Here is a 1,153,433-nt window from a genome sequence, read left to right as displayed (position 1 = left end):
GTGTCCTGCACTTCCAACGCAGCCCACAGACACGAAAATAAAATATCAGTCACCAGGTTACAGAGTGAAAAGGAATCATGCTTTCTAAAGCAGTCTATCCAGTCTCTGTACTTATGAATCTTGGTGGCTTGAATTCCTTTGCTGTAGACCTCCTTTAATAATCTAATTAAACATATAAATGAAAAAAAAACATGAATCAGGTTTGCCAACTTTCAATTTTCTAACATTTAAATTTATATTCAATGTTAACAAACTAGACTTTTTCTAAAATTCTGTCCTTGCTGTCGCCAGTTTATATCACCTTTGCGTCCATTATCAGCTACTGTTGCCCAACAGAAAAACTAACTGACTACTTTCAGTGTTACATTCCCTCCTCCTGTGGGCTTTGGCGTATCAAGAAAGAGGGCATAGTACCCAGTGATCCACACCTCCGTTCCAGGTAAGTTTAGTTCGCTTGCTTGCTGGAGGCGAAGAGGCAATGGAGGACTCGCCTTCAACAGATAGAGAAGATACGTCAACGGAGGTGGAGACCACTTTTTCTGTTCAAAAACACGTGAAATCACAGATCTTTGTTCTCCAAGAATAAAGGCCAGTAACATGGCGCAGGAAGGAATGGTATGAAATACAGGATAGCTTCAAGACAGGAACATGGAATGTCAGAGAAATCGCTAACACGGAATTTGAATGATTTAATGCAATGCAAGACAAGAGGACTGATACACAAACTGCAACGGAAACGAACACAAAGCTAAAAGACTTAATGATGTGATGATATGTTGTAAACTATTGTTCATTATGTCGAATGCTGAATGTAAAATCCATCCACAAGTTCATTACACACGAATATAAATATCAACTGCAGTTTATTCAAAACTTACAGTCTATGACTCACACTCACAGAATTATTCAAAGTTCATTGAAATATAAAAGTGTTTAACTTAAGACTACTCGGCCATACCAATTCGATAAAATTTCGCAAACTTATAAATAAATATGTAATAGTAAAATGTAATTTGTAAAATGTAAATATTAATCGGCTAGGAATATTAGGTACGCATATGGAAACCTCATACTTCTCTCATAATACAGCTAACTGTGGAGGATTTTTAGTAATGTCCCATGACATACTATACCTCTAATAAACTAGTCTCGAATGCTTATGCACATGCCGAATTCGGAAAGTAGTTTGTTGCCGTATTTACCGATGTCCTCAGTTTTCATTTAATGCATCATATGCTCAGATTGCTCCAGTGATTTAGATGCTATTAATTTCATATTGTATCGTAATTAAAAATCATATTCACTTTCAAAATAATTATCTTAGAGTCACACATAAAATTTCAATGAGCTCGTCTCATCGCTGCGATTTTTCTAGTGTACATCGTTTTTGTGTATGTTTGTAGGAGCTGTAACTTAATTTCATTTTGTCCATCTTACCTACCTCTGAGTCGCCTCCACATTTTCAGCCAAGGGCTCACGCTACAGCCTCAGAGAAAACTGCATCAGTCTGATTTAGCAGTATTCCATGAATATCTATCCTATGCGGCCAGTCTGTAACATTTTACATTCCATCCCATGAAGTGTGATGTCCAGAATAAGACTTGCTTCAGTTATACTTTGCACACTAATCATTCATGAACCATTTGTACTTCGGTTTACCCGGAGAGAAATTACAGTCCGCAAAGCCGCTCCTCCAAAGTAGGTTGGAACAAACTGGCACCTTAAGCGGATTAACAGGTTTATATGACTCAATGATGACACAGACGGTGAATATTCGAAGCCATCTGCTCTACCTGCTAGCCTCACTTGCCCCTCTCTGTTATGCAGTCGTTCATACAATGCGCTCCAATATTTTGTGTGACGCGATGAACAACACAACTAGATAATAAGCGTCGTCCAACCTATCGACGGCAGGGCGAGATATAATGTAATGATGTGAATGAAACTTTGTCCATTTACGCTATCATGGTCAACAGTTGTTGATACGGTCACCATCAAAATATAGCTTCAGAACACTGATTAAAAGCATTGCCTACACGACTGTGCGTACTCAAACTTCGCAATATAAAATGAACAATTGCAAAACTTCTTGCACAAGTGAGGTGGAACTGCTTTTGACGCAGTCTCTTACACGCAGTAGCCTCTCTCCTATATGTAACTTTGCAGCCTACTGTGACGACTTACGAGGCGCTTTATTAATATTTACCTTTTTATAATATTTTGTCCAACACGGGTCCCTTCTATAGAGACTCTTCCGGAAAACATTCTGAAATATTCTTACACTAATCCTAACTCCTTGAAAACGTGTTTTTCGGATAGACAATTCTTTCCCCGTGCAGGCACGGATCCATTCCATGTTGCTAAGGCGTATCTGTCTTCGGGAACTGCGTATAACTTTTAATTCTCACTTCCAGAAACATTCCGACGCATCACTCTTAGTTCCCATCATGGTTACTTTCAACTTACAGGGCACTGGTTGCATATTTTTTTCTTTTTTACTTCTCTTCATTTTGTTCGGTATTGTTCGTTGCGTTTGGTCTAGTCGGACGTCATATGACATCCCTTCAATTTGATCGTTGATTCCTTTACTCAGTTTTTTTTATTGCAGAGGGCAACCAGCTCTCTGACCGAACACGCTAAGCTACCGTGCTGGAAGGGCATTGACTGCATTCGCCCGTCACGTGCTACAGCGAAAACTGATTCCAACACTTAATTTAAATTTAATATATTCTGATTCATACGTGGGATCCCAATGCAGTTTATATCAGTCAGTCTGAAGTAAAACAAAGCACACATACATATTATGTTCCATTCAACTTTCTTATCTTGATCAACTATCGTGATTTTGGAACTTAATAAATCATAAAGGAGCGTGGTTAGAGAGTAAGAAAGTTCCTGTTGCGGCTCCAACAGCCTCGAACCATCAAATTCTCACCAGTGCCACTAGCACCATGAGTCGATCTCTCAGAAATCTCAACCTGCCAAATGGTCTACATCTTTTTTGAACTACATAATAAAATTTTTCAAATTTTTTATGCGAGCAAATGTTTCTTACATGGAATGATTTTTAGTGAATACTTGATGGCTGGTGTTGAATGATTGTGCCTTTCATAGATAATTACCTCTTATAGCATTTGGTGATGCTTGTGATTTGTCGCTGGTGCTATAAACTGTGACGTACAGAACTGGATTTCTTGTGTCTTATTAGAATTAAAACGTAAACCGTTGGCACATGAGCAGTATGACCCGGATACCAAATTTCGCTGCACTGTCCTAACGAGTGCGTTCGTCGTACGTCCCGCCTTGATTTCTGCAGTTATTTCACAGAGCCTTGCTTGTCTATTAGGGCTGAGAACACTACGCAAACACTGCTGTTCAGTTACTAGAGCGTGGAGAATCTCACTAAGGAGCTCAGACGAAGAGCGGGGAGCTATAGTAGCTGACTCGGTTTCCTAGTGACGTTGTGTGTGGATAATAAAAAAAAAAAATTACAGTCCGGCGACAAAAGTCACGGGAATCCTGCTACCATTGTGTCGGACCTCCTTTTCTGCGGCATAGTGCAGCAACTCGACCTGGCATGGCCGCAGCAAGAAATCCCTGCAGAAATATTGAGCCTTGCTGTGTCCATAGCCGTCTATAATCGCATAAGTGATGTCGGTGCAGGTGTGACCACTCGATCACGTCCCATAAATATTCGATGAGACTTCATGTTGGGCGATCTGGATGGCCAAACCGTTCGCTCAAGTAGTCCTGCGCTGTTAGCAAAGGCACTGCTGACGTAGCCCATTAATACCACATTTCACCGCAGTGTCCTGCCGAATACGTGCGTCGTACGTCTCACATTGATTTCTGTGGATATTTTACGGAGTATTACTTGTCTGAGGTTCGCCGATGACATTGTAATTCTGTCAGAGACAGCAAAGGACTTGGAAGAGCAGTTGAACGGAATGGACAGTGTCTTGAAAGGAGGATATAAGATGAACATCAACAAAAGCAAAACGAGGATAATGGAATGTAGTCAAATTAAATCGGGTGATGCTGAGGGGATTAGATTAGGAAATGAGACACTTAAAGTAGTAAAGGAGTTTTGCTATTTATGGAGTAAAATAACTGATGATGGTCGAAGTAGAGAGGATATAAAATGTAGACTGGCAATGGCAAGGAAATCGTTTCTGAAGAAGAGAAATTTGTTAACATCGAGTATAGATTTAAGTGTGAGGAAGTCGTTTCTGAAAGTATTTGTATGGAGTGTAGCCATGTATGGAAGTGAAACATGGACGATAACCAGTTTGGACAAGAAGAGAATAGAAGCTTTCGAAATGTGGTGCTACAGAAGAATGCTGAAGATAAGATGGTTAGATCATGTAACTAATGAGGAGGTATTGAATAGGATTGGGGAGAAGAGAAGTTTGTGGCACAACTTGACTAGAAGAAGGGATCGGTTGGTAGGACATGTTTTGAGGCATCAAGGGATCACAAATTTAGCATTGGAGGGCAGCGTGGAGGGTAAAAATCGTAGAGGGAGACCAAGAGATCAATACACTAAGCAGATTCAGAAGGATGTAGGTTGCAGTAGGTACTGGGAGATGAAGAAGCTTGCACAGGATAGAGTAGCATGGAGAGCTGCATCAAACCAGTCTCAGGACTGAAGACCACAACAACAACAACATTGGTCTGTTAGCACTGCCAACTCTAAGCAAGCACCGTTGCTCCCGGTCGTTAAGTGAAGGCCGTCGGCCTCCGCGTTGTCCCTGGTAATGCCTGAAATTTGCTGTTCTCGACACACTCTTGGTACTGTGAATCTCTAAAAATTTAATTTCCTGACGATTTCCGAAATGGGAATGCTCTTACGTATAACTCCGACTACCATTCGCCGTTCAGAGTCTGTTAACTGTCGTCGTGCGGCCATTATCATGTCGCAAACCTTTTCACATGAATCGCGTGAGTACAAAAAACAGCTCCGCCACTGCAGCGCCCTTATATACCCGGTATAAGCGGTACTACCGCCGTCTGTAATTGTGCATATCACTACCCACTACTTCTGTCCCCGAAATGCGTTTTATTTTACTCAGTCTATGTCTCGGATTTGAAGCCAGGTTTGTAAAGTTACCGTTCAGAAAACGTGGTTCATTTCTTCTGTAATTCTGCTGAACAAAGAATCTACAACTGCCATAGAAAATATCGAAATCAATCTCTATGCAGTGACGGAATTATATGATGATATTATCGGCTCATGGTGTAATATGTAACCTGCATCCACTCTGGCTCGGAAGCGTGCCCTAACTCGGTTGAGAAAATTGTCGTAATGGAATTGTCCTTAGGCAAACCAGCTCACGACTCTTGTAACTCATCTGTATTCTGGATACTGGCTGTGGGACACAGTCAACGTCCGAGCTGGTCCCACAAAAGCTCAATCGGGAACCAATATGGGCATCTTGCTGGCCATGGGAGTATCTCAACATCACACAACCACTTCATGGAGACACATATGAAATATAAAATAGTATTGCTCTGTTGAAAAATAGGGCTACGACAACGTCGAGTGAGAGACAGCACGGGAGGAGGCAGGTTGTCCGTGACGTATCGTTGTGGCATCAGAACTCTCTCACTCACTGCCTGCTGTGACCTGAAGTCCTACTCGATGGCTCTTCACGTCATGACAACAGGCGTAACAGTGCAACACCTCTCCACTACATTGGAGGAATGACCGCTCTCCTATGGCTGTCGCCATACTCTCTGCCGATGGTCGTCCCAGGTAGTGCAGAGCCGTGATGAATCGTTCAGAGCCATTTGATGGTGTTCATCAGCAGTCCACGCTTCCTGGCCACGGCACAGTTTCAACCGAAGCCGGTTCTGTTGTGGTGTTAACAGCAGCCTCCTCATGGGACGGTAATTTCGTGGTCAAGCTGCTTCCTGTCTTCGTTCAACTAATAATGTTTTTGGAGAACTCGGACTGAGGTAAATCTGTGTCCACCAAAAAAAAAAAAATTACAAAAATGGAAGATAACCATTCGTGTCGGATGACACAGAAAGGTGCAGGGAGTTCTTTACTTGTTCTCGGATAGTATGCCAGGGTTACAATGTGTACTGCGAACCTACCTGGCGAGGGTCAGACGTGTTTGGCTGGAATCTTCTCAGCGGGTATACCTGCTCTCACATTCGAATACTATTCAAAATCTTGCTGTCGACACATCAGAATGTCCCACGAATTTGGATATTTGACTATTCGACCAATCGACGAAACGGAGACTAACAGTGAGACCCTCTCAAGCAGTGTCAGATGCTGATAACACAGCCTCATGCGAGTAGGCGGCATTTCAGTGTCTTTCACATCTGATGCAGTTCAAGCTCCAGATGTACACAACCAGACGTGGTAACAACACCAATCACGAACAATATTAATGCAATCTGAAGGCCATTATACGTACCACAGGGAATTTCATCTTTAACCATTTACGTAGGTGCCGATGGCGTGCACGTGTGCGGAATTATTTTAACATTCCACCACGTCTTCTGGGTGCTTCATGTTTTTGTCACTTTATGAGGGTAGAGGGTGATCCAAAACTTCGCGCATTGGGACGCCACAGCACAATTCGTTGCTTAACTAAATTTCAAGCCGTACATATTTTGGGAACAAAACTGCGGTCAAAGAAAAGCAGTTCGGCGACACTGTTATCACATGTACAACAAGTATAAAGGAGACTCAAATGAATATGAGGCAGATGTAAAAAATACGTAAATTGATTATTCAAAGGGAACTGTTTTTTTTCCAGAGGCCTTTTCAAGTCAAAAACACGCACGATGTATATTTCCAGACCGCAGCGGCGAATGAAAATCTATACTAAGGCTGGGAATCGAACGCACCTCTCCTGCTCATTACGTAGATATGCTAACCACTACGCCACTAGCCGGCCGGAATGGCCGAGCGGTTCTAGGCGCTTCAGTCTGGAACCGCGCGACCGCTACGGTCGCAGGTTCGAATCCTGCCTCGCGCATGGGTGTGTGTGATGTCCTTAGGTTAGTTAGGTTTAAGTAGTTCTAAGTTATAGGGGACTGATGACCTCAGATGTTAAGTCCCATAGTGCTCAGAGCCATTTGAACCACTACGCCACTCTGGCTTAGCGGCTCAATCCAAATCCCAGTTCATTGGCCTGAGGTGTGAATTGTAATTTCGTGTGAGAAGGCAGGCCTCCTAAGGTAATTCGTGCAGTAGTGCAAAGCCACTGTGACAGGTTGGGGTAGTGATTAGCACATCTGTGTAATGAGCAAGAGAGCTGGATTTGAATCCTAACCTTGGTACGGATTTTTACTCCTCACTTCAATCTGCGTATATGCATCCAACTGTTTATTACTTAGTAAGTAATCGCCACAACTGTTAATACATGTATGCCACTGTGGGACAAGACAATCATTGCCTACATGGTAAAATGGTTGCAGTTGCTTACGGAAAAAAGCTTGTGATATGGTCTGCACATCTTCATCCGAAGCAATCCGATAGCCTCGAATGTCTTTCTTGAGGGCTCCAGAAGTAAGGAAATTGCATGGGGAGAGATGGCGACCGTATGGAGCATGTGTAAGGGTTTCCCACTAAAAACTTCTGCAGCGTAATCGGAACAACCTTGGCGACATGTGGGCCTGCCTACATTCCTGACTGTCGGTTTGACTTCTTAACTAATAGAACCCAGTACGTTGTCCTCGATGGTGAGTGTGCATCGGAGGTGAGGGTATCATCTAGAGTGCCCCAGGGAAGTGTGGTAGGTCCGCTGTTGTTTTCTATCTACATAAATGATCTTTTGGATAAGGTGGACAGCAATGTGCTGCTGTTTGCTGATGATGCTGTGGTGTACGGGAAGGTGTCGTCGATGAGTGACTGTAGCAGGATACAAGATGACTTGGACAGGATTTGTGATTAGTGTAAAGAATGGCAGCTATAGATAAATGTAAATTAATGCAGATGAATAGGAAAAAGAATTCTCTAATATTTGAATATTCCATTAGTAGTGTAGAGTTTGACACAGTCACTTCGATTAAATATTTGGGCGTAACATTGCAGAGCGATATGAAGAGGGACAAGCATTTAATGGCAGTTGTGGGGAAGGCAGATAGTCGTCTTCGGTTCATTGGTAGAATTTAGGAAAGATGTGGTTCATCTGTGAAGGAGACCGCTTATAAAACACTAATACCACCCATTCTTGAGTACTTTTCGAGCGTTTGGGATCCCTATCAGGTCGGATTGAGAGAGGTCATAGAAGAAATTCAGAGGCGGGCTGCTAGATTTGTTTCTGGTAGGTTTGATCATCACGCGAGTGTTACGGAAATACTTCAGGAACTCGGGTGGGAGTCTCTAGAGGAAAGGAGGCGTTCTTTTCATGAATCGCTACTGAGGAAATTTAGAGAACCAGCATTTGAGGCTGACTGCAGTACAATTTTACTGCCGCCAACTTATATTTCGCGAAAAGACCACAAAGATAAGATAAGAGAGATTAGGGCTCGTACAGAGGCATATAGGCAGTTATTTTTCCCTCGTTCTGTTTGGGAGTGGAACAGGGAGAGAAGATGCTAATTGTGGTACGAGGTGCCCTCCGCCAAGCACCGTATGGTGGATTGCGCAGTATGTATGTAGATGTAGATTTAGAGGTTTGCTTCGGACGAAGGTACAGTTTATGTTCTGTAAGCAACGCAAAGATTTTTCCATGACGACATTGACTATCTCACTGTGGGATACATGAGTTAACACTTATGGCCATTAGTTTGAAAATAATAAGCGGTGTACTAACTTTTTTAAGTATGTCTCGTTTTCGTGTTGTTGCCAGTTATATATATGATCGGTACTGTATTTCAATGCTGCCTAATTAACGCAGTGAGTTGAGTTCTGGTATGGAACACTGGATTTCGAAAGTTGAGTTCTGTGACTAACGTTTCGTTTCTTTCTAAATAACAGTGTAGTAGACACTGTTTCTTGCACAACACATATCCACATAATACAATTTCCTGTCACTGACCATGGCAGTTATCAGAGAGGCTCGCCAAAAATGGAACCGCGCGATCGCTACGGTCTCAGGTTCGAATCCTGCCTCGAGCATGGATGTGTGTGATGTCGTTAGGTTAGTTAGGTTTAGTAGTTCTAGGGGACTGATGACCTCAGAAGTTAGGTCCCATAGTGCTCAGAGCCATTTGAACCATTTTTTAAATACTTTCATGTGTTTTGTGTAAGACCTGCTGTAGTTACGGTATAACGAATTCGAAGCCAAATACCACATTGCACAGTGCACAATTAGAAAACAAAAAAAAAGTTTGACCTAGTCCCGGAGTCAAATTTGTGAAGTGGAATATTCTAACGTAAAACGCTACTTCATTGGTACACAACAGTGAAGGAAGATACTAGCTGCACACATACTGACAGTGTTGTCAAATTGCCTTGCGTTGACATCTGTTTTCTACCGAAAACGTGCACGGAATGAAATTTTACTACAGTCATTTTTGTACTCCTAGTATGCAAAGCCAGCGTTACGGCGTCACAGGGCCCAGATTTTGATTCGCCCTACATACAGCACTTTTCAAAGGTATTTACTGATATGAAATGAAATGAAGTTTTATCTGTGACTGAATGTGCATATTAATGTTGCATAGCTGATCCTTAAGTGTCTATGGCTGTACGACTTCTCTAGTGTTGTGGGAATTTTGTTGATGGACCATATTGGAAGATTGAGATAAAAATTTAAAAAATACCTAATTGAATATCATCACTTCCATATAAGATGTACTATTTAAGCAGCACACGCGAATAAATCTCCCTGGAGGGTCGAATGGTAACTGTTTCACGTTTAACGGTTCTTCAAAGTAACATCTTGTGGCAATGATGGAAGCTGTGAGCTACCATGCCAGCCAGTCCACCCGAATAAAGCGGCAGTTCGGCGCAGGTTGCAGCCACTTGCCATCCGTCCAACTGCAATCCCAGTATAGCCCTGTCCGCTTGACCACAAAGAAGTTCAGCACAGACTGTGCACACCTGCCAACCGTCTGACTCCAGCGCCCGTCTGCTGTGAGATAAATTTTCTATGTGACCTTCTCTTGCATTTTCCAATCCTCTGCATTATAGCATCGGCAGGATGCAGCGTCTGTCACAAGAGATTGGTATGAACCACCATCTAACACGCAACACCTGTACGATGCACCATCCACCACAGAATATTGATAGAAGGCAATCTCTACCATGCAACATTAGTATGAAGCACCGTGTACCATGCAACATTGATACAACAGAACCTCTGCAATGTAACACTGATACAAAGCACGCTTTGTCATACAACACTGATACGAAGAATACACTGCTACATAACTTTGGTAGGATGCAAGCTTTGTGATGCAACGTTGGTAAAAAGCACTCTTTGCTACGCGACATTGATATGAACCATACTCTGCCACGTCACAATGGTACAAAGTCATCTGCAGCATAACTTTTGTAGGATGCATACCCTGCCACACAATATTGCCATGAAGTGCACTCTGCCATGCAAAATTCGTAAGAGATACCCTCTGCCAGGCAACATCTTACGAAGCACCCTCTGCAATATAACGTTAGTAAAAAGCAGCCTCCACCACACAGCACTGGTACAAAAAGACCTCTTCAACACAACATTGCTATGAACCACTGTCACGCGACAGTGGTACACAACGATCTCCGTCTTGCAACTTTGGTCGGATGCAGTGTCTGCCACATATCATTAATATGAAGAGCCAAACAATAATCACTACTCCAGCAGCGATTGAATAGCGCTGACGCATGGCGGTTGCAGACTGCGCTTTAGAGGATGGCATGCGAGTCGCTGTTGGATAACTGATTATTCTTCGTGCGTCTCTGTCCCTGTTAATATATATCGATAAAACGAATATAGGAACAGACTAATTTGAGATCCCTCTATCTGCTATCGAATGGGCACATAAAATACAGCTTTAAAAACAATTTTGTTTGTGACGCGAAACAAACTGTTTCTTTCCGTTAACTTTGTTCTTTGTATGAAAGATGTGTTGAGCAGTATTTGTTGGGACTGGCTTCAGCTACATATTGCACAAAAGAATTTGGAAATATTTATCGAAACCTGACAAAATAAGCATGGCGACTCTTATGAGAGACACCCGATACATAAAAGTAGGCACGTGTTACTAGTGCGCACGTTCAGTCGTAAGAAAATTTTATTTTGCTTGTAATAAGAAAAACAGCAATTTGAAATTTACGCCACATGTTGAAACTTGTCACCCGGCACCTCCATACACTTGTGTACTCGTGAATCCATATTCAACTTCACACTATAATCGCTCGGTTGAGCCCTCCGATGTGATGTTCTCCTTCAGTTAATCTGTTCCCTGGGACTATTTTCGTATACCCTTTCTTTTAAACATTCCTAAAGATAAAAATTATCAGTAGACAGACCAGTGAATGAGGTGGCTACATAATCGTACTCTTCTGTGAAGGCTTTATGATTACGAGACAATGACTGACGACTCGTCTCGCACAGAGCTCCATCTTGTTGGAAAAAGCAGTGCCTCCTTTCATGTTACTTCGACTGGGAGTGGAAGTTTCCGAAAACGGAAAGATAAACTTACAGAAATTATGCACAACACTCTAATTTCTCTGTCGTGAAGAAGAATTTGACGCACAGTGTCGGGGCTGTCACTTGATCTTAGCGATTTGTAGGTCTATTTGTAAGACCGGAGAGACGAAAATGTAGTCTTGTGCCGCAAGGAATCAAGGGAGAGGATGTTGCTATGGGTGGTCCTCATCCTCTTTCTGCAACACAAATGCACTTGTGGATTAATACAGTTCTTTATTTACATGAACTGGAAACATTTACTCATCTTGAATACAGTCCATGTCTTAAGGTACAAGCTCATCAGTAATTGCCCTCTTGTAGACTCATGTAACGTCAGGGTCGGTAATCTTGCTATTACAGACTTTAATTTCTCACTGCTAATACCGTACAATTCTGGTTGAGGTAAACTAGTCCCACTATAGTCACTGATCTGGTTGCTGTGTACAGTCGTAACCGGTGACGAACTAAACTAGCTCTGCGAGTAAACTGATAGACTCCAAACTGCATGATTGAGTGAGCCCTTCGGTTAGTGGAGGCGGCCAAAACAGATACTGTCGAGAGCACGTTGGCGGCGTGTTGCTTGTGGGTGTGTGTCTGGCCTCTCTCGTTATAGGCGCTCTTGTTCCAGTGCCTACTAATCGATCTTCGCGCTTCATCTTTGCCGACCAGTGTATTAGCAACAGCTTAAGCCAGCACAGAAACCAAAAGTTATCCCTCATGAACGCAGAGGTGGGTCAAGATCGTCATCCATAATATCTTTGAGTGGCCACTCCCAATATTTAAGGATTTCATCTTTATCAGTTGGTAGTAAAGCCATAGCACATAAATCGGGATAGGGTTTAAGGTAAGAAATCATGTTTCTTAGGTATTCTTTGAAGTAGAGACATCACTAGTGGAACAAGGTTTAACTACGACTTTCTGAAAATTTGTCTTTACACAAGTATTATATTTCGAAGTTTCTGATGGAAACTTTCACAAGCGTTCGTAAACGAACCAGTAAGATTGTAAGCTACAACTATGCACTCAGTTTCATCCACTTTTCAAGGCACACTTTATTTGAAAAAATGAGGAAACGACAAAAAGCTGGTCACTACACTATGAAGCATCAATCGACAACTGAAGCTTAGATAATTTACGGTGGTTATCATGAGATCGGAAGATATCAGGCGAGGAAGAAACTAGAAAATTCGGAAGCTATTGTTTGCGGATCGGAGCTGCTTTTACGTTTGACCTTCCGTAATTTCTCACTAGCAATTGTTGAAAATCAGAACCTATTTCATAGACTTGGAGTTAAGGTTATTTTAGGGATTTTCACACCTTTGGATGATAGAAGTTAGTCCGAATTGTATAACTCGACGATATGTGACCGGTTGCAGAGGTTGGTGGAGATTTGCTAGAGAGAGTGAGGGGACGCAGGTGGCGGAGGGAGGGAAGAAATAAGTCCAAATTTCATTCAGCAATTCTGATAGCATACAGAAGAGGTGGACTTGCATAATTAGACTTATAAAATAATTAAATGACCACGTAAAATTTAGCACTCGAATGCATTTTGCCTTTTAACCACTTATAAATATTGCTAGACCAGTTAAAAGAAAATTGGTTTAATTCCGTCCATTCTGCACATGGTACTGTGCTATTCAATTATTTAATTTCTAAGAATTTCCTTCCTCTGTTACTCTTAACGTTTTATTTTATTCTTACAAGTTCCTTTTTGCTTCTCAGTTGTTATATTACCTGTTGGAAAAAACCACGAAACTTTTTGCCTTACTTGTGAATTGTATGGTGGCTGGTTATACGTATTCTGCCATGGATTATTAAATAAAAGGTGCTTGGTGTTTGCTGACAACGTGCAGCAGTTCGGCACACCATGATCAATAGACAAGTGAAAATTCTAATCGTAATTGTGTGGTGCATTATTCCACTTATTCTGTTTTTGTGTAAACTTCTTCTTTTTCCACAACTAGCCTCGGCTTTTGTCGGGATCCGCTGTTTAACTGCGAAGGAAATCGCAACACATTATCGACACGAAACGGGAACACAATGGTATGAACGTAAATTAACATATATTATTTATAATAAAATAAACAGCGAAAGCCATACTAATAAAATGGAGCCCTCTGAAGGCAGAACTCCATATTCTAGAGCAAACAACTGAAAGCTGATACGAGGGGCCAGATGAACGTTTAAAGCGGCTCTGCTTCTTCTATCTCCGCTTACGAGAGGTGCACCCGGCGCTAACGTTCAGGAAATTTAGCAGACCGGGCAGGTAGAGTAAAACGAGCGCAGGGAAGGAAAATGTGATACCTGCTGCCTCTGCGGCGAGCGGAGCTTTTAAATAAGGGAGCGGCCGGGGGAGCGAAGCGCACGGCTCACGTTACTCTCGTCTAGCGAGGCAGCAGCAGGGGAAATCTCTGCCGGACAACCCTTCAGACAATTCTGCCCTTCATCTCCCGCCTTGCCTTGGGTTTGCTGACACGCGCACATTATCCAGTCCTTACGTTTGTAAAGACGCGTATTTTCTGCGTTGATTATGCCATTGTCTTCTTTTATTACAACACCGTCCAAAAATTCCTGTGTTTTCTTTAATGTTAGAAACTGGATAAATAATGATTGAATTCGTTCATGGCTCGATTTTGCGTCCAGTTTTATTTCTTATACAACGAATGGCTAGAAATCACTGAAAGGCGTTTGATACACAGTGTTAGTAACGAATCGATACTCCGTGAACCCACCTGAGACACTGAGGAAATTTCGCTTGGGCGAAAGTCAACAACATGTGCAAATTTCAAGAAATGTGTAAGACTATGCTGTCCATAACAATATGTATTTGCAGCCGGTTTCAGTTTTAAACCATCTTCATGGGAGTTGTTAGGTTGGTGCATAAGTTCGTAGTCTTTTTGTTTGCCATTTTTATATTCCGGTTGCTACTGGTTTATTTCTCGAATATCACTTTTTATTTGTAGTCTACCGTTGCTGTTTCAGTTTACATATTGTCATTTTGTTATCTGAAGATAGCGAGTGGAGCTGTGGGCGCAAGAACATGTGGTATCAAATAGGGAAATCGAAAATTTCCGACATGTTCTGTTTGAGTTCAGTGGAGGGGTGAAAGTAGCAGAGACAGATAGAGACATTTTCGCCATGTATAGGAGTAACGCCACTGGACAGAGCTCGGCAGAAAATGCTTTTCCCTCTTTAAGGAGGATCGTTTTGACGTTAGTGACTCTCCACTTTGAGGAAGACGTTCGGGGTTTCATTATCCACGTCAGTATACACGAGAACTGGCACATGTGATGACCTGTGGTCATTCCTCCATCGGGAGATGCTTGTATGCACTGAGGAAGGTTGGAAAGTCGGGTGTGTGGGTACTGCATGTTCTAAGCCAAAATCACAAAACCCAGCTGGTGACTTCTGCATCTCTGCTTGCTCCTCATCAGTTGGTTCGTGGACAGAACATTCCTATCCTGTATCACTACTGGTGACGAGAAATGGTGTCTATATGCTTACATAAGGGAATGGTTGAGCACAAACGAAGCAGCAACTCCCCGTACAAAGGTATGCGCGTGTCTACAAAACACAATGTTATGTATCTCGTGAAACAGAGACGGTTTTGTGTACTACGAATTGCTTCCAAAGGTGCAACCAACACAGATGTCATTTACTATCTTCATCTATGACGCAGTCCAAGAACAACGACCAGGAAGAATGCGTGAAGTGCTGCTCGCAATCTTCTAGGCCGACAAAGACACTCCCCCCCCCCCCCCCCCCTCATCGCTATAGTCTCTGTTGTTTGTATCTGTTGTGTTTATTGAACTAATGGAGAAACGCTACGAACTTATGCCCCAGCGTAATATATAACACACAACAGAGAAAGTGAGGCAAGGACTAAAAAGAAAAAAATATAATATCACAAGCGTAATATGTGTTACGTGCATAGACAGTGAAGCTTCATCAACTGATATGTTTATGTTTCTGTATCATGCACATTTAATAAAACACACACACTAACAGTCTGATTAGCACCGTAAGAAGAATTTGATGCTTCTTTTCTTTAAAATTAATTCATTCACAAAGTTCAATGTTTACTTGTACAAGAGTAATAAAGCGCTTATGTTAGTAGTTGCATGTTCTTCCGTGTGCCTGTCCACTGGTCCGAAAATGCTTCTGAAGTTTTTAAATTATGTCTATACAGTAGGCATCGGACAAATTATCCAGTAATTCTGAAAATACAAGTGCAGGGTACTGATGCAGTATCCGTTGTTTTGTAAAATTACCTACGCAATGTACTATGGTTCAGCTTCAATTTCGTTTAAAAGTTTCTACCGTAGGTTCTGGATGCTTTTAGGGACGGTCGATCCTTGTTTTTTCCGAAACCATCAGCATAAGCCACACACGAATATTAGTTGTGTCAAGAAAATGGCTTGAATACTTACATTTTCTAATATTGCGGTATTGTTCAAAAGTTTGTGTTGGTCCCTAATGAATATATTTGTACTTTCATTATTAATTTTGTCGTTGGATGGACTCAGAAAAATTATTTTCCCTCTCTCTTAAAATGGTTGACATACAACAATAATATTTCTAACAATGTATAACTCATCTTCCCACAGGTTAACTTTTAGATGCCCTGTTTCTCGTACACTCGTCATAGTCCAGGGAATAAAAATTGCACGCTGCTCAGATCGGTACGTGCTTCCAGTCCCTTTACCGCAGTGCCATTAAGATTGAAAGAGATTAGATAAATGAACTTCAAAGGCAAATATTACCAAACTGGAGAGAGGACTGACTGCAAAAGTGACAGCTAGCAATGTATTAGCTGAAAGCAGAATAAGTCAGTGACATTCAGAGTTAAGAAGAATAACATACCAGTTTCATGTCTGTTGTCATTATACGATTAAGAGATTATCGACTCACACCGACTCACTCGGTACTGTTCTAACAGTAATTAAAATTACACAATGATGAGAACAAAGCGAAATATAATATTACATATATACAAGATTTAATGAACATTAAAAGAGTTTTCATCTTTTGAGTAAACGTAACCACATATCGAACATAAAACAACGTGATTACATAAATTTAAGTGGGTCAGCTCTTATTAAACAGAAATACTAATTAAACGCAAATTAAAAGGAAGGCTGCAAACATTTTGCATTAGTTGAAAAAGTGCAAAATAAATAGAGGGCCTGTAAATGAAGTGAATCGGAAGTTGTATGAGTACAACAAAAGGTCAATAATCTTAAAATACCATTTAACAAATATCTGATGAGTAACGGGCTATTAACGTAAATCTCTAAGAAGCTGGTTAGATAAATCTTCAGACATATAAAATTATAAGTTGTTGAGCTGGAAGTCAAATCTGGAAGCTGGAGAGATCTGTAGAGATTGAATAAGAGTCCGTAACCGTTCTTTCCACCAACCTGCCGTCTTCTAAAGTTTTCTCCCCAGCGCAGAAGACAGTTCATCGGTCGTGGGATATTCTTCGGCGGAGGAAGCTATGCTGTCATCTCGAATTTGAACCAGTGATTGTGATTTTTATGGGATGCCACTTGCCCAGGCTAGTCTTTGTATCTAGAGAGGGAAAGATCTGTAGTACTGACAATGATGATATGCGACACCTCTCATTAGTGTATTGTGTTTGATTATATTTTAAATAATCACTTTTTACACTGTCCTCTACAACACTGGACACAGCTTTCTTAATAGTACGGTAACTTTTCGAGCAACTTCCGATACAGAGTAAGGCATGTCCGTCCGAAACAGAGATACACGTCCGGCTCTGGAGAACACCCGAAACAGAGTTGCCTGGTTGGACCTCCACAATTCCCGAAACAGTCTCAGAAGCGCCGCCGAAGTACTACGTCTCTCAGGCACACCAAAGCCACCTGCACATATCCGAAGCACTTCAGTTGTAATATTGTTACTCTTATGTTTCTTAAAAGTAATAAAATTTAATAAACAAAAACGGTAGACTCGTAGTGTAACCATAAGAGACTGTCATACTGAAAACTGAGTTAAGTATAAGGGCTGTTCAATGAGGAATTATCACAATTTCTTTGGTCACAATTTCTCACGGTAAAATTTAATCTTATGACATTCTGTTAGCTTAATGTGAAAAAAAAACACGTCGTAGTAGTTTCATTGTTGGGACTCTTGGTTCCCGCTGTGAGAGGCAGGCAAGGTCAGACATGTTCAGTATCGTCTACCGCTGCAATGGACATAACACGCGAGGAAGTACATGCGGCTTTGAAATTCTGAATTCGTCTCAACAAATCTTCAGCTGAGGCCTATACAATGTGACAGGAGGCCTGTGGAGTGTCTGATTTCCCTACAGCACAGCTCGAAGGTGGTTTAAAGTTTTTAAAGAGGGGAGACAATAAATTTCAAAGGAAGGTAGACCCGGTGCTCCAGTTGCTGCTCTTACGGAAGAAAACATCAACACAGCTGCTGTCATTGTGAGAGAGGATGGACGAATTATCTTTAGATCACTTTCTGAAATACTGAGCATTTCATTGGGTGCCACCCACACGTTGGTAACAGAAAAATTACACATGAGACGTGCTTGTGCGCGATGGGTTCCAAGACTGTTGATTCCCGAACAAAAGGACATTCACGTGCAGGTCTGCATGCTGTTAAAGTTGACGTTAGAGGAAGATCCGGAGTTTCTTTCAAATGTAATCACTGCTGATGAAACGTGGCTACATCATTTTGATCCTGAGAGCAAACATGAAAGTTCAGTGTGGAAATCTCCTTCATCACCAACCTCCAAAAAAGCAAACGTGTTTCCTTCGGCTGGGAAAGTTATGGTCATTCCATTCTTTGATATTCATGGAATTTTTTATCAGCATGTGGTACCTCCACACGTCAGTAACTGGACAATACTACAGGGACGTCCTGGTATCATTGCAAGTCCATATGAGGAGCAAAGAACCACATTTCCGTGAAGCAGGCTGGATGCTACACCACGATAATGTGCGGCCGCATATTGCAAATGTAGTTGCTGAATATCTTGCAAAAGTCAACGTGATGTGCATCCCTCACCCTCCCTATAGTCCGGATTCAGTCCCATGTGACGTTTTTGTATTCCATAACATGAAGAAACGCCTTCGTGGGAGGCATTATCAATCATCAGAATCAGTGATGAAGGCTGCGGAGGCGATCTTCAAGGACTACCCAAAAACTGGTTTCCAGCATGTATTTGAAGACTGGCAGAAACGCTAGGACAAGTGCATCGCATTCATGGGAGACTGCTTTGAGAAGGACCATCAAACTTATAAGGATGAGTAAAGATATGTTGTCAAAAAAATCCTTATGATCATTCTTTTTGAAGAGCCCTCGTACAAAAAATGTGTATAAATAATTAATAAAAGAAATTAGGCGTTTTGGCGCCTAACACCCGAATGTGCCGACCAATCAGAAGCAAGTTCAGTACAACTGTCGGCTCTCCCACGGGACTAGTGCGTACTATATCATCTGCTGCTTGTAGCTCACTCCACTTTTGTACCATATGCTACTGTATCACGCTGCATGTATGCGAGCTTCTAGCTAGATAAAATACGGGCGGCCACACCCAGGAATATCACACTGACAGTTAAAGGAAAGAAGTGTAGACCCTAACGAAACTTCGTTGAAATGGATCTAGAAACAAACAGCAATCTGCATCTATGAAGCGGTTCAGCTGTGCAAATACCTCGAGGTACACATGACACTGATGATTTGAACGAGTATTTATAATGCACATTACTTTTTCGAGTTAAGTGAGAACGTTGGTAAGCCTAAAACGGAAATAAGAATGGTCAGCAAGTAGCAGACCTTACAAAGGAAAATTCAGTAGGATCACTAGTAGTTTTCTCAAAGGATCATATTTTGTACGGCGATTCGAATAAGTTCTACTACTCACTTCATTCATTGCACCAGTTTGTACAATTTGCGTCAATTGCAATGTAGCGACACATTAATTTCTCATCAACAAACTGATTCAATCTACGAATTATTCCTTGCGGTCAGCTCAGGATACAAAATTGTAGAGACATCAAGCAATGACATTTACCATCAGCAAGCTTTTAGAATATCTTCCACTTCCAAGGTCAACTGGGTAATCGTGGACCATTAAATCATAAGTTCAATTAGAAACGCACTGATTTCTCATCTATTTGAAACAAGTAGGAAAACAAACCTCAAATGTAATTTGAGTGAGTTTGACAATAGTAATTTAATAAACGCAAAAATTTACTTAAATTTTGAGTTTTGTCCGTATATCAACTTGCCGCAAGATTAGTATAATAATCTATGCACGCTGCTTTTCTTCATGTATGTAGGGTTTCGTCAAGTATGCTGTGAGAGTGACAAGGATGAGGGGTGTCTGCTACAGATAGAGGAATTTGCACTCAAAAAGAGGGAGATTAAGTGACTGACAACAGCAACATTGTGAGCAAGAGTAGCACCATTCCTGACACCTCGATAGTGTGGATGGGGTCTACAGAGCTTTACCTCTTTACGCATCCTTACAGCGAAGGTGAGGATGTCAGATAAGCTGCAGTGAGTTAACATTTTCAGTGATCAGAGATACACTTGGATGTAGGATATTACTTACCAGCAACTGTAATATGGTTGGGTAACGACGTCGGATCTTTATCCTGATCGGCTGCCAGCATATTCTGGAATGGGAGCTTTGCCAAATCACGAATGATCTGCAGTAACCTACTATTAACTGCAGCACTGTGATATACTGTGAAATCGTAGTTACACTTAAGCGAGCTAGTAATGGCGAGATATTACGGGGAACCTCAATCACTGAGTGGTTTCAGACCCTTACCCTGAAGCAAATACAGTCATGCTCTAAGAATTGCAAGTAAGAGATTGTGGGAAAGTTCTAAAAAGCGTCCTGTATATCTAAATTAACGTGGATATGTATGATCCAGTACTCAGGTGATATTTCAGAGGATAAAGCTGATAAAAACACTGTTGTTGAATATAACGAAATCTACTGCTTCCGTGGTCACTTCGGGCTTCCGAGAAAAATTGTGAGATAAATGCGCAACATGCAAATCAGTATGAAGTGAAAGATATTTGTGAGCGCTATAAGCAGGATGATCCTTTCCTCCTGTGCTACTATCATATGATTCAGAAATGAACTATATGTAATGTGGGTTACCAACACAAGTACAAGGATAGCGTATCAACAGGGACAAGAAAGGAGGCATGAAGGGTGCCAAAACAGAAATAACAATCATCCATTTATTGCACCATTACACACGCACATCATGATATATGAGACATTATGACAAACAGTGTGCATAATGAAGGCCGCATAATTTTACCAATGTAAGAAATTAAAATAATACTAGCATAAAATTAACTAAAGTGCCTTGAAGGAAATGTTTATGAGAAGAACACGACGGGGCCGCAAGGGAGAAGGCAACACAATACTTAGGTGCACCAAAACAAACAACGGACACCAGGCCGCGCCAACAACGGACACCTAAGGCACGCAACTACTCTCTCCGTTGCGGTTCCGCGCGTTCCACCCAAGTAATAGCTACCTGAAACATTTTAATACTTCGAACAGTACACCAGTGATTTAAAAAACAATAACATGACATAGAAAGACAATAACTTAAGAAAATCACATCATATGAGTATGAGCTTAAGGTCTTTCGGTAATTAACGGATTACGAAAGGGACATGTTCCACTATTAAATCTTGCGTAATTACGCTACTAAATTTCACAGTACCCAAGTTGCAATTAACGCAACAAGAATTAAATCATATAAATGATAATGTTACTTTAAAATAATAATAAAATTATTTCATACAGCAGAGGACCAAGAACGGCCCGATCAGTACTCCCCAGTGAAGCAGTTCACACGAATGGTACTCCACGGCTCCGAGCACACAGCCCCATGCAAAATGCAACACAACCACAGCGACCCGGCGTACTACCAGAACCACCAGGCAGTAAACCAAACTCGTACTAAGCCAAAACAAGGACCGACTTTAAAAATAACGAGACCTAGCCCGAGCCGGACAACAGACCAAATGCCGGGAAATTCATAAGAAACCTCAGCCAACTTAATACCAAAACAACAATTTATGAACGATATGCAAAACACAAGACCTCTCAGTCCAAAGGCTTCCGTTTAGTCGCGAAGATGACTACGACCCGCCTGCTGAGGTGCCAAGCGTCGTACGGAGTCCCGAATCAAGCTTAACCTTCGTTAACGGAAAGCGGAAGCACCACAAGACAAAATAAACTCCCATCTAACTGTGCAAGGCAAACTCTAAGGAGTGTCACTCGAAGACTATGCACTTGAAGATCAAACGTTAAGCACCCAGACTAACGTGCCGCTGAACGACGCACTTCCACCAACAGCGTCTAGTAGAGTACGGAGAGTAGCGTAGCCCACCGACATAGATCCATGGGACGGTAAACGAGGGTAGCAATCCCAGCGACGGAGAGACAGGAGGACGAAATGACATCCCGCCGCTCATAGAAGGTATTTTAAACTCAGGCTCGACAAACTACAATAGGCGAGATTTTGCTAACCTTGCGAATCAAGTTAAACGACACACCACGCCGCTGTCCACACTATTAACCGTAAAATCACGGTCCGGTCTTCCCATCGGGCCCCACTCGGCGTCCAGACGCAAACAACCCCAGCCCAGCCGAACTGTCTTCACGCCAAGGCAGCCACCTCAAACCTCCTCATACGCTTCCAGTTAACCCCGGCCAGCGATCACACACGGAAACTACCGCCTAACGCCAAAGCGCCATCTGAGTGAAAAATGGTTCAAATGGTTCTGAGCACTATGGGACTCAACTGCTGAGGTCATAAGTCCCCTAGAACTTAGAACTACTTAAACCTAACTAACCTAAGGACAACACAAACATCCATGCCCGAGGCAGGATTCGAACCTGCGACCGTAGCGGTCGCGCGGTTCCAGACTGTAGCGCCAGAACCGCTCGGCCACCAGCGGCCGGCATCTGTGTGAAAACCCAGCACTAAGATCGATACGAACTTGGAAATAAGCGAGCATCGTAACAATATGTGATTCTTAGGTATCATCTAGGAACAGAAGGTTTGTACAGGAAACATCTCCAAGGAGTCGTCCGACCAATAAAATTGCTATCGTATAACGCTCAAGTGAATAATTCCAGTGATTGTAGCTGGCAAATGAAACATAGCTCCCACGGTATTATACATGCTCCCATTAACTAACAACTCACTGCATCGTGCCTCCAAGCGTTTCGCTTCCATAGCTTAACTTGTTCGTATCAACTTGCCACTACAATTAGATCATTGTACACTGGGTATTTCCATTATAGACACCGTCCCTGAATGATTCAGACCGATCAACTCCTTTCGGTTTGTCTTACCCTCTTCCATATCCCTGAACAACTACATGGCGCATGCGTTTGCTCCATTGTGGATTTCGCGACTAAGACATAAGGCGTTCACCCCGCTATGACACTGCTGTAGTTCTTCCAAGGTGATTACCACACGTCTACACCCATTTTCTATAATTAGTATCACACCACTCTCTTTTATCTGCACAAATTTCCACACTGTTTCTAACATTTCTGGGTAGATGTGTACCTTGTAACACGTAAACGATGCTTTTTTTTCGCCACTTATACTTAACTGACACATATAAGCATGTCCTATCCGTTCTCATCTCCGCAGTTCTCCATGATAGAAAAAAGATAAATTTTGACTACTAACTGCGGTTCGTTTGGTAGGTATTTCCGCATCTTTCTCAGCCACTTCTCGTATTCCCGGGTGACAACAGGGCTCAACTGCACATGTAGGGTGCGATAAACGACCTCCCGCAAGCTTGTCAACTCCATTCTTGCGTCCCAGACACTATGCGCCAGAGATTCCGAAAGTCTTGTTAGCGTTGTTCCCGAATTCACTACCTGCATTCGTGCTTTAAATGCCTCTAAATCCTGGTATACAGATCTAACTGATGCTCTGACATAATCCATTACATCCCCAGTTAGCTGTCGAAGAATTCATTTTGGGAACACAAACTACGAGCAGCATAGAAACTGAAGTGATGACACTTTCGGCAGTACGTGACCATCATTTTGCAGGACAATGCTCAGGCACGTACAGTGCAAGCTGTTATTGATATGTTTGACTGATGGGGCTGCTAAGTGCTATACCACCTACTACACTCCCCTGACTTAAGCCCTCGTAACTCTGTTTCTAAACTGAAGGAAACACTTCACGGCATTCGCTTCAGAACTGCTAGAAATTCGTCGGACAATAGACCGCGCCGCTCCAACTGTCAACACAACTGGCACTGCTAAGACTGCCCTACGACTTCCACATCGCTGGACACGGGTTATAAATAATGCTCGTGACTAGTTTGAAGGTCAGCTAAACTTTGAAACACGTATCTATTTTGTACGAGCTGTAAATAAACAGTTGCCACTATTAAAGTTCCAACCTTCGTACTTCATTTCTGCTCATTAGCTTTCCTGAATCTGAGAATGCATTTCAGATTTCCTTATTTCGTTACGTACTTCCCATGCATTAAATATCAAATTTAATATCCATCCCCGTGTGATTAGGCAGTACCACATCCTGCTGTCTGCAAAACAGAGGTCCTTGCAGATGATGATTTTGCAGCACCCCTACTCGGCCCCCGGTGAAGAGGTAAGGAAATTCCAAGGGTAGCATCCTTGCTGAACGTTGACCTGAGGGCAGGGATAATTATCTCACGTCCTCCCAAAAGCCAGCTCTCTCTGGAAAACACTTTTCACACAATAACTGAAGATAATACTTACAATAACATAATCGTATGATCCTACCCAATACTAGTTTAACAACCTACACAAAATATTCCAAGAAAAACAATGAAACACGGAAAAACACATCGACTACCTTCTTGGCCTTATTGAAATAGGTATGCGAGGCACATGGTCCTCCTTATCTCGTTGCGCACTCTTCTGCTCCTGCTTCTTCTTCATTCTCTTCTTTGATTTTACCAATAATACTCCTGGGATCGATTTTGGTGCTTCGTTGAGCTGCTGTAGGCACCGGAATGGAGGATCATAGACCACATCACATTTACGTGTGACATGGTGCGAATCTGGCCCTGGTATCCTGTAACAAACTTCTTTCAGGAAGGAAGAATAGCATTATTTCAGATCGATTTCAACTATAAAACAGTCATCCGCAGTGAAAAAAAAAAAATAGAAAGGAAAAGAAATCAGCAAAGTAACAGTGCTTACAACCAGTATCAAACAGTTATGCAACGTATGTATGGTGATAATGACATTTAATTCAAGCACATTTGGACTACAGTTTCAGTATATGAACCAGTCATTACAAAAGATACAACAAGTGAAACCAAAGTTGTCGACGTCTAATAGAAAAATGAAGCTGTTCGTTATGGAAGACTGCAAGGCCTCTCATTTTGTCAACCCTGAAAATTTGCCACCTTCCGACTCTTTCAGTTGCAATCAAGACTTAAATAAAATGGCGAAGGTAATGTTATTCATAACACTGGGAGACGTTGTGGTATAAATACCAATAGATTTATTCATCCTTAACATCACATGACAAAAGATGGCTGAAGAAACGCCAAACAAACATTTTTTATTTGCAAACGCTTTCAATAATATGTGGTCTATGGTTAACAAAGTGATTAGTTGGGGATCAACACACCACACTAACCAGAACTAATCGCTTTATTTTACTTCATAAATGTGAATCCGTGGAATGGGCGAAAAACTATGCTAGTATCAAGCATCTGTACTGTACCATTCCATAAAGAAAAATATGAACAGGGTGCTGAGATGCGTATACTGGAGCACTAAGCCGTAGCAGTGAATAATTTACCCTTCTGTAGGTTATGGTGGCACAGCACAACGCTCGCCGACTGCAGGCATGGACACCGGCAATCTGTTAGTAACGTCACGCGCCCAGAAATATGCAAGTACATGGTCCTGAGTTCGGCTGATTCGGAACGCAGATACTTCCCTGTGAGCCTCTGAAATCCCAGTGGATTCCAGTGAGCAGGTGGACCTGTTGGCTGGTCTGCCAAACCAATTTGACGTCGTGATACAACTATGTGAGACAGAATATGTCAAAAGTTTAGACGGCCGACTCAAAACAAATAAGTACACCCAAGCATAACTCATTGTGTGCGTGATGCAAGATTCAGTACCTCTGACAGTTCAGATGGTGACTGGCACAAGCTCTAAGTGGCACACTGGCAAAGGACACAAGACTCACCGTCTAGGTAAAGACCTGCTGTGCTTTACTAGTGAAGTGCCAGTACAAGAGTGTTCCTCTCTTTGTCTACAGCTTCCCTCCGCAGCTTGGTATTAGATCACTTTTGCATGCTTGGACTACACCCACTTTAGCACAAGCCAGTCACAAGTTGGAGCTCGGCATTCGAAGCTGGGAGACCGCCTCCCTGCTCTGCATACACAGATTTGACCCACCAGCGGCTTTAAAAATTAATTGGGAGAAAAGGAAAAGTTATTCAGATTCACTGCTTCTTTCATATTCATTTACACCGTGTCTTTGCTAAAAGCATTACTTGAATGGAACCACAGCCCTCCATAAAAAGATCATTATCTCCATTTCAGACTTTCCAAATAACAGCCATAAACTTGCTAAAAGCCTCCTGCCTTCACAAATATGTTTTGTACCAGAGTCTCGTCGCCTGGGCGCCACTACCCTGTCCCACGGAATTCGCAGAAACTTACAGCCGTCACAAGCCCTTTCTACCTAACAAGGGTACATACTCTGCTTTATTGCCGGCCATCGACTCTAGTCAACCTACCTGGATGCGGCCACCGACCCGACGGCACCACCCAACGTGTCTGCACAATGAGACCGGTGGACTTGGTTGTCGGCAAACGTTTACACCCAGGTTCCGCAGATAAAAACTCCCCTCGGTTCTCAGTCGCCGTACAGTTTTACTGTGGCACTCTCTTTGAATGCAGGTAAAGCCTGCCGCTATGCCTTCACTAGAGCAAACAAGCAAGAGCGTTAAATATTGACAGCCATTACATCATAGGAATAAAGTCAGATCTTATCAAACACAGCAACCAAGTAATAACGACAATATTCCCTAAGAACATTAATCAGCATGACACCGTATCAAAAGAGAGAGTGCCCTGCAATCTCTCAAATTCACACCCTCTGCGTGGACATAACATTAATTATGTAAGACCAAATCATTGTATTGCGAACAAATAATGAAAATCAGTGGACATTTACTATATCAGACTGTACATGAAATTTTTTAGGAAACTGTTAAGTGGGAAAAAAATTAAAATAGAAAACGGCTAAAGTATACAGGATCAAAAATTGCATAGATTGAACACGCACGCCCCGTTTGTGGGAAAAACCTTAAGTACGTTAGATAAAACTATTTTACTGGAAAAAAATTACACATATCAATGGGCATTTATTACATTAATGAGTAGGTGTATAATACTGTGAAATGTTTTTGAAATATTTGTCCATAAATCGGGTAATCAATTACAATACAAAATAGTTTAAGCCATAGGGCCTCATCGGGTTCGCTTCATAGCCAATAATGAACTGAAAATACCATATACAATATAAAAAAAATAGCTGTAGCACACTGGAGTAAAAGTTTGTACATCGAACATAGATGAAAAACATAATCTGTATCTACATCATATTACAAATAAATGTTAGTTATTACAACCCCAGCCGTCATTCACTTTCAAGGGAAGCTTATAGTCATAGCAAGTACAAAGTCTCTGTTTTCAGCTGGTTTACAGAAAGTTATATATTTTTGTTTGAGCATTACTAGTATGAAACAGCTGGAAGTAAAATACCATCTGTCAAACCAACAGCCGGCTACTTCTCATAACTTTCGTCTAACGTGACTAGACCTTTCGTAGCCACATGCCCCAATACTTTTAGAAATTTCCGTGCAATGTTATCTGTTCTTTCTGCTTTATTATATCTTAAGTCATCTAAAGTTTTTAAATTCTCATTCTAATACTTTATTCGCCTTCTCTTCCTTGTCGCCTCCTTTGTGTTCTTCTGTCTCGTCGCACAGTCGCCGGCCGGGGTGGGCGAGCGTTTCTAGGCGCTACAGTCTGGAACCGCGTGACCGCTACGGTCTCAGGTTCGAATCCTGCCTCGGGCATGGATGTGTGTGATGTCCTTAGGTTAGTTAGGTTTAAGTAGTTCTAAGTTCTAGGGGATTGATGACCGTAGAAGTTAAGTCCCATAGTGCTCAGAGCCATTTGAACCATTTTTTTTCTGAAGCAACTGCAAAATATGTTCTCGAATAATCATCTCATGGAATATGTTTCCGTGCTCCTGTTGGCTTGATCATACAAGCTGGATGGCGCAAAGGATTTACGTACTGAAAAAGTTTACGTTGCTTCAACAAGTTGAGTTGCGACCTCAATAGCTGTCTCCACTGTATTATTTCTATTTTACTTGTCGCTATGTATGTCCAAGCACGAATCTGTGCCGTCTGAAGCCGTAGCTTCCTATCGTATTCCAGAATTCTTTCAGAAATACCTATGTATGTATAAGGTAGTCGACAGTGATATCCAGCGTGTTGCTTTACAAAAACTGAAACATGATTTATAGTTCCTTGTTTTGACACCTTAGCCTTCTGGATAGAAGAAACAGTCATTACACTGAATCGTGAAGCAGAATCAGCAGACGAAGATATGTACGTGTACATGTACATGGATACTATGCAAATCACTTTTAAGTGTCTGACAGAGAAATCATCGAAACGCCTTCAGATTTCGCTATTATTCCAATCTCATATAGCGCGCGGAAAGAACAAACACCTATATCTTTTAATATTTTGGAGAATCAGCCTCAGTTGCACTAATTTTCTGGTCTTTCGGGTTTCGGCTGTATTAATCTAGCCCTCTGCAGAAGCATAAAATTACTATAATATGCCAGAGTAAGGCACAGTCAACATTAAAATTAAAACCTATAGTACCGTGGTAGCATGTCGAATTAAAACTACATGATACCACAGTACAATAGGTTTTAATTTTTATGTTGACTGTGCCTTACTCTGGCATGTTATAGTAATTTTATGCTTCTGAAGAAGGCTAGATTAATCTAGCCGAAACCTGGTAAAGACCTGAAAATTTGTGCAACTGAGGCTGATTCTTCAAAATATTAGTCTACCACAGTAATCGTAATTCATAGGTATTTAACTGAATTTATGGCCTTTATAATTGACTGATTTATCGTGTAACCGAAGTTTAACGCATCCCTTTTAGCAGTCGTGTGGATTATCTCACACTTTTCGTCATTTAGTGTCAATTGCCAATTTTCGCACAATACAGATATCTTTTCTAAATCGTTTCGCAGTTTGTTTTGATCTTCTGATGACTTTACTAGTCGATAAACGACGGCGTCATCTGCAAACAGCCTAAGACCGCTGCACAGATTGTCTCCCAAGTCATATATATATATATATATATATATATATATATATATTTCTCTCGAATAACCCATTTGGAGGGTACGATGAATCAACTTTGGCTACTCTTCATTGTATTAGATTTCTTCAGTTTCCAAATTTCCTTCATCCTTTTAGAGTGTTGTTCCCTTTCTTCTTGAGTCCACTTTCGTCTAGTTACTTTCTTTCTCTCCTGAAATTCTGCCTTTTGAACTGACTTTCTGAAATGTGTTCTGTTTTCTATTGTGTCTATTGTAACTCCAGCATTTTCAATTGCCTTTTCAGTCTCTATGAACCATGCTGGCTTGGATTTGTAGCTATTGAGTAATGTGAATATCCGCTTGGTTAGTCTGTTGTTATCCATTCTGAATATATGTCCAAAAAACTGTAGTCTCCTCTTCCTCATTACATCAGTTAGTTTCTCCGTTTTCAGATATAGGTCTCTGTTTGGTCTTAACCTGTATTCAGCATTATCGTTTCTTTTAGCTCCCAGTATTTTCCTTAAAATTCTTCTTTCGACCTTCTCTAGTTTCTCAAGATCTCCATTTCTTGTTAGTTTAAATGTTTCTGCCACATAGAGAGCTTCAGGTCTGGCCACTGTTTGGTAGTGTCTTAATTTCGTGTTCCAGGACAAGGATTTTTTATTATAAACGTTTTTGGTCATATGAAACACTCTTTCCATTTTGTGCACTCTAGTTTCTATAGCTATCTTTTCTTTGGCATTGAATGTAATCCACTCTCCTAGGTATTTAAAGGAATCTGTTTTGTGTATTGTGTTGTTGTCAACTGCAATATTTTGAGGAGCATCACAGATGTTTGTCATAAACTTTGTTTTTTCATAGGATATTTGTAGTCCTACTTTGGCTGCTTGTTTTTGTAGTTCTCTTATATATATATATATATATATATATATATATATATATATATATATATATATATATAAGAACAGCAAAGGGCCTACAACACTATCTTGGAGCACGCCAGAAATCACTTCTTACTCGAACATGCATAAGGACTGAAGCAGATATCGATCGAATCCCAAATATTATCACTAACTGCTCGTTTCTATTAAAAATAAGAGTGTATCTAAATAATGCGAATCAAGCGGCAATTTCCTTGAGACAGATTCTTCGCAGTGGCATGTAAATGAAGATGTCAACATTCCATACAAAGTTACTAAACTAAACGTTCTAAATTCCTCTCAGTACAGTCACAGTTCGTAATAACTGACGGAAAGTCATCGAGCAAAGCAGAAGTAATACCTGCCTCTCCTCAAGGAAATGTTTTAGACCCTCTTTTGTTCCTGATATTCATTAATGATTTAGAAGACAATCTGAGCAGTCCTCTTAGAGCGTTTGCAGATGACGTTGTCATGTACCGTCATGTAAAGTCATCAGACGATCAAAAAGAATGGCAAAATGGTTTAGACAAGATTTTTTGTGGTGGAAAAGGTGGAAAAGGTGGAAATTCACTCTAAATAATGAAAAGTGTGAAGTCACTCACTTGAATACTAACAGGAGTCCGTTAAATTTCAGTTACAAGATAAGTCATTCACATATCTCTACACTGTAAACTCAAAAAATACTTAGGGGTTACAATTACAAATAACTTACATAGGAACGACCACATAGATAATGCTGTGTGGAAAGTAAACCAAAGGCTGCGATTTATTGGGCAGGACACTTAGAAAATTTATCAGGGCTGCTAAAGATATAGCTTACACAACGCTTGTTCGCCCTCATCTGGAGTATTGCTGTGCGGAGTGGGATCCGTGTAGGACAGGGTTGACGGAGGACCTCGAAGTTCAGATAAGGGCAGCTCGTTATGTATCATCGCAAAATAAGGAGAGAGTGCAACGGATAAGAGCCACTAATTGCGGTGGCAGTTATAAAAACAAAGGCGTTTATCACGGCGGCAGGACTTTCTCATGAAATTTGAATCGCCAAGTTTCTCCTCGAGTTAGTAAATATTTAGCAGCGGTCCACCTACATATGGAGAAATGATCATCGCAATAAAACAATTGAAATTAGAGTTCGCCGTGCGCCGTTCGAGAGTGAAACGGTAGAAAAGTAGCTTAAAAGTGGTGCGATGAACCTTATTACAGGCACTTAATTGTGAATTGCAGAGTAATAATGTAGATGTAGAATACTTTTTAGTGACTTTATGCTATGCTAGTTTTAAGGTGTTTGAATCTTCTGCCAGTCACTTACTTTTGAATTGCAAAGTAATCTTGTAAATGTAGACGTAAATGTAGAAAACACGCAATGGCTACATGTTACACTAGTTTTAAGGTGTTTATAATTCTGTGTCTCATGTTTTTGCCGGTTTAATACTTACGTTTTACCTTTAATCCTCCACAGAAGATTTTTCTATTAATTTTATGCGGTTTCTAATACATTCTGTCATTAGTATAAATGAGTCTAACTGTGCTTTACAGCAGCAGTTACATGTTTTGTGGTCAAATAGATGAAATATATCGGTTTTTGTGTATTTCTTCTTTGATTTAGGTAATGTGGGCGTTTTTTGAGTTTTTTTCGCACAGTGGGAGTTAATGTATAAAATATAGCTTATGTGAAAGATAAATGTGGAAATTTAAGGTCTGTTATCTTTCGTTTAAAAGTTTCCTTCGTCTTTAAACGAGGATACTTGTAAATTTTTCGATTATAACTCTTTTAGGTAGGTTTGTTCGTTTAGAATACCACTAGCATGTTTCTGCATTTGAATGAAAAATTCCAGTTCTTCCGAAAGTTAATATTAATTCTTTTATCTTCCACGTTTCCGCCCCCGGTAGCTGAGTGATCAGCGCGACAAAATGTCAATCCTAAGGGCCCGATTTCGATTCCCGGTTGGGTCGGAGATTATCTCCGCTCAGGGACTGGGTGTTGTGTTGTCCTCAACATCATCATTTCATCCCCATCGACGGCGCGAGTCGCCGCAGTGGCGTTAAATCGAAATACTTGCACCCGGTGAACGGTCTACCCGACGGGAGAACCCAGTCACACGACATTTTTTTTTTATCTGCCGTGTGCAGAATTGACATGCATGGTGCTATTTCCACAGTTTCGTGATTTTGCTCTCCCAAATGTGTACTGAATGCTAATGGATTGTTGTAACCGTAATGTCCAAGAATGATTGCCTACACAATGCCTGGGTACAGAAAAATATTCATCGAACGTCCATTTGCAAATCGACCACGTGGCTGTCGGTGTGCGAGTAATGAACACTGTTCACAGCGGTCACTGAGGCAACGACAAAAGAAGATTGTTTACTAACTTACAAGTAGTTACAAATGAAAGTTGTTGCGTCACTTATTTCCCTCGTTAGCGACGTTGTCGTCATGAACTAGTTAATATGTCTTGTAGACCATAGGAAGCAATCCTTTTTTGGCATAACCAGGACACACTCTTCCTGTGTCACTCAGAAATCCGCAGAGTATCAGCTGCGTTAAATGTTCCTAGCAACCTCAAGTTGGGAAATAGAAGTATTGAAACAGCTACAGTTGATCTCTGTTTGCTGGACGCCCCTCTCTCTTGGTTGAGGATTTGACTGATTTCCACAGCTGCTCTACACTGAGGTGGCAATACCGCCTTTTGCTCGGAGTAGTTCAGCAACTTGACCTGGCCTAGACTCAAAATGTCGTTCGAAGTCCACTTCAGAAAGGCTGAGCCATGCATCCATAATTGCTAAATGGTTTGCGGTGCTGGATTTTGTATGCGAACTAACCATTCGATTACATCCCATAAATGTTCGATGGGATTCATGTCGTGCGATCTGGGTTCTGTTCTTGAAACCATTCGTGAACAATTGTGGCCCATTGACATGGCGCCTTGTCATACATAAAAATTTCGTTATGGTTGTGGAACGCGACGTTCATGAATTGCTGCAAATGGTCTCCAAATAGACGAACGTTTGGAGGACTTAGCCCAGTCTATATAATCTCACACCTTTAGGGAGCCACCACCAGCTCACACAGTGCCTGTTCATAACTTGGGTCAATGGCTTCGTGGGGTCTGCGGCACATTCTAACCCTGCCATCAGTTCCTATAACTGAAATCTGGACCCGTCTGACAACGCCGTGGATTTCCGATCGTCTAAGGTCCAGCTGATATGGTCACGAGGCCAGGAGAGGCGCTGCAGGCGATGTTCGTGCTGTTAGTAAAGGCACTCGCGCCGGTTGTCTGCTACCATAGCGCACTGACACCAGATTTCACCGCAGATCCTAAGGGATACGTTCATCGTACGCCCGGTTCTCCGGTTATTTCAGTCAGTATTTCTTGGCTGTAGCACCGACACCTCTACGCAAACGTCGCTGTTCTCGGTCGTTAAGTGAAGCCATCTGCCATTTCTTTGTCCGAGCTGAAAGGTAACGCCTGTAATGTGGTACTCTCGACGCTATGGATAGCGGAATATTGAATTCCCTAACGATTTCCGAAATGGAATGTCCATGCGTCTAGCTTCAATCGCCATTCTGCGTTCAGGGTCTCTTAATTCCCGTCGTGCCGTCTTAATAACTTCATAAACCTTCTAACATGAATCAGCTGAGTACAAATGACAGCTCCGCCAACGCACTGCCCTTTTATACCTTGTGTACCGATGCTGCCAACATCCCTATGTTTGTATATCGATATCCCATGATTTTTGCCAGTTCAGTGACAGACGACCGTCTGGCGAGGCAGTTTCCAAAGAATGATTCACTAACCCGTGACCATCATTCTATCTGTAAGGTGTTTTACGGCTTGAATCCGTCTGTAATGATTTTCAAATGGTTCAAATGGCTCTACATCTGCATCTACCTACATCTACATCTACATGATTACTCTGCAATTCACATTTAAGTGCTTGGCAGAGGGTTCATCGAATCACAATCATATCATCTCCCTACCATTCCACTCCCGAACAGCGCGCGGGAAAAACGAACACCTAAACCTTTCTGTTCGAGATCTGATTTCTCTTATTTTATTTTGATGATCATTCCTACCTATGTAGGTTGGGCTCAACAAAATATTTTCGCATTCGGAAGAGAAAGTTGGTGACTGAAATTTCGGAAATAGATCTCAAAAAATGGCTCTGAGCACTATGGGACTCAACTGCTGTGGTCATAAGTCCCCTAGAACTTAGAACTACTTAAACCTAACTAACCTAAGGACAGCACACAACACCCAGCCATCACGAGGCAGAGAAAATGCCTGACCCCGCCGGGAATCGAACCCGGGAACCCGGGCGTGGGAAGCGAGAACGCTACCGCACGACCACGAGATGCGGGCGGAAATAGATCTCGCCGTGACGAAAAACATCTTTGCTTTAATGACCTCCATCCCAACTCGCGTATCGTATCTACAACACTCTCTCCCGTATTAAGTGATAGTATAAAACGAGCTGCCCTTTTTTGCACCCTTTCGATGTCCTCCGTTCCTCCGTCAATCCCACCTGGTAAGGATCCCCCACCGCGCAGCAATATTCTAACAGAGGAAGAACGAGTGTAGTGTAAGCTGACTCTTTAGTGGACTTGTTGCGTCTTCTACGTGTTCTGCCAATGAAACGCAACCTTTGGCTCGCCTTCCCCACAATATTACCTATGTAGTCTTTCCAACTGAAGTTGTTCGTAATTTTAACACCCAGGTACTTAATTGAATTGACAGTCTTGAGAATTGTACTATTTATCGAGTAATCGAATTCCAACGGATTTCTTTTGGAACTGATGTGGATCACCTCACACTTTTCGTTATTTAGCGTCAACTGCCACCTGCCACACCATACAGCAATCTTTTCTAAATCGCTTTGCAACTGATACTGGTCTTCAGATGACCTTACTAGACGGTAAATTACAGCACCATCTGCGAACAACCTAAGAGAATTGCTCAGATTGTCACCCAGGTCATTTATATAGATCAGGAACAGCAGACGTCCCAGGACGCTTCCCTGGGGAACACCTGATATCATTTCAGTTTTACTCGATGATTTGCCGTCTATTACTACGAACTGCGATCTTCCTGACAGGAAATCACGAAGACAGTCGCACAACTGAGACGATACCTCATAGGCACGCAGCTTGATTAGAAGTCGCTTGTGAGTAACGGTGTCAAAAGCTTTCTGGAAATCTAGAAATACGGAATGAACTTGACATCCACAGTCGATAGCGGCCATTACTTCGTGCGAATAAAGAGCTAGCTGCGTTGCACAAGAACGATGTTTTTTGAAACCATGCTGATTACGTATCAATAGATCGTTCCCTTCGAGGTGATTCATAATGTTTGAATACAGTATATGCTCCAAAACCCTACTGCAAACCGACGTCAATGATATAGGGCTGTAGTTCGATGATTACTCCTACTACCCTTCTTAAACACTTTGTATATGATTGCTAAGTAAGGAGCTATTGCATCAGCGTAATCTGAAAGGAACCTAATCGGTATACAATCTGGACCTGAAGACTTGCCCGTATCAAGCGATTTGAGTTGCTTCGCAACTCCTAAGGTATCTACTTCTAAGAAACTCATGCTAGCAGCTGTTCGTGTTTCAAATTCTGGAATATTCCATTCGTCTTCCCTGGTGAAGGAATTTCGGAAAACTGCGTTCAATTACTCCGCTTTAGCGGCTCAGTCGTCGGTAACAGTACCATCGGCACTGCGCAGCGAATGTAGTGACTGCGTCTTGCCGCTGGTGTACTTTACATACGACCAGAATTTCTTCGGATTTTCTACCAAATTTCGAGACAATGTTTCGTTGTGGTACCTATTAAAGGCATCTCGCATTGAAGTCCGTGCCAAATTTCGCGCGTCTGCGAATTTTAGCCAATCTTCGGGATTCCCGTTCTTCTGAACTTTGCATGCTTTTTCCGGTGCCTCTGCAACAGCTATTGGACCTATTTGTGTACCATGGGGGATCATTTCCATCTCTTACCAATTTATTCGGTATGAATCCCTCAATTGCTGTTGATACTATATCTTTGAATTTGAGCCACATCTCGTCTACATTTGCATAGTCAGTTCGGAAGGAATGGAGATTGTCTCTTAGAAAGGCCTCTGGTGACACTTTATCCGGTTTTTTAAATAAAATTACTTTGCGATTGTTTCTGGTGGGTTTAGAAGAAACGGTATTGAGCCTAGCTACAACGACCTTGTGATCACTAATCCCTGTATCAGTCATGATGCTTTCTATTAGCTCTGGATTGTTTATGGCTAAGAGGTCAACTGTGTTTTCGCAACCATTTACAAGCTCTAAGCACTATGGGACTTAACATCTCAGGTCATCCCCTAGACTTAGAACTACGTAAACCTAACTAACCTAAAGACATCACACACATCCATGCCCGAGGCTGGATTCGAATGTGCGACCGTTGCAGCTGCGTGGCTCAGGACTGAAGAGCCTAGGACAGTTCGCCCACAAAGCGACCGGCGTGTGATAAAGATAATTTCTATTAATATTGTTTATTATTCTCATTTATACTAATATGTTCATGATCTGGACACTAAACAAAATTAATATATCACCTGTAAAAGCTTATAGGAAGGCTTAAAAGTAAAAGTAAGTAATAAACAATCTAACACACATACACAAAATTGTAAACACATTCCAACTCACATTGTAGGCAATCTATAACATACATTGTGCATTATTTTTATGTGTTTCTTTCTAGACCGTTGACTACGAACAAGCGCTCGATAACTTTTCCGTAAGTTAAAAATTGTATCAAAGAAGCAGTCTTTCCTGTATATATACATATTAAAAATATTGTTTAGGGTAACAACAACTTTATACAATGGACGTAGGTATTTCTTTGAGGAACCCAACTTTTCGTGTCTATATGCGGTGGACATGAAGTTCAGATTCACGATTCACACTCTGGCTCGCTGCTCGCTGAAGTTAGCGTTCGTTTCTGGGCTGCAGGGACGTGATTTGTTTTGTTTTCAAAACCAAAGAGCAATTGACCGTTGTCGGTCGCAGTTGGCTACTTTTGCAATCGCCCCAGGATGAAGGACTATTAGCCATCTTTTTCGTTATTAGAATCCTCATAAGTTCAGTTTCATATCCTTGTTCTTCCGATTAAAGTTATTCGCTTGTTTAATAATCTCTGCCTCGTCCCTGTACAGTCTGTCGCAGTATCTGCTCGTGATAGAAACGATGTGGCGTTCTTGGATGACCTTAGAGGTCAGTAAACTACAGTGAAATTCAGTTTCTCAAAGTTCTTCTCCACACTGTCAGTAAAATATTTGATGGCCATTAGAAAGCCTTAGAGTTTGAAGACTGTTGCAGACGACTCAGATCTTTTCCTGGCAGTCTTCATGACGCAAATTCTGTGTCGAGGAGATCCGTTTCACAAACCATCTTCTCCCAGCTTGCCAACGTTACAGGGAGGTCAGAAACAGTTTGGAAAGCTTGTGAGTGTGCTGCAGAGTGAATAGCACCAGGAAATAGTTGTTAAGAAAAATATTCCAAACGATACGCGATTCCGAGTTAATTAGCATTCAAGTTAGCCAGTTGTGCCGTCGAGTGCGCAAACTCAACCGGCCCGGCGGATTAAATTAGTGTCTTTTTCCTTGTATCGTAAATTATAGGGCACGAGACTACTCAAGCTTTGGCTCAGGCTCGATCCTTTCTACCGTTCCAAGTCGAATGTTTGAATCACTCTCTTGCTCGGTTTTAGGAACCCAAGCGTAGAGCACCGTTAACGACAACGTCTCTGGCGGGTCGCATGTACAATAGCCTGATTGGCTAACTTCAGTGCTAGTTAAGACTTTAACAGCGCAACGTAGTAACACTTGTTTTTCAACACAACATATCCTGCAGCAAACTCACACGGCCCGTGTGTGTGTGTGTGTGTGTGTGTGTGTGTGTGTGTGTGTGTATTCGGTATACCGTGTGTCCCATGTCACCAACCTCATTCCTGACGAAATTTCGAAAATGTTATCAACTTGTATCACTCCACCATGAGGAACTGAATCTTCGGATTAAGATCACTAAGGTGTTCAAGAAAACCGTCAAATTAGCTTCGCTAATGTTCCTAAAACACGCACATATCTTCGACATAACGGAAAACGACGTTGGAATTTTGGTAACCGGGGACTTTTTCTAGATTTGTTACCGGTAGATTCGATCAACAAACGAATATTGCGAAATGGTCCCTGAAACCAAATGGGAATCTCTGGAGGGTAAAGGACGGGGAACAGGAAGTCAATTTCGCGAAAACTATTGAGAAACTTTACAATGTCGTCATTTGACGCAAACTGCAGGACGATTCTGCTGCCGCGCTTGCGACCTGTCACAAAATTTACAAAAGTCAGTGCTCGCATGGAGCTATGTAAACAGTGGTTTTTCGCTTGCTCCATTTGTAAGTGGAACACGATAGGAAATGAATAGCAGTGATAAAAGGTACTCTTTGCCATGAACCATATGGTGGCTTACGGAGTATGACCTTAGGTGTAGAATGCATTCGATATCGGTATTTTAATAGGGAAAGTTCTTTGAAATCATTTAACGCTTTACCGCGCAGTTCTATATACTTGCTCGAAATTACAAATACGTAAATGACCCCTTGAAAATCCGACATTGTTCGTGGTAGCGCTTGTGTCATCTTTCGCGTTTTAGTTAACTTTTCCATCTGAAAACTGGTTGCCGAGGAAGCGGTGAGAGCAAACACAGTGAAAAGCCGATCACGATACTTAATGCCGAGCATTTAGTGGAATTTTCAGAACTGGACTTTATTTCGCTCACAAAATAAAGCTTTAGTGCTTGGCTCTCTTTAGCTGAAAGCAAGTGTTTAGTCGAGGCTCCAAGTGAAGCACTGCACGTTTCGAGCACCACTACAGAGAAGCTAACACATCGGGTTTTAACGTTTCGGGAACAAATTTTTAGGAATTAAACTGCGGCGTTTATAGATATAGCAGCACTCACTGTATGCTGCTGCTACTTGACATAGATTTTCCACAGCGAAATAAAGGTAGTCTGCTTTAACGAACCAGTTAAAATTAAGATGTGGCAGGCAACTTTTCACATACCTTTTGTTCATTTCCGATAGCTTTTATACTGGTCGTAAACGTTTTATTTTATTTATTGTGTGTATCGTAATACATACATTCAAATCGCTTGTGTAGTGATAATTTTCTCAGTGGTTCACATTAAAGTAGAATAGTAACATCGCTTAGATCTTAGTTTTGATTAATTATAATAGTACCGATTTGTATTTTTCCTCTAATTGTTTGCTGTAACTAACGGACGAGTGTCTCTTCCCTGCCTTCTGAAACATTTATTTTGATGATATCTTCAGTGGGCTAACGTAGGTAATTATGTACATGTAGATATCATCATCATCATATCCCACGGAAGGCAACCGGGGAGAGTTGCTGTTACTACTTCGATGAAGTATCTGTACAACGATTGGAATTAACGATATCCAGTTTTATGGCACTATACGATAAGATCGTTGTTTCGAAAAAAGCGTATGGGGTCTGAAGTCGCAAAATGAATTGCAGACACTGGTTGCTTTCAGCAAAAAAGTATCTTAAAGTGTACGGCTGTTGGTAAAGTTTATTGACATTGAAAAATACGTACAAGCCGATGCCCCTGGCCGTGATGACCCAACAGAGATTGAGAGAAAAATATCCTTAAGTGCTAGGTCTAGTGAGTCAGTTTCTGAACAAATGAAATTACTTTCAAGCCCGGACGAGGCCTCGGATGGAAACAGTCTATATGAAGATACTACGATGAATGTCTTCACTCATTATTCAGTGATGTAACAGTATTGCTAACGTTGTCGTCCGTACATATTTTTATTTCTAGTTGTTCTTTTGATGCATTTAATGAGGATGGTCAAAAATCTCAATGAAAATATTTTTTCGATACATTTTATCTTGTGCATAAAACCAAAACATGTGAAGATATCACAATTTTCATATATCTCTGTACGATTACCATAACATAAGTTCACATTTACCATTTTCGTAAAATTTTACCTATCACGAACACTGAGCCAAGAATAGGTTTTCATTTTCTTAAACAGCATTTACCATCTTTCCCCGCTTTCTTTTCGTGTGTGATCCATTTTACTAAATTTGTTCACATTCGTTTCTTTTAATGCGTTTCAGGGCGCTGATGACGTCGACGTTGAGCGCCCGTAAGTACCAAAACACACACACACACTTTCATCGGTCTATTAGAGAAGTTATGTACAATGAAGAATTAATTTGTTTTGTGCAGGACGCTGATTTCTTACAAACACTGCAGTTTTTTCCTCATGGAATTGTACACTCTGTTAAGAAACAGGAGGAGGAGATTAGCGTTTAACGCCACGTCGACAAAGAGGTCATTAGAGACGGAGCACAAGCTCGGATTAGGGAAGAATGGGGAAGGAAATCGGCCGTGTGCTTCAAAAGAACCATCACGGCATTTGCCTGAAGCAGTTTAGGTAAATTACGGAAAACCTATTTGGGGATGGCCGGAAGCGAGTTTGAACCATCGTACTCCGGAATGCGTCTGTTAAGAAAGAATTTTCTGATTCACATATTTTGCATTTACTTTCAGTAAATTTTTTGTTCCTGTTAGCCACTATATCGTCGTCGACAAATAAGATCTGGAAAGGGTATGGCACATTGTGAGGTACATGTTTATACCACTTGGATGCAGTTTTTAGGTATGTCAGTGATTATTGCCGTTGTTGTTGTCGTGAGACTGGTTTGATGAAGCCCCCCATGCTACTCTATCCTGCGCAAGCTTCTTCATCTCCCAGTACCTACTGCAACCTACATCCTTCTGAATTTGTTCAGTGTATTCATCTCTTGGACTCCCTCTACCATTTTCACCCTCCACGCTTCTCTCCAATACTAAATTGGTGATGCCTTGATGCCTCAGGATATGTCCTACCAACCGATCCCTTCTTCTAGTCAAGTTGTACCGCAAATTTCTCTTCTCCCCAATTCTATTCAATACCTCCGCATTAGTTATGTGATCTACCCATCTAATCTTCAGCATTCTTCTATAGCACCACATTTCGAAAGCTCCTATTCTCTTCTTGTCTAAACTATGTCCACGTTTTACTTCCATACATGACTACACTCCATGCAGATATTTACAGAAACGACTTCCTGACACTTAAATCTATACTCGATGGTAGCAAATTCCGTTTTTTCAGTAACACTTTCTTTATGATATTATTTTCTTTTCGTGGCACTCCGTGATACCGTATCATATTGTTGGATTACTCGCTAAGAACCTTTGGAAGCGCTTATGAAACACCGAATGCGTTCTGCTTACGACATATCCCTACATAAGAGCAGCTGATATTGCTGTCACATCTACATATCTAAACAATTCCGGGTAATTGTATTTAATTACAAGTCTTTCAGCGACCGGCAGCATACAGCAGTTGATTAAAATACGGCAAGTGTTGTCGGACCTTCCCTCGATATGTTGGCAAAAATACTTGTTCCGAGATTGTCCTAAATACTTTCTCCGAAAATTATTTCGAGCAGTTAGTCCATGAACCCACTCGAATTGTAAATGGTTGCGAAAACACACTTGACCTCTTAGCCATAAACAATCCAGAGCAAATAGAGAGCATCATGACTGATACAGGGATTAGTGATCACAAGGTCGTTGTAGCTAGGATCAATACCGTTTCTTCCAAATCCACCAGAAACAATCGCAAAGTAATTTTATTTAAAAAACCGGATAAAGTGTCACTAGAAACCTTCCTAAAAGACAATCTCCATTCCTTCCGAACTGACTATGCAAATGTAGACGAGATGTGGCTCAAATTCAAAGATATAGTATCAACACCAATTGAGGGATTCATACCGCATAAATTGGTAAGAGATGGAACTGATCCCCCATGGTACACAAAACAGGTCCGAACGCTGCTGTAGAGGCAACGGAAAAAGCATGCGAAGTTCAGAAGAACGCGAAATCCCGAAGATTGGCTAAAAATTACAGACGCGCAAAATTTGGCACGGACTTCAATGCGAGATGCCTTCAATAGGTTCCACAACGAAACATTGTCTCGAAATTTGGTAGAAAATCCGAAGAAATTCTGGTCGTATGTAAAGTACACAAGCGGCAAGACGCAGTCAATACATTCGCTGCGCAGTGCCGATGGTACTGTTACCGACGACTGTGCCGCTAAAGCGGAGTAATTGAACGCAGTATTCCGAAATTCCTTCACCAGGGAAGACGAATGGAATATTCCAGAATCTGAAACACGAACAGCTGCTAGCATGAGTTTCTTAGAAGTAGATACCTTAGGAGTTGCGAAGCAACTCAAATCGCTTGATACGGGCAAGTCTTCAGGTCCAGATTGTATACCGATTAGGTTCCTTTCAGATTACGCTGATACAACAGCTCCTTACTTAGCAATCATATACAACCGCTCGCTCACCGATAGATCTGTACCTACAGATTGGAACACTGCGCCGGTCGCACCAGTGTTTAAGAAGGGTAGTAGGAGTAATCCATCGAACTACAGACCTATATCATTGACGTCGGTTTCCAGTAGGGTTTTGGAGCATATAATGTATTCAAACATTATGAATCACCTCGAAGGGAACGATCTATTGATACGTAATCAGCATGGTTTCAGAAAACATCGTTCTTGTGCAACGCAGCTAGCTCTTTATTCGCACGAAGTAATGGCCGTTATCGACTGGGGATGTCAAGTTCATTCAGTATTTCTAGATTTACAGAAAGCTTTTAACACCGTTCCTCACAAGCGACTTCTAATCAAGCTGCGTGCTTATGGGGTATCGTCTCAGTTGTGCGACTGGATTCGTGATTTCCTGACAGGCAGGTCGCAGTTCGTAGTAATAGACGGAAAATCATCGAGTAAAACTGAAGTGATATCAGGTGTTCTCCAGGGAAGCGTCCTGGGACGTCTGCTGTTCCTGATCTATATAAATGACCTGGCTGACAAACTGAGCAGTTCTCTTAGGTTGTTCGCAGATGATGCTGTAATTTACCGTCTAGTAAGGTCATCCGAAGACCAGTATCAGTTGCAAAGCGATTTAGAAAAGATTGCTGTATGGTGTGGCAGGTGGCAGTTGATGCTAAATAACGAAAAGTGTGAGGTGATCCACATGAGTTCCAAAAGAAATCCGTTGGAATTCGATTACTCGATAAATAGTACAATTCTCAAGACTGTCAATTCAACTAAGTACCTGGGTGCTAAAATTACAAACAACTTCAGTTGGAAAGACCACATAGATAATATTGTGGGGAAGGGAAGCCGAAGGTTGCGTTTCATTGGCAGGAAGGACACTTAGAAGATGCAACAAGTCCACTAAAGAGACAGCTTACACTACACTCGTTCGACCTCTGTTAGAATATTGCTGCGCGGAGTGGGATCCTTACCGGTTGGGATTGACGGAGGACATCGAAAGGGCGCAAAGAAGGGCAGCTCGATTTGTATTATCACGTAATAGGGGTGAGAGTGTGGCAGATATGACGAGCGAGTTGGGATGGAGGTCATTAAAGCAAAGATGTTTTTTGTCGCGGCGAGATCTATTTACGAAATTTCAGTCACCAACTTTCACCTCCGATTGCGAGAATATTTTTTTTGAGCCCACCCTACATAAGTAGGAATGATCATCAAAATAAAATAAGAGAAATCAGATCTCGAACAGAAAGATTTAGGTGTTCGTTCTTCCCGCGCGCTGTTCGGGAGTGGAATGGTAGAGAGATAGTATGATTGTGGTTCGATGAACCCTCTGCCAAGCACTTAAATGCGAATTGCAGAGTAGTCATGTAGATGTAGACACTTTCAGTGTGTGCTGAGCAGACTGAGAATAACTCTGCAGTTCTTACATAGGCGTTCGATAAAGTAATGGAAGGTCCAAACACAGTACACTCCCTTGTCACCTTAACTTGATAAAATGTAAAGAGAGACCGACACGACTGGACAGTGGATGGATGCTTAATCACGCTGTACCCTGTGCCAATCAGTTGAAAGTGTGTGGGTTTGGCGATCGGCTGACTGTGGCCGAGCGGTTCTAGGTGGTTCAGTCCGCAACAGCGCTGCTGCTACGGTCGCAGGTTCGAATCCTGCGTCGGGCAGTATTTGTATGATGTCCTTAGGTTAGTCAGGTTTAAGTAGTTCTAAGTCTAGGGGACTGATGACCTCAGATGTTAAGTCGCATAGTGCTTAAAGCCATTTGAATCATTTTTGGCAAACGGCTGGAAAGTGTTACCTGCCATAATGTTTACTGCCAACAATAAAATAAGTGATGGTGCTACGGCTTTGGGCTTCTTTTAGTGGTTATAGAGTGGTCCCCGTATTGAGCTTAAGCAAATGCTAAATGCGGAATTATATGAACATATTTGACAGTATTGTGTACCGTGACAGTAGACGAGCAGTTCGAAGACTACGAATGTTTGTATCGGCATGACCTTAAACCCTGTCATAGACCATCATCTGTGAGGCATTGGTCTGTGGGCAAAAATACTCCTGAGTGGACTAGTCTTCCCGGAGTACCGAACAGAACTAAGTGTTAGAAATTGAGCTTTACTCAAGATCTCAGCCACACAACATCACTCCTTCTCTGATTTCGGCTCTTGAGGAAGAATGAGCTGCCTTCTCTACACAGACATTCTGGCGCCTAACTAAATGTACTCCCAGCAGAATTCAAGCCATCTTGAAATCGAAGGGTAGTTAGACCGCGTATCGATGTCCACTAATACACTACTGGCCATTAAAATTGCTACACCAAGAAGAAATGCAGATGATAAACGCGTATTCATTGGACAAATGTAATATACTAGAACTGACATCTGATTACATTTTCACGCAATTTGGGTGCATAGATCCTGAGAAATCAGTACCCAGAACAACCACCGATGGCCGTAATAACGGCCTTGATATGCCTGGGCATTGAGTCAAACAGAGCTGGGATGGTGTGTACAGGTACAGCTGCCCACGCAGCTTCAACACGATACCACAGTTCATCAAGAGTGGTGAATGGCGTATTGTGACAAGCCAGTTGCTCGGCCACCATTGACCAGACATTTTCAGTTGGTGAGAGATCTGGAGAATGTGCTGGCCAGGGCAGCTGTCGAACATTTTCTGCAGCCAGAAAGGCCCCTACAGGATCTGCAACACGCGGTCATGCATTATCCTGCAGAAATGTAGGGTTTCGCAGGGATCGAATGAAGGGAAGGGCCACGAGTCGTAACACATCTTAAATGAAACGCCCACTGTTCAAAGTGCCGTCAATGCGAACTAGAGGTGACTGAGACGTGTAACCAATGGCACCCCGTACCATCACGCCGGGTGATACGCCAGTTTGGCGAAGACGAATACACGCTTCCAATGTGCGTTCATTGCGATGTTGCCAAACACGGATGCGACCATCATGATGCTGCAAACAGAATCTGGATTCATCCGAAAAAATGTCGCTTTGCCATTCGTGCACCCAGGTTCGTTGTTGAGTACAACATCGCTGGCGCTCCTGTCTGTGATGCAGCGTCAAGGGTAACCGAGCTGATAGTCCGTGATGCTATAAATGTCGTCGAACTGTTCGTGCAGATGGTTGTTGTCTTGCAAACGTCCCCATTTGTTGGCTCAGGTACGAGACGTGGCTGCACGATCCGTTACAGCCATGCGCATAAAATGCCTGTCATCTCGACTGCTAGTGATACGAGGCCATTGGGATCCAGCATGGCGTTCCGTATTACCCTCCTGAACCCACTGATGCCATATTCTGCTAACAGTCACTGGATCTCGACCAACGCGAGCAGCAATGTCGCGATACGACAAATCGCAATCGCGATAGGCTACAATCCGACCTTTATCAAAGTCGGAAATGTGATGTTACGCATTTCTCCTCCTTACACGAGGCATCACAACAACGTTTGACCAGGCAACGCCGGTCAAGTGCTGTTTGTGTATGAGAAATCGGTTGGAAACTTTCCTCCTGTCAGCACGTTGTAGGTGTCGCCACCGGGGCCACCTTGTGTGAATGCTCTGAGAAGTTAATCAGTTGCATTTCACAGCATCTTCTTCCAGTCGGTTAAATTTCGCGTCTGTAGCACGTCATCTTCGTGGTGTAGCAATTTTAATTGCCAGTAGTGTGTATGACCAGATACTTATGATACGTTAATGATGAAAGTAATTCACGTAATGGTTTTTTTAAAAACAGTTTTCCGAATGGTCCTTTTTTTCTACTAGCGGACGAACTGTGGAATGTAAAGCCTGCTTTGTCATTGCGAGTTGGTTTCAGATGTCTTCTTTAATTTGATCAGTCCGTTTAGAAAACTCTTTGTCCAATTTCGATATTTAGTATTTACTGCTCCTCTTTCATTTTTAGGCGATACTTGAATCTTGAGAATGTTTATCCTCGGTCCATACACTAGGCCAACTAGCTGACAAATAATTTTTTCTGCCGTTGCACATCATCTTTAATTTCAACAAGAAGGTTTAGGTCCCGGGAGAATTTTATGGGTGATGTCTATTTCGTTCCTATATTCACCCCTTCTGTACTACAACGTGCCATCATTATTTTCAAAGATTCTAGCATTCTCAATCTCAAGCTATTACGCCCACGTTAGAAAACACATTGACAGATTCTAACTGAAGCTCTGTTCCATGTTACATGTTTCGATCAACGAAATAGTCACCATCATGAAAAAAGCTTCCCCTTAGCATGCTGTTGTTTCACTTTGTTTCTATGAGTTCGTGTACGGTCAGATCTTTGGCACTGATCACTCGATAATAACGTAAAGCGTTTGAAATAATATTCAGGGTACCATGTACACCTTAATATTGAACAAATACTGATATCTGACGACAACAGATACGTGTTTCACTAGGGGCTGATTTGTCAAATTAACTTGTTTACTGACATCCATCATAAATATTCTATCAATAGTTAGAATTGTATCTTAAATTTAAATTTAGAAACAGATTTGACCCTAGCTGTTTATGATCTTTAGGCAGCATCGTCGTTATCGAATTCACGATGGATTATACAAACAAGTGCTAAGCTGATGTTTTATAGACTGATGACAATCCTGCAGCACGGAAATACTAATAACCTAACGATATGTAACGCATTCTAAACGCAATACAATATAATTCGTTTATAAACTGTAAAAGAAGATGCAGCTGATTGTAATTCTCGCACGAATGGTATATCATAAGCTACATTAGAACTGTGGGAACAACATTGAGCCGTGCTGCAGCTAGCATTGGTGCTGTTTGTAGGTTTCCGCCCTCTATTTCAGACCAGAAGGTATGGTTTAGCCGGCCGGTGTGGCCGTGCGGTTCTAGGCGCTTCAGTCTGGAACCAAGTAACCACTACGGTCGCAGATTCGAATCCTGCCTCGGCCATGGATGTGTGTGATGTCCTTAGGTCAGTTAGGTTTAAGTACTTCTAAGTTCTAGGGGACTGATGACCATAGATGTTAAGTCCGATACTGCTCAGAGCCATTTGAACAATTTGAATCGGTATCGTTGTGTTGGCATGGTTGTGGTTGTTTGTCTTCTTCTCATGTTGACTGGCGCCACTCGGTTTCGCAAGCGCTGCCTCTCCACTGGTGGCAGCAGAGGTGGTTATAGATGTGTAGTAACTGTTGCCCTATCTTTGGGGGTGACGTCGTTGTTTTCCTGGGCCGTGTGAGTGTGACAGTTTGGTTGGGTGTATAGACTGCCAGATGAAAGGGCTGTGGTCACGAAGGTGCACGACCTCGACATGAACTAGATCCTGCAGGGTTTAAGATGAGTGCATTTCAATTCAACTAGAGAAACCTCCACCACTGTGACATCTCCGATTGTCCAGTGACTTGGGCTAGTGTTGCTGCTCGTAGTGTCCCCGATGCAAATAGCAGAGAGTGAAGTGCTTGGGGAAAGCGCATATGATTAGCTTTCCTCGACTTCTTATTCCTATTTACTGCATTCAGTTTGTTATAATTTGTTGAATTCAAAAAAATGGCTCTGAGCACTACGGGACATAACAGCTCAGGTCATCAGTCCCCTAGAACTTAGAACTACTTAAACCTAACTAACCTAAGGACATCACACACATCCATGCCCGAGGCAGGATTCGAACCTGCGACCGTAGCAGTCGCGCTGTTCCAGAGTGAAGCGCCTAGAACTGCTCGGCCACGGTAGCCGGTTTGTTGAGCTCAACCAGCGGTGTTTTACCTGCCTGGTGGCCGATAACGCCCCAGTTACCTGCCCTGGGGCAGTGTACCTTCCCTCGCCTTGCCTCTGCTTTTCGGAAGGCGTGAAGTTTTGACAGCTTTCTTCATTGTAGGCCGTTTATGATTCTTCCGCTCTGATGGTAGTGATTCCTTCTCGTTCCAGACGGTCTAAGCCCAGTATTCTGGGGGTGTAGTGCAATCAGCCGATTCCGGCTTTGGCGCGTTGCTCCATTCTTGCATTTGGTTTATTGGACGTCAGGTAGCTTCAGGAAGATTACCATTGGTCATTCGTTAGACTGCTACTAGTATAAGTTACCATCTTATGAAGTGAATGGAACTCTAGGCTGCCTATGTCATCGCTCGCGAAATTGTTTGTTGCCGGAGCTCCCCAGAGGTCGATTCCTGGAGCACTGCCCGAGACTGACCCTTGTGTTTTATTATTGTATTATTTACGAGCGTATCTTGTAATGCCTACATTAAAGGCTATGTATGTCTAGTCAATAGTTCCGGTCGCCTTCTGGAATAAACCTAGCACTGTAAGGGTTGTGTTACTAGGTTACCATCAACTTATTTCCCCCTTTTGATGGTCAGTTGCTTGTTGTTTTAATTAACCTTTGATTTCAATTGCTGTTTTCCACCAGGTTTCTAAATTGTTTATATAATTGCCGTTCCTGGCGCGTAAGGCCTTCAGCCGTGATTGTGGGCATTTGCTTTGAAAAAAAAAAAAAACATTCGATATTTGTATTTTAGCAGTAAGCCTTAAAACCTTATTTACCACCATTCCTGACGTCTGATACCTTCTTCTGTGTTTGTGGTCACATCTTAATATTTTAATACCTGTAAGTTGTAATTGCAGCGAGTTCTTAAACATTCTTAATTTTCTCCCATTCTTGGCGTGTAAGGCCTCCATCCGTGATCACAGCGGCCTTTTTTTCGAAAAACGTTATCTGTATCTGTATTTTTTGGTATTTGATAAATTGTAACGCACTGAAAACACTATTATTTACAAAGTTGTTTATCCCTTCATTAATAACGTGTGGTATTTTTTTATTTGTTGTTGAGTTGGGAATTACTGTTTTAAAAATAAATGTCTGTAACTGTAAAAGTCCCAATAGTAACTGATCACGGCCCCGTCCACTATCGTAACCGAATCCTGCCTTCCCTTGACTATCACCAGGTTTCAAACGTATCGGAAATATCTCATGAACTTAAAAGGCGATAAGCTGCAGACTTGCTAAACTCTCTTTTCATGCTTCCATTTCTCGAGTGTTTACTTTCATTATCCAATTAAGAGTAGGGGGTGAGAGAGAGAGTGCTTCTCTCTGCCCCTTATCAGAGCTCAGTTCAGTGTTTCTCTGTTATCTTTGTACTTTCTCAGAAATAGGAGGCAAAAACGTTGCAGAGGAGGACGTTACACGACGCCTCTTTCCTTGAAACTGATCTATGCTCTTATGTCTCCGTACACATTCAAACATTGTGTCTTTCTTCTAATTAGTGTCTTCCATATATTTATTTCTTGGACGATTTTGCTGAGAATCTCTTTAGTCGACCTTCAGTCCACTTCATTTTCAGCACGCTTTGGTAACATCATGTGTCCAACAGTTCGGTGGCTATTCTTCGATTTTCCACTGTCCGTCAAGGTACACTTAAATAGAATTGTGTTGTTTAGGGGTGGAGAGGTTTACATGAGGGTGTCAAGATGGGTAAATATGAAGTGGCTTTGGTGCTGAGGTGGAATACTGAATGGGTGGTGACAGAGATTTGCTGATGAGTGTGTGAGCGTAGGAAGATATGGATATTTTGGAGTACAGCAGCAAGGAAATGGATTATTTCCTCAGCAGTGTGGTGTTGGTGGATCGAGTTGTTAGGATAGGTGGCGTGGTCAGTAGGATATACAGGCATAGTTAATACAGGTTGATGTGTTGGGGTTTGCCCTTCCACTTGTGAAGTATGTAAGGTGTGCATCATACAAGTGTTGCAGGTAGGCAGGGAACCTAGGTTGGAACATTGCTTAAAGAAGTTGGACTGATTACAGTGGGGGCAAATAGGAAGACACTTACAATTTGGAGTAAGGTGGTCAATACAGAGGGCACATATTTGGCATCTGTGGGATGGGAAGATGGGGTGTTATTTGGAGAGTTCTACTTTTGACAGCTGTTGTAGATAAGGGCTCCCTACATGAGGAGGTGCTCAGTGTTGGTGGATGCTCCATTACATGCTTAAGGAAGGCAGGTCCAGAGTCATTGTAGTTTTGGTGGGTGGTGCTTAACTCTGGGGAAGGGTTGGAGTTAAATTCAACTAACACTTCCTCTGCTGTGATTTCAGTGCCAAGCTTCATAATCACTGCAGCGAGCTTGTGGTGATTGTGGGGGCTGAGGTTGTTTGGATGTTGGGTTACTGTGGAAGGGGGTGAGGTAACCACGAGGATCAAAGGTGATGCAGGATATTTTGGATAGATGATCTGTGTGGAAGGTGGGGTTGGTTGATTAGATGAGGATGGAGTCTTTCTGAGGGATGATTTGGGTGATGGGGGAGATACTTATGCATGTCAAGGGTGACGGATTTTGCGTTGCGGAATTTGGGGTCAGGATAGGATAGGAGGAAGGTGTCGACAGGTGAGGGGAGAGTGTGCGAGAAAGGCCAGTGTCCATTTGTTCTACGGGGTGTTGGCAAGTTTCAGGTTCCTTGGGGGTGATGGTGCCTATGATGACTGTGTTTTGAAGCTTCTGTGGTTTTTTGGTGACTGTGGAGTGGGGTGGAGGTTTTGGAATTGGTGTAATATGGCGCTGGGCCGGTCCTCGCACTGGGCTGAAGCCATTGCAGCTGCTGGTGGATAGTGTTGTGGCATCTGGAGTAGCGACAGCTGGTAGCAATCGACAAAGGTGTTGCAGGGCAATGTTGAGTGTGGGAAAGGATGGAAGAGGAGGACAGGCTAACGAAACTATCATTGGTGAAGAAGACATCACCGGAAGGGGAGGGAGGAGGTAGATGTGACTGTTGATGAGGAGGAAGCAGTTTGAAAAGGGGGGGGGGTGAACATATGGTGGTGGTCCAGAGGAAGCGGTTCAAGTGATGATGGTGGAGGGGTTGTGTAGATGATAGTAGTGAGAAGAGAGTTATGGAGATCAATACATTCCGATTTCGGAGTGTCGCTGGGATGGTGGATGATTGCTGCTACGATGTCGAAGATGTTTGATGACTGCTGCTACGATGTCGAAGATGATGTGATGATGATGAATGAGTAGCCGAGTCTTCGACGGCGACGGTCACGAAGGCGAGTACATGGAGGTGCAATTCCGCTGTGAAGGGAGGTGGGAGCGGCGGCGATGCGGACGGGAACAGATGCGGGAAGGCGGCGACGATGACTGGAAAGCAACGGCAGGCAGGCGACGACGACGACTAGGCGGTGGCCAACTACCGCGAGGATTGGCAGTAACGACTTAAATTGCGATGGCCGAAAAATTTTCGCTGGTGACATTCGAAATCCGAGGATAACTCAGGCAGTCGTTACACTTTATAGGAGGATGGATTGCAGCCCTCTGATGCGCGGCTGTAATATCCTGCCCATACATGCAGAACCGCTGTAGCAACATTATTTGGGAATGAAACACACTTACACTTATTTAGAGTCACATGGTGCATAGTAGCCAACAGAAACATGGGAAATATTGTAACCTCCCAACAGATTAATTCCGCAACCTCCCAATGAAGATGTGACTCGTATATAACCTTTCAACAGAAATCTCCAAATGTAATTCAATAATTAACTGACTGTGAATCTATACTGGTAAATCCAGACGTCAGCAGTGCTGCGTCATGGCCCTGAAAAATCATTCTGATTAAACTGAAAATTCTTACCTCAATAATGTCGCCGGATAACGCATATATAACTGTTCCCATAAGAAATTTTTCTGGCACAGCCCAGTGCAATGCTGGCCACTAGATTTTGTTTTCTTTACAATAATCGGCGGAGAAATTAGTAAAAACTTTAAATTCAGATAAATGACTGTCAAAAGTTACCTTTATAAGAAAGATTATTATTGAAAGATATTTGAAAACATTTATATAACAATAGTACTAAAATCAGTTGTAGCAATTAACATATGCGAGCGGCAATAAAGAACAATAATATTCTGCTTTTACCTTATACTACATCGCTCAGGCACCGCTATCGTCCTCCACGACCGGCCTTGGGAATTCCATAACTACTGCTCTTCTCGAGCTACAAAACAGCACTACTGGACTGCACTGTAGGAACTCCAGGGCACAAGTGCTCTCTGTGAGCTATAGAACTCGACGCTGTTCTTTACGAGAGACCTGACCCAACCACCCGACTGGTAGTTACTATTACTACTGTGGTGTCACCGCCAGACACCACACTTGCTAAGTGGTAGCCTTTAAATCGGTCGCGGTCCGTTAGTATACGTCGGACCCGCGTGTCGCCACTATCAGTGATTGCAGACCGATCGCCGCCACACGGCAGGTCTAGAGAGACTTCCTAGCACTCGCCCCAGTTGTACAGCCGACTTTGCTAGCGATGGTTCACTGACAAATTACGCTCTCATTTGCCGAGACGATAGTTAGCATAGCCTTCAGCTACGTCATTTGCTACGACCTAGCAAGGCGCCATTATCATTTGCTGCTTATCTTGTGATGCATGTATCGTCAGACCGATGTCCACCAATTATGGATTAAGGTTAAGTATTCCAGAAGATACGTACCATTTTTGCTAGTCTCAAGACATTGTCCTGTTCCAGACTTCACGCCAGCCTGCGTGAGCTTAACGTGTGCCTTTCGGCTACCGGTCATAGTGGATTGGCTGTCTGGCCAGTCCACAACAGTTTGGCGACGAGCCAATTCACGTTCGTACCTATACTACCCTGATTTACTTGTGTAATGGCTTCGCCACAATCTCCAGATGTACTGTCCGAATTTTATCGCTTACAGAATCAGCAGACGCAGGCCTTACTGGATGTCCTTGAACAGCTTGTCAAGGGTCAACGTGCAATGCCAAACTATGCAGCCGCCGCCGCTCCACCGCTCACGCAGTAACAACACGGAGTTGCACAACCTTTTCGTCCTTTTGATGCGGCACTGGAAGGCTGGACGGAGTGGTCACGCCAATTTGGATTCCATCTCGCCGCCTACAGAATTCAAGGTAACGAGCGGCAGCCTTTTTTGTTGGCATCCGTCGGCGTCCAAATGTACCGCATGATAGTCAAGTTATTTCCCCGACGCGACGTAGCAACTCTTTCCTACAAAGAAATTTTGTCTGCATTAGATGCATATTTCAAAGAATCAGTCAATGTAGTTGCCAAACGGTATACGTTCTTTCGTACAAAACGTACGGCAGGTCAGACTAATAGGGAGTGGGTTGCAACCTTGGAGGGCCTTACTAGGGATTGTGCTTTTGAGTGTGAATGTGGACTCCCTTATTCAGATACTATGGTACATTTCTGATGTTCATATAAGGGAACAGATTTTAAAACTAGTCAATCACTCCCTTCAACAAGTGATGGACATATTGGATCGGCAGGACACACTTGACTTTGCTCAGGAATCTTTTGAAACTTCGCCACCCGTGTGTCATGTTAACCGGCCCGCCGGGTGATCTGCACGGAACAGTAAACAGTCCTCGCGCCTGGCCGCACCAAAGCCGCCTGGCTCTCAGCCACGTGTACGCGCCAGCAAGCAAGTGCGGTGAAATCATGCCCGTGGTGTGCTACTACACATTCACGTGAGAATTGGCTGGCTCTCAGCACTATGGGACTCAACTGCTGTGGTCATAAGTCCCCTAGAACTTAGAACTACTTAAACCTAACTAACCTAAGGACAGCACACAACACCCAGCCATCACGAGGCAGAGAAAATCCCTGACCCCGCCGGGAATCGAACCCGGGAACCCGGGTGTGGGAAGCGAGAACGCTACCGCACGACCACGAGATGCGGGCCGCGTGAGAATTGCCCATCACGCCAGGCTATCTGCTTTTTCTGTAATAAAAAAGGACATGTTCAAAGTGTTTGCCAGGAAAGGCTCGGATCGGACACTCACAACCATTCCAGGCCCTTTGCTTCGCGCCGGAATCGGAATCGAACCAAGACTCCTCAGGCTCGTGAACCTTCGCCCATGGAAATTCATGTAGTTCATTCCACTCCGCCCAGTGCCACTCTCTCTAACAGTGACTGTGTTCGTCCCACACATAGTGTGCGTCGACGTCGCCGGATCACGTCAAGTCGCAAGTGATTATGTCCCAGTGTCAGTTCTCATTGCACGAGACAGTCGCTCTTGTTGTCAGCAGGACAATAAACTTTTTGTGGACTTGGCCATTAACGGCCAAGTGATACCATTCCAGCTCGATACTGGAGCTGCAGTTTCACTGATCAATCACGACACGTACAAACAGCTGGGCACACGTCCGTTGCGTGCCGCAAATGTTAAGCTAACCACATATTCAGGTCACGGGCTCCCTGTGTTAGGACAGTGCAGCCTTCTTGCAACATACAAGGGACAAACAAAACTTGTGTCACTGTACGTCCTTCGTTCTTCTTCTGCAGTGAACTTGTTTGGTTTCGATTTATTTAAGTTGTTTAACTTGTCTATAGTAAATCAGGTCCTATCAGTGAACCAGACTGTGCGTTCAGCCAGTGTTTCTCGTCTATGTGAAAAATTTGCAGACATTTTTACACCAGGCCTCGGTTGCGCTAAGAACTATGAAGCACATTTGGAACTGAAAATAAACGCGCAACCGAAATTTTTCAGACCGCGCAATGTTCCCCACGCATTGCGTGATGAGGTCGCAAGAACATTACACGATTTGGAATCACAAGGTGTAATTGAACGTGTGCAGGCTTCCCTCTAGGCATCACCCTTAGTAATTTTGCAAAAACCTTCCGGAAAATTGAGACTTTGTGTGGACTTCAAGGCAACAGTGAATCCCCAACTGGTGACTGCAACTTTTCCTTTACCCCGCCCGGAAGATCTTTTTGACAAACTGTGCCCGGCTAAATATTTTTCGAAGTTGGACCTAGCAGATGCACACTTGCAAATACCGCTGGACGACGAATCCCAGCGCGTTTTGGTGGTTAACACGCATCTTGGTTTGTACCGATTCAAACGACTGCCATTCGGGTGTGCATCCGCCCCTGCATTGTTTCAGCAATATCTACAAACTGTTTGTGCGTCGGTCCCTACTGCAGAAAACTACCTGGACGATATTGTGATCTCCGGAAAGACGGAAGAAAAACATTTAGCCAATCTCCGAACATTATTTCAGGTGTTGCGACAAAATGGTCTTCACTTGCGGAAGGACAAATGTGTATTTTTTGCTCGGGACTTACCCCATCTGGGACATGTACTCAATGCCCAAGGCATACATCCGAGTCCAGAGCACCTCCGTGGAATACAAGACATGCCTTCGCCGCAGAATTTGAAGCAGCTACAGAGTGTGCTGGGAAAAATAAATTATTATCATCGCTATGTGCGCCATGCCTCTTCCATTTCAGCTCCGCTTCATCGCTTACGCCGTAACGGTGTTCCGTTCGTCTGGACGACGGAATGCGAACGCGCCTTTCGCCAGTTGAAATCGGCGTTGCTTTCCAATACTTGCCTTACGCCATTCGATCCCCGGAAGCCCCTTTTGTTGATGGTGGATGCATCGGATTTCGGGATCGGTGCGGTGCTTGCGCACAAAGATGGTTCGCACGGTCGCCCTATTGCCTTTGCGCCCAAATTGCTCTCGTCTGCACAAAGAAATTATTCACAGATCGAGAAAAAAGCTTTGGCTCTCGTATTTGGTGTTACAAAGTTTCATAATTTCTTGTATGGTCGTCACTTTACCATCATCACAGACCACAAACCTTTGACGTCGCTTTTTCATCCGACGAAGCCTGTACCTCCACGTACAGCGCAGAAATTCATTCGCTGGTCTATTTTCCTCTCGCATTACCGCTACGATATCTTGTATCGGTTCACTGCTAAGCACGGAAACGCCGATGCGTTGTCCCGTTTGCCTGTTGCTGAGGATAGAGCATTCGATTCCTCCGAACTTGCTTGCATGTTCATTGATTCGGAAACCGATGACGTGGTCGAATCGTTTCCGATTGATTTTCGTCGTGTAGCTACAGCCACAGCTGCAGACCCTGTCCTTGCTACCGTTCTGCGTTTTATTGCTACGCAGTGGCCCTTGTTAAAGTCACGGATCGGGGATCCGTTGGATCGCCGATATTTTGCTCAGAAGGAGAGACTTTTTGTACGACGTGGTGTTTTGCTGTTGCGTTCTGATAATGATCAGTCCAGGGTCGTGGTCCCACGTTCGTTACAGTCCTCTGTCTTACGGCTTCTCCACCAAGGACATTCGGGTATAGTGAGAACGAAACAACTTGCTCGTCAGCACTGTACTTGGTTCGGAATCGATGCCGCGATTACGAATATGTGCTCTTCTTGCATGGCATGTGCCGAACAACAATCCGCCCACCGCGGAAATTCTTTGCATGGTCAAAAGCCACTTCCCCTTGGCAACGCTTACACATCGATTTTACTGGTCCATTCTGGAATGCTCGATGGTTGGTTGTGGTAGATTCATTCAGTAATTTCCCTTTTCTTGTCCGGATGTCTTCCACGACGTCTTCTGCCAGCATCCAAGCGTTATCCGCTATCTTTTGCATTGAAGGTCTTCCGCAGACTATTGTTTCCGACAATGGCCCACAATTCATGTCCGCAGAATTTCAGTCATTCTGCAAGGCCAATGGTATTCAACATCTGACGTCCGCGCCGTTTTCGCCACAGTCAAACGGTGCCGCTGAACGTTTGGTCAGGACTTTCAAGTCACAGATGTTGAAGTTGAAAGAGTCGCATTCTCGGGAGGACGCGTTACTGCTCTTTTGGTCCTCGTATCGCTCTCAGCCTCGAGATGGTCGCTCGCCGGCTGAGTTGCTTCACGGTCGCCCTCATCAAACCTTGATGTCTTTGCTACATCCGCCGCATCAGGTTCCTGTGCAGCGGCAGACACCTGATTTTGCCCCAGGCGACGTTGTCTACTACCGCAACTATCGAGGTTCACGGCGTTGGCTCACAGGGCGCATTCTTCGCTGATCGGCCTCTGGTGAGGTGCGTCGGCATCTCAATCAGCTGCGCCTCTGCCGTCGCACGGGATCTGCCGCTCCCCGTCTGCGTTCAGCGACGGTGCCGTCCGGTCAGCGCCCTGGGGACCCATCTACTGGCTCGCCTCAGCCCCAGGTGTTACCGACGCTGCCTTCCATTTTGCCCCATGGCGAAACGCCGCCGCCGCCGCCGCAGCGTGTTCACCCGCCGGCGACGATCGCAGTGGACGCGTCGCTGCAACCGCCGGGCGCCTCCCTGGGTCACGCGCCGCCGATCGCTTCCCGTGACCAGTTGTCCTCCGCCATGGAATTCTTGCCCGCTCCGGACCATATGTCGTCTTCGCCCGTCGGGTGCCCCGCCAGACCGATGTTCACCAATTATGGATTAAAGTTAAGTATTCCAGAAGCTACGTACCTTTTTTGCTAGTCTCAAGACATTGTCCTGTTCCAGACCTCACGCCAGCCTGCGTGAGCTTAACGTGTGCCTTTCGGCTACTGGTCATAGTGGATTGGCTGTCTGGCCAGTCCACAACAACTACTGGAGCCAACACTGCTCTCTTGTTCAAATGGTTCAAATGGCTCTGAGCACTATGGGACTTAACTTCTAAGGTCATCAGTCCCCTAGAACTTAGAACTACTTAAACCTAACTAACCTAAGGACATCACACACATCCATGCCCAAGGCAGGATTCGTACCTGCGACCGTAGCGGCCGCGCGGTTCCAGACTGTAGCGGCTTTAACCGCTTGGCCACCACGGCCGGCCTGCTCTCTGGTCTGCGATTCTATTGCAGCTTACATATCACAAACAGCGCGTGAGAAATCTGTCCAAGTTACATCTGGTCGAGCTCGGTAGCAATAAATTCCTTAGTTACGGACCTCTTACATAACCCTCCACAGGGGGGTAAGAATTTGACCATGATGGTGAGCCAATTGGACTTCCCATAAGCAACAAATTTTTCTATAACCTATTTAGTTTACTAAGTCTACAGTCACAGAATATATATATATATATATATATATATATATATATATATATATATATATATATGTGTGTGTGTGTGTGTGTGTGTGTGTGTGTGTGTGTGTGTGTGTGTGTGTGCATAACGTTATTCATAAATAATATATGCTCAGAACATGTTAAGCAATGACATAAAGTGCACACGCACTGTGTACAGAACATATTAAGAAACGAAATAGAGTGCATACACATTATATCAGTCGTTGCCAATTTTAGAAGAATTAGGAAAGGAACGGGAAGGTTAGCATCACGGTTGTACGACAGTGAATTTCACATGACTGCACAAAAATCCATATCCTTTCACAGAAGCACAACACCTAGTGTGATAATCTAAAGTTCTTTTCCCTGAAGTATATATCAGTGTAGCCAAGACACTGAAATGTAGTATTAAGACTACATGTTGTCCTTTTGGTAGTACATTAGGTACACGAAACAGTAGGACCATATGGACCTCTCCGTTTGTCAGAGTGGTGGACAGCTTGATATGTCAACACCACATTCTTGTAGAATCCATAATCTTAATCGATGTAGCATTAGTGGAAAAACCAAATGGAATGCTCCGTTACCATGAGGATGGATTGGACATACGGATATCGGAGTAATTGGCGCTAAGTAGGTCATAAGGTGAATCATATATTAAGAGTTATGCTAGTCATCATTCAGAACTACAATACTGTATCATTCGATTTGAATAATTATTGACACTCATTGGTCAGTTACAGAGAATTTCTGGAGTATTACAAAACATTATTCAGAAGTCATCTCAATGCAGTAATTATTGGCCCTCATTGGCCAGTTACAAAGCATTTATGTAGTATTACAAAACATTATTCAGGACTCATCTGAATGCAGTAATTATTGGCACTCGTTGGCCAGTTACAAAGCATTCATGTAGTATTACAAAACATTATTAAGAATTACAATTGACATAGAGGTCATTATTCAAAACAGGAATTATTGCATGTATGAACAAGCTGATATTGAGTATTTTTGATGTCATGCAAGTGACGTAAGACATATTTAAAATATAAGACACTGGACCTAGTACTCAATGTGTTTAGTCCAACAATACATAGACATAATGGAATCAACACATCAGAAAAATCTGCATTATATTTAGGACTAGCAATATATCTTAAAGTGGTAGCATTACTTAGTTGTATACTAGTAATAGTTGGGACTAGTAATAATTTGGTTTTGCGCTAGCAATGCATTTCTTTGGTATCAATAGTCAATTGCTGGGGCATGAAAATATCTGCTTTTGAGTTATTGCTGGAAATAAGGATTATTAACGTCATTCATCATAAGTTAACTGTATCAAGGTTATCAAACAAGTAGAGTATATGTGATCACATTCATGAATGACAGTGACAACTGGGTAAAAAAATAAAAATGCCAGTACTAGAACAGGTTTAATAACTAAGTGCTTGTAGAACATAACATAACGACATATTTCAGAAATCATTTTAATGTCATGAAAAGCTTCTCCTGGAAAAAATACAAAGTGGATTGTTGAGCATATAGAAGAAATGTATATTATGCTGAAAAGTGATAAACTTCTAATTAACAGGTAATGACTCATCCGCTTAACATGCATGTATTCTAGCTGTCCCTTTCCAAAACACTCAATCATTATACTATGTGCTATATGACATAATGTCAAATGGAACTACAACAAATACTTAAATAACTACATAAACTTCATCATTATTCTTATCTGCAAAAAGAAAAAAAACTTCATTATTCATTACCATTTTCTTCATATAACTAGACACCATGATTTATTATTCTCTGGAGAAATAGTTCATTATTCATTATCTTATTTATCAGCATCATTCATCAGCGTCATCATTTCATATATTACTAAGTTTCTTACTTCTAGCATACTTCATTACTGAAAGTAACATACATAGCTCTGTTCGACGGTCTGCCACCATTGCGTCATACTCTGAAAGAAAAGTAATTATTCAAGGTTGTTATCATACAGTGCCTGTACTATATTTTGGTAAGCTTTGTTAATTCTGTTCCATTTACACTTCATGACAATGTATTGCATTTTCTTTCGTTAATTCCTATGATAAAATTTTCATTTTAAAGCAAACCACTGTGGTTGTTTAATTTATTTCTTTTACACAGTATTTTTTTCTGTAAATGATAAATATGGATCAATATCTTACATTTAAATCATATACCAATTAAATGAAAACTGTTTCTAGTGATATGACTAAGCATACAGCATAGCATGACAGAACACGTATTAGGCAAAACCATAGACAATTTTCAAGTGCAGAAATGTACACACAATATCATAATTCAGTAGCAAAAAAAAAAAAAAGTAGAATTGTCAAGATATTGGGATATCATAAGGCAAACTATCAAAGTCAACTGGTGTTTGTTATATCTTAAGGATTTCATAGTGCATACAGAGAAAATTCTACTTTCGATAGGAAAACCCTCATATATACATTAAAAATGGGAAAGGTGCACGGTCTGATATATAACGACAAGAAAAGCGACCTGCTAACCTTATCTTGCCGGGCACTTGTCAAGAAAAAATATGATCATCATCAGTAAGTAGTCACATAGATATAAGTGCATAAGTGGTCACATAATATGTTAGTTTATCTGGAAATATGTGCACGGTCTGAGGTATAACGACAAGAAAAGCGACCTGCTAAGCTTACCTTTCCGGGAATTTTCCAAGAAAGAATATGATCATCATCAGTTACTGGTGATATAAATATCTGGAAATGTCATTAAAGTGTGATAAATCACAAAGTACGTCCATTCAATAAAGGGTTTAATATTGGAAATATGGTGATTGCCCTTGTTTTTTCTGGTTCTCAGAGTTTCGACATGTACTACATTGGGGTGAGGAATGCAGCGAATTCTATATGGACCAGCGTATACAAGCTCAAATTTACTGCATCTACTCTTTCCTCTGTTGGATAAATAGTATGTGCGTACTAATATCGTATTTCCTATGTGAAATTCATGGCGTGTACAAACCTGTTTTTTGCTGTCTTCTGCGGCGCTCTGCGGCACATTTGATGTTGTTGAGCGCAATGTCAATTATTTCATGGTGGCGTAGTCGATGAGATCTAGGAAAAGATACTAATTCTGTAATTTTGTTGGGTGGTTCAACATTTTTCAATATAACAGTCGGAGATAGCATAGTAGATTCATTTGGTATGGAGTTAATTGCATCCTGGAATGGAAGTATGTGTGTGACCCAATCAATATATCTTTTAAGGCAGTATATTCTACATAGTTTAGCAATCACTTTCATCAATCGTTTAGAAGGGTTCGAAGAGGCGTGATACCCGGATAATAGCTGGATATATAGATCGGCGAAATGTTTCTAGCTCGTAACAGACATGTCCATATCTCAGATCGAAATTGTGGTCCACTGTGGGAAATTACTTTCAATACATGCCCTATATGAAATAGTAAATGTTTTACAAATGCATTTGAAATAGTAGCTTTCGGTAACGGAGTGAAGGTAACAAATTTCGAAGTGAGTTCAACAGCGATAAAGGTAATAAAAACCGCTATTAGATCTGGGAATCGGTCCAAAAATGTCTACAGCAGCCATATCTCTCAATTTAACGGGTACAATGGGATGTAACGGAGAAATATGTGAAGTCGTGTCTGATTTAGCTTTCTGGGAGATTTTAGATGACGCTAAAACTCGTCGAATACGTTTCCCCATTTCTCCATGTTGGCAAAATAACAGTTCTGTCTCAGTATAAGAAATCATTTTCTGGTTCCGTAATGTGGGTAACTTAAATGAGTATACCATATTAATTTGTTAACAAGCTCGTGAGGAATGCATAAAAACCGGTTGTTGCTGTCAGGGTGAGAGCGGCGAAACAGAACGTTGTTGCATACAGTATAATTGTTTCTGACGGTAACGTTATTCCTATCTTGCCAAAGGTGTTTAATTTCTTTCCATAAGTTGTCCTTGCTCTGCTCTTGTGCTATGTCTCGTAATGACGACGAAATGAAATTTTCAAATGCAACTTGTTGTATATACAGGGTGTTTCAAAAATGACCGGTATATTTGAAACGGCAATAAAAACTAAACGAGCAGCGATAGAAATACACCGTTTGTTGCAATATGCTTGGGACAACAGTACATTTTCAGGCGGACAAACTTTCGAAATTACAGTAGTTACAATTTTCAACAACAGATGGCGCTGCAAGTGATGTGAAAGATATAGACGACAACGCAGTCTGTGGGTGCGCCATTCTGTACGTCGTCTTTCTGCTGTAAGCGTATCCTGTTCACAACGTGCAAGTGTGCTGTAGACAACATGGTTTATTCCTTAGAACAGAGGATTTTTCTGGTGTTGGAATTCCACCGCCTAGAACACAGTGTTGTTGCAACAAGACGAAGTTTTCAACAGAGGTTTAATGTAACCAAAGGACCGAAAAGCGATACAATAAAGCATCTGTTTGAAAATTTTCAACGGACTGGGAACGTGACGGATGAACGTGCTGGAAAGGTAGGGCGACCGCGTACGGCAACCACAGAGGGCAACGCGCAGCTAGTGCAGCAGGTGATCCAACAGCGGCCTCGGGTTTCCGTTCGCCGTGTTGCAGCTGCGGTCCAAATGACGCCAACGTCCACGTATCGTCTCATGCGCCAGAGTTTACACCTCTATCCATACAAAATTCAAACGCGGCAACCCCTCAGCGCCGCTACCATTGCTGCACGAGAGACATTCGCTAACGATGTAGTGCACAGGATTGATGACGGCGATATGGATGTGGGCAGCATTTGGTTTACTAACGAAGCTTATTTTTACCCGGACGGCTTCGTCAATAAACAGAACTGGCGCATATGGGGAACCGAAAAGCCCCATGTTGCAGTCCCATCGTCCCTACATCCTCAAAAAGTACTGGTCTGGGCCGCCATTTCTTCCAAAGGAATCATTGGCCCATTTTTCAGATCCGAAACGATTACTGCATCACGCTATCTGGACATTCTTCGTGAATTTGTGGCGGTACAAACTGCCTTAGACGACACTGCGAACACCTCGTGGTTTATGCAAGATGGTGCCCGGCCACATCGCACGGCCGACGTCTTTAATTTCCTGAATGAATATTTCGATGATCGTGTGATTGCTTTGGGCTATCCGAAACATACAGGAGGCGGCGTGGATTGGCCTCCCTATTCGCCAGACATGAACCCCTGTGACTTCTTTCTGGGGGAACACTTGAAAGACCAGGTGTACCGCCAGAATCCACAAACTATTGAGCAGCTGAAGCAGTACATCTCATCTGCATGTGAAGCCATTCCGCCAGACACGTTGTCAAAGGTTTCGGGTAATTTCATTCAGAGACTACGCCATATTATTGCTACGCGTGGTGGATATGTGGAAAATATCGTACTATAGAGTTTCCCAGACCGCAGCGCCATCTGTTGTTGAAAATTGTAACTACTGTAATTTCGAAAGTTTGTCTGCCTGAAAATGTACTGTTGTCCCAAGCATATTGCAACAAACGGTGTATTTCTATCGCTGCTCGTTTCGTTTTTATTGCCGTTTCAAATATACCGGTAATTTTTGAAATACCCTGTATATATGAGGCTAAAATTCGCTTGGCGGAAGTCAGTTGCGATGTTTTGCTGATTGTTGCTGAGAGAACGGGATAGTGCGTCTGCTACAATATTTTGTGTACCGGGAATGTCAACAATTGTAAAATTAAATTCCTGTAATTAAAGCTTCCATCTGCTTAACTTGTCATGTGTAAATTTAGCGGAAACTAAAAACTGTGTTGCTCTATGATCTGTAGAAACGGTAGTATGTCTTCCATGAAGAAAATGCCTAAATCTGGTAAATGCCCATACAACACACAATGTTTCAAGTACTGTAAAAGAATAATTGCTTTCAGCAGGTGACAGAATGCGACTTTCAAAGGCGATGTTTTTAATTACTATAGTAGCTTCTTCTTCAATTTCCTGAAAAATGCGTACGCTTAGAGCGGTGTTAGAACTGTCGGTGGCAATGGAAAAATTTCTGGTAGTACCTGTGTGGTAAAAGTTATCTTTATACACTGCTGGCCACCGTAAATGCAACACCCTGAAGGAAGCATCCGAATCAAGTGAAATTTACACCATGGGTTTGCAGCGATGAGATATGCAACTGATTAGAATTTCAGCGCAGACGCACATCACGCGCGCCTGTGGCGCCGCCTCATAGCGCCATTTAAGGCTTGGCGATTTCGACGAGTGTACGTTCGGCACGTGTGTTTACCTTGTGGTTGTTTCACAAGACGATCAGTTATGCCTCGTAGACAACAGCGAACATCGTTTGATCAAGTATCCGAGTTCGACAGAGGAAGGATAGTGGCTTACCGAGATTGTGGATTATCATACAGAGAAATCGCTAGTCGTGTTGGACGAAACGAAACAACTGTAATGCGGATATGTGACCGTTGGATGCAGGAGGGTACGACGGACCGACGTGGTCGATCGCATTCACCTCGGTGCACCACTGCACGTGCTGATAGGCAAATTGTGCGCATGGCAGTGACGGATCGCTCAGTGACATCCCGAACCATAGCACAGCACATTGCGTCTGTAACGCATCATCCAGTGTCTGCGCGTACCATTCGACGCCGTTTACAGCAGAGTGGTCTGTCCGCAAGACGTCCATTACTTCGTCTACCATTGACGCAGAACCACAGACGTCTCCGTCGCCAATGGTGTGATGACAGACGGATGTGGACGGCAGAATGCAATGACGTTGTCTTTACTGACGAGGCACGCTTCTGTCTGCAGCACCACGATGGTCGGATTCGAGTGTGGAGACACCGTGGAGAGAGGATGCTGGACAGCTGTATTATGCACCGCCACACTGGTCTTGCATCGGGTATTATGGTATGGGGCGGTATTGGATATTACTCTCGCACGCCTCTAGTACGTATTGCCGGTACTTTAAATAGCCGGCGCTACATATCCGAGGTGCTGGAGCCAGTTGTCCTTCCTTACCTTCAGGGCTCGGCCACAGCCATATTTCAACAGGATAATGCGCGACCACACGTGGCACGCATTGTCCAAAGGTTCTTCGTCAATAACCAGATTGAATTGCTTCCCTGGCCGGCTCGCTCTCCGGATCTTTCGCCGATAGAAAACATGTGGTCCATGGTTGCTCAACGAGTGACCCAGATTACATCCCCAGCTGCCACACCAGATGATCTTTGGCAACGTGTGGAAGCTGCTTGGGCTGCTGTACCCCAGGAACACATCCAACGCGTCTTTAACTCAATGCCGAGACTTGTGGCAGCGGTGATCTCCAACAATGGCGGCTACTCTGGCTACTGATTCTGGCGGGAACCACATGTCACAGACGTCTGTAAACGTAATCATTTGATACTTGGTCAACATGTTATCTACAAAATAAATTTTGTTGTGCTACCTCTTGTCTTTCTTGGTGTTGCATTTACGGTGGCCAGCAGTGTAAGAAAGATTATTATTGAAAGACTTTTGAAAACATTTGCATAGGAGTTTGATATAGCAATAGTACAAAAATCAGTTTTAGCAATTAACGTATGCGACAGGCAATAAAAAGCAATAATATTTTGCTTTTACCTCATACTACACTGCTCAGGCACCGCAATCGTTCTCCACGACAAAACACCACTACTGGATTGCGTTGTCCGAACTCCAGGACACAAGTGCTCTCTGTGAGCTATACAACTCAAACTGCTCTCTATGAGCGACCTCACTCTACCGCCTGACTACGAGCTACTACTACTACTACTACTGCCGACACTGCTCTCTGGTCTGCGATTCTATTGTAGCTTACATATCGCAGGCAGCACGTGAGCCATCCATCAAAGTTACGTCTGCTGGAGGGAACTAGCAATAATTTCTTTACTCATGGACCTCTTGCAATATATAGTACCATATTTTCTTAAGAATGCAGTGCAAACCTTCTTACCTGAATACTGCATCTCGAGAGAGAAAAAAGAAAAACTGACCATTCTCCTCCAGTCTAGTCCATCGCTATCCATCGATTTTTTCTGAATACGTTAAGAGCCGGCCAGCCAAGAACCCGGCGTTCACCACGACGATAAGCCGCAACTTCGGGTCGTCCGACCACTCCTGCCACTGAAAGCGCCGCAATACTGTGCGGCTCAGACTAACTGCAGCTTCACCCCTGACGCAGACTCCTCAGTTTAAAAAATCCGAGACGGGTATGTTGTTTGTTTTGAATATACAACTCTAATTTCTCACACGAAATATAGTTTCCTCCCTTTTATAATAGTAATTTTCTAAGATGGAAGAAATCGGACCATACACGCATTTTGACATCGCTAAAATATCGTTACCTGTTGTGACAATCCTTTAAAACACTGTGGCCTAGGCTATATTTCGTGGGCATTTCCAGAGTGCACCAGAATGAACATTCAAAGTCGTGGCCGGCAGACCAGCACCAACTCTTCCTGTGTGCTCAGACCAGCATTCATCAGCAGGTTGGCATTAATGCCGCACTCCTACTGGCTTCCAGGATGAAGTGGCGGGGAGGGGGTGGGTGGGGGTGGGGGGCTAGAGGTCACATAAGCTCTCGTCGTGATGTAGCAGCTCTCATTCTGCTATCGTCACTTCGTCTGTGTGTTTGTGTCAGTTTTTCTCGGGGAAGAATGGACTGCACCAACAGTAGTATCAGCGTCAGCGGCAAGCGATAGAATTGAAGAATGCGATCTACCATGCAGGTAAATTATAATCTGTTTCTGTAAATATGTGGTTATAGTGTAGAAATCATGAAAAAAATTGCGTTACAAAAATTCTTCTCAGTAATTCCGTTTCTATTCCTTTTTCACAGCACAACTGCAGGATTTTATAGCGGAATGCGAGGGAAGATGTGAGGAGGAGCGAACTCTCCGTGAGGAAAGCCCACAATCACAACTGCCATGTGAGTAGAAATAAAAAATTCATGGTAGTATGGTAATTTGTTGTTGTATTGTATCGTTGGTTTATTTCTTGTTCATGTTATAGTTTATGTGGCTGAAATGGATGGCAATCAAGTGGCGATGCTGGAATAAACACAGTAGCAACAATCGCGGAAGTATAGAAAAAATCTCTATGTAGTAGCAGTAGCTACGTAACTAGCAGAAAATATGTATTTTTCGTCTTGTTATAGCAACAAATCTAAAGGCACTAGACGCCATGGACAGACAGGTGCAGACTGTTCAGTAGCAACAGTCTCCAGGACCTAATGAGACAGCCGAGCAGTCCTGTAAGTAAAAGAGAAGATTTCAGATTTGTTTTATTTTTCTTCTCTAGCAAGTGGGTATATTTACATATACCTTTTGGCTTTGTTGTAGGCGAGATGGATCGCGGGCACCATATAGATTCTGACGAGGATGAGATGCCTCAATGCGTCAGGGAATGGCTCTAGAAGAAGAGCTGCGAAAGTGGTGTGACCTGGCCCTTTTACAGGAAGACGACTTTTCCAACGGGTTGGTAGAGATACCGACAGCGTCAATGAAATGCTCATGCCTTGGGCCCAGAGTGGAGAAGATAATTACTCACCCTGCTTCTATATAACGACGTTGTGATCGTCTGTATTCTTTCTTTTCTTGCAGCAGTAGGCGATGTATTTAATTTTTTCATTACTCTACAGCGGTCACGACCCCACAGCGGCAGCGTGCCGTGGCATGGGTACCAGTGACGTTTCAGCCTGCCTCGCCAAAGCATATGCTGGTGAGACACTCCTCATATGCAACAGCGCCGCTAATTGTAGCGCGAGGTGCCGTGACCGCTGCTGGCGGTACCCTAGCATCGCTGCCGGCCGGTGTGACCGAGCGGTTCTAGGCGCTTCAGTCTGGAACCGAGCGACCACTACGATCGCAGGTTCGAAACCTGTCTCGGACATGGATGTGTGTGATGTCCTTAGGTTAGTTAGGTTTAAGTGGTTCTAAGTTCTAGGGGACTGATGATCTCAGATGTTAAGTCCCATAGTGCTCAGAGCCATTTGAACCATTTTGAACGTAACATCGCTCTGGCGTTTATTAATCGGATAAGGAAGTACCACCCATCTGGCTAGAAGGTCAGGCCTACAGAAGCAGCACCGGGAGTCGCCGCCACATCCATGCTGCTCCCATTAGCATGACCGGGTAGCGGCACCTCAACCTCCTTCTCATCCTCGCCAAATTTCACGACCTCGCAAGGTATGGGTGCTCCAATCCGTACCTCTGTGCACCTTAACGACTCCATCCTCAAAAAGATGGACCGCATCACCCTGTGGTATTAGTAGTATTAGTGACAGAGATGATCCTGTGGCCAGCGGCAGTTCCCTCTCCCATCCTTTTACTGAAGGACATCAGGTCAGTGAACCACACAACAATTAGAATCTTCGGAGATTTCAGACGCCTTTGAGGAGCGAATCTCGTTCACAAGGCTCGAGAATCCGGCAGGAGGGTGCCGCGACCCTGTTGGTTTCCTAAGGTGTGGAAAAGAAGCTCTTCGAGGTAGTCCATGATCCGCGGTATACCGTCATTAAATGCTGTGAAATTCTCTACATTGAACTGTCACCCCCCGCCCGTCCCCCCAAAAATACCACTGGCTTTGAAGACACAAAACTTCCTTACCTTTGAGGGGAAAATGGCGTGATAACAGGGACGACATCAATCGCCGATTAGTTTCGTGAGTCCATCTAGAGTGCTACACTGGCCCAGTTTTATGAGATGGAAGTGAGACGAATACGACACCTGGACATCCATGGACATGTCTATGGCCCAGTAAATGGAGGTTCCAACTATATCACGCTCTTTAACGATGTAGTTGACTAGAAGGCAAGTATTAATGTTGATAATAAAACGGACCAAGCTTTCCAGCGAAAGAAAATACAATCGTAAGGATCATCCACAGTGCGTATCTCGATGCGGCACAGGTACTGAAGTGTGTAGGAGTTACAAGTTTCATGCTATCCAGTTCCTAGTCAAGATCCAAGCCATACTTAAATTTGAGGCTCACAATACTGGAATATGTTCAAATGTGTGTGAAATCTTATGGGACTTAACTGTTAAGGTCATCAGTTTCTAAGCTTACACCCTACTTAACCTAAATTATCCTAAAGACAAACACACACACCCATGCCTGAAGGAGGACTCGAACCTCCGCCGGGACCAGATGCACAGACCATGACTGCAGCACCATAGACCGCTCGGCTAAGCCCGCGCAGCATACCGGAATATCGGTTCACGTTTATTGCCTGGAGAAGTAAAGCAAAAAGAGCATACTTTCGTCGGCCTCTCCATTTCTCAGAATTTGCCATTGAGGGCAAGATGCCTGTGAAACCAGGTTGTTAGATGCTTAGAGAGCCCACAGGATAAGGTTATGATTGTAGATAGGGACGTAGACAGTTACTGTTGCACAATCAAACACACAACTTTATTTTTCTAAGAAACACTCATTTACACATTGATTTAAAGATCACAATTAAACAATATGGCTGAAGGTCTAGTTAAAGAAATTGAAATGATTCCTGGGCTGAAGGCCCAAAACCACACCAAAAACAAGAGCAGCTGAAGGCCTGGTCTAGAAATCAAAAGCAATTACCAATAGATGGTATAATTTTTTCCATAAAAACATAGAAATGAAAACAATTAGTGGCTGAGGGCCTTCACTATACGTCTGAAGGATTACTATGATTAAAACACATTAATGAACAATTTTTCCAACCAAGAAATTTTTTTTTCAAACTTACAACAGAACGACCAAAAGCCTAATTATAGAAATATTAACTTATTGCACGGCCGGAGGGAACAAACAAATCTGAAACAACGGCTGAAGGCCTAAACAACAAATCTGACAAACCATTTAAAATTAACCCCTTCCTTCCTATAAAAAATTGTCTTTAAAGAACACATGCAGCTGAAGGCCCTATTAAAAGAGGTTCATGTAAATCCTCAGCTGAGGGCCACACATAACACATCGAACAACTAATGGATTAGGGCCTAGATTACAAACAATTTCAGATATAACCAATTTTAAGGAAAATATTTTTTCTTTTTTAAAATAAGATCAATCTTCAAAATTTTAATTTAGCACGCGTGAAGCCTTCATGTAAAATTTAAAAAGAACTGAATTAATACACCGCCAAGTGCCCCGCACAACACTTCAAACTAAAATCAACATCACAAACAGTACAAATGTTACTCAGAAGTGTTCCAAGGGTCTTCCTGAGAAGGTATCTCAAATGTATGGTGAGTTGAGACGGGCAGGCAAGAGCTGAAGTAATCGGATGTCAACCCAAACTAGGGATGGCCCAAGGACCGACCAGCAATTTATCCAATTCCCTTCTGTCCGATGGCACAACGATGGAAAATATCTGCCAAGGACGAGGATGCGAACAGCACTTCGTTTTCAGAAATTGGCGTTTAAAAACAGCCAAGGGAACATTAACAACTCTAAGCAAGTATGAACTGAACAACTTAAAAGGATTTTGAACGCCATGCTGGACAGGGCAGGTAACTGGGGTGTTAACTGCCACATGGCAGAAAATACCGCTGGTGCATTTCACTGGTAAGTAACAGTGAATTTAATAATTAATCACAGTATAGGAAGACGGCTGCAAGATTTCGCCAACCTCAACACATCATAAGTTGCTGCCAGCCCGAACGGCCCAGGGAGGAACAACCCGCAAATGAACAAAGAGATGTCACAATAGTTGAGGCTTCATAACAGGTTAACTGATCACTTAACTTCAGCAATCCATGTTCGGTGGGCAACGAATTTTGTCGCTCTCGCAGCTAGCGCCTCTCGATCCGACAGCGTGGGCACGCCGCCAGCGGTCCCAGCCTGGTCTCGCGCCGCGGAGAGTTCCTCACTGTTCCGTCCCAACTGACTGACTACCGCACACACCACCACCCGGAAATACTAGCGGTGACACCAAAGATAGTACGACAGTACTAGTATCGATAAGCACTGCTGTAGCTATTTAAGGAGGCGAGCCAGCAACTTCGTTACGCCAGTAAGTAAGGAAGAGACAAGACGCCACTCGATGTGACAAAATGCCAAAGAGCAAATGGCATGAATGCGAGCCGCACACGGCTCAGCAGCCAGTAAACATGCTTTCATTCTACGATGAGAAAAATAACGGGAAAGGAAATTAGCATTATGTTTGGATCAAAGACCTGTCGGGACTCCCTTACTCCCAACGGACAAGCGATCACTACGCAAAGCATATTTGCTTCAGGTGTCTCAATTATTTTTCCTCAGACAAGTTATAAGCAAAGCATGTAGTAGACCGCGCATCCAAGTAACAAGGGAAACAAATTCATAAGGTTTAAAAATGCTCACGATCAGAAGCGATGGGTGTATGTAGTGATGCCGACTTTTAATGTCTCGTTTCTTCTGTGATCTGCTGTGAAGGTGACCCCATAATCTCACATACTACCTTTACAGAGAAACAACTACCATTTGTGGCAGCGTACCAAGTTGTATCGTCTTGTGATGCAAATCGTAACCGTTACAAATCTTATGTCAGCGATTACCCTGCCGTTCTGCTTTCCACTGAGCTCGAAGAACTTTCATGGGTCGTTGTTCCCATGACCAAATCGAGGGAGAATGAGGATTTGCACAATAACGCGGTTGATAGTTATATTTTCGGGATGCCATTTGATAGAAAAGCGGAAATTCTTCGAAGGGACCACATCTTACGTGGAAGTTGCACGCGTCTTGGAGAACCAGTTGCCGCCCGGGATTAGCCGAGCGGTCTCAGGCACTGCAGTCATGGACTGCGCGGCTGATCCCGGCGGAGGTTCGAGTCCTCCCTCGGGCATGGGTGTGTCTCTGTTTGTCATTAGGATAATTTAGGTTAAGTAGTGTGTAAGCTTAGGGACTGATGACCTTAGCAGTTAAGTCTCATAAGCTTTCACACACATTTGAAAATTTTTGGAGAACCAGTTACCAAGGCAGATACTTCTTTTCTTCCATAACATAAGCTGGTAAGATGCACGCTATCATGTAGAGATCTTAGCTGATTTCGGCGTGGAGAAAAATCAGGGCAGTGTCCTACCTGAGAGCGTCGAGAAATGTATTTTATTCTCCACAAGAACGACGTTCAGAATTACGCTGAGCTTCCATGACTCGCTAGGTTTTATGCCGTCACCACTCCAGAAACTCTTTGAAGCTCTACCTCGGGAGGATACGCACGTCACTCGAGCTGAATTTACCGACGAGGAGAAGTTTCAATTTATGTCAAGGAAGAGGCTTTTTCGTACGAGTAACTGGATAGAATGGCAAAAGTCAACGAAACAAGACTACCCAATAGAGCTTCATTCTACAGAAATTTTACAGGCGATACCATAAAGGATGCAGAGTATGAGCATGCCATGAATCTTTGGCAGGAAATCAACATCTCCACTTTAGGAGAATTAACACGTCTTTACATAGACACAGACGTGCACTTGATTGCTGATGTTTTTGAGAAACTCGAATGTCTGTGCATGGTCACATATTCTCTGGATCTCGCCTCTTTTACACGGAACCTAGGTTGTCTTGGGACACTACGCTCGAGAAAACTAAGCGCAGCATCGAGCTCTTGATCGCTCCCGACATGCTTCTTTTCTTTGAGCAAGTGATCCGTGGGCGACCTTGCCAATGTTTCCATAGGCTCACCCTTGTTTCGAGTTACATCATTTACTTGGACGTAAATAACTTATCAGGGCATACTATGCTACAGTCACTACAGACTGGGGAGTTTCGATGGGTTCCCGAAAACAAATGCTAGGGATTTGGTGGAATAATGAAGGAGGATATGCCGGCTGATTCCGACATGAGGTATGTGGTGGAGACCCACATACCTCACATACCCTATTAGTTTGGATGATGCGCATGCAGATTTGCCATTGTGTGCAGAGCAACTAGTTTTGTGAGTAGGTTCCACGCCAAAACTGGTGACAATGTCGGGGAATAAGTGGAAATATACACTACTGGCCATTAAAATTGCTACACCAAGAAGAAATGCAGATGATAAACGGGTATTCATCCAACAATTATATCATACTAGAACTGCCATGTGACTACATTTTGTCGCAATTTGGGTGCATAGAACCTGAGAAATCAGTAACCAAAACAACCACCTCTGGCCGTAATAACGACCTTGATAAGTATGGGCATTGAGTGAAACAGAGCTTGGATGGCGTGTACAGGTACAGCTGCCCATGCAGCTTCAACACGATACCACAATTCATCAAGGGTAGTGACTGGCGTATTGTGACAAGCCAGTTGCTCGGCCACCATTGACCAGACGTTTTGAGTTGGTGAGAGATCTGGAGAATGTGCTGGCCACGGCAGCAGACGAACATTTTCTGTACCCAGAAAGGTCCGCACAGGCCCTGCAACATGCGGTAGTGCATTATCGTGCTGAAATGTAGTGTTTCGCAGGGATCGAACGAAGGGTAGAGCCACGGGTCGTAACACATCTGAAATGTAACGTCCACTGTTCAAAGTGTTGTCAGTGCGAACAAGAGGTGACCGAGAAGTCTAACCAATGGCACCCCATACCACTACCCCGGGTGATACGCCAGTATGGTGATGACGAATACACGCTTCCAATTTGCGTTCACCGCGATGTTGTCAAACTCGGATGCGACCATCATGACGCTGTGAACAGAACCTGGATTCATCCGAAAAAATAAGGTTTTTACCTGTCGTGCACCCAGGTTCGTCGTTGAGTACACCATCTCAGGCGCTTCTGTCTATGATGCAGCGTCAAGGGTAACCGCAGCCATGGTCTCCGAGCTGATAGTCCAAACTGCTGCAAACGTCGTCGAACTGTTCGTGCAGATGGTTGTTGTCTTGCAAACGTCCGTCCCCATCTGTTGGCTCAGGGATCGAGACGGCCGGCCGAAGTGGCCGTGCGGTTAAAGGCGCTGCAGTCTGGAACCGCAAGACCGCTACGGTCGCAGGTTCGAATCCTGCCTAGGGCATGGATGTTTGTGATGTCCTTAGGTTAGTTAGGTTTAACTAGTTCTAAGTTCTAGGGGACTAATGACCTCAGCAGTTGAGTCCCATAGTGCTCAGAGCCATTTGATCGACACGTTGCTGCACGATGCGTTACAGCCATGCGGATAAGATGCCTGTCATCTCGACTGCTAGTGATACGAGGCCGTTGGGATCCAGCACGGCGTTGAGTATTACCCTCCTGAACCCACAGATTCGATATTCTGCTAATAGTCATTGGATCTCGACCAACGCGAGCAGCAATGTCGCGATAAGATAAACCGCAATCGCGATAGGTTACAATCCGACCTTTATCAAAGTTGGAAACGTGATGGTACGCATTTCTCCTCCTTACACGAGGCATGACAACAACGTTTCACCAGGCAACGCCGGTCAACTGCTGTTTGTGTATAAGGAATCGGTTGGAAACTTTCCCCGTGTCAGCACGTTGTAGGTGTCGCCACCAGCGACAACCCTGTGTGAATGCTCTGAAAAGCTAATCATTTGCATATCACAGCATCTCCTTCCTGTCGGTTAAATTTCGCGTCTGTAGCTGGCCATCTTCGTGGTGTAGCAATTTTAATGGCCAGTAGTGTATTATTCATTATAGTTATCTCGAGCAGTGCCTCAGCTTGGAGATGGAACTCGTTAGAATGACCCAGGCTATCTCGTTCAATCTGTCACCCTCACTTTCTGAGATGTCCGTTATGGTGTAAGAAAGTGCGTAGTCAGACCGAATTTTAAGCGGATCACTTTATTCAATAAGAACGTCGTTGCTGTGAAGATGGAGAAGACTGCAGTAGAGTTTACGTAGACCTATCCAAACTCCACATGTGCCGATTCCACTATGAGTTTTCGAGTACCCATTTCTCAGAACGTAGTTTGAAAGTCTCTTCGGGTTTGCTGCCGGATCCTAAAATCAACTTGACTCGTTATTTCAGCGATCCAGCTGGTCGCCATCTTCAGGGAAGTGCTGCTTCTGCTCATGAGGTTTAAAAATGGTTCAAATGTCGCTAAGCACTATGGGACCTGAGGTCGTCAGTCTCCTAGACTTAGAAACACTTTAACCTAAATATTCCAAGGTCATCACACACATCAATGCCCCAGGCAGGATTCGAACCTGCGACCGTAGCAGCAGCGCGGTTCCGGACTGAAGCGCCAAGAGCCACTCGGCCACAGCAGTTTGTAGGTCTGTAATCAAAAAAGAATTCGTTTCGCGCATTCGAAGGAGCTACACAGAGGCGGGCTAAGATTGTGCATCATATGGCATCGAGAGCCCTTTCTATCGCAGACTATTTGCAGTGCCTATACAGCGATGTTCGCAGGCACTGCATATACTACAACAAATTAGTATTCCGTCGAGAGAACGAATTTTACATTGTGGTGCAGACGATAATCGGCCTGTCGCCACATAACGATGGAAGGGTCTTTTGTGATGATGGGACTGAAACTCTCCCATACCCACACTGTTCACTTGTATCGAGAGAAAGGGTGTAGGACTCACTCTGAGTGAGAACAAAGTTTAAAAAATGTAAAAAGCATAATTTCAGTACCTCTGTTTCTAGTTATCGAAATATTTACTGATTTATACACATCGTGTGTACTGCGTACACCTGAAAATACGTCCGCGCACCATGTGCGTCATGTATATTGAAATAGCCTTTAAGTTTCGCCTACTGCTAGCCAAACAGTCCGATTAGTTTTCACGTGTAGGTGTATGTAGATACATTCATTCCATTGTAAATTATTTCACCTGTTTCTGTGGAATTTGTTTAATATTAGTATTACTGTTGGAGAAAAATGTACCTATGCATTAGTTATAGTCCTTTGTATCTCTGATGTGAACCAAAATTTTTCATACTGTACCATTTTGAATCTGCGATGTGAGTCAAAATATTTCAGTCAGTGATACTTTGGATCTGTGATGTGTACCAAAAGAAATCTGTCTGTAAAATATTTCAAACAGCTGTGATATGAACTGAAGGAACTCCGTAAAATATTTCACATAACATATAGATTTTTGTACAAAAATGAATTCGTTACGATACATCTTTGTTGATATTTTAAAAATCTCTGCCTTCACTAATGTGAATAAAGGCTGTGAAGGCGCACAAGATATAAGTTTGAAGCACAAGGGAGGTGACGTTTAAGTTGGAGAAAAACAATACACGAAATGATGACATGGGACTTATCCTATCGCACTGCCTGTAGTTGGGTTATGGTGGCAGGTAGCACGCGTCCGTGTCCGTTTCCAAAGACAAAGAGCCAAACATTCTAAAATTATATCTCCAGTGCTTGACGAAAATCACAAACGCAGTGTCCGGGCTAAGCTACATGGATTAGGATGAAATCAGTAAAAACAAAAAAGTACACACAAATTATAAGGTAAAAATTGATTTAGTACTCATCCAACTTAAAAGTAATTTTACATTTCAATAAGCAGGCACAATACAATTGTCACACATCTTCTTTTTCTTGAGTCGATGGACAGCAGAATACACGTAGAAGTCGAGGCCTTGAAGATTAGACACATCCATGCGATCTTCTCCTCCCCCTTCACGTAGATGATGGTATCCGTGTGCTCGAATATAATAATGTTGTAGGGAGTTCCGTACTTGTTCTCGGAAAGTACGCAGGAGTTACAATGTATACTGCGAACCTACCTGGCAAAGGTCAGACGTGTTCGTCTGGAATCTTCTCAACGAGTATACCTGCCCTCACGTTCGAATACTGTTCAAAATCTTTCTGTTGTCACGTCAGAATGTCCAAGAGAATTTGGATATTTGACGATTCGACCAATCGACGAAACGGAGACTAACCGTGAGACCCTCTCAAACACAGTCAGATGCTGATAACACAGCCTCAGCCTCAAATTCGTAAAATTTTTCTGTTAGCTGCCACAGGGTACAAATGTGATCAAGAGTCGACCGCCCAGAGATGAAGCCACATTGATAAGGGCCTATAATTCCTTCAGGCAATGGTTTCAAGTGGTTTAGGTGCAGCATTGAACTTTCATATTCTCACTTCTCATATTCTCAAGTAGTGAAAGCACGTGGTAGTTGGATAATTGTGTGACAACTCTCTTCATGAAGTTAGGACATATAATTCCACCCTTCCATTCTTCAGCATTTTTTTCCACTGTCCAGATGGTAGATATTAACCGATTCAACGCCTTCATCAATGCGTCCCCCCCTTCCCCAGACGCAGTATCTCATTTTCTCATTTGTGATACCACTACCACCTGGAGCCTTGTTGTTCCTGAGGGCCTTTAAGCGCAACACGGATTTCTTCCTCTGATGGATCAGGAATGTCCTCTCTATCAAATTGGACCCGTATCTGGGGTGTCAACACTGTAGGGCTGTCATGGTTCAATAAATTCTCAAAATGTTTTTTAAATGCGTTTGCCTGGTCTAGTGGTGGTACAACTTCAGCAGTCGCACTCATTGAAACCAATATATGTTGCCGGTAGACACCTCTGTCAGATCATGAGGCCTGGAAAAAAGAGCATGATGACTTTGACTCTTCGACTGGTATCAATGGAGTATTTTGGTTCAAAACTGGCTCTGAGCACTATGGGACTTAACAACTGAGGTCATCAGTCCCCTACAACTTAGAACCACTTAAACCTAACTAACCTAGGGACATCACACACATCCATTCCCGAGGCAGGATTCGAACCTGCGACCGTAGCGGTCCAGAGGTTCCAGACTGAAGCGCCTAGAACCGCTAGGCCACAACGGCCGGCAGTATTTTGGTGTTTCTGTTTCTTTTTCCTTATGAGCTGGTCTGTGTTTCCCCTCACCTCACAATAATCTATTCTTGTATCATCGGAAGATAGCTCTAGCCATTTCAGCCTCCTCGCTGACCTTGTTTCTACGGGTTTCCGCCATTCTTCATCAAACCAATTTTGACTTTTACGCTTTGGAAGGCAAACAAGCTCTTCATTTGTACTCAGTAGCACTGCATTCCGTAGTCCCAGTCATGCGCCATGCTCCTTTCCGCATCTTACAAGGTTGTGACATGTTCTGCAGTTTTTTCTCGGTTGCGCTGTCTACTGCTACATCTTTCATTATTTTGCCATTTGGTTGACAGTTTCAGACCTAGTTTGGCTGGCTACAACCAAAAACTGGTCGGAGTTCGTATCTGCCCCGCGGAAGGTTCGTACATGTACTACGCTTCCATGATGCCCTCGGTGAACTAGAACATGATCGATCTGGTTCTTCGTACTTCCATCTGGGGACATCCAAGTAACCTTCTGCATTTCTTTACGTGTGAAGTACGTGCTTCTGTTGTTTTTTCTCATTGTTTGAGCGAAGTTAATTGGCCTGACACAGTTCTCATTGATTGTATCACTGCTACTATCAGGGCCAATTGTTGGGCGATACTTCTTATCTCTTCCCACTTGGGCTTTGAAATATCTTATTACCGGTTGGATTGAATGCTTAGGTAGTCCATCTGCTACATTTTCTGGCACGAGAGAGAAATTGTTCAACTTTTAATAGATGACACATTATTCGAGCTGAGAGTTTTCATCAAAAACTTTCTCATTTGAATGCTACATTATTGGTTTGCCTCAATAATCGACCTCAAATGACTGGAGCTCGAATACAAGGATTTAGGTGTCAGATTTTGCACGCGAATCTCGAGTGGAACCGGAGAAGTATAAAGTGACTAACTTTCAGAAAGTATTTAAAATATTAATTGCAGAGTTAACATATTGATACAGATGTTATGGCGACTGCAAAAAATTCTGTTCTGACATGATATACTTCGAGGTCGCCAGTTAAATGACATGCCTCGTCGCAGACTCGCGGCTATGATACAGTTTGAAAAACGAGAGGGAATATTTTTAAATTTTTATCATATATAACTGGAAGGTTGCGCTGTTTCTCACGAGGTCGTATAACTGACGGCCAAAAGTGTTTTTCAGTCTGCACGAGACAAATGCAAGCTGGGACGCGGAATTCTTATCGAGTTCCGCCTGTGGTCGGAGGGATTTTTTTCCCTCTTTTTGTTTTGTTTTGTTTCGTTCCTGCCACGCCCTTTTCTCCGCCTCTTCATTCACGGCAGCAGAATCCAGTTAAAGCACAAAAGAGATACTTTATTGCTGCTTTTCACGCTGGGTTGTTCCCCGGGGTAAATCCATTGTTTCAGTGGAAACGAGAAGCGAGGACTGCTTTATTTTACGCAACTCTCTCTTTTTTTCGCCAAAAGGAAAAAAAGAGGCAAAAAAAGAACACGAATGACTGGCGAAAACTGAAAAGAATGAGTTGAGGGGCAGGGGAAATGAATCAGAAATTAAGAGTTGCTCGCGGAATTGTGAGCATGTTTTCTGTTTGCCTCTTCCATCTTTCTCCATGGCAGCCCTTCTAACTAAATCAGTCCTTCGCCTGAATTCCCGTATTTCTTTTCGTTTACATTTCCGTTTCAAATGAAGATTGATTTCTATAGTTTCCTATCGGCTGCAAAGTGATACACTTTCTCACCCAGAAAATGAAGAATTCGTCGCGGCGGAGACGTTTTAGAGCGAGAATGTTTCCAAGCAGTACTACTGCCATCTGACGAATCTAAGATCAAAGCTTACACAAACAATTTATTTTGTTGGTATATGTAAATAGTTCCGATCTTTACAACATCATAGGATATTAACTACGTCATATATCAGTTGCAAATGAGGTGTACGATCGCGTTTCAGACCGTTTTCCATATGTGGCAGAATATAATCGACATAAAACGAAGATATTTGGTACTTTCATATGATTGTTAGGTGACGGTCCTGACACGCCTGGTTACTTCAGCATTCCATTCAAGTTTAGACGACACACTGAAAGAAGTTCGTAATTCTGTCCTTGTCATGCGATAGGAATTGAACCTTAGTTGTTGAGCATTTACGTCTACATCTATATTTACGTCTGCATGATTGTTCACACTCAGTTGGTTAACAGAAGGTTCTAGATATAAACCTACATTATACCATTCCATTCTCGAACTGCGTGTGGGAATTCTCTTATTGTTGTCAGTGCTCTATATGTAACTGGGGGTGGGGCGACAAAAAATTTCGCCTTTCGGAGGAGAGAGTTGTTACAAGAAGTTACGTGAATATATTTTCTCGCAGTGGAAAGCGACTCAGTTTGATGATCGTAATACTCACTTTTAATGAGGATGAAATAATATCAATTCTTGACAAAACAAAAAGAACAGCCTTATTTTGGACTATGTCTATGTCTTCTGTCGATCCTACCACATACGTATCGCGCTCAGTGCATCAGTATTCTTATAAGAGGATTTTAAATCGTAGTTTAAGGAGTTTCATCAGTTGATTTGTAGTATCTACCAAGGATTTCGTCAATGAAGAGTAGTAACAGGTTTGCATCAGTATTCTTATAAGAGGATTTTAAATCGTAGTTTAAGGAGTTTCATCAGTTGATTTGTAGTATCTACCAAGGATTTTGTCAATAAAGAGTAGTAACAGGTTCACCTTTCTCGTTTCACTATTTCAGTTTAAGTTGTTCCTGGTTGTAGTTCTCGAAATTTATTTGATTTGTAATTTCTGTAACTGAGTCGATTATCATGAAAGAGAAATTTAACGAAACTCCCATCATAACCACGCAGAGGACTTCGCCCCCTTTGTTTTTTGACCAGGTGCTACTTTTTCCGATCATTCGAAATTCACGTGTAAATAATTATGTAATTCGTTTAGATTTTCTGCCAAAAATCTATGACGGCTTCTCAGATTATCTCCTGAATCACTACATACAGTACGAGTAAAGGAAGGTGTCACATTTTCCTACAGGTCAACTGGTCCAAACTAGTAGATAAATTTCTATACTCGTACGTCCAGAAACCATTATCTATTGAGATATTGGCCAATCATCCCAATCTGCCCTTTACGCGGAAGTAAACACTATAGAAGTGCTGCATGTGGTTACTCCGTATTCTGGCTGAATTCAGCCGTTTTTGCAATGATTCACGCTCTCTTTCAGATAAACCTGGCTCCGTTCAGACTGCGTCAACTGCATTCGTCACACGTACCTGTAACGACTGCACATGGTTGAAGCATTGGACGTACTTCAGTGCCTATAAATGTCCATATATCCAGAATCCTACAGATTCGTATCCGGCGAAGTGCAAGCCCATGTCAACGGACCTACTCGACCAAACCATAGGCCTTGAGATGTTGCAGTTAGGTGTTGTCCTACGAACGGCTGAAAATGAGTTGGTTCCTCGTCGTCCATAAACCAATGTCGTTCTCTATCTACATGTATAACGTTCTCCGCCGTATAATTCATCGTGAATAAATCGGTAGTACACAGAACCAGTTAATCCGTCTAGTAAAGTGTATGGCGCCATGAATCCGCCACTAACAATTTCAGCCGGTACGTTGATACTGACGCGATCGTGATGCCTCGCTTCTATGATCATTCGAGGACCTGGAAATTTGTCGTAAGGACTATGGGACCAAACCGCTGAAGTCATCGGTCCGTAGGTTTACGCACTGCTTAATCTAACTTAAACTAACTAACGCTAAGGAGAACACACACCCAGGCCCGAGGGAGGACTCGAACCTCCGACGGGGGTAGCCGCGCGTACCGTGACAAGACGCCCTGACCGCACGGCTACCCCGCTCGGCTCGAGGAGCTGCACCTGCCCACATGTAAGTATTGTCATAATTTGCTACGCCATCTCTTGTGAATCCTGCCTCATCTCAAAATACTACACACTAAGCGCCACAAACGAAATGACCCTTCTCAGCAACAACTGGTCTTTAGTAACTATGAGTTTTCTTCTAGTTTTGACAAGTGCTACTTCCTATAGGAATATGTGACACTCTTTTGAACAGTCTGTACACAGACCAAAAAAAGGTAGTTGCTAGTCACACATTCTGAGCAAAAGGCAGTTATCATTTCGGTTTTACGATGTTGGTTCGCATCACTTACTACGTACTGTGAGCTTAATGACAGAAAATTACTTATTCTGTCACGTACCTGAAATTATATCCTATAGGCGTGCTAGTTTCTTATAAGGAACAATTTAAAACTAATAATTCAGTAATATTAGAAATTTAACTGTGTCGTAACACTCGCCAGAATTAAAACATCGCCAAACAGTAGTAACAAACGGAGAAATACATAAAGCCAGTCGGAGAGGAATTAATTAGAATCTATTCATTAGCCTTCATTTTTGTTTTAAGTATTACTGATGATTTTCGCAACAAAAATGAAAAGTAACGTCACTAATAATTGAAGAATGTGTTTTATTAATGCGTATTACTTCTGATTATTTTATGAAATAATGCTGTTCATTCTATCGTGTTTCAACGCCATTTAATGTGATTATGTTTCATAATTAAAGCACAATTTATAATTCACGCACAGTTTTTACTTACTTTTCAATTTGCATGTATGCTTTATGCGTGGAGGCATATAGACAATCAACAATTTCTCCGCCGCTCTTTTCGAGTGGAATGGGAAGAGAAATGACTAGTAGTTGTCCAAGGTACACTCCGCTATATATCATACGGTGGCTTGCGGATCACGTATGTTGATGTAGCCGTGTAACATTGCTGTTATATTTCAGAATGTTTCCGAGTGATTGCATATTGTGCTGCTTCAATTTCGCTGCGTTTCGCGTGAGTGGTTGATGATTATCTACAGTCGTCGTTGAGGAGACGAAGCTCTGACATTCACTGCTTTAGTGAAAGAGCACACCGTATTGAAAAGTCGATAAGTGGGTTGTTCCATCAGATAGTGTAAGTCCCGTATCTCAGTTACGTCCTCCTTTTCACCCGGCTGTCGAAACACTTGTCTCGTAGGGATGTACGCGTACACTCTGAGACAAAAAAAAAAAAAAAAAAAGAAAAAAGAAACGACGCTTCACGAAAGACTTACCCGTTTGGGTCAGTTATTCGGCTTGGCATTGATTGATAAAGTTGTTGGATGCCCTGCTGAGGGATATCGTGCGAAAGTCTGTCCAATCGGTGAAAGTCACGCTGATAGCCCACTGCCGTGCAGCCATCTCCACACAGGTCTTCACTGGTCATTCGGGCTCAGGTCGAAGCAGGGCTCATCACTGAAGACAGTTTTACTCCAGTCAGTGAGATTTCAGGCCGAACACAGCGGTAAGACGGCGATATTGGACGCCCCGTTTCCTTGGCCTCCATGGCAAACCATCCTTGGCCTACGTTTCAGCAAGATAATATACGGCCACACACGGCTAGAGTTTCTACTGCTTGTCTTCGTGCTTTCCATATTCTACCTTGGCCATCAAGGACACTGGACCACTCTCCAATTGAGAACGTTTGGAGCACTATAAGCAGGGCCCTCCAACCAGCTCCGGGGTTTGACTATCTAATGCACCCGTCGGACCGAATTTGGCACGATACCCCTCAGGACGACATCCAACAATTGTATCAATAAATGCCAAGGTGAATAGCTGCTTGAATAAGGCCAGAGGTGGACCAACAAGTCATTGACTTGCTGAATTTGTGAAGCACTTTCTCTTGAATAATCATCCAGTTTCTCTCAAATTGTAATCATTTGTTGTCTGTGTATGTATATAACATCTATCGATTTCCGTCTCATTCAGTTAATTCCTTCGTAGAGCATAGTTTTTTTTCTGTGTTTCTCTGAAACCTTTCAGTATATTGTAACGTCTCTAATGCTATCTTGGATTAAACTGCCATTTTGTTTAATCTACACTGAGTTCAGAAAAGTTTCCAATTTTCTTCTTTGTTTTGATAAATTGTGTTTTCACTTACAGACGTATACATCGTCCATTTGTAATATCCCACAAAGGAGGAAAAGTAAATAAAAAGAAAGAAAATATTTTCTTTCGAAATGTTACAGAAGAATATCTAAAGATGGTTCGTAATGGCAGTGTTTTATTATTTTCGTAACAAATGACTTTCTCTGATCTCAACTAATCACCACCTATTGCATTATCAGACCATAATGAAAACGCCCTTTGCATTTCAGAATGGCTTTCTTTCATTTGCAATTTCATTCTGTAGAGTATTTATAATTTTATTCTTTTATAATTCTCGTGTTTTGAATATTTACCTGCAAAAGACGCTACACGAAAGATTAACATTACCTCCAAGACCTAAATTATTTTACTTCAGTCGAAAAATTTTTCGTACATTGTTAGTTAACTTCAATCATATTTCACATACATCTGTGATTTTCAGCGAATTCAGTCGAATCCACCATAGGAGTCGGGGGAAGGTTGCGGGCTGTAGCCTTTCAAAAGTTAAACGTGTAAATGTCTATAGCTCACTCTGCTAATGTTTACGGAAAGAAACAACAATCTAAGTAAGACGTCATGATCTACATCATACACAGGACCAGATGAAACCAATACTGTGGTGTCACCGCCAGACACCACACTTGCTAGGTGGTAGCTTAAATCGGCCGCGGTCCATTAGTACATGTTGGACCCGCGTGTCGCCACTGTCAGTGATCAGACCGAGCGCCACCACACGGCAGGTCTCGAGAGACGTACGAGCACTCGCCCCAGTTGTACGACGACGTTGCTAGCGACTACACTGACGAATCCTTTCTCTCATTTGCCGAGAGACAGTTAGAATAGCCTTCAGCTAAGTTAATGGCTACGACCTAGCAAGGCGCCATTTGTACCATTGCATGTATCTCAAGATAGTCTCACTTGTATCATCAAGAATGCTGTATACCAAAGGACAATATAAAAGTTAAGTGTTCTAGTAGCTACGTTCTTTTCTTTATCACATTCATCACGTATCCTGTTCCAGACTTAACGCCAGACGGCGTGAGTTGACGCGTGCCCTTTCGGCTACTTCACTGTGGACTGGCTGCCTTAACAGTCCACTAAATTTGGCGCAGTCGGTAGGACGCGTTATTGCTCTTTTTGTCCTCGTATCGCTCTCAGCCCCGCGATGGTCGCTCGCCGGCTGAGTTGCTCCACGGTCCTCCTCATCGAACCTTGATGTCTTTGCTGCATCCGCCGCATCAGGTTCCTGTGCAGCGGCAGACTCCTGCTTTTGTTCCTGGCGACGTTGTCTTCTATCGCAACTATCGCGGTTCACGGCGTTGGCTCGCGGGGCGCATTCTTCGCTGCCTCGGCCGCGCGATGTATTTGGTTTTGGGGGCCTCTGGTGTGGTGCGTCGGCATCTCAATCAGCTGCGCCTCTGTCGTCGCCCGGGTTCTGCCGCTCCCCGTCTGCTTTCAGCGACGGTGCCGACCGGTCAGCGCCTTGGGGACCCATCTACTGGCTCGCCTCATCCCCAGGTGTTACCGACGCTGCCTTCCATTTTGCCACGTGGCGTCGCGCCGCCGCTGCAGCCGCCGCAGCCGCCGCCGGCGCCGCCCGCAGTGGAAGCTTCGCTGCAGCCGCCAAGTGCCTCCCTGGGTCACGCGCCGCCGCTCGCTTCCCGTGACCAGCTGTCCTCCACCATGGAACTCTTGCCCGCTCCGGACCAGATGTCGTCGCGCGTCGGATACCCCGACGCAATGGAGGTCGACCCTTCGGCCCCTCCTGTCTCATTACGGGCGCATACACCGCATGTTGACGTGCACCCTGGACTAGGTTTTCAGGCGTTTCCTAGCTCCCCTCGGAGCGAATGGCAGGGTGCGGGTGGCACAGCCTTGCCTGTTGTTAGGCTCCCCACCTCATCGCATACGTCAACATGGGGTCCTCCCCACGGCGGGCGGAAGCCTTATCACACGACCGTTCGCCGATTTACGGGGGAGGAATGTGGTGTCACCGCCAGACACCACACTTGCTAGGTGGTAGCTTAAATCGGCCGCGGTCCATTAGTACATGTTGGACCCGCGTGTCGCCACTGTCAGTGATCAGACCGAGCGCCACCACACGGCAGGTCTCGAGAGACGTACGAGCACTCGCCCCAGTTGTACGACGACGTTGCTAGCGACTACACTGACGAATCCTTTCTCTCATTTGCCGAGAGACAGTTAGAATAGCCTTCAGCTAAGTTAATGGCTACGACCTAGCAAGGCGCCATTTGTACCATTGCATGTATCTCAAGATAGTCTCACTTGTATCATCAAGAATGCTGTATACCAAAGGACAATATAAAAGTTAAGTGTTCTAGTAGCTACGTTCTTTTCTTTATCACATTCATCACGTATCCTGTTCCAGACTTAACGCCAGACGGCGTGAGTTGACGCGTGCCCTTTCGGCTACTTCACTGTGGACTGGCTGCCTTAACAGTCCACTAAATTTGGCGCAGTCGGTAGGACGCGTTATTGCTCTTTTTGTCCTCGTATCGCTCTCAGCCCCGCGATGGTCGCTCGCCGGCTGAGTTGCTCCACGGTCCTCCTCATCGAACCTTGATGTCTTTGCTGCATCCGCCGCATCAGGTTCCTGTGCAGCGGCAGACTCCTGCTTTTGTTCCTGGCGACGTTGTCTTCTATCGCAACTATCGCGGTTCACGGCGTTGGCTCGCGGGGCGCATTCTTCGCTGCCTCGGCCGCGCGATGTATTTGGTTTTGGGGGCCTCTGGTGTGGTGCGTCGGCATCTCAATCAGCTGCGCCTCTGTCGTCGCCCGGGTTCTGCCGCTCCCCGTCTGCTTTCAGCGACGGTGCCGACCGGTCAGCGCCTTGGGGACCCATCTACTGGCTCGCCTCATCCCCAGGTGTTACCGACGCTGCCTTCCATTTTGCCACGTGGCGTCGCGCCGCCGCTGCAGCCGCCGCAGCCGCCGCCGGCGCCGCCCGCAGTGGAAGCTTCGCTGCAGCCGCCAAGTGCCTCCCTGGGTCACGCGCCGCCGCTCGCTTCCCGTGACCAGCTGTCCTCCACCATGGAACTCTTGCCCGCTCCGGACCAGATGTCGTCGCGCGTCGGATACCCCGACGCAATGGAGGTCGACCCTTCGGCCCCTCCTGTCTCATTACGGGCGCATACACCGCATGTTGACGTGCACCCTGGACTAGGTTTTCAGGCGTTTCCTAGCTCCCCTCGGAGCGAATGGCAGGGTGCGGGTGGCACAGCCTTGCCTGTTGTTAGGCTCCCCACCTCATCGCATACGTCAACATGGGGTCCTCCCCACGGCGGGCGGAAGCCTTATCACACGACCGTTCGCCGATTTACGGGGGAGGAATGTGGTGTCACTGCCAGACACCACACTTGCTAGGTGGTAGCTTAAATCGGCCGCGGTCCATTAGTACATGTCGGACCCGCGTGTCGCCACTGTCAGTGATCAGACCGAGCGCCACCACACGGCAGGTTTCGAGAGACGTACGAGCACTCGCCCCAGTTGTACGACGACGTTGCTAGCGACTACACTGACGAAGCCTCTCTCTTATTTGCAGAGAGACAGTTAGAATAGCCTTCAGCTAAGTTAATGGCTACGACCTAGCAAGGCGCCATTTGTACCATTGCATGTATCTCAAGATAGTCTCATTTGTATCATCAAGAATGCTGTATACCAAAGGACGATATAAAAGTTAAGTGTTCTAGTAGCTACGTTCTTTTCTTTATCACATTCATCACGTATCCTGTTCCAGACTTAACGCCAGACGGCGTGAGTTGACGCGTGCCCTTTCGGCTACTTCACTGTGGACTGGCTGCCTTAACAGTCCACTACAAATACAACACTTAAAAGCACAACATTAATTTTGCTCAAACTTCATAGGTGCACAAGGGATCAGCATCTCCAAATTTTATTATTTCAGTTCGCCAGTATTTACTCCCGGCAACTCACACGAGGACTGTGAAAGTACTCTCTGTGTTCGGACAGTACAAAATTTCGGTTAGCCCTACTCTTTGTCAGCAGTTAACCTCTACTAAAAGTGGGAACGTGTCTGAGGTCTTCCTATAAGAGCTAGGAGGCCAAACGCCAGACTTATTTCCGTACTTGTATGGTGAAATTATGCTTTATCAAATTTGACATCATTAGAACCGTATATAAAACCAAAGGACATGCGGCGCACTTCACAGACATTAGTTACACGATAGGCGTGAAACTTCCTGGCAGATTAAAACTTTGTGCCCGACCGAGACTCGAACTCGGGACCTTTGCCTTTCGCGGGCAAGTGCTCTACCATCTGAGCTACCGAAGCACGACTCACGCCCTGTCCTCACAGCTTTACTTCTGCCAGTATCTCGTCTCCTACCTTCCAAACTTTACAGAAGCTCTCCTGCGAACCTTCCAGAACTAGCACTCCTGAAAGAAAGGATATTGTGGAGACATGGCTTAGCCACAGCCTGGGGGATGTTTCCAGAATGAGATTTTCACTCTGCAGCGGAGTGTGCGCTGATATGAAACTTCCTGGCAGATGAAAACTGTGTGCCCGACCCGGACTTAAACCAAAAAGAAAAGAAATTATGGACTCCAGACACGCTGTAGCCGCCAAAATGTAGCCAAGGGCAGCCACTCGCTGGGCGTCATCCTACGTACTGGTGACTGAAGTTTCTGCTGGCATTTACGAATTTTGATCTAATTCCTCTTGCATTTGAGAGCAGCATCTGCACAACAAATAAAGCTGCAATAATGTAATTAGATTGTCACAAACGTCTATTTGAGAAAAAAGAGGAAAGCAGTCTGGACCACAGCTATCAATGCTTTACAAATTATCATTTCAGTAAACTCCAAACCAATGGAATTAAAAAAATTTATAATTCCATTAACAATACAAAAGGTTCTGAGGGCCGTTTCGAAGGTTTCAATCGAGATTACTAACAGACGAAGAAAACAGTGTCAGGGGGTTGTGCTTGACAGTGCTACAGAATGGGTCACTTACCGCGTGATGGTTGCGCCTTTGGCGGCGTGCCTAAATGTACGCTCGTGTGGTCTTGGCAGCATCCCCGTCCAAGCAGTGCACTGATTGCACCAAGAGCTGTGTTGGTCACGGGTGCGGCCGGTCCTGAGTATCCGGCGATAACGACAGTGATGCTCAGAGGACAAGTGGTACCAGGCACTTCATCACGGCGCTTCTTTTTGAGTCTCCAATGGAAATCTCTACAAACGTCTTCAGCAAGCGTCTCCTTTGCAGATTCGAAGTCCCTGCACTAATTCGGTCTCTGCGTTTCAAACAGATCTCTCTCTTGGTGTGGGTTCAAAATGGCTCTGAGCACTATGGGACTTAACATCTAAGGTCATCAGTCCCTTAGAACTTACAACTACTTAAATCTAACTAACCTAAGGACATCACACACATCCATACCCGAGGCAGGATTCGAACGTGCGACCGCAGCGGTCACTTGGTTCCAGACTGAAGCGCCTAGAACCGCTCGGTCACACCGGCTGGCCTTGGTGTGGGCATGCACCAAATTGGTCAGCTCATGTTTCCTTTCTAGCTAACAAAACTATTTGGGATCTTCCTCCTACACAGTTAAGTACAAACCACAATTCCCACATAACGTAAACTATGCACAAACGCCAAGAAATGTATTCTTAGCAGTTAGTATGCCATTTGACATATTCTCTCCCGTCTGCTGCGTGTTAACATACGATGCACTGTGGACGTCCCAATAGTCACCTCTGCCTTTGTATTCACAAACGTACCGGTCACTGGCGAAACATACACTATGTGATCAAAAGCATCTGGACACCCCCAAAAACATACCTTTTTCATATTAGGTGCATTGTGCTGACACCTATTGCCAGGTACTCCATATAAGCGACCTCAGTAGTCATTAGACATCGTGAGAGAGCAAAATGGGGCGCTCCGCCGACCTCACGGACTTCGATCTTGGTCAGGTGATTGGGTGTCACTTGTGTTCTACGTCTGTACGTGAGATTTCCACACTCTTAAACATGTCTATGTCCACTGTTTCTGATGTGATAATGAAGTGGAAACGTGAAGGGACACGTACAGGTAGACGGCGTCTGTTGACTGACGGAGAACGCCGACAGTAGAAGAGGTTCGTAACGTGTAATAGGGAGACATCTGTCCACACCATCACACAGGAATTACAAACTGCATCGGGATCCACTGCAAGTACTATGACAGTTAGGCAGGAGGTGAGAACACTTGCATTTCATGGTCGAGCGGCTGCTGATAAGCAACATCTAACGCCGGTAAATGCCAAACAACGCCTCGGTTGGTGTAAGGAGCGTAAACATTGGACAATTTAACAGGGGAACAAAGTTATTTGGAGTGACGAATCACGGTGCACAATGTGGCGATCCGATAGCTGGGTATGGGTATGGCGAATGCCCAGGGAACGTCATCTGGCAGCGTGTGTAGTGGCAACAGTAAAATTCGAAGGCGGTGGTGTTACGGTGTGGTCCTGTTTTTCGTGAAGGGGGCTTGCAACCCTTGTTGTTTTCCGTGGAACTATCACAGCATAGGCCACATTGAGGTTTGATGCACCTTCTTGCTTCCCACTGTGGAAGAGGAATTCGAGGATTTCGATTGCATATTTCTACACGATCGAGCACCTGTTCATGAAGGCACAGTCTGTGGCGGAGCGGTTACACGACAATAACATCCGTGTAATAGACTGGTCTGCACAGAGTCCTAACCTGAATCCTATAGAACACCGTTGGAACGTTTGGAACGTCGACTTCGTGCCAGGTGTCACGGACCGCATCGATATCTCTCCTCAGTGCAGCACTCCGTGAAGAATGGGCTGCCATTCCCCAAGAAACCTTCCAGCACCTGACTGAACGTATGCCTGCTAGATTGGAAGCTGTCATCAAGGCTAAGGGTGGGCCAACACCATACTGACTTCCAGCATTACCGATGGAGGGCGCCATGAACTTGTAAGATATTTTCAGCCACGAGTACGGATACTTCTGATCACATAGTGTACTTTCTTAAGCTGGAACTGCGTGGCCGGTACGCTTCCTGATGGAATACAGGGTGTTACAAAAAGGTACGGCCAAACCTTCAGGAAACATTCCTCACACACAAATAAACAAAAGATGTTATGTGGACATGTGTCCGGAAACGCTTAATTTCCATGTTAGAGCTCATTTTAGTTTCGTCAAATTGTCAATTTTCACAATCAACATGTGTGGGCTGACAAGAATCCGAACGCAATTGTGCAATCACGTCATCAACACAGATTTTCTGTGAACGTTTGGGCAAGCATTGTTGGTGATCTCTTGATTGGGCCCCATGTTCTTCCACCTACGCTCAATGGAGCACGTTATCATGATTTCATACGGGATACTCTACCTGTGCTGCTAGAACATGTGCCTTTACAAGTAGGACACAACATGTGGTTCATGCACGATGGAGCTCCTGCACATTTCAGTCGAAGTGTTCGTACGCTTCTCAACAACAGGTTCGGTGACCGATGGATTGATAGAGGCGGGCCAATTCCATGGCCTCCACGCTCTCCTGACCTCAACCCTCTTGACTTTCATTTATGGGGGCATTTGAAAGCTCTTGTCTACGCAACCCCGGTACCAAATGTAGAGACTCTTCGTGCTCGTATTGTGGACGGCTGTAATACAATACGCCATTCTCCAGGGCTGCATCAGCGCATCAGGAAATTCCATGCGACGGAGGGTGGATGCATGTATCCTCGCTAACGGAGGACATTTTGAACATTTCCTATAACAAAGTGTTTGAAGTCACGCTGGTACGTTCTGTTACTGTGTTTTTCCATTCCATGATCAATGTGATTTGAAGAGAAGTAATAAAATGAGCTCTAACATGGAAAGTAAGCGTTTCCGGACACATGTCCACATAATATATTTTCTTTCTTTGTGTGTGAGGAATGTTTCCTGAAAGTTTGGCCGTACCTTTTTGTAACACCCTGTATACAATGGAGGCTGATGAACGTCCTTTGGCGTCTTTTGGCGTGTGACTCCAAACTGCATACGTGTCAGCAGGCGACTATCGTTTCTGGGTGGCTAGTTGAGTGCCTCCTCTGATCGATACATTACAGTACATACACACGTATCATGTAGACTGCATAATTATGGCAACAGCACTGTAAAAGAGGTGAAAAGTGTGTAGCGGCAAGTGATATCGATCAGTCGATATAGAAGATAGTGGTATATATCAGTATATTCTGTCTTCAAGTTTGTATTCATTTGTTCCATTGTTTTGGTCCTCACTTTTAATATATTTTGACACTAACTCTCAGTGTTTGTAATACCCGCCTTAGTGTAAATATATGATGTAATCTTGCAAGTGTGGCGCTTATTCTTTCTCGCCATCGGTTTTATTCACTTACGGTAGATAGCTAAAGTTGGCGCAAGTTTCCAACGGATGCGACGCGTAACTGCTAGAATTTCCGGAGATCACAGAAATCAAAAATGGTTCAAGTGGCTCTGAGCACTATGGGACTTAACTTCTTTAGGTCATCAGTCCCCTAGAACTTAGAACTACTTAAACCTAACTAACCTAAGGACATCACACACATCCATGCCCGAGGCAAGGTCATCAGTCCCCTAGAACTTAGAACTACTTAAACCTAACTAACCTAAGGACATCACACACATACATGCCCGAGGCGGGATTCGAACCTGCGACCGTAGCGGTCACGCGGTTCCAGACTTAAGCGTCTAGAACCGCACGGCCACAACGGCCGGCCACAGAAATCAGGAAACCAGGAAAGGCTTGCAAGCACGACACTAAGCACTAAATTCTGACTCCACTCCGATCTCCAGTAAAAAGCTGCCCACGCAGTCTTACGCCAAAAAATTCGCCGCAGTTAAGGAAGACAAAGAGACACACCTTACTGAAAGCATCCTGTCTCCTTCACAAAAACAGGACGAAATTGGCACCTTTGGGGGTTGTGGAGTCAGAAGTTCCTGTACTATTCCGGGTAGATAACCGTTACCTCAGGTGGCTGCAATGACGCCTTAGCGCGAATGACAGTTTTCAACGTTATTGACTACCATAAAGTGCACAACGGTTTCCCGTAGCAAAGGGTGACAGGAAGATGACTGCTAGCACTACTCCATTTGGATTGTTCCATTTCAACTTTATGCCCTTTGATCTTCAAAAGGCCGCACAATTATGGCAAAAGTTTACTCACCAGGATTTTAGATGAGATTTTGTAGACATGGACGAATTTATCGTCTTCATCGACAATACGAAACAAGACACACAGTTACGAACCCTTTTTCAGAGGCTTAAGGACTTCGAAGTGGTAATCAAGAAAGACAGGTGGATTTTCAGGAAAGAGAACCTACATTTTCTCGAGTTCATCGTCTGCGCTAAAGGTCTATCTCCTGAAAGAGTACAACTCATCCTTGGCTTATCGGTTCCGATGAATTTCATGGAATTATGAAGATTCTTGAGAACTATTAATTTTTACCGGACGTCATCTGCCACAGGCAGCTGTGAAACATGTTCCTTTGACTGCACTTCTGAAGGGAAAGTTCACCTCAGGGAACCAGAAGGTACAGCGGAACGAGAATGTACTGGAGGTGTTTAAGGATTTTACGGATGCTATGGCGAGGGCTGTGTCATTACAGCATCCTATTCACGATGCCAAACTGACAGATGTAGTAGGAGGTGGATGAAGAGATTAGCGTTCAGCGTCCCATCAACAACACGATAATTAGAGACGGAGTACAAGATCTGATTAAGGAAGATTCGATAAGGAAATCGGCCACGCCCTTTCAAAGAAACCATCTTGGAATTTGCCTGAGGCTATTTGGGGATATCACGGAAAACGTAATATGGATGACCGGACGCGGGTTTCAACCGTCGTCTTCCCGAATGCGAGTCCTGTGTGCTAACCACTGCGTCACCTCATTCGGTGTTGCCACGGCTGACGTCAAGTGGTAAACATTCGGCGAGACATTACCACAGAGGACCAATGGTGATTGGCAACTCCTGTCGTCTTTTTTTTTTTTTTTCGCCGTCTCCAGACAGAAACAAAGCGCATATGGAGCGCTACAATCCGTGAAATGCTGGCCGCATCTACGCACGTCTGGCTACGGGCTGACACTGTACGCCTTGAACGACTAGAGCTAGGACATGTACATTAGTTTGTTCTGCAGAAATGATTAGCATTTGAACCATGTCGGACCACGTGTTGAGAGTCAAAATCGATATCACGGCGCAACACGACCTACCGGTAAAATGTGCTGAGGCTCCTTTTGACGCTATAAACGGAAGGTAATGGATCAGTATTATTTGAGACGACATAGAGGATCCCTCACAGATATATGCGTCAACCATACCATCAAATCAGTGAGCTTGAAAGAGGGCGCATTTTTAGCGTGAGACGATGGAATGCACACATCCGGGAAAATGCTGCTCGTGTAGGACGAAGTGTTTCGGCAGTACAACAGGTGTGTGCAGAATGGTTCACGGAAGGACGGATAACACGATGAGATGGGTCACGTCGCACCATCCAGAGTACCTCCTGAGAATATCGACACCTCATCCGAATGGCGTTGAAGAACAGATCTGCACCCTCCTCGACTCTTGCGCAACTGTGGAACAGTGTAACACATCGTACACCACCATGGGTGACAGTCCGTCGCCGTTGCTGTTTATTACGGCAAGTGTTACGTTTGCCTGTCTTTGACGAACATGCAGAAACCTGTTAGATGGTAATGGTGTATACCTGAATGACGTCCTGCGACCTGTAACCATACCCATTCTGCACAATACCCCAGACACCATTTGTCAGAAAGACTATGCCCGACCACATGTTGCTGCTCGAACATGTGCCTTCCTGGTGTCACAGGATGTCAGCCTTTTGCTCTGGTCCACCAGATAATGTGACTTGTCGCCAATCGAAGATGTGTGGGATATCGTGAAACGATGGACTGGGGGCTTTGGTCCAGTGCTAACCATCACAGATGAACTTTTGAACCATGTGAATGCAGCATGGGAGAGTATACCACAGCACACCATTCACACCTTATACGCATCGCTGCCATCACGCACGGAACAAGTTATCAGTGATCATGGCAGTCCCTGTGCCTACTAGGCAACAGGACGCATTCTGAAATGAGGCGACTGAAACGCTAGTCATTTTTGCAAAACTTACTAATTTACGTTTTCTATGGATATGAACTTCCCATCTCTAGTCGTTCAAGGTGTTCTGTTTTTCTGAACATGAGCGTATCTACAGGTCCGTTTCGAGTGCTGCGCAGATTGCTGAACGACTTCATGACAGATTCGAACGGAAAGCAAGAAACGGTACACTGGAGCGGCTGAGACCCGCTCACCTCGATTCACAGGACAAAGTGATTTCGAGGGCGGCAGCTATAACCCACAACGTTCGCGGACCACACAGACCTCGAGCTACAGACCACAGTATAATACTACAGATCCTCCTCCTACTGCTACAGTGATCACACGGCCCGGAAGAAGTGTTCGCCACCTGCCCCCGATGTAGCTGAGGCACCGAAGTTCAAAAAGAGAGGATGGTGTAGCGCGGCAAGAGATATCCATCAGTGAACGTAGACGGCAGTGGTAGATTTCGGTGTGTTTTATTTTCATGTATGTACTTTTTTGATCTATTGTTCTAGTGCTCGTTCTCGATATGTATTCGTTCCAACTCTCCGTGTTTATAATTTGTAAATATATTATTGTGTAAATATATTAATTTACTTGGAAGTGTGGAGTTTATTCTTGTTCGCCATCCGTTCTGTTCACTTGAGGTAGATAGCTAAACATATTTAAAGCTCCGCACTATAATAAAGGAAGAAATTGTATTGATATTGTTCTAATAACTGAACAGAACGCTATTCACAGGAAAAAGAAGCGTTAGATAGCGATTTGAGCGAGAGAGAGGGAACGATATCTAAAGACAGTTAAACATTTTGCTGCCACCTGAGATGCAGAGTGGTTGATCTGAAGGCTCAGTGGTGACTGTACATTCGTGCAACCATTGTCACATCTGATGAAGTGTTATCAAGACCCACAAGTAGTAAAACGAATATAGTGATTGCTCATGGAAGAAGATGCTTCCAATACTCTCCCGATCTTCTGCAGACAGTGAAACATGTGCCAAGACGGCGGTTAAATTACGTGTTCACTTGGCCTGGCCGTAGACTATACCGATCACAGAAGCTCATGATATATCCTGAAGTCCAGGTTACTTTTTCCATTGGCTTCACTAGTCACAGATCTATCCACTTATGCTTTGACGTCTTATTGGCACTGAGTCCACTCAATCAGCTCTCTGTCTCCTCTGTAATTGCTCAAGGTAAACTTTCAACGTTTCGTAGCTCAGTGACCACAGACAAGAACCCGCATTGGTCAACCCGTGCTTTCTTTGTTATACGGCCACCCGACAGCAATGTCTGACAATGCGTCGTTAAGAAATAACCTGCCGATATTTAATGGTATAAATGGCATGCCATGAATGGAAAATGATTTAAACTGCATCAAGTTCTGAAGGAACTACTCTGTAATCAGGTGCAGATCCAAACTTCAGTTATTTGGGTAGCTCACTCTTACACACTCTATACCCCTACCCCAATACCCAACCCACCCGAAAACGGCAGTCATCACCACCTTTAACACAAAAGCGAACCCTATAAATTTAATAGTAATAATACTAATAAAACGTTAAGACCGTACTATCATACTAATAACAATCTGCTTATATTATTACTTTGTTATAACGTCCACTAAAACTCAAGTCACTTAAATATAGCATTTGAGGAATTTGTGTTTGTAAATTTCAGCAGTACACCGAAGAGCCAAAGAAACTGTTACACCTGCCTAATTCGTATAGGGCCCCCGCAAGCACGTGAAGTGCAACGACACTATATGGCAACGACTCTGCTAATGTCTTAAGTAGTGCTGGAGGGAACTGACACCATGAATCCCGCAGGGCTGCCCATAACTCCGTAAGAGTGCGAGGAGGCGGAGACCTGAACAGCACGTTCCAAGGCATCCCAGATATGCTCAATAATGTTCATGAGTAGGGAGTTTGATGGCTAGTGGAAGTCTTTGAACTCAGAGGAGTGTTTCTGCAGTCACTCTGTAGCATTTCTGGACGAGTGGGATGTCGTATTGTCTATCGGAATGCACAATGGACATGAATGGATGCAGGTGATCACACAGGATGCTTACGTACGTGTCACCTGTCAGAGTCCTATCTAGACGTTTAAGGAATTCCATATCACTCTAACTGCACACATCCCACACCATTACAGAGCCTCCACAAGCTTCAACATACCCCTGCTGAAATTCAGGGTCCATTGATTCATAAGGTTGTCTCCCTACCCGTACATATCCGTCCGCTCGATACAATTTGAAACAGGGCTCGTACGATCAGACAACATATTTCCAGTCATCAACAGTCCAATATCGGTGTTGACGAGCACAGACGAGGCGTAAAGCGTAGTATCGTACAGTCATCGAGGTTACACGAGTGGGCCTTCGGCTCCGAAATCCTATATGGATTATGTTTCGTTGAATGGTTCGCACACTGACGCTTGTTGAGGACCCAGCATTGAAATCTCCAGCAATTTTCACAAGGGTTGCACTTCTCTAACGTTGAATGATTGTCATCAGTCATCGTTGGTCCAGTTCTTGCAGGGTCTTGCAGTAATCGATCTAACATTTCCGCCAAACACTTGTTGTCTTACATAATCGTTGCCGACCGCAGCCCCTTATTGTGCCTGTTTATATATCTCTATATCCGAATACGAATGCCTATAAAAGTTTCTTTGGAGCTTCAGTGTATATGTGTCAGTCAATTAAGTTAAGAACAATATTTTCAACAAATTATGTCATTTTTGATGACACAGTTTATCAATATAAAATCGAACGATACACTTGCCAGTACTTTATTTTACCAAGCGCTATGATTGCGATCAGAGGTCTGCCGACTATAGGTCTGCGAACAGGTAGAAAAGAGAGTGCCTCCTTTTATAGGCCTCCACTGATGGTTGGGAAGTCAAGTTCTATACTATACCTTTATCTTTCATGGAACCTCTTTGCCTGTCTTCCTTCCCTCATTTCCTGTGGTTTGCCACTTCCACCATTGGACTCACAAACATTGTCCGATTTGTTGATAACTGCACGCACGGTCGGCGTTTGAATGTACACGTTCACATGATAAAAAGCTTTCCAACATTATTTGCTGCAGACTCCAGCCGTGCCTGCTCCAATTAGGACCAGTAGGCTGAGCAAAGCAGTGGCGGCGGGATTACACGTATGTCTGTCAAAATTCAAATGAGGCGGATATGACGTCAACAGGGCTATCAACGATAAAAGGGAGGATTTATATTGTTTGCATTTGAACACCTGCAACACAAAGTTATAGAGAAGCACCATACGTCATTTTAAAGAGGAGGTAAAATGATTCTGCTAATAAGATATTCTCAGTAATTAATATGCGCAGGAAGCTACGGTGTCGAGAAAATTTATTTATCTGAAATTCAGTAAGTAATTTTTAGCTTTCATAATACTGTACTTATGGTACCAAAAAGATCGACCTATCAGATAGTAACACCTCTCAGTATATACCGATTAAGCTGTTTAAATTTATTCTGATGTAATTAATTGAAAATCTTAAACATGGCTGTGGTCTGTGGTTCTGCGACTGTTCGTGCACGAGCTTGAATGGATTCGAAATAATAGTGAACCAATTCCAGAACACAAGCTTATTAAACCTTAGCCATTGTTTCAACAGTTTCAAAACTGTTCTCAGAAGGTATTGTACCTATTAACAAATATTACGACATCGCGTGTGCAACAGAGATGGTAAGACTACGATAAGCAAAATTTCAGGAAATGTTTGCAAATAATTTTAGTGAAGCATATTCATGTAGATTCACATATCACCTATATCCGATATAGGAGTGGTTGACTCCAGTACATGTGCATGTCATCCACGTAATCAACATTTAAAGTAAGTGGTTTAAAAATAGTAGCTCTCTACTGCAGCAGTTTGTCTTAAATCTTTTTAAAATACCACACGTCTGAGAATGGGTACAACAATGTGTAGTGTCCCACGTGCATATACAAGGCTTTAACATATCGCAGTACACATTGTTAAATCCTCTATCAAATGTGTGCCAGTAGACTATACAAATCCTTCAAGTGGCACACTACACGTTGTTGGATTCATTGTCAAATATGTACTATTTTAAAAAGATTTAAGAGGTAGCCATACTATGCTTAAGTCATGAATTTTAACTGGTGATTAAGTGGATGATACACACATGTACTGGACAGAGTCAATTATTCTCACACCAAAAATAGATGATATGTGGTTCCACACGAGGATGCTTAACTAAAATATTTGTAAACATTTTCTGTAATTTTGCTTATTGTAATGATAGCATCTCTGTTTCAAACACAATGTCGTAATATTTGTTAATAGGTGCAATACCTTCTGAAGATGACAGTTTTAAGACCGTCCAAATAATGGCCAAGGTTTAATACACATGTATCTTGCCACTCTTGGACTGTTATTCCAATCCATTGCAGCTTGTAATTAATTAACCTGTAAGAGACATATTTACTTGCAATTTTAATTAAAATCAGCATATCACTTAATGTAAGACACCTACATAATTAGCAAGTAACACCACATACAAAATTTAATGTGTAACATTTGTAGGTTTTGTGGTAATTCACAATGAGTTGTTAATTAATTCATCTAGCTTTGTCCATAATTCTAAAACTAATACAGCTACATCCATTCCGACTGAAGCAGTGAAGAAACCATAAAACCACTTGTAAAAAAAGAGGTGAAATACTCTCTTTTCCCGCAGTAATAGAAAGTAAAGTGATGATAAGCTATTTTCGGAGCTCCTGCTAAAATTAGCAGTTGTTTATTTTAATTTTGTAGCAGACTGCTGCACGTAGATGAAAGTGAAATTGATCAGTTTTTTTATATTTTTAACGTTCCTCTGATGGCACATTCGGATTTTTAATAACATTTATTTGTAATAAGCTGTAAATGAAGATTGTGACCGCATGTGGTCATTCAGTGACTTAGATGCTCGGGTTTTCTGTCGAGGAAAATGCATGGTAGCTTTCTTGCTCATTCACATTGCTCGGGTTAGATTTGAAGAGGCTAGACCTACGCTTGTTTGAATGGTGATCCAGCCACCGTTTCTCGCGTCACTCGGAAATATTTCTTACTTGTTCATTGGAGACTTCGGCAATGGTTCAGGGCTGATTGATCAGCAAAACTTGTATTTGGCGTGTGAAGCTGATGTTAACTCAGTTCACGTGTGTGGACATGGACAGTTTCTCTGTCCTGATCGTAACGACGTACCTTCGTTTGACCGTCACACAGACTCATTTATGGAATATGTAGAAATAGTTACCCGGCGGTGGGAAGCAACTAAAGGAGATGAAAAGATATATAGGTCGTCAAGTGTGAATTGAATCCCAGTATCGTTCTGTAATGATTATTCTTCGGCATTAACCCTTTTTGGCTTGCATTTATTGCGAATCTCTCGTCTAGCACAGGGTCCCAAGCTACAGGCAAAACAGCACAAGTGACTCCCTATGCCAAATGGAAGAAACAGACCCACAAAATTTTAGACCATAAGTGACACCCAATTCCAAAACAATGAATGAACAGACCACAAAATTTTAGACCAATACCTTAACATAGGTCTCCTGCAGAACTCTTTAGGATATCCTGAGTTTGAGTACAGCAACATTCCTTGGACAAAATCAGTATGGGATCAGAAAGCAAACCTTGAGTGAAATTCGCCTTGGCCCTTCCTCGCGTCATATCCTGTGTACCATGGTTGAGGACAAAAGGCATATTCCATGCTCGTAGACTTACGGATAACGTTTGACACAGCGCCCCGCAACAGACTGTTAACGAAGGCCCTTGGATATGGAATACGTTCTCAAATATGTGAGCGATACAGAAATTCCTTAAGTAACTGAACTCTGATCCATGTCCTGGACGTCGAGAGTTCGTTTGGAACCAATGTGTAGTCAGGAGAGCCCCAGGGAAGTGTAGCAGGACCACTCTTGCTCTTCATATCCATAAAAGAACTGACCGATGTGTTGAGCAGGAATCTGCGACTATTTGCTTATGGCACTGTCAGTATACAGGGAAATTTCATCGTAGAGTGACTTCAGGAGGATACAGGATGGCTTAGAATTTACAAAGAACTTACAAAGTGTAAAAAAATGTCAAAATGCTGAAAAATACAGCTTTTAAGCTTTTAACAGTTGCGGATGCCCGAATACAAAATTCGTTGTGTATAAACAAGTAGTTTTCCAACGCTCCATATTTGAATCGAACAGGAAAGGGAAGGATTAGTAGTGGTGGAAGATACACTGAACCAAACATAGTATTGATAGTTCGGGAATATGTACGTATATGTATAAATATAGATATACGTACATATTCCCAAACCATCAATACGGTGTATCAGTCCTTGCGGGACACTGCATGGTACCAATATGTTCCTAAAAACCGCTCGTGAAACTACGATTTTCAGCGGCCATATCTCGGGTTCAATATCTCACAGAGGCAGCGGATGAAGAGTATGGTAGCGCTTGGCTAGCGACCATTGCGCACTTCTTCCAGCCAGACAAATTGAGGAAATTAGTTGGTTCTTTTATATTAAGTGCGGTTTAGGGTGGGCCTTAGGCAGTTTCTGACAGTAATATTTGTTCACTTGCCGTTCCTGAGAAATCCCCGAAAATCCATGTTTATATTGTACCAAATGTACCATTTGTGCGGATGGCAAATTTGATAATTTTTATTTATGGCAAATGATCGAAACTCTTCCCATAAATTCAGAAAATGTTTTACTGCAGTGACGTTGAAACGGTTTTCGGTGTCATTATCCGTCACCGAGATTCAGAGGTTCAAAATAGCCGTACTTATGAACATAAAAGTAACTGGTTTAAATTAGATCATTACACGCTTGATCGTTTACATATTTACGGTAGAACGAACACGTGCCTAGAAATGCCTTTAAATACTTTCTCTACTTTGGCGTAGCACAGTCTCTTATAGTCTTTGTTTTCAATAGCGAATATCGTAATGACGTGCCCCAGGAACTGTATTGTTTTCTTAATGAAATTCTTCTTCTTCAATATCAGTGTCATACCCCATTACGTCAATGCTTTGAATACCTAGTCCAGTAGTATTAAATGTTCGTTTCAGGTTTCCATGGCAATCGTTGGATCATTAACACATACTGAGGTCTGTGATATTTAATTCATTATCCGTTATACCATCTAGTGCTCTTATAATCAGTAAAGTGTTCAACACAAAGGGTAAAACTTTATACAGCTCGCTTTTTGCCCACGAAATGATACGCTGTATATTTCGACGATTTTATGTTAAAGATATCAGCCAGTATCCAGGAGTCCTATCTAGGCAAGTCATGTATCGTTTATTACGAAATGTTTACAGAAGTTGATAATCTACAGGACGATCCATCTCTCGTTTTACTATTTCTTTTAGTGTTCTAGCATCATTAACTAAGTTCACAGTGCCGTCTCTATCACTTACAAGCACTATCGGGTAATTATATGGACTATCGCTTCGTTCAGTTACTCCCGACTCGATCATTGCATGTATTTCGTTTTGAACTTCAGCTTTCTTGAATATAATAGTAGCATAAGATGGTCTGAAAAATGATTAGTGTTCTATCACACTCATGTTATGTTCAAAACCTACTATCTTTCCTTTTGCGTTGGAAAATACCTTTTCATTTTCATTAGCTCTTTAAGTAACTCCTTTTTTTGCTTTTCTAATATTCCGAAGTGAATTATAACGTTCTCCTGAAGTTCTATTTCTTCTCTTTATTCTGGACAATAGTTCGTACATAATAACTTTTCGGTACTATCTCCTAGACCATCATTCACTCCTAAGTGATTTACTAGCAGTCTGTACTCCTGTAATATATTTCCAGCTTCAAAAGAAATTCATGAAGATTTCTCTTTTACCCGACAGGTAATAATTTCTTGTCAACGATGAATTAAAGCTTTCTGTTTAATTAGCCAATCAATGCCCAGAATTATTTCCATACTCATGTCATGTACTCTAAGAATACGTGTGTGTAAAGTATTACCCTTGCGATTTGTTTTTGGAGAGGGTCCGCCATGAGGAAAACACAATTGTTATTTTTATTCCTCACACCAGTTTCGCTGAGGTTTCATCATTATCAGTGGATTGTTGTCTGCTAAAGACCCACGAAAAATAGTTTTACTAGTTGTAGACACGATAATTGAATGTTTTAAGATAGTATTTACATATTTAAGAAACAGACATAGTAGTGTGTATTTACCTTGTTACCAAATGCTGTGGATTTCCTGGACTTTATAATTTTTCATGCACTTATTTTGTTTCACATTTTGGCTTCTGCAACCATACGTAACTTAATGTAGAATAGTTATTTATTTCGAAAATTCGTGATTGGGTATGTTATGGCTATGCCTACTAGTAACTAATACTGTGTGAAAGATTGTGTGTGTTCGCCATTTCTTTGCTTTTTTGTTTTGTTTTGTTTCTCTTCAGTCTACTCACCGGTTTGATTCCTTTCCTGTGCTAACCTCTTCATCTCAGAGTAGCACTTGCAATCTACGTCCTCAATTATTTGCTTGACGTATTCCAATCTCTGTCTTCCTCTACAGTTTTTGCCCTCTACAGCTCCCTCTAGTACCATGGAAGTCATTCCCTCATGTCTTAGCAGATGTCCTATCATCCTGTTCCTTCTCCTTATCACTGTTTTCCACATATTCCTTTCCTCTCCGATTCTGCGTAGAACCTCCTCATTCCTTACCTTATCAGTCCAATTAATTTTCAACATTCGTCTACAGCACCACATCTCAAATGCTTCGATTCTCTTCTGTTCCGGTTTTCCCACAGTCCATGTTTCACTACCATACAATGCTGTACTCCAGACGTACATCCTCAGAAATTTCTTCCTCAAATTAAGGCCGGTATTTGATATTAGCAGACTTCTCTTGGCCAGAAATGCCTTTTTTGCCATAGCGAGTCTGCTTTTGATATCCTCCTTGCTCCGTCCGTCATTGGTTATTTTACTGCCTAGGTAGCAGAATTCCTTAACTTGATTGAGTTCGTGTCCATCAATCCTGATGTTAAGTTTCTCGCTGTTCTCATTTCTACTACTTCTCATTACCTTAGTCTTTCTCCAATTTACTCTCAAACCATACTGTGTACTCATTAGACTATTCATTCCGTTCAGCAGATCATTTAATTCTTCTTCACTTTCACTCAGGATAGCAATGTCATCAGCGAATCGTATCATTGATATCCTTTCACCTTGTATTTTAATTCCACTCCTGAACCCTTCTTTTATTTCCATCATTGCTTCCTCGATGTACAGATTGAAGAGTAGGGGCGAAAGGCTACAGCCTTGTCTTACACCCTTCTTCATACGAGCACTTCGTTCTTGATCGTCCACTCTTATTATTCCCTCTTGGTTGTTGTACATATTGTTTATGACCCGTCTCTCCCTATAGCTTACCCCTACTTTTTTCAGAATCTCGAACAGCTTGCACCATTTTACATTGTCGAACGCTTTTTCCAGCTCGACAAATCCTATGAAAGTGTCTTGATTTTTCTTTAGCCTTGCTTCCATTATTAGCCGTAACATCACAATTGCCTCTCTCGTCCCTTTACTTTTCCTAACGCCAAACTGATCGTCACCTATCGCATTCTCAATTTTCTTTTCCATTCTTCTGTATATTATTCTTGTAAGCAGTTTCGATGCATGAGCTGTTAAGCTGATAGTGCGATAATTCTCGCACTTGTCAGCTCTTGCCGTCTTCGGAATTGTGTGGATGATGCTTTTCCGAGAGTCAGATGGTATGTCGCCAGACTCATATAGTCTACACACCAACGTGAATAGTCGTTTTGTTGCCACTTCCCCCAATGATTTTAGAAATTCTGATGGAATGTTATCTATCCCTTCTGCTTTATTTGACCGTAAGTCCTCCAAAGCTCTTTTAAATTCCAATACTGGATCCCCTATCTCTTCTAAATCGACTCCTGTTTCTTCTTCTATCACATCAGACAAATCTTCACCCTCATAGAGGCTTTCAATGTATTCTTTCCACCTATCTGCTCTCTCCTCTGCATTTAACAGTGGAATTCCCGTTGCACTCTTAATGTTACCACCGTTGCTTTTAATGTCACCAAAGGCTGTTTTGAGTTTCCTGTATGCTGAGTCTGTCCTTCCGACAATCATATCTTTTTCGATGTCTTTACATTTTTCCTGTAGCCATTTCGTCTTAGCTTCCCTGCACTTCCTATTTATTCATTCCTCAGCGACTTGTATTTCTGTATTCCTGATTTTCCCGGAACATGTTTGTACTTCCTCCTTTCATCAATCAACTGAAGTATTTCTTCTGTTACCCATGGTTTCTTCGCAGCTACCTTCTTTGTACCTATGTTTTCCTTTCCAACTTCTGTGATGGCCCTTTTTAGGTATGTCCATTCCTCTTCAACTGTACTGCCTATTGCGCTATTCCTTATTGCTGTATCTATAGCGTTAGAGAACTTCAAACGTATCTCGTCATTCCTTAGTACTTTCGTATCCCACTTCTTTGCGTGTTGATTCTTCCTGACTAATGTCTTGAACTTCAACCTACTCTTCATCACTACTATCTTGTGATCTGAGTCTATATCTGCTCCTGGGTACGCCTTACAATCCAGTATCTGATTTCGGAATCTCTGTCTGACCATGATGTAATCTAGTTGAAATCTTCCCGTATCTCCCGGACTTTTCCAAGTATACCTCCTCCTCTCGTGATTCTTGAACAGGGTATTCGCTATTACTAGCTGAAACTTGTTACAGAACTCAATTAGTCTTTCCTCTCTTTCATTCCTTATCCCAAGGCCATATTCTCCTGTAACCTTTTCTTCTACTCCTTCCCCTACAACTGCATATGTTTCAGTTACTTTTGCTGATTTTCCAGTTACCTTCACTGGGATGGCCTGCGCTATTTCACTTTTCGTGCACTGTTTACAAAACAACAGAAACACGATGGTGGACACATAACTAGCTAACTGCTTTCTGGTCAGGAGTTTTGAATCTTTGTTGGGTGCACTTGTCATTTTTTGGGTGTTTGTGAATGGGTGTGAGTTGTATTTATTTAATTATAACTTTTTATCGTCTTATTTATTTATTTAATTTATATATATATTGTGTGTGTGTGTGTGTGTGTGTTTGGAAAGGGGGTTTGGGGTGTTTAAGCGTCTGTTATGCAGTATAAGAATGAATACTTACGAGGCAGCAAAATTTAGACTGAAATTGGTCTGTAGCTAACAAACAAAACTGGTATTAAGTAGTTAATCAGTTTTCGAAATTTCACGACGCTCGGTGATTGCATGTAAAGGAAAGGGATTCTGCTTGGTAATGTCTGAGAACAATGACAACTCAGTTTTAACTGTTGTAGGTTATTATTCACCATAATTATTAAAACTTGTGAAAAAATGTACCACTGTGTAATGACTGTACAACATTGATAATAGTGTGGGGGTTGAGCATCTTACGATGTTGTAGCTGAGTGGAAGACGGAGAATGTAGTCGACGACAACGATGCTGTTTGCGAACTACGAGTCGTTTCCAGAGTGACGGATGATTATGAGACAGCCAGTAGCTAGAATTGCAGTGTCTTCCGCCTGACCACTGCGACAGAGCTCTCAGTACTGGCGGGTTAACGAAGGAGGTGCACCTACACTGGCGCGATCATAGCTGCCCACCGCGTTTGCGGGAGCGCCCGACAAAAGCTTTAGCGCTCTTTCATGACTCAAGCTGCTCTGCTTCTTCTTTGCTCTCAACACTACATAGACTCTCCATATACATAGGTAAACTATGGCACAGCTACTGCCATTTCGTCGTTGGCTAAAACCCAGAAAATTACAATATTTATATTATAATTACATACACTTATACACAGATATAAATACATTGTTACATCCATTACATATTAAATACAATTTCTGTAATAAAGCTTGCAGACTCAGAATTTACAGGCGGCCGCAGTGGCTGAGCGGTTCTAGGCGCTACAGTCCGGAACCGTGCGACCGCTGCGGTCGCCGGTTCGAATCCTGCCTCGGGCATGGATGTGTGTGATGTCCTTAGGTTAGTTAGGTTTAAGTAGTTCTAAGTTCTAGGGGACTGATGACCTCAGACGTTAAGTCCCATAGTGCTCAGAGCCATTTGAACCAGCCAGAATTTACAGTACAGTAGAAGTTATCAACAGATATTAAACGGCGAAAAATTTTGGATGGTCCAGAAGACATTTTGTCTGTGTTTTCGGTGTTACAATTTTCAACTAACCTATGAATATTAAGTCGTTACAATAATATAACACATCTATTATTATGATTTTGGGTTCTTTAAGCAGGATATATGTACTTTGTTTACTAATATTAGATTCTCAAATTTATTAAAAATTGTTAGAGAACATGGATACATTTAAGTTAATTTGAAATCATTTATACTTTTACACATGGATTTTTATAGTCACGTAGTCACGTTTTAACCGAAAAATTTAATAAGTATTTTTTTAAGATGTTCTATTACAAACTACCATGCTATAATTGTATCCAAGTGGCACAGTGATACAGCCTGCTGACTTATATGTAGTCTTCATTTTCTGAGTGTGTGTGTGAGCGCGCGCGCGCATGTGTGTGTGCGTGTGCGTGTGCTTGTCAACGCCCTTCAAGTAATCAGTACCATCTATAGTCTGATTTTTTTTCTTCTGGTTCTCGTGTGGTTTGGGTTGCCTGGAAACAACTTTACCAAGGAATCATTAGCGATACAGATTCCATAGGCAAAAACACATACGAATTTGCAATCTTATCTTATGCATATTCACAACTGGGGAGCTACTTTTAAAAACTCATTCTGTGCCAAAAAGTAAATTTTTTACGAGAAGCGAAAAACGTATACCGCAAAAAATATTAGATAAATTTTTACGAATTTTACACCGCATACTCAGGCAGGGCTGTTGATCAAGATATGTTTAATACAAGGAAATTGCTTTTTATACTTTAAAGCTACGGACAAAATGCGTTTTCTTGGGTTCTGTGGGACAATCTGTCTTTTGATGTAAGCTGTTTTGGACATAATGCGTTTTGATTAGTTTTCAGTGACACAGAACTGGTAAAAATACTTTTTATTGTTTGAAAGTACATTATTCAGCATTTAGTAAAAGATTTTAACACCAGAAGTAGGAACAAAAACAAACTGTGCTTCATTTACAATAACCAAGTTCACAATATGTTTCCCAAAACAGACTCCTGTTCTAAAGAATCACAAATAGTACGAGTTCGTTACATGGAAGACTGACAGTCTGATTGAAAAATCCAAGTACTTCATTTTCTCTCCAGTTGTTTCCATGTCTGAGGCTTTGTACTTTTTCCAGATCGTCTTTCTTTTCTTGTTTCAACCTGATTAATGATGACACTTTGGAGATATTTGGTACTTAGTTCAAGCTGTACCCACGTTTACCTAATGGCAAAAAGCGCTTTGAAGGAATATATATTTCTTCAAATGGATCCTTTGCAGATCCCTGATCCCATCTACACGCCTCAAAATTCGTTCCTTGAAATCAAATATTTCCCATTCTTTCACTAAAATCCTTGTTTTGGCCACTTCTGCATAAACATCCTGGCACGTGTTTGGATTCAATATTTCTGACATTTTAAGAAGTTTCTTTCCTACTCGTCCAAATACTCCATCAGGAGGTGAAAAGGAATGTCCTCAAACCGCAAAGAAGAGAAGTACCTCAGTCACATGCACTGGGGATTCTTTAAATAACCAGAAAGAAATTGCATGAATAACGTGCTGATATTTGTTTCGGCCAGCATATGGATGCGCAAACAGTCTGAGAAATGTGACAGATGTGTCAATGTTCAGTTTCTTTAAGAAACTGGTGATGACTGATGAAATTTCTTGTGATCCTCTACCTGCTTGCGTTTCATTCCAAAGGTAAAATATAGGTTCTGTACCTGCCACATTTGTTACACAAAAGAAGTGCAAAGATATCTGTCTTGCACGGTATGTCTCATCAATAGATAATTTGGGAGAGGTCGTATCTGCTGTAAATCAAAGGCAAATGTCAGGCTATAGTCATACGTTTGCTTCATTAACTTCTGAAAAGCTCTGGCTCTTAATTTATGTGAGCCAAGTTGAGTTATTAGCTTATTCTTTGTGTTGGTGTCTGTAGCAGTTTTCATTTGGTGATAAATTCTATGGGAGCAGCTACAGGTATCACTTGCGGGAGTTCGAAACCTTAGATTAAATTTTGTGTTAAATATTTTCGTATAACATGTTTTCTTCACTTTCAGATTACATGTGACTGAATTATTACACATGACGAAAAATATCTTTATACTCAGATCACTTGGCAGATAAAGGCGCTTGCTCTTACTCCTGGAATAGTGAGTCTCCCTAGCTTGTAGATGTAAAATGAATTCAGTTGCTTTTATCCTTTTTGTACTATACTTTCCTGCTTTATGGTCTGCTCCTCTCTTGTCAAGCACTCCTTCACCTGTTTTAAGTCCATAATCGATGGCATGCACTCTTGTTTGACTAACGCAAAAAAGCAGCAAACACAGGAATTTGATTTGCTCTTCAATCGTTTTCTCGTTCCACGATTCATTTCCTCTACAACAGTCACACATTCATTCGCTATAATACTCTCCTTCTTAGCAGAATAACATATTTACAGCTGATTTCTATGAGTCTAACAGACAGAATGATAAACATTTATACCTTTTGAATAAACCTGAAAAGCATTAAAGATAGCAATTACAATATTATTCCTCTAACGCGTTTTATCAGAGTAATAAATCATAAATTCGACGATGTCCCACGTACAAGATACTGCACTGTTAGAGCAGTTGGTTTATTTCTCGGATCATTCCGTTCACTCCTGTGCTTAGGACTGCTCACATTGAGAAGGAAGGAAAGCCTTTAATCTTGTTCCTCTCTCTCTGGTTTAGCACATACTACCGTTTTAGTTTTGTGTAGACTTAACAGCAATCGAACAACAGCAAAAGCGTCCTACTTTATGCTGGCAAGGATGTTTGAAGCTCATGAGATGAGGATCCTTATACCGATATCTGACAATAAAAAATGACAGGAAAAATAATTACACAGGTAAATAAAAATAGATTAATTTGTATAGCTCAGAAACAACAATTATCTTACTACTCTTTTATCTTACCAGTTTTTATACTCTAATTCCCTTTTTGATTTGCTCTTCAATCGTTTTCTCGTTCCACGATTCATTTCCTCTCCAACAGTCACACATTCATTCGCTATAATACTCTCCTTCTTAGTACAATAACACATTTACGTCTGACTTCTATAAGTCTAACAGACAGAATGATAAACATTTATACACAAAAATGCTGTAATACTGAAAACGAATATTAACTGATCATTGTTACTCAGTTAAAGGGTTTCGCTTTCGTCTACTGGTCTTAAATTGTAGCCAACATAGCTTAATAAAACAAAATAAAGGCAACTGTTGGACTTAATGCAGTTTGATTCAATCATACTAGATGCCAAAGTGCTATTTGTTGCATCTGCTACTTTTCAGCGCTCTTTTCTGAGGTTTTAAAATGCGTTTGGTCACAATCTGATTGCAGCAGTGTGTAGAGTGGGTAATAAAAAACCGGATTTCATATCAAACTCAATTTTGTCCACAAGTGGACGTAATGAGTATTGAAAAGTTGCTCCTCAGCTATTCTCAACACGCTCAAACTACCACTTTATATACATTAGGCTACATCAAGGTTAAATCACGTTTGCTCAACTATTAGTCTCAGTTTCTTTGGAGTCCGTTAATTCAGTTGCATTTATGCAGCCGATTGCTCTTGTGTTAATATTATTTCTAATGAAGTAAAGTTATTCACCATTCAGTTAAAACTTAATTATACAACATTACATAATTATTCTTATTATCTGTCTTTTCCATTATCTGTCTTTTCCACATACTTGCATGATTATTAAAAATGGTTCAAATGGCTCTGAGCACTATGGGACTTAACTATGAGGTCATCAGTCTCCTAGAACATAGAACTACTTAAACCTAACTAACCTAAGGACATCACACACATCCATGACCGAGGCAGGATTCGTACCTGTGACCGTAGCGCTCATGCAGTTCCAGACTGTAGCGCCTAGAACCGCTGGGCCACCCCGCTCGGCTACATGATTGTTAATTTCTCTTTGTACCCTGTTAAATTATTCTCTTTCAAAGTTTTCAAACTCAGTATAGGATTCAGATGGTAGGGTATTTAATGTTTTGGTCCTTCGCTCAATTATTTTTCTCTTTCATTAATTACGTCATTCCAAAAAGGTCTATTGGAACGTAGTGGTTCTCTCTCAGTTATCCGTGTTTCGCCATATATTCTTCTCCTCTCATCTACTGTTGCCACTGAAAAGATTTTACCCCAGATTTTAGCCGTTTTTGCCATCAGTGTTTCCTTTTATCGTCTCATCTATGAAATTCGACATTCGCCCTTCCATCATTTCACGTCCATCACTTACTTTGGGCTTTCTTAAAATGGGACATCACAAATCTGTAACGAAACGATCGCTAGCGTAATTCGGCTCTCAAAACAAACAAAATGTATGCTACATCAGTTCATCTTATTCTATGCATCTTTTGACTACCTGTTCCCATTGTTTTACTCTCTCAATACTTTTGTTTTACCTTTTACCACATTTCACTGTCATCTGATCTCTTTCTGTATAATTGTGGTATATCCAACATTCACAAACACACTTTTCTTCAAAAGGTCCTAGAACTCTTTTATCTACTCATCAGTTTTAACTGTATTACAAGTGCATCTTCGTCTTCGTGTCACATCACCAGCACCTGGAAAGACGTCAGATCAGTACACACTCTCATTAACTCATAAAATACGTATTTAAATCAGCAACCAAGTTAAAATGCATCATCCACTTGAAATCACTCGTAACAGACAGCATCTCTCTATGTCTTCTAAAACTCTAAGTTTACAGTGCCTGTTTGGGCCTGCTAAATAGCTAACCGTGCTGTGTTTCTTCATGTATGTTAAAACTTAATTGGATAGCGTTCCTTCACGGTTCCTAACAACTCGTTAATCACGGTCCCGAGTTCGAGTCTCGGTCCGGCACACAACTTTAATCTCTCACGAAGTTTCACCATAACTTCTTGCTGAGTGCGTCATAGCACCTTGCATACCTACAAAATTTAACCTTCAATATTCCCAATAATCTTACCAGTGTTCTTGTTTTCTGTATATTCTGCTGGATTTTCATGACTTTTTCAAAAATGATCTCGCTTTTCCACGCAGAATTCTTTCTTTACCTGTATGTTTATTCTGCTCCATAGGGTCGCCTAGTGTTACTTTTATAGATTCTTCTTAATGACAGACCGGTGATGGTTATTACATATCGGGTCAATTTTTTAAAACTTATTCCTTAAATATTTTGATGTGTGAAACGTGGTAGATCTCTGTGACGCAATAAAGTTTCCATTTCCAATTCCATGACATTACAGTGGACAATTCTTCGACTTTGTAAGGCCTTCAAACTGTATAGAAAGTTTGCCAGTACAGCTACTGGTTCTTCTTTCGATTTTCCGAGATCTCAGGAAACTCTTTCTCTAAGCTGCCTGTTTGTCAATTATTACAATCAATTGCTTATTTAACTTTTGTTCTTTTCTTACATTATACACAACTGATGCAATCTCCATATTTCTAAGGTTACCAACTCTCTATTTAGTCATTCCTTATTTCATCCATGTCTGTTCTTTTCTATATGTTTCACTAACGTTTTCCGATTACTTATGATATTGAACTCTTCTTCGTTCCTCATTCTGCTCTTGTCTGTATCTTTCACTAACGTTTTCCGATTCTTAGTGATATTGAACTCTTCTTCGTTCCTCCTATCATACAAATCTTCGTCTAAATTAGGATCTTTGCTGTCTGTATTGGATGGAGAGTACCATTAAGTTCTATGTTTACAACTACATTTAATTTCTGCTTAACGGCTCCCATGTGGTCATCTAACGTTTTGTCTAAACCTTTGAACCCTTGCTTACTCTCATCAAGTTCTGAATCAATTTTTGATAGTTTTCCGTATATCTACTGTCATTTTCTTCCTCGCTGCTTTCGAGTCGTACACTTAAGTGAATTGTGCCTCGTTCTTTCAATAATTTTTTCTAAGAATTTCTTTTCTTATATCTCGTGTCATTTCTTTCGTCGCTCTTCCTAAGGTTATCTATTCCCTGAATATTTCTCTGCGACACTACCATGTCTGTATTTCCGTTAAAGGTTTCTGCATTGTTTGACATTTCCCTGTCTGTCTCGTTTGGGCTAAATTTCCCACCCTCGCTCTCGTGAACATTGGCATTTCCTACTACAAATATTAAATTTGAATGTACCTGATATTCTGTGCAAATAGGATCCGCCTAACACGAAATTCTTCTATCTATGCACAAACACTGTAATTCGTTCTCCTTCTAGTGTAAGACACTCATATACAGAAAATAAATAATATCCCGTTCAAAACTTTTATTATGACTCTTCAGCTTGACAATAACACATACCGACTTTAATGAAAAAAAAAAGAAGAGAGAAACATATATGCTTCCGTACGAGTACTTAACACAGTTTTATATTTTGTGGATGTATTAAATATTAATTCTTGAGAAAACGATGTATATCCTTCCGTTAATTTTAACTACCGCAAATCTAGGTTCTGCATCAAGGGATGATAGGTCAGTGAATCCAAGGCAGCCATCGCTAAATATGAAAGTTGCCTTGGTTGTTTAAAATAGGAAAGTGAGCCTAGCAGGTGTCGCAATAATATTAGGTCGCCCTCCTAAATAATGACTGGGAAACTTTTGACTATGAAGTAAGGAATCAATAACAATGAGTTTGACTTGATCTTTGATGGCGACATTAACATAATAAGGAATTAGCATACCTGGCGTATGGGTCGGGGGAAGATACTAATAAACTTGCAATTTATATTAACTGCAAATACAAAGCACCCAATGATTGCTGTGATGTTAGCTGAAAGCAGATAATACTACAGGAGGAATACGTACACCTGTCGTTGGAGTTGAAAGCAGGTTGTTCATGCTGTTAAGTTACAAGTGTTCATAGTGAAACTGAAAGTAATAGAATTAGTATAAAACCGCTTTAATGTCCCTACACATTGTTCCATGGTTGTGACTCGTTCTCACCATAAAATTGCAGATAGATGCTCAAGTGGCTGCAGAATCAGTCACTGGTAGTACCAATGACTTTCACCTGTGGCTAAGTGCAGATCAGTTCAAAAATTTCCCAAGTCCCCAATACATCAACTCAGGCGGTGTCGACGGCGGCTCTCAGCTTGGAAGTTTGGCAACGAAGGCTGATGAACTGATTTCTGGTCGAATGTTTACTACAAAGAAACCTCACATCGCCATCCTTATCTTCTTTCACTAAATTAAAATTGGCTGGGCTCCTAATCTTCCAGTTGCCAACCAATAAAAATGCTATCTACAAAAAAACTAATCCTTTCCCCTACGTGGTTAACCAGTGACGTTCTTCCGATCACCTTCCTGAGAAAAAAGTTGCTTCACTCTTTTTTTCTCTCTGTGACCATTGTGATAGTCTTCTTCTTCTCCTTCACTATCACATTTCTCTCTGTAACCTGTAGTTTATGTCAATGTAGCGTGTTCTTAAACTTCTTAAAAAAAAAAAGAAAAAAAAGTCAAAACGTTTAGCACCGTCTCATGCCCTCAAAGGCCAAAAACTGTGGGACACAATCCATGTTAAAGAAGTTATCATTGGTGCCAGGTCTTTCTGGAGGAAATGTCAGCTTTATAAATTTCAGCACTACAGTGTCTTCTGCTGAAAAGCGAACCTCATCACTTCACTCCCAGGTTGCCAAATATTTTCACGAGTAGTTTGCGCCTGGCGAGATTCTGTCTGCGTTCGTTCCGAACAAAGCTGAACATTCCGGTGCAGCACTACAAAAGCATGGCCGATGTCGGTGGGATACTGACTCTTACCTCCGACTCAACACGCCTTCTGCAGCCTGGCTCCAGGTGTGGTGGCCGATTCTACTGCCTCTGGTGATCCTCGTGCTATTTCCAACACTCACAATGTTTCCAGCGTTCTGTTACTTCTAAAAGGCATACAGATCTGAAACAAGAGTGAAAGAAGAGTAAGTCTGCATTAATCAATTGCCGACTATCACTAGTACTGCTGTTTATCATATTCTTTGGCTTCTGTTAAATGTACCCATCAAATAACTTTTTGAATATGAACTTGTATATGTTATGTAATTCTGTGGAGAAACGGTTGGGAAACAAAGTTTATATCTTGTGAAAGATCGAATTCCAATGATGGCTTACTAACAATTGTTCATCGCATAGACCTCTCGCTACTGGAAAAAGAAAAGCGATAAGTGACAATATTACGGAAAGTAAAATATAGATCACTATTCTTGTGATGATTGTAACTGAAATAATAAGGCGAAACACGAGTACTACAAACAATGTTAGCAATACGTTGAAAACTTGGAATTTCTAAACACTGGTTGCAAAACATTTTCGGGCGTTTTCACATTCTTATTACTCCTCGGTTTAGGAAAAGTAAAATAAGTAAGGTGTTTCATTAGTCTTGGTAATATTGTGGAATAGAATAGCTTTTGGAAAGCATCTGGTTAACATGATCGCACTTGGCTTACTGCAGCACAGATACACAGAAAATGATATACAATGTCTACGTGTTACCACAGTCAAGAGTGCATACTTTTCCCTTCCGCTATGTTTTAATCACTTCATTGACACTTCTAATTTCCACTTCGACGTCGACGGAGAACGTATGAAGAACGTACGACCACACAACAACTTTTACCTAGGGAAGTATGACAATTTACGTGCTTTGCATGTTAACGTATATTGTTTCGAGGATGTTTTTGGTGTTTGGTCACATAATACCTCATTTGTAGCTGTTGAGAATCATCTGGTCACTGTTGTCTGTTTTACGGTAGTTTTTCTTATGTAATCGTTGACTTTTCACTCTTTAGAACTGTTAAACTTCAAATATCTACTGTACACAAATGCAGAATTTTACGGATGGATGACCCTTATGAGTGGTAGAGCAAACACACCTCTGTTTTCAAAATCGTTTTTCCTCTGTTTTTGCAACTGGACATAGGTTACATCCGTCGCAAGTACCCCAAAAATATCTACAAGTGTATAATATGTATTGCAGAAATCATTGAACTCTAGGCTGTTATAAAAATAAGTGTCCGTATTCTGATAGGATTCACGCTGTTACATTCAATCTGCACTACTCGTATTTTTAGAAACTGGGCCAAGTTGGCATTAGTGGTTAACGTTAGTAAAAAACTGAATTTTTGAGATTTCTATTTTGCTTTGCATGTTTTAACACAATACGTTTCCTTGTATTGTAGGGTGCGGAATTGTATAATTTTTTTATTTCTATGCACTCTCAATTATTTAGCCAATTTTAAGAGCCAATGGTAAAGTGTGATCTGTACCACGGATCAAGATTACAGTACTGATAAGAAACTAGAAGGCAGTACTTGCTTCACTAAATATTGCTATAATTATATTTGTACTGGTTATATTGAAAGCGTTTTTGTATCAAAATTAATAAAACTCTAGCTCAGTGTTATTCATTACCAAATATCAGACCAGGTGTTCCACCCTTCAAATTTCGATAAGATGAAACCAGTAACACTTCCCCAGTTGTCAATGAATACGTATGCTGTTTCCATCCCCCCTACCGAAAGTCACCCAGATTTGAAGGACTGATGTTTCTACGCTTGAATAGGTTTCCACTATGTTGCATTAGTAAAACAACGAGAATTGATTCAGGCACCCAATTTCCGTGACTGGTGCACAAATATTCAGTCAGATCTAAGTAAAATTTTAAAGCGATGCAGAGATTCCCATCCTGTTTTACTTATGAGAAACGTAAATTTTACCACTACAAAAAACTCTGTCGCTGTCAGTGACTCAACGTACCTAAGACAGGCGGCAGATTATGGTTCGCGCGTACCAAATTACACTATCGAGTATGTTGAGCATATACAAATAGGAGCTCTCGAGTGGTCAGTGGTTCATCTGACTCTGGTGAGAGTGTCAGGAAAAAGTTGAAAAACCAGAATTGGCGGACACTTTAGGACAGACGCCTGTTATTCCGAAAAAGCCAACTCACAATGTTTGAGGACCAGTATCAAGTGTAGAATCGAGAGAACTCCTTCGTCTCTCTACTAATGCTCGCGTATGGACAGTGAAGAGATAATTAAATGAATTACGGCACGCACAGAAGCGTTTAAGCATTCAACTCATCCCGTTCTCCATACGCGATTGGAAAGGGTAGAAACATGTGGTACCATGCTACGTATCCTCTGAAATACACTGCCCAGTAGTTTAGGTAGATATAAATTCAGTCATCATAAATTTTCGCATCTGTTTAAAGACAATTTAGAAAAGTGTTGTTTGAAACCAGTCTATGATAGACACTGACTTACTTCTGTAGTACCAGCAAGACTGCTGCCATGTGGGGAGCAGTATACGGAAGGGAACCCCGGCTGTGTAGATGAAGACGTCTTCATTAAATGAAGCGTCTCCTGGGATCTAGCAGCCGTCCACAGGCGGGCATAACGGCGAGTTCATATAGGTGTCCGCCCAGCGAAGGACGTTTCGCGCTGCTAATGAAATTCCTTACTCACGGCAGGGCAGCTCAGTATGGGTCGGAATGCGGTGTGTGTGTGTGTGTGTGTGTGTGTGTGTGTGTGTGTGTGTGTGTGTTTGTGTTTGTGTGTGCGGGCGTGTAGTGGTCGCTAAATACACACGACACGAACAACGCCTCCGGCAAATCCCAGCCCAGAGAGACGGTACAGTAACAGCCACAAGTCTTTTTGAGGATGGACGACAGGGCTCACTGCACTGCCCTTCCGACAGCGTTCCAAGTTCCTGATGGAAATTCACCGATCATTACCCGAGACTTCGCAAGAGGATTTTTTTTATCCAAACAATGACTGAACCACCAAGAATGAGATACATGACAGTGCACATGTTTTCGATGTACTGATCTCTGAAACTTTGATGCCAAATTTGGAATTCCACACAAAGGGAAACTGTGATCTCTACGTTATCTGCATGATATAAAGCAGTGTGTACGGGTTCCGCGCAGACCACATGACAATTGTTTTTCTGAATTTGAAACTATTAGACACGGCGCACTCCAGAATCTATTGAGTCCCCATTTCTGGAAAGAATATGTCTGTTGTCTAATATTTAGACTAAATCACTAAAAAGGAAAATGTAACATTCTTCATCAGCAGTAGCCAACTGAAAGATCTACTGTACACCTCTGCACAGAATGTAGTCTTCGGCTAGAGGTGTGTATGCCGCTCTAGCAATCTTGATATTACCAACTCCCCATCTTGATTTACGTCGTAGTCTCAAATCAACAAAATAAATTACTTGGGCCATATACCGTTCATTTTCTCGCTAAGCGTACAGCCCACACCCACTTCATTTCACTTATGGACGTAACTGCACCTCCTGCATCATGATCTCTCCTCATTAAACTGTATGTTTAAGTACCTCTTGCAATGGAATTAGTCAGTCGTCAATTTTCGCTACGTACTGTGCTTCTCGATGCCTTAAAAAATTATGAAAAAACAAATTTGTCAAAAGTTTGGAAAGATACTTCAGATTATTATTATTGCTATTATTTCTATAATTGTACGATAATTTGAAAACATTTTCAAAGTAAATTGTTAATCACACATAACTTTATCTTAAGTATAAATCAACTACTTGTAATATTTTTGTAGTTGCGAGCTCTATATGTTCTTATCTCGTGTTTTCTACTGAAATTCTCGTGCTTGTACTATTGTCAACTTTACTATTACAGAGATCGCCTAAACGTTTTTTTTTTATTTATTGGTCCTGTGCGCTACAAATAACTTACTTGGTCTTTCTGCAGCCACTTCTTGCTCTGCTTCATTCCATTATTTAACAAAAACATAAAAAAACCTATTATTCATGCTGAGTGCAATGCATGTTCTGTATGGCGGCTCCAGCTGTTGCTGCGACTGCTGCTGCTTACTACAACTACATATAATTCAAGAGAAAGGGTTTGGTCAAATCTAAACTCGATAAATGATAACCCAAACAAAAAACTATATTCTGAAAGCGATTCTTTCTCATTCAATTAACAAAACACTAGAAGCTCTTTGAACAATCGCTTCGTTTGTAAATCTGCCTCCAGTGACATTACAGCAATATTACAAATTAATCAAACTCTTGAGACAGACTGAAATACTTCTCAATTGAATACATAGTGAAACAATTCCCTGACAATTACAAAAGAAATCAATGACAAAAATCAATACTTAATCTAACAATGTTTTCAGTTAAGAATTCAACTCCTGTCATTATCAAAATTACCGTCTGCTGCTACGCACATACACAAACCCTTTTCTTTAAGTTAATAAGCGTGCTGCAAATTATAAAAAATATCAACTAAATACCAAATCCTGTGTCGCTGCTGGCGGACACGGCAGTACGGCAGCTCGGCGGCAACCCCTCGCCCAACACACGTGTGCACCAGAGCAGGCGGGTTCCTACACTGGCTTCAAAACTGCCACTAGTTAATCCGTGCGCTGCGAGGCACGACAACAATATCTTAGATTCCAGAGTTTGTGCATGCGCGCTGTGGCCAACCTTTACATCCTAATAGAGTATTGCCAACACTCATAATCCCCAACCTCATTTTTGAAAATTTTGTGTGGTGATTCTTGCCTAACATATTGGCAAGGAACAAACACAAAAATTTTTTTACAAAACGACGAAAAAATTAGGCAAAAAGAAAAAAATGTTACAATTTATATCCAATGACCAAAAGTATTTCTTGCTTAGTATCTAAGCAAGTTTTTTTTTACAAAAAGACGAAAATTGTCTTGCATGGCATATATGCAACAGTAAAATGTTAAAATTTTATACAAAATGTCAGAAATGTTGCTTGCGTAATTGATTGGAAAGGAGAAAACATGGCTCTTTTTACAAAAATAATATGAATATGTTGCTAGCCTAGTATGTATGTAATAAGAAAACATCAAAGGAAATATAACAAGTTTCTTACATAAGTAGATAAAAAAAGATCATACAAGTTTTAACAGATGTGTAACAGTAACTATGTAAGCATGGAATAGTCTTCAATTAGATAATATAACCCAATAACCAGTAAAAAATAATATTTTATTTTCTGAATTTGGCACTTATGTTTCCATGACATTAATCAGTAGTGGTCTGACTAAATGATACTGTATGTTTTTATGCTCGCATTTCCTTCTGGTCAAAAGAAAAACCAGGTCTACTTGTTTTAAGTGCAGTAGATTCAGAGACTTCATATCCACTGACAACCACACTAATATTCCAACATTAGTTAATTTAAGGTGTAGGCAGACTCAGGGACTTCATATCCACTGACAACCACACCTGAAGTCAAATTTTCGTCTGGTGAGACAGTTTGACAACGTAGGCAGACTCTGGGACCTTGTGTCCACTGACAACCATACGTAACGTCAATTCTCCCTGAATGACACAGTTTGACAGTGTTGGCACACTCAGGGACGTCGTGTCCACTGAAAACCACATGTCACTGCGTTATTGCATAAGTACCTCCTCAAACTTAAGTAGTACAAGTCTCGGTCGAGTATTTCTGTATACTGGAAACATCATATTTTATAGAAAATAGATTCTCTCTCTAAAATACGATATCTCTAACATAATTACAGAAATTAAGCAAGGAATAATATTATATCATATAAACAGGCATGTGAGTTCTGAGCTCATTTAAATGTTTTCTTTAACTCTGCTGCCGCAGCAATTATAGATTTGTGGCATATATCTGAAGTCATGCATAATGTGAGGCTCACCACACTGTGGCAAGTTAATTTTCTTACGATTAGTTTGGCCAATAACAGTGGCAAAGTTTTGATTGTGACCGCGAATAAAAAAAATTCATTTTAATTTCAAGGCATAAATCCTATGCTGTCGAACTCCAATTACCTACTATTTTTACATTACTAGTGATGTTGAAAAAGAATGTTATAATATTTGTTACAATAATTGTTATGCACATTTTGGTCATACAATATTTAAATAATCCTACAAATAGAAAAGTAATTCCATAGTGATGCTATTATATATAATAAAAGTTACAGAATCATTTAGAAAAAGTCTAGCCAACGGCTTCCCATATCAATTCATGAATATGTACAAAATTTAGTGAATAATTACGTGACCTTTCGTCAGAATTTTTTCACTCTAATTACTAAGTTATACCAAATTTATAATCATTAGTCTGTAATGACTGTCAATATTTCTGATGTCAAACATCAATGTCTGTGGTATAGCGTCTCAATCGTTTTTATATGGAGTCCTCATTGTCTCTGTTTGGAGGTCTCCCTAGTCTTTGAATCTGTGTGGCCATACCTTGGACAGTCACAAAGAACAAGAATAATAAACAACCTACAAAGTACATAATAAAAAAATTATTTACAAAATACGACACACAAAACCCCTCCATCTGTCCAGCAGAAACTGAAAGAAATGGTTTATTCATCAAGGTGACAAGAAATAAATTTATGACATGACAAGAGAAAAATCATCACCTTCCAATTAACCTCGTGCTGGAATCGGTACTGCATCACTAAATTACAATCATCAAATAGAAAAACACAAGATAAATATTAAATTGACTTATGTTACACTGCTATTTACACATTCATAAAATATGGCAGATTCTCTCGCCTCTTGGCGTAAGAGTCATTTCGCTCTGGAAAGAGAAAAAAATCGTTTAATGCACGACATAATTATTTTGGTCATAGCTCAGTGTTTTTGTCATGGCCGACTGTTTATGGAACGTCCTTCTTCTCGCGACCCTTAACGGTAAGCATGCTACGCTCCGATCTGAAAATATCGTCTACTACACAAAATTACGTCACGTTAAGTGCTTTCGCTTCTGCAATGGAGAAAACTTCCGTTGCGATCACGTTTCCTGTAAGAAATGCAATAAAGTCATCCTTAACAACAATAAGAAGAGAAGCAACACTATCATTCTTAGCATTCCACAATTTCACAGAGCAAAAAAAAGATATTCTTGGCATTCATTCATCACAAAATTCAACACTTTCCTATGTATTTGTATTAGAACCCCTTTCGTGACTCATAGCTTTGTCTTAACTTTACTGTGACTTAGATTTTAAGTAAGTGTGTACTCTACCTTAACATTACTGTGACTTAAATTTTACGCAAATGTGTATAAGCTATATCTTCCTTCATAGAATACTGTTGTGGGTTTCTTCGTTTAGAAGTGTATCATTCTTACCTTGTCTTGTTCTATAAATGTCTGCAAACTAATAAACACGAAAAATCCACATAAATCATCACTCTTCAAAATACCTCATAAATCAGAAAAAGTGTCAGTTCGAATCTTTCCTAATTATACTATTGCCCATCAAATATACCTTCTCAATTCAGAGCCACTTATACACTATATTTTACCGGAAGATAATGTCAACAGTTTCTTTTATTTCATGTTATTTCTCCCTAAAAACGTACATAGTTATTTCTTGCATTTTCCTTCAAATAAATCACGAAAATTTCATTCTTTCAGTGAACAATCGCAAGATGTCAACAGCTGGTATAATCCACTCGCCAGAAATGTTCTTTGCAAAGTTCTCATTCTCTCAAACAATACAAATAATTCATAATCATGCATTCCTGGTCTTTCACAAAGGATAGATTGATAGTAAAAGATTAATAGATAAACAGGTTAGTCAAAGATTATGAAACAGTACTGAAAACTAAAATCGGAAGAATATACTGTAACGGCTGGTGCACCTATGCTTGCCAAACATATATTTACTATAGATCAGTAAACCCCCTAGGCCCTTATTCCTTGAAAATTTTAATGTGTGAAAAGTGATGAAGACCTCGCGATTTATGTGTTCGTATTGTCTCAAGTTCCACAGCGTTTGTGTGTGCAATGCGTCGTATACGGATAGGTCCTTCATACACCAAGGAAAGCTTCCTACTCAAATATTTTCCCTTATGAGATAGTCGATGTGATCTAAGCAATACTTTTTGACCTACCTGTAAATTCTTGAAGTTGACTCGTGTATTATGCAGCTTCTTTCTTCTGTCTGCAGCTTTCTTGATGTTCTGTAATGCTATACTTAGCACTTCATGGTGTTTTTGCAATAGTTCATCTAGAGTCTGTGGTCTATCGGTTTCAGGTTGGATTCCTGTGTTAATTTGTCTGGAATCAAGAACAAGTCTAATGGAATTATCCCTTTTCTTAACCACGTGTAATGGGCTGTTATATGAACTCACAGCAGATTCGATGATTCCCTGCTCGAACATGGATTGTATTTCCTGTTTGACTTTGTCTCTGTATGTCAATGGGATGACGTATGGTGATACAAAAAATTTATTATGTTCCTTGACCTTGAATTCATAAAGAAAGTTACGTATTGTTCCTGTCTTGTGAGTAAAAACTTCACAATTTGTTTGTAATATTTCAAATAACTCATTAGTGCCTGCATTGGGATCTACTTCGTCTCGGTAAACATTCCTTTTAATTAATTGTTCTGTACTAATGGGTTGTTCTGCTTCACAGCAAAACGTAGTGATGTTATCTGTGCAACTATTAGACAAATTCAGTGATTTTTGTGCCTCAAGCGGAAAGAGAAAACGCAGATAATTCACTTCCTCATCATCCTTTGTTAGCCATCCTTGAAATTTAAGCCTAACTAGCATTTGATTTACTCGTAACATGACCTCAGCATTACAGAAGTTTAGCATTGCTTTATATTCACGCAGGAATTCCACACCCAAAATCATTTCTGTTGATAAAAGAGGGACTACTAAGAAATTTGCAGAAAACTCGTGACCTTGACACCTGAAAACTAAAGAAGTCTGATTGCATACGTCTACACTCTTTCCTTGAATGACTCCCTTTAATTTGGTCTATAATAATGGCAAGGTTGGACAAACAGATACCTGTTCACACTTCTTAAACATTATCTCGCTAATTACATTCACAGGGTTGCCAGAATCAAGTACAGCCGAAAGTCGAATATTTCCTAACGAGATTTTTATAATTGGGTGAGCATACATAATTTCGATGTTATCATTTTCTTGTAATAATTTGTCTCTAATGTCCACTAGTCCAACAAGGTTAACATAATTTGTGTGTCGGCTTTCTGCCGCTACAAACGGTTCGTTTGTAGTCCTTGTTGCTAGTAATTGTTGTGCCGGCTCGTATTGCCGCGAATTATTGCTTGGGTTGGGTAGTCTGATTTATACATTGTCGCCACGCTGTAAATTGGAATTTCTGTGATAGTGCCAATTTTGATTTGTCCCCTCATCATAACTGTTTTGGTTCTCATAATTGTTATGACTATAATTATCACGTGGGCTCGATGCTCTGTATTCTGCATGAGCACCGCGTTCCGAATTGTAATTTGCGTGTCCGCGCCAGTTTCGGTTGTCTCTACCACGACTATTCCTTCTAAAATAATTTTCATTTCCATAACGCCTTTGCTCTCGCGGTCCGCGATCTCTATTACTGTACTGAGAGTTCGTATGATCATAAAAATCATTTCTATGGCGCCTATGATCTGTGTTATACGGTTGATGCCGCATACCGCGCCTATCTTCTTCCGCCCTGTACTCGTGAGGTTCGTCCGAGTTCCATACGCGTTTACGGTCACGCCGCGGATTATTATTTTCCCAATACTGATTATTATTTTCCCAATACTGATTACTATTATCTCTTTGTGTGTTTTCATAGTTGTCAAATTCTAATTCTTGCAAAAGAGCTTGGAATGCCTCCAAGTCATCTTTGCACCTACCTGCCAAAATTATGTGGCGTAATCTGATCGGCAGTTTTGTCAAACAGATACGAATTAATTCCGACTGACTGTACGGATTCGTTAAATATCTGTTCATGCGCATCATGTTTTCAAAATATTGCACTGGAGTTGAAAATTTCGACTGCACATAACTTTGCATCATAATGATGTAATGTTTTACACGGTCTTGTGTAGTCTCTGACCAGTAAGCAGATAACAATGCGTGATAAAAATCATCATATGTGTGACATTCACGTACTATTGAGCGCATTCTTGTTGCAGGCTCTCCTTCAAGATAACTGCAAATGAATTCCAGTTTGTGGCCAATTGGCCATGTTGGTGGTAAAGAGTAATCAGATTGTTATAACCACTCTCGAGGGTGGATTTCGGGGACTAGCATTCCGAAAAATTTCAAATTTCCTAACTGTGAGAAAATGCTTTTAGTCAAACTCGTCATTTTTCTTAGCGAATGGTTTTCTTTTACAGTATGACTCACGTTTCCTTCATTACGTCCCGCAAACGTGTCATATCCACGAGAAAAGTGGTCGGCATTTCCATAAATAACGCGTTCATTATCGTTACCAACTTGCTAATTATCGGATCTACCCGTGTCATTGCTGCGATCGATCTTTTCTTCGATGCTGGCAAGCTGTTCCTGTATAATTTTTACATCACGTTTGTTTTGCTGATTAATTGTCATCTGCCCTTGTTTAAAACGTTGCAGAGACTGAAACTCTTCGATATCCGCGAGCGGTACCGGCTGAGTGTCATCTGACCTCGTATGTAACCCGCTACTCAGTTCCGTCACTTTCATGGATCATTCATCTACCTGTTTAGCTATTGTCATTAATTGAGTTTCTATCTTTGAAACTTCATTGTTGGTCTGTAATTGCAATGACTCAACATTTTTCGCTAATTCCTCTACTTGCAGTTCTTGTTGTGACGTCTGTCGTTTCACTTCAACAATATCAACATTTTGTACGTGATCAAGTCGGGATACAAGATTGTTAATATCTGATTTGAATTCTTCACGTAGCTGACTTTTCAACTGACTGGTCATTTCTTCAAATTCACTATTTAAATTGTCATTCACCTCACCCTGAAACAATGTGAGATTCTCGTTAATTTCGTTCTGAAGCGATTTGAAATTCTTTGCATTATTGTTGTTAAATTCAGTGAGTTTACTTTCCTGTCTGTCATTAAATTCAGTGAGTTTACTCTTAAATTCAGTGAGTTTACTCTCCTGTCTGTCATTAAACTCAGTGAGTTTACTCAGTAATAATTGTAAAACATCGTTACTGGAGGTAGAGAGTACAACGTTACTCTTCTCTGTTAAAGCAGAAGCAGTACCTGCATTTCCACTAACAGAAGGAAAGGCAAAATTACTCCGCTCTATCGGTCTGGCAACCAGACCTGAATTTCCACCGAAAGTGGGGAAAACAAAATTACTCTGCACTTTTGGGGCGGAAGCAACGCTGGAATTTCTCATAATGAGTTCGGTTTGCGTCACTGTATTGTCATGTCCTAAGTTGCGTGTAGCACATAGTTGTTCATCACGCATTCTCCGCAGTATTGTTCGAAAATTCCCGGATCTCAATATTCTCAAAAGAATTTTCTACTCTCTGTTCCGAATTTTCGGAATCTGCGTTTGAAACCGCTCCTACATTCATGTTCGCAACCGTATCTACGTTCGCGTTTGCAGTAGCATCTGTATTATTTTCCATTTTCTTTTGTGCTGGCGTCCTCATTGTCACAATACGAACGAAAACATCTCACTAAAATACACCGCTATCCTACAAATTCCACTGTTCAATTAACTATTACACAATCCACCAACAAATTCGAAGACAAAACTGCTGAAATAAAATTTTGTGTTAATAGAAAGCCTTGCGCAAGCGATCTAAATGCTGTGCCTCCACTAATGATTACTGTTGTGTAAGCTTTCAGTTGGCAGTAGAAGGACGAAGCATATCTAACTACGACTCATCCCCTGGTAGGCGTGTCGACAGATGAAAGTTGCGAGCTCTATATGTTCTTAACTCGTGTTTTCTACTGAAAATCTCGTGCTCATACTATTGTCAACTTTACTATTACAGAGATCGCCTAAACTTTATTTTTTTTATTTATTGGTCCTGTGCACAACAAATAACTTACTTGGTCTCTCTGCTGCCACTGCTTAATCTGCTGCATTTCATTATTGAACAAAAACATAAAAAAACCTATTATTCATGTTGAGTGCAATGCATGTTCTGTATGGCGGCTCCTGCTGTTCCTGCGGCTGCTGCTGCTTACTACAACTACATATAATTCAAGAGAAAGGGTTTGGTCAAATCTAAACTCGATAAATGATAATCCAAACAAAAAACTATATTCTGAAAGCTATTCTTTCTCATTCAATTAACAAAACGCTAGAAGCTCTTTGAACAATCACTTCGTTTGTAAATCTGCCTCCAGTGACATTAAAACAATATTACAAATTAATCAAACTCTTGAGACAGACTGAAATACTTCTCAATTGAATACATAGTGAAACAATTCCCTGACAATTACAAAAGAAATCAATGACAAAAATCAACACTTAATCTAACAATGGTTTCCCTTAAGAATTCAACTCCTGTCATTATCAAAATTACCGTCTGCTGCTACGCACATACACAAACCCTTTTCTTTAAATTAATAAGCATGCTGCAAATTATAAAAAATATCAACTAAATACCAAATCCTGTGTCGCTGCTGGCGGACACGGCAGTACGGCAGCTCGGCGACAACCCCTCGCCCAACACACGTGCGCACCAGAGCAGGCTGGTTCCTACACTGGCTTCAAAACTGCCACTAGTTAATCCGTGCGCTGCGAGGCACGACAACAATATCTTAGATTCCAGAGCTTGTGTATGTGCGCTGTAGCCAACGTTTACATCCTAATAGAGTATTGCCAACTCTCAATGAACATCTGCTGACGAACTTCAGTCCCTTCAATAAATATCAAAACGAACGGCCAGCGTCAGACACTCTAAGTAAATCGGAACATAGGTCTTTCTTTCAGTTTCTGCAGGATTTCAGAAACAGAAGTCATCTCTCAGTGAGGCGTGTTAAATCTGGTAGCCCATACTGATTGTTAAATACCGTCAGACGCTTTGGAACATCAGTTTTGGAAACCTTATTTAGTTTCCTATAAACACTCATTTCAGTTTTCGTTGATATTTTATTTCCTTCCCCATTATTCTACTCGCTTTCTTCAATAACTATTAACACTCGTTCGCAGCTTAATGATTTATCATTCTATTTATCTGTGGGGCAGAATGGTTCAAATGGCTCTGAGCACTGCAAGACTCAACTTCTGTCATCAGTCCCCTAGAACGTAGAACTACTTAAACCGAAGGACATCACACACATCCATGCCCAAGGCAGGATTCGAACCTGCGACCGTAGCGTTCGCGCGGTTCCAGACTGTAGCTCCTAGAGCCACTCTGCCACTCCGGCCGGCTGTGGGGCAGAGTGTTGTACCTAGAGGACAGTCTACCTAGGAACACGCGATGGTTCTTTGGCCAGTAGTTACTGACTGGTATTAGAATCACTTGAAGGAATATGCGTTGGAGACAGCCATCAAGAGTTTTCGCCATTTTCTACAGTTTTTGTAATTGTTAAATATGAGGTTGTGCTGTCCGCAGCATTTGTAAATATTTAGCCTTATACGTATCTAACTGAGATACAATATATAAAATACGTTAGGAGTATGTTGGTAATTCTTCAGATACAGAATTTTATGATGAGTAAAATGCTATGTATTTTTAGAACTATTTATATCACAAGTGGGCAGTTAATCCATACTACATCGGTCGTGCACTATCTTGCCCATTGAAACAGAAGAAGGTCTTTCAACATGCAAACATATGATACTTGCATATTAATCGAGTTTCTGGAATATCGCGTTGGAACTTGGAGGAACGCAGACTGATTTACAACTTCTATGGAAAGAGGAGATGTTCCACAGTAACATATATTTAATAATTCGTTATGAACCCGATTTCTGCTCTCTGGACCATCGTCAGACTGTAACCTCCCCTTGGAAAAATTATGAATGACTGTGCTGGTAAGCCTCTTACGTTATTTGATTTTCAAACAGCTGAGCAGAACTGAACGTACTTAGACATTTCTCTCTTTACTTATTCTGATCATCACTAAATTGACACACAATATTTTTAGCGCAATGCAATCTGACTTTCAATAATCCCTACAAAAAATGGCCCTGACTAACTACAACCTATGCTTTTCGTGAATCACTTACCTTACAAAAATCTTCGTTACTCGAACTACTGCAATACAACGAGCGCCATTACTGCCAGCTAAATAAAAGATTCTAACTACTGAAGGCACTAACTACTGATAGGCATAGTTAGCAAATGAAAGATTTTGATAGAGAACAAACAATGTATTTACCTTAATAATATTCAAATTCATCATATATTTATCAGTTCATGATATACAGTATTACAAATTTACTCTTTCTGATAGACACACGTCCAGATCGTCCCCTCTCAAAATTCTGCTATCTCTCTCCCCATATTCACCACTGTTGGCGGCTCACCTCCAACTGCGCAACGCAATCTGTTCACATCCAACTGCCCAACACTACAATAGCGAGTATTCCAACAATGCCAACCAGCCATAGACTGCACACAGCACAGCCAGTGATTTTCATACAGAGCGCTACGTGACGTTACCAACATAAAAACCTAAACAAACCTACTTACAAGGTATATTGCTACTAATAGAGATAGTTCAAACACCAGCGGGAGTTCATAGCTATACGACGATTGCTTTTCAAAGGTATGTGATATTTTATGATTAAGTAGCGCAGCACATTTATTTCTCGGTCAGTTTCGGTTGGCAAAATGCGGAGTTGGTAGTGGGAGATCGTGGGATATTCCCACTTCATCCCCTTTGGTTTCATGAAGCACTCAAAACTTCATCTGTAACGGAGGTGATTCCCAAGCGGACAGTTGTCACTGAATTTCTTTTGATAGAAAACCAAAACATCACAGATATTCCTAGGCGCTTGCACAGTGTCTATGGAGAGATGGAGCACGGTGAGTCCTTCGTCGAGGCGACAACTAAAGGCGCAAAAGTCACTGCAGAACTGATTATCGCATTGGCGAACCCCGTCAGCACCAAATCAACACGAACGGAGCTTCGTAAGCAGGGAATTGAAGGGTAAGCTGAAATTACAAAAACACACGTTATTGATGCAAATGTCCTTATCTGGAAAACGTCGCATGGAAGCCATAAAAGCTGGGTTGTGGAACGATGGAAGAGCGCCCATCGTTTTGATGAGTCTTGTTTCACACAGTTACCAACCTGTGCCGAGTTTAAGTCCTAAGAGTGAAACATGGTGGGGGTCCGGTGATGCTTTAGGCAGCCATATCTGTTTTCCATTGGCCCCATAGTTACTCTGTAAGGTCGCATTACTTCCTAGGAGTGTGTGTCGGCTTTGGCTGATCAATACTTCCCAATCTACAACGGTTGTTCCCCATAAATGACACTGTATTTCATGATGACGGGGCACTTCCTCACACACCTCGCATCGTCCAGGACTGGCTTTGAGAGTATGGACATGAACTGTCGCATCTCCATGGACAGATTCACTAGATCACAATATTATTAAACTTTTGTGTTCTAATTTATAGAAAATGGAACTGATCGCTATCCACTTTCATCATCGTTACCTGCTTTGCAGGAAGAACGTCGTAATATTCCCATGTATACCATACAGGACCCGATTTATAAATTCCGAGACGAGTGAAAGCTTTGATTGGTATGCTAAGGATTACCTATGCCATGCTGGGCAGAGTAATGTGTAGTGTTTTTTGAGTTTACATACGTTTGTCCACCTCCTGTATCCTCCAGTATACTAACATAAATCGAAAGAATGCCTTGTTTCTTACCTGCTGTCATTACAGATTTTTTTCATACTGACACAGAAGCTTGCTCAAAAAAGATTAAACACTGTGAATGCGATAATTCATAATTAACGGTTTCTCAGTGCTCCAAAGTGCTGTATCAATTTGGGGAACCAGCCTGTTCCTCTGTTCAGTCAAAATGCGTTGGCAATAATTTTAGAGAAGTCTCTGTTGAGAGAAGACTGATTGATATATAATTTTCTTTAATTGTCTGTCCCCATTCTTGTGAAGGCAGTTAAGGGTAATTTTGATCTACAATGTAGGCTATTAAAATTGCAACACCAGGAGAGATAGCAAATAACAAAATTTCAGTTATTTACTCCGTGTGTACAGCACTGTAGTAGGGCTACGTGTTTACACTTCCGCATGATACGAGAATGTGCAAAGTAGGCCGGCCGGTGTGGCCGTGCGGTTAAAGGCGCTTCAGTCTGGAACCGCGTGACCGCTACGGTCGCAGGTTCGAATCCTGCCTCGGGCATGGATGTGTGTGATGTTCTTAGGTTAGTTAGGTTTAATTAGTTCTAAGTTCTAGGCGACTGATGACCTCAGAAGTTAAGTCGCATAGTGCTCAGAGCCATTTTTTTGTGCAAAGTACCAAATTTGGTACACACGGCTCCAACCTCCAGTAGCAATAATGGCTGTCACACGGCTATGGATCGAGGAGAAGTGACTTTGGATGACAGATACGCGGTCCAAATTACCGGCTGTGCGATCCAGAGCTGGTAGTATTGTGCACCGACTAGTAGAGTATATCAGCGTCCCAGGTACTGGGCCATAATGACGATGACGAAAGGATCCTAGCAACGTTCGTAGTTCTAGGAGCCTCCAAATACGAATAAATCCTTCGGTCGCGGTGCTGTGCACAAAACCGTGAATGGTTCGAAAAGAGATGCGGTGCCACTCATGTGGCCTATGTTGCCGATGGGCTTACCACTGTTGTCGCGTCTGTCTTTGTTGCAAGTTGAACAATGGTTACCATGTTGACAGTCGGTTGTGCTCCAGGGCTGTCACAAAAACAGTGTAGAATCTAGTCTTCCGTCAAACTAGTCCTGTTCCCGACTCAAGGTGTGTGACGTGGCACTATGATCCCGTAAGTTCGTACCCGTTTGTCCTTCTTTTGCAAGTCATAACACTACCATTTCACAAACGATAAAGATTCAAAAGCGATATTTGAATGAGAGAACTACTGCTAAGACTTTCCTTATTTTCAGATTGTAGGTGGCGTCACTAAAATGGAATTGTTGAAATGTTAGTCGCTCGCGTGTTAAAGCTTGCAGTACAGTACATGCCAGTGTGTCGTTCTTGGTCTGCCGTCTACGTGACAGCATTTTTAGAGGACTCGCATTCTACTGTGGAGATCTGGCACTAAGTCACATCCGAAAACCCAGAATACTCGGTCGGTTCGCGTTTTTTAATTTCAGGTTCCTGGCTATTTTTAGCTTATTCGTCTTCCCTGCTTACAGAACATTTTTCTTTACGTTTTACCTTTATTCATAATCCATCACGTAATTAACAACACAGAGCAACAGAACTGAAAGATAACTTTTCCGAAAGCCTGTAATTCTCTTCCATTGCGACGTAGAAGTTTGGAATTTGAATAAACAGTCTTCTGTAATGGCGCAAAAGCTTTGCGCCATGCAACATCACCTCGCGCTCGACGACACATCGAAGTGAATGGTATCGACACTTGCGAAAAACAGGTCAGAGCTCTCAAGCCCATGAGACGTGCAAAGTAGATTAATGATGTCACATTGTCACCAAATTTCTCAACAACTCCCCCTAACGCCATAGTGGACCTTTCACACGATGAAAACTTCGTCACACCCTACCTAAACTGGTTGCCACCAATTGGAAGACTGCGCGATTTGAACGCTGGGCGTCGTGGTTCTGAGATCCATAGCAGAGGCGTCAAAAGAAGGCGTGAAATGCGGGTACTTTTGAGAAATATAGGAGTAAACTACAGGATAAGACACAGGCTCTACTGTACAATATGCACTAGAACCAAGACGAAGCTGTAAGAATGGAAGACGAAGAACGAAGTGTTCAAATTACAAATGGTGTAAGACGCAGGTGTAGTAATGTTGGTAATAACGAAAACGTTCTTCATTGACATTAAAGATCAGGATGGAAAGATACCAACACCTGTTGACTTTGCTGTCCTCAGTAAAAGTGAAGAATAATAACTGCGCAGCCGCGCGGAGGGCTGCGCGAATTGAGGCGTCATGTCACGGACTGCGCGGCCCCTCCCGCCGGTGGTTCGAGTCCTTCCTCGGCCATTGCTGTATGTTTCTTTTAGCATACGTTAGTTTAAGTAGTGTATAAGTTTAGGGACCGATAGCCTAAGCAGTTTGGTACCTTAGGAATTCACACACTTTTGGAAATTTTTGAATAATTGAAATCTACGTCTACATCGACATATATACTCCGCAAGCCACCCAAAGGTGTGTGGCTGAGGGCACTTTATGTGCCACTGTCATTACCTCCCTTTCCTGTTCCAGGCACGTATGGTTCGCGGGAAGAACGACTGCCGGAAAGCATCCGTGCGCCCTCGAATCTCTCTAATTTTACATTCGTGATCACCTCGGGAGGTATAAGTAGGGAGAAGCAATATATTCGACACCTCATCCAGAAACGCACCGTCTCGAAACCTGGAGAGCAAGCTACACCGCGATGCAGAGCCCCTCTCTTGCAGAGTCTGCCACATGAGTTTGCTAAACATCTCCGTAACGCTATCACGCTTACCAAATAACCATGTGACGAAACGAGTCGCTCTTCTTTGGATCTTCTCTATCTACTCCGTCAACCCGATCTGGTACGGATCCCACACTGATGAGCAATACTCAAGTATAGGTCGAACGAGTGTTTTAAAAGCCACCTCCTTTGTTGACGGACTACATTTTCTAAGGACTCTCCCAATGAATCTCAACCTCGCACCCGCCTTACCAACAATTAATTTTATATGATCATTCCACTTCAAATCGTTCCGTACGCATACTCCCAGATATTTTACAGAAGTAACTGCTACCAGTGTTTGTTCTGCTATCATATAATCGTACGACAAAGGATCCTTCTTTCTATGTATCCGCAATGCATTACATTTGTCTACGTTAAGGGTCAGTTGCCATTCCATGCACCAAGTGCCTATCCGCTGTAGATCTTCCTGCATTTCGCTGCAATTTTCTAATGCTGCCGCTTCTCTGTATACTACAGCATCAAGCGCGAAAAGTCGCATGGAACTTCCGACACTATCTACTGGGTCATTTATATATATTGTGAAAAGCAATGGTCCCATAACACTCCCCTGTGGCACGCCAGAGGTTACTTGAACGTCTGTAGACGTCTCTCCATTGAGAACAACATGCTGTGTTCTGTTTGCTAAAAACTCTTCAATTCAGCCACACAGCTGGTCTGATATTCCGTAGTCTCTTACTTTGTTTATCAGGCGACAGTGCGGAACTGTATCGAACGCCTTCCGTAAGTCAAGGAAAATGGCATCTACCTGGGAGCCTGTATCTAATATTTTCTGGGTGTCATGAACAAATAAAGCGAGTTGGGTCTCACACGATCGCTGTTTCCTGATCCATGTTGATTCCTACAGAGTAGATTCTGGGTTTCCAGAAATGACATGTACCCGAGCAAAAAACATGTTCTAAAATTCTACAACAGATCGATGTCAGAGATACAGTCCTGTAGTTTTGCGCATCTGTTCGCCGACTCTTCTTGAAAACTGCAACTACCTGTGCTCTTTTCCAATCATTTGGAACCTTCCGTTCCTCTAGAAACTTGTGGCACACGGCTGTTAGAAGGGGGGCAAGTTCTTTCGCTTACTCTGAGTAGAATCGAATTGGTATCCCGTCAGATCCAGTGGACGTTCCTCTGTTGAGTGATTTCAGTTGCTTTTCTATTCCTTGGACACTTATTTCGATGTCAGCCATTTTTTCGTTTATGCGACGATTTAGAGTAGGAACTGCAGTGCGGTCTTTCTCTGTGAGACACCTTTGGAAAAAGGTGTTTAGTATTTCAGCTTTACGCGTGTCATCCTCTGTTTCAATGCCATTATCATCCCAGAGTGTCAGGATATGCTGTTTCGATCCACTTACTGATTTAACGTAAGACCAGTACTTCCTAGGATTTTCTGTCAAGTTGGTACATAGAATTTTACTTTCGAATTCACTGAACGTTTCACGCATAGCCCTCCTCACGCTAACTTTGACATCGTTTAGCTTCTGTTTGTCTGAGAGGTTTTGGCTGCGTTTAAATTTGCAGTGAAGCTCTCTTTGCTTTCGCAGTAGTTTCCTAACTTTGTTGTTGAACCACGGTGCGTTTTTTCCGCCCCTCACAGTTTTACTCGGCACGTACCTGTCTAAAACGCATTTTACGATTGCCTTGAACTTTTTCCACAACACTCAACATTGTCATTGTAGTAACAGAAATTTTCGTTTTGATCTTTTAGGTAATCTGAAATCTGCCTCCTATTACTCTTGCTAAACAGATAAAACTTCCTCCTTTTATTTATATTCCTATTAACTTCCATATTCAGGGATCACTGATTCCCTGTACTGCACTTACAGAGTCGAAAAGTTCGAGTCTGTTTGTTATCAGTAGGTCCAAGATGTTGTCTCCACGAGTTGGTTCTCTGTTTAATTGCTCGAGGTAATTTTCGCATAGTGCACTCAGTATAATTTCACTTGATGCCCTGTCCCTACCACCCGTCCTAAACATCTCCCTGTTAAATGGAATGAACAATGTAATGTATCTACAATATAAATCGAGAGAAAACCGAAGAAAGACGAGAGTACTGAAGAGTATCAGAAATAAGATGAGTGGTAAACTTAGCAGCAAAATTGGTGACCAAAAAGTAGGCGACATTATGCAATTATGCCAGCTTAGAAGCAAACTTACAAATGACACACGATGCAACGAGAACGTAAGACCTTAATATGAGGAAGAAAATACGGACAATGCAGGCTTGGCTCACATCATGTTATGCTAACGTATCATGAATTGTGGGATACCTAAAAAAGAAGAGAATGGAAATGTTTGGTACGTGGTGCTATAGAAGAATGTTGAAAATTAAGTTGACGAATAATGTACGGAATTAAGAGTTTCTCTGCAGATGAGGTGAAGAGTGCCATTTAGTATGGGAAACACTGACAAATGGGATAGGCATTATGATAGGTCATATGCTGAGGCAGCAGGGAGTAATTTCCATCGCAGTACAGTGAGCGGTAGAGGTTGAAAATTATAATGGAAGAAAGATTGTAACAAACTGCCTGAAAAACTTAGTACACCTGGAGAGACTACGTCGATTTTTATCCGGTGACGATAAATGCCATCTAACATAGTAGATGTACTGATAATAGTGTGAACGTCCTCCGCCAATAGATAGCGTAATGACATAGCTGCCAGAGCGCAGTCTCTATGGACTCTTTAATAGGGAATGCTTACAGACAGAAGGGTCAGTGTGGTGCAAACGTGTGAAGCAAGTAGGCAACCAACCACAGAGACGACACAGGCTTCCTAAAGCCAACTGAACGAGTTTGAAAGTGGTCAAATTGTGGCCTTCCAAGAGGCGGAATCGTTCTTTCAGAGAATTGCCACACAAGTTTGACGTGGTACGTCGGTTGTGCAACGATTCTGGTGTCAGTGGTGACGTGAACAGTCTCACACCAGTAACGAGGTTCTGAGGTTCTGAACGGCAACGCAGCAGAGACAACACCCCCCCCCCCCCCCCAGATCATCGCCAGATCATACAGCTACCACAGCACAGATAATATGGCACACGCATCAATACGAAATGTTGCGAACCGGTTATTACGAGTGGGATTACGGGCACACACGCCACAAGCCCATCTTCCATTCACGCCACAGCATCGAGGTGCACTGCTCAACTGGTGCCGTCAGAGGATCACTTGGAAGATGGACTGGCGTTCTGTGGTTTTCAGCGATGAAAACAGATTCTTCCTGCATCCAAGTGTTAGCTCTGTCTCACAGAGTGCATTCGTCTAAGATGCACTGGCCATACCTGAGAGCTTATGGTCTGGGATGCGATAAGCTGCAACTTTTGTTCACCTTTGGTGTTTCCGGAGGGATGCTAAACAGCGTCGCTCAGACACTGCCCATGAAGCTCAATGCGTTCTGCGAGACGTGCAGTAACTTCTCTGGCCACCACAATCTCCAGACTTCTCTCCAATTGAGCATGTGTCCGATATGATAGGACGAGAAGTGACTCATGGGACTCGTCAATGAACAATTCTTACAGAATTACACGAACAGGTCAAGCAGGAGTGAAATAATGTATAAATAAATGGTTGAAATAGCTCTGAGCACTATGGGACTTAACATCTGTGGTCATCAATCCCCTAGAACTTAGAACTACTTAAACCTAACTAACCTAAGGACATCACACACAACCATGCCCGAAGCAGTATTCGAAGCTGCGACCGTAGCGGTCACGCGGTTCCAGACTGAAGCGCATAGAACCGCACGGCCACAGAGGCCGGCCAATAATGTATCCCAAGACAGTATTCGCCATCTGTATCATCGACTGGATGCCAGATTCAGCACCTGCACAGACGTCCGTGGAGGCTACACCACGTACTAATGTGGCTTCTTTAGTGTGGGTCGAATCCTGGTACCTCAGAAGCGCTTCTACTATTAACCTGTAAATGTAGTCATTGTATTTTATTGTCGACGGTCTTGAGTGAGTCAGTCCTGACAAAACTCTACCATCTGGTGAGCAAGATGTATGAGTCAGGCGAAATACCCTCAGACTGCAAGAAAAATATAATAATTCCAATCCCAAAGAAAGCAGCTGTTAACAGATGTGAAAATTATCGAACTATCAGTTTAATAAGCCATGGCTGCGAAATAGTAACACAAATTATTTACAGACGAATGGAAGAACTGGTAGAAGCCGACCTCGGGGAACATCAGTTACGATTCCGTAGAGATATTGGAACACATAATGCAATACTGACCTTACGACTTATCTTAGAAGAAAGATTAAGGAAAGGCAAACCTACGTTTCTAGCATTTGTAGACTCAGAGAAAGCTTTTGACAATGTTGACTGGAATACTCTCTTTCAAATTCTAAAGGTGGCAGTGGTAAAACACAGGGAGCGAAGGCTATTTACAATTTGTACAGAACCAGATGGCAGTTATAAGAGTCGAGGGGCATGAAAGGGAAGCAGTGGTTGGGGAGGGAGTGCGACAGGGTTGAAGCCTCTTCCCGATGTTATTCAATCTGTATATTGAACAAGCAGTAAAGGAAACAAAAGAAAACTTCGGAGTAGGTATTAAAATCCATGGAGAAGAAATAAAATCTTGGAAGTTCGCCGATTACATTGTAATTCTGTCAGAGACAGCAAAGGAGTTGGAAGAGCAGTTGAACGGAATGGACAGTGTCTTGAAAGGAAGATATAAGATGAACATCAACAAAAGCAAAACGAGGATAATGAAATGTAGTCGAATTAAGTCGGGTGATACCGAGGGAATTAGATTAGGAAATGAGACACTTCAAGTAGTAAAGGAGTTTTGCTATTTGGGGATCAAAATAACTGATGATGGCCGAAGTACAGAGGATATAAAATGTAGACTGGCAATTGCAAGGAAAGCGTTTCTGAAGAAGAGAAATTTGTTAACATCGAGTATAGATTTAAGTGTCAGGAAGTCGATTCTGAAAGTATTTGTATGGAGTGTAGCCTTGTATGGAAGTGAAACATGGACGATAAATAGTTTGTAAAAGAAGAGAATAGGGGCTTTCGAAATGTGGTGTTACAGAAGAATGCTGAAGATTAGATGGGTAGATCACATAACTAATGAGGAGGTATTGAATACAATTGGGGAGAAGAGCTGTTTGTTGCACAACTTGACAAGAAGAAGGGACTGGTTGGTAGGACATGTTCTGAGGCATCAAGGGATCACAAATTTAGCATTGGAGGGCAGTGTGGAGGGTAAAAATCGTAGACGGAGACCAAGAGATGAATACACTAAGCAGATTCAGAAGGATGTAGGTTGCAGTGAGTACTGGGAGATGGAGAAGCATGCACAGGATAGTGTAGCATAGAGAGCTGCACCAAACCAGTCTCAGGACTGAACACCATAGCAACAACAACAACAACATGTTAACCAGGGACCTAGAAACGACAGAGAGGCTCAGTCCCCAACCGCAGCCACAGTGGTCTACAACCCCACGACGACTACTGCAGTCCACTTCACCCCTCCACCACCCCACACCGAACCCAGTGTTATTGTGCGGTTCGACACCTGGTGGACTCCCCTCCACCCAAGCGAATGTCTCACACCAGGCGAGTGTAACCCCTATGTTTGCTTCGTAGAGTAATGGTGGTGTACGCATACGTGGAGAACTTGTTTCCACAGCAATTGCTTACATAGTGTAGCTGAGGGGGAATAAATGGAACCAGCCGAGGCAGATGGAAAACCGCCTAAAAGCCATCCACAGGCTGGCCGGGTCACCGGACCTCGACACAATTCCGCCGGGCGGATTCGTGCCGGGGACCAGGCGCTCCTTTCCACTCCGGAAAGCCATGCGGTGGACCGCTCGGCTAACCGGCTGGGCCAAATGTAGTCATTACATTTACTCCATATGCACTGTTGCATCAATAAATCTTGAGTGAAATGGAAATCTCTATAATGCTGTACTATTTATTTACTGCAGTGTATACTGAATAAATGAGAACGAATGATGCAGGTCCTGGTCTGGAACAAAGAGCTTGACAAAAATGAAGAATTTGCAGTGGGCCATATCAGTCCATTCAGAAGACTGATGAGTAAGAAAAAGAGATGATGCCTATTAAGTCCTGAGCCGTAGATGGTTGTTGTACCATGTAGCTGAAGTCTGCCTTCCGGAACAGGCTGTGATGCGGGACATGGGTAGCGGCTTTCGGGGCGCCCTGTGGCGTGCCTGCGCCGGCCGTACCTGACGGCGACCGCCTGGCGTGCGCCACCGCGGCTGCGACTGATTTGGAGGGCCGTCCACATTCCCCATGCCAGGCGTCGCATTCCTAATGAAATTCCTGAGCTGCGCTGCGCGACACGTCACAGATGGACACCCCTGCCTGCCGAGGCGTGGCAAACCGCTGGACGCCACACGGCCCGGCTAGCCGCAGCAGTTCCCTTTGACGTCGTCAACCTGCCGCGAATACGATACTTTATTTTATTTCCTCTTTCTGTACCGCGTCGTCAAATACACTTGCGAAAAGGAACTCTTTGAAGTGCACAAAGGGAGAGCTATTTCATAATTTTGCGGACTCAAAAGCGGCGGTTCGTGCGCATTGATTCCATCAGCGACAAGTGCAAGCAGTGCTCGATACGTCATCCCTATTCTCTCTTTGACCGGAATACAATCACGGGTGGGAGAAGACAGCACAGTATTTCTAAAGCCTTTGTATCTACTATCTTTCCAATTCTGTGACCCCTTCCTGTCTCATACATCAGGACAAGGTCGGAACGTTTCCAGCTAATAATGGCAAAAGTGCAGCAATTTAACAGATGAACGTAAATATCCCATGTGCTACTAAAAACTCTAGTGGCCTTTTACCCACAACAAAGAACACTGAATGTTTGTGACAAATTATTTCTTTTATTTTGTATGGCGTTACCTCTCCATCTCCATAGTCAGCTCCATTGCTATTTAATGCATTCAGAAACTATAGAAGTATCCCTCATATTTACAATGAAATTTAGTACATTAGTTCATTGTTCTGTTTTGCATTTTGTCATTCTGAGTAGGACACAAATTGTGACTTTTTAAATTTTTATTTTCGTTTTTAGCAAGTGTGAAGAGCTTGCTTTCTTTTGTAACTCGAATCGAGTGGCAATTGAAATAAGTTAGTCATTTACTTAACTTACTTTTGGAGCTCAGAATCTCGATCATTGCCATGTATCAGTTTTAATCACTTGACTCTTGGATGTGTGAGTGGTTGGACTCACGAAAATGAGAGTGGTCTATAAAACACGTAGCTAAAAACACATAGAAAACGTTGCTTTGTAAAAGAATAGAATCAAATTATTATGGCTATGGTGACACAGAATTAATGTGAAAGTACATATTACGATACTGTTACCTTTATTGTAGCGTATGAAATACAATATCCTAAATTGTATTATAATATTTATGAGATTAAACAACAAACTTTCAGGTGTACTGGCCTCATATCGGAAATTCTGCGTATTTTTTTTTTTGCAAATATTTCATGTGGATTTGCTGTCTGTCAGACCACTTTTCCGTCCAAACGGTATGGGGACATGAAACGTCACTATTTTGGTCAACTCCAGTTTCCGCAATCGTCGGCTGTTACAGAGCTTTTAGAACATTATTTTTGAGACATAACTGGTTGACTGTTTCGTCCATGTCAGAACGTAGTATTTTAAGCCCTAAATTCTTCAGGTAATATCCTTTTATGAAGTCTGCCTTCCTGTGATTCGCGATGTTGCCATGCTAACGAAAACACGCTCTTAAAACTGATACAACCGTTACGTTCCTTCTTAAAGGAATGGGCCGTGTTCCTGACTGTCTTCATCACCATTTGCCTTCTGGCCTTCTGGTCAAGAAAATCAAGTGCAGATGTGCATGCACGTCTGCATGTACAGTCATACTCACAAGTATCCCTACGACCTGAATTGCATTTCGCCTCATTCGCATGCAACCGGCATAACGTAGCTGTCCACCAGGTACTATAATCGCTCCTTGGTACAGTCATTTGACTATGGAAAATGGTTCCAACAAGTCACCCCTAGAAAACACTGCTCTGTATCGCAGTAACTCAAGATGTAAAGTAATACCACGATGCTACAAATATCAGGGAACACCTTACCACATATAAGACTGTCCTTAAGGCTTGTAAGCTCACATTTATTACAATAAATGACATACCTAAAACGTTACCACTATCATTATTACATCAGACAGGTAATGCACGTAGTAACTTCGTCGTATTCATGATTTCCTCTTCGAATTAACATACAGTACTTATTATTTAACACAAAATGACATCAAAAATTTAAGTTATCCACGAGCAGATAGTTGAAAATATGTATGAACTTCAAATGACACGACGAACCGTCTCGTTCTGCGTATGGATTCAAACCCAGGTCAGGCAGACTAAGCAAAGATTTCGTGACTGACGCCAACTAACAGTCATTCCTGATCAGGCATACAGAGAGTGATATACTTCGATTTTAGACAGTATCAGTTAGCAAATATCAACCTTAAATTACATAACACAAACATTTTTAACGGACGCGAATTCCTACCCAGCATCTATAGTACCTGTCAACGAACTACGAGAGATGTTAAATATTGCTTCTTCACAAGTAACTTACTTGAAAGGTCCTGAGGCAAAGCTTTGTGTTGGACAGGGATTCGAACCCAGACCCTAATCGGATTGATATCGAAGCACAACCAACTGTGACATATCGGATTTTCTCGGCAGTAGCTAGATGTTTTAACTGAAATGACAAGACCAAACATTAATTGTTTCCTTCCCAGAACTCCAACACGGCACCTATCGCTGTGATATTCTAGAGAAAACGAACGTTAAATATGGGTTTGTTGCACCAGCAGTGACATGTGAGCATGTTTGAACTAGAAATAATATGACGAAGAGTTCAGTGCTCACTGGGAATAGAGCCCCACACATATCGTTGTTGACTACACACAAAGAGACGTCAGCTACCGAATTTTTCTCCACCAGCAGCTCCGAATAACATCTTGAACTTACAGTGATCTCACAAATAGTTCTGTGTCCCACTGAGAATCAAAAACGTCAGATATCGTTAGTTTTGACAACGAATGAAAAAACATTAAAAATCAAAATTATTATCCACCAGCAGATAGGTGTTGTTATGCTAGAGCTTGATAATACATAATGAAATCTTTCGTGCCGGGCCAGGATTCGAACCCATTCACACGTAATATGTGGAGATGTTGAGAAATCTGCAGTTTTGAACAAACAACTTATTGTAGCTGAGCTGTATTGTCACGAAGGGATCAAATTCCGCGTTAAGGGCGGTCTGAGCTGCATTCTCAGGTCAGAACCAATTTTATCGACATACATAAGCTCAGATGAAAGATGGAATAAGTGTCCTGTGACCCTACATAGCGTTTGTTTCGTCACTAGAAATAAATAACTAGTACAAGAAAGATTACTGGTGATAGAGTTTCTACACGTCGCCACTCCAGACTTTATAGTGGTTCAACCTGACGTCTACTTGGCAGAGAATGAATATCATCTTCAACGTGAATTTCAGACCACACTGCCATTATATGTTCTACACTTGGTGTAGCCAGAAGAGAATGGAATCTTTCTCTCCCTATCTAAAATTATTGTAAGAAGTGGGAATAAAACCGAGACCACAGTTATAAGATCCTACCACCAGTCCAACAGACCAGAAAAGTCTTGTTTCCCCTGACTCACTTTTCTATCATAACACTGTTGCGCCACACTGGATGAGAATTCTGACACACAGGCTCCCTGCAGTAAATTACAGAATGTTCAGTAAATTCATTTACTTGGTTGACCGAATCACTATGAGCTAACTGCTTCGGCTACCCAGTGCATACATTCGACTCTATTTTGTAATCACCGAAATAAAATCACGTAACTGCCACCTACACAGAACTGTCAACAGTGTAGGATGCAGAAATTTAAATATGAAGTGTTCCTTTCCACTTGAGCTATTCTATGTGTTTGTAAAAAACGTCATGCAGCGCAAAAGACAAGCTGTAACTGTTTCTTTCAGAAATCTAGACCCGGCCATTTGCATTATCTCCCAGCGCTGTGGTACGCAGAAGTTCTGGAGGACTTGATGTTAAGCTCTGGAGCTATTGTAGCTATGTATCAGCTAGTAGCGTAATGGTACGTGTGGTGTACTATTAATGAAAGGTCGCGAGTTCGAAAGCATTTACTGCCTGCTTAAGTTACCAATCTAATGGAACTTTGAATATAATTCCCTTCACTTCTCAACCCAAAATAGTCGCATGTGGAAAAAGGGCTAATTTCTGTGACATTTTGTTCTTTTTAGGTTTAATAGACAGCCAGGCAGCAGATGCATCTCGAAGCTTTCGTATTATCAATAAACTGCATGTGCATCGTCAGACAGTTATAGATAACATCAGAGAATTCGCATATATCGTTGCTGATTAATTTCGCTCTCATGTTTACTATTGTTTCAACAACACTAAAGGAAACCTTACGAAAATTGTGCACTGTATTATAAGAACTGAAATAAAACTGCCCACGACAACCTTACGACGAAAGTCTGTTTTAATAAAACTGAGTGTCTGTACACAAGCATGCCTCTATCGACACGAATTAGTAAAATACCACTCACTTAGATTTTAATTGGGTCTGTGTTTAATCGGTATGCTGTGTCATACTCAAGAGGTATGCAAATGTGGCATTTCATAAATATAGTTATGTATTTCTAGAAACCCAAAATTTGCTTGTCAGCAGCATTGTGCAGCATTGTAAGTTTTTCACCATTGCACTATGAGTCGAAAGTATTTTCTTGCGATTTCCTTATTGATGTTTGATCTGACTGCTTGTAGTTCTTTCACAGAAGGGGTAAAAACATTGAAGTCTGTGAGACTGGTACTGCGAACCATAACAGACCCTTTCCACAGGTCAGCACGTTACCACAGACCTGGCGAAGAGGTATGTGTCTTAGTTTCCTCTTACGAGGCCAATAGTGGCTAGAACTCATAAACCATCATTCATGATCTATGGAACAAGAATTAAACTAAGCTAATCAAATAACATCATATTGATGACTAGTCATGAAGAGTCATGAATTAACGAAAATTTTGCCAATACCAGTAACCAAATCTAAACATGAAAATAAACGACGATAATTTTTGTAATAAACCGGGACTCCTACCAAGGCCCTTTCGTCCCTGTTAGCTAACCACTAAAGACGTCTGATATACTTCCATTCTGAAGTAACAAGGTATGTATGCATTTCAAGATGAAGTGCATGATGTGGAGTTCTGTGACAGAGATACGAACCCAACACGTGATCGGATCGTTAACTAAGAAAAATCAAATGTTACGTATCGGTTTTTCTTACGAGCTTCTAGTTGTTTCAATCTAAAATTAGGATACAAACTTTTGTGCCTAAGCGACAATCGAACTGCACACCTACCGTGCATCCACGAATATAGCTTAAGTATCAGTTGCTTACTCACCAACACTAAGATGTGTGTGTGTTCGACCAGAAATAACGACACCTATTGCGATTGTTGGCAACATATGAACAGACATTAAAAATGCACGTTAATTTTCACGAGCAGGTGGGTGTGCACTTGATAGGGCTTGAAATGAAATTATGAATATTTTTGTACAGGAACCTTTGGAGGAGATTGCAGTCTTGGAAAGGAACGAAATGATTGAACAATACTGTTCTGAGAGATTCAGATCCTCGAAAGAAGAAATACGAATTCGAATCTCAGTCCAGCACCAAATATTTCAACGTCTCTAGTTCAATCACGTACAAGTAAAATTATAGACCTGTTCCTTTAAATGGCTATCAGTTCATCAAATAAAATAAAATTTTCTAATGTAAGGAAGTTTACTGGCGACTGTATTTCCATTTGCCATGACTTCCGCTATGTCATTTCGCAACGTAAACCGAAATCTGACGTTTTTGATTCTCAGTGGGACACAGATCTATTTGTGAGATCACTGTAAGTTCAAGATGTTATTCCGAGCTGCTGGTGGAGCAAAATTCGGTAGCTGACGTCTCTTTGTGAGTAGTCAACTACGATATGTGAGGGGCTCTATTCCCAGTGAGCACTGAACTCTTCGTCATATCATTTGTAGTTCAAACTTGCTCACATGTCACTGCTGGTGCAACAAACCCATATTTAACGTTCGTTTTCTCTAGAATATCACAGCGATTGGTGCCGTGTTGGAGTTCTGGGAAGGAAAAAATTAATGTTTCGTCTCGTCATTTCAGTTAAAACATCTAGCTACTGCCGAGAAAATCCGATATGTCACAGTTGGTTGTGCATCGATATCAATCCGATTAGGTTCTGGGTTCGAATCCCTGTCCAACACAAAGCTTTGCCTCACGGCCTTTCAAGTAAGTTACTTGTGAAGAAGCAATATTTAACATCTCTCGTAGTTCGTTGACAGGGACAATAGATGCTGGGTAGGAATTCGCGTCCGTTAAAAACGTTTGTGTTATGTAATTTAAGGTTGATATTTGCTAACTGATACTGTCTAAAATCGAAGTATATTACTCTCTGTATGCCTAATCAGGAATGACTGTTAGTTTGCGTCAGTTACGAGATCTTTGCTTAGTCTGCCTGACCTGGGTTTGAATCCATACGCAGAACGAGACGGTTCGTCGTGTCATTTGAAGTTCATACATATTTTCAACTATCTGCTGGTAGATAACTTAAATTTTTGATGTCATTTTGTGTTAAATAATAAGTACTGTATGTTACTTCGAAGAGGAAATCTTGAATACGACGAAGTTACTACGTGCATTACCTGTCTGACGTAATAATGAGAGTGGTAACATATCAGGTATGTCATTTATTGTAATAAATGTGAGCTTACAAGCCTTAAGGACAGTCTTATCTGTCATAAGGTGTTCCCTGATATTTGTAGCATCGTGGTATTACTTTAAATCTTGAGTTACTGCGATACAGAGCAGTGTTTTCTAGGGGTGACTTGTTGGAACCATTTTCAATAGTCAAACGACTGTACCAAGGAGCGATTATAGTACCTGGTGGACAGCTACGTTATGCCGGTTGCATGCGAATCAGGCGAAATGCAATTCAGGTCGTTCGGATTCTTTTGATTATGACTGTACGTACAGTATATCCAAGATAAGCCTTTTATTATTTATGAATAATTACGTATTTTATGTAAACAAGTAAAATCTCAGGAGGGCAAACAAAACAAAAAAAAATCTATAGTCTGTCCCCATAGCACCGTCACATGAGGTGGGGACGAGAGGAGGAAGATCAAAGGAGCCGCGAGTTTTATTATTGAATGCCAGAGAACTCAGTACCGTGATACCTTCGTTATTTTTGAGCACATAACTTACAGTTCACAGATTGTCTTTGAAATCACATGATGAGCCTCCTCTGTTGGAATTTCCTTTTTGTTTCGTCTGAGAGTTCCCACTGTTACATTCTCTTTCCCCGATGCTTCTCCAAATAATGGAACACTCGAAGTAATTTATCCATCGCGATATTTGGTATGGTTCCTCTCAACGTCTTTGTTAGTGTTTTCACTGCCGTAGAAGAACCACTGTCACCTTGGAAATATAAACTAAACCACCTCTGGCCTGCGAAGTCAAAGAACAAAGCCAAAACATTCTGTTATTGTGTTTCCATGGTTTGGAAAGCTGAATAAACTTGCAACGGCCTTGGAAATAGGTAGGCTGTCCATCATTTGTTGAGGTATCATGGGTATGTATCCTTTGTCGACAGTTTTTCATGAAAAGTCCTCAAATCTGCTAACTGAAAATGTAACGAAATATGTAGGATTGGTGAGGTTTTCGTGAAGTTCTCTGACCGGCATATCCCAGTGTCCGCCTGCACTTGTATAAATCAGCTGCCTAAAAGGCTAGGCATTTTCTCAGCTGTGATATTCTATCAGTTTGTTTATGTTTTCACCAAAACTGCACTTATCTTCTAGCTTAGACAACGTACGATCTCGTCTGACAATCTGTGCGAGAAAAAGTAATCCCATGCGTCCTTAGGAGTGATGGTTACTGAACCACTTACTGGACCAGATGATATTTTCATGATATTCTTTGCTTGTTTGCTGCTGGATGGAGGCGGTGTCTTATCCTACTGAGTTCCATCACGTCCAGTAAATAAATCAACGCTTCTGTAATCTATGTCATCTGATTCCTCAATGATGGCTTCGCTTCGGACGATGGAAAACGTGGGTTCATTATTCTGGGGGCCATCAGTGTCTCATTCACTGTCACCTTCCTGCTCGAAGAGAGAATTCATCTTCAACCCATTTAGAAATTGTTAGTTCAAAATTGTGATCATCTGTGCCGACTTCAGATCATGTTCTTTGCTTCTAACAAGTACTCTGGTATTCATTCTGTAAATCAGCCAGAAAGACATATTGTATTATCGGTCTGTTTGTGAAACTAAACTTACATTGACTTTAAGTAATTTTTGCGTTGTGAAGCACATTCACCTTTCAAAAATTTAGATGGTTGTAAATTTCATAGCTCTTCATATTTTTAAAAGAACGAGTGTATGTGTGCCGAACAGCCAATTGCTGTCAGTAGTCTTTCCCCCATAACGTCCTATTCATACCAAAAATAAATCAGTTTTTCGAAAGATGGCGTATTCTCTATAGTTTCTAAATGACGCCTGCCATGTGTTATAAGTGTAATTAAGAAAAATAGTTTCAGAAGCACAAAGTAATGATTTTCCTAAAGAAAGACAGTTGTTTTTTCCTAAGATTACAATGGACACAAGCTAAAATACACAATTATAAAAACTGTTTATAGATAAAATGAAAGGCTGCTGGGCAAAAGACCTGTCGGTTTTCTGGAATTAGACATGAGCCTCGGAGAGGTAGCTCGAGTTGGTAGTGTCGAAAGCCGATCCACAGTCGATCGCTGCCACGGAGCCCTGTTGTTCATCCAACTATTAAGTAGGGCTAGAGATATTTCTCTCTTGGGTCTGCTTATATCCCCCAAGTAGATACTCATACTGAAATCTTATTGTACATGTCCCTACGCTGAGAATTTCCAAGTCGGAAACATGATGTTTTTTGGATTAGATTAGAAGTATTTCCGTCTCAGTAGAGGACATCCTCAAGGTTGTAGAGTATGTCAAGAAAAATACACGATAATAATTTAGAAATAAGAATAAAAATACTAAAGTATCTTCCACAGATCCCCAGTAAAATATTCCTCGCAGATGTGAGATAAGCAACAAAAAAAAAAAAAATCTAAGCAAATTTTTATTTAAAAAGAATTAAATTGGGAGAATGTAATTCCAACGAAATAATACAGTATATGGAAATTGCAATGTTGTACAATATGGAAATCAATCAACTGGCTGACATGAACACTGAAATTTTTGGAAGATACGTTTTCTGTCTTCCACTATCTATCCAGAGCATCCCCTTATAAAGCAGCGTTTATTTTCTGGCCTCTGATTGGCTACCAGGCGAGAATAGTGACTGCAGAACTAACTGATACGAAAGAGTGGCTAGGCAGGCTCAGTATTAACTTGCATAGAGAAAGATGTACGAAGTGCAGACATGTGCTCTACACAGTACTTCTATTAATGTTTATTTCGATTGTTTGAGATTTTCATCCAAAATAATTGTGAATATGAATAGTGGACATTCACAAGGGTAGTTCTCGTGATCTATAAGAAAGTCATAGTAGCCTTAATCATTTTTTTTAAAATAGCCAAGCAGCTCATTAGTCATTTCTAGTCGTCTTCATAGCCGACCAAGCGATATCTTGTGCATCAAGAAAACGCCTATAGCGGACGTAAGGTTGATCGAAACAACAATCCCAACGTGTACCTGAACTGTACATGTCCACCAACATGAAATGTCTGGTTGTTACAGTCAGTCCACATCAACACGTCGTTGGCAACAGTGACTAGTGGAGATATAGCCGTGTGCCGAAAGCGTTCTTATGTACTCATCAGTTGGAATTTCGTAGGTAAAGTTATATTTTCCTGTCATCTACTGAAGACGGGCAACACTATTCCATTTTCTGAGTTTATAGGTGTGTGTTTTGACGCGCCGCTACGATATTTGTCGGGGAGTTAGCCAGTCGGATGAAATCAGGATCCACGAATGACCCGTGTGAACGGAGAAAAGGGTATAACGTGTAACGCGAAAATGTTTATCAGGAGGCTGAATATTGCAGTCCACAGGAAAAGTATTGTCATCAAGCCACTGAAAAGGCAAAGATGCACATAGATGTATCAGGCTACGCTTCATAACAGAGCTTGACGAAAATTGACGTGACTTCGACGATAGCTTCAAAGAATACCACGTGTTGACTCAAGGGAGTGTTCATACTTTCATGTATACTGAAGCGCCAAAGAAACTGGCATAGGCTAGCGTATTGAAATACAAATATATGTAATCAAGGTGAAAGTATACGAGCAACAGGGTTATGGCAAAAAAGTACCGTTGTCCAAGATGGCGGCGATGACGTGATCCAAGATGGAGGTCATGACATCAGCTGATAAAACATGTACCGTTATCCAAGATGGCGGATTGTGGTGGGAACTTTGAATTATGGCGGGAAAATGCCACACCCCCTCCCCTAGAAATAGGGCAGGATGTTCAGATTCCAAGGTGATAATGGACCACACCACGGTTATCTCTACTAAACAAAGAAAATCGCGGGAAGATAGCTCACTTGGGCTACCTCCACTAACCTAAGTCACCTGACCGCTGTAACACCCTAATGAACCCCAAAACCCAATTAGGAAAGACCATCATGATGTATAGTAGGGAAAAGCTATCCTGACAGGTACGACTACTTTGCCGATGTTATAACACCAGAAAATCTTTATAAACACCAACATTAAGCATTACTGAGTGTGTTTTAGCAGAAAGTAAAAAGAAAGAATGGTCGTCTTTAGTTATTTGCCAAACATCTAAGTAGGCCTAATAATGCTAATTAATACCATGAAAGTTAAGTCCAAAGAAATGTCAGTAGAGATAACTTTTGTGTGGAAGAGAGTTGTAAACGCAACGAAGAAATTCAATGCGTCTACAATACTCATTCACGGGAAAGGTAAGTCGCTTGCTAGCTATCGTGCTATCAAGTCATACGAGAGCAGCTCTTGTCATAGCTGAGCGAACGGAGCGTGACGAGATTGTTTTACTGTCAAGAGTCGTTGTTGAGTGACGTAGACGCACGGATATTGTGAACTGATATTCAGACTAGAGACTTGAAGCGAGATAGTATGCTGACTGCGTATACCGAGTTGTTGGACTTTATTAACGGAAGTAGGCAATATTGGACTCAACATTCATATAAGTGAACTTATAGAAAGGAATGGACAAAGTTTCAGAAGACTATAATACACGTTTAGTCTCGAGCAGGAGACATTGGCACGAATACATGAAGAAGATACAATTACGCCGAGGGTTAAAGCTGTTGTAATTCTAACGGTACTTAAAACTAACAGAAGTGCCAGTGCTAATTAACCGTGTGTGCGTGTAGCGTGATGTGTATAAAGTATTTAGAGAAAAGGAACAATGAAATTGTTCATCAAAAGTGGAAATTCAACTTGTCGCCTCCATCATTCTATGAATATTTGGCAATTGCTCATCAAAATTTAATGAACAGTGACTATTTAACCTGTAAGTAAATTCGTGGACTGTTAGTTGTGACAAGGAAGGTTTGGACATACATAATATTACGACGCAAGGTAATTAAGACACTGTTAAAGAGTATATGTGGATCTCGTGTCATATAGAGAGAACAATTTTACTTAACAACGAACAAACAACGAGCAATACGATCTGCAATTAAAATTTTCCTCGCTTTTGGTGCTGTGGACGATGTGCATGATGGAAGATTCATCAATTACTGCACTAAAGTGTTAACCGGTCACATAATAATTCAACAGAGACAATCAGAGTGCGCAGTTCGTATTAATAAGGAAACTGTGTGGATGGACTCGCAATCAAACTTCAATCATTACGCCAGGAACGATTTCTTAAGAACTTTTTCAGTTATTGTCTCTCGTTAACCGACGGAGACATCCATTGTAAGTAGGCTGTTTAGGTTTTTTTATTGATAATGCCACCTCAGTATGAAAATCACCGGCTGTGCCGTGTGCAGTCTGTGGCTGCTTTGCATTGTTGTAATACTCAACCATTGTAGTGTTAGGCAGCTGGCTGTGAACAGCGCGTAGCGCTGGGCAGTTGGAGGTGAGCCGCCAGCAGTGGTGGATGTGGCAAATTCTCGACCTGTGAAATTTTTATATGAGACTGTCACTGTAGCGGAAGCTGCTGTCGTAAATATTTCAGAAAGAAAGGTAAGTGACCTTGACGTAATGCGTTTTGGGCGCCCAGCTGAGAGGTAGTCGTCTGACAAAAGAAAGCCATTAGGTGGAGAGAAAAAAAAAGGGAGGCCATTATCCTCGCTATTGACATTCCTTTGTAGAAAGCACCGCAAATACGACACGCTAATTACTTGGAAACATATTGTACTTTCTGATATTTACTGATATGCCTAATGAAATGACAAGAAATAGTTTGTCTACACACCTGATTATGACTACTGTCTTTCTAGATGAGAGAATTTTTTACTACTTATGAAATGCCACATGGCTATTGAACGATGTTCTTATGCTTTGCTTTGTACATAGTTGCTTATTTCATTTGATATATAGTTTCTAGCTGCACTGCAGCATTGGTTAAAATAAAATTTTATAGATGTACTAATATAAATATTTTCAGTCTACAGATCGACTAGATAATAATTTTTTTCAAAAAAAAATGAGGGAGCACAAAAAGACATTTACCTTCACAGGAACTGCATTCATAATTTTCTTTTCAACTACTTGGTAATATTTCTCGTAGAATAAGTTGTGGTGCACCACTTTAATTACATAGACATTAAGATGTGAATAAACATTTCCCTTGTCTGCGTTGTTATCTTTAGTGTACTATTTTTTCTCCTTGAGCTATGTCATGTTTAGAGATAAGTTTTTGCATTGCTGCTGCTGTTTGCCAGGCATAGTGTTACTGAATTTGACTTTGTATTACTCTGCTAAGCCAGTTTACTACTGATTTATTTTTCTTGTTTGCTGCTCATTGCCTTATATTAGTCATAATATTGCAATTGTTTGCCAATGTCCATTTTTTTGTCATTGCTGTTTGCGTTTATTGTTTTATGTGTTGCTGCATTGCCTCGTCCCTTAGCTTAATGTCTGAGCTCAGTAGATTTAAGTTAGCTTAAGAGGGGGTAGACTATATAATAGACTGCGTTGCGATGAATTGGAAGAAATGCATTTAGAAGTTATACGAAAAAAATACAGAAAAGAGGTACAGATAGGACTTTTTGGGAATAATGACGAACGAAGGGAGATCTCCAAGAACAAACAAAAGGTTTTGTTCGCAAAATACTGCAGTACCAAAAGTTACACTGAAAACGAACCCTGTCCTTTCCATTGTGTTATCCCCCTATGTGTTTGTGTACCCTTGTGTATTTGTTTTCTTCCTGTCTTTGTGTAGTTTCATAGATTTTTTTCTTCTTCTAATACTAAGCTACATTCACTATGATGAGGAATACTGTGATCCTCAAATATAATTTGCATTGATAATATGTTATTTTCTTTGTAAAGATGTTTAGACATTATTTATTACTGTTTTAATGCTCATGTGTGAAGTTGATGTTTCAAAATTTATTCTGATCTTTTATGTATCTACTTATCTCATAATTCCTATAACATTGATGTATATGTTTATTTCTATTCTTTTGTAAAGCCTGTGTTACTACAAATGTTATCTGTATTGTTATGTTCTTTACTGATGTGTTTTGTACCTTTGTTATTGTGTTCTTATGTTATAAAATTGTACTTGACACCAGTTCATCAAATTAAGCAACTTGTAAGTTACATTTCACTGCACACGTTTTTGTTGGTCATAGTATATGGACAATATGTGAGAAGTAGGGACTGATAGTGTTTGCACGTGTGTTAATAATTCAGCAAGGGACTGGATAACAGCATTGCTGGTTCTAAGGACAATTCCAAAAACTTTGTGAGTGCACAAGTGGTGGTTATGGACTTGCTATATTATCCGCAAGACTCTTCAATGGTGATTGTGCACCTGCACAGTCACAACAGATGGCTGCTGGCCATCTCTACAAGGACTGCAGTGGGTCTGCACCTCTGGTGGCCCACCAGTACCGTAATCTCTACAAGGACTACAGTGGGTCTGCGTCTTTGCTGACTCACCAGTACCATTATTTCTACAAGGATTGCAGTGGGTCTGCGCCTCTGGTGGCCCACCAATACCGTAATCTCTACCAGGACTACAGTGGGTCTGCTCTGTGATGACCTACCCACCAATACTCTTCAAAACTTCGACTGACTCCGCTGTGGGTTTGCTCTGTTGTGGCCCATTACCTGCCTGCATGTCAAGAGTCAGCACTGTCTTTCCGTTGGAAGGACAACGATACTTCTTCAAGACTGCATGGAAATCCACTACTTCCGTGTGCATTTTCTTTTACTGCTCAGACTTTGAGAAAAACACTGCAATGTGATGAATGATCAGGACTGTCTTTATGGACTGTGAGAAAATTTTAGCTTTTGACCAACATTGTATCAATAAGTGTGTGCATTTGATTTCTTTGTTATTGTAATTACGATTATGAAAAATTTTAACAAATATGTATTGGCCAGTGCCCAACAAAATTTGTAAAATTTTTTGTGGGGAGCATGGGGGCTATGTAAGTAGGCTGTTTAGGTTTTTTTATTGATAACGCCACCTCAGTATGAAAATCACCGGCTGTGCCGTGTGCAGTCTGTGGCTGCTTTGCATTGTTGTAATACTCAACCATTGTAGTGTTAGGCAGCTGGCTGTGAACAGCGCGTAGCGCTGGGCAGTTGGAGGTGAGCCGCCAGCAGTGGTGGATGTGGGGAGAGAGATGGCGGAGTTTTGTAATTTGTCATGATATCAAGGTAAATACATTGTTTGTTTTCTATTAATATCTTTCATTTGCTAACTATCCCTATCAGTAGTTAGTGCCTTCCATAGTTTGAATCTTTTATTTAGCTGGCAGTAGTGGCGCTCGCTGTATTGCAGTAGCTTGAGCAGCGAAGATTTTTGTGAGGTAAGTGATTTCTGAAAAGTACAGGTTAATGTTAGTCAGGGCCATTCTCTTGTAGAGAATTTTGAAAGTGAGATTGCGTTGCGTTAACAAAATATTGTGTGTGGAAAGTCAGATTGCGTTGCGCTATAAATATTGTGTGTCAGGTTAAGCACAGTCGTGTAAAAAAATTGTTAAAAGGGGACGTTTCACCATCATCGCGCATGTCGTCTCGGCTCCACCGACCGAGCTGTAGCAGTAACAGCTCCACGGCGTCGACAACACCAGCACTCGGCGGAGAGGGGACGTCACAACGGCACTTTCTCATACGAACTGCCACCGAGTTTGAATTTTGGCAGTAAGAAAGGTCACTTGGTGTTTTTCTACGAAGCAAAGAAAATCGCGGGCAGATAGCTCACTTGGCCTACCTCCACAAACCTAAGTCACCCGACCGCCACTTCCTGCTACAAACTGGCACCAAGTTTAAATTCCAACAGCATAATGCATAACATCCCGTTTATCTCTACTAACTAAACAAAATCGAGGGAAGATAGCTCACTTGGCCTACCTCCACTAACCTAAGTCATTCAACGCCACCTCTTCCTATGAACTGGCAGCAAATTTGAATTTAGGCAGTAAACAAAAGTCAATTCGCATATCTCTACTTAGCTAAGAAAACGGCACGAAAGAAAAGAGTCTTGTACTGAGTCGCCAGACCGCCACCTCCTCCTAAGGATTCTTGGGAAAGGGACTTGGACATAAATCTTCATTTAATCAATTCCATGTGGGCGTTTTCCCCACAAGGTCAGGACTCCAACTAACTTGGTACACATCGGCACAACCAGAGGGTGCTACCGTGACGTCAGATGATGAAGCAAATACCGTTATCCAAGATCGAGACATACTATGTGTTCGTCACAAGGGCTAGTTCATATTGACAACACCACAGAGCACTACCGTGGGCTTGGAAGGAAGTTGTGAAAGTTTCCACCAAGATCTTCGACCGACCGACATGTCCCATTACTAACCTATGTTGTCGGGCTGACGTGCACTAACGTGTACTAACGTGCACAGCGCATGACGTCATAGAAGATGGCGGGATAAAATGGCGGGAAAAAGACTCTGTCTATCTTAAAAATAAGTCTTTATTATTTTGCAAGCTATGTCTCGACAACGAGATCTAGGTCACAACTGACCTGGTACACATTACTGCGACCAGAAGGTACCGTCATCCCTCCTATGACCTAATCCCAGTTTCTACATCTACATTTATACTCCGCAAGCCACCCAACGGTGTGTGGCGGAGAGCACTTTACGTGCCACTGTCATTACCTCCCTTTTCTGTTCCAGTCACAGACGGTTCGCGGGACGACTGTCTGAAAGCCTCCGTGCTCGCTCGAATCTTTCTAATTTTACATTCGTGATCTTCTCGGGAGGTATAAGTAGGGGGAAGCAATACATTCGATACCTCATCCAGAAACGCACCCTCTCGAAACCTGGCGAGCAAGCTACACCGCGATGCAGAGCGCCTCTCTTGCAGAGTCTGCCACTTGAATTTGCTAAACATCTCCGTAACGCTATCACGGTTACCAAATAACCCTGTGACGAAACGCGCCGCTCTTCTTTGGATCTTCTCTATCTACTCCGTCAACCCGATCTGGTACGGATCCCACACTGATGACCAATACTCAAGTATAGGTCGAACGAGTGTTTTGTAAGCCACCTCCTTTGTTGATGGACTACATTTTCTATGGACTCTCCCAATGAATCTCAACCTGGTACCCGCCTTACCAACAATTAATTTTATATGATCATTCCACTTCAAATCGTTCCGCACGCATACTCCCAGATATTTTACAGAAGTAACTGCTACCAGTGTTTGCACCGCTATCATATAATCATACAATAAAGGATCCTTCTTTCTATGTATTCGCAACATATTACATTTGTCTATGTTAAGGGTCAGTTGCCAATCCCTGCACCAAGTGCCTATCCGCTGCAGATCTTCCTGCATTTTGCTACAATTTTCTAATGCTGCAACTTCTCTGTACACTACAGCATCATCCACGAAAAGCCGCATGGAATTTCCGACACTATCTACTAGGTCATTTATATATATTGTGAAAAGTAATGGTCCCATAACACTCCCCTGTGGCACGCCAGAGGTTACTTGAACGTCTGTAGACGTCTCTCCATTGATAACAACATACTGTGTTCTGTTTGCTAAAAACTCTTCAATCCAGCCACACAGCTGGTCTGATATTCGGTACGCTCTTACTTTGTTTATCAGGCGACAATGCGGAACGGTATCGAACGTCTTCCGGAAGTCAAGGAAAATAGCATCTACCTGGGAGGCTGTAACTAATATTTTCTGGGTCTCATGAACAAATAAAGCGAGTTGGGTCTCACACGATCGCTGTTTCCGGAATCCATGTTGATTCCTACAGAGGAGATTCTGGGTTTCCAAAAAGACATGATACTCGAGCAAAAAACATGTTCTAAAATTCAACAACAGATCGACGTCAGAGATATAGGTCTATAGTTTTGCGCATCTGCTCGACGACCCTTCTTGAAGACTGGGACTACCTGTGCTCTTTTCCAATCATTTGGAACCTTCCGTTCCTCTAGAGACTTCCGGTACATGGCTGTTAAAAGGGGGTTAAGTTCTTTCGCGTACACTGTGTAGAATCGAACTGGTATCTCGTCAGGTCCAGTGGACTTTCCTCTGTTGAGTGATTCCAGTTGCTTTTCTATTCCTTGGACACTTATTTCGATGTCAGCCATTTTTTCGTTTGCGCGAGGATTTAGAGAAGGAACTGTAGTGCGGTCTTCCTCTGTGAAACAGCTTTGGAAAAAGGTGTTTAGTATTTCAGCTTTACGCGTGTCATCCTCTGTTTCAATGCCATCATCATCCCGGAGTGCCTGGATATGCTGTTTCGAGCCACTTACTGATTTAACGTAAGACCACAACTTCCTAGGATTTTCTGTCAAGTCGGTACATAGAATTTTACTTTCGAATTCACTGAACGCTTCACGCATAGCCCTCCTTACACTAACTTTGACATCGTTTAGCTTCTGTTTGTCTGAGAGGTTTTGGCTGCGTTTAAACTTGGAGTGAAGCTCTCTTTGCTTTCGCAGTATTTTCCTAACTTTGTTGTTGAACCGCGGTGGGTTTTTCCCGTCCCTCACACTTTTACTCGGCACGTACCTGTCTAAAACGCATTTTACGATTGCCTTGAACTTTTTCCATAAACACTCAACATTGTCAGTGTCGGAACAGAAATTTTCATTTTGATCTGTTAGGTAGTCTGAAATCTGTCTTATATTACTCTTGCTAAACAGATAAACCTTCTTCCCTTTTTATTATATTCCTATTAACCTCCATATTCAGGGATGCTGCAACGGCCTTATGATCACTGATTCCCTGTTCTGCACTTACATAGTCGAATAGTTCGTGTCTGTTATCAGTAGGTCCAAGATGTTATCTCCACGAGTCGGTTGTCTAATTAATCGAGGTAATTTTCGGATAGTGCACTCAGTATAATGTCACTCGATGCTCTGTCCCTACCACCCGTCCTAAACATCTGAGTGTCCTAGTCTATATCTGGTAAATTGAAATCTCCACCTAAGACTATAGCATGCTAGAAAATTTATGTGTATTCCAAATTTTCTCTCAGTTGTTCTGCCACTAATGCTGCTGAGTCGAGAGTTCGGTAAAAGGAGCCAATTATTAACCTAGCTCGGTTGTTGAGTGTAACCTCCAAACATAATAATTCACAGGAACTATCCACTTCTACTTCACTACAGGATAAACTACTACTAACAGCGACAAACACGCCACCACCGGTTGCATGCAATCTGTCCTTTCTAAACACCGTCTGTGCCTTTGTAAAAATTTCGGCAGAATTTATCTCTGGCTTCAGCCAGCTTTCTGTACCTATAACGATTTCAGCTTTCGTGCTTTCTATCAGCGCTTGAAGTTCCGGTACTTTACCAATGCAGCTTCGACAGTTTACAATTACAATACCGATTGCTGCTTGGTTCCAGCATGTCCTGATTTTGCCCCGCACCCGTTGAGGCTGTTGCCCTTTCTGTACTTGCCCGAGGCCATCTAACCTAAAAAACCGCCCAGTGCACGCCACACAACCCCTGCTACCCGTGTAGCCGCTTGCTGCGTGTAGTGGACTCCTGACCTCTCCAGCGGAACCCGAAACCCCACCACCCTATGGCGCAAGTCGAAGAATCTGCAGCCCACCCGGTCGCAGAACCGTCTCAGCCTGTGATTCAGACCCTCCACTCGGCTCTGTACCAAAGGTCCGCAGTCAGTCCTGTCGACGATGCTGCAGATAGTGAGCTCTGCTTTCATTCCGCTAGCGAGTCTGGCAGTCTTCACCAACTCAGATAGCCGCCGGAAGCCAGAGAGGATTTCCTCCGATCCATAGCGACACACATCATTGGTGCCGACATGAGCGACCACCTGCAGATGGGTGCACCCTGTACCCTTCATGGCATCCGGAAGGACCCTTTCCACATCTGGATTGACTCCCCCCGGTATGCACACGGAGTGCACATTGGTTTTCTTCCTCTCTCTTGCTGCCATATCCCTAAGGGGCCCCATTACGCGCCTGACGTTGGAGCTCCCAACTACCAGTAAGCCCACCCTCTGCGACCGCTCGGATCTTGCAGACTGAGGGGCAACCTCTGGAACAGGACAAGCAGCCATGTCCGGCCGAAGATCAGTATCAGCCTGAGACAGAGCCTGAAACCGGTTCGTCAGAGAAACTGGAGAGGCCTTCCGTTCAGCCCTCCGGAATGTCTTTCGCCCCCTGCCACACATCGAGACGACCTCCCACTCTACCACAGGTGAGGGATCAGCCTCAATGTATCCCGGGCAGGCACAGTCGTAGTCCGATCGGGCGATGCGTGGGACGAGCTGGCCGTCCCCGACAAACCCCCATCCGGATCCCCACAGTGATGCCCATTGGTAACAGCCTCAAGCTGTGTGACCGAAGCCAACACTGCCTGAAGCTGGGAGCGAAGGAATGCCAACTCCAGCTGCATCCTAACACAGCAGTTGCAGTCCCTATCCATGCTAAAAACTGTTGTGCAAAGAACGTCTGAACTAATCTACAGAGAGCACAAACAAATCGACACAAAATTTAAACGGTTATTAAAATACAAGATTGCCTAGTAAATGCAGTAATGCTGCTACTTGCGCACTGCTGACACACTGCTCGGCGGCGGAAGGAGACTACGCGATTTTACACTATTCAGATACTAAAACGCGATGCTACAACTCTCAAATACTATAATACGCCCGAAATTTATGAATTAAATAATGCAAGTACCAAAAACACGCAAAGAAATTACGAATTGAACTACGTAACAAATAAGTGAGCTAGGAGTATACGACTTTCTGCTGGCAGCTGCTTATCCAACGGCGACAGGGAGCACACTGTGGTCTGTAAGAGGAAAATGGCGCAAAAATGACTCAGGCAGCACAGGGCTGCTGGGGAGAGTAAGGAAGAAGTGCACTCTATTTAGTTTGGAACATTTTATTTAGGGATTGAGTATATTTATCACACTGATACAAAAGACATGATCTTACTCTCTCCAGACACACAAACAACTCCCAATTTACCCAAATAATTTAAGTACAGACATGCAGACTGCTCCTAAGTAATGCAGCACAGTGATGTGTAGACACGCTCGGTACTCGTAACTGTCCAAATAACGCACGGCACAGCCTACAGGCCCACTCGCAAAATAATCCAATCAACGCACGCAAGCACCGCCCCCCCCCCCACCCCTTTCCCAGTAAACTAAGAGTGCGAAGTGGCGTGGCCGTCAGCTTGCAAACCACACACAGGTGCCCTCAGGTTTAAGGTTGCCACATCCCTTTCATACTTGATTTTGGAGAAATTCCTGTCAAAATATGTGTTCACCTAGACACACATGCTGACGTGATCGGGTGGAAGCGCAGTCGCGAGCCGCCGAATGCAGGTGAATGTTGCATCTAGGCGCCATTAGTGATGCAATCGAACGGGAGCGAAAACTTACTTACAGAGGACAGACGCTCCAAGCGTGGGCACGCGCGCGGGTTCGTCGCCAACCTCGTTCTAACTGCGGTCAGGCGAAGACCCCGAAGAAATCCATTCCAGAATAGTACAAGCTGCTTCTCCTTAGCTATTCTAAAGCCGTCGGCACACGGACCGTGCTGCCGAACGTTAACGTTGAGCGTGCCCAGTTCAACGCGCTGCTCAACGCTCAGGAATGATGCGACTTGTGCATACGGTACGTGGACCCCAACGTGGTATACGCGATCGCAACGCACTCAAGCGACAGTTGAGGGATGTTTCTCGTTCGTTAATCACACTGTTTACTCAACGGGCGCGTAAAATTCCCACGTTAGCTCTATTAAAATGCACATTTCTTCTATCGTCCACGAAAAGGAAAGTACCATGTCCAATCAATAAGGACACAGGCTTATAAAAGTTCCATTACAAGCAGTGCGTTACAAAATTGGAATACTTTCCGCATAAGATAAACATTCTTTCATCATTCCCACATTTTTTTAAAACCCCAAGATCAGTCTTACTTGATCACTGTTCGTACCCAGTAGCAGAATCTTTGCAACATGTCAATTACGAAGCGTAAAAGAAAAAGGAGAAAAAAATACCTTTATACAAGTAGCGTAAGCTGTCCTTTAGATTAAGCCAATCGAACAAAGTCACCCCTCAAAAAAAAGGTGAACTTGTATTTACATAAAATCAAACATTACAGTCTATACTTATATTAAACTAATAATAAAGTATCAGAACCTAATAAAAACGCGAATGTTAGGAAAAAAAATTTTTCGTGTCAGGACGCGAACCACCGCCCCAACAAAAAAACCTACATAGTATACAATGTTGCTATTCATTACGCTATACCAACATCACATTTGCTGTATCTAATGATAGTAGCTTACCTCTTGCCAAAAACTTTAATCGTAGATATTTTACTAACTGAAATTTAATTATAACACATTGTACCAAGAACAATGCGTTTTGGGTGGATCTTCAGTGTGTCGCTGCCTTCAAATTGCCTACTCTCATTATACGCAAGTTACAATAATTATTTTGCCGCGAATATGATGTTTCTCATTATTTTATTGGAACGAACCACACAGTTAACAATGAGTTTTGCAGTGATTCTCAATTTGCTGGTGCTCGGAACGGCATATATACGTATAGGCTTGAAATGAATGACAATATGGCGCGTCACAACTCTGTACTGAAGGGAGACGGCGTGCGTGTGACGTAGGTGGCGTTGTGCCATGTCATTGGTCAACGCTCAGACGCACGCTGAGAATATCTGACATGCCAGATATTGCTCTGCACGTTCGGAAAGACTCCCGAGCGTGCTATTCCATGCTGTGACGTCAGAAACTCGGCACGCTCAACGCTCAACGTTCGGATGCACGGTCCGTGTGCCGACGGCTTAAGGGACCATGCGTGGCGTGACGTTGACGCTTCGCCGCACGGAGGTACATACCATCGCAAGCGCTTCTGGCAACGTTCTCAATGTTATACTATAAACACATTGCTATCTAAAATAATAACCAAGTCGAACTCTAGTAAATTCCATAGTGCCCCCAGAAATACTAAACGTGACAGTTTGTAAGAGATTTCGTGTTGTCTCAGCTTGTATGCACAGAAATTCTTGCGCTAATACAACCTGTTTACGAAAATAATGCAGAATAACGTCGAATGCAGTTATCCTCGTAGACCTAACATGCAACCCACTCGATCACGTGCTACCCTTCCTGCTCTCAAGATACGCAAAAGTTCTCACAGCTATGTAGAGGCTCCTATATCCCACCACAAAGGATCTGAATGAATCGAACATTATGACTCGTCGAATTACTGATGCTGCCGGTATCCAAGCACCATCCACCTCTTCTTTCTGAGACTTTAAGCTGTAAAATTATTTTGCTCAGATTACTAAAGTGCATTGACAGTGAAACCCGTAAACTTGTCTATAGCTCGTCAAATACATACCAGACTCACAAGGATATTGGAAGCCAAGAATATATCTACCAGTGTAACTACAATTAAATATTACCTTTGCTGCTACAGTCTGACACCGATCGTTGTACAGTTAATGTCTCCTACTGATAGCTGTACTTCTGGAACCAATCTCACTATCTACAGCACAGGTAATTTTCAACATAAAAAAACTCTCGCAAATGTCCTCAATCTATATGTCCCTCATGACAGGACACACAGTCATTTCTCTAGTCATGCCACAACATAAACAACACTAACGTTACAATGCAATATAAACACATTTTACACAACATAAGCCACAATAACTTTACAATGCAGTACATACACCTATTACACAAACAGTGCAGTTATCTTTTACGCTACTGGACATTAAAATTGCGTGTTGTGTTGCCTCGTGTAAGGAGGAGAAATGCGTACCAACAGATTTTCGACTTTGATAAAGGTCGGATTGTAGACTATCGCGATTGCGATTTGTCGCATCGCGACATTGCTGCTCGCGTTGGTCGAGATCCAATGACTGTTAGCAGAATATGGCATCGGTGGGTTCAGGAGGGTAATACGGAACGCCGTGCTGGATACCAACGGCCTCGTATCACTAGCAGTCGAGATGAAAGGCATTTTATCCGCATGGCTGTAACGGATCGTGCAGCCACTTCTCGTACCTGAGACATCAGATGGGGACGTTTGCAAGACAACAAGCCTCTGCACGAACAGTTCGACGACGTTTATAGCACCACGGACTATCAGCTCGGAGACCATGGTTGCGGTTACCCTTGACGCTGCATCACAGACAGGAGCGCCTGCGATGGTGTTCTCAACAACGAACCTGGGTGCACGAATGGCAAAGCGTCATTTTTTCGGATCAATCCAGATTCTGTTTGCAGCATCATGATGGTCGCATCCGTGGTTGGCGACATCGCGGTGAACGCACATTGGAATCGTGTATTCGTCTTCGCCAAACTGGCGTATCACCCGGCGTGATGGTACGGGGAGCCATTGGTTACACGTCTCGGTCACCTCTTGTTCGCATTGACGGCACTTTGAACAGTGGGCGTTTCATTTCAGATGTGTTACGACTCGTGGCCCTACCCTTCATTCGATCCCTGCGAAACCCTACATTTCTGCAGGATAATGCATGACCGCGTGTTGCAGATCCTGTAGTGGCCTTTCTGGATACATAAAATGTTTGATAGCTGCCCTGGTCAGCAAATTCTCTAGATCTCTCACCAATTGAAAATGTCTGGTCAATGGTGGCCGAGCAACTGGCTCATCACAATACGCCTGTCACTACTCTTCTACATCGATATCTATATCCATACTCCGCAAGCCACCTGACGGAATGTGGCGGAGGGCACCCTGACTACCTCTATCGGTTTTCCCTTCGCTTCCAGTCTCGTATTGTTCGTGGAAAGAAGGATTGTCGGTATGCTTCTGTGTGGGCTGTAATCTCTCGGATTTTATCCTCATGGTCTCTTCGCGAGATATACGTAGGAGGGAGCAATATACTGCTTGACTCTTCGGTGAAGGTATGTTCTCGGAACTTCAACAAAAGCCCGTACCGAGCTACTGAGCGTCTCTCCTGCAGAGTCTTCCACTGGAGTTTATCTATCATCTCCGTAATGCTTTCGCAATTACTAAATGATCCTGTAACGAAGCGCGCAGCTCTCCGTTGGATCATCTATGCATGGGCAGCTGTACCTGCACGCGCCATCCGAGTTCTTTTTGACTCAATGCCCAGGCGTATCAAGGATGTTATTACGGCCAGAGGTGGTTGCACTGGGTACTGATTTCTCATGATCCATGCACCCAAACTACGTGAAAGTGTAATCACATGTCTGTTCTAGTATAATATATTTGTGGAATGAATACGCGTTTATCATCTGGATTTCTTCTTTGTGTAGCCGTTATAATGGCCAGTAGTCTGTATCTGTTCAACACCCTAAAAAGTTCTCTCATGTCTACAGTCATACCAACCTTATGTCACAATGCTCCTCAGTCCTAGTGAAGAACCATCCACCTCTTCTTTCTTCCTACAGACGAGACATTTGGCTGCGTTTTACACTGATCGTCATATTGCACCGAAAAATAATCCTCACGTACTGCCATGCATATCGTGAAATACGTAAACACACCTACTCATTTACACTCTCCTGCCACTGGGCCTAGGAGCTTGAATATTAGTACATGAAACCAATCTCCAACTCACCAATATATCAACGTGTACCATGTCGGTGTACTTAACATACAATTCCTATCCTACGCCATACAAAATCACCCCTTTTACATCATAACGCCCTCAGTGAATCGAAGTCACTCACAGAACTCATGTGCAATGACAGGTTCGTTTCCCCCTGCGTACAACCACGCTACTGTTTGTGGTCTGTACCTGCCTGCTTGTTTACGCTTCTACAGACTCGGGGATTACAAGAACATACGTATTTCCGCTTCGTCTGCCATAATATTATATCATTTTCGTGGTACTTCTCGATATCAAGCACACAGCAGTATCCTCCCGATCGCTCAAGCAACATAATTAAGAAGATATAGATTGGAAATTATTTCTCTACAAACCCGAAATTTTAGCTACGTTGAGTGTGCTCTAGACCACTGAGTAACTACAAACAGGCCGGCCGCGGTGGTCTCGCGATTCTAGGCGCGCTGTCCGGAACCGCGCGACTGCTACAGTCGCAGGTTCGAATCCTGCCTCGGGCATGGATGTGTGTGATGTCCTTAGGTTCGTTAGGTTTAACTAGTTCTAAGTTCTAGGGGACTGATGACCTAAGATGTTAAGTCCCATAGTGCTCAGAGCCATTTGAACCATTTTTGAACTACAAACAAACACATGAAAAATCATATTTCCTCCAGTGAATACCACTCTCGCCCATGCAACATAATCCAAATCATCCCTACAATTTACAATCCTACTAATGTCTTTCCCATGTGTGGAGAAGGGGCAATCATATATTTATCATCCTAATTGCACATACCACAATCAATTTTATCTCAAGTAAATAAAGGCACGAAATGTGAAGAAGCAGTCAACGGAACAATTGACACGGGAGGGAATAACGGTCTAGCGCCGAAGTACCTCCATACACGATGTTCTCATATATCCACTTGATCACGAAAGCTGCCCATCTTACGATCGCAGTCTCAATTGAACGTCATTCAACAATGAGCGAAGTATTGGAAGTACACCATGCTGTCGGCAGTGGCTCTGGAAATTTGTATGTCACTAACTTGACTCGATATAGTCTACCCGTTGCTATCATAGTATTCTAAGTGAAATCCATACCCTCCTTACGATTGGAAATAGTCATTTCCTTTACACAAACACATACTTCATAAACCTGATGCTATGACTATGTCCAGTCGTAAGGATGATGTATTTCCGATACTTCGCTCACTGTTGAATGACATTCATTTGAGACCATGATCGTAAGATGGGCGGCTTTTGAGATCAAGAGGGCCTTTGAGAAGATTGTGTATGCAGGTGCGTTTGTGCTGGACGATTAATCCCTCCCATGTAAATTGTTCAGTTGACTGCTTCTTCACATTTCGCATCTTTATTCAGTTGAGGTACGATCCATTATGTTGTGTGTAACTGGGATGTGGAAGATACGATTGAATGTTCTCTAGACATGGGAAAGACCTTAGTTGGGATGATTTGGAGTATGTTATGTCAATGATATCGGTATTCGTGGGTGGAAATATGATATTTCATTTCTATGTTTGTAGTTACTCAGTGGTCTAGAGCATGTTCCATGTAGCTAAGGTTTCGGGATTGTAGTGAATTAATTCCAGTCCATGTCTTTGGAACTATGTTACGTGAGTGATCGGGAAGCTACTGCTATGTGCTTGATATCGATATGTACTGCGAAAATGATATAATATTATGGCAGACGATGCAGAAATACGTATGTTCTTGTAATCCCCGAGTTTGGAGATGTCTGTAGAAACGCAGGCAATCAGTCAAGTACAGAACAGAACCAGTAGTTCGTTTGTACAGAGGTGGAAAGGAACGTGTCATTGCACATAAGTTCTGAGAGTGACTTCGATTTACTGAGGGCGTTCTGATGTAAAAGGTGTGATTCTGTATGGCATAGGATAGGAATTGTATGTTCAATACATCGACATTGTAAGCATTGATATATTGGTTAGTTGGAGATTGGTTTCACGCACTAATATTCAAGCTCCTGGCCCCAGTGGGAGGAGAGTGTTAATGAGTGAGTGCCTTTACGTATTTGACGATATGTATGGCAGTATGCGAGGATTATTTTTCGTTGCAATATGGCGATCAGTGTTAAATAGTATACTGCAGCCGAATCTCAAGTCTGTAGGATGAAAGAAGAGGTGGATGGTGCTTCCCTAGGACTGAGGAGCATTGTGACATAAAATTGGTGTGAGTGTAGACATAAGATAACTTTTTCGGGTGCTGTACAGATATAAAATACAACTGCACTGTTAGTGTAATATGTGTATATATTGCACTGTAAAGTTATTGTGGCTTATGTTGTGTAAAATGTGTATATATTGCACTGTAAAGTAAGTGTTGTTCATGTTGTGGCATGACTAGAGAAATGACTGTGTGTCCCGTCATGAGGGACATATACATTGAGGACATTTGCGAGAGTCTTTTTATGTTGCAAATTACCTGTGCTGTAGATAGTGAGATTGGTTCCAGAAGTACAGCTATCAGTAGGAGACATTAACTGTACAACGATCGGTGTCAGACTGTAGCAGCAAAGGTAATATTTAATTGTAGTTACACTGGTAGATATATTCTTGGCTTCCAATATCCTTGTGAGTCTGGTATGTATTTGATGATCTATAGACAAGTTTACGAGTTTAACTGCCAATGTATGTTAGCGATCTGTGCAACGTAATTTTGCAGCTGAAGGTCGAGAAAGAAGTGGATGGTGCCTGGATAATGGCAGCATCAGCAATTCGGCGAGTAAATTTGATAAGAGCCAATCATAATGATTGATTCATTCAGATCCTTAGTTGCGGGATACAAGAGCCTCTACATAGCTGCGAGAACATTTGCGTATGTTGAGAGCAGAAAGGGTGGCACGTGATTGAGGCGGTACAACGTTAAGTCCGCGAGGAAGACTGCATTCGACGTTATTGTGCATTATATTCGTAAACAGGTTGTGTTAGGGCAAGAATTTCCGTGCATACAAGCTGAGAAATCACGAAAACTCCTACAAAAGCGCATGTTTAGTATTTCTGGGCACTAGGAATTTACTAGAGTTCGACTTGGTGATTATTTTAGACAGCAATATGGTTTGAGTATAACATTGAGAAGGTTGCTAGATGCGCTTGCGATGTTAAGTAACTACGCGCGGCGAAGCGTCAACGACATGTCACGCATGGTCCGTTAAAACCGCTAAGAGAGAGCAGCTCGTGTTTATCTGGAGTGAACTTCTGCAGGGTCTTCGCCTGGCTGCAGTTAGAGCAAGGGGAGTGACGAACCCGCGCGCGCAGCCACGCTTGGAGGGTCTGCCCTCTGCAAACATGTATTCGCTCCCGTCCGATCACGTCATGAACGGCGCCTAGATCAAGCTCATCCCAGAATTGCGCCCCGCGGGCGCAAGACAGTGTAGTTCAGCGCCCCGTCCGCGACCGTGTGTCGCTAGTGTCGGCATAGGGCCGAGAGAGGGAGAGAGGGAGAGAGAGAGAGAGAGAGAGAGAGAGAGCTGCAGAGCGAGTGAGACCGCACAGCAGTGCTCTGCGCTGGAGTGTGCCGCGGTCAGATCTAACGTAAACAAAATATTCTATTTTAGGAATAATTTTATGTAAGGGATATAGAGTCTCATTCTTACTATTAGTAGTTACAAGTAAGTATTTTTTGTTATACTTCGTGCTACAATTTTTTGTATCCCTTTTCAGAGTTTCGAAATCGGATCCTTAGTTTTCTGTTTTGTACGTAATAATTTTAACTGACCAAGTTTGAAAACTTATTAAAATAGAATTAAGGTTATAAAGCTCTTTAATTCTTACAGTCAGCATTGTTAAAGAAGACAATTAACATTTTATACGTTTCTCTTTTTCGAGGAAACGATTTTGTTTAGGCTTTGTACAATATTCCGTGAAACTGCTAACCTCAAAGAACTGGTCAAATTTTTGTCGCCAAGGAATGAACGGTTCTTAGTTTTAGCAAACTTTAAAAGAGACGAAAGGCGCTCACAAATATACGTGGAACCAAACATTGAGAGAACTTTGCCCGCGTGATTGTGCAAAAGAGGATATTTCTTTCGTGGAAGACAGCTGTAAAAGTCATCCAAAGTTTTACACATAAGAAAGCGGTCCTTCAGGCGGAGATGGCACTGCAGGTCAATCAGTTCTAGTTGAAGCACTTGTGAGACGTCATCTGCCCGAAGGGAAAACGGGCGAACAAATATATCTATCGGCTGGCGTTCGGGCGGTCCGCACGGGCAGCTAACAAGGGGAGGCCGCCAATTGTGAAATTCAGATTCGATTCATACTGCGCATAATAAAAGCCCATGGCCAGAGGTGTAATGTGGCAAAGCACCAAGATGCATTTCTCAGCCGCTATCGAGAAAATCGACAGTTAAAAGAAACCGCTGCGGTGAAATACTATCTACAATTAATAATTTTCTACAGCGTCGTGGTGCAGCGGTAAGCGCTCGGGTTCATAATCCGAAGGTCGCCGAATCGAATCTCGCGCCATGCAAACTTTTTTTTTTAGTATTTGTTTTTTGTAATTCATATATATATATATATATATATAATTCCCGGCAATCAGTTGCAACAATTATGCATATAATAAGTTGTTGAAAGTCGTTTGTCGTGGAAAAACTGGCGACTTCGAACATCATTATGTTTTCCGCAAACAAAGTTGTATTTAGAAAATAAACAATTTTTTCTGCCTTCAGTTGCAAGGTAATTTTTTTTTTAAGTCGAGTAACAGCGCAGTTGCCTGCTAACTTCGAAAGAAGGTAGATGCGGTCCCTAGCGCAACTTATAACATCGTTGAAAATCAGTGCGGACGGGTGAGGTTTGGTACACCCTGTTAAACAAACGGAAAAATGGAGGCGGTACAATTGGAGAGCGATCCGCCTTCACCAACATGCATAAGCAATTCATTAATAGTATATATATATATATATATATATATATATATATATATATATATATATATATATGAATTACAATAAACAAATAATAAAAAATTTGCGCGGCGCGAGATTCGACCCGGCGACCTTCGGATTACGAACCTGAGCGCTTACCGCTGCGCCACGACGCTGTAGAAAATTACTAATCGTCGAGAATATTTCTCCGCAACGGTTTCTTTTAACTGTCGATTTTCTCGACAACGGCTGAGAAGTGCATCTTGGTGCTTTGCCACATTACACCTCTGGCCATGGGCTTTTATTATGCGCAGTATGAATCGAATCTGAATTTCACAATTGGCGGCCTCCCCTTGTAAGCGGCACGGCTCGGCCACTGCAGAAAAATACGAATTCGCCCGGGGCGCTGGCCGTGGGCGATCGCGGGCGCTGGCTTCCCAGGAGCACAGTTTGGACGGGCCTGGCCTAGATGCAACTTTCACCTGCGTTCGGCGGCTCTCGACTTCGCTCCTACCTGATCAAGTCAGCATGTGTGTCTAGATAAACACGTAATTGAATAGGAATTTCTCCTAAATCAAGGATGAAAGGGATGTGGCAGCCTCATGCCTGAGGGCACCTGTGTGCGGTTTTGACAGCTGACGGTCGCGTGACTTCGCGCTCTGGTCGACAGGGTGTGTGTGGGGGAACAGTGCTTGCGCGCATTGATTGAATTATTTTGCGGCCAGGCCTGTAGGCTGTGCCGTGCTTTATTTGGACAGTTTACGAGTACTGAGCGTGTCTACACATTACTGTACTCCATTATTTAGGAGCAGTCTGCATGTCTGTACATAACTATTAGTGTAAATTATAAGTTGTTTGTGTGTCTGGAGAGAGGTATTTAGAAGGAGTTTGCAGGTCTGTGGGCTGTGTGATACGGCCCCAAGCATGTGAGAGCGTGTCTTTTGTATCAGTGTGATAAATATACTCAATCGGTAAATAAAATGTTCCAAACTAAATAGAGTGCACTCCTTCCTTAGTCTCCCCAGCAGCACTGTGCTGCCTGAGTCATTTTTGCGCCATTTTCCCCTCACAGACCACGCCTTCTGTTGTCTGTCATGCGTACTAGGTCAGTTGGAGCCTAGATCTCGTGGCTTAGACTTTGTTTGCACAATAATGGAGACTTATGTTTAGGATAGACAGAGTCCTTTTCCCACCATTTCACCGTACTATCTTGGATGACGTCCTGCACTGTGCACGTTAGTACACGTTAGTGCAGGTTAACCCGTCAACATGGGTTGGTGAGGGGGTGTATCGGTGGGTAGAGGTTCGTGGTGGAGACTTTAACTATTTCCTTCCAAGTCGAGATGGGTGCTGTATTCGCGAAAATTCATTCCAAGTCCACAGTAGCGCATTCTGGTGCTGTCATTATGTACTAGGCCTCGTGGTGAACACATTTTATCCCTCGATCTTGGATAACGGTATTGTATTTGCGTCATCACCTGACGTCACGTTAGCGCCCTTTGCTTGTGGCGATGTGTACTAAGACAGTTGGAGTCCTGACGTTGTGGTGAACACACCTGCATAGAATAGTTTAAATAAAGAGTTATGTCCATGTCCTTTTCCCACGAATCCTTAGGAGGAGGTGGCGGTCTGGCGACTGAGGATATTACACGTGTCTTCTCTTTCGTGCCATTACCTTAGCTTATTAGAGAAATGCAAATTGACTTTTTTTACAGCCAAAATTCAAATTTTCTGCTAGTTTGTAGGAAGAGGTGGCAGTCGGGTGGCTTAGGTTAGTGGAGGTATGCCAAAAGAGCTATCTTCCCGTGATTTTCTTTGCTTAGCAGAGATAGCTGTGGTGTGTTGCATAATACTGTTGGAATTCAAACTTGGTGCCAGTTCGTAGGAAGAAGTGGCGGTAGGATGACTTAAGTATGTGGAGGCAGGCCAAGTGAGCTATCATACCGCGATTTTCTTTGCTTAGTAGCGAAACCCCAAGTGAATTTTCTTACTGCCAAAATTCAAACTTGGTGGCAGTTTGTAGGAGGTAGTGGCGGTCGGGTGACTTAGGTTAGTGGAGGTAGTATATGTGAGTCATCTTCTCGCGATTTTCTTTGCTTAGTAGAGTTAATCGTGGTGCGGTGTATTATCGTCTTGGAATTGGAACTTTGTGGGGCCATTTTCTGTTGGAGGTGGGTGTGGCACTTTCCCGCCAAAATTGAAACACCCCGCCAAAATCCGCCATCTTGGATAATGGTACTTGCGACATCATCTGATGTCATGACTGCCATCTTGGATGACGTCATCGCCGCCATCTTGGATGACGTCGTCGCCATCATCTTGGATAATGGTACTTTGGCTCCGCAACCCTGTTGCTCCAATACTGATGAATGCGGCGCAGCGGTTGGCAATGTATATATAAGACAAGTGTCTGGCCCAGTTGTGAGACCGGTTACTGCTACTACGTCAGGTATCAAGATTTAAGCGAGTTTGAACGTGGTGTAAAAGTCGGCGCACGAGCGATGGGACACAGCATCTCCGAGGTAGCGATGAAGTGGGGATTTTCCTGTGCGATCATTTCACTAGTGTACCATGAATATCAGGAATGTGGTATACCATTCTATCTCCAACATCGCTGCGGCCAGAAAACATCCTGCAAGAACTGGACCAACGACGGCTGAAGAGAACCGCTCATCGTGACAGAAGCGCACCCCTTCTGCTAATTACTGTAAATTTCAATGTTGGGCCATTAACAAGTGTCAGCGTGCGAACAATTCAACAAAACATTATCGACATGGGCTTTCAGAGCCAAAGTCCCACTAGTGTACCCTTGATGACTGCACAATACAAAGCTTTACGCCTCGCCTGTGCCTGTCAACACCGACATTGGACTGTTGATGACTGGAAACATGTTGCCTGGTCGGACGAGTCTCGTTTCAAAATGTGTCGAACGGATGGACATGTACAGGTATGGAGACAACCTCATGAATCCATTGGCCCTGCATGTCAGTAGGGGTCTGTTGAAGCTAGTAGATGTTCCGTAATAGTGTGGGGAGTGTGCAGTGGGAGTGATATGGAACCCCTGACACGTCTAGGTACGACACTGACAGGTGACACGTACGTAAGCATCCTGTCTGATCACCTGTATTCATTCATGTCCATTGTGCATTCCGATAGACAATGTGGCATCCAAAATGTCCAGAAATGATACAGAGTGGCTCCAAGAATACTCTTCTGAGTTTAAACAATTCCAATGACCTCCAAACTTCCGAGATATGAACATAATTGAGCATATCTGGGATGACTTGCAACGTGCTTTTCGGAAGAGATCTCTATCCCCTCGTACTCTTACCGATTTATGGACCGCTCTGCAGGATTCATAGTGTCACTTCCCTCCAGCACTACTTCAGAAATAAGTCGGGTCCATGACAGGTCGTGTTGCGGCACTTGTGCTTGCTAGCGGGGGCCCTTCCCGATATTAGGCAGGTGTACCTGTTTCTTTGGCTCTTCAGAGTGTATCCTCTTCCAAATTTCACAGGTAACTTTCCAAGGTCATGGTTTCTTGAAAACACTACAGTATTCTAGGTCGTGCAACCTAAGTTTAACAGACGGTACTGATGAGTTTATTGCGGGAAGGCTTGCTCATGTGGGCTTACAACACTACAGGCTATTACTAACTTAGTAGTACACCGATAATGTTGCTCTTGTGAACGGATTTGAAGATCGCCGTGACGTGTATAACAGATAGATTATCGGACTAGTCTTCGATTCTCAAAGGATTTCTGTTGAAAGGAAGCAGTAGAAAAACAAACGAGAACCTAACCAAGATTCTTTTACTAATAAAGGAAACACTAATTACGTAAAAGCAAGCGATCGTCAGCCTAATTAGGCGACGTCGTACCATGTACTAGCACTGTTCATAAGTAATGTTGGCTGTTAATATTTACTTTACTTGATACTGAAATACTATTTTTGCGAATAGGACACGAGACAATACTTACAAATCTTTACAAGTAATACACCAGTGGTGTTTCATGAATAGCACAGAGGGGTTTTTAAAAAGTTTTGGCAACAGCTTTGTCAGTAACTCTCACTATCAGTATATTAAAGCAGAAAGCTAATTACCATTGCAGATAAATGATTGTTAATGATGGAACATTACTATTTGAATGTGATGCTTTTTTACCAGCCGAATTATGTAGAAATGCTGTAACTCAAACGATTTCCTGGAGATTATATGCTCTACTCCGATTACTATTTGTATTCCGAAGGAGTATTCACTATTTTATATCACATTGCTCAAATGGGGCCTGCGTTCTCTACATAAGTTACATTCTGAATAGCAGTAGCTAGTTACTTCTTATAGAACAGTAATGTTGCAAAATTAGTAGTCGCGCTCCATTTGCACTCTTACTGTATGTAGAAAGTAAAGCTGGCTCAGCAACTAATCTATGAGTAGACCACATCAAGAATGAACATTTTGGTTACGACGCAATAGGAAACACATCTTTTAATTACATGCAGATGAAAATTTAAACATCATTACTTACAAGCCCGTACTGTAATTATTCCTCATGCTGGTTACTTAGTTTCACTAGCCAATAACTATTCTGTATAGACCGACTTTTACACATGTAACTCTACTATTGTACTGTGATTTCAATAAGAACAACGTTTAAGCAAAGATTTTAGACCTCACCTTGGAAATTATGCTTCAGTGAATCTTTAAATATCATATGAAAAAGGCATGAAGTAACTCAGAAACAAGATTTACTAAACAGTAAAAGAATCTAATGTTTCACAAATGTTATTATATGTTGTTATAGACATCAATTACTTTTCTTAAGTTCAACAAACCAGAATACTCGATAATATCGTAGCACTTGAAGTAGGACCCTTTCTAGGGAAATGGCTCAGGATAAAATATGGGTGCTCGACACAATGCTTAAAGATGACAAACTTATTATTGGATAAGGAAGCAAATACCTTCTCCATGCTGTCATGTAGCACTCAGCTGGTTATTTGAGACGAAGGTCGTGACCGTTGCGACTTGAAGTGGCTACTAACAAAGGCGACAAACGTATGCAAGGCACTTACTATGTAACAAGTTCTGAAAATTCTCTACTCAGCGTTTGATTTTGTTATGTCGAGGTGACCAATGTACGCCATGAATCATAACCCAAATTTTTCCACGTCGGAGGCGTGTTATATAATGTTGTAGCTATTCTTGCCTCGTTCAGGAACAGGATGTGAGCACTTTTCAAGCCATGCACCGAATACCTCTTGCCACAACGGAAGCTTGCAGTTCGACCGCCAAATTCACCCTTTCTATTCCTTCCTCGTGGGTTTTGTAACAGAGGGCTAAGGGACTTCGTTCCAGGTTTACACAATTATAGTCCTGGTTACCCTTTGCATGAATCAGTGCTGTAAGTATAGTTTTAATGTATCATTACTTTCGTAGAACATTACTTTGATCATTACATACATACTTGTAAATTAATTCTATTGACAAATTATTAGGAAAACGTTTACATAGAAGTACATTATAGAATATGGTTGTCACATTAAATAAAAGCAGACAAAGAAGTAATAGAAATAAGTATAAATGATATCGCCATCAGTATTACAGGTTGACTAACTACAGGGAACATTCCATCCAGGAGAAGGTGAGATTTGAAGGTTAACGAAACTTGCTTTTAACACAACGCGGTTCGTAAGTCAATAGGTAAAGCTGGTAACCAACGATAATTGAATAAGAGAAATAAAAGAAATAAAAATAAAACAGGAGAAATATATTCTTGAACGTAGGCAGAAACTGAAATAAACACTGTTCTCCTCGTTTAAATGGTGTTATATTAATGATCTAGAACCAGCATTAACAATGGTGGTGCTTAATGAAATACTGATAATTTCTAGTGCACACATATAGTGGGCGTCAAAGCATGGGAGTTTTTTCTTAGTAAACTTCCTGTCAGGTTAAAACTGTGTGCCGGAACAAGACTCGAACTCGGGACCTTAGCCTTTCCCGTGCAAGTGCTCTACCAACTGAGCTATCGAAGCACGAATCACGACCCGTCCTCACAGCTTTAATTCCGCCAGTACCTCGTCTCCTACCTTCCCAACTGTGAGGACGGGTCGTGAGTCGTAGCAAAAGGCAAAGGTCCCGGAGTTCGAGTCTCGGTCCGGCACACAGTTTTAATCTCCCAGGAAGTTTCATATCAGTGCACACTCCGCTGCAGAGTGAAAACCTCATTCTGTTTTGTTATTGTTGTTCTTACATCAAATATGTTCGAATGTTTGTGATTCCCTGAGGGACCAAACTTCTGTGGTCATAGATCCCTAAACTTACACACTATTTAAACTAACTTATGCTAAGAACAACACACACACCCATGCCCTAGGGAGGACTAAACTCAGGCGGGAGGAGCCACGCAATCCGTGACGTGGCGCCTCAAACCGCATGACCTCTCCGCGCGGCCTGTTCTTAAATTAATGATGATTAACTGAAACCCTCAGCTGCCAACAGGTGTTGTTGATATACCTCGATGTCTATAAGGTACATTACATATGTAGAATTGTGGACCGTGGGGAATGTGAGTCTCACGGGAAGCGTGCAAGGGATAAGTCCCTGCAGTCGCGCTATTCATCCTTGTCCTCGGTGGCTCAGATGGATAGAGAGTTTGCCATGTAAGCAGGAGATCCCGGGTTCGAGTCCCGGTCGGGGCACACATTTTCAACTGTCCACATCGAGGTATATCAACAACACCTGTCGGCAGCTCAGGGTTTCAGTTATCCATCATTTACTCCAAGGACAAGCTGCACGGTCATCAACAGTATTCTGTTCTTTCGAGAACAGTTACTGTCTTCACATATATGTTCTTAATTATGTAATATATGTACTTGGCAAATTTAAGGAAATATGCTCTTCAAAGGCAACACATTTCTGAATATCAATGTCTTGGACATTATGCTATGTGCCACGAAATTTCCGTTACTTCGTACGTTTCAGATTCCGGTCGGCGCAGCTGTTCGCGCCAGAGAGCACATGTATCTAGCAGTTAGTTGACGGCAGCACCACTATGAGGCGTGAAGTGACATGCTGGCTGAGCGAAGGGGAGTCTGAAGCAGCCACCTTAACATGGTGGCAGCGCGAGTTACCGTGAGTAGGTCGGGCAATACTTCGTTCGATGCCGGGTCCATGCAGGGCGCGCACCTGGCCCTGCTCATGTTATCGCTTGCGTGGCCTGGAGAGAAGGCTGCTGTCGCCGAGGGAAGGAACAGCAGCAGGAATGGAGTTGGGAGTATGAAAATCGGAGTGCAGTCGTCCTTCAAATGTGCGGTTGTATTGTACGGCAGGCAGAGTTTGATGGAACCCCTGGTTATAGCATAGCACGTTGGCTGAGTGCATTTTCCATCGGTGTGGTTAGTCTGAGGAGCTTTCAGTGCGGTCGTGATTCCGGATTGTGGGAGAACGTGCCGGGGGAGTCACCACCAGAAAGTAGTCAGTTTCAATGGCAGTGAGTTGGCATATGCTGGTGATAAGTCGAACAGTGACATGGAGCCAGGGAGACACAGAATCCAAACAGATATGGACTGTGAACAGTCAACATGGTGTTTACCTGTGTGTAACGTAATATAGCACTGGGTTCCTAGAACAGATGGTGTTTACATCTGAACATCCTTATAGGTCGTTGGCAAATAGGGCATTAGAGTGACTTGTGTCACTGAGTCGTGTTCGCAATTCCATTTGTACTGGCATCCATATATATCCAAGTGCGTAGTGCTCAATATAATGGATCTTGGATTTATAAAGCTCGACAAGGCCATGTTGTAGTGCCATAATGAGGAGCTTTAGTGAGAAAGTGACCACAACGTCCACTCATAGTTGACTCTATGTTAGCTTTTTTGTCAGTATACGTTGTCTGTCTGGTGTATGATAAGGTGTCACGTGCATGTAGTATGGTGATGTTGTACTATTTAGTAAGCTGGCGTTGCTGTTGCATAATTACTTCTGTCCCCTCTCTGTAACGTTAATTTGAGCGATGCAAAGCAATATTTATAATGTATCAGATTTATATATGTAAGTTTTTTGTTTAGGTTCTTCGGTACACCTTTTTGATTCTAATTAGTTTATTACTTAGGGTTGAGAAATTATGATAATCGACGTAATTTTGTTACTGACGTATTTACTGAGTCATGGAACTAATATCAGTAGACGTCTTCCCGGTATTTTATCTTCGCACGACGTAACCAAGCAATGAATGCTATAGTCACTCCCTACAGTGTACGGCGTGGTCCACCTTGCCGATTTATGATACCTACAAGTGCAGTCTTGCTCTCAGCATTGTGTTCCTCGTTTAGTGGCTTTGAGTTTTCGTACTGTGAGTTGTCTGTGCCCACTGCCACATGCCGAGCCTCAGCGTTGCTCCACGCTGTTGAGTCTAGCATCATTGTAGGAGATGCCCTCGCTACACTACGCTGAACAGACGTCAGCCTCATCGTGCTGTAGTTTGAAGAGTAACGCTAGTGGCAGACGGATCGCAGTTGCACAAAAATAAAGGAATCTGCCATTCACTGCACCATACGTCAAACGCCGAATTGAAAGGAACTCAGTGAGAAACATTTTAAGTGAGAACACTTCGATCTATCTTGCCTACCACGGTGGACTGAATAACGTCGTTGCGAGAATGGCCTCAGCTAACTTTATTTAAACTTGCCAAACGTCATTTGTTTCTTCAGCGTTGTTGAAGAGCTGTGGTTGTGATTTCAATAGTAATGCTTATTCTTCACCTGCCGAATTTTAAAGCAAAAGTTTTATGTGTTAAATTATTACTGGTTTTGTGGGTATTATGTACATGAGATTTTACAATCTGAGGTTCTTTGTTGTTGCTGCAAATGGGCTTAAGAAGTACTCTGTGCATATATGTTAACATTTTTTAAGTATATCAGCTTTATATAATCTGTCATTCAGAAATCTGAAAGATTTTGCTACTTGGGACCCAGTTTTATTAAACAAATAGTAGAGGTTAAACTAGAATTCTCTGATCTAGTGTTTTATTGCGTATGTTCTATTTTATTTCCGTATTTTATGAGAGTTTTCAAATGTTTTAAACGACAGTTTAATGTTTTGAAAAATTTGTGAAACTGCATCACAGTACCACTCGTTGTGACTTGGCGGCGGAGTCAAGCTGCTTACTGCAGACTGGATGCATCACTGCATCTTTTATTAATTATTTTGATGTCAGTGGAGAACGAAAGTTGTATGGGCATATTTTAAGTCGAAGCGCTACGAACGTGGGCAAATTTTGTTGTGTTTAGCACAATTATCCTCCAGTCAACAAAGTTTTTATTCTTGGGGTAAACGTGTTTCTACAGGTAGCTCCTCTTTCACTGCCTCTCCAGTTATGCTGGAAGATAACTTATGCCTTCTTTGTTAATGTATGTACCGTGACATCGTAAGTTTTATCTTACTATATCAAAGTACTTAGGTTAAGAGACTATACTTGCACGACCCCCATGAAAAACTTACTCCCACTGAAATCCTGTGCCTCAGCCAAAGTAATATCCACTGTTACAAGCAAATTATTATTATTAAATTTAAAGATTATATGTATTTTACTGTATTTACAAATCATTATCCTTACATCATAACATTTTATACGTGTTACTGGTTTTAATGTCCATGTCATACATATCTGCACATCTATGACATTTTAAAGGTGGCAGTGATAGAAAGTTGTATATGACGGATGGTGGTATTCTTTTTAGAAGTATATGATATTAGTATATGTATACAACAAAAAAACAGAAAGTCGAAACGACGTATGGAACTAACTAAATCTCAGTACGTAAGTTCATAATCCATAAAAGAGCTGTATCGTCTAGTTTTAAGAGGTCGCTCCAGCTTCCCTGATAGGAACGCACGGAACATTCATCTGTAATGTACTTCATAATCTGGCTTTTGTCCCCACAGGCACAAACCAGAGACTCTGTAGCACGCCATTTGTAAAGTGAGCCTGTGTATCAACCATGCACAGAGCGAGCACTGTTCGATTTGATCCATAGTTTCCTATCAAGTTCTGTGCCAGCACTCACAGTTCAACTTTCAGAATCACTCACGCTTTTCAGGATTTGCATGAAATTATCAGCTCTGATCCCACCACTATATTACTGGTTCTGCTTACTGTAACGATGGGTTCCTCGAACAGAGTCTATTTCGTCATAGACTTGGTATTTCCTCCTGTATGTATGCTGTCTTGTAGCTTGGTGTATTCCCTAATCAAGCCATCGTTCCTACGGGTTGAAGGTGAATAGATGTTGCTCAGCAGAGGGAGGCAATAAATGGGTGCTGACCGGATTGTCCCACCACGTAGTGTGGATTCAACAGGACGTCAAGAAAGCTGTTGTGGCAGCTGTTTATCCAGGCTAGGCACAACACTCAGCTGCTGAGAATACCGGCACAATGGATGATGTGGGAATGTATCTACTGGGGCTCCCCACGTCGTTCCATACACTTTTTGAATAATATTGTTACGAGTTTTTATCTAAACAGCGGTATTTTCAAGATGTTTTATATACAAAAGGGTGCTGTCAATGGTGAAACAGAGGTAATTGTTATGGCAAAGAGAATTTCCGTTAAGTTTCACTCTAAGCTCTGTGTTAGTTTGTTTATTGTTCAGATGGAATGTACACAGCTACTTCAGTTATACTTGTACTGGGTTTAAGCTATCACTTTGTAAAATAAGAGTTCATAGCTGTTAGATTTTCCTTGAGAATTGTCTCAGCTTGTCCGAGGTCTTTGGTTATATAAGCGAGAGCGATACCGTCAGCGTAGCAGAATTTTGTTGACCTGGTATTGGAGAGGTGGGAGATACATAGATTGAATAATAGGGGGGGGCTAAGACGGAGCCCTGTGGTAGACCGTTACTTAATTTCCTCTCCTCGCTCTCATTTTCTTTCAAGTAACATAGCTCCAAGAAGCCATACATAGAAGGAAGTTCTACAGTATACTAGTGAAGAAAACAGAGCAATACACAATGAGACGAACACAAGTAACACTTTTAATCAAAGTCAGTTATTACACTGGAGACATCTCGATTTATGATGCTCGTCTGGACATCACGAAAGACGGGACATGGTTGTTAATAGGATGTGCGATATCCAACAGTAAATACTGTGGTACGTGTTCCCATGCCTGTAACAAGGATGTAAGGAGACCTTGTAGTGGGGCGTTCAATTCCTACATCACCGCCAATGTGCGCTGTATGGTGGTTAAAACCTCTGCTAGATAAATTTAAATGTAATGCTGTATCCCAGTGCTAGCCGGCCGCGTGTTCGAGCATGGGAGCTGCCGGCTTGAAGGGTATGATGACTCAACCTCTCTCCCGGGTTATCACCTGTAGCTGGCGAAATCGATAACTCTGGCACAGATGTTCACTGTTATTTGCTCCTCATTGCATCACACTTTGGGAGGTACTCGTCAGAGTTCGTCTCCCATTGTTGCATCGAATACGGCTTATAACGAACCAGAATTACGAGGAGTTTTGACGAATACTAGAATATGATACCAAGCCGATATGACGAAACTTGCGATCCCATTTTTTGAGCTATTTTTACCTAAAATAAAATCACAAGTTTGCTGTGGAAGAGGCGATCGGTGTAGTGTATATCACTTTAAATTTCCACGATTTAACCAGGTTTTCCGTAATACTCTGGAAAATTATTTTTATTTTTTATTTTAAAAGAAGGGAATTATCCTATAAATTCAGTTTGTTTTTATTCGATCGTAAATGACATGTATTTAGATCTTTACAATATTTTGATTTCGAAATTTCTCGTAATAGTTTATGATATTTTATATGAAGAACTTTTATAATTTTTCGAAAGCAAACCGAATTTTTCCTGAAAAAAAACAGTTATACGGAAGAGAATATCAAATATTTATTATTTTGGCAGTGTGACATACACCGTAACTGTTACAAAACTTTATTCCAAAATAATGTAGAATAACGCATAATTATTTTTATAAATTTTGTAAATGTAAAAAAGCGTGTATTATCTGAAACTGTTCATTTCTGAGTAAAACTACGTACAAAAGTTAATTTGAGCAATTACCGGTTTTAGAACAATGAAGAAATTAATGCTTTGATACATCGTTTGTAGTACATGCCAAAAGTATTTAGTCCTTGTCTATACTCTGAGCTGTAAGTCAGTGTTTGTGTCGTGGACACAGTGTGATCCGTGTACAATTTTTTATGTTGGAAACTGAAATTTATATTGAAAATGCTTTACGAACTTGTTGATTGAGGAAGCAACGAATAGGAGATGTCTGAACGCTGGAAAGAAGATTGCTACTAGCGATAGGCAGAAATTGATGCATAAATTTCCTTTTTTTCTCATGCCTGGATGTGCAATAGAAGAAAAAGCATCGAAACGGGAACAAGTATTTTCACTATCGTTCGAGAAATCTCTATCTTTACATCATATGCTCGACGTAAAGAAATCTGGAACCGCAAATACTTTCACGAAATAAGGTGAGTATTAAAATTTGTGCTCATTAGATTAACCATCAACATTACTGTTTCCTACACTACACATTTATGTAATTAAAAACCTATAGAACTGGCGAAAAATGCAGTTATTCATCATGAAATTGCCTAACAATGACTTTTAAATGGAGGTAGGGGGCAGCATTGTTTGACACTGAGGGGGAAACTTACACCAAAGGGGGTTTTTTCGGGACCCATAAATACAAAACTATTATTGCTGCCACTTATTAAATTATGGTCAGGCAAGCGTCTCTTTCTGAAAGAGACGGATTATTAGAGTCATTTTCAAGCTTCCTCATAATATTTTATAAATATAACGTCCCGAGCCAACTTGGAAATGGCCGAGAAACAGGACAGAGGCGCCACAAATAGCTAGCTGACAGCACATCCGCTACTGCATCTTTTGAACTACGTGACGAAACTGCCATTCTGATCCTGTTCGTGAATCAGAGCGCAATGTAAACGAGTCTTCTTCGCAGAAACGTGATAAATTGTGTGCGTGAGTTTGTGAACTTATATTATCACGGTGAAGTCCTGGAAATGTGCCGCCTCCAACTATTGTGTGGAGGAAGTCGTCACATGTTCGTAGCTTGTACACAAAACATGGTTAAATTTTTTTATCCATATTGAAGGAGGGCAACTCTCAAGCCCAATAATGACATGAAGACATATCTGTTCCCCATTAATCGATGCTCACACACGTTCACTTGTATTGATATCGTGGAAACAGCTTAGATACATGATAAAGTTTTAAATATGTCCTACAGAGTCGTTTTCTGTGTTAATCACTTACCGTTAAGGTAAGAAAATCTATACAAGTTACTCGGTGTTTTAATTTTCCTTTTATAAAAATGCTATTTGTGATTTTATGTGAGCCTGTCTTTGCATTTATGTTGTGATGGTAATATATCCAGAATATCATGTTTAGGACACTTGGGTGTACGTTACCCATATCGACGTCATGTTTAACTAGTGTGTGTGTGTGTGTGTTTTTTTTAAAGGGTTTACTGCATTAACAACACTTTTCAAATAAACAGTTCTACAGAACTGAAGAAGCAGATGTATCCTATCAGACTGATGCTATGCCCCCGAGAAGATTGTCAAACTACGGCCATCCACCCCCTCCCAACATACACAGAAAAATAACTTTCTGCAGTTTTTCCTACGTAGATTAGTATTGGAATAAATTTAAATTTTTTAGTAGTTTTAATAAAACTCAGGTAGTATCGAAACAAACCTAGATAAGAACGAGTAGGACTCACTCAACAAGGGCCTCGCAAAAGCTTAATTGTGTGTATACACTACTGGCCATTAAAATTGCTACATCACGAAGGTGACATGCTACAGACGCGAAATTTAACCGACAGGAAGAAGATTCTGTGACATGCAAATGATTAGCGTTTCAGAGCATTCACACAAGGTTGGCGCCGGTGGCGACTCATACAACGTGCTGACATGAGGAAATTTTCCAACCGATTTCTCATACACAAACAGCAGTTGACAGGCGTTTCCTGGTGAAATGTTGTTGTGATGCGTCGTGTAAGGAGGTGAAATGCATACCATTACGTTTCCGACTTTGATAAAGGTCGGATTGTAGCCTATCGCGATTGCCGTTTATCGTATCGCGACATTGCTGCTCGCGTTGGTCGAGATCCAATGACTGTTAGCAGCAGATGGAATCGGCGGGTCCAAGAGGGTAATACGGAACTCCGTGCTGGATCCCAACGGCCTCGTATCACAAGCAGTCTAGATGACAGGCATCTTATCCGCATGCCTGTAACGGATCGTGCAGCCACGTCTCGATCCCTGATCATCTGATGGGGACGTTTGCAACACAACAACCATCTGCACGAGATGTTCGATGACGTTTGCAGCACCATGGACTATCAGCTCTGAGACCATGACTGCGGTTACCCTTGACGCAGCATCACAGACATGAGCGCCTGCGATGGTGTACTCAACGACGAACCTGGGTGCATGACTGCAAAAACCTCATTTTTTCCGATGAATCCAGGTTCTGTTTGCAGCATCTTGATGGTCGCATCCGTGTTTGGCGACATCGCGGTGAACGCACATTGGAAGCACGTATTCGTCATCGCCATACTGGCGCATCACCCGGCGTGATGGTATGGGGTGCCATTGGTTACACGTCTCGGTCACCTCTTGTTCACATTGACGGGACTTTGAAGAGTGGACGTTACATTTCAGATGTGTTACGACCCGTGGCTCTACCCTTCATTCGATCCCTACGAAACCCTACATTTCAGCAGGATAATGCACGACAGTATGTAGCAGGTCCTATACCGACCTCTCTGGATACAGAAAATGTTCGACTGCTGTCCTGGCCAGCACATTCTCCAGATCTCTCACCAATTGAAAACGTCTGGTCAATGGTGGCCGAACAACTCGCTCGTCACAATACGCTAGTCACTACTCTTGATGTACTGTGGTATCGTGTTGAAGCTGCATGGGTAGCTGTACTTGTACACGCCATCCAAGCTCTGTTTGACTCAATGCCCAGGCGTATCAAAGCTGTTATTACGGCCAGATATGGTTGTTCTGGGTCCTGATTTCTCAGGATATATGCACTCAAATTGCGTGAAAATGTAATGACATGTCAGTTCTAGTATAATATATTTGTCCAATGAATACCGGTCTATCATCTGCATTTTTTCTTGGTGTAGCAACTTTAATGGCCAGTAGTGTATATAGTTTATCCCTCCCGGGAATCCATAACTTTGACTATTTGTGCGTGTTAGTGATATCGATACAGGTACGATAACGAAGTGTGTGACATAAATGGCCGTAGATTGTGACTGCATTGCCGTAGAAGCTTCGATATTTTACACGTGGCCTTCAGTATGTATGACCAATTTTAACTTGATAGACCTGCCCGTTCCTGACAAAAAGGGGTCTTAACAGAAGGACAGGCAAACAGTTGGACAAGAAATGCCAAATAAACTTTCATCGGGTAATATAATTAGAAATTAAGAATTTTCCGATGTTTCCCCTTAGCTGTTCATGAAACCATGCGTCTTGCCAAATTTCATATTTCTAGGTCAACTATTAGATTTCGATGAGTGAGTTTGCGAGTATAAAAATATGTGACATAAATGGCCGTAATGTCTCACTGCGTTGACGCGGAAGCTTAAATGTTTTACATCGTCAAGTGACCAGAGACCCCAGTATGTGACATAAATTTCAGTTTGATGTGTCCATCTGTCCCTGAGGGACACTGTCCTTAACAGCCAGAAAGACACACCGACAGATAAGAAAGTGATCTTATAAGGGTTCCGTTTTTACAGACTCTGATCGGAACCCAAAAATGGTATAGAAAGTCAAATATACTTAACAAAAATGTCCTGCGCAACAATTAAATGTATTATGTACTTATCCATTAAAATATAAACTCCTCGATGATTCATGGCGGAGGGTACCTCGTACCATGGTCAGTTATTCGGTTTCGTGTTCCACACACAAACAGAACCACTAAAATCCGAATGTCAGCATGATGCCGTGAGAGACGTAATTTCTCTGTCTTCTTTCCGTGGCTCTTCGGTCACTTGTGTGTTGGTGACACTAGCAATGTCTTGCAGCCTGTTTCAAATACCCGTTGTCTAAACTTACTTACGACTGTGTCACGAAAGGATATCTTTTCTCCCAATTAAGATTCACAGAGCCTTTCCGCAATAATCGGGTGTTGATCGCAACTACCGGAAACTTCCTTTCATCCTAGCCGACGGGGTACACAAACACTGAAGAGGTAGTCAAGACTGAGTCGCACATGTTTTATACGTGGGCTGCTGTATAGATTTTACACTTTCCAAGAATGCTGCCATTAGTGTCCCCAACAACAACTTTTATAAGTTCTATAAGTTAGCTTAAGTGGGAGTAACCAAGATTTTTGTGAGGTAAGCGATTTGTGAAAAGTACAGGTTAATGTTAGTCAGGGCCATTCTCTTGTAGAGATTATTGAAAGTCAGATTGCGTTGCGCTAAAAAAATATTGTGTGTCAGTTTAAACACAGTCACCCGTATATAATTTTTCAAAAGGGGACGTTTCATATGGCGAATTTCTACTAACTTATGAAATGTCACATGACAATTGAATGATATTTTTATGCTTTGGTTTGCGTAATTGCTTATTTCATTTGATATCTGGTTTCCAGCTGTCTTGCAGCATTGGTTTCATAAAATAAAATTAAATGCATTTGCTAATGTGAACACTTTCTGTCAACAGATCTACACTCCTGGAAATTGAAATAAGAACACCGTGAATTCATTGTCCCAGGAAGGGGAAACTTTATTGACACATTCCTGGGGTCAGATACATCACATGATCACACTGACAGAACCACAGGCACATAGACACAGGCAACAGAGCATGCACAATGTCGGCACTAGTACAGTGTATATCCACCTTTCGCAGCAATGCAGGCTGCTATTCTCCCATGGAGACGATCGTAGAGATGCTGGATGTAGTCCTGTGGAACGGCTTGCCATGCCATTTCCACCTGGCGCCTCAGTTGGACCAGCGTTCGTGCTGGACGTGCAGACCGCGTGAGACGACGCTTCATCCAGTCCCGCCGGCCGAAGTGGCCGTGCGGTTAAAGGCGCTGCAGTCTGGAACCGCAAGACCGCTACGGTCGCAGGTTCGAATCCTGCCTCGGGCATGGATATTTGTGATGTCCTTAGGTTAGTTAGGTTTAACTAGTTCTAAGTTCTAGGGGACTAATGACCTCAGAAGTTGAGTCCCATAGTGCTCAGAGCCATCCAGTCCCAAACATGCTCAATGGGGGACAGATCCGGAGATCTTGCTGGCCAGGGTAGTTGACTTACACCTTCTAGAGCACGTTGGGTGGCACGGGATACATGCGGACGTGCCGGTCTAGGAATGGTAGAACGATGGGTTCGATGACGGTTTGGATGTACCGTGCACTATTCAGTGTCCCCTCGACGATCACCAGTGGTGTACGGCCAGTGTAGGAGATCGCTCCCCACACCATGATGCCGGGTGTTGGCCCTGTGTGCCTCGGTCGTATGCAGTCCTGATTGTGGCGCTCACCTGCACGGCGCCAAACACGCATACGACCATCATTGGCACCAAGGCAGAAGCGACTCTCATCGCTGAAGACGACACGTCTCCATTCGTCCCTCCATTCACGCCTGTCGCGACACCACTGGAGGCGGGCTGCACGATGTTGGGGCGTGAGCGGAAGACGGCCTAACGGTGTGCGGGACCGTAGCCCAGCTTCATGGAGACGGTTGCGAATGGTCCTCGCCGATACCCCAGGAGCAACAGTGTCCCTGATTTGCTGGGAAGTGGCGGTGCGGTCCCCTACGGCACTGCGTAGGATCCTACGGTCTTGGCGTGCATCCGTGCGTCGCTGCGGTCCGGTCCCAGGTCGACGGGCACGTGCACCTTCCGCCGACCACTGGGGGCAACATCGATGTACTGTGGAGACCTCACGCCCCACGTGTTGAGCAATTCGGCGGTACGTCCACCCGGCCTCCCGCATGCCCACTATACGCCCTCGCTCGAAGTCCGTCAACTGCACATACGGTTCACGTCCACGCTGTCGCGGCATGCTACCAGTGTTAAAGACTGCGATGGAGCTCCGTATGCCACGGCAAACTGGCTGACACTGACGGCGGCGGTGCACAAATGATGCGCAGCTAGCGCCATTCGACGGCCAACACCGCGGTTCCTGGTGTGTCCGCTGTGCCGTGCGTGTGATCATTGCTTGTACAGCCCTCTCGCAGTGTCCGGAGCAAGTATGGTGGGTCTGACACACCGGTGTCAATGTGTTCTTTTTTCCATTTCCAGGAGTGTATTAAATAATTACTTTATGATCCACATTCTTCGAAAAAGGAGCTCTTGGAATGGAAAGAACAATAAGAAGGGACTAGTAACAGGAACTGCATACATAATTTTCTTTTTAACTACTTGGTAATTTTTTTGGTAGAGTAAGTTATCGTGATGCATCACTCTAGTGTTGAGATGTGACATAGGTATTAGACATGGCCATTTTTAGTGTGATATTTTTTCTGCTTGAGCTATGTCATGTTTAGAGATAAGTTTTTTTTTTTTTTTTTTTTTTTTTTGCTGCTGTTTGCCAGGCATAGTGCTACTGAATTTTAATTTGTGTTACTCTGTTAAGCCAGTTTTACTACTGATTTATTTTTCTTGTTTGCTGCTCATTGCCTTATGTTAGTTGTAATTTATGCTGCTTGCTTCGCCATGTGTATTTTTGATCATTGCTGTTTGTGTTAATTGTTTTGTGCTGCTGCATTGCCTCGTCCCTTAATTTAGCATCTGAGCTCAGTAGATATAAGTTAGCTTAAGTGGGAGTAACCAAGATTTTTGTGAGGTAAGCGATTTGTGAAAAGTACAGGTTAATGTTAGTCAGGGCCATTCTCTTGTAGAGATTATTGAAAGTCAGATTGCGTTGCGCTAAAAAAATATTGTGTGTCAGTTTAAACACAGTCACCCGTATATAATTTTTCAAAAGGGGACGTTTCAGTTCGTTCCATTTCATCTCGCTTTGCAACGTTACGTCCTTTTTTTCTAAGTTCTCTATGTTTAATTTTGTGACTGAAACAGAACTGGTATTCTTCATACGCGTGTATGTCTGTTGTAATGCTGAACAACACAACTGATGAAGCTACGGAAACGCCATCTGATAACTGAGTCACCAAATCTGAAACTGCATAACTGTATACCTGTATTTTCAATTAAATTTGCCAAAGTGATTAGAGAACCAAAACTGTGAACTAAATAAGCTACCGATTGAAGTTTATTGTGCGATACAGAGAGCAGTACTAAAATGCGTGATGTCACAATGCGTGACATGTAATTCAAACACACAAGTTAACTTATAAAATTACCAATCGAGTTTTGAGAGAGAAAATAACCGAAATGGTTCAACAGAAATGCTCTGTGAATTTACATACACAATCTAACAGAACAAAGTTCCAAAACGTGAATAATACTCAAGTGAATCTAATAACGCGCTGTGACAAAATAAAACTGTCTGCATATAAAATTTGAACTTAATTTTAGCTCACCTAATCTAGTACTGAATTCTGAAAAGTAAAGTGAACATTAAGTGAATTCACTGTGTTCCGACTGTTATGTCAAACTGGCATTAACAAACCTGCTGCAAACCGCTGTCACTGCCCTCTTTCAGGCACACCGTGCGGTCTCCAAGTTTCAGGCTGCCGTTCCGTCTCGCCCTGGTTTTGTGTCCCAGGAGGTAGAATATAGCCCGAATATGTACATAGAAAACAGAATACAAGTTTATGCAGGATACCTATAACATGGCTGTCAGACTGGCCACTACGAGCGAAGACCAGCACATGTCCATCCCGATGCTTGACTGACCTGGCACACTCTATCCCAAACTAAAAATGTCCATCTATTTATATCAGTTTTTCCTTCGTTTCTGACGTAGTGTCAGAGAGAGAAAGTATGGCAGTGATAAATTCCCACACGTCAGCTGCTTACGAATCGCCACTCTTGGCTCTGGCCTAGTGCCCCGGCTCATACATCGCAATAACTTAAGGCAACGGTGCAGTTTACTGCCTCGGTGTTGCTCCACTCAACACAAACTGTGTGTGCAATACTGCCGTCGCAGCTCCGCGCCCGCGAGTGTCTTGTTTACCTTTCCCGGCCCGCTACTGTTGACTGTTACCACACTCTGCAGCGGACCCAGATTTCATCGCCCAACCGTACCTTCATTGAATTTTGACAACATTTCCCTTTCCTTCGATTAGGACTAATACTAGTGCAGCAAATCTCCCACCTTTCAACAAGATGCGTCCTGAATCGAATTATAACAGACGTGGTCTGTGGCTGCGTAAAAATACCTTGCTTTCAAAACTGACATTTTACAAACTAAAACTAACGAGAACATCAAAACATTGACTCTACACCTGTACAGTGTTTAGAATGGTTACTTATGCCATAGGCAACTGATGTGTTGGCATCTCCTCTACTGGTGCACGTTTCCACATTCTCCCCAAAGCTATACTCAAGAAATATAGAAAAACGGCACACCCTGTGGCTGAAATTCTCACTGTCATTATTCTGTCACTCCGATGCTGTTGTAACGTTCGAACGTGTTCCAATACTTTATTAACCGCGATACATCCTTCCTGTGCATTAATAAAGGAATGCAACGGTTCCAAAAACTCTGAAACGTGGAGTTTAAACATGTGAGATTCTGCACTAGTAATATCTCTAGAGCTCCTTCCGGGTAACACAACGTTCCATGTGACAAAGTTAAAGCTGTTTCACCTGTACGTGGTGCTGGAAGACAGAAATCTTCCCCCACAATATCACAAACAATACCATTTATAATTATTCCACTTTCCCGCAGTTGCAACCTCCTTATTTTATCCGCTCTCTGATTGTTATAACAAGTGATCATCACCCATATCGGCGTAAATACCGAATATAACCAATGCCTCCCTACCTTCTGGAAGAAGGAATGTGTCGATAAGACCTCTTTCTCACAACCTCAGCTATTCGCAATCCCCAGGAACAGTCCAACTTCATATGTACTACTATCCGTAAAAACTGGTCGATTCGGGAAAATCATCACTCGTCCCTGCGTAGATTGCTCCAGTTCTGACAGTGGTAGTACTCCACGAGTTTCTCCGTTCGCTGAAATAAAAAGTACGTCTCGCATCCTAATCTGTACACCTTTACCGATCTCCTTCCATTTCACTAGGTATGGATAAATAGTGTAACACTCATAACGTGAGTCAACTCCGACTACTGGAAAACTGACTTCGATGTAAACTCGTGCCCCATTCGTCCTCATCTGCACCAACGACACATGAAAGAATATTTGTATAGTGGCCTGTGTTACCTCCACTACATGTTCTATATCTGGTGGAAACTGTCTCTTCGCTAATTTTAATCCTCTAAAAAGATCGTCTGGCGAGATTAACACCGGCTTAGCTGCCCGTTTACCGCATGATATACTGCTTCCTGTAACATCGTTACTTCTGTACGTGCGTCACTTAATCAGTCTGCTACTGCCCTGAGCAACCTTGCTATAGCCAACTTACCATCCAGTACGTTTAATCGTTTCTGCAGCATCTCCAAATCGATGTTTATAACTTCCCGTGTCTCTCCCACATACAGAGGCAACTCCTCCGCTAAGATTCGTACGAGCTTCCTGTTACTCAAGACCCTCGCGTCTAGGCTTGACAAGCGCGCAGCGTGCCACTCTAAGGTTCCTCTAACCTTACTGACCGCTTGTCTTACCTGCATTACTGATTGATTCAGTGCTCAGACTTCATCGTCATCCGCTGTACCGAACACTATTTTCAGTATCTTTCCCCTTACATTTTTCCATCCCCTCTTGTGCCTCATTACCGCCTATGGCATATTCTCCCCTAAATGAGACAATTACTCCCTAAGTTTACTAGAAGTCTTGATACTCACCTTGTACTTCTTTTAATATGTGATTCCTTTCCCCTGGGTATACAATTCCGAGATGATTCCTGTAACTTTCGTACTTCATTTCTGAACTTCAGCACCTCTATTGTTGTTCGTAGCCACCACTTATGACTTGTTACTCATATTTCTGGCCGCCGTGAATACAGTAACGCTGACTGCCAGGTCTGGATCATTGTCCAGTGAGGTCCGACTCCACTGCTGTGACCACAGATCAGCATCCCCACAGCTGTCATCCAGCAAGTCCATATATGTTCTGACCCTGTGAAGGAAAGGAACAAAACATGCCTGTACCACCCCTTTTCCACTACAGCTTACAACAACGTATTACGACATCATCAAAAATTCCTTATAGCTCACCCTACCCCTATCGAATTCTCTGGAGAAAAAAAAAAAAATAGACTCCCCCATACAATGACAAAAAACGAAAACAACCAACAAGAAAAACGCAACTATTATCGGACCCACCAAAACCTGACAAAAAGACAGATAAAAAAAGCAGACACACAAGAAACGCAAATTATCCCTTGATACAAAAACACAAAATGTAAACATGCCATTCAATGTTACACATCCAATAATTTACTCCCTCCGTGACTGTAATGCATACGGAACGTTATGCGCTGGCTGTTGTTCTTCTGCCGAGACCTTTCTCCGCTTGCTTTGTCTAGCCTCTGCAATCGGGTCACTTCCTTGTAATTAAGATAATCAGTCCACCATTCCTTTAAAAGGCTTTACTCTACTCACGTGGATAATGGGTGTTTTTGTTAGTAGCTGCACTTCAACACTCACAGGCAAAGTCATCTCCATGAACTGGTATGGTCTGTGGTACTTCTTCAAGAATTTTTTCATGTTTCACTTAGGTGTATATGGATTCGTGATTAATACCCATTGACCTACCCTGTACTGTGGTAAAGGTCCCAACCACTTATTCAGTTCTTCCTGCCTCTCTAATGCTTTAGTATTTGCCTTCTGTACCTTCTTCCAGACTTCCTGTATTGATCGTGCAAATTCCCTCACTGCGTCCCATTTAGCTCCCGATTTCAGGCATAGAACGTCAAATGGTGATGGCATCTTTCTTCCATAGACCATCTCGAATGGTGACATTCCGACCCCCGAATGTATCTTAGTGTTATAACTCGATACCACGTATGGAAGATAAACGTCCCATTTATCATGGTTTCCACTCACATAATAACTTAGCATTTTCGAAATTGTCCAATGTACTCGCTCCGTTCTCCCATTCGCCTGCGGATGAAAATGGCTGGTCCGTAATTTCTTAATTCTCAATAGACGACACAGTTGTGACGTTAATTCGGACATGAAGTTCGTTCCCTGAACCGTAATTATGGTATCAGGCACTCCAAACTTCAATAACCAGTTATTGACTGAAGCTTGTGCTACCGTACTTGCCTGTTGGTCTGGTATTGCGACCGTGGGTAGAAACCGTGAAAAGTGATCAATTATAGTTAAAACGTACCGATTCCGTGCCGGTGTTTTGTTGAACGGCCCGCAAATATCTAGTGTTATAAACTCGAATGGTTTCCAAGCCTCTGGTAACTGTTGCAATGGAATTCTTCTGCGCGCCACATCCGCTCGCTGCGCACATGCCACACAATTTGCTATGTATAGTTCCACGCCCCTTCTCCGACTGCACCACCAAAATCGTTCTGTTATTCGTCTTTCCGTTACTCGACGACCACCATGCCCCAAAAGCACATGATCATGGGCCTGCTTTAAGACTTCCTCTCTCAAATTCTTTGGTACACTACCTGTGGTCAGCACCTGATAAATCTACACAACAAATTTCCCTCCACAATGAAATGTGGTTGAGTCCAACAACCCTGGAACACCTCATCCTCTGCTTGTGCCCTTTTCCATTCCGCAACACTCTTACACATTCCTTCTCATGTGTCTAATTTTCCACTTAATGCATCTGCATTCCCGTGCTTCTACCCTGGCTTATTAATTACTTCAAAGTCAAATTCACTTAATTTTAAGGCCCACCGTGTTAACCGACTAGAAGGGTCCTTGAGTCCCAGTAACCATCTCAATGCTCCATGATCCATCACGACCTTAAACTTCCTACCATAAAGGTAACAACGAAAATACATTACTCCATATATTACAGCCAACATCTCCTTTTCCGTTGTGGAATAATTGCGCTCCTCCCTATTCAACAGTCTAGAAGCATACACCACTGGATGATCCTGTCCATTCACCATTTGTCCCGAAACACATCCTACTGCGCCATCTGAAGCGTCACATGGTAAGATTAAGTATTCTTCAAAATTCGGAAACACCAATACCAGACCAGAAACTAATGTCATCTTTAATTTATCGAAAACTTCCTGACATTCCTCTATCCATTGAAATTTAACACCTTTCTTTAAAAGCTTTGTTAACAGCTCAGCTATTTTAGCAAAATCTTCCACAAATTACGACAATAAGAACATAGTCCAATATAGATTGTAACTGCTTCATTGTACATGGTGACAGAAAATTTTGAACTGCCTCTGTTGAAAGAGGATCGGTTTGAACCCCTTGTTCACTGATTACATGACCAAAATAGTTGACCTGCGTCTGCACAAAATTATATTTTTCTAAAGTTAATGTTAACCGTGCCGTCCGCAATCTTCTAAAGACTTCTCTTAAATGTGATACAAGTTCTGATATATCCTTCAAAAATACTATAATGTCATATAGGTAAACAACACATGTCTTTGGTTTTAGTCCCCTTAAAATCCCGTCTAATAATCGCTGAAATGTTGCCAGTGCATACTTCAATCCGAACGGCATACTTTTGTACGGATAGTGTCCCCCAGGAACAGTAAAAGCTGTATTTGCCCTATCCTACAGCGCTACTTCCAATTGATGGTATCCGCTCCGTAAATCCATCGTCGTAAAATACTTACATTGTCCCAGATTGTCCAATATGTCTGTGATATTCGGATATGCGTCCGACATGGTTTTCGCATTCAGAAACCTATAATCACAACAAAACCTATACTTCCTCATACCATCCACCGACTTCTTAGGTACGAGAACTACATTGCTTGAATATGGACTATCGCTTTGCTCTATTACTCGACTCCTTTGTTGTTGTTCTATAAACTTCTATAGTAGCAGTCGCATATGACTTGCTATCCTATACGGTTTCCGAAACACTGGCTTATTATCCTCCGCTGTTATGTGATGCTTTGTAATCAGTGTTGCCGGTAACCTACCCTCCGGTACGAATAAATCGCTAAATGTCACTAACAATTCCTCCAATGCGACTATGTCGTCGCCCTGCAAATGCTGTAATTTTCACCTTAATTGTGCTGCAATGATGTTTTGCTTATGGTTTGCCTCTAAATCCTCCCTATCAAGGTCATCCTCATCAAAAAACCCAACGTGGCCAATAACAACTCTTTCGGCAAGCTAAAATCCGCTCTGCCGAAGTTATCTGTACTTGTTGTTGTTGTTGTGGTCTTCAGTCCTGAGACTGGTTTGATGTAGCTCTCCATGCTACTCTATCCTATGCAAGCTTCTTCATCTCCCAGTACCTACTGCAACCTACATCCTTCTGAATCTGCTTAGTGTATTCATCTCTTGGTCTCCCCCTACGACTTTTACCCTCCACGCTGCCCTCCAATACTAAATTGGTGATCCCTTTGTTGGGAAGCAGCCTACTCACGATGTAGTAAATTCACATCAGTCTTTCCATTGTGTGCCAGCCAGTCCGCTGTAACTAGCTCTGACGTCATAAATGTTGCGCAATACATTAAAATCAAGCAAATAACCTAAAACATTTCTAGCATGTCAGGAGTAATACTAAACTAATATGTGTTGAATATCAGTTCGATAACTTTAGCCATTTTCGAAATTTGGACATTTTTCTGTAAAAATCATTGGCGCAACAGAAAAGAGCTAGAGAGTTAAAAATTTATAATTAGATTCATTTCTCATAATTATTTAATAAAAACAGTCTTCTGGATCTCACAAATTAAGATTTTAGTGGAAATTCATGATTTTCTGGTTTTTGTCTCAAAACTTAAGGAAGCAAGATAGATTAAGTTGGCTAATAAATAAGGCTAGGATGTTTATATTTAAGTAGAATGGAGATCCGCTATCACCATAAGGATGTGAGAAGTTTCATTTGAATACCTATAAAACTATTGCGATAGCGTATCTCTAAAGGGCCAGTTCAGAGCTCGTCTACTGCGTGCAGTGTAATTAAATTAATTCTCTCGCCCAAAATATTTAACTTAGCCACATCAAAATTTTATTATGATTACTTACCTGTGTGCTGAATGCACATTTAAATTGAGAGCTTCATCGGCCTTCAGCAAAAGAAGCTATGATTTATTCGGTAACTTAAAGTGGTGCATTACTAGCCCAGCGGCTAGTCGGGAGAGCAGATTTGATCAGGCGTTCCCTTAGCCGTCCGCACCCCGGCTTTATATATAAGAACGCTGCGCGAGGAAGCAAGGCCCCAGTTCTCTCCAGACGCTGAATAGCACGCCATCTGTGTCGGGAGTCGCGTCGCGTCGGTATCATTGCTACAAACAGCCTCGGAGGCCGTATTAAGTTACTCGAGATACGCGTACCATGAAATCATTTTCGAGTGAAGTGTTAATTCTGGGATGACTATAATTATCGATCTTCAGTTTGAGTATTGTCGTATTTTCACGTGCCGCCGCGGCACAAACATTCTACCATTATTTAGCGTGGCGTTTGGTGAACCTAATCATCAAATTTTGGCGAGCCTTCATTTAAATATTTAATTTGGACAGTTATAGTGGCATCAGCGCATTAGACTCTGAAACTGCTCTGTTAGTTAAATTGTGTGGATTCTTTTTTTTTCATCTGTAACTTTCAGAATATACTCAACTATTTTAGAAAATCGTTTTTGATTATGAATCCCAGACAATCTCCTATTCCCCAGAGCTATAAGCTGTAACTATAAGTGTATTCTCAGATGATGTGGGCACTAGGAATTCTAATTACAGGCTTCACGTTTTGCTAATCACTTTCTGGTTGCCAATATTGTAGTTAGAGAGCCAGTGTTGAGAACGGCAAAAGACAGCATAAATAATAGGAATATTTAACATCAATAATTTCCACCCGCCGCCCCACATATGGTGCATCGGCTGGGAAATAAACTGAGTAAAAGTGAAAGTGAAATGCGACACGCAACTGAGCATAGAACAGTGAATGGGTTACGTGCGTATGTGGATGACGCAATTGGATTAACAACGCCTCTGGATTGACAGAGCTGGCACTGAGTCTAGCGGCGCTGCCGGCATCGAGAGAAGCCAGTTTCGTCTCACCCCAGTTATCCGCCGCTGCAGCGGGAGCCGCACCTGCAGTTGCGGGCCACGCAAACACACAACAGCCGTCGGAGTGCCGTCTGCAATTCAGCGAGCTGCGTCGCATCAGTAATCCTGGTACGCCACGCCGGCAACGCCATACGTCGTGCTGAAGGAACTAAGTTAAGTGAAAAGCTGTTAAAAATTTTACTAACCTACACTAAAAGACTGTCGGCGATGGAACCGCCAAAAGAAACTGTGGTTAAACTTAAGTCAGAACCTATGTCTGTTGAGGGAACTGTAAATCCAGACAACGGTTCAAGTGTAAATATGCATGAAAATAGTAATGTTGAGGTGAAATATGAAGTATTGTCTCCTGGCAGTAGTGTAAAAAGGGGCAATGATTCAATAATAGAGATCCCTGTAGTAAAGCAGACAGCAGAAATTGTTAATTTATTGGATGATAGTTTATCTGATGAGTTAAAACCGAAACAGTCATCAGAGATGGTAGAGTTTAAACAGGAGAAGTTAGGTATGACTGATCAATCAGAAGTTTCATTTAGTTTTGATGATTCTTGTGTTGGAGCTAGTTTTTCGTCACCTGAGTGTGATAAAAAGCCAGCTAGTGAGCAACCCAAAGATACTGGGGCTATTGATTTAAATGTTATATTACAAGCAATAGCTACCAGTAATGCTGCATTAAAGTCTGAAATAACTGAGGTCAAAAGCAGTAATGCAAAAATGTCAGCCAGTAATGCTAGAATGACAGCTGAATTAAAATCTGATATAATTGAGGTAAATAGCAGAATTGTGGCCAGCCAAACTAATTTTAATAAACGATTGGAGGAAATGGACAATACCTTCAAGGCTGGTTGCAATAAGCTGAAAGAGGATCTGGACAGTTTGAATAATAAAATTGATTACAATCATGAGGATATTAAGAAAAAGGTTGCTCAACAATTTTCTGAAATGTATAAAACAGTAAAATCCGAAGTTGCTGAGGTTCGCAGAGACTTCCAAATGGAAGATGCGAAGCTGGAGCACAAGTTAACAGAAAAGATCGAGGCAGAATCTGAACTGTGCTCAGATAGGTTTAAAGATGTTAATATAAAAGTAAACATATGTCAAGCAGAAGTAGACGCAATCAAAACTGATACTACTGATATTGTGCAAAGAGTAGATAATGTTGAAATGAGAGTAGAAAATATCAGTACTAACATTGCTAACATTGAAAGTAAAGTAGCTTCAGTAACTTCTGGTAATGGTAGTATACAACAAGTTGTAGCTGCAAACGCCGCTTTTATCGGGTGTCGGCAGTTCTTGCGGTTCGATCCAGATAAAAGTATCCACCCGCTAGATTTCTGGAACGATTTTGAAGATGTGATTCCACCAACTTCGTCTGAACGAGAGAAAATCTCATTTATTAGAAGCCATTTAGCAGGTGACGCCATGCGTTGGTCAGTTGATGTTATGTTGAAGTGTAAAACATTAGCGGAGTTTAAAACAGCTTTCATTAATGAGTATTGGTCTAGTAATAAGCAAAATGAAGTGTTGAGAGAATTTTGGAGTGGAAAACGCTTCAATACAGGCAAGGAATCTATTAAAGAGTTTGCTAGGTCATGGATCTCACGTTTGTCACATTTGGGCGAAAAGCTAAAACCGGAAATGATTATACTAGGTCTTGAAGCCAAACTGCCATGGTATTGGCAAACTAGAATTATATCTACCCCTAGAGACAATCTGGATCGTTTCATTGAGTATTTGGAACATGTAGAACGTGTTGCTGCCAATGAGGAGCAAGCACGTAATAACAGAAATGCTAATAACACTAGTAGTAATTTTAAGAACGAGCAGAATGGCAATGTAAACATTAGAACAGTAGGTGTTTGGCCTTCCTAAGAGAGGTAGGAATTGGAGAATTAATTATCAGAACCAACAATGGCATCCAAGTGATAATAATTTTGTTCCAAACAAAATTATGCATGTAAACAACAGTACGGAAAGTAATGCTGTGCCAGTTAACTATAATGAAAATAAAGGAAACAGTAGTAGGCCGAGGCAGGAAAACTAGTTCCCGTCTATGAGGACACTGGCGCTCACCAGGCGGTTACTTTTCCTAAGCCAGTAGTTATGGGAATTGGTAAGACAGATCAGAATACTCAGACTGAACATGTGGATGAAGAGTCGGTAGCATATAAGAATACAGCAGAAATATTAGATCACTCTCAGTATTTGATAGATATCGTGTTAGAGACGCTTTCTAAGTGGGAAGAGAAAGAGAAGGCGCAGCAGTGTAACGATAGGGAGGAGCTACAAAATACTGAATTGTCAGGTGAAGAAGCAGAAGAAATTCAGGCTTATATTTACGATGAGGATGATGTGCTCTTATCTAAAGTGCCTGTGCAGGATGTTGATAACGTACTAATAGATTTAGGACAGGAGATAAGTGAGAATGTAGAGGGTAGCCTGTTGGGGGTCGATGAACCCAGTAGCTGTGACCAGTTGTCACTTGAGAAGGAACCCGACAATAATAATGAAAATGGTTTAGCTGTAACTAGTGTTATGCCCAGTCTGGAGGCGCAGAATCGCTCAGACTACAGTAATTTGGGTCATGTTCAGCAAACTAAATGTAATGAAGTCGTGCGGTGTTTCGATTTGAAATTAATAGACCGACTGGAAAAGGCAGCTGAAAATGTAATTCAGGAAACCCCTACACACTTTGACCTAAATGTAATGAAGACAGATGTCGATCACTTTAGTTGAAGACAAATCCAAAAGGAACTATTGGATGAGTTTGAGGAACCACCTGTACAACCTAGAATAAGCCATCCTATAATAATAGTGAATATGTTGGGTATCAATGTACGTTATCTCTTAGACAGTGGAAGTGAGGTGAGTGCGATATCTCAGTCCTTCTTTGATGCATTACCTGGTAAAGACAAGCTTACAGTAATGAGGGTATCAGGACTAAGAATAATTGGTGCTACTGGCAAGGTGTCAAAAACGGTAAAGCAAGAAGCTTTGCTGCCCTTTAACATTAATGGTAATTTAATTGATCATCTATGTTTAATTGTAAACAATCTCATTATTGGGGTTTTAATTGGCATAGATTTCTTGTCAAAATATCAGAGTGTTGTTGACTTTGAAAGAAGCCAGTTAAAAATGGTCTTGCCGATAACCGGAGTAATTACAGTACCTTTTATTGATAAACATGTAGTAACTAATGATGACATTTGGGAGCTGCCTATACGAGTTCTGAAAAATAGGAGGTATTGGGACGAAGGTGTTAATTTTAGTAAAAGTAAGCTAAACACAGAAGAAGAAGAAGCAATTATTTTGGACAAAATAGAAGCTAAATTGCAGGAAATAGATAAAATTTCAGCTAATCAGAAGGAAGAACTGAGACAGGTTTTAAAAAGGCATCATAAGGTAATTTCATATCGACCTGGCGTGGTCAAAGGTTATGAATGTCAATTAAAGGTGAAACCCGGCCAAGTTTTTTTCAGGAAGCCATACCAAATACATGTAGCTAGGAAGGAGGTGGTTCGAAAGGAGATACAGAGAAGGCTGTAGGGAGGAAGTTGTTCTGTAACCTCTACACAGTGTGGCAGCTGTGCAGTCCCAGCTGTGTGAGATCTTCTTTCCTTTTCAGGTCTCATTCATTCTTCATCTTTCCTATCTACAAAAATTTCAACCCCTTCTTTCCATTACGAAAATTTTCTGAAACTAATGAATGCTGTAGGGAGGAGGTTGTTCTGTAACCTCTACACAGTGTGGCAGCTGTGCAGTCCCAACTGTGTGAGATCTTCTTTCCTTTTCAGGTCTCATTCATTCTTCATCTTCCCTATCCACAAAAATTTCGACCCCTTCTTTCCAACACATTAAATTTTCCATCATGGCTATCAAGCCATTAGTTTTGTAACCATTCTATCCACCGATTAGTGAAGAAAATACCTAATGTGACACACCTAACAGTGACATAAACAGCAGATAGGTATGATGTAATTAAGATACAAATGTATTTGAGTAACAAGTATGTATAGAACCCTGGTAATATTGTAAGTACAGAGTGTTGTTTTATTGGAAATGGTCCCACAATAATATTTTAAAAGGATATACAAATTCGTGTACAAGCAGGATCTGAAGTGGCAGTAAAACCTAGTGTATGCATTAAAGCTAACTAATAAATAGTAAGAAAGAGTGCTTAGTGTTATGAAAAATATGCAGACAAGTTGTAAGAATGAACTCACCTTATGTAGCAAGGAATGGCAGTGTAATAGAATTGAACAGTGTTTGTGGTTGAGACGTGAAGGACACGTCCTTGAAATATTTATAAGGTTGGAGCTGCCCGTTATTTGGTGTAGTGTGTGACAGGATACACCTACACGTATTAAGGTTATGAGTTGGAGGCGTGAATGCGACCATAGGTACCCTTATGTTAGATGAGACAGAGCAGCTCTTGGTGTCCTATAGGTTTAAGGAATTTAGCATTACGCTCGTCCATAATTACTTGATGCACTTTAGTGGTAGGTCGAGAGAGACTACCTGTGGTTTCAGCGTCCGATCGAGTGGAAATGGATTGCCATGTGAGCAAACTGATCAGCTGCAATACACTATAGATATGGAATAAATGTGCTATCCTATAAACGTTAATAGAGTGAGTGTTAAATAAGTACATACACTAGCAACGTATTTGAGTAACCTAATGGCAGACGTGAAACATTATTTATAGCTCAGCATAAATACACTTCGTCGAAGTAAGTACCTAATTGCAGATGTGGAACTGACACAGCAGCAGAGGACCAATAAGTGAATTTAGTAGTCAACTGAACGTAGTGTGTTTTGAACACTCAGAACTGTACTATTACCAAAAGTTACTCACATGTACAAAGAAGCAGAGAAAACAACTACTAATCAAATATACTCATACTATCTCTAAGAATAAGGTAATCAGAGATATGTCAGCTAAGTGAATAAAATACAAATGTATCAGGAATGTACCGAGCATTGGTTCAGTGTTCCGGCCCAGAAATAATAAATTGAAATTAAATGGAATTCATGATTGTATGCCTTGAGCATAAATTTTTCTTTAGTACGTGACTAACGGCGTTTTAAGCTATTTGTTTACCGATTTTATGACAATTACGTAACCACGAGAGTAATATTGAAAAAGTTCTGTTAACTTGGTTCCAGTAACATATTGAAGGACAAAATGTATATATCCCCATTTCATTGTGACCCACCCATAGATATTAAGTGAACAAAGTCTGAGGGACTCTTTTTGTTTGTTCTAAAGGACAAACCAGATAATGGCAGCCTAATAGCTGCGTGAAAAAGTGGAGTGACTTGGACACAACTCACAGTGACCCCTCCCCTTTCCCCATGTAATTTAGAGTGAACGTGAAGGACGCACACCATAGCAACTTCCCCTCCTCTACCCTTGTGAATGGAAGTGTAGAACGCCAGCCAAAGCGGCTACAACCACGTGTGTAAAAATTATTTGTGAAATTTTCTTTCAGGTTTAGAAAAGACTGCTAAGATATAATCATCTGATTATGTATCTTGAATAACTTATCTTCTTTGAATTTGTGTATGTAAAAATGTATTTAATGGAGTTAAGATTTTCATAATTTTACATATTTTTATGTTTGTTTGTCTAAGGCAATATGTTTGCCAAAGTGTTTCATGGACTTTGCTTAAAAATTTGAGTAATAATGTTGCTTAAGAGGCAGTGAACATGCCAGCAATTTAAATAATTAATGTAGGTAATCAGTTTTCTTTTAATATTTATACATGTTTACACCTTGATGCCTCAGAACATGTTCTACCAACCGATCCCATCTTCTGGTCAAGTTGTGCCACAATCTTCTCTTCTCCCCAATCCTATTCAATGCTTCCTCATTAGTTATGTGATCTACCCATCTAATCTTCAGCATTCTTCTGTAGCACCACATTTCGAAAGCTTCTATTCTCTTCTTGTCCAAACTATTTACCGTCCATGTTTCACTTCCATACATGGCTACACTCCATACAAATACTTTCAGAAATGACTTCCTGACACTTAAATCTATACTCGATGTTAACAAATTTCTCTTATTCAGAAACGCTTTCCTTGTCATTGGCAGTCTACATTTTATATCCTCTCTACTTCGACCATCATCAGTTATTTTGCTCCCCAAATAGCAAAATTCCTTTACTACTTTAAGTGTCTCATTTCCTAATCTAATACCGTCAACATCACCCGACTTAATTCGACTACATTCCATTATCCTCATTTTGCTTTTGTTGATGTTCATCTTATATCCTCCCTTCAAGACACCATCCATTCCGTTCAACTGCTCTTCCAAGGAACCATACTCACAGGAACCATATAATCGCCTTCCACATAACTTGCGTGAACTAATTCCTCCGCATGAAACAGTGCGCATTACCCAACTCTTCATTACTCGAGAGTGGCTCCACCATGTACAACGTATCCTTTGGTAACTCCATGTTTATCGAAACCCAAACTACCCTCCATGTACCTGCCAGTATGTTATCCTACTAGTCGACATTAATGAATCCGTTCGCAGTTTGCCTGCCGTCACCTTCATGTTAAGTGCGCCTTTCGACATTCGTCCATTTCCAACCGTTTCCCCCATGCAGAACGTCGTTCCACCGAGTTCCACTGTTTGTTGCCAAAGATCTATCCTCGCACAATATTCGTCAGGGAAGTCGAGTCCGAGAATCACCGAATACCCCCACCTACACATGGTAACACCTCTACCTGTTCACTAAACTTCCTACGATCACAAATTGCAGTATCGTCGTACCAAATGTCTCCACCTTATTATCTCCCACCCCACGTAACCTGTAACGTGGTGACTCAAGCCTTCTCCTGCTAGGCAGGTCTAGACTAATAACAGACACGTGTGCCCCCATGTCAACCAGAAACCTCTGTTCCCCTCCGTTCACCAAGCCTAATAAGCAGCATTCCGTCTGTGTGCCTACAAGCGCATTACTTAATTTCACTGCGACTGCTCTCCGATGGTTGAAGCAATCCCGTTCTCCTTTAACGGCTGCGGCCGCCGAGTTTCCTCCCTACTTTAACATCTGTAGTTCACTGCCCGGTGACCCATTTTCCCACATGAGTAGCACCGCAACTAAAGCTGACATTGCCTCCTAATATGCCCTACCTGTCCACAACCAAAACACTTAATTCCCGTTGCCAGAACTTTGTGCTCCACCCTTTGCTTCGTCGCATAATCTACCTCCCCTAACTACGTGGCGATCCTTAGAGCTGCCGCAAGATCACTGGGATCCTTCATTCTCACACGACGTGACATCTCCAGCGGTACTCCCCGCAAAAACACATCTAACGCCGTATTCTCAACCTCTTGCAACAGCACTCTATTAGTCTCCCCATTCTATGACATTTCGAATCCTGTATGAGAAAACCTCCACAGTCTCATTTCTCCTCATAATTAACAAAATTAATTTTTCACGAAAAACCTGTTACTGTTCTATTTTTGGTACCTCTTGCGTAACCCAGCCTCAAGCTCTGAAAACGTCTCCACATTGTTCAACGTTTCATGGTACAATATGTACGACTTGGCATCCCTTATCAAGTCTAACTTCGCCACTCTCAACATTACAACATCTGACCAGCTATTGGCCACAGTCATTACGATAATGTCATTAAGGAATACCGACACATCCTTCATTGCTTTACACGAAAAGTGGTTAACGAATGCCGCGATTGCCGGGTCAAACGGTCTATGACACTCCACGACCTGTAAGTCACTTTTATCCTACATCCCTTCCCCTACTTGCAGTGCCCCAAATCTCCCTGCTAATTCTTCATATTTTTTCTTGTCCCTTATCCTCACCTCTGATAATATCCGAATTTGTTCCGTTAGAGTGGCTACAGTTTCCACAGTAGTTATCGCTGCAGCCTCCACTGCTGGCCGTGTTTCCACCTTTCTTGCTTATAGCTCCACTGTTACCATTAATTTCGCTCTTAAACTTAGTTCTTGCGACGAATCATCGCCCATCTATATTCTGAACGTTTTCACACCAAAAGACCAAATCTCTTACAAATAAAACAACTCTTTGGCACCCGCTATGTACACGGTAATCTGTCATCTGTCAGGTTACAAAAATTACATCACTTAGGCGCTATGTTATCATGTCCCCAATTTCCCCTGAATCCAGATATATCTACAGACTCCTCGGACCTTACAAAAGACACCTTTAAAATATCTATCCAAATCCACACATAACCCTTAAAAACACAATAGGAGGACACATAAACATTAAATCAAACGTCACTTACCCATCCACATCGTGCTCGTGTGCAAGTGAACAGCCGGCCGGAGTGGCCGAGTGGTTCTAAGCGCTATAGTCTGGAACCGCGTTACCGCTACGGTCGCAGGTTCGAATCCTGCCTTGGGCATGGATGTGTGTGATGTGCTTAGGTTAGTTAGGTTTAAGTAATTCTAAGTTCTAGAGGACTGATGACCTCAGAAGTTAAGTCTCACAGTGCTCAGAGTCATTTGAACCATTTTTGCAAGTGAACAACCCTGTTTTCCTCTCTATACTGATATGGACGAACATCGAATGACAATATGTAACAAGAAATGCATGACCTCTCATCATGAATCGAACAATTCAACTACCCCTCTACACAGGCATACCTAACGCTACTTGCTCGACATAAGATGTGGGAGTGGAAATCCTTTACCAGCACTCCTAACCGGTACCACTTCTGACGCCACTGTTGCGTGGTTGGTGTGTCGAACCTGGGACTCCAGGTAGCACATCTGAAGCCGGAATCCACTGCGCTGTATTTTGTTAGGAGGCAGAGGAAGTTGAAGAGCGTTAAGGGGCAGTGCGGAGTGATACAGTGGCTTGATGGGTGACGCGTAGTGTCGTCGTGTCCCCTGCGAGCTGTCTTGCGAGTCCAGCCGACTTAGCAGACTCCTGGTATGCTGACGCCACTGATGCCTTCATCAAGGCTGCCCTCTGGAAGTCGGCCGCACTCTTACGGTCGCTGCCCGCCGATGCGTTGCGATTTGCGCCGAGCTGCAGCCTACGATTCCGGAGACTGCTACAGTCCCTGGTCCTCGCCGCCATCCACCCCTTTGGCATGCTCTGTCCGACCATGGGACGAAGGTGGTTGTACTGGTCACCCACCAGACCGCCACTGCTCCCACGACAGGACCTGAGTCGAACCCGCGCCCTCTTGGATGCTGTGCCGCAACTTGCCACCAGTGGTGCTTGCCAGAAGGCAGCACCCGCTGCTGTTTCTGGCGTTGTTGCCGCGCTGTTGCATCTACTGCAGCATTGGCCTCGCCCGGACCCCGGTACGCCAGGTGGGAAGCGTATGTGGCCCATAGACCCGAGTGGAACCGATCCCCTCCTGGACCCGCTGCAGACCACTGTCACTGCCCTCTTTCAGGCATACCATGCGATCTCGAAGTTACAGGCTGCCGTTCCGTCCCGCCCTGGTGTTGTGTCCCCGGAGGCGGAATATATCCCGAACATGTACATAGAGAACAGAATACAAGTTTACGCAGAATACTTTTAACATTCCTGCCAGACTGGCCTCTACGAGCGAAGACCATCACAGGTCTGTCCCAATGCTCGACTGACCTGGCACACTCTATCCCAAGCTAAAATTGTCCGTCTATTTATATCAGTTTTTCCCTCGCTTCTGATGTAGTGCCAGAGAGAGACAGAAACTATGGCAGTGATAAATTCCCACACGTCAGCTACTTACAACTCTCCACTCTTGGCTCTGGCCTAGTGCCCCGTCTCATATATCGCAATAACTTAAAGCAACACTGCAATTTTCTCCCTCATTGTTGCTCCACTCAAAACAAATTATGCGTGTAATACTGCCGTCGCAGCTCCGCCTCCGCGAGTGCCACGTTCACCTCGTCTGTCCCGCTGGCTGTTGACTGTTACCACACTCTGCCAGCGGCCCCAGATTTTATCACCCAACTATGCCTTCATTGAATTTTGACAAATTTTCCCTTTCCTTCGACTAGGACTAATACTAGAGCAGCAACAGAAAAAAAATGCACAAAAACTTTGCGTTTTCAAAAATATATATTACACCTAAGTAATTAGTGCAGCAACACTTCACCTAAAATGTTTACGCTTGTAAAGTTTACTTTTTATAAATTCCATATTACGCACTTAATACTCTCTTCTTGCTCTGTATGCTTTTTCGAAACTGTTTAGTAGCCAAACCCCGACCCTCTCATAAGGTTAGCTTAAGAAACTGACTGCAACGACAGTACTGCAACCAACGAAAGATCACACAGTTTTACTCAGGACCTGTGTGGCGGAATGTATAGTCTACTGAATACTAATGTTTGAAAAATTTTGAGAATACAAATATGAAATACGAGACACGCAGTGAAAATATAAAGCACGCCTCACTTTCCTTGAATCCCAAAAATAAACAAGAAACCTTAAAATTTGAACGATGTGACTGTGTCAAGCAGCGCACAGCTTAAACTTTATTGTAACATTGCAGGTTGGCTTGCTTACACATCTGCTTCAACTTACAATTTTACACACTTTGTGACATTCGTCACACCATATAGAAACTCCAAGTTATTCTGTCTCCTCCTACACTCACTCAAAGACATCCACACCCTGTTCATTACAGCTACAACAGCAAACAATCGCAGACTGCTGCCCAAGTTATCAGTGATTTCGTTTATGTACAAAGAGAACAATTAGTAAATAATTTACAAACTACCAAATTTTCTAAAGGAAGTCTATATCTTACTATTTACGCTAGCAGTAGCTCTCTAATTGGTTTTTTGGCGCAGCTCAAAATCTTTCCATAGGAAAAAAAAGAGAAATAAAAAAGACTCTTCGTACGGCATCTTTTTCAAAATTTTCGAACACTACTTCAAGCATTCGATAGTGAAGGTAAATATTTATGGTATTTCATACCTCTTCACCCCTTTAAATAGCCGGGTTAAAAATATCTTCATATTTTAATTTATCATAACCATCCACATGCTTACGAATTGCACTCATAACAAAAACAGGACCAATTTCTTGAGCACTTAAACTCAACTATGCCACACTGATCGGATAAATATCGCAATAGGAAGATTGTGGTTGGACAGCCTGAGGTTGAAAGTCATGCGACAGTGATTTGCGCATATACAGTTTGCGGTATTAACGCGTACACAGGGCATAAAAGGGCAGTGCTATAGCGGAACTGTCATTTATACACAGGTGATTCACGTGAAAAAGTTTCCGATGTGGTTAGGGCTGCACCACGGGAATTAACAGACTTCAAGAGCGGAAAGGTACGAGCGTTATTCGGGAAGTAAGGTCCGATGGTGTGCGAAATGGAAATCACAGTGAAAAACAGATGAAGTTTTGCACAGATGCATTGGGCAGTGCCTCTAGTATGCCCGTCGATCGCGTCCCATCGCTCTTTCCTTCTGAGCACACAGTGAGCATGTAAAGATGCTTAGAACAATAGTATCTGCAGCCAAATATGAGGGTCTGGTGTCAGATTTCGCCTGATGTCATGCAGCCCACGTAACATAGCTGTCCTGTGTTTTCTTCTGCATGATAATTGTCTACCACTCTCTACAGGTGCAATTCGATGAGAAGTATTTGATCACCCACAGTGGAGCCCATAACTGACTCTCCTTGAGTTTCATCCCTTCTCACATAAACCGCAGGCTATGAAGACAACGTTATGCCACAGACAACAAGCTGCAGACCAGCGTAGAGAATCGCCCAGAAGCACAGGCAGCTGTCTTCTGTGACGAGGGTAATGAAAAGTTGGTACAACGCTACGACAAATGTCTAAATTGGAGCGGCGACTATGTAGAGAAGTGACTGAAAGTTGTAGCTAACTGTTGCAAATAAAACATTTTTAATTTTCATAGTGGCTTCCATTATGTGGCCGATCGGACCTTACTTCCCGAACAGGCCGCATAGCATGAACCAGATGCAAGGGGCATTTTATTTCGGAAGAATATGCTGAGAATACCAGATTTCAGGCATTACGTCTCACAACAGACATCGCATTGGCCAATGGCCTTCAGGTAACGGCGAGAGCAGCGGCGTTTGCGTAGAGTTGCCAGAGCTAACAGGCAAGCAAACGCTGAGTGAAATAACCACAGACGTACGACGATCCTTTCAGTTAGGACTGTGTGGCGAAATTTATAGTTAATGGGCTATGGAATCTGACGATGGTCACATCGCCTGCAGCACGGCTCCTTGGGTAGTGAACGTATCGGTTGGACCCTGAATTGCCCGGAAATGGTGTTCTGGTCAGATTAGTCCCGTTTTCAGTTGGTAGCGGCCATTGGCAGGCTTTTAGTGTGCAGCAGATCCCACTAAACCATGGATCTAAGTTGTCAAAAAGGCACTGTGCAAGCCAGCGATAATTTCAAAATGGTGTAGTTGTGTTTAGATGGAGTGGAGTGGACCCTCAGGTGCAACTGGACTGATGATTGACTGGAAACGGTCATGTTAGGCTACTTAGAGACCATTTGGGGACTTTATGTTCCAATACAGCGATGGAATGTTTGTGGATAACAACACGGCATGTCGCCAGGCCACAATTGTTCGCGACTGGTTCGAGATAAATTCTGGATGATTCGAGAGAATGATTTGGCCACCCATCGAACATTTATTGTACGTAACAGAGAGTTCAGTTTGTGCACAAAATCTAGTACTGGCGGCACATTCTCAGTTATAGACGGCTATTGAGGTTGCGTGGTTCAGTGTTTTTATAGGTGACTTGCAACGACTTGTCTTGTGCGTGCCATGTCGAGTTACTGCACTAAACCTGGCAACAGGACGTCCAAGACGATATAGGGAGGTATTCCAAGACTTTGGTCACCTCAATGTAAGTGTTCTACGTGGTTATTCGAAATTACTGAGACTGCAGATGGTTGTTTATTAATAGTAAACACTCATGTTAATTATGTCTGAATGAAACTCTAATTCCACCAGAGGCTGCAAAACCTTCCTAAAATGGCTCTGAGCACCATGGGACAAAACATCTGAGGTTATCAGTCCCCTAGAATTTAGAACTACTGAAACCTAACCATCCTAAGGACATCACACACATCCACGCCCAAGGCAGGATTCGAACCTGCGACCGTAGCGGTAGCGCGGTTCCAGACTGAAGCGCCTAGAACCGCTCGGCCACCCCGGCTGGCAGCGAAACCTGGAATGACTGTATAGGTTACAAATAATTGTACGTGTATTACACTAGGTGTATGCCCCTATACAAAACGTTACGATTTTTCCGTCTATTGACAGACGGATTGTGGAGGGACTCTTTTGTGTTACCCGGAATATAAATAGAAATATTTCGACCACTTCCGTGTGCTTAAAGTTTTTTACAATCAAAATAGCCATTACATGATATGTTGTTGGTTCTGGTCCCTAGGAGTACGGAAAATTAAATCCAGATCTGAGGGAGGGACCACTGCGCAGAGCTTTGCATGTAGTGACTGCAGAGATGGGCACTTTCCCCTGAGTATTTTGTGCCCTGCGTTGCACGTCTACGCATTCCGCACAACGCCAGAATGTCGCGGGCGCACTGCGCTTACAACATCAAAGCCAGCGCGAAAGTAGCAGTGGGATCCACAACAGAGGCAGCTAGAGATTGTGGCCACCGGAGCGTGAATATCTGCACGTAGGGCAGGAACTTGCAGCTTCTGAGCCCACCGTCCGCCCTCTGGTGGCAGAGGGGGTCCGGGAAAGAGCGCAGCCTACTCATCGCAGATGCCGCTCTCCAGAAACGGTTTACAGTTTGACATACCACGTTACTAAGGACTGTACACTAGAAAATACATTTAGCGACATCTTTCATACCACTGGCTCGTTGTTAACTGCAACAATAGTTGCACAGGTAGAATAGCTCAGGACGATTTCTTCTACATGTACGTAAATGCTCCACATTCCAGTGCACAGAATAGGTTACGAGAACTTCGCATAAATATTGCTTCATTTGTGTCACTGAATGTGTTCAAGTCTTCAAGGAGCGTATTTTCGTAGCGGGTGAACTTTATTACAATAAAAAGCTATATAATTACTTCTGATTTATAAGAGCGACTGTCTGTATGCCTTCGTATGGTCCATAACTCTCTTAACTTATTCTCAGGATACCGACGCGGTATGTACGGTAACGACAGCAGCATAGTTGCACAGTTCTCTTCGCGTACCTTTACTTTGTATTTACTAAACGCGGCTTCACTAGATCAATCATTCCTTTCTCCAAAATATTTCCACTTATAGTCTCTGATCCCTATAGCATCACTATAACACTTTCATATGGGCCAAAGCGACCTGGTAAGATCCTGATGGTGCTGTGAAACTGGAATTTAGAAGTAACAGTCTGTGGATGGAAGTAACTTGGACTTAAGGAAGTGTAATTATAATAAAAGAGAGATACCATTTATTAGCTACAGTATTATGAAATATAATTAGTAAAACATTAAGTTAAATTCTTCCAAAAACTGTTCTAAAAGAGCATAGCATTTGTACGAGAAATATTACTGGTTCCAAAATCAATAGAAAAAAGACATTCAAGGCCATAATACAAAAACACGTTCATTGAGAGAAACATCATTACTTGTAGTTCGCTAACACTGGAATAAATCATTCCTAACGTGTCTTACGAAATGACACGTTTCATAATTGACTCTTGGCTCCACAGCCTAAGGGGCACACTGCACTAGTCACAGTCACGTCTTTGGTTTCCAGGCACAGTCCTCCTTGGCACCAGAGGAACACCACCTGGCGCTGTCTTCACGTGTTTGGCATCCCATTCTCAGTGTTGAAAGCTGGCAACTGCCACCCAGATCTTCACTGTCCTCATCCTTTTTCTTAAATATTTTTTTCACTTTTTTAAATCTCACGTAATTTTTCACATTCCCTGGCTCTTTCCCATCTTAATTTTCGATCTTCTCGAACTGTGCAATTAGAAAGCTTTCCAATTCGAATACTGAATCTGGTTGGGCTGTGCGCTCATGAGTGGCATCACTCCGTGCTGCACTTCTCTGGCTTCTTATTTCTGAACTGTCGTCTATACGTGAAATTTCACTCTTATCTCCTCTCCTAAGCCCAACTTCGGACACTTCGTTATCTATTTTTTTCTGACCTTGTTCAATGCCCATATTAGTTTCGTTTCGTTAAGATGTTCCCAATGGGCTGCTAGAACCTATGTTCTGAAAATTCTCCTGTTGTACCTCCATACCTGAACCACTGCATACAGTATGTGAATTCCCTGAATGGTCTCTCTGTTTACCTCGACCATTCTTGCTAAACTTCTCGCTTTCGCTCTTATACTAACCCAGTTACTGAATTTTTACACACTGAACGTTTGAAAAAAAAAAGAAAAAAAAGAAAAAGAAACCGCATCAACCTACAATAAGAATGCTCAGATCTCTTGCACACACCACAAGTTAAACCCCTCTAACACACACAAGTTTATGAGAAATAAATAAAAGTCCCCTAAAACACTTGAACGATGATTCTTCAGCTGTTATTCATTGGTTTAGAGAGGTTAATCACTTCTGAGATCCAAACAAAAAAATTTCTACAACATTGAAGTTTAGTGGATGTAACTGTGGCATCATGAGGTCACAAGCCAACGCCTCCTGCACAAAATGTAAGGAGTCTGACTGTAACACAAGCATATCAGATAGCGCTAGAGATCGATATACTTTTGCATCTGTGGCCGGAGTTGAAAGCATATTGATGGTAATATCTGAAAGAAAATCTTCAGAATGAAGCCTGAAATTACCGAAATTCAGTAAAAATTATTTTACTATCGTTATTGTCCGGCTCACTTTCACGTCTAGATCTTACCATGTCAACCTGCAGGTGGAGGATGAAATGGCTGCAGAATTAGTCACTAGTTTCATGCCAACAATTTGCATCTGTGGCTAAATTGAAATGAGCTCATCTAAATGGAGAGGATTCTGGCTGCAGAGACGCCCAGCCGAAGAGCTGTGTGTGAAAAGTCTGGCGGGGACGGTCCCTGACAGAGAAGTCTGACAGAACTGAACCTAGGAAAAGAAGTTATTTGATACCTACGATAATGCAGTGCCTGTCTTATTCCGATTACGATGCAAAGTTCCTTTAGACATGCATGCATGCCCGAAGGAACTTTGCATCGTAAACGGAATAACACAGGCACTGCATTATCGTGTTTGTCTGTCGATACCGGGCAAGCGACTTTCAAGTAAAACGTCTTAGGCCATGTCGTACATGAGCGACAGAAGCGAGCGACAGCACGCGACAGCTCCAGGCGACAGAACACAATCGCAGGTGTAGTTATGGAAGTGTCTTAAGTGAGCGACATCTGTGTCGCTGCCAGTCTCCCGCTGCACCTGGCGACATTTGAATTCAAACGTGTTTGAATCTGGTCGCTGCATCACACGCGACACGGAGCGACAGCCACGTGTCTTCTCGGCAAGGCAGTGGAGCGGACACGACGGCAGCTATGAATTCGATTTTAAGGGAACTAATCGGTGAAAAAATTTGATTCTTCCACAACCTATACCTTGATATCTTTAAACGATAAAGGTCTGAATTTATTTTCGTTATTCGTTATAGTTACTGTGGTGCACGAAATTGAGTACATGGCTGCTCGAAATTTTTAAGAATTTGCAGAGGTAAAATCACATTGTGTAGACTTTCTGTATAGTTCATTTAAGGCCATATATTATTGCGTATGAAATGTAACCAATATATCTAAATTGCTTTTAAAGTTGACACCGGAATGATATCTCTTTTCATTCTTGAGATATTGGTTGTTATATACGCGGACGGGTCGCTCGCGGCGGGTTTTAACCTTTCCTGCGCTTTAGGAATCAAGTGGTCGTAAAAATCGTTTTACCTCATAAAAGGTTCAAGATATTGAAACGACGAATTTTGGAAATGAGAGCACGCAGAAAGGACTATTTTGTCATATGATTAACACTCGATAGGTTTTTGTAAACGCGTGAGCAAAGCGCAAACAAAACTCCATACGACTTAAACCACGAGGTGTTGTCCAAATTTTCAAAGCCAGACAAAGGGAGAGAAACAGGTAAACGGGGTATCAAAGCGACCAGCATGAGGTATAGTTTGGCGTGAAAATATTTAACTGTTTGAAAGTAATCAGAGTAATTAACGAAAACTTAATTAATAAGCTGAGGAAAAATTGAAATATTTCACGAAAATCTGCTGTAAAGGAAGTGTCAAAACTGTCATCTGTTCAAGACCTAGCTATTTTTCACATAAAAAGATACATTGGTGCGGTATTTAAATGTCAAAAAGGCTTCCATCGAATCAAGTACGTTATGAAGGCAAACGAGGAGGCAGTAAGATCATACTTTCTGAATAAAACTTGAAATTCAAAAATGGAAGAAATTAGTCAAATATTTTGTGAAATGATTTGTGTAAAAGAAATAAGATGAGAGAAACGTTCTACATGCCTCTGAACGATGCTCGAAATCATGAACAGAAAATGAGTTGCATCACACTTTTCCCAAAATTTTTTATTTCATACTTTTAGACAAATCATTACACAAAACGTTAGACTTTTTGTTTTAAGCTTTACTTTTACACTCTATTTAGAGTAATTTAAACGCTTGTCCTTAACACTGACTGCTGATGAATTATATTCGCAACATCAAATATATGTAAAATTTCATTGTTCATTGTAATTTATTAGGAATTAAATGTGTGTGATATACTGGGATGGGTGTGAAGATCAAGTTCATTGGCCATACCTCAGAAATATACTTAGCGATTCAGTATGAACAGTATTCATAAAACTTAATATACAGAATCGTAACCGAGTCAGGTTTTTAACTAACTGATTCGTGATATTGTCGTGTCCTGACACCTTTTTTCTGGGGAGGGACCTAATTACTTTTGCCATGTCTTCGGGTGCAAAAAGTTGGGTTTCATCCTCTGGGTCTTCCTCAGCATTGAGGAAGATAGCCATGGTCTTCATCCTGGGGTTCAGCTGCTTGAAACTGCTTCTCGAAGGAGTATGCGAGGGCGTTGGCCGTTTCAGCGTGGCTGTGGGCCAGGCCCTGCTCGCCGTGCGGTGGTGGCATCCTAGCGCGTCTTTTTACGAATTGCTTGATTGCTTGCCGTAGTGTGTGATTATCTACTTTGAGAGCTGTGAGGCAGTTTTGCCATTGCTGGTTTCTATGCTCATTGAAGGCTACCTTCAGCTCACTCGGCAGTCGATTGAGCAGCCTCCTGGTGAATTGATTTCTGGTGCTTTTTGCACCCTTTTTGCCACTCTGTTCTTGTGTCGAATTTGAGCTAGCTAATGTTACGGGAGTTGTATTTGCGGGGGCGGCCCATCCCTATGCCGAGCGAAAGGGGCGGTTGGGGGGGGGGGGGGGAGAGGTGGCCTCTTCCTGCAAAATGGTGCCTGTTAGGTCCTGTAGCTCTTGTTCTACTGTTTCGGCAGTAGGTGGCGGTGCGCGAGCGATATCCGAGGTGACAATTTCTCGGTATCGCTCCCAGTCTGTGCGTTTGTGGGATGACTGGTACCACGGGAGTGCTACCCATTCTCCCGTATCGACCTTGAAGGTGACAGGATTGTGGTCGGAGGATATTCTGTTGACTCTCCTCGCAGCCAAAAACCCTGTAATCCTCCTAGTTAGAGATATGTCTAATACATCGGGCCTATCTCCGTATTTAGGAAATTGATTGGGTTCGACTGGACCCCATATTTCAAAGTGGTGGTTGAGCGCTAGCTGTTGCAGTTTGTCGCCTGCTCTATAGGTTATTTTAGATTTCCAGTCTTTGTGCTTGACACTGAAGTCGCCTCCGATTAGGAGTTTGCTCTCAATTTTGCCTGAAGCTGCTGTATCTCCCTCGTCGATTATGTCATTGGGGGGGGGGGGGAGGGGGGCAGTAGATTCCAACTGCTGTTAGGGGTCCAGTGGCAGTGGTTACTTCTACTGACACTGCTTCGATTTTATTTGTAGCTGGTATGTATACCTGGTGGTGGGGGATCCCGCTTTTTATGTAAATGGCCACTCCTCCGCCTTGGGTTGACCTATCTGCACAGTAACTGTTGTAATTGGAAATTGTCACTTTGATTCCCGGACTGAGGTAGGTTTCCGCCATTATGCAATGTCGATTGAGAATTCCTTCATGAATTCTCTGAATTTGACCACTTGATTAACAATGCCGTCTGCCCTAAAGACGCACATTGTCAGGCCTTGGATGTTTGGTAGTCTATCCATGATGTGGTCTTGCTGCTACTGGTGAAGTCGCAGAGGGGAGCGACTGCTCGACTGCTAACTGAAATGCTACGAGGATCTGCGTGTTTGGCTTCTGTGCCTCCCTTAATTCCCTCATTCCCATGACGAGGTTCCTGGTCTGGACCATCATGCCTAACAGCTCATCCAATAGGGGTTTTTTGGGAACTGCTGGGGAGAGCTTTGCACTCTGTGTTGCAGGTTTTGTTACAGGTTCCCTAAAGCTTTCTCTGTTGCAGACCTGGTCGATTTTGTTTCGTCTTACCCGGTGTTGTTTTTGTGTTTGTGGTTGATGTTTTGGTGACAGAGCTATGCTTTCGTGGCTTCTTTGTGGAGAAACCACCTCGACGTACGTTGCCCTTGGTGTGTCAAGTCTTGGTTTAACCCAATTCTTGTCTGTATGTGTCGGTGTGTTTTAGTTCTTTGTGTGTCTGGTGGTGGTGTTGGTGTTTTGTTTTTGTGTGTGGGGGGCAGCCTTTGCGCCTTTTGCTGCTGTGTGTGTCTTTTATGGACCTCACAACCTTGGTAACCCACTGTGTGCCTTTGCCACACGGTGCACACCTGATTTGTTGGTCTGTGGGTTTTAGTGTACAGGACCTCGTGTCTCGGACCTCGGCGCACTTCCTGCATCTTACTGCCATGGTGCAGTGTGCATCGATACGGTTCAGTCCCTGTCACCTGAAGCACAGCACCGCCTTGTTTTTGCGGCGCAGTGGCCCAGTGGTTACAGTCACAGCCATAACCATTTTTATCTCCCTTTTACTTTGGAGGATAACTGACAGAGTGACCTGGAGTAAAGGACATTTGCTTGCAACTTTGCCCATCTGTTTAACACCCTTGACGACGAATACATGGGCAGTCGGATCTGTTTTAATAGCCTGAGGGGACAGGCGTCTTGGAAGGTCTCTGATGACAATATTTTTGTTTCGTGTTTTTGTCGTAGTGAACGTGTAGTGGGGTATGTTTTTGTTGGTGATAAGTGATTTGACAGTGTTGTAGTGTTCCAATGTATGTACGGTAATTTTTACTTTGTCACTACCAGCAGGTTTTGCCTTAAAGCTGTCCCCCCACAATTTCTGTTTCTAACAGTTCGGAGAGTTCCTTATAATTTTGAGGAAATTCCGCGACATTTGGAGGGAGGTGGTAGGTTATGTGTTTCTATGTTTGTGTTTAGTAGTGTTGTTCTGTGTTACCTCTGATTCATCAGCCACTGCCTGAAATCGGTTCGAGGTGAGTTCTACTTCCCGGGCCGCCGGAAGCCTCGGCTGACGAAAGGTTTTGTTCACCAACACGAAATCATCCAAATCCTGCCTGGTTACGCAGCTCCCTTCCTGGGCGATGGTTTCCTGGTTCCCTCCCAGGGTGACAACAGCTGCTGTCGGTGGTGCAGGATCCTCAGAGGGTGAAGGGGTGGCTGAGGTAGGGGTGGTGGACCTTTTCTTACTCTTGGAGTGGTTATCCTCGCGGCCCTTCTTTGCACGCCGCTGTTTGGATGAAGTGGACTTGTGTGTGTGTGTGTGGGGGGGGGGGGGGATTTTAGGTATTTGGATCGGGTAGAGGGCTGGGTCGAGGCGGTGGGTTGGGGAAGGATTCCGATCGGCTGACAGGTCGTCTGCTTGCCTTTATTCAGGGATACAATGTAGTTCGGGAGGTTGTTAGTGGCATTGGAAAGCAGGAGTGGGCTTAGGACGAGTGGAAGAGGGTGAGATCGCAAGTACTGACTATGTATGATGCTGTTGGTGTTTTGTGCATTACAGCGTTTGGTGTGTTTGTAGCAATGTCTGGAGCGGAAAAGGGGGCTGGTGCCAGGGGGTGCCAGTTACAACCTTCGATGGCACCTTTAGGTTACCTGATTACATTGCTGGCCCTACTGCGCTGGTGGACGCGCTGACGGAAACCTTTCTCATTGGTTCCGCAGCCAGCTTCCTGGGCCTACCCACAATTTCCCTAACTTTGGAGGGATCAGAGCCTGGCTCTGCGGCAGCTGAGACCTCGAAACGGCCGGCGACTCGGCTCACGGCAACAACAAGACGCGCCCTCTGTCTACAGCGGTAGACCGCTTCGACCCCAAGGTACCACTCGAGCTCGACATTCCGACAAAACGCCAAGAAACAAAACAATTTTGCTGTCGGTTGGTGCCGAGCAAAGTATCCTGCCTGCTGAAATTACTAGGCTGTATATCTTGGTGTGAGCACCCGCCGATGTTTTAATAAAAACAAAGCCGGAGAGAATCCCGTTTTGTCGCCCGTACAAACGGAGGCCTTTCTCTGCTTTGTCGTTCCCGACTGGCGTGCCGACGCTTCACTTGACGCCGAAACAAAAACAGTTGAAAATCATCTTGCGAAGATCGTAATTCCCGCGAAACGGACGGTTGAGGACATCAATGCGAGTTGACATCACGTGCCGTGACTTTACGGACAGTGTGAATACACCTCGATGTGACTGTACCGTGACGTGATATTAGTGTGACGGACAGTATGAATTGGCCTTAATGTTAACAGCGTGCCTGGTTCACAAGGCTGCGGTCATCACATCTCGTTCACTTCTTACAAAGGAGCCCTTGCTGCTTCTTCCCTACGGTATTGTAGGATCGGTTTGGCTTTAGCGAAAGTAAACGAAGATACGCTTCATAATGGAAGCAAAACTTAAGGAAAAGCAAGATCGGTTCATAACATTTTTCTTCCAACAGAAAGCGTTTCAGAATGTAAAATGACGCAAAACATTCGAAATTCTCAAGATAGTAAGTGTGAACTACAGTGGAGTAAAGGTAATATACAACTTTTACAGGAGCGAAAGATGAAGAACGAAGTACTAGTATTATCAGGGGTGTAAAACATGGATGTTAAGTCTATATGTAGTAGAAGCTAAAATTCAGGACGGAAGGATATAAATGACAAGATTTGCAGATGACAGTGCTGTTTTCAGTGAGTACGAACGATAGGGCATGTTCAATGCAACGAACGGTCTAATACGCACACACTATGGGTTGAGGGTAAATGTAAGAAAGACAAAAATAATGAAGAATGCCAAAAATTGGCGACAAACAGAAAAAAAATGTAGCGCCATTCTTCGTCTTGGAGAGATGCAAGGACACAAATAACAGACTAGCACATGCAAATGAAGAATGCCATAAACTAGCGACAAACGGTAAAAAATGCAAATAAAACATTCCTGCTGAAAAGAAATCTACTAGAAAGAAATAGAGGCCTTCGTTAAAGGAATAAATTTTTAAAGTTGTAGATTTGGACTGTAAGAAAAGCGGGAAACAAGAGAATCGAAGCACTTAAATGTGTTGTTATAGAAAGATGCTTGAAATTGGCTGGCCTGATATAACATGCTGCAGAATCGGCTAAGAGAGGAACATGTGTCAAGATATCAAGAAGTAGTTTACAAGGCACCTGAGGGAGCTGTAGAGGGTAGGAACCGTAAGGGTGTACATGGAATGTATTCAATAAATAATTCAGGATGTTGGATACAAGAGCGAAACTGAGGTGAAGAGGTCGGACGACTGATGAAAGGGAAAAAGGGCTACAGTCGGCGGCCGGATAGTGACAGAAGTGTAGTGCTTGACCGTAGTTATCTGCTTTGGCCGGTTATTGCGAACCGAAGACCGGAGCTAGACGAGACGGTGGAGGAAGCTAGCGAAAAAAGTGGAGTGAATATTTAAATAACCATTTTAGTCATTGAAAAAGGAAAAAATAAAGAAAAAGGTCTTTTTACTTTTGGGGACCTGTACCACGTTCGTCTAAATGGAAACGCTCTTTTTGAAAGTCTGGTCACCTCTCGATGTATTCCTAATCGATATCCCGAAGTGAAAATGACTTACATAAAAGTTATTTCTAATGTTACATAACAGACTTTCGTCCACTACATAAAATCGGTTGAGAATATCCGTCGCTTTCGGTATCAACCTTTTTACTTATAATTACTTGTTCTGCGTTCACGTTTTCCTAATTGATTTCTTCTCAGTAATTATCCCCAGCTTTTAAACATGTTTCCGAAGTCATAACCGTCTCATTTCGCAGTGAGAACACGGTATTGCCAAACCTGAAAGGGAAGCTCACATTAATTTAGACTTTTTTTAAAGCACTTTTTGAAGCAATTGAGTTACTGCAGTGGATGTAAAATATCAGAATATCTGGATTCTGATAAGTTTTGTGTAAAAGATGCTGGTACACTCGTTTTTATTACACTAAATAAAACAATAAAAATACACTTATAACTCTCGTAAAGCGCTGCAGAGGCTAAACCCAATTTCATGATCCTCTAACCAATGGCAGTTTATGATACATGTCACAATAACATTCTGTCTGATTTTCTTTTGGGATTTTTAATAATTTATATTTTTTAATGTTTTTAGCCCTTTCAGCCCCCTATTATTCAGATTCAGTCGATATATTATAAACACGATTTGCATGCCAACAGAACTGGCTATTTGCGACGGTCTCCGAATGTCAGTTAGATGCATTGAATTATCAATATAATTGACCATCAGAATAGCTGAAAATTACATGAAACCTAATTTGATTCATATGACAAGGCGTAATTCTGATGTAGTCTCGGCTGAACGTGAACAGTTGCAGGGAGCGTTGGCACGATATTGACGGGTGTAGCAAGCAGATACTTAATTAATTAATTTCACGTTCCATGGATAATATTGCACGATAAATCGTAATGGTGTAACAAGCTATCTTACAGCCACATCACAAATTAATTTGTAAACATGGCAATATACTGAAAATTTAGGTATTATTTATTTAATATGCAGATATGAGTAATTCGTACCCACCACCTTTTACACATTACTATAACAGAAATTCTTCTACGGAATAAAAGGAGTCGTCAAGGAGGAACGTTTTCAGTATGTTATGAAGTTTTACATTGTTGTCTGTCAGACATTTTATATCACTGTGTAAAGTTTTATTAGAAGGTGTGGGCCTATTTTTTTATGCACAGCTCTGTTTCGGGGAGTTACATATCCGCCTCAATCACAGGACAGAGCAGAAACCACTGCTGTGCTAAGGAAAATGCTTAATTTACCGTGCAAACTGTGCCAAGCAAGCAAACCGAATTAAATAGTGATTCATAAACCCACAGTATTTCCCATCGCTATCGACGATGCTAAAACTGCGGTTTAACGGAATCGCCGCAACGACCTGAGAATCTTTCTATGAATGAAATTAATTGACCCAGCAGTGGTGTAGTCATATAAAATTCCTCCTTTAAATGCTTTTGCATCGTATTTAGCATGAGCTTCCTGTATTGCGAACACATCTACACCAGTTTCTAAAATTAGAAACGAGACAGTATACGCTTTTTGGTTGTTGTTGTTGTTGTTGTTCTTTGGGGAAGGAGACCAGACAGCGAGGACACCGGTCTCATCGGATTAGGGAAGGACAGGGAAGGAAGTTGGCCGTGCCCTTTTAGAGGAACCATCCCGCTATTTGCCTGGAGCGATTTAGGGAAATCACGGAAAACCTAAATCAGGATGGCCGGACGCGGGATTGAACGAAATGCGAGTATAGTGTGTTAGCCACTGCGCCACCTTGCTCGGTACGCTTTTTGGTGGTAAGATTGACTCAGTGTCTGAGGGGGGACGTTCACGAAGAACACATTCAATTTGAAAGGTACCTGAAATCCACAATTTTGAAGATACGGCGATGACATGTTGTACCATTCTTTACATGAAACATATTTACAGTTAAGTTCCTTGCACTTATATATTTAAGTTCTTTTATGGAATTCAAAAATTTTAATTTAAAAAAATAATGTATGTACTTCTTCCTAAACTATTAAAAAAGTTTTACAAAATTTTCTGTTTAATCTCTCTCCAGATAACAAGCTTCTCTCATGAGAATTTTTGAACAGGTGAATTTTAATGTTCTTTAAATTATCGTTATGTGAGTATAACATAAACATGTAAAATTCCAAGCACTTCACCCCATATCTCAGCTTAAACTCAGAGATATAAAATTTGCTCTTGAGGCAAAGATTATTGGGCTTATAGAAATAAGTGTACAAAATTTCGTAACGATGTGCACAAGTTCTGAGTAAAGGGCACGTAAACTTCAAAAAACAATTTTCAGGAAATGAAATTTACAGTTGAAGCTAGCGTTTTCTTCGTGACACCTCTTCAGAAGTCGCAGATTTGTACTAAGGGTCCTCTTTCCTTTCAAGGGTGCTCTTCAGGTTCCCTGTTTCTTGACTCCTTGCCTTTACCTGATCTTTAACTGAATTTTCAGCTACAGAGAGTGGTGTAAATCTGTTCAAGACATTTTGATTGAAATTTCCAGCCGCAAAGCGCGTTTCCTCTAATATCTTCATCTATCCTTACATTATCATTAAACACAAGAACTGCACCATGAGTTGCTTTTATGATAACTATCAGATAAAAATATGAAAATATAGTTTTAGGTCATCGTTTCCATATCAGTGATATTGGAGACCCACTTTGATTCTGGGTTTGCCATGAACAAGCTTTTTAGAAACCTGTAATTTGCCTTGTCAGCGTCCGGATAGTGTGGAAGTCTTTCCTTGTAAAAGAAGGAGTTTATATTCCTCTTAGCCAGTAGATATTTACACAAGATAATGTGGCACAGATGAATGGGATGATCGTCAGTTGACACCTTGTAGAAATAGGTAGCTCCTACTGCGCTCTTCGTGTCATTTACACTGGTTAGTTCCTGTCTGATAGCTTGCTACTATACAGTTGAAGAGTGTATCGTCTTTCTTATGATTCTCTTATGTCTACAAATACCTTTTCCAACTCCCAGCGTTTTGCCCTTCATATCACTGCCAAGTTTCCGCGATCTAGAGCTCATTCACTTCTGGGTATGTCAATGCATTCATGTCTCTCCGTTAAATTTCTCAATCACGTCTGCTCTCATCCACAGTCCTGAATGCACTGGAGTGGATGTCTTGTCAGATATTTAACAGTTTTTCAAGCACTTTAGGTGCGATTTCATCATTGAAACTTGGGGAACTTACTGTCCAGGACCTGTAATAAAAAATAAAAAGCCTGAAAAGCGTCATTTTCGGCAACTTCATGAACGTACCCCCAATAAACTGGCGTGAAAGAGGTGAGAAATTTTTACATCAATTGTGAGGTGGATAGAAAATACCCACAACTCTAATGAAGAATTTTCTTTTACTTGGGGTACTGATAATAGTATCTATTAAACAAGGCGAGTAAATAAAATATTATGTTTAAAATACAAAATCTTACTTTCAGTGAAGTAACGAAGTGTGCGTATTTTCGTTGAAAAAGAGCAAGTTTCGGCAGTTTAACATTTTTTTCATATGAAACTCCAAAAGTACAGCTTTGGGATTAATTAACGTAACTATATCATCTTCTAATTACAAAAACAGAAAAATAATCACGTCTGCTCTCATCCACAGTACGTCTGGAAGAGGGCATGAGGACCATTACTGGAACTGCCGGCCGGCCGAAGTGGCCGTGCGGTTAAAGGCGCAGCAGTCTGGAACCGCAAGACCGCTACGGTCGCAGGTTCGAATCCTGCCTCGGGCATGGATGTTTGTGATGTCCTTAGGTTAGTTAGGTTTAACTAGTTCTAAGTTCTAGGGGACTAGTGACCTCAGCAGTTGAGTCCCATAGTGCTCAGAGCCATTTGGAACTGCCAAACCTACTTCCGTTTAGCGGTAGCCTGTTATATTCAGACTTACTTTCTCGATCTCAGAAGAAAAGCTGACAACGTGCATTTTCTTAAGGAGACAGAGTTGCAGAAAAATGCATTTCAACATAGCGCTTTGCAGAACCCGGCAGCTATAAGCCTGAAGTCAAATTGTATCGATCTTTGCGTCTCAAATCTTCGATCACCGACAAGTGGAAAGAACCCTCGAATGAACATCCAGCGCATAACGCCCAATTAATTAAAAGCCCAACGACGCTAGTTACAGCATTTTAGATGCCCCAGCGCTATTGATAGAGCCTCAGTCGCTTCGGTCCGGGACGAGGGAGATGAAGCCACATCTTGGAGAAGTGTGGTTGTGAAAGTGTTTCGTGGTATTCGTGCTCAGGAGCTGGCAATAGGTACACTGGAACATAATGTGATGTACCTACTATATACTTTTCAAGCAGGGATGAAAGACGTGAAGCGACACGAACTGCTACGACCTGTTTGTCAAATTTAAACATTAAGCAGTGAAGTTGTTACGTACGTAAATGATTATGTTCTGTCACAAAACAACCATACTCATAATGAAGAATGATATGTTTGTATCCCAGAATACAGGAGAGGGCAAGTACATACCTACCTCTACCAAGCCCCCTCTCGGCCCTAGCCCTCTCCAGACTCCTATGTGGAAGACTGGTTATGAAGTTGCTCCTCAGATGAGGAAATTGTCGCAGAAGTCGATATTAGGCGGTTCGGATGAAATCTGTCACAAACCTGTTAACCTCAAATAAACGCTGAGACAGCCTGTTACGTTTTACTAAACGTGCAGGCGTGTGAACGAGTCATGAGGTAGACCTGACGCTTGCTAGTCCCGCAGTATCATGCCACAATAGAGCATCCAGCAGCGAATCGTAGTCGTTACCGTTACTCACTGGTGTGTCACCTAATGTTACGAGGTCGTTGCCAACATCTCGTACAGTGGGTTTACGAACATCTGCTGTTGATTACAGTAACACAAGGAGTGCTCTATCATCAGTATTCGATTTCAGTCAATTATAAATCTTATTTCATCATTTAGGGTAGCTAACGGAAAAAAGGAGCGGAAATGTTCTTTAGCAGGTGAACTAAAATTTGGTTCTTGCAATTTTTAATGCAGTATCTACAAATTAAGCGTTGGTGATGAACAGGCTATTGGTGATTCTTGGTCAGACTGCGTCAGGCAACATGTAATGCAATGCGATTTAAGACATTCGTCGGAGATTTGAGTACGTTCATCATTAAGGTCATAAATAAATTCTGTTGGTAATAAATTTGAACGTCATAATTAACGGCAATGGGAAGAATGTTTTCTGCATCAAACCTTACCATGGGTACTGTTCAAAGTCCTCAGCACGTTCTGCGGATCCCAGCTTAGTTCAATGGTAACGTCGTCGAATAAAATTTTGGGTACTTCACACAATACCATCTGTAACGTCCCGGCAGATCAAAACTGTGTGCTGCACAGGACTCAAAAATCGGAGAAGACAAGGGTTATGGGTTCGAGTGCTGGTTCTACACACTGTCCTGACGTGACAAGAAGCTTCAGATTAGCGCAGTATTCGCTGGCCACTGAAAATTTGTTCTGTAAATAATCCCATGGGCTGTGGAAAAGCCATTTTTCCGTAACGTACTTTCTCCTAGCAGAGTAACCCGCGCAAGTTATGTAGAAATTATGTGAATTTTCGAAGTAAGGAATGATACACTGGCTTAAGTGAAGCTGAGAAGTCGGATGGTGCGTCGTGACTGGATAGCTAAAGAAACAAGAAAGAGTCACATTAAAAAGAGTTTTGCCGAAAATTACAAGGATTTAGTAAGATAATATTTTCTTCGAAAGCAGGTTGTTGTGATTCAGGATCACAATACAGCGATTTATTTCGCACACTTTTGGCTACAATACCTTTTTTTTCTACATCATTTCCGTTCAATGCGATGATCTTCCGGCACTTTTGTGAGGGCCTGTACGCCCGCATGGCATCAGTCAACTGTTCGACGACGGAGCCAACGTCTGACTCGGTCAGTAACTTTCCCATCATCCGTGTACTGCCTCCTGCGAAGTGCTACCTTCATTGGGTCGAACAGTTGGAGGTCGGAAGGTGCGAGATCCAGGCTGTAAGCTGGATGAGGAAGAATAGTCCAATGAAATTTTTTGTGTTCCCGTCCGGAGCGAAGACCTGTCTGAAGCCTTGAGTTGTCCTGGAGAAAAGTTGGTTTGGGTTTTTTGTGGCGACGAACACGCTGAACTCGTTTCTTCGATTTCATGACAGAAATAAAAAGCACTTCAATGTACATCGCTGCTCCACGAGGGAGTACATCAAACAATATCCACATCAGAGTCCCAGAAGATCGTTGCCATGGCTTTACCGGCTGAGGCTGTCTCTTTGGGACAGATTTGCGCGACCAATCTGCGATGACAGACGCCTCGCCCAACGACTCACCGTGCTCTTGTTCAGTGCCAGATACCCGTAGATATTCTGCAAGGGCCTATGAATATCTGAGAGGGTCTGGTTTGCCGCCAAAAGAAGCTCAATGAAAACACTCCGCCTGGAACGCATCTACTTCACAGAAGCCATTTTGAAGGTTACGTACAGCTCCGCCACCTATCGGAACTCCCTCAATTATAGAGGCTGAAGCAGGAATATTGCACAATATTCTACAACAAATTCGCCATTTCAGCCGAATGTGGTAGGGAAAAAGAATGTGTTGCATTGCTTACTGTACCCCCCTCATAATTATCGGACTGAGAGTGACACCGCACATTCGATCTAAAATACTACATGTGATACTCTGATGCATACATCATCATCAATTTGGGATAGTAGTGTTGAGGCGAGCACCGGTTTGCTCTGTCCTACGTTCCCATGCGTTTCTTTCATGTGGCTGTGAACCCCGATGACTGACTGACCGGATCGCACATTTATATAACCATAACTATTTGGTGTCACCTGAAGATCAAGCTTTAGGCTTCGAAAAGGGTCTTGCAATAAATAAGAAATTAATGTAAAATGACGCGGGTTTTTTAGTCTATAAGCCAAATGAATGTGTTTTCAACTGTTACGAAATGAAACGCGTTCTGCAAAAGACATACTTTTATAAACGATTTCTAGCATCATTCGAACAAGCGATCCGTTCGTCGTATTTGCTCATGCTGGACTAACTAAATATTCTCTCCTGCCCAAATGTGGTATTGATATTAAGTTACCGATATTGACATGTTACAGCACTATTTCACTTTTACGGGCGAGCCCACAGCACGTGCATCTGACACCTGACCTGCTATCTTGCTCAGACTCAACTGATTCACTTACTCGTGCCCAAAGACTGGTAGCAGCCACAAGTCGCTCCGCTCGAAATATGACGCGCTCCAATTTCAACGGCGCTGTACTTCGGCCAAACGATGAGTAAGGATAGATAAGATCTGTTAAATGTCGGATCGATATCTGAGCCCCCGCCAGCGCACAGAAGAAACTTCACATCAGTTTATCAACAAAGCTTTGCAGCTACATGTAAAAATGGAGCCATTTCTGTACATTGTTGACTCTTGTGTGGGCAAAGCGATCCCTTGTGATACGATAGCCAGCCTGTCAATGAAATAGGAATAGCGATGTAATCATTAAAAGTGATTCCACCACAGTGTATGCCGTTCCGCAAACGTCCAGTGTACACTGATCACCTAGTCCTAGAACATTAATAGTGGGTAAAAGAAGTGTAAGGTCACTTTTGATATCAAATTAATTACTCAATTTAATTAAATTGATCACTGATGACATCATGGCTTTTTCCAGCTAGCATGTATCCCTTCCCCTACCACTCATCTAGGAACACCCCCTTCCCACTCCTGTAATGTCACCCACCCCCCACCACCCACTTTTAATGCAATTCTGTCTGTTTCAATTATTCGGGAGTTGACCGTCTGGTTTTAAAGTTTCTTTGCTTTTTGCGTTTAATTTGATTGGGAAACCGTTGAGATTGAACTTAACGTATACATGGATGGACTTGAGAAATGAAAGGATGCAATAAATTTTCATCTGAGATTATTACTTATGAAATATTCTGTTGCAGATTAATAAAAATGAATTTCTTTGAATATTCCAAAATAATTATTCAAGTTTTACTTTTATTCAAGTACTAAAGCTGTTTGTGAAAGAATGAAAATATTATTACCCATCGGACTTAGCAAACATATTCACGTTGCAGTGGATTTTTGTTTAACTGTATATACCCCGACTAGCTTAAGACTATATTATATGAAAATGTTTTCTTTTTTTATACTGCTAAGCTCTCATGAAAATTATCCACTTTTAAATACACTTTACGATGTGTTCAGAATTTATCACTTTTTGCAATGAAAATTTACAAAAGCTGCAGCTTGTATCCACCTGTGAATGCACAAGATAAAATCTACTATCTCCTTTCATTCTGCGTTTGGAATGCTGTGAAAAGAAACACTCTACTATTTTCGTTCACCCCTACCTGTACCGGTACCCTTTTTAGGATGCGGTCGTTATTGCCATCGTATATTTAAATCTGCCGCTGCTGTAGAATGCTCGCTGGCGGCGCAGCTCCGCACCGCCAGCGATATCCAACAAAATGCTGAAATTTCTTAAATAAAATGGGTAATTTCCGGTGCGAACTTGGCAGTAATTGTGACAAACAGATTTTAAAAGGTATATGTATTTTAACAGGAACAATTAAAATCTTTGCACACCTTTTACAATCCCAGCTACAAATGGCGTCGATCATCGACTTATGACAAATGAAGACTACCTAAGAGCCCAATTCAACGTCAAGGGTTCCTCTCCCATTCAGTCCGTACAGAAGACAAGCGATTCTATTACAGTATATTGTCTATTTATATCTTAACTAATTCTTGTACAGTCTTTGTCTTTTTTGATAACATATCGTTTCTTCTGTGGCGGTTTTCACATCCTCCGCCACAGATAGTATTTCTTACTCTTTGAATAATCATTTATAATAGCAAAATTCATAATTGTCTTTTTCCTCACAAAATCATACATGTTCTTTTAACCTTCACTTTGATTTGTGCTGCCAGAGAACGTTACATTGCCCTCTGGCAGCATTTGGCGAACAGTTTTTCGCCACATTTGACACAATGCTGCCATTAACGTTCGTACTACCATTGTCCTTTGGTTTATGAACACTTATACTTCACTTATGGGATGACCATTTCTTAGCCCAGGGTTATATTAGCTTTTACGGCTCCCCCATTCGGGCAAGGTGCAAACAGGAAACCTGGGTAAAACTGTGCCGGAGCCCAGCCATCCCATCTGGTTCGTAAACGTATTTGTTCATTTTTGCATTAAGCACTTTTATATACATTAACAGTCTATAATCAAATGTCACATAATAACACTGTCACATGCATTGATATTATAGTTTGTTGTGTAAACGTCTCTCTCGTACTTACTATGTCACAATATTACTTCAGGTTTGGATATCTTTTGACCTATCGCATCAGTTCGTAAATGTTATTCATACGACACTTTATCGTCAAAGTTTCATCACAACACTTGGTTTTACTAGGTTCATTCTGCCAAATCATTTCCGTATATTATATACAGTCAATGTTTTTAGAATTTAAACACAGCACATGTTAAGTGTTTTTCCCATAGTTCGTGATATTTTCTTTGGATATTTTTGGAGAATGTTTAGTTACACATCGACAATGACATATTCGTCGAGCGGCTTTAAGTAATTGTTGCACGGTGCTCGGCGCGTCGCGTCGTGTCGGCCCCCGCTGAGGACGATGCTCACGGTGTTGACAGCCACGGCGCGGAGAAGCGTGGCGCTGTCGCAGCTGCTTCGTGCCGTCCCGGTCACTGTGTGGTCGAAATTACCGCAGACGCGTGTTGCAGTCCAGACTTCCAGCGTGCCCTCTTCTTGTGATACTCTATCAAACATGGAACAAATTCACACACAGTGTACTGTTCTTACTGACATAAGTTTTAGCAGTGGGAGAGAATGCAAATGGTTAGCTGTAGTTATCACTCAGTAGGCCTTCAAAAATGGTTCAAATGCCTCTGAGCACTATGGGACTTAATATCTGAGGCCATCAGCTCCCTGGAACTTAGAACTACTTAAACCTAACTAACCTAAGGACACCACACACATCCATGGCCGAGGCAGGATTCGAACCTGCGACCGTAGCATTCGCGCGGTTCCAGACTGTAGCGCCTAGAACCGCTCGGCCAGTAGGCCTTCACTGATCTGGTTTGCACAATGTCGTTTGGGTATGATAACATGTTTGACTGGGCGCACAATATCTCTACGCCATGTCTCGACTCTGTCGCCCGTCACACGCAAGTCTGTATCACACTATATCTCCGCAGTCAATGCGCTTCCACAGCGTCCGTTGACATACAAAGACCTTTTATTTCGGTTCACAGTCACTGTAAATGTTGCTGTTAGACACTAATTTGTTTCACCGTCTCATTACAGATCACTATTTGTGTCTTGTGGATTACTTGTTTTCCTATTAAAACTGTAATGACAAAGTTTTCTTTTGTTTAGCATTTATAATCTCGCGTCGTATTGCTGTAGTCTTAACATTCACTATCTGTCTCTGCTACTCAATACTTCGTTCGTTCTCTTAGGTCTTTGGTTACAATGTCCATTATGCCGTCTTTGTAACAGTACAATTGTAACTTAGTTATTCGTTTATATTACAGGTGTGTGACATTTGCTTACATGGTTACATTTTCGGTATTTTTCCTTTGTCAGTTTGCCCGGTTATCACCCATTTTATTCTTAAGCAGACTTTCCTTGTGCATCCCAGCCGGATTCAGGCGTATTGTTCAGTAAACTTTTTTTTAATTATATATAAAACAACATCACATTTCATTTAAAGGTTCCTACATGACTACAGTGTAGTTTCTGTAGGAGGAGGTTGGTTTCATAAGTTTTGGCTAGCTATTCTTACGTGTTCAATTCACACGTGCTCCAATTGGAGCTTTAATTATTCGTAACTTTATGTTACCTCAGTTGCATTTAATGCCATTGACTTTCTCTCCGGTGGTGTACTCAGATCACTATTAGTTGCATTATTGGCTTTCATAATATAACTTCAAAACATAATTATCTCAGGGTTTCTTAGCACTAATATCATTCTGGGTTCAATGAAAATCTTATATCTTACATCTACACTCAAATAATAGAAAAATTGTTACAACAAATACTTTAGCTTTTTACACATGTTAAATATTGTCCATCACATAAATTATTTACTGGTGAATTGTTTATTTCGACTGTCCTCCTTAACATCTTTGCACAACAGATTTTTGCATCTTGACATCAGCTTAGCTTTGTGCAATCATTTCGATCATGTCAATTTTATCATCATTCAACGAAGAACAACACAAATAATCATAGAAAAAAGAAACACAAACATATCCTTATAGCTAAATCGTTCTGCACTCTAGTATATTCTCTATACGCATTATATATTACTACTGGCCATTCATTGTACGAACAATTTTACATCCTTTCGAGGATACAGCCCCGGCACTTTCCCCGACCGAGGATCTCCTAATAACTAACTACACTCATGTGCCCCCCCCCCCCCCCTCCCAAGAACCTCAGCGTTACAGGTGGAGGTTCCGTAGCTGCAACCACAACGGAGGGGTATCTGTTGAGAGGCCAGACAAACGTGTGATTCCTGAAGAGGGGCAGCAGCCTTTTCAGTAGTTGCAGGGGCAACAGTCTGGATGATTGACTGGTCTGGCCTTGTAACACTAACCAAAACAGCCTTGCTGTGCTGGTACTGCGAACGGCTGAAAGCAAGGGGAAACTACGGCCGTAATTTTTCCCGAGGGCATGCAGCTTTACTGTACGATTAAATGATGATGGCGTCCTCTTGGGTAAAATATTCCAGAGGTAAAATAGTCCCCCATTCAGGTTTCCGGGCAGGGACTACTCAAGAGGACGTCATTATCAGGAGAAAGAAAACTGGCGTTCTACGGATCGGAGCGTGGAATGTCAGATCCCTTAATCGGGCAGGTAGGTTAGAAAATTTAAAAAGGGAAATGGATAGGTTAAAGTTAGATATAGTGGGAATTAGTGAAGTTCGGTGGCAGCAGCAACAAGACTTTTGTTGAGGTGAATACTGGGTTATAAATACAATATCAAATAGGGGTAATGCAGGAGTAGGTTTAATAATGAGCAAAAGGAGTGCGGGTAAGCTACTACAAACAGCATAGTGAACGCATTATTGTGGCCAAGATAGACACAAAGCCCACGCCTACTACAGTAGTACAATTTTATATGCCAACTAGCTCTGCAGATGACGGAGAAATTGAAGAAATGTATGATGAAATAATAGAAATTAGTCAGATAGTGAAGGGAGACGAAAATTTAATAGTCTTGGGTGACTGGAATTTGGTATTAGGAAAAGGGAGAGAAGGAAACGTAGTAGGTGAATATGGATTGGGGCTAAGAAATGAAAGAGGAAGCCACCTGATAGAATTCTGCACAGAGCACAACTTATTCATACCTAATACTTGGTTCAAGAATCATAAAAGAAGGTTGTATACATGAAAGAAGCCTGGAGATACTGACAGGTTTCAGATAGATTACATAATGGTAGGACAGAGATTTAGGAGCCAGGTTTTAAATTGTAAGGCATTTCCAGGGGCAGATGTGGACTCTGACCGCAATCTATTTGTTATGAACTGTAGATTAAAACTGAAGAAACGGCAAAAAGGTGGGAATTTAAGGAGTTGGGACCTGGATAAACTGAAAGAACCAGAGGTTGTGCAGAGATTCGGGGAGAGCATAAGCGAACAATTGACAGGATTGGGGGAAAGAAATACAGTAGAAGAAGAATGGGTAGCTTTGAGAGATGTGATGGCAACAGAGGACCTAGTAGGTAAAAAGACGAGCGCTGGTAGAAATCCTTGGGTAACAGAAGAAATACTGAACTTAATTGATGAAAGGAGAAAATATAAAAATGCAGTAAATGAAGCAGGCAAAAAGGAATACAAACGTCTCGAAAACGAGATCGAGAGTAAGTGCGAAATGGCTAAGCAGGGATGGCTAGAGGACAAATGTAAGAATGTAGAGGGTTATGTCACCAGGGGTAAGACAGATACTGCCTACAGGCAAATTAAAGAGACCTTTAGAGAAAAGAGAACCACTTGTATGAATATCAAGATCTCAGATGGAAACCCCGTTCTAAGCAAAGAAGGGAAAGCAGAAAGGTGGAGGGAGTATATAGAGTGCCTATACAAGGGCAATGTACTTGATGACAATATTATGGAAATGGAAGAGGATGTAGATGAAGATGAAATGGGAGATACGATACTACGTGAAGAGTTTGACAGAGCACTGAAAGACCTGAGTCGAAACAAGGGCCCGGGAGTAGACAAAATTCCATTAGAACTACTGACGTCCTTGGGAGAGCCAGTCCTGACAAAACTCTACCATCTGGTGAGCAAGATCTATGAGACTGGCGAAATACCCTCAGACTTCAAGAAGAATATAATAATTCCAATCCCAAAGAAAGCAGGTGCTGACAGATGTAAAAATTACCGTACAATCAGTTTAATAAGTCACGGATGCAAAATACTAGCGCGTATTCTCTACAGACGAATGGAAAAACTGATAAAAACTGACCTCGGGGAAGATCAGTTTGGATTCCGTAGAAATATTGGAACACGTGAGGCAATACTGACCCTACGACGTATCTCAGAAGCTAGATTAAGGAAAGGCAACCTACGTTTCTAGCATTTGTAGACTTAGAGGAAGCTTTTGAGAATGTTGACTGGAATGCTCTATTTCAAATTCTGAAGGTGGCAGGCGTAAAATAAAGGGAGCGAAAGGCTATTTACAATTTGTACAGAAACCAGATGGCAGTTATAAGAGTCGAGGGGTATGAAAGGGAAGCAGTTGTTGGGAAGGGAGTGAGACAGGATTGTAGCCTATCCTCGATTCAATCTGTATATTGAGCAAGCAGTGAAGGAAACAAAAGAAAACTTCGGAGTAGGTATTAAAATCCATGGAGAAGAAATAAAAACTGTGAGGTTCACCGATGACATTGTAATTCTATCAGAGACAGCAAAGGACTTGGAAGAGCAGTTGAACGGAATGGACAGCGTCTTGAAAGAAGGATAAAAGATGAACATAAACAAAAGCAAAAACGAGGATAATTGAATGTAGTGGAATTAAGTCGGGTGATGCTGAGGGAATTAGATTACGAAATGAGACACTTAAAGTAGTAAAGGAGTTTTGCTTTTGGGGAGGAAAATAACTGATGATGGTCGAAGTAGAGAGGATATCAAATGTAGACTGACAATGGCTAGGAAAGCGTTTCTGAAGAAGAGAAATTTGTTAACATCGACTATTGATTTAAGTGTCAGGAAGTCGTTTCTGAAAGTATTTGTATGGAGTGTGCCATGTATGGAAGTGAAACATGGACGATAACAATTTCGGACAAGAAGAGAATAGAAGCTTTCGAAATATGGTGCTACAGAAGATTGCTGAAGATTAGATGGGTAGATCACATAACTAATGAGGAGGTATTGAATAGGATTGGGGAGAAGAGAAGTTTGTTGCACAACTTAACTAGGAAAAAATGATTCAAATGGCTCTGAACACTATGGCACTTAACTGCTGTGGTCATCAGTCCCCTAGAACTTAGAACTACTTAAACCTAACTAACCTAAGGACATCACACACATCCATGCCCGAGGCAGGATTCGAACCTGCGACCGTAGCGGTCACGCTGTTCCAGACTGTAGCGCCTAGAACCGCACGGGCTATCCGGCCGGCCACTTAACTAGAAGAAGGGATCGGTTGGTAGGACATGTTCTGAGGCATCAAGGGATCACCAATTTAGTATTGGAGGGCAGCGTGGAGGGTACAAATCATAGAGGGAGACCAAGAGATGAATACACTAAACAGATTCAGAAGGATGTAGGTTGTAGTAGGTACTGGGAGATGAAGGAGCTTGCACAGGATAGAGTAGCATGGAGAGCTGCATGAAACCAGTCTCAGGACTGAAGACCGCAACAGCAACAACTCATGTGGCACTATGACTATTTTAAAAGGTCTAGTATATACTAACTGCCACTTGGTGTTTTTTTTTCTCATCTACCCCTCTCTTGGACCAAGGAAAGGAATACGACGCACGACAGTATGTTTCATGTGGTTTCACCTCGATATTGTACCCTTTTACGATCCCAGGTCGGTCAGCAAACACTTCCGTGTAGTCCGATAACAACTGTACTAAATCTCGTTGCTGTGCTTAGTTTAAATTCTCTGATTGTGTCACTTTATCCATAAGGGAGTCTCCATTTGCACTGAATTGACCATTTTGTACATCCGGATAATAGAGATCCCTTCCTAATGAGTGATTATCTAAATGTACTATCCATTAATTCCCTCATTTGACATTAATCTCATTACGGCTGGGCACAAGTACCTCCTCAGATTTCAGCATGGGCAATTCCACTCTTCCACCTGAATTCACTAACCTTAATTTTCCCAGAGAAAGGTCAATAAATGCGTCCCTTTCTCTCAAGAAATCTACACCCAAGATGCAGGCTACCTTCAAACCCTTTACTGTTAAGAAAGAGCATACTATGGCTCCGCTTCCAATATACATTTCCACCCGCGCTTGGTGTTCGATTATCTGTCCCTGTGCACTAATGGCTCCAGTGATTCTACAATTATTCACGGGAAAAGTCGGCATATTCCTTTCTCTTCCCTGCACCTTGACTAACTCCATGCTCATAACGGTGACAGTGGCACCTGTAGCCACTATAGCCTTCACTTCAATGTCATTGATTTTGACCTCTAGTATCCCTGTACCTTTTCATTATGTTCTCTTAAACATGTGTATGCTTCAGTCAATAGCTCCTGCCCCATCTGTATACCGTCATTGTATCTTAGCATATAGATTTCAGGTATGTCATACTGTGTCGAATTGCTCTCGCTCTATTCCTCGGCCGACGATGGAGAGCGTATATCGGCCGAACTTAGTTTGTTGCTGGTTGTCGACGTCCAAGGTCGTTCCGTGTCATTGACCTCCACTAGATGTACGGTTTGGTGCGCCGGCCGCCACGGTTGCGCAATTGGTGCATTTTGTGTTATTGTCCTGCTATTATCGTATCGCTCGCCGTTTTGTCGCTCCGGGCTAGGCCTGCGATTCTGTTGCCAGGTTCGGTTTCCGCCACAGTGATTATTGTTGTTCCATGGACATCTGGAATTTTTCCCACGGCTATTTCCTGGGTGTCCAGCTTCGTACCGGTCTACCCGACGGGAGGCCCTAGCCACACGACATTTCATTTCATTTCATCGAACCTACGTTTCCTATCGTTATTGAACGGTGGACCATTGCCGTTTCGGTTTCTCCCATTATTCCCGTTCTGCAAAAATTCTTGCCGTTCATTGTTTCCTCCGTCGTTTCCACAATTAGTATTTGGCGCATTATTGTTTTGGTCATTTTTGTATCCGGATCCGTTATTTCTCGCCTGATCAGATGCTGCCTTGACGTCTTCTTGAATAAGATCAATGGAGTTAAGAAGAGACAAAAAATGCTCTATGTCATTTTCTGGCACATGTATGAGTTTTTCTTTTACATGGATTGGTAAATGCGACTTTAAGGGTCTTATTAGATCTCTTGCTGCAATTTGTTCATCCCAGTAGCGGGTTTTATTTATATATTTTTTGAAATATGTCCTTAAAATATGTCCTTAAAATATGGCTCCGGATTGTAAACATCTTTACGCAAACGCTCTTGTATGCATGCTGACCAGTGTTTAGCCAAAAATGCTTTCTCAGATTGTTTGTAGGTTTTGCAGTTGTCAGATGCTTCTCTCGCCCACAACGCGGCATCCCCTTGTATGTATTTCCGTACGTTTTCGTACTTGTCGGAGTCACCGACCTTCGCACGTAGCGTCTGTCACTCTGTGACAGTTCATTCTCGAGTTCGACCATACGTCTGCTGATATTCCACTGCCATTGTGGAATATCATTGTGCAGTATCCGTTTAACGTTTTGCACTTCTTTATTCGACCCTGTCTTTTCCTTCTAGTGCTACTTGTACCTTTTCATCCACTTTTTTGTAAATGTCAGGATCTTTCGTCTCTAACCACGTAGTAAATTCCTTTTCAGTTTTATTGGCTTGTTCACACAGTTTTTGTTCTATGACTTGTGTCGTGTCTATATCTAGAGTCTCTATTTGGTTGGCCAGTACACTTATATCATCAACTACGCTGGCGTTGGCCACCTGTAGGTTATTAACCTTTTCGCCGGCCGGAGTGGCCGAGCGGTTCTAGGCGCTACAGTCTGGAACCGCGCAACCTCTACGGTCGCAGGTTCGAATCCTGCCTCGGGCATGGATGTGAGTGATGTCCTTAGCTTAGTTAGGTTTAAGTAGTTCAAAAATGGTTCAAATGGCTCGGAGCACTATGGGACTCAACTGCTGAGGTCATTAGTCCCCTAGAACTTAGAACTAGTTAAACCTAACTACTAAGGACATCACAAACATCCATGCCCGAGGCAGGATTCGAACCTGCGACCGTAGCGGTCTTGCGGTTCCAGACTGCAGCGCCTTTAACCGCACGGCCACTTCGGCCGGCCGTTTAAGTAGTTCTAAGTTCTAGAGGACTGATGACCTCAGAAGTTAAGTCCCATAGTGCTCAGAGCCATTTGCACCATTTTATTAACCTTTTCGCTCAGTTCTTGTACGGCTTTCGGGATTGCTTCATAATTCTGCTTTAAGCTAGCAATCTCGCTCTGCATAAGTTCTAGCGACTGCATTAGTTGCAGATCTCTCTCTTGTTGTTTCCGATCACGTTCTGCCTTCTTTTGGATAAACTCGGCTATTTCTTTTCCACGTTCAGCCTGCTTAGCGTCACGCTCTGCCTGTTGTCGGACAAACCTAACATGAAAATTGAGCATGCGTTCTAACATTACTTGTACCGACTGCCCCCCCCCCCCCCCCCCCCGACACCTCACCACTCTCTGGTTCGTGTCCTGTTTGCGTGGATGGTACAGTTTCTTTACTTCCTACTGGAACCCTGGTAGTAGTGGCACCGTTCCTAGCGCCTCTGCCCCCAGATTCTCACATTGTATATCCTTGAATAAATTGCTAGTGCTACTTCAGCATCACTGCTTACTGATTGCTGTTCCGAATCCATACTGATGTTCCTTTGGCTACGCAACTTAACCACAGTCAGGCAAAAATTAACTTAAATAATCTGTCACTCAGATTTGAAGTGCCTAACCACACCCAAAAAATGCTGATTCCTTGTAAACACACTACACACTAAGATAACTAATTACTTTCACTTGGTCCTGTTGTAATCACTATTTACAAACTACAAGCACACCATTGATGATTTTAGAACACCGCACTGGAGCTACTCCACCACCAACAGGACAACTACACCGTAGTCTAGTCTCTCGTTGATTTATCTTGGGGTGCAGCTGCCCCCTGGTACTGTGGTAGGCTATATTTCTTAATAGTATGTGATCATGTCTTCAGCCTCTCTCTCGATGTTGAGTTTTCTCATGTAAAAGATCGTTTACACAAATTACCACACAGTATGGATTGTATAACACATAGAACACATTTGAAAGTTATTAATCTTTTTACAACAGCGTTCAATAACAACGATTCCCAAAAAAATTTCTCAGTTATTGTGGCCACTGCATATTCGAGCCCCACGTTCTTGGCGACAGTTTAATGCGATTCTGTCTGTTTTAATTATTCGGGAGTTGACCGTCTGGTTTTAAAGTTTCTTTGCTTTTTGCGTTTAATTTGATTGGGAAATCGTTGAGACTGAACTTAACATACACATGGATGGACATAAGAAATGAAAGGTTGCAATAAATTTTTCAGCTGAGATTATTACTTTACGTATGAAAAATTCTGTTGCAGATTAACAAAAATGAATTTCTTTGAATATTCCAAAATATTATTCAGGTTTTACTTTTATTCAAGAACTAAATCTGTTTGTGCTAGAATGAAAATATTATTGCCCATCGGACTTGGCAAACATTTTCACGTTGCAGTGGATTTTTGTTTAATTGTATGAAAATTATCCACTTTTAAATACACTTTACGATATGTTCAGAATTTATCACTTTTTGAAATGAAAATTTACAAAATCTGCAGCTTGTATCCACCTGTGAATGCACAAGATAAAATCTACTATCTCCTTTTATTCTGCGTCTGGAATGCTATGAAAACAAACACTCTACTATTTTCGTTCACCCCTACCTGTACCGGTACCCTTTTTAGGATGCGGTCGTTATTGCCATCGTATATTTAAATCTGCCGCTGCTGCAGAATGCTCGCTCGCGGCGCAGCTCCGGACTGCCAGCGATATCCAATAAAATGCTCAAATTTCTTAAAGAAAATGGGTAATGTCCGGTGCGAACTTTGCAGTAATTGTGACAAACAGATTTTACAAGATAAATGTATTTTAACAGGAACAATTAAAATCTTTACACACCTTTTACAATACCAGCTACAAATGGCGTCGATCATCGACTTATGACAAATGAAGACTACCTAAGAGCCTAATGCAACGTCACGGGTTCCTCTCCCAACCAGTCCGTGCAGAAGACAAGCGATTCTACAACAAATATTGCCTATTTATGTCTTAACTAATTCTTGTACAGTCTTTTGTCTATTTTGATTACGTATCGTTTCTTCTGTGGCGGTTTTCACATCCTCCGCCACAGATAGTATTTCAAACTCTTTGAATAATCATTTATAATAGCAAAATTCATAATTATCTTTTTCCTCACAAAATTAAGTGTCCTTTTGAAATTCAATTAACAGAAATACATATAAATTATTTGTTACAGTAAGCATTATACATCGAAAAGTTCTTTTAACTTTCACTTTGAATGCCTGCTGCCAGAGTACGTTACACACTCTGCCACTGGAAATGGCGGGAAAAGCCACTCATCCTCTGTTGGGGTGTTGGACAGGGTGGACCTCCCGATGGGACGCTAATACAGCGTGCATAACGCATTGCTTAAGCAATTTGTTTAAGAATGTTGTTTATTTCCAGAATCGCAATATACCTCGAAAATGACATTGATGTTCGAATATTGCGATAGTTTATTTACAGTGTGGGATAATCTTTAAACCATTTCGACGATGTTAAACAATTGTCACCATCTTTTTTGTTGTTCCATTAGCGAAAGGAACCACCTTGTTACGCTGTCACAGATTGAGCTAAACATACACTACTGGCCATTAAAATTGCTACATCACGAAGATAACGTGCTACAGAGGCGAAATTTAACCGACAGGAAGAAGATGCTGTGATATGCAAATGATTAGCTTTTCAGAGCATTCACACAAGGCTGGCGCCGGTGGCGATACCTACAACGTGCTGACATGAGGAAAGTTTCCAACCGATTTCTCATACACAAACAGCAGTTGACCAGCGTTGCCTGCTGAAACATTGTTGTGATGCCTCGTGTAAGGAGGAGAAATGTGTACCATCACGTTTCCGACTTAGATAAAGGTCGAATTGTAGCCTATCGCGATTGCGGTTTATCGTATCGCGACACTGCTCCTCGCGTTGGTCGAGATCCAATGACTGTTAGCAGGATATGCAATCTGTGGGTTCAGGAGGATAATACGGAACGTCGTGCTGGATTCCAACGGACTCGTATCACTAGCAGTCGAGATGACAGGTATCTTATCCGCATGGCTGTAACGGATCGTGCAGCCACGTCTCGATCCCTGAGTCAACAGATGGTGACATTTGCATGACCACAACCATCTGCACGAACAGTTCGACGACGTTTGCAGCAGCATGGGCTATCAGCTCGGAGACCATGGCTGCATTTACCCTTGACGCTGCATCACTGACAGGAGCGCCTGCGACGGTGTACTCAACGACGAACCTGGGTGCACGAATGGCAAAACGTCATTTTTTCGGATGAATCCAGGTTTTGTTTACAGCATCATGATGGTCGCGTTCGTGTTTGGCGACATCGCGGTGAACGCACATTGTAAGAGTGTATTCGTCATCGCTGTACTGGCGTATCACCCGGCGAGATGGTATGGAGTGCCATTGGTTACACGTCTCGGTCACCTCTTGTTCGCATTGACGGCACCTTGAACAGAGGACGCTACATTTCAGATGTGTTACGACCCGTGGCTCTACCCTTCAATTGATACCTGCGAAACCCTACATTTCAGCAGGATAATGCACGACCGCATGTTGCCGGTCCTGCACGGGCCTTTCTGGATACAGAAAATTTTCGACTGCTGCCCTGGCCAGCACATTGTTCAGATCTCTCATCAATTGAAAATATCTGGTCAATGGTGGCCGAGCAACTGGCTCGTCACAATACGCCATTCACTATTCTTGATGAACTGTGGCATCGTGTTGAAGCTTTATGGGCAGCTGTACCTGTACACGCCATCCAAGCTCTCTTTGACTCAATGCCCAGGAGTATCAAGGCCGTTATTACGGCCAGAGGTGGTTGTTCTGGGTACTGATTCCTCAGGATCTATGCACCCAAATTGCGTGAAAATTAAACACATGTCAGTTCTAGTATAATATATTTGTCCAATGAATACCCCTTTATCGTCTGTATTTCTTGGTGTACCAATTTTAATGGCCAGTAGTGTATCTGAATAACTTTTTCACCGTGCTCCATCCACCGAAGTCGCAAAATGAATCGAAATTATCGTTCGGTATCGTTGTCTGGGATGTTCTATTCGGGTACGACCGCCAAATGCAAGTCTTACTTCAGTCGACGCCTCATTGGGCGACTTGCGTCCGATGATCAGGATTGAATGATGATGAAGACAACCAAACACATAGTCCCCGAGCGGAGAAAATCTCCTACCCGACTGGGAACTGGACCTGGGCCCAGTCCATGGGAGGCAAGCACGTTACCACTAAACTAGCAGGCGGACAACGAAGTGGTAGTTGCTGTAACGAGCCATGCTCTGGACTCAAGCAGCGGCCAGGGTGCGAGACTCAGCAACTGCAGGGCTGCACTCAGCCATACCGGTTGTATGGGAAATACCTCAGCCTTCCTTCTCCGTGGCGCACGTTCTTTCTACGTGGCACACTGGTCACGCTACCTGGAGCCGACAGCGGATCAGAATCCACGCTGCCTTCATCCCAAGGACATTTAGCATGCTTTTGTGGGAAAAATCCGAACCACTCATTGTGGCACCCTTCAAGCACTTGTTTTGGAAAATACCTCAGCCTTCCTCCTGGCACAAATTCTTTGTGGCACACTTGCAGTAATACCCCAGCCGTCCATTTGTCGTTGAACCGCTTCAGGAGCTAAATCTGGAGTTTATGCAATGTGCAGAATATTGTCACATACGTGTCTTGAAGATGGCACAAAACTCTTCAAATATTGCTTCAGAAGATATGCTATAGGAAATATTAATTAAACAGTTCATTTCACAGTTCGAATACATATCACAAAACTACTCGAAGTAAACTTGCAGACAAAACACAGAGCTGAACTATTTAAACAATGCTGCGCTTCATACAGTTTATAAAATGTATCTGAGCTCCAACCGCCAGCCGCGGTGGCCGAGCGGTTCTAGGCGCTTCAGTCCGGAACCGCACGACTGCTACGGTCGCAGGTTCGAATCCTGCCTCGGGAATGGATATGTGTGATGTCCTTAGTTTAGTTAGGTTTAACTAGTTCTAAGTTCGAGGGGACTGATGACTTCAGATGTTAAGTCCCATAGTGCTTAGAGCCATTTTAACCACTTTAGAGCAGTTATGTAACTGAAGACTCGATTTATGTGCTAGATGTGGCCGAGAAATGGAGAACTTCGAATACATCTTCGTTCACTGGAGGAGGGCGTTGAAATGGGTTTTCCATTGGTGGACATGATTGATCACAAATGCAGGATGTCCTCTTCTGACAGTTGTACTCACACTTTTGCTGTTAACGATTGCAGGTAGATATCCTTACCCAATCACTCAGCTGCTTAGCTCTGTGTCTCTCGGAATCGTTAGGCCCAAACAGGACAACTCCTTTAAGCAGTTCCCTAAATTCGCCAGATGCACTTTCATCCAACCGACCTGGCCAGTTGTGGGTTCTCTACACTCCAGAAAGGAGAGATTTTGCCGTACCTTATCTAATGGAACTGAAATATTAAGAAGAGAGGCATCTACCTCCCTGACGATGTCCGCTGAAAGACAAACTGGGATTCCCAACGCCGCACACTACCTGGTCGCCAACTCCGGAACGCTACCTGCTGTTGGAAGTTGACGGACATGAAATTCGTATTGTAAGAATTCCTTTTTTTTAATGCAAAATTTCGGGACACACTCTGGAATCGATTGTAAGTAAAAGCCCCTGAAAACAATAACAATGCATGAGAACAATTCCTTGAAAAGGAAAGATAACACAATAATCACAAGAAACAATAAATGATGTGAATGGGTAGACAACTGTAACCCCCGCCCCCAGCACACAGAACATAACCACGCTCTGTTACCACAGCTAGGGTCGGAATAACTTGAAGAAAAAACACATGGAAGATGGACACGCATGTTTCGTAATATATTGTCTCATGGAATACATATCATTGCTTAACAACAGCATTATAATTACAATTTCGAAAACCTTGTTAAAAAAAGAGTAACAATGCTCACAATCATTTTAAAAACTTGAACAAGCTCAGTTCATCAATAACAAACTTTAGCAGTTTATAGCATTAAGAATAGGGCTTGAAACCAGGCGTACATAATTCGCAAGTACAAGAAAGTAATCACACTAAATATGCATGGCTGCAAGTGGGTTCAACAAACAGTTTTCTCAGTAAAATGAAATACGAAGACAGGCACTAAATGCACAAATAATTTCAAAGCGTGGGTAACACGTTACACAAGGGGACAATGCCCAACCAAAATACAGAAAGGGTATCACGTCACACGACTGATTGTTGCTGCAGTAAAGCCGTTAGCGATTTGTAAACCCTAAAAGAATCCCCGAAAATACTGGCAAATTTGTGAAGGCATCCAATTTAAGTGTTACTCCAAACTGATTCACACCAGCAGAAACGTTGACAATGATCCTTAATAGAAATACACTTGCTCAAATACAAGATAAGTTGGGAGAATATGCAATTTAAATGTGAATCCCAACAATTAAACACCAGCAGACGTTAGCGATCAGCTTTAATAAACGTACAATTGGCTAAAATACAAGGTAAGCTGGGAACTACAGCAGAAGGCTATTAAGGCCAACAAGGAACTTGCAAGCAAGTTTCACACTGAGTGGAGTTAATTAATGACTGTGGATCAACGGAGAGATTTAACGGTTTATATTGATAAGCAAAACGCCTTACAACTTAAAGCGCTCCATAAGCAGCAATAAGGGTGCAAGGTTTAAACGAGTAGTTAATGAGCACGTATATCGACGAGCAACTTCGGGCTTGCAGCACACGCTTTAAACCTCATGGGCTTACTGAATTCACTAAATAGGGTAGCCTAATGGTTTCTAATTAATCCGCGACACTCTGACATGGCACACATCTATTTAATTTGAGCCACCACAACACGGATGGTACAGGCAGCACTTTGGCAGCCAACCCATACTTCATGCGACGACGGATGTTCCGCCGCAGCAGAAAGAAAACACGTCTCTGCTCCGGCCCCAGGGAACAAGAACGCATCGTCCGCTGTTAAAGCTACCGTGCCAACACACGTCAGAAGCGAACAGTAGTCCGCGCAAATAAAGCAAAAGACGGGAATGCCTAAGATGTATGAAATCTCCACTTATCGCCAACAAGTTACAAGCTTAACAATCCTTAAACTTACTTCAGAAGACGAAATATCAGCGCCTGCTGATGCAATCATTACGACATACTCATCTACAAAAGGTGCTTTGCCTATGGCACAAATTATGTTACAAATTTAATTTCGTCGATGCAGTTTATAACAGAACACTCGTACTTTTGTATTGAATATGGCCTGAAACGCCTGCCGGGTGGCCGAGCGGTTCTAGGCGCAGGTTCGAATCCTGCCTCGGGCATGAATGTGTGTGATGTCCATAGGTTAGTTAGGTATAAGTAGTCCTAAGTTTTAGGGGACTGATGACCTCAGAATTTAAGTTCTGTTGTGCTCAGAGGCATTTGAACCGTTTTTTGGCCAGAAACGACAAATTACCATCAGTTACACTGGCGTGTTAATATAACAGGTTCAATTTTATACTAAAACAGATGTGGCATTATAATGTCAAGTACCCAAAAAATAAGAAAACAGCACTTAATTCCACTCAGATGAGAAGACGTTGTGACTTCTAGGATTCCAAGATGGGGTTTTATTGCCTCCAATCTGTAATGGTGGTCTTCGAGGTGTCGTAAAATTTAAGGTTGCAGCGTAGACCGGGAACTTGCCGACAGGTTGCACACGATGTCGACTCCTCGTCGTGAAACTCGCCGCTACCAATCCTTCAGCGAGCTGGAAAGGCTTGCCTCCGACCCACTTAACCACTCATGGTTTCTCGAGGCCCGTACCGGTCAGGCAGTGGACCTCCAGCCAACTGACTGTACCAGGACCCACCAAACCAAAAACGCATGTCTCAACCGAAGACCCCAGCTCGAGACATATGACGAGATCAATATCGACAACCCAAGCAGTTGGTGGTGCCAGCGGAGAGCCATGCCGCCAAAATTAATGCCGCCTTGGCTCAGTCTTTTTCTCAGAAGCTGTTGAGTGAGGGCTTCGAAGTCAAAACAGATGTTCCTTTATTTTCACCCTTATTTCCCTCCTCGAAGTCGTGACTGTGCAAGAGAGCGAACTATGGTCGGTTCCCCTTGTTAGTTGTCACGTTCAGTAACCGCTCTGTAAATGTTTTAACCGATTACACAAACTTTCAAAGAAAAATTTAGTTAGAAAGCTCAACCCTTCCAGAGTATATTAATTTTAGATTTTCTTGTCTTTTCAGTTTTTCCAGCTTTTGGATTTATTTGCGTTAAATTAAAAGTATTCGCTGTTAAAAACAGAAGTTTCATTTTACTTTAAGACAAAGTTCAAACTCTAACAAGAAGAGAGATTTTAATTTTATCAGAATATGTTAATTCAGTTACCTTCATGAGGAAGTAAACCTTTTCTCTTTTAACATCATTTCTAAAGTAATACACATAACGGAAATTAAAAATACTGCCAATACGCACTTGTTTTCTTTTTAACTAACAATAAATGTAGCAGAGAAGCTCATAGATAAAGGCATAACTGGAGAGAGTCAATAGATACTCCGCCAGGGGAGAAATTGTCCTCGAAAAGCATAGGTGGCACGTTCGAGTCTCGGAGAGGAAGTCAGTTATCTGCCATGGAACTTTGAATCAGAGTGCGTTCCACTGCACATTGAAAATTCATTATCGTGTTAGGGCTACTAACACTATAGGGTTTTAGAGGCTTTCTTGACCACTTTTTGATGCATTGGCTATCACTTTCTGTCTTGGCGCTTTTGGCAGCCATTTGTTTGCCGATATTCGTGACGTTTCATCAGCTGGCTTTGTCGAGGTTTCAGGTGTCGTTACTGGTGGCTCACTGGAGCCTCTGCGGCCGGAGGTTATATGCACAGAAAGTCTTATAAACCGTACAGCCTTTTAAATTGTACCACTAACATACACTCACGTTCAGAAAAAAAGACACAAAACTTAGAACGACTAGAGATAAGACGTCATATTCACAGGACATGTTCATTAGCGTGTTCTGTAGAAATGATTAGCATTTGAACCATGTCGGTCCACGTGTTCAAGGTCAACATTGATATCGCAGCGCAACATCTCCTCCTGGTAAAATATGCCGGTGGCTTTCGTAGTCAATATAGATTGAAGGTAATGGATTAGTGTGACATGAACAAACGTGCAAAATTCCTCGCAGATGTATGCGCGAACCGTGTCAAATTAGTGGGTTTGAAAGATGGCGCATTATTGGCTTCGGAGGATGTGATGTATCCATCCGAGAAACTGCTGCTCGTCCGGGACGAAATTTTTCGGCAGAGCAATGGGTTTACGCAGAATGGTTCACGAAAGGCCGTAGAACTCGACGAGATGGGTCAGGTCGCACCACCTAGACACGTCCCCCCTGCCCCCCTCCCCCCCCCCCGCCCCCGGACACTTCCTCAAAAGATCGACGTCTCTTGCGAATGACATTGCAGGAACAGTGTAACACACCATACGCTATCTGGGGTGACAGCCTGTGGCCGTTTATTATGGCATGGGTCAAGTGCGCGTCGTCCACCTCTCCCTAAACTTTGACGATTATGGAGAAACATGGTAGACGGCAATGGTGTATGGAACGAATGGCAACGAATAATGTTTTAGAATCAATCCAGGTTCAGTTGGATTGAAAATTATCACCGCATTTTGTTTCGCCGCAGACAGGGGGAACGGCATCACATGGACTGCATTTGCAGAACACATACAGCGCCAACTCAAAGCCTTATGGTTTGGGGTGTTATTTGGTACAACCACAAATAACAGCTGGTGTGTGTCCACGCTACTGCTACCAATGTGACCTACGTGAATAACATCCTGCGACCCATAGCCATGTACTTTCTGCACAACTCCCCAGACGCCACTTTTCAGTAAGACAATACACGACCACATGTTGCTGCACGAACACGTGCCTTCTTGGTGTCACAGGACGTCAGCCGTTTTCCCTGGCCCACCAGGTCACCAGACTTGTCACCAGTCGAATATGTGTGGCGTATGGCGAAATGACGGTGCAGCGCTGTGACCCAATGTCAGCCACCACAGATGAACTTTGGAACCATACGAACGCAACATGAATAGCTATACCACATGACGTCATTCGCACTTTGTACGCGCCAGTGTCATCACGTATGGAACAAGCTATTACTGCCTTTGGAGGCCCCTGTGCCTACTAGGCAACTGAAGACATGCTGAACCGAGGTGACTAAAACGCTGTTACTTCTGCAGAACATACTAATGTACATGTCCTGTGAGTATGAAAGTCCTATCTGTAGTCGTTCATTGTGTTCTGTTATGCTGTTTCTGAGCATGAGTGTATATAACAAAGTGTCTGCATCTTGGACATAATGTGTTCCAGCTTCTTTTCAGCTGTTATACATGACCAGCACGCCGTTGATAATTTTGGCATGCAGTGGCACATGTTTATTTTGTCCTCTAAGAAAGTATATATACGGTCGTGAAGCTAAGGATGTGTACTCTTGCAGATACGCAAAATCTATTTACACTTGAAGGGCTTATCTCAGTAGTGTTACAAGTCCATTAAATCCACTTTTCTGCCTATAATGCTTCTGAAATTAATGATCCAAACAAACAGAAAGAAAGGTTCAACTCCAGCAAGAAGCCATATGCTTGATTATTTTTGGTATCTCAACTGCAGATTTTTCAGAGCTCAAAATGAACAAAAATGGACTTGAACGACTATTGAAATAAGCTCTTCAGTTTAAACTCTACCGTATACAAGTATACCTATTCAGTGATAATATAGCACAGGAACATTTAAAATCGCAGTTTTTAAAAATAAAAACAGTGCAAGGTCGCATGTAAGTTGTTAAAATTTAAAACGTATTAACCACATGGCCGGTTTCGATAGTCGTACGATCATCCTCAGATATTTAACACTACACGATGACGGCTGGAGAGAGTGTGGCGAGGAACAGCCCCCTATGGAGCGCTAGTATACACTGCCTTATCCATAATGGATAAAAGTTTCAGTTCACTGTATATATTAACAACTGATTAATAGTTGATCTAGCAGTTGTACCGATATATGTGTTGCCTGCTATAGCTTTACCTAGAGCTAATCCTGTGATCATGCCTTGCCTGTCTCCGCATGCCACGTATAGGATGCAGCCACAAGAAGTTGTAGTTTTAAGGCAGTTGCAGTTTATTTACTACCAAGCTGCTGACAAATAGCTTCGCGCAACATTGACAGCAACATTAGTCAGACAGGGACAGCTCCACTATTGGGATACTCATATGGCGCGGCTGCATCAGTACAAAATGCTGATAGTGGCTTCTCGAAAACTCAAATCTGGCATGTGAATCAATACATATTTCGGTATTCGGAATTAGTGGCCACTAAACCCAGTTCATAACTAGAAGCCAGAATTGAGGAAGAAAAAATGAGTGAACGGACAAGTCAGGAACTCCCAAGAAAATCAACACTTGCCAGTGGAAATTTTGCACTCCTGTATCCTTCAACCTCCACAAAGCAAATCTGTCGTAGGTTAGTCTCTGTACGCACACAAGATTTCTCCCGTATCCCCAACGCTACGAAGATGAATAGGAAGCAGAGCAACATCATCTGCTTTTGAGATCACAGGTAGTCCTTAAAAGGCACTTCTCTTGACAAAGAATCTGAGAGAGACGAAAGTAGGCCTAACAAAACTAAAACTGGCAAAAGAAAACTTGGCAATACGTCTTCAATTTCGTTCTACAAGACCTGTGAAGTTGACAAGGTGGAAGAACTGAGTACGTTGCTCATTTGGTGTGTATGGTTCCACAGCCGTGTGTGACAGCAAGTGCGAAGAAAGAAGTATTTTATTGTGACTGCAAACCTGAATCGAGCCGATTGCTACTGATTCTAGATGTACCTTTGGCATATTCTTCCTTCCTTAGTCTTCTGCGATAGATCTTCTACCAATCTTTGTCACTGATTCTCTTTTCTCTGCCTCTGTTTCCTTCTACTCTTGCATACCCACTTCCAAGTCGATTTATAAATAAAGTCTTCCTCTTAGAGTATGACAGAGAGTAGTAAAAGTAATGCAGCAATAACCTTCTGCAGTGTTCCGTGTTGAACTGAGTTTTTCTTTATAAGCAATGACGCTTTTAGCCTTTGTCTCCGTCCGAATTCCCTCTCCTTCCGACGCTTTTGGTTTAAATGGCTCTGAGGACTATGAGACTTAACGTCTGAGGTCAGCAGTCCCCTAGAACTTGGAACTACTTAAACCTAACTAACCTAAGGACATCACACATATCCATGCCCGAGGCAGGATTCGAACCTGCGACCATAGCCGTCGTGAGGTTCCAGACTGTAGCGCCTAGAACCACTCGGCCGCAACGGCCAGCTCCGACGCTTTTCTTAAAATTTAATGACACTCCCCCGAATTAAGCCGCACTCGCCACCAAAACTCTGCGGGTTTCCAAGAAGAGACAAGTGAACTTTTCCTTACTTATCTCTATTTTTTGCTCGTAAAAATTTAATGCATAGGGTGCACACTACGGAACCGAACTTCAAGAAGTGGAACGAGAAGTTATAAAAATTACATTAATATCCAAACGCAAATAATGACGTCAAATAACGCAACATACATAAGATCACCTGATGGCTCAATAAAGTTTAAAGAAAGGAAGATGATAGGTACAGTTTTACACTGCTTCCTAAAAGAAATTTTATTCGTGAAACACTGTCACCAGCATACCGAGGAGTGGCCAGTCTTTGTTGCATCACACTACAATTTACTAAGTCCGTGGTACAACGTAGATGACCTGCTTATACACTGCACCATTCTATACCTCTCCACCTATCCCGCCATGTCTTTTAAACTGCAGAAAATAAATTTTCGACATTTTCGGTATATGTGCCCGAGAGAATGAGCCACCGATTATTAGTATTACACTTAAAGAGAAATACTGAAAGTGCAACAAATTATAAGACTTTTACCCTTCCTATCTCGTCAAAATCAAAGAGTTTTTCTCTGGTCATTACTGCTATTGCTCTACCCTTGTTACTTACACGCTTCTTGACGTAACTATAGTCACATTTATGATTACATATGAAGTATATAAAGTTCGGTGGCAGGAGGAACAAGACTTCTGGTCAGGTGACTTCAGGGTTATAAACACAAAATCAAATACAGGTAATGCAGGAGTAGGTTTAATAATGAATAGGAAAATAGGAATGCGGGTAACCTACTACAAACAGCATAACTTTAGTATTTCAACCATGCAGTCAGTAATACTGTTAGTGCCATTATTTATTGTGCTTAATATTAATTAATAACTGTTGTCTACTGTAACCTCCCCGGAGAATTTTGAAAATGATATATATTATTAGTTTAATTTCGCCGGAAAATTTTGAAAAAGGGGGGACATTAGTGTAATTTCACCGGAGAATTTTGAAAAAAGGACAATAATATAATGTTAATGTAATTTCTTTGGAGAATTTTGAAAAGACAATAATTAAATGTTAATGGGAGTAGAACCAAGTGTAATCTTCCCGCAAAAATGAAAGAAACTATTTTAAATGTGAATGGACATCGTGCTAAGTGTAACCTCCCAGGAATTATTTATAAATAATATGAATTGAATGAAAATGCAAATAGGAGCCAAATGTCATCTTCCCACAGTAACAAAACTCAATGATAACAAAAATGTGCAAAAATGCTAAGTCCCCACAAAATTAACGTTATGATCAACCTGATAAATTTTATAAGGTCATCTGCGCTGACCTTAGGCCCTGTGCAAATCTGATGAATTGATTCTGGCAGGAAAAGCATAGGAAGTATTGTTTCAATTGTAATGATTATTTTCTTAAAAAAAATTGCTTTCAGAACAAAATTATTATTGAGGCGATTCTTGAACAAATTAATTACTGTTAAGATATATTACATTATCAGATGAGCGTAATGCTGCTTCATTACTCGCGTGCTACTACATGCTCTCGCGACTCGCTACGTACAACAACTGTCTCGCAACTGCCTCGCAACAGCACTGAACTCTCGCGCGGTCAAGCACAGACTAGCAACGATAAAAAACTCTCTGGTCAGAGATTCTGTCATGCCTCGCCATCGCTGCTACCGAGTACATACGCGTTTCATAACCCTCCACTGGGGGGGGGGGGGGGGGGGGCAAAAATTTGGCAGCGATGGTGAGTCATTTGGACTTGCCATGAGCAACAAATTTTTTGTAACTAATTAAATTTTACAATTCACAGAATATTCAGATGTAGAACATGAATTAAATGTGGTGGACATGCACCAGGTACAAAACATTTCAGACAATGACAATTAGTACAGAACATATGACATAAGTGCACACACTGAATAACTCTTTCGCATCTTCACAACAAAAAAATCCTGTTGACAAGTGACATAAGTGCACATGCACTGCAGTTCAGAACATATCAGCAAATCAAAATGTATACGTAATGAGTACAAATGACATAAAGTGCACATGCACTGTAAAACTCTCGAATATTTTCACGACAAATAAACCTAATCAGTACAAATCATATTGACAAATGACAAAAGTGCACACGCACTGAAGTAGTGAACATATCAGGAAATCATAAATGTATATGTAATGAGTACAAATGGCATGAAGTGTACACTCACTGAAGTTAAGTACAAAACATATTAACAAATGGCAAAAGTGCACACACTGTAATACTCTCTAGTATTTTTCTACAACAAACAAACAAATCAAGGAGTGTAATAAAGTCCACATGCACTATAGAAGTCTTTAGTAATTTCAAGACAACTGATTAACAAATGAAAGGAAATGCACACGCACTGTATATGACTTTTTCATTTTACAAGAATTAGGAAAGGAATAGGAAGGGTTGCGTCATGGTTGTAGCACTTAGGTTGCACGCAGCTGCACTGAAAGTCCATATCTTTCCACAGAAGTACAACACCAAGTGAGACAATCTGAAGTTCTTTTCCCAGAAGTGTTTTTCAGCCTAGCCAAGACACTGAAATGTCGTAGTAATATTCCATGTTATCATTTTGGCAGCACATCAGGTACACCAGACAGTGGGACCATTATAGCGTCTCCATCGCTCACGGTGGTGGACAGCATGTCGTGTCAACACCACGCTCTTACAAGGCACACCAACGTGGAATTAGTGCAAAAACCAAATATAGTGCTCCATGATCATGAGGACATACAGGACAAATGGATATTGCAGTAATTCAGGGTAGTTAGGCCAGAAGGTGAAGGTCATTAAGTCACATACTATCTTCACTGAAAATTACATTAGTAGTTTGCGGCATTCATTGCCCAGTTATTGAACATTTCTGTACCATGTATGTAGTATTACAGAATAATGTTCATTGCTTGGCGTTTTACTGAAAACATTGGCACTCATTGCCTAATTATAAATTATAGAAATCATTCGTTTTACAGATAACATTGAAATTCGTTGCTTAATTACAAATCATCAGAAGTCATTCGTTTTACATTGAAATTCATTGCCTAATTACAAACCATCAGAAGTCATTCGTTTTACAGATAACATTGAAATTGATTGCCTATTTGCAACTCATCAGACGTCATTCGCTTTACAGAGAACATTTTACAGAGAACAGTAGTATAAAAGTATTATTCACTGAAATTATGCGCATAGTATTTGTGTATTCAATTGACATACTATTCAGAGCTGATCAGTATTATTAAGAACTCTCTTAAACGGGTAGCATTATTTGGGACTGGTAATACAATTTTTTTTTGTTAGCATTACATTGCTTTGGGTAATTATAGGGGAAAGCAAGAAAAAGAAAAAAAAAAGAAATTGCTTCTGGGTAGTTCCTGTAAATGGAAATGTGTAACGTCATTTGTCATGAGTCAGCTGTAGCAACGTTATGAAACAAGTAGAGTATATGTAATCACATTCATAAATGACATAGATTTAATGAACAACTGCTTATAGCACATTAATTTCATAAATAATTTCTCCTGCAAAAATATATAAGAAAAATGGATTATTAAGCTGAAAGAAGAAACGCATTTTATGCTGAAAAGCAGAGAACTTCGAATTAACAGGTAGTGAAATGTGTATAAAAATATTTGTTCTCTAGCTGTCCTTTCCAAAACCTTCAGTCATCATACCATACGATATAAAACATACTGTCAAAACAAACTACAACACATACTTAAATAACTACATAGCATAAATACATAAACTTCAACATCATCCTCATCTGTAAAGAAAGAAAAAAAACTTCATTATCCATCACTTCATTATCCATATTATCATAACTCCATTATCATCATCACCTGTAAAGAAAAACTTCATTATTCATAGTAGAACATTCTTCAACATTATTCATCAGCATTCATTATCATCTGCAAAAAAGTCACTTCATTACTCATTACACAACTATTCCCTATCTCTAGCATATTCCATCACTAAAACTAAGATGTGTAGTTCTGTCTGACAGCCTGCATCAATCGCTTCGTATTGTGAAAGAAAAAATTAGTTAAGACTGCTATTCTACGATGTGTATAGTATATTCTTGTTAATGCTTGTTAATTCTGATCCATTTACTCTTCCTCATAAGGTTTTTGTATCTTCTTTCGTCTATTCCGTAGGTGAAATTCCCATTTCTGTTTAATTTATTTCCTTTAGACGTTATTTCTTTCTGAAAATGATGAACAAAGATTAATGTCTTGCATTTACATCATATACTCACTAAATAATGACTGGTTTATGGTAGCATAATTAAGCATACAGCATAACATGACAGAAAACGTAATATGTCAAAAGCATAGACAGTGTTCAAAGGCAAAAATGTACACAGAATATAACAATGCAGCAAAAAAATGTAAAACAGTCACGATGTTGAGATATCATAGGACAAAAAATGTCAAAGTCAACTATTTCACAGTGCATACAAACAAAACATGAAAACAATCGTACATACATAAAAAATGGAAAATGTCCACGGTCTGACGTGTAACGACAAGAAAAGCGACCTGCTAACCTTACCTTGCCGGGCACTTGCCAAGAAAAAATACGATAATCATCAGTAAGTAGTCATATAAATATAATTGCATAAGTGGTCATAAAATGTGTAAATTCATCTGGAAAATATGCACGGTCTGATGTGTAACGACAAGAAGAGCGACCTGCTAACCTTACCTTGCCGGGCACTTGCCAAAAAAAAATACGATAATCATCAGTAGGTAGTCATGTGAATATAATTGCAAAAATAGTCATAAAATGTGTAAACGGCATCATAGCATGTTAAATCATAAAGTGTCTTCACTCAATAAAGGGTTTAATGTTAGAGACATGGTGGTTGCCTTTACTTTTTTTTGCTTCTCAGAGTTTCGACGTGTACAACATTGGGGTGAGGAATGCTGCGAATCCGATATGGATCTGCGTATAGAAGTTCTAATTTACTGCACTTACCTTTTATTCTGCTGGATAAATAGTGTGTACGTACTAATATCTTCTGTCCAATGTGAAAGTCTCGGCGTGTACAAACCTGTTTTTGCTGTCTTCTCCGGCGCTCTGCGGCACGTTTAATGTTGTTCAGTGCAATTTCAATTATTTCATGGTGTCGTAGTCGACGAGATGTAGGAAAGTTTACTAATTCTGTAATTTTGTTAGGTGGTTCAACGTTTTTCAGTATAACAGACGGAGATAGCATAGTGGATTCATTTGGTATGGAATTAATTACATCTTGGAATGAGAATATGTGTGTGTCCCAATCAATATGTCTTTTGTGGCAGTATATTCTACACAGTTTACCAATTTCTTTCATTAAACGTTCACAGGGGTTCGAAGAAGCATGGTACTTGGATACATAGATCGGAGAAATGTTTCTAACTCGTAACATGCGTGTCCATATAGCAGAACGAAATTGTGATCCATTATCGGAAATTACTCTCATCACATGCCCTACATGAAATAGAAAATGTTTTACAAATGCTTTAGAAACAGTTTTAGCAGTAGATTTGCGTAACGGAGTGAAAGTAACAAATTTTGAAGTGAGTTCAACAGCGACAAAGATGTAGCAAAAACCTCTGTTAGTTCTCGGAATCGGACCAAAAATGTCTACAGCGGCCATTTGTCTTAATTTAACAGGTACAATGGGATATAATGGAGGAATATGTGAAGTGGTGTCTGACATAGCTTTGTGGCAAATTTTACATGACGCTAAAACTCGTCGTATTCGTTTCTCCATGCTGGTAAAATAACAGTTCTGTCTCAATAAGAAAACATTTTCTAGTTCCGTAATGTGCGTAACTTAAATGAGTATACCATATTAATTTGTTAACCAGTTCGTCAGGAATGCATAATAACCAATTGTTGCTGTCAGGATGAGAGCGGCGAAATAGAATGTCATTGCGTACAGTGTAATGGTTTCTAATCGTAACATTATTCTTATTTTGCCAAAGGTGTTTAATTTCTTTCCACACATTGTCTTTACTTTGCTCTTTTCCTATGTCCTGTAATGACGACGAAATAAAATTTTCAAATGCAACTTGCTGAATGTACTTGACGCTGAAATTTGCTTTGCAGAAGTTGGTTGCGACGTCCTGCTGATTATCGCTGAGAGAAAGGGATAGTGCGTCTGCTACAACATTTTGTGTGCCGGGAATGTGAACAATTGTGAAATTAAATTCCTGTAAATAAAGTTTCCATCTGCTTAATCTGTCGTGAGTGAATTTAGTCGAAAGTAAGAATTGTATCACTCTGTGATCTGTGTAGACGGTGGTATGTCTGCCATAAAGAAAGTGCCGAAATCTCGTAAAAGCCCATACAACACATAACGTTTCCAGTTCTGTAACAGAATAATTTCATTCAGCAGGCGACAGAATGCGACTTGCAAATGCGATGTTTTTAATTACTGTACAACCATCCTCTTCAATTTCCTGAAAAATATGTACGCCTAAAGCTGTGTTGGAACTGTCGGTGGCAATGGAAAAATTTCTGGTAAGATCTGGGTGCGATAAAAGTGGAGCATTCAACAAGGCTTCCTTCAGGTTCACAAATTCAGAGTGTGCTTGCTTATCCCAAGACCAAATAGTGTTTTTACCTGTCAATTGGCATAATCTAGGTGTATCTAAAGCAGAATGATGAATAAATTTACGAAAAAAGTTAATTAACCTCAAAAAACTGCGTAGTTGTTTCTTCGTCGTAGGTACAGTAATGTCACGTAGAGCTGGAAGTTTTTCCGGATCAGGCGCAATGCCTTCTGCTGAAATTACGTGTCCAAGAAATTTTATAGAAGTTTTACCAAAATGCGATTTACTGAGATTAACTGTGAGTTCTTGTGCATGAAAAGTTTCCAACAGTTGTTCTAGAATCATATTGTGTTCAGACCAGTTAGCTTCTGCGATAAGAATGTCGTCTACGTACGTCGTGATTGTCTTTAAGTTCTGTCTGTAGTATTGTGTTGAAACCGCGAATAAAAGCTGCTGAAGAAATAGTTAAACCGAATGGTAATTTACAAAATTGATAACAGTCGCCAAAACAGAGAAATGCTGTGTACTTTCTGCAATTCGGATGAAGTTGAATTTGCCAAAATCCCGATTTCAAATCTAGTGTGGAATAAATAGCCGTACCATGAAATTTCTGTAGTAGTTCTTCTAATGTCTGTGGTCGATCTGTTTCATTAATAATAATGTCATTGATGTGACGTGAATCAAGTACGAGGCGAAGAGAGCCATCTTTTTTCTTAACAATATGCAGCGGGTTTATGTACGGACTAACTGCCGGTTCAATAATTCCTTGGTCAAGCATATCCTGCAATTCTTTCTTAACTTGTTCTCTATGGATATATGGAATGGGATAATGGTTTGCTTTAAATGTATCGTGCTGTTTAACTTGAAATTCATACATAAAACCGGACATAGTACCAGGAATGTTGTCGAAAACTGGAGCTTGCTGTAAATGAATTTTGTGAAGTTGCGTGCGTTCGCCGTCTGTATTTGCACTGCTTTGTTTAACTTTATCAGAAATCATCTGCATTACGTCGTAGTCGGCTTCATCTGGAGCATTATAGTTATGCACATACGTATCTGTGAACAATGTGGAGTTACAGTCTATGTTACGCGTTGCGGAAATGACCTCTGTGCGGTTAATTGTTCTTCCGCAGATAGTGAGTGCTGAAATTCTAAAGCAAGTTGTACATTTTCATCTTTTAACATTAAATAGGAATTCTTAAAATCAACTACTGCGTCGTGTTGTACGAGAAAATTAGTACCTAAAATAACGTCTGTTGTCAATAATGGAACAATCCAAAAATTTGAGTGAAATGTGTGACCTGCAATACAAAATGATAAATGCGTCTGTAATTTAACGTCTACACCTTTACTCGATACTGCTCCTTTCACTTTCGTTATGCCTAATGGTAATGTAGGATATGTATTCTCTTTGTTACACTCGTTGAAAGTCTCCTCATTTATAACTGACATAGGTGATCCAGAATCGATTACTGCTGAAAATTTCGATGAACCTATTTTAATTTCGATGACAGGATGTGAAATGGTTTTCTGAACAACTGGTCTTTCCTGTAAAAGAGTGTCTCTAATATCGTCAAAAGTAATAACGTTTCCGTGAACAACATTCTGCGTGTCTAAACTAGTGCTTGTGTTATTGGAAGATGCGACCTGTACAGTATCTAGTCGAATTCTATCTGACGTATTATTATTGTCAGCTCGATTCTGTGGCATTTCGACTATTTGTACGGTTCTGTTATTTCTTCCTGACGTATTACGCTATGAATGACACCTATTGTCTGCTTCATTCATGATAATATGTTGTTGCTGATGTTCTTGCTGCTGAAAAAATCTACTGTTATTAAATGTACGCTGAAAAATTGTGCTCATTATTTTTACGTTTATCATGATAGTCATTTCTATACGGTGCAGTGCGATAGGAGTTGAAATAGTGTGTTTTCTGTACGTACTCATTTCTTTGCTGGCGTGCGTTACTATTTGTTGTAGCTGAGACTATACGTGCACGCGGCGTAACATTAAAGTTTGGTTGACCTTATGCATTACATTGTTGGTTAGGTATTCTAACCGGCTGACTTTCATGCTGTTGTGGTGAAAAACGTCTATTGTTACCAAAATTGTGGTTGCGACTACTGAAAATTTTGTACATACTGATGATTAAAAAATTTTCTCTGATATTAAAGTTCTGGTGGTTGTCGTTCCTGCAGCATCTGATGAAAAATTGTCACTTTCGGTAAAAACTTGTCTTATCGGGTTTTCATTAGTCATTCTTAATACTAGATAGAGCGATAGTTAAAGAGCTGTTTTGATAGATATAAAGGATAGTAGAAGAGAAGGCAGCAGTGCAGAAAACTAAAGATGAAACAGCACTACTACAGCTCGAGGCCCTATGCACGCTACGGCACATATTCATTAAAGCGTAATGAATCCCCTGAGGTCTATTACGCGCTGCAAATAAATTTTAGCTTTTGTGTTATAGGAAATGGCGGTAAAAATTCAGAAATAAACTGCTGTATCCAATCTAGTGGGAGAATCTGAGTCCTGTCATTTTTAAACACTTTAAATATTCTCACTGATAGAAAATGTTTGTAATCGAAATTATCGTCTCTGTATGATGGAACAGGATCAGGATTGTAAGAGAATCTGTTGAACTGTGGTTGTTCGGAATCTAAGTCCCGTACTCTCTGTAGATTACCCAAATTATACGCGCTGTGCGAGTCTGACAAATGTTCGCAAAGTGGCGTCTGCTGTGATGTGTTATTAACTGAAATACTTTTCATCTCTGTTACTTCTTGCTGTAAACTTGACAATTTTCTACGCAACGTGTTATTAGACGAATCGATCTCATTAATTGTCTGCTGTAGATTTTGAAATTCAGGTGTTTGATTAAATGAAACCGGTGAGGTATCGTCTGATTTGCTGTCATTATTACTTTCAATAACATCAATACGACTGGCCAATTCATCATATTTTTCAGTCAGTATTTTAACCTGATCATCATTTTTAGTGTCAGTAGTATTAATCTGTTTTTGTAATTTACGTGTGGTTTCGTTCAATTTTTTATCGTCAGCTTTCACAGCATCGGAATCCTGTGTTAGTTCTAATTGTTCAAATCTGTCTGTCACTGTCTGAATATCTGCTGTGTGTGTATCTGTTTTTGATTTAAGATCGGAAATTTCATCACGTAATTCTGTGTTGAACTGTTTGATGGTATTAATTTCGTCGGACACTGTAGCAATATTGTTGTCTACGTATGTCTTGGCTTTCGCGAACAATTTACGTTTGTCTTCCTGTCTCTGTGCAGTGATTGGTTCCATGACTTGACGTTTTACTTTATTTTGATCCTGAATAAATTTGCGGAAACGTGTATCACTGTTTTGTATGTGAAGATTAAAACGTTCGTCAATTTGAGAGTTCTGTTGGTCGAATTTCGCGTCTATCTTTGCGTCCATTGTACGTGAAAGTTCTGCTGTCATTGCTTTAAACTCGTCGCGTAATTGTGTAGCCTTTTCAGAGCATTGTTTACCGACTGCGCTAATTTCTTCTCTAGGTGTTTCTGTTGTAACTGTTTGCATATCCCTTAATTCCTGAGCAACAGACCTAATTTCTTCGCTATTTTTTCTTGAACAAGCCTCAATTTCCTCGCGTAATTGTTCCTTAGTATCATGGCACTGCGCGGCAACGGCTCTAATTTGTTCACTAAGCTGCCTAGAATTGTTGTCTAATTTTTCATTTAACTGTCTGGAATCGTTGTCTAATTTTCCATTTAGCTGTTCGTTCTGTTCACTAAGTTGTTGTTTGAGATCTTCTTTAATACTGTCTTGTTTTTCATTATTATTGTCTAATTTTTTATCCAATTGTTTAAAAAAATGCCATAATTTGATCCAACCCAAAATTAGCATTTCTATTCTCTGTACTGTTTAATGATGGATCTGGAATTATCTCGCTTTCTGTAACCATTTGGTTATTCTGAGATTTACAAAAAGGTTTTCCAGTCAAATGTACACTGTAAGTCACTATTTCGGAATTAAATAAATCCGTACTAATTTGTGTATCCTGTTCATTTTCATTAGACAAATTTGTCTGTTCGTCACGTGAATTTAGTAAACCGGTTGTGTTAAGCTGGGAAGCGCTCATTACAATAGGGCGCCCCGCGTCATCAATTGTCGTCAAATCAACAGAGGACATAACCGAGTTCGTTTGTTCATCATTAAGACAAAAATCATCATGAGTGGTTGGAACGCACTGATTGTCAGTGAACGCAGGATTGTCGTCATTACACTGTGTGTCACAAGTACTATTGGTGAAGTTGTTTAAGTCGGTAATTTCATTCATTATACTTCGCGATACACTATTCACAGTCTTTCGCGGCATTTTTACAATAGACACAGTTATTCACTTAATGAAATAAGCACAATGCAAAAAGCAACAAACACAAATACAAAAGATCAATGAATTGCCAATGATCCAAGGAAAGAAAGTCATAAAATTAGCAAAAGCGCTGCGCCAAATGCTAATTAAATTTTAGTTAATAAGAGCAGACATCTAACTACTTCTCAGAAGATTCTCAACGAAATACGATCCTGGACCGGATGTCGCCAAGTGTAACCTCCCCGGAGAATTTTGAAAATGATATATATTATTAGTTTAATTTCGCCGGAGAATTTAGAAAAAGGGGGGACATTAGTGTAATTTCACCGGAGAATTTTGGAAAAAGGACAATAATATAATGTTAATGTAATTTATTTGGAGAATTTTGAAAAGACAATAATTAATTGTTAATGGGAATAAAACCAAGTGTAATCTTCCCGCAAAAATGAAAGAAATTATTTTAAATGTGAATGGACATCGTGCTAAGTGTAACCTCCCCGGAATTGTTTTTAAATAATATGAATTGAATGAAAATGCAAATAGGAGCCAAATGTCATCTTCCCACAGTAACAAAACTCAATGATAACAAAAATGTGCAACAATGCTAAGTCCCCACAAAATTAACGTTATGATCAACCTGATTAATTTCATAAGGTCATCTGCACTGACCTTAGGCCCTGTGCAAATCTGATAAATTGATACTGGCAGGAAAAGCATAGGAAGTATTGTTTCAATTGTAATGATTATTTTCTTAAAAAAATTGCTTTCAGAACAAAATTATTATTGGGGCGATTCTTGAACAAATTAATTACTGTTAAGATATATTACATTATCAGATGAGCGTAATGCTGCTTCATTACCTTATTTAAAAATACACCTCATCCTGAACCTTGACCAGAGCCCCATGTCGACGCCCGCCGACTCCTCACACACAACTGCGACTGTCTCTCGCGTGCTACTACATGCTCTCGCGACTCGCTACGTACAACAACTGTCTCGCAACTGCCTCGCAACAGCACTGAACTCTCGCGCGGTCAAGCGCAGACTAGCAACGATAAAAAACTCTCTGGTCAGAGATTCTGTCATGCCTCGCCATCGCTGCTACCGAGTACATACGCGTTTCACTACGCGCTGGCAAGACCGCTCACTTTTAAGGTTTAAAGCGACCTTCTTTTCGCTTTCACATTACTAGCAGAAGTACGATAAAATCTGGAAATCTACAATCGTTTTTTACCGTCATATTTTTCATTTAGATTGAAGCGGAACGCTCAGTTCAGCTTGTGTTAAAAAGTTTGACTGCGCAATCGCTGTATTAGTGTTCGAGCTAGATGCGCATCTTTACAGTTACGTAAACTATGTAAAACAAATGTCTTTCAAAGAACAGGCCTCATCTCATAAGTTCATCATTAAATACACAGCTAGGTGAATGCCTTTCCAAGGGTACTCACAGCTTTCATACGACGGAAAGCCCAATAATAGTACATCGCTTCCCGCCTGAGGAGTAATGATTCTGAAAGATCGTTACGACTCACGCGTAATCGTAATATTATTTGATTCACGTACTTCGAGAATGAAGTATTTAAGAATCTTTCCTTGTAGGGAGTAAAACATAACATAAGGCATATAGAGGTATATACGTTTCACATTGAGTAGTCAAAACTCATCACAGTTGCTTGATCATTAACAAACTTGGTTGTAGCTTGATACTCTAGAAGTACTCTCAATCAATTGGAACATTGAAATACTAACATAGAAAAAATACAAATCAAATACACATACACATACATATATATATACAAAAATATTGACATAAATAAATTTGATTACAGGAATTCATTTGAAGTATTGGTGCATTTCCGCCAATTTTGAACAGAACATAAAACTTTTATCAGTCTTTCTCATAGATCATAGCGACGTCACTCTTCGCTTGGCGGTTAGGAGTATTTCTTATGAACTCAGGTGATTTTCACAGGGGAATCCTTTCATCATCTTTCACTTTTCACTGCACTATAACTTCGGACCTCCTTTTTACATTCTGGTGGAAAACACTGGGAATTTCACTATGTGAAGGGGCAAGTGATAATTCTTGACTCTACTATCCATCGGGTCGTGTCGGGAATCAGGAAAGTTGATGACTGGTTCAATGACGAATGAGTCAGCTTGATGGATGTCTTAATCTCATTCCAATTCATGTTTCAGCACATGCAAATGCAGAAAAAAAAATCTGTATTAGGTCTTGCTCATTAACTAGTATCTTAACCAAAGGGAATATAGAGTAGGAATTTAAGATAATAAAAATTACTACACGGACTATGTACGTACATATTATATGTTATTCATAGTTTGTGTCTAGGTTTCATATTCTTTCATTAGCAAGCATTAGCAAAACACGTTTCGTCTTGTACAGGTCTTTCTTAAGCAATGTATGTAGCAAATATTTCCGTAGCAATTTTCGTAGTTAGGGAAAAGTCATCATTAGTGTCCTTTTCATGTAAGTATAGTAAAATTGTGCGTAGTTTATTAACGTTTTATTATTTTTATTTCCATTTTCATCTCAAATCTGGAGCACGCTCGCGCCCGTTATGGAGAGGAATACTTATCGTTGAGCGCGGGCCGGCGAGCAGTCATTGAATGTTGCCACAGAGCTTCACAGTCACGTGGTAACGAACTGGCGGTTTAACAGCGTTGGCAGTCCGCGTCCTGCACGAGGCAGGTAGTTCAGTGGCTACCAATCGTTTTGTAACTTGTGCATTTTGTTGAATCATGGGTAGTGGAGCAGCTCGTCAAGGTGACATGGTCAATCTGGACGGTAAATTGACTGCACCAGCGACGAAGAACAGTCGTCATGAAAATGACTACTAATACCTATTGCGGTGAGTACAATAGCATGTCTATCCTTTGACTTATAGGCATTGTATCGTCGTTGCAACGTGAGAATACTTATAACGCTACTTCACACGCGGAACATCACACGTGTCCATAAGTTTATCACAGTTTTGATTCACACAAAAGGTAAATAGTTTTTCGTGTCCATACATGTGTCAGATTACGATTTTGTACGCGCCAATATATTTATACGTGTCCATCATTTTTTCACTAAGTGAGTCACATGCATCAATCCATACGTGTCAATATCGGTGTCTTTATCCCACAGAGTAGCACAAGTAATGCTGAAACTGTTTATCATAAAATTATCATTTACAAAATATACATAGTTTTTTAACTGTTGTCCAAGATCTAACGAAAGTCGTGTTTGCTATTCTGAATGGTCCTTCTGAAGCACGTTAGATATTATATGTATTTTAAATCTGATTCTTTTCCTTTTCTTATTGTTCTATGATAACTTTTTTTCAGTTTCTTTGTTCATTTACTCGGTTACTTCAATAATCTGTAAACTATACCCTCTTTGGCGTGCCGAACAGTTCACGTTCAAAACTCCATCTAATAGAAATCGGGAAAATTATTCATATTTCCTAGGCTGCTTTTGCTCACAGCAAATCAGATTTACATCACGTTTCGATAAGTAACTGCAGATACGCATTAACCAATGAGACACGATCGTTAATACACGCAATATACACACGTCAAGTCTTTTGAACCAATTTCCAAATTTCTTCCCCTACCGGATAAGGTAGAAAGGTAAGAATGCTAAAGAAGAAAACTACAATAGGATAATGCAAAGAAATAAAAGATACGAAGGCAGATAATAGGTGAGATAATCAGTTTAGCAAATTCATTCTTTGGCTCCACTGCTTTTAGTGTCATCCACGTGGCATAACTTGACTTCAAAATTAAAATGAGGCACAACTCCGCTTCCAAAGCATCGTCAAATATACTCTCATATCACGCCACGCTGACAGAGCAGTAGAATATAAGTAGATTATCTCAGTCCTCAACTAGGTATCTTAGCATCGAGGGTTTCTATATGATACTTGTTGCATAAGAATAGTCTCTCTACATTTCTCCAATACAGGACCTAATTATCATTATAAATGCATATTTCTTGACCTGGTTGGGTCATAGTAATAAATAAATTGAAGTTGCTTTCCAGTTGCGAGTACCATTACTTCATTTCTTTGTACATTAACTATATGTTGCTGCTTGTACGAAGTGTAATCTACAGATTACATTGTATCAGGTATGCATCGTACATGGTTCTAGCGACTTAAAATATCAATCCTTTGAAAGCTTAACTTAGGTCATTACTTCACATATACGGACGTTCTGGTCTGAATGAGGTATTTAAGGAAAACCTTCACTACTTGGTAAAAAGGAGATTTGCCATAAATTAAAACTAAAGCAGCAGGTGGCACTTCGGCACATCCCTTACTCAGTTCAACGGCTGCAACCCTCTAAGGCAAATCTTATTTTCCAAATACGTAGAGCACCTTCTCCAATCACTTCATATTCTTCAGGCTCCATCATTACTTTGCGTCCAGCTCACTCAAATGATTACGTCACGTGCAGAATACATGTACACGCTGTTGAGTCACATACTTTCTAAAAAAATCACACTCTTGTTTCAAGTTGCAGCTTGACATAATAAATGATTTTTTTAATGTTTGTCATGGTACGTCTTTAGGTCTACATGGTGGTAAAGTCCTTTTACTCGTCCACTTACTGGATCTGCCAACATATAACAACCAATATGTGACTTCCTGACTGTAACAAACGGTCCTTCGTTTAGGTGTTATCACTTACGATTTTTACGTAAGATGAGAGATTGTTTGGTGTGTGTCCTCAGAAGAACACTCTCGTTCAAACGATACGACAGAACTTTATTGATATGCTTGTCAAATGCCTTTTTTCTTAAATTAGCATGAGTTGTGATAGACATCAGGATTGTCTTATTATCTAGGTTGACGTTGGGACCTTGTATCTTCGTGATAGGATCAGTCCATTCATTGCTTTCCTTTTGCTAGGAGATTAGTTCTGAAGGTGTGAAACCGGTCAAAGTGTGTGGAAGGTTATTTACCATATCTTCAAATGGAGTAACGAAATCGAACCACCGTGTTTGCTGGTTCGGTACATAGGTGCGAATAAAACGATTAAATTCTTTGAAGACTCGACTGTCGGGTTACTTTGTGGTCTAAATCTTGAAATTAGAATCTGTCTAATACCATTACTGGCAAGAAACTGTCTCCACTCTTTTCCAAAGAAATTTGAAGCATTATCAGACATCATGGATTCCGGCTTACCAAAACGAGGAAAATAATCCTTTTCTTTTTGTCTTATTAAAGATTTTGCACTCGAAGACTTCATCGCGTATAAACGCACGTGCTTAGTGAAAAGGTCTAACAAAACAGAGAGGTACTTAGCACCTCCTCTTCCTCTCGGAAGCGGATCTGCATAGTCAAGACTGACTATTTGGTTAGGACGCTCAGTATAGATAGAATTCAATGGTATGAGATTCGAAAGATTGAAGGGCTTTGCCTTCTGACAGATTAAACAAGTGCTCAGCAGTTTAAGAATTCTCTTATGCGGATTGGGTACGTAGCAATAGACAGAAATCTTTCTTTTACGCTTCTCAGGGCCATAATGTCCCCAGGATAGGTGAGTGTACCATATGAGATGTTCAACACACTACTTTAGGAATACAAACACACCACTGCTCCGTCAACATAGATGTACGATGCAATAAAACACCATTGTGTGATTTATAAAATTTCGACAAACGATGATTAGGGTTGTTCTGCAGAAGCTGTTTGTCTCTCTTCTATTTACGTTACTTTCTTGCAGAGTACCCATCTGTCGTCAAAGACGTAGAAAATAACTACGATTCAAGAGATGTTTCATAAGGAGTATCTTGTGATTGGAAATATGTTCTACAAGTTCTGTAGGCTCCGACATACCTTCTGTCATGTGTGACACTGCATCTTGTAAGGGGTCCGCAGGCCCTTACTATTAAAACTTGCGCTCACACAGGTCGACAGGGCAAATATCGAGTAGTGTGTGCAGGACGCGCGAGCTAGAGGGGATTCCCCGGAATGCCGAGTGGACGGCTTGGGTAGATTCCCGCGAGGCGGGAATAACTGGGCGGAGAGCAGTGCGAAGTTAGTTGTGTGGAGGATGCCGTGAGGGTGTGTTAGGTTCCCGCGAGGCGGGCATAGCTGTGCAGAAGCCAGCAGAAATTAATGTAAATTACCGGCAAAGGGAGTGGCCAACGCCGTGGTTTGAACCCCTTTGTATCAGTATTATGCGGAAAAGTGAGAAAGTTTTAGTATAAAGTGATATTAGTGATATTTGAGTGCCGCTATTATACTCCCGCGTCTACCGCGCCGGCATTACTTGGATTACAGTGATTGGATATTGCGTGTGACGATTAACAATAACTAAAGAGACCTGTGATGAGATTAGCCGTCATTAACAATGTATTGACGAAGGCAGTGGCTGTCTCCTTATTTTGTGCTTGCTGAGAATATAGATCTTGTCTGTGAAACTGTGTTTGCTGTCCTCATTACCACCAAACCATACTTATTAGCATATTTGTGAGGACAATACGGAATGTAACACCTCCTGAGCAGCTCAATCCGATTGCTAGCCCATTAGGTACACGGTCACATTAATTAATTATCTAATTTTGGGCTGCTAATTAGGTCCACGAACGAACGGATAACTAGAAGAATAATAGGACGTGTTACACAGTTGGCGAGCCGTGAAAGGACAACTGCAATTTTCGGACGTATAGTGTTACTACACAATTGGCTTATCGTGAAAAGAACAAGTGCAATTTTTGGATGAGAAAACAAAATTTTTAATGTGGAATCGGAACAGTGCATGAACGTTAAAATCGCGATAAGGAACAGTGCAATTTTTGAACAATACGAAGTAATAATATCGCAAGATTGTGACTAAATTGTTTTTCTGGCCGTATTAAACGGTATTGCAAAGTGCAAATGCGAAAATCCACGCGAAAAACTGCGAAAAGTGGACGCTAAAGAGAGACACGTGTGAACATTAAAATAGCAAAACGAGCTAAGATTTCGTCACAAAAGTTGTTAGAAAGGTGTTTTGTGGTGATATGTTGACCGAAATTGCTTTTTGAACGGCGAAAATCGGACAGATTCGTGTGGACCCATAAACTGGTATGCTGACGATAACGTATGGTGGCGACGCAGTTAGGGAGTGACGTCACGCAGAGCCACGTAGCAGTCGCACCAAAGAGCTTCGATCCGTGAGGTGATTTCACACGACATCACGGCGAGCGACGCAACTTCGAGACAACGAGCGCAGTCCCGGCATCTAGCGGCCGAACTACAAACTACGTCCGCCTACGGCGCCACGGAGCGGCCGACGGGGAACTACGTCGCCTTCACGCGAGCTCCAGCGGCGGCATGACCACGCCCATCTGAAACGTCAAAACATCGCGACTCGCGGTAACGGCGGTTGGTGAGTGAAGACGACGGGCTACAATAACAGTAAATTGCAGTGTGCAGTCTTCGTGATAAATAAACAATTTTTAACTGATATTTACATTAGGGAAAAGTGTTCAATTGCAGTAATTTACGAAAAGTTGCGAAACATATTTTGAAGTCTAGCATGCTTATCGGTGCACACTGCATTGTATAAATGATAATGGTTTTGATGAATTTGCATTTATAGATGTTGTGAATGTTATGATTATCTTGTTTAAAATATTTTTACATAAATTGTGTATGTGAAAATTGTTTTTGGAGTATTAGGTTTTTGAGAGCTGGTATGTTTAATAGTCAGGCATGTTGTGTCAATTTGGGAAATTTCTGAAAGTATTGCAGGTACTGTTGAGTAGTTTCCTGGTAATTAGGAGTGTTTTGAATTATTGGAGGTTATTTTGTAATACTTGCCTGGGCATTAAAAATAAACCAAAAATGTCTTTTGAAGATAAGCAGGTCTGCGAGGCAGTCGTTGAAAGAAAAGGGGTAGGACAGAGAGACAGAGATGATTCAGAAACCAGTGATTGTGGATTCTCATTAGGAAGCCCAGCAGCACATTCAACTAGTTATCCTGAGACACCGAAACAAACAATGAGAGCTAAGCCAGTTTTAGAGGATGCAGGTATACGAGCGATGTTAGCAGAAGCACTAAAGGAGGTTAAGGAAACTAGAAAGGAAAGAAGAGAGAGGGAAGAAAGGTTAGAGAAGCGTTCGCAAGAAAATAACGTATCACTAAGGGAAGATTTACGAGAACCATTAGAAAGGGATTCACAAGAAACGAGAGAGAGAGACGAAACGTTACACCAAATAATAGAGTTGATAAAGGAGCTTAAAGAATCAGAGGAGAAGCGTTTTCAAGAAGAAAGGGAAAGGAGAGAAAAATTAGAAGAATCAATAAAAGAAGAGTACCGAGAAACTGGAGAATTAATAAAGAAATATTTTAAAGAAGAAAGAGAAGAAGAAGAAAAATTCTACGCATCATTAAAGGAAGATTTACAAGAGATCAAAACATCATACACGAAGATGGAATATAATCTGAAGAAGGCAATACGGGAAGTACCAAAACGACTGAAGATGAACGTCGACGAGAGAGAAAGTAAACTACAGACAAATATAGAACAGGTCCAGGGAGACGTGGAGAAGACGGAAGAAGAGCTAACAAAAAAGACAGAAGAAGATGTTGAAGAAAATAGAACCGAAATGGAAGAAAAGATCACCGAAGTGACGCAGATGCAGAAACAATGCAACAACGTGGTTGAGAAGATAGAAGAAGATGTGGAAGAAAATGGAACCGAATTGGGAGAAAAGAACATTGAAGTGACGCAGATGCAAAAACAATTGGCAGTAAATCTGAGAAATGCTGTAGCCATGCAGCGAGAAGATGACCAGAGGGATGCAATCGAAGGTGAGGCCTTCACGTGTGGAATCAAGAGGAAGAGAGAGACTACGGATAATGATCAGTTTGGAAGAGAATTGTTGAAGGAATGCTGGCCCAAAAGTCGTCAGTGTACAACACTTGAGAACCCACTACAATGCAGACCACTTAGTAATGGGAAAGGAACGTCGGAAGAAATTGCCAAGCATTCATGTAAATTGAACGAGACTTTGGAACGACCACTGAGTGACAACGTAATGGTATCTGCAATAAAAAGAAGATTGAATCAGAAAAGACAAGGAACCGTATCCAGGAGCCCAATTAAAGGTAGAGAGGCCTTAATGAAGATACTGGAGCAGTTGGAGTCTATTAGGTCACAGAAATACAAGCAAGCTAATGATCGAAACAGAGAAGGGAGTAATGACCCAAGGATTCATATTAATCATTCGTCTGATTTCCGAGGAAGAGGAGGAGGGACCAATAAACCGAATGACACTCCAGATGAGGTCCGGTCTAGAGTGAGGGCTATAATGACCCAAAATAAACATGCTAGGACATGGTTAGGACAATTAGCTGTAAAATGGACAATTGAAAGGAAAGGGTTTGTTTACATTTGTGCTTTGTGTTATATTACAGTTAGAGTTGCATATTTCATGTCAAAGACTATCTCAGAATGCATATAAAACTTGTAATAACTATGTTGTAGTAATAATCCATATGTTCTGTATTTAGGTAATGAATTTTTGAGTGTATATGTTGTATGTTTTCATTTTGATATTGGACTACAGACGACTTGCTGGTTAAAATGAAAATTTGTAATTTTGAACAATGCCATTTATGTGATGTAATAACCTTTTTGTAGAAATTGTTGTGGAGGCAGCCCACTACCGGAGTCCAGGATTATTTTGACAAATTGTAAATTCATTAATGATTTGTATTGCATGTTTTGATTCAATGTAACTATGTTTTTAAATCCCTTGCCGATTATTTTTCACCTGCGGTTCAAAAGAAGTTTTTGAGGGCGGGGATGTAAGGGGTCCGCAGGCCCTTACTATTAAAACTTGCGCTCACACAGGTCGACAGGGCAAATATCGAGTAGTGTGTGCAGGACGCGCGAGCTAGAGGGGATTCCCCGGAATGCCGAGTGGACGGCTTGGGTAGATTCCCGCGAGGCGGAAATAACTGGGCGGAGAGCAGTGTGAAGTTAGTTGTGTGGAGGATGCCGTGAGGGTGTGTTAGGTTCCCGCGAGGCGGGCATAGCTGTGCAGAAGCCAGCAGAAATTAATGCAAATTACCGGCAAAGGGAGTGGCCAACGCCGTGGTTTGAACCCCTTTGTATCAGTATTATGCGGAAAAGTGAGAAAGTTTTAGTATAAAGTGATATTAGTGATATTTGAGTGCCGCTATTATACTCCCGCGTCTACCGCGCCGGCATTACTTGGATTACAGTGATTGGATATTGCGTGTGACGATTAACAATAACTAAAGAGACCTGTGATGAGATTAGCCGTCATTAACAATGTATTGACGAAGGCAGTGGCTGTCTCCTTATTTTGTGCTTGCTGAGAATATAGATCTTGTCTGTGAAACTGTGTTTGCTGTCCTCATTACCACCAAACCATACTTATTACCATATTGTGAGGACAATACGGAATGTAACACCTCCTGAGCAGCCCAATCCGATTGCTAGCCCATTAGGTACACGGTCACATTAATTAATTATCTAATTTTGGGCTGCTAATTAGGTCCGCGAACGAGCGGATAACTAGAAGAATAAAAGGACGTGTTACAATCTGCAACGATGTTGTTCTTGCCTGTCACGTAAACAATTTAGAAATTGTACCCCTGTAGAAATAGGCACCATCGAGTAAGTCTCGGATGATAGAGCTTACACGAAAGGATAAAACTAAGAGCTTCATGGTCGGAATACACTTTGATCGGATGACCATAAATGTAATAATTGAAACGGTGGAACGCCAATACAACTACCAATCCATCTAGCTCCATAACAGAGTATGATCTCTCGCACTCCATCAGCACACGACTGGCGAAACTAACTATCCTAATCTGCTCTTTATCTCCAGTTTTCTTTAGCTGGAACAAACAAGCGCCCAAGCCTTGAAATGAGGCGTCACAAGAAATGTAGAGTTCTGAGTTCATATCCGGATGACTGAGGATATTGCCACTCAGAAGAGCTTGTTTGATTTTGTCAAAGGCTTGCTGACATTCAGAGGTCCATACCCAATGAACGGTTTTCTGTAATATATTGTGCAATACTGGACTGTTCATGGATTGATTTGGTATAAAGCGACGAAAGAAAGACGTTAACCGTAGAAAACCTTTTAATTATCTTTTGGTGCAGGGCACAGGGAAGTTCCTTATAGTAGACAGTTTGTTGGGATCGGGAGAAATTCCCTCACAAGAGATGATATGACCAAGGAATTTTACTTCCTTTTTTACAAACTTTGATACCTGTAAATTGGCAGTAACGCCAAAGTTAGCAAACCTCACGAAGATTTTCCGAGTGAAGTCAAGATGTTCCTCTCATGAAGTCGAGGCTACTAAGATATAATCAAAATAGACAGTTATTTTGTCCAGTAAATCATGACCCAAGACAAGGTCAAGTGCGGCAGTGAAGACACCTGAAGTAATATTCAAGCCAAAGGCTATGACACAAAATTGATATGACCGACCCGCAAAGATAAAGGCCGTGTACTTCCTTGTAGATGGCGACAATTTCACCTGCCAATAGCTGCTTCGAGGGTCGATGGAGGTTAGAAATTTAATACCATAAAACTTTTGTAGTTGCTCCTCCAATGCTTCCGGTCGGGTACACACAGGAATAATAATTTTGTTGATGTTCCTAGCGTCTAGAACAAGCCTAACACTTTCGTCCTCTTGAAATATAGACAATAATGGGCTCGAATATGGAGAGTCAGAGGGCTCAATTATTTTCCAGTTTAACATTTTGCGGATTTCCTGTCGTACTGCTTCCTTGCGGGATTGCGGAACTGCATAGGTGGTTTTACAGTAGGTGCTGTGGGGCTTAACCTTCATGTCGAATACATAGTTGGCTATTATTCGCGGTTTCTTAGAAAACACATTGATAATTTGCAACAACAGGTCGTATAGTTCCTTTCATTGTCGGTCACCTATTCCGTCAGATTCATTAGCCTTCGTCAGTAATTCTTCATGTGTCGGTAATAAGTCAAAGTCTTCGTCTGCATCTCCTGACTCGTCTAAATAATTGAATAATGTTGTCGAGATGTTAGCTTGCGGAGCTTTACTTTATTTTCTTGGCTGGACAACTTAACTTTGGTCCTCATAAGTCAAATCACTGTACTCTTAACACTGCATCTGCGACTATATGTAACTTCATACAAATCTATGATGACACGATTCTTACGTAGAAATTCCATTCCTAGGAGGTAAAGTAGTGGCAGATTTTTAACTACTAGAAAAGTACATGGTACGGTGTCTGATGCAAGTCTCACTGGTACATGAATTTGTAGCGTCACTTTTTTAATTAAAGAGCCACAGCTCCGGATACAGTACACCTTTGTACTGGCAATGACAGAACTTTTGCTGCAGAACACACTTTCTTATATACACATAAAGACAAAACATTGATATTGGCACCAGTATCTATTATAGCGACAAGTGGTACATCATGAATATGAATCATAGTGGATGCCTGAACCTGGTTTTCCCAAAAATCCTCACCATTCAAAACGTCATTCTCCTTCAACATGTCATCCCGTAAGTCACAGTCATTGTCATATCGAATAAGGTTGATTTGTCCTCTAATGAAATCGCCTTCAACCTGTTCCGCAGCTTCCTCAATGAGGCAAGAAAAAAGAAGCTGCTTTTAGTTTTCCGCATGTTCATTAGGTTGAATTTCGCTCACAATTACCTTTGAAGTACCGGGCGGTGTGCTCGGTACAAAGTTTGCTTCCGTATTCCACCTAAGTTGCGGGCTATTTGCCGGAATCTCAGCCGAGATGGTGTGTGTTGGCTGGTTTGCTCGGGCATAATAGATGCGAGAATTTTGACGTTCATGATTTTGAACTTGATTGTTAGTAAAAGGTGGCGGACTATTCCTAAAGTTTGGAGCATAGCGTTGTTTGTATTGCTTGGAAGGATCTGGAGCATTTCTCTCTTGAGAACAGTTTTGTAATGTAGGCTGGTTACCATACTGCTGTTGACTGTTGATGTTAATCCAACGTCCTTTTCCATTGAAATTATTATTGCCTTGTCGATCGTTATTGTAGTGATAGCGATCATTGTAATTAACCGGTGAATTACCGTATTGCTGTTGTGTTGACTGGTATATGGGGTGGCACACGTTTTGATCCTGGAATTTATATTTCTGCTTCCCGTTGCGGCGATAGTAGTTGTCATTATCACACGGAAAGTCCTGTCCTTTACTGCTGTTGGCTTGGTATGACATACCTGAGTCTGTGCCAACGCCGTGCAGCTGTGTAGTGTGCGGGCCAAGATTACAATTACTCCGCGCACTTGCACACACATCCTCTTGAATCATGTCAACGTTGTCAGGTACTGACAGAAAAGCCTCCAGGTCACCGTCACTGACATTTACTAGCCTCTCCCTGATTTTTACCGGTAGCTTTGACTTAAGGATCATAATTACGTCCTTCTTGGAAATGGGCGTGTCCCAATATTGTATTTTTCGCAGATATTTCTCAAAGGACCTACGGAGACCAGCACTTCCCGTATTAAACGGTTCAGCATTATATACTTCCTTTCTGAGGCGTTGTTGTACGCCTGAACTCCAGAATTTGTTCAGAAATTTTTTTTCGAAGTCAGCGTAATTATTACATCTGTCAGTCACTTCTGTTCCCCAGACAGAGCCCTCTCCTTGAATGTAAACTATTATAAAGTGCATACGTTGCTTGTCATTCCAGCTCTCAGGAAAAACACCATTAAATGACTTCAGAAAAACCATTGGGTGGATGTTGCGTTTCTCTGGCAGAAAAGGCTGGAACACGTGGTGCTTGAGAACGCTTTCTTCTTTCATGAGGTCTACAAAGGTTATCTGATCATTCTGGTTGCGTACTAACGGTTTCTCACTGATCTGACAATGAACAAGTGGAGAGAATTTTATACGAGACACGGGATTATTTTCGTATTCATGTTCTGAAGAAAGCACTCACTTCTATTGTCATTAGGAAAATCATTGACTTGATGTTTCAACTGCTCGACTTCCTCAGTGGGTTGTCGTTTCCACTCGGGAAGATCTCGGTGAAAAACTCCTAATTCACTGAGAAGCGTGTCTCTGGAGCAGTTAAAACTTCAACTGTGGCTGACTTAACAGCTTCTTTTAAGTTCTGTTGAACCCTGTTTTCTATGTACTGTTCTTTAGTGTCGACCCATTCTACAAATTCATTTCCTATCGTGGAACGTACGTTTCCGGCAGCATCATTCACCCTCTTTTCAATGTTAATGTCAGATATCCCATGTGTCAGGTCATTGACCTGGCCTTGCACAGTGATGACAAAGTCTGAAAGCTTGTTTACTTTATTTCCGACCTCAGCGGACTTCTTTGAGACTTCCTTTGTAACTGCCTGGCAACTTTCGGCTTGTACTTTGAAGTCTTTGTACATGTTACCTACTGTGCTCTCACATGCATCTACCTTCTGCAGAATATCTTCTATCCTTTCATTAACTTTAGTACTTAATACCGCGATATATTCCACCGTGACTGTCCTTATTTTTGCCTCTAGGTTGGCATTAATATTATCTAACCGAGTTTTCATTGTACCAGTGGTGGTATTTACATCAAACCATTTTTGCTGTGCCTCCAGTTCCTTTTCCCTTTCTTTTTGTTCCCTTTCTTGTCTATCACGTTGTTTTTGTGATTTATAAGCTTCCATTTCTTGTCTGTCACGTTGTTTTTGTAATTTATAAGTTTCCTTTTCCAGTTTCTCCTGTTCTCTTTCTTGGAAAAAAATGCTCATCATTTCAACCATCGAATTTTCTACCGCTTGCTGTGACGATGATTGCTGTGACGATACGTCAGGCACACTTTAATCGTCTGCCGTTCTCTCCATTCGCGAATGGGGTCTGCCTATTCCCGTTCGCGAACGGAGTGGGTATGACTTGACAACTGTGTCCTCACCGTAATCCACACTGTTTGCCGGCTTGCCTTTGTCATCTGCCATGTTTATTTTCAAGTTTGTAACGTAACTGCTCGAAGAGATCTTTCGAGGCACGCCGATCGTCAACTCTCAGATCTGTACTCTGCGACGCTTCCTGATAGTCAAACGTCACACCGCGATAGGTGACAATTGCAGAGCTATACCGGGTAGAAGACAAGATGGCATCTAGCTTCGAAAATAATCGACAATCACCTACTAGACACTGAATCCTGCTACTATGGCATCCATCTTGTGTTCTTAACCGTAGCAACAATGAAGATGCTAACAAATAAACTTTGCATGAAGCGATGATCAGAAATGAATTTTAACTATGCAAATAAGCAACTCTGCAAGGAAATTAACAGCGACAGGATAAAATGAAGCAGTAAGGGAAGAAATTCCGGAAACCAGTTTTTTTTTAATACAAGACGCGGGATTTTATGCGAATGAAGACCGTACCTATATCCGTCGTTTTCCGCACTGCCGTTATTTTTCGAATTTTTTAAAATACTTCCACGGGTTTGTTCAGTATATACTTTACGGCTTCCCGATGTCCACCGGATGATGTCATGAAAACAACAACGGTACTGATTAAAATTTTATTATCAGGTCCCCGTTCCGGCGCCACATCTAGTATGATATTTCAATTTTTTCAATTTTAATCTGATAATTATATATATGTTTCATACTAGAATGTCGTGTTCCCAGTTTGGCACAGCCTTGCCACAGGGAACACGAAAGCAATCGAAGACGTCCGTCTTCTGGTCGGCTCCTGTTCGTTGCCAGAAGGAGGCTAGTTTTTGATTATGGAAAGGCTTCTATTATTTGGAAAAGAACAACCCGGATTTCTTTACGTAATCAGTAAGAATTTTATAATTACCTAAGGGACCTTTAATAATGAACAACAACAAAAATAGCATTTGCAAATGAAACCATTAATAAATGGGGCAGCTATGAGTTGTATAGAAGAGCGACCTTCTGTCTACGACCAGGATGCCGTAGTTCACTCCTGTAGTAAAGGCTGTTTGACATTTATAAAAATAATATGACATTGAGGTAAAAAAATAAACAAAAAGAATACAATAAGAAATCTGGTAAACACTAAATATATTCAAATAATTCTCACAAGCATTTAGGGCTTATTTATGAACAGTATAACTTACATAAGTAATTTTCTAACTGTATGATGCGATCAGATGTGAGCCTGTCCTGTGCTAGCTTCTTGGTTCACGTTTTTGCCACAAATTACAGTCATTACTTTTCTCCTTCCTTTGAGACAATTGTTGCACCGTTCAACACCTTCATAACGATAACCTACCGGTTTACAGTATCGAACATAAATTACTTGAATTTTATTAATTAATAACTGTTATCTGCACGCTGGCACGACCGCTCACTTTGATGGCTTAAAGACGACCTTCTTTACTCTTTCACATTACAAGCAGAAGTACGATAAAATCTGGAGATCTACAAAGGCTTCTTAACGTCATATTTTTTATTTAGATTCAAGTGGAACGCTCAGTTCAGCTTCTGTTAAAATGTTTCTTTGACTGTGCAATCGATATATTAGCGTTCGTGCTAGATGCGCATCTGTACAGTTATGTAAATTATGCAAAACAAATGTCTTTCAAGTAATAGGTCTCATCTCATAAGTTGATCATTTAACACACAGCTAGGTGAATGCCTTTCCAAGGGTACTCAAAGCTTTCATACGACGGAAAGCACAATAATATTACAAGGTCTTCCTCATGTGTCCGTTTTGTTTGTAAAATGATGTCATCTAAATATAGGAAAACTAAAACTATTCACACACTGGAGGGAATGAGTATCCCTGTGACCCATTGCTCTTTCCCTGTGTACCTAATATCCCATGTGTTACGCGTACGATAAAAGGAGACTTCAAAAAGAAAGTAACACATTATTTCGGCTGGTGAAATATATTTTTTTGAATGCTGCCCTACACTTCAAGCCGATACAGGTACATGACGCTATTTTTCATCACACTCATCAAGTCTCAGTAAATAACGATAGGAGCGATCCCCAATGACTGTGATCCTTCCCTTGGTCGCCTTGTGAACATTCTGATAGCCCAAAAATCTATGTTTTCTGCAAATCAATTCCTAGACAAACCGGACATTGTCTTTTGCGATTCATGCCCATTTTCTTTTGTCCCCATCAGCAAAAGTTACATTTGTGCCGCCTTGTTTACATTGTTGGTGCCATTTCACTGCGGCTGGACACAACACAGCATTTGGTCCACACGCCTTCAGAATATCACAGTGTTTTGCTCAAACGAGTCGTGCTGTACCACATATTTAATAAATTAACAAGATATGGTAACTATCACCCATGGTCCACAAAACAGATCGGAACATTGTTGTAGAAGCAACAAAAAAGCTTTCCAAGTTTAAAAGAACGCTAAATCTCCAAGACTGTTAAAGTTTTAGAGAAGCTTGAAATTTAACACAAACTTCAATGCTAGATGCTTTTAATAGTTTTCAAAGCGAAACTCTCTCAAAATCTGGCAGGAACCCCCAAAAGATTCTGGTCGTATGTAAGGTACACCAGCGGCAAGATTCTATCAATATCCTAACTGCGTGATAGCAGTGGTGACATTATTGAGGGCAGTGCCACAAAGCTGAGATCAAGAATAAACGTCAATATGAGTAACTGAGAAGTAGATACCCTCGGTGTAACGAAGCAGCTTCAAATACATAATCAAGGTAAGGCCACCAGTCCAGCAATATCAGCCAGGTTTCTTTCAGAGTATGCTGATACAATAGCTCCTTACTTATTCATATACAACAGCTCGGTCGTAGAAATCCATACACAAAGACCGGAAAGTTGCACAAGAGATACTAAAAATCTAGGAAAGATAGAGGAGTAATCTACTGAGCTACATACCCATCTGAGAAACGTCTTTTGTAACGTTCGGCCATTATGGATTACCTCGAAGAAAACGATTAACTAAAAATTCAGCAAATATCGTTCTTGTGAAACATAACTAGCACTTTATTCTCACGAAGTAATGAGTTCTATCGACGTGGGAGGTGAAAATGATTCTATACTTTAAGAATTCCAGAAAGCTTTTAACACCGTTGCTCACAAGCGATTTCTAAACAAAAGGCGTGCCTATGGAGTATCGTCTAAGTTGTGTGAGTGCATTCATAATTTTCTGTCTGAATGGCCACAGTTCGTAAGAAGTGATGGAAAGTCATCCAGTAAATGGAAGTAATACCTGCCACTCGCCAAGGATGTGTTATAGGCTGTATGCTGCTTCTGATCTACATAAACCATTTAGGAGACAATCTGAGCAGCCCTCTTAGATTGTTAGGAGATGACGCTGTTATTTACCGTCATTAAATAATCAACGAGTTGAAAAATGATTTAGACAAGATATATGTATGGTGTGAAAAGTTGCAATTGACTCTAAATAATGAAAAGTGTAAACCCTATTAATTTCGGGTACATGATAAACCTGACAAATCCATAGGCTGTAAGCTGAATACTTAACGATTACAATTCCGAATAACTTAAACCGGAATGACTACACAGATAAAGTTGTGTGGAAAGCAAACCAAGACTGAGATTTACTGGAAAAATACCTACAAAATGTATCAGATCTACTAAAGAGACCGCTTACACTACGCTTGTGCGGCATCTGCTGGAGTACTGCTTTGCGGTGTGAGACCCGCATCAGTTACGATTTACGGAGAACATCGAAAAAGTGCAAATAAGGGCAACCCGTTTTGCATTATCACGAAGTAGGGGAGAGACGGTCGTGGATATGATACTCAGGTTGGGGTGGCGGCCATTTGAAACAAAGGTGTTTTTCGCTGCAGCAGGACCTTCTCATAAAATTTCAGTCACTAACTTCCCCTTAGAGTGTGAAAAGATTTTGTTGGCGCTCACTTTCATAGGAAGAAAAGATTATGATCTACCCATCTAATCTTCAGCATTCTTCTGTAGCACCACATTTCGAAAGCTTCTATTCTCTTCTTGTCCAAACTATTTATAGTCCATGTTTCACTTCCATAGATGGCTACACTCCATACAAATACTTTCACAAACGACTTCCTGACACTTAAGTCTATACTCAATGTTAACAAATTTCTCTTCTTCAGAAACGCTATCCTTGCCATTGACAGTCTACATTTTATATCCTCTCTACTTCGACCATCCCCAGTTATTTTGCTCCCAAAAAGCAAAACTCCTTTACTACTTTAAGTGTCTCATTTAATAATCTAATTCCCTCAGCATCACCCGACATAATTCCACTACATTCCATTATCCTCGTTTTGATTTTGTTGATGTTCATCTTATATCCTCCTTTCAAGACACTGTCCATTCCGTTCAACTGCTCTTCCAAGTCCTTTGCTGTCTCTGGCAGAATTACAATGTCATCGGCGAACCTCAACGTTTTTATTTCTTCTCCATGGACTTTAATACCTACTCCGAATTTTTCTTTTGATTCCTTTACTGCTTGCTCAATGTACAAATTGAATAACATTGGGGATAGGCTACAACCCGGTCTCACTCGCTTCATAACCGCTGCTTCCCTTTGATTCCCCTCGACTCTTATAACTGCCATCTGGTTTCTGTACAAATTGTAAATTGCCTTTCGCTCCCAGTATTTTACCCCTGCCACCTTTAGAATATGAGAGAGAGTATTCCAGTCAACATTGTCAAAAGCTTTCTCTAAGTCCACAAATGCTAGAAATGTAGGTTTGCCTTTCCTTAATCTATTTCTAAGATAAGTCGAAGGGTCAGTATTGCCTCACGTGTTCCTACATTTCTGTGGAATCCAAACTGCTCTTCGCCGAGGTCGGCTTCTACCAGTTTTTCCATTCGTCTGTAAAGAATTCGCGTTAGTATTTTGCAGCTGTGACTTATTAAACTGATTCTTCGGTAATTTTCACATCTGTCAACACCTGCTTTCTTTGGGATTGGAATTATTATATTTTTCTTGAAGTCTGAGGATATTTCGCCTGTCTCATACATCTTGCTCACCACATGGTAGAGTTTTGTTAGGACTGGCTCTCCCAAGACCGTCAGTAGTTCCAATGGAATGTTGTCTACACCCGGGGCCTTGTTTCGACTCAGGTCTTTTAGTGCTCTTTCAAACTCTTCACGCAGTGTTGTATCTCCCATTTCATCTTCATCTACATCCTCTTCCATTTCCATAATATTGTATATACTCTCTATATACTCCTTCCACCTTTCTGCTTTTCCTTCTTTGCTTAGAACTGGGTTGCCATCTGAGCTCTCGATATTAATACAAGTGGCTCTCTTTTCTCCAAAGCTCCCTTAAATATTCCTGTAGGCAGTATCTATCTTACCCCCAGTGAGATAAGCCTCTACATCCCTACATTTGTCCTCTAGCCATCCCTGCTTAGACATTTTGCACTTCCTGTCGATCTCATTTTTGAGACGTTTGTATTCCCTTTTGACTGCTTCATTTGCTGCGTTTTTGTATTTTCTCCTTTCATCAATTACATTCAATATATTTTCTGTTACCCAAGGATTTCTACTAGCCCTCGTCTTTTTACCTACTTCATCCTCTGCTGCCTTCACTACTTTATCCCTCAGAGCTACCCATTCTTCTTCTACTGTATTTCTTTCCCCCATTCCTGTCAATTGTTCCCTTATGCTCTCCCTGAAACTCTGTACAACCTCTGGTTTAGTCAGTTTATCCAGGTCCCTTCTCCTTAAATTCCCACCTTTTTGCAGTTTCTTCAGTTTTAATCTACAGTTCATAACCAATAGATTGTGGTCAGAGTCCACATCTGCCCCTGGAAATGTCTTACAATTTAAAACCTGGTTACTAAATCTCTGTCTTACCATTACATAATCTATCTGATACCTTCTAGTATCTCCAGGATTCTTCCATATATACAACCTTCTTTTATGATTCTTGAACCAAGTGTTAGCTATGATTAAGTTATGCTCTGTGCAAAATTCTATCAGGTGGCTTCCTCTTTCATTTCTTAGCCCCAATCCATATTCACCCACTATGTTTCCTTCTCTCCATTTTCCTACTCTCGAATTCCAGTCACCCATGACTATTAAATTTTCGTCTCCCTTCACTACCTGATTAATTTCTTTTATCTCATGATACATTTCATCAATCTCTTCATCATCTGCAGAGCTAGTTGGCATATAAACCTGTACTACTGTAGTAGGCATGGGCTTCGTGTCTATCTTGGCCACAATAATGCGTTCACTATGCTGTTGGTAGTAGCTTACCCGCACTCCTATTTTTGTATTCATTATTAAACCTACTCCTGAATTACCCCTATTTGATTTTGTATTTATAACGCTGTATTCACCTGACCTGGAGTCTTGTTCCTCCTGCCACCGAACTTCACTAATTCCCACTATATCTAACTTCAACCTTTCCTAGAAACAAGTTTTTATTTAATGGATATATGATTTAAATGCAAGATATTAATCCTTATTCATCATTTTCAGAAAGCAATATTGTATAAAAGAAACAAATTAAACAAACCACAGTGGTTTATTATGAAATGGAAATTTCACCATCGGAATGAACGAAAGAAGATGCAATACGCTGTCATGAAGAGTAAATGGATCAGAATTCACAAGCATTAACAAGAATATACTAAACACATCGTATAATAGCAGTCTTAACTAATTATTTTTCTTTCCGAATATGAGGCGATTGATGCAAGCTGTCAGACAGAACCACACATCTTAATTTTAGTGATGAAATATGCTAGAAGTAAGAAACTCTATACTATGAATAGTTGTATGAAGTAAATGGTAATACGAAAAATGAACAATGAAGTGTCTATTTTTTGCTGATGATAGTAGATGATGATGAATAATTAGATGAAGAATATGGTAATATGAATAATGAAGTTTCTCTTTGCAGATGGTGATAATGATGAAGTTTGTATATTTTCTGTTAGTTAAGAAATGCTATGTAGTTATTTAAGTATTTGTTGCAGTTCCTTTTGACAGTATGTTGTCTTATGTTCCATAGTATAATGACTGAATGTTTTGGGAAAGACAGCTAGAGTACATGCATATTAAATACACATTTCATTACCTGCTAATTCGAAGTTTGCTACTTTTCAGCATAGTATACATTTTTTTGTTTCAGGTCAATAATCCATTTTGTACATTTTCCAGGAGAAGCTTTTCATGATATTAATATGCTATAAGCACTTAGTTATGAAACCTGTTCTAATACTTGCATTTTTTACCCAGTTGTGTCTATCATTTATGAATGTGATCACATATACTGTACTTGTTTCATAACCTTGCTATGGTTGACTCATGACACATGACAATATTAATCCTTATTTCCAGCAATAAGTCAAAAGCAAATTTTTACATACCCCAGCAATTAATTATCGATTCCAACGCTATGCATGCAACCTAAAAAAAAAAATTACCAGTCCCAACTATTTCCAGTATACAACTAAATAATCCTAACAGTTTAAGATATATTTCTAGTCCTAAATATAATGCAAGTTTTTCTGATCTATTGAATCCATTATATCTACGTATTATTGGACTACAGACCTTGAGTAATAGTTACAATGTGTTACATTTTAAATACGTCATATGTCACTTGCATGATATATACAAACACTAACAGCTTGATGCTACATGCAATAACTCTTGATTTGAATGATGAATTCTGAGTAATACTGAAGGATGTTTTGCAATAGTGCATAAATGCTATGCCAATGATTACTGTAATGAGATGACTTATACATAAATGCTATGCCAATGATTAGTGTAATCAGATGACTTATGCATGAATGAATACCAATGATTAGTGTTGTAAGATGACTTATGGATAAATGCAGTGCCAATGATTACTATAATGTGATGACTTTTGCATAAATGCTATGCCAATAATTACTGTAATTAGATGACTTATGAATAATGTTTTGTAATACTCCATACATAGCACATAAATGTTTAGTAACTAGCCAATGTGTGCCAATAATTATTCAAATCGGTTGATACACTAGCATAATTCTGAATGATGACTAGCATAAGACTAATGTCCTTCACCTTCTGACCTAATTACCACCAAGTACTGCAATATCCGTATGTCCTGTCCATCCTCATGATCATGGAGCACTATATTTCGTTATTGCACTAATTCTACGTTGATGTAAGAGTATAGATTCTACAAGCATGTGGTGTTGACACATCAAACTGTCCACCACTGTGACTGAAGGAGATGTTATTATGGTCCTACTGTTTGGTGTACCTAATATACTACTAAGATGATAACATACAATATTAATACAAGATTTCAGTGTCTTGGCTGCACTGATGAATACTTCAGGGAAGAGAACTTCAGATTGTCTCACTTGGTATTGTACTTCTGTAGAAAGATATGGATTTTCAGCACAGCTATGTGCAACCCACTGTGCTACAACCATGATGCTATCCTTCTGATTCCTTTCCTAGTTCTTGTAAAATGATAAAACTTATACAGTGTGTTTAAATTGTTGTTAAATGGTAAAGACATATACAGTGCCTGTGCACTTTATTTCATTTCTCAATATGTTTAAATTGTAGTAAAATGGTAAAGATTTATGCAGTGCACCCATGAACCACGGACCTTGCCATTGATGGGAAGGCTTGCGTGATACAGATGGCCGTACCGTAGGTGCAACCACAACGGAGGGGTATCTGTTGAAAGGCCAGAGAAACGTGTGGTTCCTATAGATGGGCAGCAGCCTTTTCAGTAGTTGCAGGGCCAACAGTCTGGATGATTGACTGATCTGGCCTTGCAACACTAACCAAAACAGCCTTGCTGTGCTGGTCCTGCGAATGGCTGAAAGCAAGCGGAAACTACAGCCGTAATTTTTCCCAAGGGCAAGCAGCTTTACTGTGTGGTTAAATGATGATGGCGTCCTCTTGGGTAAAATATTCCGGAGGTAAAATAGTCCCCTATTCGGATATCCGGGCGGGGACTACTCAAGAGGACGTCGTTATCAGGAGAAAGAAAACTGGCGTTCTACGGATCGGAGCGTGGAATGTCAGATCCCTTAATCGGGCAGGTACGTTAGAAAATTTAAAAAGGGAAATGGATAGGTTGAAGTTAGATATAGTGGGAATTAGTGAAGTTCGGTGGCAGGAGGAACAAGACTCCAGGTCAGGTGAATACAGCGTTATAAATACAAAATCAAATAGGGGTAATTCAGGAGTAGGTTTAATAATGAATACAAAAATAGGAGTGCGGGTAAGCTACTACCAACAGCATAGTGAACGCATTATTGTGGCCAAGATAGACACGAAGCCCATGCCTACTACAGTAGTACAGGTTTATATGCCAACTAGCTCTGCAGATGATGAAGAGATTGATGAAATGTATCATGAGATAAAAGAAATTAATCAGGTAGTGAAGGGAGACGAAAATTTAATAGTCATGGGTGACTGGAATTCGAGAGTAGGAAAATGGAGAGAAGGAAACATAGTGGGTGAATATGGATTGGGGCTAAGAAATGAAAGAGGAAGCCACCTGATAGAATTTTGCACAGAGCATAACTTAATCATAGCTAACACTTGGTTCTAGAATCATAAAAGAAGGTTGTATATATGGAAGAATCCTGGAGATACTAGAAGGTATCAGATAGATTATGTAATGGTAAGACAGAGATTTAGTAACCAGGTTTTAAATTGTAAGACATTTCCAGGGGCAGATGTGGACTCTGACCACAATCTATTGGTTATGAACTGTAGATTAAAACTGAAGAAACTGCAAAAAGGTGGGAATTTAAGGAGAAGGGACCTGGATAAACTGACTAAACCAGAGGTTGTACAGAGTTTCAGGGAGAGCATAAGGGAACAATTGACAGGAATGGGGGAAAGAAATACAGTAGAAGAAGAATGGGTAGCTCTGAGGGATAAAGTAGTGAAGGCAGCAGAGGATGAAGTAGGTAAAAAGACGAGGGCTAGTAGAAATCCTTGGGTAACAGAAAATATATTGAATGTAATTGATGAAAGGAGAAAATACAAAAACGCAGCAAATGAAGCAGTCAAAAGGGAATACAAACGTCTCAAAAATGAGATCGACAGGAAGTGCAAAATGTCTAAGCAGGGATGGCTAGAGGACAAATGTAAGGATGTAGAGGCTTATCTCACTGGGGGTAAGATAGATACTGCCTACAGGAAAATTTAAGAGAGCTTTGGAGAAAAGAGAGCCACTTGTATTAATATCGAGAGCTCAGATGGCAACCCAGTTCTAAGCAAAGAAGGAAAAGCAGAAAGGTGGAAGGAGTATATAGAGAGTATATACAATATTATGGAAATGGAAGAGGATGTAGATGAAGATGAAATGGGAGATACAACACTGCGTGAAGAGTTTGAAAGAGCACTAAAAGACCTGAGTCGAAACAAGGCCCCGGGTGTAGACAACATTCCATTGGAACTACTGACGGTCTTGGGAGAGCCAGTCCTGACAAAACTCTACCATGTGGTGAGCAAGATGTATGAGACAGGCGAAATATCCTCAGACTTCAAGAAGAATATAATAATTCCAATCCCAAAGAAAGCAGGTGTTGACAGATGTGAAAATTACCGAAGAATCAGTTTAATAAGTCACAGCTGCAAAATACTAACGCGAATTCTTTACAGACGAATGGAAAAACTGGTAGAAGCCGACCTCGGCGAAGATCAGTTTGGATTCCGCAGAAATGTAGGAACACGTGAGGCAATACTGACCCTTCGACTTATCTTAGAAATAGATTAAGGAAAGGCAAACCTACATTTCTAGCATTTGTGGACTTAGAGAAAGCTTTTGACAATGTTGACTGGAATACTCTCTCTCATATTCTAAAGGTGGCAGGGGTAAAATACTGGGAGCGAAAGGCAATTTACAATTTGTACAGAAACCAGATGGCAGTTATAAGAGTCGAGGGGAATCAAAGGGAAGCAGCGGTTATGAAGCGAGTGAGACCGGGTTGTAGCCTATCCCCAATGTTATTCAATTTGTACATTGAGCAAGCAGTAAAGGAATCAAAAGAAAAATTCGGGGTAGGTATTAAAGTCCATGGAGAAGAAATAAAAACGTTGAGGTTCGCCGATGACATTGTAATTCTGCCAGAGACAGCAAAGTACTTGGAAGAGCAGTTGAACGGAATGGACAGTGTCTTGAAAGGAGGATATAAGATGAACATCAACAAAATCAAAACGAGGATAATGGAATGTAGTGGAATTATGTCGGGTGATGCTGAGGGAATTAGATTATTAAATGAGACACTTAAAGTAGTAAAGGAGTTTTGCTTTTTGGGAGCAAAATAACTGGGGATGGTCGAAGTAGAGAGGATATAAAATGTAGACTGTCAATGGCAAGGATAGCGTTTCTGAAGAAGAGAAATTTGTTAACATTGAGTATAGACTTAAGTGTCAGGAAGTCGTTTGTGAAAGTATTTGTATGGAGTGTAGCCATCTATGGAAGTGAAACATGGACGATAAATAGTTTGGACAAGAAGAGAATAGAAGCTTTCGAAATGTGGTGCTACAGAAGAATGCTGAAGATTAGATGGGTAGATCACATAACTAATGAGGAGGTATTGAATAGGATTGGGGAGAAGAGGAGTTTGTGGCACAACTTGACAAGAAGAAGGGACCGGTTGGTAGGACATGTTCTGAGGCATCAAGGGATCACAAATTTAGCATTGGAGGGCAGCGTGGAGGGTAAAAATCGTAGAGGGAGACCAAGAGATGAATACACTAAGCAGATTCAGATAGATGTAGGTTGCAGCAAGTACTGGGAGATGAAGAAACTTGAACAGGATAGAGTAGCATGGAGAGCTGCATCAAACCAGTCTCAGGACTGAAGACAACAACAACAACATGTGCACTTTATTTCATTTCGCAATATGTTTAAATTCTTGTAAAATGGTAAAGACTTTTACAGTGTGTGTGCACTTTATATCATTTCTCAATATGTTTAAATTCTTGTAAAATGGTAAAGATTTATGCAGTGCGTGTGGACTTTATTTCATATCTCAATATGTTTAAATTCTTCTAAATATGCTAAAGACTTATACAATGTGTGTGCACTTCATTTCATTTGTTAATATGATCAGTTCTACTAAAAATGTTAAAGACTTATACAGTGCGTGTGCACTTTATGCCATTTGTTAATATATTTTGTACTCATTGCGTATACACTTTCTTATTTGTTAATATGTTCTGTACTCAGTGCGTGTGCACTCTATTCCATTTCTTAATATGTTCTGTATTCAGTGCGTGTGCACTCTATTTCATTTCTTAATATGTTCTGTACTTATATTATTTATCAATAATGTTATATATATGTATATACTCTGTGACTGTAGACTTAGTAAACTAAATAGATTATAGAAAAATTTGTTGCTCATGGCAAGTCCAATTGACACACCATCGCTACCAAATTTACCCCCGAGTGGAGGGTTATGTAAGAGGTCCACGATTAAGGTATTTGTTGCTAGCGCATTGAAGCAGATGTAATTGCGATGGATTGCTCATGCACTGCCTGCGATATGGAAGCTATAAGAGAGTCTCAGACCAAAGAGCAGTGTTGACTGCTGTAGGAGATGTGTAGCAGTAGAAGTAAGTAGTACCTAGCAGTCTTGTCTGTCGAGTTGGCTGGGCCGGTCGTGGCGAGCGATTTCGGTGCCTGTGCGATGTAGCATAAGGTAAAAGCAGCTTTGCGCATATGTTATATCAAGTCCCATGTAAATGATTTTTAAGTCTCATAATAATAATCTTTCTTATAAAATTAACTTTTGACAATCATTCATCTCAATTTAAAGAATTTACTAATTTCTCCAGTCCATGGTCATCCCGATTGTTGTAAAGAAAAATCAGTTGTTCCTTTTATACATGACAAATCTATCGGCCAGCACTGCACTGGGCTGTGCCAGAAAAATTTATTACAGGAGCAGATATATGCACGTCACCTGGCGACCTTATTGAGGTAAGAAGTTTCAATTTATTCAATATGATCTTTCATGGCCATGACGCAGCACTGCTGACATCCATAATTTACCAGTTTAAATTCACAGTCAATTACTGAAAGGTTATAAGTGAGCCACAATTCTATTGTGAGTTTAGTCACATTTTTATTATTGGTAGGTTACGGAATTTATGTGTTGGCAGGTTTTGCTAAACGTGGATGATATAATTATTTTTTACTGTTGCTAAGTTAGAGTAAATGTCAGTGCTATTATTATTATTTTTATCCGTTGGGAAGTTACAACCACAGCGGAACTGTGTCTGCAGGAAATCAAGAACATGTACTCTATTTCGACAACACATCACCTTTCTTGCCCAGAGACCTTAGCGTGAGCGATATGTGTCTCTTACTTTCTGAAGGCCCCATGTAGCGTTTGATGGAACTTTCCTCTACAGATGCCGTACATTAGGGACGTGAAGCTGTGTTTTTTATCACCTGTGTAAGTAGGCTGTTTAGGTTTCTTTTGTAACGCCACCTCTGTATGAAAATCACTGGCTGTGCTGTGTGCAGTCTGTGGCTGCTTTGCATTGTTGTAATACTCGCCATTGTAGTGTTAGGCAGCTGGCTGGGAACAGCGCGTAGCGTTGCGCAGTTGGAGGTGAGCCGCCAGCAGTGGTGGATGTGGGGAGAGATGGCGGAGTTTTGAAATTTGTCATGAACTGCTATATATATATATATATATATATATATATATATATATATATATATATATATATATATATATATATATATATATATATATGATGACAATTAAGGTAAATACAACGTTTGTTCTCTATTAATATCTTTCATTTGCTAACTATCCCTATCAGTAGTTAGTGCCTTCCATAGTTTGAATCTTTTATTTAGCTGGCAGTAGTGGCGCTGGCTGTATTGCAGTAGTGGGAGTAACCAAGATTTTTGTGAGGTAAGTGATTTGTGAAAAGTACAGGTTAATGTTAGTCAGGGCCATTCTCTTGTAGAGATTATTTAAAGTCAGATTGCGTTGCGCTAAAAGAAAAATATTGTGTGTTAGTTTAAGGACAGTCGTGTAAAATTGTTCAAAGGGGAAGTTTCATATGTCGACCCTTAGCCGAGGATACCTCACTGGAATCTTCTGATTTTTTTTCATGTAGTTTGTGTAATTAGTGTAGCTTTTGTTTATTGCTAGCGCGTAATTGTAGAGAAAATCTCCTTTTTAGTTGCAGTCTTTCATTGTTATACAGTAAAACAGTTGTGGCATGCATGTAGATTTGCACCAAGTATTTCGCAGCTGCAATTAACTACATATTATTTTCAGTGCTATGTTAATGTGTTCTCTTATTTTTGCTCTTCAAATTGTGCTTTTCTGTGTTATCGTGTGAAATATTGTGACAATAATGGCGTGTGAAAAACGTAACACTAGGCTCCAAAGTAAACTGAGAAATGACAGCGAAGACGAAAGCAGTGTGTTAGCGCCACCGAGTAATGAATTAACTGATGTTCAAAGTAATAATCTGGTAATTGTGCATAGGGAAATGGAGCGGGTGGCAAACAATGGCGTAGACAGTGAAACAATTAGTGAGCAGGGAAGCATTATCGATCGGTCGGTCGGCAACAGCTCGCCTCAGGAATCCGAAATGACAGGACACAATTTCGCAAATACTGTAGATTCTGGTTCTGGGTCATCACCGTTTTCTCAAATGAGTCAAGACACATTTTCTGCTTGTCAAAATGTGAATGTTGCCGGTGAAAATGCACTGCCAAAAAGCATAGAGAAACAGATTCCAGACACTAATACATTATTATTGCAATTAATGCAACAAATGGAACAAAATCAGAGACAAATGGGACAAAATCTCAAAAAGTTAGACACAGTGGAACAAAATCTCAAAAAGTTAGACACAATGGAACAAAATCAGAGACAAACACAGAAACAGTTAGACACAATGGAACAAAATCAGAGACAAACACAGCAAAAGCTTCAAAAGTTAGACTCATTGGAACAAACTCTTGAACAAACACGTGAAGATTTAACTACTGAGTTACATAACATTGAATCGAAATGTCAAAAAGTCTGTAATGACGTAAAAACACAAATTTGTGAGCACTTCCAACCTATTTTTTCGCGGCATGAAAATGCACTACAGAATCACGAAGCAGCCATAAAAGAACTGCAAACTACTGTTCACGAAAATCATGAGACCGTGCAAGCTAAATTTGACTCAGTTGCGTCTACCGATTCGGTTACGCAACTTGCAAAAACTCGCGTTAAAGTTGAAACGCTGCGTACTAGGAAGAGCAAAGGGTTACACCACATTTCACATGTGAAACCATTTATTGAGAGATAATCCGTTTTTAACTTGGTCTTTGCCATAAAACTTTTCACTTCACGCTACTAGTACAATTTGTCACTCTGAGAAACTGTTAACATGCAACAATGTTTGAAGTTAAATATCCAATCTAGAACCAAGAGAACTTATTTAAACAGAAATTACAAATGCATTGTTATAGTGAACAGATGTCACATTGTTATTGTGTGTGTACATTCTTGCTTGTTAGTTGCACGATTACGTAACGACTATAAGGCTTACATACTTAGAACATTTTCCAGTACTGCTAATGAGATTTTAATGCAACATTTTGGTTTATTTGAAAATACATTCTGAATTTAAAGTGCTTTCTGAGAGATACCAGATGACACAGTGGTTAGTTTATTTGACAGCTACACGACTATATCACGACGCTACTAAAGGGTGACACAATTTACCTCGTTGCTTTTGCGGTGTATCTGTTTTATATCTGCACAGTTTTTCTGAATTCTTCTGGAAAGTAAAAGATATTTTAGTAGTAACTTTTGTGGTATAGCAACAATGAGACAGCCGTTTTCGTGGCACAACAATACGTTACAGTAAAGTACTTTCTTCATCACAACAATAAGCGTAATAACTAAGATATCTATTCGCAAAGCATTTCACTTTTGTGTATCGTGAGGTAAGTACATTGACTTCTGCAGAACTTAGCTTTCGGAGGACGATAACTACGACACTTCCACAGAGATTATCTTACAACAAGACGCACAGTTTAGCGCTACAGTACACGCATTTGAGTGATTAATTTTGTACTTAAAACATTTATTTTTAAAGATATTTGAAGTACAATGATACAAAGGTATTCCGCGATACATTTCGTTCCATTGCTGTAATCTGTAACACCTGAGGGTATAATTACATTAATCCTCAGGGGGGTACACACTTACTTTGTGTATCATGTGTTTGGCAAGCACAAGGAGCCCTAGCTAATATGGTATTTGCTTATACAACTTTACACATCGGTACCATATTTCTCCAACACAGTATTACACAGCTATCAGATCATTTAACTGAGAGACAAACATTTTTTTTACTACGTCAGTGACAGATGTTTACGCAATTACACAGTTGGATACCTTCACACTTATGACATTGTATTTTGTCTGTACTTTGTAAACTGTTCATATTTTTTCGGAACCATTGTGATACTATGAGAGCTTTGAATGAAGTATTTGGTATGAGATCATGATTTTAAGGTACGTTTGAGGTAGATGACACTATTGAAATGAGCAGAGAATATGTTTTAGGGTTTTGAAATTATTGCACAAAGCTACGACGTTTTTGAGATTTGACTGAGGTGTTATGATGTTATTTTTACGACGACGATGTGTATTATGCTGTTGAGGTATGTTTATGATCAATAAGCTGGTGCTATATAAGGAATGTGATTACGTGTTTATATGTATATGAATAATGAATAGAAGTTATGGACTATGGTTTGTGAAAAAGGTTGTTGGAAACCAAGAATCGTACTTTAAGAGTTATGAAATATGTGTATATGCGTGAATGTATCACAATGCTGGCGAAAATTTTTTGGACGCTGTTATATTTATAGGATTTTGTTTCTACAGATTTGTAACCCAAATTCTTGACCTGTGAAATATATTTATATGAGACTGTCACTGTAGCGGAAACTGGTGTCGTAAATATTTCGGTAAGAAAGTTCAGTGACCACCTGCACGTAATGCGTCGTGGGCACCCAGCTGAGCGGCCAGGTGTGCCAGCCGCCTTGAGAAAAAGCCATTAGGTGGTAGAAAAAAAAAGGGAGGCCATTATCCTCGCTATTGACGTTCCTTTGTAGAAAGCATCGCAAAAACGACACGGTAGAACTTGAAAACATTTGATTACACTGTGGAGTTCTTAATTTATGATATTTCCTGAAATGAAATGATGAGAAACATTTCACATCTATTGTCTTTCTAGTTGAAAGATTGTTTACGGCACTATGAAATGCCATATGGCTAGTGAATGACGTTTCACGCCTTGCTTTGCTCATTTCGTTTAATATCTAGTTTCTAGCTGCACTGCAGCATTGGTTAAAATAAAATTTTATAGATGTACTAATACAAATATTTTCTGTCTACAGATCGAGTAAATAATAATTTTTTTCAAAAAAATGAGGGAGCACAAAAAGACATTTACCTTCACAGGAACTGCATACATAATTTTCTTTTCTAGTACTTAGTAATTTTTTGTATAATTAGCTTTTGTGGTGCACCACTTTAATTACATAGACATTAAGATGTCTATTCCCTTATCTGCATTGTTGTCTTTAGTGTACTAGCTTGCGCTTTGTCATGTTTAGATATAATTTATTGCTTCTGCTGTTTGCCAGGCATAGTGCTACTGAATTTTAATTTGTGTTACTCTGTTAAGCCAGTTTTACTACTGATTTATTTTTCTTGTTTGCTGCTCATTGCCTTATATTAGTTGTAATTAATGCTGCTTGCTTCGCAATTTGTATTTTTGATCATTGCTGTTTGTGTTAATTGTTTTGTGCTGCTGCATTGCCTCGTCCCTTAGTTTAGCATCTGAGCTCAGTAGATTTAAGTTAGCTTAACAGGGGTAGACTATATAAGAGACTGCGTTGTGATGAATTGGAAGAAATGAATTGAGAAGTCATACGAAAAAAGTACAGAAAACAGGTATAGATAGGACTTTTTGGAAATAGTGAGGAATGAAGGGGGGTCTCCGAGAAGTAAAGAAAGTTTTGTTTGCAAAATACTGCAGTAACACAAACCCTGTCCTTTCCCCCTGTGTTATTCTGGTATGTGTTTGTGTACTCTTGTATATTTGTGTTTTTCCTGTCTTTATGTGTTTAGATAATAAGAGTTATGTTGTAGAATTTTTCTAATAATATGTTATTTTCTTTGTAAAAATGTTTATAGACATTATTTATTCTGGTTTGTTGCTCACATGTGAAGGTGATGTTTCAAAATTCTTCTGATCTTTATGTGTTTACTTATGTCATAATTCCTGTAACACTGTTGTATATGTTATTTTGATTCTTTTCTAAAGCCTGTACTACAAATGTTACCTGTATTATTATGTTTTTAATGATGTATTTTGTACCTTTGTAATTCTATTCTCATGTTATAAAATTGTAATTGACACCAGTTTATCAAACTAAGTAACTTGTAAGTTACATTTCACTGCACACATTTCTGTTGGTCAAGGTATATGGACAATATGTGAGAAGTAGGGACTGTTAGTGTTTGCACGTGTGTTAATAATTCAGCAAGGGACTGGTTAACAGCATTGCTGGTTCTCAGGACAATTCAAAAACTTTGTGAGTGCACAAGTGGTGGTTATGGACTTGCTATATTATCCGCAAGACTCTTCAATGGCGATTGTGCACCTGCACAGTCACAACAGATGGCTGCTGGCTATCTCTACAAGGACTACAGTGGGTCTGCATCTTTGATGACCCACCAGTACCATTATCTCTACAAGGACTACAGTGGGTCTACTGATGATCCATCAATACCATTATTTCTACAAGGACTGCAGTGGGTCTGCACCTCTGGTGGCCCACCAATACTGTAATCTCTACCAGGACTACAGTGGGTCTGCTCTGTGATGACCTACCCACCAAAACTCTTCAAAACTTCGACTGACTCCGCTGTGGGTTTGCTCGGTTGTGGCCCATTACCTGTCAGCATGTCAAGAGTCAGCACTGTCTTTCCGTTGGAAGGACAACGCTACTTCTTCAAGACTGCATGGAAATCCACTACTTCCATGTGCATTTTCTTTTACTGCTCAGACTTTGAGAAAAACACTGCAATATGATGAATGATCAGGACTGTCTTTATGGACTGTGAGAAAATTTTAGCTTTTGACCAACATTGTATCAATAAGTGTGTGCATTTGATTTCTTTGTTATTGTAATTACGATTATGAAAAATTTTAACAAATATGTATTGCCCATTGCCCAAACCAATTTGTAAAATTTTTTGTGGGGAGCATGTGGGCTATGTAAGTAGGCTGTTTAGGTTTTTTTGGTAACGCCACCTCTGTATGAAAATCACTGGCTGTGCTGTGTGCAGTCTGTGGCTGCTTTGCATTGTTGTAATACTCGCCATTGTAGTGTTAGGCAGCTGGCTGGGAACAGCGCGTAGCGTTGCGCAGTTGGAGGTGAGCCGCCAGCAGTGGTGGATGTGGGGAGAGATGGCGGAGTTTTGAAATTTGTCATGAACTGCTACATATATATATATATATATATATATATATATATATGACTATTAAGGTAAATACAACGTTTGTTCTCTATTAATATCTTTCATTTGCTAACTATCCCTATCAGTAGTTAGTGCCTTCCATAGTTTGAATCTTTTATTTAGCTGGCAGTAGTGGCGCTGGCTGTATTGCAGTAGTGGGAGTAACCAAGATTTTTGTGAGGTAAGTGATTTGTGAAAAGTACAGGTTAATGTTAGTCAGGGCCATTCTCTTGTAGAGATTATTTAAAGTCAGATTGCGTTGCGCAAAAAAAAAAATATTGTGTGTCAGTTTAAGGACAGTCGTGTAAAATTGTTCAAAGGGGAAGTTTCACCTGTAACTTGCATTCCTCAAGGTAAGGTCATGAACAGGGCGTCCAGTAGCCTCATGCAGTAACTTTTTTTATTCATAGTGAAGAAGTTCTGATTTGATATGCTTATCATTTGCAATCAGTGGTGTATCCTCTTTAATATGTTTTTCAATATCCTCTTGCACGTTTTCGTGCTATACAAAATGCACTCAAATGCATGGATTTCTGCTATGACGAAGAATGCAGTTACGTTTGACCTGAGGCGAAAATGTATAACCAAAAAAGAATCCCTGTGGTGTCTTCCCAAGGCAGGAAGCTCCCCATTATACGGATATCAAGTGGTCAAGTAGACAGGAAAACGTTTGCAGGCGTCAACTGGGAAGGCAACACTTCATTAGGAGATCATACTCATCATCAGAAAAAAAGAACTGCACTCAGAAGGACTTGATCAATCCACAGCAAACTAGTCTGGTACACTGCATACCACCAGCTATGCCAACGATTAGTTTTCCAGGTTCAAGAACGTAATCGGACAGCGTGAATGGTGCCGTGACGTTATGATCATTGGCTGATATAAGAGGGCTCCGAACGACACTTCCGGTTAGTACGACAGGGAGTAGAATCACTATAGCGTTACCCGAATGTGCGCTACTCCCAGGTGACACGTTCAACAGCATTTTCCCCAGCTAGACGTGTTTGAGATGCGCCGCATCAAGTGGCTGCGGGAGGTTGGGTGGTCCTGTCATAGTGCTGAACGTCTCGTACTTTGTATTGAAACCGCCATTACCTACAATTGGCGGCAATGGATACAACGAGGCGCACGTGTACCACGTTAGGATGTCTGGCATGCTCCAAAAGGAGGGTGCACCAGTGGATTGTCCTCCATGCCGAAGCAGATCCGGGGGCAACGATAGGCGCTATTCAGCTAGCTCTCCTGCCTTTTATGCAACACGCTTAAAAGCTAGTGCAATTTGCCGGCGGTTGAGCGGTTCAGACCTCGCCACACGCCGACCGTTACGACGCCTGTCAGTCTCAGACGCGCAGCGTCGGCCCCGCCTCACCTTGTGTCAGAAATGATGGACATAGGGTCAGGCAGACTGGCAGAAAGTCGTCTTTCGGACACGTCGCGCTTCTCCCTTGGAGGCAACAACCAACCGTGTCTGGAGGTGCAGTGGAGACCGTCATGAAGAGCGGTTTGTGGTCCCCCACCACACATCCCATAATTCTCGTGTGGAGCAATACCCTACGAAATCCACCCAAAGTTAACAGAACCTGGATGAGGTGCTGCAACCGGTATGTCTGCTGTTTATCAGTGCCCACGCCAATGACATATTGCAACACGAGAGCCGTTCGTATCACTGCCACTGCCTGCGGCTGTGGATACTCTGGGGTTGTCAGTGACATCTCCTGATCTCTCCCCGATCGAAAATGTTAGGGGTGCCACCAAACTGTGCGATCCGTGCGCTCAAGTGCAAGCAGTATGGGATGGAGTATCACAGAATTACACATGAGACCTTTGCAGCTTCAAGCCGTGACGTCTGGACGGCCGTATTCACAGCCATAGGGGCTCGACTCCATGCTACGTGTTGGTGCTCCGTACCTGGAAGTGTAATTATTTCATATACTTGGTACCATTTAGATGCCTACCAAATATGACCATAACCCTCCTTTTCTTTCTGTTTGCAAGTCTTTCTATGACAGAGTGTATATTGAGATGCCATGGTAAATCCACAGGACAGGACCGATAGCATAAATTGTGGAAAGGGGCCAAAATAAGGGGCAGTCAGTTACACTCGAACGTACAGCTTTATTATTGGATCAAACATTACAAGAGCAAAATAAATAAATAAATAAATAAATAAATTTAAAACACACATCTTTAATCTTTGGGACTTCATTACCCGCTGAAAGTCACTTTAATTTAAAAACGGCTGAAGGCCAATAACTTAAAACGCAAGCATTATCAGAAATCTAAAAGGCAAACCTTATCTTACAACAGTTCTTTATCTAGGCTGAAGGCCCAAAGAATCTGACATTTTCAGAGCAGACAATTTGAATTTAAAATCGACTGAAAGTCCAACACTTAAGGTTAAACAAGGCCTTACGTAAAACAGTTCTTAATTAGGCAAAACTCAACCAAAACAGAATTTTGAAAGGCAAAGCCTTATTTTAAAACAGTTCGTTAGTTAGGCTGAAGGTCCAAAGAATCAGACACTTCAAGAGTAAAGAAATTAAATTCAAATCGGCTGAAGGCCTAACACTTAAAACTCCATAACATTAAATTCTTTTAAATACCAAAGGCCTTATGTGAAACAGTTCTTTAATTTAGCCTGAAGGCCCTAAGAGCAAAACAACTCAAACTCAAAATCGGCTGACGGCCCAACACTTAAAGTTCAACAACATTAAAACCTATAAAATGCCAAAGGTTTTACGTGAAACAGTTCTTTAAATTAGGCTGAAGGCCTAAAGAATCTTGCGCCTTAAGGGCAAAACAACCTCTAGAAGTCTTTAGAAGCCATACAAGTACAAATAACAAGAACAATAAAAAGACAGTATGCCCAAGGGCGCTCAAATGTTCGAGGGTCGGCCTGGAATTCACACACTGAAGCTCTCTTAGGTGAGACAGGCAGTCGGGCCAACCATTCACGATCCGACGACAACCCAAGCAACCGACAGTCAGCGGACCCAGCGACAGGATAACTTCCACCTCACCCGACGACCAGGGCACAACAGGGAATTGAACGGAACAACGTAGAAGATATTGGCGCCCACAACTGATCATACATGGAGCTGTCAAACTACACATCATTCTGGACAGCAAGAACACGATGAGGAAACTACACTGCCCGAAATTTACGTCAACGGCCAGGTAACTGGAACGTTAACGACCACAAGCCAGAAGATTCCGCTGGTGCACTTCAATTGAAATAACCAAATAAAGTGCAACTCCACCGGCGGGTGCCTAAAATTTGCCAACTCGTAAAACACACGTTGTTGCTCGCGGGAATATACCAACAGCCGACAACGAACTGCAAACGACACAATGTGAACAGTTTTGACTTGGTGGTCGATTAAATCAGAACTCAACTTTCGTGTCCAGGGTCTGTGAGCCACCAACCTCGTAGCAATGGGAACAGCCCCACACACTCCGACACCACGTAGAGACCGTCAGCGGGCCCAGCCAAACTACGTCCCGCGGAGAATTCCTCGCTGCTCCACGCCAACCGACCGACTGCCAAGGCCCGGAAACGATGAAAGGACCAAATGTACGTCGGCTGATGAGACGACAAACCGAACGACCAACTAACGGTCGTCCCGCTCCAATCTACCTCCGTCGGACAGTTCATGTGTTTCGGTAGTGGTCGACGAGCCTCAGCTACACTCCGTCCCCGACTTCACTGCTGGTCCGTCTCCAACTGACAGCCAGACACATGACGACCCGGAAATACTATCGGTATCCAGAGATGGTACGACAGAGCACTTATCGATAAGCGCTGCGGCCGCCACTCTCGGGCAAGTTAGGTAGGAAGTTAGTGACGCCAGTAAGTGGAATAAGAAAACGAGGCGGTAGTACCGTAATAGAAGATAACAAATAAATGGGATAAACGCGAGCCGTGCACGGCTCATATATGTCTTCGATATTTATGCCTAAAATGAGGAGGTGGGGGGAGAGGGGTGGGAATCTCAAATAACCAGGCATTACCTTGGGTGGAAGTAATAACACAAGATATTTTCCTTTACTTCAAACTGGCATTCATTCTGCTACGGTGAAACGTGAGGATGCAACCGCCTCTGTTGCCGTGGCAGTCAGGCCGGGCTAGGCGTACGCATGTTGCAGTGCGACCTCCCCGCCTCTCAGCCACCCCTGCCACAGTGTTTGCGCCGAGTTTACAGCCGCGGGCGCCTCCGCGTATTTTCCGCGCCGTGCTTTCATTTCCTCCGTTCATATATCGTCCCGAGGTGGAAGTTTACGTGGGCGACCCACCAGAGTGCGCGGGAGGAGACAGACTTGCGCGCTGGCGCCTTTATCAGAAAGTAAAACCCGGTCTTCCTCACCATAAATCTCGCCGGCTTAAAGTAACCAAACTTCTAACGCTTTACGACAGGTCCAACGGGCCATGATTATATCACCTGCTATTTACTGTGTAAGTGACAGAATTCCCGCAAAGATAGAACGAGTAATTCGCTTCTGCTTCCAGGTTGGTCCCTTTCATTCAGTGGAAAGATCTGTATATGAAGATATTCTTACTGGAAAACGGTTAGTCAAGCTTATTACACACCAGCGGAAACTTGCTCATATCGGATCATAAAATTGATGAATATCCTCCGCTTTAAAGAACTCACCGAAAAGAGGAGTACCAGCTGCCTCATTCGAACATCCTCAGCATCTTCAAAAACGTTCCCAAAAATTTTGGCATCCAAACACATTTGTGCTGTTTTTAATATGCATCTCACCTCCCACTACCACTAGATCCTCTAACTGTAATTCACTCACACCTACTAGTCCATCGCCGCAAGTCGCTCATACCCATCCATTCCCACTTGCCCTCTCCAGCTCACTCATTCAGCCCTTCTCTTTGTTGTCATCTCTTTCCTTTTCTCAGTCATTGTCTCCTGTCTCGACAGCCACAGTCTCCTACGTTCTCTCCTGCTACTACTAATGTCTCCTCTCACTGCACTGTCTCCCTCTAGCTTTCTCTCACTGCTACCATCTCATTTATTCCTTCCCACAGCTGCTGTCTCTTCCGATTGTTGCTATCTCCCTCTTCATCGTTGTCATTGTCATATACTCTGTCTCCTATTATTACTTGCTCTCAACAACGTCCTTTTCCTCCATCTCTTCATTCCTCTTCCATCGACACTCTCTGCTTCACTATTTTCCTAGCATTGGTCTGTCACTGTCAACTATTTTCCACAGCCACTGTGTCCCTCCCTTTCTCTCACCTTACTATTGTCTCCTTCGCTCTTTTGATACCACAACTGTCTACTTTCTTCAAGTATTTACTACTTTTACGTTTCTTTCCCACGGCCAAAGTCTCCTTCTCTTTCAGCATCAACTACCACGAATGTGTTCGCATGCAAAATTTTTTGGAAAATTTTTAAGGGTACTTTTCAATCAGAGTCTTTTAAACAGGAGCATATTCGCCTTCCTTGTGCTCCGAGAGGATCATTTTGGTGCTGGTTCCCTTCTTTTCCCTGCCATAACTGGGCCTGTCTGAAAAAAACTTTACGGGTCCGCCAAATTTTGATAGTTTACTTGTCGTGAATGTGAAATAACATAAAACTTATTTCGCACGTCATGCCGCGTTGTACACGAAATAAATATTGGATGTGCTTCAGTACTATAACATGGGGTTTCCAGAACAGGATATTTCTCCCTGCTGCTTCTCTTTATAAAGGTTTCCGCGTCACATTGGATTTTACTTGCATATTTAACGTGTACAGGTAGGGTAACTTTGAATCTCCATACCTCGGAGAAGGATAGAGACGTTAAGAAAATTTTCGCTGTGGTTCTATATTGGGATCTTAGCAATATAGAGTAAAAACTACACCAATGGTCTGTGGACAGCCGCCTTGAAATCTGCGGCTCGGTTTTGGTACCTAAAAGCCATGTTTTGGGGGTGTTTCTCTATAACGGATAAAAGTTTTAGAAAATGGGAAGATGTCACTTCTAGATAAATGCCTAGAAAAGATAAAGTCAGAACTTTAGCAATTATCTGCGGTTATTTATCATTTATATTTGTCCTCGTGTTGGATTTTAGGTACAAAAGTAAGGTAAATTTTAAACTTTATATTTAGGAAACGCATAAAAACATCAAGAAAATTTTCAAGTTCGTTCAATACTTGCATCTTAGGAATATATTGTAAATATTTCAGCCATTTTCCATGTACAGACGTTGTAGAGTCAGCGGCTCAGTTTGGGTACAGATAAATGGTAAAGAAACCATTTTTTGTGGTTTCTCGAACATGCAATTATGCTGCCTCCACAAGCCCGTTGAGGCTCATCACAGACCACGTAAAATGCTGTAAGAACAAACTGAACTTCTCAAGTTGCCTAAGCAGGAAGAAATGTGTAATATTCATACTTTGACCCGGTACTGTAAGATAATGACACTAAGACGGTCATTCTGTAGGGTATACAAATTGTCCCTAGGCCAAAATCAATCCCAAACACTTGAACCTCCAGTTCTATCACGAATAGGACTCTAGGTACGAGCTCCAGAAGAATAGTAATGTTATGGGCAGTATTCTGGGACATATTAATGTCGCATGTACACCGATTTCAATGGTTGTTATGTATTTCTTGTGAAGCCATCGTCTCATTACTCGAAAATCGATGGTAAATATTATATATATGTCCGATCTATTTCTTGTTAAAAAAAGGTTCTTCAGCTTTCTAACTTAAATTCCACAAAATAGAACCTGATTACGCACACTGATGACTTGAATTTAAAATTTCAGAGTCTTTCACAAATATGAAGTTGTTTAATTACTACGCAAGTCTTCGTTTCTGGTTACTTTTTTTGAAATCGTACCTAATGTTGCTAGCAGTTGTTGACCGTTAGGACCATTTCCATGAGCTGCTCCTGCCTAACCACATTTTAAAGAATTGCCCCACTTGCTTTTTAACAGTTTTAGAAATATATTTCTACAGCGGTGGAGGTATCTCAATTAAAGGTAAATATTATACCTCGATTCTGACGTTTCTCACACAAGATTAAGTCCTTTATTTAAAATAGAATTAATTTAATCATGAACATATATATTGTTCATGCACGTAGGTCAAGCAAAATCTGATCGAATATTCTTATTTCGTAGCTACAATGTTGTTGTTTGATATGTATGCCAATAATGCTCCATATTATGGTAAATTGTATTGCTTATGTTTTTGGCACTATCACTGTCAGGTGAACCAAGTCAAAGATACTCTTGTAGTTATTAGAATGAAACTTAAAGCCCTGTTCCCAAGCTTTCAGAAAATACTAATGAATTAAGAAAGGTTCAGATTTTTGCCAATACATAATTTTTTGTCTTATCACCACACGCGTTTCACGATGGCTTTGATATCTCCATTGGATCATTTTCTTTATGGATCCTGAATAAAAGAAAAGGAAAACAATGAAGATAACACAAACGAAGTGAAGATTCTTTTCAGACTAAACAAAACCAAAAAATTGTGCTCTTGAAAGGACGTGTAGACTGTTTAATCAGTTATTATGTTTCTATAAAAATGACATGCATACATAAAGGAGAGACTGCAGTTTATATTGCAGAACACGGGAACGGACTGCACTTTATATTGCAGAACATTAAACTAGGCAGAAAATCCCCCTTCATTCTAGATTATCAATGTATAAAATAGCACATAGTGGGGAATTTATTCAGCACTGTGGTGTATACCTCGCCTAACAGACGGTCAATGACGATGGCAGAGTCGAAAGTTGGTGCCTAAGATGATTAGAGACAGTGTATGGGGATTACAGGTAGAGACAATATGAATGTTACTTTTGCTACTTCTATAGTTGCCAGTATATTCATATCATAATTCTTATGTTGGCTATACTGATTACAGCTATACTGAACTTTTGCCAGTGTCAGTGCTGCTATCGAATTTTGCCTGGAAGAGACAAATACACACACTTTTCACTCTTTGTCGTTTACTTTTATTGGTGGCTGCATAAGAAACGTATCCTCATGACGTTAACAGAAGATGATGATCAGTACATGTAGGAGAAACAATGAGCTGAAATATTCAACAGAAATGTCACGTATCCACAAAAGTAGAGGATTTATTGATTTACACATGACGAATGGAAAACCCACATCATGAACAATACATTATTCATATACCACTAGGTGCACTTAGGATATCCTTTTTTTCAACATTCTCTGTCTCCACCTATCTTCCGCCACACTTTTCATTTCTACGTTGGCACTGCGCTGATTCTGATATATTGACTGTTTTCCAGTTTTCAATGATCGTCCACTTACATGAAAAAAAGTCCTGGATAGCACGACGATTTAAGTTAATAAGAGATTTAGGATCCTCACTGTCTCAGAGAAGAATATGTCTAGTGCTCACTTCAAGTTCCTAGAGCTCTCGACGTAAATCCTCTGAGCTAAATTTAATCTGTAATACACATAATTCATTGCATAAATTTGTGCTATTTAGATATCTACACCCACATCTGTATTCTGCCAACCATCTTACGGTGTGTGGTGAGATTACTTTGTAGTGTATGTCATTGTCACCTCCCTCAGCCCCTGTTCCAAATGTAAGAGGAGCACGGAATGAAGGACCGCTAGTAAGAGTGCGCATGAGCTGATATCACTCTAGTTTTACCTTCATGATCTATTAGTGAGGTATATATACGAGGTAAAAGTAAGTGGGTAAACTCTTTTAGGTACATATGTACTCAGAACTTCCACATTTCAATCCGCAATGCTTCTGCCATTGCTTCCACCACAGGACTTAAATGAGCACCTCCATGAAGCTTTCGCTCTACCTGAGTGAACAAGTAATGAAACGCACTTCTCTTCTTTGGATATTCTTTTTTTGTCCTCCATATTCCACTGAGTACGGCTGTCAAACAAATGAGCAATATTGAAGTATTGGGGGGTCGAGGGATTTATAAGTTACTTCCATCGTGGATGGACTACACTTCCTGAGGTTCAGCTGTAATGAGGAAGAAATTTTAAAGAAAACAATTCCACAAATATGAACTATCCTAATCAAAACCTCCAACCAACGCAATGTCAGTTAAGTACATGCAAAAGGAATGGATCGAGTATTTGAACAAATAACCGTAACCCTAAGTCCACAACCACTGAAATAGTGTAAAAACTCAAGGAAAAACCAAATAAGTTTCTGAGAGGAGCGTTATTAAGAACTGCGACTCATTACAGACACAGTAACACAGCTTTCCTTAAGCAAAGAATATATCTAAATGTTGAATTTTACTAGAAAGAAGACAGTGATCAGAAACACAAAGTCTGCATCCACTACTTACATAGTATAAATTATGCAGTCAGACCTCTTCTCATCTACAGTTAAAACATTATTCTGTGATTTCTTAAATTATCGACGCCGTTTTCTCTGTACAAATTATGACAGCTTTTAAGTATACCTGAGAATTTCCTCAGAATCAGATGTCAGTGCAGAAACAGAAGGCTGCAGGTTAGAACTGTAAAAAACTTGTTACTTGATGTCACATTTGTTAAACGAAAACCATTAAGCGAAAATTCACAGTGTCTGCCAAATGTGTGTGCCACGATATACAAGGAAATCTTGTACACTGAAACTTTAAACCAAATAAAAGCTCAGAAGGAATGATTAGTCTCCACTTTCTGTCAAAATCAGTAATGAATCTGATGCTTTGATACAAATAACACTGTGTCTGCTCCTCATGAATGATATCGACCACCGGTACTTAATTTATCTTACACCCGGCACGAACAGCAAAGATAATTCCCAAAACCAGTACTGTGGTTATGGGAATACAGCCCCAGGGCAAGGTAGACAGGCAACCTTCACTACAAGCTAAGGGGCAACTACACTACAGGGGCTGTAGTTTTACTCTACCTTTTGACATCACACCAGACCCTCTCCATTGCTCTTAAGTATACGTTGGCAGGAAATTCAAATAGTAATGCAGCTGTATCCATTCTGGTACAGTCTGTATTATTGTCAGATTTGTGAGGAGATCATCTTTGATGCACAGGTAAGTAATTGTCAACCATGACAGCCACTGATTCCACATGGCACAACCCTCAATCAACCGCTGGGTGGCACCTGTAACTGCACAAGATGCAACCACTTTGAAAAATGGCCTACAAAAACCACAGTCAGGAACCAATTCGTCTCATCTATCATTAAGTGGTAAGTTCCGCATTATGTCGTAAGGTTTGTTAACTACATATCCAGACGTGTCGAACGCAACTGGGATTGCACGTTATTACTTCATATGGATTCCAACCCTTCATACAATAAATGAAGCTATCTCTATCTGCACAAAGTAACTATTGGATCGGGAAAATGAGTCTTCATGAACTCATAATGGAACTGGTACACGTGGAGTTTGGACAGGTCCAATATACACATATACAGGTATAATCTCTTGCACCATAGCACTCATTCCAGTGCGTGACTGATTTCGTGGTGGTTTCTAACTTATCTAAAAACTGTATCATTCATCACTTTATAAAAGCCTCACTCAAAATCGAATATCCCATGAAGTCCTCTCTTCGGTGCACCCATCAAATACATCAAAGCACTCCTTCAAGCAAGAGAGTTGCTTGAAAGAAATAGTGCCATCCATTTTCAAGCGCCAACTGAAGACATTGCTGGAGGTTTCTGCACTGTATAATGTATCCTTCGTTCCCTCCAGCGTCATCACAGGCTTGCAGTTGGAGATGTTGCACTGCTTTGGACATAGTGGCAAATTGCTGTGGTCGTCATGCAAACCATTAGCATATGATAAATGTACCTATAAACGTACCCTGTTTCAGAATGTACTGCCACAATTGAGAAATTACATAATCTGACAGTTTTAACAGTAGAGAGCCACAGACACCTTTAGTAGTTAGAGAGTTTATTGCAATGCATATCCGCAGAAGCTGTTTGCTTCCAAGTACATGATGTAACTTAGATTGCTGAATGTGTTATGAAAGTTTTCAGCCATTTGTTTTTTGTCATTGGCCAATTCTCGCCACAACTATCTCCTCGAAAAATCACAGCATGTTAACATCGGTTATGAGTTCAGTGTTGACACGCATGAGTTTGAGCACAAATTCTAAAGAAAGCACCGCTGTAGTGCAGTAACATGCAGGATCGAGAGAATATATTTACAGAATCATTCGAGAATTGTAACAGATTATCTCCGGGCTCCAGCATTCATTGATTGCTGGTCGCTTCTGCAGGCGACCCCATCTACAGGCGACCCCATCTGCTTCTTGGTCTCCAGCGGACAGTACCTACTCTCATACCTAGAGCGAAGTGAGCAGTCTTTGCTTAATCTGGCTAGTAGGTGTGACCTGGCTCAACTGGGAAACTGGGTGTTTTCAAAGGTGAGTGTTTTCCCCAGAATGGCTGGCATTTCCTACTACCCTTTGGGAACAAATCAGTCAAAGTGTCAGGAGGCTGATGCACTTCACAGTAGCATTACAAGCGTGAGCCTGGTTCCTGCCTTGAAGGCTGATTGAGCGAAAGTTGAGTATTTGAAAGGAGTGTCATAGATCGGTGGGCACCTCGCGAAATCAAGGAATGGTTCAGTGCCCCTGGTAGTGCGCAGGAGGGGCATTGGAGGCATTTGGGGCCAAGACAGTGTGGAGCTGTATATTGGTAGGTGACAGTCAGGGAGGGGGAAATTTCTTCTTTTGATGTGAAAGCTCCAAAAGTGGTCGGAAGAGCGTTCACTTTTCTGCAGATGGGAAACATCGTAGTCTATTGCTGGTTTTCGAGGGGGATGTTGATTGTAGCAGGTGCTCAAGGGCTAAAAAGTAGTTGTCCACCTATCTGGCAGAGTGGACTTGGTGAGGGTTATTAGAAGAAGAGTATTTCTCAAATATGAATTTGAAGCATGGAGTTCTTGTGTATGTCCTAACACTTCTCCTTGGTTTTAGACTATGTTCCTGTGTTGTTTACGAAAGAGATGGGAGAGACCGCTTGATGATGGTATAGTGACTGATTGTGGTGTTTATTATCTAGTCCAGTGGTTGATCTCTGGAGCCACATAGCTTAAGGCACTGAATGGTGGTATACAGGAAGTGACTATTTTAACCAAGTCCCACAGGCCTAAAAAACGCTGGTGACTCTTATTTAGCTTTATGGCCTAGAAATTATCCAGGACTGCCAACAAACTGCTGTTCCACAAATAAGTAGAGGCAAGGATTTGAGGAATTCATGTAAATCTCGCGCTGCTATGGCTAGAAGGAGGTAGTTAAGAGGCAAACTGGCCCATCGGATGGCAGTGCAGGCATTATTGATGTTTTGCAAACGATTCTGTGAGGTTTGGTTTATGATACCACTCGCAGGCAGGAAGGCACAGCCCGGTGGGCATTGTACACAGATCTGAACTAATCAGTGCAGTACAGAGCACCGACATGCTGTGAATAACCCATTTACTGCAGCTACAACAGCGCATAGTGACAATGTGTGTAGGGGCCTAAATGGGCTGAGGAAAGCTGACGTTGTAATTATCGAATAGCATCCCATCTCCCCATCCAGAGAAACTGTGTTAGAGGCATCGGGAAAAGACGTATACTTAAGCGAGTCTGGAGGCTCAAAGCAGGCAGTCGTGTCGCCATTCTGTCTTTGTCTAGAACCCTAGGGAATGACGATTGTTTAAGTTTCAGTCCAACCACGGCACCCACTGAAGCTATCTCCTACTTCCACTGAACAGACGCGTCGCTGCTGTGGCGGAGAGCATCGCATCTTGGAGCTACACTGGCGTGAGAAGCGAGAGGGCTGCTAGCCTCCGCTCTGTGGGTAGCATTGTCTGGCACACTGCAAGCTGCCATCTGCAGGGCCGTGGCCGGGGAACCAAATCGCGGCATTCCCAGCTGTAGAGCTGTCTGTAGCCACTACAGAAGCCGTCCTGGGCGGACACCTGGAGTTGCTAATGCTCACTACAATGACTGTAGCAAGCTACTTTTCTTAAGTGCTCCACATGGGGTCCATGTAGAGGTAGCAGTCAGCTGTGTCCTGCGCCATGGGCACAGTTAACACACTTTGCGCCTCTTAGCCTCTTAGCGCAAGTAGATTCACTGTGTCCACAAGGTTGGGCAAACGGATGCTGATGCTCAGATTGTGGTATTCGCATTGATGCTGACCCAAGCAGAGCCATCGCTGACTTCAGCACGAGGCCATCTGTGTACCTTTGACGTAATAAAGTCAATGACACATTTGCCTTAGTATTTCTGGGCGCATCGGCATGAACCATCCCTCTCTCTGAAATCGTACCTCCTAGTCATTCTTACATATTACAACCACTGAGTTTGGGGAGTTGTAACAAATCATTTGGCAGGAAGTGTACAGAACAAAACATCACATGATATGCATCATGCATGACATTAAGACTTTGTTGACTCTTGTCGTGGCCAGAACAAGACTTCACCAGAAACTAGAGAATTTATGAGATGATGAATGAGAATGATTATTTCAAAATGTCTGCAAATATGTTGGTGCTTCTAAGTTTGTTGAAAAATGCTGTTTTGTTGGGCATAATGGTTTCATTGAGTCTCTTCACCAAGTCCAGATGTTCATAGGTGAAAATCCGTTCCTTTGTTATGAGCTGAAACTTAGCGCCACTGTGTGACTCTAGTGAGCTGAAAGTCCTCCTGAAAACATGGTTTCTGCATGTTTCTATGGCGGTGCCTACATGAATCTCAATATGTCTAGGAATCACAGCGTAATTTTGTTGGTGATTCTCTTTAAAACGAAATATTTTTTCGTGCTGTCAGATACAATGCTAACCTGATCATTACACAGTCTGAAATCAGCCAAAGAGTACTAAATTCACTAACATGGATGAAAATGAATGTGTCATGAGAGTTGTGTTAATTCCACAAATATGATGAAAGGTAACGTGTTTGGACTATTAAACTGATTGAGAATGTTGGCAAAATTTTGTGTATTTACAATATTTACTTTCCCAAACAAGACATAAATTACACTAAACAAGTTATAGATTGAATACGCTAAACAACTAACTGGTGATCTAATAGTCCATTGGGTGGGCCCTGCTTGGCAGACAGTTTAACTAGGTGAACAGTGAGTCAAGTACTTTGGCCCTAAAATGTGGATAACGAAAGCTGATTTTCTCTGCCTCGTGATGACTGGGTGTTGTGTGATGTCCTTAGGCTAGTTACGTTTAAGTAGTTCTAAGTTCTAGGGGACTGATGACCATAGATGTTAAGTCCCATAGTGATCAGAGCCATTTGAACAATTTTTTTGAATTGATCTGACACTGAGGAGCCTTTGATTGATCAAATCTACTGAAGTTTCTCTACGTAGGTGCAACTGAGAGCAAATGGCGATTGAGAGCTGTACGCCCTGACAGTGCCAGAGTGGCGGTATGTTACATTGTTTGCGTCATGCAGCGACGTGACTTTGAGCTGTGGAGATGTGTGGAGCGAAGGTGAGAAATGGCCACCAAAGAAATGCAAATATGTCACGATATAGCGATCAGGCGGACAGATCGCAATTTAATCTGTACCAGAGCCCTGAAATCACAGTGGATTTCAGTGTGTGACACACCCATTCACTGGCAGTACCAAGGACCAATTTGGCTCACTTATACAACAGAGAATATAAGGATATCAAACGTCAAGACTGGTAAACCTAAAATGAATAAGTGGGCCCTCCGCAAACGAGTAGTCCGAGACGTTTGAAGTAACACTGTCAGTACAGTAAGAACTTCGCCATAGGCTCCCCAGTCTAAAATACTCGCAAGTTAAATCAGTCTCAGGTCAGGTCCCAAGTACCAACCACACATGCCAGAGCTTCGACTAGAAGTCCCTTACCAGAGCAAAGTCCCGCACCTTTTGCCTCGTAACCCTTCTGAGAAAAATTGCGTTTCCCCGCAAAAAGCAGGAATGAATTGTCTTGAGCCAATCACAGGGCTCTAGAGGAGCTAAATCTCCCCTCCTACACGACAGCACGAACTCATGTGGAACCAGGGCAAGAGTTAAGAAACCTGCGTCTCTAAAAAAAAAGGAAACCTCCAATTACTGGGTTTTTTAAGTTTTTGCAGAGGGGAGGAGATGGTTTCCTCTTAAGTCATGTCGCTTCCCATGCAAGAAGCGAAAAGATATAATCTCAAAGATCTTTATCTGAATCTCCTGTGCGTTGGAGCTTGTTAGTCCTAGCTATGAGGTGTAATAAAGATTCTATCTCTAAACGTTTCTCAGATGTTGGAGTTTTCTTATGTAACAGAGGCTGCCGAGGGAAATGGTTCACTGGCCTACTTGCATTATCAGCGAACATGAAAACATGTGATTTTTTATTATGCGTGGCTCTGCGCACAGTGCCTGGTTTATGACTCCACAGTGTAGACACGTTCCTTTAGACTTCCCTGGCTTCTGCTGGTCCTGTGGCAAGCATCACGCATCGTTCTGCTGGAGCCCTGTCTCAATGAGGGACTGTCGTGTCTGCCATGTATGGCTGTGGGCCTGTCTGGCCAGATTTACCAAGGGATGGGCTTGCCGCCATTTGCTTTCAACTTCCAACAAGCCGTTTCTACTAGCTAAGAACCATAAAAATACCTAATTTTTTAAGCGCCGTATCAGGCTCCATCAACGTCGGCTCAAGCCATTAACTTCCTAAAGTCTCGCTCAAGGTGTGTCAGGTTGTAACAGAATCTTTAATAATTTTCCGTATGCGAAAAATAGGTGAAAGAGTAACTTGTCCTCCCTCAATAGCAATCAGTTGCATTCATGTACAATGCATGTCAGTGATAAGAATTCTGCTGCCATTAATCACATCAACTTTCCTTCCTAAGTCTTCAAGTTCAGAGAGGAACGATCGCATTAGATCTTCCCCAATGTACAATTCAAAATGAAAGTGACTCGAGCTGTATGCACATACAAATTGATATGCCACAAAGGTGTGTACCGATTTGTGAGGTAGTGGGATTACTCTTACAGCCTGCCATAGGAACGATGCCTAGGAGGTATACGATATGCACAATGTTTTGACAATATTGACAAAAGGAGGAGACAAGCCTGTAATATTGGTAGCCAATTAATCTTGCCAGTACCCTAGTAGCCCAACTACTGAAGCGTTGGTGGGAGGCAAATATTATTTTCTTACTGCTAGCGCAGCTTAACCAGGTTTTAAAGCACTTATGTTGATACACCACATCTCTTTATATGGCCACATGAAAGAAGAAAATTCAGGAAAATGCCAATAAATTGTAAATTTTTATCAGGTGTATGGATTAGGATCTTCAAAAATGTAAACTTTTCTGTCAAAAAAGAAAATCAGTTATGCAAGGACTGATGGTCACTTTGTTCACTGACTGGATACCTAAGATTAACAAACCAAACATAAATGATTTTTTCATCCATCTTTCTATAGTGAGCTATATCTATCTATAAAACTAATAGTAATTGTCTATCTCGCACATCTCCTATACTCCCTGACCGACATAAGCAAAACTTGGTACACATTTCATTTACCATCTGGAATGCAACACAGTGATAATAAGAATCACATATCTCCTATGGGCGAGGAGGTGCTGGTTGAGAAGAAGGCCACATAGAAATGTAACTCAGGAAAATCTGAAGCAATTGCAACCAAATTTTTAGCATGCATTACACAATATTTTCATTTTTGTGTAATTATTTGCATGTAAATGTCATGAGAATGATATACCCCTACAACCACTGCGGCTGGAGATGGGTGTGAGGAGACGTGACTTGTTTGAATAATCAGTAACGACAGATGTTAGTCTCAGACCATTGTTTCAGTGGGAATTAGGCTCAATTGTGACAGCCACTATGATGTTTCTCACCTGTGCAGGTTGAGATGCAAAGAGGGCAACTTATATTATCAGTAATCGAAGAATGACTTCCAAATTAGGCACACATATCGGTAGCTGTCTGGAAATAAGTTAATGTGACAGTAAGACAACACTTAGCACCCTTATGGCAAAGAGTTAGAGTAAAATAATGTAACATAATAGCATAACTTAGGAAAATCTGGAAGAAATCCAACTAAATTTCGTAAATTTATTCATATACAAATCAAGCATGGAGCCGATAATTTTATCAGGCTGTCTCACAGCAAATTACCACAGCTGATTTTCTTCAGAATTCTTATTATACCGCTATGCACCATGTATACAACTTCTCCTCCTTATCTGTTGTATCAATTTTAACCAAATTTGGTACACGTATCATTTGCTTAGGTTGGTACATTATGTAACTAATGAAAAGGTATTGAACAGAATTGGGGAGAAGGGGAATTTGTGACACAACTTGACTAGAAGAAGGGATCGGTTGGTAAGACATGCTCTCAGCCATCAAGGGATCACCAATTTAGTATTGGAGGGCAGTGTGGAGGGTGAAAATCGTAGAGGGAGACCAAGAGATGAATACACTAAGCAGGTTCAGAAGGGTGTAGGTTGCAGTAGTTACTTGGAGATGAAGACGTTTGCACAGGATAGAGTAGCATGGAGAGCTGCGTAAAACCAGTCTCTGAAGACTACAACAACAACAAAACATTTGCTTCCGGGAAAGTAGCGCTATGGGGTTAAGAACCTCCTACCACTAAAAGTTGTAGGTGTGCAGTTGAAGAAAATGTGTAATGTACCACGCACAAACACCCAGAAGTAAGTTAGAAGAAAAGGCCATAGATCAGGAATTTTCTTCTGTAGTGGTTGAACCACCCTTTCCAAAGCTTTCGAGTTAAGACAAAATCCTGCGTTTAATTAAATTGAAGATATAAACCGTAAATATCTGAATAAATGATAAATACACTGTGATATTGAAAGTACTGTAGAGCTGACATCTTCCACTGCTGGCTGGGTATGAAGCCACCTCTAAGTATTGCAAGACGCAGCTGAGTGAAACAAACAAAATTTCTTAATCATTTGTTTGTGGAAAATACAAACGAGAATAATCTTGCAGTTGGGAGTTAGCTATTGCTACACTAAGACTTTTGTTCACTGTTCAGCGTAATCTGATTAATGTTTTACAAATATTGCAACAGTTACTCCAGTTTCCACAGTCGTCATTGAGACCACTTCTTAGATCCACTGAAATGGAGTCAGTCACACTTGCGTACTTTTTCATCAGGAGCCCTTACAGGTAAGACAAACATCGTCGTCGCTGTCAGTCTCTCCATTTGAGTAACTGAGATGTAAAAGTTTCTCATTGCTTGAAGATCAATTAATTGGTGGTCTCAATTTCTTCCGTCACCGAACACGACAATTTGATCCACTCGTTCGTGCTTTGCTCTCACCTAACTCTTTTTTCCTGCTCTTAAGAATCTCTGAAATTTGTCTTTTCCTCCTGGTTGGCCTAGATGCTGAAACCTTAGAAACAGGGCTTACGTCATCAAAAGAGGAAATATTAATTCTCCGCTTTTTCTTAATGGTCCTGCAGAGCTTCTGGATGGTTCAGCATGACTGAAGCAACATCTCTCAAGCTGGGCACACAAATCACTAGTTATCTGGTAACAAATTACTGTGGCAGCGCCCTTATGGCTGCTTTGCGTGTGGGTGGTGATGGTGCAGGGATAGACGCTGAAACATTGTTTGTGCGTAGTACAGCAGAATTGCTAGATTTTTCTACGCAGCATGCTTGTGTTAAATTTGCTGTGATGTCATGTTGTGTCAACTGCACCACTAGTTGCTCTCTAGAACGTCGCAAATACGTGGTCTGAGAGTTTGGGTAGATAGTGTGGATAAATCCCATAGGCCGAAAAGCAAGAACGCCATGATCCACAGTTAAAGCAAGATTACAGTTTGCCGCTATTTCCAATTGTTTGTCAATTGTACCACTCGTTGCTCACTCAAATATATCAAATGTCTAGTCGCAGATTTTCAGTGGGTCATGTTGATAAATCCCACAGGATGAAAAGCTAGAGACGCCATGACTTACAGTTGAAGCACGATTCTGCTTTGCGGCCTGGATGGCTGCGCACCCAAATATTGATAGCCTATTGCATTTTAAGGGCTTGAACATGGCCTCTTCTAGAGGTTGCCACTATTGCTTATTATGGGTAGGTAGGTGGAGAACAATAATCTGTTTCTTAACTACAAAATCAAGAAGGTTCACATCACAACAGTGCCACTATTGCTTATTATGGGTAGGTAGGTGGAGAACAATAATCTGTTTCTTAACTACAAAATCAAGAAGGTTCACATCACAACAGTGTGACCAGCGCTCACTCTGAATTATCAATCCTTTGCCAGTTTCCTTCCTAGTAATAAAATGGATGTCTACCCAATTCACATACACTCAAATCTTTACATATGCAGAAATTTCATTCATTTCCGTGTCAGAATCAGAAGGCATACCATCTCAAAATTCATGTTCCTTCGTTTACCCTTCTTCTACTGAAGTCGGATGATGGATGTCTTTACACCTTCTCACTGCCAGAACTTTACCAGATTCATTGTTCATCTGAAGCACACACTCGCCAATGTAATAAACATTCTTACGCTGCTGTATCAATTTGTTCTCCTTGCAGCAGTTTAACAAGATCGAAAAGGGTGAACACTGTTATATAACTTGTGTCCTTGTCACACAGTTCCCAGAACTGGTGCCATACTTCCCTAGTTTACTTGGCATGTAGTTGTGGAAAGGACAGTTTCCCCTGAAATCAACAAATTGCTCGTCTGCTACATAGAGGGTGTTACAAAAAGGTACGTCCAAACTTTCAGGAAGCATTCCTCACACACAAAGAAAGAAAATATGTTATGTGGACATGTGTCCGGAAACGCTTACTTTCCATGTTAGAGCTAATTTTATTACTTCTCTTCAAATCACATTAATCATGGAATGGAAAAACACAGCAACAGAATGTACCAGCGTGACTTAAAACACTTTGTTACAGGAAATGTTCAAAATGCCCTCCGTTAGCGAGGATACATGCATCCACCCTCCGTCCCATGGAATCCCTGATGCGCCGATGCAGCCCTGGAGAGTGGCGTATTGTATCACAGCCGTCCACAATACGAGCGCGAAGAGTCTCTACCTTTGGTACCGGGGTTGCGTAGACAAGAGCTTTCAAATGCCCCATAAATGAAAGTCAAGAAGCTTTGATGTCAGGAGAGCGTGGAGGCCATGGAATTGGTCCGCCTCTACCAATCCATCGGTCACCGAATCTGTTGTTGAGAAGCGTACGAACACTTCGACTGAAATGTGCAGGAGCTCCATCGTGCATGAAGCACATGTTGTGTCGTACTTGTAAAGGCACATGTTCTAGCAGCACAGGTAGAGTATCCCGTATGAAATCATGATAACGTGCTCCATTCAGCGTAGATGGAAGCACATGGGGCCCAATCAAGACATCACCAACAATGCCTGCCCAAACGTTCACAGAAAATCTGTGTTGATGACGTGATTGCACAATTGCGTGCGGATTGTCGTCAGCCCATACATGTTGATTGTGAAAATTTACAATTTGATCACGTTGGAATGAAGCCTCATCCGTAAAGAGAACAATTGCACTGAAATGAGGATTGACACATTGTTGGATGAACCATTCGCAGAAGTGTACCCGCGGAGGCCAATCAGCTGCTGATAGTGCCTGCAAACGCTGTACATGGTACACTCTCCATACATTGACGTGGTCAGCGTTACCTTGTACAGCAGCAACTTCTCTGACGCTGACATTAGGGTTATCGTCAACTGCACGAAGAATTGCCTCGTCCATTGCCGTTGTCCTCGTCGTTCTAGGTCTTCCCCAGTCGCGAGTCATAGGCTGCACTGTTCCGTGCTCCCTAAGACGCCGATCAATTGCTTCGAACGTCTTCCTGCCGGGATACCTTCGTTCTGGAAATCCGTCTCGATACAAACGAACCGCGCACGGCTATTGCCCCGTGCTAATCCATACATCAAATGGGCATCTGCCAACTCCGCATTTGTAAACATTGCACTGACTGCAAAACCACGTTCGTGATGAACACTAACCTGTTGATGCTACGTACTGATGTACTTGATGCTAGTACTGGAGAGAAATGAGTCGCATGTCAACACAAGCACCGAAGTCAACATTACGTTCCTTCAATTGGGCCAACTGGCGGTAAATTGAGGAAGTACAGTATATTCTGACGAGACTAAAATGAGCTCTAACATGGAAATTAAGTGTTTCCGGACACATGTCCACACAACATCTTTTCTTTATTTGTGTGTGAGGAATGTTTCCTGAAAGTTTGGCCGTACGTTTTTGTAACGCCCTTTATAACGCATACATATTTCTGCTGTATGACTTAGGTAATATCTGTACCCATTTCTCCCCTAAATTACCTCTAGGTGAAAATTTATCTTGCTCACGTCTTCGTAGTCTTGTCTCACAGTCATCACATCACATAACCCTTGATATCTTTTCGAACGTTTCTAATGACACCTTAGTTGTGGAAATTGTGAGGTCTCACCATGTGTCTTACAAACTCCTGCTAATAGTACCATACCTTTGTTAGCGTCTAATCCTAGAACATGTTACTTTTTCCGTCTATCTCCCTACAAACGTATACCTTAAGTAGTAAAATGGGTGAATATACTGGTTTTCAATCGATGAACGAAGGAACACTCTGAAAATTTATAGTTCATTTGTAATGCAAAAACTGTCATATGTCGTTCGCTCTAGAGTCAGGTAAGTCATGTGACGTGCAGAATGTCGTCACAGTTGAGGTAGGTGTTCAATCTTCGATTCAACTGTTCTGCACTAGCAACAAATTCCTTAGTCATGGACCTCTTACAATAGCTACAGAACATTCCAGTACAATGATTTTCGCCTTTTGTCGATAGTTCTAGGATGTACTCGAACCGAATATAAAAATTAAAATTTTACGGTTCAGGGGAGTTTGGAGCTCACGATTATCCATGAAACAGTCTAGTAGTATAACCACCACACTACTGCGACTAGGTTTCTCGGTTTTTCCTGCGACATTGCTCTCTCCTTAAGAGAACAGCGTCACGGTGCTATGTCGTCCTAGTCCGGGAACGAGTCGTCGGTCCTGCATATTCAGACTCCCGATGACTTATGTTCCCTCTGGTTACCTTTCCGCTTGTTGCCTGTCGCTGAAGCCTCGACTTTACCCTGGGTTGCTGGACCCTTATAGGTCTTCATTCGCAGGACGTTGACCTTATCTCTGATCTTTCTTCGTCTTGTGTCGGGGTCGAAAGCTTCAACTTCATAAGTAACATAAGACAACTGTCTCACAACCTTACAATGTCCAAAGTAGCGCCTGAGGAGCTTCTCTGAGAGATATACCTTCAGAACAGGAGTGAAGATCCACACGAGGTCATCAGACTGGCAGACAACAGGACGGTGGCCCGCGTCGTACCTTCGGCGATCGTTTTCTTCAGCCTGCAGCGTGCGGAGTCCAGCTAACTGTCGAGATTCCTCAGCCCTGGTTAACACCTGGCCGATGTAGTCGTATAGTCGTCGTCCACGTCATCAGGATGTAACGGAAACACAGTGCCCATCGTCGTCGTCGCCTCACGCCCATGCCCCAGGAAAAACGGTGTAACTCCTGTGGTGCCTTGTTTGGAGGTGTTTTCGGCAAAAGTCACGAAAGGTAGCACCTCATCTCAGTTGCTCTGGTCGACATTGACGAACATTGATAGCATGTCGGCCAAGGTCTTATTAAGGCGTTCAGTAACCTCGTTAGCTTGCGGATGGTAGGCAGTCGTCATGTGATGAGTAATGTTGCACCGACGGTTTATCTCTGCCACAAGATTGGATTGAAAACCTTTCCCTCGATCTGTAATTAACGACCTTGCGACACCGTGTTTTAATACAATGTCCTCCACGATGAATCTGGCTACCTCGAATGCTTCGGCTGTTTTCACGGCTTTTGTAATGGCGTAGCGTGTCAGATAATCAGTTCAAACAGTAATTCATCTGTTGCCTCTAGCAGACGTTTGAAATCGTCCGAGGAAGTCAATCCCAACACGTTGGAAAGGCGTTTCGGCTGGTGGAATTGCTATGAGTCGTCCAGATGGTTCCTGAGGAACTACCTTTCTCCTCTGGCACTCTAGACAGTGCTACACATAGTGACGGACACTCCTAAATAAACCTGGCCAGAAAAATCTCTTGCGGATTCTATCGTCTCTCTTAATAAATCCTAAAAGTCCGTCCTCAGGTGTGTCATGGAATTCCTGTAGAACATCCAAGCGCATGTGTTTAGGAATAACTGGTAGCCACCTCATTCCAATTGAATCAAAGTTTTTCTAGCAAAGTAATGCATTAACTATCTTCAACCTCTCCTTTCACATCCTCCGACCGATTTAAGGCAAGCATTATTTTACATATTTTGGTGTCATTCTTCTGCTCAGCAGGGATATCCGGGAGTGCAGCGAGATAGTCACTATCTTCATAAAAGTCTTGATGGTCTTGCAAGGGTTCCTTGAGAGACTATGAAAGGTGGCTACACTGAGCCACAGCGCCAGAGATCGCGCCAGAGAGTTTTGTTTAGCCGCCTCCACTGGCAGTGATTATTGAGATGTCGTAGTGGGCAGTGCTTGGGGAGAGCTCGTGGTAGTCAGTGCTTGTTAAGAACTCGTAGCAGAGAATGTTTGTTGAGATGTGCTAGTAGGGAGTGCTTGCTGAGATGTGATACTGAAAAGTTCTTGTTGAGATGTGGTAATAGCGAGTCGGTGTGGAGATATATTGTAATGATTAGAGTCATTTTGGTCAATATATGAAGGTAACGAAACTTGATTTATTTTTCATTATTTAATGTCGTAAATAATGCTTCATTACAGGTTCAGTCAACAAAGCATCTGGCTTGTGTTCTGGGATTAGAGTGTAATTCTGGTTCTCTTGAGTAATTATGGTATTTTTATTTTCTTTCATTAATTCAGTATAAATGATATTTAAAATTTCTTGTGTTATTGAAGAAGAACCGTGCCAGATGCGTACGTTGAATCATACTTCCACACACAGAACAGTCATACTTGTGCTTTGGTTTCGTAGGTTTTATAGTTGCTGGGGACTTAATTAATTAATTGTGTTAATGAAAATTTCCATTTCATTCTTTGTTGTTGTTCTATGCAGTCAGATAGCGTAATAATACTAGTCAGGGCCAACCGTTTACGAGACATAGCGTAATCGGACATACAGCTACCAAAAATTAAAATTATTTTCATTTCATTTAATTAAGCCCCCATGCACGTGGCGACCGCTGCTTCGGATCGTCCCTTGGAAATCTTCTGATTATAAAAATAGTAGACAGTAGCATTGTTGTAGTAATTTGTAGTTTAGTAATTATAGTCTATTTTGCATGTGTAGATTTGGTAATTGTCATTCTTCTAATGGTATTTTTTTTTTTTTGCAAAATTTCATTTATGTTGTCTTGTCCACGGGTTTGACAATTAGTGCAATTATTTCAATTGTTTGATTAATCGTTGAAACTTCCCCTTTGAATAATTTTACACGACTGTGCTTATACTGACACACAATATTTTTTTAGCGCAACGCAATCTGACTTTCAACACACAATATTTTGTTAGCGCAACGCAATCTGACTTTCAAAATTCTCTACAAGAGAATGGCCCTGACTAACATTAACCTATACGTCTCACAAATCACTTACCTCACCAAAAATCTTCGCTGCTCAAGCTACTGCAATACAGCGAGCGCCACTACTGCCAGCTAAATAAAAGATTCAAACTATGGAAGGCACTAACTACTGATAGGGATAGTTAGCAAATGAAAGATATTAATAGAGAACAAACAATGTATTTACCTTGATATCATGACAAATTACAAAACTCCACCATCTCTCTCCCCACATCCACCACTGCTGGCGGCTCACCTCCAACTGCCCAGCGCTACGCGCTGTTCACAGCCAGCTGCCTAACACTACAATGGTTGAGTATTACAACAATGCAAAGCAGCCACAGACTGCACACGGCACAGCCGGTGATTTTCATACTGAGGTGTCGTTACCAATAAAAAAACCTAAACAGCATACTTACATAGCCCCCATGCTCCCCACAAAAAATTTTACAAATTTTGTTGGGCACTGGCCAATACATATTTGTTAAAATTTTTTTTTCACAATTACAATAACAAAGAAATCAAATGCACACACTTATTGATACAATGTTGGTCAAAAGCTAAAATTTTCTCACAGTCCATAAAGACAGTCCTTATCATTCATCACATTGCAGTGTTTTTCTCAAAGTCTGAGCAGTAAAAGAAAATGCACACGGAAGTAGTGGATTTCCATGCAGTCTTGAAGAAGTATCGTTGTCCTTCCAACGGAAAGACAGTGCTGACTCTCGACATGCTGACAGGTAATGGGCCACAAGAGAGCAAACTCACAGCGGAGTCAGTCGAAGTTTTGAAGAGTATTGGTGGGTAGGTCATCACAGAGCAGACCCACTGTAGTCCTGGTAGAGATTACGGTATTGGTGGGCCACCAGAGGTGCAGACCCACTGCAGTCCTTGTAGAAATAATGGTATTGGTGAGTCATCAAAGGTGCAGACCCACTGCAGTCCTTGTAGAGATATAATGGTACTGGTGGGCCACCAGAGGCGCAGACCCACTGTAGTCCTTGTAGAGATGGCCAGCAGCCATCTGTTGTGACTGTGCAGGTACACAATCACCATTGAAGAGTCTTGCGGATAATATAACAAGTCCATAACCACCACTTGTGCACTCACAAAGTTGTTGGAATTGTCCTTAGAACAAGCAATGCTGTTATCCAGTCCCTTGCTGAATTATTAACACACGTGCAAACACTAACAGTCCCTACTTGTCACATATTGTCCATATACTATGACCAACAAAAACGTGTGCAGTGAAATGTAACTTACAATTTGCTTAATTTGATGACCTGGTGTCAATTACAATTTTATAACATAAGAACACAATAACAAAGATACAAAACACATCATTCAAGAACATAACAATACAAATAACACTTGCGGTAATAGGGGCTTTACAAAAGAATAGAAATAAACATATACATCAGTGTTACAAAAATAATGACATAAGTACATACATAAAGATCAGAATAACTTTTGGAACATCAACATCACACATGAGCATTAAAACAGAACAGATAAATGTCTAAACATCTTTACAAAGTAAATAACATAGTATTTGAAAAATTATACAACATAAATCTTATTAGCTAAACACATAAAGACAGGAAAAACACAAATATAAAAGAGTACACAAACACATAGTGAGATAACACAAAAGGAAAGGACAGGGTTCGTTTTCAGTGTAACTTTTGGTACTGCAGTATTTTGCGAACAAAACCTTTTTTGTTCTTGGAGATCTCCCTTCGTTCATCATTATTCCCAAAAAGTCCTATCTGTACCTCTTTTCTGTGTTCCAACCATATTTCTTTCAAAATAGTTAGTTCTTAGTGCATAATACTCATTTTTGCCAAATCTGTTTCTTATATAGTCTACCCCTCTTACGCTAACTTAAATCTACTGAGCTCAGATGCTAAACTAAGGGACGAGGCAATGCAGCATCACATAAAACAATTAATATAAACAGCAATGAAAAAAAACGCAGATGTGCGAAGCAAGCAGCATTAAGAAATTAGCAAAGCAATTGTAATATTACAACTAATCTAAGGCAATGTGCAACAAATAATAACAAGAAATCATTAGTAAAACTGGCTTAACAGAATAATACAAAGTCAAATTCAATAACACTATGCCTGGCAAACAGCAGCAACTTATACCTAAACATGACATAGCTCAAGCAGAAAAAATATTACAGTAAAAATGGCCATGTTTAAAACTTACGTCACATCTTAACACTAGAGTGATGCATCACAAAAACTTACTCTACGAAAAAAATTAACAAGTAGTTGAAAAGAAAATTATGTATGCAGTTCCTGTTATTAGTCCCTTCTTATTGGTCTTTCCATTCCAAGAGCTCCTTTTTCGAAGAATGTGGGTCATAAAATAATTATTTAATAGATCTGTTGACAGAAAGTGTCCACATTAGCAAATGAATTTTTTTTTTTTATATATAAAACCTATGCTGCAACACAGCTGGAAACTAGATATCAAATGAAATAAGCAACTATGAAAGGCAAAGCATAAAAATATCATTCAATAGTCATGTGACATTTCATAAGTTAGTGGAAAAATCTCTCAACTAGAGAGACAGTAGTCATAATCAGGTGTATAGACATAAAAATATTTCTCGTCATTTCATTAGGCATCCAGTGTAAGCATATGTTTTCAAGTTCGACGGTGTCGTTTTTGCGATGCTTTCTACAAAAGAATGTCAGAAGCGAGGTTAATGGCCTCCCTTTTTGTTTTCTACCTGTGCCGCTGGAAGGCTAATGGCCTTTTTTTTTTTTTTTTTTTTCCGGCGGCTGTCGCCCAGGTGGGTGCCCGCGACGCATTACGTGCAGGTGGTCACTTAACTTTCGTACGGAAATATTTACGACAGCAGTTTTCGCTACAATGGCAGTCTTATATAAAAATTTCATAGGTCAAGCATTTGTGTTACAAATCTGTAGAAACAAAATCCTATAAATATAAGTGTCCAAAAAAAAAATATTCGTCAGCATTGTGATACATTCACGCATTTACACACATTTCATAATTCTAAAAGTACGATTCTCGTTTTCCAACATCCTTTTCCACAAAGCAGAGTTCCTATCCACTATTCATTACTCCTTACCTTATTATACATATACATATTCGTCGACACTTCAATATTTCATCGTAACATACGTATCATAATCAGATTCCTCATATAGCATCATCTCATTGATAATAAACATACCTCAACAACATAATACACATCGTCGCCGTAAAAATAACATCATAACACCTCAGTCAACTCTCAAAATCGTCGTAGCTTTCTAATTTCAAAACCTAAAAAAAATTCTCTGCTCATGTCAAAAGTGTCATCTGCCTCAAACGTACTTTAAAAATCATGATTCCATACCAAACACATCATTCAAAGCTCACATAGTATCACAATGGTTCCAAAAAAATATGAACAGTTTACAAAGTACAAACAAAATACAATTTCATAAGTGTGAAGTTATTCAACTGTGTAATTACGTAAGCATCTGTCACTAATGTAGTAAAAAAAAATGTTTGTCTCTCTCAGTTAAATGATCTGATAGCTGTGTAATACTGTGTTGGAGAAATATGGTACCGATGTGTAAAGTTGTATAAGCAAATACCATATTAGCTAGGGTTCCTTGTGGTTGCCACACACATGGTACACAAAGTAAGCGTGTACCCCCCTGAGGATTAATGTAATTATACCCTCAGGTGTTACAGATTACAGCAATGGAATGAAATGTATCACGGAAAACTTTCTTTGTAAAAAAAAAATCTTTAAAATAAATGTTTTAAGTATAAAATTAATCACTCAAATACGTGTCCTGTAGCGCTAAACTGTGCGTCATGTTGTAAGATAATTCTATGAAACTGTCGTAGTTATCGTCCTCTGTAAGCAAAGTTCTGCTAAAGTCAATGTACTTACCTCATGATACACAAAAGTGAAATGCTTTGTGTATAGATATCGTAGTTATTACGCTTATTGTTGTGATGAAGAAAGTACTGTACTGTAACGTATTGTTGTGCTACGAAAAAGGCTGTCTCATTGTAGCTATACCACAAAAGTTACTACTAAAACATGTTTTACTTTCCAGAAGAAGTCAGAAAAACTGTGCAGATATAAAACAGAAACACCTCAAAAGCAACATTGTAAACTGTCACTCATTAGTAGCGTCGTGATAACATCGTGTAGCTGTCACATAAACTAACCACTGTATCATCTGGTATCTCTCAGAAACCACCTCGAATCCATAATGTATTTGCAAGTAAACCAAAATGTTGCATTAAAAAAAAAGCAGATTATCTTTCAATAAACAGTTTTACGTGTGAAATGTGGTGTAGAATGCGGCATAAGTCGGTAAAGAATACTGGAATTTTTCTCAAGGTTAGCGTCTATGATATTTTTCTCGGAGCCAGCCGGCGCACGCGGCTCCCTGCGGTGCGGGTCATTGTCTGTTGGCGCGCGTCGTTAATGGGATTCGGAGACCGAACCTCTAGAAATTCGCCTTGCCGAGAGGGCCCAGCTCTGTTATAATCCCGCCAGTTCTGATGAAATTCAGGTCTGTCGTTATATCGGTAGTTTACATAGTTTCTTGTTTGTCGGTCATGTGGTGGAGAATTTCTCCCGGAATCGTAACTGCGCGCCGAACTGTTGCGTCTGAAGTTATTCTGCCCTTTTTTTTTTTTTTTTTTTTTTTTTTTTTAACAGCTTATAGTAAAAATCATTGTGTCGGCGAGTAGCATAACGGTCATTGTTAGGTCGTGTCGGCGGTTCCATCTTAAAATTCGGTGCACATTGCCAATTTCTTTCATAACTTCCGAAATGCCCTGTGTTATTATGTTGCGGCTTTTCCGTATCTCTATGTCTCTCTTCCTGTATTGGGGCGCGAGTGTCCTCTGAAATACGTAATTCTTGTATTACCTCTGTCAGCTGATCTTGTACTTCCCGGATTTCTCTTTGGTGTTGATTCAGATTTTGTTTCAGTTTCCTAATTTGTTCGCTCTCTTCTGTGTCATTAAAGACTACCGGTTTTGTGTCATTCAGATTTTCATCTACCTTCGTAGATAAATTAGTGAACTGATCCGAAAGTTCGGCTACTTTCTCTGATAGTGTACTTATTTCCTCAGTGTATTTTTCTGAACCAAGTTTCAGAGTATCTACTGTGTCCTTTAAATTTTCTTGAGTTTTTGCAAGTTGCGTAACCGAATCGGTAAATGCAACTGAGTCAATTTTAGCCGACAAGGTCTCATGATTTTCATGAACAGTGGTTTGCAGTTCTTTTATAGCTGCTTCGTGATTCTGTAATGCATTTTCATGCCGCGAAAAAATAGGTTGAAAATGCTCACAAATTTGTGTTTTTACGTCATTACAGACTTTTTGACATTTCGATTCAATGTGATGTAACTCAGTAGTTAAATCTTCACGTGCTTGTTCAACCGTGGAGTCTAACTTTTGAAGCTGTTGCTGTGTTTGACTCTGATTTTGTTCCATTTGTTTCTGATTTTGTTCGATTGTGTCTAATTTTTCAAGCTTTTGTTTGTGTTTGTCTCTGATGTTGTTCTATTTGTTGCATTAGCTGTAATAACAATGCATTAGTGTCTGGAATCTGTTCCTCTACGCTTTTCGGCAGTGCATTTGCACCGGCAACATTCACATTTTGACAAGCAGAAAATGTGTCTTGACTTATTTGAGAAAACGGTGAGGATCCAAAACCTGAATCTACAGTATTTGTGAGATCGTCTCGTGTCATTTCGGATTCCTGAGCCGCGCTATTGCCGACCGATCGATCGATAATGCTTCCCTGTTCTCTAATTGTTTCGCTGTCTACACCATTGTTTGCAACCCGCTCCATTTCCCTATGCACAATTACCAAATTACTACTTTGAACGTCTGTTAATTCATTACACAGTGGTGCTGGCAAGCTACGCTCGTCGTCACTATTATTTCTCAGTTTGCTTTGGAGCCTAGTGTTACGTATTTCACACGCCATTATTGTCACAGTATTTCACACGACAACACAGAAAAACACAATTTCAAGAGCAAAAATAAGAGAACACATTAACATAACACTGAAAATAATATCTAGTTAATTGCAGCTGCGAAATACTTGGTGCAAATCTACATGCATACCACAACTGTTTTATTGTACAACAATGAAAAACTACAACTACAATGGAAATTCTCTCTACAATTACGCGCTAGCAATAAACAAAATCTACACTAATTACACAAACTACAAGAAAAAAATCAGAAGATTCCAGTGAGGTATCCTCGGCTAAGGGTCGACATATGAAACTTCCCCTTTGAATAATTTTACACGACTGTGCTTATACTGACACACAATATTTTTTTAGCGCAACGCAATCTGACTTTCAACACACAATATTTTGTTAGCGCAACGCAATCTGACTTTCAAAATTCTCTACAAGAGAATGGCCCTGACTAACATTAACCTATACGTCTCACAAATCACTTACCTCACCAAAAATCTTCGCTGCTCAAGCTACTGCAATACAGCGAGCGCCACTACTGCCAGCTAAATAAAAGATTCAAACTATGGAAGGCACTAACTACTGATAGGGATAGTTAGCAAATGAAAGATATTAATAGAGAACAAACAATGTATTTACCTTGATATCATGACAAATTACAAAACTCCACCATCTCTCTCCCCACATCCACCACTGCTGGCGGCTCACCTCCAACTGCCCAGCGCTACGCGCTGTTCACAGCCAGCTGCCTAACACTACAATGGTTGAGTATTACAACAATGCAAAGCAGCCACAGACTGCACACGGCACAGCCGGTGATTTTCATACTGAGGTGTCGTTACCAATAAAAAAACCTAAACAGCCTACTTACATCGTGTTTGAGGGAAACATTTCGTGTGAATGGTATTGTTGGAGATAAAGTGTCATTGTGTGTAATTTTCATATAGTGACGAGTTTTGTATGTTTTGTAAATGATTACACGATCGATGAAAAAGGCAAAAATGATGGACAGTGAGAATGACGAAATTGTTAACATGGCGAACTCGCCAACAGAGGAAAACAGTATCATGAATAATGAAGTGGAAAACAATTTGATAAGTCGGGAAAATAGTCCGGAACCAATTCAAAATTTTTCTCAATCAGAAAATTCACAGAATACGAGATTAACGATACAAGATTCTGAAATAGTATCGAACACAGATAGCTTTACAGCCATGACGAAAGAAGTTGGCTTCGCGGGAAATGTTAGGGGCGAAAAGAATTTCGGACCGGCTATTATGGAGCAGTTGATGGGTGCAATATTAAATTTGGGATCTGAATTAAAAACAGTGACAACACGGTTAGATTTACAAAGGGGAACAATGGAAACACGGTTAGACTCACTGGGATCACAGTTGGGATCACAGATAGGAACAATTAAAACAGAGATAGGAACAATTAAAACCGAGATGGGAACTTTGGGATCTGAATTAAAAACTGATATGGGAACTTTACGATCTGAATTAAAAACTGATATGGGAACAATGGAAACACGGTTTGGATCTGAATTAAAGACAGAGATGGAAACAATGGAAACACGGTTAGACTCACGAATAGGGACGTGTTTCAAAAATATGAAAGATGAATGAAAGAAAGAAATCAGAGAAGAAGTACAACCAATTTTGAATTCTCACAATAATAGATTAATTGCAGTAGAGATTAGACAAAGGGAACAAGATAGAGAACAGGAAGAAAGAGATCGCGTGATAGTACAAAAATTTTCAGAGTTAAATTTACAATGTGCACACGATAAGGAGGAAATATTTGAGATAATCGAGGAATCCGTACCAAATGACAGAATAAATAATCTAACACAACAATATGAACAGTTAACTACTAAATGTGTCAATACTGAAACCCGAGTCGCGACACTTACGGAAGACGTAAATAAACAGAAAGAGCAATTAGGTGACTTATCGGAAAGAGTTGAGGAGATTTCAGATAAATTGACAAGTCTTAGTTTACATGGGGACAGGGGTTCGGATGATACAGCTCCATTACCATTTGCAGAAACCAAAGAGTACCAGAACATAAATAAGCATGTTGAAAATCAGGGAAAATTTAATGAATGCGTTAAAAGGGAAGTTGAGGCATTACGAAAGCAAGTCAAACAAATTGAAGGCGAAATCGCAGGAAAAGACAGCAGAAGAAATTTAGAATCACAGGTAGCAGAGGGCTTTGAAGAAAGTAATTTGTTTCATTTACGGGATGCAACAAGAGAGCGCCAGGCGCGCGAACTTGACAATAATCGACATTCGGACTGGAACAGACGCGGTAGGTCTTTGTCGCCACGAGGCGAAAACTTTGACTATAAACACTTTTTGACTGTTCGGAAATTTAAGATCTTTCGTAATTCTAAGAATGAGATACATCCATGTTCATGGTTAGATCAATTTACGTACGCACTTCCGCCAGATGTGCCACAGTGTCACAAACTGGAAATTATGTGCAGCTATTAAAGTCCTCAGGGGATTCACTACACTAAGTGAATATGTGCCGTAGCGCTCACAGGCCCCCGAGCTGTGGTGGTGTTATTTCCCTTTTAGTTTTCTGCACCGCTGCCTACTCTTTCACTATTCTTTGCATCTATAAAAATAACTCTTCTACTATCCATCTATCCAGACAGTAGGTAAAGAATAACCGGATTTGACTGTTTTACCCAAAAGTGACTTTGGAAATTACCGTTTGGACTTACTATATTTTCTGCAGCATTCATTCGTAGTTTAAACGAAATTTTACCTGATTATCTTCGTGACAATATTACTTCATATGTTGACGATATTCTTATTGCTAAACGTTTTTGGAGTGAGCACAACAAAATTTTGGATTCATTATTACGTATCTTTGCAAGAGTTGGCATTACAGAGAACTTGGAAAAATCTGAATGTGGTCGTTCTCAGGTGAAATTTCTCGGTCACATTATTTCTACAGAAGGTATTCTCCCTGATCTAGAGAAACTAGACGCTATTCGTAATTATGCTGTTCCTACCACAAAACGTGATGTTCGTAGTTTCCTTGGTGTCTGTAATTTTCTTAGACGCTTTGTTAGATTGGATGATTTGGCCACACCTCGTTTACACATTTCTGTTATGCGCACTTTGGTCCCAGAAAATGCTTTCATAAATTACGAGAAAATTGTTACTTCAGTAATATGGAAAAACGTATTCGATCTGTTCTTGCCAAATGCAAATTATGTCAAAAGGCTAAGCCGCCAAGGATTTCTCACAGAGCACCGTTGTTTCCTATCATTCCAGCGAAATTAAAGGAGATGGCTGCAGTTGAATTGTTCGGTCCAGTGGTTCGTTCTACTAATGGTTTTGCGTACATTTTCGTAGCAGTGGAATTGACATCAAAATATGTGTGTTTTACACCTTTACGCAAAGCAACAGCTCGTTCAGTATCTAATGCTTTCATCAAACATTTTCTTAAAGAAGTTGGTTATGTTGATAAGGTTATATCAGATAATGGATCACAGTTTCGCTCTAAAATTTGGCTTCGTACTCTACGGCGTCGTAAGATTAAACCAATTTTTATTTCACTTTTTCACCCTCAATCTAATGCTTCAGAGAGATGGATGAAGGAAATCAATAAATTGTGCCGTCTTTATTGTCATCAGAATCACAGAACTTGGGATCAGTATCTTCATATTTTTCAAAACATTCTGAATGAACTTCCTAATGACTCAACTTCTTTGCCGCCTCTATTGATATTAAAAAATAAAGTGCCAACAAATTGCATTTCTGAAATCGTTCCTTTTCCGCCTTCACGGAAACTGCGGCATTCTGAAGTTGTGAACCTGGCTCTGCAAAATATTGCATCTGCGGCTGCTAGAAGAGAGAAATCAGCTAAACGTCCTGGTCGTTTAAAAACTTTGTCAGTTGGTCAAAAGGTGTTAATTAAGTCTCATCGTTTGTCTCATAAAGGAAAAGGCTTATGTCGCAAATTTTTTCTGCTTTATAATGGTCCATATAGAGTTCGCAAAATTATTCATGATAACACTGTTGAAGTAGAAACTCTAAAATCTCGGCGCTCTAAGGGAATACATCACATATCTAACGTTAAAATTTTTGTGGAATGACATACTTTAGAGAAACTAACAGCTACATGTAAACATGCAGAGAATACAAGGATACCGCGCTGTGTTTTGGCGGCGGCACATACTCAAAGCAACAGTCAGTCTGCGCGCCGCACAAGGCAGTCGTTGACCGCAAACAATCACTTCCTACGTCACGCGCCTGCAGCTGATCGAGCGCTCAGTGCGAATGCACTGACAGACGTAAACAAATACACAGTCTAATTTCTCGGATTAAATTCAGTATAAAGCTATAGTGACTTGATGAATTATGTTATTAACGTTCAGTATTTTTCAGGATACGGTTCTATAAAATATTTAAGACCTTCAGGTAAATTCTGTGCGTGTCCGACGTTAAGACGACTTGCTATGGAGAAAATTTCAGGAAGAATGTAATTTCGAAGAAAAAAAAGTAATAAATTAAAAAGGGTAACTATTAATTGAGTTTATTTTTCAGGTAACATATTTCCACTTAGGTACGTACTTTAGACGTAATTTGCTGCTTGCGATTACGTGACTTATACTTTGTGCTAAATTTTATGTTCTATGAATTTTACTTGTGAAGCGACGTGTTTGCGTACATTTGCTGATTTTGACAATTATTGATTAATGAACAGTGTTATTACTTGCGTATATTATGCATCGCTTGGCTGTACTGCCTTTTCACTGATGTCATATTTTTTTTATTATGTGCCTGTTGTGCTTATTTATTTAAGTTATAATTGTCACCTGATTAATTGTGCTGACTGTGGTTATGTATGTAGGTTACACTTTGTGATTTATCTGCTTGCGCCTTCATGTTTACTTATTAAGATGACATATGAACATTTATTTGCTTATGCTGATAGGATGCTAGTGACTTGTTTATTACGTAAGATATATGTTTACTGCTATGCGTATGGATTGCATATTTACACATTTCTGTTTGTTGTCATAACTACTCTTTAATTTGGTACATAGAAATGCTGATATACTGTGAATGAACATAGAGTTTAGGTCACACTATTGTATTAATTATCGATTGTTCGCTTGGCAGAGCCTCGTTGTAAGAATTGTGCTGCATCCACTGGTTGACATTATGTTCTCCACTGGTATATTTACTCGCTATTGCTTGTTTTGCTTACGCTCAGTGCCTTATATTTTTAAGATAAGAAAATGAACTGCTATAATTCGACGAACGACATTAGTACAAGAAACTTCATAGAAGTCACGTGAGCTGAGGTTTTATGGAAGCTGTATAAATTTATGCTAATAGGAAGGAAGCTAACGACATGACATACCAAAACTAGGTTTAAACCATTGACAGTTATTACACTGCATTTTTCGTGAGCAATTGAAATAGGAAGTGACTCTTGACACAAGAAATACTCCACATGTTTGCTTCTGTTTGCCATAATTTTTGAAGTGGTGTACACACTGAAAAATCACGATCATTAACACTTCATAATCGTACTTAATTACTGAGAGTTATTCGAACTAAGTCTGTTAGAGGTCATGTATGCATTTCTTTTATTTAATGATGGACAAGGAACCAAAATGTATCTTATAATTTATAATGAGTAGAAGATTTGAGTCAGATGGATTATACAGAGGTTGTGTGTGGACACTGTGTCTTCAGATTGTATGGGATGCCGAACTGAAGTTTGCACTAGGATTTTGTCTGTACTTGTTCGAGGAGACTGACTAGAGGGAAGAGTTGTTATGGAAGTGAAATGATATTGGTGCTGAGGTTTATATGTATCAACGTATTGAAGAGGTATTATAGAGGTATTGAGATTATGTGAAGTTGATGATTATTGGAGTTTTCGTGGACAAGAGGTAAGGTAAATGATATTGATGATAAGGTTTATATGTATCGACGTATTGAAGACGTATTAGAGAAGTATTGAGATTATGTGATGCTGATGATTATTGGAGTTTTGGTGGATAAGAGGTGAAGTAAGTGAGGAGCATATTTTTTTTGTTGGTCTATATGGAACAAGGAGGATGAAGATGGCAGACTAGAACACTAAAGTAGAAGGAAGGTAGTCTATACACACACTTTGTTAAATCACTAAGCAGTATATACCTTTTTTTTGGAGAGAGGAAGTAATTGCATATCTTGGCCCACTGACAGTTGTTCAGCAACCGTACAATTTGATCTGGCTTGGCAAACATTGGTCTTGACATGATGACTATGACGCTGACTAACTATTATTGACTGTTATACATTGCTGCCACTACTACTTGATACACATGATGAACATAAAATTTTGACAGAATTGCATTTACACAGTTAACACTATTCAATTACACAGTAGCACTAATGTGGATGAAAGATGAGTGAGTGTTTTTTGTGTGTTTTCCTTTCCCTATCCCAAATTGGTACCAACCTATCTCCTAAATATTATTTTACTTGTTGCTGTGGCTTGCACTGACACCCATAAAAATTATAGGTTTACTGATATTTGTGTATTTGTAATATTTAATATGACAATTATCTGATATCATTTGTGTGTTTATTATGATTTGTATGTTTAGTGTAAAAGCATTGTATGTGTATTCAAAATATTGTTCATGCCTGAACTGTCTGATTAGTGATGGTGCTGCACTTTTCAACATGATGTGTGACATTTAGTCATGTTTCATTTCTGCTGATGAACAGTGTGATTAGTGAAAGTGAATATTATGGACTGCAGTCAGCACCTGTTCAACATTACTGGGTGCCACTGATGGACTGTTTCTACTGAAAAGATGTCACCTGTTGCTGTATGCACCTGCTCAACATTGCTGGGTGCCACTGATGGACTGCTTCTACTGAAATGATGTCACTTGTTGGTGTCGGCACCTGCTCAACATTGCTGGGTGCCACTCATGGACTGCTTCTACTGAAAAGATGTCACCTGTTGCTGTGTGCACCTGCTCAACATTGCTGGTGCCACTAATGGAACTGCTTACACTGAAATGGTGTTACTTGTTGGTGTCAGCACCTGTTCAACATTGCTGGGTGCCACTGATGGACTGTTCCTACTGAAAAGATGTCACCTGTTGCTGTCTGCACCTGCTCAACATTGCTGGGTGCCACTGATGGACTGCTTCTACTGAAATGATGCCACTTGTTGGTGTCTGCACCTGCTCAACATTGCTGGTGCCACTAATGGAACTGCTTATACTGAAATGGTGTTACTTGTTGGTGTCTGCACCTATTCAACATTACTGGGTGCCACTGATGGACTGCTTCTACCGAAATGATGTCACTTGTTGGTGTCGGCACCTGCTCAACATTGCTGGGTGCCACTGATGGACTGCTTCTACTGAAAAGATGTCACCTGTTGCTGTGTGCACCTGCTCAACATTGCTGGTGCCACTAATGGAACTGCTTATACTGAAATGGTGTTACTTGTTGGTGTCTGCACCTATTCAACATTGCTGGGTGCCACTGATGGACTGCTTCTATTGAAATAATGTTACTTGTTGGTTTTTGCACCTGTTGACCATTGCTGGGTGCTACTGCTGGAACTGTCAACTGCTTATTCTTGAGCTATGGAAAGCGTTTATGTGAATATTTGTATAAACTGATTTTTTGTGTATTACTGTTTGTGAAAAGTTATGAGACTCTTACCTGCACATATTCGTCATTGCTGACGCTATTGATTGAACTGTTTAACCACATAATACTTGTGTAAACTGTTATGTAAAGTCACATGTATGAAAGAATTTGTATTGCTTGCTGTATTTTATATAGTAGGTTATTGAAAGGTCAGTGCAAAGCCAAAATTTTATCTAGTTATATGATATTTACGCATTAATATTATCTTTTATTTTTGTCTGTATTTTTTTGACGAATTTGGTGGTATTTTCACCACCAATGCTGGCAAAAATACCATTAAATTCTGGCCCGTGGAGGAAGGGCATATGAAAGGTGGCTACACTGTGCCACAGCGCCAGAGATCGCGCCAGAGAGTTTTGTTTAGCCGCTCCACTGGCAGTGATTATTGAGATGTCGTAGTGGGCAGTGCTTGGGGAGAGCTCGTGGTAGTCAGTGCTTGTTAAGAACTCGTAGCAGAGAGTGTTTGTTGAGATGTGCTAGTAGGGAGTGCTTGCTGAGATGTGATACTGAAAAGTTCTTGTTGAGATGTGGTAATAGCGAGTCGGTGTGGAGATATATTGTAATGATTAGAGTCATTTTGGTCAATATATGAAGGTAACGAAACCTGATTTATTTTTCATTATTTAATGTCGTAAATAATGCTTCATTACAGGTTCAGTCAACAAAGCATCTGGCTTGTGTTCTGGGATTAGAGTGTAATTCTGGTTCTCTTGAGTAATTATGGTATTTTTATTTTCTTTAATTAATTCAGTATAAATGATATTTAAAATTTCTTGTGTTATTGAAGAAGAACCGTGCCAGATGCGTACGTTGAATCATACTTCCACACACAGAACAGTTATACTTGTGCTTTGGTTTCGTAGGTTTTATAGTTGCTGGGGACTTAATTAATTAATTGTGTTAATGAAAATTTCCATTTCATTCTTTGTTGTTGTTCTATGCAGTCAGATAGCGTAATAATACTAGTCAGGGCCAACCATTTACGAGACTTCGTAATCGGACAGACAGCTACTAAAGCAAGAAAATAAAATTATTTTCATTCATTTTATTTTAATTAAGTCCCCATGCAACAGTCGGTATCTTGGTACATTCTTCCACTTTTGTCCTCTATGGTAATATCATACTCTTGAAGACGTAGTGCCCACCTGGTAAGTCGACCTGTTGGATCCTTAAGACCTCTCAACCAACAAAGTGAATGATGGTCTGTAACAGCTGTGAATAGCCTTCCATAGAGATCCTGTCGAAATCTGCACATGACCAAGATCATAGCAAGACATTCTCTTTCTGTAGTTGAGTAGCTTCTCCCGGATTTTGTAAGTGTCCTAGAAGCATAGGCTATAACGTTATCTTTTCCATCCGAAATCTGCACCAGAACAGCACCGATTCCATACCCACTGGCATCTGTGTGTAGTTCTGTACGCGCTCCCTGATCATACAGACAAAGTACAGGGTTAGCTGTCAGAGCTTTTCGCAGCACATCGAAAGAATCTTGTTGAGCTCCAGCCGAGCTAAATTTAGCATCGACTTTTAACAACGCTTGGAGTGGCCTGGCTTTGATACAAAAGTCTTTGATAAAACGACGGTAATAAGAACACAATCCGAGGAAGCTTTTCACATCTCTAATACTTTTAGGAATAGGAAATTCCTTTATAGCTCTCACCTTTTCTGGATCTTGGCGCACACCTTCGTTTGACAGAAGATGCTCAAGGATTTTGATTTCTTTTGCTCCAAAGAGACACTATCTTGGATTAGGTTTCAGTCCGGCTTGTTGGAGACACTTAAGAACGGCCCTCAGTCTTTTTATGTATTCATCAAATGTCACTGAGAACACTATAATGACATCTAAATAACAAAGACATCGTCCACTTCAGGTGCCTTAGAAGATTATTCATCATTGGTTCAAAAGTTGCCAAACGGCATTACCTTAAACTCATACAGGCCCTCAGGGGTGATGAATGCAGTTTTCTCTCGATCAGCCTCATCTACTTCGATTTGATAGTATCCCGAGCACAAGTCCATGATTAAGAAAATCTTAACCCCCTTCAGAAAATCTAGTGTATCGTCAATTCGTGGAAGAGGGTAAACCTCCTATTTAGTTATCTTATTAAACTTCCTGTAATCAACACAAAAGCGCTAACTGTCATCCTCCTTCCCGACGAGAACCACTGATGACTGCCATGGGCTCCGCGAAGGCTGAATGATGTCATTCTTCATCATTTTCTCTACTTCTTCACGAATTATTCGACGTTCCGTTGCTGACACACGGTATGCTCTCTGGCTTGTTGGTTGATGGTCTCCTGTGCTAATCCGGTGCTTCACCGTCGATTTGGCTAATTTGCTCTTCACCTGTGGATTGAAGCATTCAGAGAATTCTTGAAGAATGGCAAGTAGCTTCTTCTGTTGTTCCATAGTGAGATCTGGTGATAGTCGAGCCAGAAGATCTTGTCTCGTAGTGGTAGCGCTAATTTTGCCCAGAGACTCGCCATGGGAGGTTTCTATGACACTCAGTTTTCCAACAATTAACGGCTCAACGTTCGCTACGCACATGCGTCTAGGAAGGATATACGGTTTTTGGCGTCAGTTAACTATCCACAATTCATCGAATCTGTTCTTAGACGAGACGACAGAGGCTGGGGTGATCAAGTTATGCGTCAGTGGTATGCTTCTCTTACATGCCACTACAAGGTCCAGGGGTGATGCATGGCATGACACCTTTCAAGCGCTGACTGCAGGAATGATCCCTTCGCCGGCCGAAGTGGCCGTGCGGTTCTAGGCGCTGCAGTCTGGAACGGTGAGACCGCTACGGTCGCTGGTTCGAATCCTGCCTCGGGTATGGATGTGTGTGATGTCCTTAGGTTAGTTAGGTTTAAGTAGTTCTAAGTTCTAGGTGACTAAAGACCTCAGAAGTTGACTCCCATAGTGCTCAGAGCCATGTGAACCAATGATCCCTTCATCCAGCACACATAGTCCCACACACTCAGATGCACATCTTCCTGTTAACAGGATCTCATCTCGTCTAGTATAATCTTCGAGCGACCACAATCTGTAACTCCTTGAGAAGCTTTCTAAGAGTCCCATCCGAGAATGACGTCATGACTACAACCTTGTAAGACGATGAAATCTAAGGGCAGTGTATGGCCACTTATACCCACACGAATGACACATATTCCTGTAGGTTTTACATATTTCCAAATAGCCACCTTAAGGAGAGATGTTTCGCTGTCGACGAATACGATTTTCTGCAACTGGCGACGGTACGTCACCGAAATTACTGAATATGATGCTCCAGAGTCCACAAGGGCTTGGGCTGGTCGGCCATCCACGAGGATATCGACGTAGTTTCCTATCATTTTTTTTTGTGATCGAAGGCAGAGGATTTTTCTCTTCGGCGGCCTCATCTCCATCGAAGGTTATCTGGAGACATTATCAGGACACGTTTAACAGGGCTAGGGGAAATAAAGTTAATTGCGGGTTGTTATTACCGGCCACCAGGTTCCACCGTGACAGTTCGAGAATCATTCAAAGGGAGTCTACATTCTGTATGGCAGAAGTACCCGGATCATGCTATATTAGTCGGAGGCGACTTCATCCTACCTAGTATAGACTGGAATGTCTATGTATTCAGTACAGGTGATACAGACAAGCCGTCATGTGAATTACTATTGAACACATTATCCGAAAACTGTCTTGAGCAGCTAAATCGACAGCCAACAGGGATTAGTGATCATGATGTTGTCATTACGTCTATGGTTACGAAAGTTAAAAAGTCGGTCAAGAAGGCTAGGAGAGTATTCTTACTAGAAAGAGCAGATAAGCAGTTGTTAGCATCCCACTTAGTAAATGAATCGACTTCATTAACTTCCGGTACGATGGACGTGGAAGAATTATGGGCAAATTTTAAACAGATTGTAAATCACGCATTGAACAAGTATGTGCCGAAAAAGTGGGTTACGGGCGGAAAAGACCCACCGTGGTTTAACAGCGCAATTCGGAGAATGCTCAGGAAGCAATGCACTCGCGGCACAAGAAAGATCGGGAGAATGAGGACACGCAAAAGTTAGAAGAGATTCGTGCTGCTGTAAAAAGAGCGATGCGCGAGGCATCCTCATACCTTAGCAAAAGATCTTGCTGAAAACCCTAGGAAATTTTGGTCTTACGTAAAATCGGTAAGCGAGTTGAAGGCTTCCATCCAGTCACTCACTGATCAGTCTGGCCTGACAACGGAAGACAGCAAAACGAAAGTTGAAATTTTAAATTTAGCATTTGAGAAATCTTTCACGCACGAGGATCGTACAAACATACCACCGTTTGAGTCACGTACAGATTCCCGTATGGAGGACCTAGTGATAGACATCCCTGGGGTTGTGAAGCAGCTGAATGAGTTGAAAATAAATAAATCGCCAGGTCCTCATGGGATTCAAATTCGGTTTTACGGAGAGTACTCTACTGCATTGGCTCCTTACTTAGCTTGCATTTATCGCGAATCTCTTGCCCAACGTAAAGTCCCGAGCGACTGGAAAAAAGCGCAGGTGACGTCTGTATATAAGGAGGGTAGAAGGACCAATATCATTAACATCGGTTTGTTGCAGGATTCTCGAACGTATTCTCAGTTCGAATATAATGAATTTCCTTGAGACAGAGAAGTTGCTGTCCATGCATCAGCACGGCTTTAGAAAGCATCGCTCCTGCGAAACACAACTCGCCCTTTTTTCACATGATATCTTCCGAACCATGGATGAACGGTATCAGACGGATGAACAAGCGTTTGACTCGGTGCCCCACTGCATACTCCTAACTAAGGTAAGAGCATATGGGATTGGTTCCCAAGTATGTGAGTGGCTCGAGGACTTCTTAAGTATCAGAACCCAGTATGTTGTCCTCGATGGTGAGTGTTCATCTGTGGTGAGGGTATCATCTGGAGTGCCCCAGGGAAGTGTGGTAGGTCCGCTGTTGTTTTCTATCTACATATATGGTCTTTTGGATAGGGTGGATAGCAATGTGCGGCTGTTTGCTGATGATGCTGTGGTGTACGGGAAGGTGTCGTCGTTGAGTGACTGTGGGAGGATACAAGATGACTTGGACAGGATTTGTGATTGGGGTAAAGAATGGCAGCTAACTCTAAATATAGACAAATGTAAATTAATGTAGATGAATAGGAAAAATTATCCTGTAATTTTTGAATACTCCATTAGTAGTGTAGCGCTTGACACAGTTACGTCGATTAAATATTTGGGCGTAACATTGCAGAGCGATATGAAGTGGGACAAACATGTAATGGCAGTTGTGGGGAAGGCCGATAGTCGTCTTCGGTTCGTTGGTAGAATTTTGGGAAGATTTGGTTCATCTGTGAAGGAGACCGCTTATAAAACACTAGCACGATCTATTCTTGAGTACTGCTCGAGTGTTTGGGATCCCTATCAGGTCGGATTGGTGGAGGACATAGAAGCAATTCAGAGGCGGGCTGCTAGATCTGTTACTGGTAGGTCTGATCATCACACGAGTGTTACGGAAGTTCTTCAGGAACTCGGGTGGGAGTCTCTAGTGGAAAGGAGGCGTTCTTTTCGCGAATCGCTACTGAGGAAATTTAGAGAACCAGCATTTGAGGCTGACTGCAGTACAATTTTACTGCCGCCAACTTACATTTCGCGGGAAGACCACAAAGATAAGATAAGAGAGATTGGGGCTTGTACAGAGGCATATAGGCAGTCATTTTTCCCTCGTTCTGTTTGGGAGTGGAACAGGGGGAGAAGATGCTAGTTGTGGTACGAGGTAGCCTCCGCCACGCCGCGTATGGTGGATTGCGGAGTATGTATGTAGATGTAGATGTAGAAGGTCGCACCCTTTAATTTTCCAGGCTGCGGCGGCTAGGTGATCGGCTGGAGTTTTTAAACGACGATGGAGGCCTTGATCGACGTGTTGGGGAGCGTCCTCTCCAGCGGTTAGCTTGCGGCGATGGTGACCTACGTCGTCCTGCACCCACATCTCCTTGTTCATCTTCCTCGTCCCGGAGTTGTCTTCTGGCGCGGGCGTCATCAAATGTCCGCCGCCTTTCTCGAAAATAGCGCACCACGTGTCCCGGTCGTTCGCAGTGGAAACATACTAGTTGGTTATCCTGGGTCCTCCAGACATCAGTCTTCCTTAGTGCCCAACCAGGCTCCTCATGCGGAACGTAACTTCGCCTGGGTATCGACTTCTTTACCGTTTTAAAGGGGAATGAAGAACGAGAGATTGGGTTCAATATCTGTTCCACTTCTTCCCTTACGACCTATCTCTTGAAGCGTATCGGTTTTGTGGTCACCGTGCAATCTAAGTGCCTTCTGAAATTCCTCTCTCACTATCTGACGAAGAACACTTGTGAAATCAGTTTCTTCCTCCACCACAGACATCAATACGTTTGGAAGCCGTTCAAACTTCTTACGTGTAATTGTTTTTCGATGCATTGTCTCGATATACTGGCAACATTTTATGAAGTTGTCTGCTGTCGAAACCTCCTTCAGGAGTAGTGCTTGATACATGCCCTCAGCAACACCCTTCATGAGATTTGCAACCTTATCTTCCTCCTTCATTATAGGATCCTCTATTTTACACAGCTGCAAGACGTCTTGAATGTAGGATTCTGTCGTTTCTCTTGGAGCCTGTGCCCTGCAATTTAATTTATCTTCAGCCTTGCACTTCTGTCATTGTGTGTCGCCGAAATACTTGCGTAGTTCCTCCTGGAATACTTCCCAGCTTGTGAACTTCCCCTCGTTGTTCTCATACCATTGCTTGGCAGTGTCCTCCAGGTAGATAAATACGTTAGCCAAACACAATGTGTCATCCCATGTGTTACATTTGTTTACACGCTCATATACCTTCAGCCACTAGTTTGGATCTTGGCCATTGTCACCAGAGAACCCGGAGGGATGTTTCATGTGGTGGCAAACAGTTTGCTGTCATCTTGACCTCTTCTTTCTCTTCTGTTTCCGATAGATTGCGATCTGTTAAATTATGGTTCGAAGTCATGTTCCTCGCCACTAAACGGCTGCTTTGTCGTGGCCCGATGGAAGCCACTGTGTCGTCGATAATGTGCGGTATCACAAGTTCCAGTACCCAGCGCCTCCATGAGAAAGGTGTAAGTAGATGAATGACGAACACTAACTTCACTTAACGGAGGTTTATTCAGCAATTGCACATGCAAGAGCGCGGAGCGAACTGCCTCCGGCCAGAACACATACGGTATATATACAGCTACAGAACATTCCAGTACAATGGTTCTTGACATTTGTGGATAGTTGTAGAATGCACTCGAACCGAATATAGAAATTAGAGTTTTACGGTTCAAGGGAGTTTTGAACTCACGACTCTCCATGCAACAATCTAGTATCATAACCACTACGCTACAGCGACAATATATTTTACGCCCCCTGACTGTTATTTCATCTTGGAAAGAACCCTTTATCTTGGGGAAACACGTACAAAATATATGACTTCTAAAAGCAGACAACAATTGTTTTGAGTAGCAGTGAATCACTTTATAATGTGATTTGGTAATAGCAAAACGCAATGGATTGCACTTCTCCTTCCCTCCTTTCCACAGAAATGGGCATTTTGTTGTTCAAATCAACATTGATGTCAATTATTTACACTCACCTTACTGCATATATACGTGCCCCATCATTGACAAACTCAATGTTGTCGGAATTGGATGAAATAATTAAGGTTAAACTACCCAAAGGTTAGAAAGATCCAAAGAAAATGAGAAGTACTATTTCTGTGAACTCCAAACTAAACCTCCAAAATATTTTTTGTCAGAATATACTTAAATAAAAGATAAATAAAGTCAATGAATGGAATTTATTAAAATCAAATATTTTCAAAACGATAGACCATCAAGAGCGGCAGAAACTGTAACTATGTGCCAGAGTCATCATACTGTCAATGTCGCTAAGTCTCTTCTGCCATTAGTGAGGGGATACACGGTGTGTATGGGGGGGGGGGACAATTTAAGGTAGGGAAGGGCACAGAGATGGGATAGCTTTGTTTGTGGATTAAAGTGTGCACATTGCAGTGTGGGTGAAATTATGAGAGGTGCAGTTGTATCTTGTTATTAGGCACTTCGCTAGATACTAAAGACGATGATGAAACAGGATGGCCCTGGAGCATTAAAGATCGGGATGTGTAGTCTAAATGGGATAATACATTAAGTGTGGCAGCCAGTGAAAATTAGCTGCTACACTTGGTGAGCAGGAAGAATTTTCAGTCAAGGTGTAACAGATGTGATGTCATGCACGTGTGAAGCGACTTTCTGGTGATGGTAGCTGATTTCGTTTTTTATTCGATTCCCAATTACCATTTGCTCCTGAGACAAGAGTCGATGTTTGACTATATCGGCAATTTGACAATGGTTGCAGAGCGCACTCTGTTCAAGATTGAGTCAGTTCAACTTCCCACACAAAGGTACAGTGTGACTGATCGCTTCATACCACACTGCTTAAAGAAAAGTGGGTGTCATTGTATGGAAGACATTGACCATATCCGGAGCAGATAGAAATGCGGGAACTTAGTTGTTAGTGACTGCAGCAGAAGAGGACAATGCGAAGAATCGTATATGAATCATGTGGAGCATCGGAACACGGCTTCAGGAGTTGACTGTAGGTGACGATGTATTCCGGTACATTGGCAGGCAGTGACTGATCCAGTTCCTGGTGGATGGATTGGTAGAGGTATTTCATTTGCTCTCTTCAGTATCGTTGATAATTTTGTGAGTCATTTAGAGGAGAGTCAAGAAATAGTGGGTTCCTGGGTTTTTAAGTTAAGGTCCACATTAGTTGCGTTACACACAATTTTAATCTGCCAGTAAGTTTAAAATCAGTGCACATTCCAGTCAAGAGCGAAAATTCATTTTGGATATTTCCTTTTGCTAAGGATGTAGTTCTTTAAACGATACTTTGAATATCTGGTATTTAAATGTACGAAGATGTTGAGGCCACGACTTGCTGTGATGCTATACATTGCAGTTGCTTAGCTATGTACTAACTGACGTAGAGAACGTTTTGGTAGCGAATGAGGTAAGACATCTTTTTCCTAGATAATACGGTTTCGATAAACAGGGAATTTATTCTGTTTAATGCAAGACGACGTTCGTTAGTTTTGCTCTGTCCAAACGTTTAAGATCTTTTCCTGGTCTCCTCAATGGACCATTTATTGATCAATGTGAAAGTCATCATAATAATTTGATATTTGATATCCGCTTTACGTTATTTACATATATATATAATGCAGTGATAATTACGTGTCAAATGAAGTGTTGGTTTGCATACACATTAAGTTAAATAAAGTCGTTCGTATTTTGAGAGATGGTGGCGTGGACTAAGACGAGAAAAAAGTGTCCAATAAAAATTCTCTCTAGAATACTTAACTTAGTAGCAATGATTACTCGTTTAGTCGAAGAGATGTTTATCGCAGTAGCGAAGATTAACAGTTACTGACAGCTCTTAACGTATGCACTCGAGAGAACAAATTTTTGCTGGACATTTTTAACCCATGTTTACTCGAAATTTTTGTCTTCTTTTGGCCCAGAATACCAGCTGTCGCACTATAGAGTGCTTTCGTAACACCCTTTATATTTAATGCACAAAATATTGTATTTTTATGCTATGGCGAAAATGAGACCCAGAATACTACTTTGAGAAACAAGTATTTATATAGTTTTACACATACCTTACACGATGCTAACAAGTTACCTTTGCAAACACCATGCAGTTTACACCCTGACATCCGAAAAAAAAAACAAGAAAGTTTCTATATTCCTGGTTTTAGACCATTTTAGAGCGAAAATCGTGTTATTTATCATGATAGTTATGATTTTTGTATCTCTAACCTTGTTTCCTACTCTTTTCTGTGTGTTAAGACATTTATGTGGTTTTTTAATGTATGTTTTGATGGTTACTTAGGCATTTTTATTTATTTTTTCCGAAAACAGCAGTTTTTAGTCGTCACATAGCGTGTCATTGCGGCCGTGTGGTGTTCATTTGTCTCTTTTTGAGTTTATATATGAGGGGTGTGTGTCACGCGTATTTCAAAGCATTATTGACGTTCTGGTTGTTTACTGTGTGTGTGTTTGTGTGTCTGTGTGAGTGTGTGTGTGTTGGCAGTGACACGGAGTGACAGGGGAAGTGGGAGAGAGTAATTATGCAATGTATGTGTATGTCTGCGCTCTAACGTGCCAGACTGCACACCTTTTTAACCATCAATAAAGCGAAGATATAAGTGAAGCATTTTTCGTCTGTCATATTAATATTGTATGTTGAATAATTTCCAATTACCTTCTTTTGGAAACAAGTGAGTATTCTTACAAATTGCTCACTTCTCTCTTGAGTACTGATTGTTGTAGAAGTACTATTTCAGTGAAGAAGCACTGTTAGCAATTCAAGTAAACCAAGCGAGTGCATGAAAGTGTTTTAGTTATTGTTGACTAACACTACGAATCACAAAATAAATGAAATCTTGTAGTCGTGAAGTCTTAGCCCATCAAAGAGAAGTGCCTGATTGGATGTTTCCTGTCATTAACAAAACAACAAAAATGACACTAGACGTAAAATTTAATTATTTTCCCCCAGAGTTCGACTTCCATCAAGCAGAAGAGAAAATCGGAACATGGAAATCTGTAAAATCTGGTGCGACCTAGAGACTGCACTGTAATGTTCAAATCCCAAGGGGATGACCACATAATCGATAGGAAAGTATAAAAGAAATGTCAGTTGCAATTTAAAACTAAAGCACTGATTATCACGAAATTCAGTGCTGAACAGGATAAAGAAGTCAGTGACTACATTATATCTGAAAAGTACATAATTGAAGTCAGAAGATTTGGACTTGAGGAGAGCTGAACACACAAAAAACGTAAGTTCACAATACGATATTAGTATCGAGTGTCTGCGAAAGGGTTTTCTCAGAAGACTTCTATACATAAATACAGATGAAGCAAGGGAAGAAGTTTAGGGTTTAATGTCACGTAGACATTGGGATCATCAGAGACCAAATATGTAAGAGTAGTAGCTTTAAGTGAAATGACTGACAACAGGTAAGTTATGGGCAAAGGACATTGTTGAGAATGAACGGTTGAAGAAAGACAGCGTTATAGAATGGTGAACGAATATAATAATTCCAGTACTGGTGAAGAGAAATTTATTTAGTGTGTTTAGAATAAGAAAATTTTGTTTTTATGAGCTTTGCAACAGTAATTACAAGTATGACTGCAACATATGTTGACTTAACTGTACAGCTTAATGATCTTTTAGGTAGGATGTAGTTGGTGTCTACTGAACCGGCAAAAATAAATTAGGTTTCGTAAGAAGTTAGCAAAATTAAAGATATTACAGAATAAGTTAGTAATATCATAAACACTCCTGAGAAAATGGATAATACATCCACAAGGATTTTAAGTCGGTTTCAGAAATGGATGGAGGGAAAGGACAAGAAAATAGAACAATTGTTGAACATGTGATTTAATGAATGAGAGATAAAGCAGAATGAAGAGTGAGGAGGCTTTTCACGAGTACAAAACAAAAACAATTCAATATGAAGGAGAGTTTATGGAGCAGAAGTTTGAAGAATATGAAAGCAATTTCGATGGTAAGATAATAAAATTGAATCCAAGGTCAATGAGAACACGCTAATGACAGAAACTAAATTGAAAATATGAATTCAGCTAAAGAGTGTAAAGTGAGTGGTATATGAAGTTCTGTGGGAGAGACGAAGACTGAGATCTAATCCGTGTGAAGTGAATTATCTGAAGTAAAATGTTGAGTGAACACTACAGCAAATAGCACCACAGTTATGCAGAAAGTATTTGAAATGGGTACGGATCCAGGTGCCACGTAAACATGCGTACAATATAATGGACTGAAATTCATTGGTTCTCACACATGATTGGAGCTGTTATTGTTCCAGTCACTGATGCAAGAGACGACTGAATCAGATCTATTCACTTACTGAAAGGGAGACAGAATTCTAAAGAATCAACAGTTCATGGCATTTGCTCCGGGAAGGAAAGATGTGCATCTAGTCATGTTCATCAAATATTTTCATGCAGTACTTCCCCAGAGCTTGAGTGACAGCCACAAAATTACATTTATAAGTAGGTTTATGCAGGGAGACACTGCACCGTGTGCTGTCGTAGTGCTGCAGTAGCTTTTGGCGGGTATTAAAAATCCAAGATGGTATATAGCGAGAAATTAAAAAGAGGCAGAAACTCAAATAAAATGGCCGGAAATTTAAAATACGCCATTACCTATTTTTAAAAATCGGCGGCTAACGCCTGAATATACGATGGCAGGTGGTTGAAAATAAAAATAAAATTGCTCGGATATAACAAAATCGAAGATGGTATTGGTGGGAAATTTGCAAACGGGTGGAAAATTTAAAAATCCAGGTAGCTCAGTTGTGCTTTATTCCCCAATCCCTCCTCCACTCCCCAAATTACCACAGTTAGTTATTAAATCAAGCATCCAACCAGTTTAAAACAAATTTTAAAAAAGGAAACTGGTGCAGTTGTGCTATATAAATTCCCACTTCGCTGCCTAATCTCCACCAGTCACAGCACAGTATTTAACAGAAATAAAGAAACAATGAAAAGTCCAAGTTGGTGGAACTAATTCAATGGAAAAATTTAAAAATCCTCCATCCCACGCCTCTCCTTTCCTTCCATTCTCCTTATCTCCAGCGAATTATAGATCACTACAAATATGATGTAAATTACGTTACTTCCAACATACACATCGAGACAATCCCCTTCTCCATCCCCTGGTCTCTATATCTAAGCAGTCAGAACATAGTATAAAATGATGCACCAGAGATCGAACAAAAATTACTTGGCTTCACATACCTCTGGGATATTATTATTACTATTATAACTCCCAGGAGGCACCGCCTTATCGTAGCACTGTCCTTGTGGGCGGGAGAGTTTGCGTGCTCCGGGGAAGCTGACAGCTATGCCGGCAGTACCATAGCTACTGGCAGGTCTAACCTAGCCGGACAGGTCTCAGCAGAGGAGCCAGACGAAATGTGCCTCACAACGACCCATCTTTTATATCCTACATATTCCCTACTCTACCATTTCCTCAGTTACCACTCCTATCCTCATCTAACTGTCTTACATACCACTGCCTTGTGGCTAGTATCGGGAGGGATGAAGGCTAAGGGAGTAAACCCTGAAAGAAATTCTGGAGTGTGGCCCCAAAGGTGGTTGGAAGGCGCACTACGTCCCCTCCCGGCAGCTCCTGCTACCGAAGTGATACCAGACGTATCAGCTTGCCTTTCCTCTGCACACTGTAATTTAAGTCCAGAGGGAGACCGTGATGAATGGGCGCCTCGCATGTCTTCATATTTGTCGCCCAGGCATGTAGACTCCTGGAGAGGACGTCTATAGACATCGAAACAACACGGGAAGACGCAGTCAGCAATTATAAGCTCTGTCTAATTGGCGTTAGACTTTAGCTCCAGGGGCACAACTGACGGTGGGAGAGATCATCGCATCTTACTGGACAGCTACCGCCCGCCTCAAGCTGGACAGCTCCCAGCCAATAAGGTGCTGTCCCGCCACTACCCGCCTGCTTGACAGGGTGTGTGGAGCTTAGAAGTGATCTTCAACAAGCGGGTAGATAAAGTACACGTACGAAAAGCCGAAAGGTAATAATAAAGAAGTCACCATTTCGTATTGCCACCTGTACAGTCGGGACCATGTGTCCAAGACAGATTGACGATACCCAAGAGGTTATTTTATTCGTAAGACTGATAGGGAGCACCTTCGCTTGACTATGGACATTGCGAGACCGCAGTAGATGCGGATTCCAGACGCGGGCTCTATAAGAGAAACTAATTACACGTTCTTCTGGCAGGGGAAGTCACAAGATGAGCCAAGCTCCACGGTGTAGGATTCACCGTTAAAAACACCCACCTGAACATTATTGTGCCACCATCTGGTGGAACAGAGCGGATCCTTACGGTACAAGTATGCTCTTCAAGTGGATCTATCAACATCTTTAATGTGTATGCTGCCATCTTATGATCCAGCGTAGAACAGAAGGATTTGTTTTATGATGTACTCAGAGACAGAACAACCGAAGTACCTGGCTCAGAGTCACTATATATTCCAGGCGACTTTAAAGTTCGAGTTGGGTCAGATAATGACATGTGGTTGACTTGCCTGGGTCATCATGGAGTGGGAAAAATAAATGATTATAATCAGGCACTGCTAGAAGTGTGCTGATTTCATGGTCTGTGTATTACAAACACGTATTTGCAACTTAAAGATCGACACAGGGTGACCTGGAGACAGCCCTACTCTCATCACTGGCCCCAACTTGATTTTGTCATAGCGAGGCGTACGGATCTAAAAAATGTCCTACTGACAAGAAGCTATCATAGCGCTCACTGCAACACTGACCATGCTTTGGTAGCGAGTAGACTGAGGCTCACTCCTAAAAAATATCACTACGCTAAACATAGATGTCAACCGCGGATCAACACAAATCATGTTCATAGATCCAACGGAAATAATTCGCCAGTAGTTTTTTATCAAGAAAGGCACAAACAGAAATGAATATTGATAAGAACTTTCTGACATCATCTACAACTTGGCAGTATTGGCCTATGGAATGAAAGATAATAGAAACAAGGACTGGTAGGAGCTAAATTTGGAGGAGATGGAACCAGTCGTTGAGGCAAAACGGAAAGCACTGCTTGCTTACAAAATAAACCCAAATGAAAGAACTCGGAATGATTGGCGAGCAGCAAAGAATAGGGCACAACAAATCTGTAGGACATGCGCAAATAACGACTGGCGGGGATCAACACTGGGCATGATTTTTCTCTACGACAACTGCAATAGAAGTGTCGTGAGCAGCAGAGACGACTGTATATTGCTTTTTTTGACCGCGTCAAGCATTTGATTTAGTGAGCAGCGCTGGGCGTTTCAAGTGGCTGCTAAGCTTCTACGGATAACTGTCTCTTTCCATGAGAAAATACAAGCGACAATCTGTTTCACGGCAAAACATCTGAATCATTCACTGTAAATAGTGCTGTAAAGCAGGGGTGTGTGTTAGCTCCTTCTCTGTTTGGCTCTTTCTTTTCATTTCTGCTCAGATTTGCTTCTGAAGACTGTGGGGAGGGAGTGTGTATACATATAAGGTCTGATTGAAATCTCCCGTCTCAAGGCCAAGGCCAAAGCCAATACAGTTGTCATTCGCTATCTGTTATATGCAGACGATGCAGCTCTGGTAGCAAACTCAGAGCATGAGCTGCAGTATCTAATCAAAAAGTTATCACATGCATGTGGAAAATTTGGTCTTACCATCAGCCTCCAAAAGGCTGAGATCATGGCGCAGGGGACCACCAATCTTTCATCCATCAGCATTGACGGCAATCGTCTCCAGGTAGTTGATTATTTTACCTACTTGGGATCTACAATATATAGCAACTCGTCTGTGGACACTGAGATTACCAACTGAACTGCAAAAGAATCGGCTGTCATGGGTAGACTGAAAAACAGACTATGAAAGAATGGATTACTCACATTAAAAACTAAATTGCAAGTATATAATGCTTGTATTATCAGCACCCTTTTGTATAGATGTGAGACATGGAAAACTCTTGCTAAACACAAATCCCGACTGAACAGCTTCCATCTCCGTTGTCTCCAGAGAATCCTTCAAATCTCTTGGAAGGCTAGAGTACCCAACACTGAAATGTTATGGCTCACATGCACTACCACCGTTCATGCACTCCTTAGCCACCGTCGTCTAAGGTGGCTGGGACATGTCAGGCGAATGGATCCTGAGCGAATACCGATAAAAGTGCCATACAGAGAACTTCGGGAGAGTGTGAAGTCTGTAGGAAGACCGCAACTTCGCTTCAAAGATGTCTGAAAAAGAGATCTGACCAAGGCCAGCGTCGATCCAAGTCAGTGGGAAAATACAGCTGGTGGCGGTGTCAAGTGGCGACAAGGTGTGCACAGTGGGTTGAGCTTGCAGAGAACGAATGCATCCAAGAAGACATCAGGAAGAGGGCAAGACGGAAGGAGAGAGCGGCCTCTGGTGGAAGACCTTCACATTTCAAGTGCCCAAACTGCAGAAAAGACTGCCACTCTAGAGAGGGACTTTTCAGCCATATTAGATGTTGCAAAGTCTGAACTAACTATGCTACACCATTATCCTTCGAGGACGGACGGATGCCATATGATTATTATTATGCATATAATGGTGTCAAGTTACATTATCAATGTGGAAGTCAAAGATGACTGGTGTAGTGTAACGACGTAAGGTTTGTATAAATGATTTTCTTTTGACATATGACCATGTGCAGACTTCTTCACCTACGTGAGTTACAAAACATTTCAAAATTATTTAAATTCTTTTTTAAAGTTGTCTCTGAATGGTTCTTGAACGAAACTGTAATTAAAACATCATTACTTGAGCCGTATGCGCAGAATTACGTCACTCAGTCCAATAGGTTTGCGCAAACTTTTTTCAATTTAGATGTCGTTTGTTTCTTCTCAGAAATTATATTAATGCAAATTATCTGCATTAATAAATATTAAAACCACATTGAATAAACTTTTCAGACTCAAACTTGCGATGAACGTTGTCAAAAATTAATAATCTTGTCAAATAAATCAGTAATACTTCTTCCTTAATATAATTCTTCATAAATAAATCATCGGAACATGTATTTAAACTTTTGTAGTATAAGCTAGTTGATTATCTTCATATATACTACATATAGACGTGAACATGAGCCTTGACAAGATAGGACTGAACATTTACAACATGATTAAACTTTCTATGGCGTCATTGTTGTAGAAACATTACAAATTCTAATTTTTTCAGTTTTTAGAAGCACGACGCAACAACTCGGTTTCAGGATCTTCTGTTGATCTTTGGCTGTCGACCCGCGACGTATAGTGGCCAGCTATTTTCTCTCTGGTCCCGGCAGTGAGGATGCTGTCTCCGTTCGTTGCGCCGCCCTCTCCGTACATGAAACATAAAAATAAATACAAAGCTGTAGATAATTCATAACCATTACAAATAATAAAAAATACATAAACAAAACACTAAATTAAACTTATATTCACCTGCAAACTGGGCTGACACTGCTGGATGGGTGACGCTTCAATTTCGCGTCCCACTACACGAGGTACATATTATTAGAAATTCACTAATGTCATAAATGGCCTATGTGTATTTCATACGTCCAATTCTGCACTGCTCACAGACTTGTGATCTCTCTGTATTTCATACATCAAATACCATACTGCAGAAACACCTCCTCATTCAAAGTAAACATCTGCTTCTGCATTTTATATGCCAAAAATACTGTACAAACATGTGATCCCTCTCACACCGTCCCTCCCTCCCTCCTCTCTCTCTCTCTTGAGGCAAAAGTGTATCAAATCACCACCCGTAACTGCATCAAATTACTAGTCAAAAAGCGTATTAAACTGCCCTCTGTACTGTCTCATTACTTAGATCAAAATACACTCCTGGAAATTGAAATAAGAACACCGTGAATTCATTGTCCCAGGAAGGGGAAACTTTATTGACACATTCCTGGGGTCAGATACATCACATGATCACACTGACAGAACCACAGGCACATAGACACAGGCAACAGAGCATGCACAATGTCGGCACTAGTACAGTGTATATCCACCTTTCGCAGCAATGCAGGCTGCTATTCTCCCATGGAGACGATCGTAGAGATGCTGGATGTAGTCCTGTGGAACGGCTTGCCATGCCATTTCCACCTGGCGCCTCAGTTGGACCAGCGTTCGTGCTGGACGTGCAGACCGCGTGAGACGACGCTTCATCCAGTCCCAAACATGCTCAATGGGGAACAGATCCGGAGATCTTGCTGGCCAGGGTAGTTGACTTACACCTTCTAGAGCACGTTGGGTGGCACGGGATACATGCGGACGTGCATTGTCCTGTTGGAACAGCAAGTTCCCTTGCCGGTCTAGGAATGGTTGAACGATGGGTTCGATGACGGTTTGGATGTACCGTTCACTATTCAGTGTCCCCTCGACGATCACCAGTGGTGTACGACCAGTGTAGGAGATCGCTCCCCACACCATGATGCCGGGTGTTGGCCCTGTGTGCCTCGGTCGTATGCAGTCCTGATTGTGGCGCTCACCTGCACGGCACCAAACACGCATACGACCATCATTGGCACCAAGGCAGAAGCGACTCTCATCGCTGAAGACGACACGTCTACATTCGTCCCTCCATTCACGCCTGTCGCGACACCACTGGAGGCGGGCGGCACGATGTTGGGGCGTGAGCGGAAGACGGCCTAACGGTGTGCGGGACCGTAGCCCAGCTTCATGGAGACGGTTGCGAATGGTCCTCGCCGATACCCCAGGAGCAACAGTGTCCCTAATTTGCTGGGAAGTGGCGGTGCGGTCCCCTACGGCACTGCGTAGGATCCTACGGTCTTGGCGTGCATCCGTGCGTCGCTGCGGTCCGGTCCCAGGTCGACGGGCACGTGCACCTTCCGCCGACCACTGGCGACAACATCGATGTACTGTGGAGACCTCACGCCCCACGTGTTGAGCAATTCGGCGGTACATCCACCTGGCCTCCCACATGCCCACTATACGCCCTCGCTCAAAGTCCGTCAACTGCACATACGGTTCACGTCCACGCTGTCGCGGCATGCTACCAGTGTTAAAGACTGCGATGGAGCTCCGTATGCTACGGCAAACTGGCTGACACTGACGGCGGCGGTGCACAAATGCTGCGCAGCTAGCGCCATTCGACGGCCAACACCGCGGTTCCTGGTGTGTCCGCTGTGCCGTGCGTGTGATCATTGCTTGTACAGCCCTCTCGCAGTGTCCGGAGCAAGTATGGTGGGTCTGACACACCGGTGTCAATGTGTTCTTTTTTCCATTTCCAGGAGTGTATTTCCTCAGTAAATCTTGTCCCACATAGATGTCCATCTCTATGTAGTCTTTAGGTTTAATCCTACAACGCATCTGTCACCCACAGTATACATGTTAGCCAGCATTATTTCAGCTCCTCACTGGCTACTCCCAGCCACAGACCAGACCAGATCATGCATAAGAAAATGCATCATTGTTGAAACAAACTATGGAGGGAGTAAGATGGAAAAGAGAATACACTACATATAAAATTTATTATAAATGAAATTGTTTGCTCTTATAATATTCGTTTATACATAATTTTTATGTACTTATATTCTTCATATATTTCTAACATTCACATTACATTTTCTCAAGTATTTGTATTGTCTATTTTTTTATAATGAAAGCTAATCATGTATTTAGAATAAATAAAGTCTTCACACTTTCCAAGTATTTACATTATTTATGTTTCTCAGTTTTTACTATAAACACGTATCAAGCATTTACATTATACGCTATCATCATTTTTGAAGCAGTAATGTCCCTAAGCCAGCGTATTTCCTTATCAGGAAAGATATGAAGTTCTTCATTCTATGCAGGTGAAGAGAGTTCAGGTTGTTTAATGGTGCTTTGAATGAATGACTATCCGCTCAGTGGTTATCTTTTCTGAATCCAGGAAGTACTGATTGTAATTATCAATGAGTAGCCAACTTACAGAATATGGTTTTACGCCCTTTTCTATGCACATTATGGGTCCAAACTCAAGAGCACATATATTTGCACACAGGCACACATATTCCGCAATAGGCTCTCCATTCAGTTAATTTTTCATTAGACTAAATATCTGTTATCGAGCAGTGGAATATAGTATATGCTATTCGCTTGAATCTCAGAGTCTTGAACCTTGTATGAGATGGTGTATAAGACCATTAGTGTCTGTGTAGCAGTTTTGCACAGTTTGGTGGGAATTTGCTCGCTGGCACAGTTTGGTGGGAATTTGGTCAATGTATAGCCACAAGAAAGTCGGAAAGGAGAGTTTCCGAAATATGAGAAACCGCCATTTGTTTAGCGCGATTTGTTTATCGGAGCAACATATAGCCTGCTGTGTTCTTTTGCGACGGCATGCTCATTAAAAATAACCTCCTCTGAAAGTTAGGTTTTGCAATTAACGCAGCTACCTTGGATCTGTCCCCCCTTAATGTTGCTAGAAAATTGCCCCATATCAATCGCACATTTTGCATGGTTTTACCAAGTACAGCATTATTTATAAGTTTGAAGAAACTGTTCTCATACTCATTATGTGTATTCACGTCGTTTTGTGCATTAATATCAATACGTAGCTTCATTCAGGGATTTAGCCTAAATGATAGAATTCAGTGAATCTTTATTATACCATCTTATTTTGTAGACATAGTTTCAAATTTCTGTAGTGAATGGCATGGTTTTACTTAATCATGCACAAGAATCAATTTCGTATTCATATGGAAAACACGCTTCTGGCAAATTAACTCAAATTCATCATCAGTGGGAAAATATGACCTGACTACTTTGAGATAATCAGATTTCGGGCAAGATGCACACTTTCAAAGGAACATGTCACTAATTTTAGCGGATCAATGAATTTGAAATCTGTATTGTAGTGCCACTCTTGGTGTATTATTAGAATACTCTATGCAAATGAATTATACTTTTCATATTTGATACTTAAATAGGAACTCGTCTTGGAATTACTTTAATTTTTTTTGTCGCCACCTGATACATTTTTATCAAATGTTTGTGACCAACATATGCCCATCGTAATTGTTGATATTGTGGAATGCGAAGAACTATAAAGCACACTAAAACCATCAAGTGCTGCCCCTTGGTATGCACCTCTGAAATGACAGTGATCTCCGCGTTCGGTGCTCGGTCTTTCCTGGAAATGAAAACAACACGGACTGCGTATCTACACTACAAATGAAGGCAGAGGCTTGGTAATGCTGCTTCTACAAGTTTTTTATGTCATGGAAATGACTTAAGTCTGCTTCATCAACAGCTTGCAGCATCAGTAGATTAAAATCTATCTCTATACAAAGGACGCAGCAACTTGAGTAGTGGGTGCTTGTGAAGTGCACTTGAAGGTTTCATAGGCTAAGCGGTAGTTTGAGGTGCTCTGATGAACCTCGTCAGTTGATATGCAGCAAGGGAAGTCAAACGGTGTTCAGAATAAAGACACTTCGACCGTCAAAATTTTATCAGCAAACAGTCTAAGTATTCGTAGTAAAGTTCCCGAATTTACTGTCCTGCAGGAAAGTTTCCCCGCTCAAATTATTGTTGGGACAGAGATCTGGCGGAAACCCGAAGTGGAAAGCCCTGAGACATCTATCGAGTCGTGGAACGTACATCGGTAAGACAGATTAAAGGGAATAGGAGTGGGAGTGTTCATTAGAGTTGATAAAAATATTATCCTTACTGCGGTCGAAGTTGAGTGTGACAGTGAAGTTATCTGGTTGGGTATAGCAGGTTCAGGTGAAACAAGCTGAACTGTTGGATGTTTTTGCCGGTCACCAGATTCCGCTGCGACAGTTCAAGAGTCATTCAAAGAAAGTCTACGGTTAGTAGCTAATAAATACCCAGTTCATGCGATACTAGCTGGAGCCGACTTTAACCCACCGAAAATCGACTGGGTTGTATACGGATTCATTGCCGAGGTTACAGAGAAACATCGTGTGAAATACTTTTGAACACGTTTTCTGAAAACTATCATGTGCAGCTAGCTTGGAATGCAAATATTTTAGACCCTGTAGCTACAAATAGGCCGGACCTTACCATTATAGAAACGGATATTAGTTATTATGATGTCACTATAGAACCTATGATTACGAAAGTTTCTAAATCAGGCAAGACGGCTAGGAAAGTGTTTCTGATAGATAAAGCTGATAAACTGTTATTAACATCTTTCTTGGATAGTAAGATGGGTGTAGAGGAATTATGGACAAAGTTTAAGCAGGTTGTAAATCGTGTTCTGGATAGTTATGTGAATAGTAAGTGGATGAAGGGTGGAAGCGATCCACCATGGTTTAATAACGAAGTTCGGAGGATACTGAGGAAGCGGAATCTGTTGCACTTTCTGTTAAAAAGAAACGCACAAATCACGACAAGCGAAGGTTACTGGAGGTTCGAGCTTCTGTGAAAAGATCTACGCGCGAAGCATACAACAACTACTATTCTCACACTTTAGCAAAAGACCTGGCAGAGAGCCCGAGATAATTCTGGTCTTACGTAAAATGGCTAAGCGGGTCAGAGGCTTCCATACAGTCCCTCGTTAAAGACTCCGGTGTGGCAGCTGAAGACAGCAAAAAGAAAACGTACGTTTTAAATCGCACTTTCAAGTAGTAGTTCACGCAGGAGAGTCGTACAAATATACCGACGTTTGACCATCAGAAAGACTCCCGTTTGCATTTTGGAAAAAACGATTTGTCTATGGAGTGCTTGATTGATTATTTTGTAAATTTTTTTTTGTTTATTTATAAATACAATCACATGTTTATGACACAATCATAACCGGTTTCGGCCATACAATGACCATCTTCAGATGCTAAAGGCGGCATACACTGAACACAGGTTCATGCGTTGTCAAATTCTGTTTTCCCGTATGTACGACACAGTTACAAGCACAACTCATGTAGAGAAAGATATGAAACATTTGAAAGAAAATAAATGACCAGGTCCGGATGGAACCTCAATTCGGTTTTACTGAGAGTATGACATTGGCCCCTTACCTAGCCTGCATTTATCGCAGGTCTCTCGCCCAGGACGAAGTCTCAAACGACTGGAAAAAAGAAAAATGATTCCAGTATATAAGAAAGGTAAAATAACGGATACGTAGACTTAACGACCAATATCTCTAACTTCGGTTAGCTGCAGCATCCTTGAACATATTCTCAGTTAGAATATAACAAACGTTCTTGAGACCGAGAAATTTATGCCCAAGAATCAGCATGGTCTTAGAAAGCATCTTTCATACGAAACTCAGCTTTCACATGAAATGAAGCAAGCAATGGATGAAGGGCAAAAGGCACATTACATATTTCTAGATTTCCGGAAAATATTTGACATAATGCCCCGTTACAGACTGTTAACGAAGATACGAGTAAAAGGAATAATTTTGCAGACATGTGAGTGGCTCGAAGATTTCTTAAGTAATTGAACCCAGTACGTTACACCCGACGGGAAGTGTTCGTCAGAGACAATGGTATCGTCAGGAATGCGCCAGGCAAGTGATATAGGTTCAAAATGGTTCAAACGGCTCTGATCACTATGGGACTTAACATCTGAGGTCATAAGTCTCCTAGAAGTTAGAACTACTTAAACCCAACTAGCCTAAGGTCATCACACACATCCATGCCCGAGGCAGGATTCGAACCTACGACCGTAGCAGTTTCGCAGTACCGGACTGAAGCGCCTAGAACCACCCGGCAGCAGCTGCTGGCAAGTGTGATAGGACCACTGCTGTTCTCTATGTACAAAAATGATTTGGTGGACAGGGTGGGCAGCAATCTGCGGTTGTTTGCTGATGATGCTGTGGTGTACGACAAGGCGTCAAAGTTCAATGACTGTAGGAAGATACGAGACGACCTAGACAAAATTTTCCCTTGCTGTGACGAATGGAATCTAGCTCTAAATGTGGAAAAATGTGAGCTAATGCGAATGAGTAGGAAGAAAAAAAAACCGTAATGTTCGGAGTCAGTTCTACAAGTGCCCAGGTTGACGCAGCAAAGCTGTTTAAATATCTGTGCGCAATGTTGTAAAGCAATATGAAATGCAACGAGCATGTGAGAACTGTGGCAGGGAAATCGAATGGTCGACCTGTGTTTATTGGGAAAATTTTAGGAAAGAGTGGTTCACCTGTAAAGGAGATATCATATAGGACGCTGGTGGGACCTATTCATGAGCACTGCTCGATTGTTTGGGATCGGTATCAGATCGGTTTGAAGGAGGACATCGAAGAAATTCCGAGGCGGGATCCTAGATTTGTTACCGGAAGATTAGAGTAACTCTTGTTACGGAGATGCTTCGGGAACTCAAATAGGAATCCCTGGAGGGAAGGAGACGTTATTCAAGAAACACTATTGAGATAATTTAGAGAACCGACATTTGACGCAGGCTGCCAAACGATTCTACTGCCGCTAAGATACACTGCGCGTAAGGACCACGAAGATAAGACACACGAAATTAGGACTCATACGTTGGCATATAGACAGTCGTTTCTCCATCGCTCTGTTTGCGAGGGGAACAGAAAAGATAATTAGTAGTGGTACAGGGTACCCTCCGCCAAACGCCGTACTGTGGACGCTGCATATCTAAGTAGATGTAAAAGATTGTGTTTTGTAATATACAGTGGTACAACGCTATACTTTTTGCTACTGCCTTCCCCAGTACCCCCCACCATACCCCCCCACCCGCTTCAGAATACTGGAAGCTGTAGATGTTTGCAGACTTGTCTTCTTCATGTTTCTAGAAATTACGAAATGACAGAGCTCTGTATGGAACAGTATTTCGGTTCAAATGGTTCAAATGGCTCTAAGCACTATTGGACTTAACATCTGAGGTCATCAGTCCCCTAGACTTCGAACTACTCAAACCTAACTAACCTAAGGACATCACACACATCCATGCCCGAGGCAGGATTCGAACCTGCGACCGTATCAGCCGCGTGGTTCCGGACTGAACGGCCTAGAATCGCTCGACCACAGCAGCTGGATAACAGTATTTCGGGAAAGTATTCTTTCATTAACACTTCACTGACGTTAATATTTTTTCAATAACATTTAAGTTCAATTGAATTATTTCCTTCAATGTCCAGCAATAAGCGCGGATTCGGAGTTTCCAGGTTTTTATTTTCTATTTTAATTTTCTTTTTTACCTCCGAATTCGCTCTGTGACACTGGTTTAGCATCATTCAGTGGAGGACTGTGTTAGATACACATTCTTTGTAGAGAGATACATTAATTTTTGTATGGCATGTCTCTGGCAAGGGGATGTTGGAGGCTACCGGACAACTGATCGTAGTGGTGTAGTTAATTTGATACACTTTAGACTAAAAAAAATGAAATGAGCCATCCAATAAATGTATAAAATGTCTAGCTTTATGAAATCCATGCCTATTATCTACTCCACCACTGCACATACACCTTCTAAGAATTGACGTAGCAGCAAACCATTTAAGATAATCTAATGTAACGATTTCTGCTGCTGGGTCATCCAACGGAATAATAATATATAATATTATTAGGTTGGTCGATTAAAATTTGGCCTATCGAGTTGATGGTCTTATACAGATTCTCCACAAGCATTGCTGCTGCATCTTCTTCTTGTAGATTTTTCCCACTAGATCAGACTGCAGACACTATACTGTCGAATCTGGATAACTACAAAAGAACTGCAGGTTCTGTAATAGTAAATTAGAGAAAAAGATAGATATAACAAAGTTGTTTGAACGATAGACTACATAAGTAGAAGAGGAATACCTGCTTATTTCCAGAATTTCCGACTCTCAACTGCTTTTTTGTGCAGAATCTCCAGCAACTGAATCATATTTCCAGAGGCTCAAAAGAATACGCGCGCTCAGCTCTGAAGTTAACGCAGGAATGACTTGTGTGAGTTAATGCTCTGCTTTTTATACCCTCAATCTCCCTGCAAAATAGTTGGTGGGGATCCCCCTGGAAATTTCATTGTTGTATCAGAACTTGCGTACAGATGTTCCAGAGATTCTACACCACACCGAAGATTCTGTAACAATGAATGAAAAGGAAGCACGTAGACACAAGAAAACACAAATAAAAAACGGAATACTGCGTAAGCAGACGAAATTTCATGATGAAAAGAGAAGCTTACTTACATTTTTTTCTAGAGAGTTTTCACACTTTTCAAAATTTCTGAAAATGCGTAAAGAGTTTTCACACTTTGCGATATTTTCGACTCCACTTGAGAGATGTGGATAGTTCAGATAATGAAGCTCAAATGATGTGTGATCTGGATGCCGCCTTTTACATCCTCTATCTCTCCTTGTCCCCGAAAGGCTTCTGAGCACTTCCTAAGGCTGCTGAAACAGTGATCTTACCTTGTCTGTACAATCATACGTTTTGTAAGCATGTTTCCAGAAAAAAAACATCAATTATGTCTCTTCCTGACAGAATGGTGGCTGTGATTTGTTTCTCACAAGAAAAAGTGACTTGAGACTCGTTCCCACAGGTTTGTTAGGGCTTATTGCACTCAGCTTCTCCTTACCGCATGTCTGTAGAATCAGAGGTGTGTTCGACACTAAGATCTTCTCCTCAAAGATTTTCTACAGCATATCGCACTCAACTTCTCCAGCGTGCTAGTCTTTCGAAGTTGAGGAGACACTCTACACTAGAAAACATTAGTGGTAGACCAGTTTTAAAACAGAAATATTTATTTATATTATTGCAAGAAATCCCGAGAGAGGGTTCCCATTAATGCTTGCATAATGATTCGGTGGGGCAGATTCTAGGTCTTATGAGTGACAGTAAGCTCGCCAGCATCCTTATGAAAAATAAGATCATGTATCTGCCTTGCTCCTTACCTAAAGACTGCCTCTGTCCTGAACGACTCAGATGATGATGCAGGGCTTGCACAAATTTTGCGAGACGTATGCAGTTGAGCCATCGTAAACGTATTAGTCAATAACCAAAGCTCTTCTTCAATAGATGTTACAGCAACATTGTAATATATATAAAAAAGCAGAGCTTCATCTGACGAAACGTCTTAGAAGCATAAACGGTTTGGTTAAGTTTATGTGGTGGCAGCTGCGTTAATCGCCAAACAGGGTTATCAAAGGAGTCATATTTGTAACTAAAGTCTAGTAGCCCTCGAAATGAGTGGACTTAATGTAGTCTCCAATAAGACAATCACAATGTAATCTCGATTTCGCTTATTTCCAAGACGCTTCTTTTCGGCATCCAATCAGTCCACATGTTCCAGACGTCAAAACCGCAGTAAATCTGCGGAGATGCCGGGAACTGAACCTTTTCGCAATTTGATACTGACTTGAGAGGTAATTTGATAGAGTTTTAGAACAATCTGATACAATTTTAGGGAAAGCTGGTGCACTTTCAAGATAATACAGCTTGAGGGGTAATTTGATACAGTTAGTGTGTATGTGAGACAGACAGAGAGAGAGAGAGAGGTACAGAGAGAGGGAGAGAGAGAGAGAGAGAGAGAGAGACGGACAGACAGACAGAGAGAAAGAGAGTTGGAGGAAGACGTAGAGGGAGGGGGAGAGAATAATTACTGTGAGAATGATCACAAGTGTGTGCAGTATTTTTTGACATATTAAGTAAATAGAGAAATGATTACTTTGAATGCCAGAAGTGTTTAAGGAGTACAGTATTCGACACATGAAATACAGAAAGAGATCACGTGTTTATAAAGAATAGACACTTCGACGTATGAAATACAGAAGTGGCATTTTAAATATTTGATTCATTGCTTTGTCTTTGGAATCATTTTTGGTATCACTAGCCTGTACCGAACATGTAACTGGGCTGAAATAAATGTTTGTTTACCATATCCACCACGCTGATAACGAAAACAAGAATTAAGAACTCGAATTACCTCTAGTTTCCAAAATACAGTGAGTTGCCATTAATTATAATTATATGTCAATGACATTCATTGTCAGCCCCTTCCCATATTGGCTTCGAAATCCTGCTGATGGTATATACAGTGATGAAGCTTCAGGCAAAAATGTTTATGTGCATTTTGACACTAGTTTTAGCCCGGACTCGTAGCAATAAGGGGAAAGGGAAGAGGAAGGGAAGAGTGGAGCATGTTTAACTTAAACTGCAGTTTCAGTCTGTTACAATCTGTGTTCTGTTCGTGTGCTGGAATAATGTGTTATTGAAGTGCAGTTATTGCGTGCGGTCATTGTAATTTCTGTGTTTCAAAATGCCTCGCAAATGCGCAAACAGTTGAAAATGTTTGCTACATTTGCGGACAGGCTACACTGAAATTTGAAAGGAGGCCAATAACGCCATATATTAGGAAGGCGTACAGACTGTACTTTGCCTGTGAAATTGGGGAGCAGGACAGGCCCTGAGCTCCTCATTTGAGTGGCCTATGTTATGTCTCGAGTCCTCATTAGTGGTTGAAACGTAAAAACATCTTCCATGGGCTTTTGCTATACGTACGATCTGGCGAGAAGCATCAAACCACGTGAATGTTACTTTTGTATGGATGCTCCATTAACAAATGTTGTTTCCAAGAAGAAGAAGTCTTCGTCGACATATCCTAGCATACCGTAGGCCATGCGAAGAGTGCCTCACGGAGAAGGACTGCCGGCTCCTATTCCACCTGACTGTGATATTGACGAGGGTGGTACTGAAACCAGTGATACACCATCACGTTTTAAATCCAGTTTTTCGGAAGATTCTGATTCTGTGAGTAACGATGAGAGTTCATAATTCAGAAAATAACACAGAGTGCACTTAATGACCGAGTGAGAGATCTGGAATTGATGAAGATAAAGGTGAACCATTGGCGTCAAGACTACAACTGTGTAATACACTATTAGCCATTAAAATTGCTACACCACGAAGATGACGTGCTACAGATGCGAAATTTAACCTACAGGAAGATGATGCTGTGATAGGCAAATGATGTGCTTTTCAGAGCATTCACACAAGGTTGGCGCCGGTGGCGACGCCTACAACCTGCTGACATGAGGAAAGTTTCCAACCGATTTCTCGTACACAAACAGTAGTTGACCGGCGTTGCCTGGTGATACGTTGTTGTCATGCCTCGTGTTAGAAGGAGAAATGCGTACCATCGTTTCTCACTTTGATAAATTATCGTACCGCGACATTGCTGCTCGCGTTGTCGAGATACAATGACTGTTAGCAGAATATGCAGTCGGTGGGTTCAGGAGGGTAATACGGAACGCCGTGCTGGATCCCAACGGCCTCGTATCACTAGCAGTCGAGATGACATGCATCTTATCCGCATGGCTGTAACGGATCGTGCAACCACGTCTCGATCCCTGAGTCAACACATGGGGACGTTTGCAAGACAACAACCATCTGCACAAACAGTTCGACGACGTTTGCAGCAGCATAGACTATCAACTCACAGACCATTGCTGCGGTTACCCTTGACGCTGCACCACAGACAGGAGCGCCTGCGATGGTGTACTCAACGACGAACCTAGGTGCACCAATGGCAAAACGTCATTTTTTTAGATGAATCCAGGTTATGTTTACCGCATCATGATGGTCGCATCCGTGTTTGGTGACATTGCGGTGAACGCACATTGAAAGCGTGTATTCGTCATCGCCATACTGGCGTATCTCCCAGCGTGTGTTACGACCCGTGGCTCTACCCTTCATTCAATACCTGAGAAACCCTACATTTCAGCAGGATAATGCATGTCAGCATGTGGCAGGTCCTGTACGAACCTATCTGGATAAAGAAAATGTTCGACTGCTGCCCTGTCCAGCACATTCTCCAGATCTCTCAACAACTGATAAGGTCTGGTCAGTGGTGGCTGAGCAATTGGCTCGTCACAATACGCCAGTCACTACTCTTAATGAACTGTGGTATCGTGTTGAAGCTGCATGGGCAGCTGTACGTGTACACGCCATCCAAGCTCTGTTTGACTAAATGCCAAGGTGTATCAAGGCCATTATTACGGCCAGAGGTGGTTGTTCTGGGTACTGATTTCTCAGGACCTACGCACCCAAATTGCGTGAAAATGTAATCACATGTCAGTTCTAGTATAATATATTTGTCCAATGAATACCCATTTATCATCTGCATTTCTTCTTGGTGTAGCAATTTTAATGGCCAGTAGTGCATGTGTTGATAAGACTGTAAATGTGACTGAGTTCCTTAACAGTAATACCCCATTCCTTTCATTTTTCGAAAGTGAAAAGAACTTGGTATTTTGTAGCGGTGTAGTGTTCGGAGGAGATTGTTCATCGACTCCTCCAAAGTAAGTCTCTAGTGTGTGCTACTGGATAATGGCAACGTGCTACCGTCGATTCCGATTGGATATGCACCTTCCGTTAGAGAAACATATGATAATATGAAACGTTATTGCGATAGGACTATGACAAGTTTAAATGACGGATTTCCGGGGATCTGAAAGTCGAAGGCATATTGCTTATGCTCTGGGATAGCTGCGCCAAAGTACTTCATTATAAAAAGAAAGAATGGGCTAAGCGTTCATCATCTGAACGAGGATCTCGCAATGTTATGCACGAAGCACTTGTCGAATCCAAGAACATAATTGTCCCTGCTCTTCATATAAAATTGGGCCTAATGAAAAACTTCGTTAAGGTGTTGGACAAAACTGAGGAAGCATTCCTCTATTTTCGTTACAAATTTTCATGTCCTAGTCAGACGAAAATGGAAAAGCGGATTTTCGTGGGTCCCCAGATACGTAAACTATAAAATGATGGGCATTTCGACACCATCCTGAAAGGTGATGAAAAGTTAGCTTGGGATGCCTTTGATCGAGAGTCAACAAACTTTCTAGGAAACAAGAGGGCAGCGAACTAGAAGGATCTGGTGGCAAATCCTCTGCACTACTTCAGTACGCTGGAGTGCACCATAACCTTAAAGCTAAATTTCCTGGATTCCCATTTGCACTTCATTCCCGACAGCTGTGGTGCTGTAACAGACAAGCACGGAGAACACTCTCAGCAGTAAATTTCGAACATGGAAATATTAGGGAAAATGGAGTACTATTAATGCTCGACACTAATCAGCGAATCACGAACAGAAAACTACAGACTACAGGCGGAGCGGTTGGGTCTTCAGTGATCTCTCTCCAAGGGTTACCACCAAGTTAAATGCGTGCATAAGCTTATACAGGCAATACCGTAAAACTATCTTCAAAACGACAGCCAATTCTATATTACATTAACTTTTACGTTATCAGCGCAACTGAAAAATAACGTTTAGTTGTTCTCATGCTATTTACAGAAAAAAAGTAAAATTTTGTTGCCTAGTGTATCACGCCAGAGGTGTGTTTATGTATACTGTCATCTTCGCCTTTGGGCGGAGGTAGTGTGGCTTTACACTACATTAATCATCATAATTATAATATTACGCTGGAGGTATAATAATATCTTTTGGAAAAAAAGGAATATATTTCAAAGAAATAAATGTTGTCTTTCAAGAAAATAATGCAATATATATGACGGTAGTATCTGTTCCCGAAAGAACACATACCGTGGATGACTATGCAGCTTTGCTAGAAATGAAATGATAATTAAATGGACATCCTAGCTGCAAACAGGCGTTGATGTACTTTCATTGGGGACATGTTGAAAATGTGTGCCCCAACCGGGACTCGAACCCGGGATCTCCTGCTTACATGGCAGACGCTCTATCCATCTGAGCCACCGAGGGCACAGAGGATAGTGCGTCTGCAGGGACTTATCCCTTGCACGCTCCCCGTGAGATCCACATTCCCAACATGCCCACACCACTACATTCGTAGTGCGCCTAATAGATGTTTGCCCATCATACTCATTACTCGTGGCAGATTAATATACCAAGTCCCGTACGAGTTCGGGCATAGCGTGCCCTCGGTGGCTCAGATGGACAGAGCGTCTGCCATGTAAGCAGGAGATCCCGTGTTCGAGTCCCGGTTGGGGCACACATTTTCAACATGTCCCCAATGAAAGTACATCAACGCCTGTTTGCAGCTAGGGTGTCCATTCAATTATCATTTCATTTCTAGCAAAGCTGCATGGTCATCCACGGTATGTGTTCTTTCGGGAACAGATACTACCGTCATATATAGTTAAAATATGGCTTCCCGGCCAGTGACCTTCTTGTGTGAACGCACACGCTATGCCCGAACTCGTACGGGACTTGGTATATTAATCTGCCACGAGTAATGAGTATGATGGGCAAACATCTATTAGGCGCACTACGAATGTTGTGGTGTGGGCACGTTGTGAATGTGGATCTCACGGGGAGCGTGGAAGGGATAAGTCCCTGCAGACGCACTATCCTCTGTGCCCTCGGTGGCTCAGATGGATATAGCATCTGCCATGTAAGCAGGAGATCCCGGGTTCGAGTCCCGGTTGGGGCACACAATTTCAACATGTCCCCAAAGAAAGTACATCAACGCCTGTTTGCAGCTAGGGTGTCCATTTAATTATCAATTAATGCACTGTTTGACTTTTAAATCGAACAGTCACAGAGTGACTCAAGGAGTAAAATGAGTGCTGCGCACATTCAGATTCAGTTTATTACCTATATATACGTTTTATTGTGTTTAACAGAAGATTTCTTTCACTGAAACAGGTACAGACATCTGCTCCCAGACTCTGATTCAAAGACATTTGTGTGGATGATGGTTTTAAATTTCAGCAACTGGCGTGGATTAACAATGAAAAGTCCAGAAAAGCAGAAGAAGGTAAGGTTGAGGAAATCAGTTCTTGCTTGCGAAAGATAGGCAATGAAGCGAGTATGTAAAACCAACAAAATTTTAAATAAAAAAAAAAGGTTCATTCGGAAGTCAACTTCTCCACGAAAAGGTGGGGTGCCAGTTTCGAGTCAAAGCCCGGTTAGCACACAGTTTTAATCGGTGAGAAAGTTTCAAATAAGTACACACTCCTCTCTAGAATTAAATTTCATTCTACATCTCTGCCTCAGCTAAGAACATACTACTCATTGTACTGAGTCCAGGTAAAATTGTGCACCAACGAAACAGCTTAATAGAGTAAGTTCTGAAATGAGGTAGAAAATCAGTTGTAATGAATCTAAACTAATGTCTTAGCAACTTATCCACAAATGCAGTACAGGTCATGACTACTTGTGGCAAATGAAGACAACGACTTAATGCACAATGTAAGGAATAAGAAGAACCAAAATAGCCTAGAATTTTCAAAACTAAGCTTCTGAGGAAATTTCAAAAGAAAACTCGCAATCGGTATGTGCCGCCTGACTTAAGGCAAAGAGACGCTGAGTTTGTGATAGAAAAACTGAGGCTCACCCATCGATGTATGACGAGATTTCTAGGAACGACCGGAAAACAAGCAGGTGCACTGGAGAACAGATGGAGTGCGAGATGTAAATACAGCTGTAGTGAATGAAACGTGAATGGATAAATGGCGCATGAAATGAGAAAATTCTTTTCTGGATTCCGCAAAAGAAGGAAAAACCAATATAATTACCCTATGTGAGGTGAGTAGATGACGCAATAAAACATGCAGGGACAAAATCAGTGAGTAAAGTGGAATACTATGCTGTGTGGAGAAATCTTCAGTATATTTTCATTCAGGCAGCGGATATCATATTTCTGCTAATGTTCCTGATGGTGATGATGACGAAATTACTATTGGAGTCGAAGATGAGGCATATGTATGTATGTACTTCACTGAATTAGAGTTGCGAAATAGCAGAGACGACCATCCCATGGACTGTGGATGAATGAAGCTAGATGATTTGCTGAGAGATGATGGCCACGTCTTCCTGAAACAATGCTGCTATTTCGTCTCGATTCCTTACTTAGCGTAAGTTGCTGGATGTTGCAAAATTTCCAGAGATGCGTGTCTGAGCCCATTTATGGTACTCCTTGTATGACATCTTGGGCTGACGTGTGGCAGGACGTCAGTAATGGGTAGTGAAGTTCTCTTGGAACGGAAGCCAATCAGTTCTTGGCCAGCGCAAGTTTTAAGGGGTGGAATTTGCTTCAATACTCGTGGCGATTTTGGAGTTGGGCAGGAGCAGTTCTAGACGGAGCGGCTTACTGATTTAGTTCACGAAATCGTTGCATGATTTTGCAAATAGGAAAAACATTGTTGTTGCAGTTTCTTGAGTTCACATCACTCTACCTGCGACATTTCGTTCGTGTATGATAAATCGTTCATTCTATTGACGGCTCGCGTGAACTGGTAGCCTGTGTTTTTCGAGTGAGTGTGAGCTTCACACACACGTGGCGAGTATACGTATCCAATCATTCATCATTCGTTACCGTATAAAGCTTACGTACCCTCTCTCAGGTGGAAGCAAGTAAATTAAATATGTTAGTTACGTTCTGCCGAGTATTACCATTGTAGCTGTGTTAATGATATTGGATAATTCTCTTTCTTTCTGCATCTAAGGCTCACATTTCCAAACAGTAGGTTCAATTATTTCTATGCCCCATGCTCTAAAGTTTCTTAAATTACCTTCACTATATCCTCCTGACAACATCATGGCTAGTGGACTTTCGCATTTTCTTTAAGGATATTGTATTTTGCCAATTAGTGACATCTTATATGTCAGTTTTGTTTATAAAATATTAACAAACAATTATAGGGACTTATAACAGGATGTGTGTAGATGTGACAGATTTTCCCAGAGAGGTATTCCGCATTTCGAGATTTAGCGCCTACTCCCACTTCAGAACCCTACAAGAAGCAGTGCCATGCATGATACTATTTAGCGGTACTTTTCTTTACAGATATCTCGTGCTTGTAGCTGAGTAGCAAAATCTCTAATCACTTTCAGTTTTGTGCCTTACAAAGTAAGTTGATGAGCACCGCGTACAACGATCAAATGCAGTAAATTTCTTTCAGTCATTGTCACATAATATATCTTAGAATGCTGTAGTAATATGCTTCTAATTTGCTCTCAGTGGAGAATTGCTTTTTGTTTGCTTTTCAGTAAACTCCTGTGGGTCTGCACATTAGACAAATTACACCCAGACACTCAATACATGGATGATTCGTACAGAGGAGAATGCAATAACACTGAAGTTCTTAACTGCGTGCTGCACATTTTGAGGCCGAACCATTTATGTATGTTGTAGGAAGTAATTTCGTTAACCACCACACGAGCGTTTCATTTAACTTACTTAAGTAAGATGATAATTTGAGGAAATGTGTAGGATTGGTTTTTAATTAGTAGTAGACGTCACACTGCTGCTGCTACTTCTGATGGAATTGGTGATGATGAAGTAAAGAGAGCATCATTCAGCAAAGAGAAATAAATTTCGTACTCAGTTCCTCATGTAGAGCGTATTAAAAAATAAGGAATACGCAGTAGCAGCATTGCTTGCACATCGAATTTTAATACATTGTAATTGTAGTGCCAACACATTGAAAGCTTTCTTTTGTATTCTGTAAGTTTACTTTCGAGTAAGAAGGCTATAAGGATTTCTGCTCGGATATGCTTGTATATTTTACAGGATAATATTCCAATTTGATCAGGCTACAGTTATAATTGATTAATGGTTTGTTTCACTGCAAAATACAGTTCCTTTCAGAAGTTTGACCTTAAAAAGTACGTACGTTTTTAGAACAGATTCCAGCAATGTTTTAAAATTAATGACCAAGACAGCCTGTTCAGCCGTAATGAATTCGGAGTAAGCCACGGTTTCCCAGTGGCATCAGGGCATAGTTTAAAAAGGGGCTTGCACTAGTTACTAATGATAATGTGGTAACGACGAGGATTGTGTGAGAACGTGATAAATCGGGTCACTTGTAACGAAGTACGAAGCTCGTTTAGTAGGCAAACTTGTCTCAAAGGCACGTTTACTCGAGGCTAGGCGCTTAAATTCACTGCTTTGCATCGCAGGCAGCAACGTTCTTAAGCGGGAGAGATGAGTTTTTGGATTCGAACGCAGAGGAAACTTTTCTCGGGATTTGGGTTAACCTGTGTGCCCGCAAAGAACGGCGGGACGAGAAAATTTTCCAGCGCCGGTGTCTCACGCGCCGCTTGGCCTGTATAACTGAGGCGTGTCGGGCCGTGAAGGGAATTTTCCTGCCCTCCTACGAGAGCGCAGAGGACGGCTGAATTGGTGCTGTGAGGGTGGGGAGAGGGTGCGGGTGGGGTTGGTTCCTGGAGACGCTCGCCTTGGCAGTCAGTAGATGCCGCCGAGGGCAGTCCGACGGCGCGGGAGGTAATGGCTTGTCAGCCAGCGGGTTGGCATGGGAGGGGGAGGTGGGTCTCGACTCGCGGCTCTGCTGATGTAGAAGTAACAGCTCCGAAAGCGGGTCAGAGCTTCAAAAGGGGTGATTCACACCCACCAATAGACGCTAATTTGTACAATTACTCCAGCAGGAGGGAAAACCTGCAGTGGAGATCGGAGAAGTGTAGTGTGCTGCTCAGATACGGACCTCCCTTTCTTTTCGTTAGAGTTTTTCGTCTACATGGGCTCTAGTGTACTCACTATTTGGCAAATTTGTTTTATCAGTTGGTTACAATTAAAGTGTGGCTATTCACGAATGTTAAGTGTGGGCATTAAGTATCTATAGGAGCGAAACTTGGTAGATATGGTAAAGAGTTAATACATAACCTATTTACTCTGGAAAACAGTAACTCCAATTTTGGCTATCATGTGGAAATCTGGAGCTGTACATCCTTTTATGCTTGTATCGAAGAGAATACTTAACGTTAGTCAGCAATATGGCTATAGAGATGAGAGACCGCGGGCTATTAGTGAAACTGTTTTGTGTGAATGGCAGTATCTACATTGCTGCATTGGGGGGGAGGTCTGAGGACAGGCACGATATCATTATGTAGTTTAAAGAAGATAATTATGAAATTCGAAAACGCGGTGAGCTTAGTGCGGCAGCTGGAAGAGGAAGGCGTCCTATCCAGGTGGAACTTGCTGATGAGGTGGCTGTTGCTCTACCTGGCCATGCAGCATATGTCCCGGGTCGTGCTAGTGTTTGTAACTTCCCCTTCCTAATCGGCCTACTGGACTGCGATATAACTGACTGTGATCCTGCATACCTACAGAAATTTTACTGTGAGTAAGGTTCTAGTTATCGAAGGAAAATAATACCGGTTAGTAGGAGGAAAGTGTATAACAAGACCTTCTGAAGGAAGAATCTGTCCTAAACATAATAAAAGTACTGACAATAATTAGAAATTGGTGGAATATAGAGTAATCGCTCACAAAGCACACAGGAGGGAAAGGGTACCACGTAATGCTTAATGCACAAAGTACTGATAATATAAAAGATACTGATTAGCTATAAAGGGGATAATTAATCTGTCGTGGGCCCAATAGGCCAAAGAATCTCCAGAATCTTAAGGAAGGTAATCGCAAAGAAATTGGAGCAAATAACACTGACATTGCAACAGAAGGTCGTCGCACTTTTCCACAATCCAACAGTCCACGAGAAAATAAACGAACCAGAAAGCACTGAGATTGCAGATACTTATTCAGAAATACTAAACTTTGAAGGTAAAATTGTATGAAGTTACTGGTTAAATAAAGAACTGGTTCAACTTAAACTTCGTTACGTGAAAAATACCTCAGTGTAAAGTAATTTAAATTTTGAAAAAGGCAAGCAGTTTATTTTTGATTATTGAAAGACTGAATTGAACTTACTTTAAGCAACTGGTTAAATGACTTTACTTTCTATATAACAACAATAAAATACATACCCAGCCAGCAGAAGTTAATCGCTAAGCTAAATACGGAATAAACGAAACAGCACACTTTCGATTTGTGCTGCATCATTATTTGTTATTTTTGCCAGTGAAATTTTATGTTCATTTAAGTGAATAAAGTTAATCCTCAAAATTTCAAATTAGATAAGCATCTTTTATGCAATACAAGACAGAGTAGTTACTGCCGCGCGGAGTGACCGCGCGGTTAGAGGCGCCATTGCACTGATTGCGCTGCCCCTTCCGCCGGAGGTTCGAGTCCTCTCTCGGGCATGGGTGTGTGTGTCGTTCTGAGCATAAGGTAGTTTAAGCACTGTGTAAGTCTAGGGGACATGTGGCCTGTAATTAAAGAAGTGTCATGATGATCTCTCCATTGGCAAAAGATTCCGGAATAGTCCCCCATTCGGATCTCCGGGAGGGGACTGCCAAGGGGCAGGTTACCATGAGAAAAATATTGAATAATCAACGAAAGGATAACATTCTACGAGTCGGGGCGTGTAACGTCAGAAGCTTGAACGTGGTAGGGAAACTAGAAAATCTGAAAAGGGAAATGCAAAGGCTCAATCTAGATATAGTAGGGGTCAGTGAAGTGAAGTGGAAGGAAGACAAGGATATCTGGTCAGGTGAGTGTCGGGTAATATCAACAGCAGCAGAAAATGGTATAACAGGAGTAGGATTCGTTATGAATAGGAAGGTAGGGCAGACGGTGTGTTACTGTGAACAGTTCAGTGACCGGGTTGTTCTAATCAGAATCGACAGCAGACCAACACCGACAATGATAGTTCAGGTATACATGCCGACGTCGTAAGCTGAAGATGAACAGATAGAGGAAGTGTATGAGGATACTGAAAGGGTAATGCAGTATGTAAAGGGGGACGAAAATCTAATAGTCATGGGCGACTGGAATGCAGTTGTAGGGGAAGGAGTAGAGGACCAGGTTACAGGAGAATATGACCTTGGGACAAGGAATGAAAGAGGAGAAAGACTAATTGAGTTCTGTAACAAGTTTCAGCTAGTAATAGCGAATACCCTGTTCAAGAATCACAAGAGGAGGAGGTATACTTGGAAAAGGCCGGGAGATACGGGAAGATTTCAATTAGATTACATCATGGTCAGACAGAGATTCCGAAATCAGATACTGGATTGTAAGGCGTACCCAGGAGCAGATATAGACTCAGATCACAATGTAGTAGTGATGAAGAGTAGGCTGAAGTTCAAGACATTAGTCAGGAAGAATCAATAAGCAAAGAAGTGGGATACGGAAGTACTAAGGAATGACGAGATACGTTTGAAGTTCTCTATCGCTATAGATACAGCAATAAGGAATAGCGCAGTAGGCAGTACAGGTGAAGAGGAATGGACATCTCTAATAAGGGCCATCACAGATGTTGGGAAGGAAAACATAGGTACAAAGAAGGTAGCTGCGAAGAAACCATGGGTAACAGAAGAAATACTTCAGTTGATTGATGAAAGGAGGAAGTACAAACATGTTCCGGGAAAATCAGGAATACAGAAATACAAGTCGCTGAGGAATGAAATAAATAGGAAGTGCAGGGAAGCTAAGACGAAATGGCTGCAGGAAAAATGTGAAGACATCGAAAAAGATATGGTTGTCGGAAGGACAGACTCAGCGTACAGGAAAGTCAAAACAACCTTTGGTGACATTAAAAGCAACGGTGGTAACGGGAATTCCACTGTTAAACGCAGAGGAGAGAGCAGGTAGGTGGAAAGAATACATTGAAAGCCTCTATGAGGGTGAAGATTTGTCTGATGTGATAGAAGAAGAAACAGGAGTCGATTTAGAAGAGATAGGGGATCCAGTATTAGAATCGGAATTTAAAAGAGCTTTGGAGGACTTACGGTCAAATAAGGCAGAAGGGATAGATAACATTCCATCAGAATTTCTAAAATCATTGGGGGAAGTGGCAACAAAACGACTATTCACGTTGGTGTGTAGAATATATGAGTCTGGCGACATACCATCTGACTTTCGGAAAAGCATCATCCACACAATTCCGAAGACGGCAAGAGCTGCCAAGTGTGAAAATCATCGTACAATCAGCTTAACAGCTCATGCATCGAAGCTGCTTACAAGCATAATATACAGAAGAATGGAAAAGAAAATTGAGAATGCGCTAGGTGACGATCAGTTTGGCTTTAGGAAAAGTAAAGGGACGAGAGAGGCAATTCTGACGTTACGGCTAATAATGGAAGCAAGGCTAAAGAAAAATCAATACACTTTCATAGGATTTGTCGACCTGGAAAAAGCGTTCGACAATATAAAATGGTGCAAGCTGTTCGAGATTCTGAAAAAAATAGAGGTAAGCTATAGGGAGAGACGGGTCATATACAATATGTACAACAACCAGGAGGGAATAATAAGAGTGGACGATCAAGAACGAAGCGCTCGTATTAAGAAGGGTGTAAGACAAGGCTGTAGCCTTTCGCCTCTACTCTTCAATCTGTACATCGAGGAAGCAATGATGGAAATAAAAGAAAGGTTCAGGAGTGGAATTAAAATAAAAGGTGAAAGGATATCAATGATACGATTCGCTGATGACATTGCTATCCTGAGTGAAAGTGAAGAAGAATTAAATGATCTGCTGAACGGAATGAACAGTCTAATGAGTACACAGTATGGTTTGAGAGTAAATCGGAGAAAGACGAAGGAAATGAGAAGTAGTAGAAATGAGAACAGCGAGAAACTTAACATCAGGATTGATGGTCACGAAATCAATGAAGGAATTCTCCTACCTAGGCAGTAAAATAACCAATGACGGACGGAGCAAGGAGGACATCAAAAGCAGACTCGCTATGGCAAAAAAGGCATTTCTGGCGAAGAGAAGTCTACTAATATCAAATACCGGCCTTAATTTGAGGAAAAAATTTCTGAGGATGTACGTCTGGAGTACAGCATTGTATGATAGTGAAACATGGACTGTGAGAAAACCGGAACAGAAGAGAATCAAGCATTTGAGATGTGGTGCTATAGACGAATGTTGAAAATTAGGTGGACTGATAAGGTAAGGAATGAGGAGGTTCTACGCAGGATCGTAGAGGAAAGGAATATGTGGAAAACACTGATAAGGAGAAGGGACAGGATGATAGGACATCTGCTAAGACATGAGGGAATGACTTCCATGGTACTAGAGGGAGCTGTAGAGGGCAAAAACTGTAGAGGAAGACAGAGATTGGAATGCGTCAAGCAAATAATTGAGGACGTAGGTTGCAAGTGCTACTCTGAGATGAAGAGGTTAGCACAGGAAAGGAATTCGTGGCGGGCCGCATCAAACCAGTCAGTAGACTGATAACCAAAAAAAAAAGTCTAGGGGCCGATGACCTTAGCAGTTTGGTCGCTTAGGAATTCACACACATTTGAACATATTGAGAGTAGTTACTGAGGCAGAAAATTTAGACTGAATCTGGTCATTACCCAACAAACGAAACTGGCAGTAAATAGTTAATCGATTTTCATATTCTTACTGCATGGAAGGGAAAGGGACACTGCTTGGTGATGTCTGAGGACAATGACAACGCAGGTGCCCTACAAGCTTTAACTTTCACAGGTTATAATTCAAGTCAGTCACGCTTTATGAATAAATCCATTGGGTAATGCTTCTACAAAGTTATATTGTTTCACTTAAGAGTCTTGCCATGTTGTAGCTGTGCGGATGACGAAGAATGTAGCCGACGACAATGCTGAGTTGCCGCTGTTGCAGCTGCTACTGATTGAGAACCCCGAGTCGTCTCCAGAGCTACGGATGATTATGGAACAGGCATTAGTTTGAATGGCAGCTTCCTCCACTCCTACAATGCTCTCAGTACTCGAGGATTACAAATGAGGTGTGGCTACACTGAGGCGATCATAGCTGCACACCAGGCCTGCGGGATCGCCCAGCAAACACTTCCGCACTCTTTCATCACTCAAGCTGCTCTCTTTCCTCTCTGCTCACAGCGTGACTGAGACTCTTCATACGCAAAGGTAAACAACGGCACAGTTACTGCCATTTCGTATTTGCTATCGATACATTAAAATGAATTTTCCTGGGCTATTACCCAGCAATTTATATTATTTAAGTTATAATTACAATCAGTTATATACAGTTATAAATAAAGGTTACAGATTCATAATTAGTACTGCAGTACAAGTTATAAATGGATATTAAACGCCGTAAAATTTTGAATGGTGCAGAAGATTTTTTATCTGTATTTTCGGTGTCACATTCTCTTGAAGTGCCATGCAGATTGAGTGTTCCAAGGTCAACAGTACAGAAAGTTATGTGGTCTATCTTATACTGGTACCGGTACAATAGGCAGATGGTGCAACAACTGTAATCTCATCATCTGCAGCCATGTCCTGAATTTGCTCTTCGGTTCCTGGCACTGATCGAAACAGATGATATTGCTGCATAATATTCTGTGGAGTGATGAGGCACGTTTCACACAACAGGGTGCAGTAACACACATAACTGCCGAATTTGGGGTACTGTTAAACCGCTTGTTGTGCACAATGAACCCTAGCACTAGCCATATGTGACTTTGTGATGTGGATTCACAAGCACTTTTCTTCTCAGTGCGTCCTTCTTTGATGAAAATACACTCCGAGGGCCTGCCAGGTATACCGTGACGGCTGCGTGTTATCGAGACCTCCCTCTAAAACATGCAGTTTTAGCTTTGGAACGGCGCAGTTGTGTGGAAATCACTGTTTTCATTCCATATGGAGCAACATCTCATGTCATTCGCCCAGTGATAGATCTACTTAATGCAAGTTTCCACAAACATGTTAACTCCACAGGTTTTCCAGATGTATAGCTTGCAATAGTGTCGTATCTGAATCCATGTGTCCTTTGGCCCCGGGATTATATAAAAGAAAGCGTTTACCTGGGACATGTCCGACCTCTAACTGATGTGATGTCCAGTATAAAGGAAGCTGTTGCTTAAATTCCATCGGAAATGACGCGAGCAACTGTTAATTACATCGTTCTACAGATGCAGCATCTCATTGAAGGTTCCGGTTTTGATATTGAACAAATTGTGTGAGCGTCTATTAGTAATAAAATTAACGTTTTGCTTTTCTTACTTGTTTGACCTTTTCTGTCCACGTTCCGTTCCTAATCTATAAGATGTGGGAACATTTCTATATGCCTTTCCTGCATTCACAGGCCCCAGATTTCCACCTGGTGGCCAAAACTGTAACTAATTCTTTTTTTCAGTGTAGATCGATTCTGCCTTAACGCATTAAATTATCTAACAAATTTCGTTGCCATACAATAATTATAGTCCACACTGGACCTCTGTGAGTAGCTGCAAATTTAATTATAACCATCCATGTGCCCTTCCTTTCGCTGCAGCCATGATTTGTGTAAGGGAGGGTAGTCGCATGCACCACTAGTCTCTAATGTAAATAAACTTAGTTCTGTGTGTGATTGTAAATTAACAGTTTGTGTATCGTACTTTATGAGGCAGAAATGGGGGACCAGCCCAGCATTTCCCTACATGAGTGACAGGAACAGCCTAAAAGCTGCATTCAGTCTGATTGGTGCACCAGCCACGGTCCTTAATCCGCCGTGAGAATTAGTTTCGAATTTAGCTCACCTCCCTGCCTTGCAAGACAGAGCGCTGAGTGTTAAGTTATTCAGCTATACGAGCAAGTTACTTAAATACTCATGCTTGAGTAAAAAACAAGTAAGTTCATATACTGACTTCCGAGAAAAATTAAAGAAGTTATGTACTTTTCTTTATCTACTGCAAATAATTTGAGCTGCACACATGAAAAACTAGCGTTCACAATTTTAAAAACTATAATACACAGTATTAATCTTCCACTCTACTACATATCTAGCTATATATATCTGGATCCCGCTCCAGCTACTGCTGTATCTAGGTGCTGACGAGTTCTCTCCATTTGCCTCATTCCTGCTACCACTTTCCTTCCTCCACATGCTGCCATGTCACACCTCTCCTTTACACAGATATTCTTACTCCCGTTTTCCACCGTGTTGGGCCCCCTCTGGGTCTTTTTCCATCCATCTTTAGTTCTTCCATAATTTTGGGAAGTCTCTGCCCACGCATCCTCTTAACATGCTCGTACCATCTTAATCTCTTTTTTTCGATTTCTTCTCTGACACTTCCTTGCTTAAGGTCCTTTCTAATATCTATACTTTACTCCGTCCATTCTTGTTTTTCCCTTAACTGCTCTGAGGAATTTCATTTCCCCTGCTTGCAGTCTGCTCCAGTCCGATTCTGTCATTGTCCATGCTTCTCCTCCGTAGGTGACAATAGGGACGTAATAACTCATATACATAAGGAGTTCTGCTTTTTATGAAAATTCCTTATTCCAAATCAGGTGTTTCATTGTTTGGTAGAAATTGCGTTCCTTCTCTAACTTCCTATTAATTTCGTTAGTTATTCTTCCATCACTAGATATTTCACCCCCTATATTATTTAATTAATAATTGATTAAGAACTTACTTTCGGCTTCCTAGGCCATCGTCAAATAACTTAATACTTAACAGATCTTCCACACAAATTCAGCGAGAGTTCATAGCTGTGCAAAGATTTTTTTTTTCAAAAACATGTGCAATTTTAGACTACATCATGAAACGCGTACGTTTCATGGGCAGCGATGGTGAGGCATGGTAAAATCTGTGACCAGAGAGTCTTGTCTGCGCTTGACTGCGCGAGAGTGCAGTTCAGTAGCAGTCTGTCAGTCTGTCGGCAATAGTAGTCGAGTGTAGTTGCGAAGAGCAGTCTGCCACTAGTGGTAGCCCAGAGCAGTCGGCGGGCGTCGGCACCGCAATGGTCGAGATTCAGGACAAGGTATATTATTAAGCAGCATTGCGCTCAGCTAACGATGTAAATTAACTGTAACTAATTTGTCCAAGAATCGCCCCCAATAATAATTTTGATATCAAAGCAATTTTTTAACAAAAGAATCATTCGATTTCCTTCCATTTCCTTTAAACAAAAGTTTCAATTAACTTCAAAAAAAATTTAATTATTGCGATGCATTTCCTCCAAGCTGTGGCGCAGAATAAGAGCAGATATTTCACATGCAGTTACACTAAGGTAAGAAATTAATTCTGATTTTTGCACAGGGCCAAAGACCGACATTTCGGTTTAATTGAGTTTTGATTATCACTGTACTTTCATTGTCATGGGATTATCTTTCATTATTTTATGGGAACTTATACTTGGGTCAGATTGCAAATTTTTATTTAATCATCTTTGTCATTAATATTTTTGCGGGAGCTTACACTTAGCTCTAGGTCCATTTCCATTTGAGTAAGATTAGACTTTCATTTTTGCGGGAGGTTATACTTGGCTCCATTTCTAATAATTATTGTCTTTTAAAATTACTGTGGGGAGGTTACACTTGGCGACACCCGGTCCAGGATCGTATTTCGTTGAGAATCTTTTGAAAAACAGTCAGATATCTGCTCTTATTGCTGAGATATAACTAGGATTTGGCGCAACGCTTTTACTAATTTGTGACTTTCTTTCCTCAGATCATCGGCAATTCGTTGCTCTGTTATATTTGTGTGTTGCTTTTGCATTGTGCTTATTTCTTTTTGAATAATTGTGACTATTGTGAAAATGCCGCGAAAGACTGTGAATAGTGTATCGCGAGGTATTTTGAATGAAATTACCGATTTAAACAACATGACCGATAGTAATTGTGATACGCAGTATAATGATGACAATCCTGCGTTCACCGACAATCACTGCGTTACAACCTCCAATGACGATTATTATCTTACTGATGAACAAACGAACTCAATTGTCTTCTCTGTTAATTTGACGACAATTGATGACGCGGGGCGTTCTGTTGGAATGAGCGCTGCCCAGGTTAACACACCCGGTTCGGAAAATTCAAGTAACGTGCAGAGAAATTTTTCTAATGAAAATGAACAGGATACACAAAGTACGACGGATTTATTTAATTCCGAAATAATGTCTGACAGTGTACATCCGACTGACAAACCTTTTTGTAAATCTCAGAATAACCAAATGGTTACAGAAAGCGAGACAATTCCAGATCCAGCATTAAACAGCACGGAGAATAGCGCCGGCAATTTTGGCTTGGATCAAATTATGGCATTTTTACGACAAATGGAGAAACAACAGAATGAAAGACAAGACAAAAATCACAAGGAACTTAGTGAACAGGTCAAACAACAGAGTGAAAAACAAGACAAACTTAGTGAAAAATTAGACAATAATGATGTAAATTTCAAACAACTTAGTGAACAAAACAGACAGTTAAATGAGAAATTAGACAACAATTCCAGGCAGCTTAGTGAACAAATTAGAGCCGTTGCCGCGCAGTGTCACGACACTAAGGAACAGTTACGCGAGGAAATCGAGGCTTGTTCAGAAAAAAGTTGCGAAGAAATTAAGTCTGTTGCTCAGGAATTAAGGGAATTGCAAACAGCTGCAACAGAAACACTCAGAGATGAAATTAGCGGAGTCGCTAAACAATGCTCTGAAAAGGCTATACAATTGCGCGACGAGTTTAAAGCAATGCCTGCAGAACTTTCGCGGACAATGGATGCTAAGATAGATGCGAAATTCGACCAACAGAACACATAGATTAACGAACGTCTTAGTCTTCACATACAAAACAGTGATACGCGTTTCCGCAAATTTATTGAGGATCAAAATAAAGTAAAACGCCAAGTAATGGAAACAATCACTGCACAGAGACAAGAAGACAAACGTAAAATGTTTGCGAAGGCGAAAACATATGTAGACAACAATATTGCCACAGTGTCCGACGAAATTAATACCATCAAACAGTCGAACACAGAATTACGTGATGAAATTTCTGATCTTAAGTCAAAAACAGACACATACACAACCGATTTTCAAACAGTGACCGATAGACTCGAACAATTAGAACTAACACAGGATTCCGATGTCGTCAAAGCTGACGTTAAAAAACTGAACGAAACTACACGTAATTAGCAAAAACAGATTAACGCCTCTGATTCTAAAACCGATGATCAGGTTAAAATACTGACTGAAAAATGTGATGAATTGGCCAGTCGTATTGACGTCATCGAAAGTACTAATGACAATAAATCAGATGATACTTCACCGGTTTCGTTTAGTCAAACACCTGAATTTCAAAATTTGCAGCAGACAATTAATGAGATTGATTCGTCTAATAACACGTTGCGCAGAAAGTTCTCAAGTTTACAACAAGAACTAACAGAGATGAAAAATATTTCGGTTAATAACACATCACAGCAGACGCCATTATTCGAACATTTGTCAGAGTCACGCAGCGCGTATAATTTGAGCAATTTACAGAGACTATGCGACTTAAAATCCAAAAAACTACGTGACTTAAAATCTGAAAAGCCACGCAACTTGAAATCCGAAATGACACAGACAAACAGATTCTCACACAAACCTGAACGTTTTCTCAAATTCAGTGACGAGAACGTACATTACGAGCAATTTTTATTTGTAAGAAAATCTAAGGAACTTAATAACAGCAGAGTACAGATACACGACTTAAACTGGTTACGTCGATTTATTTTTGTACTTTCAGCAGCTTGGTCTGTAACAGTGAAACAAACTTTGAACCTGATACGACAATTTGCTTTTGTATTTTCATTAACATTGCCTATAATGCAGAAACAGGAATTAGCAAGAATACAGCAGTTTGTGTTTGGAATTTTACCGACATTGCCTGGAACGCAAAAACTGAAATTTATTTGCAGTGCGTAATAGACCTCAGTGGATTCATTACGCTTTAATGAATATGTGCCGTAGCGAGCATAGGGCCCCGAGCTGTAGTAGTGATGTTTCATCTTTAGTTTTCTGCACTGCTGCCTTCTCTTCTACTATCCTTTATATCTATCAAAACAGCTCTTTAACTATTGCTCTATCTAGTATTAAGAAATAGGTAAAGAAAACACGATAAGACAAATTTTTACCGAATGTGACAATTTTCAGTAGGCACTCCTGTAATGACAACTACCGCCGTAATTGTAATAACAGATAAAATAGTAATCATCAGTATGTGTAAAATTTTTGGCAACAGGAACCACATTTTTGTAACAATAGATGTTTTCCACCACAACAGCATGAAAGTCAGCCGCTTAGCATACCTAACCAACAATGCAGTTTACAAGGTCAACCAAACTTTAATGTTTCGCCGCGTGCACGTATAGTCCCAGCTACAATAAATAGTAACACACAGCAGCAAAGAAATAACTACGTACAGACAACACACTATTTCAATTCCTGTCGCAATGCGCCGTATAGAAGTGACTATTATGACAGACGTAAAATTAACGAGCACAATTTTTCAGCGTACATTTCATTACAGTCAATCTTTTCAGCAGCAAGAATGTCAGCAACAACATATAATCATGAATGAAACAGTCAATAGGTGTCATCTATAGCGTAACACGTCGGTAAGAAATAACAGAGCAGTTCAAATAGTCGAAATGCCACAGCATCCTCTCGTAAATAACAGCACATACGACAGAATTTAACCGGATACAGCACAGATTGCATATTCCAGTAACGTAAGCAATACTTATTGACACGCAGAATTTTGTTCACGAGAATGTTATTTGAAATATGCTTTGTTGAATGCACCACTTTTATCGCACCCAGATCTTACTCGAAATTTTTCCATTGCCACCGACAGTTCCAACACCGCTTTAGGCGTACATATTTTCCAGGAAATTGAAGAAGATGGTTCTACAGTAATTAAAAACATCGCATTTGCAAGTCGTATTCTATCACCTGCTGAGCGAAATTATTCCGTTACTGAACTTGAAACGTTATGTGTTGTATGGGCTTTTACGAGATTTCGACACTTTCTTTATGGCAGACACACGACCGCTTACACAGATCACAGAGCGATACAGTTTTTACTTTCGGCTAAATTCACACACGATAGATTAAGCAGATGGAAGCTATATTTACAGGAATTTGATTTTACAATAGTTCACATTCCCGGCACACAAAATGTAATAGCAGATGCACTATCGCGTTCTCTCAGCAACAATCAGCAAGACGTAGCAACCAACTTCTGCAAAGCAAATTTCAGTGTCATGTACATTCAACAAGTTGCATTTGAAAATTTTATTTCATCGTCATTACAGGACATAGCACGAGAACAAAACAAAGAAAATGTGTGGAAAGAAATTAAACACCTCTGGCAAAATAAGAATAATGTTACGATTAGGAACCACTACACTGTACGCAATGACATTCTGTTTCGCCGCTCTCATCCTGACAGCAACAATTGGTTACTATGCATTCCTGACGAACTGGTTAACAAATTAATATGGTACACACATTTAAGCTACGCACATTACGGAGCCAGAAAATGTTTTCTTATACTGAGACAGAACTGTTATTTTACAAACATGGAAAAACGTATACGACGAGTTTTAGCGTCATGTAAAATTTGCCAGAAAGCTAAGTCAGACACCACTTCACATATTCCTCCATTATACCCAATTGTACCTGTTAAATTAAGACATATGGCCGCAGTAGACATTTTTGGTCCGATTTCGAGAACTAACAGAGGTTATTGCTACATCTTTGTCGCTGTTGAACTCACTTCAAAATTTGTTACTTTCACTCCGTTACGCAAAGCTACTGCTAAAACTGTTTCGAAAGCATTTGCAAAACATTTCCTATTTCATGTAGGGCATGTGTTGAAAGTAATTTCTGACAATGGATCACAATTTCGTTCTGCTATATGGGCACGCATGTTACGAGCTAGGAACATTTCTCCGGTCTATATATCCAAGTACCATGCTTCTTCGAACCCTTGTGAACGATTAATGAAAGAAATTGGTAAACTGTGTAGAATATACTGCCACAAAGACATGTTAATTGGGACACACACATACACTCATTCCAAGATGTAATTAATTCCATTCTAAATGAATCCACTATGCTATCTCCGTCTGTAATACTGAAAAACGTTGAACCACCAAACAAAATTAAAGAATTAGTAACATTTCCTACATCTCGTCGATTACGACACCACGAAATAATTGACATTGCGCTGAACAACATCAAACGTGCCGCAGAGCGCCGGAGAAGACAGCAAAAACAGGTTTGTAGACGCCGAGACTTTCACGTTGGACAGAAGATATTAGTACGTACACACTATTTATCCAGCAAATTAAAAGGTAAGTGCAGTAAATTTGAACTTCTGTACGCAGGTCCATATCGGATTCGCAGCATTCCTCACCCCAATGTTGTACACGTCGAAACTCTGAGAACCAGGAAATCGAAAGGCAACCACCATTGGTCAAACATAAAACCCTTTATTGAGTGAACATACTTTATGATTTATCACGCCGTAATGCTATTTGCTAATTTTTATGAACATTTCTGCAATTATATTCACATGACTACTTATTGATGATTATGGTATTTTTTCTTGCCAAGTGCCCGGCAAGGTAAGGTTAGCAGGTCGCTCTTCTTGTCGTTACACACTAGACCGTGCATATTTTCCAGATGAACTTACGCATTTTATGAATAATTATGCAATTCTCTGTAGTGACGCATTAATTTTATCAAATTCTCTCTCCATTAAAGTCTTTAATTATCGCCTCTATTAACTACACTACATACAAGCTGAACACAACGAATGTCACATTTTGTCTTTCTTATGTATGTACGATTGTTTTCATGTTTTGTTTGTATGCACTGTGAACTAGTTAAGGTATAACACACCAGTTGACTTTGACATTTTTTGCCCTATGATATCTCAACATCGTGACTGTTTTACATTTTCCTTTTTTTTTGCTGCTGCATTATGATATTCTCTGTACACTTTTTGCCTTTGAACACTGTCTATGCTTTTGACATATTACGTTTTCTGTCATGTTATGCTGTATGCTTAATTGTGTCACCATTAACCAGTCATTATCTAATGGGTATATGATATAAATACAAGACATTAATCTTTGTTCATCAGTTTCAGAAAGAAATGATGCGTAAAAGAAATAAATTAAACAGAATGGGAATTTCACCTACGGAATAGATGAAAGAAAATACAAAACCTTATGAGGACGAGTAAATGGATCAGAATTAACAAGCATTAACAAGAATATACTATACACATCGCAGAATAGCAATCTTAACTAATCTTTTCTTTCAGAATACAAGGCGATTGATGCAAGCTGTCAGACAGAACTACACATCTTAGTTTTAAGTGATGAAATATGCTAGAGATAAGGAATAGTTGTGTGATGAATAATGAAGTGATTTTTGCAGATGATAATGAATGCTGATGATGAATAATGATGAAGAATATACTAATATGGATAATGAAGTTTTTCTTTACAGGTGATGACGATAATGAAGTTATGATAATATGGATAATGAAGTTTTTTTCTTTACAGATGAGGATGATGTTGAAGTTTATGTATTTATGCTATGTAGTTATTTAAGTATTTGTTGCAGTTTGCTTTGACAGCAGGTGTTATATTGCGTAGTAGGATGACTGAAGGTTTTGGAAAGGACAGCTATGGAACACATTTTTTATACACATTTCATTACCTGTTAATTCGAAGTTCACTACTTTTCAGCGTAGTCTGCGTTTCTTCTTTCAGCTCAATAATCCATTTTGTATTTTGTCCAGGAGAAGCTTTTCATGATACTTACTAAACTTGTTACTTATTATACCTGTTCTAATACTTGCAATTTTTTACCCATTTGTGTATATCATTTACACATGTGATCACATATACTACCTTGTGTCACAACCTTGGTACAGCTGACGAATGACGTTACACATTTTTCATTTATAGGAACAACCTAGAAGCAATTTTTTCTCTTATTTCTTCTTGCTTTCCCTTATAATTACCCAAAGCAATGCATTGCTAGCACAAAAAAAATGTATTACCAGTCTCACATAATGTCACTAGTTTATGATAATTCTGAATAATACTGATCAGCTCTGAATAGTATGTCACTTGAATAATGACTTCTTAATGATACAAAAAATATATATATAAAAAAATATAATGCTTTGTAACTGGCTAATAACTGCCACTGTTTATTGTAATGAGACTACTTATAATGCCCATGATTATTAATGCTATGATTGTAATTTTGTAATGAGACTACTTATAATGCCCATGATTATTAATGCTATGATTGTAATTTTGTAACTGGCTAATAACTGCCACTGTTTATTGTAATGAGATTACTTATAATGTCCATGATTATTAATGCTATGATTGTAATTAACTGATTTTTTAATAATGACTTCTTAATGATCTGAATAATACTGAATGATGAACAATGTTTTATACTATTCAATACTTGCTGGCCACTGAGTGCCAATAATTAATGTAACTATATAAATTGTGTTATTAATTATGCCATTAATTAGCTCTTGTTTTCAATAATGATTTTAGTAAATGGCCACTGAATGCCAATAATTAATGTAATTAAGACTTCTGATGAAATTATTTCTGTCATACTAAACATGGTTTGTAACTGGACAAAGACTGCCGCTGTTTATTGTAATACGACTACTCATGATGGCAATAATTTAATTTTATGAACATTATTCTGTAATACTAAAATACATGGTACAGAAATGTTCAATAACTAGGCTATGGATGCCGCAAACTACTTATGTAATCACTAATCAAGACTTGTGTGTTAGTTAATGTCCTTCACCTTCTGACCTAACTACCTGAAATTATTGTAACATCCATTTGTCTTGTCCATCCTCAATATCATGGAGCACTATATCTGGTTTTTGCACTAATTCTACGTTGATGAGCGTGGTGTTGACACGACATGCTGTCCACCACCGTAAGCGATGAAGACGTTATAATGGTCCCACTGTTTGGTATACCTGGTGTACTGCCAAATGATAGCATGGAATATTACTACGACGTTTCAGTGTCTTGATGCGTTGATAAATGCTTCTGAACTGCAGATTGTATCACTTGGTGTTGTGATTCTGTGGAAAGATATGGACTTTCAGTGCAGCCGTGTGCAAACTAAAGTGCTACAACCATGATGCAATCCTTTCCTTTCCTATCCTAAGTCTTATAACATAGTGAAAATCATTTTTTGCTAACATCATTTATAGTCATGGCCTATACATTTTTCGATGCAAGTACACTTATGTCACTTGTCGACATGATTTTTTGCCATTATGTTTATTTATTGTGAAAATACTAAAGACATTTTTCGATTTGTTCTGAAGTGCAGTATATGTGCACTCTTGTCATCTATATTGTGTATACTTTTCGTGATTTGATGATTTTTTTTGTACACTTGTGTTTATTTGTTATGAAAATGTTCAAAAATTTTCAGTGCCTGTGCACTTTTCTCATTTTTCAACATGATTTGTGTTCATTCTGCATACCTTTTATGATTTATGTCATTTGTTCCTCATTGTATATACATTTCGTCTTTTGCTGATATGTTCTCCACTGCAGTGCATGTGCACTCATGTCACTTGTCAACATGACTTTTTTTTTGCCATTCTATTTATTTGTTCAGAAAATGCTACAGAATCTTACAGTGCGTGTGCACTTTGTTATCTGTCAAATAATTTGTATGTACATTTTTCTGATTTGTTAATAGGTTTTGTACTCACAATTTGTCATTATTTAATATGTTTGTACTTGATGCATGTGCACCATTTCCTTCATATTCTCTATCTGTATATATGCAGTAATTGTAAAGTTAATTAGTTGAAAAAAAATTTGTTACGATGGCAAGTCCAATTGACTCACCATCGCTGCCAAATTTTTGCCCCCCCAGTGGAGGGTTATGAAACGCGTACGTTTCATGGGCAGCGATGGTGAGGCATGGTAAAATCTGTGACCAGAGAGTCTTGTCTGCGCTTGACTGCGCGAGAGTGCAGTTCAGTAGCAGTCTGTCAGTCTGTCGGCAATAGTAGTCGAGTGTAGTTGCGAAGAGCAGTCTGTCACTAGTGGTAGCCCAGAGCAGTCGGCGGGCGTCGGCACCGCAATGGTCGAGATTCAGGACAAGGTATATTATTAAGCAGCATTGCGCTCAGCTAACGATGTAAATTAACTGTAACTAATTTGTCCAAGAATCGCCCCCAATAATAATTTTGATATCAAAGCAATTTTTTAACAAAAGAATCATTCGATTTCCTTCCATTTCCTTTAAACAAAAGTTTCAATTAACTTCAAAAAAAATTTAATTATTGCGATGCATTTCCTCCAAGCTGTGGCGCAGAATAAGAACAGATATTTCACATGCAGTTACACTAAGGTAAGAAATTAATTCTGATTTTTGCACAGGGCCAAAGACCGACATTTCGGTTTAATTGAGTTTTGATTATCACTGTACTTTCATTGTCATGGGATTATCTTTCATTATTTTATGGGAACTTATACTTGGGTCAGATTGCAAATTTTTATTTAATCATCTTTGTCATTAATATTTTTGCGGGAGCTTACACTTAGCTCTAGGTCCATTTCCATTTGAGTAAGATTAGACTTTCATTTTTGCGGGAGGTTATACTTGGCTCCATTTCTAATAATTATTGTCTTTTAAAATTACTGTGGGGAGGTTACAATCAATACAAAAACACAAGCGCATTGTAACACCCAAACAGACTCCGAAAAAACGAATCTTATATTACTGCATATTCAAAGATGAAACTTACATGAATGTATCAGCCAAATATGTAGTGCAAGTGAGTGTGGATGTGGAACAGTTATTGCAAGCATATTGTTTATTGGTGAGAGAAATATTAGCTGACTGCTGAAATTTTTGTAAGGGTGAGCAATGGAACTATGTTTCGTCATTATGGATTAGGTCAGGGTGCTATGAGTGGTGTTTATTAATTCCCAGAATATCTAGTCTTTGGCTCCTCTATGACGAATATCTTATTTAATATCAGATAAATGACATTCATTCGCAGCATTTTCAGCAAAAGTGAATTCTTTCTTTTTGGGTCTCTAACTCCTTTCACGCTCAGTCAGTCGAGTAGTCATAGCCATTACTTATTTTAAACAGAATGGGAGCATTGCAAAAGACGTTTCCCATATATCAGATACAATGGCCTCTTTGTAAAAGGAGGTGCTATTTATTCTAAATTCCTATACACCATATTATTCCACAGTTTAATGGCTTTATACCGCTATTGTTCACTACGATAACGTAATCTCTGTTCAGCGTGACTGCCTTACGCCACCTGACTGGGAGGGCCTGTGAGCACACATGCTATCACTCTACTGGTCGACGTCGGATCCAATGATCCACATACTGCTTCCTGTGGAAGGCATTCTTCATTGCGCCAAACGGATGGAAGTCGGAAGGTGCAAGATCTGCACTTCAGGGTGAATGAGAATACGCATTCCAATATAGTTTTGTGAGCTCCTACCGTACACAGACTCGTGTGAAGCCATATGTTGTCATGAAGAAGAATAAATTTGTTTGCATTTTTGTGGCAACGAAAATGCTGAAGTTGTTTTTTCAATAGCCTGAAGGTACCACATACCTTTGACCACTCCAACTACGGTACGAGTTTATCAGCACTACTTACAGAGACGTCCAGCTGAGAATTGAGGTAATTGATTGTGATCCAAAGGCTCCGACATCGCAAAAGTCATAGCTGTGTGTTGCAGGCTGGCATGCAGGTGATTGGACAGGTTTGTGCGACCTTGTTGTGATGATAACAACAGACGCCTCACCCAGTGAGTCACTTTCCATTTGTTCACTGCCAGTTTACCCACTGACATTCTGCAAACGCGTGTTAACGTGTGTGATGCTCTGGTTTGCCGAGAAAGGAAACTCAATGACAGCTCTCTGCTTGGAATGTACCTCCAGAACAGATGCCATTTTGGCGACTACGTACAGCGCCGCCACCTATACGAACTTCATAAAACTATAGAGCTGAAGATGAAATATTCCACGAATACCCACAACAAATCCTTCCTTTTTCAACCGAAACTGACCGAGACAAAAGATGCTCTGCGTTACTTATTGATCACCACTTGTACTCTTAATAGATATTTTTTAAAAGTAAAGTAAAATATTGATGCAAATAATTCAGAAGGGAAAGCAAAACGGTACAGTGAAGGAGTAATACACGGGACGTTAAGTGAATACAGAATGAATCTAACATTCCATTTTGAATAAGGAAGGTGTAACTTCATACGAAATGGGTAATATCTCCAATAAGACTCTGAAAAGTCGTCGTTGCATTCATAAGTGCACGAAGGCCATGACATCACAATTCCTGGAATTCTTACATCATCATGTTACTGCCCTGTGAACTCTACCCGCACCACATGGCCCTTGCCCGCATCCCCCACCACCCACCATCACGCACCTTCCATGCCCCAAAGCTGCAGTCATCTACATCATGTTGCTTATGCCAATGGCATGCAAGATCAACCCCTCCCACCCCACCCCCACCCGCCCTAAACGTTCAAGCAATTTTAATTTTTGTATTTCGATGGTGACAGCATTGTCATTTGCTGTGTGTACTGCATCCAGTATGAAGCGCCTGCAGCAGCAGCAGTTGGTCAGCATTATGTCCTACAACTTTAATTATTATTGTTATTATCAATATCGTTATGCATGCTCCTATTAACATTAGCGCTTTAAAGGGTGATGCATCAGTTGTCGATATTCAGGGAGAGACAGAGTTAAAATGTAAAGATACAGTCATTCAAATTTAAATGCCTGTAGTATTCTTTACTGATTGTGGCAGACAGAGTGATTACTGGTGCCCTTGTATTGGAGCTGCGTACTATGACTTTACTCTTTTTGTGTGGATAGTGGAAATATAAAGCAATTGGAATAGTGCATAAATGGCCGTGTTCTTCAAACACGCATGTAAAATCTGTGAGATTAAATTTCTGGAAAGAATGTCTACATATGTAATTGTAGCTATAGGCCCGAGTATAATTCAGGCCAAGAAAATGGGGTCCCTATGCATCTGGCTACCTAGTTCTGGCTGCTTTTTAAGGTCACCCAACTACCCGCTTCCAAAATCTGAAATACATGCATGTAGATCATCGTAAATAGGCAACTTCTTAGGATCTATGTTTGACAGGCGAGCGAATGAGACAAGCAAATATTCTCTATAAACACGTGATTGATTCCTGCATCTGCATTTACACACAGAAAGCAACCGTTTCTTTACATTCGTCTGGCGTAGTTACAGTAGCATCCATCTTAATTTTTAACTTACATTTCCAGTCTATACTGGAATCTTCAAATTCTTTTCAGTCTAGTAATTTCACAAATACAAAGACAGTACATTCTCAAATTCGAACATGTTATAACAATAATAATAGTAACAATGGTAACATTAATAAGAGTAAATGGAGACAGAAGGACAAAATGCTTACTGATAGCTGTATTCTTCCTAGATGATTGCTGGCGCAGTTGCTGGACAAAGTACGGGCAGTCAATGGCGACGCCCTCGAAAGCTCGAAGAGGGAGGCCCAAGCCTGCAGGCCACTGGCCGACAGTATAATAACGTTGACGAGCTGGATTGCAAAGGGGGCAGTGCTGGACCATGTGGGTGTTTTGGGGTGGGGTATAGACGGTCGGAACTAGGGAGCTGGGGGTGGGAATGGGAGGTGTGAGGTGGTGGTAGCCTTCACAGGATAGTGGCATTGTGATGTCAGAATTCCCAGGAGCGTTGACGTCATTGTCATGGTGCAACTGTCTGAATGCGATGATGTCAGAATACTGAGATCATTCACACTAATGCCAGCACATTGATTTCAGAACTCCCTGTGGCCCACTACTACCAGTGTCACTCATTACATGTTTTTCTGAAGCTTTCGAGAACGTAACGTAATCCACAGTTGTTACCCATCAGTGTAGTCATAAAATACATAGCCATTCACAGTTTGGATGTCAAAAGGGTCATTCTAGTGAGTGAGCTGTTTGTTCATTTACACAGCATAAAATGAAATCCTTAAATGTCAAATTATCTCTAACTGAGATCGTCTGTGCCTTTTCCAAACGTTTTTGATTTTGTCAGTCATCGTAATTTAAGGGCTGTTTACCACCTGTACAGAAATCAGACGGCAGTTGTAAGTGTTGAAGGGCATGATTGGGAAACAGTGGTTGAGAAGGGAGTGAGACAGGGTTGTAGCCTATCCCAAATGTTATTCATTATGTACACTGAACAAGCAGTAAAAGAATCCAAAGAACCATTTGGAGTAGGAATTAAGGTTCAAGGAGAGGAAATTAAATCTTTGATGTTTGCTGATGACAGCAGACACAGCAAAGTACTTGGATGAGCAAGTGAACAGAATGGACGGTGTCTGGAAAAGAAAATAGAAGAAGAACATCAACAAAAGCAAAAAAAAAAAAATGATAATGGAATGTGGACGAATTAAACCACGGTATGCTGATTGCGTTAGACTATAAACGAGGCACGAGTTTTGATATTTGGGCAGAAAAATAACTGACGATGGCCGAAGTACATCTACATCTACATGGATACTCGGCAAATCAGATTTAAGTGCCTGGCAGATGGTAAGTAAAGAAAATATGAAATGTAGACTGACAATGGTAAGAGAAGCATTTCCGAAGGATAGAAATTTGTTAACATCGAATATAGATACATGTTAGGAAGTCTTTTCTAAAGCTATTTGTATGGGGTGTAGTCATGTATGGAAGTGGAACATGGATGATAAACAGTTTAGACAAAAACAGAGTAGAACTTTTCGAAATGTGGTGATGCAGAAAAATATTGATGATTGGTGGGGTTGAGCAGGTTACTAATGAGGTGGTACTGAATAGAACTGGGGAGACAACAAATTTGTGGCACAACTTGACCAGATGAAGAGATCAGTTGACAGTAAACATTAACGGATCACCAATTTACTATTGGAGGGAATTGTGCGTGTATGTGTGTGGGAGGGGGGAGAGGGGTAAAAATAGTAGAGGAAGACCAAGAGATGGATACAGTTAGCAGATGCAGAAAGATGTATGTTGCAACCGTTATTTCGAGACGAAGAGCCTCGTACAGGATAAAGTATCATGGAGTGCTGCTTAAAACTAATCTTCGGACTGAAGACCACACTGACAACAACAAGTTTAAATGGAATGGGTAGTACAGCAAATGTCTGGTTTAGCTCTTATTTAGCAAACATAATGTGAAAAGTTAGCGTAGTCTATTGAAATAATAAATAGAAGGGCGCCACATTATATCCCCAGAGAGAAACTGGAGTGGGGGTTCCAAGGCATTCGATCACTAGCCCAGTACTGTTCTTGTCTGATGTTAATTATCTGCCATTTTATTTTAATCGAAAGGCATAAATAGTCCTGTTTGCAAATGATACAAGCACTGTTATGAAGCTGAGCGAAAAAGCATTAACAGAGAAAATTGTATATGATGTTTTTGTGAATGTTACTGAATTGTTTTCCGCAAATGGGTTAGCTTTAAACTTTGACAAAACAAGGTTCATCCAGTTTTTTATCGTCAGAAATATGGCACCTGCTACCAAACTAGTACAGCAAACAGAACTAATACAGAGGATATAGAATTATAAGTTCGTAAACGTGCATCCTGATGCAAACTTTAATTGAAAAATCCATATAGGAAACGTGCAAAGTCGTGTAGGTTCGGATACTTTCAACAGAGGAATAAATGGCAAATTTGGAGCTATAGATGTCAGTAAGTTAATATATTTTCGACATATTCACTCATTGTCAATTTACAGGATAATATGCTGGGGGAACTCCTCATTTAGACTATAATTATTGAGAGTACAAAAGAAGGCAAACATAATTACCTCTTTAAGCAGTTTCAAATATTTACCACAGTGTCACATACATTTATTCACATATAACATTTGCTATCAGCTATAAGGAAAAGTAACCTGCAAACTCTTTAACGAATCCAGCTTTGTCACAGAAAGGGGTGTAATATGCGGCTATAAACTTTTTTAATGATCTACCGACGAAAATAAAATGTCTGACAGAGAGAAACATTTGTTTACAATGTGGATTCAAGATGTTTCTCTATAGCAACTCCTTCCGCAACATAAAGGAGCTCTTGAGCTGAGATAGTAATTTTTAAAGAAAAACGTCTGTAAATGAGCTACGTGTATCCATAAAAATATTGTTTCTGATTTTGTAGTCGTACGTAAGTATTCTATGTGTGTTCTGTCGTCACGTTTCACGCCATATCGTTTATCGACAATGTGTTTTACGGAACACGTAATGAACTCATTAAAAACATTTAGCAGGCGGAAGAGTGTGAGGCTTTGCGACCCGGATTTACTGGTCACTCTTAAAGCTACGTCATTATTTACCAAAGTTCCACTCCCAGAGTCTTTTCTTTGATTTAGAAACATTTTAACGAACAAATTATAACCTTCTTTCAGCATCTGCTCTGTTCAGCTTACTTAATTTAGTAATGAATTTTATAAAAAAAATAGCTGTGTTGTCACAAGAAGATTCTTTTCTCCCATGGTGGTCATGTGTCTTACGGAAAGCTTTGAGAAAAAGGTGCTAGACTCTGTAAGGTTTAGGCGTGTTACCTTATGGAGGTATGGGGACGAAACTTTTGTAGCGTTACGCACTGCCGAGGAGAAACTTTATAAATTCTTAAAGCAACGCAGTTGTATTCATTGTAAAATCGCGTTTACCAAGAAACTGGGAAAAGGTGGATGCCTCCCTTTGTTTGTTCATAGTACAACCGATGGCACCGTCCGACATGATACCTTTATCGATGATTTGATGACAGCTGCGAGCGGACATCTATCATAATCCAGTATCCTGAATACCTTTGAACACCGGATATATACGATTGGTAACAAGGACCATCTATAGAAAGAACCTGAGCATGATACAAAATTCTTGAACGTAATGGCTGCCACCAATGGGAGATCTGCAACGCTTAGCAATTTAAACCGAAGTTTCGCCTTAATTAATCGTGATTGCGGTTTTAACTTTGGCAGAACGCTGAACCCAGAAGTGGGAATACTTAAATCTGACATGCGACGGTTCTGGTACTAAGGCGTGCAGAATGCGTGATTCAATATCATTCGCGGGGAGGTCACGGTAGTATAAATATCTCTGAGACCTGTGGTCTATTTCTTCCATCACTATTTGTCTTGCCACTCATACCCATTTGGCTCTCCCTAACCGTATACAGCGATGGACGGGAGTGATTTACAGTCAATATGTATGATTCACTCCGGAGGTAGAGTATTAGAAGTATTAGGAGAAGACCAAGTATGGCTACTAATGAATACACGAGCTTTTATGGATCACTCAATACTCCGTGAGTACATGAAGGTTCATGGTTTCGTTCTTTACTGTATCCATACAATGAAATGCCGTTCACATATAAACCGGTGTAGTGTCGACTTTAAAACCTGCACTGATAGCCCTATGGTGTTGTTGTGAGACAGGTCTTTTGTCTTTCCTCCTTTATGAAGTACTTTCTGTACCTACATCATACTAGAAGAAGTGTACAGTTATTTGAAGCATCTAATAATATACGTCGTACCAAATTATCTATCAGTTCTGGAAAGAAGATTTGGTGCAGATTTACCAGCTGCTACTTATAAAAGGGTATCACCGATTTTTAAAATGCTTTTCAAAGTGATTAGAGTCGATATAACTGTGATGAGAAGTCCGCAGCTCGTGGTGGTGCGGTAGCGTTCTCGCCTCCCGCGCCCGGGTTCCCGGGTTCGATTCCCGGCGGGGTCAGGGATTTTCTCTGCCTCGTGATGACTGGGTGTTGTGTGATGTCCTTAGGTTAGTTATGTTTAAGCAGTTCTAAGTTCTAGGGGACTGATGACCATAGATGTTAAGTCCCATAGTGCTCACAGCCATTTGAACCATTTTGTGATGAGAAGTAGCTGAGTTCAGATTGATCGACGATGCCGTAATCCGTTTCTTCAAAAATTCCGAGAAAACGCTGTTACTCAGTGTTTGAAGGCTACCAGTGTCTTCAACGTGCTTTAAATATACGGCCTTGTGAAATAACTATGGTACTTGAGATCTAGTCCTCCTTGCATAAATAGAGTTTCCATTTTTGTAAAGGAAAAGTGGAAGACATTGTGGTTCCAGATGTAGAACGGTACGGTCGTTGAAAGTTGAAGTGCGGCAGTCGTTTTCAAGGAGCGAAAGACATACGAAACCGTGAGAATCACGTGATTCCGGTCAGTGAGAAAAGGATCGGAGGCTGCTGCTTACCTGACGAGCTGTAACCCATCTGCGCTTCTAATTGTCATTTGGTGAGGGAGCCGCGTGTGGGAGGAGACGTCAGGTGGGTGGAGGCAGGGGAGCGGGTGTTCGGCAAGACGTGGTAATCAAAGCGACCACTTCAAAGAAACCGCAGGGCCGCTAATTTTGGGGCTGAGAGGCTGCGTTGGGGGCGTGGCGTATGTGCGTGGAGGCTGCCGGAGGAGGGGAGAGGGGGGAGGCTGCCTCCAATCTGTGCTGATTGCGTAGGCACACCACCGGAACGGCGTCTCCAGATCCACGAGTCACTGGCCTCAGCTACAAGAGCGCTCTATGACATGGCGTTCACAAGTGAATGAAGACCTTGTTCTCTCTATTTTGGCGTACTTTCTTGAGTGTTACGCCACACTTAAAACTAGAAATTACAATGAAATGAACACCCTTAGCTGCTTACAGGCGTTGACATACGTCAACGGAGACAGATGAAAATGTGTGCCCCAACCGGGACTCGGACCCGGGATCTCCTGCTTACATGGCAGACGCTCTAACCATCTGACCCACCGAATACGCAGAGGATAGCGCGACTGCAGGGATTTATCTCTGGCACGCCTCCAGCGAAACCCACATTCTCAACATATTGTCCCGCACAACATTCGTAGTGCCCCCGCCCATTACACTCATTACTCGCGGCGCGTTGCCGATTCCCATAAAAGTTCGGGCACTGTTTGTGCATTCGCACAGAAGAAGAAGATGGTCAAGTGGCCGGTGAGCCTTAACTATATATATATATATATATATATATATATATATATATATATATATACTAAGATGGTATCTGTCCTTTCGGAAATGTCCGAAAGAACAGATATCATCGGTGACCATGCAGCTCGTTAGAATGAAATTACAATGAAATGAACACCCTTAGCTGCTTCCATCTTAGTATATATATACTTAAGGCTAGGTTGTACATGCAGTGTTCAGTAAATGCAGATAAATATGACATTCTTCCTCTCCTGATACGGATCAATGAAATTTGCAAATAGTATAAATACATACTCTTGAGAATGCAAAACTGCTCTCTTTCGATATTTTTCACTTAAGCTTGGAATATTTTCCACTGAAAGAATGGCGCAAATGTGCTCTCATTAGTATGGGACTACTTGATGTAGCTCGTTAGTCGGTGATTGTTCTACCTCGATGCTGTAGTGCGATACTCAGTGGCATGGAGTTACTTAACATAACTCCAAGGTGGGACATGATTTGGAAACAACAGGTATTTATGACACCATACACAAATTAAAACAATCATTTGTATCAGTAATTTTATTTTCCTCCTCTGCGCGTTTTGAGTCTTCCATCGTCATCTTCAGACGAGTCGGTGGATAATATGAGTATTTTTATTTTGTTCGTAGTCAGGTGTTTGCCTCACGCTTCTTTTCACTACAAATTAATCACTATATGTCACATGTTTATCAAAATATGGTGCTGAAGTGATACATTATAAACGATAACAAAGCTACTTACAAGAGTTTCGAGAGACTCATCGTGCATCTCATTGGTCTGATGCTGTCAGCCACGAATTCCTCTCCTCTGCCAATCCCTCCATCTCAGAGTAGCAGTAGCTCCCAACGTCCTCGTTTTCTTGCTATATCTTGCAATTACGAGATTTTGAGATTTGGAAAATATTTAACTTCCCATACCATAAACTGTATGTATACATGGAAGAAGCCTGGAGATACTGACAGGTTTCAGATAGATTATACAATGTTAAGACAGAGATTTAGGAACCAGGTTTCAAATTGTAAGACTCTTCCAGGGGCAGACGTGGACTCTGACCACAATCTGTTGGTTATGAACTGTAGATTAAAACTGAAGAAACTGCAAAAAGGTGGGAATTTGAGGAGATGGGACCTCGATAAACTGAATAAACCAGAGGTTGTACAGAGTTTCAGGGAGAGCATAAGGGAACAATTGGCAAGAATGGGGGAAAGAAATACAGCAGAAGAAGAATGGGTAGCTTTGAGGGATGAAGTGGTGAAGGCAGCAGAGGATCAAGTAGGTAAAAAGACGAGGGCTAATAGAAATCCTTGGGTAACAGAAGAAATATTGAATTTAATTGATGAAAGGAGAAAATATAAAAATGCAGTAAATGAAGCAGGCATAAAGGAATACAAACGTCTCAAAACTGAGATCGACAGGAAGTGCAAAATGGCTAAGCAGGGATGGCTAGGGGACAAATGTAAGGATGTAGAGGCTTCTCTCACTATGGGTAAGATAGATACTGCCTAAAGGAAAATTAAAGAGACCTTTGGAGAGAAGAAAACCACTTGTATGAATATCAAGAGCTCAGATGGCAACCCAGTTCTAAGCAAAGAAGGGAAAGCAGTAAGGTGGAAGGAGTATATAGAGGGTCTATACAAGGGCGATGTACTTGAGAACAATATTATGGAAATGGAAGAGGATGCAGATGAAGATGAAATAGGAGATATGATACTGCGTGAAGGGTTTGACAGAGCACTGAAAGACCTGAGTCTCAACAAAGCTCCAGGAGTAGAAAACATTCCGCTAGAACTACTGACAGTCTTGGGAGAGCCAGTCCTGACAAAACTCTACCATCTGGTGAGCAAGGTGTATGAGACAGGCGAAATACCCTCAAAGAAGAATATAATAATTCCAATCCCAAAGAAAGCAGATGTTGACAGATGTGAAAATTACCGAACTATCAGTTTAATAAGTCACGGCTGCAAAATACTAACACGAATTCTTTACAGACGAATGGAAAAACTGGTAGAAGCGGACCTCGGGGAAGATCAGTTTGGATTCCGTAGAAATATCGGAACACGTGAGGCAATACTGTCCCTACGACTTACCTTAAAAGCCAGATTAAGGAAAGGCAAACCTACGTTTCTAGCATTTGTAGACTTAGAGAAAGCTTTTGACAATATTGACTGGAATACTCTCTTTCAAATTCTGAAGGTGGCAGGGGTAAAATACAGGGAGCGAAAAGCTTATTCAATCTCTATATTGAGCAAGCAGTGAAGAAAACAAAAGAAAAATTCGGAGTAGGTATTAAATTCCATGAAGAAGAAATAAAAACTTTGAGGTTCGCCGATGACATTGTAGTTCTGTCAGAGACAGCAAAGGACTTGGAAGAGGAGTTGAACGGAATGGATAGTGTCTTGAAAGGAGGATATAAGATGAACATCAACAAAAGCAAAACAAGAATAATGGAATGTAGTCGTATTAAGTCGGGTGATGCTGAGGGAATTAGATTAGGAAATGTGACACTTAAAGTAGTAAAGGAGTTTTGCTATTTGGGGAGCAAAATAATTGACGATGGTCGACGTAGAGAGGATATAAAATGTAGACTGGCAATGGCAAGGAAAGCATTTCTGAAGAAGAGAAATTTAACATCGAGTATAGGTTTAAGTGTCATGAAGTCGTTTCTGAAAGTATTGGTATGGAGTGTAGCCATGTATGGAAGTGAAACATGGACGATAAATAGTTTGGACAAGTAGAGAATAGAAGGTTTCGAAATGTGTTGCTACAGAAGAAAGCTGAAGATTAGATGGGTAGATCACATAAATAATGAGGAAGTATTCAATAGGATTGGGGAGAAAAGAAGTTTGTGGCACAACTTGACCTGAAGAAGGGATCGGTTGGTAGGACATGTTCTGAGGCATCAAGGAATCACCAGTTTAGTATTGGAGGGCTGCGTGGAGGGTAAAAATCGTAGAGGGAGACCAAGAGGTGAATACGTAAGCAGATTCAGAAGGATGTAAGTTGCAGTAGGTACCGGGAGATGAAGAAACTCGCACAGGATAGAGTAGCATGGAGAGCTGCATCAAACCAGTCTCAGGACTGAAGCCCACAACAACAACAACATGGTTAAAATGTTTCTGTTATGATAAGTCAACTATGTACGCACAGTACTCAACAATCACTTTCTGAACATGCTGCATTAAATAAAATCACAGTTTCTAAAGGGAATCATATAACTCTCTATAAAAATGGCTTCTTGAGACTGATATCTGAATTACTCCTCCATGACACTGCCAAGAGGAAGATTAAGTCAATAATTAAATCACTCAAGACTAAGGGTTCTCGTGGATATGATGGATTATCAAGGAGGATACTAAAGTACTATATTGCACATGTGAGCCCTGTACTTGGAGTTTGTCCCTCAGGAATGGTCAGTTTCTTGAACGAGTGAAGTACTCAGCGGTAAAGCAGCTTTATAAAAAGAGAGAAAGGTATAATGTAGACAATTTTACACCTATTTCTATGCCATCAGTGTTTGGTAAAGTCACTGAAAAGGCTATGTCTGTAAGGATAATTGATCATTTCATTTCATATAATTTGTTGTCGAATATACAATCTGGTTATAAAAGTGGTTTGACAATTGAAAATTTTATATTCTCTTTTCTCTGTGAGGTGCTGAGTGGAATAAATAAGAGGTTTTGAATACATGGGATAATTTTTCATTTAACTTAGGCCTTTGGTAGTGTTGGTCACAAAAAATTGCTCCAGAAGTTGGAGCATGTGGAATATCGAGAGTAGCTCATATTAGGTTCTCCTCTTGCATTAAGATCAGACAGAAAATTGTCATTTTCCACAATAATGAGAAGATTATAATGCAGGGTCCAAGTAGGGCACGGTTAAATGTAGGATTCCCTAGGTATCAGTGCTGGGCCACTCCTCATCCGTATTTATATAAATATATAAATATTTATATAAATATCTGGGCTCAGAAAGAGGCGGCTCGGGCAATAAGTGGTGTAAGTTCGTGAACCTAATGTTAACCTGTTGATTACTCTGGGTACTCTGACACTGCCCCTCAATATTTATAATTTTTAATGTCTTTTGTTTTTAACCGTATCAGGTTGCTCCGTAGAATCAACAGCTTTCTTTCAGTTAATACCAGGCAGGTAGCCAACAAGTATTTTGCTCGCAACTCCTTGTTTCTTGTGCAGAAAGGCATGCAGTATACTGCTGTATCAATTTCCAGTAATCTACCACAAGAATTTAAAAATATTATCAGTAATCCATGCGCTTTCATATCGAAAGCGAGGAGTTTCCTCAGGGGTCACTCTTTATACGCTGTCAAGGAGTTCCTTGCAAAGTTTAGCTAATTCCTATGTTGCATTGTCAGTTGCGTTTATATCGACCTTTATCATTTCGTCCCTTTAGGATTGACAGGTTTTTCATTTTATCTATTTTTTTTTTTTTGTTATAATTTCATGTACTGACACGTTCCGTGACCAAGGAGATTCGCTCCTCAATTTGGTCGTATGTAGCTATACATGTGAAAAAAAAAGATGAAAACTCTTCTAGGCCCAATTTCAATAAGCTACCTGACTGTCTGTAGAGGAATGACAGTCCCTCTTTCTTCAGGCAGTGAAATCCAAGGAGGCAGGGGTGTTGGACGCTGGCATCTCGAACGAAGTCGGCGTTCTAACTCATGCGGAAGGTGGCCCATTGGGTTCAGGTCCGGACGCTGGACATCCTAATCCACCTCAGGAATGTTACTGTGCTCAAAGCATTGCCTCACCGATGCTGCTTTATGGGATTGGACATTGCCAAGCTGATAGAAATTGTCATCGTCTCCGAATATTTCGTCTACTGTACGCAGCGAAGAATGCGGTAAAGTGTATTCATTTCCCACAGCATTTAGAGCTTCCTTAAGCGCTATTAGTATCACACCCCAAACACAAAAAACACCCAACATCATAGTACCAGCTACTCCATGCTTCACTTTTGGCGCTACGTATGATGGGAGGTAACTTCTCCAGGCGTTACAAAAGATAAACTCTTATTCGGTTTGCCACAGTTGTAGCGTGATTAATCATTCCGGACATCCAGTGTCGAGCGATGTCACTCTTCACATAACCTCGAGCATCACTTACCAATGGGTACAGAAGTATGTGGCTTAATGGGAGTGGCTTGACTGCTCTTTCTAACTCCCTACACGCAGTCATTGTGGCAGCTGGAAGCACTTTGGAACTCACGAGCGAATCCTTCCGTTGGTTTCGTGCAATATTTTACCACCGCTCTCAGCTACACTGTCCTGTGCGTCAGTACATGAGTCTGTCCGGTATTCGTTCTGGTTCTTCCTTCATGTTGCCACATCAGAGTCATCTCTTCAGCCTTCGATTTGGGCAGCTTCAGAAAGGTTTAAATATATCTCAAGGATTTGTTACTCATGTGACATCCAATGACTAGTCTGTGTTTAAAATCACTGAGCTCTCCTAATCGACCAACTCTGCTGATTCTGAGTCTCTACTCACAAAACAGTACTCCCCGCCTCCAGTTATAATGTCAGGTCCACATCTCGTGACAGCTAGTGGTCAATTCCACAGTAGATAGTGAAGTCCCTGTACTTCTGATTGGATAGTATACACACCATCGTTTGTTCCTTCCTACAATTGCTTATCGTTCACCATAATGAAGCAGAGGAATTCCATCATTTCTGACTTCCAGGCTCACAGAGTTGATTGTCTTTGATGAAACGTGTTGTAGCCTGAAGTCATAGCTGATAGCAGAAAAATCTATGAACTGCGCCTGTACAAATTGTTGACCAACACATACTGTTCCGTAGTAATATGAGCACACTTGTTTCTCTTTTGAAGAAATAGTATAATGGAGGAGGCAGTGGAAGGGAGAAATAATATGGGCAGAGAAGGACTGGTCCAAAAAATGTAGAATTCTAAAAGAAAGCAAACGCTTGTTGCAATATAGAATGGAAGTTAGAATGTATACTGAGGTGCTATAGCTACTGAGAGATCAAACAGGCTCACACAGCATATACAAGTATGGGAAGCTGCGCCAGACTAGTCTTTTAAATCTAAACACGTACGTTTTTTAAAGTGTAGTTGCATGAGAAGGAATAAAAATGTTGTCTTCACTAATGTCAACACTAATGGCATATACCTATCCTGTAAACTGACTCGTTACACATCATTTCGATGAAAGAATGTTTTAAATAGTCTACGAAACTTGCAACTAACTAACTGCTAGCCGTTCCATTCCTTGCTAAACTCGCTATTGGAGTGAGGGGAAACATATGTATTCAGGATGTTTCACACTTCTAGAGGCTGTAGAGGAGACATCGTAGATCAAGTTTTAAATACGAATAAATGTCCGGAAACGTCGTCCATCGACGTTACAAAGCTTCAAAGTTATAAACGTCTGCGCTGTGCTGATGTAAGAAAATTTCAGGAATGATGGAGACGGATAATTGTGTCAATTTACAGTAAGGGCCCCTGGTTCGAAAGTGAAAGACGAAAGAGTCGGAAGTTACCAACGAAAATCATTCTGATACCTCTGGCAACGGAATACGTGTGAGGGTACTGTTGTTGCTAAGAATGTAGCGTATGTATGTTTCGCAAATGGTAGTATTGACCAAGACAAGAGAAAGAAATCAGTAAACATGGGCTCTAAAACGCATCCCTGAGGAGCTATGACCACTTGTTCATCTTCTCTATTTGCTGCCTTTGGGCCACTGGGGCCCGGTTTCGATTCCCAGCCGGTTTCGGGATTTTCTCTGCCAGGGGACTGTGTGTTTGCGTTGTCCTCATCATTTCATCATCATCATCATCATCATCATCATTCGTGACAGTGCCTAAAATTGACTGAGTAAAGAAATTGGACTGTGTGGAAAATTGGGACTTTGTATGGGTGCTGATGACCACGCAGTTGAGCGTCCAACAAAACCAAACATCATCATTATCATCATCATCATCTCCTATATTCTCCTCACAGCTCTTTAGATATACATTTTAGAGTCCACGTTTATAAGAAATTTTTTCTTGTTTTGGTACATACTACCACTAGTGAAATTTGCCTTCCCTACAATCTTAGCAACGATAGTACTGGTAAAAGTATTCCAATGTCAGAAGTATCAGGACAGTGTTCGCTTATAACTTTCGACACGTTGGTTACCCGTACAGGGGCCCTTACTTCACATTGATACAGTTATCCTTCTCTATCATCCTAGAAAGTCTATAACATCACGGAATCACTCTGTATGCACACAAATTTACAGGATCCGGCAGCTACAACTCTGTAGCTTCGTCGGATGACGTTTGTGTACATGAACTTCTATGTAAAACTTCATCTACTATGTCCCCCCTACAACCTGTCGAAGTGTGTAAAGTGTATTGTGAAACAGCCTGTATATTCTTCTGTAACACTCATTTATATCATCTTGTCTTTGCCGTCGCCCGTCGTAACGTGAGATGCATAATGTAAGGTGGTTCTGCTGTCAGTCACAGACGCCTGTTCTTTAAACTTTATCAATAGTGTTTCGCGAAAAGGACATCTTCTATCCTCCAGTGCATGGAGGCTTCCGTAGTAATCGCTTGTTGATCGTACCTACCGGTAAAAAAACCAGCAGCACACCTTCAATTTTTTTTCACTTCTTCCTTAAATGCGGGTTCGAGCCCAGGATTTCCTGCTTATTAGGCAGATGCGTTAATGACTGCATCATCCAAACACAGTATTTATCGCAAATGCGCCGATTTTTTCAGCACTTCCCCCGACCGACTGTTCACAGCCTCCGTCCATGTCCTCCGTGATCACTTATCTTAGATTTCAGCTGTAGGTCGAATGAAATGTGCATCCGCACCCAAGGGGGGGGGGGGGGATTTATTACCCATCGAAGGGATTCAATTATACGAGTGCGTGTTGTCTGTTCTTCTAGACTTGTCCGAAAGAGCAGACACCCTATATTCATATAAAACATTTTTTGTTGGAAATCCGGTTAGTCGATTCCCTTCATAATGTAGGTAATTCATGTAGTAATTAAATTCAGTTATCAATGGAATAGTATAGCTAAATTTTCCGTGTATAAATTTTGTCTGTTTTCGGCTTGGTTTTCGGTAGGGAGACTTGATTAAATTATTCACTGCCATTACGACTTCTCCACTGCGCTCTACAGATTTTCTAGAGCAGAATGTATGGTCATAAGCAAGGTTTGACGGCAACTGCTCGCAGATGGCCTGAGGTTTTAATGCGTTCACAAGAGCAACTGTGTCCCATCATTCTAATGGCATGTTCTTTTGCCGACAGAATATCGTAAATATAATGATGTTCAAATGTACAAATGTGCGTGAAATCTTCTGGGACTCAACTGCTAAGGTCATCAGTCTCTAAGCTTACACACTACTTAACCTAAATTATCATAAGGACAAACACACACTCCCATGCCCGAGGGAGGACTCGAACCTTCGCCTGAACCTAAATATAATGAGTTAAGAGATGAGCTCCCATAAGGAACCATAATATTAAGAGGATTATTACTTCGTCAGATGAACGCTAAATGATTTCAAAGCTTCGAAGAGAGAATACCTTCTGTGAACAAATACCTTTTCTTCGTGGAATTTAGTTTGCTAGTATTTTCAGTTACGTGCATTCCACCACTCCCTTCCACCTTAATTAGTATAGCATTCCTGCTTGACAGATATTCCTTTTTTTAATGGTCAGTGACATTCGTTCCCTGATCATTCTTCGTGCTGAGTCGCTTAGTCGGATCCCACAGTGCGCTTTAGATAAATCATGGCGTCAAATTGTATTCTCCTACTGACTTCAGACGACATGACACATGCGTAATTTGCAAATAAAAAGCACTGCCTGCTGTTGATAGGAAGCATAGTAGCTCCACAAAGTCCATTAGGTATCGCGAAATATGTGTCCTATATATTCAAAGTATTAAGAATGAGAATTAAGCACTATGAGACGATCAAGAGTATTAATGAATGAGGTTAAATATAAGTAAAGGAAGGGAACAAAGAGCATCTTTTAGTATATAACAGGAGCAGGTGGAGAGCACCATCAAACCAATCGAAAGAAAATTGAATGGAAAATAAAATTAAGCCTCAGTTGCCCGCGTTGTTGTGTGAAAATTTAATGAAAACCAAAATCCTGAATTCAGTGACAGCGACGAGATATCTGTATGGGAACAAGAGTGCCAGCTTTAAGAAGTGAGAATGCTAATGTGTCGAAATGTGTCACGTTTTCAGAATGAAAGAACTGCTAACATTTAATTGGAAAATCTTTCTTGATGTTCTGTAAAGTACACACATCAAAAAAAGTTTTTCATCGCCTCGGTTCCCATAACTCCTGAAGATAGACGTTGACTGTGGATATTGTATCATAGACACAGTCCCTTTGGCTCTTTAGAGATGTCACTAAACCCGCCCAATGATGTAAACAACCATGCATGAGGAGCGCCTATTAGACGGAGGGGTCTGACAGCCGTTCAGTTCCGGTCATTCCACCGAGAAGGAGGTACACGGCTTGTGTTGTCTGTAGTTCAACCACGCCTAGACGGTCAGTACTGCGGTTCGATCGTGTCCGCATTTTTACTTTGTGACAGGAAGGGGTCTCAACAATGGAAGTGTCCAGGCGTCTCGGAGTGAATCAAAGCGATGTTGTTCGGACATGGAGGAGATACAGGGGGACAGGGACTGTCGATGACATGCTTCGCTCAGGCCGCTACTGCTGCAGTGGATGACCGCTACCTACGGATTATGGCTCGGGGGAACCCTGATAGCAACGCCATCATGTTGAATATTGCTTTTCGTGCAGCCACAGGACGTCATGTTACGACTCAAAGTGTGCGAAATAGGTTGCATGATGCGCAACTTCACTCCCGACGTGCATGGCAAGGTCTATCTTTGCAACCACGACACCATGCTGCGCGGTACACATGGGTCCCACGACATGCCGAATGGACCGCTCAGGATTGACATGACGTTCTCTTCACAGATGAGTGTCGCATATGCCTTCAAGCAGACAATAGTCGGAGACGTGTTTGGAGGCAACCCGGTCAGGCTGAACGCCTTAGACACATTGTCCAACGAGTGCAGCGAGGTGGAGGTTCCCTGCTGTTTTGGGATGCCATCGTGTGGGGCCGACGTACTCCGATGGTGGTAATGGACGGCGCACTAACGACTGTACGATACATGGATGCCGTCCTCCGACCGATAGTGCAACCATATCGGCAGCATTTTGGCGAGGCATTCGTCTTCGTGGACGATGCCACGACGAATACAGGAATGCATCAATACAAGAGGACGTGCTGCTGGCTATTAGAGGTACTGGTGTTTACAGCAATCTGTACCACCACCGCTGAAGGTCTCGCTGTATAGTGGTACAACAAGCAATTTGTGGTTTTCATGAGGAATATAAAGTAAGGAATTGATGTTGATGTTGATCTCTATTCCAATTTTCTGTACAGGTTCCGGAACTCTCGGAACCGAGGTGATGCTAAACTTTTTTGATGTGTGTATAATTTATGTGATAAATCTGAATTTCGCTTTCCTAATAAATTGTCAGACAAAGGGAAAATTCGAAACCTAATTCGTGATCAAATGAACAGTACTTTCCAAAACACCACGCCATTGTTTCTGGTTTAATATTATAATCGCGTTTTGTGAATCACCGACGGGAAATGTCATAAATTAAGTGTTATTTTACTGTGTCTGGTACGGGTTTTACCAATACGCTAGCAGCAGTAGTAGCTACTGGTTGCAATGAAGGTACTTTGGTTGTCGGCGGCCTTAGAAAGCTTCCTCAAAAGCGCTGCTTCAGTAGCTTTGCAGTGGAAGCTACAGAGGTACATGTAACGTTACTTCTCGGGAAGGGCACTTCTCTCCACCCGATATCAGGGCACCCTGCAAAACGCTGTATCTCATATCTAAGGGCCAGCTGATGCCTCTAGTTCTATCAGTTTAATCAGTCAAATCAGTCAATTAATGGTGCACACATAAGGTGTCTCATATTATTTCTGTGTCTTTCAGTGATATCCCGTTAGGTGAACACAGTGAGTTTTCTGTACAAGATGCAAGGTGCTTACCTTTACAGCTGGTTCTGCAAGAAAGGAAAAAAGAACTGCACCTTGACTGCCTCTGAGACTACCACCAGACGCCATTATGTCATGTAGTCCCAGCACTTGTCATGTCCGTCCTTTCTGCACATACCCAACTGCCGGTTATCGACTGTTAGGCCATCATCAAGTACAAAAAACAATTGATTATATACAGCTGTGAATCTTCTGAGGCCAGATATTTTAAATTTGGTTCATCCAAAAATTCTCTCAGCAGGCTGTCCAAATTGACAATTATTAATGTTTGATATTAGACTAAAATGAGGCAAACTATTTCATTAAACCTAAATAAAATCTATTTAGCTCTTATAAAGTGTATAACACATTGAATTATTGAAGAACTTGACAAATTAAAACAACTGTAAAGACAGGAAAAATAAATTTAAAAAAATTGAAGTAAAGAAAGGTAACATTTAAACAATATCGAGTGGATACTGGGTGACAGTCCAGTTGTAGCAACCAGTGCACAGAAAAGGAATACTAATCCCTTAATAAACAAAGGTTAGTATTTAAAGTTCCGGGTGGCTACAATTAAACTTTCCCTATTTAACACGTTATAACACGGAAACTATCTACCGTACTAGTAACAAATGGGGCAGCATTAATGTCCAACGTATGATTTCCATGCGTCACAGCGCCACCGTCCAGTTCCAACTATGGCGACCAGCTGCAGTGGTCAGTCATCGTCATTCATAGTCACACACACCTGACCAGTCGCAGTGCACTTGTTGATATGTCAACATGAGCTTGGACAAAAGGAGCAGGGGATTATTGGTTAAGCTCTGTTATCAAAACAACAGTAATGTTGTAGCTGCATTTCGAGAATATCGCAGGCTGAACGGCTGACGGAAAGGTCTTCTTTCTCCATCAGCTGTGCGGAGCACGATGAAAATGTTCGAATCAACTGGAGAACCGGGCGTCGCTCCGGGAAGAGGCCGACTATCGGTTGCACCACATGTGGTTGATGAAATCGCTGTTATTATGGCAGAGAACGCTGAGCGCAGTTCCCGGTCGTCAGACACTGCGGGTGCTGTGTCAAGACAGTTGAACATCCCGAGGGCCACTGTACGGAAGGTGCTTCGAACCATTCTCAAGTGATATCCGTACAAGTTCCGTATCGTACAGCGGCTTGCAGCACAGGAAGCACAACGACGTGGTGTTGACTTCGCTTTGAACTATCTCGCAAGGACTGAAGTTGAGGAGGTGTGGCCCTGGCCCTTCCTATGGACAGACGAAGCTCATTTTTCTCTGTCGGGTGAGGTGAATGCACAGAATTGTCGAGTATGGGGATCTTCGTCTCCAATCACTGTGCAAGAAGCTCCCTGTATGGTGAGCGTGTCACCGTATGGTGTGGCTTCACGGCTACGTCCGTCATTGCTCCTTTCTTTTTTGAACAGATTGTCCCTCGAGGACTTGAGGGACGTGCAGTGTACTGGCCAGCGTCACTGCGTCAGGAGAGAGACGCATTTAACTCAACAGTTTTCATACAAAGTGGAGCTCTACCGTACATCTCTCTGAAGTTCACCTGCTTCTCTGAAACACGTTTGGAAACTATCCATTTATCAGCGGGTCGTTTCCAAACGCTTAGCCGGCACGATCACCTGATCTCACTCCATGTGATTTCTGGCTGTGGGGCTACCTGAAAGACAGGGAACATTCACACACGTGCTGATGTGAGGCGCGGCATATCAACCGACGTTGTCAGCACACCTATCGACACGCTTCGTTCTGCTGTGCAAAATTCAATCTCTTCTGGAAACTGATGAGTGCCATATTCAGCTCCTTTTGTAGCAGTAGTGGTACCGACATGTAATGGTATGATGTTCCATAGCAGCACATTAAAAATGTTTCAATTGAATCGATTCTGCATTATTTCTCTTCCCCAGGGCCTTGAAATTAATGCTCCCCACTTTGGTCCTCATACGATTATTAGTTTCCACGTTATAACGTTTTAAACACGGAAAGTTTAACTATAACCACCCGGTACATGACTTCCTAAACTCCTCCAGCTTCCAAAAGATGCAAAGATATTTATGACCATCTTAAAATGATAAAATTAGAATTGTTATTAAATTGTGTAAAGGCATAGTATCTGACCCTGATACCTTCTTTCTCACCAACAAGGATCCTATAATTCCCTGACTTTATAAACTGACTAAGCTGCATAAAGACAATATCCAGTCTATAATGTACACTCCTGGAAATGGAAAATAGAACACATTGACACCGGTGTGTCAGACCCACCATACTTGCTCCGGACACTGCGAGAGGGCTGTACAAGCAATGATCACACGCACGGCACAGCGGACACACCAGGAACCGCGGTGTTGGCCGTCGAATGGCGCTAGCTGCGCAGCATTTGTGCACCGCCGCCGTCAGTGTCAGCCAGTTTGCCGTGGCATACGGAGCTCCATCGCAGTCTTTAACACTGGTAGCATGCCGTGACAGCGTGGACGTGAACCGTATGTGCAGTTGACGGACTTTGAGCGAGGGCGTATAGTGGGCATGCGGGAGGCCGGGTGGACGTACCGCCGAATTGCTCAACACGTGGGGCGTGAGGTCTCCACAGTACATCGATGTTGTCGCCAGTGGTCGGCGGAAGGTGCACGTGCCCGTCGACCTGGGACCGGACCGCAGCGACGCACGGATGCACGCCAAGACCGTAGGATCTACGCAGTGCCGTAGGGGACCGCACCGCCACTTCCCAGCAAATTAGGGACACTGTTGCTCCTGGGGTATCGGCGAGGACCATTCGCAACCGTCTCCATGAAGCTGGGCTACGGTCCCGCACACCGTTAGGCCGTCTTCCGCTCACGCCCCAACATTGTGCAGCCCGCCTCCAGTGGTGTCGCGACAGGCGTGAATGGAGGGACGAATGGAGACGTGTCGTCTTCAGCGATGAGAGTCGCTTCTGCCTTGGTGCCAATGATGGTCGTATGCGTGTTTGGCGCCGTGCAGGTGAGCGCCACAATCAGGACTGCATACGACCGAGGCACACAGTGAAACGTCCCCTTTTTAGCAATTTTTCACAACTGTGCTTAACCTGACACACAATATTTTTTTTTAGCGCAACGCAATCTGACTTTCAACACACAATATTTTGTTAGCGCAACGCAATCTGACTTTCAAAATTCTCTACAAGAGAATGGCCCTGACTAACATTAAACTATCTCTTTCACAAATCACTTACCTCACAAAAATCTTCGCTGCTCAAGCTACTGCAATACAGCGAGCGCCACTACTGTCAGCTAAATAAAAGATTCGAACTATGGAAGGCACTAACTACTCATAGGGATAGTTAGCAAATAAAAGATATTAATAGAGAACCAACAATGTATTTACCTTGATATCATGACAAATTACAAAACTCCGCCATCTCTCTCCCCACATCCACCAATGCTGGCGGCTCACCTCCAACTCCCCAACGCTACGCGCTGTTCACAGCCAGCTGCCTAACACTACAATGGCGAGTATTACAACAATGCAAAGCAGCCACAAGCTGCACACAGCACAGCCAGTGATTTTCATACAGAGGTGGCGTTACCAATAAAAAAACCTAAACAGCCTACTTACATAGCCCCCATGCTACCCACAAAAAATTTTACAAATTGGGTTGGGCAGTGGCCAATACAGATTTGAAAAAATTTTTTCATAATTACAATAACAAAGAAATCAAATGCACATACTTATTGATACAATGTTGGTCAAAAGCTAAAATTTTCTCACAGTCCATAAAGACAGTCCTGATCATTCATCACATTGCAGTGTTTTTTTCAAAGTCTGAGCAGTAAAAGAAAATGCACATAGACGTAGTGGATTTCCATGCAGTCTTGAAGAAGTATCGTTGTCCTTCCAACGGAAAGACAGTGCTGACTCTTGACATGCTGACACGTAATGGGCCACAACAGAGCAAACCCACAGCGTAGTCTATCGAAGTTTTGAAGAATATCGTTTGGTAGGTCATCACAGAGCAGACCCACTGTAGTCCTGGTAGAGATTATGGTATTGGTGGGCCACCAGAGGCGCAGACCCACTGCAGTCCTTGTAGAAATAATGGTATTGGTGGGCCACCAGAGGTGCAGACCCACTGTAGTCCTTGTAGAAGTGACTGTACTGGTGGGCCACCAGAGGTGCAGACCCACTGTAGTCCTTGTAGAAATGACGGTACTGGTGGGCCACCAGAGGTGCAGACCCACTGTAGTCCTTGTAGAGATGGCCAGCAACCATCTGTTGTGACTGTGCAGGTGCACAATCACCATCGAAGAGTCTTGCGGATAATGTAGCAAGTCCATAACCACCACTTGTGCACTCACAAAGTTTTTGGAATTGTCCTCAGAACCAGCAATGCTGTTATCCAGTCCCTTGCTGAATCATTAAATCACATGCAAACACTATCACTCCCTACTTCTCACATATTGTCCATATACTATGACCAACAGAAACGTGTGCAGTGAAATGTAAATTACAAGTTACTTAATTTGATGACCTGGTGTCAATTACAATTTTATAACATAAGAATACAATTACAAGGGTACAGAAAACATCATTAAAAACATAATAGTAGAGATAACATTAGTAGTAATAGGGGCTTTACAAAAGAATAGAAATAAACATATACATCAGTGTTACAAAAATAATGACATAAGTACTTACATAAAGATCAGAATAACTTTTGAAACATCACCTCCACATATGAGCAACAAAACAGAATTTACCAAGTAAATAACATAGTATTAGAAAAATTCTAGAACATAGCTCTAATCAGCTAAACACATAAAGACAGGAAAAACACAAATACACAAGGGTACACAAACACATAGAGGGATGACACAAAAGGAATGGATAGGGTTTCTTTTACTGCAGTATCTTGCGAACAAAATTTTTTTTGTTCTTGGAGATCTCCCTTCGTTCCTCATTATTTCCAAAAGTCCTATCTGTACCTCTTTTCTGTATTCCAACCATAATTCTTTCAAAATAAATATGGCTCATTGTACAATACTCATTTTGGCCCTATCTGTTTCTTGCGGCTTCTCAATGCATTTCTTCCAATTCATCATAGTTAGTTTCTTATATAGTCTACCCCCTCTTAAGCTAACTTAAATCTACTGAGCTCAGATATATATACCAAGGGACGAGGCAATGCAGCATCACATAAAACAATAAACATCAATGACAAAAATTTCAAACTGGCAAAGCAAGCTACAGTAAATCTAAATTACCAAGCAATTCAACATTACAACTAATATGAGGCAATGCGCAGCAAACAATAAAATAATCATTAGTAAAACTGGCTTAACAGCGTAATACAAAGTCAAATTCAGTAACATTATGCCTGGCAAACAGCAGAAGCAAAAGCAATAAATTATATCTAAACATGACATAGCTCAAGCAAAAAAATATTACCGTAAAGACAACAATGCAGATAAGGGAAATGTATAATCACATCTTAATGTCTAAGTAATTAAAGTGGTGCACCACAAAAACTAATTCTACAAAAAATTACTCAGTAGTTGAAAAGAAAATTATGTATGCAGTTCCTGGTATTAGTCCCTTCTTATTGTTCTTTCCATTCCAAGAGCTCATTTTTCGAAGAATGTGGATTACAAAATTATTATTTAATAGATCTGCAGACAGAAAATATTTATATTAGTACATCTATAAAATTTTATTTTAACCAGTGCTGCAGTGCAGCTAGAAACTAGATATTAAACAAAATGGGCAAAGCAAGGCGTGAAACGTCATTCACTAGCCATATGGCATTTTTCTCAATTAGCACGACAATAGCCGTGAAATGTTTCTCATCGTTTTCAAGTTCGTCCGTGTCGTTCTGTGCCGCTGGAAGGCTAATGGCCCTTTTTTTTTTTTTTTTTTTTTTTTTTTCCGGGCGGCCGTCGCCCAGGTGTCTGACACTGCTGTGTGCCCACGACGTATTACGTGCAGGTGGTCACTTAACTTTCGTATGGAAATATTTACGACAGCAGTTTGCTAAAATGGCAGTCTTATATAAAAATGTTTCACAGGTCAAGAATTAGCGTTGCAAATCTGTAGAAACAAAATCTTATTGATATAACAGTGTCCAAAAAAATTTTCGTCGGCATTGTGATACATTCACGCATTTACACACATTTCATAACTTTTAAAGTACGATTTTGGTTTCCAACAACGTTTTCCACAAATCAGAGTGCCCTAATCACTATTCATTACTCCTTACCTTATTATACATATACATATCGTCGACACATAATCAAATTCCTCATATAGCATCAGCTTCTTGACCATAAACATACCTCAGCAGCACAAAACACATCGTCGTCGTCAAAATAACATCATAACACCTCAGTCAAATCTCAAAAACGTCGTAGCTTTCTGCAATAATTTCAAAACCTAAAAAAATTCTCTGCTCATGTCATTAGTGTCATTTACCTCAAACGTACTTTAAAAATCATGCTCCCTTACCAAATACATCATTCAAAGCTCTCATAGTATCACAATGGTTCTGAAAAAATATGAAGAGTTCACAAGGTACATACAAAATACAATTTCGTAAGAGTGAAGTTATCCAACTGTGTAATTACGTAAACATCTGTCACTGATGTAGTAAAAAAATGTTTATCTCTCAGTTACATGATCAGATAGCTGTGTAATTTATGTGTTGGAGAAATATGGTACCGATGTGTAAAGTTGTATAAGCAAATACCATATTAGCTAGGGCTCCTTGTGCTCGCCAAACACATGGTACACAAAGTAAGCGTGTACCCCCCTGAGGATTAATGTAATTATACCCTCAGGTGTTACAGATTACAGCAATGGAATGAAATATATCTCGGAAAACTTTCTTTGTAATTCAAAAATCTTTAAAAATAAATGTTTTAAGTACAAAATTAATCACTCAAATACGTGTCCTGTAGCGCTAAACTGTGCGTCATGTTGTAAGATAATCTCTGTGGAAGTCTCGTAGTTATCGTCCTCCGAAAGCTAAGTTCTGCAGAAGTCAATGTACTTACCTGATGATACACAAAAGTGAAATGCTTTGCGTATAGATATCTTAGTTATTACGCTTATTGTTGTGATGAAGAAAGTACTGTGCTGTAACATATTGTTGTGCTACGGAAAAGGCTGCCTCATTGTTGCTATACCACAAAAGTTACTACTAAAACATGTTTTACTTTCCAGAAGAATTCAGAAAAACTGTGCAGATATAAAACAGATACACCGCAAAAGCAACATTGTAAATTGTCACTCATTAGTAACGTCGTGATAAAATCCTGTAGCTGTCACATAAACTAACCACTGTGTCATCTAGTATCTCTCAGAAAGCACTTTAAATCCAGAATGTATTTTCAAATAAACCAAAATGTTGCATTAAAATCTCAAGTTAAAAAAGCACATTATCTCTCAATAAACGGTGTTACATGTGAAATGTGGTGTAAACCTTTGCTCTTCCTAGTACGCAGAGTTTCAACTTTAACGCAATTATCAAGTGGTATACGTCGGTAAAGAATACTGGAATTTTTCTCAAGGTTAGCGTCTGTGTTATTTTTCTCGGAGCCAGCGGGCGCACGCGGCTGCCTGCTGTGCGGGTCAGTGCCTGCCGCTTTGTTGGCGCGCGTCGTTAATGGGATTCGGAGACCGAACCTCCACAAATTCGCCTTGCCGAGAGGGCCCAGCTCTGTTAGAATCCCGCCAGTTCTGATGCAATTCAGGTCTGTCGTTATGTCGGTAGTTTACATAGTTTCTTGTTTGTCGGTCATGTGGTGGAGAATCTCTCCCGGAATCGCAACTGCGCGCTGGACTGTTGCGTCTGAAAGTATTCTGTCTCCCTTGATAATAATAGTTCTGGTTACCATATTGTCTGTTTCTATGATTGTCCCTGTCATATTCATTACTACGGAAATGCGATCTTTCCCTGTAATTATTATTACTCTGCCAGTGGTTGTCATATGGGTGGTGTCTATTTTGGTCACGATTTGTGTTGTGAGAATAGCCTTGTCGTGTCCATTTATTATTTCTGTCGTCACGGAATTGTGACGTATGTGACCTGTAGTGATTGTTTTCCTGTTTTCGCATCCGGCAATTGTCAGTGTCAATTTCTAGTTCTTGTAAGAGTCCTTGAAATGCTTCAATGTCGTCTTTGCAACGTCCTGCCAAAATAATATGTCGCAAATGTTCAGGCAGTTTGATTAAGCAAATGCGGATGAGTTCTGAGGGGCTGTATGGGTTTGACAGGTACTGATTCTTGTGCAACATGTCTTCAAAATATTTCACAAGACTGGAGAATTCAGATTGTTCGAAATGTTTCATCATTATGATGCCATGTTTTACTCGGTCTTGTGTGGCTTGAGACCAATATGCTGAGAGGAAGGCATGGTAAAATTCTCCTTCACTATGACAATCGTGAATGACCGAACGCATTCTTACAGCTGGTTCATTCTCTAAATAGCCACACATAAATTCTAATCTGTGTTCTAACGACCAGTTAGGGGGAAAACAATGAGAGAATTGATGGAGCCACGCTTGTGGATGAATGTCGTTGGCAGAATTCTTAAACGTTTTGAATTTACGTGTAGTAATGAACAGCTTATAGTCAAAGTCATCATGTCGGCGAGTCGCATATCGGTCATTGTTACGTCGTGTCGGCGGTTCCATCTCAAAATTCGGTGTGCCTTGCCAATTTCTTTCATAGTTTCCGAAGTGTCCTGTGTTATTATTTTGTGGTTGTTCCGTATTTCTATGTCCCTCTTCCCGTATTGGGGCGCGAGTGTCCTCTGAAATACGTAATTCTTGTATTACCTGTGTCAGCTGATCTTGTACTTTGCGGATTTCTCTTTTGTGTTGATTCAGATTTTGTTTCAGATTCCTAATTTGTTCGCACTCTTCTGTGTCATTAAAGACTACCGGTTTTGTGTCGTTCAGATTATCATCTACCTTCGTAGATAAATTAGTGAACTGATCCGAAAGTTCGGCTACTTTCTCCGATAGTGTACTTATTTCCTCAGTGTATTTTTCTGAACCAAGTTTCAGAGTGTCCATTTGTGTTGAAATCGAATCTACTGTGTCCTTTAAGTTTTCTTGAGTTTTTGCAAGTTGCGTAACCGAATCAATAGATGCAACTGAGTCAAATTTAGCTTGCAAGGTCTCATGATTTTCGTGAACAGTAGTTTGCAGTTCTTTTATGGCTGCTTCGTGATTCTGTAGTGCATTTTCATGCCGCGAAAAAATAGGTTGGAAATGCTCACAAATTTGTGTTTTTACGTCATTACAGACTTTTTGACATTTCGATTCGATGTTATGTAACTCAGTAGTTAAATCTTCACGTGTTTGTTCAAGCGTGGTGTGAAGATTTTGTTCCATTGCATCTAACTGTAGCTGTGTTTGTCTCTGGTGTTGTTCCATTGCGTCTAACTTTTGAAGCTTTTGCTGTGTTTCTCTCTGTTTTTGTTCCACTGTGTCTAACTTTTGAAGATTTTGTTCCATTTGTTTCTGATTTTGCTCAATTGTGTCTAACTTTTGAAGATTTTGTTCCATTGTGTCTAATTTTTCAAGCTTTTGTTGTGTTTGTCCCATTTGTTGTATTAATTGTAATAACAATGCACTGGTGTCTGGAACATGTTCCTCAGTGCTTTTCGGCAGTGCATTTTCACCGGCAACATTCACATTTTGACAAGCAGAAAATGTGTCTTGACTCATTTGAGAAAACGGTGATGACCCAAAACCTGAATCTACAGTATTTGCGAGATCGTGTCGTGTCATTTCGGCTTCCTGAGGCGAGCTATTGCCGACCGATCGATCGATAATGCTTCCCTCTTCACTAATTGTTTCACTGTCCACGCCATTGTTTGAAACCCGCTCCATTTCCCTATGCGCAATTACCAAATTACTACTATTAACATTAGTTAATTCATTATTCTGCGGCGCTAACATACTGCTTTCGTCTTCGCTGTCATTTCTCAATTTACTTTGGAGCCTAGTGTTACGTTTTTCACACGCCATTATTGTCACAGTGTTTCACACGACAACACAGAAAAACACAATTTCAAGAGCAAAAATAAGAGAACACATTAACATAACACTGAAAATAATATCTAGTTAATTGCAGCTGCGAAATACTTGGTGCAAATCTACATGCATGCCACAACTATTTTACTATACAACACTGAAAAACTACAACTACAATGGAGATTCTCTCTACAATTACGCGCTAGCAATAAACAAAATCTACACTAATTATACAAACTACAAGAAAAAATCAGAAGATTCCAGTGAGGTATCCTAGGCTAAGGGTCGACATATGAAACGTCCCCTTTTTAGCAATTTTTCACAACTGTGCTTAACCTGACACACAATATTTTTTTTTAGCGCAACGCAATCTGACTTTCAACACACAATATTTTGTTAGCGCAACGCAATCTGACTTTCAAAATTCTCTACAAGAGAATGGCCCTGACTAACATTAAACTATCTCTTTCACAAATCACTTACCTCACTAAAATCTTCGCTGCTCAAGCTACTGCAATACAGCGAGCGCCACTACTGCCAGCTAAATAAAAGATTCGAACTATGGAAGGCACTAACTACTCATAGGGATAGTTAGCAAATAAAAGATATTAATAGAGAACCAACAATGTATTTACCTTGATATCATGACAAATTACAAAACTCCGCCATCTCTCTCCCCACATCCACCACTGCTGGCGGCTCACCTCCAACTGCCCAACGCTACGCGCTGTTCACAGCCAGCTGCCTAACACTACAATGGCGAGTATTACAACAATGCAAAGCAGCCACAAGCTGCACACAGCACAGCCAGTGATTTTCATACAGAGGTGGCGTTACCAATAAAAAAAACCTAAACAGCCTACTTACAACAGGGCCAACACCCGGCATCATGGTGTGGGGAGCGATCTACTACACTGGCCGTACACCACTGGTGATCGTCTAGGGGGGACTGAATAGTGCACGGTACATCCAAACCGTCATCGAACCCATCGTTCTACCATTCCTAGACCGGCAAGGGAACTTGCTGTTCCAACAGGACAATGCACGTCCGCATGTATCCCGTGCCACCCAACGTGCTCTAGAAGGTGTAAGTCAACTACCCTGGCCAGCAAGATCTCCGGATCTGTCCCCCATTGAGCATGTTTGGGACTGGATGAAGCGTCGTCTCACGCGGTCTGCACGTCCAGCACGAACGCTGGTCCAACTGAGGCGCCAGGTGGAAATGGCATGGCAAGCCGTTCCACAGGACTACATCCAGCATCTCTACGATCGTCTCCATGGGAGAATAGCAGCCTGCATTGCTGCGAAAGGTGGATATACACTGTACTAGTGCCGACATTGTGCATGCTCTGTTGCCTGTGTCTATGTGCCTGTGGTTCTGTCAGTGTGATCATGTGATGTATCTGACCCCAGGAATGTGTCAATAAAGTTTCCCCTTCCTGGGACAATGAATTCACGGTGTTCTTATTTCAATTTCCAGGAGTGTAGTATCTGCATTTCACCCCATTAAAATGTAACAGAATGATAAATGACCCAGTCAAAGTTGAAACAGTTTTTAAAAGTACTGTCGAGTCAGCGTAAGAAGATCCCTGACAGTTGCAGTGGCTTGGGCCCACCGGGTTCGTGCGGCTACCTCAACTAATCACTTAAGGAGATTCTGGAAATGTCTCTATCGCAAGGCCTCAGTATTATCGCAGCCCTACAGATGGCTATTGTCTCACCTGAGGCCTTTTGCGCTTTGCACCTGAACGGTGGTACGAGGAATCGTAGCATCAGGAATCGTCTTCCGCCATTTGGACTGTAGTTATAGTATTCTGAATCAGATGACTTGGTGAACAAGTTAAAAGATGCCCAAATTACGCCAGTGTCTAGTTAGACTTTTCTTGACGTCTGCAGATTGCACATTTATGTACCTACTCAAGAGAGCAACAGGCTTAGTTTATAAATCTGTAGCTAAACCGGTTGTAACTAATGGCATAAATTATGTAACACACATTTGCCTAGCGCATAATTATTCCTTTTCCAATTTTGATGTATATAACCAATTACATGGTCTACTTACGGTTTCCTCCTTAATATGGTCTTGACAAAAATGTTTCAGGACAATATTTTAGTACATCAGATGAATTAGTAACTGAGAATTAGGACTACCATCAGCTGTAGAATAGAATGACGACAGTGAAAATTTGGGCTGGACTGGGTCGCGAACCAGGATTTCCCGCTTAACGCGAGCTGTCACCTTACCGTTTTCGAATTTCGGTCCGCCACAAGTTTTCACTGTCGGGATTCCATTCTACAGCTGATGGTAGTCCTTATTCTCAATTACGAGTTCATTTGATGGGCTTCGTAACGGTTGTGGTCGTCGCAGTGTCTTCAATAGTAACCAGAATGACACAGGCACTATAATATCGTAATTTTTAAATATAATTTTTGGAAAAGAATCCAGTCTATTTCATGGTTGGTTACCGATTCAGCTATATTGGTTATGTATTTTACTTATGGACCGGTGGTACCAGACAACTTCGAAAATTTCCCAAACATTTTCTGATCACAACAGTATCAATTTCACAATGGAGTTTGTAGGTAGTTCCATAAATTATTTAGACCTAGCTATTGACACCAATAATTTACTCGTTCTTTTAAGATGACTCATAAATTATTTAGTACAAACGATGGATGTTGTATGACTTTAGTCATACTTTTAAGGTTTACCGGAAGTCCACCAACAATGACATTGTAATATAAGACATTTATCAACACATCCCCTAACGTACATCCACATGAGTGATGATGAGTAACGACAAGGTCCCAGCAGAATGAAACACAATTAACAGAGTAGCTTCAAGCAGTGGTTTTAGCCTTGTGGTATCAATGCTGCATAAAAAATAAAAACACATCTTGTGCTCATCTCACCACATCAACATATCAGTAAATAGTGTACCGTTCCTAAGGGACCAAACTGTATGGGTGATCGGTCCCTAGACTTACACACTGCTTAAACTAACTTAAATTAACTTATGCTAAGAACAGTACACACACCCATGTCCGAGGGAGCACTCGAACCTCCGGCGGGAGGGGACGCGCAGTCCGTGATATGACACCGCAAACTGAGAGGCAACTCGGCGCTGCACTGTTCCGTATTTGGGAGACGTTTCTCACAGTCTTATTAGAACACTTAAATCTAGATTCTTTAGGACATCATTTTATGTGAACCACATCATTGGACATATTTTGGCAACTGGTAAGTACAACTATTCTGTTTTTGAAAAGATTGGAACACACACAGTGAATTACAATTCTGACAAAATCCACGGAGACCAGTGTGATGGAGCAGTAATTTCCCATCTGAAGGAACACGAGATTTGCAAAAGAAGACTCTACCTTTGCGTACCTGCTTAATGGAGGCTGCAGTTGCAGGTGGATCATGAAGCCCTACACAGCAGCCTGAAAGGGAGGATGATGAACCACCTTGAAATAATTGAAATTAACAAACGTATCACAGACCACCCAAATATGGTAATGACTGATTAGAAACAGATACCTTACTAACCTCTTCTAACTTCTGGGCCTACAAAGAAACCCATCCAGGCTGCTTTGGAAATTCGGCCTCCTATTTATAAGCCTCATATTTTACTTTATTTAGGTTACCATGGTTGCACTTTGACCATAATTTTAGATTGTATAATTATAGTTGTACATGTTTTTATTTTAGCCTGGTTGTATCCGACTAGTAGTCGTTTCCTCCGCACGCCAGGCATGTTGTGCGATCAGCGGCACCGCCACGAGGGTGTGCGTAAATGGCTCTCATAAACAGCGGAGGTATTTCCTCGTACGGTCTGGGCTGTTTACGACGGAGTTACACGTCACCTCCACAACAACAAGGGGCGCCAATCTCGCCGGCTCGCTGCGTACCTGTCAAGACACTATTTCGCTACTCCAGGTCTCGTGCCCTGACAACTCTACGTGAACGTACACCTTCTCTCTTCTATTTAGACCACCGCCGAACCGTGCGAAGTCATCTACGTCCTGTGCCACACGTCGGCCAGTACTGGCAGTTCCGCCCAGCAGCAACGGCATTTCAGTCCTAGGGCTACAAGTTGCCACTACCAACAGTTTCGTCTCGGCGTTTTACGGCCGGCCGACTCCGGCCCATTTCGCCCTGGTCTGCACCAGCAGCATGTCAACCGCCAGCATCGGACCAGTAACGTTCCAGGTCTTCTCGCTGCCGCTTGCCACAACTACAGGGTTCTCCTTGTAGCCACATGACAGACAATGTCGTAGGACAGGAATTTCTGTTGTATGTAGTTTAATAAGTAACAGCTGCAAAATACTAACGTGACTTCTTTGCAGACGAATGGAAAAACTGGTAGAAACCGACCTCGGTCAAGATCAGTTAGGATTCCGTAGAAATATTGGAACACGTGAGGCAATACTGACCCTACGACTCATCTTAGGAGAAAGATTAAGGAAAGGCAAACCTACGTTCCTAGCATTTGTAGACTTAGAGAAAGCTTTTGACAATGTTGACTGGAATACTCTCTCTCAAATTCTAAACTTGGCAGGGGTAAAATACAGGGAGCGAAAGGCAATTTACAATTTGTACAGAAACCAGATGGTACTAATAAGAATCGAGGGGCACGAAAGGGAAGTAGTGGTTGGGAAGGGAGTGAGACAGGGTTGTAGCCTCTCCCCGATGTTATTCAATCTGTATATTGAGCAAGCAGTAGAGGAAACAAAAGAAAAATTCGGAGTAGGATTAAAATCCTTGTAGAAAAAATAAAAACTTTGAGGTTCAACGATGACATTGTAATTCTGTCAGAGACAGCAAAGGACTTGGAAGAGCAGTTGAACGGAATGGACAGTGTCTTGAAAGGAGGATATAAGATGAACATAAACAAAAGCAAAACGAGGATAATGGAATGTAGTCGAGTTAATTCGTGTGATGCTGAGGGAATTAAATTAGTAAATGAGACACTTAAAGTAGCAAAGGAATTTTGCCATTTGGGGAGCAAAATGACTGATGATGGTCGAAGTAGAGAGCATACAAAATGTAGACTGGCAATGGTAAGGTAAGCGTTTCTGAATATGAGAAATTTGTTAACATCGAGTATACATTTAAGTGTCGGGAAGTCGTTTCTGAAAGTAGTTGTATTGAGTGTAGCCATGTATGGAAGTGAAACATTGACGATAAACAGCTTGGACAAGAAGAGAATAGAAGCTTTTGAAATGTGGAGCTACAGAAGAATGCTGAAGATTAGATGTGTAGATCACATAACTAATGAGGAGGTATTGAACATAATTAGAGAGAAGAGGAGTTTGTGGCACAACTTCACAAGAAGAAGGGATCGGTTGGTAGGACATGTTCTGAGGCATGAAGGGATCACCAATTTTGTATTGGAGGGCAACGTGGAGTGCAAAAATCGTAGAGGGAGGCCAAGAGATGAATACACTATGCAGATTCAGAAGGATGTAGGTTGCAGTAGTTAAGTCATAGATGAAGAAGCTTGCACAGGATAGAGTTGCATGGAGAGCTGCATCAAACTAGTATCTGGACTGAAGACCACAACAACAACAATATAGTTGTACGGATGTTCATTCAGATACATTATATTTGATTTTTGGTTTCGTTGATGAACAGTTGCTATTTTAACATTTGTTCCATCACTCCTCAACACGAGGATACATCAAGTCCTATTTGTAACCTTATACTTCTTTAAGACAGTGTTATCTAGCTCTCTCAGGACTTTGAAATACATCGCTGAATTGAATTGCGCTGTCTTCAATTTAGTTTTTATCTCAAAACCACTGTTGTAGTTGTATCACGTATTTCATCGAAACTACATAACCTTTACTTCACATTTGTATAGCAATGTTTCTTTAACTTTTATCTTATATCGAAGAGCAATAATTTTCGTCTTTGACAACCATCTGCCCAAGTCAAGTCTCAAGTCTTTGAAATGAGAAAATTAAAAGACACAGATCCTTATCTTTTTACCGCGCGATGGCCTAACAAGCAATATTCGGTTACCTAAATAATAAGTATTGAGGAATATTACTCAAGAATCGTGTATTTTACGTTCGTAGTGTATAAAGTATTGTATCGAGAACAATTGCAACCACCAATTATAGCGTCTTTTAATCCTACTAGCCAATAATGATACATTCTGTATCTACATTTGCATGAACACTTTGAAATCCGCACTTAAGTCCCTGGAAGAAGGAAGAAGTATAAAATGTCGTTGATAAAATAATTTGCATACAGAAGGGAAAATCGGTGACTAAAATTTGGTGAAAAATTCTCGCTGCAATGGAAAACGTCTTTGTTTTAATGATTACTACCGCAGGTGGCGTTATCATATCTGTGACACTCTCACTCTTACTTCGTGGTAATACAAAACGAGCTGTCGTTCTTTGGATTGTTTCGACTTCGACATCCTCTGTCAATCCTATCTGGTAAGGATCCCATACCGCACAGCAATACTCTTGCAAAGGGTAGACAAGCGCAGCATAGACCTGTTGCGTCTTCTACCTGTTCTGAAAAAAAAAAAAAAAAAAAATACGTAAATAAAATTAAAAAAAAATTCTTTGGCTAAACTACCCAACGACATTATCTATGTGTTGGTTACAACTTAAGTTGTTTGTAATTGAAAATATTGAAAATACTGGGTATTTAGTTGAACTGACAGTCTTTAGAATTGTGCGATTTGTCGTGTAACAGAAATTTAGCGGATTTCTGTTACTACTCGTGTAGATGACCTACCTAGTTTCCTTGATTAGAGTCAATTACCACTTCTCCTACAATACAGATATTGTGTTAAAGTTGTTTTCTTGTTAACTTTTAACTTCTGATGATTGTACGGGACGGTAAATGACATCCTCATCTGCAAATAATCCATTTACCCAGTAAATTAATCTATAAAAATATTAGTGAGTGGAAATATGCAAACTAAGTCAGAAGGTTGATTCATTTGTTTCCAAGATTAACAATTATTCGATGAACAATAGTAGCAGAACTTAAATGTTTGGGCTTAGAAATATGCTTCCTACAGGTTAAATATTCATCAGTTTGCACACCCAAAAGTTTGGAGCATTCTACCTAAGATTAAAACGATGAAATTTCAGTCAGGTGCCAAAGCCTTGCCCATGCTGACAAGATACTTTCTCTAGATATTTCATGTGGTAACTAAATGATTTACTTAGGAATGCTGTTCAGCCTATCCCACTGAACTATATTACATTTTGTTCAACTTGCAAAAGTAATGTGACTCAAGATTACGAATACTCAGATTCAATAGAAAATATTGGTCAGAATAACAGTTACTTTCGAACAAATGAGTGTTGCTGTATGACATTACCCGTGTGCATTTTAAAGGACACCTGAACCTAATATTACAATGAGGACGCTGAAACATCTGAGATGCATTTGTTATATTTTTAATGGTTGGACTTTCTGGTACTGAATATTAAGTTGTCGACGAAAGTGTAAATTCTGGCTGAGAACATCAGTTCTGTGAAACAGAGTTATATAAGTGATACATCTCATCTTCATATTTTATGAATACATGTACTTTGCTTGATTTACAAATGCAGCAATAACTATTATTAGTTGACTATAGTTCCCATCGCCGTACTAAATGTTATTGCTGCTTCTACCTTTATGAGCCATTATTTAATGTTGGTGAAAGGTGTGCGTTAGCCTCTTTCATATGGACTAACTAAAGGTATCATGTGCGTACTGAGTATGCTATGCTAATTTTACATTGGGGAGACGGCACTAAATGCTTTCTGGAAGGACGAGACTTGTAAATGTTTTATTTTAGCTAATTTCCTGTATTTAGGACAGGAAAACATCTTAGCCGAGATCGCTTTAAAAAGAATGATATTGTTGATAACTGGTTTCGGTAAAAATGAGCTTCCATCTTCAGATCTGTAATAAATAACAAGACGTCCTACGAACTGTTACGCAAATAATGCAACATTACCGCACAGAAGAACGAAATGACACCATACATTCATGAAGGTTATTAAAAACATCTTGTGCCATGTACACACAAAGTCTTTGCATTGCATTTCCAGGTACATAAAATATTGAATGAACGATGCGTAGGCACTTCAAAATTAAAATTACTATTTACATTACTATTAGTCAAAACGTCGTTCCCGAAACATAACACGTCATGCCTACCAGGGTGCCATAAGACTGTCACTAGCCAGAGCATGAGATGGAAGGACCACAAGCACAACAGGTGTCGTAGCAGTACATAGATACTATAAGTAAAAGTCAAATATGTTTTTGCAGGCCGGCTGTTGTGACCGAGCCGTTCTAGGCGCTACAATCTGGGACCGCGCGACCGCTACGGTCGCAGGTTCGAATCATGCCTCGGGCATGGAAGTGTGTGATGTCCTTAGGTTAGTTAGGTTTAAGTAGTTCTAAGTCAGAAGTTAAGTCTCCATTTTTTTTGTTTTTACAGTTTTGTAATTATGTAACTCAAGTATCGTAAATATGGTATAAACGATTCCTTAGCAATATTCAAAAACGTATTATAAATATTTCAGAAAAACTTTTAATATTTCTATATTTGGAATCATGGTTGTATTTAAATTACATATTTGACGTTTACTTATAGAATCTATGCGCTTTAGTGACACCTGTTGCGCTCGTGGTCACTTCGTCTCAGGCATTGGCTATTGACAGTATTGTGGCGCACTGGTAGACATGACGTGTTATGATGTGGGACCTATGTTTTGGCGAATTGTGGTGTACATAGAATTTTGAATCAGACATGCCAACGCATCGCTCATTTCATGTTTTATGTACCTGGAAATTCATTGCAGAGTTTTGGTGTGTAAATGACACGAGATTTTTTCAATAACCTTTACGAAGGTATATTGTCATTTGGTTCTTCTATGTGTTAATGTTGCATTATATGTATAACAGAGTGTAGCACGTCTTATAACTTTATTACAGATCTAAAGATGGTTGCCTACTTTTACCGAAACGGATATCTAGAATAAATAGTGATCCCGGCTAAGAAGTTCTTCTTCTCCTGAATAATCACCACAGATAGTCAACATGAGTAAACTAATTTCCTTTATTCTTCACTCGGTGTGCGGCTGCAGTTGGCTGACTGTACGGCTGGTTATAATTTAACGCATCGTGGTGGCAAAGGACGGAAAGATACGATAAGGGTGAGAACAACGGTTCGGTTTTTCAAAAGGTAACAAAAACTTCTCCCACCCCGAAACTTTACGTTACTTTCAGCGTGGCGAAGACGCGCCTTGCGGGAAGAAGACGGTAGACTTTATTGAAAATCTCTCCACCCCACTTTAGCTACCTTGGATGCGAGAGAGATGCCTTTGAATGAGGGAAACGACAAAACGAGGGATTTACAAGGAGAAAATTACTGGCGTGTCTGCATTCTAACGGAAATTCCTTCCCGCTCCTCCGTAGATAGAGGCATCTCGACATGACACAGAAAGACAGGACGGGAAAGAGATATATAAACGCCTGTCTAGGACGGCCATCGATTTGTGTATTTCAAATCAGCCAGTCGTCCCTTAGCCCTCTACCTGAGGCCGAGCATCATTCTGGAGAAGACGAATAAGACGAAAGGTGATAGAGGAAGAGACCCAGAGCCGTAAGCTTTGTACTTATTGGACGTATCAAAATCTAACAATGTTTATCCTCTCCCTTTGGTTGCCGGACGGAGATCTGGTTACAGCGTCAGATGAGGATAGGAAAAATTACTTCACGTAAGAAAGCTGTAATTGGTCTGTTTCAGATTTAACGAAGTTTGCGGTCTTTTCGTTGATGCTGCCAAAACTACGGAGCGTTGACGGATGGCCAAGACGGAGGAGACAGTACAACGGCTGATGGCTGTAATGAGTATACCTTCAGGAGGGGATAAAAACTTCCGTGGTTCTGAGGAAGTCGAGTTTACGCGATGTTAGATGGTGTTCTGTCGGTTTCGTGTTTTGTTCACTTGTTTTGGTCACATCTTTGGCACGATTGATGTGTTCTTACGTCTCAAATGAGGAGGTTTCAACAAAAACGCAACTGGGCGTCCGTTCTCGCGATGTCATATTTTTGCTCACTCTTTCAACAGTGTTGGAAATAGTTGTCGGTAGCTATCAAAGAAGCATGACCCTCGGGTGTGTCTGCATTTTATGTAACAGAACCATTACCATTGCCCCATCTCATATTTAACGATCTTCTCACTTCTCCCCACTTGTGTGTGGTCCCACACTTTTACAGAATTAATATGCCAGGGGACCACAATTTGCTGTCTCTAATCATTCACTGTCCGTTATTTAATCTTGGTGTTGTTCATGATTTGCCTACAAATCAACCATGTCTTTCGAAATAAAGACCATTTGTGATACTAACGGAACGTATCATTCTGCTCCAACCAACATCTACATCTAAATACATATTGCATAAGCCACGGTATCGTGTGTGGCGGGCGAGGGGGAGGCGGAGGTACCTCGTACCACTACTAGTCACTTCAAATCCGCCATTTGCTCTCGAGAAGACGTTCCCGTTTCAAAAGAATTCAATGATTACTATCTGGGCCACGATTTAATCGCTCATTCTAATTTATAAAGTGTTAGGGAAGTAATCTTTGACGCAGGTGCGTACAGAAGAAATTTTCCATTTAGCCTGTCTCGTCAGAAGTTACTTTAAACACAGCAGATAATCGACATAAGTACTTTCAGCTTAGTTTTCCAACTAGGCTGGACGTAGAACAGTCAGTGCACTGTCCGTGGCAACCTTAACCAACACTTAAAATGTCTTATTTGTTGTTGTTGTTGTGGTCTTCAGTCTTGAGACTGGTTTGATGCAGCTCTCCATGCTGCTCTATCCTGTGCAAGCTTCTTCATCTCCCAGTACCTACTGCAACCTACATCCTTCTGAATCTGCTTAGTGTATTCATCTCTTGGTCTCGCTCTACGATTTTTACCCTCCACGGTGCCCTCCAATGCTAAATTTGTGATCCCTTGATGCGTCAAAACATGTCCTACCAACCGATCCCTTCTTCTAGTCAAGTTGTGCCACAAACTTCTCTTCTCCCCAATCCTATTCAATACCCCCTCATTAGTTACGTGATCTACCCACCTTATCTTCAGCATTCTTCTGTAGCACCACATTTCGAAAGCTTCTATTCTCTACTTGTCCAAACTAGTTATCGTCCATGTTTCACTTCCATACATGGCTACGCTTCATACAAATACTTTCAGAAATGACTTCCTGACACTTAAGTCTATACTCGATGTTAACAAATTTCTCTTCTTCAGAAACGCTTTCCTTGCCATTGCCAGTCTACATTTTATATCCTCTCTACTTCGATCATCATCAGTTATTTTACTCCCTAAATAGCAAAACACCTTTACTACTTTAAGTGTCTCATTTCCTAATCTAATTCCCTCAGCATCACCCGACTTAATTTGACTACATTCCATTATCCACGTTTTGCTTTTGTTGATGTTCATCTTATATCCTCCTTTCAAGATACTGTCCATTCCGTTCAACTGCTCTTCCAAGTTCTTTGCTGTCTCTGACAGAATTACAATGTCATCGGCGAACTTCAAAGATTTTACTTCTTCTCCATGAATTTTAATACCTACTCCGAATTTTTATTTTGTTTCCTTCACTGCTTGCTCAATATACAGATTGAATAAGATCGGGGAGAGGCTACAACCCTGTCTCACTCCTTTCCCAACCACTGCTTCCCTTTCATGCCCCTCGACTCTTATAACTGCCATCTGGTTTCTGTACAAATTGTAAATAGCCTTTCGCTCCCTGTATTTTACCCCTGCCACCCTCAGAATTTGAAAGAGAGTATTCCAGTTAACATTGTCAAAAGATTTCTCTAAGTCTACAAATGCTAGAAACATAGGTTTGCCTTTTCTTAATCTTTCTTCTAAGATAAGTCGTAAGATTAGTATTGCCTCACGTGTTCCAACATTTTTACGGAATCCAAACTGATCTTCCCCGAGGTCCGCTTCTACCAGTTTTTCCATTCGTCTGTAAAGAATTCGCGTTAGTATTTTGCAGCTGTGACTTATTAAACTGATAGTTCGGTAATTTTCACATCTGTCAACACCTGCTTTCTTTGGGATTGGAATTATTATATTCTTCTTGAAGTCTGAGGGTATTTCGCCTGTCACATACATCTTGCTCACCAGATGGTAGAGTTTTGTCGTGACTGGCTCTCCCAAGGCCATCAGTAGTTCTAATGGAATGTTGTCTACTCCCGGGGCCTTGTTTCGACTCAGGTCTTTCAGTGCTCTGTCAAACTCTTCATGTCTTAATTATGAGTCAGAAACTAGAAATTTCTAATTTTTGCTTGGGAATTGAATCTAAAGCTTTTTTATCTGTAAATTATGCCCACGCAGATACATCGGTATAAACGTTTGCTGGACAATCGTAACATGTGCGACAATAAATGAGTATCACAGAACGTTATATACATTAAAAAGTTGGTTTGTTTATACTTAGAAGAACTGGGAAATATCACTCACAGCTATTACAAAACGGTCCAGATACATTTGTTAAAATTGTCTAAATGTTTGGACGATAAAAGTATAAATGTTTCTGAGACTGTTATTTCATTAGCAAAACATTTAACATTTACTGATTGATTCGTTTCAAATTTACAGCACCGTTCGAGCAGAGTATCAAAAACGTTTGCAATTTTTGGCACTTTCTCAATGAACGGCACCGAGCGAGGTGGCGCAGTGGTTAGCACACTGGACTCGCATTCGGGAGGACGACGGTTCAATCCCGTCTCCGGCCATCCTGATTTAGGTTTTCCGTGATTTTCCTAAATCGTTTCAGGCAAATGCCGGGATGGTTCCTTTGAAAGGGCACGGCCGATTTCCTTCCCAATCCTTCCCTAACCCGAGCTTGCGCTCCGTCTCTAATGACCTCGTTGTCGACGGGACGTTAAACACTAACCACCACCACCACCTCAATGAACGGCAGTATGCAGTTGTTCGCAATCCCAGAAACAGACAATTATTTCCAGTTTCCTTTGTAGTGTCTTTTCTAATCCTTCCTTTACCTCCGGTGTTACTATAATGAGAAGCTAATCCGTGATGATCCACGCCTTTTATACTATTGGTGTCGTGTATTCTCTGGTCAATGGAATGTTTCGTTTTTTTTTTTTTTTTTTTTTTTCGAAAACTGTCCGATAGTCTCACCGAGAGTGGTCACTTGCTGCTCCCTCATCGGTTTCCTGCCATTACCGGTGGTATTAAAATTAAAATTAAGAATAAATATATTTCATTAATTAAATAAATAAAATTAAATAAAAACAAAAATAAATGAAAAGTAAAAAACAAAAATCATTGATGTGCATTGTACTTCTTCTCTATGTTCCCTACGCTTTGCTTTGTTACTAGGGTGAGGGAAGGGTACATGGTGGCTAGGCTTTAGGTTGTGACCCCTGTTCACTTTGCCCCCACCCTTCCCTTTTGGCACCAGGAAAAAAAGAAGCGAGAAACGCATAAATGCGGGTTCGACTGCTGGTCCGGCACAAATTTTCCAACTTTTCCCATTGAGTTAACACAATGACCACTAGCAGCTCATTTTATTATTCCTTTGATTACCTGCTACATAAAGGCTGCACGACCAAATATGATGTCTTTTGTTTTGGACACGTTAAAATGAACAGACACCACATATATATAACAAGGGCGAGGTGATGAATGATACTTTCAGTGCAGGTGCACAAACAAGCCCGAATTCCTGTGGGAATCGGTGAACTCTGGGATTAATAGTGGTAATGGACAGGAGCTTCTGTCAATAGTGTGCGATGACCGAAGGTGTAAGGTCGACCGTTCCTGGCGAAACGAAGAAAGGCAAATTCGAGTCTTGGTCTGGAACATAATTCCTACTTTCCCCAGTGATTTTACTCAAGGTCTACTAGCAGCTATAGCCATTATTCCTTTGATGAACTGTCAATGAATGATTCTCTGCAAATGGTGAGAAGACGTTTTCGATGTAAAATTGAAAATTATTCTCTCACATTTTCCCATATTTTGCTACATCTGTTACAAGACTCTAGCAAGTATATAGTCATTATGATTCACGTTTAGTCCTAATTTATCGTGATGTTCCTGAAGATAAAGTTGTGGAAACAGTTATCGACTAATTCCTATGTCTGGCATTTTGTGACAGATTTGTCGTAGCATTCACCGACTGCACAAGTGACTCTGTCGTTTTTTCTCTCTATATGAAAAATTGCGTTTGCATGAAACCTGAGCGAGTGGCTTTATATGTAGCTTTTACGGGATAACAAGAAACTTCTTCTTCACGCCAGCTACTTATTTTTCTGTAGTATTAACTACTATTAACTATTAATGACATCTCCTTTACATTATTACTTGAGTTAAACCTCGTAATTTTGCGACATCCTTTTCGTATAATTTCCTGAAACTGTTTAACCACGTGCCTGGAATTCAATAATACACAGTTCACTTGAAATTCAGAGTTCCCTCTCTCAAATATCTACCCTGGTGACGATGCACCGATTCTCAGTAGCAGTTCTCAAACTTTCGAATTGCTTTCCTCTCTCACCTTTGCGTGTTTTTTGGTGTATATTTCGTGCTTCGAGTAAATCTTCCTTCCATTTATGCAGTTCATGTTCAGATTTTACGAAACGATACCTGTTATGTCCATTCCTCAGGTTTAATAATTTTCTCCCTGCTTCAATTTAACAAAAAAATTTACAGCCTCTTCTTTGTCACTAAAAGCTAGTGCTGTACATGTTTTCTTTATTCTTGGAAGGTACTCTATTTTTGTCTGTCGTTTGATTAGCAGAAGAGTCGTTCTAACCACAATTCACGGAAATGTCTGAGCTGTTTTCTGTTCCTTCTAGTGTTACCTCAATATCTAAGGAAAGGTCTACATTACTGGAATGAACGTCCAATAAATTAACTAGTAAATACCACATATACAGGCCTTCAGAAGAAGTAGGTTATTTCCATTGCGTACCACATTATTCATACTTTATCTTTCCAAGGTTGATAACGTTAACTGTATTTCACATTGCTGGGAAATTCTGGAAACTGCCCAAAGACAGACGCTATTAGCAAGCATATGCAAAGGAATCGCAAAGAAAATTAATTCAGTTTTATCTCCATTGTTAACACTTAGTGACACCTCAAAACCAAATGATATTTGTCACATATATTAAATGAGTAGTAAATTCGAGCGAATAGTAACTGTGAGGAATTGTGTCAATGAAATTGTCAACAGAAACGGAAATTCGCTATGCAAATTACGATTACGTTATGCTGTGAAACTTCCTGGCAGATTAAAACTGTGTGCCCGACCGAGACTCGAACTCGGGATCTTTTGCCTTTCGCGGGCAAGTGGTCTACCATCTGAGCTAGTGAAGCACGACTCACGCCCGGTACTCACAGCTTTACTTCTGCTAGTATCTTGTCTCCTACCTTACAAACTTTACAGAAGCTCTCCTGCGAACCATGCAGAACTAGCACTCCTGAAAGAAAGGATATGGCGGAGACATGGCTTAGCCACAGCCTGGGGGATGTTTCCAGAATGAGATTTTCACTCTGCAGCGGAGTGTGCGCTGATATGAAACTTCCTGGTAGATTAAAACTGTGTGTCCGACCGAGACTCGAACTCGGGACCTTTTGCCTTCCGCGGGCAAGTGCTCTACCATCTGACCTACCGAAGCACGACTCACGCCCGGTACTCACAGCGGTCGGTCGGGCACACAGTTTTAATCTGCCAGGAAGTTTCATATCAGCGCACACTCCGCTGCAGAGTGAAAATCGCATTCTGGACGTTATGCTGTGTTATCTGTCAAATGATTTTCCATCAGTCAAGGATATGTGCCCACTGTGTTGTGCATGTCCTGTCTGTTACAGCTACGAGAGAGGTGTGCACATCTCCAACTCCCTGGCGAGTTTGGTATTTCGCAAGTTTCAACAATTTTTTTTAAATACCTGCTGAGTGCCTTAGCAGCTAAGGTTTTGTAACAGTTTTTCTTTCTGTGTATTCTTTGTGTACAAGAAAATTCAGTACAGGTTTAGACATGTGAAATGGGACAGTACTCTCGTCAGGTTAATGACTATGTAATGCCAGTAGCTTTGATACGAGGGTTGGAACTTTCACAGGGGCAACTATTTATTTACAGCTCGTACAAAATAGATGTGTGTTTCATAGTTTTACTGACCTTCAAAGTAGTCACCAGCATTGTGTATAACCCGTTTCCAGCGATGTGGAACTCGTAGGGTACTCCTAGCAGTGCCAGTAGTGTTGACAGTCCTAGCGGCGCGGTCTATTACCCCACGAATTTGTAGCAGTTCTGAAGCGAATGCCGTGAAGTGTTTCCTTCAGTTTAGAAATCGAGTTCAGCATACGCGAGACTTACGTTAGGGGCGTGCAGTAAGTGGTACAGCACTTAGCAGCCCCATCAGTGAAACAAATTAGTAACAGCTTGCACTGTACATACTTGAGCATTGTCCGGCAAAATGATGGACAGTTCCTGTAGAAAGTGTCATCACTTCCGCTTCTATGCTGTTGATTTTAGGAACACAGACTACGACCTGCTTAGGACCTGACCATCATTTTGCAGTACAATTCTCAAGCACGTACAGTGCAAGCTGTTACTGATTTGTTTGACTGATGGAGCTGCTAAGTGCTATACCACCTACTGCACTCCCCTGACTTAAGCACTCGTAAGTTCAGCTAGATTTCTGTACTGAAGGAAACACTTCACGGAATTCGATTCAGAACTGCTACAAATTCGTCGGGCAAAAGACCGGAACTCTCGAACTGTCAACACAACTAGCACTGCTATGAGTATCCTACGACCTCCACGTCGCTGGCGACCGGTTATACACAATGCTGGTGACTACTTTGAAGGTCATTAAACTTTGAAAAGCTCATCTATTCTGTATGAGCTGTAAATAAATTGTTGCCACTACTGAAGTTCACCCCCTCGTATGTAGACAAAGGGGTTATCCGACCGATACGCAAAAATAAAGGTGTTAGTTTTTACCGTGAGAAGCTATGCACCCTTTGTCAGAGGACAGGGGAGCATTTTGAGGCTTTTGCTGATAACATTAGATCAATTCACGTCGTACATTAGTTTTGGGATAAGAAAAATGGAGAGACGATGTAATCCTTGAAGAGGCAGTGGTGAAAGCTATCAAGGTGATAGATCCGTGAACTGACGGAGAAATAAAATTTGTTCCAACCTCATCTTTCCAAGAGGTTGTGGATCTGGCACTGTTTGGAGAAGAAGCTGAGCATTCTGTCTCGTCTTTGCTAGTGGGGATGATTGCTGTCTTGTATTCGCCATGGAATTAAATTATAGATATTGTAACTGCATGGGGCATACAGTCAGTAGGTGTCATGCCCATGCTGTTCCCGTTGTAGATAAATCAGTAACTTCAGTGCCAAAAGTGACTCTCTGTGTAATAAATGAAACAATGTTCGTGGATAACTCTGCGGCTATAAAGGGAACGGAAGATATGGAACAGGAAATCGGGAACGAGACAGTGCAGATACGGCTGAGCGCTCCTAATAAAATCGTTTAATTCTGTTAGCTTTCAGGATTTAACTGACTTGGAAAACTGCATTGTAAATAGCAACATAATGGGAAATTTGGCAAGATTTTCTATTGATGTGTGCGTTCAGGTGGACGTATTAGCATTAGCCTCTGTAGATAACCTGGCATTAAAACCACCACGTAGCTGAAATAACAGATCGTGTACAGAAATTATTAGTCTGTTCAGCACCTGTCATGTCGAGATTGAGATTCGTAAATGAAAATATAAATATGAAGTTAGATGTTCAGGAAGAACGGAACAAAATTTCGTTGTTGTTACTGAAAATGATTTCCTTCACCACTTTTGTGGAATGGTCCCAGTAGGTGACTCAGGTGCGAGTAAACTGGGGAAAAGGCCTGTTCCCCTAGTTGCCACTAATATCTGCATCGCAATGTTGCAGTCACATACCTCCTAAATCATTAATGGTGGAGTGAGAACAGGTCTCTGAATGGTAATAGAAATCCAAACAGCTTGCACGAAATATCTTTCTGGTCGGTACACTCACTAGAAACGGAATCCTACATCGCATCCAAATACATGAAAAAAGAGGCATTTCTTTAGCCGAAAATATTGAAGGACAAATATTTGTTCCCGTGTATGGAACAGAAGTAATAATTCAGTGTGGAACAATAATAAACAGAGTAATATAAACAGAAGCAGTACACGTTGAACTGTTTCAGATGGAGGAAATAGGATCTCAGGAAACTTAAAAGACCTTTTGTCTGTTCCAACATGTTGTGAAATAATCTTGTTGTCTACTCACGTCTGATGTCATTTGTTGTTTCCCATTGAAGGACACAACACTTACAATTAATAAACTTTGTGTCAATGCTAAGGTAGTAAGTTTTTTTTTATGTTCATTCTGCAGCCACACAGGTCGCCTCGGACTGTTCATTTCACATTTTTCTCTAATATACGTATTGTTTCAGTGTTAACCTGTTTGCATCTGTTTTTCTTTGGCGTAGCAGTCATTTCTTTCGGAACTAGACCATTAATTTCAGTAAAATGTAGCATGAGCTCAAGTGTTTAGCCTCTAGCGATTAATCTTTGAATTTCGCTATGTGCAAGGCAAGGTATGTACGCATATCAGTTACAAAACTTCATTACATGTTCAGAGTGTCTGACAATCACAAGAATGTCAGTAGTTGTTAAAGCTGTATCGTAAACATCCTGTTGCTGAGCGTAGCTTTCATATTTTCTTGGAGAAACTATGACTCATGCTATGTGTTATGTATACTACGAACTTTGTTTATTGACCTTAGCTTCATGGAACGCTTTCGTCAATTTTAATTCGTGCCTCACTTAGGTCAAGTCACAGTATTTATATTTTCATTCAATTTGCAAACTCGCTGAAGCCACTTTATAGATCAGCAGCACGAAATACTTAATTTCACTTTGAATCTTCACTTATTCCCAGAAGTTCTTCAAATTCATGTGTATTTATATTCAGTAACGTGGTATCACTGTGATTACAGCAATAAGGCTTTATCACTATTTTCTGAAAGAATTTGTTGATTCGCACTTACTACTTGTAACTATTAGGAAACTTATCTTCTGCTCTTCAGAGACCTGTGTTAAAACTCTTAGGATTTACTGGCAATCAGTTACTTATATTCCATAATTTAATTTCAATTAACTTAACAAAAGATTTAAATAGTGCTTAGTGATATTGTCAGTCACATTAGGTTTCTGCCTGTGGGAAACTTATTAGCTTAGTTGTTATTTACTGTTCCAAATCGAACTGCTACGTAATAATCATCATTTACATGGAATTGTTTCGTGATAATTGTGCTATCTTACGTAATCTCATTTTGAGTATTGGGTTCTACTGTAATGGGTTCCAGAAATTTATCACAACTAATCACAGATTTCTGTTTTTTGTTAACGATTAGAGGATATAGCTTAAGTCAAATGTTATAATATTTTCATGGCTTTTGTTGCTGTAATGTTTCTGTTAAGGAAACTACAATACTCAACAGAGATATGTGTTGCGCTGTTAGTGTTGTTTTACTGTGAATTCCTGTTTTTGTGCAAAAGTATTGTGGATTTAATATTGGGCAGGTAATATTTAAAATTCATCCATTTTTTTACACCGTTATAAATTCTGGGTGTATTCATTCTGAATGTGTTGATACTAACATGTTGATTCTGTTTTGTGTGGACTTTAATAATTAGAATTTTGATTAACATTAACTAAATAAATTAAAACCAAGTATTGAATGTAATGTTTAGCACAGCAGTCCCAAGATCATATTAATTTGTAACATTTTCCTGAGGCCTCCTCGAATATTAGTCCTACCAGTGTTTTAGATGTCTAATTGTAACTGTTGCTAGAATTACTCAACTGCTCTGAACGTTAGCGACCAATATCATCACCTCTCGCGTCCAGCTACAATCACGGCCCCATCCCGCCACTATTCAGGATAGTCAAAAAATACATTTTTGTACAAATTGTTGTAAACCAATCAGGCAAATTTAATTGATTCCACATTTGTTACCCCTATTTATCAGCCTCCCAAAGGGTCACGTTACCAACCGCCCTCTGTTCCTGGGTCTTACAAAATGAGAAATAGTTGTGCACGTCAGCTAGTTAGTTTAAATGGTTTACAAATCTTAGTTTGAATTACAATTTTTCACTTTAATATTCTCATGCGATGTTCAGGTCCAATTTGGTGTATCCTACTCGCAGAGTAGAATGGTCACTTCATCAAAAGCTGGTTCTTCCTGAGGAACTCAATTACTGACAACATGCTCACTGTTCAACTCTTCTTGGAAGCTAAGAGAAAGCTCAGGAGAAAGATCACGTGATGACTGCCTACAAGTACTAGGTCAATCTAGCTTTGGCTTTAAGCCAGAAATAACGTGATCCTTTTCTTTTGAATTCTTCTGACGACCACCATGACTTGTTGAAAGCACTACAGTCAGACCCGATAGTACCTGGAAGAATGAATGGATTGAACTCTGAATTTATAACCAACTCTTTCACTGTAGAAACTCCGTTCAGGTGCCCACATCCATCAGCAGCCTAAAGAGCTCCCCCCCCCCCTCTGTGCTAGAACGGTACTAAACATCTACGAAAACTATACGAGGTACCTTCTTACATGGAAAATGTCTACTGACATTCCCAGTCTCAAACGTGATTGACATGTCTTGTTTCTTTTCGCAAACTATGTAGTAGATTAGATAATGTTGGGAATTTTATGGAGACAGCGATTTATCTATTAAATGTGACTATTGTTGACAACTGAAAGGGCCGGTGGAAGGAAATACCACTTGGAAAAGAATTTGTTGAGGTATTACATGATATTTCTTTGCTTAAATTCAATGACAAGGATATTAACACGGTAAGACAAATGGTTCAAATGGCTCTGAGTACTAAGGGACTTAACATCTGAGGTCATCAGTCCCCTAGAACTTAGAACTACTTAAACCTAACTAGCCTAACGACATCACACAAATCCATACCCGAGGCGGGATTCGAACTTGCGACCGTAGCGGTCGCGTGGTTCCAGACTGAAGCGCCTAGAACCGCTCGGCCACTTCGGCCGGCACGGTTGGACAGACCATCTGTTAAAGCAGAAAGCACATTACATCATTACATATAAAACAAAATGTTACTATCACATATTGTATACGAAACATAGAAACTAATGTCATGATTCTTATGTAAAGACACTATGGGTTAGCTGTCTTCTTTCACCGACGCTTTCAGTAATACAATTCTTCTAGTATGTGCGTGAAACACCATGAAGGTGGATACACCAAGTTTTGTTTATAAGACGCGTGGGAAAGGTTATGAAAAGATCGTTTTCAGCAACAGCAGGACTCACTGAACTAGTTAATAGCCAACTTGAGAAAAGTTTTCGTTGATCTAACAACCTAGGTCCTTTCCTTTTGCTATCGACCCAAAACACACAATGATTTGCACATAACTAAACTTTTGATGGGTTTTTGGTCATTTTTAATGGTGAAAGGCAAGTATATTTGCTTTAATTTCACAAATACAAGTCTTTTATTATCCAGTTAAAGCTCATGAAGCAGAACGTAAATCGTTCAATTGTGCCGACGACAATCTAATCCTGCAAGCTGCAGCAAATGATTCTCAGAACAATTTGATCCAAACTGAAGACGTGGTTTAAGGAAGTTGTAAGACAGCTATTTCGTTGGCCTGCTGCCAAATTGAGTATGGTGAGGGAACTACAGTAGGAAATGAAATAATAAGAGTGGTAGACAAGGTTTGCTATTTGAAAGGAAAATTCCGCATGGTGACAGGAGTGAAGACATTGTAAAACGTAGGCTGGTAACAGAGAAAATAGATATACACAGGATAGGGCAAATAAAAGTGGTCCAAACGTGGTTAATATTAGACGCGAGTTTGTGGCAGTATTAAGGGAGGAGGAAAACTCCTACAGTTACTTCTAACAAGATGGAGCAACTGCCCATACAGCCGGCCGAACCTTGGAGCACATTTACACAATCTTCACGTCTGAGGGTTGGTAGCAGAGGTCAGTCTGGTCGCAGCCCTCCCCAAGTCACCTGAACTGTCAGTGTGCGATTACTTTGTTTAGGGAACCCTTGAGTCTAAAATGTATCGCAACAATCCTCATAGTTTTCCAGAACTGCAGCAGCACAACATTTAGGATGAGACTGCATCACTTTCAGCAGTCTATCTTCGATCCCCCTTCAGAAACTTGCTGACCAGAGCCCGAAAGTGCCTAAAGAGATGAACTTATAGCGGATATTTTGTTTGCTCTCTATCCACTTAGTGTCTTCACCCATCCTAAACAAAAAAATCCACTAATTTTAATGAAATCTTTGTTCTTTTTGGATGTGTTGTTCAAATATTATTTTAATTAGTCCCGTAACTTACTCTCGTATTTGACGCATAAACCTTTCTTTTGTGAACGGATCTAACTTACCCAGATCATTTACTAAAACTAACCTAAAACGACAATTAATATTTATACTCTAACAGGACCTAACGTAATCCTCAGATATGTAATAATTCACGTTGTCCTCAATTTTTATTTTAAAATCTAAAATAATTTGGGAGACACACAGATTTGACGCACTTGTTGTGAATGGGTTAGACTAAGTCAGAAGTTGTCAATTGAAGTCTAACATATTTCTTAATAAATGCAGTAGTAGTATTATGGTTTAGCATGGTTCAGAGGTATTGTTTATTGTTGTAAGAACAGGTGGAATTATAACAACTACATCATTATGCTGATTTTGTTTGTCAAAATGGCTAGACTTTTTCTAAGTGATGATCATTTAGAGAGGCTTTTGAATGACTCGGATGATGATATGGTAGATGTCCTGCCAATGATCCTGATTTTCTAGATTTTGTTGATGGCTCAAGTGATGATGATAATGTATCAGCTGGAAGTGAGCAGAGTAATGAAATTGAAGAAGAAGAAGGAAGAGTATCGTTGTATAAAGAAGTAGTGTAAAGTAGTCCAGCCCTAAGTGATTATTTTGTTGGGGAAGGCGTCGCTGGCACAAGCTTTCTGAGGGTTATCCCTTTACCTCCTCATTGCGATGATTGCATAAAAAGATGAAAACCCCTAGAGCCCATCACTCCTTGGATACTGTACGCAGTATATCTTTACTTTTCAGTTATTGTCGGGTTTATGATTTGTTGTATTTCTTTGTAATTTACTTTACTGCATTATATTTCATGCTGATTTAGCTTACTTTTCTCTATTTTAGCGTTTTATTTTAGGCTGTAAATACCAACCGTCTTGCTCTAAGACCTACGCGGTTTGCTCTTCAAGGGATTCACGAAAGGGAAGTATCCTCATTTCCACTGTTCATAACTGAAGAGACGTTGATAGTGATTTTGAATGAAGCCAACAAAGAAATGACACGGCTACCACAAGTCAAAGATGCGACTTCCACTCCTATTACAAAACAGGAAGTGAAAGCTTATTTGGAACTTCTTGCATAAGCTGCTATGTACAGATCTGATGGCTAATCTGTTTAAGAGCTATGGGATAAAATGAATGGTCATCCAGTTTTTCGTGCAACGATGTAACGATGTCACTTTTGTACAGTCAGTAGAGTTCTCAGATTTGACAACAAATAAGATCGACCATCTAGGTGAGATCAAGTAATGTTGCTTTTAGGCATACTTGAAGTATTGAGAAAACTGGAAAAATATTACCAACGATAATTTCTTTACGTTCTATACCTGGCCAAAGAGCTTTTCAAGAAAAATGTAGCGTTAGTAGGAACTCTCAGAAAGAACAAAGCTAAGATTCCGAAGGAACTGCTGCAGCCAAAGGATAGCAAACCAGTATTTTCAACCATCTGTGGGTTCTTGTTCTGCACGTACACATCAATCCTAAATACAGTCAAAATGAATTGTACAGAAGACCGTCATTTCTAAGAAAATTTGGATATGAGCTTACAAAACCAGCGTGAGAGGAAAAAATGACAAAAGCATTTCTAACAAGATCGAAGTTAGCTTGGAGATTATTACAGGAACGAGCTCAGGAGCAAAAGAACAGAAGATGGGCCGGTACGAAGCCCGCGAACAGAAGAAAGACCGAAAGACAAACAAAAGCGTAATAGATGTCAGCTATTCCTCCGCCAAGAGCATGCAAACTTCTACTGCAAGAATTGGGTATGTTAATGCGATAAGCGTAGTTATTGCGTTAAATATAGTTCCTCAAAGTCAATTTTTGTAGTACAGTTTAAATTTTGTAGTAATTATTGCCTGTAAAAAATGTTGAAATTTAAGCTGTAATGTGTGGTTTTCTGAAAAACGTATTTTGAAATACCATGTAAGAATAATAAATTTTTCAACTAAAATTTAGTAATAAATTTTTTATTTTGTAATAATAATGTTCAGTAAATGTCGATAAGTTCCAATGTCTGTTTTTCTACGTAAAAAAGGCATTTACAAAACATATTTTGAAGTGTCATCTAAGAATAAAGCATTTGTTTTAGTAGTGGGTCTAACTGACCCATTCTCAATATGTGTGTTTCTGTTTGAAACACAATAGGGAGGTTAAGACCTTCTATTCGTCATTGAAGTTTATCTGTACTAGAGGAAAATAGTAGAACACCACAGAAAACGACCGTAGTTAAGATATATTATATTATCCTTCTTATTTCCTCTAGTTAGTTATTTATAAATGGGTTCTAGGTCCACTGAGAATAAATTAGGTCGTACGATGGTTCTTTTGTTTTAGTTCCCTATCTGTTCTCAATGCCTTACTGTCCTCATGAAGTATTGGACTAACGTAGGTTGTTGTTAGGTGACCCTTTACAAAATCTGAGTCGAAAGTTTTCTGAAAATATTTGAATGCCAGATGAAGGGAAATTTAAACTCATTGCCCGTTTATAAAGTTTCTTTCACGACTTTAGATGTTTTGCCTCGGATACTGGTGTTCTATTTCATGTCATTAAAATGAAGTATATGCACTGATTTGCTGATAATTTAGAGAATATTGTAGGTAGATAAGAGGCTGATACACATTTTTTTGTCGGGTCTACTCAGTTGTTGTGGAGGAAAATAAATACAGCGTGTGTCTCCTGTTGTGGGTGACTCCAGGGATATTTCGTAAACAATCTTGGAAGTTACTTTCGTACAGATCTTCATTCAGTTATAAGTAGTTTTCTTCAAACACCATCGTGTCTAGACGTTTCATATTTTACCAGATCTCTAAGGGATTTATACAAGGTGACACACCTTTAGGACTCCTATTATTTCAATAGTCGTATTTGAGTTAATTCGTGCTGCCAGCTAACAGGTTTCTATATGCTTGGCATCACTCAAGGATTGGGTCGCTTACATTCACAATTTTATTTATGTTGATCGGTTTAGGCAAATTTAAGTTGGCATTATCGAATGTTATGCAAACACACCTCACTAAACCTGCAGCGTTTGTACTATATATCGCGTCAAACAGAACAACGTCATTTCAGGAACACGAAAGAAATGATGAGTCGGCATGTCAGTAATAAAGCAAGATTTGCATAAAGTATCATGTATGTTGCACCCACTCCACAAGCTCATATTCGCACAACATATGAAATAAGACACCCAATTGCTGTGTAAAATGATGTATCCTACTTACAGTCGAGAAGTATCGAGGCATATTTGCATCACATCCGTTGTAGCAGCCTAGATTTGCCGAAACAGTTCGTTGTAAATAAAAATGTAAATTAGCGATCTTGGCTGTTGAAGCTTTTGCTTCTTTATTTAATATATTTCTACAGAGAGCAAGTGTTTCGTCTAAATTCTACTTACTGTTATTAAATTATTCTGTTGTTTCATGCACATATCAAATCTAAATATGTGAGGAGGACCATATATCCTTCTGCAGAAAGTATCAGAGCAGCTTTATGCTTCATCTGGTTGTACAAAGACATCTGGGAGGCGTTGTGGCAGTGTACGACTTACAGTTTTTGCCTGATGCAGTCTGTGAATGATGGCGAGACTGATCAATTAATTCCCACACAAGACATATCTTCCATTCGATTGGTGAATTTTAGGTTTCAAGCATATCTGCAGAAAATATAGCACGTCGCGAAATAAAAAACGTGAAAGAAAGCAATAAAAGCAGCGCATTGCAGTATGAGGAGCGAATATGTCACAAAAATTAAAGAAGAGAAAGAGATTTTTGACAAATAAAAATTCTATGAGTTTTTATTTTTCACTAAAATAATAAGGTTAAATCGCTTTTCATCGAAGAATTAATGGTTTCAAAATGTTTAATCTCACTCGCCAATACAGGGTGAGATCACCTAACATTACCGCTGGATATATTTCGTAAACCACATCAAATACCGACGAATCGATTCCACAGACCGAACGTGAGGAGAGGGGCTAGTGTAATTGGTTAATACAAACATAAAAAAATGCACGGAAGTATGTTTTTTAACACAAACCTACGTTTTCTTAAATGGAACCCTGTTAGTTTTGTTAGCACATCTGAACATATAAACAAATATGTAATCAGTGCTGTTTGTTGCATTGTAAAATGTTAATTACATCCGGAGATATTGTAACCTAAAGTTGACGCTTGAGTACCACTCCTCCGCTGTTCGATCGTGTGTATCGGAGAGCACCGAATTACGTAGGGATCCATAGGGAACAGTGATGGACCTTAGGTACAGAAGAGACTGGAACTACACATGACGTCCACATGCTAACACCTTTTTATTGGTGTTTTTCACTGACGCACATTTACATTACCATGAGGGGTGAGGTCAACGTACACACGTGGGTTCCGTTTTCAATTACGGAGTGGAATAGAGTGTGTCCCGACATGTCAGGCCAATAGATGTTCAATGTGGTGGCCATCATTTGCTGCACACAATTGCAATCTCTGGCGTAATGAATGTCGTACACTGTACCAGAATTCGCAGCCTCTCTTTCTTATTCTACCCACTAATTGCGTCCCAAATGAAACATAAACCTCAGTTCTAAAAGTAGATATATTGCAAGGAAAAATTTGATGCTTCAGTATAGGTAAGCCCTTTGTAAGAGCAACTGACGCACAGTTCACTTATAGTTTTTGCTATCGACGATCAAAGGTAGTTCAAGATCAGAAATAATACTACATCGAAAAAAAGTATTATACTCTCAAACACTTGGTGGTGTTAGTGCAGCACAGAAATATGATGTGGTAGTAAACCATAAAAGCGATGTACTAGTTACCAAGTAATGTTAAGTTCCTTTTAATCACAAAAGTAATTTCAAAGAGAATCAGCTTGACATCTCGTTACATGCAGAGTAATACAGGAATATAAATATGTAGAAGGAGTTAGGGGTGTAAGTGCTGTTATTGTAATCATTGGTATCTTAATATGATTGTATTTACTTCAGTGTGTTACTTGTCTTTTCTCTGTGTCTAATAGCCTTCCCACAAAAATGTCACACAATTTACTACTTGATGTTTTATGCACAGTCGTGATGCTCCACTAAGTGGACTACACCCATCTGTTTAGGCTATCCATTTTGCATCCACGTGCCCAAATTTCTACATCTGACCTGCTGCCCAGGGTAAAATAAATATTAACAGCTTTATCATGACACACATACTTGGAGATACTAAGCAACCTAAAATTATAGTACTCTTAACAGCTATCATTATTAGTCCGCATATAAAGTAAATACCAGTGTAATTGCAGTACACTGTCCTTAGTCACCAAATAAAAATATCATTACTTATACCATATATATATATATATATATATATATATATATATATATATATATATATATATATATATATGGTGGTCCATTGATTGTGACCGGACCAAGTATCTCACGAAATAAGCATCAAACGAAAAAACTACAAAGAAGGAAAATTGTGTAGCTTGAAGGGGGAAGCCAGATGGCCCTATGGTTGGCCTGCTAGATGGTGCTGCCATAGGTCAAACTGATATAAACTGCGTTTTTTTTTTAAATATGAACCCCCATTTTTATTAAATATTCGTGTAGTACGTAAAGAAATATGAATGTGTCAGTTGGACCACTTTTATCGCTTTGTTATAGATGGCGCTGCAATAGTCACAAACGTATGTCTCACAATTTTAGATGAACAGTTGGTAACACGTAGGTTTTTTTTAAATTAAAATACAGAAAGTAGATACGCTTGAACATTTTATTTCGATTGTTCCAATGTAATACATGTACCTTTGTGCACTTATCATTTCTGAGAACGCATGCTGTTACAGCGTGAACACCAGTAAATTCCACATTAATGCAATAAATGCTCAAAATGATGTCCGTCGACATCAATGCATTTGCAATACGTGTAACAACATTCCTCTCAAAGCGAGTAGTTCGCTTTTCGTGATGTTCGCACATGCATTGACAATGCGCTGACGCATGTTGTCAGGCGTTTTCGGTGGATCACGATAGCAAACATTCTTCAACTTTCCCCACAGAAGGAAATTCGGGGACGTCAGATCCGGTGAACGTGCGGGTCATGGTATGGTGCCTCGTCGACCAATCCACGTGTCACAAAATATGCTCTTCAATACCGCTTCAACCCCAAGCTATCTGCCGGACATTCATGATGTTGGAAGTACATCGCCATTCTGTCACGCAGTGAAACATCTTGTAGTAACATCGGTAGAACTTCACGTAGGAAATCAGCATACATTGCACCATTTAGGTTACCATCGATAAAATGGGGGCCAATTATCCTTCCTCCCATGATGCCGCACCATAGAATAACCCGCCAAGGTCGCTGATGTTCCAGTTGTCGACGCCATCGTGGACTTTCCGTTGCCCAATAGTGCATATTATGCCGGTTTACGTTACCGCTGTCGGTTCAAATGGTTCAAATGGCTCTGAGCACTATGGGACTTAACTTCTGTGGTCATCAGTCCCCTAGAACTTAGAACTACTTAAACCGAACGAAGGACAACACACACATCCATGCCCGAGGCAGGATTCGAACCTGCGGCCGTAGTGGTCGCACGGTTCCAGACTATATCACCTACAACTGCTCGGCCACTCCGGCCGGCCCGCTGTTGGTGAATGACGGTTCGTCGCTAAATAGAACGTGTGCCAAAATTCTGTCGTCGTCCCGTAATTTCTTGTGCCCAGTGGCAGAACTGTACACGACGTTCAAAGTCGTCACCCTGCAATTCCTGATGCATAGAAATATGATATGGGTGCAATCGATGTTGATGTAGCATTCTCAACACCGACGCTTTTGAGATTCTCGATTCTCACGCAATTTTTATGCTACTGGTGTGCGAATTAGCCGCGACAGCAGCTAAAACATTTACTTGGGCATCATCATTTGTTGCAGGTAGTGGTTGACGTTTCACATGTGGCTGAACACTTCCTGTTTCTTTAGATAACGTAACTATCCGGCGAACGGTCCGGACACTTGGATATTATCGTCCAGGATACCGAGGAGCATACATAGCACACGGCCGTTGGGCATTTTCATCAAAATAGCCATAAATCAACACGATATCGACCTTTCCCGCAATTGGTAAACGGTCCATTTTAACATTGGTATTGTATCACGAAGCAAATACCGTCAGGACTGGCGGAATGTTACGTGATACCACGTACTTATACGTTTGTGACTATTACAGCACCATCTGTCACAAAGCGAAAAAAGTGGGCCAACAAAAACATTCATGTTTACGTACTACACGAATATGTAATAAAAAATGGGGTTCCTATTTAAAAAAAAACGCAGTTGGTATCCGTTTGACCTATGGCAGCGCCGTCTAGCGGGCCAGCCTTAGCGCCATCTGGTTTCCCCCTTCAAGCTAGACAAGTTTCTTCCTTTGTAGTTTTTTCGTTTGACGCTTATTTCGTGAGATACTTCGCCCTGTTACGATAAATGTATCACCCTGTACGTGTGTGTGTGTGTGTGTGTGTGTGTGTGTGTGTGTGTGTGAGTCTGCATGTAAGTGAGAAAGAGAGAGAGAGAGAGAGAGATAGACAGAGTGAGAGTCGCTTGGCCTAAGTGGGAGACAAATTCTCCATTAATGTTACATATCGATCCTTCAGTGCATATGCTTTATACTTCCGAGCATGTGAAAGAAGCGGCTCTTCCGATGGAAATAGGAACGTCATCCTCTGTGTAATCACGAAGCCCGCATCGCCTGCCAATTTGCTGGAGTCGACCTGGATCTTGTAAAGCGTTGTATTGCCTACTGCCCCGTGTGTCGATGAGGTACATGCTCACAACGCGTAGTAGGAAGACAGACAGCGAATCACTGTCAGCGAGAGATCACTCTTGAAGTCGTCTTGGATGGCAGAGTAAATCAGTGACGAGAGACCTTAGACAGATGACAAGCTCATTCCTTGAGTATGCACTCCCTCTCAGTTGTTCAGTCGCCCCTCTTCTGTACCTTCCACGACAGCAGATTCCTCTGTTTTTCTGACATATCAAAAACTTTTACTGTTTACGGTATTATTTCTTCCTAGCTTATTGTTTATTTTCTTGTCGCGTCGTAGTTCGCTATAACTCACCAGGATGCATGAAAATCCACACTAGGCAGTTTTCATTGATTCATAGCCGTAAAATACCGTCTCATACTTTGAAAATGGTCTGCTGTCAACGCTGTTCGCATTCAAGTATGGTTTAGTTTCACTAAGTGCACCCAGCAACGACCTGATGTTTGTCCACACTCAAATTAGTCGTAAGAGGACAAGAGAACGGCATATAGCATGTGGTTTAGCAAGGTCCTTGCTTCAGAAAGTCATGGCGACTGGCAGGAATTGAATGAATGAGCTATGGTAGACGATGGATCTACTGCAGTATTGTCCAAAAGTGTATGTGGATTGATTTATCCTGCTGATAGAGGGCGACACAGAATAAGCAGAAAGTAAAATGTACCCAAATTTCATCTGGCATTATTTTCTCTTGCGGTAGCCAATATTTGCACATTCCCGGTGCTTTTCAAAGCTGTCTTCTTTGTCACAAGAGATTTATTCCACACATATTTTTAATGATGGTGGACTAATTAATTTCAACTGGTTTCCCAATTTTTGCAGATTTCACGTTTTTTACCTGTCTACAGTTTGTTTCGTGTCCTCTTTCATGTACTTACTGTCGTCGTTGTCTAAAGAAGCAGAATTTTCCCTAGGAAATATCTCCGCATACCTCACTGTGTTTGACGAGCATGCGCTGTCGTGTACTGTGCCTATCTCGTTGTGTGACTGGTGTATGAGTCTGTTTTCATGTGTACATAGGTGTGTGTATATGTGTGTGTGTGCGCGCGCGCGCGCGCGTGTGTGTGTGTGTGTGTGTGTGTGTGTGTGTGTGTGTGTACGGGAGAGAGAATTAGTGAGTATGTATTATTTTATTACTAAGTAGTTTTCCCAAAACTCGTATATTTTATAAAACTTACAATTATGAATAATATGCTAGATAAACAGCTCATACAAGCACTACTGAAAGTTTCACAGTGTCCCTGGCCGCTACAGAGGTCGTGCTTACGTCAGTAGTACGTCGTAGCCCCAACGATGCGTAACTCAATTGAAGGCACCCTGGGTCGCATCTGGATAGCTGATCTAATAGGGCAAGGTCGCGGGTAGAAACCCATTCCTGCTGACAGTTGTAATCTGTGTTACGTTTCAAGTCATTCACTCATTCATCGTATTCTGAAAAAACTCATCAAGCAGGAAATGAACTAGAGATTAAAACTGAAGAAATTTCAGAAACATACGAAATTGAAAAAATGGGAGCCTGATAAATTGGATGAACCAGTGCTTGTTGCGAGTTTCAAAAGGAGCATTCGCATTGATTGTAATAGGCGAATGAAATACAACACTAGAAGAGTGGGTAGCGTTGAGAAATTAAATCGAGAAGATAGGATAGGATCAAATAGGTCAGACTGGCACGAACCAGTAGAAATCCTTGAAAAACCAACGAAGTATAGAATATAATTGACAAACTGAGAAAATAAATTCCTTCAAATGAAGAAGGAAAAAAGATTAAATTCAGAAACCGTGCGAAATAACAAAGTAAGAACTGCTGGAGGAAAAATGTAAATATGTCGAAGCACGCATGACTATGGTGAAGATAGATGCCTTCCATATGAAACCTAAAAAGAATCTTTAGGAAAAAGAAAAGTAGCTGCGTAAATATGGCAAGGTGGGCATGCCGTTTTGTTTTTTGTAAGTTATCGATGTGTATGTCACAGAGAGAGAAAGTTATGTTATTGTTAAACAATCTTTGGTCATGTTGGTGGCAGAGTCTTTGCCTCTGTGCAGTCTGATACATTCTTAGTTGAAGAGTGGTAGGTGATGGACGTAATAATTAGTGCTGTGTTGAGTTGGTTTCTGGAAGCTGAAAGCAGATTTAATGTAAAGGACAGTGAAGATGAGTATGATGTATATATTGAAAGGCTAAAGGAAAACAAATTTTTAATAACTTTTTTATATTTTTATTTTTTTAAGCGAAGAAGTCTGACGGAAGTCTGCAGCACTGGTTTGTCAGAATGATTACAATCACCTAGTTATCTTCGTCCACTTGCTCAGAGCTGAGAGAAAGACCATCCCAATTCCCTGACTCATGCATTAATGTACCAACTGATTAAGATGTTAGGGTTTATAAAAATTCTATGTTAAGTTCAATTGCTAGTGAGTCTACTTCAAAAATTCGAATTTTTTTGCCGTCTTAAATCAATATTTAGAGTTTTGACAACAAAATGGTAGCTAAACGAATCGATTCGGACATCGAGAACATCTTTAAAAACAAATTGAAATATATGTCGGTATGCCGCAAGGACCGTGTTTCCCCACGATCGGATGTCAAAAGGCGTCATCATTATTTTACCACTTCGAAAAGATACACTGCATAATCTTTTTTTGAGTTTGAAGCCCTGTTAGCACACACGCTTTCCGATGCTCCTTTGTTTTCCTTTGGATATCTATGGTTTCCGAGAGTTGTTTGTGTTCAAACTTCTGTAGGTTGTTGAGTTGTTGGTGCTGTGTCATTCTCGGAATTAGTTATGCCTCCAAAAGAAAAGTTCTGGAACGGGAAAACGAAAGTTTTATGGTCGGTTTACTCCGTTGGAAAGTAAAGACCGTGTAATTACATCCATAAACCAACTGGATGTTATGTCGACTCCGCCAAGTGCCTCAAGACAGAAGCTTAAATATTTGAATACACAGAGTGACATTTCTATAAAATAAGATCAAAACACTGTAACGGAATGTGTTTCCATAATTGCTGAATTCAGTGCTTTATGTTCGCTTCTAAAGAATGCTGCTGTGTATGCACTTTGTGGAAAAGGTGGTATTAAATTCGTCGAAGGTTCTGAAGGCAGGAAAGGAGTGGCTAGTAAGTTACAAGTGCTTTGTGATTTCTAAGGGTTAACTAAAACTGGATATTCTTCTGGATTGTGCAAAGGAAGAGTTTGTAACACAAATATCAGGCTTCCATATGGAATGAGGTGTGTTGAGAAGGGTAGAAAGGCAGCTCAAACACTTTGTGCTATCATGAATTTTCCCCCACTTACAAGATTTGAGAAATACACACAGTTACTTCTTGAAAGTCTTGGTCAAGTGAGTGCTGTGTCAATGAAGAAAGCAGTAGAAGAAACTGTGTTGTGGAATGAAGATTACACTGATACAGCTGCATCCCTTGATGAGACATGCAGAAGATTGGTCACCTATCGTTGAATGGTGTTGTCACTGCAACATCCCTAGAAAATGGAAAGTTAATTGACATAGAATGTATGACACAGTACTGCCATGGATGCAAAGTAAATAACCAGGATCATGCTTGTGTTCAGAATTTTCTGGGTACAGTGGTGGAAAGGGATCAGTTGGAGTTATTAGAATATTACAGATGTCAGAAGAGAATTATGGTGTACGGTATGTGAAGTTCCTTGGAGATGGAGACTCCCAGGGGTTTGTAAATGTGTTGGAAACTATGCCTTATGGAAGAACTGTAAAAATTGAAAAATTAGAGTGTGTTGGTCATGTCCAAAAGATGTTTGGGACACGTTCACGTAAGCTAATAAACGATATGAAGGGGAAAATGCTCAGTGATGTCAAACCCATTGGTGGTCGGAGAGGTCGTACTAAGAAAGACATGGACAAACTGCAGATCTATTATGCTTTAGCCATAAGAAGGAATCGAGACAATACCGAGGCCATGAAGAAAGCAGTATGGACTACTTTTTCCATAAAATTTCTGCGGATGACCATCCACATAATGCTCTCTGCGACAGTGTTGTAGACATATGGTGTAGATATAAAAAAGCAATAGCAAATGGTGAGACTTATGCACACCGTCACTCCCTGACATTTGAGGTATTGGAAGCAATTAAGACCATGTGCAGGGACCTCAGTGACACTAAACTATTGTCACGGTGCTTACGTGGAAAGATACAAAACGTTAATGAATGTTTCAACCTTGTGATATGGGAACGCCTGCCTAGAACTGTGCTTGTTGGTTTCAATATCATGAGATTAGATGTATTATATGCATATATTTGTTTTAAAAATGGGGTAGTTAGCAAATGTGATGTTTTAAAGTTGTTGTGACTAATTCCTGGTTTCAATATGAGACAAGCACTGATGGCAGTTGATTCCTTGAGAGGGGCTGAAGGCCAAAAATGAGTTCTTGAGGCAGCTAGAGAGGCCAGAATAGATAGGAGGAGCAAGAAAAGGAAGACAGGCGATGAGGAACACACAAACCAAGAATATTATTCAACTGGAGAGTTTTAAGAACAACAGAGGTGAGTAACAGATGAAATGTACCTTTAAACTGCATTTCCCAAGAATAAAATTTTCTGACATACTTATTTTATCCAAAATAACTATTTGAGCTAGAGGCCTGAAATTTTTTGTGATATTTCAGGCTACCATTTGGAGAAAACTAGACTACAGACAACAGCTTACTATCACCAGGAGGAAAAATATACCCTTATTAATTACAAAAATTACTTTAATTTTGATTGTCTAATTTATGTATATATAGCAAAAAACTATTGATTTAAATCATTTATTGTAGTCTACTTTTTAGATAACAGTGTCAGAAATGTCTGCACAAAGTTTTATGGTTATCAGAAAAGTAGTTAATAAGTCAAACATAGACTGGCAGGAAAAATTTTAAATTACTTACAGACATAAGTAATTAATATTAAAGCTGTTATGATTATTCTTATACCAAAATCTTGATCCTTAAAACAATTTCATTGTCCTAAAATTTCTTTGTATTCAGAGTTTACATTATGTAGTTAGAGCCTCATAAATTTTGTAATAATTCTTACTGTTCTTCCAGCCATTGATGGGCAAGTTATTTAATAAAACACCAGTTTTAGGTCACTGTACACTTTGTTAAGCATAGTACTGTTGAGATCAAACTTATGAGTGAAGATTATGCGAAGTTTTATACTGTCATTTTGAATACTTTTTAAAACCGTCATTTTAGAATTTTGTTTCATAGGAATAGTTATTCTACCCGTCCCACTGTTTTAAAAGGTTTATCATTACGAATTATCACATTGCACCACATGGTATACAACAATTTGAATAATGTCTGAAATTTCATTTACAAACAGAAATCTAGCTTAGCCGCAGCCTGCTTGCTTTTTGCTTTTGCGCTTTCGATAAATCTGCGAGACTGTTGTCAAGACACGAGGTAAGTGGTAATTTTCATAACGGCCAGATAATCGTTTTATTTCAGTCACGAATTTAATATGATGACGAGTTGTATTCAGACCAGTTCAATTCAAATTAAGTTCTGTGTAATTAAAGGTTAACATTCGAGTTTAAGTTCGATAACAGTTAGAGAGTACATTGTTTTGGTAATACGTATACTTCTTACCGAGGGGAGGTAAATTTTGGGCCCAATTCCATACAGAAATATATGGTGGGGAACTTATAATGTTAACATACAGAAGAACTACACCATGGAAAGAACATGACCACAAAGTTATTAGAGGTAAGTGGAAATGAATGAATATGAAATAGAGGACACGACACTGGGCAACGACGTTGAGAGAACATTCACAGCTTTAAGTCGGAGCAAGACACTGGGAGTAGGAGTCAATCCTTCAGAACTTTTGAAAGGCTGGGAAAATCGCTCATGACAAAACTGGTCCTCCAGGTATAGTACATAAATGAGACAGACGAAATAGACTCCGGATTCAAGAATAATGTGATGATCAAAATTCAAAAGAGGGCAGTCCATGTCAGATGTCAGTAGAACCAAACTATCAAGTTACAAATTTATGACTGCGAGATAGTACAGCGAGTAGTTTACAGAAGAATTACAAGGCTGGTAGAAGCAAATCTGAGAGAATATATGTCTGGAGTCAGAGGGAATACAGGAAAACGTGAATCAAAAATTACGCTACGACGTACTGTAGAAGATACAAAGAAGAGAAAACCCACTTTTATACAATTTTTAGGTTTAGAGAAAGCTTTTGGTGTAGTTGACTGGAATAAGTTTACTGAAATTTTGTGGCTGGTAGCGTCAGTACACAGGAACTGAAAGGAAATCTATAAATGTTACTACATCTTTCCTGCGACACAATATTCGAAGGGCAAGACATGAAGAAGACGCAGGAATCGAAAGCGAGTGTAACAGGGATGTAGATACCTGTCCAGATCATTCATTCTTTGCATTGAACAAAAAGTGAAATGAGACAAAGGGAAATTTTTAAAAGCAATAAATGTTGAGGAAAATAAGTACAACGTTAAGGTTTGCCATTGGCACAGTAATTTTGGTAGTGCTGATTAAGGGCTTAAAGATCTCTTCAAGGAATTCAATAGTGACCTGATCGAGGGTTACAAGAGCAGCATGAATAAAAGTAACAAATAAAGGAGTGAACTCGAATTAAATCAAGAGATGCTGAAGAAAGTAATTTACTAAAAACAGGCTGAAATTAGTAGACGAGCTGTGCCATCTGGAGAGCTAAATAACAGCATTGGCAAAAGCAGAGGTGATAAATGATACGCAAAAGTAACAAAATGTTTTTGGGAAAAACCAAGCATTTAACACAGACTATAAATGTGTTACCAACTCTTTCCTGGAAATATTGGCCTAGAGTGCTACACTTCGACAGTATAGACAAAACATTAGAATCTTTTTAAATACTGTGTAGCAGAAGAAAGCAAAAGAGTGGACGGGTACATCAGATAAATAACGATGAGGCACTGAATCGAACCAGGTGACAATAAATTTGCAGCAAACTTGACTAAAACAAGGCAAACATAGGTGAGACGTATCCCGAGGCATCATAGTACACTGTCCAATCACATTAATGTGACCACCTGTCAAAAGCCTGAATAAACACCTTTCGCAGCGAAGACCTCGGGAAGACGTGTAGGAAGAGAGTTAATGAGGTTCTGGAAAGCACCGACATAAATGTGGAGGCATCCAGTTCTGTTGGCAGCTGCGGTAGGTTTCTCGCTTGAGGATCTGTAGCGCGAATAGCCCAGTCGAAGTGTTCCCACAGGTACTCAAGTGGGTTGAAATCGGAGGAGTTTGATGGCCAGGGCAGAGCAGCAAACTCATCCCGGTGCTATTTTAACGATCTACGTACACTGCGAACTGTGTAACACGTTGCATTCTCCTGCCACCGTGCCGAAGTAAAACAAGCAGCATGTAGGGGTGGACATGGTACGAAAGGATAGTGAGCCGTGCGTGGCTCGTGTTCGTGCCACATCTCAATTGACATCCTGTTTTTACTGCACTACCACCTTGTTATCTTACTGGTGTCACTGAGTTGCCGCCTTGCCTGCCCGTGAGCGGCAGCAGCGGTGCTTATCGATGAAAGCTCTGTCCTACTATCTGTGCTGACTGTTATTACTTTCCGGTTGTCATGCGTTCGGAGTTAATTGGGATCTGACAGTGAGTTGGAACGCGCCAGCAGTTAGTTCGGACCTGGCAGTGTTGGAGTTGGCATGCGGCACAAGTTGAGTAGAGGCATGTCAGCAGTGAAGTCCGGACTGCCATGACTAACCCGACTGTTGCTGACACACATGACTGGAGTGGGGACGACTTTGGTTGGTCGTCCGACAGTCTCCTTGCCAGACGACGTCTATTTGGCCGGCGATTGCTTATAGGTTGGCAGTGTGTGCCGATGCGTGATTCATCCCTGCTTTTACAGTCATTGCCGCTAGCATTGTCTAGTTCTTCGTGCAAGTGTTCGTGAAACTGTGTGTAGTTGGCGTGATTTTGATCACAAGGTAGATTAAATGTTGTCGGCGTACTGGCTCTGAGGTGTCGGTCGGTTGGCGTGAAACAGTAAGGAATTCTCGGTGGGGCGTAGTTTAGCCGGGGCCCGCTACTGGTCGGAGAGTGTGGCACTGTTCCCATTGCTACGAGGTCCGTGGCTCACCGACGATGGACACGAAAGTTGAGTTTTAACTTAACCTACCAGGAAGTCAAGACTGTTCACATTGTGTCATTTGCAGCTCGTTGTCGATTGTTGGGATATTCCCGCAAGCAACAACGTGGTTTTCAAGTTGGAAAACTTTAGCCATCCTCAGGTGGAGTTTCACTGTATTTGGTTATTTGAATTGAAGTGCACCAGCGGAATCTTCTGCCTTGCGGCCGTTAACGTGCCAGTTACCTGCACTGGGCGTTGACGTAAATTTCAGGCACTGTAGTTTCCTCATCGTGTTGTTGCTGTCCAGCACGGTGTGTGGTTTGACAACTCTGTGTATGATTGGATGTGGGCGCCAATATCTTCTACGTTGTTCTGTTGAAATCCCTGTGGTGCCCTGGACGGGTGAAGTTATCTTGTCGGTGGGTCTGCTGAATGTCGGTCGGTTGGGTTGTCGTCGGATCGTAAATGGTTAGCCCGACTGCCTGTCTCACCTAAGCGAGCGTTAGGGTTTGAATTACAGGCCGACCCTCGAACGTCTGGGCGCCCTTGTGTGGACTGCTTAATTTTTTTTAATTTGTTCCTATTGTTAATACTTGTATGGCTTCTAGCCGGTTTGGTGTTTTAAATTAGAGTTGTTTTACTCTTAAGGCCGTCAGCCTAGTTTAAAGTACTGTTTCACGTAAGCCCTTTGGCATTAAAAAAAAAAAATGAATTTTTAAGTCTTCGGCCTCCAACCTAGTGAATTTTTAAATCTTTGGCCTTCAGCTGGTTTGAGTTGCAGTTGTTTGTTCTTAAGGCCTTCAGCCTGAATTAAAGAACTGCTTCACGAATCGACTTTGGTATAAAAGAAAAATTAATGTTTTCGAGTTTAAGTGTTTGACCGCCAGCCGATTTGAATTTAACTTGTTTATTTCAGCCTAACTAAAGAACTGTTTTAAGATAAGGCTTGCCTTTTAAATTTCTGATAATGCTTGCGTTTTAAATTAGTGGCCTTCAGCCGTTTTTAAATGAAGTCCTAAATTTTAAAGCTGTGTGTTTAAGAATTGTTTATGGGCTCTTGTAATGTTTGATCAAATAATAAAGTTGTATGTTCGAGTGTAACTGACAGCTTCTTATTTTAGCCCCTTTCCACAATTTATTCTATCTGTCCTGTCCTGCCGGTTAAGCAGGGAATTTCAGATAGATACGTACTTGTATTGATCCACTGCGTCTTCCAGAATGACGATATCAATAACGGAATGACTCTGCCCAGTACACTCCCCACGGCTGTAGCAGCGTGTTTGCTTCCAAATTTTTCGCATCATATACGCTAAGGGCCACCAGTCCGATGGAGCATGAAATGTGATTTATCTGAAATGGCCTACTGTCACCAGTCAGTCGACCTCCAGTCGCGGTAATGCCGTGCGAATTCCAGCCTCCGTCGCCGATGAACAGTAGTCTCCACCGTCGCATGAACCACGTGCCTGCTGTGAGGCGCATACTCAGCAATGTTCGCAGAACTGCCGTTGAGAAGGGACTGTTGGTAGCCCCTCAGTTCATCTGGGCAATTAGTTGCTCAACAGTGGCCCATGCATTCTCCCGTACACATCGCCACAGCTGTCGTTCATACCTGTCATCTGTGGACCGTGGTGCACCACATTTGCCTTAGTGCCGGTTCTGGATAGCGCCACATTGCCATGCGTTGTATAATTTAACGACAGTGATAAGCGACCGTTTTAAAATGCTTCCACGCTTCTCCCGGAAGCCTTTGGGATGCCAGACAAGTACCATAACCCATATTACAACAACGACTGCTCTTTCTGCCATGTTCGCAAGACAGCCTTTTGTATGTTCTCCGCTGACAGTGCTGCCACCTGCCATCTATGGGTGGTAATAGGAAGTTGACGTCCAATGTAGATGGTAGTCACATTAATTCGATTGAGTGTAGTAGTTATTTGAAGACAAAGAGATTCGAACAGAAAAATTTTTAGGAAATTTGTGGTAAGGTGTTATGGGACCAAACCCTAAGCTTACATACTACTTAACCTAACTTCAACTAACTTACGCTAAGGACGACATACAAATCCATGCGCGAACCTCCGACGGGGTAGCTGCGCGGACCGTGACCAGACGCCTGAGACCTCGCGCCTACCCCACGCGCCTCGAACACAATAGCGTACTGAACTGCATCAGGATAATCTTCGGACTGATGACCTGAAAAACATGCTGAGGTGATATTTTGTTGCCTGGCGTCGGTCTTGTAGAAGGCACATTGAAAGTATTCACTTAGCACTTACTTTTGACGTGTTTCCAAACATGTTTTTCATGAAATATGTTTTGCTTTGGAATACTGAAATTACACACAGGGACAGGCAGAGTTAGTCTTTTCATCACGAGCGACCAGGCACTGTTGGGAACAGGTTGCACAATGGCAGCTGTCTGCGCGGAAAATAACCATCGCACCGCCTTGTTCATTGATCTGCATTGGTCTCCATGTTTGACACACGACCAGCTCATATACCGCCCACCACTCGCTGTCCTTGAGAGCAACAGTCATTACAATAAAAGGTCATCTACACGCAGGCAAACCGAATGTACACTGAACAGTCAAATCGTTATCACCACTACCCATTGCGAACTTGAATGTCTCTTGATGGCATTGGATCCACTTGACACGGCACGGCGAATGTATAAACAGTGCAGGGACTTATCGGGAAATGTTCTAGCGACGAAACGGCTGCAGATGTGGAAATCAAATGATATAAGGAATCAAAATGCAGATTGCTATGCATCGGTGCCTGTGAACGAGTATCTCGGAAATGCTGAAGCTATTTGGCTGTCTGTATGCTGCTATCCTGTCAATCGAATGTAGTTACAGAACGGTGAAGCCAGTAGTGGGCGACAAGATGTAGGACATTCACATCTCATCATGGACTGTGGAGATCAGAGGCTTACCTGATCGGTACAGTACGATAGGTTACGCTGTGTGGCGTATCTGACTAATGAGTATAATGTGGCTGCAGGCACAAACGTTTCAAAGCACAGGACCTAACGCTATCATCAGCTACGGTTCAGTGAACACGGAATCGTCGAAACTGGACCGTAGGTAAATGAAACTTGTCGCCCGGTAGGTTGAATCACGTTTCTTGTAACACTTGGTCGATGGCTGAATCGTATACGCACTTATCCAGCCGGACATCAGGTTCATTATACCTCGAAAACCTACAAAGGACTTCTCTAATCAATTCCATGCAGAACAGCTGCTGTATTAGTTAACCACGTGCTCACAGTGATTAATCTCGACAGCGTAAGATGTCTGCCAGAGCTTCTGCACCAAATATTGTGCTTTATACCACACGTTGACGAAGAAAACCAGACAGGTGTACCGATGTTCAGTACACTTATCATCATTCAAAGAAAACGTTCTCAGCTGCCACCTACTGTTTCAGAAATTCATTATAACGCTGTGCTTACTTCATTTGTGATTTATGGTTCAAGCTCATGGGCCTCTATGGAACCTGTCCTGGTCATATGAAGTGACCAAAGAAATATTATTATTTGTTGTGTTGGGGCACTTAATATTGTTATAATAGACGTAGTACTAGCTGTACTAGTGTTACGCACGTTACATTTGGCAATTCGGCAACTACCAGAAAACTGTTGCTTGAAGAAAGAGGGAACCTGATACAGGTAGATACAGACCGCCAGTTAGTCACACAAAGTTCATGTCACAAATACAGTATCACATAAATAGCAGAAACAACTGGAAACCTCTTAAGCAGGTTGTAGAACGTACATGCTTGTTCCTAGCGTCTGAAAGAAATTTAAACTACAATACCTTGGTCCCTACCCATCACATTTACGTCGTTAATGTACGGGTAAATCGCTAAAAGTCCCATGTTATTTAATTAATGGTACTGATCTCGCTCATCTATTGCGAGCAACCTGTAACATTCACTATCACTGTAAAAACAAGTTAGAGGTTTAAACCAACGTTTAACACCATCCTCAGCAGAAATACTTTGCGGGTAATAAAACAAGATCTCGCCTGCGACGGATTATCTATACACTACAGCGGTTACTAAGCCTCGTTTCTGAACGACGTTTCTGCATGGTGGAGAAAAGACCTGGAAGTTGTTGTCACTTTAGTGTTGGTGAACAACGTCAGGCCACATAATACTTGAGTCCCCTGTATGCGATGGCAGTTCAGTTGAAGAAGAATGGCAAACTTTAAAAAGTGTAGTCACAGAAGTCGGACAGAGAAATATCGACACTGCGAAGAATCCTAGATAACAGAAGGAATACTGCAATTGATCGACGAAAGAAGCAAGTAATAATTTTTGGGGAATAAAGCAATGTAAGTCACTTAGGAATTAAATACACAGGACATGCAATGAAGCCAAGTGATGTGGCAATAGGTAAAATCCGAAGACATGAAAAAAGGAAAGTTCGTCGATAGAAATGATTTAGCATGTAGATCAGTGAAAAGAACCTTCGTCTATTGAAATGATTTAGCATATAGATCAGTGAAAAGAACCTTTAGTGAAATTAAAAGTAAAGGCGTCATCATTAAGAGTGCAGAAGGATTTCCTGTCTTAAGGGGGGTAGGACGTCAAACAGGCCGTCTAGGAGCAGGAGAGACATCACAGGACATTTTAATTCCAACTGTCTATAATTTTACGAATAAATTCCTAAAACTTTGTCAGCATGACCAGGAAGGATTCAGGATTCACACTCATAGCAGTGGAAGTTCAAGAAAGTTAAAAATTAATTTTTTTTAATGGGAACTTACATTTTTTTCACCTACTGTTGTCTGCGTTTGTTGCTACAGGTACACGTTTCTTCATAAGTAAAAGAGATTCTTCGATGAATTTTGCACAGCATACAAACCAGACTTACAGGTGTATGAAACTCTAGAAATTATTTAATTTATGAAAAACGAATATGGTGTTACATTTTAAACTTCGTGTTTAGAAAAAATTCAAATTTTGTAGTTCATTATCTCAATTATTACCACAGTTTTCAAAAGATTTGGAAAATTCTAGAGTTTCGTACACCTGTAAGTATGGTTTGTATGCTGTGCAAAATTCATCGAAGAATCTCCCTTACTTATGAAGGAAAGTGTACCTATAGCAACAAATGCTGCCAATGGTAAGTGAAAAAATGTCAACTTTTAAATGTAAAAAAAATATTGTCTTATATTTTGGACCTTCCACTGCTATGAGTGTAAATCCTGAATCCTTTCCGGCCATTGTGACAAAGGTTTATGAATTTATTCGTAAAAGTATAGACAGTGGAAATTAAAATGTCCTCTGGTACCTCTCCTGCTCCAAGTCGTCCCGTTTAACGTCCTACCCTCCTTAAGTGCAGAAGACATCGGATAGGTGGAAAGAGTTCTGAAACGGGGTCTACGGTGGAGAGAGACTGTCTGATGAGATAACAGAAGAAGAAATGAGATTAGAATATGTAACTAACAGAAGATTCAGCAACAGAGTCAGAATTTAAGAATTTTGAAGGTGTTTATCAAATAGGGCAGAAAGCATATCCAAGGTGGTAAGAAACAGTCTGAAAAGCTGTTAAGAAAATTGAAGGTTAAATTGTGCTGAGAAATAATTGTTAAAAAAATCCATACGTTCCGCCGTTGCCGAGTTAGTTAGCATTGAAGTCAGCCAATGAAGTCACTGTGATCTCAGATTCAATTGGCCCACTGGATGCAATGAGTGTCATCTGTTCTCATACCTTACGTGATATGCACAAGACTACTCAGTTTTTGTCTAGGATTCGAGCCTTTTTGTCGCCCATGTTCAATTTAAGTATTGCCCTCTTGTTCGGTTTTAGAAAATCAAATGATGTACACATTTGGCGACACCGTCTCTTGTGGATCACTTGAATTTGTGCGGGCAATGGCGTGATTGGCTAACTTCAGTGATTATTAATGCAGAAACGGCCTAATGTATTGACTTGTTTCCTTAACAGTGTTTCTCAGCACGTCGTTTCCCGCACCATATATACACCCAGAACAACATTCCTAGGGAATCTGTAAAATAGTTTGGTGAAGTAGCTCCCGATGACTATTCAAGTTGAACTGCAGAACTTATGAATCTGGAGACATACCATCAGACATTCAGAAGATTATCATCCACTGAATTCCGAAGATATCAAGGGGAGATAAGTGAGAGAGGTTTCGCAAAATATGTTTAACAGCACATGCACCCAAGTTGGTGAATAGAATAATTTGTTTAATAAAATGAAGTATTTACTATAACGTATGTTTAAATCAGGGTAACAGATAATAAAATTATTTCTCATTGCTCCATACAGGTATCTAACTCCATGTAGACCGTTCTCCAAATATATAAATGGATATTTTGATGGCGAGGAAAATATTTGTAAGATTTATAACGAAAAACGTGGGGGGCGTGCAGTATATAACAGTTGGAGGTGAATCATTCACGCATCAGGTACATATTTTATGTGCCTTAGTTTTCCGTTATAAATCGCTATCCAGTTCCTCCTCCACCTCTTTATATCCCTCTCCTCCACCCTCTCTGCCCATCTCCTCCTAGCTCCTCTGTCCCTCCAACTCCTTGCCCCTCTTTCTCCCCACCTCATTCTACCACTTCTGTCTGTCCTTCCGCATCTCCCCTCTCTCTACCTCGTTCTCTCTCTGTCTCTATCCATTCCCTCCTCTCCCCTCTCTGTCTGTCCATTTTCTCCTTTCTCTATCTCTTTGTTCATCTCCTCCTCCCACATCACCTGTCCATCTTATACTCCCACTTGTCTCTGTCCATCTCATCCTCCCCCTTCTCTCTATCCATTTCTTTCTCTGCTCTCTGCCGGCCAGAGTGGCTAAGCGGTTCTAGGCGCTTCAGTCCGGAACCGCGCGACCACTACGGTCGCAGGTTCGAATCCTGCCTCCGGCATGGATGTGTGTGATGTCCTTAGGTTAGTTTGGTTTAAGTAGTTCTAAGTTCTAGGGGACTGATGACCGCAGATGTTAAGACCCATAGCGCTCAGAGCCATTTTTCTCTGCTCTCTGCCCTCACATCTGCGCCAGTCCACGTATATACGGCCTCAAACTAATTCCAGTACTACCTGTATAAAACACCAGTCATGCAGGGCAACCTGGGTATCAGACCTTACCAAACTTTCTCATCCCCACCACCACCGGTTCTGAACATACTGACAAGAAAGCCAGTTAATGTGGCCTTGTCAGCCATGTTTAAAATTTCAAATTTCTAAGTTATCTGCAGGTTAGTTTAAAATCAATTTCGAAATTGGTACTGATCAGACTTGCAGACAAGGGAGTGACCTAATAAAAACATGTTAAAAATGTAAAACATGTATCTTGTTGGCGACCATCACTTTGACGCTAAGAGAGGTAGAGGCACTGGCAGTTCTCATGGTGGATTTGATAATAGAAGCAAGGCATGAAAAATGAAGATATGTTCATAGGATTCTTGCTTTGCACGTTCTATAATTGTACAAGGTGTTCAAGATTCTTAGGAAAATATGCATAAGTTACAGGAAAAAACGAATCACATACAACATGTGCTGGAACCAGGAGACGAAAATAAGACTGGAATGTGGAGAACGAAGCCTAAGAATTAGGAATGGAATATGATTGCGACGTAAACTTTCGTCCCTAATGTTCAATCAACACATCGAAGAAACATTAACACAAATAAACGAGTTCAGGAGTGGAGTTACCAATCAGAATGAAAGGATATTAGTGATAAGATTCCTTGAAGGCATTGTTATGCTCAGTGAAAGTGAACAAGGGCTGCAATATCTTTTGAATGATACGGACATTCTTAAGAACATGCTGTTGACTGAGATTAAACAGAAGAAAGACGAAAGTAATAATCAGTAGGAGAAATGCGATTTGCGATGACCTTACTATAAAAACTGGGGGGCAATGGTGCACACAAAATAAAGGGATTTTGTTATCTTGGATACACGAAGCCAGGAGGACATAAAAAATAAACCCACACAAGCAAAGTGGGCTTTTCTGGCTAAAATATCTTTGCTAGTATCAAACACTGGCTTTCATCTGATGCCAAAATTTTAGAGAATGTGTTTCCGGAGGACAGCATTGTATGGAAGTGATAGATAGACTATGGGAAAGCTGAAAAACAGGAGGGTCGGAGCGTTTGACGTGTGGTGCTAGAGAAGTATCTGTACACTATCAGAACTGATCAAATAAAATGTAAGGAGATTCTCGACAGAATGAGCAAGTAGAGGAACGTGTGACAAACATTCTGACGAAAAGGAGACAGGATCATAACACGTGTGCGATGGCACCAAGTAATAACTTCCACTGTACTTGGGATCTGTAGAGAATAAAACTATGTTGGAAGAAAGATACTGAATATTTTCAACAAGTAATTTGACAAAGGAGAGAAATTCATGATTGAACGCAACCATCACTCAGAAAAATGTGACCTAAAAAAAAAATTACGTAGATCAAGTAGCCTCTTTGGGAAGACGTGTACTGATAAGTTGAAATGTAAGTGTAACAGCCACATACAAAGGTATACTCACTGTACCTCATAACGTAGCAGAAACTGTAACTATCAAAAGTCAGGCGGCTGATTTTGCAAAGCAAAGAAGTGAACTGGTAGGCAACAATAGAGAAGTACGATGTCATCCAACGATGGTACTACATAAGCCATAGGAGAGGGAGTGAATTCCAGAAACTTTGACCAGCAGCCTGGACAATCGCATTCTGTAGAAGGAACACTTAGAACGTACAACAAAATCACTAAAGAAACGGTTTACACCACGCTTGCCTATATTTTCCTAGATTATTGTGTAGCAAACAATTGCTTACCAGATAGAACGGGCAGTAGACATTGCAAAAGTTCAAAAATACGAGGCTGGTTGTCAGTTATCAAGAAATGAGGGGGACAGTGTTCTGGACATACGAAGCTAAATGTAACTGCACCCATTAAAACAAAGCCTCGTTGCTTGGGAATATTTCTGTGTATCTTTCATATAAGATTTAGAAGTGTTCCGCTGACAAAATATTCTCACAATTTGGACTATCTGCACGAAAGTTATTTATGCCAGACTTGTTTTCATTACTGTTTCAAAAAGCATCTTCTAGGACCTGGTGTCGAACTTATTAACTTGTCTGTTAATCATTATTTTACGTTGTTTTTGCTTATATTACTTAGTAATTTGAGGTATGAACATTTCACACTGCTTCAGTAACTTAATCCGTTAGTCTTTCAGGTACAATTGTGCTCGCCCAGCTAGATTATAAATAGTTTCGGGCCTAAAACTTTAACTGAAATATTTTGTATATTACTTAATCAGAGATGATTGTTGTATGATAACAGAAGTAATGACGCTTTTTGGGATGAAAAGTGAAACGCATCAAGCGTAAGTATACATTACGCTTTTCCTAAGGTAACTAACACTAAAAATAGTATACTTAATTAGAATGTTGACCAAGTACTTGCTGTTTCATTGTCATACTGACACAAAGGATTTATCCAACAACAGAGTACAATTTCCATTACCAAAAAAATGTATGGCTGTGTAATGAAATTAAGAATCACTGCAGTTGAGCGGCTGTGTAGTTCACTCATCAGACAAAGGTTGTTGTTTGTGCCTCTGTGAATGAGCATCAGTTTTATCTAATCATGAAGAATATGTCAGACAGACAAATGGGCATGAAAACGAAATTAATTATTATAATTTTGTACGATATGTGGAGCAGTGTGTTTGTCATGTAATAAAAGTCTTAAAACTGAGGAGCAGAAAACAAAGGTTCATGATGAATGGATTGAAAGTTAATAAAAAGCAACTCATATTTTTTTTGGTGTTTCTATGTTGAGGAATTGAAGATGTCAACTTATTTGACAACTTCTGTAACCAATTTCAGTAATGTGTAGGTTTATAAATAGGATGTTTACCTTAACTTCGTTATAACTTGTCTATCACATCATTCTTTGTGTAATTTAAGATTATCTCATTCATTACTCATTTATATGCTTGACAGTGATGTAACTGAAATGGTTTTTGTATTTGTGCGAAACTTGTAACATATATAATATTGTCTATGTAAGAATGTCTCCAAATACAAGGAGGGTATGTATCTATGTATAGGTTGTTCTCTATGTTTAGTGTAAGAAGTATTCGTATATTTCGAATCATGGAAAGTATTGTGGTGAGGAAATTCGGTTCTTGCTGCATGTTGAATGCAAAACTGATTGTTATTTTAGTTTTCTGCATAATATGAAACTTAAGTCAACATTGTGCATAACAGATTTACAGCAATAAGTTGCACAGAACAGAAATTGACAATGGTACTTCCTTACGTTTTGTAGTTGTAAGCTATGAATCAAATACACTTGTTAAATTTAAAAGTGTCAGTAAAACAAAATGATGAAGTGAAAAAGAAACTTTATAAAAATCTCTTGTATTTGTGAAACAGAGTGATTCGGCAAATGAAATAACAATGTTGAGTGCATTAATTTACAAAATATATAATGTTACAATACGAATATATAAATCAACATTTCTAGATAATAAATACTCTGTTACTCTTACCTACATCTCAGATATACAAATAGGTACATAGTTATTCCTAGGACTTCCAAAGTATCCTTTCACCTATGCAATTCCTCTTCGAGAAGACTTATTAAAATTGGTGAAAAATGTTTATAATTGTTATTAAAATTGGTCTGCGAAACATTCTGTACAACCAAACATTTCCACAAGTCTTATTCCTTTAACAATATCCTTTATTATGACTCTCCCATCCTTATTTGAACCCTGCATCACTGCCATCTGCACTACTTTCATTCATAGTGAGTGACTTGTAAGCGCTAGGCACAGAAAGAGAAATTATTATAAATTAAAACTCTTACACACTCTAAGTGTAACTCAAATATTTGCCTTGCTTGTCGTTTCCAACACTGAATAAGTATTTTTGAAATTGATACGACACTGATAAAGAGCTGTTGTTGTTAGTTTCTTTGTTATTATTATTATTATTATTGCTTTAATCCTGCACTGCATGTAACTCCCACCTTAAAATTTCATATCTTTAACAGTCTTCCATCTTCCAGGTGAATCTCTCACTCCATAATAGAAAGGTTTGCAATAGTAGAACGCAACAGATGTGCAAATAAACTGGACAACGATTCTACAGCTAGTGAAACAAAATTTGCTGAAAATATGTACATTGTATATTTATTCATTTAGACAGTACAGTTATTGTATCCTCTCTCCCGGAGACTTTGGCTTTTTTCCGTTTCGGTGAGCTTGCACCTCCTCAGGGTCCGGCAGCCCAGCGATGCTCTCGCGTATGCGCGGCAGGCTTTGGGTCTCGCGCATGCGCAGTCAACTCGCGCTCGTCGCGCACGCGCAGGAAGGCCGCCGTTCAGCTGAGCCGGCGCGCCAGCAGCGCTGTCGCCGTGTACAGCGCCAACGGCAGAGACAGCGACAGCGGGAGCTGCAGTGACGTCACCGCACTGCTCTTGTTACCGTGCTGCATCGCCGCTGGGTGTTCCCCTACAAGCAGAGCCAAGAGACGTCCATAAAATACAGACAAAAATGAAAAATCAAAAATAAAAAATAAATTTGTACTGTTCCAATTTCTACTGGTGTAAACTATATTTGATGAGGCGTCAAAAACTATATAGACAATGAAACGAATTATTAACATAGAAACTTCAACACATGATACACCCGATGTTCAAAAAATGATGCCACTTCAAATAAGAAAATGTCCTTCTAATTAGAATTATTTTTGATTCATTGAAGAAAACACAGATAACACCTTGCTGCAGAGAATGTTAACTGTCACTCACATCATGTCAGTTAAGCTGAGACTTTCAAATAAAAGCATGGTAGGAATACGTATACAAGTTCACAATCAAGCGGCTGTTCAAGAAGTCACTGACAGAAAATATGACACATGCAGCGAAATCTGGCTCACCAAACGCGATAACACCAGAAGTATACATGCAAGCTGGGTATTCCTTCAGTTCTACGGATTTGTGCTATGCCATCTAACAACTTCCGTCTTTCCACATGTGGTGCTCATATGCCATGTTGCAAGTGCCTGAATAACCCCTTTACAGATGGTGTAACGATCGAGACACGGCCTCTACGTGAGCATAAGGTCGTAGCGATGAGTGACACATTTCTGATTCACGTGGATATAGTATTCAAAGTTAGGTAAATGTGAGGACATGACACAAGGCGAGGAGGGACAATCATCTTTTGAAGTGGCCATGGCCATACGATATTTCAAGTTGCTAGATTTGTTGTTGTTAAGGGGAAGGATGTACATGGTGTCTACAAGCAGTCGTGCAACATACGTGGCCACGAAACACGACGTCAGAACTATGGTTGGAAATATATGCTGACTGAGTGACATACCGGAGGGTATCAAAATCGCTTCCAAACCAGACACGAATTGCTGTAGGCATTAAATGAATGTCCATCCCCACCTTTTAGCAAGAGAACATTGCGAAGGGAACTGCTTTTGGAGTTGGTCACCTCGCATGAGGCCATTGCTGAGACGGGCACATAAAGCTACACGTCTTCAATGGGCTGGAAATCATCGAACGTGGTCAGTAGCTGACTGGCGCAACGTAGTGAGGTCCGACTTCTCGCGTTTTTGCCAGTCTTCAAATGACACACGACATCGAGTGCACTGAAGGCAAAATTAAGCGTTTCATCATGTGTGCAAGGTCAGGCTCAAGCCGTACATGGATCTGTGATGATTTGGGGGTGTTTTTTCTTTTTACCTGGAAACTGAGTGAGGTGGCGCAGTGGTGAGAACACTGCACTCGCATTCGAGAAGACGACGGCTCAAGCGAAAGTCCGGCCATGCTGATTTAGGTTTTCCCTGATTTCCCTGAATGGCTTCAGGCAAATGACGCGATGGTTCCTTTGAAAGGCCAAGGCCGATTTCATTGCCTACCCAGTGACCTTGTTGTCGACGGGACGTTAAATACTAATTTCGTCTTTACCTTGAATTGGACCCTCTCACTGAGGTGACCACTAACATGAACCAGCAAGTTTATGTCATCATTCTGAATTATCAAGTGGTGCCTCTCAGTTAACATTTGCATGACAAATAAGCAATGGATGGCCCTATTTTTCAATAAGATGACCACAGACTTCATCGGGCTGGAAGAATACGAGACTGGTTTTATAAACGCTCCCCATTCCTATCATGTCTCGATTGGCCAGCTAATAACCTGACGTGAACGCTACCAAAAATCTGTGGGAGATGTAACCGGAGGGTAAAACACTGACCTCAACATACCCACAATTTGGTGGAATTGCGCGGTCAAATCTTCAGCGAGTGGCTTAACCTCGAAGCTACGTAACTGTATAACTTTGGGTACTCAGTTTTTAACCAAATCTAGGCGATTATCAAGTCCAGGGGCGCAATTACACGATATTAGAAGATAGGGGTGAAGAAGTTTTTGTCCGATGATCTTATGCATCTGCTGTACAGGATTGGCGCTATTCGTAGATTGCCATCTCAAGACGCTAAAGATGTATACTCTCATTTTAGTAATTCGTGTCATTCGCATCGCCTGTCAGAGACCAGCTCGAAGATCAGTCTCGGTCTGACAAGAGATAGTTCCAACTTCACAGAGATGCGCGTGCACGGAAGTTAAAAGTTTGGGATGCAGAAAATCTGCATCAGCTATACGAACACCCTCTGAACGTAGACAAAATGGGTGTTAAGGGTATAAATTCTCTTAGTCAAAATGTCATTACATTTTTTCATGGCACGATGAACTGTGAACGCTGCATACGCATAACGCAACGATTTGTTAACACTCTACCTGCAGACGAGCTACACTACACGTGATTTTTGCAGGACCAAGTTACGTTCATGCACCGAACAACACCATATCTTTCTGGGTTTAGTGTTTTCTTCGACAAGTGATTTCGATGGGATATGCTTTGTTGCTCTCCATATTCCCGATTTATCCCTGTTCTACTTTTTCTTGTCTCGTTATCTTAAAATATTATGTTTCCTCATTTATTCGCGAATTACAAAACGAAATTGATTGATGCGTTACGATAACTGTTCAACAAGTATGCAAGTTACGTTTGAAGAACATGTGAAGTTGTGTTGAATTACCTGCAATGTTAATGGAGGTTACTTTCGACAACTTTGACAACTAAGTCTCTCTGCATTACGTTAGGTACTTTTTGAACACACTGTGCTATAAACTATATCTGATAAGACATCGCAGTAATACATCAGATGACTGAAGTGGGATATCTTCGTCAATATGCAATACACAGAAGCATTACAAAATATAGGGACGAGAGTGTTCTAATGTAGTTCGCTGATAATTATATGGTTATGGTACAGGGTTGGTACTATGCTTTAATGCAAACAGACAAAGATAGTGGCTTTGTATTCCAAGAATCAGCTAGATTGCGGCGTTGCTACGCTCGTAACATGGGCGTGGCCATTACCTCGCCACACCAAATAATACCGACAATGTTCTAACCACGTTTCCAAATAAAGCCCACAGTACAGCAAAACTAACATAAGGTCATACATGGGGGACTACTCTTCTCGGATTTGCACCCAGATCATCAAGTCCACACAACAGTTCGACAATACAACTGGCCACTATCTGCAGGTTAGGCCACTGAACTGATGTCACGTCGACGCCGGCGACAATTTATAGCCCAGCTTATAGCACTCGGTGACTATGAAGCCCCCGATCATATATGGCGATTATATGACTCCACCATGCTCTACGCCTACAAACGTTTCAGAAAAAAATAGCTCATATATCCGCATCCCCCAAGTTTTGGTACGGTACCCTTAAAATTCATACGTCGTTACCTCACCTTCCGTACCCATATTCACTTTCCCACACGCGTCCTATACCCACACCATTTCTCAAAGTCCTCGAATATACAAATGTTACACATCTCATAAACCTGAGGACCAATGTGTCTACATATTTCTCCAATTTCTTCTTCTTTGATCGCGGTGGCTGGTCCCGGCGGAGATTCGAGTCCTCCCTCGGGCATGTGTGTGTGTGTTTGTCCTTAGGATAATTTAGGTTAAGTAGTGTGTAAGCTTAGGGACTGATGACATCAGCAGTTAAGTCCCATAAGATTTCACGCACATTTGAATACTTGCTCGCGGTTCCAATATCCTTCTCTCACAATTGGCCACCATAAATCCTCACTAGTCTGCTCCACATTCCATTTATCGCTCAAACTACGATCCATCCATCAATAGTGCCCTCTTCCCCCTCTCTCCTTTGCTGGACTAGTGACGTTTACTGGGATCTAAACAAGCAGCGTCTTCATCTACACCATAATGCCAGCCACACCGTCGCCACTGCATAATTATAACAATACACATTAAAATAGTCTATTATTTTTATTTCAGTACCATTTTATCTGTTTTAAACTATCGTCGTGCGCGGTGTCCTCCTCTAGAAGATCGGGCGCGATGGTTCGAAATGATCACACTGCTTATTCACCTGCTTTGGTACAAAATATATCAAAGTAAAAATATTAACATGGCAATTATCTTTACAGAAGACAATGATGTCATACGAGCGTAATAACAATAGAAATATTAATCAATCCATGGTCTGATTATCATTATTTATGTGAAATACCGCAGTTAAAGGAAACTGTTTCATTGCACATCAAACAGATGGGCTTTTGACACACTTTGCAAGAATATTACACCTTCTACTCTTAATGTCGTTTCCATCTTCTTTATTTCTGCTTTCGTCTTGTATTTGTTCTTCACGCGGTAGCCTATAACGTTTGAACCGCTACCGAAGATCCATATGAACTCCTGTCCAAAATACTTCGAATGCAACAAAGCAAAACTATCGAATGGGATACTTCTTTCAGGATTGTTTTGCTTCTGATACAATTTTAATAGTTGCCAAAATGAAATACTTGTGGACTGATTTCACTCAAACTGTTTATTGCGAAAAATATAACCAAGGCCAACGGGCTACATTTCTTGAGCACTGTAACGGATGAATTTTCGTCGTTTATTTCTGATGTCCAGAACTCAGAATTCATAATTTAGCTACAACTCCATCCAACTTCTTCTTCTTCTTCTTCTTCGGCATTTCAAGCATTAGGCATTTGCCTGTTACGATGCCCATCTCTTCTTTGGCCTTACTAAATTTCTTTGGTCCACCAGATTGTAATTCCGAACTTGCTAAGATAGTCTGCCACAATTCATTCTGTCGAGATGTTCACTACATCTTCTTCCGACGCGCGACTGCTACGGTCGCAGGTTCGAATCCTGCCTCGGGCATGGATGTGTGTGATGTCCTTAGGTTAGTTAGGTTTAACTAGTTCTAAGTTCTAGGGGACTGATGACCTAAGATGTTAAGTCCCATAGTGCTCAGAGCCATTTGAACCATTTTGAACCATTTGAACCATCTTCTTCCGCTGTCTTTAGTTTTGTTTGTTACGTTAAATATGTTTACTCTTTCTAAAGTAGCTGTTTCTTGACTGTCTATTCTGGTAGCACCTTTCACAGTCCTAAGAAATATAATTTCAGTTGACTGAATCTTACTTTCTTGTCGTTTGTTAATATCCACAACTCACTTCTATTCAGCAATGTGGCTACGGCCATTACTACATAAGACTTCTTTGATGTCGTTTTTTTGTTTTGCTCCTCAAGTACCTGTTTGTTGTTGAATACACCCTAATTTTGCTGCTTCTTGGTCTATGTCAATATCATACTAATATGTGATATCACATCCTAGAAATTTAGAATCACTGATCTGTCCTCCTGCTGTAGTGGTACTATTATTTTTCTTTTTGTGGGATTTAGACCTACAAAAGTCATTGTTTTACTTCTGTTCGTGGATACGGGTGTAATGTAATCTTCTGCTTTGTAACTTAGAAAGCAAATTAAATTCGCTTTTACACGCCATTTTATTTCATCTACACATAAAAGACACTTCAGTATATTCTCTGTATAAATACATGCATGAAACTTAGATTCCCATTCATGCCGTAAACCGTCGGTATACGTCTCAAAGAGCGTGGGAAAAATATTACAACTTCGTCTGAATACCCTGTTAGTGCCGACAGGATCTCTCCAGTTCTCCTTTCACATCTAACATGGTTGTTGCACATTCTTGCAGGCTTCCTAAGGTGTCAATAAAATGCAATGCGTTGTAAGTGGGCTGCTTCTGTGTTGGCAGCGCTGTGTAGCGCTTTGTAATGGTTCTCTGACAGCGCTTTCTTTGTAAGAGACTCCGTGGCTGGTTGGACTCGTTGTTGGAAGTTAATAGCCAGTGGTGTTGGGCAGTTGGAAGTTAGTCGCCAGCTGTGATGGAAGTACTTTTCGGTAGTTAGAGGTGAACAGCCAACAATGATGGATGTTAAATGTGAGAAGTTAGCATTGATAGAGGGTAGAGGTCCGAAGTGTTAGCGTAGGGTAACGGTCTGGAAGTATCCGACTTGGAGATTGGAAATTATTCATGATTAGATATCTTTGTACTGGATGTCAATGACGATTTATATTCGTGTTTGAACTGGATGTCACATTATTAAGCTGGCAGTATTGACACTCACTGTACTGAAGTAGTTCGTGTAATGAAGATTTTTGTGAGGTAAGTGCTTCATGAATTGTATAGGTTATTGTTAAGATTTCTTTTTAGTCAGGGCCATTCTTTTGAATTAATTATTTGAAGTCAGGTTGTAATTTTTTTTTTGAGCAGTCAGATTGCGTTGCGCTAGAATATTGTGGGTCAGTGCTGATATGATAAAAAGTAAAGAGAAAGTAGGTTCAGTAAGTTTAGATTTACTCAGCTGTTTCTTGAATCAAATAACGAAGACGTTTCATCTTCTCAGTCATTCAGCAATTTAAGTACAGATTTACACATTTAAATAAAGAAGTTTCAGCATATCCACTTTTCTTCATTTCGTTCCACAGTTATTCTACGCTAACCTTATAAAAGAGTTTTTGTGTATCAACAAATGCTAAGTGGGTCTCTCGATTAAAAGTCTGTATGTATTTCAATAATCTGTTTCATTACAAACACTGCCGGTTGTGTCAGTCTTCTTCTATGGAAACCCATTTGTTCTTCACTTAAGAAGCACTTTGACATTACCGGATTTTTAATCTACTGCTCACGACAAGAGCGTAAACCTTATGGCATACGTCCAGTAAGCTAATTCCTCTATAATTCTGTCAGTTAACTTCTGCTTCCGTTTTTAAGCAGCGATATTAGTTCTGTTCATGCAGTCCCTGCCTGTATGTTTCCCGTTTCTTCAAGGTCATCATACCGTCCGTCTCCCCTCCTACGCTGAATTAATCCAATACTCGTCATTCCAAATATTCCATTTCCCTGTAGTGTATCCGCCATTCTGCAAATACAAAAGGAATTTGAAATATTCTGCCAATCTAAGCCACTTATTATGTTGTTTCTCTGTGTGCCGTTTTAAGCCTTTTCACTCTCTTACTGGTTAATATTAGCATTACAGTGAATTTATCTTCATAAATGAAACTATTCCCATGATTCTTGGTGTGCATTTTCTACCTCCTCTTAGCAGTGTTTCTCTTCTATTTGTAAAGGTAACTATGTACTTTTCTCAGGTTCTTAAGGTAATCGAGGTAAACTTCATGTAGAACCCTTATGCTCGCCTCAAGTGCAGTGTCCAAATTTTGAGGTTTATTTTTCGTCATATTCATCTTACCAATTACTTCGTGAGCAGCATCTTTGTATTTTTCTTGTATTTTTCCATTTCTGATCAATATGTTCTACTGCTTTTGTCTGCTACAGACACTTCTTTACTCGTCTTTGACACAGATATCTGACACAGTCGTCGTTAAGCCAATATATTTATGAGCTTCTAAGTTTATTCTTTCTTTGCATAGCTTCCTATTTTTCTTCCATTTTGTGCATATATCCATTTAGGACTTTACTATAAAAATCATCTGACCCCAGATAGGTTACTCCAAAAACTCTGGTGTCTCTTACTGTCCCTTCTACTTTCTCGTTGGTTATTAGGGTAACACATGATGGACCTTAATACTCCTGTCGACCGCGTAAATTAGTAAATGATTGTTCCTAAAGAATGTGTTTGTAGTTTTTAATGTTTTAGAATGAGCAAAATTTCTTAGCACCCTTCTGTTTTAGTTTGCAGTTCTTCTCCTTCATTGTTCTCAGTACGCCTGAAATAGGGATGTTGCCCACTCTGGCATTTCGGTTCCTAAGAAATATTATTTGGTGTTCAGTGTTACAATTTAAAAAATGGTTCAAATGGCTCTAAGCACCATGGGACTTAACATTTGAGGTCATCAGTCCCCTACACTTATAACTAATTAAACCTAATTACCCAAAGGTTTTCACACACATCCATTCCCGAGGCAGGATTCGAACCTGCGACCGTAGCAGCAGCACGGTTCCGGACAGAAGGGCCTAGAACCACTCGGCCATAGCGGCCGGCGTTACAATTTAATATCACTTAGAGGGTATTAAAAATCTCTAGACTCGTTGATCACTGCCATATTCCTTCTTTCCTCTGATTCTGTCGCTAACAAAGCTGTATTATTTATTTTCTCTCCGCAATATTAAGTGCCGATTTTTCACAGGCTCTCTGGTGGAGCTGATTCGCTCTCAGTTACAGTCAGAGCTTTAAAACCTCGTGAAGCAACACTGCGATACCTAGAAATTTCTTCTTCCTTTCATTCACAGCAGTATTGTCTGTTCCAAAGGTTCTCGGCAAAATTTTGTAGCACTCCTCTTTGTTTCCTAATCCTATGATTTAAGAGGTATGCACTTTCAGCGTTCTTAAGATTCTTTTTATTACCTGTGCCCCCTATGCATCCAGACCAATTGTGAGTCTTGTCCGGGTAGCTGAAGCGAGAAAATATCTTCTGACTGAGTCACAGGCACCGTTATGATTGAGTCGGTTTGGTTGGGGGAGGGGCGGGGAGGTGAGGGAGGTTAGCTGGCCCCTTTCGGTCTCCAGAGCTGCCTGTTTCTGTCACGGTTGACTCCCTTAGCCGGACTACCCCAATAAAAGGTGCCAGAGACTTGCTGTTCTCCCCCTTACATTTGCCACAACATATTTGGTGCGTGTTACCTGGGGGTTACGCGGCATTCGCCTTTGTGGATGGAGGCGAGAGTTCGATTTTCTGGCAGAGCTGCCAAGAGGTAGTATTGGTGTTTCCGTCAGTTTCAACACTCTGACATGTCTTGCATAACTCAGAGCCCTTCTTGCCGTACCAGTCCTCAGCCCCTTCCGTGTAACTTTCGGTTTATACTGTGGAGCCTTAAACGTACTCTCTGTGATGACAGAAATTCGTTCCGTTTTGTCTCGTTATCCTTAAATACTTCGAAGTCACGTTCGGTGTCGTATTCCTCTCTTTCTCAGTAATCCTCTCGAACTTCGGCTTCGTTATGACAATCTACATTCACTTCATCTACAGATCCTCTTCAGAAAACATGTTTTTGATTTCTCCAACGTGCTTTGAGTCGAGAAGATTAACGTGTAGCTGAAGGCTGTCATGCTCAAGTACATCCCACCTAACATAATAAACTCCCTGTAAAATTATATAATCAATCGTGGTACATCAGTGTCACACTTGATATTCAGACAGACTTAATACACAATTAGACGATACAAAATAATGCATTTAACGTTTATGTCCAAATAAATGACTGTTGGAACGAATCACAAACAAGAGCAATATGTCAAACTGAGCAATCAGCACGTATCATGATAGCAGAGAAGTCGCTCCGAGAACGAAAACGGTTCGTAAAATAGAGGCTAGTTTCGAGGAGGCATCATTGGCGTTTACTGTTGACAAATAATTGGAAAAAGATTTCAAAGTGTATCAGTTTGATGAGTCATTGCATCCGGTAGATTAACTGCAATAACATACTTTATATTTTTATTACTATTAAATTGATGGGCAGCACCATGGCTGCCGCCAGTTCACTTACGGGGGAAAATAAATGAACAATAAAGCAGAAAAGGCTTCATTTTAATGCACATTGGAGGATGAATTTTGAGAACTATGTTTGTCGTACTAACACCACTCGATGCCAGTATTGCGCGTCTGCTTAATTTCTTTCCGGCCCATCCAGTCGTCTTCAACTTCCCTGAACGTAAGTACTAATCAACTTCTTCTACGACATTATTATTAATTTGTCCTAATTGTCTTCGATGTTTTGGTTATGAAATATTTTTGTCTTATTCAAATGGTTTTACCTCATTTAAGCTTTCACTACTAAGTTCTTCTTTTCGTTATGCAAGATTATACACAGAAAAGATTAATAGTATCATTTGCAAAATGATATGGTATCGGTTTATGCCAATAACAAAGGTTTTTCTTCATTTTCCTAGTAAACTTTCTCTTGTTCAGCTGAGGTTAATTTTGCTGGTATGTCACCTCTTAAGCCGGCTATCTTTACATTCTAAATTGGCCTCTGTGCCTATATAGTCTAATGGAAAAACCAGCAGTCATTTTAATTCTTCAGCGTACTTACGTAATTTAAATAAATGTCTCATCCTCACAGAATGCCCCTTAGTATTAAAGAAATAGCTAAGGTCTTATGTTGATACGCAGATGAATTTCCTTCCTGCGTAGTTCATATTTATTGAGATTCTCTCTTGTTTATAACAACGTTACAAGGACTCCGGGTAGCCGGGCGGCCTTGGGCGTCTTGTCACGGTCCGCGCGGCCTCCCCCGTCGGAGGTTCGAGTCGTCCTTCGGGAGTGGATGTGTGTGTTGTCCTTAGCGTAAGTTAGTTTAAGTTATATTAAGTAAAGCGTAAGCTTAGGGATCGATGACCTCAGCAGTTTGGTCCCATGAGACCTTACCACAAATATAAAAAAAAGTGAATGCGGGTTGATAACTACGACATAACTGAGGCGCTTCGGGCTAGGTGATACGAAGCCGTATGAAGCTAATTATACAGGCGAAGATAGCAAAAATTTCATAAATCAGAGGGGACTGAAGACCATAGATGTTAAGTCCCATAGTGCTCAGAGCCATCATAAATCAGGTGATGAACGTAAGAGGTATGTTCATTATAGGTACTATGTGCATTAAGGTATTATTGTAATGTAAAACAACTTTCTAACTACTGCACGTGGAAAAATATTAAATATAAGAAATGCATGACATTCAGTGTCAAGATTAAATGCCACCATTTGGCTTCACTAATCACAATTCACGTTACTCATAGCGTAATCTAAGATACTGCCATCAATTATTCAGGTTCATCAACCTGCTCTGTGTCTTCATACTGAGTCAGAGATAGAAAATACCCACGATTCACTACAGATATATAAGACAGCAAGAATATGACGACAGACAGTTTCTTATGCTGTATAAAAATAGGACGACGATAATTTGGTGTTCAGTTCACAATCCATGATGTCTGTGTAGGACGGCTATGCTTCTTGACATTAATTTCGCGGAGTTGTCTGTGATCAACATGCTTTAGCAAAATTGAATCAAGACTTGAGGCCAAAAATTTGAGCAATGTAGCTTCCGAAAAGTTAATAGGACGTCCATCCGTTGCTTGCATTGTTGTGTTAGAAGTTAAATCTCCCTCCTTACACAAGAAAAAATGCAAAACTTACAAATATCATGAATTTACGGAACACTGAGAAACACAGAAATTTAGCAGCTGTATAGTGGAAAGCCTCAGTAACCCCTACAGGAGGCACCTAGTGATGCCCATCGCAAGTGTAATAACAGCTGATCAACTTCCTCAGTTTTTCTTGCAAGATGCCATCTTGCTGTGGCTCTTCATGCCAAAGCACATACATTGAGTACTCTAGCTTGACGCAATATGTAACAACAGAGCGTGTGCTACTGTATCATTTTTTGGTATCTTCAAATAACTATTCCACCTGGGGTTTGCCATCTTCCATCACATACAAAAAATGTACAAATTTCAATTGCTTTATGTGGGGCTTACCATTACCTGTCCCAGAAACCTCAGTTTAATGGAGTAACTTCAGACATAGGCCAGTGCCACCATTACATGTTTACTAATAGATATCAGTACACTACACACTATGGCAGACGATCGACAGAAACAAAAGTAACATCGGGGCTGCCCAACGAAATCTGCCAGGGTACGTAGTGTTGTGAATATACACAAACAATTTACCAAACAGCAGAAGCGGCAGCTGTATCATGTCTTTCATTGACGATCTACTCTCTACATCTACATTTATACTGCGCAAGCCACCCAACGGTGTGTGGCGGAGGGCACTTTACGTGCCACTGTCATTACCTCCCTTTTCTGTTCCAGTCGCGTATGGTTCGCGGGAAGAACGACTGTCTGAAATCCTCCGTGCGCGCTGGAATCTCTCTAATTTTACATTCGTGATCTCCTCGGGAGGTATAACTACGGATCCCACACTGATGAGCATTACTCAAGTATAGGTCGAACGAGTGTTTTGTAAGCCACCTCCTTTGTTGATGGACTACATTTTCTAAGGACTCTCCCAATGAATCTCAACCTGGTACCCGCCTTACCAACAATTAATTTTATATGATCATTCCACTTCAAATCGTTCCGCACCCAAACTCCCAGATATTTTACAGAAGTAACTGCTACCAGTGTTTGTTCCGCTATCATATAATCATACAATAAAGGATCCTTCTTCCTATGTATTCGCAATACATTACATTTGTCTTTGTTAAGGGTCAATTGCCACTCCCTGCACCAAGTGACTACCCGCTGCAGATCTTCCTGCATTTCGCTACAGTTCTCGAATGCTGCAACTTCTCTGTATACTACAGCATCATCCGCGAAAAGCCGCAGGGAACTTCCGACCCTATCTACTAGGTCATTTATATATATTGTGAAAAGCAATGGTCCCATAACAGTCCCCTGTGGCACGCCAGAGGTTACTTTAACGTCTGTAGACGTCTCTCCATTGATAACAACATGCTGTGTTCTGTTTGCTAAAAACTCTTCAATGCAGCCACACAGCTGGTCTGATATTCCGTAGGCTCTTAATTTGTTTACCAGGCGACAGTGCGGAAGTCAAGGAAAATGGCATCTACCTGGGAGCCTGTATCTAATTTTTTTTGTGTCTCATGAACAAATAAGGCGAGTTGGGTCTCACACAAGCGCTGTTTCCGGAATCCATGTTGATTCCGCCGGAGTAGACTCTGGGTTTCCAGAAATGACATGATACGCGAGCAAAAAACATGTTCTAAAATTCTACAACAGATCGACGTCAGAGATATAGGTCTATAGTTTTGCGCATCTGCTCGACGACCCTTCTTGAAGACTGGGACTACCTGTGCTCTTTCCAATTATTTGGAACCTTCCGTTCCTCTAGAGACTTGCGGTACACGGCTGTTAGTAGGGTGGGGGGCAAGTTCTTTCGAGTACTGTGTGTAGAATCGAAATGGTATCCCGTCAGGTCCAGTGGACTTCCCTCTGTTGAGTGATTCCTGTTGCTTTTCTATTCCTTGGACACTTATTTCGATGTCAGCCATTTTTTCGTTTGTGCGAGGATTTAGAGAAGGAACTGCAGTGCGGTCTTCCTCTGTGAAACAGCTTTGGAAAAAGGTGTTTAGTATTTCAGCTTTACGCGTGTCATCCTCTGTTTCAATGCCATCATCATCCCGGAGTGTCTTGATATGCTGTTTCGAGCCACTTACTGATTTAACGTAAGACCAGAACATCCTAGGATTTTCTGTCAAGTCGGTACATAGAATTTTACTTTCGAATTCACTTAACGCTTCACGCATAGCCCTCCTTACGCTAACTTTGACATCGTTTAGCTTCTGTTTGTCTGAGAGGTTTTGGCTGCGTTAAAACTTAGAGTGAAGCTCTCTTTGCATTCGCAGTAGCTTCCTAACTTTGTTGTTGAACCACGGTGGGTTTTTCCTGTCCCTCACAGTTTTACTCGGCACGTACCTGTCTAAAATGCATTTTACGATTGCCTTGAACTTTTTCCATAAACACTCAACATTGTCAGTGTCGGAACAGAAATTTTCGTTTTCATCTGTTAGGTAGTCTGAAATCTGCCTTCTATTAATCTTGCTAAACGATGCTGTCCTCTACAGGAAAGTTCGTCGCTGGATGATCGTAAGCAAATGTGGGAAACCTGGACAACATTTCCGCTTGGTGTAACGAATGTTAGGTCTCTTTAAATATGGATAAATGTAACATAACGCCAGTAGCATAGAGAAAAAGTAAACCTTAGCATCCGAATAGAAGATTAATCGCCAACAATTGCAGCATGTTGCTTCGTAAAATGATTTGAGAGCAATAAGTGACAGAAATGAGAGGAACATTTAAGTTCAGCAGTTAGAAAAGCATTTAGGTTTACTGGAAGGGTTCTCGGAGAGTACAGTGCCTGCAAGAGAAATCCTACAGTGCTGCTCCAGCGATTGGAAAGCGTATGAAATAGGTACGATAAGAGACAACGAATGAATTGAGAGGCGTGCTGCTAGAGCTGCAGAAGACCACTACAGCCCGTGCAAAAATGGGACACAAGTGCTCGGGGAATATGACTGGTATCCCGGAAGGAAGACGACGTAGTCATACAATATTCTCCCAGTTACTTCCATTTGTGCTCATACCTCTTCCTTGTATTCAACCAGTTGCTCTATGTTGCTCATATAGTTGCGAACTGTTGTCTAATCTCTTTGAAGCAGGTTCTCAAATGCACTTTTACATAAATCGTTGGCTATTCTTCATTTTAAGCAAATAAAAGTGACGATGTTTCTGATCCTTCACTTACCAACTGTTTCATACCAGTTTACAATTCTTGAAAGTTTTTTTTTCGTTATGTAAGATGCTCATAGAGAGTTATCACCACCGAAACCACATTGAACCCAATGTGAGGATTTTCAGTGAAAGCAATAACCTTTACCAAAGTCTAACATTAGGAAAGATCTTCCGAAACAAAATTTCTAAAGACATACTGATCGTAAATTAAGTTTCTCAGGATAAACACGAGCAGCACTCAATATATTTTACTAACCACTTGTGCTCTTTAATTATACAAGAGCGTCATCAGTATCTCTGGAATTGCATTTTAAGGAGCCAGCGCTAGAGACTAAGCAACGTTAAGGTGACGCTCCACGCCTAAGCTTTGCTTTTCTTCTACTTTTTCAGATTAAATCGTACTTAAAAATCATGTTTATCACATAAATATGTAGCAATAAGAAAGCTTTAAAGTCTAGAACTTCATTATTTTCTGAATTTTGAAATTTTATATGATTTACAATATTGCTTCTTTCAGAACTACCTTTTGGTAGAAAGCCCTCGCTTTTCACATTCCAGATATTTTAGATACTGTTAAACAGTACTAAGCATTCGTTTTACGAGAAGTGTTATTAATTTACTTACGGCATTTTTTTTAAACTTCAGACTCATATTTTCCTTAATTATCGGTACATAGATGTAATAATTAAAAAATGTGGCAAACTACATTTTCGGCGTTGTAAAGGCACAGAAATATTCATATACCTCAAGACTACTTCCAGCAAAAATTTTATTGCGGTTTGTTAATATTTAGGATTAAAAAGTTGGCACTGAACTTAAAAAAAAGGTACAGATCAATTGATTTTAAATTTATTCAAAATTGAATGCTAAGACACATACCCCCTAAAATCACCAGCACCTTACGTTTTCCTTTACTGATCATGTAAAGCTTTTTGTTGTTGATATTTCAAGACCAAGGTAGCCTTTTTCTTGAACTTTTCCATCCTCAGGCAGCATCTTGTCAATTGCTTGATCGCCCGTGGATGTCTAGGTAAGCAGATCTTCCTCTGGACGGTTCATAATAGACATCTTCTTTCTTCTGTCTTCAAACATATTGAACAGAGTAACGGGTTCTGCTAGACCCTAAAGTATGTATTTTTTCTTTCCTTTTTTTTCTTTGGGACAGTTGGACCAAGTGATAATGTGCAAATTTTTGTCTTGCCAGTAGTTCATCAGACGCTAGTCTGTGATAGACAGCGCGACTGCTACGGTCGCAGGTTCGAATCCTGCCTCGGGCATGGATGTGTGTGATGTCCTTAGGTTAGTTAGGTTTAACTAGTTCTAAGTTCTAGGGGACTAATGACCTCAGAAAGGTGGAGTGTTCCATTAATCTTTGTCGACGCAGTTAACTAATTAAATGTAATCTGTAAAATGCAGAGATTCTGAAGATCCTCTAGTGAAACTGAAGAACGAAACCCGCCAATAAAGCATACTGAGTACGACTTGTGACTCACGAAAAAATTTGAACAGTCGCTGTTTCCCCTGCAGGCAATGCCTGCTCTAGCCAAAGTAATCGTCATCTAATATAGTCTAAATCTTCTTTTCCATTCTCCTTTATGTTATTCTTGTCAGCAACTTGGATGTATGTGATATTATGTTGACAGTTTCCACACTTATCTGCCTTTGATATTTTCGCGAATGTATGGATTATATCTCATCCACAAATCTCATTGTATATTTGTATAATACTGCACTAGCCATTAAAATTGCTCCACCACGAAGATGACGTGGTACAGACGCGAAATTTAACCGACAGGAAGAAGATACTGTGATATGCAAATGATTAGCTTTTCAGAGGATTCACACAAGGTTGGAACCGGTGCAGACGTCTACAACGTGCTGCCATGAGGAATGTTTCCAACTGATTTCTCATACTCAAACAGCCGTTGACCGGCCTAGCCTGGTGAAACGTTGTTGTGATGCCTCGTGTAAGGAGAAGAAATACGTGCCATCACGTTTCCGACTTTGATAAAGGTCGGATTGTAGCCTATCGCGATTGCGGTTTATCGTATCGCGACATTGCTGTTCGCGTCGGTCGAGATCCAATGACTGTTAGCAGAATTTGGAATCGGTGGGTTCAGGAGGGTAATACGGAGCGTCGTTCTGGATGCCAACGGCCTCGTACCAGAAGCAGTTGAGATGACAGGCATCTTATCCGCATGCCTGTAACGGATCGTGCAGCCACGTCTCGATCCCTGATCATCTGATGGGGACGTTTGCAAGACAACAACCATCTGCACGAGATGTTCGATGACGTTTGCAGCACCATGGACTATCAGCTCTGAGACCATGACTACGGTTACCCTTGACGCTGCATCACAGACAGAGGCGCCTGCGATGGTGTACTCAACGACGAACCTGGGTGTACTAATGGCAAAAAGTCATTTTTTCTGATTAATCCAGGTTCTGTTTACAGCATCATGATGGTCGCATCCGTGTTTGGCGACATCGCGGTGAACGCACATTGGAAGCATGTATTCGTCATCGCCATACTGGCGCATCACCCGGCGTGATGACATGGGGTGCCATTGGTTACACGTCCCGGTCACCTCTTGTTCACATTGACAGGACTTCGAAGAGTGGACGTTACATTTCAGATGTGTTACGACCCGTGGCTCTACCCTTCATTCGATCCCTGCGAAACCCTACATTTCAGCAGGATAATGCACGACCGCACGTTGCAGGTCCTGTCCGGGCCTTTCTGGATACAGAAAATGTTCGACTGCTGTCCTGGCCAGCACATTCTTCAGATCTCTCACCAACTGAAAACGTCTGGTGGCCGAGCAACTGGCTCGTCACAATATGCCAGTCACTACTCTTGATGAACTGTGGTATCGTGTTGAAGCTGCATGGGCAGCTGTACCTGTACACGCCATCCAAGCTCTGTTTGACTCGATGTCCAGGCGTATCACGGCCTTTATGACGGCCACAGGTGTTTGTTCTGGGTACTGATTTCTCAGGATCTATGCACCCAAATTGCGTGAAAATGTAATCACATGTCAGTTCTAGTATAATATATTTGTCCAAAGAATACCCTTTTATTGTCTGCATTTCTTCTTGGTGTAGCCATTTTAATGGCCAGTAGTGTAGTAGATTTTGCGCTATATGAGGTTTAAAGTACAGAAAGCATTTAATTAAAAACAAGGAACAAACGGCAGCAATAACTTGTAATCTCAGTAAGGTAATGACTTAGTAATAAGACGGTGCACTCTCTGTGCAGGAGGAAGGCGCCACGTTTCAGGCCCTCGGCTGAGACGTGGCGACCCTCCAGCAGAGTCTAGGCAGCTGCCGGCGGACAGGTGGAGGCAACGCGTCCGCAGCGCCCGTCGATCGGTGACTTCTGCTCGCAGGCTGCACTGTGGCTATGTCCTGTCCTCCCCCTCCTCCCTCCCGCCACTCCGCCCCCGCCGCATCGCCCCGTGCGGCGCTTTTACAGCGCGCGCCCACCTTTTCTCTTTTTCTCCCTCCGTTATCCGTCGGACATTGTGAAAGAGGTTTCGGTGATTTCGCGGGCCATTGAACGCGCCTCGCTTCGTGACAGGGAAGAGCGGTGCGGTCGCGACCGTCTGGAAGCCGGCTCCGGGCGCGGGCCTTCTGGAAACCACGCATCACGTAAAATGAAAATCATTTCCCTCGGAATTTCCCGAAGCGGTGTAGAGGCGTCTGAGGAGAAACCACCACCCCGCGCACCGTCTATTGAAGCCTCCAACCACTGTGACAACACAGCCGCCCTCATTTCCTCGCTTCCATATTTCTCTGCACTTGTCGAGCTCTTTATTGCTCGACACATATCGGAATACATTTCGGTATGAAACGAAAAGCGCTGTAGACGGGGACACCTCCGGATGTATAGCGACACCATAGGGTTCGCACAAAGTGACGCCTGAAACAATTTAGTATGCTGTAGATGACATAAGATATTCACAGACCATATGTTGCAGTCAGTGGATGCAGACGGATCGTTAGAATCAATCTTTCCGGCTAAACCGGTAGATTCCGTCTTCCTTGATTTCCGGAAGAATTTCGATACTGTACCAGCCCGAATAGGAAAGGATAGTATTTTGATCTTCAACCGTGTGATATGTTTAGTGCTTCTAAATATGTTTACAGAACTTGAAGTTAGGGGAGACTTTAATCTGCTGCTAGAGGATGGGTTCTACTGGGTTTTAGCACTTGTAAGGGTCTGGCGATTTCAGATCCTTTCCAGACACGAGGAGCAATTGGACAAGCCTTTTATAGGAGTAGAGAACTGTGTAACGATTTAACCTCAATGACGCTATAGTAATTTCAACCTCTTATGGGTAACTTTTTAAGTGGGTAGTATTTCGGGGTGTCACTTTGCATGCTTGGATTCGTACAGAATATCTAGTGTGTCAGTAAGATGGACGGGATGGCTACACATAATGAAATGGGGCGTTTCGAGTAGAGCACGACAAGAGGTTTGATCACTTAACTGAAGTATATGGATGGAGACAGGTGGGTGGGGAGATCAGCTGCTTAGAGCATATAGAGGAGAGGGGACAGCATCAATCCTTTGTGCACTCTTACTGGTAGACACAGTATGCTGGTTAACAATGGCAAAATAGGGACTGTGTCCCAGTAAGAATACTATGAAGTGGATATCAGTGACTGCAAGTCTACATGCTTGCAGCTCTATTTGATTAAAAGCGTTTTCGTAGAGGAACATTATTTATTCGGTTGTGAAAAAAAGGAGGTTATGAAGTCTAGAAACTTAATGTTTTGGAAATACGTTTGACGAAAGGCACTCAGGGTGTAAGGAAGAGGTAGGTACTGCACATGGTATTTATAGAAGAATTGAGTTCAATGAATTAAAATGCCTTGCAGATGGCGGAAATAGGGTATGTTGGGTTTAAGGAATAGTAGCTTTCTGAAGATATTCCACGGTTCGGGATAAAAACATGCCAGTAGTAAAATATTGAAAAGCGTGGCTAGAGATTTTGGAAAGAATAAAGGATTTCATTAAGGTGGTGATACGTAATGCCCTGACAATCAGGTTTACTGTGGTACTGTTGCTTGAAAGTTTCGTAAATAAAACAAAAGTTAAAGACGCATTTATTTTTTTATTGATATGTTACCAGTTTTGAGGCAAAAGTGAATGTTACGCAGCAGAGGAAAATGGGGAGACTCATTTGCGCTGTTGATCCCGTGGATAGCTCTGCAGTATTTTGTTCAGGTAATGCGGTGTGGTGTTGAGTTATGAACATGCCTATTCTTCAGTACCACCCTTTCTTTGCTTGGGAAGTTTTGGATGAGTTGCTGCAAATGCCGGTTGCGTCTGAGACTGTCCTTGTTGCTGCTGTGTAGGAATGATTGGTTCAGTTGAAGGAATTCTCTTAGGAAGAGAGGAGCATGTGAGGGACAATGAGGTGTTAGAGAAAAATAGGGTAAAGATATTTGTTAGTGTATATGACTTGAGATAAGATACAGTGATGAAAGGATTTGGTGATACCGTTGTCATTAGAGATTTTAAGAATAATTGGAATATTGGCAGACACTGCAAAGGGTGTGAGAGTGAAGGTTTATGAAATTTGTGGTGGGAAGGGACTGGGTGATAAAGAGCAGGTTATGTCTGCTGCATGGTTCATGGTGTATTGTGATGAGGACCTCACTTGCAGATGGATTGAGGACATGCGCAGTGATGCACACAGACGAGTTAGGTGGGGAAAATATCGCGTGTAGTCGTTACGTGCATTTGGGATGGGAATATGGTCACACTGTAGCGTGGTGGTATAAAAATAAACGTAGAAACACACTGACACACGCCTAGTTCTACAAGCATACTCATTCTTCCACCGCCAACCCAACATGCTACACCATTCTGAACCTCTACAGCTATCAAGTCAACCAGACAGCAAGTGGACAAGGTCATGTACAGTGTTCAGCAAGAAAGGCTATATGTAGTGAAAAGCAAAATTATGACGTACTGTCATTGGAAACATGTACTGTTTGCATCTAGTGCCAACAGAAAAGTCAATGAATATATGAAGCGAACAGAAAAGGAAAGGGAGTGATAAATTAAAACCCTGTTGTTGTTGTTGTCTTCAGTCCAAAGACTGGTTTGATTCATCTCTCCATGTTACTCTATCTTCATCTCCTAATAACAACTGGAATCTATATCCTTCTGAGCCTGCTTACTGTACTAATTTCCTGGTGTCCCTCCTCCCTCCCCCGCAGTACTCTATTTGTGACCCCTTGATGTGTCGGAATGCGTTCTATTTACCGTTACGTTCCTTTAGTCAAGCTGAGCTACACATTTCTTCTGTCCCCATATCTATTCAGAACCTCCGCATTAGTTACGTGATCTACCCATCTAACCCTCATCAGTCCTCTGTAGTAATTTTTTAGAACTTTCTCGTGGAGAATATGTGTTATTTACTACTTTAAAGTGAGCATAAACAGTCTCGACTGCAATACAAAGATAAAGGTTCCTTGTGGTCGGGACTGTTCACGCTCATTTTAAAATTCTCTATAGTACAACATTTCAAAGGCTTTTATTCTCTTTTTGTCTGAACTGCTTATGTTCCATGTTTCACTTCCATTCATGGCTACACTCCAGAAAAATGCTTTCAGTAAATACTTCACTACTCATATCCTATATTTAGTGTTAACAAATTTCTCTTCTTGAGAAACGCTTTTCTTGCCAATGTCAGTCTACATTTAATGTTCTCTCTACTTCGATCATGGCAGCGGCCTTGCCGCAGTGGATACACCGGTTTCCATCAGATCACCGAAGTTAAGCGCTGTCTGGCTTGGCCGGCACTAGGATGGGTAACCAGCTGGGCCACTGTACGCTGTTGCCATTTTTCGGGGTGCACTCAGCCTCGTGGTGCCAACTGAGGAGCTACTCGAACGAATAGTAGCGGCTTCGGTCAAAGAAAACCATCACAACGACCGGGAGAGCGTTGTGCTGACCACACGCCCCTCCTATCCGCATCCTCAGCTGACGATGATACGGCTGTCGGATAGTCCCGATGGGCCACTTGTAGCCTGAAGACGGAGTGCTACTTTGATCATCATCTGTTACTTCACTGCCCAAACAGCACAACTCATCTACTACCTTTAGTGTCTCATTTCCTAATCTAATTGAATCAGCGTTACGTGATTTAATTCGACTACATTCTATAACCCACGCTTCTTTTTTGTTGTTCTTAGTTTTATAATCTCCTTTCAAGACATTTTCCATTCCTTTAAACCGCTCTCTGAGGTCCTTTGTTATCTGTGAGAGAAATACACTGTTTCTGATCCTGAAGCTCAAAGCCTACTCCAATTTTTTTTTATTTCTTTTTGTAGAGAGTGAATAACATCGGGGATAATCTACAACCCCGTGTCACTCCCTTTCGAGCCCCTCGACTCTTATTATTAACGTCTGGTCTCTATAGAAGATGAAAATAGCGTTTCCCTCCCTGTATTTTACCCCTACAAAATCCTGTAGATGTAAACATTCTTAGTTTGATAATTTGAATGTGCGGCAAGGAAATAACAGATTGTGTATAATTTCATAATTAACTTTAGCAAAGGGCGCAGATGATGATGTATGAAGACGTAATAGATGTTTTCTGGAATAGAAAATGAGTATCCAGCACAAATGATTGATTTTTTCATATCTACGTGACACACGTCTTTTTGGAATTTCGGCAGGGAAGCGACTGTGGCTGTTAGTTGCTGTAGTAAAAATCTTGGTTGGTCAACGTCTCTGTAGAAGTCATAAGGTGCAGGGTGGTTGGGATGGATATAAGTAACTAAACTGGTTATTGTTCTATTTTCGAAGTTTCGGGGACCTTGTGCCAGTATCAATTGGGAAAGGGGAGCCAGTTTCAGTAGATTAGGGCACTCCAAGAGAGTTACACTGGTGTAACACATCGCTGATGTTCTGTTTGAGTCAGTACGCACGTCAGGCAGAGATACTGCCGACAGCGTATGGAGAATATAGCGAGACATTTTAGTGATCAGTCACTGCGCAACGCTTCTACACATCTACATCTGCATATCTACATTTATACTCCGCAAGCCACTCTACTGTGTGTGGCGGAGGGCACTTTACGTGCCAGTGTCTTTACCTGCCTTTCCTGTTCCAGTCGCGTATGGTTCTCGGGAAGAACGACTGCCGGAAAGCCTCCGTGGGCGCTCGAATCTCTCTAATTTTACATTCGTGATCCCCTCGGGAGGTGTAAGTAGGGGAAAGCAATGTATTCGATACCTCATCCAGAAACGCACACTCTCGAAACCTGGACAGCAAGCTAGACCGCGATGCAGACCGCCTCTCTTGCACAGTCTGCCACTTGAGTTTGCTAAATATCTGCGTAACGTTATCGCGCTTACCAAATAACCCTGTGGCAAAACGCGCCGCTCTTCTTTGGATCTTCTCTATCTCCTCTGTCAACCCCACCTGGTACGAATCCCACACTGATGAGCAATACTCAAATATAGGTCGAACGAGTGCTTTGTAAGCGACTTCCTTTGTTGATGGACTACGTGCAGAGCGCGTCTCTTGCACAGTCTGCCACTTGAGTTTGCTAAACATCCCCGTAACGCTATCACGCTTTCCAAATAAACCCTGACGATACGCGCTGCTCTTCTTTGGATCTTCTCTATCTCCTCTGTCAACCCCACCTGGTACGGATCCCACACTGATGAGCAATACTCAAATACAGGTCGAACGAGTGTTTTGTAAGCCACCTCCTTTGTTGATGGACTACATTTTCTAAGGACTCTGCCAATGAATCTCAACCTGGCACCCGCCTTACCAACAATTAATTTTATATGATCATTCCACTTCAAATCGTTCCGTACGCTTACACCCAGATATTTTAGAGAAGTAACTGCTACCAGTGTTTGTCCGCTTCCTTCGGCCTCATAACATTCGGCTCAGTAACTCTAGTGCCCCCCCCCCCACCCCACCCCCCATGAACCATGGACCTTGCCCTTGGTGGGGAGGCTTGCGTGCCTCAGCGATACAGATAGCCGTACCGTAGGTACAACCACAACGGAGGGGTATCTGTTGAGAGGCCAGACAAACGTGTGGTTCCTGAAGAGGGGCAGCAGCCTTTTCAGTAGTTGCAAGGGCAACAGTCTGGATGGTTGACTGATCTGGCCTTGTAACAATAAGCAAAACGGCCTTGCTGTTGTGGTACTGCGAAGGGCTGAAAGCAAGGGGAAACTACGGCCGCAATTTTTCCCGAGGGCATGCAGATTTACTGGGATGGGTAGATCACATAACTAATGAGGAGGTACTGAGTAGGATTGGGGAGAAGAGGAGTTCGTGGCACAACTTGACCAGAAGAAGGGATCGGTTGGTAGGGCATGTTCTGAGGCATCAAGGGATCACCAATTTAGTATTGGAGGGCAGCGTAGAGGGTAAATATCGTAGAGGGAGACCAAGAGATGAATACACTAAGCAGATTGAGAAGGATATAGGTTGCAGTAGGTACTGGGAGATGAAGAAGCTTGCACAGGATAGAGTAGCATGGAGAGCTGCATCAAACAAGTCTCAGGACTGAAGACCACAACAACAACAACAACTCTAGTCGTGTGCGAGGCGGCAAGAGGATGGAAATGAAGCACGTTGCCGCTCCCACTCACCGTTGATGACGTGCACGTTGACGCTGGCGGCGCTGGCCAGCGTGGGCACGCACGTGTAGTTGCCCGAGTCTGAGGGCCTGGCGTCGGCGATGTAGAGGCGCGACGTGAGCGCGTCCGTCCAGTCGGTGTCGATGCGCAGGCGCGCGCCGGGCGCGGGCGCCGGCGCCGGCTGCAGGATGGCGGCGCCGCGGTACCAGAACACGGTGCCCAGGTCGTGCGGGCCCTGGCTGATGGAGCACACCACGCTCAGCGCGCTGCCCTTCTTCACGTACAGGTCGCTCGGGCCCGCGATGCGCGCCTTCGCCTCTGCAACAGGTGGCCGGCAGTGTCCGCGTCAGGGATGGATGATAGTCAACTAGCCGCCCAAGTGAAAAACATTATGTAGTAGCACTAACTTCTTACAGGGAATGTTCATAAAGTAATGCAATTTGTAGTGGTTCTTTATTTGCGAAACCATTACCACCCGCCAACCCTATTTTTCGATACCGTGGATTAATGAACATTTTTCTACGTAATGTCTCATATTTTTCACTCTATTCAAAATTGGTTTCATTTTTATATGTATGTATGTCCTTATTTTGAGATGCTGAAATCGATATAATACCTAGTGTGAATGTCTTTGTACTTATTGTTATCTTTGATGCTGACTTGTGTCTTTTGGCGCGGAAGCGTACAGAGTAGTCAAGTTTTTACGTTTGTAAGCAGGCTGTTGAGGTTTTTATATTTCTAATGCCACGTAGCGCTCTGTATGAAAATCACTGGCTGTGCTGTGTCCAGTCTGTGGCTGGTTTGCATTGTTGTTGGCTATTGTAGTGTTGGGCAGCTGGATGTGAACAGCGCGTAGCGTTGCGCAGTTGGAGGTGAGCCGCCACCAGTGGTGGATATGGGGAGAGAAATCGCGGAGTTTCGAGAGCGGATGATCTGGACGTGTGTCCATCAGAAACAGTAAATTTGTAAGACTGGATGTCATGAACTACTACATATATTATGACTTTTGAAGACTATTAAGGTAAATACCTTGTTTGTTCTTTATCGAAATATTTCATTTGCTAACTATGCCTATCAGTAGTTAGTGCCTTCAGTAGTTCGAATCTTTTATTTAGCTGGCAGTATTGGCGCTCGCTGTATTGCAGTAGTTTGAGTAACGAAGATTTTTGTGAGGTAACTGATTTGTGAAAGGTATAGGTTATTGTTAGTCAGGGCCATTCTTTTGTAGGGTTGATCAGAATGGGGAAAGAGCGAAATGTCTGAGTACGTTCAGTTCTGCTCAGCTGTTTGAAAATCAAATAATGTAAGAGGTTTATCAGCACAGTAATTCACTAATTTTTCTAAGGGGACGTTTCATATGTTGAATATGAACAGTGTTGTGTTGGATAAAAAAAAAGGGGCGAAGTTGTGGCCAATGAAAAATGTTGTGTGTTTTATTAATGGTAGTAACGGCTGCAAAATTGTATGATGAAGTAATGTTTTGAACATGCGATGGTATAAAAAGTTTAATAATTGTGAATTTCTGTGAAAAGTGAGTGTCAAGAATTATTTTCAAGTGACCATTGCTTAAAAAATTATGAAGCACCTTGCGATGAAAAACATAAATCAACAAATTAATCCTGAAAGATTGTATTTGTAAGTTTTCAAGTCGGCGTAATTAGCATCCGAGTGCCTTTCACACCAACAGTGATAGTCATGCTACCTAGACAACATTTTTAATTACGAGTGAAAGCCAGAGCGAGATCGTCGTTTGATTGCAAATTCAAGATAAGTGAAATTATTGTTAATTTTCTTCAGCAACTGTAATCAATTTATGTAGCAATATCTACCACATTAAAGACCTTTTAGTTGCGCAATAAACATATCATACTTTGAGTGCGCGACGTGACAATTTTTGAACTACTTATGAACTAATTAATTGTTAGTGCGGGTATTTTTATAATTTTTATAAAGTGAAGCGATTGTACTTCACACCGCGTCCTGGCTGCAAGGGCTCTATTTTTGGTGGGTTGAGCGGGAACGGGGGGGGTGGGGGGGTTGTGGGGGGGAGTAGTGGTGTCGTGGGTGCATGAGTTCACAACGCGGCCGAGGCGTTCTTGTTGTGAGCAGCGGTTGCGTCAATATCGTTTTGTGAAAATTGTCTCAAAGGCCGTGACACAACACTCAATGCTATAAACGATCGAACAGCGCTACGTGATGACGTTCTGCGACAAATTTGGGAAATTTGTAGCAAAACCAATCAGTTAATCCAGAAAGTCTCTGGAGATACGACTTTATCGTCTTTGCAAGTATCACGTTGCTTGAAGACGTTGGAGGAGGACTGGGAAGAGGTGACCGTTAATTCGCACTGTGGACGGGCATCAGTCAGCCACATCCACGAAGACGTGACTCGTGTGCATTACTTCTGAAATGCGTCGAAAAAAATGGCTCTGAGCACTATGGGACTTAACTGATGAGGTCATCAGTCCCTTTGAACTTAGAACTACTTAAACCTAACTAACCTAAGGACAACACACACATCCATGCCCGAGGCAGGATTCGAACCTGGGACCGTAGCAGCAGCGCGGTCCCACACTGAAGTAACTAGAACCGCTCGGCCACAACGGCCGGCAAATGCGTCGAGGTGGCTTCAGTGTTTGTCATCTTGACAAACGAACTCATCATGCTCATCAAGGTGGTATCCAAAGCGTTGATGGCAGAACAAAAGGCCAATCAAGTGGCCATCGCAAATTAACTTCTGGAACGTGATCAAATTGAAAACGATAGTTTAGACAATGTTATTACGGGGGAAAAGTCATGGGTATTTGACTACAACTGGGAGCAAAACTACCAGAGTACTGAATGCCATACTTCCAGTTCTCCCCCTAATCAAAAGAAATCTACACTCCTGGAAATGGAAAAAAGAACACATTGACACCGGTGTGTCAGACCCACCATACTTGCTCCGGACACTGCGAGAGGGCTGTACAAGCAATGATCACACGCACGGCACAGCGGACACACCAGGAACCGCGGTGTTGGCCGACGAATGGCGCTAGCTGCGCAGCATTTGTGCACCGCCGCCGTCAGTGTCAGCCAGTTTGCCGTGGCATACGGAGCTCCATCGCAGTCTTTAACACTGGTAGCATGCCGCGACAGCGTGGACGTGAACCGTATGTGCAGTTGACGGACTTTGAGCGAGGGCGTATAGTGGGCATGCGGGAGGCCGGGTGGACGTACCGCCGAATTGCTCAACACGTGGGGCGTGAGGTCTCCACAGTACATCGATGTTGTCGCCAGTGGTCGGCGGAAGGTGCACGTGCCCGTCGACCTGGGACCGGACCGCAGCGACGCACGGATGCACGCCAAGACCGTAGGATCCTACGCAGTGCCGAAGGGGACCGCACCGCCACTTCCCAGCAAATTAGGGACACTGTTGCTCCTGGGGTATCGGCGAGGACCATTCGCAACCGTCTCCATGAAGCTGGGCTACGGTCCCGCACACCGTTAGGCCGTCTTCCGCTCACGCCCCAACATCGTGCAGCCCGCCTCCAGTGGTGTCGCGACAGGCGTGAATGGAGGGACGAATGGAGACGTGTCGTCTTCAGCGATGAGAGTCGCTTCTGCCTTGGTGCCAATGATGGTCGTATGCGTGTTTGGCGCCGTGCAGGTGAGCGCCACAATCAGGACTGCATACGACAGAGGCACACAGTGCCAACACCCGGCATCATGGTGTGGAGAGCGATCTCCTACACTGGCCGTACACCACTGGTGATCGTCGAGGGGACACTGAATAGTGCACGGTACATCCAAACCGTCATCGAACCCATCGTTCTACCATTCCTAGACCGGCAAGGGAACTTGCTGTTCCAACAGGACAATGCACGTCCGCATGTATCCCGTGCCACCCAACGTGCTCTAGAACGTGTAAGTCAACTACCCTGGCCAGCAAGATCTCCGGATCTGTCCCCCATTGAGCATGTTTGGGACTGGATGAAGCGTCGTCTCACGCGGTCTGCACGTCCAGCACGAACGCTGGTCCAACTGAGGCGCCAGGTGGAAATGGCATGGCAAGCCGTTCCACAGGACTACATCCAGCATCTCTACGATCGTCTCCATGGGAGAATAGCAGCCTGCATTGCTGCGAAAGGTGGATATACACTGTACTAGTGCCGACATTGTGCATGCTCTGTTGCCCGTGTCTATGTGCCTGTGGTTCTGTCAGTGTGATCATGTGATGTATCTGACCCCAGGAATGTGTCAATAAAGTTTCCCCTTCCTGGGACAATGAATTCACGGTGTTCTTATTTCAATTTCCAGGAGTGTAGAATAAGCAAGTCAAATGTGAAAACTATGCTGGTTGCCTTCTTCGATACTAAGGGCATGGACCACAAGTAGTTTTTCCCTCCAGAACAGACAGTCAGTACGGCCCATTACATGGAAATTATCGAAATATTGAAGAAAAAATTTTCTTCGATTGCGAAAGGAGATGATAAGAGCCAGTATGTGTCCAAATAGCTAGAAACAATAATGGTAACGTAATATTTAAGCATAATAAGTGCTTTGCTGGCACAGTAGTTGTGTTACATGCAAGTATGTGCTTGGAACCTGTGGTAGTGTCTAATTTACTTCAAAAAGTGATGCTTACATGGGACAGCGTATGATAAGCTAGAATAAATGTAGCCTGAAAAGTTTTGATATATCAAACTGTAATGTTACGGTTTATGTTCGCTGTATCTATCAACTGCATGACGCGGCTAACAAATAAGTTTACTTATAAAACTCAGCAGTGAAAAGCATATTATTTTCAGATTATATTTCGATTTCAATTTGGAGAAAAAAGATTTTGACGCACCATCTATGAAGAAATGATATTCTATTTCATTTTAAAATGAATTTGTACTGTAACAAAGGAGAAGTAATAGGAGGATGTGGACTACAGTAGTACTGCTCGAGTGTTTGGGATCCCTATCAGGTCGTATTGAGGGAGGACATAGAAGCAATTCAGAGGCGGGCTGCTAGATTTGTTACTGGTAGGTTTGATCATCACGCGGGTGTTACGGAAATGCTTCAGGAACTCGGGCGGAAAGGAGGAGTTCTTTTCGTGAATCGCTACTAAGGAAATTTAGAGAACCAGCATTTGGGGCTGACTGCAGTACAGTTTTACTGCCGCCAACTTATATTTCGCAGAAAGACCACAAAAATAAGATAAGAGAGATTAGGGCTCGTACAGAGGCATATAGGCAGTCATATTTTCCTCGTTCTGTTTGGGAGTGGAACAGGTAGTGAAAATGCTAGTAGTGGTACGTGGTAACCTCCGCCACGCACCGTATGGTGGATTGCGGAACACATATGCAAGGAAAGTGGCAGCTTGTCAAGACAAATATTATGCTGCCTGGGTGATGTTTGCAGAGATCTTAATTTAATCATCTCTAACGGTTGGGTTAAGAATAAAAAAAAAAATAAAACTGCGTACGTGGAAGGGACATAGAGACACGGAAACGATTCGTATTGATTATTTAATGGTAGGACACAGATTTTGGAGCCATATTTTAAACTGTGAAACATTTCCAGGAACAGAAGTGGACTCTGACCACAATTTATTGGTTGTGCACTGCAAGCTGAAACAGAAGAAACTGCAAAAAACATAATTCATTACGATGGTGCCTCAATAAATCGGAAGGTGCAGGGGGTGTTGAGAGATTCAGAGGGAGCATTAGACAACAACTGATTGAAACAGGGAAACGAATGCTGTACAGTAGAAGCCTGGAGGGTTGAAATAATGAAGGCAGGAAAGGATTAAATAGGTAGAATGACAAGGACTAATAGAAACGCTTGGATGTCACAACAGATATTGAATTTAACTGCTGAAAGGAGATAATATAAGAATAGAGCAAATGAAGGAGGCAAAAGGAAATACAGACGTCTTAAAATGAAATTAAGGAAAAGTGCAGAATGGGTAAGGAGGAATAGCTAGAGAACAAATGCGACGCTAAGGACGCATAAATAATTAGGGGACAGATAGATACATCCTATAAGGGAATTAAAGCTGTATAAACACCAAGCCTTCAGATAGAAAACCGGGACTAAGTAAAATACGCGAAAGTTCACTGGTAGAAGGACTGTACACAGGGTGAGTCACTATTGCCACCAAGAACTCCAAAAATATGACAGGGGCTGAAACGTTTGTGGCACAAAAGTTGCATGGGACAACAGGGGCCATACTGTGACGTTCGTTTTTTGTTGCTAGGTGGGATCGCTTCACAGATATGAAGGTAAACTTTGCTCTTTTTTCATGGGACGCTATAGTTTGATACTTATTTTCTCATAGCAGCCATCGAGACGAATCCAATTATGTGCAACAGTAAGGTCTCCGAAGGTAAACGAAGGGCACAAAGGTGGCATGAACGTCCATTTACAGAAGGTGTTCGAAGTGACGACCACTGGTACCAACGCAGTGCTGCAATCTTCTTATCTTGGACTGAAGCCGATCCGTCTTCGTACTTGAAGAAGAATGTAATAATTCCATTTCCGAAGAAAGGTGGTGAAAGGTGTAAATGTTCCCAGACTATCAGTTTAATAAGTAAAGGTTGCAAAATACTGATACGATTTACTTACAGAAGGAGAAGAAACTGGCAGATGCCTACCTTGGGGAAGATCAGTCTGAGTTCCGGGGAAATGTAGGTAAACTCGAGGCAATATTGACCCCATGACTTCTTTTAGAAGATAGGTTAGGTGCAGACTAACCTTAGTTTACAGCAGTTGTAGACTTAATGAAATCTTTTGACGTTAACGACTGGAATACGTCCTTTGAAATTCTGAAAGTAGTAGACGAGAACGCCGGAAGCGAGTGGTTATTTACAATGTTTGCAAAAAGCAGACGGCAATTATAAGAGTCGAGGGGTATGAAAGTGAACCATTGGTTTAGAAGGGAGTGAGACAGCGTTGTTACCTATCGTCAATGTTATTCAATCTGCACGTTCAGCAAGCAGTAAAGGAAACCAGAGCAAAATCTGGAGAAAGAATTGAAGTTCAAGTGGAAGAAATAAGAAACTTGAGGTTTTCCGATGACAGCTAAAGACAGGGTTGAACAGTTGAATGGAATGGACGGTGTCTTGACAGGATAATATAAGGTGAACATCAACAAAAGAGAAACAGGAGTGATGGAATGTAGTCGAATCAAATCAGGCGATGCTGACGGAATTAGATTACGAAATGAGACAATGAAGATAGTAAATAAGTTCTGCTATTTGGGCAGTGAAATAACACATGGCGGCTAAAGTACAGAGGGGATTAAATATAGAGTGGCAATGCCAGGGAACGCGTTTCTGAAGAAGAGAATTTTTTTAATATCAGATAGAGGGTTAAATACTATGAGATATTTTCTGAAATTATTTTACTGGAATTCTGCCTTGTATGGAAGTGAAACGTGTATGATCAACTGTACAGACCAGAAGAAAATAGATGCCTTTGAAATGTGGTGCTGCAGAAGAATTCTGAAGATTAGATGCGTAATTCATATAAGTAATAAGGATATGATGAATGGAATTGGGGAGGAAAGAAATCTGTGGCATAGCTTGCCTAAAACATGGGATTGGTTGATGGCTCTACATTCTGAGACACAACGGGTATTTAGTGCTGGAGGCAGGTTTGCGGGGTGAAAACAATAGAGAGAGACCAAGAGTTGGAAACAATAAGCACCTTCAAATGGACGTAATTTGCATTAGCTATTCGGAGGTGAAAAGGCTTGCACAGGTATAGCTGCATCAAATCAGTCTTCGGACTGAAGACCACGACAACCACAATCAAAATAAGGATTTTAATTATCATCTGACGATGTAACATAAAATTAACCTCACGAAGAAATAGTCATTTTCTTTTCTGACTTTTTTAAACAGCACGGATAATTGAATTAAGAGTTCCAAAAGGGAAGGTACGAAGAGTACTTACTGGAAAAACATTTGTAGGCACATGAAACAGAGCAAAGAACCTAGTCAATTGTAACGATAGGATCCCCTCTTGTAGATATTAAGGTACATAAAAGAAGGTAGGCACTTTGTCTCTGTGTGTTCGTTTTTGTATACTGGGCAGGGCAAGGGCTGCAACGACGCCCTGTGGAGGCAGTTGCACATCAAAGGCGCCGCAGATTCACTGAAATTATGTCACAGAAATTGCTGAGAAATCACAAGTGACGCCATACGCATAGTGTCGTGTGTGTCTGCATAGAATACTTGAGGTAGGTCCCTATGTATCTTTATTATCTGAAACGTCCTATGTATCTATCAGGAAGAGATCGCGCAGATAAAATGAAGGATACAACAGCACACAGAATGCGTACAGGCTGCCATCGTCCTCGTGCTCCACCTGTCAATGGCACTGGAAGAAATCTCAATATTCAATTTAAAATAAAAAGTACACACTACGAAATACTTTGCCTTGATACTCTGAGATCTTCAGTAAGTATATATAAACAGATACTTCACAATTGGTAGATGTTATCAGCGAACGGCGTTAATTTGCTTTACGTAGTAATGTTGTAAACAGGAATCGCCTCACTGTGCTACAAGTCGTTGAGTATTGGTAATATGATCCACATTTACCTGTTCTTCTGAATATTTACATCCCACAGAAGAGTTTTAATGTCGAAACCTGACTACTCAATTAGCTGAAGGCTACCATGATGTTAAATCTAAACACGTTGTTGCCCCGGCCCCCCAAAGTGGAACAAATGTGGACAGTAACGGGAAATAGTGCCGTATTAGATAGACAGAGTTAGCGTAATACGGAGCAGGTCTAATGGAACTTTATGGAAAAGAACTTCCATGCCAAAATATGCCACATATAATCGAAAGCATCGTTTACACCTTTCAGTCCCGAAATTACCGAAAACTGTGAGAAGTACGGGAACTAATATCTTGGAAAAACAAAGAGAGAACAAATTACTACAGATACTCGTCGCAAAATAGAAACAAACTCCGTAGTGAAATGTATCGCTCGCCGGTGCCGCATGTGATTCAATGAAAACTACTACTCTCTACGTTTCACAGTTCTGAGAAGTGAATTTCCTTTGAAATGAACGAAGTGTAATTTAATCTGCTGTCGAAAACCTCGTTACGACGTACGTGCCTGTAAGCGAAATACGTTTTTTGATACTGCTGCTGGTTATTACGTATTTTTTGAGGGTTTGAAAAATTGCTGCAGTTTTTACAGTTCATAATGGGATGGTATACACTGCGTCGTTAGTTTTTGCCCTTAAATCTTGGTGTAACATACATGCGAGAAGCCTACTGGATAAATTCTCTGTACAAATTGCTTACCTGAATAATAGGCAGGTAACTCACAAGGATGTTGAGGAACTAACAGGTAACGTTCAGTTAGGCTTTGCAAGAGATGGAGTTGTTACGCTGCGCTTGGTAATGGGAGAATGACTTAAAAAATTCAAGACTTTTCATAGAATATGTTGACGTGCAAATATTTTTCTCAATATAAAAATTCAGAATATTTTGGAAGTATTCATAAACACAGGTATATTGTATGGAGAAGATGGGTAACACGCAATTTGTGAACGAACCAAACGGGAACACCACGACTGGAAGACAAAGCTACAATTGCTTAGTGTAAAAGGGCACTCATGCTGTTTTTCTCACTTTTAAAAATTTGTATCGAAGAGGCAATGAAGCAAATGAAAATAGTTCAGATATATGATGAAATTTCAGCGTGATAGGATATCAATGATACGATACAGTGATCAAACCGCGTTTTGATAATGGGGTTATAACGTGAAAATCCATGAGAATAAAGCAAATGGTAATAAATTGCACTACAATTTAATCGGTTGATTATGAGAGAATTTGATTAGAAAATCACTAAATTCTATAAATTTGGGCTGTAAAATAATTTCCAATGACCCAAGTAGATACGCTATAAAATGCAGACTGCCAACAGCAACAAAAAGCATTTCCATTTTATAATATGAGAATTTGTTATCATCTAAGATAAATTTAAGAGTCAGAGTGTAACCATTGACTAAAGTGAAACGTTTGCGGTACGTAGTCCAGACAAGACGGGTTATTAGCATTGTGAGTTCGGTGCTCCAGATGAATACTCAAGAAAGTTTGGGTACATCGAGTAACTAACAAAGACGAACTGAATCTAATTAGAGTGTGTTATGGAGTAACATGAACAAAATATGGGATTTATTCATGTGACACGGCATGAGACATGAAGGAATATCAATTCGATTATGTAGGGAAAGAAGACTATATCAATAAAACAAAATGTGTTTCATAAGTACACTGTCTTACACTATTTCGCTCATGCAGACTGTATGGTCTGCACAGATTATTTTTTTTCTTCTTAAATCGAATTTGTATGTTGTTATGCCCACTGCTTATGTGTAAATCTACGAACCGTAAAGAAGTTAGTGATCCTGTGCAAGGCGGCCAGTCTTTGCATAATTAAAGTGCCCCAAAGGGTTTAGTTTAACTTCATACGGCGAGTCGAAAAAGAAAGATACAAATGGGATAAGTGATTTTGTAGTCGTTACCGCCAGTCATACACCTGTTACTTAATTATTTAATATCAAACAGGCATCAAGGGATCACCAGTTTAGCACTGGAGGGCAGCGTGGAGGGTGAAAATCGTAGAGGGAGACCAAGAGATGAATACACTAAAGAGTTTCAGAGGGATGTAGGCTGCAGTAGGTACTGGGAGATGAAGAAGCTTGCACAGGATACAGTAGCATGGAGAGCTGCATCAAACGCGTCTTGGACTGAAGACCACAACAAAAACAACCTACTTTGTCATCAACATTGATTAATTTGCGTTATGACTACAACAAAAATTAGGCCTAATTTAAAATTAATGTATTAAATATCCGTTTCTTTTTCTATGCATTTCAGACAATGACGGTATGTAGTAGTGACTGCTAAAGGCTTTCTTAGTTCGCAAATTGGAACATCCTCTAAGGTTTCAAGATGATAAAAGCAATACAAGAATATTCTTTTCCGGGTCTGTGGTTCGGACTGGAAAGCAATTCTGCTTTTATAATGAAATACTTTCATAAAAATTTTTGTCCTCTACTTCACCCCCACAGGGGTTGAAGTCTCAAAAGCACTGAAACACGTACTTAGTGTTTATTTCCAACCGAGAATTCAAAGGTCAATACTTGCAGATGTAGCTTTAAAAATACTTTAGTAGTTCCTTAATAATGATTAATTTTAAATAAAGGTTTCAACTACTATGTCATTCCCTTAGGATGTTTCTGTAAAATGAAATAGCAGTTCTTTAATAATGATAAATTTTAAATCAAGCTTTCTCACCTAATATTTCACCCTATAGGATGCGGCTTTAAATGCTTTAGTAGTTCCTTAACAGTTATTTACTTTTATAAAAGACTCTGCCCATTATTACACCCCTCCCCCTTAGGGGTTGAGTTTCCAAAGATACTGAAGCACCAAGTGTTTTCGTTCCGACCGGAAAACCAAATACCAATTTTCCTAGTTCTAGCTTCAAAATCGCCTTTGTAGTAGATTATTTCCAAATAACATTTTTTCCCTTATCTAGTTCCATTAGTGAGTAATTTCGAAAAATCTCTTCTGAAACAATGTACGCGGTATAAGATCAACACTCTCTCCAAATTTCAGGTTTCTGTCGTTAACGGTTTGCGCTGGGCAATGATGTGTCAATCAGTCAGTCAGCCAGGCCATTTCCTTCTATATATAGAGTTCTCATGAAAATAAGGGCCAAACGGTGCGAAAAAAAAATAAGTTGAGATATTAACGCTGGAATATATGTACTGTCGATGAGAAAATACCATGCAAATGACAGATAAGCATGTTGAGAGTTAGCAGGACATATATAAAAAGTGGAAGAATTAAGAGACTGTGATGAAAAAATTAATTATGTCCGTAATGAGGTCGAAGGAACATACAGTCAGTTGCCTGGATTGTTAGATTGAGCAAAAAAGTTGTTTGCTAGATTCAGGCTATTAGAAAAGATCAAGAGAATGACAATTCAAGGTGGGTACTTGGCATCACAAAACAGGTATAAATAATTTATATTTTTGGGTATGAAAATCGTACTCCCCATGAACCGTGGGCCTTGCCGTTGTTGGGGAGGCTTGCGTGCCTCAGCGATACAGATAGCCGTAACGTAGGTGCAACCACAACGGAGGGGTATCTGTTGAGATGCCAGACAAACGTGTGGTTCCTGAAGAGGGGCAGCAACCTTTTTAGTAGTTGCAGGGGCAACAATCTGGATGATTGACTGATTTGGCCTTGTAACACTAAATAAAACGGCCTTGCTGTGCTGGTACCGCGAACGGCGGAAAGCAAGGGGAAACTACAGCCGTGATTTTTCCCGAGTGCATGCAGCTTTACTGTATGGTCAAATGATGATGGCGTCCTATTGGGTAAAATATTCCGGAGGTAAAATAGTCCCCCATTCGGATCTCCGTGTGAGAACTACTCAAGAGGACGTCATTATCAAGAGAAAGAAAACTGGCATTCTACGGATCGGAGCGTGGAATGTCAGATCCCTTAATCGGGCAGGTGGGTAAGATAATTTAAACAGAGAAATTGATAGGTTAAAGATAGATATAGTAGGAATCAGTGAAGTTCGGTGGCAGGAGGAACAAGACTTTTGATCAGATGAATACAGGTTTATAAATACAAAATCAAATAGGGGTAATGCAGGAGTAGGTTTTATTAATGAATAAAAAAATAGGAGTGCGGGTAAGCTACTACAAACAGCACAATAAACTCATTATAGTGAGCAAGATAGAAACGAAGCTCACGCCTACTACAGTAGTACAAGTTTATATGCCAACTAGCTCTGCAGATGACGAAGAAATTGAAGAAATGTATGATGAGATAAAAGAAAGTATTCAGATAGTGAAGGGAGATGAAAATTTAATAGTCATTGTGTTGTGTCTAGACAAGACATCCTAGATACAATGAGAGGAAGCCGAAAGGCACGCGCTTAAACTCACGCAGGCTGGCGTGAGGTCTGAAACAGGATACGTAATGAATGCTATAAAGAAAAGTACGTAGCTTCTGGAATACTTAACTTTAATCCACATTTGTAGAACATCGCTCTTGATGATACATTAATAGAATCTCAATATCAATTGAATACGGCGCCTTACTAGGTCGTAGCAAATGTAGCTGGAAGGCTATGCTAAGTATCGTCTCGGCAAATGAGAGCGTATTTGTCAGTGAACCTTTCCTTGAAAAGTCGGCTGTACAACTCGGGGCGAGTGCTAGTACGTCTCTCTAGACCTGCCGTGTGGTGGCGCTCGGTCTGCTATCACTGACAGTGGCGACACACGGGTCCGACGTATACTAATGGACCGCGGCCGATTTAAAGGCTACCACCTAGCAAGTGTGGTGTCTGGCGGTGACACCACACATTGGTGACTGGAATTTTATAGTAGGAAAAGGGAGAGAAGGAAACGTAGTAGGTGAATATGGATGGGAGGTAAGAAATGAAAGACGAAGCCTCCTGGTAGAATTTTGCACAGAGCATCACTTAATCATAGCTAACTCTTGGTTTGCGAATCATGAAACAAGGTTGTATATATGGAAGAAGCCTGGAGATACTAGAAGGTATCAGTTAATTGTATAATGGTAAGACAGAGATTTAGGAACCAGGTTTTAAATTGTAAGACATTCCTAGCGGCAGATGTGGACTCTGACCACAATCAATTGGTTAGAACTGTAGATTAAAACTGAAGAAACTGCAAAAAGGTGGAAATTTAAGTAGATGGGACCCGGATAATCTGACTAAACCAGAGGTTGTATGGAGTTTCAGGGAGAGAATAATGGGAACAATTGACAGGAATAGGGTAAAGACAGCAGAAGAAGAATGGGTAGCTCTGCGGGATGAAGTAGTGAAGGCAGCAGAGGATCAAGTATGCAAAAAGACGAGGGCTAGTAGAAATCTTTTGGCAACAGAAGACATATTGAGTTTAATTGATGAAAGGAGAAAGTATAAAAATGCAGTAAATGAAGCGGAATACGAACGTCTCAAAAATGAGATCGACATGAAGTGTAAAATGGCCAAGCAGGGATAGCTAAAGGATAAATGTAAGGATATAGAGGCTTATCTCACTAGGGGTAAGATAGATACTGCCTACAGGAAAATTAGAGAGACCTTTGGAGAAAAGAGAACCACTTGTATGAATATCAAGAGCTAAGATGGAAACCCAGTACTAAGCAATGAAGGGAAAGTAGAAAGGTGGAAGGAATATATAGAGGCTCTATACAGGAGCGATATACTTGAGGACAATATTATGGAAATGGAAAAGGATGTAGATGAAGATGAAATGGGAGATATGATACTGCATGAAGAGTTTGACAGGGCACTGAAAGACCTAAGTCGAAACAAGGCACTGCGAGTAGACAACATTCCATCAGAACTACTGACAGCCTTGGGAGAGCCAGTCCTGACAAAATTCTACCATCAGGCCAAATACCCTCAGACTTCAAGAAGAATATAAGAAATCCAATCCCAAAGGAAGCAGGTGTTGACAGATGTGAAAATTATCGAACTATCAGTTTAATGAGCCACGGCTGTGAAATACTAACACGAATTCTTTACAGACGAATGGAAAAACTGGTAGAAGCTGACCTCGGGGTGGATCAGTTTGGATTCCGCAGAAATATTGGAAGACGTGAGGCAATACTGACCCTACAACTTATCTTAGAAAATAGATTAAGGAAAGGCAAACCTACGTTTCTAGCATTTGTATACTTAGAGAAAGCTTTTGACAATGTTGACTGGAATACTCTCTTTCAAATTCTGAAGGCGTCAGGGGTAAAGTACAGGGAGCGAATGGCTATTTACAATTTGTACAGAAACCAGATGGCAGTTGTAAGAGTCGAGGGATATGATAGGGAAGCAGTGGTTGGGAAGGGAGTGAGACAGGGTTGTAGCCTCTACCCAATGTTATTCAATCTGTATATTGAGCAAGCAGTGACGCAAAGAAAATAAAAATTCGGAGTAGGTATTAAAATCCATTGAGAAGGAATAAAAACTTTGAGGTTCGTCGTTGACATTATAATTCTGTCAGAGACAGCAACGGACTTGGAAGAGCAGTTGAACGGAATGGACAGTGTCTTGAAAGGAGGATATAAGATGAACATCAACAAAAGCAAAACGAAGATAATGGAATGCAGTAGAATTAAATCGGGCGATGCTGAGGGTATTAGATTAGGAAATGAGACACTTAAAGTAGTAAAGGAGTTTTGCTATTTGGGGAGCAAAATAACTGATTGTGGTCGAAGTAGAGAGGATAAAAAAAGTAGACTGGCAATGGCAAGGAAAGCGTTTCTGAAGAAGAGAAATTTGTTAACATCGAGTATAGATTTGAGTGTCAGGAAGTCGTTTCTCAAAGTATTTGTATGGAATGTAGCCATGTATGGAAGTGAAATTTGGACGATAAATAGTTTAGACAAGAAGAGAATAGAAGCTTTCGAAATGTGGTGCTACAGAAGAAAGCTGAAGATTAGAAGGGTAGATCACGTAACTAATGAGGAGGTATTGAATAGAATTGGGGAGACGAGGAGTTTGTGGCACAACTTGACTAGAAGAAGGGATTGGGTGGTTGGACATGTTCTGTGGCATCAAGGAATCACCAATTTGGTATTGGAGGGCAGCGTAGAGGGTAAAATACGTAGAGGGAGACCAAGAGATGAATACACTAATCAGATTCAGAAGAATGTAGGTTGCAGTAGGTACTGGGAGACGAAGAACCTTGCACAGGATAGAGTAGCATGGAGAGCTGCATCAAACCAGTCTCAGGACTGAAGACCACACAACAACAGTGCAAGAGTAAAGGAAGATTTATTCGACGCTGAATGTCAGATGCTATGTGCTACGACTGATTATGTTCGTCATCGTAGATGTTTGAAACATCGTTTCTTTACACTATATGGCCGTTTCGTTGCGTATAACAGCGTAGTGACTGTTTGAGAGTTATTAATGTTCCACTCTCCCGTTGTCATATCTCCATTTTCGCACTGACAGTTATGAATGTGTCGTTTACACTTTCGTTCACTGTAAGAAGTCCTGAGACCTGCGATAAACACTGCAGTTCTTTATGGTAATGAAAAGATGTGAAATTACAAATAGTTATAAAAGTACCAGTAAACGTCGTATTCCATAATAATAACTAAGGACCAATAAAACACAATAACAGTCTGCAGTAGCGCTTGTGGAAATAGGGCCCGGAGGGTGAATATAATAGGACCGCCGATAGAATAACAGCATCGACGGTGCTTTACCACAAACAAACAGAAAAATAAGTCAGAAAGAGAACAGTATGCTGTAGCCAATACGTAAAATTCATCCAGAACGGAATAAAATCATACACTGACAGGGAGCTCTCAAGAAACGAGACGGGTTCTGGAAGGGCAGGCACCAGAGATCAAACTCGAACGTAATGTGGATCATGAAAAAATCTACAGAATATCAATAAGATCTATTTATGGTTAAGTCATTCAAAAATGTGCGGATTACTAGGCTTTATGGGAATACCAGAACACATTATACAGCAAATTAGACACCCATACAAAAACGAAGAAGCAACAGTAAAAATTCTGCTAAAGTATACAGTAACTTTCGGGACAGGAAAACAGTCAGACAGGGATGTCTATTGCTGCCATTTCTTTCATATTTGTATGGTGTATATCTAATGAGAGCTGAAGGACCAACGGTTACAGAAATTGGAATTAAAACTATGGGAGAACTTCGTATGACCAGCAACCTAGGAAATGCGGACTACACTAGTTTTATAGCAGGTAGAGACCAAGCCATTCGACGTATGCTGAAAAAATATGTAATCAATGAAAAAGTTGAGCTACTGTTAAATTTCAAGGTGAAAATAAATGACTGATAACAGAAGCTGAGACCTATGTGAAGACAGACGGAAAAATCATTGAGGAACTCGATAAATATATATTTTTAATCAGACTGTGCGGTGAGAAAATGAGAACAAAAGTAAAACTTGTAAAAAATCTCGGCAATTAAATTAAGGAATTTGGTGAATGGCGGAAACTACCACAACAGACAAAATATGGCTGATACTTTTTCCTATAGCTTTTTACAAGATATGAGGCACAGCCAAGGAAAAAAACAGATGCGAAAAAAATCGACTCCTTTTAAATGCATATTTGATGGAAGAACGTGACAATCTCGTGGATTCAAAATTAAAAGAAAAAAAGAGAATCCTGGAAAATGTGAAACCAAAAGTGTCTTTGAAGGACCAATCCCCTACATCAAATTAAGATATTTTAGCATAACATCATAAACGAGGGTCCTCAGACGAACAGATCAATGTCATAGAGGGAAACCATCGAGAACGTGGATATAGGATATCCAAGAATAACCCGAAACGCCCCACAAGAACTGAAGACCAAAACAACGACCAGGTGTGCAAGGAGGGACGACATTGATCTTGTCACCATGAATCATGCAACTTGATAGATCATAAGAGCAAAACAGCAAAACAGTTACGGTTTACAGTGGGGATTCGAACAGACGAACTCGTGACAGGAAAGAGGTAACACCAGTCCGCAGGATCTCGGATATGCTGCTCATTTTGTGAGTCGAAGAAGCAATAAAGTCAGCGAAACAAATTTTCAGAAAGGCAGTACAAGTGTAGATGACACACACAGTCAGTGCCATATTCCGCTTACTATACAGCTAGACGTAAACAAGACTGAGAAAGCCGTTGACGCAAGTGGAAAGCATATATTGACAGAAAATTAGGAGAAACAAGGCGAATGTGTAGGTGATTGAAAGTGATAAAAAACAATAATGTGTCGTTTGACAGCAGATGTGGGAATGAAACACTAGTAGAAGACGTTACACAATTATTCTACAAAAAGATAAATATAAATGGCGGGAATAAACAAGATGAACACTGCCAGAGGAAGATATCTTCCACATAAGAGCTCTACTCGAATCAAATCTTGATATGGAAATGTAAAAGAAGTTTCTAGAAATGTACGTCTTGCGGAAAGCATTGTAGTGAAGTAAAAGGTATGCCGTGGGAAATATGGAGGATGTTGGGTATAGTAGTTACGTAGAGATAGAAAAAAAAAAAGAAGAAAAGAAACCAAAACGTCAGACATCTGACAATATAAATCTAGCCAAGCCCGACGACGGAGGTGTACATGAGAACTCACGCTACATCAGGATACAAAGAAGGTCGCCCCAATTAATCGAAATTTGTTTTATATTTCTATGCAATACCGATACTCTTGTGAACACTTACTCTCTGGCTTCCTTCGTTTTGTTAATAATAACTATATTGTATGGACTGTATAAACTTACTTTCAAATTTCCTTTTCAAGGGAAATATCTGGAGAATAGGGACAACCGTAACTAAATTCCTTAGATACCGAAGAATGCTGTCTCGGTATCTGATCACTGATACGATCACCACGAGAGAACCTAACACTCTGTCCGAAATCAATCAAAAATGCAAATGGCTCTTTCTTCTTCAAAGATACGCCCTGACACACAAAGCGACCTCCCTTGCGTCGATCGTCACCAAGGCAGAAAGGTAAATCTTCGCGGAAAGAAAAAAAAAATAAATAAAAACGGTATTCTGTGTCCCACTAGGTACAACTTGGTCACTATCCTTCTCAGCAGTTGGCTGGAGATCTACAATTTGACGTCGGAAGCTTACTTAACAGCGGTGACGCCGGGGGCATAAAATCCTGGCATTTTCACCACTCATTATCCTTGTTAGGACATAAGCGGTTGCCGCTAGATGGTTCACACAGAAGACGCGAACGGCTATGAAATTCCTCTCCAGGCACTTGGGCACTAGAGCCTTGTTACAGTTTTAGTGTTGATTACTATGCGCAGAGACGAGTAATGACACCCACTATAAAGTGCTGCCCTTCTAAGGGAAAGTGAGCATCTGTTTCAGGAGAAAGCGTTGTGATACCCTGATGGATGCTGTGAGCCGCCTTCGGCATCACTGTGTGTGTCCAGAGGACATCACGATCACCGCACTCTCAATACTCTTATCGCATCGAATGAATTCTCATCAGCGCACTAATCCCTCAGACTTATATCGAAGGATTTCCCCAAAAGAATCTGCAGTGCAGAGGCTGAATCAGCTTCCAGAGAAAGGGTAGTCAACCTTTTTTACCTACTGCCCTCTTTTGTATCTCTGCTGGTAGTAAAATTTTTGTAACCGGTCACCGGTTCCACAGCAATGGCGACTGTGAAATTATGGAGGTAACTTTACAAAATTTATAAAGCAAACCCACAACAAATTAAGGCATTTAATGCCAGAATGAGACCTGTTCCTACCACAGCACAAAAAAGGCAAATGTGTCCTGGACAGAGATAAGGATGCAGAATAAGGGAAATAGCATTTGGGCTTACATAGTAGCTTGAAAAAATTTATATAATTTGACAAAATCGTCATTTTTACTTGATAATACTAACACCAACGTCATGTAATACAATTAGTATCAATATCGTGTAACTGTATCAACCAAAATGACATGATACACGATACCATGTAATTAAACATGGCACTTGCCATCATCTCACCATAAAGGTCATTTGGAATGTCATGAAATATTACAGAACGTATGATAAAAGTTAGTGATCCATGCATCTCAACTCTGGGATAACTCCTATTATAGATGCACCCCCACCATCGAATAATTCCTATAGTAGATGCATCCAATTCTCTACAAGCACAAAAATTTGTGTCTATTTTTTTACACCCATCAGCACGAACATAAGACAGCGTTGATTTTGGGAAGAAACGGTCCAACCGGAGAAAAGTCAACACCCCCTCACCATCCATCTAGGAATAAAAAAAATGTTTTAGAGTCCCCACAATATGGAATGCACAATGGACATGAATGAATGCAGGTGATCAGACAAAATGCTTACGCACGTGTCACCTGTCAGAAACGTTTCTAGTCCTATCTGGGGTCCCATATCAATCCTACAGCACACGCCCAACTCCATAGCAGAGTCTCCACCAGCTTGAATATTCCCCTAGTGATATGCAGCGTCCGTGGATTCATGAGACTGTCTCCATACCCGTGCACGTCCATCTGATCGATACAATTTGAAACGAGATTCGTCCAACCAAGCAACATCTTTCCAGCCATGTAAGTGTCATCAAGGGTACACGGGTGGGCCTCCGTCTCCGAACAGCCACATTGAAGATGTTTCGTTGAATGGTTTGCACGCTGACGATTGTTGATGGACCAGTATTGAAATTTTGCAACAGTTTGCGGAAGAGTTGCACTTCTGTCTCGTTGAAAGATTCTCCCCAGTCATAGGTGGTCCCGTTCTTAAAAGATCTTTTTCCGGTTACAGCGATGTCGGAGATTTCATGTTTTACCGGATTGCTCATATTCACATTACACTCGTGAAATGGTCGTACGGGAAAATCCCCACTTCATCGCTACATCGGCGATGCTGTGCCCTATCACTCGTGCGCCTACTATAGCACCACATTCAAACCAACTTAAATCTTGATAACGTGCCATTGTAGCAGCAGTGACTGATCTGACAACTGCTCCATACACTTCATGTCTTACATAGGCGTTGCCGACCGCAGTTTCTTTGGAGCTTCAGTGTATAATGTTTAATATTGTAAGGGGTCCGACCAGATGTAATGTCGATGTATTGTTCACGCGCTGCCTGTGATATGCAAGGTATAAGAAAATCTCAGACCAGAGAGCAGTGTTCACTGCAGTAGGAACTGTGTAGCTGTAGCAGTAAGTTGTTGCTAGCGAGCAGTCTGGTCTGGTGTATCGTGTTGGCTGGGCCGGTCGTGGTGCAGCGATGCCAGAGCCTGAGCATTATTGTATAAGGTAAAAAGCAGCCTCGCGCATATGTAGTATTGTTATCTCAAGTCCCATGTAAATGTTTTAAAAATCTCCTAATAATAATCTTTCTCATAAAAAGTAACTTTTAACAACCATTCATTTCAATTTAAAGAATTTACTAATTTCTCCAATCCATGATCATCCCGATTATTGCAAAAGAAAAATCAGTTGTTTCCTTTCATAAATGACAAATCTATCAGCCAGAATTGCACAGGGCTGTGCCAGAAAAACTTGTTGTAAGAGCACATATATATGCGTTATCCGGCGACTTCATCGAGGTAAGAATTTTTCTTTCTTATTCAGAATAATCTTTCAGGGCCATGACGCAGCACTGCTGACGTCCAAAATGTACCAGGTTAAATTCACAGTCAATTATTGAAAAGTTATAAGTGAGCGACAGTTTAATTGAGAGGTTAGTTACATTGTATTATTACCAGGTTACTGAATTTATTTTTTGTTGGGGCGTTACACTGAATGTGAACGACATAACTATAATTTTTACTGTTGAGAAGTTTAGGAATTTTTCTGTTTTGAGGTTACACTAAATTAGAATATTATTCATGTTATCTATTTTATTTTGTGGGGAGGTTACACTAGTCGACAACCTGCCAGGATCGTATTTTTGTGAATTTCTGAGAGGTAGTCAGCTATATATCTGCTCTTATTTACTTAAATGTAGTTTGCATCTGGCGCAACGTATTTACTAATTTGTCACTCTTTCTTTCACAGATCATCGGCAATTTATTGACTTTGTTGTAATTGTGTTTGCTCCATTTTTGCTTCATCTTTGTTTCATTTTGTGCTTAATTTTGATTTGTGAAAAATGCTGCGAAGAACTGTTAACAGTACATCGCGATGTGCAATGAGTGAAATAGCCGACTCGAATAATTTGACAGATAATACTAGCGACACTCAGTGTAATGGTGGTAATCCTCTAATTACAGATAATCAGTGCCTGCCGATCACTAGTATTGATTTTGATTCTAATGATGAGCAAACAAATCCAATTATGTTCATAGTAAATGTAACAATTGATAACGCGGCACGTTCCGTTACAATGAACGCTGTCCAGCTTGACACACCCGATTTGCAAAATTTACGTAGCGAACTGATAATTGTTTCTAACAAAGGTGACCAATATACACAAAACACGTCAGATTTATTTGATTCCGATGTAGTGACCAACATCCAGTTCGCAAACTTTTTCAAGAATCAGAGAATGACCAAATGGTTACACAAAACGTGACAATTGCAGATACGCCATCAAACAGCACAGAGTATAGAGTATGTAATATTGGCTGGGATCAAGTTATGGCAGTATTGCTACAAATTAGTGAATCGCTTAAACAACTTAATGAAAATCTCAAACAACAAATTAATGAAAGTTTCAAACAGCGGAATGAAATACTAGATAACCATTTCAAACAACTTAATGAAAAATACGACAACCATTTCAAACAACTTACTGAATCGTGCAAACAACTTAATGAAAGTTTAAAACAGTCGAATGAAAAACACGACATCCTTAACGAACAGAACAAACAACTTAGTGAACAGATTACAGCCGTTACCGTGCAACGTCATGATACTAAAGAACAATTACGTGAGGAAATTAAGGCTTGTGCTAGGAACAATAGTGATGAAATTAGATCTGTTGCACAAGAATTAAGTAGTACACGTGTAGCCATAACGAAATTACTTAGAGATGAAAGTAGTGCAGTCACTGAACAATGTTCTGAAAAAGCAACACAGTTACGCGACGAGTTTAAATTAATTTCAGCAGAACTTTCACACACGCTGGATGCGGAAGTCGATAAGAAATTTGAACAACAGAACAGCCAAATTGCCGAACGTTCTAAAGTGACAGAAATGAAAAATGTTTCAGTCACTAACACGTCACAGCATACGCCACATTCCGAACATTTGTCACACTCACACAGCCAGTGTAACTTATGTAATTTAGAGAGTACATGACTTAGAAGATTCTGAATAGGCACAGGCAAATAGGGTCTCATGCAATCCTGAACTTGTTCACACAGTCAGAGACGATAATTTTGATTACAAGCAGTTTCTATCCGTTGGGAAATTTAAGAATGACAGAACACAGATTCACGCTTTGGACTGGATACGACAATTTGCTTTCATATTTTTACCAGCTTGGCCTGTAATGCAGAAACTAGCATTGGACTGGATACAACAATTTGTTTTATAATTTTCACCGGCATTGCCTGTAACGCAGAAACTAAAATGTATTTGCAGCTCGTAAGGGACCTCAGGGGATTCATTACGCTTCGATGAATATGTGCCGTAGCATGCACAGGGCCCCGAGCCGTAGTAGTGCTATTTCATCTTTAGTTTTCTGCACTGCTGCCTTCTCTTCTACTATCCTTTATATCTATCAAAACAACTCTTCAACCATCGATCTATCTAGGATAAAGGATGTGTAAAGAAAACCCGATATGACAAGTTTTACCGAAAGTGACAATTTTCATTAGACACTCGCGAAATAAAAAGAAATACCAGCATAATTTTAATAACAGACAAAATTTTAATTATCAGTATCGTCAAAATTATCAGCAACAGGAACCATATTTTGGTAACAATAGAGGTTTTTGCCAACAACAGCAACAAAACCAGCCGGTTAGCATACCTAACCAACATTGTAATGTGCAAGGTCAACCAAGCTTTAATGTTTCGCCGCCTACACGTATAGCGTCGGCTCCAGCAAATAGTAATCCACAGCAACAAGGCAATCACTACGTATAGAAGACACATAATTTCAATTCCTATCGCAACGCGCCGTATAGCAATGACTATCATGACAGACGTAAAAGTAATGAGCACAATTTTCAGCGTACGTTTAATAACAGTCGGTCTTACCAGCAGCAGAATCACCCGCAACAACAGATTATCATGAATGAACCAGATTGTAGATATCATCCCGAACGTAATACGTCAGGACGAAGTAACAGAACGGTACAAATAGTCGAAATGCCACAGCATCTTCCCGCAAATAACAGCACGTCAGAAAGAATTTGACTAGATACAGTACAGGTTGCTTCTTCCAGCAACGCAAGCAATACTTTTGACACAGAGAATCATGTTCACGAAAATGTTATTACTTTTGACGACATCCGAGACACTCTTTTGCATGAAAAACCTGTTATTCAAAAAACCATTTCCCACCCTATCACCGAACGAGGTGGCGCAGTGGTTAGACACTGGACTCGCATTCGGGAGGATGACGGTTCAATCCCGCGTCCGGCCATCCTGATTTAGATTTTCCGTGATTTCCCTAAATCGCTCTAGGCAAATGCCGGGATGGTTCCTTCCAAAGGGCACGGCCGACTTCCTTCCCCATCCTTCCCTAATCCGATGAGAACGATGACCTCGCTGTCTGGTCTCCTTCTCCACACAACCCAACCTCACCCTATCATTGAAGATTGGATCATCCAAATTTTCAGCAGTAATCGATTCTGGATCACCTATGTCAGTCATAAATGAAGATACCTTCAACGAATGTAACAAAGAGAATATTTATCCTACGTTACCATTAGGCAAAACTAAAGTAAAAGGAGCAGTATCTAGTAAAGGAGTAGATGTAAAATTACAAACACACTTATCATTTTGTATTGCAGGTCATACGTTTCACTCAAATTTTTGAATCGTTCCCTTATTGACAACAGACGTTATTTTAGGTACGAGTTTTTTTTGGTACAACATGACGCAATTACTTACTTTCAAAATTCCTATGTATTGTTAAAGGATGAAAATGTACAACTGGCATTAGAATTTCAGCACTCTTTATCTGCAGAAGAACAAACAATTAATCGAACAGAGGTCTTTTCTACATCGCGTAACACGGACTGTCATTCCACATTGTTCACAGATACGTATGTTCACAACTACAATACACCAGACGAAGCCGACTATGACGTTATGCATATGATTTCTGATAAAGTTAAACAGAGCAGTGCAAATACAGATGACGAACGTACAGAGCTACGCAAAATTCTTTTACAGCAAGCTCCAGTTTTTGACAACGTCCCTGGTACTATGCCCGGTTTTATGTATGCATTTCAAGTTAAACAGCACGACACGTTTGAAGCCAAACATTATCCCATTCCATATATTCACGGAGAACAAATTAAGAAAGAATTGCAAGCTATGCTTGACCAAGGTATTATTGAACCGGCAGTTAGTCCGTACATAAACCCGCTCCATATTGTTAAGAAAATGGATGGTTCACTTCGGCTCGTACTTGATTCGCGTCACATCAATGACATTATTATTAATGAAACAGATCGCCCACAGACACTAGAAGAACTTCTACAGAAATTTCATGATACTGCTATTTATTCCACATTAGATTTGAAATCGGGATTTTAGCAAATTCAGCTCCATCCGAACTGCAGAAAGTACACAGCATTTCGCTGCTTTGGTGACTGTATCCATTTTGCAAATTACCGTTCGGTTTAACTATTTCTTCAGCAGCATTTATTCGCGGTTTGAATACTATACTTCCGACAGAACTTAAAGACAGAATCACAACGTATGTAGACGACATTCTTATTGCAGAAGCTAACTGGTCTGAACACAATCTGATTCTTGAACAACTGTTACAAACTTTTCGTGCACAAGGACTCACAGTTAATCTTAGCAAATCGCACTTTGGTAAAACCTCCATAAGATTCTTTGGACATGTAATTTCAGCAGAAGGCATTGCGCCTGACCCGGAAAAACTTCAGGCTTTACGTGACATTACTGTTCCTACGACGAAGAAACAATTACGCAGCTTTCTGGGATTAATTAACTTTTCTTCGTAAATTTATTCATCACTCTGCTTTAGACACCCCTAGATTATGCCAATTGACGGGTAAAAACCTTATTTGATCCTGGGATAGCCAAGCAGAGTCTGAATTTGTCAATCTAAAAACGCCTTGTTGAATGCACCACTTTTATCACACCCAGATCTTACCAGAAATTTTTCCATTGCCACCGACAGTTCTAACACAGCTTTAGGCGTACACATTTTTCAGGAAATTGAAGAAGACGGTACTACAGTAATTAAAAACATCGCCTTTTCGAGTCGCATTCTGTCACCTGCTGAACGCAATTATTCTGTTACAGAACTTGAAACATTATGTGTTGTATGGGCATTTTCCGAGATTTAGGCATTTTCTTTATGGAAGATACACTACGGTTTACACAGATCATAGAGCTATACAGTTTTTACTTTCCACAAAATTTACACACGACAGGGTAAGCAGATGGAAACTTATTTTACATTAATTTAATTTTACAATTGTTCACATTCCCGGTACACAAAATATTGTAGCAGACGCACTATCCCGTTCTCTCAGCAACAATCAGCAAGACATCGAAACCAACTTCTGCCAAGCAAATTTTAGCGTCATTTATATTCAACAAGTCGCATTTGAAAATTTCATTTCATCGTCATTACGAGACATAGCACAAGAGCAGAGCAAAGACAACGTGTGGAAAGAAATTAAACACCTTTGGCAAGATAGGAATAATATCATCAGAAACCATTAAACTGTACGCAATAACATTCTGTTTCGCCGCTCTCACCCTGACAGCAACAACTGGTTACTATGCATTCCCGACGAGCTTGTTAACAAATTAATTTGGTATACTCATTTAAGTTATGCACATTATGGAGCCAGAAAATGTTTTCTTATACTGAGTCAGAACTGTTATTTTGCCGACATGGAGAAACGTATTCGACGAGTTTTAGCGTCATGTAAAATCTGCCAGAAAGCTAAGTCAGACACGACTTCACATATTCCTCTGTTACATACCATTATACCCGTTAAATTGAGACACATGGCTGCTGTAGACATTTTTGGATCGATTCCCAGAACTGATAGAGGTTTTTGCTACATCTTTGACGCTGTTGAACTCACTTCGAAATTTGTTACCTTCACTCCATTACGCAAAGCTACTGCTAAATCGACTTCGAATGCATTTGTAAAACATTTTCTATTTCATGTAGGGCATGTATTGAAAGTAATTTCCGACAATGGACCACAATTTCGATCTGCTATATGGACACGTATGTTACGAGCAAGAAACATTTCACCGATCTATATATCCAGGTACCACGCTTCTACGAATCCTTGTGAACGACTGATGAAAGAAATTGGTAAGCTATGTAGAATATACTGCCATAAAAAACATATTGATTGGGACACACACATACTCTCATTCCAGGATGTAATTAACTCCATACCAAATGAATCTTCTATGCTATCTCCGCCTGTTATATTGAAAAATGTTGAACCACCTAACAAAATTAAAGAATTAGTATCCTTTCCTACATCTCGTCGACTACGACACCATGAAATAATTGACATTGCGCTCAACAACATCAAACGTGCCGCAGAGCGCCGGAGAAGACAGCAAAAACAGGTTTGTACACGCCGTGACTTTCACATAGGACAGAAGATATTAGTACGCACACACTATTTATCCAACAGAGGAAAGAGTAGATGCAGTAAATTTGAGCTTCTATACGCAGGTCCATATAGAATTCGCAGCATTCCTCACCCCAATGTAGTACACGTCGAAACTTTTAGAACCAGAAAAAGCAAGGGCAATCACCATGTCTCCAATATTAAACCCTTTATTGAATGAACATACTTTATGATTTATCACACTGTAATACCATTTCCTGATTTTTATATGACCACTTATGCAATTATATTTATATGAACACTTACTGATGATTATCATACTTTTTCCTGGCAAGTGCCCGGCAAGGTAAGGTTAGCAGGTCGCTTTTCTTGTCGTTATATATCAGACCGTGCACATTTTCCATTTTTCGTGTATGTATGATTGTTTTCCGGTTTTGTTTGTATGCACTGCGAAATCTTTAAGATCTAACAAACACCAGTTGACTTTGAAATTTTTCCTTATGATATCTCAATATATTGACTATTTTACATTTTTTTTGCTACTACATTATGATACTCTGGGTACATTTTTTTGCACTTGAAAACTGTCTATGTTTTTGACATAATACGTTTTCTGGCATGCTATGCTGTATGCTTAATTATATCACTAGAAACAAGTTTTTATTTAATGAGTATATGATTTAAATGCAAGATATTAATCCTTATTCATCATTTTCAGAAAGCAATAACGTGTAAAAGAAGTAAATTAAACAAACCACAGTGGATTACTATGAAATGGAAATTTCACCTTCGGAATGAACGAAAGAAAATGCAATACCTTGTCATGAAGAGTAAATGTATCAGAATTAACAAGCATTAACCAGAATATACTATACACATCGTATGATGGCAGTCTTGACTAATTATTTTTCTTTCAGAATACGAGGTGATTGATGCAGGCTGTCAGACAGAACTACACATCTTAGTTTTAGTGATGAAATATGCTAGAAATAAGAAACTCTATACTATGAATAGTTGTATGAAGTAAATGGTAATGTGAATGTGAATAATGACATGTCTATTTTTTTGCAGATGATAATAAATGATGATGAATAGTTATATGAAGAATATGGTAATATGAATAATGAAGTTCTTCTTTGCAGATGATGATAAGAGATGAAGTTATTATAATATGAATAATGAAGGTTTTCCTTGCAGATGACAATCATGAAGAAGTTTATATATTTACTATTAGTTAAGAGATGCTGTGTAGTTATTTAAGTATTTGTTGCAGTTCGTTTTGACAGTATGTCTTATGCCGCATGGTATAATGACTGAATGTTTTGGAAAAGACAGCTAGAGTACATACATATTGAGTACACGTTTCATTACCTGTTAATTCGAAGTTCACTACTTTTCAGCATAATATGCGTTTCTTCTTTCAGCTCAATAATCCATTTTGTATTTTTTCCAGGAGAATCTATTCATGAAATTAATGTGCTATAAGCAGTTAGTCATTAAACCTGTTCTAGTACTTGCATTTTTTTTACCCATGTTTGTGTATCATTCATGAATGTGATCACATATACTCTACTTGCTTCATAACCTTGCTACTGCTGACTCATGACGAATGACGTTATTAATCCTTATTCCCAGCAATAAGTCAAAAGCAAATATTTTCATGCCCCAGCAATTAATTATCGATCTCAAAGCAATGCATTGCTAGCATAAAAAAATCTATTACCAGTCTCAGCTTTTACTGGTATACAACCAAATAATGCTAACAGTTTAAGATATATTTCTAGTCCTAAATGTATTGATTCCATTATGTCTATGTATTATTGTAATACAGACTCTGGATAATAGTTCCAATGTCTTATATTTTAAATTTGTCTTATGTCACTTACATGATATCATATATGAATACCAGTAGCTTGACGCTACATTCAATAACTCGTGTTTTGAATGATGACTTCTGAATAATACTGAATAATGTTTTGTAAAACTATATGAATACTTTGTAACTGCCCAATGAGTGCCAATATATACTGTAATCAGATGACTTACGAATAATGTTCTGTAATACTCCATACATAGTACAGAAATGTTTAGTAACTAGGCAATGATTGCCAACAATTACTCAAATCGGTTGACAGACTAGTGTAATTCTCTATTATGACTAGCATAAGACTTAATGTCCTTCCCCTTCTGACCTAATTACCAGAAATTACTGCAATATCCGTTTGTCCTGTCCATCCTCATGATCATGGAGCACTATATTTGGTTTTTGCACTACTTCTACGTTGGTGAAAGAGTATGGATTCTACAACAATGTGGTGTTGACACATCATGCCGTCCACCACCTTGAACGATGGAGATGTTATTATGGTCCTACTGTTAGGTGTACCTAATGTACTACCAAAATGATAACATTGATTATTAATACAACATTTCAGTGTCTTGACTACACTGATAAATACATCAGGGAAGAGAACTTCAGATTGTCTCACTTGGTGTTGTGCTCCTGTAGAAAGATATGGACTTCCGGTGCAACTACGTGCAACCTACTGTGCTACAACCATGATGAAATCCTTCCCATTCCTTTCCTAGTTCTTGTAAAATGCTAAAGATTTTTACAGTGCGCATGCACTTTATTTCATTTGTTAATATGATCAGTCGTCCTAAATATGCTAAAGACTTCTACAGTGCGTGTGCACTTTATTTCATTTTTAGGGTAATCAGTTCTTGTAAAATGCTAAAGATTTTTAGAGTGCGTGTGCACTTTATTTCATTTGTTAATAAGATCAGTTGTCCTACAAATACTAAAGATTTATACAGTGCGTGTGCACTTTATGTCATTTGTTAATATATTTTGTATTCAGTGTGTGTGCACTTTATTTCACTTCATGATATGTTATGTAAAAATGCTAAAGACTTATACAGTGCGTGTGCACTTTGTCATTTCTTAATATCTTTTCTACTCATTGCGTATACATTTTGTCATTACTTAATATGTTCTGCACTTATCAATAATGTATATACTCTGTGACTGTAGACCTAGTTAATTAAGTAGATTATAGAAAAATTTGTTGCTCATGGCAAGTCCAATTCAGTCACCATCGCTGCCAAATTTTTGACCCCCCCCCCCCCCCTCCAGTGGAGGTTTATGTAAGAGGTCCGAGCAGATGTAATTTCCATGTATTGCTCACGCGCTGCCTGTGATATGCAAGGTATAAGTGAATCTCAGACCAGAGAGCAGTGTTGACTGCAGTAGGAACTGTGTAGCTGTAGCAGTAAGTTGTTGCTAGTCCGGAGTCTGCCCTGGTCTGCTCTGGTGTATCGTGTTGGCTGGGCCGGTAGTGGTGCAGCGATGCCGGAGCCTGAGCATTATTGTATGAGGTAAAAAGCAGCCTCGCGCATATGTAGTATTGTTATCTCAAGTCCCAGGTAAATGTTTTAAAAATCTCCTAATAATAATCTTTCTCATAAAAGGTAACTTTTAACAACCATTCATTTCAATTTAAAGAATTTACTAATTTCACCAATCCATGATCATCCCGATTATTGCAAAAGAAAAATCAGTTGCTTCCTTTCAAAAATGACAAATCTATCGGCCAGCATTGCACAGGGCTGTGCCAGAAAAATTTATTGTAAGGGCAGATATATATGCGTTATCCGGCGACTTCATTGAGGTAAGAAATTTTCTTTTTTATTCAGAATAATCTTTCAGGGCCATGACGCAGCACTGCTGACGTCCAAAATGTACCAGGTTAAATTCACAGTCAATTATTGAAAAGTTATAAGTGAGCGACAGTTTAATTGAGAGGTTAGTTACATTGTATTATTACCTGGTTACTATTTATTTTTTGTTGGGACGTTACACTGAATGTGAAGGAGATAATTATAATTTTTACTGTTGAGAAGTTTAGGAATTTTTCTGTTTTGAGGTTACACTAAATTAGAATATTATTCATATCATTTATTTTATTTTGTGGGGAGGTTACAATATGGCTGGCGAATCTTCTGGATTTTGGGCTCAGAATCAGGGACTTAAGGGTATAAATTACACGATGCAAGCGTGCCATCACATTGTAGCTAAGAGAGCTCATTGCGCTGGGGAAGTAGTCTTAACTCGTAAAAGGTGAGAATAAGTGAAGATGTTTTTTCTTAAACGTCTTTGAAGCTGTCAGACAAGTCGGAAAGGTACTTCCCTTCTTTTACATCCCTAACTCTACCGAGGAAATATTCGCCTTTTTTGGTGCTATGACAGGAACATTTTTCTTTCCGGTTCTAAACTTTTAGTCTACTATAATTTTTACATTAGGCCATCATATCTTGGCACCAGATTTTTGCTGACTCGGGCGATATAGGTTTTTTTCATTGTCTTTCGAACCACGTTGCTTATATCGTGGCGAAGGATAAAGCTATCACGAACTAACAGGACTACCATTAATTACTATTTGTCTACCTTCTTACGAAATTTGAGCCGATTCACAAAAGTTTGAATTATAGAAGCAGTGTGCGTGAAAAGCTAACAAAGAAACCCTTTTCTCGCACCAAAAACCCGAATGAAGCTACATCTTTGACTGTGAGTTTTCAAATTTATCATACAAATGCCTTTTTATTGATTTGATTTAATGTAAACCATTTCCGTGCATTCAATTCAGGTAAGAGCGAATTTTACATGCTACCTTTAGCTCGAATTTAAACCATCTCTCACGACAAGATATACAGATTATTGAATAAAGAAATTTACTTTTTACGTTACCCATTTGCCTATATTCGTGCAAAGTTTGAACCGATTCGTACAAGTGAAAAGTATATAAGAGGTGCCTTTCATAAACTTCTCAGGAAAAGGCGTTTCCTGCACGTTTTTTGCACGAAAAATGTGAGTGGTGCACATGCAAATGGTGGCATTAGCTGAGCGTTGATTTTAGCGCAATTAAAATCTTTTGCAAAAGAAATTAATCGATTTTCGCAATTTTCTTGGACGCCAGCTCCGGGTTTTCGTCCAAATCTTGCTTAATACTCTGTAATATAGCCACTCGTACACTTAGATAGATGATCGAATCGCTATGCTAATGGACTCTAGTCAGATCTAAACCGTGCTGTATACTTACCAAATACTGTACGTCAAAATTTTGAGGAAGCTTAATTACCACCCACCACGAAGCTTGAACGACTGGTATAGGGCGGTAGAGACCAGTCTTGTTACCACTGTTCTAGATCAATGGTATGATCACCACTCTATTACCGGGTATGTAGTAATTGGTTAATAATGTTCATTTCCCTTTAAGTAACCAGCGTTTTACCTATAGTTGTCTGCATTGAATACTTGGTTGCAACTGTATTGTTGTAAAGCTGTTCCCCTGAGGATGTGATAAATCCTGGATGTCATACATGAATATTTAATTCGTAAAATTTTCCTTTCTGTGTCGTAACACTCCGCTTACATTCTCACTGGCTTAATTAATCAGTTTGCAACCGCTGCAAATAGGGTCGGATTCGATTGCCTTCTCAATACTGAGATCGAAAATCAAAATTAATTTCCCCAGGAAAATGGCGCAAGGTGGAGATACTCCCCTCCTCTTATTTCAACAGAGTGACTCCCTACCAAAGAAGATGCAAAAAGTGGTTACAGAGGGCATCAAAGCAATTGAATGACTGAGAACATAAAGAAGAAAGACTTTTTTAAATTTAAAATTGGTAATGTTGCAATCCATCTCCTCATAACTATATGCTTTTCAAGTTTAACGTCCCTTACTCGAAGGATAATTTCATTAGCGTGCTATTCGGAAGTCCCTGAGATTCTCTTAAATGGCAGCGCTGTGGCCGGTACAGCACGGGATATCGCCTTTAGCCCGTGTGCTTAATTCCCCGGGAGGTAGTTTCTCTGAGTTTAATTGCCCCATTAATGGGAGAGCCAGCTGGCCGTTCCGTTTCTCACACAGTTCCAAGTTTCAGGAGGTGTCTCGAAGATATCCAGACACTTTCCAGAGGTTCCTCGGAAACTAGCTCTTCGTACCGCCGTTAATGTTGGTACAGTTTGAGCAGCTTAGATAAGACATTTTGCTATTCCGGAACCGTTCTCTGAATAATCCCAACCGTACCCCGAAAAGTACAAAGTCCTTGACGTTGCTTACACTTCAGTTATTCATGTCACAGTATATTCGATGAAATAATAGAATAATGACTATTTTTGCTACGGATGTCTGTGCATTTAGCCCGAGTTTGCGTGCGTCTTGCACAACGATAATAAGGTACATTAAGAAGTCAGATATTGCGAAAGCGATGATTTGTTGCGATATTAACCTTTAACAACAGTGTGAAGCTTTACCATCTGTCAATAATTCTGCAACAACGGTTGTACTCTTATAAAGTCATGCCTCATCGTCATCAACAGCAGCAACTAGAATCATACAACATTCACTGCTGGATAAAGGCCCCATATAGGTATCTCCATTCATTTCCTTCATCAACACGAATTCATACAGTTTCTACATGTTTGTTAAAGCTGTCTACACAGTTCCTGTACGAAGGTCGTTTCGATATTTCGTATAACATTACGTTAGTCATATTACGCCGACCTCATGAAGAGGGTTTTCTGATACGCTGAAAAAGTCCATGATGTATACTTCATTTGACTGGAATAAAATAAAATTCCTGGACATAACGAAATTTTAATGTAGTACTATAAAATAAAATAAAAATTTTATTTAGTACTTTCTCTGAATGTGCCCCTCAATGGAGTCGACGAATTTTCCCAGCAGAATATTCTTTATCATATTTCAAATTCCCCAATTTTGGAACAAAACATTTATTTTACTGTGAAAAATCTTTCAGTGTTTGCACAGCCTCCTACCTGGCCCATTTATGTAGTAATGATGTCGCCTTGAAGTCACTGTAGAAGTATTTCACGGAAAAGCGTTATAATTGTTTTCACTGTTCATGGATAGACAGAAAAATATTGGTAACGGCAAAGGTGATTATACAGTGAGATGGCAAAACTCATGGGACAACCAGTACCGTAACGGATGTCCTTTTGCCGGTGTAGCGCTGCTGCTCGGCTTGGACTCAACAAGCCTTTAGAAATCCCCTGCCGAAATATTGAGCTACGCTGACCCTATAGCCATCTATAATTACGAAGTATTGCCGGTGTACGATTTTGCGCAAGAACTGACTCCTAGATTATGTTCCATGTATGGTCGATGCGTGGCCAAATCATCCGCTGAAAATGTCCAGAATGTTCTTCAAACCAAATTCAAAAAATTGTAGCCTGGTGACATGGAGCATTGTCATCCATAAAAATTACATCGTTATTTGGGAATCATGAGGTTCCTGAATGGCTGAAAATGGTCTCCTAGTTCAACTGGGCCAGTGGACCCAACTCATTCCGTGTAACACACAGCCAACACCATTTTGGAGCCACCACCAGCTGGCGCAATGCTTTGTTGACAACTTGCGTCCATGCTTCGTGGGGTCTATGCCACACAAGAACACTACTATCAGCTCTTACTAACTGGGGGGGGGGGGGGAGGGTCTCATCTGACATCGGAACTCATCCGACCACGGCGTACGTTCCACATTAATTTCTGTGGTTGGTTAGTAAAGTGTTGCTTGTCAGTTAGCACTGACAATTCAATATAAGCGCAGTTGCTCTCTGTCGTTAAGTGAATGCATTTTTCGTGGTAAGAGGTAATGCCTGAAATTTGGTGGTCCGGCTCACTCTTGACACTGTAGATATCGGAATATTGAGTTCCCTAGCGGTCTACCCCCACCTAATATTCCTCGTTCAAAGTCTGTTAATTCACGTCCTGTGGCGATAATGACGTCGGAAAGTTCTTCATATGAATCACATGAATACACGTGAGAGCTCCACCAATCTCCTGGCCTTTCATACCTTGTATACGCGATACTACTGCCATCTGAATACGCATACATCGCTGTCTCATGACTTTTGCCACCTCAGTTTATAATACATACATTGTGAAGCAGTCTGGGAAACATAAAGCTTTTTGGAAGAGATCTCGTCACTGTAGTCTAGTCTAAACACCAGATGGGTAATTACATCACTCTCCTATACTCTATAAATACTATCCCACTAATAGTTTTCCCAACAAAATTATCCCCTAACGCTTTAGAGAATGAAAATTTATCCAACAAACTACTTTCTTCCTTTTTAAGTCAAATGTAATCCAATCGTACATACTGTAAACATTGGCGGTTCATTAATTACAGGTAGTATGTTTTCCAACTAAGGTTATAGTGCTTGTGCAGTCTCGTTGACTGGAATCAAAATTTACTGTGAAGGATTCCACAATACGATCGACCTGTATTTATGAAGAGCAAATCGAACGACGGTTTCCTTGCATGCAGCGTAGTACGATCTGCTGCAAAAAGAAACAGCACCGCCGTCGAGGAGAGTCTTTATTGCCTTCATCGTAACTTTTTGCAGCTTTTAATGTCCTTACGAAATGGAAACTTTCCTATCTTATTCGGCTTAGGTAGGACACAGTTTATGGTCACTACGACTGGCGGCAATAAAGAGAACGGTGGAAGAAAAAGGTCAAAGACGGCGGTGATCACATAGTGAACGTCTATCCAATCACGAAGTCCAGAGCGCAGCGAAATCATCGTATGCGTGCAAAAACAGTCCAGGGAGCAATTTCAGTCGCAGACATCAAACAGGCAGGTCAATTACTTGGCAGTTATTGAAGGCTTCGTAGAATAACGAGAACCACCTTAGAATCGAAGGGCCACGGTATTTAAAGCAAGGCCTGCGAGAAAGACAGGCCGCGGCGCTTACGTCACAGCACGTAACACTTCAAGTTTTACGAATGTCAGCATGAGTCTCCGGTGGGGGGGGAGTAACTATTTTTGACGAGTTAAATAATTCACAACTGCGCGTTTAATTGCAAGCGAGCTCTCGATAGCACCTCTACATTGACTTACTGAGCTTCCGTGGACCCTGCACGCAGCCGAGGTTCGCGAATTATGCCTTCCAAGTGATTAGTGTGACGTCACAAATTAGTTGTGGGGTCCGTATTTGTCGCGAGTCTTGATTTACAGGCGCTCTTGCAATTGTGGACGGCCCCACGTGAGATGCCTGTGGCTGCGCTTCCTAGTGGGAGCAATCTGTAGCTGGTGTATGAAGCCTGAGTAACTTTAACCTGTCCTCCAAATTGATATTCGTACTGTGTGGGGAAACAGAATCACTGTCGGGTGCAAAAGAAACCTAAGGCGTTGTAGGAACTGAGGTGAGCATGAGGAACTTTATCTCCTTACAGTAAAGAATCGTCCCCCCTGCAATACACGAAAATGACTGAAAATCTTAATTAGAATGAGAAATGCAGTTTTTTAAGAAATTTTTCAAACAAAAGAATCGAAATAAATAACAAGACACGGAAACATTTGGGAGACAGTATATAAATAAATAAGCACTCCGTCTTCAGGCACTAAAGGTAGTAGATGAGTTGTGCTGTTTGCGCAGTGAAGTAACAGATGATGATCAAAGTAGCACTCCGTCTTCAGGCTACAAGTGGCCCATCGGACCCATCCGACCGCCGTGTCATCCTCAGCTGAGGAAGCGGATAGGAGGGGCGTGTGGTCAGCACACCGCTCTCCCGGTCGTTATGATGGTTTTCTTTGACCGGAGCCGCTACTATTCAGTCGAGTAGCTCCTCAATTGGCATCACGAGGCTGAGTGCACCCCGAAAAATGGCAACAGCGCATGGCGGCGGGATGTTCACCCATCCAAGCGCCGGCCACGCCCGACAGTAATTAACTTCGATGATCTCACGGGAACCGGTGTATCCACTGCGGCAAGGCCGTTGCCATATGAATAAATAACACATAGAAAATTTATCAACTTTTACGAGGAATTCAAGTAGAGAATAGGTCTGTGCCACAAGCAAACATTTCAACTTGAATTCAAATACGTGGCGTTTGTCACGCATTTTCTTTTATTTTTGATGTGCTGGAAGGCTACTGAATACGGAACCTTTAGAGTTAGACATACCTTCTTGTGCACATTTTTAGAAAGAGTTATGCAAGTGTATTCAATAAATAGATGTTGCAGCTGATTTTAGATTGAGTCAGTACTGTCAACAAGAAATACCAAGATGAATTATATGTGAAGGGGAGACAGAGCTAGAACTGCGAGAGACCTGACTGAACAACGGTATACAGGAAGTTTCACGAAATGACACCGCAAGTCCATCTGACCGCCCTTTCCTGAGCTAACAGTTCTCTTATTGAATGCACAGACTTGACCCAAAACAAAATACTGGACGATATAATAGGGTATCTAGGAGAGTACCTGAATGGTTAGCTTCTCATTAATTCGCCTGTTTGTCTATCCCGTTCAAATGGTTCAGATGGCTCTGAGCACTATGGGACTTATCTTCTGAGGTCACCAATTCCCAAGTACTTAGAACTACTTAAACCTAACTAACCTAAGTACATCACACACATCCTTGCCTGAGGCATGATTCGTACCTGCGGCCGTAGCGGTCGCGTGGTTCCAGACTGTAGCGCCTAGAACCGCTCGGCCATTCCGGCCGGCGTCTATCCCGTCAATCTCCATTTTCATTTAATTTGGCTCATAATTACGAATTCCTCTTCTTGTTATTCCTTATCCGTTTTGTATTTAACTGCCTCTTCTAATAACTTATAACGTGCATCTCTTAACTGGTCGTTCGGAAATCCTGTTTTCATTAGTATTCTCTTTGGAGGGGAATTCTGCCTTATGCAAAAAACCATATTTGTAGCTTTGTTTTCACCTAGTCATGTTTATTTATTTCCTCTCTCATATGAAGCTACCGGCTGTTTATGCTCTTAGCTTTAGGTATACCACACATTCTACATCTTGTAATTTTTTATGTTGTGGCGTTTTTTTTTTCCTTTGTTTGTATCGAAGTATCACGGTTATTATTGCGCTGTTGTCGTTACAGTTGCCTTTTCTAAGATCTTAGAAAAAGCAGGTGTAACAACAACAGCGAAAGAAATCAGCGTGTTACCTCGACATAAACAAAGGGAAAACACCACAACATAAAAAAAATTTGGCCCTATATAGGGGCCGCCGCTTGCGCTGGGAAATCAGTTCCGGCGACATTGTGCACCAGCGCTCTCACCTGAAGATGGCGCCCAGTTGGACCGCGGAAATATTGTGTCATGAAGACGTTATGATCCGGCATCATACCCGAGAAGAATATTATCAAATTGTGTAGTTGATGTAAAGGTACCAGTATAAACAATCAATAGCTTCACGTGAGGCAGAAAATAAATCAATCAATCCACTGAAGACAGTGGAAAAAGTGCTGAAACATGTCTGGTTGAAAAACAAAACTACAAAATGTTACCTTACGCAAGCTAGAATTCCCCTCCAATTTTTACTAGCAAGCACGGAAGTAAGAAGAAATGCAACATTCACAAGGTGAGAATTCTCAAGAAAGAAAACCTTGTTCAACTGACATAAGCCGTAACTGGCAATTCGCATTGGCATTAAATATTCCTTTTAGACCCTTCAGAAGCTCTGTTATGCTAAAACACAACTTAGTTCATTAAAAGTATTCCATGTAATTTTAATTCTTATGGTGATTTATTACACTGTCCAACAGGTTATTATGTTTATCTTCCATTCATACGAAACATACATTTGTTCTAGTACTTCATTGTTCTTTCAACTACTTTTCTTTTGGATATTTGTGAACAAAAAACTAAGCTTCGTGCGAACAGGCCTCGGAATGCCTAACGGTTCTGTCCGCCCACCTTGTCACTTTGAGCCCAAAGGTGTCTTTCGAGCGATATGGAAGGGCGTGGTATCAGCACGCCGCTCTCAGAATTCGCCATTTTATTCTTATTTTTCATTGATTTTCTGGCATACATATAAATTTATTCTATTAGATTCATCCATTCTTCGTACTACATCAGCACTAGAAGCAAACAATACAATGTGATCAGCAAAAAAGTTGGCAAATAATGAAAATCTCTGTAACTTGAAAATGGTGAACTATTTTTTACAAGTACTATACTTAGCGCTAAGAGACGCATCATTTGAATAGGCCAAGTTTATATTGTCATATGTTTCAGCGTGTATCCTTTATTACTTTTGTAAGTGTGAATCCGCTTGATACATGTTGAATTTTTTATTGTTTGCATTACGAATACTGCGTTTGGTTTCTACTGGATGGTCAGAAACAGTCTGTACTTGCACGCGCTAAAACGCGGTAATGCACACTAATCTGCATGTCCGTGAGTTACCACTTGTTGAAAAGGTCATTCGCAGTTAAAATGTGAAGTGATAAATTTTTCCTAGTTGAGGAAAAGCTACGATATTTCGCTTCGAGGAAACCGCAAGAAGAACACTTTTGCGCACACCGCCTTGAATTTGCGTGCACGACGACTTAATTGGTTTATTTCGATGCTAAATACCTCGGAAACGGCACAAGGTATCAACTTTTTCTCTGAACAATTACTTCTCAGCGCAACCGTCCCTGCAAAATACTTGCAAGCTTTTCAGGCTTTTTTCTGAACACCTTCTATAGAACCAGGAGAAAGCGATCTTTCATTTATGCCATATGTCTAATTTGTGGTGGTGGCGGTAACTTCCTATGGAACCAAACATCTAATTAGTGACACTACTGTTAAGCAAGTGATGGTTCATTTGCTATATGTAGAGATGTTGTGGATGTTATCCGTGGGGGAAGGCTAGTTCCTTACTGGTGCAAGTGGTGACGCGTTCGGTAATTCTGATTCGTGGACTGGCTGTCGGTAGCAAGGAAGGATTCACGGGGAAGCTGAGTTGGGGACACTTTTTTGCAGCCGGCAGAAGATTCGGAAGTCATGGTTGGTTCTGGGAGTCTTGAGATAATACATCTTGAACTTGACAGTGAGGTAAAAGTGTTGGTTACAGAGTCGCAAGTGACAGCGCGAATACTTTAATGATCGGTTATACGTATAAAATTTGCGAGTCACGTGGGACTTAGTCTACGAGAGCTGACTCGAACTCTAACATTTTGTGAGCATTAGATGACATACAGAATTGAACTGCAACCTATTTAGGTTGTTCCTTTGGACTTCAAACAGGACGAGTAAGAGAATCCTGTCGCGAATTCACATGTGTTAATATGTTGATTGCCATCAGTGACCTTTTAGTATTTGTGAGTTGGCGCAAAAGTTTTATTTGTTTTACCGAGTGGAACTCTGTTTTCCACGTATCACTAATGTTTAAACTGCAGTTATGGCTCTGCTACCACCCTAATTACGCAAAGACGCAAGCTTAACTGCCTTTGAAGGTTGTTATTATTTTAATTGATTTTCAGTTATTTATTGTAGGCGCCACAGGACCTGTCATTTTCTAAGTTCTGACTGGCTGAACAAATCTATTCATTCAGTCAATCCTTTTGGTGTCATTTACATCAATTATCTATTAGTATAACAGCAGATTTTTCATTTAATATTATTATAATTACTACTATTACTATTCTTACTGTTGTGGCGTAGTGAGACAACCACGCCACTTGGAAGTAGCCGAAAGGCACGCGTTACTGACGCAGGCTAGAGATAGGTCTGAAACAGGATACGTAATGAATGCTATAAAGAAAAGAACGTAGCTGCTAGAATACTTAACTTTATTCCATCATTTGTATACAGCATTCTTGATGATACAAGTGAGACTCTATCTTGAAATGGTTAATGGCGCCTTGCTAGGTCGTAGACATGGACTTAGCTGAAGGCTATTCTAACTGTCTCTCGGCAAATGAGAGAAAGGCTTCGTCAGTGTAGTCGCTAGCAAAGTCGTAGTACAACTGGGGCGAGTGCTAGTACGTCTCTCGAGACCTGCCGTGTGGTGGCCCTCGGTCTGCGATCCTGACAGTGGCGACACGCGGGTCCGACATGTACCAATGGACCGCGGCCGATTTAAAGCTACCACATAGCAAGTGTGGTGTCTGGCGGTGACACCACACTTACTATTCAATTTTCTGGTCTTGGAACTTGTTTGACTTAGTATTTCAGGTTACAAGCCGATGCTTCGATAATAACATTGCAGGATCGCGCTTACAACTAATTTTGCAGTGACTTTAGCGCTGCGTATGAAAGCAGATCTGTACGGCTCCCCTATGACTATACCGTGCATTTCCCAGGTACCATACATAAAGGATTATCGTATACAGTTTTCTCGTCAAGGATTTGAATTAGAATTCAATTTTTTTATATGAATGAAGCCTAATATGTCTCATTCTCTCGTGGTGATCACTTCACAGTAAGTATGTGACAGGAAGTACGATGTGCGCCTAGGCTTCATGTGACGCACGCCCGCTGAATTTCATCGATACGCATCTCTGTGATGCCCAACGTCTCTATTGTAACACCTACGACTCGTGATTGGTGAGCATATCCGTAATGCTTTTACGGGGTATAAACGATCCCGTGACGAAACGAGCGGCTGTCCATTGGATCTTCTCTATCTCTTCTGTTGACCCAACCAGTTAAGTGTCACGGAATGATGAGGGATACCGAAGTTGGAAAAAAAGTATTTAGTGAGGTAGTTCTTTCGTAGGTGACTTTCCTTTTCTTAGGATTTCTATAATAAATCTTTGCATGGCATCTGATTTTCATACAATTTGTTTTGTGTGGTCACTTAAGATGGTTACTACCAGGCACTTTAAGGTAGTGTGCAGCAAATTCTCGTCGTCCATTCAGAATAATATACTGACTGCTGTGAGGATAGAGAGACTTGCAGTGGCAACACCGAAACAGTGCACAATGTTAAATAACGCATGGAGGAATATGACGTAGTTGCGAAAAGTGACATCCATTACTAAGACTTAAATTTTTGGGTTAAGTTCTACTGAATAATTTATAACAACTGCGGAACGTGATAGCAGAGATCATTAAAAATTATAACATTTTTTGCAAATTTTGAAGTGCAAGGTACATGACCAGATAACAATAGTTTGAAAAGAATGGGATAAAGTAACCCCTCCCCTCCTTGTTACTGTGAGGGTTAATATAGGCGGCCGCCTACGGCTCAGCACGGCGTGCGATTCAGCGGTCTTGATGTTGAAGTGGACCAGCTGAATGGGGAGTCTCGATAGGCTCTTTGGGCAGGAGTGACTGGACAGGTGGCTGCTGGAGCTATAGGGGCGTACTAGCTGCCCATCTGCAATCATTTCAGTTGACAATGGCGAAGAGGTACCTAGTCGATATCTCGAGACATTTCGAGATATTTTCACAACTTCACGCGGCTGGAAGCCTGAGAACATTTTATTCAGCACTACGTGATATCTAATGGGTTGGACGAGTTCAGGAAACTTGATATGATGCTTGTGTATGAAATGAGGAGAAACTGAGGGAGAGGTCGGAATTGTTTTCACTCACTGAGCAGCCGCCTCGTCACTAACTGCGCGGTGCGGCCCAGTAGCTACGAATTACCTGTGTGGACAGCGGCTCCGTGTGTGGGGTTGTCGGCCGCCCTGTGCCTGTGTGTTTGTGCGGATGCGGCGCGCTTTGTGTGCCTGCGGTGGCGGCGGTAGCGGGGGCGGCGATTGCAGGCGGCTGGGCGCGGGGGGCGGGATCGATCTGTTTGCGGTCGGCGGGCGCTCGCGGAAAGCGCGCCCCACCAGGAACTACTACCTGCCACCTGCCCGCCAGAGCGAAAGAGTGGATGACCGAGTCCCTGCGCTCTGTCCGTCACGTGCTGTCCACAGGGGGTGGCGTTTTCCAGACAAATAGACCTCTGGTAAAAAGTACAATTGGGGTAAGATGATTCACAAACAGTACTGTCTTAAGCAGTTTATTCTGATGAGTCCATAAAAATATTTCCCACGTCACATCTACATCTACATATTTATCTTGAAAGCCGACGAGTAATATTAGAGGGGAAGGGAGGGTGTCATCTTCCATAACCACTTGACCCTCTTTTTCTACCTGTATATATAAAATATTACTCTGCAGTTCACGACTGAATCACCTGCGGATCGAGGGTTCGACTCTGATGGATCACAGTTTGTCTCTATCTCTGTCTCCTCATCCCCCTCCGAAATATGGCTTCCCGCCATTCTTACTTTTGACCTGTAACACATGTTCATGATTTTAATAATACTAACAATAAAATATTGAAATGTTTTAATTTAATAAAAGTAAATTATTTAAATACCATAAAACAGGTAAAATATTTCAATGTAATTATTAATACGAATATTGTCCAGAAAATGAGTTCCGGTTGGTCACGAATTGGACACCACAGTGAAAACCCGATGACGCTTTGCACAGATGTGTTGGGTAGTGTCTCTGGTATGACTGTCGATCGCATCAAGATTCTCTTTTCAGTTGTGAGAGCACTGTGAGCGAGTAAAGGTGCCCAAAACAACCATGTCTCCCGCCAAGTAGGAGGGCCCGCTGAGAGGCTACCGCCTTAATGAATACAGCGAACCTAACACAACTGCCGCGTACTTCCTTCTTCATGGCAATTCTCAGGTTCACTCTGCAGGGGCAGTGAAGGCGCTCTTGCAGCTTTTTCGTTGGGAAATGTTCGATCACTCACAACAAAGCCCTAATGAAAATGAGGAGCACTCTACATTGATAGGTGTTCTGTGCCAAAATGAACACCATGCAACCAGAGTGATGGAAGAGCTAAATATCAAGAAATTTCGATTAGCATCATTTTTGTGTGTAGTTAACGTGTAAAAAGGAGAAGTTGCAACATACTCGTACACAAAAGTTGGACGGAAAGGAAAAAATTCCGAAAGATTTAGTCTTTATGTTGATCATAACGCAGAAACATGTGCTTTTGGGTTGTAGCAACTACAAAAACAATAATATCAAAATAATATGTATGTTTTTGGATAGGGTCCACATTTAGAAAACACTTTTTTTTTGTTTTTTAGCCCAAACGTGTTTCACTGCAGTTGCAGCATCTTCAGTGGACTTTTAATTTCCATCTGTTTTTTTTTTATTTTCCATCCGTTAAAGAAAAAGAGTGTTCATTGCTGTTTGTATACATGTAGCTATTGGTTTTTAATCGTAATTACAGATACACTCCTGGAAATTGAAATAAGAACACCGTGAATTCATTGTCCCAGGAAGGGGAAACTTTATTGACACATTCCTGGGGTCAGATACATCACATGATCACACTGACAGAACCACAGGCACATAGACACAGGCAACAGAGCATGCACAATGTCGGCACTAGTACAGTGTATATCCACCTTTCGCAGCAATGCAGCCTGCTATTCTCCCATGGAGACGATCGTAGAGATGCTGGATGTAGTCCTGTGGAACGGCTTGCCATGCCATTTCCACCTGGCGCCTCAGTTGGACCAGCGTTCGTGCTGGACGTGCAGACCGCGTGAGACGATGCTTCATCCAGTCCCAAACATGCTCAATGGGGGACAGATCCGGAGATCTTGCTGGCCAGGGTAGTTGACTTACACCTTCTAGAGCACGTTGGGTGGCACGGGATACATGCGGACGTGCATTGTCCTGTTGGAACAGCAAGTTTCCTTGCCGGTCTAGGAATGGTAGAACGATGGGTTCGATGACGGTTTGGATGTACCGTGCACTATTCAGTGTCCCCTCGACGATCACCAGTGGTGTACGGCCAGTGTAGGAGATCGCTCCCCACACCATGATGCCGGGTGTTGGCCCTGTGTGCCTCGGTCGTATGCAGTCCTGATTGTGGCGCTCACCTGCACGGCGCCAAACACGCATACGACCATCATTGGCACCAAGGCAGAAGCGACTCTCATCGCTGAAGACGACACGTCTCCATTCGTCCCTCCATTCACGCCTGTCGCGACACCACTGGAGGCGGGCTGCACGATGTTGGGGCGTGAGCGGAAGACGGCCTAACGGTGTGCGGGACCGTAGCCCAGCTTCATGGAGACGGTTGCGAATGGTCCTCGCCGATACCCCAGGAGCAACAGTGTCCCTAATTTGCTGGGAAGTGGCGGTGCGGTCCCCTACGGCACTGCGTAGGATCCTACGGTCTTGGCGTGCATCCGTGCGTCGCTGCGGTCCGGTCCCAGGTCGACGGGCACGTGCACCTTCCGCCGACCACTGGCGGCAACATCGATGTACTGTGGAGACCTCACGCCCCACGTGTTGAGCAATTCGGCGGTACGTCCACCCGGCCTCCCGCATGCCCACTATACGCCCTCGCTCAAAGTCCGTCAACTGCACATACGGTTCACGTCCACGCTGTCGCGGCATGCTACCAGTGTTAAAGACTGCGATGGAGCTCCGTATGCCACGGCAAACTGGCTGACACTGACGGCGGCGGTGCACAAATGCTGCGCAGCTAGCGCCATTCGACGGCCAACACCGCGGTTCCTGGTGTGTCCGCTGTGCCGTGCGTGTGATCATTGCTTGTACAGCCCTCTCGCAGTGTCCGGAGCATGTATGGTGGGTCTGACACACCGGTGTAAATGTGTTCTTTTTTCCATTTCCAGGAGTGTATTTTTGCTAAAGGCGGACCCTATCGAAAAACATACATATTGTTAAAGCAAACATGGAAGAAAAGAGCTTCAACCCCAAGATGATTAATATCAAAATACCTTTTTGCGCAAAAATACTGATAAGTCTTGAGAATAATTTGGAGCTGAAAGAGTGTCGATGTATCTTGGGCTTGTGATAAGTAAAATGAATAAGGTTGTTACTATAACCAAATCATAAGTTCTGATCCCTTAGCACCAGATAACGGTAATTATTTAATGCAGAATGCTTCTCTGTAATTTTAACTGTCGCAGGTTCACTCTCATCTATTTATAAGAAATCGAAATGTCTTATCGAGCCACCCGTAAGACAAGAAGAAACAGCTAGCAGTTTCTGGAGATTAAATTTTGATTTCTTAAGATTTACAGACAGCAAAAATAAACCTGAATCATTATTTGGGTGTTTTAATCAAATTTCAATCGTCAGGTTTTCAATTTGTGGGCAGCACGAGAGTACGAGACTGACTGATGTTTTTATAGACATAGCTAAATATGAAAGAATTGTTAATGAATGACTGATTATGACGTACAATCAATGGAAATAAACAACGTAGCCCTGAGACAGCTTCAAGCAAATGCTCTGAGGCTTATTAATGCGAACAGGTTTTAAGAGTAAAATAAAAGAGGTAGTGTGGTATGACGTATATATAGAAAGAGATTCTAACGTTAAATTAAATTTATTCAATACTAATTTTATTTCAGTATTTCAGATATGCTTTCATATGAAATTATCCAAAAAATCCATTTAAAAACCAAGTAAGCCATGCTTAACTCATAGTAATAAATACTAACGTAAGGGGAAGAGGGAGGTTTCTGTAGAACCCAGAATAAGTCATGATCTGGCATTTCTTGCGTTTTACAAAAGTTATGTAATATTTTGAGGGATCGTACAGTATTATAATATCAAGAAGTATGTATGTCCTGACAGAAATTAGTAATGCAGATAATAAGATTAGAAATACGAGTACATAGGATACTTTAGAACGACGGACAGAACTGCTAGGCAATGTACAAGATACCATTACCCAATACACTAAATGACAATGTTTTGACTGATAATTAGCGAGTTTGGAGAACATGTAACTATCCCTATGTAGGTGTTGCAGCAAAAATCGGGTTAAATGGTACAATTGAAGAAGGAACAGAATGTGTTAAAATGCCACTTCACAAAACATTAAGGACGCAGAAGTTGCACCAATGTTCTTCCCTGGTATTAATAGAATATATTACAAACAGCTAAAATATCGAAACCTCATATGATGTTAATGGAATTTCAAACACAATTCCGAAAAGTTATTCTAAAATAAAGAGTAATGCCATTAGTGACATCTGTAAGGCAGCGACAGAACAGAGAATTTTTCCAGGCAGATTAAAATATTCAATTGCTAAACCTCTTCATAGAAAGGTGACAAGCAGGACGCAAATAATTACCATCCAGTTTTCTTACTTATTGCCTTCTCCAAAATGTTTGAAAAACTATCGAACTCCAGAACAGTCGCACATTTACGTAGAAACAAGTTAATCCACATGTCACAATCCGATTCCAGATAGGTTGCGCGACTGAAATGCACTTTTTACATTCACTCGTAAAATATTACAAGCCTGGCTGTGTAGATCAAGTTCCACTCTCAGAAAAACTCAACTTTAAGGAACTGTTAGCTTTGCACACAAATGTTTTGCAACATATGTAACGCAAAGATAACAAAAGGTTGTGCTGAATAATGCAAACTACGTTTCATGGGTAGAAAATTTTAGTGACTAGGGACAGATAAAAACAAAGCGCATTACACATGGTTCAGTTTTGAGCCTACTCCTATTCCTTACATATGTGAATCATTGTACGCTACCGAGCGAGGTGGTGCAGTGTTTAGCATACTGGACTCGCATTCGGGAGGACGACGGTTTTCCATGACTTCCCTAAATTGCTTCAGGCGAATGCTGGAATAGTTCTTTGATGTGACACGGCCGACTTCGTTCCCCAACCTTCCATAACACGATGGGACCGATGACGTCGCTGTTCGGTCCTATCCCCCATATCAACCAACCATTTTACGCTTAACATTGAACATGCATAATTCGTTTTTTTTCTTTTTGCAGACGACGCTAGTGTTACAGTAAATACCATGTGATAAAAAACCACAAATGTGGCTGTTGATGATTTTTTCAAAGAATTATAAAGTAGTTCTCTGAGAATTGACTGTACCCAAATTTGAGAGAACACACTGTATACAATTTTGTACAACGAACAGAGATATCGATAACTGATGTAGCAAATGAATAGGTGTCAGTAATTATGATGGAATGTCCCAAATTTTTGGGTGTGCTTATTGATGAAAACATGAAATAGAAGAAGCTTATTACTGAGCTTCTGAAACATCGAAGTTCAGCTACTTCTACTCTTCACCGAACGAGATGGCACAGTGATTGGCACACTGGACTCTTATTCGGAATGACGACGGTTCAAACCTGCGTCCGGCCATCCAGGTTTAGGTTTTCCGTGATTTCCCTAAGTCGTTCGCTTGAAAGGGCATGACCAATTCTCTTCCCCATCCTTGACAGCATCCGAGCGTGTGCTCCGCCCCTAATGATCCCGATGTCTACGGGTCGTTAAGCCTAATATTCCTTCCTCCTTTTCTACTTTTGCTCTTCTGTAATGGCTAGTCTCGGGAACAAAGGACTCAACCTCTGAAATGTTTTGCATTTGTTCACTCAGTGATGTCTTATGGAATAATATTCTGGTGTAACTCACTATTTAGAGAGTAGTTAATGCTCTAAAGCGGGCACTAAAAATAATGTGTGACGTTCGCCTGCAGTCATCTCGTAGGTGGTGGCTGTTCAAGAAGTTACGCATTTTAACTCCACCATCGCAATACATACACACTACAGAAAACAAAGCATACCTGGAAAGACGACATCGATTTTGGTCCGACGACAGCATATGCAATCTGGGGAATAAGAGATACATTGATAAAGGTTTCAGCGTCATCCGCCGACAGATAGTATAGTGGCATAGCTACCAAAGCTCCATCTTTATGCACCCATTAATAGAGCATGCTCGCAGCTAGAAGGCTCAGTGTGGTAAAAATGTATGAGGTAAGCAGTCAAGCATGCCACAGAGACGCACTCGTGCTTCCTAGAGCCAGATACTGGTGTCAGTTGTCACGTGAACATTTTCACACCCATTGACGAGATTCTGGACATCCACGCAGCACGGCCGCCTGCTTGGATCGTCGTTTTGTAAGATCAGTCGTAACAGATCGTACAGCTACCGCAGCAGAGATAAAAGGACTTTTGGTCACAGACCTGTCAACAAGAACTGTTGCGAACCGGTTATTAGCAGTGCGACTAGCAGCCCACTCACCAACGGCTAGTGTTCCACTGAAGCTACAGCAGTCACATGCACAGCTCGACTGGTGCAGTCAGAGGATCACTAGGAAGGTGGAATAGCGTGCCGTGGTCTCCAGCCAGGAAAGCAGATTCTGCCTGCATGCAAGTGATGGTCGTTTGAGCGTACGACGTAGACCTTGTGAGTGCTGCCCCGCCGAGTGCATTCGTCCAAGGCACGCTGGCCCCATCCCGGGCCTTATAGTCTGGGTTTTGATAAGGCACAACTCTCGTTTACCTTTGGTGTTTCCGGAGGTGACACTAAGCAGCGCTCGGTACGTGCAGATTGCTTTTAGACCTGTTCCTTTGTCATTCTTGGTTCTAATGGCTCTGAGCACTTTGGGACTTAACTTCTGAGGTCATCAGTCCCCTAGAACCTATAACTACTTAAACCTAAGTACATCACACACATCCATGCCCGAGGCAGGATTAGAACCTGCGACCGTAGCGGTCGCGCGGTTCCAGACTTTAGCGCCTACAACCGCTCGGCCACCCCGGCCGGCTGTCATTCTTGCAAGAGGAAGAAGATGCATTATTCCTTTAGGATAATGCTCGTCCACACACTGCCCGTGAAACTCAGTGTTCTCTGTAAGACTTGCAGTAACTTCCCTGGACCGTATCATCCACGGACTGGTCTCCAATGGAGCAAATGTGGGATATCATGGAACGAGAAGTGACTCGGGAGTCACGCCAGCCAAGAACCCTTACAGAACTACGTGAACAGGTGTCGCTGGTGTGTCATTCGCAGGAGAACAGACAAATCTGTCTAAGGTAACAGAAAATAAGACAATGCTAATAAACGTTAAGTCAACTGATTATGATTGTCTTACATGCTCAGTTGTTGCAGAACTAATCCTGTGCCCAAGCATGCACGACATGAGTCTAAATATTGGTCACATGAAAACAAATTTCATGCAGCGCTCTAACATGTTCACATTTTCCAAAAACAGAATGAAGACCTCTCTGTAAATGTCTATGACATCTAGTGTGCAACTTATGAACGGATAGTTAGTTAGCTGGTTGGTTACATGTTCCATTGATGAGTCTCACGGTAACCATTATGATATGAAACCAGTCAAGTGCATAAGAAATACAGAAATGGAAGAAGGTGTTTTTAAAAGCTTGAAATTTTTGTTATCTACCCCATGCCCTTAAATCGCACAAAATACATATATTATACCTAAAGATTTATTTATTCCTCTTCAACAATTCGTCTATGGTATAGAGGGAGTTGTCGAGGAGATATGATTTTAGTTTATTTTTGAAACTGTTAGTGCTGTCTTTCAGACATTTTATTTCATCTGGTAATATATCGAAAAGTTTTACAGCAGCTTATTTTACCCCTTTCTGTGGTATAGATAGGTTAAGTAGAGGATTTTGTAAGTCTTTTTTGTTGTATTATAATCATGAATGTCACTGTTGTTTTTAAACTGGTGCATGTTGTTGAGAACAAATTTGATTACTGAGTAAATGTACGGTGAGGCTGTTGTAAGAGTTCGTAACCTTTTAAGAGATGCCTACAAGATGTGCGAATATAAGCCCCACAAATTATTCTAACCCCTTTCTTTAGAGCAGTGAGTACTTTTTGCCTAAGTGTTGAGTTACCCCAAAACATTATTCCGTATGACATCAGAGAGTGAAAGTATGCAAAGTATGTTAGCTTGTTAATTTCTGTATCCTCAAAATTAGCAACTATTCTGACTGTAAGAGTTGCTGAACCTAGCCGCTTTAGGAGATCCAAAATATGAGTTTTCCGAATAAGATTCTCATGTGTATATACAACCAAAAATTTAGCATGCTCTACCCTGACTACTGACTTCTACTGATGTGTTACACTTATTGAAGGATCTGTACTCTTTGCAGTAGAAAATTGTATGTACTGTGTTTTTTCAAAGTTCAGAGCAAGCCCATCTGCAGAAAATCAATCTATAACTTTTCCAAAGACATTATTTGCATCATTTCTATTGAAGTTTCCTTTACTGGATTAATAATGTTGCTTGTATCTTCAGCAAACAGTGTCAGTTTATCTTCTTGTTTCAGATAAGAAGGAAGGTCATTCACATATATAAAGAACAGAAGAGGACTCATGATCGAACACTGTGAAACACCAAATGTAATTTCCTCTCAGTTAGATGAAGTGGAAAACTTCCTTAAATGACTTAATCCATATAAGGAAACCTTTTGCTTCCTCTTCTATAGATATGACTTTAATCACTACTCATAGAAGAACTGAGAAATGACAAAAAATTCGGAGTTGTACCACTGCATATCACTAAACACCATCACAGGAAACAGATAAATCTATCGGTATTGTAGACGTATTTCGTTTCCAGTACATAAAAGCTTGTCGAGCGTAGCTCATTTGTTGAGATTAACTCATTATATCATTACTGTCCATCATAAGGCCATCTTGATATGTGAACGCTGCTTGTGCTATTTTCATTACCATTAACAGATAGATTCACATTTAGTTGACTGTGAACGACTTAAACCAGTCAACATTACACTTTCTAGCGGCAAGAATGTGTTTCTAAAATTTAGAAAGTCAAGCAACGGACTAAAACCGACTTTTGTGTTTCGCACTTTTATAGAAAGGGTGTTGAATCCAATTTCTCAATGTAGTCGTAGCAGTGAATTTGGTTCATACCCCAATCAAGTACACTTGCATAGACAGTCTACATACACCGCAGCTATGACGACGAATATTCCGAGTATAAATTGTGCAGCGTCAGTGTTCACATGGAATGCTTCACAGAATAGCTCTATGTAATTACTGACGCTGTGAATACATTTTTGTTGCAAAATAAGAAGGTGGATAATTTACCCTGAGGAATCGCTGCAGAGATTTTCCATATTTGTCGGAATGTGCTTGACGAAGGCGATGTAAAACACAGAAACCACTGATGCTTCAGCTGCAATGTGATCTACCGATTTCACTACATTGTGCCCGGGATGTTCCACAATTTGAACATTTATGATGGACTTTTCTTGATAATGAACTTTTGTCGATAAAACACAACAGACTGAAACGAAGGAATTAAATTAAGTCCAAGTTGTGTTTCTCTTCGACTGCCAAATATGGAAAATCATTTATGAACAGTATATCAGTAGTGCACCAAGAGAAGAGTTGCTAGATTATTTCCGGTCTATCAATTCACTATACTTTTTGATGTGCTGTCTTGAAAAGTGTGCATCTTGCTTGAAATCCGCTGTACTCAAGATACTGAACACATAGTTTACCAACCATTGAGAGTTTAGTCTAGTTAATCAGAAGAGCATTTTTCCTTGTGAATATGTAAGGAATGACTGGTTCTATTGGGTGATCACCTATCCTCAATAAAAAATAGTTTAAAAGCTCATTAAGAGGTGTAATGATAACGGACGCCGACTACCAAACAGTTTCCAATGTGTGACACGAATTCAAGTGTAAAATGCTTGGAGAACATGATTTATATTTCAAAATTGACATGCTACTCCTTGAAAACATCGAGTGTCGTTATAGTATTACATGCCGTTAACTCACCTCGCTTCACACCGGACGCTCCATCTAAACGTAGAATTGTAGCTTATTACTGATATCGAAGGATCTGTTGCGAACAACAGATTCACAGCCAATTATGATGAAATATCTCGATGTGTATTATTTATAAAGATGTGCAGTGTTTTAATGTGTCCTCCTGTCCTATTTTGAATAGGTTCCTCTAAAAAGCGTCGAGATTTTTAGTGGTGGACAACATACCGACTATTCAAACATATACTACATGTTGGAAGAGAATGTAGAATAGTCCGATAGTATTCACTATTTACATTTGAATTTGAGCTTGGCACCACTGTCTCATAGTAAGAAATCGAAGAAATTAATTCCGACGTAATATGTTGTTCACTACAGTAATCTGAAACGATGTTTAGAACATAAACTGATTTTAAAAATGTTTCATCAGGTTTTATAACTTAGGCTTGCTCTCCATATGAAGCCCTTTATTGAGACTGATACATTAAAAGATTTGAGCGAAACAAAGAGTTCCAGAAGAACTTTTTCATAATGATGGGTTAATGTGTGTTTAGAAAAACAATGAAGATGTGAGAGTTACGCAGGACCAGCGATATCCTGGAAAGGCCGATTTGGAGAAGGTGCATTAATTGTCAAACCAAATTATTAAAGGACCGTTATTTTTATAAAAATTTTGTCATCATTGAACCCAGCAGGTTTAATGTAGTCTTTGATAAACCCATTGCAGCAGGAATGGCCGTACTGAATATTTAGAAAATGCTTCTTATCGTATTTCACTAAGGGCACCTGTTACCTAAGTTTCAGGCAAATCATGCAAAACTGCGCTACACTGACACTGGTAGTTAAATCTGTCTCATTAAAACTCCAAATATCATGAAGTGATATCAGAAGTAATGTTCACACACGGTTCCTTACTTTGGGATTCCCAGCAAATGACAGATGCAGTCTTCCGCTGGAAGAAAGAGATAGAGGTGGAAAATCTGAAAATTTGTGGTAAGTTCTATGGGACCAAACTGCTGAGATCATCAGTCCCTAGGCTTACACACTACTTAATCTAACTTAAACTAACTTACGCTAAGGACAACACACACACCCATGCCCAAGAGAGGACTCGAACCTCCGATGGGGGCAACAAAAATAGGTGGGGTTAATGAAAGTTGAACTTAATGGTAAACTTGTTACAGATCTTGTTGGCACATGACGGAAAATCTATACTCTTGAGATGTAGTCTGTGCGCATAATGTGCAGAGCAGCAGTTGCAGGATTGTCTTTTGTTAATAGGTCAACCATAGACGAATATGGGCAATGTTTATTGGATTTGAAAGTAGAAACCACTATGTAGTTGTCATTCACAGACGGCAACAAGCTATTTCAACAACTTAAACTTGCTTTAAAGCGTAAATAGTGTAAATAACTAAAACGTAAATATTGCAACTAATGTGAAATCTTATACTCAGGTTTTCATAACCTTGATGGAATTTTAGTGATCTATTGTCATATCTCAGATAATGAGAAACACTGAATGAAATTACATAGTACAGAAAAAATTATAATGAATGTTATGGATAGCATATTTCCTATTTGAGGTCTTTTGTGTTCTTTGCAGTTTCCTATGTTTGTGCTTTACAGAACATAATGTTACATAATCTCTCTGTCTCTTTCTCCACCTCTCTATCTATCTATCTCTCTAAGCAGACCTGGCTCGCTTATCTCGTTAGGCCAGCTGAGGTGTGCAGAGATAACAACCTGTCTCCCTCTCTTGTAGCTGGTAGGTCTGCTGTGATGCTTGTAACATATGTACACATGTCTTTGTATGTGTATGTGTGTGTTTGTGGCTGCGGGTGTGTTTGTGTGTAGTTCGAGTATTTATACATCTTACGAAAATTACACAAAAACTTGAGTCCACAGGTCAAACGGTGTCAGCTACTTTCGTTAATGTTGTATGGCCACACCCAAATGGTGAGGCAGTTAGAAAGATATGAAATAAGTGTGGTGTATAAATTGCAGAAACAATTTACGCACACACAGGTATTCGAGATGAAATTTAATGATGAGGTAAAGATGGAAATGGAGGTAGGACACAGGAAATTTCTATGAGTACAGATTATAGAGTGTAATTTGTTACAGTATATCTGTGCAGTTTGTTACAATTTTTTGGCAATTTGTAACAATTTTGGGGGAATATATTACAGCAGCGGTAAAAGTTGTTAAAGTTTTGAGGTAATTTGTTACAGTTGAGGGGCAGTTTATTGCAATTTTTGGCCAAATTGTTATATTTTTAATTTGTTTTTGTTACAGTTTTAGGGGCAAATTTTTCATTCCTAGGAACTTTCTTACACTTTTGGGGAGACCTGTTATATGTTAATGGCAATTTGTTACAGCTTTGAGGTATTTGTTACTTATGCTTTTTGAGGAAATTTATTACTTGTTTGGGGCTTTGCGTCACAGGTGTACTTCTACAAAGAGGGTAACTCACTCCATGTGGAGCCATTTATTGAAGTATCATTGTAACAATTGTCAAGTCGTTACAGTTTTGTGGCAAGTACTTATAGATTTTGAGAGCAGCTGAGTTCAGTTTCTCCGTAACATTAATTGCAATTTTGGTAACCTGTTAAAGTTTCTTAAATGGTGACCTGATAAAGTTTCTTAAATGGTGACCTGTTCTATTTTCTTCAAACCTAACCTGTTACATTTTGTAAATGGTTACCCATTCTGTGTTTAGTCAATGATTATTTCGATTTTCTTAAACACTGATCCATTCCGTTTTTGTAACTGTTGACCCATTCTGTTTCTTTAAATGAAGACCCGTTTCTTTTTCTTGAATAATGGTCCATTTACTTTTTTAAAACCGTGATCTGGGCCTTACCGTTACTACAGTGCCGTTTTCCAATTCTTAAGCAGTGAACCATTTCTTTTTTTAAGGGTGACACTTTTTCTTTAAACATTAACCTGTGCCACTTTCTTAAACAGTGACCCATTACATTTCCTTAAATGGTGGTCTCTTGCATCTCTTTATATTGTAGATAATGCGTTTTTTTTTTGTAAATGATGGGCCATTCCTTTTTCTAGCCACCCAGGAGACAGGTGATCACCCTGTAAAAGACCGTCACTGACCAGAGACATGATTAACCACTCACCATCATTTGTCACTGTCCATCAGTGATGACTGACTGTTATAGTTCACTGACCATTATAGCTCATTTGTCAATGACCATCGTTGACCCTTCAATAGTATCTATTCAATTCTTCACAATTGTCTTTATTCAATTACGCGCGCGCGCGCGCATCTGTGTGTGTGTGTGTGTGTGTGTGTGTGTGTGTGTGTGTGTGTGAGTGTGTGTGCGTGTGTGTATGTACGCCATTTTACGTAACTTTAATGTAAATAATATAGTTTGACATCTTTGACACCATTTCTATGCAGCATTTTAAGACTGCATTGATTGATGGCTCCAAGAAAAGTAGTGACATGAATCAATACTGACCTTTCGTTTTATCTTAGAAGGTAGATCAAAGAAAGGCAAACCTACATTAATAGAATATGTAGATTGAGGGGTAGCTGGTGACAATCTTAACTGAAATACACTCCTTCAAAGTCCGAAGGTAGGTGGGACAAAATACAATGAAGGGAAGGTCATTTATAACTTGTGCAGAGAGCAGACTGCAGTTGTAAGCGTCGAAGAACTCGAAAGGAAAACAGTAATTATGAAGAGTGTGAGAGAAGATTCTGACCTGTGGTTGATATTATTGACTCTGTGTATTGGACAAACAGTGAAGGAAACCAAGGACATATTTGGAATAGAAAATAAAGGTCAGGGACTACAAATAAAAACTTGGGGGTTTGCAACAGTCTTTGTAATTCTGTCTGGAATGGCCAAAGACTTGGAAGTGTGGTTTAACTGAATACATAGTGTTTTTAAGTGAGACTGTAAGGTGAAAGTCAACAGAAGTAAAACGAGGTTCATGGAATATAGTCGAAATAAATCAGGCAAAACTGAAGGGGTTACATTAGGAAATGAGACATTAAAAGTAGTAGATGAGTGTTGTTATTTGGGCATCAAAATAATTGACAATGCCTGAAGTAAGGAGCATGTAAAATGCCAGGCGACTATACAGCAAGAAAAGCGTTTCTGAAAACGAGAAATATGTTTGCATCTAGGAAGTCTCTTCTGAAGATATGGAGTTTATCATAATATGGAATTGAAACGTGGAGGATAAGCAGTTCCAACAAAACATAGTTAAAATATTTTAACTGTAGTGCTACAGAGGAGTGCTGAAAATTATGTGAGTAGTTCGAAAAACTGTTGAGAAGTTACTAAGTAGAATTGGGGGGAGGGGAGAAATTTGGAGAGCTCGATTTATAGGTATCATCCTGGCGCTTCAAGAAATAATTACCCTGGGGCTTCAAGAAATTATTTAATTTTTAATGTTGCGAAATGCGGATGGAGGGGCTAAAATGTGTAGAGAGAGACATTGACATGAATACAGTTAGCAAGTTCAAACAGTTACAGTAGAATTTAGAGATGAAGAGACTCAGGAAAAACTAGTGGGGAGAAAAATTACATTCCTACTCTACAATGACCAGACGGCCCTGCTTAAGCCGCGAAGAAGAAGGCAGAGCATACGTCCACAACTCTTGCAGCGTCCTTCATGCCGAATCCGGCTCCTTCAGATACAGTATTCACATTTTAAACAGACCAGGAGGCTACGCCTAGCCGAAGCGAGACGAAATCAGTCGTTCTAGTACAAACGAAATTAATGGTCTATCAAGCATAGTAATGCTAGGAAAGCCCCTAGCTGCGATGGCATTCAAAACCGGTCCTCCAGGAGTTCACGGATATAGCCGTAGAATACCTTTCACTCATGACGAAAGCCTTTTTGAAACACCAACACTTGCCTGGATTTTGGAAGGCAGCCAAGGTCCTGATGTTTAGGAAGCCAGGGAAAAATCACTCCCTTCCACAAAACTACCGAACCATCACTCAGCTGCGCTCGCTCAGCGAGATTGTTGAGAAGGTAATATCAAAACGCATGCCTAGGCGCTGTGTCGTCAATGAAACCCTATTATCGGAGCAATTAGGCTTTAGGAATCACCAATCCTCCGCTTAGTCGAATATATAACACACGGCTACAGCGCGAACAGAGCTACAGGGGCCGTGTTCCTGGACATCGAAACAGTTTTCGACCGTCTCTGGCACAACGGCCTTATACGCAAACTAAGCGATGCTGGTTTCCCCAATGGACTTGTACGTCTCATACACTCGTATCTCCCGAATAGATGTTTCAACACTGACGTACAGAGCAAAATGTCGACACAACACGGTATCAAAGCTGGAGTACGCCAGGGAAGCACGCTGGGGCTCATCTTGTTTAGCCTCTACATTAATGACTTTCCAGCAATAAAAAGCCCGTTGTTAGCCATGTATGCGGATGACACAGCCTCCTTGCTCAAGACTGGAAACCGTCGAACAAATTCACGAACACAGACAACACTCAGAACTGCCGAGCTTGGTTGGAACGACGAAGTAAACGTCAACAAGTGTGAGGCAGCTCTGTTCACCAGCAGACTGAAGCAACTGCGCAAACATCAATACAGTAGACGGGTAACACTACATGCACGCCCAATACGTTTCCGAGAGAAAGTAAGATACCTCGGTGTCTGGCTGGACTGTAAGTTTACATAGGGGAAAATAGAGAGTACGTGAGGCTCGAACAACTCTACCTAGTGCTCAACAGGGAAAGCACACTGAATTGGAGGGTGTCGAGGTCCATCCATATACATAACACTAATTAGATATCTAATGACGTACACAGCTCCCGTCTGGGGATATGCAGCTCCTACATGACTACGCGGCCTGCATATCATGCAGAACAAAGTGCTACGAATCATTAGGAACGCTCCATGCTACACTCGCACGGTGGATCTTCACAATGAATACCGCCTTGAAACCCACAAGGAAGTATTCAAAAAAACTCGCCACATGACTATACAGGAACTCGAGGCACTCGAACAGTCCTTTCATCCTTACTCTGGAAAGCTATGACCACAACCACAGATGAAAGCATAAGCGGCCAAAGACACTACTAGCTAGGGCATAAGCACTTTTGCCCAAATAACATACATACACAAGCGACAATATCGGCAAACCCCTGCAAATCAGCAACATTGATTGGAAATGCCAGCAGCTATTGAAGCCAACAGGCTACAGCAGGCAAGCCGATAAACTCGCACACTGAGGCATAAACAAACCGCCAACACTACCCTAAACTGTGAATCCGATATTAGACCAACGGACACTAAACGATGATGAACCCAACTGTTACAGCATGCTGATACTGACCGAGAAGCCAACACCGGTATCCAGCTGCAAGCGACGAGTAACACAGCTCCACAATGTCAAAGGTATCAGGCTGCATGATATTCACTACTAATAAAACCTACTTGCATGACCCGTCGCAGGGAGCTACAAAATCGCTAATGCCCTTACAAACCGACCCAATTATCGCAGACGTATTTTATTTGCATTTACCCTTCCCGTGGCACTTTTTTACCTCTGCTCTTCAAACCGCCCCCTTCGTAACTATCCGGCGAATTATCGGGACACTTGGATGATGTCGTCCAGGATACCGAGCAGCATACATATACGCCCGTTGGGCATTTTGATCACAATAACCATACATCAACACGATATCGACCTTTCCCGCAATTGGTAAACGGTCCATTTTTACACGGGTAATGCATCACGAAGCAAATACCGTCCGCACTGGCGGAATGTTACGTGATACCACGTACATATACGTTTGTAACTATTACAGCGCCATCTATCACAAAGCGAAAAAAGTAGTCCAACTAAAACATTCATGTTTCTTTACGTACTACACGAATATGTAATAAAAAATGGGGGTTCCTATGTTTAAAAAACGCGGTTGATATCCGTTTGACCTTTTTGGACCACCATATATATATATATATATATATATATATATATATATATATATATATATATATATATATATATATATATATATATATATATATATTGGCTCCAATACGCGCAGGATATGCATCTGTAAGAAAATTCTTCGTCGCTTTCAAATTCAGAGGCACAGAACAAACTTTTTTTTTTTTAAGTTAGTATCCTGACGATCTAGTGCACTGTCGTCACACAAGTTGATCAATACACACCTGATGATGGAAATTGAAGTTTTGTCACATAATTCGTACGTCTAGACTTAACAGGACCTGATTTCTTCTTCGAAATACTTTTCTTTCACCTTACATTGTTGCGTCCATCATTTTCAGGACTTCCTTGTGCAGCAAAGCCACAACTTGTGGAGTGTTTACTGTTCTATTTCCAAATATGTTATGACATCAAAAACCTAATAATTATAATAGAACCTCATATATAATACTTTGGACTGTATGTGCACCCAGCCATTTCCCGCCATATTACACAAAGACCACAAGATTAACTAAACGCGTTACAAAGGTACACATCAAATTCAGTCTGTTAAATATTTGACTTCCGCATAAAGAGATATGCAAAGATTACTTACTTTATACATGCATTTAATAATAAATTATATAGTTAAATCAACATTTGAAGTTGAAAAATTTTAACCTATCTTGATAACCATGTGTTATTTCGCTGCACTAATATTGCAGCAACTGATGGCTCATTCATCCTACCATTTTACCAACTATCACGAGAGTGCAGCACCCTTCAGGGACTTACTGTGTTGCAAATTAACAACATACATTGTCTTGCTCATCGTATAAACTTCCTCTATCTCTCGCATCACAAATTCTGGATTTGAAATCTACAAGAATGTATCTCCTCCTCTGTGGCTATAGTACGATTATTTTTAAGTTTACGAACTTGGCTGACGACTGTATTTGTGATCCGCTATTATCTTTGCTATCCTCAGCTGTCACGTAGTTGATCTGCTTATGTGACATGATTGGCGAGAGAAGGGCCTCGGTACAAATATTCCATTGAAGCAGGACAAAGTTTTTCGCTTAAATAGGGAAAAGCCGATAGTTTTTATGCAAAATGACATTCATTTTGAGGGTGGAATGTAATTTTTCATACGGCAACGCTAGATGATTTTTGAGCAACCTGTGTGTAGGGTTTTTTCATGTCCATCCCATATAAAATCCCTGTTAAAGTAGTTCTTTGTGGAAATTATTATATTTTCTTTATGTTGAATTGGTTTGAACATTACGAATTGGTTTGCATAATCTTTGAAAATGTGAAATTGAATTGTAGTCTTTCTACTCTTGTTACTGATGGCCAAGTAGAAGTTACATTGTTTACTAATACAGCTAACCACCTTGCTCTGATCGTGTCTGCCGCTATCCTGAATATCACTGTGAAGCAGCAGTTCTTATTATATGTAAATACATATGTAACCTCTGAACAATGAAAGATCAATAAGTTCTTGCAGATGGATCCACAAATCACATTCAGTAGCCATAATCTTAAACTATTTCGGTGGTTTTGTACGTCACATAGAGTCACTGCATACAGCATCAATGTGCGAATTATCATAAAGGACTTTAGTTTAATTATACGGGCAACTGAGTCTGACACACGTAGGCATGAAGCAAACTTCAGTTACTAATTACTAAGTGTTCTTAGATATACTCGTAAGCTAGACTTACATAGTCAGATGGTATTATATTTTCTCGATTATTCAACTAAGTCTGCATCCTGGAAGGAGGTGTACATATGTGCTCTGCACAAGTTATTGTTGTATGTTACAATTTTATTACATTGTATTTTCAGTCCCCTGAGTATTATATTGAAGCTTCCACCGTTCGCATCTCCTCGACACTGAGGAAAACGTTGTATGCTTCACTTGGTCGCTCCATGTCGGAATATGTACAAAAGTGAGTGAAATTAGTTTCAACATGACCTGTTACTACACAACTCTGTTTTGAAAGACTACACCTATTTACGTACACCGGAGACCTTCACACTATGATTCTTCTTGCTATTATATAACTGCTAGAAGCAGATTATTATTGCGTAGTAAGTCCCGGTACCCGAAACACCTTAAGAGAGATGATTATCGTGGTGATTGACCATCTTCCACATTAATTGTAAGAACTGTAAGGTCATGTGAAAACAGATCGGTGGTTGCCAGGGAGACAGGCAATCTAAAACGCTGCCCTGCCTCTGTTTCTGTGTTTATGAATAATATCTCTGTTTCAGGGTACCTATATCAGCGGAAAAATCTAGGCTGTTACTGGTGACATTTCTTTTTTCATCAATGAAACTGAGTAGCCTTCTTAGCGGTGCATTGTGAATTAATACTGTTTTCAATTGTCATTGAATATGTTTCATGAAAAATGGTCCCAATGGCTCTAAGCACTATGGGACTTAACTTCTGAAGTCATCAGTCCCCTAGACTTAGAACTACTTAAGCCTAACTAACCTAAGGACATCACACACACCCATGCCCGAGGCAGGATTCGAACCTGCAACGGTAGCTACAGCGTGGTTCCGGACTGAAGCGCCTACAGCCAAACGGCCACAGCGGCCTGCAAACATGTTTCATGACATCTTTCAGGCGTCCGATTCCATGCTAATCAAATCAGGCACTATATTACAGACACGTTTAGTTACTCAATTGTCTCCAGAAAACTACACACATGGCTTCATCATATAATAATGAAACACAGTGTGCTTATCCGGCCCATTCCTGACATATGAACCACTGGCGAGTTTCTGGTGCCAGAGAATGGTGAACGGTGGAGGTTGGCTGTCGCATCGATCTGCACAGCGCGGTGCGATCAGTGTGGGGGCGGCAGTGGAAGCGGCACATAAAATACAGGTGGGCCGGCCCCTACTGGTAGGCAGCCTGCAACGTACGGCCCCTGCCAGGAGAGGAAGTAGACCCGCAATGCAGAGACCGTCGTGTGGTGACCGAGCGACTAAAACTTGCCCTGCTGAGTTGCCTTCCTAGTACGTTCTGTACTAAAGCAATTATCAATTCACAAACGTTAATCATTTACGTTTATTTAGAGATAAATGCCTCTAGTCCTGTTACACATAATATTTCCCTCGCAACAGTTCCTTTGCATCCCACTGAAGGAGCAAAAAGAAAAGTTGTAGCCCACCTCTACTTCGTCAGTGTGCAGCGCCTTTTTTGTTTTCTTCTTTTTTAATTTCTCTAATGGCATGCTACGATAATGTAGCGTAGGGCTTCCAGCGACAGTAATTATCCATACATGTACTTATAAACAAAGAAAAAATTAACTATGCCACTTTATATTTCTCGAGATGAAATTGGTGATTCACCCTCGTACATCACATTGTGTCCAAGTCAGCAGCCTAGGTTCATCAAAAGGGGTAGCTTCATAATTCTGCTGGGATCATACGACAACCTTGAAGTTAGGTATAACAAATTCGTATACTGGTTTTACATTTATACAGAGACTGCATATACAGTAACCATTTAACCTGCATATAAAGATGTCTTGGATCTCTACCTAATTTTAAATTGAAACTTCTCATTCTGGAATTTTAAATTGTTGCGTTGTTGTAGTCTTGTGTTCTCAAACTGGTCTGAGATTGTTTGACACACTGATCTTTACCGTGTTAGTATTTTCGTATTTACATAATCATTGCACTGTGTATCCACTTAAGCAGCATTTTGTACTCAAGCAATGTTATATTTCTATGTTTTGCCCCTCCACATCTCCTCCATTACCGAAATAACTGCTTACGATCTCAGGCTGCAACGTACCAACGTACCCCTTCCTTCACTCAATTTTAACAAAAACTTCTTTTGTCTCAAGTTCGATTCAGTACTTCTTTACTAGTAACTCGATTTACACTTCTAATCTTTAGCTTTCATCTGTAGCATCACATTTATCTTCTTTTCCATACTGTTTATCATTAATATTTCTTTTCCATTCTTGGGCTTCACATCGACAAATTCGTAACGGAAATACTTCCTGAATGTGACGTTTATAGTCAGCGATGTCATACATATTTTCCTTCAAAAAAGATATTCTTGTTATAGCCGGTGTAAATCATGTCTCTTCTTCACGTCTCCTGTTATCTGTTGTTTTGTTTCTCAAACAGCAAAAGTCGTTTGTCATCTCATCTCATTTCCTTTTCATCTTCTGATGTAATTTAGCCACAATCTTAAACATACGTTGTACACTTATTGATGTTCCATATAACGGTTTTCAAGACTTAATACAGTACATAAAACTGATGTTCAAAGTCCTTTGCCATCTGAGACGAATTTACAATTTTAATGACCATAAAGGTTTTCTTGTTCATTTCTCAACTTCTGTCCCTTTTCACAATTACTCCTAATTTTTCCTTTTTGCTCTTTGTATGTGTAGATAGGATAACATGTGGAATGGATTTGAAATCTATCATAGTCCCCTTCTTAATTAATGCCTTATTTCCATGTCCTTGGGCTCTCAAATCGATAGTGTGGTTCCCGTACAACTTCTTGATAACTTTTCTTGCTATGTATAACACCTGCCTTTTTAATTTCGCTTAATAATATGGCTATTTTTAAAGCACTTTGTATTTTATCCTAACTCTTCCAGTACAAATGCACTGCGCAACATAAATAAAGGGTCACTTTTTCGAAACCCCTGTAATCTTTGCTCATTGCGACGGTAAAGCTTGAAATCTGGCTCAGACGTATGTCCATTCTTCCTCTGTAATGGTGCGCACTGCGACGTTGACTCGCCTACGCATCAGACAGCAAGCTGTTGAAACTTGCGAGAAAAAAAAGCCGCAGCTCAGAAGCTCATGTGGCGTGTTAGGTGGGTTAATTATGTCACATTACACCAGATTTCACCACAATTTTGTCCAACGCCATCAGGGACATGCCAAACGATCGGAAGGTTGGCACACCCCCTCACACCAACATTCCGCCTTTCTTGTAACGCCTTTGGTCAGAACCGCGACAACTAGCGTTCAAATCACACGGCTATCTTATCAGTAGCCGACGAAAACATTCCAGACATACCACCACTCACAAAGGAAACCCCCATCGCAACCCTCAGAGGTAGTAGTAAGATGGCCCATTAGATAGCCCGTTAAAAAATAAACACCGATCACGCATGAAAACAGGAACAAGGGGTATTTGACTGTAAAAATAGAAGAACAATAGAATCAGTTACTGAACCAAGCTGACGATGGGGAATATGGGGCCAAATGGAACTGCAACGGCGTCGTGGTTATGTAGTCACGGTATTGGACGACGAAGGGCGAGATCCGTCTTAAAATCTCCCTCGTGTGCCAATTTTTTTCACAAAATTAAAAACTGTCTGTCCGCTTATTGAGCTTTCCGTTCGCTGTATTACTTCTGTGTCTGCATCGTGATGAAACGTCCGTTAGCAACAGCGAGGTGTAAGGAAGAGGGGTCGAGAGAAGCGTCCGATCCCACGCGTCGGCTTTGAATCGTGACGTAAGGCTGTTGTCGTGTGTGACATCATGACGGCGCGGAGTTTGGTTTGAGTGTGGCTGTCTCCAGTTCTGTTTTATCTTATTTTATTTACTTTTCTGATCTGTTTGCTCTATCTCGTGAGATTTTTTTAAAATTTAAAAACACTTATTACTTATTTTAATTATCTGTTTCCTCCAATTTCTGTTTTAGTTTATTATATTTATCTTTCTGATCTGTTCGTTCTATCCCGTGAGATTTTTTTTTTAAAGACAAAAAACACTAATCAGCTGCTGAAGCATCTTCTACGGGTTGCAGGGGTTACGACCCCTAGGGAGGTGGGTGGGTATTCATGCATGGCTGTCTTCACTTACACGTTGTAGCTACGCAAGGCGTCTAAATTTGTTTATATTTAGTTTGCCCCCCACCCAAAACACCCCATTTCCCGCGCTTGTCCCGTTAGTGTCATTAGGCTTCTTGTGGAAAGTGTGTGTGTTTGTTTTTGTTTCCGCCATATTTGTGACGTCATGGGTCGAAGCAGACGGGTGGGATCGGACGCTTCCGTATTTCCAGGAAGAGACCTCCAGACGTACGTACCATCTATTTGTTCTCCACAACTACCGCTCGTCCCGACTCTTACATTTCGTTCTGGAAATGTTGACTCTTGAATTTCTTTATTGTAACATATTTTATCACCAGTTTGTTATTTTCATTTCTGTGAGTGATCTATGCGGCAGCTCGGCTGCTCTCACGGTAATATATTCGTACCACATGTCTCATATTCAGTAACCAACGTTTAGTATGACAGTTTTAGAAACTGCAGAAGGAGAACAGAGACGTCAATGACCGGATGCAAGGTCCATAATTTTGTGAAAAAAAAAATGGAGCGCGAGACATATTTGAACATAGGTCTCCCACTTTACAGTCCAACACCGTGATCACTCAATTACGACGCCGTGGCTATTCCACTTCGCTCGATGTTGCACATCTTTAGCATAGACCATTCACTGTTTCTATTTTGCTTCTTTTTTCGCAGTTCAGTACATGTTCTACCTGTTTTCATACTTGATCAGTGTTCACCTTTTTGCAGGCTAGTCACTGGAGCATTTTATCAACAAATAGTTCCAAGCACTATGGGACTTAACATCTGAGGTCATCAGACCCGGCCGGCCGCGGTGGCCGTGCGGTTCTAGGCGCTTCAGTCCGGAACCGCATGACTTCTACGGTCGCAGGTTCGAATCCTGCCTCGGGCATGGATGTGTGTGATGTGCTTAGGTGAGTTAGGTTTAAGTAGTTCTAAGTTCTAGGGGACTGGTGACCTGAGATGTTAAGTCCCATAGTGCTTAGAGCCATCTGAACCATTTTTTTCATCAGTCCCCTAGACTTACAACTGCTTAAACCTAACTAACCTAAGGACATGTCCGCCCCCGGTAGCTGAGTGGTCAGCGCGACAGACTGTCAATCCTAAAGCCCCGGGTTCGATTCCCGGCTGGGTCGGAGATTTTCTCCGCTCAGGGACTGGGTGTTGTGTTGTCCTAATGATCATCATTTCATCCCCCTCGACGCGCAAGTCGACGGAGTGGCGTCAAATCGAAAGACTTGCACCAGGCGAGCGGTCTACCCGACGGGAGGCCCTCGTTACACGACATTATTATTATTATTATTATTATTACCTAAGGACATCACACACATCCATGCCCGAGGAAGGATTCGAACCTGCGACCGTAGCAGCAGCGCGGTTCCGGACTGAAGCGCTTAGAACTGCTCGGCCACAGCAGCCGGCGACCATTTTATCACTAAATCTGATAGTGTGGTGTGGAGGAGTGAGGGGGGGGGGGGAGGGGAGGTTGCGACGTCTAGTTTCCCTGGTAAGAATCGACATTAAAAGTCTGCGGTGATGACATAAATTCGTGTTCGGAATTGACAGTTCACAGTAATGTGAAGGAGCTACGAGTCTCTATGCTTTCTCCGCGATTCTAATTTGTGTCGTCCTGTCCCGTGATCACAAGGGACCGCGACATTTAAATATGCTTCAATAAAACGGCAAGTGGTTGCTCTAAGATTCCCAGATTCGGCAAAACTCTCGGTGGCCCCTATCCAACTTTATCGAGAATTTTAAAAAATAAACCTGTGCAAGCAGAACCCGCGAAGACTTCCCACGAGCTTGCTGACTGGCAAAAACCTTCACATCATGATATTCGGGATGGCATGCTGTCAGTAGAAAGAGCAGCACTGCAGCCGCGAAAAAGGAGCAGTGTAGCCTGCCTGTGGGTGCCTTGTACTTCCGTCTTGGGATCTGCTTATATATGTGCATTTTCAAATTATCATACAGGTGGGCGGATACCATTGAGAGTTTAGACGATCTGTGCGGTCTTAGAGGAACTATTTGCCAGTTTATTCATGCTTGTTTCAGTGTTCCATCCCCACATGATTACTTCACAGGAGGTCACAAGGAAGGAGCACTGATACAGCGTAAACACCCTTTGATGATTCGGATCACGTACAAATTTGGTCACGTAGTTTTGAACAGTTTCTAGTGGTTCCAATCTGTACGCAAGGGCAAGAACTGCGTTTGCGCTGTGTTCCGAACAGGTGCGATCACGTCGGAGGGGGATACAGGCCCACAGTGAATGTTTGAAATGCCGGAGGGTGTCGACAGAGCCAAAGGTTGTGAAAAACGCCTACATGTTGGTCTTTCCACTGCGAATTGTCGTTTACGACCAAGAAAAGTGTAGAAATCAACGCCCCGGAGAAAGGGGTCGTTTCATTGACGCACTTTACGCCACCCATCGTTGCCTTTTGTGCCGATGCTGAGCGACGGGGTGTCTGAAATATTTTCCTCGGCCACTCATACGACAAACGCTTGATTTACGGTTCTGACCTCTATCACTGAGGTTTCAAAAGATAGGTGAAGTGTTGGTAAGAGTTGGTGTGACTACCTTCTGATCGTGTGACACGTCTACGGTGGCACTGGGCAGAATTTATTTTTTATTTTTATTTATTTTTTTATTGTTCCGTGGGACCACATTTAGGAGAAGTCTCCATGGTCATGGAACGAGTCAATACATGAAATTATAACACGATTGTAGAAACAGATCAAATGAAATATAAGAAACATATTCAGGCGACAAGTCGTTAGTTTAAATAAAGAAAATCAAGAATGTAACACTAGAATTTGCTTAATTTTTTAGCTCTTCCAGGAGCTCCTCGACAGAATAGAAGGAGTGAGCCATGAGGAAACTCTTCAGTTTAGACTTAAAAGTGTTTGGGGTACTGCTAAGGTTTTTGAGTTCTCGTGGTAGCTTATTGAAAATGGATGCAGCAGAATACTGCACTCCTTTCTGCACAAGAGTCAAGGAAGTGCATTCCACATGCAGATTTGATTTCTGCCTAGTATTAACTGAGTGAAAGCTGCTAACACTTGGGAATAAGCTAATATTGCTAACAACAAACGACATTAAAGAAAATACATACTGTGAGGGCAATGTCAAAATTCCCAGACTATCGAATAGGGGTCGACAAGAGGTTTTCGAACTTACACATAGCTCGAACAGCCCGTTTTTTAACAAAAATACCCTTTTTGAATCAGAAGAATTACCCCAAAAAATAATACCATATGAGATAAGCGTATGAAAATATGCGAAGTATACTACTTTTCGTGTTGAAATGTCACTTATTTCAGATACTGTTCTAATGGTAAATAAAGCGGCATTTAGTTTCTGAACAAGATCCTGAACATGGGCTTTCCACAACAGCTTACTATCTATCCATACGCCTAGGAACTTGAACTGTTCCGTCTCGCTTATAACATGCCCATTCTGTCTGATTAAAATGTCAGTTCTTGTTGAATTGTGAGTTAGAAACTGTAAAAACTGAGTCTTACTGTGATTTAGCATCAAATTATTTTCCACAAGCCACGAACTTATATCATGAACTACATTATTTGATAATGTTTCAATATTACACACAAGATCCTTCACTACCAAGGTGGTGTCATCAGCAAACAGAAATATTTTTGAATCACCTGTAATACTAGAAGGCATATCATTTATATAAATAAGAAACAGCAGTGGCCCCAGCACCGACCCTTGGGGAACGCCCCATTTAACAGTGCCCCATTGGGACTGAACATCATTACCACTCTCAATATTGCGGAGGATTACCTTCTGCTTTCTGTTCTTAAAGTAAGAGGCAAACCAATTGTAAGCTACTCCCCTTACTCCATAATGTTCCAACTTCTGCAGTAATATTTTGTGGTCAATACAGTCAAAAGCCTTCGTTAAATCAAAGAAAACACCTAACGTTCGCAACCTTTTATTTAATCCGTCCAAAACCTCACAGAGAAAAGAGACTATAGCATTTTCAGTTGTTAAGCCATTTCTAAAACCAAACTGTACATTTGACAGCAAATTATGTGAATTTAAATGCTGCAGTAACCTTGTATATACAACCCTCTCGATAACTTTAGCAAACACCGATGGCATAGAAATAGGTCTATAATTGTCAACATTATCCCTGTCTCCCTTTTTATAAAGTGGCTTCACTACCGAGTACTTTAATCGGTCAGGAAACCGACCACTCCTAAAGGAAAAGTTACAGATATGGCTAAGTACTGAGCTAACATATGTGGAACAATACTTCAGTATTCTGCTAGATACTCCGTCATATCCATGAGAGTTCTCGGTCTTTAGTGATTTAATTATTAACTCAATCTCCCTCTTATCAGTATCATGGAGGAGCATTTCAGGTAACAGTCTCGGAACACTTTTTTCTAAGAGCGCTATATGATTCCCTGTTGGTACTAGGTTTCTATTTAGTTCACCTGCTATATTCAGAAAGTGATTATTAAATACTGTACATATATGCGACTTATCAGTAACACGGACATTCCCACTACGCACTGATTCTATATTCTCGATCTTTCTCTGCAGACCAGCCACTTCCTTTACGACTGACCATATGGTTTTAATTTTATCCTGAGACTTAGCTATTCTATCTGCATACCACATACTTTTTGCCTTCCTAATAACTTTTTTAAAAATCTTACAATACTGTTTGTAATGGGCTGCTGCATTTAGATTGTGACTGTTTCTAACGTTATGATATAATTGCCACTTTGTTCTACAAGATATTCTTATCCCTTTAGTCAGCCACCCAGGCTGCCTGTTTGTGCTAGTAAACTGTTTTGAACGTTCTAACGGAAGGCAACTTTCAAAGAGCACGAGAAAAGTCTTGAGGAAAGCATTATATTTATCGTCTACTGTATCAGCACTATAAACATCTTGCCACTCTTGTTCCTTGATAAGGTTTACAAAAGTCTGTACAGCAACTCGATCAGCTTTCCTAAAAAGTTGGTAACTATATTTAACATGTGTTGCAGCACAAAAATCTTTTAGACTTAAAATTTGTGCATCATGATCTGAAAGGCCATTCACCTTTTTGCTAACAGAATGCCCTTCTAATAATGACGAATGAACAAAAATATTGTCTATGGTTGTTCTACTGTTCCCTTGCACTCTCGTTGGAAAGAATACGGTTTGCATAAGATTATATGAATTAAGGAGGTCTACCAGCATTCTTTTCCTTGCACAATCACTTATACAATTAATATTGAAGTCACCACATATAACTAACTTTTTGTATTTCCTATAAAGTGAACCAAGAACCTCCTCTAGCTTTAGCAAAAATGTTGTGAAAACGGAGTCTGGGGATCTATAAATAACAACAGTAAGAAGTTTAGCTCCACTAAATTTAACCACAACTGCACAACATTCAAACACCTTTTCAGTGCAGTACTTTGAAACATCAATTGACTCAAATGGGATAACGTTTTTCACATACATGGCTACCCCCCCACACCGCAAAGAGCTCCTAGAAAAGCTGCCAGCCAACCTGTATCCTGGTAAAGGAAGCCTCTGAATTATCTCCTTATTTAAGAAGTGTTCAGATATACCAATAATTTCAGAGTCAACATCTACACTCCTGGAAATTGAAATAAGAACACCGTGAATTCATTGTCCCAGGAAGGGGAAACTTTATTGACACATTCCTGGGGTCAGATACATCACATGATCACACTGACAGAACCACTGGCACATAGACACAGGCAACAGAGCATGCACAATGTCGGCACTAGTACAGTGTATATCCACCTTTCGCAGCAATGCAGGCTGCTATTCTCCCATGGAGACGATCGTAGAGATGCTGGATGTAGTCCTGTGGAACGGCTTGCCATGCCATTTCCACCTGGCGCCTCAGTTGGACCAGCGTTCGTGCTGGACGTGCAGACCGCGTGAGACGACGCTTCATCCAGTCCCAAACATGCTCAATGGGGGACAGATCCGGAGATCTTGCTGGCCAGGGTAGTTGACTTACACCTTCTAGAGCACGTTGGGTGGCACGGGATACATGCGGACGTGCATTGTCCTGTTGGAACAGCAAGTTCCCTTGCCGGTCTAGGAATGGTAGAACGATGGGTTCGATGACGGTTTGGATGTACCGTGCACTATTCAGTGTCCCCTCGACGATCACCAGTGGTGTACGGCCAGTGTAGGAGATCGCTCCCCACACCATGATGCCGGGTGTTGGCCCTGTGTGCCTCGGTCGTATGCAGTCCTGATTGTGGCGCTCACCTGCACGGCGCCAAACACGCACACGACCATCATTGGCACTAAGGCAGAAGCGACTCTCATCGCTGAAGACGACACGTCTCCATTCGTCCCTCCATTCACGCCTGTCGCGACACCACTGGAGGCGGGCTGCACGATGTTGGGGCGTGAGCGGAAGACGGCCTAACGGTGTGCGGGACCGTAGCCCAGCTTCATGGAGACGGTTGCGAATGGTCCTCGCCGATACCCCAGGAGCAACAGTGCCCCTAATTTGCTGGGAAGTGGCGGTGCGGTCCCCTACGGCACTGCGTAGGATCCTACGGTCTTGGCGTGCATCCGTGCGTCGCTGCGGTCCGGTTCCAGGTCGACGGGCACGTGCACCTTCCGCCGACCACTGGCGACAACATCGATGTACTGTGGAGACCTCACGCCCCACGTGTTGAGCAATTCGGCGGTACGTCCACCCGGCCTCCCGCATGCCCACTATACGCCCTCGCTCAAAGTCCGTCAACTGCACATACGGTTCACGTCCACGCTGTCGCGGCATGCTACCAGTGTTAAAGACTGCGATGGAGCTCCGTATGCCACGGCAAACTGGCGGACACTGACGGCGGCGGTGCACAAATGTTGCGCAGCTAGCTCCATTCGACGGCCAACACCGCGGTTCCTGGTGTGTCCGCTGTGCCGTGCGTGTGATCATTGCTTGTACAGCCCTCTCGCAGTGTCCGGAGCAAGTATGGTGGGTCTGACACACCGGTGTCAATGTGTTCTTTTTTCCATTTCCAGGAGTGTATAAGCAGTTCACTAACTTTATCTCTAATACCTTGTATATTTTGATGAAATATACTAATTCCCTCATTAATCGGATACCCAAGCTTTGTAGAAAGTGGTTTCTTTGTTAGAGAGACTTCCCTTAAGCAGGAATACCTATCAGCTGACTTCAAGCTAAAAAAAGGTGCAGCTCTAACACCCACAACTACCGGAATTTTCCCATGAGTGATCCCACCACCCCCACCTATGCTGTCACCTATACGTTTTGCCAACCTCCCCTTCCTATACCTGTTGAGGTGCAGGCCATGTCTAGTGAAACCCGTCCTGCTGATAGACTCCACCGACACCACTGAAATGTGACTCATGCCTTCTCTCATGTTATTACGCCTGACGGCTGTATTAAGATGAGGCCGATCGTGACGCTGAAACAGTTCCACGAAATGCACATTCGTGTTGCCAGTCTGAGTGGCTATCTTTTCCAGGTCGCCATCTATGTCATACTCCCCATCCCTATCAATACTATTACCAGCCCCACCCACAATCACTACCTGATCCTCTTTAGTAAAATCCCTACATAGCCCCCCTATGTTAAAAGTCACCTGAGCCAATCCTGCATTAGGCTTCACAATGCTGGTGACCTGGTACTCACTCCCCAAAACTTCCTGCAACTGCTGGCCTACACCTCTACCATGAGAACTACCTAACAGCAGAACCTTCTTCTTTCTCTTAGACTTTGCAACTGTCCTAGCCACCGTAACTGATGAGGTCTGCCGCATACTTCCTACATCTACAGCTACTAGAGATTCCTCTCCACTAGACTCTGACAGTTGGTCATATTTATTACAAACACCAATAGTAAAACTATCTGAAAATCTCCTTCTCCTAGCAGATCTCTTACCAACAGCCAGCTCCCATTCCCCCTTCTCCCTCCTCATCCTATCTAGCTCCTCCTGTGCGTTTTTCAACTGCACCTGAAGGGCACAGATCTTACGCTACTGCTCCTCTATCAACTTACTCTTGCTACATAACCTGCAGTTCCAGGAAAGGATCTCACCAGAATGCCCACTGGCTTCTCCACTGCATTCGCCCCAGTGAAAATACTTCGAACAAGTCTCACACCGCAATCCACTGCTCACGAACCTACGGCAAAGCCCACACTTCTCACTCATGGTAAAATTTTACAATTATTGAAACAAGAAAACAACTTTATCTAAGTTCCGCTACTACAATAAGAAGATGTTAAAAACTGACTACAATAATCACAAACTTGCTCTACAAGGGAAGTAATTACTATTATTGACAGTTTTAATCAACAACAAATGAGAATATAACAAAATACTAACACAGAAAGAAAATCAAACGTCTAATGACAGTAACGAAACTGAAAGTAGTTCGCAAAAATTTCTTCTGAAGTTATTTCACCGGAAAACACCAAGAACACCGGTTGAAGACTACTAAAGTTCCTAAATAAACTACTATACACAAACAATTAATTAGTACTTAGCTTTCGATGCGCCGCTACAGCTGCAACTGGTCAGCGCGGAATGTAAACACGGGTAAGAGGTTAAGTTGCTCGATACGAAACACTCACAAATATCAGGCCACAACACAAGAAATGCAGAGGTGAATGAAGAAACCACTAATAAGTCACTTATATAGTAAATATTGCGGTGATATTTGGTGCGAATGTGACATCATTAAGTAATTCCAAAAGCTTTGCTTCTCTTAGACTAGCTCATACTGTATATGATCATTGGCCTGACAGAAATTTATTTAACTGGTTTTCAGAGGAAGGTAATTTATTCTCCTTTCCTTTATGATATGAATCAGCAGCGAAATGGATTATGATTCTAATGGGTAATCTGGAAATAAGCTGGTTCTCTTCGTAAATTTTATTTTCTGATAGTTATATGATAATATGACTCTTTGTTTTTGTGTAGTATATGAGAAGTGCATCGTTTACCATTTGTACAATTTTGGCATTAAGTATTTTGCAACACGCTCTATAGCTTTAACTGCCTTCCTTTTAGAAAGACCTTGATCAAGCTGATAATGGCTAATCTTTCTTGCAACTATGACACATGACTGGAGAATTTTATTTTCTGCAGCGCAGGATCGTGAAGTACGGAGGGTTTCCCTTTGCATCCTTAGAAACGGCAACTCTTAGATACTTGCTGTTGTTACTGTTTCACGAGACTGAGTAAATAATTTTTCCTCATTTAAGGAGCTAAAATATTTCAGTTCGGCGTTTTGATGGTCAACTATCACTAAGACTTTCCTGTGTATGGGACTACCATCTATTAACAGTCCTATATAGCTTCCGACGCTACACATCAGATCATCCGTCTACAAATTTCTATACATAAAGGAGAGTATTCGTTCGTTTGTTTATTTGTAACTCATAGAAATCTACAGTTTAGTCCCACTCTTAATGAAATTTGGCACTTTTTAGCTTCAAGACAAGAGGAAGATCACTGTCTGCATAAGATTTCGTAATCCGAATTTAAACAAAATGTTGTTACCAAAAACCTCTACAACTTCTTGGCCGACTTACTTCAAATTTCTATACGATCTCCTAATGAACTTTTGGCTGACATAGGCTATACATTCCTTAAAATGCACAATATGTATAAACATATGAATAAAATATATAAAGGAGAAATGTTGTCACATCGCGAAAGGTACTTGACTGATTATCTTCCAATATGCTCTTCGATTTAAAGTGATTGTAGTTTCCCACGCAGTTTGCATTTTCTATGAGTATCAACAAGGCACAGGGCCATTCACTTTGACATTAAACATCCCGGGTAATGTCACGCAGTGCAGCTAGTTTACATACGTGAACAGTGATATGCACTGGGAATTTTGTGAAGTTATATCTATAGTGTACGATTTCGCCCCATCAAGAAGAATTAGTCCTAGCTTCTAGAAATTAATGTATCTAATCGCATAGCTGGTCTGGTATTTATCCTTTTTGCAAAACATTTGTATTTGTGGTATGACCAGAAGCGTCGTAACTGCTCATGATGCAACACTGTCTTGCAGATACGGCACTCTACCAATAAGCATGAACGAAATGAAGTTTCGCTGTCATGCTACAGGAGAACATTTTTTGGACACCCACACAACACTCACTTATCATAATCACTCCTTAAACATGTCAGCACGTCAGTGGTTCTGTACTATGAGTATCGCTGTGGATATACTGTGATTTACAGATTTCCGAATTATACTAAACATCAGACATGTTTCGGCTAAAGTAGTCTCGTTCTATGCGGGATGTCGTCATGCGTCCTGAGATAAACATCAGGCAATGCACACCTGGAAGTACATGAAAGCATCCAGTAAGCGGTGTGGCCACGTAAGATAAGAATTGCAGTTGGGGCTATCTGATGATGATCGCTTAAAGTCGAAACAGTATACAACAATGTTTTTGTCGCGAGTGAGTTCTACTGCTGTATATCTGTAATGGACTGAGTCTGGGATATGGCTTTTGCCCACCTGAAGCGAATATGAGGGTCATACAAAATCGATTTTACACACCATGCGAGATTCTACGCAAAATACGAGTACATCTACGTCTGTATTCCACAATCCACGCTGTCAGAAAGAGCTGCTGGTATCTTTGTTAATTCCCATCCCTGCACAGTAGAAGAAAGAGCGACTGTCGGTAGGCTTGCCTATCAACTCTATTTATTTTACTTCTTCTGTTGGAGTCTTTACGCGAAACATACAGTTATGAGCTGAGATCTTATGACTACCTACTTAGTAGGAAATTCATCCTACTTAGAAACGCAGTACGGCAGCTGTTTTGCGTTTCACTGGCTCGATAAGTTTTTGGTTGGTTTTTGCAATTCCGTAGCTCCAGATGTATGCTCACAGGTCATGCAATTCTCGTAATTAACGAGGCGGTTGTTTGCGCGAGCGGAACTGACACCCAGTAGCGTCCCATATTTGATCCTCAAGGTTCAGATCAGGCCAATGTTTTGGCCAAGATGTCTACATCAGTTCACTATCATGCTCTTCAAACCGCTATACCACGAATCTGGTCATGTGACAAAGATATACACCCAACTGCGATATAACGTGGCCGTAGGGGACGCCATCTTGCGTGAACGAGTGCAGGTGGCCTCCATTCATGTAAACATGGTGCATAGCTGTCATGGTGTCTTCGATTATTATCAGACTCTCATGGATGTCCAGGTGAATGGCACAAATATCATAATACTGCCCCCAGTGCCTTGCAATCTTGGCAGGGAGCATATTTCTAGCAGCTGTTCACCTACATGACGGCGTATCAAGAAACGAAAATCGATCTGGTGTAACAATAGATGTGATATATATAGGACCAGACGACAAGTTCCCGTTGACCGACGGTCCAGTCTCCATGAATACGTCCCCACCGCAGTTGTAAATGACGATGCCGTTCGGTCAATATGGGAAGATGTGTGGGTCATCTGCTGCACAGCCCAACGTTCTACGAAGGGCGCAGAACTGTGTGCTCCGAAACACTTGTTCTGTCACGTAGACTTACACCACTTTGTCATACACAAGTGATTTCACCGTTCCTCAGTCACTTTTTTCAGATATTCGTGACAGTAGCACCTAAACAGACGACCAGTTTCATGACCTTGGAAATCGCCGTTCTCAGGCGCCGGTGCATAATAGTCTGTCCTTTGTGGAAGTCGTTCATGAAAGTGTATTTCCCAATTTGCAGCCTGTATCCTTGCTAGAATGTTCCCATAATTCGTCTCTGCTCCGCTTCTCTACTTGTGACGGACCTGTCGTCATGCTATTTACTAAATAAGATATTCGAGACGAAATCAAGACCTAGAGAAAGTGGGCGATGCATGATTCTAATTACAATTGTAGCTCCTAAAGTCACGGGGTCATGCCGTACATGTCTTCTTGCATGCCCAGGTGTTAAAATCGCTACATAAAATTGTTATATACTGTGACCCTTCGGTCTAATTATACAGTCACTGGCATGTAATGCGAATTTTCAAATATAACACAAATTGTACTAAAATAGAATAATAATAAAAGTATTATATTCTACTTAATAACTGATGTAGACAGCACCAAAGGGTTTGAGGTGAATCCACTAATATTTTATTCAATCCATAAAAATAATGAAGTCGTTAATTCGTTGAGTCTATAACAATTCACCTTACTTAACATGAAAACAAAATAATATCCCAAAAACTACACATCGGGTTAGAAAAACGAAGAAAGAGGTGCGCAACATTTTGAAATGTGCCACCCGTCGATACCAATTCTGACCCCGCTACCCTATCTTCTCAGGCAAGGGCAACTTCAATATCTTAAATAGAAACATTCCATTTTTATTGTATATTCAATTTCTACGGAAAAAATACTTAACCTCTTTATGTAACACAACCGTCGTTGCGTGACAGATGGCGCTGTAATCGACAAATAACGCAACTGAGTTTCAAAACAGCGTTATCTCCAGAAAAGTGAACTGGAGCAGAAAAAGAAAACCAGACCTGTTCAGTAACTATGAATATAGGTTGTCTCAGATGTTTCGTTTCACTTCTCACAAAAGGCTGCTTGTTTGTTAGAATTATTTCACAATAAGTGCTGAAAAATGTGGCCGCCCACTTCGATACCTTGTTTATCCGCACATGGAACGGTTCTACAAAGCTGATAAATGCTTTAGAAGTACTCTGCTGATATGCGTTGGTGATACGCTGAGACATTTTATCACGCGTTTTCGTGCATTATTAACTTCACTCTTCATGTAAACCCACAAATAAAAGTCAGGCAAGTAGGATCTAAAGCTTCTCGTACTGCTACACAATAATTGCAGGATAACCACTGTGCTGAAACCACAATGTTTGTCCAAAGAAAGTTCTGAAAACAATATTGAAAGATCGTCCTCCAAGAATACTCGATGTTTATCATCATTTAAGGTGCCAGCGAAAAGGAATGGCACAATGAGTTTGTCAACAGTCAGTCCACATTAAAGATTCGCGCCGCCCGCTGTGGCCGAACGGTTCAAGGCGCTTCAGTCCGGAACCGCGCTGCTGCTACGGTCGCAGGCTCGAATCCTACATCGGGCATGCATGTGTGGGCTGTCCTTAGGTTAGTTACGTTTAACCAGTTCTAAGTCTATGGGACTGATGACCTCAGATGTTAAGTCTCCTAGTGCATAGAAACATTTGAACCGTCTCAAAGATTCGCAATCCACGGAAGCTGTTGTTAAGCTTGGTGTAAGCAATGTGGTTTTTTAATTTTCCAATAAATCGTGTTGTGTCGATGAATCGTACTGTGGTTCGTTAAGGTCGACTCATGAGGGAGCAACACTAGAGAAAAGGAAGTGTGGTCTCTCTGCATTGCTGAAGAAACTGCTGGATAAATGTTACTCGGTTCTGGAAATCATTGCAATGTAGTTCCTGATGGGGTGAAATATGAAACGAATGAAATGATGCACGTTTCACGACTTAGCTACAGAATGTTAACGTGGGAGCGATCATACACTGCAGCTAACGCCGTGCACCTGTGGTAGAGGGACGCCGGCACGGTAGCTCAGCGTGTTCGGTCACTGGGTCAGCTGAGCTCTTTCATAAGAAACTGAGTTAATGGTTCTACGATGAACTTGAACAAGCGTCATGGGACGTCCACTCCGAATGAATACAAGGAACAATAACGAACAAAATGAGATAAAAATGAAAACGGGGATAGCGTGTTTGATCACTAATCTAAACGTCATCGGTCCCGGATTCGACACCCCCAGTGCTTAAATTTTGATTAATAATCAGTATTGGCCGCCGAAGACTTCCGGCATAGGAAGTCTCCCTCATTTTGCCAATGGCCTTGTCGAAGAGGGTGGACGAGTGGACAGAGCTTCAGGGTACTCTCTTATCCTTGGGTTTGGAAACTGCCCGTAAGGGCGGGTGAATCGGCAGAGATTAACGGTATGAGGATGCAGAATGCAATGGAAACAACTGAATTAAAGACACTTAACGTGTATCCACAGGGCATGTGGCCTGTAACTGGAAAAGTGTCATGATGATCTCTCTATTGACAAAAGATTCCGGAATAATCCCCCATTCCAATCTCTGGGAGGGGACTGCCAAGGGGTAGGTGACTGTGAGAAAAAGACTGAATAATCAACGAAAGGATAACGTTGTACTAGTCGCGGCGTGGAATGTCAGAAGCTTGACCGTGGTAGTGGAGCTAGAAAATCTGAAAGCGAAATGCAAAGGCAAAAATCTAGATATAGAAGGGTTCAGTGTCTTGAAATGGAAAAAAAAGACAAGGGTTTTGGTTGGCTAAGTACAGGATAACACAAAATGGTACAGCGGGAGTAGGGTTCGTTGTAACTAGGAACGTAGGGCAGAGAGTGAATTACTGTGAACAGTTCAACGATGGAGTTCTTCTGATCAGAATCGACAGCAAACCAACACCGACAACAATAGTACGGATATACATGCCGACGTCGCAGGCAGAAGTCGAAGAGATAGAGAAAGTGTATGTGGATACTGAAAAGGTAATGCAGCCCGTAAATGGAGATTAAAATTTAATAATAATGGGGGACTGGAATGCAGTTCTAGGGGAAGGAGTAAAAGAAAAGGTTACAGGCTAACACTAGCTTGGGACAAGGAATGAAAGAGGAGAAAGATTAACCCAGTTCTGTAACAAATTTCAGCTAGTAATGTCGAATACTCTGTTCAAAAATTACAAGAGGATGCGGTATACTTGGAAAAGACGGGGTGATAAGGGAAGATTTGAGTCAGATTACATCATGGTCCTGCAGAGATTTCGAACTCGGATACTGGATTGTAAGGCTTACCTGGGAGCGGATGTAGCCCCAAATCAAAATTCGGCAGTGATGAACACTAGATTGAAGTTTAAGAGATTAGTCAGGAAGACGTGGGATACAGAAGTACTAAGGAATGATGAGACACACTTGAAGTTCTCTAGGGCTGTAGATACATAAATGAGGAATAGCTCAGCAGGCAGCACAGTTGAAGAGGAATCGACTTCTCTAAAAAGGGTATCAGAGATGTTGGAAGGAAAAACAGGTATAAATAAGGTAACTGCGAAGAAACCATAAGTAACAAAAGAAATACTCCAGCTGATCGATGAAAGAAGAAAGTACAAAAATGTTCAAGGAAATTCAGGAATGCAAGTCATTGAGGGATGAAATAAATAGGAAGTGCAGAGAAGCTAAGATGAAATGGCTGCGTGAAGAATTTGAGGAAAACGAAAAGAAATGATTGTCGGAAGCACTTTCTCGGCATACAGGAAAGTCAAAATAACCTTCGGCGGAATACAAAGCAAGAGTGATAACAGTAAGAAAGCAAACGAAAATCAACTATTAAATGCAGAGGAGAGAGCGGATAGGTGGACAGAATACATTGAAGGGTTCTTTTAGGGGAAAGATTTGTCTGATGTGATAGAAGAAGAAACAGGAGTGGATTTCAAAGAAACAGGTGATTCAGTATTAGAATCAGAATTTATGAGAGCTTTGGAGGAATTAAAATCAAATAAAGCAGAAGAGACAGAGAACATTCCATCAGTGGCAACAACACAACTATACACGTTGGTCGGTAGAATGTTTCAGTCTGGCGACGTGCCATCTGACTTTCGGAAGTTTATCGTATACACAATTCCGAAGACTGCAAAAGTTGACAAGTGCGATAATTATCGCACAATCAGTTTAAAAGCTCATGTATCCGAGTTGCTGTCAACAATAATACACAGAAGAATGAACAAGAAAATTAAGAATGTTTTAGATGACGATTAGTTTGGCTTCGGGAAAGGTAAAGGCACCAGAGAGGCTATCCTGACGTTTCGGTTGATAATGGAAGCAAGACTAAAGGAAAATCAAGACACGTTCGTAGGCTTTGACGACCTGGAAAAACCGTTCGACAATGTAAAATGATGCAAGATGGTCGAAATCCTGAGCAAAATAAGGATAAGCTAGACGCAGAGACGGGTAACAAATAATAGGTACAAGAGCCAAGACGGAATAATAAAGGTGGACGACCAAGATCGAAGGGCTCGGATTAAAAAGGATGTTAGACAGGGATGCAGTCTTTCGCCCCTGCTGTTCAATCTGTACATCTAAGAAGCAGTGACGGAAATGAAAGAAATGTTCAGGAGTGGAAGTAAAATTCAAGGTGAAAGGAAATCAATGTTACGATTCGCTGATGACATAGCTATCCTGAGCGAAAGTGAAGAAGAATTACATGATCAGCTGAATGGAATGAACAGTCTAATGAGTATAGTATATGAACTGAGACTAAATCGAAGAAAGACGAAAGCAGTGAAAAGTAGCAGAAATGAGAACAATGAGAAACTTAACAAAAGTATTGATGGTCACAAAGTACATGAAGTTAAGGAATTCTACTACTTAGGCAGCAACGATGCAGGAAGGAGCATATCAAAAGCAGACTAGCAATCCCAAAAAGGGCCAAGAGAAGTCTACAAGTATCTAATACAGGACTCAATTTGAGGAAGAAATTCCTGAGAATGAACGTTTGGAGCACAGTATTGTATGGCAGTGAATCATAGACTGTGGAAAAACCTGAAAGGAAGAGAATAAAAGCACCTGCGATGTGGTGCTACAGACGAATGTTGAAAGTCAGGTAGATTGATAAGGTAAGAAACCAGGAGACTCTGCGCAGAATTGCAGAAGAGAAGAGTACGTGGAAAACACTGGCAAGGAGGAGGTACAGGATAATAGGACATACGTTAAGACATCAGTGAATGACTTCCATGGTACTAGAGGGCAAAAACATTAGAGGGGGACCGAGATTGGAATATATACAGCAAATAATTGAAGACGTTGGTTGCCAATGCTACTCTGAAATGAAGAGGTTGGCACTGGAGAGGTATTCGTGGCGCGTCACATCAAACTAGTTAGAAGACTGATGACTCGAAAAATACCCTGCAGCAACAGTTTCTTTTTCTTTTTCATGGTTGTGCAGTTCCCTCGAAGGTGAGGTGTCGAATAACCCAACAAAGAGATGCGCATGATCGCACTCTGTTTGGCAAACGTATGGTATAAAAGGCTGTAGGATTACGGACATTTCTTCGACTTTGTTATTAAATGTAAACCATTCCAGTTTTCGTTTCTTGTCGCAATAGCATGCATTGTAACTAATATGAAAGTTAGTATTTTCATGTATAGAACTGTACATGGGGGTTGTTAAAATGAATGTTGTACACAATAAAGATTCAGATAATTAACGTGTAAGAGGCTGATTTGTTGATTAACTAAAATATTGACACTGATGAATGGTAAGTGAGTGTTGCATACGAATATATACAACAGATGGACAATCGGGTAAGTTGAGTAAAAGGTTCTTGTTTTGACTGAGTAAAGTAGATACATAGAGAACTGGTGTGACGACAGCCCATAGACTGCCAGGGATGAGTGCGTGGGAGGTTGTTGGTGTGGATGGATGTTTTGAGGAAGGATTTGGAAAGTATGACGAGGAATGCAGTTCCAAGCCAAGAAGCAGGAATTGAGTGGAAAGGATTGGAGGTGGAGGGAGCCCTGAGAAGGAGAGTTTGGTGGTGATCTCTTAGATGTGGTAGGACGGGTATATATCAGGGCGGATTTCAAGGTCGAACAATGAAAGGCGATTAAAGTGTCGTTGAGAGCTAACATGAAGGGTGTAAAGGTGTAGTGTTTGGGGGAAAAGTTGTGGCAGAGTACAAGGATCAATCAGCAAGTGTGAAACTAGGGCACCGGTCAGGTTATTTTATTTTATTGTTATTTCATGTCCTTCGCCAGATATGATGGGGGGGGGGGGGCGGGGAGGTGGACTCTCGGCGGTAAAATTAACCCGCTCTTCAATCAGCTGGACAAGAAAACCCAATTTCATGAAAATACACTAACGTAATTGTGAGATATGTATATGGATTTAAAAGATGTGGAAAGGTTAAAAATTAATGGAAGTGTTCATACTCGTATGTAAATGACACAAAGTTTTCTTCATGTTTAAATAAAAAACATTAATAATGAAGTTGCAAAATACAAAACAAGGGTACTTTCAAGGCAGTTAAAATTCTGTAACAAGAAACACCAACCTTAGAAAGAAGCAGTTCATTGTCAGTAAAACTGGAAGGACCTCCCCTACGATTGGGAGCCTATGTTTAAGGGGATAGAGCTTGGCGAGGAGGTGAGAATGGTGGACTGATGCGAGGTATCGATGGGGTGGGAGTAGCTATTTAGAAATGAGAAAATGAGAATGGGGGGAGGGGGGATGAATAAAAAGAGGTGTCAGTGAGGCCAAAATTTGAAGGGGAAAAGAGAACTAGGGAAAGATGGGGGAGGGGAAAAAGGGGCGGGAAAATATAGAAAGGGAAGAGAGAGAGGGAGATTTGATGAGGTGGAGTGAGTAGGGTGGCTTTCATATTTATAGGATGGGTAGATTTCAGGACAGAGTTTATCATTTACGAGAGGGAGATAGTGGAAATATCTCTGTGTGATATGTGGAGGTTTTGGAGGTACAGGGATGGTGGGGTGTGACAGAAGAGGCGTGGTAGCATACGATTATAAGAGTCAAGTTTTGCGAATGGTGTAGGTTGTTTGCAGGGATTTAGTGTGAGTGAGCAGTGGACGGAAGGTTATTAGTTCGTAAAGGATTCTTGTGGGTGAAAGTAAACGAATACAGAAAGCAAGGCGGAGTGCATGGCATCCCACGATCTGGTCTGAAGGGCCGGCCGCGGTGGCCGAGCGGTTCTAGGCGCTTCAGTCCGGAACCGCGCTGCTGCTACGTTCGCAGGTTCGAATCCTGCCTCGGGCATGGATGTGTGTGATGTCCTTAGGTTAGTTAGGTTTAAGTAGTTCTAAGTTCTAGGGGACTGATGACCTGAAATGTTAAGCACCATAGTACTCAGAGCCATTTGAACCGTTTGATCTGAAGGGAGCTATAGAATTTAGATGGGGAGGCGGTCCATGCAACATTCGCAAAACAAAGGATCGTTCAGATCAAGGTTTTGTAGGTACTGAGGACAGTGGAAGGGTGTAATCTCCAATTTCGACCAATTAGTAGTTTTAGACCTTTTAGTCAATTATGGTCTTTCTTTTGGATGGCTAGTAGGTGAGTTTTCCGTGTTACTAAAAATGGTTCAAATGGTTCTGAGCACTATGGGACTCAACTGCTGTGGTCATAAGTCCCCTAGAACTTAGAACTACTTAAACCTAACTAACCTAAGGACAGCACACAACACCCAGCCATCACCAGGCAGAGAAAATCCCTGACCCCGCCGGGAATCGAACCCGGGAACCCGGGCGCGGGAAGCGAGAACGCTACCGCACGACCACGAGATGCGGGCTCCGTGTTACTACCAAATATGCAGCAACCAGTCGCAAAATCATGTTTCATTTATTCACTTTGGAAAATCGATTTCAACTGATTAACAGCCATCATCGGTGCTTTCAACCAATATGTACCCTTAGTAGTAATACTGTCTTAAGCAGACGTCAAACATAATGTTTCATCTTTGCTTAAGACAGTATTACTACTAAGGGTACATATTGGTTGAAAGCACCGATGATGGCTGTTAATCAGTTGAATCGATTTTCAAAAGTGAATAAATAAAACATGATTTTGCGACTGATTGCTGCATATTTGGTAATTTTATGGTTTACGGTCGTTGCACGACTTGGGAACCACATGGAGCCCCTGATTCATGTTTTCCGTGTTAGTTGTGAGTCGATGTTAGTCCAAGATATTTTAGTGTATTAGTTAGCTGGATAGAGCGGTTATAAATAGTAAGATAGAAGTCTTGGAAGGTATGGGTAGTGTGTCCTAAAATGATTGCCTGGGTTTTCGATAGGTTCATCTTGAGAAGTCATTGGTTACGCCATGAGGTGAATTAATTGAGGCGAGTTTGGAGGGATCGTACGGATTTCTGGAAGGTAGGATAAAGAGAGAGAAAATGTCATCATGAGCATACTGAAGAAGATTAAGTGATGGTGGTTGTTTAGGTGGTGGTGGGGGTTAGTGTTTAACGTCCCGTCGACAACGAGGTCATTAGAGACGGAGCGCAAGCTCGGGTTAGGGAAGGATTGGGAAGGAAATCGGCCGTGCCCTTTCAAAGGAACCATCCCGGCATTTGCCTGAAACGATTTAGGGAAATCACGGAAAACCTAAATCAGGATGGCCGGAGACGGGATTGAACCGTCGTCCTCCCGAATGCGAGTCCAGTGTGGTTGTTTAGGCATATTGGCAATGTAAATGAGTAAAGAAGCGGGGAGAGGACGGAGTCTTGGTGTACACCTGCAGTCGGATGGAATGTGCCGGAATTGCTTTCGCTAATGGTGAGAAATGTTGGCCAAATAGAGAGGAAGGACGCAATAAGAAAAATGGTTCAAATGGCTCGGAGCACTATGGGACTTGAATTCTGAGGTCATCAGTCCCCTAGAACTTAGAACTACTTAAACCTAACTAACCTAAGGACATCGCACACATCCATGCCCGAGGCAGGATTCGAACCTGCGACCATAGCGGTAGCGCGGTTCCAGACTGTAGCGCCTAGAACCGCTCGGCCACCCCGGCCGGCACGCAATAAGACGGGAATAATTAATAGGAAGTGCATAAGTCTGGAGTTTGAAAGGGAGAGAGGAATGCCATATACGGTTGTAGGCTTTATACAGGTCGAAGATGGTCGAGATAGCGAATGTACGGACGTTGAGATGATGGGAAAGGATATGAGTAAGGTGGAGGAGCTTGTCATCAGAAAAATGGGGTGGAAGCCATACTGGTTAAAGTCGAACTAGGTATCTGTTTCGTCAGGTGTGCAGTGACAGAGGGTGGATTCCAAGTCCTTGCTGAAGACTCGGGTAAGACATAGATGGCGGTAGGAGAAGGTACTAATAAGGGTTCTGAGCAGTTTGAGGAAGAGTAGGATTTTAAAGCCTTTCCACATTTAATGACAGTAACCTTTAGAGAGATAGTGGTATAAAGAGATACAAGGCTAACTAGGAAGGAGGCAGGCATTCTCTAAGCTGTCGACAGGTAACATTGTCGTGATCAGGACATACTTTGGGTTTACTTTAAGTACTTGTCTTACGTCATGTGATCATCAAAATGAGGATCATCATCGATGGATAATATGTTGCTGAGATAGCATGCAAAGCGTGCAGATTTGTTTAGGTAGTCAGGTAAGGGATGGTTGTTGTGGACGAGTGGGTAATGGGGGATGGGTCTATTGCCAGTGAATAGAAGGAAAACTTTCCAATACTTGGAAGAGGTAACAGGGAGTGTCGCATTGAGTGTGGTGCCAGTCTGCTGCGTCCTTTGGCATTCCGTATATTCTTGACGTGTCTCTGTATTTGCGATGGCGTGTGACAGTATGCCAGTCACCATTCCACAAGAAGGAGCGGTACAAGCGACGCGATTCTCAGAGAAGGAGGAAGAGGAGGATGAGAATGGCATGTTGGAGGGAGGGGGGAGGGGTGAAACGTGGTGGAGGAGTAGGACGATGAGGATACAGTGCAGTACGTTACGAAGCCAAGTACTTAGAAAAGTAGATGACGTGCACGCAAAGAGATCAAATCAAATAATAAATTAATGAGTTGTTCAAAACAGCTACACGGAGAAAATTGCAAATACAGAGTCATTTGGACGGACGTCTGTTTTTATGTTTTTCATCCAGTGCGTTTTACTCGAGATATTACTGTTTTGGGAGTCAACAGTGTTATTTGCGGATTGCAGAGCTATCTGTCGCACAACTATGGAAGTGCAACATAAAAAATTTCCTATTTTCCCGTACAATCCAAATGTACAATAAAACAATAAAAATGGGATTCTCTTATTAAAGATTTCGTATTCCCCCCCCCCCCCCCCGTGCCCAGCCCGCCACATGGGGTGTCGCGCAGACGGAGGGTGGTTAATATTGGTATCGCAGAACAGTACGTTTAAAAATACTGCATACGAATTTTTCCGTTTTTTAATCCGATGCTTAGCTTCTGAGATATTTAGCTGTGTCAAGATGAAAAAAAAATGGCTTGTACACTCCTGGAAATTGAAATAAGAACACCGTGAATTCATTGTCCCAGGAAGGGGAAACTTTATTGACACATTCCTGGGGTCAGATACATCACATGATCACACTGACAGAACCACAGGCACATAGACACAGGCAACACAGCGTGCACAATGTCGGCACTAGTACAGTGTATATCCACCTTTCGCAGCAATGCAGGCTGCTATTCTCCCATGGAGACGATCGTAGAGATGCTGGATGTAGTCCTGTGGAACGGCTTGCCATGCCATTTCCACCTGGCGCCTCAGTTGGACCAGCGTTCGTGCTGGACGTGCAGACCGCGTGAGACGACGCTTCATCCAGTCCCAAACATGCTCAATGGAGGACAGATCCGGAGATCTTGCTGGCCAGGGTAGTTGACTTACACCTTCTAGAGCACGTTGGGTGGCACGGGATACATGCGGACGTGCATTGTCCTGTTGGAACAGCAAGTTCCCTTGCCGGTCTAGGAATGGTAGAACGATGGGTTCGATGACGGTTTGGATGTACCGTGCACTATTCAGTGCCCCCTCGACGATCACCAGTGGTGTACGGCCAGTGTAGGAGATCGCTCCCCACACCATGATGCCGGGTGTTGGCCCTATGTGCCTCGGTCGTATGCAGTCCTGATTGTGGCGCTCACCTGCACGGCGCCAAACACGCATACGACCATCATTGGCACCAAGGCAGAAGCGACTCTCATCGCTGAAGACGACACGTCTCCATTCGTCCCTCCATTCACGCCTGTCGCGACACCACTGGAGGCGGGCTGCACGATGTTGGGGCGTGAGCGGAAGACGGCCTAACGGTGTGCGGGGCCGTAGCCCAGCTTCATGGAGACGGTTGCGAATGGTCCCCGCCGATACCCCAGGAGCAACAGTGTCCCTAATTTGCTGGGAAGTGGCGGTGCGGTCCCCTACGGCACTGCGTAGGATCCTACGGTCTTGGCATGCATCCGTGCGTCGCTGCGGTCCGGTCCCAGGTCGACGGGCACGTGCACCTTCCGCCGACCACTGGCGACAACATCGATGTACTGTGGAGACCTCACGCCCCACGTGTTGAGCAATTCGGCGGTACGTCCACCCGGCCTCCCGCATGCCCACTATACGCCCTCACTCAAAGTCCGTCAACTGCACATACGGTTCACGTCCACGCTGTCGCGGCATGCTACCAGTGTTAAAGACTGCGATGGAGCTCCGTATGCCACGGCAAACTGGCTGACACTGACGGCGGCGGTGCACAAATGCTGCGCAGCTAGCGCCATTCGACGGCCAACACCGCGGTTCCTGGTGTGTCCGCTGCGCCGTGCGTGTGATCATTGCTTGTACAGCCCTCTCGCAGTGTCTTGAGCAAGTATGGTGGGTCTGACACACCGGTGTCAATGTGTTCTTTTTCCCATTTCCAGGAGTGTATATACTAAACAATATCGGTGGTATAACACTCTCCTGGGTAGCGGCGAATTTACGTGATGTCATCTACTCGCTAGGAAATCATGAGTACAGTTACTAACCCGGGCCAATTTATCGTATTCTCTCAAAACGTTCTGCAAATGACTGTGAACGGAAGGACTTCCGGGTGTAAAGGAATACGGCTATATACGTGGACTGCGGCCTGGCTTGTACTGCAGTCTGACTCTCGGGGAGGAACACATCAAAATACGGTTTCTATTAGCAGAGCCAATGTTGATGTGTGTGGGGAAAGACGCGTTACTTTTGTAATGCATGTAAAGGCTGACTAGTAGGTTAAAGGATCACTAATTATCTACCTACAATGTGTTGCAACCGTTAGTTCGTGGGTGCCAATTTAGCGAATTCGGAAACTTTCACGCACAGTAGACAGAGCAGCTGCGATTTCATTGGTGCATCCTTTTAATTGGCAAGTAGGGTTTTTATTTATTGTTTTGTGAACAACAAACGACTGTGCATTTTGCAAGAGAAGAGCTACGTTTCAGTAGAGCAGTGTACAAAAGGGGCAGCGTGAGTATGATCAGAAACTCAGTGGCAAAGCTGAGATAATGACTAACGTTCAGCACTGCTCTTCCACTGTTGGTGTGTTACAAGTCGCTCTCAACGTTCTGCTTTTGTTTATCACGTTTTCCTTTGATCCTGTTTCCGTCATCCGAATCTCTTAGTTGTGTTTACTGTTCCTTTATTGTACATTTCTTCCAAATCATCGTTACTTTCAGACAGAAAAGCACTTTCGTTTGGGAATCTTCGAGCTTCTATCGGTTCCTCTAAACCTTAAATTAGTATCAACGTATGCTCTGTTACGTCTCTTGTATCTCCAATAAAAGTTTAATTTACACCATACGCTTTTCGCTTCATATCAAAGCCTCTTCAGTGGTTACTATAACAATTTGGTTTTACTTAAAAATCTATTTTTCCAGATCGTATACAGTACTCACGCTTTTCTTTATTACTATTAAACAGTTTTGAATTACAATGATTACTGACGAATAGTTTGGTTCCTGTTTCATTCCAAACGTTCATTCACATATAGTTGACCGATTTTTAAATAGCTGCACTACAGTAAGACTGGACATAAATATGGTTTGATACTGTGTGGTGGTACACACACTTCGCGTAGCATGTTTTGACGTTGCGAGATGTGACCGTAATTTGTTCTGTTCTTTATGGCTTTGTGAAAGCTTCTGCTCTTTCTCTCTCTCTCTCCCTGTCTCCCTCTCCCCCCCCCCCCCTCTCTCTCTCTCTCTCTCTCTCTCTCTCTCTCTGTGTGTGTGTGTGTGTAGGTAACATTATATTTTACAACTTTTACTTTTTTAACATGCGGAATGAGTGTTTGTTTGCGGGGATATAAACATCCTAACCTTTGTATACGTATTATTACTTTATTAAAACTACTTTACTGTAGTACTGTGGTGAGTGATCCAGAGTATGTTTGCTGTTTAGTATGATACTGTTTCTGTGGTGGATAGAGGGAGTGTTATTTATCTGCTATAAATTATATTTATTTATATAACGTTTGGATGCTGATGTCTGTCTTGTCGTTTGTTAGGTGTTTCCAATCTGTTCTTAAGTTAAAAATTGGATTTCTTCCAGTGTTACAAGATGCCTTTTGTTGGTCAGACTGATTAGTTTCATAACCACTCGTTTCTCGGTTTGGGGGGGGGGGGGGGGGGGATGGTTTTCTTGTCGAAGGTGTTTTGCAAATGGTAAATTGCTGGTGCCATATTTCCAGGCTTCTTTACGTTCATTATATCTTGTTTCTAAGAACCTACTGGTCTGTACTAAGTATACAATATCACAGCTGTTCACACACACACACACACACACACACACAGTGTGTGTGTGTATGTGTGTGTGTGTGTGTGTGTGTGTGAGTGCGCGTCAACTTCCTTCTTCAAATCTTTCTGAACTGAAATATTACTTTACTTTGCTTCAGTGTATTTATTCTATGTTCCTTATTACTGTTTCAAAACGGTATCTGAAATTTTTTCTCATTTTGTCAACATAATCATTATAACTATTATTATTAGCATCGTCCTATGCTAATTATTAATCTGAGTCCCTGATAGATGCTGCAGCGTTTATTTGCTTTATCCTGGAAAGTTCGTGCAAGTGAAACATTTATGCTCTTATTTGCAACAAAGTGAGTAAGTGGGTATATTGATAATACAGTGTAAGAGAGGTGTTACAGAAATAAGTTGTGAAACGCCCATGCTTGTACCCCCTGTCTGAATCTGTTTATATTTCAGTAAACAAGTAATTACAACGTGTGTAAAAAGTAATGAAACTGACGACACTCTGAGTGATCTGGGAACGTTGTGCTGTCCTACTTGTGTAGACCGGTGTGCTCATCGCTTCCAGATGTTCAGTCCGAGTTCCAGCTCCGTGATTTCTGAGAGCGCCAGAGTAAAGTCGTGTTATGTTTGTGTATTACGAAACTAAAATAGCTCGATTTAGAGCAACATTACACCATCCCGTTTTTTGTTAAGCTTGGGGAATCCACGAGTGTGACCTTTCATAAATTGAAACAAGCCTATGGGGATCAGTCCTAAACAATAGCACAAAGTTTCCACTGGCGCAGATCAGTTTTGGACGGTCGAAAACACATCCAAGATTAACCTTGCTCAGGGAGACCTTCAAATTAAAAAACAGCGAAAATGTCGATCGTTTCCGTACTCTTGCGGGATTATTCCACCAGACAAACTGCAAGTCAAGTGTTTTGCAAAGATTTCCTTGAAAGGCTCAGGAAAAGAGCGAATCGAATGAGACCAGACTTTGCAGACACGTGGATGCTCCATCATGACAACGTTCCGTGTCACATGGCCACATCTTTCACGGAATTTTGACCTCAAAAAGCATTCCGATTCAGATGTGAAATATTTTGAAGAGCACAATACTGTTCTTTGAAAAAAAATTGGTAGATAAAAAGTCTGTCTCATTACTTTCCTCATAAACCTCGTATAATGCTATTAGACCACGCAAGTGCAATTTCACTACACAACTTATATATCTAAGAACACTAAATAATTAGTGACCGAAGTTCGCCGCACACCCATCTGAGTGGATCGCAACTGCCCAAAAAGTCTAGCACAGTCCTGTAAGATAACACGCTTTATGATACCGTATTACCGTATACAGTGACAGTATGTGTTGGTCAATATGATAGACGCTCGTACATTAAGACATTGACGACTGAATGAGGTTTACAGAAGCTTCAAGGGGCTGTAGACTGGTTAAACTTCACGAACACAGACGTTTTCGGTAGTTGATATATTACACATGAATATACGTTATGTTCTCCCGCTGCATGCTGCCATTCATGGGAGGGATGGACATAAATCAAAGAGAATTCGACGGCTCGATCAGTAGCTAGTTTGACCTCTACCCAGCCATCAACAACAAAAAAGAGAGGAAATACACCGTTCATTCCATCTGATTAGTCGTAAGTGGTAGACAGCATTTAACAAGTTTATTCTGTATATTTTATACAAAAGTGGCACTGGTGGTGCACACGACTCCGAACTGAATCACTGTAATACCTCAAACGCGGTTGTACATTCTCGGAAGACAACATTAACATTCAACACTTTTTTGGCTCACACAAATGCAGCTTGTATCTTTCGGAAACCAAATCAACAAAGAGATGAGATAAAGATTTAAATGAAGGAATTATTCAATGGGATTTTAAAGTAAAATCCATGTGGCCAAAGCCTAGAAACGGACAATCTAAATCTGGTCGAACTTCACCATCTCGGAACTTTGATTGTGTCCTGAAAAATGTGGCTTGCAAAGGTTGCAGTTATCTCATACTTACTAGAAAAAGTTTTTTAACGAAAACTATCACCGTAATCCAGGACGGATGCGATCACGCATGTGCAGAAACTGATCAAGTCAGACTATGAAACTGGGATCCCATTATCATACACACTATCTCAATAAAGATGAAGCACAGTCCTGTGTAATTACATCCATAAAAATTATCAGCCTCCTTTACCAACGTCAACAAGTATCAATCTCAGCAATATGATACTATCGTATGCTCAGAGACAAAAAGGCATTTCATAAAACAGCTGCAACCTACGCAGCCGGAATATTCGTACCGAGGCCGTTTTCACCAAGCCGCACCACCATACGACTTTCAGGATTTCATCTCGAAGATGACACTGTCGATCACTTCCTTGGTGGCTCATACAATACCGCACCTTAAGAGCCGACTCAATGACTAGAATTACTCGTTTTCACCTGCCGACCTTCGTGTGTGACTAACGTTCGCGGACTTGTGAAATGAGGCATTTAAAACAGCTAGATGTCTTCAGCTCTGTAGCGCAATTTACATTTTTTGTAGACAAAGTAGTAACAGTCGGCGCAAGACAATGTTACTCTTTCACTTATTACTGTGATATCAAATAACAGTGAGTACAAAAATTGTGAATAACTTGTACATAATTTCACTACTGTAATTGTGACTGTTACTGTGTAATTAATAGAGTTTAGGGTCCACCATAATATCTAGACTGCAAGCGATGATGGTCGTGCCACAAATAAATAAATAAATAAATATGTAAATATTCACAGTTGAATGCGGTATTCATGATCAGTTCTGGAAAGTTTCTACACGCGTATTGGAGGAATGGTTGTGTGTACTCTGGTTGGCTATACATACTCTTATGCTCGGTTGCACTGTCCTGGGCTATAACTCAGCAAGTCTCCTATTTCAAAATAATTGTTGTAAGTCACCTCAGTAATGAAGAAAAAATCGTCTCATTACGAGCTTACTTTGTAAATCATACTTGTTAAAAACTCCACATAGGTAACAACTTTACAACCAAAAATTCGCAAGAAAATTGCATCACGTATGTCTGGTTTGTAAGGGAACTCTTCACCGATCACCAGTTCCGTCTGAAAGGATTCTACTTTAAAATACCACCATATATGTCATCAGCGAAGAGTCTATAGGTGTTTTAAATAACACTATCGCTGGCTGAAGACCAAATTCAAACATTAACAAAATACAATTTTTGCTAGCTTACCTCGCAGAGCGGCAGAACCTTTAATGTATGATGAATGATTACAATTATTTGTCTTCTTGAAGAAGAAGACATTGGTGACAATCCAAAAAATGAGTATAATTCCTTTTATCCTAACACTTACTATAGCAGAATAGTTAGTTGATGTAGGTTGTTCAGTCACATTTTCTGTGTAATGATTTATTGCAGCAGTAAACTCTACGCTTATTGTTAGTGAAGTAATTAACGGTTCAATATTGCTTTATTATTTAATTCATTCTGTTTTAAAATAGTCTACTAATTACATTCAATTACCTATATCGAAGTAAACATCCTGTGAACTACGAAACCACTATGATAGCATGTGATGCAATCAAAGCAACAGAATACAACGTATTAATATCAGCGCATATCATATGAGATGGATTAACGGAATTAAGTAGTTCCCTGAGACTGCAGATATGTCTACCGGTCTATGACAGTACTAGCTGTTCGGGTATTCAATTCGCCAGTTTTCTTCTAGAAACGAAAACAGGAAATCAACTGTGTTTACAGTGTAATATCGGAAAAATTTCATCTCCGTATATTCGTGAAACCACCTTTGAACTTATGCAACAGACTCGGTGTAACATGATCTCTGACAGTTACCTAAGGTGGGCGCAGCTGCTAAGCGTGTCTACAACGCTATTTTGCTAACTTCTTTATGATAACGTCTCATCATAGCTCTATAACGGCTATCCTCGTCGCCTACGGCCGTTTCCGCTTCTCAGTTCAAAGCTGTCAAAAGTACTGCCGGGTTTCAGGGATTTGCTGATGTTGACTCAATTGCAGGTGTGTCTTAGTAGTATGGAAGTGAAAGCAAAGTCTTACGGCATGAATGGCTGGGAGACTCCAAGAGCAGGTTCAGAACCCTAATTGCAAAGGTTTTCCCTATCCTTAGCGCCCACAAGGACATATACTTCGCGAAATGTGAAAGCTGATGACTTCACTAGACGATAAAAGACAGAATCATTTACTTGTAATCTAAGAGGACTTCTCATATTGTCACATAACTCGTTTACATAGATCAAGAACAGCAGAGGGGCTATAATAATATTTTGGGAAACCACAGATAACCCTTCACTTTCAATAGGTGATACCCGATCAGTTATTATAAAAGCTCACGTTTTGACAGAAAATAACGAATCCATTCACACAGATGAGACGTTTCTCCATAAATATGCAGTTTCATTGCAAAGCGCTTGGGTGGAACAGTGTCAGGTATTCTGAAAATGTAGAGATATGGAATCAACTTGAGATCTTATGTAAATGGCACTCAGTACTTCGTGTGCTTAAAACGCCAGTTACGTTTCACAAGAACTAAGTTTCCTGAATCCGTGGTGGTTATGTGTTAAGAGGATCATTGCCTTCGAGGTGTTTCAGAATTTCTGAACACAGTAAATGTTTCAAAATCCTACTAGAAATCGATGATAATGATGTGCTACTTTAGCTGATCATCTCTACTTCCCTTTTTGTGTATTGGTGTGACCTGTGCAGCTTTCTAGTTATCAGTTAAAGATATAACACCGACCGAGTGGTTGTGACTGCTAAAAATGGAGTTATTTCAACAGAATTCTCCCAAAGGAACCACGTAGGTATGGAGTTAAGTTACTTCGCTACACCTCTACATCTCGACCGGAGTATCTACTTCTGAAGAACTCATATTAGCGGCTTTTCACGATTAGGAATCAGGAATATTTACTACATCTTCCTTGGTGCAGTAATTTCGGAACACCGTATTTAGTAATTTTCATAAATATCCAAATGAGTATACGCTTTAAGTGGGTCTGGTATCAAATGAACTGCAAAATCAAAAGAAATATTAAGGCAACAGAATCTTATGAAGATTGCAAATGAACTCGGAACGAGGCAAAATCACTAGTGAATTGTTTTAAACAGGAACACTGGGAAACCTTCTCTAGAAATTTAGAACATGACTTCTTTGGTGTCACCGCCAGACACCACACTTGCTAGGTGGTAGCCTTTAAATCGGCCGCGGTCCGGTAGTATACGTCGGACCCGCGTGTCGCCACTGTCAGTGATTGCAGACCGAGCGCCACCACACGGCAGGTCTAGAGAGACTTACTAGCACTCGCCACAGTTGTACAGCCGACTTTGCTAGCGAAGCTACACTGACCAATACGCTCTCATTTGCCGAGACGATATTTAGCTTAGCCTTCAGCTACGTCATTTGCTACGACCTAACAAGGCGCCATTACCAGTTTATATTCAGTGTAATAATGTCTAAACAAGAGCGATGTTCTCCAATAGTGGATTAAAGTTAAGTATTCCAAGAACTACGTTCTTTTCTTTATAGGATAATTACTTTACCTTGTTCCAGACCTCACGCCAATCTGCGTGAGCTTAACGCGTGCCTTTCGGCTACCTCCGAGTGGCTTGGCTGTCTTGCCACGCTACTACAACTTCTATGGGTTACAGAAATAAATTTGGGGAATGGTACAAAGCAGAGGAAAGTTTGAAACGAAATTTTGAAACTGAACGACGTAAGTGAGGAATCATAGATTAAATATTTAACGGAGTTGTATAAAAGTAAAAAGTCACCAGAAAATGGAAAGAGATTAGAGAACAGCATACAAGTATGTATCTGTTTCACATGTAGAGGTAAAAGAACCTGTGAGTCTGTTAATAATAGGAAGTCTCCAGGGAAAGAAAGGATCCCCAAACAATTACTGAATTATGGAGGATATCCACTAAATGAACGATTGGCCAAATTCGTTTACAATGTTATACTGGTAATAAAATTCCAAACGAATGGAGAACTAGCATTACAATCCTTATGTACAAGAAAGGGGATGTGAGAGGCCCTATCAACTACAGAGGGATAAATCTAGTGCGTTCTATTTTTAAATTCATAACAAAAATAACAGGAAATAAAATAAAAAACAATTCAACCCTTGCCGAGGAACAGCATGGTTTTAGATCCGGTAGGATATGCACAGGCGTTGTGTTAACTCTTATACAGGTTGCAGTGGAGTCCATTGAACAGAATAGACCAATTTATTTTTGTTTTACTGATTTACAGAAGGCTTTCGTTAGGATTCAGTGAACAGATGCGATAAACATGCTCTGCGATCTGGGAATGAATTATAACTTAATAAAAACAACTGAAAACATTGATTCCAGCAGCTAAGACAGGCGATAATTGGTTCGCAGTTAACAGTGGTATTAGAAAAAGTGACTATTTGAGCCCCCTACTTATTAACATGCTATTAGACGCGGTGGGAAAGAGGGCAATGGTTATATAATGCGGGACGAAAAAGTAAGAACCATTTATAGCGCTGGCGATGCAGTTCTGCGGGCAAACAGTGGAGATAACATGCAAGATCCTTTACATATATTTATCGTAGCAGCAAAGATCCTAAGTGTGATCATACGCATACAAAAACACCAAATGTATGACCACATATGTGGAATCCATTATATGCAAACTGGAAGTTGGTGGAAAAATTATTCAACAGGTAATGACACTTAAATGTCTTGCTAGTGAACGGTCCAGTAGTGGAAATGTCGAAAAGGAAGTTAGAGAACGAGTAACAAAAGCCAGTGAAGTGACAGAGTGTTCAAACAATACTATTTGGTAAAACAAGAATAGAGGGAAACAAGCAAAAGCAAGAATATAAACGACAATTGTGAAATCAGTTATGACATACACGGCTGAGACAAGACCGGAAGCATCAAAAACAAAAAGCCGTTTGGAAAATAAGGATTTGAAAATCCTGCAAAGACATATAGGGAAAACAATTCGAGATAGAGAGATAAGAGAAAGCATTAGAAAAGGGTGTAAAGTGGACTCCATTAATCAGAGGTACATAAAAGAAAGCATGAGTGGAACGGTCACTTAGACAGAATGGATGAAATGAAGATCGTGAAAATCGTACGAAATAAATTTACGTCTGGTAAAAGATGAGGTGGCAACTTCAGAATGGACTAACGGGTACTGAAGGAGACAGTCTTTAGCCTAGAAAGAAAGGAAAAAGAATAAGAGTATGAAGGAAACAGTAGAATTATTTGGTACGCAACAGAAACCAGAGATATTACGTAGATTCAGATTATGTGCAAATGTCTACAGAGGTCAGGACGTTACTGACCTTGAACTTGCACTCGACCTTCTAAGCATGAAAATTAGCGGATAACCGGAATTACGTGACGGCTTGTAACATTTGTTCTTCCACTTAATTTGTCGATACTTTGTAACGAAGTTAACCAGTGCTCTCTACAGGTCGTTGAGGGATTTTCCTGTCTCCACAACTTCGCATTTTTACCGAACGATTTACTGTCTAGAACATTTATAATCCATTATGTTTTAGTAATATGAATCAATAAAGCTAAAACGTTTTTGAGCAATTAAAGCCCCACCTAAGTTATATAAAGTACTCGGTCTCTTGAACTTCAATGCACCACCAGTTTGGATGTATTGAAAAGGTGTCGTCGAATTGTAAAAGATTTATAATTTATGAATTGCTATATGTTATTTAATTCCTATATATATATATATATATATATATATATATATATATATATATATATATATATATCATTGCTATATATTATTTAAAATAGAAGGAACGATAGGCAGTTGCAAAGTTAAGATTAGAAGCGGCAGAACGCAGTATATTGACCATCGAGGGAGCAACGGAAACAGCGGTGGTAATTGCTGGTAAAACGGGAAGCGCAAAGTGGGCGTATCTGCTCGCAGATAATGAGCTCATAAATGACGGAATCACTGAGCTCTGCAGTGCGGCTGTTTGCGTGAGCAACACGTGGATCAGCAGTTAAACATTCCATTTCCTCCTACCACGGGCGGAGGACTTTCTATAGCGGACAACTGTTACTGACATGTTAAACGCTTCTTTGCAGCGGTCAGTCCGCATTGCTCAGCAGTTACGTGGGCGGCATATCTCCACCCGTCACATATTTCCAATTTCCTCTTCATTTGTTCGTAGGGAGTAGAATCCATATCTTTTATAATATTCTCTGCCTATCTTAGTCGTTGTCTTCCTGTCGATCTATTTACACAGTTATACTCCTCTGTTATTGTGTTCATGAATCCTAGATGTCTCATTAAATGGTCAGTAAGTTGCAGTCCTCTTTTGTTAAGTAATTTACACATGCTTCTCTTCTTACCCACTGTGTTTAGGATCTCTTCGTTTTTCGCTGTTTCAGTCCACTCCATTTTGGGTACCTCGAAAGAAGTGAGTCTTTTCTCTTCCTCAGTCCACAGAGGCCATGCTGAACGCAGCCATAGTATGTTTTTTCCTTTCCACAAAACAATTTCCTCAGCTGAATAAACGTAGTGGGTTGTGCTAGTACTGACGAAAACGGCTATCGAAACTCACGATTTACGGCCATCAGCTCGTCCGAAAATTTGTTTATTGCTACCATTTGCGACTGTCACTTATCATCATCAAGCAGAAACGAAACAGGGTGTAACAATAATTTTCTCCGTAGTAGCTAGCGGTACTGCAACTTGTTTTTTGATAAATTCTACAACACATGGCAGGGAGCATGAACTATCGAAAATATTACAGAATACGTCTATATTTTTACTCGTTTATTTTATTTTTAGTTTCCATCATACTCTTTCTGGCTTGCTTATGTGCTGGATAGGCAATGTGATGATGATACCAACTTTCAGGGATGACAGGGTGGGTTAAATCTATCTATCTGAGATGATGCACGCTAGTCCCTTAATGAGAGAGTCGACAGTTATAAGCGAAAATCGTTCTGATACATCTGAGAGTGACCCACTTGTAGGGCGAGCTCTTTGCCTTCCATATTTTTGGAGGAGGTAGCATCGACGAAAACCAGAGAAAAATGTCGTAAACATCGACTCTAAAACGCAGATCTTAACAGCTATGAGTAATTTTCCTGTAGATGTGATGTGTTTGTCAGTACCAAAGTTGAACAGGTGCTCTTAGTTCTTGACGTATACCATTTAGAACTCATATTTATAGCAGCTTTTTCCTCATTTCGTCCATAGTACCTCCTCCCAAAATAAGAAAAGCAAAGAACTTGCAGTAGAAGAGGTCGACTGTCAGAGGCATCGAAAAGATTTCTCTTATAGCTTTCGACTCGGTGTTTTCCGAACCAGGCCCTCTTACGGAGACTTATAAATTTACTCTTGTCCTTTATCCATGAAAGGGTGTAATACCATTAAGGAATTACCACGCATGTACTTTCCTGCAAGCATTAAAGACAAGATAGATAAAGTACCATAAGGTATTAAGAACTCGGTGGAAATGTGTGAAGGTGAAGGAGCAAGTTGCCAGAGATCTCCCAGTCATGCACAGGAAGCTGGACGTTCGGTGGCTATAATATCAAATTGGGCTGTTCCCACAAAAGAAGGCAATTGGAGGAACGGGGAAAGACTGTGTGTCAAGCAACGAGCAGTTGTAGTGCACTGCTGTGGTGTTCTTCATTACAACATGATCCAATACAACATCTGGACGACGTCACACGGAGAAGAACTACCAGAAAATAGAAAGAAGGACGAAGAGTGACGAATGTAGAAAAGGAGTTTCTAATTGCTCACAATATTATTTCGTATGCTTTGGGAGCATTCTGAGGACATAAGCACTGTTTTGCACCTTCGCATTTTCGCGGCACTATGGCTGCTCCATTACATTTCGGGCGTCCCCACAAATTCCACTTCTTCTTCTGTCATTTCGGCTGTATATCGCCCAGCCATCTTCAGAGTGAGACGAATGACTTAAGCTCCAGCACTTTTTCCATCCTTTTAAATTCGCGGACTGCAGCACTGAACGTGGCGACACTGATACACAGGCGCCACATATGTATCTCAGTGAGCTGTACGTTTTTGTAAGTCTATAAGAGAAAGTGCCGCATTCCATCCAAACTGAAGCCAATATCTCTTATTAATAAAATTCATTGGAAACCGAATTTCGATGGCTTCTTTCACTACGGAGTCCGAGAGAGATGAAGTCGAAGCTACGACTTCGGCGTTTTCATGCACCACAAAGTGCCCAGTGTCCATAAAGCACTCCACCACAGCCGATTTATTAGGTTGTAAGAGCCGATTGTTCCTCCAATACTCTGTGCATCTTTCACGGACTGTACGTGTTGTCAGTCACTCACAGGGCAAATTGTAATCTCCAGGCTATCGAAGCATCAGATCATGTTTAATGGAACCCAGAAGTGCTGCTGCCTGTGGTGAGGGGTGAAAAATTACTTTTACTTTGTGTTTGTTGAGAATCCGCCCTGCTTTTGACAACAGAAGTTCCACATATCCCGGTAAAACCATGGATTTTGAACTTCCCAAGTTTACTTCTGCATTCCTTACGCCCACTGCTGCTTTCATTCGTAGAACTCCAGACTGCACTCGTTAGCAACGACGCCTACTCGATGTACCATAGTCCTGAGAACATTCATCTTCAAGGAAGGATGGTGGCAGCTAATTACACTTAAATACAAACCTGTATGCGTCGGTTTGATATACTGCATGTACCAAAGCGCCGTCATCTTACCGTCGCACCAAAGCATGCAAAAATGGAAGGCATCCCTCTATTTTGATTTCCGTTGCAAACTGGATTTGACTATGGACGGAATTGAAGTGGTTTAAAAAGTCTTGTTATTTATCTTCAGAATGGGCCTCACTGCAAAGGTGTCAGCAACGCACCTCCAAAATACTGTGAAATAGCATATCCCCTGTGAGTGTGGCTTTTCATACATCGGACAGATGACACATGTAGAGCAGGAAAGATGCACAGGATATCACAGGTCCACTCGTCTCTTACGACCTAATAAATCGGCGGTATCCGAGCAATGCATTAGCACTGAGCCTCTGTGGTGCACGGAAAAATCGAAATTTTAGTTTTGACTTCATCTTTCTGGGACTCAGTAGTGAAAGAGGCAACCGAAATTCGGTTAGCGACGAATAGGGGCTTCAGCTTGGGTAAATCATGGAATCCAGCACATAATAGATTTACAAAGATGGCGCCACAGTAGAGGTCGCAGTGACACATGGACACGCCAGCGTGGTTCGACCTCGTAGCCAGAGACCTAATTCATGCATATGTTGTACCTCTTTGCCGTCGATCAATGTCATTGGCACCTGTGTATCTGTGGCCGTCAGCACAGTGGTGCGATCCGCGAATTTAAAAAGGTGGGACGAGTTTTGGAGCGTTATCATTCGTCTCACTCTCAATATGGCTGAACGATATACAACATAAATATCACAAGCAGAAATGGAATTTATGGGGTTGCCACCCCGAAATTTAACGGAGCGGAAGCACTGTTGTCCGAAGCGGTCATTTGCTGCAGTGTGCAACAGACAAGAAAGGACCCCCGTCAAACAGCAGTTGCAGTTGCTTTCACGTTTAACAGGACTGCAAGGCACGCATCTCACGTTCCAGTGTAGCACACCGACTAAATGGTAGTGGACTCGTCCCACGACCGTTACATTGTGTTCCTTTGACACCTGCAAATTGGAGACGTGTACTCTTTTCGGATGAGAGCGGATTCACTCTCAGTAGTGATTCTGGACTTATGCTCATATGGAAAAAGGTGGCAACACGTAGTGCACCAAGGAACAATGTTGAACATGATCGTTTTGGTGGTCCAGGTCTTATGATGTGGTGAGGTACAGTTCTGACCTCCAAATACTTTTTACTTCGATACACTCAGCGATCAACGTTACGGTGACACTGTATGCCTACCCTACGTGCGTCTTTTCTGATGATCATTCAGCCCTGACTTCAGTTTTACTGATGATGTCGCATGACCAATTCTTTGTAAATGATTTTAATCAGGCTGAAATTAATGCTTAGTTAATTTGTACGTCACCGTTCGTATTTTACGTACAAAAACAGTTACTCTTAATTAACTCCGGACTAGAGCGAGCCTGATGTTTGAAATTTGGTCCACCGGTCTATCGGACTTGGATTTAATATATGTTTTAACCCTTTGAAAAAATCTTCCTTCGGTTGGATTTGACTTGCAAAACACGTCGTTCTGTGTGGCTTAGGAAGCCCCTCTTCAATACTTAAAACCTTTACTAATCGGTTCTAACTGAATGAAAGTAGATACATGCATAAATTCAAAACGAAATGAAATTTTTTATCCAATAATCTTCATACGTTTTTTAAGTGCGCCATTTGTATACCTAAAACTTCTACCAATCGATTCAATCCTTGCAGTAATGTATATAAAAAGATAAAACCAAACCCTGACTTTCATATCCAATGATCTTTATCCGCTGCCGAAATACGATTGTTCAAATTCGAGCTAAACGTAGCACCTAAAATTCATTCTTACCCGAATTTATGCGTGGAAACTGTTTAATGTGGATATAATCAATTAAAAAATTTCAGTTTTATGATAAAACTGCAAGCTGGCTTTCAAAAAAATCTAACTTAATTCGGATTTTACGTAGAAAAACATGTTTTTTGTTAGTTTTCTTTAGCGCGCAGCTTCTATACCTCAGACTTGTGCGAATCGGTCCACATTTTGTGAAAGTGTAAACAAATACATTTAATTAATGGTCGTCCTATTATTTCGTGAAAGAAAGAGAGTTCAGGCGACTGAAGTGGCCTGCTGAATGTGGTGCCTCTGTTGATTGTCCTCTCTTCACCGAAACTGCACGCACTAGTAACCAGGTTGTCAAGACGGTGTACGCAGTTGTTTAGATGAAAATATTCATACGATTGATCATTTTCTGTGAGTTAATCCACCTACGCATTAAACAGTTTCTGGACACACCAGTTAACGTTAACAGTTTAATGAAATACTTGTGTTAAGATGCGAACACCCGACGTTGCAGACCGAACATCGATCTTGAGAATAAGCCACTGCTCTTCAGATTACTGCTGGCGATTTTTTGATGGATAATGGCATATGGTCCGTGAGCTCACATACCCTGATAGGCTGTGCCTGGTCTCATTTCAAGAAATGAAAACCTGAGGGCCCAAAATTTGTTCCATTTCTTTCAGAAACCACCTACAGATGTCAAAACGCTTTAATTCCTGCACAACAGAAAATTTTGAAGGACAGAGAAGCAGGCCCTTATCGATAATGTTTCCGCATGAAACTTACTGTTTTAACGTGGCAATTGTTTTGCGTTGCGTTCGTCTGGTGACTAAACATGTTTGCTTCTGCCACTCATTCGGACGTACAGACACAGCGAAGTACTCGGGACAGAGAATGTGCGAAATGCGCATGTGACAACAATAGACTGGTGCATCGGAATTCCACTTTCAAGCATTTCTTGGCAGTTGTTTGGTTCATTAAAGAGGGTCAGATCTGTACCAATCTTGTAAATATTTTCTGCAATTATTTTATTTTGCTCGTTCTATAAATGTTCGCTATGTACAAACTACGAGCATAAGCTCCACAGGAAAAAAAAAGAGAATCATTTTGCAGCAAATGTAATGAAGTTAAATTTCTACTCGGATATGTTTTCGCTAGATGCCGTGTTTTTCGAGTTATTCAGGAGAAACACAAAACTGACTTTAAAACTCGATTTTCTTCAATAACTTGAACCTCGTGTCCTCCAGCGAAGACGTACATTACATTTCCAGCAAAAAGGTTCCGTTCATTTTTCTGTAGGACTAATAGCTCATGCGCAGTGAGTGAGAGAATATTAAGATGTTAAGCGTGACTTTTAAGGTATTGAAGGTTCCATAAATTCTTAAAGCCCTTAGATATGGACAGCTGAATCATATATAAAGTGTCAACTTGACCCCTTTTATACGATTTAGTCGGAGTATTGTGTGGAATATTCGCAGCTTTGCGCAGGGCCTGTGGAAAACCGGCGCTCCAAGCGAGACGGGATCGAGGAGAGAAGCTGCGAGGCGGAACTTTTAAGCCCCCTAATTTCAGAGCTGCCTGATACAGAAATTCATAGCCAGAGAGTAATTGGAATAACTCATTTCCAAGTTTGCCACTTCCTCCTCGGGTTTTTTATTCAATTACAGTCCTCGCCAAAGTACCAGCAATCTACACAGTGGCCTGCTGCTGGTTCTCACTGCCAAACTCTCTGATTTCTCTCTCCGTGGATGTATATATGGTATCAGCATAGTGTTACATCAAGGAACTGTAGATGAAGCATGTACAATGTATGAAATATCTAGAATTTAATGACAGGGTGTTAAATATAATTTTATTTAATACATTTCCTGGAAAATGCATGGGATGCCGAGGTATTTTATAATATACGAAATGGGCACAGGAAAAGTATAAAATTACAATCAAATAACACGTTCATATCAGAAATGTAAATGTTTAATGAAAGTTAAAATAGAACATGAAAGTTATCAGTATTGTGAATGGCTTATACTAAAGCAGACGTATCTTGCTAGTTTTTAACAGTTACTAATATTTAATAAACACTAGAAAAAGCAATTTTAACAATTGTTACAAATTTATAACAGAAAATAACTGATCTAAACTTTCATTTTTTGTATACTTCGAAACCTTTATGCTTTATTTATTGCAGCATGCATAACTGAAATAACATACCGAAATGTAAATAACTTTTTAGTTTATAAGCAAGTGACACCCGAAAACGACTGAAACGCAGCCGATATGAACCAAAACTGTTGCAATAATGACGTCTGTGGAACCTGTAACTGTCGAAGTATTCAAATTACCTTTCTTTCATACGTTGCCTTAAACGTAACCGGCATTCTATTAAGTGGCTAGTAAAAGTATTAAATAAGATGAATTTCATACGCTGCCTAGTGATTTTTGTGATTCTCTATACTACCTAGGCATCCCATTAAATCCCAGATTTCGCAGTTTTCTGGTAACATCTACAAGGGCTACTTTTTATCTACAAGGGCTACTTTTTAACGTTCATCTGAGCCTTTACACATAACCCCTATAATTAGTAATATTTATTATTCTATTTTCCTTTCAATCTTAGTTGAAATCAGCGGAGTAATGTACAACAGTGTTTTTGTGCACATTTTTAGTTATGAAAAGTTTGTTTTCGACTGAAAAACCTTATTACTAAACTTTCTCTGACAATGTAAATCAGAAATAAGTGATCTGTAAATATGTGATTACTACAAGATAGACTGGAATTCATATGTTGAAAGTACACTACTCGTGAGCTGAAACTCTGCAAACATTTCTAACTTCGGTCAGTTTGTACTCCATGCGTTCTTGTCAGATTGCAATAGAGCTATATCACTGATTTTGTCTCATCGAGATCTGCTATTCTGATCGCAAGAAACGCCTATTTCCATTTCAAAAACTAAGCTGATGCTAGTGTCTCGGTTATTAATGAACTTACGAGAAAGTACTGCTGTCAGTTTAATAAACTCTTGGTCACTGTTCGTTTGAAGAAAGAGAGCCGCGCGGAGTATCCGAGCGGTCTTAGGCGTCTTGTCACGGTCCGCGCAGCATTCCTCGTCGAGGTTCGAGCCCCCCCTTTGGCATGGGCGTGTGTGTCCTTAGCTTAAGTTAGTTTAAGTTAGATTAAATAGTGTGTAAGCTTAGGGGCCGATGACCTCAGCAGTTTGGTCTCATAAGACCTTACCATAAAAAGAAGAAGAAGAAGAGAAAGCGAGAGAGAGAGGCAGAGAGAGATGATTGACGGAAGTCCGAGGGAAACTTTAGACCCTAGCCTCTGATTCTTGAAGTATGGAAGATAAAGAACAAGACGATACAGAGATAAAGGACACCAATGTGCTGACTTCACTCTTCGTTCTTTTATCATTTTCGTCTTTTCAGACATCATTATATAATTAATTTATCCTTTGTAGTCGTTATTTGTACCTACGATGAAAACGTAATTTCAATTTAACCACATGTAATTGACACATTTTCTTCTGTCTCGTATGTCGTTCGCTCAATTGAATCCCAGATCCTTTTCCGTGTACATCCTACTTCGAGTGACTCCCTACATAGTACACTCCTGGAAATTGAAATAAGAACACCGTGAATTCATTGTCCCAGGAAGGGGAAACTTTATTGACACATTCCTGGCGTCAGATACATCACATGATCACACTGACAGAACCACAGGCACATAGACACAGGCAACACAGCATGCACAATGTCGGCACTAGTACAGTGTATATCCACCTTTCGCAGCAATGCAGGCTGCTATTCTCCCATGGAGACGATCGTAGAGATGCTGGATGTAGTCCTGTGGAACGGCTTGCCATGCCATTTCCACCTGGAGCCTCAGTTGGACCAGCGTTCGTGCTGGACGTGCAGACCGCGTGAGACGACGCTTCATCCAGTCCCAAACATGCTCAATGGGGGACAGATCCGGAGATCTTGCTGGCCAGGGTAGTTGACTTACACCTTCTAGAGCACGTTGGGTGGCACGGGACACATGCGGACGTGCATTGTCCTGTTGGAACAGCAAGTTCCCTTGCCGGTCTAGGAATGGTAGAACGATGGGTTCGATGACGGTTTGGATGTACCGTGCACTATTCAGTGTCCCCTCGACGATCACCAGTGGTGTACGGCCAGTGTAGGAGATCGCTCCCCACACCATGATGCCGGGTGTTGGCCCTGTGTGCCTCGGTCGTATGCAGTCCTGATTGTGGCGCTCACCTGCACGGCGCCAAACACGCATATGACCATCATCGGCACCAAGGCAGAAGCGACTCTCATCGCTGAAGACGACACGTCTCCATTCGTCCCTCCATTCACGCCTGTCGCGACACCACTGGAGGCGGGCTGCACGATGTTGGGGCGTGAGCGGAAGACGGCCTAACGGTGTGCGGGACCATAGCCCAGCTTCATGGAGACGGTTGCGAATGGTCCTCGCCGATACCCCAGGAGCAACAGTGTCCCTAATTTGCTGGGAAGTGGCGGTGCGGTCCCCTACGGCACTGCGTAGGATCGTACGATCTTGGCGTGCATCCGTGCGTCGCTGCGGTCCGGTCCCAGGTCGACGGGCACGTGCACATTCCGCCGACCACTGGCGACAACATCGATGTACTGTGGAGACCTCACGCCCCACGCGTTGAGCAATTCGGCGGTACGTCCACCCGGCCTCCCGCATGCCCACTATACGCCCTCGCTCAAAGTCCGTCAACTGCACATACGGTTCACGTCCACGCTGTCGCGGCATGCTACCAGTGTTAAAGACTGCGATGGAGCTCCGTATGCCACGGCAAACTGGCTGACACTGACGGCGGCGGTGCACAAATGCTGCGCAGCTAGCGCCATTCGACGGCCAACACCGCGGGTCCTGGTGTGTCCGCTGTGCCGTGCGTGTGATCATTGCTTGTACAGCCCTCTCGCAGTGTCCGGAGCAAGTATGGTGGGTCTGACACACCGGTGTCAATGTTTTCTTTTTTCCATACCAGGAGTGTATGTGATACGGAGATCTCTGGTATCACTACCCCGCTTCCAACTTTTTCCATCGCCCTTGTCCATCCTGTAACGGTGCGTGGGCAGAGCGACAGTTGGTGAGCCTTCGACTGACGTGGGAAAATCTCTGAATTGTCCTTTCCTGTCGTTTCGCGAGATTTTTGTGGGAAGAAATAGCATACGCCCTTTCCATGATGTGGAACACATCTCTTGAATGGCATACCACTGTATCCTCTTGAGCATTTCCGTAACGATCACGCACTCGCTAAGCCACCCCCTGACGAAAAACGCCGTTTTCCTTTGGATATTCTTCATCTTCTCTGTCCATCGTTGTACGTAAAGGTCCCTGACAGACGAACAACACACAGTAATTGGTCGAGCGAGAGTTTGGCGAGCCACTGCCTTCTCAGATAAATTCGTGATCACTATGATGTGTCCGAGGACGGTAGCTGTTACTTTGATTCTGCGTATTTTCTACAAGAAATCAAGGGCTGACACTTTGCGAAGCAGTGCTGACTATGCAAGACTATTTACAACTTACTTCTGTTTTACTGCACTGTTGTTGTTAAAAAATTTCTGTTCCAAAGTGAACGAGCAATAAATTTCGTTCAGATATACCTCCGAGGTAGATCGTTATATGCTCTGTTCACCTTTTACAATGACGTTACGGTTGTATGACAACGTTTTGCATTGTGCTCTCTTTACACTGACTATTGCTTTCACAATAATAGGCAGTTTATTAATATCGAGCCGGATCGTTATTGGTTCCGTATAAGAGCTGTATCCTAATTTAACGCCCTGGTAATAAACAATTTAACCCATTAAGTTTAATACCATATGTTGTTCAACGGCGCACAGTAATTTGTATCCACGATGCGAACATTGTTACAGAGCTTGACAGCAGAGGATGCCTGTTCGCGCAGTGGATGATGTCTAGTCATCTTCAAACGCACTGATTGCTTTCTGTCTTTGTGCAAGTTTTAAGAGAAATAAGCAACACTGGGACTTCCCTAGATTTCATTTCAGCAGCTTTTCTCTATTCTGCAGTAATTCTGCGAACAGTTACTCCATAAGTTGTCTACGTTAATAGAATTGATAATTCATAACATTTTTTACCTCTCCCCTGATAACCATCGTAGCATACATAATTCTGTGCCACGACAAATTTTCCCACGCGATGTCCTGTTCCTTGATGTTTCCTTCAGCTCTGGGCAGAATATTCCTCCTGTCAAACCTCTCACCGTGCCATATTTTCTTCGAGCTGAGTAACTTTTCCCTCGTTTTGTTCGATCAACAGTAATCATCTGCAATCATTTTTCTTGTCTACAACCTATACGTACAGTAGTAGGTTCACTTTCTTCTTTCTGGTATACTTCAGAAAATCTGTTTCTTCTTATTTATAGCTCAAAATCAAAAAATTGTGCATGTTTTACTGTATTGATTTATTTAGTTTGCCGGTGTTCGACTTAGAAAGTAATCTTCAGACTATATCCCACAGTCGTCAGCGAAGAGTGCTGGTGAATAACATTCGAAAGATATGAAGCATAGATGGTGAGGCAAAAATAATATTAAATCTAATCTTTCAAAGTGTAGTAGCAATATAACTAAAGACATTGAATTTGCACGTTACGTAAATGACAAAAAATATATCAGTTAACATTATAAATAAGCACTGGAACAACGAACAACCAATGTGTGTGTTTGTGTGTGTGTGTGTGTGTGTGTGTGTGTATGTGTGTGTGTATGTTGTGTGAGGGTGAGTCGAAAGAGGATAAGGGAAACATTACCAAAGAATTACTCTCGGGAGAGAAGAAGACGTACAAGTTATAGTGTATATAACAATTTAATTAGATTAACAATCTCAGTCTAATAAAATATGTATGGTAATAGTATCAGAGGATAGCTTGAAAACCGATTCAATATAGATGGTGAAGAAACAGACTAAAAGGTATCACTGTCAATTACAATAGAATATACCAAGGACGGGCGGGAGGGGCTTGGGGTCCCATCCGATTTGTTAAAAAGGGCTTTAAAATGCACGTGTTTTTCATATATTCTGAAAACACACACACACACACACACACACACATGAGCAAAAAATTTCCTATGGACATAGGCCCTCTTCCGAATGATTTCAGAGAATGAACACATTTAATATCACTTTTGTACGTTTTTCTTGAATAACTCGGAAACCGCACCCTGCAGCGAAAACGTGTCGCAGTACAAAATTAAACTATATTAAACTTCCTACAAAGAAAGGTACTATTCATTTTTCTCTATAACTAATAGTCTATGCAAAGAGAGCGCGAAAATGTTGAAAAACTCGCTCGACGCGCACGCGCTGTAGCTTACGTAGTTTTCGTAGGCCAATTTGAGGTAGTTTTCCGACGTGATAGACCACAAGTGTCCCGTATCAAACCGTTCGTCTCAACCTGCTGTCTCAATATGCCAATACGCTACCTCAAATTGACCCAAAAAAAACACGTAAGCTACAGTGCATGCGCGTCGAGCGAGTTTTTCAACATTCTCGTGCTCTCTCCGCACAAACCATTATTTCTAGAGAAAAAAATGGATAGGACGTTTTCTGTAAGAAATTTAATACAGATTAATTTTGAACTGCGACAAGTTTTCGCTGGAGGGTGCGGTTTTCGAGTTATTCGAGAGAAACGTACACAAGTGATATTAAATGTGCTCTATCTCGGAAACCATTAGGAATAGGACAAACGTCCATATGAGGATTTCTGTTCAGAATCACTAATACTATCACCCCTCAAAGCATGTACCTATCTTCCTGACTCACCCTGTATATAAAATTTAACGAAAATATTTTGCTTTCACGATTCCTTCACACAAATAGTATTTGCCTTATAAAAGCGCTCCTTACGAAAGTGTAACATGTATTCTCAACAGAGCAAACGAATATTTATACGGTAACTTCATGCTGTTACGAAACGAAATGAAATGCGGAGTACACTGAGGTGACGAAAGTCATGAGATAGGGATATGCACATACCCGGACGGCAGCAGTTCGCGTACACATGATATAAAAGGGTAATGCATTTTTGGAGTTGTCATCTGTATACAGGTGAATCACATGAAAAGGTTTCCGACATGATTAGGGCCGCACGATGAGAATTAACAAACTCTGCCGGCCGGGGTGGCTAAGTGGTTCTAGGCACTACAGTCTGGATCCACGCGACCGCTACGGTCGCCAGTTCGAATCCTGCCTCGGGCATGGATGTTTGTGATGTCCTTAGGTTAGTTAGGTTTAATTAATTCTAAGTTCTAAGGGACTGATGACCTCAGAAGTTAAGTCCCATAGTGCTCAGAGCCATTTGAACCACTTTTTAACAGACTCTGAACGCGCAATGGTAGTTGGAGCTAGACGTATGGGTCATTCCATTTCGGAATTCGTCAGGCAATACGACATTCTGAGATACACAGTGTGAAGAGTAACTCGAAAATACCAAATGCCAGGCATTACCTCTCACGGCGGACAGTGCAGTGCATGACGGCCTTCGCTAACGACCGAGAGTATAGGCTTTTCGTATAATTTCCAGTGCTAACAGAGAAGCAACATTGTATGAAATAACTGTAGAAATCAATGTGGGACGTACGCTGAACGTGTCTGTTAGGTCAGTGCGGCGAAATTTCGCGGGAATGGCCTGTGGCAGCAGCAACCATATCGGTTGGATCCTAGACGATTGTAAAACTGTGGCCTGGTTAGATGGTAGGAGCTGATGGTAGGGTATGAGTGTGGTGTGTGGTTGCGACGGGGCGGAAAATAAGTGCGGTTGAAGAGTTCACACGAATGTGCATAGACAAACGTTCGTTAAAAAATTTAAGTGCAAATTTTGGCTCTCACATAAGTCTCAGGGGATGATTTCCTCACTTGGTGCATTAGTACACTGTTCCACACCTGCGCATTGATTATAGTTTTTGAATTAATATTCAATCAGACATGAGTACAGTTTATGCTAGGGAAAAGAAATTAGGCGATTATTATAGCAAAATCATTTCTTACGACACAGTTCAATTAAGTTTTTGTCATCACTATTCATTGGTGTCGTCCTTTTCTTTCACACAATGAAATTAGCACTGTTGTTGCGGTTCAGTTTTATTTCAATAATAATTTGACTCCGAGACCCCAAGAGCAATAATGTAGGCTGCTATAATCGAAAGTTACTCAATCAACTTGAACAGAACTACAAGTCCCACTGTCCTCGTAATTCGTTCTCACACAAATAATCGTAGCACCTCCAGTTCACCAAATATACGCTTGCACACTTTCACTATTAAATAATATTCTTTGTCGAAATAAATCGGCGCGAAAAATTCTTACTCAAACGATACATGGGCCACCCACAAGAGGGGCTCGCTCGCCACTCACCGACCGACTCCGCCACCCACACGCTCACCGACTGCCGAAAGACAGCCCCCCCCCCCGGCCAAGATGGCCGCTCGCTTATTTAGGCTCGGATGTCTACCGTCCCTGGCTATGCAAGTACCAATCTCACCAGTTAGGGTTACAAATTTTGACACGTACATCTCTCAACAGAAGTAAGTACACCATCGGAAGTGCACTAAAAAGTACATATAATTTACTATGTTACATTAATTTCTAGGATTAACCTATCGCCCGTAAAACAAGTTTTAGTGTTTTGCAAACTTTCGCCACTTAGCGCAAATTTGTTTGTTATACCTGTGCTGCAAATTTTTAACATAGAACTGCATATAGCACAGTTTTAGACATAATATATAGCGATCTACACATCGCGCTGCTCAAAATCTTCGTATCTATAATAATTAATTAATTATGGGCGATAAATATTATTAGTAATTTGCAAACAATGAAAACTATTGAAAGTTAAGTGTGTTGTATAGCTCAACTACTTTAAAATACGTGTGATGCCACCCAAAATAGTATATGGGGCCGTTCTTTATGTCATGAATTTTCTATTGAATTTTGTAAACAATTTCCCATCAACTTTGTTTATTGCTCTTTACGAGCTTAATTATTTATTAATCTTAACATATGACTACGGTACTTGATCCGCTATCACGAGACGTTTTTAATGAGCGCCTGCTCATCTCTGTACGTTGTTAATGACTATTTTTATTAATTTTTCTGTATTCATGATATTAAACTATTTTCAACTTACTATAATTTATGCGTCTCGTGACTTAAAATAAAGATCGATCTTTCAGACGGTGGATATTGCTGACCACAATCCACTTTCGCATAGCTCTTCACCGTAAGTTACATAGTTTTCGCGTAATGCGCGAGAAGCCAAACAATGCCCTAAGCTGTGGGCCGGGTGGCCTCCCGGCGGCGGATGCATCCCACCAACACGTTGCAAATCTCGGGCGTGCGCAGCATGCGCTTCTGTGAATGGCGCACCACGTCGCGTGCTAGCTCTTAACAAAGCAATGCTGGCCTACTAGACCTATTCGACTAGTAACGGTTTTTTTTTTTACCGTCACATGGTACAGAACCCATGAAGACGTGGACACAAGTTGTCAGAGTTTACGTGGAATGGAAGCCATCCTTCACTGGAAATGGATGTGTGCAGTAACTTCGAGACCATTTGTAGCTCTTCATGGACTTCATCTTCCCAAAAGATGATGCGTCGTGTCATCGGGCCCCAGTTGTTCGTGACTGGTTTGTAGAACATTCTGAACTATTTGAGTGAGTGGTCTGCCCACCCAGATCACCCGACATGATTCCCATCGAATATTCCTGGGACACAGTCAAGCTGTCCGTTCGTGCACAACATCTTGCACGGCAACACCTCCACAATTATGGAGGGCTATGGAGGAAACAGCCAGCCGGTGTGGCCGAGCGGTTATAGGCGCTTCAGTCCGGAACCGCGCTGCAGCTACGGTCGCAGGTTCCAATCCTGCCTCGGGCATGGATGTGTGTGCTGTCCTTACGTTTGTTAGGTTTAAGTAGTTCTATGTCTAGGGGACTGATGACGTCAGATATTAAGTCCCATTAGTGCTCAGAGCCATTTGAACCATTTCTACGGAGGCAGCATCGCTCAATATTTCTGCAGGGTACTTCCAACGGCTTGTTGGGTTCAGGTCACGTCGAGTTGCTGCACTAAACTGGGCAAAAGGAGGTCCGACACAATGTTAGGAGGTGTTCCACAAGTCTAGTCACCTCAGCGTATTGCCTCCTTGCTAACAAAACTGAAACGAGGAGGTACCACAGAAATGGTTGACACGGGAAAGACTGACAGGAGTACTGGAGAGAAAATTAAGAAACCACGTAGCATTGTAGACTAAAACTTGAATATGGGAGCAGTTAACAATTTTGATATGCTCTGTCAGGTGTATACAGAAAACAATGAAGTGGTATAAGAAGTTCTTTCTTCAGGTTCTCGATCTGTGTTTTAAATGCTCATGTCCTATACAGACCACTAACACGTCGTAAAATGTCGATAACAGAGTTTCATCTGTCGCTAGTAATGGAACTTATGCATCAGAGCGAAGAAAAGCTGGCAGGGGAAGGTGTTCTGATGATAATCCTCTAAGGTTTACGGAAACACAATTTCCAAACATTATAACAAATGAGCATTCCAAGAAAAGTACGCCAACACGTAGATGCATTGTTTACCGAAAACAGAAAGTGCTTATAGAAGGCAGGTACGAATGTAGTACTTGCTAGGTACCAGTGGGTGTTGTATCCTAATTTGGAAATAACGAGTTACTAACTGCAGCTCAGAACGAATTCAACAATGCTATCAGGGAAACGAAAAAATTTATAAAAAAGGTAAAAATCGAAACAGAAATATAATTTTTAATTTCGACATTGCCGTTTGTAGTGTCCCTTTTGCAATATTCAGCATTATCGAGGTGAAACACAATTAAAACTTACTGTATGTAACTCAAAATGAACTGCAAACATCGATTTATTTGCGAAAGGTAATAACACCAACTGTAAAAATATACAATATACATCGATAGATGCAGAAAAGATATTAGTTGTATTGTATGAGATTTTAATGTGTAAGTAATTAAAAGAAGTATTATTATCTTTGTAAGAGTACAAATCACAATGCAATGCTCATTCCTCTCTCTAGTCTGTTTTGTTCTGTTCGTTCTGGTGTTAGCTGGAATAAGGTACGCAAGCTATTGTTCTGCGCTAGCATTAGTTTCTGTCGTAACGTAATTGCAAATATTTAATGGTGTAAACTGTGTCCTAGAGAGAATATATTAGTATAAAGTGATCTCCGTCTCTTATTTCAAGAACCTACGCCACATTTATCTTATAAAAAGAATGTTGTTGTTGTTGTGGTCTTCAGTCCTGAGACTGGTTTGATGCAGCTCTCCATGCTACCCTATCCTGTGCAAGTTTCTTCATCTCCCAGTACCTACTGCAACCTACATCCTTCTGAATCTGCTTAGTATATTCATCTCTTGGTCTCCCTGTACGATTTTTACCCTCCACGCTGCCCTCCAATGCTAAATTTGTGATCCCTTGATGCCTCAGAACATGTCCTACCAACCAGTCCCTTCTTCTAGTCAAGTTGTGCCACAAACTCCTTTTCTCCCCAATTCTATTCAATACCTCCTCATTAGTTATGTGATATACCCATCTAATCTTCAGCATTCTTCTGTGGCACCACATTTCGAAAGCTTCTATTCTCTTCCTGTCGAAACTATTTGTCGTCCATGTTTCACTTCCATACATGGCTACACTCCATACAAATACTTTCAGAAACAACTTCCTGACACTTAAATCTATACTCGATGTTAACAAATTTCTCTTCTTCAGAAATGCTTTCCTTGCCATTACCAGTCTACATTTTATATCTTCTCTACTTCGACCATCATCAGTTATTTTGCTCCTTTACTACTTTAAGTGTCTCATTTCCTAATCTAATTCCCTCAGCATCAGCCGACTTAATTGGACTACATTCCATTACCCTCGTTTTGCTTTTGTTGATGTTCATCTTATACCCTTCTTTCAAGACAATGTCCATTCCGTTCAACTGCTCTTCCAAGTCCTTTGCTGTCTCTGACAGAATTACAATGTCATCGGCGAACCTCAAAGTTTTTATTTCTTCTCCATGGATTTTAATACCTACTCCGAATTTTTCTTTTGTTTCCTTTACTGCCTGCTCAATATACAGATTGAATAACATTTGGGAGAGGCTACAACCCTGTCTCACTCCCTTCCCAACCACTGCTTCCCTTTCATGTCCCTCGACTCTTATAACTGCCATCTGGTTTCTGTACAATTTGTAAATAGCCTTTCGTTCCCTGTATTTTGCCCCTGCCACCTTTAGAATTTGGAAGAGAGTATTCCAGTCAACATTGTCAAAAGCTTTCTCTAAGTCTACAAATGCTAGAAACGTAGGTTTGCCTTTCCTTAATCTTTCTTCTAAGATAAATCGTAAGGTCAGTATTGCCTCACGTGTTCCAATATTTCTACGGAATCCAAACTGATCTTCCCCGAGATCCGCTTCTACCAGTTTTTCTATTCGTCTGTACAGAATTCGCGTTAGTAATTTGCAGCTGTGACTTGTTAAACTGATAGCTCGGTAACTTTCACATCTGTAAACACCTGCTTTCTTTGGGATTGGAATTATTATATTCGTCTTGAAGTCTGAGGGGACTTCGCCTGTGTCATACATCTTCCTCGCCAGGTGGTAGAGTTTTGTCAGGACTGGCTCTTCCAAGGCCGTCAGTAGTTCCAATGGAATGTTGTCTACTCCCGGGGCCTTGTTTCAGCTCAGGTCTTTTAGTGCTCTGCCAAACTCTTCACGCAGTATCACATCTCCCATTTCATCTTCATCTACTTTCTCTTCCATTTCTATAATATTGTCCTCAAGTACATCGCCCTTGTATAGACCCTCTATATACTCCTTCCATCTTTCTTCTTTCCCTTCTTTGGTTAGAAATGGGTTTCCATCTGAGCTCTTGTTATTCATACAAGTGGTTCTCTTTTCTCCAAAGGTCTCTTTAATTTTCCTGTAGGCAGTATCTAACTTACCGCTAGTGAGATAAGCCTCTACATGAAAAGAATATTTAATGAAAATTATTTAGCATGTTTCCAGCTGCTTCGGAGCGAGTAACATTGATCTCTGACTGTTAACAATTAGCCGCCATTACGCGGTACGTTTAAAAATATTTTTTCACAGCACAATGTCTGATAACCGTAGCGGAAGAAATTCTTTAAAAATATTCAGTGTGATTAATTGAAGGAATCCAGTGAAATAATTTTATTAAAACTTGTCTATTTTCTGTGATAGTAATAATTTCAGATCAGGGAACTGGAGCTGAGTAATACTACGCTATTGCACTTAGAGTAATTTGTAGGGAGCCTGGCGCTCGATAAAACCAGACATATTACGTAACTGGCAACCTACGAAATTAATTATTTTGCTTATTATATCTCTTTTGTATATTTTTAAAGCTTATCGTAAAAACTAACTTCACTAAAAATCAGTAACAGATCACGATAAATCAAAGGACAAACAAATTTACTAGGAGAGTGTTTCCTCTAAATAAATAGCTACATTATTTTTTTAAAATGGATATAATACATTCCAGAGCCCGGATCGAAAAGAAGGAAGGAAAACATATTCACTAAATCTAAAAGGAACCCCTAAAAACGACGGGAAAAGGCAGAGACTTCACAACTTTCCAATATTAGATAATCTGTTAAGTAGTTCTGTGTAACGATAAAAAGTATAGCCCAAGAAAAAAAAGGCCTGTGAGAGACAATCAATCAATCCCGGCGATTCCAGATTATAACAGCACAGATTACTATCTGCAAATGGACTGCTGCATCTGAGCCTCGATGGAAAACTTAACACAGTGCACCTATTACAGGTAAATAATCAGACTGCGGATGACTAAGCACTCAGTTTGTTGTATTCTCTATGTCGCTTTCTCTCATAAACGACCTAATACGACGTTTTGAACAACGAAAATAATGTACAGCAATTTGTAATCTATAGCTTATTTTATTCGTTCTTGTGTTAGTACAGTGAGGAACCAACAGAGGAATGGAGATGTTACAAACGGGTATACTACTGAGTATACTGTTGAGGTAAACAGTTTACTATTGAGGTAAATCTAACGTATCACGTAGCTTTCGGCATAAGCTACAAACATCGTTTAATAGAATTACAAGCAAGATATAATTCTTAGTGACGGAGAAGAGTTTTGATTCAGTTTGATTCTACAGAAATTCATCTGCAGATTTTTAGAGAATTTATTCTATCAGCCGTAAGAGGGCACAGTGCTTCGCCTGGAGTCGTAGTCACTCCACAGATCCTCAGCAACGAACGGGTGAGGCAGCGTGGGCTGCTCCGGCCCCGGCGGCAGCTCGAGGAACAGCCACTTAGAGAAGGTAGCCGGATTTAAGCCGCGGGCCTCAGCGCCTAAGCGCACGGAGTAGATGGTGCACCTCCACCAACTAAAGGGTTAACACAAACCCAATGCTTTCTAGACTGCATGGGCTTTCAAAGCTGTATAAGCAAGAAGTTCCCATACGTGTAAGTAAAACTCTGAAATAAATTCAACCAAACTCAGTATGCATGACTTAAACCTATTAAAAGTACTATTGAGACCTCTACCGCTGCCATTAGTCAGCTGCATAGTTGCGGAACATATTCTATACTCACATTCTACGACGATCTTGGAGAACGAAACTTTCCTTCATAATAATCAATATTATTTCCCCAAACAGAAATCGTACGAAACTTAGTTGCTCTGTTAGTCAGTGAGACACAGGACGCTGCAAACGTCGGCGTTAAGTCTGCCGCCGACTTCCACGACATCGGGGAGGTATTTCATAGAATTCAGCACTGACGTTAGTAGAAAAAATAAGAGTTTTTCGAGTATTGGGCCAGATTTATGACTGGATTCAGCACTCCCTAGCAGACAGAGCTCAACCTGTCAATCTTAAGCGAACAAAATCCACAGATTTAGGACAATTACTGTTTACAGTACCTATATATAGGTTGTATTACGTATAAATGAAGATTCTTTTATTTGTTTTTATATGTTGTACCTTAATATGGACACATATCACTCTGTCCGTTGTCTTTTCTCGTAATTTACATGCTGATGTTTTCTGCACGGTTATAACAGCACCCTTAGTGCACTACGCCTGTGACTCTATGCTAACCGTTTTGCATTCACACATCCACATTTCCACACCTGATCTGGTAGGGTCTGGTTGTTGTGTGGGAGGAGACCAGACAGCGAGGTCATCGGTCTGATCGGATTATGGAAGGACAGGGAAGGAAGTTGGTCGTGCCCTTTCAAAGGAACCATCCCGGCATTTGCCTGAAGCGATTTAGGGAAATCACGGGAAACCTAAATCCGGATGGCAGGACGCGGGCTGATCTGGTGCCTAGGGGAAAATAAGCGTTAATGGCTTGCTCTTGCCCCATATACTTGGATGTACTAATCAGCCTAAAAACACACTTTATTAGTCTGCAAATGAACTAAATACTGATTTAGTACAGTGCACTTTCCTTGTCCACCAAATTATTGCAGGGCACTGTTGACTAACAGAATGTTCTGAAATACGGGAACAGATCCAATACTTCACAACTACACGACCAGTGACATATCTCCGGAAACAATGAATAATGTAAAATAAATAGGTATAACCATCTGGAATGACCTAAAGCAAACAAATACTAATTGTAGGAAACTTGTACGTCAGGCTGAGATTCATAGGAAGAATTTTAAGGCTTCATCCACTAAAGGTACCACTAAAAAAACACTTCTTCAACTGATTCTTGAGTACTCTTCGTCAGTCTCGGGCATTACAAATAGGATTAATACAACAAATACAAGAGATCCAACGAAGAGCAGCGCGTATCGTCACGTAATAGTTTAGTCGGCGCGAGAGCAGTGCGAAAATGCTCAATGAACTCAATTTTCTGACTCTGCAAGAAAGCGTTGTGCACCACAGTGAAATTTACTGTAAAAATTCCCGGGTGTTACGATCCGCGAAGAATCGAGGGTCACATCACTGCTTCGCACACAATTTAGCGAAATCAACGCAACGAGAAAATCCGAGAAGTTAGAGTTGGGACGGAGGTTTAACGACTGTCATTCTCTCCATGCGCCTTTCACGAAGGAAAAAGGGAAGAGGGAACAGGTGTACCACAAGTACCTACGTAACTCACCATAAATTGGATCGCGGAGTGCAGTGTAGATGTGAATGAAGACATTCCCAACATCGCGAAGAGTAAGGTGGGTGGTGGTTGTATTGAGGTCAAAAGCGTTAGTGAACAACCAACAGATAATCAAATGAAGTGATCTTATTTCGAGTACGAACATAAAGAAGATATGGAGCAGGCACAATTTTAGGTGGTTTGCCAAACTCAATGACATCTAAAAGTGTGTAACTATATCTACAATGAAGGTTTGTCTATGGTCTGAGATGGCAGCCGCTTTCTCTGGCGTTTTAAGCATTCTCCTAGATTCCTCCGGTGTAGCTAATAAATAGTTGGCTGAAAGCTGCTACGGTTTAGTCCATATTATTTTCGCTTTTATTACATTTTTTGACGAAAAAGGGCGAGGTGTTGGCATTTTAATTTCTCTTCCTGTGTACGGATCCTAAACTGTTTTCGGAATGAAACCGCACCACGTATCACAACACAGGAAAACTCTGGGCCCATTCGATGGCGGCTACAACTGCTCAAAAACTCTGGAAAAACCTGCTAACGTTAGCAAATGGTCGATTCGAACTTATGTATAAATAGTGCTAAGTTTGGGAAAATTGAAAGCTGAAGTCCGTTGCTGAAAGATACCGATTCCACTTCTGATGCAAACCGTTCCGGAAAAGATACAGAGTGTTTCAGTAAAGAGTAATTTCCATGGTACTTCGTGTAAACCCAACATTACCCGAGAAATGAATCTGCAGAAATGGTGACGTTTCTTGGCCACCTAGTTCCCCAGACGTACCTTGTTAACCTTTTGCCTCTGGGGATATTTGAGACGAGACGTCTACAAGGAAAAATTAAACCCAAGAAATGAAATTTCGTTCTGACTGCACTGCCCTCATAACGGATATCAAGGCGACATGGGTTGTTTTCAAGAATTTGAGATGGCACTTAAGTCGGAAGTAGTATTTATTAAAACCTAGTTCTCTAACATCCTTATTTGCCTTCGGTTAACATCGTCTGGGATTATTTCTTTGATTAAATTCTATTAGCTCTACATCTGTAACCTATAAAAAATTTCTCACGTTAGAAGGAATATATTATTCTCGTCAGTCTATACTACCGAGTCCTAAAATACTACTAGCGCTCTCAAACAGGGAGGGATCAGGACATCATACATGACGTTGAGCTTAATTTGGCAGAATAGCAGAGTTCGGAAATATACCGTTAGGGGTGCGGCAGAAAAAGACCAGCCTAAAATCGATTATTGGAAGATATTCGATACCCATGAAGAGCTATTGGTAGCAATATTTGACTTAGTCACGAACATTCGCAGTACATAGTAAATTTTGGAGAGGTCGTGCTAATAATTTGTTCGAGGATGATAATTATGTAGCAATATTACAATCAGAAATACCGAGATTTTCCTTTTGAAATTATACTATTATTGGAGACTGTTCAGAGTTTAAATAAGTATTCGTCTCGTCAATGTTTTAGTTCTAACTGGTCATTAATTTGTTGGAGTAACGTTTCATTAATGCTCTTTGTACACAATCCAAATACAGAAGCAGCTGTCCTTAGCTTCCATTATGAAAAACATTGTAGCTTCCAATAACCCATAACCACAACCATACTGCAGTGTTGTTTTCACAAAGCATCGGATTGTTTTTACAAATTGATAGGCTGATGGGAGCATCTAGCATAGGTAATTTTAGAGTAACATTTTTATCCAATAAATATCACAGAAAAATCACTTCTATCGAAATTATCGGTGGTCAGGATTTTAATATTTGTACATCTTTCACTTGGTGCTACGTCTCGGAATATCAAAGCCCTGTGCTGCATTGGGACTCTAACTACACGGGTAAATGCTCTATTTACTTATATATCCATGTACGAAATACAACCCGTCGTCGCAGCTTGCTTCTGCCAGAACCTCTCTCCAAATATACATACTTCAGTGAAGTATGGCGGGGACAAATTACATCTGAAGCACACTCCTCCTCGAATTCGTAGTTGATTGAACGCCGTTTGATCGCCTTAACTCCACAAAGTTGCATAATTTTACAAATTATGCAATAGTCGACATGACTGAATATCAGCGATTTATTTTTTCTGTGCACAGTATGTAACTGTCTTGTGATCTGGGAACACTTACGTTTTCTGGGGTGATTACTTTAGACTAAATTTGATTATGAACGCTGAAGACATTCATACATTGTTCCCAGCACAGACTACTGTTTGCACTCTTCACACACACACACACACACACACACAGAGAGAGAGAGAGAGAGAGAGAGAGAGAAGTGGGAGTGGTTTATTCTGCCACATTAACTGCGGACGCAAACAACACGTGTTGGATAGAACCACGCGACACGTGACTTGTAGCTGTCGATCCAATTTTCCGCCATTTCCGATCTCCGGCTGCCAACTCCGTACTTCCGTTCACACCATACGTCTCCCCGAACGGCAGCACCCGCACCCACTTGTGGATTCCCTCCCACAGACCCAATTTCCGGCCAACTGAAAGAACTACGCGTGTCGACAGTCAATAAGTGGTGGCGTCAAATCAGTGACACTGTCCGGAGAACAATGATCGACATTTTAAACATTCACAGAAATTCGATTTCGAGATACATATACATCGCAAGCAACCTAAGATACTAGGAAAAGTTGTCATTAGCTCAGATCAATCATCTCTCACTTCAAAATATGCGAAAGCAACAAAAAACCTCATGCATCACCAAGTTACGAGAATGAACGTTTGATCCGCACGAATGCCCTTGTTTAGTTGAGCAATTTTTTATGAACGCGTACAATATAACTGTAATCGAATTTTGTAAACGCCAGTTGTACGCCCTGTGTAGAATACCGCCCCTATCCCCAAACAACTGGTGGCCTGCAATAGTGGCTGCCTCCTATAATTGGGGAGCCTCCGTCATTAAGTGGAATCTAAAGTTATTTCTAATCGGAACACTTAAGTACTAGGTCTGTTATAAACAACATATGTAATTAAATCAATGATAATCTCTTGTGTCTAACGATATTACTGCAAAAGTGCTTGCCTTAAGACACAAACCTACAGCAGGCATTATGGGTATGCATGCGACAATGTGCGCTACCAATAAGGTCCAAAACTACACGCATGAAAACAGTATTCTTCAGGGGGCTCATACCTAGGATTCCATTGGTGATAGGAAGGCAGTGTTACGTATATTGGGTGGCCCTTGTGCTAGGGACCATAAGGATAGTCTTACTGTAACTGTCCGACTTTACAGTGTAAATTTTTTAATATTACGCATTTCCTCCAGCTTAGGGAAATGAAGCGAATCGGCTGGTTCTTATGGAATTAGATGTGGTCTACGGTGCACCTCAGCAGGCTTATTGAGACGTCATTTGGTTCACGGGCGTTTCCTGAGGAAACATGAAAAAGTGTTTTCACCAACTTTTCGCCGTTTGCTACAGATACCTAAATAACTAAATACAGACAGTTGCTCAAATTTTAACGGTATATTCTCTAGACGTTTATCTAGAAGTAGCATCTTTCCGTTTTCAAAAATCTTTATCCTTTATTGAGGAAGAGCCCACATATCTGGTTTTTGGGTACCAAACCCGAGACGCTTAAAGTACGGACGTAAAATTTGGTGTGAGGTGTAAACGTAGTTTTTAAAGTGACATAGCACGGAGAAATATATTATGTCCCCTTTATCTTGAGAAGGGATCTGGGAACCCCATGCTGTAGTACTGAAGTAGAAGCAAACGTTTTGTATACATGAAATCCTGTCTGATATTTAAAACTAGTTTCGCGTTATTTCAGTTTCTCACAAGTAAACTATTAAAACTTTCTAACCCATAATGTTGTTTCCAAATGAGTGACATGCCGTGCTCTAGCATGGAAGAAAACGGAACCAGTAGCAAAATTCACCTGTCGGAGCACAAAATAGGCGAATATACTTCTGTTTAAAAACTCTGACTTGGGTATCAGCCTCATTCTACCTTCCTGAGCAACTTTAGAAAATTTTGGCTATGCGAGCATATGCCTGCTCTATCATACTGATCGCGAAGGACACAATGGCAGTGCGAAAGAGACGGAAAAGTAATAAATACCGGAAGATCGTAGATTGTGGTTGTGGTATAAAAAGAGTGACGGAGACAATGTAGTGTGAGAGAAAGGGAGGAACACTGTGGCAGTGAAATGTAATAGACAGTGATAGAACACTGCTAGAAAACGAGTGACGGAGAGTGACAGTGGGCGAGCATAAAGAGAAAGAAACATTGGAAGTGGATGAGAGCCAGTCATCACGAGAGACTGAATCTATGTTAATGACAACGCGAAAGAGCGAGAGAATGACAGCGAGAAGAGAGAGCAGAGGTGGGAAGAAATGGATGAGATAGTAGCAGTAAGAGAGAGCAAGAAGGAGTAAGTGACAAAGAGAGGAGACAGTAGTAGTAAGACAGAACAAAGGAGACTGGGCCTGTGAGGCAAGAGACATTCACTGTTAGAGGAATAATGACAGTGATTTGGGCTAAATGAATAAGATTCGGGAAGTGTGAGTGCACGAGTATGAGCGACCTAAAGCGATGGACTACAGGGTGTGGGCTAGTTACTGTTAAGGGAGCTTATCGTAGGAGAGGTGAGCAGCGTGTTATAAAGAGCACGGATATACTCGCATACCAAAATTTTGAAATTTTTTTAAATGTGCTGAGGAAAGTACAGCGGGACTCGAACCCGGGATCTCCGGCTTACATGACAGACGGTCTTACCATCTGAGCCACCGAGGGCGCAGACGATAGTGCGACTGCATGGATTATCTCGCGCACGCCTCCCGCGAGACCTACATTCTTACCTTATATGTCCACAAACTACATTCGTAGTGTCCCTAACCAACACACTCATTACTCGTGGAACACATTCTTACCAAATTCCGTAAGAGTTTGGGTAATGTGTATGCATACGCACAGAAGAAGAAGGTCATGGCCGGTATTGCAAGAACATATCCATATAAGTATAGAGTTTTTCCGTTTGTATTCTTATACACTCTCCAGCCACATTAATACGACCTCCTGAAAAACCGACTTTTGCAGAGCGGACTGCTGCGACAAGTGCAGGATTAGACTCAAGGCAGTTCTGGAAGGTAGCGACAGTGGTGTTGAGCCATACCATTTCCAGTGTCGTGGTCAGCTGCCCTAGGTTACCCGATTAGGGATCCATGGCGCGAGCAGTCCGATTGAGGTTGTCCTACTGATTCTCGATTGTGTTTAAATCTGGGGTGTTTGATGGACAGGGGAGTACGGTAAACTCATCCTGATGCTTTTCAAATCACCTACGTACCCTTCGAGTTGCGTGAAACTTGTCATGGTCCTAATGGCTGATGACATCGTGCCTACGAAAAACAAACTGCGTCGTGGACATAGGCCACAATTATAGACTCATACTTGTGCCTTCCCGAATGAAGAAGTCATCGAGGGAATGCTAGAGAAACATTCCCTAGACCATAACGCTCCCTCCGCCATCTGGACCCTTGCAAAGATTTTTGAAAGGTGTTTGCTTTCAGGCGTATCATTGCATACGTGAAAACTGACATCTGAAAAGGTCACCTATCACCACCCAGTGGACATCCAGTTGAGGTACTGGCGTGCCAACTCCAGCCTTCGTCGACGATGAAGAGCTGCATGAATCAGGCGGCTACCGCGGAGGCTCATCCGCAGCTATGTTTGCTGAATGGTCTTTGAGAACGGACTGTTGGTAGCACTTTGGTTCATCTGGGAGGTTAGTTACTCGTTAGTTGTACGTATATACACATCTCCGCTGCCGTCGTTCACCCCTGTCTTCTATGGCCCATTTCGCACCACAATTGCCTCGGCACCTGCTGTTTTGGATATATACTTTAAACACGACGTCACGAGAACTGGTTTGAAGTTAGCAGTTTCGGAACTGCTTCCATTCTTCCCCCGGAAGCTAATAGTTATTCGCTTTTCGATGTCAGATAAATCACACGTTTTCTCGTTACAACAATCACTGCTCTGTTTCTCGTGTCTCTTCCCGTCCAGCCTACCCCCTCCCTCCCCACCATATGTTTCGTATACCCTCCATTGCTAGTGCTCCCATCTGTCAGTGTTTATTCAAATGATTCAAATGGATTACTTTTGAATGCATTACGGGAACAGCAGTGATCAATGTCTTATAAATAATTACTATTAAAAACAGTCTTGATCACGATTTATTTAACAAATAAAATCGTGATCAAGGCTGTTTTTAATAGTAATGATTCAAATGGCTCTGAGCACTCAACATCGGAGGTCATCAGTCCCCTAGAACTTAGAACAACTTAAACCTAACCAACCTAAGGACACCGCACACATCCATGCCCGAGACACGATTCGAACCTGCGACCGTAGTGGTCACGCGGTTCCAGACTGAAGCGCCTAGAACCGCTCGGTCACACATGCAGGCGCGTGTTTACGGAGCACTGACGTCGAACATTGACGGTGGTCACATTAATACCACTGCGTCTTATGCATGTCAGATAACTGCTAGGTGTTTTATGGTAAAATTTTCGTTCACGAACTCTCATATCTCATTTACTTATGTGTAATGTTGATATTATACGGCGCTCTTAAGTTGATTTAGTGCCATGCTACTCTTTAATGTTCCTGTTTTCCTGGAACTCTTTAACATTCTTTTTCTCATAACAACAGTGCATTTTTATCGTATAATTCTTTGTAGTCCAGTCAAATAGCAGATATACCTTGCAAAAGGTGGGGTAGATGAGTTTATTTTTTCAACTCGTTCATATGGTTGGAAAGATCAGAAAACCGAGATTTGCTAACAAAATTTCGCTTGGGAAAACTTTCTGCAGTCTAAAACTTGGAAGATTTCGGCATTTTTTCAGTTTTTTCAAAATATCTCAGTTTTTTGCTCCTATCGCTTTAACATCTATTTTCTTTTTTAAAGAGCACAAAATTGTCTACAAATTTGATTCTTGGCATTTTTTTTCTACTCCCAATATCTAAGACGCTACAGCGCCTAAAAAAATACCACTTTTTCAAATTTTGAGCATAGTGGCAAGATACTTTATTTTTCAACACTATTTTTTCAGTTTCTGTTTGTGTAGTATAAATACATTATACATCATATTATATGTTGGAATTTACCACCTCAGGTATTCAATTTCTCTGTATGCAACAAGAGGATTGCTAGGCACCCAACTATTGTGATTCTTACATCACTACCTCAAGTTCACTATGGGCCACCTCAGCCCTGGTATTTGTAAAACAATGTTACTAAAAAATGTTGACAGTTCTGGGTGTGTAATACTTGGAATATCGCACTTTAGCGCACTTGAGACAGATATGAGCATCACTTCCAACGTTTTGATGGGCCAGGTTCCTCAGTGTCACCGGAAATATCTTGAGTTACGGATTCATTGTCTGTACATAGAGTTGATCCAAGATTGATCTCTTCTTTAAACAGCGAGTCAGCCTCAGCAAGTTCGTTAATTTCGTCAGCGGTTTCCTCAACATCCTCCATAACGTCTTCTTCACTGTCTTCATATAAAAATTTTGGCACGTTTTCACAGTTGACCCTAATACATTTCTTGCAAATTGCAGAACATTTCCAACCCGCTTTACTGGAGGAGCGCGCTCCGCTACAGTTCAGCTTGCATGAGCATGAAACAATGTGAAGAAGTGCTTCAGGTACTGGATCTTGGCTCTTTATAACGGGTATTAGACCGTGGTCACTGTGATTCCAGCCCCATTTCTCAGGAGGTTTCCAGTTTCCCATCCAACTTTGGACTTGTTGGTAAGTCCGCAACGAATGATCTGGTGCAGCATCTTGTGTAGGTGGCAACCGTGCAAGATTCAGTTTGCTTTTTGTGGCAGACTTGGCGAATAGGTGGTACCGCCAATGGTCTAGTGTGTGGGAACTGCTGACACCTCCACTATACAATGGGATAGTAACCTGTTCTCCTGCTGTTATTATTTCTTCACGGGTAGCATGTGGTTTATTGAACGTGCAAAGCGCTGAGGTTAGGTGTTCATTTTTCGCAACAGTATTGCAGCACTTAATTTTTCCTTGACCAGAAAAAGCGGATGTTGTATCACATCCGCTAAAGGCGTGGGTGAACAGAATATATTCACTGTCAAACTTGTAAGATGCAGTGGAAAACCACTCTTCTTTAGCATTTCCTCTTCCTGGCTTTAAGAAAAAGTAAGTTTTCAATGGCTTGTCCCAAACCGGTCATGAGCACAAGCAGGTCAACATACTCTCCTACAATGACAACACTTCCAAAATCTTTGGTTCTTGAAATGGCAGATGTTACAATCATAACGTCAGCATCTTCTTGTGCCTGGTGCACTTCAATGCTATATTCCAGAAAATCCTTTTTAAGAAGTGTGATCAAACTCATCTTGTTTCGTTCATTGTACAAGAACTTGTCCTGAGGAACTTGGTTCACCATCTCTGATTCAACCACAACGTCAACCGAACAATGTTTGTTGGACCTACGAATCCTCTTAGCACTCTTTGTGCTACATTTGTCTCCCTCACATGGATACCCATCAAATACCATAGCAAAATGAGATCCAAAATAACGTTGCAGGTAAGAAACATAGCTTTGGGCTATTGACTTGAAGCAAACATTTCGAGTCCAAGTCAGTTTGTGGATAAGGTACCTTCCATCAACGACAAAAAATTTACTCGGTTCAGCTGACTTCACACCTTCCACTGAACGAAGGCATTGTAGAATGAAGATTTTGTTTCTTTTCGCATGCCTTTTTCTGAGAATAGGGATATTGGGTAAGGAGCAAGTTCATATTTCAGAAAGGCTTTTAACTCTTCTTCACTTTGTTTCATTAAACAAATCCTTAGGAAAAGAGTTAAATGATCAACAGGAGTATATTTAGTGCTCCCAACTTTTAGAGAATTGAACGCATGAAGGAGAGTCACAACTTAATCTTTTCTACGGAACTTTACATCTTGGAAATTGTCACCAACTATTCTTTTCACGCCCTTTTCCCCCTCTTCGTGACACATATGACAATTAACATCCTCCGTTCCGACAACACCATTGCTGATAGACATTATAAAATCACTTTCAGGGAAGGGAGGGTGCACTGAAAGCCAATCACCCAGCTTACGCAAGTCTATGCCATCTCGTTCGATGAGACAACTTCTTGCATCTACATGCTGTTCTGATGTTACTGCGCTCAATTCGCAATACGACTCAATTTCTTCACAAATGTTCTGCATGTGAATCATACCCAATGTCCATCTGGTTAATACACTATCCGTAATTCTCGGCCAGAAGTAAGTTTTCCAGAACTCTTCATGGTTCTCATCAATGTTTGTTCTATAGTCATGTCAGAAGGAACCCCTGACCAATGCTTTTCTGATCGCCGGATTGTAAAATGTCCTTTCGTTATGAACTTCTCAAATTCTGATAAATCCATTTTTTCCTCGAGTCTCAACTTATCCTGTAAGTAGAGGTGGCCACTTTTAGCGTACATAAAATGTCCAGCTGAATGGAAGTTGGGAAGCATTTTTCACACGCTTTCAAGATGAAGTTCCTAATTGCCTGATCGATCCGCTTTAATAAATTGTTTCATGAGAGTGACCATCTTGTAGTACTGAACCCATAATTTTCCTGTGGGTCCCTTACTTTCAACCGTTTTCACGGCTGTTACAAAATTTTTTATGACTTTTTCCCTGAGAACACTGGTATCCTGGCCAACTGACAGTTGTGACTCATCACAAGGAGAAGACAAGTCATTCAATGTCCCACGTTCATCTTCTGTTAGCTCAATGTGATCCCACACTTGACAGGCCAAAGCAAAGTGACACAATAAATGCGCTCGCACAGCCCTGGAATACGCATGTCCTGACAAAATCTTTTCAATGCTGTTTTCAGCGAATATTACACCAAATAAGTCCTTTAATCCACTTCCACCCATTATCATACCGATACATCCCATGAACTACATAAGGAAATGGAAACACATTATGAAATTCAGGAAGGTCAATCTCCACAATATCCCCTGCCTTCCAATACAGAGGCTCATCAAATGTGACAAAGCATATAGTCTGATTATGTCTTTTACATGCATCTCAAGCTATCATCAGAGCAGTATATATGGTGTCATAATGGGTTGGTGATGAATGAAGAAATGGAAGACACTTTATTTTAGAACGTTCATATTCTTTGCCTGCCATCAAGCGTTCCATGTAACCATTCCATCCTGAAACAACTGCATTCTGAGACCATTTGCAATATAACCACCTAATTTCCGCTGTTGAGATGACGATTTCACCTTTTACAGGAGCAATTATGTCCAAATATTCAATTTTTATAGCCTTCAGCCCTCCAACTTGTGTTCTGTGGAATGTCTGTATGTCATTTTTTCCGGCTTCACTAACAAGTTGAGCTGAGGTACGATGATTCAACTTTTTAATATTTTTCTGAGGAAGCAATGCATCATGAGTAGTAACACACATTATACTTCCCATTGTATGAAAAGTACCAGTTCCATCAAACACAAATTGGCAAAATGCGTCACTTCGTTGTCAAACTGAAGTATTGAAGACACTTCCAATAGGGCAACTTCCGTATAAGATGCTGCAAAGCCAAGGCAAGACAAAACCTGGATGTTTTGAGCCAAACTTCCGGTACAAGTATGCACTAATAGCAGTCAAATGTGATGAAATAAATGAACGTGGCCTCGCAGCATTTATGAGCGCATGAGCAAGAGAAACACATATTTTCCCCCATTTTCTGGGAGACCGCTTGTGTTTCAAATTTATAGTTTCAAAAAGCAATCTTACAGATTCTGGTATGACAGGCTCTACATCACATAAAAAATTATCAAAGGGAGGGTACTGTTTTACATCGTACAGTACTGATCTTATATCGTCTAATATGATATTTGCAGCTGCTTTGACAATTCGTAGTCTTTCTTGCTGAGGATCTGAATTTCTTTTGGTGTACCAATTTTCACTGAGTAGTTGGTGCTCAACATTCTTGAAACATATGACTGCTGGCTTTGAAGCTGTTTCAGCTATCACCACATCGTCACCATATTTCTGGAAAAGGCGAGTCTTGACAGTTCGAATATCAGGACGAGGTGATGTGGGTATTTGCTCTAACAGATCGTCCACAGGAAACTGACATTCTTCCGTATTGGTTTCCAGGTAGACAAATATAGCCTCTATGCCTTCATCTACTTGTGTTGCAGGTCGGTAACCTCGTTTCTGTCCAGTAGCTGAAACACGGTGAAAGAACATTCTGTAGCAAAATCTGTGGTACCACCCATCTGCAGCAACCAAATCATTTACATTTTAATCCGCTCTATCACTTGTTGACCAAATTCATTACCACGTCGTTTAGCCTATTCTAATACTGTCGATTGCACTTCCAATTTCATTACTTTGTAAACAAAATTTCGTTTGGCATATGGCAATCTTAACTGCTTGGTTAAAAAGCCATCAGAATTCCATTTTGCACATAAGAAGCATTTGTCTTTGAAATTGAACTGACCTTTTTCCTGCGACTGACGTAGCACGCCTGTTGATTCCTGAGGATGTCGAAGGCTAGCTGATATCATTCTCTCATTAATGTGCTTCTTGTAGCATGCTTCATGCACCATCACTTCTCTGAGAGTTTCCAAACACACGGGTGTGAGCAGACTTCCTGCGTTTAGCACTACAATCGATAAGTGTGCTCAGTCCTTTCTTTTTCACACTGCGTCCACCACTCACCACAGTTTTTTCGCAAATGAAACACAAATTCATGTCAGACATACTCATTTTCAGCACCACAATATATACTGAATGGAAGCGACTCCAAACTGTAGGACCCTTATTGTTGTGTGCTAATAGCTGTCAGCGCACTGTGAACAATCACCAGAGATAATCGTCTTCCGCCGGCCAAAGAATAAATACGCTTTTGTCCGCTTAAGAACAATTCCTACATACTTTTTCTTATAACTGATCATTAACGTCAATCAACTGTAGAAAATGTACGGCACCTGCATGCAATCGTATTACATATTGTAACACAAATAAACTTCACGCAATCCGACGTGAATGTGTTCGTAGTTACTGAATATGATGCTGTTGGTCCTGGCCCTGCAGCAGAGTGAGATGGTAAATTCCAGTGAATAACATGATGAGTAATATGTTTGTACTACACAAATACAAACTGAAATAACAGTGTTCAAATATTAGGTAATATTCCACTTTGCTTGAAATTTAAAAAATTGGTATTTTTTGACGCGCTGCAGCACCTTAGATACTGGGAGTAGAAAAAAATTGTAACAATCGAATTTGTAGAGAATTTTGGGCTCTTTAAAAGAGAAAATAGATGTCAAAGCGAAAGGAGCAAATGAAACTGAGATATTTTGGAAGAACTGAAAGAAATACGAAATTTTCGAAGTTTTTTGACTGCAGAAAGTTTTCCCAAGAGAAATTTTGCTGGCAAAACTTGGTTTTCTACCCTTCCCAACAATATGAACGAGTTAAAAAAATAAAGCCTTCTACCCCACCTTTTGCAAGGTACAGGCTTTTTTTTGGATAGTTTCACTGACTATTGTGTGTTGCTTTCAGCTAGAACATTTGATGATGCGTTCACAGTGTCAGAAATGTCATAGCCGATAATTTCAATAGTTACCTTGTATAAATTGTGATGTCAGCACGCCTCTGAAGGGGTGGCGTAAGCCGTTTAGGAAAGTTTCATGTCACCAAAGTCTCTGTACTTCCTTTTTGCTATTTCTATCGACTAGGTATTTTACAAAGATTTGTATCAGTGCAGCCGACATACATCAGCTATCATAACGTATTTACAAATTTAAAAAAACAAAGAAATAAGAAACGACTCACTTTTGCTTTTACTCTGCTGCTGTGTGAACGCAAGAAGTATACGCAAGAAGTATAGGCCAATTCCGTACTTGGAACAATTTTCATTGACAGCAAGATTCTTGAGAACTTCAATATTTTGTTGCTATTAAGGAGCGGTAAATCATTTTTATATTGGCTTGGAGTGGCTGGAATGTATGTTAAAACTCACATTCCATATACTGGAGAGTTTCGTATTACCAGCAAGTAAAGCGTATGTGCAAATGACTTGTATTTACCCAATATAAAGGATGACATTTCAGCTGTAAACATTTTGAACTGAGTGTACGTATTCAGTTAGTTTGTAACTGCAGGTGAAATCTATGCAGCTGCTAATTACTACATACAGTGGAGCCAGCCGCTGTGGTCGAGCGGTTCTAGGCGCTTCAATCCGGAATGACGCGGCTGCTACGGTCGCAGGTTCGAATGCTGCCTCGGGCATGGATGTGTGTGATGTCCTTAGGTTAGTTAGGTTTAGGCAGTTCTAAGTCTAGGGGGCTGATGTCCTCAGATGTTAAGTCCCATAGTGCTTAGAGCCATTTTAACCATTTGAACTTACAGTGGAATTTTAGACTGCACACAGTGTACTTAATTTTAAGGCTCACTTGTAAATTCATAAGCGTACCGTATGAAAGACGAGAGCTGTGATTATTACATGATCATTTTTAAATGCAGTGTACATGGCCAATAACGCAGGGAAAGAGATATTACATAATCTGCGAAGAGCAGACACGTTCAAAGCTTACCATTGTCTGTCTATCATAGAATTTTCCACTGTAGTTGTTGACATAAAATTAGAATAAGGAATGCAGTTTGCAGTGCAGTTATGTCATCTGTCCATTATGCCTATAGTACTACGATACAGTTTAATACAATAATAACTACAACGTTTTGCTAATGGTGACTTTGGAATACAAACGTAAAATATTAATAAATCCCCACACTGAGCCGTGTCCTTATTAAAAAAACGATAGCACGCTTATAGCGAAGTACTAAATGTACACACTGAACGATGTACTGTATTGACTCTTTCAGCAGGTATTACGGGGGCGCGGCAATACATTTGAGAGCCCGAGCCAGTAACGCAGTGTATGCCAATAACACAGGGAAACAAGCAACGAGTCAGCACGTTTGACCACAATTAGCAGAGTAGAACTGCGACCAGTTCCACATCGGCTCCGCATCCACAATCAGGAAATCTTGGAATTGCATTTAACTGCGATACGCGCTTCGCACCCTAGTGCAAACACATGCCACAATATGTGGCACAGAGATCAAACATTGCTGGGCATCCCGCTCTCATTAGCAAATGGTGAGGCCACGCGGCGGGCGGTAGCGAGTGACCGGTTGTTTACAGAACCTCTAGTGATGCAGAGGCCCTGCGTAGCAACCCATCTCCCGGGAAGCGAGCAAGCCACGTCCGCTGCCAGAGAGCAGCAATAGAACAGCAACGTGGGCGCCAGGCTGTTGACTATATTATCCCAAAGTTCTCACCCGGATGCAGCAGCTCACAAGTACGCAAGCTAGTATGTGGGGCTACAGTAAGTAACGCAACACATTCTTTTTCTCAGCCAGTTTCTGAGACATTGGGTAATATTCCCGCTTCCGGCTCCTATAGTTTCATTGTAAGTAGGCTGTTTAGGTTTTCTTATTGGTAACGCCACGTAGCGCTCTGTATGAAAATCACTGGCTGTGCTGTGTGCAGTCTGTGGCTAGTTTGCATTGTTGTCTGCCATTGTAGTGTTGGGCAGCTGGATGTTAACAGCGCATAGCGTTCGGCAGTTGGAGGTGAGCCGCCAGCAGTGGTGGATGTGGGGAGAGAGATGGCGGAGTTTTGATATTTGTAAGACTGGATGTAATGAACTGCTATATACATTATGACTTTTGAACACTATTGAGGTAAATACATTGTTTGTTCTCTATCAAAATTTTTCATTTGCTAACTATGCCTATTAGTAGTTAGTGCCTTCAGTGGTTTGAATCTTTTATGTAGCTGGCAGTAGTGGCGCTCGCTGTATTGCAGTAGTTCGAGTAACGAAGATTTTTGGTGAGGTAAGTGATTTGTGAAAGATATAGGTTAATGTTAGTCAGGGCCATTCTTTTGTAGGGATTTTTGAAAGTCAGATTGCGTTGCACTAAAAATACTGTGTGTCAGTCTAAACACAGTCATGTATAATTGTTCTAAGGGGACGTTTCATCATGTAGTCCCGATATGTGGCAGAGCTGTACGTAGCCTTGATAATGGCATTTCTGGCGGAGGTGCAGTCCAAGCAGAGAACTGACGCTGAGTTTATTTTGGAGGAAAACCAGAGCATGGCAGATATTCATAGGCGCTTGTAACATGGCTATTGAGACCTGACAGTGAACAAACGAGGCCTCTATCCTTATCGCAACAAGATCACGCAAACCTGTCCTACCCCCCGCTTTCCGGCGGGCGGTGCTGGAAAATGGTAACACTCTCATTCGAGGTGATCGATGGATCACTGTCAGACACCACGGGGGTCAAATGGACATCCCTGTTGGTAACACTGACGCACTTGGCCACTAGTTGGGATACTCAAAGGTGTCTGCCACCTGGATTCCACGCCATTTAACAGAAGACAATAAAGAGCAACGGAGGACAATCTCTGCGGATTTGCTTACGCATTGCGAGGCTGGTCGTGGTGTCGAGCTTCGTCACAGGTGATGTAACACGAGTTCATCACTTCGGAACGGAAATAAAACGGCAGTTCAGGGAGTGGCGCCAGAGCACCTCTCATCCAAAGAAGAACTTGAAAGCCGCAAACATTGCCGGTGAAGTCATGGCGATGCTCTCCTGGACTCTGAAACGGTTACGATATTTTATGTCCTCCCTCACGACGTAACGATCAAAGAGCGTACTGTGCTACCCTCAAAAAGTTGAAGAGACGCCTCAATGTGTTCACGAACTTCTTCTACTCTACGACAACTCAGGAACTTCATTAGACTGTTCTTCCGCATCCACCCTACGCTCTGTATCTCACACATCCAGACTACCATCTATTTGACTCAAGGAAGGATACCCTCCACAGGAAGACGTACATTGATTGATGCAGCAAGGCAATCAATATAACAGTACTATGTGGGTATTCAGACCCTTCCAGTAAGGTGGCGTAAGGCCGTTGCTTTGAACATATATTAAGCTCACAAATAGATTTTTGTAGTCAAAAGAGTGGAGAATAATGCGGTATTTTGGAATCCTGAATAAAACCAACCTGCTTGCACAAAAACATATTTTGAAGTACCTATTGAACACCCCTCGTACAAGTCGTCATTGTATAGGAGGAAGTGCATAGACATTCACATGCATATGGGATCCTAGCTGTGCACAGTGGACCAATGTCCACCCTTCTTGTAAGGGGTTGCTGGTGTTGTCACAAGTCTGCCAGCGTAACCATGCAGGAAAATCACTTTGACAGAATTTTCTGTATATCTACCGAAAATGCAGCAGCACCCAAAGTTTCGTAAACTATGTGGTAGAGACAACAATGCCATTTCTACATTTAAGTCTACATCTATACTATTCAAGCCACATAACGATCTCCGGCGAAAGACACTAATTGTACCACTACCTTTTCCCTGTTTTTCCTGTTCCACTCAAGAACGGTTCGTAAGTGGAATGATTGTCAGTAAAGCGCGGTACAGTATCTAATTTCCCTCATTTCCTCATCGTGATCATTTCGCGAGATATGTGTGGGTAGAAACTAAGTCTTGTTCGACTCTTCGTGGAACTTATGCTACCGAAATTTCAACAGTAAATCGCTGCGTGATGCATAATGCCTACGTTTTAGCGACTCCCACTGGAGGTTTTCGGGCTTCTCCGTAACGATATCACGCGGAGTAAGCAACCCCGTGACGAAACGCACCTCTTTCCGTTGCCTTCTTTCTACAAGGTCTGTTAATCCTACTTAATAAGGATCCCAAACTGATGAACAAATACTTAAGAATCGATGGAAGTGCTTTGTAACCTGCTTCTCTTGTGAATGAATTGCGTTTCTTTAAGATTCCGCAAAGTAATCTCAGTTTTCCGTGTACTTTTTCTCCTATTTGTTTTATGCGGTCATTACATTTAGGTGACTCCAGATGATTACCCCTCTTTCTAGCGTTTTGTCACCAACAGCTTCGTTGAACAGTAGTGAAGCTCTTCGCCTATTTAGGTACAATATTTATTGGGTTTTTGCTAAGGTCGTAGTGTTTTTCCATAAGTTTAACAAACGCAATGCACAAAGATAAAAGAATTTAGGCATCAATAATGTACTCTCGTTCACTGTTTACAGCGGTTGGCAAACACTGGGGTAACTTTAGATTCCGCGGCTGTAGAAATCAGGTGGTATTGAGGTGATGAACTTGTTGAGCCATCTTCGGAGAGCATTTTCATCCAGAAAGGAAGCTCCTTGAAGGCTGTTCGGTAGAGAGCGGAAAAAGTGAAAATCTGGGGGCGCAAGATCAATTGAGTAAGGAGGGCGCGGAATGAATTTTCAACACAGTTTCTGCACTGTATTTTTTGCCAGTCTAACAGAATCAGGGTGGGCGTTTTCGTGCAGTAGGATCGCTTCACGCAGTCTTCCTCTTCGTTGTTGTTGGATAGCATCTGCAAGACTCTCACGACAATAAATGTCAGCAGTGATGGTTGCATCTTGGCGAAGCAATTCGCTGTACACCAAAACGTCGCTGTTTCACCAGATGCTTAACATTGTCTTTTGTGGAATGCGCGCAAGTCTTTTTACGAGGATTTGCTGCTTTGTTTAGGTTCAGCCATTCCTTTCTTTTCCTTATATTACCATGAAGACACCATTTCTCGTCACCAGTAACGACGATACATGATACGAATGGTCAGTGTTGTTCACGATCCAATTGATGACGAGCATGTGGAGATGCACATATCCAATCGCTGATTTTTTGTGGCTTTGGCTTAGAGCATGTGGTACTAATGGCTCTGAGCACTATGGGACGCAACATCTTAGGTCATAAGTCCCCTAGAACTTAGAACTACTTAAACCTAACTAACCTAAGAACATCACACACACCCATGCCCGAGGCAGGATTCGAACCTGCGACCGCAGCAGTCCCGCGGTTCCGGACTGCAGCGCCAGAGCATGTGGTACTCATACAGCCGATATTTTTACCTTCGCCATTGCATGCAAATGTCGCACGATAGTGGAATGATCAGTCCATTACAATTTCCAGTTCTCGAGTATATGGCGTGGATCATTGTGGATTAATGCGGTTAGACAATATTCTCAAACTCCGAGTTTCTTCCTGAGCGAGGAGACTCACTAATGTCAAAAGGATCCTCCTTAAAACGAGAAAACCAGTTTCTTGCTGTGCCCTGTCCAACGCCATCATCCCCATATACGGAGCAACTGCTCCTGACTGCCTCCCTTGCTGTCATTCCTCTACTGAACTCAAACAGACGAACATGTCGGAAATTTTCTAATTTTTTTCTCTTGGCGCTCTATTTTCTAGCATCCATGGCTCCACTCACTATCTACAAATGACAAAATGACAATAAGTAAAATCAGATAGCAACAGTGAACTGCATATAAGGAATGACAATCGGTAAATATATTCATAGAACCAGAGTACCAAAATGCAAAACAAAAAGCCTACAACTAATACACCAACCCAACATTTACGTTCAGTGTCAACTGTCACTCCAGCACCAATTGTCTTTGTAAATTTTGTTACAGGCTTCTGACGTTGCTACGTACCAATAACAACAGCATCATCTGAAACCGCCTCTTGGATCCTCCATCACCGTCCACCGGATCATTGATATATACTGTAAACAGTAGCGGTCCTATAACAGTCATCTGGAGTAGTATCGAAATCACATTACATCAGTCGATACTGTAGCGTTAAAACGACGTATTGAGTTCCATCTGCACGAAACTCCTACATTCATTCACAAACTCGGTCGTATACTCGAAAGACTCTTATTTTATTCGCTAAACGACAGTGCGAATCTGTATCGAATGCTTTCCTCGAGTTCAGGAACACAGCATCAACCAAGGAACACAGCACCAACTTGAGCGGCTTTGTTTACGGTGCTCTGGATCTCATGGACGAACAGAGTGTTCTGAGGTTCGTAAGTACTCTGTTCGCAAATTCCATTTTGTTTTCTGTACAAAATATATTATTTCTTTAAACGCTCCACAATATTTAAGCATAAAACATGTTCCGTAATTCTACGAATGTAACAGATTGACACCAGCTATATAGCCATACGATCTTCAGGTCTGTCCAACGAACCTTCCAGAAAACGGGAATGACTTGCGCTTCTTTCCAATGGCTAGATACCCTTCGTTGCACCAGTAACCTGTTGATAAATTACTACTGCAAAGACATCAAGTTCTTCCGAATAATCTCTGTGGGAATCAATAGGTATCTAATCTGGCACATTTACCTGTCTCACTGTTTTAGTGATTTTCTGTTCCATAAATATTTGTCTCAATATCTGCTATTTCTAAATTTGTGCTACTGCTGAAAGCAGGAACCGTACGAACAACTACCTCGGTGAGACACATTCAGAATGCCGAATTCAGTATTCCAGCCTGGTCTCTATCATCCTTTGTCTCAGTGTCAATGTGGTCAGTGGCCGACTGAATAGATGATTTCTATCTCAAACATTCTTCGAATTTTTAATCAGATTATTTGACAAACTTTTACTTCGCAATTAACTGACTACTACTCGCTCTACTCTCGTTGCGCTCATCCTGGCTTAATTCAACTTAGTTTATCTACCAGGCTTTGACTTCACGTAAGTCGGGGAAATTTGTTACATATACTGATGGAGTTCTCCCAAGAAACCTTTTCTTTGGAGCTTCTCGATCTCCCCTGTTATTTCCACACGACAAGGATCCCATACTGATTAGCAATACTCAAAGGCACATTTCGTTTTATGTATGGTCCGTATCATTTTGTTTTTCTTCTCGTAGTGGCAAGGTTTGGTAGTGGGGAGAGGGGATTTCAGTTTGTGCTAGGAGCGCAACAATACGCCGGAAAAAAATATTACGTAATTTTAGTTTTTCGAGATGGCACTATCTTCCGATTACCCTCGTACTCAACAAATAAGCGTTTTTGTGAGGCTCTCCCAGTACTGATTTCTCCAGACATCACAAGTAAATTGTTGCTACAGTTTTGCAGTGATTGATCGCCGGCAGTGTAGTCACAAGTAGTGTGCCTTTCCCCGAGATTTAAGTCGTCACATTTATTTACGTCAGCTTACAGTTCTTGCACAATGCGATAAATCTCTACAGGTCACCCTGGGTTCTGCTACAATTTTCTGGTTTTGGGATTTGCTCTAACATCACGAACCACAAACTGTACCATAAGTTATCCAACGAATTATTTAAACGTTTCGTGAACGATAATCGCCATATGACGCTTCCGTAGGATACATAAGAAGCCACTTTTACACAATATAATTGTGACACATTTTGAATGGTCGATTGCTCAACTGTTTTAGCGTGTTTTCGTCCCATTTTCCTTTTAAATATCATCATAGATCAAAACCACGAACACGCAAGTGCAGCGAAGGAGGAGGCCACGAATCTTAGCTTACTGGACGTTCTTCTGCGAAGGCCTCACGAATACCAGACAACGATTGGCGAGTCGTCTCATGCTGAACACCATCTCGCAGTAAAAACCAGTACTGCGTTTCATGTTCCTTTAACTGAGAGTGGAAATCGTCGAACAATTTCCGGGAAAGGTCTACGCTGACAGTGGTTTCAAAGAAATGAGATACGTTGAGATTCTACAGAGGTTACGCTGAAGGACTTTCTCCCCTTCCAGCCATAGTTTATCACACTCGCTGGAGCAGCTAAAAGTACGCAGTAAAAAAGATTTTCCGGATTTCAAGAAGGGTCGTAGGAAAGATGCACAAAATCGTAGGCCTGCATCACTGACGTAAATCTGTTGTAGAATTATGGAACACGTCAAGTTCATATATGATGTTTTTGGTGAAGAAAAATCTCCGCAGTTATATTAACATTGACTCCGCAAACGGAGAGCTTGTGAAACTCAGTTTTTTTCTTCGCCTTTATGATCTAATCATCAGGACTTAGTTTGTTGCCGTGTTCCTTGATTTCAGGAATGCATCTGACCAAATTCCACACTGTCGCTTAAGGAAAAAAAAAATAATATCACACCGAGTATCGCACCGCAATTGTCGCCGAATTCTGAACTTCTTTGTAGACGCGACTAGGTATGTCGTCTTAACGCAGAAAACTCGACGGATGTAAAAGTGATTTCAGGAGTGCTCAAACGAAGCGCGACAGTACCGTTACTGTGTACGGTATGTGTAAATGATTTAGCGGAATAAGTCGGAAGCTCCATTAGGCTGTTTTCAGGTGACACGGTTGCCTATAAGAAGGTACCGACGCCAGGAACCGGTAGCGACTGCAGGAAGTTCTGCAAAGCTGAGCTTGAAACGCAAATAAATGTAACGCATTAGACGTAAATAGGCGACGAAATCAACAACCGTAAGTTAACAATATCGGCGAATAATCACTATTTCCAGTCATACCTAGAAGGAACCATCCGGAGAGGCCTAAAGCTAAATGACCACACAAACCAAACAGCAGAAAAAGCAGATGCCAGACTTAACGTTCATTAGAAGAATGTTTGGAAATGTGTCTCAACAATGGAAGAAGCGGCTTGGAAAACACTTCTTCGGCCGATACCTGAGTATAAGTCATCAGTCTGGGACCTTATCAGATTGGATTATTGTAAGACATAGAGAAGATCCAGTGACGACGGGATCGCTTCGTGAAATGATTGTTTTGTCGACGCAGTAGTGGTGTGGAGATGTTCAACGAGCTCTAGTGGCAGACGCTAGAAGAGAGGCGTCGTGCATCACAGATAAATTTCGATAAAGTACGTTCTGGGAAGAGTGGAGTAACATTGCACCCAGAAACCACTCACGAAATGACCACAACGAGAAAATCGGCGAATTTGTAGTTAATACGTTCGTTTGCATACCGTCATTCTTCCCATACTCCTTTAGCGAATGGAAAAGGACATGGAAGGATAAGTAAGGTGACCCGGGGAGTTTAGATGCAGATGTAGCAAAACAGGCAAAATCTGTGCATCAAATTCCTATTCTTATAATCGACAAAGGGATCCGATGTAACATCTGAGGGTTTCTGGTAGACCAGTGATATAAGTCTGGTTGTTCACATGGCCTGAAAAGTGCAACGGAGCTTTATCACTGATAAAATGCAGTACTGCATCAAATTCGATATCCAAAATCTTTTACAGCACCACTTCCTACACGTAATTCTATTTTGCTTGCTACTCAGGTACGAACCGTTTGTTTAATTTATTAATTTCCAGATGAGCCACGTGTTGAAGCTACAATGAGACGCTCTCCATATCAGATAAATGCTTTCACGGGGCTTTCTATTCCTTCGATACAGTGTATAATATATTTTTCTTCCTAATTTTTTGTAAGTTGCCGTGTTAATTGCTGAATTTTCAGGTTATTGTTGATTTTTGTCCAGAAAACGACGTAGTCTGTATCATAGAAGAGTCCAATCGTTATGTCGTAACCTATGGTAATAAATATTCGAACTGACAAATTGGCTACATCTTGTGATGTTGAACCAGTGAATCTATTGTGTGTAGCAGCCCTGCATTTTTCTTGTCCGTGTACTATTGTAATGAGTCATTTCCCGACTGAAGCAGTAAAATTGAGAGCCTCCTCAGAGAATTCTGCCTCAGATTTTCCATATATGCCTGTAGTTCATACCTACTTGTACAGTGCGACGCCTGTTGTTTAATAATTGCAACGAAAAGCTCTTCAGATGAGCGTGTTTATTGATTGAACCTATGTTATTGTTAGGTACATTTCCAGAAGCGTATGGAAAATTATATCGCGGTGCAATAAATTTAACTACTAGTTCTAGTGTTTCACTTTTTACCCAAATCATATCATACAATTTTGGAAACAAATGCTCAGCACTATTTCTGTTGCGCCTAAGATCGAAATCATTATATTAGACACTCTATCTGACCGCTTTACCTATGTCTGGGGCAGAATCGTAGGCGTGGAATTTATATATTGTTGGTTCCCTATGTGACAGCAGTTAAACCACTACTAGCATAATAGGTTTCCTTACCAGGATTTTATTCAGTTAAATGAACACGTAACTTAAAATCTACGAGTCACCTCCATCCCGACTATTGTGTCTATAGATGCATAACTAGAACAGAGCTTTTTATTTTTTGTGTTTATTAACTTTTTTACCAGATAGCAATGTGCAGACGTACTAAGTCCCTTTTAAACTGCTTCGTGTGTGCCATAGCTACGCTTACATGCCACCACTTTGCCAACAAAAGAAAACAGGGTTGGTGAGGGTATTTTACAACCACTGTAGGGTAAGTCACGGAGAGTTCGACCACTTTTCTTCTGCAGCATAAAATTTGTGACTTTTTACATTTTTTAGTTCTAGCAGCATGTCCGTACAGTGTGTTCTATAAACATAAGTACAATACGTTATTGAAGCAGTACCACTTAAAATACAAGAGATACGCTACAACGACAATAGACATGAGTGGTTCATCTCACCCACGGGTCTATGGGTGAGATGGGACAGCGTAGTGGGAGAGATGCATTACATAAAAGTGGCTATACATGTAGAAAAAGAGTAAATTAAATTTTCGTATTATGTTTTTGAATATGTTGTTGTATTAAATATTTTAGTCCAAAACGATTTCAGCAGTTTACTATAAATCTTGTATAATCAGTGGCTTTTCTAATGAATTGTTGGTTCTGTTGAAGCATTAACCTATCTTTCTCTCACCATAGCAATTACACCTACTTCCAAATGTTAACCATCGTGAACAGGCGATACACTGAATCTAATCTTCATTTTATTACTTTCCTAGCCGGCCGAAGTGGCCGCGCGGTTCTGGCGCTGCAGTCTGGAACCGCGAGACCGCTACGGTCGCAGGTTCGAATCCTGCCTCGGGCATGGATGTGTGTGATGTCCTTAGGTTAGTTAGGTTTAACTAGTTCTAAGTTCTAGGGGACTAATGACCTCAGCAGTTGAGTCCCATAGTGCTCAGAGCCATTTGAACCATTACTTTCCTAATAGATTTCGCCACAGCTAGAAAATTACTGTTCACCTCATTCACCAAAGTTTTTTTCGTAATATTCCACAATGTCTGCGTCTAGTGAATTTTTTCCAGGAGTTTCTGCAATCTGTTTATATTCTGACTTATATTTCCCTTCGATAATCTTTTTGTGGCGTTTTCCTGTTTCCTTTCTTTCCGAATGCCTCTTTTTCCTTACAGATTCCATATTTTCAACAGTGTTTAGCTCTTTGGATATAGTAGCTGTCTTCCACTTAAAATTCATGTTTCTATCAATAGAAGTAACAGGTGATAATTCTTTAAAAAAATTTGTCTGTGTTGGCTTAGGAGTAGTCAGTTTTGAGGTGGTAATCTTCAAAGTATTACAGTTAGTAGGTGTGGACTATGAAGTTGCGTCAGTGAAGTAATTTGTCTTGTGCAAATAACTCTGCTCTTTTGATGTGCTTGGGATTAATAAGTCTTTTGGTGAGCTTTGAATTGGTTCGTTGACCTGTGTATGAAATTCTGTCTGCTCCTCCATTTGTTTGCACATACATACTTTCCGAGAAATAATTGTAGTCTGAGACTGCGGCCATCTCCAGTGGAATCATGGCACCAGCCGTGAAGCTAAATTTAATTTTGCTCCACCTCTCTCATATTAAAATAAGCGGACCATCTCTTCCCAATGACACTAGTACATCTCTCCCGACTGTCTGGGAGAGATGGACCACTCCAAATTCTATGTGTAGGCAGCGAACTAGGTGTCATTTTAGGTTAGTTTTATGCCTACACAATTGTCAAGCTTGCAGTAAGAAACTGAATCAATATTGTACAAACTGACCGTTCATACGAAAATTATGGAACTGCACTATAGAACGTTTCTGCGTACCAGAAAAGAGAATGTGACTTTCTCCAGAAATAACATAAAAATAACAGCAACACTTCTGCACTACGTTTGTACACGAAAGAGCTTCCCTGCAAGTAGCGTGAACTGCTGTCCAGAGGCGCATTTATGGAATGCGCCACTGGTCCGTCTCACCCAGTTCGTCCGACTCTCCCAGACTTACCGTATGTTAGCTGCTGGCATTAAGACATATCTGAATGAAGTTAGTTCCAAATTTATGACGAGGTACCAGAGTTGTGCTGTAGGATGCACACATATGGACCACTGCCTACTGAGAGACTGAGAGCCACCTGGTGGCGTTGCCGTCACGTGACTCTGTAGGGAGAATGTAATTATTTGAGTTTAAGTGTCCAAGAGACTCTAATCGCCGCTTAGGGCGCTTAGGTGGGAAAATTGCCAGGAGCTGCAATCGTGAGATATCTACATAATTGGTGGCGGCCACTTGGGGCGTCAAGCTGAAAGAGATGCCAAGTGCTGCAAAGAATAAGATTTCTACACAGGGCGTTTCACAATTAGTAACGAAATCTGACAGTGTTGGAAGTGTATGAGTCAAGAGGGAAGTGGAGGGTGTTCTCGAATCGGCCGTGTAGTACAGTAGAATGGGGAATTATTCCAGCGACGATACATCCCATAAATTGGGAAATTCACCGAGGTGAGCGACTACGAGAAAGGGCAGGTTGTTACACAGGGTGTCCGCAACTTAAGACTTCACTATCTTTAAATTTGTACTAGATGTTGAAAAATTTTTTTCAACATGTGATAAGATAAATCACAAGGATTTTATACCTTCCAGGTGGTACAATTTTGATATGAAATTGAACTTGAAAACCTGATAAAACGTGAATGCCACAGGAGAATGCTCAGTGTGTGGCGTGGTTCATACGGACAACGTCTGATAGTCAAGTTCGACGAAACTTTCGAAAACGGTATGGAAGGCACCCACCGTCCCGACCAAATATTCGAGCCTGGCACACTTTATCAATGGAAGCAGGTAGTGTTCCATATAAAAAGGGGCGGGTCGTTCATCTGTTTCAGACACCAACGTGGACAAGGTGCGCCAATCGTTTGCAATGCGTCCGACAAAATCGGTGTGTGCGGTGGCCAGAGAGTTCGGAATAAGTGCAGTGTCTTGCATGAGATATCACCGCTCTGTCTCTACTTGGTGCACCTGCTACAGGCATTAGAGCCTACGGCCAAACTTCAGCGTGAACAGTTTGCAGCAGATATTCTAGGTAGTCCTGACCCAGAGAACGACTTTTTAGAAAAGATTTATTTCTGCAGTCAGGCAACGTTTCATGTATTTGCAAAACGAAATCATCACAACGTTCGTATATGGGTTTACAGCATTCTCCTGTTGCACGTGAAATGGAAAAAGACAGTTCCAAGGTCATTGTGTGGTTCGGACTCACGCACAAATGCATTATTGGTCTATTCTTTCTTATCTAGCCTGCTGTCAACGGTGATGTCTAGCTGGAAATATTGCAAGAGTGTGCTACATCACAACTGTAATACTTGCAACCAGATGGCATATTCCAGCAGGATATAGCACTTCCCAGCAGACCCTAAATGTTAGTCAGTTTCTAGATGAGAAGTTTCCGGGTAGGTGGATTTGAGGAGATCGTCTGCTTCGACGGCCGCCATGATCCCTTGGGCTCACATCACTAAGACTTCTTTCTGTGAGGTCTTTTTAAAGTATCTGGTACCTGATGTACAGAGGAAAGTTTGCGCTGTGTAACTTAACATGTCACCATGGGAGTCTTGAATCGTACGTGGAGAGTAAGACTTCTTCCGTGAGGTTCTTTTAAAGTATCTGATATCTGGAGTGTAGAAGACAGGATTGCGCAGAATATTTGAACATGTCACCGTGGAGGTCTTGAATCGTACTTGGAGAGAAATGGAAATCAGACTAGACATTACACGTCACACCAAGGGTGCAAACATTGATGTGTATGAATGAAGAAACATTGATGTGTGTGAATGAGGAAACAAAAATTTCATGAGTTATGTTATTATTATTCTATGGCTTCGTGAAAACCATTTGTGAATATATACTACAGTTATAAAGTTGTTTTAAAGCCTCAAGTTTTAAAGACAATTTATGGACACCGAGTAATACTGGAAAGGTGATCATAATGTTTATGCCAATGAGTATCATAATTAAAAATAAAAATGGACACGGCTGAAAGTACACGTAAACGAAAAGTTCCAATAAATGTGGGACTGCAAGTGAGCTGTTTTTCATGTTACTGCATATTCGTACGTGTGGTTGTAGATTTGTCATCGACTTCAGTATGAGATACTTTCGTATTTAATACAAATGTAGTTGAAAAGTATATTTTCTATGAAGTTCCCGTCTGATTGGATTCTAATTTCACCCATATAATTCCTTAACAAATGACAGAACACTGCTTCTGCACGTTACGTATTACAGTTTACTGCACATTTGCACTTGTTAAATTAGGTGATCAACGTATCACCTACGCCTTTCGATGCAGTATCACCCATGGCTCTACAGTGAGTTTTAAATTATTTCTAACTGTCCCCGGATCCCCACGTAATACTTGACAAGACTGTAATATTCGCTGCTTGAGTTCTTAGAGGATCGTAGAAGTACTATTCACTTTACCTTTGAGATGACCCCGGATGTAAATTTTCAAAGGAATGCAGCCAGGTGATTATGGGGACTACGGTAAAGGCTCTGGGTGCCCTGAATATCGTGAGCCATCCTATCACGTTAATGGTCATCTTACACTTCCAGATCTTCCATTATGGATGTACCACAATCAAATGGTTCAAATGGCTCTAAGCACTATGGGACTTAACATCTGAGGTCATTAGTCCCCTAAACTTAGAACTACTTAAACCTAACTAACCTAAGGACCTCACACACATCCATGCCCGAGGCAGGATTCGTACCGGCGACCGTAGCGTGCGAGCGGTTCCTGACTGAAGTGCCTAGAACCGCTCTGCCACAGCGACCGGCGTACCACAATCCCCATGCTTAATTGAGAAGTTAGTATGTTGATTACATTTGTACTAACTAGGACAATACTTCATACCGAAGTCCGTGGCGGCCCGTAACCACACATTTACCATTTTTGGACCATGTTCAGGGGAAAATATTTGCTTCTATTGTATATAAACGTTAAAAACAGCAGCCATTGGTCAGAGATGTCAGAAACATTCATGAAAGGAATCGAAAATAAATTGCAGCTATAGGACAAAAGTAACCAAAAAATTGATAATTGTGGTGATATTAAAAATACGTATGACAATGAACAAGAGCGATCAGCTGTCATATTTTAAATTCAGCGACAGCATAACCTCAATAAACTCTCATTTCTGTCTTAACATTAAATAACTGCATTTTTTATGCAATAAGACCTGCAGTAACTGCTGTAAAACGAATAAGAAGCCATATCACGCTGTTTAAAAATTATAAAATAAAAATAGTTCCAATGAGACCTGGACTCTGCTAGTGCACTAAGTGTGCAGAACGACTACAAAGCATTGAACGAAGTTACTTGATGGACATGTGTGTAGAGTTTCTAGACTGCCTCTCTTTGACGTCCATTTCCTACCCAAAAGTATACAATGGACGAAGTTTTGGTTGGTACTGACTTATTTGTATTGTCAGTATGCAATGAATGGCACTACGGCGTAAGACTGAGCGAACGTTGTTTCACACACACACACGCACACACACACACACACACACACACGCGCGCGCGCATAGAGAGAGAGAGAGAGAGAGAGAGAGAGAGACAACAGACAGACAGATAGACAGAGCGAGAATCCAGAGCTGTGGGCTGTTAAGCAGCGGTGCGCACCGGCTACTGTTGCACACAGGGAGCCGCAGCAGGGCAGGTGGTCCTGGACTGGGGGTTGGTGTGGCGAGGGCGTGCGCGGTGCCTGAGCAGCGTGTCGCCGCTGGCGATCACAGCGAAGGCGAGCCGCCATTAACAATGGCCGAGTTAAGCATTTAATCCCGAGGGACGGCGAAAAAAGTCGTCCGCGACGAGCGAGAGACAAAAGGGCCGGAACAATGAGGCGAGAATAATAGATGAGGCTGCGGGGCGGTAATTGTGCGTGGGAGGTGCCAGCGAGTCGATACTGGTCCGGCGAGATTGGCTATCAGGCCGCGATTGTCCGCGTCTCAGCCAGGCCCGTCTCAGCGTCTCTGGCGGTGAGCGCGTCCCGCAGGGCGCAGTGCTAAGTCCGGCTCTATTAGCAAATTATTATTAGCACGTTAATCCAATATCGTATCTGAAGCTACAGGTTAGGCTTTGTTTTCATTCAGACGCTGTCTACATAAAACCTACATAAGTATTCATAGAGGAAGTAAATTTATCCATTCATTCCCTATTTTGCTTTTTCTTTATCCAGTCAAGTGTATTTATTTATTGCTTCCACTTTTACATGATATCGATGTCAAAGCCAACTGTACCCACGTTAATGCACCATCCAGAGGTTCAAGAATGGTAGTGTTTGTGGAAAGCGAGTCTTTACTGGTGGTATCGACAGCATGTAGAGTGAACTACAGGGGAAAGTGTAAAGAATCAGTAGAAAAAGAAGGAACACATATACTTTCTTTCCTCTGCGAAGCTCATATCAGCTACACAGCGTCTTCTGTCACTATGGACGACCAAATTATTTTATTGTAAACAATGGAAATGTTGCGGACGTGTGTGTTTAAGCACATCCGTATAAGGATACGTTCTCCATTATCTGCAGCCCCTAATGTCAGGAAATGTAAGCTTTGGACGTACCGATGCCAAGCCGATTAATTTGTAAACTGATAACGTGCCAAGTCTGGAAAAAGAAGGATGCAGTTCTGGCACTGAGCTTGACAACAGACCCCAGAAAAATTAACACTTTCTTATTTTTTGTTGCCAGCCTAAACTGCTACAAACCAAGTGAAATTCTTTAAATACTAGGTACACCCTACACGTAGAGGCGGGTATTCTACTCTCTCTACATCAGCCACGAAGGAACAACAGAAATGGAAGCACAAAAGAGAACTGATCGCATTACCGAAGCCGTAAGGTAGAAGTGCAGTTTCGCTCACCTGTAGTTCAGCTTCTAGATAGGAGAATGTATGAAGGAAATACAGAAAAGTTTCAGAATTGGGAATAACTTTCAGGTTGAAATAATAACATATACTGATGACAATTCTTTCTGCAGTGAATTGCAGAAGAATTGCACGATCTACGCAGTGGAGTGGGTGGTCTAATGAGCGCACTATATTGACCAAGTATAAACCAAAGCAAGGCGGAAGTAACGAGGAGATTCGCAATTACTGTTCAACTGTGTGTGAAATCTTATGGGACTTAACTGCTAAGGTCATCAGTCCCTAAGCTTACACACTACTTAACCTAAATTATTCTAAGGACAAACACAGACACCCATGCCCGAGGGAGGACTCGAACCTCCGCCGGGATCAGCCGCACAGTCCATGACTACAGCGCCCCAGACCGCTCGGCTAATCCTGCGCGGCTTTCGCAATTAGGATTATCGACGTAGTTAATATCAAAACAAAATAAAGCATGAAGGTCCAAGCAAAGAGGATATCAAAAGCAGACTTGTAGAAGTATATTGGACTTTCTTAGCAGTAAAAGGTGTACTAGTAGGAACCATAGACCTTAATTTGAGGAAACAATTTCTGAGAGTGTACGGACTTTGACAGACGTCCAGGACACCAGCTGCCAGCCACAATGCGAGACATTCACTTATGGTGCCATTAAAACTGACAGCCCCTCATCTGGTAACACTGCAGGGAAAGGAATATCTGGAGAAAGTGTTGTTTACTGCCCGCGCTACTATGGAGTTAGATATACACCTGATACAGTGGCAAATATCACACGATGTAGATATAATGTTGCATGGCTGAGTCCACTTCTTTCAAAATTTTTTAAGTCGCATGTCTCCTTAGAGCATGAGTCCGATGGAACCACAAAGAGAATTTGCTTCATTTTCTAACCCACCAGAAAGAGCTGGAATTTCCAGAAATATTTCCGGGAGAGATCTAAAGGTTTTGTTAAGGTAAAAACAGTTTATGGTCGATATCGAGTATAAATTGTCGGATACTCTATAAGGCTGTTCGCAGCTGATGAGGTTGTCTATAACAAAGTAGCAACGCCAGAAGGTAGTAACTATTTGCAGAATGACCTCCAGAGGACTGATGAACGGTGCAGGCTCTGGCAATTGACCCTAAATGTAAATAAATGTAACATATTGGGCATACGCCGGAAAAGAAATCCACTATGGTATAATTCAAGGAAAGAAAAATCAAACAGCTGGAAAAAGTATTAACGTAAGATATCTACAAGTAAGAATCCAGAGTGACCTTAAGTGGTGTTACCACATGAAAAAAATAGTGGGAAAAGCAAATGCCAGTATCAAATGACAAGGATCTCAAGGAAGTGGTTTATAAGGCGCTTAGTCGACCGATTCTTGAATATTATTCGTCTGTCTGGGATCCCTACCAGGTAGAACTTATAGAAGAGGCACACAAGGTCCAACGAAGAGCGGCGCGTTTCATTACGGGATCGTTCAGCCGGCGGTAAAGAGCTACGGAGTTGCCCTGCTAACTCCATTGGCAGACGTTACAAGATATATATCTCCCCACATACATGTCGCCTAATGACCACGAGTGGAAAATAAGACAAATTAGAGTCAATACAAAGTTTTACCGACAATCGTTCTTCCCACGCGCTATCCGCGTGTGGAACAGGGTTTAAGGTCTCAGTTAGTGGTCCAAAAGTACCCTCCGCCACACACCATTAGGTGGCTTGCGGACTATGTTGTAGGGATTTCTCGCCATGAAGCGGCCACCGAACACTGGCCACCCGCCATCAGCCATCGACCGCCGAACACCACCCGGCGTCCTCTCTAGCGACGGTGACACACACATCGTGAGTAAGTTTCTGCTCTACCATTGGCAAGTATTAAATTTTCTGCACTAGATAACTTAGATAAACTGAGTGGTTACCAAGCAGTAACAACGAATGTATCATTTTATATATCAACTAACATTTTTTTAATTTGAATTTCTAGTATTTGCCTTGCTGTTAATTATAGCATTTTGTACACTGAATTATTACTAATGTCGTTTAAGCGTTGCAAAATAGAGTCCCAAGTGGAAGAAGATCTACCATTTTCGTAATAATTTTTTTCTTTGGGTTTAAAAAAGGGGTGAATGCAGCAGAGGAATCTGAAAACATTTGTATCATGTGGGAGCGAGAGCTAACGGACAAATCACATCAGAAAAGAAGTTTCTTATTTTGAGAAAGATCAGTCTGTGACTAACGATTTTCCACATACAAATCCCCGTAACTGACACACGTGATAAAATGTAATCATTTAATCTTCATCTGACACCTGGATTCAATTGGATATGTTCAGAAGTCGGGTATAGGAGTGCTACATGATCTAATTCAAAGAAAGAAAAATCAAAGGCTATTACTGAATTTTTGATTGAACGTTATCAGTTCCGTCATAGGGCATTCATATGTAACGCTGTTAGTGTGATCGGCGCTGCCTCTATATATAACGGGTAGCCAAATTCAATATCCAGCAAGGTCAGATTTTTCTTCGCTCAGGGAATGGCTTTTTTATCTCTTGTCCTAATCAGTTTATCTCATTTTCATCACAAATATAAGCAAGTCGTCAAAGAGGTACCAAACTGAAATACTTGTACCATTCAACAAGACGGGGTCTCTGAGCCAATAACGCCATAAGATCAATTCATTTCACAATGCGTTTAAATTAACGGCGTAAGAAGTTAATCGCTCAGCCCTAACAAAAGGCATCTTTTCGAGCAGAGATAGTGTGAACAATACTACTTCGCATCTGTTGGCATAAAAATGGTGTGCACTAAGAACTGATCCTCTGGATTCTGTCCTAGAGTGTCTCCGAGAAGGTGGCATCTGTTTCTACAACTGAGACCCTTTTGGTCACAGAGTAAGAAACACGATCAACAAAACGGGCTTTGCTACCACACGACCGCACTCATACGGACCTTGCTGATTTCACAGAATGCCATCCCTCACACACTTTTTCTGCTGATCTTGCAATCTCTAATGTTTACCCTTCGCACTAGTTCCCGAACAACTGTACAGAAACCTGGATTCACGACATCTTCAACTCTGGACCATTAGGTTTCTAGAACGTGGGGTCAACAAACTACCTGAACACTGAAAGACTGTTTCAGATTACGTGAGAGAAAATTTTGTTCACGTTTAACTTTTCTCTTATGTTTACTGTTGTGATGAATGAACAACGTAAAAACGCTTTTAAAGTATAGACCACACTACTACGCCATACTGATAATAAAGAATTGCATCTTATTACCAAATCCTTACGATTAAAGTCTCTTTTAACAATAAAAAAGGATTACACATTTTGATCTTAAGTGGTTTGTGTTTACATACTGTCGGTGTCTCATTCTCAAGTAGTATGGAAACGTGGCTTTTCGAGCAGATTAATAAAGAAACCAAGTTAATTAACTAACCAGTGACACAATTTCTCAAATAAAATTGTTTATTCACAAAAACCAATACTGACGACAGCAGAAGTAAAAGACAGCGAGAAAACTTGTGATGGAAAAGTTTCCTTGGGATTCCTTTATTGAATTTCGACCCAGATAAGGGCCGGCCACAGCATGCCAAACTTCACGTGTGCAGCGTGTGTACACCAAGCATTGGCCGAGCCCCAGCCTGTCACTTGCCTTTGCTCGATGCTTCTCCGAAATACACTGACCGCCACGAAATTTCGTTTAGCAATGCGGTGCGGCATTTTTCGGTCCGGTCGTCACAATTCTCTGACTTAGCGAGAATCGTGGTGTTAGTGCTGTTTACCTTTCCTCTATATGTTCGTGGTACGAAGAAAGTTCACAGGTCCAGTGGCTGTTTGCAGAAAAAGATGCAGTCTATCGATTTAGATTCACAATTCTTTAAAAGGAATTGGAATGACAGAATACAGGGATAAGAATTCTCATTTCGTATAATCAACGGGTACTGCATATTTGCTACGAAATGCCATTTCAATACCATACAGGAAGAATTTAAATATTTAGTTGACAATGAAAGAGCCAAAAATTACAACGGTCCACGGACGGGATTCTTTGTTCTCTGCTTTAAGCAACACTTTGTACTAAATTTGCAGGCCTGGAGCACGAGAGGAAATTGGTGGTACGAATTCTAAAATCTCTGAAGCTACATGTATTATTACATTGTCAGTTGCAACAGTTGTCATTGGACTGCAACGAAGTTTATGGAGACTTCATATATTACTGCAACGTACGTTGGCCAAGTCGAGAGGCATACCTGGAAAGATTTTCGTATTTAAAACTCGCTGTTGCAGAATTTACAAAGGGGAAAGGAATTCGGGAACGAAAATTAGAATATCCGGAATGGATTAGAGACTTTGCATTTTACGTGGTCTTGGCTGAACACTACACACTGCCCACAGTAACTCATTCCTAGGTAAACTCTTGTTGATCTGATGAGACTGTAGTGAAGAAGGAAATCGCATTATGGAAGAGACAGCCCAGTTCCCTAAGATCGTTGAAATTAAAGGAAAGGCGAAGTTTGAAGAATCCATTGTGATCTTGAAAGATCTACAAGGATAGTTTTATAAAGCTTCTGAAGATACTGTCAATACCACATCTACTTTCGGCGTGTCTTCCAGACCGTTCGCCGTTTCAGTTTAAAGTGGCCCCGTGTATGTACAGATGTAGCTGACTGTCATGCAGCGTAATTTCCGTTTTAATGACTCTTTTTTACTTTAATAACGGATTGCAGACAGCCTGAGTCTGTTCATATGTCGGCTATTTATACCAGATGAAAATTATATTAGGTCTTCAATGCGCCGAAAATGAGTAAATAATACTAAAAATTCCTTTTTATTTTGACCTATGTTGGTGGGCAATCTGGAATAGAACGTCAAGTCGTAAGCAGTTCTGCTGCACTGACATTTAAATGTGGGGCGTTTGCAGTTTTCCCCTCTTTCCCCTCTTTCCACTCCTCGTACTCTGACAGTGTGGCGTGGCGGTAGGGGAAATATGCAGTCAGGCTGAGCACTATGGCACTTATGCCCAGATGCGGCCCGAGAGAACAAATCTTGGCCGCCCCTGATGTAAATAATTACATCTTAGTCAGAGAAGAGGTATAAACCTGCCATCTGCTTGTGATGAGACTGGAACCAACGACCTACACAGATTTCACTGTACAGAATTACCCATCATCTCAGACCTAGCGGAGAAATGTGCCGTTCTTCCCTCACTTCTTGCCCTTCTGGTATCTGGAATGGATAAATCCATCGTAAAAGACATTACAGTTTGCAGTTTCTGTGTGAAACGAACATTCCTTAATAACATGATGCCACACTCATTGAAAGAATATTCAGTGGAAATAATATCAAGAGAATTTAACAGTATAATTTATACCAACCAGGAAGTAATTCAACGATTACTGCCTAACATATTCTGAATTGTTGATATGTTTCAGCTATGTTACCAGCAAGAAGAATAAATTTACATGGCCGATGTGTTTCGTAAGTGGTCTCGGAAGCGAGTACAGTTTAAACCTCAACGATGTGATCGCGGGGAGGGCCTGTGTACTGGAAATATAAACCAATCACTTTTATTTCAATTTTTATAACTAGGTTAATGGAGTACGACGTAGTTAATAATAATATTCAGATACACCGACAGTAAAATAATTGCTTAAATCAAAAGAGTCTAAATTATTTTTGTCTTTCTTTCTTACGTGCATTGAAAACTGAAAAGTTGTTATACTGCAAACATTATGAGTACCCAATACATATTTCGACCATCACTGACTTAGGGAAGGTTTTCTTAACAACACTTTCAATTGCACTCTCCCCCAAACAGAGGTACAAAATATAAAGGACAGAACCATTGTACTGACTGCAAAACGTAGACATCCAGGGAGAGATTATGTAAGCTACGAATAACAAAGTTCCGAATGAACAACGTTTAGGTGCAAGGAAATCATGCGCAATGGGTGAAAAAGGGGACTCAAAACGCAATGAAGAAAGTGAAACAGCTAATGTGTGCAATGAAAGAATGATTCCAGCTTCTGCTAATATGAAAGAAGAACCAGTTGTCATCAGACCATGGAAAAGGAACACAGAACGCTGATGGAATGTTTAGAGTAAGTCACCGCTACGCAAAACTCATTAAGTCTATAAATATAGAGAGAATGACAAATATCATATACGTATATTAATTTCAATACAACCAGTGCTGATGCTTTATCAATAAAAGTGAAAAGGGCATATGTTGAGGAGTTTTTCAACTTGCAGTATGTTTAAGACACAGCACACGAAAAATAATAATAGATGGGTGCGCTTTTCTACGCAGTGCATCACGGAAGCTGCAGTGTTATATTTTATTTAGTCCCTGATAGTTTCATATGAAAAATACCTCAAGGCAACTATAATACCGTGAGAATTATCGAGGTGCAATGGCACAGCTTGTCAGATGGTTTTGGAATTTGCAGAGACTATCCTTACACTCGTGATTCAGGATGCTGAACTATAAGTAAGTTTTTTTAACAGTCGTTACTGTTATGTGCATTACAAACCAGACGTGATTTCCGGATGTGAAAGAATTGCTTAACCGTGTGTGAATAGAATGAACACCCTTGCACCCCAGACACAATACAGATACATTACACGCAACAGATTGTTACTTCGTCTCGGAGACAACAAACAAGAGTTACAGTCTGTTACATCATCATCAATGCCGTCTCGCTTGGTGCACCCCCCCCCCCCTCCTTTCCCCCCGCAGACCAAGTGATGGAATCGCATATACTAAGACACTTGATGCAGATTTACACTTACATTAACAGCTTCTTTTTGTCAGCATTTTTGATTGGATATTGTGCTGTTGGTCCAATGATGAATACAATGTTCCATGTTGTGAATGTCTGATAGCTTTTGTTGCTGTTTTCATTCTTTGTAGCTCGTAGTACTGTTTGGTTTGTGGCTGCTCATAATTAACAGTGTTGCAGTTTATAGTGCCATCGTTTCCTGCGTTACTGTAGTGGTATTTCTGTTACCCATCTTATTATCACTCCAACAAATCAAGAACTTTCAAGCACTTAGATCGTAGCTTGCTTAGCAGTGGAACTTTAGCTGTACACATATCAAGGAAAAACTTAACCAGACATAATTGAGAATAGAGACTTCCCTATGTTTGACTACACAATTACTTTGTACAAGTTTAAGCGGTAACTGCGCTGCTGGGCATAACAATATTAGCTAGGACAAGCTGTATTAAGTGCAAATATTTTAGCCACAGATTATCTGCCGTTTGACAGGTGTAGCTCCACACCGGTACATAAATAATCTACGAATATGAGACAAATATCGTTCGACTCAATGTCCACCATATTGTTCTGACGTAGCTATCAGGGTTTTCGATCTCTATGTTGTGCGTATTTGTTTCTAAGGGGTGATTACGCGTTAACACATTCTAAATTAATTGAGAAAGATGACATATCGGTGAGTGATATGTTTTTCTGTTAATACCTTGAATTACTGTATTCAACCGTGGGGTATAGTTATTCTCGCTGAACTACGCATTTCAAGGGAACAATTCTCATATATACATTCAATGGAACGGAACTGCAGTATCAGTAGTTCGCATACTAAATCTATCCTACATCATGCCCTAGTCAACATCTACGAAACATTAAGATTCCCTTGTCAACACATTAAAGTATAGGACACCGCAATTCAACTAAATTAATAGTCTTCCTCCACCAAAACATATTCAGCACCATGTCTTTGTCAACTATATCACAAATATTAAAAGTTCTCGTGTCAACATGTTAAAATATACTCACACTGTGTTGTTTCCTTACTTTAATGTAGAACATCGTTCGATAATGAGCGCCGGTTGATAACATACAGGTCTCGCAGGTCTTTTTCCGATTAAAAAATGGTTCAAATGGCTCTGACGACTATGGGACTTAACTTCTGAGGTCATCAGTCCCCTAGAACTTAGAACTACTTAAGCCTAACTAACCTAAGGACAGCACACACATCCATGCCCGAGGCAGGATTCGAACCTGCGACCGTAGCGGTCGCGCGGTTCCAGACTGTAGCGCCTAGAACCGCCCGGCCACTCCGGCCGGCTTTTCCGATTACCACTCACGGTGGCCGCGCAGCATGCCTCAACTGTCCGATACCTCGTTTTTCCGCCGACCGACACAACATTCGGGACCCCACACACAACATTTACTACTTCACCTAAGACGTGATGTTACACATGTTTCACAGAGGCAAGACTGTTAACTGAGTTCCCTTGCACTGTGTTATCCTTAATGTGTTGGCAGAACAACTATTAATACTTCGTAGACAGGCAAAAAACATGATGTACTATATATTTTAGTGGCGGCTGTGAGGTAACGGGCGAGTTGCGGCGCCCTGCAAAATATTCTAAGTTCAGAGTTGGCGGCCACCGCGCGGCAGGGCCGAGCTCATTAAGATCCACGTGGTGCCTCACAACGGCCGGAGCACGTGGTCCCTCGAACACCTGGCTGGGAATTCCTTGGTGACGCTGTGCGCCAGGAGGGTCAAAGACGGCGGACTTTATGAAACCTTAATGGCAGACATTTTACAGTTTGCATAGAAATTAATAGTAGCCAGATGAATTACGATACCTCAAAAATAAACATATACATTACCATTGTTTTCACGACGATTCTGATGGTGTAATCAGATTTTTAATATCTTTATTAGTTTAAAGTTTAGTATCTGACGGTAAATTATACAAGCAACACCCAGCAACGAATTTCCAAAATATAAAAGCTTCATCCGATTTCGTCGATAGACGTGTCTTTAGAAAGCTATTAGTGTAAACCTAAATTGGTATAAATTACAGGCATGTAACTTGAATAGTACATGAGTTATTGGAAGTCAAAGTGGCAGATTACTATCGATCGCATCAGGCCACAAGTACTCCACAGTTACACGAAATAACGGTAGCAGCATGCTTATAAACATATTAATTCATCTATGTCTTTGTTTATATCTGATATATACTATTCATGAAGAAACTGGTTAAATATTTACTGTGTTTTAGAAAGCACAGAGATATTAGGCCTGGCCTATCTATTCCTTTGATATATGTTTATTTAATTTGTTTATGTTTTAATAATGTGTGTTAGAGCGTGTTTATGGTCCAGCCGCAGGAATATTTATTTAATTTAAAGTTATTTAAATGTAAATCCAGTATTTCGAATGTTTCATTACGTTCGTGTGGATATGTTTGCTGGAAGACATGGAGGGAGTGCTCTAGCCAATCACAGCGGTCGTTACTAAGAGAGACGTATGGAGGTTGGGGAGGAGCATGCTTTCCAGAGAGGACACAAGGTAGTTCGGGAGAGTGCGGTGCGAGGGACAGTCGCATTGGACGCGGGAGGTGCTGGATGCGACGGACGCGGAGTCGCGGGAAGGACTTGGAGAGTGGAGCAGTTTGCACGTGTTCGCGGAGGATAGAAATATTTCGGAGTGCCGACTTGTGCTCTTGCGTGATTTCCGTGGTTTCAGCAGTGAAGTCGTAGAATGCGTTCAGAAGTGAATATCTCGCGACCTAAGTTGTTGTTCATAACTAATTAGGCGAAGTTGGAATCTGTTGTTTCCCTGTTATTCAATTTATATATTATTTAATTGCTGGACCATCGACACAAATAAGTGTTTTGCAGAAATATACCGCATTCTCAAAAGTACTTCTATCGTACTCATCATTTAAAGTCGTTAAGATAGTACCTGCAGATTTTATTTGACTGAAATCTTTCATTTATAAATTCATATGTTACTTTCATAATTCGTAATTGATGAGTGACAGAAACTTTCGACCATTCATTTCATGTGTGTATTCTTATCGTATACTGCAGACTCAGCAGCATTTGGCCTGTATCGCGGCAACTACGTATCGCAGCCCCTAAACAACGAAACCAGCCAAAACTTTTCATGTTTCAACTCTGAGTCAGAGGGTGCGTAGTTGAGGGCCACCACCTTACATTATTTATTTTTTGAAAACCGACAAGACATTACTATTAATGTACTTCCGTTGCAATGAACATGATTATTATTGGTTGTTCTATCGAAACGCACAATTCACAATAACTACAGGAGCGCGTCGTTGAATGCAACAGTTTAAGAGTGAGCTATGTCTAAGAAACTCCACCTCACAGCTGTTAAAATAGATAGTTATACAACGTATTTCAGAAGTCTTTCGAAAATGGCTCTGAGCACTATGGGACTCAACTGCTGAGGTCATTAGTCCCCTAGAACTTAGAACTAGTTAAACCTAACTAACCTAAGGACATCACAAACATCCATGCCCGAGGCAGGATTCGAACCTGCGACCGTAGCGGTCTTGCGGTTCCAGACTGCAGCGCCTTTAACCGCACGGCCACTTCGGCCGGCTCAGAAGTCTTTCGTCAAACTTCTACGGGTGATGGATCTTATAATAAGGGACAAGTTTTGTTACATACAAATTGTTGGCCCATACTTTGTGACACTAGGCGTCTTTTTCCGTTTGTGCCCCTGAGAGGCAGCAGGGTACAAGGATTTTACGGCATACGTGTGCCTGGTGCGTTGCCTGTAATCCTGTCATTTGCTCCATGTGAAAGTTGACACAACCAGAAAAATTCGATGATCCCCGCATGATTCTAAGACGTTTTCTCTGCTTAAAAGTCCTCCTTCATTTGGTTTTATTATTGACAGTCGATCTGTGAATTTACTGCAGTAGTATTTACTGGGGTAGTATGCGTAACACCCGATTAGTAGACACTGCTAGTTAGTTCAAACCTTTTCTGATGAGGCAGAAAATGACTGCTTTTTCTGTTAGCTCGTTGATTCATATTTGGGGAATAATACAACAGCATAGCATAAAATGTAGATGTTCTCGGTAGATTTCCGGAAGTATGTGGTACGACATGATTATTCAGTTCCCATAAACTACGGGCCAGCGTGTTGATCCGTGTGCTCCTTCGCGTTCAGATCAAGCTACTTTGGTGGCTCGGCGGTAGTAGGTATAAATTGACTGAATATACACCGAAATGCGGGAAATTGAGCAAGTACTTGCGTATCTTCTGGTTCGCGCCGAACAATTTGTACATGGGAACAAGTGTGCGGCAGCAAGAGGAATCCGAGAAAACGTTGAGATCGAAAGGAAGGGAATCAGGGAGGCAGTCAGTTTTCTTCCGTCGAGGCAGCGTTATACTGTATGCCTACTGAGGTACCCGTGATACATGCGAGTTGACTACTGTCTTTGATTCTTTTCAGGAGGACCTCTAAACTTACTTGCATCTGCATTAAAGGATAACCGAGAGTGGACAGGGTGATCGATTGAGATGTATCCGTAATGAGGTACGATTTAACGGTTGACTGATGCATTCTGGAGAAGGAGAAGATGTGTAGGTCCATTTTTCCAGTGTTCTGTCCAGATGCATCAATCGCGTGACATAGAATGTGTTCTACTTGTGTACAGCCACGTGTTCTGTATGTGGTTTAAGGCACTGTCTACTTGTGACCGTTAGCGATAAACCTGTCGGTCATCAGAGGACTTCCATCTCACGTGTGGTGAGACTTGACACAATCCTCTTAACGAACTTTTATTTATGCGATGCCCCCTCCCCCCTATCGCATCTTGGGTGTAACATCTAGACTTCAGCGTCATAACTAAGTTAGCGATAGGTGCTTGTGAGTTGCTGCAATCCTCGTGTACACATTTGGCCGACTAAGTTCTGTTTACTGAGTTAGTGGCGGACTGACTCTTCATTTTCGCACGTCGGACGCTGCTGCTATGCATTTATCTGTTTCCTTGTAAGAGGTATTCGCCGTTACTAACGATCATTTTATACAGGGCGGTTGCATGTATAGTATAATTTGCGAACCGTGATCGGATGTGAACAGGGGATGCTATACATCTCCGGGAAGCTGTATTGTGCTCGTATCACACAGAGTCAATGTTTTAAGGAAATAGTTTTTTTCTTCGTTTCACAGTTCGGTAAGATAGTTTATCGTAGCGAAATCTGGAGGAAGGATGTATGTCCTGCGCTTGAAATATATTACTTACATTGAAATATAAACAGCGCTATATTCCATGCAGCTGATAGGTTGGAAACGCATGCGATGTAACATTATAGCGTGTTTTAAGTGCAGAACGTTGTAGCCTTAAGAGTGTGTGTGTGTGTGTTTATGTTATCTCTTACCAATACCTTCCTGGTACCGATCCTTGACTACAGAACAATATTTTGGAGTTGATAGCTTGGTTGATTTAAGTAAAAATACTTCGAACTTCATCCATCTGGAGATCCATCACGTATAAAAATTATTCGTTTCTCGTTCTTCTTAACCGTATGATATTACATCACGACACTTTGAAATCTGTTACTATAGATCGATAAGGAGTGCTGGCTTCACGATATGGGCGCATATTGAGAAATCTCATGCACCTCGACGGGTGAGGGCTCGGAAAGCTCTATTCATTCATGAGACATCGAGTGTAGCGGTATACTTCTGATCGATTGGAGATAGGTTCGCTAACAGTGCTGCAGGGCGTGTTGGTCAGTGACAGTGTGAGGAGGGTTTTTCACTCTCTAATTTTACCCTACAACAGCGAGAATGCTCTGTGACTCACATATGCAGAGAGATAGGTCGTAAATTAAAAACTGTGCTCGATGCAATAGAAATATGTCGAGCACTGCGTGGTATACTTTGATGATTTGTGTGTTCGAGAATTAACACTGAATCGATGTACTGCACTGTCATCTTTTCATGTTTGCACTGATACTCGCAAAATGGAGAGGGGGTGGTTCAGCTACGATACTTAAATTGGGGGAAACACGCTGTCACATAATTGGCAGGTGTTGAAGTTACTGTAAAATTGCTAAAATTGTTCACGTTATCAACTGTGGAGCTTATTATTGGAGTACATTGGTGCTGTCTTTGCCATCCCATCCATGCACTGCCACGCTATTGGTCACCACATAATGATTGACTGGCATCGCTTGTTTGAGTTGGAGAGAGAGTTTTGGCGGTTGGGCTATACCTTCTGGCGTGGACTGCACCGAAACAGCGATCGCGTACATGGCTGCAATATGAGGAAGCAGTCGAAACGGAACTTAGAGTTATCAGCTATTCTGTCGACGTGAGTGACGAGTCTAAATTTGGAGCTCGTGAATCACGTTAGGACTGTAGTTTAGAGACTCAACACAATGCGAGCAAACTCTTCCGGTTTCCTTATGTTGTAAGTGTCTTTTATTTAAAATTAGATGATGCGTTGCATGTTATGTTATTCACAGTAAGAACATGATTTACACCGTGCCACATCTAGTTTCCTGTGAAAGGCTGTGGATCAGAACCTCTTAATGTCAGTTTAGAAGCTGGTACAGGCCATGAAGTCGTGGCAGAAAAACGAAGTGTTTGGCGTGTACAAAAGCGTGTTAGAAAACAGTGTTTCAAAGAACTAACCAGGACCAGAGGCAGCGTCTTTTGCAGATTAGGATAGTCTGTGGGATACGATCATTTGTCCACAGTATAGGTGATCAAACTTTAAAGTGTCCTCTGCAGTACCTATATATTTAATAGGACCGAGCCACACAGGAGGCAGTAGCAGCAGCCGTTTGAGGTGTAAATTCGGTGAGGGACTGTTTATACCTTTAGGATGCTTGGATGGATGCACGCTGCACTATTCTGGGGAGCACTGCGAAATTTCTTTCTCTGCAGTGGAGTCCCATCACAGTTTTGCATCATCGTGCCACCATCGGTGACTGGGTAACTTCTATATCGGATGAAGTTAGTTGAGCTTTTATAGTTCGTAACTTTTCTTTGTTGGAGGTAGAGAATAATGATGATAGCACGTTGGGCTGACTGATTTGAATGGACACGGATCTGCTTTTGGCTGTACTATCTGCATATAGCTTGGAGACGTACCACAATGCGCGCATTTCGACCGAATGGTCAAAACACGGTACTGTTGGAGTAACCCAGGTCGTTCTGTTTTTACATTGGTTGTAGAAGGTGGTACATATGTCTTCCTCCGACTTATGCACAATTAAGACTTAAATTGAAACGATCACATTCGAAAAGCTGTAGAAATGGGAGTAGTTGCAAAATGCGGAGGGGGGTGACTAAAATCACGTTGGAATTTAATGTAAGAGCTCGGTTCAGGAAAGGTGACTCATTTCGAGATATGATAGTGCCAGAAATATGACTGAGTAGTGGTTGTAATTGTTAAAGGAATTGTCAATAGGATCCAATGCAGGTATGTGCTTGAATGGAAAGACAAGATTCCAAAACATGGACATCATTTCTTGCGGATAGCGTAACACTAGAGATATGGGAAGCTAGAGTACAGTTTATTATGACCTCAATCGTCACATCATCTACTACTACTGTTCGTGTTCCTTCTCAACCAGTCATTGCGTATAATTCAATGGATATATCGCGGAACCTCTGATATGGTCTCGAGACAGAATGTGCCACAAATACTATAGAATAATCTACCTGGGGCGGTGTGAGGGAGTCGCAAATACCGCTTAAATACCACATTTATTAGCCGAATGACTTTCAAAATGCGGTAATTTTATCATGAGGTGGCATCATGGGCTAATAATACACATTCCAACGAACATCGTCACAGTATTTGTCTGGAAAAAAAACCACCTCACTCAGAGGTAACGTCCTACCTCGATTTCTGTGCGGCCGACTCAGTTCTTGTATTTTACATAGCCATGTGACATGAGTATAAGATTGAGAACAATGTTAGACGCGTTTGCAAACATCTGTAGCTACTCTGTCACCAATGGTAAAGACAAGTGCTGTCCAGAGGTGACTCGCATATGGGGGCTGTGGCCTAGAGTTCTGTGACATCAGTATAACATTGGCTGTATACCTGAAAATAGATGCAACTTTCATCTGCATCGTGCGGCAGCTCACGACAGTGGCCGCACGCATGAACCTGGCCGATTGCGCCAGCCCCAGTGTCTAGGTGAACACGTATTTGGATAGGAATTACTATGGTGTCAAGTATGAATGAGACGTCGTCGCCTCATACCTGAGGGCAACTGTGTGTAGTTGACAGCTGATGGCTGCATCACTTCGTGGGTGTTGCTGCTAACCTTGTGTGCACTCTACTGGTTGGGGGGTGGCAAACCGTGTGTATGTGCATTGATTGTGTGTCTGTTGCATTATTTTGCGAGCAGCTCCGTAAGCTGAGCTGTGCGTTATTTGGACAATTTATGAGTACCGAGAGTGACTACAGATCACTGTGCTGCATTATTTAGGAGGAGTCTGCATATCTGTACTGAAAATATTTCGGTAAATTAGGAGTTGTTTGCGTGTTTGGAGAGCGTTATTTAGGATTAGTTCACAGATCTGTGGGCTGAGTGGCGTGACCCCAGGCATGTAAAACCATGTGTTTTGTATCAGTGTAATAAATATACTCCACCTCTAAATAAAATGTTCGAAAATTAATAGAGTACACTCCTTCCTTACTCTACCCCATAGCCCTGTGCAGACTGTGTCATTTTCGCACCTTTTTCCCCCTCCAGACCATTATCTAGGATTAGGTCATAAGAGGGATGACAGCACCCTCTGGTGGCAGTAAAGTGTACTAGGTCAGTTGGGGTCTAGGTCTTGGAGACTGCCTGCAAAATAAAGACTCATGTTCAGAGTCGCTTCCCGCCATTTCCCCCCGCCATCTAGGATCACATAATGCACTGTACACGTTAGTACTCGTTAGTGCATGTTAGTACACTATAGTAGACGTTAGTGTACTTTAGCCCAACAACATGGGTTGGCAAGGGGGCGTGGCGGTCGGTTGAGGATCGTGCTGGAGACTAACTATTTCCTTCCAAGTCCAGGTGGGAATGGCATTCACGAATATTCATTCCAAGTCCATGGTAGCGCTCTCTGGTGGTGTCAATATGACTAGGTCTCATGGTGAACAGAATGTAAGCTGCCATCTGGAATAACGGTAGTCACATCATCAGATGACGTCACAGATCTCAGTGCCCGCTGCTGGTGGTAGTGTGTACGAAGTCAGTTGGAATCCAGACCTCCTGACAAACACATTGGATGGTGGTGCTGTCTCTAATTGGTAAATAACGTAAATAAATTATACACAACTGCAACCAGTCACTTTTTTCATTAGTAATGCTTTATTACATTAACCGGTTTTCGAACCCTTTCAGGTTCATCTTCAGATGATTTCGGGAGAATCCGGGAAGCTACATCATTATTGGTAGTAGCATAATGCTGGGTGCTGGTTCTATGGCAGAAAGATGGGTCACACTTTAATGTATCGCCATGACTATAGATTATCTGTCGATATGGGTGTGAATTTAGTTTTTACTTACTGCGACAGTATAGGCGGCTTTTTTCGTATCTGTCTGCATCCATTTTGAAGTCCAGAACACTTTCACACGAGCTATATTAGTTCACACTTTAACAGTGACACTTCACCAGCATCCAGCATGCGCTTTACAACTGTTGCTTATAACAAAGATCTTGACAGAGAGATATGGCATAAGCCTACTTTGTACAGAGATGAAATTTGTTGTTCTTTACATGTGTTAAAGTCGATATAAGATACCCATCAAGGAAACAATTAGTTTAATAAGAAATAACTTACTGAAACATGGGACAATGGGGAGAGCTGAAATCTATGAACTCATAGAGATCCTGGAACTCATATTGTCACACAACTACTTCCTGTTCAACAACAAGTTTTACATTCAGGAAGACGGACTGGCAATGGGTAGTAGTCTTGCAGGCTTGCTAGCAGACATATATATCAATAACCTTGAAAATAACTTTTTCAGGTCCCAAACACAACTAAAAGATAAGCTGCTTTATTACAAACGCTATGTTGATGACACACTCATTCTGTTCAATGGAGCAACAGAAGAAATAAATAATCTAGCCAAAGAACTTAATAAAATACACAATAAAATCCAATTCACAGTAGAACATGAAACACCAGAAGGCATTAACTATCTTGATCTAACAATCTCAAATAAAAATCAGAAGCATAAATTTCAAATCTTCAGAAAGCCAACAACCACCAATGTTACCATACACAAATCCTCTTGCCATCCAGACCAACATAAAAAGGCATTCTTCAGAACAATGGTTAATCGCATGCTGAAAATCCCAATGGATACAAATGAAAGACAAAAAGAAACAGAAATTATTAAATCAATTGCCTCCACCAATGGGTACAACCCTGCAATAATAGATAAACTAATCCATACAGCAAAACTTAATCAACCAACTGCTGAACAACCACCCACAAACAAGAAAACCACATTTGTAAGCCTGCCTTTCCTAGGGAAGATTTCTCACCAAATTGCCAACCTCTTCAAGACATACAACATAAAAATAAGTTTCTTCACCACTAACAAAGTACAAAATCAAATCATACACACCACCAAAACCACTATACAAAAATATCAAAAGTCAGGTGTGTACAAGCTCACTTGCAACTCATGTCCAAGCATCTACATTGGACAAACTGGTAGAAGCTTCACAACAAGATATAAAGAACACATGGATGCACTCCGTCTTAACAACCTGAACAAGTCCAGCTTTGCCTCACATCTTGCCCAACACAATCATTCTGCAAACAACATAGAACAGAATCTCCGAAAACTACATTTTGCCAACAAAGGCACAATACTTGACCTTCTTGAAGAAATTGAAATATTTGTCTACACAAATACAGCACCTGACTGCCTACTTAATGATCAAACTGAACTGAGAAACAAATTTTTCCTTCAGAACTTTGAAGATCTACTAGTTCAAAACAAGTAACCAAATCAAATGGTTCAAATGGCTCTGAGCACTATGGGACTCAACTGCCGTGGTCATAAGTCCCCTAGAACTTAGAACTACTTAAACCTAACTAACCTAAGGACAGCACGCAACACCCAGCCATCACGAGGCAGAGAAAATCCCTGACCCCGCCGGGAATCGAACCCAACAAGTAACCACCCAATAAAACATACACCAGCTCCCCAACCCCCCCCCCTCCCAATGACCCCCCCCCCACCTCTCCTTACATCCTAACCACACTGGTGTCAATGTAATATATTACCACAGAATAAGACATGTACCATATCTCTAAATGTTAAAGCCCTCCATTGCTAACATAAATCAGTACTTTATACATATTAATTCTAGCTGGAACAAACATAAGCTGCCTTTTCCAATATCCCAGATCACTCTAATATTGGAATAAAATTAGTCAACAGCTAAAGAATTTTGTTCATGTTTAGTATTAAAAAAAAACTGCCTGTAACATACAAATAGAAATAACATAACAGATCACCGAAATTTATTCTTGTAGTAATTTATTATTAGTTTCTCTAGTGCTCTCATGTTATCACCATTCTGATGAAAAAACTTGCCCTTATATCGACTTTAACACATGTAAAGAACAACAAATTTCATCTCTGTACAAAGTAGGCTTATGCCATATCTCTCTGTCAAGATCTTTGTTATACGCAACAGTTGTAAAGTGCATGCTGGATGCTGGTGAAGTGTCACTGTTAAAGTGTGAACTAATATAGCTTGTGTGAAAGTGTTCTGGACTTCAAAATGGATGCAGACAGATACGAAAAAAGCCGCCTATACTGTCGCAGTAAGTAAAAACTAAATTCACACCCATATCGACAGATAATCTATAGTCATGGCGATACATTAAAGTGTGACCCATCTTTCTGCCATAGAACCAGCACCCAGCATTATGCTACTACCAATAATGATGTAGCTTCCCGGATTCTCCCGAAATCATCTGAAGATGAACCTGAAAGGGTTCGAAAACCGGATAATGTAATAAAGCATTACTAATGAAAAAAGTGACTGGTTGCAGTTGTGTATAATTTATTTACATTAATATACAGTCACGGTTCTAAAATATCCGTAATGGATAAGCATAAGCTTAAATAACGACTGGTGTGTGATTTCAATAGTTTATGATTAACAAGCATGTTTGCAGGGTCTATTAGATGGATTATTATTTTGACAGTTTAGGAGCTGTTTGGCTCTCTGGATGTAATGTATTCCATTATTTATATGTGGTGCAATTACCAGGCACGTGTGTATAGCATTACACATGAGTTATTTAGGAGTGGTTTGCAGGTTTGTATGCTGTGTGGCACGTCAGAGCGTGTGTTCTGTATCCTTGTGATAAACATACTCCATTCCTAAATAAATTGTTCCAAAATAAATAAAGTGCACTCCTTCCTGTCTCCAGCAGCCCAGTGCAGACTGATTCCATTTTCCACAAATCCCTAGGAAGAGGTAGTGGTCAGGTGACTTAGTTTAGTGGAGGTAGACCAATTGTCCTATCTTCCCGCAACTTTCTTAGGTTAGTATAGGTAACTGTGGTGTGATGCACTGTCCTGTTGGAATTTCAACTTCCCGTCATTTTTCTGGGGGAGAGGAGCGTGGCATATTCCCGTCAAAAGCCGCCATCTAGGATAACGGTAATTGCGTCATCAGCTCATGTCATGGCTGCCATATTGGATGACGAAATACACTGTTGACAAGTCTACATGCCGACATCTCATATGACATAATCGCCGCCGTCTTGTATACATCTGTCAACAATGAAGAGGGTGCCAGAACATACTTTGTCCCAATACTGGCGTTGACTTGCCACAGACAAGTAATTTTACTTCTGACATAGATGATAAAAGAATTGGGAGATGATGTGATGATTGTTAAATCAGTAAATGTAATGAATAAAATGTTGGAAAGATGCTATTAACTGAATATAAAAGAATAAAACATTGTTAATGGATAGTTGCTTCATGCAATAGTGGGCGGTTTATGTCATGGAATGAGGTCCTGATAGTAGTACACAAATTTTCCTGTTTGGGCAGAAAATAATTGATGTAAAGATATTACAAAGTTCCTTCTGGCATTGGAAAGAAAAATTTCTTATGAAAATGAGAACTGTATTAACATCTAATACCAGTATCTTTAACATCCGTTTTACAACAGCAATTGGAAAAAACACTGAAAGTCTTACAAGGAGAAGCCACAGCTTGCGATGCATGGTTTCTGTCACTATGTTTCCATTTTAAGAGAAGGCATAGGTCAGGAGTCAAGCCACAGGAGTCACGGTGGAGCAGGTCGTGTATTTAGAACATTCGAAAGTATATAAATGTTATTCACAGAATTAGGCACGCAAAATACTAGTTCCCGAGAAATTGAATAATATTATTTTGAACTGCTATGTGAATCTGTCTTCCCCCCATGAACCATGGACCTTGCCTTTGGTGGGGAGGCTTGCGTGCCTCAGTTATAAAGATAGCCATACCATAGGTGCAACCACAGTGGAGGGGTATCTGTTGAGAGGCCAGACAAACGCGTGGTTCCTGAAGAGGGGCAGCAGCTGTTTCAGTAGTTGCAGGGGACACAGTCTGGATGATTGACTGATCTGGCCTTGTAACACGAACCAAAACGGCCATGCTGTGCTGGTACTGCGAACGGTTGAAAGCAAGGGGAAACTACAGCCGTGATTTTTCCCGAGGGCATGCAGCTTTACTGTATGGTTAATGATGACGACGTCCTCTTGGGTAAAATATTCCGGAGTAAAGTAGTCCCCCATTCGGATCTCCGGGTGGGGCTACTCAAGACGACGTCGTTATCAGGAGAAAGAAATCTGTCGTTCTATGGATCGGAGCATGGAATGTCAGATCCCTTAATCGAGCAGGTAGGATAGAAAATTTAAAAAGGGAAATGGATAGGTTAATATTAGATACAGTGGGAATTAGTGAAGTTCGGTGGAAGGAGGAACAAGACTTTTGGTCAGGCGAATACAGGGTTATAAATACAAAGTCAAATAGGGGTAATGTAGGAGTAGGTTTAATAATGAATAAAAAATAGGAATGCGGGTAAGCTACTACAAACAGCATAGTGAACGCATTATTGTGGCCAAGATAGACACGAAGCCCATGCCTACTACAGTAGTACAAGTTTATACGCCAACGAGCTCTGCAGATGACGAAGAAATTGAAGAAATGTATGATGAAATAAAAGAAATTATTCAGATAGTGAAGGGAGACGAAAATTTAATAGTCATGGGTGACTGGAATTCGGTAGTAGGAAAAGGGAGAGAAGGAAACGTAGTAGGTGAATATGGATTGGGGGGGAAGAAATGAAAGAGGAAGCCGCCTTGTAGAATTTTACACAGAGCACAACTTAATCATTGCTAACACTTGGTTCAAGAATCATAAAAGAAGGTTGTATACCTGGAAGAATGCTGGAGATACTAAAAGGTATCAGTTAGATTATATAATGGTAAGACAGAGATTTAGGAACCAGGTTTTAAATTGTAAGACATTTCCAGGGGCAGATGTGGACTCTGACCACAATCTATTGCTTATGAACTGTAGACTGAATCTGAAGAAACTGCAAAAAGCTGGGATTTTAAGGAGATGGGACCTGGATAAACTGAAAGAACCAGAGGTTGTAGAGAGTTTCAGGGAGATCGTAAGGGAACAAATGGTAGGAATGGGGGAACGAAATACAGTAGAAGAAGAATGGGTAGCTTTGAGGGATGAAGTAGTGAAGGCAGCCGAGGATCAAGTAGGTAAAAAGATGAAAGGAGGAGATATAAAAATGCAGTATATGAAGCAGGCAAAAGGGGGTACAAACGTCTCAAAAATGAGATCGACAGGAAGTGCAAAATGGCTAAGCAGGGATGGCTAGAGGACAAATGTAAGAATGTACAGGCTTATCTCATTAGGGGTAAGATAGATACTGCCTACAGGAAAATTAAAGAGGCCTTTGGAGAAAAGAGAACCACTTGTATGAATATCAAGAGCTCAGATGGAAACCCAGTTCTAAGCAAAGAAGGGAAAGCAGAAAGGTGGAAGGAGTATATAGAGGGTCTATACAAGGGCAATGTACTTGAGGACAATATTATGGAAATGGAAGAGGATGTACATGAAGATGAAATGGGAAATATGATACTGCGTGAAGAGTTTGACAGAGCACTGAAATACGTAAGTCGAAACAAGGCCCCGGGAGTAGACAACAATTCATTACAACTACTGACGGCCTTGGGTGAGCCAGTCCTGACAAAACTTTACCATCTGGTGAGCAAGATGTACGAGACAGGCGAAATTCCCACAGACTTCAAGAAGACGATAATAATTCCAATCCCAAAGAAAGCAGGTGTTGACAGATTTGAAAATTACCGAACTATGAATTTAATAATTCACGGCTGCAAAATACTAACACGAATTCTTTACAGACGAATGGAAAAACTTGTAGAAGCCGACCTTAGGGAAGATCAGTTTTGATTCCGTAGAAATAATGGAACATGTGAGGCAATTCTGACCCTACGGCTTATCTTAGAAGCTAGATTAAGGAAAGGCAAACCTACGTTTCTAGCATTTGTAGACTTAGAGAAAGCTTTTGACAATGTTGACTGGAATACTCTCTTTCAAATTCTGAAGGTGGCAGGGGTAAAATGTAGGGAGCGAAAGGCTATTTACAATTTGTACAGAAACCAGATGGCAGTTATAAGAGTCGAGGGACATGAAAGGGAAGCAGTGGTTGGGAAGGGAGTGAGACAGGGTTGTAGCCTATCCCCGATGTTATTCAATCCGTATATTGAGCAAGCAATAAAGGAAACAAAAGAAAAGTTCGGAGTAGGTATTAAAATTCATGGAGAAGAAATAAAAACTTTGAGGTTCGCCGATAACATTGTAATTCTGTCAGAGACAGCAAAGGACTTGGAAGAGCAGTTGAACGGAATGGATAGTGTCTTGAAAGGACGATATAAGATGAACATCAACAAAAGCAAAACGAGGATAATGGAATGTAGTCGAATTAAGTCGGGTGATGCGGAGGGAATTAGATTAAGAAATGAGACACTTAAAGTAGTAAAGAAGTTTTGCTATTTGGGGAGCAAAATAACTGATGATGGTCGAAGTAGAGGATATAAAATTTAGACTGGCAATGGCAACGAAAGCGTTTCTGAAGATGAGAAATTTGTTAACATCGAGTATAGATTTAAGTGTCAGGAAGTCGTTTCTGAAAGTATTTGTATGGAGTGTAGCCATGTATGGAAGGGAAACATGGACGATAAATAGTTTGGACAAGAAGAGTATAGAAGCATTCGAAATGTGGTGCTACAGAAGAATGCTGAAGATTAGATGGGTAGATCACATAACTAATGAGGAGGTGTTGAATAGGATTGGGGAGAAGAGAAGTTTGTGGCACAACTTGACTAGAAGAAGGGACCGGTTGGTAGGACATGTTCTGAGGCATCAAGGGATCACCAATTTAATAGAGGGAGACCAAGAGATGAATACACCAAGCAGATTCAGAAGGATGTAGGTTGCAGTAGGTACTGGGAGATGATGCAGCTTGCACAGGATAGAGTAGCATGGAGAGCTGCATCAAACCAGTCTCAGGACTGAAGACCACAAAAACAACAACAACATGTGAATCTGTAAAAATGTCGCATACAACAAAAACAGTTGGTGTACATGCGAAAAAGTTGTAAATGACATTTTGGCTGACACAGAGGCTTTGAAGCCCTAATCCAGTATTAATGCTGTTAAATTACTGAGATTATTCTGAAATTTACTGACATGTGTGTAAACTTCGAACAGTCAAGTAGTAGGGCATGCCTTGGTACAAACCAGGAACTGTGATCTACATGTCTCTCTCTCTCTCTCTCTCTCTCTCTCTCTCTCTCTGTCTCTTTGAGGAGTCACGTGTTAACTTTGTGATTCTGTAGCAAATCGCGTCATAAGATACAGTTTCGTCGTATAATATCAATTGCCATTTTGAAGAATGTATATTAAGTCTCAAGTACATTGTTCACCCAATGAAGACCACAGCGTATCGTTATTGTTATGTTACTTGCGTTACGCATCCTATATGCTTAATAGTACAAAAATAATAAAACTGAAGATAAATAGATCTCACTCTTGTTACTAAAATTTAGAGGCACAGAATGGGCAGTGAAAGTGAATAAGTAGTGTTTGACGGTGCCGATACACGCAACGTAGTACGGAAGACACGTAATGTTCAGAACTTGCTCTACGTACCCAATAATAACACTGCAGATATATTGTAAACATGCCTCACTCGCTATTACTATTTCCATTTCGTGTCGCTGATTCAGATTTCTGTATATCTTGTAGATAAACGGTCACCCATTAATTTCAGTGTTTCAAACTGCGTGTTACAGTAATAACTATCAAACGGTTTTTTAGTCTATCTTTGAAAATGCTATAAATATGTGTTTGTCTTTCTCCTGTACAGCATGAGCTACCTATAGCTGTATATACTTCATTTCGTGATCGATTTAAGATATCAAAACGAGGTAGCCAAAACGACATATCTAGATGTTGAACAAGTATGTTACTTTAAGCAAACAAAAGCTGTGAAATGAGTACAGTGATATATAATATACGTTAATGGTGACGTTGAAGTTTTTCGGAAATGAATCCGAGAAATGTGCCAAAGATGACCAATGCGTTGTAAACCCCACTAAAAGAACATTCTACTAAATTATAACACAATTCCTGTAGGCCGTACTTTACACCACACAGGTACTATGTCAGCTACGTCCAAATGAAACTACAGTATGTCATAACTTCTTGGGTATCAGAATGGGCTTACGAACGCTATTTCAAATGAGTGTACTTACTTATGTTTCAATGAACATGTTTTGTGGACACAGGTGAACAGTGGAAAGGCTTGATACAAGATAAATGTTTCTGTGAAAAGTTTCAAAGCCAGTAGTAACAAATGATGAGTCAATTTTTTTGCGTTTTCAAGAGCTTTCGAACATTGTTAACAAATGAACTTCGTTCCACTTAAAAAGAAAAAAAATGTCATCAAAGTTAAAGAACATGTTCTACAAACAGAATTTTGTCCGCCTCTAAATAATTCCATTTGGCGAATATCCCTTTTTCATGTCTTGATCAAGTAATGTCATTCCTGAAAATCCCGTTTCGACACCTGAAATTATTGACGAAAAAAATGAGTGTAATATCTAGATCATTCGTTTTCTACATCCTATGATGTTCTGTTCAATTCTATTAAGTAAGATCCAGATGACGTTGGCTTATGGCAATGCAGCAGAACCTGCATGCTCCCTTATCAGAGATAAAGGGCAAGTGCAGACGGAACACAGTAGCAAACAGCGATACTATTGACGCCCGACACAGCCTGTAGCTTGAAACAAAAAGAAAAAAAGAAAACAGATACACATGCTGACTGACACAAACGAAGTAGTAGAAAAAAGCAGCTAGAGTCCGATGAAAAATGTTGACTCGCTGCCAGCATCGAAATGAGCGCTTAGTTTCGGTCGCGGCGTCCGCACAGCTCTGGCAAAGCATCCTCGCCTACTCACTCACACCCCCGCCCCTCCTCCCCCGCCTCCCAATCTGCTTCGGTGATAAATGGCGTCACCAGGGGGATGTTTATCTGGTCTGGAAACTGCATTCCTTAATTTTTATTTTTCGCCCACCTCGCGCCGCAGGTGCGGCGATGGTGCGGCAAGATAAATAAAGGCCGAAATCCGCGGGGAAAATTGATGGCGGCCGCTGTTTATTAGGAATGACAGACGCGGAGTGGTCGCTTGCTCGGCGACTGTCGCCGTTGCGGCCGCGAAATTATTTTCCCCTGAGGAATGGCGTGGATCTGCCGCAGAAGCGTCTCCTGGCTCACCGCTCTCAGGGCTAAGACCCACTCAAAGTGAATGGCGCTGGCGTAACCACGTAACAGCGGCCCGCCGCCTCCACACAATACATGTTTATCACTTGCAATGCGAGCTGTGTATTCTGAAGCATTAGCTCCATAGTTGCCGTGACATAAGCCGTGTGAGTTAAAAGGTTTAAAATGCTGTTTCTCTATTGCGCTTGCATGTGCGTATTCCGTAACTTGCGGAAACTAAAGAATCGAGAATCTATTTGTACTACTGAGACACATTTGACGACCACCTATACCTTCAACTCTGTGCCCTGTAGGCAACACAAGGAATGCACTCCATGCTCAGCATACATGTGCAACATCAGCAGGAACTAACTAGAACGATAAGAACGTTGCTGGCACAGAGCACCAAAACATCAGAAGTACAAGGCCCATGTTAGGGCACGGTAAGAGAGCACAACAGCAGCGCTCCACGTGGCGTTTCAGCGAACTTTGAGTACCAGATATATGGGTGCGGAAATCCGTGTTATTGATTTTCGAAATACTGGTAGTAGATGATCATATTTATCATTTTATCCTCTGAGTAGACTGCCATGAAAGTACATTTATTTTTAAAACTCAAAATTGCAGTTTCGATTGTGAACTGTTGTCAAATGGAACTTATGTTTCAGATTACAACCATCTTGTGCGTATTGCACTCTTTGAATTACAACATAGGTACGTTGCTATCACTCCGCTTAATTTGCTATGATCCCTAATATTGGATAGGGTAAATAATTACGTATTTGTTTTTGTTTCATATGGAATGGAAACAGGTTTTCGTCACATCGCATTTTGTAGACTCGTGTTTCTTTATTACTGCTTGTGAATCCGCGTGTGAACCACTTGATTTATATACACTTTAAGTATGTTTCTCGTACTCTACATCATCTTTGTTAACATCCGCTTTTTGCACTCTCGCGTTTACTGTAGGACACGGAAATATTCATCGACTTCGGGTAAGAATGTACTGTTTGTAGTACCTGTTATAACGTATGGCTACATGTGTGTAACTACCATCGCATTTTTAGCATTTGCAAGGAAGAATTCCCCAGTCACCAAGACTACGAACCACAGCGCCTACTCATCTACATCCACACCCATACTCCGAAAGACGCTGTTAAATGCATGGTAATCAGTGCCAAGGTGCAACACAATTCAGACCAAATTTACACATCCATTCCGTGTCAAAAAATAATAAAAGCTGATTTGCCAATACTGTAAAAACCTGCTAATACGTTCTCCATTAAATGCGAGAAATTACGGAGTACAGATGCAGACAAAAATAATGTAGAATACGGGCAATATACTCACAGTGCATTTAAATCGAGCAGTTCACATTCAGATTCTTAAACAATAACAGATATACACAACTCCGCAGAACACCATGTAACGTAAGCAGTATTTGCTTTATGCGAAACAAAAACAGATTTGGTATTATGTACACCACCCAGTGTTAAGGATGCGAGAAGAACGTAATCAGAATATGATTAATATATTTGCAACGGAATTGAAAGAGTGCAATACACACGAGCAGTTGTAATCAAACCCACAATGTGATGAAACCAACTTCTATTCACTATGAAACGTAAAAAGACAAGGCATACTAAAAGACAGCCAGTACAAGAGCACGACATTGCACTCATGTACTTATAGCACTCCAACTGGCGTAGCAGCGACATAAAAGTGAGTAATGCAGCTACAATTACTCTGTAGAAGTTTTTTTTTTTTATATTTTGTAAAGTGCCTATGACCCTTTAGCTGTGATAGCGTAGCAGAATACCTATTACTCTTTTGCATCTCTGTCGTCAGCAAAGAATCGACTAAAGGAATTCATGGAGTTTCATCGTATGCATTGTCATATTATTATCTTTCTGTATATATTGAAAGAGAATGGATTTATGTTTTCGGAGGCTCTTTCCTATTGTTAATGCCGACATTGATGTCGATATTAGTTAACTGAGACATTTTACGGCTCTAGATATAAAACACGGCAGTTATTATCACTTTAAACTAACAGCACGAATACAGTCAATACAACTGACGATGTGAAAAAATAATGAACTTCCTATTGACGACAAACTGACATTAATTAGACGAACGCTGACTTAGGACTTCGTAAAATGAATATTGGATGTTTCCTGGCGGTCCTGCAAACACGTTCCCTTGTCGTGAAGAGCACGAGGGGGATTGTGAGTAATTGCTTCATACCGTTTCGACATCCACGCTTAACATCCACTCAAACAGTCCCCCAGAGACCTGACAGTGAAATTACACTATCTTTATAAGATTTCAGGCGGCCGTACATTCTTTCTACGTGCCCTGCAGCTGAACGACGAGATCGTCCAGACCATCGCTGCAGCCGTTATTCACTTTCAGAATTTATCTCACGTTACTAGACGAATTATTGCTAGTTAATATCGTCATAGATAGTTATTAAATTTGTAATAATTAAACGCAAACTTAAATCAAAACCAAAAAAGGTAAATTCCATTATGAAATGAGATATAATTCCTGTCACTAATAACTGCCATTTGTGTCACCTGACTTTCTAATGTTCCTAAAGAGTTGCTCATTTCCAACACAGAACACGTGAGTGTAAGTAGGGTATCACTGTTAAGTGTCGCATCACAACGACAATACATTCTAACTTTTCAGAAGCACTGTTTCTACCTCTCACCGTTTACTTGCACTAAAAGGGATAGGCCACCAACTGTTTCGGGACAACAGTGCCAATGGAGCCAGGTAAATGCTACAAAACATCTCATCTTTGTTCTTTAATACTACAGTGAAATGTATCTGATAGCTCGTGAGTCTTGAGTAACAAGACTTGCATAGCTATTCAGTGCACAGGACGAAGCACAGGGAGTCCATAAGTTATCTTTACAAATTACGAGTTTGATAATTTCTTCAACTTCAAACTGTACTGAATATTCACAAATGGCTTTCAACATATAATAAGACAACTCACAAGGCTTTTTTACCTTCTAGCTGACGTAGTTTTGACGTAACATTGAGACTGAAAACCTGATTAATTGTGGAGGCGACAGGAGAATTCTCAGTGTGCTGCCCGCTTCATACAGACGACGTCTGATACCCAGGTGCACCACTAGACTTTTCACTGTGGGGTTCCGTAAGATATGTGGTGAAACGAAACAAGGTTAGAAACCTACTGAACTAGAAGACACTCATTCGCAATGCATTTGAACATGTCACCGTAGGGGTCTAGAGTCGTACGTTCCAGTTAGACATTTTCCGTGTCACAAAGGGTGCACACTTCAATGTGTGTGAATGAGGAAACAAAACTTTGAATTATTACCTGTTGAAAACCATTTGTTAATATCTAGTGTAGTTTAACAGATATTAAAGTCTGAAGATAATTTATGGATACCTTATACTTTTGGGAGTGGTATATTCTTGTGATCAGCTCACCACAACACATGTTTGTACCACACAATCAGGGGCCGGCACCTCCTTTCGCGCTAGTTTTTTAGTGTAGTTTTGTTTCAATTCTGGCTCTGGAAAAGCAAATAATCTTTACAGAAAATATGATGGCCACTCTCTTTCTCATAAGTCTTGAATTAGGAGGCAGTTTTTGTATTAAATAGGATGTACATAACTTAAATGGCAACGGCCTTTCCGCAGTGGATACGCCGGTTCTCGTGAGATCACCGAAGTTAAGCGCTGTCGGGCGTGGTGGGCACTTGGATGGGTGCCCATTCAGGCCGCCATGCTCTGTTGCCATTTTTCGGGGTGCACTCAGCCTCGTGATGCCAACTGAGGAGCTACTCTACCGACTAGTAGCGGCTTCGGTCAAGAATACCATCATAAAGGCCAGGAGAGCAGTGTGTTGACCCCACGCCCCTCCTATCCGCATCCTCCCCTGAGGATGACACGGCGGTCGGATGGTCCCGATAGGCCACATGTGGCCTGTAGGCGGAGTGTTGGTACATAATTTAAATGCAGAGCTGTGATGCGTTGGCTCGCAACCCAGGCCCGTCACCGTATTCCCTCTGGGAACGTACAAAGAGCTGCTCTGGCTTTCCAAATTTTTTGTTAGTGTTTCCGTACCTCCTCGCACCTTTCCACTTCTGCACCAACGCTCACACCATTTATCAGTATAACCACGCTCACACCATTTTTCAGTATAATCACAGTACCAAATAGTAAACTTGTTGAATCCTTAGATGTATGTTCCACTCCATTCCATATTTTTAACTGACATTTCACTTGTTGGGAATGGACTGTGAAGAGAAAGGTTACCAGTGTGTAGAATTTGCGAGAAAATAATTAAAGGAATACAAACACCTTTCGATGAAGATAAAAACTGATGATTATTTGCCGATTTTGTGTTGTTTGGTTTTGCAGTTTTCAGTCCAAACGGTCGTTTGACGCTGATGGCCACGCTAGACTGCATCCTACAATTTTCTTCGTTTGTCCAAAATTGCTGCAACGCACGTCTATTTTAGCAGGCATATTACTTTCTACAACTTTTAAGCTCACTCCCGCACCCCAATCCTCTTCCCTCCATCACCAAAAGGAAAAGTTTAGGTTAGTTCATGATAAGGTGTAAGTCTTTTAGAGACGGCAATGGACTTAAGCGAGCAGTTCAAAGGAATGAATAGTTTCCTGAAAGGATTTTCTGAGACGGACTTTAACAAAAGTGAAACAAGGTTGTTAAGGAAGTCTGGATTACAAATGAAATAGTAAAAATAGTAGATGGGTTTTCCGATTTGCGCAGCAAAGTAACGAATAATGACGTAAGTAGGGAGCATATGAAATGCATACTGACAACAACAAGAAAAGAATTCCTGGAGAAAAGGAATTTGTTAACCTCTGTTATGAGCTAGGAATTCTTTTCTGAAGATAACTCTTTGGAGGGCAGCCTTGTACAGAAATGAAACGTTAACAATAAGCAATTCGGAGAAGAAGTGAACAGAAGCGCTTGAAATGTAGTGTTACAGAAAGCTGCTGATTATTAGAGTGGTAGATCAAATAACTAATGAGGAGGACATGAATTTAATTGCGGAAAAAATAAATTTCGTCAATTATTAGTCAATTTGGTAAAAGCTGGAGGTATGGAATGGGGGGAGGGTAAAATTGTATAGGGAAACTAGTTATGAATACAGTAAATACGTTCAGATGGATGTAGGTTTCAGTAATTATTCACAGATGAAAGTGCTTGCACAGGATAGCCGCATCAAACCAGTGGTTAAAAGGTAGATCACAATAGCTATTGGTTGAGTACCGCTTCGTTCATTATGCAGTCTATTCACTAAATCATCGTGGCCGAGCGGTCCTAGGCGCTTCAGTCTGGAACCGCGCGACCGCTACGGTCGCAGGTTCGAATCCTGCCTCGGGCATGGACGTATATGATATCATTAGTTTTAAGTCGTTCTAAGTTCTAGGGGACTGATGACCTCAGATGTTAAGTCCAATAGTGCTCAGAGCCATTTGAACCATTATATTATCAACATAAACCCAATAGACATGTAGGCACACTTTTCTGTCTACAGTGTAGCGCCGCGGGCAAAAGCCGTTGGCCGATTCCAGAGGCCAAACGACTGCCAACATCCGACAGATCAGCACTTGGACCATGCCAGCAGCTCCGTCCATGTCTGGGGCTATATCCGTATTTCGAGACACTTGGATTGCGCTAGGCGGTTCGCGAATTCCACCTCAACCGGAACAAGACTTGCCTGAGCGTCCACCCTCCGCAGCCGTAAGGCAGCCTACGTTCTTCCTGCTGCAAACTGCTACTGCTGAGGGTCCAACCGATGCCCTCGTAATCGGCGAACCATGGTGCCTGCCGACGCCCAACATTCGCCTCAGCTCAGAAGGACACAGGCGCCCCACCAGAGGCCTAAAAATAACGTACAACTTCCGCATCTGACATACCACTATTGAGGTATGACCACCATACCGCCACTGTGGCCCCGCGATGGACGATTGAACACGCACATGGAACGTGCTTGAGTCGACGCTGGGTCGTGATATTGGACGGGAGTACGAACCTGTAAGAATCTGTAACTGCTGTAACTTGCTGGAATAATAAAGAAATTTACTATCAGAAACAGTCTTGATCATAATTTATTAATTACAGTGACCGGTTTCCTACACTACTGTGATTATCTTCAGACCAATGAGTAAGAACATCCTTCTGCTGGATGTGAGTCTCCAGCAGAAGGAGGTTCTTACTCATTGGTCTGATGATGATCACAGCAGTGGTCGAAACCGGTCACCGTCATAAATAAATTGTGATCAAGACTGTTTTTGAAAGTAAATATTTGTAACGCATTGATCACTGTTCACTCCCATAATGTATTCCAAAGGAATAATAAAGAGTTCATTTGCACACCATCTGTCTTGCTACAGCTACCTCCAACTCGGACATCTGTTGTAGAATTTGTCCTCAGTGATCAAGTTTAGTACAAGACACACTTTGGTAAACAAGACGTTCGGATTGTACAACACTAGAATTGATAACACTTACTAAAAGTAAATTTAGCATATTCGGAACACTTTCCAGTGAATCATCGTAACTCAGTACATTATATAGCACGGCGGATCTTCGACAGAAACGAATACAACACCAGACGTGCGACGAATGAGCATTATCGTATGTCCAGTGTTCCCAATATCTATAAATACTTTCAGGCCCATGAGGTTATTTGCTAACGATGTTGTTGTCTACAAATAAGTATCCATGGACGATGCAAGGAAATACAAGAGAGTGTGAATACCAATTGTAGCTTGATTTAATGAGCGGAAGACCTATTTAAAGGCGAATAAATCCAGTTATTTGTGTACAATAAGGAAAAAGAACCAAATTGTAAACTATTAAAAGATATCCACTTAGATGTGACTCGTGTAAAAATATATAAGTATTTAGTTTCAACACATAAACTGTAGTGTAGGCAATACTATCTGATCATTGGTTAACGAAGGAAAGTGGAATATCTGGGAGATCACCAAAGAGAATCTGGAGGTCCTACAAGAAGTTTTCATTTGGTGGACTGTGGATAAGTGCAATATTCTGCTTGGAAGCTTTTAAGGAAGAGAAAGAGCAAGTACCTCACATAAATTATTTGTGGTAACGTTAAAAATCAATGTGAAATGGGAACATCATATACACTGCTGGCCACCGTAAATGCAACACCCTGAAGGAAGCATCCGAATCAAGTGAAATTTACACCATGGGTTTGCAGCGATGAGATATGCAACTGATTAGAATTTCAGCGCAGACGCACATCACGCGCGCCTGTGGCGCCACCTAATAGCGCCATTTAAGGCTTGGCGATTTCGACGAGTGTACGTTCGGCACGTGTGTTTACCTTGTGGTTGTTTCACAAGACGATCAGTTATGCCTCGTAGACAACAGCGAACATCTTTTGATCAAGTATCCGAGTTCGACAGAGGAAGGATAGTGGGTTACCGAGATTGTGGATTATCATACAGAGAAATCGCTAGTCGTGTTGGACGAAACCAAACAACTGTAATGCGGATATGTGACCGTTGGATGCAGGAGGGTACGACGGACCGACGTGGTCGATCGCATTCACCTCGGTGCACCACTGCACGTGCTGATAGGCAAATTGTGCGCATGGCAGTGACGGATCGCTCAGTGACATCCAGAACCGTAGCAAAGCACATTGCGTCTGTAACGCATCATCCAGTGTCTGCGCGTACCATTCGACGCCGTTTACAGCAGAGTGGTCTGTCCGCAAGACGTCCATTGTTTCGTCTACCATTGACGCAGAACCACAGACGTCTCCGTCGCCATTGGTGTGATGACAGACGGATGTGGACGGCAGAATGGAATGACGTTGTCTTTACTGACGAGGCACGCTTCTGTCTGCAGCACCACGATGGTCGGATTCGATTGTGGAGAAACCGTGGAGAGAGGATGCTGGACAGCTGCATTATGCACCGCCACACTGGTCTTGCACCGGGTATTATGGTATGGGGCGGTATTGGATATTACTCTCGCACGCCTCTAGTACGCATTGCCGGTACTTTAAATAGCCGGCGCTACATATCCGAGGTGCTGGAGCCAGTTGTCCTTCCTTACCTTCAGGGCTCGGCCACAGCCATATTTCAACAGGATAATGCGCGACCACACGTGGCACGCATTATCCCAAGGTTCTTCGCCAATAACCAGATTGAAGTGCTTCCCTGGCCGGCTCGCTCTCCGGATCTTTCGCCGATAGAAATGTGGTCCATGGTTGCTCAACGAGTGACCCAGATTACATCCCCAGCTGCCACACCAGATGATCTTTGGCAACGTGTGGAAGCTGCATGGGCTGCTGTACCCCAAGAACACATCCAACGTCTCTTTGACTCAATGCCGAGACGTGTGGCAGCGGTGATCTCCAACAATGGCGGCTACTCTGGCTACTGATTCTGGCAGGAACCACATGTCACAGACGTCTGTAAACGTAATCATTTGATACTTGGTCAACATGTTATCTACAAAATAAATTTTGTTGTGCTACCTCTTGTCTTTCTTGGTGTTGCATTTACGGTGGCCAACAGTATATATTATGAAGGCAGATGGAAGACTCAAATTTGTTGAGAACACAATATAATATTCTTAAGGAACCTAAAATTAACTTTGCTTGCACCCCAAGGGCGTGTTCCATGACCGCTTTCAACAAAACATGCATACACACAAACACACACACACACATTATATATCTCAGGGCTAGGGGATATTGGGTCTTTCTGTCTATTTCTCCGCAGTAAGTTACAATTTGCTTATGATACAGTATGTGTCAGCTGCCGACCCCTAGAACAAGCGTCGATATCCTGCCGGTCTTCGTCCACTTCTTTACTATCTTCTGAAGTTGCGACTTCTCTATGTACAACAGCATCTTTTAGCGAAAAGTCTCTTGGAAATTCTGACGTTATCCATTACTGTAAATTATACAGTTGTTAAACAATCATTGGCCGGCCGGAGTGGCCGAGCGGTTCTAGGCGCTACAGTCTGGAACCGCGCAACCGCTACGATCGCGGGTTCGAATCCTGCCTCGGTGATGGATGTGAGTGATGTTCTTAGATTAGTTAGATTTAAGTACTTCTAAGTTCTAGGGGAGTGATGACCTCAGAAATGAAGTCCCATAGTGCTCAGAGCCATATCAACCATAAACAATCATTGATAATAGTCAATTTCATTAAACACCTGGAAGCGTGTGTATGGCTAAAGAGCAACGACCAGATGAAGCTAACTGGAGGTAAGATTCATTGAAATAATCCCCAGATGGTGTAGACCATCCACGAAGAAGCTAGCTCATAAACATTCGCTTCGTAATTATTTAAGTAATATTTGTCTGTCTGGGATCTGCACCAAAGTTGATTGTTATAGGAAACAGAAGTGACTGAGAGAGCCGCTCGTGTAGTCACAAGTTCATTTAGTAAGCGCGAAAGTGTGAAGGTTACATTTATCCATCTCCAGCGGCAGGTGTTACAAAAGGCGTGTTAAGCATCTCGTTGTAGTGTATTGTTCGAATCCTGAGAGCGTACATTCCTGGAACAGTCAACCGTATTAACTTGCGGAAAGGCCGTGAAGATAAAAATTGAAGAGATTAGAGCTCACACGGAAGTTTACCAACATTCGTTGTCCCCGCAGACCATTCGTGACTGGAAGAAGGAACGGGCGAAGTGACGGTAATAAACTAAATTATCTCTACCACACAATGTAAGGTGGTTTGCGAAGTATAGATGTAAAATGTTGGATGGACTCTGAGAGCGTCCGATTCACTTTAAAGGAAATCGCATAAGAAACGCTAGTGCGATCATTTCTAAAGTACTGTTTCAGTGTCCGGTGATCTTATTGAGTAGGTAAAGGCACCTGACGTCAAATTAGTAAAGAAACACCCTGCTAGGTTGGTAACAGGTCCGTAAAGCCAATATGAAAGTGCAGCAGAGGTACTCGGGGAGTTTAACTGGTAAGCCTGGAAGAAGGAACACGCAACGGGTGTTTATAATTAAAGTGCTACTACTAACGGAAGTCAAGTGTACACTGTAATTGTAGTATGTCAGCGAAACTTGATAGATATGCAAATACATTAAAAGGGAATCGATTTACACTGGAAAAAAAGAATTGCAATTATGACCACCAGGTGCAAGTCTGGCGCTGTGCACTGATTGTGTATGTACGTCATCACGCTATCACTTGACAAGTCTTAGCGTGAGTGAAGAGTATAGCTGTCGAGAAGACAGACTGTGCTCTGTTAGTGAAACTGTCTAACGTGAACGGCAGCAATCACAGTGCTGCATTGAGAGAGTATCGCCAACTGAAAGGTCTGAAGAGAGGTACGATGTCATTAAATAAGATGATAGTAAAATTCGGATACGCGGATGAGCTTAGTGTGGTACTTGGAGAAGGGAGGCATCCTGTCCCGGTGGAGGTTGTTGAAGATGTTGCTGTTGCTGTAACTGACCATGCAGCACGTTCCACGGGTAGTGTTTGTGCTTGTGCAGTGTCATGAGAATTTTCCACCCCATGGTCAATAGTACGGAAAATTATGCTGTCTGTTTCACATCGGTACCCGTACAATATACAGACAGTGCAGCAACTGAAACCTCGTGATCCGCAGCAACGTTGTGAATCTGCTCTTCTGTTTCTGGTACAGATTGAAGTTGATGTCATGTGCCCGGGAAATATTCTGTGGAGTGACGAGGCACATTTGGCATTACAGGGTGCAGTGAATGAGAAGAACAGCTGAATTTGGAGTACTGTTAAATCACGTGTTGTGAACGAAGAACCAATGAACTCGCCACGTGTAACTGTGTGGTATGAAGCTACGAACACCTTTATTCTACGTACGTTATTGTTTGAAGAGAACACATCCAAATTGTCCGTCAGGATTACCGTGATATCTGCACGTTTTATTCTTGTACAGCATGTGATCTCTGCTTTGGAAGGGCGCAGTTATGTGGTAACCTTTCAGCCAAGATGGGACTCATGTCGCGCCCCCCAGTGAAAGATTTGATTAATGCATCCTTCCATGACAGTGTTACCTCGAGAAGTTTTTCAGATACACAGCCTGCAAATCACACGATCTGAATCAGTGTGACTTATGGATTGGGGATATCTAAAAGATCGCGTTTACCAGGGACATGAGGGATGTGCAGCACCTCGTCTACATCTCCGGTTTTCATACTGTACAAATTGTGTAAGCGGGGAGTAATAATAAAATCTACACTTTGCTTGCTCACTTGCCCGACCTTTTTTGCCTACATCCCGTTCCTAATCCATTACATATGGAAAGATATCTATAAGTCTTTCATGAACTCACAGCACCAGTCACGCGCCTACGGGCCAGAAATAATCACAGACCACACTTGACGTCCACGAGTAGATGCACTTTAATTACAGCTGCCCATTAGATCTCGTGAAGCCATGTTGGATACATTTACAGAATCAGTAATCGAGGAGGTGCGGGCGACAGCTCTACTACCGCCATCGTATATGTCACGTGGGAATTATGAAAATGAGAACTAGTTAAAGTGAGTTTAGAGTACAGTCCAAGGCACGCCGACAGTCATTTTCGTCTGTTCTAATATAGGAACGAACCAGGCCAAACAATCGACAACATTGCTGCGAAGTATGCTCCCGCTACGCACTACAACGTGGTTTGTACAGCGTGTGTATACTGTGGATACTGCTCGACCCGTGTTGAGAACTAAGCTCAGAGCTGCGGTTACTGAAATGAGTGCTGGCTGTTGTTCTAAAGCAAACACTGGCAAGCGAGACCGCAAAGAATTTAACGAACAATTAATTAGCAGCAAAAATCTTAATTCCTTTTGCCGGCGTTTTATTCGGAGGCCTTTGCAGTTGCTGTCGGAAAAGCCGCATGTTATTCCAGTGTTTGCTTACTCAGTGATGAATCATGGAAATTGTATGCTCTTTGAAATAACCAGCCAGGCACCTAGGCACACAAGTCGTCCCAGCGCACCATTCGTTAAAAGAGCTGTAAAAGTGTTGTATATGACGTTCAAACAAGCACTATTTGATTTCTATTTCCTTTCAACACTCTAATACTGCACCATTCAAAAATTTATGTTAGTATCCCACTCTTCACAATCTGAAAAACGTATGGAACCTTAGAAACAGGTGGTAATATAGACTTCATTGGGCATTCAAAGTTTTTCAGTTTGGTATTAAAAGCAACGATAGCGCACACTGGGAGGTGAAATGTCACATGTTATTTACTGTTCTTTGTTTCACAGCCAACACTAATTATCGACTGACTCGTTAATTTAACCACATGTTTACCATCAAGGAGAGCCTTCAGGGATATTGAACAATTACAAAAAAAAAGGTTCAAATGGCTCTGAGCACTATGGGACTTAACATCTGAGGTCATCAGTTCCCTAGAACATAGAACTACTTAAACCTAACTTACCTAAGGACATCACACACATCCGTGCCCGAGGCAGGATTCGAACCTGCGACCGTAGCAGTCGCGCGGTTCTGGACTGAAGCGCCTAGAACCGCTCGGCCACCGTGGCCGGCGAGCGCTTATAGTTGTACACTAAACGGCACTTGCAGTCAAAGAATAGCAAGAACACAGAGCAGAGATTGCGTATAATAAGGTAGCAGTTAACCAAAAATAAGCCATTTACCTACATTCTGTTGATGTTTTCAGTTACTGATTCAAAGCAATCATTTATGTAACTTTATATTTCATACAACTAGATAGTTTTCTCTGAAACTGGTAAACACGGACGGATATGACCAATAAGCAATATTTCTTCATTGGCCAGAACCAGTTTTCGTGCTCTTTCAGACTCACCTCCAAATAAGGCATCCTAAAGTTTGAATTTTCGAGTTGTAGTGTAATTCTGGATACTGGAAGTTGCTTTACTGTGACAAGGATGCCTTAGCTATATGGCAAAACCTGTAAAAACTAATTTCTTAACTCACCACTGTAGCAGTTTTGGCTCGTTTAGTGTTCCCACACAACTGGCAGCTTCCACTGTCACACATTGAGCGTCAAAAGAAAGTAACCAGCATATAGCATGTGATGTACAACAGATCACATCACAAAATCTTCGCTTAAAGATACAAAAATTCTCTGTTGTAAGCAGATCTTTGGTTCTTGTGTACGTAACATAATCAATGTATCGGAAAATATAGCATGGTTATAATTAAACTGAATGCTTCAGTGCGGGCTTTATGCATCGCCGACTGTTGAAACATCGTACGTATGTTCATTAATGAGTGTGCTCGCGGAGTGTTATTAAAAAAGTAATAGTTCCTCTTTGAGACACCACATGCCAATGTAGCGCTGTAGGCAGTTAGAAAGTGGCGTCAGTGCAGGAAAAGGAGAGGAATGTTCAGTCACACGACAACGGTCGTTCTGGCACACTTATTATGGGATAGTCACAAGTTACAACATTTGTTCAATATGGTATCCCAATTAAGTAACATGCTGCATCCATCATATGGCTTGGTCGATGGTAGCTCGCTGCATCTCTGGTGTAATAAGAGCGATGTATCACCCAATGGTATCCTTCGTAGCAGGAATATATACAACCTTTCAGATATCCACACAACAATATATCACGTGGATTTAGGTTGAGTGTTCTGGAAGGCCACACATCTTGAAACTGCGTAGATATGATTTGAATAAACAAGACCGCTGCGACTGTTGCAGGAAAAGGCTAAGGCCACTCCCAACCTCCACTGTAAACACATGGCTGTCTACAATGGATGTTTGGGAAAGGTCTTAGCCCCCAATACATTCTATAGTAGACGCTCGCACATTCGCGAGTCAAAAGTTTTAAATACCTGGACATAAATGTTATCCCGTCCAAGTACAACTTTTAATCTTTTGGCTTGAAGCACCTGAAGACGCAAATTTAATTTGGGATATCTGTCGTGTTCTCCAATAAAGAATTCTAACAATCGCAGTGGTCTTCTTTATTGAAATTATGGAAGATTTCGGCTGTGGCTGCCCTTCATATAAAGTAGCGTTTGCATAGATATGATGCAGTCGTCACTGAAGGTTTCTCGAAGCAAATCTTTCACCAAGCAAGCGACATGGGGTGCCGCGCTACCTTGTAAGAAAATAGTGATGCGGACACAGTTGCGTTCTTACAGAGCGGGAATCCCCTATTGCACAAGTGGTCCTTCTCACGTGTGGATATAAAACAGACCGAGAATGAAGGAACTTGTGCAACCACACCACACAATCACGTAAGCTGAGTGCAGTGGATATTCCTGCACAACTTGTAGTGGAATACAGCCCCATATGCGACAGTTCTGTGCATTCACGGTACCGTGCGTAGTAAAACGTGCCTCGCCCGCCCAAAATATATTCTCTGGCCACGTCATCGATTTCCATACGTCCCAAATAAATAAATAAATAAATAAACTAAGAGCGAAATCCAGTTTTATATTTTATTTTGGGGCTTCTTTTGGAACGCATCCTACTTCTTAAAGGGATACCGGTATAAAATGCACCGCAAAAGCTTCTTTAACTGTTGACGAGAATTAGACGCATGTGCTGCGCGGTCGGAGATAGCTACAGCAACGTCCTCAGTAACTGCCGTGGGAATAGGTAGCCTTCCTATTGCATTTCATAATTCACCCTTTTTTTCCAGGTTTCTTGATCATATTCTGTAGCTCTTTTGTTGACGTGGGGCCTCTTCGCAGTTGCTTCTAACTGAGATATTCACGCAATTCAGCGCTACCATTGCTACCATTCTAATAAAACAACTTCACCAACAGAGCACAGTCTCTCTTCTCAGTAGTCACTTTAAAACGAAATCAACACTCGTTGCCAAGCGAGAAACAGCTTACTGTTGTGATAAACAGGAATATTTCAGATTCTAACAGTTTACAGCGCCCACTTCCACGTAGTAGCAGAAAGGGGAAATATTATTTTTTCAGCACATTCAGTGAGCGCACCGACTAATGAACACACCTGCGAAGTCTAAGCGTCCTGCGATGGATAAACGCTATGCTACAGAACTCGGAACACTGTCAGTTTAATATAATCACCTGGTACATTGAACTAGACTGGTGCTAACAAATGGCTCAAATGGCTCTGAGCACTATGGGACTCAACTGCTGAGGTCATTAGTCCCCTAGAACTTAGAACTAGGTAAACCTAACTAACCTAAGGACATCAAAAACATCCATGCCCCAGGCAGGATTCGAACCTGCGACCGTAGCGGTCTTGCGGTTCCAGACTGCAGCGCCTTTAACCGCACGGCCACTTCGGCCGGCCTGGTGCTAACATAAATGTTGAAATGTAACCTTACAGTCAACATAGTAGGGATATTATATTTTATGTGAACTTCTGGTTTGAGTCTAGTGTTATTTTAACGTGACAGTGAATTATTTGAGATATTGTCTTACGGTAAACACAGATTCAGCTCGTACACTGGACAAATATTTATGTAATCAATGAAAACAAAGCAATATTTAGTAAGTGGCAGGTCTAAATTATCTATAGTATCCACACCGCCCATAGTGGGTAAGCTCAACACTATCAGCTACCTACAGCCAAGGAAAGTATTAAGGTTTTTCGTGGATAAGTTTCCTATAATATACTGACGTTTTGCTGAGGGAATGACGAGAAAAGTATTGTTAAACGATTTTAATATCGTGTATTGAATCTCCAGTCACTTTTTGGTGGAACGCCTTCATAATTATAAATGAAATTCACTGCATTCTGTCTGAAACTTCCTGGAAGATTAAAACTGTGTGCCGGACCGAGGCTCGAGCTCGGGATCTTTGCCTTTCGCGGGCAAGTGCTCTACCAACTAAACTACCCAAGCACGACTCACGCCCCGTCCTCACAGCCTCACTTCTGTCAGTACCTCGTCTCCTACCTTCCAAACTTATTATAGTGCAGGGTTACATCACCAGTTACAGTTAAATTCTCAGCAAGTACGCCAAGTCCTTTCATCCATACATGTATTTTTTCATCATTATTAACTTTACGACAGGAGCGGGTATACAACGTAAAAGGCATATTATTATATACATAACTAGGTCTAATTGGGTCTTAGCGTCTATTCCACAATGCCAGGTCTTGTAAGCGATGACATCTCGGTCAGCGAATGATTCCAGTCTAGGTAGAGAGCCATTCTCACACCGAACGATAGCGGGAGTAAACCATCCACTTCCAGTACTCCCTGTGGCAACATCAAGACTGAAATTAACTCGACATCCACGGAAAAAATCGGTCCATTCAATATGCCAGTTACAGTTACATTCTCAGCAAGTACGCCAAGTCCTTTCATCCATACATGTATTTTTTCATTTTTACTAACTTTACGACAGGAGCGGGTAGACAGTGTAAAAAGCATATTACTATATTCCTACATGATGCAACCCGCTTGGGCCGGCAAGCACGCGGGTGTGCGTGCTGCTAAAGAGACTACAGCGCGCGTACGCGAAATCACTTCAGCGCCGGCCCTCGCAGCGGCTAAGTCCGTTATCAGCGCTCTTACGCAATGAAGGTCATGCGCTCTGTACAAAAGCGGCCAACGCAGACCAGCGGAATCATTCCGCTGTGAGCTATACCAGCAACAGCATTGAAACACTATGCTTCGTCGACGTGTATATCGTCAACGTCGCCATTGCATGCCAGTCTACAAACACATAATAAGCCTGGAGAACGACAGTATAATGGTGATGTAATTAAAAGGATAAGTAATTCGTACACTTAAATACCACGCAAGGTTTCGGCCTTAAGCTTGTTCTGGCTACTTGACTGCTGTCCTACAAAGTAGTACGAGAAGCGATCTGTGATCTTAAGACATGCGATCAGCCTGTCGCCAGTTCCTCCAGCAGGAGATGAATACAGATGATGTCGCTGTTTCTTTATTCAAGCAGCTCCTCATTTAGCGTCACGTGGCTGAGTGGATCCGTTCAGAATCCCTTACCTCAGAAACTATCCGAAGTACTACTGAGAATCTAATACGGTTCCTTCTGCATCGAAGGCAGCGACGCAAATCAGTCGGTTAAGGAGGCGATCACGTGCAGTAAATAACTACAAAGGGATTTTAATTTTAATAACCAACAGCCTCAGTTGCACCGTTTACCTAGAATTTACCTAGGTTTCAGTCGGGATAACCCAACCTTCTTCAGAATAACGGTAACTACCGTTTGTCCATAGTGGACATCGTCAAGCTAAAACTGCAAATCCATAAATTATCGTCAGACTGTAAAAACGTAGGTGAAACTGCTTTGGCCCCACTTCGCGACCGCGATGCGGCAGCCACTAGTGCAATACTTTGAACTCAGTGGAGTGTAGCCAACCGTCACGCAAGGCTTGCACGTGTAAATGCGCTAGCACGTAGTTAGTAGCGCCCATGTGAGGGCCCCTGATCTCTGTCGTCTTGGCCGCTAGCCGAATGGGGCGACTGAGAACTTGAGAGGAGCTGAGAATAGCCTTCCTGTACCCATCGATTCCATGTTACACTGAAAGTCGTGAGATTCCGAAAAACACAAACACCAGCATCGAAAATGTTTACCCGAGGTGCGGGAGCGTGGAGAACACCTGACAACAGCGGTTTTACATTGTGATTATTTCCGTTGCGCTTAAAGTCGCAGTGTTCCCACGCTCAGTACCTTTCAAATGGGTCCATTGTTGAAGTTCCGTTCACATCAAATGTGAGTTGGACAGCTAAACAGAGAGCAGCAGGATGTTGAATTGAGTTGGGGTACAACTGTCCATCATGTACCTGCGTAACAAGGTGTTTTTTTAACATTTCTCGTACAAAATTGGTTGTAAGTACACTATTTAAAACTTTTATTATTCTGAATAAAATAACTATGTTAACTAAAGTCATTTCTTATGCAGTCTTCAACATGTGCTATAATTTACAGAAACTGGTACTCATACACATGTTTTTATTTTAGAGATGTCAGATCCAAAGAAAAGAAGGAGGGATGTGTCTTCTGACCATGAATTGTGGATGAGGTGGCTCGAATGAGATGCAGAGAGTGATGAAAATGATGTATCTGATTCTGAAGAATCTGATTCATATGAAAATGGTCAACTAAAAGAAAGTGATCATGATACTGAAACTGAAAAATCTGCAGATGAATACGATAATGAGAACTATGAGTCTAGTATTACCTATTATCTTGGGACGGACAGTAAAAAAAAATGGTCTAAGTATTGTCCTAAAGGAAACGTGAGAACGTGGTCAGAGAACATAATAACTCATGTACCCGGCTCCAGGATGCAAGCATCAGCAATAGTTACTGAAGGTGAAGTATTAGATCTTTTGTTAGACAGTAGTGTTTACAAAATTATAGTTAGCTGCACAAATATTAATATAAGAAATTTGAAAATTAAATTTCAGAGACATGGAGATGCTAGACTCACTGATGAGACTGAAATAAGAGCATTTTTCGGCATACTGTACCTAAGAGGAACCCTAATAAGTTGTAGAAAAAACACTAGCATGCTCTGCGGTAACTCTAGAGGAAACTGCTTAGAATCCTCTTACTTAACAACGAGTGAAAAAAAGACTTAAATTTCTTCTAAGATGTTTACGTTTTGATGACGTAAGGGACAGAAGCTTTCGAAAAGAAATTGATAAATTAGCCCTAATTAGAGATATTTATGAGACTGTTGTTCATAATTTTTTAAAACACACTGTTCCAAGTGAATATTTGACTATCGACGAATAGTTACTTTCTTGTCGGGGAAAATGTCAATTCATACATTATCTTCCCGAAAAGCCTGCCAAATACGGAATTAAGATATTAGCTTTGGTAGATGCTAAAACTGCCTATGCGTTCAACTTAGAAACTTATGCTGTCACTCAGCCAGAGGGTTCTTACAAGAACAGTAATTCTCTTACAGATGTAGTAATGAGATTAATGGAACCTGTCAGCGTGACTCACCGTAACGTTACTGGTGACAACTGGTTCAGTAGCATACCACTGGCTACTAGAAGACAAGGGACTGACATACGTTGGAATGCTCCAGAAAAACAAGAAGGAAATCCCCAAGGAGTTTTTAGCTAATAAGCAAAGACCTCAATATTCTTCTTTGTTTGGATTCCAAGAGAATTGTTCGCTAGTTTCATACTGCCCTAAAGTTAATCAAGCTGTTCTCCTGATATCTACATGACATCATGATACCACAAGAGATTCACTGAAACCAGTCATTGTACCTTTTTTACAATATGACAGGAGTCGATTCACTTGATCAACTAATTCAAAAAAGTGATGTCGCGAAAGACTCGTAGGTGGCCTATGGTTGTTTTCTATAATGTACTTAATGTTTCTGCCATGAACGCAATATGCCTATATCGAGCAAATTGTAGAAGACCTAAATCATTGAAAAGAACGGAGTTTCTGCAGAGGTTGGCCTGGGAAATGATGAAACCTCAGATTCAGTACAGAACAGCTGTTCACCAAATTCGCATTTAATTACGGTGGCTTGCACGTGCTCTACTGGGCTAAAATTCAACAGTTACACCACAAGAAAATCCCAGAGACGGTTCCAAAGGACATCGCTCCGAGTGTGGACGGCAAAGACAAGTCAACTAGATAATGGTGCCATAAATATAAAAGGTGGATGTGTCTGCCCCATTTGCGTGCCGTATGTGCTGTTTCTGAAATAAATTACTGGAATATTTTTTTGGAAATTTGTGTTTTATTTCCATCACTATACACATACAAACATAGAAAAAGCAACTAAAGAGCATTTGATAATCATTTAAATGAGTAATTAAGAAACACAAATGGCGGACAGGAGTCCATTACGCGCCTAACCCCTTAACGATACAGCACGCCCCTACTGCAGGGTTAAGTCTCGACTGGCCACAACCATGTTGGTAGACTTTCATACTCTTAAGTAGCCGTAAAATGATCTTCTCGAGAACAGCCAACAACCAAACGCAATTTCTTAAACAGTAACCTGTTGCATGTTCTATCCTTATTTACCAGACAGTAGATGACGTTACTTCTCATTATTTGCGATGGCTCTGATATGTTAATCATTTCTATATTCTAACGCATAATTTTTTCCTATGACACCAGTATTTTTACAAACAGCCGTACACGAGTTTTCTGCCCAAAATCAGCTTTCTGAGACACCTTCATAAAGATAGGCACTACAATGTCAACTTCACGATATGTATATTCACCTATGTAATTCGTCGTAAAATTGCCTCACAATTTCAGGGGCATGCTAACGTCCACATATGATCTCTATTACTCCTTACTAAAGCCGTCATCGTTGGAGAATGCAGTTAAACGCAGCCACAATACGTAGCCCAAGGACATAAAATGGTTTACACTCACCAACGCAGATTTTAAATCATCATCATCATCGCTTAAGACTGATTATGCCTTTCAGCGTTCAGTCTGGAGCATAGCCCCATTATAAAATTCCTCCATGATCCCCTATTCAGTGCTAACATTGGTGCCTCTTCTGATGTTAAACCTATTACTTCAAAATCATTCTTAACCGAATCCAGGTACCTTCTCCTTGGTCTTCCCCGACTCCTCCTACCCTCTACTGCTGAACCCATGAGTCTCTTGGGTAACCTTGCTTCTCCCATGCGTGTAACATGACCCCACCATCTAAGCCTGTTCGCCCTGACTGCTACATCTATAGAGTTCATTTCCAGTTTTTCTTTGATTTCCTCATTATGGACACCCTCCTGCCATTGTTCCCATCTACTAGTACCTGCAATCATCCTAGCTACTTTCATATCCGTAACCTCAACCTGGTTGATAAGGTAACCTGAATCCACCCAGCTTTCGCTCCCATACAACAAAGTTGGTCGAAAGATTGAACGGTGCACAGACAACTTAATCTTGGTACTGACTTCCTTCTTGCAGAAGAGAGTAGATCGTAGCTGAGCGCTCACTGCATTAGCTTTGCTACACCTCGCTTCCAGTTCTTTCACTATGTTGCCATCCTGTGAGAATATGCATCCTAAGTACTTGAAACCGTCCACCTGTTCTAACTTTGTTCCTTCTATTTGGCACTCAATCCGTTTATATTTCTTTCCCACTGACATTACTTTCGTTTTGCACATGCTAATCTTCATACCATAGTCCTTACATTTCTGATCTAGCTCTGAAATATTACTTTGCAAACTTTCAATCGAATCTGCCATCACGACTAAGTCATCCGGATATGCAAGACTGCTTATTTTGTGTTCACATATCTTAATCTCACCCAGCCAGTCTATTGTTTTCAACATATGATCCAAAAATAATATGAACAACAGTGGAGACAGGTTGCAGCCTTGTCTTACCCCTGAAACTACTCTGAACCATGAACTCAATTTACCGTCAACTCTAACTGCTACCTGACTATCAATGTAAAGACCTTTAATTGCTTGCAAAAGTTTGCCTCCTATTCCATAATCTCGTAGAACAGACAATAACTTCCTCCTAGGAACCCGGTCATATGCCTTTTCTAGATCTATAAAGCATAGATACAATTCCCTGTTCCACTCATAACACTTCTGCATTATTTGCCGTAAGCTAAAGATTTGGTCCTGACAACCTCTAAGAGGCCTAAACCCACACTGATTTTCATCCAATTGGTCCTCAACTAATACTCGCACTTTCCTTTCAACAATACCTGAGAAGATTTTACCCACAACGCTGATTAAAGAGATACCTCTGTAGTTACAATCTTTTCTGTTTCCATATTTAAAGATTTGTGTGATTACTGCATTTGCCCAGTCTGATGGAACCTGTCCCGACTCCCAGGCCATTTCAATTATCCTGTGTAGCCATTTAAGACCTGACATTCCACTGTATTTGATGAGTTCCGACTTAATTTCATCCACCCCAGCTGCTTTGTTGCACTGCAATCTATTGACCATTTTCTCCACTTCCTCAAATGTGATCCTACTTCCATCATCATTCCTATCCAATTCAACCTCGAAATCTGAAACGTTACTGATCGTATTTTCACCTACACTGAGCAACTCTTCAAAATATTCCCTCCATCTGCCCAAGGCATCCACAGGATTCACCAGCAGTTTTCCTGACCTGTCCAAAATACTTGTCATTTCCTTCTTACCTCCCTTTCGAAGACTGCTAATTACACTCCAGAATGGTTTTCCAGCAGCTTGACCCATAGTCTCCAACCTGTTTCCAAAGTCTTCCCAAGATTTCTTCTTGGATGCTGCAATTATCTGTTTGGCTTTGTTTGTTTCTTCAACATAACTTTCTCTGTCCACCAGATTTTAAAACTAGCCAAAAATCATTGCACCAGGATATCATCTTCTATTAGACACAGAAATTTTTAGTTAATAACTGGTAGCATGTGTGGCTAAAAAACAGTATTCCCAGTTACATGAGTACATTTAAGAAACAAAATGTTCATTATTACCGAATTTAAGTGAGTTTCGCATTTAGTAACCAGTAAACGCCCAGAATGCAGCCACAAGAATGAACGAACCGTATATATGTTTCCAGTAAACGGACTTGCTCCAGCTCATGTTGACATAACTCTGAAACGGAACATGTAAATAAGTAACTATGTCGACCAACTACAGCCAGCTGCCTTGTTCTGATTTCCCATTTATTGACATAGTCAGAGTTCTCCTTTTGAATTTCGACGTTGAACGCTTCGCAGCTGAGTCTTCTAGATACCAGTTTTGTTTATCTGTAATAGGTGACATCATACGTTGAAAACAAAATATGTACATACAGAACTAGATTTTCACACAGACAAGATGGAATGGCCCCTCGCTGCCTTTTACGAGAACTTTATGTACTTCAATGTTAAGTTGTGTTTCAGGAAATGTGGAAGTGCACAAAATGCTTTGTTACGTGTAATTCAGTTTACCTATGGAAAGCAGCTCGTGCAAACCCTAAGGCAGTCGAAGATGTACGGGGCCGGGAAAGCCACTGCAGTACCACACACTACAATTATAACACAATGATAAACGGTCGCCAGCAGTGGTTAGCTATAACTGAGTCTCAAGAAAATTCAATTTACTCATCAGGAAGGTGCATTTACCCGTGATTAAACACGGACTTATAAACCACAGAAACACTAACTAAATGAGTTGAACTGTGGCACAGTAAACGAATGTCACTTCTCCCACAACATAGGATGCAAATTACATTCTGTAATTAGTCTGACCAAACCTCTGGTGCAATTGATAATCAACACTAACAGATGCTACTGCTTCAATCATATCAATAGTTTAATAAATTTCGATCTCTTACTGACATTCACAACAACAATAGATCTACACACAGCAGAAATAGTAACATCTACAAATAGCCGAAAGTGTAACGTTCAGAAAAATGAGTGCCATTTGTACTACTGGGTCAGACAAAACTAAGTCTTGCAACTTGAACCAGTAGCAACATGTTCTTGAAATATCGCTTAGGTAACAACTTGGAAAGAGAGAGTGAACGGTGTCTTCAGGTTAAATCACACTACGATTCAGCCACTGCATCAAGTTTGATTCCATTTAAAGTTGAGTTACTTGTAGACCAGACTTAACTGTATTCCAGAGTAGCAATGATTTGTCAAGGTGCCTAGAATTCTTTGAGCTTTCTGTAGCCATCTCTTCGCAAAACTTAATTAGTTTAGCTCTTTTAAATGCGCAGGTAAAGAGGAAATAAGCCTGCATTAGTGCAAGGTCAGTACGGTAACTAAACATTTGCATAACAAATTCTATCACGCGGTTCTTGTCCTTTATTCCGAGAGAGAAGAGTTAATTGAATTAACCACTCTGAACAGTTTCATCACCATCCGAGAAGGTCCTACAGTAGTACATCGGATAATAGTGCAGTTACGTCGGAGAAGCTGCATACCAGAACCTCATTTCCTTTTTTATGTGAGTCCTTACGTAATATGAATGACGTTTTAGGTCTACTAACTTGAAGTGTGGTATATGTAGCAGTGCACACATGGAGAAGCCACTATTTCAGTAACATTCCGTTTTTTAAATGAACAGTACACTGTTTTGGCACCCTAGATAGTTTAAATACTCACAGTTGTTTCTAAACAGGAACATCTCGTCAAGTATTCACACCCAAGTTGGCCACTGCAGTCTTTCATTACTCCGCATTGTCTCATGCAGCACACATATTGTCTTGTAAGCTCTAGCCGCTCTCTACGTGCTAAAATCGTTTCAATCACATTTTATGCTAGTTATTCTCGGCTGTCTTGTGAACTGTATATGAACAAACTACCGATCCATTTGTCTAAATAGGGTCCAGAATTAAACCCTCTCTCTCTCGTATTAAATATGGGTTGTAGACGTTTTACACAATTAATACTGCTTTTGCAATCAGTTTACATTACAACATCAAAAAAACGCACAAAATACAATTAACACAAAATAGTACATCCTGTTTAGACACTACTGAATTGAATTGCAATTTCTTGTTGTTGTTGTTCTTAATGCATATTGCTGCCCAGTGTTCTTTAAGGGAAAACAAACTCGTAGTTGTATTGCTTAAAAACACTCTTAGTTGCCTATTTTAGTTTTTTATTTTTCAACTACGCGTTACGCCTTATATAGGCATCTTCAGGTTATCTACATAGAAAACAGAGAACAAATACATCTATTTAAGAATCTCGATCGTGCTGTTCAGACTTGGATAACCTAAAAGCATGTATAAACAGGTCAAATACTGAAAGAGCAAATACCTTAATTTGGTATGTCTTAGAAGGATCCTTTAGTCAGTGTAGCCAAAGCGCATTGTCGAATATATCATGCCAACATCACCTTCACTAAACTCAGTAAAAACTAGAAATATAAAATAGTAAAATTAGATAAAAATTCACCAGTGATCGGACACTCAGAAATGCTATCATAGTGCCGAAGCCTTATAATAAGGCTTTACCTTTTCTTGATGGACGCGAGTGACAGCAAGATCTGCATGACGCGTTACCGTTCACAGGAGCGAGTAACAGAACTCGTACTTGTACTGATTCACTAACAAGTGATCTGAACCTGGGCATGCTGCTAGTATCTCTGCTGCTACTGCGGTACTTCTTGCGCAGTATCGTACACAGGTTGCGTGGTTGTACTTTAGTACTACTTAATGTGAAGAGGCTCACTGAGAAATTGCCACGAGTACAAACTTTAGACTGTAGCATTTCACTGTGAATTCTCCTCCTGCAGCTATACACAGGTCATCTCACGGTGTGTGGTGAAGGGTACTTCCCAGTTGCCTTAGTCATTGGTGCGTGACGAGAGCGGTTACCGCTAATCCGCCGTTCAAGCTCCACTTCCTCTGGCTCTCCCCTCATGTTGTTTCCCGGAATGTATGTGGTGGAAATTTATATGCTGCTCGACTGGTCTCTGAATGCCTGCTTTCGGAATTTCAGCAATAAATCTCTCTGCAACGCTCTTCACCCCTATCCTGCCACTGGAGGACAGTGATCGTTTCTGTAAGGTTTTCGCGCTTAATAAAGGACCCCGTTACCAAACATGCCGTTCTTCGTTTCACTTTCTCTATCTCTTTTGTTGATACCACCTGGTAAGGATCCCATAATGACGAGTAACACTCAAGAAAGAGAGTTTTTTGAGTCTGTGCATTGATGAATGAATCCCATTTCCTTAGGTTTCTTCCAAAGAAACTCATCCTGGAATCTAATGTTCCTACTACCAGAATAAGAGTTTCACGCTGCAACGGAGTGTACGCTGATATGAAAGTTCCTGGAGATTAAAACTGTGTGCCGGACCGAGACTCGAACTCAGGACCTTTGCCTTTCACGGGCAAACCCAAGCTTGGGTGGCTCAGATGGTAAAGGAAATAAATTTCGTTTCTAAGTTGTATTAAAAACAAAGAAAACACCTTTTAAAATAAAAAAAAATGTGGCTTATAACTCATCGTGGATCAGGACATAAAGTGGAAACTTCACATAAAACTAATTGTAGGAAACTTCCTGGCAGATTAAAACTGTGTGCCGGATCGAGACTCGAACTCGGAACCGCCTTTCGTGGGCAAGTGCTCCACCATCTGAGCTACCCAAGCTTGGGTTTTATGTGCCATTTCCACCTTATGTCCCGATCTACGATGAGTTATAAGACACATTTTTTATTCTGGAAAGCGTTTTCTTTGTTTTTAATACAACCTACAGACGAAATATATTTCCTTTTGTAAGGTGGTATTCCGTGTGGTTATGCAAAATACTAAACCATGTTATGCCAATGTTCTCGCCAAATTTAAGATTACACAAAGAGGTAGCATCCAATTCGACAATTTGTTCTACAAATCTGGCAGCTATTAGAGCAATAGAAAAGCGCGGGACGATAATTCGTTAGTTGTTACTCAAATAACTAAATCCTGCTTATCATCTCATAAGTAAATGCTGCGTATCTCTTCTTCTTTCAGATAGTTTTTCAGGTAAGAATTTTGTTACATTTCATACACGTTCGTTCTAAAAACTTATAATGAGGAAACAATGAAGATTATTTTTCAATTTCGGCACACGTTAATTTGAAAGTTTATGACAAAACTTTAATATTGTACAAAATATAATTTCAAGGCTATTGTAGCCAAGGGTTGTTGAAACTCAAATATTGCACGAGGCTTATTTCCATTAATGCATTAATGCTTGCTTCCATTACGTGCATTAATACGTTAATGTGCGTAAGATGGGCCAAACCCAGGTTTTACGTAGCACTGATGCAATATGACATAGTTAACAATGCATATATCAGTTGGTTGTGATACGAAATTAGCCAAACAGAGCAGAAGGCGTTGGTCACCAATAATTCCAGAGCTTCTTCGTAAACTGTTCCTTATTGGTAGCTCAACTTTTTATCGTGTTTGGTGAAATATTTAAAATGTGTGCTCTCTTAGTAACGGATACGTTTCTGACCAGGTCAAATCACTAAGTCTTTATAAAAATTAATCTTATTCCATATGTTGATTCCGTGATTTGACATACCAGTCTTCAGAAGAATGCATTAGTTGTGTTCACGGACCCATTTCCATGAACAGGATTCTGCAAGAGCTCCTCACGATTAATCCATCGGATATCGTTTTGAACCCGGAAACCTTATCCTGCTTTGATGAACAATTCCAAAATAATATATGTAAGTCTTTATCGAAAGACAGCAACCAAAACAGGAAAATATTCTTCATTTTTGAAAACACGAACTGCAAACACAGATTTGTTTAGCAGATCTTTTGTGTGCTGTTCCAGCTGAACATATTAAGTTTTAATCAGGAACTGCAGCAAATCATTTGAGTGTAGTTAAGCAATTCCATATTATCTGTGTTAATTTGACAACGCCAATTGGACTATGAATGTGTAATTGCTTTGCATTGTCAGATAAACCAATATTGATTGTGGTGACCTTTATTGTAAATCTACCCCGTAAATAAGTTGATTATGGCTTGTGTTCATTAGTAAATTTACTGTCGAAAGTAAATGAAACGTTTTTATCCATTTTACAAATTGAAACACTTTTTTCTTGTTGCAGTCTATATTTACTTATGTTCTAGATGCGTTTCGTCTTTCATCTTAAGGCAAGTTAGGCAGTTTAATTGGGAATAATACAATTTCATTTTTATATGCGATACTTACAGAGTACGAGGGTCACTCCAAAAGAAATGCACGCTATTTTTGTAAACATACAGTTTTCATTATGCATGTGTCAAAGTTTCTCAGTGTGTAGATACATCCTTCCCGCTTGTTTTCAAACTTAGTTCAACCTGTTCCCGTGAGTGGCGCCGTCACAGCATGTCTTCAAGATGGCTGCTACACATGACGTTCGTGAGAATCAACGTACTGTCATAGAATTCCTGTGCTGTGCAAACGAGACAGTGGGAAACACCCTCAAGAGGTTGAATAAGGTGTACGGAGATGCTGCTGTCGATCACAGTACAGTTAGTCGGTAGGCAAGCAGGTTACGTGATGAAAGCGGGCACGGCAATATTGAGGATTGTCCTCACAGCGGCAGGAATCGTACTGCACACACTCCAGAAAATGTGCAGAGAGTTAACGAATTGGTGACTGCTGACAGACGCATCACTGTGAACGAATTGTCACGCTATGTTGGGAAAGGGGAAGGAAGTGTTGGCACAATACTGAAAGTGTTGGCGTTAAAAAAGGTTTGTGCCAAGTGGGTTCCCAGGATGTTGACAGTGGCTCACAAAGAAACAGGAGAAACGGTATTTAGCGAACTTTTGGAACAGTACGAGAATGGTGGAGATGAATTTCTTCGAAGAATTGTGACAGGTGATAAAACATGGGTCCACCATTTTTGACCAGAGACGAGGAGGCAATAGATGGAGTGGCATCATGCAAATTCACCCAAGAAAAAAAAAATTCAAAACCACACCTTCTGCTGGAAAAGTTATATTTTTATAACTTTTATAACAATAAAAGTTGTTATAACTTTTATAACAATAAAATATATAACTGTTATAACTGCTGGCTATATTTTTTCTCGATTCCGAAGGACTCTTGATTGTTGAGATCATGCCAATTGGAACCACCATAAATTCTGATGCATATGTGACGACACTGAAGAAACTTCAAGATCGACTGAGTCGTGTTCGACTACATCGGCAAAAGCAGGATATTTTGCTGTTGCACGACAATGCACGGCCACATGTCATTCAAAAAGACATGGAAGCGATCGTAAAACTTGGATGGACAACACTGAAACACCCGCCTTACAGACCTGACCTGGGTCCATGCGACTATCATCTCTTTGAGAAACTGAAAGACTCTCTTCGTGGAACAAAGTTTGAAGATGATGACTCCCATGTGCACGCTGCCAAACAGTGGCTCCAACAGGTTGGTCCAGAATTTTACCACGCGGGTATACAGGCACTGGTTCCAAGATGGCGTAAGGCAATTGAGAGGGATGGAAATTATGTGAAGAAATGAAAATATTGTTCCTAAATGATGTATCTACACACTGTAAATGTTTCAAACATGTAGAATAAAAGAAGAATTTAAAAAAAAATTCTTTTGGAGTGACCCTCGTAAAACCAATTCATATCATAAATTTTACATTAATAAGCTGCTGCTTAAGGTTATTCTTTTTATCCCTAAAACTGCGTGTCCTGTTATCTGGGCATAGGTCAGAGATCATGGTATCGCTTCATTACTCGAACTTCAACACATTTTCGCGTGACGATCACATTGTTGTTGTTGTTGTGGTCTTCAGTCCTGAGACTGGTTTGATGCAGCTCTCCATGCTAGTCTATCCTGTGCAAGCTTCTTCATCTCCCAGTACCTACTGCAGCCTACATCCTTTTGAATATGCTTAGTGTATTCATCTCTTGGTTTCCCTCAACGATTTTTACCCTCCACGCTGCTCTCCAGTACTAAATTGGTGATCCCTTGATGCCTCAGAAGATGTCCTACCAACCGATCCCTTCTTCTATTCGAGTTGTGCCACAAACTCCTCTTCTCCCCAATTCTATTCAATACATCCTCAATAGTTATGTGATCCACCCATCTCATCTTCAGCATTCTTCTTTAGCACCACATTTCGAAAGCTTCTATTCTCTTCTTGTACAAACTATTTATCGTCCATGTTTCACTTCCATACATGGCTACACTCCATACAAATACTTTCACAAACAACTTCCTGACACTTAAATCAATAATCGATGTTAACAAATTTCTCTTCTGCAGAAACGCTTTCCTTGCCATTGCCAGTCTACATTTTATACCCTCTGTACTTCGACCATCATCAGTTATTTTGCTCCCCAAATAGCAAAACTCCTTTTCTACTTTGTCTCATTCCCCAAACTAATTACCTCAGCATCACCCGACTTTATTCGACTACATTCCATTATCCTCGATTTGCTTTTGTTGATATTCATCGTATACCCTCCTTTCAAGACACTGTCCATTCCGTTCAACTGCTCTTCCAAGTCCTTTGCTGTCTCTGACAGCATTACAATGTCATCAGTGAACCTCAAAGTTTTTATTTCTTCTCCATGGATTTTAATACCTACTCCGATCTCTTTCTTGTTTCCTTTACTGCTTGCTCAATCTACAGATTGAATAGCATCAGGGAGAGGCTACAACCCTGTCTCACTCCCTTCCCAAACACTTCTCCACTTTCATGCCCCTGTCATCTGCTTTCTGTACAAATTGTAAATAGCCTTTCGCTCTTTGTATTTTACCGCTGCCACCTTCATAATTTGAAAGAGAGCATTCCAGTCAACATTGTCAAAAGCTTACTCTTTGTCTACAAATGCTAGAAACATAGGTTTGCCTTTCCTTAATCTTTCTTCTAAGATAAGTCGTAGGGTCAGTATTGCATCACGTGTTCCAACATTTCTACCCAATCCAAACTGATCTTCCCCGAGGTCAGCTTCTACCAGTTTTTCCATTCGTCTGTAAAGAATTTGCTTTAGTATTTTACAGCTGTGACTTACTACAATGATAGTTCGGTAATTTTCACATCTGTCAACAGCTGCTTTCTTTGGGATTGGAATTATTATATTATTTGCCTGTCTCATACATCTTGCTCACCAGATGGTAGAGTTTTCTCAGGACTGGCTCTCCCAAGGCTGTCAGTAGTTCTAATGGAATGTTGTCTACTCCCGGGGCCTTCTTTCGACTTAGGTCTTTCAGTGCTCTGTCAAACTCTTCACGCAGTATCATATCTCACATTTCATCTTCATCTACATCCTCTTCCATTTCCATAATATTGTCCTCAAGAACATCGCCCCTGTATAGAGTCTCTATATACTGCTTCCACCTTTCTGCTTTCCCTTCTTTGCTTAGAACTGGGTTTCCAATTGAGCTCTTGATATTCATGCAAGTGGTTCTTTTCTCTCCAAAGATCTCTTTTCCTGTAGTCAGTATCTATCTTACCCCTAGTGAGATAAGCCTCTACATCCTTAACTTTGTCCTCTAGCCATCCCTGTTTAGCCGTTTTGCACTTCCTGTCCATCTCATTTTTGAGACGTTTGTATTTATTTTTGCCCGCTTCATTTACAGCATTTATGTATTTTCTCCTTTCATCAATTAATTTGAATATTTCTTCTGTTACCCAAGGATTTCTACTGCCTCTCGTCTGTTCACCTACTTGATTCTCCGCTGCCTTCACTATTTCAACCCTCAAAGCTACCCATTCTTCTTCCACTGTATTTCTTTCCCCCATTCATGTCAATTGTTCCCTTATGCTCTCCCAGAAACTCTGTACAACCTCAGATTATCCAGGTCCCATCCCCTTAAATTCCATCTGCCCCTGGAAATGTCTTACAATTTAAAACCTGGTTCCTAAATCTCTGTCTTACCATTGTATAATCTGTCTGAAACCCTCTAATATCTCCAGGGTTCTTCCATGTATACAACCTTCTTTCATGATTCTTGAACCAAGCGTTAGCTCTGATTAAGTTATGCTCTGTGCAAAATTCTACCAGGCGACTTCTTTTTCATTTCTTAGCCGCAATCGATATTCACCTACTACGTTTCCTTCTCTTTCTTTTTCTACTGTCGAATTCCAGTCACCCATGCCCATTAAATTATCGTCTCCCTTCTATAACTGAATAATTTCTTTTATCTCATCATACATTTCATCAATTTCTTTATCATCTGCCGAGCTAGGTGGCATATAAACTTGTACTACTGTAGTAGGCGTGAGCTTCGTGTCTATCTTGGCTACAATAATGCGTTCACTATGCTGTTTTTAGTAGCTTACCAACACTCCTATTTTCCTATTCCTTATTAAAGCTACTCCTGCATTACCCCTATTTTACTTTGTATTTATAATCCTGTATCATCTGACCAAAAGTCTTGTTCCTCCTGCCACCGGACTTCACTAATTCCCACTATATCTAACTTTAACCTATTCCTTTTTAAATTTTCTAACCTACCTGCCCGATAAAGTGATCTGACGTTCCACGCTCCGATTCGTAGAACGCCACTTTTCTTTCTCCTGATAACAATGTCATCCTGAGTAGTCCCCGCCCGGAGATCCGAATGGGGGACTATTTTACCTCCGGAATATTTTACCAAAGAGGACGCCATCATAGTTTAGTCATACAGTAAAGCTGCATGCCCTCAGGAAAAATTATGGCTGTAGTTTCCCCTTGCTTTCAGCCGTTCGCATTACCACAACAGCAAGGCCGTTTTGGTGAGTGTTACAAGGCCAGATCAGTCAATCACCCAGGCTGTTGTCCCTGCAACTACTGAAAAGGCTGCTGCCCCTCTTCAGGAACCACACGTTTGTCTGGCCTCTCAACGGATACCCCTCCGTTGTGGTTGCACCTACGGTTCTGCTATCTGTATCGTTGAGGCACGCCAGCCTCCCCACCAACGGCAAGGTCCATGGTTGATTGGGGGGGGGGGGGTACGATCACATAATCAAGTAAATAAAGAAGTGCACATGATGGCACACAGTACACACAGACCCCAACTCACACAGAAAATCATTAATATTTTGAAAAGACAAGACATAATTCCACCCAAAAATACATTCCTAAACTGACAAGAGACAGATGTATACCAGATTACAATGTAGCACATGTGGTGAGAGGTATGTGGGACAACGTATGAGAGCCCCAACGTACGGTAGAAATAATTACACATTTTACAATGCATGTTTAGATGATAATCGTTCGAGAAAAAGACGAGAATAATCATAATAAACAATAAAAGACGACCTCGAAACTCCTAAGAAAACTATAGTACCTAAAAAACCAAAATCGACACAAAAACACTTTTTATTGACCAAATGTACATCTCAAATAACTTACTACTCACATTAATAAATTACAAAGTGTAACACACCAATAAACGATGAGTAGAATAAGACCATTCAATCGCATTCCTCTCACTCTATTGTGATGTTATCCAATTAACCTCTAAGCCAATAATCCTATCAGCTGAACACCTAGAACTCTTTACCCACTACCTCACAGTTATTAAATACAAATTCGAAGCTCTGCATCCCCCTCCCCGACTAGTCTCACAACCTCTGATACACACACACAAACACATACGCACACACAAACACACACACACACACACACACATGGAGGGAGAGAGAGAGAGAAAAAGAAAAGAAATTAACAGTTGTTAGGGTTAGATCATTTACGTCTATAGGTGGCAACACAAATAAGAAAAGAGAAACCAAATGAACACAGTTACGACAGCACTTCCTTGCAAGAAAATACTGAAGTTGATGGCACACCAGTACTGGCGTTCCACAGCAGTTATCTCATGAAATATGAAAACTAGACGACCAAAAGATCGTGACGTGAAAATGTGTTGATGTGTTGCGGGTGAAATGATAGTGCGACCTATAATCTACGTCCCGATTAGAGAAAACACAAATTTTGGCCAAAGAAACGAATCACTTAAAGTAATAATTTGTTTGTGTAAAAGTTATGGCATAAACTGTTTTCTAATCAATGTGTATGGCATATAAAATCAGAACTATATTATTCCAGATTGAATCCATTGTTGAGACCTTAACACAAAAGCTGAAAAGCATTTAAAACATAAATAAATAAAGATTGCGGTAAGAGAAAAATTTTTAAGTTTATAAATCGAATAGTTATATCCTTGCTGACAATAATGATCTCTCCAAAAACCTGAAAGCCTTTAGTTTAATATATTTGAGAGTACTGGTCTTCTGTTAATTGTAAAGGTATCTTCAAATTAATATGCCAAGACATGAAACTGGTCGAAACGTTTTTATGCTGCAGTTTAACTCATTCGCGTCCCGTTTTAGTATATTAGAAGATATAGGTCTATACTGAACTGAGTTAAATTATATTTGCTATTACAATGAGAATATTTGGTAACGCTAAACATAGTATCGACTTTTAAATATCTGGTAATGAAGTGCCACAAGGTCGCAGGTTATTCCAGATGTTATTCAATGCGGATACTGAGTAATTAGTAACGAAAACGCAGAAAATTTTGGAAAGGGAATTAAAGTTCAGGAAGAACAAATTTCATCCTTCGGATTTCCCGCTGGATTGCAATTACATCAGAGCGGTCCCAGCATTTGGACAATCCGCTGAATGGATTGGGCAGTGTCGTGATAGCAGGTTACATGATGTAAATCAAGAAAAGTATATCAAGGGCAATGGAATAAAGTCTAATTTATAAGATGGTGTTGAGGCTATTATATTAACAAACTAGACACTATTAGCAGCAGATAAGATTCCCTATTTCGGTAGCAAAATAACGAATGATGGTCTAAGTAGAGAGAATACAATATGAAGACTGGTAAAAGCAAGAAACATGTTTCAAAAAAGAAAAATGTACTGACATATCACGTAAATGCATAAGTTGAGAATTGGGCCGGACAGGAGGCGTTCTGTGTCGGGATGGCGCAGTGGCCAGGGCATCTACGTGCAGACCTGAATATCTTTGCCCCAAAACCTCATTTACGTACTAACACAGTTACATTCCAGTCGCAAACTACATAGTTTTGACACACTAATTTTGCAAGAATTGTCTGCCCAGTGGCAGCTCTTGTCTATAATTCCTTTTTATCTTCGTTAATTTAAGTGTTATGAATAATCTGTAGATATCTGTCCGTAGCGTAGCCTGTTACAGAAGAGAAACGTGCATGGTAAACCCTTCGGACAAGAAGAGAATAGAAGCTTTGCAGAAGTAATGCTGTTGAGTAATGTTTGAGATTAGATTGGTACATCGGATAACCACTGAAGAGATACTAAATCGAATTCATACAAATTCGGTAATTGAAGGGATCAGTTGTTAGGATACGTCCCGAGACATCAGAGAACAGTCTGATCCTGGAAACAAGTCTAGGGCGAGTTGCATCAAACGAGTCTTAGGACTGGTGGCTGCAACAGCAATAACAACGGTGAAAATGCTGTGTTTGGCTTAGCAACCACATCACCAAACGATATGGAAGAGCATCTAAAGGCGGCAAAAACATTTACAGAGTGCCCAGCAATTTTGATATACTACCACAAAAGTATTTAATTTTTTGCTGTCTTTAACGTTAGACAACTAAAGGGGGTAAAATGCTACATTGCTACTGAGTCATTGTAAATTTTACTACTACGTATTTTATTCGAATGAAGTCATGATGTATAGTTTATGTACTATTTAATTACAATTATAAGGTTTCCAGTGGTACATATCATAAAAAATAAGTGCAAAATGTCCCGTTGTATACACTGTGCCGACATGTCAGATTGATAGAAACCGCTAATTGGTAAAAACTGCAGTCGTGAATTTTATGAGTGTTTAGTAACCTAGGGTTAATGCATCATGAGAAGACTCTATGGACAAGAGCAATATTGCACTGACCCGTGTAGACCTGAATATCTTTTCCCAAAACCTTATTTACGCAGTAACACAGTTACATTCCAATTACACACTACATAGTTTTGACACACTAATTTTGCTAGAAATGTTCTGATTCAGTTGATAACCAACAAAAGGAAGACATTTACTAGTGTGCATATGCCTGAGTGGATCCCACACACAAGTTCTTCTCTGGGTTTTGTGTGATCACCAGCTAATACTAAATGTTTTGTGTGATCACCAGCTAATACTAAATGTATTGGAAAAAAGAAGTACGCGCATCTCATGGTTTATTAACATTCTTACTATCAGGATTTCTTTTGTTTCGTTGAGTACTGCTAGGGTACTGTAATAAAGATCCCTAAGAAATACTGGGTGTATTCCAGTGAACTAAAATCAAAACAGCAGTTCAATGTAACAATCATTACTCTGTTTTCATAAATGTTACATTCAAGAAACAAAAAGGAATTTAGACTGTGGTCATATTGACTCCAGTGGTACTCAGTGCAAGTTCTTAGTGCTAAAACCAAGAATAAATTTTAATGTATTGTAAATATAACAATAATCAATACATCATTGGATACACTTGACTCACAGGGGAAATTCATGTATTTTGAAAAGCATAGTACTGAAAACAAGGGAAATACATATTTCCAGTGTTCTTATGGTGTTATATTTCCCCCTGTGGTGTTAGGATTAAACTGATCTGAAAGATCTTCGTAGGCTGTCCTGCATCGTTCAGATTACATCACATATTCAAGTGTTTATGCTATTGCAGACGAGATGAGTTTCAAACTTTCTTGATAGATAGTTACGTGAAAATGTACGAATTTTGTTGATAGATAAATCGAATAATCAAGCCAGCATTTCATGAATGTAAACCACTAACGCTCACACTAGTGACTGCATGCAAGTAATTTCCAAAACTGAGCCACAAGACGCAGTTCTGAGGAGAGGAGAATGTTACGATACCAGTGCACGTCCCAAGTATGGCTGGAACCTTCACACTGGGACATCCAGCGGACACAATGAGCACTGCGCAGGCTGGTGGCCAAACCCGCCCTTGTCTCTGCTTTCAACGAAGACCCTTCGGAAAGCCTTTCTATAGGAACATGGCTGGAGATAGCAGATAAACGTCCAGAGAAATGCACCTCAAAACACTGGTGGCTCACTGTAGCCACCTATGTTAAAATCCACGTGGAAGAAAGCTTTTTATCTCAGTATTACGTAGCAAAAGTTAACCTCCGCTACAGAAACTCTAGTTGGTGGAGTTATAACAAGTAAAAACTATGTGATTTTCCAGGAGAAAACGCGTAGCCACCAGCTTTGACATAGGTGAATGTTAGACAGAGAAATTCGATCTTGCAGCTAATCACCAAGGGTTCGAGCAAGGCGACTCGCCCAACGTTGAGACGATTGCGAGAGTGGTAATGTGAACACTTGTTTACAGGTTCATCTTAACTCTTAAAGAGTTAAACTGCAAAGTCTCCTAGTACAAGCAATTGCACCGAACTCTTGACAGTTAACGCTTGCGAGCGATTTGTGGGCAACGACATACGCGCTAATAGAGCCAAATAGCGGGTACCATGCCAGTTAACTTAGCTTGGGAACACGTAGGTATCTCGGCTTCGCCAAAGACGTACGAAATGTATCAGACTGGTGTTTAACAGCCAAGAGAGGTTTCGAATAGATTCTCAGGTTCACAGCTTGTGCTGAGAGCAGCTACTGCCACCGCCGACGAAAGGTAAACATGCGCGCACTCGCTACACCAGCAATTGACGCTCAGAACTGCGGTCGTCTCCGTCTCTCTTATTTCTTTTTGTACATTCAACCGTGACCTGCAGTTAAACATATTTACAGCTGTCGAACTTAACTGAATGGAAAACATGCGATGTATCCGATCTAGCAAAACGGATTGATCAACCAATGCTGAGTGCTTCATACACTGAAGTTATTGAATTGTTTTAATTGAGTACTTCTTTTTGATTGCTATTTACTGATCCCATTCATTTTTGACTATTTTCTTTGTGCATTTTTAGCTTAATTGATATCTCTGGCCCCAATTTTATTTAATTCGTTTGTATTTTGTCGACCCCCTTAGAATAGTTGGGAATTTCGCTTCACAGTTGTGAACACCGAATATCAATATTTTACCATCCTGTGCGTATGACAATTATGATTGATACGTCATAAAGTAGAGAAAAAATTAGCCTTAATAGCGAATATCTATGATTATCAATTTTTGCTAATACATAGTTACGCCTGAACCCATACACCAATTTCTGTTAGCGATAACGTTTCCTTTACAGGGAGTGTTGTGGAACCGACATCGATACATTGCCTGATTACATCACTGTCCATATTGCTGCAATCTTCTGAATTATGCTTGGTGAGCTGGTGCCTTCCTACCTCGCAGGCCATAGATTCAACACAAATTCCTAAACCACTCACAGAGCGTCTTTGCACAACTGTGGTAGGAATGGGGATCGTAACCAGTCTCACAGATGTTAGATCGTCAGTTATCTCATGAGTGTCAATGAAAAGAAAGGTTTTCATCCAGTAATGACCTTTATGTAAAAAAAAAAATGAATCTCAAGCATTTGCAAACTCCCCTTTTGTGGTAACAATAAACAATATTGTTAGTCAAAATTCCTCTTGGCTCAAGACTGATAGTGGATACAGTGTTATCTCTAAAGAGTATTTGTGATAGAAGAAACAATTCTAGTTGGGCTCTCGTAAGAACCAGACATGTGACTGGTATCGCCATCTGTAGATTTTTCTGGGTAATTTTTGACTGGCAACACCATAGCCATGTTGGGTTGTAGTGAAGACACTACAAATTAGAACTTGTATTAATCTAAAAAGAGATTCTTTTCATTGTTGATACAACACCCAATAACGCATCAGTTCTGGTATGGCACACAAAAGTAAGAGGTGAAAATTTAAAAAATAAATCATTAGAACGCATTCATCTTCCTACAAGCGGACTGCGGTCATGCCAGAGGCAGAGGCATAAATAAGCAGTATGTCGCAAGTGGGTCACGCCTCAGTATGTTACATCACCGTGCGAAGAGAGAGAGGACAATCTCAGCCAAAAATTGCATGGGACAGAAAACCAACGGCAGTGTGACACACACATTCGTTAACTCGTAAGAGATGTCGAAAGAAACTGCACCTGTTTCATAATACCCAGTATCAGAGAACCTACACAGCATTTAGGAGCCTGTTAAGCAAATATTGAGATATATTTGCTTGCGACCATTACGACACTAGCATCGAGTCGTAGCCTCACGTTGGCCCCCTTTAAATATTCGAGCTCTCCAGCTCTGAAGGGTTAATCATTGGGATTGATAGCGTCCACAGTAATAGAACTCGATTCCATCTTCAAAATACTATAGCGAATCTTTGTCCTACTGAATTATTGGCAAAAGAGCCAACACCGTGTTGCTAGAGGAGGCCGAAATGCACGCGTTTAATTACACGCTGACTGGCGTGAGGTCTGGAACAATTAAAGGAGTTGAGTCTAACAAGAAAAGAATGTAGTTCTTGGAATACTTAACTTTAATCCATAATTGGTGTACATCGCTCTTGTCGGTACAGGTTTTATAATTTCAATATTAACTGGTAATGGTGCCTTGCTAGGTCGTAGCAAAAGACGTAGCTGAAGGCTATGCTAACTATCGTCTCGGCAAATGAGAGCGTAATTTGTCAGTGAACCACTGCTATGAACGTCGGCTGTACAACTGGGGCGAGTGCTAGTAAGTCTCTCTAGACCTGCCGTGTGGCGGCGCTCGGTCTGCAATCACTGACAGTGGCGACACGCGGGTCCGACGTATACTAATGGACCGCTGCCGATTTAAAGGCTACCACCTAGCAAGTGTGGTGTCTGGCGGTGACACCACACCTACATACTCCAGTCTACGAACCAGCTGAAGATGTACCTGAAAAGACGGTCTTCGCTTCATGAACTTCATACCGCTCGCCGCCTACCATTACTCATCAAGTAACTGACTGACTTCCGTCAACACCCCACCGCAGAGTGCTGACAGAATCTAACCTGAGGACGGAAATGGACAGCAGGGGTCTCACTGGGTCCACGTTCCTGTTCAACAGTTAAGCGCCTGCGGGTGCTGAAACGTACGTGGTCAGTAGGCAGGAGATCGACTGATCACACGACTTCCGACAACACCACATCGCGGATGGGTCATCAAGAGTCAATATAGAATTTCGTGAGGGAACCAAACATACTATAGCAGCTAGTACGATTTCATTCGTGCTGGACCATTGTCGCGCCGGCAGCTCGCCGCAGTGCGACATCAATAATTCTTCACCTGCGCCTCCAGACGACAAGTTTACTCGGCAGCCTTCAGTAGGGAATCCAACACGCAACTGAATGAGGAATCGGCTACAAGGTCGGTGTGGAACAAGACGACTGTAAACATGGATGATAAATAATTAAAATTTGGCAATGTTTTACTAGCGTCAGAGACGCTTCACGGCGCAACTGCTATATTGACTTCATACAGGGATGTCTCCGCTCGGCCCCTCTATAATTCTACAAGACACCGAATCTGAACACATTCAACACTGTTTAATACTACTTACCAGATGATAAGTATTCTCATTATTGTGCAATTGGATAGTATGCAGCTCTGTTAGCCACGTGTATTTCGACTTAAAAACGTGTCGAAAATGTCCAAGAACACCGCAGGTGGCAGTGTTTCAACAGAAAATTGCCTTTCTTTTCAACATTTACGAACATCTTGCATGTGAGCGAGGGCTCACGAGGCAAAACAATGGCTTTACCAAATTTCTGTAATGTGAATCGTACACCAACTCAACCTTATCGTTGTACACTGCGGGTATAGACTTCGACAATTTACTGCACTTCAAAAAGTTTGATTTCTATAAAATTCTGTTTTGTGTATTCATTTATTATGCAGATTAACAGGAAGCAAGTATAGAATACCTGCTAAGGTAATAAAGTGTACCATATACTCACTTACAGAACCTGAGACGTAATTAATGTCATTACATTGTGACCTGCAATACTTTCGCAATGGATCTGTATTTCTAGAAATATTTTGCTACGAACATTTAGTGGGAAGGGTAGAAGGACGGATCCTCAAAATTACAGACCAATATCCTTAACATCGGTATGTTGCAGGAATCTCGAACATATTCTCCGAATCTAATGAATTTCCTTGAGACATGGAAGTTACTGTCCATGCATCAGCACGGCTTTAGAAAGCATCGCCCCTGCGAAACGCAACCCGCCATTTTTCACACGATATCTTGCGAATCATGGATGAAGGGTATCAGACGGATGCCATATATTCCTTGTCTTCCGGAAAGCGTTTGACTCGGTGCACCACTGCAGACTCATAACTAAGGTACGACCATATGGGATTGGTTCCCAAGTATGTTGAGTGGCTCGAAGACTTCTTAAGTAATAGAACCCAGTACGTTGTCCTCGATGGTGAGTGTTCATCGGAGGTGAGGGTATCATCTGGAGTGCCCCAGGGAAGTGTGGTAGGTCCGCTGTTGTTTTCTACCTACATAAATGGTCTTTGGATAGGGTGGACAGTAATGTGCGGCTGTGCGCTGATGATGCTGTGGTGTACGGGAAGGTGTCGTCGTTGAGTGACTGTAGGAGGATACAAGATGACTTGGACAGGATTTGTGATTGGTGTAAAGAATGGCAGCTAACTCTAAATATAGATAAATGTAAATTAATGCAGATGAATACGAAAAAGAATCCTGTAATGTTTGAATACTCCATTAGCAGTGTAGCACTTGACACAGTCACGTCGATTAAGTATTTGGGCGTAACATTGCAGAGCGATATGAGGTGTGACAAGCATGTAATGGCAGTGGTGGGGAAGGCGGAGAGTCGTCTTCGGTTCATTGGTAGAATTTTGGGAAGATGTGGTTCATCTGTAAAAGAGACCGCTTATAACACGCTAATACGACCTATTCTTAAGTACTGCTCGAGCGTTTGGGATCGCTATCAGGTCGGATTGAGGGAGGACATAGAAGCAATTCAGAGGCGGGTTGCTAGATTTGTTACTGGTAGGTTTGAAGAAGAAGAAAAGGTTACAGGAGAATATGGGCTTGGGACAAGGAATGAAAGAGGACAAAGACTAATTGAGTTCTGTAACAAGTTTCAGCTAATAATAGCGAATACCATGTTCAAGAATCACAAGAGGAGGAGGTATACTTGGAAAAGGCCGGGAGATACGGGAAGATTTTAATTAGATTACATCATGGTCAGACAGAGATTCAGAAATCAGATACTGGATTGTAAGGCGAACCCAGGGGGGTGGGGGGGTTGGGGGGTTGTTTGGAGAAGGAGACCAGACAGCGAGGTCATCGGTCTCATCGGATTAGGGAAGGAAGTTGGACGTGTCCTTTCAAAGGAACCATCCCGGCATTTGCCTGGAGTGATTTAGGGAAATCACGGAAAACCTAAATCAGGATGACCGGACGCGGGATTGAACCGTCGTCCTCCCGAATGCGAGTCCAGTGTCTAACCACTGCGACACCTCGCTCGGTGGCGTACCCAGGAGCAGATATAGACTCAGATCACAATCTAGTAGTGATGAAGAGTAGGCTGAATTTCAAGACATTAGTCAGGAAGAATCAATACGCAAAGAAGTGGGATACGGAAGTACTAAGGAATGACGAGATACGTTTGAAGTTCTCTAACGCTGTAGATACAGCAATAAGGAATAGCGCAGTAGGCAGTACAGTTGAAGAGCAATGGACATCTCTAAAAAGGGCCATCACGGAAGTTGGGAAGGAAAACATAGGTACAAAGAAGGTAGCTGCGAAGAAACCATGGGTAACAGACGAAATACTTCAGTTCATTGATGAAAGGAGGGAGTACAAACATGTTCCGGGAAAATAAGGAATACAGAAATACAAGTCGCTGAGGAATGAAATACACTCCTGGAAATGGAAAAAAGAACACATTGACACCGGTGTGTCAGACCCACCATACTTGCTCCGGACACTGCGAGAGGGCTGTACAAGCAATGATCACACGCACGGCACAGCGGACACACCAGGAACCGCGGTGTTGGCCGTCGAATGGCGCTAGCTGCGCAGCATTTGTGCACCGCCGCCGTCAGTGTCAGCCAGTTTGCCGTGGCATACGGAGCTCCATCGCAGTCTTTAACACTGGTAGCATGCCGCGACAGCGTGGACGTGAACCGTATGTGCAGTTGACGGACTTTGAGCGAGGGCGTATAGTGGGCATGCGGGAGGCCGGGTGGACGTACCGCCGAATTGCTCAACACGTGGGGCGTGAGGTCTCCACAGTACATCGATGTTGTCGCCAGTGGTCGGCGGAAGGTGCACGTGCCCGTCGACCTGGGACCGGACCGCAGCGACGCACGGATGCACGCCAAGACCGTAGGATCCTACGCAGTGCCGTAGGGGACCGCACCGCCACTTCCCAGCAAATTAGGGACACTGTTGCTCCTGGGGTATCGGCGAGGACCATTCGCAACCGTCTCCATGAAGCTGGGCTACGGGCCCGCACACCGTTAGGCCGTCTTCCGCTCACGCCCCAACATCGTGCAGCCCGCCTCCAGTGGTGTCGCGACAGGCGTGAATGGAGGGACGAATGGAGACGTGTCGTCTTCAGCGATGAGAGTCGCTTCTGCCTTGGTGCCAATGATGGTCGTATGCGTGTTTGGCGCCGTGCAGGTGAGCGCCACAATCAGGACTGCATACGACCGAGGCACACAGCGCCAACACCCGGCATCATGGTGTGGGGAGCGATCTCCTACACTGGCCGTACACCACTGGTGATCGTCGAGTGGACACTGAATAGTGCACGGTACATCCAAACCGTCATCGAACCCATCGTTCTACCATTCCTAGACCGGCAAGGGAACTTGCTGTTCCAACAGGACAATGCACGTCCGCATGTATCCCGTGCCACCCAACGTGCTCTAGAAGGTGTAAGTCAACTACCCTGGCCAGCAAGATCTCCGGATCTGTCCCCCATTGAGCATGTTTGGGACTGGATGAAGCGTCGTCTCACGCGGTCTGCACGTCCAGCACGAACGCTGGTCCAACTGAGGCGCCAGGTGGAAATGGCATGGCAAGCCGTTCCACAGGACTACATCCAGCATCTCTACGATCGTCTCCATGGGAGAATAGCAGCCTGCATTGCTGCGAAAGGTGGATATACACTGTACTAGTGCCGACATTGTGCATGCTCTGTTGCCTGTGTCTATGTGCCTGTGGTTCTGTCAGTGTGATCATGTGATGTATCTGACCCCAGGAATGTGTCAATAAAGTTTCCCCTTCCTGGGACAATGAATTCACGGTGTTCTTATTTCAATTTCCAGGAGTGTAAATAGGAAGTGCAGGGAAGCTAAGACGAAATGGCTGCAGGAAAAATGTGGAGACATCGAAACAGATATGATTGTCGGAAGGACAGACTCAGCATACAGGAAAGTCAAAACAACCTTTGGTGACATTAAAAGCAACGGTGGTAACATTAAGAGTGCAACGGGAATTCCACTGTTAAATGCAGAGGAGAGAGCAGATAGGTGGAAAGAATACATTGAAAGCCTCTATGAGGGTGAAGATTTGTCTGATGTGATAGAAGAGGAAACAGGAGTCGATTTAGAAGAGATAGGGGATCCACTATTAGAATCGGAATTTAAAAGAGCTTTGGAGGACTTACGGTCAAATAAGGCAGAAGGGATAGATAACATTCCATCAGAATTTCTAAAATCATTGGGGCAAGTGGCAACAAAACGACTATTCACGTTGGTGTGTAGAATATATGAGTCTGGCAACATACCATCTGACTTTCGGAAAAGCATCATCCACACAATTCCGAAGACGACAAGAGCTGACAAGTGCGAGAATTATCGCACAATCAGCTTAACAGCTCATGCATCGAAGCTGCTTACAAGAATAATACACAGAAGAATGGAAAAGAAAATTGAGAATGCGCTAGGTGACGATCAGTTTGGCTTTTGGAAAAGTAAAGGGACGAGAGAGGCAATTCTGACGTTACGGTTAATAATGGAAGCAAGGCTAAAGAAAAATCAAGACAATTTCATAGGATTTGTCGACCTGGAAAAAGCATTGGACAATATAAAATGGTGCAAGCTGTTCGAGATTCTGAAAAAAGTAGGCGTAAGCTATAGGGAGAGACGGGTCATATACAATATGTACAACAACCAAGAGGGAATAGTAAGAGAGGACGATCAAGAACAAAGTGCTCGTATTAAGAAGGGTGTAAGACAAGGCTACTACTCTTCAATCTGTACATCGAGGAAGCAATGATGGAAATAAAAGAAAGGTTCAGGAGTGGAATTAAAATACAAGGTGAAAGGATATCAATGATACGATTCGCTGATGACATTGCTATCCTGTGTGAAAGTGAAGAAGAATTAAATGATATGATGAACGGAATGAACAGTCTAATGAGTACACAGTATGGTTTGAGAGTAAATCGGTGATTGACGAAGGTAATGAGAAGTAGTAGAAATGAGAACAGCGAGAAACTTAACATCAGGATTGATGGTCACTAAGTCAATGAAGTTAAGGATTTCTGCTACCTAGGCAGTAAAATAACCAATGACGGATGGAGCAAGAAGGACATCAAAAGCAGACTCGCTATGGCAAAAAAGGCATCTCTGGCCAAGAGAAGTCTACTAATATCAAATACCGGCCTTAAGTTGAGGAAGAAATTTCTGAGGATGTACGTCTGGAGTACAGCATTGTATGGTAGTGAAACATGGACTGTGGGAAAATCGGAACAGAAGAGAATCGAAACATTTGAGATGTGGTGCTATAGACGAATGTTGAAAATTAGGTGGACTGATAAGGTAAGAAATGAGGAGGTTCTATGCAGAATCGGAGAGGAAAGGAATATGTGGAAAACACTGATAAGGAGAAGGGACAGGATGATAGGACATCTGCTAAGACATGAGGGAATGACTTCCATGGTACTAGAGGGAGCTGTAGAGGGCAAAAACCGTAGAGGAAGGCAGAGATTGGAATACGTCAAGCAAATAATTGAGGAAGTAGCTTGCAAGTGCTACTCTGAGATGAAGAGGTTAGCACAGGAAAGGAATTCGTGGCGGGCCGCATCAAACCAGTCAGTAGACTGATGACCAAAAAAAAAAAAAAAAAAAAAAAAAAAAAAAAAAAAAAAAAAGGTTAAATCATTAAATCATCTCGCGAGTGTTACGGAAATGCTTCAGGAGCTCGGGTGGGAGTCTGTAGAAGAAAGGAGGCGTTCTTTTCGTGAATCGCTACTGAGGAAATTTAGGGAACCAGCATTTGAGGCTGACTGCAGTACAATTTTACAGCCGTCAACTTACATTTCGCGGAAAGACCACAAAGATAATATAAGAGAGATTAGGGCTCGTACAGAGGCATAGAGGCAGTCATTTTCCCTCGTTCTGTTTGGGAGTGGAACAGGCAGAGAAGATGCTGGTTGTGGTACGAGGTACCCTCAAAAAATGGTTCAAATGGCTCTGAGCACTATGGGACTTACCATCTGTGGTCATCAGTCCCCTAGAACTTAGAACTACTTAAACCTAACTAACCTAAGGACATCACACAAATCCATGCCCGAGGCACGATTCGAACCTGCGACCGTAGCAGTCGCGCGGTTCCGGACTGAGCGCCTACAACCGATAGACCACCGCGGCCGGTGAGGTACCCTCCGCCACGCACCGTATGGTGGATTGCGGAGTATGTATTTAGATGTAGAATTAGATGTATTACTTAAAGAAAGAATGGAATACTCGGGACTCACGCCGTAGTATCCTGCTTACTGATAGTAACCCGCCTAGAAAACCATACCGTGCCGACTGTCGTTATGTCATCCTCTGACAAACGGATGTGATATGGGTGGACATGGGGTCAGCACACCACTTTCACCGTCGTTTTCGGCATTAAAGACCATTCAGCCACTGCTTTTCATTCAAGTAGTATGCCTGTGGCAGAGTGTACTTCGGTCCTGTCCTCCAACAAAGGAAAACTTAGCGAGTCAGGGTCCTCCGGTTAGCAGTAAGACACGCTGGTTGTCTACCTATGCGTGCTCCAAACACACCAACAAAATAAAATGTCAGCAAATCAGTTTTTTCCTGTGCTCTTTTCCCTAGAGGACAGACGTCGACATCTGTCAGTCTGAAAACATTGTGATCTATTATCCCAAAACGAGAAGTATCATCGTTCTGTTTAGTATAACATCAGTGCCCAGTGTAATGGCTGTTATGTCCAATTCTAAGTGTAGAGATGTTACTTTTTCTTTTCCTGGGTAGTGTCTGAATCCCTCATCATTACAAAATAATCGCAGCAGGTTTTGCAAAAATCGTCCGCAATTACTCAGACCTGATACATCAATGAGAGAACAATGCTGTTCATTATTTTAGTTTTAAGATTTTTTTGCCTGAACCTTTCATTTCATACCCTCGCCATGCAGTACATTCCTCCATTTTTTCGAGTCCATTGCCAGCAGGATTTCCTCATTCTTCAGTTACATCAATCCCCTCAAGTAAGTAATAATAATTAGTAAAGGAATATCGAAATTACTTGCGAAATGTATTTTTTGTTCTACTCGTAACATTAACCCGTAACTAAAGCTAAAGATCAGGAAGTTGTCAACAATGATGTGAGACTTCAGTTTCTACCGCCATATAGAATCTTCATATAACTTACGGGAATGCAGCCGGGTGACGTTGTCGACAACCGCCGATATTTGAATAGGATTACACCCCGCCATTCTCAAGGCAAAACTGCAGCAAGTAAGCAGTGAGGAAGCGAATTTAAAACCTCGTGGTTTCCGCAGAAACTCCGTAAGAGTAACACACACAAACACAAACACACACACATTCACGCAGTAAACATTAGCACCATCACAAACCAAACATGAGCAACGTAAGAAATTTTCGATAGTGAAATCAACGGGTGAGGTAGCAAAAACCCTGTTCTTCTGTCTTTTGACAAGTGAGAGAGCAGGGTCCCATGCAGAGTCCCTACAAATACCACAGTCTTTTGCAAATGGCAGGGTACGCTCCTGTCGAAATATCGGTGGTTGTTGACGTCACCCGGATGCTTTCGGGTATGTTCCGATTAAGTTTCCTTTCTGTTCACTTGATTATTAATGAGTGGAACTGTAAAACAAGTGATGTACGGCATCACGCCTTGTAAATTACCTGTAAAAGTGGTAGCATAAAATATTATGTATTCACTCCTGTACAAGTGCTAGGAGTTTGTAAGGGGAATTTACGAACACCCTGAATACTACGTTTACGGTTACATTTATCAAATTTTGTAGTAGATAAAGATTAAAAATTATTTCATCTCGTGTGTTAGTCTCCCGAGATCAAAGATATTCAGGCCTACATTGGGCTACACCTAGTGCTTCCCTCATTACCACTGTAAATCATGGAGGTGACCTCACATCTGTCGCCATATTCATTTTCAAGGCCCCACTTTATCAGATTTGCCTTTGTGGCCTTCCACCGATTACGATGAGTAGAAGGCTCCTCTAAAACTTTCATTTGAAGTTCTTATCGCTGAGAATTTCCTGTGGTCGAGGTTAGTCGTCTGGAGTCTCGGCAGATTTTTTGTTCAAGAATATCTTGCTGGATTTAGGTCCTTCCATGTCAAGAGGAAGCGACAAATGAGGTCTTGCATCCATCGAAGGTATGCCTAAGGTTCTCTTTGTGATGGCGACCTGCTTATCAGGAGCTGAGGTTCCAAAATGAAGCCACATTGTGCTGTTTCTTGAGTGGCAAGAGGTTCAGGCGATCGGTTACTACTCGGCATGTTTCGTTCAAGCTTATGTCGGCCATTTTGGCATGTTCAGATATGGACTACCAGTTGCAAGTATATCCTCCCGTGTGGAGACACAGTACCTACGGTTTTCTGCACCTTCTCTATAGTTTCTCATTCGCAGTTAGCTAATTTCCTCGTTATGTTTTTTCTTAGTGCCACAAAATCTGTTTATTTGTAAACCAAGCAACATCTTCTACAGCATGGCGAGTTGTCGTGAATATATTCCACAGAACATTCAAAAAACGTAACTGAATCAAACAGAACAAAAAGAAACCGAAATATGCGTTCGAATGCAGCAGAATAAATGCTGTGAAACACGTCACGTAAATACTGTATGTATTTGTTGCTCGTGGTCTAGGGAAACCTGCCTATGAGAAGTCTGAACTCAGTATATTAGGACAAGAAGAACAGTTGCAGAGCAGACAAAACATAGGTTGATTTGGTGTTAAACGCTGTTTAACTGAATTTTCTAACGTAGAAAAATCAGGAAGAATGATCTGTTATACATGGTAAAAACTTTAGACGGCCGTGATTGTATTAATATTTCTTTATTTACAAAAACCGATTTGGAGAGACTTCACTGTCATCTTTAAGACTTCAAAAATTTTTGTTATCAAACGTGTTCATTTTGAGCTGGAACCTCACACCTAGTTGCCATGTTAGTGGATAAAATGTAGCAAATTATACAAAGGTTAGTCATAAATAAAACATTTATAATGTAGAAGCACCTAGTGCATATGGCCGTGTCCACGTATGTAACGCTCACTGAAGTTTGTTACTTCGTAGAAGTCACAATAAACAAGAAAATGGAGAGCGACACATCTGTTTACGTGAAGTAAAACATGTCCAGCTTACGTAAACAGATACGCCACTGTGCATTTTACTGTGTACTGTGATTTTTAGGACGTAACAATCACATGTGAGCCATGCATAAACGGGTATAGCCATATGCACAAGAAATTTTTTACGTTAAATGTCTTATTTATGACAAACCTTTGTAAAATTTACTATTTTTTATCCGCTAACATGACAGCTTGGTGCTAGGTTCCAACTCAAAATGAACACGTTTTAAAGCAATAATTTTTGAAAACCTGGAAATGACAACAAAGTTTGTAGAAACCAGTTCTTGCAATTAAAGAAAAATTTGCACAGTTTAGGCTTTAGAAAGTTTTTATCCTGTTTACTAGAAAGAAAGAGCAATACAGTCTATGGTAAAAGAATAGATTGAATGCTTAAATGCAGATTATGTCTTTGAGAAGAGAGTAATAAAAATTATTGTACTCTCTTTCCTAGATTAGTGTTAAATAATTACACCCATTTCGCATAAGATCTGCACGAATTACTTGTTTAACTGTCAGTATGTAACACACAGGCCGAAATAATCAAACAAAGGGTTGTTAGTAGGGGGAGGAGACCAAACAGTGAGGTCATCGGTCTCATCGGATTAGGGAAGGAAGTCGGCCGTGCTCTTCCTAAGGAACCATCCCGGCATTTTCCTGGAGCGATTTAGGGAAATCACGGAAAACATAAATCAGGATGGCCGGACGCGGGATTGATCCATCGTCCTCCCGAATGCGAGTCCACGCCACTGCACCATCTTGCTGGATATCAAATAAAGGAAGTACGTCCAAATGTAATATCAACTCAAACTTTCAACCATTTCATTTTCTATGTTAGCTACTTATTTTGTTTGTACAGCCTGTCCCACCAAACATTGCCACCACATATCTTTCCGAAATGAAACGAAACGTGATAAGTGCAATTGACCAGGGATGCACCTATGTCAGGGACTCAACCAATGGGAAGGAATGCATAACAGCTACGAGTAAACAAGTTAGTTAAAAAAAAGGCACATATATGTATTTTCTACCGAAATGAAAACTACAGTTAGTATTAGTGATGACAGACTTGGTCACTGTTCTAAACATTGTACCCTCTCGAATAGTTAGACTGTGAATGAAGGAAACGGTGCTTCAGGTTCTGCCGTAATGCGGGTTGCCTGCACTATCCTGAAGCCTGCTGCAAACAACCTTTGCTCTGCAAATTACGGCAGAAATTTCAGCACCGTTGCTGTTCCCCTATAGTTTACGTATTTCAGAAGATATAAGTTTTAGAAGAGTGATTAATTGTATCTATAACTTTTATTTCCGTAGAAAAATAACATATGTGTCAGTCATGAAACGTAATTTTGTATTGAAATGATGTTTGTATATATTTATGGACTGCGCATTGCGACACACTGTGTGAGCCGCTGGCACTGTTGCATGTAGTTTTCACATTTTATTTCGTTTCGGAAACACATGAGGTGGCAGAGGTAGGAGGGACACCATCAATATACAGTTTATTCCGTTCGTAGATCCGAGAGTTTCATGGTATCTGCCAGTAACGTATGTTTCATCGGGCTGCGTTATGAGAGCCACACAGGAGAGTTCAGTCGACTGCTTGCCACCCTGGTGCATCTGAGCTTGCGCTACTTTTATTCAGGGTTTTCTCCCCTAGGCTTCACCGCTCTTAGAACACTTCTCTTTCGCCTTCGAGGTCGATGAACAATTTTCAACTTTAACCATGGCTCTGAGCACTATGGGACTTAACACGCCGGCCGCGGTGGTCTCGCGGTTCTAGGCGCGCAGTCCGGAACCGTGCGACTGCTACGGTCGCAGGTTCGAATCCTGCCTCGGGCATGGATGTGTGTGATGTCCTTAGGTTAGTTAGGTTTAAGTAGTTCTAAGTCCTAGGGGACTGATAACCACAGCAGTTGAGTCCCATAGTGCTCAGAGCCATTTGAACCATTTTTGGACTTAACATCTATGGTCATCAGTCCCCTAGAACTTAGAACTACTTAAACCTAACTAACCTAAGGACAGCACACAACACCCAGCCATCACGAGGCAGAGAAAATCCCTGACTCAGCCGGGAATCGAACCCGGGAACCCGCGCGTGGGAAGCGAGAACGCTACCGCACGACCACGAGATGCGGGCTTTAACCATGGACATGGGTCCTTAGTAAGTACTATCATCTAGAGACAGGTGGAACTATGTTTTTCAATGAGTTTGTTACGCCGGCCGGGGTGGCCGAGCGGTTCTAGGCGCTACAGTGTGGAACCACGCGACCGCTACTCTTGCAGGTTCGAAATCATGCCTCGGGCATGGATGTGTGTGATGTCCTTAGGTTAGTTAGGTTTAAGTAGTTCTAAGTTCTATGGGACTAATGACTTTAGAAGTTAAATCCCATAGTGCCCAGAGCCATTTGAACCATTTTTGAGTTTGTTACTCCTCCGACTCCAAATAAAGGAGTTAGACGAGGTTACTGGCTGTTCTCCAGTACTTTCTAATTCTTATGTGGACGAGACTATAGTAAAGTAGAAACAAGTTTAAGTGTGGTTAAGTACTATTTTATATCCAGACGATGGTGTTATTGCTCAACAGAAAGAATTCACAACGGGGGCCGTACATAGGCAGAAACGTAGCAGGAGAATATGGACAGATAATATCTCCTCATAAATGAAAACTAATGGCATTCCCGGAGAACAGCACGATGAAACTCACTACTGACGTGAATGGCACATTCCTGGAGCAGGTATCCACCTGTAACTGTTTTAGACGAGAAACACTAATAACCACATATAGCGACATGGAAATAAAAGTTTGAAAATTAATGCATATATATAGAAAAATTAAAAGAATTCTGAAATGTAAAACCAGAAATGAAACTAAACTGACTTTTTATAGAACAATGGTGGTAGTATTCTATGGAAGCGGGGAGTGGGTGGTTCAAATGGTTCAAATGGCTCTGAGCACTATGCGACTTAACTTCTCTGGTCATCAGCCGCCTAGAACTTAAAACTAATTGAACCTAACTAACCCAAGGACATCACACACACCCTTGCCCGAGGCAGGTTTCGAACCTAATACCGTAGCGGTCGCTCGGTTCCAGACTGTAGCGCCTAGGACTGCACGGCCACTCCGGCCGGCGGGACGTGGGTGACTTCGAATAAAGACAGAAGGAACATTACGTCAGCTGAGATGAAAGTTTTCAGGGAAGACAAAAAGGCTGCACACTGATGGACAAAATACAAAACATAGAAATAAGACCAGAGCCACAGTTTTTCCATTTGGAAAAAGAAATTGAGGAATGTAACGTCAACTGATGTAAATGTATAGAAAGAATGCAGCGGGGTTGCCTACCTAGAATCGCCATAAATTACAAATCCAATGGACAGTGAAGAGGCAGTCGTTCGGTGAGAAGATGGGAATATGGTTTCCGGAAAAAGCTGTGCAGCCTGTCCTGACGACGATGACGACGATGATGATGTTGATGGTGGTGGTGGTAAGTTCCCATGTGACTAAACTGCTGAGGTCATAGGCCCCTAGGCTTACACCCTACTTAATTCAAATTAAACTAACTTATGCTAAGAACAACACACACACACCCATGCCCGAGGGACGACTCGAACCTCCGGCGGGGAAACAGCGCAAACCGTGGCAAGGCGCCCCAGACAGCGCGGCTACACCGCGCAGCTATGATATTTATGGATAAGTACTCAATACACTCCTTCAGCCCAGCCTTCCACTCGTTTGTTTCACCATTTCTTCGTGCTATTAGCAACTCTAGAAATTTTCCTCATTAAACATTTTTTGCTCTTAAAACATAATTTCTTCCCTCGTGGTAATAGAACTGAAAAAACTGAAAACAATATATCTTTTACGAACTCGAACCATTTACAAAAAATTACATGAAGATCTCTTGAAGGAGGGTTCAATACAGTGTCACCAGGACGGTGTTGTTTGACACGGTACTGAACGTAACCACAGCATATTATTTTCTTAACGACATTTATCTTTGCTATTTTTCTTCACAATATACTTACCGAGCATGCTAAGCTTCAGTTAAGGACAGACTGCACAATATGTGAAACATAATGTCAGGAATATTTTAGTGTAACTTTTCACTGGAATAGTTACGGCAGTAACTCAGGATCCACTCAGAACTTGCAAAGCATTAAAATCGAGAACACTGTACACATCCCAGAAGCCGCTAGTAGACGAGTTCGATTAACCGAGAGTTTTAATTAGAAACTAAACGTCCAGCGTCATAAATTTTCCAGCTACAACATTATTAATTACCTATGCCGGAACAAGAGCATTTAATAATTCTTCATTAGTATTTCGGAGTCAGGGAAAGTTTTAATTAGACCAAAGGCTAATCTAAATGGAAGCTGAATTATTTACGACACACTGAAAAGTGACTAAATTCAACCTGGTCTTCATTTTCGTCTCCTAAATTTTTCCGCGTCTGGCATCACAAATAAGTCCCATACATAATGCACAGACGTAAATGAAATAAAAAATTCAGAAAATATTGACATGCTGTTATGAGTGTACAGACATCCATTTGACGGTCTTATCACCATCGTAATTATCCTAATCACCTGCTGGGCTTATCCGTCTGCGCCTGCTTCTTCGTACACCTGCATACACATGTTTCCTAATGTTATCCACCCACTTTACTCTATGTTGTCATACCGGTCTTCTACGATTTCTTGTGACACCTCGGCCCATTTACCGTCTGCTCGCCCGGCTACATGTTCCGTCTACTTCTATTTCATTTTCTTTACTGTGCTAATCATGTCTTCCACTCAAGCTGTTCCCTTACCGATATGTTCGTTTCTTCGTAGATGGTAACAACTTTCATCATTCCATTCTGGCTGGGAAACTTTCAGTTATTGAATGTTTTCACCCTCAAACTCCACGTATTACACTGAAAAACTAATAAAGCAAAAACTAGTAAAAACACACTTTCATTATCAACTTTGTGTTACTAACACATTGGGATATTCGTCTTCCGACCACTATTCTGTTTACCAAAAAATCCACTCCATTTCTACTTTTCTGTTTGTTCAAATGGCTCTGAGCACTATGCGACTTAACTTCTGAGGTCATCAGTCGCCTAGAACTTTGAACTAATTAAACCTAACTAACCTAAGGACATCACACACATCCATGCCCGAGGCAGGATTCTAACCTGCGACCGTAGCGGTCGCTCGGCTCCAGACTGCAGCGCCTGGAACTGCACGGCCACTCCGGCCGGCTTTTCTGTGTGTTTATTTTGCTTCCTATCCATTCTCCGTTGTCAGCTACACTGAATACAAAAGCTCATCAATTGTTCCGACGACTTATCTGTTTATTTCTACGACTTTGTTCTAGTGATATTGATCACACATTACTTTAGATTCATTGTAACTAATTTTCAGACCTCCTTTCAGCGTTGCTCAGCACATTATTGCAATTGTTGTTTGAGCCAATAGACAGTCACTTTTAGCTTTTCGATCCATAAAGGCTCTATTTACAAACAATTCTCTGTCAATCTCAGTTGGGGTCACTTACTGTTAGCTGTTTCATATTCGCCGGTAGAGCCGCTAGTTTTATTCCGACCTGTCTTTGGTTTTATTGTAGCTCTGTAGAGTGTTTTGTTCGAATTTAGAATATATTTAGTTCGAAAGTGTAGTGAGAACATGAGCAGACGGATGTGGTAGGTGAGCAAAGCAATTCTCCTAATGCAGAGTTTATGTTGGGATTTGGCATCATGCACGTCCTGTTCATGTTTTTAGAGTGTACATGCTAACGACCTAGGTTAATTGACACGACAAAATGAAGGACATTATTTCGTTTCCAGTTACAGGAATTTCAAAGAATAATTAGATATCACAGATATCACAGCCCATTATATGGTTTTCTGTTTGCCCCTTGGAGAATGCTGAAGAGTTGAGAGGTGTTGACGAAACTGTACGTACTCGAGTAAGAGCTCATAACGAATGTCTGAAAACAATGCATTCAAGCTGAAAATTATCCCATTCATTAACTCAAGGCTAAGGGCCAAACATTATTACAATGCCGGAAAAAAATAGAAAACCGTGAAAGATGATAATGTTTTTGATTTCTCCTGTCACCGAACTTCCCCAATCCCCACTGTAAATAACTTTAACCTATCAATTTTCCCTTTTGAAGTTCCTAGCCTACCTGCCCGATTAAGGGATTTAACATTTCACGCTCCTATCCGTAGAACGCCAGTTTAGTTTCTCCTGATAACGACGTCGTCCTGGTTAGTGTATTTCCTGGAGAATAGGTTGGGTGACTATTTTATACCCGGGATATTTTACCGACTTGGATGCCATCATCATTTAACCATACAGTACAGCTACAAGCAGTCGGTAAAAATTACCGCTGTAGTTTCCGCTTGTATTCAGCCGTTCGCAGAACCAGAACAGCAAGGCTGCTTAACGCAGCGTCGTGCGCCCCTTGGCAGGCCTGCCTAAGTGTTGTTTGTGTCTTCGTGTGTGTAACATCGTGGTTTTGGTGCGTGGCGTCTGTGTGCATCTGCTGCTAGCAGCTATGTCCGCTCCATCATTTCGACCATGATTCCCAAGTGTGTTCTGTGGTGTCAGTGTTCATTACCACACTTGTTAGGGGTTGCAGTTATCGACCGCGGTCCGTATTAGTATCGTTGGACCCGCGAGTCGCGAACAGCGCCGCAACTGCCGCTCCGCGGTTGTTTATCAAGTTTCTGTCGAGCGCTCGTCTACTCTTGTTCGGGACGTCAAGTAGTAAAGTAGCAACCTCTAACAAGGCGCTTAGCAACGTATGGCTTAATTGAGGCCTCAAGAGTTATCTGTTTATAACTACTATATATATGTAGCCAAGAAGAATCCTGTACAACCACCTAAGTACAATATATATATATATATATATATATATATATATATATATATATATATATATATATATATATTATGTTTTACCAACGACTTCGAATTATTTTAGTCGTTGCGGATCCAGACCATGCAGCCAGCACCTTATCGAAGTTACTGACAAACCTGCTGTGATTGATATGTTTCTATTTAGCATCGGCCACCAGTCAACATTGGTGACGACTCGTTCTTCATCATCATATGTTCGAGTAAAAGTACAATAAGCTTCAGTTTTGACAAATCATCTCCTTCCGAGTTACCCGGATGTTTGGAGATTCGTGACTCGCTCGTCGACACCATTCAAGTGATGTCCGATCTGTTCCATACTGCCTATTTTGACTATGATAACTGAAAGTAGCTCTATAATTATTTTTTTCTGTTATACACTGACCTACAGAATTTTCCCTGATAAAGACAACTCAGACTTAACCTATTCATTTAATACCTACAATATAAAATCCCAGCGTGATCTGACTGCTACACATTGACAACATGACTTCCAATAATCAACACAAAAGAATGCCCCTGAATTGAAGGAAATCCTAACAACAATACAAATCCAAAAAATATGAAATTAAAGAAATATGAAACTACCTCCAACTCTGTTAATTGTCAGAACTCATTTCAACCACGAATCCCGATAATGGAAAGCCCGTTTGTTTTCATAAGTCACTTACAGAAAATCTTCATAACACGAACTACAGCAATTACATCAAGTAGCAGCAACAGCCAGCTAAATAAAAAGATTGTAATTATTATATGCTCTAACTACTAGGAGGCATATGGTTAGCAAAAAGAAAGATTTAGTCGAAGAGATAACAATGTATTTAGAAAATTATATAGTTGTCAATAATTCCACTGCCCAAAAATTATCAACCATGCATCCATCCTGATGCGTTTCCTTGCGTATTTTCTTATAAACACGTCATTTCATCTCACTTTATAATGTTTGTCCTACCAACACAGAGCCTCCACTAAGAAAATCATGTCCATACACTTGTCTATCCACTCACTAACTGCTAGTCCGTCCAACCACGGAATCTCTTGCCGAGGGCGCAGAGCGCTATCAGCGATATTAAAACAGTCTACAGCGCTGCCAACATACAAACAGGCTAGTTACATTTCTGCATATCCTACAAGTAGATAGGTGGCCTTCCCGTCATGATTCGAAAGTTCCCTTTAAGCATCGTCATACTTCCATAATTATGGTACCTCTCCCTAACGCGAACCGGATTACACGAATGTCCGTGTGTTCAGCCTGACGCAGGAGGTTGAGAGCAATTTACTTAAGGAGGTTCAGCTCCCTTATTGTGATACGAGGAGTGTAAGATGCGAACGCTGGTCCACTCAACACCGATGGCATTGTTGTAGTGATATATGTTCAGTGGAGGTGGTACTCAAACGTAATGATCCTTCCCGTATGCAAATCTGTGGCTACAGCATCCACGTAACTTACAGACGACAAGTAGGAACGTGCTTTCTCTGCTATGAAAGGGACTGCCTTAGCTTTAATTGCCCGCGACAGGTTTTTGTATCGAAGTACTTACTAGAACAGCGTCGAAAATTTACGTTAGCTGATCTCGTTTCTCCAGCTCACGAGATTCGTGACACTTCTTCCCCGGGTGAAATGGGAAAACAGGTGGACGCGCAACTTACTGTTCCTGGATATCCGGCTTTACTCTCGCAACACGGTCCTCAATTTGTTGCTGCCAAGCCGGCAGTGTCCGCGGTACAAGATAAGAGACGTCATACGCCGAATGCTGAAGAGTCAGATGCATCTTCTTCCCAACTACCACAACCTGAAAAAAATTGATGCAATTTGTACTGATGAGTCCTGCATTCCTGCTGGGATCGGTGGTGCGGGAACAGCTACTAATGTATCTTAAGTTTTCTTGTTTTTCCTTGTGTTCCCCCTGCGGTTGAGGTAATTTCCTTAACTCACTCAGGGGTAGGGAAGTCGATGGGCCTCATTGTGTATCAGTGATTCAACAATAGCAATCTGAGGGGCCCCAAAACCCACCTGGTTCCTTGCGTCACCCATTCAGTTGAGATCGGAACGCTCCAGTGGTGTTACTCCTGTGGAGGCGATTGGTAGCCTGTCGACCCAGATGTTGGGTTTCCTGTCCCTTCTCTTATGTATCGATGTGAATTACAAGAATCCCACCTTACCAAGTGGGCCTCTGAGGCTGCTTGTTTGTCACATCCCCGACTGCAGATGGTGTATTGCCCCGTAGTCACTGTAAACAACGCGCCCCGCCTGAGTGCACAGTAGCTTGTGAAAAGAAGAAACGAAGATTCCAGTGGCAGGTGTGCAAGCGCCTCGCGCTCGTGCTCTTTAATGGACTCGGCAATGGACCTTGGCGCACGTTGGTGAAGTAATTAAGTAGATCAGCGGAGCGAATTTGGTTTCTCATTGTTAAAAGTAAGCAGGCCTACACCCTTTTTTCTTTGAATGTAAATCATGTAAAATCGGAACTGCGGATCACTTCGTTGCGTCACTTTACCTATAATTCCTGTGACATTATCTATGATTCCTTGTGCGGATGTTGTATTCTTTCAAGAAGATCAAATCACTCGTATTTAACTCCCTAGATTTTGCATTGTGTTCAATATGCCTCCTGACTTTTCTACGAGACTGTCTTGTTTTCTAGGTAGGACATTCTCACTGAAGGGGTTGAAGTTCTTTATAATGGTAAAAGAAAATTATTTACTTTTCTTCACCTGACATCGATTCTCTTTTATGCAACGTCCGTTTCTGGGAGCACTTAGGACCGTTCCCGGTTCTATAAAAATTCATTCTTTGAAAGGGAAAGACCTTATGGTCTGTAAATATCCGACTCTTGTCAAGTTGGGGTTGCATGGCCTACATAAAGAGTTATATGAGTTTTTACCTTTCTTGGGTACTACTTTTACGCTCTTTAGAAAAGGAGTGTTAAAATGTGGGTTGGTGACCGGCTGTTGTAAGATTCGCAAAATCATGTAAATTCCTAAAAGTTCGTATCGGACAATTACTGGCAAATTTCTCAACATTTCCTTTTTAAATTTTGATTATAAGACTGTGGAGATGGCGATTACAGCCGGTTGTCTGCGTTGCTGGAGAAAGATGATCGTCAAAGTTGTATTTATGGTCGTGCTATTATGACACCATTAGTGGTTTCGCACTGAGGCGTCTAGAACCGCTCGACCACAGAAGCCGGCCTATTAACGTCCGTAGGGGCTTTCTTCAGGGAAGGCCGCTTCCCGTGTCGTTCTTTGTTCTACTACTTGAGCCCATTCTTCGACGGATCGCTGCTCATTTACTCTGGGCGAGACGATCTCGGTTCGCGCATTCGCGGACGATGTGTTGGTATTACTCTGTTCCCCATCTGAGATTCCGTTGCTCAAGGCTACCGTGGATTCCTTTTGCCTCGTGTCTGATGCCTGCATCAACGAAGGCCAATGTGGGTCGATGGATTTACGAGGTTTTGATGATGCTCTCATTTTATGGGCAACGGTGGTCGACCGGCGTGTCTTTGAGAGGGGTCATAATTGATCGTTCTCCGACTAAAACATCTACACTTAATTGTAAGTCGGTTACGGGGAAGATAGATGTTGCAGTCCTCGAACATGAACGGCGTTTCCTTAACCTACTTGTGCAAAGCATACTACATCGCTCAGGTCTTTTCCCTTCCAGCGATGATGGCTAGGAAACTGAAAGAGCTTAGTCATTTTCTTTCGAAGCATAACATTTTTCGATTACGATACAAGGTGATTGCACTTGCGTGTCCTATCAGGGTTTGGGACTTACCAATATTCAATGAAAGCATCTCTATTATTTGTTTCGCGCTTCGTGTTGACTATGTTTCATGCAATCCACACATTCACATCTCGGTTGTTTTACTGCCTGCAGCGGGCAGTATTCATCCGCATGTAGATGTCGGTCGACTGAGTGTTCAGTTAAAACATATCTGTGAATTTTATATTGCTGTAAGTTACTTGGTGGCTGATATTCTACAGAAGCCGCCTCTTCCTACCATATATTTTTTAATACGAATAAGAGAAATTTACTATATGGTGCATCGCCGCAAATTTCTTACAAGACGATGTGTTTTCATCTTAGGCTTCTCGTTCTGCCAATGGCGATGGCGTCCTCGTGGCAGCAAATGGTTCACAATTTTTTATCCACCAATAAGCGCCTATTTCGTGTCGTACTTAGTATCACGGATCAGTGGAGTCGCTGTCCCGCAATAGACACGCTACAATACACATTAGCCTGTCCGCAGCTCGTGGTCGTGCGGTAGCGTTCTCGCTTCCCGCGCCCGGGTTCCCGGGTTCGATTCCCGGCGGGGTCAGGGATTTTCTCTGCCTCGTGATGACTGGGTGTTGTGTGATGTCCTTAGGTTAGTTAGGTTTAATTAGTTCTAAGTTCTAGGGAACTGATGACCATAGCTGTTGAGTCCCATAGTGCTCCGAGCCATTTGAACCATTTATTTTTGATTAGCCTGTCATAGCCGCGAAGCGAACTATCCTGGTTTCGGAGACGACTAGCGTTTCTGGCTCAGTTAGCTGAGACTGCCTTTTAATCTGGTGCCCTGTTAAACCCAGACTGTTCCTACTTTCCGAGTAGAAAGTCAAATGCAGTTCCACGGCTGTTGATCTACTATGTTCATACCATTAAAAATGGAGGGGGCTGATATGGAACCACTCAGCTTCCACCAATATATGGCGTTTGTATATTGGAAGTGTTTACGTCTGGCATGTTACCGTGACCTATTCGCCAATTATTTTGAATCTTGTATTTACTCGTCAATGTATCGGTTGAGGTAACGGATCCTTGGGGCTTTCTAGTTATTGTCCCTTCTTCAGATATATTATTAATTCTTTCGTTTTTCTTGCCCCGGTGGTCGCGTAAAAAAACGAGCGATCCAGGCGTTAGACTACCAAACCACTGGTCCACGTTCGATTGTGGTTTTTTTCCCTTTTTTACCATTCGATATTTAGGAATAAGAAAAACGTTCCTTCCTGGTGTGCCAGATGGGTGGCCAAGGTTCGGTTCGTGACTGTAGCAAATTCTGAAACAAGATGAAAAGTAAAATATATAAAGAAGAAAATACTGAAATTTGTAAATTCCTTTTTTCAAATATTAACAGTTATATTTGCAACGAAAACTATTTTCCTGTAGGAGATAAAAGGAATAGTTGTATAGTGCGTATCAGCTAAAAAAGAGAACGAAAAAAAGCAGTAAAGTGCGTCCTTCTAAATAGAGAGATTGCGTAATGGATTGTCGGTAAAAGTATGTATTTTTCTGTAAAGAAAAGTCTGAAATGACCGCTTGTGACAAGTGAGAAATCCGGATTCGGTTGCTGGTACATCAAAAATTTTTATATTTTTGGAGTAACCTTAATAGCTATTGTGACATTCTATTGGTCCAGAATGAGATTTTCACTCTGCAGCGGAGTGTGCGCTGATATGAAACTTCCTGGCAGATTAAAACTGTGTGCCCGACCGAGACTCGAACTCCGGACCTTTGCCTTTCGCGGGCAAGTGCTCTACCAACTGAGCTACCGAAGCACGACTCACGCCCGGTACTCACAGCTTTACTTCTGCCAGTACCTCGTCTCCTACCTTCCAAACTTTACAGAAGCTCTCCTGCGAACCATGCAGAACTAGCACTCCTGAAAGAAAGGATATTGCGGAGACATGGCTTAGCCACAGCCTGGGGGATGTTTCCAGAATAAGATTTTCACTCTGCAGCGGAGTGTGCGCTGATATGAAACTTCCTGGCAGATTAAAACTGTGTGCCCGACCGAGACTCGAACTCGGGACCTTTGCCTTTCGCGGGCACTTGCCCGCGAAAGGCAAAGGTCCCGAGTTCGAGTATCGGTCGGGCACACAGTTTTAATCTGCCAGGAAGATTCTATTGGTAATCTGCGAATACATCATGATTTAAGACGGCTATCGACCATCAGTAATGTCTGCTCCTTTCGACATGCCTGTGAATTAGACCTCATTCAGAAAAAAGACACTTCGATTGTTAAAACTGCATTAGTAAACTGTCGAAGTATTCGTCAGATTCCCGAATTTACTGCCGTTCAGGAAATTTCTAGCACTGAAATTGTTCTCGGTATCGAGAGATGGCTGAAGTCCGATATAGGAAGCTCTGTATATCAGAAAGGTGAGACACAATAGGAGGAGGGCTGTTCATTACATCTGACAAATATATTTCACGTCGAATCTGAAAGTGTCAGTGAAGTTATATGGTCGCGTGTAACAGATCTAGGTTAATTGTTGGATTTCTTACCGGCCACCTGATTCCGGTGTGAGTTTTAGATTCATTCCTTGAAAGTCTACGGTCAGTAGCGCGGATACACCCAGATCATGAAATGCTTGTTGAAGGTGACTTTAAACTGCCGAGTATAGTAACGGCTATGGATTCATTGCAGCGAGTGCAGACAGATAACTTTGCAAAGTACTTTCGAAAAAGTTTTCCGAAAATTGTCTTGAGCAGCTAGTTCGTCATCCCACTCAAAATGGAAATATATCAGCTCTTGTAAGAGCAAACAGGGCTGACCTTACCAACGGCGTCATCATAGTGACTGTAGTTAGTAAAATTTATAAACCAATCAAGAAGGCTAGGAGGGTTTTTCTCTATAAAACTGCTAGAAAGTACTGATAAAATGCTAGCATTCTAATTGCACAGTAAATTGTCTTCTTTCAGTCCCAGGACGATGGACGTTGAGCACTTATGGGCAAAATTTAAATGGATTAAAAATCGCGCTCTCAACAGGTATATCCTGATTAAGTGATTTTAAGGCGGAAAAGACCCCTTATCGCCATTTAACGGCGGAATTCGGAAAATGCTGAGGAAGCAAAGGCAGTTGCACTCTCAGTTCCAAAGAGAATGCGCAAATGATGACAGGCAAAAGTTCGCAGAGATTCTTACGTTTGAAACAGATCGATGCGCGAAGCAAACTGCAACAACCAGCGTCATACCTTATCAAAAGATTTGGCCGAGAGCGCGAGAAAGTTCTGGTCCTACATAGAATCGCTAAGCTGGTTCAATGATTGTATCTAGTCACTCGCTGACCAGTCTGACGTGGCAGCAGAAGATAACAGACCGAAAGCTAAAGTTTTAAAAATCGCGTTAGGAAATCATTGACGTAGGAGGATTGTACAAACATACACCTGGATGGAGTACATAGTGATAGGTATTCCTGAGGTAGAGAAGGAACTGACATAGTTGAAAACAAGTCGCCAGGTCAGGATGGAATTGCAGTAAGGTTTTACGAAGGACACAGTACGACACTGGCCCTCTACCTAGCTTGAATTTAGCGCGAATCTCGAGCACAGTGCAAAGTCCCGAGTGGCTAAAAAAAAGCGCAGTGTCTCCTGTATAATACAAGGGCAAAAGAACTGAACCGGAAAATTGTTGACCTATATCTTTAATATCGGTTTACTGCAGAGTTCTTGAATATGTTCTGAGTTAGAATAAAATAAATTTACTTGACTTGGAAAAGCTCCTATACACGAATGAGCACGGTTTTAGAAAGCATCGCCCTTGCGAAATTCAGGTTGCACTTCTCTCACGTTGCCGGCCGGAGTGGCCGAGCAGTTATAGGCGCTAAAGTTTGGAACCGTGCGACCGCTACGGACGCAGGTTCGAATCCTGCCTCGGGCATGAATGTGTGTGATGTCCTTAGGTTATTTAGGTTTAAGTAGTTATAAGTTCTAGGGGTCTGATGACCACAGCAGTTAAGTCGCATAGTGCTCAGAGCAATTTGAACCATTTTTTTCTTTCAAGTTATTTCCTGCTAACTATGGATCAAGGGCAACTGGTAGATTCCACATTTCTAGATTTCCGAAACGGATTTGACACCGTGCTGCACTGCAGACTATTGACGAATGTACAAGCATACGTAATAGGTTCCGAAATAAGTAAGTGATTCGCAGGTTTTTTTTTAAGTAATAGAACCATACGTTTTCATCAACGGCGAGTGTTCATCAGAAACAAGGCTAGCGTCAGGTGTGACCCAGGGAGGTGTGATAGGACCGCTATTGTTTTCTATACACATAAAGGAACTGGCAGACAGGGTGACAGCAGTCTGCGGCTCTTTACTGATAATACTGTAGTGTACAGTAAGGTGACGTCGTTGAGTGACTGTAGATGGATACAAGACGACTTAGACAAAATAATTTCTAGTTGGTGCGATAAATGGCAGCTAACACTAGATGTAGGAAAAAGTAGGTTAAAGCAGACGAGTAGAAAAAACAAACACGTGATGTTCGAATACAGTGTTAGTGGTGTGCTGCTGACATAGTGACATCGATTAAATATCTGGGCGTAGCGCTGCATAGCAGTGTTAAATGGGATGAGTATGCAAGGACGGTTGTAGGAAAGGCGAATGGTCGTATTCGGTGTACTGGGGAATTTTAGGGTGCACGAAACCCTCCGCCACACACCGTAGGAGTAAGTGTGTAGGAGTAAACGTTGATGTCGAAAGAAACGTTGCATCGAACTATACGGTCACTGTCGAATACAGACACTGCACTAATGTATTCATTCTTTCGACTGTAATGTGAACAGGAGAGTGACCAGAGAGGCTCGGTAAGTAAAGTGTAGCAGTTTTGAAGAAATTGCAGATGTGACGAAGAGTGTTGTCGGGAACCGAGTGATGGTGTCACGCCGGAACGTGTTGGCGAGTTGCACTAAATGTATATGAAAATTTCTGTGACTGGAGACGGAATAAAAGAAGAAGAAGGTGGACCAAGGGATGTGTAGGAGTTTGGAAATCTCGCGTACAGACGTATGACACAAGTGACACCCAATCATCTGACCACGTTCGAAGTCCATGAGTGACGTGGAGCGCTCCATTATGCTTTCTCACGATGTCTAATGACTACTGAGGTCGCTGATGTGGAGTACCTGGAAGTAGGTGGCAGCACAATGCACCTAATATGAAAAACGTCTGTTTTTGGGGGTGTCCGGATACTTTTGATCACATAGTGTACTTCATGTTGAGACAGTTTTATGCGAGAAGTAATTGATGTAACAAAAAGTTAATTTTTTGAGATTGCTAATTAAGTGGTGATTATTGATAAGTAATTTGGAAAAGCAGTATATTTAACAATTCTTCATGTTTAGACAATTTTCCGTGAGTTGTAATTTACACAACAATAAGTCAAAGTAGCGAACTCCGTAATCATTTTAAAAACCAGTTATTATGAGAACAGTCGATTTCAGTACTAAAATTATTCTTTTCGAAAAGTTTACTTTTTGCAAAAGAGTTTAACAGCAGGTAGAAATGCAATGAGAACCGCAGTTCAGTTGTTACGTAACTGGTAGTGTAAAGAACTGGTAATTAATTTCATGAAGTAGTTGCAAGTTTGCTTTTGTCCATCACTCAGATGTTTCTGCGTGATCATTGTATTTTGATAACGAGTACAGTCAGTGCCTTTGCGACTGTCCACGCCTGCCAACATGCTACTATTGTAACGTGATCTGATTTCAAAGTCAAGAGTTGTAATTTATTTCGCTTGCACTAAGTAAGCTGGCGTCCGTTCATCTACAGTAATTTCCAAACAGAGTCAAAATTAATTTATTATTTCGGACAAAAATTTCATTAGCTAATTTCCGTATTATTTGGTACGTATTCTATTTCTGCCGATAACAGTCGCGAATAATATAGTAATCAAGTTATGACAGCGCTTGACTTCTTCCGGGTAATACTTTCACTCGGGTTTCGATGCCTTATTCCGAATTAATATCAAACCATTAGCAACACGGTAATTCTTTAATTAGTCTATCACTCGGAGAGGAAAAATGGTTCAAATGGCTCTGAGCTATGGGACCTAACGTCTGTGGTCATCACTCCCCTAGAGCCTAACTAACCTAAGGACATCACACACATCCATGCCCGTGGCAGGATTCGAACCTGCGACCGTAGCGGTCACGCGGTTCCAGACTGAAGCACCTAGAACCGCACGGCCACACCGGCCGGCACTCGGAGAGGAAGAGGGGTGTTAGATGGCAGCATTCGTACGTGGATAGTAAATATATCCATTTTATAGTAACTGTTAAACCTTACAGCAGGTGACAGAACTGTTAACATCGTTAATTACTGAAATAAGCTGATTATTCCAGCGCACTTGGAGGCATATTAAGATATCGACTCTAAGCTTCGCATAGCACGGATAGTGAGAAGACGAAGCGTCTTGTACGTCCTAGGTGCTACGAGTCGCCAGCAACAAGCCCGCTAGCGCCTAGCTACCAGCTGAGGTGGCCGCGAGAGGCTCTCAATTATTCAGCCGTTATTAGCGAACCCGTAATCCGGGGCCACTTCTTGTGCCGCCGTAATGAAGGGGCGGACACCCCCTCAATACCCTCCTCACTCCCCCACCATACTTCCCACCGCCACCCCTTACTCTTCCCTCTTCTCAGCTCGATCCCTTTCTTTCTCGGTTTATAATTAATCCTCGACCGCCGCTGCAGACGTTACTCGTCTCCATTCCAGAGGCAAGCCTTCCGCGTTCGCTCGTTAACGTTTTTAATGCGCTTCTATGACGTCATTAACGGAGCTCAAACACATGGCGAGAGGGGGAGGAGGTGTCGGTGAGATGGTGCTCGCCTGTAAACAGAGATCCCGTTACGGGAACGCTCGAAAGGACAGTGCTACCGGACAGAATGGGTCTTGGTAATGCTATCCTCATCGTAACGTGGTCCAACGTGTGTTACCTATAGAACGGAGAACCAGAAATTGCTGAAAACGAGATTTCGGCTCGTTACGTCTCTTCATGTGCACAAAGAGTGGGCTACAGTTGTGCGTGGCGCTGCGGCTCTTATCAGGTAGAGAAATAAGAACAGTTTCACGGCAATGCGTCTTGAGGACTTCATTCTATACTTTTTTTTATTAAAAATGATACTCCTCCAGCTGTACTTAAGATTTCATATTTATTTGGCTACTGGTTTGGACGTTGCGTCAACGCCATCTTCAGGCCGAGTTGTAGTACTCAGCCACAGACAATTAGTATCATCAAAATGTACGGACCTGAAGGTGGCGTTGACGCAACGTCGAAACTAGTAGCCAAATAAATATGAAATCTTAAGTACAGCTGGAGGAGTTCCATTTTTAATAAAAATTATACCAGCTGATGTCCCACTATCATCCAATTTAAATATGGATGTTTTAAGATTCATTCCATATCTTCTTCGTAGCGTAGTTGAAAAATAGCCCAGTCCCCAATATCAGTTGCGCTACATACAATTCACAGTAAATCACACGTATAGAGGTTGTGTCATGGAGATTCAGTCGATTTTAGAAGATTATGTTCCACATAAGTTCGCACAGACATCTGGGCTAGGTTTTAACATATGAATAGCACAACTAAGTTTTACTTTCGAAATAACCAAACGCCCACGAAAAACCAATCACTGCTTGTGAGATTAGGTGAACTTGGAGGTCAATGGTGTAATGTGAAATCCGTACTCAGATTACGGCCGATCCATTGTTGAAGGATCTCATTCTTAAAGTAGTTGTTCATTAATGCTCCGTGTAGATGAGAAATCAAAGCATTGGCAAGTTCTTGTAATTATGGAAAAAGCTATATCTCCAACACACGAGCGGCGTTCAGTATGTAATGCAACAAATATGTCTCTCTGTCAATTTCGATGGAGAAAATGAGGAATTGGTTGTGTGACAAAGTGCCGTATTCCCTCTTCAGCCCCTACAGTTTCATCTCCTTCCGACTGCTGGCTGCGCTACACGTAGCCTTCAAAATGTCGTCTGTAACGGAGGTGCTTTCCTAGCAGGGGTCATATAGTTTCTTTTGGCGGAAAACCAGAGCATAGATTTTCATATTCGGTTACAGAATGCCTGTAGAACCTGTCAGTGAAGAAAAGCACGGTGAGTTGTTGGTCGAGGCGGCTGTCATCCTCGCAACAAGGTCACGAAAACGAGTCCGATCTTCCACCTGCCAGCCGGTCACACAAATCCGTGACTGCTGCGATGACGTAAGGTGTGGACACCCTCATTCGAGGTGATCGACGGTTCACAATAATTCGCTGATCACCTGGACATCTCTATTGGTAGTGCTGACAGACTCGTCCATCAGTTGACGTACTCAAAGGTGTGTGCCCGCTGGGCTACTCGTTACCGAACAGAAAACCAAAACAGCAACGAAGGACCATTTGTGCGGAATTGCTTGCGCGTTACGAGTCTCTTCGTGACTATTTATTTCGAACGTCGTTACAGGCGATGACACATGGGGTCACCACTTTGAACCGGAAACGAAATTTCAATCAGTGAAATGGCGCAAAACCATGTTTCCTACTAAGAAGATGACAGTCGCACCTTCAGCCGGTAAAGCCGTGTAGACGGTCCTCTGGGAGTATGAAGGGATTACTCTGTTTGATGTCCTCCATCTTGATGCAACGGTCAACTCTGAATTGTTTTGTGATACTATCGGGAAATTGAAGAAACGACTTCAGTGTGTACATCGCCACAAATGTGCAAAAGGACTTCGCCTTCGCCATAACAGCGCGAAGCGTGAAACAACTGTACGCAGCGGAAAAGAGCTTAAAAACTTCACTGTACTATTCTTCCTCAACCACCCAACACTCCAACTCTCACACCTTCCGAATTGCACCTGTTTGGCCCAACGAAGGACGCACTCTGCGAGAAGGATTATGTGGACGATGCGGGAAGCGGGGGAGGGGCATCGATGCAGCAAGATTCAGACGTCAACAAATAAAGTGGTACAATGCGGCTCTCCCAATACGTTGGCATGAGGCCATCGCACTGAACGGATATTATGTTGTAAAATAGGGCTCTTTAGCCAAAAGGGAGGGGAATAACATGGTGTATTGAAATTCTGAATAAACAAAATTGCTTTCAAAGAAAGTGCTGCGGTACTTAGTGACTGCCCCTCGTGCACAGGTATGCGATGCCCCTACCACATAATAGAACTGGCCCAAAATCTTTCCTTTGGAAATGACGCAAAACACGTGAAACTTCGAAGAGTCTCTCTCGTACTCGAATAAGTATTAGTATTCTGCCCATACTCTTACGTTGTGACTATTAACTTTTCCACTTAAATGGAACGTTGCATCGTCACTGAAGAATAAATTTGAAAGGAAATTGTTATCTGCCGTCTCCACAACCAGAATGATTTATTGTTCACTACCATATAAATGACTTCTAGGGAATGGATCTAGAATGGGTTAAAACACTAATTTCACAAAAAGAATGCCAAACACATACATGTGAGTAGCTCACTCTTAACACGTAGTACAAGTGTACTTCCTTGCAACACTTTGTTGAATGCGCTCTCCGTTTTGAAAGAGTCCACAGGGTTGGTCTGTGGAGCTCTTCTTTCATAAAGAACTAATGACTTGAAACTGCTGATGATACTGACGAATGCTTTGAGCTGCAGAGACTGAAGTGCTGCTTTCCCGAAGGAAATCAAGCCGCACAGTTGAAACCGAATTGCACATGTTGAAATGGAAATCACTAAATGCTATCGTTGCTGTGCTGTCATCATTTCGTTTCGCCGAATGGGTAATGAGCGAGTAACTGCACCAGGACCCCTCAGAGAGAACAATATGACGAGGTAACTTAGGCATATAGCTGGCACCATGGTACGATGTTAGTTTCGGTGCGTAAATTACAATACACCCGAAGTGTCTGTCCCCAATAGTGTTGTAACCCGAGATCTATCTCGCGAACGTATCTTGAGTGAAGGGCTTCGCAATTATCACACTAGAATATCTCAGTAACCACTTCAAAGAATAACCAAATGAGCGGCCCGAAGCAACAACGCATTTTAGTCACTAGGGCACACACTGTAGATATTCAAGGCTGAAAAACATATTTGTTTCACAGTCATCAGTCATGAAGGCATTTCGACGTAAACATATTTCAACCCGGTAATAACAGATACATTCGCAATCGGTGAAGTATAATCTCCGTGGAGTCCGTCTCTTCCACAGAAATGGTGAATATCGGCAAGATCTTCCTTCTATTCACATGTTTCATGAGAACCACCGACGTCAACCTTCAGCCTCGTTAATCAACTCAAAAGTTGCTAGCCTTAGCATTGGAGCAAATAAATCCGCATTAATACATAAGAAGAAAAATTAGCAGCAGCATCAATCATGCCGACAGCTGCCTGCCTTATCTGTGGAGCGCTTAAAACTTACACTCAATCAACAACTACAACAACTCAAAAGAACTCAACTGCTGCCCACCTGACCTGTGCAGCACTTAAAGAGGCTGGCAAATTTTAAACAACAAACTGCTACAAAGATAATGAACACAATGGCTGTTCAGTTGATCCGTGTAGCATTTAAAGCACATGAGAATTTAATCAACAACTACGACAACTCAAACAATTCAACAGGTGCCAAAATGATCTGTCTAGCAGTTAAAATCACACGAAAATTTAATCACAACTGCAAAAACCCAAACGAATTCATTAACAGCGTAACTGATTCTTTTAACACTTAAAACCGCATTAACATTTGAACACAACTCCAAAGCTACGCAAGACAACCGTCAAATATTTCCGTTCATGGAACGGAAAAGACTGCAGAACAAACTCGATGTTCCCCAATGTAGAGATTTAGTCTCGTGAAGCCTGATGAATCTTTCATAGAACACACTGTAGGCTCTAAGTGAATGGAGATATCTATTACTTCTTGGTAGCGAATGGAGGACTGGGCACGTAAGTCATCTAAGCGCGATTCCTAAATAACATGTGAAGTGATTATTTGTCTGGAACGGAACTGCACTTAAGATGTCATTTGATGTATTTGGGAGTCACCGTTCAGTGCTTAGTTGTTTTTCACTCGAAATATTCAGTACTGAGTGATCAGTTATTGCCAAGTTGACAGCGAACCTTAAAGTCATAGTTTTTACATAGTCTGTGATATTTAGCCGAGTCTTAGAATCTCACATCGACAAGTAGCTGTTAAGCTTGCTTATGGAACGTCATTAAAACTAACATAGTGTCTCTAATATCAGCGAAACACTATTGATTCCCAATAATAATAATAGTAATTATTAATTATTATTATTATTATTTCTTTCTTTTCTCAGACGTTATGTCTGGTCAAAAATGGAAAGTGACGCGGACCTTGATCAAGCGTGACTTCCTTTTAACTGTACGGTATATGTTATATTGCATTTAGGAACTTTCGGGTAATTGAACATGTGTCAATAATTACGGATTTCTGTAGTTGTATATATAAGTTTAGATGTAGCTGTATTGCATTGATGTACTGGTGGATATTGTGTGGTATGACTCCTGTAGTTGATAGTATAATTGGTATAATGTCAACTTTATCCTGATGCCACATGTCCTTGACTTCCTCAGCCAGTTGGATGTATTTTTCAATTTTTTCCTCCTGTTTTCTTTTGTATATTTGTTGTATTGGGTATGGATATTTCGATTACTTGTGTTAATTTCTTCTTTTTATTGGTGAGTATGATGTCAGGGTTGTTATGTGGTGTTGTTTTATCTGTTGTAATGCTTCTGTCCCAGTATAATTCGTATTCATCATTCTCCAGTAAATTTTGTGGTGCATACTTGTATGTGGGAACGTGTTGTTTTATAAGTTTATGTTATAAGGCAAGCTGCTGATGTATTATTTTTGCTACATTGTCATGTCTTCTGGGGTATTCTGTATTTGCTAGTATTGTACATTCGCTTTTGATGTGATCTATTGTTTCTATTTGTTGTTTGCAAAGTCTGCATTTATCTGTTGTGGTATTGGGATCATTAATAATATGCTTGCTGTAATATCTGGTGTTTATTGTCTGATCCTGTATTGCAATCATGAATCCTTCCGGCTCACTGTATATATTGCCTCTTCTTAGCCATGTGTTGGATGCGTCTTGATCGATGTGTGGCTGTGTTAGATAATACGGGTGTTTGCCATGTAGTGTTTTCTTTTTCCAATTTACTTTCTTCGTATCTGTTGATGTTATGTGATCTAAAGGGTTGTAGAGGTGGTTATAAAATTGTAGTGGTGTAGCCGATGTATTTATATGAGTGATTGCTTTGTGTATTTTGCTAGTTTCTGCTCGTTCTAGAAAGAATTTTCTTAAATTGTCTACCTGTCCATAATGTAGGTTTTTTATGTCGATAAATCCCCTTCCTCCTTCCTTTCTGCTTAATGTGCATCTTTCTGTTGCTGAATGCATGTGATGTATTCTATGTTTGTGGCATTGTGATCGTGTAAGTGTGTTGAGTGCTTTTAGGTCTGTGTTACTCCATTTCACTACTCCGAATGAGTAGGTCAATATTGGTATAGCATAAGTATTTATAGCTTTTGTCTTGTTTCTTGCTGTCAATTCTGTTTTCAGTATTTTTGTTAGTCTTTGTCTATAATTTTCTTTTAGTTCTTCTTTAATATTTGTATTATCTATTCCTATTTTTTGTCTGTATCCTAGATATTTATAGGCATCTGTTTTTTCCATCGCTTCTATGCAGTCGCTGTGGTTATCCAGTATGTAATCTTCTTGTTCAGTGTGTTTTCCCTTGACTATGCTATTTTTTCTTACATTTATCTGTTCCAATAGCCATATTTATATCATTGCTGAATACTTCTGTTATCTTTAGTAATTGGTTGAGTTGCTGATTTGTTGCTGCCAGTAGTTTTAGATCCTCCATGTATAGCAAATGTGTGATTTTGTGTGGGTATGTTCCAGTAATAATATATCCATAATTTGTATTATTTAGCATGTTGGATAGTGGCAAGGCAGAACCAGAAAGGACTTAATGAGTCTCCTTGGTATATCCCACGCTTAATCTGTATTGGCTGTGACGTGATATTATTTGAATTTGTTTGGATACTAAGTGTGGTTTTCCAATTTTTCATTACTATGTTTAGGAACTGTATCAATTTAGGATCTACTTTGTATATTTCCAATATTTGTAGTAACCATTAGTGGGGTACACTATCAAAAGCTTTTTGGTAATCAATGTATGCGTAGTGTAGCGACCTTTGTTTAGTTTTAGCTTGATATGTCACCTCTGCATCTATTATCACTTGCTCTTTACATCCTCGTGCTCCTTTGCAACAGTCTTTTTGTTCTTCATTTATAATTTTGTTCTGTGTTGTATGTGTCATCAGTTTCTGTGTAATGACTGAAGTTAATATTTTGTATGTTGTTGGTAGGCATGATATGGGGCGATATTTAGCTGGGTTTGCTGTGTCTGCTTGATCTTTAGGTTTCAGATAATTGTGTAAGTGTATCAGGGAATGTGTATGGGTCTGCAACGTAACTGTTAAATAATTTAGTTAGACGTGAATGTGTTGAGGTGAACTTCTTTAGCCAGAAATTTGCTATTTTATCTTTTCCAGGGGCTATCCAATTGGGCGTAGAATTAATTGCTCGGGTGACTTCATGTTGCAAAATTATCACTTCAGGCATTTGTGGTATCATCTTGTATGTGCCTGTTTCTGCTTGTATCCACCATGCATGCCTGTTATGTTGTACCGGGTTTGACCATATGTTGTTCCAGAAGTGTTCCATGTCTGTTATGTTTGGTGGATTGTCTTTTTTAATGTGTGTGTAATCTATTGTCTGGTACAATTTCTTTTGGTTTGTGTTGAATGTTTGGTTTTGTTTCCTTCTATTTTCACTTTTTTTGTATCTTCTAAGTCGTTTGGCCAATGCTTGTAATTTCTGCTTCTTTTCATCTAATTGCTCTATCGCTTCTTGTTGTGAGATTTTACCCAACCTTTTTCGTTTTTTTTCTGACATTCCATTTCTTATAAAGTGTGTTAGCTGTCCAATGTCTTTTCTCAGTTTTTCTATTCTGATCTGTAGCCTGTGTTGCCATGCTGGTTTTGTGGGTTTCTTCTGTGTGTTGGTTGGTTCTGATCTCTGCCTAGTGTGTATATTTAGTGTAGTGAGTGCTCCTATATAAACCAGTAGTTGTAACTCTTCCATAGTTGTGTTTTCATTTATTTTGTTGTGTATGATTGTGTTGATAGTTTTTATTGTTGTTTCGACTTTTGGGTTATTTGGTGGTCTATGCAAGAATGGTCTAATATCTGTATTTGTGTCTTTGTATTCTAGATATGTCAGCTGAAATTTTTCTTCTATATCTAACGTGTGTGTCACTTCGTGTTCTATTTGTGCTTGTTCTGGTGGCTGTCTTAAGATTTCGTTTTCCTCTGATTGTTTAATTGATGCATGCTGTTCTTTGTTTGTTTGCTTTGGGATGTTGGAGTCCATTACTGTATTTTCTTCTTCTTCTGATTGCACATAATAATATTGTTCCAGTATTTGTTGTACTTGTTGTTTGATGTTTTCTAATTCTGACTGGGGTACCTGTTATTTTTCATTATTACACGGATCTGATCAGCTAGTCGTTATTCTGTTAAAAATTTTAAGTCTGGGTATCTGGTAATAAATGTTGTGTATACTTGTGATCTGTATCCAGTTGTGTTGGTTCCTAGGTTTGTTGCTTGGTAATAACAGAACATGAGGTGTCGATTATCTTCATCTGACCATCTCATCCTCTGTCTTTGTTTTCCTTCTAGGGTGGTTGCAGGAAGCATATCCTGCAAAACACCTCTATTTGGATTCAAATCATTTTCCAGTTGGCTAGCAGTGTCGTTACCATTGTGGGCGGGCATAGGGTTCAAGCGTCGTCCCCGACCATGACGGCGCTTGTCCGAGGCATCTTTAGTTCTGTCCTGAACCAACTAATCACACTAAAAGGGGGGTTAGCCCTATTAGTGGTTTGTTCTTTTCGTCGCCTTTTACGACTGGCAGAACATACCGGAGGCCTATTCTTTTCCCGGGCCTCCACGTGGTTTATTATTATTATTATTATTATTATTATTATTATTATTATTTTGACATCCTCTAAAGAACGTTGGCGGTCCACAATGATCTTGACAGTGCAGCGTCAAAGGCTTCTGAAGTACAATTCTGATATGCTCGAATGTCTTTCAGTCACAGGCTTCTCCGTATTCCAGTGGACGGTATGCCATAAGTCTTCCATTCAATAATGTGCATCTTCACCTTTACTCCGCAAGAGATCTTACGGTGATGTGATCATTTCGCCCGACGCTTCGTGGAACGTACGGTCTAGGAATATGTCTATGATGCACAACGCCTCTCTTGTGGCTTCTACCACTCGAGTTTGTTGAGCACGTTCGTAGCACTCTTGCTCTGACTTAACGATCCCATGACGAAACGTGCCGCTCTTCCTTCGACCTTCTCTACATGAGATATTAATCTAACCAGATAAGGTCCCAGAGTTATCAACGACACCAAGGAATCGATGTTATGGGTTCATTGCAAGGTTTGTCTTTTGAGATCGATAGTAAACTCTAACGATTTACTTCACTCACCCCTCATTATATGTTCCAAGTACTGCGTCTTTCTGTTTTTTGTGACATGAAACAGTTCTTTTGGCATTTTCATCGCATAAGGTAACTCAAAATCTGGTTCAAATGTGTGTGAAATCTTATGGGACTTAACTGCTAAGGTCATCAGCCCCTAAGCTTAGACACTACGTAACCTAAATTACCCTAAGGACAAACACACACACACATGCACGAGGGAGTGCTCGAACCTCCGCAGGGACCAGCCGCACAGTCCTTGACTGCAGCGCCGAAGACCGCTCGGCTAATCCGCGCGGCAAAATCTGGTATTTTCAATGTCCGGAGTAATCGTAAGAGATTTACATCGACCTGTACGTCTGAATTATTGCTCTGCATTTCATAATAAAGAGTGTGGCCGAGCGTTCATCGAACCAACTTCAAGCTATTTCTCTATCAACCCACTCTCGAATACCGAGCGGAAAAACGAACACTTAATTTTTTCCGTGCGAGCTCTGATTTATTTTCTTTTATTGTGATCATCATTTCTCTTTGTGTAGGTGGGTACAAACAAAATATTCTCACATTCTGAGGAGAAAGTTGGTGACTGAAATTTCATCAGAAGATGCTGTTGCAAGGAGTCTTTCATTTAATGATTGCCACCACAATTCAAGCATCATATCCGTGGCACTCTCTTCCCTATTCCGTAATCATATAAAATCAACTGCCATTCTTTGGATTTTTTCGACGACCTCCGTCAATCTTCTCGGAGTTGTAATCCCTCAGTATTTAGTTGAACTCACAGCCGTTAGATAAGTGTCATTTATGGTGCAACCGAAATTTAGCGGATTCCTTTTATAACACATGTGGATGACAGGAGTCAATTGTCATTTTTCCCACGATACAGATATCTTGTCTAAATCGTTTTGCAATTTGCTTTGATCATCTGATGACTTTACAATACGTTTAATGACAGCATCGTCAGCAGACAATCTAAGATAGTTAGAGTGTCTCCTAACGTTTATGTAGATTAGGGATAGCAGAGGGTCTGTAACACTTCTTGGGGAGCGCTACATATTACTTCTGCGTTACTTGACAACTTTCCATCATCTACTGCGAAGTGTGACCTTACTGACAGGAAACCTCGACCGAGTCGCACATCTGAGACGATACTCCGTAGGCCAGCAATTTGCTTAGAAGCCGCTTGTGAGGAATTGTTTCAAAGTCTTATGGAACTCTAAAAATTATGGAGTATGTTTCACATCCCCTGTCGACAGTACTGTTTATTTCGTAAGAAGAAAGACCTATCTGTGCTCCGTAAGAACGATATTTACTGAAACCGTTTGATTCTTTACCAATAAACCGTTTTCTAAGAGGTAATTCACAATATATTGCAGTCTTTATTTGAAAACCAATTTATTTGCCAAAATCCCTGTTGTTGTTATTGTTGTGGTCTTCAGTCCTGAGACTGGTTTGATGCAGCTCTCCATGCTACTCTATCCTGTGCAAGCTTCTTCATCTCCCAGTACCTACTGCAACCTACATCCTTCTGAATCTGTTTAGTGTATTCATCTCTTGGTCTCCCCCTACGATTTTTACCCTCCACGCTGCCCTCCAATACTAAATTGGTGATCCCTTGATGCCTCAGAACATGTCCTACCAACCGATCCCTTCTTCTGGTCAAGTTGGGCCACAAACTCCTCTTCTCCCCAATCCTATTCAGTACCTCCTCATTAGTTATGTGATCTACCCACCTAATCTTCAGCATTCTTCTGTAGCACCACATTTCGAAAGCTTCTATTCTCTTCTTGTCCAAACTATTTACCGTCCATGTTTCACTTCCATACATGGCTACACTCCATACAAATACTTTCAGAAATGACTTCCTGACACTTAAATCTATACTCGATGTTAACAAATTTCTCTTCTTCAGAAACGCTTTCCTTGCCATTGCCAGTCTACATTTTATATCCTCTCTACTTCGACCATCATCAGTTATTTTGCTCCCCAAATAGCAAAACTCCTTTACTACTTTAAGTGTCTCATTTCCTAATCTAATACCCTCAACATCACCCGACTTAATTCGACTACATTCCATTATCCTCATTTTGCTTTTGTTGATGTTCATCTTATATCCTCCCTTCAAGACACAATCCATTCCGTTCAACTGCTCTTCCAAGTCCTTTGCTGTCTCTGACAGAATTACAATGTCATCGGCGAACCTCAAAGTTTTTATTTCTTCTCCATGGATTTTAATACCTACTCCGAATTTTTCTTTTGTTTCCTTTACTGCTTGCTCAATATACAGATTGAATAACATCGGGGAGAGGCTACAACCCTGTCTTACTCCCTTCCCAACCACTGCTTCCCTTTCATGTCCCTCGACTCTTATAACTGCCATCTGGTTTCTGTACAAATTGTAAACAGCCTTTCGCTCCCTGTATTTTACCCCTGCCACCTTTAGAATTTGAAAGAGAGTATTCCAGTCAACATTGTCAAAAGCTTTCTCTAAGTCCACAAATGCTAGAAACGTAGGTTTGCCTTTCCTTAATCTTTCTTCTAAGATAAGTCGTAAGGTCAGTATTGCCTCACGTGTTCCAGTATTTCTACTGAATCCAAACTGATATTCCCCGAGGTCGGCTTCTACTAGTTTTTCCATCGCTATGTAAATGGAATTACTACATTATTAGTTGCGGTAAAATTTTTTCTCCGATCCGCTAAACAAGGAAGTGGTAGGTACATCATATAATGGTTACAGCACTTATCTACATGAGGACTATACTATACGCATAAAGGAGTCGAGACGTTACCAAGCTGTGGTAGGTGTTCTACCATAAAGTACGTACAGCTCTGAACACGAAGAAGACAGATAGATACCACATTTTTACGCTTCGATGTATAGAGCCATGGTGACTGCGACAGAGTAACTGGTGTACACATTGTATGATATAGGTACCACGGTCTGGTTTTATGTGTCTAAGGACGACAATACATACATTGCTGGCCATTAAAATTGCTACACCAAAAAAAAGATGACGTTCTACAGACGCTAAATTTAAACGACAGAAAGAAGATGCTGTGATATGCAAATGATAAGCTTTTCAGAGCATTCACACAAGGTTGGCGCCGGTGGCGACACTTACAATGTGCTGACATGACCAAAGTTTCCAGCCGATTTCTCATACACAAACAGCAATTGACGGGCGTTGCCTGGTGAAACGTTGTTGTGATGCCTCGTGTAAGGAGGAGAAATGGGTACCATCACGTTACCGACTATGATAAAGGGCGGACTGTAGCCTACCGCGATTGCGGTTTATCGTATCGCGACATTGTTGCTCGCCTTGGTTGAGATCCAATAACTGTTACCAGAATATGGAATCGGTGGGTTCAGGAGGGTAATACGGAACGCCGTGCTGGATCCCAACGGCCTCGTATCACTAGCAGTCGAGATGACATGCATCTTATCCGCATGGCTGTAACGGATCGTGCAGCCACGTTTCGATCCCTGAGTCAGCAGATGGGGAGGTTTGCAAGACAACAATCATCTGCACGAACAGTTCGACGATGTTTGCAGCGGCATGGACTATCAGCTCGGAGACCATGGCTGCGGTTACCCTTGACGCAGCATCACAGACAGGAGCGCCTGCGATGGGGTACTCAACGACGAACCTGGACATACGAATGGCAGAACGTCATGGTCGCATCCGCGTTTGGTGACATCGCGGTGAACGCACATTGGAAGCGTGTATTCGTCATCGCCATACTGGCGTATCACCCGGCGTAATGGTATGGGGTGCCATTGGTTACACGTCTCGGTCGCCTCTTGTTCGCATTGACGGCACTTTGAACAGCGGATGTTACATTTCAGATGTGTTACGACCCGTGGCTCTACCCTTCATTCGATCCCTGCGAAACCCTACATTTCAGCAGGATAATGCACTACCGCATGTTGCAGGTCCTGTACGGGCCTTTCTTGATACAGAAAACGCTTGACTGCTGCCCTGGCCAGCACATTCTCCAGGTCTCTCACCAATGAAAACGTCTGGTCAATGGTGACCGTGCAACTGGATTGTCACAATACGCCAGTCATTAATCTTGATGAACTGTGGTATCGCGTTGAAGCTGCATGGGCAGCTGTACGTGTACACGCCATTCAAGCTCTGTTCGACTCAATGCCCAGGCGTATCAAGGCCGTTATTACGGTCAGAGGTGGTAATTCTGGCTACTGATTTCTCAGGATCTATGCACCCAAACTGAATGAAAATGTAATCACATGTCAGTTCTAGTATAATACACGAGGGGCGTTCAGAAAGTAAGCTCCGATTGGTCGCGAAATGGAAACGACTGTGAAAATCCGATAAAGCTTTGCACAGATGTGTTGGGTAGTGTCTCTAGTATAACCCCAGTTAGCATCACGTCGCTCTTCTCATTTCTGAGCTCGCAGTGTGCGTAAAGATGTCTAGAAAATAGTGTCTGCCGCCAAGTACGAGGGCCTGGTGAGAAATTTCGCCTGAAGCTATGCAGCTAACATTACATAACTGTCGTGCTGTTTCTTCTTCAAGACAATTCTCAGCCGCATTCTGCAGGGGCAATGAAGATGCTCCTGCATCGTTTTCAAATGGAAATGTGAGATTACCCACAATACAGTCCGCAATTGTCTCCCCCTGAGTTTCATCTCTGGTCACATGAACCGCTGTCTTTGAAGACAACATTTTGACACAGACAACGAGGTGTAGGCCAGCGTGGAGAATTGGCGGAAAGCACTGGCGGCTGCCTTCTATGATGAGGCTATTGAAAAGTTGGTACAACGCTATGACAAAAGTCTAAGTCAGAACGGCGACTACGTAGAGAAGTAGCTGAAAGGTGTAGCTAATTGTTACAAGTAAAACATTTCTGATGTTCACTGTGGTTTCAATTTGGCAATCAATCGGAGCTTACTTTCTGAACAGGCCTCGTATATGTCCAATGAATACCAGTTTATCATCTGCATTTCTTCTTGGTGTAGCAGTTTTAATTATTAGCAGTGAATTTTTCAGACTAGTAATGCAGTATAATTGTGGTTAAATAGAGATCTTGGCAAGTAAATTGATTTTCAAAGTAAGACTACACAACTTAATATCACTTCCTGTACTGACTGATAAAGTCAGGTAACGATAATTCATAATGTTTGAAAAGAAGACATGTTCCGAAATCCTACAGAAAATCGATGTTGGTGCTATGAGTTGCAATCGAGAGGATTACTCCTATTTACTATTTTGCGTACTGGTGTGACCTGAACACCTTTCCGGCTTAGGTGTGGGTCTTTGGACGATCGAGGGGTTGTGCACTAAGGTGACAAAAGTCATTGGGTACGTCCTAATACCTTGTCAGACCTCCTGTTACCCGGAGTAGTGCAGCAACTCTACGTCGCATGGACTCAACAAGTCGCTGAAGTCCCTGCAGAAACACTGAACTATACTGCCTCTAAAGCCGTCCATAACTGCGAAAATGTTGCTCGTGCAGCAGCTTGTGCACTCTCTGATATCTCGATTATGCCCTATAAATGTTCTGTAGTATTCACGTCGGGCAGTCTGAGTGGCCAAATCATTTGCTTAAACTGTATGGGCTGTTCATCAGATCAATCTCGAACAATTGTTTCCAGTCAATGATCGGTTCACTTTTACCAGAGGACCCATTTCAATCCATGTAAACACAGTCCACACCGTTACGGAGCGACCACCAGTTTGCAGAGTGTCTTGTTGACAACTTGGGACCATGCCTTCGTGGGGCCAGCGCCACACTCGAATCCTACCCTCAGCTCTCACGAACTAAAATTGGAACTTATTTGATCAATCCACTGTTTTCGAGTCACCAAGGGTCTAACCGACATGGTCACGTGCCCAGGAGAGGTGCTGCAGGCGATGTTATGATGTCTACTACCGTAGTCCACTGACGCCAAATTTTGCCGCGTTTTCCTAACGGATACGTTAGTCGTACGTCATACATTGATTTCTGCGGTTGTTTCACGCAGTGTTTGCTTGTCTGTCAGCACTGACAATCGTATGCAAACGCCGCTGCTCTTGGTCTTTAATTAAAGACTGGCAGCCGCTGCTTTGTCTGTGGTAAGAGGATACCTACTTCTAAGTTGCTCGTGTTGGCAGTTGTACTTGATTCTAAATCTGGAATATTTACATCTTCTTCTTTGGTGGAGGATTTTCGAAAATAGTGTTTAGCAACTCTGATTTAGTTGATTTTATTTAGATGACTCTTACCTTCATCTAAAATTAGACAAATGAGGAGCTATAAATAGAGAATGATTTAATTAATCGTGGATTGTATTGTTCGATACCTTTACAATTTCCCTACAATTTATATAGGAAGTGTAACTCAATCTTGACTCCAGAATGCCAGTCAGTCACGTCCCGATATCGTAATCCCTAACTTGTAACGAAATAATGGAATATGTTAAATGAACTTGCCATATGTGTCACTTGTGGCCCTTTTCTTTACAAATTAAGAACATGAATCTGCATTTTATTTATCTTGTGGGACTAATTGGCAATGTAAGTTTCTCAAAAATGTAATTTGCTGCTGTGAGTACTCGAAACCTTAGCATTAAAACCATTTTACGCTTTTTCTGGCGATGGTCGGGGTGGGGGGGGGGGCGACGGGGGGTTGGAGGGATGATATGAAAATTGCATGTAAAAATAAAAACTTTCCATCTAACTTTATTCACGTATTTAAAATTGGTGATACTGTGTAAAGATATATTCTGTATCGAGCAATCGATCTCTAAAAAAAGGCTGTCTTTGACTAAGCTCCGAAGGACGCTGGTAGGAAGCTGTTGAAAGTATCTTTTGCGAAAGACCAATGAAAGGCGAGCAGACCGCGTGGTTAGCAGGAGAACGTTCGCTTAGAATGGTCACAAAGGGTCGAGTTTTGGATGCGGACGAAGAGATGTGCTGGTATTGTGAGACACTGGATAGCTGAGTATAATTAGAGGAGAACTGCAATCAGAATTTGTAGTTCAGTCATAGATGTCGTGTTACAGACGCTTCTTATTCCCTGGTGCGCACTGCACAGCTTGGCGGAGTTAGATGTTACAGTAATTTCATGATTTTAGCGCGTTCTTATCCACTTAAAGTTGTTTTGTGCTACGTTACATGAGATTGTTAACAATCGAAGTACTGTACAGTATCAAGTCAACATTAATCCATTCGAACAATAGGGAATTTTAATTCATCACATTCGTACTCAGTGAGCTTCTTCTGTATTTTCTGGTGCATAGAACATTCCTTTCGTTGAAATGTTTCGCATACAGTAATGCATTGATCCACGTGTTTCACACACAGATGATGTATGGGTCAAGGTGATCTTTATTATGCTTCAAATGATATTATGTATTCGTGTTCACAAAACCTAAAGGATATTCCTCAAGGCTTACCATCAATCTAAAATCATGGTCTCTTTTAGAATGAGCTGCATTTTGCAACTGGTGTTCAAGTATCAAGCTTAATAGTTCTTACTGCCATCTGCAGAATCATAAATTCTCCTGTATTACTATCACAGATAAGGCCTGTATCTAAAATCCATTGTCATTGGAAAATTTAGTATATATCTCTATGTATGCATTTACAAAAATGAAGGTAACTTAGCCGTGGAAGTTGCGTAGAGAGGTGGCAGTTGATCACATTATATAAAATGTGATTGTTTAACGGCTTTGCATTGTCGGATTTCTATATAGAAAGGCTGCGCTAACATACTGGGCTAAAGCATTATCAGTGCGCGTAACCAGCCTACAAGCTGGGTAGCACACACGTTAATCACGTGAATTCCTATGCTCATCCCAACTTAGCATGTTCATGTAATTCAGACAATTACACACAACAAAAAAGGTTTTGTATCACCTCGGTTCCGAGGATTCCGAAACCTGTACATGAAATGGGAATAGAGATCAACATAAAGATCATTTCCGCACTTTTTATAGCTCATAAAAACCACACATTTCATGTTGTAACAACATACAGCGAGACCTTCAGAGGGGGTGGTCCAGATTTCTGTACATACCGGCACTTATAATACAAAGTAGCACATCCTCTTGCATTTATGCATGCCTGTATTCGTCGTGGCATATTATCCACAAGTTCATTAAGGCACTGTTGTTCCAGATTGTCCCACTCCTCAACGGCGATTCGCCGTAGATCCATTAGAGTGGTTGGTGGGTCACGTCGTCTATAAACAGCCCTTTTCAATCTATCCCAGGCATGTTAGATAGCGTTTATGTCTGGAGAACATGCTGGCCACTCTAGTCGATCGATGTCGTTATCGTGAAGGAAGTCCTTCAGAAGATGTGCACGATGGGGGCGCGAATTGTTGTCCATGAAGACGAATGCCTCGCCAATATGCTTCCGATATGGTTACACTATCGATCGGAGGATGGCATTCACGTTACAGTGCCTTCCATGACCACCAGCGATGTACATCGGTCCCACCTAACGCCATCCCAAAATATCAGTTTACCTCAACCTTGCTACACTCGCTAGACAGTGTGTCTAAGGTGTTCAGCATGACCGGGTTGCCTCAAAACATGTTTCCGACGATAGTCTGGTTGAAGGCTTATGCGACACTCATCGGTGAAGAGAACGTGATGCCAGTCCTGAGCGGTCCATTCGTTATATTGTTGGGCCCATCTCTACCGCGCTGCATAGCGTCGTGGTTGCAAATATGGACCTCGCCATGGACATCGGGAGTGAAGTTGCACATCATGCAGCCTATTGCGCACAGTTTGAGTCGTAACATGACGTCCTGGGCTGCACGAAAAGCATTGTTCAATATGGTGGTGTTGCTGTCAGGGTTCCTTCGAATCGGATCCGTAGGTAGCGTTCATCCACTGCTCAATGTCCGAACAACATCGCTTTGGTTCACTACGAGACGCCTGGAAACTTCACTTTTTGAGAGCCCTTCCTGGCACAAAGTTACAATGCAGACGCGATCGAACCGCTGTATTGACCGTCTAGGAATGGCTGAACTATAGACAAAATGAGCCTTGTACCTAGTTCCTGGTGGAATGACTGGAACTGATCGGCTGTCAGACCCCCTCCGTCTAAGAGGCGCTACTCATGCATGGTTGTTTACATCTTTGGGCGGGTTTGGTGATATGTCTGAACAGTCAAAGGGACTGTTTCTGCCGGCCGAAGTGGCCGAGCGGTTCTAGGTGCTACAGTCTGGAACCGCGCGACCGCTACAGTCGCAGGTTCGAATCCTGCCTCTGGCATGGATGTTTGTGATGTCCTTAGGTTAGTTAGGTTTAAGTAGTTCTAAGTTCTAGGGGACTGATGACCTCAGAAGTTAAGTCCCTTAGTGCTCAGAGCCATTTGAACCATTTGACTGTTTCTGTGATACAGTACCCACGGCCAACGTTTATCTTCAGAAGTTCTGGGAATCGGATGATGCAAAACTTTTTTTGATGTGTGTATTTGCTTGTGCCCATTACTGGTACACTCGGCAAGGTAAGCGCTGCTCTTGTCCTTCTTTTATTATATTTCTTTAAGAGTACAGCCAGACAGCATTATCATATGATATTATGGGTTTAAATTTCGTATGTAAGAGGGCTTTTTATTGAGGGCACATTTCAGAATACTCACCTACTTGTAATCTGAATTAGAAGAAAGAGCAGGCAGCCTACACCGTAACAATGACAAAAATCATTTCTGGCCCTCGTAAAAAGTACGTATAGAAAGAAATGTAAACACTGTGTTTCAAACGTTGTCTATTATACTTTTATGTAGGCAGAGGTTAACACTAAATACGGGACTGTGATACTGGGAATATCGCATTAGTTACGTCAATCGTAGTGGTACAAACGTAATTCTAACATAGTACGTTGCACAGTTCTGGAAATCCGGAATGAAGCACTAAGTGAGAAAATGTCAGCTCAAGCTGGCACGCAGTGATATGGACACCGCATTACGGCATTCAGCATTCGACTTTTGTTGCAAAGCTGTGCACTGCAGATACAGGGATATGTGCTGTCTATCTGTATGTGTGGTCTGACGACAACTGAAGTCAAAGTAGACGCATTGACAGTAAGCAGTTGCGTTCTGGGTATTAAGCTTTGCAGCGATTAACAGACCTCTGCTCTTCACTGGGTGAGGGTCTCTCTCTAGACGTCCAGAGAAGGCAGAGGGTCGCCATCCTTGTGTCTGGACGCCTCTACACTGGTAGCGGCGTTTACCGCCGCGCTATTGGCGTGGAGAGCTACAGGGAGCGCGCAAAGTCTCAAAGGGACGCCGCGCTACTTGTTCTGAGTACGGAATGGGAACTGACAGTCATTGATGAAGGCGCACACCGGCATGGCGGCTTTCATCTGCAACGACCGCCATTGTCTGCTGACGTCCGCAGACGTTCCGCTCTTTGTGGGACGGCCGTATCCAAGCCAGCCCACATAAGAGCCGGGAGGAGAATTCTCTGCACCACATAAACATTTCAGAGCCGCTGTAGTTGGGTTTTCGCACACTGGATCCTTTTGTGAAAACCTAAATTTCAGTGAGCTTCTTAACAGTTGTAATTCGAAGTCTTCGAGCAGCAGGACGGTTCGCTTGACTATTTGTTTGTTATTCAATATGGTTTATATTATCACGTAAGTCGAAGCTATTTGGCCGTGGTTCGAGGCAGTACATAATGAACAGAAATGTGACAAGAAATTGTCTTAACTAATTCAGAGAGAGGTACACCCATCAAAATTGGTCGGTTATTCAGCCGGGTAGCGTCGTCCAAAAGGCGCGATATTCCGGCCTGAAGATGGCAAGAAGTCTGCTTGCCGAAATATCGCGCCTTTTGGACGACGCTACCTAGCTGAAAATCCGAGAAATTTTCCAGATTTGTGTACGCTAGGAAAACCTCAGATCACGCACTCGAAGGAGTTCACAGAGGAATCGAGATGTGCTGGTCATCTGGAGTCTGAAGTCGGCAATCTCTTTCGTGAGCGTAATCGTGCAATTAGTGAGGGTAAGACTAGCTGATAGAGAGCGAGGGGGTCCGCGAATCAGCAGGTTAGATGTGTCCCTGAGGACGAGGCCGCGAGAAAAAGTAAAGTTGTGAATAATTAAATGAGTGAAAGTCAACGGATGTAAAACGCTGAACAGTTTCCACGCATTGGACTAGGAAGTTATTCGAAGTAACTTCAATTAATAGCAGAAAACTTAAGTTCTACGAAGTAGTAAGGGGACGAGAGTTTAGTGGAGACAATGGAAACTCCTCTTTATACAGCCTTGCTCTGGAGACAGAGAAGGGCAGTTTCGAGCAGCAGGAAAGTTCACTTGGCTGTTTCATCTGGAAGGATAGGGACGTGCTCCACACTGAGGACGAAAATGTAAGGCCCAGAATCGCCTTAGTTCCTTTGGCGTACAGATATACTGAGTTTGCACAACTGATACGAGGTTTCATTGAGATACATATAGTTTTAGTGCAGTGCTATCCATAAAAATCGAAACTACTTTATTAAGTCATAGATTAGAACCAATAATGGGACACATTTGCAATTTTTGGAGATCACAATACACTGTAGGTAGATTACGTAAATAGATACAAGGTCTTCATGACAAATGTCCGAAGGGCCCTCTATCAGCATCGATGTACAACTGTACTTGTTTCACCATATTCAAAGACGTTCTGTGAAGTGTATCCTCGCCAATATTAATTATTTCGCGTGTAAAGGCCTCACGGTGCTATGCAATAGTCCATGGGTATTCTTGAACACCCGATTTTTAAGCAACTCCCATAAGAAGGAAACCGTGTGCGCATTACGTCAGGCAATCGGTGGAGTCACACATTTTTTGAGATTATGCGGTTACCAAAGAAATTGGTTGCAACTTCCATGAAAGCGTCAGATGTGTGATACATTGCTCCATCTTGTTGGTATACATACATACGATGTCCATATAAACAGCGGTGTCTATGATCGTATAAAAGAAAATAGGGCCAACAAGATGGCACCGCCCACCACATACCAGCCTTTTCATCATGCAGTGGTTTTTCGTGGATGACACTGAGGGTTTACACCAGCCCAATACCTGCTCTTTTGTTTCTTGATATAACCTGATGGAACCATGCCCCATCGGTAATCCAAGTTGTTGTTCTTCTGAATCTGATTAGTGTATTCATCTCTTGGTCTCCCTCTACGAATTTTACCCTCCACGCTGCCCTCCAATACTAAATTGGTGAGCCTTTGATGCCTCTGAACTTGTCGTACCAACCGATCCCTTCTTATAGTCAAGTTGTGCTACAAATTCCTCTTCTCCCCAATTCTAGTCCATACCTCCTCATTAGTTATGTGATCTGCCCATCTAATCTTCAGCATTCTTCTGTAGCACCACATTTCCAAGGCTTCTTTCTGTTCTTATCTAAATTATTTATCGTCCATTTTTCACTTCCATACATGGCTACACTCCATACAAATACTTTCAGAAACGACTTCCCGACATTTAAATCTCTACTCTTCTTCAGAAACGTTTTCCTTGCCATTGCCAGTCTACATTTTATATCCTCTCTACTTCGACTATCATCAGTTATTTTGCTACCCAAATAGCAAAATTCCTTTACTACTTTAAGTTATGGAGAGAATGTCCGCACGTTGAATAAGAAACTCCTGAAACCATAGACAATAAAGCATTTTTTTCTGATTATCTATTTCTTGCAGTGCTTCAGTCATTTGCACACTATTTGCTCGGTGCTCTCTGACATGTGCCTCATGAAATGTCTGTCTCCTGGCGCAACCGACGAAATGATTTCCCTGGGAAGTTCTCCAAGCATCTTCGAATATTATCAGTAATATCTGCACTCAGTGATGTTCTGTGTTTACCACTGTCAATGTTTAGTACACCAGCTGTCCTCATCTTCCTTACAATCGATAAATTGTAGCCTTTGTTGGAACATAGAGCACATTGAACTCTCTCCGGAATTCCTGGTGTGTTGCAACCAATGGGTCTGTCTTAAATATGTTTTCAAAATAAAAGCCAGCTTTCCAAGTGTGTACTGCACGTTTCTGCCGGCTAAAGACTGCGAACAGATCACTAATTTTCTCGTTATTATCACGCATCCCGAACAACACAATCACAGTTTCACAAACCGCGTCTATAGACGCTACGAACGTTCATACGAGCTGAGAAAGCGTGGCATTATACAGGGCAAAGAAACTGACCCCCAGAAACAACAATCAACTTGCCAACAACGAGCAGTACTTCTGATTCTTGCAGAGCTACTGAGACCATTAAAACAACTTTCCAATTTCTTCGAGCTTTCGAAAGGAAATTAATATCCGTTGAAGTAATTCATTACTTCATTATGTTCATGAGCTTGTTTTGCACCTCGCATTATTATTTACACTGGTGTCCAAAATTAAAGCAACAAACGCGTTTTGTGTCCAAGTCACGATATAATCACACCAACTGTCAACAGATGCCCTTACGATCGTGTTCTGCGCGTAAGATGGCATTCCGGTTAACGGACAACAATGCCAGCGATGGCGTCAGGGCATCCATCAAACGGTGTAGTATTTTTCGGGTAGTCTCACATCCACAATCGCTGTCTTAGTTCACAGTCACAGGCGGTGCAGTATGGCACAGGAAGACGTCTGCACCCCGCTCTGCAGTGGAAAGGCAGAGGAAGAACGGAAGCAGGACAGTAGTAAACTGATGTGGCGCCTTGGCTTAATGTAAATCGTTGAATTGTTAATCGGATGTGGCGACAGTTTGTAGGGAGCGAAATTGCTTCCTAAAGATCAGGGCTGGACAGATCACGAGTGACATCAGAAAGAGAGGACCGATATTTGGTTGTAAGGGTACTACGGTACCAGCTTGGTACTGATCAACAACTGGCATCTGACCTCGCAGCATCCACTGGACTTGTTATATCGAGGTAAACGGTGTACAGACGACTTCGTCAGAGTGACCTTTATTGTTGGTGACGTGCTGTCTGTTTACCTCTGACCTGTCTTCACAGACGTGAACGTCTAGAGTGGACTGGTCAACATGCCACTTGAACGGCTGAGCAGAGGGTCAACGTTCTTTTCACAGATGCGTCACGAAAGGTCTGGAGAGTGATTTTGTACGGATTTACATCCGGAGGGGACCTGGAACACGATTTTCTGACCAAACCTTTGCGGAAATAGACCTATATCGAGAAGGATCCCTAATGATGTGGACAGGGATTATGTTGACCACTCGAACTGCTCTTCATGGAATTGTACGGGAGAATCGACAGGGTTTAACTGCTTTCAGGCATCGTGACGAGATCTTGAGGCCTCATACGCGGTTATTGCGAGGTTCTGTGGACCCAGACTTCGTACTGATGAACAATAATGCTCGACCTCATAGAGCACAGGTGGTTGATGTTTTCTTGGAAACGGAAGATATTGCACGTATGGTGTGGCCTAGCCCATCCGATCTGAATCCGATAGAGCAGGCCTGGGATGAACTGCGGAGACGAGTAGCATCACGTCAGCTTCCACCGACCACTCCCCTAAGCCTTGCGAGCAACTCTGCAGGAAGAACGGGCGTTATTGTCTCAACATGAGATTGATGACATCATTTACTGCATGTCCAGTCTTTGTTACTCTGTGTTGCTGCTAGGGGTGGTCACACCGCATACTGAGCACATTAACCAGTAGTCGGAATGTCTGTGCAAATCCGTTAACTTGCAAAAAAAGGCAAGAACATTTTTGTCTATCTTTATGCATGTTGCAGTTGATTACATTCTGTATTCTTTACATTGGTTCTACTTTACTATCACCTGTTTATACTGGTTTGTGGCAAAATAAACGCAACATTGCAAAATTTCCTTTTGTAACTTTAATTTTGGACAGCAGCGTATTCCATGATGGATTATTGTGTACAACAGTTACGTAGTGAGAATGAAGGTAACGTGCATCGAACATTAATCTGCAGTTCATTCTCAGATGTTTGGCGGAGGGTCCATCGGACCACTTTCTGCCATCCCTTGCCCTCTCTCTCTCGGAAAACACGTGCGAAAAATATTTTCGTGTGAGGTCTGATTTCTATTAGCTTATTACCATAGCAATTTCTCTCTGTTGCAGTGAGTCACCTATTTTGGCATTCGGAGGAAGAAACTGGTGACTGAAATTACGTGAAAAGAACTCGCTGCAAAGAAAATCGCTTTTTTTAAAATTATTACCATCCTAATTCGCTAGTTACATCGGTTACGCTATCCGCTATTTTGCGATAATGCTAATTGAGCTACCCTGCTTTGAAAAGTCTCTAGGCCATCCGTCAGTGTTACTTCTTACAGAGCAGTACTCCCAAACAGGATGGGCAAGGGTTTGTGTAGGATGTCTGTTTATTAGATTTCTTATATTTTCAAAGTCTTCTGTCAGTATAATGCAGTCTTTAGTTTACATTTCCCATAATATTTTCTGTGGTTGATTCGACTTTAAGTTGTTGGTAAGTGCAGTTATTTCCTTAGTTGAATGAAAAGCACGATTTTATGTGATTTATCGACTAACCGAAAATTTACAGATTGGGTTCAGTGCTCATGTCGACGTACTCACGCTTTTTTTTTTTGTTTAGGGTCACTGACACTTGTTGCAAAATGCAGATATGGTGCATCAGTCATTTTGCGATTCTGTTTTCTTTTCTAATGACTTTAGAAGGCGCTAAAATCAGTAGCGGACGATTTTAGACGACTGCTTGGATTGTACATTACATTGTTCATTTAGATCAAGAAAAGCAGCGGGCCTATGGTAATTCCATAGGGAATCCCAGATAATACCTTAGTTTCAATAGGTTACATTCCGTCACTTACTACGCATTGTGGTATTAATGGCAGGATGTCATGAATCTGGTCGCACAGCTGAGGCATAAGTCGTAGGTACACAATTTGCTTAGAAGACACATGTGAGGAACGGAATGAATAAAGAATGAAATTTTCTGTATCCCTTTTCGTTATGTGTCAATCATTCGTTCTTTCGAGGTATTTAATGTTGGAATACAGTGTATGATTCAGAGTGGTTTCGGATGATACTCTGATTATGGGACTCAATGGCGAGGTAGCAAAAAAAAAAAAGTATCAGATTTCATCTACATCTACATTTGTACTCTGCAAGCCACCCAACGGTGTGTGGCGGAGGGCACTTTACGTGCCACTGTCATTACCTCCCTTTCCTGTTCCAGTCGCGTATGGTTCGCGGGAAGAACGACTGCCGGAAAGCCTCCGTGTGCGCTCGAATCTCTCTAATTTTACATTCGTGATCTCCTCGGGAGGTATATATTCGATACCTCATCCAGAAACTGACACTCTCGAAATCTGGACAGCAAGCTACACCGCGATGCAGAGCGCCTCCCTTGCAGAGTCTGCCACTTGAGTTTGCTAAACATCTCCGTAACGCTATCACGCTTACCAAATAACCCTGTGACGAAACGCGCCGCTCTTCTTTGGATCTTCTCTATCTCCTCTGTCAACCCTACCTGGTACGGATCCCACACTGATGAGCAATACTCAAGTAGTATCTAACATTCTGCGTGGAGTCTGTTTGTTCTAAGTCGTGTCTCCCTACCCCTTTCGCGCAACGACGCTCTGAGCGTGTTTTTTAGGGAATTGACTAGTTTGAACCTGGGACCTGTTGCTGGTAAGGAGACGCCAGACCACACATGACATGTAGAGTTCAGAGGAGTTCAGTGAGACTAGCGATGATATAATAAAATACTTAATGATTTCGGCCGCAGCTCGTGGTCGTGCGGTAGCGTTCTCGCTTCCCGCGCCCGGGTTCCCGGGTTCGATTCCCGGCGGGGTCAGGGATTTTCTCTGCCTCGTGATGCCTGGGTGTTGTGTGATGTCCTTAGGTTAGTTAGGTTTAAGTAGTTCTAAGTTCTAGGGGCTGATGACCATAGATGTTATGTCCCATAGTGCTCAGAGCCACTTAATGATTTCAGCGTCAGCTCCACTGCACTTCCTGTAAAAGAATCTTAATACTAACTAAATTTAGTGGAAGGGGTTCAAGGCTTTCCTATTTTTAGTTAGCTGGTAGAATAACGTCGAAAAAGCAGTTAAGTTTACCACTGGAAATTTTATTCTACTCCCAGAACGTGGTTTATAAATTGCACTATTGATAAAAGGAAATATTTTAATACAGGATGATAGAAACCAACTGCGTTCAATAAAAATGTGAACGAATATTCCCTGAATGGGTTTCCAAGTTCTACAATGGATCGAAGGATGACCTATGCCATATCACATCTATAATCTAGATTTAAGTTAAGTTTCATAAAAGAGAAAACTATCAAAATGGTCTACAATGACCCTCAATTATCTTTACTTACTTATCTAACTTGTCGTAAATTACAGTGGCTGATGTGGCTTCTCAATAATTATATAACAGAAAAATCATCGCTTTTCAGATTTTTACTTCAAGTAGTAAATGTGAACACCATGAGTTTTGATTGACGATCGACACTAGTATTACGTAAAAAGGGGATGTAACAGATGAGACTTCTGCAATTCTGAGTGAAGCCTTATGCGCTCAAAAATGCGGCATCGCGTGCGTTCATTATCTTGTCGCTGTTTAGGCAGCATCAGAGGGCGGCGGGCGGCGCAGCTCCACACTACTCGCCGTCTCGGAAGCAACTCTCTCCTAACTTCTCCTTACTACAATTTACCGAAGTTGGTTTTAGGAAAGCTATCTGGCTGTCTTTTCAACTGACCAATCAGGGTCTCAATGTTAACTGTAGGGGCCGCCTACAAAAATTCTGTCTATCTAATGATAAACGTTATACTTTTCGTGGTGGGGCAATGTTTTTAACGTTTGCAACGTAACAGAGACGCGAAAAAGTCTCACGCTAAAAACTTGCAGATGGTGTGGCCCTTTTAGTGTTATCATAAGATCTATACTGTTCTTCTGGAGGGCTCTATCTTTTAGCATGGGCTGGGGGTGGTCATGACAGGCAGCCGGTGATGTGGGTGCCCGTCCCTTATCGTAGCGCCTTCTAGCTTAACACGGTTCTGCTCTCGGCTTCTGGTCTCGTTTCTCCCCTCGGAACTACGTCTGGTGCACGGTGGGAAGGTATTACATGCATTTAGGCGTTCTTGTGTTGGTCTGTGGTATTCCATTTGCTCACTCGTTGCTCGTATTTCTTCAGTTAATTTAATGTCAGGAATTATTTGGAGCTTTGTGACATACTGCCGGATTTGCTATCATGTCAGGGTTTTCATGGAAGGTGTTGGATTTGTTTGACACCTTACAAGTATAGGTCGAACGAGTGTTTTGTAAGCCACCTCCTTTGTTGATGGACTACATTTTCTAAGGACTCTCCCAGTGAATCTCAACCTGGCATACGCCTTACCAACTATAAATTTTATATGATCATTCCACTTCAAATCGTTCCGGACGCATACTCCCAGATATTTTACAGAAATAACTGCTACCAGTGATTGTTCCGCTGTCATATAATCATACAATAAAGTATCCTTCTTTCTATGTATTCGCAATACATTACATTTGTCTATGTTAAGGGACAGTTGCCACTTCCTGCAGCAAGTGCCTATCCGCTGCAGATCTTCCTGCATTTCGCTGCAATTTCCTAATGCTGCAACTTCTCTGTATACTACAGCATCATCCGCGAAAAGCAGCATGGAACTTCCGACACTATCTACTAGGTCATTTACATATATTGTGGAAAGCAATGGTCCCATAACACTCCCCTGTGGTACGCCAGAGGTTACTCTAACGCCTGTAGACGTCTCTCCATTGAGAACGACATGCTGTGTTCTGTTTACTAAAAACTCTTCAATCCAGCCACACAGCTGGTCTGATATTCCGTATGCTCTTACTTTGTTTTCAGGCGACAGTGCGGAAATGTATCCAACGCCTTCCGGAATTCAAGGAAAATGGCATCTACCTGGGAGCCTGTATCTAATATTTTCTGGATCTCATGAACAAATAAAGCGAGTTTGGTCCCACATGATCGCTGTTTCCGGAATCCATGTTGATTCCTACAGAGTAGATTCTGGGTTTCCAGAAATGACATGATGCGCGAGCAAAATACATGTTCTAAAATTCTGCAACAGATCGATGTCAGAGATAAAGGCCTATAGTTTTGCGCATCTGCTCGACGACCCTTCTTGAAAACTGAAACTACCTGTGCTCTTTTCTAATCATTTGGAACTTTCCGTTCCTCTAGAGACTTGCGGCTCACGGTTGTTAGAAGGGGGGCAAGTTATTTCGCGTACTCTGTGTAGAATCGAATTGATATCCCGTCAGGTACAGTGGAGTTTCCTCTGTTGAGTGATTTCAGTTGCTTTTGTATTCCTTGGACACTTATTTCGATGTGAGCTATTTTTTCGTTTGTGCGAGAATTTAGAGAAGGAACTGCAGTGCGGTCTTCCTCTGTGAAACAGCTTTGGAGAAAGGTGTTTAGTATTTCAGCTTTATGCGTGTCATCCTCTGTTTCAATTCCATCATCATCCCAGAGTGTCGGGATATGCTGTGCCCATCCACTTACTGATTTAACGTAAGACCAGAACTTCCTAGGATTTTCTGTGAAGTCGGTACATAGAATTTTACTTTCGAATTCACTGAACGCTTCACGCATAGCCCACCTTACGCTAACTTTGACATCGCTTAGCTTCTGTTTGTCTGCGAGGTTTTGGCTCCAAACAATTCTTAAAAAAAATGGCTCTGAGCACTATGGGACTCAACAGCTTAGGTCATAAGTCCCCTAGAACTTAGAACTACTTAAACCTAACTAACCTAAGGACATCACACACACCCATGCCCGAGGCAGGATTCGAACCTGCGACCGTAGCAGTCCCGCGGTTCCGGACTGCAGCGCCAGAACCGCACGGCCACCGCGGCCGGCAACAGTTCTTCGCCCAGTGACACCACAAATTGGATTTCACTGTAGCATATACCACCAGCAGTACATTGAAAGAATCTGAACCATGGTGAAGAACTCATGTAGAGAATAAAAGACAAGCCTTACAAATTACATTAAAAACTAAGTTTAATGAGATAAATTTTTCTGTTCGGAAGCGAAAAATACGGAAAACGAAACCTGCACCACAGTGTATTGCTTTGTTGACAGTGAAGGAAACAGTGTGAAACTGAACATCGCGAGACCGTTTTAGTACGGCCATACCATTAGTAGCTGCTGTCATGGTTCAGGATGTTACTACAGATTCCGACATGCAAGGTCTTTTAGGAAAGAGTCCCTGCAATTAGGTTCCTTGGATGAGACTCTCCGCAGTGATAGCCAGGAAAAAGAAAAGAAAGATCTCACACAGTTGCTGACATTCCAGCGGGCACAGCATCGCAGTCATCGACGCGATATGCAGCATTTTAACGGCAGTCACTTGTTCTTAATTAAAGTTATGGCCTGTATGGTCGAAAAGTGGAATTTTTATTGTAATTAGAAACTGAAAGTGTAGCGAGAACATTTTATAGTAACAGACTGCGTTTTGTTGAAATAACGAGTTTTCTTTGTTCACGACCTAACTGTGCTCTTTCCGTCTAGTGTAGTGAGAATATTTTACAGTTAGTGACTGTGTTTTCTTGTAATATAGATTTTGCTGCATTCTCGACAAAACTGTGGTCTCACCGTCAGTACAGAGAGCGGATTATGAAGTAACTTTGCCCAACTGATTCAGGTTTTTCCGCTTCACTGTCGCAAAAAACAGAACCTGGGGCACACAAGATAAACTACGGGATCGGACGCTGTTTGTTTTAGAGGTGTAATTCAGGCGGCTGGTTGACAGATTGGAAACTGCGCTTTGTGTATTATCCGGCGCTATTTACCCAGCCGGGTACGCCTGTTCTGTTCGGTGGACGGGCTGCAGAGAGTCAAGTTCCGAAAGCGGTGCCGCGCCTGCCAACTTGCCGGCAAGTCTCTTTCCGGGGTCGATATGCTAGAGAAGAATGGCCCGAGAACCGCCAGCCGCTTACAGAAGTTGGAGCGGCTCGCTGGCCACTGCGGCGGCGAGAAAAACGATCCCCGTCACCGTCAGTTCCGAGGCGGTGTACAGCGCTAGCGACTCCTTCAGAAGTTGGCGACAGCAGCGGCAACACCGAACACGAAACAGCGCTCGTCTTGTTTACTCACTACAGAACGACACAGGAACTCGGCAGACTCAATAATGAGTTTGTTTAGTGTGCCATTAGCGTTACGCAATTTTATTGTTTTGTTTTACGTGTTATGTACCGGTTAATCAAAACGTCAGTATAAATTTGAAAACTGAATAAATCACGGAATAATGTAGATAGACAGGTACAAATTGACACACCTGCTTGGAATGACATGGGGTTTTATTAGAACCAAAAAAATGCAAAAGTTCAAAAAATGTCCGACAGATGGCGCTTCATCTGATCAGAATAGCAATAATTAGCATAACAAAGTATGACATAGCAAAGATGAGGTTCTTCACAGGAAATGCTCAATATGTCCACCATCATTCCTCAACAATAGCTGTGGTCGAGGAATAATGTTGTGAACAGCACTGTAAAGCACGTCCGGAGTTATGGTGAGGCATTGGCGTCGGATGTTGTCTTTCAGCATCCCTAGAGATGTCGGTCGATCACGATACACTTGCGACTTCAGGTAACCCCAAAGCCAATAATCGCACGGACTGATGTCTGGGAACCTGGGAGGTCTAGCATGACGAAAGTGGCGGCTGACCACACGATCATCACCAAACGACACGTGCAGGAGATGTTTCACGCCTCTAGCAATATGGGGTGGAGCGCCATTCTGCATAAATATCGTACGTTCCAGCAGGTGTTTATCAGCCACGATGGGGATGATACTATTCGGCAACATATCGGCGTACCTCTCACCCACACGGTAGCAGATACAAAACCAGATTCACGCATTTCCTCGAAGAAAAAAGGCCCGATAACGGTAGATGTGGAAAATCCAACCCATACCGTGACTTTTTCGTCGTGCAATGGATTTTCCACGACAATTCTAGGATTTTCGGTAGCCCAAATTCTGCAGTTGTGGGCGTTGACAGACTCTCGGAGCGTGAAATGAGCTTCGTCGTTCCACAACACGTTACTCAACCAATCGTCATCTTCCGCCATCTTTTGAAACACCCACACCGCAAATGCCCTCCGCTTCACTAAATCGCCAGGTAACAGTTCATGATGCCTATGGATTTTGTACGGATAGCATCGGAGGGTACGCCTAAGTGCCAAGCAAACAGTGGTGTATGGAATGCCGGTACGACGTCCGACTGCACGAGCGCTGACTTCCCCGTGCATAGAAGAACCCGCTAAAGACTCCATTTCTTCCTGAACTGTCTCAGCAGCATTACGCCTTGTGCTCGGTCGGCCACTACGGGGTCTATCGTCTAAACAAACCGTGGCTTCGAACTTCGAAATCATTCTCGCCACAGCTGCATTTGTCAACGGACCTTTACCCGTTCGAATCCCCTTCCTATGGCAGTAGGATCGTAACGCTGAACTATCACATTCCCCACTCTGATAATACAGCTTCACTAAAAGCGCCTTTTCAGGTAACTTCAACATGCTGCGACTGCTGGTGCATCTGATTCTCTCTCTCATTACAGCTCCTTTTATACACGATTGTCATGCGCAGTCACGGACGTTTTGCTGTCCAGCGCCATCTGTCGGACATTATGTGAACTTTGTTTTTCAGTTTTTGTGCTAATAAAACCCCATGTCATTCCAAGCATGTATGTGAATTTTTACCTCTCTATCTAGATTATTCCGTGGTTTATTAAGTTTTCAAATTTATACTGACTTTTTGATCACCCGGTATATTTTAAGGTTTATACTTTGGCTAAGAACTGAATATAAAGATATTGTGTATTCTGGAAATTATGAACCAAAGATAAATTGCTGAAAGAAGTTTTAACCCACCATAATTACGTTCACATTTTTTTTTTCCAGGAACCTCATTCTCGAAACTACCATTTTTCTTAATTTGTGGTAAGATCTTATGGACCACACTGCTTAGGGCATCGGTCCCTAAGCTTACACAATACTTAATCTAACTTAAACTAACTTACGCTAAGGACAACACACACACCCATGCGCGAGGGAGGACTCGAACCTCCGACGGGGGGAGCCGCGCGGACAGTGACAAGACGCCTGAGACCGCGCGGCTACCCCACGCGGCGAAACTATTTGCCACAGGAAATAGCCACATCTTTAATGGAGGTGAAACAAAACTCAAGTTCTCAGTGCTGTTCATCAGGTACGCCATGTTTTCAGTCGTGAGAGTGAAAAAGTAGGGTGTGATCACTCTTCTGTGAACATAACGTTAACGGTCATTTCTGAGGCATACCAGGCTATTGGTACGGTAAGTTGCACGACGAAAAGGCTTACACCACAGCCATCCACTTCCAATATTCAACCAAGAACGTAAGTCTGAAAGATTTAAGGAATATCTCGTAATAATTTCCTTAATGAACACCGCCACATCACTACCTACTAATTAAAGCTCACAACTACACTAAAGAGTCAAAGAAACTGGTACGGCCATGTGTATTCAAATTCAGAGATATATAAACAGGCAGAATACGGCGCTGCAGTCGTCAACGCTTATACACTCCTGGAAATGGAAAAAAGAACACATTGACACCGGTGTGTCAGACCCACCATACTTGCTCCGGACACTGCGAGAGGGCTGTACAAGCAATGATCACACGCACTGCACAGCGGACACACCAGAAACCGCGGTGTTGGCCGTCGAATGGCGCTAGCTGCGCAGCATTTGTGCACCGCCGCCGTCAGTGTCAGCCAGTTTACCGTGGCATACGGAGCTCCATCGCAGTCTTTAACACTGGTAGCATGCCGCGACAGCGTGGACATGAACCGTATGTGCAGTTGACGGACTTCGAGCGAGGGCGTATAGTGGGCATGCGGGAGGCCGGGTGGACGTACCGCCGAATTGCTCTACACGTGGATCGTGAGGTCTCCACAGTACATCGATGTTGTCGCCAGTGGTCGGCGGAAAGTGCACGTGCCCGTCGACCTGGGACCGGACCGCAGCGACGCACGGATGCACGCCAAGACCGTAGGATCCTACGCAGTGCCTTAGGGGACCGCACCGCCACTTCCCAGCAAATTAGGGACACTGTTGCTCCTGGGGTATCGGCGAGGACCATTCGCAACCGTCTCCATGAAGCTGGGCTACGGTCCCGCACACCGTTAGGCCGTCTTCCGCTCACGCCCCAACATCGTGCAGCCCGCCTCCAGTGGTGTCGCGACAGGCGTGAATGGAGGGACGAATGGAGACGTGTCGTCTTCAGCGATGAGAGTCGCTTCTGCCTTGGTGCCAATGATGGTCGTATGCGTGTTTGGCGCCGTGCAGGTGAGCGCCACAATCAGGACTGCATACGACCGAGGCACACAGGGCCAACACCCGGCATCATGGTGTGGGGAGCGATCGCCTACACTGGCCGTACACCACTGGTGATCGTCGAGGGGACACTGAATAGTGCACGGTACATCCAAACCGTCATCGAACCCATCGTTCTACCATTCCTAGACCGGCAAGGGAACTTGCTGTTCCAACAGGACAATGCACGTCCGCATGTATCCCGTGCCATCCAACGTGCTCTAGAAGGTGTAAGTCAACTACCCTGGCCAGCAAGATCTCCGGATCTGTCACCCATTGAGCATGTTTGGGACTGGATGAAGCGTCGTCTTACGCGGTCTGCACGTCCAGCACGAACGCTGGTCCAACTGAGGCGCCAGGTGCAAATGGCATGGCAAGCCGTTCCACAGGACTACATCCAGCATCTCTACGATCGTCTCCATGGGAGAATAGCAGCCTGCATTGCTGCGAAAGGTGGATATACACTGTACTAGTGCCGACATTGTGCATGCTCTGTTGCCTGTGTCTATGTGCCTGTGGTTCTGTCAGTGTGATCATGTGATGTATCTGACCCCAGGAATGTGTCAATAAAGTTTCCCCTTCCTGGGACAATGAATTCACGGTGTTCTTATTTCAATTTCCAGGAGTGTATAAGACAACGAGTGCCTGACGCAGTTGTTAATTCGGTTACTGCTGCTACAATGGGAGGCTATAAAAATTTAAGTGAGTTTGAAGTAGTGTTACAGTCGGCGCACGAGCGATGGGACACACCATTTGCGAGGTAGCGATGAAGTGGCGATTTCCACGTACGACCATTTCACGAGTGTACCATGATCATCAGGAATCCGGTAAAACGTCAAATCTCCGATCTCGCTGCGGTCGGTAAGAGATCCTGCAAGAACGGGACCAATGGCCACTGAAGAGAATCGTTCACCGTGGCAGAATTGTAACCCTTTCGCAAATTGGTGCAGCTTTCAATGCTGGGCAATCAGCAAGTGTCAACGTGCGAACTATTCAACGAAACATCATAGACATGGGCTTTCGGAGGTGAAGACCCACTCGTGTACCCGTGATGGGTGCACTACACAAAGCTTTACTTACAGCTCGCCAGGGCCCGCAACACCGACATTGGACTGTTGATGACTGGGAACGCGTTTTGTCGTCGGACGAGTCTCGTTTCAAACTGTATCGAGCGGATGGAGGTGTACGGCTAGGGAGGAACCATCACGAATGCATGGAGCCTGCATGTCAGCAGGGGACTCTTCAAGCTGGTGGAGGCTCTGCAATGGCGTATGCAGTTGGAGTGATACGGAAGCCCTGATATGTCTACAAAGGTGACACGTGTGTAAGCATCCTGTCTGATCACCTGCAACCGTTCATGTCCATTCTTCATTACGACGTACTTGGGCAATTCCAGCAGTACAATGCGACACCCCGCACGTCCAGAAATGCTACAGAGTGGCCCCAGAAACAACACTCTTCTGAGTTTAAACACTTCCGCTTGCCACCAAACTCCACAGACATGAACATTATTGAGAATATTCGGATGCCTTGTAACATGTTGTTCAGATGAGATCTCCTCCCGCTCGTACTCCTATGGATTTATGGACATCCATGTAGGATTTATGGACATCCCTGTAGGATTTATGGTATTAATTCCCTCCTGCACTACTCCAGACATTAGTCAAGTCCATGCCGCGTCGTATTGTGGCACTTCTGTGCGCTGGTGTGGGCCCTATACGATATTGGGCAGGTACCAATTTCTTTGGCTTTTCATTGTACATAGATCGAAATGCTACAGAACTCCGTACTGCCCCTCCGGAAGCAACTGGGAGGGCTGTGTGGACACAAAGAATATGAAGCTGTCGCCACACAATCAAGTTAACTTCTAGGCATTACTTATGAATAACAGCTGGGATGTATTCAAGTCTGTTGCTTATCAGAAAGTCTTCGATCACGGTGGGTCTCCGTCACTTCATAAACCAAAAATTGTAACTTTGTGTCAGTACTTTTTATAAAGTTTTTACAAATATATTTTTCAATTAATTTAGTAATATTAAACTAAAATCATGCATAAATACTTTAATCACCACCTACTTGACTCTTTGCTTACAATTGCACTACCTCTGTTCAAATGGTTCGAGCACTATAGGCACTATGGGACTTGACTTCTGAGGTCATCAGTGCCCTAGAACTTAGAACTACTTAAACCTAACTAACCTAAGGACATCACACACATCCATGCTCTAGGCAGGATTCGAACCTGCGACCGTAGCTGTCGCGCAGTTCCACACTGAAGCGCCTAGAATCGCTCGGCCACACCGGCCGGCCATACATCTTCTCTTCTCACTCGCGCTTGTCGGGATGGTACACTCCTGGAAATTGAAATAAGAACACCGTGAATTCATTGTCCCAGGAAGGGGAAACTTTATTGACACATTCCTGGGGTCAGATACATCACATGATCACACCGACAGAACCACAGGCACATAGACACAGGCAACAGAGCATGCACAATGTCGGCACTAGTACAGTGTATATCCACCTTTCGCAGCAATGCAGGCTGCTATTCTCCCATGGAGACGATCGTAGAGATGCTGGATGTAGTCCTGTGGAACGGCTTGCCATGCCATTTCCACCTGGCGCCTCAGTTGGACCAGCGTTCGTGCTGGACGTGCAGACCGCGTGAGACGACGCTTCATCCAGTCCCAAACATGCTCAATGGGGGACAGATCCGGAGATCTTGCTGGCCAGGGTAGTTGACTTACACCTTCTAGAGCACGTTGGGTGGCACGGGATACATGCGGACGTGCATTGTCCTGTTGGAACAGCAAGTTCCCTTGCCGGTCTAGGAATGGTAGAACGATGGGTTCGATGACGGTTTGGATGTACCGTGCACTATTCAGTGTCCCCTCGACGATCACCAGTGGTGTACGGCCAGTGTAGGAGATCGCTCCCCACACCATGATGCCGGGTGTTGGCCCTGTGTGCCTCGGTCGTATGCAGTCCTGATTGTGGCGCTCACCTGCACGGCGCCAAACACGCATACGACCATCATTGGCACCAAGGCAGAAGCGACTCTCATCGTTGAAGACGACACGTCTCCATTCGTCCCTCCATTCACGCCTGTCGCGACACCACTGGAGGCGGGCTGCACGATGTTGGGGCGTGAGCGGAAGACGGCCTAACGGTGTGCGGGACCGTAGCCCAGCTTCATGGAGACGGTTGCGAATGGTCCTCGCCGATACCCCAGGAGCAACTGTGTCCCTAATTTGCTGGGAAGTGGCGGTGCGGTCGCCTACGGCACTGCGTAGGATCCTACGGTCTTGGCGTGCATCCGTGCGTCGCTGCGGTCCGGTCCCAGGTCGACGGGCACATGCACCTTCCGCCGACCACTGGCGACAACATCGATGTACTGTGGAGACCTCACGCCCCACGTGTTGAGCAATTCGGCGGTACGTCCACCCGGCCTCCCGCATGCCCACTATACGCCCTCGCTCAAAGTCCGTCAACTGCACATACGGTTCACGTCCACGCTGTCGCGGCATGCTACCAGTGTTAAAGACTGCGATGGAGCTCCGTATGCCACGGCAAACTGGCTGACACTGACGGCGGCGGTGCACAAATGCTGCGCAGCTAGCGCCATTCGACGGCCAACACCGCGGTTCCTGGTGTGTCCGCTGTGCCGTGCGTGTGATCATTGCTTGTACAGCCCTCTCGCAGTGTCCGGAGCAAGTATGGTGGGTCTGACACACCGGTGTCAATGTGTTCTTTTTTCCATTTCCAGGAGTGTAGATATAGAGTCCGTTAATCAGAGAGAGACGTGTCTGTGCAGTTGCAAGGATTTACATTTGTGTCAAAGTCGGCTGATCATTGCGAATGAGTTTGCTTATTAACTATGAAAAATAAATAAGGAAACAATTTATGGTAACACTCACTATAATGAGGCGACAGAAGTCATGGGATACCTCCTAATATCGTGTAAGACCTCCTTTTGCCCGACAGAGTGCAGCAGCTCGACGTAGCGTGAACTCAACAAGTCGTTGTAAGTCCCCTGCAGAATAACTGAGCTGTGTTGCCTCCATAGCAGTCCGTAATTGCGAAAGTGTTGCCGCTGGAAAGTTTTGCGCGCAAACTGACCTCTCGCTTAGGTCCTATGAATGTTAGGTAGGATTCTGTTGGGTGGTCTGGACGGCCAAATCATCCGCTCGAAATGCCCTTAATGTTCTTCAAACCAGTCTAAACCAATTCTGACTTGGTGGTACGGTTCGTTGTCGTCCCCCCACGCAGCTGACATCAGTAATCCCTTACCTCTCCCTTCCTTTCTCCACCCCTCAACGTTCACTATAAATATAATGTACCACATCTGCGGATCCGAAAGAGCATACACCATGTATTCATACAATCATATCACCCGAACAGGACACCGTTTTCCAGTCGTCTTGGGTCCTACCGATGTGGTCACGAGCCCAGGAGAGGTGCCGTGGGCGATATGCTATTAACAAAGGCACTCGTGTCGGTCGTGTTTTGCCGTAGCTCATTAACGCCAGATTTCGCCGCACTCTCCTAACGGATACTTTCGTCTTACATCCCACGGTTATTTCACGTAGTATTGCTTGTGTGTTAGCACTGATAAATCTACGCAAACGCCGCTTCTCGGTCCTTAAGTGAAGGCCTCCACCCACTGCTTTATTCGTGGTGAGAGGTAATGCCTGAAATTTGGTATTCTCTACACATTCTTGATACTGTTGACCTAGGAATACTGTATTACCTAACGATTTCCGAAATCATATGGCACATACTTCTAGCTCCAACTACCATTCGACGTTCAAAGCCTGTTACTTCCATAATCACGTCGGAATTATTTTCACATGAATCACTTAAGTACAAATGACAGCTCCGCCAACCTTTTATAACTTGTGTACTCGATACTACCTCCATTTTTGTATGAGCATACCACTATCCCATGACTTTGTCACCTCAGATCAGGAGCCACCTTCAAAATCGAAATCGAATTTCGTAGGTAATTTCCTCGAATTGACAAGACACGTGCCAACATTCATACTCCGCAGTAGACAACGAGGCCAACATAAAGCCAACTAAGTATCAGATTTTGCCATTGTGCTCAAGATTAATTTCAATTTTACGCAGAATGACAGATATCTCTAAAGGAGAAATGATTGTGAAAAGGGTGTGTCACTCTGTATAACTCCCAAAGATTATGGGGTGCTAAGATGGTAAGCACGTGAAGCAGAATGACATTTGGTGGATCGGAGACATGTTCTTTCAGGATCGGACACATGTTCAAATTCAAGATCTGTTTTACGTCTGATGAATGATATACAGGAGGTAAATTTTAAGTTGACAAGTTGACAAACCAGAATAACTCGAAAAATAAACTTCAGACGAAAAAATGTGTAGAATCCAAAGTTGATTATTTTTTATTGCAGAATCATTTTATACATAGAAAACTACGTATATTTTCTCATTTGTTTTGATTCTTGGCAGTGGGCGCTGTAATTCAAGAAAATCCATGTTCTCATTTTTTCGTGGAAAATGGTTACGGATAAATAAAAATATTTATTTACTTCGTAAATTTTGATTCGCTAAAACAAAAACTCTCCCTGTCCCCCCATAGGGTGGGGTTTGAGAGAAAGGAATTGAAGTTTTAGTTAGCCGGCCGCGGTGGCCGTGCGATTCTAGGCGCTCCAGTCCGGAGCCGCGCTGCTGCTACGGTCGCAGGTTCGAATCCTGCCTCGGGCATGGGTGTGTGTGATGTCCTTAGGTTAGTTAGGTTTAAGTAGTTCTAAGTTCTAGGGGACTAATGACCACAGCAGTTGAGTCCCATAGTGCTCAGAGCCATTTGAACCATTTTTTGAAGTTGACCCAAATATTAAATTAACATGATTCTACCGTGCGATGACAGTATGTGTAGTCAATGGTAACCATATCATCTGTAAACAATGCTCCTTGTAACTGCCTGTGTTGTGTTGCATCAGGATGACTCAGACAACAATAACGCAGTGTCAGAAGCACTGTATAGCCCCTCCAACGGAGCATGGATTTAGGCTGGTGGGCGTCACAGCGTGGTTCAAAGTGGTCTTCCGAATCTGTACGAAGACCCTAGAGACGGAACAGTTCACAATCGTTGCAGAAGTGGCCGCGGAAAGAAAACAACAGGTGTCCAGGGCCGACATCTACGTATAAGAGCAAGCAGAAACCCTCAACACAATGGTACTCGTCTGTAGTAATATTCCAGACAGCTTCAGGAGTCTGAGGTGTCATCACAGACGATAGGAAGTAGGCCCCGTGAACAGGAATTACGTGACAGAAGACCTGTAGAGGCACCTTCTTTCGGTCGGGTTCGGTGTCGCAAGGTCACCAAACCACTCTTTATGGACTAGGCAGCAGTGGAACGCAACGCTCTTTTGTGTTAAAACCAGTACAAGTTCCACACTCACAACGCTGGTATTTGTGTACAGAGTCAACGAGGTCAACATTCACACCCTGACTGTATCATACACTGCAACCCTTATCATGGCATTTCAGTCATGTTTAGGGGTGGGGCCCTCTTGTGCCAATACGCTGGAGAATAACTGGTATGAAGTATCGTGGCGACATCGTTGCACGCATTATGGCTCCAATTGGTGAACTTAATGGAGCGGGATTCACGCTGATGGACGACAATGCACGCCTCTATCGTTACAATCTTGTGAACATCTTCCTAGTAGAGCACCGAATCAGTCGGATGTAATTGCCTCCATATTCTACAAATCTCAGCTGCAATGAGGATGCATGCAACATGCTAAAACGAGTGGTATACAATCTCCCTGTCCCACCAGAGACCGTAGAGGTCATCACAGAGGTCGTGTTGGAGGAATGGGACAGTATCCCACAGGTTTATCTGGGAGGATTTCGAGGAGGGACAATTAGTACATAAGCAAGGTGTTTTGTATGATAACAATGAGAAGGAACTCTAATGTTTGCAGTGGAATATTTTGTAAGGTTTTGTTTCTTTTTTATTGTTGGTGTTTCTTAATTACAAATTTGTTTATCTTCTTAATTTTTGTTTTCTCGTCGCTATACCTGAGAGAACAAAATAAAAAAAAAATGTGTGTGAAATCTTATGGGACTTAACTGCTAAGGTCATCAGTCCCTAAGCTTACACACTAATTAACCGTAATTATCCTAACGACAAACATACGCACCTAGGCCCGAGGGAGGACTCGAACCTCCGCCGGTTCAAAAATGGTTCAAATGGCTCTGAGCACTATGGGACTTAACATCTATGGTCATCAGTCCCCTAGAACTTAGAACTACTTAAACCTAACTAACCTAACGACAGCACACAACACCCAGCCATCACGAGGCAGAGAAAATCCCCAACCCCGCCGGGAATAGAACCCGGGAACCCGGGCGTGGGAAGAGAGAACGCTACCGCACGACCACGAGATGCGGGCAAGAACCTCCGCCGGGACCAGCCGCACAGTCCATGACTATCAAAACTGATGAAGCAACTACGGCGTTCGTTATGAATTCCTAAATCAAGAACAAGAACCTTGCACATATAAGCAAATGAAAGAACGGAATGGGTACACCGGACCGTAGGGAATCTTTTGAGTCACTATACCAAAAGTCATAATAATATTGCCTGGGATGTGCTTCTACCTTATACTGATGCAGCTTCCAATTCGAAGATTCACGAGAGTACTGGCCTATAACCCTACGGGGTAAGCGTTATCAGAAAATACTATCACCTTTTGCGACAACAGAACCCAGAGTGAGGGCAAACAGATATTCAGTGCAGAACTAAGCGAAGACCATAAGAATGGTATGCACCAAGTTCAAAAAGGAAATACTATGGCTCTGGAACGACAAGAGGGGACAACAAATTTTTAGTTTACCTAAATACCATGTAGGGCAGTGGGTAATGGTGATGCTCTCTCACACCCAAAACGGATGGATTCAAACGTTTTACGCTCGTTATTGCGGTCTGTACCGAAAGGTCGCGATGAACTCCCCTGTTAATATGAAACCACAACTTCCTGCTCTAGCGACACTAGTCGACATTCGGTGTATTCGACCTATCCAGAGCGCTCAGATTCTTTACCATCATTACCAACGTCGGTCCTAGGAAGGGGGGATGTGGAGAGGGGAGGGGGTAAAAAACGAAAAGTGGCACAAAATTGTGAGCAAGCCGTTCCTGCACAGATTACATGTACTTTGTCATAGGCGTCAAGATCAAGAGTTTAGCCGACATAAAAGAAAGAGAAGAGTTATAATTTAAGAGAGTGAAAGAAGATTGAATGAATAGAAGTAGGACATGCATCCTGGTAGCATAATCTGTGGAAGAAATATCAGTTACTGAGCTGGTAAGAGTAAGCCGACATATTCTTCCTTAGTGTCATAGCTGTTCCATATTGCCACTGCAGCTAATTCTTGGAGAATTGCAGCACTGGTTGGTGCGTGTACGATGACACAAATGTATTTAGTGAAGACGAGGTCAGTGCAAGGAATGTATTGTACATGAAAATTGTTGTGTGTGTGTTAATTCATGCAGTTCAATGTAATTATGCATGTGATGGATTTATATAAAGCACAAATTAACTCAGAACTGGCATGAGACGTAGCATTGGAGCGACTGTAGTAGCTGATTGGTTTTGGCGTGCAGCAATTCCCGCAATATTACATTCAGAACAGGGCAGAAGGAAAGCAGTGCTTTATAATGAAGTATGGCACGCTATCCCGTGGTAGTTGAAACTGTCATAGGGGCATGCGAGATAGGACGATTCCTCAGGGATGAAGGGAAAAAAATGTAAGAGGAACCCAGAGGACATCGCTACAGCCCATCCATATTTTTGGAGAGAACGACCGCACTGGGTGGCTCAGTCTTTGAGCCATACTACAACCTGCTAAGTAATGACGTTTAATAGGAGTGCCACATTTGGAATCGTGGAACAGCAGGGTACTTGCAAATGGAACTCAATGTGACGTTTCGGAACCGACTTTTCGACTTCCAGCCATAACAGCGGAACTACTGCTCTGAATATAATGTATCAAGGACTTCTCTATCTGATCATCCTTCCGAAATAATGCCAGCAAAAACTCCGACCTATCTGAATAACACGCTCGACACCACAACGGTTACTTCTCCCGACGAGTTGTGGCTGCAGACAATAATTGGCGCATTAGCACACAACAGGAACTCCACCATATTCAACAATGACGAAGAAGATACATGCGGAATTCCCAGTCCATTGCCGGCCAACCAAATGGGTCGATAAGAACGTAGAAAGAGAGGAATGGAACATTGTGGGTGTACCAGTCACTGTACACCATGTAATGAGGTGTCCAGGGAGGCAGAATAGATAACGTAAAAAAATGTAAACAGGGACAAGAGGGGGGAAGCACTGCGGACGCATAGCAGAATTTAGACGCAGAAGTGCGTTTTGTTTTAGTAATTCAAAGATTAAGCAGCTGCCTGAAAGTCAGAGGGCCAAATTTTGCGAAGATGAGAGGGAGTGGTGCTTGTCAGCTTCAGGCAAGACTCTGAAACCAGCTGAGGTACATGCAGGGCCACCACCTACGAATTCCTGCAGCTGAGTGCCAAAATTATGCTAGCGTATCATTCTGTATTAGTGGTGGGACAGGTTATCACATGCCACGGTGCAATGCCGCACTTCTAAAGTCGCCTACGAAAAGAGAAGCAGGTGCCTGTCACAAAACACAGTTAAAGCGAAAATAAATCTTCCTGCTCAGCCATTAATAGCTTTTCTTCTGTTACTTCAGGTCTCCACCAAAACCATGACAATCATCAGCTCAATATGTGCCCAAGCAACTGATATCTTACCAACCATCATCATCAGCTAGTGGGAGCTGCTAGTCTACCATCAGTCGGAAAACCCTGATCCTTTCAGGTGGCGAAATGATACAGTTGAAGAGGAGCCACACCCTGGGTGTCATCACTTAACACTGCAGGGATCCCATACTCAACGCAGGGTTTCTGCATGCCCTTGAAGCCACGTAGCGCTGCTTGCAGTGTAGGCAGGTCCATCCACAAGCTCATAAGCTGCCAGGTTGACCCAAATCTTGTATCGGCAAGGTCTCACATGGCTGCCCGTCGTTTTTATGTTGAGGCGGCACGTTGCTGCCTCAGCGTCCTCATCTGCTGCCCTACTCCTGGACGGAGTCATCGAGATCTTGTAGGAAAGCGGCAGTTAATAAAGAATGGTACTGTTGTGTAAGCATTTTTGATCCTTGGCTCACTGTGGTACTAGAAGGTCCCACCCCACAGATTTTGCATTTGCCACTCTGGAAGGAAGTGGCTATACTGAAAACAGCTGGTGTTAGGTCAGTAGTCACAATACCATTCAAACAAATAACGAAACAGAACAATAACCTGAACTATCTCAGAGTAGCTTCGGCAGAATGGAAGCTAATACTAAAGTAACCATTTTTTGTGACGCCCTGTACACAGTTGTTTTAAAACATTAGAGAAACAGCTGTGAAAAACTCCTGTTGCAGCTGCTCTGACTTCAGGCAACTCTAGTTAAGGTATAGAAACGGTATCATGGTGTGGTGAGATTGATAGCTATGTTGCAAGAAACTGGGTATCCACTTTTCTGCATCTTCTGGAACATCAAATATATTTATGACATAGTCCAAAAGCAATATAATATAACACCAATGATAGAAGCAATTGCTGCTCAATAAAAATCCTAACAATGTTTTCCATTTATAAGCAACTCTTGTCCACCCGTAGAGTTTCTCGAATTTCAGTTGGGTGTCTACAGAACTAATACCCTTGACGGCCTGCATTGGTTACCAAGTGTCATATATCTTATTGTGCAGGTAATACTGCTCTATTCAATTCTCAGAACCCCATAACATCTGGTGCTGTTATATACAATTATTAAAAGTCGCCGTATAAAGATTTTACTAGATGTTTGCGCCTATCCTCAGATCCAGTAATTTACAATTTGTCAAAAGCCATGGAAGGAATGTTTTCAGAAAATATCTTTAAGGCTATGTAGCTGAAAATGACTGGCACATATCAAGGAAAGTATCACTAAGCACCAAACGTGATAGCAGGATAGACGTGAGATGTAATGATACACTTGAGGATTAGACCCTGTGACGTGAGAGGCGGTCGGCAGTTCAGCAGTTCCCGACGCGGTCGCCAGTTTTTGCGGCGGCGGCCGCCAGATAATCTGCCGAGTCGCTGGGGCGGGCGCCGATTGATTGGCTGTCGCGCCGCGGCCAAGGTAAACACCGGCGGCCGCCCCAGGGGCAAAGCTAGAGCCCGGCCGGGGATCAGCGGCCAATGGATGGCGCCTCCGGACTCATCTGTCCGTTCCTAAGCCAGAAATATTGTGCGCGGGACAGGCTGCATCATCTGTCTCTCGCCCCTTAGTCAGTATCAGAGACAAAAACTTCACGACTGACCCACGGTAAAACGAAGAGATTCATTAAGCCGGCAGTACTGGTGGATAAACAGCAAACAATGGAAAATACGAAAATTGTGTAAGAAAATTTTATAATTTTTGAAAACTTCTCAGTAATTAAACGAATGACATGAAGAATCCAGGGACAGCTGCGGACTACATTGAAGAAGAGAGTCTTATCACTGAAACGTCCCCTTGGAAAAAATTATGAATTACTGTGCTGTATTTGATACAAAGACAGCTGAGTAAAACTGAACGTATTCAGACAGTTCTCTCTTTACTTATTCTGATCATCACTAAACTGACGCACAATATTTTTTTAGCGCAACGCAATCTGACTTTCAATATTCCCTACAAAAGAATGGCCCTGACTAACAATAACCTATACCTTTCATGAATCACCTACCTCACAAAAATCTTCGTACTCGAACTACTGCAATACAGCGAGCGCCAATACTGCCTGCTAAATAAAAGATTCTAACTACTGAAGGCACTAACTACTGATAGGCATAGTTACTAGATGAAAGATTTTCATAGAGAACAAACAATGTCTTTACCATATAATTTTGTGACATCCAATTAAACAAATTTCCTTTTTCTTATGGACACACATCCAGATCGTCCGCTCAAAACTCTGGCATCTCTCTCTCCAAATCCACCACTGCTGGCGGCTCACCTCCAACCGCATAACGCTACGCGCTGTTCACATCCAACTGCTCAACACAACAATATCGAATATTCCAATAATGCCAACCAGCCACAGACTGCACACAGCACAGTCAGCGATTATCATACAGAGCGCTACGTGACATTACCAACATAAAAACCTGAACAGCCTACTTTCATCGCTTTCGTGTTGATGCGCTTGTCTGCTACCTTGATAATGTTATACTTAAAAATTGCACAAGCCCACATAGTTTTTTACTCTCAGTCACACAGTTAAAAGTGGATGATTATCTACTTCTTTGGCTTTAGTACATGTTGTCCAGGATATAGGTACCGAATTAATGTACAATTAGGTTGCTTATTACAGTCGTGTTGGGAATTTCTGTTCGGTAAAAAACATTATTTTAGGTGTCAATCGTGTTTATATTAATAATCTTGCTGCCAACTTGAAAACTGCATTACTGTAATTTCAAGTTTTGCCAAGTGAACATCAACATTCAAGTCCTCTCTTTATCAGTTAACCTCCGTAAGAAGAAATAAAACATGCATATATTTTAACATTTTTATTTGTCATTTAGCGTCGTAGCAAATGCAACATTCACACATGGCACATGTCAAGATATATTAGAGCTGGAGCTACCATTTTATTTCTGTATTGTAACGACGGACGCTAGCTGACGGCAGTGATAGCAACAGTCCTCAAATGGTTCAAATGGCTCTGAGCACTATGGGACTGAACAGCTATGGTCATCAGTCCCCTAGAACTTAGAACTACTTAAACCTAACTAACCTAAGGACAGCACACAACACCCAGTCATCACGAGGCAGAGAAAATCCCTGACCCCGCCGGGAATCGAACCCGGGAACCCGGGCGCGGGAAGCGAGAACGCTACCGCACGACCACGAGCTGCGGACAGCAACATTCCTATACATACGGCACACAAACGCTGCATATTGCCTACACCCTGTCGCCTCTCTGTGCATAACCAATCCTAACCGACGCCTGACGTCACTGCGACACAGCAGAAAGCCTTTTGTCTTTAACAAAAGTGGTTCTCCGTGACGTTATGTATCATGTCTAGACGTATGTGGCAAAGACTGTGAAGCATACTGCACACTCAGGGTATTACAAAAGTATTCCATATTCTGAGAGGTGGTAGAACGGGCTAAAACGAGATCTCCATTAAGCGTGGGCTCTAAAATTGATAACTTAAGAGCTATCGCACTAGGTCATATCTTCGCTACTACCTTAAAACACATCTCTTCTACTTTAAGCTGTTTGCTGTTACAAACGACTTACAGAAGGCAACAAACAAATGAGGACATATAATTCTCTTACTGTCCATGAATACAGCACGCATTAAGTGCCTGTTCGTGTTGTTACTATGAACTGTATTCACAGTTCTGGGTGAGTGCTGCACATGCATTATTTGTAAAGGAAACTGTTTTTATTTTGGTAAGTTTGTGAAATGATTTTACACGGTAGCTTTATTTAATGGAAGCCTGTTGTTCCAAACGAGAAATGCCTGAGATTTTATTTTTTATTTTTTATGATGGGGCCGTTACGCCCTGTAGCAACTTTCGAGCCCGTGTCGTGTATACTGCCCTGTATTCAGCAGTCTTCTCGAGAGACTAGCAGACTCTACCTCCGTAGCTCCAACAGCGACGAACCCTGGCAGACCTCGCACCACTCTTGCTTCTCTTGCGGAGAAGCAAGTATTTCAAGGAGTGGAAGAAGACCCTGGAACTAGTGTACGGTGAATTTCAGCATTTTTCCACCGAGCGAGATGGCGCAGTGGTTAGCACACTGGACTCGTATTCGGGAGGACGACGGTTTAATCCCGCGTCCGGCCATCCTGATTTAGGTTTTCCGTGATTTCCCTAAATCGCTCCAGGCAAATGCCGGTATGGTTTCTCAGAAAGAGCACGGCCGACTTCCTTCCCCGTCCTTCCCTGATCCGACGAGACCGATGACCTCGCAGTTTGGTCTCTTCTCACAAACAACCCAACCCAGCATTTTTCCGTTTAGTCATCCTCTAGTTTGGGTGATGTTACATGAATAGCTGTGTTACCCATATGTACACGATGACCAAGCACTTTGACCACAAGACCCGCTTGTCAAAATGAAGTTCTGCCAATGGCTGTTGCAGAGATGCGGTAAAGATCCACTTGTCACAAAAAAAAGATAGTACTCCCAGATGAGGCTGGTTTTGCGCGAAATCGGACTGTCACTTTTCGCGATCTACGTATGTGGCATGATGCAAATTCACAGGCAGTTGAAGATGCAAGACATCGGGGCCGATCTTCAGTTAACGAACGGGCAGGCACTATTGGCAATAGAGCAATAAGGCCTTACTTACTACCAGACGCGTTGTGCGGTGTATGATGTCGTCAGTTTCTATCTAACGACTTGCCCGTTCAGCTACAGGGAGTACCATTCAAACAACGGCTGGATATGTGCTTCATGCGTTTTCGAGCACCAGCCCATTTTGTCCTAAATTTAATGTGTATGAGTTAGTCCAGTACGATGGCCCGCTAGTTCTCCCGACCGTAATCCCTTGGATTTTTAGTTGTGGAGACACTCGAAGTCTTTGGCGTATGCAAGCCCCTTTAATGATGCACAAACAGTACAGGAATGTGTCAGCAATGCCTGCCACCGCATCCGTGACCAAGCTAGCTTTTTTCGGACAGCGCGTGATTCACTAAGATGTCAGACAGAAGATTACCGTCCTATTAATGTACACCATGTTGAGTACCTGCTTCAACAATGACTAAAAGTGTAGGTAATATGAAATAGCATGGCGATCATATTATAAGCTCTACGGTTTCACAGTAACAGAATACTGATGTCTCATTTCTTTACGCATCTGTTAACTGCATTCTGTAGGTCGGACAGCACTACAAAGAGATGTGTTCCATAGCGGCTCATAACAATCAAGGTATGCATTTTAGATCACATGTGTACTGGATATTTTTTCTAGTTTTTATGCTCACTCCCACCTCTCAAAATTTGGAATATTCGTTTCTATATGTGTACACCACAAGTTACTGCACGCTATGTGCTTGAGGGTTCGTTGTCCATCAGGTAACATTTCTCCATGTGTTATTCCGTTTACAGGGAAAGAAAACTGTCAGTACTCCTCAACATAATTTGTCTTATTTTAGTGTTGTGATCATTACATGAAACTTATGCTCCAGGAAACATTATGAATTCTGACTTATTTTGGACAGTGCAGTCTTCCACAGTTGGGAGTAAGGTTCTCCGCCATGGACAAGATCTTCCTTGTAACGCCCCGCCCTGCTATCAGTTGAATATCTTTGTGAAACTGTCCAGCTCGCTAAACAAACCCCTGGTGAAATGTATAGTTCTTGTCTCAGCCTTCCCCATATCGACCTATAATTTAGCTAGGTGTGGTTCCCTGAAGGTCGAGGCAATGGTCAGGAATTGAATGAACGAATGTTCTGAAAGCAAACAATGCCGGGTGTGAACTAAACTCCCTTACGATTCATCCGCTACATACGAGTCTGACGTCACCCTCCCCCAAAAGGCAAATTTATTCATCACTCCACCTTCAAAGATTTCTACATAGTTATGCTGTAATTACAGTGACTGTTCGCCGATTGCGTGGACAAACTGTTGTGTACATAGTTCCGCGTATTCAGCGCGTACACAACTTTCCCACTAGAGCGCGCCCCGGTAAGCACAACAGCGCAGGCGCAGCGCTCGTCCGTCTCCGCACTACGACATGGCGCTGTCTTAGAGAGGGACCAAATTCTGCTTCCGCCGATCCGCGGATTAATATGTAACGCAGCCAGTGAGATTGCTGCTAACGTAGAACCTTTTCTCCTCGCCTACTTCGCTAAACCGACAAGTCAAATAATCTGATGGTGTTTGTACCGAAGGTCTTACAGTACGCACCCCACACAAACGTTATATGATACTTCCTTCTCTTTACGAGATCTACTTCAGATAGTCTGAAGAGCCAGCTGACAATTATTACACAAGTCGTGGTCCATTACAAGCTTCTCTGCATTTGGTAACACTTTTCAAACAATGTTCTTATGAAATTTTCGTTATACAACTTGACGAATAATCTTATTGATTAAAGGGGTTCAAAAGCCAAATCACTGTGAGCAATAGCAAACTTCTCCGCTGCAGTAATCCAGTACATTTCCAGGCAACATCACGTTTCATCGATCAGTTTAAACGATGACACTAGCTACGAGGGGCGTTTGAAAAGTCCGTGCAAAGTCCGAGAGATGGCACTACCGGCGCGTATCGAGGTCATGTTTAGTTAGTAGCATCTTTGGAAAGAACGCACACCAATTTTCAGCAATATTGGTCTATTTCTTTGTGTTTGGTATTCGTGTGAATCAAGGAAGTCGAGTGATTGTCAAAAAATGGACGAAGGATAATTTGGTGTGGTGATTAAACATTACTGTTCGAAAGGCAAACCGCCTCAGGAGACTAGAGAGAAGCTTGATAAACATTACGGTGACTCGGCACCTTCGATTTGAACAGTATATAAGTGGTTTCAAAATTTTCGGAGTGGCCATATGGCACAAGTGATGCTGAACGTTCTGGGCGCGCTGTGGAGTTTACGACTCCAGGAATAATTGAAAAAATCCATGATATGGTGACGGATGATATAAGAGTTAAGGTGCGCGAGATTGCTAGTGCTGTGGGCATCTCGAATGAAAGGGTAAATAATATTTTGCATAAACATTTGTACTTGAGAAAGCTATCTGCAAGATGGGTTCCATGATCGCTCACGCTCGACCAAAAACGGAATCGTGTGAAGTGTTGCAAGGATGGTTTTCAGCTGTTCAGGATGAATCCGCAGGACTTTAAGCGTCGTTTCGCTACTGTAGATGAAACATGGATACATTACTATTCTCCTGAGACCAAACAACAATCTGAGAAATGGGTTACCAAGGGAGAATCTGCACCAAAAATGGCGAAGATCATTCCTTCGGCCGGAAAGGTTATGGCGACTGCCTTTGGGATTCGCAAGGGATAATCCTCATTGACTATCTGGAAAAGGGTAAAACTATTACAGGTCCATATTATTCATCGTGATTGGACTGTTTGAAAAGCAAGCTGCAAGAAAAACGCCGGCGATTGGGCCGCAAAAATCGATTTCCATCAAGACAATGCACCAGTACACACCTCAGCAGTTGTGGTCGCAAAATGATTGGAAATAATATTCGTTCACATCCCCCCTATTCTCCAGATTTGGCTCACTCGGACTACTATTTGTTCCCAAATTTGAATAAATGGCTGGCGAGACAAAGATTTTATTCAAACGAAGAGGTGATTGCAGTAACTAATAGCTGTTTTGCCGACTTAGACAATTCCTATTAACGGAAGGGATCAACAAATTAGAACAGCATTGGATGAAGTGTATAAGTCTAAAAGGAGACTGTCGAAAAATAAAAACGTTTACCCCAAACGCGTAAGTAGTTTTTATTTTTGCACGGACTTTTCAAACGCCACTCGTACTTAATGATTCGCAGTGATCTGGCTAGGCCGACGCTGCACCCTTTTCATTGCCCATGCTCCGTAGTTATACCACCACTCGATGTGTTGCGAGCGTCTCACATCGCGGCTCTTAACGATGCCAGCAATGGATGTCAGCGAGTGGCTACCAGCACCATCGTAATGTATCCAATTCTGCATCTCCTTCAAATCATGCGGAGCCCAATGTGCTGTAATTTTTCTCCTGCCCGTACGTTCCTTCGTTCGAGTACAGGAACCACACTCGTATGCACCAGATATGTCTCTTGGGCCACGTTATGAATCGTTTGCCGTCGATCACTTCCCTATAAAACAGTAATAAGAGACATTTCTTTTTCTTTGGCACTTGCACGACCTGGAGCTTTACTGTTTGTCGTATTCTTCAGTCGTTCATTGAAAGCCACTCGCCACCGTTCTGTAAGGATTTAGAATTTTTCCGCTTGTCTGTTGAAGGTTTTGATTATACTGCCTTCCTTTATAACTGTTTTATAATTCTTTTAGCGTTCCAGAATAACGAGGCCAAACGCCCAAAAAGATTTTACATTATTAGATACTTTATGCTGAAGAGCTCTAAGCAAAACCGATAGATATGATTCAGGTCTATCTTCATTTCATCTGGCTTCTGACTGTTTTCAGACTAAACGCAACGATTCCCTCTCATGTACCAGTCTCTTCACTTCATCGCAGCTCGTACACACTACTTCGTCAAGTAGGCCTACTCATGTTGTTTGGAACCTCTGATCTATGGTTTCATCAATAATTTTCATTCTGTATGACTCTGGTACCAAGGAATTTGTCGTAGGGTGTCGAAGCACATGTCCTGTCGTTAAGTCCCAAATATTTATACCCTAACCGCTCACGCAGAAATCCTCCTCGTTTCTCGTCTTATCATTGGACTTAACTTCCTGATTCCTTCTCAGACTCTTTAGTTTTGATCCATACAGATCTGTGTTCTAGAGTCTCATAAATTTCTTTTTAAAAATTGTTGCCTATATTTCCCAAAGGTAAATTTCTTATAGTTATAAGCACTCTTTTTGCCTGCTCTAGTTTATTTCTACGTCTTCATTGATTCGCCCACCATGGGTTATTTTTTTCGAAGGTAGAACAGCTCTTTCGCTTCATCTACCATGTAGTCACCAAATTTGTTGTCACTTTTGACGATAGTCTTATTTACACTGCTGTTCTATACTTTCACGTTCCTCTGGTTTGCTCCTAGTCCATACACTGGGACGTAAAAACGCAATGGGCTGAGGCAGCGGAAAGAGGTGGGTGTGAAATGGTGGCCCGGTGCAGATGCGCCCCGCCTCAGGAAACGGAGCACGTTCAGGGCGGGCGACCCCGCGGGAGAAGCAGAGGCGCCGCTCTTGTAATTACAGCTCCCTCCGTGGTCACCGGCGAACGTGAACGCGAACGTGGCGAACGTGCCGTGCTGGTGAGAGAGCTCCAGGCATCTTCGCAAGAAGTTGCGGACTCGCAGCGTCGCGTCCACGCTGCCTGTTGCCGGCCCAGCTGAAATTTTAAAATTACGTAAAAGAAAATTTAATATTCGTCGGGGAGGGGTTTTACTGCCTCCGAGGAATAAATTGGCTAACGAAGTTGGGGTGCTACGAGGCAGCGGATCCCATACCCCACACCCCATACCCTGGATGCCGATCCTCGACGGATAATTCTTAAAGGTGATGCGTCACACGGTATGCGAAATAATACTGACGAAAACTGCTTCCACCAGTGCGCAATCAGTTTGTTACACGCGTCTACCGAAGCTCGTAAAAAACACTTCCCCTTCTCCATATTCAACTACTCTTCAATTTTCTCCGACTTTCGCCTCTCCTGGGTGATTTATGTTTTAGACTGTGGTCTAACACACGCTTCAGTGTCTAATATTTCGTCTCATAATCCTGTAAACATAATCAAAAACGCACTCTTGACCATGAACAATACTCGTATAACAAAAACGACCAATGCACCCATCATGAACATACTTCTCCATTCTAAGGATGTATATCGGACATCCTGCCACAGTAAGAGATTCTGCGAACACGAAACATTTCTATTCACCGAACAGATCGATATTTTCCTTCTGTCTTTCTTGTACATGCGTCTACATAAATACTCCACAAGTCACTGTAGAGAGCACTGAGGAGAGTACTTCATACCATTGCGAGGCATTCCCTCACATGTTTCAATCTCAAATGTAAAGAGGGATAAATGACACCGTTGTATACCTCCATACAAACCCTGTTCTCCATTAGGAAAAAGAATCGTAGGGCATTGTTCAGTGGCAGCCCTGGATGAATAAATTTAGCTGCGAAATAGATAAAATAAAATTATAAAGGGTTTCTCCCCCCGCGCAGAGTAGCCTCTTTCGTGGAAATAGTACAGAGTTTTGTCTTAATGAATACGTATTGGGTGTAGGTGATTGCAGTGTTGTTTACATACTTTCATGTTTGCGTTGATGAAGAGAAAAGGAAGAGGGTGAAATCTGGAGCTATTACCCTCCCTACTCCTGCCGAATGCTACCATGAAGACCTCCTGTTTGAATGTTCCCATCGACGGACTGATCGTCACCGTCAACTGTGTCTCGCGTCTCACTGTATGAGAGAAGTCTGAATTGTAATGAAGTACACTGACGTATGTTTGCTGATCAGTAGGATTACGTCGGCATCTCTTTCTCCCCTTCGGGCCAAATACTGGAAGTGAAGAGTCCATGTGACATAAATTCTTTGTAACAGCGATGGAGATGCTGATGTCGCTGCGTAGTGGACGACAAGTGACTCTGATTTATGTTGCTTCAGTTAACAGAAATAATGAATCTATTCCTGATGTGCTAGTCAGACGTATGCTAGGTTGAATGGAGGTGCTGCGATCCAAATAAAGTTCCCCTGCTACAAACTGAATGAAAACTGGTGATTATAGTGCACTGCATACTTAAGCGAACTGAAGTTATCTCGAGTCCCCAATATCGTGGTTGGAAACACATATAATTAACATAACAAATAAAAAACAGCAAATGTTTACTGCTTAAACTGTACAAAGACGAATCAGTGCTAACAAAATGAGATCCGCCACTTGCAAACCGTGCCTAAGGGTTGACCAGCGTTGAACCCAACAGAGTCCCACTAGCTAACAGAGATATACTCACTGCAAATAATTCCAAGTCCGATCCGGCTTAACTCTCGATAAATACGAGTTCCACTAAAGTACTCCCGTAATAAAATTAGAGTTCTGACCACTACGGATTTTTCTAAGTCCCACTGAACTATTGCTAAATATCTCGAAGTACTGAGACCGTCGTCTTGAAATATCTTAGTACCAAAGGTTGACGCAAATCTTCTGCCCACTGTGAGGACGGCAGCTCATCTGTGGTCTGAGTAATAGTTTCCCCTTCTTACAAAAGAGTGTATTTACGATATTTCTTGTCTGGGCCGTAGAAGTTATACAGAACCAACAATACGCACTGTGTAGGAACAGTGCATCGAACACCAGAAACACATTTGTCTTCTACAGCCTAACAAATCTGCAGTGACTGATCGCTGTTGTCCTCGTGTGACTGAGATTCAATGGTCAAGAAAGCTTTGGAAGTGCTATTAGGAGAGAATATGCTCAGCCGGGTCTAGGTTTTACAGCTCGACAAATAATGGAAAACACTGGACTCGCATTCAGGAGGACGACGGTTCACTCCCGCGTCCGGCCATCCTGATTTAGGTTTTCCGTGATTTCCCTAAATCGCTCCAGGCAAATGCCGGGATGGTTCCTTTCAAAAAGGGCACGGCCGACTTCCTTCCCCGTCCTTCCCTAACCCGATGAGACCGATGACCTCGCTGTCTGGTCTCCTTCCTCAAAACCAACCAACCAAATAATGGAAAGCACTAATTTCGCGTCTGCGCTCGCGGAGGAATGTTTTTATGAGTCTGTACTACCTGTCACTCCAACACATGACCTTCACTTAAATAACTGATGACATAGATCGTTTGGATTTGATGACACGACGCTTGCTTTTTTTTATTTTGTTAGACGCTTAAGGGCTTATCCATGCCTAACATTCTTGTGCCGACTGTTCTCTCTCTCTCTCTCTCTCTCTCTCTCTCTCTCTCCCTCTACCTATCTATCTATCTATCTATCACTCTCTCTCTCTCTCTCTCTCTCTCTCTCTCTTTCTCTCTCTCTCACTCTGGTACACGCACAATTACTGTTCAGTATATTATTGCGCTAAGTGGTTTTAACTCAGTCACCGATTCACCTTGAAGGTGGCAGTATACCAGAAATATCGTAGGAAGAAATAGTGTTGTTCCAGATGTACGCCTGAAAGGTGACGGAATCCGAGCATACGTCTTGAAAAATCAAATGTGGTATGTAATTAAGTCATTAGTTTTTTGGCTGGTCTCGTACTTTCTCTATCGTATCTTACAGTATGTTAATCTTTCCCTTTCTACGTAACCACTACACCTAACATAACCTCTGTAGCATACACTAGACTTTATGTTCCCTACCTATTTCTTCCACGTGTTGCACCTTCCAGCACCTAACTAACTTCTCTTTTATGCAGCAGCATATGTTCCACTAACTTGCAACTTGTTGCAGTCAGAATCATTCTTAGACTTTCTTTGATACCAATATAGCTCGTTTGTCGAAGAAAAATTTCTTTGCCTGTCTCAGTCTACTGTTGATATGTTCTTTTCTTTCTAAAATCCCACATAACCTTCTTTCCTAGGAAGCAGAATTCTTCTACTACTCCCTGGACTGTGTCGTTACCTATTTCCATGTTGAGCAAGTAATTCTTCTTTACACTACTATTCGTGTTGCTATTGACTTTTTTAAAATTTTAAACGTTACGCTGAGCTCTCTAACATTTTGTCAGCTGTTCTAAATTTTCTTTACGCCCGATCTGAATGGTCTGCGAATCGTAGCATAAGTATATAGGAGGTGGTAAAAAATATGGAACCACCTAAACAACAGCACATTACCATCCCTAATAGGGTGTAGAAAACCCGTTGGAATTCTAAACAGCTTCCAGTCGTCTCCAAATAGATAGGCCGAGCGGTTCTAGGCGCCTCAGTCTGGAACCGCGCGGCCGCTACGGTCGCAGGTTCGAATCCTGCCTCGGACATGGATGTGTGTGATGTCCTTAGGTTAGTTAGGTTTAAGTAGTTCTAAGTTCTAGGGGACTGATGACCTCAGATGTTAAGTCCCATAGTGCTCAGAGCCATTTGACCCATTTGAACCAAATAGATAAATGAAGGTCCTGTATGGTTTTCAAGGGAATCTTACCTCATTTTTCCTGCAAAATAGTGTCAAATTCAGGTTACCCTAATGATGTTGGTTAGTATCATGCACACTTCTCCCCAAAACAGTAATGAAGGGAGATAATATCGAGGCCTTGTTACTATAGTGACCAGGAGAGAGGGGGCAGTTCATCCTCGTGCTCTCGAAACCATTCCAGGACTGTGTGAACTGGGGTCTGGTCCTCTTTGAACACAGTATCAGCACTGGGAACAAACGTTGTACACATGGGATGGACCTGATCGGCTAAAATGGTCACATAAACGTTGGCAGTAATGTGAACTTGTAAAATATCCATGGGCCTCTCCTCTAGAGTACTACGTTATGGCTGCACAGATCATCACCGAAGCTCCACCATGTTGCACTGCTGAGGCGCAAACTCGGCCAGAGCTAGGAAACAGTGTGCAACGAGATTCATTCGACCAAATTAAATTCCTCCATTGCCACATACCACCGATTTTATGGCTTCAGCATTGCGTTTTCCTATTACGGGTATTTGCATCCTTGATGAAAGCTTTCCAATTCCAGCTCACCCTGCAATTCCTTAAATAAGGAGTACCCTTGGTGTTGTGATGCTAACGGGGTTCGCGAGTGCGATATCCATTTCTGCCGTAGCTGTTGCAGCTATTGTCCTCATCTTTTGCGTCAAAGGTCTCTTCAACGAACGTCTATCAAAATCACTCAACATACAGTTTAACATGCGTTGTGACTTAGTGGATGATGTTCTTCTGCTTGCCTTGTGTGCCTTATAAATCCTCAATATGGTGCCTTTTGGAACACCCAACACTTCGCTTCCTTGGCAACTGAAGCACACAACATACGAGCACCAACAAGTTTCCTACCTCCAGATTCACTCAACTGCGACATAACACACAACTACACAGGACATTTGTCTCCTTATGGTCAGAGGAAACTACAATCGTCTGGCCATAACATTTGTTTGTCTGAGTGCTCTGGGAGATGGCTCATTAGAACGACAACACCCAAAAGATTAGTCTGTTTTACTACATTAATGAATAAAAAGATTTACTTAGCTTGACACAGTCCTTTGCCAAAAGAGTACTTGATAGTACACAATTGTCATTCACTATTACAGTAATACTTGATACACTAGTTAACACACTGTTTCCTTGAAGTTCGATGTTCAGGATTTAGAACTTCGAATAACACTTGTCCTACTGGATAACGTTGACTGCTTCAAATGAGGTCACGAACTGAGATAGAGCCCCTCCTCGCTGGCGCTATATTGACCTCCGCGCGAGGGCGCTTCTGTGCTGAGAGAAAAGGCATGTCTTCTTCAACCTCTCCGATTCGTCGATTCTATCTGCATCGAGACCTGAATAACATCTGTGGCTTCGATTTGTGTTGCCGACTTTGGTGTGGCGCCGTCATCTCTAGAACTTACTACAGTTCTTACCACGACTGATGTTTAAAACATTGCGCAGATACTGTTCGTAGTCAAATACAACAGTGGGAAGTAAAAGCTTGGCTGGTACCTGCATTTATGTTCAAGCATGCATTTCTCGTGAAATTTATGTATGCTTGTCCAAACCCTGTATGTTCCCCTTGCACTTCTGTTCGTTTCCTTACTCTTTTTTCGTTGCTTCTTCGATGTACAAATTGAATAGAACAGATGATAAGCTGAATTCCTGTCTTACACCATCCTGAACAGTATTTTTTCTTCTTGAGAGTACGCTTTAATAATTGCATTTACATGTCTATGTACTTTAGAGCCTTCTTATATGGACTAGAAACTCGTCATTCTACTTTACATTATCTATGAACATCTCTAGTTGCAGAGATGCCGGGAAGGTGACCTGTCCCCCCCGCCCCCGTCCCCCTTCCAATCGTTTTCTTTTCTTCTGAATATGCTTTCTATTCTGAACCAGAACGAAGAAACTGCTTCTCCGATACCTTATTCTCTTTCTAAAACCACAATGATCGTTGGCCAATACTTCCTCAACTGTCCTTCTTTTCTACCTTACAGTATTCTGGTCAGTAGTTGATAAGCGTCACGTATCAGAGTAAGCGTACAACAAATTTCATGATTATAATATTTCAGGGAAACGACCAACTAACACAATGTATCTAGTTCCATTCCGTGCTGATAATGAATAATTCTGTTTGTAGCGAGGAGCCCCTTCATACTGCGTCCCCTGTCCGGTTGGAAACAGGCAGATGTTCATTTATCTCCGTAACAGTGTCCTTTACCAGAGAGATCTGCATAATGTGCATACATTAAGTGCATTAAACGTCACTGGCGTTTATTGCTCGCTTTTTCGATCAAGCCAGATATTTGCTGTTCATGTATTTTTGCAGATAATGTAAATTTGTAAACATTACACAAAACTAGTGCTATAATGGTCGTTTTCCGTAAACGTTAATAACGCCGATTTTTCACAATTTTTCGGTATCCATCCCACGATAACTCACAGGCAGAAAAGTTGGGAAAATTAAATTATGTGCATGCAAACCATCTACGACATTTCCAACAACACGTAAAACATATATTCAGAGAGTAAATTAACGAAATGAAGTAAATTATTTTCCAGAAGTATGGTATTATTATGTTCTAAAAATGTTTTAAGCATTTGAACATCCGCGTGCTAAAAAAGCTGTCTTCAATTTGCCTTATTTAATCGTGACGATGCACGCAGTGATTGAAGATGAGCTCCCAACACTTTGAAAAATGTGTTGACTAAATAAATGAACAAAATTGTGCAATTGACTGATAAACCACCTACAACAGGAACCTAACTTTTGCCAGAGTAGACTAAAAATCCGTATTGTAATAGTTAATTGGGGCATAAAACAAGTATGTCTAACATAAACGAGACACATTTGGGAATATTAAAAGCAATGGATATTAAAAACGAGAAGCTGGTATTATGAAGAGTGTGAGGCAGAGTTGCAACTAATCACTATTGTTATTCGACATACACAATGAAGAAGTGATGGAGGAAGTGAAAGAAAGATTAGGAAGAGGAATGAAACTGCTAGAGCAACATGTAGCAGTGTTCGGACTGGCAGCTGACATTTTCCTTTTGAGTGGGTGGAACAAAATTTTAGTAAGGGAAGAACTTAGCACAGAATGTAGTTTAAGGATTAACAAATTAGAAGCGAATATGATGAGTCCTAGTGAGGAACTGTAAATTGTGAACCAGAAGATGTTTTTTGTTATAAACCAAAATGCGTATTGGAGCAATAAACAAGCGACTTACACAGAAAACTCTTATTTACCTCTAATTAGCAGTCGCAGACCTCTCGATGCCAACCCTTATGAACGAAATAACTACAATATACGAAATGACATTGGAGCAGTATAAATAAAGACGCCAGGTCCGAATGGAATCCCAGTTCGGTTTTACAGAGAGTACTCTTCACCACTGACTCATTAGTTGAGAGTGGGCACACCACTCTCTCACTTTAACAACACTGTCAGATTAACGTTCATATTTTAGGTCTTGATTTCGGTGTACCCCATTACTACATTTGGTATCTCTGCTTTATGACTTTTTACATGAAAGACTTGTGGGCAGAATATTCTTATAGCTGCATGTGTAACCTAGGAGAACTTGTAGCTGAGGCGCCATAGTGGAGGCAATGGAGGACATGGAGGGAGATGAATTGGGGGCCATAAATGCTCAGTGCAGCGATTTGGCTGTGTGAGTGATTCTGGTAGCAGTACTCAGTGGATTGTACCCGAAGAGAGACTTCGGGCCGAAGCAGTTTCCTTCTGACACTTAGGGTCGGATACGAGGGCACCAGTTTACACAATATTTTACATGGTCCCGGCGTCAGTCCTTCGTGAAGGCGGCTAGTTGGCTGAAAGTGTGTGGAGAGAACCATTTAAGAGAGCCTGCTGTAGACTGAGCCTTTTTGCAAACAGTGGGACGGTCTCATGTCAGAAGCTGGGACGATGCGGCAGTGCGGCTGTTGCACGTGGAGGCAAGACGGTAATCTACCTGGCGTCAGGAAGTCGCCAGGTTCTTTTAGCGAGCGGCAAAGATATATATTTCACAACCACGACAATCTGGGAAGTTTGCCTTCTTTCAGAAACTGGATATGGTCAGTCCGGATAGATTGTATCTCTCTGTAAATGAGGGACTGTGGTCCCGTCGAGGTAGATGTTTTTTCTCAAAACATCACTATGCTTGCCGTGAGAATGACACCTCCCTAGTTAAAATTCTTCTTCTTCCAGACAAGAGAGATATGGAGTCGTGATTGACTCCTCTCAGGATACGCAAAGTGGAGGCTTGTTCCCCCAGCGTGGGAACCACAGTGGTGTGTCTGCATTGGCTACCAGGCCAACAGAACAGTCAGGAGGCGAGAAGCAATACGTAGAAGATAGTTCCATTGGTCTGTGCAGTGTAGGGGTGGTTTCGCTTTTGCTATTTCGGCTGCCGTACCGAGCCTCGGTGGAAAGTGGTGGTGATTCTTTTCCTGTTCGTCTTCTAATTCCTTCCTGGCGGAGAACTACACGTCTTTCCATTGTGGGTGAGACTTGTGGTCTTTATCTTGTGGTAGACTAATAGCCAGTGGCAGTTTCGAACTGTACCGACAGCGGAACTGCGTATCATCTCGACCACATCCTGCGTCACGAGAGTGAACTTATTCGTCCTGAGTCGGCCGACTGACGTTTGACAATTCCTGCACACATTGTCGTGCCTGTGAGTCAAACTGGTTTGGCCAGACCAGCGAACGGATGCACCTCACTCTGAAATCAGCTGGGATTGCTGGTCGCTGGTAGAGAAGTTTCCCACGTTCTTATAATCAAAACGCCACACCGCGTAGTCTGCAACTTTTCGTGGACACGTCAGAACGTTACAGCTGCTGCAGCGCACAGCTCCTCGTCCACAGTGCGCCCGTTTTCTGCTGCCGCCCGAATCAAGGTTAAGTGGCAACATACTGCGACACTGGCGTAGCTTTGTTAAATGATATTCACTGCTCTCTGTACTCAGGTGGACCATAGTTTGTTGTATACTTGATCGTAGTTGATTCTATTTGAACAGAGTCGGGCCTCACAGTGGATTCATGTAAACAAAGTCATATTACATTGTAAAGGGGATTAATTCGGAGGAGAATTCGTATAGCTTCCATCCCAATGCATACTTGGCCAATCAAACACCATTCTTTTTCTGGTTTCTGTTTGTCATTTTTGTGTAAGATTGATCAGCTACTCGTAGTCACAAAAAGATTAATAAAACTTGTCATAATTTTGTAAACTTAAGTACTCCCTCTTCTCATCCATGCTCCGTCAGCTATTTACTGTTTTGTTTAATAGTGGTTGTACATGGGTATACCAGTAATTTAAGGTTCAGTCTTATTAAATTACTTAATCTGAGTTCTGAAAGTGACCACAGGCATATGCAACAAAAGTGTCATGAGTAAATTCACTAATTCATGTATAAAATTTGAGGGCGTAGCTAACGATTTGAAGGTTATTGAGAAGATAATACTTTCCTTTATCTAAAAATAATAACATTTAGCATCACTTACTCATATATTTATTAAAGCAAGCGACGGCATCCATACTTAGCATTGCATTTCTCGTGAATCTCTCGCCCACCGTAAAATCCAAGCGGCCGCAAAAAACACAGGCGACTCCCGCATTTAAGAAGAGAAAGAGAATGAACCAGCGAAATTACGAGCAATACACTTAACATCGGTGCGCTATAGAATTCGTGAGGATGTTCTGTTTTCGCATACAATAAACTTGCTTGAGATAGAAAATCTGTTCACAAATCAGCACGGGATTAGGAAACATCAGTCGTGTGAAACTCAGCTCGCCCATTTCTTCCATGATATGCTGCAAACCATAGATGAAGAGCAACAGACACAAGGCTTTTGACATGGTGTCCCATTGCAGATTGTTAAGAAGGTCTGCGAATACGAAGCGAGTTCATAGATATGTGAGAGGTTCGTATACGTCTTAAACAGAGGGTGACTAAAAAGAACGGAAAATTAAGGAATGGAGATTAATGAATGTACATTTTGATGTCTCTCGATCTTCCACCATAATCGAATCCATCGACATGAGGTGGCAAATGTGAGGTAGCCAAGGAGGTGGAAATGTGGGTTCTACTATGCCAAGACTGCTTGGTAGCTACAACAGGAGTACAAAATAAGAAAGTATTTATTACTTAACTTTGCTGTAGTCCTTGATCAGTAGGTTGACAATTATAGAAGACGCGACTCGACTTGGCTTCTGTAGAATGACACGATTTACAAGCCACAAATCTTCCAGTGACGAATTCATCTCTCGTAATTTGAATGTCGAATCCGGTGACTTTGAAGACTAACTTGGAACGGAGCTACAAAGACTTGATGGCAGCAATGACTGAGCTGCAGACGATGACTAACATCGGCGCTGGCTGACCACTGAGCGCGGCTACGAACTGTAGACCGGCACAACTGCACTACACTCCTGCTACACATGAAGTGGCCTAGCGGCGCCTCGCGGCGAGCATAAGTACTGCGACTGGCTGTGTACTCTTTGGCTAACACAGCCGTTCTTCTGTTCCGTATATCGACAGAATCGCATCCGGCGAATCGATTTCTCAGGCGGCGATGTGGTCGTATGACTGACGACATCACACATTTACTTTACATATCTTTATTTATCTCAGTGTATAGTACAGAGTATGTCATTATTGAATGTCATAAGCATTTTTATTGCCTGAATATCACATCCGACGGATGAGCTCCATCTCGGCGCACATATTCCGGCAGCCGGATAGCAACGTTATTCATGGCTCGACTTAAAATTTCAATAGGAATCCTGCAGATTTCCTGTGATACTATTGCTTTAAATTCTCCGGTCTTAGCAGTTAGATATGGTAAACCGCGCTCTTAAGGTGACCCCTCAAGAAAAAATATCAGACGGTGTCGGGTCAGGCGATTTCGGGGTCCACGAAATGTCACCGTGCATTGTAATGATGCGGTTAAGAAACAATCTTCGCAAAGCTCCCATCGGTATTCGTGCATTATGTGCCGCTGCTCCCTCTTCTTAAACCCAACTGCTGGCTGTAAAATGGAGCAGTTCGTGCGCAACAAAAATTTCCATCACGGCAACATACCGAACAGACGTTACAGTGGTTGCACGTTCATAATATTAAAAAAAAGTAGCCGTCAGTAACGTCCCTCGACGATCAGGTGAACGATACAACAACATTACTGCTGTACATTGGACGCTCGGCGTAGCTGACATGGATTTTGCCTAGGCCAGTAGCGAAAATTCTGTCCTTTGACAAAGCCATTAACGTACAAATAAATTTTATCCGACATCCATTGCTTGTCAATGAAATTGTTGTCGTCGCTCCTTTCTGCCAACAAGCGATCAGCAAATTGTCTGCGCATTGGCAGATCGCTAGGCTGAAGTTTCTGAACGATCAGTAGCTTGTATGTATGGACATTTAATTTCAGTTTCAGTACTTGTTGAACACTATAGCAATACAACTGTAGAGATCCAGAGTGACATCGAACAGAACGGCTGTGGTCTTCTTACGAAAGCAGTTCGCACAGCCTCGATACTGTGTCCCATACGAGCGGTTCGGTGACTCCCTGCACACTGCTTCTTCAAATAAGAAGCCGCTGTTTCTATATTGCGTCTACGGGCGGTGATTGCATAGGCTGAGGGAACACGACCGTGGCGTCTGATGTCGAAGTGACGCCAAAATTCGCGACGTGCAGGTTCCATACTTCCATTCATGTAATAGGATTTTACCGCAAAGACAAACCGCACAGCGTTCCATTGCTCCACGTTTACTGTTCACTAAATGGCAAAACAGTGCATGTAGCATTCTGAATGTTATTCGGTGCCACTTACCTCGCAGCGCTTCCACAACACTTTCAAAAATCTCACATTCTTTTCAGTCACCCTGTAATAGAACCCAGTACGTTTTCCTCGGCGGCGAGTGTTTCTCAGAGGCAAGGGTATCGTCAGGAGCGCCCCAAGAATGTGTGATAGGACCGCTCTTATTTCCTACATACTCGTACATTTCGGTATATGTGAAGTTACTATTTCATCATGATTTTCAACAATCTGACAATGCCACTTACGGCTACTAATTTTAATTGATTTCTGTGTTACCTTCACGCAGACAGGTATGTTCTGATCACTTTCCAGTCTACATACACACACCTCATAAAGTTTTGGATTGCTTCGTTCCAGAGAGTTATAGAACATGTGCAGAAAATTGGAATAGAGATCAACATAAACATCAAATGGTTCAAATGGCTCTGAACACTATGGGACTTAACATCTAAGGTCATCAGTCCCTTAAAACGTAGAACTACTTAAACCTAACTAACCTACGGACATCACACACCCCCATGCCCGAGGCCGGATTCGAACTTGCGACCGTAGGGGTCACGCGGTTTCAAACTGAAGCGTCTAGATCCGCTCGGCAACACCAGCCGGCCCATAAACATCAATTCGGCTCTGTTTATTGCAAATGAAAACCACAAATTGCATGTTGCATCACCATACTATGAGACCTTCAGACGTGGTGGTCCAGAATGTTGTACTAATAAATAGTAGCATGTAATCTTGCATTCATGCATGCCTGTATTCGTCGTGGCATACTATACACCAGTTCATCAAGACACTGTTGGTCCAGATCGTCCCACTGCTCAACGACGATTCGGCGTAGAGTGGTTGGTGGATCACGTCGTCCATGAACAGCCCTTTTCAATCTATCCCAGGCATGTTCGAAATGGTTCATGCATGGAGAACATGCTGGCAACGAGCTATTTCGTTGTCCTGAAGGAAGTCATTCACAAGATGTGCACGATGAGGGCGCGAACTGTCGTCCATGATGACGAATTCCTCGCCAATATGCTGTCGATATGGTTGCAATGTCGGTCGGAGGATGGCATTCACGTCTCGTACAGCTGTTACGGCGCCTTCCATGACCACCAGCGGCGTACGTCAGCCCCACATAATCCCACCCCAAAACAGCAGCGAACCTCCACCTTGTTGTACTCGCTCGACAATGTGTCTAAGACGTTCAGCGTGACCCGGTTGCCTCCAAACACGTCTCCGACGATGGTTTAAGGCATTTGCGACACTCGTCGATGAAGAGAACGTGATGCCAATCCTGAGCGCTCCTTTCGGCATTTTTTTGGGCCCATCTGTACGGCGCTGCATGGACGTAGGGAGTGACGTTGCGCATCATGCAGCCTGTTGCACACAGTTTGAGTCGTAACTCGAGGTCCTGTGGCTGCACGAAAAGCATTATTCAACATTATGGCGTTGCTGTCAGGGTGCCTCCGAGCTATAATCAGTAGGTAGCGGTCATCCACTGCAGTAGTAGCCCTTGGGCGGCCTGAGCGAGGCCTGTCATCGACAGTTCCTGTCTCTCTGTATCTCCTCCATGCCCGAACAACAGCGCTTTGGTTCACTCCGAGACGCCTGGATACTGCCCTTGTTGAGAGCCCTTCCTGGCACAAAGTAACAATGCGGACGCGATCGAACCGTGGTATTGACAGTCTAGGCTTGGTTGAACTACAGGCGACATGAGCCGTGTACCTCCTTCCTGGTGGAATGACTGGAACTGGCCGGCTGTAGGACACCCTCTGTCTAACAGGCGCTGCTCATGCGTGGTTTTTGGGCGGGTTTAGTAGCATCTCTGAACAGTCAAAGGGATTGTGTCTGTGATACAGTATCCACAGTTAACGTCTATCTGGGAGCCGAGGTGATGCAAAACTTTTATTGGTGTGTGTATTACAACACCACATACTACTGTAGACCATCTACCACTGTGTACATTTTTAAGGCATATGTATATTTTTGTATTCAGATGGATATGATGATGATCCAAGCGATCGAAACAGTTAACTGAGTGAAAAGAACGATTAATCACTGTTGTGTTTATAAATATTTAGTAACATTGGTTCATCTGTAAAGGAGACAGCAAATAGGACGGCTACAGCGAGCTATTCTTGAGTGCCACTCGAGTATTTGGGACAAGCACCAGGAAGACATCGAAGTAACTCAGAGAAGGGCTGCGATTTTTTTTTTACCGGTAGATTCGAACAATACGCAAGTTTTACGTAGATGCTTTAGGAACTAAAATGGGAAAGGCCACGTTCTTTTCAAGGAACGCTATTGAGAAAATTTAGAGAATCGGCAACTGAGGCTAAGTGCCAAATGATTATACTGCCACCAGTGTACATTTCGCTTAACGGCCACGTATATAAGATAAGAGGGATTAGGGCCCGTACAGAGTCATTTAGACTATCGTTTTTCGCTCGCCCTATTTGTGAGTGGAACAGGAAAGGAAATGACTAGTATTGGTAGCTTGCGGAGTGGCTATATAGATGTAGATGAGAACACTCATGTGGTTAATTTGTAATTACATATCGTATGGAACAATAAATAGTGGAAAAACACACAAAGCTTTCCAGGAGGTGATCTTGGAAGGAAAGACAGATATAAGGAAACAGGGAACAAAATATAAATCGTTCACATACGCAGATATTCAGAGCGAAGCATACAAATAACAGAATTACAATCCACTGTTCTTTCGGACATGCAACAGGAGCTATAATGTTTTATTTATTTGCCGACACCGAGTGAGCAATTTTCGATTAAATTTTTTCCGCTTTACAGGAATATAGATAAGGAATGTACAAGTGCAGGTTGTAGACGCATGGTTGACGACATATGGAAATTTGAGTCTGCCCGTGGAGCATACTCGGACAGTCGAATAGTAAAGCGACCGGTCGCGATAACCAGGAAATCCGCGTTCGTGTACCGGTCCGGCACAAATTTTCACTGTCATCATTCTATTATACAGATGATGTTCACACTCCCACCTGCGAATGCTTTTCATTCAGATGATAGTTCAACTCGTCCGGTCCATGCAAGAAAGATAATAGCAGGGCGCCGTACTTGCGACGACCTGATTGTTCAGTCAACGCTCTACACCCAGCTTGTAAGATTTCAGACCCAGTTTGTGCTCAGCTCTCTATCCACATTTTACTGACGCACCAGGTTAAAGTGCAACGGATTTCTCGAATTTACTTCCACGCCAAGTTTCAGATACAAACGACGCGCTACTTGCTACAGTCCGAGAAACGAGTAGGAGCGCTTGCAGCGATCGAACCTTGCCTCGTATGTGAAACGTACTGGGTACAATACCGCGGCTTACGCCGAATCATGACGTGGGCTACTTGTGTTCATAATTTCTAGCATTTGTCGGTATTTATTTGCTGTCCACTCACAAATGTGCCTAGAAGAGGGCAGAAATGATGGTGGTAGCAGAAACATTCTCAGCCACGGAACTCAAGATGGCATTCGCAGGATAAAAGTAGATGAGGCAATTCCGAGAGCCACAGTTTCAGACTCAACGTTTGTAGTAATGAGACATATGTAGTAACAATCTGTCCGGTAATTTCCACCTTCAAACCGCTCCAACGACGACAAGTTGCACCATTGCTGCTTAAGGAGAGCTGAGTGCTGAAGAACGCGCTTTGATCATTACGGCGGGCGGCAGTGTGGAACTGCCGACTGCTCCGAAGCGGCTGCGGAACTTGGTTCTGTGCATTATTAAGGCCCGGTGACCGTAATTCCTCCCGTGAGCGTCGTTAATTAGTGCTAAACGCGGTGTCTTCAGCTAGAAGACCTTTCAGCTGAACAACTGCGGCTTGTTACTGTTGGTACCTTACACTAGCGCTTCTGTAAATGCGCTATTTTACCTACTCGAGCTTTCTCCTACATTTGCTTAAATTATTTGCAACAATGTCTACTCACGATTGGAGTACCGTATATTTTAGAATACGGAAACGAAGATTATTCATCAAACATGAAGAAAACCTCTCCTGAACAATTGTACGTGCAACGTTTGTGAAGTTGTTTCCGATATCTCCCGTGGCCTTTCCACGCCCATCTTTGAATTTAACGTTTTGTATATGGCATATGCAAATACATTAGATCGCTTAGTTTGGATTTTTGGGAGAATGTTAGGAAAGTGATTCATCTGTAAAGGAGACCGCATATAAGACGTTGGTGCGACCTATTCTTGAGTACTACCCCGCTGTTTGAGATCCGTACCTGGTCGGATTGGAGGAAGGCATCGAAGCAGTTCAAAGGAGGGCTGCTAGATATGTTACCGGTAGGTTCGAACTAAAGATGAGTGTTATGGAGATGTTTCGGGAACTCAAACGGGAATTCGTGGAGGGAAGGTTGCGTTCTTTTCGGGAAACACTATAGAGAAAATTTCGAGAACCGTCATTTGAAACTAACTGCTGAACGACTCTAATGCCACCAACATTCACTGTTCGTAAGGACCACGAAAACACAAGAATTTGGGGCTCATATGGAGGCATACAGACAGTCGTTTTTCCCACCCTCTGTTTGCGAGTAGAACAAGAAAGGAAATAAGTAGTGCTGCAGAGTACCCACCGCCACGCACCATACGCTTACTTACGGAGTATTTATGTAGATGCAGATGTAGATGTAGAGGATGCACACTTACTTGTACTTTCGTTTTTGTTCTGCTTCTTCACAGTTACTGATGTGTGTCTAGAGCAATTTGTTAGTAGCGCTCTTCTTCATGGTATAGACTAATGACTTAGTAACATTAAATGCATTACAAAATTTTTCACAGAATATGCTGTAATATACAGGAAGTCTGCCGAGCGAGTATACCGGTAGTATTCAGCTATATCTCTTCAAAATATAAGATCCTCAGCTCCTGGTCTAGTGGTTACCGTTGTTGCTTCTGGACCACGGAGTCAAGAGTTCGATTCCCGGCCGTATTGCGGATTTTCTCTGCTCGGCGACTTGGTGTTTCTGCTGTCCTCATAATTTAATTATCTTTCATAAACATGGCGAGATTGGTCTGTGAAAAGATTGGGACTTTGAACGGGCGCTGATAACCGCGCAGTAGAGCGTCCCACAAACCAAACGTCAACCAAAATATAAGCCAGATGCAAATTCTCCCAAATATAAGTACAGTATGTGATCAAAAGTACCCGGACAAACCCAAAAAAATAGGTTTTTCATATTAGGTGCATTGTGCAGCTACCTACTGCCAGGTACTCCGTATCAGCGACCTCAGTAGTCATTAGGCATCGTGAGAGAGCAGAATGAGGCGCTCCGCGGAACTCATGGATTTCGAACGTGGTCAGGTGATTGGGTGTCACTTGTGTCATACGTCTGTACGCGAGATTTCCACACTCCTAAACATCCCTAGGTCCACTGTTTCCGTTGTGACAGTGAAGTGCAAACGTGAATGGACACGTACAGCACAAAAGCGTACAGGCCGGCCTCGTCTGTAGACTGACAGAGACCGTCGACAGTTGAAGAGGTTCGTAATGTGTAGTAGGCAGACATCTAACCAGACAATTACACAGGAATTCCAAACTGCGTCAGGAACCACTGCAAGTACTATGACAGTTAGGCGGGAGGTGAGAAAACTTTGATTTCATGGTCGAGCTGCTGTTCATAAGCCACGCACGCATCACGCTGGTAAATGCCAAACGACGCCTCGCTTGGTGTAAGGAGCGCAAACATTGACGACTGAACAGTGTGAAAACGTTACGTGGAGTGACGAATAACGGTACACAATGTGGCTATCCGATTGCAAGTTGTGGGTATGACGAATGCCTGGTGAGCGTCATCTCCTAGCGTGTGTAGTCCAACAGTAAAATTCGGAGGTGGTGGTGTTATGTGAGGTCGTGTTTTTCATGGAGGGAGCTTGCAAGGATGTAATGGACTGTCCTGCACAGGAGTCCTGACCTGAATCCTAAAGAACACCGTTGGTATGGTTTGGAAAGCCGACTTCGTGGCAGGCGTCACCGACCATCATCGATACCTCTCCTCCTACTCCGATAAGAATTGGCTACCATTTCCCAAGAAACTTTCCAGCACCTCATTGAACGTATGCCTGCGAGAGTGAAAGCTTTTATCAAGGCTAAGGGTGGGCTAACGCCATACTGAATTCCAGCATTAGCAACGGCGGGCGCCACGAACTTGTGAGTCATTAACAGCCGGGTGTCCGGATAATTTTGATCACATAGTGATCTCTAAGTGGAGATAAATGCCGAACTATATAATTAATTAGTAAGTCGCAGGCTGAATCAATCACTTTTTCCAAATATTTGGAGGAATAATGAGCTGAAATACAGAGTGCAATGAAGACATTGGCTCCTGACGTAGTGATTTTGGGCTGTTGATATTCAATAGTAGGTGTGACTCGCACGACAGTTATGGAATTACTACCGAAGTGAGCTTAGCTTATCATCGTGTCGAACGGGTGTCATCGCGCTTAACATCTTCCATAATTTGGACCATCCTTCGGCGTCACTGCCGTTGTGTTTACTTTAATAGTGTACTCCACAACGTCGTGAGCGCAGAGTTCATCTCCCCCACGACTGTCTGGCTTGTTTATTTGCTAATGGCAAGCCTTCACAATGGCTGACTGACGTGATCTCGTCTCTTTGGATACTTTAAGGGGACCACACGCTACCTATCTAACCCATGTTAATTTAGGCAAGTATTTGACCCATTTCTGGAAAAACCATTTGATGCAGGACCTTAATATTTTTACTGTATGTTATATGATGCTATTAGAGTCAACTGTACTAAAATCTACTTTATCCATTTGATAGTTTTGAAGAAATACTTTTTTAAATTTATTAACAAAAAATATTAAGTTTTTTCTGCAGAAAATATCTTTTTGTCAACTTCCTGATGGGGGAATATTAATGAATGTAGTACCAGAGGTGGCTTTTTATGTTATGCAGAGTCTCTGAAAATCTCATTCATTTATCTATGATAGTTTCTGATATAATGTGGCATATGTGCTGAAAATTTTAGTTTGCGGGAAATTGATTTTAAAGAAAAAACTTTTGAAATTTGTTACTTACAGTTAATTGAAACTCTCCTGCTACATATGATGGCCATTCTTTGGTCTCTTGCAGGTCTTCCAGCTTCTTTTTCACCTTTCTGGATGTTTGTCTTGCTTTCTTGGCCATATAAGATGCAGACCTGTCTGCATCGACTATCCTCATTTTATCGCAATGTTGCAGCCCAGTGATCATATTTTCACCAGGATTACTTCCCAGCTCTTTCAGTACCCAACACTTTCCAATATTACCACAACTGAACGTAATAATAGCATCATGAACTCCTAGTTTCATTGTATACATGACTGCAAATACAGTTTTAGGAAGGCGGTTCCAAATTATGCTGTTGAAACATTCATTTGGATTCTGTGTCTGCCCATGAAGACATTTACTTAGAAGGTCTTGATGAGCCAAGTCTCTGAAAATAAGTGTAGTTGCTGTAATAACTGCAGCAGGAAGAGAATGTTGGCGAAAATAAGATTCTCGAGTTGCCTGAGCCCTGTTGCATTTGCACCACGAATTGTCTCCAGATGTACAAAATCCATGACATGGCTTATCATCAGTAGAGGACTTATGGAAGAATGTGGCCTAAACATCTTTCATTGCCTCCAGATTTTCTTTATACCTCCTAATTGCCTGCCCATAGTATACCTGCAAGTTTTCTATTTCAGTTTTAATTAACCGACCCTGTCTTGTCAACAATTTTCCATCTTCTAGTTTTTTCCTCTAATATGAAGTTCGTTTCCTCAGCCTTGTTCCCAAAGGTTTTTCAACATGGCCTACACATGCTATTTTGCTAATAATGGCATCTCCATATGGCTTAGAGTCCACTACATTGTTGTATGCCTTACTGTCACTATCCCCCAAATATTTGGTGTAACGTACCTCTTGTTTCTACGGAGCTATGAAATATTTGTTGCACTCCATGGACTTCCATGGACTACCTCTAAATTTAGCCACACAGTTGTGTTCTTTATGTTCATTGACTTTACAACATTTGCAATATTTAGAAATTATCTCCACATCTAACACTATAACGATGTCTACACCCGTGGCAGTCACTACTCCATTCAGAGAACTATGTCCTCTTTTCTGCGAACTTCCATCGAGTGCAACTGCAATATACGAACATCCATAATTTTCTTCCTCTGCTTCCCTAGCAGCCAGTTTCATGCTTTCCTCATTGACCTCACATACAGCTTTCTCTAATATTGCAGTCAGTTTTTCAAACTTATTTGGTGGCTGATGTAAGTTCATCACTGAACAAAAAATTCTCACTGCAGCCATGCCTTTGCCAATGGATCATAAGGCATATACTAATCTAGTACTGATTTCATAAGGGCCACTTGCATCTGGTTTTGAAGAACTCATAAATGAAATCACAACTGAGAATTTAGTGCAAATTAAATCCAAGCAATTGCTAGGCCTTTTCTCCCACAAATTTTCATACTCTGTGACTCACCACACTGTCTACATTGTACAAATTTAGAAATTACATCTGATAATATTCTCAAATTTATAATAATGTTGCTGCACCCCTTGTCGCTTACAGTAAATTCGTTGTAACTCTCTTGAAATGGTAAGATCTTCTTTGATGATGCACTTGTTGAAGAATTACAATTAGAAACATTGTTGCCAGGTGACATAACCTCTTGTAGAGAAAGCTTTCTAAACTTGTTTCCTCTAAATTGTCGTTTCTTGAAAATGCCTTTATGTTTCTTCATCTTCAATAAACACAAGCAAACGTAAGTATAACAACTACTCGCAATCACACTTGAACAAAACTAACCGCGTGTTTGAAAGCCCGTTGTTTACAAACAGCAGAATCAAAAAAATACCAGCCGTTGCATTCCAAGGATAGCCAACACATTTGGGAGTAATAAAAAATCTCTAACGTGCAATGTATGGACATAAAGATGTAAAATAAATGCAGAAAAGTGGGTGTCAGAAAATTGGGCGTGGCACATAAAGACACGTGGTAGGAAAATGCACTTTAACTGCTGGAAAATAATTTTTTTCAGCAAAATCCTTTTCAGAGTACTTAAAGAAAACCTTAATATATTGAAATATGATGGAAACCGAAAATCGATATTTTTCGACCAAAACCACGGTGTCGTCCCATTAAATTTATACACTCCTGGAAATGGAAAAAAGAACACATTGACACCGGTGTGTCAGACCCACCATACTTGCTCCGGACACCGCGAGAGCGCTGTACAAGCAATGATCACACGCACGGCACAGCGGACACACCAGGAACCGCGGTGTTGGCCGTCGAATGGCGCTAGCTGCGCAGCATTTGTGCACCGCCGCCGTCAGTGTCAGCCAGTTTGCCGTGGCATACGGAGCTCCATCGCAGTCTTTAACACTGGTAGCATGCCGCGACAGCGTGGACGTGCACCGTATGTGCAGTTGACGGACTTTGAGCGAGGGCGTATAGTGGGCATGCGGGAGGCCGGGTGGACGTACCGCCGAATTGCTCAACACGTGGGGCGTGAGGTCTCCACAGTACATCGATGTTGTCGCCAGTGGTCGGCGGAAGGTGCACGTGCCCGTCGACCTGGGACCGGACCGCAGCGACGCACAGATGCACGCCAAGACCGTAGGATCCTACGCAGTGCCGTAGGGGACCGCACCGCCACTTCCCAGCAAATTAGGGACACTGTTGCTCCTGGGGTATCGGCGAGGACCATTCGCAACCGTCTCCATGAAGCTGGGCTACGGTCCCGCACACCGTTAGGCCGTCTTCCGCTCACGCCCCAACATCGTGCAGCCCGCCTCCAGTGGTGAATGGAGGGACGAATGGAGACGTGTCGTCTTCAGCGATGAGAGTCGCTTCTGCCTTGGTGCCAATGATGGTCGTATGCGTGTTTGGCGCCATGCAGGTGAGCGCCACAATCAGGACTGCATACGACCGAGGCACACAGGGCCAACACCCGGCATCATGGTGTGGGGAGCGATCTCCTACACTGGCCGTACACCACTGGTGATCGTCGAGGGGACACCGAATAGTGCACGGTACATCCAAACCGTCATCGAACCCATCGTTCTACCATTCCTAGACCGGCAAGGGAACTTGCTGTTCCAACAGGACAATGCACGTCCGCATGTATCCCGTGCCACCCAACGTGCTCTAGAAGGTGTAAGTCAACTACCCTGGCCAGCAAGATCTCCGGATCTGTCCCCCATTGAGCATGTTTGGGACTGGATGAAGCGTCGTCTCACGCGGTCTGCACGTCCAGCACGAACGCTGGTCCAACTGAGGCGCCAGGTGGAAATGGCATGGCAAGCCGTTCCACAGGACTACATCCAGCATCTCTACGATCGTCTCCATGGGAGAATAGCAGCCTGCATTGCTGCGAAAGGTGGATATACACTGTACTAGTGCCGACATTGTGCATGCTCTGTTGCCTGTGTCTATGTGCCTGTGGTTCTGTCAGTGTGATCATGTGATGTATCTGACCCCAGGAATGTGTCAATAAAGTTTCCCCTTCCTGGGACAATGAATTCACGGTGTTCTTATTTCAATTTCCAGGAGTGTATTTCAAGTTTCTATCGTGATAGAGCGCGGGGTTCTGACCTGTAATACGTTGAAAGTAGGGATGAATTAGCCTTGGACTAAGAAAATATTGTGTTTCATTTTATTGTCAAATGATGCTCGGGTAAACCTGGTACGTATTTATCTATCACGACACAATGAAAAGAAACTGAAGATCATTTCTGCGGTCAGAGACAAATCTATTCCTAATGTGAACTTTAAAATCAATTTGCAATCTCTGTATTGGTCAAGATATTTAGAATGTACACAGATTTATTAGGGAGTCATTACTATACATTTTACACAATGTTTCATTTTCGTATACTTTTTTCGTTCCTTAAAATTGGTGAATCGCCATTTTGCTTTTTAAATTATATTATTTTCTCACCATTCAGTAGCCGCTTCATATTGCATGCAATAACGTCACCTCATTCCCACGTTGCACATTTTTTAGCATATAAGACAAATTTGTGACTAAGCGAAATTTACCAATTCGCGACAGAGCGACACCAAAATTTAGCTACTTCATCGTCTCCAACTTCCTGACGCTCTGCTCGTAGCATCTTTAAAAATAGTACATCTTTACTTAAATCAAATGACAGGTTATAATTCATTATTAATGTGAAGATCCTATATCCTCTCACTGGTGTACTTTCAGCCAAACCTGGCACACCTGTACCTTACTGTTAGGCAACAAACGCTGTGGGGTTAACAACTACTTGCTTGTCTACGGGGTGGGTGTGAAAAAGAAGCCTAACTCGTGTTGCATAAATTCACAAACGCTATTCTCCCAGTATTTGAAAATGAGAGCGTTATCTACTTGCAAGTAACTTTGTACACAGTTCCAAACTTTTAGGAAATTTTTCTCTGTTACAACCGCTACAGAACGATGAAAGGATAAAAGTTTATCGCTTACTACTTTTACGCTGTTCGTGCAATATAAGTACAGCATGAGGTGTTACGTTATAATTTATTATTACTTTACTACTAATGGTATTCGCAGATTTTGCAGACAGAATGCATAAATAGCACCGACATGTAAGTGCAAAATTGTATCACACTACGACTTTCAGTTTAGGAGGTATGACGTCATATTCAATGAGACTCGAAAAAAACTGTCGCGTCATTGACGAAGTTTGAATTTATTACTTTCTTACTACTACCTGTATTCGCAATTAATGCCTTAGACACTATTTGCTGAGTGTACCTACAGTGTTGTACCGTTTACGACACTTTAGGAAATACGATGTCTTACATATCAAGCACAAGGCCAGACGCTTCGTAGTATGGGTGTGGACACACAGCTGTAAATAAGTACCTAGGCAACGCGGAGCTCTGCGCTACTTTCAGCAATAGATCGTAGAGTCTGTGATCCACCGTTGAACCCACCATCACCTGTTTCCTAAATTATCGACAACACAAATCACATAATTATATATTTTGAGATGATGAGAAGAAGATTACAGCAACATCTATGAATATGACACAGCACACGGTCGTGCTGCACATGGGGACCGGTGCCGGGAGCGTAGAAAGCTCCAACAATCTATCATTGAGAGCCCTCGACTGTAAACTGCATATGCAGTGTACATAGTTGAAGAAGAATGTGAGAATCGAGACGTAACTAACTAACGCGCAGGACAGTGTCGATCACATTAGTTTTAACATGAATGTTCTTTATGAATTTGGATTAAATATCAAAAGTAATGCTGTAAAGGCAATTGAAAACATAGCTGAACTTTGAACGCAGGCACTGATTTGCGAGAGGCAGGAACCGACAACAATAGTGTTGATAACGTCGTTAGGGAACATACATGCATAGTATATACGTACAATGGATTCCAACTGCAGCTTCAAAGAGCACACACTGAAAGCAGCATAGGTAGCTAAGCATGCGCTCCTGAGCAAATCTCGCAAAACAGTAGCAGGGCAACACGGAGTTGCATCACGTCCGTCAGCAGTTCGCGATAGAGACAATAAAACTCCCGTAGCGTACTTTGACTGAGCACGGAATGGTAAGAAATGATGAGGCATTACGTGGGGTAAAACGTACAACATATATAACGTGTAATCTAAGTGTATTAGAGATATATGGTGAAAGCTTATTCATACAGGAAATTTATAATGCCCTATCATTCCATGTAGGCTTTCACGGCCGGCGTCTTCATCAATAAACACTTCCGGGCTAAGTTGCCGTGGTCGATCTGTAAAACTTCTTCTCCCTGACGTTTCGTTCTCAACTACGGAGAACATCTTCGGAGGTGAGTCAACGACTGGCCGCTAGGAGCTGGGGCCGCCGCTTATATGGATATCGTAGAGGGCGCCACCGCACGTCACGTGGCGTCGATGTGCAGCTATCTCTGGCTATCGCCTGTTCTCTCGATTGCAGGCAATCGATTGTCACGTGATTGATGCAACGTCGACCGCCATATCTTATCCAAGTTTAATCCTTCTTCTTTACGATTAAAATTGTATTGATGTTTGTGGATTTCAATTGCCTCTCTACACATACGTGTATAATAATGTAACGTCCTCGCTAGCACGCTGGTTTCACCAAATTTTATTTCGTTATAATGCCCTACTTTCCTCCCCAACCTCCTCCCACCTCCCTTACTGTGCAGTAAACCCATTGTCTTAGCCCCGTTTGGTTTTCAACAGTGAATTTGAATATATTGATATACATTCATATTCACTGTTGAAAACCAAACGGCTAAGTCAGTGGGTTCATTGCTCAGTAAGGGAGGTGGGAGGAGGTTGGGGAGGAAAGTAGGGCATTATAAATTTCCTATATGGATAAGCTTTATCCATATATCTCTAATACACTTAGATTACACGTTATATATGTTGTATGTTTTACCCCACGTAATGCCTCATCGTTTCTTACCATTCCGTGCTCAGTCAAAGTACGCTACGGGAGTTTTATTGTCTCTATCGCGAACTGCTGACGGACGTGATGCAATTCCGTGTTGCCCTGCTACTGTTTTGCGAGATTTGCTCAGAACACACGTCTGTTCCATAAAAGTTACTGTTGACATTATGATGCATTTTTAGATGGTTGATGCTAATTTTATATTTGCTGGATCTGGGTCCTTGATGGCTGTGGAGCACCTAAACCGGTTGACCACAAATAAATAATATATAGAGACACACGGCTGACGGTCTCATTCATTGAACCACATATAGTTATCAGCTGCCGTCCAATTATTCGTTCGAAGATGGATGTCCGATAACAATAAAAGATACCGTACTGAAGCGTGCACTCACGTACAACGGAAATATAGTTGAACCAAGGCTCTAAATTAAGTGTAGGGTCACTTTGTTGAGGAAGGCGTCCATTTGCAGTGCCAAAAAGTAAACGGCAGTCATCTATATACATAGAAGCCCTGAGAGATGGAGGTGGACTAACGTAACTACGTTCAAGTGCAGCAAGAGTGGTAAAAGTCCAGAGAGGGAAACGGGACCTGGGACCCGCCTAATCCAACAGCTGAGGGCGTGTTTGCGCTGGCGTCTTGCACTCTCAGACTTTGTTTAAGCCAGGGCCTTAGAGGAATGGTGGGGTGGAGAGAGTAGGGTGTTAGGCAGGGAAACACGGGGTGAGGCCCAGTGACGGACCTTGCGGGCATTCAGCGCAGCGGCGGCGAGGGGAACTACTTTTCGGCTAATTCCGGCGAGCTAATCCCGCCTCTCTGTAAACTTGCACAGCCGGTGATAAGCTCGCGATGGCCAGGGAAGAGGAAGAAGAGGAGCCCGTAAAACAAGTGTTGCGTTTACGACTCTCGTTCCTCGCTCAGCCCGAACAGAGACTCCCATTGTTCTTGCCTCCCTGAGGCAAGACGACGCCTGTGCAGTTCTTCTCTCAGCCAGAGCCGAAGTGAAATGCCAGCTAACGCTTGTGTGTTCCCGCCTCTACAGTTCTTCCATTAGGAGATAACTACGTTTCATTTCCTACTTGATAGACAGCTGTAGGAGGCAAAACGTGAGGCGCGGATGTTTTGAACTCAATGCTCGCTCAAGTGCATCTACTCAGAGCTGTAACGCGGTGATGCTGAGCCCATGGCAGATCTTCCATACTTGCTCCCCACACTCTGCCACGTCTAAAAGTAAATTCCTACAAATTTTATTTCTACTTAGATTTACGTTTATAGTTTTGGAAGTAAAAATAAAGCACAGTGAAATAGATGGCCCCGTGATATTGGATACTACATGGGTTAAATAATAGCACGTGACTAGAAAAGAAACTTAAGACTTCAGCAAGTATCAGATTTCCCTTCGTGCTAGATTAAGAGCAAACTAACTAACATACAGACTGAAGCAACAGTCTGCCTATGTACGTATACAGGTTACAATGTAGAACAAATAAGTAAAAGCCGGCCGGTGTGGCGAAGCGGTTCTAGGCGCTACAGTCTGGAACCGCGCGACCGCTACGGTCGCAGGTTCGAATCCTGCCTCGGGCGTGGATGTGTGTAATGTCCTTAGGTTAGTTAGTTTTAAGTAGTTCTAAGTTATAGGGGACTGATGACCTCAGAAGGTAAGACCCATAGTGCTCAGAGCCATTTATTGAAACAGGTAAAAATCGTTTAGTAAACATGGGCTCTGAAATGCATAACCTATGATCACTTGTTCAGCAGAAAATATGTGTTTCACCGCTGAGGAGAGGAGCAAGTGATTTATCTCTTAAGGTATGCACTTCAAAGACGATGTGTATTATACACTTTTCTATTAATTTTGTCCACACTACTTCCTCTAAAAAATGAAAATCGGGGTCTTTATATAGAAGCTGTGTGTCTCAAAGCAGTGAAGTTGAACAAATGATGATAGCTTTAAGGTATGTAGACTTTAAGAAAACGAAAACAATCGCACCACAGAAGAATTACCCGAAAGGGACGGAAATCGGTAGATATTGCGTATATGTACAGACAAACAAATGATCACGGTTTCAGAAAAGTTAGATGATTTATTCGAGAGAAAGTGCTTCACAAATTGAGCAAGACAATAATTCATTGGTACACTCCTGGCACCTGTGGAACCTTTACTCAGGCTTGGCAATGACTGATAGATTTGTCGGACGTCCTCCTGACAGATTTCGTGCCAAATTCTGGCCAGTGGGTGCGTTATGTGGTCAAAATCCTGAGGTACGTGAAGCACTGTGCCCATAATGCTCGAATCGTTCTCGACTGGTGAGCGACCACGAGACATTGCTGGCCAAGGTAGGGTTTGATGGACACGAAGACAAGCAGTAGAATTTCTCGCCATGTGTGTTGGGCATTATCATGCTGAAATGTAAGCCCAGGATGGCTTGCTATGATGGGGAATAACGGAGAATAGAATATAGAACGACTTATCTCTGTGCTACAAGGATGCCCTCGATGATAACGAAAGTGGTCCTGCTTTGAAAAGAAACGACGCCCCAGATCATCACTCCTGATTATCGGAATATTTGCGGTATCTCACTGCAGTCTGGACTGTGTAAGGGGTCCGTAGGCCCATACTATAAGTTTGCACTCGCCACAGGTCGACAGAGCAAACAATCGATAGTGTCGGGTTGCGAGAGCGAGTGTGAGTCAGTCAGTTCCAGGCTGCGGGCCGAGCCGTGTGGAAGCCTGTCGGTGTAATGCAAAGCTTTACCGACAAAGGGAGTGGCCATCGCCGCGGTTTAACCCCTTTGTGTTAGAATAATACGGGAAAGTAAAAAATGTATAATTACGAGAGTGATCAGTGATATTTCTGTGCCGATATTTGTGGTTTCGCGTCTACCGCGCCGGCATCATTTGGATTGCAGTGTTGGATTGCAGTGTTGGATTGCAGTGATTGAATTAGCGTGTGACGATAATGAATAGCGAGGAAGCCTGTGCTGAGATTAGCCGTTATTAAATATTTATGACGAAGGCAGTGGCTGTCTCCTTTTTCTTGTGTTTTTGAGATGAATATAGGTCTTGATTAGTGAAGCTGTGTTGTTGTTCTCCTTGTTACCAGACACTTCATTATTACAGCATTTGAGAAGGACAAAATGGAATGTAACAACTCCGCAGCAGTCCATTCCGATTGCCAGCCCCATTAGGTACACGGTCACATCAATTAATTATTATTTGGGCTGCTATCAGATCCCGATCAAGCGGGATACATAAAATCGGAGTGTCACCACCCTTGGCTTACCATGAAAGGACTAGTGCAATTTTCGGACGAATCGTAAAGAACAGTAGGTAATTTTATCTTGCTTAACGCGAGAAAATATTTTTTCCAATTTTGGATCGGGACAGAGCATAAACTTTAAAATCGCGACAAGAATCAGTGCATTTTTGAACAATACGAAGTAACAGCATCTTACGATTGTGACTAAACTTCTTCCTTGCCATATTAGATAAGAATAATAGTGTCAATAAACTGTGTTATAATGTGCAAATGCGTAAATCCGCGCGAAAAACTGAAAAGTGAACACTGAAGAAAGACGCGTGTGAACATTACTACAGCAAAACGAACTAAGGATTCGTCACGAAAGCTGTACAGAAGTGTTTAATAGTAATATTGTGACTGGAATTGCTTTTTAAATAGTGAAAATCGGACAGCTTCATGTGGACCTATAAACTGTTATGCGGACGACAATTTGTGTGGCGACGCAATTGTTGAGTGATGTCACGCAGACCCGTGTAGCAGTTGCGCCAAAGAGCTTCGATCTGTGAGGTGATTTCACACGTCATCCCAACTACCTGTGCAAGGAGTAGTTCAAGCACAGACGCACTACACCGAGCGCCGACCTGGCATCTAGCGGCCGAACTACAACTACGCCCGCCTGCAGCGCCACGGAGCGGCCGGCTGAGAACTACGACGTCCCGCCACAGCGAGCAGCGCGACTTCGAGACACCGAGCGCCAACCCAGCATCTAGCGGCCGAACTACAAACTACGCCCGCCTGCAGCGCCACGGAGCGGCCGACGGAGAACTACGACGACTCGCCGCAGATCTTCAGCGCGACTTCACGCAGCTCCAGCGGCAGTACAGCGCTACGCCCACTTCAAACGTCAAAACATCGCGACTCATGGTAACGTCAGTTGGTGAATGAAGACGACTGGTTGGCCTAACATTAAATTGTAGTGCGCAGTCTTCGCGGTAAATAAACAATTATAAACGAAAGTTCACATTAGGAAAAGTGACCAATTATAGTAATTTCCGAAAAGTTTGCGAAACATACTCTGAAATATAGCATACTTATTTATGCATAATTCGCAATCTAAATAGTAATTATACAGATATGGTCATTGTTTTTGGGGATGTTACATTTATAGATTTTATGAGCGGTGTGATTTATCTTGTTTAGAACATTTTACATAAGCTGTGTATGTGAGAATTGATATTTGAAGTTATTAGGTTTTGAGAGTTGTTATGTTTGGTATTCATACGTATTGTACCAATTTTGGCATTAACTGAAAATACTGCATGTACTGTTTGGTTAGTTTCATGGTAATTAGGAGTGTTTTGGGTTACTAGAGGTTATTTTATATTAGTTGCCTGTGCATTAAAAATAAACCAAACATGTCTACTGAAGATAAGCAGGTTTGTGAGGCAGTAGTTGAAAGGAAAGGGATAGGACAGGAAGACAGAGATGATTCGGGAATCAGTGATTATGGATTGTCATTAGGAAGCCCATCAGCACATTCAACTAGTTATCCGGAGACACCGGGACAATCGACGAGAGCTAGGCCAGTTTCAGAGGATGTCGATAGGTGGTCGATGTTGGTAGACTTGATAAAGAAGACTAACGCATCACTAAAGGAAGATTTACGAGAATCGTTAGAGAAAGGTTTACAAGAAGCTAGAGAGAGGGAGGAAAAATTCCACAAATCAGTAGAGAAAAGTTTACAAGAAAATAACGCATCATTAGAGAAAGGTCTCAGAGAATCATTAAAGGAAGATTTACAAGAAACTAACGCATCGTTAGAGAAGGGTTTACAAGAAACTAACGCATCATTAGATAAGGGTTTACAAGAAACTAGAGAAAGCTTAGAAAAGTCGTTTAAGGAAACATCAGAAAGGAAGATAGAATGTAATCTGAAGAAGGGAATACAGGAATTAGAAGAACGACTGAAGATGGACATCAACGAGAGAGAGAGAGAGAGGAAGCTACAGAAGAGCATAGACCAAGTCCAGGGAGACGTGGAGAAGATGGAAGGAAAGTTAACAAAAAAGATGGAAGACGATATTGAAGAAACGAAAGTCGAATTGGGAGAAAGAATCAACAAAGTGGAAACAAATTGCAGTCATCGAATCGCCGAGGTGACGCAGATGCAGAAACAGTGCAATGATGCAGTTAAGGGGATAGGAGATAGGCAAAACCAACTGGCTGTCAATCTGAGAAATGCTATAGCCGTGCAATGAGAAGAGGATAACAAGAGGGTTGCAATGGAGGTCAGGCAATTACAACAGGGAGTGCAGCAATTAGAGAGCAAGACAGAAGAAATTGATAAACGAATTAGCAATGCCACTTTAACCGTTGGGGAAAGGTTCAAATGGCTCTGAGCACTATGGGACTCAACTGCTGAGGTCATTAGTCCCCTAGAACTTAGAACTAGTTAATCCTAACTAACCTAAGGACATCACAAACATCCATGCCCGAGGCAGGATTCGAACCTGCGACCGTAGCGGTCTTGCGGTTCCAGACTGCAGCGCCTTTAACCACACGGCCACTTCGGCCGGCGCCGTTGGGGAAGGTAGAGTCGTTATCTTGATGAGCAGTGATAATCGGTACGTCCAAAATAATACAGGGCAGAAATTTAGACCGAAAGGAGGGTTCCACCCAATGATATTTATGAAATGGCTAAAAGGGGTTTTCCCAGCACATCTTAAAGACTCAGACAAGATACAATTTGCAATAGATAGAATGGAAGGTGAGGCCATCACTTGGGGAGTCAGGAAGAAGGAAGGGACTACTAGTTATGATCAGTTTGAAGAAGAATTCTTGAAGAAATACTGGTCAAAAAGTCATCAGTGTGCAGCAATTGAGGACCTACTCCACCGCAAGTCACTTAGTACATGGAGAGGAACATTGAGAGAGTTTGCCGAACAGTTGTGGGAATTGAACAAGACCTTGGAACAACCCCTGAGTGATGTAATGATATCAGCGATAAAAAGAAGAATGAGCTGGAGAATGCAAGAAACTGTATCCGGGAGCCTAATTAAAGATAGGGGGGCTTTGATGGAAATACTGGAACAGTTGGAATCTGTTCGATCACAGGAACACAATCAAGCTAATGGTCAAAACCGAGGGGGAAGTAATGACCCAAGGAATCATTTTAATCATTCGTCTGATTATAGAGGAAGAGGTGGAGGGACCGGAAAACTGAATGACACTCCAGGTGAGGTCCAGTCAAGAGTGAGAGTTGCAAGGACCCGAATAAACCTACTAAGATATATTTAGGACATTTAGTTGTTAAACGGACATTTGGAAAAGGGGAATGTTTATTTATATTGTATTTTCTGATGTATTATAATTAGAATTGCATATTTCATATCGACGATTACCTGAGAATGGGTATAAAACCTCTAACAACTAATTTGTTGTATAATAATTCATATGTCATGTGTTCAAGTAATAATTTTTGATTGTATGTTGTGTGTTTCATTCAATATTGGACTATAGAGGACTATTGCTGCTTGATAAAAAAAATTGTAATTTGGACAATGCCATGATTATGAGATGTAATAACCTTTTGTAGAAATTATTGTGGAGGCAGCCCACTACCGGAGTCGAGGGATTATTTTGGTGAATTGTAATTTCATTAATTATTTACACTGTGTGTTTTGTTCAAATGCAGCAATGTTTAATTCCCTTGCCGATTCTTTTACGCCTGTGGCTCCAAAGAAGTTTTCGAGGGCGGGGATGTAAGGGGTCCGTAGGCCCTTACTATAAATTTGCACTCGGCACAGGTCGACAGAGCAAACAATCGATAGTGTCGGGTTGCGAGAGCGAGTGTGAGTCAGTCAGTTCCAGGCTGCGGGCCGAGCCGTGTGGAAGCCTGTCGATGTAATGCAAAGCTTTACCGACAAAGGGAGTGGCCATCGCCGCGGTTTAACCCCTTTGTGTTAGAATAATACGGGAAAGTAAAAAAGTATAATTACGAGAGTGATCAGTGATATTTTTGTGCCGATATTTGTGGTTTCGCGTCTACCGCGCCGGCATCATTTGGATTGCAGTGTTGGATTGCAGTGTTGGATTACAGTGATTGAATTTGCGTGTGACGATAATGAATAGCGAGGAAGCCTGTGCTGAGATTAGCCGTTATTAAATATGTATGACGAAGGCAGTGGCTGTCTCCTTTTTCTTGTGTTTTTGAGACGAATATAGGTCTTGATTAGTGAAGCTGTGTTGTTGTTCTCCTTGTTACCAGACACTTCATTATTACAGCATTTGAGAAGGACAAAATGGAATGTAACAACACCGCAGCAGTCCATTCCGATTGCCAGCTCCATTAGGTACACGGTCACATCAATTAATTATTATTTGGGCTGCAATCAGATCCCGATCGAGCGTGATACATAAAATCGGAATGTTACAACTGTCTCAAGAGACGTCTTCGGCCTGGGATCTCATTGACTGGGGTAGAATTGTCTTCAGTGATGAGCCCTGCGTCCAAGTGTGCCCCAATGACCGGCGAAGACGTGTCTGGAGACGCCTTGGACGGCGATGGGACACAAATCTGACTGCCGCCAACCATATGGCCTGACAACCAGGAGCGATGTTCTACAGTCCATTTCTTATCGTAGCAGGGCCCCTTTGGCTGTCACCCGCGGCATCCTTACAGCACAGCGGTAACTCAACGATATTCCACGCCCACTTTTGTTGCTCATCATGAAATGCCATTCTGGGCTAACGTTTCACCAAGATAATAGTTTCCCGCACATGAAGACAGCTTTTACTGCTTGCCTTCATGGTTGACGAACCCTACATTGGCGATCAAGATTGCCAGATCTCTACCCCGTTGAGAACGTTAGGAGAATTATGGGCAGGGCCCTCCAACCAGCTCTGGATTTTGATAATTAACGCGTCAGTTCGCCAGAATTTGGCACGATATACCTCAGGAGGACGTCCAACAACTCTACCAAGCATGGCCAAGCCGATGAACTGCTTGCGTAAGGGCGAAAAATGGACCAACGCTATGCTGAGTTGCTCAGTTCGTGAAGCTCTTTCTCTTAAATAAATCATCCATTTGTTTCTGAAATTGTGATCATTTGTTTGTCTGTACATATACACATCGGAACGGTTCAGGTTCAATGTCTATATGTGAAGCCTACATCTAGTGGTCTTACCAAACCAGATGCTTATGCTACACAGGCTGATGACCATAGGCAGAGCTTATGTTTACATGAAGTTTCAGCATAGACGAGAAAAATATAGCTGAGTAAGGCGCAACGACTAACATCTCCAGCTACGTCATTGATCAACCACATTAGCTTACTCTCGAAATAGCATATCGTACCAACTGATCCTAGCGAGCAGCAAAAATGGTGGCTGGAGGGGCAGGCAAACTACATATACCCTTCATCAGACGGTTCAGATGGCTCCGAGCACTATGGGACTTAACATCTGAGGTCATCAGTCCCCTAGAACTTAGAACTACTTAAACCTAATAAACGTAAGGACATTACACACATCCATTCCCGAGGCAGGATTCGAACCTGCGACCGTAGCGGTCACGCCTTTCCAAACTGAAGCGCCTAGAACCGCTCGGCCACACAGGCCGGCACCCTTCATCTTTTTTGCTTGTTTTCTCCACCGTCGTGTCTTGTTCCAGCCGTCAGTTAGCAAAATCCCGCAAAAATCGGAAGCCTCCGGCCTAATTGGATAGTTTCTTCTGCGTTCGTTCGTCGACCTGAGAGATTCTACAACACTCTAACGAATTAGTCGCAAGACCTACAGGGTTCAGTATCAGAGAACTGTGTAGCCGGCGCTGCAGTCTGGAACCGCGCGACCGCTACGGTCGCAGGTTCGAATCCTGCCTCGGGCATTGATGTCTGTTATGTCCTTAGGTTAGTTGGGTATAAGTAGTTCTGAGTTCTAGGGGACTGATGACCTCAGTCCCATAGTGCTCGGAGCCATTTGAACCAAATTGTGTAGCCGGCAGCTTTGTGAACCGAGTGCACTGTTTCCACATAAACCCTGTTAGCGATAGGCATCTTTCGATAGTAGTCGTTTATACTGTCTGCTACTTGGACTAAACGATAGCTTGACAACAGCGTACCGGCACGTTCACATTCGCTGGCTGACGGAATGGCTCCTCCTCCTAGGCAGAGCATAGCAAAACGATTGATAGGAGAACACTTCTACTGCATTCGTAAACAGTCTTTCATTGTTCTTTTCTCTTGGTGACTTTTCGCTCCATCTATCTGCATGAGTAGGAGACTGGGTGTTATTGAGTCTCACCACCGGTACGGCCCTGCCAAGTGTCAGACTATGGATCCACAGGTCTCGGGTTCGACCTGCAGTCAGTACATAACAGGATTTTTACCTTCCACTTTTTCACTACTTTGCCTTCTGGAGTGTTTGTGAAAAATGCGAAGTTGCACCGTTGTACGTGAACATGTAACACGTCAGCCTCAATTGCAAATACAAACCAAGCTCTACCCAGGTTTCCGCAAAAATAATTTGGCCTTCTTCAGAAGCGAGTGACACTAAACTACTGCATGGCAAAGTTTGGACATGTCAAGTGTAAAACTGTAGCACCGTAGTAAGTAGTCATAATCTACATTAGATTGTGACTAGTTAATATTAGATTATGACTAGTTACTATAGTGCTACAGTTGTACACTTGACATGGTCAAACTTTGGCATGCAGTAGTTTAGTGTCATTCGCTTCTGAAGATAGCCAAATTATTTTTGCTGAAACCTGGGTAAAGCTTGGTTTTGTATTTTCAAGTGAGGCTGACGTTTTTCATGTTGATTTATCACAGTTGCTGACAGGGCTGCACAATGTTAAAAGTTCTTACCGCTATATGTCTCTCTATAAGCGTCAGTTCGGAGGTTGGAGGAATGCAACAGCATACCACTTCAAATAGCCACTCCTGACGAGGCTGTGTTTCGTTCAAAGGAACCTTGGTTCTGATGACAGCTTTTGTAGATGGTATTCACATTACGATGCTGAACATATCATCTGAAGGTAACATTTGGCATATAAAGGATCTACATGTCTGCTACGTGCTTACCATTTACATGTTTTCGATTGATTATTTATTTTGTTGTTGCTGCTGTTGCTGTGGTCTGAAGTTTGAAGAGTAGTTCGTTGCAGCTTTCATGCTAGTCTATACAGTGATTGAAGCCTCTTCATCTTCACATAACTACTGAAACCATCAGTTAGAACTTGTTTAGTGTAGTAAACCAAGCCTTGGCCTCGTTAAATAATTTAACCCTCCTCCCCCGCCACTTCTCTTCATTAACCGAAGTTATGATTCCTTGGTGCTTCTGAATATGTCGTATTAACCGACCGCTTCTTTTTTCATCTTGTACCATAACTCCCTTCTCTCCCCAACTGGAATCTGTACCTTTCCATTAAGCCTGTAAACCTCAGAACCCAGTTAGCAGCTAACATCCTCTTCGACATTACTTTTATTATGCCGAGCGGTCCAAGGAGCTGCAGTCATGGACTGTGCGGCTGGTCCCGGCGGAGGTTTGAGTCCTCCCTCGGGCATGGGTGTGTGTGTTTGTCCTTAGGATAATTTCGGTTAAGTAGTGTATAAGCTTAGGGACTGATGACCTTAGCAGTTATGTCCCATAAGATTTCACACACATTTGAACATTTGAACTTTTATTATAACTCACACTGAGCTGTTGACGTAATCTCTAAATTTCTTGAATGGGTTTTTCTTTATTTTTATTTTTCTCTGTACAATCGTTGACTGGTAATGAACCTATCTTACGCTACGTTCTGTCTCAATCGCAGGACATGATGAAGACTGTTGCCCAAAAATGTAAATAATGTAAGAGACAAATCAGGCAGTCGTTCAGCGTTCGAGACGCCTTTATTGGAAGAAATAAACTAAGCGAACTAGGTTTCACATGATCTGTACTTGCGGGAATCCTACTGATTGCTATAAAGTCATTTCTTGGTCCAGAAGAGTAATAACACCAACACGAAGAAGGTTAGCTGTGATACAATAGCTCGTTGTGCTGTATCGAACATGCCTTCTGAGTGGAGACCAGTCCCAGATCTACAATATTTCTGAACCAGGGCAAAAACTTGATAGTGGCGTCTACCCCCCCCCCCACCCTTAACTTCCCCCTCCTCCCGCTCGAGCGTTGAGATAGGACGTCAAAAATAAAAATTAATAAAGATTTTTCAAAATTATTTTGATTTTGTAGCGCACTTCTTTTCGAAGAGTTTAATATTTAGCACATATGTTGCCGGCCGAAGTGGCCGTGCGGTTAAAGGCGTTGCAGTCTGGAACCGTGAGACCGCTACGGTCGCAGGTTCGAATCCTGCCTCGGGCATGGATGTTTGTGATGTCCTTAGGTTAGTTAGGTTTAACTAGTTCTAAGTTCTAGGGGACTAATGACCTCAGCAGTTGAGTCCCATAGTGCTCAGAGCCATTTGAACCATTTGAACACATATGTTCGAGGGAACATAAGACGTGTTATTTGGTCTTAAGTGGGACAAAGTGCTCTGCCACATCTATTTAAAATGTCCTGTGGTGCCTCTCCGACTCCCAGTCGGCCGGTTTGATATCCTGCATCCCTTAAAATCTCATAATTGATGCTGGGTGGGATTATTTGTGACCGGGAGAACAAGAGTTCTTCAGAAATTTGTGCTCCTTAATGCCCATTAGCTCACATTCTTTTTTCCTTTGTGTGACATAAAATTAAATATAGGAAAAATTAAAACCTATAAAGACAAGAGACAAACAAGACAGTACACATTTCTTCAATCCTTAGCTCCCAGCATTTCTTTTTCTGTCAGATCTTGCTACAGCTTTACACGGCGTGCTTTCCTTTCTGCGAAAGAGTCTATTACCTCATCAAAGTTCGTCAAACGTTTTGATACATGAAAAATGAAAATGTCGCTGTCTGATACTGAAACAACTGTTAATACGTATAGTATCCAAGACTGGTGTGGTTTCTCGATTTGATTACGTCTATTTTGTCATTGTCCACTAGATAAAACGAAATAGGCCTTTCTCAATAATTGTAAAACTCTCCAAATAAGCGAGACTGTTTTGTCACAAGTGGTCATTTTTATCTATCTCATTTACTTAAATAAGATGACAGAATATAATTCACAAAGTATCAATGTCAAGTACCTAGTAGGCCGTTTACAAGCAAACTTTTTATGTTAGGAAAAAGTTTCACATTGCATTCATACGCTCCAGTTTCTCAAGCATGAGATCGAAAACTGGTAGAAATAAGAAATTTTTATAATTTGGAATCGTCATATTCTTCCAAATAGTTTGTGGTATGTTCCTGTCTCTTCTCCTTCCTCGCTCTAACAAACAATCTTGACATCACGAATTCTGTAACTATTCTTAACACTCCGGTTAACTTCGCCAACCCTTCCTGAATCACTGGTTTAGTTGAAACGTCCCCTTTTGAACATTTATATACGTGACTGGGCTTAAACTGACACGCAATATTTTTAGCGCAACGCAATCTGATTTTCAAAAATCCCTACAAAAGAATGGCCCTGACTATAACATTGACCTATACCTTTCACAAATCACTTACCTTCGTTACTCGAACTACTGCAATACAGCGAGCGCCACTACTGCCAGCTAAATGAAAGATTCAAACTACGGAAGGCACTAACTACTGATAGGCATCGTTAGCAAATGAAAGATTTTGATAGAGAACAAACAATGTATTTACCTTAATAGTCATCAAAAGTCATAATATATATAGGAGTTCATAACATCCATTCTTACAAATATCAAAACTCCGCCATTTCTCTCCCCATATCCACCACTGCTGGCGGCTCACCTCCAACTGCGCAACGCTACGCGCTGTTAACATCCAGCTGCCGCTGCCCAACACTACAATGGCAGACAACAATGCAAACTAGCCACAGACTGCACACAGCACAGCCAGTGATTTTCATACAGACCGCTACGTGGTGTTACCAATATAAGAACCTAAACAGCCTACTTACATAGTTATCCCGCGTTTATTATCCAGTTAGGCGTTATTACGTATTCTAACAACACTTTTCCGTCCCCATTGCAAGAATAGATCTTAACTGGCTGCTAACCGGGGACTGGACAGCTGGTCCTTAGTAGTGTAGCGATGTCGCAAAAATTTTCTAACAAAATTTCATTTTCCTGGATTCACTGAGAGGATAATACGTAATCTTCCTTGTCTGTTATTCTTGTTAGTCGCTTATTTCCACACTGGCAATCTGAATCTATGTTTTTCTCTAATAATTATAACAACACTTATCATTCGCAAACACAGTCAACCACATAAACAAACAGATATTGTTATTCAAGCGATCGGTTTTATTCGGCTCAGCTTTTATAGGCCTGTCCCCTTTCGTCTGCAGGAAAGCTCTTTATTTCTTGATGCGACGGGGATTCCCCTGGCAAACACATCACGTACAATATGCACGCATTCAAAAATCCTTACGATTCGTTCAGAAATAAATTCAGAATGTGTTCAAAAATGCGTTTAAAAATCATGAATAATCGATAGACCAACGTGTGCTGGATGCTAGGCCCTTTGTTAAACAAGTTGTGTCTTCAAGAATGTGTATTTGACACCACAGAAATTGCTGCCCGGAACAGATACCTCTGTCTGGTCCCTCCCGCCCTAGTGTAACCGAGGCTGGTGGAAACCACAATATCACCAATGGTACCGAATAAGTATCCAAGCCAATGGGACGAAATAAAAATAAATACAGCGCAACTCACTTTGTTAGACCTGATGGGAAGTAACGTGTGAGCGTGAGCCGAGGGAACGTGCATCTGTTTCACCTTATACAGTTCACGAACTCTGTACTGTCCTTGGTAGAGGATACATCGACCTAGTATTAGCTACTGTCTGTGCGTTTCAGGAGGTAAACTTGACCTGCACGTTGGATAAACGATTCTGGCGGAAAGTTTCTAGCATAATCTTCTTCAAATACCGGTTCCCTGAGAGGAATGTACCCCAGGCTTGTCACTTACTTGGGTAACAGTGTTATACCTAGGAAGGCACAATTTGGATTTCAAAATGGCTATTCTCCTGAGACAATTTCTATCCATTTACTGAGTACATGAAAAAAATCTTTTAACGATCAGATATAATCAGTAAGAATCTTGTGTGCCTTAGGAAAGACATTTGATTGTGTCGGTTGCATCAGCATATTCGATAAGTTAGATATTTATGGAATGTGTCGTTCAGCACATATATAATTTAGTTATTATTTAAGAATTATAGCACAAAGTTACCTTAGGGTGCACGGGTAACATACATCATTCGGATATGAAGAAAGATGAGCCAGGCAAGTTTCGATCCCTGTTCAAGTTTATGTTGTTGAACTATGAAACAAGCATTGTTTGAAGCCGAGACACGAAATATTAAAAAAAAAAAGAAGTAAACGAAGTTCTTCCTGTCGTTATTAAGTGATTTTGCACAAATGAGCTACCCATAAACTTTTGAAAAAGAAATAATAGAACACATCCAATTTTGTACTGTGAAAGCTATCCCACTTCCTATTAACCTGGTATACGAACAAGAATTCTTAGGTGTGCAAATTGATAGAAATTGAAACTGAAAAACTATATAGTTTATCAGCTAAAACATGTAAGATCGGCTAATTTTCGCATAAGAAAAATTTACAATTTTAGGGATACTGAACACAGTTACGTTAACACGTTTTGCATATTGCCATTCACTGATATCTTATGAAATAATATTCAGATGTAGCTTCTCATTTAGGACTTTTACGAAAAAAATTATTCATTGTCCAAAATAAAGTAACTTGATTGGTGTGTCGGGTTCACACACTTAGATTTGCATTATGAAATTTGTCATGAACAATCCATCAGAGTTTGAGACCAGCAGAGAAATTCACAGGTACGGCACTGAAAGGAAAAAAATATGTGCATTCCCCTCAAAGGAATCTAACTTTGGCATAGACAGTGGTGTTTTAGGCAGCTATAAAACTCTTGGATACTCTACCCATGAAAATAAAATGTCTGACACATGACATCTGTGTTTTCCCATATAAAGATTCAAAATTTTTCTCCTAATCAGCCCCTTCTCAACAACAGAAGAATTCTTGAATAGAAATAATCAATCATCTGCATAGAAAAAAATCGGTAAGTGATCTGCATGTAACCATGTAAAAATTGCTTACCCTAAAAATTTTTATTTATATTTTCATATGACCTGTAATGACCTTTTGCGACCCTAGAAGAATGTCTCTCAATTTTTTTCATGTCTGCAGCCATGCCAGAAGCAGCAACAGTAATTTATAACTGACTGTTCTACTATCGTGTATGCAACTTCCCTCGCAAACGTCATATATATATCCCCCAAAAGCCTTCAAAAATGGTTCAAATGGCTCTGAGCACTATGGGGCTTAACATCTGTGGTCATCAGTCCCCTAGAACATAGAACTACTTAAACCTAACTAACATAAGGACATCACACACATCCATGCCCGAGGCAGGATTCGAATCTGCGACCGTAGCGGTCACGCGGTTCCGGACTGAAGCGCCTAGAACCGCACGGCCACACCGGCCTGCCCAAAAGCCTTCCAACAAGACAAATTCTAACATACATTTTCTTTTCCTCTTATTTAATATCTCTTCTTAATTTAACCTCTGCAAGGATAAGATATTCTAGGTTTTCAAGCCGCGTCAACTCCAATAAATAGCCATCTAAAGTTCGATAATTTTACTGCAATTGACGCGGCTTGAAAACCGAGAAGATTTTATCCGGTCTTGTCGCCAAGAAAAACTCCGATGACACATAAGCTCTGTCTCTTTAAACCATGTGATGTGCTCTACATATTCACAAGGAGTTTTGCTTATTGGTGTAGGCACTATATTGTAGTCATCCACAATGAAAGATAGTTGCCTTTTATTACGCAAAGCGAAATTATTACTGAAGCCTTTTTTTTTTCTCACGATCGTCTAGTGACGATAGTCATGTGTGGGCAACAATGTCTAAGTCAACAAGAAGTATGAATCAGAATAATCGAAGCCTCAACGTTCAATGGGAGCGCAAAACATAGAATTTACTCGTCGTTCCTCCAGACTTCATGTCCTAGCTCGTATAATGGGACGTCATATATAGTGTACGCCGCGGTTGATGGATTGGAGTGGCATTGTCTGTGACAGGAGGTCCGAGGCGATTTGCAGGACCCCTTGCGGCAATCCAAAGGGATATCGAATGGAAAGGTTAGAGCCTTAGAGCAACGAGTGTAAAAGACACTGATGATAGAGGGCTCTTGTAGAACTGTGATGTTCTCTGATAGTGGGAAATGACTCAAACGTATCCATACCAGACGCAGCCAGACGAACGGTGGAAGTTTTACAGCTATATAACTGCAAACATCTTTGTCCTCAGCCTCACAAAATTAATATCAGGCCATTTTTTGACTAATAAAAATGTGAAGATGGAATGTAAACTGAGGTGGCATGAGCATTTGTGTACGTTAAGGAAAAAGCCCTTTTCTGTCTGCTTACGGTAGTAAATCTCTCTCTTTACACTGAATGTAAATGCTATTCCCGAATTATTACACATAATTTTCTATCTGCGATGTTACACCGCAATCTTCTAGGGAAATGTAGCTGAAGTCGGAAAAGTATTTATTCTGTAGAAGCGTGTAGTAAGAACTTACTCGAAACTAGATATTCGATCATTTTTAACCGACTTGAGATTCTTATAGTTATGTGCATATAAAGTGATTCCGTTATGATGTCACAAACTTTGAGAGACGATAAAGAATGGAAACGTATAGATTTGAGTTAAGGGACAATGGTCCGCAAACGACCATACCGAAAGTTATCGTTTTGATGCTTCCGACAGTTCACTATATGTACCGCTACTGTTGTTGGTGAGACTTTTCGTTAGCCAACCGTCAGAGTTGGTTGTATGGACTAAAACAATAAAAAATTTTGTACTAAACATCGGCTCCCAAATTCATACTTCCAAAGCTATGAGCACTTGTAAAGCAAAAGAGATGTGTTTCACATTGGTGAAGATAAACAAGTGCTCACAGCTCTGCATTTTAGAACCCACGTATACAAGATTTTATTTTCTCCTTTTGGTCCATACTGTCATCTATGGAGCGAACCTATTTTGCAATCGTTCATATGACCGGAAGCGCTGTTCAGCCAGGCCGTTTGTCATTGATCGAGAAGTTTGTAGATAAAGGGAGAAACGTCTGGAAAATACGACGGAAGGGGCTGGATTTCTAAGTACAACGTTTACATATACACTCCTGGAAATTGAAATAAGAACACCGTGAATTCATTGTCCCAGGAAGGGGAAACTTTATTGACACATTCCTGGGGTCAGATACATCACATGATCACACTGACAGAACCACAGGCACATAGACACAGGCAACACAGCATGCACAATGTCGGCACTAGTACAGTGTATATCCACCTTTCGCAGCAATGCAGGCTGCTATTCTCCCATGGAGACGATCGTAGAGATGCTGGATGTAGTCCTGTGGAACGGCTTGCCATGCCATTTCCACCTGGCGCCTCAGTTGGACCAGCGTTCGTGCTGGACGTGCAGACCGCGTGAGACGACGCTTTATCCAGTCCCAAACATGCTCAATGGGGGACAGATCCGGAGGTCTTGCTGGCCAGGGTAGTTGACTTACACCATCTAGAGCACGTTGGGTGGCACGGGATACATGCGGACGTGCATTGTCCTGTTGGAACAGCAAGTTCCCTTGCCGGTCTAGGAATGGTAGAACGATGGGTTCGATGACGGTCTGGATGTACCGTGCACTATTCAGTGTCCCCTCGACGATCACCAGTGGTGTACGGCCAGTGTAGGAGATCGCTCCCCACACCATGATGCTGGGTGTTGACCCTGCGTGCCTCGGTCGTATGCAGTCCTGATTGTGGCGCTCACCTGCACGGCGCCAAACACGCATACGACCATCATTGGCACCAAGGCAGAAGCGACTCTCATCGCTGAAGACGACACGTCTCCATTCGTCCCTCCATTCACGCCTGTCGCGACACCACTGGAGGCGGGCTGCACGATGTTGGGGCGTGAGCGGAAGACGGCCTAACGGTGTGCGGGACCGTAGCCCAGCTTCATGGAGACGGTTGCGAATGGTCCTCGCCGATACCCCAGGAGCAACAGTGTCCCTAATTTGCTGGGAAGTGGCGGTGCGGTCCCCTACGGCACTGCGTAGAATCCTACGGTCTTGGCGTGCATCCGTGCGTCGCTGCGGTCCGGTCCCAGGTCGACGGGCACGTGCACCTTCCGCCGACCACTGGCGACAACATCGATGTACTGTGGAGACCTCACGCCCCACGTGTTGAGCAATTCGGCGGTACGTCCACCCGGCCTCCCGCATGCCCACTATACGCCCTCGCTCAAAGTCCGTCAACTGCACATACGGTTCACGTCCACGCTGTCGCGGCATGCTACCAGTGTTAAAGACTGCGATGGAGCTCCGTATGCCACGGCAAACTGGCTGACACTGACGGCGGCGGTGCACAAGTGCTGCGCAGCTAGCGCCATTCGACGGCCAACACCGCGCTTCCTGGTGTGTCCGCTGTGCCGTGCGTGTGATCATTGCTTGTACAGCCCTCTCGCAGTGTCCGGAGCAAGTGTGGTGGGTCTGACACACCGGTGTCATGTGTTCTTTTTTCCATTTCCAGGAGTGTATGTTTTGACCAGTTTTGTCACGCTACAAAATCACTTTCTCATGTCAATCGCTCTATAGAAGCTATTCGTCTTTCAGTGCTCAGCCCAAATGCATCACGTGCTGTTGATAACTATCCCCTATGATTAATTTCATCGGTTTCAATAGCATCGAAAACCTTTTCTTTTCCAACACAATGCTGGTACTCGCAGTCAAAATCACCGTTCTTGAAGCGTTGCAAAATTATCAGGACGTTGTTTCACCAATCGGTGCCTCACCATGCGTCTTATCCAGCATTTTATGAGCCACAGCCGCAGATTTCTTCATGTTAAAGCAGAAAATTAAAACTTCTCGAAAACGTCGAGAATTAGTTTTTTAAGTTGACATATTCAATGGAGAATAACTTTGTAGTGCAACCCCAAATCGAGCAATATTTTTATGGCGTTATGGCGTTATGTCGGCAGATACCTAAGCTTATTGTATGAAACTTACGACCTATCGCGTGCACGGCCACTTGTTGGTACTGATATCTTCTGCAAAACGGCGGAAGCAGAGTTGTAGACCTAATAGAAGCGTGGGACAGATTTTAGTTTCATTAAACATTATTTTTCTTTATCTGAGAGACTGGGCTTGGAAACTATCGGTAACGGTAAGGACAGACTGGACTGACCACCGTTGTCGCTTTCGCATTCATAGGCAGCCTCGTATATTCCAGAGAGTCTGACCCCGAGATTGTCTTCAACTGGGCGCCGAATCCACTTTAACATTTTGCGTGGTAGCACAAAGAGAGAAGCACAAGACGTGATTGTTTAACATTCTCGCGTTTTATTTACTGGGAGGGCGCTATCTTTACATACTTCAGATAGTTAACCTTGGAATCCAGGTGCTTCTTATCACCAACAGTTATAGATACGCAGGTTAATGAACTAAAAACAGCCCCCTCTGTTCAAGAACGTTATCACGAGAAACTCCCATATCTACACTCCTGGAAATGGAAAAAAGAACACATTGACACCGGTGTGTCACACCCACCATACTTGCTCCGGACACTGCGAGAGGGCTGTACAAGCAATGATCACACGCACGGCACAGCGGACACACCAGGAACCGCGGTGTTGGCCGTCGAATGGCGCTAGCTGCGCAGCATTTGTGCACCGCCGCCGTCAGTGTCAGCTAGTTTGCCGTGGCATACGGAGCTCCATCGCAGGCTTTAACACTGGTAGCATGCCGCGACAGCGTGGACGTGAACCGTATGTGCAGTTGACGGACTTTGAGCGAGGGCGTATAGTGGGCATGCGGGAGGCCGGGTGGACGTACCGCCGAATTGCTCAACACGTGGGGCGTGAGGTCTCCACAGTACATCGATGTTGTCGCCAGTGGTCGGCGGAAGGTGCACGTGCCCGTCGACCTGGGACCGGACCGCAGCGACACACGGATGCACGCCAAGACCGTAGGATCCTACGCAGTGCCGTAGGGGACCGCACCGCCACTTCCCAGCAAATTAGGGACACTGTTGCTCCTGGGGTATCGGCGAGGACCATTCGCAACCGTCTCCATGAAGCTGGGCTACGGTCTCGCACACCGTTAGGCCGTCTTCCGCTCACGCCCCAACATCGTGCAGCCCGCCTCCAGTGGTGTCGCGACAGGCGTGAATGGAGGGACGAATGGAGACGTGTCGTCTTCAGCGATGAGAGTCGCTTCTGCCTTGGTGCCAATGATGGTCGTATGCGTGTTTGGCGCCGTACAGGTGAGCGCCACAATCAGGACTGCATACGACCGAGGCACACAGGGCCAACACCCGGCATCATGGTGTGGGGAGCGATCTCCTACACTGGCCGTACACCACTGGTGATCGTCGAGGGGACACTGAATAGTGCACGGTACATCCAAACCGTCATCGAACCCATCGTTCTACCATTCCTAGACCGGCAAGGGAACTTGCTGTTCCAACAGGACAATGCACGTCCGCATGTATCCCGTGCCACCCAACGTGCTCTAGAAGGTGTAAGTCAACTACCCTGGCCAGCAAGACCTCCGGATCTCTCCCCCATTGAGCATGTTTGGGACTGGATGAAGCGTCGTCTCACGCGGTCTGCACGTCCAGCACGAACGCTGGTCCAACTGAGGCGCCAGGTGGAAATGGCATGGCAAGCCGTTCCACAGGACTACATCCAGCATCTCTACGATCGTCTCCATGGGAGAATAGCAGCCTGCATTGCTACGAAAGGTGGATATACACTGTACTAGTGCCGACATTGTGCATGCTCTGTTGCCTGTGTCTATGTGCCTGTGGTTCTGTCAGTGTGATCATGTGGTGTATCTGACCCCAGGAATGTGTCAATAAAGTTTCCCCTTCCTGGGACAATGAATTCACGGTGTTCTTATTTCAATTTCCAGGAGTGTATATCAGACGGTGAACTGTGTACTAGGTGGATCCCGACTACTGACCTACGAAATCTAGTGAGTTACCCCGATATTCACTTATTTCATTATAGAAATTTATAGAGTTAATATCAACATTTATTTCATTACAGAAATTTTTCGAGTCAATATCAATTCCTTCCAGTGTTTTGAGTACACATTCAAACAACTACGCAGCTTCATTTCACTTTCCCATCAGACTATCACCAGATCACTAACTAAGCCTTTTCCCTCGCTGTGTTGTCATCTGATACTTGCTCAAGGGTTCCATAACCCATGCTGCAGCTGATTCGTAGATGCGAGACTGTAGTCTATTTGCGATCGTGAATCGGCAAGATAATTGGCTTGAAGTTTGCCACGATAAATTACACAAAGCATATAGTTTGTGGGTTAGCTAAATTAGTCATATGCAATATTTCATGATAAACGGAATTTCCATAAAGAAACCACTAGGTCCCCACTGGACACAAACTATTTAATATTCCAGGCAACCGCAGCTGTCGAAAGGCATGACGTCACGAAGAACTCCACATACAACTGATAAAACTTTTGTTTATTAAAACATGACTGGTTTCGCGGCTTTAAGCCGCATCATCAGGAGAAAAACGTTGAAAGATCATAGGCACACCCATCGCCCCTAGTCAAAACTTACTATTCAGAGAATATCTCCATGGTGTTGACAGTATTCTCTGAATAGTAAGTTTTGACTAGGAGCGATGAGTATCCCTTGATCTTTTAACTTTTTCATCTCATGATGCAACTTAAAGTCACGAAACCGGTAGTGTTTTAACGAAAAACAGTTTCAGCAGCTGCAAGTGGAGTTCTTCCTAACGTCACGCCTACTGGACCATGCTGCAAGGAAAAGTCAGTTTATTTCGTTGCGCAAGAAAGAATTATGCGAGAGGCAGGTAAAGACAAATTCATGACCAACAAGGGAAACGAGCTCAACTGTAGCTGGTCTGACTGGATGACAAAGGATCAGACGACCCTCTCTAACTAGGTGAATCGACAATCGCACTCTACCCAACAGAATAGTAAGACAGCAGAGGAAAAGTGTGCTGAGCGACAAGATGTCTTGCTGTTTTCATTTTCAAGTTTCTTGTATAGCTTTTCTAACCTTTCCTTCCAAAACAGTAATAGAAGTTTTTCAACAACGACAGAAAATATGCAGCAACTACATTACTCGCCACAGTCATAGCGTCATTCTATGAGGCTGAAAGATGTGAAATGTAAAACTCCGCTGGTCGAAAAGAGTGTTACATTAAATTTATAGCATTCTGCAGGATGTCAGTAATTTATTAACGCGATATTTCGGAGCAGAAGTTCTGGTAATCTTCAGGTATATACTGGCGAAAATATGCAGAGCTCTCCAGTTTAACGGTTTACTGGTGATTGCATGGAGAACCCAGAAAATAAACAGCTGTAGATTAACTTACGTAAGAATGAATATAGCCTGAGATTAAATTACAGATATGAAGCTATAATAAATAAATAAGTAGATGTACAAGTTGTCACTGCGCATGTGTTGCTTGTGCGCATACGCTCCTGCTGTACTGTCAATGAATCAGTGAAAATATTACTCTATGAGGCCCTTATCAATCGAGACAGCCGCGTGCAGTTCTGTATGGAATGCTGCTCTGTGCACCCAGCACCGTTCTATGATTTTACTGTGTGAAGACGATTTGGCGAGTTCGCATCACGGAAGCCGATCTCAGCAGCGTACAGATTGGAAGCGGAAAAGCATGCGCCCAGGCAACACATGTGCAGTGACAACTGCTTACACCACACATGCCTTGATTGGGCTCAGAATACTTTCCCAGAATGGCTCTTGGTTCAAGTGGCTCTAAGCACTATGGGACTTAAAATCTGAGGTCATCAGCCCCCTAGACTTAGAATCTACTGAAATCTAACTAACCTAAAGACATCACACACATCCATGCCCGAGGCAGGATTCGAACCAGGGACCGTAGCAGTCGTGTGGTTCCGGACTCAGGCGCCGAGAACCGCTCGGCCACAGCGGCCGGCTGTCCCAGAATACAAGTAAAAGACTGATCGCCGAAATGTCGTGGAAGGAAGTTACTGGCATCCGACAGTACCCACGAAATTTCATGGAACTTGCTGATAGACGCTGCACGCATTCTGAATGCAAAGCACTTAACATCGAAAGAACGATAGCCGATACTATAGAGTTATTTCGCAGACTGCTTCCGACTTAATATTTTCTGTTTCTTAAGCCTACAGATCGACGTACTATCTTAGATCTGAAGCACCAATACGTAAACTATGTAATTAAAAAAAAATTAATTTAATTTTCCGACTCTTTTCATAGCAAGAATTGAAGATCTGTGAAAATAATGCAAAATAAACCAGCTTAAACCAAACCCATCAAAAACAAAATGTGTGCTTTCAATCTGAGAAAAAGGGAAACCACGATCACGTTAAAGATAGAATCGTCAGAGGCTAAATAGGAACACTGTGACACTCGAATATACCTACGAATTATATTTCACAGATCTCTGACTTCTAAAAACGATGCATGAATTTCAAAAAAATGGTTCAAATGGCTCTGAGCACTATGGGACTTAACATCTATGGTCATCAGTCCCCTAGAACTTAGAACTACTTAAACCTAACTAACCTAAGGACAGCACACAACACCCAGCCATCACGAGGCAGAGAAAATCCCTGACCCCGCCGGGAATCGAACCCGGGAACCCGGGTGTGGGAAGCGAGAACGCTACCGCACGACCACGAGATGCGGGCAATGAATTTCAAATCAAAAGTCTTCACCAGGAACAACCTACTCAGAAAACTGGCCGGATCACAGTGGGACAGTCAAGCTGAAACCATCCGAACTTCTGCAATGGCATTATGCTACTCCGCTGCTGAGAATGTCTGTCCTGTTTGGTGTAAGTCAATACATGCCAAGAAGGTGGATAGTGCCGTAAACGATACTTGCAGAACTGTAACAAAGTCAACCTCAATGGAGTGGCTCTACAACTTTGAAGAAATTGCACCACATCCTGTTCGAAGAGAAATAGTAGCAAAACAGGCAAAGAACAAAACTGGAGCAGGAAAACACGCATCCCATGCATGGGCAACAACTCTACCCACAGTGACTAAGGTGAAGGAAAAGTTCCCTCAGAACATCAGAAAAACTAACAACCACTGATGAAGAAGCCAGGCTGCAACTGTGGTGGGCTGAGACATCCCACGTTCCTGGTTGGAAAAGAGCTTCAGAATTTTACCCATGCTCATGATGACAATTGGCCAATCTGGAAGAGGATGACAGCAGGAGTGGGCAGATCACGGTTTAACCTGGTAAAATTGGAATACATTGAAGAAAACAAAATCCAGTGTGACTGCGCGGAAGAACAGACTGTTGAACACATGCTTCAGTGTCGACTATGTCCAGTCACCTGAAAAGAAAATGACATTCACCAGGCGACGGAAAATACACTGTACGTGGTCAAAATTTGGTCTAAGATTATATAAACTGGGCCGATCTGTCAACAATTACATAAACTATGTTTTATGTATGTTTCTCAAAAGAAAAGAAAATATAGCAAGCATTTTACATATATTTTCTGTAGAAGATGTCTTCAAGTGATTCAGTAGCACGCTTTTGTTTTTATTTTTTCAATTATACTTTATGTTGCTAAAATTTATAGAAATCAGATCACAGACAGAATTAAACCGCCACCCCGCAGCGAGAGATACATGAAATGAACTGCTTAATGCTTCGAAATACGCCCAAGTCGATGTAATTTCCAAGTGGAGTAAGTCGCAGTCTCCAAGTGAATAGGTGCGAGATCTTCGGCTCCAGTACATCCACCCTTAGAGCAGCGGTGGATCGGACTGAGCTTGGGGTATTGTCGGAGCACCGCCAAGTTCTACAGAGAGTAGCCTGCGTACTCACCTACGACGTTGAGACGGAAGGCGAGGCTCATCTTGGGCTCGGTGTTCACCTGGCACTCGTAGATGCCCGAGTCACGCTCCTGCGGGAACTTGATCTGCAGCGTCCAGTTGTCGGAGCGGTCGGGCCGGATGACGGTGAAGCGCTGGTCGCTCGTGTACGTCAGTATGCCGGCCGTCAGGATGTGCAGGTCCCGCTTCCTGATCCACGACACCTGCACAGCGGAAAGAAGGGACATATGGTCACACCGATCCCCTGTAACACGCTCTACCAGTCAGTGTTCGCGTACATGAAGATGTCTGCCGCGAGGATGTGCACGTCGTCCTCTCTCATCCACGATACCTCCACAGCACCAACAATTGGTATACAGGGTGGTCCACTGATAGTGACCGGGCCAAATCTCTCACGAAATAAGCGTCAAACGAAAAAATTACAAAGAATGAAACTTGTCTAGCTTGAAGGGGGAAACGAGATGGCGCTACGGTTGGCCCGTTAGATAGCGCTGCCTTTGGTCAAAAGGATATCAACTGCGTTTTTTAAAATAGGAACCCCCATTTTCCATTACGTGTTCGTGTAGTACGTGAAGAAATATGAATGTTTCAGTTGGACCACTTTTATCACTCTGTGATGGATGGCGCTGTAATAGTCACAAACATATGGCTCACAATTTTACACGAACACTTGGTAACAGGTAGGTTTTTAAATTAAATTACAGAACTTAGGTACGTTTGAACATTTTATTTCGGTTGTTCCAATTTTATACATGTACCTTTGTGAACTTATCATTTCTGAGAACGCAAGCTGTTAGAGCGTGATTACCTGTAAATACCACATTAATGCAATAAATGCCGAAAATGATGTCCGTCAACCTCCATGCAATTGGCAATATGTGTAACGACATTCCTCTCAACAGCGAGTAGTTCGCCTTCCGTAATGTTCGCACATGCATTGACAATGCGCTGACGCATGTTGTCAGGCGTTGTCGGAGGATCACGATAGCAACCATCCTTCAACTTTCCCCACAGAAAGAAATCCGGGGGCGTCAGATCCGGTGAACGTGCGGCCATGGCATGGTGCTTCGACGACCAATCCACCTGTCATGAAATATGCTGTTCAATACCGTTTCAACCACACACGAGCTATGTGCCGGATATCCATCATGTTGGAAGTACATTGCAATTCTGTCGTGCAGTGAAACATTTCGTAGTAACTTCGGTAGAACATTACGCACGAAATCAGCTTACACTGCACCATTTAGATTGCCATCGGTAAAATGGGGGCCAATTATCCTTTCTCCCATAATTCCGCACAATACATTAAGCCGCCAAGGTGGCTGATGTTCCAATAGTGCATATTATGCCGGTTTACGTTACCGCTGTTGATGAATGACCCTTCGTCGCTAAATAGAACGCGTGCAAAAAATCTGCCATCGCCCCTTATTTTCTCTTGTGCCCAGTGGCAGAACGGTACACGACGTTCAAAGTCGTCGCCATGCAATTCCTGGTGCATAGAAATATGGTACGGGTGCAATCAATGTTGATGTAGCATTCTCAACACCGACTTTTTTGAGATTCCCGATTCTCGCGCAATTTGCTACTGATATGCGGATTAGCCGCCACAGCAGCTAAAACACCTACTTGGGCATCATTTTTTGCAGGTCGTGGTAGACATTTCACATGTTGCTGAACACTTCCTGTTTCCTTAAATAACGTAACTATCCGGCGAACGGTCCGGACACTTGGATGATGTCGTCCAGGATACCGAGCAGCATACAAAGCACACGCCCGTTGGGCACTTTGATCAAAATTGCCATACATCAACACAATATCGACATTTTCCGCTGTTGGTAAACGGTCCATTTTAATAAGGGTAATGTATCACGAAGCAAATACCGTCCGCAGTGACGGAGTGTTACATGATACCACGTACTTATACGTTTGTGACTATTACAGCGCCATCTATCACAAAGCGAAAAAGTGGTCCAACTAAAACATTCATATTTCTTTACGTACTACAGGAACATGTAATAAAAATGGGGGTTCCTACATAAAAAAACGCAGTTGATATCCATTTGACCTATTGCAGCGCCATCCAGCGGGCCAACCATAGCGCCATCTGGTTTCCACCTTGAAGCTAGACGAGTTTCGTTCTTTGTAGTTTCTTAGTTTTATGCTTATTTCGTGAGATATCTGGCCCGGTCACTATCAATGAACCACCCTGTATAGTCATATATGTTCATTGAATCATGGCTGGCCAGCCAGTGGTCGTGTATGTCAGGATGCCTAACACGAGGATGTGCATGTCGTGCTTCTTGCTCAAAGACAGCTGAACAGCGCAAACAATGGGCTTAATCAGAGCGATCCCTTGTATCATGGCTGGTCAGTCGGCACGTGAGTGTATGAGAATGTCAGGAGGTATGACGTCAGGATGTGCATGTCGCAGATCCTCGTCACGACACGTGTACAACAGAAAAAAATGAACTGTACTCAAACAAATACCTTGCATCGTCCCAAGCTAGTCAGTGCTTGTGAACGTCATAATCTCTGCCATCAGGACATAGAGATGGCGCTTATGATCAATGATATCTGCATAACACAAACATTTCATAAGTTGAACAAGGTTATTTGCTGTTTTGATGCCCGAAATCTCGGCTCCAAATGGCTCTTTACAGAATATTTCGTTACGATAGCTACCCCGCTTGCCTTTGCGGCTGAACTGATAATGAGAATACTTCCACACCAATGCACCATGTGTGTGGAATAGGCTTCTTAAAAACACCTACCTACACCTTTTTCCCCGTCATCGCCACATTTCATGAGTCATAAATTTATTGCGCTGGTTTGCTCACGAGACCTATTCAGAAAGAGATTTCTTTAATCCTTTGACACACTGGGCTGCAGCATATCCCATGTCCACTTATCGTCAATTTTCAGTATGTACTCGAGTCTACGGCATCATCTGTTGTGAGTTCGATAGTACCAGTAACCCTGTAAAGCCAGTGGCATTACACTGCAAGCGTCAGTCTGTCTACGGAAACCGACCACATGCGGCTGGGGTTGCCTACAACGCTGTGTGTCAAGTAAGGTGGAGAGTGTGAAAGTAAATGCATTCTGTTCCAAGCGTATTTTGGCATCAAACAGAAAGATAAAGTATTTTACAATGTCTAATTTTTCTATACGATTGCTAACATATCGTCAAATAATTAGACAGGGAATAATACGCAAGCTCCAAGAAAGTGTGGGCAATTGCTTGAAGTTGACGATAATCGTTATCCGCGACGAATGTGCCTTTTAAAGATATATTAATTTGATTGAAATTCCTTCATTTTGTTATTATGAACATTTTTCTTACATTTTATCATAAAAATTGTATGAACATTGTGTTTAAGCAGTAAAAACATTGCTTATTCTCATAAAAACAGAGTTCTCACTTTTTCACGATATTCCTTCATTTTACTTTCCAGAACAAATATCTTTTTCGGATAGTTATGTAATAGACTACTTTTATCTTGTGGCACTATATTTTGAGAAACTGAATTAAATTTTTAGCCATTTACATGAAAAAATAAAAAGTTACAATTTTTAAAAACGTACAATAAAGTTTTTAAATTTCTTCGATATTTGAATTTTTATTCTTACTTTTTGGTTGCATGATCCATATAACATCAAACCGTAAACTTTTGAAAAGACATAACAAATTTTCAAGCAAAAATCTCCATCAGATTATTGTTATAACAACTCTTTACGCTGGAATGCGATCCAGCGCAGTGTATCAAGTATGTCACTCAACAGAACTCTGTCAAGTAAGAGCTCAAAATAAAAAAAAAGGAATGAAAGTAGTAATGTGCAGCGTAGTTTTCTCTCCAATATCAAAATCTTTAATATCTACATTATGATGTTTCAAACACATCACTGTCGATACTATAACAACCGATCATCAAGTCCCACCGTCGAGATTTTCTGAATATCGATGATAATCGAATATTCCTCGTCAGACCGACCCATTGTCTCAAGCCTCGCAGATCAGCACACATAGCACACTGCCCAGTGGGACTTAATGGCAGGAACGAAAGAGGATGATGTACCTGGACGCCGCTACAGCAAGACAATCGCCATCTAAGGATCCAAGAGTCTGTTAAGATCAACAGAACAACTCCATCACCCACCCCAACACCATGGTGAACAAAGGCAAATCGTGATGGAACCTGGATTTATGGTGTTGGGTTCTCTTTACCGATGAGTTCAGGATTTGTCTAACGCCAGGCGATCGTCGAAATGGGGTGTTGAGGCGGCCAGGTAACAATCCATGTCTCTGGCACGCAGTCCCAAAGGATAATACAGGGAGCAGGGCAATCACGCTTTGTTCCGTTGTCATGTACAGATGTTAGACGCCTTTCGTCGCTATAGAACGTAATTTTAAGTCTTTACGGTTTCTAGACATACTCTCCAACCTTCTGTCTACCCATGCAATCAACGTTTCGGCAATGAGTTCGTGTCCTGAGACAATAATTGACTAAAACAGCCCTCCCAACTAGAGCACACTTTTTTTTAAGAAGGCACGAATGAACCAAACGGAATAGCGCGCGTTGTCTGCTAATATATAACAGTACCGACCATGCTTGAGAGCTGTTGAAACTTGTTGCTGGAAGCCCCCTAGCCCACTAAATTAAGTCCGGTGCGCCGCAGTCAGAGCGTACAACGGCCTCGAGCAGCAACATTATCTGCTTGTGGACGGCATGCTAAGTAATATCCAAGGATATTACGATACATGGTGTGGTGCTACACAGTATTACATGTTATATAGCTGCATATTCCTATTTTCAATGCGTGAAATTATATGCATTTGCCAACAGATTTGTTCTTATTTCAAAGGAAAATTATTCTTTACTTCAATAAGAATGAATCTTTTATTTCCTCGTCCCCGTTGAATCAAAAGCAAACAAGCATTCGCAAGGATGCAGGTGAGGCAGAATATTTTAGAATACACCATACTTTGAGATCCTTTGTAACTTTTTAGGTCAATTCTCTGTTACTTAATTAACCTACATATGTCATAATATGGTGTGTAAGCCTCATTGTTGGAACCCCTTGAACATCTGTAATGTCTGCCTTCAGTTCTGACAGTTTCCCATTTGCTTTACCATTACTCTGTTTCTTTTGAGTTTCAGTGATGGCAGTCAAGTGCTTACTTTCCAACACTCTTCATTCTATGATCTAACTGACACATCCGAAGTGTCAAACACTGTTTATATGTTCGTATTCCGTAGTGTTTCATTTACAAATGATAAATTTAGAGTAGATGAATGAAGTGTCTTCAAAAGAGATTTCTGGGTCAGATTTTCACTGCGTTCGATGAGAATTTATATGCGTTTGACTGTTGCGATTTCACTGTCCGCTACCATCCTAAACCATTAGTGAAAGTTGAGCCAAACATCTTACTGTCACTTTTTCTTCCTCCACATTGGGTAATCTTCCAGTGATTTTGGTTTTCTAGCTATTTTTCCAGTTTCCTAACAAAAATATCTATGATGGGATTGAAGAAGAATGGCAACATTATGTCTCCTTGGCGAACAGCGGTTTTAATTTGAAAAGGCTCCGCTACTTCCGTCATTAATTTTCCTGTGGACTTGGTGCCAATGTTCCCTTGATGAAGTTTACTGTCTCTGGGGCTGGTCCCTGCCTTGGGTTTTCCAAAAGAGAATTTCGGTGAATCTTGTCTTATGCCTCCTTGCTGTTCTGTTGCGAGTTGCCTTATAGTTCAATATTCCATTAAATGCTCTGGTTGAAAGCCCGCCTGATATTCACTGGTATTATGTTCAATCTGTACTGGTGTTCTTTGAAGTTACCTTGCTAGGGATATACCTGAAGGCCGGAGATACCTCTGTAGATACGTCTGTCCGGCCACCCAACTTTCGGTGTGGGTGGATGAGTGCGCCCTTCCAGTCTTCAGGAGATTTTTTGCGTACCAATTATCAGTACTGATTTGCTTAAGATACTTCAGTGGGTTTTTCCATATGTGATTCAATGACGCCGCAATAATGCCGTCTTCCCTAGGCGTCGTTTTGTTCGTTGGCCGAAGGATGTGCGTGTAGAAGCTATTGTTGTTGGGTGATTGAGATTATGGGTGTGTATGTCTCTCTGGGAAATCTAAAAGTGATTCTGGACAACTGAGTAGCTCAAAGAAACATCGGAACTATTTGCTTACAAATTGTCGTGATATGTCAAAATGTGTTTACCAAATGGTTCAAATAGCTCTGAGCACTGTGGGACTTAACATCTGAGGTCATCAGTCCCAAAGAACTTATAACTACTTGAAACTAAATAACCTACGGACACCACACATATCCATTCCCGAGGCAGGACTCGAACCTGCGATTGTAGCGGTCGCGCGGTTCCAGACTGAAGCGCCTAGAACCGCTCGGCCACACCGGCCGGCATAAAATGGTTCAAATGGCTCTAAGAACTATGGGACTTAACATCTGAGGTCATCAGTCCCCCTGACTTAGAACTACTTAATCCTAGCGACATCACACATCCATGCCCGAGGCAGGATTCGAATCTACGACCGGAGCAGCAGCGCGGTTCCGGACTGGAGTGTCTAGAACCGCTCGGCCACAGCGGCCGGCAAAATATATTTACAGTTCAACTTTCTAGTGCACATATTCTTCTGTGCGTATCAGCTGATTTTTACTCTGAACTTACTACAAAAGCCACGTGCATTGTGTTCATTAAAGCTATTTCCAATAGAGTCCAATTCTTATTTAATGTGTTTCCTCTTCGTATGTTTACTTAATGTTGCCCTACTGAACCACATGATGAACAATGAGGAGTTAGAAAGGTTTTATATCCTTTATTCGTGCCTATAGTCTCATTATGTACCCTGTGCTTATCCTCAATAGAAATGGTTTGGGTCTTTTTGACGTTTTGTGTGTGGGAAACAGCCCAGTGGTAAATTTCTGAAAAACAGCTTTCTATCTTGTATTTTCAGTTCCTGCTTCTATATCGATCCATTTTGCTGTCTCAGTTTTGGCTCAATTTCAAATTTCATAGAACTCAGCTTCTAGTCAAGTTAATATGGTTGGTCCATTCTTTATATATGCTCATATTATTGTAGTGTGCAACTTTTATATTCAAATAAATACTGATTATGGCAGTACCGCTACGTTTTCCATAAAAAACTACACTCTTTTGGTCATTTGTCTCATAAAAATATCACCAGTTTCATTCTGTACTAGTGTTTTTCTCTTATGTAATTGTTTCTAATTTGTAATGTAACTACTGTATTCTTCTTAAAAGATTCCTTACTCTAACCGGTGTATTACACATGAGTGAAGTGTAACTTTCAACGAAGTGGCTAGTAGTGTGATAGTGGAATACGAGATCGATCTACGCACAACGTAATCTGTGGAGAACCCACTCTAGCTGACAACTTAAAAGTTAACGTCACACGTAAAAGTAACAAATGACTCTACGTCAGACGTGCGTACGAACTCTCGTTACACTCTTTGAATGTAATGATGTTAATGTTCGCGTTAAGTATATCGTTATGTTAACCATAGGGGTATTATGACTTTGTTACTAGAGCAGAAGGGAAATAGTGTTGATTACTACTGCTGGGAACTCTCGTACTACTGGTCTCTTTTTTTTAATTGTTTGCATTGTGACCGGATGAAACATTCTGCTCCAAATGAGTTCTGCGTGAATAAACGTAATGAACTCGCTCGTACGATTTATACGGCTGTGGACATCGTTATTTGCCTGTTTACCGCTTCGCTGCATCAAGTGCATTAATTTTTACTTGAATAATTTACTACTCGGACGCATATCTGGGAAACGGCCTTCCTCCCTTTTACATCACCTGCCTTTGCTTTCGTGGTTGGCATGTTGCAGCACGAAGGAAAGAAGCAGACTGCAGAATAACGTCCACTCGACGACCGTGTGGTATTTGGCTGAGCGTATTTACGCACCTGTATTAATTCTCCCAAGCCCCCTTCCCTCTACCGTCCGCGGAAAGGTATAGCTTACGCAAATACGTCTGCTTACGAGTCTAAGTTTCTTTAAATTTAGGGCAGTGCTCATCATGCGATACGTGTGTGAGAGGTAGCAATGTTTCTAGGCTCCCAGGTATGCGATATTTACGTTGTAATGGATATCAAGCAAGGAATTTGAAGCGAATTGTCTGTTGATGGTTGAGAACTCGCACTTAAATTGGATACACGTGGGTTGCACAAGAACAGTACTCGTAGTATCAAGGTTTTTGTTAGAGACTGCATCATGATGGCCTTCATACCTTATTAAATTTTCAAAACTATAGGTAGTATAAAGTTTTCCTATTCCCTTTTACTCATGCTGTGGCAAAAAATTTATTTGAGTCAATCGTACCCTCCCCGTGGCAATTTCACAAAGAGAAATACGTTAGAAAGGAAGAAATCTCGTTATTCAATCTTGTATAGCACATCTTGCTGTCTATGACGTTCCCTTGTTCCGGTTATTGAAAGAGTGAATCCAGTTCTTCTTTTTTTCCGGAATTCTCTCTTGCAGGAAGCTAATTTCATTAATAATGTAAACATTTTGGACTAGTTGCTCCCTCTCATTTAAAAAAATGTTATTTTGTGTTATAAACTGGTACACTTTTTATCGTAGATAAAACAGAATTTAACTACCGTCTCGCAGAGATAAAAATTTAACTTCGAATCTGTATACCTTATTCTTCTTCTTCTTCTTCGTCATCTTTTTCTTGTATCTATGTCCACCATTGGCGAAGGTTCGGCAAACGACTTTTAAATAAATTTCGTGGCTAAGGAGTATCGTCTGAGTTGTGTGACAGTATTCATTGTTTCCTGTCATAAAGGTCAGAAAGTCATTGAGCAAAACAGAAGTATTACGTAGCATTGCCGAAGAAAGTGTTGTAGGTCCTCTGTTGTTCCGAATCTAAATAAAGGATTCAGGAGCCAGTTTGAGCAGCCCTCTTAGATTTTTTGCAGATGATGCTGTCATTTACAGTCATCCAAAGTCATCGAATGGTCAGCATGAATTGCAAAATGATTTAGACAAGATATGTGTATAGTGCAAGAAGTGGCAATTGACTCTAAATAATGAAGAATGTGAAGTCATCTACACGATAACTTAAAAATGGTTCAAATGGCTCTGAGCACTATGGGACTTAACATCTGAGGTCATCAGTCCCCTAGTACTTAGAACTACTTAAACCTAACTGACCTAAGGACATCACACACATCCATGCCCGAGGCAGGATTCGAACCTGCGACCGTAGCAGGCGCGCGGTTCCGGACTGAAGCGCCTAGAACCGCTCGCACACCACGACCGGCACACGATAACTAAAAGGAATTAAATGTCAGTTACACGACAAATGTCACAAATCTAAAGGCTGTGAACTCAACAAAATACCATGGGATTACAATTACGAATAACTTAAATTGAAACGACCACATGGATACTGTTGTGGGGAAAGCAAACCAAAGACTGCGATTCACTGGCAGAACACTTACAAAATGCATCACGTCCATTAAAGAGGCTGCTTATACCGCACCTGTCCGGCCTCTTCTGGAGTACTGCTATGCGACGTGGGATCCTCAAATAGGATTAACGGAAGGCATCCAAAAAGTTCAAAGAAGAATTCCACGTATACGACACACGAATTGGGGTGGCAGTCATTAAAACAAAGGCGTTTTTCGCTGCGGCAGGACCTTCTCATGACATTCCAATCACCAAATTTCCCCTTAGACTGTGAAAATATTCTGTTGGCGCCCATCTACATAGGGAGAAATGATCATCATAATAAAATGAGACAAATCAAAGATCTTATGGGAAGACTTAAGTGTTCGTTTTTCCTACGCTGCTCGAAAGTGGAACGGTAGAGGAGCTTCAAAGTTGTTCGATGAACCCTCTACCAGGCACTTAACTCTGAACTGCAGAGTAATCATGTATTTTTTGCTTTACTATTATCTTCATATCAGAGCAGCACCTGCAGCCAACGTCTTCAGTAAATTGTTTTATATATTCCTATCTTTACCTACCCCTACAAGTCTTAGCCCTTTGTCTCACATTAATTTTTAATATTCTCCAGTAACACCACAACTCAAACGCATCGATTTTCTTCATTTCCTGTTTGAGTACAGTCTATTATAATTGTCACTTATTTTATGTCTGCGTCGTCTCGTTACTTCTATCTTACTTTGGTTTAATCTCATTCCGTGTAATTCTATGTTCAGTAGGATGTTCGCTTCGTGTACAATGTTCTCAAATTATTCCTCACATTCACAATGAATAGCAATGTCATAAGCGAATACTGCCATTGAGAGTCCTTCATCCTGAATTTTATCAGAATTATGAACGTTTCTTTGAGTTCCTCTACTGCTCCTTCGATATTCCCGTTGAATAATAGCTAGCAAAGTCTGCATCACTGCCTTATTCCCTTCTGGTCTTCCTTCCGTATACCTCCGTCTTGCTTATTTTACACATCGTTAAGTACCCGCCTTTCTCTCTTACGGTCATCTGATTTTGCGTTTATCTGAAAAATTTCACACCACTGAACACCACTGCACAACTTTTCTAGGATTCTATAAAAGCATCTTTATTAATTCTTGTTTCCAAACGTAATCGTTAAGAGTGAACTGCCTTTCTGGTGCCTCTGCATTTCTTAAAGCGAAACTGACAGTCGTCTACTAGATCTTATCTTTCCGTTTCCCTTCTTTTTTTTCTTTTTCTTGCCTACTATTCTGGCCAGCAATTTGGATGCTTGAATTGCCATCCTCACAGTATCGCAGGTCTCAAATTTAATTGCCCTTCCTATCTTCGTGATTGTGTTCTTGATATCCTTCCGAATGTCCGTTGTCCCAGCCCAGTGGATTCTAGAATCAAGCACAGCTCCAAACGTGAGTAATTTGAAGGCAGATAGAGAAGCAAGTCATGTACCAAAGGAAAGCTTTCCGGTAGAGACTGTATAGCTATTAGGTTCATTTTGCAGTAGGCTGATGAAATAATTTTTCTTTAGCAATCATAAATAACCGTTGGCTACTAGAGAGATCGTTACCTAAGGACTGGAAACTTGCAAGATCCCACAAGAAACGAATCAGAAGTAATTTGCTGTACTATAGAAGAGAAACTTCGACATAGATTTTTAGGAGGATTTCCGAACGAATACTGTGATCCAAAGGTCAGAAATACCACGAAGAAAACGATCTGCTGACACATAACCAGCAAGGATTCTGGAAACATCGTCCTTGTTAAACACAACTGGTTCTTCATTCCCACGAAGTAATAAGCGCTGTCGACGGAGGATATCAAGTTGATTCTGTGCTTCCTGATTTCCAGATGGCTTCTAACACCATTCGTGAAAAGTACTTTCCACTCAAATGGAGTACCTAAAGAGTACCGTCTCAGTTGTGCAACTGGGTTCATGATTTACAGTCAGAAAGATCATAGTTCGTTGTAACTGACAGGAAACTGTTACAGAAACCGGAAAGGAATCTCTGGTTTCAGAAGAAAGTGTTACAATTCCTCTATTCTTCGTAGGAGACAGTCTGAACCGCCCTGTTATATTGTAAATGATGCTGTCATTTACTGTCTAGTAAAGTTCTCGAAAGTTTAAAAAGAATTGCAATACGATATAGGTACGTTAAGTGCGAAAAGTGGTAAGTGACCTTTAAATTCTGGCACCCTTCACACGAGTACTAAAAGAAATTTCGATATACGATATATAACACCAATTTTAAGGTTGTACATTCAGTTAAGTAGCTAGGAACTACAATTAGAAACTACTTACAGCGCAGTCACAGCGTAGAAAATGTTGTGGAGAAGACGAACCAAAAGCTGCATTTCATTGGCAGGACGCTTGGAAATGGAACATATCTACTAAAGAGACTTCATACAATACGCTTGTCTGTCGTCTTCTGGAGTATTGCTGCGTGGTACTTTCCAGAGAGGATTGATGGAAGACATCGAAAAAAACGTTCAAAGATGAACAGCTCGCTTTATCTCATCGCGAAATGGAGGAGAGAATGTCACGGACATGATACGAGGTGGGATTTCAGTCGCCGTTTTTTGTCGTGGCGAGGTCTTCCTACGAAATTTCAGTCACTTTCATTCTGCTCCGAGTTCCGAATATATATTACTTGCACATACGTAGGAAGCAATGATCATTGTAACAAAATTGGGGAATTATAATTTCAAGCGGAGATTTAGATGTTAATTCTACTCACGTATATTCGAGAGTGGAATTTCGAGAAGAAATTCGATAGGGACCCTGTGAACCCTCTGCTAAACACTTCAGAGTGAACTGAGTGCTAATCACGTTGATGTAGATACAGACAGTTGAGAGTTCCTTTGCCTAGTAGAGGTCCACAGAGCAGCCTTATAACCTACCCATTCTTTTCTCTATGTTCGGCCACTCAATTTGTTTATTGTCTCAATTTAGATGCTTTTAATCCTAACTCTTATTTTATATTGTCTCTTTGTTGAATTGGTTCCGCTGACAACCATTTCCCTTTCACTTTCTTCGCAGTTTTGCTGCTGCTATTTCAATTTAGGATCCCTGCCCTTCCTTTCACGTCTTTCCTAAGTACATTCTACCATCGTATTGCCTGACATTACTGTATCTCCTCCATTCATCAATCAACTGATCTATATCTTATGTTGTGAACAGTGTTTTTCCGCTACCACTTCTAATACCTACATTCTGTTAAGGCAGATCGCGCTCTGGTTGATCAGTAAAAAACTTATTTGACAACATTCTAAGACACTGACATACCTCATACCTGAACAAAAGAAAAATGCAATTCAACGTTGATAATTCTTGACATCACCGAGGCATGCTTGAAACCAAGTTTTCCGTGTATCCAAGTGGAAGAGGCATCCGAACTTTTCAAACTTGCGTTGACAGCAGTTTCAAAGTGGAGATATTGCTTTCCTTGTACCTTGTTTTTATGTAAGATCGTACATTTTCAATGAGGTTCGCGTCAGGTGACTGTAAGGGCTAATACACTAAGTTAACACCTTTCTCCTTTTTCCAGTCGCTGCAGATCCTGCTACTGTGCCTCTAGCACTGTGTTCCTGCAGTGTTCACTCATCATTTCTGTCGATGGACCAACGGTTGGTAATCGGTATCTAGCATCTTTGATAAACGCGAAGCTCAAGCTGTATTCGTGTGCCTCCTTGTGTATCTTAGCCAAGAATTCAAAGTAAAATAATGCATAAAGGACAAAGATACCCTCTATTGGATGCTGAAAGAACTAAGAAAATGCCTTTTACCGTCTATCTGTAATGTCGACCGTGCTCTTACTTAACGGACTGTACATTTGGCTGTCCCTCTACTAGTAGATGTCTCCACAGTTGAAACATCCATCGTTTTTCAGTGTTGTCGACATCTGTGATCTCTGTAATTTTATACCTAAGGAAACTGGACGCTGTTCGCACACGCCGTGTGCAGTTGTCCTCGCAGTAGTTAGCAGGCGAGCTCTTTGTTTGTGTCGCGGTAAATGGCGAGGAAAGGCAACGCGTTCCACGTATGTGGGACTACGGCCGGTGCGGCAGTTGCTAACGCGCTAAAGCAATTAATGCGGCCGCATCGGCCGGCAGCTGGAGCTGGCCTCCTGCAGCTTCCAGTTCCAGCCGTGTGACCCCGGCTTCCTGGCGGCCCGTGGCGCGATAATTAGCGATGCGCCACGCACCACACGAACTGGCCGGCGCCGACGCCGCTGCGGCTTAATTGCTCTCACAATTAGCGAGACGCGCGTGGGGGCGGCGGCGGCTGCTGTGTGCTCGCCCTCTGCCGCCCGCGCCGCCTCCACAGCCGCCACCGCCGCGGCCAGATTCCGGCTCCTAATCCGTGCCGTGTAATTGGCCGATCGCGTCGCATCTGCGTCTCGCCCGGCGTAATCCAACTACAAAGTCCCCACTCGGCGCCCGCGCCGCGTCCACTCGCCACTGTGCGACTGAGGCCGCAGCAGATTGGCTGGGTCGCCTCAGCGGTTGACCAATCGGCCGCCGCGGCTTTAGCGCAGCTCGCGTTACGCCCCACATCAGCATCGGTTCTCGCTAGCTGAGGGAAGCCTACACCGATGTAGTACCACCAAATCTGTGTTACATTCCCTAGCATGACAAGCAGCTCCTACGCACAGTGCTTAGAAGGAATTTTCAGACAAATTTAGTTATCAACTAAATTAATCAAACTGCGATTTATTAATGGTTTACGTCCTCCTCTGACATCGCTGGGGCAGCCACCTATGACAAACCTGTACCACCTGATGTGCAAGATATATAACACAGACAAATTCCCATCAGACTTCGATAGGAATATAGTACGATGGTGTGTGGTAAAGTAATGCCTTCGCTTCATCTGTGTGAAAGCTCTTGAAGTTTTGAAATAAAACAAACTTTATTAACATTCTACATCTTTCTTTATCATGTCTACATATTTATTTCTCAACGTCGTGACCATGGGAACAAAGACATTAGACGGCCGGTGTGGCCGAGCGGTTCTAGGCGCTACAGTCTGGAACCGCATGACCGCTACGGTCGCTGGTTCGAATCCTGCCTCGGGCATGGATGTGTGTGATGTCCTTACGTTAGTTAGGTTTAAATAGTATTAAGTTCTAGGGGACTGATGACCTCAGAAGTTAACTTCCATAATGCTCAGAGCCATCTGAATTTTGAACAAAGACATTACTCCCAACATGACACAAGTTTGTTAATACAATTACTGTAGAACGTTTGACACTGTCAACAAAGCCAGAACCTCACCTCTGCTAGCACCACTTCATCACTGTAAAAGTGAAGTTCTGGTGAAGACCTCGAAGTTTTGGAAACTAATGAAAATCGTTTGGGGCCAAGTCGGGAATGTGTGGAAGATGATCGATGACAGTGAACCCAAGGCGTTGGATTGCTGCAAAACGTGCAGCACTCGTGTATGGTGTGACATAGTTATGCTGAAGGAAAGGGTGTTCCATGTGTAGAAGCACTCTACGAATTCGAAGCTTAATTACAGATAAATTGTTTCTCATGCTCCGCAATGTTACACACTACAATTCAGAGCCATCTAGCTGCAGACGGCTGCAAATATGTAAACGTGAGGAATAGGGATGTAGGACGTTAATAATATTTGTTTCATTTAAAAAGCTTCAAGAGTTTTCATATAAGAAATTCGTAATTAAAATTCCAAAGAAGGAATGTGCTAACTGTTAAGTGCACTACCAAATCCGGTTAGTTAGTCATGGCTGCTAACTAATGAAATGAATTATTTATGGAAGACTGGGAAAGAAAAAGTGCAAGCCATTCTTGATGAAGATCATTTTGTAACATTAGGAACATTCCAGGCAATACTGACCCTATGGATTCTCCTAAAGGTAGTTAAAAAGAAATAGTAAACCTACATTCATAGCACCTGTTAAGTTACAGAAAGGGTTTGACAATGGAGACCGGAAAGTATTCCATGAAATTCCCAATGGACCTGGGAAAAAATACAAGGAAGGATGGTTATTCAACAACTTGTACAGGAACCACATTGAAGTTACAAGAGTCGAAGTATATGAAAGAGAAGACATAGTTGAGAAAGGGGTGAGGCAGGGTTGACACCTACCCTGGATGATATTCTGTGCACTGAGCAAGAACTGAAGGAAACCAACACGATATTCTGGAAGAGGATTAAAGTTCAGGGAGGAGAAGTTCTGTTACAGACAGCAGAGAACTGGTAAGTGCACTGAACGGAGTAGTTAGTGTCTTGAAATGAACGTATAGGATAAGCATCAGCAAAAGTGAAACAACGGTAATGAAATTTAGGCGAACTAAATCGGGGGCTGCCGAGGGAATTACATGAGGAAATGAGGCACTGAAAGTAGGACATGCCTTTTTTTATTTGTACAGTTAAAGAACTGACGTTCGCCGTAGTAGAGAATATATAAAATACAGACTTGTCGTAGCAAGGAAGTCACTTCTGAAGAAGAGGAATTTGTTAATATCTAATGAAAGTGCAAGAAAGTAATTGTCTAGAGCACGGGTAGACAAATTATCTTAAATGGGGTCCTGATACTTTTGGAAATTTTTATCTAGGTTCAGAAGGAAAACCTCATATTCGTTACTAACCTTTTATTTTAATTTTCACTCACAAAATAATATGAAATACAACTGATAGGCATATCCGTATTCAAAAATCCAGAAATAAGTCCATTATCGTTACAAGATTTTTTTTTCGCTCTAAAGCTGATATGATAGGCATATTTGTATTAAGAAATCCAAAAGAAAACTTATATTCTTCACTTCTTTTTATTTTTAATTTCGCTCACAGAAAATATTAAATACAATAGATAGATATAATTGTAATGAGATATACAGAAAACGAAAGTTTATTCAGAACTATTCTTTATTTTAATTTTCACTCACAAAATATGAAATACAGAAGACAGGCATATTTTTATTAAAAATCAATGGGAAAAATTACACTGGCGTTCCTGAGCTAGTTTCTTAAAGTTAGGTACACGTGGGGGGCAACTTATGCAAAGAGTGTCTTCAAGCTGGGCAGCGGTTAACCTTCAGCAGTAGTTGTTCTTGAAAAAATTAATTTTGGAAATGAAAATTCACAAGTGTAATTAGTGTCAAACATAGTAGCTAGCAGATATAAGGCTAATTTTTTGATATTTTCGTATTTTCTGGGACATATTTTCTCCAAAATTCTTCAGCAGATGCAGTTTTATATGTTTGCACGGAATTGTCTTTCTGCACGTCTGTTATGTCCATTTGGAGCAAACTCTTTGAAAGGCAGAGCAACTTCAGAGCCAAATCCATCCATTCTGCTGCTGTAGAAATTTAAAAGGTGATGTTTAAGAATCGCGACAGCTTCTCTACTCTGGAAAGTCTTGGAATCTTGTTACAAATTCCTTCTTAGATCTGATGTAATGTCTACTTAAAAATTACTTTTATATCCTAAAGTTGTCGGAAAGCGAAAAAATCTACATTTGCAATGTCTTTTCCGGCTTGTGACGGAAAGAGGAGACATTTTGTATCAGATCATATATTAATTCCCTATTTTCTTGGAGCTCGGTACTGAGCGCATTTAAATGTTTCAAAATGTCTTTCCAAAAAGCTACAGCTAGCTTACTGCTTTGGTTTGCCAGGAACTCCAAATGCATTCTTGCTTCTTGTGAATCCAAGATTTCTAAGAAATTTATTACCTCTTTTTTTATTAGTCGAAAACGTTCAGTCACCTGACCATTACTTAGACAACGAACATTGTCGTTCTGCAATAAGGCAGAATGCTCCGAATCACGGTCATAAAGAAAATCTTTGAACTGTCTATGCTAAAGTGCAGAACGAGACCTCACATATTTAATCAACTTGATCAACCTGTCCATTACTTCTTTTAGATCACATTAAGTTTTCCACAAAGGGGTGCCTGGTGAATTATGTACAGATAAGTAGAAGCCCAGTATCCTTATCATTGATTCTCTTTACTAGTGCTTTTTCTCTGAAGGTCATTATTGGGTCTCCGTCAGTTGAACGAGACACCATTCTATTATAACTAATGTAGGACTTTGACATGAAGTCGTGAAAAGTCTTGAATAATTCTTCTCAGTGAGTCTTGCGTTTCAGTGGCAATATTGTTAGAAATTCCTTCCTTTATTCTTTACTTTCAGTATAAAATATCGCACTGAAATGGACTTTTCTCCTTCATCAACACCTAGTGCTTTGGCGTAGCAAGGCGCCTTCTGCATAACTTCCAACAAACTGCTGTTATTGTCAACAGAAGAAATTTTGGTTCTGCTTGTATTACGTCTTGGCGACAATGGAAGACAGCATCCATTTTCTCTTCAAAAAGTGGCACGACCCTTTCCAATACACATTTCTTTTACTATTTCAGAATCTGAAAATGGCTTCTGGTGTTTACTATGCTTATAGAGTGATTTAGGAAGGCAGTGCTTGTTTTGTGAGAAGCTAAACATGCCTGAAGTTTTTCTTGATGAGCATCAGTACCTATGAAAAATTTTCAAGGAGCTGCTAGTGAGTTGTTTCGTAGTGTCGCTTTTAATTGACCCTTTTAACAAGAGCTACAGATATATTTCATATGAGGCTGAGTGGAACAGCTCCAGGCCTATAAAGCAGCGTAAAACAATACTGGTCAGTCCACTCAGTCAAAAACTTCCAATTTTCAATATGAACTTCACGCATTTTAGAATCGTTATAGATGCAAAATACACACTATAAGCCTCGACAATAACGAAACGCTCCGTGGGAGAAGGCACCAACTACTGACGTAGTGGCGATAAAAGTTGTGCACTTCGTATAGATTCTTTCCTTATAAAAATACCGGCACTCGCACACAGCATCTGCTGACGGACAGCACAGGAACTACTTCCGTGTGAAAGTGTATGCTGCCATACACCAAAGGATCCTTACTGCAAAGGACAAGCTCCGTTGTCGAAGATCGCCGCCACCGAGTAAACTCACCCTAAGTTTCATATATTTCGAGTTAAGAGCACAAAAAATGATGTTTTAGTGTATGTATTCTTTGATTTTACAGAAGTTTCAGAGGCTGCCAGACTCTAAACTCGATACGTGAAGTTTCCTTTTCATTAAAGAAAATTCTTGTGTTGCATTCGTGTGCGGATCAAAATAACATGCTGCGCCGGCCGGCCAGCTCCCTCATTCCCGCCTCCCGCTCTTCAGCGCCCTCTCCTGCGCTCCACAGCACAGCAACTATATATTTAATGTTACTATGCCAACGGCTGTGCCACAGTGGTAACACCGGTACCTGTCAAATCACCGAAGTTAAGCGCTGTCTGGTTGGGCTAGCGCTTTGATGGGTGATCATGCGTCAGTCGAGCACTATTGGCACGCAGGATGCACTCAGCACTTAGCCGTTGTGAGGCAAACTGAGGAGGTCCTTGATTGAGAAATAGCGGCGCCGGTCTCGTAAACTGACAGACGACAGGGAGATCGATGTGCTCACCACACGCCTCTACATGTCCGCATCTTGTGACGCGTGTGAGCTGATGACGACATGGCGACCGGTAGGTATCGTTGAACCTTCATGGCCTGTTTGGGCGGCGTATACAGGGTGGTCCACTGATCGTGACCAGGCCTAATATCTAACGAAATAAGCGTCAAACGAAAAAACTACAATGAACGTCTAGCTTGAAGGGGGAAACCAGATGGCGCTATGGTTGGCCCGCTAGATGGTGCTGCTATAGGCCAAACGGATATCAACAGCGTCTTTTTAAATAGGAACCGCCATTTTTATTACATATTCGTATAGAACGTAAAGAAATATGAATGTTTTAATTCGATCACTTTTTGCGCTTTGTGATGTATGGCGCTGTAATAGTCACAAAAATATGCCTCACAATTTTGGACGAACAGTTGGTAACAGGTAGCTTTTTTAAATTAAAATACAGAACGTAGGTACGTTTGAACATTTTATTTCGGTTGTTCCAATGTGATACATGTACCTTTGTGAACTTATCATTTCTGAGAACTCAAGCTGTTACACCGTGATTACCTGTAAATACCACATTAATGCAATAAATACTCAAAATGATGTCCGTCAACCTCAATGCATTTGGCAATACGTATACCGACATTCCTCTCAACAGCGAGTAGTTCGCCTTCCGTAGTGTTTGCACATGCATTGACAATGCGCTGACGCATGTTGTCAGGCGTTGACGGTGGATCACGATAGCAAATGTCCTTCAATTTTCCCCACAGAAGAAATCCGGGGACGTCAGATCCGGTGAATGTGCGGGCCATGGTATGTTGCTTCGACGACCAATTCACCTGTCATGAAATACGCTATTCAATACCGCTTCAACAGCACGCGAGCTATGTGCCGGACATTCATCATGTTGGAAGTACATCGCCATTCTGTCATGCAGTGAAACATCTTGTAGTAACATCGGTAGAACATTACGTAGGAAATCAGCATACATTGCACCATTTAGATTGTCATCCCATAATGCCGCACCATACATTAAGCCGCCAAGGTGGCTGATGTTCCACTTGTCGCAGCCATCGTGGATTTTCCGTTGCCCAAAAGTGCATATTATGCCGGTTTACGTTACCGCTGTTGGTGAACGACGCTTCGTCGCTAAATAGAACGCGTGCAAAATATCTGTCATCGTCCCGTAATTTCTCATGTGCCCAGTGGCAGAACTGTACACGACGTTCAAAGTCGTCGCCATACAATTCCTGGTGCATAGAAATATGGTACGGGTGCAATCGATGTTGATGTAGCATTCTCAACAACCACGTTTTTGGGTCTTTTCGATTCTCGCGCAATTTGTCTGCTACTGATGTGCGCATTAGCCGCGACATCAGCTAAAACACCTACTTGGGCATCATAATTTGTTGCAGGTCGTGGTTGGCGTTTCTCATGTGGCTCAACACTTCCTGTTTCCTTAAATAACGTAAGTATCCGGCGAACGGTCCGGACACTTGGATGATGTCGTCCAGGGTACCGAGCAGCATACATAGCACACGCCCGTTGGGCACTTTGATCACAACAGCCATACATCAACACGATATCGACCATTTCCGCAGTTGGTAAACGGTCAATTTTAACACGTGTAATGTATCACGAAGCAAATACCGTCCGCACTGGCGGAATATTACGTGATACCACGTACTTCTACGTTTGTGACTATTACAGCGCCATATATCACAGAGCTAAAAAAGTGGTCCAACTGAAACATTCAGTTTTCCTTACGTACTACACGAATATGTAATAAAAAATGGGGGATCCTAGTTAAAAAGACGCAGTTGATATCCGTGTTAACCATGGCAGCGCCATCTAGCGGGACAACTATAGCGCCATCTGATTTCCCCCTTCAAGCTAGACGAGTTTCGTTCTTTGTAGTTTTTTCGTTTGATGCTTATTTCGTGAGATATTTGGCCCCGTCACTATCAATGGACCACCCTGTAGTTTAGTTTTTAATGTACCTGTAACTAACCATTAAGAATTCTAATTATTCATAAGTTAATTGTACACTACTAGAGAGAAAATTAATTGTGGCGCTCAGGCGAACTATTATTTACAGAAAAATATTTTAAAACAATTTGAGAAAGTGATTTTGACTCCCAATAATTTTTGGCGGGCAAATTTTTGACCTTCCTTGGTCCGAACCTGGACCGCGATCCGCCAATTGCCTACCGCTGGTCTAGAGAGTTGCGTCGTGTGAAAGTAAAACTTGGACGACAAGCAGTTCAGACAAGAAAAGAGTAGAAGGTTTTGAAATGTGGTGCTGTAGAAGATTGCTAAACTTAGATGGGTAGTTGGAAGGGCTAATGAAGAGGAGAAAAAGTAAAAATGAGCAGTGCACGGCTCGTGTTTATTCTGTCTATTGTTTGTCATCTCTTACCGTACTGCCGCCCCTTTTTCTTATTACATTTACGGGCGTCATTAACTTTCTGCGTTATCTGTACGTGACTGGCAGCAGCAACGCTTATCGATAAGTGCTCTGTCGTACTATCTCTGGAGCGACCAATAGTATTTCCGGGTCGTCCTCTGTCGGGGAGAGTCAGTTAGTTGGGAGATCAGTCGGGACACAGCAGCAGTGAGTCGGCGACGGAGCGCCAGTGAGGTGCGGACAGCCAGTGCTCGTCGACTGCTAGCGTCACACATTAACTGTCCGACGGAAGAAGATTGGAGAAGGACGACCGTCGGTTGGTCGTCTCATCGGGCGACGTGTATTTGGTGTTTTGACCGTTTCTGGGCCTCGTCAGTTGGTCATCTTTCCAGACGTGGGTCGGTTCCTTCCTTGTGCAAAGATGTCTTGGTCAATGGGCAAGAGTTACTTCCTCATGTGTAGCCGTGTCTCCGAGTTCCGAACGGACATAGAGGGTGAGTCGGGTTGGAGCTGCAGTTAGCTTCGGACGGCCAAGACTCGCCCGACCGCTGCCGACACGCATAACTTGGGTGGGAACGACCTGTGTTCGTCGTTCGGTCGGTCGTCTCTTCAGACGACGTGTATTTGGTTGCCGACCGCTTGTGGAAACGCTCTGTGTGTCGAACTGATTCGTCCTTGTTGTTCCACAGTGATTGCTTTTACGATTATTCGAGTTCTTGTGCGAGTTTGTTTACGTGGAACTGTGTGTAGCTTCTGTGATTTCCACTGAGCAGATGAATGCTGTCTGCATACTGGAGTAGGCAGTTGGTTGGTTGCGACAAAAGGAATTGGTTAGGTTGTTGGTTGGTTCTTCAGTCGTCCCTAGGTCGTGCTGCCACCCGATTATTCAGTGTTAAGCTTGGCTGCCTGTCTCACCTAAGCACAGCTTAGAGTTTCCTCCCCAGGTTGACCCTTGGAACACTTCTGAGCACCACTGTTTGTTGTTTGTGATTGTCGTTTTATTTGGTCGCATGTACTGTGCCAGGCCTTCAGCCGTGTATAAACATGTCTAGTATATGGCGTTCAGCCGAACTTCATAACAACTTTAACATTAGGCCTTCCGCCGTGTTTCATTTAAAATTCTTGTTGCTCTGTATTTAGGCCTTCAGCCGAGTTTGTTTCAGAATCTGTGGCTTTAATATGTAAATCCTTGTCTGTAAGGTTTCTCTTTATTATCTTGAATTCTTGGAACGGCCTTCAGCTGTGTTCTGTAAATGATTATCTTAAGATCGTCTTTAATTATTCTTGAGTAATTGCTTGGGCCTTAAGTCGACAAGTTTTCTTAAGATGTTTTTCTGTTGTACTGTGTAAATGATTATCTTTAAAGTCTTTCAATATTTTTAATTGGGCTTTCAGCCGAAAAATTAACTTGTATTTTCCTTAATATGGCTTTTAGGCAAATTTGTAACTGCTCTGCTTTTAAAGAATTTCCTTAGCGGATCTGAAATATTATTTCGGCCTTTAGCCGAGAAGATATTGTAATTTTATTAAGTAATGCTTTCAGCCGTTACGCTAAATCCTGGTGTTTCGAAAGCAATCATTTAAACGTATTCTGGAGAGGTTACTTGGGTCCTCAGCCGTGAATTGATCTTTGTTGCTTGGAAAGAGGAAACTGTGCGTTCGTTTGAGGAATAAAGTTATGTGTGTTCTTTTATAACTAACAGTAATTGACCTTGGCACCTTTCCACAACCTGATCCGCTCTATCCTGCGAAGCCAGATTTGAAATTTTGTCACACAACTTGACTGTAAGGAGGGACTAACTGTATAAGGAATACTGATATCGATAGCAGTATTATATATACAAAGCTGCTTCTTACAGCCAGGACTGTGTTGCCTTCCTGAACTTATTAAACTGCCTCATGCCACAGTTTTTAAATTAAAGATACTACTATAGGCCCTATGCAGAAATGTTTTTTTTTCGTACTTGTGTAAGTTTATGGAATATTCAAAGAGAGCTTATTCCTGTTTCTATAACAATGGGTATGTGAGTTTCTGTCATGTTCATACCGCTTGAACTTGATTTGGATAAGGGTGCGACAAATGTATAGACCCTGGACGAATGACACAAGCATTAGGTGGCGTTTTTCTGCAAAAGAAGAATTCTTCTGGCGCCAGCAGAGATATCAGAAGTCATTATATAATTGTTTACGTGAGTGTGGGAATAGGCACACTACGTAAGGAGTTGCTGTTTCACACTAGAATTTTTAATTTTTTTATTTTCGGATAAAATAAAATACAATGGAGAGTTCGTTGCGTAAGTTGTCCAAGTGAGTATGCCAGTTCAGTTTCACGTCAAAGTGTGAGCACAGCAATGCGTCAAAACCTTTGCTACGACAGTAACTAAATGCATGTTATAGGGAGAACACCATCCTATGTTTTACTATTATTTAATGTTAGCTTTTATCTCAAACGTACAAAGTTTTATTGAACTACTTAAGGCTTTTTTTTTAATTTTATGACGCACTATTCACATTTAGCAGTAGCAGAATAATCTTGAGATTTCCACTTTATATATGTTCATTTTTCGTCGCCTATTTTAAGAGATAATAGAAATGTTGTCTTTCGGCTGGACAATACGCAGAAATATTAAATTACTTTGCTGACATTTTGTTAAAGTTAAGTAGGTATCTTTCTCTGTGTTTGCTACTCGTTTTTTTCTCTAAGATGAATCGAGATGTACCTTTAGATTTAGCGTGACTTTATGTAAGGGTTTTGTGTAAATATTCTGTAAACGTTTTTAAATTTTAATGGTTCTACACTGGCGGAAAAGGAACATAACCACAGGAGGGTGTGCGGCATAAGGGAACTTGGTAAGCATCATTCTACATCTGAAAGAAGATGTCTTTTCAGATTTCACGCATATAGCAAAAGTGGCGCTAGTGACGCCAAAATGAGGATGCAAATCAGGTTTGCTTTAAATACACGCTGGGACGGTCGTGAGCGCTATATACCTTTGATACTGGACGTGGTGAATCGATGTTGGTCAAAAATGCCTTGAAGATGACAAAGACGCCATTATTAGTAACTTACCAGTTTTCAACAAGGTCGTGTAATGGAGCTACGGGAAGTTGGATGCTCCTTCTGTGGTACTGAAGAAAGAAGTATCCGCTATCCTTGATTGCCGGCAGCAGTGGTGACGCCAATTTACGGTCGAAAGAAGACGGGGCTCCGGACGGACACGTGGGACTACCGACACTGCAGACCATCGTGTTCGACGTGTGCCTCTGGCGCTGGCTCCAAACCATCATCATCAGCGACATCACTGGTGTCAAGCGGGAGCTCAGACGAGGACAGGCTGGAAGTCTGTTGTGTTTCCTGATGAAAGATGTTTCTGCCTCGATGGCAGTGATGGCCGTGTGTTGGTTAGGAGGAGGGGAACGAAGGTCTGCAGTCATCCTGCAATACCTTGAGTTATCGTCTGGGGTAAAATTTCGTATGACAGCGGGAGCACTCGCACACCCTGACAGCAATTTGTAAGTCAGTCTGGTAATTCGAACTGCTGTGCTGGCATTCATGAACAGCATTCCATGGGATTTTTCCAACTGGATAACGCTCGCCCACATACGCAAATTGTAAGCAAACATGTTCTACAGATCGTTGCCTTGGTCTGTTCGATCAACAGATCTGTCTCGAGACGAGGACATATAGGACATCATCGAACTACAGCTCCAACGTCATCCTCAAGGAGCATAATCCGTCCCTGTATTAACCTACTGACAAGGGAACCTCCCCATCGCACCCCCCTCAGATTTAGTTATAAGTTGGCACAGTGGATAGGCCTTGAAAAACTGAACACAGATCAATCGAGAAAACAGGAAGAAGTTCTGTGGAACAGTGGAAAAAATTAGTAAAATATTCAAACTGAGTAGTCCATATGTAGGATAGTTATGCAACCTCAGGGAAAATGCGAGCGCAGCAGCGCCGTGGTCCCGTGGTTAGCGTGAGTAGCTGCAGAACGAGAGGTCCTTAGTTCAAGTCTTCCCTCGACTGAATATTTTACTTTCTTTATTTTCGCAAAGATATGATCTATTCGTTCGTTCATTGACGTTTCTGTTTACTGCAATAATTTTAGTGTCTGTGTTTTGCGACCGCACCGCAAAACCGTGCGATTAGTAGAAGAAAGGACGTGCCTCTCCACTGGGAACCGAAAACATTTGATCGCAAGGTCATAGGTCAACCGATTCCTCCACGGGAAAACACGTCTGATATATTCTATACGACACTGGTGACGGCGTGTGCGTCACATGACAGGAATATGTTGTCGACCCACCTAACTTGTACACTTAGCGAATGGGTAAAAAGATTCTTCTACCTTGCCCGATTTAGGTTTTCTTGTAGATGTGATAATCACTCCCAAAATAGTGATGAAAACATAAGAGTTTGTCACATAAACTGAAAATAAAAAATTAAAATTTTAAGTCGAAGGAAGACTTGAACCTACAACCTCTCGTTTCGTAGCTGCTCTCGCTAACCACAGGACCACGGCCCACCTATACTCCCACTCTCCTTGATGTTGCCTATCTTCGCATGGACTACTAAGTTTGTATATTTTACTAATTTTTTTCATAGTTGCACACAACTTCTTCCTGTTTTCTCGATTGATCTGTGTTCAGTTTTTCAAGGTCTATCCAATGTGCCAACTTATAACTAAATCTGAGGGGGGTGCGATGGGAAGGTTCCCTTGTGAGTGCAACAAGGTTGAAACTCCATCCCACAACTGCCATACGGCACATATACAGTACAATGCATGCACGTCTGCATGCTTGCATTCAACAGTCTGACTGTTTCATAGCGTATTAATGTACCAGCGTATCAAATTTGCAATGGCTTATGAAGTGCTTACATTAACCATTGACATGGCAATGCTACCTACTTACATTCATTAACTAGAGAACTACATTCCCGAAATTTTGTTACTCTAGATTAATTATGTTTTGGAGTTGCGACTTTTTTCTGTGAGTGTATATTTACTACGATGCGTTATGGCCAGATAGCATGTTGCTGTTATTGCTACAATGAACATGGTTTCCTGTCTTTAATTTCATGCATTGAATGATTTTTCACTTAAGCAATTGTGTATTATTTTGCTTCAAAAGATTTTTGGCAAGTAAGGTTGAGGATACACCTATTAAATTACTTTAGTTCATTACAGCAATGAAGTGCTAGATACAGACATACGTTGATGATGATGATAAATCCCATACTCCTTCACAGAGCGTGGGGCAGACGCGCGGGAGACCCGCGCCGCCTTACTAGGCAAGCAAGGTCCTAGCGGAGGTGGTTTGCCATTGCCTTCCTCCGACCGTAATGTGGATGAATGATGATGATGATGATGAAGACGACACAACAACACCCAGTCATCTCGAGGCAGAAAAATCCCTGACCCCGCCGAGAATCGAACCCGGGACCCCGGGCTCGGGAAGCGAGAACGCTACCGCGAGACCACGAGCTGCGGACATACGTTAAATGCAACAAAAGTTTGCTCACTTTTCACTTACTATGGTGACGTAAGATATATATGCCTCCCACAAGGCCCAATACTAAATTTATTACATTGTGTAGCTACAAACGTGGAATCTGATCACTTTTTGTAAGTTAGATAATGCTGTGTTATTTGCTTAAGTACATCACTGTTTATGTGCGACCTCAACAGTCAGCCTTAGTGAGGTGCGTAAATTGTCTAGAATGACTTGTAAGGATGCCAGTGTATTAGTGGCGCACAGCCTTCTAGGATATTGATAACTGTCACGAAGGATATTTAGTAGGAATGAGAAGAACGATCGTTGTTGGCAGCATACAGTTCACAGTTAACAACCCTGATCCCAAACTCTGGTCCTATTGCCCTTTGGACTAAGCACTGTCACGGTCACAAGTCTGTTAGCTCCTCGTCTGTTATGCACTTGCTGGATGAAATTCTGATATTCCTCCTATCACAGTAGCAGTATATGAAGCGAACTCATAAACTTTAATAGACGATCGCATGAAATCCGGAAGAAGTCTTCTCCATGCAATATATTAAGTGCACAGTACTTCACAACACACACTGTAAATGGTTCAAATGGCTCTGAGCACTATGGGACTTAACTACTGAGGTCATCAGCCCCATAGAACTTGGAACTACTTAAACCTAACTAACCTAAGGACACCACACACATCCATGCCCGAGGCAGGATTCGAACCTGCAACCGTAGCGGTCGCGCGGTTCCAGACTGTAGCGCCTAGAACCGCTCGGACACTCCGGCCGGCCCTCTCCCTGAGATACGGAGTCCATCCCAGTGTGTAACGATTTCAGGTTAATGGTAAGGAATTCTCCATTCTCCCGCCACGATCCGATGTAGCCCTGGTGTGCATTAGAGAGCATCCCAGTTTCGGCTAGTTGGTAGTACTATATACTTACGCGGCTCTCTTAATGGCGCTAGACTAGCCGCGGAACTCTCGTCCCTATCTGCGCTGCAGGCCATTGTCTTCGTCTGCAATTACGGAGCAGAAAGTCGGCGAAGGGCCAGCTCTTCTAGAGGCGCAGCGCACTCCGTGTATCTAGACGAACCAAGTTACATCATTTTCCAGTGACGCTACATTGTTCATTGTTCGAGGGATGTTCTGTCGTTAACACTGTACAAGTCCAAAATTACGATATATTGCAAGACTACAAAGACGTATAATTAACTGACGAATAACTCTACCGTAAGCTCACTGATGGATCCATGGATTGTACTAAACCATTACAGATTAAGGCAAGATACACTGATTGATAAATAAGCCACAACTTTACCTGTTCTTCCACGGCAGAGTAACTCAGGCTCTTTTAGGGGAAGTTAATTAAGAAGAACGTCCGCATACGTCGACAGGTTGTCTCTTTCTTCTAAGAGACACCTTATTTTAACCCTTGCTGTAACCTGTTCATTTCTGTACACAGCTTATCCAACATTCAAGATACATTCTTCACTCATCGAAGACGACAATATGTAATATGGACATCTACATACACAACTACGTCAATACTATGCAAGGAAAGAACAGTAGTTGTTAAGCCTTCGTCTCAGCTTTACGTGAGATATACGCAGGAGGATGCAATTGACTCTTCTAGATACGTAAGCCCTCGGTATTTTACGCTGTGAATTTGTGAATTTCAATTTGTGACCCGACGCGCTGCTCCTTTTTTTCGTGGACTACACTTCCTAAGAATTTTTCCAGTGAATCTGATCAATGAATTACATGCGAGTAATTTTACAAGGCCGCTCCACTTTTAAATCACACCGCACGCGTACTACAAGATGTTTTCTGGATGTGTCTGCTATCAATCATATTTCTGCAATCGTGTGCCAATACAATAACGGCGCTTTCTATTTACGCACAATAGGTTACATTTGTTCACTCGACGCTCAACTACCAGTCCATACACTAAGTGCCGATTGTCTGTAGGTCGTCGTGTACGCACATCCAAAAAAGTTTTGCTTCACCCCAGTTCCCACTGTGGTTATTGTATCACAGACACAGTTCCTTTGACTGTTCAGAGATGTCACTAAACCCACACTAAGATGTAAACAACCGTGAATAAGCAGCGCCTATTAGACGGATGGGGTCCGATCATTCCACCAGGAACAAGGTACACGGCTCGTGTTGTCTGTAGTTAAAACCATGCCTAGACGGTCAATACCACGGTTAGATCGCGTCAGCATTGTCACTTTATGCCAGGATGGGCTCTGAACAAGGAAAGTGTCCAGGCGTCTCGGAGTAAAGATAAGCGATGTTGTTCGGAAGTGGAGGAGATACAGAGAGACAGGAACTGTCAATGACATGTCCTGCTCAGGCCGCCCAAGGACTACTACTGCAGTGGATGGCCGCAACCTACGGATTATGGCTTGGAGGAACCATGACGGCAACGCCACCATGTTGAATAATGCTTTTCATGCAGCCACAGGCCGTCATGTTACGACTCAAACTGTGGGCAATAGGCTGCATGACGCGCAACCTCACTCTCGACTTCCATGGCGAGGTCCATCTTTGCAATCACGACAACATGTAATGCGTTACAGACAGGCCCAACAAGATGCGAAATGCACCGCTCAGGATTGGCATCACGTTCTTTTCACCGATGAGTATCGAATATTCCATAAACCAGACAATCGTCAGAGACGTGTTGGGAGGCAACCCAGTCAGGCTGAACGTCTTAAGACACACTGTCCAGCGAGTGCAGCAAGGTCGAGGTTCCCTGATGTTTTGAGGTGGCATTATGTGGGACCGACGTACTCCGCTGGTGATCATGGAAGGCGCCGTAACAGCTGTACGATACGTGAATGCTACCCTCCGACCGATAGTGCAACCATATCGACAGCATATTGGCGAGACGTTCGTCTTCACTGACGTCAATTGAAGCCCGCATTGTGTACATCGTGTCAATGACTTCCTTCAGGATAACGACATCGCTCGACTAGTGTGGTCAGCATGTTCTCCAGAAAGGGACCCTATCGAATATGCCTGGGATAGATTGAAAAGAGCTGTCTATGGACGGTGTGACCGACCAACCACTCTGATGGACCTACGGCGAATCGCCGTTGAGGAGTGGGACAATCTGGAACAACAGTGCTTTGATGAACTTGTGGATAATATGCCATGACGAATACAGGCATGCATAAATGCAAGAGGAGGTGCTACTTTGTATAAGAGGTTCCAGTGTGTACAGAAATCTGGACCACCACCTCCGAAGGTCTCGCTGTATGGTGGTACAACATGTAATTTGTGGTTTTGATGAGCAATGTAAATGGCGGAAATGATGTTTATATTGATCACTATTCCAATTTTCTGTTCAGGTTACGGAACTCTTGGAACCGAGGTGATGCAAAACATATTTGATGTGTGTATTTCGCTACAATTTTCTAACAGTGCGAATTTCCTGAGTATGACAACATCGGCTGCGAAAACTCTCTTAAACCTTACGACTTTATCCACGAGGACACGTATATTGAAAAGAAACTGTCCTGTGGAGTGCGTTCAAATATATTTTTACGTCTTTTCTCTCCTTTAAGAATGACATCTTGTCCTCTGCTTGCTAGGAACTCCTGGATTCCATCCGGAAACAATTTCTTTTCATGTTTGAGCTCACTGTACGTAACTCACTTTACGTAACTCTTAATACAATAATATTCATGAGAAACAGACAGGTACGCCCAGCATGCAACTCGAAACTCTCATACCCGAAATGTTCGAAATGAGGAACAGGCAGACTGCTTCGTTGAGTGTAACAATACCTTCGTTCTCACTGATCGTACAACGCAATTCAAAATTCATCAAAAGAAACTTGAGCACTTCCCCAACCGAGCTTCACTGACGCTATTTTTCAAAATGTAATTGAGGAACGCCAAGGGGAAATTTCATCAAGGTGTGAGCTAGACTGCGAGACAATTATTCACCCTTAACATTCCGTGGAGTGGTGGTGAAAGCATTCTGAGAGTTGTACAAACAACCACAAAATGAAAGAGGCAAAACGGCGGTCAGAATGGGCTGCAGGAACGTTGGCCCGATCATCGATTGCCCAGCTTTTGCAGATCACCTTACCGGATCCACTGACTCAGCCACGAAACAAACGAGTAAACTCAAAACGCAAACGTTCAAGACAGACTTTCCGAACTAATTTGGAGGGAACGGTGTTGGTGACTTGCACCTAGACATTGCACAGAGACCTAGACGTAAATCATGGAAAAATAAGTCTGGCAGACAATATAAAGTGCTTAGTAAAGAGGACGACATCAACCATGGCTCAGAAAGAATCATTAACTTCTACAATCACCAAGATTGACATAGTACATGTTCTGGAGAAAGGAGCTACAACGAACGGTCCGTCTCGTTTAATGCCAAGATCATACACAACCATATAGTCGTTCAGCCTTTAGCTCCGCACACGGCAGAATACCTTCGATCAATACGAAGGTCTAAAATAGGTGATATAGGGCAGAGGAAGATATTAGGCCCGATAAAAGCGACTGATGTTTAAGGGAGAAGAAATAGCACGGAACTGAACTTCCAAGTCGAAAGCGTGTCAGACACCATGCGAAGGAGGACGATTTCTATGGCTCGAAATAAAGGCATGGAGTAGGTTTTTATATTTTTTCTGTAGCAAGTAAAGTAATGATTCTGTTTCAGTGAGGTTGAAAGGGCTCTTAAGGGCTCGATCTTTTCAAAAGAAACTTGCAACCTAACGGAGTTTCCGAGAAAAGTGAAGGTTGACAACTGATAAGGCACAGACTGGAGAAAGAAAAAGTAGACGTTCAGAAAATAATTTCAGAAATAGTGGGTTTAGGTTGAACCGCTATGAAATAAACGGCAGAAACAAAGCTGTAAGAATCGAAAGAGGAACTGACAATCACTATCTAATATCAACAAAGAAAAACCTACGTGATGTTCTGCAACCGATTCGTGATTAAATTAATAAGAGTTGTAGTGAGTGTTTCCTTTTTTACATTATTGTTATTTTCTGTAATTCACCGACAAAGAATTCAGTTAACAGGCGCAACTTGTTTACACTGCGTTAATATTTGCATTACTAAATTCATATTCTGGTTTTAATTTTTAAATTCTACCCTTTTAGTGTCTGCTAAGGTCCAGAAAACATTTCAAGAGACAAGTGAAGAATTATTTTAATTGTATTATAACTGCGTACATTTAATGTGAAGATCAGCTCCTTCTGAAGTTTGTAACAGCGCTTCGCTAGTAAGGAAGCTTAGTTTCTAACACGGTCACATACAGTTTTTTTATGTTGAACTTCCTTGTAATGTGGTGCATTCGAGTAACACTTGATTCTTCAGGTCACTTCGAAACAGACCACATGCTGTTTAAAATTGGGTTCGAAAAGCGGCCGAGGCGAGGCGTTACATTATTACAAGTTGTGATGTACATCTTATTTTTAGTCTGATATCTGATGCATGATTTAACTGTACGAACTGTGGGAAGAGACGTACGTATATCACGGCTATTAATTTATTGTTGTCATCATAATTAATTTCCTCTCTGTAGTAACATTATTTGGATGCAATTTATGTAAATTGGTCAGAAGAACATCGACATGAATATCACACAAATTATTGGATATTACTAGCAATAATTGCGAAATTAAAGTTTCTATACTTCCAATTTTTTTAACCATTTGTACAAGCAGAGCAATATTTGTGATTTGTCTGTTTTTAATTATCTATCAATTCGTTCGACTGTTATCGTTTAAAATTTAACGAGAAACCACAGAGATGGTGAAAAAATTCCGTCCCGTAAAAATATACGTCGCCAGAGTGTGAAATACTAAATTTGAATCCTGCTTGTAGACTAGTTATTGCAATTTTAGAAGGAAGGAAAATGAAGCACATTCAATCTGTCAACGAAACGAAAGATGGTTTTAATTCCTTCCATAATTATTTCTTCGATTTCTCATATTTTAAACGTTAGATTATAAAGATTATACTAAATTTCAGTCGGCCGGGATGCCCGAGTGGTTCTGGGCGTTTGAGTCTGGAACCGCGCTACCGCTACCGTCGCATGTTCGAATCCTGCCTCGGCCATGGATGTGTGTGATGTTCTTAGGTTAGTTAGGTTTAAGTAGTTCTAAGGTCTGTGGGACTGATGACCTCCGATGTTAAGTCCCATAGTGCTCAGAGTCATTTGAACTTAATTTCACAGGCATTACTATCACTATCATCACCTGCAGGTCAAATGGTTTTCCTCGCACAGTGGTAAATTGCCTTATTCAGGTGGGTGCTGTGAGGCAATAGTGAAGTTAGTGAGTAAAAACTCTGTATTTATTTCACTAGGTATATTTTCCGCTGTTACAACGTTGTTACTTCCAGTTTTTTAAATATCTTATCTTATGTTCTATATTTTATGCCTCAGATTTAGTAATGGTGTTCTCCCTAAAGTCGTCATGGAATGACATATCTGATTATTGACGATCAAGTCAAGTATTTAACTATTTGAAGTTAATATGATCGCAAAACTCCTAACCGGTTCTTTGTGTAAAGTTGTAAGTAGGCTGTTTAGGTTTTTATATTGGTAACGCCACATAGCGCTCTGTATGAAAATCACTGGCTGTGCTGTGTGCAGTCTGTGGCTGGTTTGCATTGTTGTTGGCTATTGTAGTGTTGGGCTGTTGGCTGTTAACAGCGTGTAGCGTTGCGCCGTTGGAGGTGAGCCGCCAGCAGTGGTGGATGTGGGGAGAGAAATGGCGGAATTTTGAGAGCGGATGATCTGGACGTGTGTCTATCAGAAACAGTACATTTGTAAGAATGGATGTCATGAACTGCTATATATATTATGACTTTTGAACACTTTTAAGGTAAATACATTGTTTGTTCTCAATCTAAATCTTTCATTTGCTAACTATGCCTATCAGTAGTTAGTGCCTTCAGTAGTTTGAAACTTTTACTTAGCTAGCAGTATTTGCGCTCGCTGTATTGCAGTAGTTTGAGTAACGAAGATTTTTGTGAGGTAAGTGATTTGTGAAACGTATAGGTTAATTTAGTTAGGGCCATTCTCTTGTAGCGATTATTGAAAGTCAGATTGCGTTGCGCAAAATAATATTGTGTGTCAGTTTAGTGTTGATCAGAACAGGTAAACAGCGAAATGTCTGAGTACGTTCAATTCTGCTCAGCTGTTTCAAAATTAAATAATGTAAGAGGTTTATCAGCACAGTAATTCATTAATTTTTCTAAGGGGACGTTTCATATGTCGATCTTTAGCCGAGGATACCTCACTGGAATCTTCTGATTTTTTCTTGTAGTTTGTGTAATTAGTATAGCTTTTGTTTATTGCTAGCGCGTAATTGTAGAGATGATCTCCTTTGTAGTTGCAGTTTTCTATTGTTGTACAGTAAAACAGTTGTGGCATGCATGTAGATTTGCACCAAGTATTTCGCAGCTGCGCTTGCAGTTAACTATATATTATTTTCAGTGCTATGTTAATGTGTTCTCTTATTTTTGACCTTCAAATTGTGCTTTTCTGTGTTATCGTGTGAAATATTGTGACAATAATGGCGTGTGAAAAACGTAACACTAGGCTCCAAAGTAAACTGAGAAATAATAGTGACGACGAGCGAAGCTTATAAGCACCACTGTGTAATGAATTAACAGACATTCGAAGTAGTAATTTGGTAATTGTGCATAGGGAAATGGAGCGGGTGGCAAATAATGGTGTAGACAGTGAAACAAGTAGTGAACAGGGAAGCATTATCGATCGATCGGTCGGCAACAGCTCGCCTCAGGAATCCGAAATGACAGAACGCAATATTGCAAATACTGTAGACTCAGGCTTTGGGTCCTCACCGTTTTTTTATGAGTCAAGACACATTTTCTGCTTGTCAAAATGTGAATGTTGCCGGTGAAAATGCACTGCCAAAAAGCACAGAGAAACAGATTCCAGACACTAATACATTATTATTGTAATTAATGCAACAAATGGAACAAAATCAGAGACAAACACAGCAAAAGCTTCAAAAGTTAGACACAATGGAACAATATCAGAGACAAACACAGCAAAAGCTTCAAAAGTTTGACACAATGGAACAAAATCTTCGGAAGTTAGACACCACGCTTGAACAAACACGTGAAAATTTAACTACTCAATTACATAACACTGAATCGAAATGTCAAAAAGTCTGTAATGACGTAAAAACACAAATTTGTGAGCATTTTCTACTTATTTTTTCGCGGCATGAAAATGCATTACAGAATCACGAAGCAGCCATAAAAGAACTGCAAACTATTGTTCATGAAAATCATGAGATCTTGCAAGCTAAAATTGACTCAGTTGCATCTTGATTCGGTTACCCAACTTGCAAAACTTCAGGAAAACTTAAAGGACACAGTAGATACTCTGAAAATTGGTTCAGAAAGACACATGGAGGAAATTAGTTCATTATCAAAGAAAGTAGTTGAACTTTCGGATCAGCTAAATAGTTTATCTACGAAGGTTGATGATAATCTGAATGACACAAGACTGGTAGTCTTTAATGACACAGAAGAGTGCGAACAAACTAGTAAATTCAAACAAAATCAGAATCAAATTAATACGCAACACCAAAGAGACATCCGGAAAATACAAGATCAGCTGACACTGGTAATACAAGAATTATGTACTTCAGAGGACACTCGCGCTCCAATACGGGAAGAGGGACATAGAAATACGGAACAGCCACAAAAGAATTCCGGCAACGACATTCATCCACAAGCGTGGCTTCATCAATTCTCTCATTGTTTTCCTCCCAACTGGTCATTAGAGCACAGATTAGAATTTATGTGTGGCTATTTAGAGAATGAACCAGCTGTAAGAACGCGATCGGTCATTCACTATTGCCACAGTGAAGGAGAATTTTATCATGTCTTCCTCTCAGCATAATGGTCTCAAGCTACACAAGACTGAGGAAAACATAGCATCATAATGATGAAACATTTCGAACAATCTGAATTTTCCAGTCTTGTGAAATATTTTGAAGACATGTTGCACAAGAATCAGTACCTGTCAAACCCATACAGCCCCTCAGAACTCATCCACATTTGCTTAATCAAATTGCCTGAACATTTACAACATATTACTTTGGCAGGACGTTGCAAAGACGACACTGAAGCTTTTCAGGGATCTCTTACAAGAATTGGAAATCGACACTGACAATAGCGGGACGCGAAAACAGGAGCACAAGAATTACAGGTCACATCCGTCAAAATTCCACGATGCACGAAATAATAACTGGACATGACAAGGCTATTCTTACAACGTAAATCGTGACCAAAACAGACACCACCTGTACGACAACCGTTGGCAGAGTAATAGTTACAGAGAAAGATCGCATTTCTGTAGTAATGAATATGACACAGACAATCATAGACACAGACAATATGGCAACCAGAACTATTATTATCGCGGGAGACAGAATAACTTGAGACGCAACGGTCCATTGTGCAGTGATAATTCAGGGAGAAATTCTCCACTACTTAACCGACAAGAAACAAACCACAGGAACTACCGACATGACGACCGTCGATATAATCATAACGACAGACCTGAATTTCATCGGAACTGGTGGGATTCAAACAGGGCAGGGCCTTCTCGTCAAGGTGAATTTGTAGAAGTTACGTCTCCTAATCCCAATAACGACGCGCGCCAACAAAGAGACAACAATGACTCGCACCGCAGGCTGCCACGTGCGCCCGCTGGCTCAGAGACAAATAACATAGACGCTAACCTTGAGAAAAATTTTAGCATTCCTTACCGATGTATACAACTTGATAATTGCTTTGAATTTGAAACTCTGCATTCTAGGAAGAGTAAGGGATTGCACCACATTTCACATGTAAAGACGTTTATTGAGAGATAATGTGCTTTTTAACTTAGTCTTTGCTATAAAATTTTTCACTTCATGTTACTAGTATGCATTGTTAGACTTAAAATCTGCTAACCTGCAACAATGTTTGAAGTTAAATATCCAGTCAAGAACCAAGAGAACTTATTTAAACAGAAATTACGAATGCATTGTTATAGTGAACACACAATACATTGTTGTTATTTGTACATTCTTGCTTGTTAGTTGCACGATTGCATAACGAATATACGGCTTACTTACTTAGAACATATACTGCTAATGAGATTTTAATGTATCATTTTGGTTTACTTGAAAAGATACTATTTATTTGAAGTACAATCGGTGAGATTAAAGATGACTTAGCATTTGGTTTCTTTGATAGCTACACGATTATATCATGATGCTACTAATATGTCACACAATTTACATTGTTGCTTTTGCGGTGTATTTGTTTTATATCTGCACAGTTTTTTGTATTATTCTGGAAAGTAAAACATGTTTTAGTAGTAACTTTTGTGGTATAGCTACAATGAGACAGCCTTTTTCGTAGCACAACAATACGTTACATTATAGTACTTTCTTGATCATGGTAAGGTACGTAATAACTACGATATCTATCCGCAAAGTATTTCACTTTCGTTTATGATGAGGTAAGTACATTGACTTCGGCAGAACTTTACTTACAGAGGACGATAACTACGACACTTCCACAGAATAATCTTACAGCAAGACCCCACATTTAGCGCTACATGACACGCGTTTGAGTGATTAATTTTGTACTTATACCATTTATTTTTCAAGATTTTTTAATTACAAAGAAAGTTTTCCGTGATACATTTCATTCCATTGCTGTAATCTGTAACACCTGAGGGTATAATTACATAGCCGGCCGAAGTGGCCGTGCGGTTAAAGGCGCTGCAGTCTGGAACCGCAAGACCGCTACGGTCGCAGGTTCGAATCCTGCCTCGGGCATGGATGTTTGTGATGTCCTTAGGTTAGTTAGGTTTAACTAGTTCTAAGTTCTAGGGGACTAATGACCTCAGCAGTTGAGTCCCATAGTGCTCAGAGCCATTTGAACCATTTTATAATTACATAAATCCTCAGTGGGGTACATGCTTACTTTCTGTACCATGTGTGTGGCAAGCACAAGGAGCCCTAGCTAATATGGTATTTGCTTATACCACTTTACACATCGGTACCATATTTCTCCAACACAGAATTACACAGCTACCTGATTATTTAACAGAGAAACAAAAATTTTTTTACTACGTCAGTGACAGATGTTTACGCAATTACACAGTTGGATAACTTCACACTTATGAAACTGAATTTTGTATGTACTTTGTGAATTCTTCATATTTTTTCAGAACCATTGTGATACTATGAGAGCTTTGAATGATGTATTTGGTATGAGATCATGATTTTTAAAGTACGTTTGAGGTAGATGACACTATTGAAATGAGCAGGGAATATTTTTTAGGGTTTGAAATTACTGCAGAAAGCTACTGCGTTTTTGAGATTTGGCTGAGGTTTTATGATGTTATTATTACGATGACAATGTGTATTATGCTGTTGTGGTATGTTTATGATCAATAAGCTGATGCTATATGAGGAATTTGATTATTCTATGTACTTATTATGATGAAATATTGAAGTGTCGACGAATATGTATATAGGTAATAAGGTACGGAATAATTAGTAGTGGTTTGGCACTTTGATTTAAGAAAAAGGATGTTGGAAACCAAGAATCGTACTTTAAGACATGAAATGTGTGTAAATGCGTGAATGTATCACAATGCCGGTGAAAATTTTTTGGACACTGTTATATTTATAGGATTTGGTTTCTACACATTTCAACTGTAATTTCTCGACTTGTGAAATTTTATTTGTATCAAACTGTCACTGTAGCGGAAACTTCTGTTGTAAATTTCGGTAAGAAAGCTAAGTGACCTCGACGTAATGCGTAGTTGACGCCCAGCTGTGCGTCGCCTGGAGAAAAAGCCATTAGGTGGAGAAAAAAGAGGCCATTAACCTCGATATTGACATTTCTTTGTAGAAAGCATCGCAAATACGACATGCTCAAACTTGAAAACATATGGTTACACTGTGGAGCTCTTAATTTATGATATTTACTAAAATACCTAATGAAATGATGAGAAACATTTTACATCTATTGTCTTTCTAGTTGAGAGATTTGCTCATTTCGTTTAATATCTAGTTTATAGCTACACTGCAGCATTGGTTAAAATGAAATTTAATAGATGTACTAATATCACTATTTTCTGTCTACAGACCCAATAAAGAATATGAAGTACTTTCTTAGAAAAGAGAGCACAAATAGACGTTTCCCTTCACAGGAACTGCATAAATAATTTTTTTAACGATTTGGTACCTTGTCTGCTAGAGTAAGTTCTCGTGATGCATCACTCTAGTGTTAAGATGTGACATAGGTATTAAACATGGCCATTTTTACTGTAATATTTTTTCTGCTTGAGCTTTGCCATGTTTAGGTATAAGTTATAGCATTTGCTGCTGCTGTTTGCCAGGCATAGTGCTACTGAATTTCACTTTGTATTACTCTGTTAAGCTAGTTTTACTACTGATTTATTTTTCTTGTTGCTGTGCATTGGCTCATATTAGTTGTAATGTTGCATTTGCTCTGCTAATTTATATTTATTGCTGCTTGCTTTGCCAATTTGCATTTTTTGTCATTGCTGTTTGTGTTAATTGTTTTGTGCTGCTGCATTGCCTCGTCTCTTAGTTTAGCATCTGAGCTCAGTAGATTTAAGTTAGCTTGAGATGGGGTAGGCTATATAAGAGAGCGAGTTGTGATGAATTGGAAGAAATGCATCGAGAAGCTATAAGAAAAGGGTTTGGCCAAAAAAGGATTTTGAAAGAGGATGAATAGAATAAAGAAAGCAGGCTTAGATAGGACTTTTTGGGAATAATGTTGAACGAAGGGAGATCTCCATGCAAAATACTGCAGTAAAACAAACCCTGTCCTTTCCTTTTGTGTTATCCCTCTATGCGTTTGTGTACCCTTGTGTATTTGTGTTGTTCCTGTCTTTATGTGTTTAGATAATAAGATTTATGTTGTGGAATTGTTCTACTACTAAGCTATATTCACTATGATGAGGAATACTGTTATGCTCAAATATAATTTGCATTAATAATATGTTATTTTATTTGTAAAGATGTTTATAGACATTATTAATTCTGTTCTGTTTCAATGGTCATATATGAAATTAATGTTTCGAAAACTATTCTCATTATTTTATATATTTACTTATGTCATAATTACTGTAACACTGATGTATATATTTATTTCTATTCTTTTGTAAAGCCTGTATTACTACAAATGTTACCTGTATTATTATGATTTAATGATGTTTTCTGTATCTTTGTAATTGTATTCTCATGTTGTAAATTTATAATTGTATAGACACCAGTTCTTCAAATTAAGTTACATTTCACTGCACACGTTTCTGTTGGTCATAGTAATGCACAATATGTGAGAAGTTGGGACTGTTAGTGTTTGCACATCTGTTAATAATTCAGCAAGGGACTGGATAACAGCATTGCTGGTTCTAAGGACACACCAAAAAGTTTGTGAGTGCTAAAGCGGTGGTTTATGGACTTGCTATATTCTCCGCAAGACTCTTCGATGGTGATTGTGCACCTGCACAGTCACAGCAGATGGCTGCTGGCCATCTCTACAAGGACTACAGTGGATCTACATTTTGATGAGTCACCAATATCATTATTTCTACAAGGACTGCAGTGGGTCTGCACCTCTGGTGGCCCACCAATACCGTAATCTCTAACAAGACTACAGTGGTCTGCTCTGTGATTACCTACCTACCAATATTCTTCAAAACTTCGACTGACTCTGCTGTGGGTTTGCTCTGTTGTGGACCATTACCTGTCTGCATGTCAAGAGTCAGCACTGTCTTTGTGTTGGAAGGAGAACACTACTTCTTCAAGACTGCATTGAAATCCACTACTTCCGTGTGCATTGTCTTTTATTGCTCAGATTTTGAGAAAAAAATAACTGCAATTTTACTGTGATGAATGATCATATGTAAGAATATGAGAAAATTTTAGCTTTTGACCAACATTATATCAATAAGTGTGTGCATTTGATTTCTTTGATATTGTAACTGTGAAAAGATTTTAACAAATATGTATTGCCCAGTGCCCTAAACAATTTGTAAAATTATTTGTGGGGAGCATGGAGGCTATGTAAGTAGGCTGTTTAGGTTTTTATATTGGTAACGCCACATAGCGCTCTGTATGAAAATCACTGGCTGTGCTGTGTGCAGTCTGTGGCTGGTTTGCATTGTTGTTGGCTATTGTAGTGTTGGGCTGTTGGCTGTTAACAGCGTGTAGCGTTGCGCCGTTGGAGGTGAGCCGCCAGCAGTGGTGGATGTGGGGAGAGAAATGGCGGAATTTTGAGAGCGGATGATCTGGACGTGTGTCTATCAGAAACAGTACATTTGTAAGAATGGATGTCATGAACTGCTATATATATTATGACTTTTGAACACTTTTAAGGTAAATACATTGTTTGTTCTCAATCTAAATCTTTCATTTGCTAACTATGCCTATCAGTAGTTAGTGCCTTCAGTAGTTTGAATCTTTTATTTAGCTAGCAGTATTTGCGCTCGCTGTATTGCAGTACTTTGAGTAACGAAGATTTTTGTGAGGTAAGTGATTTGTGAAACGGATAGGTTAATTTAGTCAGGGCCATTCTCTTGTAGCGATTATTGAAAGTCAGTTTGCGTTGCGCAAAAAAATATTGTGTGTCAGTTTAGTGTTGATCAGAACAGGTAAACAGCGAAATGTCTGAGTACGTTCAGTTCTGCTCAGCTGTTTCAAAATTAAATAATGTAAGAGGTTTATCAGCACAGTAATCCATTAAGTTTTCTAAGGGGACGTATCATAAAGTGACAAGCCTACGAGACAAAGGTCTTATACACATAAGCAGAAAATGGTGTTGGAAGTCGCCTTCTGCTATCTGTTCACTTGAAACATTGAATGTTATTGACAGAAAATCCCACTTGAACTCCATATTTCAAGTTTTCCTGAAGTTTTTTTGTCTTTCTTGCTCACAAGCGTCATCTAACCGAAGGATATCGCTTCAGCTACGAGACTCGCTTCGCGGTTTCCGGTCAGAAAGTTCACATTACATAGTAAGCGACGACATTTCGTGTAGTGAATATGAAGTAATATCTGATGTTTTGCAAGGAAGCGTGTAGACATCAACAGTCTGTAACACACTCTCACCTACCATCTTCAATAGTTTGCGATGATGTCATTCTCTATGGTCTAGTGGGTTCAACAGGCGAAAATGAACGCGAAAATTATGAAAGTGCTTGAATGGTTCAAGAAGTGACAACTGACGTTGAACAATAAAAATTAGGAAATCCACATGAACACTAAGATTATTTCATCGAGTTTCTGTTTAACGATGAACGACACAAATTTAAATTTTGTCGATTTATCGAATTACAGAGGCGTTAGTGTTGAATAAGTTTTATTTCGAACCATAGCGTAAATTCTTTGTAGAGGAACCAAATAAAACACGGCACTTTGTTAGGGATAGACTTAATAGTGGAACAAATTCACTAAGGAAACAGATTACACTAAGCTTGTCCCAACTGTTCTGCCCTATTACTGCGCAGTATGGGACTCTTACCACAGAGATGGGGTGTCCTGTTTCATGTTATCATGAAGATAAAAAAATGGTTCAAATGGCTCTAAGCACTATGGGACTTGATTTCTGAGGTCATCAGTCCCCTAGAACTCAGACCTACTTAAACCTAACTAACCTAATGACACACACACATCCTTGCCCGAGGCAGGATTCGAACCTGCGACCGTAGCGGTCGCGCGGTTCCAGTCTGTAGCGCCTAGAACCGCTCGGCCACACCGGCTGGCTATCACGAAATTAAAGCGAGTGTGTAACTAATATTGGTGAGGTGTTGTGGCTACAAATAAATGTAGAATATTTTTCATTGTGGCGAAATGTTTCCACGCAATTCCAACCGATACCTCTCCACTCTGCCGGCCGAAGTGGCCGTGCGATTAAAGGCGCTGCAGTCTGGAACCGCAAGACCGCTACTGTCGCAGGTTCGAATCCTGCCTCGGGCATGGATGTTTGTGATGTCCTTAGGTTAGTTAGGTTTAACTAGTTCTAAGTTCTAGGGGACTAATGACCTCAGCAGTTGAGTCCCATAGTGCTCAGAGCCATTTTGAACCTCTCCACTCTGAATATTGATATATGTACCGTGTCCCATACATCTAAAGTTGAACGAACATCACGATCAAGTACGAAAAATTATCGCTCGCATTGAATGTAATTTGGAAATGGTACCTCCAACCCTGTGCTTGCAATTATGTGCAGTCGACGTGTAATCTCGTAAATGCAGATGTAGAAGTAGATAAGGAAGCGGATTAGGAACTACTGAGCTCGGTGTATGGTGGAGTTTTCAAATATCATACACAAATGCGTGGCGTCTATTCTTTTGGAGATGTCCGAAACAACAGACTCCACGCATTGATGTAATTGTTTCGCACTGATTCGATAGGCGATGATTCCTCGACCTTCATAGCGGATGCAAATTTCGTTCGGTCTCCAGCGTGAATCTAAAAACTATGGAGCATTGAGGCCCCAAGATTCCACGCGAAGCACTGACGGGTAGCCTGCATTGCTTCCCAGTACACCTATGACGCTAATGAAGTTCCTAACTGTGTGTCTAACAGACACGACTCCTATCAAACCTCTGCTCTCACTGCTCCTCATAACTAATTCAGCAACACATAAAAACTGATGAGACCTCTTGATATCAGAACAATTCCTACTAGACACTGTATTTATCATATTTAAAGTGCATAGAAAACATGCGTAAGACGTGTTAGGAATAGCGGCTTGCGGAATGTGTATGTACACTGCTGGCCACCGTAAATGCAACACCAAGAAAGACAAGAGGTAGCACAACAAAATTTATTTTGTAGATAACATGTTGACCAAGTATCAAATGATTACGTTTACAGACGTCTGTGACATGTGGTTCCTGTCAGAATCAGTAGCCACAGTAGCCGCCATTGTTGGAGATCACCGCTGCCATACGTCTCGGCATTGAGTCAAAGAGACGTTGGATGTGTTCCTGGGGTACAGCAGCCCAAGCAGCTTCCACACGTTGCCAAAGACCATCTGGTGTGGCAGCTGGGGATGTAATCTGGGTCACTCGTTGAGCAGCCATGGACCACATGTTTTCTATCGGCGAAGGATCCGGAGAGCGAGCCGGCCAGGGAAGCGATTCAATCTGGTTATTGACGAAGAACCTTTGGACAATGCGTGCCACTTGTGGTCGCGCATTATCCTGTTGAAATATGGCTGTGGCCGAGCCCTGAAGGTAAGGAAGGACAACTGGCTCCAGCACCTCGGATATGTAGCGCCGGCTATTTAAAGTACCGGCAATGCGTACTAGAGGCGTGAGAGAGTAATATCCAATATCGCCCCATACCATAATACCCGGTGCAAGACCAGTGTGGCGGTGCATAATGCAGCTGTCCAGCATCCTCTCTCCACGGTGTCTCCACACTCGAATCCGACCATCGTCGTGCTGCAGACAGAAGCGTGCCTCGTCAGTAAAGACAACGACATTCCATTCTGCCGTCCACATCCGTCCGTCATCACACCATTGGCGACGGAGACGTCTGTGGTTCTGCGTCAATGTTAGACGAAGCAATGGGCGTCTTGCGGACAGACCACTCTGCTGTAAACGGCGTCGAAAGATACGCGCAGACACTGGATATGCGTTACAGACGCAATGTGCTGTGCTATGGTTCGGGATGTCACTGAGCGATCCGTCACTGCCATGCGAACAATTTGCCTATCAGCACGTGCAGTGGTGCACCGAGGTGAATGCGATCGACCACGTCGGTCCGTCGTACCCTCCTGCATCCAACGGTCACATATCCGCATTACAGTTGTTTGGTTTCGTCCAACACGACTAGCGATTTCTCTGTATGTTAATCCACAATCTCGGTAAGCCACTATCCTTCCTCTGTCGAACTCGGATACTTGATCAAACGATGTTCGCTGTTGTCTACGAGGCATAACTGATCGTCTTGTGAATCAACCACAAGGTAAACACACGTGCCGAACGTACACTCGTCGAAATCGCCAAGCCTTAAATGACGCTATGAGGTGGCGCCACAGGCGCGCGTGATGTGCGTCTGCGCTGAAATTCTAATCAGTTGCATATCTCATCGCTGCAAACTCATGGTGTAAATTTCACTCGATTCGGATGCTTCCTTCAGGGTGTTGCATTTACGGTGGCCAGCAGTGTAGATGCAGATGCGAAATTTGCTACACCTCCAAAATATTCTTTGGTCAGTCACATTTTACTGGTGCTGAACTGTGACTAGATGTTTAATAGCCCATTTTATCCGATGCAGGGCGGGCTTCGCTGAACAGTGGAAAGGAATGGACAGTACTTAGCACAGAATATGGGCTAAGGATATCCAAAGAAAAGATTACGGGGATGAAGAGTAATACGAAGCAGAATAATGAGTTGCTTAACAGACAACTTAGGAACGACGCTGTAGCCTGAGAAGTGCAGGTAGGGATACCCAGAATGGTCAAACTAAGGAAGTTCTCTGCTGCGGACTGGCATACACGAAATCTGCTACGGAATCCAACAAGAAGATAATTTGGTGCTGGATGGAAAAATTAAAGGGAATAAATAGTAGGTACAAACAAATATTGGAACACGCTACACATATTATAGAGGTTATTGGGCGTAGGGGTAGGGTGTGTTGAACGACGAATTTTAGTTGGTGAAAAACGCTAGAGTTAAAAGGAGAATGGCTGTGGTACGCAAATTCGAAATAGAGCAAGAATACTAGATTACTGATGTAATTTGCTTTTCACTAGAATACGGAAATAATAAGACAATTTTTTTTTATCTTCGTGTAAGGAAAAGTAAAAACTGAAGTAATGTACTTAGCTACACTATGTGATCAAAAGTATCCGGGCACCCCGAAAAACATAAGCTTCTCATATTAGGTGCATTGTGCTGCCACCTACTGCCAGGTGCTCAATATCAGAGACCTCAGTAGTCATTAGACATCGTGAGAGAGCAGAATGGGGCGCTTCGCAGAACTCACGGACATCGGACGTGGTCAGGTGATCGGGTGTCACTTGTGTCATACGTCCGTATGCGAGATTTCCACACTCCTAAACATAGGTCCACTGTTTCCGATGTGATAGTGAAGTGGAAACGTGAAGGGACACATACAACACAGAAGCGTACAGGTCGACCTCGACTGTTGACTGACAGAGACCGCCGACAGTTGAAGAGAGTCGTAGTGTGTAATAGGCAGACATCGAACCAGACCATCACACAGGAATTCCAAACTGCATCAGGATCCACTGCAAGTACTTTGACAGTTAGGCGGCAGGTGAGAAAACTTCGTTCGAGCAGCTGATTATGAGCCACACATCACGCCGGTAAATGCCAAACGACGCCTCACTTGGTGTAAGGAGCGTAAACATTCGACGTTAGAACAGTGGAAAAATGTTGTATGGCGTGACGAATCACGGTACACAATGTGGCGATCCGATGGCAGGAAGTGGGTATGACGAATACGCGGTGAACGTCAGCTGTCAGTGTGCGTAGTGCCAACAGCAAAATTCGGAGGCGGTGGTGTCATGGTATGGTCGTGTTTTTCATGGAGGGGCTTGCACCTCTTGTTTTGTGTGGCATATCGCAGTACAGGCTTAAATTGATGTTTTAAACACCTTCTTGCTTTCCACCGTTGAAGGGCGATTTGGAGATGGTGATTGCATCTTCAAACACGATGGAGCACCTATCCATAATGCACGGCCTGTGGTGGCGTGGGTACGCGACAACAACATACCTGTACTGGACTGGCCTGCACAGAGTCCTGACCTGAATGCTGATTGAACGTATGCCAGCGAGAGTGGAAGCCGTCATCAAGGCTAAGGTTGGGCCAACAGCATATTAAAACCAGCATTGCCGATGGAGGGCGCCACGAACTTATAAGCCCTTCTCAGCCAGGTGTCCGGATAGTCTGATTATATGGTGTATCATGACGTAGACTACAAATACCACTCCTACATCAGTAGATAAGGTATTTCTGACTGCAAATAATCAATCGTAGTCAGTACTGACGAAGTTAAGTGCAAAGAAGAAAAGGCTATCAGGAATCTATGACAAACTCCCTAATCTACTAGAAAATTTTTCGTAAGTAATGACCAATAAGCGGCGACATTTGGGGTACTTTGGAACGTTTACGAGTAAAGTTAACTGACTTCCAACTTAATTCGTAGGTCAGATGCAATCTAGATTTACTGATAATCTTAGATGCGCTGTGGTCGACATTATTGACTGTGGCCGGATACCAATATAAGGCTTTATCTTCATGTAATTTATCGTAGTTTGAACTAGTGTAAAATTTCTCACAAAAAGACCGTGAAGGTCAAATAAGAGAAATACAAGTTCGCGGGAAGGATTCCAGCGCATCATCCGAGAATGGGAAAAGTAAAGGAACAGGAGGCAGTGGGACACGAAGCACCCGCCACAACTCATCTAGTGTTGACCTTCGGAATGTACGTGCAAATATAGGTCTATCTTAATGCTATAAGGAATCAAACTACCACCTTAAAATTGACATAAAACTTCCGACGTGCCGGCCGCGGTGTTCTAGCGGTTCTAGGCGCGCAGTCCGGAACCGCGCGACTGCTACGGTCGCAGGTTCGAATCCTGCCTCGGGCATGGATGTGTGTGATGTCCTTAGGTTAGTTAGGTTTAAGTAGTTCTAAGTTCTAGGGGACTGATGACCACAGATGTTAAGTCCCATAGTGCTCAGAACCATTTGAACTTCCGACGTAGTATTCATTTCTTAATAGCTTTTATGCAGTCGATGCTCCAATTACACCACAGATTGTCGAAATCTGCGAAGGAGTACATTTACTTTTAAAATTGTAGTTTTTTTGGACTGAATCTTTACAGTCGCCAAAGAAAAGAAAACCTCTAATGTCAATGAAAATTATCTGTGGAGAGCTCATAGGGAGGTAAGCGGAAGGCATCTTTGGATGGCATACAACCTAAATTATCTTCGTTGCTGAGACCTCGAAAAGAGTTTTTACACGAGTGTTGAATAATTAAAAATACACGGAAGAATGAAAGTACAATATTAGATCGCCTAATATTAACAAATTGTTGTTATTAGTGTTCTTGTAATGATATTATTACATTTATATGGAACGCGAACAGATCTTTTCAGAGATCGGCTTCTACAAGTTTTTCCATTATTCTGTAGGTAATTCGTGTCAGTTTTTTGCATCCATATCTTCTATATCTTATTACTCCAATGGTTTGATAAGATTCACACCAGTCACGATTGTATTCTTTGAACTAGTATTATTAAAACATTTCTGTAGCCTGAGGGTTATGTGGGATCGTTTGTCGTGGTTGGCTCTTCCAAGGATCTCAGTAATTCTGAGGGAACGTTGTTCCCTCCAGGACCCTTATTTCGATTAATGTCTTTCAGTGGTTTGTCAAATTCTTGTCCCAGTTTCGCATCCTCTGTTTTATTTCAATCCATTTCTTGTTTTCTCTTTTAGAGCCCTTCTATATATTTCTTCCACTTTACGGCCTTTTCTTGTTTACTTAGCACGGCTTGACATCTGAGCTCTTGTTCTTCAAACAGATGCTTCTTTTTTCCCCAAAGGACCTCCCATATTCATTAATACTTCTACAGCCTTATATTTCGCCTCCTGTCATTCGTACTTTTCATTTTGCACTTCCTGTCAAATTCCTTTTATGACGTCTGTATTACCTTTTGCCTTTTTTATTTGCTGCATTTTTATATTTTCTCTTTTCTTCAATTCAATTCGACATCTGGTGTGTTATCCAAGGATTTTTTACTAGGGGTCATCTCTTTACCCCTCTGAATTTCTGCTGAAACCTCTATTTCAACTCTCAAAGCCATCCATTCGTCTTCTGTTGTATTGCTGTCCAGTAACATATGGTTCTTTCAGTTCATCCGCGTCTCATCTCTTCAGTATCTAATCGTTCTGCATTTTATTCAGATATTTGGCTACAGTTCAAAACCGATAAATTATAGTCATTGTAATGTAGAAACCATGTATCAGTCCGCTCATAAGAAAACCCAATCTGAGGCCCCGAGCTGACGTGGCGTATTTTTGTAACCGACAGAACCAGCACAACACTGAGGATATCTTACCCCCAGCTTGGTCCTCGCCTCTTTCCCGAGAGCAGGCGTGCTGCTCCGACTCGAGACCGGATTATACCGCCGTGGCCGGCACCGGAAATTTAAGCCATAGCTGTGCGATGTTGGCCCTCAATCCGATAGCGTGCTTTTCAAGCCTCTCGTGTTCTGCTGCCCGATTAGCCGGAAGAATTTTTTCTTTGAATGGGTCTGCCAAAAGTGCTGCCCGATTTACTCTGCCGAGGGGATTGGTTTCCCACAGTGATATATTCTTAAATGAAATAGATACAATAAAACAGCTTACTCCTACGTGGAACTGAATGAACCCTTTGAAACACAGAAGCCGACACAGTGCCTTGAAATTCACTAGCAAGTATTCAGCACTTCGCTAACATACACACGAACAAGAGGTCGCAATACGCTTATTCACACTGCAATTACAGACATTCAGTATCACTTACCAAAGGGTACTATATCAAAGAGAAAACAAAGTTGGCAATATGTCTGCAATGTTTTTTGTAAGCACATAAGACCCCCACATAAATTTAAGAATTTGCTTAGTACTGAAAGGCAGATTAATGGAAATTGTGAGGATAGTTTTGTAGCATGTTCGCACACGTAGAAAACCTTACAGTGAGTAAGACGGAGTCAGATGTTCACAACACTTAGATTGTTTGTTAAGTTCAGATACAAACTAATATCTGCAACACCTTGAAAACTGAGTGGAGGTAAAGAAAGGAGGATATAAAAGTAAGAAGTGTTTAAGGAACTTTGATGCCTACTACCATCTTCATCTACACCCGGCTGGGGAGGGCGATTTTCTCCCCTCAGGCACTGAGTGTTTTGCTGTCCTCATCATCATTTCATCCCCATCGTCGACGCGCAGGTCGCCCAATGTGGCGTCGCACTCGATAAGACCTGCACTCGGCGACCGACCTTCCCGACTGGCGCCATACGCTCATTTCCATTTCCATCTTCATCTACATCTATGTCTCGTGCGCTACCTTACGATATGTGGCGGATGTTACTTTTTATTGCCAAATCTGTTCTCCCCTTCCCTGATCCCTTCACGAATGGCACGTGGGAAAAATGATTGTAGGTAAAACTCAGTATCAGCTGAAGTTCTTCCATTTTCTAGTTTTAATCAGTTTGCGTGATGTACGCTGACGGATATAAAATATTTCCCCACTCTTCCTAAAACGTAATCTCTTTCAGCTTCACCTTTCAAACTTTTCGTGATGCACAAAGCCTCTCTTACAGCGTCTGCCAATTTCTTGTTAATGGTCCCAGCATCCTGAACAGTAGTCAAGAATCGGTCGATCAAGTATTGTATAAGCTACTTATGTCGTGGTATGAATTATTTTGCCATAAGATTCTCTCAATGAATCTCAGTATGGCATCTGCTTTTCCGAAAGTTGTTTTATGTTATCATTTCACTTCAGGTCGCTCCAGATGAGATGGTTATTCTTAACGCACTTTATTATAATTACCGTTTAGAGTGACATATTGCTACAGTGTAAACGAATAGTAGTGGATCTCTTCGCCTGTTTATGCGCAATACAGAACATTCACTTACGTTCAGGTTCAATTGCTAGTACCTGCGCCAGTTGTAGAACTTCTTGTATTTCGCTACAGTTTTCTGTCGTTGAAACATTTCTTTTACTCTAGCAACAGCATCAATTGAGAATAGCCTCAGGCAGCTTGCAACGGTATTCACTAGATAATTAATATTAATTATCAATAGACGCGGTTTCATAACACTTTCTTGGGGTACTCCAAAATTAATCTTCACACTTTTCCACTCTGTTCCGTTAAGAGCGGCGTATTGAGTTTCATCTGCAAGGAAGTCCGGTATCCAGTCACAAAACAGCTCCGACATTCGATAAGCTCGTCTGTCCGACTTCAGCGCCGAAGAAGTAATAAAGAAATCCAGCGGAAGAATGCTCCTATGGAAGCACAAAATAATGCGAATATATTCCGTTTCTTTAAAAGACTGAATACATTGTGGAGTATCACAACCTTATTCAACCTTCAACGGACCTTTTAAAACTTTCCCAAAATATTTTGACATGCGAAGATATTCGCGATATTTTTAACATGCATCTCACCTCAATCTCCCACAGTTCTCCTAAGTATAACTCACTCACACCCACTAGTCCATCGCAATAAGTTGCTCCTATACATCCACTCCTCGTTGACCTTTCTCACTCACTCATTCAGCCCACCTGATGGTCATTATCTTTTTGTTTCTCTCTGTAACTATCTCCTGTGTCACAAATACAATCCCAGTATTCTGTCGTTCTACTACTTCTCCTTCTTCTACAAGCGCTGTATCATTTGAAAGATATGGAGGCGAGCGAGTGTGCCGGGATTTACCCCAGTTCGCTACTACTAGAGCCACATCATAACAACTCGCCTGTGCATAGCATGCAAGTATTGCTCCATAATTTATGAATGAAATGAAAAATTAAAGAAGCCTTGTGTGTATATGTGTGCGTTCGTGTGTGTGCATGGGCGTGCGCCAACTGTATGCTTCTCTTAATAAAACGCTGGAACGCCTGCAACAGTGTCTACCAGAAATGGCACATACTCGACTTACTGTCGAGAAAAGGTAATTTTGAGAAAGACAGCCGTACGGCCGTGTGTTTAGAGTATTTGTAGATCTAGAAAAAAAAGAAAGAAAGACAGTGATATTTGGAGTACACTCTTGTAAATATGAATGCAGTGTTGGTAAAATGAAGGGGAACGAATGGTTTATTGCAGCTCGTCCAGAAACCTCACTCCATTTGCAAGAGTAGAAAGACATGAAATGGAAGCAGTAACTGATAAGGGAGTGACATACAGATGAAACGTATCCTCGATTTGATACGAGTACAATATGTACACTGAGCAAGCAGAAAAAGAAACCAACTAGAAATTTAGAACGCCAATTAAAGTTGAGGGAGAATAAAGTAAAAAGCTTTTTGGTTTACCGATTACATAGTAATTCATCCAGAGAAAGCAAGAAACACAAAGATCTTCAAAACAACAAATAAGATTAAGACCAACAAAAGTAAAACAAGAATAATGGAATGCAGCCGTGTAAAATCAGGGGAGACTGAGAGAATTAGATAAGGGAACGATGCACTAAAAGCAGTAGATGAACTCTGATACTTGAGCCGTAAATTAAACCTACTGTGGGTATAGTAGGAGGATATAAAAGACACTCTGGCAACAGTAAGAAAATTGGTTCAGAAAAGGAGAAATTTGTCAGTGTAACGGTAGGGTGCTACGTCGGTGGTAAGCAGCTGTGTTTGTTGTTGTTGTTGTGGTCTTCAGTCCTGAGACTGGTTTGATGCAGCTCTCCATGCTACTCTATCCTGTGCAAGCTTCTTCATCTCCCAGTACCTACTGTAACCTACATCCTTCTGAATCTGCTTAGTGTATTCATCTCTTGGTCTCCCCCTACGATTTTTACCCTCCAAGATGCCCTCCAATACTAAATTGGTGATCCCTTGATGCCTCAGAACATGTCCTACCAACCGATCCCTTCTTCTGGTCAAGTTGTGCCACAAACTCCTCTTCTCCCTATTCCTATTCAGTACCTCCTCATTAGTTATGCGATCTACCCATCTAATCTTCAGAATTCTTCTGTAGCACCACATTTCGAAAGCTTCTATTCTCTTCTTGTCCAAACTACTTACCGTCCATGTTTCATTTCCATACATGGCTACACTCCATACAAATACTTTCAGAAATGACTTCCTGACACTTAAATCTATACTCGATGTTAACAAATTTCTCTTCTTCAGAAACGCTTTCCTTGCCATTGCCAGTCTACATTTTATATCCTCTCTACTTCGACCATCATCGGTTATTTTGCTCCCCAAATAGCAAAACTCCTTTACTACTTTAAGTGTCTCATTTCCTAATCTAATACCCTCAACATCACCCGACTTAATTCGACTACATTCCATTATCCTCGTTTTGCTTTTGTTGATGTTCATCTTATATCCTCCCTTCAAGACACCATCCATTCCGTTCAACTGCTCTTCAAAGTCCTTTGCTGTCTCTGACAGAATTACAATGTCATCGGCGAACCTCAAAGTTTTTATTTCTTCTCCATGGATTTTAATACCTACTCCGAATTTTTCTTTTGTTTCCTTTACTGCTTGCTCAATATACAGATTGAATAACATCGGGGAGAGGCTACAACCCTGTCTTACTCCCTTCCCAACCACTGCTTCCCTTTCATGTCCCTCGACTCTTATAACTGCCATCTGGTTTCTGTAAAAATTGTAAATAGACTTTCGCTCCCTGTATTTTACCCCTGCCACCTTTAGAATTTGAAAGAGAGTATTCCAGTCAACATTGTCAAAAGCTTTCTCTAAGTCTGTATCAAATAAATTTGGACAATTTCAATTAGTTTATTTAACAAGAAGATCAAATATCAGAAACAAGAAGAAGTTTAGGCTCCCTTAGAGGAGGCCACTTTATAAAACCAATTTACTCCAATTACTATTGCGTCCTAATAAACACTCAGAATAATAAGGGCACAAGCAATAAAAAATAAGAAATAATTGCAACCACCAGCCGCCTTAGAAGGCAATAGAATAAAGAGCCATAGTCCTTAATGAAGCACCTTTACAGAGACGGATGCGTTCACACACAATTTCAAAAGTTATAATTAGTAGCTCGTCTTAGTCGGAAAACCAAATAAAATAAAAATAAAAAGTTACCTTTGGGAACTAGTCGTGACAGTAGGCAAATTAATGTGCCAGACCAGTGAATATCAGAATTCAACTATCAGCCTCAGACCCCCAACTACGTATGAAATGACGTACCAAAACTTAGCCGGCCACTGCAGACGAGCGCTTCTAGGCCCTTCAGTCGGGAACCGCGCGACCGCTACGGTCGCAGGTTCGAATCCTGTCTCGGGCATGGATGTGTATGATGTCCTTAGGTTAGTTACGTTCTAAGTTGTAGGGGACTGATGACCTCAGATGTTAAGACCGATAGTGCTCAGAGGCATTTGAACCATTTGAACCAAAACTTAGAAAGCAGCTGTTGCACAGAAACTGTATGGGTAAGAACGCTCTCTACTGGGAGTCTTTTAAGATTTTAAATTCCTTACAATGTGGAGACCTATAAATAGGTATAGACTGCCTCAAACAAACCTGACGTCTTTAACCTTTTAAATACTACTACGGTAAGCACACAGAAATAAAACTGAATTTAAAATACACGCCTCAGCTCAGATATTTAAGCCTTCAGTCACTGAAACAAAAAACAAATTAAAAAGGAAGCAATCACCAAAAGCGATCACCGAAAGATGAAGCAAGTATCAAAATGAAAATACCAGTAAACAAATGATTCAAATGGCTCTGAGAACTATGGGACTTAACATCTGAGGACATCAGTCCCCTAGAACTCAGGACTACTTAAACCTCACTGACCTAAGGACATCACACACCTCCATGCCCGAGGCAGGATTCGAACCTGCGACCGTAGCAGTCGCGCGGTTTTGGACTGAAGCGCCTAGAACCGCTCGGCCACCGCTGATGGGTACCAGTAAACGTCGAAGTGGCACAGAATAAGTCGAAAGGCAAGCAAAGAGAACTATGAGCAGTTCGTCTGTCAGTGCGGTAATGCAGCTTTGTATGTCACGTAATAGATTACATACGGGCAATGTCCGTTCATCAGCCTGCTGCATGTACCCTCCGCTAAATGCGAGGCAAAAGCGTATAAAAATTTAACAAGAAGTAACCCATCTGTTTATTACAAGAACAGAGCATACAGGCCCACACGGTAGAATATTACAGCACAGTGTGTGTCTATTGGCATGATGGCAGGAACTTAAGGTAGAACACTAGTATATCCCCAAATTCCTCTGCCCGGCAGCCAACGGCAGTAAAGTACATGCTCACCGCTGTTTCCACGATGTTGGTGAATGAAATTACAACTACCACAGGCCCCCTGACCACCAGGCAAAGTGGCATGTGTTCTGTGACTTCCTTTCCAACCCGCGACTCGCCACTGCCAAAGCAGGAAACAATCATCCACTTCCGACAGCGTGGTCGCCCCATTAACGGTCAACATGTCCGCCTCAGTATTCCAGGCCAGTCACTCAGATGGTACACGAGCCGTCAACAAAACGTCGCCAGCAGGTCACAGTACTGCAGCGCACGCTCAACAAACCTCCTTGACTTAGCTCATGGGCGTGCTCCTGTCCTCTCAGAGCATTACATCGTTACGTCCTTCGATGGCGTCGAGCCGCAGTTACCAGACAAATGGCCAAAGACGTTACGTAGTAGTGTTTTCATCACAGGAATAAACCCGATGTAAACTTTACTCTGTGTATTCTTCCGCGTCCACAAGAACCAAATTGGATTTTGTTTCACGAGGAGTGGAAGCCAATCTGTCTCGAATACAGTCAAGTACGATACTAAGGATACACTTTATGCTGTGCGTTACGCGCACATCGACTCAACGAAAATAGGGGACAACAGCTTTAACGGCGCATATAACTTGGACAGCACTGGTCAGTCAGTTAGTACAACTAACCTGCAGTGACCTCAACAGCTTCAGTTAAGACGTAAAAATACACCACTACAAAAATAATACAGCTTTGAATGCCATTCTCTTTTTAAACTGAAGTAAATTATATACTGTAAAATTCGGGCAATATGATTCTTAGAGGACGAGACGAGAAACATAACATACTCTCGTTCTGAGCTAACCTACTATTGTAATTAAAAACAAGAGTCCTGAAAATTCCTAATTGAAACACAGGGTAATTTTGTGCGTAATCTATGTGCAACGTAAGAGAGTACTTTGGGGATTTCACAGTGTAGGTTAAATATTTAACTCACTGAATATATTACTTACAGTCTGTCGTCCGATAATCTCTGAACTTCTTCTGAGCAATATACAAGGTGATTTTTTCCACCGTTTACAAACTCTAGGGACTGATCGATTAAAACGTACGGAACAAAAAAGTTCTAATGAACATACATCCGGAAATGCGTGGTTTCCCTGCTAGTGACTATTTATTCAGTCACACTTTGTTCCAGAAACTGTGGTCAAATACGCTCTTTACCGTGCATCCACAGTTACAGTATGTATGGTTTCCTCCTAGAGGGTGGTATACGTCAGGCCCTAACGCTCTCTCCTCCCATAATAATTTGTAATGTTGTTCAAAAATGGTTGAAATGGCTCTGAGCAGTATGGGACTTAACTTCTGAGGTCATCAGTCCCCTAGAACTTAGAACTACTTAAACCTAACTAACGTAAGGACGGCACACACATCCATGCCCGAGGCAGGATTCGAACCTGCAACCGTAGCGGTCGCGCGATTCCAGACTGTAGCGCCTAGAACCGCTCGGCCACCACGGCCGGCTGTAATGTTGTGCCCGATTCACTTCTCCTGCTGACTCGCCTCGTAGTGGATGTAATACACAATGGTTCCGTATTCGAATCGAGAGCTTACCGACACAATGTCTACTTACGGAAAGGCAAATGGCAACGGGCGGCTGGCAGCAAGGTTGTATCAAGACTCCTTCCCCGCCGACAACAATCACTGCATTCAAGGTTAGCAACAGTTTTTCTCCGTTTGTCTTTGAAAGGGTCGTTTCAGGAAGCAGGAAATCAGAAGGACGTACCAGAAATGTTCGGGCACCAGAATTGGCAGAAAATGTGATTAACACTGTGGAAGGCGACCGCCGTCTTAGTACTAGGCAGTTGGCCCGCCAGTACAGGGTAAAAAGACGACCGTGTGGAACATTCTCTATGAGAACTGTAACCACCCTTATCACTAACAGCATGTGCAGGGCTCACTAGCGACAGACTTTCCACGTCTGGATTGCGGAATTTGTGTCATCCATTCTATTCACAGATGAGACCACTTTCACGCGGAGTGATACCTTCCACTTCAATAAGAGTCATCTGTGGGATACTATGCAGAACTCCCATGGCATTGTGACAGCGAATCATCTGCATCGGTGCAGCCGGAATGAGCGGGTCGGAATAATTGGGTACCTGGTTTTGGCACCAGTCTTCCTTCCACGTCGCCTAACAGGCCGGAACTATCGGCGTTTCTTGTGAATGACTTTACCTCCTGCGCTGGAAGAAGTGCCATTGATGATTTGATGGCTTGTGGGGCTGCTACGTGAAGGTGCTCCAGCCCACTTTGCCGTTAAAGTATGGACACATCTCAATGGTGTCCTCCCTGGTCGATGGATCGGACAAGGGGATCCAGTTGCATGACCTGCTCGTTTGCCGAATCTCAACCTGTGTGATTTCTGGTTATGGAACATCTCAAAAGCTTCGTGTACGCAAAGCGCATTGCAGATGTGGAGACACTGGAGCAGCGTATTCATGTTGCCTTTGACACTGTTCGGAGGCATCCTGGCCGATGGGAACGTGTGTGACAGGACATGCTACGGCACGTACACGCATGCGTCGAGGCACATGGAAACCATTTTCAACACCTACTGTAACTGTGACTCCATGGTACAGCGCGTATTAGACCACAGTCTCTGTACAATGTATGACTAAATAAATAGTCTCTAGCATGGAAACCATGCATTTCTGGACTTAAGTTCGTTAGTCACTTTTTGTTCCGTATCATCCCTGTTCTGAAGCAACCACAAGAGCCGGAACCGAAGATGAAGACTGCAAGAGGCGGTGAGACAACGTCGGCCAATAGCGCGCTGACCAGGACGTCACCACGATAGGAGCGGCATCTAGCCGAAGTGAACATAAGCGCCGCTTCTGCCAGATTCGGCCGGACATTAGTGGACAGTATTCGCAAAATTGTCGACCGGCACGCGCAAAACAGTTATTAGTGATATATATCCATTGCTTAATTGGACATTGTCTATAACGAAGAACGTTCATGTTGCATGTCGCCCTTCGCTTGCGACACCATTATATATTCCAAGTTAAGAATTAGCATTCTTCTTATTTGAAATAAAAAACTAATGTTATTTGCTTGAACTGTAGTACAGCATTCCCAGAACATCGTATCCATTAGGCACCTATTACGTGACGAGTGGGCAGGGCCCCACACTCTCACAGTTCAATCCCTAGTGTTTGTACATGGTGGAAAAAGGCACGCTGTATTTCAATATTAAAACTATCATCTGCTTGTTGATAAGGAAGCGATCAACAATAGAACGCACGAAAGTATACAAGGTTAACATTGTCTCCTCTTCCTCCACGACGTCTTCTTCATCCCGCCAGCGTTCGGCAGTGATGTGTGACAAAGCTTCGTGCATTAGTTCAGTACGTCTGGCAGTTTAAATGTCTTATTATTTCTCGCAAAAAATTCATTAACCTGGCTCCATACAAGTTCTGTTGGGTTAAAATTGCAGTGATAAGTTGGCATTCTAATGACAATGTGACCTGTAGACATAGCAACTTCATCCCTAGTCTACAGTATAACATTCAACCCATTGCAGCAATTCAACCTTAACTGCGGTAGGACCGATAATTGCTCCCTTTTCTTCCAGACAGTTTATGATGTCTTGCTTTTTACAACAATTTTGCGTAGTACGCTCAACTTTCACGCTGTGATACGTTGCATTGTCCTTTACAATAATGCTGGTGTGCTCCAACTTGGGCAAAACATCTCTGAACCGCTTAAGAAACACTTCACCATTCATTTCTTCGCGATAATCTCCGGTTTTATTAGACTAAAAAATTATATCACCACTTACCACAAAACCACAGTTGCTACCTGTACGCACCGTGAGTAATCTCTTTAGTTTTCACATAGGGTTTTTATCCCCTGTATATTGAGCAAGCAGTAAAGGAAACAAAAGAAAAATTCGGAGTAGGTATTAAAATTCATAGAGAAGAAATAAAAACTTTGAGGTTCGCCGATGACATTGTAATTCTGTCAGAGACAGCAAAGGACTTGGAAGAGCAGTTGAACGGAATGGACAGTGTCTTGAAAGGAGGATATAAGATGAACATCAACAAAAGCAAAACGAGGATAATGGAATGTAGTGAAATTAAGTCGGGTGATGCTGAGGGAATTAGATTAGGAAATGAGACACTTAAAGTAGTAAAGGAGTTTTCCTATTTAGGGAGTAAAATAACCGATGATGGTTGAAGTAGAGAGGATATAAAATGTAGACTGGCAATGGCAAGGAAAGCGTTTCTGAAGAAGAGAAATTTGTTAACATCGAGTATAGATTTAAGTGTCAGGAAGTCGTTTCTGAAAGTATTTGTATGGAGTGTAGCCATGTATGGAAGTGAAACATGGACGATAACTAGTTTGGACAAGAAGAGAATAGAAGCTTTCGAAATGTATGCTGAAGATAAGGTGGGTAGATCACGTAACTAATGAGGAGGTATTGAATAGGATTGGGGCGAAGAGAAGTTTGTGGCACAACTCGACTAGAAGAAGGGATCGGTTGGTAGGACATGTTTTGAGGCATCGAGGGATCACAAATTTAGCATTGGAGGGCACCGTGGAGGGTAAAAATCGTAGAGGGAGACCGAGAGATGAATACACTAAGCAGATTCAGAAGGATGTAGGTTGCAGTAGGTACTGGGAGATGAAGAAGCTTGCACAGGATAGAGTAGCATGGAGAGCTGCATCAAACCAGTCTCAGGACTGAAGACCACAACAACAACAACAACAACATGTTAGATGTGCAACAAAAGCGTGTCTCTCAGTACTACTTGTTGTGTCAGTCCATACGTTTGTGTACATTACCGCAAGTTTTATCAACGTAGTAAATATTACGTTTCTAATTCGTAAATTCGCGCTGGCTATTACTATATCATTTTGTTTCCTATTTTGAAACTGGACATCAGTGTTTCTCATTAGTTTGTAAAATGATACCCTTTTAAAACTAGACAAGTTTTCATCTTCATTTACTACTCCACATACCTTATTTATTGCGGGTGCCTCGTTTCTGAAGAAAAACAGTGCGTCTTTGGCCGCACAGCATTTCTCACAAAGCCATCACACTTTCGTAAGGCACACGAATGACATTCGAGCGACTTCCGTGGAGAGGAAAGTTCGCCGGTATTCTGTTTTCCTTTCCGCGTACTCAGTGTATCCTACACAGAAATACTAGTAAATTCCGATATAATTTCTGCAATTTTCCGTATCGCTAGCGATGGATATTTTTATGTAAACTTATTGAAAACATTCAGAACATTATGTTTCTCGCTATTTTAAGGGTATTCCACTCGCGTGTTTCACTACGGAGCAAGAAATAGCGTCAGCCATTTTCGCAGTACGTATTACAAGCGCGACAGTAAAGACACATGTAGCGTTTATATTGACTGCGACTGTACACAAGTTTTGATATAAAAACTGTATAGCTAATGCATGACTAAGAAACATGTCGATGGCTGTTACTACACTAGAACACCTTATATCATCATTTACAGTAATATGGAAACAACATATCTGACAGATTATTAGGCTTCCAGGAGCATAACAGCATCAATGTACGTGCGCTACGGCTGCTGAGCAATTATCACTTTCATATCAGATATATCTTCAATGGACGAAGTGTAGGGCGGCAAATATAGATAAAGGCTCTCGCACGGCTTAACATCGAATACAAATTTAATTATTAGGATACCTTTTATGAAGATATTTGTTTGGAGAGTAGCATTCCATAGAATAAATACACATACGATTAACATTTAGAATAAAAAGAGACAGAATTTTTTGAAATGTGGTGCCAAAAGAGAACGCTGAAGATACATGAGTATATCGGATAACTGATTAGTAGGTACTGTAGCGAATTTAGGGAAAAGGATATTTACAGCACACCTTGACCAAAAGAAGGAATCGATTAACAGAATAAATCCTAAGATGTAACGGAATCGCCACTTTTGTAATGGATGGAGGTCTTGAGGGGACAAAAATTGTAGAGGTATGCCAAGATGAACTAAAATAATCGGGTTAAAATTGAGGCAGATTGCAGTAATTCAGGAATTATGAAGGATGTAGAGAGCAGAGCAGCATCGAACCCGTCTTCAGACTTAAGATCACGACGACGACAAGTCCTTAACGGTTTTTGTGCATTACGAAGAGATCGTGTAAAAAGATCGAAAAGGGATAAAATTAGAGTCCAAACCATAGTATCAGGAATCCAAATGCTGACTGGTGAATACACACGTGTGGCCTCACCATTCTGTGTAGTGTGTGACTGTTTTGATTAACATTGCTTACTAATATGGGAGAAGCAGTATTAATAAAATTTTAAACACACCATGAACTCATCCCGTTCTGTGCGAGTGTAAGAAGGATAAATTTCAGTTACGAATTGAGCTGCTCGGGGGAACACAATGGTAAGCGCCATCGCCGTGTATTTTGCGGTAGATGGCTAATGACACCACCTGTGGGATGCACAATGCAGTAAACTTACTAGTAGTTCCAAATTTACTCATCAGATGTCAGGGAGGAGCTTAATGGTAAGCGCCACTGTCCGTCTGTTGCGGAAACATAATGGTAAGTGACAGAGAGAATGGCGGCAAGTAAGAACATCTCTGAGATTATGGCAACAATGAACATGGCAGAAGACGAGGAATATACTTCCACTCATACTAATATCTTCGAGAGGGATCCAGAATACATTCCTAACGATTCAGATGACTCAGAGGTATGTTATTTTGTAAATATACTGTCTTTAGTACGTTTCACGAACATAATGGTAAGTGCATGTACGTACCATTATGTTCTTGAAGTACAATTGAAAATTACGTTCGCCGACAAGTACAAGATGTGTACAGTCCAGATCAGTGGTGCGAGATAGTCAAGAAGTCGGCAGACATGTAATATGAAAAGAGAGGATTTCTATCAAATACGACACTCTAAAGAAGCGTTTGTCTTCAGAAAGAAGACAGTTCGTGATTGAGATGTCAACCTAAGGAAAATATGTAGGTGGAAGGTGACCTCCGAATATCCATCATCTTTATTCATCAGCGAGACATTTTGTCATGACATTTGGCATGAAATAAGCTTCAGGAAACGTGGAAGGCAAGGACCAGTTCCTACGCTTCGACTTAAATGCAATGGGCCAATGCTTATTGAAAAGAAGGAAGTTGCTGACGTCCTGTCGCTCCTAAATTACATACCTCCTATCCACATTGAATTTTTCCGGTCACTAAAGCCAACAGTTTTAGATGAAAAAGACATTAGTAATGAGAGTGATGAATGATTTTGCAGTTTCAGTAGAGTGTTGAAGACTTACTATAAAATTTAATATGTAATGTTCTATCAGTATGTGTTGCTGATGGTGTATGGTAATGTAATAATTTTTGTATATTTCATTTGTTTTAGTCAGTTCTGAGTTTTATTTATGTCTGTGTAGTAGAAGATAGATGTTAGAATCACTACAGAATACAAGGACTGTTAAAAAAAAATTATTCAGATTTGCAGATCAATTGAAACTTTAGATGCGCTGTATCTCGAAACTGTGATTTTGGCGCTTGCCATTTTGTTCCCCCGAGCAGCTCAATTATCCGTCAGAAGTGGAAGAATTTGGTTTCCGGCAAATCGTCCTCTGCGTCTTGCTTCTTCCTTTACCACAGATTTTACTCAATAGCTTATGAAATTCTGATGTAAATTTACACCTGTGTACCACTAAAAAAACGCGTGTTTTTGCAGGGGAGCGCGTGGACCGGGGGAAAGTCAAACACGAGTCTAATTTTTGCATGGGCGTCAGAGTCTGCCAGTTCATCTGACACCAACTTCTAAATGAAAAACGACTGCTGGCTCCTCGTGCTCGCTACTGCAGGTGTTGTCGGAGCAGCATGACAGTGTTTCAGCAGTCACAAAAGACATTTGAGAACAGAAAATCCTGAAACGTTAAAAGCTCCCCGGATAGCGCATATTAAGGCAATGATCACTAATGTTAGAGACACTGTAGTCTTACTCCTTCAGTTCGCCTTCCCTGTCACCGATGTTGAGAGATCGTCCTGTTTGATACTCATTCTTAGCATTACATCTAAATACTCGTTTCAGTATCGACATAGTTACGATATTCACCACTAATCTTGTAATCGTAGTTTCTCTTAGTTAGAGGCTTTACTTCACCTTTATCCAAATTTAAAGAGATCTGCTGTTCGTTACTTCTGAAATTCCTTACGATTGCCCAACGATGATACTTTGCTGCACACATCAGTAACTGAAGCTAACGAGTCTATAGTGCTGCTCATTCTATCTCATAAATCTGTAATATATAATGAGAACATTATGCGCCCTATAACACTTCATTGGTGCGCAATTGATGTTCATTTCGTTTCCTGTGGTGAATTTGTTGTCTTGAGCACCGTACTGAGTTCTGTTTGTCAAGTGTTTCTCGAACCAGTCACACTTTTTCACATTCACCCGTATGATTGTATCTTGGTTAGTAATCGGCAATGTGTATAGTGCTGAACGACTTTCGCAAATGTAGGAAGACGGGATGTAAAAGCTGTAGGAGTATCTATGGTTTGCAATACATCGCATGTGAATAAATTGAGCTGCGTGTCACATGAGGGGTTTTCGTTAATCACTATAGCCAGAGGGATGTTTGAACGAAGGTCATCCAAATTCACGACTCCAATTTTGTAACCGCCTTGACTTGATTGGTAAAGCTGAGAACGAGAACTTACTCAGGCGGGATGTGGGTGACCACAACTACAAGTAGTCTCCCTCATGAGGAACTTCCTGCAGCGATTCAGCAGACAGACCGAAAGACCCGCAGTACACTCGTAATATGCCTGTTGCGCTGCAGCTGATGAACCAGTTTCCCTCATACGCGCAGGATCCCAGCGGACTTCCAAGTCTGTCCCTAGACGGCGAACTTGGTAGCGCGCTTGCTTGCAGAAGTTTCGCCATTAATATGCAAACGCAATAAATGCCGTAGTTCTCCATGCAGCCAGGCCTGGCGATATTGTTTCCCACTTCACAAATTGTCGGCTTAATATTCAGCCAAGAACACGACTGCAGCATACACCGAATCCATACCGACATCTATCCTCTGCAGGCCGCCGTACGGAAGACGCTCCACTGCATTCCTGTTAACTGTTTCCTTCCTGTACGATCCACTAACACTTCAAAGACATAAGTCACATGGTAGATAGGGCCAAAACTCCTGTGGGACAAAGGGACTGTCAGTTGCCGATATTGTAGTCTGCAGGAGGGTATGCACGGAGCATCCACTTGGTGCAGTCCTCTTCAGAATGACACGAATACAAGGCAATTCTTACGCCGAAGGACAATGCCCAGCACATCCAATTATATGACTAGCGGTGAACATGTCAGGAACGTCATAGTGCCGACAAGAGTCGAGTAAAAAAAAAGAATCGTTTCAAAATGAAGTAAAAAATAGGAACAACGTTTCAACAGCTATAATTGTACATGAAAGCCTGGACCTTAATTTCCTTTTCAAGATAATTTCTACCTGTATCAAGGGAGTTTTCGTATTGTATGACCGGCTTCTAAAATCCACCTATATCTTTTAAACAGTCCCGTCCTGACGCCCTCTCGTGGTCATTTTTCTCGTAGCAAGGGCTTCTTTAAACAGAAGAACACATGATAGTCACTTGGTCGTAGGTCAAGTCCAGTCATGAAACTGTTCTTAGACATACGACGCGATTAGACGTCGAATGTCGATCAGCAACACGATCACTGTACCAAGCGTAGCACGTCTTTCGTTTCGGATTTCACGACGCAGTTTGCTTTAAGAATTGACTATAACTGTGTGCTTTGGCTGCGCTTCACCGAGGAAAAAAATCGACAAGCAAAATATCCTGACCAACTCAAAACACTGTGCAAGTGATGATTTGTGATGTAGTTGTTTGCTGTAGCTTCATATTCTTGGTAGATGTTGAACGCTTCCATTTCAAGATGCTTTGTTTCTTTCCGGTGTAATCTGAGAAACTTTCGTCACTGGTGACAGTTTGGCTTACAACTCATTTCCTTGGATTCACTAACACCGGACGAAAGTGTTAGCACTGGCAAAGGATTGTTTTTGAAGAACTTAGCATCTTTGAAACTCAGCGTGCAACAACTTCCGATACGGTAAGGCTTGTGTCCAAATTTCGTACTGAAGACTTCATGAAACGTGAAGAAGGGATAAGATAGAAATTAAGTCGTCTAGCGTCTCTCTTCAGGTATTTTTTATCAACTTTCTGCTCCTGGTAATCATTAATGAGGCACAGCTGCTCACTTCGTGTTTCATTGTGTACATTTGTGTGTCAATCTTCAAATACGTTATCCAATTTTCTAACCATTTCAGGGATCATAGCATTTTATCCACAGATTTCAGATGTCTTGTAGTTAGTATACAAATAACAGAGCGTATTTCAAAATCGACCCATGATCAGTGAAGAAACGTAGAGCTTCGGTCTCACATGCACTGAGGTGGCAGAAGTCGAGGATAGTGATTTGCAGATATACAGAAATCGGTAGTTCAAATGGTTCAAATGGCTCTGAGCACTATGGGACTTAACATCCGAGGTCATCAGTCCCCTAGACTTAGAACTACTTAAACCTAACTAACCTAAGGACATCACACACATCCATGCCCGAGGCAGGATTCGAACCTGCGACCGTAGCAGCAGCGCGGTTCCGGACGGGAGCAAATCGGTAGTATCGAGTACACAAGGTATAAAACAGCAATCGGCAATGCCTTGGCGGAACTCTCATTTGTATTTAGATGATTAATGTGAAAAGTTTTCGACGTCATTATGGCTGCACCATGGGAATTAACAGATCTTTAACGTGGAATGGTAGTTGCAGCTATACCCGTGGGACATTCCATTTCGGAAATCGTTAGGAAATTCAGTATTCTGAGAGTTACAGAGTAAAGAGCTTGCCGAGAATACCAAATTTCAGGCATTATCTCTCACCATGGACAATGCTGTGACCGACGGCCTCCATTTAACGACCGGGAGCAGCGGCGTTTGTGCAGAGTTGTCAGTGCTAAAACACAAACAACAATACCGAAACAACTGCACAAATCAAGATGAACGTATTCGTTAGGACACTGCAGTGACATTTGGCGTTAATAGGCTATGGCAGCAGCCGAACGAAGCGAGTTCAAACGGTCCAACTACTAGAACTGACATGTGATTACATTTTCACGCAATTTGGGTGCATAGATCCTGAGAAATCAATACCCAGAACAACCACTTCTGGCCGTAATAACGGCCTTGAAACGCCTGGGAATTGAGTCAAACAGAGCTTGGATGGAGTGTACAGGTACAGCTGCCCATGCAGCTTCAACACGATATCACAGTTCATCGACAGTAGTGACTGGCGTATTGTGACGAGCCAGTTACTCGTCCAGACGTTTTCAATTGGTGAGAGATCTGGAGAATGTACTGGCCAGGGCAGCAATCGAACATTTTCTGTTCCAGAAAGGCCCGTACAGGACCTGCAACATGCGGTCGTGCATTATCCAGCTGGAATGTATTCGCTGGGATCGAATGAGGGGTAGAGCCACGGGTCGTAACACATCTGAAATGTAACGTCCACTGTTCAAAGTGCCGTCAATGCGAACAAGAGGTGACCGAGATGTGTCATCAATGGCACCCCATACCATCACGCCGGGTGATACGCCAGTATGGCGATGACGAATAGAAGCTTCCAATGTGCGTTCACCGCGATGTCGCCGAACACGGATGCGACCGTCATGATGCTGTAAACAGAACCCGGATCCATCCGAAAAAATGACGTTTTGCCATTCGTGCACCCAGGTTCGTCGTTGAGTACACCATCGGAGGCGCTCCTGTCTGTGATGCAGCGTCAAGGGTAACCGCAGCCATTGTCTCCGAGCTGACAGTCCATGGCGCTGCAAACGTCGTCGAACTGTTCGTGCAGATGGTTGTTGTCTTGCAAACGTCCCCATTTGTTGACTCAGAGATCGAGACGTGGCTGCACGATCCGTTACAGCCATGCGTATAATATGCCTGTCATCTCGACTGCTAGTGATACGAGGCCTTTGGGACCAGCACGGAGTTCCGTGTTGCCCTCCTGAAACCACCGATTCCATATTATGCTAACAGTCATTGGATCTCGACCAACGCGAGCAGCAATGTCGCTATACGATAAACCGCAATCGCGATAAGCTACAATACGACCTTTATCAAAGTCGGAAACGTGATGGTACGCATTTTTCCTCCTTACACGAGGCATCACAACAGCGTTTCACCAGGCAACGGCGGTCAACTGCTGTTTTCGTATGAGAAATCGGTTGGAAACTTTCCTCATGTCAGCACGTTGTAGGTGTCGCCACCGGCGCCAACCTTGTGTGAATGCTCTGAAAAGCTAATCATTTGCATATCACAGCATTTTCTTCCTGTCGGTCAAATTTCGCGTCTGTAGGACGTCATCATTGTGGTGTAGCAATTTTAATGGCCCTTAGTGTAGCTTTTTAGATGCTGGTGATAGAGCGCCTCGAGCCGCTGTCGATGTCCAGCGCAATGCAGAGTGCGCGGGTGGCAGCCAGGTGGGTCGGCGACGCTGAAGCAATTACTGCGGAGGCGTCATGGCCGGCGGGCGGCTCGTGGTGTGGCGGCGTAATTGACGCTGATGGCCGCCCAAGGCAATGAAGGTGGGCCAGCGATGCGTGGCATGGCAGCTCATCCCAGCAGCAGAGCTCACTGCGCGCTAGAATGCGTACGTAGGCCAGTCCTGGAGAGAAATGATAACTGTTCACTGTTACGTACCTCGTTGTGTTTCATCTGGACACATTCAGAGGACTCGTTTTTTCTTGCGACCAGGTACGGACATACACTGGCCTCTGTAACCAGAATTATCAGATAACATTAATGAACTTGTGCCGTCACACAGAAGTACAACGCTGGCCATTCCAATTGCAACACCTTGAAGATAGCGTGCTACATTCGTTCAATTGACGTTAGGTGTGCAGCATGCTTGGGTATGATTATGATCAGCGGGTAAAGGCACCTATCGGAGCACAAAAATGCAAATATGTTCCTGTTGATTTAAAAAGACTCCGACTGAAAAGTGGCTTACCTGTTGCCTCATTCTGCCTTCCGCAGCACTCACTCCGTCTTCAGGCCATGAGTGGCCTACCAGTACCATCCAACCGTCATGTCATCCTCAGAGGAAGATGCGGATAGGAGGGGCGTGGGGTCAGCACACCACTCTCCCGGTCGTTATGATGGTTTTCTGTGACCAGAGCCGCTACTATTCGGTCGAGTAGCTCCTCAATTGGCATCACGAGGCTGAGTGGACCCCGAAAAATGGCAACAGCGCATGGCGGCCTGGATGGTCACCCATCCAAGGGCCGAGCACGCCCGACAGCGCTTAACTTCGGTGATCTCACGGGAACCGGTGTACCCACTGCGGCAAGGCCGTTGCCCCTGCCTTCCTCAGCACCTTTAAAAATGTTTCCAAGAATTTTGACATGCTAGTGCATTGGCGCTTTTTTAAACGTGTAAGATAGCTCAAACTCCAACAAGCAGCCCTGACTGTAACTCACTCACACGCACTAGTTCATTTCTCTAAGTGCCTCATATCCATCCACACCTAGTTGCCCTCTGTAACTCACTCATTCCACCAATCTCATTGTCGTTATCTCATTGCGTCTTTCTGTCATGTCTCCTGTGTCACAGCCATAGTTCCCCTCTTCCTGTCCTACTACTACACTCTCCCCCCAATTATCACTTCTCCTTCACGCTCTCTCTTACTGCTAATACTCAGTCCTCCCTTCCCATTGATGCTGCGTCTTCTCACTGTCACTATCTCTCTCTTCCTCGTCATCATTGTCATATGCTGTCTCTCATTAACACTGTCTGTCCCTACGTCCACTTTCTGTTCCTTTTTATTCCTCCTTTCCCCCTGGCACTTCTCCCTCTGTCTTTTCCTAGTATTCTTCTGCCACTTTCAACTACGTTCCACTGCCACTGCAGCCCTCTCTTTCTCTCACACCGCCGTGGACTCTTTCGCTACTTCTACAACACAACAACTATCTTCTTTTTCCGGTATTTATTACTTTTTCCATTTCTGTGCCACTGCCGCTGTCTTCTTATACCTCAGCATCAAAAAGCACGAATATGTCCGCAACCCAAAATTTTTAGGATAATTTTTAGTGGTGCTGATGAAGACAGAATGAGGCAGCGGGTTCAACACTTTTCGGTGATTGACTTTTAAATCAACAAGAACACATTCGTGTATTTTGTGCTCCCTTAAGATCATCTTCACCCTGGTTCCCTTCTATTCCAACCTGCTGGAGAACATGTAACTCATATGAAGGGAAATGTATTGCTCAGTAAAAGTTAGATAGTTTACCTAGGTGAAATTAAAATACCGCAAAATTAATTTTACATCGCAGACCGGATTTTACGTGGAAAAAAATTTTGCAGGTGCTTCAGTGCAAGGACATGAAGTTCCCAGATCATAAGGAAAGCACTTTACAGCACACGTCTCTGTGAGTCTTCACTTTACAAACTGGTTTTTGCCTCACACCGAATTTTACGTGCATATTTTACGTGCATATTTTGCGTGTACGATTAGAGTAACTTTCAACCTCTGTATCTCAGAAAGGGATAAGGAGGCGCAGAAAACTTTCATCGTTTTTTGAGATCATGATCTTATAAACACATCTTGAAAATGTCAGCCATTTGCTGTGAAAAGCCGTTTTGAAATCCACGGAGGGGTTTTGGTTCACTGGTGACGGCGAAAATATAGTTCTAAGAAACCATTTTTAGGGTTTTACGAGGGACCGCCAATGAACTAATGGCTCTTTCGTAAGTTTCACCAAGCCCACGGCAGATCACATCCAATAGAAAAAAAGAAAACGAACCGATTTGTTCCACTTGCCGAATCAGAAGGAAGTGTGTAATATTAATTCTTTGAGCCTGTACTGTAGGGTAAGTAAGACGACTCCGCTGTTGGGTAAACAAATAAGAGCTCTTAGATGAGAACTACCTGTAGGCATATAAAAGCTCTTATTGTCTGCAGACACTGTGTACTATATGTAGGCACATAAGAGTTCTTAATGTATTGCTCGATTCAGTGCTGTGTTACTTATTACTCCTGCATATTTTTTAGGACAATCGAGCCGGCCGAGGTGGCCGTGCGGTTCTAGGCGCTACAGCTGGAGCCGAGCGACCGCTACGGTCGCAGGTTCGAATTCTGCCACGGGCATGGATGTGTGTGATGTCCTTAGGTTTAATTAGTTCTAAGTTCTAGGCGACTGATGACCTCAGAAGTTAAGTCGCATAGTGCTCAGAGCCATTTAGGACAATCGAATTTTTCTGTATGCAGTTTACTATTGACACTCGCAAATATTGCAATAAGCATATCTTTCTGAAGAAGGGCACTTATGCCTGAAACGGGTAAAGAAATTAAATTTGTTTTATGCAAGTGGCTGCTTATTATTTCATTACATACGACTGCCGTTGCTGGAGATGGTTAAAATAATAGCATTCTTGTAATTACAGCTATGTGAGAAAGCTGGAACTCTAACAGCGAATGACGTAGAATTAACACTTGATGCCTCGGGTGGAAACATGATCAAAATCTGACAATGCTGCGGTAAGAAAGTAAAAAAATGAACGGAAATCTATAGTAGACAATGACAATGTTTCAAAAGACTATCAACTAAAATCTGAGCTCCCAACATTACAGTTAAATTTAGAGAATAATTTAGTATCAGTCATTGGCACTATACAGGTCAAATAAGTGATGTACAGGGTGGTATGAAGCGAGACGGCGCACTGGTTAGCACACTGGTCTCGAATTCGGGAGAACGTCGATTGAAACCTGCGTCCAGCCATCCAGATTTAGATTTTCCGTGGCTTCGCTAACGCCAGAATGCTTCCTTTGAAAGGGCATGGCTGATTTCCTTCCCCATCTTGACACAATACCAGCAAGTGCTCCGTCTCTAATGACCTCGATGTCGATGGGACGTTAAAAACCAATCTTCCTTCCTTTCTCTTTGGAGGGTGGTTATAATTCAATTTACGCTGCTTGAGAGGGCCCCCATGGCAAGAGAGTGATTGTAGGGCAATGAAACACTATGTAAACATTTGGAGAAACTTGCTGAAGAGAAATAACGAAAGTGTTGTGGTCTTCAGTCCAGAGACTGGTTTGATGCAGCTCTCCATGCTCCTCTGTCGTGTGCAAGATTCTTCATCTCCCAGTACCTACTGCAACCTACATCCTTCTGAATCCGTTTAGTATCTTCATCTCTTGGTCTCCCTCTACGATTTTTACCCTCCTATCTGCCCTCCAATACTAAATTACTGATCCCTTGATGCCTCAGAATATGTCCTACAAAGCGATCCCTTCTTCTAGTCAAGTTGTGCCACAAACTCCTCTTCTCCCCAATCCTATTCAGTACCTCCTAATTAGTTATGTGATCTACCCATCTAATCTTCAGCATTCTTCTGTAGCACCACATTTCGAAAGCTTCTATTCTCTTCTTGTCTAAACTATTTACCGTCCATGTTTCACTTCCATACATGGCTACACTCCATACAAATACTTTCACAAACGACTTCCTGACACTTAAAACTATACTCGACGTTAACAAATTTCTCTTCTTCAGAAACACATTCCTTGCCCTTGCCAGACTACACTTTATATCCTCTCTACTTCGACCATCATCAGTTATTTTGCTCCCCAAGTAGCAAAACTCATTTACTGCTTTAAGCGTCTCATTTCCTAATAATTCCCTCAGCATCACGCGATTTAATTCGAGTACATTCCATTATCCTCGTTTTACTTTTGTTGATGTTTACCTTACATCCTCCTTTCAAGACACTCTCCATTCCGTTCAGCTGCTCTTCAAGGTTTTTGCTGTCTGTGACAGAAATACAATGTCAACGGCGAACCTCAAAGTTTTTATTTCTTCTCCGTGGATTTTAATTCCTACCCCAAATTTTTCTTTTGTTTCCTTTACTGCTTGCTCAATATACAGATTGAATAACATCAGGGATAGGCTACAACCCTGTCTCACTCCCTTCCCATCCACTGCTTCCCTTTCAAGCCCCTCGACTCCTGTAACTGCCATCTGGTTTCTATACAAATCGTAAATAGCCTTTCGCTCCCTGTATTTTACACCTGGCACCTTCAGAATTTGAAAGAGTGTATTCCAGTCAATATTGTCAAAAACCTTCTCTAAGGCTACAAATGCTGGAAACTTAGGTTCGCCTTTCCTTAATTTATTTTCTAAGATAAGTTGGGGTTTCAGTATTGCCTCACGTGTTCCAAAATTTCTACGGAATCCAAACTGATGTTCCATGAGTTCGGCTTCTACCAGCTCTTCCACACGTCTGTAAAGAATTCGTGTTAGTATTTTGCTGCCGTGGCTTATTAAGCTGATAGTTCGGTAATTTTCACAACGCCTGCTTTCTTTCGGATTGGAATTATTATATTCCTCTTGAATTCTGAGGGTATTTCGCCTGTCTCATACATCTTGCTCACCAGATGGTAGAGTTTTTTCATGGATCACTCTCCCAAGGCTATCAGTAGTTCTAATGGAATTTTGTCTACTCCTGGGCCTTGTTTCGACTCAGGTCTTTCAGTGCTGTGTCAAACTCATCACGCAGTATCATATCTCCCATTTCATCTTCATCTATATCATCTTCCATTTCCATAATATTGTCCTCAAGAACAACGCCCTTGTATAGACCCTCTATGTACTCCTTCCACCTTCCTGCTTTCCCTTCTTTGCTTAGAACTGGGTTTCCATCTGAGCTCTTGACATTCATGCAATTGGTTCTCTTTTCTCCAAAGGTTTCTTTAATTTTCCTGTAGGCAGTGTCTATCTTTCCCCTAGTGACATACGTCTCTACATCGTTACATTTGTCCTCTAGCCATGCCTACTTAGCCATTTTGCACTTACTGTTGATCTCATTTTGAGACATTTGTATTCCTATTTGTCTGCTTCATTTACTGCATTTTAGTATTTTCTTCTTTCATCAATTAAATTCTATTTCTCTTCTGTTACCCAAGGATTTCTGTTAGCCCTCGTCTTTTTACCTACCTACTTGATCCTCTGCTGCCTTCACTATTTCATCTCTCAAAGCTACCCATTCCTCTTCTACTGTATTTCTTTCCCCCATTCTTGTCAATCGTTCCCTAATGCTCTCCCTGAAACTGTCTATAACCTCTGGCTCTGTCAGTTTTTCCAGGACCCATCTCCTTAAATTCCCTTAGTTCGTAACCGGTCAGAGTCCACATCTGCCCCTGGAAATGTCTTGCAATTTAAAACCTGGTACCTAAATCTCTGTCTTACCATAATATAATCTATCTGAAACCTTCCAGTATCTCCAGGCTTCTTCCATGTAATAACGAATAAACCGTTGAAAGAATCACACTTTTATTTCCACATGACAAGTAACATTTTTTAACTGCATACCCTATTTATTTTGCTCAATGTGACGACCATCTGCGTCCAAGACACCCTGGGAGTACTAGAGGTTCCATTTCATAGTTGATCACAGCACTTTTAGAACGGTGGACCAAGGAGTGTTCAGCTATCGTGACACAGCAAGTGCATTGCTTGAGGATCGAATATTGCGTCCAGCGTTGTCAGCCATAGCAACAATTTCTCGCTCAATTGATCTTCGGCCTCCCCCATAAGCAATTTCCAAATCGCTACTTAATTCGAACTTTAGAATTATGTTCTTCAACCCAGGTGCGGAAAGAGGACCTCTTCGTATATCTTCAATGTGTCGTTATTTGCGATGAGCAACACCATTATTGCTATTGTTTTGACACAATGGTTTTACGAGTAAAGGCCTGCTCACATGTTTCAGGCCCATGTCTGCAATTCTAGCGCACACTGATGCTTTTGTCTGAACCCTACGCCGCCGTACCAGTACCGACGCCTAACGGTAAGTTATGACACTAACACCACTAACAACGCAAATCCTGCACCGCACTGTCTGAACATCGTTCCTATGAAGTTGGGTACGAATACGGTAAATAGTTTCCCGTCTACACAGGCTCAAGTAGCGAAAGTCTAAATATAACTGCCCTGTACATAATAAAGCTTAGTTCGCGTGAGATTCTATGGTGCAAAAGAAAAGTAAACTAAACAGATCAGAAACTGAAACCGATGAGCAACTGCCAGATGTTGATATCAAATAACAGAAAGTACGGGAAGTTGGTTTTTCGGTCTATTTTCACAGTAATGTAACTTAGGTCAGTGTACCAGTCAGACCTTTTTCGAGGGAATGAAAATACCTCCCAGTGGAAGAAAAAAGAATTCTGCCAACAATCTACTGTTTATGCTCATATATTAATTAATGTTGATGGTGACTCACGAGAAACATCCGTTTTCGCGTAATTCGCTCGTCGTTATTGGTCAAAACGTTTCCACCGAATTCTCATCAACATCGCAGGTCGTCTTTTCTAATTACACTGTAGCTTAGGACTACGTGTTTAGTCAACGTGCTTTAATTAACATTTTATGTTTCATAGAGCAAACTCTTTCCGCTCCGCCTTCCTAATTGCACTTCCATTATCCATTTTTGCAATTAGTGTTACGCTGTGTACGCATTTACGTAGGATGTTCATTTGATTTTTACTCTTCACTAAAACGACAATTTTCAAAAAATAAATCTCCTTCATTACTTTAATACCGTTGTTCTCATTTCGTGCGTAATGATACACTTCATAGCATCCATTTTCGCTGTGTTATTTTTAAAAGCAAAAATTAGATATTCATTTCGCCGTATCATCACCGTTCGCAAACCATCCACGGCTAATTTAATGAACACCTCATTAGATTTTCATCTCATCAAAATCGACTCACCAATTGTGACTATCATAAGTATCTTCCTTGTTTTTTAATTTTTTAATTAATTCACTTCCTGAACTAATTAGTTTTTCTCTCCCAAAAAGCCAATTGATTTACATGGCTTCCTGGAAGCTAGACTCAAGGCGTCTTCAAAAAGGCATTTTCTGCGAGATTACGACTACCCTGGTGATAAAGACTTACTCCATAACATGTACATCACATCTCTCATACGTTATACCTTTCGGATATGGGTTCACCAAAATGCTGCCTTCTTTGTTGACCATTGTCAGTTATTTTCACACAAAATGGAAACTTCATCCCTTTAAGACAGTTAATGTTTCCACTCAAAATACTAGTCTATAAATCCGCCAACTAAATGGCAAGTCATATGTAGGGAAAAGCAATTACATTGTTAACTCTGTCAGTAATCTCGATTGCATTAACATTGGTAAACGACGCTGCGCATTCATTACCATACGAATGTTGGAAATGTTGTTCTGTTAATAAAATTATACACGACAGCCCTTCACAAGTCTGTATAGCAACAAAATCATCTACATCTGTGCTCCACAATACGTCAATGTGGTGGAGGGTACATAGTGTCTAAGTATCATCTTCCATCATTCCTATTTCTTTAGCAGACAGCATGCTGTCTGTACCCATATGTATCGACCTTAATAACTAATATCTCTCTTGTCAGCGTCATATACGTCATACGGTTTGTACACTAGAGGAAGTAATATGTTTCGTGACTCGTTTGGAGATTTGTGCTTTTGGAATTTTGAGCACCGTGTTTTTCGTCTCCCACTGCAGACTGTTGAACATCGTATCTGTGACATTGGAAACGTGGCTGTATATGACGGAATAAACATTCACTACTCTCCTTCTATTCCTTCAGCAGACGATACGTCTGTTTAAGCAAGGATAACCTAACACTATCGATGCAATAGAAGTAAGAAAGTATTTTGGCCCGCGCCATGTATGAGTCACTTTCGTTTTCTCTGGTGAGGTTTGTCAGAGTATGTGGCGTCAACTTCCGTAGCCATAACGGCAAGTAAACGTCTTGTGTGAGCAATAGGTTGCTTGACCTCAGTGAAGAAACCTACTACCCAGGGAGCTTAAAATGGGCAGCGCAATAAACTGTGGAGTTGGAAACAAAAACCATCATCATTACTGTACCCACGTCGATAGCCCTTCCGCCTACCTCTCATTAGGAAGAGAGAGCATAGATTGAGATTTCTAACGATGAAAACATGCTATCGCTATTAACTTGTAAAGGCTCTATGGGAAGTTTCAGAACTAGTCTATATTTTTGGGGCCCAGTATCTTCTGTAATCATCCCTAAGATTTGCGTTAGTTATTAGTCAAGTTTAAAGCCTCAAATAGGCCGTATTGTGGTGGCGTATGATGGCACGCAACAGAAATCAAAACAATTTGTCGTGGAGCTTATCGTAAAATTGGCAGCCGTATAAGGTGTAGCTGCAGATAGAGTGATATGTTTTATAGACACGGAAAAAACAAAAATCCAGATGCTGAATTTGTTCAGTGGTTCCATGTGGTACGAACTACTATGTCACACACGCTTCAGGAGGGATAGTTTACCCTAAGGGTCTGTGTTTTTTATACCCAGGCCAGGAATCAAGAAAAATCAAGTACTTTAACGAGCTATTGGCCAAAAGCAATAGTCACACGGAAGTTGTAGTAGTCATACGCCCATTTTACCACTCTTGCTTGCTATGACGTAAATATTCCCTAATGCCTCTGCTAGATAGAAGGGGCAGTGCTACTCCAACTTCTCGCAGCACATTAAATAACTTTCCAGCTAACTTACGACATAGATTAAAAAAAAAAGTTCAAATATGTGTGAAATCTTATGGGACTTAACTGCTAAGGTCATCAGTCCTTAAGCTTACACACTACTTAACCTAAATTATCCTAAGGGCAAACACACACACACACACCCATGCCCATGCCCGAGGGAGGACTCGACCCTCCGCCGGGACCAGCCGCACAGTCCATGATTGCAGCGCCCTAGACCGCTCGGCTAATCCCGCGCGGCCCTAGGTTAACAATAGGGATAATTGTATACTAATGTGCTAAGGCACTGATGTTAGTTAATGTTCATACAACTGTCTTTGTGGCTTTAATTTCTAAGGTTTCATTCATATGCATTTCCTCTTCTTGTCGGAGTTGAAAACAAATTTATTTCTTAACGACGGAATAAGTTTTTTATCTCGTACACAAATTTTTTGACCGATTCCGCAGTTTACTGTGGACAGCCAAGCTGGCGCTTTGCTTGAAACCTCGTTATATTATGTCTTCCAATTGTGTGGCACTGTTTGAGGTTATGCTCCCCTTGAAACCATGGCGATCTATGTGGCGCGCAATTCGATGTACAGAACGTTGTAGGTCACTATCAAGCATATCCTGTAAATTGTTTCGAGCACCTTGAAACGCGAAAACACAAAATTTTGCCGTGTCCTCCCTCAAATATCCGTAGATTTTCTTAAGCATGATATACACGAACGCTGCGCCGCCAGCGACGACGGTAACCACGTCGCCGAGGCATTGCTGTGGCACGTTAATACAGGCCACAGTGCTGCGGACTTATTCGAAATCCGTTCGTAACTGTGTTTTTACTATGCTGCGAATGATATTCCATATACGTAGTAATTATGTTTAGTATCCGCTCTTTGGACAACAATTGTCCTTTACTGCGTTTCACTGGAGGTGAGATTTGTGGATCCCTTTCGGACAACCATGGTGAACTACATGGCCAGACATATGTTTCAATATCACTTTCACTTGTTAAGTACATATCTCATCATTGTACTCCTCATAGTGTAGCGTGTACGACACCACATACTGACTCGTCTTACAGAAAAGCTAATGTTGAATCTGCCACTTCTTTGTCACTCTGGGAAATTCCTTGGGTACCTTCCTGACGAAATGTCCGCTTATACAACTTTTCTGTTTATCGTTTCCATTATTCTGCTTTGTGTCAACACCTCTAGCACTGTAGCACTGCAGCACTGTACCTGCTACTAGGTAACGGAGTACTTGATATCCAACAAGAAGTTTCACCACACATCGTCAAGATTCCAAAGAATTTTTACTGTGAAAAAGACAAAACAGTAGAGAAAGTATTTCAAGCCAATGCTATTAATGCCGAAAATGTGCAGGAACTGATCAACACGTCAGTATTTTTCCAAAAAATGAAAAATTCACAAAAATGATTGAAGAAATTGTGAAGAACATTGGAGATGGTAATGTAAAGTTTTACTACAGTTGTGGCTTCGTTCAGTCCGACGAGAATAATTACAACCAATTGTATTGTACAGAATTCTTCCAGTCATTACATCCGTCAGGATTACCGCCACATAAACTGATACTAAATGAAAACACTATTGTATTGTTGATAAGAAACCTGAAGGCTTAATAGGGCTTAGTCAATGGAATACACGTGGTTGTGACAAAACTCAATGAATTTACAATTAATTCTCAGACGATTGTCACCGGTAAAACCTACGGATAAACATAACACCATCTTATAAAAGCATGCCTTTTCAATTGAGAAGATTGCTTATTAAAATTGCATTTGGTGTCACAATAAAGAAGTAGTAGGAACAAAGGAGCTGGATTGTTTTTACCAACTTTCGTATTTACTCATGGACAATTGTATGACACCTTCTCAAGCGTAACTAAATCAACTAAAATTTTTGTATACCTTAAAGAAAAGGAGAAACAAAGAGTATGCGAAGATTACCTTCTGACGTCAAATATCGTTAACAACTAGATACTGTAATGACCTGTGAAGAATTTCGTCCAAGATTATGTGCATGGATACGCATATACAACAATATATCATACACTGAGTTCTCGCATTCGGGAGGACGACGGTTCAATCCCGTCTCCGGCCATCCTGATTTAGGTTTTCCGTGATTTCCCTAAATCACTCCAGGCAAATGCCGGGATGGTTCCTTTGAAAGGGCACGGCCGATTTCCTTCCCCATCCTTCCCTCACCAGAGCTTGCGCTCCGTCTCTAATGACCTCGTTGTCGACGGGACGTTAAACACTAATCTCCTCCTCCTCCATACACTGAGTTGACGGAAGTCATGGGCTAGCGACATACATATATATACAGATGGTCGTAGGGTCCTGTACACAAGGTATAAAACAGCAGTGCATTGTTGGAGCTGTCATTGCCTTTCAGGTGATTAATGTGAAGATTGTGGCCGCATGACGGGAATTGATAGACATCTAACGCGGAATGGTAGTTGGAGCTAGATGCATGTAATGTTCCATTTGGGAAATCGTCAGGGTATTCAATATTACAACATCCACAGTGTCAAGAATGCGCCGAGAATACCAAATTTCAGGCATCACGTCACACCGCGGACAGGGTGGTGGCCGTCGGCCGTCGGCCGTCGGCCGTCACTTCACGACCGAGAGCAGCGGCGCTGCGTACAGCTGTCAGTGCTAAGAGAGAAGCAGTACTGGGTGAAATAATCGCAGAAACGAACGTGTCTGTCAGGACAGTGCGGCGAAATTTGGCATTAACAGGCTGTGGCAGCAGACGCCCAACACGAATACCCTTACTAACAGCACGACGTAGCCTGAAACGCCTCCCTTGGACTCGTGATCAAATCGGTTGGACCCTAGGCGACTGGAAAACCGTGACCTGGTCAGATGAGTCCTGATTTCAGTTGGTAAGAAGTGTTGGCAGGGTTCAGCTGTGGCGCATACTCCACGAAGTCAAAGACCAAAGTTAGCAACAAGGCACTGTGAAAGCTGGTGGTGACTCCATAATGGTGTGGGGCTTGTGGTTATATAGAATGAACTGGCTCCTCTGGTCCCATGAACCGAACAGTGAATGGAAATGGTTATGTTCGGCTACTTGTGGACTATCTGCAGCCATTCATAATCTTCAAGCTATCAAACAACGATTGAAATTTTAAGGATGGAAATGCGCTGTGACACCCGGCCACAATTATTCGTCATTGCTTTGAAGAACACTGTGTACAATTCAAACGACTGATTTGTCAACCTAGATCGCATCATGTATCACATTGGACATCTATGAGATACAATCGAGATGTCAGTTCGTGCACAATATCGTTCATGGGAAATAGTTTCGCAGTTATGGACGGCGTTAGAGGCAACATGGTTCAGTATTTCTGCGGGGGACTTCCAACGACTTGTTAAGTCGATGTCAGGGCCACTTGCTGCAATACACCAGGCGAATGGAGATTCGACACGATTTCGGGAGGTATCCCATAACTTTTGTTACCTCAGTGTAAATGCATGATTATTATTTCATGTTGTTCGATTCATTTTTAAAGCTGTTTTCTCTCCATTTACACGGCTACCCTTATCTCAGCGACTACACTTCTTCGAAATTTTCTCATTATATTAAACTAGAAGAGTGCGGAAGCTTAGCCCAGATCTCCTGGTATAGATTTATTCGCAATTGTATATGCTGATTTCAAACGTCCTCTGCACGTCCTCCCGCAGTATTCCGTCTGTCTCTCCAATGTTCAAAAACTCGTCTTTCTGAAACATCCTGAGCTGCTTACATTGCACACACAGGTCTATGAAAGTATTTTCTTGTGGCGAATTAGTTGAGTTCGTTACCCTAGTAGATGCAGGATTGGAAATGTCTTTCACTTATGATTACAAGTCTTACAAAAACGTTTTCAGTTTCAGCGTCTCCATCTGTCAATATATTTACATTAAGTCGCGTCTGCACTGGGCGCGCCCAGGGTGCAAAATGGCGCAGACTGGAGTTGTGTGTTCCTATGTGCGGAGCATGATTTCAGTGATTAAGCGAACGCTTCAGTAAAATTGCAAGTATTGCATTCACAGTTGTTTATCATCAGCTGAAAGTCGAAAATCGTAGAAGAGCCCTGTGGAGTCCAAAGCTATGTGGCGAAAATAATCGTATGTGATATACGTAACAGTAGTGATCAGTAGGAAATCAGCAATAAGACTATCTGCTGGTACTGCTATCCTCATTGAAAGTGAGGAAGACTTCCGGTGCATAAATAATGAAATGAACATTTTACGGGGCACAAACTATGCACTGGAGGCAAAGAGAAGAAAGACGAAAGTAATGCAGAATAGAAATGAGGTTAGTAACTTAACATCACATTTGGGTAATGACTACATTAAAATATTACGTACAAAGCTATGACAATTTCTGCGTACTCCTCGTGGTTGAAGTCACAGCATAATTCTTTCTCTAGGAATCAGAGCGTAATGACGTGCTACATGCTGTAATCCGGAACCTAGAACCCGTCATATGTTCCAGGTTGCCTATTTAACGGTTTTGAGGGGCAAAAAAACCTTAGTTGGCACTGTTTCGTGTAATTATTGATAGAATTTAAAATTTTTAAAATCTGTCATAATCTACTTATTACGAGGTGTAATCTCATGTTAAAAATTTCACACAATAAGAGACGTATTACAGTTAGTAACTGTCTGTCTGTCCCGAGGCAATGTTAGGTGACGGCGGGCAAAGCGCGGGATTCTTTCATTTGAGAACGACGGCACTTAGCCATTTCCAGTTAACTTCACACACAATTTCTAATCTTTAGAAAATTTCTTCTCGCTGACACTGACACAAAATGATGAAATAAGAAAAGTGTATCGTTTACAACTTTTTCGCTGTTCACGCAGTAAAATTTCAGCCTCTGACACCAATTTTAAATTTAATTTATTTTAACTGCTTACTCTATTCGCAACACAGTTTTCTGACAATATGTCATTATTACTATACGACAAGCAGTTTAGGAGATAGGACGCCATAAACATCGGACAGGTGGAAAACGAGCTTTTGCTTAAAATAGAGCGAAAATATTCCTCCAGTGTTTCATAATTAGGGCACTTAACTACTTCCAACAAACTTTAAGCATACTCTCTAACTTTTTGTTCTGTGCCTGTTCTTGTTTGCACCCGCATCGATGATGATGTCCGCATACCTCTTAACGTATGTACGTTAGAGGCCACCTCTATTAGAATTATTTTTGCTTCGTATGACCTTTCCTGTAATGTCCCTGAATAACGAACATTCCACCTGGGACACCGTGTATACTGGCATTACCAAATCGCGTGGGACCATCATAAGGAACAACGTCCAATACGAGTAGGAGACAGGCGTTTTATTTGTGCACCAGCCAAACCTGAAGTTAGTTTTTAATAAACACCGTAGATACCTGCCGATATTTAAGTTATAATTTTCGTCAAGGGAACGTACAGTAAGTGAAAGTTGGAAAAAAAGTTTGGAGAATTAAATAATAACGCTGAAGTCAACTGATGGCTAAGTTCTTTTAGAGACGGAAAAAGCGTTGGAAGTGAAGTTTAACAGAATAGATTCTATCTAGAAAATTGATACTGACCCTGCTTTCCCAGAAGGGCCAACGGGAACAGCTCTAAGATTTTATTAGTGAAATGTCGGACCTACTGTCTCGTGTACGCAGTGCAGTGTGTATTTGTCTCTCGTACAGGCAGTGACCATTGATGTGACACAAACGAATGAAGTGAAATTCTGAGTTATTTGCAAACTAGCAAGTAAGTGTATACAGAAACACAGCACACAACATATAAAAATTTGTAATACAACACGTTAATGTATACCTACATGGCATAATATTACTGCATACTTAATTAGCTGCTTTTTATAAATGTTCAAATGTGTGTGAAATCTTATGGGACTTAGCTGCTAAGGTCATCAGTCCCTAAGCTTACACACTACTTAACCTAAATTATCCTAAGGACAAACACACAAACCCTTGCCCGAGGGAGGACTCGAACCTCCGCCGGGACCAGCCGCACAGTACATTACTGCAGCGCCTGGACAGCACGGTGTTTTTTAAAAAAATAGTTTCAATTTTAGTTAAGTAAAAAAAATCCTTTAACGAGCTGAGATAAAACGTTTATACTCACAATATATGTTCAATGGTGTATTCTACAGAAACGATTAGCATTTGAAGCATGTGGGCCTGCGGGTTCAAGTCAACATGGATACCTGGCATAGCACCACCTACCTTTAAAATGTGGCTGATGCTCTCGTTGTCGCTCTAAGCCGAAGGTAATAGATTAGTGTGACGTGAACAGATGTGCAGTATGTCTCGCAGGCGCATACGTGAACCGCACTGTCAAATGATTCAGTTTGAAAGAGAGCGCTTGATTGGCATTAGATGTGTCCACCCAGGAAACTGCTGCTCAGTTGGACGAAGTTTTTCGGCTGTGCAATGGGTGTGTGCAGAGCGGTGCATGGAAGGCCACAGAACGCGCACTACCCAGATAACCCCCCTAGAAGATCGACACCCCATCCGAATGGCACTTGAATAGGACAGCTCTGCGTCCTCCTTAGCTATGGCCCAATAGTGTAAAAATGTAACACATCATACACTATAAGGGTGACAATCGATCGACGTTTATTATGGCGACGGTTACGTGCAGAAACGTGCTAGACGACAATGGTGTATGGAATGACGTCACTGGGAGTAATGGGGTCAGGCCCAACCCTGATGTAGGCAATCCGCACTAACACAATGCACCAGCTGTCTCCTAGCCCCACTACTACTGGGGACAAGAATGGCATCAGATAATGTTTTCGGACGGATCCAGGATATGTTTATCGGAAAATGACGGCAGCATTTTCTTTCACCGCAGACAGGGGAAGCGACATCACAGTGACTGCATTCACACAAGACATACAACGCTGAGTCAAGACCTTATGGTGTGTGGGCCTGTTGCGTACAATCACAAATCACAGTTGGTGCGTGTCAGGATACTGTGATCATTGTGACTTACGTGAATGACATCCTGCTGCCCGTTGCCATACCCGTTCTCCTCAACAGTCCAGACGCCGTTTCTTAGCAAGACAATGCACGACCACATGTTGCTGCACGAACTTGTGCCTTCTTGATGTCACAGCATGTCAGCCTTTTCCTTGGCCCGCCAGATCACCAGATTTGTTGCCAATCAAAAGTGTGTGAGGCATGGTGGAACGACGGGTGCAGCGCTGCGACCCAATGGCAACGACCACAAATGAACTTCGGAACTAGATGGATGGCTATACCACAGGAAGTCATTCGCGCCTTATATGCGTCGTTGCCATCACGCATGTAACAAGTTAACAATGCCCATGGCGGAGCCTGTGCCTACTAGTCACCAGGACTCATGCTGAACCGAGGCGACTGAAATGCTAATTACTTCTGCAGAGCATACTAATGTACATGTCCTGTGGATAAGAGCGTTCCATCTCTACTTATTGAAGGTGTTCCTATTTTTTCTGAACATGACTGTATATGATATGTTTATTTAAGTGACATACGGATAAATAATCAACTAACTTACAAGCCAGGTTATAAGATAAAGGTCAACAGGTGCAAAACAAGAGTAAAGGATATTAAATCATGCGATTCACAGGGAATTAGATTAGGAAATGAGACGCCAAAGGCAATAGATGAATTCAGATATTTACGCAACAAAATAATTGACGTTGACCAAAGTAGAAAGAAAATAAAATGCAGACCGGCAACAGCAAGAAAAACTGTCCTGAAAAATATAATTTTCGAAGCACTGAATGCAAATTTTAATGTTACAAAGTTCTTTTCAAAAGGAAATTTTTGTAGTGTTGCCGTATAAGGATGTTAAATTCAAGCAAAAACACTACAAATTTATTGAAATGTGGTGCTATAGAAGAATGATGATTATTAGATGGGTACATTGAATAGATAATCAAGATGTACTGAAGCTAACTGCAGAAAAAGAAAATTATTGGCACAATTTGACTACAAGAAAGGATCGAATGATAGGATATATCCCAAGGCATAGGGCTAATGTCATATTGGTAGGGGAGACAAGGGTAGGATACAAAAAGTGTGGAGTGAAGGCAATGCTGGTGTAAAGTAAGCAGGCAAAAATATATGAAACAAAAAATAAAACATTATGTTGCTCTAGAGTTACCCATGCTTTAGAAGAATTTTGAAGATTAGGTAGGTACAGTGAATAGTTAATGGAGATGTACTGAATATAACTGCAGGAAAAGAAAATTTTTGGCACAATTTGCCTACAAGAAAGGATCAAACGACAGGATATATTCCAAGGCATGAGGCCATTGTCATACTGGTAATGGAGACCAGGGCAGGATATAAAAAACGTCGAGGGAAGCCAAAACCTGTATGAAGTAAGCAGGTACAAGTATATGAAACAAAAAATAAAACATTATGTCGCTGTCGAATTATTCGAAAACTAAGGTGATAACAAGACATCAGCGCATGTCAGAAGCTTTGGTAGCTGCGTGTAGATTCTGCACCACTGGCATTTGCGCTGAAACACCTTTAACCTTCCATTTATTAGAGTCGCTTTGTTATTATATGAATTCGCGACACTCGGCACAAAGTGGTTATTGTAAGGCACACGCATGCAGCGACTGAGCAACTCTAGTCTGCGCTCTGACCATTAGGACGCATTATTACAGCCGTTCTATGCGCTATTTCCAGATTCTGTAGTACCGGTTTTTGCATCTGAGAATTACTTTCCTGTCACAACTCTCTGACAGATGTCATACAAGAACCTCTGATCGGTTTCGTTTTTTAAAAACATTCCTGTTTTACACGGGGTTCATAAATACAGACATCCTTGTTAACATCGACAGTAAAAGCATACATGCAAATGTCGGACGTGCCCGCTCAGTGACAAGAAAAAAGGCGCTGGTGTCCCTCGTTCATATTGTCACAGCAGACGTGAGGCCTGTCAATAGTAATACAGGGAAGCGATGACTACATTTCCCGGGCGGCATTCCATCGAAACATTGGTCATTCGTTCGCTCATTTTTAATGCAGAATCACACAGTTCACTGCTTACTGCTCTTAAAATGGTTCAAATGGCACTGAGCACTATGGGACTTGACATCCATGGTCATCAGTCCCCTAGAACTTAGAACTACTTAAACCTAACTAACCTAAGGACATCACACAACACCCAGTCATCACGAGGCAGAGAAAATCCCTGACCCCGCCGGGAATCGAACCCGGGAACCCGGGCGCGGGAAGTGAGAACGCTACCGCACGACCACGAGCTGCGGACTTACTGCTCTCGTTGAGAGTTTCAAATTAAAAGGAATATATAAAATACTCCATTTCTCTGACGAGATTTAAATTTAGTTTTTGTATATTACTGCAAAAAGCGGTTTTAGAGGACCTAGTAAACCCTTGATTCTGTAAAGAATTGATTTTCTGTGTATGAAATAGTTTCAAACATCTGATTGCTTTAAAAATTATTTAATGACTTATATATTTTACTTTAGGTATGTAAGCGTAATGAACTTTGGAAAATATTGAAACTATGTTTACAGTTTGTTGGAACTCGCTAAATGTTCTTATTATCTTACAGTGGACGAGTGTAGTCTGATAACCTGAGCTCAATTTTAAGCAAAAGCTAGTTCAGCAAGCATTCCATTGGTTACGATGCCGTATCTCCTGTACTATGCGTCGAACAATGATATACATTTGCAGGTACATTCAGTTTAAATGTAACAACAAGTTGACTGTTACCAGTGACCGTTTTATTTATTTCCACGACGCGTTTCGAAGGTTTAAACCTCCATCATCGGGTGGATTTACATTAGTTTGTATGACATTTGTGTGTGTGTGTGTGTGTGTGTGTGTGTGTGTGTGTGTGTGTGTAGTGTTACGATTTTTTGGAGGAACCTGTGGCACTGCCTAGTGGAGAAACAAGACACTGTTTCAGAACATGTTTTTGGATTTCTTCTAACAAAAAATGAAACTGATATATAATGGTAAACATAAAATAAGTAAACTAGAGTACCTCCAGTGATCACAGGTTCCTTTCGCTGTCGTAACACATCACATGTATACTGTCACATTTGTAAACAAATATGGCGTCTGGGCAGTGTCGGCAAAATGTGATGCGAACGGAGCTTTTAGTAAAGAATTAATAAATTAGAACGTCATGCGTGATGCGGCAGTTTTACAGAGTGAACCCCGAAAACACAGTAGGCGACAAACATTCTTCTGCGATGTATCGACAAGAAAAGTATTAGTAAAGGTCTTATATTATATTAAAAGTTTGTTGCAAGTCACTAAGTGTTCCGATTCATAAATACGGGATGAATATAATCTAGTGATCTGAGTGCCATGACTTACACTGTCTCGAAACACATACATGTTGTCTATTATTTGCCTTGCTGTTACAAACCTTATCTTACATGTTACTGTTGTAACTTCCTTTGCACGCTTTGTTGTCCTTCAGCGGCTACAGGAGCGAGAAACAGATGCCATTGGTGGACAAGGAATGCCCATATTAACTTATCACATATCTAATCTCAAACAGTAGAGGTAACATACAATTTTGTTTGCTGCGGTTGCAGCGTTAGTTGCTATCAGTAGATTTGAACTGGGAAATATACAGGTTGTTACAAAAAGATACGGCCAAACTTTCAGGAAACATTCCTCACACACAAAGAAAGAAAATATGTTATGTGGACATGTCTCCGGAAACGCTTACTTTCCATGTTAGAGCTCATTTTATTACTTCTCTTCAAATCACATTAATCATGGAATGGAAACACACAGCAACAGAACGTACCAACGTGACTTCAAACACTTTGTTACAGGAAATGTTCAAAATGTCCTCCGTTAGCGAGGATACATGCATCCACCCTCCGTCGCATGGAATCCCTGATGCGCTGATGCAGCCCTGGAGAATGGCGTATTGTATCACAGCCGTCCACAATACTAGCACGAAGAGTCTCTACATTTGGTACCGGGGTTGCGTAGACAAGAGCTTTAAATCCCCCATAAATGAAAGTCACGAGGATTGAGGTCAGGAGAGCGTGGAGGCCATGGAATTGGTCCACCTCTACCAATCCATAGGTCACCGTATCTGTTGATGAGAAGCGTACGAACACTTCGACTGAAATGTGCAGGAGCTCCATCGTGCATGAACCACATGTTGTGTCGTACTTGTAAAGGCACATGTTCTAGCAGCACAGGTAGAGTATCCCGTATGAAATCATGATAACGTGCTCCATTGAGCGTAGGTGGAAGAACTAAAATGAGCTCTAACATGGAAATTAACCGTTTCCGGACACATGTCCACATTACATCTTTTCTTTATTTGTGTGTGAGGAATGTTTCCTGAAAGTTGGCCGTATCTTTTTGTAACACCCTGTATACATGTTTTCAATTCAGTCAACGTTTAGTACAACGACTATTCCGTAGATGACGAGCCCTGACCGCTACTAAAGTCTGTAAATGTTATGAAATAGCAAACATACAAGTCGGATCTATGTGTCGGTGTTTTAACATAATTAGACCTGCCGCTGGAGCTCCGGAGATGGAATGCTTACATATCTTTGGCACCGGCGTAAAGTTCATGGCAGCGACCTCGTATTCCGGTGGCAGTTTCAGGAAACGCGGCGGCGTGACAGGAGGTGCGCGTATTTGAAAGTGCGGCAGACCCTACGGCGCCTACTGCAGTTACCGATACCATTTCACCAGTACTTTAGTACACCAATGGTACGATACTGGACGAAGCACTAGTGGGATTTTAAGAGTGGAAGGTCAATAAGGAATAGTCGTGTTAAGAAGAATGGAAACGTATTACAACTGTTGTTCAACTTGAATACAGGAAAAGAAATGACGCGAAGAAAATTTCGAAAGAGGTATAAAAGTGCTGGAGGAACAGATTGGAAAGTGTTAGACATCTCGGAAGGAATGGACAAACACTGAGTGCCCTAAGGATAAACCAAACGTAGAAAAGATTATGAAGAGTAGTGGATAGGAAATTAATAATTTACTTAACGTCAACCTTTGACGACAACGTAGAAGTGAAGACATGAAATAATTTATAGAAAGCCAGATTACACTGGACACCCGAAACAAAAAAAGATATCTGCATCAGACAGGCCCAGGAAACATTCTTAACTGACAGAGTCACGCCGTGTATGGAAGCAAGTGCTCTGTTTGTATGATGGTTCACGTTACGCCATGAGAGATCCGGGATGTGTACCCACCGCTTGTTGGAGCCAGCGTGTGAATATGACGGAAGCTTGGCTATTAACTAACTACTACGCCGTATCACGTCTTTAAAATGATTGTTGGTTGGTTCAAATGGCTCTGAGCACTTTGCGACTTAACTTCTGAGGTCATCAGTCGCCTAGAACTTAGAACTAATTAAACCTAACTAACCTAAGGACATCACACGCATCCATGCCCGAGGCGGGATTCGAACCTGCGACCGTAGCGGTCGCGCGGTTCCAGACTGAAGCGCCTAGAACCGCACTCTTCAATACATTGAAAACAATATATCCAACTTAACGGTATTCTTTGCATTGTGTAAGCACTCAGATATCGATAGTAACAGCCTCTGGGCGAAACATGGGAGATAAATTCTAAGTATTTTTGTGTGACGAGCTCTATCTTCGACACTGGAAGTAGTAGTGTCGGTCGAGAGCTCGAGACAGAAGACGTGTCACGCAGCCCTCACATCGGTGATGGAAGATCTTACCAAACTCATTGTCTGATTTCAAGAGAGATTTAGATGGCTTAACTATGATTGCAGATGGAATTCAAGCTAAAATTCGCAAGCATAGCCCAAAAGCTATTGCAGGGTTAGGCACGTGATTTTTAGTCCGAGTTTGCAATAATCTCATGTTTTGTTTGCCAGTTAAAGAAGCCTTCTTACCCTACAAACAATAATAATTATGCTCCACAACTAATTAATAAATATGTTGTGGTTATTAAATGTCAATGTAACTTTTAAATAGAAATAATTCGTTAATCTGGTACTCAGCAATTACTGATAATTATGTCATTGTAATTGGCATTGCCTATTATTGGTTATGGGTTATGATGATTTTGAGGTTTTTAAATAGACTGAAGCTATGAAATGCCTTCTCACAAGCTATTTAGTTTGTAACAAGACCCAAGGGAACTCCATTTTATTAAATTCATTGTTAGTAACAATAAACTTTAGCTGCATGGTGCAGCGTATTGCTGTAAACCACATAGAAAAGGCAATCATCTAAAGAGGTGAGTGCAAAACTTAGGACCTAAACTGAGAGACTTACACACCACAACACGCCTCTTACACCAGTCCAGTAAATTCCGGTGCACAAGCCAGATTCTGCATCATTTGTAAATTCTTGTTCGAAAACGCAATCGGATAGCTTAGGTATTCATTGTTACAGGTTCATTTGTTCCTATAATTTTTCATATTCAAAAACGCAGTCAGATAGCTTATCAAAATGTTAGTTTTAAGTTTTTCATGTAACGATCTGTTGATGGTTTAAATGACAATGAAACTGTCACTCATACAATACGCGCGCAGTCCTATGCAGGTTAGATTCCGTTTACTGATCGCTCAGCTTGCTTATCGAGCCCATTTTCAAAGACAAACATAGGAAATACTTGTTGTAGAAACGTTACAAAGTCGAAGTCCTTAACAGTTTCATTTGAAGGAGAAAATACGGCTTCCGTGATTACGAACGACTGTGAGAAAATTTAGAGTTAACTTACTAATTGAGAAACATATTTAGAGTTTTGTTTGATGTGAAGGGCATTTCTTTCTGTAGTAGAGGGCTCGCGGCAAGGAACTTAAGCGACCCCTACGACATCTGCACCAACGAACGATATTCAATTTTTTCTAGAGCAATTTTATACATCGGTGCAGCAGTCTGAGAAAATATTAATAGCCAATCTGGGCAACTGGACTCATTGGTGACCGACCACGCGGTGGCAGGACCTAATGCGCGTTTGAGTACACGCAATAAGAGAAACTGTTTAAGTTTGCTTGACACTATAGATGACAAACCTATCCGAAAGAAACTAATAACCACAAAGCAGAGTATTAAGTAGGCTTGGAGTGACTATACTACAAACAAATTGGACTTGAGATATCAAGTGAGTGAGCAGTCGCCCAACCAACACCAATCCGTCTGTTCGACCGGTTCATCCCGAGCAGCCTTTGTTGTCAGTCCGTACTAATTAGTGCTAATTTGTCCAGTCAATACTAATTAGTACCAAGTTGTCGGTGTAGAAGTTCCTACCGCATGTCTTGGATGACTGAATTAGGTCAATGACGTACTGTGGTAAGGGCAATGCTAATATTTTATAAGAGTTTACGAAATTGACTGTTTCAAATGATAATTTTGTAACTATGCTGACAGTGAACTGCAGATTAAAGTGTCTCAGATTTGGCGGTAAGCTTTTGGACACCATCTGCATGAGATAAAGCGCAGTAATTGAGATATTAAGTCTTTCCACTTTTAGGGCGAGCAAATTTACTGCTGACTTAAACCGTCAATAATTATTTCCGTTAGTGGACTTGAACATTGAAACATTACTAGACTTTCAACTCGTGCGTCTGCCAGGTGCTGCCTCTTTGCGTGTTGTAGAAGGGTTCGTTTCGTGAAGTGAATTTTCAAAATCTAAGTTACAACAGTTTCTATGAGATTCAGTTTTACGTTATCTCTCGAAACTCATACCTTACTATATATTGCCACATATCAGGTAGTGGTTTTCAGGGAACAGAACTGAAACGTCAAGTGCACTGACCTTTACAGGTAATGCTGATTACCGTAAAGCAAAATTACGTATTTTACAGGAAATTTGTCATGGTTAGGTGGTGCAACTACTGAAATGCATTTGACTTTCCAGCTCCCATAACAAATAGTCAAATACGAACGGGGATCTCCACCACATATATTGTAGGCTACGTCTGGAGAACAGCATTGTATGGCAGTGAAACATGGACCATTAGCAATGCGGAGAAGAAAGAAATGGAAACATCTAATATCTGCTGCTATCGACGAACATTACAGAGTAAGTGTAGAGGGAATATATTAAAAGGAGTACTGAAGACAATTGTGATAAAAGAAGAGGATGGGAGGTCCACACCAGTAGAAGGGGCTGGTTAGTGGGGCACCCACTACGGCTTGGCCCAGGAAGGAGCAGTAGAAGGGAGAACTGTTAACGGAGACTAAGACTAGAATACGCAAAAAATTCCATAAAAAAATGGTGGATGCAGCCATTACGTAGAGATAAAAACATTACCGCAAGATAGGCGATGATGGCACGAAGCCGGTCCAAAGACGTCTTTAAAAAAAATAAGTAAAAGGTAAACAGATTTTACGCGGATTGTACTTTCATTTTCAACAAAAAATGTCTAGCGCCGAGCTATTTCCGTTTCTTCCGACATGGTAGCACTGTCGCGTTTTCTGATGTCTAACGAAAAAAGTGAACAGAAAATCAAAAATAACTTGACGACGTGCAGTAATTCTCATGAATTTACCACTTACAACAATTAGTTATCGACAGTAAGCATTTGACGAATGTAAATCCAGTTATTCTGCTTTCGTTGAATACAAATATTCACATATTAAATGTTGTATCTCATGCTACATAATATACATATTCGTCCGCACTATAAGATTTCTTGAAACTGACTATCTTTTTACACGTTTTTACTTTACATACATTAACGCAATAGACTGTCAACATATGGTTAATGCTTTGAAATTTGGTTGCTGACCTTTATTGACAGTGAGAGCTGTCTTGTATTTGCAATAAGATAATATGTTTTGTGGGAGCTAATTCCACAAAATCGAAAGCCCTGCAGTGCATAGATTTACATTAAGTTCAAATAAGGTCTCATAAAATAATTGGGCTACCTTAGTCGATGCCATCATCTAGAGAGAGATTTTATTTAGTGTGAATGAGTAGAAACGTAGACCCTAAACATAGATTTGTTTGTAGGTATTGTGTCCAAATGAAATTTCTTTGTTTAGCTCCAGACAATCATTACAAACAAATTGGCGACTGACTACAGGTATCGGTCCCAGTGAACATTTTCAACATTGAATATAACGGAAGGAGCCTTCTATTATGCTAATATGACGAAGCCAAAGGGGCATCGTCATTAGAGATAAACAAAATTGGCTTTTGGCTGTTCATGTCACAATATAAAGCTTTTTATCTTTTATTCAGATCTGAAGATGGTCTCTGTAGGGCGAAACCCATAACCTGTCGAAAATCTGTTTGTGATCGCTGCCTTCAAGTAAAGAAATTCTGTAGCTCCTGCTTCACTGTCGTTATCCGCGACTACATCGATATAATATAAAACAAGATAAATTTAATTGCAGAACTATACTCCCTAAGTCAAGTTTTATCGTAACATGCGACACAGGCTTTTTACTCCATTTTTACTCCATTTTTACTTCGTCATTAATACTGTTTTTTATGGTTCAAATGGCTCTAAGCACTATGGGACATAACATCTGAGGTCATCAGTCCCCTAGTCTTAGAACTAATGAAACCTACCGAACCTAAGGACATCACACACATCCATGCCCGGGGCAGGACTCGAGCCTGCGACCGTGGCAGCAGCGCTGTTCCGGACTGAAGCGCCTAGAACCGCTCGGCCACAACGGCCGGTACAGTTTTTTTATGTTTGTAGCATCACATCCCTGTAGTCATCTCAGTTCAATGAGTGTCACGTAAACATTACTCGGGCGTACATAGAGGAGACAGTCTGTGAGAGAGCGCTTGAGCTGACCGAGGCCGTGTCAAGACACTAAACCCGCAACCCAGAGGGCAGCAAATCAGATCCGCATCCAGGAGTTCAGATTTACGTTTCCCGTGGTTTCTCTAAATCGTCCAAAACAAACGCTGAGTTGGCTCCTTTGAAGAGTATACGGCTGAGTTTACTTACCGCCCTTCGTCGATACTAGTTCGTGCCCTTTGACGTTACATCAATGTGCAGCAGATGGACTCAAACGCTAAATTTAGGTTAGTGGTCAGAGGAGATATGGCTGACATAATAAAACGGAATCCCCTAATGGCTGCAATGGTACTATGATTACAAGTGGAATGTCTCTGGAACGCTACCTTGAAAGATGCCGGCCGTTAACGTCTGCGATAGTTTGAGTCGACTGTATACGGATTTCATTGTTTCTGGATGAGGCTCCAAAAGATGCTGAAATTATAGCTCTGCCTCTCCATAGACTTATGGTCTTTCGTGGTCCCGCCATTACAACTAACCATAAATGGTTCGGAGTATTCACATTTCATTTTCCTGTACTAGGATGAGGACAGCTACAGTGGCCAGGGAGGGTAAAGTGACCACTTTGTTTTATTCTTCCGAAGATTGCTGCAGTCTAGTGGCGAACTCTTAAAATTGTAAAAAGGGACTTCTTAGGTTCTGTCATCGAGTTTTGTGACGATGATTGCGCGTTCCTCTGCAGTGAAGTATTAGACCTTTCCCTGCGTCTGGAGAAATGCTTGTTACAGATTATTTCCATGTACTAAAAAATACATATATTGTGACATTTAACTGATACAGTGCTAATAAAGCATTGAATTTCAGTGTTCGAACCCACGTATTTACGTGTTGCCCGGTTATGTAATTTCGTATTCAGACAACATTTAAAGTAATGGCGTCCAGTCGGTCATAGTGGAAAGTCGCCTGTGGGCCGAAGTCTTCAATTGGCCACATGCTTTGTAATGTATTTACTTTGTATCAAGACAAAGGCATTGATAATATTACAGTTGTATTCCATAAAATAAGTCTTAATAAGCCGCTATTGTATTAATAACTTCGTGAAAAAATGTTGTCTTATTACAGGCGTATAATAAGCTGCCATCAAATAATTTACGGAAGTCACTACTACAATCAAGGGATTCCGAAGCAATGTAACAAACATTGGCCGGCCGCAGTGGCCGAGCGAATCTAGCCGCTTCAGTCTGTAACCGCGCGACCGCTACGGTCGCAGGTTCGAATCCTGCCTCGGGCATGGATGTGTGTGCTGTTCTTAGGTTAGTTGGGTTTAAGTAGTTCTAAGTTATAGGCGACTGATGACCTTAGAAGTTCAGTCCCATAGTGCTCAGAGCCGCCCTTTAACAAATATTGGATGCTGTTAGAACAGGAAAGATCATTTTCCCTAAAGCATCTGAACTATTCATTGTTTCAAGAAACAACCTCAGAATAAGAGTTCTTATAGAAGTCGGGATGCTACTGAAGTTAAGAAGAATCAGTTTCAGATGTGTACTCAGCCAAGAGTAAGAGAAAAAACTCTCTAACCCTATTTTTGAGGTGGAATTAATATTTTACAGCATATCAGTAACTGATATACGCTACTTGTCATTTAAGCCTGGAGAGCGGAATGGTCTACCACGTCCATTCAAGAAAGAGAAAATGAGAGCAGACAAGGATTGCGTGACAGCGTTTAGGAAAAAGACACCCAAATATAAGCCTTGGAAAACCAGACTTCATTTCATCTGAATTTTTCCAGTTCTCTGTCTCTGACCACTTAGTCCAACTTACCGGGCAAAGTGCCCGATTTGCGGACTTCGACTTAAGATCACTTTCTTTTCTTTTCTTTTTTTAAAAAGTGAGTTGTTACATATATGTTTCTTATGCTTATATATGATGTAGTGTCAGATAAAATCGCCATTTTGTGTAGGGTGGTCACTTTATACATCCTTCATGTAGAAGCACTGTGGGAAAACCACAAAAGAAGAAGATCGAGGCATTTGAATTGTAGTGTCATACAAGAGTGTCAAAAATACTTTTGCCCGGTAAGAAAATAAATGAAAAAGTTCTCCATCGAATAGTCTAAATCACCAAATTAGTAGCCGGCCGAGCGGTTCTAGGCACTACAGTCTGGAACCGCTTGACCGCTACGGTCGCAGTTTCGAATCCTGCCTCGGGCAGGTTTAAGTAGTTCTAAGTTCTAGGGGACTGGTGACCACAGCAGTTAAGTCCCATAGTGCTCAGAGCCATTTGAACCAAAACAGCAGCACTACAGAAAGCATGACAAGAACGGAGAGAATAGCTTCGTAATACTGGAGGGGAAACTATTTAGAGAAAGACAGAGATTGCAATACGTCAATCAAATAATGAAGGATGTTTTGTATAAATGACAGAGGAAGAGATTACCACACGAGATAATTTCCAGAATGAGATTTTCACTCTGCAGCGGAGTGTGCGCTGATATGAAACTTCCTGGCAGATTAAAACTGTGTGCGCGACCGAGACTCGAACTCGGGACCTTTTCCTTTCGCGGGCAAGTGCTCTACCAACTGAGCTACCGAAGCACGACTCACGCCCGGCCCGCACAGCTTTACTTCTGCCAGTATCTCGTCTCCTACCTTCCAAACTTTACAGAAGCTCTCCTGCGAACCTTGCAGAACTAGCACTCCTGAAAGAAAGGATATTGCGGAGACACGGCTTAGCCACAGCCTGGGGGATGTTTCCAGAATGAGATTTTCACTCTGCAGCGGAGTGTGCGCTGATATGAAACTTCCTGGCAGATTAAAACTGTGTGCCAGGAAGTGGTTAGAGTGAGCATCTGCGGAACGAGAGGTCCTTGGTTCGAGTCCTCCCTCGAGTGAAAAATATACTTTCTTTATTTTCGCAAAGTTACGATCTGTCCGTTCGTTCAGTGACGTCCCTGTTCACTGTAATAAGTTTAATGTCAGTGTTTTGCGACCGCACCCCAAAACCGTGCGATTAGTAGACGAAAGGACGTGCCTCTCCACTGGGAACCGAAAACATTTGATCGCAAGGTCATAGGTCAACCGATTCCTCCACAGGAAAACACGTCTCATATATTATTTACGACACTGGTGACGGCATGTGCGTTACATGACAGGAATATGTTGTCGACCCATCTAACTTGCACACTTGGCGAATAGGTAAAAAGATTCTTCTACCTTGCCCGATTTAGGTTTTCTTGTGGATGTGATAATCACTCCCAAAAAAGTGATGAAAACATAAGAGTTTGTCACATAAACTACAACAAATGAATGCAACAGTTTCACAGTTGCACAGTTTTCCCTGTGCTCTGTCAAAACATATGTTTTTTACGTTTTGAAATGTTTCCGTGCGTAGACCGTCAAATCCTGCATATGTCCAAGCAAATCTGAACATGTCCTGGAATTTTGGAGAGCGAAGTTGATTATGTGTGAGTGCCTGAACTTTGATAATTATCTGAAAATAAAAAATTAAAGTTTTCATCCGAGGGAAGATTTGAACCAAGGACCTCTCGTTCCGCAGCTGCTCACGCTAACCACGGGACCACGGCGCTCGTAAGCTGACACTCTCCTTGATGTTGCTTATCTTGCACATGGACTACTCAGTTTGTATAGTTTGCTTATTTTTTCATAGTTCCACACAACTTCTTCCTGTTTTCTCGATTGATCTGTGTTCAGTTTTTCAAGGCCTATCCCTGTGCCAACTTACAACTAAATCTGAGGGGGGGGGGGGTGCGATGGGGAGGTTCCCTTGTTAGTAAACTGCTCGCGTGCCGTCGTGATTGAAGTACACCGTGCATGGCAAAAGGGCCCTCTCCAAGACCAGAGCCAAGGCAACTGTGCTCTACGACGGGCCGTAGGTGACAGGGGTGAACAACAGCTGCAGAGGTTTCTACGGGGGGAGCAGACATGCAACTGTTGAGCAACTAAGTGCCCACATGAACTCAGGAGCTCCCAAGTGTGCCTCCTCAACAACCGTAGACCGTATGTTGGTGCGTTTCGGCTCCACAGTAGGCGCCGGGTTCAAGCATCTCCGCTGACTCCTGTTCATCGACGACGAAGGCTGGAAATGGCAAGCCAGTACCACAACTCGATGTCCACTGCGATATGTCTGCGTAAGCAGAAGAAAATAATGATCAAAGTCCGAAAACAATTTCTTGGACTGTTCAATTAACCAAAACAAATTCTCCAAGTATAACGCTAACAAAAATAGTGATCCGTCTTCGAATCAAATGGTTCAAATGGCTCTGAGCACTATGGGACTTAATAGCTATGGTCATCAGTCCCCAAGAACTTAGAACTACTTAAACCTAACTAACCTAAGGACCTCACGCAACACCCAGTCATCACGAGGCAGAGAAACGTCTTCGAATCACAACTCCATACAAGAATAAGATAGAAAACAACTGAAATAATTTCCTCCTAGTCTCCGCCAGAGACCTCCGATATACGAAGCCTAATTAAGAGATCAGCGAGAAAATCCAAGCCACGATGCCTGGGCGGCAGCTATTCAAGTCTGCTGGTGGGCGATGAACTGACGATGTGCGTTTTTTTTTTTCTTTATTGTGATTTCATTCCCCTGCCCCAGACGGGCAGGGGAGGGCTGTCAGCAGCGCAATCCGCCGCTCTTCAGCCGAGTGATATGACAATTAAAACAGGAATAAAATAATACATACATAAGGAGGTAAAAAGGGGGAACATAACACAGAGTAAGGGGAGAAAATGGAGGTAAAAATACACTGAAATGTAGACGTTCATTGGGGACAGTTAAAAAAGTCACCAGAAAGTTAAAAAACACAATTGGTGATTCTTAAAACACATGGAAGTCACTAGATGCACAGGCACAGGTTAAAAGTCGGCCACAGTATTAAAAACACTCCGAAACAACACACTTAAAACCCACTCGGAGCACACACGACGAAGAATAAAATTACCAGGTGGGACCTGCCGAGGGAAAGGGCAGAGAGGATGGAAAAGGAGGGGAGAGCATGGGGCAGCTGGGGAAGCGGCGGGAGGAAGGGAGGAGGGGTAACCGTGGGTTCACGAAGAGGCAGGAGACACATGGGGCGGGAGAGGAAAAGGGAAGACAGGGCAGGAGGGAGCGCAGAGACACTGAAAGAAGGCACAAGAGATGGAGGGGGAGGGGAAATCCGCTCAGAAGGAGGGAGGGGGAGGAGAGGGAGCCCGGAGGAGGAGGCAGGACGAGGGGGTTAGAGTTGGTAGGAAGGGTAGATCTCAGGGCGAAGCTCATCATCCGGGAGCGGTAGACGGTGGAAGTTGTGTTGGGAAAGGAGATGGAGGGTGTGGAGATGGAGAGAGGGAGGGACACAACGGTAAAGGCGCGGCAACTGGTCGGGAGTGGAGAGGAAGGGAGACACCAGGGGGTGAGGGGGATCAAGGCGACGGACAACATGGAGTGTGCGGATGTGTTCAAGGAAAAGGAGAAGGTGGGGGAAGGGGATGAGGTCATAGAGGATGCGCGTGGGGGACGGAAGGCGGATGCGGAAGGCGAGGCGGAGCGCATGGCGTTCGAGGATTTGGAGGGCGTTATAGAACCGGGGAGGGGCGGAAATCCAAGCGATGCTGGCATAACAAAGGATGGGGCGGATCATGGATTTGTAGGTGTGGAGGATGGTAGAAGGATGCAGACCCCATGTCCGGCCGGACAGGAGTTTCAGGAGGCGGAGGCGGTTGTGAGCTTTGTTTTGGATGGTAAGGAGATGGGGAGTCCAGGTGAGGTGGCGGTCGAGGGTGAGGCCAAGGTATTTGAGGGTAGGAGTGAGGTGGATAGGACGGCCATAAATGGTGAGGTAGAAATCATGGAGGCGGAAGGAACGGGTGGTGCGGCCTATGATGATCGCCTGGGTCTTGGAGGGATTAACACGGAGGAACCACTGGTTGCACCAAGCGGTGAATTGGGCAAGGTGGGTTTGGAGAGTACGTTGGGACCGTTGAAGGGTAGGATAAAGGGCTAGGAAGGCGGTGTCATCAGCGAACTGGAGAAGATGAACAGGAGGGGGAGGTTTGGGCATATCAGCAGTGTACAGGAGATAGAGGAGAGGGGAAAGGACAGAACCTTGGGGCACGCCGGCAGAGGGGTAGAAAGTACGGGAGTTGGAATTGTGGATAGTCACATAGGAGGGACGATGGGACAGGAAGGAAGCAACGAGACGGACGAAGTTGATGGGGAGAGCATAGGTCTGGAGTTTGAAAAGGAGCCCGGGATGCCAGACACGGTCATAGGCGTTCTGGAGGTCAAGGGAAACAAAGATAGCAGAGCGACGGGAGTTAAGTTGGAGGGAAAGAAGATGGGTAAGGTTAAGGAGCTGGTCGTCAGCAGAGAAGGAAGGCCGGAAGCCACATTGGGTAAGAGGAAGGAGGTGGTGCTGGTTAAGGTGGCAGTGGATACGGCGAGAGAGGATGGCCTCAAAGACCTTACTGAACATGAAGGTGAGGCAGATGGGACGATAGGAAGAGGTAGCAGAGGGGGGTTTGTTAGGCTTAGGGAACAGCAGGACACGGGAAGTCTTCCACAGGTCAGGGTAAAATCCAGTGGAGAGGAGGACATTGTACAGGGTAGCAAGGACAGACAGGAAGGATGGAGGGGATTCCTTGAGGTGACAGTAGGTGACGCCATCATGACCAGGGGCGGTGTTGCGTTTGGAGCGGAGGACGAGTGTGATGTTTTGCATGGTGATGGGAGTGTTGATGTCGGAGGGGGGTAGCCGATCCAAGTACTGGAGGCTAGGGGCGAGCGGGGGGACCGAGGTGTCAGTGCGGTCTAGGACAGTGGGGAAGAGGGAGTAAGCAAAATGGGGATCGTCAGGAATGGAGAAGACCTCGGATAGGTGGGAAGCAAAATGGTTAGCCATACTGAGGTTGTCAGGAAAAGGGCGATCGTCATGGAGGATGGGGTAATGCGGGGTGGGATGGCTACCAGTAAGGCGGTGGAAGGCTGACCAGTACTTGGAGGAGTTGACAGGGAGGGTGGAGTTGAGGCGTGTGCATGTCTGACGCCAGTCCCGGCGTTTCTTTGCTGTAAGGAGGTTCCGGATATGTCGCTGTAATTGCTGGTGGCGGGTGAGAGTATCCCGGTCACGAGGGCGGAGGAAGGAGCGGTAGAGCCTGCGGGATTCACGCAGAAGAAGGACGGCCTGCAGAGGAAGCGTAGGGCGGTGAGGGTGTATGAGTTTGGTAGGGACATGAGCCTCCACAGCGTCAGTGATGGTCTTCTGGAGGAAGGAAGAGGCATGGGTGATGTCATCAGGGTGGTGGAAAGTGAGGGGGTGGCTGTCGACCTGTAAGGCAATGGATTCCCGGTAGGCATCCCAATTGGCACGGTGGTAGTCATGGACAGACTTTGGAGGGGCAGGGGGGCGGGTGGCTGCAGTGGCAGGACGGGTAGAGGAGATGGTGAGAAGGACAGGGAGATGGTCACTACCGACGGGATCGAGGACATCAACGGCAATGCGACCAAGGAGGTTGGGGGAAGCGAGGATAACATCGGGGGTGGAGTTACTTTCAGGACGGGTGTGCTGTGGGAGAGGAACAGGGTCACCATGGAGGGTGGCAAGGAACTGATGCCACCGCCGAAGGGTGGCAGGGTCACGGCTGTGGATGTTGAGGTCAGCGGCGATCACATAGGTGGAGAAGGTACGGTCAACATGGGAAATGAAGTCAAAGGGGAGAGGAGCTGCGGGGCGAATATAGATAGTGGCACAGGTGACGGTGAGGGAGGGAAAAAAGAGGCTGAGGAGAAGGTGTTCGGTTGGGTCATTGAGGAGGGGTTGTGGCCGGACAGGGAGATGCCGAAGGTGGCCGATAGCGACCCCGCCTCGAGCTAGGGGAAGGAGATAAGGGGAGATGCGGACCACATGGTGGGGTTGGAGGAAGGTTTCATTAAGGATGAAGGAGTCAACCTGGTGCTGGGAGAGGGTATGCATGAAGAGGTATTTGTTTGCAAGGAGGGAGCGAATGTTGAGGTAGAGGAGACGATACTGTTGACGAGCCATGAGAGTGGGTGCGGGAAGGGTGCGGGAAGGGGAGAGGGGCTTAAACGAGGGTGTCTAGACGGGTGAAGGTAAAGTGGGCCTGGTTGTGGGAGTATGTGGCGTAGGTGTTTAAGTGGAAAACAGAGCGGGCAGCGAGGGAAATCTGCTGGAGTGTGTGGGGGCGCTGGAAGGGGTGGATGTTCTGCAGGACGACGGTGAGGAACCGGATGATGTCTTCCGCCGTAGGGGGAGGGTGGAGGGAATTGTTAGGGTGGATAGGTGGGTCAATGGGGCGAAGGGGGACAGTGAGTTCAGGGTTGGTGGGAGGGGGCTTGGCTTTGCATTTGGAGGAATCGGTGGGGTGAGGTTCATTGCAGGTGTTGCAGGATGGGGGGGAGGCGAGGTTGGGACACTGTTTGAGGAAGTGGGAGGCTTTACAATGGGGGCAGGTGGGTGGGTTCTTGCAGTTCTGGGTGAGGTGGTCATTGTACAGAAGACAACGCTGGCAGCGGTAAGATTGAGGAGGGGAACGGGACGGGTCAACAGGGTGGCGGCGGTTGAAAATCAGGGCTCCCTGCGTGAGGAGGTGGTCGATGGAGGAGGCGGACTCTGTAAAGATACGCTTGAGGAAAGTAGGGCCAGAGGAGTTGTAAATACGGCGGGCAGAGCGGATTTCCAGGGAGGGGTGGGCATTCAGTTCCGCCAACACCTCAGCCTCCGTGACCACAGGGAGGAGTTTTGTGATGACGGCAGTGAGGGTCGGCGGACGATGAGGCGGTTGGGGTTGGCGAGGAGAGGAGGATGTAAGGAATGGGGTGAGGGATGCGTGGGGCCCAAAGGTGATGCGGGGAAGGCGCCGGAGGAGATCAGTATGGAAGGATGGAGAGGGAGACTTGATGAGAACAGAGTCTCTGCGAGGGATAAGTTGGGTGATGGGTGCACTGGGGATGTACTTCCGGATTTCAAGGGTGAGGGTGCGGGCATCCAGGAATTTCGGATCAGGGTTTGCGAGGACAAAGGTATACAGGGAGGGGGCTGGAGAGGAGGGAGGTGGGGTGGTATCCATAGTGGGGTCAGTGGGAGGTGGGGGAGGCGGGGCGGGCAGTGGCCTTTTGGAGGAAGGAGTAGAGGAGAGGTCGCCACTGGGCCGTTTGGAAGATTTTTTGGCGGGTGTTGCCTGGGAGGAGGGATGAGGGACTGGATGGATGGGGAGGTGGTGGGAGGCAGGGCCCTCCTGTGAGGCAGGAGCACCGGATGAGAGGGTAGGGCGCTCTGTGGCGGCGACTGTGGCGCGGCGGGTGGAGACTCCGGTAGGGGAAGCAGCGGTAGTCGCAGGGGGTAGAGGGGGGAAGTCGTCTCGGCGGGCGACAGGAGTGGGAGGGGGGTTGGGAGCAGGGGCAGAGGCAGTAGCGGGAGAAGTAGCAGGGGCAGTAACAGGGGTAGGAGCAGGAGTGACGTACAGGTGGGGATACATCGATGGAGAGGAGATAGATGGGGAGGAGACTGAGTAGGGGAGGTGCATGAGACGGGTGAATCCCAGAGGAAGCACTCCATGACGTTACAGTGGGGGCAGGTGAAGGAGAGGTGTAGATGATGGTGGTAGTTGGGGCGTCCATGATCGCAGGCGGCAGCGAACACCGAGAGACGGCGGCAGAAGAAGCGGTGAGCACCAAGAGACGGCGGCAGAAGAAGCGGCGAGCACCAAGAGACGGCGGCAGCGGCGGCGGCGGCTGAAGAAGCGGCGACCAGGTGGCGGCGGCAGAAGAGGAAGCGGCGAGCACCGACAGACGGCGACCAAGAGGCGGCGGCGGCGGCGGCGAGCACCGACAGACGGCGACCAAGCGGCGGCGGCGGCGGCGGCGGCGGCGGCCAGCAGTGACGGCGTGCAGACGGGCAACAACGCGACAAGCACGAGTGGGGCTTGTCCACGTCGAAGGTACACCCTGAGAGTAGCCCAGGCAGTGCGAGTCCTCGATGAGGAAGTGAGGGTATCCAACCCTCGAATGGACGATGTGCGGCCTGGCGCCGGCCTTTATAGCGCTTCGGCGGATGAGTACCTCGGAACTATTTTCCATCACGTGGTTTGACGTGTGAAAATAGTTCCGGGATCTGCAGCGACCTCTTCCTTATGTTTAGGTGGGCCGGTAGTGACCCCTGGTGACCGCTGGTGTCTTTGCTGTGGTGATGTTGTTGTGGTTGTTGCTGTGGCCGTTCATCAATATTGCCTGCGGATGTGTAGTGCTTCGGTGTGCCTGCGAGGCATGCAACCCGTGGCTGCAGGCTGTCAGTTTGGTTGCATATACTCTAGCCGTGATGGCTGGTGGAGAAGGCCACAGCACACTGAATGGCGATAAGCAAATCTTTCAGATAAATTATGTTTAATGCTGCATCGGAGATGTAGCCGTTGGCGTGTACTGCGTGGAACATCTGACAGTAAAGGTTCTACGCCCGAGGAGGTAGCGTTATTGTCTGATAACTGTTTCCGTGGCATTTCATGTGTGATCTCGTCATTCTAGAAGGCACAGTGAATCAACAAAAGTATTCATCTATCTTTCACAACAGTACCACCCCACGTGCAATGGGTTATTCCTCGGCAGGATGGCATCTACCAACAGGACACGGCAACGTGTCACACATCCGCAGAGTACATGCGTGTTTCGAACAGCTCCAGCACTAGGTTACCGTACTCGACTGGCCACCAAACTCCCCGGATTTAACCCCAGTAGAGAATATGTGAGACTATTCCGATCGGGCTGTTCGCGCCACAGATCCTCAACCGAGAAAACTACCGCAGCTGGCCGCTGCATTGGTACCTGCATAATTCACATCCATGTCGGTACCTTCCAGCTCCCCGTCTTCAGGCCGCGAGTGGCCTACCGGGACCATCCGACCGCCGTGTCATCCTCAGATGAGGATGCGGATAGGAGGGACGTGAGGTCAGCACACCGCTCTCCAGGTCGTTATGATGGTATTCTTGTCCGAAGCCGCTACTATTCGGTCGAGTGGCTCCTCAATTGGCATCACGAGTCTGAGTGCACCCCGAAAAATTGCAACAGCGCATGGCGGCCGGATGGTCACCCATCCAAGTGCCGGCCACGCCCAACTGTAACTCCGGTCATCTCATGGGAACCGGTGTATCCATTGCGGCAAGGCCGTTGGCCCGGTACCTTCCAGAACCTCACTGAATCTCTCCCTGTAAGTATCTTAGCGGTTTGCGCAGCAATATGTGGTTATTCAGGCTTTTGACAGGTTAATGTGGCGTGGACAGTGCAAGTGCAAAGTTGTTTCCTCTTGTGCGCACTTCATCGCACATAGTCACGCGGTCAGCTACGATTGTTGTAAATGAAATTATGTGCAAACTTCTAGCGTACCCGAAGGGGCCTACAAAATCAATTTCAAATATGCGTACATACTCTTGTTTAAGTGAACAACCCTTGAGGAGACAAGTAAACGGTGGACGGGCTTACCGGCCGTTGTGGCCGAGCGGTTCTAGGCGCTTCAGTCTGGAACCGCGCGACCTCTACGGTCGCAGGTTCGAATCCTGCCTCGGGCATGGATGTGTGTAATGTCCATAGGTTAGTTAGGTTTAAGTAGTTCTAAGTTCTAGGGAACTGATGACCTCAGATGTTAAGTCCCGTAGTGCTCAGAGCCATTTGAACCATTTTTTTGGTGGACGGGCTTGCTGCAACAGTGTAGCCGTCATGAGAACCCCACTTAACGGTTTTTAAACTCCATTAACGAATTATGGTGTTTGGGTTTTAGCACAATTCTCGGATATTCTCGCGAAAATATCAACGCCAAAATTAACTGGCGTCATTTGACTGAACTCGTCTCTTCAAGAGTTTTAGACTCCCATTGAAAAAAAAAAAAAAAAAACATTTAATATGTCGATTGATACAAGAGCTAACAGTATTAATTTTCAGCGTAATTATATATTATACTACCATTCATCGTAAACTTCGTTTTTGTGCACTTTTGTGCATTTGTATATTCTCACCTTGTATTAGAATTATGTTTTTATTTCTCCTAAAAAAAATATTTAATATGTCGATTGATACAAGAGCTAACAGTAATAATTTTCAACGTAATTATATATTATACTACCATTCATCGTAAACTTCGTTTTCGTGCACTTTTGTGCATTTGTATATTCTCGCTTTGTATTAGAATTATGTTTTTATTTCTCCTACGCCTCGGAGTTCATGAAGTGTCCCCTAAAATTTTTTGTTATTTTCCGTGGTTTATATAACTTGCTGATTGCAAGAGTATTGTATCTTCTGAAACACATAAAATGCACTTGTTTAAATTTAACTTATTCCTTTCTTTTTTAGTTGTATTGCGGACGCCACGTTGTCAAGAGTAATCTTTACAAAGAAAATTTTGCCAATGAGGACAATAATCACGATTTAGCTAGTAATAGATTCCCTCTAATTCATTATTTGACCTATGATTCAGTGCCCGACTTGACTCTGCAACACTTTCACTTTGGGGGAAGGGGATTTTGGGGGACGGGGAGCAAACAGTGAGGTCATCGTGATGTGTCGGCAGCTGGGCCAACACCTTGTAGATAGAGGTGGCTTAAAAGGCACGCTAGACTAACGCAGACGGGCGTGAAGTACTGGAACAGGATACGTAATTAATGCTATGAAGAAAAGTACGTAGCTGGTATAATACTTATCTTTAATCAATCATTGTGGTACATCGCACAAAGGAGACTTTAATTACAATCACTGTAAGGCTAATGGCGCCTTGCTAGTTCGTAGCCATTAACTTAGCTGAAGGCTATTCTGTCTCTCGGCTAATGAGAGAGAAAGGCTTCGTACGTCTAGTCGCTAGCTCTGTCGTCCGTACAACTGGGTTGAGTTCGAGTCAGTCTCTCGAGACCTGCCCTGTGGTGGCGCTAGGTTTGCGATCACACAGTGGCGACACGCGGGTCCGACATGTACTACAGGACCGCGGCCGATTTAAGCTACCACCTAGCACGTGTGGTGTCTGGCTGTGACACCACACATCGGTCCCATCGGATTAGGGAAGGATGGGGAAGGAGGTCGGCCGAGTCCTTTCAAAAAACCCTCAGGGCATTTGCTTGCAGTCTTTTAGGGAAATCACGAACAACCTAATTCAGGATGGCCGGACGCGGGTTTGAGCCATCGTCCTCCAGTCCAGTGTGCTAGCCATTCCGCCATCTCGTTCAGTCGTTTCATTATGGAAAAGCGGTTTAGGTTAATTTACTAGAAATAACAATTGTGTATATTGGGAAAAGGTATGTTACTGAAAGTGAAGAGAATAGGCAGGAAGAGGAATTTTAAAATTTTTCACAGGTATTCGATTGGTTCTATCCATTTTTGATTAACAGAACCTATGTTATACCGGAAGACAAATGTTCAACATTAACGAGAAACACATCAGATGTGCCTGAAGGAACCATACTGCCACCTCTAACTTTCTCAAAATAAATAAATAATTTATCAGGAAAAATCATATATTGCTAAACTATTTTTACAGCGTACACGATTGGATGCTGAACAATGCGGAATGCCTCTCTTGTAAAGTCTGTCAATTTGTCGAGGCGAGTTTGCTGACCATCTCTGTGCTGCTCAGGGGCCGAGTAAACGAACCCGTGACGAAAAGTGCCGATCTCCGTCAGATCTTCTCTATGGCTCCTACGAGGATTAATCGGACCGGGTACGGGTACCATGCTGGATTAACAGTATTCCGTAATGGAAAAATCGTTCGAGGAACTTCTTTCGAACCCATTTCTTTCGTGGACGAATTACAGTTCCTGTATTCTCACAACAAATCTTAGTCAACCATTCGCTTTTCCTGTGATTTGTTTTATGCGATCTTTCCACTTTAGATAGCTCCAGGTGGTTACTCCTCAGTGTATTACGGTAGTTCATGTTTCCAGTGACTTGTCGTCAGTAATGTAACTCAACAGTAAGGGATCTTTTCATCTTTTATGCGCCTTACTTTATATTTACTTACTTTCAGGGACGTCCGTCAGTCCTTTCATTCGTAAATGAATGCATAGAGCTTCATTGTATTCCCACCATAATTATATGACACAAACAGAATACAAATGAAGGTGCTAGCTCTGTTATGATAGAATAGATACTGAAGTTAAATTACACAGCGAACACTATATAACGCAAACACCTCCACTAAAGTACCCTTTCAAATATTCTATTCGTCCATTAGCGTTTTTCTCGCTCACTGTTGTCACATGACGTTTTGGGAGACGCATCGATCAGTGTCAGACGAGACACGTCGACATGGCGAATAATTTATCACTCGTTGTCGCAGCCAGAACTTGAAGTACATTTCGCCGTCATGTAAATGGACTCCGCTGTCTCGCAGACGTCCCCAGTTCCTGCTTTATCGTTTGCCGATCACTGACTGCAGCGAGACATATCGAGGTCTGTAGACTGAGAGATCGTGCAAAAGAGGATTCAAATTAATATCATCAGTAAATCACGTATCCATGTTGTCATAACGAAATTGTGCCATGAGATCAGCAAGTTAACGCTGAAAGGCTGCTTCATCAATCATCTTCTGATGGCAAGAAATCACAAAAACTACAAGGGGATCGTAACATGTTACCTCGCCTCGTCTCCTAACATAACAACACTATGACACGGACACAAACACCACATTTATATATTTCCTTACAACAGTAATTGAAGTAAATGAACGTGTAATAGAATTTCTTTGAACACAACTGAAATCGTTCCCTCCTTACTGTGTAACTTAGTCACTTTCGAATGTATAAATAAAAAGACATCTAAAATGTATTTCACAAACCACTGTAAACTTTCTTATCACACCCTGGATAGGTAACGGTTTTAGAGATGTTGAACATTGTCCCTCGTGGATCTCCACGATACGACGGTGGACTATCAACAGGTATCAGTTGTGGACTGGCAATGCCAGTGAGCGCACACATCGGACCAGCAGTTGCTTATGAGGCAAGAGCTTGTGTGTGAGCAATTCAGTGGACTGTCAGCCTTGCTCAGTTTAAGTAACTGTGGATTTGAGTGAACGTAAAATTAGATTTACAGGTTTCGAATAAACTCACTTCAAGTATAGTCAGCCAGAGCCAAGAAGAATGTAAAAACGAGACCTCTGGAAACGAGGTTGGCTCCAATGAGCATTAAATAATAACTTGCGTTGTTCTTCCACATACTAACAATAAATCTGTTTCCAGAATGAGATTTTCACTCTGCAGCGGAGTGTGCGCTGATATGAAACTTCCTGGCAGATTAAAACTGTGTGCCCGACCGAGACTCGAACTCGGGACCTTTGCCTTTCACGTGAAAGTGCTCTACCATCTGAGCTACCGAAGCATGACTCACGCCCGGTACTCACAGCTTTACTTCTGCCGCGCTCTCTGCCGCGCGGCTTCTGATTGGCTGGGTAGCCTGTGGCGCGCGATTCAAACGGCCTGGGCAACACGCTCCCTTGTTTTACTAGGAGCGTGTTGCTCAAAAACTCAGCCGTCGCTATTGCGCAACACTATGATAAGGCGCGCTGGCGCCGAAGTGGCGCGGAGGGACAGGACGTTGACGTCACGATAGGGACTGCTGGCTGCAGCTGCGCCGCAGCACGGAGCGTCATTCGCTCTGCGAACGTCGAGGAGTGCGGACGCATAGCCCTGGGTGTCTCGCTGGGAGTTGGCTTGCTACGTTTACCTGTATTAACGTGCCACAGCAATGCCTCGGCGACGTGGTTACCGTCGTCGCTGGCGGCGCAGAGTTCCTGTTTATCGTGCTTTGAAGGCGATAGACATTGATCTTTCTGGACAGTTCAATAAACAACAATTAATTGGAGGTCCTAACGTATTTCGTGGACTCCGTTTGAACTTTACATGTGATGCACAAGCCGTGTTTGGAGGTAGTACATGGCTCACACTTGCTGTAGTATGGGGCAATCATTGTGATTATGGTGGCCTTGAAGCTTTCCCAGATGCAAATATTCTTACATGGAAGACATGGAGTATAGCAGAGACAACAGGACTCTTAGCAAAAGATCCATATGGTACACTTGTTCCCAGTACGCCATTTGTGTTGAGTACTAGAAGGAAGAAGAAACTAAATGCCGATGAGTATCTGTTTATATAGGCTAAGGTTGGTAATGGAAATTGTAAAATAAAAATCAATGGTGACTGTATGTTATATTACAGGAGAGCTTCTGTAAAGTTTGGAAGGTAGGAGACGAGATACTGGCAGAAGTACAGCTGTGAGTACCGGGCGTGAGTCGTGCTTCGGCAGCTCAGATGGTAGAGCACTTGCCCGCGAAAGGCAAAGGTTCCGAGTTCGAGTCTCGGTCGGGCACACAGTTTTAATCTGCCAGGAAGTTTCAATAAATCTGTTCTTTGGATCATCTGAAATTGTAACAGTGTGCTGAGAAACTTAGTTTGCGAAAGGATTAGTTCAAATACAATGTCGTATTAACTTACCCTGTCTTTCAATAATTTATTGGTTCCGTTCCAGTCTGTATCAGTTAAATTAACTTGTGAGGAGTGAAATATTAATGCATAAAATAGATGTATGAACAAAAAAGTAAAGTAACATTTATTTGATGCTACGTCGTAACTTCCACAAAATCTTCTTCATAAAATAAATGTTTTTGATAAATTTCGCGTAACTTCCAACAGCTTAAGACATTCTCCCATCTACACTAATTGGAAATGATTAAATCTGATTTTAAAGTATAGCTTTATATCAGTAAACTTATTAAACGCTAGAAATAGTAATATATGTGCATTTGCTGTGCTGCTTCGTCAAAATCATAAAATTATGCCACTCTCAGTAAAGTCAGATACAACTTCTTTCTTTCGCTTGCGCCTTTTCCCGCAGGTTTCACAGGGTCGGCATGGTTACAACGGATTTGGCATGGTTAATGGAAAGGGTGGGCCGGATGCCCTTCCTGCCGCCATTCCATAGCCCGCCATGAGTACCATCACGTTTCCGACTTTGATAAAGGTCGTATTGTAGCCTATCGCGATTGCGGTTTATCGTATCGCGACATTGCTGCTCGCGTTGGTCAAGATCCAATGACTGGTAGCAGCATATGGAATCGGTGGGTTCAGGAGGGTAATATGGAACGCTGTGCTCGATCCCAACGGCCTCGTATCACTAGCAGTCGAGATGACAGGCATCTTATCCGCATGGCTGTAACGGATCTGCAATTCTTCTTGGTGTAGCAAATTTAATGGCCAGTAGTGTATAATTCGCTCTTAACCGCAACTATCTCGAGTTTCTAAATAACCTCCGAAAGAGCTTATAAATGCTAGAGACTCACAAACACTCGTCCGTGAACCCGCAAAAAAACTCCGCACTAGCAAAGTGCGTGCGTTTAGACCGTTTCACGGCTGTAGCAGCGTAGCTCGGCGGTATGAAAGGCAGTGTTACATACGAGACACGAGGACTGCCGTAGGCACGCAGGCGACTACAGCTCGTTGCCGTACCTTTGTAGTCTGGAGTAGCGAGTTTTTTTCAGGCGCAAAAGTCAGGACCGCGTGCAAACGTCGCCCGTGCAGACGTCGACAAACAGGCATACCGGTTCCAGTTCGCCGCGCATTCTTCCAGCTCTCAGGCAAAATTCTTCTTCTGCGAATTTTGCCCTTTTTATTCTCTACCTTACGGTTCTCTGGCTGGAACATGTTGGCTACTCTGCTCTGTCATTTGGAATGTACAATAAATGTAGAAGTCACACAGAAGTGCATTTATTATTCTACGATTTTTGTGAAGTGATTTCGCCAGAGTTAACCCCCATGCTCTGCTCTAATTTATTTTCCAAACGTACTGTTCGAGCAATTATCACCCGATCTGTTAAAATTATACATAAACTAAGAAATAAATTGCTAAAATCTAAATTAAAAAAAATTATTAGTAATCCCAGTACGTAACTGCAAATAATGCACTTATAAGGGGAGGCCACGACGTTTAGAACGCGGATTTACTGCAAACTTCGTACAATCGTAGTACTTCATGAGAACAACAAAATGTGTAAGCAGTAGCGCGTACTTCTCAAGCGTTATTGACAAAATCGCAAGATAATTTCGGTCGTCGAATATATATATATATGTATCAGTGCGTGGCCAGTTTTACCATGAAGCGGCTGCAGCCGAATGGTGCCTGCACAGTAGCTCAGCGTGTTCGGTCAGAGCGTTAGCTACCCTTTATAATAAAAAAACTGAGCGAACGGATCATCGAACAAACTGAACGGGTGTCATCGAACGTCCGCCCTGATGAAATTCTACGAACACTATAGAACAAGATTTTTTTTTCGCTCGATCGACTTCCGTTCGTCAATTTTTATTTTTAATTTCAACACAGTCATTTTCTTTATTATTTATATTACAATTAATATAATGGGGATAATACCTGTAATCGGATGAAATTTTAGTAAAGTTAACAATTTTATTTGGCAGTCTACAAATTTTTATTATCACAAATAATGTAATAATCATAACTATCGACTAGTAAACGACCAAATGCATGAAGTCATACTGAAAATGTATGCTTGTCCGTGAATTGAAAAATCCCTTATACCTGGAAGGAGCCCGAAACGACATGTTACTTCCAAGTTTTGACTGGCACAGACAGCTTTCGAAAGATGTACAATTAACCGTTGCTTTCGACATTACGAGTACAAGTTGAGGATGGTACTTTTTGTAAAAACGTGGAAAACATGGAGTTAAACGGCACCGCATACGTAAGGTCTTACTACGTTTTCTGTGGAAAAACAAACCTTGTTAACATTTACAAAAACCTCTCTTTCAGACGGTAGTTTGGAAGCAAACCATACATAACACAGTATTTCTTTAAAAATCGGCGCTGATAATTGGTCTTCCGAGAAGCAGTTTCTCGTTCTCTTTCGATTAAATACGAACAGTTTTGAAGACACGGACAAGCACACATTTTCAGTATTACTTTATACGATTGATCGTTTACTAGTCGATAGTTATGAATATTATATTATTTGAGATAATAAATATCAGCAGACGGCCAAATAACATTGTAAATTTAATAAAAGTTGCACTCATTTTTCCCATTATATAAATTATAATATAAATAGTAAAGAAAATGACTGTGTTGGAAAAAAAAAAACTGACGAACGGAACTCGATCCAGCGATCCAGCGGCTTGAACGCCAAACACTTTTAAAAAAATGTGTTCTATATTGTTCGCCGAATTTGTTCAGGGCGGAGTCCGATGACACCCGTTCAGTTTGTTCGTTCAACCGTTCGCTCACTTTCTTTTTTTACTTGAAAGGGAAGCCAACGCGATGACCGAACACGCTGAGCTACCGTGCCGTCACCACTTGGCTGCAACCGCTTCTTGGTTAAAATGGCGACGCACAGATATATATTCCACGACCGATATTATTTAGCGATTTTCTCAGTAACGCTTGACAAGTACGTGCTACTGCTTGCACATTTTGTTGTCCTCGTGGAGTACTACGAATGTACGAAGTTTACAGTAAATCCGCGTTCTAAACGTCGTGGCCTCCACTTGTTAGTACTAATATTATTAGATAGTTTTTTTTATATATTGCACTCCTATCACAGGACAAATACAAAGATATATTTGTGCATACAGTTCGAACATAATATTGCTATTATTTTCTTGCAGTTAGGACACCAGTAGGGTACTGTACTAAACGAATATCTCTGTCACAGTTTCCAGAATTTGCTGTGTGCATCTTTTAAAGACACTCCTTGACTTGAACAGTGTTTTCCGGTTTCTAGATGTTCTGGAAAAACATTAGTGATGTGTTCCCTTGCCCTGTGCCACAGGACGATAGCTTGAGGCGACGTGAGTGTCGGAACGAAGAGAAGCCTCTCAGATCGAGTGACGTCAAGCGAGAGCGGTGTACTGCAGTGTTGCCTAGAGAAATGGCACAGTGTCGGAAAGGAACTTAAGGATTCATGCAGCTGCAGCTTTGTCGATTTCAAATACATGGTGAGCACAAATAAAACGGAGCCGCCAGTTTTTCTGTCTGTATGCGAAAATCTTTATCGGTTTGTGCGATGCATGGAAGTTGCAACGTGATTAGTATGTAACAAAGAAGTATGGGGTATTAAGAAGTGTGATTTACAACGTCATTACTCTGACTGCCACGCAAATGAATATGAGAAATATTAAGGAGGAGAATGTGCAGGCCCGCAGGTCGTGGTCGTGCGGTAGCGTTCTCGCTTCCCAGGCCCGGGTTCCCGGGTTCGATTCCCGGCGGGGTCAGGGATTTTCTCTGCCTCGTGATGGCTGGGTGTTGTGTGATGTCCTTAGGTTAGTTAGGTTTAAGTAGTTCTAAGTTCTAGGGGACTGATGACCATAGATGTTAAGTCCCATAGTGCTCAGAGCCATTTGAGAATGTGCAGCGTTAATATGAGAATTACAGGAGTGTGCTGATGTGGAAGACTATCAAAATAGGGAAGTGATTCATATAGCAAAAACGTAAGTCAATTCACTGAAGGAGACTTTGCGATGGCCGCCGAAGAAATGTGTCAACATTTGGTAGGAAACTTTGAAATAGTAAGTTTGTCTCCGAAGACTATTATGTGGTGTAGTCAGGAAAGGGTGCAGATGCCCAGGACGAACTAGATGTTACGGCATGTAAGTTTGTACACTATTCCTTAACCGTTCATGTGAGTGCTGAGATATCATATTGCAAGCAATCAGCTGTTTTCTTGTGGGGGGCATCAATGAGAAGTTGAATGTCAGAGAGGAATTGTTGGATTTACGCAGTTTCCCATAAGGATACCACCACGGGATTGTAGAAGCTGTCGAAAACTCTTACCTGAGTTGAAATAAGCTTGTTTATGTCGCAACAGATAGGGCTCTGTCTATCATAGTAGTCAATGTTTGATTAATAACACAGATAAAAGAAAATCTGGAGCATGTTCCTGGTGCAACACATGATGTCACTGCGGTCCACTGCATTCTTCATCAAGAGAATCTTTGCGCCAAGTACATTAAAGATTAAGCTGTTACGGATACAGTGGCACAAGCTACAAATTCTGTCCAATCAAGAGGCCTTATACATAGAGCGTTTCAACCTTTTCTTGAAGATCGTTGGTATCAGTATAATAATCCCTCTTATCACCGTAATGTGCGCTGACTGAGCAGTGGAAAGGCATTGAATCGATTCTTTGAGTTAACAGGTGAAATAGCATAATTCATGGCTAACGAAAATTAGCCTGTTCCTCTGTTGCAAGGAAAAAAACCTGGATTTCTGACTTGGTTTTCCTTCCTGATTTAACAGGTCATTTGAACTATTTAAATACGTCACTCCAAGGTCAGGTACTCAACATAACATATATATATTACCAGAATAAATGCCTTCAAAATGGCATTGTATCTGTGGATGAATCAACTGCTGGCTGTAAACACTATACAATCTACGAAGTTATCCCAAGTACATACACCAGATACTAGTCTCTCTGAAGAATATGTGCACATCCTACAAAATCTTCGTGATCAATTTTAGTACAGTTTAATGTGTGGAAACTTTGCCTATTACCGTTCACCTCCTTGTAACCCCGCATTCAGTGACTGTGAGCTTTGTTTCTACCAGGTACCAAATGCAGCTGCTAAATTTACAATGTGACGATTTGGTGAAGGACAAATTTAACCAAAAAATGTAGCTGATTTCAACAAGAGTGTACCCCAAACCATATTTACGAGGTTGTATGCACCTGCTGCACTGATATTATGTGTGTTCGGTTCGACATATATGTGCGAAGTTTTCTCTTCTGTTATGAAATTATGCCAGCCGCTGTGGCCGAGCGGGTCTAGGCGCCTCAGTCCGGAACCGCGCCGCTGCTACGATCGTTGATTCGAATCCTACCTCGGAAATGGATGTGTGTGATGTCCTTAGGTTAGTTGCGTTTAATTAGTTCTAAGTCTAGGGGACTGATGACAACAGATGTTAAGTCACATAGTGCTTAGAACCATTTTTTTGTCATGAAATTAGCAACCCCCAAATCCCGAAGCGCATTGTCAGATCTCGACCTAACCTACAGTCTTCGATTATAAATATCCCAAAAATTGTGTCCTTTCATTCGTAAAACAGTAAAGAAAGACGAAATAGAAAATATTGGAAAATGACCACAATACTGTTCAGCACGGCTCTCTTCTAAATTTTAGCGACAATCGCATTTTTTCTGCCATATTTACGTTAAAACATGATTGTCCTCAACATTAAGATACAATGTTTAAGTATTTTCTCATAGCATAGGGTGGGAATGCAGTTGTATGTAATCTGTAACTTTTATGTAATTGAAACAGTGACATCGGCGCTATCAGTTCTCCACGGTCCTGTGGTTTGTTATTGATGCAATGTGTTACTTTATTGGCGATCATTGTAGTCTTCTAAGAAAACTCTTGTTCCTGTCAATTTATCTCCGTACAACTGGAATCAACCAAAGGGTTGTACGGAAAAAAGTCTAGAACGTTGTAAAATACTAGAATTAGCTTGCAATTGGTCTTTCATTTACGTGTGTAAGTATGTGTTGGTTAATCGAGTGTGTCAATAAACTCTTTAGTTATCTTTTACTAAAGATCATTCATTGTTTTTCGTCATCTCTGTTGCTCTTTCTGATCATTGTGAAGCATGGTACTAGTAAGTCTGACATTTCTGTTTTCCCCTGTGATATAATTTATCATCATAGTGCCATTCATGAAGTAGAATGACGGACTATGAACTGACCTACTCGTTATTTGGTGCGGAATTTCTGACCTTTTTTATCTTGGAATTCATATGGTTAATACATCATTTATTAGAATCTGCTGCACCGAACCATTAGATACATAAAAACGTTGACATTTCGACTCCTTCTCTCACAAAATGGGAAGGCGGCGGCTCAAGCAAAACCTTTGTTAACCTTCAGTATTTGGCACTGCAATAGATTCATTTTATTTTTTCATATCAAATATTGCTTCAAACCAAATTTTTATATCAGTTATTCCGGCAGCTGCGTACCTTGAAATGCCAGGTGTGCATTATGTGATGATGTCTGTAGGAAGATGGCTGTGATGGGGTGGCTGACGCGGCTGCTATTCTGTTGCATCATTTCTAGAGGCAATAGTTCGCACATCGCTGACAAAACTTTGACCTTAGGAGCTAGAGCCATTAATCATTCGACTATCAATTTCAGAAACTAAGACTTTACTATTAGAAATGTTTATATTAATTTATTTCTTTTTATCTTAGCATTTGTTCGTTGTGTTGAACATTCACGAACTGTGTTACGAACTAGAGCAGTCGTTCAATATACAGAGCTCACTACCACTGGAATTTCATGTGGGATAACGCAAAACAAATCAGAATTTAATCCTTAATAACACTATCGTATGGCTATGGATCCTGGAAAATATACTTATGTCAGACGCTAAAGTAAAAAGAAAATATATACGAAGACAGTAACTTGTTCTCGAAAGAACAGTTACTGTTGAAAACCGTGCAGCTTTTCCCTGGAATGAATGATGACTAACTGACAACCTCAGCTGCCGACAGGGTGTTGTTGATACGCCTCGATGTGGACAGCTGAAAATGTGTGCCCCGACCGGGACTCGAACCCGGGATCTCCTGCTTACATGGCAGACGCTCTATCCATCTGAGCCACCGAGGACACAGATGAATAGCCCGACTGCAGGGATTTATCCCTTGCACGCTTCCCGTGAGACTCACATTCCCAATTGCCCACAATTCTACATATGTATTGTACCTTATAGACATTTGCCCACCCACTCATTACTCGTGCACGCTTTGGCGATTCCCGTAAGAGTTTGGGCAACCTGTGCGCATTGGCACAGACGAAGGTCAATGGCTGGGTAGCCTTTAACTATATATACGAAGACGGTAACCTGTTCTCGAAAGAACAGTTACTGTTGAAGACCGTGCAGCTTTTCCCTGGAATAAATGATGATTAACTGACAACCTCAGCTGCCGAGGTTCCAGGGAAAAGCTGCACGGTCTTCAACAGTAACTGTTCTTTCGAGAACAAGTTACTGTCTTCGTTTATATAGTTAAAGGCTACCCAGCCATTGACCTTCGTCTGTGCCAATGCGCACAGTTTGCCCAAACTCTTACGGGAATCGCCAAAGCGTGCACGAGTAATGAGTGGGTGGGTAAATGTCTATAAGGTACAATACATATGTAGAATTGTGGGCAATTGGGAATGTGAGTCTCACGGGAAGCGTGCAAGGGATAAATCCCTGCAGTCGGGCTATTCATCTGTGTCCTCGGTGGCTCAGATGGATAGAGCGTCTGCCATGTAAGCAGGAGATCCCGGGTTCGAGTCCCGGTCGGGGCACACATTTTCAGCTGTCCACATCGAGGTATATCAACAACACCTGTCGGCAGCTGAGGTTGTCAGTTAGTCATCATTTAAAAATAAAATGTTTTTAGGCCATATTGACCCAAATAATACGTATGAAACATTTGCCATTTGGGGAAAAACTATTCAGAAATCAGAAACATATCTGGGTCTCAGAAACTCATGCAGTTACACCGATCAGCCAGAATACTATGACCCACTCACTACTATCGGTATAAACCTGTCCAGGCGATAGCAGTGTCCCCTGGCGAGTAAGGACTGCTAGTCAGATAAGCGTTTGGTTCATGCATACCATTGAGCGTGCTGTCCGTGTGTGGAATGGGGAACGCGCACGACCTATCTCAGTTTGACCGAGGGCAGATTGTGATGGCTCCGAGGCTCGGCAAGAGTTTCTCGGAAACTGCACGACTTGTCTGGTGTTGGAGGAGTGCTGCGGGAAATGTCTTCAGCACGTTGCGAAACCTAGCTGAAACCACGTCCAGACGTCGTGGTGTTTGGCGGCCACGCTTCATTACGGGTACCGGACGTTGTAGACCCGGGAAGACTGGGAAAACTGGACAGGAGAGAAATGTGGCAGAAGTAATATCAGACTATAACGCTGTACAAGTACGTGTAAACACACAGTGAACCGGTCACCCCCATGAACGGACTTCCGCAGCCGACGACTCATGTATGTGCCAATGTTAACACCACAACATCGGCAACTACGACTGAAATGGGCATGTGTCTATCGGCACTGGACGTTGGTCCAGTGGCAGAGAGTTGCATTGTGTGATGAATCACGACACTTTCTTCATCATGCCGATGGGAGGGCGCAGATCCGTCTTCTTCGAGGGACGAAGAAAGGCTGGCGCGGATCTATTATGGTCTGGGGAACATTCACGTGTGTAGAGGCACCATTATGACCAAGGAGTATCGTACACTACTTTGCAGACCACGTACAACCCTTTATGATGATCATGTTTCCTGCGGGCAGTGGTATTTCTCAACAAGATAATGCACCATGTCGCAAGGCCAGGAGATTCATGGAGTGGTTCGAGGAATACAGTGGCGAGTTCCAATTGATGAACTGACCCCCAACTCGCCAGATCAGAACCAGATCTGACACATCTGAGATGTGATTGAACGTGGCGTCATAGCTCATCGACCCGTCCGCGGAATTTACGGGAATTAGGTGACTTGTGAGTGCAGATGTTGTGTCATCTCCGTCCACCGACCTGCCAAGGTCTCACTGCTGCTATGCCACGACGCGACCAATGATTTGTTTTAATGCCTGTACGCGGCTGAAGCCCTGATTTCTCGTAATATAATTTCTTTACAGACGCAGCGCCACCAGTGGTATCTGTTCTGTCGGACACGATAAACAGGAAAATGCTTGACGAATGAGAACTTCTCTGCTCATCTCGGTTAAGAATCAGTATACACTAAGGGAAACACGAGACTGGCCCAGGTGAATCTAAAAATGCAAGTCACACAGTATTCATCTTCATGGCTCGATTCGAACAAGAACAATACTTTTCAAACGTGGCTCACCAAGCTCGCAGATGTCTGCAGTATTACCTGATTCAAGTCACTCGTGTGTAGAGAAAACATGGTTCGCCATTCTCTTATTTGTATCACTGAAACAAACCCTGGCTGCACTTATACAGCACCCTGTTTCCTTCTCAGTACGTTTCAGTAGCCTCGTTTCTTACCACGCCACAGAACAGGAACATTTAGAACGAAAAAGAAAAGACAGAATTGTGTCCTTCAAACTTGGAAGCCGCTCTGTCTCGACAGCAGTCGTGGAATTGCGTTGGCTGAGCACCGCTTGCCTCAGCGCCTTAGCTAAGACAACCAAGTGTAGCTGAACAGTAGTGACTATACAGATAATCGGTTAGTGGTTGCAGATATTACAGCTCATGACAGCTCGCCAGTAACAGATGCGTGAAACTTAAATAATGGAAGCTGGAAAAACGTTACGGTGAAATATCTTCTGGTAAACCTTCCGGGATGTAAGGCAAGACTCACCGGAGGAGAAACACCCCTCTGAAGATGTCCAGTGCAGCTCTGGACAAAACGTTAGGATCTGAAGAGTTTCATGGACCACGACCTTACATCCCGGAAGTTTTACCAGAAGATATGTCATCCGGTCGTGAAAGCTTTCATACTATGTTACGGTGAAAGCCGAAATAGGGGTGTCTTTCCAAAATAATAAATGGTGACACCAGCTCTAAGTAACACTGCAGTACAAACCAGAGATTAAAACCTTACATTGTCAGAACTATCTGACATAGCACCTTTATTTGTTGGCACATAACCGTCATCATCAGTATCACTGGAGGACGTATCTCATAACTACCGCTACTGTCTCCATGTGCTCATACTTCCTCAAAAGTGACTACATTCCTCTACATTAAATAAAATGTTGCATGATTCATTTCCTATGAAAGAACAGTTTTCTTCAGAATGCCTGTACTCATTAAAATGTAACCTTTAAAAAAAATACGGTCACAAACTTTTGGAATTATTTCTACCACGGTAATGTTTCACGCGAATGTACCTCAAAATTACGAGTGTGTTCGATAAGTAATGCAAAACATTTTTTTTTCTGAAAGCAGATGCCTGTTATTCAGGATTCCAACATAACACATTATTTCCCACACTTTTGGCTACACAACCCTATTTTACAATATAATGTCCGTTCAATGCAACGGCCTTATGCCATCTTACCTCAAGGGCCGTATGCCAGCATGGTACCACTCTACTAGTCGACATCGGAGCCTACTTCTTTCTGCAGCATTAATGTCCCCATGATGCATGTACTACTTCATGCGGAGGGCATCCTTCATTGCGCCAAACACACTCATTCACACACACATTCACACACCGTGTGTGGCCGACAGACACGTGGGAGACCGTACAGCTTACCGTGACCTTGTTGTTATGATGACAGACACTTCGTCCAATGACTCAGCTTATTTTGTTCACTGAAAGTTCCCCGCAGACATTCTGAAAGATCCTATTAATATCTGCGATGCTCTGCCTTTGCGCCAAAACAGACTCAATAACAGCTCTCTTCTTGAAACACAGGACGTTGAAGACGACGTTCTGAAAACTGCATTTGGCGCCGCCACCTAACGAAATTTTATGAAACTATAGGAGCTGAAGGACGAATATTCCACAGTGTCCAACAACAAATTGCGCATTTTTTTGAACAGAAATTGGAACAGAGAAATTATTTATTGAACGCCCATCGTTCGTATATCATGTACTATTCTTTTAAAAATTCATAAGTCAATTTTTTAAGATCGGTATTAATGCATACTTACTGCTGAAATAAATGGGTCCAGCGGTATACAGAGCTCCAAAGATACAACTTCTCAAATGGTTCAAGAAATTGTCACAGCGCGGCATGTGTTACCGTTCCTTGAATACACTACCGGCCATTAAAATTGCTACACCAAGAAGAAATGCACATGATAAACGGGTAATCATTGGACAAATATATTATATTAGAACTGACAAGTGATTACATTTTCACGCAAATTGGTGTGCATAGATCCTCAGAAATCAGTACCCAGAACAACCACCTCTGGCCGTAATAACGGCCTTGATACGCCTGGGTATTGAGCCAAACAGAGCTTGAATCGCGTGTACAGGTACAACTGCCCATGCAGCTTCAACACGATGCCACACTTCATCAAGAGTAGTGACTGGCGTATTGTGACGAGCCAGTTGCTGGGCCACCATTGACCATACTTTTTCAATTGGTGAGAGAGCTGGAGAATGTGCTGGCCAGGGCAGCAGTCGAACATTTTCTGTATACAGAAAGGCCTATACAGCACCTGCAACATGCGGTCGTGCATTATCCTGCCGAAATGTAGTTTTTCGCAGGGATCGAATGTAGAGCCACGGGTTGTAACACATCTGAAATGTAACGTCCACTGTTTAACGTCCACTGTTCAAAGTTCCGTCAATGCGAACAAGAGGTGACCGAGACGTGTAACCAAGGGCACCGCATACCATCACGCCGGGTGATACGCCAGTATTGCGATGACGAATACAAGCTTCCAATGTGCGTTCACCGCGATGTCGCCAAACACGGATGTGACCATCATGATGCTGTAAACACAACCTGGATTCATCCGAAAAAAATGACGTTTTACCACTAGTGCACCCAGGTTCGTCGTTGAGCACACCATCGCAGGCGCTCCTATCTGTGATGCAGCGTCAAGGGTAACCGCAGCCATGATCTCCGAGCTGATAGTCCATGCTGCTGCTAACGTCGTCGAACTGTTCGTGCAGATGGTTGTTGTCTTGCAAACGTCCCCATCTGAGACGTGGCTGCACGATCCGTTACAGCCATGCGGATAAGATGCCTCTAGTCTCGACTGCTTGTGATACGAGGCCGTTGGGATCCAGCACGGCGTTCCGTATAACCCTCCTGATCCCACCGATTCCATATTCTGCTAACAGTCATTGAATCTCAACCAACGCGAGCAGCAATTTCGCGATACGGTAAACCGCAATCGCGATAGGCTACAATCCGATGTGATGGTACGCATTTCTGCTCCTTACACAAGGCATCACAACAACGTTTCACCTGGCAACGCCGGTCAACTGCTGTTTGTGTATGAGAAATCGTCTGGAAACTTTCCTCGTGTACGCACGTTGTAGGTGTCGCCACCGGCGCCAACCTTGTGTGAATGCTCTGAAAAGCTAATCATTTACATATCACAGCATCTTCTTCCTGTCGGATAAATTTCGCGTCTGTAGCACGTCATCTTTGTGGTGTAGCAGTTTTAATGGCCAGTAATGTAGCTGTCTGCTGGGGGGGGGGGGGGAAGGGGGGCGGCTGTAGATTATTTTCAGTACTTTTCGCTGGCTTGCGTTCTACATGGATGCTGATATGTTGATGTACATCTATTCTGTTTGTAGTCTAGAGGCAATTATCGAATTCACTTATCAACATATCGTATTAGCATACGAAGCAATGTGAAAGTCGTACACCTTCAGGATAAACATTAAAGTGCAAGGAAACCAGCACTGATAGCGGAAATATAAAAAAAGTTCACAGCATATCAGAGCTTATTACATCACTCGTTTGGCTGATATTTAAGAGCCCCATGCTTCTTATCGTTCAGACAAAATTAGAGTTCCCTGCTTCACGGAAATTATTTTAAACATGTTTAGCTAGCTTGTACTCTATCGTCGAGTTGTACGTTTACATCTACAACTACGATCTGCTACCCACCATACGGTGTGGCGGAGGGTCTATTACGCCTTCCTCTCTTCCATTAGTGAATGGCGCATGGGACGAATGTTTGACTGTAAGCTTTGGTATTAACTCTAAATTCTCGCATTTTCTAACTGCGGTCATTTTACGAGAAGTATGTGGAAAAGTAATATGTTGTCCGACTCTTCCCAGATCGTACTATCTCGGAATTTCGGTAGTCCTCCGTGATGCACAATGCCTCTCTTTCAGCGTTGGCCTCTGTAGTTTGTTGAGCAACCCACTAACGCTTACGTGTTTACTAAACGATACGGTGATGGTAGTTGTTGCACATTCTTGGATTTTATCGATCTCTTATATTAATCCATCCAAGAATGGGTCGTACAAATCGGTCTTACAATTGTTTTGTAAGCCACTTCTTAGACTCTAACTGGCAGTTCATTACATTTCTGCCAACTAGTCTCAGCCCGACATCTGCATTTTACAGTACGTTTTATGAGGGCATTCACCGTTAAGTTGCCCAGGGAGGTTACCCCAAGGTATTTTACGCTTATTACTATTTCCAGTGAATTATTACCATTAAATCAATAGAACGGTAAAGGCTCTCACCGCTCATTTACACGCGTAATGATAGATTTATTTACGTTCAGCGTGAACTGCCGGGCATTGTAAAAATTATCGATGCTCTGCAGAACTTTCTGCAGTTCTCTGCTGTTTTCTAGCTTCTATACCTTTTTGTGGACAACCACATCGTCTGCTAACAGCCTCATGGATGAACATTCCGAAATATATATATTTCAGAACACACATTCTTGGAGTATTCCTGTAAGTACCTTTTCAACAGTCGGTTTTGTTACTTTATAAGCGATGTGTTGAGTTTTATCCGCTAGACAAGTGCTGAGTCTGGTCCATTATTCGATAAGCTCCCATTTTTTTCAGTATACGACAGTGACATAACTGCAGTGAATGCGTTCATGAAGTGTAGGAACACCGCATCAACTTTCCTGCTGATGTCAATGGCGTTCTGAATCACATAGACACAAACAACGAGCAGAATTTCGCAAGACCTCTGCCTTAAAAATCGATGTTGATTGCTATAGAGGTGATTTTCATTCTCGAAAAGCGCTACAATGCATGAGGAAATTCCTACGTGGCTGCTGGTGCGTTCGTGTATATCTACTCGGTTTGTAACTGCGTCGTACGCTCTAGGTAGTTATATCTTACACTTACCTCCAAATCTTAATGGAATACGAAACAGTTTGTCGATTACAGAGATGCAGTATCGATTACATTACATAAATGTTAAACGTTACTAGTAAACATGATAGCTACATAAAATTTACATCTCATGTACTCATCCAATAGCTGTCAATGTTTGTGCACTTTTTCTGTAGTTTCTTGTTGAAAACTTTTTCTTTTGAAGATTGAATTTGCTTTAAATCGTTTTTATTTGTAATTTATTGAAAAAAGAGAATCAAAATACGCCTTTCTTTCGCTGATGGCATACTCTTGCCTTCAGTGCAGAATATCTTCAGCAAAGAGTGTTAGGTGTCAGTAAATGTGAGAATTTATTGCCACAAGTCTCTAATAATTTATAGCCAAGTCGTCCTAAAAATTTTACATCGGAGTCATAGAACTAGGCGATAAGTTTTTACCTTTAGTATAGCTGAAGAGGTTGACAGATGGCCAGCAAGAAAAACAAGCAAAAGTGTAGATATTGCAGGGAGCGTCACAGGAAAACTAAATAGCGCTCTGAAAACGTAGTTCATGATTTGTGTGAACAAATAATGTAGGGTATCGCAATAGTCCACGAATTCTTCTGAGCTACGTTCTAAGGCTGAGGGTCACTCTACGAGCTCAGGAGAGATGCACGTTGAAAATCAGTTAGGGAGACTGTAAAGCAAATTAATCGATCAGGGAACACACTGCAATAGCAAGCACAATAACAATTGTAATTGAAATCGAATTTGACGGGGGGGGAGGGGGGGGGAGCCGTAACGTAATCAGGCGAAAGCGAAAGAATGTCCACGAAATTTCTTTTCTGGTCTTGAAGAGGTAAGGAAAGACTTATTCGAAAAAAAGGAATATGGGTCGATCATTTTATAAAACATTCACCAGCGCTGTGGATGTTTGTGGTTGAAGACCGTAATGCAAGTAAACGTGGGGGGGGGGGGGGGGGGGCACAGGTAACGCAATGTCCGTAAATGATGAGACAGTGGATTGTGGGCGTGGAGCAGGCGCCGATACTGCCCCAGATGTGTTGGTCGTCAAACCACTAAAGCACCATTCAACCCATGTGACTTAAACAGTCATCCTGCTTTCGGATGTCAAAAAAGGAGACAGGAAGGTTAAAGCCTAACGTCCCATTGACAGCGATCTCTTTAGAGATGGAGTACAAACTCGAATTAGCACAACATGGGAAAGTAAACCGGTCTTGCCCTTTTCAAAGGAAACGTCTCGGCATTTGCATGGAGCAATTTGTTGAAATTGCGGGAAAATTAAATCTAGAAGCACAAACGGGAATTTGAACCGTCGTTTTTCTGAATGCGAGTCCAATGCTAACCACTGCATCCCTCGCTCGGGGTAAGATGCCATCGCCGTCGGGGCGGGCATCAAGCTTGAAGGGATACACAGATAGAACGCAATACTGTTCAAGTGGCGTCATGTGCGCCCTCGATCACAATCACAGTACGTATGGAAACACAGGTGAATGTCTCCCCTTGCATAATACTGTCACCACCGGCTTGTGCCCGTGGCGCTGTGAATGCTTCGGCAGCCGCTCGCCTGGATGATGGAGTATAGGGACACGATCTTCGAACGGGTGTATTAATAAACACGACTCTTTCGACGAGGCCGCATATATCTATTGATATGTGATGCAGTCTCGATGACCTCTTCCTCACTGATATGGTAATTAACGATGTCACTGGGTCAGCATGGCATCACAAATGGGACGTCTCCTGTGTCGCCTCATGTTCAACAGTTTCCTCTGAACAGTGTGCTCAGAGATGGACGTCCGACACGTAATCGCCTACAAGTGGGTTTACCGTCCTTAGACAAATTTCCATATACGCTCAAGACAGCAGAACGCCGACAGCGGAACAACTTCGCCGAGCCAAGACAATCTATCCTTCTTCAAAAGCTCTCATATAAATGGATTTTCCTATCTGCGGCCCTTATCGTCGCTATAGTGATCTCCAGTCGTCTCTGCTCCCCTTGTATATTTACCTTACCAAGCAACGCGTCTGCTGTGTTGGCAGGCAATATTCAATCTCGTGGTGGGCAGTAGTAATAATTTCACGGTCCATCAGTGTAGCAATCTACGCCAAATTTATGATGATGTCTTCGACGATGATGATGATGACAACAGTTGTTTAGGAATGTCTTGTCTAATTTGTACAGGAAAGAAATGGAAATGCGCGTTTAGCATCATTGGCCGTGAGGTCCCTTACGGGACAGGTCCGGCCGCCTTTGTGCAGGTCTTACTACATTCGACGCCACATTAGGCGACCTGCGCGCCGGAGGGGAATGAAATTATGATGAAGACAGCACAACACCCAGCCCCTGCGCAGAGAAAATCCCCAACCCAGCCGGGAATCGAACCCGGGCCCGTAGGACGGCAGCCCATCACGCTGCCCACTCAGCTATCAGGGGGGACATTTATATAGAAATAATTTGTTCTCCATAAAATCCAAGATGTTTACAATTATTCTGTTGCAACAATTACATTAGGTTATTTCAATATGGAGTAAGCATGTAACGCCGGAAATGCATATCCTCCTATTTCCATCTATTGTACTGTAAGTTTTTTCCTTATTTTGTTACCTGAATATATGACATTTCTGTGCCTTTATATATTGTAATTGTTTTACTATTTGTATATATATATATATATATATATATATATATATATATATATATATATGCATTTATGTCGATGTATAATTGGTTTGTTTCGTAAATATTATTTGTATTTTTACGCTGGGTCTTGCCTAGGGAAAACTGCTATCGAACGATTACATCGATAGGTCGTGTGAAGAATCAAAGTGTGTAGGATCTTTGGTAGTGTTAACTCTGCCGCGTGGAGCGCGGGCAGGGCAGTTGGGGTCTGGCTGGAGTAGCGAGTGGAGCAGGTGTGTGGTGTGACGCTCCCGCGAGTTGCCGCGCTTTCGGGGTTTAGCAGCATGTAATTGCGCTCGACTTGCGATGATAGTTTCTGACATGGTGTCGCGGACGGGAAGCATTAGCTGGCGCACATCAAGAGCCCGTTTCGTCTGGTGACCGTGTTGAGAAGAACGCGCGCCAACATCCAGCTTCTGCAACAGCGACGGCCGACAATGAGTGACTGTCGCCACCTCCTCGATCGACGGCTTCAAACCTTCAATCAACTAACAAGGAAGACCAAAAGCACGTAAAGTTTCAGAACAGTATGGCAGACCTCAGCTTTTCACATTGTTCCATTTGCCTCGCAAAATTACAGCAACTTAGCATGAACCTTTGTTGCTCATTGTCCCAATTGCATTACCAAGCAGGGTCCCTTCCTTTTTCCGAAATGAAACCGAGTGTCGTTGAAATTCAGACGCCAGCATTAAAGTACTATCATTGCATTTCATTACTTTAGTTTCAAAGTGCAGTTAAAGCATAGCTGGCTACAATAGTTAGATTACACAAGCACAAATTAAGAGTGCGAGTTTTGTTAGCATATTTTAGCTTATCTGTGACTGCAGCTCAGCTTGGTGCGTACTAAATTTTACTATTGTTAATTATTCAGAATCATTTAATTCAAGTTCAAAGTTAAATCTCTTGTTTCTAAATTGCGTAGAGTCAAGTTGCTTTTGAAATGATTGTTGAGGTAGTCCAAGGCTAACCGTATTCTGCTGGATTTCGATGTGCTTCAGAAAGAAAGCTCACTATTAACTTTAGTCACTAAATTAACTTTCGATTTTCCGGATTTATTAATTCTTTTGCTAAATTAAGTCAGAGTGTAGCGAAATTTATTACTTCTGACAAACTTGCAGTTTTCACACTACACGTGTCAACCTTCAGTTGCCACGCTTCTAGTGCTAATTATATGTGTAATAACCTTTCTTTTTCAGTTACTATAGTAATTGTCCTTAGGACAGGCGACCGTGATTTCCCCCAAATCTCAAATATCTAATTACCGCTAGTTAATTGTTGACGTAACGGCCGCACATTTACTTTCTTTATTAACTTTACCCCTTTTCAAAATTAATTTCCACCAGTTTCATTTGCATTTTTCCTTTCATTTAGATGTAACCCTTTCCTCCCTCTTTACCGACAGATTAACTTCGGTGACGATTGCTTTTCCAAAATTCCCATTAGGTACACGCGGTTTAATTTTTCACTGTCATTAAGGTCGATAAGTGAGGGGGAGGTTACACGTGGCGACCTGGTGACAGGACAATCTTCAAATTTGAGGTTGTTCTGGACACGAATTTTGCATTGTGCAAATCTCGTAACAAAGTACTGGTTACGAAATGGTCGATACGTCAGCGAGAATATTAGTCTGAGGAATCCTAATTAGATTTGAGATTTGTTATTTATATTGAAAATTATTAAAATGAGTGAAGGCAACAATTAACAAAATTTGGTAGACTTGGGTACGGAACAATCGGTCGAACAGTGGGAAACACGCACCGCGGTACCCATTGTTCAGGGGCAGGCGGCTAGCATGAAAGACGCGACCGCCGAGACGCAACAAAGAGCAGAAATGGAATTCCAAACATTAGAAAATGTTTCGGAATCGGAAGTGAAAATCAAATCGGAATCCCCTGATGACGAATATGGGGGGACAATTAAAGAGGAAGCCGCTACGGAAGTAAAACCGGTAGTTTCCGGGAATTTAACTGATTTATTGAATGTTTTGATTAACGAAATCAAGGCTCAGTCTAGCAAGATAGAAACTCAATCGGCAGAAATTAAAGCTCAGTCTGAAAAAATTGACAGGAAGCTAGACAATCAGAACAAAGCTATTAATGTTGTTAACAACAATGTTGGAGTTGTTAACACAAAAGTTGATAAAATCAAAGAAGATATTGTTGTGATTAATACCGAAATCGGTAAACTTAAACAGGAAATGATAGGCGTTCAGGCGGAAATTGCGAGCATAAATACGCGTTTTAATTCCGAAATTAGCAGAATCGAGAAAAGTGTAGGAGACGCAGTTGCTCCGATCATCGAGAATAAGGTGACGGAAGAAATTCAATTAGTGAGAAAAGACGATCAACAGAAGGTGGAAACTTTAAAGGTTTTAGTATCCAAAGTAGATACCAAAGTGAGGAAGCAGGCTAATACCTGCGAAGAGAAAAAGAGGGAAGTGGAAACGCTTGCGACAACCACTTGCCAAGTGATTACGAGAGTGTCGGAATTAGAAAAGAAACTTGAAGAAAAACAGAGCTATGTGCCAATCTGTGCACATAGTTCGGAATTGTTGACGAAAGAGGAGCGGTTCGACCCCTTGAAAAAAGGCGGTATACACGCGACGGATTTCATTAAAAACTGTGAAAGAGTTTTACCCAGATCATGGACTAATGAGAGAAAAATTAATGCGGTTATTGATGTGTTGGCTGGTGATGCCAAGCGTTGGGGCTTAAACCTCAACATTACGAACCTGACCTTTGACGAGTTTAAAAATTTGTTTCTGGCTGAATACTGGTCAGAGCAAAACAGCAAAGTGTCTGGCGCGAATTTGTCGTATCGAGGCCTTTCGATGCGAATTCGCGCGGCTCGATGAAGGAGTTTTGTGAGGGCTGGATCCGCAACTTGGAATATTTGCGTAATCGCCGCACGGAATCCGAAATAGTCTGGGAACTCTACAAGAAGCTTCCAGATGATACAAAACGCTACGTAGGAAGCAATTACAGGACAATCAATGATTTCCTGGAAAGAGTTGAGGACGAGGACAATTGGCGCAATAATCGCGATACTGGTAGAGGCCGTGGTGACAACAACGGGTACCACAGCAACCACAACAATCATAACTATGGGAGTAATGCATACCGCAATCTTGGCAGCAATAACAATAGTGGTTCGGGCCGTAATGACAATCGATACACTGCAAATAATAACAGGAATGACGGAAACCAGTATCATACTAGCGTGATACGGGCTTCGCAGAATAGTAATAACGCCAGAGTGTGTGATCAGCCGCCTCAGCAGCATCCGGGGAGCGTATCTGCTGGGACGAGACAGGGAAACCATTAGCCGCGCCGGTGAGGGGCCGACCGGGCGTGGAGAAATTTTGGCGGCCCAATAACAGTAGAAAACCCAGGTGTCGTCGTTATGAAAATTCCGTGTGGAATAATCAACGGCGGGAGAGTGTGCCAGTGTTAGGAGAAAGGAGTGCGCCCACAGGTAGTAAATCAGCTGTATACACGGCAGTAGGAAGTACATTCACTGTCAGTGAGAACAATTTAAGTAGTGTTCCGGAAATCGATTATAAAGTGGTAGCTGTAATACCCACAGCGGAACTGGAGATTGAGTTTAAGAATGATTCGCAAGTGTTGAGAGAAGATCAGATGTCGGATAAAACGTCCGTCATCGAGCGAGGGGATGCAGAGAGGGATGAGGTCTGGTTAAGGCAGTTCGGTCGCTTATACGACGAACTAAGAGATTATAGGGGTCGGTATGGGAGAAGCGTTTATGGGGAGCGCGGGCAGGATTTGCCGCGTTTCGTCCCACAGGAAGATAGTATTTGTGAAGTGATAGGAAGTTCTGGCCCTAACCGGCAGACTTTACTAGAAATAGTTGATGTTAATGGGGAGCACGAGCAAGATTCGTCGTGTTTCGTCCCGCAGGAGTTGGCTGTTGAAGTAGTAACGGAAAGTTCTGGCCCTAACCGGCAGACTTTACCGAAAGTTACAGTGGTAGAAGTAGCCGACCCATCCGACGCAAAACTCCAGTTTAAACATTGCGAAAGTATTGAGGAGAAAGATTACGAAAATTTTAGTGATAGCCGGACACGATTGGTAGAAAAGCATGTGGATTACAGCGTGTATGAGGTTAGAGCTGACGTTATACGGTCAGACGGTAGCAGTGTGGGTTGCGTAGATCCAGAGGAAGTGATTGCAGATACTACTGGGCACATTTCTCCAGGTAGATTGGCAGATGAGATCAATCTGATTAAAGAGGAATCAACGAAGGTGACAATTAGTGAATTGATAGCAAAGCAACACTTACTAGTTGGCGAGTTGCAGGAAAAAGTTTCGGTATTGGAGGCGAAGCTACAGACTAAGCCTCAGGACAAACGTGTTGAAATTAAAACTGTATGTGAACAGAGGCTGAAAAAGCCGCCAGATAAACCGGATTTAGGATCAAAGCCGGATGGTTTTTTCTGGAATGACCTGGATATAGACGAGGATTTACTGTGGGAAAATAAAGAAACAGTCGAGGACAAGTGTAGACAGATAGTAGTGTCTGTTAATATGCACGACCTACAACTAAACGTGTTGATTGACACCGGTGCAGAATTGAGTGCTGTATCTGGGAAAATATTTGAGTTACTGAAAGAAGGACCTGGTATCGTAGTTATGCCAGTAACAGGAGTGAAAATTATCGGTGCTACTGGGAAGGCCAGTAAACCGGTCACAAAACAGATTTTTGTCAACTTCGAGATATGTGGGGCACGATTTGAGCAAGAGTTTGTCGTCGTGCCAGACTTAACTACGGAAGTAATTATCGGGTTAGATTGGCTATTAAAGTACCGTGCAGTGATTAATTGCGAAAGCAAAACTTTGACATGTATGTCACAAGATAAAACAATAGTAGTTAGTTTCGACGAGGCAGGAGACGGTGTGCATAGGCAATACCAGCCTATACACATTGTTAACTGGCCGGATGGTATTGATGTAGGTATTAATTTGAACTACTGTAATGTGAGGAATCTCTGCATTGACAATAGTGTAGAAAGTGAATTGGAAGAGATAATCAAATTCCCTCCACGGATTGACATTAATATTGGTGTGAAAAAAGATCGTTAGCGAGAAGTAATGAAGCTAAATGCCGATGCTCGCATACGTCGTCATGACGCTAAAGCGCGTTTTGCTAAGTTTGCAATCGGAGACTTAGTTCTTGTAAAAGCTCACGAGAAATCGAGCGAGATAGACAATGAAATCTCTAAATTTAAGTTTGTGTATAATGGACCATATAAAGTCATTGGTATACCTCACACAAATGCTTATTGCTTAGAGTATCCAAGCTCTGGAAAACGATTAGGTATACGGAATTTTGTAGACTTGAAATTGTACCAACCTAGGATTGATTAATACCACAGAATGGGTAATTTGTACAGTATGTAATATAGAGTGTAAGATTTAAGGATGTGCCATGTTGCGATGCTTTTGCCTGACCTAGAGGTCATTAAAGAACTTGTAATTAACAAGTAATTAATTTTTGATTAGACGTTTTAACCAATTGAAAAATCCAAGCTGCTAGTTTAAGTTTTCAGCTGAGTCACAGTAGATTAAGGAATGTAAATATGCTTTTGTAACTAGCTGTCAGATTTCATGAATGTGTGTTTTACTAGTCATTGCCGATGTACTTAGACGCTGTTTTAAGTTTCAGGCTAGTACATGCGTGTGATGATGGACAGTGTTGAGTTATCCACTGTGATAGTATTAAGGGACTCCTTGAGATTACTCGGGAGTGAGTTTTCCTAAAGAATTCAGTGAAACGGACGTTCTGGAAATGCCGCTACACAGGCGAGTGAGATCAAGCGTGCCGCACAGGCGGGCGCAACAATGCTGGCAAGGTGGAGCAGCTGTCGGCTCTCGGGTCGCTGTCGGCTCTTGTGCCGCTGTCGGCATTCTTTGTACTTGCGAGTACGGAAGGCGGAGTTGTTTTTCTTCCCGGACAGCTGATATGAAATAATTCTGTTGTCAACATTTATGTTTTTGTCGATCTGCTGTATATTATTTTCTTGTTTAGCGTCAAGTGCACACTCATGACGAGAATATTAATTATGAAAAGTTTATATAAAATACGTATTCTATGTAATTAATTATTAATTTGCGTATTTTGATATACCTGTTTTCTATGACCATGTAATCTGATTAATTTTGTAAATAGTATTCCATTTCTTGATACTGCTAGGAATTTAGATTTTTAGAATAGCTAAACCATTTTCTATGCTTTCTATGAATTTTAATATGTCGTCAACCTGTTTTATTTTGTGCAAGATGACAGAGTGGAATAAGATTAGGACTGTCTCCACTCAATTTTTATGGTCTAAAAAATTGATTTATGCTTAATTAGACGAATGCTAAATTTTGATGATGTTTTGAGCATATGCATTTCCGCTGTTTATTTTTTGGGACATTTTCTGAGTCTGTTTACATTACACGAACATCCTCAGACAATGTGGGGCACGTGTAACGCCGGAAATGCATATCCTCCTATTTCCATCTATTGTACTGTAAGTTTTTTCCTTATTTTGTTACCTGAATATATGACATTTCTGTGCCTTTATACACTCCTGGAAATGGGAAAAAGAACACATTGACACCGGTGTGTCAGACCCACCATACTTGCTCCGGACACTGCGAGAGGGCTGTACAAGCAATGATCACACGCACGGCACAGCGGACACACCAGGAACCGCGGTGTTGGCCGTCGAATGGCGCTAGCTGCGCAGCATTTGTGCACCGCCGCCGTCAGTGTCAGCCAGTTTGCCGTGGCATACGGAGCTCCATCGCAGTCTTTAACACTGGTAGCATGCCGCGACAGCGTGGACGTGAACCGTATGTGCAGTTGACGGACTTTGAGCGAGGGCGTATAGTGGGCATGCGGGAGGCCGGGTGGACGTACCGCCGAATTGCTCAACACGTGGGGCGTGAGGTCTCCACAGTACATCGATGTTGTCGCCAGTGGTCGGCGGAAGGTGCACGTGCCCGTCGACCTGGGACCGGACCGCAGCGACGCACGGATGCACGCCAAGACCCTAGGATCCTACGCCGTGCCGTAGGGGACCGCACCGCCACTTCCCAGCAAATTAGGGACACTGTTGCTCCTGGGGTATCGGCGAGGACCATTCGCAACCGTCTCCATGAAGCTAGGCTACGGTCCCGAACACCGTTAGGCCGTCTTCCGCTCACGCCCCAACATCGTGCAGCCCGCCTCCAGTGGTGTCGCGACAGGCGTGAATGGAGGGACGAATGGAGACGTGTCGTCTTCAGCGATGAGAGTCGCTTCTGCCTTGGTGCCAATGATGGTCGTATGCGTGTTTGGCGCCGTGCAGGTGAGCGCCACAATCAGGACTGCATACGACCGAGGCACACAGGGCCAACACCCGGCATCATGGTGTGGGGAGCGATCTCCTACACTGGCCGCACACCACTGGTGATCGTCGAGGGGACACTGAATAGTGCACAGTACATCCAAACCGTCATCGAACCCATCGTTCTACCATTCCTAGACCGGCAAGGGAACTTGCTGTTCCAATAGGACAATGCACGTCCGCATGTATCCCGTGCCACCCAACGTGCTCTAGAAGGTGTAAGTCAACTACCCTGGCCAGCAAGATCTCCGGATCTGTCCCCCATTGAGCATGTTTGGGACTGGATGAAGCGTCGTCTCACGCGGTCTGCACGTCCAGCACGAACGCTGGTCCAACTGAGACGCCAGGTGGAAATGGCATAGCAAGCCGTTCCACAGAACTACATCCAGCATCTCTACGATCGTCTCCATGGGAGAATAGCAGCCCGCATTGCTGCGAAAGGTGGATATACACTGTACTAGTGCCGACATTGTGCATGCTCTGTTGCCTGTGTCTATGTGCCTGTGGTTCTGTCAGTGTGATCATGTGATGTATCTGACCCCAGGAATGTGTCAATAAAGTTTCCCCTTCCTGGGACAATAAATTCACGGTGTTCTTATTTCAATTTCCAGGAGTGTATATTGTAATTGTTTTACTATTTGTGTATATATATATATATATATATATATATATATATATATATATATATATATATATATATGCATTTATGTCGATGTATAATTGGTTTGTTTCGTAAATATTATTTGTATTTTTACGCTGGGTCTTGCCTAGGGAAAACTGCTATCGAACGATTACATCGATAGGTCGTGTGAAGAATCAAAGTGTGTAGGATCTTTGGTAGTGTTAACTCTGCCGCGTGGAGCGCGGGCAGGGCAGTTGGGGTCTGGCTGGAGTAGCGAGTGGAGCAGGTGTGTGGTGTGACGCTCCCGCGAGTTGCCGCGCTTTCGGGGTTTAGCAGCATGTAATTGCGCTCGACTTGCGATGATAGTTTCTGACATGGTGTCGCGGACGGGAAGCATTAGCTGGCGCACATCAAGAGCCCGTTTCGTCTGGTGACCGTGTTGAGAAGAACGCGCGCCAACATCCAGCTTCTGCAACAGCGACGGCCGACAATGAGTGACTGTCGCCACCTCCTCGATCGACGGCTTCAAACCTTCAATCAACTAACAAGGAAGACCAAAAGCACGTAAAGTTTCAGAACAGTATGGCAGACCTCAGCTTTTCACATTGTTCCATTTGCCTCGCAAAATTACAGCAACTTAGCATGAACCTTTGTTGCTCATTGTCCCAATTGCATTACCAAGCAGGGTCCCTTCCTTTTTCCGAAATGAAACCGAGTGTCGTTGAAATTCAGACGCCAGCATTAAAGTACTATCATTGCATTTCATTACTTTAGTTTCAAAGTGCAGTTAAAGCATAGCTGGCTACAATAGTTAGATTACACAAGCACAAATTAAGAGTGCGAGTTTTGTTAGCATATTTTAGCTTATCTGTGACTGCAGCTCAGCTTGGTACGTACTAAATTTTACTATTGTTAATTATTCAGAATCATTTAATTCAAGTTCAAAGTTAAATCTCTTGTTTCTAAATTGCGTAGAGTCAAGTTGCTTTTGAAATGATTGTTGAGGTAGTCCAAGGCTAACCGTATTCTGCTGGATTTCGATGTGCTTCAGAAAGAAAGCTCACTATTAACTTCAGTCACTAAATTAACTTTCGATTTTCCGGATTTATTAATTCTTTTGCTAAATTAAGTCAGAGTGTAGCGAAATTTATTACTTCTGACAAACTTGCAGTTTTCACACTACACGTGTCAACCTTCAGTTGCCACGCTTCTAGTGCTAATTATATGTGTAATAACCTTTCTTTTTCAGTTACTATAGTAATTGTCCTTAGGACAGGCGACCGTGATTTCCCCCAAATCTCAAATATCTAATTACCGCTAGTTAATTGTTGACGTAACGGCCGCACATTTACTTTCTTTATTAACTTTACCCCTTTTCAAAATTAATTTCCACCAGTTTCATTTGCATTTTTCCTTTCATTTAGATGTAACCCTTTCCTCCATCTTTACCGACAGATTAACTTCGGTGACGATTGCTTTTCCAAAATTCCCATTAGGTACACGCGGTTTAATTTTTCACTGTCATTAAGGTCGATAAGTGAGGGGGAGGTTACAAGCAGTAGCAGTAATTGATTACTTAACTGTAAAAAGATGCTAGGTGCCAAATTCATGAAAAATGCGATAGGCAGTTTGAAAGACGCAATAACCGTGGAGGATTACTTATGAAAAGTGCTATGTTCACCGAGAATTCCAAGTGGCTACACTTGCAACCACTAGATGGCAATGGTGCTAAGCTGCCTGCTGATTTCATAAGAATGGTGCAGTGTGCCATTAAGTTGTGTTTGTTTCACTTTGCTGCCAACTTCTACATGTGTCCATTTTCTATTAGGCCTACTAAACGATGATTTCCCAGCTCAATAAAATTTAGTACAAGCATTGTGTCGTAGAAAGATGTGACCTCTAAGCAGAAGCAGCTGCATTAATTGCAAATGCATTTTTACTTATTATATTATAAAACACAGTACATACATAAATGTAATTTTTTCAATACCATATTTATTTCATAACAACGATTTTTGATAAACCGATTATAAATTTCTAATCAAATATTTAATAAATTTTTAATCAAACTTTTAATATGTTTAATTCAGAAGTAGTTTTCACTCAAACACGAGGTCTACGGTAAATTTAAATTCGTATCTTTGTGGAGAAAACCACTTAGTGGGGGAAGTTGATAATTTAAAGCATTTATTTACTGACTAGTTTTCATTACCCAGTATGGCCAGATAAGCTGAGGAAGCAAAGAGCCAAAAGTGGTGACTTGGACGTTGTGGCGTCTTTTTCTGGAGGTCCCAGGGGGAGGCATACTAATAGAAAAATCCAGATGTGACAGGTTATCTGCCTGGACACCCTTTACGAAGGTCGAGGCCGTCTTGTGTCTTGACATTCTGCCATCTGTTTGTTGCTATCGCCGTATGTGCTGTAGCCAGCGACTCAGAGGTAGCGAGACTGGCTACGCGCGCCCAAAACCGGCGACACCTCGGGCATGCTTCAGGCAGGGCAAAGACACGCCATCCGCCGCGACGTCATGTCACACAGAATGCTGTCGTCTTCGGAGCGGGATGAAGCTGTTCTGCCATGACCACAAACTAGTGTGGTATTCAGTCTGCATGTCCTGCCTACTCACTTGTTGATGACTTCTCCTGCAGGCTTGGAATATATTTCGTGACTGGAATGCTCATAACAGTACGACGGCTAGTTCCACAAGTATTTCACAGTGTTAATTCTTTGAGTAATCGCAGCCAGCATGAAGTTAGTGTTGCATGCAGAAATAACCAATTGTACTGAATTTGCAACTATTGTTTTCGTTCTAGTAATGGGACTGGGAGCACTGTTCCAGCAGTATAACAGTCATGCAAATCAAAATATTGCTTGGGCTGCAAAAGAACTTTTCCGTTCTCGAAACCCTTTCATCGTAGTAATGAGTGTTCAAGGACACAACGTGAAGTTTACAAAGAAAAGGGATGTTGTAATAGCCTCATCTTGGGCAACAGAAGGTAGGACGAACCAGAAGAAAGGGGAAAGAGTTTCCCCGTATCATATCTCCCGGCCTTCCACCTTTAGATTTGACGAGCACAGCAAACAGCTAGAGATCTATCGCAGTTATAGATTTCAATACTAGACGATGAGAAACAGCTTTTTCTCTCATTTTCCGTACAGATAAAGTTTTGTACGACCGTCTTGATGGCCGCGTGGCTTAGGCCGAGGGCCAAAAAGATGCGTCCGTAAGTGGGTGGAACCCATGAAAAGGCTTTTCTCTTAAAATAAGGTAAATACGCTTGGCAGGAAGTAAATAAGAGGAATACCCTGTTTATTCTGCTCACGGTGGAGGCAGTTCTCATTTCGGTAGCTGTTACAGTAGTACCTGACAGCCCACAACTTTCTTTGACGGTCCTCACCGCAGTGACATATTTGAAAAGCCAAAGTTCGTCGTAGTAACGTGTATTTATTGGGGATTTTTGTAATTGTATTAAATGAATTCGACATATTAAATGAACTCTTGCAACATTTTCCCCTACTTTGAACTGCACTGTCTGACAACAAACGTGAATCAGCTGGCAGAGGAGGACAAATAAAAATGGAACTCCATGGGTTGAAACTGTATGTGATGTTACTTCAGTGATTACTAAATCGATCACATTTAGAATGGACTCAGCCGTATGAGCCTGCCTTTCGGCATCACACTGCGCCGCCTCTCACCTTGACGCATGCACTGTTTCGGCAGTTTATCTCCTCAGGTAAGCTGGCCAATACCTGTTGTAACTGGTTCTTGACATCCTGAATACTGGCACTGGGATGGAGTTGACAGCCCAGATGGCTCCACACATGTGCCGTATAGGAGATGGCCACGGGAGTACCTCACCACACGCAGACACGTCATAGAAACACGTGCGAGGCACATCTACATCTATGTGATTACTCTGCCTGGCAGAGGGTTGAGATGGTTCACTGAACCACCTTCAAGCTGTCTCTCTACCGTTCCACTTTCGAATGGCACGCGGGAACAACAAGCACTTAAATTATTTCTGTGCGAGCCCTCATTTCTCTTATCGTGATTATCATTTCTCCTTATGTAGGTGGGAGCCAACAGAAACTTTTAGCAATCGGAGGAGAAAACCAGTGATTGAAAAGTCATGAGAAGATCCTGCCGCAACGAAAAACGCCTTTGTTCTAATGATTGCCACTCCAGTTCACGTACCATGTCTGTGTCACTACATCCCCTATTTCGCGATAGTACAGTGTAGCATACAGTGCCAAGTATGTCCATGCTATACTGTTGAAAAACGGCACCAAAGTACTGTCGCTTGAGTGGCAGAACATGACGACTCAGGATGTCCGTTACGTGCCGCCGTGTCTTCAGAACTCCCTCGATCTTTACTTGACGTAACCTGAAGTCACACTCGATAGGTCCCAAGATTACGAAGACAGGAGTAAAAAAAAAAAAAAAATGGTTCAAATGGCTCTGACCAATATGGGACTTAACACCTGAGGTCATCAGTCCCCTAGAACTTCCAACTGCTTAAACCTAACTAACCTAAGGACATCTCACACATCCACGCCCGAGGCAGGATTCGAACCCAGACTGAAGCGCCTAGAAACGCTCGGGCACAGCGGCAGGCCCGACAGGAGTACTAACGCCGCGCTTCTTCAAAACATTGCAAGAATGCAACGCCTCCCCATGCCACCGCCACGATGGCCGTCCTAGGTAGTACGGAATCGCGATTGATCGCTGAACATAATGGGACGCCACTCACCTGCGCTCCCAACTTCCCAGTCGCGGCAGAACTCCGAACGCAGGTGTTTTGTAGTGTTAACGGTGACTCCGACCAAACTTGTGGGATGACACAGAATATTCCAGGCAGTCCATTACATGATCTAGGACGCAAGCACAGATGTGAAGTCATTACGATTTTCTTCGTGGATAATACGGCGATCATCGCCTGTAGTGATCAGACATGGTCAACCGGAAAGTTGCTGACGAATATGCCTCCCTCAAGTTTTCGTGCTCGCCGTCATTGGACTACAGTCACAACAGAATGCCCATAAATCTGGATACTGCACGATTTGACAACCGACGAAATGAAGACCCACGATGAGGTTCTTTTCAAACTTTGCCAAGTACTGGGAACGCTGTCTCACAAAAGAATGCCCATCTCACCGTCTTTCTCAGAGATCACTCCACGTCCGACATACCCCATCAGGCCGGGTAACATTACTAAACACGAATAACACTAACGCACACTCGTGGCCGTTCTACCCGTCACAGATAACAGAAACTCCAATCAGTTGCATACCCTGCGGACAGTGTGTAAGTATCAAAAGTTACAGTGGCATCCGGCCAAGTATTCGGGGTGCTTAATTTTTTTTCTCAGTGCGTGTGGATCTCCGTTGGCTAGTTTTAAGTGTCAGTAGAAGCAACTGCCACTACTATCTTCCGCTGGCACCTGGTTACACAGAGGCGTAAGCTGAGAGTAACGTCTGCTTGCAGCGTACTCAATAGTACATTTCTTCAAGCAACTGACGAACGCAACACTAGTTTCGTAGAGAACCTAGGCCGACGTCGTAGGTTGACGGAGCGGCCCATGCACATTGGCTTCATCGAATTACTTTGCTACGTAAATGAAGGCAGAATTAAACTGAAATCTACTGCTCAATTTGTTATCAAATGCTTCACACATGCATGTGCAAGCTGCTGACGGTACGGTATCCAGTTAGTAACGACATATTTTGACATTCCATCATAAAGTTATATTATTATTATAATACACGGTGTATCAAAACGAATCATCCGATTTGGCACGTCTACATTTTTGAAATTAATAAACATAAACAAGGAATTTTGATTTTTTAAGAACGAGAAACTCCAAAAGCTTTTTTTTTTCATACGTTGCCATAGGTGTTCAATATGCCTCTCTTGAGATCCACGGCACATGTCAATGCAGTAGCCACATTATTCCCACGTAGCAGCGAGCATGTCTTGAGTTACAGCTTCCACAGCTGCTGCTTTGGGATGTCTCAGTTCATTCATTGTTGTTGGTAACGGAGGCACATAAAGAGAGTGTTTTATAAACCTGCACAAGAAAGAATCACATACAGTCAGGGCCGGTGACCTCGGAAGCCAGTATTGTAAGGCTGAATCATATGGTCCACTTCGACCGATCCATCGTTCAGTAATCCTTTGATTGCAAAATTCCCTCACTTCCAGATGCCAGTGTGTCGGTGCCCAGCCATGTTGGTGAATGAAGTTGTTCGAATCAAGTTGAGCTGTCGAGCTGCACGGCGAACGGATTTCTGGGGACTCCTTGTGAAACTATGGCGGATGCGTTCGAAGTCTGTGCCTGTCTTTCGGGGACGGACCGGCAATTTGCCTTTACACAACCTGTTTCTCAGAATTGTTCATGCTATCGTCTAATGCTCTGTGCTATGAGGAGTATCCACACCACATCTCGTATGAAAGTCACACTGAACAGTTATTACTGACCCGCACTGCGCAAAATGTAGAGCATAGAACGGTCTCTGTATCCGGACACCATTTTTGCTAGAACTAAAGTGGACGCACAGTGCTGCTACCTAGCGCGAACCACGTAAAACTCGAGAATTTGCTTTTTCCAACAGTACGTTGCTCACGCACAAATCTCAAATAACATAATAGTTAAGATTTTTTTTTAAATCGGATGATTCTCTTTTATATAAAATGTACATTATTTTAAAGTGAAAAAAAAAAACAGTTGCATTCTGAGTGAAAAGAGCACACACGTACATACAGGGTGTTTCAAAAATGACCGGTATATTTGAAACGTCAATAAAAACTAAACGAACAGCGATAGAAATACACCGTTTGTTGCAATATGCTTGGAACAACAGTACATTTTCAGGCAGGCAAACTTTCAAAATTACAGTAGTTACAATTTTCAACAACAGATGGCGCTGCGGTCAGGGAAACTCTACAGTACGATATTTACCACATATCCACCATGCGTAGCAATAATATGGCGTAGTCTCTGAATGAAATTACCCGAAACCTTTGACAACGTGTCTGGCGGAATGGCTTCACATGCAGATGAGATGTACTGCTTCAGCTGTCCAATTGTTTCTGGATTCTGGCGGTACACCTGGTCTTTCAAGTGTCCCCACAGAAAGAAGTCACAGGGGTTCATGTCTGGCGAATAGGGAGGCCAATCCACGCCACCTCCTGTATGTTTCGGATAGCCCAAAGCAATCACACGAACATCGAAATATTCATTCAGGAAATTAAAGACGTCGGCCGTGCGATGTGGCCGGGCACCATCTTGCATAAACCACGAGGTGTTCGCAGTGTCGTCTAAGGCAGTTTGTACCGCCACAAATTCACGAAGAATGTCCAGATAGCGTGATGCAGTAATCGTTTAGGATCTGAAAAATGGGCCAATGGTTCCTTTGGAAGAAGTGGCGGCCCAGACCAGTACTTTTTGAGGATGCAGGGACGATGGGACTGCAACATGGGGCTTTTCGGTTCCCCATATGCGCCAGTGCTGTTTATTGACGAAGCCGTCCAGGTAAAAATAAGCTTCGTCAGTAAACCAAATGCTGCCCACATGCATATCGCCGTCATCAATCCTGTGCACTATATCGTTAGCGAATGTCTCTCGTGCAGCAATGGTAGCGGCGCTGAGGGTTTGCCGCGTTTGAATTTTGTATGGATAGAGGTGTAAAATCTGGCGCATGAGACGATACGTGGACATTGGCGTCATTTGGACCGCAGCTGCAACACGGCGAACGGAAACCCGAGGCCGCTGTTGGATCACCTGCTGCACTAGCTGCGCGTTGCCCTCTGTGGTTGCCGTACGCGGTCGCCCTACCTTTCCAGCACGTTCATCCGTCACGTTCCCAGTCCGTTGAAATTTTTCAAACAGATCCTTTATTGTATCGCTTTTCGGCCCTTTGGTTACATTAAACCTCCGTTGGAAACTTCGTCTTGTTGCAACAACACTGTGTTCTAGGTGGTGGAATTCCAACACCAGAAAAATCCTCTGTTCTAAGGAATAAACCATGTTGTCTACAGCACACTTGCACGTTGTGAACAGCACAGGCTTACAGCAGAAAGACGACGTACAGAATGGCGCACCCACAGACTGCGTTGTCTTCTATATCTCTCACATCACTTGCAGCGCCATCTGTTGTTGAAAATTGTAACTACTGTAATTTCGAAAGTTTGTCCGCCTGAAAATGTACTGTTGTCCCAAGCATATTGCAACAAACGGTGTATTTCTATCGCTGCTCGTTTAGTTTTTATTGCCGTTTCAAATATACCGGTCATTTTTGAAACACCCTGTACTTACTCGAAGTAATAATCAAGCGCAGGAGGAAAAATTCTCTTCCTAGCGGAACATAAATGACGCTGATCACGTTTAGAGGGAATGCAAAGTGGGCTGTGGAATGAATGGGAATCGAGACTGAAGAGAGAGACGTATTAGAATAGTCCGAGCAGTTGTGTAAAGTCCCTGTGCCAGTGCGGCGTAATGGTTAGGGCATCTGCCTGGAGTGGAGACCCTGGTTCGAATCCCAGCGTCATTCTTTGCTTCAGTCTGCATATACAGCGTGAAAATTATTTAAACCGACAAACTCAGAGACGTTGCACAGGACAATGAAACAAATATTTTTCTGTAATGGCATAATTACCTGAGTATTTTTTTTTTTTTTTTTTTTTGCAACTGGTAGAGGTGGTCTTTGGATGAAAATCAAAGTAAGAGACTATGGGTCGTAGCATGGGCAATGAAAACAATTTAATTCCGTTTTAGCAAGAGATAAGAACATTAACAGAACAAAATTACTTCATTTATAGTAGAGGTTCACAAAGGCTTCCACTGACTTTTAACCAGAGAATGCACCGATCGGTCACATTCTTTCTAATGCTGTCGAAGACTGCACCAGTGTCCTCAATTCTTACTGCTGCTGCTACCATCCGGGCAACCAGTTCCTGTAATGGTTTTGTAAACAAGGTTGCATATCCCGCTTCACAAGAAGTTAAGAGGGGTCAAATTACGGGATCGAGTAGGCCAAGGTACAAGACCAGCACTGCCAATCGACTTTCTGCGAACTGTCGGTTCAAGAATCGACGCACATAGCGACTGAAGTGTGCTAGCAGCATGTCATGCTGGAGCCTCATGCGGTGTCTTGTAGCGAGTGGAACGTCACCCAGCAATTCTGGCGATGCTCTGGCGAAGGAATTGTAATATTTTCTGTCCTTTATTGACGAAGGTAGGAGATATTGCCCAGTTAAACACTCACCAACAACATCTGCTCTTACATTCACGTCGAACCGCAATTGATGTGTGCGACTAAATGTGGCATGTGGAATTAACATCACTCAGACATGCGAACTGGGGATGTTGAAGACCCCATCACCGGAATATTTCTTTACCTGTAAACTTCACAGAGGACCGAAGTGTGACACTGTTCAAGAGTACCACTGCGAAAGCTGTGCTCTTAGTGGCTAATCATCTGGTTCCAGATTGTGCACACGCTGCTAGAGAAATGGATTAAAAATTGCTCATGAAGGAGGTTTCTTACATTCATCTGGTTCGTTCTCATGTTACGCGTAATTTCACGACTGCTGGGAGCGATTACGCCCACTAACGGATTAAAAAAAATGTTCACAAGCAATTACGAATTTAGATAAAAATGTTTATTTCGTATCCCGCGCAACATCTCAGAGATTGTCGGCTTAAATAAGTTTCATCCTGTATAGACGATAACACAGCGTTATTGTATGTTGGTACACGTAAGTTGTATCAAGTGATGCGATGAATAGTTTTGTTTACTAGTCTATTTAAACAATCGTGTTGCTGGTGTTTGCTGTTGACATTCCGAGATTCTGTGTTCCAAGAATAATTCGGGTACATACAGCATCCCCCCTCCCCCCGCCATTTATACATCTAGCATCTAGCGAAATGACCGTTAAAGGAAAATTAGAGAAGTTTGAGGTCATACGTACGTCTACTGACAATAGCTTGTCACACACACAGGTCGGAAGTGTAGTGCTGCCCGAAGTACCCCCCTTCACATACTACAAACTGGCTTCCAGGACAAGAAAAGGAGATGCAGATATAACGTCTTATCCCAAAATTACCTAGAGTGGACACACTGGCGAAACAGGAAAATGTTACACTATGAACACGTTAAACGAACGCTGCCAAGAATTACTCGTGTATCTCCATGCCTGTACGATCTGTTTATCGAAATTTCTCCCCTGCGAGAGCTTCCTTCCAGCATTTTCACTGCAGAAAAAATCCTTTGCTGCATATCACGAACGCTGTGAGGACATGAGAGCTACTGGGTGTCTCTAGCATTACCGGTGCCTTCTCACGTGGGGACTGCCACACAATATGATCAGAGGAAGAGGATGTGGAGCTGATCGCCCTCTTTAGGACTTTTGCAAAGAACGCATCATTAGCTAGAGGGTCGCGAAAGCATCGCAGTGACATTTGGCTGTATTGGAATAAATGTAGGGCGGGTGGCGACGAGAAGGTGGACAGCGTGGCAAAGAGTTATAGCTTGGGTTGTTCCAGAGGACTGCGTTGGCAGAAGACCACTTGACTTTGACTAGCTCTGACAAATGATAGCATCTAAAGTGCAGGTAGAGATTACAGGCCGAATGTCATCACGAACTGTTGATAGCGAATTACTGGAAGTTGATTTGATATGTCGAGTTGCTGCGTGTCGTTTAAACGCTGACTCAATACCACAGACAACAGAAACATAGGCGAACATGGTGTATAACGGGATTCAGCTGGGTCATTGTGTGGCATTCTGCATTGTTCAGCAATGTGTCTCACTTCTATTCGTAGTGGTCAGATCGACGTCAACATGTTCGCAGACGATCTGGTGGAAGGTCATACGAAACAGCGATTCTCCAGGCACGTACCTCTGCAAATCCTACCGTGAATACGCGTCGGACCGCATATTTGTTACATGTATTCCAATTCCTGTCTTCCCTAACAATTCGTGCCCAGTAAAACTCACTCTAGAACCATGTAACTTACTCACCCATGTTTTAACATTTGTTGTATTACCTTGCATCCTCTAGTCAGCATTTTACTCGTATTCTTTCCTCTTTGATTCTGCTACGAAACTCAAATTCATTACCTTACGATTCAATACAGTTTTCAGCCTTCTTTTGGAGCACTACACCCAAAATGCTCCAACCTTCTTCTTTTTCAGTTTTCAGACAGTCCATAACTGATTTCCACACGTTGCTATGATGCAAACTTATATTATCAGAAATTTCTTCCCGCGAATTAAGGTCGACGTTAGATACTAGTAGACTTCAAAGTAACAACCAAAATCGACATTAAACTTATCCCTGAACAAGCCGGATTCAGACCAGGGGAAGCATGTTGTAGTCAAATACTAAATATGACTAAACACAGTGATGACGAATTTAAAATGAAATTGATCAGTGCTGTGCATGATACGATAAAACACCGACGATTTCTTACGAAAGTCTACGAAATAACAAAGAATACTCAGCTGACTTACATGTTAAGAGGCACGTTGCAGTATCAAGATTTCTACGTAATCTTCCAAGGGAAGAAAAGCAGGGGGAGAAACCAAAAGAATCCATTACCAAAAGGCTTTGCACAATATGTACATGAATGACCACCCACAACAGACGGAAATAATGAGAGTCATATATGCAGAAGATACTGCCATTACTTCTCAAGGAAGAAGAATTGATGAGGTGGGAAGAAAATTGGCAGAGGCTTTTCATACCTCGGAAAACTAATATGAAGGAAATCACCTGTGACTTAATCCAGAAAAAGAAAGTATGTGCATTTCGCCTACGTAATAAACAACCTCAAGAAATTTGGGAATAGAATAGGAAGGTATTAGACTACAACACTGCACCCAACCAACAAGTTGGTAGTCACGTAGAACGTTCACTGTCTTTCAAAATACGCTGCACTCATCTACGAGGAAAACTATGTGCAAGAAATAATATTATACGTAACCTGAATGGTTCAACTTCTGGGGAATAACTTTAAGTTCTTCAGTCATCAGCAGTGGGAGTTTGTTTTGCAGCAGGAGAATATGCGGCAGCTATATGGGAAGTGTCTAGTCACTCAAGCAAGCAGAGGCCGCTTTAAATGAGACTGTCAGGATTGTCACCGGGTAGTGAGGCCTAAACGTGTCCACAAAATTTACTCACCAGCGGCCATAGTACCGCAAAGTATCAGGCACAAAGCAGCCAGGGAAATAGAGAGAAAAAAGTGGCAAACTGCCCCACGGCATGTAATGTGTAACCACCGAAAAGTTCCAACTGGTCTTAAGTCAAGGAACAACTTTATCCAACTGACAGTACTGGTAGGAGGCTGATCTGAGACCTGCCTCTTATCTTCATAGTTGGACCATCTGCAAAATACATCCTGTATCCGAAAGAGGAAATCACACAAGGGCAGCAACTACAGTATCGGACATGGATAGCACTGAATAGATAAAGAACAGGAGTCGCAAAATACAAAGTAAACATGGTTAAGTTGGCCTACTGTGAAGATGCCCAATGTACAAGTGGAGAAACACAGACGATTGAACATTTGCTCATGCGCCCACGGATGGAGTTTGTTTCGACAAAGGAGGTCTATTTTTGTGCAATGACAAGGACATGAAAGCAGCAGGGTTCTGGTGAAAGAGAGTTTGGGTGTCCTTGCCCGGATACGGAAAGTAAGTAAAGGAAAGTAAAGTAAGTAGTAGACTTGGTCAGCAGTGCCCTCAATACCTGTACTGGACAGCCCTTTATGTCCTCATCCCTGCGGCCGTCATGTGTTATTTTACTTCGAAGGTAGCGGTATTCCTTCCTTTCTCAATTTCGTCATAGCCAGTTTTTATGTTGAGTTTATCGCTAACCTCTATTCTGCTGGCCCTCATTACTTTCATCTTTTTACGTTCACATTCCTGCGTCCGTCATGTGTTATTTTGCTACAAAGGTAGCGGAATTCCTTCCCTTCTCAGTTTCGTCATCCCCAGTTTTTATGTTGAGTGTGCTCGCTAGGCTGTTCGTTCCATTCGACAGGTCTTGCAGAACTTCTTTGTTTTCGCTGAAGATAGCAATGACATCACCGAATCTCATCATTGATATCCATTCGCCCTCAATTTCAGCCCCTCTCCTGAACCTATCTTTTCGTAGTTGATCCTTTGACGTATGGAATGCAGAGTAGGGACCGAAACATTACATCCATATCTTACACTTATTCTCAACCGAGCACTTTATTCTCCAATTCCATTTTTAATTTTCTCTCTTGCTTCTCGCACATGTTATGTATTTACGAGAAAATACATGTAACGTGCGAGTCTATGATATTTAACGAATTTCATCAATTTTCTCCTGAATATGTGGGATATCCAGAGTTCCTGTAATCCTGATGAGGTACGGTCTCACGTAGTCCTCCTATCACAAATATGTTTATGTCGTCAGCACCTTTACGGGCCATTCAGTTGACAACTTACTATGAAAAGTATTCAAGTACGTACATACGTTTAGTTGTTTAAGCAAGTTATTCTGATTTAGTATTCAGTTTTCCAGCATTTCCCTTCCCCTTTTCCTTTTTTTCTAAACATATAATCTGATGACGACTTGACTATGAGTTGAAACCATTGGTGTGGCCTGAGGCTGAAATACAAATTAACGAAAATTTTCTGACATTTTGTAAAATGATTTGTTTACAATTAAGAAATGAAAAAGATTAGAGAAACATCTGACGCGTCTTTGATCATACTCGAAATAATGTCGTGAAAATGAGACTGCACGGTCTATAAAATCCACCAGACAAATATCCACTAGCACCCTTTAAAAATTTAAGATTCTAAGTTAAGAATTGAACTTCAAGTTTACAAAAGGCGCCGTATTTGCAGAACATGGTTTCGAAGATCATTCAAAGCTGTGTCAAATGTTTTTCTAATCTATTCCTTGCTTTCAGTCAAATCGTAATGAAAAAATGTCACCGTTTTCTCATTTTCTTTTTCGAACTTTTTCACTGGCAGTTAAACATCGCGTCACTGTAACTTTTTATGTGTGACGTAGCTGCGCCTTGAAGAGATGAAGTTTTTGACTTTATTTACATATCTAGCAGTAGCTAGCTGTCCGTGAAATGTTTCGAATAACTTATCAATTTTTTTCTTAAGTGCACTGATTGCTTTGAAGCAATTAATTCTATTTTTGGTTAAATTAGACTTCACGCCGGTCAATTTGGTACCAATTTATGTATTTCACACTCTTCGTTTGGTATGGATTTGAGGACACAAGTTTACTGCGTAATTTCTATGAAATCCTTCTTCGCTCCGCTCAAACAATGGGCTAAGAAATTTATAGTTGACAAGTGTATTCCCTTAAGGCTGTATACCTTGTGTGCATGTGATATCATATCCGTTTGCCAACTCTTACTAGCCTATAGAAAGGTACTGTAAATATGTAGCCAGCCGAGTGGCCGTGCGGTTCTAGGCGCTACAGTCTGGAACCGAACGACCGCTACGGTCGCAGGTTCGAATCCTGCCTCGGGCATGGATGTGTGTGATGTCCTTAGGTTAGTTAGGTTTAAGTAGTTCTGAGTTATAGGGGACTGATGACCTCAGAAGTTAAGTCGCATAGTGCCCAGAGCCATTTGAACCATTTGAATATGTAACGTTGTGGTGTGAATGTGTGAGGGCGTGGGCGTAAGATATATTTCACATAGCATACATCAGTAAACAAAAATAAGAATGTAGGTCAATATTAACATAAAATGTATTCATTTAAATCGTCTCCAAGGTACCTCGTTTTTCAGTAAGAACGTGTATTACAATTATTGTAAACTAAATGGCTTATTCCACATCATAGTGGGAGATCGCAATATTGAGCTGCGAAACAGCAAATAAGTAACTAAATAAGAATGCTTGATCTACACACATTTTTCATGACGGTGCAATTTTTTACAGGAGTTAGGTTATGTGTTTCTACGCGATTAAACGAAAAATATGTGCTGATCATGGTTGCTACTGTCGTGCCACGGGGGGGCAGCCGCAATCTGGCGTTGTTTTAAAGTGTCCCAGTAGTGATGTCGGGGAATTCGGTATTTTACGCGCGCCGCCATTTTACGTGTTAACTGACAATTCCGTCCGAGCGCGCTGTACGTGACAACAAGGCCAAAAGAACGAATTTAGCATGAAGACCAGCGTTTGCAGTCCCTGGTATGCACTGTATTTTATTTAAAATCCGTGGCCAACTATGGGAGACGCTCAATAAATAGGAGGGATAAAAATAAAAGCTCCGGGGTAATATATTTTGTGGCCAGCTATCGTTTTGAACAACTAATGGACCGCAAGCAATTCGCAGTAAAACTGAGCGCTTGTGTTTCACTGTAATGGCCGGCACTGTCGACGTAGTGCACGCCCTTCATTAACACGTGCGTTGCTGACGCAGCCCAGCGTTTATGACACGGTCGACGCGTGCGAATGCGAACGGGGACACAGTGCGCGAAGATACTCGCGTTCTGTCGTCATGGCACGGAAAACGCTTACAGTACTGGAATGAGGAATTGCATCGATAGAGAGTGCCAGGATATGTGGGACAGAACAGAAAAGGGAGGAGTTCATATACGTTTCTCCCCAGTCTACTGGGAAAGCTCCAAAATGTCGCATTTCCCGCCAACCAAGTGAGAAGTAGACAAGCTTGTGCAGTGTGGGTCATATCCCGAACATTTACTGTAAAACCCGACAACCTGGGAAGCTTCTCTCAGTGATTCAGTTGTGACTCAGAAGAAACCAGAAATTATTATGCGAGCCCTCGGTAACTACAGGGTGGCGCACGAAATGTGTTACCAATTGTTTCTTTCACAACTTACGACGCACATTAGACATCCCGCTGGGATCTCTACAGCAGTACCAGCAGAGCTTGGAGAAACAAATGAGTTACGAAATGACGTGTAATTCACGATACTGCCGCTAGGAGACTAGTAAGCAGCAATGGCTGACAATGAAAGACTGACGACAAAGCAACGATCGGCAATTGTATTTCTTTTTCATGAAACGAAAAGCTTTGTTGTGACTCAGAGGCGTTTTCGACAACAGTTTAACACACCATGGGTCCCTTTCAAGAAGACCATCCACAGGTTGAACGATAAATTTGTACATGAAGGAACAGTATTGGAAGCGAAGCGGCCTCGGCCTAAGCCTGTTTGTTCACCGGAGAATGTTGAAGCGGTACGAGTTGCTGTACAGAGAAGTTCCGGGAAATGGTGTAGAAAGGCAACAGTGCAACTGGGAATATCCAGATGCTCCGTTCAACGCATTCTTAAAAGTGACCTGTGCACAGAAGCTCACTGAAAAGAACACAAGGAGCAGAGACTACTTGTTGCACAGTGGGCGGAGGATAGGGAAGAAACTCTCTACAACGTTTGGTTTTCAGACGAGGCTTATTTTCATTTAAACGGTGTGGTTAACAAACAAAATTTACGCTTTTCGGCCACTGAAAACCCACAAGTGCTTCATGAATGACAACATTATGCTCTGAGGATTATAGCGTGGGCAGCAGTTTCCAGTCACGGACTTATTGGACTCTTTTTCTTTGAAGAAACCGTGAACAGCGGGCGTTATTTGAGTATGCTTCGCAATAGCTTCATTCCACAGCTTCTTGCTACTGCCTTGCCCTTCAACACGCAGTGGTTCATGCAAGATGGAGCAAGGCCACATACTGCAAACACTGTGTTGGAGTTTTCACACGAGCATTTAGACATGCGGATGATTTCACTCAGGTTTCCAGGTCGCTTCAATGACGGACAAAATTGGTCCCCCAATAGTCCAGACCTCAATCCATGTGACTTTTTTCTTTGGGGGCTGCCTAAAGGAAAAATTTTTCCCGAAACGTCCACGTGATTTAATGGGGCTCAGAGGACTTATTCTTCAAGCTTGCAGTGAAATTACGGAAGACATGTGCCGCAGGGTAATCACTAACTTCAGTGTTCGTTTGAAGGAAATTAGGAAACGAAATGGTGGACATATGGACATATTGAGCATGTGCTGAGTTAGAACAAATCTCCATGGACGGCTCTTCATTGTAGTACATGTTCCTTTCAGATTGTATTGACAATAAAGTTTATATTCAAAAACAAAATGGTAACACATTTCGTGCGCCACCTTGTATAATCTTCTGAGAAGCCAAATGTCGTGTCCTTGTTGCTAATGCTAAATGGGTCGAAGTAGCCTGAAGGATCAGTCGTCATAGCAATCTGGACAGCCAACGGTAACATTAGTTGTCACAATTGCACTTTAAATAAATATGTTTTGAACAGTTTGTTGCTGAAGAGCTGCTACACTGTTGATAACTTGTTGCTGTCGTGGCTAGCTAAAAGCAGAGACGTGACACAGCAGTGCGTCTACGTACACTGAATGTTTGATGGTAGAGCTATCAACAGCTGAGTGTAATGTTCGGCACCAACTAGCAACACTGAACTAATCACGAATTATAAGACTGGTGCACAGGTGCCCGCCACTTATAATACCGTCCTTGCAGTCTTCATCGCTCGTTGGACTGGCGGTTCTTCATAGCCATGTCATACTATAGGTGGCGATGTTGAAAGTCCTGTTCGTGGCGCCCGTAGGAACCTTCATCGATGCGCCGGCTCCGGTAGTATCGAAAAGCTATGATACTACACCACACGTGCTTTATTCGTACAACACATGCAGCAGACAGCAGACGCAGGTCAACCAGTAGATTTCGGTTTGTTAGATTCCTGTAGGGCATCCAAGATTGTAACAGTAGACTAAAACCAAAGATAGGGTCATAAGGAAGTATCTACGCACATAGTTACTGATAAAACGCAGTAGGAGGTGTAGTCATGAAGTTTGGACAGTTAATAGCAAAAAAAGCAAGTAGTAGCTCTAAGTTTTAGCGATGGTATTTGTTCTGGTATATATTTTCACAATTCAGTGCTACTAATTTCTGTTAAATATGAATGAATTGGAGAAAGACATTATAGAAGTCTGCGTTTCGGCTGTTCAGGATACTGTTCACGCCTAAAACCACGTCATCGTCATTCTGGAATCACCTTCCACACAATGATAGGACTGAGGAAGTTGTCATCGGCTCTCATGTCTTCAGAATATATGGGTAAGGTAAAATTAAATACCTCAAAGAAGCAGCAGTGCCACTGTGTTCCGCGCAGAATGACCTGTGGCGTTATCATGGAGGAGAAACACCCTCTTGGACAGCTTAATGCGACTCTGCATCTGGAAAGCCTCCCTTAACTTTGCCAGGAGATTCCTGTAGCACACTTCTGTAAGACTTTGCCCGCTATGAGCGCAATCTGTTGGCATCACGCTATGCTAGTGACATAGTCACTTAGCGCGACCCTACACCCTGTTTATTATATGACTAAGGAAGTTACCTAGAATGACCGTACACAGCTGCTACAATTCCATTGCTGCCACAGTTTGGAAGGCTTTTTGAATGGATGTTCGCAGTCGTGGAATTAGATGATCTTTCAGAAGGTGTCGCGTGTTCTGCCGGATAGCAGTGTCGTCCATGCACAAGATTTCGGTAGCGTGATTCGTCGGCTTCTCTAGGTGCTTAACGAAGCTTCGAATCAGGTTCCCAGAAATGTAAGTGCCTCGAAGACTTCATAAGTAACAAAATCCAGTACGTTATCCTTGATCGCAAGTGGTAGAGCACTTGCCCACAGAAGGCAACAGGACCCGGTCCGGCACAGAGTTTTAATCCGACGGGAAGTTTCATATCAGCTCGCACTCCACTGCAGAGTGAAAATCTCATTGTAGACATGAGTTTTGTTTCACTCCTGATTAATGTAATTCTGTTTGTAATTCGATGTTCAGTAATTTCTATCCTTAACTCATTGTCAGTGATCTGCGAATCAGTATTTAGGGGTCAATATCATCATCCGTCGGTTCTACATGACTGACCTGTGCACTCGGTGTGTCGGTGTTCTGGTATAAAGCAGATGCCATTACTAAGAACACGTTTGGTTAATCAGGAAACTTAATTTTTTCATTTGTTTTTATGAATTCTTTTGAGTTTACTTTTTGGTAATTAAACTTCATCTCTATCTACTGCTAACAGCGTGGGTGATTATCAGTGCCAATGTCATACTGTGGTGTGGTAAGCCTGCAACGCACAGAACAGCTTGTACAGTTAGTCGTGTTTTGAGTTAACAGGTGTGGCAGGCAACATGCATTCACTACTGCCGAAACACAGTCAGCACACACGGACCTCTGCGAACCATACCCCTATGTGACACAGTACTCGTTTTTGGGAACAGAAAACATCTTTTTTTTTTTTTTTCAAGTAACTTAAACGAGAATTGCCAGTGTCGCTATATCGAGGGAGAAGATTTTACGACACCTCCTTTTTCCTTCACAGGCATTTACTATCGCGACGTGCTTTCTCCATGCCTTCTGCCTTAAGTGCAAGAAGATTTCAACAACTTCATCTTGCAAGTAGAGAGTGAACCTACTCATTTGTACATGGCTGTAGTGGATCACCTGAACACACGTCTGCCCGGACAATGGCACGGCCTTGCAGATGCCGTGATGAGGTACGTAGCTGACAGACAGCATGATCACTAGACTTAGCCCCTTGAGGTATTTTTATGGCGTTATGTGAAACATAAGGTGTTTGTCTCACTCGTGCTATAGTCCTCGCCAAAGCTATGGCTACGATGTTTGGAAAGATTATGAATGGTTTCTGTGTGCCTCGAGGAGGGAATATCAATCTCCTAGAACTTGTAAAGGAAACTTGAAGGGATACTCTATTAACATGATAATGTTTGAAACGTACCGTTTCGTTTGTGTGAATTTTTGAAAATGTTTTTTCGAGCTCATCTCATATTATATATATTACACTACTGGCCATTAAAATTCTTACGCCAAGAATAAATGCAGATGATAAACGAGTATTCATTGGACAAATATATTATACTAGAATGTGATTACATTTTCACGCAATTTGGGTGCATAGATCGTGAGAAATCAGTACCCAGAACAACCACCTCTGGCCATAATAACGGCCTTGATACGCCTGGGCATTGAGTCAAAAAGGGCTTGTATGGCGTGTACAGGTACAGCTGCCCATGCAGCTTCAACACGATACCACAGTTCATCAAGAGCAGTGACCGGCGTATTGTGATGGGCCAGTTGCTCGGCCACCATTGACCAGACGTTTTCAGTTGGTGAGAGATCTGGAGAATGTGCTGGCCAGGGCAGCAGTCGAACATTTTCTGTATCCAGAAAGGCCCATACACGGCCTGCCACATGCGGTCGTGCATTATCCTGCTGAAATGTAGGGTTTCGCAGGGATCGAATGAAGAGTAGAGCCACGGGTCGTAACACATCTGAAATATAACGTCCACTGTTCAAAGTGCCGTCAATGTGAACAAGAGGTGACCGAGACGTGTAACCAATGGCACCCCATAACATCACGCCGGGTGATACGCCAGTATGGCGATGACGAATACAAGCATCCAATGTGCGGTCACCGCGATGTCGCCAAACACGGATGCGACCATCATGACGCTGTAAACAGAACCTGGATTCATCCGAAAAAATCACGTTTTGCCATTCGTGCACCCAGTTTCGTCGTTGAGTACACCGTCGCAGGCGCTCTTGTCTGTGATGCAGCGTCAAGGGTAACCGCAGCCATGGTCTCCGAGCTGATAGTCCATGCTGCTGCAAACGTCGTATAACAGTTCGTGCAGATGGTTATTATCTTGCAAACGTCCCCATCTGTTGACTCAGGGATCGAGACGTGGCTTCACGATCCGTTACAGCCATGCGAATAAGATGCTTGTCATCTCGACTGCTAGTGATACGAGGCCGTTGGGATCCAACACGGCGTTCCGTATTACCCTCCTGAACCCACCGATTCCATATTCTGCTAACAGTCATTGGCTCTCGACCAACGCGAGCAGCAATATCGCGATACGATAAACCGCAGTCGCGATAGGCTACAGTACGACCTTTATCAAAGTTGAAAACGTGATGGTACGCATTTCTCCTCCTTACACGAGGCATCACAACAACGTTTCACCAGGCAACGCCGGTCAACTGCTGTTTGTGTATGAGAAATCGGTTGAAAACTTTCCTCATGTCAGCACGTTGTAGGTGTCGCCACCGGCGCCACCCTTGTGTGAATGCCCTGAAAAGCTAATAATCTGCATATCATAGCATATTCTTCCTGTCGGTTAAATTTCGCGTCTGTAGCACGTCATCTTCGTGGCGTAGCAATTTTAATGGCCAGTAGTGTTTGTATACTATATGTGCAGCTTGCTCTGTTTGAGAATCTCTACAACAGAATGAGCGTAAACAAAATATTATTGAATGAGTTTCACTTTAAAACAATGTAGCCTCTTTCTTCACACGGAAGTGTCATCCTAGAGAAAAAATTCAACGATTTCCTAGGTCAAGCATTTGTCCGCCTCCTGCAGTTGTTCGTCTGGCTGAAAGAGACATTTTCTCGAAATCGCGGCAGAAACGCTTTGTGGAAACATCGAAGCTCGTGGCTACGGACCGGAAGATCGATGTAACAGCCGCGGGAGCAAGCGCTGTAAAAGCGTCCATCGTCGGCGAGATGAGGTCGTTCTCTTTTTGATGTGCTTGTTCCAGCTTGAGGCAAAGGCTTCCGCCATTCTACTGGAGTGTCAACAACAAACATGTGTGAAACTGTATCCCATATACAGGCAATAGGGCATAAATGGATTCAGCAACAAACTGTATTCGTTTGGTATTTCCTTGTTTTTTTTCGGACATTTGTTTAGAAGGCGACATTCTTTTAGAAAAGTTTGAGTTCTATGGAGCTAATGGAGCTATTAACAACTGCTTTCTATCGCGTTTAAAGAAAAGAATGGAAAATAAGCGCCGTATAGTTTTTGCAAGAGAGAAAATTTTAGTGAAAAGAATCTCAAATAAACTCGCACAAGTCGTTCATATTCATCATAAATAATGATTCAAAAAGTCTGTGGACCTGAAACATTTCCAAACACGCTTAATATGTCCTAATTCATTTTTCATTCAGATTAATTGCGAGAAAGACGTTTTCCTATTTAAAATGACTACCACTGAATACATGTTAACTAAGTAGACTGAAGGAAAAGCAAAACTTACCTCATGCCCCCATCGTACTGTTAAAGCGGCATGCCGGCCGGTGTGGCCCTGCGGTTCTAGGCGCTACAGTCTGGAGCCGAGCGACCGCTCCGGTCGCAGGTTCGAATCCTGCTTCGGGCATGGATGTGTGTGATGTCCTTAGGTTAGTTATGTTTAATTAGTTCTAAGTTCTAGGCGACTGATGACCTCAGAAGTTAAGTCGCATAGTGCTCAGAGCCATTTGGACCATTTTTTTAAAGCTGGATGACGTGTTTCCTTATTTGCGTTTGAAATTACGAACTTAGACGTAAGGTACCTGACGGTTTAATGTTCAGGGCTACTTGATGGACATCGAAGGGCCAAACGACATTGAATTTATCTCTTTTACAGGGACGATAACATCGGCATAAAGAGCTACAGTTCCATTTATAGAGCAAAGGTTATATCGATGTTCCTGTAACCTACATAGTTTCAAGAGACCATTCGTCGTTAACTGATTATTTTATTACTTTATTACAAGTGGTATTCCTTACAGGCGACAAATGTCGTGTAATTAATCTTCATTGGAAGAAATAAAATATAAGGTTAATTATATTTATAACGTAAGGTACTGTTTGCAAACAAACACCTTTAAAGAAAGCGATATATTCAGTTCTCTAGAAGCAATAGAGAAACACGGACTATGTCCATTGACTCGCCACAGGCAGACATAGACCACAAGATATATTAAAACTGGTGAAATTTGCTAGCTTGGCACCCACAGTCGTAACACACATTTGAATGAGGTAATTGTAACTATTTGACAGTTAGCTTTTATTTTTTATTTATTTAACTATCGGGATTTCGGCTTCAGAGCCACTCCTAAGTGCAATGGCGATAAAAAGTCATTACCAGGCATGCCTATCACGTCATTCATACACATCTGATACTTACTGGTCTTTTTCAACCACTGCATTTGAAATTGGCTGTCAAATGGCGGCCATGATTTCGTTACAATTCCATGTATTAAAATATGTTGATCAGTCCTGTATAACATAATTAAAATTATGACTTTGCATACTGAACTTAATAATAGTAGTAATATTTTTTTAGAATTGTTGACATTGAACGATGTTTTGAATCACGTAATGGCTGCACTTTGAAATAACTCTTCGGTTCTAGTAGCAGAGGATTGGGGTCGGCTTGTCTATGCAGTACATCTATTAGGGATTCCTAGGAGCCTCAGCGGCCGGTCGTAGTGGTCGAACGGTTCTAGGCGCTACAGTCTGGAGCCACGCGACCGCTACGGTCGCAGGCTCGTATCCTGCCTCGAGCATGGATGTGTGTGATGTCCTTAGGTTAGTTAGGTTTAAGTAGAGTTCTAGAGGACTGATGACCTCAGCAGTTAAGTCCCATAGTGCTCAGAGCCATTTGAAACATTTTTGAGCCTCAGCGTACTGGGAATTGGGGAGTTGTACCATCCTCCACACGACTTTCCATTCCATTGCATGCAACGTAGAGGAATCAACGTAATGGCTAAATCTTCAGTCTCGAATCACTGTCTCTACTTCTCTATAACGCTTTGGCTCGTCATTAATTGACGTCTAATGTTACTGTTTTGATATTGTTAAAGATACTTTTTGTTTCTTGAATTGTCTATTCTGTACACTGCAGTAAAGGCAAATTAGGTCTGTAAATGCCACGCTAGAGTGCAGTACATCAATGACCTTGCTAACAATGTCTTGCTCGGAAACGGCGTTATCATTATGAAGTGGGTGGTTAAGGACAATTTTACTGTGGTTACTTGTTTTTTATTTTTTTTTACGGTTTTCGCAACGTGTGCATTACGTAAAACTGCCAAAAATACTGAGTTGGGTATACACATTTGGAGAGGACGAAAATATCAGTGAGACTTTCGGGTATTTGGAAACTTCATCACAGTGATTACATACTGGGAGCCTGCCCACCTACAGTATCAGAAGCCGCGTCTGCCAACAATCTGAGTAGCACATAAACAAGAGATAGAGAACGGCATAGAACACTCCTCATTTATGTATGAAAATGAGAGGCACACAAAACAGTCGCGCTTCTCACCAACGTAGATGACGAACGTTTGTTCTTCGCACAATTGCTAGTTTTAGAAACAAACACAGTAACATATGAACATATTGCACACAGCTACACTCATTACTGGCCTATGCAAAAGCAAGCCAGTATACTGTTGACTTTGCCGTATAGATAAAGCGTAAAATGTTTGCACGGACCTCAGTAAGTCACACAGCTTCAGCCAGATTTCAGTGTCGCCCACTGCACCATCAGTCACCCAGGTACCTGTGCTTGTTAAAAGAGCTGGCGACACAATGAACTCTTAAACGTATATATATAGTAAATAGTAAGCTCCACAAGTCAGTATCAGAGTCGAGTCCTTTGGTCTGCTGAAGTGAAAGATATATCTAGAGTTTTCGCACTATAGAGGGTGGTTCATTTATAGTGACCGGGCCAAATATCTCATGAAATAAGCATCAAACGAAAAAACTACACAGAACGGAACTCGTCTAGCTTGAAAGGGGAAGCCAGATGGCGCGATGGTTGGCCCGCTAGATGGCGCTGCCATAGGTCAAACGGATATCAACTGCTTTTTTTTTAATAGGAACCCCCATTTTTTATTACATATTCGTGTAGTACGTAAATAAATATGAAAGTTTTAGTTGGAACACTTTTTTCGCTTTGTGATGTATGGCGCTGTAATAGTCACAAACATACGGCTCACAATTTTAGACGAATAGTTGGTAACAGGTAGGTTTTTTAAATTGAAATACAGAACGTGGGTACGTTTGAACATTTTATTTCGGTGGTTCCTGTCTGATACAAGTAACTTTGTGAACTTATCATTTCTGAGTACACATGCTGTTACAGCATGATTGCCTGTAAATACCAGAGCCGCGCGGGATTAGCCGAGCGATCTCAGGCGCTGCAGTCATGGACTGTGCGTCTGGTCCCGGCGGAGGTTCGAGTCCTACCTAGGGCATAGGTGTGTATGTTTGTCCTTAGGATAATTTACGTTAAGTAGCGTGTAAGCTTAGTGACTGATGCCATTAGTAGTTAATTCCGATAAGATTTCACACACATTTGAATATTTTTTTTTGTAAAAACCGCATTAATGAAATAAATGCATAAAATTATGTCCGTCAACCTCAATGCATTTGGCAATACCTGTAACGACATTCCTCTCAACAGCGAGTAGTTCGCCTTCTGTAATTTTTTGCACATGCATTGACATTGCGCTGACACATGTTGTCAGGCGTTGTCGGTGGATCACGATAGCAAATATCCTTCAACTTTCCCCACATATTTGGCCCGGTCACGATCAATGGACCACCCTGTATATGCCTCTGTGGTACGTTAAATGAGAGGTATACGCTAGTTACAGTATGTGTGTGTGTGTGTGTGCGTGTCTATCTGTGTGTGTGTGTGTGTGTGTGTGTGTCGGGTGGGAAGGTGGGGAGGGGGGGGAGGAAGGAGGGAGAGAGAGATAATGAAGCATTGACACCCTGCTTCTCTAGAATCGATTAATGAGTGCGAGTCTGCATTTCGGTGCCCGTATTTTATCACTCTAATGATCAGAACTTCAACGAATGTATTACAATCAGCACTGTAAAAAAATTATCAGTCTTACGTACATAACAGTGTTCAATGGCAACTAAATTATCAACTAATTATCCGCGTGTGTTAATCGAATACTTCACATTTTGTAGAGTCTTCCTCTTTCTTTACATTACATCTTTACCTTCTTACTTAAGTGTACGTTTCGTTTTGATTTAGTATTTGTCGGTCAGTTCGAACTACTCTTAAACAGTGCAGTTCTAGATGTACACTAATATTGCAACATCTGCATATAGATACACGTTGCGTTTAATCTTTATTAGACGTTGCGGTGATGTTCTGCATTTATAATGAAACTCTTGTCTTGACCAGAAATTATTTATTTCTTCCTTGCGCATTCCGGTGTTATCCCGTCATCCAAGCAAGTAAATGTAAAAAGATAAGGAGGCACGAGAAACGTGTCTATATCATAAACAGCAATCAGTAGTACAGACAGAGAAATTGGGTTTACCAGAACGGTTTCGATACAAAGTATCCCGTACAATTTACTCTTAGTAAGCATAGGCCCAAACGCGATAATTTTTTTCTAGAGTGCTCTGGTAGGTGCAACATCTGCTTTCTATATTACTATATTCAGTTTATGATGCAGATATGTTTCTCATAGTGTGTTTTCTTTTTAGATTGGCACAATGTGGAAACAGGTAAGAGAGAAATAAAATAAATATTAAGTGGTCAAGACGAGAGTTTCATTACAACTACACTTATAAGGGGCCGATCAAAAGGTTCCGTTCGGAGGCGTTACAGAAAAACTCTGTATGCCGATCAGCAAAATCTCCGTCAGTATTGAGGCAATCATCCCACAGATGAACCAGGTGAAAGATATCCGTTTGGCAAAACCCCGTGCCTGGATGCTCGAAGAGGTTCGTGACTGCCTGATGCACATCCTCGTTCGACAGGAATCGCCAACTCTTCCGGTCCTCTCTTAAAAGACCGAGGGCGTGGTAATCGCTTGGAAAATGATCAGGACTACAGGACAGGTTCTCGGGTGTCTGTCTCTTGAACTCGCGTAATTTTTGCTTTACGAAATTTGCGATACAGTGACGTGCGTTGTCACAAAGCAGCAGCATTCCTCTCCCACGGTGATGGTTTCCGACAGACACGTTCATCATTTTGCGATGAATGTCTGCTGGCATTTGTCCTTCCGTAGTCAAGAAAAGAATAACAGCACGTTGACCCTGTTTGGACACGTTTGGCATAACATCTCGTTGTTCACGTCAGCATTTACCTCATGTAGGGCAGAAAGACAACAGTGCCACTCCAATGCCTTGCATACATGTTGGTGCTTTAGTCACAATATGTGGCACATACGCAACAGCGGCACCCTAACCGGAAACTTTTTGATCACTCCTTACATTCTGCGCAAGCCGTTGTACAGAACGTAGCGGAGGGTACTTCGCATCAATATTTTCGATTTCCCTTTCAGTTCGCGTACTGGCAGAGGGAAAATGGCTGTCTACAAGCTGTTGTATACGTCCCAATATTTCTTATCTTATTTTCATGGTCTTTCCGAATCCAGAATGAGATTTTCACTCTGCAGCGGAATGTGCTCTGATATGAAACTTTCTGGCAAAATAAAACTGTGTGCCGGATCGAGACTCGAACTCAGTACCTTTGCTTTTCGCCAGCAAGTGTTCTACCATCTGAGATACGCAAGCACGACTCACGACCCGTCCTCACAGCTTCAATTCTGCCAGTATCTCGTCTCCTTACTGGCAGAATTTAAGCTGTGAGGACGGGTCGTGAGTGTGCTTCGGTAGCTCAGATGGTAGAGCACTTGCTCGCGAAAGGCAAAGGTCCCGAGTTCGAGTGTCGGTCCGGCAAACATTTTTAATTTGCTAGAAAGTTTCATATCAGCGCAGAGTGAAATTCTCATTCTGGAAACATCCCCCAGGCTGTGGCTAAGCCATGTCTCCGCAATATCCTTTCTTCCAGGAGTGCTAATTCTGCAAGGTTCGCAGAAGAGCTTCTGTGAAGTTTGGAAAGGAGGAGACGAGGTACTGGCAGAATTGAAGCTGTGAGGACAGGCCGTGAGTCGCGCTTGGGTAGCTCAGATGGTAGAGCACTTGCCCGCAAAAGGCAAAGGTACCGAGTTCGAGTCTCGGTCAGTCATAAAGATTTTTTCGAATGTTATACTGTGGTAACAGCATGAAGGTCGTAGAATCCTCTTCGGAAACAGGTTCTCTGAATCTACTCAGCAGGGTTTCGCGAGAACTATGTTGGCCTTCTTCCAAGGTTTCCAGTTCCTCAGGTATTTTTGATACACATTCGTTCTATCCTACCATGCGTCTGTGTATTCGATCGATGTATGTTCTCAGGCCTACTTGATATAGTACAGTACTCACAAAATTAGTCACACTAGCGTCTTATACTCGATTTTTCAGAACGATTCCAACATGTTTGAGGTGTGACGATGTAGTAACACAGTATCGACATACCCCTGTTCGTCAGCGGTTCACTAGCACGCTATTGCATGTAGCAGGCACTAGGCGGACACGAGGTCAACAGCCTGCACTAGCGGAGGTCAGTGCGGAGTGGGTGGTGGAGCAAGCACCTCTCGAGCCGAGGCGTTGGGCAGACACGTGGCATCGCGTGTTCAAAGTCGATGGCCGCATGCACTCGACTCCGCCCAATAGCGGGTCAGACGTTCCGTGACAGCTGGAGCGGTATTCCACCACCCTATCCCTCGGCAACGTTGTCACCGCGCTTCAGTTTTTACATGCTCCCTTCCTGGCTAGACAATGGACTAGTATTCAGAAGGACAGCCGCTCAAATCTCTGTCTGGCCATCAGGATTTATATTTCCTACTGCGACGGACTTTTTTTTTTTCGTGGGTGCGATGCACCAATTGCAACGGTTTATACGTTGCTGCTGCAATGCAATTTCTTTTATAATTTTTGTTCACCTACCTCTTTACAACGGTAGATCTTCGCACGTAAACTCCTGACTGCAGCTACTTATGAGATCACAGAAAAGTAGTGTTGAGGAAACTGTAACCTCATAGCTACACGCCGGAGGCCGCTATACGTAAAATTTGCTGAAAATTGTCTATGTACTTTAAAGAAATGATTCGGAAAGGGGATGTCACTCGTACTTTAAACATGAAGTTGAAATTTAAACCTTCAATAGATCTTTACTGCCGTTCAGCAATATCATCAGCCCACATTTACGAAAATAACTAAAGATTCTGCTCACAGTTATCACCATACCTAAAACAACCAGAACATTTACCTTCCCAAATTCCGAAACCAATTACTTGTAACACAGTCAATGATCGGCCAATTACTTCTGCACACGATATTCAGTGGTTGTCTTTAGTAAAAGTTTATGCTCGCCATAAAATACTCAGTAAGAATATACTCAGTACCGGCATGCTATATAATTGAAAGTTCACTCGCGATTTTCGTCGGAACGAATTATCACAGTTTCTGGTCACTACCTCATACCATTAACACTGGACCATAACGCGGAAGTCATCCCAAGACTTCATCTTACACATAATGCGAAAAGTCACATCCAGCATAACCGCCTCCAATCAAAGGTAGCTCGCGACTCCCCTCTCACAGTCCCACACTCAAAACTATATCTCCTCGCTAGGCGGCCAACCGTCTCGCTTCTCACTGGCTGTCAGCACTTACGACTAATGAGAACTCACTTCTAGGGCGCGGCTCGTGCCAAAATCTAGCAAGCACCAACCACTTCTCTAGGCTCATTGACGTCATCAAATTAAGTAACACAAAACTCTCTAATTAAATAAACAAAACAAAATGAGCTATAAGCTTTACTCTATATCTGGGAATTAATTATGTAGTCGCGAATGTTCTGGCTGTCTTATACATAAGCATACATACTTGGACATCCGACATTCACTAGTAGCGGAACCACTAGTGGTTTCGTTCCCATGTTACAGAGTTGGAACACTTGCCAGTTCCTGTAGAGAATTACATGAATGATCTTTAATAATGCCGAACGTCCCACATACTCTCACGCACGCATTCTCATTCATACGTACCCTAACACACAATACACATATTTACTTAGAATTCTTGAAATTATTATTATAGAAAAGTTATAGAGGTTTTCTGAAACTAAAAACTTTCCAAATTTATATGTGAACACTGAAAGTGTTATCAGATCATCGTACATAGTCACTGAAGGTGAACTATTACATCACTGTATTTATTTAAATTCTTGACTGTCGGAAAATTACGTTTTTTTATGGAATTTTACTAACTTCCAAAATACAACTATTTTTGATCTCAGACTTTGAAATATTGTTTGTTTTCAGAACAGAAGGTTGTAAATCAAATATGACGTTCCTCAGGTTATTCCTTTATTAGTTATTCTGAAGTAAAGCTTTTCATAGACAAAATGGGCGATCGCGCACCACTTGCAACGCCACACTACGATTTCCATGAATCGCATAGTTCGAATACCAGAGTGGTTCCTTTGATCTGATTAACGAATCTTAGGCAAAGATAATTCACACTCACTGTTCCATTTAGTTTACGACATGCAAACTGTCCCTTCTACTATATCCACACCCAAATCCAACTTGATGGTTCGCCTGGGTAAAAATCGTATGAGGTTATCCATGCGATTGGTGATAGTTTTAAGGTATGTTTGTACGTTAATGAGAGAAGACTGACAGATCAATATATTTATATGCCTTTTTTGCTTCTTTTATTGTGAAGTAAAACAGAGAATGAATCCAGTTTCAGAGGTCTGTCTTCCTTCCCAGCCACTGTATAAATAATTTTTAAAAATATATGTTGTTTTATTTTTCTTCCAAATTTTGATCATTTCTATTCAAACACCATAATTCTTCTCAGTACATTCGAAATGTCGGGTATTTCGCTATTTATTACTCAACTTTAAAGCTACAGAAACACTTAACAAGTTATGGAATCCTTGTATAGTTAGCTGTGTGACGATAATAATTATTGCTTCATCTGCCATCTTAAGTAGGGAACAATAATTCCTATCCAACGTCACTTGCTGTCGTTTTTTTTTTTTCCATACAGTACACTTGTTCGCCCACTGCTTGAATGCTGCTCACTGGTGTGGGATCCGTGCCAAATAGGGTTGATAGAAGAGATACAGAAGATACAACGGAGAACAGCGCGCTTCGTTACAGGATCATTTGGTAATCGCGAAAGCGTTACGGAGATGATAGATAAACTCCAGTGGTAGACTCTGCAGAATAGACGCTCAGTAGCTCGGTACGGGCTTTTGTTGAAGTTTCGAGAACATACCTTCACCGAGGAGTCAATCAGTCTATTGCTCCCTCCTACGTATATCTCGCGAAGAGGCCATGAGGATAAAATCAGAGAGATTAGAGCCCACACAGAGACATACCGACAATCCTTCTTTCCGCGAACAATACGAGACTGGAATACAAGGGGGAACTGATAGAGTTACTCAAGGTACCCTCTGCCACACACCGTCAGGTGGCTTGCGGAGTGTGGATGTAGATGTAGATCCCTAACGCATATTGTTTTCAGCTGTTTCTCTTTACAGATTTTGATTATAATTACTGACACCTACTCGTAGATATTTCTGAAACATAATTATGAATGTAGTACATCAAGTATGATTTTTCTGCTTTACCTTTCCTCTTGTGTTCGAGATGTCTGACTCCTGACTCTTAATGTTAAGTCATGGATCTGATCTATGAAGTAACAGACAAACTCACTTCTTTCTTCTTGTTGAGAGAATACTTCTGTAGTGTGAGCTTTGAGGGCGATGGGGACACGTGAATAAATTGCCTTAGGAGAAAAACGAAACTCATTAGTTAGAAAATCGATAACAGTCATGTAACTAAAGTGCAGGTATTAACAAGTAGTCTCCATCTAAGTATTTTGCGTCCTGTCAAGTGGCTGTGCGTGACTGTGAACCTGTTACAGGAAATTCAGAGCTGAATGTCGACTGCTGTGTGAGGTAATCAGATATGGAGCACAAAGCTGGAATTGGAATGGATTCATTAATCTATTGGTGAAGACATGGTTAAAACGTAAGTTCGTGAAACATGTGTTGAGGGTTAAATAAATACTCTGTTTCCAGTACGTTATACTTTGTAGTATATATCTCTGGCTAGTAAGAACGATATGTTTCTTCCTGTCATTATACGATACGTAAAACGGTGCCGAAACCCCGGACGCTCTGATTGGTGGTGAACGAACTAGCTACTGGACGGAAAAGGAAAGAAGGAAACGACGTCATCTTGTTTCACATCCTTGAAACGAGGTAGGAGCAGATACAGCTGTAGGAGGGCGGTTTGTAATCACGTTATTTCATCGCCCGCATTTGAGTAGTACGTGTTTCCTGGCAGGCGCATATTACATGTTAACTCCTATTCAGTAACGTAAATTGAATTTTGTGGGCAAGAATACTGAGTTCTGACAGTTTTAACATTACATGGCAAACCGCTCCGTCTACCTTTCGTTGAACTACTATCTCTCACTGCTACTCCGCAACCTTAATCTGAGACACCGCAATGTTCACAGTTTTTTGTATACATTCTTTGATTGTTTGTGTGTGATATCAGTTCAAAGTACTATAACGGAGACATATATAAATACGTTTACGAAACTTGAAAAGGAAAGGAAAGACTGAAAGACCACTACTAACACGGGTCAGTACGACAATTGAAGGAGGCGGTACACGGGAAGATACAGGGTATGAGTACTTTCGGGGACGCCTGCAAGAGACTTCCTTCCGTCAAACTTGGCAACTTGTTACGAAAATGCTATACGTTACTATTTACATGTGCTGCTAAAAAACATCTACACTCTAACTGGCATCGGGTATGAGCACAGAAAAGTTTTTGATTGTCTTCAGAAGATTTACTGCATGAAGAGGACTGTCAAATACTATTTATTCACAGAACTCAAAAACGTTTCAAGCCGAAGACAGAGAACTGAAAGACATCGCTCACTTTTGCGAAGATACAAGATCACCAAGGCGTCTCTTGGAAGTGTATTTTTCAACGGACGGCTTGGTTTGATGGATGGTGGGAACACATGATGGGAACTACAAAACGTTGCTACCGGAAGGTTCTGAGAAATGCACTAGCAGACGAAGATACACTTAGGACTTTATTAGCAGAAATAGAAGCCGCCATCAACTCACGACCAATCGGCCGTGGAGAATCGGATGCACTGACACCAAGCCGTTTCTTAACGGGAGAACGATTAACTACAATACCCACAGGTGCTGAACCGAGTATGCAGAAAGATCTGCAAATAGAAGGAAAGCTACTAGAAAAATTTCTAAATGATTTTATGAAAAGATGGAAGAAAGCATATTTGTTAGCATTAAGAAACTTTCATGAAGTACAGCGTCCTAACAAGAAACTGGTTAAACGTAAAGCGGGAGACTTTGTTCTCTTGCACGAGGATAAGCAGCCAAGTCATATGTGGAAGAGAGCTCACATTAGGGAAACAAGAGCAGGGAGAGATGGAAAAATTGCGGACCTTAATTATTCGAACCCCGGATGGAAGAAATGTTATTCGGCCGGTGCATCTGGTCGTCCTACTGGAAATCGACCATGGTGGGGAGGATGTTGAGAGCTAAATAAACACTCTGTTCGTAGTGCATTAATCTTTGTATTAAATATCTGTGACTAGTAATATAAATAAAGTTGTCCTGTTAATCATTATACGATACGTAAAAAGATTGAACTTGCCATCACCTCCAGAATATTCGTGTATAATGGTCTTACCTACTAAGCTATCCACGCCTGATCCGCGACGCCGTCAAGTCTTTACCTCCATAGTACCTCTCTCCTACATTCCAAACTTCGCAGAAGTTCACCAGAACACCCTACGGGACTAGCACTCCTGGGAGAAAGTATAATGTATGAAAATGACCACGGCCTAGGAGATTAATCACAGCGCAGAGCATGTGAACAGTTTCTAATCTTATCGTCAGACAGAAACTGTTTTCGTGGGCCGGCCAGATGTCAGGCTGTAACTGCAGGTCGTGTGTCCGGTCTGCAGGACACGAGAAAGATGTTTCAGTACATGTCACCCACAAACCTCGACCCGTACCCATCAGTTTATTATTTGGATGTGAGTCACGTTGATTCAAACATCCCGAAACAGCCAACAGTCCGTCTATATCATTTTTTGTTTCAGGATGCCCAAAGGCATCTCTCGTTTCTCAAATACCCAGCAGCAAATTTGAGCCAAGTTAGGAACAACCTCATATCAGGTTTCTGTTCCCTACCGTGAGGAGTCCGTGGTTAGATTTAGTCACAGAAAATTATTCGTCTTTGGAAAAGAAGCGTAGCATAAATCTAATCTCAGGTTCAATAAGCGATGAATGCAAATTGATTGAAGACACGTCAGTTCACTTTTATGGAAGAATACCATCACAACTTAGAGCGGTACCTGAAGAAAGCTGAGTCTTAACACGTGGACCGCATCCCAGGAGATCAGCACCAAAATCCTGTGGACAGACTGGACAAATTGCACAGCCGACAAGCGTAATGCTTACTTTCGACTCGCGAGGAACACGGGGAATTGCTTTCAGCAGAGAAACTGGAGTAGAGTACGTACAAAATTTGCGATTCCAGCATTGAATCTTCAGGAAGCAAACCAGAGAAAACTACAAAAATCTTTCCCGTAATTATTTAAATAGAATTCTTGGTGATGGCATTGAGCTAGAACAAGGAGCAGGGACTTCTGCAGTCCTTTGTTTCATAACGCCCTAACGATAGTAAAAATTAGAAAAAAAAATAAAATAAACTTAATACTGAAACGAGGAGGGCGCAAGCTGAAAGCATCACAAAGGATAGTCTTAAGAGTAATCTAAATACGATGCTATCCAAGCTGACAACTACAAGTATTTCACTTGTCTATTTATTTATTAGTAAACGAGAAGGGTGTATATGTTACTCATTGCGTTATTTCCCTCATCACTAAAGACTTTCGTATCTACATTTCCATCGTCTCCATAGTGGATAGAAGTATATTTTGTCTTACACATGCAAGGTCTTACACATGAAGGAGGACATTTTCTCTGAGGCATTGCTGTTCCACGAAAAGGGTGTAATTTTTCAAATATTTTGTTGTAAATGGAATTTCATGTGTTTTACCATTAAATAGTCAGGCGTTGTGATCTAGCGGTAAAGACATGCCTAGGAAAGGGGAGGATGTTGGTCTGAATTCCGATAGAACCAGACAAATTTTCCAGTCTCTTGTTCATCTAATCTTCATCTCACATCTTGTTAGGAGCGACCAGTGGCTGGAATTTCACGTTCACCAGTGGGGTGCCTTTCGCCGTTTGGATAACTGGGATAGATTAGGAGCATGCAAGCCACCGAAGTGGAGTCCAGCTAAAAGACTTGCACGCGGCAACCGAGCCACACGAAGTTATCATTACTCATCCGGGATGAGTCATCCCTCATTGGGAGACACAGGAAACAGACAGTTCGTTACACAAACGAAATGAAGACATCAGCTGTCATTTGGCATTGATGTACATGGTGAAGCCCAGAAAAATCGGAGAATTTCATTGTAAAAATCAGAAAACTGTACTTACGTCTCAATTTCCTACGTCAGCTTCTTAGTAGTCACCTCGAGTGTGTAAGCAACTACCTCAGCGGTGTTCCCACTTTTGGAAGCAATTGTAGAAGTCCGTAGGCTGAAGGATGTTCACGACCCATTGCTATTCCACTTGGATGTCTCTTCAGTCGAGTCAAAACATCGCCCTTTCAATGCGACTTTCATCTTCGGGAGCAAGCAGAACTCGCACAGGGCTCGCTTTAGGGAGTAAGGAGGGTGGGGGACTGTATCAATGTTGGTTTTTTGCCAGGAACTCCTTCACAACGAATGAGGTCTGCGCAGATGTGTTGCCATGGTGCACCAATCAATGCTTATTTTTCCACAGCTCTGGCCGTTTTCGCCGAACATTTTCCCTTAGTCGCCTGAAAACCTGGCAATAAAACTGCCCGTTGGCAGTGTGACTAGGTTGAATAAATTCCTTATGCACTATTCCCTGAATGTAGAAAAAAATAAATAAATAAACAGCATTGGCTACATGTTGCAAGCTTCATGTGACAAGCTTTTTACGGCCTTGGAGAAAATGGCGTTTTCCATCTTGCTGATTGCTGCCTCGTTTGAGGGTGATAACCGTAGACCCAAGATTCATCACCTGATATGACGCAGGATAAGAATTTTGGACACTTCCGAACTCTTTGTTGCCTCTTGGTGTGCGTCTGAAGCCTGGGGTTTCGTTGGTCGCTGCTGAGAAGGCGAGGGACAAACTTTGCTGCAATTCGTCTCATGTTCAGTTCATCGGCTATAATTCGATGACACGTACCATTACAAACATCGTGGATTGTCTGTCTTCGGTCTTCGTGAATCACATGACGAACTTTCAAGATCATTGCCGGTGTTGTGCATGTTGACGATCGACCATAATGTTTGTCTTCCTACACGGATCCTCAGTGTTCATTGAAGGGCTTGAACCACTCAAATGTTCTTGCCTGGCGCTGTACACTCTCGTCAAATGCCTCTGTTAGCATGCGGTGGTTTCAGTTGCAATTTTCTTTAACTTAAAATAGAATCTGATGCAAATCCGTTGCTCCTTCACCTTAGCCACTTCTCAGTTAACAGAAGCACTGAAACACGTCATGACATGTACCACCACGACGCACAACTGCATGCCCCAAAGATGACGCAAGTTTGTGCCGCAGTAGCTACACGTGTTTCTCGGGACTTCTAGCGGCAGAAAATCGTACTACTACTGGTTTGACTGGTGCAATGAAAGAGACGGATATTTTTGGTAGCGTCTCGTACATGACTGGTGGGAAGTTAAAAATGACCATAAGACGAGACTTTAAACTGGATTCTTCAGTTCCTCGCGTCGTCTTGATCACCTCGGCCATTTGATACGGTCCCTACCGAATCATATTCCCAAAGTACCAAGACGCAACTGACGTAGTGTCCCTGCTCATTACCATTATTATTCGCAGCGTACCACTGATTCCCGTAAAAGATCGAGTGTGTGGTGCATCCACACTGATGGGATCATTGGGCTGTCTCACCCGATTTATGCATATGCGGTGTCTGTTCATTTGTGAACAGGGGGACTTGAAAGTGGTTCGATTTTCAGACCTATTTTACATGCAAACGGTACATTTTCGGTTATGAGATCACTGTCAAAGCTTTATCTACTGAGTCCAGTCTATAATGCCATCACATCTCTAATACGAATTGAGAAACACTTTGTACATTTATCCGAAAGAACAGACACCGAAAATTGGCAGGATGTTTCACAATTCATACTACAGACGTCTGGGAACTATAGAGGGGACTCAGTAGAAGAACTTTCGACGGTGAACCCATATCCCGAAATGTACCACTTGGATGCAAAATAAGTCAGCACATTGAACCACTTTCAGATCTACCATTACACAATACAACTGACAAGAGGGCACTACCGTCACTTCCAGACGTCCCGTACTCTCGACTTTGAAGTGGACGTGCTCCGTCACGAAGAGGAGGACCCAACGATGGGTACTCGCAACATTGCCCAAGCCATGGGCCCCTGTGGAGAGCATACATGTCATGCTCTCCGCTGTGTGCGTACCGTGAAGCGGGCGAATTGAAAGTGATCCTGTTTTCAAAATTATTTTACATCTAATAGTGCATTTTACATTATGGGTTTCTTGTCGAAATTTTATCTACTGTATCCCTTCTACAGCCCCTAGAAGACTGTAACAGGAACTGTAAAGAACCCTGTGTATAAGACAGCTAAGATAGTATGAAAATCGTCCGTAGTAGGAAAGTTTCGGGATGCAAGTCCCAGTCTGGCATGCAGCTTGAATCTTCCAGAACGAAACTAAGAAAATATCACTTGTCAATCACTTACGCTGTGCTGATAACATGTCGTTTTTTGTCGCAAAATTTGTAATGGTAGCTCAGCAACAGGCTGAACACGACTGCAGACATTTTGAACTTTGCGAAGACCTAATCGTAGTAGCAGGAAGGCGGGTGGTTACTTGAGATGAACCCGTGTTCCTCGCGTGGAAGTCTCATTTCGGCACCACGGCGTCGCTGCAGCTGGCTGCTCCAATTCCCCGGAATAAGGCGCCGGCGCCGGCGGTGGCGGCGGCGGCGACGCGCGTGTTTACCGCTGTGAGCGCGGCTCAAAGTGTCGGCGCTGTGTGAGCACGGGAGCCCTCCTCCACCCCCCACCCTAATCCCGTGTGTCGCCGCTCCTCTGCCGCTCTCGTCGCCTTTCCTCCCGGCATCGGCAGGCCGTGTCGCCAGCCGATGGGCCCCGCTATCGATTGGCGGCGGCCGTAATTACAAATCCTGTTGGCTGTAATCACAGGAGGGCCGAGGGCTCGGCGCACTCCTCGTCACAGCGCGGCTTCGTCACCACCAGGGGGTGCTCCTGACCTCTGTGACCTCAGAGGTTGTTCACCCCGTGGTGTAACAGATCTACATCTAAACTCTGTAGTCCACCGCGCCGCACGTACCACAACCGTTCCCACAATCCATACTACAATGTCAGAGAGTACTCGGGATAACAAACTGTCCCAATATACATCTAAGAGATGCGTTGAATAAGAAATGTAATACAATTTTTGTCTAAAAGTAGGTTGACCTTCATGTTCATTAAACGGGTTTCTGCCAGTTATTCGCGTCTTTCCTGCACGATATTTCATCTGTGTGGCTCACAGTCTTCTTCAGTTGCTGTCTGATACTGATTCCAGTGTGGAACGAGTCAGGTATTTACGCCTACGTTGTGCTAGGCGTTCCTTCTGCGGTCCGCGCCGCGTCTGGCGCTCTGTCCGTGGTGTGCGCCGACCTATAGCAACGGCTGTAGCATTTTCTTCTAGCCGCGGCTGTTCCGAACGCTGTGCACGTACTTTGTGGTTATTATCCGTTGTCAATATAACTGAATTAAGTTATGAATGGCGTCGAATCTGCGCTAGACGTTTAATCTTCCGATTGTCGTCATTTGAGTCCTTCTGTGACTTAGGACGTTCTGTTACTGCACTGTGTCGTGTTAGGCGTTCCGTCCTGGGTTACATGTACTGGGCTGTCATCTCTAAATCCATCCTTTGAACACAATCGGCCTGAAAATGACGCTTCAGCCGTTCCTGGGTGGCAAGAACTTCGGACGGAACGCCTAACACAACGTAGGCATAAACACCGGACTCGTTCCACACTGGAATCAGTATCAGACAGCACCTGAAGAAGACTGTGAGCCACGAAGTTGAAATATCGTGCAGGAAAGGCGCGAATAACCGGCAGGAACCCGATTAATCAATATGACAACGCCTCACCGGGTAAGCTTGAAGAATTACATTTGGCTGATTTTATTCAACATTACAACACACCATATCATTCCCCACTATCTACACAACAGTATTACTTAACATAATCTGCGTTCACTATGACGGCCCTATGCCACCTTATTGGGAGGGCTTGTATGCCAGCATGGTACAGCTCTATTGATCGACAATGGAGCCAGTGTCTTGCTGCTTCAATAACCTATCACTCAAGTACTCCTTCCTGCGGAGTGCACCAATCATTGGGTCGAAATTTTCTGAGCTCCAGTCGGGTATGCAGACTTGTGCGAAACCTTGCGTTGTCATGGAGAAGGAGAAGTTCGTTTGCATTTTTGTGGCGATGAACACGTTGAATTCGTTTCTTCAATTTCCTGAGGGTGGTACAGTACACTTCAGACGTGATCATTGCGTCATGACGAACGGCATCAAACGGAAGAACCCTTCAGTGTCCAAGAAGGTCATGGCCATGACATTAACGACTGAGAGTGCTGCTTTGAACTTTTTCTTTTGAGGAAAAATGTTGTTGTTCCACTCCATGAACCGGTGTTTTGTTTCCGTGTCGGAGTGGTGTTCATATGATTCATTGCCTGTGACGATGTTTGACAAAAAATGGCACGATCAGCCTCGTAATGCGCTAGCTTCTCCGCACAGTTGGTCCTTTGTTGCTCTTAATAGTGTTCTGTTAGGCGGCGACGAGTGCGCATATATTTGAGTACCTCAACAAGTAGACGAATGTGTACCACGAGAGACTTTCAGCTGTGCAGCGAAGTGTTTAACTGTCATCACCTCAAATGAGAGTGACTGCACGTACCGTGGTAGCAGGAGTCACAGCTGCGCACGGCCGGCCGGCACGCCGGAGATCAGATATGTTTGCGTGAACCCGTAACGATGACTACAAGAACCCACCGTGCTTTTGTTCACTTCCACGTCTCCGTAGACATTCTGCAAGCGCCTGTGAGCATCTACAGTGTAATGGTTTGTCCTCGAAAATGACACTACGACAATTCTCCGGTTGGCATACACCTCCTTTACAGACGCCATTTTGAGAGCTACGTAAAGCGCCGCCACCTTTCGGAACATCATTAAACTGTTGAGGATAGCGGGAACATTCCATGATGCCCCAAAACCAAAAACCGCAATTTTAAAACCGAACATCACCGAGAAAAAAAACTGGTTGCACTACTGACTGAACGCCTCTCGTCCGCAAGCCAGTGTGTCGTGGAAAGCACGCTACCTATGGCACCACTGTCTTCTTGTCCCTTACCACATCCATCCATAAATAGTGCGTGGGAAGAATGACTGCTGATAAGCCACCATACAAACTCTCATCTCTCTTGTTGTCGTATCTGGATAATCTCGTGAGACTTACACCATCCCGTCAAAAGTATCCGAACAGCTATTGTTGTTAATAAGGGGTGTGTTCCTCTTTCATATTTATGACGGCCTGAACTGTCTTAGGGACACTTTCAGTGAGCTGTCTGAATGCAAGTACGAAACAAGAGAAGGTAATGATGTTCGACGCAGGTACCTGGAGCAAAGTCGACATTCTGACGCAAATGTGTTCCATTGGTTTCAGGTCGGGATCGTGGGCAGGGCAGTCCATTTCATGAATGTCCGCAAACCATTGTCTCACGAATGCCGCTGTATGACATGGCGAACTGACATCCTGATACAGTCAGTCAGCGTCTTCAGAGTGTTTTTATACCAATCGCAGTACACAATCCTGTAAAAAGTGTTCGTATCCTTTCGCATTTAGCGTTTACTTAACAATAATATTAAGAATAATAAGGCGAATACATCTTTACCGTTCAAAAGAAACACCCATATTGTAACACAATGTCCTCCGTGCTTCACTGCTGGCATTATACATGTGGGAATGTAACACTCTCCAGATATTCCCCGAATCCAGACCATTCCATCAGATTTAGCTCAGCTATTTTCACCATCTCATGCGTCGCTTAGCACTCACTGCGGAGGTGCGTGGCTTTCGAGGAGCTGTACGGCCATTGTATCCTAATCCTTTTAACACTTTAGACACAGTCATCGAGCTAGCTGGACTACTGGTAGAAATTTGAAACTGACGAGTGATTACGTCCGCTTTCAATCTGTAAGTTACATATTTTAGCTTTGATAACATAGCATTTGGTTTGGTGCGCAAGCATCAAACCAAAGCAGTGGAAAATGGCGCGTGAAGAGGGGAACTGGGATTATTTGTTACAGTGTGTCGGTGTTCGGCTCCCTCGTCGGATCCACGGAGAAAAATGTGACGCCAGAAAGACTGAATTGTTGGTAAAAATTAGTTATAGATGGTGCGTTCATGCACGTGTCTCGCATAATGAGCACCAACAGTACGAGTAATGTAAAAATTAGGCCAAATCGTGCATGATATAAGCTTATGTCTGCTTAGACTGACCACGCTGCAAGGACAGAAAAATTATGGCAATAATTACGATCATGAATAGACGATCAGTCTACCTGACTGATTAATTGTTGACGTGACTCATATTCATGTGTAAAAACAGTGACTGATCAATGCAACCCTGAGAAAGAGCTGCTTAAGATTATAATGAGAGTTTCATTAAAAGTACGTCACATGAACAGGTACTATAGCATCGACTTATTCCCTCCTTATTGAACCTTTTACAGAATGAAACATTTTGCATGACTGCAGTCACGACGTTAAGAAGAAAGAAACAGCCTGTGTTGGAGTTGCAGGTCGGTGGGATAGGCATTCAGTCGTAAAACATAAGCTCATATCCCAAACATGCTACCTACCTACAGATTATACTTGGTAAGGGTCCAAAGTAATCAAGAGTACTCACGAGTGGGTCGAGAAATTCTTTTGTAAGCCACTCCATTCGCGGACGAGCTACACCTCAGGAAGTCCCTAAGGTGTCTCGGCCTTTGCTACAGTTCGTTTTGTGTGGTCATACGTCTTAATGTCGCCGCGGATGGCTACTACTATGTATTTCACTACAGTTACTGTGCCCAGTATTTTGTCGCCAATAGTGCAGTGGACCAGTTGAAGGACGTATATCTAAGCTCAGCCACCAACGTTATCCACTATAGTAAGATCATAAAGTGTGAATATTAATGGCTGTATAGCACGCTCTTGGGGTAATTCTGAATTACATTTTCATCTCCCGATTTTATTCCTTTAAAGTTGAGGTAAGGGATTCTACCATCAAAGAAGTGCCCAATTCAATGAAAAATCTGGTCCGATACTCGGTATGGTTGAACTTCGCTCACTATGCTACTTTTTGAGTACCAAATTCTCAAGTTTAGCGTTGTAGTCATCAAGCGAGATGTCTTTTGGATGGAGCTGTGTATTTCATGATTCGTATTTGAACTTGGGTCATCCTAGTTAGTTTCTGGATGTTAACCGAAGAGGAAGGAGTTTATGATCGAAGGTATCGTCAGCTTTGAGGATGTTAAGCATGTTATAAAATAGAGTCCAGGTAAGTCTTCGGCTCAGAAATAATTACGACGATTTTTGTGAAGTATGGCTATGAGAGGAAGAATCTGCAGACGAACACCACGAACCGGATGTACACATTATACACAGAGTGGTTGAAAACTTTTTATCTTGCTTCTCATGCCTGAATTTTCACATGAACGGAGAAAGAACCTTGGGGTGGAGTTTAACTTACGCACCGTAACTGAAAGTTTACCTATGCGCCGATTGTGAACTGCTGATTCATGTTGTTGTCGCTCTCTCCTCAATTATCCAGTGCATGTCGAATCGAGATAGCAATAGTACGGCAACAAAAGGAATTTCACTTTCTCAGTTTCCGCTTACAACTGCCGAGTGTGATTTTCGTCGAGAGTTCGGCGCTATACCTCTGCCCGAAAGGGACGTATAGCTATGGCATTGCACCCAAGTCTTCGAGGTCGTCTGATCTCACGGTATTTGATTTTGTGTTTGTGAAAGAGTCCATCTTCGTGGTTCCTCTTCCAAAATACGTCGGGTGAACACACGCTGCACATCAACAGCAGTCGACACTCCACGGTGTTATAAATGAAATGAAAGGCTGCACACTTACTGTTTGTTGCACCGGAGCCCCCAAGTGCGACTACACGATAACCTTTTTATTCTTTCTGGCTGTTCTAAAGTGCGTAGTTAATTTTTTCTAATTGACTATGCTAGAGTGTAGCGTTTTTTCGCACTTGCCCTTTTTAATTACTCATTCAGTAATCAATAATTAAAAAATCTGCAGGCAGGAGTTTTATATGCGGTGAATAAAAGAATTGAATGATATTCATATTATATTGAAGTTTTCGGTTTGAACAAAAAAAGCAGTATTATTGCTCTCTTGTACACACCAAATCAACTTAACAGCTGTCGGAAAACTTTAACACAAAAGAAAGCCGGAACAGTGCGCTACATTAACTATGTATAAAGTGTAAAACTTCAGAAACAGTACGAAGTTCTTCGACGTGTGCTTTAAAATTAAAGTTACACATGGCTATCCAATCAAAAGCACATGTTGAAAGCGCTTACAACATAATGAGATAAATGTCAGAACTTTATCACAGAAGAAAACCGGAACAGTGTACTACATTAACTATGTATAAAGTGTAAAACTTCAGAAACAGTACGAAGTTCTTCGACGTGCGCTTTAAAAGGTTACACATGGCTACCCAATCAAAAGCACATGTTGAAAGCGCTTACAACATAATGAGATAAATGTCAGAATCCTGTTCTGTTCGTTTAGCGTGACTTATCCTAAGTGCACATGCTAGATAACACACTGACTTCCTAAGTACTCGCTGCTGACACACACGAGAAAACCAAGTCACCGATGTCGAAATTATAAATTTTTCGGACTCTACTGAAACGTGACCTAGTGGACTCCCATACGTACATGTTTCGTTCCCTGGTTCTCACAGCCGAATGACCCCAAGCAAGATGACCACCGGCTATTTAAAACTTCGCATTGTCGTTAGCCACACCCAGATCCTTCTGTTTACCTATACTTACTTAAAAATCCCAACCCAAAGAAAGGAGCTGTTGACAGATGTGAAAATTAGCGAACTATCAGTTTAACAAGTCACGCCTGCAAAATACTAACGCGAATTCTTTACAGACGAATGGAAAAACTGGTAGAGGCCGACCTTGGGGAAGATCAGTTGGGATTCCGTAGAAATATCGGAACACGTGAGGCAATACTGACCCTACGACTTATCTTAGAAGAAAGATTAAGGAAAGGCAAACCTACGTTATTAGCATTTGTAGACTTAGAGAAAGCTTCTGACAATGTTGATTGGAATACTCTCTTTCAAATTCTGAAGGTGGCAGGGAGCGAAAGGCTATTTACAATTTACACAGAAACCAGATCGCAGTTTTAGAGTCGTGGGACATGAAAGGGAAGCAGCGGTTAGGAAGGGAGTGAGACAGGGTTGTAGCCTCTCCCCGATGTTGTTCAATCTGTATATTGAGCAAGCAGTAAAGGAAACAAAAGAAAAATTCGGAGTAGGTATTAAAATCCATGGTGAAGAAAGGAAAACTTGGAGATTCGCCGATGACATTGTAATTCTATCTGAAACAGCGAAGGACTTGGAAGATCGGGTAATACTGAGGGAATAAGATTAGGATATGAGACACTTAAAGTAGTAAAGGAGTTTTGCTATTTGGGGGGCAAATTAAGTGATGATGGTCGAAGTAGAGAGGATATAAAATGTAGACTGGCAATGGCAAGAAAAACGTTTCTGAAGAAGAGAAATTTGTTAACATAAAGTATAGATTTAAGCGTCAGAAAGTCGTTTCTGAAAGTATTTGTCTGGAGTGTAGCCATGTATGGAAGCGAAACATGGACGATAAACCGTTTGGAGAAGAAGAGAATAGAAGCTTTCGAAATGTGGTGCTAGAGAACAATGCTGAAGATTAGATGGGTATATCACATAACTAATGAGGAGGTATTGAATAGAATTGGGGAGAAGAGAAATTTGTGGCACAACTTGACTAGAAGAAGGGATCGGTTGGTAGGAGATGTTCTAAGGCATCAATGGATCACCAATTTAGTATCGGAGGGCAGCGTGGAGGGTAAAAATCGTAGAGGGAGACCTAGAGATGAATACACTAAGCAGATTCAGAAGGATGTATTTTGCAGTAGGTACTGGGAGATGAAGAAGCTTGCACAGGATAGAGTAGCATGGAGAGCTGCATCAAACCAGACTCAGCACTGAAGACCACAACAACGACAACTTAAAAACTAAATACAGATACATTATACATCAGATAAAATAGAAATTTAATCAGCTTTTCGCTGCTATACTTGGTTTAGAGCTGGGTTCAGACTAGTGCAGCCGGCACGCCTCCCAGCCGTCAAACACTTCCGAGTACAACCACGCCTTCCTTTCGCATCACAACCAACGCACTCACGGCCGTGTCCGCTCTTTAAGCTTCTGGCGTTCAGCCATATAGGGCTGAACGCTCATAAACAGTTAATAAGGCCAGCCAGGATAATTTCTTAAAAGTATAAAACGAATTTGAATATCATGGATGTTCATCGTGTGTCCGGTGGTGAGAAATGGAATATTTGTGAGAGCCACTTAGAAACTTTGATACTACACAAAACTGATAAGAGTACTCCTTCGTTGTAGGTTGGTGCATGTGAAAGATATACTCCTCTAAAATCCGATGGCTCATTTGAAACTGGAAATTCTAATGCGCAAGTTAAAATTTACCTTAAGTATCCACTTCATTCTTAGACATGGTTAGTCTTATGAAATCGGATTGAAGTACAAACTAAAACAGCAGTCTACAGCAGAGTGTGCGCTGATTTGACCCATACTGGTACAACTTCCTGGCACGCCTGGAGTAGCTAATACTAGTCTTGGTACACATAGGACTTGATGGTAAGACAGTCCTAATAGGTACTCCGGATTGAGAATTTGAAGGATGTGATATACGAAACTAATATAGAAATAACGGTATAAATGTGAAATCCTCAACTTTCAAAGTCACTGGTCTTATAGGTGACGGTCACAATGACGTGTAACCCTTGAATCTTGGGGCGGAATTGGGGGAAGGGTCTGTAGGAACACGCTACATGTAAAGATCAAACTTTGTGGTACATATACGAGATATTGTCTGGATATATACTTAACATTCTAAATGTAGACAGATGAATATTATGATAAACATTATTTTGTACGTGAAGTAAGAGGCAATCTTTTATCTGACACCAGTAGACATGGTAACATTTTGTTTACATAAGAACTTAGAAGTACAGTTTAAAGACTGAAAACACCATTACAGAATTACAAAGGGAGCTGAATAACTGAGCGAATAGAAAAACGGTGTAACATGAAACGCAGCCAACATAAACCATTGAATAAACAAAGAATTGTGGGTCGATTTAGATAGAAAAAATATTTCGGTAACTGCATGAGGGATCACGAAATCAAATATCATGTAACGGCTTTATACTTTTGAAGACGCTTTTATTTCGTAATAGTAGCTGCTCATTAAGAATGAGCTCTTCATTTCGAGAAAGACGTTTAAGATGTCTAATTCTTCAAGAACATATAATCTACGCCATTTTTTCTTAGTGTGAAAAATGTTGATTCGTGAACAGCTTTAGGTGCTTGACCTGTAAACAAAAGATGGTCGGCAAAATACGAATGTTGGGTGCTAGTGCCATTTTTCTTAAAAGATGTTCTTTGTGCACTATGTGGTCAAAAGTATCCAGACACTCCCAACAGCAAAGGTTTTTCATATTAGGTTTATTGTGCTGTCACCTACCGCCAGGTACTCCATGTCAGCGATCTCAGCAACCAATAGACATCGTGAGATAGCAGAATGGGGAGCTCCGCACAACTCACAGACTTCTAACATGGTCAGGTGATTGGATGTCACGTCTGTAAGCGAGATTCCCACAGTCCTAAACATCCCTAGGTGGAAATGTGAAGGGGCACGAACAGCACAAAAGCGTACAGGCCTACCTCGTTTGATGACTGACAGAGACCGCCGACTGTTGAAGAGGGTTGTAATGTGCAATAGGCAAACATCTATACAGACCATCACATAGGTGTTCCAAACTGAATCACGATCCAGTGCAACGCGTGAAAACTTGGATTTCATGGTCGAGAGGCTGCTCATAAGCCACACATCACGCTGATAAATGCCAAACGACGTCTCACTTGGTGTAAAGAACGTAAACATTGGACGATTGAACAGTGGAAAAACGTTGTGTGGAGTGACGAATCACGGTACACAATGTGGCGATCCGATGGCGAGGTGTGGGTATGGCAGTGAACGTCATCTGCCAGAGTGTGTAGTGCCAAGAGTAAAATTCGGAGGCGGTTGTGTTATGGTGTAGTCGTGTTTTGCACTCCTTGTTGTTTTGCTTGGCACTATCACAGCACAGGCCTACATTGATGTTTTAAGCACCTTCTGGCTTCCCAGTATTGAATTGAAATTCGTGGACGGTGGTAGCATCTTTCAACGCGATCGACCACCTGTTCATAATGCACGGCCTGTGGCGGAGTGGTTAGACGCCACTAAGATCCTTGTAACGGACTGGCCTGCACAGAGTCCTGACCTCAATCCTACAGAACACCTCTGGGATAGTTTGGAACGCCGACTTCGTTCCTGGCCGAACCGACTGACATCAATACCTCTCCCCAGTGCAGCACTCCGTGAAAATTGGGCTGCTATTCCCCAAGAAACCTTCCAGCACCTGACTGAACGTATGCCTGCGAGAATGGAAGCTGTCATCAAGGCTAAGGTTTGGCCAACACCGTATTGAATTCCAGCATTACCTATAGAGGGCGGCCAGAACTTTAAAGTCATTTACAGCCAAGTGTCCCGATACTATTGACCACTTAGTGCATATCCTCCTTGTCCTACATAGTAAGAAGAGCAGGTGCTGCAAAACATTTCGTAGACACCAGAGTTTTCCAAAGGGGAACAGGTCGATTTTAAATTATGACTTGTCACCTTGTGCCAGTCGACTGTGTGTAGTCATCGCAGTGGGTCGGGATGCAATGCAGACGTAACGGAACCACAGAAAGGAGTTCGCGTGTTTGGTAGTGTCCTTGACAACACCGTGGCGAAATTACCCCACAAGTCTGCGTATCAAAGCCCACTGTCCATCATGGCGTCGACAATCAGTTTCGAACCAGATAGAGAACGTGTTTCCAATGACTGTAGGTCAATATGCATCACTGTCTGACAAAAAAATGGCTCTGAGCACTATGGGACTCAACTGCTGTGGTCGTAAGTCCCCTAGAACTTAGAACTACTTAAACCTAACTAACCTAAGGACAGCACACAACACCCAGCCATCACGAGGCAGAGCAAATCCCTGACCCCGCCTGGAATCGAACCCGGGAACCCGGGCGTGGGAAGCGAGAACGCTACCGCACGACCACGAGATGCGGGCTCACTGTCTGACAGATTATTGCTAACATACAAAGGACTTTCGGAAGGCTTTTCTCACAGTGGCACGTCAAGCTGCAAGCGAGTCTTAAATGGGTCAAACAACACATAAACGAGATTTAAGATGACCGGAAGCGCGTAGTGTGGTCCGACGGGTCCTGATCTTGGAGCTCTTCAAATAATACAATGTCTAGAGTGCACCGACGGCCCAGTGAGAGAGTTGCGAATATCAGGTTGAGGATAGCTGTGTTTCTGTGACATTTTGAGCGTGTTTTCCCTGCCATGATATGGCCCAGCTTATTTAAGTTACCATGAACGTGAATTAGAGTACTCATTTCTACATTCCCGGTGACGAAGTGTTGCATTTCCTTGCATACCTTTACGACAACCTAGCTGTGGGCACTCCCAGCTGTATTCACAGAGCTGTACGCATACTTTTATTGTTTGACGAACACTCAGGCATCTTGTCGCACTTCGACTCGTCCGTTGCATCACTCGACCCTAATCTCACGGAAAATATCTGGGATTATTTGGAACAGTGTGTGAAACGTGGTGGTGCAGTTCGTTAGCTCTACGCGACCTAATCATGTATGACTGACTTCAGCTGGATATGACGTATGTGGAGAAACTTTGGACTCTCTTCCTCGAGGAATTCAGGCCATTATGAAAGACAGTGCGCCCATAGACGATATTAACGTGTTAGCTACTGCTGTCGACTAACTGGGTGGGCTTATGAATGGATTACCCGAATTTCCATTACACAGGATATCATGGGGATAAGTGCGGATACTCCTGTTGGTAACTGACTGTGTACCGAACAACATTGCATCAGTATTTACTTCGTTTGTAGACTAATCATTATAGCTGTTAAAAGAGGTATGTTTTTAGGTTGAATAGTACCTCGAAGAACGTGGGACAAGAGTAAGTCATTAGTGGTTACTTTACCCTGAGTAACAGGTCAGTATGGACACGTGAACTCACAAATGTAGTTCACTTAGTGGTGCATTTACGACCGCGCAGAAAAAAGAATGGTTCAAATGGCTCTAAGCACTATGGGACTTAACATCTGAGGTCATCAGTCCCCTAGACTTACAACTTCTTAAACATAACTGACCTAAGGGCATCACACAGATCCATGCCCGAGGCAAGATTCGAACCTGCGACCGTAGCATCAGCGCGGTTCCGGATTGAAGCGCCTAGAACCGCTCGTCCACAGCGGCTGGCCGCGCAGAAAACACCATGTTTGCAGAAAGACAATTCGATGGAGATAAAATAAAACCATCATGTTTTTTGTGCAAATTAAGGTATCACATATAAAAATATCTACATTTGTACCAGTTACACCCTATATGCAAAATTTTAATGACTGGGTTTACTAGATTTGACAGGCTCACCTTGCTGCTCGTGTTTAATTTATGTCAGTATATGACGATTACGTTTGCTTTGTGATCTGCACGTCCACACAGCAAAGTCCACGACCTGGTGGCCCTCCATTGACGAGCAGCATCGCCCAAAACGGAAACTACCTCTGGCACGAATGCAGCAGAAGACACAACGATGCCGGCTACTGTACAACGAACTCCCGTAATGCGTTACGCACACGCCCTACATAATCTGTGTGGAGCCGTTATTCTTGGCCACTCTCTGCGGCATTTTGCTCATTACCGTGCATTTGCGGGCCGTAAACCACTGTTTTGACGCAGTCAGGGTACCGCATACCTGTAAACACTGAAGGCACTCGCTGCTTCCTAAGTGCGCATTACCATCACATAGGACTCCCTCATGCAATACTCCCTGCAGAAACAGCAGCACGCCATTAGGACACATAGGATGGACTCCATATGTGCCCAAAGAATATACTGAATTCAGAAATTATGACCTACTTAAAAAACGACATTCCGCGTGGAAACCAGCGCGGGTTATGGAAACGCCGATAATACGGAACGCTATTCGCTTTCCACACCCATCCTCAGTGTCCGCCCCTCGTAGCTGAGTGGTCAGCACAACGGAATGTCATACCTAACGGCCCGCGTTCGATTACCGACTGGGTCGGAGATTTTCTCCGCTCAGGGACTGGGTGTTGTGTTGTCCTTATCATCATCATCATTTCATCCCCATCGACATGCAAGTCGCCGAAGTGGCGTCAACTCGAAAGACTTGCACCAGGCGAACGTTCTACCCGACGGAAGAACTAGCCACACGGCATTATCATTTTTACCCATCCTGTACGTCATGAATAGAGGAAACCTATTTCATTCTGTGTCCTTGTGGTTACTGATGTGGTCTTCAGTCCAAAGACTGCTTTGATACGGCTCTCCATGATACTCTAACCTATGCAAGCCTCATCATCTCGACTAACTACTGCCACCTAGATCCTTCTGAATCTGCTTAGTGGCCGGCCGAAGTGGCCGTGCGGTTAAAGGCGCTGCAGTCTGGAACCGCAAGTCCGCTACGGTCGCAGGTTCGAATCCTGCCTCGGGCATGGATGTTTGTGATGTCCTTAGGTTAGTTAGGTTTAACTAGTTCTAAGTTCTAGGGGACTAATGACCTCAGCAGTTGAGTCCCATAGTGCTCAGAGCCATTTGAACCATTTTCTGCTTAGTGTATTCATCTCTTGGTCTCCCTCTACGATTTTTACCCTCCACGCTTCCCTCCAATACTAATTTGGTGATGCCTTGATGCCTCAGAACGTGTCTTACCAACCAATCCCTTCTTTTAGTCAAATTGTGCCACAAATTTCTCTATTCACCACTTCTATTCAGGACCTCTTCATTACTTACGTGATCCATCCATCTAATCTTCAGCATTCTTCTTTAGCACCGCATTTCTTAAGCTTCTATTCTCTTCTTGTCTAAACTGTTTATCATCCATGTTTCACTTCCATACATGGATATATTCCATACAAATACTTTCAGAAAAGCCTTCCTGACAATTAAATCAATATTCCATCTTAAAAAATTTCTCTTCTTCAGAAATGCTTTCCTAGCCATCGCCAGTCTACATTTTATATCCTCTCTACTTCGATCATCATCTGTCACTTCGCTGGCCAAATAGCAAAACTCATCTACCACTTTGAGTGTCTCATTTCCTAATCTAATTCCATAAGCAACACCTCATTTAATTAGACTACATTCCATTATCGTTATTTTGCTTCTGTTGATATTTATATCATATCCTCCTTTCAAGACACAATCCATTCCGCCCAATTGTTCTTTGCTGTCCATGATAGAATTACAATGTCATCGTCAAGCCTCAAGGTTTTAATTATTCTCCCTAGACTTTAATTCCTATTCCAAATTTTTCATCTGTTCCCTTCACTGCTTGATCAGTGTACTGATGGAATAACATCGAGGATAGGCTACAACACTGTCTCACTCCCTTCCCCACTACTGCTCACTGTTCCCCTTTCATGCCCTTCGACTGTTGTAAGTGACATCTGGTTTCCGTACACATTGTAAATAGCCTTTCGTTCTATGTGTTTTAGCCCTTTCGCCTTCAGAGTTTGAAAGAGAGTATTCCAGTCCTACAGTTACTTATTTACTCTACGTGTTCAGGACATAAAATCACAGTAATACTAACAGAGCCTTACGAAAACAGAGAGATGAAATACCTCCAAACTGTCAGTTACACAGAAGACCAAAAGCAATAACAATACAAATAAGACTATTATATACAACAAGAATTTATGAAATACAAACAAGAAGATAAAAATAGCAAGATAATTTTCTTTGTATTTTTCGGAGAGTGCACTATTCAGCGGTTTTGACTGCTGTTATTTTAGCGGCAACAAGATCATCGGTATTATGTGTGTCCAGCAAATTCCTGCAGACTAGCAGATCCTGCTGGCAACACATGTCACCACATTTTACATCATGGCACCCCAGTTAGTCTTTCCAGCCTCTTCCGTGTCACACAAGGCAGATGCGAGCCTCCTGGTGCTTCCTCTCTGACATTCATTTGGTGTGATACAGGCAAAGAATGTCGCCAAAATTAAAGCCGGAGAATAGCGGGAGACCAAGAAATTTCTCTAGTTGGCTGCATGCATCCTTTTCTTGGTCTGCATCTTGGTCGTTGAGGCTGATGTACAAACAAAAGATATCTGGGATCAATTTCTCCCTCCTTCTTCTCCACTTCTGAAGCTGATTTCCTGCCAACACCTGGTGGCGCTATATCCATACTTTGGTACTATTCACTGTCATGAGTTGGTCGTAGTGAGCCTGTCACAGTGCGTCCAGTTTCGTTCAAACATCTATCAACCTATCTTGCATGTACAGAGTACTGGCAGAGTGGTGCAGAATATTCTGCTGCGGAGAAAGGTAGTGAGAGAGAAGACGCTCGAAGCGTTTTCGGCTCAGCGTCCCTGTAAGTTTACGGACGATGTCGTTACGTGCATAGGTAATGACTCAATGCAAGAGCGATGAGTTCTAAAGAAAGAAAATTAACATAGACTGTCTGACAAAATCTATCAATGGATCGAAATTTATCTGACTTGGGAACCTCCCCATCGCACCCCCTTCAGATTTAGTTATAAGTTGGCACAGTGGATAGGCCTTGAAAACTGAACACGGATCAATCGAGAAAACAGGAAGAAGTTGTGTGGAACTATGAAAAAAATAAGCAAAATATACAAACTGAGTCGTCCATCCGCAAGGTATGCAACATCAAGGAGAGCGTAACCTCAGGAGCGCCGTGGTCCCGTGGTCAGCGTGAGCAGCTGCGGAGCGAGAGGTCCTTGGTTCAAGTCTTCCCTCGAATGGAAAGTTTAATTTTTTATTTTCAGAGAATTATTATCTGTCCGTCCGTCCGTCCGATGCAAGGTAAGTGAGCCGTAGTATGGGGACGCTACACCTAAACAAACATCGAAACACATAACGTCAGTCGACTACAGCGCACGGAAGAGAGCGAGGCTCCCTGGCTGGCAGTTGACTGTTCGCTACTTTGGACGAGAGTGCATTAATTACGTGAGATGTATTCCGTGGGCAATATGAACCCAGCAAATATAGCTTGCGGTCGCAAAATACAAACTTATAACAGTGAACAGAGACGTCAATGAACGAACGGACAGATCATAACTTCGCGAAAAGAAAAAATGTAAACTTTTAACTCGATGAAAGACTTGAAGCATGGACCTCTCGTTCCCTGCTGCTAACGCTGACCACGGGACCACGGCGCTCCTGAGCTCACATTCTCCTTAATGTTGCCTATCATGCGCATGGACTACTCAGTTTGTATATTTTGCTTATTTTTTTTTTTTCGTAGTTCCACACAACTTCTTCCTGTTTTCTCGATTGATCTGTGATCAGTTTTTCAAGGTCTATCCACTGTGCCAACTTATAACTAAATCTGAGGGAGGTGCGATGGGGAGGCTCCCTTGTGAGAGGCAGGACGCAAAGTCTTAAGCCACGTGGAGTGTCAATGTCATGTGAAAGGCAGTTAAACTAAAATCGAACACACGCCACAACGCGTCAATGGAATGGTTGCATTACAAAAACAATGTTCAAATGTGTGTGAAATCTTATGGGACTTAACTGCTAAGGTCATCAGTCCCTAAGCTTACACACTACTTAACCTAAATTATCCTAAGGACAAACACACACACCCATGCCAAAGGGAGGACTCGAACCTCCGCCGGGACGCATTACAACATCTATCCCACAAGGATAGGAGACCGTCAATTCCTGATTCATAGAACGCGGTCGGTCGCTGACGGATCTACAACCGAACCCACTCTAGGAATTTGTCACGCGACTGATACCAACGTCCACGCAAGTCTTACTTCAGGTCGCCAGAGGAGTGAAGATCACACGATGAAAGATCCGGGCTGTGTAGAGGATGCTGTAGTGTTTTCCAGTCAGATTGCTGAAGCGTTAGCCTTCATCCGACTTGAAGTGGGGGGGGGGGGGAGGAGGGGAGTTATCGTGACACCTTCTTCTTCTGCTGCAGAGACCCTCTGCTCGTCTGGTTCTTCGAACGTGGAACCATAATCAACGCGCAACGCTATGACGACACTTTGCAGAAACTGCGACGCGTCACAATGTCTAGAACCTCAGGGATGCTGTTGGACGGAATCATCTCGTTGCACTAAAACACCGCTCCCCACATTGCCATTCGGACGAAGGCTACGATCCAGTCATTAGGTGGTGAGGCGTTGGTAGTTGCACTGTGTGTAAGCTGATGAAAGTTAGATAGTGCAACCATATCGGCAGGATATTGGCGAGGCATTCGTCTCCACGGACGACAATTCGCGCCCGCATCGTGCACATCTTGTGAATGACTTCCTTCAAGATAACGACATCGCTCGGCTAGACTGGCCAGCATGTTCTCCAGACATGAACTCTATCGAACATGCCTGGGATGGATTGAAAAGGGCTGTTTATGGACTACTTGACCCACCAACCACTCTGAGGGACCTGCTCCTAATCGCCGTTGAGGAGTGGCACAATCTGGAGCAACAGTGCCTTTTGTACTTGTGGATAGTATGCTACGACGAATACAGGCATGCATCAATACGAGAGGACGTGCTACTGGGTATTAGAGGTACCGATACAACAATCTGGACCACCACCCCTAAAAGTCTCGCTGTATGGTAGTACATCATGCAATGTGTGGCTTTCATGAGCAATGAAGAGGGCAAAAGTGATGTTTATGTTAGTGTCTACTTTTCTGTACAGGTTCCGGAACTCTCGGAACTGGGGTGATGCAAAACATTTTTGATGTGTGTATTAAGGCCCTTGTTTCTTGCTCAAAGAGAATTCAGAGCCTTGTGTTTAGCTGTGTTGCCACTCGTTGTTCCTTGATTATAAACGGCCGTTACTGCAGAAAGTAAATTTTACCTGACATTTCCTGCACCGTTTAATTGGCAGTTTGTCCCTGCCGTTGTTGCCCAAAAGATTCTCTAGTCTCAATTCTCTTACACAGTGTGTATCTGTCATTAGCTTGTCAGAGCCGGTAGGCTTGAGACGTTTAATTTACTTAGCTGTTTGACAGTAACGGAAGCTTTCATAATACTAACTTATACTTCCTTTTATATATGTAATTTAACTATTTTAATAGGTCAGTAACGGCCGTCCTGGTTTTCTTAACATTTGCATATTCATATACGGATACTGCCAGTTAGTTACAGGCGGTCTGCCCGCTAATTACGCTTTGAATTGTTTTATTTACTTAGTTGTTGGACAGTAACGGCCTCTTTGTTAGTTCTGTGTCGTATTTATTTTTAATACTTAAGTTAAATGTTTCACGGGTCAGTCACGGCAATTGTTTCAGGAAAGTTACACCTTATATTCTGATGAAATTGCTGGACAGTTTGATATTTTAAGTGTCGGCCATTTTCTGAAGAAACTGAACAGTTACGGTTCCGACTGTTGCTCTCATTAGGATGAATGATATTTTAATTTTTTGCAACTAACTGAATTTTTTCAGCCTGGGTTTGATTCTGCAGTGGCCATCATGCCTATTAATACCTTAAATCTGTGTATTTCTTTACACTGTTGGTTATTTTATCAAAAATAGTATGGTATGTCTATGTGAAGATATAACTGAGACTGCTCTCTAGAATTAGTGGACGTAAATCCTTTTCAAGAAGGGACCAACTCTTCTGATTTTGCTTGAGACAAAATTTATGCAAGTACAGATTTAAGTGAAACTGTTTGTGTTTTCTAGCACAAGAGTTGTAATTGTAACGGTTTTATCGCGTTAATAGAGTTTATATTTTGTTTTCTGTTAAGAAGGAAATGATATTTCTCCTTCTTTTCCTATATTACTCAAATAGCGATGTATCTACTGTTTGCTTTAAAATTAAAATTAATTTTGAGAGTACCTGATCGTGTCGTCCACTTCTATATTTCGTGGTGCTCGTATGAAGACATAAGGGTTAATTTTTTGTTTACTGAGACTAAACTGATTTTGAAATAGGGCTTACCTTATGAAATTAGTTTTTCTGCTAGTCGCATCGTAGAAGGAGAAACCACCGACAAGCCAGAACAGAACAGTTATGTACTTACAGTCAGGTGACAAAGCACGTGGTCACCACGTAATATCGTATGGGACCTCCTTTTCTCGGCGTAGTGCAGAAGTTCGACATGTCATGGACTCACCAAATCTTTGGAAGTCACCTGCAGAAATACTGAGTGATGTTGTTTCTACATCCGTCCATAATTGCAAAAATGTTGCCGGTGCAGGATTTCGTGCAGGAACGGACCGATCGATTATGGCCCATTAATGATCCATGGGATTCATGTCAGCGATCTGGATGTCGTGGTGACCCTGTGACATGGCGTATCGCCATCCATAAAAGTTCCATCATTGTTTGGAAACATGAAGTCCACGAATTGCTGCCAGTTTTCTACTCCAGTTAGTGATCGATTCAGGTGGACCAGAGGACCAATTCCATACTATGTAGACACAGCCCACACCGTTATGGAGCCACCACAAACTTGCACAGTGTCTAGCTGATAACCAGGGTCCATTTCTTCGTGGGGTCTGTGCCATTTTCGAACCATAATATCAGCTCTTACCAACTGAAATATCTATTCATCTGACCAGGCGACGGTTGTTCAGTTGTTTAGGGCCCAGCCGATATGTTCACACCAAATTTAGCCGCACTGCCCTAATGGATACGTTCGTCGTAGGCCCCACATTGATTTCTGCCGTTATTTCTTGCAGTGTTACTTGTGTGTTAGCACTGGAAACTCTGTGCGAGTGCCACTGCTCTCGGTCGTTAAGTAACGGCAGTCGGCTACTGCGTTGTCCATTGTGAGAGGTGCCGGCCGAAGTGGCCGTGCGGTTAAAGACGCTGCAGCCTGGAACCACAAGACCGCTACGGTCGCAGGTTCGAATCCTGCCTCGGGCATGGATGTTTGTGATGTCCTTAGGTTAGTTAGGTTTAACTAGTTCTAAGTTCTAGGGGACTAATGACCTCAGCAGTTGAGTCCCATAGTCCTCAGAGCCATTTGAACCATTTGAACCATTGTGAGAGGTAATTAATGAAATTTGGTATTCCTGGCATATTTTTGACACTGTGGATCTTGTAATATTTCCGAAATGCAAGGTCCCGTTCGTCTTGCTCGACGACCATTCCGAGTTCAGTTATGTTAATTGCATTCGTGTGGACATAACCAGGTCGAACAGCTTTACGCATGGATTACCCAAATATTAATGACAACTCCGTGATTACACTGCCCTTTTATACCTTGTCCAAGCGATACTATCGCCACCTTTATAAGTGCATATCACAGTTGTCACCTCAGTGTAATGGCGTGTTGGTCGACCTTTGGAACGCAATGGAGCAGTTATTCTTCATCGCATTATTTCGATAATTCCTTTCCGAGGTACGTGGTTCCAATTTTCTACTACACAGTTACTGTATATTACAGGACATCGGATTACTGGCATGAAGATGGTGCTTCAGTGTCCCCAGATGTGTTACATCGGACAAGGATCAGACTAATTTGATGGCGGGACACCAGCTTGATATCGTTAAAATGCTCGCGAATCCACTGTGCCACAACTTCAGAGATTAAATAAAACATGAAGGGATCCGCGTTGTCCAAAATAACGTTCACATTGTCTAGAGCTGCCATAGAGCCTTCAATTATTACCACAGATCCACATGGGGATCCAAATGAATGCCCCCACAGCATAACCCGTCCTAAGGGCCCACGCCTATGGGGGGAGGGGGAGGAGGGGGGGGGGGAGAATATTTCGAGCATCTCTTCGCCCTGGATGATGCGTATCTGGACACGAGCATCGACCTGGTGAAAGATGAAAAATGATTCGTCCGACCTGCAGACACAATTCCGTTGATCCATGGTCCAGCCTTGGATCATCATACGGACATGTAGCAGTCTTCTGCTCTGGAGCTCTATGTTCAACAACAAGCACTGCACAATGTACTCTGAGAAGCTCTGTCTACACCAGCACTGCACTCTGTCGGCTCTGCCACACGTCACCGCTTGTCCTGCTTTACATAGCAGGCAAGCCCCAGATCTTCACTTTCTGATATGAGGTTAGACATCCCACACCTCGTCGCCAGAACGTGATCAACGTCGTTAAACAGCAGTCAACAGATGCTCAGGGCTAGTAAACGTCGACAACCGACTACTTTCTCCGTGTCCGAGATTCTTGTTCCCTTTACCAGCCCCTACTGTAGCTAGAATCATTGCCTATTTGCCATTGGAAATGCCATGTGGCTAGGGCCTTCTGTCAGGTAGACCGGTAACCTGTTGCAAGTCTTTAGAGTTGACGTCACTTCGGCGACTTGCTTGTCGATGGGGATGAAATAATGATGATAGCGACAACACAACACCCAGTCCCTGGCGGAGAAAATCACCGGCCCAGCCGGGAATCGAACCCGGGCCGTTAGGTATGACATTCTGTCACGCTAACCAGTCAGATACCAGGGGCGGACTATGAAATGATCGTATGGCCTCGCGAGTTTCCAGACGGAGAGTTCGGCTGCCAAGTGCAGGTCTTACTGAGTGCGACGGCACATTGTGCAACCTGAGCGTCGACAATGGGGATGAAATGATGACAAGGAGGGGAGAAAATCTCCCTCCCGAGCCGGGAATAGAACCCGAGTCCCCGTGGGTGGCAATCCAAGGCGCTGGACCATTCAGCTAATGGGGTGGACATATTTGCCATAGCTCCGCTCATACAGGATGATTGAGATGCCCCTACCGATGTCGCCTTATGCAACTTTTAGTGTTAAATGTGGCAAAATTTTCGTATTCTCTTGCTTGCTATGCGCAAACTGTTATTTCTACAGAAAAAAATGAACGAGACCTTTTTTATAGGAAATTTAATGTAGTTAAATTTTTTTCTGGAATATGTTTCCGCTAAAGACTGTAATTTTCTATTTATTCAATGGAAAACACACACAAGTGACCTTCAGACGAAGGCCCATTCCCACACACATTCCCAACTGTTAATACAGTACTAAAACTGGCCATTCTAAGAATTATTTCCCAAATTCGACCTTGTCTTAGTTTTCATTGACTCACTTTGTTATGTCATTGGCTTAGTCGGACACTTATTTTCATTACCCTGACTGGTTTAATGCGGCTCGCCACGAAATCCTATCCTGTGCCAATCTCTTCATCTCGGAGTAGCACTTGCAAACCCACATCATCAATTACTTACTTGATATATTCCAGTCTATGTCTTCCACTACAGTTTGTAGCCTCTGCAGCTTCCTCTACTACCATGGAAGTTATTATCTGATGTCGTAACGGGTGTCCTACTATCCTCCTCCTTCTTTTTGTCAGAATTTTCCATATATTCTTACCTCTCCGATTCTCCGGAGAACCCCCTTATTCCTCACCTTATCAGTCAACCTAAATTTCAACATCCTTCTGTAGCATCACATCTCAAAGACTTTGGTTCTATTCTGTTGTGTTCAGGTTTTCCCACAGTCCACGTCTCACTACCATACAATGCTGTGTACCAAACGTATATCCTCAGAAATTTCTTTCTCGAATTAAGGCCTATGTCTGATATGCCCTTTTTGCCAGTGCTAGACTCCGTTTCATGTTAAATATGTTCAACATTTCGTGGCCCTGTCAGCAACTGTGTAAATATTAATTTTAATTTTAATAATTAACAGTCTCAGTTGCAACGTTTACCTAGAATTTACCTACGTTTCAGTCGGGATAACCCAACCTTCTTCACAATAACAGTAACTACCGTTTGACCATAGTAGACATCGTCAAGCTAAAACTACAAAATCCTAAAATATCGTCAGAATGTAAACACTTACCTGTAACTGCCTCGGCCCAACTTCGCGACAGCGATGCGGCAGCCACGAGTGCTGTACTGGAGCTCAACTTGTTCCAGTACAGCACTCGTGGCTGCCGCATCGCGGTCGCGAAGTGGGGCCGAGGCAGTTTCAGGTAAGTTTTATAGTCTGACGATAATTTACGGATTTGAAGTTTTAGCTTGACGATGTCCACCATGGACAAACGGTAGTTATTATTATTCTGAAGAAGGTTGGGCTATCTCGACTGAAACCTAGGTAAATTCTAGGTAAACGTTGCAACTGAGACTGTTAATTACTAAAATTAAAATTTAAAAAATCTTTTTTATGTGTTCCGTGCTCCGTCCATCATGGAGTATTTTGATGTCTAGTTAGCACATTTTCTTCACTTCATCTACTTCGTAATCACCAATTCTGAAGTCAGGTTCCACGCTGTTCTCATTCCTGCTACTTCTCGTTACTTTCTTCTTTATCCAATTCCCTCTCAGTCACATTCTGTACTCGTTAGACTGTTCAATCTATTCAAGAGATCCTATTATTAATCTTCATTTTCACCGGGAATAACTTTCTCATCATCGAATCTTATCGTTGATATCCTTTCAGTTTGAATTTTAATTCCACTCTTGACCCTTGCTTTTAGCTATGCCTTTGTGTAAATTTAAGACTGGGGTCGAAAGATTGCATTCCTGTCCTACACACTTTGTAATCCGAGCACTTTGATCTTGGTCTTCCACTCGTCTTGTTCCTTCTTGGCTCTTTTACACATTCTCTATTACCCGTCTTTTCCTATACTTTTTCTTTATAATTACGAACACCTTGCACTATTTAATATTGGCGAACGCGTTTTCCAGGTCGACAAATATATTGAACTATTTTGCTTTTCCTTCAGTCTTGCCTGCATTATCAACAGCAACGCGAGACCTGCCTTTCTGGGCCATTTACCTTTCTTAAAGCCAAACTGATAACGAGATGTTTGGCTAACACATCCCCAACTTCATTTTCCATTCTTCTATATACACTCCTGGAAATTGAAATAAGAACACCGTGAATTCATTGTCCCAGGAAGGGGAAACTTTATTCACACATTCCTGGGGTCAGATACATCACATGATCACACTGACAGAACCACAGGCACATAGACACAGGCAACAGAGCATGCACAATGTCGGCACTAGTACAGTGTATATCCACCTTTCGCAGCAATGCAGGCTGCTATTCTCCCATGGAGACGATCGTAGAGATGCTGGATGTAGTCCTGTGGAACGGCTTGCCATGCCATTTCCACCTGGCGCCTCAGTTGGACCAGCGTTCGTGCTGGACGTGCAGACCGCGTGAGACGACGCTTCATCCAGTCCCAAACATGCTCAATGGGGGACAGATCCGGAGATCTTGCTGGCCAGGGTAGTTGACTTACACCTTCTAGAGCACGTTGGGTGGCACGGGATACATGCGGACGTGCATTGTCCTGTTGGAACAACAAGTTCCCTTGCCCGTCTAGGAATGGTAGAACGATGGGTTCGATGACGGTTTGGATGTACCGTGCACTATTCAGTGTCCCCTCGACGATCACCAGTGGTGTACGGCCAGTGTAGGAGATCGCTCCCCACACCATGATGCCGGGTGTTGGCCTGTGTGCCTCGGTCGTATGCAGTCCTGATTGTGGCGCTCACCTGCACGGCGCCAAACACGCATACGACCATCATTGGCACCAAGGCAGAAGCGACTCTCATCGCTGAAGACGACACGTCTCCATTCGTCCCTCCATTCACGCCTGTCGCGACACCACTGGAGGCGGGCTGCACGATGTTGGGGCGTGAGCGGAAGACGGCCTAACGGTGTGCGGGACCGTAGCCCAGCTTCATGGAGACGGTTGCGAATGGTCCTCGCCGATACCCCAGGAGCAACAGTGTCCCTAATTTGCTGGGAAGTGGCGGTGCGGTCGCCTACGGCACTGCGTAGGATCCTACGGTCTTGGCGTGCATCCGTGCGTCGCTGCGGTCCGGTCCCAGGTCGACGGGCACGTGCACCTTCCGCCGACCACTGGCGACAACATCGATGTACTGTGGAGACCTCACGCCCCACGTGTTGAGCAATTCGGCGGTACGTCCACCCGGCCTCCCGCATGCCCACTATACGCCCTCGCTCAAAGTCCGTCAACTGCACATACGGTTCACGTCCACGCTGTCGCGGCATGCTACCAGTGTTAAAGACTGCGATGGAGCTCCGTATGCCACGGCAAACTGGCTGACACTGACGGCGGCGGTGCACAAATACTGCGCAGCTAGCGCCGTTCGACGGCCAACACCGCGGTTCCTGGTGTGTCCGCTGTGCCGTGCGTGTGATCATTGCTTGTACAGCCCTCTCGCAGTGTCCGGAGCAAGTATGGTGGGTCTGACACACCGGTGTCAATGTGTTCTTTTTTCCATTTCCAGGAGTGTAGTATTCGTGTCAGCAACTTGCTTCCTTGAGTTGTTAAAATGATTCAGCGATACTTGTTTGCTCTTACAGATCATCCTCCTATGAGTTTAGAAAGTATGATGGAATTTTATCTATCCCTTCTGCCTCGTTTGATCTTAAGTGTTCCAAAGCTCTTTTAAATTCTAGTAGTGAATCCCCCATCTCACCCATATCAATCCTGTTTCCCTTTTATCACGTCATCAGATAAGTCATCCCGCTCATAGAGGGCTTCATGTAACAGTGGCTTCCCATTGCACTCTTAATGTTACCATCTTTGCTTTTATTTTCACCGAATGTTGTTTTGACTTTTCTGAATGCTGAGTTAGTCCTTCCGAAAATTTTTGCTTTTCAGATTTCTTTACGTTTTCATGCAACAATTTCGCCTTAGCTTCCCTGCACTTCCTCTTTTTTCATACGTACGTGAGTTGTATTTCTGTATTCCTGAATTTCCATGAACTTCCTTCGTTCATTGATCAACTGAAGTATTTCTTCCGTTACTCATTGTTCCTACGCAGTTAGCTTATTTGTATCTACTTTTTTCTTTCCATCTTCTCTGATAACTGTTTTAGAGATTTCTATTTCTCTTCAGCTCAACTGCCTACTAAATTATTCCTTATCGCGGCTCCTATATCTCAGAGAACTTCAAGCATACCCCTTCATTCTTTAGTAATTCCGTATCCCACCTCTTTGCCCACTGGTTATTCGTGGCTAGTCTCTTAAACTTCTGCCTACTTTTCATCATTACTAAATTGTAATTTGAGTCTATATCTGCTCCTGGGTAAGCCTTACAATCCAGATCTGATTTCGGAATCTCTGAATGACCGTGACGTAATCTAACTAAAATCTTCCTGTATCTCCCAGCTCTTTCTAAGTATACTTTCTCCCGTGATTCTTGAACTGATTATAGTCTTTTATTAGCTGAAATTTTGAAATTTGTGCAGAGCTCAATTAGTATTTCCCCTTTCTCATTCCTAGTATCAAGCAGCCCCCATGACCATTAGATATTCATTTCCCTTTACATACTTTCTCGGTCTCTTCATCATAGGCTTGTGACGTCGGCACGTATACCTTAACTATCCTCATCGGTGTTGGTTTGCTGCCGATTCCAATGAGCACAACCCTATCACTGAACTGTTCACATAATTCACTCTCTACCCAAGATTCCTATTAATAATGAATGCTACTCACGTTATACCATTTTCTGCTGCTGTTGATATTACCCTGTACTCATCTGACCATAAATCCTTGTCTTCTTTTCATTTCACTTCACTGACTATCACGATATTTAGACGGAGGCTTAGTATTTCCCTTTTCAGATGTTATAGCTTTCCTACCACGGTCACACTTCTGACATTCCACGCCTCTGCATGTAGAACATCATCCTTCGGTTGTTTATTCACCTTTTTTTTTTCATGGTCACCTCCGCCTTGGCAGTCCCCTCTTGGAAAATCGAGTGGGTATCTGTTCAGGAATGTCTTCGCAATTGAGAGATCATTACGACATTTTTCTCAGTTACAGACCACATGTCCTGCGGACACATATTATGAGTCTTTAATCCAGTGATTTCCATTGCCTTACTCGCATTCGGGAGGACGACGGTTCAATCGCACGTCCCGCCATCCTGATTTAGGTTTTCCGTGATTTCCCTAAATCGCTTCAGGCAAAATTCCGGAATGGTTCCCTTGAAAGGGCACGGCTGACTTCCTTCCCTGTCCTTCCCTAATCCGATGAGACTGATGACCTCGCTGTTTGGTCTCTTCCCCCAAACAATCCAATCCCATCCATTGCCTTCTGCATTTTCATGCCGATGGTCATTGGTGTTTCTTCTGCCTTTAGGGGCAGTTTCACACACCAGTGGCAAGAGAGTGTCCTGATCCGCTGCCAATTCCTTCTCCCTCTTTGACAAGAGTGACGTCTTATGCTGGAATTCTCCGTCTGTCATTACTGATGATTTTTATTCAAAATGTAAGCAGTCGCGTTGTTCGGACCCGGGCACCAGGAAATGCTGATTACTAATCAAAAACGATACACCTAGACCACGAGCACTTACAAATTTTAAAGTTCACGCTTGTGTAAATTTTACCTAAATTTTTTTTGGATTTTAATGGCTTATAATAAACAACTATATCAATATACTCCACAGGCCTTCTGGCTTCGAAACTATTGTGCTTGGAAGGTTTAAATTTGAATCGAATTACCAATGTAATAAGTTTCAGCAAAAGTCATTAATTATTCATTATCTTCAAGGGAACTTATAAATTAATCTTGTTAAGGAAATAGTCGACTGTGCTGGAGGCGTAATAGACCAATCAACAGAGACCAAAACAGGTCAAATATCAGGAACAGTTGATGTAGCTAGTTGATGTAGCTGGAAATTTTTCTACAGTGGTAGGATAGAGTGCCACGAACAACATAATAGAATTTCTGGCTGGTGAGGTACAAAAGCGCGAGTGGAGGTGCATTGAAGGTTACTTTTCTATGAGTATCTTGAGTAAGTCGCAATCCTTGGGCTCCACCGAAAACGAATCCCAGTAAAAAGATTAACTGCATTAAATTTCCTATAAGAAGATGCTGTTCATTTTTCCCGAAAGACTAATAGTTTGCGCATAGCTAGCTAGACTATATAAAAATCTTGCACGTGGTTTTTGAAGGGCAAATGTAGCATCGCGGATTGCATTTAACGACATCGGTAGGGGCAGCTTAATCAACGTATTAGGTTCCACAAGGCCACAAGATGGCATTAAATCTCGCGCTACGCAGCTGTCATAATGCTTTGGGTCGTCAGCGTACGATTTAGTGTTACATATCAATGTTGTACGGTGATTCGTAACCTTGCGTCTACTTAATTGACGAATGATGGTTAAACCATGTAATAGTTTAGTGTTTACTTAGTTCAGGATTGGTAGTGACGCTATATACTAATTTAATGGTTGATATTTCGAAGCTGTTTTTAGTTTTGGTTATCTGTCTTGCATGTGACACCGTCCACCACCGAGACAAAAGCACGCGCTGTAATAGTGTGACTTAACGTCGTGCCCAAGATTAAACCTTAATGTCGGTCTCCTACGTACGAAATCGTTGTGAGTAGAAACATTTTCTCTTTGCTGTAATGTTGTAGGTACAGGAAGTATTGCACATGATGCTAGAATACAAGAAGATAATTACTGAAGAAAAGCATCGTATTAATTTACACCCGAAGCTAAATTTTTTTTTAAATTTTATTCGATTCTAGAAAATGCACAACTGTGTCGCAGATTAGGACGGTCATGGATGCACCAGCACGGTCTAAAGAGAATTTGGCTTTTAGTTGCAGATGTTGAGATAATACAATATGTATTTAGGAGAACTCTGCAAGTTTTCGTCACTGTCTCACACACATACCAGATTGGTGATTACCCTAATTTTGACAGCAATTCTGATAAGATATCGTTAGTGTCTTCTAGTTAGGGGACTCCAAAAACGGTGTAGCGCTACTGTTGCAAATAAAGATTATTGCTAAGGTGACAATATCAGGGCAATTTAGTGTGCAACTTGAACTTCCTCAGCACTTCATCACCAACAGAATGTCAAAAAGAGCACACCTCCTTTTAATGTAGTACACTAGAAATATAATAAATAAAATACTAAGCATCATGTTCATAGCTGTGAAAGTTGGTCACAACGTAAACAGGAAAGACGTCAAAACAGCCGAATGTAAGGTTTTGGTTCTGCAACTTTTGTCATAAGAGTAATCAGCAAATTTGTAGACACGGCATTAATTAGTTTAAATGGTTGGTGTACTTCCATTGACTGATTTCCTCGGATATACTGTTCTTGGATGATTCATCACGCGAGCGAAAAGTTTTCTTTAGATAAATTAATAGCCGGCCGCGGTGGTCTAGCGGTTCTGGGGCTGCAGTCCGGAACCGCGGGACTGCTACGGTCGCAGGTTCGAATCCTGCCTCGGGCATGGGTGTGTGTGATGTCCTTAGGTTAGTTAGGTTTAAGCAGTTCCAAGTTCTAGGGGACTTATGACCTAAGATGTTGAGTCCCACAGTGCTCAGAGCCATTTGAACCATTTTTTTGATAAAATAATAAGAAGTTGTGCATGGGTATCACTCACACATGCAGTGAGAGTCATCTTTTTAAGGAATCTGGAAGTACATGTATTAACCACAGACCCGTTGCCCAATCCTTCTTTGATAAAAATATGTTTTAATATTGCAGTTTCAGAAGAATAGTGACATTTACAAATAAAATACTCAGCGAAAAAATAATTTACACCTCCCTGCATTTAATCTAACGTTCAAAGAACGAATATTAAGACAAAAAGCTGTAAAACTCGTTGACAATCTTCCCGTGGAAACAAAACTTATGACAGACAGGGGCAATGTTTTGAAATCTACCTTTAAGTCTTTGCCAATAATATTCTTCCCATACTGTCACTGAAACATTTTATTCAACTGGTACTTCTTACGTCATAACGTGTGCATTGAACGTGTACAGAGGAACTTGGAAGTAACGAATAAACATGTACACAAATGTCTCAAAAAAGATAAGGTCTACAATTTAAGAGAAATTTGTAGAAAACGCATTTAATTTCACAATGCAAATAATTAAAGAGTTTATTATTTAATTCATCTCACTTTAAACAAATTTATTAGTCTGCAGGATCCAGTGAAAGACAGTGAAGGACATAAATGTCACTATAATAAAAATCAAATGAAGATCGGTGGAACAAGTAACCAGATGACTGGCTGTTAGATGAATCAAGAAAAAATCTTCGCTGCCTTGAAGGAGATAAGATACTGCCGGAACGATGGCGTAATGGTAGGCGTCGTTAGAAAACGGAATCGAGTCGTTGGCAAAACGAATTACGGGCAAAAGTGTTACCTGTCGTAAAATGTTATATTATGCGTGTGGGTTTCTGTAAATAGCTTTTCTTCTTAAATACATAGCCAAACCAATTAATGAACAACTAATCTATTCAGCAAATGTTTCTAAAGTGTATTACTTCTTTTCTTGTATACCCTAAGACAGGTTGCATTGAGCAATCGAAATAGTATATCAGAAACGGAAGTGACTTTCAGTTTGTGATGGACATGGCGCAATCTCTACATGTTGCTGTCTGTGCACCGATGCACTACTTGCAGATGAGTGTGTGCGTCTGATGCCGGATGAAAATTTCAACGATGGCGAAACCAAATTACGTCGGTAGTTGCTATGCAAAATGGCAGTGAAACTGCCCAGTTGTAACCGTTATCCGCTCATAAGAAATCCGGGAGCATGATGGATGCTTTTGGTGATCATATTGAACGTCTAAGTTGAAAATGGTTCAAATGGTTCTTCGCACTATGGGACTTAACATCTGAGGTCATCAGTCCCCTAGACTTAGAACTACGTAAACCTAACTAACCTAAGGACATCACACACATCCATGCCCGAGGCAGGATTTGTACCTGCTACCGTAGCAGCCGCCTCGTTCCGGACTGAAGCGCCTAGAACCGCTCGGTCACAGCGGCCGGCTGAACGGGTAAGTCTCGAGGAGTTTTCTGTCTAGTGACTGATGTTAGACGGCTGATTTTTAAGATGATATTGTTAATGATATACGTATACACATTCCTATATAAAGTCACACAGTCTTATGCAAGGTGGCAGGTGTTACTACACTGGAGATATGAGAACCAAAAGCCCTTCGTTATGGCGTGAATCAGAGATTGAAATATTTGTACAAAAAAGTTCTGATGTACTACTTCTAAGTTCATCCGTGTCTTTTGATTTTATTCCCGGGCAAACCTCTCATTTTTCAGCTGAAAAATGAAGGATTAAATTTTAAGTTCACAATAGAGTGAGTGTAAAATCACTTGAGCTGAGTTACGGATGATCGTGGTCTTGGTAGAAGAAATGAGAGAGGAGGAAGTCTGCTCGAGTTCCGCAATAAGTTTCAGTTAGTAGCAGCAAATAAATTTTTTAAAAACCACAATAGGAGTGGTACGTCTATTTGGCAAAGGACTGGACGTATGGAAGAATTCCAGCTGTATTACACCACGAACAGATAAAGATTTCGAGATTAGTTATTGGTGTACCTAGGAGTGGAAACTGAATCTGATCTCAGTTTAATGATCACAAAGAATAGGCTGAAGGAGTATCGTCCGGAAGAATCAATGCGGAAAGAAGTGAGATACTCACGTACTGAGGAATGATGCGATGCGTTTGAAACCCTGTGTGCTGAATACCACAGCAGAAGGTTCAGTTGAAGAGGAGAGGACATGTCCAAAAATGGCAATGACCGAAGTTGGAATTAGAAACTTTAGCAGAAGAAAGGTACCTGCGAAGAAAGCTTGTATAAAAGAGCGAATATTGCAATTGATCGATGAAACAAGGAAGTACAAAAATGTTCACGGAAATTCAGCAATACATCAGTATAAGGCAATTAGGAATGAAATAAATAGGAACTGAGGGATACGAAGGTGAAATGGCTGTAGGATAAATGTGAAGAAACCGAAAAACAATCATCTCAGAACGACTGACTGAGCATACAGGAAAGTCAAAATGACCTTCGGTGAAATTAAGAACCAAGGCGGCAACATTCAATGTGCAATAAGAATATTAAGGACGGAGGAGAGAACAGGTAGGTGGAAAGAGTACGTAGAAGGCCTATACGAGATAGAGGACTTTATCTGTGACAAACTGAGGAAGGAATGGGAGCCGATATGGGTGACATACGGGAAGCAGTATTAGTCGGAGTTTAAATGAGCTCTGGAAGATTTGATATCAGGCAGAACGTATAGTTACCATCCCATCTGAATTGATATAATTCTTGGGGCAAATGGCAACGACTATTCAAGTTAGTGTGTAGAATTTATGAGTATGGAGTCACATACTTAGACCTTCGGAAAAATTTCATCCGCACAATCCCGAAATAGCAAAGGAGGACAATTGTAGAACTGTTGCACAGTCAGTTTAATGGGTCATGCACCCAAGCCGCTGACAAGAACGACATGCAGGAGAACGAAAAAGGAACGTCAGGATATGATAGGTGATCAGTTTGGATTTAGAAAAGGTAATGGCACCAGAAGAGCAGTTCTGACTTCGTGATTGATAATGGAAGCGAGTATTAAAAACATCAAGACACGTTTACAGCGCTTGTTGACCTGGGAAAAGCATTCGACAAAGCAAGAAAGGTGTTCAAAAGGAAAGATACCAAACAAAAGCGTCTTCATTCAAGAGATATCACCAGAGACTTGAGCACAACTAAATGGTTCAAATGGCTCTGAACACTATGGGACTCAACTGCTGTGGTCATCAGTCCCCTAGAACTTAGAACTACTTAAACCTAACTAACCTAAGGACATCACACACATCCATGCCCGAGGCAGGATGCGAACCTGCGACCGTAGCAGTCGCACGGTTCCTGATTGCGCGCCTAGAACCGCGAGACCACCGCGGCCGGCCGAGCACAACTATCTTACTGTTTCACGAGCCGAGGTATGTTCTCAGAATTTCCTCGGCTGTGACAGGAGCCAATCCCCCAGCTATGTCCTACAGTTCGTAGTATTACCTGAAATACTTCCTTTGAGGTATATTTTTAACTGAGCAAACACATGGAAATCCCGGGGCGACATTCCTGGGCCGTACAGCGGGCGCTCAAGCTGCTTCCACCTGAACTTTGCCATTTCACTTTGTGTGACCTTGGGAACGTATGGTCCCGCGTTATTGTCGAGCAGAATCACTCCTTCCGTGAGCAGTCCAGGCCGTTTGCTGTTGATGGACCTGAGTAGGCTACGCAATGTCTCACAGCACACGTCACTATTAACTGTTTGGTCGTGCTCGAGGAATTCGATGAGCATCGGACCTCGGACATCGAAAAAGATGGCGGACGTGATCTTGCCTGCTGACAGCTCAGATATGAATATGGGGAGATGGCGACGCCATACTCGCGTTTCTAGATATATCACTACGTTATCCCAAAGCGGCATATGCAAATTCCAACCAGTTTAGTTGTTACGACGTGTCGTAACTTTTTATTTGAATGTTCGTTACAAAATGGTGCAAGATGTTCGAAACTTAGAGAAAAATAAGAGTAAACGATAGGGAAAGAAAGGTATTATGCACTAAGTAAAAGAATAAAAATCGAAGACCAAAAAACGAAGCTGCCGTATTTAAAAACTTGTAAGGCAAGGCTACAATCTTTCGCCCTACTGTTCGTTCAAAAATGGTTCAAATGGCTCTGAGCACTATGGGACTCAACTGCTGAGGTCATAAGTCCCCTAGAACTTAGAACTACTTAAACCTAACTAACCTAAGGACAACACACACATCCATGCCCGAGGCAGGATTCGAACCTGCGACCGTAGCGGTCGCGCGGTTCCAGACTGTAGCGGCAGAACCGCTCGGCCACCAGCGGCCGGCCTAATGTTCGTTCTGTACTTCGAAGGAGCAATGACGGAAATAACAGAAACTTTGAAGAATGGGAGCAGAATACACGGAGAATGATTGCTATTCTGTATGAAAGTAAAAAAAAAATTACGGGATCTGTTTAATAGAAAGAAAATGCTGATTAGTACGGAATATGGACTGAGAGTAAACCGAGGAATGTACTAAGCAGTTTCGTAAATGAGATTAGTTATAAACTTAACAACAAAATTGAGGATCACGAAGTAGACAAAGTTGAGGAGTTCTACTACGTGGGAAGTATGACTGGACATGACGGATGACTCAAGGAGAACTTGCAAAGCACGTTAGCACGGGACAAAAAAGGCATTCTTGGGAAATAAAATGTGCTGGCATCAAACATCAGCCTAAACCTTATGAGAATCTACGTTTAGAGCACGTCGTTATCTGATAGTAAATAATGATCTGTGATAAAACCGAATAAGAAGAGAACGGAAGCGTTTGAAATGTGGTGTAATGCGACGATGATGAAAATTAAGTCGAATGGTGTGGTACGGAGTGAGAAGAGTCACCGAAGAATCGGCGAAGAAAGGAAAATACAGAAAACACTGACAAGAAAAAGGGACAGGATGAAAGGCCATGTGTTAGACATCACAGAGCAACGTCTATTACAGCATGGGGAGCTGCAGAGGTTAAAAACCGTAGGGGATATCTGACATAGGAATACTTCCAACAAATAATTGATTATTTAGGCTGCAATTACTATTCTGAGAAGAAGAACTTCCCACAAGAGAATAATTCATGACAGGCCGCATCGAACTAATCACAAGGCCGATGACACAAAATAAACAACCGGGTCCTTTCGTGATTCTGCGTTTTGGTGATTGCATATTACAGGCTTTTTGACAATTGTGAAAATGTCTTCCCGGAAAGAAAGAAATTGTGTTAACGAAGCCAAATAAGTAGTAAATTATTTCTCTATTTTATGTCGGCTTTTCGTGTATAGTTTGTGTCTAAGTGACGATAAAGCCTATCGAGACGATGAAGTCTCGTTCATCGCTTATTCAGCTAATTATTTGCGATGTAATGTGTATAAGTACAGATATTTCTATTGGTGTAGTGAACAGCATTACATCAGTATTTATTTCATTTTCAAACTAATAGTTATAGCTGTTAGGAGCAACACGTTTTCAGGTTGCTTAGTACATCCACGTACATGTGGCAAGAGCAAACCACTAATGCTTACACAATTGTTGAAATGTAGATGTGTCGATGTAAAACGGTTATTCTATATTGACAGGCACAGTTCATTTAGTGGTATTGTTACTACCGTAGAGAAGACATCAGGTAGTCAATTATGCGATCTGTTTTCAGGGAGACTGTTCGACGCAGAAAAATACAACCAACACACTGAAGCGTGCAGATATTAAGATACCACATGTAAAAATATCTTCACCTATACCCGGTACATCCTATATTTACGGGACTGCATGTTCTTGACAGTTTCTCCAAAGATTATTTTAACTTTAACTTGCAGCACAATTATTTACGTATCTTTCCATCAGTCGTCAGCTATTAAAGCAAATATTTACCCTACATGATACGTCGTGCTGATTCAAGAGGAAATACAATTTACTTGGTGTCCAACAACCGTGAAATGCCACTGGATGTGATGTACATCGTCGGGTGCTGAAGTCTATGCGGTGCATTTTTTATCCATATATTCCTGACAGGAATGTGGTGCTGACGACTCACATTCGAGTCGTCAGCGGTCTGACGTTTGTTAATTGTCTTTTGTCGTCCGAATTTCCCCTGTACACCTTTCGAATTGATTTAGGAGTAATGTATGATAGCAAAAGGGAATTTAAAAGCGTCAATGAAACCGCCTCTCATATAATTTTGGTGGTCTTGCCTTACCAAGATCGATAAAGTATCTTTCGACTGCCTGCTTTTTGTCGTATTTTACTTGCTCATATTTTTCATTCCGGGGAAGAACTTCACGCTGCGAACCAGACTTTGTGTGTATATGTTCTCACCTTAATTATAACTGACAGTCAGCATAACACGACACTTTCAGCACCTGTTCCAAACAGGCATGATCGCTTATTTTTGGATCAACGTGGGTATAATAACAAAGGCATGCGACTAGACAAGTTTAGGTGGAATCTATTGGTTTAGCTTTGTAGCATCAGCTTTTATAGGCTGCTGAACGTTATTTTCGAAGTCAGCTTAGGTGAAGTCAGGTCGGCGTGACACTGTGTCGTCATACTCGGCCTCGCGTCCCAGGCGTGGAGCCTCGCGGTTGGCTATTTTCGATTCAGAGTGTTGGGACGCAGACTTCAGAATTCCAGACGCTGACTGGAATGTAAAATTTCAGAACGACAGAAACGTGCGTTTCCTTTCCTGCCTTCTGATTGGGGGAAATGACTGCTCTTTGAAAAGGAAGCAGTTTTGACTTGGCCAATGTGTCCTCATCAAAGTTTCAGAGAAAACTAGCCACATTGTAGCAAGATTTCATTGTTCCGTGATCGAGTAAGTAGTTGGCTGTTTTCGATTCAGAGTGTTGGGACGCAGACTTCAGAATTCCAGACGTTGACTGGAATGTAAAATTACAGAACGAGAGAAACGTGCGTTTCCTTTCCTGCCTTCTGATTGGGGGAAATGACTGCTCTTTGAAAAGGAAGCAGTTTTGACTTGGCCAGTGTGTCCTCATCAAAGTTTCAGAGAGAACTAGCCAGATTGCAGCAAGATTTCATTGTTCCGTGATCGCATAAGTAGTAATTTTATAGGTGAGTTTTAGACTAATTTCGATTTAGGTTTCTCCGTGATGATGAAACCCATCGTTAGCAGCAGTGCGGCATTCTCGCGAGTGATATCAGGATCGCTTCACGTAAATTAAGATGCAACAAAATTCGGTGTTTGATTAGTCATGAAGCACCTCATGTAACGAGAGCCCAGTGAGTCGCGTGCTGGATTTTATGATTCATTTACTATTGGAACACAGTGATCTTTGCTTTGTGTGTGTGTAGCTGCGCATCCATATTGCGTTTGACTGGTTCAACCAAACCCCTGCTGACAAATGACTGGTACATTAATATCGTTCGCTCGTATGTAACCGCAGAATTAGTGGTTTTTGCGTGTGTTCCGAGTATAATCCATCTTTGAAATAAATATTAAAAATCCCACCACTTTATTCATTAAAATTAGTCCCCAAATGTGCCCCAGCATGTCTTCCTGTATCCTGTAATCTTTGATTCCCTTTAATCTGTGAGAGAAAATTATTTAACATGTTGAACAAAGCGGGATCCCTGATCGGTCATTCCGAAGTTAACTACACTCCTGGAAATTGAAATAAGAACACCGGGGAATCATTGTCCCAGGAAGGGGAAACTTTATTCACACATTCCTGGTGTCAGATACATCACATGATCACACTGACAGAACCACAGGCACATAGACACAGGCAACAGAGCATGCACAATGTCGGCACTAGTACAGTGTATATCCACCTTTCGCAGCAATGCAGGCTGCTATTCTCCCATGGAGACGATCGTAGAGATGCTGGATGTAGTCCTGTGGAACGGCTTGCCATGCCATTTCCACCTGGCGCCTCAGTTGGACCAGCGTTCGTGCCGGACGTGCAGACCGCGTGAGACGACGCTTCATCCAGTCCCAAACATGCTCAATGGGGGACAGATCCGGAGATCTTGCTGGCCAGGGTAGTTGACTTACACCTTCTAGAGCACGTTGGGTGGCATGGGATACATGCGGACGTGCATTGTCCTGTTGGAACAGCAAGTTCCCTTGCCGGTCTAGGAATGGTAGAACGATGGGTTCGATGACGGTTTGGATGTACCGTGCACTATTCAGTGTCCCCTCGACGATCACCAGTGGTGTACGGCCAGTGTAGGAGATCGCTCCCCACACCATGATGCCGGGTGTTGGCCCTGTGTGCCTCGGTCGTATGCAGTCCTGATTGTGGCGCTCACCTGCACGGCGCCAAACACGCATACGACCATCATTGGCACCAAGGCAGAGGCGACTCTCATCGCTGATGACGACACGTCTCCATTCGTCCCTCCATTCACGCCTGTCGCGACACCACTGGAGGCGGGCTGCACGATGTTGGGGCGTGAGCGGAAGACGGCCTAACGGTGTGCGGGACCGTAGCCCAGCTTCATGGAGACGGTTGCGAATGGTCCTCGCCGATACCCCAGGAGCAACAGTGTCCCTAATTTGCTGGGAAGTGGCGGTGCGGTCGCCTACGGCACTGCGTAGGATCCTACGGTCTTGGCGTGCATCCGTGCGTCGCTGCGGTCCGGTCCCAGGTCGACGGGCACATGCACCTTCCGCCGACCACTGGCGACAACATCGATGTACTGTGGAGACCTCACGCCCCACGTGTTGAGCAATTCGGCGGTACGTCCACCCGGCCTCCCGCATGCCCACTATAAGCCCTCGTTCAAAGTCCGTCAACTGCACATACGGTTCACGTCCACGCTGTTGCGGCATGCTACCAGTGTTAAAGACTGCGATGGAGCTCCGTATGCCACGGCAAACTGGCTAACACTGACGGCGGCGGTGCACAAATGCTGCGCAGCTAGCGCCATTCGACGGCCAACACCGCGGTTCCTGGTGTGTCCGCTGTGCCGTGCGTGTGATCATTGCTTGTACAGCCCTCTCGCAGTGTCCGGAGCAAGTATGGTGGGTCTGACACACCGGTGTCAATGTGTTCTTTTTTCCATTTCCAGGAGTGTATTTAAAATTCCGTAGCACAGTTTTCGGTTCACGATAGAGGCTAGAGATAATAACCAATAAAAATTCAAGGAATTTCTGATGATTTGACAGGCAAGGCTGAACAAATATTGTTGACAACATTGCTTGTGTACATTTAGTGCTCAGCTACCCAAAGTCCTTTCTTTAAGTCGAAGTCAGATTCGTTATAAAACCATAAGTTCACTTTTATCTGGCGGCACCTGGAAGGATTCTTTTCGACCCAGTAGAAATTTTGGAAAACGTTAGTTAGGAAATATTTAATGCGTAATTTTCTCTTACTGGAATACTGAAACTTCTATGCTACAGGGAGAGTTCAGTGCTGCACTTCCTCCATGTATATGCGTCGTATTATTGAAATTTTTAATGTTTTTTTCCAAGTGCTACTAAAATTTTAACAGTGTATAATATGTTCATTTGTGTAACACGGCGAGTGTTTTCAGTCGGTTATGAGGGGTATTAGTTTATTTTCTGCTTCATAACTCGTCTACGATTTTTCATTTCCTGCTGTAGTTGACATATCAAGCGAGGTAACAGAACATATGTCAAACTGTGGCAACTAACCATGGCGGTGGAGGGAAACGAGAGGAGTTGCACGCGCTTCAGTGTGATATGAACTAAGAACAATCTATAGAAAATATTAATGGTGAAAACAATGTGGTAGGCCACACAAGGCGAAAGTGAACGATGGATGAGAAGGAGGAATTTTTGGAACTAGCGATGTTGCTATGTTGGCTCCGACGAGAGCCAGCACATGATGACATGCATAAGGAGGCTGCCTCATTCGACTTTAATAAGAACGAGGTGCGCCGCACTTCGTGTTGATGCAAAAACTTTCCTTCTTTCCCGACCCGAACAGTGAGACACATCTAGTCATGTGGCTTGCACAACTCGATAGTGCATTGACGAAGTCGTAGAATAGTCGGATAAAGATGAATTTCTTGTCCAGGCACTTGTGTGGTAGGCTCGGTGCACGGAATTATGTCGTGATAAATGAATGTCGGACAAATCTGGAAATTAAACACGCAATTTTGTCCGAGTACTGGTTGCCTAATATGCAACAGTAAATGAAAATGAGTGTCCTCATTGTGTTACCGTATAACGAATCCAATTTCCCTAGACCACTATTCTATGTTATGGAGATCGTTAAGAGGAATCCACTCCTCGATGTGCCATATAATCTAGCTGAAATTATTCCAATCTGTTTAACCAAGCTTTCTCAGCATCTTCAGCGTGAGATAGTGATTATCAGACGGTGTTTGGACGATGTGCATGCAACCCAATCTTTACTACAAAAACTAGGACGCAACGACGGGTATGTGGGAAAGGCGCCCACGGCACTATAAAAGTAGCGTAGCATATTCATTCCGCTGAACGAAGTGGATGAGAACCTAGTCACTGACCACAAACAGATGGTAAGAAATGGAAACACAGTAACCAGAGAGGAAGTTGGTCCCCTCGTAATAGGAACAATGGGAGATAGGAATCACCCGATTACAAGACTACAGAGCGATACAGTACATCCGTAGAGATTGTAGAAGTGTGTAGTGTGGACTCGAGGAATAACAGTCTGAGTACGAGTGAAAGTAGAGATTGTCTAGGATGTGACAGGCTGGTTAGTGTTTTGCATAGTAAGGCATCTTGTACATAAATTTTTAAGACATAAGAGAGCGGCATTTGAGAGAGGAGGATGCCCTGGAAGTACCAGGGTATGACTGAAGGTAGATGAGTGTGTTGCATTCTCAACATGGCAGTCCTGTGACAGCCATGAATGAATGTTTTTATGAACAGGGCGCGCGCGGAGAGAGAGAGAGAGAGAGAGAGAGAGAGAGAGAGAGAGAGAGAGCATTGCCAGAGTTCCACATGCAGAAAACTTAAGAGAGCAGTTACCAATAAGGCAGTAGAAATAAAGTGACAGTCGAGGGCAGATTTCTTGTGTGAGTCGCACGAAATGTTGGCAGATTTCGTTATTGTACATTCCTTCACAGTGAATGTGATTCTTGTTCTCGGTTTTACTAAACATTATAAGATGTTTATTAATTTTGAATTCAGGCTAATAGTGGCTAAAAACGAATCTTTCCACTTAGAACTTATAGACTGGATTGAAAACGCCCTCTCGGAGAAGGACTGCTCCATACGATTTATAGATGTGTTAAATATGGGGTATGTGGAACACCAATTAGAGAATCCGGCAAAAGATTTAAGGCAGTGGAAAAATTATAACTTCCGGTACCTGGAGCCGACAAAGGAACAGAACAGCTCTGTGAAATTCTAATGTACGTAATATCGAGAGGTATTTTATGAAGCACTTTTACTATAAAAAATTTTGTGTCTGCTTCGAAATTAAACCATACGTAAAGACTTTCGTGCGACCATATTCAATTCCTCTAAAATACAAGAAGACAGTGGAGGAAGAGTTACGTTCTGTGGTCACAGAAGGAATTATTGAAACTGCAACCAGCTCTTACAACAGCCTCCTTACTGCGTGTCGCTGATAACGATGGTTCCAATCGCCTGGTGCTAGGACTTACGTGAAATTAATAGGATTTTCGAGCCTCAGACCATCTTTTCTGACATGCTGGAAAAGTTATTGCAATGTTTCCACAGCACTGAAATGCTCACATCTGTCTGTGTGACGGCAAGTTATTGCCAGTTGTCCTTGCATCCTTAGTGCCGTCAACATACTCCCTTCCTATGTCCCGCCCGCTGTTTCCAATGCAGGAAGCTGTCATTTGGGCTTAACGTCCTGGAGGATGCATTTATTAGAGGTTTGAACTGCGTCATTCCAGAGGACCTGCATAAAAGAATAATGCTGTATGTTGCTAACGTAGTAACTGCTGAGAAATCCTGGGACAGCTATAATAGAAGGTTGGGAGCAGACCGAGGAGTAACAGTAAACATCATAAAATCTAAATTCAGTAACAAACAGGTTAACTTCCTGAGTCACGCTATTTCTCTTAGTCCTCCTCATTTAGTGTGTGAGTGACTTCAGCAGGTGTTTTCCAACACCTCTTTGAAATTTATCAAAGTCATGGCAGGAAGTGAGTCTTTACACAAGCGCTATTAGTGGGAGCATCAAATGTTCAATGAAAATTCTGATCATGACTGTAGCTAGTTGTTGGCACTTCAGTGTATAAGTGCGTCATTACTCAAAAATCAGAGGTTACTATTAACATTGTCTGCAGCGTTATCAATTTACAACACAAACAGTAACAGACCTGATGGACTTGTCTGGAGTACCTGTGATTTTTCGCCTACGTCTAGCGATGTTTCTCCATCCGAAATAACATGCTGTTCCCTTCACAAATTGTTGACGTTGGAGTAACAGGGTTAACACTATCTTGCGGATGTAGCAGATCAGTGAAATAATCCGGGTCTGCCAATATACATTGCTTGACAAAAGATGAAGCACCCAGAAGATATGGTCAGATGTCAATGCAACTTTGTACACGTACACGCCTTAGGCAGGTACGTAATTTGACAGGTAAACGGCGATCAGAGTGCGTTAGTGCTGTTCGTGTTTAGTGTTGGGTACGTAATTTGACAGGTAAACGGCCATCAGAGTGCGTTAGTGCTGTTCGTGTTTAGTGTTGTTTCTAGGCGTGAAGAGGTATATGATAGGAGTGCACAGCGCCGAATGTTGAGTGATGACTGTGCAGTAGACGAAGACGCTGCACACTCTGAAAGATTTAGAAAGGCGTTTCGTTATGAGTCTCCATTTGGCAAGCTAGTCGGGTAGCGCAGCATCCAGACTTTTGTGACATTTGTATGTGACAGTGGCATGAGGTTGGACAACGTGGCAACGTGAGGGCACGCGTATTGTCATCAAGGATTCGGTCGACCACATCTCACTACAACAAGGAAATATCACCTTATTATGCACCAAGCATATCGAAATCCCTTCACATCTGTGCCTGCCGTGCGAAGATATATACTAGACTCGGTTTAACCCTCCGTGTCAACTCACACCACTGACTGGAGACAAGCAGCAACCAGACTACATTCTTGCCATAAGCTGGCTTTAACACCACAGCACAAACGGCCGCATTTGGAGTGTTTCCTTGACCTGAAATCATGGACTGCTCATGAATGGCGTCGCGGTCTCTATCGCAGTCCTGTGCTACCCCGGATGACGAAATTCAGCGTGAATGGCCGCGTGCTGGATATATGTCCCATTCCTCATATCTTATGGAGAGGCATCGTGGTGTTACTTCTGGCGACAAGGTGTGGGCAGCCGTTGGATACAGCTTCAAGACACAGCTGACAGTGACAGTGTATGTCACAAATGTATTGCCACATGTCTTACCTCTAAAGCGGAGGAATAATGGTACCATGTTCGGCCACACGTCGTACGTGTGTCTATGAAGTGTCTTGGTACCGCTGAGGTACTTCTGCGACCAGCGACATCTACAGACCTGTCCTCGACAGACCAACTCAGACGTCAACTTCGTCACCGTGGCAGGGTTCAAGATACACCTGCCTGTTACAACACTTGTAGGCCAGTTTGCGTCAGGAGAGGAGAAAACGGCAACGTGACACATTTTGCAGCCGCGTGATCATAGTGATGTGATAGCTCATAGTTTTACGCACTTTGCAAATCTGAGTCGACACTCGAATCAGTGAAATATCATATCCCATCTGAAACCACGAAATTTCATTTCCTCTTCTGGGTGCTTCACTTTTATTTCAGGTTGTGTTTTCCAACTAAATCTGCGACATCGCGTAATTTATCTCGCACGTGAACTAGAGTACGTCGACTCAGGCAGCAGGCGAGAATGCTCCACGCTAAGAAATCACCGAGAGACGGAGGAAGTAAACGTTTCAGTAGTAATCATCAACGAGGCGAATAGTTGATGAGTGATGGAAGGAATTCTAAACTTCTCCCGTCTGTTTCTGTCGACACTACCCCTTTCACTGTCACAGATGAGTTCTCTGCGTTACATAATTTAGCCTTGGAACTCTTCCATTGATCTGTGTTTGCATACAAAAATCAACAATAATGGAATTCTGTGTCCGCCTTGATTCAAAACACTTTCGCTATTTATTTATTTATTTATTCCCTTAACGAGTTTCAGCGACAAGTATCGCCACCATCAGGGGTTTCTTTAATTCTTATTCATTGTACGTCACAGAATGGTTTTAAGATTGTTGTTGCAGTTTGCGGCATATTTTCATGTGTTTTTCTGCTGTTTTTCTCGGCGTACATCATGTCATCTGCAACTTTGTTAGCAGGTTCGTTGGACAGCTTTTCTGTGTATAAAAGTAGCTACAAGCCGTTCCACGAACCTGCCCACACAGTTGCAGATGGCATGATGTACGCTGGGAAAGGCGGTAACAGAACAATACAGCAAACATGCCGCAAACGGCGACAACAATCTTAAAACCAAGCCGTGACGTATAGTGAATAAGAATTAAAGAGCCCACTGATGATGTCACTGAAACTAGTTTCGGAGTAAATTAAAAAATAACACAAGTGTTTTGCATCAAGGTGGACCCACAGTTCCGATATGGTTTTACTTTTCATTCTATGCTGAGGCATCTTTTGTTATGGGTTGGGTTGATTTGGGGGGAAGAGACCAAACAGCGAGGTCATCGATCTCATCGGCCGTGCCCTATCAAAGGAACCATCCCGGCATTTGCCTGAAGCGATTTAGGGAAATCACGGAAAGCCTAAATTAGGTGGTCGGACGCGGGATTGAACCGTCGTCCTCCCGAATGCGAGTCCAGTGTGCCTTTTGTTATGGTTGTACAACTTGCCAAATGCTAGTACTTGTGCTGAGAGACTGCTGCGTTCCGCGCGATATAAAATAATTATCATCCGATTTTTCGAAAACCGTTAGCTGAACATTTTTTATTTTTGGACATCTTATACTCTGATATCTTCGCTTCATAAAGGACTGAATTTCTTTTTGTTACATACCCCAGTTACTGTGCTGAATGTAATTAAGTAAAACATTACGCGAAATTTGAAAGATTTTGCTGCGGTAAAAACCCTTTGCGTAAACATTGCATATGACCCATTTTAACTTATGCTTTGCGGTGAATGAAATGTAGATAAGATATCGAAATTTTTGATGTAAAACTGAATGCAGAGGGGCGGTCGCGCTCTATGCTCCCGTTTACGTCCTTGCGCATCGCGGATTATATGTCCACAACAATTGTCATATCCCATAAACAATTCAAGCTATTGAAACAATGTTTTCTGCAAATTATAGCACACAGTGAGATACATATGCTGAGTGATAAATACTCTAAAGTAACTCGACCGCAGCAGAGAGTAGTCGGCGTCTCAGGACGCAACGAGACGTCCGTAGCAGTGCATGAAAAGTGTTGCTCGTATTCACGTCCGCAGCACCTGGGGTACGGCGTAGAAGGACGTATATAAACGCCAACAGCAGCAAAGGTATTGGCGTCAACTCTGTTAAAGTGCCATTTTCAGGATACAGAGGACCAGTTTACAACAGTTGCAAGCTGGCTTGAGTCAGGAGAGAATAGAACGGCTTTGTGGCACACTTCCCAACTGAATCAATGACTACTTCGAGGACAGAGAAGTTGAAACATAATATTGGCACGTTAACGCATACAATCGAGCACTTTACAAATTTGAGTCTCTATTCTACCGGGTGCACCGGTAGGAAATGAGCGTTAAGATGCAAATGTGTCGATAGGGAACATTTGTTGTGAACGAGCCTTAATTTTTTTTGTTTGGTTGGTATGACATCTGTCAAAGGTATTTGGTATACATCAAGTCATGGAACAAACAACATCATATGTTTTCATCGTGTTAACAATGTCGAATTTTGTACCAGAAAGTGATGATTTGCGGAGAGAATTAATTTTTTGTTTTCATTTGAAAAAAAGTGCTGCAGAGTCGCATCGAATGCTTGTCGAGGCATATGGTGATCATGCTCTATCAGAAGCAACATGAAAAAGACGGTTTCAACGGTTCAGAAATAATGATTTTGATGTAAGAAATGAAGAACGTGGAAGACCACCAAGAAAGATCGAAGACACCGAATTGCAAGCAATATTGGATGAAGATGATACTTTGAGTCAGACGCAAATGGCAGCAATGCTAAATGTGGCACAACAAACAATTTCTGACCGTAAGAAAGCTATGGGAAAGATCCAAAAGTGTGGAAAATGGGTGCCACATGAATTGAATGAAAGACAGATGGAAAACCGAAAAACCATTTGTCAAATTTTGCTTCGAAGACATGAAAGAAAATAAATTCTGCATTGAATTGTTACTGGCGATGGAAAATGGATTTATTTTAATAATCCTAAACTGGACAAATAGTGGGTTAATCCGGGATAACCATCAACATCGACTGCAAAACCAGATCGATTCGGCAAGAAGACAATGCTCTGTGTTTTGTGGCATCAGAAAGGTGTGGTGTATTATGAGCTTCTAAAACCCGGTGAAACCGTGAATACTAATCACTACAGACAACAAATGATCAATTTGAACTATGCATTGATCGAAAAAAGACCAGAATGGGCGAGAAGACACGGCAAAGTAATTTTTTACACGACAATGCACCTGCACACAAAGCAAAACTGGTTCAGGATACAATCAAAACACTTGGTTGGGAGCTGCTACCCCACCCGCCGTATTCACCAGACTTGGCCCCTTCCGACTACTATTTGTTTTCATCAATGGGACACGCATTGGCTGAAGAACACTTAGAAGCCTACGAAGAAGTCGAAAATTGGGTGTCTGATTGGTTTGCTTCGAAAGACGAACATTTTTATTGGCGTGGTGTCCACAAATTGCCAGAAAGGTGGTCAAAATGTATAGGGTCAGTACTTTGAATAAAATGTTTTTACTGTTCAATTCAAAATTAGTGTTTCATTTCACAAAAAAACACGCTTATTTCATACCGGTACACCAGGTAAACACTGACATATCACAATCCATCTGAAATTGTGAAGTTTCATTTCCCATCCTGGGTGCTCGACTTTTATTTCTGGTTGTATACTTTTCCGACTAAATCTGCGGTGTCGCGTAATTTGTGTAGCACGTGGCCAAGGGTGTGTCGATTCATGTCGTAGAGGAGAGCGCTCGGCGCTACGCAAGCCCAGGAGATGAACGAAGGGTACATTTCAGTAGTAATCATCACCGAGGCGAATAAGTGCTGAATGACGGAAGAAACTCTAAACTTTTCCTGTCTGTTTTTTGACGACATTCGGGGAAAAGAGTTTAATTCCGTCCTCTTGGAAAGTGAAACGCATCCGGTTACACAGACAGGGCAGTGCCACCGGCCGGAAGGCGCGCAGGGGAGTCCTCATTAAAAGTTGCGGCGCCGGTCGCTGGCGGCCAGCTCCTTAGTTTTGTTGCCGGCAGCTCCTTGATTCAGGGAAACGGCGCCAGACTGCGCCGTCCCGGCGTGCCCAGTTAGCTTCCGCCGGATGTTGCGTCCCTTCCGTAACGAGGGCAGCGGCCGTGTTCCGGGAGGCGGGTCGTGACCCGAATGGAGACGGCCGCGGCCTGCGTCGCATGCTGGCACGGGAGCGCGCACGCGGCCAGTGAGGTGCAGCGTGGCGTGGCCGCGCCCACACAGCCGACGACTGCCGTACGGCTGTCATTTGAAAGGACGCCACTATGTCAGGAAACGTGGACTCATTGAAAGATTTCACTGTATACAATTCAGTCAGCCTACACCAAATGAAGGATGGGATATTAAGTACACACACACACACACACACACACACACACACACACACACAAAGAAAGCCGCACCAAGAAGGGATATTCATGCAGGAGGCACCGACGCAAAATGCGAAATTGTAAATTTTAACGGCCGGCGTCTTTGCGGATTCCATTCCGTGTACTTGCATGGCCAGTAACTATGCCTCGCATACAGATGCGTGAAAAGTGTACACAGATGTCAGCATTTGAGAGAGAACTTGTAGTTGGGCTCAAAGAAACCGGTTGGAGTAATCGGCGGAGCGGTCGACATTTGAATAGGAGCGATATCACTATTGGACGATGTTGCTAGAAGTGGGCAAAAGAAGCCTCAAGAAAGAAGAGGTTGACCTACAGAGATGACAGAACGTGAGAACCTGGGAATCGTTAGAGATTCTTCAGCACATCGAGTGGACGTGCAACTTGGTGCTTCAGTGTCTACAAGGACCATTATCAGGCGGCTCACAGAAAGGGGGCTGAGCCCTAGGTGCCCTTGCGCCGACTTGCGAATACATAAAAAGATGGATCCTTTATTGTGTGATTATATGACAGCGGAACAAACACTGGTAGCAGTTACTTCTGTAAAATGTGTGGGAGTATGTGTACGGAACAAATTGAAGTGGAATGATCATATAAAATTAATTGTGGTAAGGCGGGTGACAGGTTGAGATTCACTGGGAGAGTCCTTAGTGAATGTAGTCAATCAACAAAGGAGGTGGCTTGCAAAACACTCGTTCGACATATACTTGAGTATTGCTCATCAGTGTGGGATTCGTACCAGGTCGGGTTGACAGAGGAGACAGAGAAGATCCAAAGAAGAGCGACGTGTTTCTTCACAGGCTTATTTGGTAAGCGTGATAGCGTTACGGAGATGTTTAGCAAACTCAAGTGGCAGACTCTGCAAGAGAGACGCTCTGCATCGCGGTGTAGCTTGCTGTCCGGGTTTCGAGAAGGCGCGTTTCTGGATGAGGTATCGAATATATTGCTTCCCCCTACTTACACCTCCCGAGGGGATCACGAATGTAAAATGACAGAGAATCGAGGGTGCTCGGAGGCTTTCCGGCAGTAGTTCTTCCCATACGCCACTGGAATAGGAAAGGGAGGTAATGACAGTGGCACGTAAAGTGCCCTCCGCCACACACCTTTGGGTGGCTTGCGGAGTATAAATGTAGATGTAGAGGTAGACTGTCATTGGCCTCCGTACACCAACAAGGCCATTTCCTGTCTTAGGGTGAATTCGGCTTGGAATCTCATTGAATGGAGCTGATTTCTCTTCAGTAATGAGTCCCATTTCGATGACCAACAGAGACGTGTCTGGAACCGCCCCGGAGAGTGGCGGATTGGGTCTGAGCACTATGGGACTTAACGTCTATGGTCATCAGTCCCCTAGAACTTAGAACTACTTAAACCTAACTAACCTAAGGACATCACACACATCCATGCCCGAGGCAGGATTCGAACCTGCGACCGTAGCAGTCGCGCGGCTCCGGACTGAGCGCCTAGAAGGAGCGGCGGATTACCGACCTTTCTGTTGCCCTCCATACCGCCCGACAACCGGGAGTGATGTTTTGGAATGTCATTCCGTTTCATAGCAGGACCCCTTTGATTGTCATCAACTCTACCCTTACAGCGAAATTGCTCATCGACGGTATCCCACGCCCCATTTTGTGGCTCTTAATGGCAATCTATACTAAGGTTACATTTCAACAAGATAATGCCGGCCCGCATATGGCGAGTATTTCTACTGGTTCTCTTTATACTGGTCAAACCCTGCCTTGGCCACCGAAGTCGCCGGCTGTCACGCCCAAATAAGAACATTTGGAACGTTATGGGTTGGACACTCTACCACCTCGAGATTTTGACTCTTTACTTCTCCAATTGGACAGAATTTGGCACGATATGCCTCAGGAGGACCTCCAGTCCTTATATATAAAATTCTCGTGTCACAGTGATAGTTGCCATACTCCTCTGAAACGGCTAGATCGATTCTGATGAAATTTTACATGTATATTCGGTACGTCTGAGGATTGGTCGTAATCTATTTTTCGTACCCCTCAGTGATAAGGGTGGTCCACCCCAAAAATGTATTTCTTATTTTTTGGACAGAACTTTTTAGTTTTATATTTTTGTGATGTGGCATTACAAAACACACGCGAACCTAAATTTTCACCCTTGTAGCACCAACCCCTGTTTCTTAATAGCGATTTTAGTAAATTAAAAATTTTCAGCGCCGCTCGATAACTGATCAATTATCACTTGATCTGTTATCCCCGCCAGGTGTCTACCGGTGATAGTCTTTCACTATTCGATAGATAGGTAATCGAAGAAAACGTACCAAAAGCAAGGACTCGAAACGACGTAACTAGACCGAGGAGTTTAACTAGGTAGCACACGTCATTCGCCAAACCGACATTTAGGCCTACCGCACACAAATCTATTTTTATCGTATGGAAATGTATCATACGGTCAAATTCTTTTAGTGGAACAGAGATGTTCCTATGCTCTTCTTTGTTCCTCTAAAAGAATTTAATGGTAAAATATTTCTACGTACGATAAAAATCGATGCGTGTGCGCTTGGCATTTTTCATAACGTTGGCGAACACGTTTCGACACGTAATTCCGCTATGTTTGTATGCACATGACGAGCCGTGTATCGGCTGCAGTTGTTAAATCCGTGCGATCTACCGCAGAAACGCTAGAACTAATAGTGGCAGATACTACCGGACTTCCCCCTATGCCTTTTGTCACTCCCTACACAGTTTTCTGCCATTATTATTGTTCGTGTCACGAGCTTCCGCCAACAACGGCTATTGTGTTAAACGTATACATTGTGTTACACGTATACATTATTCTTATAAACTAGAGATAATTTATATGGCGAAACAACGTCTGCCGGGTCAGCTATAACATATGAAGATTTTCAGAGGCGGAACGAAGTTCGCCAGGTATAGCTAGTAACCCTATAAAACTACTTGCATAAGGATCAGAGGTAGACCAACGTGTTATTTCCTTACTCAATTGGCGAAGTTATCTCCTGACTGAATCATACGTTTTTTTCTGAAATTATAATCATTTATTTGTCTGTACATGTAAATCACATCTACCGGTTTCCGTCTCCGTTCTCCAGATTTTATTAATTACACAAATACAAATAAGCTGAGCGAACAAAAGATTTGTCGTTCTAGTACACACGTACAGATATGGCGTTAAGTCTTTACAGATGGCGCTGCAATCAAGTTACGTGCTCAAACTGAGCGCACTGCCTGTAGGGTAACATAAGATGTAGGGATGAGTGGGACAGTAAAGTTTCAAGTTGACATTGTACGTAAACGTTGATATAGGTAACGAGGTGACGGAGTGGCAAAAAGGTGCAATGGTGTTCGACCGCTCACGGGCATGCAATGTGCGAAATTGCTGGATTTACAAATATTCCGTGGCAGACTGTTCGGCTTGTCTCCAAGGAGTGGTGTAACTCGTGGCCAGAATCTTGTCCTCAGGTCAACCGGAGACAGGTTACACAGCTAGAGACACAAAATCGCTTCAAAACCCGACAGAAATTGCACCAGGCAGTGAATGAAGGTCCATACCCATCTGCTAGCGAGAAGACACTGCGACGGGAACTGCATGCATTCCACATTTGGAGTCGGTCACCTCTGAGGAGACCACTGCTTGCAAAGGCAGATAAATACGACAGCAGAAAAGTCCATCGGGCTGGAAGAATGTATCTCTGGTTTTCTGAACAATCCCTCACCAAATTACATATGCATTAGCCTGCAAAATCATCTAACTCCATAGAATGGCTGTGGGACATGTTGGAAGAGTGGGTAAAATGTTGAGATTATCATCTCTGCTATTTGGTGGAATTGCGCGATCAGATCTTCAGTGAGTGGCGTAAAGTAGAAGAGAAGCACCTGTTCGACCTGGTGGACTCACTTCCCAATTGAATCCGGCAGTTACCAAGTCCAGGGGTGGAATGATTCTAGTAATGATTTTTCTAGTGATGACAAAGCTTTTGATTGGTGAACTTCTTAGAACGTAATTCAAAAAATTATCTCTATAAAATGTAAAAAAATAACATATTATTAACCTTCAAAGTTGATTTTCATAAACTTCACATTCACATCACACCATACATTTACACAGGGCATACTAGTTTTCGTCACACCACCGACGTGAGGTACGAGTGTTGTTGACCCCCCCCCCCCCCCGTGAGTGAACATTGATTCATCAAAAAACAGTATTAATGGGATTATACGGAGTTTTGCAACTAGCGAATAAAAATTCCAGTCGTCTACATTCATCTCCTTCTTAAAGGTGTTGAATACGCTATAAATGATAAAGATTGAGACTCTTCATACATGTTGTCAGCCATACTCTTGCATGTGAAACACCGATACCTGTAGAAATTCTGCGGATGCTTGTTGATGGACCCCGTATACTAACTTAATAATGTCTTCTACCTACCTCACTTACACTCCGTTCATTTCCCCGATGCGATGTGACTCTTGGAGACTGCAACAGTCTCACACAAAGTTCTGAAACCACGAACACATATTGGGCAATATGGTTCTGTGCGAGTAGTGAATCGTCCACCGTATACTCTGCAAGTAACAGCGTTTCCATTACAAAATTCACACTTTAATAATAATTCGACGTACCTAGCATTTGTAAATAAGTAATGCGCACTTAAAGGATACAGTACATAGATCAGGGTATCACGAACATAATCGCAGTTGTAAAATTCGATTATACAAACTCACACACATCTTTACATACGCGCATGAAAGCAAAAATGATGGTCGACACGTAAACCAATAGTAAAACGCATGACAACGTAATACAAGTACACGAAATGAGAACTTAGCTCTGTAGCCAGCTGTACCTGTGTAATAAATAAAAATTCAACACATGCTATATGAAATGTTTTACTCGAATTGGTCTACACAACCACCTCCTAAGAAACTTATTGTTCCTCCGGAAACACCTCGTATATCCAGAAGAAGCATACATTCAGAGATGCGTTTTGTGGCAAATTTGTTGTGGACAATGTGACTAATTTTCTGAACCAAGCAAGTAATGTTTAAGCTTTATAGCTGCCGAATTATCACAGTGATGGGGTTTTATTTTAATTCGAATCATTTATTTGTAAGGATTATATCTAAAATACAGCAACCAACCAGAAATGTTGCATAATAATTATATTCACATTTAACCATTAGATTTTTAAAAATCCGTCGTCAGATGGCCGAAGAAGCTTCCCGTTGCGGTCTCATTTTGCGCTTGGCAATTGTTCGGTGCTCTAAAAATACGGTTCTTTTGTTTAAAAACTATAAAAAATTTGGGAATTTTTCGAATTTTGTGAAATAGCGCAGAAAATAGTCTTATAGCTGATGAATGTATAATTTGGCAAAAATAGCTGCTCATGAATGACATGGCATAAGTAGAAACTTAAACACAATAACAATGATATAAAAGAAACAGAATCATGAGAAAGAGGTTGAGTATGACGCAGTCAATGGTGGAGATTAACAGTTCAATTGTGAAAGTTCAGTGATAGTTGTTCGAAGTGAACTGTGATTTTTGTTCAGCCAGTCAGAGATTAATTAACGATTTTCTGAGCAGAGAGAAAGAGACATGCATCAATTACGTGCCGAAGTATTTTTGAATGCTCTTAAGTGTGAATAACCCGTTTCTGTCTATAACTATTACTTTTCACCAAGATGGTGACGACATGTTCCTTTACCTGAAGTAACCTAGCGCGTCAGCAGAGTTCTCGCAGAACTGCGTAGCCAAAATTTTATTTATGAACGTCCACTTAGCCTGGCAGTAGAAAATACTCAAGAACGACAGTCCGCTATATTCTTGCTAAGATAAAGTCTTTAAATACGAGGGTCAGATTTACTTACGCTTAGTTATAATATTTTCTCATGGGACAAACAAACCTGTGACAAAGCATGCAACCATATTTTTAACGCACTTAATGTATTTTTTACTAGTCCCACACACTTGACCAATATATTGGGATAGGTCGCAGAAGTGTCTTGTAAAAATGGATTTAAAATAGCATTTTGGAAATCGAACTCATTTCCATAGTATTCTGCCAATGATCCGAAGTCTGACACCTGCTTTTCCAACAACTAAGCCTACGAGATCGTTCCATTTTATATCCCGACAAACGATTAATTCCAGATATTTCTATAATTTGAAAGATTCCAGCTGTGAGTCACTGATACTATAATCATATTATACTACTGTTTCATTTTTCGTTTTGCGAAATGCAAAATTTTACATTTCTGGACATTTGAAAAAAGTAGCCAATCATTGCTGGACATTGAAATTATATCAAGATTTTACTAATTTCTATAAAACATTTTCCTGGCAATACTTCATTATAGGTAGCTGCACCATGTGTAAATTTCATGAGGTCACAATTCTCAATGTCTGCAAGGTCGTTATAAAACAAAGTGAACAGCAAGGGTCGCACACTTGAAGCTATCTAAGTTATCGATGACTTTCCAGCCAACGTAATGCGCTGCTTCCCTTCCTATCAATAAATCTTTAATCCAATAAGAAATGTAGTTTGATACTCCATACAATCGTACTTTCGATAATAAGCCTCCATGTGGTACTGAGTCACACTCTTTTCCTAAGCCACTAAATATTGTATTTAACTGACTGTCTTGATCCAAGGCTTTTTGAATGTTACGTGAGAGAACTGTGGGTTCGATGTGCATCTACATCTACATCTACATGCTTATTCTGCAATTCACACGTAAGTGCCTGGGAGAAGGTTTATCGAACCATTTTCATACTATGTATCCCAAAACATTTAAGTTGAGAATACGTTCTAAGATTGCGCAAGAAATGTAGATCAAAGAAATTGGGCGGTAGCATTGTGGATCACATCTGCTACCTTTCTTGTGCATGGGAATGGCCAGTGCTTTCTTCCATCCACAGTGATTCTTGTGCAAGAGGCCATGTTGGCGAGATTCTTCTATCAGGAGACTGTAACAAACCAAGATGTTACGGCATATCCCTAGTTTAACGGGAGTTTATCATACCACCTTATTTTTCTATATTTTTTTCTGTTTTTATGTTGCGGTGTGTGAGATTCATGTTTCTCAGCTACACTGCAGCGTCAAAGAAACTGATATTGGCATACGTATCCAGGTACAGAGGTATGTAAACAGGCCGAATATGACGCTGCGGTCGGTAACGCCTATATAAGACAACAAGGATCTGGCGCAGTTGTTAGATCGGTTACTGCACCCCTACGATGGAAACAGCATCTCCGAGGTAGCGATGAAGTGGGGATTTTCCCGTATGACCATTTCACGAGTGTACCATGAGTATCACGAATCCAGTAATACCTCAAATCTCCCACATCGCTGCGGGCGGAAAAATATTCTTCAAGAGCGGGACCAACGACGACAGAAGAGAATCGTTCAACGTGACAGAAGTGCGACACTTTCACAAGTTGCTGCAGATTCAATCGACGGGCCATCAACAAGCGTCAGCGTGTGTACCTTTCAACGAAACATCATCGATTTGGGCTTTCAGAGCCAAAGGCCCACTCGTGTACCTTTGATGACTGCACGATTCATGATTCATTGCGCCAGTTTGCTCCAGGAATACTTCAGACATTAGTCTTGGGCAATTCCAACAGGACAATTTGACACCCCACACTCCAGAATGCCTTGGCCCCTCAACACTGGCACTCGACTGTAAGGACTGGAAACACATTGCTTGGTTGGACAAGTCTCGTTTCAAATTGTATCGAGCAGATGGACGTGTTCAAATGGTTCAAATGGCTCTGAGCACTATTGGACTCAACTGCTGAGGTCATTAGTCCCCTAGAACTTAGAACTAGTTAAACCTAACTAACCTAACGACATCACAAACATCCATGCCCGAGGCAGGATTCGAACCTGCGACCGTAGCGGTCTTGCGGTTCCAGACTGCAGCGCCTTTAACCGCACGGCCACAGATGGACGTGTACATGTATGGAAACAACCTCATGAATCCAAGGGCCCTGCATGTCAGCATGTGACTGGAGGCTCTGTAATGATATGGGGCTTGTGAATTGGGAGTGATTTGGGACCACTAATACCTCTAGATATGACTCGGACAGATGACACGTACGTAAGTATCATTTCTGATCACCTGCATCCATTCATGTATATTGTGCATCCGGACGGACTTGGGCAATTCCAACAGGACAATTTGACACCCCACACTCCAGAATGCTACATATTGGCTCCAGAAACACTGTTCTGAGTTTAAACACTTCCGCTGGCCTCCAAACCCCCAAACATGAACATTACTGAGCATTTATGGGACGCCTAGCAACGTGCTGTTCCGTAGAGATCTCCACCCCCTCGTACTCTTACGGATTTATGGACAGCCCTGCAGGATTCATTGCGCCAGTTTCCTCCAGGAATACTTCAGACATTAGTCGAGTCTATGCCCCGTTGTGTTGTGGCACTTTCGCGTGCTCACGACGGACCTACACGATATTAAGCAAGTGTACCAGTTTCTTTGGGTCTTAGTGTAGTTACGCTGTACAACGGTGCGTTTTTGAAATAATCTGTCTGTCCAAATCGGTCCCTAACATAGTACTGATTTTTAATAATATCTGTGAGATAATGTTATGCGACGAAAAATAGTTATCATATAGATTCCATTCTACATGAGTTACAAAAAATGTTATGTATTTATGATATTTTCCAAAATATTCATTACATATTTGCTCACGAAGTGTATTTATTCGCTAAATAGAAAATTAATGCTATATTTTTTATAAAACAATTAAATTTTAATAAATGCATTCTCATTGTAGAAAAATTTTAATATTTACGTCTTATACACTGACACATTTCAGAGTTTCATAAGTTGCATGTCATAATTACTTAAAACAAATTATCTACGTCTTCACAATGTGATCAGAAGTATCCGGACACCCCCAAAAAGGTACGTTTTTCATATTAGGTTCATTTTACCGCCACCTACAGCCAGGTACTCCTTATCAGCGACCTCAATAGTCACTAGACAACGCGAGAGAGCAGAATGGAGCACTCCGCGGGAATCATGGACATCGTACGTTGTCAAGTGATTGGGTGTCACTTGTGTCATGCATCTGTACGCGAGATATCCACGCTCCTAAACATCCCTAGGTCCACTGTCTTCGATGTAATACTAAGGTGGAAGCGTGAAGGGACGCGTACAGCACGAAAGCGTACAGGCCGATCTAATCTGTTGACTGACAGAGACCGCCGACAGTTGAAGAGCGTCCTTAGGTTAGTTAGGTTTAAGTAGTTCTAAGTTCCAGGGCACTGATGACCTCAGAAGTTAAGTCTCATAGTGCTCAGAGCCATTTGAACCGTTTTTAGAAAACTTGGATTTCATGGTCGAGCGGCTGCTCATAAGCCACACATCAGACCGATAAATGAAAGACGACGCCTCGTTTGGTGCAAGGAGCGGAAATATTGGACGATTGAACAGTGGAAAAACGTTGTGTGGAGTGACGGTACACAATTTGGCGATCCGATGTCAGGGAGTGGATATGGCGAATGCCCAGTGAACGTCATCTGCCAGCTTGTGTAGTGCCAACAGTAGAATTCGGATGCAGTGGTGTTATGGTGGTGTGTTTTTCATGGAGAGGGCTTGCACCTCTTGTTGATTTCCGTGTTACTATCACAGCACAGGCCTAAATTGATGTTTTAAGCACCTTCTTGCTTCCCACTGTTGGAGAGCAATTCGGGGAAGGCGATTTGCATCTTTCAACACAATCGAGCACCTATTCATAATGCACGGTCTATGGCGGAGTGGTTACACAACTATAACATCCCTCTACTGGACTGGCCTACACCGAGTCCTGACCTGAATACTATAGAACACCTTTGGGATGTTTTGGAACGCCGAATTCGTGCCAGGCCTCACCGACCGACGTCGACACCTCTCATCAGTGCAGCACTCCATGAAGAATGTGCTGCCATTAATCAAGAAACCTTCCAGCAACTGACTGAACTTATGCCTGCCAACACCATATTCAGTTCCAGCGTTACCGATTTGAGAGCGCCACGAACTTGGAAGTCATTTTCATCCAGGTGTCCGGATAATTTTGATCACATCGTGTACATAGGCATTCCCAAAATCACCGTACGGTGTGTGGTGGAGTGTAGCCCATAACACTACTTGTTGTTTCCTTTCCTGTTCCTCTCGCAAGTAGAGCGTGGGATAAGCGACTGCCTATAGGCCTCCGTAGGAGCCCTAATACCTCATACGTGATCTTCGTGGTCACTAAGCGCAATGCATGTTGGTGGCTGTAGAATCTTTCGGCAGTCAGCTTCAGATTTTGGTTCTCTAAATTTTCTCGGTAGTGTTTCTCGAAAAGAACGCCTCCTTCTCTCCAGGAATTCCCATTTGTGCTCCCGAAGCCCCTCTGTAACACTTCAATCCACCTGCTGTTATTAATTTTATCCTTACATTTTTGTAACTTCGAAAGATGCAAAGTCGTTCAATGTGATTAATAACTAGAATCGTTACCGTTTCTAAAACATACTTCAAGCTTATATTGTAACATAAGAGTACTGAATCGGCATCAGATCATTCCGTCGTAGTACAGTGTTTATTGAGTTGTAATCTTGCCCTGTGGACTAAGTGCATCATCTTTGTCTCAACTTGTAGTTGGCAGTATGTATGTGCGTTTATTGTTTAGTCCATAAATAGGTACTCTGTGAAATATGTTTATCATAGAAAAGACGGGCTTATGGAGTTTGTTGTAAATCTTGAGTGTTATACCAACAAACAGAAATGTGGAATAAAGCAATGTGCAGCGCAATTGTGAAGAAGCTTCTTAGCTGCGAAATCAAAAACCCGGGACATCTATTCTATCGTTAGACATAGACAATGACCCAGAAATATGGAACTGTTACAAAGATATGTGTAAAATCTTGTTCTATGAGCTTTCGTTTACGTCGTCACGTTCTGTCGTGTTGAATGTATATTACTTTAGCCGTGCCTAACGCAAGAAGAGTGTGTAATTCTGATTCATATCTGCCAGAGTGATTCTTACGTAAAAGAAGGAAAGTGTGACGTTATAAGATGACGCACTCCTTATGAGTAGCGAGTGCGTCCAGTGTAGATCGTGACGATAAACGTTTGCTATACGCAAATTACCCCCGACGTTGACACAACAGGGAGACGAAACACCGTCTCGCAGTTCGCAGCTACAGGTAGACACGCTGCCACCTCCAGGCTAGATTACGTACTGACGTGTTCCAGTGACACAAAATTTTGAGGGAAAACTGCCTCTCATCTTCAGGTGAGACTCTGCTGTCGCCTAGTCGACACTCAACAACAGCAGCGTTTCGCCAGAAGTTGACGGCGAGTTGATCCATCGCAATATTCCGTCAACTTGACTTGAAAATCCAGCTACAAATCTGAGAACAGTATCATCAAAACGTATTCATTTTCCAAACTTTTTAAACTGACCATTTTGTCAACAAGTGAAAAGAAATGATCCATGCTAAATTAAAGGGAAAGTCAGCGTTGCCATAATATTGATGGTTTATCGATAGCAAAATCGATTTTCAATCACATAGTGATCGTCTTCAGTGCTGTGGTGTACAAATTAAACTCATACGCACTGGTATCAAGCAGCACTGAACACGATCACTATGTGATTGAAAATCGATTTTGCTATCAATAAACCATCAATATTACGGACAACGCTGACCTTCCTTTTAATTTCACATACATGATCGTTGTGCACACAGCACTCCATGGAGTCGCCATGTTACTTTTCTATATTTTCTTGACCTCGGAGCAAAATAACTTTTTTTCTGAAATAAAATTAAACCTCGGTGCGCTAGATATTTAGAACATCCGCTACAATCTTGTGTTAGGACTGGGGTATGGCTCTTCCCTTAAGCTCCTTGATTAATTAATATTATCGCTGACTGTTCGATTCACGAGTGCAAGTGCGTTTGTCTAGGATACTGACGTGGCTACACGGAACGGAATCTTCTTCTCTTAGCTCCGTTTGTTTTAGACAAGTTGCCCTGTGTAACATCAGGAGGAATACTGTTGGATATGAAAACATAACAGCATATTCGAATCAAGGTGGTTTCTTTCCTATATTGACAAATAAAGGAAATGATGTCCTAATATTCTTTAGTATTACATTCAAATGACTAATTAATCAAGAAGATTCTAGAACACTCAATGTACCCTACAATTCTACAAAAGATCCAATATATATATATATATATATATATATATATATATATATATATATATATATATATGAAAACTAAACAATACGGAAGAAAACACGGAAATGGAAATCAGCGTAAACCACCTCTTACAAAAACAAGCAAGCATTTTGAATAAACGTAGTGTCATACGAGAAACGATTGTTCAATTGTGGAAGAGCAGACGGAGGTAACATTTCCGCTCCACTCTACTGCAGATCCAAAGTCTGGTATTTTATCAAGGATGAAGATACAGGCTGACAATTATTAAACTATATGAAGGAACGTAAATTATTTGCAAACTACGACGTGAACACATTTTATTCAACACGTAACGTCACTACAGATATCCGGATTTAGGTTATGACATGTTTGATAGGCATGCCATCATCGGCGACGATGTGGCGCAGACGACTAGCGGAGTTCTGCATGTCCCGCTGAAGTCTCGGAACATCGATGATGTCGATGACCGCCTGAACGGCTGTTTTCAGCTCAGTAATTGTTTTGGGGTTATTGCTGTACGCCTTGTCCTTAGTATAGCATAGAAAAAGGAGTCGTAAGTTTCAGACCAGGGGAATATGACGGCCAATCATGACCTATGCCAGTGGCCTCTGGGTACACCAGAGCCAGACCCCGATCCCCACAGAGCTACTCCAGGGCATCAAACACTCTCCAGCTTCGATGGGATCGAGCTCCGTCTTGCGTGAATCACGTTTTGTTGAAATCAGGGTCACTATGGATAATGGAGACGAAAGCATCTTCCAAAACTTTCATTTGTAGCTCGGTAGTCACCGTGCTGTCAAGTAATATCGCACTAATTACTCCGTGACTGAACATTGCACGCCTCACAGTCACCAGTTGAGGGTGAAGCGACATCCCGATCACGAAATGCGGATTCTCAGTTCCCCAAATGAGCCAGTTTTGTTCAATGACGAACCCCATCCAAATGAAACTTGGCGTCGTCGCTAAACCACCAATACTATTTCCCATCATGCCCCGTGGGCAACTGTCTAGTTTGAACGTCCAAACGCAAACCGTTGAGGAGTTATGACGATTTTATTTCATACAGTTTAATAATTGTCACCTTATAGGTTCAGACAGAATACAGGAATCTGCATTGAAACCAGTCGATAGACAGTAGATTAAAGAGTTATCACCTGTAGTGCTAGGTTTAATTAAAGAAGCCACAAAACTGATTGAATGTTTGAAACCGTTTCCGGTGGCTGAGAGGAACGGAACGACACCGATCTCGACGTACTTGCCGCTCCCCCTGCCGGCGGCCGAGATTACCTCTCTGTGTGGCTGTTCCATCTCCACACGGTCGGTCCACAGGGACCCAGTCTGTCTCTCGTAATTAGACGCTACGGCAGTCCCACTTGCTTCCGCTGTGCCGCCGTAATCCGCAAAATTCCATGAATATGAAACGAATGTGCACGGACAAGCCGGCGAACGATTCGCAGCGCCTGTCGTTGTACGGCCCGCTGCGGCGACAACGCGGAAGAGTTGCCTAGCTTCAGGCGCGCTACTGACAAGCGCTAATGAACTCGTATGCTGCTCGGAGTTGTGGTCCATCACTGTCGACAAGTGAAAATTGATCCTGTGACCTTGTCTGGAACAGCAAACATGGAGAAAGGGTTTATATTTTTCACAAATTTTTATGATCTTATAAGCAGAAAATGCTGTTTCTGTGAATCACAATTGGAACTCTGCGCAAAGTGGCGAATGTCGTCTACAGGGGGTTTCTGTATTCCCAGATTTCCAAGAAGCTTTTCATGACAGTTCTCTTACGTGGCTGTTAATAAAATTCCATAGCTATAAAATATCGTTTGAGTGGTGCTACTATATTCGTAATTAACTGTGGGAAATTAATCTGAAGAAACAGAGGTTACATCACTATCTACCCAATTACATGTATTAGGCCATTTCGTCTCTTATTCAGTTTAAATGATTTAGGAAACAGAAAGAGGTTATTTGCAGATGATTCCGTCGTTAACCGTCTACTAAAGTCAGCATTAGATACAATCGATAAAGAACATTATTTAGATAATGGCGAGATATGTGGCACTTAATGTGTGACAGCGAAAAGTGTGATGTCTTCATATAAGTATTAAGAAACTTCCGTTGCATTTCTGTTACATACGTTTCAACAAAGTATGGCGGACTGCAGTTAGGAAACACTTTGATTGGACCGATCAAAGAGAGAAAGTTGTAAGGAAGCCGAACAAAAGAGTGCCTGTAATCAGCAAAATATTTACAAGATCCAACAAATCCACTGATTTAACTGCCTACATTGCACCTGTCCGTCCTGTTGTTGCGTTCTTTTAGGTAGCATTGGAGCCTTATTAGACAGCAGTCACATAATAAATCGAAAAAGTTCATGAAGTGCGGTACGTTTTGAACAAAAAATCTTCAGATATCAGCTGCGTACTGACGTTTCTTTAAATACAACGACGTCACGTAAAAATATTTGCCAGACGGGGACTCGAACCCGTATGCTCCATTTCTCTAGAACGGTTGCCTTATCCTACTTTTTAGTCTAATTTACTCATATTCTGTTCCTTAACTAGAGATTTTGGCATATAATTTTAATACAAATTGTTTCTGTTCGTGGGAAGACACTGCAAGGAAAATAAACAACATAAGTGATTTCAAAATGAAATAAGTTCTTTTCCGATTTTAATTAGTGAGTCCATTTTCCAGCACACAAGTGAACTCTAAACATCTAAGAACAAATAAGTGGATGGATATTTCTAATAGCTATATTGCTTACCTGACGACCATACGGCCACAGCAATTGAAAATAATCATAAAAACTAATCCTGTACTCACACCACGCATCCTTTTCATCTGCGTATAATATTCATTGGTACCAACTCTGTAACCATTTCGCGTCCAGTCAAGGTCCACTACACGGCCTGGTGTCAAAGTCCTCTACCCGGTATTCCACAGCTATCACAGGTGTTTACGAAGATACTACACATATAATTTGCAAACAGTTTTTCATAGCGAGGACTGTAATCAAGTGCGCCATGATTATCATGGAGAACATTGCCAACAATCAAGAGTCATCTTCCCATCATCGCACAGTAAGTAGTAAATATATGTGCCTTTAAATAATGTGAGAGCGTGATTCTTCGCTGTCGGGAAGTAAGTATTGTCTGGGACTAGGAGGGTCAATCGTGTAAAGCGGGGTTCGAAGCAAACAAGCGAAGATCTGTACCAGCATCTCCGTGGCACTGTGGACAGAGGGGAGAAGGGTCAATCGTGTAAAGCGGGGTTCGAAGCAAACAAGCGAAGATCTGTACCAGCACCTCCGTGGCACTGTGGACCGAGGGGAGAATCTGTCAGCCCAGGCGCATCCTTTGTCTCATACTTATTTCTGGTTCACCACATGGTATAGTGTGGCCGGGCTTTTATTCTCAATCACTTTGCGAGGGGTGGATCTCAGCAGCAAACGATAGATGTCTCTCGCCTTCGGAGCTCGAGTGGTTGGCAGATCAAGGTGGACATAACGGTATATCAGTATGAATACCGAGATGTGGAAAAGAAAGGGAGCGATGTGCGCAGTCGTGCCGTCTGGCAGGGTGGGTGCCAGCGTTGGTTTCATAACAGACTGCCTTAAGAGAAATATCGTGACGGGTCCATGGTGTCTCTATTGTGCCCATACATAAAACAGCAGCCCTCGCTCGTACATTTTTAAGTTCCAGTCCGCTCTCACGCGGAGGGAGGTTGAGGGTGTCGTAGCGGTCTTTAAATAGCAATAAAGCTGTCAGGTAATATCCAAACGCCGCCTGCAGTCTGCCTGCCACCGCTGTCGGTAGTGGCAGAACCTGAGCCATGTGTATCAACTCGGTCACCACGTGAAGTTAAGATCCTGGACACGTGTCCATGCGTCGAGGTAGGTTTTGGTGGGCTTCCGTGCATATCGCCTGCAGTAGACGTCTATAGCTCGTGGTAGAACATTTCGTGTAAATGTGATGCCAAAATACCTGATCACTTCTGCACGTGGCTTCTCGCTGTCAATTCATATCCCATGATCCATGCAAGCACGGAACGCACTTCATCACGTGATCGGACCACAAGTAGGAGGTCATCAGCATTCGCCCTGCAGTGGAAGGTGCAACCCCTCAACGTAAGCCCCGAAAGTCTGCGATTCAGACCTCCTATGAGAGGTTCCAGTGCAATCGCGTAAAGAATCTTAGAGAGTGGGCATCTTGCGAACCGAACACTAGATTGACAAGGCACCTACTGTACGTCCATTTACAGTGCATGGGATGCTATTCCAAGTAAGAGGGGACAAATTACCTTGAGGAAGAGAGACTGGAATCCCATTCTAGTACTGATGTAAGACAACTTAGGCGCCATCTGTCAATAGCGCGATAATAGACCATTGAAATTACAGTGCCTTGAAGGCAACAGCATGTGGCAAAAGTTATCAAATCCCTTCATTCGCCACTGGCCTTTTACATATTGGTCTCTCCTCCTTGTGTCATTTCCTTCACTGAAATGGTTAGTGGTAGGACCTTCTCTACGCGGGCCGCCAGGAGCCGGGCAGTGATCTTACAGTCCGAATTCAACATTATAATCGGCCAACAGTCCTTGATCAACCGATGGTCCTCGATCGACCGGCCCCTTGATGGCTTGTGTATCGGGATGAGTAACCCATCGACAAAGGTAGGTGGCACGCAAGCATCAGCTCTCGGTACACGACGGTCCAACGTGGCAGCATTGGGGTGCAGAAATACTGACAAGATTCAAGCAGCAGTCCGCCTGGCCCAGGCGACTTGTTAATTGCACCCATATCTAGCGCGTCTTCAATGTCGTCCTGCTTTATCTCCTCCAAAATCGACGATGATGCTGTGTTACCGACGTTGCGCGATACGTGCTGCGAAATGTCGTTATTGCCCCCTGTCTCTATATTCTCCTCCAGGAAAAATCTTCGATAATGGTTTGCAAAGGCTTCCATAATGGCTGTCTGAGCGGTTAAGTATTGACCGCCGTCATAGTGGAGTGCGTAATTAGTCGGCGGCGGCGGCTATCGAGCACAATGTCGTGTACAGATAGCATTTCGCCATTCTCTCGGTCGTGACGCCACGACCCCTTCCAATTTGCTCCGCAAAAGAGACTATTTTGAGTGTAATTCGGCTCAAAATTGGTTCAAATGGCTCTGAGCACTATGGGACTTAACAGCTGTGGTCATCAGTCCCCTAGAACTTAGAACTACTTAAACCTAACTAACCTAAGGACATCATACACATCCATGCCCGAGGGTGGATTCGAACCTGCGACGGCAGCAGTCGCGCGGTTCCGGACAACGCGCCTAGAACCGCGAGACCACCGCGGCCGGCTGTAATTTGGTGACTTGACATTTGTCGCTCTGGTGACTGCAACTGGGAGGCGAGTTCACGAAGCATCGTCTAATAAAAGTGAGCCGTGGGTGGCTCACGATTGTGACCTGTCCTTCCTCCAATTCTGAAACCGAGAGAGAATATTTTTTTTTTGTGTTTATGTGTTCTGGCGCCACTATCCTTGCTCACCTTCGCTGTCCGTGAGTGGCAGCACCAGTGTTATCGATAGTAGGTACGTGTTACTATCTGCAGAGCGATCGCGAGTATTTCCGGGTTCTGCTCTGATAGGAAGTGATTGAGTCGGTGCAGTGAGTCAGTAGGAAGGCACACAGTCGCATGTTAGTCAGTCGGCTCTGAGTCTCAGTCACTTCTGGGTTGTGGACTGAGTCGGGTTCGTCGGTACTCGGCGATTGGACGATTTAGTAGTCAGTAGCAGGCAGGGCCGCACGGTGCAAGTACGCGCCGGGACCGTGGTCGACGCAGACGGAAGGCCGTTGGTCGGTCCGTCGGCTGGTCTTCAGATGGCCACATGTGGTCTGCTGAGCATGTAGTCTGCTGAGCATTAACACCATTATTAGTTGGGGAAGAGTAGGCAGCCAGAAACAGTGTTAGTATTCGCCGGGACCGCTGTCGGGGAAAGTGGGCTGCCGTTGGTCGTTTGATAGGCCGGCCGTCTCAGTTCGACGACGTCTTGGATCCTCGGGACGAACACCATTTTCCGAGTTGGGATGTGGTTGAACCTTGATGGTTCGTTGGAACTGAGCAGCGACGCAGTCTCCACAGCGCGAGACCAACCTTGGGCTTTTGGCGGCAGGCACGAGCTGTTGCATTTGGAGGCGATAGCTGTGTGTGCGACTTTTCGCTCTTTTACGAAGCAGAATCCTCAAGTTGAATAATTAGTTACCTGTTCTTAAAACTCGACTGTTACATTTGTTCGTTATTTGTGGACTGTTGTTTCCTCAGCCGTTGACGAATGTGATAACCAATCGTGTTTCTCTGCCTCGTGATGACTGTGATGTCCTTAGGTTAGTTAGGTTTAAGTAGTTCTAAGTTCTAGGGGACTGATGACCATAGATGTTAAGTCCCATATTGCTCAGAGCCATTTGAACCATTTTGAACCAATCGTGTGTTTTGTTGCCTACAATCTGCAGCTTCCATTAGTGACTTGACAGTTGTGACTTGTGTTTTCGGTATTCTTTTAAACTTCTCTTGGGTCGTGTTTGATGCCTTGAACTTCGTGAGGCCGAGTTTGAAATTCTTGGTATCTTGGTTTACTCTTCATCGGCCGATGAATTCCATTACCTGTGCAGTTGGATCTAACCGTTGGAAATCGGTCACATTGTCGGTCGCTCGTGAACCGTCCCTAAGTTGTGTTGCCTTCCGTGTAAGAGGTTGTCGGTCTCGCTGCATGTCTCACCTAAACGTGCGATAGTGTTACCTTCCCAGGCCGACCCTTGGAACCTTCTGAGGCCACTCCTTGTGTTTTACATAGTGATTCCTTTTTTGTCTAAAGTACTCTGTGTGTCCTTCATCCGAGTTTCAACTTATTAAAATTGCAAGGCTTTTGTTTTAGGCCTTAAACCGTAAAAAGAATTTGTTATTTGTTGGGTATGTCGCCTTCCGACGATTTTCATCCTTTCAGAATTGAAATTTAAGATTCCTTGTGCCTAGGCCTTAAGCCGTAAATTTGTTTCAAATTGCTATGTGGACTTCAGCCGAATTTTCAGCATTTTCAAATCGAAAGCAGAAAAATGTTGTCTAGGCCTTAAGCCGTACGAAATATTTTCTAGTTTGCATGTGTCCTTCAGCCGAATTTTCAGCCTTTTCAAATCAAAAGCAGAAACTTTTTGTCTAGGCTTTAAACCGTAAGAAATATTTTCTAGTTTGCATGTGGCCTTCAGCCGAGTTTTCCAGCTTAAATAAAAAATTGGAAATTTCTTGGTCTGGGCTTTAAGCCGTGAGCTTGTTTCGGTTTCGCATGTGACCTTCAGCTGAGTTTTACGAGAAATATTTTAAGGTAAGGCCTTCAGTCTTTTAAAATTGAAAGCTCTTCTTCCTAGGCCTTAAGCCGTTAAATTGTTTTGTTGATATGCGGTCTTTAGCCGAGTTTACAGCCTATTTAGCTTAATATCGAAAATCTTTGTCTCGTCGTTAAGCCGTAACACTGTTTTTGATTAATGTGTGGCCTTTAGCAGAGTTATATGGGAAAAATGTAAGCTAAGGCCTTCAGCCTATTCGTACCGAAGATATTTTTTTTTTCTAAGGAAGTGAAACCTCCAGAAGAACTCCTGTACCTCAATTCCTTGCTTAGGCATTGTGCCTTGGATTTTCAATGTGGTCTTCAGCCGATCTAAATTAAATCAAAGGAGGTCTTTCGTTAAAACCTTGAGAGTTTTTGATGCTTGCTTGTGCGATTGTGTGTTTTAACAAATAAAGTTTATAAGTTGAGTGCAACCGACAGTAACTTATTTTGGTCCCTTTCCACAATTATAACCTTATCCGCTCTGTCCTGCTAGCCCAGGGATTTCAAAAAGTCAAAAGTATGACGATTCCATGTGGCGATGTCCTTCCCATAATACATTAGCACCCGCTGGAACGAGGATTTAGCCAATTCCATCCACCATACAAATGTCGATGGGTATAGTGAAATACGTGTTTCGCAGTCAGCCAAAGTGGTGGAGGTAATTTCACAGAATTCCGGATCCCGGAGGTGTGCCACATTTATCTTCCGCATCCTACGGCTGCACCATACACGCTTTTGCTGGAGAGGGACCGTGCGTATGAAGATACTAAAGGCAAGCGGCTACAGTTCTTCGCCCTTAAGTCCCAGCACAAGTTCATGTGACGATAGAAGCGATCAAGACGACTATCCGCGTGGCTAGTAAGACGTGAGGGTCTGGGGTGGCCCCCTTGCAATTTCTCCCAAGTATAAATGAAATGCAGATCTCGCACCAATATCCGAAGTTCTTTACAAATCTTAAAGCTGGAGCCTAGTCCTTCGATTGGAGAACACAGTTAAGATCGCCGCCGAAGATATATTGATCGCAGCGACTAAGAAAGGGGTGGTACTTTCCTCTAATTGTGATCTCTCGCGGTTCGTGATGGAGCATTCAAGTTAATAATAAATGTACCCAGCGCAGTGATCGTCAGCCCCCTCGCTGAGGGGGCGTAAGTCACATCGTTGATGTCAATACCATCACGCACTAACACCGCTGTACCGAGGCCAGTCTGATTACCCGTCGTCGTTTATGTCGCATAACCATAGAAGTCAGGGAAGGACGCGAAGCGCACTTCTTGCAATAAAGCAAAGTTAGTTTTTGAGGTAGGAAGCATTTCTCGCAACAAATAGATCTGTACCGTTATTACAATAGTACTGATGTTAATTATGACCATACTAAAAGCGCGTCGTCAACTGCAGGTGCCAAGTTATTCATTAGGACGGAAATGTCTACTGAGTGTCAAGCTGCATCGTCACCTCTCCCCTAAAACCTCGGCCGGAACCGTTCCTAAACAGCTGGCGTCACCGGCACGGGCCTTGTCGGTCTAACTTGTGTGCCGTGATCGACCGCCTCCCACGCCGTTGAATGCAGAGCAAGACCATCTTTCATAGTCTCATTAGAGCACGGGAATGGTGGCATCACTTTGGCATGAGGAAACGTGTGGGTGGGGGACTGGGGGAGGCAGCGTCCGTGTTTTGTATCGATGTCTGATCGCCAAGCTGTGGGTACGTACGAAACTTCCTCAGTCCTATTCAGTGTCCCCACGATGCAGCCGACGGCGGTTGCTTCCGTGGGAGCATCGTCTTGGCAGTTAGGAGTCCCCGTCCTCCGGCGGCTGTTTCTCAACCTGTCCTGAAGTTGTTCTGCGACTCCGCTAATGGCGCGTTGGAGCTCGTTGCTTTCTGGTGTGTCCTTCTGCGTCAAACAACGGCAGCGACTCACAACGCCTTGCCGCAAAGGCTGCAGTTAGCACGATCAACTAGTCTCTCACCATTATATTGTTAAGGACATCGTCATCTGTCGACGGGGGCGGCGCTGTCGGAGTGGAGTCCCCGACATAAGGAACTGATGTTTCATCTTCCCGCCGCACCGGAGAATGCTGCTTTGGGTCATCATGACGTGTCGGATGCCTTGGTGAAATAGCAGCAGTCGTGAGGGCTACAACGTAGTTACAGAAAGCAGTATCGGCTGCGAGGCGGTGCTATGTACGCAGGAGGTTGCGTGATCCGGCGTTGGACGCATTAGGTTCGGAGATGTCCCTCCTTCCCACTTGCGGAACACGTCTTTGGTTGTCCCTCGTAACTGGTGGTGGCAAGGCAGCCGCCGATGTAAGTATATGAGGGAATATGCCTTTTAAGTTGAATCCGGGCAGGCCAGACTCCGTTCAGGACACGATATGTTCGGAATTGCGCCCATTTTCCGGAAATTTGACTGTACGCTATGCCGTAGGGGCGAATAGCCGACTCAGATTTGCTGGGAGTTCAAATGGAAGATCGACTATACTGACCGTGCCGAGTCCTAACCACGTTCACAGTGCCCACACTGTCGTCAAGAGTCACGAAAGCAAAGGCCCTGTGTTTTCACAGGTTGCATCACTGAGGATCTTTGTATAGACCATACTGCTCACAGTGGAAAAATGTATGCCATTGACATCGACCGCCGAGGCTTTCACCTCGTCTCGTAAAAACTGTAGGACTTCGAGTGTTGCTGGCTGTGCATGTTGGTTCTCAAACGTAAATTTGAGAGTCAACTTACTGTATTGTTTCGCCATTCTGATATACAGGGTGACAATTATTGAACTATGCAGAAAACGTGAATTAGTTACAAACTACGGCATGCACATACTTTATTCAACATGTAAACGTCACTACAGATGTCGGATATAGGCTATGACGTGTTCGATATGCCTGCCCCCATCGGCGATAATGTGGCGCAGACAGCAAGAGAATTTCTGCCTGACCCGCTAAAGTGTCAGAACGTCGATGTTGCCGATTACCCCATGTGTGGATGTTTACTGCGCAGCAATGGTTTTGGGGTTATTGCTGTACACCTCGTCTTTAATACAGCCCCACAAAAACGAGTCGCATGTGTTCAGATCCGGGGAATATGGCGGACAATCGAGGCCCATGTCGCCTCTGGGAACCACAGAAACAGAATGCGGTCCCCAGAGTGTTCCTCCAGGGCATCTAACACTCTCCCGCGTCGATGGAGTCGAACTCCGTCTTACATGAGCCACATCTTATCGAAATCAGGATCATTTTGGATGCTGAGGATGAAATCATCTCGCAAAAAGTTCATGTACCGTCCGGTAGGCACCGGGCCAGCGAGGAATATTGCATCGATTATTCCGTGGCTGGACATTGCACTCCACACAGTCACCTGTTGAGGGTGAAGAGACTTCTTCATCGTGAAATGCGGATTCACAGTTCCCAAAAAGCATCAATTTTGCTTACTGACGAACCCCTCCAAATGAAAGTTGGCTTCGTCGCTAAACCGAACCATACTGCTCACACAAATTCCCATCATGTCCCGAGGCCAATCGTGCAGTTTGAACGTCCTAACACAAACCGTTCAGAATTTACGACCATTTTATTTCATTTAATTCAGTAATTTTCGCCCTGTATATGTTTACCCGGCGTGCACGAAACGGTGAAGTAGTGTGCAAACAAACACGAGCCCTCACTCCGCTGCGACTACACAAACAGTACGTCCGCACTTATGGCCCTGCCAAACAGCTGCCGCCTCGGCCATCCGAGCATGCCTCCCCTCTAGTAGAAATTTCAACAGACCGTACACTACAAATGCAGTGTCCTACGTCCAATATCCCCTGTTTGCTCGCAGCTATTCGTCTGAGTCCCGCAGGGGTTCAGACGAGTGAATGCATCCGCACAGAAGATATCATTATGATGTCAATTTCCTTTTAGGTACATATTTATATGTGTGGTGTTCCAAAGAACAGATACCACACATACAAATATGTACGGACTGTTATGCGTTATCATTAAATATACGAAACACTACCACGGGAGAAAATGTAGATAACTGTAGGGTTGTATAGTTAACTACAATTTCTTGTAGAATTATGAAACACATTTTATGTTCGAGCATTTCGACCATGTAGAAGAACTAAAAGAGCTATTAGATTTACGCAAACAGAGATCTATATGTACAGCTTGCGAACTTTCAACTCAATTTGATGTTGTGTTAGATCCAGAATACTGTAGACATTCAAACTGAAGCCGCTTCCCTCGACTTCCGGAAATTTTTCAGTGCAGTTTGGTTTACAAGTAAAATATGAGCTTATTGAGATCGTACAAGAACAGTGATTAGATTCTCGGCTTCGAAGGTCACAGAACTCTAAAAGGCACGAAATCGTCACATACAAGATTAACCTCTGGAGTACCCTAAAGGTCTGTTTGATTGTTATATGTGAGTGAGCCGATGGATAAGGTAAATAGCCCCGTGAAACTGTTTGGTGTAATGCTAAGATACATAGAAAAGTTTCAATGGTTGAAAACTGTAATGGAATGCAGGCTGACCTACGGAGAAGAGAAATTCGCTGAAATTTTTGAGAGCTGATCTTCAACGTAAATCAGTACAACGTACTGATCATTTCTTTCGCGTCTCAGTCTTTTGACTGGTTTGATGCGGCCCCGCCTAGAATTCCTTTCCTGTACCAACCTCTTCATCTCCAAGTAGCAGTTGCACTCAACTTCTCCAGTTATCTGTTTGACATATGCCAATCTCTATCTCGATCTCTGCCTTCTTTACAGTTTTAACCCTGTGCAGTTTCTTCAGGTACCATGGAGGTTATTCTTCCTTGTCTTAACTGAAGTCTTACCACTCTGTCCCTTGTTTTTGTTAGTGTTCTCAATCTGTGCCAATCCTCTCTAATACTACGGAGAATTTCCTTATTTCTTATCAGTGCCCATAATTTTCAACATCTTTTCATAGACCATATCTCAAATGACTCGAGTCTCTTCGTTTTCGTTTCTACCACAATCCATGACTGAATTCCATACAATGCAGTGTTCCAAAGACACATTCTCAGAAGTTTTTATTGCTAAGTAAGGCTGGTCTTTGATACTAGTGGACTTTCTCCACGTGTGACACAAACATACACAGGCACACTCGGTATTCTACATATGAGCGCCTCGGACGACAAAGGGACTAACTGCTTCCACGCAGAGGTTGGGCAAATGCACGACCCTGACAAATACTCCCTCATAATCTGTAATAAGGGTAGGTGGTACGTCATCACACAGCCCTGTAGCTAACGTGGCTGAAAATGAATAGGCTTCTCAAGTGATCTTGCAGCAGAAATTGTAAGAGTGGCAAGCTTGTGAATTAAACATAAATAACAGATTCATTATAAATAATTGTGAGAGATCGCTTAGGATAGGTAACAGTAGGCTACACCAACGATTTGGATGGTCTGGTTATTCATTCACCCATAAAAAAACGCAACAAATAGAAAGACGACCGTGAATGAGTTATGCAAATATACAGGGTGATTCTAATGCCCCTACCGATGTCGTTTGATGCAACCTGCAACGTTATATCTGGCCTTCAAAATCCATGTGTGGGATTTTCACATTCTGTCTTCCGCTACTAGCAGACTATTAATCTTACAGAAGAAATAAGCAAGGATATTTTGTATGAAATTCAATGTAGTTAAATTTTTGTGCTGGGATCCATTTTCACTGGAAGCAATCGTTTCCGAATTATTGAAGAAAAACATACAAAAATGACCTTCGAAAACAACTCCACCCCTACCCTCATCCCTCACAAGTAAGTATTTCCAGTATCATGTTCGTGACGCTTGCTCCAACCACTTTATAAAAATTTGCGACTACATGAACTCACGATCTGTTCAAGATATTCGATCATTCTTGGTCCCTATCGTTTGGGATGTTACGCAACCATCACAGTCGGCAATTTCGTTAACATTATTGATTTAAACATGCCATTCATGGAAATGAAACAAAAACGACTTTTGTAAACTTCGTGCTGAAACTAATTACGGTGACAATTAGATCCAACTTAACTCTTACAAGCACAGTAATCCCGTAATCAGAAGGTCTCAACACTACAACGATGTAACTGTTTACATCACACAGATAAATTCACAAAATTGTCAGGTAAATTTTAAACGGACGTAAATTTTAGCATTTTCTAGTGCTCGACTAGGCCGGTGGCGCAATTAGGCCAGTCAATGAAGACCAAAAACGGGCTACTAGTGAAAGTAATACATGAAGTCGTAAATTTTTGTACAGCGGTAGGAAATGAAAGTAATGCATGCAGTCGTGAAGGAGACCCGCAAACAACGTACTGGAAATCTTGACCGGTGGTGCCTGAGTGTGGAACTGCGGGTGTGTTTGAAGGTCAGTTTTGTCCTTTTTTCTTGAATAATTAAAAAATTACAGCCTGTAGCGAAAACGAGTCCCAGTACAAAATATAACCACATTAAATTTCCTAGAAAAAGGCCTGTTCATTTTTCTCCTTTTTAGGACCAATAGTTTGAGCGTAGATAGCGAAAGAAAATGAAAATTTCGCAAGTGGTTTTTGAAGGCCAGATATAACATTATGGGTTACACAAAACAACATAGGCAGGGGCAGCTGTATCACCACGTAGAATTAAATAAACTGACAATGACAGTATGTCTGCTGTAACGTTTGCGTGTGTGCAATTCAAATGAGGGAAAATTCCCTCAGTCAATTGTTCATTGCAAATGCGCGTATTATAAAGACCAATAGCAGATTAAGTATACGTAAACCAAGACCCAGTCCACACAATTTCCTTTCAGTAGCACGTTACACAACTTATAAATTTTCTTAAGCATTAATAAAATCTTTTAGGCTTACCAGTAATAAATATCAAATTCTTTCAGGCTTACCAGTAGCAAATATCAAATTGTTGGTCCTGCGCTGCTCAACTGAGATCAAAGCCACAGCAGTTTTTACTAAGCGCAAACGAAACTTAACGTATGACCGGCTACTCGCCGCCCATTTTCCATCACTTTACTACCCAAGCACACATATAAGTTACAGAATCGCCGCTGCGGAATAGAATGACCACCAACTTGCCTAAATGTGGCTATGTTAACATGAACGCATCAACATACAGCAAAATTAATAAACAAGTCCACCAAGCAAGTCAGTAATTTATACTGTTAAATAAACAATGAAAGTAGTGCTCCCTTCGCTGGCGATTTCCGATCACACAAGGAACATAAGACTAATGGTTATTCATAAAGAATGTAAGCACATAGTATGCTAAAACGTGTTTAATACGACAAAGGAAACATATTAATCGTGGAACGACACTGTGGGTTTGTGGGTGACCCTGTTTAGTGCTTAGCGCTCTCTGCTCACGTGCAGTTTCAGCGCAGGCAGTTGTCGTTCTGTGAGAGCTGTTGTGTTGACAAGTTATTTACCGTGATTAGGTGCGTCCTTCTTGAGTATCGTTAGTCGTATGCGATACCAGACTCTTACCGGGATTTTTTCTTGCTCTAGTGTAAATAATGAAGAACAGACTTTGAAGGAGTTACGCTTGAAGAATTGACAACTAGTAATACATGTTCATCTGATACAGAATTCAGTGAACTGGAAAGTACTGAATAAGATAATACTGTCAGTGACCAAGAAGAGATGATGATGTTGCAACAGGATCAGCAGATAAAGACGAAACAATGTCTCAAAGAAAAATATTTATAGAAGAAATTGATATGAGTGGTACAGTCCACCATTCCACTTAAAGAAAACCAGCTTGGAATATGTCTAGAAGGTATAGAAGATAAAGAGCAAACTTAGCCGAAAGTGCATCTTGAAATGCATAAATACGTAAACGGATTAATAATCATTATACAGGGTGAGTCAAACTATTGCCACCAAGAATAACTCCGAAAGTATGATAGGAGCTGAAAATCTTGTGCGACAAATGTTGCATGGGACGACGGGGGCCACAATATGACGGTTTTTTGTTGCCAAGTGGGATCCCTTCAGAGATATGAAGGTCAACTTTGATTTTTAAATGAGATGCTACAGTTTCGTACTTATTTTCTGATAGCGGCTATCGAGACGAATCGAATTATGTGTAACAGTAAGGTCTTTGAAGTTCAACGAAGATCACAAAGGTGGCATGAACGTCCATTTATAGAAGTTATGACCACTGATATCAATGCAGTGCTGCAATCTTCTTATCATGGGTTGACTGGTATACCTTATCACCTCTGCTCTTATCGAGGCACATGCTCTGACAAATTTCTCTCGCATATATTCAGGTGTAAATTGAATGTCCTTATAAACAATGTTTTTACGAATCCCCACAGTAAAAAATCCAGAGGCGTCAAGTCTGGCCGGCCACGACACGACACATCTCCCCCGCGTCCAATCCTACGATCTGGGAATTGTCTCTGCACCTCATTTCCAGCCATCAGCGAAAAATGTGCCGGAGACTCATCGTGTTGATACCACATTATGTTCCTTGTTCCTAAAGGTATTTCTTCCAATAACAGACCTAATGCTTCTTGCAGGAATGTGGTGTACTTCTTACTATTAAGATTTCCTGCGATGAAATAAGGCCTATAATTCTGTCCTCCAGAATTCCACACAATACATTCACCGACCACGGTTTTTGGTCCGCAACTCTCCGCAGCAAACATGGATTTTCAGTTGCCCAATAAAGCATGTTCTGCAAATTAACATTTCCATGGTTCGTGAATGTAGCCTCGTCAGTAAATAAAATCAAATTAATAAATATGTCATCCTTCTGAATCTGAAATTGAGCCCATTGGCAGAATACAGTGCGACGCATACAATCGGTACCAGTTTATTTTTGGTGGAGATTGATATGTTAAGGATGATATTTATGGCTATGCAGAACACGAACAACACTATTCTGGCTCATCCCAGATTCCCTTTTGATTTGACGCGAACTAACACAAGGATCTCGAACCACAGTGGCAAGTGTACCAATTTCCGTTTCCTCGTTAGTAACTTTCCTTTGAGATATGTTTCCGATGCCTTAAAGATCCAGTTGTTCTCAGTTTATCACACACATATTTAAATGTACGACGTGTAGAGTGAGTACGTTGAGGATACCTTTAAGCGTATAAGTCTCTAGCTGTCACTGAAATTTGTTGGCATTCTCCGTAAATGAGAAGCATATCGACTTGTTCTTCGAAGGAAATACATCATTCACGTTCGCTTCATTGGGCGATACTAGTCTTAGGCGTTCCTATTAGTGTTGTATTGCGAAACCCGTCGGATGGTGTTTACGTGTCTATGGCACGTTAGATGGATACGCTGTATTCTGCGAATATGTACTATTTGCACGATACACGAGAGAGAATTGTCAGAGCATGGTCTTCGATAAGTGCCGAAGTGACAAGAAATACCACTCAATCCATGATAAGAAGATTGCAGCACTGCATTGATACGAATGACATTGACATTCAGAGACATTACTGTTACACTTTATTGGATTCGTCTCGATAGCCGCTATCAGAAAGAAGTACCAAACCATAGCATCCCATTTAAGAAAACAAAGTTGACTTTCATATCTCCAAAGTGACCCCACCTTCTAACAAAAAACCAACGTCATATTGTGGCCCCCGTTGTCCCATGCAACATTTGTCGCACAAGCTTTTCAGCAACTATCATGCTGTCGACGTTATTCTGGGTGGAAGTAGTTAGTGACTCACCCTGTTTATCCACATAAAGTGAAGACGATTTTTTTTCAGCAGTAGATGATAAAAATTTTGTTTTAAAGTATTAAGCTAAATAAAGCTTGGCTTTTTAGTGTTTTAGTCTGGATATGAATAAACCATTTAGTTTCTGCTTTATATTAATCATACTCTTATAATTATAAAAACAGATGATAAATGCTTACCTTTATAAGTGAAATAGTTTTAAAAAGTAATTTAAAGAGTATATACGGTGCTTTATTTTTGGGATCGCGAGCAGTCCCACAATGGGGAACGTGTTCCGAAAAATTCAGTTTGGTGCCAGGGTCAAATGTAGGAATAGAAATTAACAAACCTTATTCGTAGGTTCCGCTTTTTCTTTAATGGTGGTTTCAGAATATGCGTAAGCTTAACCTCATCCAGCTAACGCGTTCTTATTAGTGGAAAAAAGATGAAGTCTGTGGTACTTAACATGTGAACTGAATTCTGGTGTGACTATCGTTCGCCGGGCCGGCCGGAGTGGCCGTGCGGTTCCAGGCGCTACAGTCTGGAGCCGAGCAACCGCTACGGTTGCAGGTTCGAATCCTGCCTCGGGCATGGATGTGTGTGATGTCCTTAGGTTAGTTAGGTTTAATTAGTTCTAAGTTCTAGGGTACTGACGACCTCAGAAATTAAGTCGGATAGTGCTCAGAGCCCATTTTTTATCGTTCGCCAAGGTATAAGGAGCGGGAGGTTGGCGAAGCTATATCTTTGATCCCCAGACGAAATCCCCAGCACTCACTTTGAAAGCACGCTGGGTGGACCTGTGACTATGCAGGACGGACTAGAACGATGAGAAATGAATACTTAATTAATTAGTCAGCCTAAGAACTATAAATGTAGGAAAAATAGAGCAATGTTATGTGTACTACATGCTGTACTCATTGTAAGTCGATGTATGGAGGAATCGTCGTTCTGACTCATCTGCGTAATTATCTGTGATTAAAACACACTATAATTTGACTGTGTATTAGTTAATGACTAGACAGTAACTGTCAGTGATCTGTCAGTGGTTGTTGAAACCCGTCAGTTATTGTCTGAGGCCTTGACTGTAATTGTTGCTCAGTGCACTGAATCGTTATTAATTTTTGAGGCGTTATGTAATAATGACCATGTAGTTGTGCCAGTGTAACTTCAGTAATAATTATCTTTGCAGTGGCAATGCACTCACCTCACTGTCGTGATCACTGTAGTGTATTTATACTTCTTGTAGGACGTTCCTACGATTTATTGGGTAATTTCGGAATTATCGGCCGTGGCCATTTGTTCCAGAAGCTGCAGTCATATCCATTTGTTCTACAATCTGCGACGTCCTACATCTTTACCGTAGTCAGCTCCTGGTGACACTCCAACTGTATCCCTGTTTCTACCGTTTTAGGCCTTTTATTCACCTACCTATTCGCTAGCCGATCGGTGGTAGCCGCACTTCCTGATAGCGCCATTTCGGTTTAAAAAATACGATCTCTGGCAATCTGACAATAGATGTTATCTTTCACGGAATGCCACCTATTTCAGTGGTAACCCGCCTTTTATGTTCTCCTTGCTTTGTCCATTGTGCTTTACTTCGCTGCCAAGGTGTCATCACTTCTGTGTCTAAGCTGGCCGTAGGCTGCGTTCCTAAAATGAACAGCATAGGGATAGAAGTGATGACACTCCCTGCAGGACCTGACCATCATTTTACAGGACACTGCTCAGGCACGTGCAGTGCAAGCTGTTACTGATTTGTTTGACTGTTGGGGCTGCCAAGTGCTATACCACCTACTGCACTCCCCTGACCTAAGCCCTCGTGAGTTCAACTCGATTTCTATACTGAAGGAAACACTTCATGGCATTCGCTTCAGAACTGATACAAATTCGTCGGGCAATGACTGCCCCACTCGAACTATCAACATAACTGGCACTGCTAAGAGTATCCTACGACTTCCACATTGCTAGCAACGGGTTATACATAATGCTGGTGACTACTTTGAAGGTCAGTAAAACTTTGAAACACGTATCTATTTTGTACGAGCTGTAAATAAATAGTTGCCACTCTGAAAGTTCCAACCCTCGTATTCACTTTATCTAATTCGCGGCCCTAGTCCTCGGTATTCTCATCTATCTTCGGTTTACTGCCAGTGCAAGGAGTATGACTATTAGACTTTCCATTCCATTCAGCACGTCTCGTAGCTTTTACTCACTTTCACTGAGTATGTTAAGGTCATCAGCAAATTTTATCATTGGTATTCTGTCACCATGAGTTACAATCTCAGCTTCTTTTATTTCCGTCCATCCTACTTTGATATACGAATTGGGGTGAGGGACGACATACTCCATCCCCGTCTTATACGCACCACAATCCAAACATTTCTTACTAGGCCCTCTCGGTTGTTGTATACATTTAGCATAAAACCGGCGACCGTATAAAACAAGTTGCAGAAAAATGTAAATGCCACAGTGAGGTATGGTGGAAAAGTGAAAAGAAATGTAATTCATACCCAAAGGAGTGTTTTATAAAACATTCGCGCGGACGATTCTTAACTATTGCTCTCAATCTGGAATCCTTGTCAGCTAGAAAAAATGCAGTTATTTGCCAGTTGCTTCACCACTTATCTAATTTTGCGACGTACGTTTCGGGTTATTAGTCCACTGTCTAGCATTACTGTGAAACACGTTACTGTGCATGATCTCACAAAACTAAATAGCTAAGAATTTGCAGACATTATAAAAATTAACTGTTGGTACTTAGTATGCAAAATAAGAGATTCATAGTCGTTGTGTGCTACAGTACATCAATAAATTGGTCGCACATCGATTTATAGTTGGGTGTAATGTAACAAAATTTTTATGGGCAAGCAGTCAAATTTGACAGAGTTAAGAACTGAACTAACTTGTCTACTTGTTCATTTAGCAGCTGTTCAGTATCAATTTGTTGGTGTCTCTTGATCAGCAATATCTAAAGCAGTGATAATGTCTTTGGATTGTGCCCAGAGTGCTCTACGAGAGCCATCATGTAAACAAGCTGAAAGAGCAAACAGTGTTCAGTTGCACTCCACTGTTTGCTGCTGCCATATTTGACTGATTACCCATAACTGTTTTGTTAAATTCTATTCAGCTGTAAATCAATGTACTACTGATTTCTTTGTATACTCGTATTTTAGTTTCCTCGTGCTCATAAATGTATTACTTTGTATATTTAGTTTTAGTAGTTTCTGTAATGATTGCTAATTCTTTACTATGTAGCTTTGCGGCCTTATGAACAATAACTCTGCCACAGTTGCTAGAAACTGAGTAATTAATAATCTGAAATGTATGTCACAAAAATAAATAATTAGAGAAACAACCGAAAATAAGTAAATAAATCAAAAATAATGTATCATGTAGGATTGGTTAACGGGTTAAAGAAGATAGAAAAAAGAGCAGCACGTCTAGTCACAGGTTCATTCTGTAAGTTGTAAAGGAGACTAGCGGTTCATGCTACAGGCGAGTGGTTAAGTATCATATAGTGGTGTGCTGTTCAAATCCTGAGTGCGTGTATGACAACTATTATCAGGCAAAATGTTTACTCCTCACACACACATCTCATGAACATAGAATTTGTACTCTTAGACTCACGGTGATAGTGTTCCTCTATGAACATCTGTTTCACACGTAATGGCAACGTTATGAGCAGGATAGATTGTTACTAACCGTAAAGATGATAGACTGATTTGGAACAGGCACAATGAAATGATTGTTACACATTTAGCTTCCGGCCGGAGCCTACTCCTGGGAAAAAAATGTACAAATTCACACAAGCAAGTACGCAAGCAAGCAAACACGCCTCACGCAGTCATGCGTGTGAGAGTGTGTGTGTATGTGCGTTTTCTTTTCTGGAGAACTTTTTGGCCGAAAGCTAAATGTGTAGTAGTCTTTCAGTTCGGCCTGCCTGCAATTCAACATGTCATCTTTATGGTGAGTACCAACCAGTCCTTTTCATAATATCGTTGATATTCTTACCTGGGATCTCTATTGTATTTCAGACATGTCATCGATTAACAAGCTATAATACAGTTTGCTGGTTCCTATTGAATTAAGAAACCTGGCTGTGTTTCTGTGAACGATTTCGTTTCATCCCTTACGATTTTATTAGAAGTGTCTCTTTTATGGTATACCAAATAAAATGTTTATTGTAAAATGTCTATCGGGCGGCCTGTTCCTGCATAGTGAACAGTTGTTAGGTCATCCACTTTCCACACCCCATTCACGACTGCAAAAACAAAAAATGGTATGATAGTAGTAATGCAGCGTCACGAAATTTGCACTGCGGCACTCATATTTCTCCCGTCCAAGTAAAACTCGGCAATGAAAACGAGGAATATGTAATCTACATTTTTATAAGTTTCTGTAAAGTGTAAAAACTGATCACTCGCTTTCTTTTCTTGTTTCCTGTCCTCCAAACAAGACTGCGGTGGAACGAAGTCCATCCCGCGCAAATCACAAACGGTCCGCGAAGCCGTTCGTTAAACGCTCGCGCGATGCGAGATTACGATGGCAAAAGAGCCAACTTCGGCCGAGCGGGGATTCAGTGGACATTATTATCTTCCTGCTATGAAACTGTAAGGAATATATTCGTTTACTGTAATTATTTGAGGGTAAGTTGCTGCTGTAATAAGATGCTGTTTAGTTACTGTAACAACTTTTGTACTTTACAGTACGCAACTGTTGAAACAAAAAGTAATTACATACGTATTTAAGTTCATGCAACGGAGTTTCATGGGGAATAGTAAATATTTCAGGAGATGGTAGCATTGGTAGAGTCAAATAAGACCATTCATGAGTCCTATTTTTAATCTTTGCTTAACTACAGCTGGCCAAGAAAGAACTTTTGCCTTAGCGTGTTGCTGCTCCATTTGCTGTGGTTCAATGGAGCCAACTTGAAAGTTTCCCAGAACACCACCAGATTTCAGCGCAACAAGATTACTGCGTAGTAATAAGTCATCCTTTTTCTGTATACATAAGGTGCGTCAGAGCACTGGGTAGAGCTCTGCGATACAGACGACTCTCCGCTGTTGTCCCCGTGTAGTGATTTGTCAAGATAAAGGAAATCGAGATGCTAGCAGTGACTATGTACTTTGTAAAGAAACGCAGGAAAGCTTATGAAATTCAAGCCGATCGACGGAACTCCGGAGGACTCTGATCTTTCATTTATAGTTGTTGTCAAGTAGAAAAAACAAGTTTAAATTTGAATGGGAGGGCTTAGATGGTGATCCACATAATGCTTGGTCAAGATGTTCCACAGATCTACAAGTTACTGCATTGTGCATAAAATGGTAATTGAGAATAGCCGACTGAAAGCTTGAGAAATTGCTGAAGCTGGGTGGATCTCATTTGAATGAGCATAATGCGTTTCAGCAGTGGAATTGCATACAGAAAATTATCTGCTAGATGGATGCCTCGATTCTTAATAATCACAAACGCTTAAGAATGCATGTGTCCAAAGAATGTTTGACACGTTTTCAGAGCAACTGACAAGATTCTTTGCGCCAGATTGTGGCTACAGATGAAATTTGGGTCTCACTACCAAACTACAAAGCAACTGTCAAAGCAGTGGAAACATGTTTATTCACAACTATCAAATTAAAGAAAAGGCAATACTGTCAGCTGGAAAGGTATGGAGTCAGTTTCTGGGGATGTGAATGGGATTCTCCTGGTCAGGAAACTATGTAATAAAATAGCATTAAACTCCTGGACCAACTTCAGCAAAAGATATGTAAAAGAAGGCAGGCGAGGTTTTGCAACAAGAAAGTCATCTTTCACCAAGGAAACGCGCACCTACGCACAACTTTTTTTATTCTTTTTTTCTCTCATGCAAAAATACATTTGGCGTGGTTCCTGGGTCTCCTGCAATGCTGACAACCCGCAACATAAACCCGCTATGAGGGTCATCGCTCCAGCTCCGCAGGCGCATAGGCCGAAAGCAAGCGAACATCACATTGCCTGCAGCAAGCACGATAGTTCCGGGGGCACCCACAAGAACCGGACCTTTCAAGGCATCCGTCACTCCATTTTCCTCAGCCAATCCGAACCAATAACTGTCTAGTATTAAACCGCCACGCAGGTAGAACTGCCCTAGCCTGGTGAGCAACAGGCTGTTTCGTCTCCGACAGAATTAGAACATCAAACAGCCGCCGCACAGACTGGACGTCGCCCTTGCCACCTGGGACCACTGTGCATGGTGACCCACTGCTCTGGCCGCTGGAACTCCTTTTACTGCTTGCTAGATGGGACATATTTTTTGCCTACTTTTGATGTCTAAGGAGACTGTCGTTTTCGTTTTTAAGAGGACTTTTCTCAACATTGTCTCACAGAAAGGTTACTTACGTTGTTTCCCAAGAGGTTTAAGTTGGCAAAGAAGTTATTCCTTTTTTTTTCGAGAAGGACCTTTCTTATTTATTTTCAACTGTCAAAGTATTACAGAACTTACTTTTGTGGACGTACACCGTCAGTAAATTGATTTGTGAGTGTAATCACTGACTTCCTGTAAAAGTGCCACAGTTCGGTACACTTTCAGCATCAACTAGAAAATGAATTGTTGCCACACACGCCTTATTCACCTAATTTAGCTCTAACAGAATTCCATCTACACCCTGAGTATTCCGCAGCTGCCATCTCGCAGAAATTCCTCGTCGGTTTCTGCTTCACCTGAAACCTCTAAAACCTTTACTCGCTACGCGTATCGTTCGGCACAACTGTCTGCTATGTTGTTTGATGAGTCTGGATGATAGGTCCAACAATTTAGCAAGTTATAGTTTATTAATTCGGAGATAATCTCTCGAATAATTCTGACCGTGGAAAAATCAGGTTCGCACTATCGTTCCAAACTTCACCTCCGAGTGATCTACGTCTCGTAATATCTGTACCGTGATAATTAACTAATTTCGGCACTGAGATATATCTACCTTGAGTACTTTATGTTAGTTATTGTATTTTATTTTGCGCAAAAACTGAATATTTACTATATACCGTAATGGCGTCTCACAATAGTACCATCTCTCTCCTCCTCTCACTCGTCCAATCGCTCAGTTTTCTTCACAAAGAGTTCCTCAAACAAATCTTTGGCTAGATTCTCACAATCGGTCTATGCCGTTCACCACAATATCAATTTTTCGCACCCCAATGAGAGTTCTGCATACATTGCTACACCACAAGATTTATGTGTATAGTAATGTAAACGCTACTGCTGCTCTTGGACAATACGTTATGCGATATCCCGACAGAAGAGTCAGTAGCGTTTATTCGTGTATTTATTAAACTATTGAGACTGGCGCAGTGCAAAACAGTAATATATTTTCTGTTACCGAGAATGAAAGAGTATGAATGAATCAGACAACATTACTCCTTTAGTGAAACATGATCCTTCAATAACCAAACAAGGAATCGCTGCACGTTTCGGGGCTCTATATACAAGAACAAGGCGGACAAAATGTACTCACGACCTCCTATGTCTTCACCATTTAACAGCAGAATCCTGGTGATTCCGCACCTGCGAGAAGAAGATGAAGGCAGACGACAGGAATTCTGTCATTTCCTAGCTTCATATCACCTAGTAATCCCATTAATTCTGTTAACTTTTTAAGCTATTGCCACTTATGACGATGTCGATAACACTCGTAACTCACACCGATGGTCCGGCGAATATTCTTCACTTCTTTGTGGAGACTTTCAAAAACTCTTCTGCTTGATTGTGTTCTGTGGTGTGAAAGACATTCAGATGGCTGGGCCTCTTGTGTTAGCGAATCGTCTTGCAGGGCCCGTTATCTCGAGTTCCTTGAAAAATGAGCATCCATCATAAGGGAAAAGGCTCTTCCAGCATTACGGGACACGTGCACGTTCTAGTCGTCAGGTAATATATCATCTAAATTTATATTCCTCGGAAGGTGCATTGACAGAAATCGTCACTTTTCTCGGCTGCCTTGGTTCCCTGGCCTTTGGAGATCAATGAAAGACAAAGTCTACAAAAATAAAGCTAACGGAAGAGACTAATTAATCGTTCGTATTCTGAATAGTGCTGCCTCTACAAAAGATAGCCAGGATGACTTCATAAAAGTTATATTTATTATTGACAAGATAATTCGAAAGTTCGTTTAAGTAAGAAAAGTTATTTATGGAAATGAGCTTTGAAATCAATTATTCCTCGCAACAATTCAAGGGTTTTCCACCACAATAATGGACATAATCACATTTGTTTTCTTGTTCACGAATATTTGGCCAAAGTCAATACTATAATGGTGCCAAAACCTGCATATTTGCCAGACTTGGCCTCATAGGTCACTTGTTTCAAAAAATGTAGGAAATTAAAAATGGGTGTCGGTTTCGAATCGTAAATGAGACTAAAAGAGCATCCCTAAGATACCTAAAAATCGAGTTCCAGAAGTATTTTGAGGATTAAGAAAAACGCTGGTATGAGTGTAAAGCACATAGTGGGGACTATTTTAATAGCATTAAATTAGTGTTAACGTAATAAGATTTTTTCCGAAAAATACCAACTCTCGTTTTTTAGAATTAATTTCGTATGATTCTCCTACAAGATGTGCTCACAGAAGCTAAAGTAATTTCACACGCAATGGAGCAGACCAAATGATGAAGATGCCCCTTTATCAAAAGAAGCAGTGGCAGAATACGTTTCACGTAGAACAGTTACGCCCTTGGCAGCGATTGTTTCCCTGGGGGGTCACACGGGAGATCAGAGCACGTAGCGGAAGACGCAGGCGGTTAGTGCGCGCTGTTAACACAGGCGAGAGTCAACTCGGCCTCCTGTGTTTGCGTGTTTAGTGTTCACTGTTTACCCCCTGCGCGCGAGAGTCTACTCGCGCTAAGTCACTCGGGCAAACTATGTACTATCCCCCGTGCTGGTGCGCAGGCGGGGTTGCAAGGTGAGGTCTCGCGAGTGACAGCCGGCACTTGCTGTGTGGGCTGTGCGAGTGTAGAATACATTGCGTACTACCACAGTCTGCGGGCGTTCGACAGAGGCAGACGTACCTCGTAGCTGAAGGCTCTAAGGCGGAGCAAACGCAACACATATACTCCTATTAAAGGAAGTTTTTAAAATAGTATCACATTATTTAAATTATCTGGAAGAATTTCGGATATTTTTCACAAGTCTTTAAATAAGGACAATCAACTTTTTAGAACTGTTGATTAGGAGCGATGATTTTTAAACAGATAGTAGCTAGACGTAACGATATGTTGGTTATCTCTACGTAGCAGAGGTTTCGGGGCATGGATTCTATCGAGTACAGTTCTTACGGACATCGAGAAAGTTCAGCTAGCTGAGCCTAAGGGAGTCGCATCAATCTCTGTTGCTTACAACGAAGGAGAATGCAATGGTTCTCGAAACACAGTGGCTGTACACCTACTTTAGAATCCCTGTGGCTGTACCTATTTCATAATTCGATGAGCCTTTAAATGACGTTTATTAGTAATGGTTTGATTGACTTAAAGATACCATTTTGTTTCTGGCATGGTCACTCTGTCCACTGCCATAAGAACATGTCATGTTTTTAAGTGTTTCGCCAGTGTGCCGTAAAATACGGTAAAATATTTGTCACCATCTAGTGTTTGTCCAGGCAACGGCCTTGCCGCAGTGGATACACAGGTTCCCGTCAGATCACCGAAGTTAACCGCTGTCGGGCGTAGCCGGTAATTGGATGGGAGGCCATCCGGGCCGCCATGTGCTATTGCCATTTTTCGGGGTGCACTCAGCCTCGTGATTCCAATTGAGGAGTTTCTCGACCGAATAGTAGCAGCTCCGGTCAAAGAAAACCATCGTAACGACAGGGAGAGCGGTGTGATGACCACACGCCCCTCCTATCCGCATCCTCATCTGAGGACACGGCGGTCGGATGGTCCCGGTGGGCCGCTTGTCGCCTGAATACTGGGTGCTTTAGTGTTTGTCTGATGAAAAGTGTTATTTGCAATGTTTTTTTTCTGTCTCTTGAGGTGCTGTGGCATATGTGTCTAATTTTAGCCAACGTTTTATCATGTTTTATAGCACAGTATATGAAAGCTCACGCATCAGCAAAGTAGCAAACAGTCAACATCGGTAGGCCTACCCAGACCACAAAGCGGCAGACGTTTTTGAAGTGTGGGAAAGGTGTTGTGTGTGGATGTAGTATGTCGCTGGAGCTTGTAGAAAGCGGTGATTCACCTATCTGCTTTGATTTAATTAGTTATATTCAGCGACGTCTCGTGAATACTCAGTGTGGGTGTCCAGAAATTTTTAGATTCATGTGAAAGTAATAGCATCTGCTTGTTAACAGTCATACTTATCAACATGTTTAAACAGCTATAGCCGCTGCAAATAACAGTAACAACAATAACAATAATAATAACAAGCGTTAGCTGCCTAACAAAAGAAGAAATTGTTTTTGTCGAATTTTATTATTTTGTATGTAATGAAGTACAGTTTAGGGCAGGAACGAAGTAACATGTAACCTTTTGCCACTCTCCGTCTCAAATTTATTTTTAAGTGAGAGATCTCGTGCTTTTTTATTTTGTCGGACTGATATACAAGATCCCTAACACATGTGTTGGTCCACGAATTAACTTCCGGGCTGAAAATCAGACACTCCTACATTACATCACCACATTGCTCACCTCTTAGTTAAATGTTTACTTTTACTGACGCTTAACTGATTTCGTCACTTTCTCAAACAACTGATCTGGTCTGGAAGTCCCTAGTTCCTTTGTGGCTAACCTCTTCTGATAATTTTCTTGTATATTGGCACTTCAGCAGATTCAACAGCGTTCATGTTGACACTGCACACGAAATCCTTTTCCCGCACATTGAAGAAACAACTCGGAACACAAACTGCCGTTTGTGGAAATTATTAAATCCAAATAGTAATGTCTACCAACACGCTCACTTGACGAGAATACAAATGAGGCGCTGAGAACCATAAGTGCCTAAAGCACACCGTCGTCGATTCCATATTTAAGTGAGTAATAAGGGAAATCAGTGAGACAGCTTTTCGTGACAATATACAATGTGGGCCCACAGCCCAGATAAACTTGACCAGCCATACGGTCAACAGATGCCAGAAGCATGAATAAATACCTCAGTCTTACAATAGACGCTTCCCATCGCCTCAAATGGATTTCTGAATGATGATATCAAAACTTAATATACTGTAGCTCAATTACACACCCACAAAATTGTACTTTCTATCAGTACAACTATGACTTATACTGTGGTATGACCTAATTTTGTTATGTAGTGAGTGAATTGGCATATCTGAGGAGTGTGCTACCGTCTAGCGCGATTTGTGCCAAACAGACTGGGGTAAAATGGTTCAAATGGTTCTAAGCACTATAGGACAACAGCTGAGGTTATCATTCCCCCAGACTTAGAGCCACTTAAACCTAACTAACCTAGAGGCATCACAAACGTCCATGCCCGAGTCAGGATTCGAACCTGCGACCGTAGCAGCAGCGCGGTTTCGCTCTGAAGCGCCTAGAACCGCTCGACCACAGCGGCCGGCCCGGACGGGGATAAAAGGCTGCTGCAGTATGTTACTACCTATCGGCATTGACGTAAACCGGTAGTTGATTGGTAAGGCCTAGTTTTGCACGTCGTGAAGGGTGCACGTCATTTATCAAATCCGTATGTATTTGACCCGTAAGGCAATGACGTCACGCCAGTTGCGCATGCGAGAAAGCTCCTTAAAACGTGCACAAATGAAGATGTGCTTGTGACCCTGATGACAAGTTTCACAGAGTCTAGAGGAGTAGTAATATATAGCGTGGTAGATTTAGCAGCTTGTATTTCAGATTACCGCATCTGTGTTATGTTTAACAGCACCATCACATGAAATGCCGACACATTCTTCACTGGAATGGCCTTTGCAAGGCATGGTTCTTTAAAAGGCATAGGACGTTTATCTGCAAAGTAATCTTTGGCGTCTAAACTAATGAGTTCTAGAAGTTGCGTTCTGATCCTACCTGAATCTGGAGAAACATACCCAACCAGAGCACAAAGGGATTTATGCAAGCTAATGGTTTTTTTTTAGAATTTCACCTATTTCCACTTTGGCAACACTTTATTTTCTGATGTTGCTGCATTTATATATTTCATTCTAATGTTTGGGCAATTTTAAAATAACAAAATACATCTTTCACCAAGGGGATTAAAAGTTTAACAACCTGGAATGTAAAATTATGTTCTGCACAACAAGTTCTCAGTTCAATCTCTGCTTCTTTGACTGCTCTGTTACCTGCACTTTCACTTCTGTTCTAGATACGTTTACAGTTATGTACAGAATGGCCACGAAAGTTTTCACGAACTTGATATGGTTTCGAAGTTGAATACGTTTGTGTAGTTTGCACTTTCCACATAGTATTTCCACGTTACGCGCAACACATCTACATTTGATGTCATTACTGTAATTTGACTTAAGCGTCCCTTGAAGTTAAGATCACTTATCCACTGGTCTTGAAATTTATTCCTTCTGGAAATTTTGTGGTAAGATCTTGTGGGACCAAACTGCTGAGATTATCGGTCGCTAAGCTTAGACACTGCTTAATCTAGCTTAAACTAACTTATGCTAAGGACAACACACACACCCATGCCCTAGGGAGGACTCGAACCTCTGTTGGGGGCAGCCGCGCGGACCGTGACAAGGCACCCTGACCGCACGGCTGCCCCGCGCGGCTCTCGGAACTTTCTCACGGCCTTCTTCTGGCATTAATTCACCACGAACTCTTCTTTTCTTTAGGAGTACTTTGTTTGCCTTTCATTTTACACACTAATCATACTTAATACTAAAACGCTAATATGGCCGGTTCTTACTATGTAGGTACACGTCCTCTGAGACAGGGAAAACACAACTGTATGGCAAAGTAACGCGCTAAAGCTGCACTTTCGCAGGGGAATCTCTGGCAGTGAGCTCGATTGAAGCAGGGTATATCGGGTTATATAAAGGGCGTATCCTTGGCAGTGAGCGCGCTGGTAGCAGGAGACATCGGATTCTATAAACGCAGGAATATCTGGTAGTGAGGTCACTGATAGCAGGAGGTTTCGAGAACCATTGCATTTCTTTACAATATAGCTACATGTCTGAAAATTTTTTCTTAGTTTACTTACTCGGCTAATCGTTCCAAAATTCCCACGTTTTCTGAAATTATTCCTCATTTTTTTTTCTTTTTGCCCACAAGACCAAATTTTTTCACTCGTTCAAGGGAAATTTCCCTCAATCTGTCATCCGTGCTGCTTACTAAAGTGGCAGCTGCTGAGCCTTGCCCATCCTGCTCGTTGCGCCTCTACGTTGCTACATCTACATGTACATCTACATTTATTCTCCGCAAGCCACCCAACGGTGTGTGGCGGAGGGCACTTTACGTTCCACTGCATTACCTCCCTTTTCCGTTCCAGCCACGTTTGCTTCGCGGGAAGAACGACTGCCGGAAAGCCTCCGTGCGCGCATGAATCTCTCTAATTTTACATTCGTGATCCCCTCTGGAGGTGTAAGTAGGGGAAAGCAATATATTCGATACTTCATCCAGAAATGCACCCTCTCGAAACCTGGACAGCAACCTACACCGCGATGCAGAGTGTCTCTCTTGCAGAGTCTGCCACTTGAGTTCGCTAAACATCTCCGTAACGCTATCACGCTTACCAAATAACCCTGTGACGAAACGCGCCGCACTTCTTTGGATCTTCTCTATCTCCTCTGTCAACCCGACCTGGTACAGATCCCACACTGATGAGCAATACTCAAGTATAGGTCGAACGAGTGTTTTGTACCACCTCCTTTGTTGATGGACTACATTTTCTAAGGACTCTCCCAATGACTCTCAACCTGGCAACCGCCTTACCAACAATTAATTTTATATGATCATTCCACTTCAAATCGCTCCGTACGCATACTCACAGATATTTTACAGAAGTAACTGCTACCAATGTTTGTTCCGCTATCATATAATCATACAATAAAGGATCCTTCTTTCTTTGTATTCGCAATACATTGCATTTGTCTATGTTAAGGGTCAGTTGCCACACCCTGCACCAAGTGCCTATCCGCTGCAGATCTTCCTGCATTTCTCTGCAACATTCTAATGCTGTAACTTCTCTGTATACTACAGCATCATCCGCGAAAAGCCGCATGGAGCTTCCGACACTATCTACTAGGTCAGTTATATATATTGTGAAAAGCAATGGTCCCATAACACTCCCCTGTGGCACGCCAGAGGTTACTTTAACGTCTGTAGACGTCCCTCCATTGAGAAAAACATGCTGTGTTCTGTCTGCTAAAATCTCTTCAATCCAGCCACACAGGTGGTGTGATATTCCGTAGGCTCTTACTTTGTTTATCAGGCGACAGTGCGGAACTGTATCGAACGCCTTCCGGAAGTCAAGGAAAATGGCATCTACCTAAGAGCCTGTATCTAATATTTTCTGGCTCTCATGAACAAATAAAGCGAGTTGTGTCTCGAACGATCGCTGTTTCCGGAATCCATGTTGATTCTTACAGAGTAGATTCTGGGTTTCCAGAAATGACATGATACGCGAGCAAAAAACATTTTCTAAAATTCTACAACAGACCGCTGCCAGAGATATAGGCCTATAGTTTTGCGCATCTGCTCGACGACCCTTCTTGAAAACTGAAATTACCTGCGCTCTTTTCCAATCATTTGGAACCTTCCGTTCCTATAGAGACTTGCGGTACTCGGCTGTTAGAAGGAGGGTAAGTTCTTTATCGTACTCTGTGTAGAATCGAATTTGTATCCCGTCAGATCCAGTGGACTTCCCTCCGTTGAGTGATTTCAGTTGCATTTCTATTCCTTGGACACTTATTTCGATGTCAGCCATTTTTTCGTTCGTGCGAGGATTTAGAGAAGGAACTGCAGGGTGGTCTTCCTCTGTGAAACAGCTTTTGGAAAAAGGTGTTTAGTATTTCAGCTTTACTCACCCCTTTGTCCCCCAGCTGCTCGACACGGCAGTGCAGGAAGGCGGTCTGGCCCACGGCCGTTGTCACGTTACGTGGCACGTTGAAGTCGAAGTACGGGGTCGACGTGGCGTTGTCGCCGTCCAGCACCTCGTTATCGTCCAGGCCCCCTGCCACAACGGAAACACAAAAATGTTATGTCAACTTTGTGCGAAAGTCATAACTCTAACTGACACGTCTTTTAATACACACATCAAAAAGAATTTTGCATCACCTCGGTTGCGAGACTTCCGGAACCTATACAGAAAACTGGAACATAAACATCATTTCCGCCCTTTTTATTGCCAATGCAAACCACACATTGCATGTTGTACCACCATACAGCGAGACATTCAGAGATGGTGTTCCAGATTGCTGTACATACCAATACCTCTAATACCCAGTAGCACATCCTCTTACGTTGGTGTATGTCTGTTCGTCGTGGCATACTATCCACCAGTTCATAAAGTTACTGTTGGTCCAGATTGCACCACTCCTCAACGGCGATTCGGCGTAGGTCCCTCAGAGTTGTTGGTGGGTCACGTCGTCCATAAACAGCCCTTTTCAGTCTAAATGGTTCAAACGGCTCTGAGCACTATGGGAATTAACTTCTGAGGTCATCAGTCCCCTAGAACTTAGAACTACTTAAATCTAACCAGCCGAAGGAAATCACACACATCCATGCCCGTGGCAGGATTCGAACCTGCGACCGTAGCGGTCGCGCCGTTCCAGACTGTAGCGCTTAGATCCGCTCGGCCACCCCGGCCGGCTTTTCAATCTATCCGAGGCATGTTCGATAGCGTTCATATTTAGAGAACATGTTGGCCACTCTAGTCGAGTGATATAGTTACCCTTTTCGAACTCATTCACAAGATGCGCACGATGGGGGCACGAATTGTGCTCCATGAATACGAGTGCCTCGCCAATATGCTGCCGACATGGTTGCACTATCGGTCGGAGGATGACATTCGCGTATCGTGAAACCGTTACCGCGCCTTCCATGACCATCAGCGGCGTACGTCGGCCCCACATAATGCCATCCCAAAACGGCAGGAATCTTCCACCTTGCTGCACTCGCTGGACAGTGTGTCTAAGGAGTTCAGCCGGACCGGGTTGCGTGCAAACACGTCTCCGACGATTGTCTGCTTGAAGGGATATGTGACACTCATCGGTGAAGAGAAAGTGATGCCAATCCTGGGCGGTCCATTAGGCATATTGTCGGGCCCACTTGCACCGCGCTGCATGGTGTCGTGGCTGCAAAGGTGGACCTCGCCTTGGAAGTCGGAAGTGAAGTAGCACATCATGCAGCCTATTGCACACAGTTTGAGTGGTAACACGAAGTCCTGTGGCTGCATGAAAAGCATTATTCAACATGGTGGCGTTGCTGTCAGGGTTTCTCCGAGCAACCATCCGTAGGCAGCGGTCATCCACTGCGGTAGTAGCCCTTGGTCGGCCTGACCGAGGCAGGTCATCGACAGTTCCTCTCTCTTTGTGTCTCCTCCATTTCCGAACAACATCGCTTTGGTTCACTCCGAGGCGCCTTGACACTCCTCTTGATGAGAGCCCTTCCTAGCACAAAGTAACAATGCGGACGCGATCGAACCGCAGTACTGAACATCTGGGCATGGTTGAACTAAAGACAACACGAGCCGTGTACCTCCTTCCTGGTGGCATGACTGGAGCTGACCGGCTGTCGGATATCGTCCGTCTAATAGGCGATGCTGAAGCACGGTTGTTTACGTGTTTGGGTGGGTTTAGTGACATCTCTGAACAGTCAAAGTGACTCTGTCTGTGATACAATATCCACAGTCAACGTCTGTCTTCAGGAGTGCTGGGAACTGGGGTGATGCAAAACTTTTTTTGATGTGTGTACAAGTCATTAACGCAACGCAAGGCTCATAACAAAATAGTGGCTTATTCAGAATTTACCGCTCTGATTGTAAAACTAGCGGCATCAAACAAACGACAAGGAAAACGTGTTACAAGGAACATGTAGAAATAACGATGTACATATACGAGTACATTCACAGTTCACATCACACAAGGTAGACACACTGTGCACAGAATCGAAAATAACCGCGTAACAGTACCTTCACGTGGTGGAAAACATAGTATGAACAATAAAATAGTGTGAGCACCCCGCAGTATAGTACATCTTGTTGCAAGTTGTCACCACAGTTACGAGTAAATACAGTGGCGCGGTTGCAGTGTACAGGTGACGTGCCGATTCACAGAGGATATCTTTCACTGTATTAAACGCTTTGTTCTGCGATGGTTAACAGAAGCGATCGGTGAAATATGAAACATAAAAAAAAAAGGAAATTCGTCTGTGCATTGTTAGCGGGAGCATCTGTGACGAAAACGGCTGAACTGTTTCACGTATCACGATCGACAGTATCCATTCTAATGACAGTACACACAAAACCTGCTCGGTTAAGAGGAATAGTGGGTAAAAGCCGACGTTAACTGACAGATCCCGACGAGCTTAAAAAAGGATTGTGACCAGAAAACATAAAAGTACGGCGTCAAAAGTGCCTGCACTTGAGTAATAAAATGTCGACAAAAACATTGCAGCGGGAGTTTCACAATGCTAACATTCCTGGAAGGGCTACAATTGTGAAATACCTAGTAAAAGAAGCGCGCGCAAAGCAAGGAGTGCTGCTTTCCGCGATCATAAAACTTGGTCGCTTGATTACTGGAAGAATATCGTATGGTCCGATAAATAATCGTTTATATTGTTTTCAACAAACGGCACTGTCTATCTATGGAGAACTTCAAAAGAAGCGTACGATCAAACGTGTTTGTTCTCTACATTGAAGTATAGGAGAGGTTCCGTTATCATTTGGGCTGGTCCTATCATTATCGTCACTGTCAGGACTACTGTGAATGAATATCTCGATATACTCTACAAGGAATTGTTTACTACGACTAGCATAATCCTGCGAACACTCCCATATTCCACGCGCCTCATACACACAGCAAAATAGGTTCAGGCTGGTTTGCAGAGCATCAGAATATCATTCGACATCTTCCATGGTCAGCACAATCGGCAGACGTCGGCATCATTGTACGTTCGTGGGGAGATTTTGAAGAAGGAACGAGGAGCAGATTTCCACCTCCAACGTCGTTGAAGTGGTTGGCCGATGTTTGGGAACAAGAATGTGAAAATATTCCGTTGTAAATTATTCAGATACTTTACAAATCTATTCCTCGCAGAACTGCAGCTGTTATCAAAGGCAATGGTGACCCAACTCCTTATTAAAAAATAAATGCTGTCTATATGTCACATTTTCATATTATCATACATAAAGATGAAGAGATACTGTACGGAGGTAACTGAAGAGAGAGAAATTACGTCCACCTGAAAAAAAAATCGAGGGAAAAGACGCTCGACGTCAGTGGACATTACAGAGCAATAGTTTCCTGGACGTACGTCGTCCTCTTAGTATTAATTTCCTTTGAAGGTACTCTGCTGCTCCTGGTGCTGACTAACATATTCAGAAATGCTTAACTTTTTAGTGTGAGCGGAGACGAAGCGCGTCGCGCTGTTCCTCCATTCGTAACTACAATTGCCGAACGTTGGGTATAACGGATGTGGTGGACATTAATTTTCAGGCGTCATTTCACTCCGTGCAGGTTGCGCAGTAGCGCTCTCCGTGCGCAGAAGATCGGGCAATTTCCATGTCTTGCGCAGACTGACTTTGTCATCTGGAACGCGAATTTTTACTTCGCAGGCGTGTAAAATTTTTCATAGAACATAGCGTCGATTATTCGAAGTGCTCGCGGAGTAGCTTCGTCCTAGTCATTTTGTGAATCGTTTTATTACAGTAGCAAGAAAGAAGTTTCAGTGCACGCTTTAATGCTTCATTTCGTACTGTTTGCAGCTTTTGTATATTCCCTTATGTTCTACTGTCCCATCCAACTGTTTTTCCAATATTGGTAACACCGTAGCTTTTCATTCTGTGAGCCCTAAGTGGCAAGGAAGAGAAAACTTGGTGTTTAACGAGGAGTATAGCTCCCTCAGCCTTACGAATGTCTTTCCTCTGACCTGGAGAATGTGTTGGCGCGAAGTCAGTGTCCTCTGCAAAGTGACGCCTAGAAGATACTCCGCAAGTTCGTAGCTGCTCTGGCATGTTAGTAAACTTGCTGTAATATGCAGACCACGTTTCGTCCAAGAAATGGCACCCCATCAACCGTTCCTATGTTGTCACTTTTTCCAGCACACTGTACAATACGTAACTTAACATTCGAACTGGACGCACTGTCCACTGCAACGAGTTTAGAATTTTACTAAATCTAAAATAATATTTTAGTTTTTCATTAATATAGAGTGTAATTAACAAAAATATCCAGAACACGAAAAGTAAAATTCCTTATAAAGCTAAAGCATCTCAGTACATTCAATGTTACTCTACGTTTCAAAGTAATTTCCACCAGTACCAAAACACATATTAAAACAAAAGTTTCTTTAGTTAACAGAACACCAGATGTGAGACCTTAACTTTTCCCGGCAAATTGAACATTTAAATAATTTACGGGATTGCTGCCGGGTGACATCGTCGACCACCGACGATATTTCGGCAGGGGCACACCCTGCCATTCTCAAGGCACATCTGCAAGGAGGATGCAGTGTGCAAGGGAATTTAATACCTCGGTTCACAGAGGAGAAGCGAGGAAGATACCACACACAGAACAAGTAACCGCAAAGTCAACACACAACCAAAGATAACCAACATCAGAAATACACTCCTCGAAATTGAAATAAGAAAACCGTGAATTCATTGTCCCAGGAAGGGGAAACTTTATTGACACATTCCTGGGGTCAGATACATCACATGATCACACTGACAGAACCACACGCACATAGACACAGGCAACAGAGCATGCACAATGTCGGCACTAGTACAGTGTATATCCACCTTTCGCAGCAATGCAGGCTGCTATTCTCCCATGGAGACGATCGTAGAGATGCTGGATGTAGTCCTGTGGAACGGCTTGCCATGCCATTTCCACCTGGCGCCTCAGTTGGACCAGCGTTCGTGCTGGACGTGCAGACCGCGTGAGACGACGCTTCATCCAGTCCCAAACATGCTCAATGGGGGACAGATCCGGAGATCTTGCTGGCCAGGGTAGTTGACTTACACCTTCTAGAGCACGTTGGGTGGCACGGGATACATGCGGACGTGCATTGTCCTGTTGGAACAGCAAGTTCCCTTGCCGGTCTAGGAATGGTAGAACGATGGGTTCGATGACGGTTTGGATGTACCGTGCACTATTCAGTGTCCCCTCGACGATCACCAGTGGTGTACGGCCAGTGTAGGAGATCGCTCCCCACACCATGATGCCGGGTGTTGGCCCTGTGTGCCTCGGTCGTATGCAGTCCTGATTGTGGCGCTCACCTGCACGGCGCCAAACACGCATACGACCATCATTGGCACCAAGGCAGAAGCGACTCTCATCGCTGAAGACGACACGTCTCCATTCGTCCCTCCATTCACGCCTGTCGCGACACCACTGGAGGCGGGCTGCACGATGTTGGGGCGTGAGCGGAAGACGGCCTAACGGTGTGCGGGACCGTAGCCCAGCTTCATGGAGACGGTTGCGAATGGTCCTCGCCGATACCCCAGGAGCAACAGTGTCCCTAATTTGCTGGGAAGTGGCGGTGCGGTCCCCTACGGCACTGCGTAGGATCCTACGGTCTTGGCGTGCATCCGTGCGTCGCTGCGGTCCGGTCCCAGGTCGACGGGCACGTGCACCTTCCGCCGACCACTGGCGACAACATAGATGTACTGTGGAGACCTCACGCCCCACGTGTTGAGCAATTCGGCGGTACGTCCACCCGGCCTCCCGCATGCCCACTATACGCCCTCGCTCAAAGTCCGTCAACTGCACATACGGTTCACGTCCACGCTGTCGCGGCATGCTACCAGTGATAAAGACTGCGATGCAGCTCCGTATGCCACGGCAAACTGGCTGACACTGACGGCGGCGGTGCACAAATGCTGCGCAGCTAGCGCCATTCGACGGCCAACACCGCGGTTCCTGGTGTGTCCGCTGTGCCGTGCGTGTGATCATTGCTTGTACAGCCCTCTCGCAGTGTCCGGAGCAAGTATGGTGGGTCTGACACACCGGTGTCAATGTGTTCTTTTTTCCATTTCCAGGAGTGTATTTCTTGTTCTCAAACATCAGACATATTTCTGATGTTGGTTATCTTTGGTTGTGTGTTGTTTTTGCGGTTACTTGTTCTGTGTGTGGTATCTTCCTTGTCTCTCCTCTGTGAACCGAGGTACTAAATTCCCTTGAACCTTGCTTCCTCCTTTCATTTGTGCCTTGAGAATGGCAGGGTGTGCTCCTGCCGAAATATCGGCGGTGGTCGACGACGTCACCTGGCAGCAAACCCATAAATTATTTGAACAGAACACTAGCTTCTTAAGTGTCGGATTAGATTTATGAATGGATTCGGGACTTCCTTGTGAATAGAACACAACACTTCGTTCTTAGTGTGAAAACACAGGTACATCTAAAAGTAAGTTTGTGACTGCATCAAAGGAGATTTTAGGACATATAAATTGAAAGGCGTATGTACTCGATGGCAGCGATGGTGAGGCATGGTAAAAATCTCTGACCAGAGAGCATGTTCAGCTCTGTTGCGTGCAGTAGCGCGATAGCGCTGTAGCAGTACAGTAGCGAACAGGAGTCTGTCAGTAGTGGTAGCCCAGAGCAGTCGGCGGGCGTCGGCACCGCAATGGTCAAGATTCAGGATGAGGTATATTATTTTTAAATAAGCAGCATTGCGCTCAGCTAGTAATGTAAATTAGCTGTAACTAATTTGTGCAAGAATCGCCCTAATAATAATTTTGTTTTCAATGCATTCTGATGAAGAACCATTAATTTGAACAAACAATTTCCTTACATTTCCTTTAAAGAAAAATTTCAGTTAGATTAAAAAAAAAAAAAAAAAGGTACTTGCAATGCATTTCCTCCAAGCTGTGGCGCAGAATAAGAGCAGATATTTCACATGCAGTTATACTAAGGTAAGAAATTTATTCTGATTTTTGCACAGGGCCAAAGACTGACATTTCGGTCTATTTGCATTTTCATTGTCACTGAGATTTTATTATCACTGAATTGACTTTCATTTTTTATGAGAAACTTATACTTGGGTCAGATAGCTAATTTTTATTTAATTGTCTTTTCATTAAATTTCTCTGGGGAGCTTACACTTAGCTCTGGCTCCATTACTAATAAATATTGGCTTTACAAATTTTTGTGGGGAGGTTACACTTGGCGACACCCAGTCCAGGATCGTATTTCGTTGAGAATCTTTTGAAAAACAGTCAGATATCTGCTCTTATTGCTTAAATATAATTAGAATTTGGCGCAACGCTTTTACTAATCTTGTGACTTTCTTTCCTCAGATCATCGGCAATTCGTTGCTCTGTTTTATTTGTGTGTTGCTTTTGCATTGTGCTTATTTTTTTGTGAATAATTGTGACTATTGTAAAAATGCCGCGAAAGACTATGAATAGTGTATCGCGAGGTATTATGAACGAAATGACCGAATTAAATAACTTCACCAATAGTACTAGTGACACGCAGTGTAATGATGTCAATCCTGCGTTCACTGAGAATCAGTGCGTTCCAACCACTAGTGATAATTATTATCTTACTGATGAACAAACGAACTCGGTTATGTCCTCTGTTGATTTGACGACAATCGATGACGCGGGACGCTCTATTGTAATGAGCGCTGCCCAGCCTAACACAACCGGTTTACTAAATTCACGTGACGAACACACAAATTTGTCTAATGAAAATGAACAGGATACACAAAGTACGACGGATTTATTTAATTCCGAAATAGTGTCTGACAATGTACATCTGACTGATAAACCTTTTTGTAAATTACGGAATGACCAAATGGTCACACAAAATGCGACAATTCCAGGTCCACCATTAAACAGCACAGTGAATGGAGTAGATAATGTTACATTGGGTCAAATTATGGCAATATTGCTACAAAATAAGGAAGAGTCCAAACAACAGAACGAACAGTTAAATGAAAAATTAGACAACAATTCCAAACAGTTAAATGAAAAATTAGACAACAATTCCAGACAGCTTAGTGAACAGATTAGAGCTGTTGCTGCACAATGTCATGATACTAAGGAACAGTTGCGCGAAGAAATTGAGGCGTGCTCAAGAAAAAGTAGCGAAGAAATTAGATCTGTTGCGCAAGAATTAAGGGAAATGCAAACAGCTACAACAGAAACACTCAGAGACGAAATTAGCGGAGTCGCTAAACAATGGTCTGAAAAAGCTACACAATTACGGGGCGAATTTAAAGCAATGACAGCAGAACTTTCGCGCACAATGGATGAAAAGATTGACGCGAAATTCGAACAACAGAATACTCAAATTAACGAACGTCTTAGTCTTCACATACAAAACAGTGATACGCGTTTCCGCTAATTTATTGATGATCAAAATAAAGTAAAACGTCAAGTAATGGAAACAATCACTGCTCAGAGACAGGAAGACAAACGTAAGATGTTCGCGAAAGCAAAAACATACGTGGACAACAATATTGCTACAGTGTCCGACAAAATTAATACATTCAAACAGTCGAACACAGAATTACGTGACGAAATTTCGGATCTTAAATCAAAAACAGATACACACACAATAGATATTCAAACAGTGACCGACAGACTCGAACAATTAGAACTAACACAGGATTCCGATGTAATTCAAGCTGACGTTAAAAAACTGAACGAAACTACACGTAAATTGCAAAAACAGATTAATGCTACTGACACTAAAACCGATGATCAGGTAAAAATACTGACTGAAAAATGTGATGAACTGGCCAGTCGCATTGACGTCATCGAAAGTACTAATGACAATAAATCAGACGACACTTCACCGGTTTCATTTAATCAAACACCTGAATTTCAAAATTTACAGCAGACAATTAATGAGATTGATTCATCTAATAACACGTTGCGTAGAAAATTGTCAAGTTTACAGCAAGAAGTAACAGAGATGAAAAATATTTCAGTTAATAACACATCACAGCAGACGCCACTTTTCGAACATTTGCCAGACTCACGCAGCGCGTATAATTTGAACAATTTACAGAGACTACGCGACTTAAAATCCGAAAAGCCACGCGACTTAAAATCTGAAAAGCTACGTAACTTGAAATCCGAAATGACACAGACAAACAGATTCACACACAAACCTGAACGTGTTCTAAAATTTAGAGACAAGAACGTAGATTACGAGCAATTTTTATCCGTAAGAAAATTTAAGGAACTTAATAATGACAGAGCACAGGTACACGATTTGAACTGGTTACGTCGATTTATTTTTGTACTTTCACCATTATTACCTGTAATGCAGAAACGAGCTTTGAACCTGTTACGACAATTTGCTATTGTACTTTCATCAGTATTGCCTATAATGCAGAAATTGGAATTAGCAAGAATACAGCAATTTTTGTTTGAAATTTTACCACCATTGCCTGCAACGCAAAAACTAAAATTTATTTGCAGTGCGTAATAGACCTCAGGGGATTCATTACGCTTTAATGAATATGTGCCGTAGCGAGCATAGGGCCCCGAGCTGTATTAGTGCTGTTTCGTCTTTAGTTTTCTGCACTGCTGCCTTCTCTTCTACTATCCTTTATATCTATCAAAACAGCTCTTTAACTATTGCTCTTCCCAGAATTAAGAAAAATGAGTAATGAGAACCCGATAAGACAAAATTTTACCGAATGTGACAATTTTCATTAGGCACTCCAAAAATGAGAACCACGAGAATTTTGATAACAGATAAAAATCGTAATCATCAGTATGTGTAAAATTAACAGCAAACGCATTTTTTGGTAACAATAGACGTTTTTCACCACAACGGCATGAAAGTCAGCCGCTTAGCATTCCTGACCAACAATGTAATGTACAAGCTTTAATGTTTCGCCGCGTGCACGTATAGTCCCAGCTACAATAAATAGTAACGCACAGCAGAGAAATAACTACGTACAGAAAACACACTATTTCGACTCGTATCGCAATGCGCCGTATAGAAGTGACTATTATGACAGACGTAAAATTAACGAGCACAATTTTCAGCGTACATTTCATTCCAGTCGATCTTTTCAGCAGCAAGAACATCAGCAACAACATATTACCATGAGTGAAACAGACAATAGGTGTCATCCATAGCGTAACATGTCAGGAAGAAATAGCAGAGCAGTTCAATTAGTCGAAATGCCACAGCATCCTCCCGTAAAATAAATAACAGCACGTATGATAGAATTTAACCAGATACAGCACAGATTGCATATTCCAGTAACGTAAGCAATACTTATTGACACGCAGAATTTTGTTCACGAGAATGTTATTTGAAATATGCTTTGTTGAATGCACCACTTTTATCGCACCCAGATCTTACTCGAAATTTTTCTATTGCCACCGACAGTTCCAACACAGCTTTAGGCGTACATATTTTTCAGGAAATTGAAGAAGATGGCTCAACAGTAATTAAGAAGCTGAGCGAAATTATTCCGTCACGGAATTGGAAACGTTATGTGTTGTATGGGCTTTCACAAGATTTCGGCACTTTCTTTATGGAAGACACACGACCGTTTACACAGATCACAGAGCTATACAATTTTTACTTTCGGCTAAATTCACTCATGACAGATTAAGCAGATGGAAACTTTATTTACAGGAATTTAATTTTACGATTGTTCACATTCCCGGCACACAAAATGTTATAGCAGACGCACTATCGCGTTCTCTCAGCAACAATCAGCAAGACGTAGCAAACAACTTCTGCAAAGCAAATTTCAGCATTATGTACATTCAGCAAGTTGCATTTGAAAATTTTATTTCATCGTCATTACAGGACATAGCACGAGAGCAAAGTAAAGACAACGTGTGGAAAGAAATTAAACACCTTTGGCAAGATAAGAATAATGTTACGATTAGGAACCACTACACTGTACGCAATGACATTCTGTTTCGCCGCTCTCATCCAGGCAGCAACAATTGGTTATTATGCATTCCTGACGAACTTGTTAACAAATTAATCTGGTACACTCATTTAAGCTACGCACATTACGGAGCCAGAAAATGTTTTCTTATACTGAGACAGAACTGTTATTTTACAAACATGGAAAAACGTATACGACGAGTTTTAGCGTCATGTAAAATTTGCCAGAAAGCTAAGTCTGACACCACTTCACATATTCCTCCATTATACCCCATTGTACCTGTTAAATTAAGACATATGGCCGCAGTAGACATTTTTGGTCCAATTCCGAGAACTAATAGAGGTTTTTGCTACATCTTTATCGCTGTTGAACTCACTTCAAAATTTGTTACTTTCACTCCGTTACGCAAAGCTACTGCTAAAACTGTTTCGAAAGCATTTGTAAAACATTTTCTATTTCATGTAGGGCATGTGATGAAAGTAATTTCTGACAATGGACCACAATTTCGTTCTGCTATATGGACACACATGTTACGAGCTAGAAACATTTCTCCGATTTATATATCCAAGTACCACGCTTCTTCGAACCCTTGTGAACTATTAATGAAAGAAATTGGTAAACTGTGTAGAATATACTGCCACAAAAGACATATTGATTGGGACACACACATGTTCTCATTCCAAGATGTAATTAATTCCATTCCAAATGAATCCACTATGCTATCTCCGTCTGTAATACTGAAAAACGTTGAACCACCAAACAAAATTAAAGAATTAGTAACATTTCCTACATCTCGTCCATTACGACACCACGAAATAATTGACATTGCGCTGAACAACATCAAACGTGCCGCAGAGCGCCGGAGAAGACAGCAAAAACAGGTTTGTAGACGCCGAGACTTTCACGTTGGACAGAAGATATTAGTACGTACACACTATTTATCCAGCAAATTAAAAGGTAAGTGCAGTAAATTTGAACTTATGTACGCAGGTCCATATCGGATTCGCAGCATTCCTCACCCCAATGTTGTACACGTCGAAACTCTGAGAACCAGGTTCAAATGGTTCAAATGGCTCTGAGCACTATGGGACTCAACTGCCGTGGTCATTAGTCCCCTAGAACTTAGAACTAGTTAAACCTAACTAACCTAAGGACAACACAAACATCCATGCCCGAGGCAGGATTCGAACCTGCGACCGTAGCGGTCTTGCGGTTCCAGACTGCAGCGCCTTTAACCGCACGGCCACTTCGGCCGGCTTGAGAACCAGGAAATCGAAAGGCAACCACCATTGGTCAAACATAAAACCCTTTATTGAGTGAACATACACTCCTGGAAATTGAAATAAGAACACCGTGAATTCATTGTCCCAGGAAGGGGAAACTTTATTGACACATTCCTGGGGTCAGATACATCACATGATCACACTGACAGAACCACAGGCACATAGACACAGGCAACAGAGCATGCACAATGTCGGCACTAGTACAGTGTATATCCACCTTTCGCAGCAATGCAGGCTGCTATTCTCCCATGGAGACGATCGTAGAGATGCTGGATGTAGTCCTGTGGAACGGCTTGCCATGCCATTTCCACCTGGCGCCTCAGCTGGACCAGCGTTCGTGCTGGACGTGCAGACCGCGTGAGACGACGCTTCATCCAGTCCCAAACATGCTCAATGGGGGACAGATCCGGAGATCTTGCTGGCCAGGGTAGTTGACTTACAGCTTCTAGAGCACGTTGGGTGGCACGGGATACATGCGGACGTGCATTGTCCTGTTGGAACAGCAAGTTCCCTTGCCGGTCTAGGAATGGTAGAACGATGGGTTCGATGACGCTTTGGATGTACCGTGCACTATTCAGTGTCCCCTCGACGATCACCAGTGGTGTACGGCCAGTGTAGGCGATCGCTCCCCACACCATGATGCCGGGTGTTGGCCCTGTGTGCCTCGGTCGTATGCAGTTCTGATTGTGGCGCTCACCTGCACGGCGCCAAACACGCATACGACCATCATTGGCACCAAGGCAGAAGCGACTATCATCGCTGAAGACGACACGTCTCCATTCGTCCCTCCATTCACGCCTGTCGCGACACCACTGGAGGCGGACTGCACGATGTTGTGGCGTGAGCGGAAAACGGCCTAGCGGTGTGCGGGACCGTAGCCCAGCTTCATGGAGACGGTTGCGAATGGTCCTCGCCGATACCCCAGGAGCAACAGTGTCCCTAATTTGCTGGGAAGTGGCGGTGCGGTCCCCTACGGCACTGCGTAGGATCCTACGGTCTTGGCGTGCATCCGTGCGTCGCTGCGGTCCGGTCCCAGGTCGACGGGCACGTGCACCTTCCGCCGACCACTGGCGACAACATCGATGTACTGTGGAGACCTCACGCCCCACGTGTTGAGCAATTCGGCGGTACGTCCACCCGGCCTCCCGCATGCCCACTATACGCCCTCGCTCAAAGTCCGTCAACTGCACATACGGTTCACGTCCACGCTGTCGCGGCATGCTACCAGTGTTAAAGACTGCGATGGAGCTCCGTATGCCACGGCAAACTGGCTGACACTGACGGCGGCGGTGCACAAATGCTGCGCAGCTAGCGCCATTCGACGGCCAACACCGCGGTTCCTGGTGTGTCCGCTGTGCCGTGCGTGTGATCATTGCTTGTACAGCCCTCTCGCAGTGTCCGGAGCAAGTATGGTGGGTCTGACACACCGGTGTCAATGTGTTCTTTTTTCCATTTCCAGGAGTGTACTTTATGATTTATCACGCCGTAATGCTATTTGCTAATTTTTATGAACATTTCTGCAATTATATTCACATGACTACTTATTGATGATTATCGTATTTTTTCCTGGCAAGTGCCCGGCAAGGTAAGGTTAGCAGGTCGCTCTTCTTGTCGTTACACATCAGACCGTGCATATTTTCCAGATGAACTTACGCATTTTATGAATAATTATGCAATTCTCTGTAGTGACGCATTAATTTTATCAAATTCTCTCTCCATTAAAGTCTTTAATTATCGCCTCTATTAACTACACTACATACAAGCTGAACACAACGAATGTCACATTTTGTCTTTCTTATGTATGTACGATTGTTTTCATGTTTTGTTTGTATGCACTGTGAACTAGTTAAGGTATAACACACACCAGTTGACTTTGACATTTTTTGCCCTATGATATCTCAACATCGTGACTGTTTTACATTTTCCTTTTTTTTTTTTGCTGCTGCATTATGATATTCTCTGTACACTTTTTGCCTTTGAACACTGTCTATGCTTTTGACATATTACGTTTTCTGTCATGTTATGCTGTATGCTTAATTGTGTCACCATTAACCAGTCATTATCTAATGGGTATATGATTTAAATATAAGACATTAATCTTTGTTCATCAGTTTCAGAAAGAAATGATGCGTAAAGGAAATAAATTAAACAGAATGGGAATTTCACCTACGGAATAGATGAAAGAAAATACAAAACCTTATGAGGACGAGTAAATGGATCAGAATTAACAAGCATTAACAAGAATATACTATACACATCGCAGAATAGCAGTGTTAACTAATCTTTTCTTTCAGAATACAAGGCGATTGATGCAAGCTGTCAGACAGAACTACACATCTTAGTTTTAATTGATGAAATATGCTAGAGATAAGGAATAGTTGTGTGATGAATAATGAAGTGATTTTTGCAGATGATAATGAATTCTGATGATGAATAATGATGAAGAATATACTAATATGGATAATGAAGTTTTTCTTTACAGGTGATGACGATAATGAAGTTATGATAATATGGATAATGAAGTTTTTTTTTCTTTACAGATGAGGATGATGTTGAAGTTTATGTATTTATGCTATGTAGTTATTTAAGTATTTGTTGCAGTTTGCTTTGACAGCAGGTGTTATATTGCATAGTAGGATGACTGAAGGTTTTGGAAAGGACAGCTATGGCACACATTTTTTATACACATTTCACTTCCTGTTAATTCGAAGTTCACTACTTTTCAGCATAGTCTGCGTTTCTTCTTTCAGCTCAATAATCCATTTTGTATTTTGTCCAGAAGAAGCTTTTCATGATACTTACTAAACTTGTTACTTATTATACCTGTTCTAGTACTTGCATTTTTTTTACCCATTTGTGTATATCATTTACACATGTGATCACATATACTACCTTGTGTCACAATCTTGCTACAGCTGACTCATGACGAATGACGTTACACATTTTTCATTTATAGGAACAACCTAGAAGCAATTTTTTCTCTTATTTCTTCTTGCTTTCCCTTATAATTACCCAAATCAATGCATTGCTAGCACAAAAAAAAATAAAATGTATTACCAGTCTCATATAATGTCACTAGTTTATGATAATTCTGAATAATACTGATCAGCTCTGAATAGTATGTCACTTGAATAATGACTTCTTAATGATACAAAAAAAATATATAAAAAAATATAATGCTTTGTAACTGGCTAATAACTGCCACTGTTTATTGTAATGAGACTACTTACAATGCCCATGGTTATTAATGCTACGATTGTAATTAACTGATTTTTTTATAATGGTTTCTTAATGATCTGAATAATACTGAATGATGAACAATGTTTTATACTATTCAATACTTGCTGGCCACTGAGTGCCAATAATTAATGTAACTATATAAATTATGTTATTAATTATGCCATTAATTAGCTCTTGTTTTCAATAATGATTTTAGTAAATGGCCACTGAGTGCCAATAATTAATGTAATTAAGACTTCTGATGAACATTATTCTGTCATACTAAACATGGTTTGTAACTGGACAAAGACTGCCGCTGTTTATTGTAATACGACTACCCATGATGGCAATAATTTAATTTTATGAACATTATTCTGTAATATGGTTTGTAACTGGCCCAAGACTGCCGCTGTTTATTGTAATACGACTACCCATGATGGCAATAATTTAATTTTATGAACATTATTCTGTAATACTAAAATACATGGTACAGAAATGTTCAATAACTAGACTATGGATGCCGCAAACTATTTATGTAATCACTAATCAAGACTTGTGTGTTAGTTAATGTCCTTCACCTTCTGACCTAACTACCTGAAATTATTGTAACATCCATTGTCTTGTCCATCCTCATTATCATGGAGCACTATATTTGGTTTTTGCACTAATTCTACGTTGGTGTGCCTCTTAAGAGCGTGGTGTTGACACGACATGCTGTCCACCACCGTAAGCGATGAAGACGTTATTATGGTCCCACTGTTTGGTGTACCTGGTGTACTGCCAAATGATAGCATGGAATATTACTACGACGTTTCAGTGTCTTGATACGTTGATAAATGCTTCTGAACTGCAGATTGTATCACTTGGTGTTGTGATTCTGTGGAAACATATGGACTTTCAGTGCAGCTGTGTGCAAATTAAAGTGCTACAACCATGATGCAATCCTTTCCTTTCCTTTCCTATCCTAATAGTGAAAATCATTTTAGCTAACATCATTTATGTTCATGGCCTATACATTTCTTTTCGATTTGTTGAACTCCAGTGCAAGTACACTTATGTCACCTGTCGACATGATTTTTTGCCTATATGTTTATTTATTGTGAAAATGCTAAAGACACTTTTTTCGATTTGTTCTGAAGTGCAGTATGTGTGCACTCTTGTCATTTATATTGTATATACTTTTTGTGATTTGATGATTTTTTTTAACACTTGCGTTTATTTGTTATGAAAATGTTCAAAAGATTTCAGTGCATGTGCACTTATGTGTTAATATGTTTTCTACTGAACTTCAGTGCCTGTGCACTTTTCTCATTTTTCAATATGATTTGTGCTTATTCTGTATACCTTTTATGATTTCGTGATATGTTTTATGTCATTTGTTACTCATTGCATATACATTTCGCCATATGCTGATATGTTCTGAACTGCAGTGCATGTGCACTCATGTCACTTGCAACATGCTATTTTGCCATTCTATTTATTTGTTCTGAAAATGCTACAGAATCTTACAGTGCGTGTGCACTTTGTTATCTGTCAAATAATTTGTATATACATTTTTCTGATTTGCTAATATGTTTTGTACTCACATTTTGTACTACAAGTGAATATTTTGTAAATTGTAAAAGTTAATTAGTTAAAAAACAAAAAAAATTGTTACGATGGCAAGTCCAAATGACTCACCATCGCTGCCAAATTTTTGCCCCCCCAGTGGAGGGTTATGAAAGGCGTATGTACTCGATGGCAGCGATGGTGAGGCATGGTAAAAATCTCTGACCAGAGAGCATGTTCAGCTCTGTTGCGTGCAGTAGCGCGATAGCGCTGTAGCAGTACAGTAGCGAACAGGAGTCTGTCAGTAGTGGTAGCCCAGAGCAGTCGGCGGGCGTCGGCACCGCAATGGTCAAGATTCAGGATGAGGTATATTATTTTTAAATAAGCAGCATTGCGCTCAGCTAGTAATGTAAATTAACTGTAACTAATTTGTGCAAGAATCGCCCTAGTAATAATTTTGTTTTCAATGCATTCTGATAAAGAACCATTTAATTGAACAAACAGATTCCTTACATTTCCTTTAAAGAAAAATTTCAGTTAGATTTAAAAAAAAAAAAAAAAGGTACTTGCAATGCATTTCCTCCAAGCTGTGGCGCAGAATAAGAGCAGATATTTCACATGCAGTTATACTAAGGTAAGAAATTTATTCTGATTTTTGCACAGGGCCAAAGACTGACATTTCGGTCTATTTGCATTTTCATTGTCACTGAGATTTTATTATCACTGAATTGACTTTCATTTTTTATGAGAAACTTATACTTGGGTCAGATAGCTAATTTTTATTTAGTTGTCTTTGTCATTAAATTTCTCTGGGGAGCTTACACTTAGCTCTGGCTCCATTACTAATAAATATTGTCATTGAAATTTCTGTGGGGAGGTTACAAAATGCAACCAGCAATGTCTTCAAAAACCACCGACAACATTTTTATATTCTCTTACTCACTTTGCACAGACTATTACACCCACAGAAGAAATGAGCTGGAACTTTCTGTAGGAAATTTAATGTAGTTTAATTTTGTAGCAGGGCACGTTTTCGCTGGAGGGCGTAGTTTCAAAATTATTCACGAAAAACATACCAAATTCACATGTAATCACGTTTTTCTTGAATAAATCGAAAACCGTTGCCTCCAGTGAAAATGTATACCAATACAAAATTTATCCACGTTATATTTCCTACAAAAAGATCCTATTCATTTCTTATGCAGGGATAACAATTTGTACGTAGTTAGCGAGAGAGTATGAAATCTTGCTTATGGTATTTGATAGCATTAAGCTTTGCGCAGGTTACAGAAACCCATCGTTACAGGCAGCTGAATCACCATATATATATATATATATATATATATATATATATATATATATGGTGAACAGAGGCTGAATAGCAAAGAAGCCTCATAGAGCTTATGATATTTATATATATTGTAGACGATAGCGTCGGAAGCTCTATGAGGCCTCGGTTTTTCAGCTTCTTTCTCGTTCAGTCTCAGTAATATAATTTGTGTAGGTAGAATACCGTCTTTTGCGACTGTAATAAAGTAGCATTACGACCAAACTCGTTTAGCTTTATTCTAAATGACAGTAACAAAATAGTTTTTCTTACAGCTTTGGTTTGCTGTGATGATGGACAGCTTTCATACTGAAACTTACTAGTAAAACAGTACTAACTATTATCGTTACTAGCGGTTTTTTGGCTCTTAAGCCATTCCTAGCGTTCTTCTGCACATAAGTAACAGATTTTAGTGTATAGCACTTTCACCAACTGAAAATATATTCATATTCCTGTTTTGTGGAAAACCACTGACTCTCGCCATTTTGTGAACACACACACACACACATATATATATATATATATATATATATATATATATATATATATATATATATATATGCACAGAAAGCAGAGTGCACAAAATGGCGACTTGGCAGTGGTTATCTCAATACAGAAATATCGATGTATTTAGGATAGTATCTGCCTTAATCTACAACATAGGTGTAGAACATGAATATCAGCCTAAGAAACAAAAAACTGTGAGGAATGACAGTAATTAATACTTTTGATAGTGGTAAGTTACAGTATCAGAACTGTTCCGGATCCCAGCGAGCCAAAATTGTAAGAATAACTATATTGTCACAGTAACAACTGAGAAGATTTACAATAAAGTGATAAGAATTTGGTATTAGTTAGGCTCCATTACCGCCCCGAAAGACAGTGTTTTACCTACGTAGTCTTGAGGCTTTCCAGAACGATAGGACGATAGGAAGCTTGTAACACAAGAAGACTGTTGCAAATTGCTGGCGGATCATAAATTGGTGTAAAGACTGAACATAAATAAATGTATGGTATTGCGCGTAAACATACGAGCAGAACCATGACTCTACACTTACACTATTGGCAAAAAATGACTTGCAAACAGTACGAAAAGCACATGCCAGGCAGAGACTGATTATGTGTCGTTAATGAAATGTTATTCATCTACGTCAGAATTTGATTGTAAAACACTAGCTCCACCGGTTCTTCAGTACTTGGCTAAAATCACAGACTCTTTTCAGGATGGATTAACAGAAGAGAGGAGGAAGAGCGTGCGAAGGGTGATGCGTTTCGCTACGCCATCGTTTAGTAATCGCGAAAGCGCTACGGAGATTTCCACTAACTCCTGTGTCATACGCTTTGTTTGTCTATGGTTTATTGTTCGTATCCCTAAATCATGCTTTCCCAGGAAGATGTACTGCATTTTCCTTCCTCCTCGTACATCTTTTGGAGCTACGATCCGAGAGCCGGTTTGACCACAAGTCTTTTGCGAATGGTACAGTGAAAGAGGTAGATAACAGCACTGTAACGAGTAGTCTTCTCTACACACCATGCGAGGGCTGGAGCATAGCTACAGGTGTAAATGTAGTACAATCAAATTCTCAGTTCCACTGACATTAAATCTGACCGCTTGATGTGCCACCGAAATTCGATAGTTTAAACATTGTGGAAGGACTTCATGAAAACACTTCTTATAAGCAGATGACATTCATTGAATAACAGCAACATCTGAAAGTGTCTGTTCTCATGAACTGTCGCACCAAAATACAGCGTCGTGTATTCAGTGACGACAGATGCACTCCGTCATAAACCCAGCCGTTAAACGCTGTAACGCATTTTGTAACCATCCCTTAGCCCATATCCAACGAAAATCCAGCAATCATTGTTGCATTTCGCAGCAGGCCGCATTTTCAATAATATGAGGCTTTTTAGGTAGCCAAAACTGAACGCAAACAAGGACGAAAGCTTACGTCATTGTGTCTGTAGGTAAAGTCAGTTATAGATAATCGGTGCGCATGCGTTGAACGGCGACAGCAGCGCAGTGGAACAGAAATTTCAAAACGGTACTTAGCGTTAGTGAAAAACTCCTATTACATGTGAAATAAGCTTTTATGGAAATACGTATTTGGACTGCCAATAGTTTCATTGTTACTTTTTAGTTTGCTGATTAATATGTGGAGTGTTAGAGATGTAGAGTAGTTTAGCGGAAGACATGAACTGAGAGATCAATGTAACACTTGACGATCATTCCGAGGCAACACAAAATGAACAGTTCAGGTTAAAGGAATATCTGATCTTGTTGATCGTTATTGTATGGTTCTTACGCTATTCTTCGATTCCTTTTGGTTTGGTTTTTCATGCGTTACTTTCTAATTTGTAGTTTGTCCTTGGATTATAGATTTGTTTCTTTCGCTATAACTTATTTCTAAAGTAAGTTTGGCTACATGACTCTACTGTCATAATTTTGTAATCACCACCGATTACAGCATATCATGAGAGCGAACTAATAGTTAAGCAATAAATGCAATGACATAAGGAATTAAATTTCTTGTCAGCATGCACAATGACCACTATGAATTAAAGTAAACAGAAACAACCACAGGTCCGGTATAATCCAGCTCCCGTCGTGAAAGCGAAAAAGTTGATCGATGAGCTTTAATTACGAATTGTGGTAGGACAGACTTTGTAGCTGCAACTATACGGTGCCGAACTCCATTGTTCGTCCGCCTTAAACTATGTGAGAGTTTAATTAATAAACAATTAGTTCACATGCAACTGCTCTTTGTTGAGTGGAAGTCAATTAATAGTACTCTAACTGTAATTTGACAGTTTCTTGCCATCAACATTCCACAGTAATGGCCATGGTGATCTAGCGGATACTGCACTGGACTCTGACGCTGGCGATCCCACGTTCGATTCTCGGTAGAAGTGGGAAGTTTCCCTCATTCAAATGCCTCCATGACCGCCCTGTGTCCACTCAACCCGCTGCCAGAATGAGTACCGTTGCTCTTTCCCAGGGTTAAAAGACGGCCAGGGTTCGCCACCACTCCTCTCTTCGTAACGCAACGAACTAAATGCTGCACTCAATCTGCACTGTATCTGCACTCAGGCCAGAAGCCCTTTCCTCTTCTTAAATATGATACAGTGCACTTCATAAACTATAAGCTGTATTTGACCTATTTTGTAGGGCAGTGAAATTTTCTGGGCGTGCTAATAAAATGGCCCCAGTGGGCACAAAACATGTTTCAGAACAGTGAATAAGGAAATGACATGGCTCACACTTGGCACAAAAAGTTTGATACAGTGAGTACGAAAGCCAAATGCAAATGGAATAATACACACGTTCCAGTCAGACTGATGTGACCACCGCCTGTGTTCGAGGTAAATGTGCAACAACCACTCACAGACTGCTAGGTGGCAGCACTAGCGCTGGACGGTATCTCATCTGTGTAGGGAGATACAGCAAACAGTGGACTTTATGTCGTAGTGCGGTAACGGGGCGATTTGTTTCACGTCCAAAAGGTCGTGACCACTGGCTTTCGGACTAAGGGTGGGAACACTGCCGAAACGCCTAAATTGTATAATTTTCGCATATCGCCGTGGTTTAAGTGCACGGCGCATAGCAAAATGGCTTTAACCAAAACCGTCGCCGAGGCAACTGTGGTCCACCATGGGCCATAGGTGACAGGGGTAAAAACAATATGTCTTTCTTACAGCACCCTATATTTTTTTACCTGGTTCTCCACTACCGCATCTTCCTCCGCACGATGGCATCTACCAGCAGAACAATGCAACGTGTCGCGCATCTCGGATTATACTTGAGAACTTCAAAGAGCACTGGGACGAGTTAACCGCACTGCCCTGGCCTCTAAACTCCCAGAACGTAAACCCAATCGAGAATCTGTGGAAACGCCTCCATTAAACCGTTCGTGCCATGGATTCTCGGCCGAGAAACCTAGCGTACTGACCACGGCACTGGAGTCGGCGTGTCTCCACATTACTCTGGTACCGTTCAGAACCTTACTGACTCCGTTCTTGCACGTCTTGCAGCAGTCTGCGCTGCAAACGGTTGTTATTTAGGTAATCACTTTAATGTGACTGGACAGTGCAAATTAACAAGGAGGGAAAATTCATATTTACTTTAACTGTGCACAAATTATCAATACAAAAATCTCAGAGCCAATTTGTCTAGATATAAAAACGATAGAGTAAGTTGACATATATGGGGGGAAACCTCTTTACCTCAGCACATGGCCGAACTTGTGGTATGTGCAGTGTCTGGTGTTGTCGTACGGCCGTTGACTGATTGCTGCCAGATTTTGTTTTCGTGTATCGTAGTTTCGGGGCGTGGCCCCGATTGGCTTATTCATTTCTGCTTCCGGGGATCCGAGTGCAGAAGTAGTGTTCATTATATGTTTGAGGTCAAAGAAGGATAACGCAGTTGGGTGCATCAGACCACAAGGAAGGAGGGTACCTGACACGGTATGGAAAATTAGGATGTTACAGTGGACTTCACGTGTCGTCTCCCACTGTAGTATGTACCTCTGCCCGCGGATAGTTACCTAGCGTTGTACGTCTCGGTTTATCTTGAGAAAACAGCTGAGAATGCCTATATCTGTTTCTCTGTGTCCTTGCGACGCTAAGATGGTGGTAGCCCAACAGCCTGCCCATTTTTTCGTAAAGGAGGGAACTCTATGGGGCAAGTCCAGTGTTGTAGGTCCTTTGAACTTGGCGGTATCCCTCAGCTTACAATTTTTAGATGTGTCACGCCTGTGCACCTTTTGGGATAGTCTCAGGATATCCAGGCGCAGCTTAACTGGAACCCTTGTGTCCAGGCTGCGAAGTATTACAGCGTCTTTGTAGAACTGTACCTTGGCTGATAAACTGAGATTCCAAAGATTAATAAAAACCGATTTTGTATTCAATCCCACACCGTCAAGTTCGCATGCAAGCAATGGTTTAACATCCATCATCAATAATCAAAATAATATTTATGTCAACTGTTTGGTGTTTAGCTACCAGATAGACATTAACCAGCATCATTGTCTTTCTTGTGGCTTTATTCGTCACAAAGATATGGGCAGCAATGTGTCTCTCTTATAGCACCCTACAGTTTTTACGCGGTACTCCACTTTCCATCTTCAGACCTGTTCAAAACCGGAACATACACTCACGTAAACATAAAATTAAAGGTAAGAGTAATATTTTGTATCAGAGCAATCCTTTGTTGGCACAAGACGGCATAGAACATTCGAAGATCCTCAAAGTGCGTTCCAAGGACGGGGACACACTGGTGCACGCATTATATGTACGAATTCATCGTTGATTCCAGTATTGCCCGCTGAAGTGAATTCCATGTAAGCACGATACATTCTTCCATGATCTCTTGGCGTGTTGGAATATCTCGATATACAAAGTCTTCTATGCATTTGAAAGAAAAAAAGTCTAGAGCAGTTAAATCAAGAGAATTAAGCGGCAAATCTACTGTTCTTCCGTGTCTGAACCATTTGGCATTACACTTTTGGTTAAAAAACACGACATGCGCACAAGACTTTATGCGCTGGACAGTCATCGTGTTGTAAACACAAGCCCTCTGGTTCTTACCTACACTTCCTCCAGACGACGTGGGAGAACTCTTGTGAGAAAGATGGCGTATCTACTGCTGTTTTTGTTACCGTTGATGAGATAAGGGCCACTAACAGTAATTCACTGCGAGACCTCAAAATGTATAGGTACATAGATTTCTTACTTCCAAAAAGCAGTGCTTGAACTGCAAGACTAAATTTTCCACGAGGAATAGTCTTCTAGGAAAACTATCACGATCACAAGTGGTCTACATCTACGTCTCCATCACATTCCATAAGCAGCCGTACGGTGCGTGGCGGAGGGTATTCTTTACCACAACTAGCCGTTTCCTTTCTTGTTCCACTCGCAGGAAGAGCAAGCCGAAAACGATGGTCTATGTGCTCAGTACGAGCCCTAATTTCACGTATATTATCTTCGTTGTCCCTAGGCGTATTGTATACAGGCCGCATAGGATCGTTTAGCAGTCAGCTTCAAATGCCGGTTCTCCAAACTTTCTCAGTTGCTCAAATAACTTCCGGGTTTGCTGCCGGTTGACGTCGTCGAACACCGCCGATATTTCGACAGGCGCACACCCTGCCATTCTCAAGGCACAAATGCAAGGAAGAAGAAATGTGCAAGGAAATTTAATACCTCGGTTCACAGAGGAGAAAGAAGGAAGATACCACACACAGACTAAGAATCAACACAAACAAAGATAATCAACATCAGAATTATCGATAGTTACTATTAATCAACAGGTGAGGTAGCACTAATTCTTTCCCTCCGTTTTTTGATGAGAGGCAGAGCCGGATTCCAAGCAGCATTTAAACAAAATCACCCATCTCTGTTAATAAGGTTGCTTGATAGTTTGATTTCAACAGCTTCTTAATAACACTATCCCAATAGCTGGACGTGCAAGCCAGAATCTCCGTGTTGTTGTATTTCATAGGATGACCGGTGTCAAGGTAATGTTCTGCAGTAGCGGATTTGCTCGGCTGTTGTAAGCGTGTGTGACGCTTATGTTCAGTACACCGGTCTTCCACAGTTCTGATTGTCTCACTTTGAGGAACGTGCATTGGAGTCAGCGACCTCGAAACCTTCGTGTTTTTTTCAGATATGCAGACGCTACTTTTGTTGTTTGGCCTCATGGTAGTGAGAATTTAAACCGGTTTTTGGAACACCTGAATTCAATCCACCCGAATATTCAGTTCATTATGGAGGTAGAAAAGAATGGATGCCTTCTCTTTCTTGATGTGCTGGTCAAAAGGAAGACTGATGGTACGTTGGGACATTCTGTTTATAGGAAGCCTACCCACACTGACTTGCATCTGCGAGCTGATAGTTGTCACCATCCAGCTCAGCGTACGTTGGTTCACAGGGCCCACGTTATCTCAGACTTTGAAAGTTTGGCAACTGAGCTATCACATCTCGAAGTCACGTTTCGTCACAATGGTTATAGTGAGTGACAGCAAACGTGTGTTGCGCTATCAGCCTTCCGTGTAACGGGTGAGTGACGATAGCAAAGAAGTGGCACCTAAGTCTACGGGCTTTTGTCTTACGCAGGAAGCATTTCCAACTGTATTGGTCGTATTTTGCGGAAATTGTATGTGAAATACGTTTTTCGACCACCTTCTAAGATTAAGGCCCTGTTGGCGTCCGTAAAAGATGATCTTGGTTTGCGTAAGGTTGGGGTCTATCGTATTCTTTGCAGTTGTGGCATGTAATATATTGGTCAGACAATCAGGACTGTGGAAGACCGGTGTATTGAGCATAAGCGTCACACTCGCTTACAACAGCCGAGCAAATCCGCTATTGCAGAACATTACCTTGACACCGGTCATCCTATGGAATGCAACAACGCCGGCCATTGTGGCCAAGTGGTTCTAGGCGCTATAGTCTGGAACCGCGCGACCGCAACGGTCGCAGGTTCGAATCCTGCCTCGGGCATGGATGTGTGTGATGTCCTTAGGTTAGTTATGTTTAAGTAGTTCTATGTTCTAGGGGACTGATGACCTCAGAAGTTAAGTCCCATAGTGCTCAGAGGCATTTGAACCATTTTTGAATACAACAACACGGAGATTCTGGCTTGCACGTCCAGCTATTGGGATAGTGTTATTAAGGAAGCTGTTGAAATCAAACTATCAAGCAACCTTATTAACAGAGATGGTGGATTTTGTTTAAATGCTGCTTGCAATCCGGCTCTGTCTCTCATCAATAAACAGAGGGACAGTATTAGTGCTACCTCACCTGTTGATTAATAGTAACTATCGATAATTCTGACTTTGGTTATCTTTGTTTGTGTTAACACTTATTCTGTGTGTGGTATCTTCCTAGTTTCTCCTCTGTGAACCGCGGTATTAAATTTCATTGCACATTTCTTCTTCCTTGCATTTGTGCCTTGAGAATGGCAGGGTGTGCTCCTGTCGAAATATCGGCGGCGATCGACGACGTCACCCGGCAGCAAACCCGTAAGTTATTTGAACATTCAGTTCGCCGGGAAAAGTTAGTCTCACATTATCAGTTGTATTCTTCGATATGAATTTCTTCTTTGGTCCAGGGATTCCCATTTGAGCTCCTGAAGGATATCCGTAACACTTGCATGCCGATCGAACCTGCCGGTAACAATTCTAGCAGCCCGCCTCTGAATTGCTTCGATGACTTGTTTTCATCCAACCTGGTGCGGATTCCAAACACTCAACCAGTATTCAAGAATAGGCTGCACTACCGTCCTTTATGAAGTTTCCTTTACAGATGAACCACAGTTCCCTAAAATTTTCGCGATAAACGGAAGCCGACAATTCACCTTTCCTACCATAATTCTCTCACGCTCGTTCCATTTCATATCGCTTCGCAGCATTATGCCCACATATTTAAACGACGTGACTGCAGTGAGACTGTGCTATTATGCGGAAGAGTGTGAATGTCCTGTTTGGTAAAATCCAGCACTTTCCAAACAGGTGGACATACATCTTAATGACACCTAGAGAATCATAGCAGGTTGCTACAAATCCACTCTAGTAGAGTAGCTTTACCATCTGTTCAAAATAAATAGTTGCTAATTTGGAAAAAATGATAGTGGAGGAGAAGGGAATCCATCCACTGTGTGGGCACGAATCGCGCCGGCAAGATCTGAAGTCAAGTAAGTTTCCTCAGAACATCTAAGGCACTTAAAACCACTGCCGAAAATGCTAGGTTGCTACTATGAAGGACTACGACCTACATTCCTCCTGGTTTGAAGTGAGTTTCTGAATATGTACCTCCTGACTCTGGACATGATAAGAAATGGGCGACTTGGAAGTTTCTGATTTGATTGTGATCTGGAGTTGGCAGATCAAAGGTTAAATTGGCTACATGGAGTACACTGATCAAGAAGGTACTCAGTGTGAGTGTGGAGAAGCCAAGACTGTTCATCAGATGCTTCAATACCCACTGTGTCAAGGCCCCATCAAGAGGTTGAACTTCATCAAGGGACAGAAAATACACTGGAACTGGTCAAGTTTAGGGCAAAGATAATATTGTTATAATTCTGAATAATATATATGCTCGGAATACGAAATAAATAAAAAATAGTATCACCAGGTATTCCACATCAGACACTAACTCTTCATTGACGCTGATGTTCCACCTGTATAAGCCATTGCGACTTCATTGTATTTACCTTCCGTAAAATTAACGTCAGAGAAGAAGTTCTGGCTGCCAAAGAAATGCTGCTGTACTCACTGACAGAACGGTTCAGACACTAGCTCTTCATTGACGCTGATGTTCCACCTGTCTAAGCCATTGCGACTTCATTGTATTTACCTTCCGTAAAATTAACGTCAGAGAAGAAGATCTGGTTGCCAAAGAAATGCTGCTGTACTCACTGACAGAACGGTTCAATATTCATGAAATCATTCCCACGTAGGTATTTGTATAAGTGCACATAATAATGATGGAACTGGTAGCGTGTTAGAATATGATGTACGGTGTTTTCCGGGAGTTCAAACTTCCTCTCAAAGCTGTTTCGTGTTCATGTGCTGATTCCTTCTAATAGAAAGGAGAATAGCAACTTGGACTTATTTGTTTACGCAACTGCTTCGACGATTGGGTTGTTTTGGTTTGAAATGTCCCGTTTCTTGAAACGTCACAATGCGAGACGACATAATCGGGAAGGTGGTTCTTGTAGAATATCGCTCTCTGAAGAATAATTCTAGCGTTATACTTGCCTTCAACGACAAGAAAAGTAATAGTGATGCTCTTTTAACCAGAGTGCGGTTACTGTGCACAACATATCGTTTCAAGACACTAAACTATTCTGTTCATGTACATAAATAAGAAAACATTACTACAGTTACTACTGTGCCAACTTACTTTCTGCATAGATGAGTAGCATTTCTACCTTGTCTTCGTTAGTGTATCTCATACTCCCAAAACTTTCGACTAAAGACTGTTGGCTGTACGGACAGTGTGTCTTTTTCTTTATTAACGACATGTTTAAGCGAATGGTAGACAGTGATACATTTTTAACAGCTCTTGAGGAGAGAAAGTGCATTATCGAATAGAGAATGCGGGATTCTAGTTAAAGAAGACATACTTCTATTTCTATATACGTACTGAACATAAAAGGAATGCAATCATGCGGGTTAATGTCCATCTGGTGTGCAGATACTATCTTGATGCCGTAAATATTTTCATTTAGCCGCTGGGCAAATGGTTCAAATGGCTCTAAGCACTATGGGACTTAACATCTGAGGTCATCACTCCCCTAGACTTAAAACTACTTAAACCTAGCCTAAGGAGGCAGGATTCGAACCAGTGACCGTAGCAACCGCGTGGCTTAGGACTGAAGCGCTTGATAAATAGTTATTTGTAGTAGTCAGGACACATGGGACATCCGTACTCTCCTAGGTACGAAACTCCCCGGATTTAAAACCAATCGAGAATCTGTGATACCACCTCGATCGGGCTGTTTGCGCCGTAGCTACGTAACTGAGTAAACTTTGCGCAGTTGACCACGGCCCTCGAGTCAGCATGACTCTACACCCCTGTCGGTGCTTTACAGAACATCACTGACTCTATTGCTGCACGTCACGCAGTGGGGCGTGCTGCAAAAGGAGTTTATTCAGTCTTTTGACAGGTTATCTGACATGCAATCGCACGCACGCACGCACTCTCTCTCTCCCTCTCTCTCTCTCTCTCTCTTTCTCTATCTATCTCTCTGTCTCTCTCTCTCTCTCTCTCTCTCTCTCTCTCTCTCTATCTCTCTGTCTCTCTCTCTCTCTTTGTGACGCGCACGCACGTGGTGTGTGTGACGTGCAGGAAGAAAGTAATGGATGTTCTCGAAGGTACCGAAAGGGATGTGGAGTCATGCTGACTCGAAGGCTGTGGGCAGTTTAGTCCGCTAAGGAGCTAGGGCGTGAACGGCCCGATCGATGTGGTATCACAGATTATCGATGGGAATTAAGTACGGAGAGTTTGGTGGGCAGTTGAGTATGTGAGTAGCCCGAAGACTTCCTAAGTAATAGAACCCAGTACGTTGTCCTCGATGGTGAGTGTTCATCGGAGGTAAGGGTATCATCTGGAGTGCCCCAGGGAAGTGTGGTAGGTCCGCTGTTGTTTTCTATCTACATAAATGATCTTTTGAATAGGGTGGGTAGCAATGTGCTGCTGTTTGCTGATGATACTGTGGTGTACGGGAAGGTGTCGTCGTTGAGTGACTGTAGAAGGATACAGGATGACTTGGACAGGATTTGTGATTGGTGTAAAGAATGGCAGCTAACTCTAAATATAGATACATGTAAATTAATGCAGATGAATAGGAAAAAGGATCCTGTAATGTTTGAATACTCCATTAGTAGTGTAGCGCTTGACACAGTCACGTCGATTAAATATTTGGGCGTAACATTACAGAGCGATATGAAGTGCGACAAGCATGTAATGGCAGTTGTGGGGAAGGCGGATAGTCGTCTTCGGTTCATTGGTAGAATTTTGGGAAGATGTGGTTCATCTGTAAAGGAGACCGCTTATAAAACACTAATACGATCTATACTTCAGTACTGCTCGAGCGTTTGGGATCCCTATCAGGTCGGATTGAGGGAGGACATAGAAGAAATTCAGAGGCGGGCTGCTAGATTTGTTACTGGTAGGTTTGATCATCACGCGAGTGTTACGGAAATGCTTCAGGAACTCGGGTGGGAGTCTCTAGAGTAAAGGGGCCTTCTTTTCGTGAATCGCTACTGAGGAAATTTAGAGAACCAGCATCTGAGGCCGACTGCAGTACAATTTTACTGCCGCCAACTTTCATTTCGCGAAAAGAGCACAAAGATAAGGTAAGAGAGATTAGGGCTCGTACTGAGGCATATAGGCAGTCATTTTTCCATCGTTCTGTTTGGGAGTGGAACAGGGAGAGAAGATGCTAGTTTTGGTACGTGGTACACTCCGCCACGCACCGTAGGGTGGATTGCGGAGTATGTATGTAGATGTAGATGTAGGTTAGCTCCCCTGGTTCTCTTCAAAGCACGCATGTACATTGCGAGCTGTATGACACGTTGCATTCTTCTCCTGGTAGACGCCATTGTGCTGAGGAGAAGCATACTGCATGCAGGACTGGTCATGGTCCCCAAGAATAGATGCTTAGTTCTATGTGTGAGGTTACGGGCGAATTGTGGCACCCTGAAAATATTCTATGTTCGGAGTTGGCATGGGCGCACAGACCGCTCGGCGGGCGGGGGTCGCTCGACAGGCCAACCCCGTGGTGCTGGACATTGGCAGAAGCAAGAGGGGCCCAGCCCGATCTCGTGACTGGGAATTCCATGTTGACGCTGTAACGAGGACGGTGCTTTGTGTCGATGAAGGAGATGTCTATGCCAGGAGTACCAACGATGGCGGACTTCGTGAAACCATAGTAGCAGACATTTCACAGTTCGTATAGAAACTAATAGTACCCAGATGAATGACGATACCTCAAAAATCAACATGTACATTACCATTATATGCACGACAATACTGATGGTGTAATCAGATTTTCAATATCTTCATTAGTTTAAAGTTTAGTATCTGACTGTAAAATAAACAAGTAACACCCAGCAACGAATTTCCAAAATCTAAACGTTTCATCCGATTTTATCGATCGACATGTCTTTAGAAAGCTATTAGTGTAAAACTAAACTGGTATAAATTAAAGGCATTTAACTTGAATAGTAGATGAGTTATTGGAGGTCAAAGTGACCAATTACTATCGATCGCGTCAGGCCGTAAGTGCTCCACAGTTACACGGAAAAACGGTAGCAGCATGCTTATAAATGTATTTATTTGTCGATGTCTTTGGTTATATTTGATATATGCTATTCATGAAGAAATTGGTCAAATATTTACTGTGTCTTAGAAGGCACAGAGACATTACGCCACTGGCCTAATTTGGCTTGCTATTCCTTTGATATATATTTATTTAATTTGTTTATGTATTTAATAATGTATATTAGATCGTGTTTATGGTCCATATGTAGGAATATTTATTTAATTTCAAGTATGTTAAATGTAAATCCAGAATTTCGAAAGTGTTTTATGTTTGTGAGTGTGCATACGCTTGAAGACATGGCGGGAGCGCTGTCGCCAATCACAACGCTCGTTACTAACAGAGGCGACTACCGAAGTGATTCATACGGACGGGCTACCTGTCGACCCTCAGTGGGCATCCAATTGCGGTAATGGCGTGCTAATTTCAGCCTTTGTTGCTTGTAAATAACAGTCGTCATGAGTGCGTGAACCAGGGGCTGCTTTGGAAGTCCATACGCAGCAACGTGTGCTGAACAGTCGTTGGGGAGACACTGGCGGTAGCCCCTCCGATAATTTGTGTGGTCAGTTGCTCCGCTGTGGCCCGTCTATTCGCCTTTACGCATCTCCACAGCTTCCGTTCGTCCCTGACATTTATGGCACGTTGTGCATCACAGTTGCCTCGCACCAGGTTTAGATTGCGTCATTTTGTCATGCACTATATAATTTAACTACCGTGGCACTAGAACAATTTGCAAACTTAGCCGTTTCGGGAATGCCTCTACCCCTGGCCCGAAAGCATGGGCGTCAAATAAATCGCTCAGTTTCTGCACTACGACAAAGATTGCACCTTTTTTCACGTCCTGAAATCTGCCACCTACCGTCTTTCAGTGGTTATGACGTCGAACTTACGTGGTGATCACATTAATATGACTGAACAGTGTACATACAAACCCTACAAGAGATAACTTTATCATTAAGAAATGGGACTGGAACTTACTGTCAGACTAAAACTGTGTGCCAGTTCGAGGCTCGAGTTCAGGACCTTTACCTTTCGTGGGAAACTGCTTTAACTCGGTCCCGATTTCGAGTCTCCATCCAGCACACAGTTTTAGTCTGTCAGGTAATTTCATATCAGCGCATACTCCGCTTCACAGCAACAGTTTCATTCTAGATGAATTCTGACTAATTTTCCACTATAAATACGAGGGTAATCCCAAAAGTAAGGTCTCCTACGATTTTATAAGAACATAGACCTGTTTATTTCTACAATGGTTTACATCAGTTTACAGCTACAACATTTAGCTATTTTTCTACATAATCACCATTTCTCTCGATGCATTTTTGTAGACGCTGTGGCAGTTTTGTATGCCCATGTCATATCAGCTCGCCGCCATGCTGTTCAGAAAGTTATGAACCTTTCGTTCATCTCGTCATCGGAGCTGAATCGCTTTCCGGCCAAATGTTCTTTTAACCTAGGGAACAGGTGATAGTCACTGGGCGCCAAGTCAGTGGGTGATTATGTTCCACTGTACTGTTGCAGGAAAGCAACGGTTTGCCGGGCGATGTGTGGGCGAGCGTTGTCGTGGAGAAAGTGTACGATTAACGCTTACAGGTACTGTGAGACTCTAAAAAAACTCAAACGGGCAATTCAGAACCGGAGAAGAGGAATGTTGAGCAAGAGCGTACACATTCTCCATGACAACGCTCGCCCACACATCGCTCGGCAAACCGTTGCTCTCCTGCAGCAGTTTCAGTGGAACATAATCACCCACCCACCCTATAGTCCTGACTTGGCTCTTAGTGACTATCACCTATTCTCTAGGTTAAAAGAACGTTTCGCCGGAAAGCGATTCAGCTCCGAAAGAAGAGGTTCATAACTTTCTGAAGAGCATGGCGTCGAGCTGGTAAGACATGGGCATACAAAAACTGCCACAGCGTCTACAAAAATGCATCGATTATGTCGATAAGTAGCTACATGTTCAAGCTGTAAACTGATGTAAACCATTATAGAAATAAACAAGTCCATGCACTTATAAAAAAATAGGAGACCCTACTTTGGGATTACCCTCGTAAATCTGAATTCCTTTCCTATCTTCCGTAAAGCTGAGAAAAATACGCAAACGGGGAACATCGGCTAATCATCCAGACCTTAAATGGAATTTCATCTGTGAGGAACCATTTCTTCTGATGTTCGGTTATTGTGTTAATTTGTGGATGTCATCAAGATTCGTTGCGTTTGTGTGTCATCGATACCATCCAGTACTAGATAATGTGATTCGCTGACTTGATACGATACAAAATGCGGAATTTTGTAATTTTCGAGATGCAGTAGTGTAATGAGTTCTACCCACAGAATGAAAATACTTAGCCCATTACAGAATGAAAATACTTAGCCCATTCTAAGTTTGAGCAATGTCAATGTTAAATGTCGGAGAAAAATCTGACACAATCTGTGGATTTTAAAGCTTGAGAATACAATCTCCTTGAAACTTTCTTCAGAAGCACAAGCTGGTGCCAACAATTGTTCCGCCATGGTCATTTCTTGCAAGATGGATACTCGTTTACGTTTGTGGCGCTAGTGTGGCGTAATGATATACCGGTAAGTTTTGCCGATATTAGCTACGGCCGTATCGCCTTCTCGTGTCAGCGGGTGCGGCAAGACGTGGATAAAGCTTTAGAAGCAACTTTTCCATTAAGTGCACCAAACTTTGCAGTCTGGGGTGCTTCTTTCAACCGTGAACCTTCTAGGGCCAACATTTTTGCTCTCTAGCGACACATAGCTTGAGTCATAAGTTGCCTGAGGTAAAATTCTGAGAGCTAACAACGCCACACGCAGCTCTTGCGTTCATATATTAGTTAGCTTGTGATCTGTCAGCATGTGGCCTTCTCGGCAAAATAAGACATGTTTTTAGGCACATGTGCCAATTTATCTGGAAAAACAAGAATTCCCGGAATGTGCATCTGCAGAATAGTTGGCAACATCTACCTTTCAACCGTAGTTGAAGCTTGAAAGTCCACACATTCACTGTTTTTAAAATTATATGTTACTTTCATCTAAACCCATTTATTGAAAGTAAAATTGTCCTCATATTACGCGTATTTTGTTAACGATCAATCAAACATGACACTTGCGGTAAACGGGGAAACGGATAATACGCTACAGACATAAAATTCCTGTAAAATTCATGAAGCAGACAGTGGTAGCTGACACTCGTATGGTTCGTGTGAGCGATAAGGAGTAACCTGTTTTCTCTCTGTAGCGGTAGCATACGAAAGTACCAAAAATTAAGAAATATCACTCATGATATCATCATAAGTCAAAAGGAATTTTAAACAACATTTTTGTCCGCTGGAGTTCATTCGGAAAGAAACTAATGTAGTACAGTTTAAGTAGTGACCTTCCCCAAATATCACATGTTTTGTCTTTAAATTACTCTTCATAACTGTTTGGCCAAACTACGTCTGAAGAGAAGGAGGCAATATGGGTCATTGTTAAATATCAAATTTATCTACGATTCCCCTACTATAAAAAAATTGCAGAAATAATTTTCTGTTGCGCGTAATTTGTGTGCAGGTGTTCTTTCTGGGATCAAAACTTTCCGGTGATAAATCGTGATGATGTAATTAATGATTTATGATATGCAGTCAATTTAAAACATGGTCCTACACTTGATTTCATTTATCGGTACCGAGGTATTTTGGCACCTTGAGGCATATGAAACAACACAAATAATCCCATTACTAATGCAACACAAGTTATGCAAAACCAGCTTTGCAGCTCACCACATATCATATGTGATGCATAACTTAGGTGAAGTGGGCCCCTGCAAAACCTAATACGCCTCTATGAACTACGTAGATTCCTCTCTTCCATTACATGTTGCTACAATTGGTATGCACGCAGAAATAATCACTGGGGTAAAAGATTTTCAACTGTATAAATGAAGTCAGTATATTCGAATGACATATTCTGACCGAAGACTTGTTTTTTTCCCCTCACTTCTGTGGAAGCCTCTTTACCGCTCTGCAATTGCTACATCCTAGGTCCTGCAATCAAGCCTTACCTACATACTGCAGTGAAGCCTCCGTCTGCTTCTAAAATGTGTACCCCTCCCCCCCTCCCACCCCGCCGATCCCACACCTACAGCGTACGTCCCTTCGTTAATAACTTATAGGCACATTCATGTTTCATAATGTGTCCTGTGAATGCATTTCTTCGGTTAGTCAAGTTGAATCGCAAAGTTCTTTTCACCCCGATTCGACTCAGCCCTTCTTTTGCAGTTGTCCAATTTTTCGATCTAATCATCAGCATTATTCTGTAGAAACACATTTAGAATGTTGCTATTCTCTTCTTTTTTCAACTTTTTATCATCCACGTTTCACTTCAGTTAAAGATTACACTACAGACAACCACCTTCAGAAAATTTCTCCTAATACTTACATTTATATTAGATATAAACAAATTTCTCTTTTTCAGAAATGTTTCTCTTGGTGTTCTTAGTCTATATTTTGTATCCTCTTTACTGCTGGCATCTGTAATAAATTAATCTGCGTGATTGTTCCCTTTCACCTTTCTTCTCCGGACGTGTTACACGAAAGGCCGCATTTCTTTGTCGCATATAATTTTATGAATAATAACTGTTATATTTATGTTCATTTCTACTTTTCTTTCATAGTAAACCAAGAGAAATCCTTTCAATAATGATGTGTTCAGAATTTGTGTCCGTTTCTGTTTCTTAATAACGTTGGGAAGCTCTTGGTTTCATGATATGTCGATTGCGCGCCATTCTCAGCCATTATGCGCACATTTAAAGTTTTCGTAAGTCGAACTTCGCAAACTATATTTCTTGTCAGGAAATCCGATTACTGTTTTTCTTTGTGTTATGCACTCCGTTGTATTATTCAACATATTATCACACTCCGCCGTCACCAAATTTTTCTGCTCCCCAACAACAACTCTAGATTTCTACATTTGAATACAAAAAAAAGGAAAAAAAAAACAAGTAACACAGGACATTTATTTTGACTAAGCGGGTGGTTTGAGCTTAATCAAAACTGAATTTGCGATGATATATCTTTCATTATAATGCTCCTGTTGAGGGCACTGTGATGTACCCCGCTTCGGAAGATTTAGCTTTCGGAAAAATTAAGTACAACCATTACCAACTCTTTTCCTTTTTCTAATTATTTTTTATATGTAATACGTTACACATCGTCAGTTACTTAGCTGTTACAGTCGAAAAGGATGGCGCAGTGGTAACAACACAAGAGTCACATTCTGGAGAACGACGATTCTAATGCGCGTCCGGCCATTCTGTTTTAGGTTTACCGTGAGTTCCGTAACTCGCTCCAGATAAATTCTGGGAAGGTTTCTTTGAAAGGGCACTCCCGATCTCCTTCTCCAGCCTTGAAACATTCCGAGCTTGTGCTCCGTCCCCAATGATCATGATACCGACGGGATGGTAAAGCCCAGCATTCCTTCTATTTACTACCCAAGCACAAAAACTCGTCTACTACTTTTCGTGTCTCTTTTTCTGATGTGATACCCTTTTCGTCATTTGAACTCCTTCGACCACGTTCCATTATTATTGTTTTACTTTTGTTTAGGCTCAACTTATAACCCATTTTCAATACTGTATCCATTCATTTCAAACGATTGTCTAAGTCCTTTTGTTATCTCTGGCAGAATTACCTTCTCGACAAACTTTAACGTTATTATTTAATTTTGCTATAGTTTGATTAGTTTTCCGAATTTCTAGATGTTTTCTTTATTGTTTATTCTATATAAAGTTCGAATGAATTGTTCGATGAGTCAGAATCCTGTCCTAATCATTTCGCAGCTTAAATGGCTTTCGACTCCGCAATATGGACTCCGTAAAATGTTTAAATAACTTTTCACATCTTTATTTTATAGATGTCAGTTTCAGAATTTCAGATAGTCTTACAACCAAGAGTCACTAAGGTGACCGTTAGCAAAAACTCGCTCCTGTCTGCATTTAACTTCTTACCGGTATTTACTGTGTCTAGTATCAAATCAACTAGAAAACGGAAAACAAGGTTATGGTGTTTTCATAACTATATGAACTCGAAATTTATCTGCAACATTGTTTAAATCAGAATTATGAACCAACGACGTCCCACCCTACAAGAGTCAGTTGTTCAGACAAGAAACGTGTATCAGCCTTTGAAACGTGGCTTTACTAGGAATGCTGAAGATAAGATGAGTACATCGGATGTGGTGCTAAGTCGAACTGAGGAGAAAAGAAATTTATGGCACAAACTGACTAAAAGAAAGAATGGGTTGAGGGTGTCAAGAATTGTCAGCTTGGTGCTGGAAAGAGGTATGGAGTTGTGACAGGAGAATGAGTAAATTGCAGTTACTCCAAATCTTGACTACAGCTTCTGTTTATTTATTTACTTATTTTTGAGTCATCAGCCTTCCGACTGGTTTAATGTGACCCGCCACGAATTCCTCCCCTGTGCCAAACTGCTCATTTCAGAATTGCAATTGCAAGCTATTTCCTCATTATTTGCTGGGTGTATACCAATCCGTTTCTTCCACTACAGTTTTTACCCCCTGCAGCTATAGTAAGCAGGTCCGAATAGCTGTAGGTTGCTGTAACTATCAACACATGGAGAGGCTTGGCCATAACTTAACAGTGTGGAGAGCTGAATCAATCCAGTCTTCGCAGTAAAGACCACAATAAAAACAACAACATTATCACAAATAATTTGTCGATGACCTAACAGACGATAGTTAAAACTTGTATAAGTAGTGTTGAGATCTGAATCAAACCTGTCTTCGGACTGAAGACCACAACAGAAACAACAACAGCTCTAGAAATAATATGTCGAGGACCTCACAATCGATTGTTGAAGCTTCTATATGCAACGTGGGGAGATGATTGAATACCATCTTTGGATTGAAGACCAAAACAAAAACAAGAGCACCACAAATAGTACGTCGATAACCTCACAATCGACAGTTGAAACTTTTGTACACAGGTTACAGAGAACCCCCCGCCCCCCGAGTGGGGAAATTTTTTACGTTACAGCGGATTGAATGCTAACACGATAGGAAGTTAATATTACGTACTGAGATGCACCTGTTTTGTTTAGAAGTGCTAGCCAGCTGCGAGTACTTTTATGTTCTGCTGGATGTTAGTTGTCAGTAGTTCCTCTGAGTTTCTTTTCAGATCACGTTTGCGATTTTAACGTCGAAAATGTTCATCTGAATACTATTGTTTGTCCCAGAATTCACTGAAGAATAATGACACCAAAAAAAATTTCAGGTAGTTCGGGTTTTACGTGTTGAATAGTGAAACCTGAAACCAAAATGGTCAAGCTAATCACATAATTTTGCTTAGTTTTTACCTCACTATGCTGTAACGTTGTACGCTAGGTACTGGTAAAGTTCTCTTTAAGTACTCATTAGATGGAAGTCCCAGGTACTCACGTGGTCGGTGCTAGGATAGTGACAATTACTGAAGGAGCTAGCTGAGATTACGGTTATAGGCAATGTGCGTTAATTCCAAGTGAATTGATTTACGAGCTGAGCTTATGCGACTAGTAGGAAGCAGTAATTTCGTGAATTAGTTCATAGCCTTACGCACAGTACATCGTGTGATTTCTGCTGAGATTATGGATCGGTGTACCGTTAGAAATCAAATATCACTGCCAAATAATGAACTGTGTTATTTTATGGCTGAAAACAGACTAACGAAACAGATTTTCATGTACATAGCAGGGTTGGGACTAAGGGCCAAAATCGGTATAGGAGAAGTTGGTAGCACTGCAGGATCAGTATACAATAGAAATGAGTGTAAGAACTGTATCGGAAACATTGAGATGTTAAGGAGGAATTACCCACAACTGCATTCAAAATTTTACTTACGAAAAACTAGAGACCGAAACCTGAAGAGCTAAAGAAGTTCTATGAGGAAAAGAACAGATTGATAATAAAGACACAAATTCTGGGTAGTCCACAGTTGACAAAAACTACACAAAGCAGAAGAAAGGTTCCACTGGCCCTTAGTAATACAGACGCTTATATAGAGGACATTCAAGGAAATGTACGATTATGAAGTTCTACTTGTTCACTATAACATGCTAGTAACTGACTACAAAAATTACTTCACAAGCAGAGAGGCAAAACATTTTTCTCCATTTATGACACACAATGACGCAAAGGCATGTCCCTACATAGAATCATGTGTGAGAGTATTATATTCTCAAAGCTAGTATTTGACGCCGAAATACTAGTACTTAAAGACACCGGCAAAACATTAATCCTTCCTGGCTGACATCATGCCAAATATTTGTACCATCGTCTCTAACATCAGAAACGAACTGAATTCGACGAAGAACACAGTCCACAAGTTTAATCAAGTATGTAAATATTGCACATCCCTCTCAGGCCACTCGGTAATGATTCGATCCCATAGGGCCTAGAGGTACCGAAATGCGCGGATGGTGACTGCTACGCTTCACCCAGTACACCAGTAGGTCGAGACATTTTGCATCGGAGTAACAGCGGATGATTTAACTAGCTACTTAACGCATGACATGGTGTTAACCAGTTCAAACCAGGACCAAGCGTGTTCAGTCCTGTGAACAGGTCCGTTGTCATCTTTGAATACGTCAGTGGGCACAGCGTGTTTATCATGAAGATGTAGAAGATAAGGCAACTCTTGGTGACCGAGAACGTTGACTCATACATTATGGTTCCAGTTCACGCTCAACTGAATGAACTGGTCCAACTAGCGGTAAGAAAAGAACCTCGCAAATCACCACAGAACAACCCACAGCCTGGAGTACACCGTCCACACATTGCTGGTTTGGCCATCGGTTTACCCGATGTCTTGCGTCTACAACTGTGTGTACGTACATACTCCGCAAGCCACCGTATGGTATGTGGCGAAGGGTACTATTTCCTTTCCTGCTCCACAAGCAAATAAATCGAGCGAAAAATACTGTGTATGAGCCTAATTTCTCTCATCTTTTGTTCTTGGTCATTGCGTGAAATGTATGTAGGCGGCAGTAGAATCGATCGGCAGTGGGCCTCAAATGTTGGTTCTCTAAATTTCCGCAATAGTGCATTGCGAAATGAGCGTCGTCTTCCCTCCAAGGATTCCCATTGGAGTTCACGAAGCATTTTAGTAATACTTGCGTGCGGATCTAACCTCCTGGTAACGAATCTAGCAGCATGCCTCTGAATTACTTAGATGTCTTTCATTAATCGGACATGTTGGTGATCCCAAATACTCGAGGGGTACTCAAGAATGGGTCACGCTAGCATTCTGCACATCATCTCCTTTATAGATGAACACTTGCCAAAACTCTCCCAGTAAAAGAAAGTCGAGCTGACGTGCTCATTCGATTTCGTAACACTTTGCGACTGTACGCCCAGATATTAAATTGTTTGAAAAGAGGCTAAATCGGGTTTCTTTGGACCGCACTATTCACATACAGTCAGCAATTGTTTGTGTTGTTTAGAGTATCGAAAACTTCTTTCTACCGTGGCTGACAGTAAACTTTTGACTCTTAGTGTAGATCTAGATGTATCGTACCTGATCCTACTCATAGGCCTGTACCGTGCACTGAACTGTTACATTGATTAATAAAAGGCGGTTACAGGAAACTGGCTGAAAGGAAGACGCCTTAGCACGAACATAACACCGGGAAGAGACTAAATTTTAGTCGATAACTGAAATACGTCGTACTTCAAATGGTGTTACTTACAAAAGAACCTGCTTAGAAATAATACGAGTTTGGTACTATGCGTCATCATGTATGAAAACCTTACGAATACACTTTAAAAAAAAAGGCGTTTGTGTCATGATATTCGACTGGTTTCTTGCGGGACGCCACAAATTCATCGAATGGCCAAACTCTTCATCTGATTACCAGTGTAATAAATGCACCCAACGACCTCTATTAATTGTTGGGAGTCATCCAAGCTCTGTTTGGCCCTACATATGTTATTCTCTACACCTCCCTCTATTACCGTAGATCTTGACTCCTATCCTATTATCTTGACCCTACATGTTTTCCAAACATTCCTCTCCTCGCCGATTACGCGGGTGGCTTCCTGATCTTATAACCCCACCTGATTTTCAACATCCTTCTGTAGCACCACATCTCAAACTCTTAGATTCTCCTCTCTTCCAATATTCTCGCGGTCTCCAGATCGCTTCCATAAAAATCTGTGCTCAACACGTCTACTTTCTGACATTTCTACCACTTGTTAAAGCCAATTTTCGATACTACCACACTTCTTTTGGCCAAGAGTGCCCTCTTTGCTTTGCTGATCTTCTCGTTGTTTCGTCCCCCCCACCCCACCCCCCTGTGTTATGTAGCTTCCCAGGTAGTGGAATTCCTCCATTTCTCCTAATGTAATATCAAGTTTATCGCTAGCATCAGTTCTGCAGCTCCTTACTTTTTTGTCTTTCTTTGGTTCACTCTCGATCTGATGTGTGCTCATCAAACTGTTTATTCTATTCAAAAGGTCCTACAATTCCTCATCGAGGCTTCCACTGAGAATAGTAGTGTAACCAACGTAAGTTATCATTGATAGCCTTGCAGTCTGAACATTCATCCCACTCTTAAGCATTCCTTTTATCTCTTCTATTCCTCTAGGACTCCTAAGGATACCGTAAAACTTAAGCAATTTAAACTACTGGCCATTAAAATTGCTACACCAAGAACAAATGCAGATGGAAAACAGGTATTTATTGGACAAAAAAAAATGGTTCAAATGGCTCTGAGTACTATGGGACTTAACAGCTATGGTCATCAGTCCCCTAGAACTTAGAACTACTTAAACCTAACCAACCTAAGGACAGCACACAACACCCAGCCATCACGAGACCGAGAAAATCCCTGACCCCGCCGGGAATCGAACCCGGGAGCCCCGGCGTGGGAAGCGAGAACGCTACCGCACGACCACGAGATGCGGGCTATTGGACAAATATATTATACTAGAACTGACATGTGATTACATTTTCACGCAATTTGGGTGCATAGATCCTGAGAAATCAGTACCCAGAACAACCACCTCTGGCCTGGGTATTGAGCCAAACAGAGCCTGAATCGCGCGTACAGGTACAACTGCCCATGCAGCTTCAACACGATACCTCAGTTCATCAAGAGTAGTGACTGGCATATTGTGACGAGCCAGTTGCTCGGCCACCATTGACCAGACGTTTTCAGTTGGTGAGAGATCTGTAGAATGTGCTGGCCAGGGCAGCAGTCGCACATTTTCTAAATCCAGAAAGGCCCGTACAGGACCTGCAACATGCGGTCGTGCATTATTCTGCTGAAATGTAGGGTCTTGCAGGAATCGAATGAAGTGTAGAGCCAAGGGTCGTAACACATATGAAATGCAACGTCCACTGTTCAAAGTGCCGTCGTGCGAACAAGAGGTGACCGAGACGTGTAACCAATGGTACCCCATACCATCACGCCAGGTGATACGCCAGTAGCCGTCCGGAGTGGCCGAGCGCTTCAAGGCGCTATAGCCAGGAGCTGCGCGACCGCTACGGTCGCAGGTTCGAATCCTGCCTCGGGCGTGGATATGTGTGATGTCCTTAAGCTAGTTAGGTTAAAGTAGTTCTACGTTCTATGGGACTGATGACCTCAGAAGTTAACTCCTATAGTGCTCAGATCCATTTGAACCACTTGATACGTCAATATGGCGATGACGAATACAAGCTTCCAATGTGCGTTCACCGCGATGTCGCCAAACACGGATGCGACCATCATGATGCTGTAAACAGAACCTGGATTCATCCCAAAAAATGACGTTTTGCCATTCGTGCACCCAGGATCGTCTTGAGTACACCATCGCAGTCGCTCCTGTCTGTAATGCAGCGTCAAGGGTAACCGCGGCCATGGTCTCCATGCTGCTACAAACGTCGTCGAACTGTTCGTGCAGATGGTTGTTGTCTTGCAAACGTCCACATCGATTGACTGGCTGCACGATCCGTTACAGCCATGCGGATAAGATGCCTGTCATCTCGACTGCTAGTGATACGAGACCGTTGGGATCCAGCACGGCGTTACGTATTACCCTCCTGAACCCACTGATTCCATATTCTGCTAACAGTCATTGGATCTCGACCAACGCGAGCACCAGCGTCGCGATACGATAAACCGAATTCGCGATAGGCTACTTTATCAAAGTCGGAAACGTGATGGTACGCATTTCTCCTCCTTACACGGGACATCACATTAACGTTTCACCAGGAAACGCCGGTCAACTGCCTTTTGTGTATGAGAAATCGGTTGGAAACTTCAAGAAAAATGGTCCAAATGGCTCTGAGCACTATGGGACTTAACATCTATGGTCATCAGTTCCCTAGAACTTAGAACTACTTAAACCTAACTAACCTAAGGACATCACACAACACCCAGTCATCACGAGGCAGAGAAAATCCCTGACCCCGCTGGGAATCGAACCCGGGAACCCGGGCGCGGGAAGCGAGAACGTTACCGCACGACCACGAGTTGCGGATGGTTGGAAACTTCCCTCATGTCAGCACGTTGTAGGTGTCGCCACCGGCGCCAACCTTGTGTGAATGCTCTGAAAAGCTTATCATTTGCATATCACAGCATCTTCTTCCTGACTTAAATTTCGCGTCTCTAGCACGTCATCTTCGTGGTGTAGCCATTTTAATGGGCAGTAGTGTATATTTTTGACCGCTTTTTCTATGTGGACAAAATGTTATGATATTTAGTAGGTCTGAGAGAGAAATTCGCAAAATAGAAGCGACGGTGGAAATGATACAGGGCGTCAATTATTGATCTATATTGAAAAAGGTAAATTAGTTACAAACTACCGCGTGCACATAATTTATTCAAAATGTAAACGTCACAACAGATATTCGAATTTAGGTTATGAAATGTTCAACATGCCTGTCATCATTGGCAATGATGTGGCGCAGACGAATAGCGAAATTCTGCATGACCTGCTGAATGAACTCCGGATTATGAACTCGTGAATGGCTGTTTTCAGCTCAGCAACGGTTCTGGGGTTATTGCTCTACACGTTGTCTTTAACAAAGCCTCACAATAAGGAGTCGTAGGTGTTGAGACCCGGAGATATGGCGGCCAATCGAGGCCCATGCCAGTATCCCGTGGCCAGTATCCCCAGAGCCAGAATGCCGTCCTCAGAGTGCTCTTCCAGGACCTGCTTCGATGGGGTCGACCTCCGTCTTGCATGAACCCCATATTGCCGAAATCAGGGTCACTTTGGATAATGGGGATGAAATCATCTTCACGTATCGTTCGGTAGACACTGGGCTAACAAGAATATCGCCTCGCGGGGCGCTTTGTCACGGTTCGCGCGGCTCCCTCCATTGGAGGGCCAGCGGGCCAGCGGTTCGTCTCCGAATAATGGAGCTAATGTATGCCTCGTGAACGCTGTCATGATGAGTTTTAGAGGGTTCAGCGTGCATTGACGAGGCTAGATACAAATTGAACTTTTACCTTCTGGTTCCTCAGTAATGAGTTTTTGAATCCTCATGTCATCAATGAGTCCGAATATATGCTAGTGTCATTTGTAGAGTGTATAATAATTATGCATAATAATAATGTGTTATTTATGGTTGGTCAATGCAGATAAACACTAAAGACTTATGACAGGCTAATTGAAAATTTTAGAGGGTTTGGCACGGAAGCAGTCGAACAGGGGAGGCCGGCACGTGTGTTGACATTGGTCACGTTTCTCAGAAATGGTTCAAATGGCCCTTAGCACTATGGGACTTAACATCTGAGGTCATCAGTCCCTTAGAACTTAGAACTACTAAACCTAACTAACCTAAGGACATCGCACACATCCATGCCCGAGGCAGGATTCGAACCTGTGGCCGTAACAGCGGCTCGGTTCCGGACTGAAGCGCCTAGAACCACTCGGCCACAACGGTCGGCGACACGTTTCTGTCGAACGTGAGAAGGCCGATGACCAGCGGAGTTTGCGCAGTAGCAGTCAGCACTTCGACAGATCAACGACCGAGCAGTCGGGCAATGATACCAAGGAGTACAACGACGAGCGCTGTTTACACATCAGTGGTCAATGCTCCAGGAACTGTCAGCATACTGTACTCACGAGTGCGACATACCTGGCGATTCGCAGGAGGACGACTGGGCAAAATAATGGAAAACCGGAATGTGTGTAGACATGGGTCACGTCTCTGCCCAACAGGACAAGTGTAGATCAACGGTCGGAGAGTCAGTCGCCACCCTAGAAATTTCGCGATCTCGGCAAAACACCGAATAAATACCTCCGACAAACAGGTGTGAAGGGGTCCTTGGAGGAGGTCCTTCGAGGGGAGAAAGAAGACACGAAGACACTTACCCTGGATGGATGGACCGATTGTTAGTCACCGAACGTCATACTTTGCTATAACGACATAGTCACTACGCTGCTCGACGGAAGAAGGTGTCTGTACCGCGCCAATAGGTGAACGCAGAAGACGCCATCCCATATGTTACCAGAAAGATGTTCGTGTGGTACTTACGCCGGCCGGAGTGGCCGAGCGGTTCTAGGTGCTACAGTCTGGAACCACGCGACCGCTACGGTCGCAAGTTCGAATCCTGCCTCGGGCATGGATTTGTGTGATGTCCGTAGGTTAGTTGGGTTTATTAGTTCTGAGTTCTAGGGGACTGATGATCACAGCAGTCCTATAGTGCTCAGAGCCATTTGAACCATTTTTTTTTTTGTGGTACTTACGCAGGTGGCCGGTGAGGACGAAGGGACTGTGGCCTCACCAAATGGGTCGCCTCTGAACCTAGGCGTTTTTGAACTCTACCAAAAGTCGCCAAACCTGAGGGTCGCTGATTCGATTCCGAACGGGGCACTCCTCGCCATGCCGTAGCCGCTGGTTAATTACGCAAAGAGCGAATTCACAAGGAAAAGGTCGCGCTGCCGCCCAGAGTGTCGCGGGCACTGTACTGAGGGAAGAAGACGACGTCGGCGTGCCGCTGCAACATGAACCGTCGCCGCGTCAGCTGTCACCGGAATCTGCAAGCTGCGATTCCGCCACTCCGCAGCCGCGAGTGATTGAGCTTGTTAAAACACACTGTTTTAGTCTATTTGCTTAAAGGGTCTTATGTCTCAATAAACAACTGTTAGTGGATCCACCAACGTTTCACTCACGTCTCACCCTCTGTGTCAAGGAAAGAGCTCATTCCACTGCCCAAAAAGGGTCGTTTTCCCTCCCGCCATCCCTGACAAAACAATGACCTTTGCTCCCCTTTCTGGTGTCGTTAAACCCTGACCCGCTACACATTCAGTTTGTGGCTGCATTTCGTATTACTCCAAGTACGGCACAAAGAGCGAATTATGGATTTTCATATGTATTGCTTAACCTGTAAGTTCTCCAGATAAACAGTGTCTCTTTGTATGTACATATGTGTGCTTTCATGAAGGCGCCAGCGCATATGTTTGTGTGTGTATGTGTGTGTGTGTGTGTGTGTGTGTGTTGAATTACGCCAATTTATGCAATTCAGATGAAGATTCTTACATAAATATTTTGAACAGACTGTTAACACAAGTGAAGGTTATGTAATTTTTTTTTTAAGTGTTCTAGTTGTGACAATATTTTTTACACATTTGAAGTATAGCTAACTTTTCTTAAACATGGAGCCTTTTTAAGCAATTTAAGTGAGGGTAACTTATATTTTACTTATGGATACACTCCTTATCTTTAACATGGTGCCATTTTATGCCTTTCAGGTGAAGTTTACATAATTTGACATAGTATTGTGATTCGCTGCTTCATTTTAATTCCCACTAAATGCTAACCTATAATTGGCTGGTGAGAGGAAGGGAAAGAGGGTCAGGCCGAGGTTTGATGGAAGGGGAGTGGGAAGTCATCAATGACAGCTTCAGTTCAAGGGGAAAATGTCGTTGACAACGTCGCGCATTTGCACCTCTCCCCGCATGTAGGCAACCGAATGAAATCAGTTTGCATACAGAATCGTTACTGCATTCCTACGTAGAGGCTCTCACTACCCCTCTGCTAGTACAGGTCACCGACTACACAACGGGGACGTTGGTTCAGTAAACTGAGAAACGTTAGGAAGATCCCGCTGCATCCTGTCTAAAGTGTCGGTGCCACTGGAAAAAGGGCATATTGTTGTGTCCCGTACTATAACCCTTTCATGACATAGCTGGACATTCCTTAAAAAATGGAGGTCACCTTTACAAGCTCGTTCCTGACGAGACTATACAGATCTGTTGGGTTGGTCCTAAGCGTCCTAAGCGTCCCAGGAAAGGCCTCTTTCCGATTATGGTGCCCTTCTTCTTACAAAGGAACTTAACTATCACCGTGATTTTGGTGAAAATTTGTAATTTTAGGTTGAAAGTGCTTACATGAGAACTGACATGATCTAAAATACATCTGTACCTAACGTGTAATATCTTGCCTCGACAATGAGGGACTATGGTATTGTAAGTGGATTCAGGGTTGACTGAAGAAACATGAATTTGAGGGCTGACTGCCTCGCCCCAGCAGATGACCTCGTAACTTCTTCTGATCCATTAGGCACAGCTGTAGAACAAGTCAATGAAATGAAGACACAAGAATCAAAGGCGGATATCCGGATTTTCTTCGATCAAACTGTATTAATTACAAATATCGATTCACAACACAGAGTACTAGATGACAGAGGATAGCGCCAGACATATCTGAGAAATAAGTCTTTGCATCATAGATCAGAGAAATCTAAATAGCATATCAGCTGGCCAAAAGTGTATTCAAGAAGAAATCTGTATTAATTAATACCAGTAATACGACGTGGGGCCTTATACACAAGAAAAAGACTTCTGAATATGAAAGACCTAGTCGGTAAACTATAAGAAACAGGAAGACAGATGTTGAGGAAAATCTTATGTTCAGTCAAAGAAAATGATAAATTCAAAGACAAAATAACCATGTACGCTATATATTTGTAGAAACTTGTTTGCCGTGGCCAAGCCTATAGCATGTGGCCTACAAGGCTGAGCAATCAAATCTTACGTTACTTTCTCGACACGAAAATCAAGGAAGCGTAGTTCACCAGGGAAGAAAAAATGTGGACTGAAGTGACGAAGGAACAGCGAAGAAAGTGAATGCGGGAAGTGTCAGCTAAAGTTAATGCCCAGGCGCAAGAGTAGGGAAAGTGTAGTTGAAACAGCTTCGTTCGGAGATGGCCAATACGAAGAGAGAGAGAGAAAAAAAAATTGTACTCGAAGCAAAATACCACAGCACAGTTTCATTATGTATCCTTTGCTTTGTGCCACACAAAATCTCCACCTCGTTTAGTGACACGTTACAAAGAGTTCCTGAGAAAGTACTTCGTTGAAAGCACCTTTGTCCAGTTTTACAGACTAATGGGAAAAAGTCACGAGCCATTCAGCGGCTGCCAGAATTGACGAGTTGTGCATGGAAGATTTCTAAAGGAGAATTAGCAGGTGAATGAGGTTCCAGTAATGGCCAGCCTACAGCACCCTTACCCTGCAATTTTCGCTACCTGTGAACGAGAATTAGTATTGGGAACCAGTTCCATGACTGAAGTGAAGGAAAAGCGCCAGTTTAAGATATACAGCTTCCTTCAACCTCTTAAAATCTTCACTTACTTGTAAATAACAGAATGCACACAAAATACAGACGATTCACTATGTTAAATAAGTATATGAAAGAAACGGGAACATATTGTTTGCTTTGCAACTATTTACAGGATCTTATACTAAAATCTGCTCAAATTACGTACAGTTTTCAGACACTTTCGTACTGTATCAGCTAAGGCAAAAACTAAGTGATTGACAGATAAGAAGAACTTTGCTTTTTATTACGTGCAGTAAATGAAACTGTCGGACATAAAAGATAAATTTTGAAGAACAAGTTAGTGGGTGTGATTTGACACTAAAAATACACCTAAAATGAGAGTAAATTACAGACGAAACCTTTTCATCGTATTGTTTGTGCATTGGGTTACATGCTTCGTGAAACATACTGAATATTCATTGCTTCTCGTTTTCGACCGCAGGCATCACTGAATATGAATGTTGGCAGACAAATAAACGTATTCTGGAAAGCCGAGGAAGTAAAATTCATGTTTCACCGGGGAGGTGTTTGTGAGTTCGCTACTGGGTAACTCAACTGTATTATGCAAATAATAAATTTCGTTGCTGTGGCCCGCGAATTAACGTTTCAGTCTCAAATGATATGACGGAGAGGGTGACACAATATAGTTTTATAAATCGAAATAAAAGTAGTTGAACTATAAAGACTGCATAAAACAGCGTGAGGTATTGAGAAAATTGTATGTGAATCTTACACACAAAGATTGAGACACGGAATGAAACACAAACTTCACCGCTGGAGTTAATCCCAAATATAAACGAAATTTTTAAACTAGGGTAGGTATGCATCCTGCGTATATTTCATGTCTATAACTGTGAGTAGTGGTGAGTTACTGTGTACTAAACGTAGTGAAAGACGTGAAAAACTCTTACACGCGATCCCTTACGTGTACTCACATAGTCAGATATTATGTTTTACATGTTGTTATTGTGGAATTCAGTCCAAACACTAGTGTGATGCAGGTGTCCGCACTAGTCTATCCCATGCAAGTCCCTTCATCTTTGCATTTCACCTGCAATATACATTCTGTTGGACTTTTCTGCTATATTCTAACTTGGTCTCATCTGAAAATCTTGCTCCCCCACACTTCATTCCGTTACCAAAATCACGATACTGTTTATCTTCCACGATTCACATCCATACGAGGCCAAAACAGTTCTCTGGTTTCCAAAAACGGTTTTTTTGCTGGGCATGTTTATCGTTTTTGCTTCAGCTTTCGACGGTTAGTTTTTCGCAGAAATTGTAAAGCACAGCTCCTAGTTTCAGTATCTCATCTCCTATATGATTCACTCTACTCGTTTGATTTTATTTAGACTACATTGCATTAACCTGTTCTCACTTCTGTTGACTTTTTTTTTACTCTCTTTTCTAGCCAATATCCATTTCTTTCAACTGATCTTTCAAGATCTTTGACGTCTTTTCCACAATTACAAGTGATCGGCAAACCTCAAAGTTTTTATTCCACCTCCATTAACTTTAATTTATTTTTCTAATTTCTCCTTGTTTTCTTTACTGCTTTCTCGGTGGAATGACTGAATAAGATTGGGGTGAGTATGCAGCCTTGGTCAAAAACAGAATAAAGACATTGTACAGTTGGCAACAACAGAGAAAACTAAACATAATAACATGGAAGAGTGTGTGATGTGCTGAGAAGTGTTTCTGGAGCTGGCAGTGGAATGACAGTTTCACTAGTAGGACAGCGAGAACACATTTATTGGAAAATCAACGCACACTGTAATAAGTAACTCACAACCACAGCTTTATCACTCTGTAGCGGAGTGTGCGATGTTTCAAAGCAACTTAACAGATTAAAACAGTGTGCTGGACCGGGATTATAACTCAGTACCTAGTCAATCTTCACGAAAGGCAAGCTTCCGGTTTTGAATCTCAGTTTGCGCATAGTTTAAATCTGTTAGAAAGTTTAGTTAAGACACATACTGACCTAGAAATTTTCACGGCCAGAACTGTCTGTAACTTGTAACGACAATGTTAGAGACATAATTTAAAAGTGCTATGTATAATAAAACGTCCCTGTTAACGAGAATCTAAATCCAGCCTACGTAAATAGCATATGGCTATCTAGTCAAGCTGCTACGTGGGATGGACGTAAATTCATTTACTCAGAAAGGGGATCGGACACCCTAAATACACTGATGAGAGAAGTGAATTTAACTAAAGACTAGCAACAATGACGGTACTCCTACGATCATAGATTCTTTATCTGTGGTCATGAGCAACCAGTATTCAAGGAGCAAATTTCTAATTCAGATAACAAATGATGATTCAGATTAACAAATTTTAGTGTGTATTTAGTAGGGGTTCGTGAAACAGTAGTTGGAGGCTGCTAATAATATTCATACATGAGTTATTGAACAATGAAGGAGCTGATATCTTTATGCATGAAGTACATACATCTTACTGAGGGTGTTGGTTGTCATATAAAACAAAATAATTAATTTAGCTTTTATACGGAGGATAGCCGTTCCTTGAATATGCGCAATCATAAGAGTGTAGTCTGCAGCAAGGATCTGAGGATGAACTCGTGGTAGAGGTACGCAAAGAGGACAGCACTCGTATGAGCGAGCATCTGAACTGAAAGTGGCCGCTTAGCCTCAAAGCAAACTATTCTCACGCAAATCACACGAACTCACCTAAAGGCAATATCACACTCATTTCAACGACGAATAGAACCTCCAATAACGTCCTAGCTCTGAATGAAAAAGTGATAGTATACTAACTTACCGAAATAATAGTCTAATTCCTTCGTTGTTTCGACTGCAAAGTGAGGTGCAACCACGTCTGCCTTACCCAAGGTCCACGCGAAGCAGTGATGGGGAGGGGAATAGTACCTCACAGACGCTCCCCCTCTTATCACCAACACAGCGAAACTACCCTGACCAAAGCTGTTTTTGTGCTGCTGCAGTTAACCTCCCTGTGCAAGCGCTATTAGCATAAAGATCGGCCAGCTAAGTTAGAAGACTACGAACTTCATCACCCACAAAAATTATTTTCAACTCGATTTACCACTCATTCAGATTCAGAGACAGGATTTTGATAAAGGGTATAATGATACTCTTTATACAGATATCAAAATACAGAAACAAATGTGTCTTCCTTCTTCGAGGACAGTTACCGTCACAAACATGTACCGAAGACGTAGAGAAACCACACCTGCAGAATTAACTACTATGGACAACATTTAACAAATCCTCTTTAAAATGTCTAAAATCTTTACTACTCTGACGACGATTAAACAATTTGGGGCAAAATTGCTATGACAAAATACAAAATATATTTATTCAATGGCCCAGAGACTTTAGCGAAAGATATTATAATATTTTCAAATGCCATATAATAATTGTAATAAAAAAGCGGATGATTATATTTTTGACTACTTAAAAAGGATGGATAACGAGAGGCTGAGAAAAGAAACTATTCAACGTCTTTGACAAAACTCCTAAAACCCAAATTCAGGGCTTGTAGAAGCTACGAAAGAAATACAGGAGTTGGGAATAACAGGCAAAGACATAAAAAGCAGAAATGAATTCAGGGAAACGTTACAAAAAGTCAAGTTTCTCCAGAAGACAACACAAAAGAAGAGAGAAGGAATGGAAACAGAGGATAGAAGGGAAGAACTGAGAACAAGAATGAAGAAGTACTGAGAAGCCACGAGAAAGAAAAAGAATTTGATGTCAAAAATAAGTTGTTTCACGTGGTCCTGAGTAGCCGAACACTAATAATAATTATTATCTTTCCGTGCCCGGTAAATTATTTATCTTGTCATATGCGTGTATTTAAAAATAAATACGCTTGTGTATGTAAAACTGGATGACTTGGTGCAGGGGTCAGACATTCGAGATGACAGTGTTCAGAATCGCCGCCTGGTCATGCAAATGTGCTTTTCCTAAATCATGCCGGGATGGTTATATTGAAAATGACGTGGCCTGTTTCTTGTGTAATCTTCTTCTATCTGAAGTAGTCTCTTCAATGACCTTTTAGTTGACGGGGCATTAAGCCCAAGTATTCCCTACGTGCACATCAAGGTTGAACAGGTTGATACAGATAGGCACTATAATTAGACTGCTTAGTAATTTGTATCATGTGTCACAGAACTATGCTGCAACCTTCTCTCTCTCTGTTATGCAAGCGAGCGCACATATACAACACACATACCCGTACACACACACACACACATTTGTTCCTGGCGAGGAAATTAAAAATGTGATTTTGATTCAAGCTCTGAGGCGAATTTTCTATATGTTATTTTACCGTATTATTTATGCCTTGTTCTTTAGAAACATGTGCATGAAATAAATTCGATTTTAGTCTGTAAGTGCATTTCATTCCTTTTGCTGTCTAGCGGAAGAGTTTGATCTGTTAGTAGCACCCTCTAATCAACAAATGAGTGTAAAAATTGGACACGATACGCAGTAGACGCTACAGTAAATGATTAAATTACTCTCATTTCTTGGATTTTGATATATGTCTAATGAGAAAACCACTAATAAATGTTTTTGATCCCTGTGTTCATAGAAAATTTTCAGTATTGGCCACCTACTGAATGTCATTTTCAAAAAATGGCTCCAAGCACTATGGGAATTAACATCTGAGGTCATCAGTCCCCTAGACTTAAAAGTACGTAAACCTAACTAACCTAAGGACATCCCACACACCCATGCCCGAGGCAGGAGTCGAAGATGCGACCGTAGCAACAGTGCGGTTCCGGACTGAAGCTCCTAAAAACACTTTCATTTTCACTTATATTAATTAAGTAAGTATTACTCAGATATCGTTTAAGACAACCGTTGGCAAATATACGCGATGAAGTGATGCAGCTGTTTGTTCCTCTTACTGTACTAATGCACGCAAAACAGATTAAACCACTTACTTGATCTACCCCTTAAGTACTTTCGGAACTTTATGCCACATACAGTTAGAGCGAAGCACAAAAACCGCATCTGAAAGGGTATTAAAAGAATGTAGATTTCAGAAACACATGAAAACGTACCAATCTGAGGGGAAATTACTGTAATATCTGGATTTAGCGGTAAAAAGTTTCAAAACTGTATATCGACTGAAAACTCATTTCATTTTATTTGTTTATATATTCATTTGTGTTAACTACATTAAATTTAGACGAATCTCTCTCACAAGGAGAGAACCAATTCTACGATCCAATGATTTCGCTGAGCTTCGGTATACTTGTGAT

The 1,153,433-nt window shown here is 42.0% G+C and overlaps 2 protein-coding genes and 1 non-coding gene across 3 annotated transcripts; 1 reads left to right on the top strand and 2 right to left on the bottom strand.

Annotated features, from left to right (window-relative positions):
- The first annotated feature begins 269,221 nt into the window (after positions 1 to 269,221).
- On the top strand, positions 269,222 to 270,646 carry LOC126260638 (trichohyalin-like). The gene has a single exon (XM_049957976.1). It carries the CDS (start codon positions 269,222 to 269,224, stop codon positions 270,644 to 270,646), a length of 1,425 nt encoding a protein of 474 aa, XP_049813933.1.
- Positions 270,647 to 365,140: 94,494 nt separating this feature from the next.
- Trnat-ugu (transfer RNA threonine (anticodon UGU)) lies at positions 365,141 to 365,215 on the bottom strand. Its single transcript has one exon. It is a non-coding gene; the product is annotated as a tRNA-Thr (tRNA).
- Positions 365,216 to 466,057: 100,842 nt separating this feature from the next.
- Positions 466,058 to 1,099,549, bottom strand: LOC126259588 (uncharacterized). The gene is made up of 4 exons (XM_049956500.1): positions 1,099,406 to 1,099,549; positions 835,934 to 836,144; positions 490,985 to 491,290; positions 466,058 to 467,140 (listed from the first exon to the last, which is right to left on the bottom strand). Exons 2-4 carry the CDS (start codon positions 835,962 to 835,964, stop codon positions 467,010 to 467,012), a joined length of 468 nt encoding a protein of 155 aa, XP_049812457.1. The 5' UTR covers positions 835,965 to 836,144; positions 1,099,406 to 1,099,549; the 3' UTR covers positions 466,058 to 467,009.
- Between the last annotated feature and the right edge of the window lie 53,884 nt (positions 1,099,550 to 1,153,433).

Source organism: Schistocerca nitens, chromosome 5 (genome assembly GCF_023898315.1).
Source record: "Schistocerca nitens isolate TAMUIC-IGC-003100 chromosome 5, iqSchNite1.1, whole genome shotgun sequence".
NCBI lineage: Eukaryota > Metazoa > Arthropoda > Insecta > Orthoptera > Acrididae > Schistocerca > Schistocerca nitens.
The sequence above is the reverse complement of the archived record's forward strand: the minus strand, read 5'-3'. Positions and strand labels throughout refer to the sequence as shown.

Coding starts and splice junctions, on each gene's coding strand:
- LOC126260638 (XM_049957976.1), top strand. CDS start 269,222: ATGTTAGCAGAAGCACTAAAGGAGGTTAAGGAAACTAGAAAGGAAAGA.
- LOC126259588 (XM_049956500.1), bottom strand. CDS start 835,964: ATGAGCCTCGCCTTCCGTCTCAACGTCGTAG. Junction 491,291..835,933: donor CTTCCGTCTCAACGTCGTAG/GTGAGTACGCAG, acceptor CACCTGTTGCAG/AGGCGAAGGCGCGCATCGCG. Junction 467,141..490,984: donor CAACGTGCACGTCATCAACG/GTGAGTGGGAGC, acceptor CTCTGCTTGTAG/GGGAACACCCAGCGGCGATG.